We start from the raw sequence: 1,153,433 nt of genomic DNA on the forward strand, positions 1-1,153,433 counted from the left end.
CCATATGCCTAGAGGGTCACCGTTTACCTTTTTTTAAATGCAAAGTGGGCACTTACAAAAGCTATTTGTTATTCTGGCTGACTGACTTTCTCTCATAGAGAAGCTATATAGATAGAAGAGATTTAATGCACAGGGTAATACCTAGTCCAACCAGACTAGATGACTCTTAAGGCCCTTTTCAATGGTAGTAGATTCTTTCTGTGGATCTCTTTGATAGTTTTACAAAATGGTCCTCAGATTCTTTGACACTCCTCACATTGACAGTTGAGCTCTATATGAACTCACTGCTTGACTAATACAATTGAGCAGAAGTGACACTATGCCAGTTTCCGGGCCCAGCCCTTAAGAAATTGGCAGTTTCCACTTTGTGTCTCTTGGGACACTCATTCTTGGAACCCAGCCACCATGCTGTGAGGAAGCCCAAGCCACAAGTCTCCACAAGTCTTAGTGGAGAGATGCACGTGGACAAAAACTAACACTCAACACCAAGCAAGTGAAGTATCACGGAAGTGGATCCTCCAGCCCCAGCTACACAGAGCAAAAATAAGCTCTGCCCAAATTGCAGATTGATAAACAAAGTAAATGACTGCTGTTGTTTTAAGCCACTACATTTTATGGTGATTTGCTTAGCTGCAACAGATAACCAGAACAGTATGTGATGCAACCCGACCAGCGCTCTAACTTCACATTTCAACAATATGCTGATATCGACAGTGCACTGAAGGACTCCAAGAGTTTGTTGTTGTTTTTTTTTCACATGTCACAGGCAATGGCCTTTGTCCCTCATCTCCTCTCCCACCCCCAATTTAGTATGAAGTCCTGGCCATGATAAACATGCTGAGACCCACTTTCTGTGGGACTCTGAACCCTCATTGTTCGAATTTCTTGCGGAATCCCAGGTTTCCCTGAGCCACATGCTGGAACCTTCCATAGACTCTCCTGGGCTCCTTTGCTGTGTGGGCTAGAGGTCTGTAGCCTTGTGGCGCTGGCTTCAAGGTACAGGCTAGAAGCAAATGGTACTTGATCCAGTAAACTGCTGACCGCTTTGGCTCCCCAACTTCCTGTAAGCTTAAGAGGGCACACAAGCCAAGCGAAGGGGCAGGGAACACAGCCACCACCCTTGGACCCTGGCTCTGTCTCCAGTTGCTCCATCACAGATCGACCCTGCCTCCCTAACTTGAGCAAGGAGACGTCTTCCTCTGCAAGGCCTTTCAGATTTTTGAATCTTGTCTGTTAAAAACCCTACCCTCTCTCCTCGACCCACCCCCCTTCATTTCAGAAAGGAAATAGTTAAAAGACTCCTGCCCTTCGGGGCCTAGAAGGGGGCGGCAGCTTTGTGCTTTTTAGTGCCTGTGTCCCAGGAGAGCTGGAGGGGTAGGAAGCTCCTGCGGCCCCAGAGCGGGGCAGGTCTGGGAGCTTTGGGAGGAGAAGGGAGGACAGGCGGGAGGCGTGTTCCGCCGGAGTTTTCCTTTTCTTGCGAGCCTGGCGCGCGCGCGCGTACAGTCACCCCTCTGGTCTGGCGATTGTGGAGAGGCGGTGGCGCGGCTCCACCCCTGCCACCCGCTCGTCGCCGCAGGCCGGGGGCTCGGCGAGACCTCCCCAGAGAAGCCGCGCCTGGGAAGTTTTCCGAAGCCGAGGCCGCCGTGCCGCCGGGGCCGCCGCCGCGCCGGAGCCCGGGACACGCGCCACCCTCCGCGCCACCCGCCCTCGCCGGCTCCGGCTTCCCCGGGCCCGGGCGCCGCGCGGACCGTCTGTGCCTGCCGAGCTCCACGGTCGGTGCAAGTGTTTCCCATGCGGGACGGGGACGGGGACCGGGACGGGGTCTGGGTGGGGGTGAGGGAGACGCCGCCCAGGGCCCTCGGTTGGGAGGAGGCGGGAGCCAGGAGCGTCCTCGCCCGGCCGCGCCGCAGCGGGGGGCTGGCGCCCACCTGCCCAAGGGCGCTTGCGGGTGTGCTCGGGCGACCTGTGATGTTTGGGGAACTTCACCTCCCCAGGCGGGATTCGGATTTTAAGCTAAAGGCAGCCCAGCAGTTTTCCCCGGGTGTCCCTTTCTCCCCAGACAGAGAAGAACTTTGAGGAACATCACGTCCTCGTCGCTTGCTCCAGAGCCTACTTGTGGCGTTGGCGCCACAGCCCTTTCTGACCCGCTTGCGCCTTTTCCCCCGCGCACCCTGCTTATGCCAAGCGGAGCCAAGGGCACTTGGCGTGAGTGAGGGACTGATGTGTTCTGGAAAACCCTCGGTGTAGCTCGTTTTGGAAACCAGCCTGTGGAGGTCTGGCCGTTTTGTTCTGTGCTCTCCTTTAAAGGGCACTTGTTGCCTTCACGTGCAGAAAACAAGGACTGTTTCTAGATAGTCGGTCTCTGTTTACACCATCCTAATGGCTTTCTCCTGGTAGAGTTGGGACTGGGAGGCGTATTAAAGTCAGGCTGTGTCGCTAAGGAGAGTTGCTAATTTCTTACCCAGACAGCAAAACCACAGAAAACTTGTAAAAAGTTCAGAGTTTATTTGTTTTTTCCCCCTGCTTGTTAGCTAATTGAGAAACACCTTGGCAATCATTTCATGTGAATTAAATGCTTTAAACTCATGCCATTTTGGTAAGGTCGGAATTTCCGAATTACTGAGTACAGGTGAACTTTGATGCTGAGAGTCCGATATGTTAAATGGTTAAAGTGTAAGCATAAGGACTCAGTCCTCTTCCTTAATAATAGCTTTCATGCCCAGTAAGCTCTCAGGCCCCAGATAGGAAGAATGCTGGAATCCATAGACCATGTCCTTCAGGTCTGAACCTGAGATGCCTCGCTAGAGCTATGACCGATTGTGGCTGATGATTCAAAGCACGGTTTGACTCAGATCCATGGAAATGAGCTACAGACCCATCCTTGGAAGAGCATCCATTTGAGAGGGTTCTTTCATTTGGCTTTGTATTTTTCACCCGATGATAATATGATATCCACATACCTTTGCCAAGCATCCCTTAGTTTTGCAGCTTAAGATGTGTGAGGAGCTGACAGAGATGCCATCAGAAATGATTTCTGTGGTGGTGTCATTGTTGGAGGATGAAGGAAGGTGTTTTCAATGGTAGCTGGCTCACACCGTAGGAACCCACAGCCTTGGCCTTCCTAGCTCTTGCCGTAATCAGCTGACAGAGCAAACCAGCGTGCCGGCGGGGCCTTTGCTGAGTGGCGTAATACCCACAATGGCCAGGTCAGTTCACGAAATGGCCTTCTAGCTGACTCGAATAGGCAAAGAGCATTCTGTTTCTGGAAAGGGCCTCCTCTCTCTCATTTTTAAGAAAACTATTAGGGAAGGTTGGGTAATTGGGATGCTTTAATCACTAAACAAGATGTTCAAGTATTTCTTTTCCCTCATCTCTGTGATCCAAAAAAGAGGATGATAATAAGCTTCGTTCTTGAAGTGTGGTCTCCACTTTAGAGTGGAGATGGTGGCATTTCATAGGTCTCTCAATATTTGGTCACATACTCAGTAGGAAAAAGCTATTTATAACTGAGCCCAGGTAGAACTGACAGGTACATGGCATGCCCTTAGTTTTGAAAAATTGGTATTTTTATCACAGAATGAGTCACGTTCTATAAGCAAAATTAAGTGTCCTTCCACTTCTTGGTTATGAAACCTTGGCCTAATCACTTAACTTCTTCAAGAGACAGTTTCCTCATGAGTAAAATAAGGATATCTCTCCTGCCTACCTAGAGTTATAGAATTCAAGTCAGTTCATAGATGCATAAATAATCTGTTCCTGTTTGTTAAATGATATTATTTCAGGTTCCTGGGAAATATCTCTGGGTAAGGCAAAAATATGCAACACTTGTACCATATATTTACCGTACACCTTCTGTGCAACTTGAATAAATCTTATTTTGTCCACATATTGACTAAACCTAAGCCTTACTGATTTCCCAAGATAACTGTCAAAATTCCTAAAAGTGGTTAATACCAACCTTGACTAGAGTCAAGAAAAGGACACATTTTTTAAAAATGACATTATGACCCGGGTGTATATGATATAGACACATACACACACCATTGCGTAACTGAGGTTATGGTCTTTATTTAAGGATTCATAAAAGCCCACAGAAAAAGAAATATACAAAATATTGAAATGGGTGGTGCTATTTTTATTTACCTTTGACTATTCTGTTACTCTAAGCTCACTTGTCTTCTCAATGTCTTTTCCTTAAGGACTAAAGGAGAAACCTAGATTTCTTGGACAAAAGGGACCACTTGCTCTCTGCAAGTGACTTTAAAAAAAAAAAAAAAGCCAGATGGTAATTTCAAAACTGTCTAACCACCCTCTCAAGTCTATTGTTTTATCTAAACTCAGAAACTTCTGTAAAACATTTTTGATGCAAGTAAGGCACAAGAATGAGAGACAGAATGGTCTAGCCTGGTTAAAAGCTCAGGCTTGGAGTCAGACTGACCTGCCTTAGAATCGCAGAATTGCCACCTACTTACTGCCTGTAGCCTGGCCAAGCTACTTCACCTTCCTGAGCCTCTGTTTTCCCATCTTCAAAATGGAGCCATGAGTCCACTTCACAGGATCATTGTATGGATTTAGGGGCATCATTAATATAAAGTTGCACAGTGACTGGCATATAATAAATGTAGCTACATAGGATGGTATATAAAATAGCACGGGGACAGATGTCCCTTGGAAAACCAAATACTATGACTAGCCTGGGAAAGTCTGTTTCACTCATTGGCAAGTGTTGTGACGTTAATTTGTGAGACATGAAAATGAAAAAAATGTTAGAAGATATAGATTTTACACGTTAACCATCAAGATTTTCAAAATAAATATTTTGTTTTTATCAATTATTTCACTTTTAATTACAACTAAGATTGTTAAGTGCATTGATGGTGTTAACCAGAGTTCTGATTTTAAATTAACACTTTGTAACACATTAGATGGCTGCCTGTGCTGCACTTTATTCCTGTGTTCATTATGTACCATGTGTAAGGCAGCACATAATTTGGAAGATTGATTTTTAATTACAGAATTTGATAATTTTATTTTATGCCTCAATACTATGCAACTCTTACTGGGCATATATATCATGCCTTTTCTCTTTCATTAATAAATAAAATTTTGTATCTCAACTCTTCAAGATTTTTGTAATTCAGGTTCTCATCAGCCTTGGTGAAGAGAAAATAAGTAACTATTACTTGAAGGAAAAACTGACATATCCTCATCCGTACTATGAGCTACGTATAGAGATGAGGTAAAGGAGATAGATCTAGCCCAACAGAGCTTTGGTCTTTTCTAGTTTTGTTCTGCCATGAGGTAACCTAACATATATATATCTCGGGACTGTCCAGAAAGTATCCAGCCATGTAACTATTCTCATGCTATTAACAATGGCTGGATATAGCTCTCATATATCTTATCCAATTACCAAATATATCCTACATTTTAATTGAAGCAGTAAATAATCTTTGACTATGATTCTTTTTCAGCTGGATTTTGTAACAAAAATTCTTTTTTCTTTTTCCAGGTGGGGGAGAAACAGTGAGGGTGTAAAAGCAATACCATAAGAGACATTTCCTCAAATTTGCATCAAGATGGAAACCTTGTGCCTCAGGGCATCCTGTTGGCTGGTACTGGTTGGATGTGTAATCAGCGATAATCCTGAGAGATACAGCACAAATCTAAGCAATCATATGGACGATTTCACCACTTTTCATGGGACAGAGCTCAGCTTCCTGGTTACCACTCATCGACCCACTAATTTGGCCCTACCCAGCAATGGCTCAATGCACAACTATTGCCCACAGCAGACTAAGATTACTTCTGCTTTCAAATACATTAACACTGTGATATCTTGTACTATTTTCATCGTGGGAATGGTGGGGAATGCAACTCTGCTCAGGATCATTTACCAGAACAAGTGTATGAGGAATGGCCCCAACGCACTGATAGCCAGCCTTGCCCTTGGAGACCTTATCTATGTGGTCATTGATCTCCCTATCAATGTATTTAAGGTAGGAAATAACCACAAATGTATTTGCAGGTTTGAACACTTGCTCTGATTCCACACTGAGAGTCGCCGCAGTTATTTAACATTTGGGATTTTACCTGTGTTTTTATCGAGAGCTATTTCTGCTGTCTTGAAACTACTGAGATTTTAAAATTTTATTATTTGTTACATGTTATACTTATTTTCCAACTTCATTGTTCACAAAATAGTATTTCAAGGATGACAGTTCAAAATCATGGTATTTCATGGACTGGATTCTTGCTGGTTGGGTGGGTAGGCTTGGCCAGATCACTGAATTTTTTTGAGATTCAATTTCTAGGGTGAGATCTACTGAGCTCAGAAGGTACTTGAAATAAATATATCTTCAGTCTCAATTACTTTTTTAATGTGATGCTGCTCAGAAGCTAGAGATCCACAGTACAGCTTGAAATGAAAAGTACCTATTTTCTTTTGACTGGGTGGATGGTTACAGCTAAAGGGCATCCTGGCATTTCTCAGTATCTGGTGACTTAGAGATAACAGAATCCATGTGAGGCAGCCGGTATTAACCTCCCTGAGCAGTATTACTAACTGAACCACTTAAAATAGGCCTACTTTACTGTTGTCTCCTTCATTTCTTCAGTTTATGTTTATTGAGTGCCCACCCTAAGCTAGGCAATAAGGATCTAACAGCAAGTAAGACAAAGTTAATGCTTCAGTGGGAAAGGACAGTAACTCACCAACCAATACTGCGATCACCTTGCTAAAGAGACTTTTTAGTACCAAAACAAACTGGAGCCAGAAAGAATTAGTTATTCCATATTTGGTGTAGTGGTTGTGAGTGGAAAATTGCTGCAAGACTTCAAATGTACTAAAATTCAAATGAAATTGAATGATCTATGCCAGATTTTATGAAATGTGTTTATTCTAAACCCCGGGGGAAGCACTTTCCTCAGCCTTTTTTTTCCTTCTGTGTATTATCCATAGAAACAAACTATTCTAGGAGGTAATATTGTGAAATATTACTTTAAATGACAAGTTTTGTCAATTGAAAACATGATACATTTTAAGTAGGACAGTAGTCTCTCAGTTTCCAACAAGTATACTTAAACTGCAATCAAATTATATTAGCCTGCTAGAAAAATTGAGGTCTAACAATAAAGATGAAAATAATGATTAAAACTTTGAACATTACAAATAAAAACCTTTCAAAATTACACCAATACACTGTTTTCAAAATTGGGAAAATTAAGCAACAAATAATCAAAAAATATTACCATCCCCTTCTACAGAATAGCATAAATATGTATGTTTTCTATTAGAACTTGAAATGGGAATTTAGAACCAAACTATGATGCAAAATTGAGAATGTGCAATCAATTTAAAAGACTTAGCATATGCTACAGAACTTTAATTTTTTCTTTTAAAAAGTTCTTAATTTTCTTTTTATGAAATATTATGTGTACGCAACGTTTGACTTTCTGCTGACATTTCTCTTTAATGACAGATTTGAAAATGTTGACATGACTCTTACTCAAAATTTGACTCTCACCTGTCACAGTGTGGAGTATTAAACATTGATTATTCGTACTTATGAACTAGTTAACCAACTCATCATTGCTCAAGAGAATAATTAACCATCTCTGAATTAATAATTCCCTGCTGCCGTTCACTCTGAAGCAAACTACATAAGATTTGACCATGTGCAAAGCATCTTCTTAGCAAGCTAATATCCACAGCTGCTAGGATGGAAACCTGCTTATCTCTTTGAGGTGCTACTGCCAATCACCAGATTAAGCTTCATTTCTATTCCATAGCAACATTTTAAGTCAGATCATCTGGAATATCTCCAAATGTGGTGCACATCCAAGTAAAACTTTGTTTTACATTCATCTAGAAATGGATAAAAATGAACACGTCTTTATTTGACCATATGGCCTTCCTAGAAATCCAATACTTTATATACCTTACTGTAGTTCCAAATAATGGGGACAATTTGACTGTGGTATTTTTACATCATAGGAGTACATTTGTGTAATTCTTGTTTTTCTAAAACTCTTGTAATGAGTCATTTAACCAATATTAATTTTAGAAAGTAAACTTTTTGGGCCAAAAAAAAAAAAAAAAAACCCCGACTTTTTAGTCATTTCAATCTTCTTCCAGAATCAAAGAGGGAAAAAAGCACTGGATTATGCTAAAAAGCTTCCCAATAGTTAGGGGCAATCTCCATGTCTTTCTGTAATCCTCTTCTCTAGGTCAGGAGACCAGAACGTGTTGCTATTCTACTAACTTCTGCCAGGGATAGTCAAGAGAAATCCTTCCAGGCAGTCTGAGCTCCAAGCCCCCAGTCCTTTCCTCCACAGCTGCCTCCCGCAGTAAGATCTGGCTGCTCTGGAGTCTCTCACAGTCAGATCTGTGGATTCCTCTAACCAAGTCAAGTTCACTACCTCTGTACTTCAGGGCAAGGTAGCAGCTGTCCATCTCACTTTACCATTATATATAGGTACTATGAAATTAGTATGTAGACTTGGAGAACATTCCATTAAAAGTATGCATGAACCTTCTTTATCTCCCCAACTTTTAAAAGAATTGGAATAAAAGAATGGTTGAAAGTGTCTGCTATGCTCTTCAAAGAAAGATGAGTTTTCAAATTACACATTGTTGTAATTATATCACTTGCTTTTATGCTCAGTTCTAAGGTGTCTGCAGACAGAGAGCATTGCGTTGAGTCATATCAGAGTCAGTATACGTGGAAGTAAACAATGTGAAGATCATGTCTCGGGGCAAGCTAGAATTGCTGATTAGACTGTAATAATGTTACAAGGAAAATGAGAGGGTGTGATAAAGTGTTCTTTCTATTAACATTTTATTCTCCTTCTCTCACTTTGAAAGAGACTGTGCTGAAACTGGTTCTTAGGTCAATGTGATGTGAAACACAACTGAAAAGCAATGCAACAGGTATCAGCTGTGTTATTTCTGATCTGTCATTATCCTGTGGAGCTGGTGCTGGGTGGCTCTGCATGGTCTGTGGGCATGGGGGGGTGGGGGTTACTCCACACCTGAATTTCCAGAAGCGTCTTAATTGGTCTCCATATCTTCAGAGCTTCTTCCCTTCAACCTATTCTAGACTTCACATCTACTTATCAAGTGCCACTCCTTCCTCAAAAGCTCCCATCTGTCCCCCTGCCTCCACCCATGTTTAACAGCCAAGGCTCCCCACACTCTGGCCATACGTTACCTACTTCTTACTAATTCCCAACACGCGCATGCTCAGCTCTTGTCAGAATGCCATCACTACCCCTAAGGAACATTCTTTGCCCTAAATAACATTCTCAGAGAGTCTTAATATAGTCACCAAATTTCTGCTGCTGAAGCATTTACAGATCCTAAACTGAGAAAATGAGTTAACTCTAGAGTTATATATGTTGCATCAAGAAGAAATAAACCGAAAAAATGAAGAGAAAGTCCTCTGGCCCTTGCTTACACTTTCACACACACAGACACACACACACACAACCTGGTGACAAAAGAAAATCAGCAATCTGACAAAGTAAAATTTAAAGCAGAAGGAACCAAAGAAAGCAAATGGATGCCAGTTGCCTTCCTGGTTTTTGAACATACGAAGACTTTGCAAATGGTAATGTTGAAGAAAAGCTATTACTAAGTTTATCAAAAGAGAACTCTGATTTTTAATTGTTCAAAAAACAGATAATATCACTAATTGCAAGAGAAGATAGACAAAAACAGGAGGGAGGCAGGGAAAGGGTTAGCCAACTCTTTCATATAGCCGAGTTTATAACCTAAAATGGTGATGGGATCCAGTTGTCAAGAATTTACATTATCTGATATCCTGTATTTTCAAGAAGTGTAAAAACTTGGCCAAATAAACTAATCTGTATATAAAATATTTATATTTGTTAGAATGGCAAAACAATTAAAACATTGTCTCTGTGTTTGGGCACCAAAAATAGTATCCAGTTACTAAATGACAAAATAGATTAGAAGTATAGAATTTCATAATTTTATTCATTAAAGATTATGAGATTATATTTATGCCCTGGAGTGTTGCCTATAGGGAGACGGGTTATAATTTTGAGTAGAGTGGAAACCCTAAAAGTGACGTTTGTGCATGGGCCAAGGCGTGGCACCCTGTAGTTTCAGGACAACAGCTCCCCCCGACACACACAGACATCCCCATAAACCACTGTACTGGCCTCTTAAGCAGAAACAGGAATGTGGGGAACTACGCCAGTGAGAGAAATAAAGAGGATTAGAATGATGGCCATATGAAGAAGCAAGAAGTAGAGTCCAGTGGCTTAGCAGGGACACTTCTGACATGCACAGCAGGGAGCTGACAGCAGTGATGCCACAGGTGATACTCCAGGTAAATAATGTCTCCATGTTGCAGAAAGTGGACCTGTGAGAACCACAGAGTCCAGTAACTCTGACTGTTGGGTACTAATTCTGCCCACTCTAAGCAACCACCTCTTACTGAGGACAAGGAAAAATAAACAAATACAATTTCTGTATGAAATTATCAGGCATATTTTGCAATGAGAAGTCAAGACTCCCAATGTGTTGCCCTGGCAGGGGATCTGAGCAATGTGGAAACCAGAGACGTCCGCACAGACCCAGTTATCTCCATCTTCTCACAGCCTTTGATATCTTGTGCAACTGGGGGCCATCCTTTTGGGACAGCCACACAAAAGCTGTTGCTGGACATGTCAAATCACCACAGCAATTTGTGTCTCAAAAATAAACTGCCACGACTGACGGATTGGATGCCTCAAACATAGTAGATGTTCAGCAGTGCTGGTTGTTTTGATTTGATTTGATTAGGGCCTTTACTGGTGAAATTAATGTCTAATGAGATTTCTCTGAGATTTTCGAGTTCACGTGAATGATGATGATGATGATGGTGATGATTTGTCCAAGGGATTCTTCTTCATTGACAGACAAGGCAAAAGGCATTATCCATAGTCTGTACACACTATCCCCCAAGGGAGTCAGAGCACCCACCAAATTCCATATGTGATAAAGGTGTGATTTCCCTTTCACTGCATCATCAAGCAAATAAACACACACCTTTCTCATGCACTCCAGTAATCATGCTATAATCCTAACATTAGCTATAGAAACCGCATACTCTAAATTCTAAGAGAAAAAAATGTGTCCCTGGACCAAGATCTCTGTCCCTTGTTGGTGCATAGTATCCCTGCTAGACGTTTGCCCATGAGGTAGCTCCGACCCTGCCTCCTCTCCAGGCACCTGTCTCTCCATACTTTTCTTTGACCTCTGTGTACTCCAGCTAGCCTGGCCTACCTGGGAATATGAAGGTGATCCTTCTACCTGGGATATTTTCCACTCATGCCTCCTCTGGCTCACTCCACTTTATTCTTCAGATCTCAGCTGAAGCATCTCTTTATCTGGCAAGTGTCCATGACCCAGACTGGGATAGTGCCTCTCCCATGTGCTCCCAAGACATCCTCTATTAACCCTATAATAGCATTTAACACACACTCTATTGTATTTGCCAATTCCTTTGCCTGCCTGAAAATTCCTTGAGTCACGCTGCCATCTCTCTCATTTATCATTGTATCTCCTGTGCCCAGCTTAAAAAATAGCTGATGAATGGGTATCAAAAGAAAATGTACTGTATTGCCTCTATTGGAATGTTTTTCTCCCATACAATTCCAGATCTAAAAGCAGACTTGCTTATTGAATTTATTGCATTTCTACTTTTTTCCTGAAAACCAGAAGGTCTCAGGGTCCATAAATCTGAAAGAAGCACACGAGAAGCAGAGCAGAACATAACAGCAGGATGGTTTGCCCCTTCCCTTTGTCTCTAGAGGTCAAGAGTTCCTGTCGTAGGGTTCAGGCATTGCGTTGTTTAATTTCCTCTCTCCTTTGGTGCACATAATTAATCGAAGAGTCCCTTTCCAAGATTTCTCTGCAATATTCTTTCTTTGAGCATAGTTGTAATTGTGGTTTCAATTGAAATATTAAACCTACAAGTGATTTGGAATATCAAAATGAGCATTCCTATCCCCAAAGATTTTATTTCCTGTAGGAAATAAATAGGTTGATTTTCTGGCATTGCTAAGACATGCACATTGCAAAAAGTCATTATGCTAACTAGCTGACTTAAGAATATACTTACATATAAAATGACAGAGTGATAAATTTATTAGCCAATTTGCTGTTTGTAATAAGGAAGTTGCTGTCTGGGAAGCCTTCAGAACCCTGTCCAGCTCTACCTCCCCTTCTGAATTTTCGTTTCCTGTGTCTGGGAACCTCATTGCCTCTCTCATGGTCATGCTAAGTAATTATTCTCATGTGCGCTTACTCTGCTAACCCTCTGCGTTTGGGTCACAGCACAGTTATTCTCGCTTCGGGGATGGGGGATGGAAACCATCCTTAACTGCAGGGTTGTTCCCAGGGTGGAGGAGGGAGGGATGGTTTCAGTCCCGTTCTTGTTAGTAAGGTGTCGAGATGTAAACAGATTCATGTTCATCAAAAAGTTCAACTCACTGGAAGAGTTTGCTGTCTTCTAAATTTAATATGAAATAACGATGCATAAAAGTTTTAGGCTTGAGAAAAGAATTTTCACCTGGTACGTTGTGTGTGTGTGTGTGTGTGTGTGTGTGTGTGTGTGTGTGTGTGTGTGAATGTTGCCCTGATCAGCATTCTGATCACTACAAGCAGATGTTCTGGCTGTTTTATTCTGAAGTACTTCTATATTGTAATCTTAAGAGTTGCTTTATTATTATACAAAGTGTATACAGTTAGTATAAAGTGTGCAAACTAAGATGAAGGGGGATGGGGAATCAAGTTTACTGTCTCTGAGGTTCATTTTAAGCCTGGAGTGGTTAAATAAGGAATGTTCTAAGAAATTCCGTCAAAATAAATCTGATACACTGCCAGAAATTCTACAACTGCCTTCTAAATCTATCATATTCTCTTGAGAGTTAGAATTATTGCTTTCTATAGCTACAATTTTATTTTTAACTAGGTCTAGTTTTTGTTGGAAAAACTGTCCTAAGATTAAAAAAAAAAAAGCTAATAGTTGAAAATAAACTTAATAATGAAACTGAATGTATTATTCAGTGTTAATTTTTGGTAGCCTTATGTTTAAATTTGAACATAAGAAATTATACAAAACCACATACTCTGAAGTGTTTCTTTAAATTTGAAAGTTTAAGCCCTCAGTGTTCTTGGGCTCAGGAACCTAAAATCAAATGTGGCCTCAGAAAGACTTAATATTATTTTTGATTGTGCAAATTTAGAGGTCACTTGTCTGAATTTAAATACCTCTAAGAGTTTCACTGACATTCTAACTTCTGAAACAACTTACTTGGAGACTGGTACCAACAATGGAAGAAAGTCAAATTATGCTTCTCATAATACTTGCCCTAAATGTGGGACTGCCATTATTTTGGATGAAATTTATACTAGAAGTCGTAGAGGTGGCTGCTGAGTAGCCATTTGGTTACTCAATGATTTTAGGTCTGTCTTCTCTAAATGCTCTTCATTTATTCATCCAATAAAGACATTGGAGAAATAGAAAACAAACATCCTTGCCCTTGTAGAACTTACATCCTAGTAGAATATCAAGACAAAAAGGAAGATAAATAAATAAATATTATTAATATGTAGTATGTGAGATAAGTGCTAAGGAGAAAAGTAAAATGGGGAAGGGGGATAGAAAGGAGATAGGATATTGATTTTAGAGTAGGTGGCTAAAGAAGGCCTCAATATAAGCTAATAGTTAAGTAAAAACTTAAAAGAGATGAAGGAACAAACCATGCAGCTATCTAAGGTAAGAGCATTCTAGTTAGAGTAAACAGCAAGTACAAAGGCCCTGAGGCAGGAATGTGCCTGGAGGGTTAAAGGAACAGCAAGGAGGCCATGGAAGGTGAATGGAAGGGAGAGAGTGGGAGCAGATGAGGTCACATGGATATGAGTGTATGGTAAGAGTTGGGGAGAGGCAGATCACAAGAGCCTAATAATACTGTGACCATATCATTTACTGTCCAAACCAGAACACTTTTGAGAGTAAAAAGAGACATCATATATTATTACATCTGGACAGTAGGCATAAGCCAGGATTGTCCTGGATAAACCAGGAAAAATGGCCTCACTACCTATACACCTTTAAAAAGCCTTTGATTTTTCCTCTGAATGAGATAGGAAGTTTTTGGAAAGTGCAGATGGGTGACATGATCCTGTTTATATTTTAACAAGAACATTCTGGCTACTGTGTTCAAAGCATTTCCTAAATCAATGAAGGAAAAATATCCAATCTTAAATATGTGTTAGTACCAATATATGACATGAGAATATTATATTACCTAAAACTTAGTGTTTACACTATGCCAAGCTAACTCATGTGACCATCACAACAAATCTGTGCTATACCACTGTTGCTTGAATTTTAAATGAAGAAACTAAGGCACAGAGTGTTAATTTCCTTGAGATCACACTGCTAGGAAGTGGTAGAGCCAGGACTTAGATCCAGTCTGATCCCAGAGGTTGTGCTGTTAGCTAAGTGGCCATACTGCTTCTTGTCCATACACCTCATGAGACAAACTTTATAATTATCAAAATGTCATCCATAGCACAGAAATAGACTTTCAAAGAACTGTCCGAAAATGAAAATCATTCCCTTTTATCTTTTTCATTAAATCCAACAGCTTCTTTAGTTCCTTATTTAAGACAGAAATAACACATCATATAGGAAAGTGTGTACGAGAGAGAGATTGCTGTCCAAAATAGCGTCTATGTTGTAACTCTTGCAGAGTGCCTTAGAACATCTGGTAGACAGGATTTTTGTATCCTATACTCATTGTCATGTTAGTGAGGTCAACTGATGGAAGGAGAGCCAGAAAACAAAAAATAAATAAACTTAGAAGAAAGGTTTAGTTCTTTGATGGAATAATTGCCTAAACACATCTGCTCAGAGGAATACTTTTTGCCAAACGAATGTCTTATCCACTTATCACGTGAAAGGCTAGGCTAATTGTCTGTGGACACAACACAGAAAAATGAATGTCTATGGCTAGCGCATAGTTTCAGTTGGGGTAGAGACATCAGGCTTTATTGATAAAGCTAAATGTTGCAACCCTACGGGTTTACCACATGCACAGGAATTAAAAGTCGAGTGTGGAAGCATAACAGATGACATCTGGGATATGTCCAAACTGACAATTAAAAAGAAGCCAGAGGCCAGGCGCGGTGGCTCACGCCTGTAATCCTAGCACTCTGGGAGGCCGAGGCAGATGGATCGCTCAAGGTCAGGAGTTCGAGACCAGCCTGAGCAAGAGTGAGACCCCGTCTCTACTAAAAAAATAGAAAGAAATTATCTGGCCAACTAAAATATATATAGCAAAAATTAGCCGGGCATAGTGGTGCATGCCTGTAGTCCCAGCTACTCGGGAGGCTGAGGCAGGAGGATCGCTTAAGCCCAGGAGTTTGAGGTTGCTGTGAGCTAGGCTGACGCCACGGCACTCACTCTAGCCCGGGCAACAAAGCGAGAAGCTGTCTCAAAAAAAAAAAAGAAAAAATAAGCCAGAAATCCTCAATTTTTTAAGGTTTATATATAATGCATATCTTTTGTGAAATAGTCCCATTAAATCTAAAGAATGAGGAACCTTATTATTTATTCTTAATTTTTACAGTAACAAGTAAAGGAAACAATATTGAGCATGTTTAAAATGTCCAAAATCTACTTTTAGTTCTTTGAGGAATCTCCATCCTACTTTCTGTAGAGGTTGTACTGATTTGCAGTCCCACCAACAATGTATAAGTGTTCCTTTCTCTTTGCATCCTCACCAGCATCTGTTATTGTGGGACTTTTTGATAAAAGCCATTCTCAGTGGAGTTGGGTGATCTCTCATTGTGGTTTTGATTTGCATTTCCTTGATTATTGGAGACACTGAGCATTTTTTCACGTGTTTGTCGGCCACTCTCTATCTTCTTTTGAAAAGTTTCTGTCCGTGTCTTTTGCCCACTTTTTAACAGGGTCATTTGATGTTTTCTTGCTGATTTGCTTGAGTTCTTTGTAGATTCCAGTTACTAGCCCTTTACTGGATGTATAGCATGCAAATATTTTCTCCCATTCTGTAGGTTGTCTATCCATTTGAATGATTGTTTCCTTGACTGTACAGAAGCTTTTTAATTTGATCAGGTCCCATTTATTTATTTATTTCTTGTTGCTGTGGTTCCTTTGGGGGTCTTCTTCATAAATTTTTTGCCTAGGCCAATATCTATAAGAGTTTTTCCAACACTTTCTTCTAGAATTCTTATAGTTTCATGTCTTAGGTTTAAGTCTGTATCCACCATGAGTTGATTTTTGTGAGTGGTGAGAGGGACAGATCCTGTTTCAGCTTCTACATGCAGCTATCCAATTTTCCCAGCACCATTTATTGACTAGGGATTCCCTACCTCCAGTGTATGTTTTTGTCTGCTTTGTCAAAGATCAGATGGCTATATGAGGATGGATTCATATCTGGGTTCTTTGTTCTGATCCATAGAACTATGTTTCTGTTTTGTGCCAGTACCATGCTGTTTTGGTTACTATAGCCTTGTAGTGTAGCTTGAAGTCTGCTGAAGTGATGCCTCCTGATTTGTTCTTATTACATAAGGTTTCTTTTCATTTGTTTGTTTTTGTTTTTCAAATATCACTGTGACTTTTGTTGAACTGCTACTCTCTACTGTCTTCTTCTTTTTTTTTTTTTATTTATTCAGGACATTATTGGGGTACACTTTGGTTACAATGTGTTTGCCCCACCCAAGCCAGGGCTCCAAGTGTGTCCCTCCTCCATACAGTGTGTTCCGCTTCAATTAGTTGTGGGTTTATTCCCCCCACCCCCCACCAGCACCCAATGAGTATTACTACCATGTGAACACCTTAGTGTTGGTCAGTTAATACCAATTTGATGGCGAGTACATGTGGTGCATGTTTTTCCATCCTTGTGATACCTCACTTTGAAGGATGGACTCATCTTTTCTGATTCCATATGAAGCACAGAACTACTTTTTTCTAGGTCTGTTAAAAATAACATTGGTATTTTAATGGGGATCGCATTGAATCTGTAAATCACTTTGGGTAGTATAGACAGTTGAACAATGTGGATTCTGCTGATTCATGAGCACAATATGTCTTTCCATCTGTTTATATCCTCTGCAATTTCTTTCCTTAGTGTTTTGTAGGTTGTCTATCAAAATATGAAAGGTAGTGGATATACATTTATTGGCCAAATATTGAATAACATATTATGCCCCATCCCACATGAGTTTTATGATAAAGCAATTTTGCAAAATGTCTATACAAAAAACATCTCTGACCACTGTGACCTTTTTTTAGCTTGAAGGAAGACTTAAGACTTCATTTCATAAAATAAAAATATCTAGAATACACCAAAGTTTTTCTTTTAAAATGGTGTCATTTATGTCATAAATATGGCATTTCACTGCATATTTTCATTGTTTCCACAAATATTATTTGCTTATAGAAGCTAAAGCTGTGAAAATTAGGGTACTGTTACATTATTTGAGTCATAATGGTTTTTAAACTTTTAAACATTTTATTGTAGTATGCATAAAGAAAAATGTGCATAAGTGTCAGCTTTGTGAATTTTCACAAAATGAACATGTGTGTAACCAGGATCAATAGCACCCAGAAGTCTCCCAGTCACTACCCCATATATGTATGTTGAATATATATAAATATGTATATAAAATAGCTATATATGTATAAAGATAACTGTAATATTTATGTATCAATATATATAGCTATGTACTAAAAATATACTTTCAACCTAACTCTTCTTGATCACAATCCTGTTATATTTTTAATCAGTAATTTTGGAGAACTATACCAGGACATGGTACAAAATTAGGAACTAGGCAGAATTTCCTAGACAGAAATTTTTTCTAATTCTAAAAGCTTTAAAGCCTTGTGTGGCCTATGTGTGAACTTTGTCTACTATAATTCTTCTTTGCTTTTCAAGAAAATCTATTATCTTCTCCCATAATGGATAATTCCCAAATCAACTCACACATTGACTAAGCATCTATAGAATACACAGAGAAATCTAGATAGCCAGGCCTTCGAGTTGCTCATATTCTATTTGAAAGTACAAGCAAATATTCGATAAAGTTACCCTAAATACCAGGGAAGTTTTATACTTAAGTATTGTGTTGAGCTTTTTGAGGCCACAGAACACACACACAAAAAATAATATTTTTAATGTGAAACACCTATAAACATTTTCTTTAAAAACAGAAAAACTATCATCTCTCCTTCTCCCAGAGTAATATATACAGCTCAAACAAAATTAATCAATCTCAAGAGATATAGAAGGAAAATTAGGTTTTAACATTTCCATTACTGTTATAATAAATGGATACTTATTTTAAAACATACCATGAAACACAGATTAAGAAGCAGTGATTATAAACAGCAAATGTTGTAAGAGTCAAAATTGGATTAATGGAGTTTTTCAGACAATCTGCCTTAAGATTATTTTTGTGAAACAACTTATTGTGGGTTTGCTGGTTGCTAGGTAAATCTTTGAGTTTAGTTGTAATTTGGTTACTGTGTTACACTAACACAAGACTGGTAGAGTGGGAAGTGTTGATATAGAAATTTATGAATTTTCTTACCTCTATGCTATAAAAGTCGGGGACTATTTCTTTGGTAATGGACAAGAAGACATGTCACACACAAAGAGGAAGTGGTGAAAAAGATAAGAACTACCCCATGGTCCTTGTGTGTATAACTGTATGTATACATGTAATTTTGTGGCACAGATATTCTCTGCATACATCGGACCTTTCTAACATGTTGGGCAAAAGGACAGGGGAGCAACAGGGATGGAGGAAAGGAAGCAGAGTTGGGTGATGGAGTTCCACCCTTGAGACTCAGCTATGTAATTCAGCCAACACTCAAAAGACATTTCAAATATATTTGAGGAAGGGAAGGAGGGAGCACAGACTCAGAGAGTGAGGAATCAACACCTGTACTTCGAATTATGTGAAAGCAGCTTGAGGAACCAGAACACTGAGCTGTGTATAATTTTACAGAGGCATTAATTCGAATCAGCTCTCCCTACAGGCTGGTGTAATAGAGGCAGCCTCTCAGTGGCTATACCAGAGCCCACTTCTGTGGTTTTAAAATCCTTTGCTTGTATGCAGTAACTCTAATGAACTCTCATGAAGTGATAAACATTTACTTTCTTTGTGGAAATGGCCCAGAAGAGAAAGCTGGTACTAGAACTGAAGATGTCTAATAAAGTTGTCTCTTAGCCAGAAACTTTGGATAAATGATTGAGTGGAGAAAAGTAAGTGCCTTAGGGCTTAATATTTGTCATTCGATCACGTTTTAGATTCTAGGATCTTTGGCACATCCCCCCCTTCTGTTCAGACTACCTGTTCTCTGCTGAAGACAGGCACATGCCTGGGCAGGGGCAGTTGCTATGCTAGCAGTGGGTATGCACTCACACATTTTCCCTTTGGTATTCCATAAACTAGAGAAAATGCTAATTTTTATTTTTTGAATAGGGAGTGCATTTATATGTATTAAAAAATCAAGAAAATAGAAAAAAGTATTGGGAAGTCTTCCTCCTAGACCAGTCCCTGACCACCCAATTTCCGCACCCCACCCCCTACAGGGAATCACCTTTACAGGATTCTTCTGTATTTTTCCAGTGTTTCTTCATGCACATATAAGAAAATCTAAATATATATTCTTATTCTCTCCCCTGTTTCTTATACAGCGTTCTACACCTTGTTCTTTTCAATTGACAGTATATCCTGGAGATCTTTGAATATCAATATATAAAAAGCTACCTGATTCTTTTTTACAGTTTCATTGTATCCCATTGTGGGTGAGTGCCATAGCTTACATAATCCATTGTTCTGATCTTTTGTTTTTACCGACTATGCTGCAATTATAAACATAAGTGTATGTCATATTTATTAATACATGCATTGTTATAGCTATATGAGAAATTCCCACAAATAGGAGTCCTGCATCAAAGATTAAATGTATGCATTTCTTTGATAGATATTGCCAAATTGCCTGCCATAATAGTTGTACTATGTTGCACTCCCACCAGCAATGTATAAGAGTCCTTAAATCCCCATCATTTAAACATATTTTTAGATTAGGTATTTTTCTGTCCTTTGGATTATCTTTATGTAGAAAAGAACAGGGAGGAAGTTTCTTTTTTCTTATCCACCAAGATTACTTACAAAAATGGTAAAAAATAAATAAATAAGAAACTAATTTTGGAAAATGTATTGGGCCACTGAATCAAATGCCTAACAATAATTTAATGTGTCATTTACTTTTTCAGAAATATACATTTTTACTCAAAATCAAATAAATACTAATTTTAGAAAATATATCAGAGAATTAAATTAGACATTTTTCGACTCTGAGGCACTAATAGACAATCTAAGTCAGTGGATTCTATACATTAAATTATTTCAGAATTCATTCACCTGAAAATTGTCAAATACACAAATCCTAATTATTAGATTATTGTTAATAATTTTAAAAAAGATTTCTAAAGATTAATTAGACTGGCAATTTTCTGCAGTCTATTCTATATCATAAAAGTACACAAAATGAAACCAAACTATTTTCATCTTCAACTTGAAGAGCTTTCTGATGTTTCAGTTTGAAACTAAGATAAGCCTGTGCATCAATGCTGAAGAATTACACTTTTCCCAAACAAATTTACGAATTTCCATCCAGTTTCCGCTTCCATTTTTTGACATGGATCAGAATGAAAAACCCAGAAGCCAGTAAAAAATTCAGCCCTTCTACTGGCCAGGCAGTAGTTAAGGACTAAGATGGAAGTCCTGAATGGTAATTGTATGGTCACAACTGTGTTGATATCATGTGATAGCATGTCTGTAGCTTTTTTAGAAATATCTGGGATGATAGAATGGCAGGTGTCTCTTCAAAAATATTTATGTAATCTAATAGCTGAAACATTTTATATGAAAAGACTGAAATAGTTTATAATTTGATGTTGTGTAAATTCAGCCTGAAGGTGACATATAAAATAACTTTTGTACCTAAATTCATAGGTTTAGTTTTTTAAAGAAAACAATGACTTTCCAATAAATAAAATAATCTTTTTAAATTGTCTTTTGTTTGGCCTTGAATTTATTTTGAGAGCTTTCATTTTAATAAGAAAGGGGATTGTCATTTTAAAATTTGGGAGAAATGTAAAACACATTGTATTTTTTTCAGGCATTTAAAAACATTCAATTTTATACAAAATGTTTGTGAATACTAGGCTTCACTTTGTTGAAGTTCATCCCATACACACTCTTCCTTTTTAGCTGACAATAATAGTCAATTCTTAATTGATGCATGTAATAGATAATCCACTCAATTGGATGAATACCTTGGCTCCAAGTCTTGTCCTAACAAAGTTAAGTGACAAGAATCCTAACCTACTGACCTTGCAGCATCTAGGAATAGCTCCCAGGGAAAGTACAGACCACAGAGAATAGGAAACAGGAAACGGCAGGAAAAAATCCTGTAATTCCCATCTGTAGGACTTCTCTATGTTAATGGAAACAAAATGTTCAGCTGCCTCTGTATTAAACCATCCCAGTGTCTGCCACTATGCTGTTTACTGTAGATATTGTAACCAAAGGAATCATTATGTCAAAAGTTAGTGTAGGTTAGAAACTGCAACCACCTCTTTCAAAGAAGTGATTACTACAAGTTTAAAGTGAAGAGAAATATAGATTGTAATTTACTATACCAGCAAAGAAAACACTTAAAATATTATAAAGATGCTTCTGACTAGCCATGTGACCCTGCATAAGTTGTATGATATTTCTGTCCCTCAGAGTTTTCTTATCTCCAAAATTAGAGTATTGATCTAGATCAGTGTTTCTCCAACTTTTTGGTCTCAGCACCCCTTTGTAGTCTTAAAAATTATTGAGGACTCCAAAACTGTTATGTGCACTCTAACTATTGATATTTGTAATATTACAAGTTAAAACTAAGACTTTTGTAAAATATATATCCATTCACATGAAAATAAACCCATTAAATGTTACATAAATAATATATTTTTATGAAAAAATTACATTTCTAAAACAAAGAAATTATTTAGTGAGAAGAGTGGTATTATTTTACATTTTTAAAAATCTCTTTAAAGTCTGACTTAATAGAAGACAGCTAAATTCTCAGATTATCATCTGCATTCAATCTGTTGCACTATGTTGTTTTGGTTGAAGTATGTGAAAAAACTCTGGTCTCCCACAGATACATAGTTGAAAAAAAGGAGGAGAATTTTAATAGCCTTTTCAGACAATTGTGGATGTTCTTTGATACCACATCAAAACTTTCCCAGTGGCATTTTCTTAAAGATTAGTTGTGATGTGATGTGTAATCTGAAACCGTATTAATGAACTGTTCATACACTATTAAAATCTGTTGGTTTTTGCATAGATCTTATACATGTGCATGGTTTTGTAACATCAGACATTGGTCATTAGGAAATTGCTGATTTATACAGATCTTCTACGTGTTGACTTCTGTCATTATATAATATCAAAAAAACATATCCTTTAATATCACTACTAATCTTTTGTCACACAGAATATTAAAAAGATGTACCCAAGCTCAAGATGCATTAAAAATTTATCATTTTATGGCTTCATCAAGGATAGCCTAAGGGAAACTGATGAAGCATTATCCATAAAAGAAAACATTGACAAATTGGACCTCAACAAAATTAAAACTTTTACTCTGCAAAAGACCCTGTTAAGAGGAGGAAAAGACAAGCTACAGACTAGGAGAAAATAGTTGCTAACCAAATGTCCAACAAAGCATTAGTATCCAGAATATATAGAGAATTCTCAAAACTCAATGGTAAAAAAGAAAAAAAAAGAATCCAAATAGAAAATGGACAAAAGACATAAATAGAGATTTTATTGTAGAGGGTATACAGATGACAAATAAGCACATTAAAAGATGTTCAGTATCATTGACCTTAGGGAAATGCAAGTCAAAACCGCACTGAGATATCACTATACATGTATCTGAATTGCCGAAATTTTAAAAATGGTGAAAACACCTAATGCTGGCAAAGATGAGGAGAAACTGGATCACTCATACATCACTGGTGGGAATAGAATGTACAGCCATTCTAGAAAAGAGTTTGACAGTTTCTTATAAAACTAAACATGCAATTACCATAAGACCCAGCAACTGCACTCTTGGGCATTTATCCTAGAGAAGTAAAAATTACGTTCACGCAAAAACCTGTACATTAATCTTCGCAGTAGCTTTATTTGTAATAGGCAAACTCTGGAAATAACTCAGATGTTCTTCAATAGGTGAGCAGTTAAACAAACCACGGTACATCCACACCAGGGAGTACTACTTGGCAATAAAAATGAACAAGCTGTCGACACACACAACTTGGATTAATCTCAAGGAAATCATATTGAACAAAAAAAGTTAATCTCAAAAAAATTGCATATTATGATTCCATTTATATAAGATTCTTGAAATGACACAGTTATAGAAATAGATAAGAGACTAATGGTTGTCAGGGGCTAGGAATGGTGAGGAGACAAGGGAAACGTGGGTACAAGAGGACGTCATAAGAGATCCTTGTATCTATGGACTGTTCTATATTTGACTGGTGGTAGATACACAGACCTACACATGTGATACAATTGTATAGAGCTAAATACACACAAATGAATATATGTAAAACTGGGGAAATATGAATTATATTGGTGAATCATATCAATGTCAAAAAAAGTGGTTGTGCCGTTTTACATTCCCACCAGCATTATATGAGGGTTTCGATTTCTCCACATCCTCACCAACACTTATTATTGTCAGACTTGTTCATTACAGCCATTCTAATGGTGTGCGGTGGTATCTTATTGTGGTTTTAACCTGCATTTCTCTAATAACTAAGAATGTTGAGCATTTTCCATGTCTTACCTACTTGTATATCCACTTTGGTGAAATATCTTTAGTTCCTTTGCACATTTTTAATTCGGTTTGTATTTCTATTTTTTAACTGTAGTTCTTTATATATTCTAGACAGAAGTCCTTCATTATATATATATATATATATATATATATATATATATATATATATTTGCAAATATTTTTCCCATTTAGTAGCTTTTTTTATTTTTAAGTGTCTTTTAAGAGCAAAAATTCAAAATTGTTTTGGCTATTCTAGATCCTTTACATTTGTATGTGAATTTTAAGATGAATTTGTTAATAGTTTCAGAGAAACCAGTTACAGACTAGAGTTCTAGTATTAAAATAATCATACAATTTAAGAGCTGGCAGAGAATTTAGAGAGAATCTAGTTCTAGCCCAGCATTTCTTATTTGGCAGAGGAGGGACTCAAGGCTCAAAGATTTTTGACAGGGCTAGACCTAGAAACCAGCACTTCTAACTTTCCTTTCTCCCCTCTCCGCACTAAATAGAATTTGTGGTTTAAATACTCTCTACACCATACATTGCATTTACCTAGAAGACAGCCAGCCTTCTAAAGCTTTCATGGGTGAATTATTAAAACGTACGTCATTCTTATGTGAAGTTTCATAATATGACTATTAACTCAGCCATCTTGAGTTTGTCTATTAAACTTTATGCCTCACTATTAGTAATTGTAAAGTTTTATATTCTAATGAATTTCTGATTAAATATTCAAAATCATCTCAATGTTATTTACTATCACATGTCAGCATCAATTGTATTTTTTTCCCCAAAACATACATATGGTATCATTTTCTTGGTGCTGCATACCATATCTTTGTTGCCTCATTTTTCCATCTACATACAGGATAATTGTGACCATGTGACACTTTGCAATAAAGAACTAGCTCAAGTTCTTAGGAATTTATACATGTAATCATTAAATAAGCTGAAATGCTTTCAAATATGCCATTGGTGTTCCCTGTTTCCTATTCATCACCACCATCCTCACTGATAAGTTTCGGGGGACTACAACCCCCCAAATCTATATGCAGGGATCTCTGCTAGTCTGTTTTGCCTTGTTTTGCTCTGCCTTGTTCTATTTTGCCTGCTTCTTTCTTTTAAATAAGCACTAGCATGTTCTGTCACAGAAACTGATGATTTAAATCAACTATAAAACTCCTCCATTAGGTTTGAGGCCTTATTGTGTGTCCAGGTCAGAGCACCCATTTTCTATAATTAATTATTCTTGCACTTTGTTGTGACAGAATGTAGGGCTCCCCTCACGACATATGTGTGAAATCTTTTCAACATTCAGGAAAAACCAGGGTTCTTTCTCTCCAGCCTGACTCTTCTCTCTGTTATGAATTAACCCTTAGAGTACTGACACATACAGTCAGTGCTAACCTTGCAAGTTCAAAATTGAGGACATCTAATTTTTGTTCTTTAAAGTTTTATTCTTCTCCATCCAATGATCCTTTGGTTGTATGCTTGCAAAATAAGTAGAAGTCTCAAGTCCCTTGCTTCTGAATTTGTATCCTTACAGCAAACAGAGTTATTAAAAAGAGATATTTCTTTTGATTCCCAGCCTTCAGGTGACTGAGATGAGAAGGGATGATAAGCCCATATCTTGGGTGAACAATCTTTCCTCTAAGGACAAAACCTTCATGGCTCTGGAACTCTGGCTTTAAAAAGTATTTTCCCCCCTTTTTTTCCTCCTCCACCTGGTTGTTATTAACATCTATGTATTTCAGATTCTAAATAGTTAAGATCTCAGCAAAAACTGAGACACTGAATATTCAAAAGTGAAAGATGTAGGTAGGAAAAAGGAGCAACAATTCTATGCCTTCCAATCTAAATGCAGCTTAACAAGAAGCAGTTCCTTGGAATCTATCTTGCAGAAAGGAATGTTTATGATTTGCTGTGGGCCAGGCCCTGTTCCAAGTTTGCATGTATTAATTCATTTAATACTCACATCAACCATATGGCATAGGTACCCTTTCTATTCACAGTCTTCACTGAAGAACAGGTAACGTGTCTAAGCTATGCCAGGGGACAAAGCAGCCCAGTTCCCGAGCCTGTTCTCTTTACTGTTTAGGCCACACCTCTGTCGCCTTCTGTTGAGCCCCCATGGAAGATTGCTTAGAGCTTCTTGAGGGGTTTTTATTTCTGTTCATCTTCTAGGCAGCAAGTTGCTTGGGAAGCAGTCTTTTGTTCTTGTGCGGCTTGCCACCATGCTGCACCTGGTGACCTGGACCATAGGTGACCACACCATAGGCCATCAATAGTTATGGCTCACATTTCCAGATACTTACTTCTGCTCGCCCTTGACATGGATTGTCTCTTCTGTGGCCAACAGGAATCCTCCAAGGTAGTTACCAGAACTGTCTTCATTTCATAGAGGAGGAAATTGAGGGGTGGAGAGGTTAACCAACCTGCCAGGGTCACAGGGTCAGAAGATGGCAGAGCTTGGACTCAGTCCACCCTAAGGAGTCCAGCTTCAGGGCCCACGCTATGACCTACGATGCCAGGCCACTTACTTTAATTAAAAGGAGGGCTTCTCCATACCCCTAGCTCAGGGCACCCAGGGCTGGAGTCAAGACCATTTATGGAGTTGCTGTTCTGCTCGGCATTTGTCACACACTCCAAATTCTTGGACTGGTCAGGAGATGAGAAGAGGCTGTCCGAAGAGAAAGTATACGGATAGGGGAGATTTTATTACATTTGTATGAAAGCGCTGCTTTGATCTTAAAGCAATTAAAGCATAACGGAAGAGCAAAATCCGTTCTCAGTCATGCAAAGTGATGTATTTATTTTATAGTATCTGATCTGAGATCTGCAATAGCCAGAGAGCACGTTCTCATTAAAGGCCTGGCCTGGCCATCACAGACTTCATAATCATCTCAGTCTGTCCTGTTGGAAGACCTTTTTGTTTACTACTGATTCAACTTTCTACCAACTTCTACATCCTAGGCTCTTGCCCAGAAAAAAAGAAAAACCTCAGGACCTCACTGTTTGAAGACTGATACCTGGTCAGTCACGTCCAGTTCCAAGTGATCCGACAATAATTCATGTTGAGGGGAAGAGAACATTTTATTTACTTTGAGGTTTTCAGCTATTACAGACTGTACTCGTAAATCCTTCATTCCTGTTTAGGACCGGGAGACCGAGTTGTGGGGGGGAGGAGAATCCCTCAGCCTCCCTGAATGGGGTGGAAGGAAAATTATAATAACACAAAGAAAACTGTGCCACTAGTTTTATTTGTTCCGTTTTAAGATGCCATGACAATAACAAAAATGATGTCCAAGTAACGAGATTAAGTAGCAAGGGATATTAACATCTGGAAAGGATAAAGAAGGGTAAATTCATTTGTATTATTCTTTTTTTGTTGTTACACGTGTTACATTGTAGTTTATGATTATAAACTATTTAGCAATTGAAAATAACATTTGTGTCGTGTACATTCAGTTTGCAGAATTCTCTCATATGCATTGTCCCATTTGAGCCTCCCAAATGGTCATAATATTAATACCATTGAGACAGACATGAGAACCACCCCCATTTAACAAACACAGAAATGGAGACTTACTGTGGGTAACTAGCTGGCTTACCCAAGGTCACAGTTAGCAGCAGGGCAATCTTGTACTGGAACCTAAGTCTTAGAAGTTGAGGGTTTTGTTTTGTTTTGTTGTTTTAAGAGACAGAGCCTCACTCTGTCGTCCAGGCTGGAGTCCAGTGGCACGATCATAGCTTACTGTAAACGCCAACTTCCAGACTCAAGGGATCCTCCTGCCTTGGCCTCCCAAAGCGCTGGTATTCCAGGCACGAGCCATCGCACCCAGCCCTAAGTCTCATAAGTTTACAACCCAAGTTGAATATAGGATAAGAACAGCCTTATTTTGTCGTGCTAAGCCGGTGAGGCCTGGGACATTATAGCGCCTGCTATTGTACTGTACCTCTGTGCACTGATGTCTTCGGGACTACTGCAGTGAGAGAGTAATGGGAGGCAGGTTACATGGCCCCAAACTATTGCATTTTTTTATTTCTTGTGACTATACTGCATACTTACTTCTGCTCCTCCTGTACTATCTGGCTGTCAGCTGTCATTTTTGCTGATCATGGTACTCCAAGAACAGCAATCCTCAAAGTGCGGTTGGTAAACCAGAAGCAGCAGCACCACCTGAGAACTTGCTAGAAATGCAAATTCTCAGGCCCCATCCCAGACCTACTGAATCAGAAACTCTTGGAATACCCCCCACCCACCCACACTTGCAGCCTGTAGTTTAATGAGCCTTCCAGGTGATTCTGATGCTGTTAAATCTTGAGAACAGCTGCCCCAAAGGAATGATTCACAATGTTGGCCATACATTGGAACCACCTGGGGAACTTTAATGACTTAGAACCACCTGGGGAACTTTAACCACTACTGATGTTTGTGTCCTATCTCCAAAGATTCTGATTTAATTGGTCTGGGACGGGGTTTTTCAACCTCAGCACTAGCAACATTTTGGGCTGGATGATTATTTGTTGGGGGGGGGTCTGTCTTGTACATTGCAAAATGTTTAACAGCATCTCAAGCCTCTAACCCTAGATGCCAGTAGCACATCCACGCCCAGATGTAATAACCAAAAAGATCTCAGACATTGCCAGGTGTTTCCTGGGGAGCAAAATTAGCCATGGTTGGTAACTACTGGTGTAGGGTCATGGTCCAGGCACTGGGATTTTTAAGATCTCCCTAAATAATTCTAATATCCAGCTAAGACTGAGAACTATGACTCTGGAGAGTTCCTATTAATGAGCAGCTTTGGATGTATAATGGGTTAAACAACGATAAAAGCTGAACTTTATAGCATTGGATGTAAAGTAAGAAAAAAATTACCCTGTGGCGAAGACTCGGGCATTTTGCCGATGCCTAAACTACATGGACTTTAGGAAATAAATGTCACATCAACTATTTGGCTCTGTACATTTTTGCTTACTTTCTGGTTGTCAAGCATGTTCCAAAAAGCTGACATAAACAGATATGTTCCCCATATCTAAGAGGTCCTAACCAAGGGAGATAATGCAATGTACTAAATATAGCAGTGGACATGGAGCCTGCATTTAGATCTAGCCATTCTAAAAACAGGTGCTTATCAGTGTATCATATAGGACAAGTTCTTGCCTAACTCTGTTTTTGGCAGGTTAAAAAGTGCAGCCTGTCAATTTTATGATGCCAATTTTGACACCATCCAAATCAGCCACACAAATGCAGAATTTCTGTATTAATTTGTGTCATTGAAGAGCACTTTCATTTTCAGACAGGGATCAGGGACTCTAACTATATTTCAGCTGTAGAAAAAAACCCCAGCTAGAACAAAGGCAATATCCAGTAAAATCCACGCTCAGCAGATTGCCTCCTATTGTCCCAGTGATTTTTCTTTTCTTTTCTTTTTTTTTTTTTTTTTTTTTGAGATAGAGGTTCGCTCTGTCACCCCAGGTAGAGTGCAGCGGTGTCATCATAGCTCATTGCAACCTCAGACTCCTGGGCGTAAGTGATCCTCCTGCCTCAGAACCCCGACTAGCTGGGACTACAGGTGCGCATCACCAAGCCTGGCTAATTTTTTTCTATGTTTAGTAGAGACAGGTTCTAGCTCTGGTCTTGAACTTATAAGCAGAAGCAATCCTCCCACCTCGGCTTCCCAGAGTGCTGGGATTACAGGTGTGAACCCCAACACCTGGCCTCTGATTCTTTCTGCGGTGTTCATCTGTGATCTGCTTGGGAAGGGGAGAACACGATGTGCATTTTGGCCACCAGATGTGCATTATCTCTTAGTTCCTGCTTTGCGGCTCTTATGAAGCTGGGCAGTCTTATCACAGCCCAAGTGAGATGTCTCTAAGCAAATAGCTAGTGGCAGCCCCTCTTCCACCTGGACTCTTGAACAGAACCGTATTCTCCCACTTAAACAGCTAGGTGGCAAGTGTGTTGTTTCAATATAGAGTGGGAATGCCACTTTGGAACACTGATAAGCAACTTTAAATAGACAATATAGTAGAAGATGAATATGTCTTCTGAGCAAAATTGGTAGTATTTCATTTCAAAATATGAAAATACTTCCCTAATTTAATGAGCTGGAGTTATCCATTAATTCAACACCTACTATGTGCCAGGTACTGTGTAATGTCCTCAGAAGTTATAAATATGAGGATTACATAGCATAGACTCTTTTGTGGCAAAAAAATAAGCTATGACTGCTCCAAAGTGCCAAATGAACACTTTGAACAAATGTGGCTTAGTTTGTCAGACTAGTTTGGTTTTTTTTTTCACTAACTTCATAGTAACTTGTTAACATTAGTGAAATCAACTAGTTCTCTTGCCATGGTCTAGATATTATCCTAAACAGTTATTTATTTATTCCTCTCCTAGTCTAAATTGTTTCAGCAACATGCTCTTAAAAGTCATAAACTTTTATTTAGGGAATAGAATTGCTTTCCAGAAAATAGCTCTAAAAAAAAAAAAAAGATCATAATACTAATAGAATGCTCAAAGGTATTATTCCCACATGTTCCCATTTGTTTAAAAAAGGGCATATGCTTTTATGTACATTGGAAGTTTTCTGGAAGCAAACACACTTAGCAATTAGCAGTGGTTGCCCTTTGGGCAAGGAGTTTAGGGGCCTTGATTAGAAGACAGACTTACTTTTCATTATATAAATTTTTATACAGCTTAATTTTTACCATTTTGGGTATTACATTTTTAATTCTAAGCACTAATACATAACAGAAAAGATGCATTCCCAGTGGTCTTTCAAAAGCTCCAAAATGCATCTTGTAAATGAGAGAAAAACAGGTGACCCCCACTGTTTGCCTCCATAGTGCGGCCTTCCTTGGCTTGTTTTATTGCTCAAACTGGGCGAGCTGAAAGGAGACTTTGTAAGATTGCCCCAACGCTGGTTCTCTGAAAGAGATTAACGAGCAGGTCCTACTTGAGGTTGGGGAGTTAATGAGGGCCTCTCTGAGGAAGCCACATTTAACCAGAGAGGCAGAGAGGAAAAGAGAGGGGTAAAGTTGCCTACAAGCAGGGGCCTACTTTCCTCCTTGCAGCATTGCAACAGTTACTGTCCACATATCCTTTCAAAATGAGGTGGCTATAAATTAGGGAAGTCTATCCTGTGATTATACCTAAACGTTTCCTCCAATGATTTTTTTTCCCCATTCCCTTTGTCTGTAATTCCCATGAAGTAGCAATGCTCACTTCTAGGAAAAAGGAAAATAACACCACCACCACCACACCTGTTTGTCTCAAAGACAGACAATTCCGTGATCTTTTTGCTGCCCACTGCTTCTGTGATGTCTTCCCTTTCTGTCCCTCCTTTACGCCTCCTGCTAACCTAATCCGAGTTCAAAGCTTCAGGAAGCAGGTAAAAGGAAAAAATTCAATTGAGATTGGAAGAATCTGAAAGAATCCATGTCTAGTTGTAGGCTTTCTCTGGATCATTCTCTTAGTTAGCACTTGTCACTCACACCTTCACAGGATTTCAGAGTCTCCCTTACCAAGCAAGAAAAATCTTTTACATTTCTCTCATTTTTGGCTGTGTGAATTGGGAAATGCACACATGTGGACTTCAGGATTCTCTTAAGTCTCCAGGAATGAGCAAACAGCTCAGCTATTCCAAAGTATATCCTATAACAATTCCTACAGATTTTAATTACATATCTGTGGTCTTTAGTGGAGAATTACAGTTCTGGGACAGAATACTAAATTCTTATTCTATGAAAAGTAGTTTTCAGATTTTCTTATCTTTATAGGGGTGATTCATCTCAGAAATAATAGTGTCTTGTGTCTTCACTTGCACCAAGCATTAATAACCAGCAGTCAGCAATGGTAAAATTAATTTGTTGGCTTCATGAAAACAGTCAGAACTTAGGGCAGTGTTTGTGTGAAGAGCTCTGTGGTTGTCCTTGGACAAAAGTTTACGTGGACATTTTGAGAAGACACTGATCGAGACTGGTGATAGAGAGATGAAGAAAAGCCCAGAGGCAGGACTGGATTGAAGGGAAAGGACCTTTTAGAAAACTATTTATAATAAAGGGAAGTAAGTTTAAAAACTAACAAAAGGAAAATTTCTGAAATTAAGTCATATAAGGTCTTAGCCATAATCACAGAATGATAGATTTCCCTGTCACTAAATTTTCAGAATGCATACACTCTGACTTTGTATCTGTGGGGTACTGGTTTCCCAACCTCTTTCAGTGGGAAACCTCTTTCATGTTAATGACCACACTGACCATGAAGTCAAACCTCACATAATCTTTTAGAAATAGTGGAACAGAAAGTCAAAGCTCAGCATAGAGTTACTATGGCAAAAAAGCAAGTTTGTCAAGTTAAAAGGTTACCTACTGTTTCCTATGGAGTGGAATGAGTTTAAATTTGGAGTCAATAAGCAAAAATTAGAAAAGAAATCAATATCATTTTTACTCTTGAAAAAGAATCATATATTCAGCAGAGACTTCCTTCCCCATTTTAGGTAGCTGAACTATTATTTAAGCCCATGCTCCTAGTATCATACCTAATTTGACAAATATCAGTGATTCCCCGGGGACTGTTAGCTATTATGTTCCTGCCCTACTTAGCACAGCCACTAGAGGGTTCCACCCTTGCCTTGGAACCAAGATTTTAAATTGTCAACATGGAAGAGCAGATTTTTCTGCAAATGCTACTAACAGATCACTGTAACCAAATTGTTCTGTATGATAAAGGGAAGTTTGAGACTAAATAGAGAAAAACCACTTATGTCACATCTCCTGCAGCAGAGTCAGCCCCTTAACCACAGAAGAAAAGGTAAGTTCAAGTGGATTTAGGTGTTAAACCGGCTGGCAAAATCAGAACATCCTACACCATGTCATTTTTCCAGTATTGTCCATAACTTCTCATTCATCATTTTGGCTGCTTGTCAGAAGATAATATAATCTTCCAGTGCCACTAGTTGAAATGATTGCTTTACTCATTGTTTGCTAAGGATTGCTAAGAGACCACTGCCTGCTTCTGGACTGAGCTGTCACCCAAACCCCAAACTTTTGCTACTTACTCTTTGAAAAGTAGGCAGCATGACTACTTCATGTGAGAGCAAAAGTTCATCTCTTCTGTCATTAAATTATAACAACAGAGTATAATATATAATCTGTGAATATATATATTATATATTATATACTATATAATATACCTACTATATAACACATTTAATATTTAACATATGTATTAAATATATCAGATTGTCATATATTATATTAATACAATATTACTTTAAAATATAGTAATAATTATTATAATTTCCATATTTTTCCAAACCAAAAATTGCTGGGGCTTTAAAATATGAAAGGAAAAATAACAATAATAATACTCTGTTGCTAACACACTAACTGGAAAGCACAATGAATACATTTGGAAGTTGGGCTGCATAACCAGAAGTGTAAGTGCCCACGTGTTCCATGCCAGCTCTGCTATTACTCACCACCATGTCTCCTTGTTTCAGCTGCTGGCTGGGCGCTGGCCCTTTGAACACAATGACTTTGGCGTAGTTCTCTGCAAGCTGTTCCCGTTTTTGCAGAAGTCCTCCGTGGGGATCACCGTCCTCAATCTCTGCGCTCTTAGCGTCGACAGGTAACATGATTCTTGCCCTTTGTTCTTGTGTTGGATTTAGAAAAGTATTTTCTCAAAAAGAATTAAAGTCAAGAGAGTTGGTGCCCAGGACAGTTGTTAATTAGTTCCAAATGAATTAAAACATGAATGATCTTGCCTTTACTGTTTAGAATTGCCTTACACATTTGCCGATTATTAGCCGTCTTTGGCTTAGGCAATATGTACCTCAAGCATTTTGCCAATAATATCCATATGGCACCCTTATGGCAACAAAGAAAAAAAATGAACATATTATATGGTATAAACTTTATGAAAAGGAGATCCGAGAACATGCAAATCCTGTATTTCGAATGGTAAATGTATCATGAGAAATATGAAGATGCGGTTCAATTATATTTGTAATGTTTGGTTACTTGAGCTGAGTGGTAAGTACGCAATAGTGTTAGGTTCTTCTCCTTGCTTCTTTGAATGCCTGAAATGTTTCTTAATTTTAAAAAGAGGGCAACGACAAAAGCATCCCCTTGTCCAATTCTGAAAAATGTGTCTGGTATCTCTGAGTCTTTCCAGAATCTTCACACATGGCTGTCCAGAGTTTTCTAAACAAGCCCTTCTGAATTCTGGGAACTTGGGGATGGTATTTTCTTCACCTTCTAATTTTGATAGCAATTATAAAGAAAGAAATTAGGAACTTTATAACACATTCTTTGGTTATTAAGTTGTGTTTGGTCCTCATTTATATTTAATATAATCTGGCCAGGCACGATGGCTCACGCTTGTAATCCCGGCACTTTGGGAGGCCAAGGCAGGGGAATCCACTCGAGCCTAGGAGCTCAAGACCAGCCTGAGCAACATAGCGAGACCCCAACTCTACAAAAAAATTTAAAAATCAGCCAGGCATGATGATGTGTCCCTGTAGTCCCAGCTACTTGAGAGTCTGAGGCAGCAGGATCGCTGGAGTACAGGAGTTTGAGGTTGTTGTGAGGTGTGATTGTGCCACTGCACTCCAGCCTGGGCAAAAGAGCAAGACCCTGTCTCTAAAAAAATAAATAAATAAAACTTTTTAAAAAATCTTACACAATTCGTGTATAATGTCCTGTTTGAGTGTCTAACATACAATTTAGAAGAGGTTTCCATTAACTTACACCCTGACAATCAGCTTATCAGAGAACCTGGGTCCATCATTGTGAAATAAAAGGCTTACTGTCTTAAAGAACATTCAAGTGTTTTATAGTATTCTGTTCTTTTTCATTTATAATTATTTCTTGGAACCAAAATTGCTATTGCTAAAACATAAAAATGCTCATTCAATTAGTATTTAAAAATTATAATGATATCCTTATAAATTTATGACTATAATAACTATGAAACACAAAATAAACAAAATGGTGTTATTAAAAATAAATGTATTACTGAAATTAAAACACAAAAATAATTCCTTTAGTAGTTTAGAACTCAGTATTACTGTTGACAAAAATGTTCCCACTCAATGGTAAACACAGAGATTAGAAATAATTTCATCATCTATTGTAGGACTCTTTAGTGATTTGTAGGAAAACTTAAGGTTCCATGTGGGTTACTTCTGCATCTTACCAAATGTTAAATGCTGCTGCATAAAAACACATACCATAGGTGGCTACTATATAATTTCCACTTGGCTAAATAGTAGATCATGATACTTTGGGCCATTTCCTTAAAAAGTTGAGTAAGCACTTACAATCTGGATTTCATTCACTAATAAATTCTCACACTGATGTTCCCACTCCCAGCATCCCAACATCATTTCTCCTTTCATCCAAAGTGTTATATTATCTAAAAATCAAAGGCTTTAAATTGTATCTATTACTTCGTTAATACAAGTAAAATTTTTCCTGTATTTATCAAGCTGTATATTTAACGGTGTCACCATGTATACTCATTACAATATCTGATTAAAATTTTTAATTATAGCTTTAAAATCCATGTAGAGAAAAGAAATGAGAAAATAATCATGATGTTTTGAAAACAGAACAATGTGTCCTATGCACATATTTTTACTATATTATATATATATATGTTTTTTGTCTTGTTTACCTACTTTCTTTGTCTTGTTTACCTTATTTAGATTAAAAGTTGATAGTGAGAAATCTAGATGTTTTCTTTTTCCTTATAGCACTTTGTAATCATTGATTAATGAAGTAATAAAGAAATTCTATAGAACTTGGATGTATAGTTTCTTTCATTATTTTCCTTCAAAACAAAACTCTGAGAGATTAATTATGTTTTAAAAGTATCATGTTAAAAATCACAGATACTCTTCTTCCTGGGCCATAATTTGATTCAGCTCATAAAATAAAATTGGAGATTCACAAACTACAGATTGCTTTGTAACAAGTTCCAATTTCCCTCTTTAGTCCTTGTTTTATTTAAAAAACGGATTTTATTTTATTTTTCCACAGACTATAATGCAACAAATGAAGACTTAAAGCAAATGGAATCTTATCTTTAGGAATTAAGTGTGAATGATTCATTCTGTAGGGTGAAAGCTTTTGAAATAAAAGTGTCAAATAGATTCCCTATATACAGGTCCCAAAGCTTAGAGTCAATACCAAATGAAATGTAAAAATAGTAAAGAATGGATCTAAGGAACATAGAATGATGAGTTTATTACCACGGAAAAACCTTCTGGATTAAGGCTGATGTTTGGGAGAGTGGAATTTTAAAACGGTTCATCTCCTTGGTTTAAAACTCAGACCAAATCTTAATGAAATAGATTCTTGACATTCTTTTTTTCCTTTTCTTTCTTTCTTTTCTTTTCTTTCTTTCTTTCTTTCTTTTTCTCTTTCTTTCTTTCTTTCTCTCTCTCTCTTTCTTTCTCCTCTCCTCTCCTCTCCTGTCCTTTCCCTCCCTCCCTTCCTTCCTTCCTTCCTTCCTTTCTTTCCTAGGAATGACTCACATCATTTGATAAACAACTGCTTTTTGTGATGGAACATCTAGATCATTTTTCTTTCTTTCTTTCTTTTCAATTTTTTTTTTTTTTTTTTTGAGATAAAGTCTTGTGCTGTTGCCTAGGCTGGAGTGCACTGGCATCTTTCTAGGAGTTCATTTTTCTTCATGCATGAGATGGGAGAGGAGGTGGTGTGGGTGAGGTGATCCTACACAGAAATAGGAATTGATGACCTAACTGCTCTACCCCCCACCACACACATACACTGGTGGGATTTACACTGGGAGTGACTGGAGCTCAGCAAGAGGATCCTCTGAGATTCCTGCAAGGAAGGAAGAGGGGGCAGAACAAAGTAGGAGGAGGAATCAGCCCTGCCCCCTAGGCCTGTGGTGGGAGTGATAAATATTTTCCCCAGTTTATTACTTTAGTTATTTGTTTTTAACTCTATGAATGTTTGATCTGAATGTTTTTAATGTTATCTCCTGAGATACGTTTTTAATTTTATTCAGAATTTCTACCATTCTTTTTAAGTTCAGAAGGTCTTGCTTTTCCAGAGATCAAAAAGATATTAGTTTATTTTCTTCTACTACTTTATGGTTTGAGTTTTTACATGCTTGAGTATAATGGTTAAAAAATGCAGACTACCTACATTTGATTACTGGCTCCAACACTTAGTAGCCATGTGGACTTGATTAACCTCTTATAATTATAGTACGTATCACAGTTAAATAAACATATTTCTGTAAAGTATTTTTAACAGGGCTTGGTATTTACTAATATTCAATAAATGGTAATTATTATAAATACTATTATTGATATATAGCACAAGATAAGACTTCAACATGCCTTTTCTCCCTGATGGCTAAACAGCACTATTTACTGATGAATCTCTCCTTTCCCCATTATATTCAGTGATTTTATCCTGTGTTACATGTTTCCAACACCTGATTCTAGTTTTCCCATTGATTTCTCAGTGTGTTCAAGGCCTGTACCACATTGTTTTAAATACTGCAGCTTTATAACATTTAAAAATATAATATAGGAGGCCAGGCGCGGTGGCTCACGCCTGTAATCCTAGCACTCTGGGAGGCTGAGGCAGGTGGATCGCTCAAGGTCAGGAGTTAGAGACAAGCCTGAGCAACAGTGAGACCCCGTCTCTACTAAAAATAGAAAGAAATTATCTGGCCAACTAAAATATATATAGAAAAAAAGTTAGCCGGGCATGGTGGCGCATGCCTGTAGTCCCAGCTACTCAGGAGGCTGAGGCAGTAGGATCTCTTGAGCCCAAGAGTTTGAGGTTGCTGTGAGCTAGGCTGACGCCAGGGCACTCACTCTAGCCCGGGCAACAAAGCGACACTCTGTCTCAAAAAAAAAAAAAAAGAAGGAAAGAAAGCACATGGTTTGTCCCAAAATGGATGAGCTTTCATTGTTAATTTCAACTACGGGCTTGTCTCAGTTCAACCGTTTTACTAATTCCTCCACAAATCTAACTCTTAATTATTTATTTTTAACTTCACATCCTTAGTCACTTAAGAAAAAGATAAAGTACAAACTGAAGAAATTTAGGAACAAATTTGGACCCCTATCCAACTTTCTCAGTGAGATATTTTTTTTTTATGCTAAGGCGGTTTACTTTTAAAATGATGAACTTTTCCCAACAAAAATGAGAAACCAGCCGTTACCAACTATTAAAATAGCTATTCTTACATGCCATAAGTGACAAGTTTTATATGTTACTTTGGGTTTGTTTGGTGGGGGGAAGAAAGAACAAGGCTGGGGGAGGGGGCTCAGTGCCCTTCTTTGTAAGTGTTTAAAGTGGACGATGATGATGACAGGTCAGACCAGTAAAAACGTCTGGGTGCAGATCCAACTTGTAGTTAAAAGTTGTCTGGCGAAGAAGCCCGTAAAAAGATAAAACCCTTTTAACAACTATTCCAGAGTGATGTGTAATCAGATACTTGGAAAAGTTGCAAAGATCCATTAATAAGACAGCTTTGTTTTATATGCCTTAAACTCAAACGCTGATGTCAATTCTTCAGCCCCTCGTTTCAAATAATTGCTCGGTGGTATCTGTGATCTTCTCAAAGGTTTATCCTAATTCAAGAAATAGGAAGGTGATTTTCTGAAAAACCTCATTTTTATTAGACTTAGAGTTGGTTTCTCCTTATTCCCCTGGTGTCACGATTTTCTACTGCTGCATAGCAACAGTGGAGCCACGGCAGAAGTGGCTGAGCCAGAGGAAAGCAGCTGGGAACTGGACAGAGACAAAGCCAAACGCTGGCTAGGATCTCATTTTTGGGTCTCTTCTCTGCTGCACGTAGTTATTCCTGCTTTTATCTTATTCTACTGTCAAGATCAGGCGACTGGTTAACTTTGCTACCTCCTTTCTCTTTGAAAACTACTCCAAAACTTAGCAGTTTACAACAACCATTTTATCATATCTCACCATGTTGTGGGTCAGGAATTTGGGCAATTCGTTTGCTTCTTGTCACTTCAACTGGGGTCGTTGGTGGATTTCAGCTGGCACTGAGCTTATCTCCTGGGTCCAAGACTCACATGTCTGGCACTTCGGCGGGGACAGCTGGAAGTCTGAGCTCTGCGGAGCCCATCTCCCTCTCCTTACAGTCTCAGGGCCCCTCAGTGTTTTTGCTGCAGCAGGCTCCGGGCTCCAACGTGGAACCGGCCACTTCTCCCAGAGGCCAGGTCTGGAACTCGCAAAAGCATCATTCTAGCTGTAATTGATTGATCAGAGCAGTCACAGGCCAACCCAACTGAAGAGCTCAATTGGAGAAGTCTTAAAGCATTTGCAGTGCCTTTTAATTCATCACACCTGTTTTCTCTTTAAAATTCTTCCTGCTGGTATTTCACCTGCAAACCTCTGTATGGCAATTGGTTTGTCTATGGCATAAGAGATATAAATTATAAAAAAACATTACAAAAGGTCAAGTTAGCTGTTAATTAAAGATGTGCAGAAGTAAAGATAGAAGTGCCCCCCTACCTTATGTAAGTAGTAAAATTGAAGAAAACATAATAAATTCTAGCGCAGGCAAGCATTCTTTGATAGGCACTCAGCAAAAACTTAAGGTAGCTGAGCTACCTTTTTATTCCTTTGATCCAGTAATCCCAACCAAGATAATTAATCCAGGAACATCATTCAGAAAGAGAAAAAATGTATGTGTACACACATATTTATAGGTGTGTTATTCACAACTGTGAAACACTAGAAATGATGTGAACATAGGACAAAGATTTAAGTAAATTATATCAAAATCTTTTTCTGCTGTGTAGCCATTAAATTGATAGGTGGCATTCCTACGTAGAAACATGAAAGTATTTTTTCATGTAAATAAAGCTAAAAATATAACTGTAAGTGATATGATTATAGTATATATTTGAACAATGCCTGTGAGAATAGAAATGGACAAACAATAAGAAAAAATAAAAATAGATTTTGTTCAAGTGGTATCTTTTGAATTTGTTTTATTTTATTATGTTTTAAAGTTCTTTCAATAATAAAATTTTTTAACTTTAATGACCAGACCCTAAAGATTCAATAAAAGTGTATTAAATGCCTCTGAACTTGAAAACATGTAAAAATCTATTTATAGACACACACAGTAGCAAACATCTTTATGTAAATAAAACGTATTTATGTAAAACATAAATATATAATTTATACTTTTATTTTGGCGCATCACGTGACAGGGTGCGAGGTGATGTAATGGGAACAGACCCCTCTGGGATTTGGCAGCCGGGAGCCCTGGGCCAGGCTCCCTGTGGAGACCAGCAAACAGGCAGGTCCTCAGGTTCCTGGCTGGAACACAAGAGGGAGAAAGATCAGCCCAAAGATCTTGCCTTGTTTTTAAATGATTGATTCTGGGTTTCTAAAAGTATTAGCTTTTTATCTGTTGCTTAATTTAAGGCTAGATTGAAAAACAGGAAAATGCTCAGAATGTAGTATGCTGCTATTGGCTTTGGCCAATTAAGTAAGACAAAATGCATGGAAACAACAACAAAAACCCACTTCATTCAACCGGTGTTTATTCAGCACCTATTGTTCTAGACATTGTGACCAGCATACAAAACGTCTCCCCTTATGGAGCTTATATTCTAAAGGGAGGGGTGTGCATAGACAATAAACAAAATACAGAAATAAAACATTCAGTTGGTCGCACGGTAGTAAGTGCTACGGAGAAAAATAAATTGAGGTGAGCGAGACAGTTCTGGAGGGGAGTTGACAATTTTAAATTGTGTCTCCAAGGAATGCTTCCATGAAAAGATATGATAAAGACCTAAAGGAAGTGAGGCAGCAGCTCAGAGGATATGTGTGGGTATTCCCATAGGGGTGGGAAGCCATTGGGGGGGGTTGAGCAGAGGGGTGCCATGATCTGACTTACCAGGCTCACTCCAGTTGCAGTGTTCAAGGTAGGTTGTAGCAAAGCAAGGTGGACACAGGGAGACCAGTTAGGAAGCTATTGCAATAATCAAAACAATATGGTAACAGGTGAAATGGTGAGAAATGGTTGCATTTGGACATATCTTCAAGGAAGATGTTGCAAGATTTGCTAAAAGATCAGATGTATAGTAAAAGAGGCATCTCTCAAGATTTTGGGCCTGAGATCGTAAAAACTGGAGAAAGGACAAATGTGGGAGCAAAGATGACCAGGAGTCTGCTTTAGGTATACTTGAATGTCTGTTAGATGTCCTAGTGGAGCTCTCAAGTAGACAGCTGAATATACAAGTCTAGAGTTAGAGGTTCCAGGCTAGAGTTACAAATGTAGGAATTATCAGCATATAGTTAAATGATACTTAAGCCATGAGACTGGGTGAGGTCACCAAAAGAGAGCATGCAGATAGGAAAGAAGTCCAAGGACTAGACCCTAAGAGAAATCCAATGCTAAGAACTTAGGGAGAGGGCAGGGTCCAGCCAAAGAGATGAGAAGAAGTGGCCAGTAAGTCAGAAGGAAAACCCAGGAATGTGGTAGAAGCCAAGTGAAGAAAGCAGTTCAAAGAAGAGGGAGTACTTCTGGAATATCAGTTGTTGGTGGCTGAATCTATCTACACTTGCAGATTTTCTATGACAACTGAAGATGTCATTCATATATATATATACACACACACACACACACATTGACTAGATTGAAGGCTATTTATTAATATCATCACATCTAGTAAAAAGAGCATATTTGTGTATGTATAATATATGTGGTATCATCATATTCCAAGTAGAAATTGGTTTTGAAACATCTGGTACTTCATATTTTCCATACCTTTCCCCACCTCCATCATAAAAAATGATTGTTTTAATTCCTCTTGTGGTTGCTTTCTTCCTATTTCGCGGAGATGTTATTGAAACCAGTGTGATTACAAATAGAAACTATTCTAACGCTCAGTGATATGGGTTAATGAAGGAGCAGACTGATTATGAATCATTTGCTAAACTAGACACTAAAAATTACTTCTGCTTATCTAAAAATGTTGAATTTACATTGGATTATGGGATGTATGACATTCTGGGAATTTATGGCACATTATAAATTGAAGCTGCTCTGTGAATATATTCACCATAAGAACATGTGGACCATATTTTCTTGCTTAAACCACCTTCCACCCAAAATCCTGGCTAAGAAATCTGGCTTTCTTACTCTCTGGTGGAACAGGATTTTTTATTTAAATCACCTTTCCTGGTAACTGACCTGAGGAAAAGGGAGGAGGAATAGATGTAACTCAGTTGACAGCTTTGGGATAGAGACATCCCGCCGCCATTCCTTCTAGCTTTTACTGGATATCGGGCTGCCAGTCTAATAAGGCAACAAAGAAAAGTAAACTGAAATGAAAAGAAAAATAAACTGCAGTCTTTCTCCCACTGGAAATGACCATAAATTTTAAAAGGCAATCTTGGCTATATCATAAAAGGATTTTCTTGGTCTGTTTGCATAGCTATATTTTATTCCATTCTGAACTAATCTGAACCTTTTCTTTTTTTAGAGATTTTTATTGTACACCAATCTTACCCTAAAAATCTTCTGCAAAACATTCTCCAGCAAATTGTGCTGTATATATGCCATGTAGCGTCATCATAAAATACCCAAATCTATGGGTTCTAATCTGCCGGCAATTCCAGTGAAGAATTAGGCTGTATAATTCTCAGGGTCAGATTTTCACATATGTACTGTGCAGATATGCTGAGATAGTCCACTAAACACAAGGGACTGGGGCTCATCCCGATGGATATGGGCAGCTTGTATGTTCCTTTGGCTTTATTGATTTATCTCCCACATTAAGTTGTATGTCCTACAAACCCACGTGCACCTGTCTCCAATGCTTTAGTCTGTTTTACAGCCTTCTTCTGGCAATATCTAATAAAAACCATAAAAAGAAACTATTTCCTTTCCATTACAACAGCAACAAAAATTTCAAGAATGAGGGCACAAAAATACCAAACCACGTCACAGGTCTCTTCCTAACAGTAAGTCTAAAAACAGTTAGCATCAGACCATCACATCAGGTCAAAGAGCACAGAGTTTCTAAACCAAACCTTCTTTAGACTTAACATTTAAATTTGATCATTATCATAAAAATATTAAAGTAAAAAATAAGGTAAGCATAATTTTTTAATGCCAGTTTTTTGATTGACCTAATTGTTCAGATACATTTATATCCTATACTCTGTATGATCTATTCTTTTCTTAGATTGTGCACCCGAAAGATTAGGAACCAAAGCATCATTAAGTTTTATCTCCTCTAGCACAGGACCATAATGGGAGACATTTACCAGAAATGTCATTTATTTACTAAAACGGCCACCTGGTACAAGCCCACTGGGATCATATTCTGAGGGTAGAAGAAGGAAGGAAACAAGGGAATATCTATGGTCAATATTCACTCAGGAGTATCTAGGCCCACTTCGTAGGTAATATGTCAAGTTTTCTTTCTTAATACCTAAAGAGGAATAAAATATTACTATAGTAAGTACCAGCAGCTTTCACTGCCACTCCCATCATCCAACTTTTCCCCCAGCTTAAAAACCTAGGCACACCTGTCTGTTGCTGCCACATTCTAAACCCTCTTGAGATTTTACTGGACCCGAAAAAAAGACCTGACTCAAGCCTGCAAGGCGATTAATTTCCAAATGGGTGGAATTCTTCATTGCCCCACTTTTTTTTTTAATATCAAGACTCACAGGCCGGGCGCGGTGGCTCACGCCTGTAATCCTAGCCCTCTGGGAGGCCGAGGCGGGTGGATCGCTCGAGGTCAGGAGTTCAAGACCAGCCTGAGCGAGACCCCGTCTCTACTAAAAATAGAAATAAATTATCTGGCCAACTAAAATATATATAGAAAAAATTAGCCGGGCATGGTGGCGCATGCTTGTAATCCCAGCTACTCGGGAGGCTGAGGCAGTAGGATCGCTTAAAGCCCAGGAGTTTGAGGTTGCTGTGAGCTAGGCTGACGCCACGGCACTCACTCTAGCCTGGGCAACAAAGTGAGACTCTGTCTCAAAAAAAAAAAAAAAAAAAGACTCACAGAAAATTCCTAAAAAGCTAATAGTTGGTCACTGGCCAAGAGGAGCTTCCCAGCATTTATAATTTTTGTTTAATGGAAATAAATTTAAAATTTCCAAACAACTTGGTACCATTATCCCTTTTCTTTTCAGGTACAGAGCAGTTGCCTCCTGGAGTCGTGTTCAGGGAATCGGGATTCCCTTGGTTACTGCCATTGAAATTGTCTCCATCTGGATCATTTCCTTCATCCTGGCCATCCCGGAAGCCATCGGCTTTGTCATGGTGCCCTTTGAATACAGGGGTGAACAGCACAATACCTGTATGCTCAATGCCACATCAAAATTCATGGAGGTACTAATGGTTTAAAAGGAATTAACTGGGAGAGGAGGAGGTCTTCAGCTATACTTCATCATCTTAAGACTTGTTGACATCTTCTCAATGCCAAGTGTGGTTCACTCTGTCAAATAGTCTTCAGTTGCATGAAAAGTAGATGTTAAACCAGCATCTGGCTTCTTGAATAGGACAACTATTTTGCTTTTCACTCTTGTATTGTAGCACAATTCTAGACCTCTAGACACAATTGTTCTGCACCAAACAACTAAGAATTCTGAAGCAAATTTACTAAGAGGGACTAGATGTGTATATTTATATTAATAATACTATGTGTTTTTATAATAAGGAATACAGCATAACAGCCTCCATCTGACAGACATGCTGATGTCTATTTTATGTCACTTAGGGAGATGCACGTTACTCACACAGTTTTTGAAGATCGATTTAGTAATTCAAAGTAGGGAATAGTACTTACATGTGATTATAATAGTATAGATTCTTTGTCTAATGTGCAAATAAGACAAAATTGCAGAATTTTTTAAAAGAATTTTGGTTTAACAAGTTCAGTTATTGTTTTTTTTATTACACCTGACCACATTAATATTTCTCTGAAAAGCTTAATCACATAACTGTTTTGGGAAATCTGTTTAAAATGCATGTTTCCTTGGCAAAACTAGTTACATATGACTGAGGAAGAAAACCAAAGGATAACTATTTGTCTGAAATCATCCTAATTTAGTGCTTTGATGTACGTTTCATGCAGTTCAGATTCCACATGTAATTGTTCACAGACATCTCAAGGTATGTTTTCCTAACTTGGAAAATTCAAAAAATTAGTGGTTTTATGGTTGAGCAGTTCTCCTGCTTGGAAATTCTTCTTTTTAAATTAAAAGTGCTCATGAAAACTGCCAAACTGGCAACCTTAACATTCAGGTCTTCTGTTTATCAACTGACATTTTTATGAGGTCAGTCTCCACAGTGAAAAACAAAGTAGATGGTAGGAGATTATCAGAATTTGGGCAGTGTGAATAAGCAATCTAGATATTCCAGACTGAAATGTTAGAGAAAAAAAGATCAATATAAGAAGGATCTTATTAATAATTAGTAAGAGGAATGGGTTATTTCATAAAGACTGAGCCTCTTTTATAGAAGTGCTCAAGTAAAGTGAGGATAGCCTTCAGGCTTGGGTGGCCTAGAGTGTTGTGGCAGACGCTATGAGTTGATCTGATACATTTTAGAGTTCATTTCAAGTCTAAAGTCCTGTTTTTGTTTCCTAAATTTACTTCCCCTTTTTTCCACTCTTGCTCCTCAACTTTGCTCTACCCTTAGACTGACAGGAGGCCCCTCCCGACCCTTGCTAATGACATCAGTTCAAAAGAGAGGCCTGACCCTTTCTCTGCAGGCCTCCACCACAGAGGGGTCAGCATCCAGACCCTCCGCAGCTGCTTCTGGGCCATTCACACCCAGCCAGCAATGTACCAGGAAGAGGAGGGTACAAAAGAAGGGAGGGTGGGTGCTCAAAGGAGTGTTTGTGTTACCCTTTAAAAAAGAGAGAGAGAGAAAATGAGAGAGTCCTCCCTAATTTTTTTTAAAGTTCAGAACTGAAATACAATGTTATAGGGATAAAGAAATGTTTGTGTTTGCAGATTAGAATAAACCAACTCCTTTGGGAGTTTGCACATAACCTGAGGATAGAATTCAGGGGTCTGTGAACTTGGATGAGAAAAAAAGGACATGTTTATTTTCACTAACTTCTAATTGAATTTATCATTTCCTTCGATTATGAATGTTGCCAACAAACGACGATAGTATTTAACAGTACCGTGACTTATTCACTAATAGAAATAGCAGACCTTTTCATTTCAAGTAACACTTGTATAATCTTGAAATATCATTTACACTCATCACTACTTCCACATTCTGGTAGTTATTAGAACCACCATTAGGTTTATTTGTTAATAAACACCTCTATTACTATATCAGAATTTTATTTTTAATATTTTGATTGCTATGTTTCAGTGTAATTGGTTTCCATTGCAATCTTATACCCGTAAAAGTTTCATTCTCAGAAGGGATTGTAGTTTTCACCAGACTTCCAAAGGTGTCAATGGCATGAAAATAGTTAAGAACTCCTGCCCCAAACTTTTTTGTTTTTAGGAACCATTTTTAGATGATTTTAATAGACATAATGTAACCCACTGGGCCTCTTTCTATATTCAGAAACTGTCCAGTTTTTCACAGCACAGCATGATTATTTTTTACTGTGGGAACTGAGATAGTACAGAAGGCTGCATTGTCCTTAGTAAATAAACAATCTGGAGAAACATTATAAGGAAAGAAAAAGCATTGCTTCCCAAACTGGTCATTATTTACTGGGAAGAAGAATTTATATATCATTTTCCAACTTTCATTTTTATAGGATATTAAGTTTTCTCCTTTAAAAAGACATAAAACTGAATAATCTTGGTATTTATAAATCCTGCCCACAGGGAGATAATGCTAAATATGCCTTCAGATAAGGTATGCTGCCTCAATAGTTTCCAGGTGGTAAGTATTAAAAGAGGGAGAATGAGTATAGTTATTGATGGCTCAAACTGGCTGGCTTTGAGGTCACATAGCAGGCATACCAGGCAAGGCGTTAACCCCCATTAACCAAAGCTACACAGATAAGCCATTCATAACCTTCGCTGTTCCCCAGCAAGATGTTCACGTTAAGTAACCTTTAACCGCAATAGTCAAAAGGAAACCAGACACAATAAAATCTGAGGCTCATCAGTAAATAAAGATACACAAATATATTCTTCATGTCTCAAAATCGTTTTATGAGCTTGGGAAGAAAATTATTTTTATCAATTAGGGCTCTTCCATGGTGTCATTGAAACCAACTTCAGTTTATAAAAAGTATCCTGGTCGTGATACTTTTTTTAAACACAGTTTCTTTATGTGTTTAAAGATTATAAGGCCAGGATAATTTCTGGAGTTTCACATTTAATTGAGTTTTGAGCACCACCCCCAAACCCATGACTGCAACCAAAGAGCATGAATTTACAAACATATCCGCAAGTCTAAAGATTTTGAAGCTACCAGAGGCACTGCAGATAATATATCTTCTTATTCCCCTCCTTTTCCCTCTCTTTTCTACACTTTACAGTACTACCAAAATGGAAAGGACTGGTGGCTCTTTGGGTTCTATTTCTGCATGCCCTTGGTGTGCACCGCAATCTTCTACACCCTCATGACCTGTGAGATGTTGAATAGAAGGAATGGCAGCTTGAGAATTGCCCTCAGTGAACATCTTAAACAGGTAAATCCCATAGTCATGCAAATCTGGCCAGGACTGGTTGGTCCCTGACAACAGCAGGCCTGCAAATACTGTCATTAGCAGATTTGGCCTCGTTTCCTAAAAATGAAAGTACTGTCTTATAACTGTTTCCTTTATAGTTATAGTATCAGAAATTTCTTTTGTGAAATGAGGAGCTGGCCTGAGAAACAGGTGGTCCCAGAGGTTGGGCCCATACAGAGAGGAGCTATGCCTTTATTTTGCCAAGATCATGTGTGTATGTGGGGCCATACATTGAACTGGGCTTGGAACTGTTTCAGGACAAAAAGAAGCATATGACTTTCTTCCCGGGAAGGCTTTACCATCTTGTTGAAATAAAACACAAACCATGAAACAACTGGAAGATAGAATCACAGGTATGGTGAAAGTAGCCTGTGCTATAGGAAGCCAGGAAGGATATGAGATAGAGTCGTGGAGAAACTGTTCATGGATGAGGGGGATTGGACTGGGCCTTGGAGGACAAATGGGATTTGATGGGGAAGAAAAGGACAGAGGGCATTTCAGGTGCAATAGCAGGAGTCCAGTTAGAACGTGGAATGGGCACCATGCATTTGGTGAGTGGTAAAAAGGAGATGAACCTCATTAGAGCAATGGCTAAGGTAAGACTCATGCTAGGCCATGGGATCACGTACATTAGAAGAGGTAAAATGTTGCAGGAGCCAAAGTTCTAGAAGGAACTTAAACACGTTTATAGGAGGCTACTGTTTACCCTCCTGGGCAGAAATAGAACAGATAAAGCTGTGTGGGGTTTAGAGGACAAAACTTGACTCTTCTACTTGTTTGCTCTGTGACCTTGGACAAATTGCTTAATCTCTCTGAACTTCTACTTTCTCATCAAATGTATGCAATAATACATCATGGAGATTACCTACAGCATGAAAGGTGCCTAGTGGTACCCAACTGCTAGTAGGTGCTCAGCAAATGTTAATTTATATTAATTCTAAGAGTAAAACTGGGACTGCAGGTAAGTTTTTAGTCACAATAAAGAAGTATATAGGGATGTCCAACCACACCAGAAGTTAATATGAGTTGTTGATGGAGTCTGTAAGTCTGCCCTATATAATTACCATGTGTAAGCATCATTCCTCATCACAGCTCTTTTCAACTACTGTACTGATTTTTCTGAGCTTCAGCTCTTCATCTGTAAATTACATGTAATAATATATGCATCAATGTTATTATGAGACTCAAAGGAATATTTAATGTGCATCTTGTACTCTGTAAAATCCAACATGCCATACAAATGATAGCTATTATCTTTTATTGACATTTAGCAGGAAAATTACATTCAGAAACTTTAGTATGACTTTGGGTATGAATGCTTCAGATACTCTGGATGTCAACATATTAAGCAACTATTACCTCTCATTCTTGCAATGGAGGTAATTAGTTAGAATAGATTTGCAAAAAAATAGTGCTTTAAGATATAGATTTTTGCATTAGCACCATGATTGAGCCTGTTTACACTGTAAGTGGTGCCTGCTGTGAAAATAAATAAATAGGGATTAGGAACAATAATAATATGCTACTTCACATGTACATAGCATTTTTTAAGTTTTAAAGAGCATTTCCTTGTATTTTTCTTATTTGATTTCAACAAACACCCTGTGAGATAGGTAGGAAAGATATTATCCTTATTGTACAGGTGGTTAAGAGATTTGCTCAACCAAACAGAGGTTAGAACCCAAGATTTGGTACCCATGCAGTGGATGTTCCCTTCGGTCACACTCAAAGCTGTAGCAGGTGCTAACAGTAGAAGAGCAAGGCTGGCTGGAGTCCTTCACCTGAGACCGTGGGAGAGCTACCATAGAGCAGAAAGCTTTGCCACCTTCTGGCTAATATGCTATGGAGCTCATAGTCTTGCTTCTTGCTTGGTTGTCTCTGATTTTGCTTCGTTATAATGGCAACAACTTTATCAGTTAGGGATTGTGTTTGGATGCTGGTAACAGAAAACCCAAAATAACAATGAGTCGGCCAAGGAAGGGTTTGATCTTTCTCCCACAGCAAAAAGTTCAGATGCCGCTGGTTCAGTGGTCAAGAAACTTAGAGGCCAGGAGTCTGCTGTCAGGCTGGTCTTTCCTTCAATCTTGGAAGACAGCAGCATCTCTACTTTTCTACCTGATTTCCAGGCAGCAAGAGGAGAAGAACAAAGAACATATTAATGTGTGTGCACTAAAGAGCACCCCACACACACTTTTAAGTAGCTTTTCCAGAAACCCACAAGACACTCTCTACTTCCTGTCATTGGTCAGAACTGGGTCAGGTGGCCGTGTAGATGATTTGGGCCAAGCTTCCTGCTGCCATAACAAAATCAAAGATCTAACTGATAAGAAGACAGGAGAAGTTGCTTAAGCAAATATCAACTTTCATGGCAATGTATTAATATTATCTTTTTAAAAGGGTTATCCTCTTTGAGTATATGCTCAGGGGAGGTAACTTCTCTCCCTATACACCCCTTTTCTATTTTTCTGGACATACTGTTTTTCTGTGTACACAAAATGATCCTTTAAAAAGATCTCCCATTCTTGCGGATTAAAATCCTTTATTTCTTCCCTCAATCACTGCTCTGAAGCTATATCCCAGCTAGCTCAATAACTATGAAAGATTAAAGAACTCCCAATTCTTTGGGCTACTGTAGCAATTTGCGAAAGCTGCCCCAGAATCTTTTGGAATGGCTCAAATCAAGTGAATTTACTGTTGGCTTCCCAGACGTAATGTTATATGCTTCAGGTTGAACCAGTATCACACTTCCAAACCCTGTTTTCAATCAGTTTTATTTTGACATTAACCGATTCCAGTTACAGGTATGTTACATTTTATGTTCCTAGTTAGGCTTCTAAATGTATGCCCTATAATACTCAAGCATAATGCACACAAATGAATGGTGGCAGACGATTCCCAACCTATGGTTTTTCTGATCCTGAGCAGACCCAAAGACATGTAAACTTTCGATGGAAGTCAGTCCAGGGTCAGCACGTTCCAGATTTTCCAACCGTCACTGCTGATAATCATTTACCTTCTTCTGTTTGCAAACTATATATCTTTGGAAACTACATGTCATTAATAAAAGAATTTAAAAAGCAAAAATAGCCCAGTGCTAGCTGTCTTCAAGACCAGGAAAAGGAGAAAACATATTGCTCTTGTTTTTCCATGTCTGTTCCCTACTCCTAGCTTGTTTTCCAAGGGTCTTTGTGGATTTATCCATTCATTACCATGTTATAGTCACCTGCTGCTATGTCATCATTAATGCTAGTTACCTGTTACTAAGCTTTTGGCTGACCTTTCCCCTCCCCACCCCCAGTCACACACTACCCCCTCCACACACACACATACACACACACACACACACACACACACACACACACACGCAGATGCAGACTCAGCCACAGTGCTGCCTCACACCTCCAGCCAGTTCCCACCTCTCTTCTGGCATATAAATTTTGTCCTGCACTAAAAACTCCAACTTAAGCATTATAAAAGCTATCCATGTAACAAAAACATTTGTGCCCATTTAATGTTTTGAAATTAATAAAAAAAACTTTATCCTGGCCCTAGTAACCAATCTGAGACCACCATTCTTCCTGGCAGCTGCCCAAAAGCATCATTCGCAACTCCTTGATTAGAAAGTTGGACTTGGAATCTTTGGGAAGTGGAGGCACTCTAAGGCAGTCCATTCTCTTGGCTCTTCTTTATTTTTCCCTGTGCTAACTTCTACCTTCTTGTTGTGCAGTTCTTCCATGTAGTACAAAAACACTAAACTTACTGTACTTTTTTTTTTCTCACTTTCCTTTAGCGTCGAGAAGTGGCAAAAACAGTTTTCTGCTTGGTTGTAATTTTTGCTCTTTGCTGGTTTCCTCTTCATTTAAGCCGTATTTTGAAGAAAACCGTGTATGATGAGATGGACAAGAACCGATGTGAATTACTTAGGTATGATCCTCTGCACTCGTTAGAAAATTGGAGTTTCCCTTTCACATTCATAATACATTTACAAAACCATCAAGTCTACATTCTCATTAGCCCTGAAGATTAAAATCACAAAGTTAATTTTTTTTTTTTAGCTGACATGGCACATAACTAATCCCCAAATTTATGCAAGCCGAATCCATAATCTTGCCACTCCCCTCCTGAGGCTGTGCACAGGGTTTGAGCTAACCAAGTGGTTGATATATCTATAACCGTCCTGCAAAATTGAAACTGCCATTCAAACAAGCACTTTTTATAAAATTCTAACTGCCACACATAAGGAATGGCTTCTGGGCAAGAAAAATGCTTATTCTAAGGAAAATGCTAGTTAGCAGATTTTTAAAACAATATGTTCTAATTATTCTACACTCTTTTTTTGCTCTAGTTTCTTGCTGCTCATGGACTACATCGGTATTAACTTGGCAACCATGAATTCATGTATAAACCCAATAGCGCTGTATTTTGTGAGCAAGAAATTTAAAAATTGTTTCCAGGTAAGATGATTTTGCAAGCATTTTTAAAAGACAACCAAATGGGTATATTAAGTAGACAACAGACAGGGCCAATTCCAGCTGTAACTGACTTTGGTACACTGTGCTCCTTTTTGGTAAAAAAGTTGAAAATCGCATTTCATTACCCAGAAGAGGGTCAGAATGTCAGCATAACAGAAAAGCAGTATCCATTCAGACAATGACATATGCAGAGGTTAAAATTAAAAAGACTAACTTAATCACATGTCAGTTTAGAACCCTCCTTTTAAAAGAAATGCTCAAACGTGAGCTCCAGGCCACACAGAGTACATAAAACCTATTCACACCTTACTTGCCTTAGACTTTAACTGCAGTCTCAATGAAATGTAAACTCTGTTACTAAGAAAGCTCTCATTAAATGCTTCCTAATAGTATGTTTAGTAATAGTCTCTTCAAGGAAAGTAAATGCTTGTTGCTCTGGGAATCTGAACTAATATAATTTCATTCTAAATCAGTTTCCTTCTGTTTTTAAACTTCTGCCAGCTGAGCCACTCTTGTGGCTCTAAGTATGTCTTAATGATGTGTCATTTTTCCAGTCCCTGGAATGACTTTAGAATAGACAATCCTACCTGGATATTATTACCTTTGACCAGGCTGTTTAACTTTAGCTCACAGTACATAGGAGGCAGAGTAGGGGAGGGGCCAAGGGTGCGGGCTGTGGAAGCAAACAACCTCCACTGACACCACAGCTCTGCACTTACTACCTGTCTAACCCAGGTCCACCTAGTGCACCCCCTGCTGCCTCAGTTTCCTCATCTGTAAATAGGATAATCACAGTATCATTCATAAGGAGTGTTCAATGGGTTAGTATGTGTAAAACTCTTGAAATAATAAATGCTCAATATGACTTGCTTATTATTAGGGATAGAATAGAGAGGAAAAACACAGTAACTTCCTTTATGGAACTTGCAATCTAAAAGGAGACAAAAGACACATATTCACTGAAGAATCCTACAAATAGACGAAGCTTGGTATAGACGTTTTTGCCGCCATATTTTTGAGGTCCCTTTGAAGATGTTTACCAGTCACCAACGTTCTGCCCAAAATGCATTGACTAACATGCAGGTTATAACTAATACATGATAGAAGCTTAAGTTAATATCACTTGCTAATTAATTTGTATATTCCTTGGGGGAGGGAAAATTAAGGTACAAATTTATCAGAAATTAAACACATTTTTGATGGATCTTCCTAAAAAGGCAACATACCCAAGGGAAAGAGCCCAATCCAGAGTGTCCCAGGTTGTAATTCCAATTCTGCCTCTTAGTAACCTCTCTGGGGCTCGCTGTCCTCATTCATAAAAGGGGGAGCTAGCACCTTGCATCGAGGGCGGTTGTGAGGATCATACGAGCTGCCTGATGCAGACAGAGAACCCTTCCCCACCCACGCCCCGGCCCAGGCTGTGGAGAACTCTCCCTCCGGCCAGAACTGCTGTCCCTTCCTCTTGCACTTGATGAATGGAATTAAAATGAGAAACAAGGGACGTGTTTCAACAGTTTAACATTTGCCCGGAGATGAGATGCCCCCCATGCTAGATTACTGTGAAGGCTCACTTTCCTCAAGTGTGTGGATATTTACCCCTTGTTGGCGGCTGGGAAGGGGCTGGTGGGCTCATGTTATTTCGAGTCTGTTCCTTCTCCCAGTCGTGCCTCTGCTGCTGCTGTTACCAGTCCAGAAGTCTGATGACCTCCGTCCCCATGAACGGAACAAGCATCCAGTGGAAAAACCACGACCAAAACAACCACAACACAGAGAGGAGCAGCCACAAGGACAGTATTAACTAACCATTCTAAGAAACATTTGGCAATATTCCTTCAAATCCTATGGGAGGAAAAAAAAAAAAATCCCACAGCAACTATGTCTCCGGAAACCTCTCCTCCAATCCTTCTTCCTTAACTCGGTAGAGAAGAAATGCTTTTCCAAAACAGCAGAGGGGGGACTGGTTTATTCCCACAAACTGAACAAATCTTACTTCTTTAATTTATCCAATTTTCATATTCTGCATGTTATATTCAGCACTAAAAAATGGTGGGAGCTGGGGAAGAATGGAGACTGTTAAATTCATCCAGAAGGATATTTACTGCACTTGCATGGAAACAGTTTTCAAGTACATGACTAGCTTTTATGGCAGTTCTGTCAAATGTTCAATGAGAATTGGTCACCAAAAAACTTTAGAAACTATGACAAGATTTTCTATTTTTTAAGGGATTTTTTTTTTTTTTTTTTTTTTTGCCAAATACAATATGGGCTTAAGTCAGTTTTATCTGAAATACCATTCTGTGCCAGTATTTTTTAACTGCATAATAACCTAAAAATGATTATTTGAGCTTATTTACACATGTTTTGCAAAACAAAAAAGAAAAGAAAAAACATTATTCAGGTGAGTGATTAGGTGAATGTTTCTCATGTCATTGTTTTATTTTTAAAACCTGAATTCTAAAGCTGCAACAAATACAGTCCCTTAAAACACAGACTGATGTCCACATTTAACAGCTGTTATTCAAAGAATTTTTAAGAACCTGTATTTTCTTTTTTAATGGTGTTTTTGTGACAGGAGATCTTGAACATATTTTTTATGTTAAATTCAAAAATGATGCTTGGATCAAAGAGTTCTTTTCCAGAAGCTCGATCTTTTTGTAATGTAAGTTTTTATGTAAACTAAGTGTCATGTACCAAAATTTAAAGAAATGTGTCATTTAACTATGCCTGAGACTTTCAGTGCAATGTACAGGAGTCTAAAGCACACCTAGGAGAAAAAGACTGAATATTTTTAGAAGATTTGGAAATTTTCATTGAGTTTTTGGTAATAGTAACATATGTATGTACATACATATATACATTATACATATCACCTCCTATTCTCTTAATTTTTCCTAAAATGTTAACTGGCAGTAAGACTTTTCCATATAGGAAACATAATTTAAAAGTGATGAGCTTATCTTGTCAGTGAAATACAGTGACCCCCAAATGTCAACATGAACCTGTGATTCTTCACTCCTCTGGGTGTTGACTATGAACCTAAATCCCCAACCCACCCCTCACCTCTCACATGGTCATCATTTCAAAGGGCCCACAGTGACCTTTGCTGAGCATTTTCCCAGATGTTTACAGACTGTGAGTACAGCAGAAAATCCTTGACTGGTGTGTGTGTGTGTGTGTACACAACTGTAAATTTCTTTCAGCCAATTTTTCTGTGATTGTCCCTGTGGAATGTATTTGTGTTTGTGTGTGTGTGTGACGTATGTGATGGTATATATGGATTTAATCTAATCTAATAATAATGCCCTGTAGTTGTACCAAAGCACATATTCTGAGTGGAATTTAGACGATTGTTCATCATGACAACTCACCTCTGTTTCAACCTAATGAGAAGCTTCTGTATTCATAAATCTTGTGACCATGTTACCATCACAAATGGGATGTGGGAAGCAGCATGAAAGGGGATGAGCCATGGGTTAACAAGATAAGGTTTTGTTTGGTTGGTTGGTTGGTTTGATAAAGCAGTATTTGGGATCATATTATTTCCTGTGCTGGAGCAAAAGTCATTATACTTTGAAGTATTACATTGTCCTAAAACACAGTGGTGATGCAATTGACAAGTTGGCTGAAGTTTCTATCAGACTTTACCAGACAGATCGCTGATGATGAATTAGCTGAGCTCATTTGCTGGGCCATATTTTAGCACAGTCACAGGTAAAATAATGTCAGGTTCCTCTTGCCTGAATTGCAGGGCTAAGAAATATTACTCCTTTGTGTGTTAGCAGTCAAATTCTATTATTCCACTGGTGCCTCATATGCAGTGATATATGCCTATAATATAAGCCATAGGTTCACACCATTTTGTTTAGACAATTGTCTTTTTGTTAATATGCTTTGTTTCTTTCATATGAAAAGATGCATTTTATAAATTCAGAAAGTCATAGATTTCTGAAGGCTTCAATGAGCATTTTCTTTATGGACTGGTAAGTAACTGTGGCTTACTAGTAGGAATATTTCCAATTCCTACATTTGCCACATCTTTCCAACAAGTAACTTTGTAGAAATGAGCCAGAAGCCAAGGCCCTGAGTTGGCAGTGGCCCATACGTATAAAATAAAAGTTTACAGAAGCCTTGTAAGTGTCTATTCATTTTTATAGAGTTCTTCATAGAAAATATTTGTTACCAAATGCCTTTTGCAAACCTCTCCTTAATAATATCCAAGCAAGCAATTTTATATTCAAACAGATACTTCCTAACTGTGTTCTATCATCAATCAACCTACTGTGTTGTACTAAGCACTTAACTCTCTCACTGATTTCTTCATTCATCTTTCCAGCAAACTTTATTGAGCATCTATTATGCACCAGGCATTCTTCTAGATATTGAGGACATAGCAGTGAACAAAACAGGCAAAGTCCCAGATCTCATGGAGCTTGCATTCTAGTTGGGCAATAAACAATTACAGTCAATAAACAATATGTCGGGTGGATGCCTGGAGGAAGAGACTCACAGATATCTGACTGCTTATTTGACATCTCCAGTTGGATAGCTGATAGACCATAATATATCCAACATGAAGGTCCTGTATCTTCCAGCCTGTGCCGCCATAATATTCCTCTGCTTAGTTAAAGACAGCTCCATCCTCTGAGTTGTTCAAGACAAAAACTTTGAAGTCACTTTTCCTTCCTTTCCCCCACATCTTACACACAACATCCCAATAAGTCCTCAGGGCCCTGTCTTCAGAATATATCCAGAACCTGTCCACATCGCTGTCTCTACCTCTCCCTCCCTAGTCTGAGCACCGTCATCTCCTGGCAGGATAAATGCAACAGGCTCCTGCCATGCCTACTTGTTTCTAGTAGAAACAGCCATGCTCTAATTGGATCTTGCATCTCCTCTCCCATAAGGGGTTAGTTTAGGCTCACTGACCCACATCCTCACTGTGGCAGGGTTGGGAGGTTGGGAGCTTCAGAGTGGCTGGCCACCATAGGTTGAGCATTATGAAGAAAGTCAATCTAGAATGCCACAAAGATGAAAAAGACCATTTAAGTCTCCAGTTCCAGTTTTCCTTGATGCTTTCCCATAGCTTGAGTAAGCAAATGAACACATTTACCTTTTTGCCTATGCTAGTTAAATTCGTTTTTCTGTTGCTTACAAATATACATTCTAAGACCAACTCATCTAATTTATCTTGATTCATCTTTTGTTGTTGTTATTTAATCTAATAGACTTCATGTTTTTTACAGAAGTTTTAGGTTTACAGAAAAATTTAGCTAAAATTACAGAGTTCCCCATTTCTCGAAATTACAAAAGCCGTATAAAGACAAACCCACAGCCAGTGTTAAAGTTGAGAACATTTCCACTAAAAACTGGTACAAGACAAGGATGCCCACTGTCACCACTTCTATTCAACATAGTGCTGGGAGTCCTATGCCTCTAGCCAGAGCAATCAGGCAAGAGAAAGAAATTAAGGGTATCCAAATGAGGAAAGAGGAGGTCAAACTATTGCTTTTTGCTGATGATATGATCTTCTTTCTAGAAAATCCCAAAGATTCCACCAAAAGACTCCTGGAATTAATAAATAAATTCAGCAAAGTCTTAGGTTACAAAGTCAATGTACACAAATCAGTAGCATTCCTATACACCAATAACATTCAAGCTGAGACTCCAAAGACTCAATACCATTCACAATTGCTACAAAGCAAATAAAATACCTAGGAATATACTTCACCAAGGAGGTGATAGATCTCTACAAGGAGAACTACAAAACACCGAGGAAAGAAATCGCAGATTTTGGCAAATGCCGGCACAGTGGCTGACACCTATAATCCTAGCACTGTGGGAGGCCCAGGCAGGTATATTACTTGAGCTCAGGAGTTTGAGACCAGTCTGAGCAAGAGCAAGACCCTGTCTCTAAAAAAAGAAATTGAAAAAAAAAAAAAAAGAAATTGCAAATGATGCAAACAAACGGAAAAACATATCGTGCTCATGGATTAGTAGAGTCAACATTGTTAAAATGTCCATACTACCCAAAGTGATTTATAGATTCAGTGCAATCCCCATCAAAATACCAATATCATTTTTCACAGATCTAGAAAAAATAATTCTATGCTTCATTTGGAACCAGAGCCTCAATAGCCAAAGCAATTTTATGCAAAACAAACAAATTGGGAGACATCGTATTATAAGACTTCAAACTATATTACAAGGCTATAGTAACCAAAACAGCCTTGTATTGGCATAAAAATAGAGGCATAGACCAATGGAACAGAATGGTTCTCTAACCCAGATATAAAACCATCCACATACAGCCAACTGATCTTTGATAAAGCAGACAACAATACATACTGGGAGAAAAGAATCCCTATTCAATAAATGGTGCTGGAAAAATTGGATAGCCACATGCAGAAGAATGAAAGAGGATCCATATCTCTCATCACTTACAAAAATTAATTCAAGATGGATAAAGGACTTAAATGTAAGGCATGAAGCCATAAGAATTCTAGAATAAAATGTTGGAAAGTTCTTCTAGTTATTGGCCTAGACCCCAATGGCAATCACAGCAACAACAAAAATAAATAAATGGGACTCAATTAAATTAAAAAGCTTCTGCATAGCCAAGGAAACTATCATTAGACCAAATAGTCAACCTACAGAATGAGAGAAAATATTCGCAAGCTATACATCTGATAAAGGGCCAATAACCAGAATCTACAAAGAACTTAAGCAAATCAGCAAGAAAAAAGCAAACAACCTCTTTAAAAAGTGAGCAAAAGACATAAACAGAAGCTTCTCAAAAGAAGATAGACAGATGGCCAATAAACATACCAAAAAAATGCTAAATATCACTAATAATCAGGGAAATGCAAATTAAAACCACAATGAAATATCACCTTACCCCAGTGAGAATGGCTTTTATTAAAAAGTCCAAAACAATAGATGCTGGCATGGATGCAGAGAGAAAGGAATGCTTATACACTGTTAGTAAGACTGCAAATTAGTACAACATCTATGGAAAACAGTATGGAGATTCCTCAAAGAAATAAAAGTAGACCTACCATTTGATCCAGCAATTCCACTACTGAGGATTTACCCAAAGGAAAAGAAGCCATTTCATCAAAAAGACACCTGCACTGAAATGTTTATCGCAGCACAATTCACAATTGCAAAAAATGTGGAATCAACCTAAGTGCCATCAATTCATGAGTGGATTAATAAAATGTGGTATATGTATACCATGGAGTACTACTCGGCCATGAAGAAGAATGGCTTAATGCCTTTTGCAACAATCTGGATGGAACTGGAGACCATTCTCCTAAGTGAAGTATCTAAAGTACAGAAAAGAAACACCACATGTACTCACTATTAAATTAGAACTAACCAATGAGCACACATATGCATAGAGGGAGGTATAATTCAATGGAAATCAATCAGGAGTTGTGGGGTGGAGGGGCTGGGCAAAAACCTACCTAACGGGTACAATGAACACTATCGGGATGACAAGCACACTTTTAACCTTGACTCAAGCATTACAAAATTGATGCATGTAACCAAAAACAGTTGTACTCCCATAGTACTTTGAAGTAAAAAATTTTCTAACACTCATTAAAAAAATAAAACAAAATTACAGAGTTCCCACATGTCCTCTTTCCTCCCCTCCCCTCCCCACAGTTTCCCCTATTATTTACATCTTGTATTAGTGCGGTACATTTGTCACAGTTAATGACCCAATATTAATGCAACATTATTAACTAAAGTCCATAGTTTACATCAGGTTCACTCTTTGTGCTCGACATTCTGTGGGTTTTAACAAAAGTATAATGTCACATGTCACCATTACAGTATCATTCTGCAGAGTGCCACTGCCCTAAAAAATCCCCTGTGCTCTACCATTTCACTTCTCCCTCCTTTGCTTGCCCTCTTGGTTTATCTTCTCACTCAACACAGATATAGTGAACACCTGCCACATTAAATTGTGCTGATTGCTGAAAACATGAAATCAGATGTATAAATAAATAACTGCAGTGAAGTGCTTAGTGGTGACGAGGTAGTCATCAGCATAGGGGATGGTAAAGGCACAAAGGAAAGAGTAGTCAAAATTCTTAACTTCAGCTGGTGAACATCAGTGCACAAAATGTGAAGGCCCTTGCTTCCACAACTCTCATTTTAGTTAGCTCAAATATTATGTCACTGCTAGGAGAATGGACTAGTAAGAAGCAGTATGGGATTGTTTTGACACTGTGAGTTTTTCTTAAGTCAGTAAACACATGTTATTTTCCGTTCAAAAATAAACCTACCCAGTAAATTTAAAATTATTAAGATAATGAAACAAATTGGAGATTAAGTCCAGGAAATAGCCAAGACAAATGTGCATCTTTGACTAATTTAGTACCTCTCTTGTTGTTTTGAATAGTATAACTAGTCCATGATACAGTATTGAAAACAATACATGAGTAGAATGAAGGAAATGCACTAAGAGTCTTTTCAAACCCCTCCAGGCTTGTGATTCTCAGTCTTCGATTCCTTTATTTGTAAAATAATCTAGTACAGTGCTGTATTATTGATTTGACTTCATACTTCAAAGCAAAATTAAATCAGATCACAAGTCCACCATATGCAGTTGAGTGTTTCTGAAATTCCAGTGGGGTCTTCACAATGAAAAACCCCAGTGATTTTTAAAATAGTTCCATATTTGGAAAGGCTTCTGTCATACTTGCAATGGTAAGAAAGACAAACTAGTGTCTATATTTGGTCAGCACTAATACTCTTTGGCTCTTTTGTTTCTAAAACTGAAAGGAGACAGACCTCAGTTCTTAGAATCAGGAAATAATCAATAACATTGTAACAGCAAAGCTGGGCTTTCCCATGAAGTGCTAGAAGAGTTCACGTTTGATTCTATGAAGCTAGAACTTGTACTATCTCCTAATTTCCTAAGCTTTTAGCAATAATACTATTCAGTAGATTCTATCAACTTTGTTTCTTCCTGGGAGGTAATAAATAGGACCAGCAATGCCAACACCAGGTATAATCAGAAGAGTCATGGAATCTTCCTAGGGGAGTATAGAGAATTCCACAAATGTTTCCCTTTTTGTTCTAAACCACAGCCCCGTTATCTAGTTTACCTCCGTGGCACTGAGCATCTTTTCCTTAACTTGGATTTGATGAAGGTAGACACAACTGTATATTTGGTGTGTGATGGATTTGTCCCAGATGGGAGGAATGACTCTGCCCGGTCTACGTAGTATCACATCAGCCAAATCACAGGCCCCAGGCACGTCCCGGTTACAGCCCTGACTCACTCCTTTATGCATGTTTTTTCCCCCCAGAATAAAGCCGTTTCTCTGTGAACTCCAGCTATTTCTCTCAAAGTATGACTTTTAGGATTAACTTCAGTTAAGTTCTAGTGCTTTAAAAATATCCTACAATGGGAAAATCTACAAAATGTAAGCACTGAGATGGATTATATCTGCTTTCCCAGCACACGTTTGTGCATAATGAAAAATTGATCTCATAGGTCCGATTTTTTCTCTATGTTGTGAGACCTTAGTAGGGTTAGGCCTCGATTACTGCCCCTCACCCTCACTCTGTTGGGAAGAATGGAATTCTGCTGACCCACATGGGCCTCGCAGGGCCAGGGCTAACCCCTGGAGCCTGGGGGCAAAGTGGAGGATGGATCGTCCCAAAGAAGGGAGAAGGAAGAGTGGCTGCACCACTTCCTTTCTTCACCTTTTAGCATGTTGTCTGTATAATCTGCTAGTCCTTGTTTCTGCTCCTTTTTGACACTTTTAGCCAGTTAATTCCTCAATTTCTATTATTTTTAAAAAATATTTTTTCTCTTCAAATTATAAAAAGAATATGTAAAATATATCTCTGTGTTTAAAGCCCTTGCAGAATAATAATTAATGAACAATCCATGTATTTAAAGGGAGAAAACTCTATAGATGGAGATAGCTATATAATTGCTACCACAAATGAGGCTACACTGTATAGCTTTGTGACAAGTCTCCATGGGGACTTTTGTGATTTCTCTGGGACATTTAAGGAGGAGCTGCTGGATCACAGGGTTTGTGCATAGTTAATATAAGTACTCCCAGGCTGTCCCCAGAATGGCCACACTAGCCCTGGGGTGATCCATCATTAAAGATTTCAGCAGCTCAGAATGCCTTGCAATTGCTCCACTTCACACTGGCACCACCACACTGGAGACACATACACCTTTATGTACACGGAACAGACTCTGACGAAGACCTGATCAGATCCCCCTGGGTCCCTTGTACCGGCTCTGTTCACTCATCCCCAGCTTTAATGTTTTTGCTGCTGACTATTTTCCCCTGCAGCTTTGGGTGGCCTGCCTAGATGCTGGAGCCACATAGCTTGCAAGGAGAAGAGGAAGTGCCTGGGAATTTTACATCCTCCTTTACTCCCACCATGACCTGTAGCCAATGGCTTACTGGTGTGGGAGTGCCAAAGCCCAGCTCTTGTGCCTCAAGGCCGGGGCAAACACCAAGCACGTCAGGAGATCAGGCTGAGTCTGGGACTTCACCTGAGATCTCACCTTCACCGAGCTTCTTCCCTTTCCCCAGTCTGCTTCTTCTACTCCCTTACTGGTTTCTTCTGAGAGCTGTGTCTTAACAAACCACTTACACCCAAACCCTTGGCTCAAAGGTGGCTTCTGGAAGACCCTGATCAAAGACACACATTTCTATTTCACTGCTGAACGTAAATGACAAATTCTAGATACTGATCATGTCAGATTCTTCAGCATGCTAAATTCGGGCTCATATTTGAAAGCACTCTTTCCATTTCTTTATCTGGGGCATCTCAGTATGTGTAAGGTCTCTCTCCTAATTGGCAATCCAGACTTCCTCACCCTCAACTTCAGTCCCAGCTGCTGTGAAAGCACATGGCTTTTCTGCCATGTCGACCCCTCTAGGAGCTCCCATTCAGACTCTCTGGAGTATGGCTGTTAGGCTCTTCTGTGTATCCAAACCTTCCTCTTACCAGAAATCAGCTGCAGTTGCCCCTAAGAGAACGTGCCCCTCCGGAGTAGCTGCCAAATGAAAGTTTGGGTAATTTATGAAGATGGAAACCAATAAAAGAGGTAGCAAGGTTAGTCAGCTGGGGGTGGGGAAGTGCAGGCAGCAAACACAGGAGTGTGACAGCAAGAGCTCTCGAGAGCTCTTGGGGACTCAGGGACTGTGGGAGTGGCCTGAGGAAACAGCAGGATCTAAGGAAAAGATTTTGTTTCTTCAAGAAAAAAACAACGTCAGCGTTTTTAAGACAGAAGAATTGAGGCCAGAGAAAGGAAAAGATCGTGTAAGCATTAAAAAAAAAAAAAAAGATAATGGATAGATCAAGAGGTGAGAGGAGGAGGAAATAGCAGTCTTGGAAAGGAAGAAAGCTGCTTCTTCATTATCAACAGTGTCTGTTTTTTTCAGGCTTAAAATATGAGTTGCATGTCCTCTATTTTTTAGGCTTCAGGACAAAAACAGGGTCTGTTTGTAAAATACAATAGGAAGAAGAGTGCCTTGTTCGAATAGTTCTTTACAGGGGCATCCTGGAAAGATAACCATCCAGGTGCACCTGTATGAACTCTTCACCTTGGCCAGCTCCTAGCCAGGGGCACTCAGGTAAGACTGACCTTGATCTGGAGTCAGAAGGTCTCATCCACAGGTCAAAGCTATCTTTGGGTGTCAGTAGAAACACAACTGTGTAGCTATTTTTCCATAAGGAATATATGTGGCTCTTGTGATCAGAATATATATACACAATTTTTAATGAGAATGGTGTTCAACCTTCCTCGATCTAGCAGTTGGTCATACAATAAATACTCAAAATAAATCAAAATCATTTCATTATATATATATGTTTGCTTATAGACCTAATCAAGGAAAACAAATTTCCAAGAAGCTGAAGATGAATACTATCTGCATAACTATGCCTTAAAGCTGTTATTTGACAGACTTCTTCCAATCTCATAGTTGTTCCACATTAAAGAGTCTTTGTGTGTCCCAAATCCATCAGTGAGGGGGCTGCCAGAATTGAAGCCCTGAGGCAGTCTAATGTGTTTATTTTCCACTCCTGTGTATTTCCACAGAGAATCTATAAAGTAGTAGAATTTTTTCTAACTCCTTCCCCACTCCTCCAGTGTTAGATTTTCAAATATGCTGGGACCCAATATTCATTAGGCAGAAAGGATCCTAGTTCACTACTTTCACTTCATTGTGCTTCTATTTCTCTGATTTGACATCATTTGCAGATACCCAACAATGGCATTACAAATCACAGAACTTCTTGGGCTTGGCTAGTGGTACAGCCACCCACTTTCGTAAGCAGCCCAGCATCTCAGGGTCTTTTTCAATTAAAACATAGGAGATCACGGGGGCTTAATATTCTACTGAATCATGAATTGATTGTGGCAAAATGATGGTGCAACTTCTAGGCATACATGGGATCACTCATCATTCCACCAGGTTGTCCCAATACTCTAGGGAATATTCTGTGGTTATGCTCACGTACTCTCACCCAGGAATTATGCTGCATGATGTCGTACAATCTCACAAGCTCTTGCCTCTGTTGACCACACCGTGTGCAACAAGTAAAAGGCTGTCATTCTGATTGCAGCTTAAATGTCACCTCCTCAGAGAGGCCTTCTCTAACCATACAATGTAAATTAGTTATCCAGTCACTCTATCGTATCACTCTGCTTAAATTCTCTGCATAGCACAGAACACTAAATGATATTTTTCTTGCTCATCTGTCTATCAAATGACTCCTCTCACTAGATAAAGGACCTGGTCTAGCTTGTTTATTACAATACACTCAGTGCCTAGGATAATTCTTGATCACACATAGTAAGCCCTCAGTATATATATGTTAAATGAACTTCAAATCTGAGACCCCTTGAAGAGGAAACTCACATACCAGCCCAAGGCTCACACAACCTGGAATAGTTGCTGCTGTAGGACAGGGGAGGGGCTCCATTAGGTACTGGATTCGCGGAGGGAGTGGGACGGTATCGTGGAGAAGACCAAGGGACCAGGAAAGAGTTGTTAAAGGCTCTGTGTTAATTTCTAGGGGCTGCCATGACAAGTTACCACAAACTAGGTGGCTTAAAACTATAGAAATTTATCTGGATTCTAGAAGTCCTAAAATCAAGCTGTTAGCAAGGTTAGTTCCTTCAGGAGGCTCATGGCCCTCTCCTAGCTTTAGTGGTTTCAGGAAATCTTCGGCTTACAGATGCTTCAATCTCTGCCTCTGTCTTCACATGGCATTCTTCTCTGTGTATGTCTGGGTCTCTGTGTCCAAGTTTCCTTCTTCTTATAAGGACACCAGTTATTGGATTAGGGACCACCCTAATTCAGTATGGCCTCATCTTAACTTGATTACATCTGCAAAGACTCTATTTCCAAATAAGGTCACATTCTGAGGTTCCTAGTAGACATGGATTTTGAGGGGACACTATTCAACCCAGTGCAGGCTCCAAAGACAATTAACTAACCACATAGCTCTGTTCTTTTGGCCACATAGATATGTGGCTTCAGGGGCCAACAGAATAACTATTACCATACACATTTATCATGGTTTACATCATTGGAGAACTGAACAATCAAAGTCTTCCCCTAGCAAGTGCCAGCACCCGAAGCATAGTGATAAATCATGCCAACAGCATTCTCTAGCTCAGTGGTTTCCAAGCCCTTTATCCACAGAACTCTTTGTTCAAATGAAACCTTACTAGGGATGTTCAGACAAACATAATGGATAAAAGCTGTTCTTGTAGAAATGAGGCTGGCAGGGCCAGGGCATCTTCCTCCCGTGTCAGATTATGAGGGAAGGAGCGTCCAGAATATTACTGGAAATCCACGTGTCCACTTTTCCATTTAGTTCAGGAAGCAATTGCTAAGCACAACTAATATAGAGCAAAATAAGTATATAGGGGTCTAGAGAAGAGGTAGAGAAGGAGAACAAAGAAGGACCAGAAAGGAGATTCTTATGGCTACCGTAAGTATTTGGATGCAAAAAGGAGAGAGAAATCTCAGGATACCAATCTGCGGCCTCCTGGTGATCCCAGGGGAAGAGGAAAAAGGATGAAGGGGAAAGAGAAGGAAGGACCCACGCATACAGTGACCTAAAGTGCTAGCCAGTGCTCTTACATCCCTACTACAGATTCATGTTTGAAGCTCTAGAGCTTCCTGGGTCAAGTTTGAGGCAATTAGCTACATAGTGCAGGCAAGTTTACACTGAAGGGCTTAGAGATCTTCTGTTTCCCAAATAAGTAGATAAACAGAAGACTTTAGTCTCCAGCCCCATCAATCCATACCTTCTGTGAGCACTTAGCATGTGTACAAGGCCAAATAAAACCATTCCATCTAAATAAATCAATAATAATTTATACCTTTTGATCTCTCCAAAGACAAATGTTTATATGTGGAGAGAATAAATAAATAAGATGACATTTAAAGGAAGAAACAATCCCATTCCACAACACACAGGACACTAAAAAAAAAAAAAAAAAGTGAGACACAAAGCCATTCAAGCAGTTGTTGAGTCTTTACCAAAGGGAGGACATATCAGTCAAGACGCCAATGGTTCAGTTAAACTTCCCTAGAGTCATGCTCCCAGGAAGCACTTTAATTTGCTCTCTGAAATAGTTTAATAGCTTAACCTATTGATTCTCACATTTTGAAACTAGCTGAGCCTGATAGGGAACAAAGAACAAGTTGGAAACAATTCTGACATCAAAATATTGCTAAGCACTATTACCATTTCTTGAAATGTATGAATAAAAGGTATTTTGTTCAGTGAATGTCATGCCACCAATGTCTCCTCTGTGGCTAATTCTCAGTGCAAGGCTCTCCTCATACAGGGGATTTTTTGGGTAATGAATTCTTTTGGAAGTCTAGTGAATATATTCTTCTTCTTTTTTTTGTTTGGTTTTGTTTTGTTTGTTTAACTGCATTGGCTGAACTAAAAGGAATAATATTCTTAAAGGCACTTTAAAAATGCATAGAGTTAGATGAACACTAATTATATTAAAACAGAGTTATCAAAATATTTTTTAGAAAACAAATTTGTGATAAGGCAATATATATCTTCCTTAGTAACACATTAAATAATAAGATCTAGTAGCAGGTCAAATAACTATCATAATTTCAAAGTAGTGGTGCGTGTAGCTGGTATTTTGAGAGCTCTGCCAACAACTGTCATCTGATTTGAAAATATCTGTGATTTCTGTTGGTGACAAAGTCATAGGTACTGCTAACACCACTGTGATGTAGCACCTATATTCATAACTGAAGGAAATGCTAACTTTAAGTTGGAAGTGAGTGAAAATAAAAATGCAATTTTTTCCCAGCTATATACTTAGACCCCAGACCCAGACTTCCTCCATGCAGCTCTCTTTGATTTCAAAATGAAGAAACACTCTCAGAAACTTCCACTCTTACAGCTCACAGCTGCGCTAATAAAGGTTATTCGTACCTACCCTGGCCAGCCTGGCTGGGAAGTCAAAATAATGGCAGCCTCTGAGCACCGGGGGCTACCACCCCTGGAGCGCAGGGAAGAGGATTGTTGACACCAGTGTCAGAGATTCAAAGTACTGGAGATGGTAAGGGAGAGTAGAAGTTATCTGGTGTCTATTAGAAAACTGCGGGGTGGGGCAGGAGTGGGGCGGGGGCTTCACAGGCCAGTGTGCAACTGACCAGACCAGAGCAAACTCCTGAGTGGGTCAGGCACTGCAATCGACTGAATGTTTGTGTCCCTGCAAAATTCAAATATTGAAGCCCTAACCCCCACTGTGATGGTATTAGGGACCTTTCGGTGGTGATTAGGTCATGAGGGTGAAACCCTCATGAACGGGATTAGTGACCCTATAAAAGGGACCCCAGAGAGCTCTCTTGCTTTCTTCCTTCCATGTGAGGACACAAGAAGATAGTAGCCTGCAACCCCGAAGAGGGCCCTCCCCAGAACCCTGATCTCTGACTTCTAGCCTCCACAACTGTGAGAAATAAATTTCTGGGACTGGGCACAGTGGCTCACGCCTGTAATCCCAGGACTTTGTTGAGGCCAAGGCAGAAAGCAGATCAGTTGGGGCCTGGAGTTCAAGACCAGCCTGGGCAACATAGCAAGACCCTATCTCTACAAAAACTCTTCTTAAAAATTAGCCAGGCATGGTAGCATGAGCCTGTGGTCCTAGCTACTCAGGAGGGTGAAGCAGGAGGATTACTTGAGCCCAAGAGTTCAAGACTGCATGACCTATAATCACACCACTGCACTCCAGCCTGGGCAACAGAGCAAGGCCTTGTCTCTGAAAACATTAAAATAAAATAAATTTTAAAAATAATCATAAATAAATAAAATTTAAAAATAAATTTCTGTTGTTTATAAGCCCTACAGTCCACTGTACTTTGTTATAGCAGCCAGAACAGACCAAGACAGGCACCCTGGGTGTTTTAGGTGCATGTTCAGGAGCCAAACACGTGTACCCACTCAATGTCTCAATAATTCACACAACAGATATTTTGTGAGGGGCTACTTTGTGCTAGGCACTGCACAAGGTGCTGAGTGGACACCTCGGTTCTCATGAATCTGCAGCCAGGAGGCTACACTGCAGTCCTGGGGAAGAGCATGAAAGTGCCCAAGAGCCCCTCAGTATGATAAATATTAATTAGAAACAATGGAGAAGCCAGGCAGTCCATACCATGGAGTCCATCTATTTCTCACACGATGCTGTGGATCCAAGATGCAGTTTGGAAAAAAATACAGGGAAGACAATTAACATTTATTGAGAATCTACTATGTGCCAGGCACTCTACTGTGCCTGAGATAATTACATTCATTATCTCAAGATGTCCTTAGGAAAGAGGAAGAAAATGGGTCTCTGAAGGGATGAATGGTTTATTTGCCACTTAGTACATATCTGGACTTGGTTCTGAATCCAAGTCTGTGTAATTCTAAAGCACACTTCTTTCCAGTACTCATGCAGTGCAGACGGCGGGCTGGCCTCTTGACCATTCAAACTCAGTTTCCTTATCAGGTTGTAACAGTATCGTGGATCATTAGAGGAAATGTACACAAGTGCCCTGTAAGGCATAAAACACTAAGCACATGTTATTGTTGTTGTAATGTGTCACTTTGTTATAATAATATTATCATCAGAAATTTGGTATATCATAAACTTCGGATATCATTAGAAACCCTGGGAACCTAGACAATTCTATGATAAATGAGCCAAGCAGTAAGGATGACTATGTCACAGAAATGTGGGGAACAATGTATTCTGGTTTTTCCTGGAAATTGCTTTATTATTCAAGGAAATTAGGTCATTCCTAATTAAAAATATAGTATCCAAATTAAGTCCCCCTTACTTAGTACAATAGTTCCCAGAAAGTTATGTAAAACAAAACCAAAAAATTCTAATAAAATTAATAATTTTCTAAATGTGATACAGAAGTCTCTTATTCAACACTGAGGTAAGTTATCAGATTTACTCAAAATTTTGGGGGTCAAAATTTTTCTCTATTCTTGGGCAAGAGTTCTGTAAAAATAGACATGTGATACCTCCTCAAACACAAACTAGTTTTTTCCCAAAAGGTTTTATTGTGCCAGTGTTCTTTGAAGTGCATTTGCTTGAAATAAAATGGTTTGTTTTGTAAGCTTTTTAATACTGTTTTTTCCTGTTTACAAAAATAGCACCTGCTTGTGGCTGGGGGTGAAGGGAAGGATAATACAGACGAAAATTAAAATACCAGCAACAACCATTTTGTTAACACACTGTGAAAACTTTTTGACTACTTTTTAAATTTTTCAATAAATTTCGGTAGTTTTTTTGAACTCTGACTGCTTTTAGCAAGCAGGGTCCCTTTAGTGAATTTTGCAACACTGACCTTCAACATACGGGGTAAACATGCCTCTCCTGATAAAAGGAATATATTATAATGATGCAATGATGAACCAATGTTTTAAAAATATAAGAGGTTATGGATGTACTCTAAAAAAAAACAGTTAAGGAAAGCTACCACCTGAAACTCAAACTAAAGGGATTTTATTGTGTCAGAAAATGTGAAACATGTCTGAGGATCTTGGGGCAGAAGAGAAGGGTACAGTAAGCTAACAGGACAAGGAGAGGTTCAAACGCCCCAGCAGTGTCCTACTTCCCACGGCCTCCAGGTGGCGCCCCTGCGTCCGCATCTTCACTGCCGGCCTGGGGGGTGTAGGGGAAAGGTGTGCCCTATTCTTTCTCATCTTCCTCCTTCTTACTCTGAGAAGCAAAACTGACCTGCAAGTGTTCGTGAGCCACTGGGATAAACAAAATGTGATTTTGTGGGACTCCAGAGTCCCAAGTTTTCTCACCAATTCACTAATGCTGGCATTTCTTTGAACCAAGGATAAACTTTTCACTTCAGAAGCAATAAGATTAAATTCCCCAAGTCTGGCTGAGGTAATGTTGCCACATAAATAAGGTTTCATCAAAGCGTAATCTATTGAGATGGGGAAGCCATTTTGGATTATGCGTGAGGGCAAAGTAACCAAGCCCAAAAGACACTCAGAATGAGGAAATTCATAAAGAAGACACAATTTTCCCCAGAATATGCTCCGTTTACTTTCAGCCGGCTGGGAACAAGTAAAGCCCAGGCCAAATTATTTTTGTCATTTAGTTGCAAAGGCAGACGGCACTGCTATACATAACTTCAAAGATGTCCTTGCCCCTTGTATCGGGCTGCCAGCCAGCATAGAGCTTCCTTTGCAGCTTAGTTTGTTCATTCATGGAGAACCAAAGATTCTAGGGCTAGAAGTGATCTTGAAAAATCATCTAGTCCTACCCCTTCATTTTCAGAAGAGGAAACAAAATCCAAAAAAGCTAAATGAGTTGCTAAAAATTAGGTCTCTAGTCAGGAACTAGAATGCAGGTCCCCAGACCCTCCTTGTAGTCTTGATTATATATTGTTAATGGGCTCTCCATGCTAATTTCAGCACTAAGTGCCTTCACACCTGCACTAAATGGGGTCCACCTACATATGGTGGCTGAAGTACACCTGTTTTTACTCAAGATATTGTTGTTTCCCACTGCTCTTTATAACAACTGCACTGTGACACTAAAGAATTAATGGTAGATATAAAAAAGAGTGACTGTGATGGTTAGTTTTGTGTGAATTTTACTGGCCCATAAGGTGCTCAGATATTTCATCAAACATTATTCTGGGTGTTTTTTGGATGAACTTAACATTTAAATTGATTGATTGAGTAAAGAGATTGCCCTCCCTATCTCCAATCAGTTGCAGACCTGCTTAGAACAAGATGGCTGACCCTCCCCCAAGTAAGAGAATTCTTCCTGCCTGACCACCTTCAAAGTAGCACATTGGCTTTTTCCTGCCTTCAGACTTGACCTGAAACATTGGCTCTTCCTGGATCTCAAGCTTGCTGAACTTCAAACTAGAATTATACCATCAGCTCTCCTGGTCCTCAGGATTTCAAACTCAGACTGGAACTAAACCATCAGCCCTCCGGGATGTCCAGCTTGCTGACTCATCCTACAGATCTTGCAAGATCTCTCCATAATTGCATAAGCCAATTCCATATAATTAATCTGTTTCTCTGAAGAACGCTGACTAATACACTGACCTTTCCTAATGTTCAGATCTTCTAACTCTCATATGCTTCAAAATACACTTTCAAGGCAATTTTATGAGCTTTTGCCCAGTTATAAATGTAAATCATTTGGTACCACCACCATAGATCAGATATATTAAATAACAAAGGAGCAGAATAAATACAAAATCCCAAAAGTCGTTGGTAAAATGAAAACTATAATATTCTGGTTGTTTTATGTGAATTAGAAGATTAAGTTCCTGAATTGGTAAATTCTATTACTAGATCATGAGTGCTCTGGGAAATCAGATAAGCTTAGGGGTGGTTGGCCAGCATATAAGAAGAGAAAGAAGAGGCCAATAAAAACAGCAAATAATAATCATTGGTTTGGTGCCTACTGTATGCCCCACACTTTATAATCATTCATCCAAAAGATTTTATTGAGCACTTTTTATGTTCCTGACATTGTTCAAAATGCTAGAGATACAGCCATGTAAAATTGGCTTTTATTTCCTGCTCACATGGAATGAACCATTTAGAGAAGGGAGATAGATAAGTAACAAATGTTATAGAGAAAAATAAAGCAGGCAGGAGAGAGAAGTAGTGCCAGGCAGAAGGGGTTATAAGTTTTGGTAAAGTTATCAGGATAGATGACACCAAAGCTAAGGTGACATTTGAGAGTAGAGCTGAATGAAGTAGGTGAAGGAACAAGTCACATGGGGAGGACACTTTTCAGACATGGGAATCAGCAAGTGCAAAGGACCTGAGGCAGATGCATGTTTGTATGCTCAAAGACCAGCAAGGAAGCCAGCAGGGCTGAAGGAGAGTTCAGCAAGGGGACAGTGAGAGATAAGGTCATAGAAATAGCAGTGGACCAGCTCATGTAGGGTCTTGAGCATCTGTGAGATAGATAGCTATAAATGGTATAAATGAGATAACTGGTGTTCAGAGAAGTTTGTAATTTTCCCACAATAACTCAGGATGGTGGAGAATGACCTAGACCTAGGTATATCTAAGTCTAAAGCTCTTAATCTTTCTATATCATTATATTATCTTTCTCCAGAAAAAACTTAACTCTCTGATTGTTTTGTGTATCCCTAGTAAAGTATTTGCGGTACATATTTGCCCCCTTTTTTTTTAACCATCCAGTGTCACATATACTTTCTATCTGAGGGAAGTCCCCATTGTGTGAGTCTAGGCTTGTCATAGTGAAATCAAGTGGCCAAATATGCTTTCTCCCTAGCCTACACAGCCAGGGGGAGAGCATGGGCTCTGGGTCAACTTGATGTCCCTACCCTAGACTCTGAATCTTGAGTGTGTCCCAAACATACAGGGTCAGGTAACCATAGAAGCCATCTAGCAATGCTAGTGGCAAGTGTCCAGCAGAGGCAGTAGCAGCAGTAGCACCCTGACCAGAGATGCCTGTGGCATGACCCTAGATGTACTCCTTGTATCGTCCTATTTTCTTAGCCTGATTTCCATCATTGCCAACAATTCTGTGAGCCAAAAATGGTGAGGGAGCATCTCCTGTTCCAATTATGTATTCCTATTGGGAAAAATTGTGCAAGACTTTGGAATGGAAAAAAGAGATTACTGAGTGTCCTATACACATACCTTTCTAGTGATCTCTGCCTTTTGTTGTATTTTTAGATATTTTATAACTCCATAATTTATAGAAAGCTGAAAATAATACAAATGATTCTTGTTCATAAAAATGCAAATGAGTTATGTCGGATAGAATGCAATTGGTTATTACCTATGGAGAGATCCATGTTCCATGTGTTTGTAAATTCATTTTAGCATTCTTTATCTTCCTATATATGTATGTAGTGCTTTGAATTCTCTTTTACCTGTTGTAAATTCTTACTGGTTCTCTTGATAATAAATGATTTAAATAAAATTTATGCCAAGTCACATTATTTATGAATTCATTTAAGTATTCCTTATCTGCCTATATGTGTGTGTGTGGTACTTTGAATGTTTCCAACCAGCAACATCTTATGGGTTCCCTCAGCAATTAATGAGTTAACTAAAATCTATTAGGCATGTTCATTTCATATTTATATTACATACATGATTTTGCCTTTAAAAAATATTAGCCTTTAACAATAGCAAAGAGGAAAAATCACATCACAGTCTTGTCTTTAGCTCAGAGATCTCCTCCTCTGACCTGCACCCACCACACATAGCCATGTACCTCACAAACAGGAGACAGGTGCTCTTCTTAGCTCTGCCTTAACCAATTCGTTAATTTGCATAGCCTCCCTGGGCTTTGGTCCCCTCATCTTTGAAACGAAGAGGATGAATTTAATGCTCTTTAAGGTTCAACTCAGCTCTAACTTCTTATGATTGGCTGTGTTACATACCCTATGTTCTTTTCTCCCCACTACCCCTCATGTGTTGATCTTCCCTTTTTCCTGATACTCCCATATTTACTTCTCTTTGTTTCCCTTTCCACCACATTACACCCTATTTTCCTTCTCTGACTTTTCTCAAGGTTTAGTTCCTCTGTATTCATCTTCCTGTCTCCTCACCTCCCAGCACACACACATACACACACACGAATACAAACCTCTTTGTGAGAACCAAAGGACTATAACAAACTTGTAGTTATTACAGGATTACATGGAAGAAATACGTAATTCCCACTCATCTTTCCCCTTAATCCCTCCAGACAAACTACCTCAAAATAAAACAAACATGTCCTTCCGTAAAAAAAGAAAAAAAAAAGTAGAACAAACAATTCACTTTGATCTCACTAGTCAGTTTAACCCAGAAATAGATAATAGCACAAGGAATGGGCTTTCTCTTATCAGAACCACATTCAGACACTCAGACTTCCCCGGCTGGGTCAGAAGAATGTGCGTTCTGAGGCTCACTTTGTAGTTTACATGGATGCTATGGCTGAATGTGCCCCCTTCAAAATTTACGTTGAAACTTAATCCCCACTGTGGTAGCATGGAGAGGTGGGGCCTTTGGGGAAGTGATTGAGTCACAAAGGCTCCGTTCTCATGGATGAATTAGTGCCTCATAGAGGGGCTGGAGCAAACGAGCTTGGGCCCCTTTTTGCCCTTCCTCCTTCTGCCGTGTGAGGACACAGCAAGAAGGCCCTCCCCGCACAACAAACTATGGCACCTTGATCTTGACTTTCCAGGCTCCAGAACTGTGAGAGGTACATTTCTATTGTATACAGACCACTCAGTCCGTGGTATTCTGTTATAGTAACACAAACGGACCGAGACACAGAGGACCACTCAGGCCCGTATGGTAGGACCTGGGAGTTTTTTATTCTTTCCCTGTGCTTCACACAACAGAGCAAATGTCTGCAAAGTCACACTCCCTTAGGGAATCTGCTGTTACAAAATGCTTTTGTATTTTGTATTTTTCTACCCAATCCAGTTAAGAGTTCAGATGGTATCTATTCTATCCAAAGAAAAGACCCAGTAAAAAAAACCAGATTAGATTTTCCCAAGAGTTGGTTCCCACATTGTTGGCCAGTGTGATGTGATTTCTAAGGTTTATTACAGCTCATAAAATGTCACGGTGTGCTGGGGGTTGAAGGAATTGTGTCAAAGAAAGAAAGCAAGAGGAATTTCCAGGCCAAGGAAATGCATGTGTAGAGCATGGACTCTTCAAAGGGCCCCAATGTTCTGGGAATGAAGATTAAGTAGTTCAATGCGGCTGCAGCAAAGGGACTGCCTGGGGTGGAGGGAGGGAAGAAGACCAAGGATTAGGAGGAGACAAGTCTGTAAAGATAAGAAAGCTAGACTGCAAGGACCAAACTGTCCCCACATTGTCAAGGAGGCTTCTGTCCAATCTGCTGCTTTATAATTCAACAAAACTTTGAGATGTGACTTCTAATGTTTCTTTTTTTGAGGTAGGTACCCACTTAAACTAACAGCAGACCAATGCCAAGAAGTCATTTGACCCTAATTGCTGAAAAGTACAATTATGGAAAATGGATGTGTGGTTGGGAGTTTTTATTTGCTTTTCTCCATGAAAACATGTAGGGGTGAGAATCTTCCCTTACCCATACCCCACCTCCCTCTAGCATCAAGTCATTGAGCAATCAGCATTAAAAGTAAACATGCAATCATTGCAATAACTGTAAATACTTTATGGTGCATTAGTGACTCAAAAAGTTGGGTTTGGGAATATGACCATTCTCCATCAAAGAATTTCAAACTTGTATTTACTTGGATTGTTTTTGGTCTCCTGTGGGACTTATGGACAAGCCATGTCTTAGTCACCTTATTTAATGGCTATTACTGGGCTCTCTGCAGGGGAATGACTCCTCATGCCTGGTGAACTTCTGATGAGTAGATGGCTTGAAGGAGAGACTGCCATTCTGATAAACTCACACATTTTCATGAATTTAAGATCTCCTGCTCCAAACCACAACAGGCCCTGAACAAATACAAGACAACAGGTTTGCCTTCAGCCCTCTCCTATCTCATGTACACCTTCATTTTTGTTCTGTCCCTCCCCGCTGAGACACACCAAGTGTTTTAGTCAGCCGGGGATGCCATAACAAAAATACCATAGGATGGATAGCTAAAACAACAGGAATTTACTACTCACAGTTCTGGAGGCTGGAAAGTCCAAGATCAAGGTGTCAGCAGATTTGGTGTCTGGTAACGGCTCTATGTCCTTGGGTTGCAGATGGCCACCTTCTCATTGTGTCCTCACATGGTCTTTCCTTTGTGCTCAAGAGGAAAGAAAGAGAGGGACATCTCTCTCTCTTCCTTTTCTTATAAGGCCACAAATCCCATTTTAAGGGCCCCACCTTCATGATCTAATCTAACCCTAATTACCTCCCAAAGTCCTCATCTCCAAATATCATCACGTTGGGGGTTAGGGCTTCAACATATGAATTTTGAGGGGACACAAACATTCAGTTCATAACATTCTGTCCCTGGGCCCCCAAAATTTATATCCTTCTAGCATGCAAAATACACTCATTTTATCCTAACAGCCCCAAAAGTCTTAACCCTTTCCAGCATCAAGTCTAAAGTCCAAAGTTTCATCTAAATATTATTCAAGTCACATATGGGTGAGACTGCAGGTAGGATTCATCCTGAGGCAAAATTCCTCCCTAGATGTGAGCTTGTGAAACCATACAAGTTATTTTCTTCCTAAATACAATGGTGGGACAGGCATGTGGATAGATATTCCCATTCCAAAAAGGAGAAACTGGAAAGAAGAAAAGATTGATGAGTTCCAAGAAGTCTAAAACCTAGCAAGGTGAATTCAGATCTAAAGGCTCAAGAGTAATTCCCTTTGGTTCAACGCTCTGCCTTCCAGACACACTGGGGCGTCACTTCCACCTTCAGGACCCACTGAAGAGGTAGTGAACCCAAGCCTCTGACTGCCCCTGCCCCCAAGGCACTGGGTGGAACCTTTCCAACCTTCTGAAACCAGAGATGTGGCTACATCATTTGAAACCAAGGAGGAAATAATAGCCTTGCCCCTGGGTCTGTGCTAAGAGTGGCAGCCCTGAGGATCTCTGAATCACCTGTGGGGTCATTCTTCCTTTTTCCTGAATAATGGCACACGTTCACAGCTAAACAGTTCTACGGTCTTGTTTTGTAGAATCCAAGAATTCTAATATCCTTCCTTCATTCCATCCTAGACCCATTGCTGTCAATTCAAACTGGTAGCGTTTCTGCTTGTTTAATTCTGTAAACTCTTTGTCACGTGACGGTCCAGCCACACCCTTAGTGTACTCTTCAGAACACGCTTTCTCATTTTTTTACAAAATAAATAGGCTGATAATTTTCCAAATCTTAAAGTTCTGATTCTTTTTTGCTTAATGATTCCTCAATTCATCTTTCTTCTCACGTTTTTCTGTAAGCAGTCAGGAGGAGCCAAGATGAGCCTTCAACACTTTGCTTAGAAATTTCCTCTGTTAAATATCCAATTGCATTGTTCATCAGTTTGACCCTCCGCAGAACAGCAGAACACAATTCAGCCACGTTGTTCACTGCTTTATAACTTTATAACAAGGATGGCCCTCCTCCCCCACCCCCCCACCCCCCGTTTCCAATGTCGTGTTCCTCATTTCCATCTGAGACCTCACCAGAATCTCCTTTAACATCCTCATTTCTAGCGTGTACCTCAGAATTCTTCCCACCTCTACCCATTACCCAGCTCCAAAGCCATTCCCACATATTTAGGTATTTTTAATAGTAGCACCCTACTTCTTGGTACCAAAACCTGTCTTAGTCTGGGTTCCACAGAGAAACAGAACCAATGGGAGATAGATATAGATACTGACATAAATACAAAGAGCTTTATTATAAGGAAATGGCTCATATAATTATGAAGGCTAAGAAGTCCCAAGACTTGCAGTCAGCAAGCTGGAGATCCCCAAGAGCCAGTGACATAGTTCCAGTCCAAGGCAAAATCCCTGAGAACCAGAAAGCAAGTGGTGTAAGTTCCAGATTGAGTCTGACACAAAAAGTAGAAGACCCACGTCCTAGTTCAAAGACAAGCAGAGAGAAAGAATTCGTTCTTACTCAGTCTCTTTGTTCTACTCAGGCCTTCAGTGGACTGATGAGGCCCATCCACATTGGGAAGGCCTCATCAGAGGCCCTAGAATAACATATAACCAAACATCTGGGCACCCCATAGCTCAGTCACATGGCCACATTAGCCATCACACCAGGTCAGTCTACCTTGACCTGCCTTCTTGTCCTTTCCTCACATGTTCACCCCAGCTTTGCCTATTCATCAATTTTTCACCAATTGCCAATTTTTTGGTTTTGCTCAATAATCAGGGCCTTGCTAAGAGACTCTTTAATTGCCCTAAAAATTACTACTAAGATATTGATGAGTACAAATGACTTAAAAATTACTTTCCCTATTTGCATTTCACCTGTGCTTTATCCAAGGAAGAAAAAAAAATTTATTATGGTAAAAATTTATGGTAGTAAAGTAGCATAAAATTCACCATTTTAATCATTGAAGTAGGACTAAGTACCTTCAAAATGTTGTACAAACATCACCACTATCTAGTCCCAGAACTTTTTTATTATCCCATTAAGCAGCCTCTCCCCTTGCCCCTCTCCCAGCCCCTGGCAACCACTAATCTGCTTTCTGTTTCTATAGATTTGCCTATTCTGGATATTTCATTAAATAGAATCATACAATAATGTGACCTTTCATGTCTGGCTTCCTCCATTTAGCTGAAGATGAATTTTAGCCTCCTTAGCTAGGGAAGGTGAGAAATGCGAAGTAGAATATACTCCATGATACAAACATTTGGGGGTTATCTTTAGAACCTCATCATCTTTCTACTTCCCTGTTTTATCAAGATTTGGGGAACCCATCTGTTATTCATCTGCCCTAGACATTCTGCTCTGTGCTGTTAACTCATCCCGTGGAGGTCTGAGGCAGCCCAAACACAAGCTGGCAGTGGGCCGGGATGGGGAATGAGAGGACACTTCCAGGGGCCCATTGTGTTCCATCAGGGAGGCCTCCTTTCTCCAAAAGTGACCTGGCAGGACCAGAGGGTCATAAGGTCATGCAGCCCTGAGGGGCACACGGATGCTTATCCGCGACACTTCAGGTCTTAATAAAAATGAAAGCAAGCACATCTCCGGCAGCAAAGTAAATTATTCATGGGCTTTATTTTAAAAGAAAGACAGATTTATAGGGGGGAAAAAAATGGACACCTCATGAATTCCAAAAATCATTTCCAGAAGAAGAAAACTTCCAGTCCAATGTGAGTCAAAGATAATGCATTCATGGTTTGCAGAGCACAGCTGCTGAGTTTCACAAGGGTCCCAGGTTTGTTCGGACACTGGTTTCCACAATGAGGATAATATGGAAGAATACATAGCTTTGTTGGGGACATACCATGGGGATGGCCCCCTGAATCTACAATTCTGCTGAAGTTCTGTGGGCAATGAAAGGTTTGGCAGCCCCAGTCTGGAGAGTCTGAGCGTGTCGTACCAGAAAAGCTCAGGGTCCATGAAAGAGCCGCTTTAAAACCACGAAGCACTTGGAGGACAGTTCGAGGGTTTCAGTCTGTGTCACAGATTTTATTTACTGCACACTCCCACGGTTTTTATTTGGTCTAACAGAGTACCTAAGCAGAGGCTTTTTCTTTTTCTTTTTAACTCTTCCTTTTTTACCAATTTCCCTTTTTTATTAATAAGCAAATACATGACAAATATTTTAGCTTTTATTTCTATCCTGTTACTTTACATATTTGCTAAGATCAAAGTCTGTATTAATCCTCAAACAAATTCATGTTGTTTTCCTGCTTCTGTTTCAAAAAATGGACCACATCGTCTTCATAATTTTATTCCATGGTGACTAGCTTAGATTTAATCATATACACAAGCGCTGCAGTAACTCACTAAACAAATCCATGTGAGGATAAAAGGAACATTGCAGGCCTCATCCGGGCACAAAGACCTTTGTGTTTTTCTCCTTTCCTTTTTAGAAGTTTCTAGAGTCTGTAATTGAACACACAGCGGACTCTGGTTAAAAATTCATGATGATTCCTTTTTAAATAATAGCATTTGTCTTTTTATGAGGTCTTATAGCTCAAAAGGATCCCCGTTTCACTCCACGAATTATTTACATTCAAAAGTCATGACTATAAGACAATGTCACTCAGTTTGAACAAATATACCTGAATTAATCCATATAAATAAATGATGACCTCATCAAAGTAGGTAGTGACATTCCAAGGATTTTCAAAATGGTTTTGGAACTCCAGTTAGGAACTGCCTTCCTTCATACACTGAGAGAATTGCTTTGAATGTCCCCGATGGCTTAATAAAAAGTCTTTTTCTCATCAGGATAAGTTTCTTTTTTGGAAACAGCCAAGCCATTCAATAAGGCAGATGGTAATTGGCTGGATAGAATTGCTTTAGCCTAAACAAGAGGTGACTACACTATAATGAGACTATTAGTTTAATATTACTCCTTTATTACTCCTAAAGTTAATTCCAAAAGAAGTTCCTAATACATTTAGAATAGCAGTACAGTTGAAAGAAGTGTCTAGACTTCCAAATCAGCTCCTCTGAAAAGGATGACATTTATTTGAATATGAGGATTTTTTTCTTTTTTAAAGATGGAGTCTCTGTCACCCAGGCTGTACAGTGGCATCATTATAGCTCACTGCAGCCTCAAACTTCTGGGCTCAAGTGATCCTCCTGCCTCAGCCTCCCAGAGTTGCTGGGACTACAAGTGTAATCAACCACGCCCAGCAAATATACGGGGTTTTCTTAAGGAAAAATAGGTTATCCTTGCCTTACTTGCTTTTGACAAAAACTCTATATCATTGGCAACTATCTAAGGAGAGTTGGCTATTTTCAGCTTGCTACAGCATCAAATTTTACCTAATGATTTCATTTTTTGACTGAATAGAAGTGCAAACCCTGAAATATCTTCATAGAACTATGCTTTAGTGACCTCTTCCAAAACATACTTAAAACATGCACATGGATATACAATCTGGAGATCAATGTATATTCTATGTACAACTGATAAACATAAATATACACATATGAACAATATATATTTTTAAATTGTGATAAATCATAAATTAAACATAATTATACTGATAAACATACACATACATATGACTATTAACAAAATATTAAATTACTAACTCTTCCCATCAGAATTTATACTTTTGGTTTCAGAGTCTTGTTTCCAATGCTAACTTCATTAAGTATATCTATGACTGGGTTGCAAGAATGGTATATTTTGGAATGTTATGTGCTGTTCAAATTAGTTTAAACAAGTTTTGTATTACATCCTATAAATAGAGATATTTAATATGGGTAAATTTGTGTTTTGGTTTTTTGTGTTCCTGTCAATGAAAAAAAGGAGGAAGGAAATGATCACACATTGGACACCTCTTCTACCCCAAGGACTAAACAAACATGTTACTATTTTAATGCTCTCAACATCTCTGAGCTAAATTTTTTATCCCTATTTTTGATGAAAAACCAAGGCTAGAGAATTTAAAGAGCAGAACACCGGCATGCCACTGGCAAGAGGGAAAAATGCATTTAGAATTAGCTGATCATGGATGTAGAAAAAAGCCAAGGGCCACACCCATGTGGAAATGAAAGTATCTTCCCACAGAAAACCTTTTTTTTCCCCCCTTAAAAAACTGATGCTATCATTTCCCCAAGTGCTTTTTCATTAATCTCAATAATTCTTTTGCCATATTTTTTCAAAAATGAAATAGGACAATTACCTCCCAACATGGCAAAATAAAATGTTCTATGAATTTCTATCTTGTTATTTATATTAATACAAAGAGCCTTCGGAAACCAGTTAAGTGCTTGAACCAGTGAAGTGTTTGGGTGGTACATTTAAAAATAAATCCCACTAAATAAAGAACTGTTAAAATGAATAGAACAAAGAAAAAAAAATCAAGATCCTTGGCTAAAAGATACTAGAAGACAACCATCTATGGTGGTAATAAGTTAAAAGTTGAAATTAAGAAAAGAATGAAACAGGAAGTCCTTTAAGAGGAAGAAACTGAGAATCAATGTCAGAGTATTTCATTTGACATTAGAGACATATTTTACTGGTGACTTTTGTTCATAAAAGTGTTTCTGATTTTTTTTTAACTGGCCCCAATTTGCCAGCATATCTCCCAATTGCCCTTTATTCTACTTAGTAAAGCTTCTTCATTTCAGCTTTTACTTTCTTATTCAGACCCTCATGACCAACAATTTGAAAGGAAACAAACTAAAATAAGATACTTGGATTAAATAATGAATTTTTTCATCATCTTGGTAGGTAGCAGTTAATTGTCAAAATAAATGTAAATACCATAACTTACTGATGTTTAGTGATTCTCACCTTATTTCTGTGAGAATTTCATTCTCATTGCCTTCTGTCTTTACCATTGCCCAAACTAGCACCACCCAAATCCCACAAGGGGTTAAAACCTAACGTGACTGATGCTTTGAAAGTGACGTGACCAAAAATAGTCTTGTTTGGAAATTTAGATTTGTGGATGTTATCAGAGGAGTTCCCAAAATCTCCAGATTGCTTACATTAATTCTGGCTTTTTTTGTTATTGCTGCTGTTGTTCTCTAAAGTCTGCATCTGTTTTTATACTAAAAGGATATACAGAAATGTGTGTGCATTGCTCATTGTAAGTTGCCGTCTTAGGAAGCAGAGCTGAGTACAGAAATTTCTTTCACTTCAAAGGGCATACGACAGGGTGCACAGAAAGAAGGGGTTGGGTCCTTCCAGCCAAACATTGCCCTCTGGCACTCATACTCAACTCCCCAGGGACATAAGAGGGTAAACTCTGGCCCTTGTAGCTCTAGGTAACATTTCCCACAACCCCTGATTTATAAATATTGACATTTGGGAAAAATAAGAACAAAAAAGAAAAAAGAGTTTTACCAAAAAAAAAAAAAAGTTGTTTTTAAGTTGAAATGTTTATATATTTTCTAAAGCCTGATTTTTATCTACGATACCACTATAATTTTTAAATAAAATATACCTTATCTTGGAGTTTTTTAAAATAGTTTTATCCATCAACGACTAAGAAAAAGAAAATGTTCAATAGGGTTTAAAATTTTTTTTTGGTTTTGGTTTTGGTTTTCTTTTTTTTTGCCATCAGGAAAATAACAGGACTGAGTTGAATACAATTTTTTCTAAAAGCAACTATAGCCACATTCTCAGATAAAATCCTTTTTGATGAACACCAATTTTTAAATCATTTTAAATGAATTTGGAATTATTTATTTTCAGCAAAATCTTTTCTTTTTCCTTTTAGATATGTGTCTCCACCCCTCTTGCTTCAAAAACAGAAACAATATAGTAACTGAGACCTTGGAGAATTCCTCACACAGACTGGGGCCTGTGTCCATTGTGGAACTACAGCGCTACCTGGTGGTAATTAATGTTATTACCATGATTTATGGGTGTGAACAAAGTTTCAAAACCAAAATAAAGGAAAGCTTTGTGTTTAGGCTTTGAGAAAATACACTGTCAGGAAAGAGAACAGTGGGATGGCTCTCTTAGCATCATAATCATAAATAGAACTTTTTCAAGTTTTTTAATATAACATACCTTTTAAGAATAGTAAGTTTACTGATGAGTCATTACCCTACACAAGTTTTAACATCCACATATTTTCACAATTATAAATTTTTATTCATATTTCCCTACTTTAGGACTTTTACAATTATCTGAACAATGTTTCAAGAGCATTTAAGAGAAAAATAAGACCTTTGATCAGTGATATAGGAAAGTAAACCAAGTAGTTCATCAGCCCTGAGAAGATTCTTTTCCTCTTTGTGCCCTAGGTACAGTAAGCACAGTCAAGAAAAAAAAAAAAAAGATGCATTTGTCATTAGACTTTTCCCTCACCTTCAAATTTTGCTAACAAAAACTTTGTTAATTAAATTCATTTCCATTCTTACAAAGGAAATGTATTGTTTGATATTTTTTCCCTAAAAGAAAAGATATTTTCTTTCACAACTAGCAGCATATAGATGTAAAACTTTATAGACAAAATGAGGATTCCGAGTAACTGTAATATTTTATGTGTTTATTATGTTTTATACTCTTTTGTCTAATCCTCTCAACCACCCTATTGAATTAAGGATCAATACCTCCATTTTACATGCTAGGAAACTGAGGCTTAAGGATATGAAATAACTTCTTCAAGGTCACTCAGCTAGTGAGTGACAAAAGGGACTGAACGCTGGCCCTTCCTGTTTCAAAGCCCATGCTCAGGATCAGGCACTTGATAGGCCCTGAGCAAATAGTTGTCGACTCAATGCACAAACGCACAGATTGTGAGGATATTAAAGTAAACCTGAACTAGATCCAACGCCCAGTAATTTTTCCAGTGTGGTTTTATACTTTGAACTTTCTCTTGCTTGTTCCTGCAATTGCACTGTTCTGAGCCTGCTAAGTCCCCACTATTTTCTGCAAAAGAACAAAGAAGAAATACTAGGCCAGATGGAGTCACCTGAGCCCCAGCCCCAGGCTGTTTTATCCACGGGGTACTAACAGGGTATCTTTACCACCTTTGTGCTTTAGACCCCTTTGAAAGTCTAGCAAAGCTTCTGGAACTCTTTTTTAAAATAACCTTTTTAAATACATTACAAAGAAAGCCAACTATTTAAAAATAAAATTTTCAAACAATGTTTAAAAGCTATTTGTCATATATGTGCTGGTTTATTAATGCATTAAATAACATAATCTAGCAGCAGATTTAATAGCTATTATATTTTCAAAGTAGTAATGAGTATAAATGATATTTTGAGATATCTGTAACCCTTGTAACGCAACATCAATTTATCTGTGATTTCCATTGGTGAGCGAGATATTGTTAATATAAATGTGATGTGAGGCCTATATTCATATATAAAGAAAATGACAAATTTCAGCTTGAAGTTAATGAAAACAAAGGATTTTTTTCATCCAGGTTCAAGGACCTCTCCTGAATTAAGAAATCAATGCTAATCTTAAATGAGTTACTCACAGATAAATCTTTTCAGAAACTGAATTATTAAAAAATTCTTAAGTTCTGTCAAAAATGCTTATAATAATGTACATATTTTCCTTTAATATGAATGGTATGATACAAGGCAAGCCTCCAAAAATAAGCCTGGGTCTGGAACCTAGAAAGGTGTTAGTTAACCTTGCCTGAATCTTGTGATATTAATCAACAAATGATTATTTGCCTATAATAATAATTCAGCTTGACTTGGCAAACAATTATTGAGCAGTTACTAATCTAGACACTATTCGGGGATTTTTAGCAATAGGTTTTAAAAGTGAATAATTCTGTATAGTTGTTTGTGTTGCATTTATAATTTTTTCATCTTTTATTTAAATAGATTTAAGGGGTAGAAGTGTTTTTTTGTTACATGGATGAACTGCATAGTGGAGAAGTCTAGGCTTTTAATATACTGGTCACCTGAATAGCGTACATTGTATCCAATAGGTAACTTTTCATCCCACACCCTCCCGCTTCTGAGTCTCCAATGTTCATTGAGTCACTCTGTATGATCATAACTTTCAAAGCAGTTCTACACACATCTTTCATTCAAATCTAATTACAACTTCAAGAGGCAAAGCAGGATCTGGAGACATATTCATTAATTCTGCATTCCCATAATCAACCCCACTCCAGACTGGTAGGCACTCAGGAAATGAACTCTACTCCACTCTTAATCACCTGAGCAAGCCCCGAATTAGGTTTGCCAGATAAAATACAGAATACCCAGTTAAATTTGCATTTCAGATAAACAGATAATTCTTTAATATAAGTATAACCCATGCAATAATTTTTTAATATATGACCCATGCAACATGGGGCACACACATTAAAAAATAACTTGTTGTTTATCTGGATTTCATATTTAACTGGGCATCTTGTATTTTTATTGGCTAAGTCTGGCAACTCTTTCCTGAATTTCTCTGCCTAAGAATGGAGAGGAACAGGCCAGAAGCAGAGGGGACACAACACCTCTGGCACTGCGCTAGATCCCTAAAAGAAGTAAAGGACCGTCTGGTCACTGTCTATAAAGACTCACAAAACATTTAAATAATAAGTCTTTGTAAAAAAAAAAAAAAATGCCCAAACAGTGCAAGGGGAACACAGTACACGCAGTACCTGGGTTCTCACCATCCAATGCTTGGAAAAGATGCAGCTGGACACACCGTGGTTGTGCTCCAGGAGAAGGACATGAATCTCCTGCCACCTTGCATATTTTTGGAAGCATTGAGAGAGGCAGGGATCACTCAGCTGATTTGGGAGATTCAGTCTAGCTGGTTAAAGAAAAAAGCATCCTTTTCTCAGATGTTAATTGGCATATCAGCACTGGGTTCTGCAAGAGGGTCTGAAACTCCCTCCTTGCTCAGCCACCTTGTCACGACTGCTGAGGGAAGGCCACTGTGCTCATCGAGGGAGGAAATATTGATAGTTTGTCTTCTCAGAATGTCAAGAGTTCAGAGTAAGATGAGATGGGAAGATAGATTCACAGCTAGGATTTGAATAGGTGGGGAGGAGGGGATTGGAAATTGTAAACAAGGGGCTGGCACAGGCAAAAGTACAGAGGCAAGGATACAGATGTCCACCTTCCTCCAGTAACTCAAGTGTGTAGGACACTGCCGACCAACAGTATGTACTCAGCAAATATATTTTGGATGCATGGAAGACATGCAGGCCACCTGCATGCCTACAGCATCTTGAACTTGGTACATAAAACAAGTGGCAGTGTCTTGGGGAATATTCAAAGTACCAAGACAAAAATGGCAACAATTTTACCAGATGTATGTGTAAATTAAAACTTTTTTATAGTGGAAAGGCTTGGAAAGTATGAGTAGTAGGTTCCTGTTCAGCAAAAGGAAAAGAAAAAACTGATTAAAGCCGCTGCTCTCTTTAATCTTCCATTTGTTAAGATTTCAACCTCTTCTTGAAGAAAGACCTGCCAGTTAAGACTAAAGAAATCTTTTTATTTAAATCAGCAGTAAACTGGACTATGTGGCCCCCACAATAAATATGATCATTTATATTATACATGTAATAAATAAAAGAGAATATTTATAATAAGTAATATAATTATAAATAGAAATATGAGTTCATTTCAACAGGCTTCCACAACAAGAAAATATCTAGCATTATAAACTATCTTTGGGGGAAAACGAACAAAAATAAAACCCTGCTAGATATTAAGAATTTGGAACTGTATACACACGTGCATACGCGCACACACACAATCTCCCAAATCTAAAATAATCTGATTAAGAAACTATGGTCCCTTCTTAAAGTTGAAATTCTTTAAGGCCATGAGTAAAGACAACAATGGTATGGCCAATGGGATATACAGCAATATATAATACAATAATAGTTCATTATTAGAAATATTAGGGATTAACTATAACTGGAAAGAAAACTGGACCACCAAGCTTCATTTTGGTATTATATTTTGCATAAGAGTGTACTAGTCTTCAGTTTCAAACTTTATTCTCACTCTGCCTTCCTTCACCTCTTTCGGAAAATACACGTGGCGCAGTTTGGGGCTCCCTTAGGATGACCAGGGTGGTCAGCTTGGTGTTGCTATAAACTTCAGAGCCAGATAATGTCACCCATTTGCTCCTTCCAAAGACACAGAGCACCTATTTCAGGATACCTATCCTATTGTATTACATTAAAAAAACAAAATACTGGTGACAGTGTAGGTGAAAATTCAAATGAAAAAGAATTTCAACAGATCAGCATCTTCTTTCCTGCTGATTTTTTTTTTTTTTTTTTTTAACTGATTCTTGAGAAGAATGTTTCTGTGCAGGGAGACCAGGCTGTGGCACGGCCCGTCCTATCACTGCAAGCCCCTTCGTAATCAGTGTCGATGGCCACGCAGCTCATTCGACCCGCAGTGATGAGAATCAAACGTGAAGACGGCTGAAATAATTGGGTCAAATCTGCAGCAGGCCAGGTCAGTGGTCACATAAAAATGAGGGCATATTCAAAAATCATAATGGATCATATTCTCTGTGGGTAAAATAGGGGTGATGATGGTATGGTATCAGCCAATTTCAGAAGGACACTAGCATGTAAAATGTAAATCATTAATATTTATATAAGTACAGAATAAAAATAAACAATACTGTATCATATAAATGCAGGCAGATTTATGTCCCAAACATCTAATTTCCAGCTCATTCTCTCTCAAAAAAAAAAAAAAAGGCAGTAATGGAGGCATTGGGGAGTCAGAATATTTTAAGTTACAGTATTATTTTTAATACTTTCTGTTTCACTATGTTGGGTTGGATTTCTTTCATTTGTCACACCAAATCCATCCTCTCCCCTTGCCTGCGTTGCTCTGTGCCGTGGGAGGCCGATCTGTCCTGACTCAGCAAGAGGCCCTGGGGAGGGGAGCATTGGCTTCCCCCAGGTTTGGCCAACATGGGACATGAATGGCAGATCAGAAGACGGGAGGAGAGTGAGGTTCAGCGTTGTTTCGACTCCCCCGGGACTCATCCCTGCACAGAAGGTCACAGTTTTTTAGATGGCCCATTGCCACAGCTGGTCAGTGCACCTCCTCGTTTTAGTAACTACTTCCTCTTTGGCTGGTTACTGTCCTATGCCAAATGGCTTCCACACTCCTTGCCTACACCATTGCAAACAGTCAGTCCCTCTATTAAATTTGTCTCAAATAGCTCAATTTAATTTACCACGTTTTTAGCTGGAATCCTGACTGAAGCATATGATCAGTAATCATTTGTTAGAATTATTTGGCAATTAGTGTTTATTGCAAACAATTGTTTGATAACAACAAAAGGTGCGGCTTATCTCCCTTTACCCCGCTGTGCATGGTTTCCTTGGTAAACATCAGGCAAGATTCACAGACTGCACCTTTAATATTATCTCTGAGTCCTTCTTCAAAGGTTTATAGCCTCAATTTTATTAAAATAGTTCTGGGTTTAGGAGCAGTCTCAGGGAGGGAAGCAAGAGAGTCTATCATGCTGGCTCAAGTCAGCCCTCTACCCACCAAATGTATAATTTTTTTGGTGACGCATATCAAGTAGGTCTGGTTATCTATTTTAATCGTTATTGGGAGACAATTCCCCATAACATTTCTGCATGCTTTCCCTCAGCTTTCCTTCTGGATTGTCTTTTCAAGGATATTTTATATAGCAAACCACCTTGGAAGATAGTGTCTCCCACTCAAATAGAGAGCACATTTGTTTCTTGACCAAGATAATGACAATGTTTCCCTCCAGGGCAAGGGTTGGGCAGGTTTGCTTTCAGTTCATTATACAAGATTGAGGTTTTCTAGGCTTGGGGTTCCTCAGTTGTGATGCAGACCCACTGCATGCACAGCATATACCTGAGCCTCTCCATATCACTCCAAGACTTGGGAGGCAAGGGGAACCGATGTGTAAGGATGTATACGTGAAGTTCATATCACCTCCTGTGCTGTGAGTAATAGACTCCTTTGTCTCTGACCCAGGTGTCTCATATCTTCTGCCAGCATCTATGAACTGTGGCTAACCTGTTGGCTTGCAAACAAGGTAAAAATCTCCGACCCTTCGCAGTTCTTATAATAACAGCCTAAGGACTCCCTGCTCAGTTGGCTACCATCCCGAAGTCATGCCATTCTGTATCAGGCCTGCTGCCTTTTATAGTAACTGCAATCACTTTTCCTCTAGCCACTAAGTGCTCCTGCTTGGCTCTACCACATCTGGATCCTCCCACCCCCAATGAAATTAGGGAACCTATATTAACTGCACTGTTCCCCAGTAACAGCTACAATTACAAACAATAGCCACTAAAGCACTTTCCAAAGATGGTGACACTTCTTTACTAATGTGTTTTCTCCAGGCCCTTTCTTGAGTAGATAAAGTTAGAGGGTAGGTGATTGGGTGGGCTACACGTGAAAAATCCACTCTAGCATCTGTATTTCCAAAGTCTTTAAATTTCTCCCTCTGCATTATGCCAAGGAAATTTTAGCACCTTATGTTCTCATTCATGCGTGGGAGCTAAAAAAAAAAAAAAAATTTGAGTTCATGAAAGTAGAGAGTTGAATTGTGGATGTTAGAGGCTGGGAAGGGTGGGGGGAGGGGAAGAGGGGGAGACACTGGTTAACAGATACAAAATTACAGCTGGATAGGAGGAATGAGTTCTGGTGTTCTGTAGCACTGTAGGGTGAATATGGTTAACTATAATTTATTATATTGTTTTCAAAAAGCTGGAGGATTTGAATACTCTCAGCACAGAGAAATGATGAATGTTTCAGGTGATGGATATGCTAATTACCTGATTTGATCATTACATATTATATACACATATCAAAATATCACACAAATGAGTATAATTATTGTGTCAACTAAAAATAAAAGGAAAAAATATTTAAATGCTTTCATTTCATTTCGTGTTGACTCATACAGTCCACATTTCAGTCTTCTAGAATCAACCCAGCTTCTCCAGTTGGCAAGGTTTGCTGAAGGAAGGCAAGAGAGTGCAAGACGGTCTTAGGCCAGCAATTAAATATTTCAACCTGGAAAGGATGCACATGACTCCCCCTCATAACCTACTGGCCACATGGTCCCTCCTTCAAGAGGGACAACACAGTGTAATCTTTCAGTGTCATGGAAGGAGAGGAACACTAGATATAGGTGAGCACCATACTCATGTAATTTGGGGCTGCCAAAAGTGATGAAGAGTGACTATTCATACCATACATACAATTTTCAACTTGGAGGATTCTAGCAGCTATATTTTATGCTATTTAGTTGTTTCTTTTCTCCCTCCCAACTTCCAACATCTTATATGTACCTATACTGACTAATACTTTAGGTTTCAGGTGAGAGTATATCTGAATTGATACCAATTTATAATAAGACATGAGTCTGAGCCATTTGCTTCAGGCACCTTCTGAACCTGTCAGGGCCAGGTCTTGTAGTGGCCATTTCCATTTATACTGGAATGCTACTGGGCATGCCCAGTTTTATGGTTCAGTGATCAGATAATAGCTAGTTTGTGATGGATGGTTAGTTAGGTTGTCTAGTGACTAAGCTTGCCAGAGTCTCCAAACAGCACCCTGCTGTCGTGCACACTTCCAATGCCATTGAACCTGTTAGGTCATAAGACTCGAGTGGCATATCAGCCTGCATCCCAGCCTGGACCTGCTGCAGAGCTTATTCTCGTTCCAGGACTCACGTAACACTGGAAACTTATGGATTATCTCATAAATGGGTTATTGCAGCGTGCCCAAAGGTGATATATGTTGTCACCAAAATCTAAAGATGCTTTTCAAATGCTGTGCCTTTCTTTGTGGTGAATGGTGCAAGGTACTGCCCCCTCATCTATCTGTAGAAGGGATTTCCTAATATGCCTCAAATCACTGGACCTTTTGAAACTTCACCAAAGTGGTGGCAGGGCCCTGAACTTTCTCACAGAGTTTACCTCCCACCCTTGGTACGTATATATTTTCTACTTTCTGTTCACCAGGTCCAATTAACAGTGTAATAATCAATGTAAGGAGGTCCCCAACCTTTTTGGCACCAGGGACCAATTTCATGGAAGATAATTTTTTCACAGACGGGGGTAAGGGGGGGGGTGGATGGGGAAGGGGGGTGCAACAGACTGGTTCCTAACAGGCCCAGGACTGCTGCCTAGGAGTTGGGGACTACAGCTACAGAATACAATAAAGATATACCCTTGTCTCTGCTATATAAACACAAACTGCTTCTGATTTTGCCCACTGATTGGGATGGGAAAGAATGCATTTGCCAGGTCAAAAGTTCCATCTCAGGTGCCTGGCGTGATAATTTGTTTCAGTAAATATACTATATCTAAAACTATAGCTGCAACTAACATCACCACCTGATTAGGTTTGCAGTAATCTGCTGTCATTTTTAAGTCCCGTCAGGCTTTTGTTCTGGTCAAACAGAAAAGTTTTCTGCAGATACAGTAGGAAGTACTACCCCCTGCTTCTCTCAAGGTTTTTATGGCAGCAGTAATTTCTACAATTCCCCCAGCAGTATTACTTACCATTTACTAGCTTGGTTTATTGTGTGGGAAGAGCTCCACAGGCCGGAGATGGTCCCTGTTTTCATAATAGCCTTCACCCTACAGGACAGGAAAGCAGAATGGTATTCTACAAGAATATGTATAGATGAATATGTATGCGTGTGCGTGTGTGTGTGTGTGTGTGTGTGTGTGTGTGTGTGTATTCCCACCATATATTCTGGGGCTGGGATAATAAACACAGGATGGGCCTGCAGTCCCACTAGATCCACCGTTAGATGCATTTGGGCCAAGAACCCATAAGCCCCTACTTTGGTGGACCATTGTAGTGTTTTTGGTCTCTGGGGTGAGTGTAAAATCCAAGCCATATGTAATAGTTCTCAGAAGGTTTGGTATCTCCCTTCTCTCAGTGCACAGTCCCCTAGGTGAATAGCTCCAGGTCACCTTGTGGAAGGCTTAGGAGGAAATCTATTGTGTATACCTATGGCTGCTCTATAAAGTGCTTCAGAGGTACCTGGCCTTCACCTCTGTTGAGGAGCTTCAAGTCTACACACTGGCTTAGTTCTGGGAAGCTGGAAGGAAGCCATGAATTATAACAGCTGTGTCCAGTCAGTTTCTGCCCAAGAGATCTATAAGTATTCCTTCTACTATGCAAAATGGAACCTCAGTAGGCTGCCTATTTCAAAACACTCCTATTAGCATTCTTTCTCTGTGATGCATTGTACTAACTGCACCTAAAATCGTCTTAGTCAGTTAAACTCTACCACCTACCCTCTACCTCTACAGAATGCCATTTTTCCACTGCAATCAGGAAATGCAATTTTTGCAGCATTTCCACTGTCTTCTCCAGATGTCAGAGGACAGCCACCAAGGGATGCCCCTCTCCCGGTGCTTGGTGAAGTGTCCTCCAGACCTTCCTCGAGGGTATGGTTAGGTGAAAGCAGGGCTAGTTGCTAATAACAGGGTTTAGAGAGTCAAATAAAAAAGCTGCCACTCCTACCAATTTCTGAAGAATGAACCCTGAAATGCTACTAGAAGACTACAACTGTGCTGGACACCTTGTTCTGCCTTCCAGCTTATCAAGACAGTGCATTACTAAAGGAACCTGATCACTGGTCAGACCAGTGCTGCAAGGGGGTTTGAGAAATGTAATTTCTAGCTGGATGGCCATATGCCTAGCTAAAACTCTTTTGCTATGACAGAAGGGAAGAACAGATTTGGGGGATAACTTTCAACCTGTCACATTCAGCTTTACTTCTCTAGTGGCTCTTTCCCATCAACATATAAACATGCTCACAGATTGTTGTTGTTGCTGTTGTTGCTTTCTTCCACGTTGGAAGGAAAAGTAAAACTTTCATCTCCATATTCCCCTTTAACTATTTCCTTCCTTTATCCTAAAGGGATAACTAAATATTGTAACAGAATTAACTTCAAGACCTTATCAGTGGATGTAGGAAAGTCTAAATTCAACATATCAAAGGAAGCTCTGGATATTAACATACAACGTACAAAATTGACAGCTGTAGAATGATTGAAAATTGAGGACTTTTAGTGTCAGGTCATTTTTTTTTTTAACATCACCAGGTGTGGCAGACAGAATAATGACCTCCACCTAACTCCAAACATGTCCATGTCCTAATCCCAGGACCTGGATGTATGTTACCTTACACAGCAAAAGGGATTTTGCAGATGTGAGTAAGGCTGAAGACCTTGAGATGAGGAGATTAGCTTGGATTACCTGTGTGGGCCCAATCTAACCACATGGGTCCTTAAAAGTATAAGATGCAGGAAGAAGAAGGGATGTTATGTGAACGGGATTTGACTCGCTGTTGCTGGCTTTGAAGATGAAGGAAGGGGACTATGAACAAAAAAGTGTGGACTTTGTGTGGAAGCTGTGGATGGCCCTCAGCTGACAACCAGCAAAGAAACAGAGAATTCAGTTCTACAACTGCAAAGAAATGAATTTTGCCATTGACTTGAATGAGCAAGGAAACAGATTCTTCCCTAGAGAGCCAGCAGAAAGGAATGCAGTCCTGCTGATCCCTTGGTTTTAGTCCTTTGGGACCCACGTTAGACTTCTGTCCTCCAGAACTGTAAGACAGTAAATATGTATTACTTAAGCACTAAGTTTGTGGTCATTTGTTACAGCAGCAATAGAAAACTAATACCTCTGGCAAGGTACTTTTTCCCCTTAAGTCTTCCTCTGTGGAGACACTGGTCACAAAGCCAGAAGTCCCGAGAAAAGGGGGAGCTGAAAAAGCTTAGCTCCAGGACAATAGGCTGATTCTTATATCCTGACTTAGAGATGATTCTAGGGAGAGAGTCAAGCAGGAAGGGAAAAAACAAAGACACATCTCTCCTGTGATCCTCTCCTTAGCCAAAGGAGAAAACTAGAAAGCACAAATCATAGAAATTGTATTAATACTATAGGAGCAAAAATGTCTAGCTTTCCCACTGCATAGTAAAGTGCTACATAAAGAGCAGCACCATTGACACGGGCCCAAGCCTGAAGAACCCCATAAGCGAAGAATTCGCACACACACATCCTACCTATATAAACCCATATAGGACATGTGCTCATGAGTTTACACAAGGGCAATCAACAGCCTGAAATACACGACAAAAATAAAGGTAAAACATTCCTTACATTCAAAGAAGAAGACTATTCCTCTACACTAAGACAAAATCTTCCCATGAATTCTCTTTACCTCATGTAAGTCAAAGCCTTTTTTCTACAGCAATCACCAGTCTAGCATCTAATGTACAAATAAATGGCATATTCATTTTTATTTAAATCCTAAAAGAATTTGTCTCAGTATAAAAATATTTTTCCTTTCTCACATTTTTAATAATACACAGAATCTTCTTCCTAACTAGAAATACCTTTTCTCCCAAATCTACTGCAGTATCTAGTTTTGATTCTGTTATTTAAAGTTACTAAAAGTTTTTTCATTCCTTTTAGCCCGCAACTTGAAATTCTAGAAGTATCACTTATGCCGGGCGCGGTAGCTCACGCCTGTAATCCTAGCCCTCTGGGAGGCCAAGGCGGGTGGATCACTCGAGGTCAGGAGTTCGAGACTAGCCTGAGCGAGACCCCGTCTCTACTAAAAAAATAGAAATAAATTATTTGGCCAACTAAAAATATATATGGAAAAAATTAGCCGGGCATGGTGGCGCATGCCTGTAGTCCCAGCTACTCGGGAGGCTGAGGCAGTAGGATCGCTTGAGCCCAGGAGTTTGAGGTTGCTGTGAGCAAGGCTGACACCATGGCACTCACTCTAGCCCGGGCAACAGAGTGAGACTCTGTCTCAAAAAAAAAAAAATAGAAGTATCACTTAAATTAGTCTGAAAATAAAACATCAGTGGAGATAAGAAAGAAGAAAAAGAGAAGAAACTTCCCTACCAGATAGAGCTACTAGAAAGCTTATCTAGTGAGTAATAATTTATAGAAAAGGTAATTTATTATTTACTATGTAACTTGTTTATACCATTCACAGTATCTTTAGTGACAAAGGACAACATATATGTCTAAGGACTACTGGGTGCCTAAGATACTTTATCACCTTTCTCGTGAGGAAACTAGAGAACCCTAAAGTTATTAATCCAGTAATCCTAGTAATACATCTTTCAAGATGAGAGCAAATGTTCTATTCATTTAAATATTTATTTCAGTAGTTTAAACAAAGAAACTATATAAAGAAAATCTAAAATAAAAGTTAATATACTGGGGAAATAAACCTGAATCAACAATGTAAAAATTAAATCTGTAAAGCTAAGAAAGCCATCAGAAATTATTGTTAGGCAATCCCTGGAAATGTGGGGAACAATATCTGGGATGAAACAAAAAGCTAAGGCCAAGGACAAAGGCAAATCCAGTCAGAAACACAGGTAGAAGACTGTAGTTCCCAAATTGTGTGCTGAGGAGTCATAGGCCACTGAAGTGGACTCACAGATGAACCATGGGGTATTTTAATTTTTGAGAGAAACACATCTGTCAGACATTACATGAATGTCTATAATTGGGTTATATGGACCTAATTACTTAATAAAACTATTGGATATTTCTTTGGCTAAGGGACACCATGAAAAAATTAGTGAGATTCTAAGGGCACTGTGAAACAAGACAGTTCGGAAATTTCTGCCTTAGGGACTTGCTAGGATTCAAAGGACATAGCCTGCTCAGAGTAGAATTAGAAAAGCAGATCAAAAGCGGAAAGGACAGTGCCTCCAGCTTCTACATACCTAATTATACATGCTAGGGCCTTTGCTTTCACATAATCCTGGCTCTGAAGAACCCTTCTGCCCTCTTACTGTGAAGTGACTGCAGGGTGCTTTTAAATCAGTGAATCTTGCTTTTAAATCACTGAACACTCTTAGTAACAAAAACAAAACAGTGATTTTTCAATGTTGGTTTTGGGACCAAGCAACCAAAGTTCCTCAAATATTTAGTGTGAGAAATTCTACTAAAATTTAAATGTCATTTTCCTAATGAAGAAACAAATGAACTGTATGGAAAGCCACACTCAGCAACTTCATAAGAGCCCATTGTAAAAGTTTTAAAATTTAAATTAGGGATTGGCAACCTTTTTCTGCAAAAGTTCAAAGAGTAAGTATTTTGAAATATTGTTTTTTTCTACAACCCTTTAAAAATGTAAAAACCAAATTGAAAGCAGGAACTTGAACAGACATTTGTACACCCATGTACACAGCCACATTATTCACATTAGGCGAAGGGCAGAAACAATGCAGTTTCTATCAATAGATGAATAGAAAAACAAAATGTACTGTACATGTACAGTGGAATATTATTCAACCTTACAAAGGAATGAAATTCTGATATATGCTACAACATGTCTGAAATTTCAAAACATTAAGCTAAGTGAAATAAGCCAGATACAAAAGGACAAATATTGCGTGGTTCCACTTATATAAGTTACCCAGAATAGCCAAATTCATAGAGACAGAAAGTAGAATAATGGTTACCAAGGGCTGGGGGCAGGAAATAATGGGGACTTATTATTTAATGAGTACGGAATTTCTGTTTGGGGTAATAAAAAATTTCTTGAGATGGATGGTCGTGACAGTTGCACCACAATGTAAACATCCTTAATGCCACTAAATTATACACTTAAAATGATTAAAATGGTAAATTTTGTGTCATGTATATTTTACCACAATAAAAAAAAGCAATGTAGAAACCATTCTTAGCTCATGGGCCACACAGAAACAGACTGCAGACCAGAATTGGCTTGCAGGGTGTAGTTTCCCAATCCCTGCTTGGAATCATAAGACCCACTAAACAAAATGGTATGAAATACTCAAAAAACTTTCTAAGTCATTGTAATTCACTTTTATTTGAACAGGAACATGTTAAACAGATTTTTATGTTTAAGGTTTATTAAATGTGCAAAAAATGTATAAATGCAACTGTAGTATTTATAATACAAAAAAATACTTGAGCAAAGTCTCCTTAAGATGAGGTAGAATGTATATAAAGACATACAGACATGTAAAGGTATGAGGATACTTATCAAGTATCTCCAGTTTTATCTGCTATAGACAGAGGGCTAGGGTAGGTAGAGATGGTGCTTAAGAGAATAAGACATGGTGCCCTCAATGGAGCTTAAAGGGTAGCCTGCAAGATGTGGTAAGTAAAGCAGAAACTCGGATGTGGGCAAAAATACTCAGCTTCAAGGTTCAAATTTGAAAGTTTGACTTTACTACTTGTACCACTTTCATTTTCTTCCCCACTTATTTGGTTCACAGTGGACCATTTTCCCTCCTATTTGGGGGTAGGGGAGAAAAGGAAACATTAAAAAGTAAGCATACTGTAAAGTCCTGCTCACATCTCTCCCCTGTATTCTTGCAACATCTAAATCCAAAACTCACTGATTGGTTAGAACAATCTCAGACTTTGGAGTCAACATATTCCTAAAAAAAGAAAAACCTGAGGGACTTTATCTAGGCCAAAAGTCTACTATAGGTAAAAAATCACTGTAAGTGAGAAACTTCTTTCAGATTAGGTACAGGGTACATAAATACAAAGACAAAAATCATTGCTTCAGTGATCTATTCACTGGAAGAGATGCATAACAAACAACTCTAAACTCAGTTAAATAAAACAATGATTATTTTTATTATGCTTATAGATTCTTCAGGTCAGGACTTAGGACAAGGCAGAGAAGGGATGGCTTATCTCCAGTTCATGTGCCTAGGGCCTCAGCTGGGAAGACTGCAACAGCTGAGGAGTGACGGGCATGGCTGGGGGTTGGAATCTGCTCATCCACTCACATGACTGGCACCTGGGCTGGGCTGGGCTAGGCTGACTCAAGGCATGGGCCCAGCTGTGACTGTCAACGCAAGTACCTTCAAGGGGCCTTTTTACGGGTCTTGCGCTTTCTCAGAGAATGCCAGCCTCAGGTAGTGGGACTTCTTACATGATGGCTGAGAGTTCTAAGTTAGGATTGTAGCAGACAAGGTGGAGCTGCATGGCCTTTTATGACCTAGCCTCAGAAGTCACATACAGTGACTATGGTCACTTTCACCGTATTCTATTGGTCAAATCAGTCACAAGCCCACACAGATCTCAGGAGAGGGAACACGCCTCTATCTTTTTATGGGAAAAATATTGAAGAAGGTGCAGCCAGGTTTTAAAACCACCATGGTCATATATATACAGAGAGAAATGGAGACACATGCTAAAGGGTTAACACCTTCCAACATCCCTCAAAGTGAATTTAACCCATTATTTTTCTATTTTATTTTACTTTTCAAGACAGGGTCTTGTTCTGTCACCTGGGCTAGAATACAGTGGTGTCATCATAGCTCACTGCAACCTCAAACCCGTGGGCTCAAGCAATCCTTCTGCCTCAACCTCCCAAGTAGCTGAGACTACAGGCACACACCACCACACCTGGTTATTAACCTATTATTTTAAGTGAGACCAATCCAAACTTATCCTCTAAGGATAGCAAAATTCCACCTATTTTCATGTGATGCAGTAACAAACAGAAACTTCACTTTATCCATATATTTGCATCAAGGCTGACTAACAGCTTGCTTTTGACCCCAGTACCATCTGCCTGTTATAACCACTTATTTTCTAAACACCATCAAGCTCAGATTCACCCTCAGGCTTAGGCATAGTCACATCCAGAAAGAATACAGAGAATACCTATAGCAAGCAAACCAAGTAGATTAGGATCACACCAGTATTATGGTTGCTGACACCAGTGGCCATTCCCTATCAGTAACTACACTTCAGGATGTAATGGGTCAAGAAAAATTGCGGAAATAAAAAAACCAAATGGTGGGCAAATGAGGTTGCCAACTTTTTATCCTCCAAAGTAAGAATATTTGAAGAACTACTATCATCATATTAAAAAATAGAATAGACAATTTCAAAATAAAATACAATCCTTAAGAGTGAATAGACTAAATTAAAAACTTATTTTATATATATATATATATATAAATACACACACACACACACGCACGCACATACACACACACAAACACATACATACAGATTCAGTATCCCTTATTTGAAATGCTTGGAACCAGAAGTGTTTCAGATTTTTTCAGATTTTGGAATATACTTACTGGTTGAACATCCCAAACTCAAAATGCTCCAATGAGCATTTCCTTTGAGCATAATATCAGTGTTCAAAAAGTTTCAGATTTTGGAATATTTCAGATTTCAGATTTGGCATGTTCAACCTGTATTTTTTTTTTTTTCATTTCTCTGCTGATCTGAAGAAAGGTCACCATAGATGAACCCCAGTTCACAAACTGGAGTGTGAAATCATTTGTGCATTTGACAGTCTAGTCTCTTCTCTCCTTTGCTTTTTTATAATGATTCTAGAATTTTAGCTTGCTCCTAGGAACTCACAGTGTAAAAAAGACAAACAAGTGGACAAATATAACACAACATAAGTGCTATAAGAATATATGGAGGGAAAATAAAGGAAGTTTTAACAAATTAGGTGGAAAAGTGTTGTCCATCAGAAAGAATGAAGATTATTTTAGGTGGCAAAAATACCGTGACTGAAAGCACAATCTATGCCTACATCCTATCCAAGGAAGCCTATACTGTGTACCAAAAGAAGTAAAGAGTAGTTATACTTGGTTGTACAGTACAGTTAACTTTCTCTTCCTTATTCTTCTATTTTCTGAACTTTAACAACAGATTCCGATCGTTAACTTAATGATCAGGAAATTTTTAAAAAAAAAACTATTTCAATTTTGTAAGTTAGCTTAGGAAGAACAAACAAAGGCCTATTTCCCCTTTCAGAAAGCAGTTTGCATTAAAAAGAGGTCAGGATGTAAAATGGACATGTTAAATATTGGGAAGACAGCTGCAGAAGTCAAGCTCCAGTCTTTGGCTAGGACAGATGACACTGGAAAAGACACTTATAATAGTCCCTCGAAGTCTCTGTGAGAATTCTGGACTAGGTGTACTCAATATTACAGGCCTTCTTGTCCATATGGGCATTAGGCAGAAATTCCCAGGATGGCAGGTACTGACAAGTCAAATGTTTAAATATAATGCCCTTTGGAGTCAGAGAAATCAAGGTTAGCATCCCAGCACTACCACTTACTAGCTCAGTGACCTTGGTCAAATTCCTTAACTACTTGAAACCTTCTCACCCATGAAATGGAAAACTGCCTATCTCTCAGGTTTTTTTGTGTAGAACAACTCATATAATATAGTGCCTGTGCCTCCGAAAATGACAATTATAATATCAAACACATTGGTATATCTCATTGAGAAGTAGATATTTGTCTGCTCTATCGGTTTATAAAGACTGTAGGATCCCATATGCCATTTTGTTTGCTCTATAGCTTTAGCTAAAAGCTTTAAGTATATAAAATTCCTTATATTCCTTTGTCAGCTGGAATGTCAACCTTTTGAAACTTAAATGAGTGTATTTAATACAATTTCCAAATGTGGAAAGGAGATTCCGTATTTGTGCTTGCTTCTAAAATTAAACCTTTAGAATGATCCTACTGTAGGATCCAGAAATAACTAACTCGCCTACCCGCTAGATTTTAGCAACTGACAGAAAACTGGGCGGACATTTCCCATTCTCTGTCTTATTCCAACTGGCTTCCCTCTCTACTCCTAGAGAGGCCTTCTCTCTTCCAGTTCGACTCTAAAGTAGCTGCCCCTTACCCAAGCTTTGTTTGAGCTGGAATAGGGTCAGCAGAAGAATGTAGCCAGTATTCCTCAAGCGTCTTCAAATAATTCCTGCAGCTTCCAGAACCCTCCTCACGGGCCACTGGACGACCTGGCAGCAACTACACCACCTTGCCTCCACCTCCTCCGCCTTCAAACCTAGGTACGCAATCCTACAGCCCCGCCCCCGCAAGTGACCAATCAGAGAGTGTAAAGCCAGCCGGATGGGGCGGGTCTCGTTTGGCGCTGACGACGAATCGCCTGCCTCAGACAGCAGAAGCGGAAGGGGAAAACAGCGGAAAGTCCTGGTTCGGCCTTGGGTTCCGCCGTAGGGGATGTCCCGTGCGAGTGAGTGAGGAAATCTTGGGGCCTGATCTACCAGCAGAATCAGGCGAAGAGACACCGGCGACGGCTGGAAGGAGGAACCGCGAACCCTAAAGAAAAGAGCGAGCGGGCAGGCAGCTGTAGGGCAGAACCGGAGTGTGCTCGGTCCCTAGAGGCCGGTCCTGGTCGGCGCCGCTATGGAGGCCATGGTGCAGACAGAGCTCAGGGCGATCCCCAGATGAGGGAGCGGCCCCGCCGGAGATCCCACCACAGTAAAACCGGGTAGATGCTGGGTGGGGAAGAAAGGATGCTGCCCGCACTGCTTCCCGGTAACAACCTGAGAGGCCGCAGTTGCAGCAACAGCAACAGAAAGCACAACGCCGGCCGAGGAGGCGGCTCGAGCTTTTGGTAAAGTCACCAACAGCTCTTTCTCAGTAGTATGCGAGTTGACAAAACAGCCAGAGAACAGGGCTCCCCATTACAATCTCCTTCGAGGTCTTTTCCCTTGCTATCCGGAGCTAATTTATGCGAAAACATGCCTTGCACTTGCACCTGGAGGAACTGGAGACAGTGGATTCGACCTTTAGCAATGGTCATCTACCTGGTGTCCGCAGTAGTTGCGGTTGTCGTATGCGTGTGGGAATTACAGAAACTGAAGGTAAGAGGGTCCAGCTCCATCGGCCTCTACACTTTCTTCTACCCATCTAGGCTTGGGAAAGACACACCCTTCCCCCATTTCTACCCTGGTTACCCAGACTTGGTATCCTGAAAACCATCTATGGAAATGATACATGAGTCCAGTCTTAGGACATAAACCTGTCTGGTTTCTTGTTCACAGTTCTTCAAAGCATGCTACAGGTGGAGGTGAGACCAGGTGGAGAAAATAGGATATATTAATGTAAGGGCACTGTTTTGCAAGTATTCATCAGTTCTCTGAAAGTAAGGTAATTTTATTCCTGAAATCTGACCTGTTCAGATATTGGACTTAACTAGATCAAATAAACTTTTGAAAACCATGTATTGAATTTTATTAGCTTTTAACTAGCATCCTGAATTAAAGGATTGTAGTTGGTATGACTTTGTTCTTTGTTTTTACTTTGGAAATAAGCTCTTAACCAACAAAGGTTTTCCAAAAAGTCCCTTGTATAATTTTTGATGTCATATTCTTACTGTGACATCAGTAAAAATACCACAAGCTGGAAGAGCCCAAGGTAAATATTTAACTAAGAGATATACTTTATAAAAACTGTATAATGAACTTTAAATTCGAAGTTAATAGAAACCAGAAAGTACTTTTACTGAGAAACAACTATTTTACAAGACCATGGCTATTTTAAGCCCATCTTTATTATGGAAATGATTTTTACATAGTTAAACAAAATATTTAATATACATTTACCTTCTCTATGTTCACCAAATTATTTTTTGTTGACTTGCTATACTGGCATAGTCCATATAGTTATTTTCAATGATAATGTAACATTCAACTACATTAAATATTTCCCAATTGTTAGATATTGAGGTTATTTCCATAATGTGTCTGTCAAAATTCAGGTATAAACGTCTTAATACAAATACGGTTTTCATACTTTGAAGTATTTACTTGGAGTATGATGTAGGAACTACTTTTAAGATTAATGGTATGCATAATATCACCCCAGTTTAAGAATTCTCTTAGTTGTTAGTTTCAACTGTAGTTTTTAAGTGCCACTAGCTTTTATGAAAAATTTTATTCTGCAATCTCTACTGCTGACACCTGAAGCCAAGTTCTCACCCGGTCTTGCCTGGACACTTCTCAGTTCTCCAGCCCAAGTCGTCAGTTAAAACATAAGTCACATTATGTGTGTCTTCTTCAATCACTCCTAGTCCCAGGGTAAAGGCCAATATTCCTAACTATGGCCATCAAGGCCCAACATCATCTGACATCACTCCCACCTGATTCCCCCTCTGACTTTCCTCAAGACCCAGGCTTCCACCACCCTTTGCTCCAACATGCCAGGCATGCTACCTCCTTAGAGCCCTTGCACTAAAAGTTCCCCCTTCATAGAATGCCCTTCCTCCAGATATTATTCTTATTCCTTTACATCCTTCAGGTCTTTACTCAAATGTCACTTAACTACCCTATTTAAAATCACAAGCTTCCCCTCCTCAACTCTTCATATTCCCTTCCCTGTTTTATTTTTCTGCATAGGACTTACCATCATCTACCACAATACATATTTTATTCAGTTTTCTTTCCCCCTCTTTCTGCCCAAATAACTGATACTTGAATAAATGATCAAGTATACTATATGGTCAGAGATATAAACATGGCATCTATCTTCATGGAACTTAGTGGTGGAGACAAAGGCAACTAAAATTGTAAACAGAAATGCTATGGAGGAAACTAAAAAAAAAAAAAAGAGATCTGAGAAGTTAACAGGCAGGGCAATCTTATTGTACAAGTTCAAAAGACTACTCTATCAGCTATAGAAAATTAAGTGGAAGTGAAGGGAAGTTCAAAAGTTCTTTATGATAGTTGAAAGTTAGTAGGTGGCTGAGCTATGATGATTTATGGCCCAGATCAAGATAGCAGAAGTGGAGATGAAAAACTAAATTTTAAGTATCTTTGGAAGTGAACAAATAGGACTTGGCAGTAGATTGGATTGGGGAGGAGAGGCAGTGAGAGGAATAAATCAAAGATAATTCTGAGGTTTTTGATTTGAACAACTAGGTAAATGGTGGTGCCAGTTGAGATGGAAAATTGAGCTTTAGGGACAGGTTTGAGAGAAATTAAGTTCCGTTATGGATGTTTAGTTTAATCAGAGACATTCAAATGGGCATGCCAAATATGCAGTTGGATATGCAAGTCTAAAAGTCAGAAAGGTTTCAGCTGCAGATATAAATGTGGGAGTTTATCATAGTCTATGGTATTTTCTTACGGCAACCTGTGCAGACTGAGTGGCTTAAGCAACCAAACTTTATTGTCTCACAGTTTTGAAAGCCCATCCCATGCCCATGGGGTATATACTCATTTATTAGAATGGCAGGATGACCATCTTCACTATTTAAACTATTTCTCATACTCTCTTGGCTGAGCATGTAAAATTGAAGTTAAGTAGGTCAAATGCACACATGATGGCACAGTGCTCCGTAGTCTTTTCTCCTTGTCCCACTCATCCTTATGTGCCAAGTAGCTATTCTGTCAGTTCTGCTCTCTCTCCTCAGGAAGATTGGGCCCAGAAAGCACTCTCTGCTGTTAGTCTCCCCTTTCTGTTTTGAAGCATTTGGCTAAGGGAGAGTAAACTTACTCCTAGACGCTTGTCTTTAAGAGTTTTTTCTTTCCTCTCTTCTTTCCTCAAGTTACCTTAGGAAAAAATTCTATTTATCTCTTCCTCCTCATTTTGTGAGCCAAAACAACTCAACTCATGCCTGATAAGTTTAAGAATAAGGTTAATGGTATCTTTATATCAATGTGTCTCAAATTTGAATAAATTATCTAGAGATAAATATAAAAGTAAAGTAAATGTAATAATATCTATAGATACCTAATGTTGAGTTATTCTATTATAATGTTACTTAAATATGTACACACATAAAATAGGTTAAATTTCCTATGCATATAGCTTTTTATGTAGCTCAAAAAGCAATTATTAAAACCAATAATTAAAATTAATGACATTAATATGGAGAGATGATGTTTTTCTGAAACTAAATTACACTTGCAGTATAAAAATAATACTCTGTGGTACAGGATTTTTTAAATTTGGCATGACTATACTATTATATAATGACTTAATTCTTTGGTCACTTGTTTTTTATTGTTTAAAAGAGAACTTTCTTCCTTACGGCACACTGAGGACACTTAATCTTCATTAGTCACAATCACATCATTTTTCTCTTAAGCCTACCACTAGGTTCTCCTTTTTGGAACTAAGGCAATCATAAAAACCAATGTGGATGTTAAAATGACTTGGCAATGCTATTCATAATGATTGTCTTATAATAGAGAAGATCTAGAATATGCTTATGCTATTATTAGTTTCTTAGATCATTCTTGAAATTTTGCTTTCCGTGGTTTCAGTCACCTGTGGTCCACCATGGTCCAAAAATATTAAGTGGGAAATTCCAAAAGTAAATAATTCATAAGTTTTAAATAACTTTTATTATAGTATATGTTATAATTGCTCTATTTTATTAGGTTTTAATCTCTTACTGTGCCTAATTTATAAATTAAACTTTATAAGTATGTATATATATGAAAAAATATAGTCATATGTATATAAACTTAAGAACTGTCCCTAGTTTCAGGCATTCACGGGGGTGGGAGGATCTTGGAACACATCCCCTGAGTGATAAGGGGAGATTACTGTACTTAAATGAAATTAAGCAAAGCAAAAAGCCCTGGAAAATGAGTGACCAGACATTCCTTTTATTTTATTTATTTGTTTTTTCTTGTTGAAATTTTTATTGGGATTGAGTTGAATCTACAGAACAGATTGGAAAGTGCAGACATCTTAACAATATTGTGTCGTCATATCCACAAATGTGAACTATCCCTCCACTTGGATATTCTTTGATTTCTTTCATCAGAGTTTATAGTTTTCCTCATATAGATACTGTAGATATTTTACTAGATTTATACCTAAGTATTTCCTTTTTGGGGTGAGCTAATGTAAATGGTAGCCAAGTCATTTTAACAGTGAAACAGTATAATGCTTCCAGGAACCTAGAACTGGCTTAGAGTTTTTCTTTTTTTTTTTTACAGATAAGGTCTCACTCTGTCACCCAGGCTGAAACGCAGTGGCACAATCATAGCTCACTGTAACCTCAAACTCCTGGGTTCAAGTGGTCCTCCTGTCTCAGCCTCCCAAGTATCTGGGATTACAGGTGGGCGCCACTGCACCTGGCTAAGACATTCCTTTTAGAATCTACACCTCCATATATTTGCTTTGCATTTACCAGAATTTAGCAAGACTTTCATATTTGCTTTTCAAGTTTTCTATACATTTTAATGTAGAAATACCCATTATTGTAGAAATACTTTTTTTTTCCATACTTTTGTTTTCTACTACTTCAATCTTTGGCCCCTGGTGGAGGCAAGAAAGTCTTGTTTAAAACAGTGAGACTAAGAGTTGTGAACTTAAGATTTTTTTTTTTTTTTGAGACATATGTGGCTTTCTGGATCCTTGAGTGTGGACTTTTGACTGAATCCAAATTTTACTTTTACTTTTAATAAAGGGATTTGTTATGTGAAGTTTAGATTCAGTCAAGGGGCTGCACTTGGGGATCTGGAAGGCCACATGGGGCTTTGAGGCTACAGGTTCCCTACTCCTAAGGCTCAAGCAATCCTCCTTCCTCAGCCTCCCAAGTAGCTGGGACTGTAGGTCCACGCCACCACGCCTGGATAATTTATTTTGTCTAGTTTTTGTAGAGACAGGGTCTTGCTCTTGTTCAGGATGGTCTTGAACTCTTGACCTAAAGCAATCCTCCCACCTCAGCCTCCTAAAGTGCTAGGATTAGAGGGGTAAGCCACCATGCCCGACACCAGATCTATTTTAATTGTTAACTGCTCAAACCCCTCAAATATCAAAAATAAATGCCCACTTCCTCTTTAATAAAAAAGAAAAAGATTAACACTCTTCAAGGCAGGATTACAAGTGAGTATAAAATTCTAATGCCTAGGGCCCCTGAAATAGGACAGAGGTTCAATAAAGTTTTTTTTTTTATCAGAAAGCAAATGGATTACTTCAGCTCTCGTATAGGAAGAGGTGGTTCAAAGTATATTTTTAGAAATTGAGCTTTTAAAGGATACGATATTGATCAGATACTGACATAAAAAAGAAATTAGAGCTTTTTTTAAAATAATGATATCCTGAGTTGATATTGTGGTATATAAGAAGGGTCGTATATAGAAACGCAATTTGGATAGTAGTGTGGCAGTACATAAAGTATTCAGCAAGATATCAGGCAAATATTCAGCACTCAAATAAATGTTCATTGTTTTCATGTATGCAAGAGTTTATCTACCAAAATGTTTAACAATAAAATTTGAAGAAAATGTAGGTAGATTTTTAACTTTCCAGCCATAAAAGCAAAGAAATAAACCATAAAAAGATTTTCAGATTTGACTTGCAGGAAATTTTAAAACTTCTGTACATCCCCAAGCACAATAATCAAATATAAAAGGCACATAATAAGCTGAGGGGAAATGACATGATGTTAATGTTTCTAATGTATAAAGAGCTGTTATAAAAGGCTCCATGAGGAAAATGCTCAACCCCATGAGGAAAAATACACCCTTTCCCTTCCCCAAAACACAAATAGGCTGTTTATGTTGAAGAAGAAAGCAAAATAGCTGCTAGTCACTTGGGAAATATCAAGCTTCATTAGTAATCAAATAAATGAAAATTTAAGAAATAAAAATATTTGGCTGGGCATGGACAATCTAGCACTTTCGGAGGCTGAGGTAGGAGGATCACTTGAGCCCAGGAGTCCAAGACCAGCCTGAGCAAGAGCAAGATAATTAGGGGGGTGTGCTGGTATGCACCTGTAATCCCAGCTACTCAGGAGGCTGACGCAGGAGGATCACTTGAACCTAGGAGTCTGAGGTTGCAGTGAGCTATCGGATGCCACTGCACTCTAGCCAGGACGACAGAGTGAGACCCTGTCTTTCTTTCTCCCTCTCTCTCATAAATAAATAAATCTCTATCTATCTATCTCTTTAGTTTTAGTATCAGAATTTATACTAATGTGTTATTTTGTTTCTTAAGGTTGGAATACACACCAAGGCTTGGTTTATTGCTGGAATTTTTGTGCTGTTGACTATACCTGTATCGCTGTGGGTGATGTTGCAACACTTAGTACATTATACACAACCCGAACTACAAAAACCAATAATAAGGTAAATCTTAATATATTTTGATTCTCCTGGTGTTGTGTTGGCTTATTTTGTAAATATGACATAAGATGATTTTAATTTATGTTTTGCTTTCCAAATAGGATTCTTTGGATGGTACCCATATACAGTTTAGATAGTGTAAGTATTTTTCATTTTTATCTCATTAACTGAGAAGTTGTTTGATGATAGTAACTATACTTACAGAATGTTTATAGTAAAGAAAGTATGTGATTGAAAATAAGGAGTCTTATTAATAAGAAAAGTAAAAAGATTCACTTGTTTTTAATGTTGATAAAGAATATAAAGTATAATAGAAAATGGAAATGTGATATTTTTTATTTTTAAAAATGTATGCCTTTTTTTTGCTTAATCTTTTAAACTTTCAGATCAGTAGCTCTTAGTCCTTTAAAGAATATACTATTTTAAATTACATTATCACCTTTTTAATTTAATAAGTCTTTTATGTGGAATAAAAAATTAAAAAAAGAAACCTTCCTAGTGGATACACATGCATTTGTTATAGATGACTGCTCTAATTTGATTAACTATAAAGGAAATACGTTTAGTAGCATTTTCTCTGATCATATCCAGAAAAATTTCAGATTATATTTAAGAATTCAGGTACTGAATTTTGCTTTTCTTGTTATTTATTATTTACCCCCAAACACTTATCTTTTTGTTTACCAATATCCAAGATGTTTATTATGTCTAAAAATTCATTTCACAGATTGTCTGGTAGCCCTCATAATGATAAATTTTAGAGAGTCTCATGTAAGTATGTGACAAGACATCTCAAATTTAAAAATTAGCTTATTGTGAGTACCATAAATTGGAATGGTAATTCCTTTTATCTTAGCTACAACTGTTTTTAACATCTGTGCTTTTTCATAGTGGATAGCTTTGAAAAATCCGAGCATTGCAATATATGTGGATACCTGCAGAGAATGCTATGAAGCTTATGTCATTTACAACTTTATGGGATTCCTGACCAATTATCTAACTAACCGGTATCCAAATCTGATACTAATACTTGAAGCCAAAGATCAGCAGAAACATTTCCCTCCTTTATGTTGCTGTCCACCATGGGCTATGGGAGAGTAAGTATGTTTGGTTCTAATTCTTTTATGTTTTTGTTTTATTTAAGCAGAGTTTTTAATTAGCAATCAGCTCTCCAAAAGGCAGTGTGTTTTAAGTGTATTATTAGCAAGACAAAAAGTATACCCTACCATGAACTAGGTCATAGTCAAGTTTAACGCCTAACAAAACACATTTTCATAATCCACATATATATTAGTCTTTTTTACATTTATTCATCCCTAATAGAAAAATTAAATAAAATATTGAAGGAAAAATCCTTATTAATTATGTAATCAACATCTTTTTACAGTAGGGAACCAAGGTCTGCAGATCTTATGTAAGGTCACACAACTAGTTAAAAGACTCAGGGAGAAGATAGTCTAGGTGGGAAAATAGCATGTGATATGAAATGGAAGCAACATATAGCAGTGTTTATTCTAATAATATGTAAGTTAGCTTACCTTATTATATATTTGTGTGTGACAGTAAAACCTATGTCATTTACAACTTTCATTTTAAAAAGTAAATTGAGGTTAAGATTGCATTTATTTCACAAATGAAGCACTGGATATTTTTCAGCAAGCAAACATTTGAAAACAGTGTTTTAGAAACTAGACTGATTTTTGCAATACTATAAAGGATGCATGGGAGGGAAGAAGACTCCACAGATGGGAAAATAATTTATAATACTCCATTTGCAAGATAAGCTGAAAAGGAGGGATGAGATTGGAATAGAAAAGAAAGGCAAAAAGACTGCAACTGAAGAATCAGTAGGACTTGGCCACTGATGGATAGGGTTGGTAGAAGTTATAAGCCAAGGTAAATGGAGGTATAGTAATCAGTGTAGACAAAAGATGTAGGGGTATCTGCGTTAACTCCTATGTGGTACGGAACCATTTGTACAACATTCTGAAAAATGTTGTCTCTACTTACACATTTGAAATGACAAGGAGCTACCTGGATTTTTAAATAATAAAAATTAAAATTAAAAAAATAAAATAATAAGCTTCTAATGGGTTCATTTGACAAATATGTATTGAGCAGCTAATATGTACCAGTATAAAGATACACCGTGGTGCAGAAAACAGACATAGACTTCATGGAACTTACAGTTTGGCTGGGAGAGTTAGGAATTAAATGAAGACACATACATAGTTACTTATTTCAGGAAGTACAATGAAGGAAAAAGAACAAGAGACTATGAGAGAGAATAGGAAGGAAAAATTAATGTTGGTTGGATATCAAGAGAGAGATATTGTGCTTAACTTCGAATACAACACGAACAAATAGGGATTTGTAGCTAATGAGCAGATTGAGGGGGTAAGGGGATGTAAAATTTTTGAGAGGAGACAACAGGCCTAGGGGCATTCTGGCTAAACTGACCTAATAGGATTCTTGCTAAAGGCAGGCCAGGGACTTAGTCATCAAGAGTGGGGGATAAGGAACTTGATCAGCTATCAAGGGTGATAAGGTATCAACGGAGTAGGGGAATGACTTAGCAAGAGTCTTTGCTTAGACGGACTTCACAGGCCAAGGATGAATCCTAGCTGAAAAGAGGACTTTGAGAAGCTTGTCTAAAGTTTGGTTAGTGAGAGAGAATCTTTGTCAAGTGAGAAGCCATTGTAGGATATTACGCAAAGAACTGGTATCCAAATTTCATTTTCAAAGATTACTGTGTTCTATATAGACTGAATTGGAAGTGAGCAAAGGTGTAAGCTGGGATAGAAGAGATTGCAGTGGTCTGCTATAGATGATGATGATGGCAGTGGCGATGATGATAATGGTGGTGGCTTGGCTTTGATCTGGGCTCTTCTGCCAATACAGAACCTGAGATGAGGCTCTAGCTGCCTCTTCAGATGGCTCCCAATTAGCTGGTGGGCATCTGAAACCTTAAACCTTTTTCAGATATTACTGGTCAAAATTCTCATGTTCTGTGTTTGTGCAATTGATTTGTTCCTATATACACAATTATATTTATTCATATTAAATTTTTTTTGTATTGGCTTCATTTTTTCCTGAGACTTCTGAATTCTGACAACTGCTGATTGAAAAATGTGACTAATAGCTAGCAATGCATCCATAAGTGTAACTCAGTTTTTCTTACCTTTGCAAAGACATAGTTTGCCAAAGTCATGCAGTGTGGGAATGTGGTTTTAGTAATAATAAAACTTTTCATTCTGTTGTATATAAATACATTTTAGTTACCAGTCTTCCTCTCATAGATAACTGGCGATATATAGCTGATAATTAATAAAGTTACTGCTATTTAAGATAATTCAGTATAATGTTTTCATTTTAAGATGCAAATGCCCTGGCAAGTTTGCAGTTAGTAGATGGTAAAAGCTAAGTCTGCTTTTTAAACTCTGATTTCTTCAACATAAGTAATAAGCACAATTTTCTTTTAATGAATATTTAATTCATATAGATAGTTCAGTAGGAGATATATTTACCTAGTGACTCAGTGTACTTATACTTCTAGACAAGTAGAAGTTTTCATAAAATAGTACTAACCCTTGTTACTTACTATTCTTCCTTCTTGTTTTTAAAATTTGGGTTACAGCCCACTAAGTTGAATTTAACACAGTTTGAAAAATATTGCTCTAAGTATATTCCTTCATGTGGATATACTAGGTCTTATAGGTTTGGTTCAACTTCATAAGTTAGTGGCAAACTGTTTTCTGAAGTGTACCAAATTGTTCTCCCACCAGCATCATAGAATAGTTCTGTTGAACCACATCCTCACCTACATTTGGAATTATGCAGACTTCTTTATGTTTGCCTATCAAAGGGGTGTAAAGTAAGATATCACTGTGGTCTTAATTTGTATTTTGCTGATTAGTAATGCGGTTGAGCATCTTTTCATGTTTATTAGCCACTTATGTTTCCTTTTCTGAAAAATGTTTGTTTCTTATTCTTTAATGGGTTATCTGTCTTGTGGAATTACAGAGGATTTTTAAACACATAGATACTAATTCTTTCTTTGACGTGTTAAAAATATCTCCAGTTTTTGGCATGCTTTGTCACTTTTCATTGTATCTGTTGATAAACATTGTGTCTTTTGAATTTTAAAATAGCTGAATTTATCAGCCTTATTGTTAGTACTTTTTGGGTCTTGTTCAAAAAAATCCTCCCTAACCCAAGATTATAAAACATTCTCCTATGTTTTTTCCTAAACATTTCAGAATTTTACCATTAAAACTTAGCGCTTAATCCATCTGGAGTTAATTTATATTGTGTGAAGTAGAAATGTAATTTCATTGGATAACTGCCCTAGCACCATTCTCTATTCTCTCTCTTCTCCCTCCTCATCCCTTCAGATCAGTGTTGGCACCTCTGTCATATGTAAAGTTTCCATATGTTGTATGGGTTTGTTTGGGGTCTTTCCTTTCTGTTTTATTGGTTAATTTTTCTATCCCTGGACCAGTTCCATACATTAATTACTATAGCTTATTAATAACCCTTAAAATGGGCCAGGTGAGGTGGCTCACACCTGTAAACCTGGCACTTTGCAAGGCCCAGGTGGGAAGATTGCTTGAGACCAGCCTGAGCAACATAGTGAGACCTTGTTTCTACAAAAAATAATAAAAATTAGCTGGACGTGGTGGTACGTGAGTTTGAGGTCACAGTGAGCTATGATGATGGCACTGCACTCTAGACTGGACAATAGAGCAAGACCCTGTCCCCAAAAATAAATAAATAACCTTAAAATGAAGAGCAAGTACCCCAACCCTATTACTGTCTTGGCTCTTCTTGCATTTTTGCTCTTACATATACATTTTAGAAACAGCTTGTCAAGTTGCTTGAAAAAGCTTTAATTCAATCCTTAGTTTATTGATATCTTTATGGATTTTGAATCTTATCCATGCATATGGTCTAGCTTTCCGTTTATTGAGCTCTTCATTTATATCTTTCAATAAAATATAATTTTCTCATAAAAGTCTTATATATCTTATGTTGACTTTGTAAATATATTTTATTTCCATTGTAAATGGCATCTTTTTAAAAAATTAGTTTCACTGCTGCCCATGTGTAGAAAGGCAACTGATTTTTGCATAGTGATCTTATATCCAAAAATCTTTTTTTTTTTTTTTTTTTTTGAGACAGAGTCTCACTTTGTTGCCCGGGCTAGAGTGAGTGCCGTGGCATCAGCCTAGCTCACAGCAACCTCAGACTCCTGGGCTTAAGCGATCCTACTGCCTCAGCCTCCCGAGTAGCTGGGACTACAGGCATGAGCCACCATGCCCGGCTAATTTTTTTGTATATATATTTTTAGTTGGCCAGATAATTTCTTTCTATTTTTAGTAGAGACGGGGTCTCACTCTTGCTCAGGCTGGTCTCGAACTCCTGACCTCGAGCGATCCACCCGCCTCGGCCTCCCAGAGCTAGGATTACAGGCGTGAGCCACCGCGCCCGGCCCAAAAATCTTGTTAAATTTTCTTAGTCTGTAGATCCTTTTAAGTTCTTTGTGTACAGTCATCTGCAAATGAAGGATCTGTTTCCTTTCTAGTCCTTATAGCATACATTTCTTATTCTTGCCACTGTGCTTGTAGTACTTCTAGACATTCTTGTCTCATTCGTGATTTTAAAGGGAATTCTTGTAAAATGTCACGATTTAATTTGATGTTTCTAAAGGTTTTGTAGGTATTCTTTATCAGCTTAAAAGAGCTCCCTTTTATGCTAGTTTGAGAGGTTTTAATTATGAAGAAGTATTAAATTTCATAAAATGCTTTTTCTATACCTATTGAGATGATCATGGTTTATCCTCTTTAATCTATTAATGTAGTGAATTAGATTAATGGATTTTCTAATATTAAAACCCCCTTGCCTTTTTAAGGATAAATTCAAATCGTTATGATGTATCATCATCTTTTTTGGTATGCTAATATTTTTATTTAGAATTCTTACATCTACATTCATGAGTAATATTAGACTATAATTTTCATTTCTTATATTGTCTGGTTTTCATATCTAGGTTATACTGGCTGAATAAGAATTATTGCCTTTTATTTGTATATCACAGGAAGAGATTACATATTATACTATACCTTGAAAGATTGGACTTGGACTTTTCTTTGTGAGAGGAAAATTATAGAAGTATTTAGTCTCCCTGTTGTTTCTGGAATCGTTTTTTGAAAAGTATAGTTTTTAGGAATTAGAACAGTAAAGTTTTAAATGCATAGGCATACGTTAGTGTATGTCTTTTTAATCCCTTTTGGATCTGTCATTATGAGCTCTCTTTAACATTTCTAATGTTAACTGTATCTTTGTTTTTTCCTTGATTAATCTTATCAGAAGTTTGCTGATTTTTACTAGTCTTTTCAAGAACTGACTTATGGCTTTGTTGATTCTCTCTGTAGTATGTTCGTTTTCAATTTCTTTAATATCTGCTTTGTTTTTACTTCCTCTCTCCCATTTCATTTGGTTTACTATTGTATGTTCATTTTTTATTATGTTATACATTCTTAGCTCATTAATTTATAGCCTTTATTCTTTTCTAATACTACATGTAAGACTACAAATTTCCCTCCAGGTACTACATTCCCTGAACCCTATGGTTTTGATATTTAGTATTTTCATTAGCATTCAGTTCAAGGTTTTTAAATTTCCACGGACATTTCTTCTTTACTTGAGTTATTTTGGAACATTTTTAAATTTCCAAAATTATGTTTTGGTGTGCTTTTTCGTCTTATTTATTTGCATTGCAGTCAGAAAATGTACTATGAGACAGCCTTTGAAATTTGTTAAGGTTTGTTTTATGGGCTGTAGTTCATGAGCAGTTTTTGAAAGGTGACCTGTGTGCTTGAAGAGAATATGTATGCTGTTAGAGGATTACTGTATTATATTAAATATTTATGTCCATGAGGTCAGTTTTATTGTGTTATTCCTACCATTTCCATCCCTTGCATATCCTAATGTTTTAGATATATGATTTGTTTTTAAAAAGTTTCATGGGTTTTTTTTTACACTGATCTAACAGTCCACACTTGCACAGGTTAGGCAGTTTGCATTTTTGTGATTATTAATAGGTTCACTTATAATCTTGCTATCTTTTTGTCTTCCATTTTTCTCTTTTTCTTATTTTCATTGATTACATTCTTTTTTTTTTTTTGAGAGAGAGAGTCTCGCTCTGTTGCCCGGGCTAGAGTGAGTGCCGTGGCGTCAGCCTCGCCCACAGCAACCTCAAACTCCTGGGCTTAAGCGATCCTACTGCCTCAGCCTCCCCAGTAGCTGGGACTACAGGCATGCGCCACCATGCCCGGCTAATTTTTTCTATATATATTTTTAGTTGTCCAGCTAATTTCTTTCTATTTTTAGTAGAGACGGGGTCTCGCTCTTGCTCAGGCTGGTCTCGAACTCCTGACCTCGAGCGATCCGCCCACCTCGGCCTCCCAGAGTGCTAAGATTACAGGCGTGAGCCACCGTGCCTGGCCTACATTCTTTTTTTTAATAAACATTTTGGTTCTAGTAATACAGCACCTTAAGGTGTCTGTATGCCAGTCTCACTATCTTCTCAGTCTAGGTATAATCCTTAGATTAAGGAACTTACGATACATAACTTTGACAATCAGTTCTCCTGGTAGAAGTGATGAATAAGCATTTGCTTTCAGAGCAACTTGGTCTAAATTTTAAGAGGGCTTATCCATAGTTCTCAAGACTGTTTTTGGCAATTGTTTTTTTTTTTTTTTTTGAAACAGAGTCTCACTTTGTTGCCTGGCTAGAGTGAGTGCCGTGGCATCAGCCTAGCTCACAGCAACTTCAAACTCCTGGGCTTAAGCGATCCTACTGCCTCAGCCTCCTGAGTAGCTGGGACTACAGGCATGTGCCACCATGCCCGGCTAATTTTTTCTATATATATTTTTAGTTGTCCACATAATTTCTTTCTATTTTTAGTAGAGACGGGGTCTCGCTCAGGCTGGTCTCGAACTCCTGACCTCAAGCAATCCACCGGCCTCGGCCTCCCAGAGGGCTAGGATTACAGGCGTGAGCCACTGCGCCCGGCCTTTGGGGCTTTTTTGTTTTGTTTTTTTTTGTTACTCCTTGTAAATTTTCCCTTATATTGAGTGAGCCCAGTGATAGAATAAAAACTGTTCTATGCAGGATCTTTGTTTTGTCCTTTCAGAGTATCCAATCAGTGATACTCTCTAGAATGATAACCAAATTTAAAAGGAAACAATCCTACATGCAAATAATACATTCTAAATATGCGTTCACATGTACACAGACACACACACACCATTCGTTACTCAGTTTTTCTTCCAGAAACACACAGGGACCCACTTTTGTACCCTTTGTTCTGTGTTGCCCTATTCAAGAACTTGAGACTGTACACAAAAAGGGAGATCTTTCAGAAGATGTAGCTGTTACATAATTTCAAAAATGGTTATTTAGTTAATTTGTTTGCTGCTATCTACATTATTCTACCAGCACTATTTAGGATGACTAAATTGAAAGAAATACAAATATGGTATCATTAGTCAACATGATTTTAATTTGGAGGCTTTGGGGAAATCTGGTGCTATTTAAATGAGTAGTTGAAATGCTAAGTTATTTTTCTTTTGCAGAGTATTGCTGTTTAGGTGCAAACTAGGTGTACTGCAGTATACAGTTGTCAGACCACTCACCACCATTGTTGCTTTGTAAGTACACAGATTTTATATTACCATTTATTTTTTTTAAATATTTGTGCTTTTATGTGGGAACAACTAAGTAGAAAAAAGTATTTTAATTTACTTGTTTAAGGCAGGTCTAGTCTGCTGTAAAAAACACAGTACACAGAGACTTTATTAAAATAAAAAAGCGACCATTTATAGGCATCGAATCACCACAAGGTTATTTTAAATATTTACATCCTCTCTAGAGCTTACTGTAAAGCACTTTGAAAAAAATGCTCTCTTTTCAAATACACAACTTACAGAAACCCTACTGCATGAAGTTAATATATGCTACTTTAGGTTGACTGCACAGTTTTATTTTCTAAATAGTTAATTTAGAATATATTGAGAGGCCAGGCATGGTGGCTCACACTTGTAATCCTAGCACTCTGGCAGGCCGAGGCGGGTGGATCGTTTTGAGCTCAGGAGTTCAAGACCAGCCTGAGCAAGAGTGAGACCCCCGTCTCTACTAAAAAAATAGAAAGAAATTAGCTGGACAACCAAAAAATATATAGAAAACATTAGCCGGGCATGGTGGCGCATACCTGTAGTCCCAGCTACTCGGGAGGCTGAGGCAGAAGGATTGCTTGAGCCCAGGAGTTTGAGGTTGCTGTGAGCTAGGCTGATGCCACGGCACTCTAGTCCGGGCAACGGAGTGAGACTCTGTCTCAAAAAAAAAAAAAAAATAGGATATATTGAGAGACTCTACTCCAAGAAGTCATATTTTTCTTTAAAATATTCTGTTAAGAGTTAGAATTGAGGTACAATGGGTTATCATTAAGCTACCTGGCAAAACTATTCCCTAAAAATTTAAAGACATCAAATAATTTAAAGCAGATAGACTGCATATTTCATATACTAGTTATTACAACATTCTGCATGCTCACAGAGGAAAAATACAAAGACCTCTGAAAGAAGTCTTTATTCTGCCTTTGAGCTAGCAATAATTATTTAGCCAATTAAGACAAATTCATTTCTTTATGAAGGCATGCTTTATAAATAAAGGTTCTCTGCAGTTTAGAAAGTGGTTAAGCATATAATTGAATACTGATGATGATATTTACTTGAGAGTATGTGTGTCTTCATAAAGTTTACCTCCAGGATAATTTAGGGGAAAAAACGACAACTCCAGTTATTGACTGGCATTATATGTTTAACAATCAAGCTTTTCAAAATTAGGCAGCATAGTTTTTTTGAATTTAACAATCACTCTTTCTAGTTCATTGTTATGTGTCTCATTTTGGATTTCCTTCAAGTTGGTGGAGTAATGATATGGTAACATTTTTGGAAAAATATGTTTATTTTGGAACCACCTCCATGGCCAAAGTCAAGTGATTATTTATGGGATCTTTCAAATAAACTGACTTCTAAATTTCAGTATTGTCATCACAGTGTTTTAAAGTACATTTTTATTTAATCATAAAGATGTCTTATTTTTACCATTTTTTAGAATCTGTGAGCTGCTTGGTATGTATGATGAAGGGAACTTTAACTTTTTAAATGCTTGGACTTACTTGGTTATAATAAACAATATGTCACAGTTGGTAAGTAAATATTCATTTTTCTTAATCATAATAAATTAGTCTCTGTAACTCTGAATTTTTTTAGGCAAAGTTTCTTAGAATAAAGCTTGTTTCTTTTTGATCTTGAAATTTAATTTATAGGAAGACTTGGAAAAACTGTAATATACATCTTTATACATATATAAAGATATAATAATATCTCCGTTAATTATTTGGTGACTTAATACCCTGACCTGTTGATCATGTTTGTTGATTTATTTCTGTTGCTCATTGCATAGTTGTGAGGGTATGTCATAAATAAAAGCACAGTACTAAGTAAACAAAACAAAATATATATATACACATACCAAAAATATAGATAGACTGGGCATAGTCAGTAAAAGAAAATATCAAATTGTTATTTGTCAGTATACAGTTTGAATAAAAGTCAGAGAATAAAATTCTCTGCTACCATATTTGGAACTAAAGGAAAATTGAGATTGCCAAGTTTTAAAAAATGGATGATGTTCTATTAATAGAAAGTAGTATGTAATGCTCTAAAGATTACTGTTTGGATCCTGTGAACTTAAAAAATGTGCATTTCATTTAAATCCTTTGGGTAATGCTTTCAGCAAAATAATAATTTAGATGCAGTAGCATACATGTATGGTATTAGAGCTTTATAATAAAAATTAGAAGTCTCTATATCTAAAGCTTTTCCACATGTTCATCTTCTTTGGAAATGGTAGTTCTGTTTCTGGGAATGTATTCCAAAGAAATGGTCAGGCCAGGTGCGGTGGTTTACACTGTAATCCCAGCTACTCAGGAAGCTAAAATGGGAAAATCACCTGAGGTGTGGAGTTCAAGATCAGCCTGGGCAACATAGTCAAGACCTGTCTCTAAAATAAATTTTTTTTTAATTAGCTGGGTATGGTGGTGTGCACCTGTAGTCCCAGCTACTCGGGAGACAAAGGCAGGAGAATCACTTGAGCCCAGGAGTTGGAGGCTGCAGTGAGCTATGCTGGGGCCACTGCACTCCAGCCTGGGTGACAGTGAGACCCTGTCTCTTAAAAAAGAAAACAAAGATAAGAATCCTTATGAAACATATGGAAGTTAAGTACTTTAAGTGTAAAAAAAATTAGGCAACAAAATCTTCTATTTAGTTCATGACACCTGTTAAAAAACCAGCTTATGTGTAGAGAGGAATGGTTGGATGGTAGGCCTGTAGATAACTTTATCCTTTTTTTACTGCTTTCCTATTCTAAAAATAAATTAGTATTTAATGTAATTTTAATGTGAAAAAGTGAACTTTTAGGAAAATATTTGTTGCTGTTCATCACTACTAGGTTACTGCCACTAATTTCTAAAAATAGTTAATAAATCTTATTCAGCTGAACAGCATATTACCCTCCGGAAAAAATTATTTGCCTGATTCTTTACATTTAGATTTCATGGTCACAATTTTATTGAAATTGTACTTTTGTAATGTGTTGCCTTATAAATAATATACATACAATGTTATATAAGATAGACTAGGTAAAGTACTAAAGCCTTATAAAGTTAGTGGTTATTTCTGTTTAAAAGCCATGACAGATATGTTTTTTATTCTGGCTGAACAAGAGCCTCCTTTTTCTTCCATTTGTGTCAATCATTTGATGATTGTTCCCTTTATGGGGCCCAGGAAAGTACACTTAAAAATATTTTCAGGGAAGATGTTATACATCTTTTGAGAAATTTCAGATGGTATATATTCATCTACAATAAACTATAAAATCTTGTTATTAATCTAAAAATAGAATAATAAAGCCTAGAAAAATGTGCCTGCAACATTATTCTGTACCAGGTCTCTGGTATGTAATATTTCTGTTACCATATTTAGTTATTCTTACTGAAGAAGTTTAACTGTTAATCTTGTTTCTAGTTTGCCATGTATTGTCTCCTGCTATTTTATAAAGTTTTAAAAGAAGAACTGAGTCCAATCCAACCTCTTGGCAAATTTCTTTGTGTAAAGCTGGTGGTTTTTGTTTCTTTTTGGTAAGTGTTGCTTTCTCTTACATGTTCTTATTTTCTAAAGGGCAGTAAAAACTGCTGATTAAAGGAAGATTTTAAAAAATAGTCTTAATGTGAAGATGGACTAAAATGTCTCTACTTACCTTTTTAAAAGTTCATCCTTTTAGTCCTTCTAGGATTTTCATAAAGAAATAATCAGATGGTCACTGCAATGTTTATAAGAACATAATTTGAGACAACCTAAATATCTCAGTACTAGAAGAATCATTAAAATAAATCATGGTCCTGTCATACAGTAGAATACTATACAATTTGGAAGAAAGCATGACAAAGAATATTTAATGATGTGGGGAAATGTTTATCAGTAAATATTTTTTTAAAATAGAAGGCAAAACTATACATGGTCTCAGTTCAGTAAAGAGGTAGGTAATAGGCATCCTAGAAACAAATACACCAAATGTAACAAGATAGAAATACAAAAAGGGGAAAAGAAAAATCTTCAAATCCCATTATCCAGAATGATTAACATTTTGGTACATCTATGTCATATATAAAACTCCACAGAAATAGTTTCGTACTATTGTGGAATTCAGTAGTATATTCAGTATATTATGGATGGTTCCTTGTAGGTAAAAAGAAATATAATTTTGTTGTTTGGGAGGTCTTGTTTTTTCTTTTGCTTAGTGTTCTGTTGTATGAATGTAATTTTTTAGCCAATCTATTGGTATCTAGGTTGCTTCTAATTTTTTCACCAGTACAAGCAACACTGAAGTGAATATTCTTGTATGAAACCTTATCTATCTCATTATTTGCTGTTTAAATGTAACCTGGGGCCATATCCCTAGATGTGCTTGAAATGCTCAGCATGACTCCTCTCTGTCTTGGAGTCAGACCCCTTTTCTGAGTTTGTATGTAACTCCAGTTAAGTCAAACAAGTCTGGTTTCAAGTAACTGTTTTAAAAACTAATCTGAATAATTTATACATGTGTAAACATTAGAGTATCTGTCCTTTATTTCATTTTCACTGCATGTTGTACAGGTGTTAGGCATTGTGCATGTATAGGAAAAACTTAAAATCTAATTGCTTGTGCATACTTTCAAAACACAGAAAGATGTATAAACCAAGTATTGACGTTTTGAGAATACATAATCAAAATTCATCTGATGAAACTATAGAAGAATGAATCTTTATAGCAAGTTAACATATTTAATATAGATACAGTTTCTTCAGGAATATGCTGTGAAGGCAGGGTGGTGGTGGTCCACAGGTTGAGCTGGGGTTTAACTTTTTTAAATGGCATATTTTTAAAACTACTCATTTTATGCTTGATATAGATTTAGTGTTTACCTTTTCCTAACATATAGGCAAGCAGTAGTTATTGCTTTGTTGGTAAAAGTTGGCGTTATTTCTGAAAAGCGTACATGGGAATGGCAAACTGTAGAAGCTGTGGCTACAGGACTCCAGGTAAGTAGTGCTATCTCTGAATTCAATAGAACTTTACTATTTGTTAAGCATTTTTACTTATTATCTCCACTAAACCTGACAACATGCAGGGTTTAGGACTACTGTTAGCCTCCCATTACAGATGAGAAAACAAGGGAACCCTAGAGAAACTGGCCATTAATTACTGCTTTGTAGCAGAACCAGGAATAAAACCTGGATTTTGTAATTCCTAGTCCATTTCTCCTCTTAAGTTCTTGGGTGGTGGATTGAGAATGCAGGGTACTTTGCTTCTTAAGAAATACTTCAAGTAGTACAAGCTAGATATAAATTTTGGCATTCTGTCTTTTTCTGAAGAGGTCAAAAATAATTATTTTAGAAAATGGAAAAATGAATATAATTTGAAAAGGAAAATAACAGCTGTTTATACTTTAGGACTTTTGAAAAGTACCTGGAGAAAGATAGCACTCTACACAATTAGATTCAAATCCAAAGATGACTGATATGTTTGTTGTTGTTTTTGTAGGACTTTATAATCTGTATTGAGATGCTCCTTGCTGCTATTGCTCATCACTACACTTTCTCATACAAACCATATGTCCAAGAAGCAGAAGAAGGCTCATGTTTTGATTCCTTTCTTGCCATGTGGGATGTTTCAGATATTAGAGATGATATTTCTGAACAAGTAAGGCATGTTGGTAAGTACTAGCCATTTAATTCATCCAAATAGGTAGGTTATTGAATTTCTCATACTAGGGCAATTTAGTAGCTATTTAAGATAATGACTGTTTAAAGCAGTACCACGGTACAGGCTTATCAAATTTGGGGGATGGGATGAAAGTGGGGCACTTATTTTTAGAATGGTAAGTTTATAATGGTGAAAATACCTTTTTTTTTTTTTTTTTTGAGACAGAGTCTCTCTTTGTTGCCCGGGCTAGAGTGAGTGCCATGGCGTCAGCCTAGCTCACAGCAACCTCAGACTCCTGGGCTTAAACGATCCTACTGCCTCAGCCTCCCGAGTAGCTGGGACTACAGGCATGCACCACATGCCCGGCTAATTTTTTGTATATATATATTTTAGTTGGCCAGATAATTTCTTTCTATTTTTAGTAGAGACAGGGTCTCGCTCTTGCTCAGGCTGGTCTCGAACTCTGAGCTCAAACAATCCACCCACCTCAGCCTCCCAGAGTGCTAGGATTACAGGCGTGAGCCACCACGCCCGGCCTGAAAATAACTTTTGACTAACATGGAAACCTTTATATTACTCTAAAGGACGGACAGTCAGGGGACATCCTAGGAAAAAATTGTTTCCTGAGGATCAAGATCAAAATGAACATACAAGCTTGTTATCATCATCATCACAAGATGCAATTTCCATTGCCTCTTCTGTGCCACCTTCACCCGTGGGTCACTACCAAGGGTTTGGACACACTGTGACTCCCCAGACTACACCTACTGCAGCTAAGATATCTGATGAAATATTTAATGATACTACAGGAGAAAAAAAAGAAGCTTCGGATAAATCCGTGGACTCATGAACAGCGTGCAAAAGCAAACTGTGCTACTACCGTATTATATTATTACCTGGTATCCTATGGCTCAGGATTTTGTGTGTGGGACAAACCATAAATTATGGAAAATTTTAACACAAAAATAGGTGAAAACCAGGTACGATGACTGGGTTTATATATGTAAGTTTTGTATATCAAAAATAATCAGTCTAAATTTCCTAGGCTTAGACTTGATTTCTTAACATTAGAGTATCACATACTCAAATGGTAGAAAATGACTTCAACTAAATGATGCTGATGTTACACTGCTTTATCAAGAGGATGGACATTAAAAAAAAATCAGTACTTCCTGCCACTGCTGCATGAATATTATGCTCTAGAATTAACAGAAAGCATAATACAGAAATATGAATTAATGGAACTTAATCATAATCATGTGCCATACAAACTTACCTAACAATTATTTCTCTACTTCTCAGCTGGATGTCTTTCAATAAATAAGAATTTATCATTTATTTTCTGTAACTTTTTATGTCTCTCATTCTTTAAACATAAACCCAAACCCTTAATTTTAACAAAAACTTCTTGATAAGAGGCACAGCAAAAGAGAAGTCAAAAAAAATTACTATTAATACTTTTCCTCAGAGCTATTAAAGGTGGCAGCAAATGTAAATCTCAGCTGAGTGGTATTAATTATTCATTAAACCATTATCAGAAGACATGTAGGTACTATTTGGGGAAAATTTATTATTTAGGATGTGGTTTCTCTAATTGCTAATCACAGCCCATTAGCTCATATTTAACATTTTATAATGAAAACAAAATATAGAAAGTGCCATAGTATGATGCAAAAAGTGTAATTACTATTTCTGAAAGCCTTTGCTTTATATATTTATATGCAGTGTGTGTGTGTGTGTGTGTATAAGTATACTGGTTCATAGTAATTATGGTACAAAGTCTTTATTCTGTCCACTATTATATATTATTAAACATTTCTATTAAAAGTAAAGCTGGGCTATATGTAAAAACCCTAAAAGTTTACCAAAAAAACTATTAGAACTAATAAATGAGTTTAGTAAAGTTGCAGGATACAAAATTTTTATACACAAATAGTGACCTAACAGAAGAATCTCAAAATAATTCCATTTATAATGGTATCAAAAAAAATACTTCTTAGGAATAAATTTAACCAAGGAGGTGAAAGATCTGTACTATGAAAACTATAAAACATTGATCAAAGAAATTGAAGACACAAATGGAAAGATATCCTATGCTTGTGGATCAGAAGAATATTGTTAAAATGTCCTTACTATCCAAGCAATTTACAGATTCTATGCAGTCCCTATCAAAAGCTCAATGGCATTCTTTATAGAAATGGAAAAAATAATCCTAAAATTCATGTGGAATCATAAAAGACCTTGAAGAGCCAAAACAATTCTGAGGGAGAAAAAGTTAGAAACTTCTCATGTCCTGATTTTAAATTATGTTACAAAGGTATAGTAATCAAAACAGTATGGTACTGGCATAAAAACAGTCCAGTGGAACAGAATAGAGAGCCCAGAAATAAACCCAAACGTACACAGTCAACTAATTTTTGACAAGGGCACCAAAAGGACATGATGGCAAAAGGATGTTCTCTTTAATAAGTGGTGCAGGGAAAACTGGATTTCCAAACACAAAAGAATGAAATTGGAACCTTATCTTACACCTATATAAAAATCAGCTCAAAATGGACAAAAGTCCTAAATGTAAGACCAGAAGTTATAAAACTCCTAGAAGAGAACATAGGAAAGTTCCTGGACATTGGCCTTGACAATGATTTTTTTTTTTTTTGAGACAGTCTCGCTTTGTTGCCCGGGCTAGAGTGAGTGCCGTGGCGTCAGCCTAGCTCACAGCAACCTCGGACTCCTCGGCTTAAGCGATCCTACTGCCTCAGCCTCCTGAGTAGCTGGGACTACAGGCATGTGCCACCATGCCCAGCTAATTTTTTTTATATATATTTTTAGTTGTCCACATAATTTCTTTCTATTTTTAGTAGAGACGGGGTCTCGCTCTTGCTCAGGCTGGTCTCGAACTCCTGACCTCGAGCGATCTACCCGCCTTGGCCTCCCAGAGTGCTAGGATTACAGGCATGAGCCACCACGCCCAGCCGACAATGATTTTTTGGATATCACACCAAATGCTCAGTTCACAAAAGCACAAACAAGTAAACAGGACTGCAACAAACTAAAAAGCTTCTGTGCAGCAACGGAAATTGCAAAATGAAATGACAGCCTATGGATTGGGAAAAAATATTTGTAAACCATATTGATAAGGGGTTACTATCCCAAATTTATAAAGAATTCAGACAACTCAATAGTAGAAAAATAAAATAACTATTTTAAAAATGGGCAAAAGACCTAAAATAGACATTTCTCCAAAGATAATACAAAAATAGCCAACAGGTATATGAAAGGGTGCTCTCAACGTCAAGCATCAAGGAAATGCAAATGAAAACCACTGTAAGATACTAGCTTACACTAGTTAATATAGCTATTATCCAAAAAACAAAAGATAAATGTCGGTGAGGATGTGGAGAAAAGGCAACTCTTGTGCACTGTTGGTGGGAATGAAGATTGGTACAGCCATTATGGAAAACATTATGAAGGTTTCTGAAGAAATTAAAACTACCATATGACACAGCAATCTCCCTCTTCTAGGTACACACCCAAAGGAAATGAAATCACTTTGTAAAGATATCTGCACTTCCATGTTCATTGGAGCATTAGTCACAATAGCCAAGACAGGGAGATAACTGAAGTGTCCCTCAGTAGGTGAATGGATTAAAAAAATCCATATATGCACAATGGAATATTATTCAGCCCAAAAAAAAGGAACAAGATCTTGCCATTTCTCATAACATGGATGAGCCTAGAAGACATTATGCTAAGTGAATAAGCCCGAGAGAAAAAAAAATATTGCATAATCTTTCATGTGGAATCTCAAAGAAAAAATCAAATGTACAGAGATAGATAGCAAAACAGTGGTGGGCAGGGAGAAAACGGGGAGATGTAGGTCAGAGGATACAAGGTAGCGGATATGGTAGCATGAACAAGTGTAGAAATCTAATGTACACATAAGCAGTATAGGTAAATAAAATTGCACTACATTTGGGATTCATGCTAAATGAGATTTTGTTTGCTCTTGCCACACAAATGGGTAACATAATGGATATGTTAACTTGCTTCATGTTGTATACCTTAAATATAAGCAATAAAATTTATTTTAAAAAATTAAAAAGTAAAGCTCAGTAGTATAATGATAATAGAGGTAACAAGAATAGGTGATCTGGAGCAAAGGTACATCTTCTTTTCTTCTAATTTACAAAGAGCACACAGCATATACAAAGCATGGTAATGATCTTCCTCAATAATCTCCCTATTTCAACAGTCTGTAAAAAAGTGGACCAATTATTGTATTTTTTATTGTGTATCCAAATCAAAACTTTGAAAAACTGGTTTAGGATTAACTCTTTCTTGAATTTGCTTTGTTACCAGCTTTTTTTCTTTGCTAAAGTGCAGCCTCCTGAAGATTTATTTACTCCCTAACTCCTTTACTCTCTTAATTACATTTAGTTTATAGCTTAAATTTTTACTTAAGTTTGCATTCGCAAAACACAAAATGTGAGGAGTGCTTCAGAAGAACACTGATTATTTAAAGGAAGCATGCTTGGAATTTACAGGTAACCTTAACCCTTAGTCTTAAGTGGAAGCCTACTTTCACTGTTTCCCAGTTGTAAGTTTGGATTTAAGAAAAAAAGGCTAAGATGCCTAAAATGTTAAAAGTTTTGCTTAACTTACTGTTGACACATGACAATGAGGGTGAGACTTTTAAAATACCTATTAAGTAAAATCCAGCAAAAAGAAAAGTTTCCTAATTTGGAAATGCTGTACCCTTTTCAAGAAAGCAAATCTGTAGCAGTATTTTTACAATAATGCCACTCTTTAATTTAGGATAGTTTAAATATGCTTTATTAATGTCAATTTTTTGAAATATCTGACCATTACAAGGAATTAAATTTTTATACACCCCCCACTAATTAAGACAAGAATTTTGTATTTGATGCTCTAATTAAACAATTTTCACTGAAAAACTGTTCTTCATTGCTTTACTGTGATACTGACATTGCTTTTGTTGTGCTCGACGCTCAGTACAAGTTCCTCTCCCATTTCAACCTGGATGGGATTATCTAAAACAACTGCAGCTTGTTTCCAGTGGGAGGCTTCACTTGAAGTATCCAACCTAATCTCTTCATCAAGGCACATATGATACCAAAATGGAATAGCAGTCACTTGTCCAGATTTACAAATGTGTACCTATGAAAATTAAGAAATTATGAAAATTTCATCAGAATAGACTCAAGTAAGTCTTCTTTTTAGTCGATTTTAAATACAACAATTTATTTAAAAATACACTTAATCACCCAATTCATATTAACCTATTTTATTCACTAATATTTACTCAAATCTATTTTTATATATTCAGAAAATAAGATTTCAGTCTTCAAAGAATGTGGCTAAAACTATGCCTTCAAAGTACTGCCTAATTTAATTATTCTGAACATGACAAAAGTAGTAATTTTGCATGTTGTCCTTACCTTTACTTCTCTGTTAGAGGTGTTCAAATACGGAATCATGAAATCTAGTCTTAAGAGTTCCACTGGCTTGCTTAAAGGTATACAGGGCAATGAGGATAAGTCCAAAAAGACACGTATAGGTACCTAGAGAAAGCACAAATTTTTCACTTTCACTTGATCTTTTTGTAGTTAGGGCTCAACTTTTTTACTTTTACACATTCCTTTTGTGGTCAAGGCTTGCTTGGTACTTGGCTCAGTATTCTCTCATATCTCTTACCTCGTTTATATTCATTCCCATATCAACCTAAGGCTTTCATTAGAACTTCACTATCTCAGTATAGAAGGAATGAAAAAAAACCCAAGGTTTAGGCAGGTTAAATGATTTGCTATTGTTTCAATTACCGATAGATCTGTTACTTGGATGAAACCAGATAAAATTTTTAGAGCTGTTTGGCTTACGTACAAATTTAAAGCCAAGGATCTGCTTATAAACTATTAAGTAAATATCACAACACTAATTACTGAATTGTTTGAGAAAACATGCCAAATTCAACCAAACAACAGTGGATTTCATTCAGAAAATAAGTTTATTTCTAGAAGGCAGTGGTTCTCAACTTTGGCTGCAAATTAAAATCACCTGGAGAGCTTTTAAAAAGCCCAACTGTTCAGGCCACACCCCAGACCAATCTTGAGTTAGGATCCAGGTATCGTAGTTCTTAAAAGTCCCCCATGTTTCTAATGTACAAAGTTGAGAACCACTGCTATTAAGTGTCTTACCAATTTTAGAAGCAAGGGAACCCTGCTACTAATAATTTTTAGCCTCTTCCTCATTTGAAATAGAAAGGAAACCAGTTTAAAAACCACTTTCCTTTTTATAAAATAATTAGAGTCCAACCTTCATGGTATAACAGAGGACACAGATACATCCACCTCTCCCGGGACATCCTTGAAAGCATCCAACCTGTCTTCCCCATAAAATCTCACAGCAAACCCACACCATTCCTAAGACTCCTCATTATGCCCTTTATTCCTGTTTCTGTATCAGTCACCAGGAGCAGCCCTAGATTCTCCCGTCACCACACCTCTCATCACTTGCACCCTAATCCCCCACACAGCTGTACCCATACCTCAGTCTGCCCCCACTTTTGTTTCTTAATCTAATCTACTGGCCACTTCTGTCCTCTTTGCTAATTCCTTTCAGATAACCATTCTAGAGCTCTTGAGTTCTCTGGAGTTCTAAATAGTTTAAACTTCTCTATCTTCTGATAAGTGTATTCTCTTATTAAACCTTCCGAAAAACTGAGATTAACTGCTATGTGAGTTGTATTTAACTCGGATAGTTTTGAGCCCAGGGCCTCATGAAACATTATGTAACTCACACATCTCTTCACCTTGGGAGCTGTGAGAACTATTAACATATTAATGTTAATATTAACCTCAATGTTACTGTCACTAACAAGTCTTTCTTAGCTATGTTCAGATAAAACAGCATTGCCTTGAAACTCTCCTTACCTTTACTAACACTGAATGTTTTATTGTCACTTATACCATTGCAACTACCAGACTCCTCAAGCTGAATGATACTTCAGAACTATCTATGCCTTTGGCAATGAACAAAATGTGTTGCAACTCAACATATAAACAATAATATGAAAAAATATAGACCATGGAATATAAGCTGTTAAGGAAGGAAGAGAGGATATGAGGTCAAAGTACAGTGAAAAGATGGCAGGACCAATATATTGTATTAATAGATGCTGGTAGAATCAAAGAATTGTCGATGTCAGAATCAAGAGTGAATAAGGTAGAAAGATAGCAGATCATGGCATTTTGGGACCATACAAAGAAATATTTTTCAAGTTGCATATAACTTACAGAAAACAATAGAAAATAACAAATTTTCCATTAAATTAGAAAGGATTGATTTGTTTTTGAAGTTTTTATTCTATTTTCATAATAAAACACCATGACCCGAAGGAAAAAATTTTTTTCTAGTGTGGCAGTGTGTTAAACTCTAAAACCTTAATTAACTAGCCCTGAGAAAAGTTCCTCAAGTAATTTCTTTGTTCATGGAAGACATAAATATGCATATTTAAGAGCTTACTGTCTATAGCCTTTGGATAAAAGTTTTAGATATCACTTCTTTAATTCTGTACTCAACACCTCACTTCCCAAAATTCTGCTTTGGTTCACATGGCAGACCCCACCTACTTCTCACCTGTCTCTGACCCCAAACCTCTTCCTTAGACATTCCATCCACTCCCACTATTTTAACTCACAAATTTGCATTCTGCAGCTAGTGCTTGTGCCAGTTTCACCCTCATTTCTAAATCTGAACTGCTTGTTTCCTAAACAGAGACTAACCCCTTTTCCTTGAGCACCATTTTTCTAGGCTCCTACATTCCTGCTCCATGCAGTGATTGCCTAGCCTCTGGACATCTGCTGTGCACACCTGTCAGCTGCCAGCCTGAGGTTTCAATGTAAGGGTTTCAGTTTAGAACACAGATCTTCTCCATGCTTCTTTTTTAGACAAGGAGCATGCTTTTTCATAAGACTAAAACCTAGGATCCTACTTTTCATTTATAAGAGTGATTTAGAGGAGTATCTATAAACTTTTGTCAGTAGTCATGACAAAATTCCTTGGTTATTCTAACCGCTAGGTTGATTTTTACCTATAACAAGTTCCTTTGCTCTAGGAAACTGATTGCCATTCTAATTCAGCTAAACAGTGACTAAATAAAACCAAAGAGAGAGAGAACATAGACTATGGATAACAACATTCTGGTTGAACATCTTTTCATCTTAGATGCTTACCTGAAACTGGTTAATAAAAGGTGCTATATTTAATCCAAGAGTACGTTCTGTTCCTTGAACAGCACTCTCTTCTACCAGTGTCTGTGATTCCACAAGCAACCCAAACATCAACACATACTGAGGAAAGATCTTGCCTCCAGACTGTAGTAAACACCTAAAGAAGACATAATATTTTTAAAAGCTTTTTGGTTCCCTACATTTTATAAATATCAATACCTAAAAATCATGATGAATTAGTCAAGATTACAAACAGTCTAATAGACTTTGTTATTACTGGATGGTAGTTCAGAATGGTAAGCCACTGGAAATAATTTCCCAACAAGTCAAACAAAGTGACTTATGATCAATGAAAGAGAAAAATAACTAGTCGGCTGGATGGATATTAATTCTTTAGATTCAGATAAGAGTCATCAATGGATCCTAAACCTAGTAGGTGAAATTTTGACTAGCAAAAAGACATATACACAGTCTCAAATCGTCACCACCACAAATGCTTATTCATCACGAAGGGGAAAATAGTAACTTATTTGGAGAAATCTGGTGGATACAACTTAAACCATGTAATCTAAATTAACATAAAAAATAATGGGATACGGCAACACAACATGCCTCTAAATGTGATAAAACTTCTGTGGTATTTATTCTCTAAAATGGATAATCTAAATCTAATTATAAGACCATGAGGAACAATCTACAAAAATGGCCCACACTCTTCAAAACTGTTAATGTCATGACAGACTGTTAGAATAAAGTAGTTGAAAGTGACGTGAAAACTAAATGACATGCAGGATCCTAGATTGGATTCTGGACCAGGAACAAAAAAGCTATAAAGAATATTATTGTGACAACTGGTGAAATCTGCATAAGATCTGTAGATTAGGTAACAGTATTGTATCCATGTAAATTTCCTGATTTTGATAACTGTACAGTAGTTACATAAATGAATGTCCTATTCTTAGAAAATACACACCAAAGCATTAGGAGTAAAGGGATATAATATTTGTAAGTTATCCTAAATGGTACATTTAGGATAGCAAATGTGGCAAAATAGTAATAATTTGTGAATCTGGATGTAAAGTATATGGTAAATTCTTTGTAGTATTCTTTACATTCTCCATAAGCTTAAAATTATTTCCAAATAAAAGGTTAAACACTCCAAATGCAAAAAAAGAAAAAGCAGACCAAATACTCTAGAAGAGAGAGTGAATCAAGGGTTAACAAAACCCTTTGTCCTCCTACAACTGACCTTGATTGGGTAAGGTCTCTTTCCCTAGAAATCTGATAAAGATGAAATGTCAGCTGTGTTTATCAGCAACACTGCTTATGGTAAAAAATGGCTTGTAATAAGCAGACTGCATTTGGACTGAGAGAACGTGAACAAACAATAAATGCCTGATGGGAAGCCATACCATCTGTGGGCTTCCCTGAGTGTGGGGTAACTTGTAACCAGGTATTCCTGTTGCTGGGACTTGGAAGCTCTGTCTGTGAGAATATTAGTTGCTATTATATGAAGCTAAGGGCTCTTAAGCCAAGACAGCTCTCACACCTACCTCTGTAGTCTTGTTTCCTCATACCTGAGATATGTGGGAGGTATGAAAGGGGGGGGTGGGTTACCAATTGACATCAAATAAGCAGAGGTGAAGGATATTTAAGGTACTTTAAACCAAGTAATTATTTTCATTTGCCACAATTATAATCAAATGTCAAATTCCTCATTTTTACTCAATATTCTAAACTTGTTTCTACTTGAACTTACAGAACAGGATACTAGACAGGTGGAGTTTGTGTAATCATATGGATCTTCACAGTAAGTTTTTACTCCTAACTTAAATATGTAGAGCAAGGATCTATTTATAAAATACAGAACTTAACATTTCACCAACACATTTGTGCATATCTAAAAAGGTAATTCAGGCCGGGCGCGGTGGCTCACGCCTGTAATCCTAGCACTCTGGGAGGCCGAGGCGGGTGGATAGCTCAAGGTCAGGAGTTCGAGACCAGCCTGAGCGAGACCCCGTCTCTACCAAAAATAGAAAGAAATTATCTGGCCAACTAAAAATATATATAGAAAAAATTAGCCGGGCATGGTGGCACATGCCTGTAGTCCCAGCTACTCGGGAGGCTGAGGCAGTAGGATCGCTTAAGCCCAGGAGTTTGAGGTTGCTGTGAGCTAGGCTGACGCCACGGCACTCACTCTAGCCCGGGCAACAAAGTGAGACTCTGACTCAAAAAAAAAATAAAATAAAATAAAAAATAAAAATAAAAAGGTAATTCATATATATTTCTAAAATTTCATGCTATGTAGTTTCCCTAAATAGATCATTATTAAAACCTAGACAAACTATAAAACACCCCATTCCCCAAAACCACTTTGACACTTCTGCTCTTGAATTATAATAGCTTTTAATTAATCCTTCAGGCTTTTACTAAATTGATTATCTCAATTTCTTAACCATTTAAAAATACCTAAAGCCAGAATGACAATCAAATTATAATGACGAGACATGACAACTAAATGCAATGCAGAACCCTTGATTCGAACTAGATTGGGTGTAAAAAGCAATAAAGAATATTAACTGGGACAACAGGAGAAATTTTAACATGGACAATATTAATAATAGTATTTTATCAATGTTAACTTTCCTGAGTGTGGTAATTTTATTGTGATATGTAGGGGAAAACCCTTTGTTGTTATGAGAAACATGCTAAATGAAGTTTATGATGCCAACAACCATCAAATGGCTCAGTAAACAAAACAATAATCTAGTATTCACTATTATTATTGCAATTTTTCTTAAGTTTGAAAGTTTGAAATTTTCCAAAATAAGGGAAAAGTTTATAAGTAAACAGGCTACTTCTTGTAACAGCTCACTCTCTCCCTATAGACAAGCTAAAAAAGGAAGCCAAATCATAACCAGAGGGGATGTGATGAGCATAGATTCAGCAAGGAAAGTTAGCTATGACTCCTAAGCGTAATGGCATCAGATTGATAAATATAAGTCATGCACCTGAACCAAGATAATCTCTCTTCACTCACTAAATATAACCACATGAGCCTTTGAGTTGTAATAAATCCTATATACATGGATTAGCCTAAAAATAGACTCTACCCTGACCCCAATGCTTTACTCATTTTTGCTATTCCTATCAACTTTTTAGCATTTTACGTAAAGTCTAGTAGAAACTGAATCTCCACAATTAATGAAATTTCATACCTCTTAACAAAATTACACAGCTCTTCACAAAATTCCAAACTTATGTCCTTACCAAGTCAGCTAAAATTTTGTTTTTGTAAATTACTGGAGAAATCTACCAGTTTTCCTCAAATGGATGGAGTTTAATCTTGAAAACTCAATGTACTAAAATTATCTGAATAAATAAGGTTATTTGCTACTTGTGATCCATTTAAATGAAAGCCAGATCTAATTTTTTTAAGATCATGAAAGTCTCAGAAAGGAGAGACTAACTACAGAGCTTTAGGCTGTTTAACTAACAACCCTCTACTCCGCCTCCCACAGGAGGACATCATTCTATGAAATTAGCAAGCTGAAAAAGCACACAGGTCAATAAAAGCCAACCTTCTAACCACAAATTCTATGGGGGAGAGAAAGGGAGGACAATACCATGCAAGTCATTTAGGTAGTCTTAGGATTTGTTTCTAACACTTCTGACACAAAGAAGGGGGGGATTCCCACACCAACCAATTCTCGGACACCAGCTGGGTGTCCTACAATTCAAATCAATTCTGACACTATCCATTGGGAATTAGCATCAGACCCCACAAGTTCAGGGCTTAGTCCCACATGACTGCCCCCACCTCAGATGCCAACTGTTAAGTCCTGGGCTTCCAGGACTTCTAGCCAGCCATCTGTAAATCAAAGGGTTCCCATGACCCCCTCCTTCAAGTTCAGTAATTTAATAGAATGGCTCACAGAACTCAGAAAAACTTTACTTACATTTATTGGCTTATAACAAAGGATATAACTCAGGTATAGCCAAATGGAAACATACATAGGGCAAGTGTGATATTATGATACATAGATAGATCTTCATCCTGTTTCCGGGCCTGGAGCTCTTAAACCCTTGGAATCACTGGAATGATAAGATTATCTTTTGTATGCCCCTAACTAGCCTCAGGTTGGGGGCTGAAAGACCATGCATGGCATGATTAGAGGTGGAACTTTCTTCCAACCCACTGACCTCCTGGGAGAGGAGATAGGCAGAAGGTTGAGTTGATCACTAATAGCCAATGATGTAATCAGTCATGCCTACATAATAAAACCTCCATAAAAACACAAAAGGCCAGGGTTCCGAGAGCTTACAGGTAGCTGAACACATAGAGGTTCACAGAGGGTGGTGTGCCTGGACAGGGCACAGAAGCTCCCTGCCACTTCCCACATGCCTGCCCTACACATCTCCTCATCTGTGTCCTTTATAATAAATGGACAAACATAAGTAAACTGTTTCCCTCAGTTCCATGAGCCACTCCAGCAAATTAATGGAACCTGAAGAAGGGGCCTTGGGAATCCCGGATTTATAGCTTCCCGGTAAGAAGTACAGGTGACAACCAACCACTTGCGACTGGCATCTGAAGTGACGGGCAGTCTTGTGGAACTGAGCCCTCAACCTGTGGGATCTGATGTATTTTCCAGGCTGACAGTGTCAGAGCTGAATTGAATTAGACGATATCCAGTTGGCGTCTGCTAGAGAACTGCTTGGTGTGTGGGGAGAAATCCCTACACATCTGGTTGGAAGTACTGTTTTGAGAGGTATGTGAGCAGAGGGAAAAAAGAGTTTGTTTTTTATCCCTCACAGCAAGATACGGGGAAAGGAGGTACACAGAGTTCCCATGCCCTCTCTGGACACACTCTCCTCCCTGCACCTCACTGTGCTCACCAACCTGGAAGGTCAGAGAACCCCACTGTTTAGAGTTTTCATGGAGACACCACTACATAGACGTGGTTGATTAAATCATTGGCCATTAGTGATTGGCTCAATCTCCAACCCCTCTCCTCTGGGGAGGGAGAGCTGAAAGTTCCAACCCTCTTATTACATGGTTAGTTCCTCTGGCAACCAGTCCCCATCCTGAATCTATCTAGAGGCCCACCCTAGAGTCACTTCATTAGCATAAACTCATATATGGTTGGATAATAAAAGACACCTCACCCCATCACTCATGAAATTCCAAGGGTTTTAGAAGCTCTTGTGCAGAAACTGGATTAGACCAAATATATATTTATTATATCACAATATTATCCCAAGCAGTAACTAGAAAATTTAGGCAGAACAAAATGTTGAAATTTTATCTATTAAACCCTGAAAGTCTAACAACTATGCCAGAGATATGTACTACAAAAAAAAAAGCTGTGTATAAAAACACCTTTAGAAGGCTATATTCACAGTATTTTAATCTAAAAGCTTCTAAAAATCTTACTTGACCTCAATGTCACTGTCACTAATAAATCTTTCTTAGCTACGTTCAGGTAAAACAGCAATGCCTTCAGACTCTGCTTAGCTTTACTAACACTGAATGTTTTGTTGTCACTTACACCATTGCAACTACCAGACTCCTCAAGCTAAATGATACTTCAGAACTATCTGTGCCTTCAGCAGTGAACAAAGTATGTTGCAACTCAAAATCTGTCTAACTATAAATGGCAAATATTCTGAAAAGAGGAAATTTCACAGATTCCTTGTGCTGCAACCCAAGCTAAATATGAGTTGTGGATTAAACAGTATTGTAACAGTGTTGATTTCCTGATTTTCATCATTGTGCTATAGTTATATAAGAGAATGTTTTTGTTCTTAGAAAATATACAGTGAAGCATTTAGTAGTAAAAGTATTTGATGCCTCTAACCAATTCTTTAAAAAATAATAAAATATATGTTGAGATAGAGAAAAAGAGAGAGGGAATGAGTCAGAATGATAAAGCAAATAGGAGAAAATGTAAACAATCACTGAATCTGTGTAAAAGCACTTTTTACCCTTGCAATTTTCTGTAAGTTTAAAATTAAATCAAAACTAAAACTAAAATAAATAAATCACTATGTAAGTGTTTGACTTTCCAAGGTGACCACACCAAATAAGTTAAACCTTACCTGTGTTAGGAATTCACAGAGCTGAAATGCCTTCAAAGGCATGTAATCCAGTATTCTCATTTTACAGAAGAGGAAAACCGAGGGTGAGAAATATTAAGTGACTTAGAAAATTTCACTACTCAGGAATTCAGTGACAAATCTAAGACTAAATATAAACTCTTTTAACTCCTGTATCAAGTACATCTTTGTAAACATTTATATATACACACATATGTATATATATACACATATAAATATGTACATATATTTGTCAAACCTCCATATCGCCACAATTTATATGAACAAGATTGTTTTAAAGTAAAACACAGTGACTTTTATTGGTTGATCCATAAAGAAGTCATAAATTTGGTATCAAAAGAAAATGCAATGAAACCTCAATATAATTAGCTATATAAGCAAAATACTTTTTTCCTGGTTTTGTCAAATATTTATCTTCAATGGATAAATATTGTTTATCCACTGTTCCTATACTATCTCTGTTCCTATATAACAAAATTTAAATTCTATAACACATTCATTTTTCCTAAATCTGGGTATCCAAATGTTACACCTTTTCAGATGTGAGCAGCAACTAAAGGACTTTGTAGCTTAGCTGAATTTGCTTTCCAGTATTAAATATTAAGGCCAAGTTTACCTCAAGCAACCTACACTGAAAAAGAAATACTTCTAGGGAGAGAACTGTATTATAAAATAAAGATTTTAAGACCCAAGAGGACTTGGATTTATTCCTAAGAAGCAGTTTGCTCTCCCAATGGGCTATCAAATGTGTAGTGTATGTTTCTTACATATAAAGATAAAATTTGACTTTTCCTTTTTTACTCTGAATATTTTATCTGTTTTTATAGAGATCCACCTAATTCCCTATATTATATATAAGTAGTCCAATCCCAAAGCAGGTTCTCTTCTTCACACCTAAGTATAGAGATTCCTTTAGGGGGAAAAGATCGGTAATAGCATGCATACAAAGAGAAAGGAATGAAGTCACAGGTCCTGAAAAACAAAGCTTGAGGAACATACAATGATCTTGACTCATTTTTTATGGTTATACGACTAAAGAACTAAAGGAATTTACATGAAATTTGAGCTCAAAAAAACCCAAAAGTTATTATTTTGTGTTTTACCTGGATATTGCAGCTTTTTCCATTATTTCCTGCTGAATGAGCCCAGATGGCTCGATGACATCCAATATAATTATGCTCCATAACTTGTCGGATTTTGGCCTTTGCAACACAGCAGATTCATCCTCCACGTGTCTCAGCCAAAACTCAAGTGTTTCTTTAGGAAAGTGATTGGCTTCAGATATAAGGTCCAGAGCAATACGATGCTGGTCTTTTTCTACTGAACTATATGGTTTAACCTGCCCAAGTGTGCCCGCAATGATAGGCAGAATAGAGAAGCCTTCAGACACATCTAACACATAGAAAGGTTCAGGGGTGCTCTGTGCAGTATTATTCTGTCCCATACCAGAGCCCATCTCATTATTCTGACAGTGCGTATCCATGGCCTGACACAGTTTCTCTGGGGTCAACGAAGACAAAACTTTCCTCATTGCCATTTTAAAGCCTTCATGATATGTGATGTTATTAAGCAAAGCAATTTCCGTAGATTCCAATACACAGGTCTGCTCTACAGCAACTGGTTTACTGGTCTGAAGGTTAGCCAGGGCACTACAGAGTTCAGCCTCATTTCCTAATGAGAGCAAGCCTTTATTCTTGGTAAAACTTTTTCCAACATCCATTTCACATTCCAAACCCAAGACACTAATACTCTGGATTCTTAAGTAATAGTCTTGACAAGACACTTCCATCGTAACATGGTCTCCAGGCTTTATCCAGTAGTCTTCATTAAACAGCAAGAAAGGAAAAAATTATAACTGATTAACATGGAGTATTTGTAAGCCTGGGATCACACAAACATCTCCATCTTCCCATCTAACCCCCCATTCTTTAAATCACTACAGGAAGGATCACATCTATTCATTCAACATAGAAAAAACTAAGAAAATCCAATCAGCTTTACTTAGGGAAAAACTGAAGTTTAAAGATTCAACTAACTCATAGCATAATGGAGACATTCAAGAGCTCCATTACTGAACCCTAAGTCTATCAATATTATAGTGTTTTTATTTCGTTCACTAGGTATTACCACATCCCCAAATTTTGGGGTGAGTGGAGGGCTACAGGGGACTCTATCATCCTTGGTAATGAAGCTAACATTAACAAAGATGAAATTCAGGGATCAATACCAAACCTCACTTTAGCTTAAAGGGACATTCTTTTCTCTAAGAGAAATTTCTAAAAGAACAAGGCAGTATTCAACAGACTCCATACCAGTAATATTTCTTAACTGCAAGTATTCAGACACTCTTGCATGTTTAGAAATTTTAAAGTATAAGGAAGGGCGAGAACCAGTTGAAAATACAAGTTGTTATTCTTATATTTAAACACGTAAAATGTCCTTTCCCAAAGAAGGATTAAAAAACAAAAGACCATCTGTGTAAGTTAGTACAGGTATAAAAGAATTAGAATAAACACAAATTTAAAAATGCCATTTACTAAGTACCAATCACTGTGGCAGCCATTTTATACCCATTGTCTCTAGTAATCCCTTTAACAGTACTCTGCACAATAGATAGTATCATCCTGTTTTTATATACGACACAACAAAAGCTCAGAAATAACCGGCAAGGATGGCCACGAGGGAGTCAGTAAGTAACAGAGCCAAGATCTGAATCCAAATCTACCTGACTGACTCCAAAAATACCTTACTCGCCACACCACCATACTGATTCCATGACTTTATGACCTTGCCAAATTAGATTCTTGATTAAGAGACTAAACAGAAACAGAAATATATTACCTTTCAGTTCAAAAAGGGTACAGTTTTTCTGTTTAATTCAACTGCTTTGAACTTACTGAAATCTATTCAAACTGCTGTAAAAAAAAAAAAAATTCCTATACAAAAAAAATCTTTAATACAGAACTTCCCTAGGGAAGTTCATGGATTCATGAGCTCCCTAAAACTGCAAAATTTTGTGCTTATGTGAGTGTGTGCATTTTTACCACCTGGGGCTCCACAGATGCCATCAGGTTCCCTAAGAGGTAACAGTTCCAACACTAAAAGCAATGCTTTTCAGTACTTTCCATAAAATGATGAACCAGCATTTCTTTCATCTACTGATAACTAGAAAAATCAGAGCTGAAGAAATTATTTAATGATAGGTATTTCTGAATACTATGCAGCAGACTTATGTTTTAGTCTCTCTTCTTAACTACACGTTATTTAAAACTACTTTTGAAAAAGAAAAATAAAATTCTGAAAGATTTAACCAACCTCCCTTGACCAAAAACTTCATATGCAAAGTAATTTTTTTTTTTTGCCACTGACTCAAATGCTTAGAGGACTAAACTTATGAGTTTAAAAAAAAATTTGACAAGACCTACCTGCAAGGTCCTGTACAGGGTAGACAGCCTGTTCCCAACATGTTTCCTCACTAGGACTTGTGGATAAACTGTGTTCATCATCAAGCTGGAGCACAAACCAAACCACAATAGCATCTAGTGTGCCCTCTGTAATAACAGGGATGCTAAATTTATCAGGTTTTTTAGTTGCAAGACTTTTTAATTCCTGAGAAAAATATGAAAGGAATGAGACGATTTTATACATTTAATATACATGCCTCAAGATCATACTATTTTCCATCTCTGAAGTTCTTAGTCCTGCCCAGCTCCCTTAGGGAATCAGTATCTTGGCACACCTATACCATCTAGGTACACTGGATGGGAAGCTCTAATCTATTATATTGGAATACCATGTAATTATTATTTTTAAAAATGAGGCAGATAACATATTACTGATGTGGAAAGAAGTCCATGATATATTGTAAAATGAGAAAGACAAGTGGCAAAGCAATAGGGATTGTTTTGTTTAAAAAGTGTGTGTGTGTGTGTGTGTGTTTGTAGAAGAACAGAAAAGCAAGTCTGAAAAGATGCACTTCAAGCCAGTGACCTAGGGAAAGAAGGGGCGAGATTTTTAAAAGTAAGAAAAATACAAAGACTTTGTCTTTTCTATCCTTCTGTATTGCTTGTAAGTGTTAAACAGGCAGACATTACCTTAAAATTAAAACCTTTGTAAGGCTTTTGTATGGCAAAAACAATTAAAATAAAAAGGCCTAAAGTAGTAAAAGGATAGCTTTGGGGTAATTAGCAGCTACAACTATGTTTTAAACTATTGAAATGTTATATCAGATAAGGAATGCTCTTAAAAGCTCAGAAAGACAGCTCAGTCTCAGTAAGCAATGCCTGATTGTTAAATTAGTTCCAGACCACCTCAAGAACAACCTAGTGAAAATTAACAGAGGAAAGTTTCTATTAAATTATAAAAATCTTAGGATAACATGAGCCTCACAAAGTCTTATCCCCAGACAAGTTTCATTTATAACACTTATGGACTTCAACATTTAACCTTACATAAAGACCTTCAGAGAAGGATTCCATGTAACATTTCCCGATTTCTTTGGGCACTTTCTTTATACGGCATATCCTCCCACCACCTACCAACACACATATTTACACAAGGGTGGTCAACTTCTCCCACCTTCCCTAGGGGCTGTCTTGGTTTTAAAACTGACTTATGTCTTGGAACCCTTCCGTCCAGGGCAAACCGTGAAGGCTGGTTACCCTAAGACCACATACAACCTAGAGATTTGGATTATTGTTCATTTCATTAATTTGAAATGGCAGCAGGATATAGAGAAAAGTCAGAAAGACCTGGGTTAGAACGCCTGTCGCTGCATTTACATGCTGAATAATTTGGAGGAAATTACTTAATGTGAGCAACAATTTCCTCATCTGTATAGCACAAGGATAATTATAATTCTATTGCAGCAAGTCATAAGAGCTCCCTAAGAACGTGTGTAAAAGCACCTAGCACAGTATACATTCCCAACAAATCTTAGGGTTTTTTTTTAATATTAAAAGTGAATAATTTCAAGAGGAAATTCTAATTACCCTTAAATCATTTTCTTTATATACAGTAAGTAATCTCATGCAGACTCATAAAATAAGACTGTTCTATGTATTATTTTAAACAATACATGAAATTTTATGCTTGAAAATAGTAATTGAGCTTTTTTTTCACCTGAAGATTGTTGAAATCTACTGTCATAATTTCAAAGCACTCTGTCAAAGCCAAATATCCTCCAGGAACTCGACTCATCTTTTCAGTTGTATAAGGTTCAATTGCTTCTTCGGTATCTACAGAAGAATAAGCTGGACTCTGAAATTTCACATTTGTTGGCAAATGGATACCAGCAATATCCTTGATACCCACTCTGGTGAGGAAGGATATAAAAGGAGGAGAGAAAGAAAATGGGTTTTTTTAGAATCAAGTAACACAACTAATATTGAATCCAGAAAAAATACATATAAAAATGAAATAAAACCTCATGGGCAAAGGTGGCTTAAACTACATATACACATACACAACCACTAACTGTAAAAGAATTTCTGCTCATTAAAAAACTCCCTATAAGGAAGTATTAATAAAAAGGCAAGCCACTGGGTGGGAGAAGATACATTTAATTCAACCAAGGAATCACATCCAAAATATATTTTAAAATTCTTGCAAATGTATAAAAGACAAACAAAAATGGGCAAAAGACAGACACTTCACAAAAGAGCATATCCAAATGGCCAATAAGCATATGAAATGTTGCTCAGCTTCAGTAGTCACCAGGGAAATGGAGTTAAAATCACAAGGCACACTACACATCCAACAAAATGAGAAAAATGAAACAGTCAACACCAAGTGTTGGTGAGGATACAATCTCATACACTATTAGTAGGAGTCTAAAATTGTAATAGTAAGACCACTTTGGAAGACTACTTTGTAGTATTAATATTAACTCAAGATGAACATCCCTATTGCAGATTCCCTCAATGTAGGAACCTCACAGTGTTTGGTATTTCCACTTCTGGGAATACAGCCAACAAAAATTCATGCGTATTATCACCAAAAAAATGTTCAAGAATGTTTATAGCTGCACTATTTCCAATAGCAAAAAAAACTGATATAACCTAAATGTCTATCGATAGTAAATTAGACAAATGTATTGTGGTATATTCATACTATGGAATATTATTCAGTAATGAGAATGAACAAAATATATGCAACATGGATGTGTTGGACAAAAGAAGCTAGCCACCAAAAAACAAACCACACTGTATGATTCTATTTGTATGAAATTCAAAACGGACAACACTGAACTATAGTGTTAGAATTCAGGATAGTGGCTAATCTTGGGGGAGTGGGGTACTGGTAACTAGAGGGGGTTTCTTCCTGGGGACTTCCTAAGGTAGTAGTAATGCTCTGGTCCTTAATCCAAGCACTGCTTACACAGGTGTATCAACTTCATAAAAATTCATCAAATCATACATTTATGGTTTATGCACTTGCTATAAAAATGTTTGAAGTCAGGCCAGGCACGGTGGCTCACGCCTGTAATCCTAGCACTCTGGGAGGCCGAGGCCGGTGGATCGCTCGAGGTCAGGAGTTCGAGACCAGCCTGAGCGAGACCCCGTCTCTACTAAAAATAGAAAGAAATTATGTGGCCAACTAAAAATATATATAGAAAAAATTAGCCGGGCATGGTGGCACATGCCTGTAGTCCCAGCTACTCGGGAGGCTGAGGCAGTAGGATCGCTTGAGCCCAGGAGTGTGAGGTTGCTGTGAGCTAGGCTGACGCCACGGCACTCACTCTAGCCCGGGCAACAAAGTGAGACTCTGTCTCAAAAAAAAAAAAAAAAAGTTTGAAGTCAATAAAAATTTACACTGGAAAAAACACTTCATAAACATTTTAGTAACACCATTTTGTAAAACGAAAATACTCAACCTCATCTCACCTTACCTCAGTGGTTATTTATTTTTTAGCCTATTTCCCTTTATAACGTTTCAGAAGTTCAAACTGTCTATTTCTAGATAATAACTCTTAACTGAAAGTCACAAGTTACAGAAACAAAAAATATATGACAAATAAGTTCCTTTTATTATAAAACACATGAATGTAAACATTGTCAAAACTTCAAACAATATAGTAAAAAGTGAAAGTCTACCTTCACAATACTCCTTGCCCTCATTTCTTCACTGTTAAGTTTGATGTATCTTTCTATACCTTTTTATGTGTTTAATAATATGTGTACATATTTTGCTCAAACATATATAGATACTATATATATTTTCTTCTGCTCTTAAATTGCTAATTTTGAAAATAATTTCAAATTCACATAGTTTCCAGGACAGTATAAAAAACCCTCACAACCTTTAACCAGATTCACCAAATTTTTTAGAATTTTATCATATTTGCTTTATCATTCTATCTCTAGATATATTCTTTCTTCTGTACCATTTGAGAGTAGGTTGCATTCATGCCTGTTTATCCCTCAAAAGACACTTCAGTGTATCTTTATTACAAATTAGAATAGTCTCTTAATCACAGTATAGTTATCAAATTCGGTATTATCTAATCTACAGAAAAGGGATATGGAAGAAAGAAATTAAAACTAAAACTTATTTTCACATTGGAATTTTTTATTCCAACTTCACCTAAAATCAGTTGGAACTTACTTAATCTTTTTCTACATGAATCTAACACACAACTAAAGGATAGTAAGTTGTGCCAAAATTAATTTTCTATTAACAAAATGAAAGTTATCTTTAATTCTGAAGTTCCTTTTTAAAAAATTAAAAATAGAAAAAAGACTAAACTTTATGATTTTAAAGGTCACAAAACTATAAATCTTCACCAAAATAAATATTCACTAAATAACCTTTGAAGTATTCTCCTTAAAATTATTATTTTTAAATATTTACTATTTAAATAGTCGCTTACCTGTGATGTCTTCTTATCTCTGCACATTCTACTGCCATGCCAAATATAACAGCACTTGCTGGTATAACTTTCCCATACTTTTCACAACTACCATTTTCACCTTTGGTCTAAAAAATATATAATATTATTTTATATAAAACATAATATATTGTTTATGTAATATGAACATTACATGTATGTAAAAATGTGTATGACAAGCTATGAAAATTAATTTTAAAAACTTAAAAATAAGGTGGTTGAGGATTTTTTTCTTTAAAAAGTATTTTCATTGCTATGTATGCATGTACATATATATATATTTTTTTTACAATACAAATACGAAGGAAAGAAGAAAGAAGGAAGAGGGAAGTGAGCTATAAAAGTCTACACAGAACAAAACACGTTGGGGTATGACTTTGAGAAACCAATATCCTACTTAAATAAATTACTCTTCTTTTCAACTTTTAGCTATTTCAAATCTAATTCATTTTCTGTAAATAGTGAATTTTTATTACATGTTAAAATCCTTTCATTCATAATACATATTATATAAACTAAATCTATGATTTATGGGCTACAGTAGAGAATTTCTTTTTTTTTTTTTTCTTGATGGCTAAATGAGAGAAAAAAATACAGTAGAGAATTTCAATGCAAAATATAATTTGGCAATTATAAGACTTGGTCTTGGGTTCAACAGGCACCATAAAACCATACCAAGCCAGTAATCACTCCACTCCCTCCCTTTTGATAATTTGCCAAAATTCCAAGCAGTGAGGGCTGTGAGACTGAAAGTACTTCCCTTTTTCAACTCTACTCTAGAGAATTCCATAGTCAGTCCCTCCACAAAGTAACCTCAATTCCTATGAATTCCTTCCTGGAGTATCTTTTTCCTGAATACCTTATTTGGGCACACAAATATACACTGCACTATGTTATTAAATGTTTTTTGCATGGATTTCTTTCCAACCACACAGCATCTACACATTGACAATGGGAAATATATTTCATATTGCTTAGCAAATCAAATTTAAGTATTTTTATGCTGCTTACCTTTGGCTTCAAAAGTAAATGCTCCCATGCATGAATCAAACTCTCCACAATTCCTTCTCCAAATAAACCTGCATCGACAGTTTCTGTTACAACTAGGGACACTCTACAGAATGATTTTTTAAAGATATATGTAAGTAAAATATCATGCTATTACATAAAGATGTCAAGAAGAAAGAAGAATATATTATAGAAACAGTTCATATGTAAAATATTCTAATACATTTCATTTTTAATATCTGCCCCTGAATCTTGAGGAACTTGACCCCAACGTTCCTCAGGCTCCTCTTGTTCTCTACTGGCTTCTTTCCCTTGATTTGGGGGGGTGGGAGGTGGGGGAGACAACCTTCACTTGCTCTGTTGCCTCCTCAGGCTATTCTTTCATTGCCTAAATCCACAAGAGAGGTTCATGTCCATTACCTTTATCAGTCCCCTTTCTTAATGCTGAGTAACTGGATTTCTATTATCTAATACTCTATAAATATATTCTCTATCATCAAGGACTCCCTACTTATCAAAATGAATCCTCTTTCTCAGTTGTCATTTTGCTTGGTCTACAAATAAAATTTAATGCAGGTGAGAGCCCTCCCTCTCAAAATCCCATCTGTCCCTTCTATGATGCTACATCATTCATGTTTGCCTCCTAAACCTTGACTGTGCCTCTCTCGTCACTTCTCTTGCTTTACCCACTACCTGTGAGTTTTCACAAAATCCTAGCCCAGAGCTCTGCTGTTCTGTCCATTTTTTCTTTCTAGAAAATTTTACTCAAAGATACACCAGAAAATTTCTCCCTTCTCTGAACTCCTTTAGCACTTATTGCCAATATCATTCGGGTAGTTAGAAGGAAAGTTTCATAAACATTCTTTATCTTCCTATCTAGACTATACATGCCTTGAGGGCAAGAACTTTGATATCTCCCACAGTGCCTAACCCCAATATTACATATACAGAAAATATTCAATATTTATGACTGCATATATTTAGAATGTAGAGGGTGTTTCAAATCATCTAGTATAATATCTTGAAGTCTAGGGATTTGCTTAAGGTCAAAATGAGTACAGTATGAATTGGAATCCATATCTCCTAATTCAAAGCCAGCAGATCTTTCTACAATATTACCTGAGAGAAAAATGCAGATTACATTAAGGTAACTTTGATTTATGCTATGGACTAAACTGTATCTGCCCCCTGTCCCCCCAAACTCTTGTTGAAGCCCCAATACCCAAAGGGACTATATCTGGAGATAGATACTTTTAGAAGGTAAACAGGGTCAAGGAGATCATCAGGGTGGGGCCCTAATCTAATAGGACTGGTGTCCTTATAAAAGAGAACGAGACACTGGAGATCATTCTCCCTCCACATACACAGAGGCAAAGGCCATGGGAAGACACAACAAGGCAGCCATTTGCAAGCCAGAAAGAGAACCCTCACAGGAAACCAAATTTGCTGGTACCTTGATCATGGACATCCAGCCTCCAGAACTGTGAGAATATAAATGTCCATTGTTTAAGCCATAGTCTGTGGTATTCTGTTATGGCAGTCCAAGTGGACCAATGCAATTCAGGAAAGTGTTTTTTTTCCTATAAAATGGGTATATTTGCCTTAACAATCTAATAGGACTTCCTTCATGAGAACAAATGTAGAGACCACTAAAAAGTATCAGCATTGGCAAACATAAATATCATTACATAGAAGAAGACTTTTTAAAGTCACAGTTCAAATAACAATAAGAGTACAAAAAGTTCTCTTTCAATATAAACTGAATTTAAGATGAGAAGATCAACCCAAGAGAGGTAGTAAAGCTAATGCTATATAAAGAAAACTTTCTCTAAAATGATAGTGGTGGACCAGATGATTTTTAAATCCCTTCTAGCTCTAAAATTCTATCACCGTCGTGATATGAACCACAGTGAGATGACAAACTAAAAAGCCAAAACTTAAACGATTATATTCAAATAATTTATAGGGCTCAGTCCAAAATACATGGACAGCTGACACTTCCAAAGCTTTCATTTTAAACAACGATATTAACACAAAAGGTGATAAGTCCATTAAGTCTAATCTGTTCACATCTTGTTTTTATGTAGCTATTGACCACAGGATGTATTATCCATTTTTACAAACTAGAACAATGAAATTAACATAGGTAAAGTAACTTGCTAAAGGTCAAGTTTACTTATTATATCCCTTGCCACAAATTTTTCAAGATATTTAAATATTTTAATAAAGAATTTGACACTGTTATAAATATCTGTCTTCTATTAAACTTTCCTATATCCAAATCTTTACAAGATAAGAGTTTTAGCATTTTTGTTTGGACTAGGAACTAGAAATGTACTTTGATTTTTAAAAACTAAAATAGTGAATTATAAACACTAAAATGAGTATATATTATAATACCTCTCAGGAATGTGTTTTGGAATTTCTATGTCAAGTGACTTCATATGTAAGAGTTTGATCCCTCCTTCCATCTGATTTGCTGCCACTACATCACAGGCGAGTTCATACATGGTCTTGGATAATTCACAGGCATACACAGAATGTGCTCCAGCTTTTTTAGCAAACATGCTACAAGAGAAAAAAGTGTTCCATCAAGAAAAAATAATCCACTGTTTTTTATTTGAATGGAATTATGATGTTTAAACACAGGGTTTTTCCTTTTATTACCTAACACAACCACTACTCATTCCACATTAAAAAATTAACCAATATTCTTGTATAGAAACAAACCATAAAATTTATCATGACATCCACTCTACTAAGAAGACACTACTGGCATGAAGAATACTAATGGGCTTCAACTTGGACAACTAGGTTCCACCAGGATGTCAGTACAAAAAAATAAAATTCATTATTCAAGATTTCAATAATAATCCCAAATTTTTCTCAGCAGTTATGTCCAGTTTTTGATAAAATAAAAGTTATAGTGAAAAATACAATAATAGTTGCATGAATAACCCTAACAAGATTATAAGAAATGTTTTTAAATTCCAATGTTAAATTATTCATATCTGGAAAAATATTTAGCTTACATTAGTACACATGTATATATAATTATAATCAAAGCACAATTACAACAAACCTTAGTATTCCAGTTCCTGTTCCAATGTCCAAAACACTTTTGGACCCCAAACAAATCGCCTTTTGGATTGCTGCATTATAAATCATATTCCTCTTGGTGTCATTGAGCATGATAAAGTGCCAGCGTTCCACCAACCAGTTTGCAACACGATAAAAATTCTCCTTTGCATCATTGAAATCAGGATTTAGTTTCACTGCTTTATGAAAATACCCAGCTGCTTCATCTCTAAAGCCCATTCTAGAGTAAAAAATGACAAAGACAAAATATATTCCACTATATGATATCACAGTGCCTTTGTTTATGACACTCACCTGGCCTGGGAATCCCTTAGGAGCACCGTAAATCCTACCCAACCCAAGTGCTACCACCTTTGGGAAGCCTTCTGTGAGGACTGCATTCCTGATGTTTTCTTTCTTTTCTGAACCTCTACTATATTTATGCATTCCAGGACACTAACAAGTACCTATCTATAAATTTTTATTGTATTAAAGTATAATAGGAGAGCTCTAGTCATCTTCCATTTAACCAGCTCACTAGAACACCAGTTCCTTCTGAAACCATTCCCTCTGTAAAACATACCAACACCTATGGCCAGCAGGGGCCTCTCTGGTGTGCCCGCATACCTTTTCTCTCACCAACTGAGCTGGATGGTCATCAAGAGTCAGTTGCTGCCAGACCAGTTTATGACAATTGTGCTTATTATAATTATGTATTTTAAAAATTACAGAAAATAAATAAATATGACTGCAAAATGAGAATCATTGTGTCCAAGGACACTAAACTAAATGCTCTGGAAAAAAATCAAAGGCAAGTCACACAAAAAACCTGATACTAAATTATATATGAGCAAATAAAAAATAAAAGACAGGGAAAAACTATCAAACTACCTAGAACAGTGCTTCTCAAACTATCTGTAGTGAAGAACCTCTCCTTCCTTTTGTAAGTATCTAATCTTTTGTAGGCCAACACAGTTGTACTACACATGGTTAGTATGCAGCTCATATACATCAGATTTCAGCAGCACCCAAACTAGCCTACACTCTCTTCAACATGAAAGTTCCCTAACCATATGCTTGGATTTACAGCAATGTCAAATTCCTATATACATCTGTAAACACTTATTCTCACTATGTGTACTTATCTGTCATTAACCAGTACTTTGTGGATCAGTACCAACATGGGGATCACACACTGAGCACAACTGAGCTAGTAGAACCCTTCTCACTCATACTTCTTCACAAGCACCTTTAAGTATTCTGTCAATGTTAAATAAACTTAATTATACTATTCAATACTATTCATTCTGGGTATGGTTAAAGTAAAAAAGACATTCTGGTACTCCAAACAGGGACTACACTCTAACAAAAGGCAATGGACCTAAAGTCAAATGATAGGCACTCCTGTTTTATGTTAAAATTAAAATGTTTAAGGTTAGTATATGTTATTTTTAAATTATCTTGAAGGGAGAGCTATCTTGTTCTTATTTTGCAACTGTCATTGCACACAGTATAGTACCATACGCATAGTATGTAATCATATTTATTGAGAGACTAATTTAGCAATGGATGTACAAAAATGTTTCAAATATCAATGATCAATCTGTTAAATCAACACCAAACCTGCCCCTAATAATTCCTGGGTTTGTGCTTCCCTTAGGTTTGATATTTAATACATCATCAGTTTTCTTAAACTGTAATGCTAACATAAAAATATATAATCCACTCAAAGTGTTTCTCATATTGAAAGACTTAACATGTATCAATAACATCAGTGAACTGTAATAATGCCTTTTCTCTTTTGACTAGGAAAAACATTATCTCCTTGATTAGCAATTTAAATATATTTTGTTTAAATATAATACTACTGAAATAAACAAAAGGTTATAAAGTTGAGACAGTCCAGACATATTTTATTTTACAAATAAATGTCAGGAGAGGAAGCTATTGTTTACTTTGGAAATCTTTTTCTCCTGAACAGTGATTCCTTTGGTGGAGCTTGAATGATACAGTGTTTTTGATGAGAAAAGTAGCATGGAACAAAAAAGCTAAGAGCAAAAGCCACATTCATACTAATGCAAATTCTGAATTGCTAATGTTTGAATTAGAAATTTTGCTTAGGCCTGGCACAGTGGCTCACAGCTGTAATCCTGGCACTTGGAAGGCACAGGCAGGAGGATCCCTTGAGGCCATGAGTTCCAGAGCAGCCTGAGCAAGACTGAGACCCCAACTCTACAAAAAATAGAAAAACTAGACGGCCACAGTGGCACATGCCTGTAGTCCCAGCTACCTGGGAGACTGAGGCAGGAGAATCGCTTGAGCCCAGGAGTTTGAGGTTGCAGTGAGCTACAATGATGTCACTATTATATTCTAGCCCAGGCCACAGAACAAGACCATATTGCCAAAAAGAAAAAGAAAAAAAAGAAAAGAAATTGTGCTTAGTTATATCTTCCCAAAACAAACTAGTATTTTTTTGTCTGTGATTGGTAACTGCTCAGACTACCATCCTACAAGAAGAGGTCACCAAAAGTTACAATCTGCCAAAAATATGTAGAGCTCCAATTTTCTGTTAAATTGAATCTATCCTGAAACATAAATCTTAGAATGTTACGATCACTATATGGGTACAATCGAGGAATATAATTGAATCTTATAGAGTAACTCCCCTTACACAAACTTAAGAAAAGAAAACTTTGAAATTAAAATGTAGATTTTTAACTAATTTGAGGAGTTATTTAAAAAATCTTTTTAAACAAATTTCATTTAAATGGAAAGAGGTTGGTAATTCATAGAGATGGATCTGTTATCTCATCAGGTTAGCTGTATGAAAACAAGTAAGCCTCTGCTCACTATCTGCCTTATTTTCCTAATTATCATCATATTTTATAACTAAAAATTATTAAATATTTGCTTCTTAAAGGAGTATTCATTATCACTCCCAAGGCCACGTTAATTAAGACTGTTAAACTCCATAGGAGTTACATTAACGAGACTGGTAAAGTATTTCTTATTTAGAAAAATTCATTGAATAAAACTTAATAGAGGCCGGACATGGTGGCTCACGCCTGTAATCCTCTGGGAGGCTGAGGCAGGTGGATCGCTTGAGCTCAGGAGTTCAAGACCAGCTTGAAAGCATGAGCGAGACCCTGTCTCTACCAAAAATAGAAAAAATTAGCTGGGCGGGGTGGTGTACACCTGTGGTCCCAGCTACTCAGGAGGCTGAGGCAGGAGGATTGCCTAGGAGTTTGAGGTTGCTGTGAGCTAGGCTGACACCCTGGTACTCTAGCAGGGAAGAGAGTGAGATTCTGTCTCAAAAAAAAACAAAAACAAAAAAAAAAAACCTAACCAAATGAAGAAAAGAATAATACTAGAGAACACTTACTGGAACATATAAAATTATCTTTCTACATAGAATAGAGATCATAATGGTGTTTCCTAAAAAAGAACTCTCCCATTATTTTGCACAAAGCAGTGAGACCAGATTTATTAAAACAAATCCAAAAGAAAAATCTTGGGTTTTTACCAGTTTTTCTAACTTTATAGTTTCTGTGGAGAGTACGAAAAATCCCAATAAAAAAAGAGATTGTTCTATAGAAAAGAAGTCATATTTCATTTACAAAAACACTTATATACACATAAAGAATACTATAATGAGTCAATCTCACATTTTCAACTTACTGGCATTTTCAACTAAAAAGCATCCTAACTTGACAGCTACAATTTTTTTTAAAATAAGCAATTGTTAACAAAAAATTCTATATATCAAATCTCAAAATGTTTTCTCACTGAGGAGACATGCTATTTGATACTATAATAAATATTCATACATCTTACAGTGTATCACCACATAAAAAGTTTATATTAATTATCACATGGAGGGGTGATATTTGTTAGGTTAATGATCCATGTTCTTCTTAAGAAAAAAGTTATTTATAAAACACTTTTATCCATACTGGAAAAAATGTATAATAAACAATGAGCCTATTGCACAATTAATTTAATTTCTCAAAGCCAGTACAGATTACATATACTCCCTCCTCAAAGCCCAAGCCCAGCATAGTCCACTGAGTCAAGGAATAGACCCATGGGCACCAGATACAAAACCATCAGGTTGATTTTCAACAGCTAATGGGATCAAGATACATTTAAGAGAAATTCTGTGGTCACTTAGGAACTCTGTAGTTCATTATTAACAACACTAAGTTTATATTAGCTTGATGTGATTTGAGGGAAGGAGGAGACAGTTAGTGGGAAATGCATGAAAATAACTAAAAGAACATATAAAATGAGATTCATTAACTAAATTCCTAGGAATGTGAGCAACTATGACATTTCAACTTGGCAGAAACATGCTCTTTCCCTACTACTCTGAAACCTTCGAATTCAGAAACAATGTTAACCTTTCATTTTAATTTCTTTACTTTCTCAGAATTCTTTATGTACATGTGTCTGTGTGCAGAAAAAGTTAACATAGCAGGCCTGCCTGCTGTTCTTTGAAAGGCCTGCTTATAAGACTGACCCTTGGCTGGTATTTGGGAACCTGGATTTTGGGAGGGTTCCCACTACCCTGATAAGAGTAGCTCACTTTGCCTAAATTATTTATACAAATCATGTGGTTTATGCTAAATACCTGCTTTTCTTCTAGGTGTCTCTAATTTTGGTATGTACCAGGCAGAGGGTACCTAAGTGTACAGCTCCTAATAAAAACCCTGGGCACTGAGCCTCTAATGAGCTCCCCTGGCTGGCAACATTTCACGTGTGTTGCCGTAACTGGTTGCTGGGGGAATGAAGTGCGTCCTGTGTGACGCGCCCGAGAGAGGACCTTTGAAGCTTGCACCTGGTTTCCTCATACTTTGCCCCATGCACCTTTTCCCTTTGTTAATTTTGCTTTGTATCCATGCACAGTAATAAATCAGAGCCAAGACTATGACTATATGCTGCGTCCTGTGAGCCCTCCTAGTAAATCAGCAAATCTGGGAGTGGTCTTGGAGATCCCTAACATAGCCAGTTACTGCCAAACTCACCCTCTGTGAAAACAGTATCTGGTCCTTTAATATTTTTCCACCAGGTGGCACAAGGGTAAGCTTTGTCAGTAAAAAGTGATGGAAAGGCTGGGCACAGTGGCTCACACCTGAAATCCCAGAACTTTGGGAGGCCAAGGCAGTAGGATCTCTTGAGGCCAGGAATTCAAGATCAGCCTGACCAACATAGTGAGACCCCATCTCTACAAAACAATTTTTAAAAAGCCAGGCATGGTGGTATATGTCTGTATTCCTAGATACTCAGGAGGCTGAGGTGGGAAGATCGTTTAGGCCCAAGAGGGGGTTACAATGAGCTATGATCGCACCATTGTTCTCCAGCCTGGGTGACAGAGCAAGACCTTGTCTCTGAAAAGGAGGAAAGGGTTTTGTTTCCTGATTCCAGTGGCCTCAAGGCTTCTCCAGCACCAGACTCCTGAAGTGCACAGACAGCAGCATCCAATGGTCAGCAGCCTCCCCCAGAACCCCAAACGCTACTGGGTAGTTTTACAATGGAGTACTTTTGGTGGGCTACTTCCTTGTGAGGCTTTCTCTAGCACCCCAAAAGGCAAAATTACAGCATGTTCCAAAAAACAGATTTACAACAGGTTCCCTGGCAAGGCACCACAGTGATTTCTCTGCCATCCTGTGAACCACAGATGTTCTCTCCAACAAGGTCTGGATCTCAGCCCAGTGAGGAGAACTCTTCCTTGGATACTCTATCTCATCCCTAGGAGCAGTGACTATTATGTAGTATATTATATAACATTAAAACTGCCAAGATACTATATATTACATCTGCTATTTCTACATTCTTTTCTGTTCTCCTTACGTCCTAGCCAATCCCTCCTTATGCCTATCCCACTGGAGTTAATAATTCTCTATATTAAACTTTCCCTGTTCAAATTAGTGTGTGATTGATCCCTGATCCACAATGATAAAAAATAACTCTTAACAAGTAAAACTGAAATTACTACAAACCTGAAGAGGTGCTCCCCCATACTATTGCAAATCACTTCATCATCAGGCAACAGTTCCAAGGCCTGCTCATAGCAACCAAGTAAGTCTTGTATTCGATTGAGAGCATCAAGCTCTTCAGCCCATCTGAAGAGTGTATACTGAAAAGTTTCCTTTACAAACAAGAAGAAAATAACGAATTAGTCAATAACATAAAAGAATGAAAAAATAGATAACACTAGTTGAAGATTCCAGAGAATGGAAATTAACTATTATTGGATGATCACCTTAAATTTCATTTAGCTTTAGTAGACACTATTTGCTGAATAAACAAATGCACAAATGAATGAATTTTACCACCTACATGACAATAGTATGCAGAATTAGATAGTTTGACCACTCTCTAAACTCACTCTATTCTTAGCTGCCACATCATACTCTACTGATTCTCCTACCTCCTTTCTGTGGGCTTCTATGTTTTAAGAGTTTGTCCTTAGCCCTATTCTCTTTTCTCATCCATTTCCAATGAATTAATTATAACCCATGTGTTAATGGAGGCTACATCTACATCCTCACCAAGACCCTCTCTTCTGAACCTCAGACCCATAGATACAGCCTCCTATTAGTCATCTCAACCAGGCACTGGATCCTCACCCCTTTCAAATATAGGTCAACTTAAATACTTCCTAAACAATCAGTGTGCAAAGAAATGGAGCTAAAACTCAATAATGAACAACTTACATCTTGTTCTTATCCTCACAGAGGCCATATAGAGAGATATATAACATACGATTTTAAAAAATTCTAAACGTTCTAAATTGAACCCATCACATTCCTCTCACAAAGGATATAAAATTAAGGTACCATTCAACCTCAAACCCCAAAGTCACCTTTTAATGGTACCTTAACTTCACATACAATGTTTCAAACCTAGCCAATGTTCTCTCAATATCTTTAAATCTGTCACTTCTTCTCCATTCCCATTGTTACAACCTAAACTGGCCCTGTAACCACTTTTTGGACTACAGCAATGGCCTTCTCACTGTCCTCTTACTCCAGTCCCATCTCCCTCCAGCCATTCTCCGTACTGCAACACTGTGGAAAGAGGAAAGGCTTTAGTCATTCCAGCTTTATCATGAAAACATTTTAAATCATCTTCACATATTTTACACAGAAGAGTTGAAACCTGAAACTTGAATCTTAATGGAGTTTACCAGACAGACAAGGATAAGCAAGGAGATCTAGGATGGGGGAAAAAACACAGATTATATAAAAGGGATCAGAGCATATACAGATTAAGTTGCTTGGTGTGGCTGGAGCTTGGGTATGGGGAATAGAGTAGCAGGAAATGAGACTTTTACAAAGGGCCCATGCGAAGAAATAGACTTCGTTCTACAGGAAACAAAACTTACTGAACCCTACTGAATGCCAGACACTGCACTACAAATTTTAGACGTACTTTTAATACATACTAAATATCTTTAAAAGAGGTAGTAACCCTTTTTACAGAAGAGGAAATTACAAAGCAAAGAACTGAGCAAAGAGCACTTGGGTTGATCCATTTTTCTATTGCTGCCTACCTAGAGCAGCAAAGTGTTATCTGAATGTATTATCATCTCTTCGTGAAGGAGGCCAGCTAGTCCTGAAACTTACAATAAATTTATGTGAACTACAAACGTCTAGATGCTACTGACATCTAGTGGGTAGAGGTCAGGGACGCTGCTAAACACCATACAAGGCACAGGACAGCCCCCCACAACAAAGAATTATCCCATCCAAAATGCCAACAGTGCTGCGGTTAAGAAACCCTCAGTTAAATAAACCAAAATAGCTTATGGCTGAAAACTGAAAGCAAAATTAAGGTAAATCATTTTTTGAATTTAGATTCTAAAATTACTTGAAAAAACATTCATTTCAACAGAATAATTTTGCAAATAATCCAATAATTAAAACTTACAGAATGCATCATCAAATACCATGACCTTAGGCTAATTGCAAATTTCATTCAACTACAGAGACCCACAATATTCCTTTTACACACAGTAGGTACAAATACAAAGGCCCTCAGGGAAGAACACGATTAAATTAGATATAGAGTAGGAGACGATCACCTGAGACTTCATTTGCAATTCAAGGGCCTTTAGAATTTTAAGTGAGATGAAAGTTTTGAAATAGAGAAGTGACGTCATTTGACTTTATTAGAAAAAGCTGGCTCTGTTGAGATAAACTGCAGGTGAGACCGCAGCTGAGGGCCTATTACGACAGTCGGCAGATGACTGAGACTTGAACCAGGATAGTAAAAAAGGTGGTGGTGAGAAGTGAGAAGATTCTACACATTGGAAAGGTGGAGCCGACAGGATATTCTGCTGGGCTGGACGTGGGTGTAAATAAAGGAATCAAGGGAGAACAGTAAATATTAACAGCAACCACCAGCCACGCGCCCTAACGCCACCCCTCCCCGCTCCATTTTCTTCTTTTTTTTACAAGAATGTTGGATCTGCCTGCAAGTGAGGGAAAAAAGGGCCCTCACCTTCACGTTGTCTTTCAGCTCCGGCGCCAGGCTGAGCACAAGGAGGTAATGGGCATAGGCGGTGCCGAAGTCCTGGGCGCCCAGACAGTGCTCTGCGCTCTGCAAGGACTGCGACACCAACTCGTCCCGGCCGGCGGCCCCGGCGCCACCGCCGGTTTCCTGGCGGGGCCTGGCCTGCGAACTCGACATGATAGTCACCGCTTGTACGGCCAAAGGGAAGGCGCTTTTGTAAACGGAACGAGAAAACTGTCTCGAGACTACACGTCCACGGGACTGGCAACTGCTTAACAGCCAGCACGAGCAAGCTAGCACTCCACGGCGGCAAAGCGCGCCCACCTTGGCCCAGCGGAAGCTCCGCCCTCTCTCGGCAGGGCGGGCGGCGCAGGCCGCGGCGCACACCCAGCGACCGCAGACACTGGGGCGGTGCACACGGTGAAACGTCAGCGCGCCCGCGACGGGCCCGTAATCGCCGGCTCACTTGGAGGAGGGGCAGCGCGGGTTGGCTACTGCGCATGCGCCTAGGAGAGCGCCTACGATAGTTGCCTGTGACAGGTGCACGCTCTCACCATTTCTTCTTCCCGAGCTGACACTACAGCTTTCTCTCACTCTTCTGTCTTCCCTCGTCCTCCCGGAATGTGTGGTTTAGACTACGAGACCGTGCTGGGCAGACCCAGGCAGCGCTAAGCTGCACTCGCCCGTGAGGGACAGGCAGGTATTTGTAGTGATGCTTAAGGCTTTTTGGATCGCGATGCGCCAAATCTCAAAATTTCAAGACTGGAAAAAATCCAGAGATAACAAAAGCACCTTAGATGTGGTAGAGGAAATGCTTTCACAAGCAGTGTTTTAAATCATTCTCACAAAACCCTGTGAGGTGGAGCTTTGGATCACACTCAGTGATAGAAAAGGTGACATCCTGAGAAGTGACTTGCTCAAGGTCACACAGCCAGTTAGTAGCATAGGCGTAGCTCAAATGCAAGTTCCCTTACCACCTACCTGTTCAGTTGTTTTAAGACGAGCTTTGGATTTATTTCAGTATTTGGTGTTTTACCGCTACTTAGGGCTTATATTAATACATAGAAAAAGTTTTTCTGCATTAAAGTGTGGCCCTTATAGATCAAAACTTTAAAAGAGAGGAGGGCAATGGAATTACAGCTGAAAGAAATTATTTTTGTCCCCATTTTCAAATACATTAATGATGACTAACTCAGTTGAAAAGGAACAAAAAAGTAGAGCATTTTGCTATCAAACTAATAAACTTTGGGAACTCTTCCAGTTCTCAAAAAAAATCCACTATTTGCATGCCTTTTTGCTTTCTCCTTTGGTCCAATTATGAACCACCCTTCCTTCTGAGAACCTACCTTTGTAAATCCTAATCAGTTCTATAGGTTCCAGTTCACTGGATTATGACCTGTTCCCCTAATCAGAAAGTTTCTCAAAGGCGGGAGCTATTCTTAACCATTTTTGTAAACTTTGCACCTAGCAGAGTATGGCACAAAGTAAGGACTTTGATGTTTTTTAAATTTAATGAAAAATAAATCTCCCACTCCTAGATTTTTCATGTAGACCTGTTCCCAACTATTCGTGTCCTTATTTCTCTCCCTTCCTTAATTGCTACTTTCTGTACAAAACAAGTTAAGACTTAACTATATGATATTTCCCTTACAAGATTAAAACACCTAAAGCTAAGGCCTCTCTATTACTAGTAGGATGCAGTAGAACATGAAAAGACCACTGGACTTAAAGAAGAAGAAGAAAAAGTCCAAGCTTGATTCTTTCTAGCCCATCTAATAACCCTTCCTTAAGATTTATTATTTGTAAAAATGCCTATTAAATCTACCTTTCCTACCTTCATAACAGATCACTATAACCATCAAAAGAGAATATATAAAAATATTTTATATATAGGATATACATATATAGTTCATGCTATTTATTGTTACTATTGTCTAGAATCATTTAAAAATTATCTGGATTATTAAAATAAAACTTAAGTTACTAACTCCTGTAAGCATTTGATCAGAAGTGTATGCAATCCATATTCTTTAAGAGTCAAATGTACACTCCTCTCTTCAGAGGTTGCTTAAAAAAAAAAAGAGTCAAATGTAATTGGCTGAAATCTTTTCCCAGAAAGCAGAAGGAAACCTCTCAACCTTTCTCTCTAAAGATTTGGATTGGAGGGGAGCTGCTTAGGCTTACTTCATCATCCTAGTCACCTCTGGGAGTGCCTGCTTCAGCTGAATTACTTCACTTTACAAATTATCTTATGTTCGAGGGCATACTTTCCTCTTCCACAAGGGCAGAGTTTATTTTCTTTTGCTTTGCTTTGTTTTGTGTTTTGGTCCGTTTGGTTCATTAAGATAACCTGAGTACCTAAAACACTTAGACTGCATGAAACTTAAAGTGGATATATTTCTATCAAGTCAATATAAGCAAAGAGATGGAGGAGGGACTTGGCAGGAAGTGGAGAGAGGGCAGAGAAGAAATGAAAGAAGCAAACTTCATCATCACCTAAAGAATCAACCTGTGGGCAGTGACTACTGCTAAAAAGGATGCTTCCTGCCCCTCATGAAATACTTCAGATAATTTTGGGAGCTACCAGTTTTCACTAAAATGCCCAAGTTATTTGTATTTCTTTGTAGTTTATAGTTTAAAGACACTTTTTACATAGGGTAGGCCATTTGAAAAAAATGGAATGACACAAATAACATGGAACATCTGGTCATTTTAAGAAATTGGAATAGAAAATATATTTTGGTTACTATTTTCCTTTATTCAATCATGATTGAGACTGAAAATTACTCAAAATTGTTCTTTATTGAAGATTAACTGTATTTATTGTAATTACTGTTCAGTCCTTTTGAAAGAGCCCTGTATTCCATTACGAAGAACCCAGAAGTACAATGCAAAACAAATGCAAAATGTAGATTTTACTTCTTTATCCTTAATTAAAGGTTTCATTTAAAATATTGAAGACATCAATTCTTTGTTCACAACAGCCTTGCCCCCACCCCCACAATGAAAACTGTTATCTTTACCTTCAAGAGTCTGTTTGGTTCCTTCACATACATGTTCGTTTTCACCCTCTTTCAGGGTTCCAAGAAAAACCTCAATGATGTAGAAAACCACTGCTGCCTCAAAGGCAGGTTTAAATGTGGTCGTATTTCACCATATTCTGGGCAGCTGGTCAACAAACCACACATGCCAAACAAGGAAGTAAAACCAGCTGAAGGGCTCTCAGCCACCTTTCCAATGTGCAAAAGTTAAAGGTTAAGGGGAGTTGGGGGGAAAGTGTATAAACAAGGGATAAACAGCTTGCTGGACACAAAGTATCCTGTGTTTATGAATGTGGAGGCTCATATCTTTTTAGTTTGTTTTATTTTTGGATTGAAGCCTTGTTCTCAACTCTCTGTGCATTTTAATATCGTTTGAGCAACTTTTAAACAATATCAATGCCTGGACCTCATCCCCCAAAATGCTGACTTAATTGGTTTGGGGTAGGGAAGGGCATGAGTATTTTTAAAAGCTTCCTGGATGAATATGATGTCCATGCTAGGGGTGGGAAGTATGGGGGAAGGTTTGGATTAGAGGTTGTTACAATTTCGAGGTAATTGGAGGATATTATATAAGGCATAAATCCAATGTAGGGAGTAGAAATATAATTTGTTTATGATTTTATAAGCATTGTGAAGATTCTCTGAACTGAATTCTTTGAGATTGAAGTGATGAAGTGATTGTTATATAATGAGAAATAGAATGTTCACCATATTGAATTACTTTTTCTTTTCTTTTTTTTTTTTTTTTGAGACAGGTTCTCCCTTTATCTTCAGGGATGGAGTACAGTGGCATCATCATAGCTCACTGCAACCTCAAACTCCTAGGCTCAAGCGATCCTCCTGCCTCAGCCTCCTGAGTGGCTGGGACTACAGGTACACATCACCACACCCAGCTCATTTTTCTGTTTTTTTGTTTGTTTGTTTTTGTAGAGACAGGGTCTTGCTCTTGCTTAGGCTGATCTGGAACTCCTGGCCTCAAGCAGTCCTTCTGCCTCAGTCTCCCAAAGTGCTAGGATTATGGGCATGAGTCACTGTGCTTGGCCTTGGAATTACTTATTGAAGAGAAAATTTTATAATTGGATCAACAAAATACCGTACTACAGACCAACTGTTTAGGCATTGCAATTTGCATTGATGCATTTTCACTGCAAAAGATTTCCACCTTATTCAATCTATTTTATTTAATTATAGTTAGGATTTTTTGTTGTTTTATAATAGCCCTTTTTTAATTGTTCCACATGCATTTTGAAATCTAAAATTCAAATATAAAGCTCTCTCGTCAAGATGAATAGGACTATTTAAAAAAATAAAAATAAAGTTCTCATAATGGCCAGACCAGTGCTGGGTTCTGAATCTGAGTGTACAAGGGCCTATCATAATGTGATAGCAGACTTCAAAGACAATATGAGAGAAAATGCATTTTATTGAGTGCTACTCTGCACCAAGTACCATATATGATTCTGGAAAACCTGCCAGAGTCTCCTGATGGAGATATCAACCAAGGTGTTGGTGCCAGGGGTGGTCTCCAAGTAATCTGAACAGAGCATATGCTGACAAAGCGTCCAGAAAACTGCTAAACTCCATTATGCAGCAAAGACTGTACACCAGTGAGTTTCACCTCAGCTCTTCATACTCCTCCCTCCCGTGTCCCATCAATCAACTCTTCACACTCCTCCCTCCCATGTCCCATCAATAACTACCAGTCAAGATCCCAGCAGGAAAAGGAATCAAAGAGCTTAATTCAAGAGTTTAACAAAAGGACTATTTACAGAGGTGAAGGAAATAAGAAAGGAATCCTTAAGAATTTAAGTACCCAAAGACTAGTAACAGCTGGAAGTCCTGAGGAAGCAGAAGAAGGAGACTGTATTACCAGGACCCAGAAAAAATTGTAGCCGAGGAAGAAGGGCCGCCTAAGCGGAAGTGTGGCCGTAAGTAGAAGAGAGAATTCCCTGACCTTTTTCTCTCTTTGCCCTCCAGTTTTACTAGTGCCTACTATTAGCAGAACCCAATCCAAAGCCAGCCAATAAGCAAGTTTGGTTGATACTGTCAACCTCCCTTCAGGACATAGCAGAGCAAGGAAGGGTAAAAAATGGTTCCGTAGGGCAAGTGGGGAATAACCAAGATTTGCCTCTTAAACTTCCTAAGTTTTTTTTAATTGCCCTCTCCTCTCAATGTTGATTACCACGGCAGCCTTCATTCAGGTTCTTTTAATCTTTCAGCTCATTTATTATTATATAATGGTGTTTTCATCATCCAATCTTCAGTCTTGCACCCCTTAAATACATCTTCCATGCTGTAGCTAGAATGATTTAAAATGCAAATCTTCCAACACCTATAGTTGTGTTTTACAAATTTTTTCTTTCTTAGTTATTTGTATGGAGAATTTTCTAAATCCAAAGTTTTTTTCCTTAGAAAAGGGAAAGAGAGAATTATGTTGAATGTATAGGTTGAGACACTGATGTTGTTTGCTTTAGAACGTATTATTTGAGTAAATGAATTAAAAATCATGTGAGGTTCCTTAATGGCTAAAAGCCATAAGAATGTTTAATTATAGTGTCCTGGGCAAAATTAAATATTGAGCCAAATAGAATTGACCCTTAGAAGTAATGAACTGATGAGGACACAGCTTCAACTCCTTTTGTAGCAATGTTGGAGGAACTTGACCTCTAAGGTGCATGCTTCTTTTTCTAATAGTAGAGATGAGACAAATTGCCTTTTAAAAGACTGAAACCTAGTCACAGGCTATCGGCCTTTCTGAGATTGATTGGCCCTTTACCACCTTTTGCATTAAAGGACTCTCCTTAAAACCTACTTTGAAAGTCACTAGTGATTAGAAGATCAAATACTGGAGCAAGACTGTCTGGATTTGAATCCTAGCCATGCCACTTACCGCCAAGGTATCTTGAACATGTTAAGTTACCTAAGCCCTATACCTAAATTTCCTAATCCACAAAATGAGGGTCACACAGTACCTGTCTCTGAGCCTTGTTGCAAGGATTAAATGAGTTAATGTACTTAAGATGCCCAGAACATATTCAGCCCTCAATAAGAGTTATTGTTATTTTTTGTTATTTTCAGTGTCATTATTACTCCAGCTTCCTCTGGAGAGAAACTCCAGAGGTTCTCAGAGGAACCAGCTTCTACCCAAGGGGAGCTGCTATCTGCTGCCAGTCACATAAGTCGTATACAATGCTTAGATCTTGAGACCTGTAATTGGGGGCAAAGGATACAAGAAGTACTTCCTTATTACTTGAGTAGCAATGAGTGTTTAATTTGATTTTCTCCCACAGTTGAGTCAAGGAAAGGGAGCAAAGACAGTGTTCTTTGGGGTGAAATGGGCTTAAAGGGTCACTCTTAAGCTGTGGTAACAAGACTTTGAACCTGATGGAAAGGAAGCAAGTGATCACAGATTCCTGTGACCTGCAGAAGACTAGCTTGCATGCACAATACCGACTGGATGGGAATCAGATCCTAGAAAGGCATGCAAAAAAATACTAACTGAATGTCTCATCTTGTTATTTGTCTTTGGAGCAGAGTTAAACTGTTCGGTCCTCATGCTTTCCAAGTCCAAGATACCCTCTCCAGCCTCTTTATCTGTGTGGTTTGACAAGCATCCAACGCCTTTAGGTAAGGGAAGTGTTGTACAGACGATATGATGAAGCAAAGCTGAGCTGCTCCAGCTGAAGCAGGTGTCACAACCAAAGCTGTGATGCACAGTTGGCCTTCCCTCTCCCTTCCCCACTCAGTGAGCTCTAAAGGGTCATTTTTGAGCCCAGTTCAAAACTATTGTCCTATAAGATTAAGTCCAAGTTCCTTAACTAAGTTCAGGCTACATGATTTGAGTCACAACCTCTGTCACCTTAATCCTCAAATTTCCTAATTAGCCACCTCCATTCACACCTTGGCAATTCTCTGTCCCTATCATGTTTTCTATCTTAATTTGTTCTGTTCACTCTGTCTCATCCTTACTTAGTTCAAGATTCCCCACCTACAGAAAAACTTCTCCAAATTCCTAGTTTAGGCAAAGCATCCTTTCTCCAATTTCTCATTGTCTCCTGTCCATAAAGCCATCTTCGCATTTACCCTATTCTATTAAAATGATCTGTTTGTCTATCTTCCTGACTAGAAAGTAAGTTCTGGGCCTCAAGGAAGTATGTCTTATTCATTTTTTATCACAAGCATTCAGAATATTGACTAGAATAAAAGAAGTCATTAAATATCTGATTAACTGAGATGAAGCCAGTAAATGAGGACTAGAGAAAGAGGATGGTTTGAAAGATGTGTAGAAAACAGAATCTGTAGGACTTAACACATTAACTGCCATGTGAGTTGTATTTAACTCACTATAGTTTTGAGCCTGGGGCCCATGAAGCCTATGTAACTCACACATCTATTTTTCAAGCTGCATATAACTCACACACAGAAAAGAATAAAAAATAACAAATTTTTCATTGGATTAAAAAGGATCATTTTGTTTTTGAAGTTTTTATACTGTTTTCATAATAAAACACCATGGACCCAGAGAAAAACCTTTTTTTCAAGTGTGGCAGTCAATGTGTGAAAACAACTACATGGTAGGAGTATCAGGGACATAGGAAAAGGGAGAAACTGAAGGGAGTGCCAAAACTTTTCACATAGGCAACCAGGTGGTGCCATTAACCAGGATATGAAGTATGGGGGTGGAGGGAGAACAGATTTGAGGATAATTAGTATGTCAACTGAAAGTAAGGGCGTTGAGGCAGAAATAATTTGATAAAGGTTTATTGGAAGCCAAATATGAGTATCAACCCAGGAAGAACACTTCCAATGAAGTTGGGGATATTCCAGAGTCTGTTCCAAGTTAGAAGGCTCTTATAGGAAAGTTTAGAAGAAGGGAGTGGAACTCTTCATACTAGACCTGTCCATTTTTATTTAAGGGTACAATACAGAGGTTATAATCATTGAATACAGATTACAGCAGACAGGATAAAATATCTGCGTGCAAGACAATCAGTAAAACTCCATGATTCAAAAGTAAATCAGCATCCTTTTCGGTGTCAGTAGGTTATGCATTAATCAGTATGTCAACAATTTGAGGAACTCGTGGTAAGATTCTTTACTCAGGGACAGGATGTTGCCATGAATCACAAGACCTTCCCAAAGCAGGTTGATTTGGAAGCCTGTTTACATTTAAAGTAAACTACCAAACGTGACCTGTAGGTTATCAGTTAAGTGGCTGTGTTTGAGGTGTCAATGGACATCAAGTGAACATGTCTAGTGTGCAGGTGAGAAAGTATTTCTACAGCTCACAGACAATATCTGGTCTAGAAACAGATATTTGGAGGTTTTAATTATGTTGGTAGGTTGAAGTTGTGGAAATGGTGATAATATGTAGAGTGAGGAAATATGCAAGCCAAAATGCAGAATGAGAAGAGAGCAGCAAAGCCTCCTCTGAAATGGAAAAAAGTAAGATACTAGATAAAATGGATAATATTTCATAGAAATGAACAATTCTAAGGAGTGGTTTATATATGAGTTGTCACTAGGGCCAGGGTCACTCATAAATCTAGTCAGGGCAACAACATATAGACTAAATAAATATTAAAAAAATGTGAATAAATTGTATTTTTCTCAATATAGTAGTCCCCTTTTATCCATGGGGGATACATTCCTAGACTTCCAATGGATGCCTGAAACCATGAATAATAACAAACTGTATATACACTATGTTTTTTCCTATGCATACATACCTATGATAAAGTTTAATTTATAAATTAGGCATAGTAAGAGATGAACAACAATAACCAATAATTAAATAGAACAATTATAAGAATATACTCAATTACTATAGTAATAAAAGTTATGTGAAAGTTCTCTCTCTCTCTCCCTCTCTCAAAATATCTTATTGTACTGTACTGTGAGTAACTGAAACCTCAGATATGGGGGAACTACTGCATATTATAATTCATCTTTATGATAAGGATTTTTTTTTTGTGACTCAATAAAAGTGGGAGTTGCAAAGTTAGAATTTTTTGGTGTTTCTCCAGGAGAATCTATGCTCTGATTCTATTAAACAGTGCTAGTTATCTATATACAAATATAATTTAATATATTAGTTTTTATATATTGGATACATTTTGTATAATAGACATTGTTTTAAGTAAGTTAATGTTTCACTAGCCAGCAACACCTCCTTCTTTTTCTGGAAACTGTTTATATTAGTCAGCTTTTACCTCGGTAAAAGCATGCTCCATAACAAAAAACTCTGAAAGTTCAGTGCTTAGTTCATTGGTGCTGCTATAACAAATTACCTGAGACTGGATAATTTTTAAATAACAGAAGTTTTATTTCTCACAGTTCCAGAGACTGAGAAGTTTAAGATTAGGGGCTGACACGTTCAGTGTCTGGTGAGGGCCCAGTCTCTGCTTTCAAGATGGTACCTGGAATGCTACATCCTCCAGAGGGGATGAATACTGTGTGTTCACATGGCAGAAGGGATGGAAAAAGGCGAAAAGGGCCTGGCTAGTTCTTGCTAGCCCTTTTGTGAGGTCACTAATACTATTCTTGAGGGCTCTGCCCTCATGACTTAATCACCTCCTAAAGGCCCAACCACCTTGGTGACTAAGTTTCAACATATGAATTTTGAAGGACATTTAGATCACAGCAAGTGTCTTACAAAACAAAGGATTATTTCTTGCTTATTTTACATAAAGACTGCAAATTGCCCATAGTGTTGCTCAAGCTTTGGGAAGGCTATGACTCTGTACCATGTATTGTCTTGTCCTGGATTTGGATTGCAGGTTGAAAAAGCAACTACTATGTGAAACCTGCTCATTCTTAGGGCAGAGGGGAAAGCCAGGGAGCTGCTAAAAGTCACAGTGCCCCTTAAAGCTTCTCAGAAAGTATGTTATATGTCATGTCCTCTCACACTCTATTAGCCAATCATGTCATATGATTAAGTCCAACCTCAAGGGGGAAGGGACATATACTCTGTCCACAAGAAAGAGGACACTTCAAGTTACATACACATGGAAAGAAAAGAGCAAATAATAGGGGACAAAATACAATTTACCACACTGTTCCTCTGTCAGCTTAAACCCTGTGGGTCCTGTGGAAAAATTCAATTTTCTGACATGTCCCCAATCTTTTAGGAACAATTGATTTCTTCAGGGATGAACGCATAACCCAAATGTCCATTTTCTAACATTAATTGAGAAAGAAGATAGTAGCCTCTGTGGTAGCCAAATTATGAGATGTAAAACCTGAGCGTTATCAGTGTCCAGAACACCACATGGAGAAGGCCGGGCTGCAGTGGCAGGAGTAAGGCTGACACACAGAGGTGCCAAACAAGGACAGAGAGGAAGGTATGGTAATTCTGCTCTTCCTGTGGTTTGGTTTTTTTATTGTTCCTTGGATTCTGTGAATCATGAAGTTTTCCTTTATTGCCTAAGCTAAAGTTGAATTGGTTTTTATCAGTTGAAATGACATCATGATTAATTCACATTATGCATTATGTAATCCTAACACCAATGGATTTGGGCAGGTACTGTAATTAACATTTTACAAAAGAGATATCAGATCCCTGATACCCTGTCTAGAAAAATATTTTACAAGAACACCAAACTATGTTTATTCTACACTATGCTCACAAAGCAACCGTTTGACCTAGTCTCTCCCAAGGGTACTAACCCACTAAGAAATAATGACCTATAAAGTGGACTGATATTGGTTATCTTGCTAGAAATAATTTCAATTATGAATTAACATTGACATTATGATATATAAATTCATGTAGGTTTAGTTTGAATCATTTCTGAGAATTTGAGTTAACTATGTAGAATTTAAGGATCTGAAAAGTTGAGGATCATATTAGAGCCAAACCTTATCAGAGTCTGACATTGCTTATAACACTTGGACAACCTATTTTTGGACATCTCCTTAGCTGCACAGTCACCATACACTAAGATTCTTCAAGATGTCAAAAGATAGAGGATTCCGTAAACAACTGAGTTCTAGCCACAAAACTAGAACTTAGTTGTTCTAGTTGCTAAACTTTCTGATCAGTTATATCTCAACAAAGATTTTTAAAAATTATCAGGCACCTCCACTGTTTTTAGCCCTACATAAGCTATTAACAGGGTTAAAAATGACCTTAGGTGACGTCAGTAAAAAATGGCAGAGTAAGGAAATCCCAATTTCACTCCTCCATAAAACCAATGAAAAACAGGCAAAAATTATCAGAATCACCTCTTTTAGAACTCTGGAAATTAAACAAAGGCCTGTACCAATGAAAAATGGTTGATTTTTAGTAAGAATAGTGAATTTTGTTGTGTTTTAACCTATCCAGTTTCATCTCCCATTCCTCTGATCAGTGGTAGCATAAAAATAGCAGCCCAAATTCCTGATACCAGAGGTAGAAATATGAACCTCATGTGCAAAGAATTGCAATTTTTGTTCTGACCTCTTTGGTGGCTCACTAGAAAATACTGATTCAAAGGTTTATCTTTGTTTCACGCAACTCCAAACTAGGCTAATGCTAAAGCTTCCTACCACAGGGTATTTGCTGAAAGTATTTATGGTCTAATAATGTCTTAGGTTGCTGCTGCTTGAGGTGATAGACAATAGCTGGGGAAAACAATAGACTAAGCAAAAACGTTGAGAGGAAAGGCTGGGGAATGAGATGTCTTGCAAAGGCTTCCAAAAGCTCTGACATATTCCTGAGAATCAAGAAGGCCAAATCCAGGCTCAGGGCTATGCACATGCCCAGGAAAAGCCCAACAATATCCTAAACTTCCCTCCTGCTGACCAGTAACCTCGAAAAAAGCAGGAAGTGAAAGCTAAGACAGAATTTAAAGTTCCTGGTGAGTGTTAAAAGCATGCTACAACAAAAACACAGAACCCCTCTGCAAAGACTGGGAGATTTTTTTTGGTTCCGGGTATTTAAGGAAATCTCTGCCCAATCATTAGCTGACCACTAAGCTAATGTAACAGAGACTTCAAGGCCCACAACAAAGAATAGACTACAAAATTAGTTCAGAAATGTCAGTAAATAAACTATAACTACAATAGTAGCAACAATAACATATCCTAAAGAAAGGGGAGAAGCTGATTTCCAGAATTTCCATATTATAATATTCAAAATATCCAGTTTTCAACAAAAAACTATAAGGCATGCAAAGAAATAAAAAATTATGGTCCATAAACAGGTAAAGGAAATTGATAGAAACTGAGCCTGAGAAAGCCTAGACATTTGGACTTTCTAGAAGACTGTAAATTAGCTATTTTAAATATGACCAATGAGCTAAAGGAAACCACGTCTAAAGAACTAAAGAGAATATAAAAATGATGTCTTGACAAGTTGAGAATATCAATGAAGAAATAAAAATATAAAAAAGAACCAAATATAAATTTTGAAGTTGAAATGTATAATAAATGAAATGAAAAATTTAATAGGATTCAAATAGGCAGAAGAAAGACTTGGAAATTTTGAGGATAGGGAAAAAAATGAAGAAAAATGAACAGAGCCTCGGAGACCTGCGAGACATCTTCTAGTATGCCAATATACCAATAATGAAGTCCCAGAAGGAGAAGAAAGAAAAAGGGACAGAGAGATATTGAAAAAAAAAGAGAAGCTAAACAAAACCTCAAAATTTGATTCTTTGAAAAGATCACGAGAACTGGCACCTTTAGCTAAGCTAAACAAGAAAAAAATGAAAGAAGAGTCATATTACTAAAATAGAGAATGAAATATGAGATATTACTACTGGTCTTACAGAAATAAAATAGATTATAATGAAATATTAGGAAAAATTGTATGACAACAAATTAGACAACTTAGATGAAATCTACAAATTTCTAGAAATATACAAATTGCCAAAACTGACCCAAGAAGAAAGAGAAATTCTAGATAAACTTTATAGCAAGTAAAGAGATTAAGCTAGAAATCAAAAAACTTTCAACAAAAAAGCCCAGGACCAGACAGCTTCACTGGTGTATTCTACCAAGTATTTTTAAAAGATTAACATGGACTGACATTGGCAGATAGCCAATGAGAGTTACCTGGTGCTCGTCCCCCCATGAAAAGTGTGGGGGATGAATAAACAACACTATTTGGACTGGAGTGACTGAGGAAGTACATTGGAAGCTACCAGGGGTGTGGTGAAATCCCCATGGAGTCTGGAAGCCCAGAATCACACAGCAGAGAAGAACAAGGCACCCTGCCTCTGCAACACTGAATCCCTGCAGGGGTCGGCTCAGAGCCGAGGAAGACTTCTTCTTCCAGGGAAAAGATAAGCGGGTGACCTCCAGCAGTCCCCATTACTGCCACGGATGCCAGCAGTTCTTGCTAATGGAGAGACTCCCAGTTTTCACAGGATCCAAATCCTGACATGTGCACTGCTGCTGTGCCCACCAGAGGGGTGGCCAAGTCCAAGGTGAGCAAGGAGATACCATCTCACCTCCCCAGCTGACTGACCTTCCATGAAGGAAGGAAAAAGTGTCATGAAAGCGCCACACGCCACTAGGAGACAGCTTTCTGGAGGAGGGGGCTTGAATGGGACCTGGCTGGATGGGAAGGAATTGAAGAAAAGGAGAAAGGGACAGGGCAGCCTGGGTAGGGAGTGGCCAGGGATGTGCAGGGAGGTGGGAGCAGACTGGGGGCGGGTTGGCAGGGGAGTGTCAGCGTTCTGGCTGGCCAGGGGACTTGGTGGGAAAGCAGGTGGAATGGTGGCTTGGTGCTAAATCAGGCATCAGCAGCACAAAGAGAGGGCACAGTAAAGGTGGAGGTGGGGAGGAGGAAAGAGGAGGAGGATAGAGAGAGAGAGGAAGAGGAGGGGGGGAGGGGGGAGAGAGAGAGAGAGAGAAGGCGGGTGAAGCAAGGGGGCTGAACAGCAGGGACAAATTGCCAGGCAGGGGAAGAAAAAAAAAGAAAGAACAAATTATTGAGAACATCAGGGAACTTCTGTTTATGTAGGATGTAGCTATCTGTGTTTATCTTATTAGAAATTTAAAGTTTTTAAAACATATATTTATTAATAATTTTCTTAAAGTAACAATGATAGATCTATTACATATTGCCATGCAGAACATATTTTTATGAAAAATGATTACATTTTCCAAAACGAAAAAAATGTAGCGAGAAGAGTGACACTGTTTTACATTTTCAAATCTCTTTAATATCTAACTTAATAAAAAATACCTGGATTCTCATATCTGCTTCTCATTCCATCTGTTGCAATATGTTGTTTTAGTTGAAGTGTATGAAATCTAGCCTGACATAGATACGTGGTGTTATAAAAGGGAGGAATATTTTAATAGCATTTTTTGGTAATTGAGTATATTTTTCTTTGATACAATTTTCTACAAGTAATGATTTCTTAAAGGCTAGTTACAATATGGGGTCTGAAAATGTATCAGTAAACTTTTCATACTGCTACACTGAAATTTAGTGGCCTTGCCTATAATCCCAGCACTTTGGGAGGCCAAGGCAAGAAGATCACTGGAGCCTAGGAGTTGGAGACCAGCCTGGGAAACATAGCAAGACCCCAACCCCCTAACCGCCACCTCATCTCTACAAAAAAATTAAAAAATTAGCTGAATGTGGTGCCTACCTGTAGTCCTAACTACTCAGGGAACAGAGGCAGGAAGATTGCTAGAGCCCAGGAATACAAGGTTGCAGTGAGCTATGATCATGCCACTGCACTCCAGCCTGGGCAGCAGAGCAAAACCCTGGTCTCTAACAGAAAAAAAAAGAAAGAAAAAAAGGAGTGGTCTATCTTACACTTTTAATGGATCTTTAACTTACACATGATTTGATAACATTGTACATTGGTCATTTGGAAAATATTAATTCACAGAGTTATACAGATTTTTCAAATGTTGGCACATTTTATTACACGATATCAAAAAATCACATTTGTTAATATTGCCACCAGTCTTGTTAGAAATGCTTTATGTTTTGACAAGCTGTCAAGCTAACAGTGGTGAATACAAATTTTCCAGATTCTAATTTTTGCTTGAAAACTTGAATTTTATCATTGGCAACAAATACTGTCAGTTATTTTCCTAGAAGTTACAGACTTACTTGGTTCATTTTCAGAAAAATGTCTGCCAAATTTCCAGGTCTAAATAACCACAGTTTGTTCCCCAATTATTCTTTCAAGTAAAAATGGGATGTCATGAAAAAAGTGGCCAGTTCAGCATGCAATTCAATCACACGTGCTTTTCTGCAAGCTAACTATCACATTTCTGTATGCAGTAGAAGTGCTTTCTGCATATTTCTTGTTTTGTCACACAGAATACACTCAAGGTGTAAAATTTAATATAAAGTTAATAACGTTTACTGCTTCATTAAAGACATCTTCAATGAAATGGACTTTTTCCCCTTGCAATTGTATAGTGATGAAGAATACAGAAACTACTAGTACAGTTGGTACCCTGCCTTGATTCATGCTAAGCTATCAGCAAGGTAACCCACCACTGTTTTTGCCCTATCTGTGTAAATGTGAATACAGTAAAATAAATAAATAAATAAATAATGACTTTGCATTTCTATGAAAATGTTTTTGACCTCTTGGAGCCACTACTTTTTAGGGACTTTCAAGGATACAAGGACCACACTTGGAGAACTGATGATCTCGAATGTGAGCTCTATGAAAGCAGTGAGGTTTTTTTATTCACTGTTATATCTTCAACACTGTTGTCTGTAGAACAGAGCCTGGCATGCAGTCGACAATCAATAAATATTTCCAAAATGTATTAATAAAGTAAGGACAGATGGGAGACTAATCCTTTGTGGAACACAGAATAGCAACTTAAAATGTATAGTTTTCACTACACCTTGCTCAATAGTCAACCAACACATGCCACAAAATGATATGAAAATCTAGTCTCATTATTGCCATTTCCTTTGGTGAATACTCCACTGACTTCTAAATTATGAGCAAAGAGATCTAAAAGATCTATGTGAAGGAAAAAATGCAAAATGTGCCAGAATCAAAGAATAAATGCTTTTTTTTTTTTGCATAGAAGGACAGAGCTAAAATAACTTTAGAGATCATGTAGCCCAATTCCTTCATTTTTAGAAATGAGAAAACTAAGCAGTCTGGAAGCGAGCTGTTAAAATGGCCCCAAATCACCAAGTTAGTGACAGGACTAAAATATAAAAACCTTTCAGGTTTTCTCTTGCACATAGCAAGAAAGGAATGACAATGGGAACCAAGAGAATAATTTTTGTGTGTTTCTCCTATAGGAGATTGGCCAAGCAAGTTCAGAGTCAAAATCCTTAAGCTACTGCTTGGACTCAGAAGAAGAACCTGAAGTTAAATGATAGAACACCTAAATGTACTGCTTGGTAGGGCACCTTGCTCTTCTCCCAAACTACTCAGGCTGGACAGATGCAAAGATGGCATAGAGAGTCAGGCCTGGTGCATGGAATTGGGGGGAGGAAAAGAGTCAGGTTCTCAGAAGGAAGTAAATAAGGCCTGCTGCCTAAGAGAAGGGCTGTGGGGCTGTACCCTGTATGGTAACATGGATAGAGCCAGAGACTGGAAAAGTCACAACGAAGAGAATTTTGTTGGTGTTTTCATCAGGGAGCTATTGGCATTTTGTATGGAATTATTCTACACGTTGCAGGATATTTGCCATACCTACCCCCAGCCCACTAAATGCCATTAAATCCCTAAGTCACTGTGACAACTAAAAACGTCTTGCACGTTTCCAAATGCCCACTAGGGGGCCTGTATTACCCTCGATTATCATTTATCACGTATCTGCTAATAAACACACCTGCTGATGGAGGTAGTGGGACACAATTCAGAGATCATAATCAATCTTTCTCTTCTTCACAGGTTTTTTGGTTCCCTTCCCCACCACCAGGCCTCCCTCAATAGCAATCGGTGCTTCAAGGTGAGAGTGACGTGTAGCCAAGGACACAGAAGATTACTAAGTTTCTGAATGAAATTTTAAAATCAAAGGTGAAACAGTAGGCTTTTGATTATTTAGGTCAGGTTTTTTGAGACAGGAAACAAGTTTTTGGAGCTCTAAATGAGTCACAGCTTGGAAGATTCTGGGCTGAACAATTACACCATAAACCAAAGGGTTAGGGCATATGAAGTTGTCTACCAAAAAGAAATAAGAGTGCAACCTGCTGGAAGGAGGAAGAGGGCAGGTGAGCAGAATGCAGATGCTGGCAGGTGCCCAAGAAAGAATTGCAACATGTAACACACACACACACACACACACACACACACACACACACTCCTGAGTCAGCTAAGAGGACAGGAAATTCCCTGGGGGAACGAAGGAATTTAGAGCAGAGAGGGTCTTCACCTTGCTTCCAGCAGGCCTCGCTGAGAAGGCCCCTGCTCACCACACAGCTAAGGCTGTTGACTGAGACGCTCCTTCCCACCCTCCAGGATACTGAGGAGCCAACAGTTTTCTGAGCCCTGAAAAACAACATACAAGTGGCTAAAAATGGGTTGGCAGAAGAGGAGGGGCCTTGTAATCAGGGTGAGGCAGACATAGAGCCACAGGGCTCTATGGGCTGACCCCCAAAGACTAGAGGTAATGGTCCATCTCAGCACATCCTGGGCCAGGTGCGTCTGAGGTCAGTACAACATAAATCCCCAGGAAAAAAAGAGAAAGAAAAGAAAGAGGAGCAAAACCCTGCATCGACTGAGTTTAAATCTGTAAATTGCAAAGTTCACATAGAAGGTCAAGTTTTAGGCTTTTAAGTGGAAAGAGGCTATCTTAGTCCATTTTCTGTTGATTATAACAGAATACCTGAAAATGGATAATTTTTTTTTTAAGTTTATTTTTGGCCATGTGCAGTGGCTCATGCCTATAATTCTAGCACCCTGGGAGGCCAAGGTGGCAGGATCTCTTGAGGCCAGGAGTTCAAGACCAGCCTGAGCAAGAGCAAGACCCCGTCTCTACAAAAAATAGCAAAATTAGTCCCAGCTACTGGGGAGCCCAGGAGTTAGAGGTTGCAATGAGCTATGATGAGGCTACTGCACTCTAGACTGGATGACAGAGTGAGACCCTGTCTTAAAGAAAAAAAAAAAAAGGTTTATTTCTTATAGTTCTGGAGGTTGAGAAGTCCCAGGTCAAGGGGCCACATCTGGTGAGGGCCTTCTTACTGATGGGGATTCTCTGTAGAGTCTCTAGGCAGCACAGGACATCACATGGTGAAGGGACTGAGCATGCTGGCTCAGGTCTCTCTTCCTCCTCTTCTAAAGCCACCAGTCCCGCTCCCATGATTACCCATTAATCCGTTAACCCATTAATCATGAATCCATGAATACGTTAATTCATTCACAAGGACAGAGCCCTGGTGACCCAATCACCTCTTAAAGGCCCCACCTCCCAATATTGCCACATTGGGGATTAAATTTTAATATGATTTTTGGAGGAAACAAACATTCAAACCATAGCAGAGTCTTAGCAAGTAAGAGCAGTAATAAGGACATAGAGAGCCCAGGAAATTTATCCTGAATACACTAATGGGTATTTACTCCCTCTTTAGTTAAGCCCCTTATTTGCAGAAGGTACCTAGTACCAAATATCACCTGCTTAGCTTGTTTAGGGTTAATTATTTATGCAGTTTTGTTGACTATATATTGACAAACAAGTGTTCTTTTTACTTCTCAGTGATTGTACATACCACTGAGGTAGCCCCTAACTGTATAGGGGCTGAAGATTGCCATTATCAATGGATGAGATACTTTAAGCTGCATTCTGTCCATTTTTACATATTATTTACACTTGAATTAAAAAAGCCATGTCCATTTTTAAATCAATGAAATATTTCATAATATTTAATAATTATTTAATAATATTTAATATTTAGTGCTATGTATAGTTTAAAAATTAACTGTCATAAAGAAAACAACAACAGCTTAGACCTTAGGACAGTTTTCTTGAAATGTCTTCCAAAGCATTGCAATTCCTAAACTGAGAATCATAGTATAAATCCAGAGAGAGAGATCCACGTTAGATTTGACTAAGTATCTAGGAGCAAATAATTTTCTCTTTGTTCATACTCTTATAGAGGGATTTTTCTAAATCTAGATGCCATTACATTCAGATTTTAAATTCTGTGAACATACACAGTATGCACCTCTTTGGAGATGACCAAAATGGGCATTCTCTTATTTCACACACTCACTCTAAGTAAGCCTAGAGTTTATCTTCTTATTTTGATACTGGTGAGAAGCTCGTGTTTTATGTTAGTAATTTCCACTTTTCTCTTTCCCCAGAAAGCAATAGAATTTTAACTTGTTTTCATAGAATGCCAAAATAGTCTGAAAAACAAATACAAGAAAGTCTTAAGCTTTCCTAAGCACATAATCAGATCTTCCCATCTTTCATGGGGACTGTTGTTCGGTAAATTCTGTTTTATGTTACAAAAGAGCGAAGTGGCTGTGTTTTAATACACTTCTAGTTTTGCAACCAAAGTCCTGTAAAATGTCATGTTCTCGTTATTCCATATGTGGATTTTTAAGAGCAGCCTCCGTACCTTATGTTGAAACTCAGTGATAAAACAAAGCAATGTGCTGAAGTCAGTCTATTTTATTGCATACGGGACACCTTTTTGTGTTTGCATATTATTGCCCAATTCATGAAAAAAAAAGTCTACAAGCTTGGCTTTCAGGTCACTTCTGATAGCCTTGTGATTCATTCTATTGCTTAGGAGCTTTGTATTCTGCTTGTTTGTCTGTTTTACTTTTCATTTGGTAGCTCAAGTGGTATCTGCTTTAGTTGTGTAAAGAATAAAAACAGAAGACTTCTTAGACTTCTTAATCATATTACTGTGTTCTCTGGGTAAACATGGCTGAAGCCTGAATAGAATAGAAAGTCAGCTGTGATTTTAGAACTTCTTTTCTTCTTTGGATCACCTCAATTGATAGGTAACAAGATACACATGACATAGAGTTCTAAGCACTGACTGAAGCTCAACGTTTAAAGTCCAAGAAAAATGTGAGTTAAAAACTAAATATTACGCACTGAGCAGGACAAGCAACTTATTTCTTGTACTTGAAACTACTTTTTCAAACAAGCTAAAACTGATAGGAAGCTCTTGGGAAACTCTTTTCAGTCATTGCAAAAAATAGCTGAAGCCATCCTAATCTGGCAAAGACTTAAAAGGCCTAAATTCCTAAAAGCATTAGGGCATTTTCCCCCCCTTATTTGCTCAGTATGCTGTATGAGAATGATTTTTGTTACAACAAATTCAGAGTTAAAATATCTTTTTATTCATGTAATATACTCTATGAGTGTTGTATGTAGCTGTGAAAGAGATGGTTGATTAAGCTGACACTGCAGAAGGTTGCAGGAAGTGTTGATTGGAATTTGCACATTTGTTCTGAGTTAGTGAATTCCAAGCAGGTTTGCTAATGGGAAGTCGTGGCTCCTCCACAACTGTTCGGCTCTGGATCATGGCCCCCTGTGCATCATTCCTATGCAATGACTGCTGTTAATACTTTGGTGCATATGCGTCCAATCTTTTCCTCTCTTCATATACATTTTTTAATTTGAGAAGTTGATCTCATAGTGTTCTGCTATTTTATAATCATTTTTTAACTAACAATGTGTGATTCTTTTTTTTTTAAGAAACCCATGTTCAATCTTGTAAAATTATCCATCATCTAGCTGTAACATAATTTATTAGTTTCCTCTTGTTGCACACTTAGGCTATTTCCAATTTTTGCCTATTATAAACATTGTTGTGATTAACATCCTTGAACTTAAATCTTTGGGTACATCTTGTTCATTTCCTATAGACAAATCCTAGAAATAATATTACTAGGTCAAATGGCAAATATGATGACCTATAATATTACCACCGGGAGATAACCACTGGAAACAATTTGGTGCTTATTTGGACCCTCTGTTTTGAAATTTTTTTATTTTTTTTTTTGAGACGGAGTCTCACTATGTCACCTGGGCTAGAGTGCCATGGCATCAGCCTAGCTCACAGCAACTTCAAACTCCTAGGCTCAAGCAATTCTCCTGCCTCAGCTTCCCAAGTAGCTGGGATTACAGGTGCATGTCACCATGCCCACCCAGCTAATTTTTCTATTTTAGTAGAGACAGGGTCTCGCTCTCGCTCAGGCTAGTCTCAAACTCCTGACCTCGAGTGATCCTCCTGCCTTGGCCTCCCAGAGTGCTAAGATTATAGGCGTGAGCCACCACAACTGGCCTGTTTTGAAAAATTAATATGAATATACACAAATGTATGTTTATGTAACTTTTTTTAAAAAGTTGTGTTATGTACGGGAGGACTGTATTGAAGGGTTTTAAGCAGAGGAATAATATGATCTAATTTTCATTTTAGAAGTATCATTCTAGCTCTGCTGCAAACAGACTGCAGGAAGCAAAGACAGAAGAAAAGCTAGAAGCAGGGAGTCTTTCAGTAATTTGGGAGAGAGATATAATAATAGTGGCTTGCAGCAGGGGGCAGCAGTGGAGAGAGTGAACGGTAGTCAGATTCTGGATATATTTTCTCAGGAAGACATATTGGATGTGGGGTAGGAGAAAAGAAAGGAGTGTAGATGAACTCCAAGTTTTTCACACTTGAGCAATTGAGAGGATGATGTTTGACATCATGTGACAGGGAAAGGCAGGTGGAGCAGGTTTGGAAAGAGAAGAACAAGAATTCAGTTCAGGGAGAATAAGTTTGGGATATTGATTAGGTGTCCAAGTGGAGATGTCCAGTAGGCTGCAGAATATATGAGTCCAGAATTATGGAGCAAAGAAGCAGGCATTGGAAATATAAATTTGGGAATCATTAGCATATAGGTGCTGTTTGAAGCCAGAAGTCTGGGCGAAATTACCAAAGGAGTGAGTACAGATAAGAGAATGGACTGAGATGGGGAAGGAGGAGCATTCCAGCATAAAGAGCACTTACTGTGCACAGGTACTATTCTGCATGCTTTGCATAGATTATAGGTTGACTCGCATAATCTACAAAGCAATTCAATGAAGAGGTACAATTTCTTTTCTTTTGCTTTCTTTCTTTCTTTTTTTTTTTTTTTGAGACAAGGTCTCACTCTGTCACCCACACTAGAGTGCAATGGCGTCATCGTAGCTCACTGCAGCCTCAAACTCCTGCTCCAGTGATCCTCCTGCTTTAGCCTCCCAAGTAGCTGGGACTATAAGGAAGCACCACCCCGCCCAGTGAATTTTTTCTATTTTTTTTTTTTGTAGTGGGGAGGGTCTCACTTTTGCTCAGGCTGGTCTCGAACTCCTGAGCTCAAGCGATCCTCCAGCCTCCCAGAGCTTTACAGAGGATTACAGGTATGAGCCACCACACTTGGCCAGAGGTACAATTCATATGCCCATTTTACAGAGGAGGAATCAGAGGCACAGGATAATTCTCAGCAAATGGAATAACTACTTCATGACATGAATTGATAGATAAGTTTTATCTCCCTTATTGAATAATGCAAATGTATTCTGCGATAAGTCATGTAAAAATTTTTTGCACAGGTTTTATCCAGCATGTTTCAAAAATCTTAGTAGTACTGGAAAACATTCCAGTTATATTTTAAAGAATGAGCATGACTAATCTGTTCAAAGGTGCTTTTCTTTTCAGCTGACAGCAAGTTCTAGGAAAGAATATTGTGGAGAGTAAAAAAATTAAAAAAAAAAAAGCTTATGCTCAAATAAGAGAAGAAGAGAACCATTTTCCGTGTTTAGTATTCAGTATTCCTTCCTTCCTTCCTCCCTTCCTTTCTTTCATTTTTTTCTCTTTCTTTCTTTTTCTGAGACGAGGTCTCACGCTCTCACCCAGACTGGAGTGTAGTGGTGTGATCATCGTTCACTGCAACCTTGTGTTCGATATTTCTTAAAGATGTTGTCCTTATTTGTTTTCACATGTCTCTTCCTCAAGAACCATACATTCTCTAATTGTATTTAGGGATGGGAGAGGCAAGTCAATAAAGGGAAATTATCATAATTCCTACCACCTTACCCTATAATACATTCAGAACTTCTGAACAGGACAGTTTCTAAGGTTATGCCTTGCCCTTAACAGAAATGTGCATGAGACAGGGAAAGACAAAAAGCACTATGGTGGGTTAATTATTACAGAAGGCTTCCAGAAAAAAAATGTTTCAAATTGTCCCCTTGGTACCATGGAGATTTTTACATCTTGGGACAAAGATGCAAGGATAAGTGAATTTGCAGTGTGCTCCTGTACTTTTTCTTCTTCCTTGGGAAAAAGGTTAATGTGAAAGAGGAGGTGGAAAGGAGAATTTGCAAGATGTTTTTTTGGGCAGATCAATTTTGGGAAGAAGGACAAATGGAAGTTGAGGATCTGGAAATAAAATTATCCGTGCCAGTGCTCCCAGGAGAGTCTTTATATACCTTTGGGGTTTCTGCAACTCAGGTTAAATACCGTTGCCCTAAACAATCCCAATGGGGAGGGGAAAAAAGAGAGAGAGAGAGCTATCTGAAACAGTAGTGACTGCAGAGGCATTCCTCTACTGAACACAACATATGAGACAATGGACAGATGGGTACATTTACCTAAGTACTAGAGAGCAGCATGACCCTTGAATAACAATACCAGGAAAAGCAGGATCCAGAAAGGGTGTAGAGGTGTGGAAAATGGTAAAAAAAAAAAAAGGAAACTTTTAAGGTTGTGTTCATGACAAGAACAACAACAAAAAGATTCTGTTTGGAGAAAGATGATGTAATGTTAAAAAGATAACAGAGAAAGCAGAACTAACCAGTTTCTTTTTCTCCAGTCTTCTCTCAATAACTACCTTCAAGTGTAAAGAGTAAAAGAGAAAATTAAATCCAAGGAAGGTAAGAAAAAGGAGGAGATTTTTAAACTTCATTATTTTAATGATTTATTTGATTATTCCCAGATAAATTATACCCTAAGATATTTAGAGAACTTGGGGTGTAATCATGCAACTAATGTTAACAATCTTAGAAAGCAATTTTATGAACAAAAGGCAGCATAGATTCATTAAGAATCAATGCTGTTAAACTAACCTTACATAAACTATAAAACTTAACACCTAAGAACTTAGTACTCAACTTAAAGCCTGAGCTCTGTATCTTTTTCACTTAACGTTATATTGGAGCATTTCCTCCATGTCATTAGATATTCTCCTACCTTATAATTTTAAATACCTAGAAAGTGCTCAATTATATAAATATTTTCTAAATTACTTAATCAATTCATTGTGGTGAAGTCCAGACTGCTTCAAATTTTTAGCTTTTAAAAATCATGCTGGGGCCGGACGCGGTGGCTCACGCCTGTAATCCTAGCACTCTGGGAGGCCGAGGCGGGTGGATTGTTTGAGCTCAAGAGTTCAAGACCAGCCTGAGCAAGAGCGAGACCCCGTCTCTACTAAAAATGGAAAGAAATTATCTGGACAGCTAAAAATATATATAGAAAAATTAGCTGGGCATGGTGGCACATGCCTGTAGACCCAGCTACTCGGGAGGCTGAGGCAGGAGGATCACTTGAGCCCAGGAGTTTGAGGTTGCTGTGAGCTATGCTGACGCCATGGCACTCACTCTACCCTGGGCAACAGAGTGAGACTCTGTCTCAAAAAAAAAAAAAAAAATCATGCTGGGAAGCTGTGCACCTGTAGTCCCAGCTACTGGGAGGCTGAGGCAGGAGGATACCTTGAAGCCAGAGTTTGAGGCTGTAGTGAAGTATCGCACCTGTGAATAGCCACTGCACTCCAGCCTGGGCCACATAGCAAGACCCTGTTTCTACTTAAAAAAAAAATCATGCTGGCATTATGATCATTTTACATAAAAGTTGGAAAACTTTTTTTTGAGACAGGGTCTCACTCTGTTGCCTAGGCTAGAGTGCAATGGCATCATCATAGCTCACTGCAACCTCAAACTCCTGGGCTCAAGCCATCCTCCTGCCTCAGCCTCCCAAGTAGCTAGGACTACAGGCATGCACCAGCACGCTTGGTTAATTTTTCTATTTTTAGTAAAGACGGGGTCTCGCTCTTGCTCAGGCTGGTGTTGAACTCCTGGCCTCAAGCAATCCTCCTGCCTTGGCCTCCCAGAGTGCTGGATTACAGGTGTGAGCCACTGCGTCTGGCCAGTAAACTATTTCTTAAATTTAAGTTAAATTTTCAGAAAAGAAATAAATGAATCAAAGGGTACAACATTTCAAGTCTTTTAGTAAGTATCACCAAAATTGTCTCCAGAAAGATATACCTATTTATATTCTCACCAACAATATATAAGTGCCTGTTTTTCTAACCCTCATCAATACTGAAAGATTTTGGTGGAAAAAAAATTTTTTGGTGATTTTTAAATTGTGGTAAAATATACATAATTTACACTTTACTATTTTACCCATATTTAAATGTATAATCCAGTGGCATTAAGTACATTCCTAAGGTTGTGCATCTATCACCACTATCCATTTCTAGAACTTTTTTGTTATCCCAAATAGAAACTGTATACCCATCAAACAAAGAAAAAGTTTTTAAAAGCACTTTAAATTTTGCCACTCTTTTGCTATGTTATTCAATCCGATCAGTATTACTCTTCTCTCTTCCTAAGATACCGGTATTATTCAGAATATTAGTCAGAATAGGACAGGCTATTCTATGGTAATAAACCACTCCAAAATCTTGTGGCTTACACAACAAAAGTTTGTTTCCCACTCAAGTTACATATTCTATGCCAGCCAGTGAGTGTCTCTGCTTTACACAGGCTTTCAGACATCCAGGCTAATAGAGGCTCCAATCATTTCATACCTTCGCTATTTGGAACATTGGGATTTCATAGTTACCAAGGCAGAGCAAGAATATTCTGCAGAGCCTTGCACCGGAAATGAAATGTTTCAGCCTGAAAATCACAAGTGACTTCCATTATAGGCAGAAGAACTTGGTTAGAACTGGAAACACGGCAGGAGGTGGAAAGTATATTCCTCCATGTGCATTAGAAGAGAGGGGAACTGGGAATGGGTAAGTGCCAGAAGTCTCTACATCTTCATTCATATCCACGCTGATACAAAACTGGCTTCATCTAACTCTTTGCAAAGATTTTTTTTCTGTTAATGGAGTCCACACATTAATGTTTCACTTTTTATAATGCCATAAGAAATCTTGGAATAAGAAGTGAAAACAATTTATTTAGAAAAACAGTCATCTGACCTAAGTGAAAAGTCCCATTTCATAGAGTACTATGTAAACACCTGGATGTATTGCTATCTTTGCTATCAATTGCTATCTTTGGGCCTAGCTTTCTTAATAACTTCTACTTTTTGAAGAAGATGCTGGCATTTTGCCAGTAACACTGGGTCCTCTGGCTTTCATGTGGTTAGTCATGTCAATGTGGATGTCCCATGGAGGATGGTAAATGCTGACAAACTTTTTTTAAAAAAGTTCATTAGCAACCTTTTTGAGAAATGGGATATCAGTAATTAATTAGCATGCACTTAATTAAACATGCACTCTTTGTTTTAGTTTATTCCTAACAAAAGTTTTATTTTTGCAAAAAAAAAAAATTATTACCAAACAGTAAAGTGTTTATAGATTTGTCCAACACAATAAAGGACAAGCAGCTCTAGCGATAGTGTTCAGACTACTCTCTATATGATCTGTGGCAGCTCTACTCAGCCTCCATTTTCTTGTACATCTTACACTCAACCTATAATTTTCTGTGTTTCCTGTTGCCCCTGCTGACTGGTGGCCTGGAAACTTCATTCACCTTGAAGGTTATGGAATGGGCCACTCTGAAACTGGCTGGTACACCAAATAGCCAGCAAGATTAGCAGTATCAACTACTTCTCCTCTGGACACAAACACTGGAAGGAGTGGCTGTCCCCACCTGATCATATCCCAGAAAGCTTCATTTCATCAGCAAGTGCCCTTTTGCTGTTCTCAAAAGCATTGGTTACATTGCTTCTGGAAAGGTCAGGAAAAGAGAGCTGGGTTATCCTTCAAATATCCTTTCAGATTATCCATGTGTCAAAGTGAGAACTCCATTCACTGCACATGTGTTTCGCCTACTACTCGATGAGACCAGAGCAGGAGTTAGAAATACAAAGCGGAGGTCCGGCAAACCCATCTGGCCTCTTTTAAAAAATCTTTTCCATGTAATTATTTATGGTAAAACCCCATTTAAAAATGGAAAATCTAGGGGAAAATGGTAAAAGGGAGGGGATGCCATGACAATAGGTATAAAGCAGGCAGTACCAGGCAAAGCCTTCTTTAACCTTAAGATCATACTACTTAGAGCTAAGTGATCAAAGATGATATTATCATTTAATGACTTGTATCCCCAGTGTGTGCCATGGGCCACTAGGTTCCCCTTTCAGAATATAAATGGGAGTGTTACTGTTTTCTGTTCTACCTCAGCCAGATAAACCAGTTCAAAATACCCTGTGATTTCCCTGAAGGTTCACTGCCTTCTTCTACCAATCTAGATAAAACTAATCTTATTTGGTTGTAAGGAATAAACACTGATTCTGTCAACTTAAGAAAAAGGACATTTTATTCGAAGGATGTGGGGTGCTAAAGGAAGCCTGAAGAACCAGCTTTGGAAGCGGCAGCTAGGTAGCCTGCCAGCCAGCAGGTCTCTTTCAACACTCTTGGCTGGAACAGATGAACTTTGTTTCCTCTACCAGTGCTTTACTATGTTCAAAAGCCAAAGTCCTGGGAAAAAGAGTCTAGTTGGCCAAGTGTAGGTCATGTGCCAAGCCCTTGGTGGTGGCAGGTCCAAGAGGAAAGATCTGCAGAAGGAGCCTCTAGGGATCTCTTTGGATTCCCTGGTGTGAGGCAGGCATGGGAATTTTAGCAAGACTGCATGCTATGTGGGAAAATGATTACCCAGGTGGAAATCAGGGTGATGTTGGGAAGTGGGAATGAAGGCTGGGCATCCAAAAACGCCAGTGTCTACCACTTAGAGCAAAAATAATCCATTTAAATAGCATCACAGCCCATGAACCCATGAGACTGTTGAGTTGATATGTGCTGATTTATTTTACTATTTTCCAGTTGTTAGGTTGCTTTGTCTTCCTTTTTTCTGCAACAAACAGTCCTAAGTACATACATTTAAAAAATTATTTTCTTGGGACAAATAGCCAGGTCTGAAATCGCTGGATAAGAACATGCATTTTTATAAATTTTCACTTTCTATTTTACTGAAGTGCTGAAGGACTGTGAGAATATGCCTCTAGTCATGGCAGGCTGGCTTTCCAGTGGCTGGATGTTGGCCCGGTGGAAGGTCACCTTGTGGAAACTTCTCTCTGGGTCATACCAGGGACACTTGGGGTGCCAGGAAAAACATTCTCTTCAGAGCTCTTCTCTTTCCTTTCGACAACTATTTTTTTTTTTAATCTCAGTTGATATCTGGATAAAACAAACTGCAAGGTCACTGCTTAGGTCAGTTGATCACACGTCACAGGAAAGAGGGCAGCATCTGCCTGAGGGATGTATGGGCAGCGTGATGCCTGCTGCTGTCTATGGTGTGTACTCACATATTACTGTGTGTGTCTGTCCAGTGCCCTCTTCTCCATGCCACGTCTCTCCAAAAGCTGGGGGTGGGTGGGGAGCAGTGACTGCACTAATTATAGGAGACTCCACCTGGGTAGGGCGCTGCCTGTGTGCCTTGACCCACATCTCCTTGATTCTCCAGGTTCTTCTACCTCCAAACTTGATAAGAGGCCCAGATTTCTTCAGAGGATATGAATTTCAATGTGGGAGGACTGGAGAATTTTCCCCACACACCCGTTTTTTCCACTTCCCTACCCCGGCTTCACTGGGAACGCCTACTTCTCAGCCAGGCTACCCGGCTGGCTGGACACAGCAGCAGTGTGCTTTGTTTTACAGTTATCCACCTGTCGGCTTCTTCACCAGGGCTAGAGTATAACAGATTGTAAAGCCCTTGAGATTAAGAACAGTTTCGCCTTAGTCTTGCCTGCAGCATTTACCACAATGCCTTGCCCATCCAGGTACTTGATCAATATTTGCTGATTGAGTATCTCCAGGTAAGTGTAATAGTTCTAGAACTTCCTTGGTGTCCTAAACTCTTTCAGGTTATGACGTCTAGGAGTACTGGAAAAGGTGAGCTCTCCCGAGAAACAAGCAGGGAACCCTGAAGCTCATGCTCAGTGTTCTCAAGGGAAAAAGCAAGGCTAGTGCAGAGCAGGTGGGATGGGCCCTCATTCCCTCTCCAGCCTCAGCTCAGCCCATGCTGCTCCAGCCACACGGCCTTTTTCAGTTATTTGCACTGAGTCTTCCATGAAGCCTATTCTGGAAATGCTTCTTCCCTCTCCACATCATGTTCACTTCACCTCTACCCATTAACTCCTCATCCTTCAGGTCTCAGGTCATTTGTCACATCCTCAATGACATATCAGCATAATCCAAAGTCCTCTGTTTTTTTTTAATTTCAGAATATTATGGGGGTACAAACATTTTGGTTACATACAATGCCTTTGCCTCACCCAAGCCAGGACTGCAAGCGTGCCCTTCCCCCGTACAGTGCGCTCTGCATCCATTAGTTGTGAGTTTACAAAGTCCCCTATTAATGGCACCATGTACAGCTCCTTCCTAGCACTTATCAGAGATGTCATTTGACATTTTGTATTTTCAATATGTTCTTTCTTTCCGAAGAATATTACTCCGTGAGAGCATGAACCATGCTAGTTTTGTTCACTGTTGCTGTCCCACTTCTAGCATAGCACCTGGCATATACTGGGCGCTCAGTAAATATTGGAGGCATGAGGAATAGCATGTGCACAGCACACTGGTGCACCACTGTGATCCTGGGAGATACAGAGATTCTGGGTGCACTCACAGAGCTTAGTGAGCTTAGTGTTCTCAGCATAGCTTTTCTTAAATTGCATTACCAGATTGCTAGGTCGTGGACTCCCAATAGGTGTTCTGTGAAGAAAAAGCTCTTTTAAAGATATAGACGTAATTAAAATGTCAAACACATTTGGACAGTTGTTATTATTCTGTGAGATAATGTCCTTTTTTTTCTTTTTAAGAGACAGGGTCTCGTGTGGCCCAGGCTGGATTGCAGTGGCGCAATCATAGTTCAATGCAGCATCAAACACCTGGGCTCAAGAGATCCTCCTGCTTCAGCCTCCCAGGTAGCTGAGACTACAGGCACGCACCACCATGCCCAGCTAATTTTTTTGTAGAGATGGGATCTCACTATGCTGTCCAGGCTGGTCAAACTCCTGGACTCAAGTGATCCTCCTGCGTCAGCCTCCCAAAGTGCCAAAATTACAGGTGTGAGCCATTATGCCCTGCCTCACTCTTCCTTCATAATACTTTTTTTTATTGTGGTAAAATATACATAACATAAGAGTTACCTTGTAAGCATTTTTAAGTGTACAGTTCATTGGCATTAAGTATATTCACATTGTTGTACAAGTATCACCATTATACTTTTTACAGACTACAAGTTCACAAATTTGTTGTGTAGCATCCTCATATCTTGGTGGATTAACCCACCCCCTGCTCAAAGAGTGGCCACTGAGTGACCTAAGCTACTTGGCATTACCCCCTCGTGGCCTCAGTTATAAGTTGAGTGATGGGCCTCCAGGACTAAGTGAGTCAGAACATGGCAGTCTCCTAAATTGGTTTGATTCTCAGATTGAAGCTGTGACAAGGGAGCAGCTTTCTAGCTCAGGAAGGGGTATTGTTTATAAGTGAGTCTGGAAATGTTGACACCATTTGGTTCTCATGAAGGAAGCTTTCTGGAGGCTGAAGTAGATACCCACAAGGTGGGCAGAGCAGAGAGAATCACAGAGAGACGGGGCTGGGTGCTGATAACTGCTTCGGAAGCCTGGCCTACCTCCCCGTGGAGGTTTTCAGCGCTGTGGTCCAACAATTTATTGCTTTAGCTATTTTAGCATTTTTGTTTCTTTCTTTGTTTTGTTTTGTTTTCCCTGATACTTGTGAGAGAAAGCAGCCTCATATAGTCTGGAAGACATCTAAAGATCTATCTTAAATTTCTTCTCACTGTGTCACTTATGTTTTGTCATAGCTATAATTTATATACCTCACTCACAAAGGTGTCAGCCTGCAGCAGAGACTGCTAGCTTCCTGCTCAAAATCTATTGTCCCAGCCAGGCACGGTGGCTCACGCCTGTAATCCCAGTACTTTGGGAGGCTGAGGCAGGAGGATTGCTTGAGCCCAGAAGTTCAAGACCAGCCTGGGCTATAGTGAGACTCCATCTCTACAAAAAATAGAAAAATTAACCAGGTGTGGTGGCACATGAGTGTAGTCCTAGCTACTTAGGAGGCTGAGGCAGGAGGACCACTTGAGCCCAGGAGCTCAAGACTTCAATGAACTGCTATTGTGTAAACTGCACTCTATCCAGGGCAACAGAATGAGATCCTGTCTCAAAAAACAAAACAAAATGAAACAAAACAAACAAACAAAAAACTATTGTCTCTTTTCTCTTTGTAGGAAAATTCAGATTTCGTTTAGGGTAGCAATGTACCTGGATAAAACACCACGTTTTCCGTCTTCCCTTGCAGTGAGTTGTGACTAAGTTCTGGCCAATGAGATAAGAAGTAAAAATATTGTGTGAGATAGAAGAAAGAAGCTGACTCGACTGTGGAGAGGCCCTTTTATCTTCTCATCTTCTCCTTTCTTTCTTTCCAGAAGGAGCTCTAAGAGCCATCTTGTACCATTGAGGATACTGAGTAGGAAAGTCAATGCTTCCTGGGCTCTGGAATCCTGGACTTCTTTTATGAGGGAGAAAGAGAGAAGAGAGGAGAGAGAGAGAGAAATTCCTAATGGTTTAAATCACTGTTATTTTGGATTTTCTGTTATAATGTGTCTGAACCTAACTTACTCACAACCTGAAACATATCCATAGATTAAGTGGAACCCATATTTGACTTTATAGACAGTCACTTTGTGACTCATCAGGGAAAGACAATATTGTATGTAGTGGAACCTACATAAAAGGTAGCTTTGCTCTGAGTTAACCTCTATTTCATCCAGACTGAAACTTGACCAGCTTGTATTGATTCAAATCCTCAACTAATCCAAGCACTGAGCAAAGCCTAAAAATGCCATTTTGGGTGTCAATGCCTATCTGACATACATACTTGAATGTCTCCCTGGCATCTTAAACCTCATGAGTCTGATACTGAAACTGACCCTACCCATCCATCCCAGTCACCATCAACCCCACCACATTGTCTCCAGTAAATGGCATATCGATCCACCTAACTTACCATGCCACAAGCCTGAGGGCCATCTCTGACACCTTCTTCCTCATTTCCAATACGCAGGCCACTGTGAAGTCCCAGAATCTCCCTCTGAAATACATTTCACTTCTATTTCTCTCTGTCTCCAGTGTCACCTTGGAGGGTGAAGCTATACCATTTCTTGCCCAGACAACTCCAACAGCCTTCTGTCTAGATTCTCATTCTCTACACAGCAGCTATGGAGAAAACACAAACCAGATCATGTTACCACCGTGCACAAAATGCTTAAAAGGCTTCCAGTAGTGTTGGGATACAATTCCGAATTTTAAATATGGCTTAGGAGGCTCTGCATGATCTGGCCTCTGTCTACCGTCCACCACCCAGCATTGTCATATACCAGTTTTTCTCACTGTGCTTCAGCCACATGACCTTGAGTCTCTTGAATGTGCCATCCCAGGGGCCTGCACAGGCTGGTTCCTTGCCTGGATTACTCTACTCCCACCCTCTACTGAGTGGTTAACTCCTACTGATTCTTGTGGTCACTGATTAAATCATACTTCCTCAATGAGGCCTTCCCATCCCCAATCTGTTTCAGGTCCTCTAATTATAACCTCTCATACACCCTGCACTTTAACTGTGAAGTTATGTGAGTTATGTGTGGCACCTTAATTTTAAATTAGATATATGTTTGTGTGATTTTTTTTTTTTTTTTTTTGTATAATGTCAGTCTCTCTCCAGAGACCAAAAGCACGGTGAGGACAGACACTGTCTGTTTTGTGTGCTGCTGCATCACTAACACCTAACATGGAGCCTAATACACAGAGGTGGTTAACAAATATTTGCAGGAGGAATGAATTAATTAATGACCTGAACATGAAACCTGGAATCTCAGTTGCATCTGCTTTTGTGACCACTTTCCTTTAATTCTGTCTTACATGGTTTAATGCTATGATTTAAGGGCTGCCCTGCCTCCCAAATCTTTCCCATATTGATAGAATGTAACCTTCATCTCTTCCTCTTCTCCTCATCCCTCTCTTTAGCTCATCCTCCCCACCTTCCTCCTCCTTCTCTTGATCCTCATCATTATCATAACTTTCAGCAGGCACTTGACAAACACAATTTCATTAAATCTTCTCCAGCAACATGCAGATGCAACGTCATCATCTCCATCTCGTAGATGGTAAATCTGTGGTTTAGAGAAAAATCTACTTTTGGCAAGGTCACGTAACTATTGAGCAGTAAAAGCTGGACCTGGAACTCCTAAATATCTATCTTTCTATTGTATAGAGGTTTGTCTTTGCTCGGTCATACTTCTCATTCATCCCACATTTCCTGATCACTTGTACCAGGTACTGTCCAAGGGATAGTTGGGTAAAACAAAACTAATTTGGCCCCTCAACTCATGGCAATTACAGTAGACCTTTTTAGTATTGCATAAAGCTTCTTATCTACTTGCTTTTTAACACTGTGTGTATGTGTGTTTGCATGTGTGTGAAGTGACAAGTTTTTTTTTTATGATGTTGTGAAATTGTTTTAAACAACTTGTTTTGCTCCAAATAGCTGAAGAACTGGCCACATTGAATAAACAAGAAGTGGAAAGTGGTAAGGAAGGAGAGGCAGTTTTGGAGTAGCTCATCTTTTAAAAATTTTTAAGGAAACTTTATTGAGATATATTTCAGATACCAAAAAATCCACTCATTGAAAGTGTACAATTCAATGGTTTTTATTATATTCTTAGAGTTGTGCAGCCCTTACCAAAATCTAAATAATCTAAAATAGTTTCATCAGCCCAAAAAGAGAACTCTTACTGTCTACACCTCCCACTCTACCCCCTACCCACCCCCAGCCTCTGGCAACCACTGATCTTTCCATCTCTATAGATTTTCCCATTCTGGACATTTCACATGAATGGACAGTATAACATGTGGCCTTTTGTGACTATTTTCTGTCACTTAGCATAATCTTTTCACACTTTGTCGTGTTATAGTGTGTGTCGGTACTTCATGCCTTTTCATTATAGATTAATATACCCTTGTTTGGATACACACATTTTGTTTATCCATTCAACAACTAATGAACATTTCAGTTGATTACACTTTTTGGATATTATGAGTAATGCTGCTATGAACACCTGTGTACTTGTATTTGTGTAGACATGTTTTCATTTCTCTTGGGTATATACCCAAGACTAGAGTTGCTGGGTCATCTGGTCCCTCTATGTTTTAACACTTTGAGGAAGTGTCAGCAGCCCCTTTTTATGAGGAAAGGTTTAGGGTTTTGTCCAGAGGATTGAGTGGTGGTCAGTGTTTAGCTGTTTTGCAAGGCCCTCACTGTTACAACCCTTCTATGGTTGAGTGTCTTTCTTCCCCTTATTTGCCTCTTTTATTCTCTTTTCTGTAGACTCCAGTCCCCTACTGATTTTAGCAGGAACTGAAGCTTTCAGCTCCTAAAAGTTATTTGTAAAACGTTTTGAACTCTCTGGAGGATGTACATTAAAGTAATAATGTTTATCTGTGGGTTCAGCAGTCCTGCTGCTGTTTTGTTACAAAAGAGCTTATTGAGTAGGAGGCTTATTTAACTTGTTCCTGAGGGTTACACTCCTACAGCATGCTGCCCAAACAGATTCTTAATTACCCTGCTCAGTCTGAAGGTCTTAAAGAGTTCCTTTGAAGTTTCTTGGTAACATTATCATCATTAGTAGGCTTACATATGCAAACACACATTGTGTTTGTAGATGTATGCGGAGACCTAGTGTGTGCCTGGCACGTACTAATAATTGTTTAATAAATTGTTAGTTGGTATTATGAAACATTCTAATGAACTATTAGTGGTTTCTTTTAGGTATACATTTCAATAATTTAAAATGTCAACTTATTAGGGGACACATTTGAGTTCTGTTTCATGACACACGGAATAGAAAGCTTTTCGGGTATAGTGACATAAGTCCTCATTTGATCTCTCACTCCCACCCGGTGTAAACCACACATACTTTGTTTCCCGTGGTTATTTTTAAAGCAATAAAGATCACCTCTACAAACTCAAGCAAATTTAATCCGCTGAACACGACAGAAACACCTTTTCTGCGGTTTAACCACACTCTCCCTTCCCTTAACTCATTCAGTGTGGATATGCAGACAGGCGACACAGGAGCTGCTGGGCCACCAAGAAAATGCTTTCGCCATCGTAAACCTTTCTATCTCCGGTGTAGATTTACACGCATCTCACTTCTTTAAGTGGGCGAACAGGAATAAGGAAAAAGAGAGCCAGGAACACGAGTCCGTTCACAGCTCCGGGTCGGTCCCGGGTAACTGAGATCAATGAGTCAATCATTTCCTGGGCGCCGCAGAGCGCCTGGAGTTACGCCGTGCGGCCGCGGGGACTAACTGCTAGCGCGACGCCCCTTCCCGGTCCCGGGGGGGGGTTCCTCGCATCGGGGAGCCGCCGCGGTCACCCCGGGACCGGGAGCCGAGGCGGGCGGAGGGCGCGGGAGAGCGGCGGCGGCTCGGGATTCCACGGCGAGGAAGCCTCGGAAGGAAGAGGAGGGGCCGGTGCGCGTGGGGAAGAGACGGGAGACGCGTCCGGGGAAGGGAGGGGAAGAGAAGGGAGGAAGGAGGAAGGCGGAGGAAAGAGAAGGGGGCGAGTTGGGGAGCGCGGGGCGGGCCCGGGAGGCGGCCGGGGCGGGGCGGCCTCGCGCCCCGGGGAGTGTCTGCGGCGCGGGCCGGGGCGGGGCGCGGAGGCTTCGGCGGGGGCTGCCGGGATTGGGCGCCGCGGCTCTCGCTCGCCCGGGCGGCTGCTCCTCGCTGCGGCCAGGCTCGGCGGGGCATGCCCGCCCCGCGATCGCCGCGCGCCCCGCACTGCTAGCTCCTCCCGGGCTTCCTGCCCGCGCCGCACCTGGCTGCGGCCTCGGAGCCCCGCTCGGGCGGCAGCGCGCGCCTGCGATCGCCGCGCGGGGACCGCTGCCGTCATGGGGCTGCAGCCGCTGGAGTTCAGCGACTGCTACCTCGACAGCCCTTGGTTCCGGGAGAGGATCCGCGCCCACGAAGCGGAACTCGAGAGGACCAACAAGTTCATCAAAGAGCTCATCAAGGACGGGAAGAACCTCATCGCTGCGACCAAAAGTAAGCGGGGACCTAGGCGCGGACGGGCTGCGGCGTGGCGAGGCCGGGGGGAGCCTCTCCCGGCAGGAGACGGAGGGTCTCGTGCTGGAGGGACCGGAGCTTCGTTCTGGAAGGCGGGATCGCTTGGAAGGCGGGAGGCCCCGGGGTCATTCCTCCCCCGGGCAGCGGGGGCGAGTCCCCGTTCCTGCCCCGGCCTCCCCGCGGCGTTGGAGTGAGGCGCGCGCGTGGGAGCGGGCTGCGGGAGCCCCGCCGGGCCGGCCGAACACCCCTGGGTGCCTGCGGTCTCCGCGGGACCAGCCCTCGGCTCCCCCGCCCGGGCTGCGGTTTTATTGCTGCCTAAAGCTGCTCACAGTCTCGTTAACACTGAGAAATCAGTTTGACTAATTTTGTCTGGTGACCTCCCAAAAGAGTTTTCCTGGGGGTTCTTTAAAATCCTGCTGGCTGTTGAATCTTTCAGGAGTCCCTTAAGCTGCACCTTTTCCGTCTCATTTTCTTATCTTCTTCGACTGTCTCGTTCCAGGTCCCTCATTGTGCCAAACCAGAAAGTCCACCTGGCTTTGTGCTGCTTTCTGCACATTCCTTCCCCCCTTCTGTGCTGAGGAGGGTTCAAAGATTGGGGTTTGAAAGAGTGAGCGGACAGCCTGCCCTCCGGCCCGGGCGGGCACTGTCTGCAAATAGGGAGTTCCACCCTGGCCAAGCTTGATGCCTTCCTTCCCTGATCTTCTCTGTGTTTGGAAAAACTTGGAAGAAAACAGGAGATAGTGGAGAGATAGGTGTACCTAGTGTAGCTGAGAAGAGTCTTTCTAGCAGAGTGGGCTGAAATTCACGCAGAAACATTGGGTTAGCGATGCTGCTGGGAATGGGGCGGAGTTGGCTCCAGTGAGGAGCTGGGCAGCCTGACACCCGCCCCCCCCCGCCCCCGGGACCTGCAGCCCCTTCTGGATGGCTGCGAGGGCCTTCTTTCCCTCTTACAAAGACCCGCCCATACAGCACTCGGACGTGGGCGGTATCCAGCTGTGCGGGTCTGTGTTGCTAGACCTTTATAAGGTATCTAGTTTCCTAATTCTGTATTTCCCAGCCTTAGGAATTTGTCCCATGTACACTTGTTTGTGCATACCACCTCTGGGAAAAATCCCCCATCTCACAACCCCCCTTCCCTGTTTTGCATTAAGAAAGATTAAAACATACTGAACATACTGTTTCAGGCACCCCGCATGGTGTCTGGCACAGTAAATATTCCTTTAATGAATGAGTTGAAATACATTTCAATGGGAAGAATTCAGTGAGCCATCCCTGTAATTTTGGAAGCAAGTCATTCCACTTCTCTCGGTGATCTCTAAGGTTCCTTTTGGTTCTGTGACCTCTTTGGCGTTGCCAAATCAAGATCGGGACTCACTCTGGGACATGTGCTTAGTGGGCTTATTTGGTTGATGGCTCTCCAGTCTCTTGGCATCGGGTATATGTGTTAGGTGGGAAGTAGGGAGGGCTGTAAATATGTAGGGGGTGAGTATAAAAGGAGGTGAGGGGTGCGGAGTAAACCAGAGAGTGAGGACTTTTCTGTAGCTCAGTGTTAACCAGTTACTGGTTGGGAGAGTGTACCTTCTCTCTCACTGGCTGTCGTAGCAGCTCCCTCTGGAGCTAGGGAGATATGGAGAGAGGCAGAGGGCACAGCTAGCTTGGCCACTGGTAGAAAGCTATTTCTGTGACAGCATATTAGCTTTCCTGCCAGCGGGACGCATGCCTCATATTCCAGCAGCAGCTAGTGCATCTGGGGGGCCAGCTGCCAGCCTTCCTCCCCAGACTGTAGACTTTCTTGAATTTGTGAATTCGTATTTTACTCTTTTTGATTCTTGTCCTTCTGCATAAGAAATATGATTTGTAATCATGCTTAAGAGAGCAACTGGAAAACCGGAAAGTATCTTTTTTTTCTCCTTATGTCCTCTAATTTAAATTCTTTCCCAGAAGATGACAGAAACACAGCTTTAGCTCATATGCTTTTGGCCAATTAGGAGCACTCTAGCTTTTCCCCACTTGCTCCATAAAGTTTACTTCTATCTAGTTTGTATCAAAGAGCCCTGGACTTAAGTCAGGGGACGTGAGTTTAAATTTTCTTCACTGTTATGGCCTGCCTATATGACAATTGAACAAGTCTTATAATGCTTTTGTGTTCAGTTTCCCCTGCCCTACTTCTTAAGGGAATTAGTAAGGTTCTGCAGCCTTTGGAAAATGGCTTGATGAAGTCATTTGAAACTGTAGTGTAGGTCAGTCGTTCACCTAACCAGTTGAGCCTTTCTATAACATGGGAGTCAAAAGAGTTAAGGAAGGACATTAGGTGGAGGATCTACAGAAAGAAAGTTAACTAGGTCGGATTGTTTATATTTCCAGATGTTTTACACTTTGTTTTGACAAAATGGCCTTCTGTGCATTTTCAGAATTAGGTGTTTAGGTGATTTCTGTTTTTAGTTGCCCTGTAAGATGTCTCCTGCATGCACTAAATACTTGTTGGACTTATGTAATTTTGATATCTTGAGGCTTTGAAATCTTCCATAAATATTTTAAAAGGCTGGAGGCCTATGGGACCTGAAGGCTTACTGCTGAGTTCAATTGTATGGCAATCAGCAAATGTTTAGCACGTACAGTTTGTTAAATATTGGAATTTGACACAAAGAAGAAAGAAGGTAGAGTCCCTTGCCCTTGAGTTTATTGTTTTGTAGTTGAGGAACATTTTTGAGCTTCTTTCTGCACTGTGCTAAATTCTTGGAGAAACAAAGGCTACACAGACATACATGTTAAAAGGTTGTAACTTCAGTGACAAGTAAGTATCCGAACTTTCCAGAAACAAGAGTTTGTATGTTAGAGTGGAGAAGGTTTGCTGGAAGTTTTGGAACTCACTGGTGTTTTAAGTAAGGAATCGAATCTTGTCGGATTGGAACAGCTGAGAAGAAATGAGAACACCTGCAGTGTTTGGGCAGCGTGAAGAGACCAGTTTGGCTGGAATGGAGATCTCCTTTCAGGGAGTAGACTGGGATGAATGGAAAGGTCAGTTTCACATTATGGAGGGCCATAAAAGCAAGGTTAGGAATGTGGACTTTATCCTGAGGAGAATTATTGAAGGTTTTTCAGCAGAAGCCTGACATAATGGGAAAGAGATAGTTTAGAGACAGTATTGCACATTTTTGTGTAGGGTGAGTTTGGAGATAGCAGCGGGGGTGGGGAGGAGTTGACTATGTGGTGGATTTGGAGATCATTCACTCAATTCAATAGGTTCTTTGTTCAAACGGCTTTTGTAGTTTTCTCTTTTCACTCCTGTCCTTTCCTAGAATAACTAGTGCCCTCTTTCAATGCAACTTAAACATTTGTAAGCCTTTTATATGGTGTCTGTGTAGCTCCAGGTGCTTATGATTCATACAAATATATAGCATATTTGCCAGAAACAGAAATAAGCCATATATGCTTTTCTCATAAATTTTACATAAGAATATGTATCCAGTTCTACAGTGAAATGTTTTTTTTCAGAGACAAGTTTTGGCTCTGTCACCAAGGCTAGAATGCAGTGGCACGGTCATAGCACACTGCAACCTCAAACTTCTGGGCTCAAACAATCCTCCTGAGTAGCTGGGACTACAGGTGTGCATCCCCATGCTCGGCTAATTTTTAAATTTTTTTGTAGAGATGGGGGTCTTGCTATGTTGCCTAGGCTGGTCTCGAACTCCTGGCCTCAAGCGATCGATCCTCCTCCCTTGGCTTCCCAAAGTGCTGGGATTACAGGTGTGAGCCACTGCACCCAACTGGGAAATATTTTTTAAATAAACAGTCATTAGTTATTAAGCGCTTATGTAGTTATATAAAATGCTTTTTAGTAAATTAGATTGTCTATCATTGTGTGTTGGGGGGGCCCTCATAAGTGAGCCAGCTCTTATTACAGACATGGAAAAGGATGTAAGGGACCTTATTAGTGGCAGAGCCAGGACTAGAATTTGGGTTTTCCAAGACTTGGTCTTGTTATTTCTTTTAGGCCTTGGTATTTTAATGACTTTTGCTTTGTTTCTCTCCGAAAAATGTAAAAGTTCTCTTTTTCGGTCTTTACTGGTTCAGAAAAATGTTCTTTTGGGGAAATTTAAGTTGCCGTTACATTAAATGTACTGAGATTTGGAAGACTTAAATGAATTTCACTACTTTGTAAACTTGAGCATCAGTTTCCTTTTTTGTAAAATGAGACTGATGCAGACAGCCTGGAGGATGAAATAAAATGCTGTGAAAGTGTTTTGAAGCACAAATGTAAAATGGTTGTGTAGACACTTTGATTGATTCAGCCAACATTCCTTTTCTATTTCTGACAATCCAGATTTTGTTCAGGTGTCTGTGTCTTTTTCCAAATGACTCAGGGGAAGGCAATTAGGGATAATTCTGATGAGTTTAACTCAGTATTCTCAGTCCCAGCTACCCAATAAAGTTACCTGGGATATATAAAAGATGTATGGTCAGGATTGAGAATTGCTAAACTCTAACTCAGTTATGGTAAACCCATTTTCTGGGCTGGTAATTGTTTTAAGGATGAGGATGTATCCCCTAGTTCGGGTCAGTGAGACATGACAGGGAGTCTACTGGAGACTTTGGGAAAAGGTTTCCTTTTGTCATAGAAGAAGACTTAAAAAAAAGATGGTTCTCTACTCTTCGTCTGTATTGTCTGGTTGTGATGCTGGGAACTGCTGCCTGCCATCTTGGACCCATGAGTGGAGCCAGCCCGAGGGCAAATAGAGTAGAGAACTAACTGAGTCTGGGTTTTTCATGGCATTGCGGGAGCCATGGATTGTTCTATGTTGGAAGCCCACATCTGGACATCTTGTTAAATGACATAAACCAGTTTGAGTTGGGTTTTCTGCCACTTAACACCCTAATTTTGATGGAGTGGTATAATGATAAATTTTGTGCTGATGCTCTCATTAAGTGGAATTTAGAGAGGTACAGAAAATAAAATGTTATTTAAAAAAGTTAATAAATTACGAATATAATTTTTCCCTGAATGGAAAAGAATAGTCATGTGTATTCCTTGCCCCCAAGAAATTACTATAGACCCCCTATAATTGGGAGCATCACCTGGAGTAAGTCAAACTCTCACTTGTGGTTTTATTATGGGGGGCTGGTCTGTGAATATAGATTGGCTATCAATATAATTACAGTCAGAAGAGCTAGATGGGGACCTAGACAGGCCTTAAAAGCGTTCGTCACTGCAGGTGGTCCTAATCTCCATTTAGAGTGGCCCTTATTTAGAGCCCACCACCAGCTGGGCCGTATTTATTTAGATGGTTTTAGTGGTCAGTCGGTGATCTGATGTTCTCAGTGTCGGATGCATTGCTTCTTTCCTCCCATCTATTGGGGTTCCTCTGACCGCTTCCTTTTTTGCTGAGGTTTTTGTTTTGTTTTTTTGAGGGACCAGAGAGCATCATAGGCTTTTGGAGGAGGAAGACAGAGAAGAGGAGGATATTTTTGTGTTTAATCTTTTTTTTTGAGACAGAGTCTCACTCTGTTGCCCAGGCTAGAGTGAGTGCCGTGGCGTCAGCCTAGCTCACAGCAACCTCAGACTCCTGGGCTTAAGCGATCCTACTGCCTCAGCCTCCCGAGTAGCTGGAACTACAGGCATGTGCCACTATGCCTGGCTAATTTTTTCTATATATTTTTTAGTTGTCCAGCTAATTTTCTTTCTATTTTTAGTAGAAATGGGTTCTCACTCTTGCTCAGGCTGGTCTCGAACTTCTGAGCTCAAACGATCCACCAGCCTCGGCCTCCCAGAGTGCTGGGATTACAGGCGTGAGCCATCATGCCCAGCCCCTGTGTTTAATCTTCAAGATAGCTGGTAAGACAATATTGTATAGAAGATTAAGAGCATAAACTGAGGTGCTAGCCTGTCTGGGTCCATATCCAAGGTTAACCACCTGTTAACAGTGGATCCTTGCTCAAGCTGCTTAGCTTTTCTGCATCTATGTTCTTCTCTGTAAAATGGAGATTATAATACTACCTACTATACTGGGTTACTAGTTGGACTAAGTGGTTAGTTAATACATGCAAAGTGTTTAGATTAAGCACTCAAAGATTAACAATTATGATGACATCTAAATTGCAGGTGTATGTTCTAATATGAAGGGCCTGTTCTTGCCTGCAAATGGCTTCTCTTGTCCTTAGACAAGTCATGTAACCTTTTAGTTTTTAGTAACCTTTATACTCCCTAACAGTGTATTTGTCCACGTTTCCATTACCAGTGACTTAAGAAAATAGACAAAATTGTCAAATTCTGGGAAGGCTTTCAGATTTTGAATGTAGTTGGGGATATTGGAAAACTTTGAAAATAAGTTGGCAAAGCAAAGCTCAGTGGTATCTTGGGAAAATATTTTCTAGAATTTGTTTCTGGTTTACAAAGATTTGAAGGTGAGGTAGGAGGTGTCGCTAAGGCTGTTGTAAATCTAGTAAGCAATCCACAGCTGAGGTTCAAGCAGTCAGCAATCTACAGCTGAGGTTCAACAGGCCTCTCATCCGGGGCAGATAAGGAAGAGCTGGTGAGGAGAGAGTTCTGCTCAAGGTACTGACATGACAGCATCAATGACTGGAACCTTCAGATGCTTACAATTACAGTGATACTTTTTGAGCGCATTAACTCTAGCGTTTAACATGCTGGAAAGCTCTAACAACTGGGCGGTTCTTGTATTTGTTATGATAAATTCACAATGAGAAAAAGAAGACAGCCAGAGACATCCCTAAGAGGGATTTTCCTAAGAGCTGTTTGATAATCCTATTCTCTGCAAAAGAATCCTCCAAGTCCCCAGGACAGATTCCCAAAGAAGCTGTTTTGAATTCTGTGACCCCAGTAGCTGTTTATGACATTACAGTTTGTTTTCGTTTTGCATCAAAAGAGAGACAAGAATTATGAAGGATATAAAAATATTGTGTAGTCTGCTAGTTTATTATAAACCATGCTTTAAGTGATTGCTGACTGTATGTGGCAGTGAATAGGTAAACTCCTTACATTTATTAACCCCATTTAATAAAAATGTCACCTTTTGTCACTTCTGTAAAGCTAGAAATGTAACTATTAAGACATTGTTTTATGTTTACTTTTTACATTTTGTTTAAAGAAAACTTGTCTGGTTAAGTTGGCTTTATTTTGGGATTTGTAGGTGAGTGTTTAGAAATTTGTAGATTATAATTCTGATTAAGAGTGTCTTGGATGTTTTCCTAGGTTGCTTTTAGTGGAATTATATTTCAGAGACAAATAGGCAATTATAAAATACATTCAAAAGTTTTATGTTATTTAAAATGCATGTAATTCTAATAGTAGCTAACTTTTATTAAGCATTTAGTGTTTGCTTTAGTTTGTGCTAAATTCACCATAGCCATTAAATAATGTTCAGAATTACTTACTGAGGTGTGTTATTTGCCACATTTTATCAATTAGGAAACTGACTTGAGAGAGATCGATAGCTTGTCCAAATCACACAATTTGTCACAGGTGGAGCTGGAATGTGAACTCAGGTTTATCTAATTCCAAAACCCTTAACCACAATAGTAAGCTGTCCCTGTGAAGAGGTATTCTGCTGGGGAAGTGGTGATAAATCTTGGTTATCTGGAATGTGTGCACATTTGACGATCTAGTTTGGAGAATATTCTTCTTAGCTCGGTACAATGACCATGATTTAAACATTTTTGAATTTTAAGGTCCCGTGGGATCATTATGGTCATTAAAACTGATTACTAATTTGTATTTTAAGTAAGTGTAGCCATTCAGAGGCTGGGTTGTTCTAGGATCCATGAAGAGACACCTCCATCCACTCTCCGTGTCTGCTGTCTCAGCCTCCACTTCTCCCCTTCTTTCAGTAGGGTAACTTTGAACTTACTGTTTTAGTACTAGGCTGTTTTTCCTTTAAAAAGTTGGAGATACTTTAGAAATATAAAATGATATAAAGAGCTTCGTAATAAACGTTCATGTGTTTGCCTCCCAGCTTAAGGAAAGCTTCTGGATGTCTCTCCCTGTCTTTCTCCCCAACAGGTGGCAACTATCTCAAATCTGGTGTGTGTTATGCTCGGGCATTTTGATACAGCTGTACACATTCATAAATATATAACATGGTTTGCATGTTTTCAGGCTTTATATGATGGTTTCATATTATACTTTGTTCCCTCTCAACATTGTATTTGTGGGATTCATCCATGTGGCTACATGTAGTTGTATTTCATTTAGTTCAACCTCTTTTTCCTACAAGTGGCATTTAAAAAGACTTTGTTAATTTATGTTCCATGATGATGTACCTTATATCCATGCATTTTTTTTCTTTTTCTTTAAAATTTTTTCAAGTACCTTTGAGTTATCCATGCATTCTTTTGATGGTGAAACAATATAGATAATATTCATTATGAGAGTATTCTTGTAAGTAATTTTAGAAACTTTGGAACACTAGCTTTGAAAATAGTCTGCAATTAATGAATCCACGAATCTTGAAGACATTTAATAAATTTTCTTGGTATTTTCTGTTATCAGCTCAATGTGGATAATCACAGGAAGCCAGTTTTATGTCTCAGGACTAAGAAGTAACTTGTCTGAGTCAGAAACAAAAATCTTTAAATCCTTTTTGCATCATTGAAATTAGAACTCTGGTATTAGGCTGTAAAGAGAAAAATGATGTTTGTGTTCATAAGCACAGTGACATGAAGAATTCTGGTAACTGTCAAGCTTGTCAGATGAACATGATTTTTAGGCAGGGATTGGGTGGCATCTTGCGGTAAGCCTCAAAGCAAACAGGAACCACGGTCTGTTTCACTTACTTGTCCTAATATAGGACCGTAATTGATAGACTTGCTAAGGGGATGCTTTAGTATTAGGAAAGCCTTGACATCCTTCTCTTTAAACAAACAAACACATACTGAAAAACCCCTGACACTCTACATTCTCGAGGCAGGAATCTCTGTAAACTCTGATATGGGCTGGAATGACACACCAGGTTGCTGTCACTGGTAGGTCTGGCTGCCTGGTCCAACTAGAATTTCCTCTTTGTGTTTCCTGAGGAAGATGTTAATCTGGTGCCACTTAATATTTCAAAGGTGAGTGTGATTTCTCCTTCCTTGTTGACTCGTTCACCCACAGGCACTTTCTGCCCTTGGCATTACTGTCTGATGGCAAGTCACAATGAGGTGTGTGGAGGAACTCAATTTGGCCACAGCAACGTCACCTTGGGTCTGAATACAGGATGTTTAATGGTCTCTCAAAAAATGAATGCTTTTTTCTCTGTCTGTAAAACTGACTTCACCACTAATTAGCTGTGAGACCGTGGGCAAGTTACTTAAGCCCTCAGTGCCTAAATTTTTCTTTATTACTAAAATGGCCATAGTAAGAATTATGTCTCACTGGGTGGTTTATTTAATCCTCACATTAGATATTAAAAGATCTTAGAACTCTGCCTGGCCATGGTGGGTGCTTATTATTATTATTAAAAGGCACTGTCTTCTGACTTCCTTTGGTTGAACCTGAGCACAGTTGTGGTTTTACCAATAGGGACAATAAAAGTAGTTTGTGTCCACATGTTCTTTCTTCTTTCAAGCTAACAATATTTTGAAACACAGTGCTGAATACAGGCCTCTCATTTGTTAAATAGGAGAAACCATCTGTAATAGGGTGTTGAAATCTAACACATTACTGAAGACCTTTGCTTGAAAGTTCTGGGGACAAAGCCAGAAGTACCAGGGAGTGGAGCGTCATTGACATGTCAGTACATTTATTCAGGAATCTTGCAGATAGCACTTCTGTCACTCTGACTGGTAGTTTTGTTTTTATTTTGTGAAATGCAAGTCAAAGGCAGCACATAAGAGATAATAAGGGCCATTGTCTTTGAAGTCAAGTTTACTTACTGTGTGACCTTGGGCAAGTTGCTTAACTTGTCTGTGCCTTGATTTCCTCCTCTGTAAAATGTGGATAGTAGTTAAATGTTTAAAATGTTGCTAAGATTGAATTATTTATTTTTAGAGTATTTATAAAAGTACCTGAACCATAATGTACCCTCTGTGGGTTTCCTAGGTATAGAAAAAAATTAAAAATCTGTGCACAGTCCTCACTGTAATAACCTTATTTTTCTCAGTGGGAGAGAGGTATCATCCCAAGTTACTGAACTCCAGATACTGTGGGCTAATTGCTAGTTTAACAGTGAAAAGAGACCTTGTATATCTGTGCAGAAGTTAGAGTTCTAGTGCAGCAGACATCAAGTTAATTTAAAAAGCAATTTAATTCCCATTGTTGAATAAGTATAGTATGCTGTGGCCATAGTTATCAGGACTACCTAGTTTGGAGGTTTAAAGAAGACTTCAAGGAAGTAGTATTAATATTAATAATTAATACTAAGCTGATATTTTATTAATTAAGCTGAGACCAAAAGGGAGGGGTAGGATCTTTCCATGCTTAAAGTGGGGAAGAAGAAGAATTTTCCAAGTACAGAGAAAAAATGCATCTGAGAGGCCTGGAGGTCAGAGAGAGCATGTCCTGTGGCTGGAAAAATGGAGCTCAGGTGGGTTGGGGAGCTTTCCTGGAGTGGGAAGAGTGGTGCTCCGGGGGCAAGGGCAAGGTCAGGAAGGGCTTTGTAAAGCCGGGTGAAGGACTTCATTCCCAGGAGAGTGGGAAGTGAATGAAAAGTTGTGAGCAGCAGAGTGGCATGGTCTGAACTGCATTTTAGGAAGCTTTCTCAGGCCGAGGGCGTGGGCGTGGGTTGGAGGAAAGCAGGACCGAAGGCTGGGAGGTCAGTCATCGAGGCCAGAGACTTGGTGGCAGAAGAGGAGTCAGGACTTGAGGCTGTAGTCTTTGGGAGTAGGGGGGTGAATGGGACCTGGGGTGGGGGCTGATGTGCTGCCTCAGGTCCTGGCTAGGGCAGGCGAGCGCTATTCACTGCGGTGGTCCAGCTAGAGCAGCAGCATTTGTGGGAGAGAGGATGAGTCTTTGGTTCTGGATGTTGAGGCTGAGGTACTTCTGAGCTGTCCAGTGGACATGTTCAGTACTTTGTGTCTTTTGTGGGTTTGTATTTCAGGAACAGAGAGTAGAGCTAGAGTTGAAGATTCTGGAGACACAGATAGGTAGGAAACGATGGCATGCAACTGAATATCGAGCCTACCCGGGGAGAATAGGGTGAGAAGGCAGGTGGTTCAGGGCAAATCCCGAGGCACAACAACTTCATTCCAAGGCTAAAGAAGAACTTCAGGAGGAGATTTGAGAAGCAGTAGCCATTGAGAGAGATAGACATGAAAAACCAGTACAGGGTCTCAGAAGCCAAGGAGAATGAGTGTTTCAGAAAGCAGGATGGAGTAGACAAGGTCATTTACAGAGAGTATCACCATCCACGTGACATTGCATTAGCAAGACAATGTCATAGGTAACAGTGGGTTAAGTAGTTTAAGCAGAAGTGGGAGCCTGATGGCAGAGGCCTGAGAAGGGAGTGCAAAGAAAATAAATGAACATGTGGTACAGAGAGCTTTGCCAAGTTATTTGGTCAGTGAGAGAGAAAGACATTGAGGATTTAGGGAATATCCCAGAACACAAAGTGCTTCTGAATATAGAGGATGGGATTCAGATCCCAGGCGAAAAGGAGGGGACACCCTTCATCTGTTTCACAACAGGAGGGATGGAAATGAAGGGAATGTGCCCAGGAAAATTTGTAGATTTGTGGCAGGACATTGAAGAAATTATCAACTGACGGATTTATTTTTTTCTGTGAGATAGATGGCAAGATAGTTTTCAGTAATTCCATTTTCATCTCTCCCACACCACATTCTTTTTCCAATTAATAAATAAAGCATGACTTGGAGGAGTGTTTTTTCCCCATAGTCCATTTGAACTGGGTGGGATGGAGTATAGATTTTATTTTTATTTTATTTTTTGAGACAGGGTCTCGCTCTGTCACCCAGGCTGGATGGAGTACAGTGGTGTGATCACAGCTCACTGTAACCTTGAACCCCTCAAGCCATGCTCCTGCCTCAGCCTTCCAGGTAGCTGGGACCACAGGTGTGAGCCACTGCGCCCACCTGGAGTATAGATTTTAAATTGAGAAGAGGTAATGCTAGAAGGGAAGAAAAAGTAAGAGTAAAATATCTGGATAAACCATCCTCATGACACCAAGAAATGCCTCTATTTCAGGCTTTATTCTGCTATATTTAAAAAAACCCCAAAATCCTTAATTTGTTTTCTTACAGTGTTAAATGAAAACATCTTTTCTTTTTCACTGAAAGACTCTGCTGATTTTCTGCTTTATCTCACTGGAATCACGCTGGTTTTCCTTTGGATGTCTACAGAGAAGAACATGCCTCTGGTAACATCTGGAAAATTCTAGAACTTCCAAGCTTCTGCCTTTCTGTCCAAGAGGAGGAACAGAACCTGTAAGAGTTAAAATGGAATAATTATCTGTGATCTAAAAGCATCTTTTCTCTCTTTTTTGTAACCCCTTACAAACTAAGTACTTTTTTGTAATTACTTAGTTTAATAGGTAACTACCTAGTTTCTAACTAGTTTAAGAAACAACTCTGAAGATGACAGAAATGATTTCAAAAGCCGACTCTTGCTGTTAAAGTGCAGTGGGATGCAAACAGCCCGCGTCTCCCCTGAGGTCTGGATGTCCTGACTGGCCCGAGGCAGGCACACGGCCATGTCTTCAGCGATGTGGAGTGTAGAGACTTTCCAGTGCTTCCGAGGGAGGACTTTAGGGCAGAGGGTCACTGCTTGTGTCCTGTTTTTGTGGCAAGTGTGTGGGAAGGATACGGTTTAGAATTAATCTGATCTTTTTTTTCTTGTTAAGATTTTTGGCATAAAACATACTGTGTATACTCTTATTCATTTCTGTCAGTTCCAAGAGAGAGAAACCCAACTAAAACTGGAAGCAAAAAAGGGAATTTGGGGTCATGTGAGTGAAGACTGAGGAATGGGACTTGCTTTGGATAGCCCTGAATCCAAGGATTCAGACAGTGTCAGCAGGTCCCTTAGTTGGCTTCACTCTCAGATTGGCTCGCTTTCCTTGGTGGCTAGAGTTTAAGGCTCACACCTTTATTTTTAAAAATTTTTTTTCCTGAAGCATAGAATGTCAAGCAAAAAGCTTACATCTTTCTTATTGCCCTGCGAAATCCAGAGAATAGTGACCCCTTTTCCCTAGAGCAATGGTTCTCCAATGGGCGGTTTTGACCCCAGGAGACATTTTTGGTTGTTACAACAGGGAAATGCCATGGCACCTGGTGGGCAGAGGCCAGTGATGCTGCTAAACATCCTACAACACACAGGACAGCCCCTACGACAAAGATCCAGCCCAAAATCTTAATAGTGCTGAGGTCGAAAAACTCTTCCTTAGAGATAGGGAGACGATATAGCCTAAACCCAGATGCTGTAGAGAATGAAATTATGCCAGGTGCACTTGCTGCAACAATCCCGGTTCATGCTACCTGGCCCTGTGGTTGTCCTACATAAAAGGCCCGGCCCTATCAGCCCTGAATCACTTGCCTAGCACAGACCAATCACTGAGACATAGTGGACGGTGTACTTTGGCCAGCCTGAATCAGGTGCCTGCCACTGGGTGAAGTGGGCAGCAAAGTGATGGATTGTCTGCTGAGACAGAACGCCATGGCTCACACAAAGGGATGTGTAGAAACTGAAAAAGAAGCTGATGTGCTGTACAAAGCTTCAGTCATGCAAAATAAATAAGATCTGGAGATCTGTATAACATAGGGCATATGATTAACAATACTGTATACTTAAAAATTTCCTAAGAGGGTAGATTTTGCATTAAGTGTTCTTGCCACAAAAGGAAAACAAAAACAAAAACCAAAGGGGGTGGGAGGAGACTTTTGGAGGGGATATGGCATTGACAGTGATAGTTTCACAGGCGTATACTTATCTCTAAACATCAAGTTGTCTATGTTAAACACACAAAAATCTGTAGGTATCTGGGGGGGAAAAAAAACCCCTGATGTCCAGTACACAAGAGAACTTGCACTTTTGACAGTCACTTTGTTAGACCTGTTTTGATCTGGGTCTAGGGACTGCATGTGGCAAACAAATGAGGGCTATGTGAAAATAGTAAGTCAAAATAAGTATGACTTCTGTTTTTTCCCTGTTGGTTGATTTTAACCAGAACAAAGGGGTGGGAGAATTGAAATGAGCGAGAGGGCGAAAGTGTAGCTTGTCTGGATACAAGGTCAAAGTGGTTGCTGCAACGAGGCATCTATGACTTACAGTGTGAACCACTGAAGTATGGATCATGGTGGAAAAAACTTAGATTAAAATGCTTAATATTCATATCATTTTAGCTTGGTATTGGCCAAGAAAATATTTAAAAAATAGCAACTTACTGGCTGAATTTAAATTTCTGACACCGGTAGTGCTCCTGTTTATTTTTGGAGAAACAAAGTATTGTTCAGAAAAACTGATCTTTGTGAGTGTAATTCATTCAGCAGAGTGATTTGAGTAATTTTACATTCTTTTTCCCTCTAAGCAAAGAAAATTTTTCTTGAACGAAAATAGAACATGTTTTTTCTAATTTTATATAGTCTTGATTTAATTTTAAATCTGAGATCAATTGAGAATTCTGTAAGCATCTAGAAAAGTTGTCTAAACTTTCTTCTGAAATCATATGATAGTCTCTGGAAATATTTTCCTTCTTTCCATTTTGTATAGGCTGGATGTTATCTAAAGGAAGGATTTGAAAGTAGGTATCTGACTATTTGCATTATTTTCTTTTCATTGCTGATCTAGGGGAATCAAGATGGTTAAATATTACATAAATGCTGAAATCTTTTAGAATTGACTTCTGTGTCTTAATTGATATTATCTAAAAGGCTTGAATGGCTATGCAAATTAACCTGTTGATGAACAGTCATACATCCAGAAACAGGATGTATCACTTAACCACAGCTAACAGTTTTTTGTTTGCTGTAAGATGGTTGAGTGCCTTTTGGCAGTGGCTACCTGAGTGTGGCAGGACAGATTTATCTTGACAATCACAGAACAAAAAGATTTTTAAAAGTGCTTCTTTGTCCAGAAGACAAAGAGGTGACTTTTAAAGACATTTGAATTTTGTGACTTTGAAGTTTTCATTCCAGAAGCTTTAAAGCTGAAAGTGTGGTTCTGAGTCAACACATTTCCTCAGTTTAACATATGCAGTGAGAACAAAATGGGAAGGAGAGGGGACAGCGAGTTGGTAGCTTGCTGGAAGCTTCCCAAGGCCACAGTGAGCATTTGGCCTTGGGAAGGTGTTCGAGGGCTACCGTAGAATGAAGGGTGTTGATTTTCTTCCAGATTTGGTGACAGTTTAACAAATGCATACCAAAACTTAGAGTTTATATGAGGAAGAAAAGTTAGAATAGAATGGAATTAATATGTATTCAGCTTTGTGGTCGTACTTTATGCAGGTATATGTGCATAACCTAAACATAGTTTAGATATAACTGTGTTTATTATTGAAGAGGGATTGGTGATGATTTCTTTAAAGAGAATAGCCATCTCCCAACCTATTTTTGTTTTTTTGTGTGAATATTCATTTTTATAGGTTGGATTTGTTTAAATGAAGGTACCTATAGAATACCTTCAACTTAAAACAATAATGAGTAGGTTACTATTGTCTTAGAGGTGTTAGATTTTAATTGGTCTGATGATCTACTTATAAGTTTAGATATTGTTAAACATCTGAGATATACTAAAACAAACTTGTAAGTTTATTGGAACTAATGATAATAATGGTGGTGGCTGTTGTAGTTGTAGATAATTGGTTATTTTGCTTTCTTTGAACACTTACTGTGTTTCAGGGACCTTGCTAAATGTTTTACATGGATTAGTGTTTATTAGAACAATTCTATGCAATAGCTACTCTTATAATAAATGCCATATTGCTACTTAGGAACCTGGGTTTAGAGAGGTTAAGATACTTGCCCCAAATTACTCACCTAAAAAGCTGAGACCCCAAGTTACATAATCTCTGAAGCCTTTAGTTTTCTAGAAGAGCATACATTATTGCCATTGATACAGTATTTCACAAACCTGATTTGGGGTGTTATCTTGTGGAAAGACACAGGGTTATAATGTCTGCAAAGCTCACTTTAGGGAATTTAAGAATTTTCCACAAAGTGATTGAAACTTCCTTTAAACTATTAAAAGTCATAGGAAAGGAAGTCAATTTCAGATGATCTGGAATAATGGCTATACTATTCTGTTTGCATTACAAAAAAATAAAAAGAGATTGCTGCTGTTTGCTTTTTCACCAAAGCAGAATTTAAAAAGTAATGTTTTTGTTAACAATCTAAAGGGCACACAGGTTTGATCTGTACTCACATCTCAATATTATTGTCATATTTGGCCTAATGGTATATCACTGATGGCCAAAGGCTAGTATTATTTTTCCTCTTAAAGGAAAATGCTTTTCTTTGTTTTGTGGAATACCCATCACTATTAATGCCGATCTGGACCCTTGATTAAATTTGCTGCTTTGTCTCATCTTCCCAAACTGCATTGCCAATCTTCACAAATAATAGCCATTCATTTTCTTTTTAGATGTATTTTCATTCCCTTTGGTGATGGTATTCTAAATGTATTTATCCTGAAATAAAATTTCTCCTGGTTCACCTATGAGAAACTTGCTATCCAGATGGTTAAAGAACTTTGTCCAAAGTCATGTGGCAGAGTCATAGACAATATCAATGAAGATGCTGTAGTCAATTTAAAAACATTTCAGAGTTTACCCAATAAATGCTGAATTTAGTAAATCTCAATTCTAGCACATAGAAAGCTAGAATTAAAGTCTTGGTTTTCTGACTCCTGCTGGAGATCTGTAAAGAATGTCCAACCCTCTCACTCTGTCGATGACAAAACATGCTCCCAGCAGCCATCTGCTCTGTCCAAAGCTATCTACTTTGTCCTATCCATTGATTCATGGAGCTCATTTTTAGTGCTGAGTTTCTACTGAAGCCAATCTTCTTATCCGTTTGTTTGCAATATTAATGAATAAGAAAATGAGAAAATGATATTTTAAAGTATGATTTTTTTCTTTTTGAAAAACTATCTTCAAAATGCTCACATCATATTCATGTATGTTGAGAATTTACATCAGGATGATAGTGAGAAAGTATTGAGGCTCAACCACTAAATAATTCATGTGAGTGAGAACTCCTCTTAATGCTTACAGTGAACTAGAGAACTTAATGAATTGAACAAAGATGATGTGACATTATTTCATAGTTTGGGGCTTCCATTCCTTTGCTACTTGTAGTTCTAGGAAAGACCTAATGTTGAGTTGATGAAACTTCAGAACAATCAAGACAGGCTTGGGAGGAGTTGAGGCACAGATGGGACAGTGTTCAGATACTTCTCAGGGCCCCAAACTGCCTCCAGATGGAAAGAAAAGCTCAGCTGTGGTTGTCAGCAGTTTAATTCTTTTGGTTGAATTTCTGTTGTCATTCTTTAATGATTGCTTATGTTCAATATGCTGAAAGTTATGTACAGATTTATCTTTAGTCTTTCACCATATAGAGAGAATGTGGGTGAATTTTCACTATTATACATGAGTAAAGGTAGGTATTAGTGTTAAATTCGTTTCACATAAAGATAACAGGAAAAAGACAAAAATGACTCTGCTACACAGTGAAGTTGTACATTCTTTTGTTAGAATTATACTAGAACAAAGTCCCTGAAGATATGTTAAAATCCTTCCAAAATGACAGCTTTAAAAAAATTCACCATGATAGAATGAAAACAAACATATTTATTGAAGCAAAACCAAAGCTGTAGTATTTGAAGTACTTGTTATTTTAAGAAGAACAAAATGTCATTTTGTTCTTATTAAAATTTTTACTTAATAAATTCATTTTTACCTATTAAATTTTTTTCTTACATAACTGGTTCTTGTGATAAACTCAGTCTGGATGATCTGTGTTGACAGCATCTCTTCCCATTTAATTTCTCCTAGAAAGGAATTCCATTCTTTTTGACTCTTTGTAAGCAGAAAGGGATCCTAGCTCTAAGGATATCATCAGCACCATGCTATCAAGAAGAAAGAAAGAAGCTCTTTTTGAAAACACTAATAACATCATTGGCTTTTTCTTTGCCCAGCTGCTCAAAGTGTTTTATGGAGTAGCTTTATTTTTGCTCTTAAAAGCACAGTAAAATTGATACTGCTTCTTGTCCTCCTTCTACCTTGATAAAGTATAGGTGATACTTTTATATTTGGTTCTTTTAGAAGCTGGACCATCACGAAAGGGGGTGGTGTGTGTGCGTATGCATTGTGAGTCAGCCTGTTTGCTGTGTATTTTGTCCTTGGTTTATTTTGTATTATTTATCTCACTTATGTGTTGAGGAGCCATCGGCAATGACTGGCTGCACGTAGCGGAAGAGCCAGATGACAGACGTGGACCCAACTGGTGATTTTTTTTTTTTTTTTTGCACACATAATAAGTCATTATTGGGAGGTGCCGGCTGGTTGTCAAGACTCAGGATTCCAAAAATTTCTTAGCTTCCTCATGGTTGCAAGGTGGCCTAGTTCTTACACCCACCCACTCTCTAGGAGGGAAGAGAAGAGGAGGAAGAAAGGAAAGATCTGTATTCACAGTGTTCGTAGGACTCTCCAGTCGTCTTCTGCTGGTATCTCATTGGCCAGTTTTCATTCTCTGTAGCTGCAAGCAAGTCTGAAACAGAGTTGTTTGTGGTCCAGCTGCTGTTGTAGAGGAAGGCAAGGGAAGAAAAAGATGAGCATGGCTGTTGAATGAGCCAATTTCTTGATCTGCCAAAAGCAGTTAAAGGTTCTACAGGTGAGGATCTTAATAGTGTTTCTCCATTTAACATCAGTTTATCCACAGGTCTTTATTGAGCACTATTAATGTGAACTGTCCAGTAGTCCCCCCTTATCAGTTACCTACGGTCTGAAAATATTAAATGGAAAATTCCAGAAGTAACTCATGAGTTTTAAATTGTGTGCCATTCTGAGTAGTGTGATGAAATGTCACGCCATCTTGCTCCATCCCACCTGGAATGCAAATCATCTCTTTGTCCAGTGTAGTTACAATATACAGTTTGTACGTATAGGGAAAAACCACAGTATATATGTATATAAGGCTCAGTGTTATCTGCAACTGCAGGCATCCATTGGGGGTCTTGGAACATATGCCCCCTGGAAAAGGCAGGACTACTGTACTGTTATTGGTCTTAAGGAGTTAGAGGGAGACATGCAAAGGTGTAATGTATTGCCTTATTAGAATTTGCAGTCTAGTTCTGGAAATACAAAACATAAAAGTTCTGTGTCATTCAGCGTTTTGTTTTCTCACTAGATTATGAGAAGGGGGCATTCACGGATACCTGGTATAATGAAAAAGGCTTTCCTTGAGGGGAGGGGCCTTGGTTTAGGCTGGGTGGCAGTGCAGTTGCAGTTGCAGAGGGCGGTGGGGGGAGACAGAAAGAAGTAACGAGTGATGCCAAGTGGAAAGCAGGATATAGCGGCTTCTTTAGATTTGCTGGAAAACCTAAATGAAAGCTAATAATGTTTTCAGCTTGGCAGATGAGGAGAAAATTAGAGACCAGACCGGGAAGTCACTGGGGACACAGGGCAGTCTAGTTTAGAGTAGAAGGCTTTGTGGCCCCGCTCGTCTTCCCCGTCTTTGCTGCCGTGTCCATCACCCGATTTCCCTTTACCAGCCTCCCATCTGCTGTAGCGCCGACAGCTTCTGTCTGTCCACAGCTCTGCTTCCCCCAGACTTTGGCTTAGTCATGGGTCTCTACTCTGAGTGTCCTCAGCCTCACCTGCTGCTGCTATGCACCTGCCCACTTCTCTATTCTTCAGTCAGGTTCCTAAGAGAATCTGGTTGGCCCAGTTAATTACCATTGTCCTTGTTTTGGAACCGGTGGTTAGGTATGGCCCATCCTGGTCATTGGCCAGTCTGCCTGTAGGCTGCTCCGGGATCTGGTGCCCGTCCCTGTCCAGTCAGGTGTAACCTATGATACAAAACAGGTTTGCCCAAGACTGCCACCTCTCCAGCGCCAGAAGGAAGAGGGTTGGGCTGATTGAGGAGCAGGCACAGTACACGTACAAGCCTAGTATGTGTGCTGTGGCTTTCTTTGCATGCCCCTATAGGTTCTATAAATGTTTCTGTATGAAAGGTGAACCATTTTTCACTTCACTCTATAAAGAATCTGGTGCAATTATGTTTGTGTAAACCTTTGCCTAATACTTTTTTTGGTATGCATTTTAATTAATTTTCTGACAGTTTTATGGAGATAAAATTCACACACTACACAATTCTCCCATTTAAAATGTACAATTCAATGGTTTTTATTCACAGATAAGCGCAGCCATCACAGTAGTCAATTTTAGAACACTTTCATCACCCCAAAAAGAAACCCTGCACCACTTGGCTAATGCTTTTTCATGCTGATATTGTGTAACAGTAATAACAGGTCCATGCTTAGTGCTTCCCTTGGGGAGGCCATTCTGACCACCCTGTTTAAATGTGCGTTCCTTCCCACTCTTTATCCCTCTTGCCTGCCCGTTTTTCACTTTAGCACTGACCACCTAATGTGGTGTATTCTTTATGTATGTATTTTAATTATTGTTTTTCTCAGAATGGAAGCTTTATGGAGGCAGGGGTTTTTGTCTTAGAATGTCTGGCACCTGGTGGGTACTAAGATATTTGGTGAATGAACGAATTGTTAATCACTTTGTTAAACTTCCACCTACCAGCGTTGTGCAGAGAACTCTGTACGTTGTCTCATGGAAGAGCTGTCATCTCCACTTGACTCGTACAGAGACCGAGCCTCGGAGGTGGAATAACTTGTCCAGAGCAGGTAACTGGCAGGGTGAATTCATGAATCGAAGTGGAGCACATTGCTGTCCACTAAAAATATAATGCAAGCTGCATAATTTAAAATTTGCTCGTAACCTCAATTAAAAAAAAAAAGAAACAGGTGAGGAGGCTGAGGCAGGAGGATCCCTTGAGGCCAGGAGTTCGCGGCTGCAGTGCCCAGTGATCACATCTGGGAGTAGTCACCGTGTGCCAGGCTGGGCAGCAGAGTGAGATCATGTCTTAAAAAAAAAAAAGAAACGGGTGAAATTCATCTTAATATTTTACATAAGCCAATGTATCCAAAATATTACCATTTTAACATGTCAATATAAAAATGATTTTTATGTTTTTTAGACAGAGTCTTGCTTTGTTGCCTGGACTAGAGTACCATTGACGTCAGCCTAGCTCACAGCAACCTCAGACTCCTGGGCTCAAGCGACCCTCAAGTATCAGGCTCATGAGTGGCTGGGACTACAGGCGCGCCACCATGCCTGGCTAAATTTTTCTATTTTTGGTAGAGACGGGGTCTAACTCTTGCTCAGGCTGGTCTCAAACTCCTGAGCTCAAGCGATCCTCCAGCCTCGGCTTCCCAGAGTGCTAGAATTACAGGCATGAGCTACTTCGCCTGGCCAATGTAAAAATGATGGAGATATTTTAATTCTTTTATTTGGAAATGGAATCTTTGGACTTCACTGTGTATCTTATACTTATGGTCTCCCTCCATTCAGACCAGCCACATTTCAAGTGCTCACTAGGCCTGTGTGAGCCCAGATCTAACTTTAAATCCCGTGGTCTTGGATCTGTGCCTTGCTGCTTCTCCGTATTCAAGCTGTCAACCCTTCCAGTTTGGGAGGATAATACACAGTATCTACACCTGACATTTGCAGAGGCTGACCATTTACAAAAGGCTTAGTTTATTAGATTTTCTTAGCTTAGCTCATTAGATTTTCACAATAACTCCAGGAGATAAGTGTGTCAGGTTACCATACCTGTCCAGTTAGCATAGATATTTTTACAGATGACAATATTGAGATCTAGAGAGCTTAACTAGCTTGTCCAAATTTACAAGGTTTGGACTTGGCAGGGTCAGGAGTTGAGTCCACATCACTCTGTGTGCCCATTTTGGACAGAGCAGCAAATACGGGGTTTGGGAGTGCCTCTGGGAAGGGGCCATTCTTTTCTTAGGCTTGAGGTGGTCCTCCAACTTGAAGGGTTTGTCTGTCTGTCTCCCAAGTCCCTACCTGGGCTTTGAGGGACCTGCTGTGTTGGAGATGCTCAGAGCTGCTTTGTTACTGATTTCAGGTTTAACCCCTATCATTGTCCCCTCTTGTTTTGAACACTGTCCCTCATTCCTTACTCTTATTCATGTCTTATTTCTTCTTTCACACTGGGTTCCTTTTAAGACTGTATTTCTTCAAAGTCTCCCCTGCAAGTTCCCTGTGCCTTTCATGAAAAATAACTCAAAAAAAGGACAATGTAAGATAGAGATATTGACTTGTTGACTTGACTATCTGAGTGCCGTTTAATTAGGAATCACAGAACTAGGTGAAGAAAAGACTTTCTCGTTTGTGGCTGGTTTCCCTAAGTCCCGGTTGAAGGGAGGCTGTGTTAGTGGCCTCTGGGAAGAAAACCCTGCTGTCCTGTGGAGGGTGGGTGGGGTTTTCACAGCTGACAGGTGGCTCCTGGGTGGCTGCCTGCCTGCCAGGTTTGCAGAAACTATGAAATTAAGGATCCTAGACTGAGAACTGGAAGAGAGCTGGTTAGAGGTAACAATTTCCAAGAGGCAGCTTATTTTACAAGTTAGGGTTAAGTTCTTTAAGAGTTAAATTTGTTTAAAATTGTTTTAGATATTTTCTAGGGTTTTCCCCTTTTCATAGTAATTTTTTTTAGTGACCCAAAGTTAATAAATGTTTTAATGGTAATTTCTTTACTGACCACAAGTCAGACCACAAGTGTTTTGTATTTGTATGTGGCTTCTTTGGTACTTTTTGGGTGGGTTGTGACATCAGCATTCAATTCAAACCATGTGAATCTGCAGCAGCATTTTATTGGTTCCTCTCTGATTGAAAACTTGGCATTTGGATTTATTCCTCCCCCTTCTCCGTAGGAGAGGCGGCAGTCTTTCATGAATGGGAGGAATGCTTTTGTTGGGGAGTTAGCAATTATGTCAGGCTTTTAAATGTATCCTCTATAAAACGTAATTGTCTGGAATTCTGTAACCAGATAACAGCAAGCAATACGAATTGGGGAATCTGCCCATTTAGAATATGTAGGCTAGTTTACCTCTCGTAGTACTGGACTCTTAAGATTTTGTGCTGATTGGTGCAAAGCAAGTTTTAAGGTGATTTTTTTTAAGAAGACTTGCCTAGGACAAGAGGAGGAGGGAAGTTAAATGAGTTGAATTAAATGAGTAGCTGCTTGCTTTGGCCTTTCTGTAGCAGTAGACCAGCAGCAACAGTGTCTTGTCTTGTTCATTCTCTCGAGTCCAGTTTTCATGTTTACATCCAAATCAGAAACTGCCAGATTCTCTGCCATTAGAAATCGTGCCTTTTGAAGGCAAAGTATGCTACCAATTAATGTTACCGTCTTCTAACTGGTTATACTCTTTAGCATTGGCAGATCTTACGAGAATTAGTTGAAGCAGATATGGAATGGTAGCCTGGTATGGGTGCAAGAAAAGGAAAAGAAAAGTTGATTGGGTAGGTGAAATAGCAAAAAAGATTAATTATTTCTATTGCTTTTTTTTTTTTTGAAGTTGAATCTTGCTCTGGTGCCCAGGCCGGAGTGCAGTGTCGCAGTCATAGCTCACTGTAACTTCGAACTCGTGGGCTCAAGTGATCCTACCTCAGCTTCCTGAGTAGCTGGAACTACAGGCATGTGCCACCACACCTGGCTAATTTTCTTATTTTTTGTAGCAACAAGGTCATGCTATGCTTCCCAGGCTGGTCTTGAACTTTTGGAGCTCGAACGATCTTCTTGCCTTGGCCCTCCAAAGTGCTGGGATTACAAGTGTTGAGCCGCTGCGTCAGGCCTGCCATGGCGCTGGCTTTTGAGAAAAGGCGACAGCAAGGAGACAGGAGCAGGCTTGAATCTGTCCCCTTGATTTGAGGTCTGGGGCAAATTTATGGGTATGGAGGGCAAGGGAAAGGATTTAGGAATGTTGGCTTGGCATAGTTTGATTGGAGGGCTTTAAATTTGACCATTTATGGACAGGTATGTTGAGGCGAATTTTAGCCCTGCATCTTCTGGGCCATTGGACTCCTTGCTTCTGAAAGGGTTTGAGTTCAGGTTCTGGTCACATCCTGGTCTTCTTGGTTCCAAGGGGAGAAACGTTGGTTCTGGGTGTTAGAGGTCAAAGCTTTTTCTACCACGCACGCTTGGGCTACATGACTTGCAGTTTTTGGCTCTGCTAAACCTAAAATGAAACTCGACATTTTGTTATCAACCAAGTAGACTCAGTTTGAACCAGTCCCGTGGTTACAATGGGAAATAAACTTTGACAGGACATAAACACGAGGAAAGTAAAATTGGAATGAGTTAATTAACTAATAATATGAAAACAAACTCATAAGGATGTATAAGATTTATTGCAAGATGACTGTAGAACAGTGGTTCTCAACTCTCACTGTGCTTTAGAATCACTTGGGAAACTTTAAAAAATACCAGCACTTCTAAAAAAAAAAAAAAATGGCTAAGTGATTTTATTCTACTTGCTTTGGGATGAAGGTTGGGCATTGGTATTTTTTTTAGAGCTCTCCGAAGAGATTCCAAAGAGAGCTTTCCAGGTGATTCTCATATGTAGCCAGGATTAAGCATAACTGGTATAGATCAAAAATTTAGCTTTATATAAACAGTGATTCTTGAACTTTAGTGGGAATCAAAATCAGCTAGGGTGCTCATTAAAAATGCAGCTTTCTGGTCTCCACTCATGTTTTGTCAGATCTGCAGCAGTGTCTTAGACTACCCTTTCGCTGTTGTAAGTATAGAATATTGGATGATAAGTTCACTGGGAACTGAATGGAGTTGGACAGGTTTCATGGAAAATGGAACATGAGCAAGTGCCTGAGTAATAGATTTATGAGAAAACTGGATGGAAAAGTACAAATTCTGTTTACTGATATAGTTAGTTTTGGTGGGAGAGTAATGTGAGATGAAGGTGGGACAGTAGCCTTCAATACCGCTTCCAGGGGCTTATTTCACATTGTTAGACTTGGAGAGGGGTGAGGCTGGAGACCCTGGTCTGAGCTTGCCCTGAGAGAACCTGGTCAGCAGACAGCATCCAAAGGACAGGCACACCTGCCGTTGTAGGAAGTGATTTTTCTGTGGGAGGTGACATTGCGGTGTGGCTAATCTCACACCAGCTCCCATGCAGTAATAGAATAGTGACTTTTGAGCTAAAAACCTTCAAACTTGGAATTGATCAATTCAGCAAACATTTATGAAGTGCCCTTTATGTGGCAGATATGCTGAGGAGCTATAGATTACTTTGCAATAACATGTTGGTCCACTGGGAGTGTTTTTAAAAATATATTTTGGGCTGTGGAACCCTTTGAGTGTCTAATAAAGTGGAAGCTGCTTTTTTACAAAAATGCCCAGATACATGTCATCTTGCTTATAATTTTAGGGCTTTTAGATACTCTGAAGTCAATTCATAACCCTTGTTAGGTGTTTATAGACTCCAAGTTAGAGTATGATAGTCTTAGAATAGACTATGGACTAATGGTGATGTAATATCATTACATTTTAGGGAAGTAGAGAAATACAGGAATCCATGACATTTTCAATTCTTTTAATTATTAGCCATAATTTATCATGACATATGAGTAACTTAACATCTATTTAGCAAATATTTTTGAGTGATGTTTACATATTCCAAAACCAAGTGTTTCCATATCATAGTACTGTAAAGCACACATTAGGACTGGGGTGGGGGTGTGTTTCAGTGTGCCACATCCATTTTCATTCCTGACAAATTGCAAAGTGATGGGTGTATCTTTTCATTGTATTGGTTCTTCTGAAGTAAAACAGAAGGTGACATTTAACCCAGCAATGCTCAGAGTGTGTTCTGGGGAATGCTAGTGTTGCTAAATAGAAGCTCCCTGAAAACCGCATCTGGAGTCAGAATCTTTCTGTAAGTCATGACGTGTTCTCTCCCTTCTTGGAGATACACTCTGCAGTGATTGTAGTCATCCTTCGGTACCATTAGGGGATTGTTTCCAGGAACCCCTTGAGTACTAAAATCTGAAGATGCTTTAAGCCCCTGACATAAAAGGGCATAGTATTTTCATGTAACCCATGCATATTCCTCCCATATACTTTAAATCACTGCTAGATTACTTATAATATCTAATACAATGTAAATGCTATGTAAATAGTTGTTACCTTGTATTGGTTCAGGGAATAATGACAAGAAAAAAGTCTGTACATGTTCAGTACAGGCACAATCATCCATTTGTTCCCCAAATGTTTTCAATCTGAGATTGCTTGAATCCACAATGCAGAAGCCCTGGATACGGAGGGCTGACTGTATATTAAAGCAAATCCCACAGTAAAGAAATCTGTTTAGCTTTGTTTAAACCCATCAATTCCTAAGTTTATTTAACCAGGACCTCTCTTCTAAAAACATTCTTTTACTTCTCAAAGGACAGAGATTGGTAAATACTTTTTGTAATTAAAGTTGCCTGGGTGAAATATGAGTGACGCCTTATTATGTGTGGGCTGCAGAATTTACCTTTTTTTTTAAACCCACATGGAAAAAATTATGTAGGTCCTCTGAGTGATAGCTTAGTTTCCCTCACATCTAGTGTCAGAATTTTGAAAAACATTGTGAGAGGACTGAGGTCTGCCTATACAATACCTTTGAAAAATAGCTGTATTTGCTCCTAGAAAAGAAGACTGAGACTATATCAACAGGTTACCAAGAATCATGTTGAAAATAAAAGCTGACTGTAGTGGCATGCACCTATGTCCCAGCTATTTGGGAGACTGAGCCTGGAGGATTGCTTGAGCCTAACTGAGTTCGAGGCTGCAGTGTGCCATGATCACATCTGTGAATAGCCACTGCACTCTAGCCTGGGAAGTATAGTGAGACCCCCATCGCTAAAAGAAAAAAACAACAACAAAAACACTTTACAACTTTCTTCTACTAACCTGTGAATTTTGTTCAACTGGAGTCCTTTCTCTAGCAAAAATGCAAATTTGAAAATAATCATGATTGGGATGGAAGACTAGGGAGTAATGTATTTGTGTGATCAAGGGAATGGATCTTAAATCATAGAACACATAAAATTAGAGCACCTTATTAGGAAGGAAGCAAAGATACAAGATTGTAGAGTCATGAAACATGTGAATACACTAGGGAGTGACTTCTCTTCCTCAAACAAAATTGGTACAGGATAGGTCTATCAGGCATGAAAAATACATTTATTAATTGACTATTTCAGGATGACTTTCAAAATTTAATTTAAATCATATATCAAACACTGTGTTTACGTGTATTTGGCTGGCCTGTGTTCTAGTTGCTGAGTATTTGGGAAAGGATAAGATATGGCTCCTGACCTTGAGAGGCTTATGTTTGTGGCGAAAGGGCTTTCCAGCTGCAGTTGTGCTGCAGATGGCATCTTTTTCCTCTCCGGACCCTCTGTCCTGCAGACCCCACCCCTGGGCCCTCCCCTCGACTGCTATTGCTACAGTCTGATTTCAGGCTGAATGAATCATGGAGCTGTCTGAGCATGGCAGTACTTCTATTACTTTATTATGTTGTAAAATACGTCCTGATAAGACCATACTAGCGGTTTTGAGTGTCTGGAAACATTGTAAACCTGTCAAATAAGGCTAAAAAATCCACCATTAACATCAAGTTGAAGATTGGTTAGTAGCTTGCCAAGTTCCTTGTTCTTATCACGGCAGACTCCCTAATTTTTAAAAAAAGTAATTAAAGGTTAGGATTTAATGAATTTTACTCACTAAATTTTCTCTGGAACCAGAGGCTTGAACATAATAATTATTCATTCGAGGAATCTCTTCTGCCAAGTTTTTCATTTTTTTCAAAAACATCGTATTTTTGCCAGTTTTAAAGTAGAAATACTACTTCAATCAGTGATAGAGACTGTAGAAACTGAATGAAATCGATGACAACTTATATGTTTTTGAAAGTTTTTGTTTAAATAATTAAATACTTAAAAATGGGGGGAAGTAAACTATGCAGTGAAATATCATTATTGCTCTCAGGAACTGGTTAGTGCTTTAAGGTAGCACTAAGCTGTTTGAATGATACGATGTTTTCTCAACATATATAGTAGTTCTGGTCTTTAGGGATAATGTTCAGTAAATATTCTTGAAGGAAAAACGAAAGTATGTATAATCGACCATAATTGTAAACTTAAGATAATCCCCTATTTAGAAAATAAGTGTGCATTTTATAGACATCTAAGGTTTCTACGTTTCTTTGTTCTCTGTTGTTTTAATCATCTTACAGGAATTAAAAGTAAACCATGCATCAAGGACTTTATTTCAAATATGTGCCAGGATACTTCTCTTTACATAGTAAATTCCCTGTTGGCTGACATTTTCCCTGGAATTTCCATATGTTAACAAGTTCTTTCTACAGCAGTGATTATTTATGATGATTACTCTGATGATTCACAAAATCCTCTTGAATCAACAAAGATGAAATTATATTCAGTGTAGCTTTAATGCCACATAAATATTATCTTTTAATTGTTTGAAACTCAGGAATCTTTTTGTGATAGTTTTTTCCATTGGTTAAAATGTACCTGATCCTGTCAGATGAGAAACTGTAGGATACTCTCTTGGAACCTGTCTTTGCCCTTGTACCCTGGTTTAAAAACCCGTGGATATGTGTTGAGGGAGGAAACGAGGGGAGCCTGAAGTGACCTTCACTTTTCTCTGACCACAGAGTAAGGAGTACTTCATTGGGCTAAGAACAATTAAAATGTGGGGTATTGAAAAATCATTCTATCTCTCATGCACATGTTCCAGATAACAACATATGAGCCCAAGAAGAGCATAAAAAAAGTTTTTGTGCTGTCAGCTTTGATCACGTAGATACGGAGTATGTGTTCGTACACCAGCCATTTCTCTCCATCCTTGCCACCACTGCCTTAGGCCAGGTGTTACCTGGACCTTAGGCTGAATGATGTAATTGGGAGAGATACCTCAATTTTGAGTTTAACTCTGATCCATAGGCTCGCTAATACAGTAGCATTTGTCACAAGCAGTTAGGAATTATAGCCCTTATCACATTGTTTTATGGCTACATTTCTGTATCCTGTTCTTATAGTCATGTGATGTAATTAACAGATGTAGCCAGTATTTATAGTACTTGGAAAGAGTAGTTTGTATTTTGACCTGGATTCTAATTCCACCTCTGCCACATACTAGCTCTGTGACGTTGGTCAAGTTACTTAGCCTCTGAGTTTCAATGTCTTTTTCTGTCTAGCAGTTGTATTAGTCTATTAGGAGGGCCATAGCCAAGTATCGCAGACTGGGAGGCTTAAACAACAGAGCTTTATTTTCTCACAATTCTGGAGGCTGGAAGACTGAGATCAAGGTGTTGGCAGGGTTGGTTTCTTCTGAGGCCTCTCTCTTGGCTTGCAGGTGTCCATCTTCACGTGGTCTTACCTCTCTGCCTGTATCTGTGTCCTAATCTTTTTTAAGGACGCCAGTCATTCTGGATTAGGGCCCACCCCGGTGACCTCATTTTAACATTCTAACTTGATTACCTCTTTAAAGATCCGATGTTCCAAATACAGTCACATTCTGGGGGTTAGGATTCAACATGTGAATTTTTGAGGGACACAATTCAGCCCGTAACAGCAGTGAAAGTACTATGTGCTCAAGTATTGTTGTATTATTGTGGGGGTTAAATAGAATAATATATGCAAAGGTCTGGCATGAGAGCTTAGTGCAAGCTTAATGTTAACCTTCTCCTTGCTGGAGCTGGGTAGCACCCTGTTTTCTTTATATTTCATCCAAGTATACTATAAACAGTAAATAAATGTTGGTGAAATTGAGTTTTGATTATGTAGGTGCCTCTTTTTTCATGTTTCTCATCTTCCTTACTTTCATTCATGTAACCAAATGAGTAATTTGCTTTAGGGTGGTCCTTCCTGGGTGGTTCTCTCAGCTTCTGCTCTCTGCCCACTGGGGCGTGCGTCTCTACTTTGAAACTCTGCTGGGCTTTTTTTTTCCTTCCAGTTGGCAGGACTGTCTGAGGCTTCTCCAGAGATCATCAGTGGACTTCAGCTCCCTCCCTCCCTAGAGTGTGTGTTCCACCTGGCGGTCGTGTGTGGCCCTGCCAGTGGACACGTCTTAAATTCATAGTATGTGTTTTTCAGGCCTAGTCTGCTTTTCTCCCCTCTTGGCAGATTTTTTTGTTGTTGTTGTTAACCACAATTCACACAGGTGGGAAGTTTAGGGCAAGGTGGAATAGGCGAGTGAGAAAGCAGCATCAGTGAAAAATGAGCACAGGCTTATTGAGTTAATGTTTTAGCTCAGACTTGTACCACGTGGCCTCTGCCTCCTGGTGAGTGAGCTGTAATTCCTCTGAGAACGTCGCGAACGTTTGACAAGGTGTTGGCAATCGTTTATCGCCCAGAGAATTCCAAACAAAAGTGTATGAGTTTAAAATCCTAGGGTATAAACGGTGACAAAGTCATTTAACTTGTTTACTTTTAGGGAAAGATACATATTTTATAAATGTTATTATAAACCTTTTGCAGGCATTTTTGTTATTAACTACGAGAAACTTCCCGTAGCATTCTCTTAAGTCGAGTAAGGCTACTAAATGTAGTTTTCCAACTGGAGCTTGGTTTCCTGAAAGCTATTCTTGGTGTGGTGGATGAGTGCAGCTGTTCCTATCTCTTAATATTTCAGTTTGAGTCATTGGGTGGGCGGAACTGATTAGAATTCCAAAAGCAATACATATAGGCAGTTAGGTGGAACTCTTTTGGCATTTATTAGGAAAGATTTTAACAGAACTCCTGCATTCTGGAATAAAGTGGTAGAAAGAACACTTTGTGTACAAAGTATTTGGGTAAATGTCTTTTGCATTTTACTTTAGTTTTCTTTTTTCCTTTTTCTTTGTTGGTGGAAAGGACACTGTATGTTAAGAAGCTGTTAAAATATATTGTCAAGATAGAGTTCTTCAAAAATATTTAAAAAATACAGGGTTCCCTTCCAAAAATAATATGCTTATTTCTTAGAGGTTAGTATGACCTTACTTTCATGAATGTTCACATGTTATGTAGAAGATATTTTTTTCTTTTAAACACTTTACAAAACTTTATAGTAATTCCACTCAATCCATGACAAATTTGAATTTTGCTACATACATACACTGCTTGGGAAGAAACGTTAAATTTGGTTTGTGGAAAGTGGCTTTTGGGCTGGCTAATATAAACATCTCTTGGAATGTTACCCTCCAGAGAAAAGAGGAAGGCTTTATGTTTTGGGATTCCAGCTGCCCAGTGACAGCTTGGGGAAGCAGTGTTATGTTTTAAAGTTTGTGTTAGGAATCAACTCAGATCCCAGTGTGGGCTTAAATGTTGTATTATGAGTTATAACATAACAAACTGACATTTTAATGTTTTCTAGTATGCAGTTTCCAGGGTTGCTGTGATGTCATCAGTAAGGATTTAAAAACAGTGACCTGTTTTTCGTGGATGAAGTTTAAAACAGTTTGTTAAAAAGCATGCACTGTCGGCAATAAAAGCCTTAAAGTATAACGATACACCTACGTGATAAAGAGCAGAGTCTTGGTTCCCTACATTGGGTCTTCAGAATGTGAGTCAATACATTAAGGACTTGGACAGCTCTGAAACTGAGGCAAATGTTAGAGCTCCTGGATTGTTTCAGTTTTTTTCTCAGTTATTTAATCCTTGAATTTTAGAGAGTAGCCTGAGAGATGTTTTGTAGCCATTTAAGAAACAGCGCATCTGTTTTGGAGGGTGATTCATACCTGGTTCTGCCATTCCAGCTGTGTCATCTTGGGCAAGTTACCTACCTCCCTCTGCCCCAGTTTTCTCAGCTGTACAGTGGGGGTAATAATAATATTCACAGGGTTGTTGCAAGTATGAAGTGAATTAATATGTGTAAGGCGTTTAGGGTAGTTCCTGGCACCTAGTTAGCCCTGTATAAACGTTGACTGTTATTATCATCTTGGTACATGTTAAATTCGTATATTTGACTCCGGTCAGACCAGCTTGAGATCTACTTCTCTTTGTTCCCCATTCTTGACCTAATTTGTCCTGGATTCTTTAGCTGAAATCTAAGATCCCCAGGCTAGGTAAGCATGAGCTCTTATTCTTAGTGGAATCTGCGTGGTAGAATTTGTTTCTGCAGGTATCCAGTGCTGTTTGACGGGTTTGGTTTGCGTGTGTAGGTGGAGAACATGACCCGAGTTTGTGTCTGTAGGGTTTAAAGTGTGTCTTTACGATGAGGGTTATGTAAGGGCAATATTGGGATCAAAGTCTTTATCTCTTTTTCCCTCTAGCTTTCTCTGTTCTGTAACATATTTACTTATTTATTGACAGCCTTTAAGGCTCAGCTTCTTCGTTTTGTGTGACTTTATTTTGTGGGATGGTAAACACCCAGGAGTTAGAAAGCTTGCTTCTTGTGTACTGTGGAAGATCTTATAACATTGGAGAAATGCTTTTACCTGCCACTTGTGTGTGTTTTGTTTTTTTCCTTGGACTTAGATGAAGAGGCAGAGATAAGAGAAATTTTGTCACTTACAGAGCCCCAACAGGACTCGAGTTGACATAGCAGCACTTGCTCTGCTGCCTTCTCCAGGCTGACACTGCCACAGCCCTTCCTCCTTGAAGGTCTTTAATTGCCCTGGGCATCTTCACTCCTGGAGTGCAGACCTAAAACTTACATCCCTCCTCCTGGCCACTTCCCAGCCTGGAGAAACAAAGGAGCTTTAGGTGAGCCCCTGCTGTTTGCTGCTGAGCCTGGTCTGAGGCATGGAGATGAGCCGGGTTCATGACAGGTTGCTGGGAGAAAGTAATACCCATTGTCTTAGGGGCCAGCCTATGGGGCCAGTGACAGGTAGGACCCTTCCTGAAGACTGGCATGGTAGTTGTGCGCCTGTAATCCCAGCTACTGAGGAGACTGGGGTGGGAGGATTGCTTGAGCCCAGGAGTTTGAGACCAGCCTCAAAAACAAAAACAAGACCCCCACCTTAGAGCTGTATCATTGGCCTGTCTAAGCCTTGTTCTCACATGTGCTGAATTGGCATATGGTGGCCTGGCCTGGTAGGAGACGGGTGACTTTATCAGTGCCCATAGCCTTTGTCTCCTTTTGGTTCACTTAGATGGCAGAGTGTGAATATGGAAAGACCACAGGCTGACCTGGGTTTGAATTCTGGCTCTGTCACTCTACTTGATCTTCACCACAAACACACCAGCATTTAATACACCAGGAAACTGAGGCACAGAAAGGTTAAGTAAGTTGGACATGACGGCACTGGGCACAAAAGCTCAGATCTGAATCCACACTCTCAAAAGGTAGTTTCCAGTTTTCAAGATGTAGAGTTTTTGGATGATTTCTAAGACTTTCCATAATATAAATAATATAAAATATAGCTACTTCTATTTTTGTCTCTGCATAAGAATTCACTTGTTGGTGCATTTCTGTTCCATTGCCTGCCAGTGGGCGACAGATACAACCTGCTGAGAAGGCTGTCGTTTTGCAGATGTCACGGATGGCATTTAAGTAGTTGTTCTGGTTCAATGTGAAGTGTTTCTGCCCCAGAAACCACCTGTGGTGCCCTACAGACAGCAAGCAGGCTAGAAGTCATTGTTCTAGACCTTTGGATAACTGTACAGAGGAGAGAATCTCCTGATCCTTTTGCACAAGGGTTGTGTGTGTGTATTTAATCCCAATCGACTTGGAGCTATGCTGCTGCTGCTGCTGCTGCTGCAGAGTGAAGGTTTGGTGGGGAGAAGTCGCCCTTCCACACAGGGTGGCATTGGAGCTCGGCACATTGGGATTTGCATCAGAGTGTGGACCTACCTGTTGTGAGACTGGGACCACATAATATGGTTCATTCTGATGCTGCTAAGAGTTCTGAGGACTTTTGCTAGGGCATGGTACTGTGCTGAAAGCTTTAGGGGGGTTCTCTGCTGTGGGAGAGCATGTCTTCCCTTCCTCGTGGCCTACTGTCACATGAGGCTTTGGCTATATTCATTGCTGACTAGACCAGACAGACTCTGGCCGGGCTTGGCCTGGCAGTGGAAAGTGCTGTGATGTGCTGAAAATTGTCATAATTTTCTTCTTTTAGACATAAGTTTACACTAATGTGAAACTGTTTGAAGATGGGTATGCCAGAATTGAGTTTCAGCCATGTATCTGTGTCCTTTTACCATTAGGAAATTTGGTTTTCTTGCTTTGCCAATTGAATTAAGGGTCCATGTGGCTGGATGGAATCAACATCTAGGGTTTGTTTTTCAAACTTGGCCTCACGTTGAACCCAAGGCTTAGAGATGTAACCTTCCTGCCAGACAGGCATGAGCCCTAACTGTGAATCACACCGGCTGGCCTTCAAGGGTGATTCACGTGTCTGTTGTTTCCAGCAGTGTCTTTAATGTGTTCTAGTAGGGACAGCTTGCTGCTTCCTTTTTTTTTTTTTTTTTTTTGGAGACAGAGTCTCTCTGTTGCCTGGGCTAGAGTGAGTTCCGTGGCGTCAGCCTAGCTCACAGCAACCTCAAACTCCTGGGCTCAAGCGATACTCCTGCCTCAGCCTCCCAAGTAGCTGGGACTACAGGCATGCGCCGCCATGCCCTGCTAATTTTTTCTACATATATATATATATATATATATATATATATATATATATATATATATTTAGCTTTCCAAGTAATTTCTTTCTATTTTTAGTAGAGACGGGGTCTCGCTCTTGCTCAGACTGGTCTTGAACTCCTGACCTCGAGTGATCCTCCTGCCTCGGCCTCCCAGAGTGCTAGGATTGCAGGCGTGAGCCACCTCACCTGGCCTGACAGCTTGCTTCTTTAAGTAGGAATGTGAGTGGGGAGGTGCTAGGGGAGTGTACTGTTTTTTTTTACTTTGAGTAACATACATGCAGTGATCCATTGCAGCCCTTATTGTACCATCAATTTTGTGTTCTTAATAACCTAAGTTTCTAAAAACAAGACTCTGTTTCCTAGAGGTGGGGGGATGTCTTGAGAAATTGGAAGCCTAAAAGTAGACAGGGACTTTGCAGGCCCAGCCAGTGTGTGTTACTGTTCATCACAATCTGTGCGTGGCACTAGACTAGATGACATGAGCATCAAAACAAGCCCTGCTTTCTGCCTTCAAGTTGCGTGTTAGCTTAGGTGGAGGTGTAAGTGAGCTAAAAACTACACAGGTTTGTAACAGGGAAGATCTGGGTTGTATTGGCCCTGAGAGCAGCAAAATGATTTGAAATAGATGGATCCATATCCTCTGAGCCTGGCTCAGACATGATTTTGTTGTTGTTGTTCTTGTTGTTTTTAATTTTTGGTTTGTTTTTGGTTTCTTTGACTTTGAGAGAAAGATGGGGGTGGGAAGAGTGGGAAGGAGGGGGGAGGGGTGGGTAAGTGGTGTGTGTCATATGACAAATGTTGACAGGAAATGGGTCTTTTTGTCCCTCCCATTACCTGGTATAGTGTTAACTGTGGGATTTTGGGAAAAATTAGATGTGCATTATGTTTACAGTGTGCTGCATCTCTCTAACCTGGGCCATGATTTGCTGAGACCTGTCACAGCATGGGCTGCTTTCTCACAGACATGTTGGAGACAGACCTGTCTGCTAAGTGCACAGAGCGTTAAAATGATGGTCTAAAGCTACCTGTAGCCTGTTCTGTCTCTGGGTCTTTGGCAGCTCTTTCCCTCTCAGTTTGCGTTAAAACCCTAGAGCAGGAAGGAAGCAGTCGCTCTCTACTGCTTCCCCCCAAGAAACTGCTCATAGGGACATTTCTAATTGAAATGTTGTCTTCCTACTTGGGCACAGCCTCAGAATCTTTCTTAACACATAGTTCCTGGCTGTCATTACTTTTTGCTCAAATTTGGCATATTTTATGAAGTCTGTTTTGTAATCCCTGCACTATAGGTTTGTAAGACTGTTGTTTTCTTGCTCTGTTGTCATTTTAATAAGTATTGAGTGAGTGGTACAGGGAATACATTCTGTTGGCATCCAAAAGATGCCAGTACTTAGTATGATCAGTAAAGATTTTGTGGTGGAAGAAGGACTGGATCTGTGATTGAAGGATAGATGGGATTTAGGTAGATGGCAGGAAGCTGTCCTGTGAACTAAGCGACAGAAGAGGAAAGTGCAAACCACGTTCTGGGGACAGTGAGGAGGTCAGGTATGTTTGGAGGGTTTCTGTGAGGCTGTGGTTCTCAGCTTCAGCGTGTATCAGAGTCACCTGCTGGGCTCCACGTGCGGAGTTTGTTTCAGCAGGTCTGCTGTAGGGCCCTAGAATTTGGATTTCTAGAAAGTTCCCAGGTGATGTTGATGCTACTGGTCCCAGGGCTGCACTTGAGAACCACTCTGTGGTGGAGCATATAAACAGGGCTCGAGGAGCCATGTTGGAGCATAGGTGGGGAGGGGGGCACTGTGCCACCCAGCTCCAGGGACCACCGTTCACAGGTGTGCACTGGACTCTGACTTGTGTGAAGCAGTGACCCTGGGAAACCATGACTACCAGCCTAAGGAGCTGGCGCTGTATTATAGGTAGTGGGAAGCCATTGATGCATTTTGATTAGAATACTATGGGCATCTCCTTGCAGTTAGTGTGGTAGCAGAGGGGAGAGGAGCCAGCAGGTGAAACAAGCTGTGGGTGGTACGGCATCCAGTGGATGGGTCCTTTCAGGAGTGCATTCTGGAGAAAGAAGAATTGGAAGACTGGTTGGTCAGCGAGGAAGGTACGAAAGAGGAAGAATGCAAAGCTAACCCAAGGTTTCCTTCAGCTTGGGAGTCTAGAGAATGGTGATTGCATTGACACAAAGGGGAAATCAGAGCAGAGGCTGCTTTGGGGAAAATTATCAGTTGTTTTTAAATGGAGTTTAAATTGTTTTCTCTTCTTCCAAAGGGATTATTGCCTATCCAGTTTCCAAAACAAAGGGTCTGTGTAATTTTCCTTGCCTTTTAATTGTTTCTGTCCTTAATGTTTAAGCTTTCTGTGATTCTAAACATGTCTCTTGTCTCCAAAATTAATTTTCTCTTATCCTGAGGTTTAAATGGAATGATCTTGTTTAAAAAACAAAACAAAACACTTAGCCGTTTCACTATAATTTTCTCAAGACATTAATACCCTTGTAGCTTGCCTAAGTGAGACAATATTGTTTTAAGTCACTTGTGCTTTTAGCACATAACACTAATTGTATGTGGTTGCAGTACATTTCTTTAATTTTTCGGTAAGTTATCCATTTCTGTCATCTCATCATTATAAACACTCACTGATTTGTACTTCAGTTTTTTCCCTCATTTTCAACATAATTATGCTCACTGTAGAAAATTTAGAGCACAACTATAAAATTAAAGACCAGCTGTGAGCTACTCATAAGTGACCCTTTTAACATCCGCCTTCATTTCACTCTTTTCCATGCCTGTGTGTGTCTGGGAGTGGAGTTGGTCCTCTCTGGGTCAGGGCTGAGGCTCAGTGTTCCAGTGTGTGGAGCTAGGTGACAAATTCTCTCCTACTTCCCCTCGCCAACCCCAGTATCTGGCTATTCTTCCTATTTTGCAGGGGGCCAGACTACCAGGAATGACAGTAGCCCTCTGAGAATGAAACAAAATGCCAACTTAATTGAGGAAGAAGTCCTGAGGTGAAGAGGGCAGTGTTTGTAGATTCGGTGAAACGCTGTGTTCATCTCGGTCTCATTTGGATCTGTTCTTCTGAGGCTGTAGGGCCTTGGGAAGAAGGAGGCTAGAGAAAAACCAGGCAGAATTAACTGCATCACCGAGGGACCAGGCAGCTCTGTTGTGGGATTCCCCTCTCCTCTCCATGGCGAGGGACTTAAGAAGGGGAAGTCACTTGTCTGTCATTCAGAGAGAGCAGGAAACACCCCAGGTCGTGACAGGTCTGTCTCATCTTGTGGGTGGCTCAAGCAGAGCAGCAGCTGGGTGTGTGTGTGTGTGTGTGTGTGTGTGTGTGTGTGTGTGTGTGTGAGTGTGTGTGTGTGTGACAGAAAAGGCAAGTAGTGACAGAACTTGAGGCAGGGCGAGCCGCTGCCCATAGGAGTGTGGCTAGAGTGGCGTCCCCTAAGAATGAGTCCAGTGGTGGTGGACCGGGCTAAGGAAGGTGTTGCTGCGGGAGCCTGGAGGGGCGCATGTGCAGAGAGCAGCATGGATTTTGTGTGGGTTAAGCCATTTGTCCTTCACCTCCCACTTTGGGGAACTCCAGAGAATGAGAGAGAAGAGGAGGAAGTGCTCAGGTCTTGAATTTGATAGTGGGAGCCTTAATCCCACATATGTAGGGCGTAACTGTCAGAGACCTTACCTAGGGCCCAGAAACCACTGGGGGGTAGGTGTGGTGACCATTTAATTTTTATCAAATTGGGACATGGTTATATTTACACTGGACTGGACCTGGAAAGCTAGGATATAGGATCAGCCTACATACTGGGGATATTCAGGTTACATATATACACACTTAAAAAATTGGGGAGTTGCTTTTATATCTTAAGTACCTCCTTCCCAAAGCCCTGAATTTTGTTCAAACTATGACCTTTTTGTTTTGTTCTGCCTTTTTCTGGGTGGATGTGGGGTGGGGAGAAGAATAGAATAGTCCTTATTATATCAGGACTATTTTTCCATACTAAATATTTTACCAGAATTATTGTTCATAGCTAATTGTGTTTTGTTTTCTAAATGTACCGCAGTTTTCTTTATTAATTGCATAAAATTATCAATCTAGATTCCCTTCTACCCATATGATGCTATGAATGATAAGATAAATCTTTGTGTATGCCTCAGTATTTCCATAGATGTCAAGTTTTTGGAAATACAATAACTGCGTCAGATTTGTATAGTTCTTGATACGTAGTGTCAAACTGTAGGCATCTATTTTAAATTAGAATTTCTAAAATGAAAAACTCTTGACAGGTGAGCTGCACTGATTTTGAAGTACTGTGAAATAAATGGTTTTTAAAAAGTCCCTGAATAGCTTTTACCACTTACTATTTGTCTTGTGACTTTGAACTACAAAGCAGTAATACATTGAAGCAACAACTTGAGTGAAAGGAACACTTTTATTGCGAGTGTAATATTTTCCACATTGCGATACAGTGAATGTCTTGTAGAAACTGGATTATATTGCATTTAATTGCAGTGGGTGTGTGTGGTATGGGCATAGACACATTTGACTATGAAAATCCTTACAGTTTTTATTGATAGTTTGCACAATATGGTTGAGAGATCAAGTACTTGGTGTGTTTAGCTACATGTCGTTTTCATGAGAAACATGATTCTTTGTCTTCTTTGACAGTTGTCTAACGTGAAGTGCTGTTGGCATTTTTCACATGGTATTTGCATTTTGTCATCAGTATGAAACTAGCACATTTTCAGGAGTGGGTTCTTCTGGTGTGAGTCAGCTACTAGCTAGAGAATACTAGTTTGTGGAAATAGTTGTCAGCAAAAAGTGTCTTCTTTACCTCAGCAAGATCTAAAGCTGAGAAATCTGCTTTGCGAGAACTCTGTGTAGATGGCTGGGTCAGATGACCTAAAGGGACTTTGTAAAGCCCTGTGTGGTAATCGGTTCAGTCACTGCTAATATCTCAGTGCAGCATGCTAGTCCTGTGTCTGAGATGCCCAGTACTGACTGTGTTGCAACATGCTCAGGGGTCAGACCAGTTTCAAACAGGAAAGAAGAGGCTTCTGGAAAATTCACTTGTAAAGACTTCCTGGTTAGTTTGAGAGCATTCTTGAGTTATTCACAGCTTAACTGGTCTTTACAGACTCAAAAGACCCAGGAAGAATTTTCTTATATATGACAGGCTATAGTTGATTACAAAATGATGAAGTATGTGGATGATTATTGTCCAACACTCAGGAAAATAAAATGTTATTGTAAGCATAAAGCCCAGCTGTAAAGCTAAGGGGAAAAACAGCTTTGAATATTGCGTTATTTAGCTTCCAGAACCTCTGTGATTAAGACTTTGAAAAAAAGAAAAAAGCATGAGAGTTTTTGAATGTTGATGCATCACCAAATCTAAAAATCACAGGGCTGGACTTCTGCTTTTAGATTTGCCAATTTTCAAATGATGGCTTGTGGTGTTTCATTCCTTCTGCTGTGTCTATAACCCAGGGTCCCATTTTACTTCTTTCTGTTTTTTGGTCCTAGATTTAACATTTATCAATATAGACTCCCAGTTGTTTTTGAAAGGTGACTTAAGGATATCAGGCATCTAAGTGGAAGCTGTATTATGCCCTTCAGATCAATAGTGTGTAACTTTTAGAACACGAGTATTGTAAACATAGTGTTTATGGTATCTTAAGTATCTCCTTGAATTCTTTGGACATCCCATGGGTATATATGTACATGATATCCAGGACATAAATGACATGAAAGTATTTCATCTAGGCAACCTTCCCTGTCCCCACAACATTGTCACATCTGAGTTCTTTTCTCTTAAAACGAAACCACCAAGCCTGCTTGAAGAAATTTACTACTAGGAGTACATAAATTTGATTTCCACTCTGTGATTGTGAGCCATGACTTTGGCCAATTATTGTGGATTTTCAGCAATCATTTCATATAAGGAAGATTGTACTCTGAGATTTTAATATTATAATAGCTTTAAAAATAACTATAAAGGCATAGCTCATAGGTGACTATTAATGACGCTCATTTTCTTAATCCTTTAGGTAGGCAGACCACTCCCTATTTTCATAATTTATCACCAAATAAATTAAGTCTATGGTTAGTAGTGAGAAACTAAATGAATTAACTCCTTTTACAGGACAAACTTGTTTCTGATTTTAGGAAAATTGAGGTTGGTGTGTTTATGGATAAGAATTTTTCTGAGGTGCATCATTTAAAAGCTATTGTTTTTCTAATTTCCATATGTATGGTTGCTTTTTTGGTTGAGAGTAAGGCAGAGGAGACCCTAGGCTGAGGAGCTGGGAAGGTTCTAAATGGGGTGGGAAAGCATGTTAAGTGGAACCAGCCCTATTAGAAGGCAGCTGGGGAGCCTGGACGACTGTCTTAGCAGCTGCATCATATCAAACAACTGACTTGCATTCCTGTTACTATGAAAACAGACCAAGTAGAGTCTTTGAATGTATTTGTTTTGTGAATGTGGAAATACCAACATTCAGGTGTGTGACCACCTGAGTAACTGCCCCGGGAGAGCAGGAAGGCGAGGAACCTCTGTCCTCAGCAATGGCAGGGAGAAGTGGCCTGTCTCAAAATCAGTAGGAAGGATTTTCTTCCTCTATCCCTTTGCCCAGGTACTTTCCCACCCGTAGGATCAAAAGGGGGAAAAAATTCCATGAAACATTTTGATTTTCAGTGTACAGTAGTTGGAAAAAATTGCAATATTTCAAAGTAAAATAGAAGGTAAAATGGCAACTTAAACCATTGGTATATATTAATGCAGGTCGTGCATACGGGATAGCACAAATTCGTTTTTGTGTTTGAATTAATTTATTCAACAATAATTACTGTCTTGGACATGTAAGACCTGTTAAAGTTACCTGGGGATATGCAGGAAAGGTGGGTACAAGGTGAGTCTGTATTCAGTCTCCACCTTCTTCCCTCCTGCTCCCTTCTTTGCTGGACACTACCCACCTCCTCCCAATGTGTTCTCTGCTTTCCCTACTCTTGTGACAGTGGCCCCTCACCAGGGTCACACCTCTGACCTCCTTGGACTCTGTGCAGTAGATGCTTTTCACTTCTTACGTTCACCTCTTAGCAGCATTTGATATGTCGACAGTCACTTGTTTTGTTCTTGAAGTGCTCTCTTCTCCACTCTGAAGGGGCCTGAAATGCTTAGCCTGTGTGCTTCTGCAGCAGGCTACCCTCTCCTTGCCTAGTCCTTTCTCTCCAACAAATGGCCAGGGTGGAGGTGAGAAGATAGAGTTGTAACGTGTGAGGTGCTGCAGGCTTTAGAAGAGAGCAGGATCAGGCATGATAGCCATGATACCCGATAGGAGTAGAATTGCATTTTTCCCTTTTAAGTGGCGTTTGAAATTCACTTGGCACAGTGAGGGCTCAATCTTTGAATGAATACAGGCAGAATTTAAACAAACAGATTAGATGAGGGAAGAGTATTTTCAGTTTAGGAAACAGCATGACAGAAACATCACGGAGGGAGATGCTGGTTTGTGAAGGCGAAAATGAATCATGTCTTGGCCTCTTGGCCAAGTGGGGTGATGGAAGCGGGTGGGGCGGGAGGAGCTCTAGCTTGCGTTCCTGCCAGACTGGGGGAGGCTGTGAGTATCAGCTGAGGAATTTTGGGGTGGCTGAGCAGGAAAGGCTGTTGGGATTGGGGAAGAAACTAATTTGGCAGCAGTTTGTTGGATTGGATGGGATTAGAATAAGAAAAACTTCTCTTGGATCTCAGCTCTGAACTCCTCTCATGCATTTTGCCCCTGGGGGGACAAGTCCTACCCACTGCCTGTATGCTGCCCTGGTTCAGCCCCAAAGATTACGTCCCCTGTTGTTTTCACTTCACCTAAGCCACCTGGTCTGATGAGCAATGACTGTTAAATCCTGTCACCTTGTGTGCACAGCCTGTGAGGTAATAACATTAGCCTTAACTCTGGTCTTCTGATAACACAAGTGCTAACACCATACATACCCTTAGGAGAAGTCCCTGTGCCCAGTGGGAAAGACAGCAGCAGTGTGGTTGCAGTTAATGTGCAGCACCAGCTCTGGGAGGGTGAGAGGGTCCCTTTGATGGGATTAGGAATAAAGGGCTTAGGGCAAAATCAGGGCTAAGAGTTTAAAACCCAAATAGTTCCCAGACATGAAAAAACTTCCTGAGAATTTACTGTAGAGTTTATCAACTATTCCTCCCATGCCTCTTTTCCTTATATCCACAAACCAAACACATCCCGGAGAATCCAAACTGATCCCATAATGGGGGTTTTATTCGTTTTTTCAGAGTAAGTACTTCTGAGGTCAAGTTTCTGAGGTCAAGAGAAAGTACAAAGGAAGATTTTGAAAGTACTTTTTGTCCAACCCTTGGTGAGCTTAGGGGCAAGGACCAAGGTCAGGGGGATCCTTCACTCATGGGACTGAGAAGGGCAGATCCTACTCTGTTTGTTTATACACTTTTGGGATGTTCGGTATGTATAATTTGAGCAGTGGGTTATAAACAGTCTACATTATCTCAGTAAACAATATCCATGCTTGATCTCTCTTGTTAGTAAAAATGGGAGACGATATTGTGAGATACTTACTGAGAGCTATAATTATCAGTGCTTGGGTAGATTCCTGTGACACTCGGAAAGCTACATATTTTTGTATGCTTGAGAAAATGTTCATGCTTCACTGTTATTTATAAACTATAAAGCAACATCTGGAAAGTCACTCTAATGGAATAAAACCAGATTTTGGTTAAAACTTCAATTAATAGTGTTAAAGAATCATACATAGGATGTTGATGCCATAAACTCACCCAGTTCTTGCAGTGGCAGTGGCTTTCCTCAGCTAATGAAATTGTCACTGAACTGATGACATCAGGGAAAACTGTAAGACGCTGACTGCTTTAGTGAGGTGGCTCCTAGCGGCTCCAACTGTCTTTGGAAGTGAACACTGGGAAAAGAAGCTATTTTTGTAAGTGTTTTCTGCTTTCCTTTTAGTCTTGTTGGAAGTTAAGTATAATTTTCAATTCAGCATTGTATAATTATTATCTAAGCAATATTTTATCGAGGTGTATTTCTGTACAAGTGGGCTGAGTGCCCCTTGGTTATGTTCCCCACATATTTTAAGTGAGAGGTTTAGAAATTACTAATGAATGCAATGTCCTCACTTAGAAATGGAAGAGATGTTGGCCCCCTGGACCAATCTCCTGTTTTTCATAAGGTTTTTAGGTTCCTAGAGACTAACTGGCCTGCCCAGTGTCACACAGCTAGGTGGTATCAGAACTCGGGCCTTTTGCATTTTCACTTCCTATTTGGGACTTGCCCAAATACACTGAAGTTTTACCTGTAAAACAGAGGTGGAAGTCATTAAAAGAGCATTTCTCTTGGTCCAGGGACAGGATGCAAATGACGTGTGGTAGTCTCAGCTCACCCTGGCAGGAATTTATGAGGGCTTAAGGCAGGAGCTTTTCTATTAGCAGTTAGGAAGGTGTGTTCTCAATGAGCAGAAAGGTGTGTGTGTGTGCGCGCGTGCGTGTGTGTGCGTGCGTGTGCGCGTGTGTGTGCGCGCGCGCGCTTAATCCTGGTGTCTTAGCTCCGGCTGCTGTAACTAAATACCACAGACTGGGTGGCTCAACCATAATTACTTCTCACAGTTCTGGAGGCTGGGAAGTCCAAGTTCAGGGTGTCGGCATGTTCAGTTCCTGGTGAGGGGTCCTTCCTAACTAGTACGCTGCCTTCTTGCTGTGTCCTCACATGGGGTGGGGTGGGGGTGTGGGAGGGGGGAGGGAGAGAGAAAACACACGCTCTGGTCTCTTCCTCCTCTTACGAGGACACTAAATTCCATTTTGGGGGCTCCACCCTCACGACCTTATCTGAACCTAATCAACTCGCAAAGACTCCACCTCCAAATACCATCACACTGAAGGTTAGGGCTTCAACATAGGATTTGGGGTGGAACACAAACATTCAGTCCATAACACCTAATAATGCTTTTTTAGAAAGGTCGTCTCTCTGGTAGAAAGCATGTTTTCAGTTGAAGAGAAGATCTAGTGTGTCAGTAATTTTTATTCATACTCACAAATATTCAAAGATATGATTAGACTTTTGAAAATATTCAGAGCTGACTAGAATAATAACTGGACATTTTACTACTTGCTTGTCCAGTTCATTAAACAAATATTTATTTGAGCACGTCTTATGACTCAGGCCTTGTGCTAGGTTCCAGGCCAGGAGATAATAAGAAAAAGCCATGTTTATTGGCCTTTTAGGCTTTTTCTTTTTGAACTGCTTGTTTATAACGTGCCTCTCCCCCAGCATGTTCATTGGTGGTGTGGGGACTCAGATGCAGAGAAGTAGATTAATCATGATCCTTGATCCTTGATTCGTGACTCATTATCAACAATGGTCTTTGCATGGCCCTCTTATTTACTTGTATTTTTCATATAATGAACGTCTGTAAATTTATTAAGATCTGCAACATTACCAACAATGTGCATCTGTCTGTGCTTCTCCTGACTTTGTCTCTCTGCGTGGTTTATGCCCTGTATATACTATCCTGAACTTTATCACCACTTACTAGTTCTTGCTGTGATCTTCTGGGCCTTGGTTCTCTCATTCAAAGCATTGGCTTTGGTTTATCCATTTTCACTGTTGAACATTCTTCTGGGTTGATATTTTTCTGTCATTTCACCTTTGAATAGGCATTTGGGTTGTTTCCAGTTTTCTGTTGTTATGAACATCCTTATATGTGAATCTTGCTGGCTATCATCAAGCTGGTCTCTCAAATACTATTTGGGCTTAGAAATGCTGGATTACGTATTCTGATGTTTAATTTTGTTAGCTAATGCCAATTATTTTCCCTCAAAGTTATACCTATTTATATTCCCTTGAGCAGTAGATAAGAGATCAGGTTGCTCTAGATTTTCTGGTCTGTTTGGAGTTGTGTTTGTGTGTATACTTCTCGTTAGTAAACACTTACTGATTTGCTGAAATTGGGAAGTAAAGTTTGGTTTCCTTGTAACATACCAGCTGGTATGGAGGGGGTGCGTGGGTGGGGTACCCATAAGCCTGCCCTGCTGTGTGTGGGAGGCAGTTGGTGTTTTTGAGAAGAACCTGAGGTTGGCTGGATGGCCAAATGGATGCGGGTTACTTGGCAACACCACTCTTCACATGTGTTTGATTTCTTCTTTTGTTTCTGCAATTATTTAAAATTCATTGCTTTTATAATCTCTCTCATTGGTCTCTTATCTGAAGTTCATATTGGGTCTGCTCTTTTGTAGTGTCTGCTCTGGTTTGCTCAAGGAGGACTTTTTCCTTGTGTGTTTTTTGGTTTTGCATTGTGAGCTCTTTTTCAGGTGAGCTTTATCTGTAGGAGTTAGGGGGGACCTGGGTTGAAGGTGTATTAAAAATATAGGGTAGGATATCCTAGGAGTTGAATTTACACCAGGGTGAGAAACAAGATGCTTGGAGTCTTAACACTCCTATCCAGAGACAGAATGGGGCCTGGGATCACCCCTTATATCCAGTTAGCCAGAAATGCAAAGAAGTTTGTCCATCTCGGCCTGGGCTCTGGGGACGGGATAAAAGTACTCTGATCCCTTCCTAAAATCAGAAAGCACACAGTCTGCCCTCACTTCTCAGGGTTCGTACATATACTACTCAGGTTGTCCGGGAATCACCAAGTCAAGGAATTAACATAGAAAACAATCCAGACCAAGGATACGCCCGTACGGAAAGGCACCTTGCAGGGACAACTCCATGCCTGTCTGCGTGCCTTCCCCTTAGCAGTAAGCTTCCTGGGGTGTGGGAAGCCATGTGCCTTTGTACATCAATATATATATTTGTGGAATGAATGAACAAGTTAACAAATAGAAACACGTAGGCATTTTTAAGAGCACTTAAAGTTCCACACACAAAGTAGGTTTTTAGCACCTTAAAAAATAAAGCATAGAAGGGATATTATTTTGCCCAGTTAAAATGTTCTACAATTTTCAAATAATTCTTTCATTCTTAGAATATTACACAAATCATCAAGTCATTGATTGAGACGCTTACTGAGTATCCTGCCATTGAGCTTGTGAAGAATGCAAAGACTGCCATGTGCTCTTCCCGTAGGGAGTTGTGAGTGTAGGGGAGGGACAGGCTTGAGTGCAAATAATTATGACACAAAGTGCAGAATAAGTGCTATAGGAAATTTACAAAGTGGTTTTGGGGTTGCTGAGGTTGTGAGTGACTCATTTCGCCTGAGAAATTTGTTCATTCAGTGAACATTTAATAGAGCTTCTCATGTTGTCAACATTGGGAGGATTATAAAAGTACCTAATATTTGTGTGCTTACCCGTGTAGTAGGCAGCAAACATTTTATGTACGGTTAATCTCTACAACATAATTTTAATTCTCACAACGTCCTTATGAAAAGGATCCTATAATTATCCCCATTTAAAAACTTTTTATTGAAATGTAGCATGTATACAGATAAGTGCACTTCTCACAAGTGTGCAGCTGGATGGATTTTCATGAATCATATCCACCTACGTAACTAGAACCCAGAGTAAAAACAAAACATTGCAGACACTCTAGAAGTCTCTCCCATGTCTCCCCCTAAGCCCCAAAGAGTAACCATAATCCTGACTTCCAGTAGCAAGTTTTTTTTTTTTCTTTTGGCCTGTTTCTGCATGTTCTGGAAATGGAATCATACAGTGTGTATTCTTTTGTTATGTTCTATGCTATTGCATATAGTTTTGGATTGTTCATTCCCATTGCTATCTAGTATTCCATTATCCCCATTCTACAGATGAGGAAACTGAATCTGAGAGGTCAAAGTGGCCCCAGATCATGCAATTTAGTAAAGAACATATTATAATGCCACTAAATGTTTTTTGAAACATGATTTTTGGTGTTCTTATATTGTTTTATCATGTAAATGTAGCACAATTTATTTAACCAGTACCCTTCTGATGTCTTTCTAGGTTGTTCTCAACATGTTATTACTTCTATTAATATTTTACCATAAAAGAAAAAATAATCTCAATAGTTAAAGTATGTTATGAGATTTCCAACCACTTTTGTCACTGATTATACTCAGCTCCGTATAAATGTAGCAGCTAGTAAACTATTAATTTTTCCTGTGGTTTTCTTTGTAAGGTAGCAGGTGCTAGTCAAGGATGGCATTTGTAATTTTTGTATATGGTCTACTTGCTTTCTGAAAGTGTCTTGTAAGAATATGCTAGTGTTTGTGCTTTTTTCCTTTTGTCCCACCTTTGTCATCTTATACCTGCTCCCTTTCTTTCCTAGAAAGCTTCCTATGAGAACATCTCAGTTCTGCTGCAGTCCAAAAATACATTCCTCTGCCCAAGGGGTAGCTCTCCTTTTGGTCTGCTGCTAAGACCTGTGGGGAGTTCTCCACGGCTCCTTCTGAGGAGACAGGCTTTTCTTTTGGAAACATTCTCCAGTGCAGCAATTTACAGAGGGAACCTCTGGAGCAAGAGCTCTTTGAAAGTGGCAGCCGTGTGTGATTCACCATGGTGCCTGGCACGGAGCAGGTGCTCAGTAAATGGGAGGTGACCAAATGAGGATCCACTGGATCCCCAGATTTGTCTTCTGATTGACCTGTATACTGTTGCAATTTATGCTTTCGGGGAACATAATTAATTATGAAGCTCTTCAAACAGAAATAGAATACCTAGAGCTATTTTTTTATACTTCAATTTTTTTCTATTCTGATAGTAGAGGAGGAATGATTTAGGCATGTGGTGGAAAATAAGTTTATAACAATTTTATTACAGTATGAAGTTGCTTATGTTTTCTTCATTCATTGAACATTCGTTGAAACCCTACTGGGTATCATGCAAAAGAAATAAAAAGATGAATATAATAATCCTTGTCCTTAGGAAATATATAATCTAGTGGGAGAGACAAACACATATGTACATTTAATATATTTTGGTAAATATATTTGTGTGGCTGTGAGCGTTTTGTTTTTTTTTTTGTTTTTTTTTTAAAGCACAGTGGAAGGGGACACTTGAACCTGGGAGGTCGGGAGGCTGGCAGGAGGGTCCTCCTAGGAGAGATGACAACAGAACTGACTCTTAAAGGAAGTCCACAATTCCTCCTCAGTCTTACACCCAAATGTTATTCCATCTTTCTTGTTTGTTTCTAGAATGGAAGTACTGCCCATGGATGTAATATTCTATGGTTTCTAATGTAAAAGGCTCATTCTTGTCTTTTCCTTCATGCTGCAGAGTCTTGTTGATCGTAGCTCTGAAATGCCTTTAGAGTGTAGTTTCCTCTTTCTCTTCCCTTCTCTCTACACTGCCATCTCCTTGGTTTGGAAGGACAGTGATGAGGATAATCTTTGTGTTTTAAGCATCTGGCCTAGAGCCTGGCACACTGTGCGGTTCAACCTCTTGTTGAACCGAAATGAACTGAATAGCCTCTAACTGGTTTTCCATCCTCTAGTCCTTTGTCCTTTCATTTGATTCTATACAGTGTCCTTATTAAAACTTATTTTTTTGGTATCACTCCTGTGCTTAGAATTCTTCCATGATTCCTTGTTACCTTCAAGATGAAAATCCAGCCTCTCAGCCCAGACCTTTACCACTGACCCCAGCCTGCGTCGTGTGCTCCTCATCCTCCCACTGCCACCATTATTTGGTGTGCCAGAGCACGTCTGGACTTACGTTATTCTCATGGTCCAGTGTGCCCTCCCCTTTTCCCACTTGTCACTTTAGTCTCATCTTTTGAGATCCAGCTCAAACCCTGTGACAACTCCTCTGCCTTTCCCAGGAAGAGTCAGTTGGTGCTCCCTGCCGTGTTCCCTGAAGTCTGCACAGTCAGTCCTCTTTAGTCCCTCCCCTCCCCTCTCCCTATCCCATCGTCTCCTCTCTTTTTCTCTGCTTCTCTTATTACATTGAGAGCCAGGAATCGTGAGGGATTCTTCTTCTTTTACTCCCATTCAGGTGCTGCTTGAGTGTCAAACAGTTCTTCCCTGTGCTGTCCTGTAAACATACTGTCTGCTTTCACATCTCTTCAGTTTTGCTTGGATGAGTTTTTATGAGGGACACACCTTTTCAGTAGCTTTATTTAAATGTAGTGTATTTTTCGAAAACCAGTTTGTCATGCCCTGTCTTTGAAATTTTCTGTGATCATGGCAGCCCAAAATAATGATACCTATCTCTGAACCATCTTTGTTAGTCCCTTGTTTTGTTACTTACATGACACCTGCTATCATTATTCATGTTTTTGTTTTATATGTGTCATCTGTCCTTAGATTATATATTCTGAAGTTAGAGGGTCATCTTGTAGACAATTTTGAATCTTCTGTGTTAAAAATATAGCTCCTTGTTTAATAGTCATTTGTTCTTTAAAAGTAGGTCTGTTAGCAACACATTCTTTTAGTTTTCCTCCATCTGAAAATACCTGTTTACCTCTTCATTCCTGAAGGGTAGTTTTGTTGGATATAGAAATTGTGGTGACAAGTTTGTTTGTCCCCCCCCCCCCCCCCCCCCCCCCCGCACTTGGAAAATGTTGTGCAACTTCCTTTAGTCTCCATGGTTTCAGATGGGAAATTCACTGTTATTGGAATTGTTGTTCTGCAGATAATGTGTCGTTTCTCTCTGGCTGCTTTGAAGATCTTTGTCTTTAGTTTTCAGAAGTTTAGTTACGATGTTATCATAGTTTACCATTGACTTCAGCCTTGACATGAATTTCTTTTTGTTTATTCTGATACATAAGTTTGCTCTGCTTCTTAAATCTGTATGTTTGTGTCTTTCACCAAATTTGCAAAGTTTTCAGCCATTATTTCTTTGAATACTCTCTTAGCCCCATTCTCTTTGTCCTCTCCTGCTGTGGCTCCGATAAAGCAAAGTTGGATCTTTCGCTTAATCACAGGTCTCTGAGGCTCTATTTTCTCAGCCTATTTTCCCTGTTGTTCAGATTAAGTAAATTCTATTATTCTCTCCTCAAGTTCACTTACTTTTTCCTCTGTCATCTCCACCCTACTATTGAGCCCATCAATTAAGGTTTTATTTCTGTTACTGTATTTTTCATTTGTATAATTTCTATTTGGCTTTTTAAAAAAATATTTCTTTGCTGAGATTTCTATTTTTTCAGTTGTTTCAACAGAATGTGTAATTAATTACTGAAGGACTTTCTTTGAGGGCTTCCTTAAAATCCTCATCAGAAAATTTCCACATCTGATTGATCTCAGGGTTAGTGTCAGTTGATTGGCTTAAATTGGAATTTAAGTTGTGATTTTCCTGGTTCTTGATATGACAGGTGATTTTTCAATGGACATTTTGCCTATTTTGTTTGGGTACTCTGGGTCCCATTTCAATCTTTTGTTCTAGCAGTCACCCGGTCTAGTTCTAGCACACAGGTCCTGGCCTACATTTGTGGGCTGTGGTTCCAATGACAGTTTAATTTTCAGAGCCTTTGTGGTGGTGGTTTGGTCTGTTTGGTTGGTCAGGTTCTGCTCGTTGCTCCCTTCTGGTGCTGCCTGTGGAGGTAGAAGGGATTTCCCTGCGCTGGGCTACTGCTACTGGGTGTCTTCCAGTGGGGGAAGGTGGCGTCAGGCCCCAGGGGACTCGGGGGCTTCCCTGATTGTGATGGGATCCCCCTGCCTGTGGGGGACAGAGAGCTCTTCCTTGATCCAGGCACCTGTTGAGGTAGGTTGCTCTATTGGCGCCCCACAGCTTTCCCGAGAGCTGTGAAAGGGAAGGGAGTCTCAGGCCCATGTGCCCAAAGAGACTTCCTGAGCCAGGCCACTTGTGGCTGGACCCTCTTGTTGAATCCACCTTCCCTATTGCATATGTCTTGGTTTCCCTCGTTGCTTATTGTTGGCAAGGCTTTGGACTGGTCTCCCTTTTGGATGGTGTAGAACTTATATTACAGGGACGCTCATTTGATATGGGGTAGGAATGAGCCTGCCTGAGTTGCCTTCTGTTAGGACAGAGGTTGGGAAACAGTGGGTCTGGGTGGCTGCCGCCTTTGGGTGAGTTGGGAGGGGGAGGATGCAAGATACCCTTTTGCTGAGCTGTTCCTTCAGTCCTGGGGTCACAAACTGGTTCGCTTTCCCTTTACCATCTTTTCAGAGTTCTTTGGTTGTCTCTGATGTTATTTCCAGGGTTTATAGTGCTTACTAGGGAGGAGCAAGAGAAATAGGTTTATGCTGTCTTGCCCCTAGTCATTCATTCTTAAATGTTGGATTTTTAAAAGCAATTAAAAATGCCAGAAAATTTTAGCATTTATTTTTCTACAGTCAACAAATACCATTCAGCTGTCTTTCTATATAGGTAAGGAAACTTGAGAAACAGTCAGGTTAAGTAACTGGTCCCAGGGCTCCATTGCTAATTAGTAGTAATTGCGGAATGCAGACTACAGCTAGGCTCTTGGTAAGGCAGCCAGTGTTTGTTCCCATTGTAGCAAACTAAGTTGAAGAGTTCTCTAGAAAAAAAAGAAAACTCTTGTTGTGTTGTTGTGCTGTAGGCTTCATAACCTTAACACACCAAAGAATTTATGCTTTGAGTGTAAAACCTATTAGAATATAAGAAAATCCAGTCTTAAATTATTTTGACTATGACTGAAGGGTATGCTGTATATTTGGTCCAATTTTATTACTAATCATTTTTAATACAGTCTAAAATAACATAGCTTCTGTTTTTATTATAAAATATCTGAATGACCATATAAAATGTTTCCTCTTACCAAAGAAATTTCTGTCACTGGTTATCATCACCATTTGTATTCTACTTCAAAGAGAGTAAAGAATATAATTAGGATTAACGGCACCACCCAAACAAATTAACCTCATAGCTTAGCATTATATGGGATTTTTCATCAGGTAATCGTTGTGTACTCCACAGACAACAGATACTTCTCAAAATATTTCCCCGTGAAGCTTTTTTTCTGTGTCATAGATTGGAGAAATCCAGAAGTTAACTATTTGGTTGTTCATAACTTTTTTGAAGTTCCCAGGGTTTTATAGAACATTGAGTCAGAGCTGAGTTGATCCCAAAAGTCTTTGGAGATCCGAGATGGGAGGCATTTACTTCTTTCCCTGAGGCCCAGCAAGAACTAGGCACAGTAAATAGGTAAATAGCACTAAACACTGGCCCTGTTTAATGTCACCTGGGTCATGGTGACTGAAGGGTCTCAGGAGTGGGACGTGTGAGGATGGGGTCAGGATGGGATCGCTCTGTTTCCCTTCTGCCTGTATGCACTTACTGACATTGTTCCTGCTTTTGTTTTTCCTTCCTGTTTCTGCTTACACATATAGTCTTGCTGAAAAATAAAATCTCTGACTTGTACTGAAGAAGGGTGTTAAACATGTTAAACATACTGGGATTTGGAGAACTTTTCCCATCACGCATGGTAAAACTCCAGCTTAGGTAACCCTTGTGCTAAAATCGTATGTTGAGAATTTGGAATAAAGTTTCATAAAAAATCTGAAACAGTACAATGGTTAAATTTGCAAACTTTGTCTTCTCTAATCCATAATGTAGTTGAACTATAATGCTAAAGGTAAGATAGTAGTGTTAGTGCTAATTATTCACCAGTTGTTCAATGGCTTAGACTCAAAGACTGTTAGCAATGAACAGGGCCCCTTTGGACCAGGGTTCTGACCTCTGCAGGGTGTTTCTACAACATAAATAGTTCTCTTTGTATCACATAATTACTTGTAATGAGGCAGCCTGTTGTATTACTGTTGGCAAGTTCTGCTTTACATTAAATCAAATCTGCCTTTAACTTCTACCTGTGTTGGCTTTGAGATGAGTGTCTAAGACCCTTCAGGGCAGTGAATCTAATAATTGTTCTTATTAATGTCTCTCCAAATTTGGGACAGATACCTTGACTTCACCTTCCCAAGGTTGCCTCTCCTCAACCTTGAAGATGCCTCATCATCTTGACTTCTTTTTCTGATGTTCTGGTTTGCCAGTCTCCCTTCAAAATGTGGTCCTCCAAACTAAACACAGTGCCCCAAAGATTTGTTTTACTTGTGAAGGAAATACTACTGTAAAAACGAAACAAACCCCAAAAGATAAAACATACAACAAGCATTTAAAGATAACCATTTTTATACTCTGTATAACTCAAGTAGAGAGAGGCATTTCTGAACTTGAATCTTCACCTACCTATCCTGTGTGTTCCCTCATTTGTAGAGTGGGAGCAACACCTGTCTTGCAGAGCTGTTACCTATGTTAGAGACTGTGCATTTCAGGGGTCCATACTCGAATGTCTGCTGTGGCTTGGAAAGTGAGCTATGACCAGCTGGGTGTAAGGAGTAGTGATATCATTTTCTTTTGTACTCAAAATACATTTTCCTAAACAAACTTCAGTAATGCTTTCCACTTACTGAGGTAAGGACCAGGTACTGTGCTATGCTTTTATGTGCGTTTATTTAATTCTTCTCATAACCCTATAAAGTAGTCACTATTTATATTCTTTAACAAATGTTTGTATTTGTATTTGTGTATCTGAAAATATTAAACATAGAAAAGATACAGTATAAAAGATAAAAAATGGTACACCTCTGTAGGGCAGTTTCCCTGAATGGAGCTTATAGGACTGAAGCTGCTTGGGGTGAGTCAGTGAGTGAGTGGTGAGTGAATGTGAAGGCCTAGGATATTACACTACTGTAGACTTTATAATAAACGCTGTACTCTTAAGCTATACTAAATGTATACAAACATATTTTCCTTCTTTGATAAAGTAAGCTAAGGTTAATTTATTAACTATTCTACTGTATAAACTTTTAAATTTTTTGTGTTTTTGGTTTTTTTAGGCTGGATGATTAGAAACATTTTTTTAAAAACTTTATGACTCTTGTAATACTTAGATTAAAACATAAACACATTGTATAGCTGTACAAAAATGTATTCTTTATATCCTCATTTTATAAACTTTTCTCCTTTTTTTTTTTTTTTTTGCTTTTTTACTTGTGGAGCTTTATTATTAAAAACAAAGACACACACATTAGCCTAGGCCTACACAGGGTCAGGATCATCCATATCGCTGTCTTCCACCTGCACATCTTGTCCCACTGGAAGGTCTTCAGGGGCAGTAGCAGGCATGGAGCTGTCATCCCTGTGATAACAATGCCTTCTTTGGGATACCTCCTGAAGAACCTGCCTGAGCCTGTTTTGTAGTTAACTGTTTTTTTTTTAAGAAGTAAGAGTATACTCTAAAAAAAGGTAAAAAGTATAGTAAGTACATAAACCAGTAAAATATTTATTATCCTTATAACATATTATATACTGTATGTAATTTTATGTGCTAGACTTTTATACAACTGGCAGCACTGTGAGTTTGTTTCCACCAGCATCACCACAAACATGAGTAACGTGTTAGGCCATGACATTAGGATAACGGCGATGTCACTAGGTGATAGGAAATTTTTAGCTCCATTATAATCTTATGGTATCACCATGATACATGCTAGTCCATCGTTGACTGAAATGTTGTTATGCAATGCGTGACTAATTCATTTGATCCTCCTGACAACGCCTATGAGACAGAATCTCTTTATCAATCTTTAGTTTATAGATGGGGACACTGAGGCACAGGTACATTTGGGTAAGGTGTGGTTTTACCCGAGACCACACAGCTAGAGCTAGTAAGTGGCAAAACTGCAGTTCAAACCCTTGGTTGGTTTGACTCCTGAGCGCGGAGTTTTAAATCCCTGTACTAGCTAGGTTGCCATTTTTGTATTGTCTCTGTGAACATGTTGGTCTTTTTCACAGCAGGTTCCAAGTGCTTACTCCATGGCTTGGGGCCCCTCTTTTGCTCTGTGAAAATATGAGGTGATGCGTAAAAGTTGAGTGTCTGTGAATTCCATTCATCAGCCTCTCTTCATTTTTTGAAAAGTCAGTTCTTAAGTAAAGTAAAAGAACAATTTAGAAGTTAAATTAATGATCTTACTCATATGATATTGCTTTTAGGGTGGATAACAAGCCTGGGAAACTTTGTGCTTAATGCAAAGTGCTATAAATCCTGAGCTATCTCAAAGCCAGCATGGTCTACTCTCCAACTCTGTACACTTACAAAGAAGCCCACAGGTTTGTACTTACTATGTTCTACCCAATGAGCCCTTTTTATTATAATAAAATTTATATTTATAAAAATTATAATTCTACCCAATGGGCCTTTTATTTTTATTTACCTCTCAAGAACTACCAAGTTCTAGGCCAGGCGCGGTGGCTCACGCCTGTAATCCTAGCACTTTGGGAGGCCGAGGCAGGCGGATCGCTCGAGGTCAGGAGTTCGAGACCAACCTGAGCAAGAGCGAGACCCCGTCTCTACTAAAAATAGAAAGAAATTATCTGGCCAACTAAAAATATATATAGAAAAAAAAATTAGCTGGGCATGGTGGCACATGCCTGTAGACCCAGCTACTGGGGAGGCTGAGGCAGTAGGATCGCTTAAGCCCACGAGTTTGAGGTTGCTGTGAGCTAGGCTGCCGCCATGGCACTCACTCTAGCCAGGCAACAGAGCGAGACTCTGTCTCAAAACAAACAAACAAACAAACAAACAAACAAAACTACCAAGTTCTTGCACTCGCTCACATACAAGTTCTGCACATGCGTAACAAGCTGGCTGGGCACGGGCAGCTTACTCAGAACGCTGAGAGCTCTGCCTCACTCATTGTACCACCCCACTGTCTGTAGAGTTCAGGACATTGTTCGGGTTGGATCACATGTACTGTACATTTGTTTAATTGGCTCTACCAGATGTCACAGTTACATATATCTATTATGTCACTGACTTTTCAAAACATTCATCTCATTTAGACTTGTGTTAGTTTGTCCAAAGGTTTCAATATCAGGTTATAGTCATGCCAACCATCTCTCACTCCTTTGACCAGAGGGGCCTATTTTCTTTCTTTCTTTTTTTCTTTTAATTAGCAAAAAGGTTGGTATGGCCCAATGTACTGATTTTATCACCTATTAAGTCACAAACGGTCCTTTGAAAATTGCAGCTCATAAACCGAGGCCTGTCCACAGACTGTTGCTTATGATGAGATAAGGAGGCTGCTGCTTTCATCATGGAAGTCTCGCTGTCAAAAAATTTCAGCCAAACTAAATAAAAGTGCTTGGGGACATAGTTAATTCACATTCTTTCCAAATTCTTTGTCTCCTAGGGGCCCTGTGACAAACAGTTCAGGGGTTGGCACCTTTGAGTAGCATTGCCTATGGGTACCACCAAACTTCCCTTGCCCACCCAGTTCTAACAGGTGTCAGCTTTGCAAGCCCTTAGTAGGTTTGCAACCGGGTGAGGGGATGCCATACTAATTTGATATGTCAGATTCACCCCAGCAGCCCAGTGCCATTTAGTGTGGGAGCAGGTAACTGCCAAGCAGAGTTTGGGAATGAAACTTGGAGAATGAAAAGATCACAGATTGGGAATCAGAACTGGATTTGATTCTGGCTTTACTGTGTGACCTATTTTACTTCTCTTGGGGTTCCCTCCCCCAAGGAAATGGAGATCCTTGTAGGATTAGGAGTGATTTTTATATAAAATACCCAGCATGATAGTAGGTGCTTATTGTTCAGAATTATGAAATGAGAAAGCTCTGAAAAAAGAAAAATAGGGGCAATTGGTTGTATTAGGTAATAAAAAGTGTGATGCGAGATTGTGGTTCAAAATGTGGCACAGGAAGAGAAAAAAAGCAGAATAAGTCAGATTCCAGAATTTTTTAAAAATCAAATTTAGGATGATTAGGAGAAAATAAAACTGAATGTTTCTAAAATGTTAAAGGATGTAAAGAGATGGGTGCTTTTTAAGAATGTAAGTGAGAGAAGAAACTGTCTTCTTCAAAATAATGGAAAAAATTTGACTACCTAAAAATATATAGAGTTCAAAAACATCCTAATCCAAAAAAAGGCCACAAGAGGAAAAGTATTTAAAACAAAATGTTATATATCCATTAATGGCAATTTATATCAGAGACATACTTGTAATCAAGGAAATAAAAATTACGGAGTTCAAAAAAAATCAGTTTTGAAAAAAGGTTGAGCACATAAAACAATGAATCTCACATAGCTCTGGTGAATAGAAGATCTTAGCAGATCTCCTGCTGACTGTCTTTTGGACTAGAGTCTGGGAGTCCAGAAAAAGTTCATGAAGGTCCTTATCCTTCCTTTGGTTGTAGATGTGTATAGGTGAAGGGGAAATCAATGATGGAATTAAATCTAGAGTAACAGGAATAAAAAAAAAAAGTAACTTGTGCTGCTTTGTGGGAACTGAATTGGAGGTGACAGAGTGGAAGCAGGTGACCAATCTGGAGATGATGGTTACTTGGATAATGTGTGAACAGTGGGGACAGAAGGGAGCAGATCCATGGGATATTTTGGGGATAGAGTGGACGTAGCAGGTTAAGAGAAAGGGAGGGACCAAGCATGATTCGTCAGAACTATTTCTTGCCAAAAATGACAACCTAAAAAATCTTTTCTTCTGCCCCTTCCCTTCTATTCCATTCTCCATTTATGAGTCTCTTTCCTTGTTTATTTCTCTATTTTCAGCTCTAGATTTTCTCTACTTTTTTGTTTTAAAAACCATTCTTCATTTCTCATTAATCTCCCTTCTGCAGATAATTGACAGTTACAATGTCTGGCTCTTTTACCTGCACTTGTGTGCAGAATTTGTTCCTCTACTTTGTAGAATATCTAAAATGTAATTTTTTTCTTACCTTAAATAGGCTTCCTCTCTCGACTTCCTATTTTCTCTTTAATGGTTCCACTGTTCTTCGTTACCCAGACAGGAAAACTTAGTACTGTTTGATTCATTATTTTCCTTTACTGTAATTCATTATATTAATATAAAAATCCAATATTATTCTCAGGTTGTCAGTGAAGAAGTAGAAGCGTGGAAGGGTTGTCACCTACCCAGGGTCACACAGCTGGTTGTGGGTGACGCCGGTTTGTGAACCCTAGTCTGATTCTAGACCCCTGCTGTCAATCACTGCACTGTGCTCTAGGCCAAGGAGCTTTGTGATAAGGCTTTTCCAGAAGACACCTAACCTTACCTTGTTTTTAAACTATGCCAAATTCTCCCAGATTGGGACTACTACCATTAACGAGTGCCGTACTCCTTGTCATTGAGTGTTTTCTCTGTAAGTACTGTGCGTGTATTATCTCTTTATAGAGACAAAACAAATTTGTCAAGGTCATTTGCATTCCATTCTTTTTTGAGGGGGAAGAAGAGCGGAGTGATACAGTTAAGTGATGGGTGCAAGCTCTTCATTTTTTCTTCCCTGCTGATACAGGAACGGGATCATTTACTGATATTCCTGGAATTACCGAGTTTCATTATTTAAAATGCAGTGGGCCATTTGGTGAGAAATTTCATTTTTTAAAACATTTCAAAATATTACGGATTACAGGTAGTTTTGATATTTTGCTTCCATGAATCGCTTTTAGAATGCTTGAGTCACAGTTATAAGATTACCTGTCACCTAGATATTGTTCATTGTACCGGTTAGGTAGGTTTTCACCCGTCCTCTCCCCCGCCCCCCCAAGGTTGATTTCTGTTGAGTTTTACTTCCCTCTGTGTGCATGTGTGCTTATCTGTTCCGATTTAGTAGTGAGTACATGTGGTGTTTGTTTTTCCATTCTTCAGATACTTCACAAAGTTCATTTCTTTCATTACTAATGAAGTTGAAATTTTTTTTTTTGGTGTTTACTAGTAGTTTCTGTTTTGTGAATTACATTGATCATGATTATCATTATTATTGACCCTTAGATCTGAAACTTGGTAGAGATGAACTAAAAGATACAGTCTTCTAACTTCTGCATGGAGGCGGGGAAATCTCAATTGTCTCCTTTCTGTCTTGTTGTGGCAGCTCTCTGTTGGAATACTGGTCATTCTTTTTACACATTGGGTTCTGAAGCAAGTGTAGAGCACACAGGAATCCCAGTTACACATAATGAGGTCACCACTCCCTAGGGAGTTTGGTCCACTCAAGGCATGTAGCTCATACAATTCCTCAAGTCACAGCCCTGGATTTGTAATCGTGACTTGTGGGCATGGCCACATTCTCTGCTCTGCTGATGCTCATGATTGGATGTCATCCTTTTTTAATTTTTATTTTTTAAAGCATTAACTTATTTAAAAGTCATTTATGCTCAGTGAAGAATATTTAGAAAATACAGAAAAGTATGAATATTTTTCAGAGCACTGGTTAAGATTTTGGGGGGCTTCCCTTCTAAACTGTTTTATGTGCAATGACATACCTTTCTCATCCTTTCATTTATTTTACAAGTTGACAGTGCATCTTACTTGTTTTATGTAACACCTTCTCCCTCTGAACAGAGCAGTGTTCAGGAGGTCTGGGCCTGTCTCAGGATGCCTGTAGGAGCTGTGGATTGTGTTGATTCTGCTGCCTGGGATCTCCCTTGCCCTTGCCCTTGCGGAAGACCTCACAGACCTCACAGCCCAATCAGCACACTTGTTTTCTAACAGCCACTTTTCCAAATTCGCTTTGTTTCCTTCCTTCCTCCTGTTGGCTTTTTGTTCCTCGGTGTAGCTCTCTCTTTTCCTGACATTCTTCTTGGGAAATGTTTCTTCCCCAGGAACTGTCCATAAAACCTCCCTCCTGGCTCCCCACTTTTTACCTCCCTCCTACTATTTCAACATAATCAAGACATTTTGATTATATTCACATACGTTTTATAAGGGCATTGTAAAGAAAGGGTCTTGTGGCACCGCTGTGGCCTGAGCAGTTTTTGTCCGCTACGCTGAGGCAGCGTATTTTGATGGTTTAGGCTGAGAGCTGATCCAGGGCTCAAATCCCGGCTTTGCCCTTTAATGTGCTGTGACTTCTCTCTCTGTGCCTTCTTGTGCTTGTTTGTAAAATGCAGTGTGAAAATGTTTACCTAATTTGGAATAGTGAGGATTAAAGGAACTAATACATGCGAAGTACTCACTTGGAGCAGTGACCCGCACATAGGGAGTGCCAAGTAAATATTAGATGGTGATTGCACACACTTAAACTATTTGGAAACACTGCATTTGAAACAATTTTCTAGTTAACTGAGTGTTGAAATTTCCACATGTTGAACACATTTCTCTCTGTTACAATGGCTCATCTCACGGATGTAGGTATTGCCTGCTGCAGTTTTTTAGATGGACTAGTTTTTGAAGGGCCTTTTTGTGGAATGTTATGTGTTAATGTAGTCAAGTCTTCAGAATTTTTTTTTTTCTTTTTGAGACGATGTCTCACTGTGTTGCCCAGGCTGGTCTCAATCTCCTAGGCTCAAGTGATCTTCCTGCCTCAGACTCCTGAGTTGTTAGAACTGTAGGGACATCCTTTAGAAATTATTTTGGCCTTCTAAGGGACTTTTTTTTTTTTTTTTTTTTTTTTTACTCGCTTGCCTGTACCCAAGCTGTCACTCACACCTCTGCTAACTCACAGCTCCTGTCAGGAGAGACTGCTACGCTCACAGCCCCTGCTGAGGACAAGGCGTGCTGAGGACTGTGTGACCGCTTCCCCTCCTGTCCTGGAGGTGGCTGATTTGACTGGGTAGGACACCAGACCTCTGTCTTGGCCTTCTGTGGGAACAAAATGAGCCAGGCCAATTTGATTCTCTTGAGAATTTTAATTTGGGAAATAAGGAAAAAGCAGTGGGAGCTGAAGTTGAAAGAATGCTGTGAGCTAACGTGAGGCCCAGGACAAGGCCTGCCAGGCAACGACACGGCAGCAGACCCGCAGTAAGCCGTGGTCTGACGCAAGAATGAATGCGAAGTGGAAGAAAGGAGACGACAGCTGCACGTGACAGGGAGAGAAGTCAACACTCAGAAGCCAAGTTGTGTTAATGACAGAGGCCGAGGGAGGAGATCCCAGGCATGGGGTACCTTCTCAGGGGGCAAGTTGCTCATGTTTCCTGGGCTCTTTGCATTTGTGCTTTCATTATTTCAGTATTGATTCCTTGCATTCACAAAGTCCTAACTTACATCAGTTTACACAGTCCTGCTTATTCCCATCTAAAGGATTCCTTTCATTTTGTTCCTAATGCTTTGCATGCCTCCTCTGGAGTTTACAGCAATGTAAATCGGACTCTTTAGGACTTGCTTCAAGCCCCAGCTGCTCCCCGCCTTCCATGCGGTGTTTCCTGATAGCTTTAAGGGTTTTTTGAGTTTGTCTTCCCTTGCCCTTGTGTGGAATTTGTGACTCTGGATGCCTCAGTTCATAGGCAGCATGGGATGGTGATTTCTCTCTGACCTAGGGCGTGGACTCCTTAGGACAGAAGCTGAGCCCTCTTTGTACTTGTAGAACACCTTGGGCAGCTAAGCGAGTGGCAGATAGTCAGCAAATCATTGGCCATTTCTTGCGGCATTTCTTCCAGCTCTTGTGGTCCTGGCCTACCTAGGGGCACAAAAGAGGAGTTTGTAGCCCTTTTAGCCCTTTTTGGTCTTTCTTTTTTAACTTAAAAAATTATTTTAAAGAAAAATATTGAAGAGTTTGAGAGAAATGAGGAGTTACACAGTACCTCTTGGCTTTGGTTGGGAACTGAGTTTCTCATTTGTGCCACAAAATGGTGATACTCCAATGGCAGAAAAAACTATTCATCAAGCTAGATGAATACCTGACGTGTAGATCCCTGCTAATATTGACTTTGGGCCCGAAGTATATACTGTGGTTAAGCAAGGTAACTTGTCCTGACATTATCCCTGCAAGTGGGTTTGGTTTTCTTTTTGTCTTCCCTTTCTTAGGACATTTTTGAAACCACTTTGTTTGCCAAGTTACTATATTCGGTACAAAGATGTTGAACAATACTATGTTTTGTCATTGAGCTTAACATCCATGATCTTTAAAAATGACACTTGCAAATAGCATTCTTATCTGTGTTTGGCTTTTGACCCCAAGGTTAAAACCCCTTTTTAACCCCTGTTTTTCTACTAACAAAGACTCATGGTGTGTTAGTTTGCTAGGGCTGCCAAAAGCAGAGTAGCACAGATTGGGTGGCTTAAACAACCGAAATTTGTTGTCTCACAGTTCTGGAGGTTAGAGTTCCAAGATCAAGGTGTCAGAATCTTCTGAGGACTATGAGAGAAGGATCTGTTATAGGCTTCTGTCCTTGGCTTATAGATGGCTGTCTTTTCCCTCTGTCTCTTCCCATTGTCTTCCCTCTAGACATATCTCTGGTCCAAACTTCCCCTTTTTATAAGGATACAAGTTGTATTGGAGTAGGACCCACCCATATGACCTCATTTTAACTGATGACCTCTGTCAAGACCCTGTCACCAAATAAGGATACATTCTGAGGTCCTGGGGGTTAGGATTTCAACATATGAATTTTGGGAAAACACAATTCAACCCATAATACAGGGGAATAAGAACACCCTGCTAATTATCACAGCATGTATAAACCGGGCTTTCATGGCATTAAAGCCAGGAAGCTTCAAAGGTGATTGTTATCCTTGGGGAAATTTTTGCATATAGAGTCCAAAATCATTACGTTGAGACCTCTGAGTCTCACTAGTTGTTGACACAGTTTCCGGAGAATCTTTAAAGAACCCTCATCATCTCTCACCTGGGTCAAGGCAATAGCCTCCTAACTTGTCACCTTGCTGCTGCATTTGTTCACCCTCCTCCTGTTCTCAAAACAGCAGCCAGAACTGTGTTGCTGTGCCCCAGTTCTATGATCTTGGGCAAGTTGGGTAACCTCTGTTCGTCTCAGTTTCTGTCTCTATCAGGTAATCGTAATATAGTACCTGTGTCGTAGAGTTGCTGTGATAATTAACAGAATCAATAAGTGTAAAGTGATTGGTGGAGTAAGGTCTAGTAGGCAGAATAATGGCCCTACAATGTGTCCCATCCTAATCCCTGGAACCTGTGAGCATGTTATTTTACATGGCGAAAGAGACTGTCATATGTGATTAAATTAAGGACCTTGAGTAGGGAGATTGTCCTGGATTGTGCATGGGTCTAGTGTAATCACCGTGGTCCTTAAAAGAGTCAGAGAAGGAGAGGTGATGACAGAAGCAGAGGCCAGTGATGCGATGGGTGACTGGGGCTGGGAACCGAGAACCTCTTGAAGGCCAGGAAACGGGTTTTCCCTTAGAGCTTCCAGAAGGAACTCGACCCTGCTGACACCGGGATTTTAACCCTGTGAGACCCATTTTAGATTTCTGACCACCAAGAACTGCAAGATAATAGATTCGTGTTGTTTTAAGCCATTACATTTTTGGTAATTTGTTACTGCGGCAATAAGAAATGACACATAAGTGTTATAGTTGTTTTACCTGGTTTTTCTGTTCCTACTCTAAGATTTTCTTTGAACAAAAGAATCTGTATCCAAAGCCAGTTGGAAAACCATTGGGCTAGGTGATCACCAGCATTCTCTTCTCCTCTAAGAGGGTATTGTGGCAGGAGCTCCCTTTGTGTACAGAACCTAACCCCAGTGGTTTATCTGTGTTTGCCTAATATGTGCAGTGCAGGTAAAGTCTGGAGTATGGTTTACTGAAGGTTGGGAGGTGGTCTTCAGTGTGCACTTGCCTGTGGATTCTCTAGTGCCCAGATCACTCCCTTCTGAAGTGTTCTTTATGTTAAACGTCTAATTTTGGTAAACCGTCTATGGTTGTCTGTGACGTGCCATATTGGGTTTTGAGCCCTGCACTCCAGTTTTATGGATTTGTTTTGGGGACTATGCACTTTGTGGGCTTGGCTTATTTCCCTTTTACCCTATACATTTGTGACTTCAAATTAGTCTAGTGACTTTAGGTGTTACTTATTCAGAAGAACTCTCTACATAGACACCCCAGGTGGGCTGGACTTGGAGAGTTAGGGCCAGGAGTGCTTAACCCTAATAGTGCCAGAGACTGTGTTGGCACATAGACTGCCGTTAGAACAGCCTACCATTTGGTCTTCAGGCCTATAACGCTCAGTAATGCATTCTGGGCTCACAAGATGTTTGCACCATTTTTAAAAAAATCTACAAAATGAGTTATTTACCTTTTTTTTTTTTTTACTCTTACAGAGAAGCCATAATGCTCTACTTGCGTATAGGACCACTGCTGGTTTTGTAAATCTGGAAAACATGAAGTAAAATATGAAGCCAGTCGACAATCCTAGAGGAATTTCATTTTACTTCCAAGTTACTTGGATTAACATCAGCATTATTTCCTTGGCATGAATCTGGCATGAAAGATATTAAATGCTTAGAGTCTGAACCCCCGCTCCTCTTTAAACAAAACGTTGAAGAATTTTGGTGCATATTTTTGATGTGCAGGGTGGGGGGCAGTTCACTTGGCAGACTTTTGCATAGTTGGTAATCTAGTTATTTGGGTCTCTACATGCAAAGGAATGTGAGCTTCTAGGTACAATTGGTCTATTTAAAAAAGGGCTACGGAATCTAATATGATTTGTAAATAATCCAGTATGCACATTTAATGAGTAAGAAAAGTGCATTTATTCACCATTTCCTTTTTCTTTTCAAGCCCAGGATTATAGAATGTGCCACGTTTTTTTGAGCGTCTCCATTAGTGCTTTAGTTAGTGGGGTGGGAAGTTGTAGGCGGTCGTAGTTATGACTTCATGACCAGGGCTGAGCCTGTACCTTCTGGGGCTGTATTGCACCCACAGAGCTGCCTAGAAGTACTGAAAGGTAGAGGACCCCAGAGAGGCTTCCCATCCCCCCTAGCCAGGTGGCTGTATTTGTCTAGTGTTTCATGAGCTTCACTAAAATTGTTAGTAAGTGGCTCTGCTATGAAAAGTATTTTTCTCATCTCTAGAATTATCAAGGGCAAGCAGTGGCAATTTGGGCCCGAGTCTAGAGTCTCTCTGAACCTAAATTTAAGCTGTGGTTGGATCTCTCCATGTGGTATATCCTCCATCTCAAACTCAGCAGGTCTCAAATATAACTGCTCATCTCTCAAACTGCTCTGAACCCTGGGAAGAATTTTATCACCAACATTTTCTGTCCCATTTGTCTGCAGATCAAGGAACTAAAAATTCAAGTCTGGGAGACTATGGAGTGGCAAGTTCATTTGAAGGGTGCAAATCACATTAATTCTTTTAAGTTAGCTATGCTTTCTATGTATACTCTGGCTTGATGTTATCCACCAATATATACCACCTTTAAGGTGTTCCAAGAGCAGCGTTAATTTACAATACTCAAGAATCAGTAGGCAGGAGGCGCACATGTAAGAGTTTTCCATTTAGTTAGAATTCTTCATTAGAGCCATCCAGAAAGCCTGATGGTTTCATACCAGTTGAGATCTGGGCAGAGGACCTGGGAATAATGTGGAATCTCTTAAAAGTCAGAATGGTTTAATGGAAAGGACATTCATCGGAGTTGATCCTTTGCCTCCAGAACTTATTATCAGCAGTCTAAAGAGGTCTGTGACCTCGATCAAGTCGCCAATCCACCTCTGATCCTATTTACCTTTTTTTTTTTTAAACAAATGAGGTAACACCAGCACCTACCCTGCAGTCTTCTTACAAAGAGTGAACAAGAAATAAGGTTTAAGTCAATTAGCATAGAGTAGGCACTCCTTAGAGGCTGGTTTCCTTTAGAGCCCCCCACCTAATCTCAGCAGAGGAATGTTGCTGGCCTTTGTAAGTAGTCCATTCGAAACTGAGTTTAATGTGCAATGATACTGCAAAGAAAATACATTTAATGGACTATTAAATTTAGTATACTGTCTTATGATTTTGTATTTTGTTTGGAAAGGCAGAAGATATCTATAGAAATATGAATTGCATAGGAGAATAAAATGTACTAACTAATGGAAGGGCATTTAAATTTGTAATTATTGCAAGGAATGGAATTTGATGTCAAATTTTTAAACAGTAAAAATTTTGCATAGTAAACTCTAGTAACACCAGAGGAAGATCAGCAGAAAGGGGAAAATGAGTGAAGGAAAATGCTTATATTTTAAAATGAGAAATGATGTGACTATAATATTTAGCACAGGGGTAAAGCATGCTATTTACATAGAAATAGATTAGCGATGCAAAAGAACCCACATTTAATCTGCTATTATAAACATTTTCAACTAATGAAATTAGAGATTATAAAATGTTGGAAAACTGGTACACTTAAGTTTTAACTTTACAGAGAGCATCTTTTCCTGACCATATGAAACACTGTCTCTAAAATATCCTTTAGATTTTGGCCTGGTAATTTTGGATAAAATATTCTAAGGCAACACCTCCAAAGGGGAAAAATAAATTTTTTACCAGTATATTTATGGTAATATATATAAATGTATATAATATATGTTTGTATATAAGTATAAATATAAACATGTTTATATATATATGATCATACACATACACAGAAGGCCAGCTTATAGGCCCTTGAGATTTGGCAAAGCAAACATTGGCAAAATGGAGTCATATATAGTTATTAAAAATAAGCCCACAGACTATCAATATTTGGAAATAGGTGTATGAAATAAATTTAAAAAGAAAATCATTCTATTGTATCTAATTTACAACTGGGGCCCCTGTTCTAGGGATATAGTGAAGCCACAAAACTGGTTGCTGCCTCAGGGAAATGATATTCTAGAGTGGGAAGATAAGTAGCAATGAGTACATATTGACTAGTTAAGGTAGTTTCAGGTAGTAAGTGCTATGAAGAAGCACATTGACATCAATGGCATTAGAAGGAGAGGGCCTTGGGGCGGAGGGGTGGTGACATTCTGGGGAGGCTGGGAGAGGAGGAGGAAGCCTGAGATGGGCATCGTGTTGAGGGGTGGGAGGGTCAAGGTATGAGGTCCAGGAGCAGCAAATTTAGGGATCTCAGACTGGAGTGAGTTTGGCGTGTGTGAACCAAGAGCAGGCCAGTGTGGGTAGCTCTTAGAGAGTAATCGATTGTATGTTTGCCTGGATTACAATAGAAACCAAGTTATCTTAGAATGGCTTTAATAGCTAGGCTAAAATTTTATTAATTGTGCAATTATAGGGAAAACACGGAAGTATATGAAACAAATGTACATTTTGAGAAGAGGAAGACAAGTATTCACAGACCCACCGCTAGTTCGTGAAATAAAAGACCTTTAATCCCCTTGTAGCTTTCTGACTGCATCACCTTCCCTTGCCCCCAGGGGTGAACCTTGTATAACTTTTGAGATGATTCACTTCCTTTGCTATGATTTTATGACCTATATATGTAATCTAAACAAATACTTTAGCTTGTTTTGAACTTTACATAAAAGAACCCTACTGTGTGTATTCTTTTGTGACTTGCATCTTTCTCTCCAAAGTGTGAATTTGGTCTGTCTTGTGTGAATTTGTAGTTATATTAACTTTATAGCATATGACTGTACTACAGTTTACTCACTGATTCTGCTGTTGATAATCCCCCCTGCCCGGTCCAGTATTTGACTATTACTATGATTAGTTCTACTGTGGATTTTCTGGTGCACATCTACAAGTGCCCATGTGCAAGAGTTTATCTTGGGAATTTACCTAGGAGGAAAATTTTGGGGTTGTGATATCATCAAATTTATTAGAAAATGCCAAACTATGTAAAAAGCAATTTATACCAGTTTTTACTCTCACTAACAGTGTAAGAGGATTTGTTGCTCCACACATACAGTCACACCATTATGTGGAGTTGCCAGACTTACTAATTATTGCCAATTGGGTTGTGTAATTGTATTGAAGTATCTTGAGGTTTTAATTTTCACTTCTATGATCACTGCTGAGTTTAAACACCTTTTCAGGTGGTTATAGGCTATTGGGTTTCCTTCACTTCCTTTTGCCTATGCAAGTGTTCAACTTTTTATTGGAGTTTCTGCTTCACTTTATTGATTTGTAACAGTTATTTATACCTTCTGGATGTGCGCTTGTCCTCACTCTCCTATGTATTTACGATTTTAAGATACATTTTATTCTTTCTGTATTGTTATCTATGTAATCTCCCCAAAACCTAGTGGCCAGAACAGCAGCCATTTGTGTATTTCAGTGCGTGCTCTACTCGCTGGGCTGGTGGTCCCCTCTGGACTGCCTCGTGCATGTGTAGGAAGCTCTGCTCCTGCAGGCTGACCATGTGGCTGCTGGGTGACCAGGGGACCACCGTGCCGCAAGCCTTTAATCAACCAGCAGGCGAGCCTGGGCTTGTTCACCTGGAGGACAGAGGGTTCCGAGAGAGTGGAGCAGAGGTGTGCAAAATTCCTTGAGGCGGGGGCTCTGAGTTGGCAGTGTTGCTTTCCCCATGTTCGTGGGCCACAAGACCAGCCCTAGATTCAAGGGCTGGGAAAATACAGCAGCTATCCATGGGCAGAGTCACATGGCACGGAGGAGACGTGCCTGCAAGGAGGGCTGGCGCCTGTGGTCCATCTGCTTTACCTTAGGCTTTGTGCTTTTCTTCCATACTCCAAGGGTGAGAAAGTACAACCCTCTAAGATCTTCTGAAAGTTTTCCAGTTTTGCCTTTCATATATAGGTCTTACGGTGTTTTGGTTCGTTTTTTTTTTTTTTTTTTTTAACTTTAAAGAGAAAAAGAGTTTGAGAACAGCAAGATAAACGTGAATTAGAGGAAAAATGAAGTTTCAAAACTCATGACAGTGGGGAATGTTGACAAGGGTGGAGGCTGTGCACGTGTCGGGTGAGGGTGTGTGTGGGAAATCTCTGTGCCTGCAGCACGATTTTGCTGTGAGCCTAAAACGGCTCTGAAAATGGCCTGTTCAACAGCAGCAAAAACATGACAGCAGCTGAAAGAGCTGATGATGAGCATTATTAGTTTAAAAAGTGGAAGCAACTTGGCCTGGAGGGCATGGGGTGGGGTGTGCATTAATGATGGGGGATAAAAATTTGGTTTAAAAACACAGAAAACCAGATAGCATTTTTCTAATGTAAAAATAAAAATTTTTTGCTTTTCTTCCTTGTTAGCTATGATACAATGAATAAAATAAGAGAAAATTGCTCCTGCTGTATCTCACTCTCTTATTAAAAACAATGCTCAGTTTGTACATGGTTCGCTTCACTATCTTGTCCACATTTATTTATTTATTGTGTATGAGCATTCTGATTGGCAGTTATGGATTGCATTTTATGTTTTTAACTTTGCAGTTTGCTTGATGTGAAATTTTATTTTAACATACTATGACTCTTGTCAGTCTTCACTGTGCTGAGACAGGAGCCGTGTGGAGTGAAGGGGGGAGATAGTGAACAGCTTCTCAGAAAGTGCTTTAAACCTGAGGCAGGATTGTGCATTGGTCTGGGCATGGGCTTTCAATCAATGGCTCTGGAATAAAATCAGGCCTTTGCTGTTGTCCTTTCTAGCTGTGCAACCTTAAGCAAATTACTTAACATCTCTGAGCTTTAGCTTCTTCATTTGTAAAATGGGATGATAATCTTGATATATCTCTTGAATATTGAATGAAATAATATATATATATATCACCTAGCATGGTATGTGGCCAATAAAGTAAATGTTAGCCTATTTTAGAAGCAGAGTTTTCTACTATTGTGTCTCCACTTAAGATGAGGAGCTCTGTACGTATTTTGCAGAATTAATTCTACCATTTCATTTTGGCCTTCACTTATCTCCCTGATCCTGTTTTCTGTGAACGTCATTTTTGAATCTCCTGGGTTTCTCTGTCTGGAGTGGTTATTTGGCAGTCAGTTAGGACCCCCGGTTGGCTGACCCTGAGCTTATGAGATCCTTTTGTTTGAAACCAGGCAAGTGGAGCTAATCAAGCCTTGAGAGATGCCATCAGGTGTGTGCGTTCCTAATCACCACCTGAACTTTCAGGCAAGTTCTGACCTGAGTGAGCAGAAAGAGGGAAAGTGCTTTAGGCAACAATGTGAAATGATCAGACGGAGGAAGAAGATGATGGGGGAGGGAATAAACATTTCTCCAGCACCGGTTCTGTGCCAGGCTATAGACTAGAAGACAGAGGCTACCCAGAGAGTGTGCCAGGTTGAGGATGGTGGGCATCTTGCAAAGGAGTTGGGTTGTGCCCAACTCCTTTTGTTCTCACAGACTGAGTGGAGGAGAGCTCTATAGCTCTACCAAGTGTGGGAGGAATAAATTTCTTCTATGCCTTGACTTAAAACAAGGACCCAAGTAATCGTTAAACCTTTCTTTCTAGGTCTTTCAGCAGCCCAGAGGAAGTTTGCTCATTCACTCAGAGACTTTAAATTCGAGTTTATCGGCGATGCAGAAACTGATGATGAACGTTGCATAGGTAATTAAAAATGAGTTTTTGGCCTGTTTTCCTGTGCTTTGGCCACCAAATAATCATTCCTTTCTCCCTACAGATGCTTCCTTACGTGAATTTTCAAATTTTTTGAAGAATCTGGAAGAACAGAGAGAAATTATGGTAAGTTGAGAGGGATGTTAACCAATAAATCCCATTTCAAAGGGTGAAAAGTCTGGGTTTAGAAGCTGGTTCTGGTGGAAGTTTTGATGTGTTTACCTGTGAATGCATTAGTGCACTGTAGTGGAAAGAGGTTTCAGGAGCCCCGATTTCTAGTTCCACGAGGGTGCTGACCTCGGTCAGATCTTGGACAGATTGCTGGACCTCCGGATGAAAGTCCTGTTTCTTCATCTGTACAGTGGAGGGCTGGACTACATCAGTGATTTCTAGCTTTTTGTTAGCAGCAGAGCATTTTCATCTAAACCATAATGTGTTAAGGAGATGAAAGCAGAAAAGCTTATGTAGATGCGGAGGGACAGCGGGGCAATGTTCATGCCTGGCTCGTACCCCTGCAGGTTTCCCGGTTGTGTGGAGAAAGTCTTTCGTGCTGGAAGTCTTTGAGATCCCACTTTGCATTGACATTCACGATCTCACCAAGAATAGGAAAAGCTAACCTTCAGTGGGGGCTCTCCATGTACCCGGTGCTATGCTGAGTGCCTTGAGTGGTGATCTTACTTAACATATGCTCAGCAGTGTATTTTGGGCGTATCGAATAGTATTTGCCTGCCTTAAAAAGCTTACATTTCCTTCCTAGTGATATTCTTTAATTGAACAAAGATTTACAGGAGAATTTCTAGTGGTTTATGATACACTATTCTCACTTTTTTTTTTTTTTTTCCAGGCTTTAAAAAAATTACAAATTCTTTCTATGTTCTTGAGAATGAGTGCTACTTAGAAGTATGTTAAAATGTGTTTGAGTGGGTTCAAATGCGGTAGAAATAAGAATACTGCACATGAGAGCTAAGATAGTTAACCTGTACCTGTTCTGTGCCAGGGTATAGACTGGAAGACAGAGGCTACCCAGAGAATGTGCTAGGTTGATGTTGGTGGGCCTCTTGGCAAAGAAGCTGGGTTGTGCCTTCTTGAAATTGAGTATGGAAGAGCTCTACAGCTCTACCAAGCGTAGGAGGAATAAATTTCTTCTGTGCCTTGACTTAAAACAAGAATCCAGTTAATCCTGATGCTTTTCTTTCCAAGTCTTCCTTTTTATAGTAGTTTGGAAAGACTTAGAAATAATAATACTGGTCCTTGATACCTAAGATAGTTAACCTTGACTATATGCCAGGGACTGTTCTAAGCTGTTTACCTAATATTAAGTCACTTAATTCTCATGTCAACCCTATGAGGTAGTTATTGCTCCCCATTTTACAGATGAGGAAACTGAGGCACGCTACCTTGCCCGAGATCACGTGGTATGTAAAAGACAGAGCTGGTATGTGACAAGAGGGTACCCCGAGCCCGTCTGCCTTCCTCACTGCAGCCAGCTTAGTAAGACGTTACTGTCATCTCCCGGGTGGAGGTTTCTGCTGGGTAGAGTCGTAGTGAGGGCAGAAGTAGGAAGAGGATGCTGATTTTGATTTGGAAAGTGACAGAGACTTATGTCCTTTAAAGGCCCTAATATAATTTACACTGTTGTCTAACTTCTGAGCTAATTTGTATATATTGTAAATGACCATAGAGAGCACGTGAGGATACTCTGGTCCCGTGAAGTTTTTCTGACACATGCTGACAGATTCAGCCATTTCCATGTGATCCTGTAGTCACTGATTTTTCAGCTGTTTAGGAAAGACTGAATACGCTAGTGGATAAAAATAGTGCTGTGACATCACGTGAAGTGAGTGTGGGTGGGTGTGGATGGAGGTATGTGTTCTTAGTTTGTTAATAATACCAATTTTTTGTTTTTAACCCTCTTTACTGTTTGGGATGTGAGGCTATAGAGACAAAGTCTCTGCCTTCCTGGAGGTTACATTATAGAAAGGGGTGGTGACATACATAAATATACTACATTGTCAGGCAGTGATAAGTGCTACAAAACAAAATAAAGAAGGATAAAGAGCCAGAAGTGGGGTGGAGTGTTATTGTGCCTGGAGGAAGAGAGTTCTGGGCAGACTGGTGCTGGATTGTAGCTCTGCAGAAACGCTGTGTGACCACTGTCTGTCTTGATACTCTGTCTGTTTTAGGTTCCTTGAGATGAATTGATGAGGTCAAAACCCTGGACCGTGGGCTCTGCTCCAGGAGTGTGGTATAGATAGCATGGTTCACAGAGCTGTTGGTGGCTGACCTGCTGACTTAATCTTCAGCTGTGATGAGGTTGATAGGTTTCTGTCTTAGGCAGGAGGAAGGTGACAAGGTTAGGTTCCCAGTGCAGAGTAGTAGCGAGAATAGAATGGTGTCTATATAAGGCCGTGAACTTCAGAGCGGAGTGGCACTGTGGGTTACAACCCATCTGTGGGGACAGAAGCACCGTCTGGATAGCAGGAAGCTATCCAAAGGCCGAGAGCAGTGGGGAGCAGCGACAATCAACCACAGAGTGAACAGGGTACCTCCTAATGCTTTCTTCCTTCTCAGTTTGGAAAATTTCAAACGTATAGAAGTCGAGAGAAAAATACAACGAACCTACATGTACTCGACACCCAGCTTTGCAAACAATCTTGCTTCTCCTGTGCCCCTCACTGCTCCCTCCATTATTTTGACCGAAAGCCCAGTATCATATCATTTCATCCATAAATACCTCTCATACATACTTAAGAAATTTGCGTTGTGGTCCTGGATGATACCTGGTAAAGGTTGATTAAAATATGCTGCGTGTGATAACAAAGGTATAGGGCGTAGCTAACGTGGAGTGGGGAGTGCTGAGCCTGTGGCTGTCAGGAAAGACTTCATGGAAGAAATAGTATTTGACCTGGGAGTGTGCGAGGTTGAAGACACCACTGGATGGGCCTTCATATAGTTTAACAAGCTCATACCTCCTGAACATAGTCACAAGGAGATAAGGTCTTTAAGCAGCTAAAATGCATGCCATTGCCGCCTTAGAACCTTTAAAAACTCTTGTTTTATTTAAAATTATTATAAACCAGTAGGATGTGAAAAGCCACAGACTGAAAAAGGAATGCAAAATGACAGCTCTAAAATAGAGGTAGCAATATTCTAAAATTGGTTACAAAGATTTAAACAATCTTAGTGGTTGCTGAATCTTGAAAGGCAATTTAGTATTTTCTGAAGTCCTAAAATAATGGTGCAGCCTAATAATTGGATACTCATAATTAAGACTGAGTCATTAAAGTGTTTATATAGATCTGTGTTTCAGAAGGCAAAGACCAGTGCCAAATATTTAAAAAAAGCTTTCCCTATCTTAAATAAATATTAAATAGGACTTCGGGCTTTAGGGGATAAAGTCATCTATCTGGAAGCTCAGCAATCTGGAATAAGTTCTTCCTTGTTGGTTGTGAGCCACCAGATATATATGTTCATGTGCCTAATCTGTATACCTAGATAGACTATATTTAGTTCAACAAATACTGTGTGCCTACTGCATGCCAAGCACTGTGTCAAATGTTATAAAGACATAGTTCCTACCCTTGAGTAGTTAGCTGTCCATTGGAGGAGATGGCCAAAAGCATGTAATGTCAGCATGCTTTGTGGTAGTAAAGGGATTGAGGAATTCAGAGAAGGCATCTTGGAGAGGTGATTTCTAAGCTGAGTTGAAGGATCAGAGTTAGCCAACTAAGGAAAGATGAATTGAAGCTCTCGTTTCCTCCTTCAGGGGAAAACGGGTTGAATTTAGAAAAGAGGGAAGAATATGTTTGCGTACCTCCCCCCGAGCCCCGCGCTGCCCAGTGTCCAGCTTCTGTCACTGTTAAAACCAATTGTTAGAGAGGGAAGTAGAAAAATCAGCAGTCTAAGAAAAGAAGTCAGCGTTTCCCTCCACACACACAAGTCCGATTCTGTGAATGGATGTGCTGAGCCCTTTCAAAAGTCAATATTGTCTTTTTCAGAACAGTGTTTTCAAGTGAGTGGTTTTTACTGATAATGTTGCCAGCCTTAAGTGTGACAGTGAGTAACTGAGACGGGGGCGCGGGGGTGGGGTGCGGCTAGTGGCCGGGATTGTGGCGCTCCCTTCTGCGTGTGTTCTCCGAGGAAAGCGCTCCGTGGCGTGTTCCTGCCAGGATTCCGGAGATGTTCTCTCTGGCATGGCAGGACATGTTGTTCTTATCTGAGGTGGGCAGCTGTCCAGGAATCTGAGGACTTTTAAAATAGTGCTGTAGTGTTTATGATGTTGCTCTAAAAGCGCTTCATATTGTATTTACTTCTCTATGCATGTCCTTTTATCAGACCATTTAGATTTTGTTCCTAACCTAAAAAGGATTGCTTGGTTTCTGAGGATTGGGGCAAATCAGGGCAATTGCCTGAGGCCCAGAGGTTCAGGAAAGCTGCAGGGAGGGGGCTGGGGCAGGAGAGACAAGGCGGAGCTTGCCAGATGGTGCCCCAAAGGTGCCTGCTGCCAGGCAGATGTCGGTGGGTGTCTTTTCCACCAGCTGCATCTCGTTCCCCATCTGGGCAAGGTGGCCCTTGGCTTACACGGTCTCTTTAGGCTTTTGAGACCCTTTTCTCTTTTTTCCATGTTGTTTTTCTCTACCATAGACGCCACCCTTCTGAAAACACTGTGCCAGGGAACACTTGCTGGGTGACGCACCCTGAGCTTTTGCCCCCACAGAGAAGGTGGTGAGCTGAGTGCTGAAGCCTTTTGTTCATAGTTCAGATGGCTACAGGCGAGACCGAGTGCCGGCTTTGCTGCCCTCCTTTCTCATCATTCTTTCACTGTCTCAAATCTCCTCCGTGACCTTTTGAATTTTTGACACTGATTTTTGTTCCAAACTATTATTTTTTTTTCAAAAGTGTTTCACAATATTGCTAACGTGATATATATTGGTTAAAAGGAATTGAATCTGTTTTGCCTTTTGGGAGAAAATTTTGTGATATTCTTTCTTTAGTGTGCCCTAGGGCAGTTGTTCTTGAGGGTCCCTGGTGGGTCCAGCAGCATCAGCATCACCTGGGAACCTGCTAGAAATGCAGATTCTCAGGTCCCAGGCCAGCGCTACTGAATCCATTACCTCTGGGGTGGGTCAGTCTGTATTTTAATAAACTCTCCAGGTGATTCTGAAAGTGAGCTAATATCAGAACTACTGGCCTAAGGTGCTAGTGAAATCTCGCCTGGCAATCCTACTTTAGAGCTAGATCTGTCTGAAAGTTGGGTACACTATAAATCGTTTTTTGATGACTGTGTGTCTGCCAGAGGGTTAAAATAGTCTTTAAAAGCCTAAGCTTTTACCTGTCATTTCCATAGCATTTGAGATTATGTTTATTTTAATGGACTAGGTTTCTGCTGTTAGGAATTTTAGTGTTACTTAATTTGTGCTTAATATTGCTTGTGAGTTGAGAGTTCCTGTATGATAAGTACCTAAGGCATTAGATGATATTGGAAAGATGAAGCCTTTAGTTTTATTGACATGGCATATCAAACCTGTTTTAATCAGTACTTTTACAGGTGAAATGGCATTTTTATATGGATTTCTGTTGGCAGGCACATGCAGAATAGGGGGAAAATCCATGTTGAACTTGTTCGTGAAAATATTTCTCAATTTGGTTTAAAAGTTGTCAGTGACCTAATTCTAAGAAGACTTTTCTGTGTCAGAACTGACCTATACAATTTGAGAACATTGCCTTTTCCTATAATTCATCTTTTTTTTTTCCTATAAACCCATTATAGTTCAGTCATATATGGATGTCACTGTAAAACCTGTTTTTCAGGAATGTGCTTTTTGAGAGGTTAATTTTTACTGACCCAGAATCCTATAGAGATTACAGTCAGGACTAACTCAAATCAAAGTTTTAAAGTGAGTGAGGATTGTCTTGGGGAGGAGGCTGGGACTCCTTCCTGGACCCCTCTCCCTGGGAGGCCTCCCGTGACTCAGTGTCCTCCCCGTGGGTGAGTCACCATCATCTGTGACCTCCCAGCCTCGACATCATCAGATTCTACTTCCCCATTGAAACTGATATTTCCTGTATTTCACACCCTTGGGGCCTATTCTCTACTTCTGAGGAATCAGCTGGCTCCAGGCTCTTCTTCCTCCCCCACCCGTCCAAACACATAACAAGGGACTCGAGAACCTAACAGGGCCATTCATTTAATTGTCTGATCCAGAGGAGCGATTCCATTACTGGGAATTTGTTTAGCTGAATCCACTATTTCACAAGGAAAATATTATGGGATGAGCCAGGGTACCTAAGATCATTCTTTAGATCCTGTCATGAAAATACTCGATGGTATATAAACTTGGCTCTTAAAACAAAGAACTGAGAGAGAACTTAGGGACACTTACATTTGACCACTTCATTAAAAAAGAAAAATGAGGAAATTGGAGCTCATTGAGATGGAGTGACTTGATCCTACATCACTAAGTTGGTGACAGAGATGAAAATGGAATCTTTCTCTTATTTTCCAGTATACCTTACCTTATCTCTTTGTAATACTTAATATTTTCCCTCCACCTTTGAACATGAGTGAAATGGATATGTACCTTATAGTTGCCGTTCACCGGCAGCAGTCATGAAGAGACATGAATTTGGTTGTTATTTTTCCTGGGCTGTTTGGTCAGCTGCAGCCCCTTAATATTTCAGTCAATAAACCACATAAGGACCACTTAAGGAAGAAGTAAGAACCTTGATAGCTGTTTGAAAACCTTCCATTGAGACCTTCTGGTTAGGTCAAGAAAGTGCGAATATCAGTATCTAAAGAGTGAATACCATCATCTTGGAAGAAAATCCTGGGTACAGTGGTGGGATACCTCAAAGAAATAACGCATTTCCAGTATTCTTGGTGGCACAGAGGAAAAAAACGTGTGGGGACAACCAGATATTGGTGGCAGAGATGAAAAGCGATTCAGAAGATTTGGACTGTGGCGAAGTGTTAGAAATATCTTAACAAATGTAGTTTGCTTTTTTCTTTTTTATGTATGCACAAGAGAGATACATGATAAAAACTCTCAAAGAACTTTTTCAATAAATGTGGAAGTGCTGTGTCAGAAGCTATTACATCAAGATTTAATTAGCACTTTTTTCTTGGTAGTATGTATGTAAAATAATGGAGTGTTTTTGAGAGGGTGGCATGTTAGAGTCAATGAAAATACAGTGTTAAGTTGGCAGTGGGGATTGTTAGAGGTCCAGGGGAATACAGTGGCCATGGTAGTTGCTGGGAACATGTGGACTGTGGAAGCTGCTGCAGCCACGAGACACCTCTCAGATGCAGGGAGAAGGAGTGTGATTGCCCGGCTGTCTACAGCTGCTTCCTCACACTAGTGTGAAGGCCGTGCCTCTCACATTCTGCCTGTCTCAGTCCATTTTCTGTTGCTTATAACAGAACACCTGAAACTGGGAAATTTACAAAGAGAAGGAATTTATTTCTTATGGTTGTAGAGGCTGAAAGTCCAAGGGTGAGAGGATGCATCTGGTGAGAGCCTTCTTGCTGGTGGGGACTTTGCGGAGCACTGAGGTGGCGCAGAGCAGCACCTGGTGAGGGGCTGAGCGTGCTAGCTCAGGTCTCTCTTCTTATAAAGCCACCAGACCCACTCCTGTGATAATCCATTAATCAATTCATGAATGGACGAATCCATTCAAGAGGGAAGAGCCCTTATGATTCAGTCCCCTTTTAAGGCCCCACTGCTCAAAACTGCCACATTGGGGGTTAAGTTTCAACATGAGTCTTGGAGGGGGACAAACATTCAAATCATAGCCCTGCCTGCCACCAGTGACTGAGCACAGCAGGGACACTAAAGCAGGCTCATTCTTGGGAGACACCGAGTCTTCTGGCGGGCAGGCTTGCTGAGCCTTCCCTACAACTGCATTGCATTCTAACACACGTGCCCAGCCTGCCTGCCTTCCCTGCCTCCTTCTCCTGGGGTCAGACCTGCATCCCTGTCTGACAGATCTTCTCCAGCAGCCCCTGGATCCCTCCTCGTTTTCTCTCAGACATTTCCCTTAATAAATCATTTGTATTTCTTCTAGTGACTTTATTAGACATCTAGACACCCGTCTTGGTATCTGTTTCTTAGAGGCCCCAGACTAACACAAAAATAGACTGTTTTGAAGAAGAGATGATGTGTACCGGGTACTTAGCTTTGTCACTCATCAGTTTCTGTTATCACCGTAAGCAGGAAATGTTGCACTTGTATAGAAATGCTATTCTTTAAATTATCTAAATTTATAGGAGAATCCCCATTCATTTATAAAACCAGTATTTTTGAATGCCTACTATGAGCTAGGCAGTGTGCTAGCACCTGAGGATGCAGTGAGGAATGAGGCCCTTGTCCAAGGTGCAGGGCTCGGCTGGTGGCTACGTAGTGGAGAACGAGTTTTCAAGTCTTTCAGCCTCACAGCCCCGCTCTGTTCTCTTAGCCACTCCAGTAGGCCGTGCAACACAGAAGGGCTGGAGATTGAGTCTTTTTGTCATTGGTTAAAGTCATTCTTTTCTGCACATTTCTTTATCTAACCTTCCTTCTCGCTCTTTCTCTTATTTTCTTGATTCAACAGTTTACCTTATTATGCATGAGGTTTTATTTCTAGCTGAATAATACCATTCACTCCAGAAACTAAAATTTTCTCTCGTTTAAAACTAAACAACATTTCCAATTCTGTCTCATGATACTGTCTCATACTTCTGTGGGATTTTTATTCCCTCTCATGATGTTCTGCCCAAGTATTTATTTTGTTTAAAAAATAGAAGCTAAGTCCTTATTGTCCCTCATGCACAGAGAGGAAAAAAGATCAAGGTTAAATATCTGCATATCCTTATTAGGCTAAATTATTCTTTATATACCCAATAGTTTTGTTTTAAGATTTCCATTTTTTTTCCTAAGCATAATTAAAAAAAAATCTTTACTGGTAGAGTCGTTTGATTTTCTTCATTTCTTTTTCTTTTTAAATTTTATTTTTTAGAGACAGGGTCTTTCTCTGTCACCCAGGTTGGAGTGCAGTGGTGTGATCATAGCTCACTGCAACCTTGAACTCCTCGGCTAAGCAATGATCCTCCCACCTTGGCTTCCCAAAGCACTGGGATTACAGGTGTGAGCTACCATGCCTAGCCTGATTTAAATAATCTGAGTAAAATCGTCACTTTCTTCTTTCAGCACTAGCTTTTGGAGAGGGGATGGGCAAACTCTAAGATATGTATTCATGGAAGGTATTAAGGGAGTCTTAAACGTTGGTGATATATTGACCTAACTTTTTTTGGGAGGGCCAGGTCGAAGGCAGATAGTCAGGGCATTAAGTTAGAGACTAAAAGTTGTCAGAACTTCAGCTCCAATGCCCTTGTTTTATTATGTTTCAAGCTATTCAGGGTTCAGGATTGAAGGCTGATAAAAAAAATTCTTACTGGGGAGTTTTTTTTTTTTGGATTTCTGAATGAAAGAAGTGTGGTAATTGAACTAGTGAATTTGCAATACATATTTTACAAATAATGGTTCCTAGGCTAATAAGTGAGACTGCTATGGTCTGAAAACAATCCGGCATTCCAGGAACCATTTCGTACTAATTGGCTCCTAATTTTCAAGTTTAAACCCCGTAGAGTTAATTTATAGCACCTCTGCACCTATGTCTCAGAGCTTTGTATATAGGTTCATTAAAATCTCACTAGTTCTTAACTAGTGAGTTAGAGCTATTACCACCATAAAATTTAACTTAGATTTCATATTATATTTTCTACCAGGAGGATTATATTAGCTTGAGCTGCACTTAAAAATAAAATATCATTCAGGGATTTGTTTGGAAATTAAAAATGGCTGCAAGTGTGATATCCCCTTTTTTACTTGTGTTAAGTAGGCAGGGATCAAATATTATTCCATCTTTGTAGTTGAGAATATTCAGGTAACAAAAGGAAATTGTTTTTTTTTTTTTTGTGGTCTAAAAATACAGCTAGTTAAGACAGAGCTCAAATGAGAACATGTTGGCCTCCCATTTTTCACTGCTGCAGGGCTCTTTTAGCAAAATTGATGGTGAAACATTTTCCTTCTTTTGTCAACATCACAGTCTTTTGTCTCTGTTCTTTCAGCTATTAAAAAAAAATGGGAGGACTTTATTGGCCATTTTAATCTTTGTATTAAAACTTGAGCCTAGATTGATGGTGGAAGGTATAGTACAGGGAGAGAGACTGGCTAGATGAAGAAAGAGGTACCAAAGGGTGAGTGTGGAGGGAGAGTAATGTAATTAATAATAAGTCGGTTTAATCAGGGGGAAAATCTTGTGTACTGAGAAGGATAGTGCTGAAAGCATTTTGACAAGATTGTTTATAAGGTTCTGAAATTTTAAAAAATATTAAGGCTGTATTAGCCTGGATTCTCAATTGCAAGCACTAGCTATTCTGTACAAAAAGGGAATTTATTAAAGAAAATTAGGTCTCTTGCAGTATCTTTAGAAGATTTTTGGGAACCAGGAATGATGCCCAGGCTGCACCACAGAACTGGCTGAAGACGCTGCTATCGTGCTATTGCCATTGGTTGTGGACACTGTAGTTTGTACCAGCAACAACACTGCCCCTGGTGGCCATTGGTAGAACTGCTGCCTCTGGAAATAGGGGTTGCTGCTACCTCACCCGAATCTGTTTTCCTCGTTCTTTTGAAGTACTAGCTTTCAAATCAGTCTAGGGTGGGAGGGTCTGATTAATGGCATTCTGGCCGTGTGCCATTACCTTACTGCAAGATGGCTGGGAAAGCTGGTGTCTGTCATTTTGGGCTTTTATGGTGGGAGGTGGGCTGTGCCTCATTAGGTAGGAGAATTCCTCAAACTTAGGAAGGGATTTCAAGTGCTGGGTAGCCCCAAAGGACAGATATCCACTACTTATAAAATATGTGTCTGATTATAAGATAGTATCATTTTCTCAAGAGAAAATTAAGCACAATGTAATTTTTTTTAGACAACTTGAATGTGTATGCTTTTAGGTATGTATATGTGTTAATATGTTTGCTAGATAATCAGATGTTTACTTTCATTGTGTAGTTGATTAAATACATGTCCATATTCTAAAATTAAATAATATATGAAATCAGCGTATACTTTAGGAATATTTTTCCCACTTATTTCATGAAAAAGTTATCCCAACTCTTGACACTTTTGATATTAGTATGTTCGTCACAGACACATTATGAATTTTTTGGCACAGTTTTTCAGAGCATGGGTGGCCACATGTCTGACTTCTTTGGTATATGTAATAGCACCTTTAAAAATCTTTCTAATGCTTTCATTGGAAATTGTATCTCAAGCCACAAGTACCTATTAGTCCATTTTGACACTCTGTTTTAAAAACTTATCCCGGAGATGTGTGTTCATGTTTTTAATTTAACCACTGACTTTATTCCTTTTAAAGTGATCTTTAGAAAAATACTGAATACAAAATTTTGAGCTCGTCCTCAGAGTGATAACTAAATCTCTTACATTTCTTAGCTTCCTCTTGTTTTTGTAACTCAGTCCTGTTTGTGATCTCTGAGGATCTGCAACTAGATGTCATTGGAGCTGTTGGAGGCTAAGATTCCTCAAACAGTTCTTTTTTGATAAAAATAATGGAAAGTGCACTCCTTGAGAAGACTGTCCCTTTTTTTCTGAGGAACCATTTTGGGAAGAATACTCCTTAAGTTCGTATATATTAATATATATGGGATAATTCCTTGACACAATTTCTCAAGGTTCTGCTTCAAGGAAAAGTAAGGATTATGTCTTTGCTGAGTGGTTTCTTTGCTGTTATTCTTGACGTTGGAATCGGAACATAGAGTTTTCCCCCCAGTCTAATGAAATGGGAAATATCTGGAAGGTCATGGGAGAAAATTGTGGGACTTGTCCTTTGCTTTCCAATTATGCATTCCTCTGGGGTCAAAAACACTTGGAATCCAGGCTTAAAATAATGAGGGCTGTGGGGAACAGACATCCTTCCTTCTGATTCATTATACTCAGTCTGTCCTTGTTAGCGCTGAGTAAAGTAGAAGGACATAATTTATTACTAATACCCACTTATTCACTGTTTTGCCTAGACAGAGACTTGAAAAAATTGTTATTAAAGATATCATAGGATGTCATTACACTTTTGTTGCCTTTTTACCGAGTATGGGTTTCCAGCCCTAAGTCCTATCTTAGGCCATCAGAACTTACTTAGCCTTTGATCTCCTAGGGTGGGAGAAATTTAAAGTTGCTGTCGTGGTTCCTACTCACAGAAGAGTGATTCTCTGCTGGTCAGTTGTTACTTTTCACAGATTTCTTAGCTCTAGCTTGAACTGTAGAGGTAGATTAAGATAAAATCCTAACTTTCCTTTTTAGACATTTAAGATCCCTACATCCAAATGTCTAATGAAAAGGGATTTCAGACTTGAACAGTTGTGGGAAGAATTTTAATCCTCCACACCGTTACATAATAATTTTGTTCTTTTACTTTGAATTGTGATGTTCTCATGGCTTCTGTAGTTTGCCATTGTAGCACGATGAGGCAACATGGAAACGTAGTTTGCACTTCTGCTTCTCCCAACTCATTTAGAATCCCAGAGTCATAGAGATAGATAGGACCTCAGAGGTCTCCTAGGCCAGTGTTCTCCCAGTGCAGGAACGTGTGATAGAGTTTTCCTGGACATTGGTCATCTAGCCTCTGCTTGTTTAAGAGGAAGGAGCTAGAGGTCACTACCTCACCAGACAGACTGTACCATTGTAGTTCTTACGAGTTCCTGTTGTTAGCAAACCTCAAACTACCTCTCTGCAGCTTCTACCCATTAAACCTGGCTTTGCTCTCTTTAAGCAAATCAGAATGATTTTTTTCCTTCTCTAATGCACTACCCATTTAAATATTTAAATCCAGCTTTAAGTGTCCCAATAAATCTTCTCTTCCTCCCCACTCCCATTAAACACTTCCTTTTTTTCCCCCCTTCCTCCTAAGCCTTTTTTTAGCATTCTGATCACATTCCTGCTTTACCCTGGTTAGAAATGTCTCTCTTAAAATGTGGTGACCATGCTATTGAGATAGGTTCTGATCTGCTGGGATGCAGTTGGGTGTTTACCTGGTCTGAGCAATGTGTGTGACCTGTATATGTTCCTTATCTTAAGGCTGAATTTGTGGCTCCTTTGATTCATGATGAACTTTCAGTTAACTAAAATTTTTAGGGGCTTTAAGCCCATTATTAAATTTACATAAACTGTTCTTAAGACAGAATTTACACCTGAGCAATTACCTTTCAGCATCCTGTAGATTGCTTATCCCAGGCAAATCCTGTGGCACTACTTTTGAGTCCCTCTTTTCAGCTTGAGAACTACTTGGGCTGATTCTCTTAGCCAACATTCCACCTTACCTCCCGACTTCTGGTCAGTGACAAATAAGGTAAATGTATATTTTTAAAAAATAAAAGATAAGAGTCAGTATAACATTTTATGCCATGATACTAAAGATGGTTCTCTTAGGGGGGGTTTGGCAAACTCTAGCCCATGGGCCAGGTCTACCTTGCCTCCTGTTTTGGTAAAGAAAGTTCTGTTGGAACAGACCTGCACCCATTTGTTCACACACTGTTTATGGCTGCTTTTGTGCTACAGTGGCAAAGGTGAGTAGTTGCAACTGAGGCTTCATGGCTGCAAAGCTGAATTAATGATAAATATTAATTAACATCGATTAATTATTAACTAATAAACATCATTAGTTAATAATCCAGGCAATCTGGCCTTTTATAGGAAAAGTTGGGTGACTCCTGCTGTAAGGAAAGAGCAACTGATTAATGGACATACTTTATGTTCATGTTAGCTGCCTTTTGCTTCTAAGCAAGGCTATCCAAAATCCTTTCCAAGGATTATTGGCAAAGGTATTTTGTGACTTCTTAGCTAGTTCAAGTATTTTATGGGAACAAATATGGTTATGTAATTTTATATGTGTGGTTATAAAATCACATTCTATATTTGCTCTCTTTCTTATCTGACTGATTTCTAATATGTGAGTGTTTGAAAGCTTTCTCAATATTATTACTTAAGCTGTCTCTCTGATACAGAGAAACTGTCATCACCATAAATTGCTTTTAGAGTTTTAGGGGCAGTTGTAGCTTTGGTATTCATTTGCCTCTGGGGAAGAAGAATCATGTTTTGGCATTAGAAAACATCAGTAACGTTTACTACTAACAAATATTATATAGTATTTCTGTGAAATTATAAAAGGAACTGAGAGATTCCATGGAATCTCCAATCTATTTTGAGAAAAGGAAGAAAACAATTCTTTTTCCTTAACCAACATTGCCTTATTGAAATGTTTAGTGGCTGCTTTATTCTTTTGTTCTTAAATAGAACTTTTTACGTTTGGTGCAGAAGTTACAAAATTGGACTTTCCTAAAGAAGAAAACTTGTAATGAATTTTAAGCTTTTAAAAGTAGTTTTATTCAAAAACTTTTTAAATCGAAGAGTTGGATTTAGCGTTATCTGTCACAACTACATCTTTCCTTGTTTTGGAAATTTGCTTATTGGCCTGCAGACAGTAAGGCAGAAACCCTTATGTTCCTTCCCTACACTGGTGTTAGCCCTTGGAGGTCAGGTGGATACTTCATCAAATTAATTCTCCAAATGAAGCACAAATATCATGACCCAAAATTGTTCTTGTGTAATCTTTGGGGCCTGGTCCTTTTTGTGAAGGACAAGTCAGTGTTCACCCCAGAGGATGGAGTATTGGAGTTCTTATTTTAAAAGGCTTTCATATGTCCATGTTTTGATGCCTACTTCGAGCATTTTCTGAGCATTTCCCAGGTTCCATTCTGATGGGTGATAGAGATCGGCTGATAGTTCTAGCTTCCTTCTGTGATCCTCTCTGACATCTTCATCTCCTTTAGGGATGCTGAACTGTTTGTAGTCTATGCCCTAAAATTGCTGTTTTCTCCTATGTGGAGAGCCTTTCTTTCACTCTTAGGCTTTGCCCAGAGAACTTCCCCCCAATATGAAGCTCAGCTCTGTGTGATCTCAGGAAGTCTTCTCTTCCCAGGGGGCTCCCCGCTCTGTTCCCCAATAGCTCTGTGCAGCTTGTCAACACTTCACATACCACATCATATTGTGCTGACGTGTTTACATCTCTTGGAAACACTCTCACCCAGGATGAACCCAGCTGCCCACTTTCTCCCTTTCTTGCTGGAGAAAATCCCATAGCGAGGTAGGAAAGTGTCTTTGTAAACTCTTGCTCACCTGTCCCCAAGGGCCTTCGGCCCTGCCCAGGAATGTTCATGTTTCTCTAGGATACGTTCTATCCTCTGTTCGTAATGATTCTTTGATTCATTCTCTTCTCTATTCAGACCTCTTCCCATGCCCAAACTCTCTGTAAGTGACCTTGTCTTGTTCTTCCTGGAAAAAATAACCATCTGGTAGCAACTCCCTCAGCTTTTTTTCATGAAGTCTGCAAATCCATTGGTATTGGCACTTGTTTTCTCCTTCCCTTCCTGTTACAAGGAGGGAAGGAGTTTACTCCTGTGGCAGGCCGACCCTCCACGTGCGGCCAACATCCCATCTCTTTCCACATTACAGACTCTGAGCCATCTTTTCTGCATCTCTCACATGGGCATTTAGATGCTCTCATCTCTTATGTACCGATCTTCCATCTTAAAAGAAAAAAAGAAACATGCCTTCACTTTACTGCGAGTTCCCTTTCAGCAGTCATCCTCTCTGTCTGCTGCCCGTTGTGGTCATCCTTCTGAAGAAGGGCTGTGCCTCCAGATGTTCTCACCTTTCAGTCACAGATCGACTCCAGCTCAGCTCTTTCTCTCACCTTTCCGTGGATGTTGCGGAGGTCATTCCTTCTTTAACCCCTCTGCAGCGCACATAGCTGACCCCTTTCTTTCATCCAGCACTCTGGGAGCTTCTCCCCAGTCCCACTGCCATCTTTTCCTCCTGATCTTCCGTTTTCTGATCTAGGTGCTTGGTCTGGGACGTTTTCTTTCTTTTTTTTCTACCACATCCTACCTATCTGCTTTCATGACTTCAAACCCCATCTACTAGCTGATGACGGTGAAATTCCTCTCTCTCTGATCTAGATTTGTAGGCTGTGTACCTAATATTTCTGACAACCTGTTTTACTGAGATCTTGGGGGTCTCAGCATCTCAGATTTAACTTGAGCCCTTAGTGTGTGATGTTAGCTGCTTTTCCTCCAGAATGTCTTGTTTCAACAAACAATATTCTTATCTGTCCAGTTGTTCATGCCAGAAATCTTGGAGTGATCCTGGAAATCTCTATCCTTTTCTACATTTGGTCCATCACCCATCATTTGGATTCCATCTGCAAACATCTCTCAAATCCGTTCACTTCATTGTTCCTCATGCTGCAGCCGTCCTGGCCTCTTGACGTTTCCTGGAATGCTTAAACTCCTTTTCACCTTCATCCTTTCCTCCGCTGGTATCAGGCTGGAAACAGTTTCCCTTGCTTTTTGCACTGTGGATTCCTTCTCATCTTTCAGGTCTTAGCTTTAATGTCTCGACTTTGGTGTGAGCACATTTCTCCTTATGCCTCTTCTAATCAATTCCTCACCACACCCCCCTTTTTCCCCCATTGGAAGGAATTACTAGAGTTTGTAATTATACATTTTTCCTTAGGTGTCTGTGTGGTCAGCCTATGTTTTTCCTACTAAACGGTAATTTCCACCAGGACAGGGGTCTGTGTTTGTTTTGCTTGTGTTTGTCCCCATGACCTTATATTGGATGCTCAGCAAACACTTGTTTTGTGAAATACGCAATTTACTCAGATGGCTACTTGGAGTGGAGAAGTGGTCCATTTGGTACTCTTATTGCAGTAGTGCATGGCGGTTAAGCCTGGGCTCAGACTTACGTGATTTTGATTCCCTGTTCCTGCCTTCTGTGAACTTGAGCAGTTACTGGCCTCTGTGATCCCAGCATGTAATGCGAGGCTGACTTCTTTCTCGAGCGTGCCACCCTTCACGGAAGATTTACTAATGTGGCTTTGTTCAGGAACACGAGTAGGCCAGATCTAGATGTGGAACCTTAGGAAGTGACACGGGTACTCATATAAAATGTGCCTTAAATTAATTTGTGAGACATTATGTATAAATTGGATCACCATGAACATGTATGGCAGAACTTCTGTATCTGCTTTGCCAAGGGGAACTTGGAGCATTCTATATTATTTGGGTGGTCAGGATTCCTGTCGTGGGGGGCTTGGTCCCTGCTCTGTTCTTTAGGATGTAGGACTTTCTGGTTTGCCAGTATTGTAGATGACATGGTCTAACATGTAGAGAGAATAAAATGAATGTATTTTGAAAATGATCCCTTTCCCCTGGCCAGTTGCTGCTCTTAATTCATTCTTTTAGATCTCTGTGGCTTGAGCTCTTTTACACCCAAGTAACATATTATCCAGGTGGGAGTGGGTGTAACCCAAGGTCCAGCCTGGGGTAGAAAGTTCACACTCTGCGCATCTTGAATGTGGGCACAGTCCTGTGCGTTGAGTGTTCCCTACCCTACAGTATGAACAGTCTCTTTAGGAGAAACCTCACGTAGTGAAACACTGCTAAGGAGCCTTTGGTTAAATTAAGAATCATTTCCTATTCCAAGTCACTTATTATTTCTGTAATTTTAAGCTTAGATTTTTTGGGGGCGCCTTCATAGAGAGATGGCACATTCTTGCATAGTATTATTGCAATTTTCTTTTGTCTTCTGGATATTTCTATTCTGGAAAATAGAGGGTGAGAAGCCACTACTCAACAACATACTGTTGTTAAGTATGTTCTCCTTAGGTGACAATTCCCTTTTATTTGCATCTTTAGCATTTTGTGGCTTAACATGAAAAGCCCCAAACCAGTGTCAGAAATGAACGTGGCTGTGGTTGGAGTTTGTGCGTGGCTCCTCTTGTGTCTGCCCTCCCTTGTGTAATGTTTGCCAGTACACCCCAGTGTTTGCTGTGACTTTTTCATGATCCTCCAGTGGTTGTACTCTGCTGATAGACCTTTAATCCTTATGAAGAATTCTCAGTAATGAACAGCAGACTGGTTGCATTTGAATAAGTAGCTCTTTACATAATGTAGTCTGATTACCAATAAAGGAATGTAATTGAATTTTAAATTTCTGAGGAGGGGGAGGAAAAAACAATCTCAAACAGAAGTGTTCTGTTAATGATTGTGATAGACCCCTTTGTTGGGTGTGGGGGCTGCGTTGCACATTTCCCTGGCCGTCTGCCCTACCTCCTCTTCCCTGAAAATATTTATGGAGTTCTAGTGCTTTAATAAGTTGAGAAGGGATTGGCAGGGTGAGATAAAGTGGTTAAATGTGTTGTTCATTTTATTTCTGGGTGGAGTGGAAGAGGGAAATGAAATACTAATTTTTTCCCTTTTGGAAACCTAACACTGTGCTCTTTTGTTATCACTCTTGTTCTCTAGGCATTAAGTGTAACTGAAACCCTGATTAAACCCTTGGAAAAATTCAGAAAAGAGCAACTTGGAGCCGTAAAGGTTTGTGTCTAATTTGAGTATTCTTGTAAACAGAAAATGTGAATGCCTCTGTTGCTTCATTGTACATTATATTCACATTTGGCAGCTTTGAAGGAGATGCTGGAGCAAACCATCTGTTGTTTTGTGTTTTAAATATGCTTTTTCCCCTTTAGGGGATATGGGATTGAAAACAAAACAAAAACACCTGGACAGGGTAGTAAAACCTCTAGTAATCTTCTTTGGCTACACCTTTCCGTACAGAGTTTTAAAAATATCTTTAACCAAACAACACATTTACTCTGAACAGAAGGATCTTATCACTGCAGGCAGTGCGGTTATTTCCATGCACACCTCTGTTTTATGGGGGAGTGCGGCATTATGATAGTGCTTAAGATTAGAGGTGCTGCTATGGCACGATGTCAGTGAAACTAGGAAGAGAATATTAAGTTACTGGGATGTAATTTCCTTCCATTTAACACAAACGTATTGAGCTTCTACTATGTGCCAATATTGTTACAGTATTGTGTATAGTATAGTACTATGCTGGTTATTCAAAGATAAGTGAATCGTAGGTTCTGCACTCAGGGGTCTGGGGTTTAGCCATGATTTCCAGGAATAATGCAGTGCTTTTGCCACAGGGAGCCTAGGATATATTTAGCAACTTCTAAAGTTTGCCATCAGAACTTTGAAATTATCCCAGAGAAATAATTTCCACCAATGTTGCTTGAATTTTGAGTATGTACTTGAGGGAGAAAAAGTAACATTTGCATGATGTTGACCATTTTTGGCTTGGCCCAAGGAGAAGAGAATAACATCAATTTTAAGTAGAGAGGAGAGTTTTTATATTTGTATCTTTTTTCCCCCCCCTCCACATGGCTGGGATTGTGAAATTTTTTCTTTATCTTCCTAAAAGAAACTATTCAAATCTCTTGGTACAAATAAACATTACAGCCTCAATAGCTGTAACTACACAGATGAACTCAAAGAGTTCTAGCTTTTTGGTTGCTGTTTACAGGATTATTTCTCCTTTAAGTGATTAGTTAAAATATTAAACATTTCTTTTTGGTGTAATATTATACTTTAAAGTTTTTCATGAAGGGCTCTGAATTGAGGTTCAGGCCTTATGGACAGTGGGAGGTCAGTGGAGCACCAGCCAGACCCCTTCTTCCTTTGATTGTTTGCTGAGCTGCAAGCAGCTGGAATCTTCTCTGGCTGTGCAGCAGGAGGTTGGAGGTCAGGTCTCTCCTCCATGACTTTGAGCAAGTAATTGGCTTTAGTTTCTTATCTGTAAAATAAAGGACTTGGGGATCTGACTACTCTCTTTTATAGTTTTATGATTCTCTTTTCTCTGATTATGTCTCAAGCCGTTTTAAAGCTTGAACATATATTGGTTCTGTCTCTTTTAACATTTCATTGGCAGGTACTGCATGTAAACAATATCCATTTCTTATTTGAATTGGATGGTGAGGGTATGTGTGAAGATTATTATTATGGAAATGAAAAGTGTGAGTTAATTAATACATATATTTTGTTTTTATTTGCCATCCACCCTGCTGGGTTTTATAAATTTTTGACCTCAAATCTTCTATTGACTCCTTTTTCCTCACCCCAGCTTCTAATGTTGTACTTGTTCAGAGTATATTGTGCAAAGCAACTTGCAAAATAAATTGTCCTTCTAAAAGGAGAAATGACTTCAATAGTTTAGTCTATGCTTTGAGCTATTTAGTGATCAGATTCTATCCTGAAGTCCCATTTCTTTATCCCTGCTTGTTCTTCTGGCTTCACGTTTAGGGAAGAGTTCACCCTACAGTCTTGTTCAGTCCAGCACGTGTGTTGGCTGTCATACCTAGTGGTGTTACCTGTGAGGAGCCGGTTGTTGTGGGTCATAGGGAGAAGCCCAGTTTTCATGTATCATAAATAGTGGAGAGAGGTGATTATGTTACATAATGACATATAAATATTGGAATCTTCTATTAGATTGTCAAATCTTTAAGACAGAAGACTCTGCTTCATTTATTATCTACTAGCCTCCACTCTGCCATACTATGTAAGGTATAAATAAATAACCTATTCAACCAACAATTCTAGAAGAACTGGAAAAGGTTTTTGAGTATTTGTTTACTTTCTACATCTGTGCTTCCTAAATACTCATTCATAGTTGGACAAGCACACAATCTTGATTCCTTTGATTAATCTCAGATACTTCAAAAAGACCTTATTGTCTCAAAGAGCTTTTATAAAAAAAACAACATAAAACAGTTTTCATGTGGTGATGAAAAATTGTCTTTAAAAGTTGACCACATCAGAATTTTTAGATGTCAGTGTCAACATTTTAATCTTCTCTTTCCTCTTCTCCTTTTCCCCATCTGGTACTGTTGTACCCCTCTGGGTTGCACCGAAGCTCTTTCAGTTCCCTGTACTCTTGCTTTCTCTATTTTCCGAAGGCCTGATTGCATGTTTAATTGTGGTTTAAAGGAACCTAAGGCGCTAGGTGGTTTTGTAAATCGGATTTTTAAAAAAGCCCCCAGGAATTCTTTTCTTCTGTTTGGCTTCTGTTTGGGTATGTTCTCCTTGAGTCATACCTGTTTGCTTTGGGCTTATATCTCCACTTTGGAGGTTCTGCTGCATTTTCTCACACGCTGGCTAAGTTCTAACCTGTGTTAAGGAAGCCCATTTGCTGTAGCAGGACACAGCTTGTTCCCTGAAGCATCACATCTAGTGACCGTTCAGATTCCTTCAAGGCGTAGCACAGTCCTTAACTCCTTGTGAAGCTCTCGAATGTCCCCCGAGGAGCTTGGCGTTCACGGTCAAGTGTCCCAGACTACTTTCTTGGTTCGCCATCACTTATCAGTAGTAGATTTAGCTCCAAGAAACTAATACAGGTACCAAACAATACAAGAGCCAAGTAGATTGAGTAAAAACTCTGAGAAATACCAGAATATGATAAGAGTTACAGTGGGAGAATTTAAAGTTGCTCTTTCAGACACTTGACCAATGAAGTAGTGAAAATGAGTTCCAGCAAGCAGCAGCATGCAAATGCAAGTGGATGCAGTTGGCTGTATTGACAACAGAGTCTTGCCCAAATGCCACCTTGGAAGGAGCCCATTCTAATTCTACCCAGTGGAATAAAAAAGTTTAAACAGGAGGTTAACAAATGCTCATTTTTATGCCTTATCACCTAAGCCCATTACCAGACCCTCACCCCAAATTGCTTTCGAAGACCATGTCTAAAGAATACATTTTTAATAAACACTGACTTCCCAAGATTCCGTAAGTGACTGCAAAATATGGGCAAAAGCAAACCTGTCTGAATAATTTCTTAAATTATGTTTGGTAAAGCAGAAATAATGTTGATTCAATTACATTTTTTTCACTTAGTAAGAAAACACTTATTAGTGCCTATCATATGGCATAGTGTGAGAGGTCCTCGGGTGTAACTATGAACTAAAATACCAGCTCATCTTCGAGAAGTTAGCAGCTCTGCGTGAGACTGTTAAAAAAAAAAAAAGGCATTAAAAACACAGTGATAAGTGCTATGATAGGAAGAAGCACAGGTGCCCTGGAATGTACCCCACCGTCTCAGCTTTGGAGCACCGGAGAGTTTTTTAGGAAGACTTGATTCTTCCTGTTTTGAATCCTTTTTTGGTGCTTCAATTAGCTATGTGATTTGGGGCAAGTTACTTAACACCTCTAAGCCTCAGTTTCCTGGTCTGTAAAATGAGACTAATGACACCTGTTTCAGAAGGTTATTGTGAGAATTAAGTGAATTTGATAATGTACCCCAAGTGTCTAGTGCGGGGCCTGGCTTATGCAGTTGCAGTTATTGGATTATCCCATTTGTGGCTTGCTCCCTCCCAGCTTGCCAGGCAAGAATTGCTCAGGTCTTTGTCCATTCTCTGCATGCTGGGCTCAGGGGTGCCGTGACTGAGCACTGTGGCTTATGACCTTTCTGGCCAAATAGTGCTAAGGTGCTGGTTTGGTGACTCTGGAGCAACCGAGCAGGATCCATCCGATGGTGGCTCCTGGGGTTGGTGCCACTGCAGTCCTATGCTGGCTGGTTCATTTGTCCTCTGACAGATGTCACTTGGGTACCTACTGGGTGTGGAGTAAAGTGCTCTGTAGGGATAGAAGCTGAATTCTCATCTCTTTAGAGCTGCTAGGAGCTTAAAGGGAAGGGTGGAGTGGGGTTGGAAAAGGCAAATGAAGTGTCAAGTAGGAATAGATGACATTAGTGTAGGTCAGGAGTTGACTGAGGCAGGGTGCTGCCCCCCACTGGAGGGTTGAGGGGGTGCTTCATAGAAGAGGGGGATTCACCTGGGCTGGAGGATGTTGGCCGAGGAGGGATCACAGCACTCTGGTTAGCTTGGATAGACAGGATTGGGTTTTAAAAAGCATTCCTGCTGCTTCTGCGACATGTAGTGTGAATCTTGTTTCCTGTGTGTGCGTTAGGGAAAGAGTTGGAATTTCTTAAGAAATGCACAGTAAGCCTGCGCTTAATTAACATCTTTGATAGGTTCTTGGAAACTGGGACTTTCAGTTGAAACTGTATCACAGAGCCAATTTCCCATAGGTTAAGTGATGTAAAGAGTTAAGTTCCTAGAGCATATTTCTGGTCAAAAAACATCACCAAACTTCTAAAGACCGAAACACTTCTAATATTAAACATTGAAATAAGTGTGAGCTGCACATGCATTGAAGAAAGATTGATAAAAACAAGAAAAATTATTTACCCAGTTATTCCAGTTCAGGGTTGTGGGTGGCAGGAGCCTCTCCCAGCAGCTCAAGATGCCATCTCACACCCACACTCACTCACTGGGACCGCATAGACACGACGGTCACCTCACGTGCACGGCTTTGGGCTGCGGGAGGAAACCGGAGTACCTGGAGAAAACTCACCCAGACAGGGACCCTGGCTGGGAATCCATTTTTCTTTTTTTTGCTTATCGGTGTTGTAACACAAGGATGTTATTTAAGGACCTGCTGTATTTAAATTCTCGACCAGTCAACCACTAAAATATTATTTAATGTTTATAGTTTGAAAATAAGCCGTTTTCATTTCTGCATCCTAGAAAATTGTAAAATACAGAAAATTCAAAAAAAGTCATCTAGTAACTTTTAAAAAGTTCTTCCCCTCTGCTAAAACAAAACAGTCTAGTACCTTGTAGAAAAATGGGCACTTCACAATTATGTTCAGACTTTTCCGATTTATTTTTGTTCTTTATCCATTTCTCAATGGAAGTATTAATGTGTGCTTTTAGCAAAAAATTGCTTAATGAGGAATTTTTATGTGTAAAGAATGTTTACTTATATTGGTCGCACTCCCCACTTTTGTTTGCCTTTTAGCTTGATTATTGTGTATTTTTTTGACATTTAGAAGTACTATGGCTTCTTCCATTTCTTTCTTGCTTAGAATAAGTCCTCCTGTGTCCTGAGATCTGATGAAAATATTCTCTTTTCTTTGGCTTCATTTTTTACTGGTGACTCTTTCATTACATCTGGAATTAATTTTGATATGAGGTGGAGTTTTCTTTCTGTTTCCTAGTAGTTAAACAATTGTACCAGCACCATTGGTTGAATAACATTTTCTTTTTTTAAGCTAGTGATTTGTGATGACAGTATATTTTTGCTTCTAATGTTATTCAAAAGATCTGGTTATTTGAATTGTGGTTTTTAGGTTCATGAATTCTCTCTACCATTTATACAGTGTGTATCTTATTTGACCCATTATGTTGTTTTCAGTAGTAGCTCTTTTTTATGGTTTTGGGGTTTTTTTGCATGTGCAATTTTATTGTGGATTACAAGCTTTCTGTGAGTCATATTTAACCTAAAAACATAAACGTAGTTTGGCTCACTGAGGTTGTTGAAATAAAAAAAATTTTTGCCACCATTTAAAAATCACTGGGTTTTCAGCTGTTCCAGAAAAATCAGAAGACACAGCTAGGTACTGGGCCCATATTCCCACATGGCAAAGCCTGCTGGAGCTGAGTGATGGCTGCCTTCCCTCTAGAGCAGACGGGGCTGTCTGGTTTGCCACGGCCCAAGCACTCGTCATTGTATTTCTCTCCCACCCTGCCCTACTCATTGGATTACTACCTGGCCTAGACTTATGTGAGTTTGTAATGTATGATTTATAAGAAAAACTTTCATATGGTATTCAACTTGATCTTGATGGAACTATTTGGACTACATTGCTGAATTTATATTACATAATTCCTGTAATACAATGTTAGGGGGAAAAAACTCTATTCAATAATATTCTTTATTGAATGCTACTTGAACAGTCTCCTTTAAAATTTGTATTATTTCAGCACAAGAAATCATATGAGAACAAAGAAACAATAATATCTTATAATGACATTAAGAACAAATGCAAGAAGAAATAATTATCTAAGTCTTGAGATTCAAAAACAAAACACAGCAGCATTTGTATAATGGTATACCACATAGGAACAAATGTATTTCTATTCTAAAATTGGTGGGTGTAATGTTGTTTCTTGGCTAAATTCTTTATTCATAAAGCCTCTATGTCCCCATTTTCTCTCCTGCCCAACTTTACCCACATGTTAATTTACATACACACATTGCTGTGTGTGCTGGGTGTTTTGACTGCTGATTTCAGCATCACTCCTTCTTTTGTCCCTTTCTGTGATTCAGATGAAATCAAATAAGGGAGTAAAAATGTTTTTGTATACCTGGTAAGTGCCAGTCTGAAAAGAGAGTGAACATTTCTTGCTGTGTGCTCCTGCTTTGCAGCAATCTGTGGTCAGTGCACAGGCACGACTTCCATTCCTGTTTTGTGTAAACCTGAGAACCGATGCTGAGAGAATGCTGTGACCCTGGTACAAAGTCGAAAAGTGAGAGGTGGCCAAGAGCTAGAACTTGAGTCTTCTGACACCCAGTTCCATGTGCACTCCACAATACCAACTTTTTACAATAGTGGACATTTTTAGGCATTGGGCATGCATTTGTTATAGTTTATTTTCTGTTAGTCATTAAAATAGTTGAAGAGCATAATAATAAAAAGCAGAAAAATAGAGTAACCATGTAACACTAATATCCTAGATTTTTATAAAATAGTTGTAAATTAAGAAAAACCTAGGGCATAGAGGAAAATAAAGTCCTTTTGTTTTAACGAAAGAGGGACTGCTATGTGAAAGAGGTTAAAATAAAACTGCTTACTTTTTTTTTGTTACTTTGTTACACATAGGTGAACCATAGGATCACAGAATTTTTGGATTGGGTCTAAGAATGAGCTAGTACAAAAAAATCCCTGATTTTTTTTGATAAGTAAACTTAGATTCTGTGTTGTCAGGTGGTCTTTTGCGAAGTTGTTTAGCTAGTTGGTAATTAGAGTAGAAACCCTGGTTTCTAAGCCTCTTCTCCATCAGTGGGGGGATTAATTTAGGGTCTTTAGATGACCTGGCAGAGGACATACTATCCTAGGTTCCCAAAACAGCTTTTCATGGTCCCATTGTAGTGGGGGGTGGGAGGAAGATAAATATAAATAAATAGAGAATTAACATGCTTCATTTAATCTCTTTGCCTGATAGGAAAAAAAAATCATGCTGGAAAAGGCTGGAATAATTCATTATTTCTGCTTTAGAAAATAGAAGTTGGAAAATAAGAAAGAAAATGTTCCTTTTCAGGGCTGTGGAGAGTTAGGCAGAGTTTGAAGTTAATGGAAACATTTGACAGCATGAGGACATAGTGTGTCCTCGTTGATACTTAAAAATATTTATTAAATATCTACCACCTTGGCAAGCAGCTTTAGGGGGGATAAGTCCGTCTTCTCTGCATTCAAAAATTTGGCTACTTGTTTTCTTAAAAAGCTTCTATAGCAAAAGGAAAGCACATATGTAGTATTTCTAGGCAGGACTTGAGAAATGTTTGTGATGTTAACCAAAGGATCTCGGTACTATGCTAGCACATCAATATTATTTTAGGCCCTGTTGACTGATTGATGCGTATTCTAAATAGTGTTACAGAAATCAGCTGAGCATGGTGGCTCACACCTGTTATCCTAGCACTCTGGGAGGCCAAGGCAGGAGGATGGCTTGAGGTCAGGAGTTTGAGATTGTAGTGAGCTATGATGATGCCTCTGCACTCTAGCTGGGGCAACAAAGCAAGATCCTGTCTCCAGAAAAAGAAAGAAAGAAATCACTGGTAAGTTTTGAGGAAGTATGTGACATTTCTGGTCAGAGGATGTTGTTATTATACAAGTTGAGCATCCCTAATCTGAAAACCTGAAATCTGCAATACTCTGAAACTTTGACCACTGACATGACACTGCAAGTGGAAAATTCCACACCTGACCCCTTGCTTTCTGATGGTTCAGTGCACATAAACTTTGTTTCATGTATAAAATTATTAAAAATAAAAATATTGTATAAAATTACTTTCAGGTTATGTGTATAAGGTGTATACGAAACAGAAGAGAATTTCATGTTCAGACTTGGGTCCCATCCCCAAGATATCTCCTTATGTATATGCAGATATTAAAAATAAATTGGAAACCTGAACCTCTTCTGATTCCAAGCTTTTCGAAGAAAGGATACTCAATCCATATTAATAGTGGACCATTAGGGAAAAATATCTTTCCCAAGATATTTTTTCTAACAGTGAGTGTGTATTATGAATTTTTTTTTGTCTAGAAAAAGCTTACTACATTTTAAATGAATTCCATTTCTATGCCAAAATCTGGAGCAAGTTTGCTTTTTTAAGCTTTATATTCTTATGTATTTTTTTTCTTTTTATGAGGGATGAGTGACATAGCACTAATTCTTAACACTGATAAGTATGAAGAGTTGAAAAATAACATAGGCTTGGGAAAAAGTCCATTAAAGGAAAAGAGAAAAGTGTATCTTCAATCCTAATGCTGTCTTGATGATTAATAAGCAGTAGGCTGGGTATAGATATGTTTTTTAGATAGCTTCATCACATTCAGTGGTATTTTATTTTCAAATATTTTTCATATTTTGAGCTTCCCGGTGGATTAACTATATGCATTTTTTTCTGTTTAATCAGAGTTGTCTGTGTTTGTTTTGATTTGTAGGAAGAAAAAAAGAAGTTTGACAAAGAGACAGAAAAGAATTATAGTACAATTGATAAACATTTGAATTTATCAGCGAAAAAGAAAGACTCACATTTACAAGAGGTATTCTTTTTATTTGTTTCCAAAATTTAATAAGCAGTACATGTCTTGTTAAAAAATGTGGTTTACTTTCGAAAACTTTTCATCTGGCATTATATAGAGATAAAAAAGGGAACAGTTATTGTCATAAATCAAGAAAAAAGTTCTTGTGAAACAAGACACAAAATAATGAATACATCTTAATGTGATTGAATATGGAATTCAGTATGGATTTATAGAAGTAAAATTTTTGGTTCTGAGTATTTTTTTTCACAGGAACAATAATTTTAATTAGCATTGGTGAAGAGCAGATATATTATTTGTGGGAATAGACCCATTAATTGGCTTTCAAGAGTTCTTGAGGAAATGAATTGAATTTAATAAGCTCATGTACCATTTTGCTTTTATGTGAAGGCAGCATTAATCTTATTTAACGCTGAGGACCCAGGAGGTTCAGCTTCATTGGAAAGAGAGAGCATCTGTTTTACTAGTGTTAATAGACTCATTTATTTTGGAGGGACATTTTTGTAAGGAGAGAGGAATTTATATCTTATCTTTCATTTTCTCTTTCTATTTCTTACTAAATCTGCTGCCATTATTCTTACACGCTTGAATAGCAACTGAATTGTTGACAATTTGGAACATATGCTTTTATTAAAAATAACGCTGTCTGCAGTTGTTAGGATCTTGTCTCAGTCCACAAAATCGTTATCCCCCCAACCCATTTGTTTTTAAACACACAAGGAATCTGGGCATAATGTACTACTACAATATACATTTATTGAAGTCTCATCAAAAAGACATCAGCAGCATTGACTCTAGTATAAACCTGGGTTATTTTTTAAAGTCAAATACTTAGTTGCAAAGGGTGTGTGTGTGTGTGTGTGTGTGTGTGTGTGTGTGTGTGTGTGTGTGTGTGTGTGTGAGTGAGGGGGGCGTTGGTTTGGTGTTATTCGCATGTGACATTTTTTTTTGTCCCTCTAATTCCTTTGACTGACATTTGGATGGCACTTGACAGCTCATAAAAGAGAATGGAGCTTTTATACCACTTAATCCTCACTGCAATACCGTAGGTAGAGCTCCTTTCTTTCCTAGTTCTGTGTTATGTAGAGTACCGTGCAATTATTACATCATCCCCTTGTCTCCCTCATCTCCCACCCTCTGTCAATTTTGAAATGACAGCTGTTGCTTTTATAGGTCCCACTCTTCATGCTAGCAGTTTCCTGCCTCTGTTCTCTTTTATCTCTATTTTCAGGTATCCTAAAGAGGATTTCCAATTCCCCAAGTAAATTTCCATCTCTGCTTCACTCTCTAATTAGGTGTCTCATTTTAAGCTTTGCTTACACAAAATCTTTGCAGTCATCTGGTCCATTAGCATATGTTTTCTTTAGCTCCAGAATATGCTCAGAATACGTCACTTCTCGTGACATTCTCTTCTCCTGATGTCTACCTCAAGAGGCCCCGGGGCCCACAGGTTCCTCTGTGACCCACCCCACCTGGGGCCAACATACTCCTTGCTAAGGGCCTTTGTGTGTGTTCTTCCTTCTGCCTAGTATGTTTTCAACCCAGATCCACATGCCTTATGCCTTCAGGTATTCTTCGAAATACTCTCTTCCCGGAGGTCACTGTATTCAAAGCTTTCCCTGGCCATCTTATTTAGAATGTCCCCTTCACTCTGCTTAATGTTTTCTCATATTTCTTATAACCATTTGACACACTACATATTTGTTATATGGCTTCTTCCACTAGAATTTAAACTCTTTGAAGGCAACAACATCGTTTTATTCAGTACTCCATCCCCAATGCCTAGAATAGTACCTGTCAGGGAACAGGTAGGTACTTAATATATATTTGTCCAATAAACAAGTGTGAAGATGCTTGCACAGTGAGCTAGGGCTTCAGCAATTTCATCAATCCCAAAGATAATTAAACTCCAGATCAGAAATTTGGAAATACCAAATAATTTCAGTTTCATTTAAATTACATATACTTTCCCGTCTTGCTCTGTTTGCTCTTTACAAACATACAAACTCCCGCTTGAAACAGGCTTTTGTTTTTTTGTAAGAGGGAAGGCCTTAAAAGGGGGAATGGTTTTTAAGGGGAGGGGGGAGTTAGATTTGGGTATTCATTACTTTTGGCAGTGGCTAATGTATTGCTACTCTTTAGTGAATTAATTGCTCAAGTGATTAATAAAGGCTGCTGAGAATAGTACTGAACAAAGGCATAGAAACTTGTATAATTCATTCTCTCCTCTTGCTTCAAATGAAAGTAAGAGGAGACATTGTAGCATACCCCACGCGGGCTATTTTGGTACTCTGTTAGGACCTGCTGTTACAGCTCTACGTTTATAGGGCATAGTAGCTTCTACTTTTATCTACATCCCTAAATTCCACTTTACATTTGTACTATGACAAGCATTGGATATTTGAGAAAACTCCATTCCTGTTGATTTTTGAAGTCTGTTTTTCTTTCCTGAGTAGCCAAATGATAATATTGTCAGTATAAATATGACTAGAGAAATAGATTCTTTGAATAACTTTTCGTGAGACTGATGTACTCTCTTATACACATTTACAGCAAGAATGGCCGGAAATTAGATGATCATCAAACTGAAACTGTTAAAAACTAATAACTTTTGCCTGGTGTCGGCAGAAGTTTAGGGATGGCCTTGTAGACTTGGTCAGGCTGAAGGGAATCATTTTGTGCCTCTAGGCACACGTGGATGTCCGTGGCATTGTTGTACGTTAGGCTGTCGAGGATCCCAGGGCTTCTGGTGATTTGCTTGTGAAGCACATGGCTCAGCAGTTCTGGATTGTCAGAACATCAAGGGTTTGGGGATAGAGGTTGACCTGCAACGCAAGGGCCATTGCAGTCACAAGAACAACCGGGAGAGAGATGCCCCTGAAAGACAAAACCAGCTCGATAGATGTGGTGTAATTTTCTTGCAGGGCCTTTCCTAGTAATAACATGAAGAAACCACCCTGCTCATGTCTTCATTTTATTAAATACTCAACGAAATTATAGTGTTTTTGCTGGGAGTTGTGCCAATGAACTGCTGGAGGCTGAACTACCAAACTCTGGTTATTGGAGGCACAAAAATATCATAATTTTGAGGAGTGTTAGGTAGAAATTTTCATTTTAGCTTAGTACCACTCTTATTATATTTAAATATTATTTTACTTAAAGCATTTGATGCTAAAAATTTTTATTACATGTTCAATACATTTCCCCCCCCAAATTAATGCATTTTGGTTGTAAAATATACATAATTTATGATTTTCACCATTTTTAAGTGTGCAGTTCAGCAGCACTGAGTACATTCACACTTTTGTGCAACCATCACCACCATCCATTTCCAGAACTTTTCGTCTTCCCAAAATGAAACTCTGTACCTGTACGATAACGTCCCATTTTCCTTTCACTCCAGCTACTGGTAATCACAATTCTATTTTCTATCTCTATTAATTTGACTATTATTAGTATTTCTTATAAGTGGAATCCTACAGTATTGGTCTTTTTGTATCTAATTTATTTCACTTAACATAATGTCCTCAAAGTTCATCCATGGTGTAGCCCATGTCAAAATTGCCTTCCTTTTTAAGGTTGGATAATATTCCATTGTATGTATACACCACATCTTTTTTTTTTTTTTTTTTTTGACACAGAGTCTTGCTCTGCTGCATGGGCTAGAGTGCCGTGGCATCAGCCTAGCTCACAGCAACCTCAAACTCCTGGGCTCAAGCAGTCCTCTTCCCTCAGCCTCCCAAGTAGCTGGGAGTACAGGTGCACACCACCACGCCCGGCTAAGTTTTTCTATTTTTAATAGAGATGGAGTCACATTCTTGCTCAGGCTCATCTCAAACTCCTGAGCTCAAGCCATCGTCCTGCCTTGGCCTCCGAGTGCTAGCTAGGATTACAGGCGTGAGCCACTGTGCCCAGCCAATACCGCATTTTGATATCTATTCATTCATCTGGTGATGGACACCTGGATTGCTTTTACCTTTTGGATGTTGTGCATAATGGGTACACAAATATCTGTTTGAGTCCCTGCTTTCAATTCTTTGGGTATACATCCAGAAGTTGAATTGCTGGATCATACAGTCTTTCTATTTTTAATGTTTTGAGGAAACTTCATTCTGTTTTTCACAGTGCCTGCACCATCTTACATTCCCACCAATGGTGCACAAGGGTTCCAATTTCTTCATATCGTCACTGATACTTCTTATTTTCTTCTCCTTTTTCTTTCTTCCTTCTTCCATCATCTTTTTTGGATAGTGGCCATCCTAATGGATATGAAGCAATATCTCATTGTGAGTTTGATTTGCATTTCTCTGATGATTACTGATCTTGAGCATCTTTTCGTGTACTTACTGGCCATTTGTGTGTTCTCTCTGGAGAAATGCGTAGATACATACCTTTAAGAGTAAAATTAGCTAAGTTAGGAAAAATGCACAATGCCTTATAAGAATAGTTTCTAGAATGAGAATTCTTTCTCCACTGTTCCTCTGGGGAATCGTACTCTTCCCCCAATTCCTTCCTAGTTAGGCCAGCAAGCTAAGCTGGAACCTGTTTTTGGATTTGTCTCCTGACCAGCTGGTGCCCCCTTCACTCCCAGGGTATCAGACGTTGTGAGGGCCGTGACTGCCCGCAGCTGGGCAGCCAGCCCCGGCCTGCCTTTGGGAGCCCGGTTTTTGAGATGCTGCCCTGGCGGCTGCTTCCCCACCTGCTGCCGTCACTCCCCAAGTCTGCAGTGACTGGCATTGCTCCAACCCTCTCTCTCAGGCAGACTTTATTCTTAGAGGATTTGTTCATGGAAATGATGTTTGTGTGATTGTGATTCTGTGTATGTGATTCATCCACGTTGGGTGTCAGTCATGCTTGTGGGGAGAGCCTGCTTGAGCTTCAATCTTTGGAGGTCAAGCTCAACTTACAGAGATGGGGTCAGCAAACTTTTTCTGCAAAGAATCTGATAGTAAATATTTTGGACTTTTGTGGACCATAAGATCTCTGTTGAAACTGTTCAATTCTGCTGTTGTAGCGGGCAAGTAGCCACAGAGGATAAATAAACGAATAGGCATGACTATGTTCCAATACAACTTTATTTACCAGAAACAGGCCACATGACATGTTTGGCCTGAGGACTGTATTTTGCCAACCTCTGTTACAGAGTTTCACTTCTCACTACCTCCAGTTTGACTAACCTCAATTATCTTAACATAGGCAGATATCCAAGTGGAGCAAAACCGGCAGCACTTTTATGAACTGTCTCTTGAATATGTATGTAAGCTTCAGGAAATCCAAGAGAGAAAGAAGTTTGAGTTTGTGGAACCTGTGAGTATTCTATGAAGTTGTTTGCTAGCAGACTTTTGTGATATAACAGACATACTTTTTCTTCCTAGATCTAATTTATGATTCTTAGAGGCTGTAGTGCATAAACATGAAGCAAGACATAAATTGAAAAGGGCAGACACAGATAGCCACGAAATCAAGACAATGCCTCTAAGTCAGTGGTTCTCAACTGTATTTGCACAGCAACACATGATGAGTATTATTCCTGTTGCTTCATGAGCTCAAGGACAGCAACTAGGTGCAATTTCTGTCATCTTGGTTGTAGCTGCACCCTTTAAAAAAATCCCTCTGAAAGAATTTATATTAGACTATGAGTGAAAGGGGGTTGTTCATGGGATAATCTATACTCAGGTTTGTTTCTAATTTAAAGTTTGGTACTTTAAACAATTACTTGTAATATGATTTCTAACACCACTTACAATGCTTATGGCAATCTGAGAACCAATGTGTGGAACATTTGAAACAGTTTTGTGAGTTACTTTAGCGTTTCTTTATACTTATATGAGAAGCAAATGATTTTTGTTTGTAATTATGTAGAGTTTTTAACATCTTTGGTTATTTACATATTTATATATGGGCATGTATATGAATATATGTATCTTATCAAAATATAAAGGATATTTCATAATGTGGGTTTTAGCAAAAAAAATTGACAAACACTGGATTTCATGGTTCTCAAGATTGATTTTAATCTAGACTTTTGTTGTGTGCTATTCTTAAAAAGCTTTATTGAGATATAATTCATATCTTATACAATCTACCCATTGTGTGTATGATTTTTAGAAACAAAAGAATAACCAAGTAATGATTAATTAAAAATTAGCATTCATGAAGCTATGATCTAGTTGAGGTAATAGAATTAATCTAAATTAAACAATTATAGAAAAATTAAACCTCCTTAAGGCTTTCTTTTTATGTGAAATAATAATGGCCTGCGTTTATTGGGCATTTACAATACTCAGTCATTGTTCAAATCATTGTTCTGAGTATTGTACTGTACTCATTCATTCCACGCACTAACTCAACAAGGGAGGTATTTTTATTGTCCCACTTAGCAAATAAGGAAACAAAGTAGAGAAAGTTTCAGTAATTCACCCAAGGTTCTCAACAAGCCATTGCCAAAGTTGGAAATTGACCCTGCTGGGCATTTGATATCAGAACCCCAAATTCCTAACCATGATTCTTTGTGACATTCTGAAGAAAATGAGCTTCAGGATTTCCTTAAGTTTCTCCCCAAATCATTTCTGCTCACTTTAGATTTACTCACATGTGGGGCAGAAGCAGCTGCCCTCTAATTAAGAGGAGCACGTTGGGAGTTGGGAGAAAAGGAAGGGTTTAATTACGGACCTGTGTCTGCCCCAGGCAAGTCACTGAACATCCTTGTCAACCAGACCCAGAGGTTGTACTCCGCTGGATGTCTTGAGCTCTTTAATCCTGTGATTTTACTTATAGATTGTATCAACCTGCAGTGGTAAGGTTTGAGTTACAAATGAGTATTGGGATTCTCTTGACTAAAAAGGACAAATCAGTGACTTAGAATTCCATTTTTTCCTAAGGAGCATACTAAAAAAATTGACTAATTGCTCTGATATTTAAGAAAAAAGCATTGTTTTCCAAAAAGACCAATTAATAAATACTATGCACTTGGATTTACTTGAATACTAGTGACTTCCTTTTAATTACTTTACTTCAGCGGGATAACAGTGAGATGAGAGGGAGAAACTTAGCTGTTTATATGATTCTTTTTTCCCCAGAGTGTGTGTGTGTGTGTGTGTGTGTGTTGTGAGTATGTGTGTGTGCTAATGTCTCTTTTTCTCCTTTGCCTTAGATGCTGTCGTTTTTTCAGGGGATGTTTACTTTCTATCATCAGGGCCATGAACTTGCCAAAGACTTCAATCACTACAAAATGGAACTACAGATCAATATTCAGAATGTAAGAAAACGAAAGCTTTCTCGTATAAAACAGATGTTTGAAATGTGTATTTTTCATTTATTTGGTGTAGGAAAAGCCTCAAACTGAGACCAAGCTGATCTGTGGGTACTGAGAAACTGAGGATATGTTGCCACCTTCCGATCAATTCTTGGTGTAGCAAACTGCTTTTCCGCCGCTCAGGAAATTCTGCCACCTGGTGGCTTTCCCTGCACTTTCTGGGACAGTTCTAAGGATTGGCTTGGTTAACTCCAAATTACCTGTGTATCAAACAGAAAAAAAAGCTCCCACTTTAGATTTAAGGCATTTAAATTATAATGAGCTAAATTTCTTCCCGGTTAACTGTGCATCTTGATTTTTCTTCCCAGGGAGGCTTATTGTGGAATTTCTTCCCTACGTTTTATGCACATTCACTAATGCATTGCTGTTCATAATTGCCCTCGGTCTTCATTATTTTCCCTTGGAAAATGTACACTTTCTGTCAGGTGTTGGATAAAGAGTGTTAGGAGAATTTTATCCATTAAGCAGTATACTATATATGATTTTATTCAGGTGGCAGATATTTTTCCTCCCAATATGTTAGGTGATCTCAGAAGTGTCCTCATTGAAAAGCTAGTCAGGGTGTTTAGTATAATTTGAGGCCTTGTTAGAAATCCAGTGTGATAGCTTTGTGACAAACTCACAGCTTACACAGGTGGATGGATGGGAATCTCTATGGTGTTTGCTGCCTGTCCTTAATTTTACACAAAATTAGTTGAGGATGAATGTCTTTTGTGTAGATTTGATTTCCAAGGTTTTTTTTTTTTTATAGTTCCCTATACAAAACATTTATAATCCCTACTGGGATGATAGAAATCTCTTGTTTTTGTAATTTATGTGTCAACTTCCATTAGTAGATTGACATTCAGCTGGGCTACTGATAATAGAGTCCTTGAGTAGATTTTTTTTTTCCTGCTGCTGTGACCCCAGGATCAGTGAAGAGAGAATTATAAAATATATGACCATAATGTAACAAAATCAAAAAATTCAAAATGTACACATGTAGATTAATCCTTGTCATCTCAAAATTGACACTGTAGGTTGTAGAATATTTAATGATGTGATTTTTCAGAATACGTTTGCAGGCAGAACATAGTTTTGTAAAAAGAACAAATAGCTTAGAAGATTACATTATAATCCTGATTTTTTTTTTTTTTTTTTGTTCTTCTCTTTCTCCGCTAACTGGCTGTAGAACTTGTGGCATTACACTTTCTCTGTCTGGACCTCACCTGTCAAGGGTAGGGCAGGCCTGGGTGAGAACCTTCAGGCAGAACTGCATATGTAATTTGTGGGACCAGTGTAAAATGAAAAAGTAGGGCCCCTTATTACAAATTAAGAGATAGACAGTAGAGCATTAACTCAAGCAGGAGACTTCTGACCTTGCAGGCTACATGTCCCTGAAGCCAGCCTTACCTCGAGCTCTGGGGTGAGGTTTGGGGATACATAAAAGTCTTTGGGGCCTTCCTCAAAACTGTCCCTGCACAGCTTGCTTATGGTGTGGAAGTTTTATAACACACATTTATAACACACCTGAGGGGAAGAGGGGATCTAGTTACCTTACATAAACCAAAATAATTTCAGAGAGACTAAATATTTAAATAGGAATGAGCAGTACTCAGTGGTGAAATCTTACATGCAAAACTTCAAGATAGGCTGTCATTTGAAATGGCTCACAATGGCCTGTTAATATCCTTAATACATTAAGAACTTACACAATTGACAACTTTCATTTTCTGTCAAGAAATGGGCAAATCACAGTTTACTGGGGAAAAAAAAAAAAAACAACACACCCTTTTCTGTATCCTCTGGAACTTAAGGATGGTCATCAGTAAATTGCCCTAAATCCTGTACCTGTTGTCTAAATATTCATGTCTCCTTTTTATTCTGGCTGTTTGAGGTCACTTCTGCAGCTCTCGGAAGTAGAGTCTGTTCTTTTTCTCTGCCTCACCTTCAGTACCGAAAACACCTGAGCTAGTTGTCACCTTTGCTTTTCATTTTTGTTTTTATCTAATTCTTTTCTCTTCTGAAATACCGGCATCTTTGAACATGTCGCTCATTCTATATCATTTGCTGCACCTCAGTGATGCTGTAATTTACTCATTTCTTGGCCATTCATCTCATTCCTTGATGATGTCAGTTTTTATTATAATAAGGGGAAAATGAAGGCTAAAATGTTTTTCATATTGTTGAAAAAAATCCCAGTTATGTGTTTTTTGTGCTATAGGTATTTGTGTGTTTAAGGAAATACTCAAATGTTAAAACCAAATCTTAGAGTTAACTGGCTCTGTGTTATTATAGATAATTTTGATCAACTTTTCAGTAAAAAAATTAAGTAGCAAAAATATTTTATAATCAGAAAAAAGGTAAAAGTTATTTAAAAGTGAAAACAACCTTTTCCTCCCATCTGATTACACCTATTCTATTGTAAAAATGGCTAGACTTTTTTTTTTTGAGAGATTCACTCTTCATCCATTTTCTATAATCTAGAGTAATAAGTGGAAAGCAAGAAAGTAGCAAGATGGGTTTTAGAAAATAGATTTTCTGGAAGAAAGGAAATTGCATCAAAATTAAAGAATATTTTAAGAGACTAAATTTTGGACTTCTGTGATCTTTATCCTCAGAAGAATGTGGGGAAAAGGGGAGACTACAGTAGAATTCTTCCTAGAAGGAAATATAACATGAGACATTTTGGGATTCATCCCAGAAGTGATGAAGAATGTCTATGAAGCATTTAAGAATATGGGCAAAATATTTTTGTAACAGTGTTATGAGGAAAATAGAATACCAAAACAATAAGCTTTCTTTCTTTTTTTAATAAAAGAGATTGAAAGTGAATACATCGAAATAGGACAGTGTTTTTTTTTTTTTTTTTTTTTTTTTTAAGGGTGGGTTTATGGTTACTTTTTATCTTGTTTATATATTTTTTGGTCCCCACAGTAGGACTATTTATGTCTTCCTCTCTCTCTCTGTTTTATAATGATATGGTGGATTAGTTTTTATAATCTGGAAAGAAAATTTAAAAAGATACTTTCTCTTCCAATCAGATTTAAAATAATAAAATTATAAGACTTAATTTAAGGCTGGTTTGTTGGGAAATGTTTATTTACTGAAACACAGAAGGAAAGGAAGGAAAACAAGACAGCAGTAGTCTTTTATTGGCATTGGATAGCGTCAGACAATGACCTGCCCCATGGGTCATTGTGAGAATTAAAGAACTACAGGTGTTTTCAGTACTGCCAGTCAGTGTAAATGCTCAGATGTTACCTATTGTAACATTTACAGTCTAACATTATTATAATTAGAGGATATCTTCAAAGGTACCTGGAATTTAGAATTGGAAATTGCCAGGTTCTGGCCATTCTGATGAATGTTCAAATTTAAAAATCATGATTTTTACTTCAATTCGTAATTGACCTAAAAATGATACATTTGGAAAAAAAAATAGCTAAGCCTTTCCCTTCCCGGTGCAGAGACATAAGCCTCTGGATAAGCAGGGCAGTGAGGGAGGAGTACTTGATGGAGGTGCCTGCAGCAGGGAAAATGGGTATTGGGGAGCATAGAGGCGGCCTGGGGAAGAGGCTTCTGGAGTGTCGGGGAGATTGGGTACATTGAGCAGGTGTGTTAATTGAACAGATAGCAAATATGTTGAAGATAATGGGAGCCGGGTTTCTCACTGAGAAGAAATTCACATATATGGAAAGGGATAGGCTAGAAAGAAACCTGACGTATTGAAGTGGAAGTAGATTTTTCAGTAGGAAGCCATGGGTTTTTAAATACATAAATAGATATAGAAGTAGTAATATGTGTTTCTGGGTGTAAGTGTATGTATACGTATGATATGTACATATGTTTTCTAAGTCAGTCTGCTGAGAAGCCTGAGAAGCAATGACAACCCCTTAGCTATGGATACACTGTGCCCAGATTTTGGTTTCTATCATAAATACTGCCATGCACTAAAAGGAACAAGGACTCCTTTGGAGAAATGGCAGATTCCAGGATTAGGACAGGGGAAGTATAAGAAGAAGCTGGGTAACCTTAGTGGACCAGAAAGAAAGGAATTGGTCAAAGAATTAAGGCGACAGGTCGAAAGACATGGAAACCAGCCTGAAAGGGCTCCTGCTTCTCAAATCTAGGACAATTTGAGCATTAACATAAATAATGGGATTATTGGACACAACTCATTGGCTTAAATAGAAATGTATGCATGTGATGGCATCTATACATACATATATATGTCATACACGTATGTGTATGTGATGTATGTATAATATATATATGAGAAGAAGTGAGGGTTGGAAGAAACCTTAGCAAAATGACGAAGGAGAGCGATAAAACCAGGGCGAAATCAGTATAAAGATGGACACGAAACCCTGGAGAGATGAGAGACGGGAAGAAGAGAGGGAACTAGCTATCAACTGATGAATTCTCTTTGCTTAAAGTACATAAACAGATTTTTTTTTTAGCTCTTAGTTTGTGTTTAAAATAAACCTCTGCAGATAGATTTGCCCTTTTACAACCTACATTTATCGGACTCTCCCACTAGAAAAAAGTGTACCATTCTGTCATTTTTCTGCTCTTAGGACCCTTGATAACTCTTTTTATCGTAGGGAGGAGAGAGAAATTTCAGTGATAATTTTCTATCTCAGCTCCTCTGTAGTTCCACATCAGCAGTTTCTTGGTATTAACACAATTATTTTTCAGTGTGGATGAAAGAAATGTCTAGGAACTTGGCAGTGCTGAGTCATCAGAGTTGCCTTAGTAATTTTGTCACTTCACCTTGCACGTGGGTTTACAGCATGGCCGTTTGACAGATATTGGCAAACCAAGTCCCCTGGGCTTCGGAAATGTGATTTGTCTCTTCAGATACCAAAGACATTATTTGTAGCTGAGTTTTCCCCTGCTCTTTCTTCAGGGAAGAAATGTCATTTTAAAGCACAGTTACCATGACCTGTAAACACTGATGCTCATATTTATTATTAATAGTTTGCAAAGAATAATTAAGTTTTTTGAGATTCTGAATACCTAGATTGCTAGTGTAATAGTAACAACTTGAGTCAGATTGGTCTTTGCAAAGGAGATACTTCCCAGGTACATATTTTATGACCTATTTTTTTTTTTTTTTTTAATCCTAAGACGTAGTAATACTGTGAGATCTGAAGGCAGGAATTTTTATGGTAAATAATAGAATTTTTCATGGTGTTAGAAAGCTTCAAAAGTAAATGACCTCTAGTTTCTTTGGCTTTTACTCCTCTATTAGCTATTTTACCACTACTTTTTTTTCCCTTTGAACATGAATCTCCATAATGAGACACACTGGAAAGAATGTGGGGATATTTTGAGAAATTTATAAAATAATTTACAGTTAAAATTAAATTACAGTTATACAGAAACTGTAAAATGTACATAAGAGAACTCATATGAAAACTTAAAATTTATGTGTGTTTTTTTTAATCCATTTTAGACACGGAATCGATTTGAAGGAACAAGGTCAGAAGTGGAAGAGCTTATGAACAAAATCAGACAGCATCCCAAGGACCACAAACGAGCCAGTCAGTTTACAGCAGAAGGCTACCTGTACGTGCAGGAAAAAAGTAAGAGGCCCTTCAAGCAGTGGCTGAATGGCTGGTTAAAAATCCAAACTATTGAAAACTCTGCTCTTCTTCTTGTCATTGCTGTGACATTTTGGGAAATTAATTCTACCATTTTCTTTGCCCTGTCTTGTCCTAGAAGGTATATTTTGCATGTTTGGAGAAAACACATTTGTGCTCTGGAGAGGGTCCAGAGAGGTTAGGACAGGCTGTGAGCACCCTGCGCTCCGGGCACACCTCGACACTCTGCTCCACACTGTGCCCCCAGGAACTTGCTTGTAAGGGAGCCAGAATTCTGTGTAAGGCTAAATTAAAAGAGAGCCAGAGCTATGTGGGTATTAACCTTTTCCTCCTTTCCCCCACCCCTGTTCTTCTCACCAACACACACAGACACATACTTGCAAACATATACACACCCTCTCCCCTCCCACAAACTTGTCTCTCCTTTAAGATCAAGAGAGACATATGTCTGTTCTTCCTTCACACTGTTTCTGTCCACAACAATCTGAGATATTTGGTTCTTACTAAAATTATCAAAATTACCGATGGCTATAAAAAATATTCCTACATGGTATCCTAGCTTATTTCATGGGGGTTTTAGTATCGTGGCTGTCTTAGCAATTATCTAGTGCATTGGGAGTCCTTACTTTGAAAATTTAAGGACCCATGTCTCTTTTAAGCTTTGAATAATTCCGTCTTATTTTAACAGCTAAGCTCTTAAAGTTTGCTTCTTCAACTGTAGAGCCCAACTGCTAGTTAGTAGAAAGGATGAGGATGTGAGATGTGGCTTTGTTTATACTATTTTCCTCCCTTCCCACCTCAACTACAATTAGGGCACTTTACAATTTTCATTTTATTTGGTAATTGTGGCTGATTTACAGGTTTTTCAGACTTATCGATTTAGTAGTAGAGAGTAATCAGGGAACAGTTACGTGGTATCTGTGCTTTGAATTGAATGTTATATGCAGTCAGCAGGCTGGTTGTACTTTTTTCATTTGCCATTATTTAATCTGGAATCTCATAGTCTTGATTTCTAATGAACATTTATATGACACGGCAGACCTCTGAATTTTTCTCATACTTTATCTTCTTAGTCTCAGTTTTATAAATTGAATTTGAAAAAACTAAATTAAAATCTTGGATGGAGTCATGAGAATGTTGGAACTCTTGGTATTACATGTCCAAGTGAAAATCACAGGGAAATTTAATTTTTAGGTTCATAACTTTTTAACTATTGGCTTTTAGAGAAATGGGGCTGGAACTAGACTGGGAAAAAACAACGTTAACAGTAGTGGCAAAATTCTCGTTTACTGTGTGCCTGGTGCTATGCTAAATTCTTCATACAACTTACCTCATTTATCCATAAAACAACTGTGTGAAGTATATGGTGCTATTATCACCACATTTATCAGTGCAATGGAGGCTCTGAGAGGCCAACAACATTCCGGAGATCATACACCTACTAAATGCTGGAATTGTCAGCCTGTGCCTGGAGTCTGTTGGCACCCTCTCCCCTAGTGGCCGGAGCTGGGCTGGTGTGCAAAAGCATCCTTGGCCTCTGTGCTCAGAGCTGGTTGAGTAGGATCTGGTGGGTGTAAGGAGGTGATGGTGGCTTAATTAGCGGAACGATCTTGCTATATGGGCCACACTCTGAGGTTTGGCTTTGTCATTTCTCAGGCATTTGGTCTAAGCTTAAGTTTCTTTAGGTTACAAGGATAATATACCATCCCTTCCTTGAAGTTTTTTTTCTCAGTGTTAAATGAAATATCTTTGCAATTTTTTTTGTGAACCATAGACCACAGTACAAATGCTAGTTCCTTGTAACACACACATCAGTGGTTCCCAAATTCAGGTTTTTGGACTAACAATGATCTGAGATAAAATTTACTGTGGTTTAATAACCCCTTTCATCTCTTCTCCCCTCCGAAGTAATACAGTCGGCTTTCCCTAAAGCTAAATGCATTCCTTTTAAATGAGTTCTGTTTTTCCCTCCTGAGTTTGTCCTTTGCTGATTTTTTTTTTTTTTAGGTGTAGAAGGTTTATTTGTATATGACATTATGGTGATAATAGGCCAGGCATGGTAGCTCACGCCTGTAATCCTAGCACTCTGGCTGGCCAAGGCAAGAGGATCACTTGAGGTCAGGAGTTCGAGACCAGCCTGAGCAAGAGTGAAACTCCCATCTCTACAAAAAATAGAAAAAAAGTAGCCGGGAATCAAGGCACATGCCTGTACTCCCAGCTATTTGGGAGGCTGAGGCAGGAGGATTGTTTGAGGTTGCTGTGAACTACAATGATGGATGATGCCACTGCACTCTACCTGGGGTGACAGAGTGAGACTCTCAAAAAAAAAAAAAAATTATGGTGATAATAGATGCTAATTGCTTTTTAAAAAAATGTCTTTACTTGGTAAAATGGAAAAAATTGTCAGCCTCTGCTAGGCCTAAACTTTGATTTGTTATGATTGGATTTTTACTGGCATGTGAAATTCCAGATGTTAGGGTGCACCTGACATAGACCACTGTCCTTTAAGAGCTCTGGTGGTGATACTATTGACTTAGCAAGAATTGAAAAGGGGTTCTAAGAATGTTCTGGTGCATATAGAGACAGTTTACCCCTGTTGAGTCTTATGTTTTTTATTTATACTTCATTTCTAAAGCTTAACTTTACCTTAGTCAGGAAGAACAGCTGCCTACCAGGGCACTATTGGTGGGCTTAAAGTGCTAGGTGGATTTTTAGAGTAGATGCTGCTTCTCAGCACTGTGATTCTATAATTCTATCATTTTGAGAGGCTGGAACTGAATCCAAAACCATCACATATATTGGATGCAACTTTTTGAGACCCTTGTGAGCTCTTAATACCTAGAAACAAACCAAAAATGGAGCTTACAAGTAAGAGATTTTCAGGTTTGAGATAACTGTTGGTTTTTCTAGCAAACTATTTAAAAAAGATATGTCTTTAAATCACTTCTCTGTTGCTGCAAATGTCTTAGAATTTTCTCTCCAAGTATCTCCGTGGGCCTTCTTATTCTCTCTAGCGTTTCCTTTTTATTAGAACCAGTCGTGTTGCTGGGTTGTTTCACTGAGCTGTAATCGTTGCTGCTTATTGGGTTTTTCCTCCTTAGTAATTGCTTTGGAGCTCTGCATATCTGCTTACTTATGAGGGAAATACGAAGTTTTGTTTTTTGTTGAAGGGCCTGCTCCATTCGGTTCCAGTTGGGTCAAACACTACTGCATGTATCGGAAAGCAGCCAAGAAGTTCAACATGATCCCGTTTGAGCACAGATCTGGGGGGAAACTTGTAAGTATTCGATTCTGCATAGCATCAGAGAGGGGGTCACTGTAATGGTCTGTATTTACTAAGGATAAATAAATTTTGTTTTTAGTATGAAAATCTTTTCTTTGGTTTCTAAATGAAATCGGCCAGAAAACAGATGAATTTTCTGTGTTTTCTGAGTTGCATGTATGGGTTTTTACAATGGGAGTTTTTGGTAAGAGAACAGTAGAATCTTTTGATGTCACACACATGGATTCACAGCCGAAAAACATTATAAAGTAGAGCAATCTGTGTGAATTTCACTGTTGTTCAGTTAGACTTACAAAGTTCTCACTTAGGTATTCCCCATTTAGTTGACTACCCATCAAAGAAATAAACAGCAAAGCAAAAGCATAATAGTAACAAAAGAGCATGAAGACCTCAGGGAGTTGGCTGTATAGGAAAAGTAATCTTCGTATGCGTCTTAAATAGAAGCTGCATCTCATCACAGTACTTAATGGTATGGAGACAAAGCTCTTCCCACCAATATTGAACATAATTGGTAACACGTTTTAGGAAAGCAGGTCAATTCATTGCTTGCTGGGTAGATGGGTATAGTTTTGTGGCGGTGAATACAGAATTAACCCACGTTCACTCCTATTTACATATACTTTTCTTGCTCCTGAAAAATATTCAAAGCAGTTGGCAGTAAAAACATTTATGTGGTAATGACATAGACATGGAAAGTCAGGGTCATGGGGAAGAGAATGACGTAAGGATGTCACTCTTAAAGGCTGATGGGGTTAAGATTGAGCATCAGTCTTGAGTCAACTTCCTATCAGAGCTAATTCAAGTCCTAAGACATTTCTGCTTAGTGATGTCTTTCTGTTTTAGCCTCCAAATAATGGAAAAATACATTTTGGAATATAACTGATATTTTGAATAGTTATATACTTGAATGCTTATTTAATGTTAGAGATCCTCATATTCTAGAAAATATTAACATGTTTTAGAAGTGTGTACTCAGACAACTCATAGTTGTTCTTTATTGAGTACCTGCATTCCTGCATTGCTTCTGTCTTTAGTCTCCTACCTCTTTTTAATGTTCTTAGAGAGGATGGTTTAAGTGACATAAAATGGGACCATATTAAAAAAAATTAAGTGAAGATAAATCCAGGGTGATTCACATAGGAAAGAGAAAAACTGCATAAACTGAGTGGTTTTAGCTTTAGGTTACCACAGTACCTGATGTAGGGCCCTTAGTGTACTTTTGGGATGATCCATATGGAATTGCCGTTTTTATAGGTCAGGAAAGGTCACATATTGACTATGACATACGGTATAAGATAATGTGAAATAAAAACAAATTTTCACTTTTTAAACAGTATAAGAGTAACAAATATTCTTGTATCTGGAAACTACTGTTAATCTACCTTTTAAAGTTAGCATTGGTGAGGTTTTGTTTAAGGTCATTATAACAGTGTATCACCTAGAAAACCTAAAGAACATGAGAATAACAAGAAAAGATTAAGAGTTTAGATTCTAAATAGTGTTTAAATTAGTTTGAAAGAGAATAAAGAGGGGACTTAAAATCTTGGGCCTTGTCTTCCCACCCCTCAATGTAGGGAGGCTCAGTGCGTTTATGCTTATGCTATAGTTTCTGAGAATGTCTAAAATGATTATTTGCAGGGGGATGGAGAGGTGTTCTTCTTGAAAGAATGTACCAAAAGGCATACAGACTCCATTGACAGAAGGTTTTGTTTTGACGTAGAAGCTGCTGACCGGTAAGTTACTAGAATTATTGGACATAATGAAAGAGTCGTTTTTAAAAATGATTAAAAAAAATAGAGATTAGTCGCAAGTGGGAGAGCTCCATGGCCTGAAAGAATGTTAACTTGTTACACATTTCCAGGCTGTGTATTCATCATAAGCTAATGTTTAGTCTTGGTCACTGTGTTTAGCTATGGAGTGATAGTTCATCTTGGCTGAAGCTGAGAGTCATTCTAACCAGTGTTGTCATGTAAATAATAACCTTGGAGCATTCCACTGTTGCCCCCAGCCTAATTTGTGGCACAAGGATAACAGCGAGTGAGAGTGAGGAAGTGGGTTGCAAAGCTAAAAAGGAGTGGTGGGTAGCTCTTAATGCAGAATGTTATTTTCATGTGTGGGAATTTTTAGTGTATATATCCTTTATATGTGATAGAGGAGGTTAGGCAAACTCTTTCTGTTTATTCAAAGACTATGTTTTTCTTACTGTATGACTTTCATTTACTAAAGAATCTTTGCCAGAGAGGAGGAAGGAAAAGAAGAAAAAAGTTTATCTGTCAGTGTTACCACTTGTCTGGGATTAATTTCTATGTCTTTAATTTTTTCTTCTCTTCTTTTTTTACTGCATTAACATTTCCGTAAAAGTTTATCGTTTACAAGGCATTTCTGATGTAGACAACTTGTAGAGTGAGTCGGTGGGAGTGGGACGGAGGGAAAAGGAAGCAGGATGCCCCAGGAGTCCTGTTTCTACCATGACAACCTGCACTGAGGCCACAGTTGATGATGAGGCCAAGAATTTATTCTTGACGTCAGTGTATGAGACTCTCCCTCCCAGGAGACTCACAGGCCAGGCAGAGTGAGTGTCACATGCGGAGGCCTGGAGACAGGAGAGGCCGTGATCCATTTGGGGTTCCCCACAGGCAGCCAGCATTGCTGGAGCAAAGGGCCAGGGAGAGGAGGTTTGAGATGGGGGCAAGGGCCTGAACTGGAGGTTTTTGAGCTTAATCCATTAAATGGTTTTAAGCAGGGCAGCACATGACATATTTATCTTTGCATTTCTCAAAGCTCACTCTGGCAGGATAGAGAAAGATTTTGGAGGAGGCAAGAGTGGAAAAGAGTGAGTAGTTTAAGGAGAGGGTGAGAGGGCAGTGGAGGCTAGCGGATCCATCTGAGGGAGACTTTCAGGCATAAACTGGGTGTTGGAGTATAGGGTGAAGGAGGGCAAGATTTCTGGCATGAGTAACTCAATGGTGCCGTTTACTAAGATGGGAAACAAAGGAGGAATAAGAATGGAGGAGGGTGGTAAATTCAGGTCATGTTGAGTTACATTGCTGTGGATCATTGAAAAGAGAAACCCGATAGGAAATTGGGGACAGTCTTTGTCAGCTACAGCAGCATTTGACTTGGTGTTCACCTTTGACCTCCTGAAACTCTCCATCCTCTGACTTCCATGATGGTGAACTGTTCCGGTTCTCTTCAAATTTCTTGGTCCTCCCCCGTTCAGCCATTGCTCCTTAAACGTCATTTCCTGTGGTTCTCTTTTCTCTCTTTCTGTATCTGCCCATTTTCATGCTTTCGGCCTTGAAGTATATCTCCCTACAACATGTATTTTTCTTACCTTTTTCTGTGTTTTGAACTGCTTTTAGAATCTTTAGCTTCTTACATGGTTCAGGTTAAGCATCCCTCATCTGAACATCTGAATTCTCAATGTTCCAAAATCCAAAACTCTTTGAGCACCAGTGTGATGTCACAAGTGGAAAATACCACACTTGATCTCATGTGATGGGTTGTAGTCAAAACTTTATTTCATGCACAAAATTATTATTATTACTATTTTTAGAGATGACGTCTAACTCTATTACCCAGGCTGGAGTGCAGTGATGCCATGATAGCTCACTGCAGCCTCTCAAACTCCTGGGCTCACACGATCCTCCTGCCTCAGCCTCCACGAGTAGCTGGGACTACAGGTGTGCACCACCATGCCTGGCTGATTTTCTTACTTTTCATTTTTTGTAGAGACAGAATTTTGCTGTGTTGCCCAGGCTGGTCTCGAACTCATGGCCTCAAGTGATCCTCCCATCTCAGCCTCCCAAAGTGTTAGGATTACAGGCATCAGCCACTATGCCTGGCTCATGTACAAAACTATTAAACATACTGTGTAAAATTACCTAGAGCCTATGTGTATAAGGTGTATATGAAACACAAATGAATTTCATATTTAGATTTGGGTCCCATCCCCAAGATATCTTACTACCTGTATGCAAATATTCCAAAATCTGAAGAATCCCCAAATCCAAAACAGTTCTGGTCCCATGCATTTCAGATTGAGAGGGGTACTTAACCTATAAATCTCCAATTCTACTCTTTTTATAATTCTTGGTAATTTCAGTATCACTTCAGATGATCCATTCAGCACTCTGCTTGTTGCCTCCTTAAACTCCTCCCCTAGTTCTTTACCACACCACAGTCATTCCCTCCTGTGATCCTTCTTAGACCTCGTCATTAGGAGCTGCGGTCCCTCGGGGATCTTGACTGCAAACCTTTCTTGTTCTGACGCCACCTTCTGTCCTTCCCTGCTGGCTCTTTCCTAGTAAGAATCTGCTAGATCCCCCAATGAAGACCTGTAATCAGTTGATCTGCAGTGCCTCAGCTGCCAGGTGCCCTTCCTTCCTTAACTAGTTTAAATTTCATAGTCATCATAGTCCCTTTTTAATACTCTCAACTCCATTGCCCTTTTTCTTCTTTATTATACTTGTTAGCACAACCCCAATTTAGGTAAGATTCAGTTCTGCCTTCTCTCCTTCTGGAGAGACACATTGTACCACATTCATTGGGATCACGTCAAATACGTGACCACTAGCCTCAAACAGGCCATTAATGCTGACCACTAATCATGCTATGTTTTCTTAGTTCCTTCATGCTCCCAGTTGATGAATATTTCATATTTTCTTCTCTTTTAGCCTCTGACACTGCCTCCCTTTCCTGATGACTTTGTGTCATATTTTGTTGAGAAGCAATAACAAGAGCTCTTTCCCGGCTGTATACACCCGCCCCCCCCCCCCTGCCCCCATCGGTGCCCAGATACCCTGTCTTTCCTCCATTATTGTGAGAGCTGTGTTGCTAATCACTACCTTTCTGTTGCATTGTTTCCATTTACTTTTCCCATCCTCTCTCCTCTCCTCCAGACTGTAGTCCCCAGCCCCTGGCCCATGGACTGATACTGGTCCACAGCCTGTTAGGAATGAGGCTGCACAGCAGGAGGTGAGCACTGGGCAAGAAAATGAAGCTTCATCTGTATTTACATCTACTTCCCATTGTTTGCATCACCACATAAGCTCTGCCTCCTGTCAGAGCAGCGGCTGCATTAGATTCTCGTAGGAGCACTAACCCTACTGTAAACTGAGCATGTGAGGGATCTAAGTTGCGTGCTCCTTATGGGACTCTAATGCCTGATGGTCTGAGGTGGAGCTGAGGCGGTGATGCTAGCGCTGGGGAGCGGCTGCAGATACAGATTATCATTAGCAGGTTTGACTGCACAATAAATGTAATGCATGTGAATCATCCTGAAACCATCCTCCCTGCCACCCCTGTCGTTGGAAAAATTGTCTTCCATGAAACTGGTCCTTGGTGCCAAAAAGGTTGGGGACCACTACTCTCAGGATATTGCTGAAGCAACTCTTCTTTTTCTTTCTTGTTGACATTAGTTTGCCTCTCATCTGCGTGCAAAGTGCTATTATTTCATTCATCTTAAAAAAAAAAAAAAAAAACCAAAAAACCCAAATCTACCACAACCATTACCAACAATGAAACAGCCCTTCCCTTTCATCTACTTTCCTCCCATGAACAGCAAAAATTCTTCAAAAAGCTATTATGTTTATGGTCCCAAATTTCTTTCCTGCTCTGCTCTGTTGCGCTCTCTCCACTCTGGCCGTTGCCCCACAGTTTGCATTCGCTGAGGTCATCGGTGGTCTCGGTGTGGCCGGGCCCAGTGGTCAATCCTCAGCGCTCAGTCTTTCCTGGCAGCCTCGCTGACACGGCCCCTCACTCTCTCCTCCAAGTTACACTCGCATCACTTGGTTCAAGGACATCACAACTCTTTACCTCTGTTTTTCTCCCACCTCAATGGCTTTTCCTTTTTTTTTTTTTTTTTTCTTGTTTGCCAGTTCTGTGTTTCCCAGCCCTCTTGATGTTGGAGTTCTCTGGGCCTCAGTCCTAAGATCTCATCTCTTTCCACTCATGTTCCCCTGTGATGCTGTCCAGCCTTAAGTGCCATCCATGTGTTGGTAACTCTCAAATTTACTATCTCTATCTAGATCTCTTGCCTGAATTCTAGGTTCTTAAATTTAGCTGCCTACTCAGTATTGTTTCTGGGATGTCTAATAGGCATTTCAGACACTGGGAGATAGTGATTGGTTTTTGTAAATTTTCCAAGAATTCTTGGGATAAGAAGATAGGCTCTTTTTGTGGGATCCAGCATTTTATATAGGTATAGGGATTCAGTCATACCATATGAATACTAATGTACAAATCTTTACTTCTTTCCAAGATAATACATGCTTATTGTAAGTCCAATTTTTTTTTTTTTCTGAAGGTTTGGGTTACTTAGAAAATAATTTTCTTCATGTGTACGTCTTCCTTGAGTCTTCAGGATAAGTTACCCCTCGCCCCTTTCTTTCCTAATTACACACTCCTGGTGTTTTTGTTTGTTTTTTTAGTTTATTTCCTCATTTCTATTCTGGTTTGGTGTTATCAATTGGTAGTGTTTGCTGTTAGTCTCCCAGTTGTGGAGCAAAATCTGCTGGCAGGGCATGCTTGTACTTTGAGGTCATGGATTCTGGGGCTTTGAAGGCATTTAGTGAAAAGGGTGAATGAGATGGGTTCTTCTCTTGTCTGTTTCCCTGATTCCTGAACAAGCAGACTACTGGGAATGATAAGTAATTTGTTTCTTGTCTACTAGATGATAAATTCCACGAGGGTGGGAACATTGTCTTAGTATTACTTGGTACTACAATTGTAATGCCTCATATATGGTGGCCATTTACCAAATTTGTACTGGATTAAATGAAATTGAATTGTTGCTCAGAAGTGATAGAACTGGGATTAGATTGAATCAAGCAACTGTCAGTCAACCATCCTTTTCTTCTGCACCACGCTGCTACACAGTGAACTGCGGTGTTTTCCTTCTGGTTAAAGAAAAATAAACTTAACCCATTTTGGAGTGTGTGGGTAGTGTAAATGGATCTCTGATGGAGTTTGTACAGAAGTCCTACTGGGTACCTTCATATAGCAATGATTGCATATGTATAACATAAATATATTTTATCTTCTTTGCAAGTATTCATTTTTGCTGTTTTTAATATCTTGTGTTGGAAGAGCAGTCAGGTCGCATTGTGACAGTAGGTGATATTTATAAACTGCAGAATGGAGCCTGGGTTTGCGTTTGATCTGTGTAAATATAAATCAAGAGTTGTCAGTTAATTGTGGCATTGGTTCTGATCAGGTTTGATTGCATGTAATATAAGTCAAAATAAGGTGTGTTAACCAGTGTCAAGGTTTACTTTATCTCTTGTTTGGGAAGCCTAGAGATTGCCCCATCAGGGTTGATATAATCCTACTCTCTCTTGGGCATGGTTTACCTTCCCAGTCACCTCAGGTCCAAGAGAGCATGTAGCACACCCGTGTATCATGTAGCATGCCTCTTGCTGTAGGAACTCTTTCCAGTAGTTGCACAGACTCTTGATCGCATACCGATGACCTGAATGGAGTTAAGTGATTACTCCTAGTTGCAAGGGAGGCTTTTAAATCCACAGGAAATTGCTGTCTTCCATTTTCAGACGTCCATGTGCTGTTCTAATACTTAGGAAATCTATTACAACAAAGAGAAGAATGGCTAATTGGGGTGTGGTGGTAGGGGGGGCAACTAGCCATTCCTGCTTTGATTATCAATGGCTAGATGGATGTGTACTTCATTTCTTTCTCCCTCAAGTCCCTAAAAGGCTGCTTTGAATATTTTCTTAGCTGAGAGGCAGTATTTAAGAACACGTGTGCTATGAACATCAAAAAAGCAAAAAGACAACCTACAGGATGGGAGAAAATACTTGAAAATTGTATGTCTGATAAGGGACTTGTTTCCAGGACATAAAAAAGAACTCTTATAACTCTGTAATAAAAAGATAAGTAAAATTTAAAAATGGTCAAAAGATTTGAATTAGACATTTATCCAAAGAAAGTATACAGGTGGCTAATAAGCACATGAAAGGATGCTTAGCATTGTTTAGCTGTTATGGAAATGCAAACCAAAACCATAATTAGATACCACTTTGTGTACCCACTAGGATGGCTATAAATAAAGAGTCAGATAATAACAAGTGCTGGCAAGGAAGTGGAGAAATTGGAACCCTCATATGCTGAGGGGTGGGAATTTGAAGTGGTATAGCTGCTTTGGAAAAAACAGTTTGGCAGTTCTTCAAACAAATTCTGCTTCTAGGTATATGTTCAAGAGAAATGAAAACTTAAGTCTATATGATCAACCTAAAAGGGAGAAGCTGAAGCAAAATTAATACAAGTACAGAGTTTATTTGGGCCATGCTTTAGGATTGCAACCTGGGAGCATAGATTCAAGTTGCCCAGAAAATATATTCTGATTAGCAGCAGTTATAAGTGGATTTTTAAACGAAAAGAAGAGGTAATTCCTGAGTTGTTCATCAAGAATTTACATCAGGGCCGGGCGCGGTGGCTCACGCCTGTAATCCCAGCACTATGGGAGGCCGAGGCGGGCGGATCGTTTGAGCTCAGGAGTTCGAGACCAGCCTGAGCAAGAGCAAGACCCCGTCTCTACTAAAAATAGAAAGAAATGATTTGGACTGCTAAAAGTATATATAGAAAAAATTAGCCGGGCATGGTGGCGCATGCCTGTAGTCCCAGCTACTCGGGAGGCTGAGGCAGGAGGATCGCTTGAGCCCAGGAGTCTGAGGTTGCCGCGAGCTAGGCTGACGCCACGGCACTCACTCTAGCCCGGGCAACAAAGTGAGACTCTGTCTCAAAAAAAAAAAAAAGAAAAAAGAATTTACGTCAAAATAACATAAGCTATTGTTCCTTGTATCACAGATTCCAGGAACATGGACATAATGGGTGAGACACCTAGTCAGGAACAAAATGAACAGTTGTTCCCAGCTGGGGGTTGGGGAAGGATGACTGAAGTCCCAAACTCATCTCTCTCTGGGCCTGTATACCTCACACAGCTCAGATTGCTCTGAGCTGTTTTTCTTTTTCAACACAAAAACGTATACATGAATGTCATAGAAGAATTATTCATAATAGCCAAAAAGTAGAGACCATCTAAAGGTCTGTTAACTGATGAATGGATAAATAAAACATGGTACATCCATACAATGAAAAATGATTTAGCAATAAAACAGAACTAGCACATGGTACAGTGTGATTGAACCTTGAAAACACTAAGCTAAGTGAAAGAAGCTAGTCACAAAAAACCACGTATTATGTAACTACATTTATACAAAGTGTCTAGAAGAGGCCAGTCTATGTAGATGGTAAATTAGTGGTTGCCTAGGTCTAGGGGTTTGGAGGGAGATGGGGAGTGATGGCTAATGGGAATGGGTCTCTTTTCTGGGGTGATAAAAATGTTCTAAAATTGATTTTGGTGATGGTTACACAAGTCTGTGAATATATCAAATTGTATGCTGTGTGTAAATTTTAGGGTATGAATTATATCTCAGTACAGCTTTTCTAAACAAAGCAACACAGCTGCAAATAAAGAAATACCTACCATAACTAAAATAAGGGTCTTAAATGACCATAAACATTCACTACCTGAGGCCAATCGTGATCATGTCACTCATTTTAGGTTGGAGAAATAGTGTTTTGTATAGTTGTCTTCTCCACGGCAAGCTGTAGCCTGTCGGGAGGTGTAGCTTTCTTCCCCGAAGGGCAACGTAGCACCCTTCCCCCGCCCCAACAATTCTGTTATATAATGTGCTTTTAGCTTCTTTGGCATGCTTGCCACGTGCCGCATTGTGCTATGACCCCCACACATTTGCTTGATAAATAATTACCATTCTGTGAAAGTTCTCCCACACATCGCATTCAGGCACTGCTTAAAGAAAATGCTTCTCATTTTGCTCTCATTAATCTGACATTTCAAATATCATATTTGGTCTGATTTTTTTTTTTGCCTAGTTACAGTACATCACTCTTGAAAGATGACAAGATGCTTCTTACTTTTATGATTCACTCATTTATATTTTCATGATGATGAGAGGAGGAAATCACCTATGTATCTGACGCATTAGACATTTTAGAGTGCTTTTATACCAACAACTTTATTTAGCATCTGGGTGCAGTGCTGTACTGTTTCTCACTGTAAAGGAGTTAAGAGCATGTTGCTTCCAGAAGCCCATGCAATTGGACTGAGTAAGAATATTTATGTAGCACATTAACTGTACTAATATTTGTAAGTGTTTTATAGTGCATCTCATCCAGGCACCTAGACAATTGTTGACTGTGTTTGGCACTGAGGATATGAGAATAAACCAGCAGCTTAAAGGCCTGACCTATGGAAACACCCAGACTACGAGGGTTTAGAAGCAAATGGCAGTTCAGAGGCCTAAGGTGCTGTGGGAGCTGAGAAGCGTTAGAAAGTGTGAGGCTGACTGGAAAAGCTTACTAGAGAAAAGGATTTTTAAATTGACTCTTGAAGATTGGGGAACAGTTTGGCACCTCAGAGGAAGGGAGGACCAAGGTAAAAGGAATCACAGAAAGTCCTGAGAAAACATGTTGATTCTTTAAACAGAGGTTCTCAACTGTGGGTGATTTTGTTCCCAGGGGACATTTGGCGATATCTGGAGACCTTTTGATTGTCGTGAGTGTGTGTGGGGGGGCGGATTGGAGGAGGGCGGGCAGTTGCTGCACACATCTAGTGGGTAGAGGGCAGCCACGCTTCTAAACATGCCACAGCACACAGGACAGCCCTCGCAACAAGACATGATCTGGTCTAAAATGTCAATAGTGCCACTGTTGAGAAGTCCTCCTTTAAAGCATTTGATAAGGCAGAGACTCCAACAAATGTTTGTGAAATTGAATGAAAGCGTACTGTTGTCTTTTATGTGAATATATTTATAAGGTGTGCATTTCAATTAAAAAAGTATGACAGTAGCTTAATTTGGCTGTAGCACAGGAGATGAAGGAAAACCAAATGGAAAGGGCTCTGTTTGGCTTTATCCTTGCAGGGATGGCGAGTCATTCAAGAACTGTACTGAGATTCCAGTGTACAGACAGACTAGGAGAGGAACTTATCTTAAAAGAATTTAAGTGGAATTGGTGGGACATGGAATAGGTAGAATTAGAAACAGCATTTCTTGTGTACAGGCTTCTGTGGTTTTCATAGAGTGTAAGATTTTGCCCTAAAGATGGTATGGTTGATAGTAATGTATTGAAAGCCACATTTTATATTGGTTTTGGTATTTAAGTGGAAATCTAGATTGACATTAATATGGATTTATTTTTGAAATGTGTGCCAAGGACACTAGAGTATGTGACACAGAAAATTCTTTTAGCTTTTGTGAATAAACCTGGAATGCACAATTTTGTACACGGGTTTTTGTGGACACAAGTTTTCATTTGTCTTGGATAAATACCTTGGAGTGGGATTGCTGGGTTATGGTTATGCATTTTTGGCTTTTTAGGATATCGAGTTTTCCAAAGTAGTTTTACCCTCCCACCAACGATGTGTGAGAGTTCCAGTTGCTCCACTTCCTTACCAGCCTTTGATTATGTTGATCTTTTTCATTTTAGCCAATTTTGACTTAATGATGTTGAACACTTTTTTATGTGTTTATTGGCTGTTTATATTTCTTTTGTGAAGTACCTATTCAAATTTTTGCCAATTTAAAAAACTATGTTGTTGGTCTTTTTGTTATTGAATTGTAGGAATTCTTTACATATTCTGAATATAAATCCTTCATCAGATATAATTGTGAATGCTTTCTCGTATCTGTGGCTTGCTTCTTTATTATTTAAGTGCCTTTTTTTTTTCATTTTCAGTCACATTTATTTTATCCATACAAACCATGCAGTACACAAATGATAAAAAAATGTAGCAAGGATGAGCTAGTGGTAGTGGTAGTGTTGCTAAAACAAAGGAAAGCCTAAATAGAAGCTAGATATAATAACAAGAATAATAAATTGGGTTTGTTTAGTGATGTGTAGGTTATGTAAATGTACTTTAACATATGGCTCTGAAAACAGTTTAATTGAAATATCACACAGAAAATAACTATCATTTAGTGGAAGATTCTCTAGTTTCTAATTTTTCCTCTAAGATAATTTTTTTCATACATAGTTCATGATAAAGATGCTTAGCTATGTATTGATCTTGTTCTACTAGAACAGATGGTATCTAATAACTGATTAATTTATTAATTCTTTGTAATATTTGTTATATTTTTTCTCCATTATTTGCCTTTTAAATTTCTTTGTGTTTTGATTAATAAAAGTATCTTGTAGGTAGTGGAATTACATTTTCTTTGTATTTTTTGATGACTTCCATAGCTTCTGTGCTTATAGAATTTTTCCATTTCTGTATTTATATAAATATTACAAATGTTAAACCAAATGATCCATGCGTTCATGATTTCATGTTTTACATTGAATTATGATCTATCCAAAGCTTATTTTAATATATGATGTCAAGAAGGGGATATTATTTTTTGTCAGTTCATTTAACTTCATTTATTGAGCAATGTATATCTTGCCTTGTTTCTTTTATATTATAATCCTATATAAAGAAGGCTCTGCTTCTGAGGAAACTTTAAGTCCATTTTCACACCACTATCAAAATTTTATAATAGTTTTACAGGATATTTTTATATTTCACAGGGTTACCGCTCATCTTTCTCCAAATGTTATGACTATAATTGCCTTTCATCATTATTATTTTTAGTAATATTTGTTGTTTTAAGAAAAGAATTATCAACAGAATTACAAAAACAAAACTTTTCTTTTTCCTGCTTTTTGTGTCCCACGCTGCTTCTCTGCCGATTCACAACTCTGTTTTTATGGGGGAGCGATCCACTCATGTGTGGATCGGATCTCGCAGACCGAGATCTACGCCTCGCTCTCTGGGAGCAGGAATCCAGGAGGTTACCTCCATTCTGCCATTTTTGTCTCCTCTTCTATTTCTTAACAGTGTCTTTTGATGAGAAGAACATTTTAATTTAAGGTTGAATTTATCAGTTTTAAAAAATTTTATTGGTACGGATTTTTGCTAAGAAATCTTTTTTTTGCTCTGAGGTTTTGAGGACATTTTCCTATGTTTTCTTATAAAAGCTTTATAATTAGTCTGTGACATGTGAAGATTTTTTTTTGGGGGGGGCAGTGTATAGTGTGAGGTATGGGGGTTGACAGTTGTTTATTGTTTCCCCAGTGAAATAACCAGTATTTCCAGCACCATTTGTTGATAAAGACTTTTATTTAATTGTTTTGGCACCTTTCTCAAAAATCATTTGACTGTATATGTGTAGGCCTATTTCTAGATACCCTATTATCTTCCATCTCTTTGTCCTTTTGCCAATTCCATACTTACAGTGTTGTGTTACAGCTTTAGTCAGGTCTTATAAACCCTCTGTTCTTTTAAAAATTGTTTTGGCTATTGTAGATCCTTTGTATTTCCATATAAATTTTAGAATCAATTTATTTTTACCGAACAACGCCCCTCCTTCCCAACCCTCATAGGTCAACATTATCAATATAGACCCTTATATTTCATGAACATGAGTTTCCATGTATTTAGATCTTTAATTTCTCCCAGTAATGTTTTACAGTTTTCAGTATAGAGCTCAGGGGCATTTTTAAAAAATTTCCCTAAGTGCAATATTTTGTTTCTGGATGGTAATTTTGAAGGATATTTGTTTTCCAAGTGGTCACTGTTAGTGTATAGAAATGTAGTTGATTTTTGTATCCCACAATATTGTTAAGTTCACTTATTAGTACTAGTAGTTACGGCATTTCCTTTAGGAATTTTTTTATGTGCACAATGATTTTCTATGTGAATAAAGATAGCTTATTTCTTCCTTTCCAATCGGTATGTCTTTTTTATGTTTTAAACTTCTTATACTGCCTAAGACCACCCATAAATGTTGACTAGAAGTGATGATATTGGCCATCTTGCCTTGTTCCTGATCTTAGGGGCAAAGCATTCGTTATTTTACTGTAAAGTATGACATTCACTGAAAATTCATTGTAAATGCCCTTTTCATTTTTAGGAAGGTTTTGTTTGTTCTCAGTTTTAATCATGAATAGGTTTGAATTTTGACAAAATATTTTTCAGTGTCTGTTGAAATGAACAAAAAATATTTGCCTTGAATCTGTTAATGCAGTGAATGGCATTGTATTTTCTGAGTTAAGTTACCTTTACATTCCTGAGATAGACTCTATTTGGTCATGATGTACTAACTTTTTATATATTGCTTCATTCATTTTGCTAGTATTTGGTTAAGGATTTTTGTATTTATACTCATAAGAGATATCTGTATTATCTTTGCTTTTAATGTCCTTGTCTGATTTTGGTACCAAGGTTATGATAGCTTCAGAAAAGAGTTGGGAAGTTTTCCCTTCTACTCTGTTTTTTTGAAAGTGTTCATGTCACATTGGTATTATTTCTTTGTTAAATGTTTGAGGTAATTCACTGGTAAAGCCATCTTGGCCTGGAGTTTTCTTTGTGGGAAGTTTAAAAATTAGGAATTCAGGCCGAGTGTGATAGTTCACACCTATAATTCTAGCACTCTGGGAGGCCAAGGCAGGAGGATTGCTTGAGGTCAGGAGTTCGAGACCACCCTGAGCAACAGTGAGACCATGTCTCTACTAAAAAAAAAGGAAAAATTAGCCAGGTGTGGTGGTGTGCGCCTGTAGTCCCAGCTACTCAGGAGGCTGAGGCAGGAGGATCACTTGACCCGGGAGTTTGAAGTTGCAGTGAGCTATGATGATGCTACTACTCTCTAGCCAAGGTGACAGAATGAGACTCTGTCTCAAAAAAAAAAAAAAAAATTATAGATTCAATTTATTTAGTGGTTGTAAGGATATTCAGATTTCCTGTTTTTCTTGTGTTAGTTTTGGTAAATTGTGGTTTTCAAGGAATTTATTTCCTCTAAGTTGTTTATTGGCATAAATTTCTTCGTATTATCAACCTGTTCTTTTTATATTTCTAGGTTTTATAAATGATACCTCTTTATGTTTGATATTGGAGATTTTGGTTTCATTTTTCTTGATAACTCTTGCACAGAGGCTTATAAACTTTTAAAATATTTTCAGAGAACTCATCCATTTTATATTTTATTGGTTTGTGCTTTTTTAATTTACATTTTAAATTTGAGTTTAATTTGTTTTTCTTTTCATTGCTTCTTCAGTTGGAAGCATAGATCATTGATTTTTATACCTTATTTTTGAATGTAGGCATTTAATCTATAAATTGTCTTCTAAGGATTCCTTTAGCTTACATCCCACAGATTTTGATGTACTTTCATTATAATTCAGTTTCAAGTAATTTTTTATTTCCTGTGTGATTTAGGATATAGATGTTGCATCTGTGTGATATTTAGGAGTGTCTTTTTAAAATTGCAAATGGTTGGAGATATTATACATGTAATATTATTACTGTTTTTTCTACTTGAGTGCTCTTTTGGTTAGATAACGTAGTCTGTATTTTATCAATAAATATTGAATACTGAAAAGATCTTTTTTCGTGTGTGTACATTGTTATGTCTTCTTAATGAAATGACCCTTTAATCATTATGAAATGTCTCTCCATTTCTAGCTAATAATTATCTTGAAATTTACTTTCTTTGGATATTCATATAGCCACACTAGTTTTCTTATACTCACTGTTTGCATAGTGTATCTTTTTCATCCTTTTTGTTTTACCACTCTGTGCCTTTATGTTTAAACTTTGTTTTTTATAAACAGCATATAATTGAGTCCTGCTTTGTTAGCCTTAGCTTTTTAATCAGGGTCTTAGTGAATTTATAGGTACTATGATTTTTGGTATGTATAGGTTTAAGGCTACCATCTTGATTTTGATTTCTATTTGCCATGTTTACTCCTTTCTTCCTTCTTTACTGCCTTCTTTTTAGTGAGTTGAGTATTTTTTAATATTCCATTTTATCTCCTCTACTGACTTCTAATTTTAAATTATGCCTTTTTGCATACTTTTTAAGATGTTGTGTCTCAGAGTATAACATGCATTTTTAAATGACCATAGTATTTACCTTTTCATAAAACAATATAGGAACCTTAGAACAGCAGGCTTCTAATGACCAACCCTCTGTCCTCTTTGCCATTGTAATTATATATTCTAATTCTACATCCATTGTGAATCTATGAAATACATAGCATCAATAATTGGTGGATTTTTAAAAGAAACTTAATGTTTACATATATGTATATACATACAAGTGTGTGTAATTTTTTATACCAACATATTTATCTTTTCTAGTTTTCTTTATTTTCTGCAGAACTGGGCTTTTATCTTGTACTATTTCTTTTGAGTTCCTTAAGCTAACTTCATTTGAGCACTTCTTATAATGCAGGTCTGCTGGGGAATTATTTTATATTTTGTTTATCTGAAAATGTCTTTATTATGTTTCATTTTTGATGGATATAGAATTATAGATTCATAAGATTCCCCCTTTGTACTTGAAAATGTCATTCCATTGTCTTCAGGGTTGTATTTATTTTCTGATGACAAGTCATCGATTTTTCTGATCGTTCCCCTGTGTGTCCTTTTTCTCTTACTGCTTTCAATATTTTTTTTTTTTTTGTGGTTTTTATGATTTTCTTTGTTTTGCCCTGCTTAAGGTTCACTGAGGTTCTTGGATATGTGGCTTGATATTTCTTATCAGTTTTAGAAAATCTTAGCCATTATCTCTTGAAATATTTCCTCTGCCCTGTTTTCTCTATATTTTTGGGGGTTCCAGGTATGTTAGACCATTTGATATTGCCCACAGAGATTTCAGATACTCTGTTCCACTTTTCTCACTTGATTTCCATTTGTGTTTCAGTTTCTGTTGACCCCTTTTCAAATTCACTAATTCTTTTTACTGCTGTATTAAACCTTTTCAAAGAATTTTTTTATCACTGTTATGTTATTTTTCATATTTTTGCATACTAATTTACCTCTTTGTAATTGTTTTATCTCTATGCTGAAAATCTCCATCAGTTCTGCGTGTTGACCACCTTTCGCACTAGACCCTTACCATACTTGTGGTTGTTTCTGCCTGATTTTTTTCTAAAGTCTTGGCTATTTTTTTGGTTTTCTTGACTGTCTCCTCTAGTGATCCGGGGTTCACATTTTCTTGCTTCTTTGTGTGTCTCATGATTTTTTGATCGAATGCCAGATACTGTGTGTATGCAAACAACAGAGAAAGTAAGTAATATTTGTGCCTGGTAGAGGGCATGCCCATTCTTTCATCAGGCCACTAATATGTAGGGCCGAGTTTGTAGCTGAGCTGAGATTTGACATTGTCACGACTTTAATTAAATTCAGTTTATTACAGGCTTTCAGGTGATTTGAGGACGCCAGCAGAGCCTTCTCTGGAAGGCTTGTCTCGGTTCCTCTGTCCTCAGCCTTCAGCATGCCCCTGTGTGTCTGTGCCTTAGGGGCCAGCTGTCTCAGCTTTCCCACCCCTGCCCCAGCCACAAGAGTCCTTTGTGTCCTACTCAGAGATAGCATTGGGTGCCTGGAGGTTTTCTCTCTTCTCCTGCCTTGCTCCTCATATACCTTTAGGGTTGGTCTCTCAGTCCTGTTCTCAGACTTCCTCATGAGCACTTGGTGAAATCCCGTGGCTAAGAGTTGGAGAGTGCGTTCAGACTCTTTGCTGGGAATTCTAAACCATCACACTAGCCTGTACTCTACCTTTAAAATTGTGTTAAAATTACATTATTTTCTTCATCTCTGTTGGCTTCTCTTTGTCCTGTTGATCTGCCAATGGTGAAAGCAGTGTGTGTGTGCCTGTGTCTTTGTCTTCTCTCCGGGGAGGGCCTTTTCATTTTCTAGATTTTGGTTCATTAGGGTTTCTTTGTATCTTTGCTCTTAGATGGGGTAAAGAAACCAAAACAACTATGGTTCTCCATCTTGGTCTTACTGGTAGGTTGGGAATCATGTTCTCTCACAATTTCCTGTGTTCTAAGTACAGCAGCAGTTCTCTGATGATTATTTGACTTCACTTTAATTGGAACATATACTATTTCTGACTGGATCATTGTTTGCTTACTCTATTTGAAACATCTTTTTGGTGGACAGAAGAAAGAATTAAGACTTCACCTTGAGTAAAATTAGGCAACATACTTCTATCATCTCTGGAAAAATGTCTGATTCATAGATGTACTTTGTATTTTTTCCCCAGAAACCCTTATGAAAAATGATTACAACTGCTACATTTCTCTAACCTTAAAAGTTCTTTGTTAATGGTGTTGACACTTTCCCCTTCTCACGATAAAAGTTAGTGCAGAACTTGTGCTGATTTGGTTTTTTTTCCATTTCCTTTTCAACATTCCTCTTAGAAAAGCATTATAATATTCTTGATTGTTACTATCATAAGTTTTGGTAGCTTCTAAGGTTTTTCACTTAACAACTCCATTTACAATAATGTCTCTCCAGACTTGTCTTGCAATTGTTTCTCTCTACTTTTTTGTATATTTTCTGAATTTAAGAGCTCAGTGATCTATCAGGTAAAATACCAGGAAAACATGTATTTTCCACATGCTTTGATAGAACTTAGATTAAAAAATGCAATCGAAAGAGAATTATGGAGTAAAATGTAAAATACAAATAATAGCTCCATAGACAGTTTCTCATGCTAAGGCCTAAGGTAGTGCCTGATGCGTAATAACACATATTTTTTTTGAATGAGTGAATGAAAAGAGATTAAGATGCTGATTTAAGAACAACTTGTTTATTCACATAAAATGTTTCTTTCTTCAAATTTCAATTTCCAACCTTATGCTTTACAGATAATAATTACGGTTTTAAGGAAAGAAAGACTATTCTGGCAACTTGTTCTCTTTTACCTGATTTATTTTTCCTTCATGAAGTTGTTTATACTGTTGCCTTGGTGGTTACTAAGAATCAGTTTTGACTCACTGTATGTGGTCAGTTGTTGAGAGCTTAGCACAGTATCTGGCACTTGGGTAGGTACTAGGGTTGTAGTTTGGTTGAGATGAATTATGAGATAAATGAGAGAACAGCAGTGTTCTTAGCTGAACCAGTGTGATGCATTGCAGCAATATTGGCTCAAGAACCCAAATCAGAACTTTGTCAGTTTTAATTCTAGCTCCATTAGAGTCTATAATGTTGTTACCTTAGCTTCTCCATGAAATGAAGATGGAATTGCTATTTCTTTCTTTAAATGTGAATAATTCAACACACTGTTGTAAAATTTTCTGTTCTTTACTATTATATTCACCATATTGTCATTTATATCCATTAAAGTTTATTAATAAAACATGTCCTCCTTTGTTTCAAACACTATAGAATTTTTAGAGTTTAGTTTAACAGCGAGATACTATTAATACTGTAGTTTGAAATGTGTCCAATGTTTCCTAAAGTCTCGTTTTCTGCTTAATGATATCCTAGCAATTGATTATTAAAGAAAAGAAACTCAAGAAATTTACAATGGTTGAAACATATTTTAGTGCACGTTTTATTTTTTCCTATACTAATGTTTTAGAGGTGTAGGGGTCAGAAAAGAGGATGAATATGAGCAGTCTTTGTGATGGGAACCCAGTCTTACATAATCCTAGTGGCTGATCCCTTTAGTTTTAAAGTAATGTTTTCTAAGTGTGAAGTGTTATGAAGAGTGTGTAGTGTAATGAATTAATGCTCAATAGTGGAAATGTTTTGAGTTACTGTTTGCCATTTACATTTGCCAAAATGTAAACAAATAGAATTCTTGTGGATTATCCAGTTTTCTTTAATCTCTCATCTTTGATCAAGTTGGCTGTTCTCTGCTGTATTCCACAAAGGGCTAGGTGGCTCAAGTTTGAGTCATTGTGCTTGGAGGCAAGGCATATAATAATACTTTAGATTTTATGCCACTTTGGATTTTTATCTAGATGTAAATGGCTATTTGATCTCAAACCTGACAATTGCCTTTTCCCTCTCCTTGAGTATTTATAATTCTAGTTAATAACTCTTCACACTCTGCACCATTCAACACCCAAGTTACCAGAATCAGTCATTCTTTCTCCTCTGCAACATCTCTATTTGCTGCTCTAGACGTGACTTGGTTAAAAATATCCAGCCATGTACCCTTAGTTAAAATTTCCCCTCACATATGAACAGTAGAAAACCTTAGGGGAAAACAAAAAGGAACCAGGGAATATAAGGAATTTCCTTAGGCTCATTGTCTGATTCGTGAGTGTAAGTATATTAAGTCTGTATTTGCTAATTGTTTTTGGCTCTCACTGAATCCCTTTAGTAGTTATCAGTGCTGTATTATAATTGATCTTATTCTTTATTCTTGGAGAGACAGCTTTCTTACTCATTATTTTGATGCCTGTAGCATGTAGAAAGGCTTCCAGAATATTTCTGAAGCTCATTATTTTTTTTGTTCTGTATCATCCTTCCATCCTCCCGGTGTTTTAACATCTCGGCCAACTCTTGCCTATCTTCAGTCCATTCTCCACCAAGCAGCCAGAGTGTTCGTGTACAGTTTGAATCCCCTACTAATAAACCTTCACTGATGCGTAGGATAAATCAGATCCTTCTGTGGGTCCAGGAGGCTCTGGGTCTGCCTCCCTCGCTTTCCATTGTGCCACCCTCCGACTGGCTCACAGGACCAGCCAGGGGCCCATCCTAGCTCCTCCAGAGTGTACGCTTTCTCTCCTAGTGCCTTCTCAGCTTAGAGGACAGCTCTGAATTTAAAACACTTTTTTTATTTTTTATTTATTTATTTATTTTTTTTTAGAGACTACTTTTTAAAGAGCACTTTTAGGTCCATAGCAAAATTAAGAGAATGGTACAGAGATTTTCCCTATTCTCCTGCCCCTTCACAGGTATAGTTTCCCCTGTTATCAACACCCTCTACCAGAGTGATCCATTTGTTAAAATTGATGAACCTACATTGACACATCATTATCACCTGGAGTGTGTGGTTTATATTAGGGCTTATTTGGGGTTGTACATTCTATAGGTTTGGACAAATGTGTAATGACACGTAGCCATTATTACAGTATCACACAATATTTTCACTGCCCTAAAAATCCTCTGTGGTTCACCTGTTTGTTGCTTTCCCTCTAGTCCCTGGCAACTACTGGTCTTTTTACCGTCTCTATAGTTTTTTGTCTTTTCCAGAATGTTAAATACTTGGAACCATACAGTATGTAGACTTTTCAGATTGACTTCTTTCATTCAGTAATGTACATTTAAGTTTCCTCCATGGTTTTTCATTACTTGAAAGCTCATTTCTTTTAGTGCTGAATGATATTTCTTTGTCAGGACGTACCAGAGTTTATTAATCCATTTACCTACTGAACGACATCTTGTTTGCTTCTAAGTTTTGGCAGTTATGAATAAAACTGCTGTTAATATCCATGTGCAGGTTTTTGTGTAGACATGCGTTTTCAGCTCCTTGGGGTAAGCATAGGAATATGATTGCTGGGTCCTATAGTTAAGAGTATTTTTACTTTTGTAAGAAACGACCAACTGTTTTCCAAAGCGTCTGTACCATTTTCATTCCCAGCAGCAATGAATAAGAGTTCCTGTTGCTCCATATCCTCATCAACACTTGTTGTTGCTGTCAGTATTTTGGGCTTTGGCTATTCTAATAGGTGCATTGTGGTGTTTCATTTTAATTTGCATTTCCCTGATGATATAGGATGGGGAGTATCTTTTCTAACACTTATTTGCTATGTGTATGTCCATGTGTATATACTCTGTGACCCAACAATTCCATTTCTGGGTACACACTCAATTGAAAGGAGGGACTTGAACAGATATTTATACATCTATGTTTATAGAAGCATTACTCATAATAGACAAAACATGGAAGCAACCCAAGTGTCCATGGGTGTATGAATGGATACACAAAATGTGTTATATACACACAATGGGATGTTAGCATTAAAAAGGAAGAAAATTGTGACACATGCTCCAACATGAATGAATCTTAAAATACATTATGCTAAGTGAAATAAGTTGGTCACAAAAAGACAAATAGTGTACAATTCCAGTCATGTGTGATACCTAGAGTAGTCAAATTCATAGAGACAGAAAATAGAATGGTGATTGGTAGGGGCTAGCGAGAGGGGCAGTAGAGAGTTATTTAATGGGTACGGAGTTTCAGTTTTGCAAGATGAAAAAAGTTCTGGAGGTGGTGGATGGTGGTGATGATTGCACAACAGTGTGAATGTGTTTAGTGCCACTGAACTGTACATTTAAAAATGGTTAACATGGTAAATTTTATGTTATAGGTATTTTACCACAGTTAAAAATTAAAAAAAATCTTTGGAAATAGCAAGAAAGGTTTTGTTACAGCAGCTGAGGGGTAACTCATCTGTGACTGGTGTCTTTCAGGCCTGGCATTTCCCTGACTCTGCAGGCGTTTTCGGAAGAGGAGAGGAAGCAGTGGTTGGAAGCTCTGGGTGGAAAAGAATCTGTAAGAATAATCAATGGTTGAGCTTTATTTCAAATCCTTTAGAGTTGACTTGCATTCCTTTTTATGTTATTTTTGTTTTACAGCATTTGAGAAAAGTTGCCTGCTGAAACAGGTATTAGAATTCATCTTGGATGCATTCAACATTCTAGTAATTTGGCCTTGGCTAGCAGCACGACACATAAGACTGGTGTATCATTAGTTTTTATTTCTGATTTTTCTCGACTTTGCCACTCTCATTTGCTTCACTTCAGAAAATCATCTAACTTCTCAGTTTCTTCTTTCCTACCTGATGGTACCTTAGGTGATGAACACAATAAATGCATGGAATGTGTTTTGATCTCTGTGAAGATGGAACAGTAAATATGAGGCATTGCAGGCAATATTATTAAATATAAGTGCTGTAATTATTTTGCTTGATTTAACAGTTGATGGTTTAGTCTAATGGTTTGCAGTATGCAGTATTATGTAGCCTTAGGGAATGGGCTTCTGTATTCAGACTACTTTGAGGAATAAATTAAAGCACTGGATCAGGAGGCACTGGAATTCAGTCCGTTTGCCACTGTATCCAAGTACTACTTTCATTTCGGTGGACCTAGTGGCCTTTGGGAGTTGAGAATTTGGCAGATCATGCATTGACTTGGGGATTTAGTGTGAATAATTATAGCAATGCCATAGAACCAATTTAAATACACTCTACTTCAAGTATTATGACTCTAAATAAACCACCACTGCAGGTACCAGGTGGGCGTATTTGGAAAGCATTTGCCAATTCAGCAGGATTTAGAAAAAGAAAGAACATGGTTTCTAAGTAGAAGAGGGTGTCACATACAGTAAAGAGAGGTTTCAGAATAGAGCTTGTGAAATGGGCAAAAGATGTTTTCTCATGGTGAGAGTATAGGACATGGGAGGAAGGAGGCTGGCCTGAAGTCTTGACCTGGGGTTTGAAAAATGAGAACCCTGATTAATATATTTTAAAAATTGATGCTATGTTGAAGAAATGTATCACCCTTGTAAAAAAAAAAAAAAAGTAGTGGTTAGATTTTTTTGTGTCATCTTACCATATTTGAGCTACATTTAGCCTCTGTAGTTTTACTTTTATTTATCCTTAGTTTGTCCTTGAAATTTTTAGCTGGGAGTCAGTAGTATTTACAGTGCTTATGGTTCCTGAGAGCCAAAACAGCTTCTATTAATCTTTAGTAAAGGTAATGCCCTAACGAGCATATATCTCCCCAGAGATTCAGATACTTTGGAAAGTGAGTTTACACAGCAAAAAGATCACGAGTAAGTCATTGAGAAATAAGTCTGTTGCCAGTGGAAATGTAACCTTGAAGGACATATATAACCTCTCTTTTTGAGTAAAGAGCCAAGTGATTAACTCAGATGAACAGACAAAAGCAAGTGTGCAGAAAGACAACATTCAGCTATGTATTTATATGGGGACATTTAAGGTAGTGCATATTTTTGGCAGGTGCTGTAAGCCTTGTAAAAATGGGCCGGCATTAGAATTCTTAAAGGCTGTCCAGAATTATCACCTTGCTATTTCAGATGTAGTTATTTAAGTTATGGGCAGGAGTTATCTCTTTAAGTAAGTGCCAGATTGTGAAATAATGGTGAAAAAAAATGAGTTTCATCTTATTTGATTAGAATACAGCAGTTTCTTTGTCATCCCATAACTATAAATCTGAGTGTTTCAAAGTTACGTAAACTTACAATAAGTCTCTTAAGGACCATGTTCTCTTGATCTTATTTTTGCTAGTTTAGCGTACCTCAGTAAGAGAAAAAGTACTCCCAGAGATGCCCCTTTTTGTTTATCCTTGCATCTGAGCATATGACAGTATGCAAGTAAGTAAGAAATCACAACACTGTTTCTCCACATTCTCACACAGAACACTTCTGACACCGGATATGTGGGATTTTTCTTTTATGGACCAATTCTCTGACACCAAGCGGGTGTCCTACAATTCAGTTTAATTCTGACACTACCTGGAGTCAGTGTCAGATCCCAGACGTTAAGGGCTCAGTCCCATGTGACCGCCTGCACTTCCGATGCCAGTCACAAGGCTGGACCTCTCATACTTCGCACTAACTGGCTATAAATTGGGGATTCCCATGCCCCCCCCCCTCAGGTTCTATAACTTGCTAGAATGCCTCACAGAACTCAGAGAAACATTTTATTTATGTTTACCGGTATGTTATAAAAGGTGCAACTCGGGAACAGCCAGATGGAAGAGAGGTACGGGGCAATGTGTGAAGTGAGGTTGAGATGTGTGCACACAGCTTCCATGCCCCCTGTGGGTGCGCCACCCTCCCAGCACTTCGCTGTGCTCACCGACCTGGAAACTCATCAAATCTCATTGTTTAAGAGCTTTTATAGAACTTAATCTCCAGCTGGGTGCAGTGGCTGGCACTTGTCCCAGCTACTCAGGAAGCTGAGGCAGGAGGATCGCTTGAGCCCAGGAGTTGAAGGCTGCAGTGAGCTATGATGATGCCACTGCACTCCAGCCTAGGCAACAGAGTGAGACCTGTCTCTTATAAAAGAAAGAAGAAAAGGAGTTCAGCCCCCTTAAAAACAAAAAACAATCTCCAGCTCACTTTCCAAGAGGTTGATGGGTGGGGCTGAAAGACCCAACCCTCTAATCACTGGTCTTTCTGGGGTCCAGCCCCATTCTGAGGCTACCAGGGGGCCTATCCTAAGTTACCTCGTTAGCATAAACTCAGGTGTGATCTGGTGGGGCTCATTATGAATAATAAAAGACATTCCTACTCTGTAAATTGCAAGGGTTTAGGATCTCTGTGCCAGGAAGCAGGGACAAAAAGCAAATATATTTCTTATTATTTACCACTGTTAAGTTTATAAAAATACACAAGGTCCTAAGTGTGCCTACTTAAATAATTTTTATTGATTTGTTAAAAATATTGTTTTCCCTTTCTCTCTTTTACTAGCTGTTCCATAGTTTTAATAGAGCCATCATCCCAAGACCGGAAGGAAGTAAGTGCTAATTTATAAAAATGATTATTCGTCTCATTTTTTCATGCTTTACTTCGTGTTCATTACTGATGTCAAGGGCTTATTCTCTGCACCCTCCATAAGTCCTCTGTTGTATGTAATGTCTTACCCACTGAGGACTTCCTCAGAGTTTCCTGGACTACCGTAGCCCTCGCTGATTGTTCCTATCTGTGAGCTTTTCTGTGAGTCCTCTACGAAACCCAAAATACTCTCTCGACAGTTCCGTTTGATATTTATTCTTATAACCATAAGCAATCACATAAGAGTTTCAGGTTGGCAACCTCCAGCTTCCTAAGTTGTAAGGTCGTATTCTTTATCTTTATGGTCTCTGAGTTTGGGCTATACACATAACGTATCATTGCACTGTGGAAAATGGTAACAACTGATAACTAAACGTGTTCGCATATTCTAGGACAATGACCTGCACTGGCACTATCTGTACTAGGAGAGAATGAACTACTGCCTGGCTCTATACCCTCGATTTTGTACTGAGATAAAACAAAAATGTGATGGATTTAGCTGGGTTCTTTATGAATTTACTTTTGATGTATTTGGAGCCATTAAGGCTACATTTGTCAGATGTCCACAGTGTGGAAACACTATTATGTGACATACGATTTCAGAGTAATCATCATCACTTGAGCCATTGGTTGAATAAAAACACAGCTCTCTTAGCTTGGCACTGGAGGTGGACAGGTGCCCCAGAAGGGGGGCACATCCACGGAAGCACCTTCTTAACCCCTCTCCCTTCTTCCCTCCTTTGAGCTCCTCCTCCTCTGTCTGCTTCCTTCTTCCTTTCCCCTCCTCCTCTCATTTTCTTTCCCTTCCTTCCTTTCCTCCTCCTCCCTTTCATTTTCTCCTTCCCTGTTTTTTTCTTCCGTTCTTATTTATTATAGAGAAGTGAAAACATTCCTTTTTTGTTTTCAAAAATAGTCTTACTAAGCAGAAATACTTGTGTTTAAAAAACTTTGTGAATAGTGGATCTGTGAAGAGAAAACCACTGCCCAATTGTCTTCATTAAAATTCTCCTCAAGCTTAGTATTATGGATTATGTACAAAGTTTATATTCCTGGATTGTTCATGGATTTCCTCTGGGAGCCAAGGGTTAGTGTTACTGTTCCCTGGGTTCTGAATGGCAGTAGCTGAGGGTGCCACTTTTCTTGATTTAATTTTTGAAATAAGGATTACCTTCCATTAGGATACACAAATATGCCAGCCTAATCATAGGCAAGCATCTAAATTAGAAAAAGTATAAAATTATATTTTCAAAATAGTCTGTTCCGCCACATGAATCATGTTTTAAATTTATTATAAAAATAATAAAATATTAAAAGGTTGGAGCATGTTATATCAAAATTCTAAAATGAGCTCTTTGCCCAAATATTTTTTAAAAGCTTTCCTTAAAATTTTTCCTCCTAGGTTTTAAAAAAAGGTTTGTATTCTTAGAAAGGACCTTCATTTATAAATATAGTTTTCTTTAATTGAGCTGCTGTTAGAATTTTCAGCAAAATATGTCTTGACTGTATCTAGATAGCTTCCCTTAGAGATTTGTGTCATTTCTTACAGTCTGAAATAAATTATATTTATTAATCTAAAAATTATTTTATCTTATAAATGTATTTATAAATTATTGGTAATAGATGTCCTGATTCCAGCAAGTACTCTTCTAAATATATGAAATTTCCATTTATAGCATTTAAATAGGGGATATATGGCCTTTAGCTTTTTTAAAATAGTGAAATAAAAATTAAATTGGATTTAAATAATTTTTTTCTATTTTTGTAAAGAAGAGAAAGGTGATAATTGTGCCCTTAATATTTTATAACTGTATTTCTTTTAGGTGCACAGTTGGATAAGATGGGATTCACAATTCTCAGAAAATGCATCAGTGCAGTTGAAACACGAGGTAACGTGATTGAGTCGTTTTAATCATGAAAGTGTATAGGTATGTAAAATATAAAAATCATTTAAAGTACTCCTTTTGTAGTTAAGTGTTTAAGTGTTATGAAGTGCGTTAATATGACATACTCATTCTAGGTATCAGAGAGTCAGTTACTCATTTACCATGACAATGTAGGATCTTCCTTTTTATTTATACATTTCTTTCCTGTATGAAGAAGTCAGTGTTGAAATGCTACACCTGCCATAACAAAATACCACAGACTGGGGAGCTTAAATAACGGAAATTTACTTTCTCATAGTTCTGGAGGCTGGAAATCCCAAGATCAAGGTGTCATCATGTTTGGCTTCTCCTGAGGCTTCTGTACTTGGCTTCCAGATGGCCACCTTCCCACTGTGTCCTCACATGGCATTTTGTCTGTGCATGCATGTCCTGGAGTTTCTTGTGTGTCCAGATTTCTTCTTCTTATAAAAACCTGAGCCCTATTGCATTAGGGCTCTGCCCTAGGGCCTCATTTTAACTTCATCACTTCTTTGAGGGCCCTGTCTCCAAATACAGTCACATTTGAGAAACTGGGGGTTAGGGCTTCAACCTATGAATTTAGGGGGACACAGTTCAGCTCGTAGGAATCCATAGAAAGGTCAGCAGTGTTGGACGATGACTGATCTCAATCACCTTTTGTTCAAGCATTATGAAGATATTCTTCATCTTCCATTGTTTTGTGGGTCCCTGTTAAAAAATCCATTTTATTGAGGTATAATTTGCATGCAGTAAAATTCACTGATTTTGGCTGTACAAATTTTGATGACTTTTGAAAACATAGATAGTTGTGTAACTACTACTATAATCATAGGAGATTTGTGTTTTGCCCCAAATTCCTTTCTGCAATGGATCCCTGCTGCCTCCTTGGTCTTTACTATCACCAAGCTGCTTTTTATCACTCTAGTTCTGCCTTTTTTTTTTTTTTTAAGCTTTTTGTACAAATGGAATCATGCAGTATATAGTTTTTTGACTCTAGCCTTATCTAGGTAATGTTTTTGAGACTCATTAGGTAGATCCTTAGTTCATTTTTCTTTCTTGCCAGGTAGTATTCCATTATGCATTCACCTGTTGATAAATATTTGAGTTGTTTCCATTTTAAGTTTAAGGAAAACTAATTCCTCCTGACCCAAAGTCCAAAATATACCTATATCTATATCTATCTATCTATTTATCTATTTTTTTTGGTAGTCCCTACAGCAAAATAAGGCCCTTTCACTTTGCAGCCATTCCAGACTTTGGAGAAAACAGATAGGGAACGCTGCAAAATAGGCTGTTTCTGGAGGTTGAAGTTCTCTTTGTTTATAGACCCGGTGAAGTATAAATTGAATATTTAACTTACTGTTATATGTTGCATATTCTAGTCCTACTTTGGATGACTTAGTGGGAAGAAACACTGCATTCACATTTTCTGTCAAAACAAAGTCTTTGTTACAAAGCCAGCACTGTCACCTGTGCAGTTAGGGTTCTGGAGAACTGAAGAATAGGAGCTGTTTTATGATTTGGGGGTTTGCCCGTCAATAACAACAACACAAGCCACAGAAAGCCGTATCTCCCACACTCGTACAGCGGCAATTCAGCCTGACAGATTTTCATTCATTTCAACCTGCACTGAAGTTGATCTGACAAATTTGTTCATTTTCTTAGTGCTTCAAAAATTAAAAAAAAACAAACAAAAAAACACTGTACTTTTAATCTCTTAATCAACATTCATGTTTCTTTTTTCTGAGTTCCTAAAGTTAGAGCCTTAATCATATCATTTGTATGCTTATTGATTTTGATAAATCAAATTCTTTCCCCAAAGAGTATGTTTTATACATATTTGCTTCTGCCTGAATGGATGAAGATCCATCTAGAAGGCTTTGATTGATACATACAGTTTTAATGGGGTGTTACATACATTGAGTAGGATAAATAAGTATTGGAATTTGTAATGTGTATTATAAATATGTAAATTACTGGATTTTTTTAAAACAGAAGACTGGGTCTATACATTTAATGCTTGATTTTTCCATTTAAAAATAAAAAGCACATGCTTTTCTTTCCAAATCTTTTTTCCCCTAAGGTCTTCCATTACTGAAACCCTTTTATTTTTATTTTTTAATATTATCTAAACTTGACCATTACTGAAACCTTTTGCTTTTAATGGAGTAATAGACTAAAAGTAGATTTAAAAGAATCAACAGTTCACATTATTAAAATAAGGAGGAACATTGTAGACTCTCTCAGGTTTGTATCCTAAATTTGGAAGTTCCCTCAGGAAATACTGCTGTTAATGATTTCTCCCAAATCAGTTATCTTGGCTATTGATCTTTTTTTTGTGCCACTAGTGTTTTTTGCCTCATTTTTCTTTCCTTTCTTTCTTCTTTTTTTTTTTAACCAGTGGAGATAAAGCTTGGTTTATGGTCCTGTAATGGGAAACCCTCAAATCTCCATGGCTTAAAACACAGACTTGACTTTTCACTCATCAAGCATTGTTTGGAGGGCTTTGCTTATCACCTGGGTGTAGGAAGCAGCCGGCCAAGTTAAAGGTGCCTGATTGCCTTGCAGAGGGAAACAGAGCTCTGGAGGGCTTTGGACCAGCAAGTAAACGCCCTGGCTTTGAAGTGAGTTACATTTGCTCACAACTTATTGGCCACAAATACTGCACAGCCCCACTCAACCCCAAAGGACTCTTGGAAGCATAACCCCACTGTGAGCTGGAAAGACAGGTAGAGAGCTGGAAATAGTTGGTAAATAGCATTATTGACTACCACATACTTCTTGGATCTATATACCAGAAGCATTTAATGAAATCTAATTGAAGAATTATTTACTATTTTCCATGTTTAAATTTGACTATTGTTGTCTAAAAACTACCATTCCATGTGGTTTTGTTAAAGCAGTTAAACATTTTCTTACCCTTTTTTTTTTTAATCTGTGAGCTTAGAAGATGTTGATTTGGAAGAGAAATATAAACAGAAGACCCAAAAGACAACTGTGACAATACTTAATATTTAAATGTAATTTTTCTTAATTCCTCAATTTATGTTTATGATTTATGAAATGTTCCATATTTTTCTATTTAGATGTAATTTTTCTTAATTCCTCAGTTTGTGTTTATGATTTATGAAGTGTTCCATATTTTTCTGTTGTAACTTTGTCCCATGTGTTGTACCAAGCAGAAAAGCTTTTATAAAAGCACATGATTTTCTCTAAATGTTTTTGTGGCCCAAGGTTTATTTGCCTTGCTCAGGATAAGCTGGAGATCTGACAGTGCCACATTCATCTCAGGACAGATACTCAGGAAGCCTTGATCTTCGTTAATTGGATTTGCAGGAGTGCAAAATGGGCTCAGTGACTCTGTAGCATAAACTTGAGTGAATGTAAAGATATAGGATGCATCGCTAATGTTATAAGAGGAAATGATTCCAATATCCATATCCAGGAAAATCCCTACTTGGTGTAACTGGGGCCTCACCCAGAGGGTAAAGGCACAGTGTCATGGCTGAGAGGAACTCTTCATTTCCTCTCAAGCCCGGAGTCCAGAAGCTGAGTTCTGAAGACAGTAGAATTGTCCCTTGTCGCTTAACAGATTCTTTGCAAACACCTCATATTCCGTTCTTTGCTTGTTCCCACATCCACCTCTACCTCCCAGTACTGGTGGCTAGAGGTGGACTTAGGGGAACCCAGGACACAGATTATGTGTTTGAATCTTTCAATGCACTCTCTGCAATTCTTTTTGAAATAGTCACAACAGACATGCCTCATGTTATCAGAAATGGCTATGTCAACATCCAAGGTCATATCCACTTGGAATGTCGGCATCCTTGGGTTCAGGTGTAGAATAGTGCTCAGTGGGGGCTCTAGTTCTTTATTCTGGAAACCATCTTCCCCCACTAGTAATTGTGCCTGATGTCTTTCTTCTGAGTGACCACAGAGCAGAAAGGGCACAATAAACCCTCCCCATCAGGTTCTGGAATTGAACCGATGCATTGGAGGCGGCAGACATTACCCACGATTTAGGGTTTTCAAGACAAGGTAGGCAGATGAGACATCTCCTTTAAGTTGTTCAGCTGTGGCCACTGTGTCTCCTCCTCCGAGTTTTCCTGTGACCTCCGGCTGCTTCAGGTCAGTTGTGCAGTGAGCTCTCCTTACAATGGGCTTTTATGTGTGTGGGGGCGTCCATCCTCCCACTTTATTCACATGCTGCTTATCTTCCTTAATTCGATCAGATTTTGATTTACTTCTGCCATATTAGAGTTTTACTGAAGTCATAGGTAGATTACGACAAACAAAGGAGATCATTTTAACTTAAGGGTTTTTAAAAATAATGTGGACAAATACTGCCATTTTATTATTCTGGATTAGTCCTTGTATATTATGCATGTGGATATAAGATTTGGAATTAGGACTAAAACTTTCAAAAGGAAATATTTGGCATCAAAATTAATTGTTATGAATGGAGCTAGTTTTGAATAATTTTTGATCATGAAAATAAAACTTCATATTTTGATTAAGGAAATTAATCAAACTTTAAGAGGTCTTTCCTCAAATCATACTCATTAAACTAGTCATTTATTCAAAAGGACTTTTTCTCCAAGATTGTGAAGATCCATGTTTAGAAATTTGGTTTAAAAAAAACAAAACAAAACACCTAAAGCTGTTGACTTGTAATACAATCAGGCAGCCTTACAAGGTCCTGTTTTTGTTTTTGGTTACAGCATTAAAAGTATAAGATATTTTTTATAATCTTACTGTTTTGATTACACACAGCGTATATGAGATACATATATTTAAATATACGCTGGATTTGGAAGACTGAATATGAAAAAGAATTTAAACTATCTCGTTAAGATCTTTGAAAGATGTTTTTTTTTTTTTTTTTTTTTTGAGACAGAGTCTCACTTTGTTGCCCGGGCTAGAGTGAGTGCCGTGGCATCAGCCTAGCTCACAGCAACCTCAGACTCCTGGGCTTAAGCGATCCTACTGCCTCAGCCTCCCGAGTAGCTGGGACTACAGGCATGAGCCACCATGCCCGGCTAATTTTTTTTTTGTATATATATTTTTAGTTGGCCAGATAATTTCTTTCTATTTTTAGTAGAGACGGGGTCTCGCTCTTGCTCAGGCTGGTCTCGAACTCCTGACCTCGAGCGATCCACCCGCCTCGGCCTCCCAGAGCTAGGATTACAGGCGTGAGCCACCGCGCCCGGCCAGATCTTTGAAAGATGTTGTATCATCAGCGTAAACCTATGTTAAAATGGTGAAACATTTTGCCAATTGAAATTGACTTGGTTCCTTTTACTTTAATGTGGCTACTAGAAAACTTAGAATCCATGTAGGTGGGTTAAATATTTCTGTTGGACATTCTTGGTCCAGACTCAGAGACCCTCCAGCTCCCCAGCTGGTCCAAGCTAGCTGTGGCACAGACTCATAGCCGCAGCTGAAAGGTTGAATAAGTCGGGGGTGGGGGGACTCAATTTGTCATCTCCTAGAGTAGCCCAGACTATGATTTGATTGAAAAAAGAAAGAATATGTCATGTTTCTAACTTGGGTATTGAAAATCTCATCCTGCCCACAGCTCCTAGATTATTGGACCACGTGTCTCTAAGTGCACACACCATACCTAGCATTGAGTCAGCCTCAGACAACACTTGCTGCGTTAATAAATTATTCAGTTCCTGGGACCTTGCTCTCTCCTGTTTGCCTTTCGCAGAAATCTAAGAAATCAAGAAATTAAATAAAATTAGACTCACCTCTCCTCTACTAAATTCTCCTCTGGCTTTCAGCTGCTTCTGAAAATGACTTAGTTCTCTTGACCTTTTTTCTTAACATGTTCTTTTGAAAATGGCATTTGACATTTTTATTATCAACCTTATTTGAGATACCTCTGAAATATTTGCAAAGCAGCAGACAAAAGTCTAAAATTTATTGTAGTCCTCATACCCTAAGAAAAGATGACATTTTTAGTGCTAACATCTTAAATAACATGATACATATAATAAATATAATATATGGATATTAGCATGTCTTGGCCTGGGTGGGATTGTTTAGCAGTTATTCCAGTTTTGAGATGAGAATGAACTCCATTTTGCCTCAGTGTCAGCATAAATTAACGAATCATACTGTCTCATTTCTATAGAGTTGTTTGCTCATGGAATTATGGCAAGTGTGGGAGTCAGATCAACTGATTTTTAATCCATTTAACAAATATTAGTTAATAATGTGTACCAACGCTACCACTAGGGAAGTATGGCTTATGTATACCAAGCTGAAGGGCTCTCTAAAGCAGTTGTTCCCAAACTTCGCTACACATTGGAATCACTTGGGATCTTGTGCTAATGCCAGGCTCTCATACCCAGTCATTCTGACTTAATTGCTATTGGCTGTGAACTGAGGGGTGGGAGTCCTACTGGAAGAGTCGCTTGTGTCTTGGAGAAATGGGGTGCACAATTGTTATCTTCATGGTGATAGTGTCCTGGTACGTAGGGTGCTTTTCTCTTAACTTCTTTTTAAAAATAGCCCAATCTAAACTCGAACAAATAAAACAGGAAGGTCCCAAAGAAAATAGCACAATGTTCTTTTCCTTTCCTCAATAACAGATGATGTATCGTCGTTCAACCCTGGTTCTAACCGGAACCAGTCAGTTAACCAGTATTTATGGGGCACTCACAGGGGGTACACAGCCTTGCTCTAGGCCTTTGGGGTACATGTGGAAGGTTGGTTATGTATTTGTCCTTGATTTATTAATGGCAGACAAAGCATAAGAGATTTGTAAGCAATTGCAGTATACCAGGTAATGAAATAAAAATGTTACAAATTTGCACAGATTAAGGGAATCTGAGTGCATATTGGTGGTTAGGAAGATGATGTTAATTGAGGACTGTCTTTAGGAATAGGCTCCCTCAGATTTAAAGGATAGGAAAGTATATTTTGGCATTTAGAAAAACCTCAGGAAAGATGTGGAGACAGAATGAGACAGGCAAACTTGATTGGAAAGGAAGTGTGAAGAAATAGCAGGAGATCAGGCATGTGCATTTGATTGTGAGGGAACCGAGTTAAGTGCTAGAAGTTGGTGAGTAGCCAAGTAGCAGGCTCAAAAAGGTAAATATGGAAACCGTATTGGTGGCCATGTGTAGTATGCCCTAGAATTCTGCTTAGGATAGAGTATTCCATAAGTGAGGTAACTGATTCTGGAAAATAGATTTGGGTGTGGGGCAGATGGCACAGAGATATCTGAGTGATTTTGCTGAAGGTGTGCTAGTCACTTCCAGCAGTTGGCTGTACATAGAGGATCAGAGTTCTCCAAGGAATTTCACTTTCAAGTTTCAGTTTTGGAAACAAAGGATATCAAGTAGACTCAGAGGTCTTCACAGACCTGATGACATTCACCATGCAGGTCCCTGGGTTCAGTCCACATCTGTGGAATCAGAATTGGTGATGACTGGGCCTCTGCTTTAGGTAATGAAAGACCCAATAAGAACAGAGTAGTCAAGTAGAGAGAGGGATTTTCTAATGTGCTTTTAGGGGATAGAGGAAGCCACAAGGGATTTCCTGAGAAAGTAGGGTTTTTGAAGGCCCTGGGTCATGGGTCCATGGAGCTTTTAGGATTATGAGAGTGAGCGTATGGATGTAGGATAGAACGTCCATCCTAAACTGTGAGGTTGAGAGAAGAAATAACAAAATGACTAAAAGTGGCAAAGTTTCAGTGTGCCAGAAGCCAAGGGCATTTAAATTTCAAATGCTTTTCAGGTGAATCCAGGCAAATTGAGAAGGGTGCATGGAAGGTCTTGTTCACTTTGCCCACTATGTCATCCCAGCCCCTCCTCTCATCTCTGTGTGACACCTGGTTTCTGGCATCCCGTAGTGGTTTGTCCCTTTGTGGGAAAACACCCATTATTCTGGAGGAGCTTTACTCAGCCTGTTCTCTGTTGTCTTGGTCTTGCCGAAAACAAACACCGCTGTGCAGTCACCGTGATTTGTGGCTCTCTCGTGATGGAGTCAGTTGCTCTGCCTGCATCTCCGGAAAATGACAACGGGCGTGGCATCCTCCCTTGCCTCTCCTGGACCTCTGAAACATCACTGACTCCCGAGCTGAGTTCTGCAGGCCAAGAGGAATCGTCCAGGTTTACAAGCACGTGGAATGTCGGGAGGAATTTGGCAGAGGGAAGAGCAGGATCGAAGCATAGATGTTGGAAAGAGTGTGATGGATCTGGGACCTACGAATCATGAGGCAAGACAGAAGGCACGGCAGGAGTGGATGTGGCAGGAGCGGGCACTGGGATTGCTCCGCTGAGGGTCTGTCTTGCCTTTGGGAGATAAGGAGTTGTCAGATGTAAGCTCTAAAGTGGTACAATAAGATAGGCATTTGGAAAGATTCTTAGCCTCTCAGACCCTTCATTTCTTAAAAAAAAAAAAAAAAAAAAAAAGTAACTAGGAATTTCATTCACACTGTCTGCTTCCTACCCAGATTTGTGAGGATTAAAAGAGCTAGTTTTAGCTGGGTGTAGTGGCTCATGCCTGGAATCCCAGCACTCTGGGAAGCTGAGGCAGGAGGATCACTTAAGGTCTGGAGTTTGAGACCAACCTGGGTAACATAGCAAGACCCCATCTCTCAGGGAAAAAGTAGTTTTTGTACATAGTGGACACTCATTAATTGTATATCTTCATTTCCCCTGCATTATTTAATCCTGAAATGTGCATGATCCTCATTTGGCTGTTATATTACATAGTGTTGTTAATTATATTTCCTATATTTTACTTCATTTCAGGAACTTTATTATTTACTTGGAATGGTGAAAATATATTTATCCTTCACCTTCCTGTTCTCATTTCTAAATACAGTCAGTGCCTTGCGCACATAGTAAGCACTCAATAAGCATTTGCTTTTTGCTTAGGTATTCAGAAATTTGACTAAAATACCATATTGACAATATTATGTATAATTTGTAAAATTATTGAAAGAATTCTATGTGTGTTTGGATTTGTACTTTTCACATAACATATATAGGACTAGTTTTTAATCATTTGTGAATTTATGAATTCACAAATTTATGTCAGCATCTTTCTGAATTGCAGGTAAACGTATTAGACACAGAAAGTTAAGTCATGTTACATGTGAAAGGGTCTTACTGTTTCAGAGCATGGAGTGCGATTACATAATTTCCTCAAGTAAAGGAGTCCCCTTCCTAAGAAGCCACCCCCTGTGCCCGGTACATCGTCTTTTTCTGGGCCTTCATGATGCCTAGGTTTTCAGGTGTGTGCAAAAACAAAGGCAGGTGCTTAAAAACATCTTTTAGTTGCTATTTTTAAAATAGTCATTATGATTTAACACTAAATTTATATGCCACTTTTGTTTATGAAGTTTCTCTTTAGAAAAAATCTTCCATATGTGGATAATTTGAATATTCACTTTAATTTTCTAGAGTATGGCATTAAAATGTTGGTCTAGGCAAGCTGTCAGTTATCAAATTCAGCATTGTAACGAGCTGTGAACTCATAGGATAGCGGTAGGAAGCCACATATAAGATGTGACAGTCTTTGATTTGTCGTACGTAAAAGTGAATTTCTCTTCCTTTGCAAAGCTAAGTTTTAGATTTTTGGAAAATCTTACTGAAGTTGGCTTAAAGATTGTTCTGCCTCTTTGAGAGCACTTTGGAATTGTATAGGGTCTCAAGATGCGCTCGGATAGAAGATTATAATGTATAATTTCAGTATTAATGTTTAGGGGTGTGGGAGAGAAAACACCCAAAGTGAACTTGAATCATACTTTACCACAGTTGCACATTAATCTTAAATTGCTCAGAGCAAATGACATGCAAAATGAAGAAAATAAAGAACAGCCGTCCTCAGAAAATTTACAGTAAGTAAACTAGAGTTTCTTGCTTGCAGTCTCTTTTTTAATCAGGATGGGTGTGAGGTGAGTGTGGGTGGAAAATAGAGGACAGTCTTATGTGGGAGGGAGCTGAAGAGTCTTGTGGTGTCTGTAGAAATGCAAATGCAAAATTGAAATACTAAATCCAGGCAAGTCAGGACTGAATATTCATTTTCTCAATTAGTAATCTTATTTGTTTTAAGGGCACTCTGGAAAGCTATTAGCTACCACATGAATGTTTGAGCTAAATTAATAGGGGCAAATACTTCCTCTGAGATGGCATACCCCAAGTCTTTGCCTGTGGTTTAGGGCTCTTATTTTCCTGTTGTGCGATGACTGGTGTTTTGTTTTGTTTTGCTTTTTTCCAGCCCATGAATTCTCCAACCTTCTTTTCTCTTTTTGTTACCTATGATTTTATCCATTTTCTTTGTCCTTAACACATCCACAAAACAAATGAAGAAAATTAATCAGACTTTTTATAGTCCTTAAGATAAATCATCTTGCTTCAGGGTATAGTTGGGGTTGGAGATTGGGGAGGTATAAGAGAATGAGAATGGTGTATTTTCCAGTAATGCTGGCGATGTTTTTAGAGAAAAAACTTGGTAAACTGTCTTGCTGCAGAGCAGGCATCCTAGGCTTTGTGCGTTTGCATCAAGTTCTGATGAGGTCCATGGCATCATTTTTTATAGTACTCAATCCACTCTTACTATAGTGGCCAGGAGCTTGAGCTCCAAAGTCTATCTTGATTGTAATTTCAGTGTTACTGCTTTTTAAGGCCGCAACTTTAACCCCTCCACATCTTCATATTATCATCTATAAGACAGGATGATGGTAGTGGTAGTATCCCCTTTGCAGGGTTATGAGAATTAAAAGAGGATGCTGCTTGGCACATGTTGAGTGCTCAGTGAATGTGAGTTGCTTATTTAAAGCTAAATCCAGTAATTGAGGCCAATTATAATTAAGTGGTCCCATTATTGATTCAAGGCCCTTAGGAGCACCGAGGAACTTTGTTTAGTTTTTTTAAACAGCAATTTACATAGGGGAATAAATCACTGAGTTCACTTTATCTAGTAATTTTATGTAGCTCCTGTTAATAAGCAGCAAAATTAACTGGTTTGGCTTTTAACCTCCTGTTCTTCAGTGGTTTGTGGATATTTCAGCTGTAAAATATCTTGAGCAGTAAAAAGGTGAGAGTCTCAGGAAGAATGCTATGGCTTGTAGATGATGTTTCCTCAGAAGCCCCTCTCCCCTGCCCCTCAAACCCCACCCCCCCAAAAAAAAGTCCTTGTTCCCACTTGCCTGGCATTGATTTAGTACCTGCTGCTGCAGCTGCTCTGAGGTGGAGAGGCAGGTGGCAGCAGCGAGACACCCTTAGGTCTTTTTTGATGTTTTCGTCTCTGTTGCAAAGGGTTGAAAAGGAGTCTTGTAGAAAGCAATGGCCAACTTCTGCTCTGAGTTTGAGTCTCTTTTCTAATATATGTTAGTAAAATTTTGCTTCTAAACTTGAGCTACATGAGCTTGAAAATAAATTTATTTAGCTGCCCCGTCCGTTCCAGCTTACTTTAATACTTACCTATTCCTGGTCACACACATGTTTGTTCATACTTTTTGGAATCTTTCCCACAGGAAAGATACTAGAGGGAAGCATGGTGGAGGTGTCGTTCCTATTCTTAAAGTTTAGCTCCAGTCTAACTTCAAGACAGTGAAGGCGCTGAGATTTTATGCTACTTTCATGTTAATAAGTTATCCCTTGTAGTTTCAGGGATACTGGTAGAAGACACAGGACTCCTGGATCTGCAACAAAGGATGGTTTATTACTTTCAGTAGCTAGATGATTGCATTTTACACTGGTTCCCTGAGCCTTGATTTTCAAGGGCACTACAAAAGTGGCCAGAATATACCTATAGATGATACAGTAGATTGTGTTATAGGAGAAAAATTCTGAACTTGGAAAACCCGAATCTTTCATAATGGCCAGCAAGCAAGCCCTTTCTCTAGAGGAAGACTTTTCCAAAACTCTAAGCAAACTGGCTCTTTGCTCCAGAGGGAGATACTGGAACAGAGGGTACACTTACCCACCTGGGGTGATGTTAGTAGAGGTGAGCGGGTGGAAGGATGGTGGAAAGATGGTTTGTGAGCATGAATCCAGAGTGTGGCAGATCCCAGGTGCTGAGTTGCATAGTTGGCCTCAGTTCTATAGGCTGTGGTGAGATTTGAACAGGAGTGTGTTGAGATATTTGACAGAGTGGAATTGATTGGGGGTAAGATGGAAGGCAGGATGACTGTTTAGATTTTGGAAACAATTAAGAAATGATCGAGGCTTACGCTAGAGTATTTGCAGTGGGAAAAATGTACAGATTGGAAGATGGACTTGGCAGAAAAACAGAATCTGATGACCTCTTGGTTACAGGAAATAAGGGAAAGTAAAAACTGACTGAGCTTCCAGCTAAGGTAGATGACACCTTTCCCCAAGATAGAAAATACAAGATGGACAGTAGGTTTGGGAAGAATATAGATTGGTTTGGATATTCTGAATTTGAATAACATGTGTATCTTTAAGGAATAGAAGGAGAGGAGAAGTTTTGAGTGTCAGGAAGGTCATTCAGGTAGATGGTAAGGCAAGAAGAGAATGGAGACAAGGACAGAATCTATGTGAATCCTTTCATTTAGGTGATGAGAGGAAGAAGAATAATGGAGACATGAGATGGTCAAAGGAGAAGCAAGGCAGTATGGTGAAAGGAATCTGTTATCTGGGAGGTTCCAAGGAGGAAGAAGTCAACTTTGTCAAATACTCCAGAAGGTTCAGGTAGGAGGAAGACCAAGAAGCCACCAGTGGGTTTCGTCATTGGGAAGTCAAGAAACTAGATAATAGCTCAGTTGTATTTGGTTTTTCTTATGTATTATTCTTCTCACAAGAACCCTACGAGGCAGGTGGCATTATTCCCACTTACTTGAGCAACTGAAGTGAAGAGACGTGATTCAACTTGTTTAAGTCTCTGAGCTAGAGAGCAGCATACTCGGCCAATACCTGTGCCCTCAACCACAGTGAGTGTGAGGAGATGGAAACTCTGTAGGCTGATCTTCTGTGGGAGATGAAGGAGAGAAAGAAAAAGACAAATTTTCAAAGAAGAAAGTTTGACAGTCCAATAGGAAGGGAAGTGGAGAGGGAAGATTGAGGTGTATCACTCTTTGAAAGTGCTCAGCTAGATTTAGGGTTAAGCCGTTCCAAAGTGGACTCCTACCTTCTTCCCATATCAAGTTCTCCGTGGACCTCTGAAAATGCACTATCAGCACAAGAAAGGTTCATTCTTTTGTGGAGAATCTGCAACTCCTTGGGAGGCCTCTTGGTGGCAGACATAATGCCAGTGTGGAAATTGCATCTGACAATATTTAAAGTCCTAATAGCATTTTACGTTTTCGGAGTATTTCATATACTCTGTGACCCAGTCTCCACGAAACTCTGTAAGTGGTGAGCAGATACATGTCATTTGTTAGGCTCAGTTGCACATGTGGTATCTGAGGCTTGGAACAAGTTAGGGTAAACCTGTTCATACAACTAGAAGTGGCAGAGCTGGGATTCAGACAGTTGTCTTCGGACTCTCAGTCAGAATTATCCTCTGGCAGTGGAAATTGGGTGAGAAGAAGAGAGAGATGTTCAAAACCGCAGCTTGGTTTTGATAAGGAAGCTGAATTCTGCCAAAAGGCCCAGAGGCTATGAGATACTCCTTTTGCCCAAGGTTCACGCTGGTTCATACTGTAAGGAAAGACTGAAGGGCACATTGAGTCGTAGCTAGTGTCTCTGTTAGGTCCTGGGACCGGTAGACAATCAGACCTCTGAGGGAGTGTGGGACTCCAGGTGTTACTAATGAAAGAGGAAACTCCCTGATACTGTGTCGCTTTTCTCTGTGCCCTGTTGAGGCACCTTGCCAGTGGTTTGGGTGGTTGTAGCAAGGAATAGCAACAAGTCCAAGGTGCCTGGTCTGAAGCTAAAGTGATTTCTCTTGTGTTGGCTAGAAACTGGAAACGAGGCCAGCCACAGTTAGTACATAGTCCATTTTGACCCTGATGTAAACATAGAAGCTGATAAGCCACACCTACCTTTTGTGTTTCAGAGTTGGATTCGAGAGGATGAGACTGAGAGTCAAGCCTGGATGTGTCTTTAGAGCCCTGAAATTATCAGTACTTCCAAAAATACGGATTTAGACCAGGAAGTGGATATTTGCCTTGTTCTTTTTTCATATTTCTGACTTACGCTGGGATGGGAGCAGTAGTGGATGTGACAGCCAGCCCCAGTGGGCACAGCCACCATGCTGGGCCAACCTATGTCTTTGCTGTGTTCAGTTGCTGGTTTGTTTGGGTGTGGGAAAACCGTGGGAATGAAGTCTTGAGACCTTTCCTAAAAGTGCCTGCTTGTGGGGAGGCTGTTCATTCATCGCAGTACAGAAATGGGCTTACACAGAAAGAGTATGTGAAGGCCAAGATGCAAGTGGAAGCAAAACCTATAGGAAGTAGATGGAGATGAGTTGCTGGCAGATAGCAGCTGTCTGTAATGTTTTTCTGTCTGCTGCCCAAATAGTTATTATCCAGGAAAAGAAATTGCAAATGTCATTGGTGAGCAAGAATTTTATATTGTCTGTGAGTCATTGTTATTAAATAAATTTTGACTCTTCCCGGCATGTGCTTTATTTTATGAAAGTGGGCTGTAGACAGAATACCTTGGTTGGAGTGATTTTTGTATGTATTGCGCCTATTTTGAAATTAATTTTGAATTTTATGCTTCAGTTCAAGCTTTTAATGATTGGTGTGTGTGTGAAGCTCGTGTACATGGTTTCTAAACATCATCTTTCATTTTCACAATACCCCATTCCATCATTAACCCCATTTTTCAGATGAAGGAGCTGAGTGCAGACAGACTGGGTAACTTGCCAGGTCACACAGCTAAGAGGTGATAGAGCTGGAAGTTTCCAGGGTATCGGTCACCTTAACTTGTAATAATTTATATCTTGCAACCTTAACAAATTTATGTTGCTCAAGATAGGCTTTTTTTTAAAAAAACTGAAGGCATGAAGGTCCAGAAAGTTTAAAATATTATTCAGTACCATTTTGAACTTATCATCTTTATTCAGCTGTAGTTAATCTTCTATCTTAATGCTTAGGAATCATCTCTTATCCTGCTCTTTGCAGTATTTAATGCACTGCAAGTGTTAAAAATAATCCATCCTTCTTCCAAAGCTTTAGAATTATGTAAATACAATATCTGAAGTTTATGATGGTGCATATATCCCTTTGATGGAATAGAACAAATCATTCTTGGTTCTGTCTGCTTATACTTAAAGCCAATTTGATATAAATACACATTTTTGACAGGACCTTAAAATGTTATGAATTGCTAAGTATCTTGGAAGGCTATCTTTGTGTATGAACCTGTTTATTTTTATGTAACCCGGTGTAGCAGATAGCCAGGAAAGTGTTTACTATACTTACACAGACATTTAAACATAGTGTTTATTGAGAATTAGTTATAAATATATGTAAGAAACACACTATCACATTTTTCTAGCCTACCTATGACCTGGAACAATATTCATGAGTCTCTTCATTGCTTTTCTTTGAGTTAACCTTTATAGTATATCATTTGTAGCCATGTTGCTAGGTATTTTGTCAAAATTTTTTCTAATCATTTCACGAATAGTGCATTTTTCCTTTTATTTTTAAGAATCTTTCAAGATTGGCTGGTATTTATAATTATAGATAAAATATATAAATATAATTAGACATTTAAAATAATGATTAATATTTACAAATACATAGTTATATGTTTATCATATAACTCACAGGGGAATTTGTCTTTGCAGTGCTGGAGGGATTAGGCAGACCTACCTTTCTGTGCACGCACATGTATGTATATGCACATGTGCCTCTTTAATAATGAAATGTTGCAAACTTTTGATGTAAATTCGGTGAATACGAATACGGACATTAATGACCTTTCACCCCTGTTGTCAACGCACACAAGTGCAAACAGAGGATTCAGTCACTCCACAAATAATGATTAAGTACCTTGTTCTGTGCCAGGCACTCTGCTGGTTACTAGATGAAAGCTGAGTGAATGTTAGTTTATAGACCCATGGAATTTGATAATGTGTTTCTGTAGAATCATACAGCTGCAAAATCCTTTTCAATCCTTTTGTGCCTGTTATCATCAAAAGTGTTTATCTTCCACTTTGAGCCCTTCTCTTTTGTCTAGTTATATCTATTTTTGCCTTGTATTTTTTCCATATTCCCTTTACTAATTACCATCTTTTGTTAATCTAAGCATTTTGTTAATCATTTATTCACATTTCATTCATTAATTTTTCAATTCATTTGTTAATTGCATACCATGGGCTAAGGACCAGCTGAGGTATTAAGAATACAGAGGTATCTGATATAGAACCTGCTCCTGAGGCCAAAAAGGAAAAAAAAAAAGAGGACTTCCTGGCTTAGTTGGCCTCAAGTTACTCTTTTAATTTTAATTCTCTTTTTAATTTTATCCTCTGTCTTCACTCTGTTCTATCTTAGTTCCTAAAATATAGTAAGTCCTCAGTAATTCTTATGAAATTAACAGGAAATTAAATGGTACATAATTTCTAGCCTATTATCCTCTCCTTTATTTCTAATTTTCCTTCCTTTCATTTTGTGTTCTTGTCTCTGTTTACCTTTCCTGTTTTTTATTAACTCTTTTCTGCTTCCTTTTTGTTTTTTTCTTAGTCACCACATTGACTTGCCAGTGGCAGCCATTCCAGCCTTTGCCTCTACCTCTCTTATTTAATTGAATTTATTTTACTTTTGCAACTCACTCTTTTACTGTCCCAGAACATCGTATTTTCCCTATTGCTTCTCCATCCCAACAAGGGCCTGTGGGTGCCCACTGGCGGTCAGTATTTCCATTCGGGTGTTTTCTGGAGTGGAATTGACTCTGGCTCTGGAAACGTCACTTGGGTTCCAAGAGGGACACAGCTAGGCAGAGATGATGATGGAACTTGACTGGTTCCCACTTTGACCCTCTGCTCGAGAAAGGTGTGGGTAGTGCTCTGTGACAGTGTTGTGGGAGATTGGAGGAGACAGATGGTGGGAAATGAGACACATTCGATTTCACCTTATCCGTTTTACCCAGGGACAGCTGTCAGCAGCTGCTGATCACTGCAGTGAAGAGCAACTTACCTTTTCTTTGCTAATGATCAGAACCAATCTCATTTATTAAAAGAAAGAAAAAAACCTTTGGACCTGTAAACACTATGACCAGATTACAAATCTTTATTAAAAGTCTTTCTATTAGTGAGCATTTATATCCTGAAAAAGTTAAAATAATTTGGATATTTTAACTTTAATTTTTCAGTTCTAAATTATGATTTTGGCTGCAGTCTATATCTATAATTCTAAGTTAATTTTAAATCGTATCAACCTAGCCATACCTATTCTGTGCAAGCTAGCCTATAAAAGATATCATAGACAAAAACTAGGCTGGGGTGTGGTGGCTCACACCTGTAATCCTAGCACTTTGGGGGGCCAAGGCAGGAGGATCGCTTGAGACCAGGAGCTTGAGACTAGCCTGAGCAAGAGTGAGACCCTGTCTCCATAAAAAATTAGCTGGGCATGGTGGTGCATGCCTCTAGTCTCAACTACTCAGGAGGCTGAGACAGGAGGATGGCTTGAGTCCAAGAGTTTGAGGTTTCAGTGAGCTATGATGGTGCCACTGCACTCTAGCCTAGGCAACAGAGTGAGACCTTGTCTCAAAAAAACAAAACAAAAACAAACACTAAGATTGACCTGATATCTTTCCAGGTAATATCTCTATGTATTTTGGGGAGAGAAGGTGGAATACATGTCCACATTTCTTCATGTGAAAATTCTAAGGCAGGATGTATTTTGGAATGTAGATTTTTTTTAAATTAAAAAAAATTTAAGGCAATATAGGACATATGTTAGATAGTATATTATAGATCCAGATAGGTTTGGTGTGGAAACTATTTTTAATAGGGTGAAATATGAATACTCACACTAAATGGAGAAAATACTTAAATAAGCTGATATCAGGTCAAGCATTCAGATCTTTTCAGTTCCAGGATTCCTTTTTGATTTTTAAAAATTATTTCAATCTTGTAAATTTCTGAATTGATTTTCTGTGTTTTATTGGAGTTCATCGAGAAGGAAGCTCAGCTATTTTGAATTCTTTGTTGGAGAGATTACACATCTTCATCACTTCAGGGTGGGTCATTGGTGTCTCACTTTGTCTGTTTGAGATCATCTTTCCCTATTTCCTTGAATGTTTTAAAACATTTTTTTTTTTTTTTAAAGAGATTAGGGTCTCACTATGTTGTTCAGGCTAGAGAGTGCAGTGGCTATTCACAAGCACTATCATCATGCATTACAGCCTAGAACTCCTGGGCTCAAGTGATCCTCCTGCCTCAACCTCCCAAGTGGCTGGGACTACAGGTGCCCTTTGCTGCACTGGTCCCTGAATGTTCTTGATGTCTGTGCACTGAGGGATATTAGGTATTTTAGTCTTTGCAGCGTGGTTTTGTTAGTGCTTGTCCGTCAGAGCACCTTCCAGGGATTCTAAGCAGACTGACTATTTTGTTCCCTGAGCCTGTGACCACTGCAGCCATCTTGGCACTAGAAGATGCTCTTGCCATGAGTCTCTTGAGGGTTCCTAGGTTGATGTGGCTTTCTGGCCTAGATGAACCTGGCAAAGACCTAAGGAAGATACTGGGCCTATGTGGGAACACTGGCCAGGGACCTGAGTCTAGAAGACTGTACCAGTTGGGTGTACTTCTCAGCAGATCTTAGCACAGCCAGGATAGCTCCCTGACTGCAGTGGGAGGGGCCTGGTCTAAGCTTGGATCTGCTGTGGGACAGAGGTTGATGAGCCCTTCAGGGAGGCTCAGACTGCCGAGGTGTGAGATATAGGTGAGTCTCCCTCAGGGTCCTTATGTCAGCAGCTCTGAGCCGGGACCTTGGCTGAGGGGGGTGCTGGTCAGCTGAGCCACTGGGCAACCTTCAGGTTCACTGCTGAGACTGATGCCAGCAGGCAAACAAGGCACTAGTGTGTGTGATTCCTTCTGGATCCCTTGGCAGATAGTTTTGGTTGCAGGCTCAGTCCAAACAGTGTTGTAGCCAAGCCCCTTGAAGGACTGAACCATTTCCAGCCTTGAACCCAGGAGCAAGCTTGGCAGATGAGCCACCTGGGTGTCAGTCTGCACTCAAAATGACCCTCCAAGGTCTTGGGCTTCGCCAGGGTTTTACAAACTCCTACCTGAAGCCCGAGGCTCTTTTACAGAGACTTTTGGCTGTTGGATGGGTGCAGAATTCTTCCTCTTGTTGGGTGGATGGGAGTGGGTTCTCTTCTGTTCTGTCATCTTCCACGTCACTCCTCTCTCTCTATTAAGACTTTTTTGTTTTTTTTTTTAAACAGAGTCTTGCTCTTGCTCAGACTAGAGTGCCATGGCATCAGCCTAGCTCAGAGCAACCTCAAACTCTTGGGTTCAAGCAATCTTCCTGCTTCAATCTCAGTGTGTGCCACCACGCCTGGCTAATTTTTTCTATTTTTAGTAGAGAAGGGGTCTTGCTCTTGCTCAGGCTGCTCTTGAACTCCTGAGGTCAAGCGATCCTCCCACCTTGGCCTCCCAAGAGTGCTAGGATTTACAGGCATGAGCCACCCTGCCTGGCCATTCAGACTTTTGATTTTGGGAATTGTGAATAAGAGATTGTGGACTTGTTTTAAAATGTAATCAAGTGTTAAATTAAAAGGAATTAATTATGAGTTGGTTCAGAATAAGGGAATATCACTGTGGTCTCCTATCCATTCAGGTTTTTGATTTGGGGAATTGTGACTAAGGGATTATGGACTTGTTTTAAAATGTAATCAAGTGTTCAAAGGAATTAATTATGAGTTATGTTCAGAATAAGGGAATATCCTTGTCGGCTGGTGTGAGAAGAGGGGATTTTATCTGGTTCTGAAGGTTTGGATGGGACTTTATTTTCCTCACTGTTGAATCTTGGGCAACCAGAATAGCCCCTGGCACGTATATGATGAATAAATACGTGAGAGATGAGTAAATCTGAGAAGAGAAGGGAAGTCTTCCGAAGACTTCAGCCTGAATGTAGTCAAGGAGGATGGAACTCACTTGGTTATTTGTGGGTGACGGTCCGCAGTGTGCTCTGATTGAGGCGAATACTCTGCATTAGATGTAGGTGGATGAGGAGGGGCCCGCTATGGGTGTCTTTGTGTTTCTGGTTAAGGCTGGCGCATGTGGGCTTCAGCTGACGGCTCACTCTTAAATGGGGATGGAGAGGACCTTGGGTAATAAAAGTGGTTTGAAAAGTAAAAAGATAGGAAAAGAGAAGATGATGGTGTTTACAATGGTTTATAATTGTGTTTCTTTGCAGGGGTTCCTTAATAAATGTGTGTGCATGAAATTCAAGACTGGGTTGAAGAGGCAGAGATTAGTTTGAAGTTTGAACAAAGAGGGCATTGACTTCCTACATGTGGAAAGTGACAGGAAAGAAGTCGAAGATAATTTCAAAATTCTAATACTTGGTGATTAGAAATAGTGTTCGCTTTGGCTGAAAGAGGAAAATTTGGAAGAGAAGCTAGAGACGATATGATAAACCCACTAATATGCTTTGGCATATTGGGTGGTCTATATTATTATTTGACATCTTTTGTATGAACATGTGTATGTACGTAAAGTATGTTCCAATCCTCATTTTGTTTTAGTCCGGAACCTTTGAGAACAGTGTAACAGGAAACAGAAGATCTGATAACACTCGAGTGTATGCATTTTACGTGCTATTTCCAAGCTGCTTTTGTGAGAGGTTTATTTTAAATTTCATTGAAAAGAGTAAAAGCTGTGTTGAGTAGCTTTAATTCCCCCTTGCACCTCTCATTATGCGTTAGCAATTAACTCTCCTTTCAGGTTGATGAATTTGAACTTGATCAATTATCTGATAGTCATTACCAGCACAGAGTGATGATCAGTGCTGAAGTAACATTCTTATTTCATCTCTCCATGTATTTCAGGCACTTTTCATAGAGGCACCTTTGTTTTACTGCAAAATAGGACTTGTTCTTTGGCTTCTGGCATTGAGGTCAAACTATTTTAGGTTTTTTTAAATAGAGTAGTAGTGAAAAAAAAAATCTTCTGGTATTTTAAGCTATCTGGACATGCCCTCGTGGCGTCTAAAAGAAGGAAGGAATGAGGCTCAATCTTTCCTCCTGTAGCAGTCTCAAAAGGTCTCTGATTTTTGTTTCTTGGCTACTTCCTTTTATTTTTCCCAGCTCCTGGCAGGGATGGGCTGTGTTTTTCTCCTCTCTTGGAGTCCGTGAGCATTCTCTGCCAGGAAGGCGCATCTCTGCTGCCGTGGTTCTTCAGCATTTTGAATAGATTGATGAAAATGAAGGGCCAGGCTTCGCTCTTCTGGTTCTTTGAGCTCTAATGAGATAATTGAGAGAGAAAAGTGTATGTTTACTAGGGCTGCCATAACTAAGTATCACAAACTGAGTGACTTCAACAGAAATGACTTTTCTCACCATTCTCGGGGCTAGAAGTCCAGTATGAAGCTGTTGGCAGGGCTGGTTTCTTCTGAGGCCACTGTGGCTTGTGGATAGTCATATTCTCATGGTCCTTTCTCTGTGCGTGTCTGTGTCCTAGTCTCTCCTGATAAGGCCACCGGTCATACTGGATTAGAGCCCACCCTAATGACCTCATTACATCGTAATTACCTCTTTTAAAGACATGATTTCTAAATATAGTCACGTTCTGGGGTAGTGGGGATTAGGACATCAACATTTGAATTTTGGGGGGACACAGTTCAGCCCATAACAGAAGCAAAAAATAGGACATTTGCAAAGCTTAAAGAAATGAGTAAGGAGGAATAAATAAAAGGCAAAAAGTAGAAAAAGAAGGAAAAAGTGATGTTTGGCAAGGAATAATGAAAGTGTGCGTGCGTGCCGTGAGTTATAATCTGCAGAACACATGTTGGTGTCATCTCATTTCCCTCCCAGCATAACGCAGGGCCTGGGACTCAGGCCTTGAGCTCAGATGCAGCGCTGAGATGCAGAGAGGTTTCTTGTCTTGTTGGGAGTGACTGAGCAGTGATTTGAATCCAATTCTTTAGTCTCTGTCTAGTATTCATTTCATCACTCCAAGCAGGGGGAGGTGAAAACAAAGTAAACCCCATTGGGCAAATTCCATGGTTTTTTTGTTGTGTTATTTTGTTTTGAAACTTTGGAGATTTGAGGCATCATCTCCTTGTCAGCCAGTTGTGTTCTTGTTAGTTTTAACATTCACTGCACAGAAAATAAACACACAGCCAGAAAGCTGCAACTCTTTTGAAAAGTAAATATAAGTCACATTTTTGGGAAGTCATTATTACAAAATTTTTCAAGTATAAAAAAAGTGGAGCGATTGGGACAGAGAACTCCCATATTCTTCCCACCGAGATACAGTAATTACTGAGATTTTGCCACAGTTGCTTCATCTGTCCCTTCCTTCCTTTTAAAGCAAATCCAAGGTTACTTTTACCCCTTTCAGGATGCAACATTAAGAAATGGACATTTTCTTACATATGTTGATGCTGGAGTTTCCTGATTGCTTGAAAAATAAACTTTACCATTTGTTTTGTCAGATCAGAATCCAAATAAAAGACATTTGCTTAGCATACTAAGTTATGTTTGACAATAAATTTTCTTACCTTTATTTGTCTCTCTCACTCAGGGATACTTTGTTTTCAGGTCTTTGAAGAGAGAGAGAGTATGCAGTGATCTGGTTCATTTTGCCATATAGTTTGTGGTGATGTTTATTTGAAGTTTCAGAGCTCCTTGCTGGACAAGACATATAACAACTCCCCTGCAAAAAATACAGTTCTGCTTTAGTTTTAAATGAATTTCCATGGTTTTTCAAGAATCATCCAAATAATGATTTCTTTCTTTCTAATGTACTAATCATCACCGTATTTTTTAAAAGGCTAGCATTTTTCAAGAAAAATGTAAACAATCAGTAAACATAAGAAACATAAAAGTTTTAGTGCATCTTTACAAATTGCATTGGTATACATTTCAGTATGTCCATACTTATTTTATTAACATTGACTCATTACATTTTTGTCCACATAGAACATTGTTTTACGAGATTATTTTTCAACCACAACTCAGAAATACAAAGCTAGTAAAACAAGTTGGTAAACACTTGCTTTTGTCAAAAGTTATTTTTGTAGTCAACAGGAATGTGCGAATGTTAGTTAGCAAAGATTCTGAATGCAACTGTTTGATGACGGCTTTTAAAATATGGTAATGTTATTTTTTGCTAACGCTTTGTTTCTTCCAATAGGTATAAATGACCAAGGATTGTACAGAGTTGTGGGGGTGAGTTCAAAGGTCCAGAGACTTCTGAGTATGTTGATGGGTATGCCTCTTTTCTAATCATTTTTCCATGTGTTATTTGTTTATGTTCATAGACTTTATAACTTAACATTTCATAGTTATGTACAGCATACTTGTGATTCTATTATTTTCTTCTACTGTCCAGATAAGTTTTCTCCTGAGCAGAGACAGTTGACCCAGAGAAGTAGATTACTATTTGCATCAGCATAGATGATTGACTACCTCTTACCTTATTAAGAAATGGAAGAAAAAAGGGTGCAGCTCATGGTTGAATGTCGTCTTATGCTTGCTTTTCACTGGAAAGTAGCAGTCAGGCCTCTATGATGTGCATGGCTTCCAAATTGCCTGTCCAGAATTGTGACAGTATATTTGGTTGGACAAGACCACTGGGACTCGCTCGTTTTTATGGAGCTTCCAAAACTGTCATTTGAAAGCAAGGGTCTGATTCTCAGGGATTCATTGGTATTCACAGTGGCTTGTTTGTAGTTCACACCAGGCTCTTCTCCAGAACCATGCATGCTCCATCTGTGCTGATAACACTGTGTTCTTTGGCATTGCAGACTAGAGGAAGCCAGAAAGTGAATTCATTTCATTACCCCAGACATTACGTGAATGACAAAGCGTTTTTACATTACACGCTGCTGTCGGTTCATTGCCACCTGTAAGACACTCCACTTCTCCCCCACCCCAAAACAGGCTGCCTCTTGAGGAGTGATGATAACTCATCAGACGAGGGCCTGCATATCAAACCAGTCTGTCATTATGATCTTGCTACATGTTAATTTATTTGATATCTCACTTTAATTAATCAATATTAACAATGCCCTCAGGTGTGCTGTGAATGCATTTAAACCTGTCTGCATCTCAAAGTATTGTAGCAAAGGCTCATTTTTATGAAGCATAAACCAAGATGAATAAAATCAACTGACGTGTTACGGATAGGATTGCTTGTTTGGCTGTATTTGAATTAAAGATTTAATAAGCAACAACCTTTTTTTAGCTATTAACCACAGGAAAAATTGTCCATCATCAGTTGGAAAGCCTTATTAGAATACATTCACTTTCATGAGCTGTTTTCATTTTCTGCCTCTCTGGGTTAACTTGGGTGTGCGATTTTGGCAGTCAGATTTTCCTTTCTACCATTAGTGGTCTCCAAATTAAATAGACTCGGGTTGCCAGTGGTGCAGTAGCAGCTGGAAGAGTTTAATGGGACTACAGCATCTGCTTTTACTTAATTTTAAAATTAGAAACACTTTTTTCATTTCCAAGATAGTGTTATATGATTAGAACTGGAAGACCGTGTTGGTATCAGAATGGGAAATTTTGGCCGAAAGGCACATTTTGGCAGTAAATTGGTCATAAGGACCCTGACGTTATTTCTATTATCTTCCTGTTCATGTTCAAGGCAAGTTTGAACAAGAGTGTTTCTGTGGTCACCTCGAAGTGCTAAACTGCCTCAAAATTTGTTCTTAATCTCATAAAATCCTACACGTACAGCATTGCTGAACTCAGGGTGGTAGTTACCTTTGCTTGTGGGAAATGTCCCAAGACAGCCCTTACCTTACAAGGTGTTTGTAAATGTCTAAACCCTCAAAATTTCATGACCTGGAAAACTGATTTTACTTTTCATGAGCTTCAGAGTAGAGAAGTCCAGGACATAAGCATGACAAGGGAAATGCTGTGTTTTCAGTAACATCATTCTGCAAACATAGGAAGTTAGAGAATGGATGTGAGAGAGAAATGCTGACTTGTTATTTCTTCATTAAGTAATTCATTTAAGAGGACTACACACTATAAATTTGTTTTAATTAATCTATGAAGATTTCTAGTATGAACTTAAGATTGTCAATCAAAACTTTGGATTTTCATCAGCATTAATGCCATTTTCTTGTTACTTTGTTACCAACACAAACCTTAGTTCTTGACAACAGATTTACTCCTTATTTCCTAATCAGTTTAAGATTTTCTTAAGATATGTATTTCCTTTTCTCCTCCTTGAGTGTTTAAACTGAAATAATTCAATACCTCTTCCATAAAAAGGATTTTAGAGATTTGAAATTGAAATAATTTAATACCTCTTCCATAAAAAGGATTTTAGAGTTTTGAATAGTCATGTATGCATAATCCCACAGATATTGATTCTCTCCAACTTTTCCCACATCTCTGCATTGTTTCAAGTTTACATATGTATCCTAAAGAGAAGAAAAATTGAGTGGGTCTCTCAAATTTTTAACTTTGTTTTTTTAAACCAGTCAGTGTTTCCATTATTACTTTTGTAGGTAAACGTTTATTTCAAATTGGAAGTTTTTCAATGCACATTTTGTTTGTGATGCATTTTTCTTCATAAAAATGAAAAACTAATTTTTAAGTATCTGAGGAAAAGTTCCAAGTCATTTTGTATTTTTCAAGATCTGCCATTTACTTTACATGTTCTTCTTTAGTTCTTGAGAGCTAATTACTTCCTTTAGTTTTTTTTGTCACTTTTACATAGAATGTTTTGTATTGTAGATTAAAGTGTTTTTAAGTGTTCTTTAAATACTCATGTAAAAGTTTATGATGATTTCTAAAGAAAGGGTATATGCTTAATCTCCTGCATGTTTTCTTTTCACTTGCCTCCTTTTTCTAGTATATTTTCCCCCTTCAGATTTAGTATTAAAATAGAGAAAAATGTTTCTCTCCATTATCATCTTCCTTTCTTCCTCCTCTTCTCCCCCTCCTCGAAACTTTTCTGCCCACCGTAGTCCTCCTTAACCCCCCTCTCGCCAGCGTGAAAGCATAATGGCAGTTGACCACAGGAAGTTCTCTGAATAAGAGAAGTCGTTTGTACTCCTCCAGGCCAGGTAAAGGAGTGTGTAGTCGCCCTCCTCACGCGCTGGTGAGAGTTGTTTGCCTTCTTAGTTGTCCACCCTTGGAGCAGAAGGGAACAGTTGGCTGGATTCCCAGCAAGCCTTTGCCTGCACCAAGCTTCTTAAGTTTCTGAAAGAAAATGCCCACGTGAGCAATTGCTTTCCTTTCATTTTCAGGTCATTTTCTTTTTTTTCCCCTTTTCAGTCTAAGACAGGGCATGCACAGTCTGGTAAAAGTTTGTTGTTGTTTTTTAAAGAAGAAACTTGGAGCAGTTGGGGAAGGCAGGAGAAGTATTAGATGAGGTGTCTTTGGGTGAGTCATGGTTTTTTAGTAGATGGGGTGAGAATGTAAAAGATCAATGATAATAGTTTATGGTAGATTAGAACTGATATCAGTTAGAATTGTCATGTATTCTTCCTCCCCGCCCCCCTTTAGAATGAAACAGCAGAAGAAGGAGAAATTGTGAGAAAATGTGATGGTAGCTTGTGTGCTTTGGTGAACTCAGTGGTTATTTCTCAACCTATTTGCAAAAAAGCCTGGATGATTTTTTTTTTTTTGATTTTTGGACTTAGAACCATAGAAAACAAGAAATAAAAAATTTGGAGAGTTTTACTTTAAAAATATTACCTTATTTAATTTGTTTATACGACAGCTTTGTCACATAGATTGGGAAAAAAATGAACACATGTAGCTGAAACAATTCTAATTTTTGATTATATAAGCATATTTTCAAAATTCATCCAGTCACTGTGCTTCTTCAAGTACTTTAAAATTGGACCCAAGTCAGTGTTGAGTGGGGCGCTAGCAGCTGCATAAAATGGCACTTTGCATTTAGGTTGGGCTGCAAGTTTCTAGTTTCAAAAAATCACCAGTGGTTATTTAAGTGTGAACCACTTACCCAAATAAAAAATCGACTCCTTGTATCTTTGCTTGTTAGTTTAGATTTTTAACTAATCCATGAGATATTGTTCCTTGATCAGAAAGAAAGAACAATTTTTACCTTAATTATAATAAAACATATATTCCGAATGAACACTCCAAATGTATTTTTATATTTGAATCTCAGATAAATTATTAAATTCTACCTAGTCCCAGTGCATCCACTGATTGTAAAGGACTGCTGGGGATGATTGAATTATTTGGAAACAGTGAAAATTTAGGAGAGGATTAGTAACATAGACACTATGTAGTCATTAGCTTCTGATGTGACAGTTGCTTTGTATTCCATGAATTTAGAAGGATGGCTTGTTTTTCCATACAAAGAATACAATTTTCAAAATATAGAATGATAATTTCGTAGAAAGCTGGAAATAAAAGATTTGCTTTAGAAGCCCCTTGGATTTTTCAAAAGGTGATTTGCTGGTAGCAACTTGATTGAAAATGTTATCTGACTTGTATGTTAAAATGAGATTTAAATAATTGATTTAATGAGAGAGAGAATATTCAGTTACTGAAGTAATTGGTTGGCAAAGCCTTTAGAACAGAATTATTTAGACCTAGTTATAAAGGATTGCACCTTTAATCAGGATGCTTAATTTGATTTCTTGAATGTATCTGTGGCTTGTCTGACAAGCACAGTAACAAATGAGTTCTGAATTGTAGGAACTGATCAAAATGTAATCAGTGTCAATTGCCATTGTTGTAGTTTATTGCATATTGCTGTCAGTTGCTGTAATCAAGAAATGTTGAAGTGCGTTAAAGTCTCCAGAACTTTGAGTAATTGACTCCATATGTATGATGTTATGGCTGTGAAATAACCATCTCTTCCTGTTTTACTTGATCTTCAGAAAAAGTTTGAGACCAACATTGAGTTGTCATCCATTCTTCATCATGCCCAAGCCTAAAACTTTATAAATGGCATGCATGACTTAATGTGGTGGTCCCATTTTGACAGGTTTTTCTTTTTAGTGCTTTTAAAAAGGAAATACTAATAAGATGTTTCCTTCTCTATGTAGACAAATACAGTATAAGGGGAAAAAAACCCTGAAACAACTAGTTTTTTTTTTTTTTTTCCTTTGGTTTTAGTTGGGACATCATTCTGGAGTGAGGGAGAAATAGTCTCTTCTATGAATCTCTTATTTTTTCCTTTGCATAATAGGAGTGTAGAAAACCTGTCAAGTTGATACTGATGGCTCAGTATCTTTCATCATAGTCCATTTCCCACCTTCTCCCTTTGGCTAGGTACCATCACTGATTGCTTATACTTTTTAGGGATTCAGTTGTGGTAATGACCTGCTACATTTAATAATTTATGAAAATCTGTATACATTCCTCATTTGCTTTGATGCTCCCAGTAGTTTTTATGAGAGCATTTACATTCTCTCTACTGTGCAGATGAAGATGTGAAATTTGGATAGCTTGGAACCATTTGCTTGGGCTGGTGTGGCTGGTTCAGGTTGGTGCAGGCACTTAAGCCCAGGTTTGTGATACCAACGCTGCACTTCTCTCTGCAGCCAAGCCACAGCTGAGTGTACTAACCCAGAGTTACAAGGATCAAAGATGTCACCGTACTAAAGAATGTTTGCCTTTCTTGCTATCCTTTCCTTTTATTTATTTCAGCCAGGATGGCCTTCTCCCTTTCCATAATTTACTAACTCCCTCACGTACATTGTGTGGGTGTGTGTCCACACGCGCACCACATGCCTTAGAACTCACTAGCCATTTCAAAGGGCATTTGGAAGAAACACATCATTGACACATTTTTAGGACAAAGAAAACTAGTGTGGTTTAGAGCGAATGTCGTTAAGTGTCCCATAGAGCCTTCCAGTAAATATTTCCAAGATGAGTATGCATATTGTAGCCTTAGTGTGAAAGATTGCCCACAAATGACTTTTTATATGTAATCATATGTCTGCTTTGGTTGATCATATGTTAATTTTCAGAAAGATAATATAATGAACACAAACCTTGGAGGTGTTTTGGACCCGTTTTATCATCCCTTCCCTCACGGGCTTGTTGACAGTCTGATAGTCGTTTCGCCATTCACAGTGCCACTCTCTGTTCCCCCTGTCATAACACAGTGTGAGAGCAATAATGCCACCTGAAACAATTTAAACTGTACACACACCACTGAAAATGCCACATACTCTAAGCCAGCAGTCCCCAACCTTTTTGGCACCAGGGACCGTTTTCATGGAAGACGATTTTTCCACGGACTGAGGAGCGGGGGCGCGACGGTTTTGGGATGATTCAAGTGCATTACATTTATTGTGTACTTTATTTCTATTATTATTACATTATATTAATAATGTATAATAAAATAATTATACAACTCACCATAGTTTGGGGACCCCTGCTCTAAGCCATGGCTCCTGAGCAGTACCTTTGACAACAATGATGATAATAGCTGTACACGAATCGCAGTTGTGGATGTTATGCTATACTATGTCTAATTCTTTCTTACTCCCAGCCCAACCCTTGTCCTTTTGCTTTGAACTCTATTACAGGTTTTCAGAAGTGCTAGAAATGTGTAGTAATAGAACCTGGCTTTATAGCATTTTAAAGAAACTGTATATAATGTTTTTGTAGGAAACCACAGGATTAATCATTTGTGGTTTGGTCATTTAAAGATGAAAGCTTCGTGAGCTAGTTAAGAGGGCCTTTGAATGTTCAAGGTTTTAATTATCTTTTCTTGCTTGCTCACTAGATGTAAAAACATGCAATGAGGTGGACCTGGAGAATTCCATAGATTGGGAAGTGAAGACAATAACAAGTGCCCTCAAACAGTATTTGAGGTAAGCTCCTCTGAGTGACAAGAGGGAAGAATGGACTATTTGGATACGTAGCATAAACAGTTGCCAACTCTGTACATAAATATCAATAATTACAACTTATTAAAAAGGGGAAAATTTATGAGGTGTCTAATAGTGTCCCAGAAAGCAAGGTAAATAGTAGAGGAACATCAATTGTTAAGTAAATTGCAACAGAACAGAAATTGGAATAGACTTGGGTTTTGAAATAGACGTCCATTGTAGACATGAGTTATAAGAATTAAACACTGTAAAACTACTTGTTGAGAATATTGATTGAATAAAGGCTACTTATTGAATTCCTTGAATATTTATATTTTAGGCTACAATGAAGATATTTTAATTTGAAACCATTTGAACGTAAAGCCTCATGATAACACAAAAATACTAAGCTATTGAAAAAGAAGTTTACTTGATGAAGTCTTCAGATATAGTTTTCTATTCATTATAGAAAATATTTAGGACTAGAGTTAGAAAAGGATTAAGCATTTTTATGAGTCATTATCCTTTTTAAAAAAATAAAGGAATTTAATGATAAGTTTGGGATTAGATGAGGAATAAGTATATACAGAGTAAAGAAGTGAAGAAAAGGTTGAAAAAAAATCATAACTGTAATTCCCATGCTGTGGGGACTTGGATTTTTGTACAGCAAACAAATGGCAAGGCTCCCATAGGATCAACTCTTCTTTTTTTGTTTTGTTTTGTTTTTGGGGTGTCTTTTTTTTTTTTTTTCTTTGAGATAAGGTCTCAGTGTGTTGCCAGGGCTAGAGTACAATGGCACCATCATAGCTCACTGCAACCTCAAACTCCTGGGCTCAAGCAGTCTTCCTACCTCAGCCTCTCGAGTAGCCTGGACTACAGGCATGTGCCACCATGCCTGGCTGATTTTTCTTATTTTTTTGTAGAGATGGGGGTCTCGCCATGTTGCCTAGGCTGGTCTTGAACTCCTGGCCTCAAGTAATCCTCCCACCTTGGCCTTCCAAAGTGCTGGGATTACAGGCGTGAGCTCCTGTGCCCGGCCGGATCAGTTCTTTTAAACCATATGTAGGGTGGATTTTCAAGTAAAAATTTTTTAGGTTTCAATATGTACATTACAGTCGACTTATATTACATGTTTTGTATTTTTACAAAATAAGGAAAAATTTCAAATGCATAAGACCAGAGAGATCAGTGTAATAAACCCTCATGGCCCTCTTATCCTGCTGCTTAAGTTGTCAATGTTCCACTCTTCTTGATTCATCAGTCTCCCTACCTGCCACTTTTTAAAGATAATGCTTTAAAGGTTTCCCAAAACATATTACTGAAGCTATAAGTACTTGAGTATTTATCTCAAAAAAGGTAGAGTTTTAAAAAATGATAATCAGGATATTATACCCAACAAAATTAATATGCAGCACTCAGTTCATGTTCCATTTTCACCACTTTATTTTCTCAAAAAAGTCTTTTTACATTAAATCCTGCAGGATTTAAACAGGGGCAACATTTCAGTTGGTTTCTTTTAATCTATACCATCCCTCCCCTCCTCTGCCATTGGCATTTATTTATTGATGAATTTGGGTCATTTTTGATTATATCCTCATGGTGTCATTTAATATATTTCTCTAGCCATCCTATTTCCTGTAAACTAATAGTTTTCAAATAGACTGTTAGATTTAGGTTAGGTTTTATTTTATTTATTTCAAGAAGACATTGTAGTAGTGCTATATTTTTGTTAAGTCACATCAGGTGGCCTGTGTTGCCTGGTTGTCCTACTTTTTAATGATATTAAAATTTATCAATGGATAATAGGTGTGTGTTACCTATTTTCGAGTACAAAGAAAGATGTTTTTGGCCACTGGTTTAAATTTTTAAACTGTGAAGTACATGATTGTTATTCCTACCCGATAGAGGGGTAACATTAAGACTGAATCTATGTGCTTATATTTAGATTGCCACTGATAGTGACTAACTGTGGTTTAGGTGAGGATTATGGTAAAAATGAATCTTGTTAGTCCCCACTCTAGGATTAGACTGTAAGCTCCTTGAAAATAGGTATTTTGTGTGTCTTGTTCATGACAGTTATTGGCAGCAGCTAGAGCTGTGCCTGTTGATGAAATATTAGAGCAGTGGTTTTCAAGTGGGGATGATTTTGCCCCCTAGGCGATATTTGGCCATGTCTGCAGACCTTTTTAGTGTCACCGTTGCTGGAGTGGAGGCCAGGGATGGGCGATTAAACTTCCTGCAATGCATGGGACAGCTCACCCTTCTCTCCAAAGAATTATTTGGTCCAAAATGTCAATAGTGCTGAGGCTGAGAAAGCCTGCAGATGAATGAAGGAAAGAATGGGTAAAGGATATAAAATTATAATAAATTGCATATATTAACATTACCTGCAGAAGTGCTGCCACTCTAGCAGGTAGCTTTAAATACCTTTTCTTGTTTGGTCAATTCATACCTAGTACAGGGAGTTTGACCAGGATGACTCAGTTATTGGTGGGAAACTAAGGGTAAAAATCCAACTCTTTGGCAGTAACTCATGTCCTTTTTTCCCCCTTCTCCACATGGTTCTTTGCTTTTTCCGTGTGGGAGGAATTAGTTTAATATACCAGAGGATCTTTTTATTTAGTACATACAATTTCTTTTTGGATCTTGATACTCTCTGAAGCTAGTTCGTCGTTGCCCCTGGTCTTGTGTTGCCTTTTCTGCCTTTTTCTTTTCATTACGTTGCTTCCTCCTATGGAATTCCACTTTTAAGCAAACGTTGCTTACAGAACGACATTATGAGATGCTATTATTATATAACTTCACTCCTAACAAAATTCGCATTCTGCCTGAATGTGATAAAGTGATTATCATAAGATGGCAGATGCCTTGGGAGATTTGAAAGTTGGGTTGCTGTTCTTTTCCCCTATGTTATTTTTAGCAACTGAAAATGCAGTAATTAGGATTTAATTGACACTTTTTTTGGTGATGCACCAAACGGGGGAAAACTGAGATTTTTATCTACCTCCATTTTGGCAACAGGGTTATGGCCCAAGCAAGTATGTTTGTTTCTGCAGGCGAGGTCGTAACAGTGTCATGGTCAAGAGCAGGGAATCTGAAGCCAGCCTGCCTGCCAGGGTTGGAGTCCCAGCTCTGTCACTCACAGCACCGTGGCGTGAAGCTGAATATAGCTTTTCTCACCCAAAAAAAGCTCTTGCCCTTGAATTCCTCTCACTGCAAATAACCCTGCCATCTTATTGGATGGGAGGTTGGAGGTGGAAGGAGGGAAACAGCCAAACCCCCAAAGCACCAAACTAAAACAAGAAGCAGATCCTCCAGGGTCTTGGAGAAGGAAAAAGATGTGCAGCGGACCTATGTATGGCATCTCCCTTTTTCTTCTACTGACTTAAGACCGTTTTTTCTTTTAAACTTCTAGTGTTTTAGGGGACTGACTACCAGCCCTTTGAATGATTTCTTATCTATGCAGACCATCATTTTGATTTCCAGCAATGTGTTTTATTACAACAGTTTCCCATTGTAAAGGGACAAATGAGCTGTTCTGTGATATTTCTAGTAAAATGATTTTACCTGGAGGAAACTTCTTTTAAGCCTGGAAATTGGAATGGGACTTTTTGGGAAGGAAATGCCAGCTTAGGTAAATATTATGATTTATATCCCCCAACAGATCCCACCGGGTGGCAAAGAAAGGTGGCTTAAAAACATGTTGGGTGGGAGGCTGAGAGATGCGGAGACTCAGTATAATAAATTTTGGATGGGGAACTTGTCATTTTTATTACTGTTTCCCTAACGTTAACAATATTTATTTTTCATGCTGCACTGCCTAGCTAGACATATGGCAATGATATAAGTAACTTTGAGAAGGTATTTAGATAAAAATTCATTTTTATTGGAAAAGAAATGCCCTCTATGGTTTTTCTAAATGTTCTCATCTGCCCCCAACCTTCTATTCAGCACCCTCTAACTTTCCTTCTCTGCCAGATAACCATTTTTCTTCTTTGCTACTTCCTGCCTGTTCATACTTTGAAACAAAAACCCCAAAGGTTTGCTTCTGATTGGCCCTTCTTTCTCCTTATTTAGGCTGTGGTGTAATTGATTCTTTTTTTCTCCTTTTCTTCTTTAAATGGAAATTAGGGGAAGAAGGGGAGGGAGAACGGAAAATAAGAGCAGTGTTTTTTCCCTTTTGCATACAGTATTAGTTTGTCTACCATTGTCATTTTGTGTGTGCATGTGTATAGTGTAGCTTCATAAATTGTATGTAAGGAACATATGTACCTGTAAATGTATTTTTGCATCTATTTTTAATTTTTTAAACAGCTTTATTGAAGTATAATTGACATGCAGTAAATTGCACATTTGTAGTGCACATTTTGATAAGTTTGGTATCTCTGCACCTGTGCAACCATCACCATAATCAAGACAGTGAACCTATCCATCAGTTCCAGAAGTTTTTTTCCTGCCCTTTGAAATCCCTTGCATCCCTCCCTTCTCACCACTTCATTTGTAGGTAACCCTTTATCTGCTTTCTGTTATTATACATTAATTTGCATTTTCTATCACTTCATATAAATAGAATCATATACTATATACTTTTCTGAAAAAAAGTCAGGATTCTTTCCTTTAACATACTTAGTTTGCAATTCACCTATATTGTAGCATATACTGGTTGTTCATGCCTTCCTACTGCTAACTACTGGCCCGTTGCATGGATCACAACTTTTTTTAACCTGTTGGTGGATATTTGAGTTGTTTGTAGCCTTTGGCTATTGCACATAAAGCTGCTAAAAATGTTTGTCTATAAATCTTTGAATGGACATAGGCATTCATTTCTCCTGGATAAATCCGAGGAGTGGAATATCTGGATCATGCGGCAGGTGTATGCTTAACTTTTTGGGAAACTGACAGATGTTTTTCCAAAGTTAACGTACTTCTTTATGTTCCCACCAGCAACATAAAAAAGTTCCACTTCCTCTTCATCCTTGCCAACACTTGAGATGGTCAATCTTTTTAATTTTAGCCATTCTAATAGATACACAGCGGTATCTCATTGTGCTTTTAATTTGCATTACTCTAATGACTAGTGATGTTGAACATTTTTCATGTGCTTACATTCTGTATATATATGTTCTTGGGTAAAGAGTCTGTCCATGTTTTTTATCCAATTTTTATAAATTTAAATTGTCATATTATTGTGTTTTGAAAGTTTTTAAATGCATTTTGGATACAAGTTCTTTCTCAGTATTAGCCTTTGCAAATGTTCTCTTCTGTCTGTGAGTTGTCTTTTCGTTCTCTTAATAGTGTTTTTCAAAGAGAAGTTTAAATTTTGATGAAGTGCAATTTATCAATTTTTCTTTTTATGGACTGTGCTTTTGGTGCTGTATCAAGAAATCTTACCTAATCCAAGGTCACAAAGAGTTTCTTTTATATTTTCTTCTAGAAGTCTTATGGTTTTAGGTTTTCACTTGGATCTGTGATCCATTTTGCATAATTTTTTATGTAAGATATCAAGTATGGATTCAAGTCAATTTCTGAATATGGATGTCCAATTATTCCAGTATCATTTGTGGGAAAGACTGTTCTTTCTCCTAAATTGTCTATTGAGATGATCATATAGTTTTTCTTCTTTTAGTTTGCCAGTATGGTGAATTGCATTGACATATATTTTATATACATATATTTTTTAATATTAAGCTGGTGTTATATTTCTGTGATAAACCCAACCTGATCATGATATATTATCCTTTTATTTATCTTGTTGAATTTGATTTACTAACATTTAGGATAGTTGCAGCTATGCTCATGAGTGATATTGGTCTGTAGTTTTCTTGTAATGCTCTTAATTTTGACATTGGGGTAATGCATATCTTACAGAATGAGTTAGAAAGTATTCCCTCTTCTATTTTCTGAAAGAATTTGTACAGAACTGGTGTTCTTTCTTAATGGTTTGGTAGCATTCACCAGTGAAGTCATCTTAGTCCACATTTTCTTACTGGCAAGATTTTTAACTACAAATTCAATTTCTCTAATAGATATAGGACTATTCAGGTTATCTGTTTTTTCTTGAGTGAGTTTTGTGTAGTTTGTGTCTTTCAAGACATTTGTCTATTTTATCTAAATTGAATTTATAGGCATAAAATTGTTCATAATGTTCTCTTATCTTTCTAATGTCTTTAGAACTTGCAGTGACTCTTCAGTCATCTAATTTCTGACACTGATTATTTGTGTTTTCTCTTTTATTTCCCAATCATTCTGACTAGATTTGTCAATTTTATTCGTCTTAAAGAACCAGTTTTGGATTAATTTATTTTCTCTGTTCTTTTTCTGTTTTCTGTTTCATTGATTTCTGCACTGATCTTTATTATTGTTTTTCTGCTTGCTTTGGGTTTAATTTACTCTTTTTTACCCTAGTTCTTTAAGGTACAAAGTGAAGTCTTTGATTTATGACCTTTTTTCTCTTCTATTAACAATGTAAGTGTTAAGTTGTATACAATTCCCTCTACAGCTTTACTTACATCTTTCAAATTCTGATACGTTGTACTTTTATTACCTTCAGTTCAAAATACTTCCTAATTTCCCTTTCTCTGGGATCTTCCAGATGTCTTTCTCTTATTTTTAGTTCAAATTTTATTGTAACTAATGAATATACTCTGTACGACTTGAACTTTTTTAAATTTATTGAAATTTGTTTCATGGGCCAGAATGTGGTTTATCTTGGGAAAAAAAAAGTGGTCCACGTGCACTGGGAATGTGTGGTCTGTTGTTTTTGGGTCGATTGTCATTTAGGTGAAGGACATGCCAATTAGGTGAAAATGGTTGGCAGTTTTGTTCAAATTTCCTGTATCCTGACTGATTTTCTACTTGATCTATCAGATATTGAGACAGAGATACATAATCTCTACTTATAGTTTGGGATTTGTCTATCGCATCTTGCAGTTCTGTCAGTTTTCTCTTTGTGTATTTTGGAGCTCTGTTATTAGATCCATTAATGTTTAGTATTGTTTTGGAGTCTTGATGAATTGACATTTTTATCACTATGAAATGAACTTCTTTATCTCTGGCAGTATTCTTGGCCTTTTTAAGTGTTTAAAAACTTTTTTTTATGTATCTTTGATCTTTTTATTAAACATTTGAAGAGGAATTTCTGAGTTAAAGAATTTCAACCTTTTAAAAGTTCTTAATATCTTGCCAAATTGCCCTCCAGAAAGGCTGTACAGATTGATACTTTTCTAGGTGTTCTTTAAGTGTTTATAAACTTAGGTAATCTTATCTTTTAAAGATAGGTAGCAAGATTAACTGAACTACACAATTTATTGATCACAGAATAAAATATAATAACATTTATGTAACTTGTTTTGTAGAATATGAAAATGCTATGTATATTTTTGTTATCACTTTATTTTATGTCTCTTGTTTTATAGGCATAAATATAAAAACATTCTTATTTTTGTAATAGGGATATTTAAGAGGACTTGATTTCTTTAAGTTTGATTAATATTTTCTATGTGTTTTTTGTGACATCTTCAGTTAATAATCTTTGAGATGGTTTTTCAAAATTATATGCTTATATTTGGTTAGATGGAATATTTGGCTTAAATACAGTAATGTGTGGAAGGAAGTTTTATATATAAAACCAGATGTTAGTAAAGGTATGTTCCAAGATTAGATATGAAGTATAACATGTATAGATCTGATAGGGTTTTGTAGCTGCTTAAGCTTTGATAGTACATGGTGCAAATGATGGTTAATAAGTGATCCATTTGATTTATTTATTTTTTTTTGATATGTAAAGGTATTCCGTAGGGAAATTTTACATGCCAATTAAGAAATGCACAACACATTTAACACTCTTTTATAAAAAATAAACTCAGAGAGGTGACCTGCTTGGATTCTTTTTGTAATTCTGAGCTGTCCTTTTCACACAGGAGTCTTCCGGAGCCTCTCATGACCTATGAGTTACACGGAGATTTCATTGTTCCAGCCAGTAAGTATTATGTAGAGGTGCATAGAAGCAGTTTTGTGGTTGATAAGGATTATAAAGCAAAAATTTCCACATGAAAAATTTAACTTCATTGTTATTGCCATCTGTATTAAAAATAGAAATCAATTTAGAAGATAGTTTTCCCCTTTTTAGGAGGTGAAGAAAGGAACACTGTATTCATTCATTCACAAAGATTAATTTTTGCTTATTGTGTGCTGGTCACTGGGAGGTACTGGATTTGTAGAGCCAGAACAGGATTCCTGCCTCCGTGAGCCAATTCTGCAGCAAGTGTTGGGCCCTACACACTTCTCATTATACCATAAAATATATAATAATGGCATGAGAAAAATGCCAAGGGAATACAGACGTGTTTAATTTGCAGAAGGTTGCGGAGATTAGCAGATTTGGAAAGATTAGTAGGTTGGAGATAGCTTCACATAGAAAGACATTTAGTTGTAAATTACAGACAGAAGGAATGTTATGAGATAATGCCAGAAGCTCAAACAGTATTTAATGGAGAGTGAATTATATGGGATGAAATGTTAAATGAAAAAAGCCTATAGTTGGGTAGAATTTTGTGATTAAATTTTTTGTGAGTCATGCTCATGTGAGGCTTTCTTGTTTTCTATTATCATACAGCTCACTTTTTATATTCAACACATGCTGTTTAATCATCATAGTCTTCTAAAGTACACTGGTGTTAGGTATTTAATGGTTAAGGAAATGAAGGTTGAGACATGTTAAGTGACTTGCCAGATTACAGGGAACCTTATTTAAAATTCAAACCCCAGTTCCACTGGCTAAAACCTGCAGTATTGGTTTTCACAGGTGCACTGACAGTAGCTGTAATTGTATTTTCATTTCCTTTTATTTTCTCCCCTTGGATGTATTCCATAGCTTAATCTTTTGAAAAACTTAGAGCCATTCCTTTGGGACCCATGTTACTACTGCCTGAACATTGCTTTAAATGTTATCTTCTTGTGAGGTCTCTGCTCCAGCCAGAGTAAAGGTTCTTAGTATGTTGCAGAAAGAAGCAATGCGTAGGCCCAATTAGACCATACATATAAAATAGGCTTTTGGAAAAGGCAAAAATAGAGTTCTATTCACTTTTGTTTTCATGTGGAAGAGGATTTTTTTTTTTTTTTTTTGGTAAAGAAGAGAATTTGTGTGATCAAGGGAGTGGGGGAAAGTTTTCTTGGCAAAAACTCAAGCAAATGCTTAGTTGTTTTGATTTCTTCCCTGTGGCATTTTTGGCAAACTGAGGGAAACGAAATTAAACTTAGTTGGAGGACAATTGTTTCATGTTGTTTGCCTTAGAGACTGGAAAAAGCAAAAGAGTGCCAATTTTAATCCAGAATCCTCTGAGAATTGGAAAAAGATAAAGTTATTATGGAATAAGGTTTTAAATTACCACAAGGGAGTGTCATTAGCATTGTCATCATGCCCCATGACTGAAGGCAGTGTATTTGAAATTCGAATATCAATGTGTTTTACCAGTTGAAGTTCCAAAGAGGTAGGAACTTACTTAATAGATAATAAAGTCCGTGGGCGTAGGAAATGCATTTAAAGAGTTTGTTGAAGATATCTTTGAAGAGTGTGGTAAAAGGATTGTGTAAATGCAAAAGGGATGGTCACCTATTGGACCAGTACCTTGTGTCTTGCTTCCTGACTTTGTGGGGATGCTGTAGTAGCGTCTTCACAATGATTTGAATAACAGGACTGTTAGAAAGAAATACTGTCGCTACTGTGGTTATTGGCATGGATTTGCACCTAAGTGCAGTTGTGGTTGGAATGGGACCTGCAGTAACATTATTTAATGAGCAAAAGTACATGCATTAAATGGGTGTATTTTAGGGGCCAACATTTGCAATGTAGACTTTAATTTTTTATTTTAATCTCTTGTGAATACCCTTCTCTGCACTGACTGCCTCTCTTAGGAAGAGTGTGGGAGCAGATCCTCTAATCTTTTGCATATGTACTTTCAAGTATTGAATAAAACAGTTACAGAAATCAGGTGGCCAAAATTAGTGTCCCCTTTTGAATATTGTTGGAAAATTGGGATTGTGGTTAAGCTCTCATTTTCCATTAACAATGACACAGCTTACCTTGTTTTGCTAAAGTATCTGCTCGCTGAGCTGACTGCTAAAATTACTAAGCATCGCCAGTCTTTGTTACCGCCTCTCACACCAGCCTGGAAACTAATTTTTGATTCTTCTCAGTCATGTGCGGTGGTTTCCATCTGTTCTGTGGTGATGAGATTGTCTCTTCCACCCTCCCTGCTGAGAGTTTTGAAGGTTTCTCCTGGGTCCCTTCATTTTCTCTCATCAGTTTCTTTCCTAGTTTCCTTCCCAGTTTTCTGTGGAGAACGTCTGTGTTCATTTCTGGAGTTCATGATACAAATATGAATTTGGTTTCTGTTTTGTCAGCACAAAAAGCAAAATTATTTTGTTGATTGTTCTACAATAATCTGCTTACTGACTTACTGTTCAATGTTGAATGCATTGGAAAAATAAAAAAAAACATTTTTTTTTCTTTGAGAAAATTAAGAGAATTAGTTTAACTCTGTTAGCTCCAAAATACACTTGGTAAAAGGAACTAGAGACCATCCATCTTGTGAGAGACTATAATGGAATTTTGGTGTCAAAATTCATGTTTACTTGGTCTACGCAGGAATGTGAAAGATTGTGTCCCCCACAGGAAGGCTGGGAGGCATCTACGTGGATGCATTATTGCATGACATTCACCTTTGAGAATGTTGCAGTCTGTGGTCTGTGTGTCACTCTTTGGGCTCAGAGTCGTTGGTATAACACTGTGGTAGCCCCATGCTTCAGGGTTGGACACACAATAAACTTAGTATGAGAATGACAGCTAAAGCCTGGATGCCTGTTGTTGCATCATCTGAAAAAATCTCTTAACTATCATGCAAACCAGAACACTTCTGCTGTGGCCAGTATATTTTCTGCCCATAGTCAAGGTTCCTGGGAAGCAAAATCATAACAATCATAACTGTAAAGTTCTTTGGTTATTATGAGAAACATAACTGTTATAGGATACAAGACATTGGTGTTTGCCTAACCAGATTGTTCTATCGTTTTTGGTAAAACAGCATGGGAAACAAGGCAAAATCACATGGTTCTTGGCAGAGAAGGACTCAGAAACTTGGGAATAAAAGGAACTGAATGCTAAATGGCATCCCTCTCTCTTAGCCTGCTGTATTAATTTCACAGTAGATGGGAACTCCACAGAAGAACTGGAACACTTGCTGTCTGTTGACTGAAGCCCTTTGTCCCTTGAGAAATGCTTGGATGGTTACTGCTAATGCCTTTCTAAAATTACAGTGTTATTGACTTTTGACATTTAAATATTGAAATAATTTAATATTTATCTGCCTGTATGTCTTCGAAAAGTTCCAGGATCATATCTTTTTCAGTCTCCGTGAGTTGGCACGGCGGCATCAGCAGATGAACATTACAGTGTGGTGGATGCTGATTTATAGTTTCACAATTAAAATGCTTTTTCTACTACAGTAAACTCCTAATTCCCTGGCATGTTTCAGGAATTTGGTGTTATAATTAATTTAGTATCCTAGATTTTTTAAGAAAGTTAGGCCTTTCATTCTTTATGAATTAATATCAATTAAAATATAATAAAATGCATGTAGCATGAGCAACTGGAGCTAACTTTTCTTAGCTGTTTTTGAGTACCTGAAAGGTATTATGTTGTAGCCATATATAAATGCCTGCTAATAGAAAGCTCTGATTAATGTCAAAATAAAATAGAGGAAAAAGTGGTTGTATTTTAAAAGCCTTATGGAAGAATATTTTTTTGAAGAGGAAGAAGAGGAGGGAAAAAAGCAGACTTGGAAAAAATGTATGTGTGATCAGAAGAGATGGGGGTAGTAGCTTCGTGGGAGAGGGGCTGCAGAGAAAGTGAAAGGTTTGACTGTATCTCAAAACTTACTAAATGAAGAACCTCATCCCTAAAGGGTGGGAAACTATTTCTCTAGCTTGTGTTTCTAAGTAAGTTATAAATCTTAAAATATTAAAACTCGGTTTTCATCAGAGAAAGATGATTATTAATGACAAGATAGATTCCGAAGTTAGAGATAGCTTTTTAGGTCAAAGTTTTCAAAAATTTTTCCATTTTTGAACTGTAAAATTCTTATCCTCAGCAGTTATCCTTTCGTTACTTTGGAATTTTTGACTATTTTTCAGAGTCTCTGCTTTAATTTTATTTTTTAAAATCAGAGCTGTGAATTAAACCTGTTATATATTTATATTTTTATTTTCTCCAGGATTGATTAGATTTTGATTTTAATGCCAGATTAAGAACTGGATTATAATTTATTACCTAACACTTCATTCATTCATTCATTCATTCATTCCCCCCCTTCAAGGAATGTTATCTAACACTTTAGACAGTTGTGCTTTTGTTTTCAGTGATGAATTTAGTTTGTATCTAAAAGTTTTTTATTGCATAATGATTTGTGTTCTGCTTTATCATGTGCTTTCTAATTTCTTAGCCTTTTTGCTTCCTTTTTCTTTACCAACAACTATCTCAGTGTCCTCTATTATAAAACATCATTTCTCACCCTCAGACACTATTATTGGGAGTTTAAACTGGAACAAACTGAACTTTGCAAACATTGGAGACAATCCCATGTTCCTAAAATTGACAGTGTGGTGCTCCATTTAGTGACATGGAAAGATATCCATGATCTATTAAATGAAATAGGCTGTTTATACATTTCACTATGAAAAAAGGAAGGAAAATTATGAAAGCATTAAACGTATGATTTACTAGCTTATATTAGGGTAAGATTTATTATCGATAATTTTAATTTAGGTGAACTTTTTATTAAAACGTAACATGGGCAGAAATAGGTATACAGCTTAATGAATTTTAAAAAAGTGGGGATATCCTTGTCATCAGCCCCCGGATCAAGAAATCAAACATCATCAGAACCTCAGAAGCCCTTTCTCACAAAAGTGTAGTTCCTCTCCACCTCCATAAAGTGTGACCACTCTTCTGACAGTGTGGCTTGGAGTTATTGTCTTTGAACTTTATGTAAATGGATCAGACAGAATATCCTCTCTCATCTCTGGCTGCTTTTGCTCATCTTGTGATACTTGTCCATGTCGTGTGAAGCAGTGGTTGATTCATTGTCGTTGTGTTCTGTTGTAGGAGTACACCACAGTGTAGTTGTCTATTCTACTGTCAATGGATATTTGGGTTGTTTCCAGTTTAGGGCTATTACAAAGAATGCTGCTGTGAATATTCTAGTATGTGTCTTTCAGTGAACATTTATGTGGATTTCTCCTGGTTATATACCTAGGAGTGGAATTTTTGGGTGATGGGGTATGTGTTTGCTCAGCTTTTGCAGACACTGCCGGTTCCCTATAGTGGCTCTGCCATTTAGTTATTCCCACCTGGTTGGTGTCTGGAAGTTCCAGTTGCCTCATAGCATTGCCCACAGATATGAGCATTCATTCAAAGCCATTGTGTGGGGTGAGTAGTAGTCTCTCCTTGTGGTTTTAACTTCTATTTCTCTGGGGTGGATTGAGCCCTTTTTTTTTTTTTTAGGTCATGTGAATAAATATTTTGTGAAGTTCCACTCCAGTCTTTTGTCTGTTTTCTGTGAGGTTGTGTCTGTCTTTTTCTTTTTCTGTTGGATTTGCAGGAGTTCTTTCCAGCCTGATTGCATGAGCTTTTTTAGTGATTTTTACTTAGGTCTTTATTTTCTCTCTGTTGTCTAAAATTTTAGCAGAGCATGTATTTAATTTTTATCATAAGAAAAAAGATAAAAGTGTTATCATTTTGAAAAAATAAATGCCCCTGTCTTGTTCTGTTTTACCTCTTTCTTGTGACCTTCGGTTTCTTGCTTTTTGAATGTGTTCTGAAGTCCCACTCTGCACTCACTCTCCAGCAGCTCCCTCTTTAACCTCCCCATTTTAGTAAAAAAGGGGCTCTCAACTGAGAAATTTAGCGGTGTCCAAAGTCCCTTCTCCCAGTCTTACTGTTCCTTTTTTTTTTTGTTTTTTTTTTGAGACAGAGTCTTGCTGTGTTGCCTGGGCTAGAGTGAGTGCCATGGCGTCAGCCTAGCTCACAGCAACCTCAAACTCCTGGGCTCAAGTGATCCTACTGCCTCAGCCTCCCGAGTAGCTGGGACTACAGGCATGCGCCACCATGCCCGGCTGATTTTATATATATATATATATATACACACACACACACAAATGAAATTTATATATATAAATTATATATATAAATATATATATTTATATAAATATATATATATTTAGTTGTCCAGCTGGTTTCTATTTTTTTTTTTTTTAAGTAGAGACGAGGTCTTGCTCAGGCTGGTCTCGAACTCCTGAGCTCAAACGATCTTCCCGCCTCAGCCTCCCAGAGTGCTAGGGTTACAGGCGTGAGCCACTGCGCCCGGCCCAGTCTTTCTGTTCTTAACTGTCGATACCACTGGCAGCGCCCAGTCTGTGCAGGCTTCTTCTCACTTGACTTCCTGGTGACATTGAACCTCTCTGGTCCCACCACCCCGTCCTCCTCCTCCATTTGCTTTGCCTGCTTGTCAGCCCTGGAGTTGGCCTGTCCCCTGTATGTCTTTGGAGCCCTTTGCCCCACAGCGCCCTCGGTTAGCTTTCTGAAGTTGTCGGGCAGCTTCAGCCACGTGCTAGAGGTCACATCTTCTGGAGAACATTTTCTAGTCTTGGTCTCTGAAGCCTCCCCGCTACCTGCTGGATACCAGACACTTCAAAATCACCTCCTCTGTCCTCTTCCTCCTCACACCAGCTTTGCCTCCAGCACTGCCGTCTGCCGGTGGGACTGGCCGTACTACCAGACAAGCCAGAGACGGAACTTTGGTCATCTCTGCCGTCCTCCTTCTCATCCACTGCCTACCTGCTGCTAAATCCTGTCAGTTCTACTATTTCCATCGTAGCTCTTACATAATAACAGCAACACAGACAACAACAGTAATAATAGCTAACAAGGGTTGAGTGCCTATCTGTGCCAGCCACGGAGGCTAAGCGCAGTGCTTTAATCTCATACTGGCCTTTTGAGATGTTGCTACCCTCATTTTACAGATGAGGAAACTGAGGCACAGAGAGGTTAGGTAACTTGCTCAGGGCCACTCAGCTGACAGTTGGAAGCAGCGACTCTGACTCTAGGCTATAGGGATGGTCCCGCTATTTCGACTGTACGATGGGTTTATTGGGATGTAGCCTCATCATACGGTGAGGAGCATCTGTACTTCTGTGGTCTGCTACTTTATTTGTAGTTCTGCCATCTCCCCCTTCCTTCCTATCACTTCATCCCCAAATAGCATTTCCCTCCTAACTTGCTCTTTTTCCCCATTCTAAACTATCTTTCAAAAAATGTCAGGTTTACCATCCCTTCCTTGCTTTACTTTTAAAAGCCAACAGTAGAGACAAATTCTTCAAATTGGCCTTTTTTAGACAGAGTCTTGCTGTGTTGCCCTGAGTAGAGTGCACTGGCATAATTATAGCTTCACAGCAACCTAGAACTCCTGGGCTCGAGCCATCCCTCCTGCCTCAGCCTCCTGAGTAGCTGGGAGTACAGGCATGCGCCACAGTGCCCAACTAATTTTGCCATTTTTAGTAGAGATGGGGTCTCGCTCTTGCTTGGGCTGCTCTTGAACTCTTGAGCTCAAGTGATTCTCCCACCTCGGCCTCCCAGAGTGCTAGGATTATAGGCTTGACAAACTGGCATTTTCAGAGCAAAGTTGGCCTCAGACTGCCACGTGAGCTGCTGTCTCTGCATAGGCCGTGTGCTTGTCCTCTTGCTGTTCGCTGTGTCTGGAATGTGCCCCCAGCCCCTCAGTCTGCCTTTCCTTGGACTCTTCCCCAGTCTCGAGTGCGACCCTTCCTGAGCTTCCGGGCCAGCTCTGTGTGAACCTCCAAAGCAGTTTGTTAATCTTCCTTTCTGTTACGGTAAACCTAGCACCCAATTCTCATCAGTCACGTCTTTGACACCCCTGAAAACTCTAGCATAATCCTCAATAACAAGCATGTTATTGATTTATTTGATAATTTACGATCAAGAACACAAAGGGGATTCAAATAGATCATTAATAAGAGTCACAGATAATTAATTCCAAAGTTTAAGGGGTAAAGGGAATGTGTTAGTTTCCCAGGGCTGCTGTAACCAAGTATTATAAACTGAGTGGCTCAAAACAGCAGAAATTTATTCTGACACCATCCTAGAGACTCGAAAGTGTGAGCTGCAGATGTTGGGAGGGCCATGCTTGCTCTGAAGGCTGTAGCCAGCTTCTGGTGGCTCCTGGCAATCCTAAGGATCCCTTGACTTGTAGGTTCTTATCTCCCATAGCTGCCTCTACTGTCACATGACTCTCTCCTGTGTCTGCCTTCACGTGGCCGTCTTCCCTCTGTGTCTTTTTCTTATAAGGACACCAGTCGTATTGGATTAAGGGATGGACCCCACCCTACTTCACAGTGATCTCATCTTAACTGACATCTGCAACAGCTTTACTTCCAAATAAAGTCATGGATTAAGAGTGCCTTTTTATCGTGATGTTTTGACATCTGGGGCCTCACTGACCTGGGGACACTGCTCCTCCCAGGGCTAGTCCAATTCCTAGAGATACTAAACCCCAGTGGGCTTTTCATGCTCAAACTGTCCAGTCCTCGGCATGCACCTGCTCTCCTGCTTTTATCACCCCTGGCCCAGGTAGCAGCCAGCTGGGGGACAGCTTCTATGCCCCAGAGCCCACGGAAATCACTACCTTAGCGAATGCTAAGCCTGCCAACCTTGCCCCATTCTTTCTGCGGAAACCATGTTAAAGACACTCTTGCCCACATTTCACCCTGTCTTCCTCTGCGTTTTGACCGATGCTGGTGCATCCCCGTGTGGCATGCCACGCCATCCCATCTGTTTCCAGGGCTCTGTGCATAAAACTTTGCCCTGTATGGCAGTCCTTGCCGTATCTTGCCATACCTGATTAATTTCCGAGTGCAGTTTAAAGCAGTCACGTTCTGAGGATCTAAGGGTTGGAACTTCAACATATCTTTTTGGGGGATACAGTTCAACCCTTGACAGGGAGTAGCCTATTTGCTGGTGTTTTACTTGCATTCCGTTGTGGGGCGGTGACCCCGTGACTGGACTCCATCAGGTGGGTGACGAGCAGGCTTGAAGCCCGGCGTGCCCGAAGGAGAAGCCGCGGCAGCTGTCCTGGTACAAACCCAGGGAAAGGCACCAACTGCAGCTGCGCTGAAATGACCTCATATGGGAGGCGTTAGAAGATTAATGATAGGGAGAAAGATTTCTTTTTCCTTTTAAAGGTGGCAAAATATATTTAAATTCTCTGTGTTTGACAGTCTTGAAGATGAGCTGTTGACATTGTTGATTTTGAGAAACATATATTCGATTCTGAGTATTCTAACTACTATTTTCTTTCTTCTTTTTTTTTTTTTTTAAAAGAAAGCGGCAGCCCAGAATCTCGTGTTAATGCTATCCATTTCTTGGTACACAAGCTGCCAGAGAAAAATAAAGAAATGTTGGATATTTTGGTGAAACACTTAACAAAGTAAGCCTCTCTTTCTTCCTTTTAACTTTCTTCGCTTCGCTCTAGGTGCGGTGCAGCGTTCCTGGGTTTGTAACGGTTGGAACGGGGGCTGCATACACAATACCAGGACCACACCTGGAAGGGCAAGCTGGGCGTTTGACTCATCGTGTGTGTTTTGGACAAGGCGTTGAAATACGATGCTTTCATCAAGTTGTATAATTATTTGCTTAACAGCGCTGCCAGCAACTCAGGATTTGATTTGAAAGAAAGAAGAGAATATTATACATCGCCCCATACACAGATTCTGGAAATGTGATTATAAGTTTGTTAGCAAATTTAACTTGGTTTCACACCTATCTAAGTTTGAACATGCCCTTAAGTTTGCTTAATTCAGCAATGGGTAGTTATTTCACAGAATCCATTCTCTTTTCCTTCCTCCTCCTCTTAAAAGCAAGCAAAATTGAATAATTCAGCAGAGAGATTAGCTCTTTCTTCAAATATAAATGGCTCACAGATTATTATAACTTCAGAATTTTCGAGGTGAGAGGAAGCTGAGGAACACTATGTTTTAGAACCTTTATTTTATATTAAGAGTGAAGGCCAGAGGATATTGTGATTTGCTAACGGTCCTGCTACTTGTATAGCCATACATTGATTTGGCCAACAAATGTTTGGTGAATGCCTTTTTTTAGGTGCTAGTGAATAGAGAGTTGAACAAGACAGTCAAAAATCCCTACTTTGTTGAAGTACTTTCTTGGGGGAAAAAGATGCTAAACAGATTACAAATAAAAATACGAAATAGTTTCAGAGGATAAGTGGCAAAAACACAAAGCAGAGTAAGGAGATAGAGAATGTATGTTGAGTGTGAGACTATAAAGAAGATTATCATGGAAGATCTCTTTGAGGATGAAATCTTTGAGTTGAGTTCTGCATAAATGGCAAGACTACTAAGAACAGTTGTCCAGGTTGTTTACTATATAATGGTACTGGGCTAAAGGACTGAGTGTGGGTGCTGTGACCAAGTTCCGCATACTTGGGAAACTGTTTTTCACAAAGCTGCCATGGGGTCTTGTAGTCCCTAGAAGCAAGGGTACAATGATCCGGTGGAAGAGGTGGGGGGGAGGTGTTTTGAATAGAGGGGAATAGTAAATGAAGGCTTTTGAGAGAAACAAGCTTAGCATGTACAGTAGGCTCTCTGGATCTGTGGACTCCATATCTGTGGGTTTTTGCATCCATGGATTCAGCAAACCACTGATTGAAAATGCAGTATTCACAGGGTGCAAGTGGGTATGGAGGCTGACTTTTTCTATCTGTAGGTTCCATAGGGCTAATTGCAGGACTTTAGCATCTGTGCCTTTTGGTATCCACGAGGGTGCAGGAACCAGTCCCCTGTGGATACCAAGGGAAGACTGTACATGGAATTAGTAAGAAAGCCATTTCGGCTAGAGTAGAACACAAGAGAGAGAGAGAGAAGTAAAAGAGGAGGCAGGGGCCTCAGTGCGTGGGTCTTGTTAGAGCCACTTATTTCAGAGGTAGATGTTGAGGAACAGTAGGAGTCTCTTGACTCACTGTTTTTAAGGACATAGAGTTGCAGAATATTGTACATTCCACAATTTTTGGCCCTTTGGTTAAACAGACTTTCCCCCCCTCATCAATTCTAGTGTTTCAAATCACTCCAAGCAAAACCTGATGACGGTGGCAAATTTAGGAGTGGTGTTTGGACCGACTCTAATGAGGCCACAGGAAGAAACGGTTGCTGCCATCATGGATTTGAAGTTTCAGAATATTGTCGTGGAAATCTTAATTGAAAACCACGAAAAGGTAATAAAATTCTTATTTTCCTTAAAAGACTTCCCAGTTATGGCTTGTCACCAAGTAATGAATAACTATCCTCTTAGATTTCCCTTTTTTTTTAAAAAAGTGATTTTATTATTGCTGTGATGAGCTTGGTTCTAAGAAGTTCTCATTGAGCTTCTGTCTTTTGATGGTGCTCTGTAAATCTGAACCTTACCCAGTCTTGTGTTATTCACTGGTTTAATGAAGAAACATTTAATCCAGATGCAAATGAATATGGGCAAGGTAATTGTGAACTGTTTAGATTTTTTGTTGCTTTCATTCCTATCCTTGCATTTGTCACTCAAATTCTGTGTGTCATAGTGGTCCTGTACTCTTGATCCAGTTAGGGCTTTGCAACTTAAAAAAACAAGAGAGAAAATAAGGCAAAGAAAGAAGGTTGAAAAGAAGTGAGATGGAGTGAGAGGACCATGAGCATCATTGAGAGTGGGGTTGAGGGGCAGGGAGCCCCTGAGCCCGCTGGCCAAGGGCACCTGGGTTTGCTCTGCACTTGAGAAGAGTAATGCAGGTGTGGGTATAATGCTGGTCAGGGGGCAGTCATGCAGGTGGTGAGAGTGTTGCACGTGGGGGTCATAATGCTGGTGAGGGAGCAAAATGCTGATGGGGAGAGTGTTGCAGGTGGGGGTAATAATGCTGGTGAGGGAGCAAAATGCTGATGGGGAGAGTGTTGCAGGTGGGGGTAATAATGCTGGTGAGGGAGCAAAATGCTGATGGGGAGAGTGTTGCACGTGGGGATAATAATGCTGGTGAGGGAGCAAAATGCTGATGGGGAGAGTGTTGCAGGTGGGGGTAATAATGCTGGTGAGGGAGCAAAATGCTGATGGGGAGAGTGTTGCAGGTGGGGGTAATAATGCTGGTGAGGGAGCAAAATGCTGATGGGGAGAGTGTTGCAGGTGGGGGTAATAATGCTGGTGAGGGAGCAAAATGCTGATGGGGAGAGTGTTGCAGGTGGGGGTAATAATGCTGGTGAGGGAGCAAAATGCTGATGGGGAGAGTGTTGCACGTGGGGATAATAATGCTGGTGAGGGAGCAAAATGCTGATGGGGAGAGTGTTGCAGGTGGGGGTAATAATGCTGGTGAGGGAGCAAAATGCTGATGGGGAGAGTGTTGCAGGTGGGGGTAATAATGCTGGTGAGGGAGCAAAATGCTGATGGGGAGAGTGTTGCAGGTGGGGGTAATAATGCTGGTGAGGGAGCAAAATGCTGATGGGGAGAGTGTTGCACGTGGGGATAATAATGCTGGTGAGGGAGCAAAATGCTGATGGGGAGAGTGTTGCAGGTGGGGGTAATAATGCTGGTGAGGGAGCAAAATGCTGATGGGGAGAGTGTTGCAGGTGGGGGTAATAATGCTGGTGAGGGAGCAAAATGCTGATGGGGAGAGTGTTGCAGGTGGGGGTAATAATGCTGGTGAGGGAGCAAAATGCTGATGGGGAGAGTGTTGCAGGTGGGGGTAATAATGCTGGTCAGGGAGCAAAATGCTGATGGGGAGAGTATTGCAGGTGGGGGTAATAATGCTGGTCAGGGAGCAAAATGCTGATGGGGAGAGTGTTGCAGGTGGGGATAATAATGCTGGTCAGGGAGCAAAATGCTGATGGGGAGAGTATTGCAGGTGGGGGTAATAATGCTGGTCAGGGAACAGTAATGCCTGGCAAAAGGGTATTCCTGGTTGGACCCTGCTGTCCTGAGTGACAGGTCAATGAGGAGAAGCTGGGGTTGGGTAAACACCTCAAATGGGCCGAGGCAGTACTCCTGGGCCCGGGGTAGGGGGGAGGGACACTTTCCTGGGATTTGGTGGATGGGGTTGAGATGGGTTTGAATTAGGAGATCCATCTCAGGGGTGAGCAGAAACTGCTTTAATGTACTCTTCCTCCCACCACACCCAGTCAGCATTTTAGATTCTAGAAATAAGTACTGTTCGTCATTGTCCCTTCGTGATCTCTTTCCCAAAGTACTGTTCTTTTCTCCTCAATGACATATTCTCTGTGGCTGCTCTCACAATACGACAGCAGAGTTGAGTTGTTACAGCGGAGACCAGATAGCCAGCAAAGCAAAACTATGTAGCATCTGGTCGTTTAGAGGAAAGGCTTGCTGATCCTTGTTGTGGACCGATAACTTTCAACCCTGGCAAGCAGAATCCTCTGCGGGGCTCTTTTAAACAGCTCTGCAGCCACGTGTATTCTGTTAAAGTTTTGCCTTCATAAGAATTTTTTATTTATTGATTGATTTTGAGACAGACTCTCACTCTGTCACCTGGGTAGAGTGTACAGTGGCATCATCATAGCTCACTGTGACCTCAAACGCCTGGGCTCAAGTGATCCTCCTGCCTCAGCCTCTCGAGTAGCTGGGACTACAGGTGCACATCACCATGCCTGGCTAAATGTTTCTATTTTTAGTAGAGTCAGGGTCTCGCTCAAGCTGGTCTTGAACTACTGACCTTAAGCAAGCCTCCCGCCTTGGCCTCCCAGAGTGCTAGGATTACAGACGTGAGCCACTGCACCCAGCCCCTGCCTTTATAAGAATTATTAAGTAGCCAGCAAGGAGAATGGCTGATCTAGGGAGGAAGTGTCTCTTCTGCTTCTATTAAGAACTTAAGAGAAAACTTCACGGTGGAACATGGGAGAAGGTTCTGTTAGTATTTGAGAGGTTTTTGTTCATAGTAGTTAAGGCCTAAGTGTGATTTTTGCTGGTGTTAGGTCTGCCCCATGGCAGTTTGTATTTGGACGCAGAATTTGAAGGAGCTGGAATCTATTGAAACACTTAGCTGGCCTACATTTATAAGTAGAAATGGGACAGCTTTTGGGGGACATATGGGAAAAATAGTTTCAGGATGCTTCTGGAGTGCTTGGTTCCAAAGGACTACACCTTGTGTGCCTGTGTCTCTCCCACTCTCTCAACACCCTCAAAGATTCCACCTATTAAGGAAAATGAAGATGCTGACTCAGGGTTAAAATTATACCTTTACTATGAACAAGGACATAACATGTTTATTATTTAGGGCAGTGCTGCTTAATCTTTTGGGGATTGCAGACCTTTGAGAAGCTGACAAAAGTTACAACTTTTTCCCCAGATAAATGCACATAACTCCCCTCTGCCCCTGATAGTGCTGTCATTGGGTTCACATGCATTCCTGAATCTGTGCACTGAAGGTTAAGAATCTCTGGTTTAAAATGAGTCATCTCTGAAGTGACTTGTCTCATTACTATGTAATCAAGGGAATATATGATTTTTTTAAAAAAGATTAGACTCTTTCAAAAACTTTTTTCCCCCCTCATTCTGTCACGTGTAGATCAACACCCTGCTAATAACTTCCCTCAAGTCTGCCTCTCAGAGAATTTGAAAACCGTTCAAACATTTGGTCACTCATTTGGTTATTAAAAGGATTTTTAAGAATTGAGATTGCATTATATACCAAGCATGTAGTAGGTGCTGGATATGCAGATGAACGTTACAACCACTGTTGGAAATCAGGTCACAACCTTGGCGTGGGGAAACCATGCTTTGGGACTTGAATCCCATAATGATTATCCCAGTCTACCATACCATATAACTTCTTTTCTTCCTTGTTGATTTCTCCCTGCTAGATCCTTGAGGGTGGAGATTTTTTTGTGCATTTACAGTGATACCTGGTACATACTGGATGGTCAGTTAATATTTATGAAATGAATTAATGAATTCAATACATTTTGAGGGGGTTGGAGGAGTGGGAAAGAGACAGGTGAACAGAGGTGTAGTCCCTCTGAGCAAAGCATTGGGAGAGCATTTCTTGGGTCCTTGTTGCATTTGCTATTTGCTAGAGCAGTTCTAGCTTGTGCTCATATTCGTTCTCATGGAAAAATTAAGCTTGAAAGCCAGTTGGGGATTTTCTTTATCAGTATGGTAAAAGCAGCTTGTTTATGGGTGTAAGAACTTTTTTTTTTTTGGAGCCAGTGGTGAATTTATGCCTCCTTTTATGGTCCTGTCTAACTGTCATTAAACCTCATTAGTGTGCACTAAGCTCTCCAGACAGCTCCTGGAAAGATGGCTACTATTCATTTTTAGAAAGCGAAATAATTAGACTACAAGCCTTGGAACAATGTTATAGTAGCTCAACTATCATTTGATTAAATCCTAATTAGGGAACTTTTATGCAATTTATTTGTGAAAATACTGGCTCTGGGTCTTACTCTTGCATAAAAGGATCTCCATTTCATGCTGCAGCTGCCTGTTTTCTTCCCTTATTTGAAGCTGGGGAGATAAGTACATGATTTTTCTGCTGGGAAGTAGATAGTGCTGCTTTCACCTTGTTAACAAATCTTACAGGAATTTCCAAGTAGCACCGGTGAGCCAGGTATAATAGTCATAGCGGATGAAAGCAGCCTCTCTCTCAGAGATAGAGCTAAGTAAGTAGAGGGCTTTCAGCGTTCCTCCTCTTCCTCTCTGTGTCTAGATAGTGCTGCAAATGCACAACTGACATTAATTAAAGCACTGAGGCTGTCCATTGAGAAGGCAGGAGGTGGACATTGGGTTTCAGATTCTTCACTGTGTGCGCAGGTTGAGGTTCGGGAGCAGCAGGTTGTGTGGTGGGGCTTGGGGGTGAGAGGGTGTCAGTTAGGATTAGTTAACAGTTCGGATAACTTAATTTCCCCATTGCCTCCCCTTTTCTCTCCAATTTCATCCCTGTGTACTTCCACTCCCACTCCCAGCTCTTTGTTCCTGCTCAGCTGGACTTCACTGCAGAGTCCAGGCTCGGCTATGAGGAGGAATATTTCTGCTGACAAGGGTGGTTGTGCAGAAAAACTTCACGTGGACGTGGGTATCCGTGTTAGCCACAGGTTTCCCTACAGCTGACCCCCAGGTCCCCCCATCAGAGGATCTTACCTTTGACTCAAAAGTGGGGAAGGAGGGGATATAGACCCTCTTAGTAAATGTTTGAGGACAAGAAGAAAAGGGGGTGGGTAAGGATAGGAAAGGTTAAAAGGAATAGGCTGTGAGGAAGGACAAAATCACAATAATGGATAGCAGGACAAAAACGGAGGCGGTAGGCTGGAGAGGAAAGGAGAGGCCCGTTAGTGCTGCTGAAAGTGAATACCGCAGAGGGGAAGAATGACAAGCGAAGGAAGTCGTTTTCTTTTCCTTAGTTACTTATTTTTCCTCCCTGGGAATGTGAAAAGTGTTGCCTCTAGGAAAGTCACTACAGCAAAGAGGAAACGTCAACATGTAATTAAAGCAGGATTGCTCTAGATGAATTTTGGAGTTAGAAAAAGACCCCTAGATAATCTGCTTTGGAGATCACAATTTCTCCTAGCCTCTTCTCTGTTTTCATAAAATCCGTGTGTACTTTATAGGAAACTTAACCCATATGTTTTGGCTTTATGTGCACAATAATACGTTAAGATGTTGTTTTAAAAGAAGTATTCGTGGGCCAAAAATATTATCAAGGTCTTTCTTCCCTTGCAAATCAGAAAATTGTATTCCCCAGGTGGGGAAGGCTGCTGTGAACTTCCCAGGGATTTTCAAATTGGGGTTGTGCTTTAGAATTTGTGAGTTTTGTATAAGTTCTGTTCTTAACAAAGTGTACTTGTTAGGCATTAATTCAGTGCATTTTTTTTCTGAGAGCCTGCTGTGAGTCAGACATGGTGTCAGTTCTGGGGAAGTAAAGAGAGTGGGTCCAGTAGGGGCAAGAAGAAATGTCCAAAAGTAGCTATAAGATGTGGCAGAGAATAAGTGCTGTCAGAGAATGCGCATGCGTGAGTGCACAAGCAAGCAAGAGCAGCTGATACTTCAGAGGAGGATTTGCGTCCAGCTGTGGGAAATCTGGAAAGTTTCCTGAGTAGATGGTTTGAGTCAGTTTTAGAATGGAGTTTGAACAGGTGGAGCCGTTTTAAGAGGACATTTCAGGCATGGGAGATAATGTAATCAGAGAAACAGAGAAGTGTGTGTTTCGGGAATGCAGCTCTTGTTGGAACATGGGTGAATGGAAAGAGAGAGGATTGGAAAGCGATTCAGGCCAGGTGTAGGAGGTTAGAATGCTGCTTTAGGACTTCTGCATTTAATTTTATAGGTACAGGGACCACTCACGGTTTGCAAGTAAACTACTTCAGAAAGCTTAGCCTGACAGCAGGGTTTGCAATAGAAAGTAGAAGATTGAAAGACTAGGAAGAGAGGTCACATGGCACAGATTAAGGGCATGGTGGTGAGAATGGGGGTTCCAGGGTGGACAGCACCATTTGGTGAGGTGGAATAGGCAAAATCCAGGGGCTGGCTTTGTGGCAGATCTCGGAGGAAGGGGTTGTCAGGGTTCAGTCCTGGGAGATTTTTGATGTCATCAATAAAAGGAAGGAGAAAATGGGTTCAAGGCCAGGAGTAAGATGAGTTCAGTTTGTAACATGGTGAATTTTAGTTGTCTCTCCATTCAGCAAGATCAGCCGAGTAGGCAGTTGGGGATGCAGAGCTCAAACCTTAAGAGAATTTAGGGGTAGAAAGTATAATGTGAGGCATAAAGACAGATTAGCGTGAGAAAATATTTATTGGATTCTCAGAGTGTCACATGCTTTTGGTCTATTATATAGGGTATTCATATAATTTTTGTGTATGTATATCTACATTTAAAATACATATTAAAATACATAGACTTCTTGTTGCATTCATATAGGTAATAATATCCCTTTATAGGTAGAGAATTCTTATGTATATTATTCCTTTATACGTATGAGAGAACTGAGGGGTGAGAGATTAACGTGGCCATGGGTGTAGAGCTAGTAAGTGGCAGTATTTGGATTTGAACTGAGATCACTTGACTCCCAGAGCCTTTGCTTTTCATCACTAGAAGATAACAATAATGTCCTTGAGAAACACCAAGATTTTACCGTTGGTGATAAAAGAGGAGCCAGAAGAAATTCATTGTCAGGATCAGGTCAGTGCTAGTGTCAGGGTTGTCTAGGGACGTTGTCAAAGATGCTGGAGGCTGTGCACGAGATGGCAGAGTGTGAGGACAGGCGGAGGTGTGAGCCCCTTGAAGGAGATCTCTGTTGAGAGCCAGAGCTGAAATCAACTTGTCATGGTGTAAATGAGTGAGTGAGTGGGAATGGGTGGTAAATACCGACTTACTTGGTGTTTTTCTCATATGACAGAAGAGTAACTCGGGAGGAAAAGCCAGAACAGACATGGAAGGGAAGGTTAGAGCAGGACTGCTAGCACCTGAGTTTGATACAGCTCGCCGATCACGCTCACATTCTAATGGCCTGTTAGCTCATAGGTGGGGTTGGGGAGCTCTTTAAAGGAACTGGTGGCTCAGGCATATAATCCTAGCACTGTGGGGGGCTGTGGAGGGAGGATTACTTGAGGCCAGGAGTTTAAGACCAGTCTGAGCAAGAGCGAGACCCCGTCTCTACTAAAAATAGAAAAATTAGCCAGGTGTAGAGGCAAGAGCCTGTAGTCCCAGCTACTGGGGAGGCTGAGGCAGGAGGATCCCCTGAGCCCAGGAGTTTGAGGTTGCTGTGAGCTACGATGACTCCACTGCACGCTAGCGCTGGCAACAGAGCCAGACACTGTCTCAAAAAAAAAAAAAAAAAAAAAAGACATTTTAACTTTTGAAATGGGGACTTTGATAATTTGTGTCATTTTTTTTCTTTTCTGTGAAAATGGAGGCCATGTGTGATGATCATGCTTTGTTGAAAAGGCTGCTATCCCTGTCTTGTTCAGAGGTTTCTTCAGGTCGCTTGGATTTATCCCTGTTTGCAACATGTGTTGCAAAGTCCTCCAGTAGCCAGTGTCCTTCAGTCACAGAAGAACCTAGAAAGCTTAATCAGATACCGGTCTTAGTCTGTAGTGTGCTGTTACGATAGAATACCTGAGACGGGTAATTTGTAAGGAATGGAGATTTATTTCTTACAGGTCTGGAGGCTGGGAATTCAAGGTTGAGGGGCCACGTCTGGCAAGGGCCTTCTTGCTGCATCATCCCACAGCAGCAAGGCAAGAGAGCATGAGAGAGACACACACAGAGGCAGAGTGTGTGTGAGGGAGTGTGCGAGTGAGCGCTGGCCGAACTTGCTTTTATAACAAACCCACTCTTTCAATAATGAACCCACTCCCAAGATGACATTAATCCATTCATGAGGGCAGAGCTCTCCTGACCTAATCACTCTTAAAGGTCCCACCTGTCAACACTGTTGCGTTGGGGATTAAGTTTTCAGCGTGTGAACTTTGGGGTATGCATTGAAACCATAGCATGTCCAGTGTCATCACCAGAATATTAAATTACACACACACATAGAGAAGTGTCAAACTGCATTTTAACTTTGCAGCCAACTTTTTGACCTGCGTCTGCCTATTTTTGCCAAAAGCTGTCAAGCACACCCCTGCTCCCAGGTTCATTGGCAGAATGGATTCCCGTTCGGTTCCAGCCTGCTGCTGTCCCAGCAGCAGCAACCTGCGGATTGTTTTTGATAAGGGGCACCCACTGTACCATTCCTGTTGCTACAGAAACAACGAACACCGTAGCCCACGTCTGCAGGTTGGTCTCTGTCATCCTTTAATGTAACAAGAGACTGAGTGAGTAGTATGCAAACCATTTTCCATCAAGTGCAGGAAATCATCCAGTCTTAAAGCATGCCTGTCATTTAATGGGAGAAATAAATCTCTTAAAAAAAAAAAAGTCCAGCTTAAAATGCTTCTTAATTTAGCTTTGCTGGCACGAGGTTGCTAGGCAGCACCAGTTTTCATGTGAGAGAAAAATAAATGTCTTCAACAACAACAACAACAACAACAACAACAAAAGCTCCAAAGTTTCTAAAAGCTTTATGTCTGTCTGAGTAGTGACTGTTCCGTGTTAAAGTCAAAACCGCACGGCAAGAATATTTGACAAATTTTCAGAGGATTTTTTTCCCTCCAGTTTTCATGCATGTTGGCCTCTTTGGCATTGCCACGAAAACTTTACTGTTATATATATATTTTTTTTCTCAGCAGGGCTTTGCATTTTCTGGAAGCCTCTGCTTTGTGCTGTCGTGTGGCTCCGTAGATGGTAGATACAGAGGTTGTATTTTCCCATGGGACTAGAGTGGTTTGATAAGAGAAAAACTGAGAGACAGGAGTCATTCTGCAGCATTTAAGTGCCCAGTATAGACAAAGCACTGGGGCGGTCTCCAGAAAATCGAAGAGCTGCGACAGAGGGCGAACAGATTTTATTCTTTGTTGTCTAAGAAAGCATACTCAGTACAAGTGAGCAGAACTTGCCAGGACGTGCGTTTTTGATTCAATAGAAGGAAGAACTTCATAATATTTATAATAATGAGAATGTGTTCATGTCAGAGATGGGACTGAGGAGCTGGCGTGAAGCTAGCAGGCCTCCGAGGTGTCCTGCTCACTCTGAAATTCTCTGCTGGAGTGTCTTAGAGACGCAGAGCTGCAAAGATAGCTCCTCAGAGCCTAGCTCGGTGCTTAGCACTTGGCATGCAATCAGCATTTGCAGAATCAAAAGTGATGATGAGGAATATGGCCGTTTTAGGTTGTTTACCTTCCCAGAAATGTCAAGAGTACTTGGAAGGGAAGATAAGAAGCAAAGCATGAGAGGGTGGGTGTGGTGGCGTATTGTAGGTGGGCTCGAGAGAAGGTACCCCCATAGACGCCTTTCCTTGAGGGGATAGGTTAGTGTGGGGTGTCTGGGGGCTTGGTTTCTTGGCTGGCCCTCTGCTCACTGTTTTTTTTCTTTGTAAAATAAAGCTTTCAGAGCTATTTCTTTCATACCTCTCCAGATAAAATCGGGAACAGCAATAATTATAATACATTGATATTAATAGAAAGAGGATTATGTGCCAGGTGCTGTGCCCGGCTCCTTATGTGACATTTTACTGACGTATTCTGTAGACAGTACAGCGTAATGTAGCGGGGCGGGCTCTAAAGTAAAATTTCTTGGGTTGGAATCTCAGCTCCACCATGTTGTGTGACTTTTGAGTGACTTTGGCGACCCATATAACCTCCTTATCAGTTCTGTGTACTTACCTGCTAGGGTGGCTCCAAGGATGAAACGAGCGTACCCTTGCATCTCACTGCTGTTTTACAAATGGGGAAAATGAAGCTCATGGAGGTGTATTAACTTGCTTGAGGTAATAGAACTAGAAAGTGGCCAAGCTGGGATTTGAACCCAGGCTGTTTCCAAAGCCTGGCCTTTCACCCTTACACTGTTGCTGTCTAATAAAGTATATATGAATATACACATTTTATATTAAATGACTGTAATAACTTGTGTTTTGAGAAAACCAAAGGGTTACCTGGTTTTAACACCTAGTGGGTAACGATGGGAACGCAAACGCTAGGGGACCACCTTCCTTCTCCCCTCAGTGCGCCATCTCAGCGTGACACACACCCCAGTCTGAGACGCGTCCCCTCTAGGGTCATCAGGCAGTGCCCAGCCACTCAGCTTCACCTTTGTTAAAAAGCTTTCGCTCTGGTTACCATCCTCCTCCTCCTCTTCATCACCATCAGCGTGATTAACAGAGTAAGAGGATGCATTTACTGTGAGTGCTGACGCTCTATTACGTACTTTACATCATGATTTAATAGTCTGCTCAGCAACTCTGGGGGGTACGTTATTACCACTCTCATTTTACCAATGAGGAAACTGGGGTTTAGGTGAAAAATGTGGCCAAGGTCAGTTGGTAAGTGGGATTCAGACCCGGGACTGTCTGGCATTGGAGGTGGGATTCTTAAGCCCTCATCTCTACTGCTGCTCCTCCCGCCATCCAAAATGGCTTAAAGTGGTAGACTTTTGTCTTCATTGTCTCTGTCTAATAGGCTGGACTACTCTAATCTGATCCTCAGAAATAGCAGATAAGGAATAATTGTGGATTGAAATAAATCACTGAAAATAGAATATTTTGATATCGCAAATATATTTTCAGAAATCTAAAATTACACCAAATTGTGTAAGTGGGAAAATATAAACAAGAAGTATCACTTCAATAATGTGTAAAGAACTAATTTTTCTAAACTGTAAGCAAGTGTATTGAGAATAAGCCACATGCTTTTTAGCAACCCTTTGGAATTAGGAATGACAAAAGTTTACATTAATATCGTGTGTGTACTGTTGAAGCCACTGCAGTAATAATGTAGCCATTTGCATTGGACCAGGATATTGGAGAGAAGGGCCCCCCGCCCCCCCTTTTTCCTGGAAAGCTTTCCTGCTGCTTCTCAATAGGCAGGGCTGGGAGAAGGGTATTTTTCTAGACTCTGAACCTACAGCTGTTTACTCTTTTTCCCTCTCGCTGGGTCGCTTCTCAGTCTGTAGGCCCATAGTCGTTTGGTACAAATTATTTCTGTTAGGCGACAGCCTAGCTCCCTGAGCACTGCTCGCTGTGGAGATGGCCCCAGCCAAGTTTAGGGGACGTGGTGGCCATCGTCTCTCCATCTGCCGACGGCACTCGAGAGTAATCAGACTGGAATCTGGGCCAAGTCATATCCTCTGTCCTAGTAATTTGGAATCGGGATGTAGAGAAGCTGGGCTGGTCCCTGTGAGCTTGCCCCTGGGCCCCGGGGCTGGGGACGCCCCTGAGGTGGGTCAGGTGTGGGTGGGACACAGGGACGAGAAATGGAGACTTGCTGCCTGGACTCTTGATGGCCTCAAGTGACGAGTTCAAGGCAGTCTTGAGTTCCAGCTCTTTCTACTTCCTGCTGATTCCTTTTAATACAGCCTCTTGTACTTACATCAGCTTGGCAAAGTTTTGGTTGCAGCCAAATTGTCTTCTGGGCAGTGTGAGAAAACACAGAATGTGAGGTACTTGTGGTTCAATAAATCTACAGGTACACAGTTTACTCCATGACTTTGATTCAACTTGGTTTAGTTGAACTGTCACTTATCTCCTGCATGTCCTTGAGGCTGACAGCTCCTTAGGCCCTGTCCTTACGGAAACAGATCAAGCATGTGTGTGTGATTGTCATAGTTTCTAGTGGAAACTGGCCCTTTGAAGCCACCCAAACCGGAACCTATTGCTCTATACGCTTAATTTTATAACTAGAATTTCTTTAACTTTCTTCTTCAGTTTTTTCTTCGCAGCCCAGGGTTTAAACCAGAAGCAGCTTTTCTCCCAATGTCCACATATTTTTTATTTATTTATTTATTTTTATTAGATAATTGTTTTCTAAGATCTTGGTCTCTGTTCTGATACGACCTGCATTCTTCCAGATCTCCTGGCCGGTGGGTCCACTGTCTGCCGTTCATTCGGTCAGTCAGCATTTGAAGGTCCACTCCTACACCTCACAGCCTGTCTCTGTCCGGTTCTGAAACGTGATTACATTAAGAACTACTTTAAAAATTTAATGAAAATTTTGGGTTCTATTTCCACAAAATTATATACTATATGTATGTGAAAAAGTGTGCATACAATTTTAGGAGTTTTGGGGACCTCCTAGAACCATGGGGAAGGCAAGAGCTGCAGTGTCATCCCTGCGCAGTTGAGGTTTGGAACATTTCTTCAGACTCAGTCTTGCTTATCTTTGGCTGTTGACTTAACTTTCTGTGCTTCTGGGCAGGAACCAGGAGGGCAGCAGGTGAGGATGCGCCTCATCTCAGACTCATGCTTTATTCCATCAGTGACGCCATGTTGTTCCCGTTTCCTACCTGGGCTCAGTCACCAAGGAAACCTATTAAAATGATAACTCCTCAGTTTGGCCTTGGCAGTTATGAGCCCATACGAAAATAATGAAAGAAACTCACTTTCCATTATTTTGAGATATCCTGATACTTAGCCTTCTGCCTGAATGAGGAAAAAGAAGGAAATTGATTTAAGGGCAGATTGAAGAAGGCGCCTCTGTCCTTTCAGGTCAGGCCTTTACAGGACAACCTTATTATCTCATTTGAACTCTTCCTAATGTCCCCCAAATCAAGACTTTCTGAAGCCCACCTGCTGCATTTAGTTAGGGCTAACCGATAGCTGACCATGTGCTGGTATCTCAGTTCCTGCCTCTTTAGAACGGCAAGCACCACATCCTACCTAACTAAACATTTTGACTAATGGGTGTTAGCCAGAAAATGGCTCAATGAAGGGCTAACAGTCTTAGCTCATTCACACTGGTGCCTAACAGTTCCAGTGCTCCTAGACTTCTATTAATCTTCCGGTTTCCACTATAATTAAAAGTCGGAGTGTACAAAATGGCCACCCGATGACGCGGGCCTCTGCAGAGGGTCCTCCAAACAGAAGTCTTCCCATTAGGTCCACGCCGCCTTCTCTGAGTATGTCCGAGGTTCTCAAGACCACCCCTATGGTCAGAGATTTCCTGGAAGGACTCTTAAGACTCAGCATATAGTTTCACTCACAGTAGATTTATTACATCCACGTAGTAAGTTATGCACAGCCAGATTGTAAGAGAAAAAGGCACAGGTGGGGTCTGCAGGAATCCACATGCTGTTGTCTCCCAGGAGGGGGTCACACAGAGTTTACTCCTCCCCCAGCAATGAAAATGCCCCACCATGGGTGGTGTTTCTGTCCAGGGATGCCCATTAGAGACTCAGTGCTCCAGGTTTTTGTTGGGAGCTAGTTACACGGGCATCCTTTGCATAGTGTGTACCAAAATCTCAGACTCCCAGAAGGCAAGGAGGTGTTCAGCATAATGCCTGCACATTTGTGCAAATAGTCCGGGCGTATTGGATGCGTCCTAACCATTTAGGGTATGTTTTACATCAAATTAAAGAACTGTCACCCAGCCACGTTCCCAGACACCAACCCCAAGGTCCAACCTTGCAGGCAGGCTTTTCTAAGCACAGCGTTCTCAGGCCTGCCATGTTTATTCCTTTCTGCACTCCAGGTGCCTTTTAACTGCCACAGTGAGGAGCTTGAGGAACAGGGCTGAGGATGAAGTTCTGTGTCTCCCTGCAGGGTGGTTCTCTGTCATTGGGATTCGTAGCCTTTCCTCTTTTGCTTTGGCAGTATCCCCCTCATTCCATAGGTGAAGTGCATTTCACCAGCCACATTCAAAAAGTGCTTGATTATGTTTACCAAGGAGCCTGGGAATCTGGAAGAATGTGATCAGTATGGGTTAAAGAAATTACAAGCCATGCAGCCTTATGTCACTGGACTAATTTGGCACAGGATGAAAAGTGCCTCAGAAGTCCTCCTTGTTTTAACTTTCCAGTTGGTTGATTTCTCCTTGAGAGTGACCCTGGAGGGCAGAATTAATTGTGTGAGCTTGCTTTCTCCCTTCACCTTAAGCCCTGTTGCGTGCTGTCCCTGGGTTCCCAGGTTTTCTCGAGAAGCCAAGTGCTGCCATGTCTGTGTCACCTTCTCCTCTGGGTCCGCTCAAGTTCCCCGCTTCACCTCAGCCTGGCCTCGGTGTGGTGTCTGGGTCACACTGACCGTCCCCCAGCCCCCAGATCTGCTCTCTCCACTACTTCTGGATTTATCTCTAAAAAACCTATTGGTAAAAAGATGTAAAACACGATTGCTAGCCGTCTGCTGGTATTCCTCCTCCCATGAGCCATCTTAAAGTCATTATTTCTCCTCATTTGCAGAATTACCATCTCTTTTCTAACATCTTACGTAGTGATACTGAGAGTATCCCCTCATCCATAATAACTTGGGGCAAGGATGTGGCTTTTACTTTTGGGTCATAGATTCTCTCTTGACTAGATAGTGATGAATTCTTTTGATCAGTACGCAGTATTTTATAAGCGTTCCTTGCTACGATAGAGATATGACTATCTAAACCTAATCACTCAAAGCTTCCTAAAGATCTGTACCTAGTCTAGAATTTGCTTCAAAATAATCTTAAGGGTGGGTATAGATGAATAAGATTGGTCATCAGTTAGTAATTCATGTAGTTAGGTGATGTGTACATAGGAGTCCATTATAGTATTCTTTTTACTTTACATATCTGAAATTATTCATGATAATGGTTAAATGATCTGGTATTTCAAATTGTCATCCTTTCTTTTATGCAACCACTAATTTATTCAACATACATTTATTAAGCCACTTTTGCATACCTTATAATACTACATGGACAAGTTCAAAAGATTAGAAAAAACGTTTTTCTTCCTAGAAGTCCAATATTTAGTGAGAAATACAATAGTGCAACTGTGACACACAGAGACCTAGTAACATGGCCTGAAGATCATGTGTTTAAGTTTGCACCTACAAGAAGCCTGTCGTTTTTCTTTGTCTAAAGCCAGGTTAAGACCATTTCAACACTTTGAAGACTGTACTAGGCATTCCTTTGTGAGTCAACATATTAGTATATTCAGAAGATATTTACTTATTTCATTGACAGCGGTGAGCTGGGCCTACAGGGAATATAATGGAGATAATTATAAAATGCAACATTCCTTTTCCCAAGCATTCTGGACTGCTTAGGGAAGAGGTTAAGTGCCAGTGGCTCACTGAGCACTTGGCGTTCAAACATTGGCAAGCTCTGGTTGGTACAAACCATGAATCAGCAGCCAACCGTGAAAGAGTAGGTGGTATTGGAGTGTCTGCAGTGCATAGATAACAAACGTAAGAAATTGAAGCTTGGAGAATTGAAATTCACTTACCCAAGGTCACACAGCTTGCTTGCTTCATTTATAACCTGCCTTCTTCCAAAAGGGATTTCAGGCAGTTAAGCCACACAGCTAGAAAGTTCCTTGTGGTCTTTCTTCTGTCCCAAGATAAACACGACTGTATTTTTGTCTTTTTAAGCTTAAATGATGCATAGTGTTTCAGTCAACATTACTGCATGGATGGTTTCAAGTTTAAATTGCACAAAAGTGCTTATGTGTGTCTCTGTTGGAATGTGTGGGAGTAAGAAAGGAAATCCCTGTATTTGATTTCGTAAAGTCATGAGCTTTATATAGTCGCTTGAGCCACACATGTCAGTGCCGGGCTGTGTGCACAAGAAAGTTCTTATTAATCACTGCACAGCTGGTGTGTTGTTTGTCATCATTATTACTTATTCTTAATTACCAAAAGTGCACATGGGCCACAGATTTTAGATTGTGCCAGACCACATCTCTCAAGTAGTTGGATTAATAGGCTCTGGGGAAGATTTAGAATCCTTTTGTAAGCGATAGTAATTCTGTATATGTTCATATAAAGAAACAGTGTACATCAGAAACGCATACAAAGTCTGGGCCATAATCTCAAGTATGTTATTCTTGTTGTCTGTCTCTTGTTCTCTTTAATTTGTTGCTGAATAAACTTTGTTTTATTCATACATTGAAAGTGGAATGTATTTATAGGCTGTCCACTTTTTAGGAAATTGTCTTTCCCTAGTTCAGCAGTAAGTAAAAATTGAGCCATTCTGGTAGGAAAGGCTTCAAACACTTGATTTCTCTGGAATGCCATTTCTGTTTCGGTGGAAATGAGGGGAAATGACCACTAAGAGGATTAGTCATCATTTTCAAAATTTAATGAAGGAATTAGGTCATTTGTGCTTAATGTGCTAGTAAGCACAGAGGAAGTTGTCCTTATTGATGGATCGATGTGGAAAGGTCCTCCAAGTGAGAATTGTTTCTTGTGTGCGATCGTATTATTTTGTGGTTTCTGCAGGACTTATTTCCAGGACCACAGACACATCCACAGTCTAACGTTGTTGGATGTCTGCTGTGCTTTTACCCACATTCCATGTAACTTAAAACTCTTCTACTTTATTATTCAGATGGATCCAAACTATTGTAAATTGTTCCTTATTTTCCATGGTTTCCCATTCTTGGCAGCCTTCTCATTCATTACTTTAGGTTAGTGATTCTTAACCAGTTTTTATATTTCACACCCTTTTGAGAATTTGATAAAAGATAATGATCCCACTTTCTGAAAACATACCAATGTACGCACATCATTTACATACGATGTAAGGGCACATAGTGACTCCAAAGTCTATGAATAGACCTTGTTTAGGAACCTCTGCTCTAGGTGAAAATAACTAGGGTGATATTAAGATAATTTGATAAATATATCTGGTCCACTTACAATGTGGAGCGTGGGTGGCCATAGTTAAGCTTATCAAGTTACGGGTTTCCAAATTACAGTATCTTATTTTTTTCTTATGTATGCACCAGTATTATTCCTTGTCCCCTTGCTATCTAAAACAGATAATGTCAAACATATTTTGAGATGACAGAGTAAAGACAGATCTTCAAATCTTACAATATAAGCCAATATAGGTTAAAAGAAAAAAAAAATACCCCGGTATCAGTTAAATACAGAAAAAGTCTAGAGACCAGGGAATGAAATTTCCAAAAATTTGCAAGCTCCATCTCTGCTTTACTCCCAACTTGACCTTCCAGTGATACGGGACAGATGTATGTGCAAAATACTCAAAAAGCTCCCCTTTGGAGGGAGGTGCAGAAGATGATTTGGGCAACTTTGGGTAAAGACTTCCTGCTTCCACAAAAGTACAAGCTCCTCCTGACCGGCCTCCTCTCCTTCCAGAGAAAGAAGATAGCCGGGGTGTGGTGTATTGGGGCCTCTCTGTCAAAGACACCCCAGAGTCAGCAATAAACAGAAAGTCAATAAAAAATGAAACATTGAGACCGAAACTAACTAAAAAATGAGCTGCCTCAAGAGGAAGGTGGGAAAAATGAACCCTGAGCGTAGAGGGGAAAGTTTCATTCCCAACCCTGATGCCTTCCAGCGTGAGCATCTCGAGGTGTGGCCGTCTCATCCCTCATTCGGCTTGTGCCTCGGAAATGGTTAGAAGTGGTTGATAAACTAGCCACTTAGGACTGAGAGTGCCCGGTGGGGGCTGGAGGGTCAGGGCCTCTGCCGGAGTAGTGTGCAGCCTGGGCAGGGGAGTGAACTCAGACATGGGTGTGCTGGCAAAGCCACAGAGATGAGGGCAGTGACCCGGCTGCTTACGGGCTTGGCTGAAACCTTATCCTCCCTGTACCCAATTGTCAGGGACTGAATTATGACTCTAAAAATTCATATCTGAAGCCCTAACCCTCAGTCTGACTGTATTTTGAAGGTAGGGTATTTAAGGTGGGTAATGAAGGTTAAATGAATTCATAAAGGTGAAGGCCCTACTCCAATAGGACCAGTGTCCTTATATGAAGAAGAGACACCAGGGTTGTGCATGCACAGAGAAAAGGCCACATGAGGACAAAATGAGGCATCCATCTGCAAGCCAAGGAGAGGGGCCCGGGGAGAAACCAACCCTGCCAACACCTTGGTCTTGGACTTCTAGCCTCCAGAACTGGGAGGAAATGAAGTTCTGTTTAAGCCCCCCAGGCTTTGGTGGTCTGTTCCAGCAGCCCTCGCAAACCAATGTACCATTCTCTCAGGATGCGGAACATCGGGCAGGCAAACCTGTAGTGCACAGAACAAATCAGACATTCATAACATGGGAAGAAATTCAAGAAGACGTTACCCACAGTGTAGTGGTGTGAATAGGAAGTGTTAACAAAGCTGCCCATTTAAAACATTGGTATGATTGAAATCAACCGACCAACCAGGTATATATCCAGTGTGGAGTCTGTGTGAGTGCATTGTAGCAGGAGCGGGAAAATGTAAAGGTATAGATCAAGAGTGTTTTAGAAGAAATACTGATGTAAGGGGGAGAAGAAATGAATTTACTAAAATTTATCTCAACAGAAGAACTAAATATTCCATAAAATGGAAGTTCAAAAATAAAGTGAGTAAATAGAATTTTTCTAAAGAAGTTTGCTGAGCTAAGAAAAGACTGACACCTTCAAAACGTTTCAAAACAAATGAACAAATTAAAAATGGAAATGAATAGAATCAGAAGTTAAAACAAATTATCCTCGTTGATGAAACAGTCACATTCAGTGAGAGGAGAAGGGCAGATGAAAGAAGACAGAGAAAACAGTCGACGTAGAGGACAAAGATGACCCCTGAGAAGGCATCATAGGCACAGGACAGATATGTAGAACAGGAATAATTTTAATGAGAAAGCAGAAGAGAAATTTTTTTCTGAATCAAAGGAATGACTTAGTCTATTCAAAGAGTCCACTAAATTTCAGGAAACATCAATTCTGAATTGTAAGTCATTCAGAATTGTCCACATAGTTTCAATTACTGGATTTTGAGGAAAAAGAAAAACCCCTTCAGAGAATACATCTGGTTGCCTCCTATTTCCCTACAGCAATTTAGAAGACAGTGAAGCAATATAGATAGGTCTTAAGTATCTATTTCTGGCTACAAACAAAAATCTCAAACTTCAAAAATGCAGAAATAATACTTTTTTTTTGATCCATAGTACTCTAAATCTAGAAATTAACAGTAATAATAGAAGCAAAAAAAAAAAAAAAGTCCCAGTCATATGGGGATTTAAAAACTTTCCTAACTGATTCATGGATCAAAGTAGAAATTTTAAAAATTATAGAATATCTAGAGATATTCTATAAGCCAAGTATATCAAAACTTAAAGGCTAGGGCAAACTTGTATTAAGACAAATTTATAATCTTAAGTATCTATAACTAAGCCAGAAAGAATGAAATAAGCATTCACTCACTCCTCAAATTAGAAGAAAATAATAAATATTAAAAGAAAGTAATGAATTAGAAAAGAGAAAAAAACGGTAGCACTTATCTCAAATTTGTGTGTATGGGAGGGGGGGTTAGGGAACAGATAAACCGTGGGCTAGGCTTGTCAAGAAAGAAGGGATGGGAGAGAAAGCTCACGTATATAAATAGAAACAAATGTGGAAATAGCCATAAGTTCACAGGGCACAGAATTCTGAAAATCTGAATAAAGTTAGTGAAATAATGAAAGGAACAGAGAATTTTCAAAGAACAGTCGTCTGTGTGCCCCAAAAGCACCAGGGTCAGATATTTTCACAGGTGAATTCTTTTAAGCTTGAAAGAAACAATTGAATCAATTGGTATTTAAAGTGGTCCACAGCGCTGGGAAGGAAAACTTCACGTTCTTTTTCTGATGTCAGTAGGGCACCAATGCCAAAGCCTGTGAAACATAACGTGGTAGATCAATTTTACTTACGAATATTATGTAGAGATCTTAAATAGCACATCAGCAAATAACAGCGGTCCTTTAACAGTATTATATTTCAGTCTCAGTCAGTCTCATCCCTGAAGGGGATGCTGTTGAGCCACAAGGGTGGCTCAGTGTTAGGAAATACATTATTGTAATATACCAGATTATTAAATCAAAGGAGAAAGGCTTTCAACGGATCCCTAAAAGCATTTGACAAAATTTACATTAATTGCTAATATATTACGTCAATGAAGCAGGAATTGTGAATACTTCCCAAAAATGTTTAAAAATACATATTTTAACCCTTAATTTAGTATTCTGTTTAATTGTTGAAATGCTTCAAATACTGAAAACATGACCGCTATTACTAATTAACTATTGTCCTGGAAGTACTAGGGAAGAAAAGCAAGAGGAAAAAAGGGTGGTATTTAAAAACTAGACTGGGAGTGTTTTGTACTCTCTATAGGTGTGACTATATACGTAGATAGCTCTAGAGAACAAATGAAAGAATGGTACCCTGACATGATCCATTTGGAGGGAGAATTGAAAGTAATTACCAAAATTGATAGCTTCCTTGTATAAAAGAATCAGAAAATATAATGGGAAAAATAGGTCCTTTTAACAGGGTCTTCCAGAAAGATAGTAATTATCTCAGTGTAAGCCTAAATCAAGAGATCAAGAGCACCTATATGAAGAAAGCTGTGATATGTCACTAAGAGACATGAGAAGAAGTCTCTTTGAAAGGAGGAAATGAATGGTGTTAGATACCGCTGGTGGGAGTGTGAGTCGGAGCATCCTTTCCGAGAGTGTTTGGCAGTGGCCAGCGAAGCTTAAAGTGCACTTATAGCCAGGTGTGCCTGTAGTCCCAGCTACCTGGAAGGCTGAGGTGAGAGGATTGCTTGAGCCCAGGAGTTTGAATCCAGTCTGGGCAACATAGCAAGACTCTGTCTCTAAAAAAAAAAAAAAAAATTAAAACCAAAAACACTTAGAGTTTGAAGGCAATCTGTGACCAAATACTCTACAGATACTCTCTTAAAATTTTGCACAAATATGGAACATGTTCACTACTACATTGTTTCTTAATGCTAAAGTCAGAAACAAATAGCCTTCAATGGGGGGAAGAAACATTCTGAGCCCCAGAGAAGGAGATAGATTTTTATAAATACTGATAGTGATCCTATGATCCTAGCAGACACACCCTAAGGTCACACCCTAAGGTCACCTCCAATGACCAGGCCCTTGTGCCGGGAAGACCTATTACTCGAGTCTAAGCAGTAGAATGTGGTAGAGGGGATTATATTTTGATTAGACTTTATCTTCACAGACTGGAGAGAGAAATTCTTTTGTTGGCCTTGAAGGAGTAATCAACCATGTCATTTACTCCAAGGCTGGAGTAAATGAATTTTATGATACTGTATATGTATCAGTATCATCATTAATTAAGGCCCATTTGTAGTTTTTTTCTTTGACTAAAAAAAAAAAGGCAACCAATACCTACTTAAATTTACATTACAGAATAAACAAATATTCCAGTTCTGTATTTCAGAGTGTAAAAATACCTGCCAATTTGACTAGTTTGTCGGATAAAACTGGAAATCGCTGGGGAGACCAGGTTTCAATGAGTCTGATTCTTCTTTGAGCTCCTTGTGTGCTTCCCTGTCCTTTCTCTCTGACAAATGAAGTCCTTGTGTCTTGTCCTTAGATGACAAAAACTTGAAGTAGTGAGAGGCATATTTGTGTATATGATCTGTTTAGTACATTACGTTTATTGTGAAGCATTTATTTGTTGAAGTTACTTTGGGCATGGTTATTTTACTCACATGCAAACTATCATCTGGTTATACACATGCTGGAAAATGAAATACTTGTCTCTTTGTGGCAGATTAGAGATGGCCACGCATTCTTTCACCTCCTCCCATAGAGGTGTGGGAGTTCTGTGTCTCCTTCCCTTAAACCTCAGTGGACTGTGAGACTGCTTTTTGCCCATTAGACTGTGGCAGAAGTGACTCTTCACTGTGACCCAAAGAGACTGGCAGCTGACGCTTCTTTGCTCTTGGAATACTCTTTCTGGAGGAAGCCAGCTGCCGTGTAGGAAGTCGGCTCTCCTGGAACTGCCAAGCCGTGAGGAAGTCCATGCTCTGTGTAGCGAAGCTCCGACTGGGGGGCTGGCGGGGAGCATTGCCCAGCAGGACTAGCTGTTCCAGCTTTCCCATCCAAGGCATGAGACATACGAAAAAGCGTCTCGGTCATGCCAGACCGCAGCAGACATGACCTGGGGAACAATGAGACACCCAACTGGCAACTGAAACTGAGACTTCAGATGTATGGCCCGTGTCACCCTGTCCAGCCTTGTGGATCGACCGCAGCTGAGCCTGGTCATTCTTGGTGTGCCATGTCCACATTCCTGAGCCAGGATATTACGGGCATCGTCAAATGGCGGTGGTTTGACACCGCTGAGCTGGAGAGAGGTCTGTTCAGCAACAAACAGAAGCTGCGTCCTACTATTTCACTGACAATGAATTTCGGTTTTGTGAATTATGTTTGTTTATTGTTGACTTCCAGAGGAGCGTTCTTGTAGGAAAAAAGGTGTATTTTTAAAGAAGAATAATCGTGTTATCTGCATCTTTACATATGATAAAAAATAACAATGAAAGTACAGTGGGTGATCTTAGAGGTGATTAATTATCCTCTTCTCATGCTGTCTTTCCATACTGATAGCAGTCTGAGAGCTTTAGCTACCCGGCTAAGGTTTCCCACCTACTCTTCCTCCCTCCCTGCCAGCCTTCCCCAACGTGCAGGCTTTACTGATCAGTGGAACTTTCTGGCCTTTTTCTGAGTAGTACTCAGTAGTACTATAGTACCTGCATCCTTTTTCTTGTTTGTTTTTTTTTTTTTTTTTTTTTTTTTGGTGCTTGTTTGGTTTTGTTTGTTTGTTTTGCATACTAGGATGTAGGAAAATAGGATTAAAATGCTGGTAGGTGTAGTGGGACTTAGTAAACTTCAAGGAGATTAACCATCATGTTCTTGGACAAAAAATCCCTGTAGAGGAAGAAAAATGTTATTATTTAGGGGACCGAATAAGGATGACTTTATTTATGCTGAATATATTTATGAAATGGTTATAGTTTATAAAACTTTTTCATGTGCTTGTTATTTTCTGACATGTTCTTTTAGAAAGAGAAAACTGGAATAAAAGGAATATTAAGATGAGATTACTGACTATTACAGGACCTCCCTGAAACAATCAGGGCAACCTTTGGCGTGTTAACACTATTATACCGTGGCTGCACTCAGGGTAGGAAGGGAGCTCAGATTCCAGCATGGTACAGTGTGTATTTGCCAGGGCTGGGGGAAGGTTACCCTGTCCTGCAAGAGAGGGTGACAGGTCAGCTTGACAGGATTGCTCTGTAGCAAGAAGAGTGAGTCACTTGGCTCACATAGCTTGGTGAGAATATCTTTTGGGCATGGGTATATATTTTCTTGCTCATAGATTCATGGGTCAACTATTTAAGCCCTGCATGCAATGTGTGAACCGCTTTGGAAAGCTTCCAGTCTTGTGAAACTCAGTCTCTCCCAAATTAGCCTGCCTCAAAGTTGTATAACTTCAGCAATTCAGAAGGTTCCTCCTCACGTCCCTGACCCCCTCTTATATCAGAATATTCGGATATTCTTAACCCATTAGCCTCAATTTTAACCTGTGGGGCCAGATACAAGGTTAATCCCTCTTCCATGTGACACTGTTTTTAGAATTTAAGAATTAGTGCAGTCGCTTGCTGGGTTTCTTTCTGGTTCCTTCAGTTGTCTGACTTGGTTTTGAATTTCCACCTTCCTGTTCTCTTTGGGGACACTTCTGTTTCTCAGTGACTCTGTTACTGCAGCACCGAATGTGATGTCCCAGTGTGGCCCAGTCAGTCAGGAGTACAGTTAAGGTGAGCATCAGCCTCCTGCTAGGTGTGCTTTGTGCTCATTAATGCCGTCTACAGCTTTGTCACTTGCCAGTCGTGATGTGTCGTGGCCTCACTCTGGACTTACTGTCCATGCTGACTGTTGTCATCGCGGCTGTGGAGGCACGTATTCTCCGCACTGTTCTTGTGCAGCTGCCTTTTGAAAACATGTGGAAACTGCCTGATAGTTGCTTCTGTTGAATCCTGTATTGCCAGTCTCTTTGTTTCCAGCCTACTGAAAGCTTCTTGGACACAATTCTAACTCAGGAAATTATTCGGTATTTCTCCCAGTTTCATGTCATCTGCTGATGAAAACCAAGCCAAGGCTAACAAACGCTGAACTAGAGCTCTGAGACATACTACTAGAAATATTTTTGTAGGTTTAGAGTGGTGGATCTCAACCTGGAGTGATTTTTGCCCCCACTGGGGACATTTGGCAGTGTCTGGAGACATTTTTGATTGTCACCACTGGGGATAGGGGTGCTACTCCATACAAAGGAAAAATTTTGTAATGAGTATTTTGTAAGTAAAGGTACATTTAGCTACAATTTCCCATTTTTCCTATGTATGGTGACTTTTGGGACACCTTGTAGTGGGCAGAGTCCTGGCCCGGGGTGATGCTAAACATCTTCCAGCACATGGGACAGTCCCTCCATCACAGAGAGTTACCAAGCCCCAAATGCCAGGAGGGCTGAGATTGAGAAGCCCTCATCAGATTAATGTTGTTCTACTAAAGTGTCCACTGGGTATGAAATTTTTTAATCTTGTTAATCAGACTTATGTTAGCACCTAAGACTGGATTCTCAAAGTGTGAACTGGGGTTCCCCTGAGACTCTTTCAGGGAGCTGTGATGTGAGGTTAAAGTTATTTTTAAGATAATTGCTCTTTTCACTGTCATTCTTTACAGTTGTAGAGTGGCCTTCTCTAGAGGTGATGTGACATGTGATATCACAACATATGGAATGCAGAAGCTGATAGGAAAATCCAACTGCCTTCTGTTAAGTCAGACATTAAAGAGATTTGCAAAATGTAAAATAATGCTATTGTTCCCACTACATTAGTTTTGCTTTGGAAAACTTATTTTTTTCATAACATTATTTGTTAATATATAATGGTTTTATTTTTAATCAATTCATATATATTTAGAATGTCTTAAATTTCAGTTTTTCATTTCTGACACTGTCAGTATAAACAGATGTAATCCACATAAAAGTTCTTTGAGAGCCTCAGTAATTTTTAAGAGTATAAAGAAGTTGTGAGATGAAAAATGTTAAGATCTTCTAATCTAGGCTATATTTCTTCATTATATGTGTGAGGATATCATGAGTGACAATTTTAAAGGCCTTGTTGGAATCTAGATGTACAGAATTTTGATATGTTTCCCAGTTTGGAGGTCCTATATTGTAACAAATTAACTCACATGTTTCTACTGAACTTGTGGTGGTTCTGGTTATACTTTCTGCTTTTCCAGGTGATCACCATTCCTGTAGTGATCAATCTGGAGCCTCATTTGAGATTTCTGTGTATTCAGAGGATTGACTCAGCTTCAATTGCCTTTCCTCACTCACGTGCATAATTTTTTGCTGCAGTTAAGAATGAATTTTTGAAAATGTCTTTGGCCCTTGGAGCTGACTTTCCTTCTGGGACCCCAAGTATTGGAAGCACATGTCACTGTACTAAGAATATTGTGCAGTAAGTTTCTGGTATAAGGCACAGTGCTGTTCTTTAGTGAATATGTGGCTTAATTACTGAACTTTTTTAATGTTTGAAATTACGTTTCCTATAGTTAACTAATTCAAGACTTCAGAGATGTCTGTGATTTGGTCTTAGTCATAAGGATGCAATTTTTGAGTTTGCCACTTAGCTTTCATTCTACCATGAGGGTGGGGGGAGAATGAAGTCCTGCCCTCATGAAGCGTATGAGGAGTATAGTGATTGAATGGTGGATGTGTGTCAATATCATGTTTGAGATGCTGGAATCCTCTCGTCTGGTGCAACGCTTTTAGCTGGATCAGGAAACTGAGGCACAGAGAAGTTAAGTTACTCTCCCAAGGCCACAATGAATTTTAATAGCAGTGAACATTATCACTTAACTTTATGATGTTGGGTTCCTTATTGGTAATATCAAGTACTAGTTATTGACTCTCTCTGACCATCTGTTTGCTCATCTATATCATGGCAATCAAAATATCATTTTTGTAGGGTTGATCCTATCAACTTACGTACCTTTCCTTTTCAGATCTTTCTGCTGAAAAATTTCAAACCTGCAGAAAGTTTGTGAGAATGATACAATAAACATTTTATACCCTATATTATTATTGCAATTGTTGAACCATTGGAAACTGAATTCCCTTACATCATGATCCTTCTTCCCTACATACTTGGGCATGTGTCTCCTAAAAACGAGTACAAATTCAGGAAATTTGACATGAACGCAGTATGATTTTCTATACATCATGACACAAAATGTGGCCTGTAGTGCAACATATTGACATTAACTGGAAATGTGTTAGAAATGAAGACTTTCGAGCCCTACTCTAGGCCTATTTGAATCGGAATCTGCATTTTAATAAGACACCCCTGCCCAAGGTGCTGTGTGTGTGTGTAACTGTTGGAGAAGTACTGCCCTAGTGGGTAGCCAATGTTCATACTTCATCTGTCATCACACAATACCTTTTATAGAAAACTTCCCCCAATCCGGGGTCACGCACTGGGTTTAATAACTGCCATGCCTCCTTAGACTCCTTTACTTTAGAATAGTTTCTTAGTCTGTCTTTCCTGACATTGGCATTTTTGAAGTGTATGGGGCAATTATTCTATAATGTGATCTTCAATTTGACTTTTTCTTCACAATTAGATCAGGTTATATATTATTGAGAGGTACATAAATGATGCTGATTCTTCTGAGTACATCACATCAAGGGCTCATGATGTCAGTTTGTTTCATTACCGGTGAAGTCACTTTGATCACTTGGTTAAGGTGGTATTCTGGTTATTTATCATAGCATAGCAACGTCCCCCCGAAATTTAGTGTTTTAAAACAACCAATTTTGTTATTTTTATGATCATACAGCCAGTAATTCAAAGAGCGCAGGGTGAGGTTAGCTTGTCTCTGCTTTGTGATGTCATGATACCTGGGGCCTCAGCTGGGAGGTTTGAAATGGCTGTGGGCTGGAATTATCCGGAGGCTTCTGTACTCACAGCTGGTGCCTGGGCTGGGTTGATTCAGATGCTGGGACTGTTGAGCACAGCACTCACACATGGCCTCTTCGGGTAGCTTGGGCTTCCTCACAGACATGGCAGACTCAGGGCTCTCAGGGATTGTTCCAGCAAACAATTTAGAGACTGTAGGGCTTTTTTCTGATGATTTAGCATCAGAAGTCACAATAGTTCACTTTCACGTAAGCTATTGATTGAAGCAGTTAGGAGCCAGGAGCCTGCCCAGATTCCAGTGTGTGGGGGATGGCTTGGATACCACTGCTTGATGGAAAGAGTGTCCAAGAATTTGTTGCCATGTTCTAAAACTTCCATAGGTGGTAAGTGCTGGGTTTCTTAATTGTAAATGTACCAATTTTCTCTTTGTGATCAAGAGTTCTCTGTCAGGAGATACTCTGAGAATACTAAAGAATCTTGTTCCTCAGCAAACTTTCACCCTTTAGTTTTATTCATTGCTGACTCATTTGTGTTTGAGTTGGGATTTAAATTACATAATAATTTTAATATGCTTATCTCCCAGTAAATAAGCATAGTGACAGCAAACAGTGCTGGATTCTTGAGATCCTTCCTGTGACAAAGATAAGTATACAGGACCCAACTTGATAGGTATTAAACATCTCTTACTGATGTAAGTGCCAAACACTTAAATATGAGGATGTCAATAGTAATTAATACAGATGAAGGATTTCTACTCTCCTCTCTGTGAGGTTCTATGGCTATTATCCTGACCTCTCTCTTTCCAAATAAAGGAATGCACCTGAAAATGCATTACACCCTTCATAATGATTGGAAACATTGTGTCAAAGCTGCTCCTAGACTTAGGTGAAGCCAGGTCAGCTAAGAGAAATCTCCCCTGTGCTCTTGAAAGTAGCTGCTGTGACTGAGAGGCAGTAAGTTCCAAATGGACAGGTAATCCAGGAATTTAAGCAGGAACCTTCATTCCTTTTAAGGTGCAGGAACTAGGGAAAGATTATGCTTTGTGATCATATTTAAGACTTATTAAAATAAATTGCAGTGTTCACACTGAAGGAGAGGCTGGTGTCTGGCTCTAGTATGTGTGACTTCCATATAGACTGAAGTTGGCAAGGGTGAGAGTAGGAACAGTGGGCTGTTTAGAATGTTTTTAAAGTGTATTCATGAAGATTTTCTAAACCCCTGATGAGAAACATTTCAATTGCAAGGTAAAATCTAGCTGTGTCCTAATGCTGCAGTCCCCAACCCCTGGGCCCCAGACCCGGTACCAGTCCATGGCCTGTTAGGAACCGGGCTGCATAGCGGGAGGTTGAGCTGAGGGTGAGTGAGGGAGCGAAGCTTCGTCTTTCTTTACAGCTGTTCCCCATCACTCGCTTCACCGCCTGCGCCCCACCTCCTGTCAGATCATTGGTGGCATTAGATTCCGTGTTATGCTGAATTGTATAATTATTTCATCATATGTTACAATGTAATAATAATAGAAATAAAGTACCCAATAAATGGAAGGCACTTAAATCATCTCGAAACCATCTCCCCCTCCCTTCTCCCCCTGGTCCGTGGAAAATTGTCTTCCATGAAATTGGTCCCTTGCGCCAAAAATGTTGGGGACCACTGTCCTAATGTATTCAGAAATCAAATCTTGCCCCAAAGCTAAGTCTTGATAGGTGAATATACATCAGAGGCTACATCTTATGTATAATTAGGGACTGAACACAGGTAAATTCTAGGAGTCTGAGGTCCATAAATAGTTGTACTGAGTGTACTGACTGTTTTCTTCTTCAAAATGAGACAAAATGCTGCAAGAAAAGAAAAACTCTGAAGAACAGTCATCAAAACTTTAATAGAAATGTTTTTATGTGTGGCATGATGGGTGATTATCTTCTTTCCAGAGCTTTTTGTGTTTACCAGCATTTCTATAAGGAATATAATGTGTGTTAGTTATCACCTTTGTAACATGAATAAATTGTAATTTGGAAAAGTTAAAGCAAAACCAAACTATTCCCCTAAATTTTAGAACAGCAATTAAATATGGAATCTGATAATACTCCAAAGGTGTTGCATTATTTTTTAAATATGCCTGTGGGCATACGTACTTGGAACAGGTTTCAGATGATTCTGATACATGCATATACATGACTTCAAGAGATATGTTCTTTATTGTGATTAAAGTTCACTCATTTCCTTTTGGAAAATTAATAGGTTTATGGCTTATTTTTTCTTTCTAGGTTAATCTTCCGACCTACCCAAAATGACTTGGGGTCATGGGTTAGATTCCAAAAGAAAAATATCTTTCATGTTGAAAATTTTGTGAGCTGATAAGTCTATATGTTACAAATGTGTTCATTTATATTCAGTTTAAAATTTCACAGGTGACATTTGAGGAGAGATCCTTTTTTTCAGGGTTCTTAGGAGCTCAGAGCAGGGAGCCCTCTGCTTGGGGGATCCCCAGGTCTTTGGGACTGCAAATGGTATGCTTCCTGTGTTCTGATCTTCTGTGTTGCTAGTGGGACCAAGTGATTTCTAAGGGAGGCTTGAGGTCCAGAAAGAAGGGTGAAAAAGAGAGAAGGGAAAAAAGAACCTCAAAAGAAGTTGCAGCCAACATTGAAGGAGGAGGAAGAAAAGAAACCAAAGGAATGTCATGTGTGGAGTATGTCTTATAGTTGATATACAGCATATTTTGTTAATGTTGTTCTAGGCCTTTGTTGCTGAAACGTAAACTTTTTGTTTGCATGCAAGCAAAGGACACGTCGAAAAAATTCTAGCTAGGCATTCATTGGTGAATTCCTCACTCAGTGAAGAATATTTGTAGAGATTTGGGTTATGAAAGTCAAACTTACAGCTTCTTTAGGAAAGTATTTTCTTCTGACTTTGGAAACCAGATGCTGCATTTTTCCAAATGTTTGCAGGTGCAAATTGATAAAACTGCACCTGGGGTGTTTTTAAAAGTTTGCAAACCAGAAAACAACATTTTATAATTGGGAATATATGTTCACACAATGAACATAACAGGGATGCGGCTTTGGTTTCATCAGGGGAGGTTCACCTTATGTGTAGATTGGAGGAAAGGTTATTTAGTGACAATTTGTAAATTTCTTTAATGCCATTTGGTTCCCAGCATTTTATCACAGTTATTTGTTATCATAATTCCCTCTACTGGCTTTTGTTAAACACTGGAAGAAGCAAGGCACTGATGTTGCATCCATAGTTAATGCCACAGAAGATGCCTATGGTTTGTAGTAGGTAGTTCAAGGGGTATGTTCCACTTTATAAAGTTTGATGGATAAAGTGTTGATTACTGAAATCTCCAAGGCGGCAACCAAAGTCTGGTATGTATCACTAGGATGTAGAAATCAATATCCACTGGGACTTGGGGAGGGTGGCTCAAAATGCCTCTTGAAATTAAACCTAAACATTTAAGGAAAAAGCCCAGAAATTCTACCAATTTGATACATTCTAAAAAGTACTCTTATTTTTCTTTTCTTTTTTATTTTTTAGTTGTAAACCAAAATTAAAGTTGTTTTTCAAAAAGCTCATGCTATGTGAGGGCCATTGTCAAGGGCCCGAGCCTGTGGGCTGGGTGACCTGGATGGGGGGAGTGTCTCTTGTTCCTTCCTTCCCTCCCTTTCTTCCTGGCTGCGCTTCTCCCATCTCCTGTGACACAGTGGAAAGGGCCTCGTACTGACAGCAGCAGCAGGACTCCAGACAGGGTCTTTAATGTGCTCCAGCGCGAGCCTCGTGGACCTGCACAGCTTAGGAAAGCACTTTGAGGAATTTCAGCCACTGAACACCGTCTCCCCAGAAGAGGAAATGCACACATAAAGGATACTTTGTTGGAGAGAAAGGACAGGACGCAGCAGGATGGGAATAGCAGTTGGCCTTCAGGCCCTGTTCTGGGAGTAAGGCCTGGGTTTGCCTCTCACCAGTGGTAGGAATATGAGCAAATCTTTAACCACAGGTGCCTTAGTCTGCTCAACTGTGAAATAAAGAGGTTAGCCTAAGGGAGACCTAGGATGCTTTTGAGCTCTGAGATTCTGAGTTTTAATGAACCAGAACAAACATGAAGCCTTAGAATATTTCCAGCCTCAAGCCTAAACCCAAATGGTTATTTTGCTGTCAGTCCCTAATACCAGTTCTAGTTAAATTTTCTGGAAGAGACCCATGTTTAGTCATGGAGTAGTGCTGATTCAAGGAGAGATAGCTGGAAAAAGTTTTCAGGGCTGCGTACTGTTCACATGGTAGCTAGAATCTGCAGTTGAGTCACAGGTGGAAATTTAGCTTATCTTGGAGCCAATTTAGTCCACACAGCCCCAGGGTGATTGGTGTTTGCCCAAACACACTGTAGACTTGGAAGCTGAAAGTAATATTTGGCCATTTTGTAATTATGCTGTTTCAGAAAGAAGATTGGACATTGTTTTCCTTCCTTCCTTTCTACATTAAATGTTTACTTAGGAGCATGTGCGTTGATTTCCTGCTGTCTTCTGTAAGTACCTCTACTTATAGATGGATGTAGTTCTGTGAAATAAGACATCACCAAGAACACAATATAACTGGAGCTTATGACTGGGTGATACTGGAGGGAGTGGGGCAGAGTGGCCAAGACGTGCACACCAGAGTGAGGAAATCTGGTTCAAGTCTTTGTAAGCCGAGCACTTGGTATAATGTCAGGCATATTGCAAGTACCCCAAAATTTCAGCTGTTATTATTTGAGATGATAGGAATATACAAACATATTGATGATTTTCCTATCATTAAAAAGACCAGTGAAGTATTCTGTAGGAAAATTTTTTTTAAAGGAGAATTACTTCATGGGAGCGGGGAGAAAACACAAATTGTTTTTTCCTCTACTCTCACACCACAATAACAATCAACGCAGAAGGCTTCTGTGACCAGACAGCAACTAGTTCTGCAGTGGAGACCCCCTGGGTGTTCTCCAATTCAGTTCTGACACTGTCTGCTTGGAGTAGTGTCAGATCCCATGGCTGGGGGCTCAGTTCCCTCTTCAGACACCAGTTGCAAGTCCAGGCCTCTGGGAATTCTGACCAACTGGCTCACAACCTTCTTCTTGGGTTTGGTTAATTTGCTGGAGTGGCTCACAGAACTCAGGGAAACACTGATACTTACCGGTTTTATTATAAAAGATATTACAAAGGACACAGATGAAGAGATGTGTAGGGTGAGATTATAGAGTTGGGATGCAGAACTTCCATGTCCTCCTCAGGTGCACCTCCCTTCCAGGAACCTCCACATGTTCAGATATCTGGAAGCTCTCAGAATTCAGTCCTCTTGGCCCTTCTTTGGAGATGACTTTGGATAGGCGTGGTTGACTGTGTAGAAATGTGATTGGACAAAAAGGGTGTGCTCTATTACTAATGGGCTTAGGGGGAAACCCAGCCAGGCCCATCTGTTCAGATGCTTGTTGGCTGCTTTGTGCAGCTTTCCTTCCTCCAGGGCATGGGGTGGAACCCTGTCTGAAATGGGGGTCTTATTACCTACAATCAGACAAGGTAGATCAGAGAACTTCCTTATTGGCCAGCTCCAAGATAGAAATATGGAGGAAGATTCCTGACTTGGGGAGAACAAAGAGAGATTCTGTCTTCTGTGGCCTAAAGCACCCCAACATTATAACAAGAGCTATGGGCATTATGAGCCAGGAACCGTGGATGAAAACCAACATACATACATATCGTAATATTATACTTCATCTTCCTTCATTTCCTTTACCCATAGTATTTATTAATTCAGTTGAATCAAATTCTGCAGGTTTGAGTTGGGTATTGAAGCAAAATTTTCACAGACCATCCTTATTTCCTGTTGTCTGCAAAGTATTTCCGGCAGAAGTGGTGCCGTCATTTCCACAGGTGGTCCCTGGTAGCCGAGCATGAAGGACTTGGGGAGGGATTTCTATTAATGGGCTCAGTCCCATGGGCATAAACATCCATTTTGTTGTGTCTGAGAAACCTGTGACTCTGAACAGTGGTGCCAGACTTCTGTTTGTGCTGGCACTCTTAGGAGAGCTGAGTAAGCAAGTGCTTGCCTACCTGACATGCCTACGTGTGGAGTTTTGTTTTGTGTCATTGGATTGTCTGAGTTGAGTTTTTCTTATGTTGTAAATACATAGGTGCGGTGAAGAAATTTTTACCCTGGGAAAAAAGTTTTGAATAGACGTGATCTCTTGATTCTCCGTATTGCTTAAGGTGGGTTTATCTACCCTGGAACAAAAAGGCAGCGTGAGGTATGAAGCTTAGCAAGGTAGGGGAGCTGGAAGATCCTGGAAAGAGACCTGGGCTGTAAGAGGAATTTGCATCTGTGCAGCGGTTCTAGAACTGGAAAATCGGTTATATTTAGAGATGATGCATGTCTTGGCAATGTCAAATAAGATAAGCTTAATTTTAACTTCTAGAATCAGATTGCCAAAAAACAGGTCAAAATTTTAAAGTAAATAGTTTTACCATTTCTTCTTCCTCTAGAGCTAAAAAAAAAATATCCATTTAAGTCATTCCTGGTGATTCTGAGAGACTATAAGCATTGCCTTGTAGCTTAAAAACAAATAAACAAAAAAAGACTTTAGAACGGAGGCTAGTGCATTGGAAGACAGGTAAATTCATATAGAAGGTAATGTATTGTTGGAACATCTAGGAGGGCATAGCATGGTGGCCAGTTTACATGGATATTCCCCAGTTTTACTCTTTCTGAACAGATGCAGGACATTCCTAGCTGGTGATTTTTTTCCCCCCTAAGAATTAAATTTTGTTTGTTTCATGAACCTATAATATTTTTACAGTTTGGCAGCAGAGACTTTGGAGTGAAAGTTGAGAGTTCAGATGCCAGCTCCACCATTTTTAAACTGTGGAGATGTGGGCTAATTGTTTAATTTTTGAGCTTTTCTTCTTTGCAAAATGTGGGGAACAATATGTACCCCAAAGGTTGTTGAGAATATTAAAGTGCTTCTGAGAAAGCCTGCCACCTAGTAGTTGTTTATTAAATGCTAAGTGAATTAAATAGGAAGCAATTGAAATCTAAAACTTCAGTGCTAAAGTACAGAAATACACAAAATAATTTGATTCTGGGTAACTTGCCTTAGGGAGTTTAGCCTTGGAAAATTTGACGAGGTGCTCAATTTGTTTCTTCCCTTTAGCCCATTGCTTGATGTCTTTTTCTAGAACATTTTGCTGTGTTCCAGGATAACTTTGCTCAGAGCACTGAATCTGGGGGGAATATTCATGACCTCAATAAATGAACGCCCTCTCAGAATGGTGGTTGGGCAGAATAATGAGGGTCTGAAGTCATTTTTATCATTGTTTACTGTTGTGACCATATTACAAACATAAGTAGCTGCCATTTACTTCTGATTACTCTGTGCAAAGTACTATACTGAACACTTTATAAACATTACCTCACTTAATCCCTATAATAACTTGAGATGTAGGTATTATGCCCTCATTATATGCATGAGAAAATGAGATATACTGTTTTAAGAAATATGTCTAAGCTGGTAAAATTTAAAAGCTGGGATAGTGCTGTCTCAAATTAGCCTTTATGATTTGGTACTTGTACTAATCTGGATAATAGTTTAGCTCTTCGAAATGTTAATACAGGTTGAATATCCCTTATCTAAAATGCTTAGGACTAGAAGTGTTTCGAATTTCTATTTTTTTTTTTAATTTTGAAAGATCAGCATTATACTTACCAGTTGAGCATCCCATAGCCAAAAATTCAAACTCCAAAATGTTCCAATGAGCATTTCTTTGATCGTCATGTTGGTTTGGTGCTCAAAAAGTGTCAGATTTTGGATTTTTGGATTTGGCATATTCAGCCTCTATGACATAGAGCTTACTGAGGGAGTGATGGGTATTCAGAATCTTTAACCATTTGATGCTAATTAGGACTTTGGGGAGGTCTAAGGAATTGATTGTGTATATCTAGTGCCAGTTTTCCCGAAATAATTTTTCTGGTGTTTCGATTTTGACTTTCATCCATCCAAGTATAGCATACTTGGGAATGACTAAATCAGTATGTATAGCCTTGGCTGCACAAGAGAATAACCTGGGTAGCTTTATAACCCGAAGCCTCATCCCCATACTCAGATGTTCTGATGTAAACTACAAGGTGCCTTGAGTCTTCCAGAGACCAGCCAAGTCTGAACCCAGCCTGGGACTGGGACTGAGGGGTGGGCAGAAGTCCCTCAGGATTGTTGGACTGACACTGCTGGGGCTCGTGTCACTTGCTAGTCTGGCTCTGCACACAGGGGCAGCCTCCACACCTCACTCCTCCACACCTTCCCCGACACCCCCACTTCAAAGTGGAGGAGGAAGAGAAGGAAGTAAAGCAATTTTCAGCATTTGCACCATTCCAGTCAGTATGATCTTGCGGGAAGGTCTGCTTGGAAGGTTATCATCTATCCAGTTCAGTTCTTGGGATATAATTTTTCCATTGCTTATTTATGCTTTGGAGATACAAGTTCTGTGTATGGTTTGCTTTACTATTCTGGTAACATCCCAGAGTCATCTGCCATATTTGTAAAACTCAAATACAGGTAAGTCAAGGATATATATATATATATATTTATTATTTTTTAGATAGTGTCTCACTCTACTGTCCAGGCTAGAGTGCAGTGGCATCATCATAGCTCACTGTGACCTCAAACTCCTGGGCTCAAGCTATCCTCATGTCCCAGCCTCCTGAGTAGCTGGGACTACAGGCATGTGCCACCACGCCCAGCTAATTTTTAAAAAACTTTTTGTAGAGATGAGAGTCTCACTATGTTGTCCTGGTTGGTCTCCAACTCCTGGGCTCAAGTGATCCTTCCATCCTGCTGGGATTACAGGTGTGAGTCACCGTGCCTGGCCATGGAGCTATTGTAAATGTTGGTCACAGGTGCTATTTTTTGTCACTACAATTATTTTCCTATCTTTTCTTCTGTTCTTCACTATTACCGTGCTCTTCTCAACCTAATTGCTCTCCTGTTCACTCCACAGCCTCCTTTAATCTGAACAATGACAGATGTCAGTAAATCCAGCTGTGGACAATAGTCTAGGCAGCCGAGGATTTTTAAGGCAGATAAGTAGTTTGCTATTTGCCAGAATGCCCTATTGGAACACAGATTCTGTGGAAATATGGTGTTAGCAGGTTACCAGTTGGAGCAATAAATTAAATTTTCACTAGCAAATATTTGTCTGCAGTAATTTAAATCACTTTTTATTTCATTTACACATGAGGGGGCAGTATAGTACTATAAAGCAGGTGCTCTCTTGAAATTGCTTATTTTTATTGGTATGTAATAGTTTTTAGGTGAGAACTTTTAGACTGTGCAGTTACAACTCCAGCATCCTTGTTAGTTACTAAATGTACTACACATATATAAGTGACACTCTCAATCATATCACAGGTCATGTGCCTGTTTTTATTTAAATGTATGAGTATTAATTTCCTTGTAACAGTGGGATATTCATTCGGTGCCTTTTATTGTGAGTTTTATGTTTATGTTTTGTTTCAAGTGAGCTGGCTTTCTTCCTGTTTCCTGCTCTAACCTGAGGAACGCCAGCCCTTTGGAGGTGCAGTGTCTGTTAGGTTGATGTCTCTCATATATTTTATTTCATGACTTTGTTGAAGGCTGAAGAGCCTCCAGTGATGTTGGAAGGAAGCCTCTGAACTCAGGTCTTGGCAGCTATGGGAGGTTTGTTATAAATCACCTCTGTATGCTTCCTTTTGTGGCACAGATTGCTTTGCTCAAAAGAAAATTGCCAAGCAAAGAAGCAGCACATTTTAATTAATGTTATTATTGCTGATATATGAATGACATTATAGATAAATCATGCTAATATTGTAGGTTTCATAAATGGAAGGGGAAATTATTAAGAGATTGGAGGTTATTAAATGAATTGATAAAATCTATAAAACACTTTATGAAAAATGTCAATGGGAATCCGGAAAGGTAATTTCATAAGCACAAGCCATTTTTAAATGTATAAAAAATATTTGCAGACATATATTTCTGTTTACATAGTTTGACAAAAAATTGAGACCTGTATTCTGGCATAAATACAACCTTCTGTGAAATTTACTGAGATGCTTCTTTTTAATGTTTTATCCTGGCTACTTCCTTTGCAGAGGAAGAGCTATAGTACTGTCTATCCCTCGTAAAGATAATTACACGTGGTTAGCTTTGGCATGAATTACTTGAACTACAGTGATTTGATGTTGCTTTTACTTAACGAGCAATTTTTTTATTTTTAAATCTTCTGTTAAAAATAAATGAATAACAGGCCTACGACCTGTACCCCAAGTTTGAAGAAATGGATTTTTAGTTCTGGCCTGTCTTGATTGAACTCCAAATCAGTCACCTGTTGTTCGATGCCAGTTTGCTGTGGCAATACCCAGGTTTCTGTTCATGATAAACAATTCATGTCCTTTATGCTTTGATGGCAGATTTTTCGGACCCCGCCTGATACCACATTCCCTGAGCCCACCTGCTTGTCAGCATCACCCCCAAATGCTCCGCCAAGGCAATCAAAGAGACAAGGCCAGAGGACGAAGAGACCCGTGGCTGTCTATAATCTTTGTCTTGAGCTAGAAGATGGTAAGTTGTTAATTATATTTTTCTGCTGAACAGCATGTTGAGAATACGACATATCATATGTCCTCAGGCCAGGTCACGGTTTTCTGTTGTCTGTGTTTTAATTTCTTTTTCCCTTAAGATTATAATTTTAGAGATTAACAGGGAGGGTGAAGCTTTCTTGTCAGGGAGAAAATGCAAGTTTCAGTTTTGTGTTTGTCTTTGTTATGCATGGTTCTTTTTTTATTTTTAAAAGACAGCTTAAATTTCTTTTTTGGGAGACTTGTGTGACCTCCTGTGATGTTACATAACCCGGAGACAAATGGAAGGGGAACTAAAATTAAAGCAGATCTTTTATGAGAAGAGCTGATAAAGTCTAACGTTAAATGCGTCTGGATTAAAGGCACAGTTCACCATTGCACTGGAGTTCATGGCTCCTACCCCTTACTTGCTCTGCTTTTCTGACTTTGTAAGTAGGCAGGGCACTTCATGTCATGGCAGGGGTGGCAAATTGGCCTGTCTGATGGGGCCAGGCGGAGTGAACTGGGCTTGCCGTGGGACTCTCGCAAGTTGAAGTTTGCATGTCTCATCCAACCTACCATGTTCCAGCTAACTGTGGCCACGTGGCCACTTATTTAAGGGATGCCAGATACCCCAGTTTTTAAAGAGCCTTGAAATCTGAATGCTCAACATTGACCTATACAAAACAAGACTATAAGCCATGTACAGGCAACCAATGGCTGTTTGTAATCATGTGGTCTTTGGTGTGGGGAATAAGATGATGCGGGTCTCAACACCTGCTTTTATAGCATGCACGTCTGAAACTGTGACTCCTCCTGGGAGCTTTCCCCTTATTGAGAACATTTCCTGAATTTGAAATTAGTCTTCACTTTTCTTCCCCTCTAGTCCTTTTTTTAAAAAAATATCTTTCGTTTATTATCCTTTTGAGCTACTGAGGTTACATTGGTTTGGAAGTGTGAGATTGACTGTCAGAGGGAGAAGGGAGGTGAGGATGGAAACAAATACAGTGCCTTCATCTTAAGCAGCTGTGTACACAAACGGCCAGGCAGTTAATATCCAAAGATCCATGCCAGCAAGCAGCAACTGTCTTCAACTCCACTGACTCAGAGGTATCTCCAGGAAGACTAGAATACCTCCTGTAATAACACCCAGGGGCTAAGATGTTCTAGTCTTTTAATTTGTTCAAGACGTATGTACATATGGTACAAGTATTAGTTTTATGATCAGATCCTTATTTTCTAGAGGAAGGGCATGAATCATTAAAATTAACCTATAATTCCAGAACTTCCTTTTAGACATGGGTTTCAACTTCTGATCCCAGCTAACTTTCTTATTCTCTCTTTTTCTCACATTCACTCTTCCTTGGCAGAGTTGCAATAAGGAGTAAAACTGACTGGTTTGAATTGCACCTTTTCTTACATCTCACTTGTCCTCTGGTGGAAGTGCTAATAAATAGTGAAATAAGCAAATGTTGGAAAGCAGGAAGGGAAAAAGAAATCAAGAAAACATAGACTACCTAATTTGGTTCGTTGGCCTTTGAGCAAAATAGAATTGACTGCATTTCATAAAGGAGATAACCAAAGAGGGACATTTTGTCTTAGAATCACATCTACTTTTTTTGGTTTCTTAGGAATAGAATCATAATATTCAATCAAATTTATGTAGTACATTAATCTTTTGTTGGATTGCTTAATGGTTATTAATGAGTAAGAAGCTTCTGTAGTTGTATTAAGCCACATCTATCATGGGAATACTTGAGATGGTATATAATCCTAGCTTTCTTAATTTTTAGGTGATATAATTCTTAAAAATTATTTGATTTTAAGGGGAAAAATGATCATCAAATACTCAAACCCCTTTAGTCTGTTTTTATGTGTGTTATTTATGATGGTTTATTCTATATTTTGTATTTTATAACTTTACATTCATCCTTCTTGATTGCAGCCCTAGAATTTCTTTTTTGGAAAGTTGTCAGAATCAGGAAAACACATGAATTTAGTTACGGAGTGATTTTATTTTATAATTTTTTAAAGAAATAGGCTCTTGCTCTTGTCTCCCAGGCTGGAGTGCAGTGGTGTGGTCACAGCTTATTGCAGCCTCCAACTCCTGAGCTCAAGTGATCCTCCTGCCTCAGCCTCTGAGGCAGCTGAGACTACAGGCTTACGCCACCACGCCCAGCCTTATTTTATCTTAGAGGTCATAAGATAAAGCAATTAAAAACTATTATTTTTCCATCCACCAGTTAGTTGTAGCTAAGCTTTAGTGAAACTCAAGATGTATGAAAAGCTATTTCAGAGAGAACAAAGTAGGGTCTGTGTTTTGTCATAGGCTTTCATATCTTGCATATTCTAAAAAAAATTGGGGAATAAATGAGAGGTGGTGAATACATTTTTTGAGCAGGAGCATACAGGGATACTAAAAAAATATTCAAAATAAAAAATTAGCGGGGTGTGGTGGCATGTACCTTAGTCCCAGGTACTGGGGAGGCTGAGGCAGGAGGATCACTTGAGCCCAGGAGTTTGAAGTTGCAGTGAGCTATGATCACTGGACTCAAGCCCAGAGGCAACAGAGGGAGACTTTGTCTAAAAAAAAAAAAAAAATAAATAAATAAATCATGTTATTGAATGTCACTTAGCATACTGAAAACTTTACTCCTTCGATAGAAAGATATGTTCTTGTCATTAGGACTTATTTTTAAGTGGCCTTGAATCATCTAATTGCCAGTATTACTTGAAGATTTCAAAAAGTTTAATCCTTTTTTGGTATTTTTTCTTATTGATAGTAGTGAAGTCACTTCTCCTGTTTATCTAGTTTTGGTTAAAATATGCATTATAGACAATTTAGGTTGATTATTTTTTCAAATTTTCTAGTTTATAGGGAACTGATGGAATATCTGTATGCAAATACCACCCCCGCCCCTTTTGCTCATTGTAATATAAGTTAAATTTGACTTAATAAAATCTAGGACAAATAGTTTTTACTTAAAAGTTAAGTGGACTATGAGCCAAGATTCACGAACTGGATTGGATGACTGGCGATTTTCTTCAGCCCTGTGATTTGGTCACGGATTTGGTATGTGAGTGAAGTGGTTTGTGGTTGTTATTTCTTGTTCTGCGTGGAGTAGACTCTGAAACTATGCGATGCACCAAACAGCCGGTCTTGGCACACATTCAGTATCAGTTTCAATTCAACATCAGGCAGATCAAAAAGTCATTAGCAAAGAGTGAGCAAGCCTGTTAGCATGAGCCTGGAAGGGTGGGCCTGGAAGCAAAACATCCCAGCCGGCGTGAAATAGGAGAGAAATCCTCCACTGTGTTAGACATGCTTTTCATGATGTTTTATTCACCCCCACCCCCAGTTGAGAGAGGACCAGTTTAACTAAAGAATCACAGTAGCTTCGTGTTGATAAAGACTTTAATTGACATTGGCACATTTAGCCATACTGTGTATGCTCATTTTTCTTTGCAATATATGATTAAGTGATACTAAAATTATTTGCAAAAGACTTTTAAAAGGCTAGCTACTAGCTTTAAGGATATTTACTGATGATTAATATAGACTAAAACGGATATATTTAATAGTATCTGGCCAGTTTCCTTAAATTAGAACAGCTATTAAATCTTTATGAGAGTCTCATCTTTTATTATTTTGTAGAAGCCTTATTCGTTTTTATATAGCATTTCATAATCTCATGAACTTCAAAGCTGAGTAGATTTGTCTAAGTCAGTTGTGAAGAAGCAAAATATGAGGTGGGCTGCTAAGTGTTAAAAAGATTAAAAATGAAAGATTTGCTTTTGTTTCATTCTCAAGTTATCGTCTGTGTTTTTATTTCCTTAGAACTAGTAGCAAGTCACTTTAAAAAGGTTAAGCGTATGTTTATTTTCTCCTGCCCATCCCAAATTTATGTCCTTACTACCTCTTATATAAAGAAGGGCTGTCATGTTTGTTGTAATTCCCCCCAATACGAGGAAATTTCATGAGGCTATGTGAGATGAAAGTGATCTTTATTGTTTTTCATTCAAGGCAGAAGAAATTTTAAGCGAAGGTTTGGGTAGCAGGGAGAAGAGAATTACCATCTGAAGCTCTTTCTTCCTTTATGCTAGCTCTAATTTTAAACAGAACTAGACATTTCCAGGCCTAGTTTTTATATGTATCTTCTTGTGTAATTAGGTATTCTATGCCTATCTTCTTTTGTAACATGATATAGCAGCTTACTTATTTAGGCAACTTAAAAAAATATGATTTATAGCGAGTTGAAAATAAAATCATCTTGCAAGCCAATTGGCAGGATTTGATATCATTTTAGTGTTGGTCTTACTTGGGTATCGTTGGGTTGGCACTTTAACATTTGGATCACGAATGTGCTAACTGCAGCACATTTTGTCGAGCATGTGTTATTGTAGTCCCACGGCTTGGTAGATACCATGATGAGGATTCAGAGCCTTATAAGCAGAAAGTGAAAACGCTCTACTGCTCTTGAGGGGGAGATGGATACAAATGAAGCATGATCGTTTCCTTGTGTCTCTAAGTGGGAACATATCCTGACCTGGATCAGTCTCTAAAATCAGAGCAGGACAAGTAAAACGTATGTAGATGTCCTTTCAGCCTGAATAATATCAAATTAGGACTTTGAATAATTACCTAACATTTAGATGCCACGTGTCAGTGAGAGTAATGACGATCATATTAATTGGCCACCTTAGGTAGGTTGGAAGAATCTTGTTCAATTTTGAGGCATGAGCAAGAGAGTAGAAAACTAGAAAGCAGGCCTCTGTAAGGCCTTTACAATGTAGGTTTTTAACGCTGAAATATACTGTATACTAAAAGTGGGATTATACCACAAATCTATTAAAGAGCTTTTATGGGTTCCACCTCCTGCCACACACACTTTCTCCTTTCAAGGAGTTAATTTTCTATTCTCATTCTGTTTGTCACTATAGGAAAATACGAACCAGCTTGGCAATAAGTGCCCAGCGCTGGGCTCCAGGGCTCTGAGGACGGGAACTCTCAGGTTGCAGTATGTAGGAAAGGTTTTATGGTTTCCTGGAGCAGAGAGATTGTGGCCATTAGATGGGAAAAGGGTTCAGGTGAGGGGACCAGAGTGGCTGAGGCCTGGCAGCTGCTAAGAGTAGGAGCCAGATAAAGGGCAGAAGGCGGCCCACCTGGTTAGAAGGGGCCAGGGTTGACGGTCACAGGAGAGATGGGCCGGATGCGGGAGACTGGCCAGACCCAGGAAAGACAGCCTACCTAAGGGACGGGTGGATGGACGTAAGCCTGGGCTGGAGAATGTGTATTCTGACCTTATACTCATGGGCAAATTGCTTAGGCTCTCTAAGTCTACTTTATTAACTACATTATTATCGGGATAATAATAGTATCCACCACTTAAGATGGTTGAGAGGGTTAAGGTAGTTCATATATTCGGCACAGGCCTGGCACATAGTAAGCACTCAAGACAGGTCCTGATAATCCGTAGTGTTCTTCAAGCCAAGGAAAGCTGCCTTATGTTTGAAATGATAAGAGGAACCATGGAGTATTTTCCAGCAAGGGAGAAAAGTTGTAACATTTTGAAAATACTATTTAAGGAAACGCAATCTAACTTAATCTTCCAGTAGGAATCAGGAAGGCCACAATAAAGGGTGGTTAAGTAACTGCAGCTTAGGTTCGCATGGACGTGAATTAGCACGAGGAAGGGAAAATGAAATGGTTATCCGGGAGAGCTGTTAGAGCAAATTGGTGGGACTTCTTAACTGACTAGACAGGGACGTGAAGGCCGATACTCAAAATGGGGGTCATTAGCCACAGTTTAGGAGCACAGGTAAATGTGTCCTTGTGTTCATGTCTTCATTTTTGCTGTGAGTTTTTTATTTTTCTTAGAGTTCAAAAATAATTTAGACCATCTTTCCATCAAAAGGAAGGAAATGCACCATTTTGTCAGTGTGTTGAATACATATTCTTATATGTAACTGCTTTGGAAAATAGGTTTAGTAAAAAACTACTGTAAAATGTATTCATGTAAGTAGAATGAATATGGAGAGACAGAAAGAGAGAAATAATAAATAATTACTAAAATGTTATATCTTCCCAGAGAAAGGGTAGTTGCATACCCGTGAACAAGGTAGAGCTCGTTTTTCTCCTACTTTGCCTCACAGACATAGATCCACTTTCGTCCATAGGCTTGTCTTAAAGGATGGAAGCCCACTGCCATAGAGACCCTAACTTCACTAGAAGTCAAGGGTGAGTCACTGACGTTCATGGCAGCTGGGTGCTCTCTAATCTCAGTTCCCACGAGAGCGTCTCTAGAAAGCTCTTTTATGAAAACATGGGTTTGTAAGTGAATTGCAACCATCCTGTCCCCCCCATAATGTTAGTAGGATACAAACTGTGTGAGAAGGATGTCTGGAAAACCACTGTTGGCATGGACTCTCGGTGACATTGTATGGCTGCTGGTGATTCCTTGTAGACACACCTGGTCACCTTGATGCAGCATTATTTAATATAATCAATCCAGGTAACTGGCACAAGTAGATCTTTGTCTTAAGCCCGGCAATCCTTCTTCTCTCCTTTTTTACCATTGTGTTTTCGCATGACATTTCATGGGTGGGCTCCGGATAATAACTTCCCGAGCCCGGAGGCCTCTTGCTGTCTCCTCAGAGCAATGTTATGATTCCTTGACATGGAATTACTATGTGGTGAAGTCAAATCTAAGACCAGGCTTGAGTCTGTGACAGTATATGTAGACAGATTATTTCTTAACTCACTTTTACAATGATGAGATCAATGGGTTGGAAAAGGCAGCGAGAAAATTCAGGGCTGTAATTGAGTTGTGGGGGGCCTATAAATCATGTGCCACGCCTGCCCGGTGCTGGCGCCTCCCAAAAACCTCCCTGGGAGCTCAGCCCCCCTAATGCTAGTGACAAAGCAAAAGGCAACTTCTCCTAAGACTTTCTATATAATCTCAACTGTGCTGCTTCTGTGTGGGCCGAACACTTCCCCCTTTCTCTGGAGGGGGAAAAAAAGCTTATTTAATGCCTTTAAAAAAAATACATAGCTGCTTCTGTGGTGAAAACAAGTTCATGGCAGGTAACTAGAATTTATAAAAGAGAAAAATTCTTTAAAGCTTCTCTCCCTGTGGAGTGGTTTTTTCCTCCTTTACTTCTAATAGCTTTTATTTTAATTTCTAGTTCTGAATTCAAGCAGCTGTCACTCTCTTTATAGCCCTCTTTGAAACTCTTACGGCGTAGGAGGTAGCTGGGCTGTCTAAGAAACATCTTTTCAAACCAACCAAAGTATTGTTTATCCTGAATGAAACGATTTTTAAGGCTGTCAAGAGTGACTGATTTGAAACGTTTTCTTTGGTAGGCAGGAAGATGAGCAGAAATCTTGAAGGGGAAAGTATTATCTCAGTGTGGTCAATTCCAAGTGACTTCTATTACTCAGAAAACTCTCTGGACCATGGTTAAAATTACCACCATATAAGGGTGTTCTGTACAATTAGTATAACAAAAACCTGTGTCCAGTTCACTTGCTGAAACCTTACCAGCTGTTGAAGAAAAAGAAACAATACAAGACTGAGTCACCTGTAGAGAATACTCCCATTTGTATTTACCACGAATTGTCTCTAGTTGGCTTTTCTTAGCTCTGGGGAGCATCTTTGCAGCCCAGCTCCCTTGGAATGTTCATTCTGCGTTCCACGGCATTCCTGTGTGCTTTCCAAGCAGTATTCAGGAGCCCAGTGTCATCTTTGGATGAAGAAAAAAATCTTCAAGCCTATTAAAATGAATTTTGGGGCCAGCATTTTGGATCCTACTAATAGTTTCAAATATCAGCAGCATGATTTTTGAGCTTAAAATGTGATGATGGTCATAGTTTTATTTTTGTCTTTGGGTCAGACTAGAAATAATGATTATCTAAGTCTCTTTTCTATCTTGGTTATTTTAAAGGTATATTCTTTTTCTTACAACTTTTCATAGTTAATGCAAGTATGTGATACAAAATTCAGAGAGTAATGATGGTGAACAATTACATATCTCCATCTTGTGTGCCAAATACTGTTCTTAGCGATATTTCTTAAGCTTAAGTAATCCTCTGCACAATCCTATAGGTGGTATTATTATCCCTGTTTTATAGTCAGGAAACTGAGGCACTGAGAGGGTCAATAACTACCCCACATCTCACAGCGGTCAGTGGCAAAGCCGGGATTGGACCCAGGCAGTGTGACCCCAGGGTCCGGCTTCTTGACCAGTCTGCTGAAGTGTGGAACACAAGTGCCACAGGGAGCAGTCTTCTCTTCTCTGCAGTCAACGGACATTGCCAGTTGTCTCCTGAGTCCTTTCAGAGATACTTTGTGTGTTTCAAACAACATGTCAATTTATTCTTTCTAAATTTTAAGAATGATTCTTAGTTTTTTTCATGTAAAAAAAAAAAATTTTGTTGTAAGGGAATCAGAGCTGTGGTCTTGATACAGGAGATGAAGGAGGAGGAGCCAGAGATGACTGTGGTTTTAAACCTGGGACACAATACACTGTAACCAGCATGGGCCCTCCAGGAGAAAAGCTGTGGCCCATTTTTACGGGAAAGGTAGGAGGGGAAGGACCCATTTTAATTCAATGATATTCAGTACTACGGCAGTATTTTACTGTGATTTATGCAACCACTTGCTTAAATGAACAAACATCTGGTTTGGGGTTGGTTATAGTGTCAGGGTATCTCAGGTACTTGATGCTTTAACAGGTTGTTAGAAAGTAAAAAGTGAACACAATTGGGAATTTGATGCTGCCTGAATATACAAGCTTTTACTGTTTTCTTTTTTCTCCTTTCCTCTCTCTTCCCCTCCTTTCTTTTTTAAAAAAATTTAAATAATGTATTCGTAGGTTTGAAAAAATCAAAGAGTATAAAAAGATACAAAGTTAGAAAGACTCCATTCTGTCCGATCGACTCAGTTCCTGCATCTGCAAACCAGATCTGTAACCACTGATGTTAATAGGTTGATCCATATAAAATTGCCATCTTTAGGTCCAAAATTAATCTCAGCAATTTCAAATTTTTTTCCATTCTGTAGGTTAAAAATAGTAATGCTTTGAGAATTTCATGTAGTTAAGCCAGTAGACTGAAATTCTTCCAGAGTTGAGATCCAAAGTGGATTGATGATCACTGTTAATAGTGAGGTTGTGCCATGTGAAACTGCTATTTGTATATGTCAAAAATGATTTAATATCAGTTTCATATGGTTAAACCTATTGTTTCGTATTTATCCTAGAAGAATTCTTTATGTGCATATGTAAGCAAATACGAATATAGATCTTTATTTAGCCCCTTCTGCACCCAAGAGCCAGTTCTGTACCTTTTTTGTTTTTTAAATTTTATAGAATATCTTGCGTTGCTTTTCTTGTCAGTACAAGCATAGAAATAATATGGAAAAATAATCATCATTTATGACAATGGTTGTCCTTAGGCATTGAGAGTCTGGTGATTTTATTTTATACATACCTGTATTTCCTACTTTTTTTCTAGAGTATCTCTACTTGTTACAAACATATATACACACACACACAACATACCTTTATATGTATTTAATTTATGTAAGTTACAGCTTAACCTTGAAACAGCCTGCACTTTGTACTTGATGTGTTGGGTATAAGTTTAAGATTTTGAAGCAGAAGGGATGAGAAGTAGGGCTCTAGAAAGGGTACGGAGTTCCTCTAGAGTGAGTTGACTGGAGAGACTTCCCTGTCACCACATTGAGAATGACTAGCCCTTATTGCTTAGCGTTGTCCTGCTAGGTTTAATGCATCTTTCACCTTTACCTAGGTTGCCCTCTCATATCCACATTGTCCTGGCATTTCAGGGTCACTATTGCTGGAAATAGGCAGCAAAGTGTTTTAGTGAATGGCAGACTTGTTTGTGGTTAAGTCTGGGTTTAAACTAACCTAGATTTAAATCCCTGCCCTCCTCTTAATGTCTTTTATGGTCTCAGCAAATCCCCCTCTAAGCCTCACAAGTTTGGGCAATAAAACTTTGACATGGTTTTTGCCAAGAACAACTGAGTTAATGGATGTACACCAGCCAGTAAGTAGTAAATATTCAAGAATTTTAGCTTATGTTTTCTTGAGGGCTTGATGGATGACACAGAAGGGCTTCAAATATACTTTCATATACGGTATACTTTCAAAGAAAATGTAATTTAGTCTTTTATCTGTGGTGATTTTTGTCCAGTATAATGCCTGGGCTTCTTGGTTGCTAGCGTCTTCACCAGGCTATTGATAATAATGAACATTGTCCCTGTGAGAAGAGTAGCTAGGAGAGGAGTGGGTAGGGAGGAGTGTAACAGCCTTCATTGTCTCAGTGTGGCTGGAGTCTGTGTTCCAAGCACAATGCTTTAAATTTCCTGAGCTGTCAAAGTGGCAGGCTTCCTCAGAAGTTTATGGAAGGCAGTTTGATTCAGGATCTGATTACTTTTTGGTTCCCAAGGATAATAGTCCGTGGTTATTATATTTTTTGTTTGTTTATGTAGGCAAAAATTTTAGTCTGTAAATAATGCCCCAGGACTGTGATTATGATATAAAAATGCTCTGTGCTTTATAGAGTAAAGCAATTTGCTTTGACTCCTATTGACATTGCAACTGAATTGCTCTTTCTTGGCTTTATAATTGAATTGCTGCAGTCTTCCACCGACCTTTGCAAGAGGTAGAGGTGGTTCCTGAAGTTGTAACCTAATGCCTATTAGCTGCTGCTGTAACGTCATAATGTGGTCTGGAGTTTTTGTCATGTGATTGATTATACAGCTGATTCTCTCATCAGCTTTCCCTTGCGTAAACTTTTGGCATATTTTAGCTGTCACAGTAGCTGTTTTCGGCAAGCATTATGCTCAATATTTTAAATCTCTGGACAACAGAAAATAAAATCTACTTCATAAATTTATGGTAATTTCATTACATCTTTTCGTGCCTTATTGTGACATTTTAATTTATAGTTCAAGAGTTGCCTCTTCTCTCATTCAGTTATTTTGAGGGATGCAGATCTGTATGTAGTTTTGTTTCTGTGCCTTTGGGATTTGAGGGGTGGGCAGCTATTTCCTTGAGGGTCATGTTTCCCTTTCCTAGACATGATTTCAGATAAATAAATTGTATTACCCCACTGAATTATTCCTTATCTAGCTACTGACTGTCATTAATCTTATTCATGTATGTTATTTGGCTTCATTATTGTTCCCATTTGGTTTGTCTTGTTTCACGAGGGAAACTGAAGTGAGAGGAATGGGCTCACTTTGCCCCCTCCCCAGGACGACATTATTTGAACTTGCAGTGTCGCTGAGAATTGGGATAAGTGGGACTTTAGGAACCTCTCCTTCCACTTGGCAATTTTAACCTGTATCTCAGTGCACCTCCCCCTGCAGAGAAATACAATTATCTTCTTTCCTTAATGGGCAGTTGGCAGGGTTAATTTCTTAATCCTCCTCTCCTTTTTCCCTAATGTAAGGCATAAGGAAGGTTTTCTTGTCAGAGAATCTGGACTATTTTCTAACAGTAATCATTTAACACCTACTACTCTATGGACAGTAAAGAAGAATTTTCTTTGAATGGTTGGTTGGACTTGCATTTTAAAGAAAGATGCCTAATACATTTGCAATTTTAAAAGTTCAATTTTAAAGTCAAACTTTGAATTCCCTAACCTGCCTTTATTGTTCTGATTTGTTTAATAAAGGAACTGTGTGTGTGTGTACTTTTCCAGTTAAAACTAATGTATAAAAATAATATAATTCTCTGGCATGGGTTTTGAGGAGGATGAGAATAAATATTAATGTTTAGCCTGAAAAATATCTCCACTTTAATTTTTATCTTGCTTTGGACTATTTCTTTCTGCAGATCTTACCTATTTGATGCCTTTATTGATAGTGCTTTGGGAAGAAAGTTATCTCACTCAATTCTTTGGCCACGTTAGATCAAGTTGACTAGCATATGGAAAGACATGAGGGGAGTGCCAGGTGTTTGTGGCTGGTTAGGTGTTAACGAGGTTTTAGACCTGACTGTGACCCTCCTCAGCCATGCTGCTCACAGATGGCTCTGCTGTGCCCTGGTCATGCCATGTGTAGACTGCAGCTCCTTGTTAGACAAGGTCCTAGAACTCGATGATGTTCTGGTCCAGCCAAGCATCTGGGTAAGATGTGAAGAAACAAGCCTATTCACTTTTCTCCAACAACCACAGAGTGGGCTTCTTGGAAGAAACCAGTCTTAGATAATACAGCCAGGTGAGATATGTCGATCTTCTGTTTTGGAGGCATAATCTTTTCCCATTTCCCTCAGTCTCACAGTAAATTTGGGTATCTGGCCGCCCTGGTTTCTGAAAGCTGATAATTATTGGAGTGCTAATGCTAAGGACAAGATGCACAATCAAAATATTGGACAAAACCATAATCCTTCCTTTGGAGCAATAATGAGTAAGTAGTAAGCTGTTCTGGAAGTCACCCTCTTTTACTCAGAGGTGGAAGTCTTGAATGTTTCATTGTCCATGACAATTTTCACCCAGTAGTTTGAAAACAAGCACATGTTATAATGTACTTCCAAGACTTGGGTAGGAAGGATGAGGCCATGGACAACTAGAACATCTTTGGATATCCTTGTAAAAAGCAGAATTCCATACCAGATCAGATGGGTCACTGTTCTTATCTCATATAACAATTCTAAAGTATCCCATTTCTTGTGAGTCAGTAGTATACTGTGACCTGTATTAGCCACATGTTAGGGAACATACTGCCTCCTGCACCATACTCTCCCCAGGCACTAGATCATTAAAGAGTGGGTGGTAGCTATACCTTTGATCGTTATCAATTTTCAAATTCAATTTTTGGTTCCAATCACATCTCTTACGTTGGCTGAAGCTTCTCACTGGCTCCTGGACAGATTTAACTTTATGTATATAGGTTACCTCCACATTTGTTGTTCAGCATTAGGTTTTATTTACATTGTCAAGACCAATAGCATTTTGAACTGGGGCAGGGAAAACATAAGTTTTGGAATATTTTCGTTTATCCTAGTCAGTGTAGCATTAGGCACTAGTTTTTGATGTGATAAAATACAAACTTTAGTAAAATAGAAATTATGCCAGAATATATATGAAATGAGTTTGGTAGTTCTGTTCCTGATACCAGGCATGACTCTCCTTTTCAGTGCCCTGTATGTCCTGGGCAAACTTAGGAGGGGAAGGTCACTGTGGTTAGGAGGAGATTTTGTTGATGTCGTCACATCTGCCACATGGTGGAAACTGGAGTGTGACTATCTCCTGCTCAGTTGAAAGGTTCGTTTTAAACAGGCTTATGCAGCTTAGCCAAATGAGCAAAACTGTCTTCCTACTGCAGCATTTCATAATTCCCTCCCAGTTTTGGGCTCTTCCCGTTAACTTCATTCCCAGGGCTGTCAGTCTGTCTGCCACTGTGACTTGTACCCAGCTGTGGTGTTTCTTGGGGGTATCCTCTCTCCCCTCCCCACCTCCTGGGTCCTCTTTGTACACGGACGTTAGTCGAGTTTTTGGTGCTTTAGTTCTTGGGTACAACATCATGAGAACAGAAACATCAGTTGGGCAAAGAAGCTGTTGAAATGTGTTAATCAAGAGATTCTAAGTTGTTATTGGGTGGCCCTATTGAAAACATAGAACAGCAGGATGCCAGGAGGAGGAATTCAGGCCCAAGGGCAGAGGGCATGAGGTGGATGTGAACCAGAGTGGTTGTGTTCACCCCCTGCTGGTGGAAGAGTCCACCTATTTTTGGTTGAAGCCACCCTCAAAGGTAAAAGAGATGATGTTTAGCCTTAAGATTTATTTCTCTGTATTTAGAGTGAGTTTTTGTGTGTCAGATCACATTTTATCATTGATTTCTACTGTGATTTTGGAAGTTTTTTTTTTCTCAGATAAGTCTTACATACCAGTAGATAAAAATAATAGTTAAGAATATTAGCTTTTCACTTTCTGGAGTAGGTGTATGTATTATAGTATACAAGTAATTCCTGTTGAATTAGTATAGGAAAATAATGACATCAAATATATTTCAGTGAATTAGAATTCATAGTCAACTTTCATAGTCAACTTCATGTTGACTGAATTTAATTTGGATATCTAAGCAGTCATGACTGTCCTTGGACTATCAATATTTAGAAAAAATATCTGTTTAAAATAATAATGATTTTATTATTATTGAGTTCTAAATATTTCTTAAATTTCATTATGATTTTCTTTTTAGCCATCTTCAGTTTACCAGCATATGAAAATTGTAAGAATATCCTTTGTTTATTACTGCTTTTGTTTGTTACTGCTAATTATTTTGCAATATTTGTCAGAATTTGTATAATATTCCTCCTTTGGAATTTATTAAGACTTTATAGTCTTCCTTCCAAAATATTCTATATCTTCTTGAAAAATGCATATCTCTGTTTATTGTGAGTTGTGTGTGTGTGAAATATATCAGCTTTGTATTATTGATTATAGTGTTTTGCGTACATGATATCAGTATCTGAGAGGAGTGTTAAAATCTCCAACTACATTTGTGAATTTTTGTTTTTCCTTACAGTTTTGTCATGTTGCTTGAAGCTGTATTAGTAGGTGCTTGTCCCCTTGTTTAATCATCTTGTCCCTTTATCAGTATAAAATGACCCTCATGTAGTTCTTTAAGATCATTACCTTTCTTTTGCTTCATATTTGCCTAGTATATCCATCTTTTATTCTTGTATTTTTCAGTCTTTCTTTTTGTTTTAAGCATGTTTCTTTCAGTCAACATATTGTTGAGTTTGAAAATATATTTGGAGAGTCACTGTCTTTTAATTGGTGAATTTAATCCATTTATATATTGTAATTACTATTAGAATTTCTGTCATTTTATATTTTTCATTTAATGAATTTTTATACTTTTCCCCTTTTCTGCTTTCTCTTCAAAAAAGCAAATGTCCTTCTGCTGTTTCCAATGATATATCTTCTGTTTTTTGTTTCTAGAGTGGTTGCCTTTATTTTGGAACTTATAGTCTTTTTTATCTATAGATTTCTTAAACTCTCTGTCCACCTCCAATAAGACAAATAACTTAATGAATTCTCAACTCCCTCTGGCCTACCCACTTCAACTATGTTGGTATGTTCTAGAATTTTGGTTTGGACTATTTTGATTATGTTTTTTTCCTTTTATCCTAGATTTTTAAGACAACAATAGACATTAAGTTGAATATTATATATTGCTTCTTTTATTTAAATACTTGAAGAATTTCTCTAGGAGTGTTATCAATATCATTCATTCTTTATGTGGCCAACCTTTGAGGATTTTTATGGCTGATAATATTTTTATTACACTGGCACATTTGAATGGCAGTTTGGCAGTTGGAATATACAATTCTCTGCTCAAAGTTCTTTTCCTTTAATGCTTAAAGAATATTACATCACTTTTATTCTGTGCTTAGTGTTGTTGAGAAGTCTGATGTCAGTTTGGTTCTTTTTTATATGGTCTGCTCTTTCTATCTAGATGCTTTTTGGTTTCTTCTTTGTATTTGATATTGTTAAATTTCACAGTAATGTGTCTTATATGCAGGATTTTCTTTGTTCCGTTATTTGGCACTCTGAGTCCTCCAGATTGAGGTCTTTGAAATTTTTTTTTAATTTTGACACTTTGGTCATTTCCTTAAATATTTCTTCCTTTCAATTTATTTCTTCTTCTGGAACCTGGATGCTGGCAATTCCACTTCTATTCTCTATGTTACAAATCTCTAAATCTCTGAATTTTCTTATTTGTTGAATTTGCTGACTATCTTAGTTTTTTCTGTTCTTAGAAGTTGTGGTTTCCAAGTGGATGGTGAAGAAGGATTTTGTGTGTTTATATGTGGCTATGGGGGATTGGATCCTTCCTCTCTTCCTTCCTTCTTTTTTCTTTTCCCTCTCAGGCTGTTGCCTCCTTTGGGCTCACCTAGGTGCTTGTTTCAGAACTAGGTGTTGCCATTGCTGGCATAGGACTCTCGTCACAGGGATGAGGGGGGCAGAAATGTCAAATCTGCTCCCTGGGTAAGTGGAGAACTTGGTCATAGGTTTTTGGCCCCCATTTCATGTGGAATGCTTCCTCCAGCCCCTCGTTCCACAGGAAGAGCACAGTTCTATCCCTTCTCCCATGCCCTAGTGTATCGTAGGTACTAGGAACACCACAAGATTTAAGCATTTGGCTGGCTCTGCTGGCTTTGATTGGTCTTGGAACCAGAGGCCTCTGGCTGGCATTCCCACTGACCTCTGAATGTTCACTTTCTGTTTCTCTTCCATAATGTGTAACAAGTTTTTTTGAGTGTAGTTATATCTTTTTATTTTTAAAATATTTGATTTTGTTTGGCATATGTTGTGGGGGAGGGATGGGTTTCCATTTAAAATTTCATTGCCATCTTGGCTGGAAATTTCCTGACTGGACTTTATCATAAAAGTATTGCTGTGTTGTTACAAGTACAATTAACCCTGTTCTCAGTAAATCTTCCTTTGATCCTAGTGATTAATTGTTGGAAAATTAGAAGCATCCAAGATTATTCTGATCCAATAGGAAGAGTATTTGCGTACCAAAATAGTATAGTAGTTGTCAGCTCTCTTCCAGCTAACCAAATGCATAACTGTGAAGTTTGCTTAAATTAAAACCAACTAATAGATTAGATCTCTTCTTTTTATGCTTTTTTTTCTTTCCTCTTTTCGGTCTTCTCCTTTTCGTCCTTACTTCTGCTAATACATAAGACAGATGTTTACGAATGGGGAACATGGAATAGCCTTGCCGTAGTGGAGACAGCCCATCTCTGAGGAGTAACAGAAAGCTTCTGTGGTTTCCTACCATACCCAGACGTCTTCGGTTAAGTGGAAGAACAGCAGGAAAGGGACTTAAACGGAACTGTCTCTGACTTAACTGTTAGGAAATATATTTGAGAGGAGAGAAAGAAGAAATGAATGAAATGGGAGGGAACCCCAGCGCAACAATGCAAAAGCAGTTTTGTTTAAGTGAAATGACCAGAAGATGAATGGACAGAATAGTGTCATCATCAGAACAAAAAAGTTAAACTAACGAGAGTCAAAGCTCATCCATATATTATAATTAAAGATATATAGCCATCCTCTAAATTATTAGATATGAGAGAATTATCAAGTTCTTGTTCCTTCTTCATGGTGTAATTTTCTGCAATTCTTTGAAGGTTGTGTCATGAAAATAAAGCCCTTGTTCATATGCTCAGGCTTGTAAAGAAGTCAGACTAAAGAGTGAAATATGGTAGCTGTCATGAAAAGCATGCCCTCTTGAATGCCTTTTTGTCCAATTTTTATGAGAGTTGATGTTTGTGGGGAAGTCCTAAATATTTGCAAAAGGACACTCTTCTGCATTTAAAACACCACCACCAACATTGCTGTTGAGAGAAACTTTCTCTTTACATCTGAAATTCCCCCAAGGTTCTCTTACTTTTCTACTTCTCCACCCTTATTCTCTCCATCCAAGGCCCTGACTCCAACTATACGTACATGACGACAAATCAATAAAACTGTCCCAGGCTTCTCTCCTGAGCTCGGGGTTGTGTAACCAACTCTCCTCTAGATATTCTTGCCTGGACTTTTTATTGGCACTCCAAACCCAACAAGTATACAACTGGTCTTATCTCCCTCACCCAATTTGCTCCATGTTTATTTTTTTAATTCTCTGTTTCAGTTAATGATTGCAGCATTCACCCAGTTGCCTAAGCAAAGAACTTGAGGGCCATCTTAAGTTTCTTTCTCACCCTTCACCTTTATCCACTGAGTTCTCTTGGCTGTAATACCTGAGTATCTTCTGGATCCATTCTCGAGCATATCACTCCCCTGCTTAGTCCCTGCAGTAACTTCCCAGTGCCTGCAGAATAAGTTCACACGCCTTTGTGTTACATGCAAAACTCTGTACCTGACTTCATACACCTGCTTTCTGCCTTTGACCCTGTCCTCCAGCCAAATCCAACTGCTGTGGCTCTGACAGTGGCCACGTTCTCTCCTTTTCTTTCAACCTTGGTATTTTCTCTACCTGGGGCTCTTTCCTTGAAAGTCTGGTAATGATTTCTTCCTAATCCTTTGACTTGCCTCCCACATGTCTTTCTCCTCTACCACTAGCATGTTTAGAAACTCCTTTTTCTGGGTCTCCAAGCTCCTTGATCTATTATAGCAAACACCACCTTTTCTTGGTGTTGGTCTTTACCTGTCTTCTGCCTTAGACTGTGGGCACCTTTGGGTTAGAGACTGATTCTTTACAACCTTTGTAACTCAGCATCCGTGGTGCACCTTGTACTTAAGTAGAAGCTCAGTGAGTGCTGGCTGAGTGAATAAAGAGGGTTAGAGATGCTTGAGGCTTGGAAGGGAAGAGGTTGGGAATCAGAAACTGTGTGCAGATTTTGTAAGAATACTTTGAGGTTTTTTTCCCTTCTCCATTTCTAGAGGCAATGACATTGCCTATTCATGGCATGTCTTGTGGCAGCGAGGCCACAGTATCTCCTGAGGACTCCTGACTTGCCTGGCGCTGCATCATGTCCTTGTAAGGATTACCAAGACCGAGACACGGTCTCCACCCTGAAAAAATGGGGAACTAAAACCAGGTCATGAAATGATGATAGGACAGCGAAATGCAAAACTGCTGCTGCTTACAGCTGTGAGAACGGAGAGCAGAGGCAGGAGAGGGGTTGGCAGATGCTTTGTAGAGAAGGTGGGAATTAAGCTGGGTGTTGTGAGGAAGTCACTTGCTCTCCTAGATGGCGGGTCGTTCGTTTTCTAATGAGTTTCTTATCTTGGAGTCTGTTCCTAAGGCAAGTCCTTTAGCACCATTTTTGTTCACTTACTGGAACAGCCTTTTTACTCATAGGTCATTTCTGTTTGTAGATGGCTGTTAAAGTAACACCCAGGGAAAGAGGTTGCATGCCCTCTTAAAAGAAGTGATAGGTGAAAAATGATGAGGGTATCTGACTTTAATTCTCAATTATAAATTTAGTTTCATAGGACTTAAAATCTTTGTTCTACATATTATTGAACATAGAATTTTTTTTCAAGTTTTATTATTTTCATAGTAGTTAAAAAGCAGTAATCTGATTTTTGGTGAACTGAAGTTTTGGATAGGGTTATACGAATTTAATGTTTGGGTACCTGATATTTATTCTCCCTCCAATTCAGTGATTCTCTTAAATAGATAAGCTCATTCCTGAACAGTGAAGGAGAAAGGCATTTTGTGCACTTGGACAGTAGGGTGAGGTGTCTCTTCATTTGATCAGTCTGCGTAAACGTTCTTTTCTACCGATATTACTTTCACTTAAGGGTTCCGATTGCCACTGTTTGGCAGGAAGGAAGAGAGAATTCTCTTAATAGAATGTGATTTAATATGCTGAATGACAATTTGTGCTGTGTCAGTCTTCCTGGGAAAAGGATTAGAGACAACGTAAGTGTATCTGGTTGTAAAAACATTTCAGGCATCTTTTAAAAGTAACACATTAGACCCTGGTCTCCAGTTCCCCAAAGGTGCGTCTCATTGACAGGTTTCTCCTGGTGGGGGTGAGTCAGGGAATCTGGTGGTCCCTGACTCTCAGTTGCTGCTGTCCCCCGCCGCCCTCTGTCGTGTCCTGCCTGCAGTCAGGGCGCGCGGCCCAGAGGAGGCCGAGGGCCAGGATCCAGCCCCCTGAAGCCAGGGAGCTGCTGGCGTCCAAGTCGCTGTCGAGGTGATCATGTTCTGCCTCAGAACTGATGATGTTTTGCTACTTTGCTGAGCCCCATTGGCAGCTATCATGCGGGCCAATGCTGAGGGTTTACTCTGTGCTGGGTTACATACGAGACCCTCTTAATTGTGATGGGAGCCACTGTTCATGATGCCAGAGGGGCGCAGGGAGAGGCCTGGGGGAGCTGCAGTCTAGCCCCTTGCTGTCCTCGGGTTCATTTGCAGAAAAGAACTGCATGGAGTTGAGCTTTCCAGGCACTGGGGATGAAGCAGCCTTTGTTCCAAAGTGGACTGTATCCCAGAAAGAAAATAAAAGGAAATCACAGCAGTGGTCTATCAGTGGGTTTTGGTCTATTTGCCTGAAAATTGGCCCTTCTGCTGAGGCTGAATTTCTCCAATTAGCTAAATGCTTTTGTGGTGAGGGCTGTGGAAAAGTGGCTTCACTGAAAGAGCCAGTCATACAGTCTCCTGGACTTTAGCAACAGACAGGCTCAGCCCGGGGAGAAGACCTGCCTGCAGAAAGAGGGCCTGTCTTTTGCTCCACCATCTCTGTGCAGAATATTCTGGTAGGGAATATCCTGCACAGGATCATCCAGGTGTCTCCCCTAACTGCCTTCATCAGCAATTCCTTCTTCCAGCCATCACCACCATCTCTAACTCCTACTTCCCTGAATGCTGCTGTTCTAGATCTCCAGTCCTAAGATCCCCCCTGTTAGCCTTAGTTGTAAGCTGGGGCAGGGGTCAATAAGAATTATTTTGTCCAGTCAGTTTTCAAGATTAGCATCTTGGGATCTAGCTTAAGAAGAATCTGGGATTTCTCTTGTGCTTCATTTTTAGGAGAAATGAAATCCATCTAAGGTGGTTTTCCAAGAGCAAGTTCCTTGCTGTTCTTGGCGTTCATGCTTTCTCTGTTTTTAGGACCCAGGACTGAAGAAATATAAAGGTTTAATCTGCCAGGAGCTGTTGGCATCTGGGGTTATGGACCTCCATGTGTATATCATCTGCTTCTGTGGCAGTTTGTTGGCTACCACCGTGACCCCTTACCTATGAAATGGAGGCCAAGCTTGTGCCATCTTCATAGAAAATTTCTCCTCTGCAGGGCACCCCAGAGGAGTTAACATTTAATGGGGATTGTGGATTAGGCTGAAGGGCCAAGCTCTGAAGGGTGTAGTTCAGGTGCATCTTATGGGAGCTGGGAGTACCCTGAGAGCGGGAAGTCCAGTTCAGGGAAACAGCTGCTCTTGTATGCTCTGTTTTCTGTCTTCTGCATTTTCCACCCAAACCCATAATGTGTACAAATGATACCACTAAAATGGTCCTCTGTGAATTCATACACCACGCAACTCATTTAGGAAATGCCTTCAGTTTGGGTTTAAATTCATTCTGTGCAGTCTTTGCAGGGGCCTGACTTGTGTAGCATCCTCCCCTATCTTATACAAGTCAGGAAATGAAAATTTCTCTGTCTGAGATTTTAACGTTGGACTATTGAAATTTGTAATCCAAGGTACCAGCTCAGAAGACAAGGTTCCTGTAGAATTGTTCAATTTGTTATGCACTAAGTGGTGACTAAGAATGGCTTATAGAACCAGCAAATGCCTGGAAGGCGAGAGGTTGGACCCTGTGAAGCTGGTATGCTGTTCTGAGCTGTTCTTGATGCCGTTGGTTTATTCCTGGGCTCCTTAGGGATTAGGAAATCATTGTGGCTACCATCGAGGCGTTTGTCTTCCATTTGATCTAATTTTTTTTTTTTTTTTTTTTTGAGACAGAGTCTCACTTTGTTGCCTGGGCTAGAGTGAGTGCCGTGGCGTCAGCCTAGCTCACAGAAACCTCAAACTCCTGGGCTCAAGCGATCCTCCTGCCTCAGCCTCCCGAGTAGCTGGGACTACAGGCATGCGCCACCATGCCCAGCTAATTTTTTCTATATATATTTTTTAGTTCTCCAGATAATTTTTATTTCTATTTTTAGTAGAGATGGGGTCTCGCTCAGGCTAGTCTCGCACTCCTGCCCTCGAGCGATCCACCTGCCTCGGCCTCCCAGAGGGCTAGGATTACAGGCGTGAACCACCGCACCCGGCCTGATCTAATTTTGATTATTGTGTTTTCTAGTGGGGACAGCATTCCTCACTATGTATTATCTGTGGTTTACTTTAAGCATCTTTGGTTAAAAACCCCCACAACTTTTCAGGACAGGACACCCAAATACTCTCAGGCTGAACTGCAAATGTAATTTTGGATGTAATTTTATGGAATAATCAAGTAATGCCATATTTAGTTATTAGTGGTTAGTTTTTTCTTCTAGTTAGTTATAAATTATTAGTGGTTAGTTTTTTTTCTTCTCTATTTGTTTGAAATGTGATCCTTTTTCCCCCCAGGTGACAGTTCCAACCCTCCTAAGGAGGACACCCCTACCAGCAGTGTGGACTCCCTGTCCTCCCCATCGCCCACGACTGCAGCTGTGCATGGGCCTCTGGGACCAGACAAAAATCACCTTCTGGCGGACGGAGGGAGCCCTGGGGACTGGGCAGCCCCCATGTAAGTAACTGTGCTTCTGAGGGCAGGAGGCCAGGACTTCGTTTTGAGGTTTTACATGGCCAGCGGATGCTGAAGCTGTTAAATCTTAAGACTCTTGTTCTCTCATCAGTGGGGGCACCAAAGGGAGAAGGATTCATAAAGCAAAGCCTTCTTGCAGAGTGTCTCTGTGTCCCCAGTATGGAAGGGGTGGGTGGGTGCTACTTCAAGTCTGATCTTAGTTCAATTCATGGCAGTTTGGGGTTGTGCAAAGGAAATTTGTTTACTGTCCCCCTCAGGATGTTTTTCTGCTAGTTATGCAGCCTTTCAAGGATACGACAATGCGTGCACTGTGATGGACAGACTCTTGACTCTGTCACTCTGTCTCTATAGCATGATGTTTTAATTATATGAACTTCTGAGAGCTTTCTGCTAGCATTCTGCTCTATTTGGCTGCATAGCACCACACATAGTCGAGACTTGGTGGATGGTGAATCTTATTTTATCCTCTCAGTTTGGTTTTGTGCCAGGCATGTACACATCAGCTCAGGTCTATTAGAACAAATAATACAAAAGCAAACAAAATACCTTTATGTGAGGGCTTGTCTGGCTGTGTTGACCAAGGCTGTGGAGTGAAGCTGAATGGTGGGTGTGAGACATCAAAAGGGCATCACGTTTCAAACATGTGCTCAGAGAAGAGAAAACACCACTAATAATTACAAGGCATTACTTGATTAGTCAATCCAATTACATCCAAAATTACATTTATAATTCATCCAGAGAGTATTAAAAAAATTTTTTTAAGCCAAAGTTGCTTGAAATAAATTATAGATAATGATGTCATCTGACCCTCACTGGGCATTCTTGGGACTTTAAATGGATTGGAAAGTGTTCCTCAGATTACTTGGCTTTTTATAGTCACTGTGGGATCCACATGAAATCATTATGAACTTATTAAGTATTAAGAGAGGCTGGGAGACATTTGGCATGCTAAAATTTGGGGGTGACCTGAAGATTTGGAAAATCCGACTGAAAGTCCAAGTGTGGAAATATATTCTCCAGGTAATATTTCCCCCGCAACATTGTCATTTATATGTATTTTATATGCTGAAGATTGTGTATTGTGGATTTCAATTACATATAACTCAAATAGGCTTGTCACCTTTACTGTTCTTCCACAATAAAAATTCTCTTTCCCTTCAGTACTACAAGCAACAACAGCAGTAGTTACATAGGAACCCAGAATCTATAATCCTGGTTACACTGAAGGTGGAATTTAGCCAGTGTATGTGTATTTTAGTGAAAACCAGATGCCTAATTCTTCCTTTCAGTAAGTATATGTCACAGTCAGCGGGAAACAGTTTAGTCCGTCATCTTTCTTCCACAGTGGCTCTGCAGAAAAGTGACATTATGAGCCGTGGTACAGCCAATGCTCAATTCACAAAACATCCATGCCTGAAACAAGAAGAGCTTGATATTTTTCGTTATAAATCAAACTGGGAGTGAACTCCCCAGCTTTCTATTCATGCAGACTTTAAAATGTCATGAAAAGCACTCCAACCTTGAGAGGCTAAAAAGGGAGGAAGGAAAAGTAGTTGAAGCAAGTCTAGAAAGGAGCTTTTTGTTATAATGGAGGCCTCCTCCTACTTTAAGAACTTGATTGTTTTGTATGCAATGGAGGAAATACACCTGTGTTTCTTGACGTAGCTACTGGAATGTTTTCTTGTACTTTTTAAGGAATTCACTCGCTAGCATACATCAGTCCAGACTTACCACTGTGTTAGAAAGTTTGTATCTAGGTGAGGGCTCCCCCAACCCAAACACACATCAGAATCACCTGTGACGCTTGAGAAGCCCCACACAGCAGGGCCCCACCCAGAGCTCAGGATTCAGCAGGTCTGAGAAGGGGCCTAAGGGTCTGCATTTCTAACCAGCCCTCAGGCGAGGCTTGGTGAGCCCTGCTAGAGAGGACCGTCTCCTGCTACCCCACGGTTCTAAGCGTGTGTTGATTGCAAACGGCTTCTTTCAGGAGTGTGATTAGGATACATGATTTCTCTCCCTGTTGTTTTTTAAAACATTCTTCTAGGGCGGTGTGCTTCCTGTCCTTCCAGTAGCCCTTGTGTGCTTCCCACGTACTTTGATTCTCTCTGCCTGAAATACCTCTCTGCTTTTTTGTTCAAGGCAATCCTGACCTATCTCCAGGGTCTAATTTTATCTTCATCCCCAGGAAGTGTCCCCTCATACTCTAGTCTACAGGGAGCCTCTAAATAATACCTTTCTCTGCTGGTACCTGTTCCTTGGCATTAAGAAATCCAAATTTGTCTTTGTGTACTAGTATTATTTGATATCTATATTTTAAGCGTATCTGTCTATCTAATTTTTCCCTTACCCCAAGCTAGATCATAAGATGCTTAATGATAGGAATTGGATCTTATACTCTTTGAACTTCTTTATGATATTGATAGGTAATTACTTATTTGAATTACGTATTTATAAAAATACCTTTCTTTTGGAAATCCCATTTCTTTCCCTATGTCATCAAATCTCTTAGGCTACTGTGTTTGGTTTCTGATCCATCATCCTCCCTCCTCATAAATAAAGATTATTAATAAAAACTCTTCTTTGAGAAATTCCACAGAATTAATCTCATCATTTTCTCCTTACAGCATTTTTCTGTGTTTCCTTAGCAGGTATAACTTTAGTTCCCACTGTGTGTGTGTGTTCTCTTCTCCTCTTCCCCCCTTCATCTCTGCATACAGCTGTGCAGTGTGGAATATGGTAGGTTCTAAGTAAGTTCTCATTAAGATCCCCTTTAACCAAAGTCACTACGGGGTCATGAAAAGGAGGTGCTGCCTGCACTGCTAGCTCAGGTCTTGAGGAATGTAGTTCAAATGTATGTGGATCACATAGGACTGCAGTCGACCTGTTGCACAGAAATGCTGTAATCTTGGCCACCGGGAAGCAAATTTGTAGAGGAAAACCTACAGCAGCCGTGGTTCTGGTATAGGCAGCGTGTAGATACAGCTATGGTCTCTGACAGGTAGAAAACAATGCAGCAGAATTGGATTTCCAGGGTTTCTGCTGATGTTTATGACTTGTGGGTATTATTCACTGCAGTCAATCAATCTGGAGCTATTACTTACCTGTGCACTCAGTAAGGGGATGGGTGACTTCATTGCCAGTGAAGAATTGCTAGCTCAGTCTCCTTGGAGGACATTACATCATAGGTCAAAGTATTTCAAATGTTCCAAAGTCATTTTCCCCCCAATAAAGTAGTTTTCTCTAAACAGGTTTTCTGCCATTGTAACTGATGGAACCAGGTCCCTGACAAGTAATCCTCTTAGATTCTCTGCCACAAAAGAAACTCTCTTCTAGGAAATATCAGGAATTGCAATCTGCCTCCTCTGTAGATTTCAAATGAAAAAGGGGACACCCCCTCTTCTGCTAGCACATTCTCAAATTCAAGATGGCAGAGTCTTGGAATAGCTTTGTCTAGCTGGTTGTCTGTGCCCTGAGGTGCATCTCATCTGTGCCTGGCAGGCCTGGAGGGCAGTAGGTCCCTCTCCCCGACCCACTGAGCCCCTTGCCTATCTTTATCCTGCCCTTAAGGTATTTCTAAAGCATTTATTCCAGCTACTGCCTTAAGCTGCTACTGTGCCGCAGAGATTCGTGCCTATCCAGACTTGATATCAGTTATTTAAAACTGAGTACCCTTTTACTCCCAAACGTAGCCTTGTGCACCTCTTCCATATACTTTTTGTGCACTCTCTGGTAACCATTTTAATTCTTGTAAATGAAATAACTTACTTCCTTTAAATTGAGCAAACAAATAGAGGTCTCCCAGAGACATCCACTTGGCATTTCAAATTGCTTGACTGTTGGTTCCATGATTGCTTTTCAGGAAGTCGATGAATTTTGCTGGGAGATACCAAAGTAGCCCTTCAATGGGATTTGTGGCTTAGGATACTGCCATAAACCATGAATGATTTGCCTAAAGTTCAGAAGAATAATCATTTTAAGCAATTTTAACAGATTTCTCTGAAATTTGGCACATACTTAGAAATTATAGGGTAGCAGTCATTGTCAAACTTTGTCTCTATCCCCTCCCTTCCCCCTTTGTCCTTCCTCCTTCCCTCTTCTCCCCCTTCAGAGGGGGCTGCCCTGTGGGCAAGGGCGGTCAGTTCGCCCTGGAAGTCGGTGTCTTAATATTTCTACCTGTTTTACTGTGATTATTATCTCAGAAGAAGAAAATAGGGAATTTATTTTTTAAAAGGTCCTTTTTTTGGTTGCATATCTGCTTTTTTGCTAACTTGACTAAAATGAACACGTACAGCTTTTGTAATAGGGAGAAAAGTTATGTAAATTTAGGATCAGGAGAGGGTGATCCATTAACCCAAAGGAATGACTTGCCTGGTATGAGAATGTGCAGCATCTTTATTGGCTACTAGGAAAATCATTTCCTAATAAGGTTGGCAGCTTTTCTCTGCTTACCTGTCAGTTGGCCCTGGCTACAGAGTGTGGTGGGTTCCGCTGACTGAGATCTCTAGCACGTGGAAGGATGTGCTCTCCGGCGCTGGCCACTGTGAAGAATGAATCAGGGCCTGGTACCCACTCCCATACCTGAGGGAACAGCTGGGTCGCTGGGTGGGGTCAGAAAGACAGAGGTCTAAGATAGCTCCAATCTAAGGCAGAACAGGGCCACGTGAGCAGGGGCAGCAGGTTGCCTTGCTGTGAGCCCACCACACCTTTTAAATTCTGCTCAGAGGTTAGCTCCTTTCTGTACCTCTTGGGTCTGGGGATTTGAAGGAGTAGAACCTTTTGCTTTAGCAGAGGCTGGTGGTTTGAGGTTGTAGAGAAGGTTTGACTAGATGCAGGAAAAGTTTGAATAGATAGTTACCCTCTTCCATTTCTCAGACCAGAGACTGTGGAACATCAAGGAAGGTGGGCTATTGGAGTTTGTCTCAGCTGCTTTGTAAATGATATTTCATCTTAATGCTTGCATCAGCTGGGGTGGGGGGAGATATATCGTAGTCTTTAAAGGTAGGGAAACAAGGGCACAAAGTGCAGGAAAATTGGCCCACGCCACACAACTAGTAAAGGACAGATGGACCCTCGATCTTTCTGCCCCAGTTGACCTGTGGTTCCATTAGACTTATTTTACTGTAGAGATCCAAATTGTCTAGTTGCATATGGGGACAGCATCTGAATTGTGGGTATCCTCCCCGACCTACCTCGATTCGGAAACCCAGCGAGACAGCCGCGCTGCCAGCCGGTCGGTGCCCTTGCTTTGAAGAAGGAGCGCTGACCTTACATTAAGTCATGTGGCCGTGGTTTATAATTATCTATGGGGAATAAACACTTGAATCTGGTTGCTGCACATTCATCATCCAACACCTTGGCTGAGATTTGGGGAGGAGCTGAGAGACTTGGCAATTTGATATTCGCCACAGGGCAGCAGCCATAATCTTTTTATGAGTAATGTGATATTCAGTCGTCTCCCTTCAGCTTCAGTAAAGCTCTAGAAGCTAATCACAGGGCCTGTGTACTTGGCCATGGACCGTAAATGTCTGTTCACATTCAGTTTGGAGGTACCGCTTTGGTCCTGTGTATCTCCTTGAATTCTTCTGTCCACCTGTGTGCAGACATTATGCCACACTAATCGCCTGGCACCTTAAGTCCTTTGGTATATGTCCATCATGGCTTGCTGGGGGTATTCTTGGTATTTGTGCTGTGTACTTGGCACTTGTTTGTGGCCTTAATTCATGTCTTCCTTTGCTGTACTGTAGCGACACATTCTGAAATTTAGTGGGTTTTTTTTTTTAAGCCAGAATGTTGGTTGTCCGTATAACTTTAAAAATCCATCATAAAAAGTTGACTTTCTAAAATAAAGACACATGTCCACATTTTGTAGTGGCTTTTCTACTGCTTAAGACTTTAAAAATAATTAAGTCGTGCATTAGTCTTGCTTTGTTTTTGTTTTGGTTTGTTTTGTTTTAGTTTCATTGGTTTTTGTTGTTACAGTAAAGATTTTCTTACTTGCTGCCATTTGTTTTAATTTATTATCCACTGTTCATGAACTGGTTGGCTGTGTCTCAATATCTAAATTAGGCAGGAACCTCATGAGCTCTCTCTGTAAGTAGGAGACAGTTTATATTGGGGAGAGCACTGATATCTGAGTCAAGCAGGCCTGGCTTTGTGTCCACATTCTGCCTCTTAAAACCTTGGAGACCTTATATAAGTTCTTTAAGTAAACCAAGACTTAGCAAGATTATCTATAAAAGGGGAAAAATACCATTTGCCCCCTGGAGATGGTTGTGAGGTTTCAAGAGACCACATGTAATAAAACCCAATCACTGCTCCCCTGGGAGCTCTAGGCAGCCACCTGCCGGGATTTTCCTTCCCTCTGAGTAATTTAATATTCTTAGTTTAACTTGACCTTAACTTCCTGGTTCATCAGTTACATAATCTCGTCACTAAATAGCTCAGGGAGATAACCTTTCTGGTCTTGGAGAAGCCCTAGACGTTGTCCTGAGGTTGTGTTGTTTTTAGCAGTTACTGTAGTTGCTCCAGGAGGACTCGGCTCGGGCTCCTCTCCCAGCCTGTCTGTTTGGGAATCTCCTTTGTAGACGTCTCTGCGAATAAGCCCTTGGATATCACATGATCAAAGACTGGGGAACCCACGGGGACCCAGCCAAACCTGTAAATTGTTCTGAGCAATGTGGGTAGCTCACCTATCCTAAGAGGCAACCCAGCAATCCGTTCTGTGAGTAACTAGACGATTTTTTGCAGCAGAGTATGTCTGCACCCCTTTCGAGCTGTGCTTGGCCCTGTGCTAGATGTTCAGCCCTCACATCGAGGGGCCACTATTTTCCACACAAGGATGGAGCTGGTGGAAACATTGCTGTCAGTGACCTTACAGGGCTAACAACCCTCCGACCTCTCATGACTCATCGTTTTCTGAAATGAAGTTATCACTCTTCTTCTGTTCAGCTAGCACGCTAAAGTTCAACCTTCTTACCTGGTTCCACAGGGGTCATCTGGAAGGAAGAAAAATGGGATTACAGGAGTACTCTTTGAGTGGAAGCTTGGTCAGGGATGTAATTCTAAGACTGTTCTCTTATAGCCAAACCAAGAAAATGCTTGCCCTGACAGTGAACTTTGTCAGATGCCTGGATGGTGGTGTCCTTTCTTGTTAAAGGAGGAAGCCCACGCAGGAGCCTCAGCATCCCACAGGTTGAGGACTGAGTGTTAAGCGTGGCTGTGCCCTCTTCCGCGGGGCTGGAGGGATTTCCTGCAGTGCTGTTCCTCTTCCCCCTGCCCACACATGTGCAAGAGATATTTTTTCCTCAAGGGTGAACGAGTTATTACTTTTACATGCCGGCTTGCTGCATTGGCTGGCTCTCCCTCCTGCATGAGAGGTGATCTTGAGCAATCGAAGAAAATTGCTGCTGCAGTCAAGCGCTGGGCATTTGCGGGTCAGCGCCGGCCTGCACGGGGAGCCCTGTGCCACACGGCCAGTGAAGAGTGAGGAGCGGGCAGGGGGAGCTTCTCAGGCCCTGGGGAGTTGGCCGTCCTCATTGTCTTCATCTCCTGCGTCCCCACCCCCCAACCAAGTGGTTTCTCATTTGGTCCATGTAAACCAGGGGTAAGCAAACTGTGGCCCACTGCCACCCATCTTTGTAAATAAAGTTTTATTGGAACACAGCTACACTCAGTTGTTTGCATTGTGTCTGTGGCTGCTTTTGCCCCATGGTGGTGGCAGAGCTGAACAGTTGCGAGAGACACCGTAAGTCCCGCATAGCCTAAAGCATTTACTATCTGATCCTCTGCAGAAAAAGTTTGCCAACTTTGATGTAATCTATAATCAAAGCTCACCTGTTTGGAAGAGCCCACATTTCTTAAAATCCAGTTTCAAGAAGTGCAGTTAACCACTAAGTGTTGTTCCAGAATGGGGGGGAGTGCAGGTGATTTTAAAATATAACTAACTTTCATGCATCTTTTCTTGTCATTAAACCAGCCAAAAGTTTTCCTTACGGGTTTTGGATGCCTTCAAGTAAGGTCTCTGTTGTTTCAGTGATTACAAATTTTATTTGGGGTTGTTCTTTTTATAACCGATCATTTAAAATAAAATGTTAGTTTTGAAGTAGTTTTAGATTTACAGAAAAGTTACAAAGATAGTGCAGAGTTTCCAGAGCCCCTTCTCCACCCTCCCTGCCCTGGTTAACATCTTACAGAACCCTGGCACCTTTGTTAAAATATAACATCAGCATTGATGTGGCACTGCTACCTACAGACTTTGTATGGATGTCACCAGTTTTTCCACTAATGTTTTTTTTTTTTTTCTGTTCCAGGATCTAATCCAGGATAACACATTGCATTTAGCAACTTTTTTTTTTTTTGAAGAAGGTGACATCCACTTGATATCTTTCTAATTTTTTCCCTTTGCATAACTTATTTTGCTATCTTTTGGTAAGGAAAATGATTAGTTAGTAATGATGTAACCTTGGAGATCAGAAGTGAGATCTGGCTCAGGAATACGAAATAGTAATGAGGGCTTTGTTTACTGAGTGCTTACTATGCTCCGGCCTCTGCTACATGCTTGACATCTGTCATCTCAGTTGAACCTTGCAGTGGCCCAGCCTGTTCATAATTGCTTTCTCCATTTCAGCTGAGGAAACGGAGGCTCGGCCAAGTTTCAGTTGTGGGCGACTGTCAAGTGCAGCCTTCTGCTGCAGGCCAGCCTCTGGGGGCACTCTTAAGTCATTCTCTTCCTTCTCTCCCTGGCCTCTAGCCAGTGAGAAATAGCCTTTCTTTTATTCATAAAAAGAGGAACAAGCTGAGGGAAGTTAAGAAACTGCAAATGGGCACATAGCCAGCAGTGGCAGTGCTGGCTTTGGGACTCGGGTCTGTCTGGAGAGGGGCAGAACATGCACTTGTAATTTGCGTGCTTAAAATCCTCCAGTTGCCCTTCTGTGCCTTTAGTGTGGGATCCTGGATTCCGCCTCCTGAGTATCTCTGTACTCACCTCTCTCTCCATTCTTCCTCTGTTCTGTTCCAGTCACTCAGGAGGACTTGAGGGTATGAGCTATGTGCTGTCTTGTCAAAACGGGGTTTCCTACCAACAGGACCTTGAGTAAGTTGCTTTTACCTTCCTGAGATGTCACCTGTCTGCTCTTATGTAATGTGGAATGATAGGGTTGTTGGGAGTGAGTGGATTTGTGTTTGTGAACAGTGTCTGGCACAGCGCTAGACTGTGTACAGCTGTGCCTCACACGAGCCTGGGTGTGGGGAAGTGATGTGAGGATGACTGGCCCTATTGGCTTCGGCATTAGCTCAGTGCAGACACCGCCTCCTACAGGAAGTCTTCCTGGATGCCCTAATGAGTGTTACATGATTTCTCCTCTGTTCCTCTGGGGACTCAGGCAGATCTCTGCATGGCACTTGTGGCACTGCATTATGATAATTAATGGGCATTCTCCACTCACTTGGCTGGACAGCAGGTCCAGGGACTAGCACAGGGCCTGACAAGTTTTCAGACCCATCATGAGCAGACGGATCCATTTTGAACCCTTCTAATGGGCAGCAAAGACCTCTGCACCCCACCCTGTGGATTATGGTGACTTTCTTGTCTTCTCTCCATTGCTGTTCTCCTTTGGGGTGCTCATTTGGAACCAAACAATGCACTTGCTGTGGAATTCTCCCTCTCCTGGCATTTAAGGAATATAACTGTGGCGTTCATCTGAACGGAGATTTTCCTATAATACACAGATCTACAATATTTCCTTCTGTCTTTATTAACATTTCCAAACACTTTTGCCCAGGACAGCTGTTCTAGACTTATGCAGTACGTTTCCCAGACTGGCGCGAAAGATCATTTCACTAATGTGTTCGCTTCTGCTCAGAGACCTTGCAAATGAAGTTTTAAAATCTTCCATTCCAGCGCAGACTTCTGATTTGATTCCGATATCATATAACCAGAGTCACATATCTTGGTATTTGGGGGATTTAGTCACTTAAAATAAGCAGTCATTTCTTTTCTTGATATGTATTCTCCCTGCTCTATCCCTTCGAATTTTAAATTGCACTCAGTGTTCAAAGAGCCTGGAATCGGGTGCTTGTGTCAGCAACACTGCCTAGAGCCGGACCTGTCTGTGTTATTGCAAGAAATGTTTGTTAGACGCAGGACTTCTCTGGTGACCGGTGCAGCTGGTGTTGGGTTTTAACAGTGAAGGCCCTAACCCCCCTTCCTCTTTCTGAAACGTTCATCCTCTTCTGCTGCCAACGAGTTTTTAATATGCATGGAGTGTAGAGTCTGGTACTGAAGAAGATTGGATCACAGTTTGAGCCAGAAGCAGCATGGACTGCTGATTTGTTACATTTTATAAAAATAAACTCTGCAAAGTGTACACAGATACAGCCACTGTCATAATTTCATATTTTGGGGTTGATTCCCCGCCCCCCTCCCCATAAAAGCTATATGGTCTTTCCCTGAAATTCAGGCCTGTTTTTCCAGAGCAGGAGTATTGGTTCTTTTTACAGAAGAGCATTTCCTCACACAGATCGGATTCCGTTCCCTGCCCACTGGGTTCCCCAGCCGCTCCTCTGCCCCACCCAGCACAGGACCCTTCTCTGTTGCCTTGGGAATAGCCAGGTAGATTTTCACGATAAAGTGTTTTCAGGAACGTGTTTCTGAGTGAGCAATTTGAAATCTTCATGTGTTTTCAGTGAAGCACTCTTGTTTCCATCTGCCCCCTTTCTTTGAGAAGCGAACAGTTCCCCTGGAAGGAAGGTGCTGATGTTGTTTCTTTTGCACTGAAGATGGAGAGGAGTCCTGCTTCAGGAGAAGATTTTTGCAGTTAAGTGTGTTGAATCAGGAAGATGGTGAACAGATATTAGTAGTTCTCTTTAATTTATTTCTGTATTGGTAAATGTGGTTTCTGAGCTTTTTAGGAAGAGTTGACTTCTTTCGCCATTTTTACAAACCACAAGTCGGCTTTCAAGAAACATGTGGCACTTAGGTACTTTTTTGTAATTGGTCAGTTGCTCAACATTCAATAGAATCCGGTGGTTTGTGCTCACGCCAGTCTTAATCAAAAATCTGTAGTTAAAGGGGCAGCAGGAAAAAGGAAATAGATTTAAAAACTACTTAAATTTGGGAAGTGGTAGGAGAGGACTCTCAAAATATTTCATTATGTTGTAGCACACAATGAGCTTTTTATTCTTACGCCACCAGTCATTTTTGATCTTTATCCCGGAAACATTCTCAGCTGGGGTTCTCCCCTGAACCACAGAATACAAAAAAATGATCTTAGTGACTATTTCCTCAGTTCTCCCAAGGATGATACTGTTAAGAACTAAGGAGAATCTGAAATTTACCTGCTTGCAAGCTGCTAAATTAGCCTGCCGTGGTTTCAGGGATGCTGGCAGAAGGCATGGGACTCCTGGTCAGAGCCACAGGACTCTACTGATTACAGCAATAACAGTATCAGCATCTTCCTGGACCAGTTCCCTGAGTCTCAATTCTCACAAGATGATGAGACATGGGCCAGGTGACACCTGCATGTCAAATGTTACAAGAGAGGGACCTAGAGCTTAGAAAACCCAAATCTTTTATAATGGGTAAAGCCTGCTTTGAGAGAGAGAGAATATGTATGAGAGTGAATCTCTGTCTTCCAAGGCTGTTTGCCTTACAAATATCTTAGGAAAAATAGTCCAGAATAAAGGCAACCAGTTCCTCTGGCTCACTAGATGTGCAGAAATGTGAGAGAGCCAGGGAGCACCGTCCCCCAACAGTTCTGTGACTAGAACCATTCTAGACGTATAGGAGAATGGTTAATTCATTACGTACCCGGATGCCTTAGTGTGCTCAGTTCTCTCCTAGAGCCCAGGCTGAGGGAAAACTGCTAGACCCTGCCTACAGGGCATTCTGAAATATCTAGTATTCCTTCAAGATGTTTTCAATAAGGGAAAGAGAATATCAGAAACCCTCTTTTGCAACTAATATTCTACTGCTTTTTGAGAAAATATAGGCATTATATTTCAAAGACTTAAATATGTTTTTAAAAATCAGATTCTTCTTATAACAAAATTACCCACATTTGGGCAAGTAGGAGATGGTTATATAATGAAGCTGATATTTACCAGTTTTTGCCTTCAAACCAATATGGGCCATTTGCTTCGGGGAAACACCTGTGAAACATCCCATCGTCTGACCTTGACCACCGGAGGTGTGAACTCAGTCCGAGACTCGAGTGTATTTATTTAGCCCTCACCTCATCCCCACTCGCTTCCAGCCAACATGCCTGTGAAAAGTTTCCTCTATCCAAGCGGCTACGCTGCTGTTTGCCAGACCTGGCTGTGCCGCCCGGGTCTCCTCTTTCCCCCACGGGACTTCCTGCCTCGTCTCCATAGAGACGTACGTTTGTGCCACTCCTTAGGAATATCCCAGCTCACGGTGTTTGAGCCCGTGTGGGGTTCTGAAATCCAAAGAAGTATCTAGCCGAGGCTTCTGAGAAACTGGGGAACTCAAATATGGAAAACTAAGTTTAAATGGGAAGCCTGGAAGGTTATCTTGGTGAGCTGGTTAGTGCCGGATTACATAGCGTGTATATATGTTAAACAGCAACCAGAAGATCTCAGGAAAGAGACTCGTGCTAAGAACTTGACCCTGGACAAGGACTGCTGACTCTGAGTTCCTGGTTTGGGACGAGCTGGAGAAAGCCGAGCTAAGGACAGGCCGCCCCTCCCCTTGTGCACCTGCCATTACAGCAGTTCTCACTTGATGAAAACGAAGGGGTATGTTCCCTTCACACGGACACAAAAACCCAAAACGCTGAGGGTTTTTTTTTTTCCTTAAAGATGTAAGGATTAAGTTGACAATAGCTATAAAATTTATGACCTTTATTTGTCAAGGGCCATATAAATATGGTCACATTGTTACTTTATCTTCATCCTGTCGCTGTCCTCCCTCTGAGCAGATGGATGGCTGTCATTTACTCACCTGACTATTTATGACTCTGAGGAATCGGTGGGGGTGTGGCCAAACAGCTCATCTTCCACACCGCCGTGCTCCAGGCACCTGGAGTAATTGCTGGGAGATAACGTGGCAGTTGTTTGTCTTCCTGCAGCCTTAAATTCCCTGCCGGAGCTCCACTCACCCTGTCCTCTTTCCTTCCTCATTAGTAAGACAACATTAAAGTTTTTTTTTGTTTCGGGGTTTTTTTTTTTTTTTTGTGCTGAAGAGCTGAGTGACTTTTGTGGCTGGTGATACAGATCACTTTAGGATTTTATAGGTATCTTGGCTTGGGATAAAATAGGTTTTATGACTCTCAAATGAATGGCTGGAGAGGGCAACTGTAAATTTGTTCTTCAAAAAATGTTTTTTAAAAAATGGCTCCCCTTTTTTCTGGCCAAAGGATAGGAAACGTACTGTGTATTAACTATGTACCAAGTCAATAATGCACCAGATTTATAAAATTCAATTTCAGTTTTGGAACTTCTAAATTGGTTGCTCAGATGCTGGTTGAAGGCCTCACATCCTTATCACTCTGCCTGGCTTTGTGAGGTGTAGAAAAAGGAGTTAAAGTCCTGATCATGCCACAAAGGCAAGACAAATACCTGAAGGTGTCAGAGGACAACCAGCGCCAGCCTGCCTGTTCATCTGTTGGTGTCACAGGCCATCAGAGAAGGTGTGCGGGTTGGAGAGGCCACAGGAGGAGTTTTGAGCGGGAGCTATGGAAGGGCTGGATTAGAGGAGGCAGAGGGAGGGGGAGAGCCTGAGAGGAAGGGGGACCCCCAGGAAGCAGAGCTGCGGGCAAACAGGTGACTGCTAGGACAGGTGGGCGGGTGAGAGCCAGTTCTTGGGGAGACACGTTGGGTAGGTCTGGTCATGGGTTGCTGAGTGCGGCTGCTCTGGAGGAATGGAGCCAGACCACACTGGTAATGAAGAACATGGCGTGTGTTCTGCTACAGAAGAAAGAATCAAAGATCATGCTCAGGAATGTGGAAGGACCAGGAAGCTGCTCATGGAAACTAGTGTTAGCTGAAGAGGGTGAATTTGAGGTGAAGGGCCTCTGGGCATAGCCGACCAGGAGTATGTAGGTGTTGAAAATGTCACTGGATGAGACAAGAAACTTTCAGCACCGTGCTTTTAAAGGGAACTAACTGCTTATACCATGGCCACAAGCCTCCAGTTGTGAGATAATGGAAGGTTAATTCCGATCCCTCCATCTTTACGGGCCACTCCAGGGGTCTGTTCACTGACCTCTTTACATTAACTCTTTTTTTTAAAATTTGGAAATATTAAGGAAGCTCAAGTCACCAAAGATTTTTGCTGTTCATTGGTTTCTCCCCTGAACTCTAGTCTTTGGTTCTCTCTAGATCGATCCTGAATCCTAGTGACTTTTTTTTTTTAGTTGCCATGTGTATGACTAAGTGAAAGAACTTAAAACGTGAAAAGGCCATGTGTTGTGTTGATCTTTTGCAGCTGCAAGTCATGGGCTTGACTCTAGATTCTTGTGACTTTCCTTACAAGCAGAAGAAATGAATACCTTGGAAGTCCCAGTCACCTCTTTGAGCCATTAGACTCTGGTTTTCTAATGAATGAACTGTTATGTGCAGGGCTGGACTAGATAGATCTTCTCCAGAAAGCTGGAGAAGTACGATGAGATGGCTCCAGTTTGGGTTGTAGCTAGTTTTGGGGTTATTGGTATCTGTAGTTTGGGCTATAGCCCTGGAAGGATGCAGGGAAGACTCTGTCCCTGTTGTCTGGGGACATAAGGGAGCTGGCATTCTAGCCATGTAGGATTGGGTGTTAGACATTTGGTTTTCTGTGCCTTTTTACTACTAATCCTGTCCTATAAACTTCTCCCCTTAGCCCAAGTCAGACCCGGTCACCTATGGTCCAGTGGCTTAACCCGCAGTCTCCGACCACGCCGAGCTCTAACTCAGCTGTTACTCCTCCTTCACCCAGGTTGTCCCCTTTCCCCGTCTCTCCTGCCTCCGTAGTGGACAAGCCTCCTGAAAGGTACGTGGTTTGGAGTGTGATGCGGAATACGGTGGCGGCACCCAGAAGGGGCTTGGTAAACTGGAGCAAGTTCTTGTGTTCTCTGCTGGAAAAGGCTCGCCCAGGTTCCCCTGGCATCCTGGACTTTGTGGACAACATTTATAACCTTGTTTCGGGCTATGCCTTACTCAGTTTAATAGCAAGTATGTTCTTTGGAGAAATTTGCCTTATGTGAAACCTGCTTGAACCTACTCTTTTTGGTGTTGGTTGTGCATTTATGAAACTATTTATTTTGGAAGAACTTCCTGTGCATGGATATAAAGCATCATCTCTGTTTTATAGGAAGGCAGACTGGCACTGGAAACACTAATTTCCACAGCAAATGGCCAGGTCTCTAGAGGACAAAGATGGTGGCCTTTAGCAAGCCTGTCCACCTGGTGGCAGCTGAGGTGCCACTTACTATCTATCAGAGGCTTCCCCTACTCCCCAGTGCGGTGGGACATTTCCTTCTGCTCCGGTTGGATCTGGCTAAAAGCACAGTTTCCATCTTTTCCCAGGGCGGCCTTTTCCCACAAGGGCTCAGAGGATGTTTTGACAGATGGTGAGGAGCTGAGCCTGGTGTGCCTCTGGGGGTGAGGGGGTCTAAACACAGAGGCCCGGAGTAAAAACAAGCCCCTTCCAGAGTGGGGTGGGGGGCAGGTCGTCATCCCAGACGGACTTGGGTCAGTGGTGCATTGCCCACCCAGCCTGTTCAGTGTGGCTGTGCCTCTTCCCTGCGCTGGCTGGCCCGTGTCTCCAGAATGCAGTGCTTTTCCTAACAGAGCAGCTGAAGTGCTTGGAAATAAACATGCCCCATGGCTCTGACAATGCTGAGTGATGGGGACGGCGTCTCACCAGGCAGGGAGGAGAATTAGGTGAAGTGGTTCAGTGACAGCTTCTCAGAGAGGCTCCCTAAGGAATGGTTTGCATTTGAAACCCATCATTTACTGGAAAATCAAGTGCCGGGTGGCTTTGCCTGGTGTTCACTTCCCTGTGTTCATTTTTTTTTTTTTTTTGGGAAGGACTTGCCCCACTGGTAACACATAAATGAGATTTGGGAAGTGGGGTGGGGGGACGGTGAGGGTTCTCTCTCCCAGTTGTGCATGTTTTCATTTGTGTCTCTCCTGCTCCCCTGCAGCGTTACCAGTCGGAAGGCTCGCGCCGTGTACCCGTGCGAAGCGGAACACAGCTCGGAATTGTCTTTTGAAATAGGAGCAATTTTTGAGGATGGTAAGTGTTAGTGGGAGCTTTGCGGTAGGCTACATTCTGTCACCCCGGAATATCTACAACACCGAACAGTCACTGATGGTGCCCCAGTTGGGAGGGGTGCATCTCTCCCTGACACTTTGGACCGGAGGGAGCTGGGGTGTTTGGCTCCCGGATGCTGAACTCCAGGGGGCCATGTGTGCGGCTGCAGTACCACTCTGTCCTCCTCTTGATTGTCCTCCAACCCTTCTAACTCTCGTGGGTCTTCATTCAGGGCATCTTCCTCCTGATGGGAAGAAGCTAGTGCCACTTGCAGGGAAGAAATATTTCTGATTTGCCTCCTTTGTTTTCTTTGTTCTCCCAGAGTCCCCAACCAAGCCTCCTAAATGTTTCAGGTTGGCCAAATCTGAGTTATCAGAGAAGAAATACTATGTTCAAACCACGATGATTTCTGTTTCCCTTACCAGTTTTGTGCTTTCCATTTTTGACGATTTAAACAGTGTGTGAATTCTCCAGATATGGATATTGACTTTGCATATTCAAACAAGGGTGTAGATTTTTGAATGTTTAATATTCATACGGAAGCATTTAGGAGCCATGCCTGGTTTAATATTTCAAAAAGTTCTCCTATGGTTCAGTTTATGTATTCCCCTCCCTCTGCCTTGATTTCTTCCCTCACTCCCCAGTCCTTCCTGCTCATTATGAAATTCACTGGTTGCTGTGGAAACCGTGATGTCATGTGTGGGTGGAGCTCCCCAGAAGAGTTCTGGGGAAGCAGTGGGAACCTTAGATGCTTGCAATGGAATGGTTGATTAGCCAGAATGTTTGGAATTTATGGAATATATCGACACGAGGCACAGTGGTGTATTGTCAGTAATGCAGCATTTGCTGACGATTGTTTTACAGAAAGCAAGTTGCCTCATTTAGAATAGATTTCTATATGTGTGCGACAAGTGCTCTTGAGAGCCAGAGACTCTGTGTCAGAAAACAAACAACAAAACCCCACATACAACAGAAGGATATACTTTGTTGAGAAATTTTGTTCTTGGAATAGAAGCAAGATCATTCCTTTATCACCATAACATACACACATACGATTTTGCCAGGAAAGTGTGGTCAAATAGCCACCCTGCTCCAGGCCTGTCACATGTTGGCACACCGGCTGCCCAAAGGGGAAGCTGAGATGGTAGTATTGAAACTCACCCATTTGAGTAATGATGATGAATTTTTATTTTGTGTGATTAGATTTGTTTAGAAGCCTCTGAAATCCCTTGCACAGTGTGGTTTGTGAGATAGCTACCTTGGTAGAAGGTATATCTATTTGGATGCCTTAGGCTGTGAGTAACAAAGACTGGCACAACTGGCTAAATCAATCACGAAAGTGGATTAGCTAAAGCTGGGTGTGGTGGCTCATGCCTGTATTCTCGGGTACTCGGGAGGCTGAGGTGGGAATATTGTTTGAGCCCAAGAGTTCGAGGCCAGGCTGGGCAACATAGCGAGACACCAGCTCACACACATAAAAAAGGATTAGCTTTACAAAATAAGAAGTCTGAAAGTAGGAAGCTCCAGGGTTGATTAATTCATCTTCTCAAAGATGTCATCAAAGACCAAAGTATTTCCATCTCTTTGTGTTCAGCCTGTGGACTTGGGCCTCTGGCTGGTTTCTCTGGGTGGGGAGTGGGGCGAGATGGCTGCCGCAGTTCTGGGCATCATGGCCACACTCAACCCCAGCAAGACGGGATGTCACGGATGAAGGGGAGGGGGACCGTAGGTGTCTGAGCCAGGAGACAAGTTCTCCAGCTCTAAAGGCACCAGCTGACTTGCAGGAGACTTCCTAGAAAGCAGAGAGTGTGTGTATACACATGTACGTGCATGTACATACAGTCACACACATGTATGTACATGCATATACACGCGTACCGGTATCTCAGTGTGGTTCTGGAAGAGGAGAGCCATTGATAGCAGGTAAATATGGAATGTAAACCCTGCAGTTATTTTGTCTGAGATCAGACCTTGGTTTTTCTACTTTCTGTGTGACCCTGGACAGGTCCCTTAAGTACTCTGTGCGTCAGAGTCTTCATCTCCAGGGATGTCTGCAAGATTGATGCTGTGTCGAGGTAGCATTTGGGGCTCCTGGAGGATAAGGCTTTGATGCCGCAGACATTCATGGGAGATACTGCTGGGCGTGAAGCCACGCGGGACACGTCGCGGCATGCCATGGACGTGGCTGCCTTTTGAGACCAGTCACATCTTCCTCAGAGTCTGTGCTCTGTGGAGCCGGCCTCCAGCTCTGTCTGGACTTTGCTGTTGGGGGCACTCAGGGTGTCTCAGTAGTTCCTCGGTCCCTGCTCAAAGGCTGGCTACTCTGATAATGCCTTTTTGATGTGTTGACACCCTCCCCCTACCCAGGTACGTGAGCGTGTCATTGTATGTCTCACGGTGCCTCCCGATTCTGTGTAGTGGTGCGGTTGAGCATGGTGGGAGGCATTTGGGAGCAACACCGTGACACTTGCTCTGTTTAATGGGAATGGTTCTTAAGGGCACAGTAGGTTGAAGGCCCTTAAGCTGGGTTTATTCTTTCTTTGTGTTTGCACCTTCATCTTCTGTGCACAGTTGATCTCTTAGCTGGTTAAAAGTGTATGCTTGCCCAGAACACATCTAGTGAAGCCCCTCTTTGAATGGCGGTGGGGTCTTCCCTTCTGACAACTGACAGAGCAAGACAGACTGGCCGCCCTATGACCACAGCTTCCGTGGAGCCAGGCAGTGCTCCACGTGGCCACTATTTACGATTCAGCCCACAGGAGTGTCGCCAGGAACACTCCCTGAAATACTTAGTGTTCTTGAAATGCCCAAGATATTTTTTTCTGTGTTCACTTATCCATTTGGAATCTTCCAGCATCCAGAGATGCTCTTGCGGGTGCAGTCCCTTTTTATACCTCGTACAGACAACAAGGGAAATTGGTTTATGGCATTCAGCGGCCTTTGGAGAAAACAAGACCGAGGTCAGAGTGACCCCTGGGCTGCACCATCAGTAGTTCTGTGGTTTGGAATGTGTACAACAGTGAGAAATCTGAACCCAGAGCGTAGCAGGCAAAGGGGTCTTTAGTAATTATGTAGCTCGGTGACTGTTCCTTGCCCTTTGCTCTTGCTGGGTGGGCCTGGACTTAAGTTATGAGTTCAAATTCTAGGCTGAAGATTTGTTTCTATAGTAGACACGCTAATCTTAGCTGCTGTTCTGGGAAGTGCCTCCCACATCCCCCCAGGGAGGGCTGTGTTTGTCAAGTGTCAGGGCAGTGGATGTTCCTGTGACTGCTGAGGGACCTCTTTTTCCTCTGGGCCTGGGGAACCCTAGGAATACATTTTGTGGGTGTCTAGTCAGTCCCGCTCCCTTTGCAGACAGGCGGCCCTGCAGCTGGCAGACCCTCCGGGCAGGTGGGAAGTGGCTGCCCTGCCAGGGCTGCCCGCGGGAGGGCTCCCAGGAGCGCCCACCCAGCAGCAAGCGAGGCGCGTTCCTACACACCCCGGACTCTCTGTTTCCACACGTAGACGGGATTGCGCCAGGGCTAGGGGAGCAGGTGTGGCCCAGATTAATCCTTCAAAGCCTCTGGTGATTTAAACTTTAATCACTCCAATAGACACAGAATAATCCTTGGAAAACAGTTCGGCATTATCTTGGAAAGTTGATCTCATGGAGACCCCCCCGGCCAACAGTGTGATTCCTAAATATATTCCTGACATGGGGGAATCGTAGAAAAAATGTTAAGTGAAAAAATAAAGTGCCAGGTGACTAGACGTTATGTAATTCTGGTTAAGCTCAGAACTATGCGAAATCAATGGGATATTATTAGGGATACGTATGTGTGTGATAAAACTGTATTTTAGCCATAGCTGGGGTAAGAGAATGAGAAACATGACACTGGAGCTACTGATGCCCTGGGACAGGGAGGGGTGTGACGCGGGGAGACAGGACGCAGCCCGGGGAGGGACGCAAGCCTCCCTAGTGGTCCCGTTGCAGCTCTCGAGTGTGGTGGGTACCGGTATTCCCTGTATTGTGATGAAGCTTCAATGATTTAAATACTTGTCACATATATTGTTTACATTATGCTGGAGGAAGAAAAAAGTCTAGATTCTGTTCTGGAGGTAGCTTCTCACAAACTGTTGTTGTCACTAGCTCCATTGTCCCTTTTGTTATGGGATGGTAAATCATGCTGACGGGGCAAAACCACGAGATACCACTTCACACCCGTTGGGGACAGCTCTTGGCAAAAATGTGGAAAACAGGTGTTATTGAGGATGTGCATTGCTGGTGGGACCGTAACATGGTGCAGCCACTGTGGAAGTAGGATGGTGGCTCCTCAAACAAATTAATCATAGAATCACTATAGGGGTCAGCAATTCCATTTGTGGATATGTACCCAAAATTATTGAAGCTGGGACTTGAACAGATATTTGCACACCCGTGGCCATGGCCGCATTCTTCACAACAGCCCGAAGGTGGAACCACCCAGATGTGCATCAGCAGGTGAGTGGAGGAACACAATGTGGTCCACACCCACAGAGGGCTTTAGTTCAGCCATAAAGGAAAGAAATTCTGACTCCTGCCACAATATGGATGCACCTTGAAGACATTATGCTAAGTGAGATAAACTGGTGACGAAAGGACAGATATCGTATGATTCCATTTATATGACATATCTAGAATACGCAAGTTCGTAAAGCAGAATAGAGGCCACCAGGAACTTGATGACGGGGGGGGGGGGGGGACGGTAAGTTTCAGTTTGAGAAGATGGAAAAGTTCTGGAAATAGGTAGTGGTGATGGTTACACAACATTGGGGATGTACTTAATGCCGTTGACTCGTACACTTTAAAATGGTAAATTTTATATGACATTAATATATATTTTACTGCAATTAAAAAACTCCCATACTAGTGGCATCTAGGGTCTGCGGTGTGGGGTCCACCCTGTTCCTGGCACGTAGTTGGTGCTCCCAGTGCTTGGGGCTGACTGCTGGGCTGCCTGCCCGTGTGTCGTGCAGGTGTCAGTCCCCCCGCTAGGAGGCTGTGGCTGGGAGTGAGGAAAACTGTCTTCAGTTCACTTCCTCCATCCTTTGTCTCGTCTCCTGCCCTCGGAGTGCCGGTGGAGGACATCTGTCTTCAGTGCTGGTCGGGGCCCCGCCCCACAGCAGTCTTGCTCCATGCGCGGTCCCCTCCCAGCATGAGGCTGGCAAGGGCCCCGTGGCTGGAGGACAGTCGGGCTCCTTGACTGAGACCTGCAGGCAGAGTTCAGCTCATAGGGAAGGACACGGGGCAGTGACACTGAAGCTGCCATGTCTCCCGCCCAGAAAAATGGACAGGCAGACCCCTGCCCTGCTCACAGACAGTTCTCTGGGCAGGAGGCCACTCTGGAGCTCCTGCTGCATGATTTGTGCCTGCCCGAGTGGCAGCATCCCCTGCCCTGAGATGGCATATTAGGGAGTGAATGAATGAATGAACGAACAGATACTCCTCAAGTTGTCACAAGTGAGCTGTTTCCCATGAAAGCATGTGTGGCGGGTGTGGGGCAGGGGGCTTGAGCACATGGGGTGTCACAGCTCTTGGCCAGCTGCTGGGCTGATGTGTCGTGGGGGCCTGAAGCCCTGCAGCTAGAAATGGGACTCCCAGAAGTATTCAGAATCCAGCTACCAGAAACCTAAGTGATACCTGTCAAAATAATGCTGATTTCTGAAAGTGTCTTGGAAAATAACATGAATAAAAATAGCCCTTTTCTCCTGGGAGAGGGGAGGTGCTGCCATGCCAGGTCCCTGGCCCTCCCTTGTCTCACATGACTCCCTGGCTTCCTCTTCTCAGAGGTGTCTGGGTGCTCCGGGTCTGAGCCAGCTCCGCGGATAGGACGGAGGCTCAGCTGTGACACTCGCTGTGATCAGAGTTGTTCTGAAAAGGCAAAGTCTGTTTTAAAAGAATGGAATTCTGGCCCTGCAGACCAGAGTGCCTGGATTCAGTCCTCGTGCAGTTCTGGGGCGTTTTAAGACAGCAGGCCACTTGGGCCACTCCAGCCATCAAGTGATTTCCCATCAGCGCCTTCTGGGTGCAGGAAACACCCGCCAGGAAGCTTGGGAGCCCCGGGGCCTTTGTTACCTCTTTTACCTTTTCCCGGTTGAGCCATAAAATCTAAACTGCTTTGCATTATCAGGAGCAGGTTATTTAGGGTTGTGTTTATTGGCATCAGTGTTCATTAAATTTATGTTGGGTGCAGCAACATAGGCATATTCCATACAACTTTCAAGTAGGAAAGTTATTTAAGAAGCAACAAAATGAAGATACCTTGTTTTTCTCACCCCCAGAGAGCACTGAGTGTGGTGCACAGGCCGGGAAGGATGCAGTAGAGGACTGGAGTGCAGGGTGTTGCCGGGGGCGGGGCAGGCCCTGGAGAGAGGTGGCAAATCCTGGCACACCCAGGTTCTGTGCTCAGGATTTACAGGTTGAATGAATGATGGTCAAGAGGTACTTAGCTTCTGTTTTGCTTTTGAAATTATACATTTCCTTGCCTACCTTGGACACAGCATGGAAATGTGGTGTGTTCCTGGCATGACTTTGCTATAAATCGTCTCATTTTAATATTTTCAACAACTGCTAATGAGCTATCGTTTACTCTCTTTGAGGAATGAAGAGCACCAAGGCTAGGATAGGCAACTCGTCCAGGGTCACGGTCATTAAAAAGCCAGAGTTCCAGCCGGGATCATGGGGACTCTAAAACCCATCTCATTCCCATTATATTCACTGTCTCTTGGAGTAAAAACCTTCCCCAAAATGAGATGCTGTCTTAGTCCTGCAACTGCCTGTATGAGTCAGCACTGTCCAGAGAAAGGGACCGAACAGGGGCTGTGCTCTGTGTGTGTGTGACAGAGAGAGAGAGGGGGTGGGCGGCGCACAAGAGAGAGAGACTTATTTTAAGGAACGGGTCATGTGATTGTAGGGGCTGGTGAATCCGGAATCCGCAGGGTAGGTCGGCAGGCTGGAGACCGGGGAAGGCTGCAGTCTGGGTGTGAAGGTGGGCGGAATTCCCTCTTGGGGAAGGTGGGCGCCAGCCTTTGTTCTATCAACTGATGGGACGAGGCCACCTCCAGAGGGGAGGCTAATCTGCTTTACTCAGTCTACTGATTTAACTGTTAATCACACCTAAACGTCTAGAATAACTGACCAGATCTTCACAGAATCACCTAGAATGATGTTTGACCAAATACCTGGGTACTGTGGTCTGGCCCAGTTGACAGTGGAATTAACTGTCTCACTGCCATCGGAGGAAGCAGTTTGATAAACCAAGCACAGAGAGGAGCCTGGGATGGGTATTTTGGGGTTTGATGCTACCGAGAGAGGTCAGGTCTTCAGAGAGGCAGGGAGACCCTCTCAGGCCTCACCTGCAGCCTCTGAGCCCCTTTCCTGTGCTGGGGACACCTAGGAATTGGTGCTGCGGACTCTTCCACCCCGCCCCACCCACGCCAGCCCCTGGGAGGGAGTCCCCAACCCCCTCCCTAAGTCAGTGGCATTTTTCCCCCTAGTGGCTCCCGCCTTCCAGGGAGGTGAGGGCTGAGCAGGTGGTGGGTGGGGATGTGGGATGTGTAGGTTCCCGGCCTGGCCTTGGTTCCCCCATTCAAGCCTTCTTTCACCCCAACTTTGTGGGAAATCACTTTTTTCCTCTTCAGCCTACCTTTTATTAATACCCAGCCTGTGTTTGTGCAAGAGCGTGGTCGTGTGTGTATAGGAGAAGAAACCATGAGCCACACGCAGGTTAGTTTTACATAAACTATTTTACTGACTCCTCACAGCGGGCCCTGCAGGCTCGGTGCTGGTCACCCCCACCTTGCAAGTGGAGAGCCAAGCAAGGCTCAGGGCGTGAGTCACTTCCCAGGTGCACCCCGCTAGCCGGGAGTCTACTCCAGGCCTCTGGCTTCAGCCCCGGGGCCCTGTCCACTCAGGCCCCCACGTCCCTGCAACTCTAAAGGCACTTCTTGCATAGCGTCCAGTCCGTTTCCCTGACGGTGGCTGCACACAGGTGGCATTGCCAGCTTGGGCACTTGGAGGAAGGAAGTGAGAAGCCTTTAAAAATCCTGCTCTGGGGAACAGTGTCATGGTAAAGGTCATTGAGGGCATGAAGAAAGGGACTTGCTGCCAGACTGCTTTGAGAGCGCGTCTCTGATTCATTTCCTTATTCATTCGTTACACAAATAATCACGTGTGACCCTGTGCTAGGTGCTGGGGAATATGAGGTCTCATGTTACATGTTGTATGTTAAGTGCTCTCATGTTAGAGCCGAGACTAGAAGGGGAGTCTGGCACATGCACGCAGGTGTTCTCTGTGCTCGCCCCCCTCCCTCTCCCTCCCTTCCCCCTCCCTCTCCCTCCCTTCCCCCTCCCTTCCCCTCTTTCTCTCTCTCCCTCCCTCCCTCCCTCCCTTCCCCTCTTTCTCTCTATCCCTCCCTCCCTCCCTTCCCCTCTTTCTCTCCCCCCCCCCCCCCCCCCCCCCCCGTCTCTCTCACACAGAATATGTGGGATGTATAACTGAAGGCCCTGACCTGGTCTACAGTGTTGGGAGGGGGTTCCTGGGGGGGGGACCCCGAAGCTGGTATCTCAAGGGTGAGCTGGCACTGTCCAGGCCTAAAGGCAGGGAACAGCATCCAGGGCCAAGAGGGACAGCTACACAGAGACCTCGAAGCCGGAAGTTTGCTGAACATTAGGGCAGTAGCAGAAGGCCAAGGTCATGCAGACAGCCAGAGCGTATGCTTATTTCACTGAAGGTGGGGAAGAACAAATGTTTACCTTGTTGAGAAGGACAATTAGAATTGGATCTTTGGTGTCTTCCGAACTGTGGGTTGCTACCTGTGAGTGGACCATGAACTCAGTTTGTTGAGTTGCAATCAGCATTCAAAAAAAGAGTAGAGAAAAATAGAGAAAGAGGGCGTTGCACGTAGTGAGGGTTCCTGGAGAGGTACCCGTGCGCCAGACCAACCAAGAGCCGGGTGTGATTTTAGGCAGGAGAACGATGTGATCGGCTCTGTATTCTACGGAGTTCACTGAGCAACTCTGCCCGGTGGATCGGAAGGGACAGACGGGAAATGGAGAGGCTAGTCGGGAGACAGCTACAGGAAGGTGGGTGAGGATTGGGGTGGCCACACCAGGGAGGCAGAGCCTATCAGTAACCCTTGTACAGACTTTGTGACCGAACATCCCAGAAATGGGCCCATTCTCTGCTGCCCACTCCCTGGTTGAGCCTTTAAGAGACCCAGCGGTACAGTGAACAGCCAGGAGGCAAGTGCTTGTGGGCACCGTGGTAAAAAGTGGCTTCTCTTCCTTTGCAGTGCAAACCTCCAGGGAGCCTGGCTGGCTGGAAGGGACTCTGAATGGCAAGAGGGGGCTGATTCCACAGAACTACGTCAAGCTGCTGTAGCCCGGGCCTTTGGGAGCCCCGCTGACCCTGGTGCCCAAGGACCTGCCTGGGTGTGGTGAGCTGCCTTCCTCCTCCCGGGCTGGACCCCAGCCCACCCACCTCCACTCTCGGGAATTACGAATCATGATCAGCACCAGGGGGCGGGGGGACGGGACACAATGCACAGAACTGCATAGATTTGTGCAGCAGGCGAGGAACATCAGGATTAGCAGGATGGACTCTTCATATGTCAAGCATCAGGACTTGTGATTTTTAATTAACCAGCCTATAGGCAGTCACACTGCCAGACCTCCCGTCTCCGCCCGCTCCCGAGCACCTGCTGCTGAGATCTAAAGGGAACTGTACTTCCTCGCAGTGTTACGTTCACGGGGTGCACGCTTGGCTCTGGCGGCCGCTGCCGGGGGATGGTCTCTACCAGAGGGAAGCAGGGATGCTCCCTGCAAGCCTGCTCCTTCCTAGACGGCCGCCCTGGGGCCCCACGCACACGTGCCCGGGCAGAGCACACCGGCACATTTATAACAGGCTTCTTGTTGGTGCTCCTCACCTGTGTGCTGTTTTCCAAACACCACCTTTTTGCCTCAAGGTCTCTGTAAATGAAATAAAATGTAATTTACTATTTGAATTGTCTGTCCTAATATGGGGAAGCGATGGTGGAATTCATTCCCTCTGTAATGATTTGTGATCTGGCAGCCCGTGCATGGAAATTCATTTCCTTCTGGTGCCGGCACGCGCTCCAGGTGGGATCTGGTCACGGGGAGCCTTGAGTGTCCGCAGCGGGGTGCGCTCCTGGGGGCAGCGGCAGTGGCCGTCTCTGATGGGTGAGGTCCTGGAGGCTCCTCCGGCCAGCTGCACGGGGCTTGGGGCTTTGTCCCCAGTGGTCCCCTAGGCCGGCCCTGCCAGGTAGCTTCCCTGCGTACCTGTCTCCTCCACACCACCTGACACGCACCTCTGTCTGCAGGCCTGGGAGCTAATCTCTCCATCTGACTAGTTTGCAGGAGGCTGGGGGGCTGGCACCGGGGCACATAGGCCTGTCCTGCAGGACCGCAGCCCTGGCCCTGCTCTCTCCCGCCTTGCCTGAGGCTGATGGCCACCCCCAGCGTGGACAGGCCCTGCTCTGGGGCGTCCTCGTTCTCAGCCTCTGACTCAGGGCACGGGCTCAACTGACCTCATCGGGGAGGAGGGGACTCCCTTGGAATGCCGAGCTTCGCTTCAGTGGCTGGAGGATTCGGACACCAGCCTCACGCCAGAGGCTGCCCTGGCCTGGCATGTCTCGCCCCCACGGGAGGTTCCTGGACCTGTCAGACTCCTCTCAAGAATTTACCAAAAGGAGGATGTGTCTGTTGCCTCTTCCCCAGATGAACTGATTCAAGAACTTGCTGGTTAGCAGCTTTGAAGTCACCTTAGGTGGACCCTGTGAGGGTGTGGAGTTCGGGCTCATGTGTGCATGCGGGAATGTGCCTGTTGGAAAGTGTCTGTGTTGTAAATAAAAATGATAGTTTCAATGCAACATAATGGAAATACTGAACCGTGGGCCCCGTGGAGGGTACTGAGACTGCTGAGGAGCCCAGGGCCGCCTCCTACAGCCGCACGGGCCAGCTGGGCCCTGCAGCCGGGTGGCAGAACCTGCAGACTCTTGTTCCTGAGCTATCCTTTCTTGCCCCTGCTCGCTGCTTGGGGTGTAGAAGGGAAAATTGGCTTGTGGGAAGAGGGTGCTGGGGTGTCCCACTTCGATGAAACCCATCTGAAGGAAAGGCAACCTACCAGGCAGTCGGGGTGGGCACAGGTTGGCACTGGGATTGGTTTCCTGGCAGTGTTCCTGATTGCTGTATCCCCCGGGGCATTACAAATAAAGACCCACTGCACCAGGACTGGATTTATTGGCTTGAGCAACATTAACGTCGTTCACAGTGAGGTGCACCCAACCCAGCGTTGTCCCAATGTGCTTTTACTGCCACTTGGTTAAGGAAGTCACAGCTCAGTCTGCTAACCCGTGGAGGCTCCTGCCTCCTAAGAAGGAAATGATACCCACAGGTTTGGGGTTGACACGACCTAATAGGAGTAGTGCGCCTAGTACGTGGTGCAGTGTGCTCCCTTGGTTGTCCTGCTGTGATTGTGACTTGCACCTGTGCCAGCAGGCCATTGTGTTCTATGGGATGGCAGTGGGACACTAGTGAAACCACAACAGTGTGGCTGTAAAGGTGCCCAAAGCCCCAAAAGCTGCAGACCCTCCTGTGGTTCCCCGGGGGAGGACAGAGGGGGGCCAGGGCTGCTTCCCTCCGAGAACGTGACCTGTGAGCGCCAGAGGGGCCAGGCTGGCCAAGGCCTCTGGCAAGGAGCCTTCCCTCGAGCGTGGCCCAAAATATACTTAGTAACGGGATCATGAGGTGTTTTCTTATATTGGTGGATGAAGAAATGAGGTGTGTGTTTGCTCTTTTTGCCGGAGGGGTGCGGTTGGCCCTGAACCTCTGCTGAAGGCTGCAGCCTGTGTTCACTCCGAGGCATGGTGGTGGCTTCGGGCAAAAAGTGCACTTAGACTTGGTGTTTCTTGTTTACAGCTGGGGTGTGGGGCCTGCAACTGGTGGGGTCACCCTGGGCCTTTCCCGGCAGCCGCTGCACCTGTGATAGGACATGCCAGGTGAGAACAGGGCCGAAGGCTTGTGCGGCTGCAGCGCCAGCTGCTTCTGTGGCAGAGCATCTGCAGGTGGAGGAGCGGGAGGGGAGCGTGTCTGTGCTGTGCCACTCGTGGATGCTTCATTTGTTCCTTACAGTGACCGAGAGCCAGGAGGAACGATCCTGTTTTATAGATGAGAAAACGGAGCAGAGCACTTGCTCGGGGTCCGTAACTAGCCCTGTGCTCTCCCTGCTGTGCCGCCAGGGCTCCGGGGCTGTTGTCGGGTTGAATTGTTCTCTGCCCCCCAAATTCATACGTTGAAGTCCTAACCCCAGGACCTCAGGATGTGGCTCGCTGTGGATGTAACCGGCGTTAAGATGAGCACAGTAGGGTGGGCCTAACCCAGTGTGACTGATGTCCTTAGAACAGGGCAGTCTGGACACTGAGGCAGACACGGAGGAAAGACGACGTGGAGAGACACGGTGAGAAGGCAGCGTCTCCAAGCCGAGCAGAGAGGCCCGGAGCGGATCGGTCCCCACGGCCCCGAGGAACAGCCACCCCTGCTGGCACCCGGATCTTGGCCTTCCAGCCTCCAGACGGGGAGGACACAGGTTTCTGTCGTTCAGGCCACTGGGTTTGCGGTAGGTACTTTGTTAATAACTCTAGGAAACGAATACAGTGGCTAACAGTGCATCTTCTGTGTTTAACAACAACCTGTTTTGAGATCCTACTTTCACTGTGTTGTGCCTTGGTGACCTCAGATAAGTGACTGGACTTCCTTATGCTTCAGTTTCCTTCTGTGATGTGGAAAGAGTAGGACCAGCCTCGTTGGCATGTTGTGACAGTTAAATGGGAGTGAACCGAAGTGCTTGAAGGGTGCACGGCAGGAAATCGGGGCTTAGTGAAGGGAGGGGACAGGAGGGAGTGGCAGGGTCCTGTGGTGCAAGTCTCTGTGGCCCTTCTTATCTCTTAGCCTCCCCCTGCTTCCTGCCAGCGTCTCTTCTCCAAAGTCTGTTCCCTGCTGTCATCCTTTGCCAGGTGCTGTTCGGCCCCTCCCCCGCTTCCCAAGGGCATCCTCCACCTCCTTAACTTGCGATCGTCTTCCTTCCCCATTCACTGCCAGGTACGGTGCCTCTTGCCTTCTTGATGGTTCTCCCTTCAAGTCTCTCGAAGCCAGTCTGGCCATTCCTTCCTTGGCCACATGATTTCCATGACTTCTTGAATCTTCTTGAGCCCTGCAACTTTCTTTCCTCTCTCCTATCTGAGGATGTCATTCTGGGGATGTGTCCTCAAGCAGCTTTCCTGCTCCTCACTCTGCAAATGCCGTCGCACATGCCTGTCAGCACGCTTCCTCCTTGACTGGCCTGGGTGGTGATTGATGGCTTCCCTCCGTTGGGCAACCGCCTCATTCTCCTCATGCTTTAATGTCTGGCTAAAAGTAACTCCGTCTACTGGTTAGAAGAACACGCTGGAGAATACTTTCTGATGATAAGCTTGATTCTGTTTTTGGCTCATTCAAGAGCCTGCACTTTGAACTTGGGCAGTGAATGCATGCAATGGGATACATGTAGGCAGCTTAGGGCCACGTGTTGGGGTCTGGATCCTCCTTCCTTGGAGGGTCAGCCACTGAGGAAACACTGCAAAGCGGAGCAACTTGCATGATGGGAGCAGCACAACAAGACCCAGCTTAAGCCAGTTTTCATAGCAGCTAGGCTCCTCCTTCCGTTGGGCTGGGCCAGGGCATGAAGATCCATAGAAATGGGGTTTTCAGACTGGGGAAAACTCAGAACCCCCTGTCTTAGCAACTCACATTCTAGGGAAAAATACCTGAGGAATTGCAAATGGTAGACTGATTTAATTATCCCAGTCTTTCACCCTTCCCTGGATCTGTGCCCTTTGGTAGGGCCCTTTCAGCTTGACTCAGGGCTTGACCTTACTTACAACTTGGTTTGGCCAATGGGCCAGGAGCAAACTTGATGCAATCAGAGGCTTGGGAAGTGTCCTATACCTTTCCACTGTACTTTTTAGAGCCCTAGCTCTGCCATGAAAATAAGCCCGGGCTAGCCAGCTGGAGGACAGTGGCAGGCTGACAACAGCCCTACAGCCCCCACCCCCCAGCCCCCAGCCTGCTCAGACCCGTGGAGAAATAATAAATGGTGACTGATCTAAACTGCTAAGTTTTGGGGAGTTATGCAGCTGCTAACTTGCCTGCTACGCTGCCCCACTGTTCACTTTGCTTTGGACACAGTCTTGATCCATGCTGAACATTGAGATCATGTCTTAATCTTCCCTTATCCAATGTTGTTTGGGAAGCCGATGTTTTATTTCCAGGAAAATTGCTACACTAGCAATTGGATGTCTTGAAATTAAAGTGCTAGAGATACTTGCAATCAAGTCATTTTAATCTGCATACACTTGCACAGTCTATCAAAAAGTATGTTAGAGCTGACTTTTACATAAAGGGACAATGTTTTCTATTTGTTTGGTGGGTATTCAGCATACAGAAGCCAACAAACCCCTAACTATAGAGGCGTCACGAGGCCTGAGTTGTACTGCTGTAGCGTCAGCGGCTGGCTGTCTCCGTGGCAGAGACTTAGTTCTTAGCTAATGATTCCTAAATGTGTAGCTGAATTCTTTGGGCCTGAGAACACTCTTAGAAATTCTTAGAAATAAGGTCATGCTTGACCCAAGAACCAGCCTGCTCGATTCAGAAAGGGCACCCACATTAGCCAAGGGTACACCCTGGTAGGGCCTCCCGCCAACCTCAGCGTGCTCACAGCCCAACATGGCTTTTGTCTCCAGTGAGGGGCTCTGTATGAAAAGCCCTGCTCCCTGGCAGGTCAAATTTCTTAAATTTTTAAATACAAAATTGCTTTCATTTATAGATGTTTTACCGCCCCCCCCCCCCAAAAAAAAAGTAAGTTGTGCCCACAACTCTCTACCGAAGCTGTGGTTCAATGGCTATGCCGGGTTCCAGAAATATCTCTATTGTGTTAAAGTTGGATTCGTTGAACTATCCAATAGCCTTCTCTTTCTGAAAGCAAATAATTTGAACAATCACCAGTTAAGTGAAACATTAAACATGTGCTGCACTTGAATTTATCTTGTGGGAAATCAATGTTTTCTATTTAAAAACGAGCTGGCAATTGCGTACTGCTCTCCCGTGGTCCCTGTGAGTGAGTGGAGTCCGGGGGAGAGGCCCGGGAGGAGTGTGAGAAGCTTTGTCGCAGCCAGTGGGGATCTGAGCCTCCTGCCAGCCCAAGGGACGTGGGGGTGAGAGGACGAGACCACGCAGACGAAGAGCCTTGGGGCAAGATGGGGCTCTGGGGACATGAGTCCCAAGTCTGCAGAATGAACATGTTTTCTTGCAGTTGTGAAGATAAATGAGGCAATGTACATATGGTGTTTAGCAGCTACATGGTAGCAAGTTATTCTTATTAAATTGGTTGTTAAATTTTCGTGAGCCAACTATTAGAAACAGTATTAGAGACAAGGTATCGCATCAGTCCCAAAAGAGCAGAATTAACGTGGCTACCACAGGCTTCTTCCTAACGGGGTGGGGGTGGGGGAAACACCGCTGTTACTCCATCTTGGATGTAGGCAGAAGCGCATGTGAGGATTTGGAAGGGCACAAAATCCAGGTGTACCTCTAGACATTCAAATGAACTGTCTCCAAAACAACAGGTGATTAAAGTAAAGGATTTATTGTAATTTGCTTACAGTCCTTTGCAAAGACAGACATATGTTTTTGCATAAAGATATAAATTGCTTCATTTTGAACTAATTTAGTGTTTTTTTAATTATATGAAGTTTTGGTGAATTATGAATTGTACCAAACCAAGATTTTTTTTTTAAGAGCAATATGGTACAAAAATAAGAGCAGACAGACAGTTTGGACTGGGACAGGCATTCAACAGTGAATTCAGAATATGGCTTGGCTGTTTTAATCAAGCAAAGTTACCAGGAGACACACGGAGAGCCAGTAACTTTGTTAATACAAAAAGCTGATGCAGACCGTCTCCATCCCAAACCTGGTTAAGTCAGAACTCCCATTTTATAAAAAAAGTCTGAACTAAAAACTGCTGTTGCAAGCCATTTCTTTTCCAGAAACTCCCAGTCTGCACGCTGTGTATTTATCACCTTCTAAGTGTGGCTTTCATATTGCTGTGCATGTAAGTTGACTGTATTTAAAGATCTGCCTATAAATTAAATTCCTGAAATTGCAAATTATGTAAGAAAAACTCCTCCCTCTGGGTGCAGCTTTCACAGGCCCCCTGCATAAGGCAGGTGTCTTCTGAAAGACACGGTAATGTTGCCTGCATGGTGAACCCTGGAAACCAGCGAGCGCTGGCTACCTTCTCCTGGCCTTGGGCTGCTCTAGCTGCAGCTTTTAGGTTTGGGAAAATAATACGATTTCACTGAGTACCTGATGATTATCAGCACTTTTAAAAGGGTAATTTGGCCTCTATTCAAAGTAGTTTATTTAGTGCAGTCATGTTGTTAGTTTCCCCAGAGATATATACGGTTTTGACTTGGGGTAAGAGAAAAGCCATAAATTGCATTAGTGCCCAACAGATTAATGAATTAAAAATTTTAGTGCCACTTTCTTGCTTACATGATCTCTAGTTTTTTATTTCTCCGAAACTGTTTATGTATAAAATTTAATTTTAAAACCTACCTTTTAAAAATCTAAAAACCCTTTAGCTCCCAGTCTCCACGCCATTCAGAGTGAACCTCGCCAAGACGGATCGTCCCAGAGCATCCTGCTACGATACACGTGTTCCCACGACCGGTTTCCAGGAGTGCAGAACCCCTTTCGGACATCGGAAGGAAATAGCTGACCTCTGACAGAGAGTAGTGTGGAATTTTTTTTTTTTTTTTTTTTGCCACAGGAGAAAATCTGCTTTTCTGAAATGGGAGGAGAATGTGCTGTCTGAGCTGGCGAGTTCCCGGTCCCCCTCTCCCAGCGCTGCGTCTGCTTCTGGAGGGAAAAGGGGAAACAGGCCGCTTTGCTAAAGCCGCAGCACTCCCCGGACCTCCTCTCTCACGTGTGGCATCGAATGACACCTTCAGGGAGCTGCAGCCACCCTGCAGCTTGTCATTCCCCGGAGCAGGACGAAGCAGAAGCCAGAAAACGTGGTGCTCGAGTCCCCCAAACGCCCCAGGCAGGAGACCAAGAACAAAACAGAAAGTACAGAAAAAGTAGAAAAGCTTACAGACAACCAAAGAGGTTTAAGTGTGGTTATTTACAACAGAGACTGTAAAATGGTAAATTAGATATGAAGCTAAAAAAGGCACAGCTTTCCCTTTCTTAAATACACTGTAAACGGTTCATTATGCATGCAGAACATTTCACTTTTCAAAAAAAAAAAAATTTTACCTTGTTTAGACAAAGATAGTACTTAAATAGTCTCCAGCAAAATAGAATTCTTTCAAAAATACTTTCCCATTCATCCTATTAACCATTAAAGTTTTTTTTTTTTTGTATGTGTCTCATTTACAAAAGTTCCTTATATCTTATTTCAGGTCCTTCACAATTTATACATACAGTAATGTACAGCACAGCAAAAGACTGCAAAAAATTATTTGTAAAGCCAACACAATAGATACTAGAAATCGAAACCAAGGCATTTTGTTTTAACATCTTATCCATTCTAATTAAATAATAAATGGACGCTAACGAGTGTGTATACCAGTGATGCAGAAGTCATGGGCGAACTAGAGCCCTGGAGGAGGCCACTGTCCCCCGCCACGTGTTCTGTTATTACACAACAGGAATTTTTTTTTTGTGGTTTTTTTTTTTAAATAACAAAAGAATATTAATGCCCCATATTGACTATACGTTTTATGTGCAAACCAAGGGTAAGCTTTAAAAAGTTCGTTAGTCCTTGAACCCTTTTAAAACAAGCGAACGATACCAGAAACTACATGGCATAGTTAAAACTTCCATCTGTTAAAATATCAAAATCAGAGAGTTATTGACTAGATATGGCTTTTCATCCAGAGGAACAGGAACATGTTTCTAAGCACTGGGGAGTGGAGAGGGAAGAATCCTTTCTGACTGCTCGGGTCTTGTCAAATCCACGTGACGAGACAGCTCTCCCGGCTCCAAACCCCTGACATGATTTTAAACTTGAGAAACCGCTGAACAAGTGGGAATCGACCATCACATGTTAAAAATCTGATTTCTTGGGTCCTTCGTGGGTGTGGAATAACACGGGGAAACTTAAGGCAAAGTTCTTCTGTGAAGACGTCTTCTGTCACTTCCTGTGAAAGTACAGCGGCTTGGCGTTCCCGGATTCCACCTTGGGCAGCTGGTCGCTGATGATCTCCACCAGCATGGCGGGGAACTCCACCTTCAGGGCCTGGGACTCTCGGAAGGTGTAGAAGCAAAATTCCAACAAGTCACTCACCAGCTGCAACACACAGACACAGAGGGGCCGTGACATGGGGGCCTCACTTCTGTCCCTGGACCCCTCGCGTCCTAACTCTGGTGTGAACTCAAAGAGCCACATTCAGGAAGCCCACCAGGAAGCTGTGTCCTAATTCATCTAGCTAAGTCCTCCGTCTTGGGAGAGGAAGAAGGGTGTTCGCGTCACCTGTCAGGGAATATGCCTGTCGTGCAAAACAGATTCAGCCAGCAGAGCCAGGGTGGTGGTTGAACACTGAATGTATCAGAGGCAACAGGGACAGTAACACTGTTAACAGGGCCTGGGTTGCTGAACTGCTCTAAAGGTGTGAACTGGTGTGTTGCTTTGCACAGTGGATACTGGTCACTGAGGGTGTCCACGTGGCAGATGCCCGGGAGGGCGAGGAGCAGCCACTCGCTGGCAGGTGTGTGGTGCCCCCAGCCAGGCCCTGCCAGTGGCCGAGAGGAAGGCCAGTGCGTCCTCACCTCCTTCCCTCCTTCTGGCTTCCTGCACTGGTGGGGAACAGACTGGGGCTCCTTGGCTGCTTGGCTGCTTTCTCTTTCAGGCTGATTCGAGAGCACGAAGGCAGCAAGGCCAAGTTCTGGGCTCTCCCTCCAGCCCATTTTCCCTACTCCATGACCCAAGAACCTTTCCTATCCCCTGGACCTGAACAACTCTTAATTCTGTTAAGTTGAAAAAACACAAAAACCATAAATGCTGTGCAGCATTACTGATTGTTATTCCATTTACATGGAACATGATTTCAAAGCAGAAAAAATGCACTCTAATTTTTCTTAATTCCAAACCCCACTATGGGAAGAATGACTTTTGTCACTTCCCAGTGCATTTGCAGTAGACAATATTAACATTACCTGCCATACAATATACTCTTAGCACAGTGAATCCGGTGAGATTGCTTCTGTCTGTGCCTGTGTCACACCCTCAGCCTGCAGGTTGATACTCCCCAACGCAGGTTCTAAGGACCGAGATTTAATAACTGCTCTGTACCCACAGGATGTTGGGGTCAAGGAAGCTGAGAAATAGCACACAGCACCATCCGCGGGGCACACAGGCATGCTCACTTTGTAAAAGCTATGGCTCAGTTTCCTTATCTGTTCAGTGGGGATAACAGCCTGTGAGCCTCTGAGTTATCTCAAAGGACAGAATGAGTGACCCAGTAAACTTCACCCACATGGAGCAAGTGCCGAACAGATGTCGATAATTCCTCAAGTTGTTGAGAAGTACTGCTGGGGCAAAACCTCTTTAATTCCATCCTTCCGCCATAAAACACCATTTTCCTCTGTGGGACTCAGTTTGCAAACCCTGCTCTGTGCCATCTTTGTGGCATTGGCCCTCAGGTCCCCCTGTGACAAAATGAGGATGGGGAGAACCTTGTTTTTTTGCCTTTCCAGGAATGGTATTAAGAAACCTGCTCTCCCCTTTCTATTAATGTCGTTTCTTACACGGCACGCCAGTGGCTGTCAAAGCTAAAGCTACTCTGTGGCTCCCCAGGTGTGGTGCCGCCTGCTGGGCACCCCGCCCTTCTATCGGGTGGCACAGCCCTGCGCACCCGCGGAGGTGCTCGGGACCAAGTGCACCCTGACCCCCGCAGTCGCTCCATGTGGCTGCCTGCAGGCCGGTGCAGATTTTTTTTTTCCTTTGAAAAAATTTTAACCCGAGGCGAGACATCTCAGTTTCTAGGCAGTATCAACCCCCCACTAGGATGACTCTGGCTGGTGGCCACACCTGTCACACTTCTAGAGTTGAGCCTTGCTCCTGTCCAGGGATAAAGGTTCCCTGTCCTCAGGCCACAGGGGGTGTGGGGAGGGCCAGGGTCCTTGATCCACGAGTCATCCTCATCCATCCCTCCAAGCCACCGAGCACCTGCCCTGAGCCGGGCACCGGGGAAACCGCAGCGACACAGCAAAGCCTGCTCCCGGGGTGTCTGCATACCTCCCTACTGAGCACAGACAACACACGAATTCAGGGCTGCCCGTGCCAGGCGGGGAGAGAGGGAAGGAGGTGCGTTCGAGCGAAGGGGCTCTCGGAGAAGGCAGGCTCAGCACACGGCCTCCTGCAGGAGGTGGGCTGCATGGCCATCACGTTACACAGCAGGCCCGGGGCCACGGAAGGGTCCCTATTTGCACACAGGTGACAGCAACACTGACATGTGCTAACGTGTTAAGAGACAAGGAACAGAGTAAGTGAGGCCCTGCACCCCTGTGAGCCTGTTACGGGGAGAGGGCCCAGGCCTTCTGGGTGCCTCTCTCCCTACACCTGCAACGCCTGCAGAAACGCGTCCTCAGCACTGAGCATCGCCTGAGAGATGCTGAGAGAGCAGACCAGGATGGAGAGAGGCCAGGGGCTCGGCTGTTTTTCCTCACAGGTTGTCTGGGGACAGGTGTCCCAGACACTACTCGCATATTAACCACCCACCTCTACAGGTCCCAGGGAAAGCAGCTCATTCCCAGTCATGAGCTGATATGCAGGGCTTGTGTTTACACCGCAGCGGGGTGGGGACCTGCCTGCAGAACGGGGGCCTGGTGTCAGAGCCAGCACATGGCGTGGGCCTGGCAGCCAGGGCTGAACCTTTGACTCTGTGAGCACGATATCACCTGGCAGAGGGGACGGTCACCAGCAACCATGCCCAGGAAAAGGCTCACCCTCTGCTGGGGCGGCTAGCATGCCATGGGGCCGGGTGTTCAGCAGGCCTCAGTAGAAGGTAGTGGCTGCCATAGAAGCCACCCTGCCCTGGCACAGGGCTGCAGACCTCAACCGTTGGCCACAACTGCAGCTGGTGATATCAGGGATCAGCTGTGAGAATGGAAGCCAGGTGGCCCCAGCCACTAGGTGAGACCATGAGCTGCTCTGGTCTGAGCTGCCCCCAAGCGCTCACGGACCTGCAGAGCCCGGGCCTGCTACAGCCAGTGGGCCCTCAGGGCAGGACCCGCAGATGCCTGGCCCTGAGCAGGTGATTCAGAGAGGGTAGAGCCACAGTACAGGGCACCATCCCTACTGGAAAAAACCAGGCACGTGAAGTGGGGAGCTATAGGAGGGCAGACCTTGAGTGGTAGGGACAAGGCCGTGAGAGATGGACGAGAGTCACATATCAAACAACGGGGTTACCAAGGGTGCTGACCAGCCACGACGGACCATCATTCATAAGCCACACTGCTGTGCTGCGGCAAAGCATCTAACAGCCCCCTCTGCATTTGCGTAAGCATCTGGGAACCACCCTGGCACGACGCGCTGGCGCACGCAGAGTACAGCAGCCGCGGCCCTCATGTGAGCCTAGAGCAGCCAGGAAACAAGGACACGAGAGGTACAAGGCACACACGTGTCCTCACGATGCCATCCCCAACCCCGGCGCTGGGGAGAGCCGGTGATTTACTTTGAACAGTGGGGAAAGACGACCTTTGCAAGTCAGTCAGTTTGGGATGACTGTGGATGGCTCTCTGGGGGACAATCCAGCACCTGCCTTGGACACTCACTTGGCACAGTTTTTAGCATCACTCTTTCCAGGTGATGTCAGCATCGGGTGGGCTGTTTCCCAGCTCTTCCCGGGCCCTGCCTGAAAGAATCCTGCCTCTCTTCTGACCTCACAGGGGACACTTCTGTCTAATTTACTTGGCAATTAGCGGTGGAGTCAGGTGACATCCCTTCTGCTTTTACCCTGTTGTTTACATCTCATTGTTTTAACTTTTCATATTCACGGGGTGCTCCTGGAGGCAGGAGCCCGGCTCTCCCCCGTCCCCACAGCTGGGAGCACCCACACCTGGACAGGCCCCTTGGCGCTGCCGCAGCCCTGAGGCTACAGGGACACAAAGCTACTGTCGCCGCGTTCTTGCTTCTGGGTTTCTCTGAGTTATTCCAAACTCCCAGTGCTCAGGAATAACTTACTTCAATAGTGGTTTTTTTTGTTTGTTTTTTAGGACAGCTTGTTGTCAGTTTTAATCAATGAACCAAAACAAAAACTAGGTGATTTAAATGAGCATCTTCATGTTAGTGGCACCAAGTAAAATACCATGAAACTCCATCCATGAAGCTGACCCCTTTCCATCTTTCCCTGGGATCCCAGTTTCCTTCGACTTGTTTCTGCTGGGTTTTAATGGGATTTCCTATGCGTGCCACGCCGTGCCGCAGGGCGAGGAGCCCCGGTCACTGCTCGCTGTGCTGAGAGGCCCTGGGGCAGCAGTGGGGAGGGTGGGCACAGCCAGAGACAGCAGCCCTCCCGTTTGCTGGGCAGCAGGCATGCCTTCCTCAAACGGCCTGGCCGGGCCTCAGTGCTGATGCCCAGTGGCCTTACCCGGCTGGATGGCAGAGGCAAGAACCCTAATTATAATCAGCAATAAGAGGCCCCTGTTATTAGGAATCAGAGACTTGTGCACTGACTTCTCCTTCTGTGCCGAATGCATCTGTTGGGATCACGGCAGTTGAGCAGCATGATTCTTCCAGCCTGATGGGCCACAGCTGTCAGGGTGGCAGAGGAGCCTGGCAAGGTCACGGAGCGACTGATGGCACTTGGCTCGTCCCCACGATGAGGCCATTGGGCCCTCTCTGTGCCTCTTCCCTACTCCCCATGCCCTGCTCCTGTTGCAAGAGACAGCTTCTTAGAATGTCTTGCAGGGAGAGTCTCCCTCCTGCCACCCCTCTGGGGCTGCTGCTGCTTCTCTGAGGTTACACAATCGCTTAAGTGGTGACAGAGCCTGAACCGTAACAGCCTCTCTGAACTAGGTCCCACTGATTTCAATGGCGTGCTCATTTCTCATACATTATCTGCTGACTCCAGAAGGTTCACCTAAATTAGGATCAAGCTTTTGCCCGAAATGAGCACAGGGGGAAAGTTAGAAGCTTTATTTTCAAAGATCAGAATTTTAGCCAGCTATATGAATGGGTTTAGGGCAAAAGATACATGCATTCAACTGTAAATATTCTAACACCAGTAGTTTCACGGGTCACAAACGGCTAGCGACTATTTAGTCCAGGTATTCCAAAAATAGCCTCATGAACTTTGGAAAATGACCTGCAGTGATTACATAAGGAGTTTGGCCTTCATTCAAAACAAAACAGGTTTATTCTTGTATACAGCACCGAAAGCACGGGCAATGAAAGAAAAAATAGATAAATATGACTACATCAAACCTAAAAACTTCTGGGCATCAAAAGACACTACCAAGAGAGTGAAAAGGCAACCCACAGAAATGGAGAAAATGTTTTCAAGTCATATCTGATAAGGGGTTAATATCCAGAATATATATTAAAAAACTCCTACAGCTCAACAACAAAAGACAAACACTTTCAAAAATGGATGAAGGACTTGAATAGCCATTTCTCCAAAGAAGATACACAAATGGCTAATAAGCACATGAAAAGATGTCTCACATCACTAGTCATTAGAGAGATGCACATCAAAACCAAAACCACAAGGAGACAGCACTTCGAGAAGGTTCCATAGCATAATGGTTAGCACTCTGGACTCTGATGTAGCACTTCACACCCATTAGGATAGCTATTAGTTCAAAAAAAAAAAAAAAAGGAAAACAAGTGTCGGTAAGAATGTAGAGAAACTGGAACCCTTGTGCACTGTTGGTGGGAATGTAAAATGGTGCAGTCTTATAGAAGACAGTATGACAGTTCCTGAAAAAAGTTAACCATAGAATTAACATATAATACAGCATTCTGCTATCAGATATATACCCAAAGATTTGAAATGAGGGACTTGAACCGGTACTTGTACAGCAATGTTCATAGCAGCACTATTCACAACAGCCAAAAGGTGGAAACAACTCACATGTCCAAAGGAAATGAATGGATGAACAAAACGCGGCAGTATATATACACACACACACAGGAATAATATTCAGCCTCAAAACAATGAAATTCTGATACATGCTGAAACATGGATGAACCTCGAAATGTTATGCTGAGTGAGATGAGCAAAATGACAAATATTACGTGACTCTACCTGTGTGAGGCACCTAGAGTAGTCGAGGTCACAAAGACAGACAGTGGAACAGTGCTCACCAAGGGCGGGGGCAGCGGGAACAGGCAGTTGGGGTTCACTGGGTACAGAGTGTCTGTCTGGGGTGATGGATAGTGATAGCTGCATACACCAATGTGAACGGACTTAATATCACTGAATTCTGCACTTAAATATGGTTAAAATGGTAAATTGTATGTTATGTATATTCCACAATAAAAATAAACAATTGAAAAAAAAATCCCAACGGGCTCAAAACCCCTAACTTCGTCCCAGCGCAGGCTGGCAGGGAAGCTGCCTGCGTGTGCACAGGTGGGCATCCTGTGGCCACGTGGCACTGCACTTCTCTGGCTGGTTGTCACAGCAAAATGTGACATGGTAACAAAGGCCCCTCCCCCACCCACTTAGTCACATGCGAGGTCAAACTGCCATTTGTAGATTTCCTTCCAAAACCCCAGGCTCCAAAGTGCCACTACTCAGCTGAGTGTTCCTGGCGGGTTCTCTCAGAGGCTGAGTTGAGCAGCGTCCTGAAGGCTTCCCTAGATCTGACCAAGAGATGGGCATGCTCAGTGCCTCAGCTAAACGCTAGGCATGTAAGAGGCATTTGGGGACTTTAGCAGGACATCTGGGGGCTCTGACACACCTCTCGCAGCAAAGCCACCATCTGGAAAGGGAACGGTTTGTTGATTTCCCGTTTTAAGGGACTGCCCACCTCTGCTGAGGGTCAGCACACAGTGGGCAGGAGGCATCTGGATTCCAGTGTGTCCGACCAGCAGGAGATGAGACTCCCCAGGGCTGCTTGCCCCCCATCTCACGGGAGCTATGCAAAATTCCAGGTGAGGGAACACCCTGTGAGGGTGGCCAGAGCCAGGGCTGCAGGCCAAGATGTGGGCACCTCCAGCCCTGCATCCACAGGCCCAGCTGACGGATGCAGTGATGGAGCGGGCTTGTCCCAGGCAGCCTCCCAGGGCTGCTCCAGGGACCAGGCTGTGCGGGCTTGGGCAGTGTGGGTCCCACCAGTGCCTGCCCAGGAGCGGGCTGGCTGCCGGGGGAAAGTGCCGTTCAGTGTCTCATAGAAAAACCCAGGGCATTTCTGAAAACTCTTACCAGCCCCCATCCCTTAGCATCTGCTATCTGAGGTTATGTTTGACTTTGTTCTTCATCACCACTTTTCTAACAAATTCCACACCGATCATTGCTCTCTGGTCAGTGATGAATGGTAAATCCTCAACATACGTTGTTTGGATGCTATGCTAAGCAAGATGGGCTCAATTTCCTTCTAATTTTTTTGTTTGATTTAATTTCCATCGTGTTTAAGTTTCCTTGCATTACAAGCCTCATTCTAGATCACAGCTCTGCCTTCTTGTGAATCAGGTCTATTGTACATGTGAAAAACACAAAGAAAAATGACACAATGGAAAAGAAGAAAGTAGGGCTTAAAGATAAAGGGATAATTAGAACATTCCCGAACAAAGGAAATCTAATGAAAGGGTTGTGTTTGAGATGCATCGGCATGTTACTGTATATAGAAGTATGAACTTTTCCTAATTTTGTTTTCAATACTTCCTAGATCTTTTTTGCAAATGTATACTATACTGAGCAAATTAAAAATCCAAACCAATTTATGTTTATATGTTACCAACTTTAATATCAGGTTAAATCCAGCTAGGTTAGGCAGTTAAATCCTTATTTCAATTTCTGAAAAAATAGAAAGCACAGACCTCCGTGGCAGAAACAGCCTTATGTAGGAATGACTGAAACCAAGGTGTCTCAAGTTAATAGAACAAGGCCTGTTTTCCTTCCTTGATTCTACGATATCATTAAATCAAACAGGTCAGCAACGTATGCCCTGCAGGCCAAATCTGGCCGAATGTTTTTGTAAGTTTTTTCAATTTTGTATATTTTTTACACTTTTTAATGGTTGTAAAATAGTCAAAAGAATAGTATTTTGTGACATGTTAAAATTATATGAAATGGTTTAACTGGAACACGCCACAGTCAATCACTGATGGGTTATCTATTACTGCTTTCACGCTACAATGGCACAGTTGAGGAGCTGTAACGAAGATCGTTTGGCCCCAAAAGCCTACAGCAGTGTGTGGCCCATGACAGAGAAGTTTGCTGACCTGTGGATTGGAAGGCCTCTCAGACATTTAGTAACAGCTTTTTGGAGAACAGGTTTTGTTTAAAACATATAAATCAAGTATAAGATGCCTCCTGATTTCAAAAGTACTGAAATGTGGGGGGGGGGGGAAAGGTCTCAAAATGAAGCAATATGATGGGAGCTAGACCTGGCTTTCCAATTGCTATACAGATTGTTCTAGCCTTCAGCAAATGCTTCATAAAGAATTGTCGTATGTAAGGGGGTTGGGCTAGGTACAAGACATCATCCAGCTTAAAGGTTCTGGAATTTGCCAATCAAACAGTGAGGCTCCATCACTGCCTTCCATTTTGGCTGTTCCTTTGAGTCATTTCCCTTTGAGCCTACATTCCCCATGGGTTACGTACATTCACCATAGAGTCTCAATATTTGAGGTATTTATGTCCTATAAAGCCACTGCAAACACTGATTGTTCCTACGGTATTACAGGGTCAGGTTATCATGAGCTGCTGGGCACACGTTTTCCATCAAATGATCAGTATATATGTATATTTTATGTGAGTTTCTGTTTCAAGACACCTTATTTAATGTATACTGCTGACTGCTTAACATCCAACTCATGGCCAACAACGCTGTAGCTCATGCCCAAAGGATGCTTCTCTAACATACATATTAATGTTTTCTCTGTAGGCCACATCACAGCCTTCTTGCACTTAGGAATGGTGCTTGGGCTCTATGCTTAGGGGCCATCTAATAGCAAAATCACCAACAAAAAACAAACAAAAAAAAGGCAAAAAAAAAAAAAGGCAGGAAATAGACTTCAAAGAGGATGATTTATGACATGAGAGCTGAACGAAGACAGCACAGTCACCTTGTTTGACACAGGCCAGACATTTTTCACTGATCTGTTTGTATCTGGTAAAGACTGCAAAAGTATCCAGAGCACTGGTTTTAGGGTTACAAATAAATTTTAGTGAGTAGGTGAGGTCATAAGTGCAGAGTCTTTGGATGAGGACGGACTGTACACAGGGTAACCATATACATTTTCTAGTCCCTTTAACCATGAGCTTGATGAACTTAATTTGTCAACTGACATCCTCCTGGCCTGTTAAATATCAGTCATTTAAAATGATCTCCTCTAGTCTAAAATGGCACTGACAATGTTCCTCTTTTCTGTCGCTCCATAGTCTCTCTGCTTATGAAATTCCTTCCGTATTTCCATTTTGTGTAAAGCTAGGCCTTAGGTTTAAAGCTCCTTTCACCATATTGATGATCCCTTGTTCCCTTGAATTCTTACATGCTGGCTCCAGCCATGCTGTCTGCCTTTCACGCCCCTGCTACCTTCGTCCCTGGGCACACCTGCTCAATGCCCTTTCCCCTCCTCATCTCCTCTGAGCAACATGACCTTAAAATAGCTTATATTATGCACAGGCTGAATAATTTGTGAAGCCCAGTGCACAATGAAAATATGGAGTCCCTTGTTCACAGTTCATTAAGAATTTCAAAATGGGCCAGGCGCGGTGGCTCACGCCTGTAATCCTAGCCCTCTGGGAGACCGAGGCGGGTGGATTGCTCGATGTCAGGAGTTTGAGACCAGCCTGAGCGAGACCCCGTCTCTACTAAAAATAGAAATAAAAATTATCTGGACAACTAAAAATATATAGAGAAAAAATTAGCCGGGCATGGTGGCGCATGCCTGTAGTCCCAGCTACTCGGGAGGCTGAGGCAGTAGGATGGCTTAAGCCCAGGAGTTTGAGGTTGCTGTGAACTAGGCTGACGCCACAGCACTCACTCTAGCCTGGGAAACAGAGTGAGGCTCTGTCTCAAAAAAAAAAAAAAAAAAGAATTTCAAAATGGTGCCAGGAGAACATTATGTCAAGAGTGGGACCCTTCTGTGTATGGGGCCCCGTGGGACTGCAAAAAGCCAACACTTGTGACACTGTCCCTGGTGATGTCCACTTTGTGGAGAAGTTCAGAGTGACACCTAACCTATCAGGGCAATGGAGCCATCCAGGTGGAGGGCTGGTCCTGCCACCCATGGGTGACGTCTCCCTCGGGTGCTTCCCTCCCTCCTGCACCCCTGCACCTGCTCTTGCCTCATTTATGAACCTAGGAAAATGCACTTAATCACCCCATCTTAATTCCTTTCTTTATAAAAAGGGTAAGAAATAACTCGAGTAAATATTGCTATTATTCTCTTTTTATAGAGAAAGGAATTAAGGCAGGGGGTGATTAAGTTTAAATAGTAATATTTACTCATCCTCACCTCATGGAAACATTAGAAGGATTTGATGATGGGACTTAGGAAGAAAGGCACTATATAATCCCAGGTATTATACCATTATTATTATATTGTAAGAGGGACTTAGGCTGCGTAGGAGAGGAGATTTATCGCCACAGGTGTTAGACAATGAGAAAGTTTTCCAGAATCTCCCCTAGATACATTTCAGATCAAGAAGAGATTCCTGTGTGTCAGTTTTATTTAGACATGATCTTCTAGAAGCATGGCCTACAGAACCCTTAGTGGTTCTTTCTGCCTGAAATTTTGTTTTTTCCAGAAAGCTCATCCTGTGGCAGCACAAATCTCACAGAGTTGCAGGGGAATAGAATGCATGATTTCCTCCCAGAACAAGGCAGGGTCCTAGTTTTCCCCAGCATTCTTACAGAAAGTTACTCTCCTATAAATTTTCAAAACCACCTGTGAACAAAGGCATATGTTCTATGGGACTATAATTTGTGAAATGTTAATAATGAAGCAAAAGGAGTGGTGATCATGAGAAAAAATACTTTTTCTCTCTCTTTCGATAAATTGGGATCAGACATGGCTTTTAATTTTTCCAGTTAAGAATTAAAAGACACAAACTACTGTCTGTTATCTTTATAAATTCATAAAATAAAGAAGATGTGGACACCAAACAAAGCAAAAAGGAACAAAAACACAGAATGGAAGTATTTGCAAATCACATATCTGGTAGATGATTAATATCCAGAATACATAACTCCTACAACTCAATAACAACAAAACAGCAAAAAACTGATTGAAAAATAGGCCAAAGACCTGAAAAGACATTTCTCCAAAGAAGATATACAAATGACCAATAAGCACATGGAAAGATGCTCAATATCATTGGTCACTAGTGAAATGCAAATCAAGACTACACTGAAATACCACTGCACATCCATTCAGATGAGAACCTATCCAAAACCCCAGAAAATGACATATGCTTGCAAGGGTGCAGAGAGATAGAAACCCTTGTGCACTGTTGGTGGCAATATAAAATGTGCAGCTGCTGTGGAGAACAGTTTGGTGGTTCCTCAAAAAATTAAATGTAGAATTATCATATGATCCAGAAATTCCATGTCTGGGAATATACCCCAAAGAACTGAAAGCAGGGTCTGAAAGAGATATTTGTATATCCATGTTCATAGCAGCACTATTCACAGTAGCCAAGAGGAAGCAACCCAACTGTCTCTTGGCAGATTAGTGGGCAAACAGAATGTGGTATGTGCATACAATGGAATATCATTCAGCCTTAAAAAAGAAGGAAATACGGACACATGCTACAACACAGATGAAACTGGGGGATATTATACTAAGTGAAATAAGCCAGTCATAAAAAGACAAATACTGTATGATTCCATTTTGATAAGGTACCTAGAGTAGTCAAATTTATAGAGACAGAGAGTAGAAAAGTGATTTCAGGGGCTGGACAGGAGGGAATGAGGAATTTTTGTTTAATGGGTATACAGTTTTAGTTTTGCAAGATGAAGAGCTCTGGAGATTGGTTGCACAACAATGTGAAGGCGCTTTACTGAACTGTACACTTAAAAATTGTTAAGATAGTAAAGTTTATGTTTGTGTATTTTACCACAATTTAAAGTAATAAAGAAAGGGTAATCTTCCTAACATTTAAGGTTTTTTCTTCAAATCTAGTACAATTGCATTTTAGAATTTTGCCTGGCTATTGACCAACTGTTGGTATACACTGCAAATAGTCTCAAAATTAGCCACCAAAAATACTGAAATGTTTTAAATTAACCTTTTCCAAAGAGGTAAGTAAATAACCTAGATTTTGCATAAAGTCAGCCATAAAAAATCATGACCAAGTACGGAAGACCAAAGAAGATAAAAGTTCTGCGGCTGCAGGTGGAAATAAACTGTCACTATAATGAAGGTCTAATGTGAAACTGATGGGTAAGGAAGGGCTCAGGATCCGTGTGGCTGCACTAGAACATGACCCGAAATACAAGACCAGCTCTGAAGCCTCCCAGCTGCTTTTGATGCCAAGCTCTGTATATGCAGGATCTATACACCTGCTCATGTACACACAGGTGTATGGATATTATGGACTACAGCTGGCCAAGGGCTGGGAATAAAGTTTGTTTTGCGGTTATTACAAAGACATGGTTTGTTGAGTGACTGTGATTTCTTAGTCACACTTAAACACATAAACTCTGAATGTCCTCTCAACCGCATTTAAAATGCTCATTTACATACATCTCATCACATAACACAAAGAGTTGTAATTCCTTTCGCTTTATTAAAGCAACTTTACTAAGGAGCTTTGCTGAACAACTCTCTTAACATTTACAAAATTACTGTTGGCTTTGCGGCTTCTGATACCAACATTGGAAACCTCACGAGCATTATTGCTGCAAGTGGAGTCAATCGTGATTCTTCATGGCAGCCTCCTCGTGGCTGTGGCAACTGAACAGTCTTTCAGACCATGTGCCAAGCGACCTTCCTGCAGCCTCTGCCCTCAGACCCCTCATTGGTGAAGTGGGGACACGTTCTTTTCTGACTTGTGCCCGATGCCCCCTCGTGTTGCCTCCGTTTCCTTCCTTAGCAGCAGCTCCTTCCCCGGCTCTTTGCAGTCACCGCCCGGTTTTGGTCCACGCGGCCACTCTTTTCCCCCGGGTTCAATACTGAGCTGCCTTCTTGATCTGCTCGTTCCCAGGCTTCAGTGACCACCCACATGCTGCCACCTCCCCCGTCTGCAGCACAGGTGCCTTCCTCGTCTTCATCCACAGAGCTCAGTGTGTACCTGGTATTCCCGGGACGTCCTGAGGGCATCTCGGATTCTGTCCGTCCAGAACACCCTCTTCATCTTCTCTCCCAGGTCTCCTTGCCCTGGGTCCCGTCCTCCGTGAGGGTGCCCCCTGCCCAGCTACCCACTTCCGAATCTGGGGGGTCACCTTTGACCTGCTCCCTCCTCTACCTCTGTGTCCCGTTCATCACCAATAGTCCTCATCCCACCACCCGAGCCTCTCTCTCGGTGCCCCACCCAACTGGGCTCCACCGCCTCTCGCCTGGACCACGGCACCCACAGCCCCACTGGCCTTCTCGCCCCCCCATGCCCCTGCCCTGATAGGTTCTCTGGAATCTACTGACCGTCCAGCACATCTTTCTGCACTGCCCAATGTGGTGGCAACTGGCTACATGTGGCCACTGAGCACTTGAAATGTGGCTAGTGTGATTAGGGGACTCAATTTTAATTTTTACTTAATTTAAATGTAAATAGACATACATAGCAGTGGCTACTGGATTGGACAGAGAAGCTCACGATTCTCTACCAAGGCAGTGAAAGTCCCTCAGTAGCTCCCCTGACCTGTTTCCAGATCCCTCCACTGTCTCCTCCCGCCCTCTCTCCATTCCTCCCACGAGACTGCGATACTCAGAAATTCTCTGTTTCTCAGAATCATCATATTCTCGTTCCTTTGGGACATTAACTCCTTTGGCTTAAAGTAGCTCCCCTCTATCTGGCAAACTCCACCTTGACCTTTGGGCGTCAGCCTGGCCATCATCTCCCTGGCCTCACGTCACGGACCCATCTCCTGTTGCTCCACCGCAGTCCTGCCAGTTCCAGTCATCGCACCTTTCTGGCTGTGTTCTCATTCCAGTTTACTTCCTGTATTCTGCAGTAGCTCATGCTCTGTGAGGGCAGGGCCCACGTCTCTTGTTGGTGTTGTGTCCTCGGCCCCAGCATGGTGCCCGTCACGGTGCCTCCCCTGCCAGGGGCGTGTGGCCCCAGCGTGCTGCCCGCACTCAGAAGCAGGGCCCCTCGGCAGCCCTTCCTTGGCACACAGCCTCGGAGGCTCTTCCGAAGGGGTAACTGAGGTAGGGATGGCTCATTTCAGAGACTATAGAACAACTGGACACTGAAAAATATCTTTTCTTATGTACTGTCCTGGTTATTGAAAGTATCTTCCCAACAGTTTTAGGAACAAGAGTAACTGAACTCTTCTGCTGCCTATCACAATACGGACCAATTACAAACCCGAGGGGAGCTTCGAGAGACACAGTCATGGCCACTGATGCTGCTCTTAAATCATTAATGTGCTGAGCAAAGGCACAACATGGCAGACACCCTTCATCTCCCCATGGAGTGTTACGTCTTCCAGTTGGGCTTTATAGCCTCAGCTATGCACGTAGCACACACCAATCCTTGGACTGGCCCGACCCTTCCACACCACACTTAAAACCACTAAGTCCATATTTATCCTTCATACTGAAATAACAGATAACTGAGTAGCAGAACATTTTGACCGATAATCTCCCATCCCCCATTTTTATTTTCAAATATATTTTTCCAATTATACAAACATAAAATATTTTAAATGAAAATAAACACCCATTTGCATGATTTACCCAGAGAAATGCATTCTAAACTAGACTATACCCTCAAAATGGGAAACATAAATGCAAGTACCAGCCCCTATCTGCTATAGGTATTTAAAAAGATATACTTTGGATAGATACCCAGTAGTGGGATTGCTGGATCCAATGGTAGGTCTACTTCTAGTTCTTTGAGGAATCTCCACACTGCTTTCCATAGTGGTTGTACAAGTTACATTGCCACCAACAGTGTCTGAGCATTCCCTTTTCACCGCAATGGTACCAACATGTATTACCTTTTGACTTTTTAACAATCTGATAGGGGTAAGGTGGTATCTCGCTGTGGTTTTAATTTGCATTTCCCTGATAATTAATGATGTTGAGAATTTTTCAAATGTCATTATATAAAGAAGACACCTGTACCCAATTGTTTATCTCAGCACAATTCACAACAGCTAACATATAGAATCAATCTAAGTGTCTATCAACTGATAAGTGGATAAAGAAAATGTGATATATATATTCATACACATGTACCACACACACACACACCATGGAGTACTACTCAGCCATAAAGAGAAATGAAATAATGTCTTTTGCAGCAACTTGGATAGAACTGGAGACCATTATCCTAAGTGAAGTATCTCAGGAATGGAAAACAAATACAAGATGTTCTTGCTTATAAGTGGGAGCTAAAGGAAAGATCTATATGGTCATAAAGAGCAGTAATGGACACAGGAAATTAATACAGGGAGAGGGTGGGAGGGGGATGAGGGATAAAAATCTACCTGTAGAGTATGTACCATATTCTGGTGACAGGTACACTGAAGGCCCTCACTTTAACAAGGTACAATTTATCCACATAACAAAAAACACTTTTACACCCTAAATTTTTTTTTTTTTTTTTTTTGAGACAGAGTCTCACTCTGTTGCCCGGGCTAGAGTGAGTGCTGTGGCGTCAGCCTAGCTCACAGCAACCTCAAACTCCTGGGCTTAAGCGATCCAACTGCCTCAGCCTTCCGAGTAGCTGGGACTACAGGCATGCACCACCATGCCTGGCTAATTTTTTCTCTATATATTTTTAGCTGGCCAGATAATTTCTTTCTATTTTTTAGTAGAGACGGGGGTCTCACTCTTGCTCAGGCTGGTCTCGAACTCCTGACCTCAAGTGATCCACCCACCTCAGCCTCCCAGAGTGCTAGGATTACAGGTGTGAGCCACTGCGCCCAGCCTAAATTTTCTGAAATTAAAAAAAAACTTTAAAAAGTAAAAAGAGATACTATAAAGTTAATAATTGTTCACCAACTAGACACAGAGAAAGATCTTCCGTGTCAATTATTCATTTAATTTGGAAGCTTCCTTTTGAAGAGGAGTTGGTTCTTTGCGTAGTTTGTGTCCTCCCCTCTCCCCTGGAGCCTTGGAAGATCAGGCTTTGTTCACTTAGCTGACTCTGCAATAAACACCTCTTCCTTTATTTAGAGCCGTTCTTAGTCATGGTCCCATCAAAGAAGAAGGCAGCATCACACTGCTAACAATTATACTGCATAGTTGTTCCGCTCAGCGAGACAGAATGTGGCTTTGAATCCTCCATTTCTCTTACACACACACACACACACACACACACACACACACACACACATGGTATTGCCAGCACTGGGTACTTCTGCAGATACAAACCACATACTCCCTTTCATTGTCACCTGAGCAGCAGGAAGAGAGGGTGAACGTTTGTTCAGCATCTGTTATGCGGCAGATGCCTAAGTACCTGTGCTACTTCATTCACTTCCCCCAACTCCTACAAGACGGGTACTACTGACATTTTTACAGTTGAAGAAATTTTGAATAAAGTGCCAAAGTGACAGAAAGAAAGGGCTATGTAGCACCACAGGCCACGTTCTTTCTGTTGTCTGTAGTGGTCACCTTTTCGTGGCAGATTCCTATTTTGTCCTCAAAGCTTTTCCTGCAGAGAAACTTTTCTTGACTAGAAAGACGTAAAACAGAGTCAAATGTGAAAGTGAGCCGGCTGCCCAAGTGGATGGTAGGATGAGCCTGGCATGTGGCTTGTGTGCTGCAGTGTGTGGTAAGAAAGGCTTAAAATAAGTCTGTGTCTATCTCTAACCCCCTATAGTGTGATCAGGATGGAAATTCACTACCACAGCCGATGCTAACGCAGCCACTCATTACATGAGCAACGAGAGTCTCAAAATAATTTGTTAATAGTCTTGGCTGCATGCAGCACTCTCTCTTTTGTTGGTTATCGTGTCACTGATATTTAACGCCCTTTTCACCAGAGGAATGAAGTCTCTGCAGTGTGCATGTGTAGTATTCACCGCAGCACCAGATCTCTGTTCCTTATACCACCTGCTGTGTGCTTTTGGAGAAGGGAAGTGTTGGTACCCGGGGCCTGGCTAGCGAAGGGCCACTTCAGCTGTCCAGCATTCAGTCCCTCTGCAGGCACAGCAAGCGGTTATTCAGCAGCAGGGTTCTCAGACTTCCCTTCTGTCGTACAGAGCACAGCATCGCAGTGACACGCTGATGCTGGCCCAGCCAAGGGGTAGGTTTAATGACCACAGGCAGGAACAAGAGCCTCCAACCCGAAGCCTGCTCAGCTTCTATGGTGAGGCAGACTTAACATTTTGTTGTGGGAACTGCTAAATGTGCATGCCATTTTAACACAAAACCAGGTTGACTGCCTACAAGATGTAACCCTGTATCTCCCAGAAATAACACATTCCAGAACCTGCCAGGGAGGCTCCAAATGAGGCTGGAGAGCTAGAGAGCAGTGGAGCTGCTTCTAACGTTCCTAGATGCTGGTTTTCTGGTCTCCAAAATGCAGCCCAGCCCAAACACGAGCAGCTGCTAGTAGCTGGAAGTACTCCCTCATCATGATGGCAGCGTCGGCAGCACTGAACCCCGTTTCCAGGAGGCTTCAGCTGCCACCAGCTACCTAGGAACCTGGAGAAGTCACTCCCTGTGCCTTTGTTTCTTCTGCCATTGAACAAGGATTCTCTGACACGGAAGTCTCCCATGACCCCTGCCTAGCATAGCTATCTCCTCTACCTTCTCTGCAAGGCTTGGTGCGCTAACTTGGGATAAATATCAGTGAGCCCACAACTCATGGTGTGCCCACCTCCCCAGAGTTCTCGGCACACCTGGAGCTCTGGGACCTCCAGGTGCTGCCTGGCTGCATTGCCTTTGGGTCTCTTCCCCCTAGTACCCTGCCTGGCACTTTCACACACTCAAGTATCTGCTGAATGAGATGAGCGTGGCCCTCTACCACATTCCTAAGGACAGGCACTCTGGCCACACTTGCACCTTTGGTCCTGGAACATGGCAGGACGCCTCCGCGAATGAATGCATGGGCATACACGTGCTCTCAAGGGGCCCACTGCCCAGGTGACCAGTCTCAGCACCTGATTACTTCCCGCCTTACACTATGCTCCTGTCACCTCTATAGAATCTAGGCTAACTGAGGGTTGGGTCAGTGCCATACATTTATTTTATAGCCTCTGTAGCACTGTCTACATTGCTAGGCGTGAGGCACGTTTCTGCTAAGTGTTTATACTAAAATAAAATTGCAATTATAGGCAATTTAATAGAAAAAGGGCAATTTTTGCCTCAAGAGATATTATGAATATCATTTTTGATATTTACTAACAGTTTTACTAACAGTTCTATACACCAGTGGTCCCCAACCTTTTTGACACCAGGGACCGGTTTCATGGAAGACAATTTTTCGAGGGATCGAGGTAAGTGCCGTAGGGGGGATGGTTTCAAGATGATGCAAGCACATTACATTTACTGTGCACTTTATTTCTATTATTATTACATTGTAATATATAATGAAATAATTATACAACTCACCATAGTGCAGAATCAGTGGGAGCCCTGAGCTTGTTTTCCTACAACTACACGGTCCCCTCTGGGGGTGACGGGAGATAGTGACAACCGAAGTGTGTTGCTTATGCCCAGTCTACTCTGTAATCTCGTTTTGGTCACTGTCACTGCAGAAAACCCACTTTACAAAGATAAGATGTTGGAAATAGAAGCAGGCTTTTCAGTGCTTTTGTGGCAATCTGAGGATATTCCACCTTGACTTTAATCTAGAACATATGGAGATTTGAAGTTTGAGTATCAGACATAGTTTTAAGGCCACTGTCATTTGCAATCTCAAGCAGTTGATCCTCTTCTAGCAGGGACAAAGTCGACTCACCTGGCTTACTCACAAATGGGTCACAAATCCATTCCTTCCCAGTTTGGGGGTCTTTTGTGGTTGGAAAGTAATGCACAAACTCTTTTGAAAGCTGAGACAGGTGATCATGCACCAGTGGGAGAAAGAAGGCTCAATCTCTTTCCAAATCTCTGCTGTTTGAAACTTGTCAAAAATTTCAATGTTCACTTGTTGCCCCGTAATTCCAGTTTGGCTTTGAATGCAGCCACTTTATCTGCCAACTTGAACACAGTTGTCGTTCTCCCCTGAAGTGACAGATTGAGTTTGTTGAGCAGGTTGAATATGTCACACAAGTAAGCAAGTTTTGCAACCCATTCTGTGTCACTGAAATGTGCTGCCAGTGGTGACTGTTTTTATAAAAGAAAACTCTGGCCAGTGATCTGCCTTTAGAACACCATCTCACTTCTGTGTGCAAGAGAAGACCTGTGCTCTGCATCCATCTCCTCACAGAGCTGCGCAAACAGACATGAGATAAGGGCATGTGCTTTAATGTGGTTGAGAATTTTAATCACATCCCACAAAATGCTGTTAGTTCAGGTGACATTTTTTGGCTAGCCAGCACTTCACAGCGCATAGACTCACATTCAGAAGCAACCTCCTTGACCTGAGTAGTGAAACCAGAAAGCCGTCCAGTCATGGCAGCCACTCTGTGCATATACCGACACAAAACGACCAGTTCAGTTTTCCTGATACGTAATCATTCAAAGACTTGAATAGTTCTGCTGCTGTGCTGTTGGTTGGCAACAAAAGTGCACATAACGTACCCTCATGCATGTCCTCCTGAAAAATATATCGCATAAAAATAAGCATTGTTGCCTTGCTGTCAACATCAGTAGACTCGTCAACCTGGATTGTGTACCACGGTGGCTCATTAATCCTCTCTAACAATTATGCCTCGATAGCCTCTGCTATTTCATCAGTTTGTCTAGTTATGGTGCTAGCCGAAAGAGGAACACGTGCCACCTTTTGAACTGCAGCCTCTCCTAAAAGGTCACAGCAAATGGCCTTAGCAGCAGGCAGGATCAGCTCTTCACCAACGGTAAAGGGCTTCTTAGCTTTAGCAATGCGGTTGGCCACTAAGAGTGGTGCTCTCAGTGTGGACACGTTTGATGAAATGGTGGCCTTCAATAATTGCTTCTGGTCTTCGTGTTCACATTTTTTTCTTTTAATGCAGGGTGTTTGGTCTCCAGGTGGCAAAGCAGCTTTGAAGGTCTCATGGCTTCGCTGTATAGCCGGTTGCCACATATTATACAAAGGGGGCTTGGAGAATGTGAATCACCTGTTGCAATGAACCTGTAATTTAAGTAGGATTCTTGGTATTTTCTTTTAAATGCAGCTTTCATTTTGTTGGCAGTTTTAGAGTCTTCTGCTGTCTCATCATTGGGTCTTTCCCTGTTTTCAAAGAAGCTCTCCAGCGGTTTGTTTTTTTATTCATTTTTGCCAGGGTTAGCTTGTCGGCTTACCAAGACTGTGACTGAGACAAGTGCACAGTGCGGGGAAAGAGGTGCAGATGGAAGTGATAAATACAATAATGGGTGGGCCACATGTGGACTAAAATAAGTGTAGCATTCTGACTTAAAGCCTGCCACCAGATGCAGCTTAATTGTCACTTGCCACTCACTGATATGGTGTTGATATGAGTCTGCAAGCAATTGATTTATTATGGTCTCTGTGCAGTCAAACCTCTCTGCTAATGATAATCTGTATTTGCATCTGCTCCCCAGGGCTAGCATCACCACCTCAGCTCCACCTCAGATCATCAGGAATCAGATTCTCATAAGGAGCACACAACCTAGACCCCTCATATGCACAGTTTACAGTAGGGTTCATGCTCCCATGAGAATCTAATGCCCTGCTGATCTGACAGGAGGCAGAATTCAGGCAGTGATGTGAGTGATGGGGAGCAGCTGTAAATACAGAAGAAGCTTTGCTCACTCACCCGCCACTCACCACCTGCTGTGTGGCCCAGTTCCTAACAGGCCACAGACTGGTACCAGTCTGCGGCCCTGGGGTTGTAGACGACAGCTATATACTGACTACAGCTAAGCAGCCCTTGATCTCTAAGAACGAATAGAAGTTAGCAATAAATCCATCAGATATATGCTTCTTTCACCCATAGGAAAGTAAATGCTACTCCTAGTAATAGCTAAAAAATGACTATTGTCAGTTCTCGCTAGTAAAATAAGGATTCTGTATGCTTTACATATGACACCCAAACATTTACAATGCAAAAATACATTTACTCCTAGGACCCTTAACCACGGCTGCTTTCTTTGAAATATTTTTTGAGGCAAGATTGATGTTCAGAAGGCTTATGATTCATTACAGTTGTTGACCAATTTAAACACTTAACTGTCAACCTGTTCTTTCAGAGAATGTTCCCTTCATCCACCTTGGCACTGCTCTGCCAGCACATATGTGCACCATGTGGAAGAAATCCACGTGTGTCCTGAGAGCTGGCACAGTATGCACGCTCTTTAAGCAGAACTTTGATCTATATTCAAAGGGTTCTTAGTTGTGTGACCCTTAGAAACATATGCTCTCTTTTGCACAAGGTGACCAGAACTAGGTTGGAAGTCTAAAGCCAGTGTGTTGTATAGCTCTCCGTTCCCTTGAAGAAAATTCCGCAAATGTTGATTCACTAATTTACTCTAATGAAAAAGCTGTAGGCAGTCTCAAGTCTGAGTAAGTGTGAATGTTAGAAAGATTGCTCTAGACTTACAATGCATTTTTCAATGTTCTGTCTGGAATAAGAATATAAATAGGGCATTCAAGATGCTTCTCTTAGGCCACCTTTAAGATCAAACATTTTTTGACACTTTAAAATAAAGGTTTTAGAATTAAGATGATTCCAATGATCCCAAAAAAGTATATATTCTTCTTCCAGCCAAGGTGGCGTAAGATGAACTGAATTTACCCTTCCATTTGAAACAACCAAAAATGCTCAGGAAAGAAAAAAAAAACATGCTAAAATGGTTTCCAAGACAATGGACATTAATGAAAGACAGTGATGCTACAAGAGAACAGAGAGAAGCTTTGTGACACTGGCATCGTGACACAGGACTTCTCAGAACACTGAAAACATGAACCCTAAAAGCAAGCAGTCATCAACTGGACTTCATTTAAATTAAAAACTCCCACTCTTGAAAAGACACTGTTAAGAGAATGAAAAAATCAGCCACAGACTGGGAGAAAATACTTGCAAATCATATATATGATAAAGGATTTATAGCTAGAATATATAAAGAACTCCCAAGATTCTATGATCAGAAAACAAGAAATCTGATTAAGAGAAAGGAGCAAAAGAACAGAATAGACACTTCACCCAAGACGACGTAAAGATGGTAAATGAACACATGACAGGATGTTCACCTTCATTAACCATTAGGAAAATGGAAATTAAAACCACAGTGAGACACTACTATGCAGCTATTTAAATGACTAAAAATACTAGCTGTGCCAAGTATCAGCAAGGATGTGGAGCAATCTGAACTCTCATATACTTCCTAAGGGAATATGAAGTTGTCCAACCGTTTTGGAAAATAGTTTGGAAGTTTCTTAAAAATGAAAATACACCTACTACACTACCCAGGCATTCTACTACAAGGTATTCATCCAAGAAAAAAGCAGGTAGATGTTTGTACAAAGAAGAGTACTAATATATAAATGCTCAGCACAGCTTTATTTCCAGCCCCCAAGCCGGAAACAGTACAAATGCCCATCAAGTGGTGACTGCACAAATGAATTCTGGACTATCCACACAATGGGCTTCTACTCAGCAATAAAAAAAAGAAAAGCCCAGCAAACTACTGATAACTTCAATAGCATGGATGAAATTCAACATGAGTATGTTAAGTGAAGGAAGCCAGGTGAAAAAAGACTACATGCTACATTATTCCATATATATGAAACCTGAGAAAATGCAAACTAATCTCTACTAACAGAAAGCATTATAGAGAGTAATTGGGGAGCAGGAGGAAACTTTTGGGGTGATGCATATGTTTGCTGTCTTGATTGTGGTGATAATTTTATAGGTGTATACATACGTCAAAACTTATCAAATTGTGCACTGTAAATTTGTTCTATTTATTTATATCAATTATACCTCAATTAAAAATACCAAAAAGACATTAATTTGCTCTTGGAAAATTTGCAGAAAAGCAGTATTTATGATATAGCCATTCAAAGAATCCCTATCTTGTGCCAAGCACTGTGTTGGCACAAAAACCAAACTAGTGGAGGAGGTTTTGACCCAGGGACCACTAGTGTGGCACCTTAAGTGTTTCCATTGTGCCATGCCACTGAAGGTACAGAGATGCTGAAAGGCTGTTGTCAGTCTCATTATATGCAAATTGCTTCAAAATGTGTCATCTGTTATCATGTGTCCCGATGACAGTTACATCCTAATTTTGACACTGCATTTGTCCAACCTCCTTTTACAAATAAGAGAATTTAAGAAAGAACCACAAAACCCCTTTCTATTCTGTCCTAAAGACCTTTCAACAAAATCGACAGAAGAAAGTAAGTCTGCTATATGATCTCATGCAGATGATTTGTGGTTTCAACATAAAATGAGTAGGAGAACTTTTGCTCCAGTTTCCTGCATTTCCTTTCGTGTAAGTCACAGAGAGCATCATTTGCTGTGTTCCCCAAAGCCTTGCTTGCCATCAGCTCTTCTTTCTAATATTTTCTACTAAACCATGCTTTTTAAGCCACCGATAATTAGCAAAACCATTTATCACTGAATTCACCTTGCAGGAATTTGACTCTTGTCATATGAAAATCTTAGAGAAAGTAAAGGTCAGTGATATGCATAAGACCTCAGTGTAAAACACTGGAAAGTGACATTCTTTTATCAATCAACCCTAAGCCATCAGCATCCCAGAGAGACAACATTCCACTGGCATAAAGGCACTTCTGAAGGATGAACCATTAACAGGAACACTGTTTTAACACTGGCTCTCCAGCCTGTCAACATTTTCACTAACAACAGAAAAATATTTTTAAAAAGAGTTTATTATTCAAATCCTATAGGCTGAACTAGGGCAATAAATTCTCCAAAAGCCAGCATGGAAACCTCACAAATATGAAGAACGAAATTAGCACGACTGCGTACAACACTCCGTGAGCCAGAACCGGAGAGGCTGCTTGCATAGTGAAACACGAAGCATATCTTAAATGCCACACAAAGCAAGTTATCCAAATCAATATTTTGTAGAAACTGCTAACAAACACCTCGACGACATCTATAATTAAAGCTCAGAATCCACTTTTCGTATTTACCCAAAACTAGAAAGGTGACTCCTATGAAGAATAATGAATATAGGATTCAAAATCTGGCAAAGATTGAGACAATCCAAGTTGGCCCTGAACCACTAATAATGTTTTTTGAAAGATTGGGTTATTAGATTAACAGTTGTAGAAGATGGACACTATTTATGTAATGTTAAAGCAAACATTTTTATTAACCAAACATTTCCTAAATTGCAAGCAAAAATGTGAAACTCAATCTGACACCTGTAGCAAAGCAGAGGGCCTTCCCTGGCCCAGGGCACGGAGCCATGCCCTTTGCTTGTGAATGGGGTTTGTTCCAGAGGTTATTTGGAGAGAAATTTCCTTAATCAGGTTTTAACTCTTGCTGTCTCCCTCTGGATAACTCACCCTGATTCTTCCTAAAGCCCCGAAAACTCTCAGCTCTCTAACAGAGTGTGTGTGTGTGTGTGTGTGTGTGTGTGTGTGTGTGTGTGTGTGTGTGTGTGTGTGTGTGTGTGTGTGTGTGTGTGTGTGTGTGTGTGTGTGTGTGTGTGTGTGTGTGTGTGTGTGTGTGTGTGTGTGTGTGTGTGTGTGTGTGTGTGTGTGTGTGTGTGTGTGTGTGTGTGTGTGTGTGTGTGTGTGTGTGTGTGTGTGTGTGTGTGTGTGTGTGTGTGTGTGTGTGTGTGTGTGTGTGTGTGTGTGTTGATCCTTCACTGAAGAGGAACCAAGGGCTTTACTCACGTCATGCATGGAGTCCAGAAGCTTGGTCAGTTGGTAGAACCTCTGCCAGCTCTGCCCAGAATTGTTGGGACACTTAGTCACCATCTTCCTCAGTTCTTTGATGTAATTTGTCCTCATTTCTTCAAATGCAGCCTGGCTTTTGAGGCCATCCTTTGGAACTGTGTTAAGGAATACAGACGTGTAAATCCCCAGGATAGAAAACAACTTTAGCATCTTAGCAGTTAAGGTCATATTCTGATTTGGAGGTTAGGTACTGAATTTCCATTAATTGCAGTTATGAATAAACATGGCAGTTACCTATTGGCAAATGGTTGTACACATGCATACACAAGAAAATAACTCCCATTTATTAGATGTGTAGTCTTATACACTTTGAATATAGTAATTCACTTAATCTTGACACCAATATTATGGCATAACCATTATATTGTTCTCATCTTACAGCTGAGGAAACTAAAGGCTGGAGGTTGAGTCACTTGCCCAAGGACACAATAAATAAATGGTAGAGAAGGGGATAGCATGTTTCCAAAGTCTGCCTCGTAACCACAGCGTTGAACTGCCCATGACCTGTCATCAAAGTATTTTATGAATCCTGACTTGCCAATACCTCAGAGGTAGGAAAATATACCGATTTTCCAGGATAATTGGAGACCTACAGACAAACTAAGCTGGGGCTAGAATTAGAAGGCAACATCTTCATAGTCCAGTTCAAATATCAAAGACACGCTAAGAAACTGGCAATCATCTAGCAAGGGAAGATGCTGCATGCTCCAGGATCACATGACCACTGAGGTGCTGTCACATGACCTCCCAGAACAGCCTCATGGTGAGTCTGTGCACTGGTTTGTGTTTGCAATGGTGCGATATCGACCATGGCTGAGCACGCAAGGCAAAATTTGAAACTTTCAAAGAGAACAAACCATGTTCACATTTTTATCTTCAATGAGTAGAAGATTAAAGATTATGTTTTCTTCATTTATGTAGTGACTAGCTTTTATATTTAAACAACAAAATTTTTCACTTAAAAAGAATGTTTTGAAATTCAGGACCTAGAAGCATATCAAGTACTTCTGTGACCTGCTTTTCTCAGGACACAGGAAGATGCTTTAAGGATACACCTGGGTGTGTGTTCCAGAGGGGGTGTTGGGCAGAGGTTAAGAGCCAGAGGTATCCCCTTTGAAAATCTACTGACATGTTTGTTTTTCATTACGGCCAATAAACAGTTATGTTTAGGCTTTAACTTTGAAAACTAGAATCACCTAGAACTGTGTTTTTAGGAGATGAAGACAATGAAAATTCATCTTGGGATATTAACATTCTGAGTTTGAAAATGCTCTTACTTCACTTCTTAACTATATATCATATTTGCTAATTTCTCATAACTGGTACAAATAATAATTTACTTTGGTCATCAGCACTTCAGAATGGCTAAGTATGTTTCTGGGTGTTATATGCAGGGCTGGGAGCCAGGCATAGCACTGTTTCCAAATAAACCCTGTTATCCTATAAAAAGATATGGATTATCTTGCAAATTAACTTCTAACATTATGTTAATAATCACCTTGAGCTTAATTGTTGAGGCTTTTGATTTGTGGTTTATGTTTTATTATTTTTTTTAATTCAGGTCCCCATAGGGACCATCAAAAATTGCCAATGCCAACTATATTGTAAGTCATCATTGCAGGGTGTTGGGAAAAGTTTTCTATTAGCAACAATCACGCCTCGGATAAACCTCATTAGCTACAATACTGCCACTGCACAAAGCTGATTTGTGGTTTATTTAAGTCTATTTCTGTGGAGGAAAAAATAAATCCCTAATAGCAACTGCACAAATTCCTGAGGCTGCCACAATATTAGTTGTGGTTTTAAATACCTGACATTCACATTAAGAGTTAAATGCCATCATTATATAACAAATAGTTTTTATCCCTTAAAATTCAAACCTTGTTTTAAAGTATTAAAAAAAAGGATGATAATAACCAGGATGTTAATAGTAAGACCACAGATCCATCTTCTACCAAAATTTTAACATTAAACTCAAAACTTTCTAAAAGAAACTGAAAAATTTGCAAATAACATACTGCTCATCCAGATGAGCTTTTTTTTTAAGTTATAAAATTGTATAAAGTAAACATTTAGTTTTCCAGTATAGAAACTTATTTGAACGTCATCCTGTACATGAAAAAATTAACGAGAAGTAGAATAGAGTGAATCAACCTCACTGTTAAATTTCAATACTAATTAGTACATCTGCTAAGATCAACCAAATTCATAGGTCTGACAGTTGTGCTATCAAAAATTCTAAAGATTATAACTTGTGTCAAGTATTATTACCTATATTTTATTGCTGTAACTGAAATATACTGTACCAGTTTCTGACCCAGATTTTTTCAGAAGTTGAAACAAACCCACAAATAAAGAGAACTTAAGCAAAACCTTAAATTTTGGAGATCTGCCCAGAGTTTCTGAATTTCCTTATTAAATGCAGCAGGACTGCTGGAAATCACCCAAAATCTATGGGTTGGAGAGGAGCAAAGAGACAACTGGGGTAGAAGTTTGTCTACTTTCCTCCGTAAGCATAAAGAACATGAGATTCTCTTGATGTCATCACTAAAAAACTTTACTGATACACTGGACATCAGGTGTGCAATTTAATACTCCTAAATAAGACAAAACATTTTCATGCATCCTATCATATATTAGCTTCTTTTGCTAATCTGTGATAGCTTAGCTAAGAAACTAAAAGCCTGCAGTGTCTATGATTCATAAAATTCTTTACCTATGTTTTCCTGCCTTTTTATTTTGGTTTTTCTGCATTTAAAAAAAATCAGAATTGAAAGTACTGAGTTACGTGGAAGCTAATAAATTAATTCAAGTATTTTCAAAATGATTTCAGAATCTATTAAAGGCTGAAGAGTATGTAAAAGGGTGCAAGGATAAGACATGAATTAAGATTGAGCAGTCAGACTTTATAAAGAATCAGTATCACATGCATTTTTAGAAAAAAATGTTTTCATATAAATGCTATCATCCATCTAAATTTTTTTTTAATTTACGTTCTTCTAACCAGTAATGGTTAATCACCTAGCTTGGAAGGGGAATAAAATCACTTTCACTGAATTTAAAGATGATAGTCCTAAAGTGATACCCCAGAAAGGATAAATGAGGAACATCAGAAACCGCGATGAGAGTGCAGTGGGAGGTGACCCTGCAGACGAGGGCTTGCAAACACAGAAGCTACGGGAGACCGGGCTGGGCGTAATTAGTGAGGAATGGTGGGGCCTGTGGCAAACTGGAGAGAACATGCCCTGCCCCGGGCAATCAAATTCAATGAAAATAAAACAAGAGGCCAAAAGCAACCCAAAAAACCTGTGCTGGCCAAACAAAACACAGCTGTGAACTTCTGGCCCCACCTCCCTACCAGGGCTGCCAGTTTACCCCCTCCGCCCACTGCGGAGTCTGTGATTCCACCTGCTGGACACTCTGCACTCCTTGCTGCCATCCTGTGCCACCTGCCACCCGCCATCCTGGGAGAGCGGGAACAGCACTGGATGTGAAGTCCCAAGACCTGGGTTTGAATCCTAATTCATACAGGATACTGAACAGATCGCACTTAGGAACCTCCGTTTTGTCAACTTTAGAATGGGACTATCCATCTCCCAGGGTTATTTTAAGCATTAAATTCGATCATGTTTGGAAAAACACTTTGTCACTTGCAAGGTGCTAAGCATACGGGAGTCAGGACGATTATGCCCGTTGCCACTGCAAACCCTCTTCCTGCTCTGGTCACTACCTGATTCAGGCTCACTCTCCGCAGACACAGTCCTCCTCTGCTAGAAGTAACATCTCTTTCTTCTTCCCCATTCTACCCTGACCACTTTAGCTAGTGATGCCTCCAAATGATGCTCCTGAGACCGCTCTTCTCCTACACCTCTGACTCAGGGGCCCAGGACGAGCACTGGGAATGGACTGGATATTCATTTTTGTTTCCAGGTCGTCAGGGGACAGCCTCTCCTCTGACGCCCATGCCACCTGCCATGGCATTCTTGCTGGCTCTTGACATCTGGAATATTTCTCAGTTCCTCAGTGGCCACAGCACTTGGCTCAGAGTTTTCCTCTCTATACTGTCTCCTGTCACCATTCTGGGTCTAGCCCTCATCTGGTGGGAGCTTCCTCAATTTCTTTCCCCTCTGTTTGAAACTTTCTGGGCCGTTGTCTGAGGAACAAGTGCCCGACATCCTTGCCAAGGCTAATCCTGTCCTCTCTCATCTCCTCTGGCACCTTATGCCATCAACCTCTCTCCTCCAATACTTGGTTCCAGAAATCTATAAAAGCTTCCCATCAATCTCCCTGGCATTTTGGCACCTGCCCGATGACTGGTGGTCAACTCCAGTGGCCTCCTGTCAGTGTTCTCAACTTTCTCGATGGAAGCCACGCCACCCGTTAGTCATACCCCTTTTGCAAACCCTCAACCCCTGGGTTCCACTATCACACACTCTCCCAGTTTCTCTACCTCTCCGACAGTTCTGTCCCTGGACCTTCAGCCTCGGCCACCCTCCTTTCACATAGCTCAACTGGCTCTTTCCTCTTCTTTCTGTACCATGGTACCCCACTCACCATTGGGAGTTTACGCTACGGTTTTCTATAAGGATAATTTCAGATTATATCTCAATGCCCAAACTTGTCTTCTGTGTTCCAGTCCCAAATCTTCCCCGTCTTTTGGCCAGCTCTATGAGGATACAGAGTTGGCATCAATAAATTAACCCATCCAAAATAGAACTCATCTTACATGCCACAAATCCTGCTCCAAGTCTCGACATTTACATATTTCTATTAATGGCAGCACTACTGTGCTAGTCATTTCTCTGTGCTCTAAACCCGTGTTGCTTCTGACCCCCAGCACTTTTGTTTCCCCTTGCCAGGCAGGTGCCAAGGCCAAGTCTGCAATGCCTCGAGTCCACTTGCTCCTGGCCACCATGGTACCCGCCATCCTGATTTCAACAGCCTCTCAGCAGGTCTCTGTGCTTTTAGCAAGCCTAAGATCTGTCTCTGTCTCTCTCCTTCCCCTTCTCCCTCCCCCTGGATCCATTCCACTGCCAGATACGTCCTCAAAAAGCCATAAAATACAGTTTTAACCATGTTGTCCCACTGTTCAAAAGCCTTCCGTGTTGCACGTCCCTGCCTACCTACTAAGGTTCAGACTTCTTCAATAGGCATTGAATATTCCAGTCCATCTACATCCCAAACTTATTCCCCGCATAACTGGATGTACCTTGAAAAATTAAGTGAATACATTAATAAATTAAAAAATTAAAAAATAAAAGGCACAAGCAGCCCTCCTCCCACCCCCGAACTACACACTCTTGCCTATACATGCTTTCCCACATGCCCACACTCACACTGTTCCCGGACAGGGCTGCTGCGGCTCACCCCCTGTCCAATAGACAGCCCTGGCAAAGCCCGCCAAGATCAGCGGCACCATGTTTCCCTCTCAGGTCCCCAGAAGTGAACACGCTCTTCCCATCTCTGAGACCATGACACTCCTTACCTCCATCATAGTAAATAACCAAATCATCAATTTCCACATGTATTAAAGACGTCTTTGAACTTGTCTTATAGTATAGTGTAAGTTAGAGACTGTGCTTCATTAACCCTTGTGTTTGCTGAACTGCCCAATCCTACCATACACATAACAGACATTTAATAAATATTTAGTGGTTTTGGGTGGATGAAGGAATGAAGGGATATGCCCTTTCTATATGCCCCAAACTTCATACTCTGCAAGTAACCTAGTTCCTCAAAGGCCAAGACCTTCCTCCCATTTCTTTTTTTTTTTTTTGTTACCAGCCACCTAACCAGTATAAATAGGCTACTCTCCTACGGCAAAGGTGATGTGACAATGTAGAAAAAGTGTCAGGGTGAACATCAATTTACTTGTGCTTAGTAGCAGCAAAACTTTCATGATGGAGTATTCTTCAAAGGTGAGCTGCAGGCGGACGAACTGAAGGCTGATTTGGTGCATCCCCTGGCACAGTTCATACATGGCAGACTGATGCATCTTCTCTCTGCAGAGGAAAAGAAGAAAACGTCTGAGAATGCAAGATTCATTATCAAACCCAGACTGGCAGCCCGAGGCAGCTTAATAAGCAATCTGAGTCAGAATTTTCCTTTTGGCTTCAACATGGAGCAGATGTGTATTTTAAAGACAAGTTAGATGCCTTTCATAGTGATTGGTAAATTGCTTCTAGACCAACACTGCTGGGTCATTTACTAGTACCCTGTAAGAATGTGTCAGAAGTGCTGAAACCAATCTTTTCAAAATGTGCCATGATTTCATTTTATGTCAAGAGTAACGTGGTGTATGTTATAGTGAGATCACCTACAAAGCAGAGTTGCTGCTGTGATTTGGGGCGAAGCCCATAGACTCTTGTTCCTTTTTGGCCACAGATATTAAGCACTTACTATTTGGAAAGGACTGGACTAGATGCTAGGAACACAGAAGAGTGATGGTCTATCTTATTTCTGCACGGGCCTTCCATACAGAGGTCGTGGAATGTGTTTGTTAAGTATTTGCAACAACGGAATCTCTCAGATCAAGTGAGAACAAGATATGGGAGTTTGGCACAATCAATACAAATGTTTCCACACACAACCAACCAGTCCTCTCTCCCCATCATCTAAATGTTTCCATAAAAATCCATGTTATAGAACAACAGAAGTCATTATTTTCTCTTTCCTTGAGAAGCTAGGCATCACTTTTGTTTTTTAGATGTTTTTCCTCAAAGTATTATAATAAACCTTTTGGGAGGCCCTGGGGAACTACTGGTTTATGATGACCAGACTGTAAAAAGTGAAAAAGAGTCTATTAGTGAAAAATGGGAAAGGACTTGACAAAGGTCAAAGAAACAGAAAAAGAGGTCATGGTGGCCGATCCATTTCTAAGGGGGATGCAGGGAAAGCAACGTTGTGATACCTCTTCCAGGATGCACCGCTGGGCTCCCCTGAACTGGCAGAAATCTCTCGCACTTCAACTCCAAATGCCAGATATGGGGAAGCCGTAATGAAATACAGCGCACTGTCCTCTACACTGTATGTCTTCCCTCTGCCACAGTAAGCTAGAAGCCATTTTTAAGAGTCTCACACTCTACCGACTGAACTAGCTGGGTGACCACATAGAAGCCATTTTTAATTAAGGAGATATTTCAAGCACACACACAAAATAATCACAGGAGCCTACTCCTCTACCGTCCGGAATTAACAATGTGAGCAAATACTAATATTTTTGCCATGTGTGCCTCAGCTTTTTAAAATTTCAACATGGCCCACTCCATCTCCTCCCAGGGCCCGTCCATCTCTTCCTCACTTAAGAAGGGAACCACCCATTTTGGATGATTATCCTTTCCTCTCAGATGTGTGTATTTTGCCACACATGTATGTATCTATAAAAACAGCATACAGGACTGCTTTGTTTTATGTAAATTTGAAATTAGATATGCACATCCTTCTGCAGACTTATTTTTATGCAACGTGTAAATCTGAGCTGTGTCTATTTTAATACAGGTAACACTAAGTTAATTCATTTTAACTGCTTCAAGCTTCATTTGTTTGAATATATCAGAATTTACTTATCTATTCCACTACTGATGGGCATTTGGGTTGCTTCCTCCTTACTGCGATTGCGAATGATGACCAAGGAACACTCTTGTGCGTTTCTATACGGTGCAGGATAGAAACAGACCTGCAGAGTCATAGATTTGTGCACAACCTCTGCTTCCACTCCTGCCAGCAGGGCTTGAAACTGCCCTTACTCTTCGTCCCCACCAGTGCTTGCCATTATCTGATGCAAATTTTCTTCCATGTGCTGAGGGTTGATGGCGGGGGGTGGCGGGGTGGGAAACATCATTGCTTTTATTTCCATTTCCATCATCACCAGTAGGCTCAATCTTTTTTCCAAATGTTGACCATTTGGGTTTCTTCTTTGGTGATTTTTCCTTCTATCCTTACATAGCACTGTTTTTATTCTTTTTTTTTTTTTTTTTTGCCTAAAAATTTTGTCTGATCTTAACTCTGTTCTTTATTCTTTCTCTCCATCTCTTTTTTTTCTTGCTCTCTTTAGAACTTTTCATCACCACCCCACTTTTCTTTTAACTCCTCAGTTTCAAACTTCCCACATAATATTTCACACATGTATCTCTTATAAACAGCAAAACGCTGGATTAAAAACATCTTATAATCTCTGTATTTTAATAGCTCAGTTTAATCTGTTTTCATTTACCACGATTACTCCTATATTTGGATTTTCCCTACCATTTTAACTTTCTTTCCCTCCTCTTTCCCTTCTTTGTACTTTCCTTGTTTTTATTGGATTGATGCAGCTTTTTAACAGCTCCTCTCCCCTTACTGGATTTGCAAGGTATACATTATATTTTTATACTTTAAATAATTATTTAAGTTATGGACTTGCATACTTAGAGATCTAAAGTTAATCAATAGCTTTCCCATGAGAAACAGAAAATATTCAGAGTACTTTATCTTTAGTCTACTGCTTCCCATCTTCCCTGTTACTATTCTTTAGCATTTAAAATTCAACTTGCTTTCAAAATAGTTTGTCTGTCTCATACATACACACTCCATGTCTGTTTAGATTTACCCATGTGTTTCCTTGACCACCATCACTTTTTGCATTTCACTCCTCTGAGTTCAACTTTTTACTTATTTAACAATATTTTTTAGTAATTCTTTCAGCAGTGGTCAGTTGGTAAATGTTCAAGTCTTCTGGTCTCATTTTGTCTGAAAATGTCTTTATTTCACCTTCATTCTTGCATGATAGTTTAAAAAGATATAGACTTCTAGCTTGACAGGTAATTTCCTTCGATCCTTTGAAGCTAGTGTTCCACTATACCTGGGTCTTACATGTGGCTTTTGGAGAAATTTCCTGTTAGTCTAATTGTCAATCTCCCATAGGTAACCTGCACTTTCTTTCTGGTAACTTTAAAATTTTTCTCTATCTATTTGATGCCTGCATTTCATTATGATGTACCTATGTGCAGACTGATTTTTATTTCTCTTGTTCAGGACTCAATGTCCTTATTCAATTTAAAGATGTAAGTATTCCTTCAGTTCTAAAACGTTTTTAGCCATTGTTTCTTCAAATATCACCCCTGTTCCATTCTTGTTAGTTTTCCTTTTTGAACTCCTATTAGCAATGTGTTGGAGCTTCTCATTGTGTCTTCCACATTAACCTCCCTTCCTAGTTTCTTTTTATCTGTCTGTACTGCATTCCAGGTGATTTTCTCAGATCTATTTTCCAATTAAATACATTTTTTTGGGCTGTGTCTAATATTACCTACAGTGTTTTAATTTTAATGGTAATATTCTTCATGTTGAGCTTAGAAATGATCTGTTCTTTCTCAAACACTTCTGTTGTTTTCCACAGATATTTCATCCTTTATGGTTATTATATCACTTCACATCTCTATATTTTAAACATGTTTATTTTATACTTTCTTTCAGTTTTTTAATTCAATTTTTGGGGATGCCATTATGCATATCCAACATGTATTGTTTTGGCATGCATTGTCTTCTGGGTGAATCCCATGGGTACTGGCTTATGGAAGGGACTGTGGGTAGTTTTAGCATTTGTAACTGCCATGCGTGTAAGCATTTCACTTGTTCTAGAGCAGGTTTTATGCTCTTTTCTCAGGTTAAATGTTTTTTTTACAAGACTCATACAGTTTAAATTTAGACTCCACATTTGATGTGGTGCAGGTTTGTGTTTCTTATTTCTTTCAGTTTCCTTGCCATGCTGGCTAGTTGGTTGAGTTTCATTGTCCTTGTTAATAGACAGTGAAATCTTTGCAGAGCTGTGGATTTATGCAGAGTGCTCTACTGGTAATTTACAAAAAGTAACATTATCAAGTGGCCAGAAAATTAGATATGGCATTTGTGAAGTTTTCAAAAAGTTTCCAGAGAGAGAGAGAGAGAGAGATTTAGATTGCAACATGAGGTAAAGTAGATGCCCAAGGAACATAACACAACATGAGTCCGGGCATGGTGGCTCACACCTGTAATCCTAGCACTCTGGGAGGCCAAAGTGGGAGGATCACTTGAGCTCAGGAGTTTGAAACCAGCCTGAGCAAGAGTGAGACCTCGACTTTACTAAAAATAGGAAAAAAAAAATTAGCCAGGTGTTGTGGTGCAGGCCTGTAGTCTCAGCTACTGAGGCTGCAGCAAGAGGATCGCTTGAGCCCAGGAGTTTGAGGTTGCCGTGAGCTAGGCTGATGCCACTGCACTCTAGCCAAGGTGACAGAGTGAGACTCTGTCTCCAAAAATAACACAATATGCATTTGACACTGTGCAGTTTTAAAAGTGCTCTCATACACATTTGTTTCCTTAAGCTGGCATCCTTGGCTTTGCCACAGCAGGGCCTAGAGATGCATGGCTCATGAGCCCTTCAGTGTGCTGGCTTTGTGATCCTGTAACTGTGTAACTTCTGAGACTCAGGCTTATCATATGTAAAATTAGAATACTCACAATAATTCCAACCTTTCAAGGATGTAGGAACCAATTGCATGAAAGTTCTTATATTTATAAACAACCAGATTTAAACCTAAGGCAATTCTAGAAGAAGAAGTTGGAAAAACTCTTATAGACATCAGCCTAGGCAAAGAATTTATGAAGACAACACCAAAAGCAATCACAGCAACAACAAAAATAAATGGGACATGATTAAATTAAAAAGCTTCTGCACAGCCAAGGGAACTCAATAAGAGCAAATAGACAACCTACAGAATGAGAGAAAATATTTGCATGCTGTACATCCAATAAAGGGCTGATAACCACAATCTACAAAGAACTCAAGAAAATCAGCAAGAAAACATCAAACCCCATTAAAAAGTAGGCAGCAGACATGAACAGAAGCTTCTCAAAAGAAGATAAACTAATTGCCAATAAACATATGAAAAAATGCTCAACATTATTAATCATCAGGGAAATGTAAAACAAAACCACAATGAGATATCACCTAACTCCAGTGAAAATGGTTTTTATCAAAAAGTCCCAAAACAACAGATGATGGCATGGATGCAGAGAGAAACGAACATTTACACACTGTTAGTGGGACTGCAAACTAATACAGCCTCTATGGAAAGTAGTGTGGAGATACCTCAAAGAACTAAAAGTAGACCTACCATTTGATCCAGCAATCTCACTGCTTGGTATTTACCCAAAGGAAAAAAAAGACATTATATAAGAAAGACACTTGTACTCTAACGTTTTATAAGCAGTACAATTCACAATTGCAAGATGTGGAAACAACTCAAGTGCCCATCAGTACATGAGTGGATTAACAAAATGTGGTATATGTAAACCATTGAATATTACTCAGTCACAAAAAATGGTGAACTAATACCTTTTCTAATAACCTGGATGGAACTGGAGACCATCCTTTTAAGTGAAGTATCACAAGAATGGAAAAACAACCATCACATGTACTCACTACTAAACTGGAATTAATAGATCAATACTCATGCACATATAGTAGTAAAATTCAATGGAAATCAAGCAGGTGAGAGGGGGAGGAGGGAATGGGTACATTCACACCTAACAGGTACAAAACACACTATCTGGGTGATGGACACAATTATACCTTTGACTCAAACTATACAAAAGCAATTCATGTAACCAAAATGTTTGTACTCCCGTAATATTCTGAAATTATTAAAAAAAATGCTTCTTGAGAGACCAATGATCACTTTGGTTGAAACAAACCAAGAAAAAAAATCAAACTCTTAAAATGACTCTTCAGGAAAACAATATTATGTCATTATAATTTTATTATTTCTATATATAGGATTGTAAATCTAGGAAAAAACCAGAGGTAATGCAGATTTTCAGAAGGTGAAAGTGACTTGCCTAGAGTGGAACATGAGAACTAAACACCTCCATGTCAAAGTGTTTCTGTTACCAGATGTGTTAACAAAACATCCACACACAGATTAAAGAGAGTCCTCAGATTCCACTTGCAAACAGATTAGAACGTTAATGTGTGATAACATACCCAAAGAAAGCTTTTCTTGCCACTTCAGTATGAATAGTATCTCTTTTTAACTCTTTCATGAAGTATTACCTAAATAACATGCCAGTCTTCCTGGGTACCAAGTGTGGTTTACCTACCATACACCACAGCTAAATTTCTTCTTGCTAATTTGCACAACACCCTATAAGGAATTATCTTCATGTTCATGATGAGGAATTTTAGGTACCCAATGAAGCCAGGATCCAAACCCAGGTTTTTTACTTCGAAACCCATGCTTTTTCCTCTCTCCATGCTGCCAGCCTGAGTAATAGTTTTTAGCTCTTTTTTCCAGAGTCACACAACTATAAAGAGATATTCAGCCCCTCCTATGTTTTGTTATTATAGTCACTCATTTGTTTATCCTTTGCTCCCCATTACGTGGTAAGACTTTGTGTTTTTGAATTCCGTTGCTGTTTCTACTGCATGAAATTGAGTTCTCTAAATGAAGAGTACTGAGTACTCAATATAGCTTGAAATTTCAAGAAAATAGGCCATCTTGAAAACACGTTTTACATCCCATCATTTTTGTATAATTAGATTAACTGTACAGAAATGTATATCCAAAGAAGTTGAAACAAGGGCAAGCTTCTGGGCATGATACTGGTATTAATTTTGTAATATTACTTCATGGAAATACTCTTTGTTACATGCTTTTATTCATTTTATAATTTTACCTCATTTTGAATAGAATAATGTAAAAATATACTGACTACTTTGGGAAAGAGAAGCAAGTTTGTATAATGCTTCTATAGAACAAAAGTAAACACATGACCAAAAATCACCCTTGATCAGTGGACTAATATAAAGACGGTAAGAGTTTATTGAGGTAGGAAACATCCTTGTATTAAAGTGAACATCAGACCTGAATAAATGACAGGTGCTAGCCTCTACTTCCGAACCATGGGCACTACTGTTTTTGCACATGTCATCCATATCCAAACATCTCATTTGTAGGAAAAGCATAAACTCTACTTTTGAATAAATACATACAACAGCCAATGTGGGCCTAGAGATCCAGTTCCAATTCTAAGGAGCTTGGGTTACAATCATGAAAACAATAGTTCCAAAATATTTTTAAAGAAACATTTTAATTGTTTCATAAACTTGAAATTTTGTCAAACTAGGAAACCAATTTTATTTGTAGCTATAATTTCATCTGGTCCTCTCTTAGAACATCCATTATACCAAACTAAAATCATATGATCATTTGGAAATAGTTTTAAAATATTAAATTAAAATCATCTAACTTCTCCAAATCTGTTTCACTTGGAACAAAAGTGAATAATCAGGAATTAGAAAATATTTTTTTCCTTGTTTCTGAGAGAATTTTGGATTAGAAATAGGGTTTAATTCCCAAATAATAGTAGTAATTAGAAAAAGCCCCATTAAAATCAGAGTGGGTAGGGGATTCACAATTTAAATTACTTGGATGCTGGCTAATTAAATTACCTAGCATCTAAACATTCTGAACAACTTTTTTGCCTACAAGACCCATGCTATATTGCCATCTTTACATGTCAACAGTGTTGCCCTATTTCATATTACGAGAATAGTCCACTGAACCTATTGGCCAATGGCTGTCAGAGGGAACACTCCTGTTTTGGTATTTAGGTAGTGGTTTACCAAGACACTACATAAAAAAATCAAAAAGCTTAGTCATTCAGTTACCTGGAAGTCCATCTGGCAGCAGCTGATTTGGGAAATTATTGCTCCAAACTAAATGCAATCCTAGAATCATATTCATGTTCTACTTTGCTAGAAGTCAGTATTTGATAAGCCCAAACTAGAAAGCATTTCAGGCTACAGATACCTGCAGAACTCGGAGGCTCTAAGTATCACTCTGAACACCTTCATGGACACCTCATGCAGTGGCCATCTATCACAGCGAGAGCACAAACAAAGCTCTTCCATCTTTTAGCGTCTAAATCTGTGGGATGGTTTGAACTTCCCATGCAGCCATTCTAGGCTCTCATCAGCAACCTCCATTCTAAACTCTCTTGTACTGATCTTGTCAAGGGCTCAGTTGAGCTCACCTTTCAGGGGGCTAGGTTTAAGGGCATGCCTACCACTCACTCCTTCATGGTTTCCTGAGGTGTTACCCCTGACATTCAGCCAGATCACTGGAGAATCACACAGGCAGGCCTCCAAGGCAGTGTATTTTCCAGAGATATTATTTAATGTTATGCCTCCACTGAACTCTGCCCCAGGAAACAGCCCTTTGTGGAAGATGCATCTCTTGCATCTCTGCAAGACAGCTGCTAAGGATGGATTCCAGTTTTTGTTACTCATCATCCTTATAAAGACACATGTGATACGGTGCCCTTGAACTTCGGACCTGGGAAAAGCTCAGTTCTTAATGCTAACTTCTACTTAAAGAATCTCTGCAAGAATTAAAAGCAGGGTATTGAAGAGATACTTGAACATCCATGTTACAGCACTATTCTTCACAATAGCCAACCCAAGTGTCTGCTGACAGATAAATGGATAAACAAAATGTGCTAAATGCACACAATGGAAAATTAGCCTTAAAAAGAAAGGAAATTCTGACACATGCTATAACATGGCTGAACCTTTGTGGTATTATGCTATGTGAAATATGCCAGTCGCAAAAACACAAATACTGCATGATTTCACTTACATGAGGGATCTAGAGTAGTCACATTCATAGACACAGAAAGCTGAATGGTGGTTACCAGGGGCTTGGGAGGTGAAAATCGGAAATTGTTTAGTGGGTACAGAGTTTCGGTTTTACAAGATAAAAAAGTTCCGGAGACTGGTTGTATAACAATATGATAATACTACTACTAAACAGTACATTTAAAAGAGTTAAAATGGTAAATTTTATGTTATGTGTATTTTATCATAATTAAAAATGTTTAGAAAATTAAAAAAAAAAAAGAATCTCCGTAACCCATGATTTTACCTGCTTACCTGCTATACTTTGCTAGCGATTAAGAAACTAAGATTTCTGTTTGATTATGTAACTTGTCTCAGGGTTCAGGTATTTCATTATTTCTTTTTTTATAATATATAAAATATCTCTATTCTCTATTTTCGCAACTTGCTTTTTTTTATCTTGATAGATTTTTAGTCTTACTGGATCTGTGTTTTTACTGTAAGCTGCACCAAATGCTTTTCGAAAGCAGGAAGGGTAAAAATTCTTTACTAAACCATGATTTCAAAAAGCCACTCAAAAACAGTTCCTCAAAGACCTGCCTGTTGTAGTTTTGGTACCCTTAAGAGGAAGGGAAAATAGAACTACCTTTATCACACCTTTCTCCTTTCATGAACTCACATTTAACAAATGTGATCCTTTCACATTGGCTGATTTTATAAATGCCAAAGCACAAGAGGTTCCCAACTCTTCCACCTATGGTCTAGGAAAAGTACAATGACTTTTTTTTCCTTAAGATCCTTTAGTAATATTGCACTAAACCACATTTTGTCAACTAAACACCTTTTAGGTATGTAAGACATGACTTTATTTAAGAAGGAACTGCAAAAAGAAACCTTTGAGATATTTCCCATTAGCCCTTGGATTAAACAGTAGGCAACTCTCACCATTCCGAAGGTCTGTGTCAGTCCCCTGTGTGGTAGGGTTGCTTATCTTTCTCTGACTGAGTTTTGTATGATGCATGGGTCCACAGTTACGTGAGTGGGAAATAAATACCCGGCAGCAAACAGGAACAGGTAAATCCAACGGATTTCACAGACTCTGAGCTGTTCTTTTCTTTGTAGTTACAAACAAAACAAAGTGCTGCTCAATCAGGGCTGAACGTCCTTAAGTCTCTGGAATCTCAAGAAGAGGCCTCTCAATAAATATTTTTGCTAACATGCTATTTATGACTTTCAATGCACTGCCTCTAGGAATGTGTGCTTGTGTGTGTCACGCTGGCAGAATGCAGGCAGCAACAGTGCCAGTCTCACAAGAGAGAGCTAAGTAACTTAAGTAGTGTGGCGCACAACATAATCACAGCAGATCTGAAAGACCAGACCTTACATCTGATACTGCAAACCACATCATTATGTTTGAATAAATCTAACATCTTGTTACATGGTCAGTGTAACAGATGGTCCATGTCTCAGGCTTGTTATTTTCCTAAGAAACAGCATGCAGAAATAGTTTTTTAATTCCTTTCAAACCTTAATTAGAATAAAAATGACCTTGATTTGAACATTCAAATTATTCCAGTTTACTGTTTAATTTTTTTTCAGTCTTACTAGATTTTTCCTTCACCGACAAACAAGATGTGTCTGTAGGAGGACCATTTTGCTAGTTGCAGCTCTGATGTCTGTTCATTTTTATAGCATCGACATAATTTGTTTACAACCAGGGTATAACTCGGCCATTAGGTCTAGGAAGTGCTTGAGAACGCTATTGTGGTTTGCCCCGCAGGACTAATGTGTTGGAGAGACTGGTGTCCCACCAGTCTCTATGACATTCATCTATTCTTTATTAATTTTACATGGTCAATTCCAGTAATAGTTAAAAACAAATTCAGTGTTTTGTTTGTCACCTTAACGGATGTTCTAGAAGGGATATGTTTTCACAGAACTGCCTTTGGACTTCAGCATTACAATTTCCACTGACTTTAATGGATATTATACAGATCAGAACAACCCATGACAATCCAAAAATCTAGAAGGGGCTTGGTTACATGGCAACCATAATTTACCACTGACAGTCCTAGAAGTCTGGGAAATTTTTTTTTTTTTTTACCATATATATAGTATTTTTTAAAACATTCCTTTGTATCAGAGATTTACACACACACACACACACACACACGCATGCATGCACGCGCACACATAGAGAGAGAGAGTGTTAGCAGTTTCTTTTGGGTACAAGGATATGTGTTTTTTTCATAGAGGAAAAAAATCATGCAGCTATATAACCTACTGTGAAAATTCAGATTTTAGATACAGTTAAATTTGGGGTATCTGTGATAAATCACATTACAAAAATGTTTTGGCTTGGCCAAAGGTTTAATCTTAGTATTCACTGAACTGTGAATTTCCCCAGGCAGGCCAGTAACAATATAATTCACTTTAAAAAAGTGATTTCTAAGCAACTTTTCAGGACTCTGCTTATTGCATCTTGTGAGGCACTCTTTTCCCCGAGACATGTGACTAGATGCTGCACACTAAAATAAAGCAAGGAACGCACACGGCAACCTGAAGATCAAAGAAGAGTAACAGCTCACTGTACATGCTCTATACCGACACTGGGGGCTTTTGCACAGGCAAATACACGAACATCACTGGCATCTCCTCCTACTGGAAGGCCCTTCTCCCAGACGTCCACCTAGCAGAAAGTCACCGGACATTTTTAGATTTAATAAACCAAATTTTTTGATTCTAGGGTATGGTAAGGAAGTTTATATATGTCCTTGATAAAGGAGCAGGCTCTAGTTCTTGATTAGAGTACAGTGATCTACTTATTCCAACAAATTTTTTGGAAAGAAAGTCTAACTTCACTCAAAACAGTATTCTAGTATTTTAACCTAGGCATTCTAGTCTCAGAGCCTGCACTCTGCACTGCTTCAGAATTGCTACACATATAGAAAGGATACAAAAGAACAATATTTTCTAGAGAAAGAGTTTTTTTTTTTTAAATATCAAGCCTCCTATTTGTAGGCAGTGTAGACTTTAATACTAATCTCTGCAGATTTGATGGTATATGGACCTCAGATGGTTAAATATTACAGAAGACAGAAAACCTTCAGTGAGCTATCATTGCTTCATACAAGGACATTTTGGGTATAAACTTAAAGATATTGTTTAATTCCAGTGCATGATCAGTTTCCTCACTTATATAAAGGGGCCATAAAAAGGTAGGATTCCTACTTGATAACTACTGAATTGCAAGAATGTGAACAGAGTTAATTGCTGATCTAGAAACCTTACTAGACTATTGTTTGGGTAAAGGGTGACAGCAGATCACTTTGTCTTACTATTTTTTTATGTCTGTTGCCTAGGAGCAGTGAGCGTTAAGGCTAATGCCTCCAAAGTGTTAGCTCCCTGTGATTCCTGAGCAGGAAGGAGCCCAGTCCCCAGCCAAGCACAGGGCTCCTGGCACCTTCTAAGAGAAAGAGGTGAGTATGACGCGAGCCCCTCCCTCACTGTGATGCTCTGCACAAAGAACTGGGGGAGGGAGGGTGTGAAGGAAGGGAAGGGGGCAGCCAGTTGGCAAACTGGCAGCAATGTTTCCTGCAACAGTGAAAAGCAGCAGCGATGGTATGGTCTGAGTGTGTCCCCGAAAGGCATATGTTGACACTTAATCACCAATGTGATAGTGTTAAAACAGACTGAATGTAAGAAGCAGATAAGAGAATGCAACTGTCTTCATTTAAGCCAGATTAAAGGTATTTGCAAAAAGGCACATGCTCGGTCACTCTCTCTCTCGCCCTTCCACCTTCTGCCATGAGATGACACAGCTAGAAGGCCCTCACCAGATGTGGCCCCTTGACCTTGGACTTCCTGGCCTCTAGAACTATAAGAACTAAATCTCTGATCTTTGTAAATTATCCAGTCTCAGGTATTCTGTTATAGTAGCATAATATGGATTATGACAGCTGGTCAGTGAGAGTTCCAAATATATACAGTATTTGAAAACCATTACTAGGCTTCTAAGGTCTGCATGTAACTGCCCGAAAAACCAAGTTCCACGGTTGATATAGAAGCCTTTATGTAGCTGAAAAATTCTGAGCTTTAGACTGAGAGACTTCTGGGTTCAAAATTTTGAGCCTTGCTCTCTTTGTCTTTAAAAGAGGAGACATAATAAATGCCCACCTCACAGAGCTGTGAGGCTTACACAGGACAGACTATTGAAGACAGCGTTTAGCATAATGTCTTTCATAAGGGGGCACAGAGATGTCCCTGATGATGTTAGGCAAAGTTGCCACACCTGTAACTATGTATGTTAGCTTGGGCAACTCTCCTACTGCACTGCTAATGATCCAAATGCGCAGGTGTGCTTTAATAAGGAGGCTGAGGGTGTCCAAATACGACCTCCTTTTTTGTTTGTTTCCCTTCATTCTCTACTTCAGTGGTCCCCAATTTTTTTGGCACCAGGGACCAGTTTAATGGAAGACAATTTTTCCATGGACTGAGGGGGGGGGATGGTTGCAGGATGATTCAAGTGCATTACATTTATTGTGCACTTGATTTCTATTATTATATTGTCACTTGCCACTCACTGATAGGGTTTTGATATGAGTCTGCAAGCAATTGATTTATTATGGTCTCTGTGCAGTCAAACCTCTCTGCTAATGATAATTTGTATTTGCAGCCACTCACCAGTGCTAGCATCACCACCTCAGCTCCACCTCAGATCATCAGGCATCAGATTCTCATAAGGAGCACAATCTAGATCCCTCGCATGTGCAATTTACAGTAGGGTTCGTGCTCCTATGAGAATCTAATGCCCTGCTAATCTGACAGGAGGTGGAGTTCAGGTGGTGATGTGAGCAATGGGGAGCGGCTGTAAATACAGACGAAGCTTCACTCACTTGCCTGCCGCTCACCTCCTGCTGGGCAGCCCGGTTCCTAACAGGCTGCAGACTGGTACTGGTCTGTGGGCCGGTGGTTGGGGACTGTGGCTCTACTTGTTTCTTTCAGAAAAGTATCAATTGTCAGAACCCAAGGAAAATTAAATAACCTCTTCAGAGCCCTCCCACACACAACCCTATTAAATTAGCTTGGGATTCATGAGTGGACGTGGAGAAGAAAACAAAACCAAAATCAACTCTCATGTGTGATACAATAAAAATGGATAAGCACGTGGCTCAATTCTGGTTCTAGGAGTGTCCAAAGACACAAGTTCAAAAACACTTCACATATCAAGACACATTCAAATGTGTTCCCCTCCTTCAAGCAAGAGTGGGGCCACCAAAGCTTCTCGACACGTCTTGTGACCTTTGTCAGGGGAGGAAGCCTGGAGCCCTCCTTGGTTTTATAACTGACTGATCCATTCCTCACCACCTGCCCCGGTCTTGCAGTAGAATCACTGCATAAAAAACAACTCTTCTGTATCACATTTTCAATAAAGAAGTTTACTCCAGTGATTTTATATTGAAAAGTATTTTTAGATGAAGGGACCAAAGCCCTTGAGCACGTTAACTGAGGTAAAAAGCAATATGCTAATAATAGCCACACTAAGCCTCTTAAAGGTAACTTGTGATCTTAAACTGTTTTTGACTTTTATTCAAAAATGAAAAAATAGCTCTCTCTAGTTAGCCAGAATAAAGATTGGATATATTTCTTGCATCATAAGTACCCTATCTGATCCCAATATAGGTATAGCTTAAACAGTTCATTCCATCTGCAGCCTCATATTTGTTTTGCTTTAATTTCATGCTATACTGGCAATTACCCAGCTTCATTAACTCCTTAGGAAATTTCTCAAGTACACTACAAGAAAAAGCATGCAAGAAATAGTAACATATATCAGTATTCTTGAAGTAAAATTAGAAAGAAGTCTACAAAAATGGATCCTTTTTATTAAGCTCACATGGTAAGCCCAGAAAAACATAAGGGAAATATAAGGGAAATATAAGGAAAATCCACACTAGGAACCTTGCTTCCAATCAACGTGCCAGAAAGAGTACTAATTAACAAACCCAAAACAGTACTGAGTGCCAGTTACATATAAAGTATTTTGTTAGACACAAAATATGGGTAACTTAAAAAAGTATGCTTTCTGTTCTCTAGTTTACAGTATATCTGGAGTAATAAACATACATGAACACAAAAAGTGCCAAATGATCAATATAGAAAAAAAGTGCTGTAAAGAGTTTGGTGGTGGAAAAGCCTCCCTTGATGTCACTCTTTAACAGGAAGAGGAAGCATCACGGAGGAAGTATGCTTTGGGTTGGCTTGCAGGAAGGAGAAGGAAGATGTTAGGAGCAAACGCACAGAAGTGGAAAGACAGGACGCCAAGGGGAGAGAAAGGTTAATTTGGCTGGTGCAGAGTTTATGCAGAAAAGCGGCTGGAAATCATGTTAGAAATAGCATTTTAAAATTAATTAGTTCATCAAGTACTTAACTAATGCCAGACAGTCTTCTAGGTTCTGGCAATGGACAGGTAAACCAGAGAGGCCAGGCTCCTGCTCTCCCAGAGCCTAAATCATGGGGGCAGGAGACCTACTGCAGAGAGAACAGACATGTGATGATATAAGGAGGAAGGGGCAGAGGGGTCTATCCTAGATCTGGTGGTGAGGCAAAATCTGTCTGAACAAGGAATATTTGGAGCTCAGACAAGAAAGTTAGAAGAGCCATCCTCCTGTACAGAGTGAACAGCAAGTGAAAAGGACATAAGTCAAGGATGAGCTTGGATCCTGGAGACACCAAAAGGAAGTCAATGTGGCTAACCAACGGCACTAGGTAAACCTCCTGAAGGAATCCATTCAAACTCCATCTGTTTTAAATACTACTCTTGTTGCTGTACACAAAGATAAGGGTATGTTATCTGAGCCATGTTCTCTGGCAATACTGCAGGTAGAATTTCTTCACAACGCTACCTTCTCTTTTTCTGCTGTCCCACCCATCTATCCCCCCTACCAGTGGCTGGAGCAGTGCTTGGTACATTGAACTTGCTCAATGAATATTTGCTGCATGAATGGACCGAATTAATATCACTTATCTCCTTCACCCAAGAGTGGTCCAAAATGAGAGGCACTGTTTGGTGAAAAAGAAGACAGCTCAGGAATTGAGTTAGGAAGTCTAGCCTCAGCCCTAGTATTTTTTAATTTTTAAAATCTTTTTAATTTTTAATAATTATGGGTACATGATAGTTGTATATCTTTAGAGGGTACTTGTGAGGTTTTGATACAGGCATACAATGTGAATTAATCAAATCAGGGTAATTGGGGAATCCATCACCTCAGGCATTTAACATTTCTTTGCATTAGAAACATTCCAGTTCCACTTTTTTAGTTATTTTAAAGTATACCTTACTTATTGTTGATTATATTCACTTTGTTGTGCTATCAAATATTGTTCATTCTAACTATTTTTGCACCCTTTAGCCATCCCCACTTCATCCTTCCTTCCTCATAACCCTTCCCATCTTGTGGTAACCATCATTCTACTCTCCGTCTCCATGGGATCAACCATTTTAAAAATTTAGCTCCCACATATGAGATTTGTCTTTCTGTGCTTGGCTTATTTCACATTTAACATATGTTCTGCAGTTTCATCCATGTTGTTGCAAATGGCAGGATTTCACTCATTTCTTGTGGCTATGTATTATAATATTTCATTATGTACATGTACCACAACTTCTTCACCCATTCATCCATTGATGGACACTTAGGTTGATTCCAAATCCTGGCTATTGTGAATAGTGCTGCAACAAACATAGGAGTACAGATATCTTTTTGGTATACTGAATTCTCCTTCTTTGGACATATACACAGCACTGGGATTGCTGGGTCATATGGTAGTGTTATTTTCAGTTTTTTGAGAAACCTGCATACTGTTCTCCATAGTGCTTGCGCTAATTTACATTCCCACCAACAACGTATGATGGTTCCCCCTTTCCCCACATCCTCCCCAGCATTTGTTATTGCTTGTCTTTTTGATAAGAACCATTTTAACTAGGGTGAGATGATATTGTAGTTTTGATTTGCATTTCTCTAATGACTAATGATGTTGCACATTTTTCATATACCTGTTGGCCATTTGTATGTCTTCTTTTGAGAAATGTTTACTCAGATCCTTTGCCCATTTTTAATTGGATTATTTGATTTCTTTCTATCAAGTTGTTGGAGCTCCTTACATATTCTATTAATAGTTATTAGTCCCCTTGTCAGATGGGTAGTTTGCAAATATTTTCTCCCATCCTGTGGGTTGTCCCTTCCCTTTGCTGACTGTTTCCTTTGCTGTGCAGAGGCTTTTTAGCTTGATGTGGTCCCATTTGTCCAATTTTGCTTCGGTTGCCTGTGCTTTGGGGGTATTACTAAAAAAGTCATTGCCCAGACCAATGTCCTGAAGCATTTCCCCAATGTTTTCTTTTAGTAGTTTCATAGTTCCAGGTCTTCGATATAAGTTTTTAATTTATTTTGATTTAATTTTTGTATATTGTGAGAGATAAGGGTCTAGTTTCATTCTTCAGCATATGGATATCCAGTTTTCCCAGCACCATTTATTGAAGAGACTGTCCTTTCCCCACTGTATGTTCTTGGCATCTCTGTCAAAGGTAAGTTCACTACAGATGTGTGGATTTTTGGGTTCTTTAGTCTGTTCCATTGGTCTACATGTCTGTTTTTATGCCAGCACCATGCTGTTTTATGCCAATACCATACTATAGCTCTACAGTATAATTCAAAGTTAGGTACTGTGATTCCTCCAGTTTTGTTCTTTCTCCTCAAGATGGCTTTGGCTATTTTGGGTCTTTTGTGGTTTCATATAAATTTTAGGATTATTTTTTCTATTTCTGTGAAGAATGTCATAGGTATTCTGATGGAGATTGCATTGAATCTATAGATTGTTTTGGGTAGTATGGACATTTTAACAATATGGGTTCTTCTAACCCATGAGCATGGACTATCTTTCCATTTTTCCACATCCTCTTCAATTTCTTTCACCAATGTTTTATACTTTCCATTTATAGAGACCTTTCACTTCTTTGGTTATATTTATTCTCAGGTATTTTATTTTCTTTGTAGCTACTGTAAATGGGATTACTTTCTTGATTTCTTTTTCAGATTGTTTACTGTTGGCATATAGAAATGCTATTCATTTTTTTATATTGATTTTGTGTCCTGCAAATTTACTAAATTTATTAGTTCTAATAGTTTTTTTGTGGAGTCTTTAGGTTTCTCTAGGATATAGGATCATACTGTCTGCAAACAAGGATAATTTGACTTCTTCATTTCCAATTTGGATGTCCTTTATTTCTTTCTCTTGTCTGAATTCTCCAGCTAGAACTTCCAGTACTATGTTGAGTAACAGTGGTAAAAGTAGGCATGCTTATCTTGTTCCAGGTCTTAGAGGAAAGGCTTTCAGCTTTTCCCCATTCAGTATGACACTAGCTGTGGATCTGTCACATATGGCTTTTATCATGTTGCGGTAAAAGTTCCTTCTGTACCCAGTTTTTTGAGAGTTTTTATCATGAAGGAATGTTGAATTTTACCAACTGCTTTTTCAGCATCAATTGAAATGATTATATGGTTTTTGTCCTTTGTTCTGTTGATATATCACATTGACTGATTTGCATATGTAGAACCATCCCTGCATCCCTGGGATGTATCCCAATTGATCATGATGAATAATCTTTTTAATGTCTTCTTAAACTTGTTTGCTAGTATTTTGTTGAGGATGTTTGCATCTATGTTCATCAGAGATACTGGCGTATCATTTTCTTTTTTTGTTGTGTCTTTGTCTGGTTTTGGTATCAGGGTGATGTAAGTCTTATAGAATAAGTTCGGAAGTATTTCCTTCTCCTTGATTTTCTGGAATAGTTTAAGTAGGATTGGTATTGAATCTTCTTTGAATGCAATAGAATTCAGCAGTGAAGCTATTGGGTCTTGGACTTTTCTTTGATGGGAGATTTTTTTATTACTGCCTCTATCTTGTCATTTGTTATTGGTCTATTCAGGTTTTGGATTTCTTCGTGGTTCAATCTTGATAGGTTGTATGTGTCTAGTAATTTATATATTTCTTCTGGGTTTTCCAGCTTATTGGCATATAGTTGCTCGTAGTAAGCTCTAATGAGCCTTTCGATTTCTGAGGTATCAGTTGTAATGCCTCTTTTTTAACCTCTGATTTTATTTATTTGGGCCTTCTCTCTCTGGCTAAAGGTGTGTTAATTTTGTTTATCTTTTTAAAAAACCAACTTTTTGTTTCATTAATCTTTTGTATTTTTTTGTTTCAATTTCATTTATTTCTGCTCTGATCTTTATCATTTTTTTTCTTCTACTAATTTTGGGTTTGGTTTGCTCTTTGTTTTCTAGCTCTTTGAGAGACATCATTAGATTATTTATATGAAGCTTTTCTATTTTTTTGATATAGGCATTTATTGCTATAAACTTTCCCCTTATTACTGCTTTTGCTATATCCCATAGATTCTGATATATTGTGTTTTCATTTTCATTAGTTTTAAGTAATTTTAAAATTTCCTTTTAATCTCTTCATTGACCCACTAATCATTCAGGAGCATATTGTTTAATTTCCATGTGTTTGTATATTTTCCAATGTTCCTCTTATTATTTCTAGTTTTATTCCACTGTGGTCAGAGAAAATACTTCATATGATTTCAAATTTTTTGTGGCCTAACATATGGTCTATCCCTCAGAATGATCCATGAGTTGAGATGTGTATTCTGCAGCTGCTGGATGAAATGTTCTATAAATACCTGTCGGGTCTGTTTGGTCTACAGTGCAGGTTAAGTCCAATGTTTCTTTGTTGATTTTGTCTGGATGATCTGTCCAATGCAGAAAGTGGAGTGTTTAGGTCTCCAACAATTATTGTATTGGGGTCTATTTCTCTGTAGCTCTGATAATATTTGCTTTATATATTTGGGTGCAAATATATTTAGAATTGTTATAATCTCTTCCTGAATTGACCCTTTTATTGTTATATAATGACCCTGTCTCTTTTTACAGTTTTTGTCCTGAAATCTATTTTGTCTGATAGAAGTATAGCTACTCTTGATTTTTTTTCAGTTTCCATTTGCATGGAAAATCTTTTTACATCCCTTTATTTTCAGTCTATGTGCATCTATATAAGTGCGTTTCTTGTAGACAACATATGGTTAGCTCTTTTTTTAATCCATTCAGCCACTCAATGTCTTTTGATTGGAGAGTTTAGTCTATTTACATTCAACGTTATTATTGATAGGTAAAGACTTACTACTGACATATTATTATTTGATTTTTGGTTGTTTTGTGGTCCTCCTTTCCTTCTTTCCTCCTTTGTTAAAGGTGATTTTCTCTGGTAGTGTGTTTTAATTTCTTGCTTTTTATATCTTGTGTATCTGTTGTAGATTTTTTGATTTCTGGTCCTTCTCTGTGTTGTCTTGAAGTTCAGTGAGTTTTTTCAGGACAGCTATTTTGAATTGTTTGAAAGATCACCTATTTCCATCACTCTGAGATTGGTCACTGGTACCTTATTTAGTTCATTTGGTGAGGTCCTATCTTCCTGGATGTTCCTGATGCCTGTCGATGTTTGTCAATGTCTGGGCATTGAAGAGTTAGGTATTTATTTTAATCTTCACAGTTAGGGCTTGTTTGGACCTGTCCTTCTTGGGAAGGTTTTCCATATACTCAAAGGGAATTGAATGTTTTGGTCTAAAACTCTGGTCACTGCAGCCATATCAGCATTGAGGATGCCCTAAGCCCAGTAATGCTGTGATGCTTGGAGACTCCTGGTGAGCTTGGGTAAGATACACGAGAATTCCCTGGATTACCAGGCAAAGTTTCTCACTCTCTTCCTTCACTCTCTGTGCTGGGCTGCTGGAGCTGGAGGAGGAGTGATGTGGGCACTCCCTCGTGGCCACCAGCTCCAGGTCACACCTGAGGCCGGCCCGGTCTCACCCAAAGCCAATGGTGACTGTTGCCTGGCTACAGTTTATTCAAAGCCCAAAGGCTCTTTAGTCAGCAGGTGGTGAATCCTGCCAGGACTGGGTCCTTCCCTTCAGGGTAGCACGTTCCCTTCTGGCCCAGAATGGGTCCAGAAATGCCTTATAGGAACTAAGGCCTGGACTCACGGGCTTCAAGAGTCTGCTTGGCACTTTATTTTACTGTGGCTGAGCTGGTACCCAAGTTGTATAACAAAGTCCTCTGAACTTTTGTCTTTCCTTCTGCCAAGTGGAAAAAGACTCCCTGAGCCACACTGCCTGTAGCCGGGGCAGGGGTGACGTAGGCACTGGCTCTGCAGCCCCTGCTGGTGTCTCACTGGGTCATGTTCACCCCAAGTCCACTGGCTCTGAGCCAGCACAGCCACAGGAACTGCCCAGGGATGCAGCCTTTGTGGTCCGACTGCCTTAGGAATTTAGTCCAGGCCCCAGGCTGCGTTTTGTAAGCCGTTGGTAGAGTCAGCCATAATTGGGATTTGGGGGCAGGGGACACAATTTCCCTTGGCCGGACTCATCAAAATATTCCCTCCATGGGCACCAGCAGAATTCTGCCCTGTGCTGTGTTCCCCTGTGGCAGGGTGGCCCTAGTTTTCAATGCAAAGTCCCACAATCACTTCATTCTCCCTTCCCCTGGGCACACAGATTCTCTCTGCACTGGGTGTGCTGGTGTGGCACTGCCAGGGGACTGGGGAGGGGAGGCGTAGGCAACCCAAGACAGGCTCTTCTGCCCTCTCCAGTGCCTCTTTCCTTGATATAATGTTAAAACCAGGATGCATAATAGCTCACCTGATCTTTGGTTCTTCTGAAGGTGTTTGCTTGTGTGGATAGTTGTTGAATTTGATGTTCGTGCGGGGGGAGGATCCCAGGAGGTTTCTGTTTGGCCCTCCCGCCCCCAGATTCTCTATCTTAAATGACTACTCCCCTCCTCGGTGTTTCCACCCTTCCTAGGCGAGGGCAGTCCCTATCTTTTGCAAGCTCAATCCAGGAACTCCTCTCCACATGAGCAGGAGCTCAGGAGCCCCATCACAGCCGAGTTCCCCATTTCTTCCAGAACTTCCCTCCTCTCGCTGCCTCTGCTGAAATGTCTGGAAGTGACTTTTTACTCCATTTCTAATTCTTATCACTACAATAGGTTGACACAGAGAAAGAAATGCTGTTTAAAAAGGGGGCAGGGAGAGGAGGGAAGAAAATACCTCCTGTTTTGGGAACTATATCTACCTTTCCTCTGTCCCCATACATGACTGAATGGCTACTTCTTGTTTGCAACCTATAATCCCTCCTTAGGCCCCACTGCGCCCTGCCCTAGACCCCCTCTGTGGGGCCTCCTTCAGGCGGTAATACGGTCTCCATACACTCCTCCTATGCAAAAGAAAGATAATTCCATTCTGTGGTGCCTCTGCCCTTTGCAGACAAGGATGGACCACGGTTCTGCTTAGGGTATCGCTTTCCTTTATTCAGGAGTCTCAAACTCAACTGTCTCCAAGGCCCAGGTAAGAGTGAAGAGGGCCAGGCACACGCCAGCCGGCAGCACTGGGGTCTCTGATGAACCGGGCAGCACCGGTGCCAACTCAAGGGCAAGCTGCTCCTCCCACCCAACAGACAAGATGGCCAGACCACGGCCCTCCAGCTGCTGGGACAAGGCCTGGGTTTTCACGGGGTCCAATGGAAAAAATAAGGCACAGAAGGAAGATTTTCTTCTTTTAAAGTTTATTCCCTCGTACTTACCCAGAAGTAAGAAAAAATGGAAATCTCAGAAGCCTGCTGGGTTTTCAATGATAGGAAAAGAGGTGTCTGTGGGGTGGGGAAGAAGGAGAGAGATGGAAGGGAGGAGGAAGGGAATGGGAGAAGGAGAGAAGAGAAGGAGAAGGCAGGGAAGGGAGAAGAGAGGAGGTTCAGACCCTGGAAATGTCACGGAACAGTTTCCCAGTGAGCCCAGGGGAAGTAAGACATCCTAATTTGAAAGCAGCAGAAAGGGAGGTGAGCTGGGGGGAGGGGGGGAAGCAGAGGGAGGCAATGAAGAGGAAGTTGAGGTTCATCCCACTTCTCCTGGCTTCTCTCATCAGAACTCCTGTCCCTCTTCCATCACTGACCCTGACCCCGCTGCAGCTCAGGGCCAGGCATAGAAGTCGCCTCCAGTGGCTCAGGAGTATTAGTCACTCCCTGGGGTGGGGAGAGGGTTGCCACATTGTAACTCTGATCACCCTTGGCCTCCCTGGGATACTCTGATCCCAGCCTCCACGACAGTGAGACAGACTTTGGAACCACAGCCCATTTTGAAGCCAGGCCTGGCCTCCTGGAACTTCGGAATGTGAGATGCAGAGGGACCTCACTGGCACTGCGTCACTGGCAGAGTGGGCTGCAGAGAGCCCTCACTGAGGATAACCAGACTATGCCAGCATATGGTCCCAGCACCGGGGAACACAAAGGGACGGCCCCATGAAAACATGAGAGGAAACAACTGGCGACAACTTAGCTGTGTACTTTTCTAATGGCGCTGCCATCGCACAGCCAGTGCTTAAGGCACAGGATGGTGTGGGCTGAACTCACCTCCCTCACCTCCCCCCTCAGCAGGACGCTCACAGAGGCTCAGGGAGTGGCACGAAGACTCAGCCCCTCTCTTACTCTCACCAGCAGTCTCTGAACCCAAATAATAAAAGGTTCAGACCACGGGCTGCTACGTGAGACAGTATAAACATGCCTTTAATATACTTTTAATTTTAAAATATTGGCCAAGACATAAAAGAGAGTGTAACACTGAACCTTCATTCCAGAAATTAAAAAAAAAAAAAAATCAAAAAAAAAAGTCATTACAGGCTTCAGTGGGAGTTTTAATATGTGCATTGAATTGATAAGAAATTTGAATACTTGCAGCGATCTGTAGCAATATATGATAAGCTATTTCAAGGTAATATTGAATAATTAATCATTTAATATATATTTGAAAAGTTTTGAGTTTATAATAAGAAAAGTTCTATGTTAATTTAAAGTATTAACGCCTATCTTTATCCCAATGTTTAATAAAACATGGGAAAGAATGTTTCCTTTATTATTTCCTACTTCCTGCCGTTCCTCCAACTCCAATGATTCCAGTACGGGAGGACGAGATCTTTGGGGACTGTCAGATCTGTTTCACAGTTGAAGGCAAACACAAATGATCAACCATTAAAGTTTCATTCCTGTTTTAAAGATAGCAAGGCCCCTGTTCATGAAAACCACACATCCCCATATCATGCTTCTTTATCATAAGTTCCATCCTCATAATTAGAGATGTAAATTTAGAAAGCCCCTTCCAGACTGATTAATAGATGATTTGGTTCATTTGTTCAATAATTCATTTATTCAGCCAATATTTATGGAGTACCTGCTATGACAGAGGCACAGTGTCAGAGGCTGGAAACTCAAACACGATTAAGACAGTCAGTGACTTTCAGGAGGAGAAACCAGTGAAAGGAGGGAGGGAGGCAGACTCCTAAAAAAGAGCTGGTGACACCCGGTGGGAGGGGCAGTAAGCAGCCTGAGGTTGGAAGGAGAGGGAGGGAGGACCACATTCGCGCAGTCTTCCCTCAAGTGAACAGCATCATTGCTCCCTGACACCGCGGTGGAAGGCCATGGGAGCGCAGGCTCAGAGAAGGTGTAGGGATGTGTTCGGAAGACAGGAATGGATAAGGTGCTGGCAGGCAATGGGTCAGGCACGCTTTGAGTTTCCTATTTCACATCTAGCTGGGATCACAACAGCACTGAACATGGTCAGTCACATCTTCTTTCTCAGAGCCCTTTCTTTCCTTGGGATCCAGGACATAACACTCTTCCTGCAACTACCACCTCCAAGTTCAAAATCTATGTCTTCACCCAGGACATCACTTTGGGCTTCTGACCTGTATAAACAACTGTCTGTTTAATATCTCATCTTGGATAATCTTTCAAAGCAATTCAGTCCTAACATGTTTGAAGCTGGCCTCAAGCTCCCCCTTCCCTTGCCCTTCCAAATCCTGGTCTTCTTCCTTTGTTCCCTATCACAAAGGATGAGTGGCATCAAGTCCTTCCTGGCACTTAAGACAGAGGCTTGAATGTCTTCCTAGATACCTACTTCTTCCACTCCTCCAGTCCTTATCAATATTCAATCACTTACAATGCCTGTCGCTTCCACCTTACAGTATCACCTGGACTTCCATCTCAGCCTCCTGTCCGGGCTCCCAGAATCTGCTCTGACTCACTTCCAGGCTCTTCTCCATCCTGCATTCAGTAGATCTTTTCAAGAAGTAAATCTGGAAATCTTACCCCATCATTTAGAACACTTCAACAGTTTTTCCATTTCTCTTAAAGGACCAAGTCCCTAAGTTGGCCATCAAAGTCCACATGACCTGGTTTCTTACTCCCCTCTACCCTCCTCGAGCTCCTGAGCATCCCTGGTGCTCCAGCCACACTGTCCTGCTCTCAGTTCACTGAACGACCCACATTCCTTCCTGCCACTGGGCCTTTGCACACGCTGGGCTGTCAGCCTAGATCAACTTTCTTCCTCTTGTACTTCTTTACCTATTTGATACCAGCTTAATCATTCCCAGGGAAGTCTTTCCTGACCAGATCAATCCCTCCCATTGACTGCTCTCAAAGCACTTTTCCTTTCAATACCTATCACAATTATATTTTACTTAGAGGACTCTGATTAATTTCTGTTTCCCCATTAGACTATATGTTCTATGAGATAGGAACTAGGTCTCCTTTTTTCCTCTCACTATTTTACAACTACTGCTTAGAATACCGACAACAGTTAAATATTCCTTGAATAAGTGCAAGATGAAGCATGCACATGCATTGGGCCATCCTCTGTGACTTAGTGATATTCCTAAAAAACACACCGTCTATCACAATCCCCTGTGATAGAGCTACTACATCAAGCTCTATGTATCGATGTGATTTGACCAAAAGGCCTTATGTTATTCCCAATTGTTTCTTGGAAAGTAGTACCCACTCTGTCCCCTCGAAAAATACAGCTTTGTCCTGATTTTTCTATTTGAGAGAAAACCCTACAGAAATCTTGGTTGGGTTGGGTCAAAAGTTTTAAGAACAGAAAATAAAATTTCCATTCTAATAATTATAAAATAACATCCACCTATTCATAATATGAGACAGCAGTTATCTTTTGCTGTTTCCATTTTATCTGTATCTATTTAACATATTTTCTAGAACAGACAAATGCACACAAACCTTCTGTGGCCTTTTCTTTTTAAGGTTTCCTCTTTTTACTTATTTCCAAAATCCTTTAATGACATTAATTTTCCTAGGCTTTCAATAAGGTACTTTCCCCTAAGTTTCATTTGTTAAAAAAGATTCTTACAATTCTGTACTTTGTTTGGAATCCTTTATGCTCAGATGCTTACACACAATTAAAAATTAATAGGTGACACCAATAGCAAAGGCAACCAGACCAAAAAAAAAAAATAGATAAGTCTGACTTCATTAGAATTAAAAACATGCATCAAAGTGTACTTTCAAGAGAGTAAAAAGACATCCCATAAATGGGAGAAAATAGTTACAAACCATCTATCTGATTAGGGTTTAATATCCACAATATATAAAGAACTCCTATAACTCAAGAACAAAAAGACAAACAATTTGAAAATGAGCAAAGGACTTAAATGGACATTTCTACAAAGAAGATATGCAAGTGACCAAGAAACATATGAAAAGACATCCAATATCACTAGTTATTAGGGAAATGCAAATGAAGACCATAATGAGATACCACTTCACACCTACTGGGGTGGCTGTTAAAACCAAAAAAAAAGAAAAAAAGTGTTGGTGAGGCTGTGGAGAAATTAGAACCCTTGAACACTGCTTGTGGGAATGCAAAACGGTGCAACACTGTGGAAGGCAGTTTGGTGGCTCCTCAAAAAGTTAAACATAGGGAACATGCAGGATTACGGTCCTTCAAGCCTCTGGTCACAACATTTTCATCAATTGATCTATTCCTGTTCTTATTTTTGTGTGTTTCTCTTTAAGGACATCTTATTAAATGCATATTGCCAATTCCTGAATACGGAACTCACAGCCAACAGCGCTCTAACTCACGCTTGAAGGAAGCTGCTCCAGCACACATTTTCTCTATAGGGCACCTCACAGCCTTCCTGAGCTCTCGAACACTAGCCAGGACTTCAGCACTCTGCTTAGGGGCCACTTTAAACAGTGAAATTACCGACAAAAAGCACAAAAATGCAAGAAACGTGGCACTAAGTAGAATGTGAAAAGGATGTTTGTTTATGGTGTGAGAGCTGAAACAAGAAGGCAGAGCAGCTCCTTGTCTGTTGTCAAATGAAATGAGCTCTCTGGGCCACTCAAATTGTTTGCTCCTCTGTACATGACTGTGAGTGACCATGACTATGCTGTGGGTATTGACTTGGGGGTTACAAATATATGTAGCAAACAGCTAAATTTGCAAATACAGAATCTGCGAATAATGAGGATTGACTCTAGATGCATATAATGGAATATTATTCTACCATAAAAAGGGATGGAATTCTAACCCACGGTACAATATGGATAAACATAGAAAACGTTAGGTTCAGTGAAATAAGCCAGACACAAAAGGATAAATATTGTATGATTCTACTTATGTTAAATATCTAGAATAGACAAATTCATAGATTAAAGATTACCAGGAATTCAGGAGAGGAGGGAATGGGGAGTTATGGTGGAATGGGTTCAGAGTTTCTGTTTGGAATGATGAAAAAAATATTGGATATGAATAGTGGTTATGGCTGCACAATATGAATGTAATTAATGTCACTGAACCATACATTTAAATATGGCAAATTTCATGTTATATAAATTTTATGACAAAAAATAGAATGTACTAAATAAGATTAAATGAATTGTTTTAATCTTCTGTTATAAAACAAAATCAAATGCCAATACGCTGTTGGCACTAACAGAGATTCTTATTTACTTACACTTCCTTTTAAAACAAGGACCTGCCTTAATATGTTTTATCTTTTGGTTTGCAGAATGTATTTAAAGACAGGTTTGCTATTTAGTAATATCAGCTGATTATTGAGGAATACAAGTAAATTAAAACGTGCATTTCAGTTGTTTGGCTTTAGTTCATGCTTTTGATAAAAATTGACACAGTACTATAATTACATGTTCTGACTAATTGCCAAAAGAAGGGCCACCTTGAGAATCAACAACTGATGTTCCTAATTTATGTTTGGAATAAAACTGTCTTTGTGGTACATCACATTTGAGTGAACTGGTACTCTTAGGTAAATTTCTACTGGTACTATTGGAGTATCTTGGCACTAGGTATCTACTTCTAATATTTTGCATTACTTTTCCTCTTTTTATCATCAACTTATTTCTCATCTGCCTCCTTCCCTACTGAAACCCCTACTTTCATATCTCCAGAGAGAGCCATCTGTTAGAATGTGGCTGTGGTTACTATCATAATTCAAATGTTCCTTTTTAAGTATTTCTTGACCCAACAATCACAAAGAAGCATTGCTAGATAGAAGCAAAAATGAAATGTGCTAATGTGGAATGCAAACAGCATTAAGACATAAACTTAAAGTGGGAAGGAATTCATGGCCAAAGAAAAATCTATTACTATTCTTTTAATCTTTTAAAATGCATCATGAAACTAAAAATGTCTCACTACAGAATAACATTTTGCCTTCTTTTATGATGGCAAATAAGGGTAATTATGATTGTCATGAAAACACATTGAGCAGCTGTATATTGTTAACAAAAGAACCATTATATGATGCTCATAAAAACTGGCACTTTATACATTCACATTTCCTAGAAATTAGATAGTCTTCCCAACTGGAGTTGATACCAAAAGGGACTGTTTTCTATTAATTGTGGCTTTGTACCAGTCAAATTTTCAGAGCCAATTGGATCATCTTTCTTTTGAGACATTTCCCACATACTATTATGTGGGATTTATATATATAATATACTGATTTTATATATACTCAGAAATGCACAGTATAATGTTGCAAAGTAATTTTTAAAGTCATCGAAAATCTATACATTTTTAACTTGAAAAAAATGACAGTATCAACAGATTCTTTCACAAACATGCGTTTAGAAATTATTTTTTAAAAAACATAACAAATAACTGCAGTTTAGTTTATGAAGGCTAATTAATAGGTACTTACTCATTAAAGACTAGGTCTGGTGCAAAATAGAGAAATTGGCTGTTCGTATGTTTGTACGATCTCCAGCTCAAGGCAAATGATGATAGACACATCCAAGAATACTGGATTAGGGTAATTTGGTCCTCAAGAGGCAAGTTTTTAAATCCTGAAGAATAAAACAATTAATCATAGAAACACACTTAGCATTTAAGTACATTCTAGGAAGGAGCTTCTTAAGTCAACCCCAAACAGCCACCTTACTCTAATAAACTCCAATCAATTCACCAGTCATTTACGAAGCACCCACATACCCCACCCTGTTCCACGTTTCATTTTAAATTCACCCCAAATTCCCCATGAGGCTGAACTGCTAGGGCAAACTAAAACCAGAGGGTTCAGTGTTTCCATGTGGATGACAGCCTAAAATCCTCGGTTAGACTGAGAGAATTTGTATTAACTTTTAAAATTTGCTTCATCCCACCTACAATTAATAACACTAAAATAAACGGTAATTTAATAACTGCCAACACCTGCCTACCCACAGTAATGGTGGAAGATTTTCATTTTGTTCAGTCTGTGGTGCTTAAAAAATATTATTCCTTGCTTCCCACAGCCGGGCATAATACTAGACTTTGACAAAGTTCTGCAGTAGAACAAGCATCCTTGGCACCTGCCCTCTCCTTTCCGACAGACTCGCTTTCGGGTCTGCACGCCCTTCTTTCGGTCCTTTTCTCACTCCCTATTTTCCCAGTGGCATCATGTTATTTTTCTATCTGTGGAATTTCACTGCTTCTTCAAAGAATCAGTCATCCCAGCTTTCCCCAAACTTTGTCCTTCTGGCTACCGGTTGACCCCAGGTGATCTAAGAAATGGCTTAAGATTAAGGGACGGGGACGATGTGATAACAATTCTAAGTGATGGTCCTGTAGATCAAGAGTGGCCTGATGAATAAAATCCTATAACAGAAAAAAAAATGACTACAATGGGAATTTCAAGGATAATTTAAAGGGTGCTGGGTAAGGGGACAATTTTTAGACAGAGGAGTTTTTGAGGGTCTCTTACAACTGACTTGCTAAGCCTTGGCCTACTTGGTATCTGCTTAGATTAACCCTGGTTACAAACTGCTAACACTGGGCTCAACTTGTGCTTTCACAAACAGAATGTATTTCATCTTATAGGGGATGAAATTTTCCATTTCAATCGTCAACATAAGAAAGGCATCTGTTAGTTTAACAATAGAATCCTTAACCCAACATTCTCAGAAGAAATGGGCACGTTAACCTGAGTCTTCCCGTGCACTCGAACAATCTGATATCAATTTATTTTTTTTTTATTTTTTTTATTTTTTTTTTTTTGAGACAGAGTCTCACTTTGTTGCCTGGGCTAGAGTGAGTGCCGTGGCATCAGCCTAGCTCACAGCAACCTCAGACTCCTGGGCTCAAGCGATCCTACTGCCTCAGCCTCCCGAGTAGCTGGGACTACAGGCATGAGCCACCATGCCCGGCTAATTTTTGTGTATATATATTTTTAGTTGGCCAGATAATTTCTTTCTATTTTTAGTAGAGACGGGGTCTCACTCTTGCTCAGGCTGGTCTCGAACTCCTGACCTCGAGCGATCCACCCGCCTCGGCCTCCCAGAGCTAGGATTACAGGCGTGAGCCACCGCGCCCGGCCCTTGATATCAATTTAAAAATCTGGTATCAGGATTTAACAGAAAGCTAACGCCAAGTGCACCGCTGGCCACGGCGAAGGCTGCTGCCCTGGCTTGTTCAGCTCAGGACGCGGCCGGGGAAGGACAGGCGATCCTACCTGGAAGTACCTTTGCCCACTTCACGACTTGAATCATCTGTTTGCCTGCCAGGCGGTTGAGCGTGGAGAGCAGATTTTCGGCTGTGTCAGGTTTGGAGCTGTCGTAGCCTGCGTACACGATTTCGGGTTCAATGCTTTCGAGGAGCATGGCGGGGGAGGGCGTGAGAGCTCGAGAAATTGTGGAAAGCTGAGGGACCAGCGCTGTGTTGACCGAGGGCTCTTTTGCCGGGGCGATGTACGTCGTCCCTTCCTCGGGGCTCTGGGGGGGTGGCGGTGGGGGCGGCGGCGGCTGCTGTGGCTGTTCCTCATGAATCCCTTTTAACTTTCCCAACTTCTTTGACTTTCGAGCTATTAAAAAAAAATCAAATGACAGGAGCAAATTAAAACTATGTTTGAAATATATTACGTGAGATAAATGACAATCAAATATTGACATATTGGTTAAAGCATGCTTTTCTTCCAAACAGGTCTTGTTATGCCAATAGAAGTATTATCTTTTTTAAATATTCTATTCAGAGAAAGCATACAAAGCCTGATTATTACTACTCTGGATATTAGGAGAACCAATTCCTCCCTCTTTTCATTTATCCTACAAATCTTCAGTGCTTGTCTCCTCTACGCAAGACACGGCATAAGCTGCATTAGGAACCCAGCTAATATTTTCAGTACACTCAAGCTTTAGCTTTTCCTCAGCAAGGGTTCAGGAGCTGAGAAATGTACCACGAAACTATACTGCAGTGCAGATAGAGCTAGGTACCGTGATAAAAACGAAAACAGCTAAAATGTACTGAATGCTTACTGATACCAGGCACCGTTATAAATGCTTTCTATAAATTAACCAATTTAACAATTTTATGAGTAGGTACTATTATGATTCTCCTTTTAGAATAAGGAAATGGAGACCAGAGAGGTTAAGAAATCTATCTAAGCTAGTACATGTGAAGTAGAGCTCAGAGGAAGGGTAAATTATTTCATATGTTAATGTAATGGGACGGGGGAGAGGTAGATGTGTAGATGGATAGATAATTGGGAAGACAGATGAATGAGAGAATGGATTCAAAAGAAAAAGAGAGCTTAGAAGTGCCAAATTGTGCCTAGGTCAGTGATAATAACTTACTTTGCAATTGTAAGGTTTTCAATGTATTTAAAAATTCTTGAGGAAACCTTCTGCTTAATCCTAACATATATGAGGAATTTACAGGACACAAATTTAACAGAGAGTGGGACTATGCTACACCAATTAACCTGATTAAAAAATCATTTGTGTTTACAATTACAGCCATTAATATTTATCACATTCATTACAGAAAAACTTAATTCAGATAACAGATAAACCATCATCCGACAACAGATTAAATATTGGCACTCGGCTTAAAAGAGGAATAAGACATAATTTTTGTCTTTACTGAGTTTAAGATTAACAAAACAGTTTTCAAATCTCAATAATTAATTTACAGATTGTCTCCTTTAATAAAAGATTTGAGGCAGAAAAGTCTGACTTTCTGACTTGTCCCACTGAAAAGCAGATGTGTGATATTCATGTATGCTAATGGGTGGCGGCTGGCCTAGGACTGCTCACAGTGCTGGGTGGATTCTAGGCAACCAAGATACTTCTGATGAATGAATGAGAGAACCCATGAAAAAATATAATATAATCCATGAAAAAAATAATCAGCAAAGTGCCTCAAAAACTAGACAAAACAGAAGAAGGAAAAAAAAAAATACAAACACCTATATAATCCAAAATGCTGGTCAGCTGATGACTCCATGAAAGCCTGAGAAAATCCTCAACACCATTTATCAGCATTTGGGCACTTAGACAGCTGGAACTGCTTCCGTGTCACCAACGCTTTTCTAAGCCTCAAACAACTAATCTGTAAAATGGGGATGATAATGTTCCCCTCTCTTATTTCCCAGAGGACTAAATGGGTGTGACAAAAATACGTTAGAAATTATTATAATACTAACATCTGAAATAATATTTCATTATCACTTTCATTCTTTCCCACAATTTTATAAATACTAAAAATATTCTAGTACATTAAAATGTTCTTATCCTTTATAAGACTACATCTTTTGATAAGCATAATTTAATTGACTAGAAACAGCCAAGGGTGATATTTTCAAATTTTATTAAAAGTGATATTTGCTTGCAAATTAATGATAAAACTCATATTTGTTTTAGGCTGTAGGTCTCCACTGCTGTGTTTATTCTCATGGCTGGCTTAAGGTCAATGCTATGAAACACCATGAAGAATATTTAATATTTTGTCTAGCACTTACACAAAAGGCTGTGGTCTGTAGCATAAACCTACCAAGTAGATTATCAACATCACATTTAGCATTAATACATTTGACTTTATGCTGTGATGTTGTGAAGATATGTGGGATACTCAGAATTGAGTAATAATCTATATTTACTTAAGTAGTTCAAGGTCATAAATATTTTCAGTGTGCAGATTCTTCAGCCAATTGTATTTACCCAATATCTTTTCTAAATGCACTGGGAGTGCAGTTACCTAAATAATTATATCATTCAAAGTAACATTTCTAAAAGGCCTGAAAATTTTATCCTGTTCTTCTAATACATGCTATATTCTAAAATTTAGGGTCTTCGAAGTTGGAAGCAATGTCTTATGTATTCCTATAACATTAAATCCCTTCCCATGATGCTTATGGGTCCTCCATAAGTGTCTGTTGAATAAATCTATTTTCTAATTTTAATAAATTTTAGCTATTACATATATGAAGTATTCATTTACTTCCCTGTGGGAAATGTAGGCAAGCTTTTGAGATTTTATGATAAAATTTCTGAATTGTTAATTATTACTCCTTTTCAAAATTTCTACTGTGTTATGATCCATTTGTGGAGTGACTACTCTTAAATGCCACGTCTAAAATAACAATAAGCTAAGTTTATTTAGCATTTAGGTTCCAAGCACAGTTCAAAGTGATTTTTAATGTTTTGAGCATTCCACTGTTCACCACGGCCCTATGATTAGGCACCGTTACTATTTCCATTTTTCAAATGGAGAAACTGAATCACAGAAAGATTAACTAGTTCTTCAAGATTGCAAAGCCGGTAAATACCAGGGCAAGGATATGAATCCAGCTGTGGCTCCGAATTCATATTCTTCACCTCTATGCAAGTGCAGTCTTTCTTCTTCTAATCCTTTTCTCTTTACCTAACTTATTATTTTTATAGTTTAAGATTAATATAAGCTTCAAATCCACGTGTATAATTAAGATGTTTGCTAATTATGCAGGAACAGTTTTTAGCTAAAGATACTTAACGAGCATGTTTTCATTATCCGAAGCATCAGTGGACATAAATTTGGGGTCTTATTACTATTTAGTACCTTACTAAATTAACATGGAGTTAATGGCACTGGGCTTGGGAATCCCCTGATCCCAGGTGGCCAGAGCCACACACCATTTCTCAATTGCCAGAACAGTATCTCTGTGTGTGTAGGGTGCATGAGTGTGACTAGACATATCTCCCAGTCTCACTTGAACACACTTAAAAGAGGAGTTTCACCTGTTGTACCTGGATGTTATAGGAACTAGTATGTGCTTAGTAGCTGCCCTTTGGTGTCAAGTCCTTAATTACTAGCAGCATCGTGGCAGCCACTTTCTCCCGGCACTGCTGGGGGACAGAACTCCATAGATTCTCCATGAATTTTCCCCCCAGGAACTGGTAATGGGATAGAACTCCTTCCTATCCTGAGCAACACGTGGAACAGCAAGCAGAGAGTATATTGGTGAAACGCTATAGAGATTGTGAAAATTTCCCAATGGGAACCCAAGATTCGCAAAAGCCTTGAAACATGGCATGGCAAGATTTCCTTTTTCGGTTTCCCTGACCTCCTGAGGCTGACAGGCCCTGCTGCCCACCCTTCTGACAATCCGCTGGTGTGGTGGGAGGATGGCTGGCTAGGAATTACACCATTCTTGCATCCCACAGTAAGATGATGAGATAAACAGCGTTCTCGTAGTACTTGGACCACTTATAGATTCTTTACTCTTAGAAATGGTAATCAGGACAATTTTCCCCCACTAGAGCAGAACAAAAGACTGATAGCTAGAAGAATATGGAATGTTTTTCAATCACAACACTTCACGACAAGTGAGAATTCTGTCATTGCAGAAATGCTTCATGCATGCCATCTCTCAAAAATTTAGGTCTTGGCAGTAAACATTAGAGAGGATATACTGGGGTTATATTAAGGTATGCATTTTTCTGTCCATCAGCCGAACGTAATTACAGCCCACAAGACAATAACAGCATTCTCTCCCCACCTCATCCCCTACCATCCTCTTTAACAGCACATTTCTCTCCCCACGCTCTTACAGGTGGCATCGATTTCAGCCCAATGATTCCGATCGGGTTTTCCTCTTTCCCTCATCCTCTTGTCTGCATGACTTCTCTTTGCCTTTCTACTGCCAGAGGAGGAATACTCAGAGAGATGGGGACAACTTAGTATTTTTGTGTCATGAAACCAAAGGAAGGAATGTCATCTTTCTACAGGTTTAACTGGTCATGAGGCAAAGCTGCCCTCGCTGGTACTAAGAGAAAGAAGAGCATGTGAATGGCTCGCAAGGCAATACACACTATCAGGACTGGGCTGAGGGTCCCGGGGCAAGTTGCTTTCATGAATAAATAATTAGCTTCTCAATTGATTAGCAGAGAGGTAGCATTTTAATTGTTTATACGTACTGCTAGAATGGTTAACAAAGTTGAAAACAGGGTTTTTTTTAAAGTGTCTCTAAATATTCTCAGATTAATCTGTATCATTTAACAAATTAACATGCATTATTGATTTTATTAGCATAGGAAACATGTTCAGGAAAACACAAACCTAACCTCTGACCACGTTAAAAGACATTCCAGATTAGTGGAGCTCCACATATTAAATTTTAATGTGTGTGCAAAGCTATCCATAGATATCTTCATCTACATCTATAATAAATATAACTTTGATACAACTGTTATAGAATACATTTATCAATTACTTAGCAAATAACTAATATCCACCCATTGTGGAGGAGGTACCTTGTTTTGTGAGCATGCAATATTGACTAATAAGATCTGAGTCTGACAAGACACTGCAATCTCGGAGAAGTGGAATCAATACATAATCAATTAATTAGGTTTATAAAGCAGGCTATGGTAAGTCGTGAGGTAGTAACACTGACAATATCTTTGGAAGAAAAGACAACAGCAGGGAGAAGTTGTTTTGTTTCTCCATAGGAGCTCACACTTTCCTGTTCCCTCGTAGTAATTCCCACCATGCTCTGGTTTGCTTTCAGTGAGATTCAGATGACACCGAGGGCCCACGTGGACCATGCCACGTCCCTGCACAGGGATCCATCCTAGAGTCAAGTGCCACTGACCCCTGCTAAGAGGAGAGTCCCTCAGACCCGAAGCCAGAGCCAAGCAGAGAGGATCAAGGGAGTCAGAATAGGGTTTGCCTGGCATTATAGAGAATAACCCATTTCTGGAAGATGACTCCCCCATGACAGAAATACGATGCCTTCCCTACTGGTGACAGACAGGGACTCAGAACGGGGCAAAGCTGGGAGCTGCCTGCAAGGTACTCCTGGGGCTAGACAGACGGTGAACTTGATTATTTTTATGACATTTGTATTTTCTGTAATTATAACCTTTTTTTCTCATCTAATACCTAACAAAAGTTTTTCATTTTTTTTTTTAAAGGCAGCCAGACTCAGGAACGAGTGTACACGTGAGGACATGTGTGGGGAGAGTCTCATCTCAGGCCAGATGTTTAAAGGTGAGAGAGAACATGTCTTTGAAATCTGGCCAGGCTGGGGACTGTGTTAAATGGGGCAAGAACCTCAGAAGAAGAGGAAACTCAGCATGTCAGAGAAACAGCCTCTCAGTGATCCCTCCTGGGTGATGGAGTAAGCTTCTGGAGCTTTCTTCTGCTGAAACGTTGGCTGGTTTGGAATTAAAATTAGATGGACCACCACTGGACCGAGTGGCTCCCCTGGCATATCTCAGGGAGAACCGCAGGCAGGGTGGGGGAGGGAGGCAGCCAGCAGCCTCACGGCCAGGGCGGGGTGGACAGTGGGTTGATGCGACGTGACAACTGCTGTGCCAATATACACCTCGTGGAAGTATCAGAAAGGAGCAAGAAAATAACAAATCCTCCACCCCCAAAGCCCTGGACAAAACATGCTTACGAAAGAAAAAAGGTGGAAAAAGGTTGCACTGAGTTATTCCAGAGTAGCAGCTGAGTGCGATGAGAAGCCCAACAGCAGTTTTAAGAACTTAGAGACATTTGCCAAATCACAGTGAGCATCTATTTTTTATTTCCATGGAGGTCAAGATAAAATATAAAGGGTTTAAAGGGCAGAAAAAGGGAGTTAGATTAGACATTAGGAGAATTTCCTCCTAGCATTCTGGAATGTGTTATGGAGAGAGCTTGGAATGTACTACCAGCAAGAACATGTACTATTCTTTTCTAAAAACTCCAAAGTAATAGGTAGGCAGGTATCCTGCTTGCCCGAGAGCAGTTCTGCCCTCAGGTAGAAGAAAGTGATTAAATGACTTATTGAGATCCGGTGGTCCTACAATGTTAGGAAATAAGACCCTCCAGTGTACATTCCAGCCTTAACATTTGTCTGAAAGAAAATATTTTTCTGAAAAACAGGAATAAATCCCTTATATTTATAAGTGTCATTAAGAGATAATTTTAGAAATATTTTTCCAAAGCATGTACAAAGGGCAAATGCTGTGATCTCAAAGTGCGTGCTTGGAATCTGGTTCAGCACCACGGAGAAAAAAGAAACAACAAACACCCACCGTCCTCTACCTTGTCTTCTCCTCTCTCTCCCCAACCCCCTTTTAAAACCAGTTTCACCCTTATAAAGTGAACTGTTTGCCTGGGGGATGGACACGCTTGAAGCTCTGATTTAGGCGGGGCAAAGGCAATGTATGTGACCTAAACATTTGTACCCCTATAATATGCTGATAAAAAAGTAAATATAGCCCTAATTCAAAAGAAAAAAAAATCCCCTGGTTTAATCATCATAAGCATCCTATGAGGTAGGTACCACGTTACCACCCATCGTACGGGGGTAAAGGGATTCCACAGAGTAACTGAGTACAGAGGATGGTGCTTCCAGTGACTGCAGTGATTAGGCTCAGGAGGAAGTGACTGGCTATAACTGCATGTAAAACTACAACAGAAATACGACTACTATAAACCTCATTATATTTGCACATGACATCTAATCAGGAGGTCAAAGTGGTGAGAAGAGGATCTAGAGCCAAAATGGCTTTTCTAAATTATCTATAAGGGCAGCACTGGATCATCTCTATTGATAGAGATTAGTCTTTTAAATAAGAGGCGTACAACCACCTGTGCCAATGCATGAGATGTTTTCTTTTCTAATTCCCGGAGTAACACAATCCACTTCTTCATACTCAAGGGCTGTTACTGTTACAGACAACTCAGGCTTTTTGCTTTTGCTCCTTGTTATGACACCTAATTCTGACTGGAGGAGATATTTAAGAAAGCAGAAATCAAACTAGTCCATCTATTTAAAAAAAAAAAAAGAGTTTACTAGGGGAAGAACTCACTACTTCTGATTAAAAATAAAGTTCCTAAACTCCATTGCAGTTGATAATTGAGTTCTTCAGATTAATATATAAATATATAAATCAAATTAATATCTTTAGAAAACATACAGATTTATCTTCTTTTTAAATTCTTATTCCTTAGGAATAACTAGGCTGAAGATTGATATATGCATGTATGAAAAATAAGACAAAAAGTAAAAAAGAAAACTTCCAAGTAGTTTTATAATACACTTAAAATAAGAAAAATATAACTATGATAGCTGTGGTTACATGGCAAGAGGCCCCTCCCTCAGTTAAAAAGTTAATTCTTTAACAGCTGCAAGGGCTGCCTTCTTGGCATATGTTGGAGCAGAGAATTTATTACATGAAACATGATCTCATTGGATATGCAAAGTAAATAGACTCATTAAGAATGTTTTATGAAGAAACATTACTGTTCTAACAAGGTCACAGGGGTGAATGAGGTATGAGAAAGAGGCAAAAGGCAATGCTGGAAATAGACTACAGCACCCAGCTTAATTTACTGTGCCTTCCCAAGTTCAAGCGTGATCCTCAAAAGGCTCAGGGTAAAAGGAACTAGTCAGATGGTAGCACGCACGCTGGTAAAAACCTGCAGATAGTGTCCTGTGCATGTCTCCTCACACTGGCACTCAACTCAAGCAGGATCTATTATACCTTAAGCAAATATGGCATAAAAATAAGAGTATACCAAGCAGACATACAAGGGAAATATTTACACACTAGATAATGGTATTTTTCTTTTTTTCCTTTTTTTTTTTTTTTTTGAGACAGTGTCTTGCTCTGTTGCCCGGGCTAGAGTGCCGTGGCATCAGCCTAGCTCACAGCAACCTCAAACTCCTGGGCTCCAGCGATCCTCCTGCCTCAGCCTCCCAGAGTGCTAGGATTACAGGTTACAGGTGTGAGCCAGCAGACCGGCCAATGGTATTTTTCTTTACAAAATTGTCAGCAGAAGATTCCTTCAATAAGCACTCAAAGTACATTTAAAATATAACGTGTGAACACTTGTTTGCACATCACCCTTTAGGTATGTTTCTGTTATTGTGCTCTCCAGCTAAGCATCTGCTGTTACTTTACCACAATAATTTCCCCATCTTGGTCCCTTGATCACACCTAGTGATCTTACAACTTAAAGGACCGAAGACTTCTAAGGCAACTAAAGAAGTTGCCTAGATTCAATTTCGGAATTTTAAAAAAATGATTAGTATAATTTGAATACATAGGAACAAAAACTATTAATGAGGAATGAAAAAAATATACATACTAGGAGAACAGTTTTATCTCTCATACTAATTTTCTTCAAAATATTTCTTCCCTTTTAGCTCAATATTCCTTCTGTAAAATATTAATAATTACTCATAGCTACATCATTATAATTTTAATTATTTTTTCAAGGACTATTACTGAACAGCATATCTTATTTAAAAAACCACCTTTATTTTAATCAAATCATAAGTCATGTTTTACATAATTTATATGAAAAGTAAACTGAGTTTTACTCAAGACTACCAATGTGGAGATTGGCACTGAAGGATTAAAAATTATTCAAATTGCTTAGTAAGACAAAGAACTGACAAGCCAGATAACTACATGGCAAATAACAACCCTATGGATTGATACAAAAAATATATTTTTCACAACTGTTATAACATAGAAAAATAGTCTGTATATATGAGTACTAATGCTCTATTACTAAGAATATTTTACAAATGTAAGACAAAGAAGCCAAGCAGAATTAAAAAAAAAAATCTTCATGTTAAAAGCTAACTAACACACTACTATCAAAAAGGATGAGAATAAGTACATATTAATAAGTTAACAGGATGCCACTCAAGTTAGGGGGGAAAATTAAATAGGCCTGAGGAAAGAGAAAACAAATGTTAATGTTTTTAGTTTTTATGCATTTCAAATACATACTACTCCACATTTTATTCCACTGACATTATCAAAATGAGTCTAAATTAAGAATTAATAGTAGCCAATGATGCATGTACTTGAAAAAAAAAAAGAGTTATTTTTCTAGGCTAGGATCTCTTCAGGATACAGGCTAAATTGGTCTGGAAACTTCCAGATAAAGCGGAGCCAAACCAAATGGACTTTTTTGAATAAGTGATTCTCTTGCAGTTGCTTCTCATGTTTTCGTTCCAGTTTTTCTCTGCATCCAGGGTTAGCACTGCGGCATCCTGAGTGCTGGCAGGTCTTAGGGCACCGCTGAGGGCCCGGTGGCGGGCAGAGCCATGCCAGGATGGGGCCCAGACACAGGCCTGCCCTGCCCGGCTCTGCTTACAAGACGAACTTCTATTTTTTCATTTGGTACTCTGCCACAGTGTAAATTCCAGAGCTTTGGTGACTCTCAAAACCTAATTCCGCACAGCAGGCTGAACAAATGTTCTTTAAAAAAAAAAAAATATATGCTTTCCATTTTAGTTTCAAAAGTATTCTTTGCGGTTGTATCATTTAGCTGTATCTCTCCCCCCAAAGAAAAAAGGTCTAAGAGAAAATTTAAGAAAGTTCTTCCTAAATAAGATGCTAACTCATTGAAAAGAAACTGTTGGGAGAAGTTTAATATCAAAGGGCTTTTTATTTTCCGTGATTTCTTATAATTTGTATTTTTCATTCACACGAGATTGAACCACACATTTAGATGGAAACAGTCAGCCGTTATCCATCAAAGCTGTGGAGGTGAGCTGCCCGGGGGAAGACTTCTGGAGATTTTTATTTAAGTAGTTAAGGAAGGATAACTGGGTCATATCCGAAAGTTTTTCTTTTCTGGGGGAAGGGGGTGCAAATTCACATTGAAATCACTGTTAGTAATTCTTAAAGTAATATAACATTTACAATACGGAAGTTAAAAATGGTTTTTGTTTCTTCTCTCAAATTGTTTGCCGCTTCCTTGCTAGTATTCTGTTTGTGTTCCAAAGGTAGGAGTCCCTTCATTTCAAACAAAATCTGTTGTCCTGTGGTGATTTTAACACTCCCACTTGTAGCTCTGAAGAATGGATGGGGTCTCTGATGGAGGATTTCACAGATGGCTTTGTTAGTGTCAGGACAAGCTCCTCTTGGTGTCACAGGGTGGCCCATGGCTGTCACCCCGGAGTGAAACTCTTGACTAGGAGTCAGTTCTTTGCTGCTGACTTGGATTAAGGCCAATTTTATGCTGTGATATTCAAATGAATGAAGTGGTTCTAAGTCACATAACATGTAAAACTCAACTTTTAAACTCCATAATAATTTTTAACATCCATATTTAAGTGGGGATAACAACAAGCCTATAACTTTCCCTTTAAAGAATTTCTATCATTTAACGAAATTTTTTTGGACTAACAGGATTAGAAATTCTCTTTTAGATTCAAACATTCTTCCTTCACAGATGTAATCGTGGAGAATAAAGGTCAGGACACTATGCCCAACATAATGATACACTCCACATTCATCTATTTGGTTTCTAGATTATTATGCTTAGAATTTGTTGCATGGTACACAGTAGGCATTAAATATGTGCTTACTGTACAAAGGGAATGAAAGAGCAAATAAATAAATGAATACTTTGCTGACCCTCTATAACTGGCTAGATTTTTTAATGTGATAACGACAGCCACCATTCTCTAAGAAGGCTTTTAAGAGAAAGAGAGGATGTTCAGTTTCACCCCAAACTCCAATGAACTAGGCCAGTCAACCTAAAACACAGCTCCAGCCATGGCTCAATCTAGCCTCAGTCTGATAACAAAGACAGGTTAAGCAACCTCCCAGAAGCAGCAAACCAAGGGCAGCAGCAGAGGGCCTGGCAGCTTTGTGGCCAGGGGGACCTGCCATGGGCTTCTCTGGCTGCGCAGCACATAAGCAGGCGGCTGGCCCTGCCACTTCTCACCTGGAGAGAGTGTAAAGGGAAAGGAGAACGTGAGGAGCAAAAGAGGTTTTTTTTTTTTACCCCTTAAGCTTGGTCAAAGAACCACACTGCAGAGAGAGGATCCAGAGAAGAGACAGTCTATATCTCTAATGGTAGGCCCCAGTAAGCATCATTGAATGAGACAACAGCAGCACAGGCTGCTTTTGGTGGATGGAGTGATGGGAAATGTCCTTGCCTTGACCCTTCCCATCCTGTAGAAGGGGTGGGAAATGCAGAGACAGGCTGTGATTCTCTGGCCCCAAATGACCATCATCAATTCAAGGTTTTAGTGCCCAAATTGTGAACATGCTAAGACAATCAGAGCCTTCCAGGACCAGAAGAGACCTCACCAAACAGCCAGTTTCATCTCATTTTCAATCAGAGGAAATAAAGTCCCAGAAAGATGAATTGGTTTGCCCAAGATTCCATCATTTCAAGTTCAGTGGCCCATTTACAGTGTCAGCATCAGAATTTTTATGTAGGAGGAGCTTAGAGAAACATGTGAAAACACATTTGCTCAATAAGACATTCGTTTATATTTATTTGTGGTAGGCTGGAAGGCATTTGATGAAAATGGTCCATATGTTTAAAAAACAAAATGCTAACCTTTTATTTGCAAGGAGCCCCTATCAACCAGCTTCATACGAGGCACACATATATTACAAAAAATATAGGGAAAAGAAATGAGAAATTTGGGGAAGAAACTCTGTAAGATATATTATCCAGCTACTTGGACAACTTATAAAGACCAAATATGACTGCATATAATTTCATCTCTTTATACACAATTACATTTCAATTTACTTCCCAAAGTATAAATTATTACTAAACACTGTGGATATTTTCAGGCTTAATAAAAGTAACAGGATATAACCGAGAAGTTGAAATGATAAAGCATCTAAAAAATAAGAAAAGCATAAGGCCAAGATTGTGAAAACAAAGATTATCATAAGAATATCTAGAAGTGCAGGCTGGGGGGCTTTGTTTTTAACAAACTCCCTATGTAAATTTTCTTGCAGTTTGAAATTGAGAACTACCAACCTAAAGGTACTGAATGAGATTAGAGAAAGAGGGGGAAACTAGGAAAAGGGAAGGAAGGAAAGGAGGCAGGGAACGATAGGTATTAAAAATCTGGTCTACACCAAGGTTTCTCAACTTAATTATTGACATTTTGGGATGCATAATTCTTTGTTGTAGTGACTGTCCTAGGCATTGTAGAATGTTCAGCAGCATCCCTGGCCCTCTACCCAATAGATGCCAGTAGCAGTACCCCACACCCCAGCTGTGACAATCACAAATGTTTCCAGACTTTGCCAAATGTCCCTTCTGGGGGTAAATTTACCCCAGTTTCAGAATCACTGGTCTACACTAAGGAAATTGTTAAAAACAAGAACAGCGAGAAAGATAATGAAATCCCTAGGCTATATAAAAAACAATCAAATGAGAATTGAAATAAGAAGTATGCCAATTCATTATGCTCCTAAAGTTAGTTTAATAGAAGTAATAAATTGGAAAGTGAACTAAGCATAATAAAAAAGTTCATTTTCATCTTTCAAAATTTGGCATATGTCATGCAAAATTTGCATTTCTGACATTTCTTGAAAAAAAAAATCCTTAAAATCCAGCAATACCTGCCTGTTTTTCCTCATGGCAACAAACAGCTGGAAGTGAGGACTGGCTACTCCCTTTCGATGGAATGTTCACTTTTCCCCCAAGCTTTATAGATATGTGTATTTGATTAAAACTTCCTTCAATATGTCACTGGTGTTATAAGAGATTAGCATCTATTCTTATATTAAAAACTTACATTTAGTCTCCTAGATGCCCAAGTCTTATTAGCAGTGCCACACTTTTAAACTACAAACATAATTTACAAGCAACACAAGCACAAATATACAGCCCCCTAGAGAAATACCTGAAGTTTAGTGTAATTGCAACATCAGGTTTACAATTCACAAGGCATGGCTAAGTACCCTGCCACACCCAAAGGGCGTATGCACTGTCTGACAAGCGCATATCCTGTATGTTATAAACTCATAAAAAAATGAGTAATGACTGATGTCAACATTCGTTCTTACATTAAAATTCAAGCTGGGTTTTCTACAATAGGCTTCCTCACTGGCCATCCCATTGTGAAGAATATTTGTTCCTTTGATGAAACACGGCCTCCCCCAAATCTTCCTTCACCTGTGTTGCTGGTACAGCTCCCCATGGTCAACTTCCTGCTGGCAACAAGGTCCACAATCCTAGATTTACAACCTGTTTCTCATCTTTGAAAGTTGCATTTCTTTCCCTGTTCCATGAATGGTAGCCTTGCACCCCGCCAATCTAAGCATACCATTAACATGACTATGGCGTGAAGGAATTGCCACGTATGACCCACACAGAGTGACTTCAATCATGAGTGCAGCTTCACACTCTCTAGTTATGTAGGCATACATTTTTCTCATGGATGAATGCCTTACAGGTCCTGCCTGATAAAACCCTCTTATTTCAGCTGGCAGGCTCGTCTATTTCCCAGAAGTGGAGCTTCAATACTTGTCTTTGTGTTTATGGTCTTAAATATAGCATTGCTTATTTCCACTCCACTTAACTGGCCACCCTGATGACATGGACTGAGGGTTTCTGTCAATCTTAAAGTTCCCAGGAGGACAGGTGTTCCTCCCATGTGAAATCAGCACATATCCCCGACTCTGACTTTGGATTGCATCTGTTCTAGAAACCATGGATTCCACTAATGTAGTTGATAACCCCGGGGTTTTATTCCACTAAGCTTCTTAAGTAAATCTTCATCTTAACCTACTCATCTTGGGTTTGCTTCACTCCTTGGGTTTTTTCTTTTCTCTCCATTACCTCCTATCCTTGCTTTTTTACATTTATTTTAGGGGCTCATTTCTCCAGCCCTTCTATGCTGGGTCAACTTGTCCTAACTTTCTCTTACACGGAGCTTAATGCTTCACTATAACCCCCCTGACCGGGACTAGAATTCCCACCTTAACAACTGCAGCAGCAATCCCAACATCCCACTTTCTCTCATGCTGGTGACGAAACTGTGGTTAGGTAAGCATAGTCAAGTTCAAACATCACTTAAAATTCCTCATCAAAAATTGGAGAGACGTGTTAAACCTAAATCTTTTCTATACTACATTATCATTTAAGAAGTTGCCAAATTATACTATATAAATCAACATTAAGATCAAGACTTATTTTTTCTGAAATGGCACCTTCTTGATGCAGGGATTGAAAAAATAATATTACACTAGAACTTTGTTAAAATACCATCCTTTGAGTCTTGCTTATGTGGCTGTTTTTATAATGAAGTCCTTTGTGTCTTTAATAAATGTATAACCAAACTTTGATTTTTTGGGGGGGTGCTAAATTCTGCTTAGTAGTATACAGGAGAGATTTAACTGCATGTTCATTCATTCATTCATTCATTTGTTCAATAAGCATTTATTAAGCATCTACTGCACTAAGTTATGTGGATATAAAGACAAAAGGACAATACTGTTGTTGAAAACTTCAAAGTTTCTTTGGCAAGAAATACCTATAAACAGATAATTATAATAAAATGCGATGAGCGCTATAACAGAGGCTTTGGAAGAAGAGAGAAGGCACTAATCAACTCCACCTAAGGAAGTAATAAAAAGATTTATAGGCAAAGTCTTAATAAATTATTAATATAAAAATATATAACATTTTAAAACTGCCTAAAAGGGAATGAAAGTCCTTCCCACCGTGTGAAAGACTGATCTGAGTGTACTTGCCCTGGAGGTGGTGCGTTTCCTTAGGCAAGTCTGAAGGGGGCGATAGAGACTTAGCAGCAGAGGGCAGGAACGTGCTGTCCCTAAGAACTGTGTGGACAAAGGCACAACTGGGAGGTTGTGAGTGAGAATTCAGAGTGACTTCAGGGAAAGGAGTGGTGGTGTCGGGGAGTAAGGAGAGAGAATGAGTGCGTGAGTATACAGAGGGCCAGAATCGGGGAAGTATCTAGAAAGCGCAGAGCGGTGGCATGTTTTTGTCGGACACAGGTCATGACATGGTGTGGTGGGCAGAAAAATGGTCCCTGGGTGCTGTTCACTTCCTAATCCCTAGAACCTGGGAATGTGTTACCTTACATGGCAAAACGGACTCTGCAGAGTTACTTGAGGATTTTAAGATAAGGAAATTATCTTGGATTGCCTGTGTGTGCGATGTAACCACAATGGTCCTTATTAATGAAAGACAGAGGCATGGAGAGAAGGAGATGTGACCAAGGAAGAGGAAGATGGGGGGGCCACGAGCCAAAGAACGTGGGCAGCACTGGAGCAGAGAGCGTGTGGGTGGAGAAGCCACTGACTGTGCAGACGGCCCAGAGGGGCAGGTGGCAGGACCAGTCGCATGGGACAGGATGATTCCTGGGAGTGGCTCAGAGCCTCTCAAGGGACAGGGGAGAGGCCAGAGACAGAAAGGAGTGTGCATGTTTGTGGGTTGAAAACAAACTAGCATTGTGTTCACTGTTTCACGTTCAGTCATAGGATTCCCCTTGTTTTGAATTTCAAATAACCAAAGGGGACCCTTCAGATTGTTTATTAAAGAAAAAACATAAGTCAAATGACTTGAGAAAAACTGACCAACTGGATAGATACGAAAGCGTGTTTGAGAACACGACAGTGGGTCTCAGAGTAAAATAAATAAAGTCAGCTCCTTTTAAGGTTCTCCTTTGCTCTGGATCTGTTTTTCAACTCCAGAGTTTTTTAATCAAATCTCTTACATAACATTTAGAAGCTAGGTAAGGATTTTTCTTTGCCCATAAAACAACTGGAAAGCCAACAACAGTATCGTCACTAATATTATCTGGAAAAGTTTAATGGCATGATCCCACCATCTCTATTGAGTGGGGATTTAGAAGTGGCTCAAGAGGTTATTTCCTCTGAAGAACGAATAGTATGGAGGTAAACATACCTGCTTCAGGGATTGGAAGAAACCAACTGTGCACAGACATTTCCTTCTGACTCTGCTGACTACAGGCATGACACAAGGCAACCGAGGCGGGGACCTGGGGCTCGGAGAGGGTGGCAGGCAGGGGGTAACTGGCTCCCTTTTCTCCTCTCTGCCTCTCCCCAGTGGGTGCAAATGTCTATGCGTGTCCAGGGTCTGGGGTGGGGGCAGACACGTGGACTTAGGGTGGCATCGCCAGGCTGGTTCCCTCTCTCTCCTAATGACTCACAAGCCACTCCAGTGTCCCTCCTCCTCCCCCTCAATCTTCCTCCTGAGATTGCTCCCCCCTCTTGACTCCCCGATACAGAAAGGTGGGGTCACTGTTTCAGTGCTCATCCTCCTTCAGGATATGCGACCTACACCTTCATTTTGGAGTTTTGAACCCTCTACCCTAAATGTTCGTAGCATTTAAATGTACAGCTTATCAAGCATATTTAAGTTAGTGCTTAGTGAGACACAAAACTGATAAAGCCAGCAGAATAAAAGCTAACATATCCCTTTGTAAGGCCGTGTTAGGGTTAGCAAGAAAAACGCAAATATATTAATTTGAAACATCATTTTCAGGGACTTCTCCCAGTGAAGAAACACTTACAGAATTCTGGTCAATTATATCCTTGAAAAAAATCAAAGTAACACTAAATGGAGAAAAAGTTAAAACTAAAGGGCTTTAAAAAAAAAATCAACTAAAGGGCTTTCTTATCCTAAGAAAAATGTCGCCAATGTCAGCAACCCCTGGAACAGTGGTTCCCCGCTCTAGTGAACTGACGTGCAACATGTGGAGTTTATAAAAGTAAGGATGCCTATGCCCTATTCAGATTTACTGCACAAGATCTTTAGGAGCAGAGCATGGGGAGTATATTTGAAACAAAGACTTGACAGGTGATTCTGACATGCAGTGAGAACTGTCCAAAAGGATGGATTAATTATTCAGTCTTCCTAACTCCATGAAATCTTTTCAATTTAGATTAGAATTTTTAATCTGACTCAACTTCATTTATTTCAAAATCTGAGTTATATGCAGGATGAAAAAGTTTTTATGCCATGAGATTTAAGTTTTCTGCTTTAAAAAATTATATATACACACATATATACAGTGAGCTAATATATGCAGATATTTCTGTACAATAACATAAAATCCCTTTCATATATTCTTTTCTTTTTATTTTTCTACTGTGGTGTATTTTATGCCTCCATATGTAAATAACAAATAGGATGAAACTCTTTGAATTTTCACGTGTGAATTAGTCTCATTCTAGAATTAAGAATGGCTTGATTTGAAGATTAGAGTGAAAAAACTTTGTTGTTAAAAGACATCTTCAGGAACTTTTAGGAATTTTTAATTGTTCATAAAAGTTTGCCTCCCAGTCTCTCTGGCAGTTGCTGAAAATCAGTTCTGAAGAGGTCCCAGGGGAAACAGTAGCGTGTCAAGGCAGTTCAAGAACCGAAGGGAGAGGGAAGAGAGTCAGTCACTAGGAAGGAGGCTGCCCCAGTGCCAGACTCCTTCATAGCCATTTCTCAGTGGACACACCTATTAATTGAAAGTAAATAAATTCCAGGATTATAACTTTGAGAAACAAAGAGATGTGGACATGGCCAGTGTTCCCCAGACATCATCCAGAGCTGCCTCAATCATCCTCAGATGAGAAATGACTTAAAAAACTCTAAGGGGGCCAGAAGTCTGTAGAGAAAAGTTGCATTCAATTTTTTTGTTTTGTTAAGAATGCACATGGCTCATTTTCATAATCCGAGTTCAGGAGCAGCTTTTTCCATTATAGATGCTGAAATTGGAACTGAGGTGAGGAGCAGTTGGGAAGGAACCGGGGCCCTCTGCAAGGTTTCCAGGATGCAGAGCTGCTCCGCTCCGGACAAGGCCCATGCAAGCAGCAGCAGACACCACAGGGTCATCTGATGGGATGGGGGCACAAAGGGGGCATCGAGGATGAACCTACCAAAACACTGAGGCAAAGAGTCCCATGAGGCCGTCCCGAGTTGTCTCCACCTTGTTTCAATGCAAAGAGAGACAACTCCAGGGACTCAGGCCATTGCCAACACTAAAGGTGTTCTTCATGTATCCTTTTGCTAAATTTTCAATACTTATCAGGCCTATAATAAATTTCTTCATCCTTAAAGCAAAGCCAGTGCCTACCTTCTCCTTACTATTAATACATTTGTATCATCCTGTGGAATGCCTGGCATATCAGAGATATGTGACAAATATTAACATTTGCTGAATGAATTCATAGCTTCATCAGAGATGCACTTTTTAAACTCTATGATCCCCTCCCTATATAAATTAATCTTAATATGAAAATAATTATTTGGCAGAATAAATGTGTACTTTCATTACTACTTAAAATATTTTACATCATCGTGCTCTCAAGACAAATTCTGTATAAAACACTGAAGGAGGAATATAGAACAATTACATTTTGGAGTTTCTTATTTACATGATCTAAATCAGGAATTGCCTTTACATTGTTGCCAAATCTTCTTTTCAAAATAAGGAAGCAGCATATTCTGATGAAATCATTTTTTATTTGCTTTGCTAGTTCAAGCTTTTAAGAACCCCCTCTGTCAAACTTTAAATCATTAATGTTTAATCAGCAAATAAAGTGCTCAGCAAACATCTTGACTGTTACTCCATCTTTAGTCTCTCAATTTATTACAAAGAACTTTTACTTTCCTTTATTAGTCATGATAACAAGTATGTATGTTATAAGTTGGCAAATCAATAAAGATAGTTTTAAAACAGGTTAGAATTGGGTTAGCCTTTAAAATCATATTATCTGTCCAGAAAAATCATCACCTGAAAAGAGACTAAATATCTCACATATTTACCGCGGAAGACTGAAGGATCATTAGTTGAAGGAAAGTTAGTTGAATGGTTTCCTATACATTCTAGAAGTGAGAACGGAGAACTTAACGGTAACATAAATAGCTTCCCCATCTTCACAATCATTTAGTTCAGCATGAAGATGGGGAGAAGAGGATGTTTATTCAGAAACCCTACAAGAAGCAGATCATTAGTCACTAGACTTTCAAATTAAAAAAATGAAGATTAAGTTATGTTTCTCAGTGGGCATGCCTACTAATTGAAAGTAAATAAATTCAATGATCACAACTTTGAGAAATGAAAGTCTGAGGCACACGGCACAGGTGACTCCTCAGGGAGCAGGCAGGTACTTTACCTAGAATGACTGGCTGCCCCTTTCTAAGGTGACTGTGTAGTAAAGCTATGATGCTTGGTTGCAAGAGATTTGTTCTCTCCTCCCTAATATCTCCATATCCCTCCCCTCCTACTCATCCCTGACCCCAGAAACCATCCCCAATCTTAGGGCCCGGGGTTGGTGCTGGTGTTTACGGACAGAGAACAGTTCAGCTACAGAGATATGTTTTACAAAAGAATATCCACCTTACACATTGTTGATTAAAAAAAAAAACCTTAAGATTTGCTTTATTTATGCTTTTCTATTTTGTTTTGGCTCATGTGTGTTTTCAAAGTAGCTATATCAAAAAGACTTCAACTTCAAAATAAAGCCCTTAGTACTTCTGTTCCAAGATGCATGAAAAGCTATTATTTTGCTTTGCCAATTGACTTGTTAAAAATGAATACTTTTTCACTTTTAAATGTATGGAATAACTTAAAACATGTAAATAAAAATTACGGTGTTGGAAAAATTGCTCTGATTTCAGGGATGCTCCACAATTAACAGATGACTGTTAATGAGTTTGTACGGGAAATGTGCTACCACATGCTGACTGCTGTATTCATACCTCCTTTCTGGAAAATGGGGCCAAAATATTTCTCGTCACAGGTCCTCAAGCTTTCTACTTGGGTGAGCTCACCAAGGCGTGAGTGCACACCAATGTGTAAATTTCTGAAGAGGAATGAACTTTTGTATTGAATGCCTATATTGCTTCTGCTCTAAGATGTCATCAGTCATAAAATAAGACACCAATTTAATTAGAGTTTTGAAGGAAACTGATATAAAATGTACATAGTGATTGCAAATTAGAATCATACAGTTAAAATCTGAATGATAAAACATCTTACCATTGAAGAGATATAGCAAATCTTCTAAGTTCTATCTGCTTTGGAACCAATCCTGAACTTTTCTTCATGAAATTTTGCAGGGTAAAAACTCCAGTTGTTTATGTCAACGGTTAAATTACTATGACAATTAATATGGCTTAACAAACATGAAAATTAAAAAAAACATACTTTCATTGATTTGTAAAACTATGTTATTTCCCCCTTGACTTTACTGTTCAAAGGTCCCGGTGAAATTCTTACTGTCTACAAGCAAGAGGAATGGAAAGAAAGAATGTGAGAAATGACATCTCTTTCATAAAACTCCACACACTTGGGCTTTCTAAACTTCGACGACTGCGTGTCCTGCCTCGGGAGACCCTTAAAGACACACAAAAATGATTTCCTTATTGGATTTCAGATATTAAACCTGCTCTCTCACTGGCGTTGATCCTGTGATTTCCCTCACCAGACCTACACCACGAGTGAATGTTGGAAGTGACCGTGACGACTAGTTGCAAGTTTCTGGCAGGGAAAGCAGATTTTCCTCAAGTAAAACATTTCTCTCTTTCTCTGGGTTTGGTGTGCCAGTCACGATTCTGTGATTCTTTGGTCTCTAGGCCTTTTGTTTTCCACTCACTTCTCCATTTCAGTGTTTAAAGTATTCACAGCAGGTGACTTACAGATGGCTGTTTTTTTCTTTTTTCCTCTTTCTGGTGCAGAGATAATTCCTCTGGCTATCTGTGGTCTCATTCTTTACCTCTGCTGCCTAGTAGCATCATTAGTCTCATGCAGGGATGGGGAACCTGCGGCCTCAAGGCCACATGGTGGCCTTCTAGGTCCTTAAATGAGGCTTTTTGACTGAATCCAAATTTGACTGAATCCTTTTATTTTTATTAATATATTTTTCTTCATCTTTTATATTTTTAGTTTATTTTTAGAATGAATGTATTTAAAATACCAAAGAATAAAATAAGTTTCAACAAAATAATCCTCCCAGACTGACTGGCATGATTAGAACATTAGTGAGCCATAAGGGCTACATTGACTGCTGCTACGCTCATGATTTAGTTCTAACTTCCCCCACCTGACTGGCACCACTACCACACGAGGCTGGAGTTTATGGGGGTCCAGTATGCTAGCCTGTTATCAGTTTTTGACAACGGTGCACTGTTTCTGTTTGAAGTGGAATTTGTGAATACTTGCATAGCTTGACAGTATTTTTAAATTCTGTCTGCTTAACAGCCCATCATGTCAAAGAAGACCAAAAGAACACTGAAGAAAACTTATTTTTTAATGAGGACTGGGAATTGCAATATTATCTGGTTTCTGCTAAGGATAAGTTGATTTGCTTGCTTTGTGATACTGCAATATCAACATTAAAGAAATTCAGTGCTCATCAGCATTGTAATACTCATAAGGACCACAAATATTTTCAATTAGAGGGAGAGGTGTGAAAGGTTGTATTGCAGAAATTAAAAGATGAAAAAGCAAAAGCAAAGACAATTCTGTCAAGGAGTAATAAGACCTGGAAATAACACCACTGAAGCAACTTATAAAGTAGCTTACATACTCTTGAGAAAAGGGAAGCCATTCAGTGATGTAGAAATTGGGGAAGAATGCATTGTTGAAGTTGAAGGATGCTTAGATCCTGATAATGTTTCAAAATACAAACAACTGTTTCTTTCAAGGAGAACCATAACTGATTGGCAGCATGAATTAGCCTTCAACTTAACAGAAGAATTTCATGCAATATTTCAAAACAAAAATATATATTATTCAATCGCTTTGGATGAATCAACTGATACTACTAACTCGGCACAGGTTTTATACTTCACTCAGGTCATAACAGAAGATGTTCTTTGCTATGAAGAGTTACTTGCTTTGGGTGCTCTTGTGAACAAAACATGGGGAATAGATAACTTTAACAACTGTCAAGATAAATGTCCTGAAGTTGGACTGAATTTGGTAAATTTAGTGAGTGTACATACAGATGGTGCACCTTCTATGAAGAAAAACATGAAGGTTTTATTGCATAGATTAAAAAAAGTTATTCACAGATCCAGATGCCCTCATTTCTTTTCATTGTATCTCGCATCAGCAAAATCTCTGTGCTAAAGCTACTACTTTAAGTGACACTTTGCAACAAGTTACAAGTATCGTTAACTGTATTTGTGCAAACACAACATTGACATTGTCAGTTTCCTAACATGCTAAAGTTGAATGATGAGGTAGTCAGTGTGGATTTGCCATGTCATTCTGAAGTATCACAGGGGCAGGTGTGTTAGCCAAAATTTTATCTCTGGGAGAAGAGATAGTTAAATTTTAAGAAGAACAGAATCAGCAAAGTTAATTATTGAAAGAAGATTTCTATAGGAATACAGCATTTCTGTGTGATATGTCAAATCAAAAAGACTTGAATATTTCTTTGCAAGTAAAACTAAGTCTATATATGATATATGGCAAAAAAAATCCATGCATGTTGAAAAAAAGCTATCTTTCTTCAATATACTTCTTCAAAAGGAAATTTCAGATGAACATTTTCCCCAGTTAGCAAAGGTCATTGAGGAGCAGCAGGATAATATATGCAGATAATTTGAAGAATACACAGCTGTTATAGACCTATTAATTGGAGAATGCAATGAAAGGTCCACTGACTTTGAGAATCATGACATCCCACTCAAATTAGCATTTTAGCCTCACTTAGTTGATACTACAGAGTCACCTAAAGTGCCTAAAGCAATTGCTATCTGTAGTTCTTTAGGTGCCTTGGTGATATTAGTTAGGTGAGGCTGAAGTGCTAATTTAAATGTGATGTCATGATTCTCAAAGTCAGTGAACCTTTCATTGTATTCTCCAATTAATAGGTCTAACAGCTGCGCATTCTTCAAATAATCTCTCAAAAAGTAGAATTACCATTTGATCCAGCAATCCCATTACTAGGCATCTACCCAAAGAAAAAAAAGACATTCTATAAGAAAAAAAATCCACACTTGAATGTTTATAGCAGCACAATTCACAATTGCAAAGATGTGGAAACAACCCAAGTGCCCAACAATACTGAGTGGATTAATAAAATGTGGTATATGTATACCATGGAGTTCTACTCAGCCACAAAAAACAATGGTGCTCTAGCATCTCTTGTGTTATCCTGGATAGAGCTAGCCCATTATACTAAGTGAAGTATCATAAGAATGGAAAAACAAGCACCACATGTACTCACCATCAAATTGGTATTAACTGGTCAACACTTATGTGCACATTTAGTAGTAACATTCATTGGGTGTCAGGCAGTTGGGAAGGGGGAGGAGGGGGATGGGCATATTCACACCTAATGGGTACAGTGTGCACCATCTGGGGGATGGACACACTTGAAGCTCTAGCTCAGGTGGGACAAAGGCAATATATATAACCTAAACATTTATACCCCTGTAATACACCAAAAAAAAAAAAGAATTGATTGAGCTCTCAGTAGATGACATTTTAAAGTTATTGTTTGATGCTAAGAAAGATCCAATTGAAATATGGAGAAACGCAGTACGATATCCACGCCTTCCGCAACATGCCCCCAAAATGCTTTCTTGCTTTTCGACCACTTATTGCCGTGAATCTACATTCTCCTACTAACCCAAATCAAGACACCCGTAAGGTCACAAATGACTGACACTCATCTAGAGGATCCACAGAAACTGCAGATCTCCACGCTGCAACCAAATATTCAAATGCTCTCCAACAAAAAACAGGCACAACAAATTCATTAAAAGATTAACTTCAAAATTAACAAATAGTTTTCATTTTTGAAATTATTAAGTACACAGTAGTTAGATTTTTACAAAATAATGTACATTTTTAAGTATATCTAATTGAAGTTTCTTCAATGCATCCTTATTTGATTACAGCTAAATTAATGAGGCCTTCCAACATGAAAAGATTCCCCACCCAGTCTTATGCTGCCTTTCTTTTTAATTCAAAATTGTGAGGTCTATTTTCTTTACATTTTATTATTACTATAAAGCATGCTTGTATTATTAATAAACTAGAAAAGAGATAAAAAAGAATATAGCCATAATCTTACTTTGCTAACAAACCATTTTTGGTGTTCTAACACTTCCCCCCTGGTCTCTTGACTCATGCAAATCTTTTCATATATAGTTGTAATCACAGAGTAAGTAACCTAAATAACTTGCATGCTAATTTTTCATTATTAGTAACTTTTTTCAGAAAGTATTCTATGCAGTTTTAAATGTTCACAGCCATAATTTTATTGGCTCATTAGTTTTGCATTATGTGGATGAGTTCTAATTTAAGTATTCTCCTCGCTTTGGTTCCATTCTTACCAGTAACACACAAGGGCATTTGTTTCGTTGAACAATTCCCAGCATAGGCATTATGTTTCCCTTCCCTTTTCACCTAGCTGCCTTCTCTCCATCCCCCAAAAGCAACTGTGATGTCTACTGTTGCTCCTCCCCCCTGTGTCTGAGATCCTTCTCGATTTCCATGTGACATGTCACATTCCGAGAGGGAAAGGTTGACCCAATATGGCCACCTTTAAAGGATCCTGCTAAACTGAGTAAAGTGATTTCTGGGGTTAAAAAAAGCTGGAGATACTTCTTGGAAGTAGATTGGAACCAGAAGCAGGAACCAGTTTTAAGAAACATCCTGTGGCTTATAAAGTCTACATTGTTAAACCTAAAGGAAGCAAAGCGTTAATATACTAAAGTCTTCTTTGATGAAATGTGAAAGCGGACTTCTTAGCATATCTACTAAAAAATGAAATAAGGGGGGTGGTTTAGAAAAGAGGAAAGACGACTGAATTAGGATCCTTACATTGCCTTTTTCAGGTCTCTAATGATACCATCTTCCATTCCAAATTCCTCATCTGTAAAATGGGAGGACTAGGATAGAAAACCCTCTAAGATCCCCCTCTGTGTTCTGTGACCAGAGTACAGTCAAGCTAGGAGCCCTGAGAAGGACTCCTTTTTGGTCTAAGGGCCAGTTAACTTTAGTGCTGTGCTTTATATATATTTTAGGAGAAACTCTAAAAGACATGTATACATCACCCTTTTCAGAACACTGGCATATAAAAGAGAAGTGATTAATTCCTTTGGAGAAGGCTATACAAAGCAGCCAATTCTCATGTATATAGAATCATGACTTTTTTAGATCTACTAATGGGGCTATAGCAAGAATGGCAGGCTCAGCTTGGGGCCAAAGAGCTGTTATTTTCCTTTCAATTTCTCTGTTGACATTCTCACATCTTCTGCTGTAGTTTCCTTTGCATGCAGCCTACAGCCCAGCAGGATTTTAAAGAAAAGGAATCCTACTTATGGCAGGAAGGAGGGCGTGGGTCTAGAGAAAAGGGAAGAGGCACATTTTATAGCTTTAATTTCTGAGAAACACAAATCTGCACACTCTTCCTTCCTTCCTTCACTCCACTTGCTAAGGGAGAGGCCGGTTCAGGGTCACAGTTAGGATTGCATGCTAGTCAACCAACAGGATAGGAAAAAAGGTATTCTAAAGTATTTCGGGTTTTGTTCCCGGAGTCGTGGTCCTTCACTAAAAGAAAAGGTCTTCCAAGTGTTACACTGTGTTGCCATCTGCCTTGTCTCCCCAAAGACGTCTTGGGGAAGAGGGTGGGTAAAAAGAGGTGGGACAGCCCCGCTCTGCTAGGAATACGCGTGTGATTGGAACACGCATGCTAAGGTTTTAATTTAATTCACATTTTTAATTTTAGAACTTGCTTCACATTAAAGGTTGCATTTCTTTTCCCCAAAGAAACTAAAAGCAAGGCTTTAAAAGAAATTATAAAAGAAAAAAATTCCAATGCACGTTACCACAACTGGACAACTAGTAAGAGTTAATTATTTAGTTCATAAACCAGAAGTTGTTAAATTATAACCTGAGCCTAAAGAAAATACCACTTGCATAAGTATCAGTTTTCACTCTGCCCATTTTTGACTCACTACTTTCAATGACCTCAGGATTCAAAGTGAGCTCTCTCTACTAAATATATTTTTTTTAACCAAAGCCCACAAAAATCTATCCTGTATATAGAGAAGCCAGTAACAAATCACGTGAATTTTGTAGCATGTCCTGTGCCAAATCTCACTTATAGGTAATTGTAGACGAAAGTAAAACACCTGTGTACCGTGGCTGTCTTTCATAGATCGGCTGAGCCAACCTACCTACACTGGAGCTGCTCTGCATGGCAGAGCGATGCTGGGCCTGGGCTTTGGTGCCAGGAACAGAGATCTGGGTTCTGGCTTTGCCACTCCCTGGCTTTGTGTCTTTCGGCCAGCTCTTTAACCTCTCTTTGCCCCCATTAACTCCCTTGTACAATGGACATATTAAGAGTATGTATCTCCTAGTGCTGCTTATGAGCTTTAAATAGGATAACACATATCTAGGGCTTAGTAGAGTACTTACAATACAGCAAGCCCTCAAAAATGCCAGCTGTTCATTCAGTTCAACAAATAGCTAGTGAACATCTACTTTGTGCCAGGCACTGTTCTAGTCACAGCAGACAAAGCAATGGAAAAAATGAACAAAAATTCTTCCTTTGATGGAATATATAACCTAGCAGAAAATGATGCTAACTCTTAAATAATGCTTACTATTATTTAGTATTATTGCTAAACCAATGGGTCTCAATGCCCCCAGGGGACACTTGGCAAAGTCTGGAGACGCTTTTAGTTGTCACAATTAGGGGAGAGTGGCTTGCCACTGGCATCCAGTAGGGAGAGACCAAGGATGCTAATACACATTCTACCACGCATGGGACAGTCTGCTACAACAAAGAATCATCAGGCCCTAAATGTCAACTGTACAGAGGTTGAGAAACCCTGTTCTAAAGGTTATTAACTCGGTTAATCCTTAAAACACCCTGTGAGTATAGGTATTTTCTTATTATTGTATAGTAACTAATAGTTAACTATGTATTAGAGAGTATAATAACATATATATCACATACATATTTATAGTAATATTTACATGTTGTATGTAAATATGTATTTGTAAAGAAACATAAAAATTATATACAGATACTCGAAAACATACCTTCCTTGTGTGTGCTTTTTTAAAAATTCAGATGAGTTTACAAAATAGATTGAGTGCACTTTAAACCAATGGCTGTACCCTTGTGCCATCCACATTTTAAATTATTAATAATCTCTTCCGATCCTCACTCACATGCTCCAGAAAGTGATCTTCTGAGCCACGTCTGCAATGACTTGGATAGCAGAACAAGGGGGCAGTGTGGTACCCCACAAACACCAGACCAGGAGCCCAGAGGTCCTAGATCTAAGCTCCATTATCTCACTGCCTGGGCAAGGCACTTCTGTGGGCACCAGAGGCCCACATCACCAAAACATGGGGCAACAGCGCCTCTCCTGGGGACTCAGAGGGCTGGTAGGATGAAATGAGATTATGTGTGACTGTGCCAGGGAAGCTACAAGGAGCTTTACCATCACCAACTAACATGTTTTGAGTGGCATCTTCTTGCCCTACATTTACTCACTGAATCCCACCACAGCCCAAGAGGTAGTAACGATGATCAACGCGAGGTTTAGATAAGAAAACGGGGCACAGAAGAGGGGTGACCTAAGCAGGTTACAAGGTCAGTGAGTGGCAGAACACGGGTCTTCCCGCCATGCAATCTGGTTCCAGAGTGTGCCCTCTTAACCAGTGTGGGCCTTTCTTTCTGACTGCTGTTTAAGGCACCTGGAGCATGTTCTCCACATTAGCGGTCTTCCCAGGCCACACTCATCCTCCTCTTGACTTTTCCAAGAGCTGCTCTGCAGACAACCATGCTTATTCCCTAGTCCTGACTAGCCAGCCAGTGAATTTATTCATCAAAGTAAAGAAGAATGAAGTCTCATTTGATTAAGTTTTTGAATTCCTTTATTTCTTTTAAACAGGTAGTATGGCTTTTTTTCCTTTGGGTAAATACCCAGTAGTGGGATTGCTGGGTCAAATGGTAGGTCCATAGAGGTTGTACTAGTTTGGAGTCCCACCAACAGTGTGTAAGTGTTCCTTTCTCTCTGCTTATATGCCAGCATCTGTTGTTTTGGGACTTTTTGATAAAAGCCATTCTCACTGGAATTAGGTGATATCTCATTGTAGTTTTGATTTGTGTTTCCCTCAGAGATGTTGACCATTTTTCATATGTTTATTGGCCATTTTACCAAAAAGACATTTGTACTCGAATGTTTATTACAGCACAATTCACAATTGCAAAGATGTGGAATCAACCCAAGTGCCCATCCATTCATGAGTGGATTAATAAAATGTGGCGTATATACCATAGAGTACTACTCAGCCACAAAAAGTGATGAATTAATACCTTTTGTAACAACCTGGATGGAACTGGAGCTCATTCTCCTAAGTATTGCAAGAACGGAAACACAAACATCCCATGTACTCACTATTAAATTGGAATTAACCAATCAGCATTCATGAGCACGTACAGAAGTAAAATTCAATGGAAATCATGCAGGTGGGAGAGGGGAGGGGGGATGGGGGAAACTACATCTAATGGGTACAGTGTACACTATCTGGGTGAGGGGCACATTACAGCTCTGACTCAAGCTGTACAAAGGCAATCCATGTAACCAAAACATTTGTACCCCCATAATATTTTGAAATAAAATAAATAAATAGGTAGTATGTGTATACAATGTACCCTTGCAACACAATACGAAATTCAAAGGCACAGAGGGATATACGGTGACAATTAGTTCTTATCCTACCCTTATTTTGCAGCTACCCAAATCCTTTCTGTTGAGACAACTACCACTACTAGTATCTTGTATATCATTCCAGAAATGTTCTATAAAATATGTTCTTCTTTCTAAAATAGATATGCAACTTGTATACAAATAGTATACAAAATATGTTATTTAGCAACCTGACTTTTTGCTAAACAATATTTGGGAGATCAGTTCCTATTCATGCATACAGAGCTCTCTTTGTTTTTATTAATGTCTGAAGAGTATTCTGTAATTTATTTAATCAATCCTGAACAGATGAATATTTAATGTATTTCTCATTTTTGACAATGCTACAATGAATATTTTATGCATGTATCATTTCTTACATTGCAAAAATATACTTAAGATATATTCCGAAAAGTGGAATTCAGTAAAACGGCATGCACCTTTTAACATTTTATTGAAACAGCTAAATTGTTCTCCATAGGGGTTGTACCAATTTATACTCCCACCTAAAATACAGGAGATCACCAATGAGTTTGATTTTATTTCTATACTCTCATCAAACAATGTCATAAAAATGTTTTATCTTTGTGAATTGGTAAAAAAATTATATCTCATTGCATTTTAATTTGCATTTCTATTATTATGATTACATTTAGAATCTTTTCATCGTGTGTTTCAAGAACCAATTGTATTTATCATCTGTGGTTGTTCTGTTCATATCCTTTACCTGTTTCTCTAATGAGCTGGGTTTTCTCCCTATGAAATTATAGGAGCTCTGTATCTATGAGAAAAATTAACTGTATGTGTGTAAGATGCATGTATTTCCTCCAGTTTCATACTGTTTGCCTTTGCAATACTATTTGATTTGTAAGTAGTGTTGATTTTCTCAATCTTTTGCTTTTATAGCTTCTGAGATTATTTCATACACTCATCCATGGCATCTATCCATGGGGGATTGGTTCCAGGACCCCCTGGGGGATACCCAGATATACAGATTCTCAAGTCCCATATATAAAATGGCATACTATTTCCATATGTGAACATTCTCCTAAATAATTTAAAATATCTCTAGATTATATACCTAATACAATGTAAATGCTATATAAATAGTTGCTATATTATATTTATTTTTATTGTTGTACTGTTATCTTTTATTATTTTTCCCCCCAAATATTTTCAATCCATGGTTGGTTGAATCGGCAGATGTGAAACCCACAGATAGAAGGACTTAGAGAGGTCTTCTCTGCTTGGAGAGTAGAAAAAGAAATCCATTCTTCTTAATTCTTTTAGCATCTCTGTGGTTATTTTTCAAAGTTTAAATCTTTGAAGCGCCAGCATTTATTCTGGTGTATAGGAAGAGCTGGCATTCAACTTTCTTGTTTTCCAGATGGTTATCCGGTTGTCACAATACTTTTTATTGAATAATTTATCATTTCCCCACTGATCTGAAATGCCAGCTTTATTATGTGCAAAATTCCCATATTATTATATTTGGATCTATTTCTTGACTTTCTGTTGATTTGATAAATCAATAAGCAAATACCACAGACTATTTTAATTACTGTAGCTGCATAATATGTTTTCCTATCTGGTAGGGCTAGTTCCCCTCATTATTTTGTTTGCAGAATTTTCCTGGCTCTTCTTTAGGAACTTAGCATTGTGTAATATTTGTGAATTAACTTGGGGAAAACTTATACTGTTAGGATGCTGAATCTTCCCATCCATGGATGTTGTATACTTTTGCATTTGGTTCTAGTCTATCTCTCCCCTTCTTTAGATGAGCCTCTGTAACCTTTTAAGATTTTTTTCATATAGGTCTTCCTATACTACATTTACCCTCTAGAGTTAGGTATGAATTCCTCTCTCAGTAATGTTATCACATATAGGTCTAATTTCTAAACAGATATGGCAATAAAAACTGTGAGTTATGGTTTTATATAGAAAGTCATTCATTTCTGTTTTGGTTTTGGTTAAGTACTCAGCTCTTAAAACTCAGCAAACTCAGGATTAAAAAATTCACCAGGACTATAGTGACAGAACATACCTCTTTTTAACTCCAGATAAGAAATATTTTTCTCCTCAAATGTTTTTAGCATGAAAATAGAACTCATTAGGTTTTTAGAAACCTCCACTCCATGTTAGCTTCATCTTCAATTCTGGGAGTTCATTGATCCTAGTGGTGTCATACTACATACTAAAATTTTTATTAAACTACAAACACAAAACTTACCTCCTAAATTCATTCCAGCTTGAAGACATTTCTGAAGTCTGCAGGCAGGACAGTTCTTTCTTCGAATCTTATCAATGATGCAATCATTTCTTCCAGCACATAAATAGTTGTGTTGCCCTGATTAAAATAATAAAAAACAATTGTTAAAAAAACTATTCTACTAGAATAAAATACTAATATGTATAACCAGAATATAAAACTTCCTCTTTCTTGCCATGACATCTCTTTTTCAAAAAAGAAGAAGGGAAACATGACTTATGGATAATATAGACAAGAGATGGTCAGCTTAATACAGCTGAGACTTTAGGTTACATAGGTTAACACTATATTTATTTGCCAAAAAGATTCTCATATAAGTAGAGGCACATTTCCCCATTGTTTAAATTTTTTGATAGCTGCATGGGTTCAGGCAATGGTGCAAAATTCCCTCAGGCATCACAGCAGCACCATCTAAACAAAGGCTCCAGTGCAGCTGTTTAATGCCTGCCCACCATTTACACATGCAACTTCACTAGGAAGACTTTCAAATTATACAACTGGAAATCCTGAACTATTTCATTCTGTAAACCAACCTGGAACTAAAAAAAAATTCAGATGTGGGCACAGCATAGGCTAAAAGAGTGGCATGTACTGGCAATATATGGAATTGTAGCCTAGCTCCATTATTTACTCAAAAATAGTTACTGAACATCCCCACTAGGTACCAGGCACTACTAGAAGCACCAGAGATGCAGCAATGGCCAAGACAGACAAAAGCCTCTGCTCTTGTTAACTTCCATTCAATTTGGGGGAGATGGATAAGGCTATCAGGAAAAATATACAAAATGTTAGACGGCAATGAAATGCCAGGGAGAAAAACGAAGGGAAGGGGTACACAATACCATGGAGGCGGGAGAGGGTGTTGAAATTTTAGAGCACATAGGTTGGGCCTCAAGGGAAGGTGATTTTAAAGTCTAAAGATCCTTCAGTGTCACTGTGTGGACTCTGAGGGCAGAAAATATAGCAGGTAGAGGGAAAAGCAAATGAGGGAGGGGCAAGGGTGAGGAGGGACACTTGGCCTGTTTTAGGAACGGCAAGGATACCAGAGTGAATGAGCAGAAAAGAACAAGGAGAGAGTGAGAAAAGATGAGGACAAAGAGCCAACGTGAGCCAGATCTTGAAGGGTTTTGGAAGTCATGTTCACGGCTTTGGCCTTTACTCTGAGATGGGAAGCCACCTTCCTAGAGGGCTTCGAGCAGAGAAGTCACTTGATGTGATTTACTTTTCACAGCATCCCTCTGGCTGCTGGATTGAAAACTCACTGCAGTGGACCAAGGACAGAAGCAGGGAGACTGGGGCGGGGGGGCCAGGCAATGATTACCACCTGGTGGAGAGATGAGAGTGGCTGGGTCAGCGTAGCAGCAGTGACAGTGGTGAGAAGTGGTCAGACTCTACTTGCATTCTGAAGGTGGAGCTGCTAGGATTTGCTGGCAGACCAGAGGAAAAGGGGAGTTAAGGAGGCACTAAAATTCTTGGGCTAAACACACAGAAAAATGGAACTACCATTAATTAAAAAGGGGAAGGTTCGTGGGGAATCACCCCAGCTCAGTCCTGGACACGCTAAGTCGGGGAAGACTGACAGGCATCCAAGTGGAGGTGCTGGCAGTTAGAGCCACAGACCCGGAGTTAGGAAGAGGGCTGGGCTGGAGATGTAATCAGGTTACGGAAGTTATTTTAAGCCACGAGACTGGGTGAGGTCATGTGGTGGGTGAGCGTAGACTGGAGAGAGAAGTCAGGACTGAGTCACAAGTCACTGAAAATACGCAAAGAAGAGTGCGAGTCCCGCTGATAACTGTAGCGTAGGGAATGGGCTCCAAGGCACTCCCTCCAGCCCAGTACCACCACGTCCACGTGGCCGAGAATTACTAAGCAAATTACAGCAAGTACTCAATAAAAATAATGTGTACTGCTTAATGTAATTGAAATAATTTAATCTAGAGCACATTCTCTGTAACATTATAGTCAATCTTAGTAATAATAATAAAACAATGGTAATAGAATACACAAATCTATCAAAGTGAAGACATCAAACTCCACCATTACACTAATCCAATGCCTTTTTAAAAAAAATTGAATGCTCTTAATGAATACAGGTAGGTGTAGATAATTACACAATGGCAATCAATATCCACAGTAAAGATGGTAGCTGATTAAATAACATTTCATGATACTGTACAATATTGTAGAGAAGTAGTTTCCACTTTTAAAATAAAATTTTAAGTCCATATTAGGGTAGTATCTTATTTAAGCCCTACAACAATCCTATGACACAGGGGAGAAAATTATTATTATTGCTGTTGCTCACAGGAATAAACTCATGCTAGAACTGGTAAAGTGACTTCCCAAAAACACAGTCATGCTTTGGAAGCAGAATCCAGAATCCAGGAAGTCTGATAATATTGCTGTGCCACCAGGCCAGAGGGTTTTCTAAACACCAATTTGCCATATATTTACTGGTGTCCAACAGAACACTGAAACTGCTCTTTGGCAATGAGAAGCCGAGGAATATTCTTTGAGTGAACGTTCTACTAGCCAGCATCTCCACTGGCAGTGAGCACTGTGTGCCTTTTGCATGGTATGAGACTGAATCCAGAACCACAGATTTCATCTGTAACACCCATTGAACTGAATAAACTGTGAAGTACAAAGAAATAGCTAAATACAATTTTGTTTTAATTCAACAAGTACTTATAAGGAACCTCCAATGTGTGCTAGCTCACGAAACATTTGCATCTGGGGTTGGTCTGATGTAGTCTAAGGTTTTTTTCACTTTTATGAATTTATAATAAATGTAACTAAGACTTTTAGATTGCAGGCATACAAAAATGCATAAGAAATAGCCATTCTCTTGCATAAATACTGGAAGATTCTCTTCTCTGGGTACTCAAAAGTTGTGACTTCCAAAAGCTAGAATTGTTGTACAAGGAGTTTTTAAAAATAAATACCCTATAAATCCTATACATTATGTGTATCACATCACTATGTATCCCACAGGTATGTACAATTATTAAGTGTCAATTAAAAAAAAAGAAAAATAAATTATATCTCCACGAAAAGAAAAGAAAAAAAGAAAATCCATGTTACTGTAACAACTGGAAAATGATTTCCTTCCTGGTACAACGTTTCACCTTCCACAAACGGGATAGGAGAGCTGTAATGTACTGCTGCAGACATGTCATAATAGTTTTCAGACAATGTCATCATTTATATTTTTAATTGTGGAAACATTAAAGATTTTAATTGTACCTGTACAAATATGCAATGTGTGTCTCATCCCTTAATCTGTATTAAAACCACCACCACAGCAAAAACAAGAGAATGCATCTAGAAGATGTGAAAAACTTCTGGTCATATCCTTTTTCAACACTGTGTTCTCCTAGTGTTAAGAAAGCAAATGCAGAATACATTGCAACTTAGGCTTTCTGGGGTAAATGATTTCTACTATAATGGTCAACCAGACAACCAGAATGCTGGGGACCAGACAGTGGAAGCCTTGAATGACAAGCTAAGGAACTCAGATTTTACCCCGTGGGTGACAGGATGTCACTGCAGATTCTTGCTGAGACAACGTGAGTTCCAGAGCTGTGTTTCAGAAACGTTAATCTGAAGATTATGCAATAGGTAGGTGGAATGGAAGTAGGGGACACAATTAACCGTCCACTGGAAAGTTCTCAGAGATGGCCCCTATGCAAATTAGTAGCTATTTATTAGTTAGGAATTTATTAGTTAGGAATAATCCTGTGGTTTAAAAAAATCAGTGGTCAACAAAACAAAGCTTTATTTCTCATTCTAGTTTCACATCCATTGTGAGGAAAATTCTAGTTCTAATATGGCAGAATAGCTTAAGTCAGATAAACCCCTCACAGACAATTATAAACTGTCCACCAAAGGAATGGGGGCACACAGGAAGATTTGAGGGCGCTGGGGAGTGACCAACAGTAGGCAGAAGCTGGATGAAAACGGACTCTTGAAGAAGAGAGAATCAGTCTACACAAGATTCATGTTTGAATGGCTTTTCCCTGAAGGCCTTGGACTCCACGTAGAGCAGGGGGGCTAGAAACCAAGCAAAAAGCCTCAGTCTTACTGACCCAAGAAGGCAGAGAACAGACTTGGGGACTGCCAGACCAGCTAGAATTGACGGAGAAAATTCTGGAAAGGAGGGTGTCTGCGTGGGGCAGGGAAGGAGAGATAAAATCTACATATTAATTCTCCTCAAATTTTTGGCTGACACCTGAACTAAGCATGAAACTCCAAAGGGTCCATGGGTATAATAATGACTTAAGGCTAAAACTCTGGGCAGATATGTCAGCTGCTGCCCACCACAGGGGACAGAGCTGGAATCCCACTGAATTAGGAGGACTCAATAACTACCTCAGGCTTTCCACTGAAATTCCAGAAGGCCCAGGCCCTAGCAAGAAATACTATACCCCATGATTTAGGCATTTAATTCTAGGATTAAAGGCAAAAGCAAAATAGACCTACACTTAAAAAAAAAAAAAGCATAAGGCAAAGGCTCAACAAGTTCAAGACGATCTGTTGATAATTTAGAATAAAACTCAACAGTCTTCAGAGAAATAGAACCCAGAGTCTCCATCATGTCCAGAATATAATAATAACTATTAGAAATATAAAAAACAAAAGAAGAACCAAAGTCAACAGGAAGATAAGTCAGTAGAAACATGCTCACAAATGACCCACAGGTTAGAATTAGCAGATGAGAATTTTTCAACTGATATGTTAGAATATACAAGCAAAGATGACTAGAAAGAGTGAAGAAATATGGACTTACCAAGAGAGATTTGTAAACTATAAAAGCAAAGCAAACATAGGAATAAAAGCAAATGAAAAACTGATGGGAAATTTGAAAAGTACAGTATATAAAATATTTACTGGTTAGAATTAACAATATATTGGACACTGAACAAGAATGGAGCAATGAAGTTAAATGGAAACAGAAATCATCCAAACTGAAGCACAAAGAGAAAAAAATTTAAAAATAAATGAATAAGGCATCAATGCCTGTGGTACAGCATTTGCAATTTAATATGTGTGTGAGTTCAGTCCCAAAAGGAGAAGAGAGAGAGAGAATTCAGGGGAAAAATGAAAATTTCCAAATTTGATTTTTTAAAAAAACCCCACAAATCTAGAAAACTCAGCAAATCCCCCAAAAGATAAATGAAAAGAAAACCACTATGGTACAACACAGTTTAAGTACTGAAAAACAAATATAAAGAGAAATTTCTTAAAAGCAGTCGGGGCAAAACCAACCAACCAACCAACAAACAAACAAATACATCACACAAACAGGGACAAAAAGCATAATAAATGATTTTTTCTTTAAGCAAAGAAGACGACAATGTGTAATATCTTTAACGACTGTCAACCTAGAATTCTAGGTTGAAAAATTTGAAGATATTTTTCAAAATGAAGGTGAAGACATTTTGGATAAACTAAAGCTAAGATAATTTGTTGCTAGCAGAATCACATTATAACAAATGAAAAAGGAAGTTCTTCAGGGTGAAGGGAAATTAAACCAAATAGAAATTTGGATATACCAAAAACGAGAGAATTGCATATGGTAAATATATGGAAAAATTTTAAAGAAATTGTCTTTCTTTTCTTAAATCCTTTAAAAGTCAAATAACTGTTTAAAGTAAATACAATAAAAATGTACTATGGGGTTTATAAAATATGTACATACAAAATATCAGTCAGCATAGCACTAAGAACAGGATGGGAAATAAGTGAAACTCTACTACTGCAAGTCTCTTACATTATACTTGAAATGACATAAATTCAAGGTAGATTATGATAAGTAAAGAGTAGTCATCCCTTGGTATCCATGGGAGTTTGGTTCCAGGATCCGCCATGGATACCAAAATCCTGAGATGCTCAAATCCCTTGTATAAAATGGTGTCTTATTTGCATAAAACCTACGTGCACACTCTTCTGTATACTTTAAATCACCTCTAGATTACTTATAATACCTACTACAATGTAAATACTTTGTAAATAGTTCTTATGCTGTTTTCAGTTTTTTAATATTATTTTTTATTGTTGTATTGTTATTTTTTTCTTTGAACATTTTTGATCTATGGTTGGCTGAATCCATGGATGAGGAGTCCATGGATATGGAGGGCTGAATGTATATCCTGCAATGGAACAATGATCCTCTAGGAACAATGATCCTCTAAGCATCGGCATTACCTAAGAATACCGGAAACTTAAGTTCACAGTCCCTACTCCAAACCTAATAACTCAGAAACTCTGGGATAGAAATCTGTGTTTTACATAACCATAATTCTGATGTACACTAATATGTGAGAAATACTACCATGATATGACCACTAGAATAATAAAAAAGGTAGCTCAAGAGACACAGGTGTAAAATGGAATACTAACAAATAACCCAAAAAAGACAGAAAAGGAAAAACAAGTGAATAAATAAGAGACAACAAAAAGAAAATATCAAAATAAACGGTGAAAACTCAAGTACTATATATCAGTAATTACATTAAATGTAAATGGTTTAAATACTCCAATTAAAAGTCAAAGGTGGTAGACTGCATTAAAAAAACAAGACTCAAGTGTGTGCTAAGATACATTTTAAACATTAAGGTACAGGCCGGTTAAAGATTAAAGGATGGAAAATATATATACACACACATGCACACACACATACACAAACAGTAAGTATAAAGAAGCTTTGTCTACATTAATATTAGACAAAGAAGACTTCAAGATGAAAAAACAAGACTCAAGTGTGTGCTAAGATACATTTTAAACATTAAGGTACAGGCCGGTTAAAGATTAAAGGATGGAAAATATATATACACACACATGCACACACACATACACAAACAGTAAGTATAAAGAAGCTTTGTCTACATTAATATTAGACAAAGAAGACTTCAAGATGAAAAACATCACCAAAGATAAAAAAAATGTCATTTCATATCCGTCAAATTGAGACAGAACAATCCTAAATATCTATGCATCTAACAGCAGAGCTTCAAAGCACATCAAACAAAAATTGACAAAACTAAAAGAAAAAAAAGATGAATTCAAAATCATCTCTTATCTCAGAAACTAAAGATCACTGGAAGATCAGTAAGGATATAGAGGATGTGAATATTATGAAACATTTTGACTTAATTAACATATAAGTTAACACAACGGCACAAAACATATGTTCTTTTCAAGTGCATGTGGAATATTCACTGAGCCAGAATATATCCTGAGCTACAAAACAAGTTTCAAATTTTAAAAGAATTGAAATTATCCATAATGTTTTCTGATCATAAAGGAATTAAATTATAAATCAATAACAAAAAGATATCTAGAAGAGCCCATATATTTTAAAATTAAACAACATACTTCTAAATAATATATGGGTCAAAGAAAAAAAATCACAAGGAAAATTACTAAATATTTCAAACTAAATGATAATGAAAATTCAACTTACTAAACTCATGAGATACAGCTAAAGCAGTACATAGCAAAAAAAATTAGCTTTATAAACTTATATTAGAAAAGAAGAAAGATTTAAAGTTGATGATCTAAGATTCTATCTTAAGTTAGAAATGAGAGAAACTAAACCCAAAGTAAATAGAAGTAAGGAAATAATAATGAGTGGAAATCAGTGACGAAGAAAAAAAAGCAACGGAGAAAAACCAACAAAGCCAAAAATTGTTCTTTGTAAAGATGAATAAATTAGGTAAATGCAGACAGGCTGGGAATTCTGTTCTGTAGAATCTGACTTAAGCAATCAAACCCTCTAGCCCAGAAGGGACAACTCACCATTCATTGCTCAGATCCAGTGCAATGATCACACCCAACCACAAGGGGGCCAGGAATTGGAATCTTACCTACGCCCAGAAAGCCTGCAGCTGGAAATACAGGGGGAAGCGCCCTGGAGACTGCCTCAGTGATGGGGAAATGAGAAGATAAAATTCAGCCTCCATAAGAGAAATTCCTCTCAGAAGTAATAAACCTTTCACATTACTGCTTTTTGACAAATTAATTTTAACAGATGAAGAAGAGGCTCTGTCCATAAATAGCTTAATTTTCTAAAACGAGAATAAGAAGCTGCCAGCATCTTATACATACCCTTTTTGAAGAAAATAAACATCTATGGGTTATTTCAATAAAAAATGTAATCCAGTCACCACCCCATCCCCAAGTTCAAAAACCCACAACCTATTCTATCAATATGGGTAGCTAATATGTGTACATACTCAAGCATTGGTGCAAAAAATTGGAAACCAAGTAAATTAGAAGCTTAGGAGGAAATGCAAATTTCTAACAATTTTCAAATAGATTATAATTATTATTTCTCCTTATAAAAACTTAGAGAAAGTTCTGTCTAGCTAGGTGGTAGCAAGCACTGTGACATGATACTCCAAAGGAAAAAATAAACAAACATTTCCACAAAATGGAGAGAAATAATAGCATAAAGTAAATGCGATATGATTTGAACATTCAAAAATATTCATTTAAAATAAAACTTCTGCACAAAATGAGTAAATGAGCCTCCATCCACACGCACCATGGTACTCTATTGGGCACTAAGGAGAATGTCTATAAGCTAATGGAGAAAGTAGAGGCAGTACAAACAGCATACTGCCTGCTACACAGCTGAAATTGAATAAATGTTGGAAGAATGAATGAAGGCATGATTATGGAGCAACTAAAATACACCTGCAACACACATAGCTTACATGTGCATCTAGCATACTGTATGTAGACGAGAACCCATAGTAATGACGTTCATACAAGACTCCTATCGGCTCCTAAATAACTGGTTTACAAAAGATTCACACATACAATAATTTTTGCCCCATCCTCAGTATTCTAACTTTCGAACTCCCCACCCCCCACCCTAATTAAGAAAAAGAACTCTGAGGATTTTCAAGGAAACAGTAGATGGTTTTGTGAAAGGAGGAAACAGCTCAACCCAGGGGCAGAATCCCAAGTAAAGATTCTGGGCTTTTTTGGCATCCAGATCCTAAATACTCTCCCCCATACAGCTCACGACATTCTCCAATGAAGTTGGTTAGGCTGCCTTAAATCAAAACCTTTGCAGCATCATTAAATGTAAAAGGATCTTGTTTTAAGAATAAAAATCTGTCCAGTAGGGCTCAGGGAACTTCAGTCACTCATCCATCTGCGTGCACTTAGTTCAATGTACCTCCTGCCTGAGGTTGTGGTAGCTTTTTGGACACAAAGCAGCCGTTTTAGAAAACAGAAAGGTTCCAAGGTTAGAATAAATCTGGATCAAGTACCAAGACACTTAGGTCAGTTGGTACATGTGTAACATAAATTCACATACTTACAGAAAACCAGATACACTCAGATAAAAGGGAAAATGCCTTATGGACTTAAAACAATAAAGTTGAGTTCAAAAATACACAAAATCAAAGGTATCCCTTTCTTCCTATTGTTTTAAACTATGCTATTGCTTTTAACTCTAGAATTATTTATTTAGTGTTTCAAAGTTAACTTCATTATTTTAAAAGTTACTGAAGTCAATGAAAATTATCTTCTAAAACTTTCAATTACTTTGAAATCAAGAACCAACTTTCTGTTATACTTGGGCTGGTCCCAAATGAGGAAATACAGATTGTGTGACACAAGGGCCTGAGAGCATGAACAAAGCAAGAACAGAAGAGGTAAGGAAATGGAGGACAGTGAGGAGAAGGGCACCAGCTTTGTTACCAGATAAACCGGATCCCAGTCCTAACTGAGTCACAGTAAGGAACTTCGAGCCTCTTGGCCAAGCTGCTGAACACTTCTGAGCCTTGGTGTCTCGATCTATAAAATGGAGATAGAAATGCCTACTTTCCAGGTTGTTCTATGAACTCAAGATATATATATATATATCTCAAGAAGCATGAAGCCTGGCCTGAAATAAGGACTAAAAAAAAAAAAGATGAAATAAAATGGTGGTAGTGGTGTTATCATCCACCTTCTATTTGGTTAGCTCACTCTAAAAAAAAAAGTAGGAATAGAAAATTCAGAGAATAAACACAATCAACTCTTAATTAAATACAAGTGAGTAAAGAGCTTCCCGCGGGGGCAGAGTGTCACCACTAAGTTAGGAAGGGCCTCTCGATGCAAAGAGCCCACTTGAGACAAGACACACACTAGTCAGCTCTGATCCCACCCTCCAGTCCACTTTTTCTAAAAAGGTGGCAAGGATGGGAGAGTGTTGAACTATATCAGGGTAAACAGGGGCCAAAAGCCAGGATTGTAAGACTGGCGTAAGATTCTGGAAAGTTCTAACTTCCCTGTATTGCTGCTCTCGATAGCTCTTGTCTGGTTTTCAATATTACTTAATTTCAAAACTCTCAAAAGTAAGTAGGCACACGTGTTCGGGGGCAGAAGAAAAGGTAAGCCCAGGAGGCTGAATTCTGCCCTCATGCGCCCCAGTGGATGAGAGGGTGGAGGTAGCAGATACTTAGAGACGAGCAGGTTGTGGAGAAAGGCCCTCAGAAAGAAGAAAAAAAAAGGTTTTGGGATTTAAAATATGTTCCCAGACAGTTATTTAATTCCATTCCACAAAGATTTTTAAAGCAACATATAAAGAGACAAAACATAGTCCATTCCCTCCAAGCCCTTACGGTGGGATAAAGGTGGGGAACTGAAACGATTAAGAGAAATCATGTGGCATTGATATGGTGTGACATTAAAGAAAGAAGTGATCACTTCTGAGCTGGGGGATGAGGAAGCCTTTACGAAGAAAGCAAGCATCGGAGGTAAGCCTCAAGGAACGTTCTGGATTTGAAACGTGGAGAGGACAGGTGTCCAGGCGTCCCGGACTGGCCCAGGGAAAGGCAGAGACAGTTCAATGTGCAGTGAGCCACTGGGCTGGGTGGCTGAAGCCCAGGGAAGAAGGGGACAGAGGAGGTGCAGGCAGTGTCCACAGTCTGGTGACCCAAGGATGCACAGGGGGCTGCCAGCACCCTTTTCTCTCCTCCAAAGCCCCTTTCTCTCTTCTGGGTTTCAGACCCACACACCTACCAGTTCTCCGAATGTCTGTGATACCTCAAACTCTCCATGTTCACAAATCAAATGTAACGTCCCCACCCCACGAACAGCCCCCCTGCAGTCTCCAGTCTTCCCAATTTTAAAGCTACCACCAACTGTCTGAACCAGAAGCCTCAGGGTCATGGTGGATTTACACCCTTTCCCCCCACCATCCTCTACATTCAATTGCTCATGAAGTCCTATCTGTGTCCACTAGGCCTTTCTCTTCTCACTTCGGGCTGTCTTGGTGACACTTCTGAATTACAGAGTTTGAATCCTTGCGTACTCTCTGTGTGACCTTAGACAAGTTACTTAACCGTTTTGTACATCAGCTGCCTGATTTGTTAAATGGGAATTATAAAAGTGCCCATCTCATGAGTTACTGTGAAAAATACATCACATAAAGCATTTAAAACAATCACGGGCATACAGTAAGGACTCTGAATGGCAGCTGCTGTTACCATTGTATTACTGCATGTCATCATTATAGTTGCAGTGGACTTGTAACTAGTCAACCCGCCTATACTAATTCACCACTTCAAATCTAATGATTCTTTAACTTTAATTAAAAAAATAACTCATATGAACTTCAATATGTTAAAAAAAGAAAGAGAAGAACTACCCCGGTTGGAATGAAGGGGCCTCCCTGTGCCATGCTGCCCTCCCCGGTGGTCGGTGGCTCAGGAGACGCTCGCTGGAAACCCGGGGCTCCTCGGAGCACACGCTCAGGGCCGTGAGTCTCCCTGGAAGGTCATCCGTCTTCCATAGAGCCTGCACAGTGATCCTTCTGAATCACAAACCCGATTACGTGGCATCGTCTGCTGAAAGGCATCCGAGGGCCCTTCACTGTTTAAACTCTCGAGCCCACCCTTAAGCACCACGTTCAAAGTTCCAGGGAGGGACCAGGGCACAGGCCGGGGAGGTGGGCAGGTCAGAGATCCGAGATATGCTGAGCAAAATTTTAGGCCATCTCAGGAAAAGTAACCAAAGCTGAGATCGGAGCACATGATCTAGTAACACTGGATTGTTTTTACTGGTGTTTTTATTATTGGTGTTTTATTGTTATTGTTACTATTATTAATGTCAAAAAATAATCTGTGGCTTACTTTAACAAAATGAAAAACTCAGAAGTTTGGTTCTTTGTACATTTGTATCTCTATTCACAGGTACAGACTAACAGGTCAGTCCTGAATTGCAAACCCCCTTCTTACAGACATCCTGAAGCACAGACGGGCGTGTGGCCTGCGATGCCCCTTTCCTCTGCCTGCCGACGCTGGCCAAGGTTCATCCCCAGGTAGTGGTAACACTGCGGGCACATCTCCACCCCCAGGTCCCTGCCATTACTTCTTTTTATTTGATCTTAGGAAGGAGTCCCATTTCTGCTTTTCTCTAGCTCAGCTAATTTCACATTCAGCGATACATACATGTCCTTCAGCTCCCCATCAATGTCCTGCTCCTCTAACGACAGCTGGAAAAACCACTCTATCCTCAATAAGCCTGGATGAGAATCGGGGTAGGACCCTTTTATCAAGCAAAACACTGAAGTTCCCAGGGAAAGTTAGATATGAAAAGAACCAGGTTCTAGAAGCCCTAAAACTATAGCAAACACCTACAAATACCTTTCAGAATCTTTAAAGGACACAGAGAAGGGGGTGCTTGGACTAGGTCTTGTGAACAGAATGCCCCAAATTTCATGTTTTAAAACACTGACTTATCATGCTTTGGGAGCACAACCCTTTACACACAGGGGAAGGAGTGGGGAAAACAAGAAGAACATTGGACACTGACGACCGCCCCTGCCCCAGAAGCAGCAGTGCTGGGCCGCAGATGGAGCCTCCTAGAGGGGAACGCTTCTGCCCCACCTCTGACCTCTCCCTTTCCACCTGAGGGGGCACCAAGATGCCACCCTTCCTGCTATTCCCTCTACTCCCTCCGCTTTGATGAGGACACTGAGAAGGGTAAGTCTGGCTGGACTGCCTCAGTGGCTCTTCCTCCTCTGGGGGGAGAACTGCCTCAGGGGGCAGGCACCTGGCCTCCAGTCCTGGGGGAGGCCTGTCCTGGCCCAGCTGTGCCCAGCAGGTACCTAATTCCAGGGCTCAGGTCACAGGCCCTTTTGACTCTTCCTACCAAGAGTCATTTATTTATCCAAAAAAGGGTGATATTTTATCTTCCACTAGCTGCTCTTTGCTTTATAACTCAATTTTTTTCAGAATCCCAGGGGGGAAATGTGCTATTTCACAGGTCCCTTAGAGACTGAGAGAAAGCCTAACACCAGAGTCCCTGAGATGCAGACCTCAACAACAGGGACACGTACAAGTGAGTTCCTCAGCTGGAATCCTGCAACAAGGGTCCTATGGTTCCCCACTCATCCCACTTCCCCTCTAGCTTACTCCTTAATTCCTTGTTCCCCAGACTAAAGGGCAGGGACCCCAGAGAATGTGGTCACTGTGGGAATCCAAATGTTGGGGTACAAACCTCTTGATGACAGTTAAGGCAGAGCTTAAACCCTTTTGTTGTTGTTTTTTGTTTTCCTTTTTAAAAACATGCTTGTCAAATAAATTTCACCCACGGAATCTTGTTTTCCTTTAAAACCTTATTTTTATGTTTCTTATGTTATGCAAAATGTTTTCTTTTTCACACCTTGAAGCTACAAGAGAATTTAACTAAAAGGGACAGTAACTTATAAAATAGTTTAATATTTATCACTATCTAGATGATACGTTGCTTAGTAATTTGTTATAACACCAGAGCCATTAGCAAATCTGAGGGTTTAGTTGCTGTTGTTCATTCAAACAGGGGAACCCTGCTCTTTAGCAGGGCACCAAACTTGTGAAGTTCACTAACCACCCCTGGTGGGTACCCTGGAAAAACCAGACCTTATATATGTTCCCCTTTTTCAAAAAAAAAAAAAAAGAAAAGAAAAAAAATCATTTATTTTCAGCATCAGAAAGACAATTTTACCAAATCCCTTTCACAACTAACTTTTTTGCTTAAATCTCTTTCTCATTTTTAAAGGTCCATTTGTTGTCCTGCTGCAAGATTTTTTTTTTTTTTTAAAGCAGTTGACAACTGCCCAGCAACAGCAGCCTGTGTTTGCAGTCACTATTTTGGGCTGCATCACATGTCACTTACATAACCTTGTTTAACTGCTCTTGAACTGGTTCGAACAACCTGGGAAACAGATTAGGGCAGTCCCAGCAGATTCCCGCATTGCAGATTCTGATGGGTGATCTCCCCTCCCCCACCCCACCCCCAATCTCCTAATGCTGTACGGTGAGTTAAGACAGTGTCCCACAAGAACTGGTTACTCATTGTTAGAGCCAACTAAAACATTCGATAATTAACTTCCTCTGCTCAGTTTAAACCAGTCCGGGCTGCCCATAATAAACCAATGAACAATGATCCCCCGCTGCTGAGGTTTATGAGTGAGTCTGGATTAACATGCTTTCAAATGCCAGGGGGGAGAAAAAGAACTGCCTTGAGAAGTCAGGATAGGTTGCCTTTGCCACCCTGAAGCACAAATCTTTTGAAGTTATGTTTTTGGGATTTTAAGATTTTAATTTAGAAGTCAGATTGGATTTAGATCTTTTCCCTGTGGTGCTTCAAGAGTTCTTCCCACGTGGGTAAGCATCAAATTCCCAAATAAACATTCTTCTTGTTGTGAAAGGTGTTAGTTTTTCATTTTTTTAAAAAATGTAACTTAATTATCATAACAAATTCTGAACATATTACTAAAAGATAAAATATGACAAAATCCAAGAGCTGTAAGACTTTAACTCTGAGAAACACTTACTGTGTGCAATACAAAAAAAACAAGTAAGCTATCAACAAGGAACCAAGAACATTTTTTCAAGAGGAGTGACTTTCGCCCTATACACATTCAATACTAGGAATTTAACATAGTTGCATTTCACTATGCAAAAACATCTGTTATCTAGATAAACTAATAAGTTATTCAGGGCAGTGGGCAGGGAAACTAGCATTTGTTGAATTCCTATTATGTCACAGGTGCTTTACCAATCATATAATTAAATCCTTTTAAAAAAAATCCTATGTGGTGAACCCTATGAGATTAGTCCTATGATCCCCATTTTGTCGATTAAGATACACACAGAGAAGTGAAATCATGGGGCTAGCTTAGCTGGCATTCATACTTGGAGCATTTTCATTACGATGCTTACTCTATGGCTCATGCATGTCAGAAGTATCCTTAAGATATTAATACGTACAACTAGTGGGCAAAATGGTGCAGAAACAGAATCTCTGCAGTGAAAGACATGCTTAGGCTATCTTATAAAGGGTATGTAGACTACAGCATCACTAACTACTCTGATACTGGGAAAAGGGAATCGCATGAATTTAGGCATACATAAAATTCTAATTATGCCACACATAGGACGCCAAATTTATATGCTGCTTAATCCACCCTTTTTGCCTGATCTAAACGTACCTCTAAGTCCCAGATCTGGAAGCTGACATGTTCACAAGCCCTTATAAGAATTAAAAAATCCATCCCGATCCCGGGGTCCCTGTGATCAGACTTTTGCCTAACCAGCTTAGTTCCCTAAAACCTCAAAAGAAGAAATGAGGCCAGGGTAGAGAGAACGGACTGTTGTTCAACCACTCTGGCTTCAAACTATTTAAGATTTGAAGGTTTCAACACAGTTCCGCGGGTCCTTATTTGCCATCTCAGGCACAGCCCAGTTTCTGAACACCAATATAACTCTAGACCTAAATGAAACCCAGATGGGAGCTGATATTGGTAATAAAAGACAACTGTCTCATAAACTTCTAACAATGATCTAAATTTTTGCTGGAAAAAACTGATGAAACCATTTGATCTGATATTGTTTTGCTACACACACATATTAGACTAGTTTGGGGTATATAATGATATAATACATGCACATGATACAAAATTCAAGACGCACCCTAGGACTTATGGGAAAAGGCTCTCTCTCTCCCTCCCCTATCCTCTAACCACCCCATTTCCTTCCCCCAAGGCAAACCACTGTTATCAACTTCCCTGTTCCTTCCAGAGGTTTTTCTAGGATACGTGTTTTCTAACCACAGTAAATATGCTCTGTTTGTTAAGTTAGGCATTATTAATTCAATATGTCTGCTTGCTCTTTTATTAATTCAACAAATAATTATTGGGTGGCTATTACATGCCAGTTACAGCACTGGGCAGAGAGATGAATAAGACGAGATCCCTGTCCTTGAGGGACTCATAATCCAGTGTGGGAAAGAGGTTTCTGAGCAAATTAAACCCTGGGGCAAGAACAGCACATGAATAAGTGCTACAGGAATACGGAAGAGAAAGTAGCTTCGCCTCAAATCAGAAAAGGCTTCACAAAAGAAGTAACAGTAGATTTGCATCTTCAGGAATGTTTGTTGGATGGGAAGGGAGTTAGAGATGTTTTCTGACCAGAAGAACAATGTATTATAAAAATAAATGTCAGACGGCATCATATACGTGGGGATGGGTGAGTGGGATGGCTACTGTGCTCCAGTAGGGGTTATGTGTGGAGGGAGGAAACAAGACTACGGGGACTTGTTATGCCATGTTACATGGTCTGGACATGAATCTTTAAGCAATGGGGAAGCCAGGCCAGGTCTAGTTTGTGTTGCAGGCATTGCACTCTGGCAGCTCAGTGGCAGATGTCCTAGAGTCATGGCAAACAGACCGGTTAAGTGCAGAATCCAGGTGACTCTTTCCAAAGAGGGTAGTCATGAGATACAATTTCCAACTAATCATTTTCATCTCTGTTGCTCTCTGGCCCCAGACTTGTTTTTCCATATCTTAACTGCCTTGATACCCACTCGTTGTCCAAATGAGAAAAGCTAAAGCCATCCTAAATCCTACTTCTTTCTGCTCCTCCGTGCAAATATTCACACTTTTCTAATTTTATAACTCAAAGTTGTTGACTTCTGCCTGCTTGGTCTCATCATTGTCTCAAAAAAAAAAAAAAAAAAGATCGATAATGTGTGTGCTTGAGATAAAAATGGCAGCCTTTGAGGTACCTACTTAGCTTGCCAAAGCAGAGCGCATATTTTCTGCTTTAACATTCCAAATTTGCCAGTTCCCCTTTTATCCAATTATTCCCAATAGAAATGACTCACAATTCCAGTCTGTTAGACTGAAAATTCTTGTGCTTATGATGAAAAAGTGGTTCAAGGGGCAAATGTGTTTGCTGAAACTTTGTACAAGGTTATTTTACCACTTGGAGTTGGAGATTAGAATCAGATGAGAGAAGGAAGGAGGGGAACTCTGGGAAGTTGAACCTACTGTCCTTGTTCTGTGAAACAGGACGAGCTATCTGCTGAGAATGAGAAGGGCAGGTCTGGGTGAGGGACCACACTGTAAGTGTGTTAGAGCAGCCATGCAAATATGACCAACAGCAGGACACTGAAGTGAGGAGGACTCAAGCTTGTTGAGCATCAGCTATGCTCTAGGCTACTAGACTGGGAAACTTACATTCTTATATTTAATGCTTATGATAACCATTTTGATAGGGGAGATTATCTCATATCCTGAACAAGGAAATAAGTAGCTGTCCATGGTGCTTTATGTGGACAGTGGTGATGGCGGAATTAGAACCCAGATCTGACAAAAGCCCATGTTCACCTAAGTCACCTCGTAAGTCACGCAGGAGCAATATTGAAACCTTAACATGCCTGAACACACCTAGTTCATGCCATGCTTTCTAAAAAAGGCTTTGTACGTATACATTTTAATCTGGTACATTTGATCATTTGACTAAATTGCTTAAAATAATTTCCCATCTAGAAATAGCTTGGTTCTTATTTACAGCTGAAACTCAAGACTAAAGCGGTCCCTAATGTAGTTCGTAATGGAGTAATGGGCTCTGGGGTCAGACACAGTGGGTTACAGCCAGACTCTGTCACTTAGCAGTTACGTAACACTGAGCAAGCCATTTAACCTTATAACTTCTCATCCATAAAGTTAAAGTAACAAAACCTATCTCACAGGGGGCTTATAAAGATTAAATGTAACAGTACAGTAGTGCCCTCCTTATCTGCAGGGGATGTGTCCCAAGACCCCCAGTGAATTTCTGAAACTGCAGATAGTACCAAACCCTATATACTAAGATTTTTCCTATACATACATGCCTATGATAAAGTTTAATTTATAAATTAGGTACAGTAACAGATTAATGACAATAATAATAAAATAGATCAATAATATACTATAAGGAGAGTTATGTGAACGTGGTCTCTCTCTCTCTCCTCAAAATATCTTACTGTACCATACAGACCTATTTTCAGATTGTAGTTGACCATGGGTAACTGAGACCGTGGAATGCGAAACCATGGGTCAAGGGGGACTACTGTATACTTAAAATGCCTAGCACCATGCCTGGAATACAAAGCATGCTCAACAAACTTTCCACCCTTCCCCAAGGTCATGGCCCTGCAGATAGGGAAGCACTTCAGAGCAATGGCAGAGCATTGTTCCTGGAGCAGACGGCTCGGTTCCCACCTGGTTTCACCACTCACTGAGCCTGTGAGAGCTGGGGTTAGGCAGCCTCACCACTTCATCTCTAAAATGGGCATAGGAATGGTACTTTCCCTAGACCCAAGCCCAGTGAATCAGGACAAGCTAATTGGCTTTTCTGCTTTTCGGTATTCCTTATGCATATTCCCAAAGGGGGAAAAAGCCCTGTGGTTTGAGGCAGGGTTGGGCCTTTACCCCCATCCTGAGTCTCTCTCCCAAGAACCTGTCTTACATTTCTTTACTCCTCTCCCTCGCTCGCCCCTATACTTTACAATGTGGTTGAAGCTCCACAAACCACAGGTAAGACTCCAACATTCAATTGTCCACCTTTCTTATTCTATGCCTTTGTCTGTCTGGTACATCATCTCTAAGGGTTCATGCCAACCATCTGCCTAACCAGCTAGAGATTGCTAATGCCCTCTCGACTCTAAAACTTATTCCTATTTGTCCTAAGATTCGTTATAAGTATACCAGCATGCCACAAGAATGAAGAAATCTCAACATTTCCTATATAAATTCCTCTACAATTTATAAATCGCTAACTTGCTGGGTCATCATGGTCAAGTTAAAGCCTTTCTATGTCTCTTCCTCATCGGTACAATGTAGACATGAGACTAGATGATCTCTACTGTCCCCATCCCTCTACCTCTTTGCTTCCATGGTCCTAAAGAGAGGAATGGTTGAAGAAAAACTATAAGCGATCATTAGAATGAATGAATAGGAAGTAAGTCCAGAGATGTAGCCTTGCCTGTGGCCTATGTAAATACCTGTGAAGGCCAACTCAGAGCAAATTGCTAAAGACGGGAACGGGAGCCGTAATCACTGTCCTTATCCCAAATATGAGTCTTAGAATTGCAAATTAGTTTTAAAAGAATTCAAAAGCAGTCACTATGGCCTTTGATGAGAAAGGTGGTCAAAAACAAGGGAAATTGCTTTTTAAAAAATACTTCTAGGATAAGTACTCCAAGAGGTAAATAGAAAGCCCTGTTTGTGTAGGCATGTGTACAGGTATCTATTCATACACATATTTTAAATAGCTCCAACAGTGTTGAAAGTGATCACACTAGAATCTTAAGAAACATTTAGAATTTTTCATTAGGTATCCTAGGTTAAGATAATAAAATGCAGAAATAGAAAGCTCACTCCTCTTTTTATCTCTGCTTACTGCAGTCTTAGAAGTTTTAAAGGAGGGTACTTGTTTATGTATTTATTTTTATGTTGCAGTCATAAAATGGACAAAATATATTAGGTAAAAGTCTAAAAGCAGTATTTTAAGTCAAAGAAAAATTAAAGGAGCTTATTATACTTGATAAGCTATGGCTTCACTGGAAGAATACTAAAGAAAGAAGTACTCTGGTTAACACCTTAGTGAAATAATGTACCTGTATGAAGCAGGATGGAGATAAACAAAATACAGCTTGTAAGCCAAAAATAGCCTAGTTTTTCCCAGCTCTGCATTCCATCTGTCAGAACAAGGTGGACGGCATTCATCAGATACCAGCAATGTATATATAGCCGGATGGATCCAATCAATTTTTTGGTGGACTTAGTTTTATTATCTATAATAATAATCAACCACCAATTATAATGGAATTTGTGTAACTCTCTACATAAGGGAGGCTTTGGCCATTATCAGCAGCACATTCTTCCTTCCCTTTGGAGAGTAGGGTCAGAAACTTTCATGTCCTCACTACACAAGTCTAAGGCCCTGACTAAAGCTCATCTTCCCGTGAAACCTTCGATCTTGGACAGAAACATCTCCTTTCTCTGAAACACCCCCACACTTTATCGAAATCTCAGGGTTCCAAGTAACATCGGCTGAGCACTACTACACGTTGGGCCCCAAAGCACTGCATTAATTAAGCTATGCAAGACTACCATCCATTATTAAAAGTATTCCCATTTCATGTTGTTCTTATTGCCCTAGCAAGTTCTTACTGGCAATGATTGCTTCCTTCCCTACGTGGAAGTTGGGTATGTCATTTCTTCTTATATATACCAGACCATCTTCAATGTATGGATCATGTCTTATGCATCAACAGTGCCTCATGGTGTCTAAGACAGGCTCAGGCAGTTAACACCCTGTCTGCAGTGAGGGCTGACCCAGCCCCAGCCCTGCAGTTCTCTTGTTTAGCAATAGGCTAATGCCTGGGGCAGACTGCCTTGTCCCTTCTCAGCTGGGGCACCAACCCCATGCTGTGACCCTGAACTTTACTCCCAAATCTCTCAATGCCTAGTCTGGCAGAGTAGTAAGAGTTACTGTTTAAAATCTTGCTGCAGAGGAGTCATTAGCCATTGTATCACCATATAACAAGGCACACACACGTGGGGTGCAGGGGGGAAGACAAGAAAATATCGAACAGTGAATGAGAAGTTCATTGGAAAGAAATGAAAATTTAAAGGAAAAGTACATTATGACTATTTTTATTCATCTGCAACAAGAGGAGGAAAATAGATTTTCCTTTAATCAAGGTTTAGTCTCAGGATACATTTGTGATAAGAACAAGCGTATTTTCTAATTGCACAGTTTCAGACACCTACTGTGTGACAGGCATCATGTTTATTGGGCAAAGGTATGTAAGAAAAAATACCTGATTGCAAGGAGTTCACAGAACTATATACAATTACCTATGATAAAATGTGCTAAGTGCATTTTAAGGCTAAAAAAACACTGTTAAGAGATCACAGAGCAGAAAGAAATTGATAAGGAAGGAGGGGAGGACAGCGAGTGGTGATCAGAGAGGTTTTATGAAGAGGTCATCTTTCATCCGAACCTTAAAGGAGAAATGCAAATTTCTCCAAGCTGAGAAGGGAGAGGAAGGAAAATGATGCTTTGTCTTAGACAAGACCAAGCCCACCCTACGTAGGGTCATAGCTGCCTTAACAGGGTGCCACGGCACACAGCATGCTTCTCCATAGGACTCAGAACAAACTGATTAAATAGCTGTACTGTAAAATTGGACAGTCACGGAATTTATTTTAAAATCAGTATAATAAAAATACCACTGCCCCCCCCCCCCAAAGAAAACCATAGTAAAGACAATCATGTTGCTAAACCCAGGGAAGGGTAAAATTAGACATGGTGCTAAAATCTAAGGAATGTTAAACAAAGGTGAGAAGCTGATCCCCCAATAATGATGGAATTCTCATGTACATTCAGAGTTACATGACAACTTACCCAAGAATCAGTTTTCTACTTTAATATTTATAGCATTCTGAACTGAATATGTTTGTCCCACATGAAATTAAAGCTGAGCATTATTATGCAGCAGCTCCAAACGATATGGTCTTTCATGTGTACTCAGCCTTTAACACAATCTAATAGTTTAGGAAGACATTACATTCCAGACAACCATTCTGCCCCAAAACACTCTAAGTTATTTAAATCTAATTCTGATTAAAGCTAAAATAAAATCTTCTTCCACAGGGTGTGCAAGGTTCTTAGGACTTCTGCAAATGACATCTTTGTAATCTGATTCTGTTTTGTCCAGTAAAGCCATATAATGACTATGCCGTGCAACTGCAGTCACTGTGGCCACCTGTAGCATACTTTTCAACTTACACAGTCCCCTTGTTCTTGAACCCTAAAAAGGTAGGGGAAATGCTACAAATGGCTCTCCTTGAAGTTTGAATACTAGATACTACCTTGAATTATTAGACTGAAAGTTGTGTTTCCCATGGAAGAAAATAGAAGGGTTTTCATCCTAATTAGGGTTTACCCTGGTCACAGAGATCATGGAGAGATGCCAGACTTTAAGTCAGGAGACCTTGGTTTGAAACCAAACTACTCAACATGTGTGACTTGGAGCAAGTTACTTTACTTCTTATGGGTCAATTTCCTTATCTGTACGATTGTAAAAATATAATCTACTTTGCTAGATTATTACAAAGGACAGAAAAAACATATTTAAGGTGCCAAGGATAATGCTTAGTATAACAGGTACCCAAAGAGCTTAGCTATTAATATTGATTATAAAGTTGAGCCTTGAACTAGACAAGATTTCCTGGCTGTCAGTCTACCATATTGCCTAGGTGGTTTTTATTTTGCTTTGAGAAGTTAAGAAAAAAAATACAAAAACTAGAGTAATACAACAATCATGTACCCACTTTCCAAAATTTGGGTTGTTTTTTTCAAACCCCAAAACAAAACAAAAAAGATTTTCCAAATCATAGCCTAGTTCATAATGAATGCATTTGGCTCTGTGACCATTCAGATGGAAAACTGAAAATTCCCTACAACTAAAGAACCAGGGAAGAAAAGAATACTCCTGAGGAGCTACCTGAGTGGCATCTAGGAAATGTGGGACCCAGCAAACTGCCACAAGGCTGGGCCAGGAAAGGATGAGACGAGTGAAGCAGCAGGAGACTGCACGCCCTGGCCCAAGGAGAGAGCAGCTGCTACAGCTGCTGCACAGGGCTTGCTAATGGCTGGCATGCCGGAATGCAGGCTGTGTTGCCAGATATTTCACTGCTTCGAGAGGCTGCACGTCCAGAGTTTATATGAAATCTCCTGATTTTTAAATATTGGCAACTAATTTAAAAATTAAAAACAAATTGTGCAGTTCAAACAAAACACTTCAGCAGGCTGGATTTCTATCTGGAGCAATCAGATTAAGAACCCTGAAAGGACAAGAACCCCAGGTGTGGAGGCTGGGGCTGCAGGCAGCCTTCAAGAAAGGGGCGGGGGCTTGGGGCGAGAGCACATTCTCCACCGAAGCACTCACTGCAGGGCAGGAATCTGGCCTTCTGTTTCCTTCTGGACTTGGATTCTTATCTTTATGCCTAAGAACTCAAAACAAATCCTGGACGCTGGCATGAGAATAGATAACATAAACTCTGGGCAGGGTATGAAAAGGGAAATCGAGGCATCTAGAACACAGGCATGTCCCTAAACATTACCCTAATGTCCTTGGGATTCACTGCTAGATGCCCCTGGTGTTTCATGGGTATTGGGAAAAAACATTCAAATCGACCCTCAGTTCTCTGGAAAACCATTCCAGTTCACTAAACTGCGAATGTTATTAAATGCCCTTGAGGCGTTTATCCATGAATTGCTGCGTGCTGGTGGTGACTGCTGGGCAAGCTGACAGAAGCTGATACAGGCCTTCCTTATGAGGAAGCAAACGCTGTGGATAAACAATACGGACAAGCTGGAGGCAATTTATTAACCTGCATCACAGCAACGCCACACATGACCAAAGATATGCATTTGTAACATCGAGATTAAAACAGCTATTGAACTTGTGCTGCCTTCAACATACCCTGAAAGTAACACTGGGCATCAAAAGCACAAGAACGTGAAGGCAAAAAGACTTCCTCGTTCTTTGGTCCATTTGAGAGAGGGCACGATTAACCTGCTAGGCTCGGAGCACTGCAATGATCTAGGACAGGAGTCAACAAACCTTCTGTAAAGGAGTCAAGTAGTAAACACTGTAGGCTTTGTGGGACATAGAGTTTCTGTTATACTATTCAGCTCTGCCATTGTAATGTGAAAGCCAACATAGATGATATGCAAATGAATGAGCATGGCTCTCTTCCAATAAAGCTTTATTTGTGGACACTGAAATGTGAATTTCATGTATTTTTAACGTACTGCAAAATATGATTTTTCTCTTGATATTTTTCCCCCCTGAAGCATTTACTTCCCAGACCATGCAAAAATAGTCAGGGGTCCAGATCTGGATTTGGATCTACAGTAATGGCCAAAAAAGAGGAAATAGCATTTCCTGGTCAATTACTATAAATCGAGACTGTGCTAAGCACTTTATTGGGTCATTTAACTATGATAACAACCCTATGAAATATTATTATCTCCATTGTACATATGAGAACACTGAGGCTTGGAATAGTCAAGTAACTTGCCTAAGTATGTACGAGAGTGAATGAAGGAACCAGGATTTGAATCCAAGTAGACTGGTTCTGGGACCCATGCTCCATTCTGAGGGTCACACATGCACACAGTGGGTCTAAACCCTGGCTGGGTATCAGAATCTTGCTGGAGACTTTCCAAAATACCTAAATCCCCCTAATTTACTAAATCACAATCACTGGACATGGTACCCAGGCTTCTCTCTATGTTAAAAAAAAAAAAAAAAGTTTCCCACAAGCGTTTCTTGAGAACAACCAGGACCTACTATATGCCCAGACCTTTGATTTTTTGGACCAAGTATTATCAGATAAGGTCCCACTGATAAAGAACTTATCTTGAACGTAGATCACCCTGCTATTTGGACCTGTTACTTGGTTCAAAGTTCTAGTTCATGATCACAATCATAGGCAAGTTCTTCAAAGGTATCAAATTACAGATCACACCCACGAGAAGCGAAGTGTCAGATGGTTGCCAGAATCTTGTTACCAAAGCCTTATTTGCTGAAAGCCACCACCACAGAGTTGAGGATGAGCCAAAATTGAACTAACACTGAAGGCCTGAACTATACCAAGAGCAAGAAGTAGCAAGACAGCTAGAAAAGACAACACAAATCACGTAAGAACTTTAAATAATACATTTCAACAGAATAGGCATAGATAAACCAACCTAACTTGTGGCAAAGCATTTATACACATGACTGAAATGGGCTCCCAGTGGTCAGAATTCCCCGCTTAGAGCTCTGGAAAATATTTAGGTCTCTGGCTGGTAGAAAATTCACCCTATGAAGCCTTTGTGATCTCCCTTGCTAGATCTAACCCAGTGGAAACCACCTGGGAAAGCAATCTGCCCAGAGGATTGTACTTCTATATCACAACACAAATACAGAAAGCTCTCAGGACATCAAACAAACAAACAAACAATCAAACAAAAAAACCAACAAAAAACCTCTTATTCCCCCAGATCGCCACCTGGCACTTTATGTCTCAGAGCTTTTCAACCTGGGGACAGGGGCAGTCATGTCTTCCTGAACTTCTCCAAATAAGTGGCCATTCGTGCAATAGATTGTTAGGAACTCACTAGAATGAAATGACTGCCCCTATTTAAGTCTTTCCAGAACAGATCTACTCTGCTACTGTGATTTCACTCTACCAATGGAGTTTCTGCCTCTTTCCGTCTTTCCTTTTTGCTGACCCATGCTGGTAAGCTTGCCACTGTCTCTGTTGATACCTGTTACCTCCATTTTTCCCATCTTTTGCCCGCTTACGTGTTTCTGACAACCAATGTGGCTATCCAGGGCCCTGTGAAACAGAACAGTCTAAAGTTTTCCACCCTCTGATTAGTCTTGAGTCCTTGTTGCAAATCAAGCACTCAAGAAGCCTAGAGCTATAAACAGAGAAGTAAGACAAGGAGAAGAACTCTGTATGTAAACCGCAGATGGAACCCACGTGTAATGGACTGCGGCCCCTGTAATGAACATCTGTAGCCACAAGCGAGAACTTTCAACAATGCTATCTTTGAACATAAGAACAATGAAAACCTCTTAAATCCAGGGCAAATCCACTACAGCTACATGTCGTCTTTAACTGCTAGCAGGTTTATTCCATCACATAAATAGTTTTGTTATCTTGTTCTAATTTTCTAAGGGGGACCATGTAACTTCAGTAGAGTAGTACAAAAGAAAAAGTTTACCAACATTTGATCTTAACATCTTACGACATTAGGAGTGTAGTATGTGGAGTGTGTTAAGGCTGTGAATCTGCTAGAAGCTTAAGTACAAAAACAAAGGCAAACACCATGGCTACAATTAATAGCTATTGCATTAATGAGAAAAAATAGAGATAAGAGAAGATTTCAGTGACAAGAATGCATGAGCACCATTGGCAATACCAATGTAAAAAGCAAAATTGCAAAAATTAAATAATACTTTGAGAGTCTGGTCCAAAGAGAATCCTTAAGTAAAAACCAACATGTTATAGTTGAATAGTCCATCACACAAATGATGCACAGTTCTGCAGAATTACAGGAAATGCTAATGTTCTAAGGGATCTAAAAAGCTACAGATCATAACCACATATCATCTTATGAATAACAAGAATTCAATATTCACCTAGTGATTTCACTATTTTGGTTGGTTACCATTTTGGTGTATTTCTTCCATCTTATTTTTCAAATATGCATTTTTTAAAACACAGAAATTATGTTTTTCTCCACCCATTTTAAGTGCACCATTCAATAATTATTAGCCAATCTATAGAGCTGTACAACTGTCACCACAATTCAGGTTTTGAATATTTTCATTACCCTAAAAAAAAGGTCCCTATGCTTATTTGAGGTCAATTCCTATTCCCACCCCCCAGTCAACTACTAATCTGCCTTCTGTCTCTTTATATTAGATTTTCTGGGTATTTCATATAAATAAAATCATATAATAGGCAATATTTTGCTTTTGGTGTTTTCCACTTAGCACAGTGCTTTTGAGGTTCATCTACATTGCAGCATGTACCAGCACTTGGTTCCCTTTCTTTGTTTTTTTTTGGCTGAATAGTATTCTGCTATATTGGATACACCACATTATTTTTTCATTTAACAATTGATTGGCATTGGATAGTTCAAGTTTTTCTTATATTGAATAGTTCTCGTAGTATTTGCATATGAATGTTTGTGTGGGCATGCATATATATATATATTCATTTTGCTTTGGCAGATACCAAGGAGTGGAATTACTGGGTCTTACGGTTAAGTGTATGTTTAATTTTTTTAAGAAACTGCCAAACTGTTTTCCAAGCTGGCTACACCATTTTACACCTCCACCAGCAATGTAGGAGATGTTTTTCCACATCCTCACCAACACTCAGTACTGTCTGTTTTTTTTTAAACAGTACTGTTTTTTTAAAAATTATTATTATAGCCATCTTAGTGGATGTGAAGTTATATGGTTTTAATTTGCAATACCTTAATGACTAATGATGTTGAACATGTTTTCATATAATTATTAGTCATTCGTGTATCTTCTTTGGTGCATGTCTATTCAAATCTTTTATCCATTTTTAAGAGTTGTCATCGTATCATTGAGTTCATGTATTTTGAATACAAGTCCCCAATTAATGTTTTTAACTTTGCCTGGAACTCTAAAGTTAAATTAAACTTTCATTTGATGAACCAGAACAAAGAATCTCAAATTGTGGTCCAGGGTCTCAAGGACTGTTATGGGGGTCCAAGAAGTCAAAAGAATTATACTAAGACATTAATAGCCATTTTCATTCTCATTCTTTTATGAGTATACAATGGAGTTTTCCGGAGGCTACAAGAGGTATTCACAATTATCTGAAAATGCTCTCAAAATACTCCTCCCTTTCCCAGCTATATAACTGTGGGAGTCCAATTTTCTTCATATACTTCAACCAAAACAACATGAGAATCCAGCTATCTTCTATTAAGCCAGATATTAGATAGGCTTGTAAAGATATAAACAATGCCATTTTCTCACTATTTCTAAATTTTATTTCATAAAATAGATGTTTCATAAAAATATGTAATTATATTAACATGTGATGAGTTTTTACTGTTATATTTGAAGGAATTAATATTGTTTAAACGTCTGTTTTTATTTCTAACGTGAAAAATAGTGATAGGTGTAACTCACATAAATGAAACCTCTTTGGGATCTTCAATAATTTTTAAGAGTGTGAAGAAATCCTGTAAGCAAAAGGCTGGAGAACCACTGAAGTGGAAAACCTGTAAGCTAAGGAAGTAGTGGACTGACTTGTGCTTACAGAGGCCACCAGAAAACATCTTCATCTGCCTGAGTCAAGCAAACAATTCCTTTAATCACAGGACAACTTCCTCATGGAATCCAACTAGAGGTGCGACGAATAAGAAAGTGGCACACACGTCTGCAGGGAGAGGCGGGGTGCTGTCCAGGGCAGGAGCTGGTGGCAGGAGTCTGCTCCTTGTCTGGACGGGGTACGCGGGGATGGCGCATCGGGTTGATGTAAAAGAATACGTGGCACAGACTGTGATTAACCCCAGGTTTTTAACATCTGCTTCTTTAATTCAGATTTAACAAACATTTCTGAAGGCTTTGAGGTCTTTGCCATCACATGCTGAGGAGTAAAACGAAGAAGCTCGCAACCGAAGTATGCACAAAGATTATACGGAGGTGAGAGCAAATTTCTGATGAGATTATTGTTGAAAATCTGATAAACTCTGTGCATTATGTGGATCTAAAACAGACTGCCTCTGGGATGCTGTTTCCCTCTTGCAATGTCAGCCCGTTCATCTGCCTCCTGGGACGTTTTTGTCAGATGATAGTAGCTGAAGAGTTTGAAAGGTAAACTGTAAGCCTTTATTATCATGTAAAACTACCAATAATTTATTTCTTAATACATCTGCTAAACCTCAAGATTTCCAGAATAGTAGTACATAAAGTCACATGAAATTGATGTACAACTCTTGGAATAATTCTTTCTCAATCATTGTACTTTATTCTCAGACAGAAAAGGATTATCTGTTTAATTACTCATCATAATATGTCATGAAATATTACAAATCAAAAGAAAATTGATAAAAAGTGAAAGTAAGTTAGATAAATTTCTTCAAAACAAATTGATAAAAGCTTATCTTTTTTCTATTTATCGAGACTAGAAATGAAAAAAAACCTTTCATAAGACTTAAATCAAAATATATCTCGGATACATTGTGAAGTCAGTTTTAGAAAAAGTGCTATAATCTTAATCTCTAATATGGAATGATTATAGTAACCTAACTTACAGATTTGTGCATGTGTTTGTGTGTTTTAAATGAGTAAATATAATATGTAAAGAGCTAGAACCATGTGTGGTACACAGTAAGCAACCATTAAATATTATTAGTAGCTATTCCTATGACTATTATTGATACAAACGTCACTGATAACCAAATAGGACTTTTGTTTGTTCAATCTATAAAACACCATCATTACAGTACCTTGAAATTTAAGGAAATTTCATTGGAATTAGAACATGTCTTATGAAGAGTCATAAAATACCATGTAAAAAGACAGATTTTCTATTATTTGCAATTATAGGGCATGGGGAGAGCAATGAATAATTAAAATTCCCAATAGATTCCTTACTTAGGAGGGGGCACTGTGCTAAGTACTCAAAAACTTGTTGATTGAATAAAAGAGCTCAAAGCCCATGTTAGTCCATGTTTGCCTGAAAAAAATTCACCTTGGTTATCCAATGCTACTAAAAAAGATTGATAAATTTGGATTTTCTTCAATAGCCATTCTGCTCTCTGGTAAAAGCCCTGAAATTTTCAAGAGATGATAGTTGAAGGAGCTGCAGTATACCTAGTAATATATACACTGATTTATTAATGACTGGATGATTGGAAAATCTCAGTACAATTTGTTTTTCCATTACAAATGGTAGCATTTAGGAAATTAACAAAGCATAATAAAAGCAACACAATTTAAAATGCAAGTTATACATTCTGTTTGACTGAGATTTCTTATTATTCACATAATTTTATAGCTCGCCAGCTGACATGTTGACTAGGAAGAGCAGAGAAGACAGAAGCCTGCTATTTATTTTACCACAATTCAATTCAACACACTATATGCCTACCAGCTTCTTAGATATTACAGGATTACAAAGCTGTTTCAGATAACATTTTATGCTCTTGGGAACTTATGGAATAGACTGGATGTGATAAGACATATACATAAATGTGTGTATGGGAGAAAGGACAGAGAAAAGTATCAGGAATAAAAATGTGTGGTAAAGACAGTGTGGGTAATTGGGTAAAAGGGAACAGATAACATACACCAGAATTCTTTAGAAACATTTTATAAAGAATATCAAAAGGAGAATAAAATTAAATAAAGAAATAAAAAGTATTCTGGTTCCAGCCGCACTTTCCAGCCTTACCACCTGCTCTGTATTAGCAATACACAGCTATGCACCAGGCTCCAACTATCCTTCAAATCCCCTTCTAACCTGGGCTCATTCTTTCTCCCCAGCCTCATATGCACTCCTACTTCTCTGTGTAGGACTCTAATCATTCTCCAAGACTCAGCTTAAGACCCCCAGGGAACCACTCATTGGACCCTCATTAAGCACTACCATGCATTGTTAGTGTCGTTTCACACATATGTTTTAATTCTCCAACTAGACCGTAACTGGCTGAGCACACATACGATGTACTATATAAATCTGTGCCTTTCCCACAGTGCCAGGCAGGCTGTCAATAAATATTTGGTAGTTGATTAAGGTGGAAGCTGACTTAAGAGCAGACAAAGTCAGACTGTTATTGAGCTATGATAAGCTTTTATTAAAGGAAGACACAAAGAAATAAGCACTGGCAAAATACCAGCTGAGCAGTAGTAAGGTTAATTTAGGGACAGGGAAGAGTCTGCCAAGGGATCGAGAAGAAATAGCTGAATAGAAATTGAAAACGAGGAGGAGGGTAGAACAGAGATATTTTGAATGAAGTTAGTAAGACTCAGAGACAGATTTTACATAAAGAACAAAAAGGAGTGGGGAACCTGCGGCCTTAGGGCCACATGGTGGCCTTCTAGGTCCTTCAGTGCAGCCTTTTGACTGAATCCAAATTTTACAAAACAAGTCCTTTTATTGAAAAGGGGCGGCAGAGAAAGAGGAAGCTTTTCCTGCCCCCATTGGTGCTTAAAAAAGAACAATATTAAAATCAGAAGGCCACAGTTTCCCCACCCCAACAAAAAGACCAAAGGGGCCAGAACCTCAAGTCTCAAGTTAGATGGCAAGAATAAGAGAAAGAATGCACGCGCGTGCGCGCGCGCGCGCACACACACACACACACACACACACACACACACACACACACAAGCAGAGGAAAAACTCAACCAGCATAGACAACCTCCTAATTTCAGGAAGAAATAGGCTATCGTGCAGTAAATTAAATGAAGTGGATAGTCAAGAATTTTATGATTCGGGGAAAAATAGGATTTTTAAAGATTTCATAAAAGAATATATTTACACATGCATATTAGTCAAAACAGAATGTATTATACTGTTTTATGATTTGACATTCAAAGCACAATGATTTTGTTTATTTCATCTCCTCAGCCCTTACACACAGGAAAGCTCAAAGCAAGCACTAAATAAATGTTTGTCACATAAGCGTGCAAAATGCTTCTCTCCAGCGAGAAACATGAGGTAGCATCACATCGTGGAGATGTGGAAAACACCAGTAATAATATTCCACAGCTGGAGATCATTTTTACATTTTTTTGACTTTTTAATGATTTCCGGCAGATTCCATCCTTCAAGAGATAGTGTGCCATACGAGAAAACGTTGAGGCTTTGTGGAGTGGAATCATATGGGTTAGAATTCCAGCTCTGCCATCTCTTTGAAAACCATGAAGCTTCTTCTGAAAGAACTCGAATGTCCTCATTTTAAAAATGGTAATAATGATAACGATGTTAGTTTGTTTTCCTTATTTCGGGAAAGTTACATTCGGAAAAGTCTCCTAGAGTTGAGATTTCAGTGTCTCAGTTCCATTTTATTAAAGTATTTCTTCCTTCTGCTGAAGCAAGGCAAAACAGATGAACAAAGAGGAACTTATTAAGAATTAAGCAATGAAGAATTATAATTTCAGCAAGGATGTCACGTATAAGACTGGAACCTTCAATCTTCACTGGGCAGAGTATAAGACATGAAGATATTGCTGATGAACCTCCATTATTTGTTTCTCCTGTAGGTCTCCTTCGCTCAACTGGAATGCAGGCTCTCCAACTCCCAACCCTAGCTCACCCGAGATGCTATAGCATCCTGTCACCAAATCTATACGGTTCTGGGTGGACTGCAGGAAACATGCTGACGTTTGACAATTTGACATGGGCTTTCTGCTGAATGACAGATAAAACAGTGGTCTATACGATGCTGTGTGAGTTTACAGAAAAGTTTACCCACCTACGTATCAGGAAATACAAGTTAATGTTTGCCAATATAATTCATTATGAAACAACATAAAGTCATGCCCCAAAAGACAAATATAAAAATACAACTTCCCTCATCTCCAGAACTTTGTTTTCAAAAGTTTATATATAACAATGTTATGAACTCTGTAGGAGTTTAATTTTTTTCTCTGTTGAAACTGACACAAATACTCATTTAGAAAATATTCATTCCCATTATCTCCTAATGAATTACATATAATTTGTGGATATTAAAACTTGAATAATTTTGAAATAATTAGAGCTGTTCTGAAAAATAATTTCAAAATCTTTTGTGTACTAAAAACAGATTTACTCAATTCCAGAAAAATGTAATTAAAAAAACACATGAAAAACATTTTTATTAACGAAAACTACACTCCTAAAGGAAATGAAATGAATGCACAGTACTTAACAGCAGACTCATCCAGAAGATTATAATCCTAATGTTTTTACACTCTTAAGATGAACCCTGAACATCTGGCATTCTACTTTATTACTCACTGGGTCATTTTTTCCTTTTCAGAAAGGACTTTCTAACTTACTAATACATGTCCTAGCTTTACATAGAAGTTTAGTAAACTAAATATTTTTAGATATCGGCAATCCATGATATAAAATATAATATAATTTAGATTATATTAATTTCCTTCAACATAAAGTTTCTAAGATTTATCTGTGTTGTATCAGTAGTTCATTCTTTTCATTGCTGTATTCCATTATACGAATATACACAGTTTACCCATATTATGAATAAAGATGTTACAGACATTCATGTGCACATATTTGGGTGGATATGTGTTTTCATCTTCTTGGATAAATACCTACAGTAGAATCTCTGGGTCACAAGGTAGGCATACACTAGGTAGGCCTAGGGTACATATATGTTAACTTTATAGGAAACTGACCAACCCTTTGCTAAAGTGGTTGTGCCATTTTATATTCCCCCTGACAAAGCCTAACAGTTCCAGCTAATACATCCTTGCCAATATTTGGTGATATCTTTATCATTAAGGTTTACAGGTGTAAAATAGCATCTCACTGAGGTTTTAATTTGCTACTGGTATTTCTCCGACTACTAATAATTTCAAGCATTTCTTTTCTTGTACTAATTGGCCAGTATCTTTGGTTAAGTGTGTGTACAAGTCTTTTGCTAATATTTTTAACTTTTCATTTTGAAATAATTTCAGACTAACAAAGAGAGTTCTTGTATAAGCTTCATTTAGCTTCTCCAAATGTTAATATCTTACAAAACTATAGTATACTTATCATGGGATTATGATATAATACTATGAACTAATCCACAGACCTTACTCATATTCCATCAGTTGCCCACTTAAGTTCTTTTCTTGCTCCGGGATACAATCAAGGATCCCACATTGCATTTTACTGTCATATCCCCATAGTGTCCAACCTGGGACAATCTCTCAGCTTTTGTTGCTCATGACCTTGACACTTCTGAAAAGTACTAGCCAGTTATTTTGTAAAATGGCTTTGCATTTGAATTGTCTGATACTACCTCATTCAAATTCAAGTCAGGCATTTTGGCAATAATTTCACAAAAGTGAGGCTGTACGCTTCTCAGTGTGTAATACCAGGTGGTACACGATGTTGATATTTCTCATTACTGGCAATATTAACTTTGATCACTTGGTTAAGGTGGCACCTGCCAGGTTTCTCTACTACAGCGTTATTTTTTTCCCTGTTGTTAATAAGTATCTTTTGGGGAGATATTTCAAGACTAGGCAAATATCCTGCTTCTTATATTTTCACCCAGTAATTTAGCACCCATTAATCATTCTGGCTTGTAACAATTATTACTGTGGTGTTAACCAAGTTGCGGTTTTCTATTTTCCTCATTCCTTCTACATTTATTAATATTAATGGAATTTTATGTAAGGAAGAGCTATTTCTTTTCTACCATTTATATATATTGTATTAATATACAGAATCATGGATATTTAATTTATGCTAGGATTATAATCTATTACTATCATTCATTTGGTTTGATTGGTCCCAGATTTGCCACCACGAGCTCCTTTACATCAGCTCCTGTGTTCTTCTGACATGCCCCCATCATTTTTGGAGGCCCTTGTAACTTTCTGGTGTCACAAAGTATCGATATTCCAGGATCATCTTATATTTTCTCTGCCTCCAGCCCTGAATTCAGCCATTGTTCCAAGATCCTGACTCTTTCTGGTGGTGAGTGATATTTAGAGATCAAGGTCTGGGTGGTAGGTGTGCTTCTTGTTACTGGGTGTCACAGCATCTGGGCCTTCTCAGCAGATAGAACAAGGAGATGTAGGTATGTATACATAAAGAGATAGGTATACAAATTGAAAACCATGAGTTCATACTGCTCTTTTCTATTCCAATCCAACACTACAGGCTTCATTCCTAATTTGTAATCAATCTCATTAGTTTGTGGTTTAACTTTCCTGTATTTCTTTGGCACAAATATGCAGATATATATCTATATATAGTGTGTATATATATATATTTTTTCTTTTTCACATGAACAGTAACATTATACAGAAACACTCTGATATTTTGCTTTTTTCACTTAACAATATAGCTTCCATATCAATTCAGAAAGACTTTTCTCATTCTTTTAAAAAGCTGGGCAGTACTCCATTGTGTGGACGTAACGTGGTTTACTTAAGCACTCTCCTATGTATGGACATTTAGGTTCCCAATATTTTGCAGCGAAAAACAATGCTGTCATAAGTTTTTGACTGTTTTTAGTTGGGTGGTCTGTCTTTTTTTAAAGGTATATATCTCCAATATATAGTATGGAAACTGGCCCGTTGGTCAGATGCATATTGTAAATATTTTCTTCAGTCTATAATTCTCTTAATGGCATCTTTGGATGAGTGGAGTTTTAAATTTTGATGATGTCCTGTCGATTATGCATTCAAATTTTGAAAAGACAGTAAAGCAGAAGACAACTTAGAGTCAGAAGAACCACTCAACACCTATTTTTAAAAGCAGTTCCACATGCAAAGCAGGGGAGTACAGTTTACGAAACCTTATATTCAAGCCTATATTATAAAAGTATTCAGAGAAACAGAAAGTATCTTTCCACTGTAGCTGAACTGTTGGCAGGAGAGAAAGGCAAGGGCATAGTCCAAACTTCTGCATGATGCCAACAAAAGAGATGGGAGGCACAGAAGAGATTAACGATTATGGTGACAGAGCTGAGGACTAAGAGAAAGATTTTGTCCAGGCTCCACGAAGACGACTGCTGAGCAAAGACACAAGATCTGGGGCTAAGAAGCCACCTTGTAGCTTTTTGCTTAAAGTAGAACAAAGCAAATGAGACTACAGACTTGTGTACACGGCCAATTCTGGAACTGGAAAGGGTATCAGACCCTTGATTCTAAATAAACCGGTGATATCTGGACTGTGGCTTTCCTGGCAGAAAGGGGTGAGTCATAGTTAGAAAGGACTGACATTCTCAGCCCACAGATACATGTCATCATGTCATGCACAACAGGCCACAGATATGCCTGTGATATCCAGGTTTCCCAGTTCTAAGACCTCCTACAGCAAAACACCACAGTGAAAGTCACCGGGGTGACTGCTGGCCAAAGGTGCCAATTTAAATAGTTAAAAAAAAAAAAGTTTACTTTTTTATAAACTGCTTGGAATTAAAGAGACACTGCAGTAGACATTATTATAGCCTATTTACCACCCATTTCTCCTTCTCCCTTCCCAAAAGAACTCTACAATGGTTTCCTCTTCACCACTTCCCACACAGCTTATGTATCATCAAGGGTGCTAACCCTCATCTCAACTCTGGGGAAATGCTTAATTCTCCGTGGTAATACCAACCCCCTTGTGAAAGATTGTTCACAAGTGACCATGTAACTCTGAGGCCAGAGATCTGCTGAGAACTTCTGGGAAAACAAAGCTCTCCTTTTTAATCGGAGAATTCTCTCTCCTCCTATACACAAATGAGAAAGCACATAGCTCCACTACTGGAAACCAGCCTTGGGATAAAAACAGGCATTTAGAGGGGAGAACGAAGAGATAAAAAGATCCCGGATCTTGATATTGTTATTCTCCTGTATTAGCCAATCCTGATCCCTGCTTTCCATCTGTAATTGCAATTATGTGAGACAATAATACTTTATACTCTTGAAGTCAGTTTGTGCTGGATGTTTAAAAAATTAATTATAGCCAAAGCATCCTAAATGATAGAATATCCTACTTAATATCCAATGCCTTTGTCTTAGCTATGACTAAATTCTTCCTGTATTTCATTTAAGCTTGCATCCTCAGTGACAACAATGCGGTGAGATGAGAGTAAGCGTAAGTTCAAGTTCCACATGAAAACTGGGAGAATGTAACGATGCTTTAAGTCTTAGTTCTAAATCCAACAGACCATGTGGTTTCCTAGTATCACATTGTAGTTTAACAACAGCTAAAAAATGAGAAAGATGCTTTACAAATTTTCAAAATTTGAATACTGATTACTAAAAACAAGCTCTAGTGATATAAACTCAAATGAATTCTAAGATGTACATGGTAGTCATATGACCTAACAGATAAGACGGCTTTTTATTTTTAGTACCAGCTAAAGGATGTCTTAGATCTTGTTTGTCAAGGTTAATTTTCAACCGTTGGTGAGTATTCCAATCTCTATGACAATTAATCATCTCAAATAGTATTCTGTTAAGAGCGTCATGCTTTAAACTGATGACTAAAAGTACTAGTTTCTTAGAGAGACATAATTCTCTAATGCATGTAATGTCCTAGATTCTAGGTTCAGATAAAAAACTAATGATGATTTTTCACAAGTACTTAAAACTTTAAATTCAGCTCCTTTGTCCTGAAAAACAAAAGGTATGTAAGATTTGCCACAATGACTGACAAATTCTATTTATCATTGTGAGGATAAAATAACATACAGACATGCCACAGAGATACTGAGGGTTCAGTTCCAGACACAATAAAGTGATTATCGCAATACAGTGGGTCATAGGAATTTTCTGGTTTCCTGGTGTGTGTTATGTTTACACTTTACAGTAATTTACTACTGCAATGTGAAGCAGCATTACATCTAAAAAACAATGTACACACCTTAACTAAAAAATACTTTATGGCTTAAAAATGCTAATGATCATCGCAGTCATAATCTTTTAGCTGGTTGGAGGGTCTTGCCTTGATGTTGATGGCTACTGACTGATCCGGGTGACGGATGCTGAAGGTTGGGGTGTGGCAATTTCTTAAAATGAGACAACAATGAAGTTTGCTGCATTGCTTCATTCCTCCTCCTCTGTAGCATGCGATACTGTGTGATAACATCTTGCCCACAGTAAAACTTTTTTCAAAATTGGAGTCAATCCTCTCAAAACCTGCCACTGCTTTGTCAACTAAGTTTATATACTATTCTAAATCCTTGGTTGTCACTTTAACAATGTTCACAGCATCTTCACTAGGAGTAGTTTCTATCTCAAGAAACTATCTTCTTTGCTCATCCATAAGAAGCAACACCTCAGTCGTTCAAGTTTATCACGAGATTGTAGAAATTCAGTCACATCTTCAGGTTCAGCTTCTAATTCTAATTCTCTTGCTACTTCTACCACATCTGCAGTTACTCCATTAAAGTCATGGACCCCTCAAAGTCATCCATGAGAGTTATGATCAACTTCTTCTAAACTCCTCTTATGAATCACAAATGTTCTTCATGACATCTAGAATCATGACTCCTTTCCAGAAGCTTTTCAATTTACTTTGCCCAGATCCACCAGGGAATCACTATCTATAGCAGCTATAGCCTTAGGAAATGTATTTCTTAAATAAAGAGACTTGAAAGCCAAAATGAGTCTCTGACCCCACGGGCTGCAGAATGGATGCTGTGTTATAGTGGGCATGAGAACAACATGAATCTCCTTGTACGTCTCCATCAGAGCTCTTGGGTAACCAGGTACATTGTCCATGAGCAGTAATATTTTGAAAGGAATCTTTTTTTCCTGAGTGGTAGGTCTCAACAATGAGCTTAAAATATTCAGTAAACCATGATATAAACAGATATGCTGTCATCAGGCTATGTTGTTGCATTTACAGAGCACAGGCAAAGTAAATTTAGCATAATTCCTAAGGGCCTTAAGATTTTCAAAATGGTAAATAAGAACTGGCTTTAATATAAAGTCACCAGCTGCATTAGCCCCTAACGAGAGAGTCAGCCAGTCCTTTGATGCTTCAAAGCCAAGCATTGACTTCTCCTTTCTAGCTACAAAAGTTCTAGATGGCATCTTCTTATAGTAGAAGACTGTTTTGTGAACACTGAAAATCTGTTGTTTAGTGTAACCACCTTCATCAGTGATCTCAGGTAGATCTGGATAACTTGCCACAGCTTTTACATCAGCACTTGCTACGTCACCTTGCATTTTTATGTCATGGAGATGGCTTCTTTCCTTAAACCTCATAAACCAACCCCTGCTACCTTCCAGCTTTTCTTCTGCAGCTTCCTCACCTCTCTCAACCTTCGTCGAACTGAAGAGAGATGGACCTTGCTCTAGATTAGGCTTTGGCTTAAGGGAATGTTATGGCTGGTTTGATGTTCTATCCAAACCACTAAAACTTTCTCCGTATTGGCAATAAGGCTGTTTTGCTTTCTTATCATTCATGTGTTCACTGGAGTAGCACTTTTAATTTCCTTCAGGAACTTTTCCTTTGCATTCACAACATGGCCAATAGTTTGGCACAAGCGGTCTAGCTTTCAGCCTGTCTCTGCTTTGGACATGCTTTTCTCACTAGGCTTAATCATTTCTAGCTTTTGATTGCAAGTGAGAGTTGCTGGACTCTACCTTTCACATGAACACTTAGAGACCACTGTCAGGTTAATGGGCCTAATTTTAATATTATTGCATCTCAGGGAATAGGGAGGCCACAGAGGGAGAGGGATGCTGGAACAGTCAGAGTACATACAAGGTTCATCAAATAAGTCTGCTGTCATATACAGGCGTGGTTTTGGCACCCTAAAACAATTACAATAGGAACATCACCGATAATAACAGATATAATAAAGAAAAAGTCTGAAATATTGCAAGAATTACCAAAATGTGACAGAGACACGAAGTGAGCACATGTTGGAAAAACGGTGCCAATACAGACTTGCTCAACGCAGGGTTGCCACAACCCTTCTATTTGTAAAAAATGCAATATTTGTAGGGCACAATAAAGCAAAGTGCAATAAAAACAAGGTAAGCCTCTATCTACAGATCATTTGAAATAAGTGGCCCATATACTCAATAATGATGGGATGGACCATCACCCACAAAGCAATCTCCCAAAAGCAATGTCCACGCACAACTTTGGTTTCTCTCACTGAAGTGAAGAGTCCTAACATGAAGCATTCTACCTACTGAATACACTGTAGCAATATATTCAGTTTCTCTATGCTAAATGATAGGCAGGTGACATATAATCAATAGTTTTAAAACTTAAACTAGAAAGATCTGCTAAACATGAAAATATTTTTGCAGGGTTTCGCACTAAACTGTATCTGCTGTTTTTATGATAGTATATCATGAAAATATTCACAAGGGCTTTGGTATGGTCAATAAATCACATTTAAAATTACAACTTCAGATTATAGGAAGGACCTAGTTATACGCTGTTTATACTAAAATTTGTGGAGCTTGCTTGGCTTCTGATTTCAACAAACAATTATATAAAAAGACATTTATGAGGTGATACTAAGGAAACTTTCAATGATTATACTTCTAGTAATAATTACGTTTAAAAATTTTAAGTGACAATTATAATTTATTTTTTTTAAAGAGTCCTATCTCTTAAAGATGTACATTGAAGAATTTATGGATGCTTTGGATATGCCTTAAAATAATCCAGTAGGGCAGAAAAAGGGATATACTGGTAACGTAGAAGCTGAGTCACGGATAAGTGAGGGTTCATTATGCTATTTTATCTACTTCTTTGTGTTTGCAAAATTCTCCACAATAAAGTTTAAAAAGGTTTTTTTAAATATAAAAATTAAAAGTAGGATGGCTCAGTGGACTTTTTTGTTTTTAAAAGTTTAAAGCTACAACATAACCTCTTGGAAATCTGATTTTATTTTTTTCACTTTTAACTACTTTATTGAGCTATAATTAATATCCATACAGTTCACCCACTGTAAGGGTCCAGTCCACTTATTTTTAGTAAGTTTACATAGTTGTTACAGTCACAGAAACAATCATTTAATGGGAAACATTTCTGTTGAGAGAGGAGTCTTTTTTATTTATTTTTTTTGTTGTGAAACAAGGTTCTATTTAAAGAAAATGTTTAGTACAACAGCTTAACCATTCCTTACAACCATGTCTATTTTTCTCTTCTTCAAATACCAATAATCTAAAAAAAACAGTATTTATCAGCAACTAGATTTTGTGACTAAAACTATCTTTTTTCCTCCATCTTTACTGACATATTTCTTCCTTGCCAAGTTGAGAGGAAGAAATACACATTTTTCCCCCTTTTCCATATAACTTCTCCCTTAGCAGACAGCAATGCCAGCAGCAGCAGCAAATGCGAGATCCGAATTGACTCTTCCAGGCTTCTAAGGCTGGACCAGGGCGGCTCCAGGGAGGACTCCCACCCTCCATCCCAAGGCCCCTTGGGAACAGCAGAATTATAACTTATCTTTCACTTTTCTGAGGAAATAGGGAAAAAACTGAATACACTGAAGTGGGCCTGAAGAGGACTACATGCTCAGGTAAACCAACTTTATTGCCGTTTTGCTATCATTTGTACCCAGGCTTTAGAGCATCGGGGTGAGTTATCTCCCCAAATAACAATGGCTTCTGATGTATGTTTGTATGTGAGTCTTTCTGTGTTACTTCAGTGTCAGCTCTAGAAACCAGCACTTGTGCTCTTGTTTTCAAATTTCCAGCCTCAACTGAAAAAGGAAAGTTGATTTTTCTAATGAAATCCTAAAGGCTTTTCATATGAGTGAAAAGATGGCACTAGAATAATTCATTTTGGGCTCATATCATGGATATATAAAAGTATTAATATATAACAACTAAAATATATAACTAGCAATTGATATCCCTTACATTAAAAAAAAAGCTCAGAAAACTTTTGTCTGAAGGTTTAGGCATGCTATAAACACAGTATATACAAATTTACAATCAGTAATCATGCTTATATTTCACTGTTCTGAGCATTTAAAAAATCAAATGTTTTGGGGAAAGTATACAAGTGGACACTCATGGTCATAATTTATAATGTATCATACATAGAATAACCATTAGAATCCATTATCTAAACCCTTTTGAGTGTGAAAGGAGGTGCTATTAAAAATTACAGGTATAAACCCAAACTATCCCAGGCTAACTGGGACACAGGATCACTCTACTTATAAACAAGTCAGTGCAAACACATGTAAGATTAATGGGGTTTAGCTGGAGTTCCCAATTCTTCAGAGGTTATAATTAATTCTGCAGTAGTGATTCTCAATCTCCTACTTTTGGAAAGCTATAGTCATCAGTAAAGGGGAAGCTCAAGGAATCTCTTTTATCATCCCATTCCTTGAGATGCAATATTTTACCTTTGTACCATTAACATCCTTACCTTTATATATCACGAAACTATGGACTTAAATAATGAATATAGTATAATTATAATTTATCAAGTGAGAATTATGACAATCACCAAACTGTCAAATTCTGAAAAAAAATTCCAGTTCTACGAAAGACATACTGTAGTTCCCAATTGGATAATCTAATTGTTTAGGATACATTGCCCAAAACCATTATCATTATAAAATACCAACAACAATTTTGAGGCTCAGATTATATACCTAAATTAGAAATCCAAAACGGAAAAAGTGAACCTGGAGGTGCCCCCCCAAACCATTTATATCATTTAGAATTTAAATAACATTTTGATTCCCTTTAAGGTCTGTTCACACTAAAAATGTCATCATTAAAATTCTCAGTAGCACTTATAGCCATGAATGTTAAAACACAAATCAAACTAAAAAATTGAAAACAGTTGAAATTTATAAACTAGAAGGATTTTCCACTTTAGTAAAGAGATTATAATGAAATATGGCACAATTTTATGAACTTATTAGTCCAACTAAATGAATTTACATTCTGTATAACTTCAATAATTGCGTTAAGTTGGAGTACTGCCCAAAAACAAAATGGGAAATTTTTTGGTTTTTTTTTATGCAGAAGCCAAAATGATTTACATTTAAAAATTAAATTAAAGAATTCATGGCCTGAAGCTAAAATGGTTTATGATAGAATAATAGCAATGTGAATTTGCTTCTCAAAAACAAGCAACATACAAGCTAAAACTATTTCTGAATGAGCTTCCAAAACTATTAACATCATTCATTTAAATACTCTGATACTAATATGACATCAGTTTAAATATCCGTGCTGGCAGTTTATTCCAATTAGACAAGATATTGAAAGGAGAAATTGCAAGGAGAAATTTAGAAACATTCTGAGGATCTCAATTGAGAAACCTCAATATAACTTTTCTACTAATATTTAGAGCAAACCATCTGAGGACACTTTCAAATACATTTCCTTTTTTCTAACTCATCACTACTATTACTACTATTTTATATTTTTATTTAAAATTAGAAACTCTATTTGCAAAAGTATCTTTTTTCAGGCATCCTTCTTTAAGAAGCCCTCAGGAGGAAAGACTACGCGATCACAGATGGAAATGACACTCAAATTTAACTCTGATATTTGTTTCCCAAAGCCAAAATCATGTTTTCCCTTAGCTGAATTTTACCGTTGAATTGATCCTATAAGACAAAAATGACTTTAGTTTCTTAACATCATCTGTAAGAAGGGGAGACATTTGAGAAAATCACTGACTCAAGCAGGCAACAAAAAATTGTCCCTTTGCCAGACAGAGGAGAGGTCAGAGAAACCAGCACAGAAATGGAACTGAAGTAAGCTATCAAAAGTGTAAGAACAATTTAAAAATAGTACTAGATATAAATTGCATCAAAAGACTATCATTAAATGTTCAATTACAGTGCACTACACCAAGACCTAGTTCAGAAGATGAGAAGTCTCCATTTTTCTCTATTAAATTTTTAAATATTCTTTTCTCTAAGATCTGATATAAGATAGACATTTAACAACTGTCCAGCATCTACATATGACTTTGAGGAGACTGGTATTTGGGTTTACAGCTCACTCATGTATCCATTCACCTACAATGCACTAGCTACTGAGTGACTTGTAGGAATAAAAGAGTCCTGCTCTCAGCAGTCCAGTGGGAAGAAATAAAGAGGAAATTTTGAAAGATTATGTTAAAACCTGTGATGGGGCACATTCACGTGCCACGGGACACACAGGAGTCGAGGGAGCTTCCCGGAGGCGGCCACCTCTATTTCTGGTGCTGAAGTTCTAGGAGGAACTGGCTGAAGTGGAGGTGGAGGAGACAGCAATCGGAGAGGGAACTCTGAGCGCAATGGCCGGCAGGTGGGACAGGCAGCCAGATGGGACAGACGGGAGGGACTGGCACTTTCATAAGCTAAGTACAGCTGGAGAACAGACTCCAAGGCATGAGTGGAAAGTGATGGAGCAGAGAGATGCAAGTGAGTTCCAAAGCTAACATATAACGCTGAACAACTCACAGTAACCCGGAAAAGCAAAGCCACGTGGATGTGTGCATGCTGTATAGGCTCATCCACTTTCCAGAGCCACCCGCACCACACAGTGATTCCAAGTGACGTGTCTGCAACATAATTAGATGTCACGGGCCTTTCAATGAATGCTGGATCTCAGAGTGGCAAGCTGAGTTTGGCCAACACGGTTTGCAGCCCTGGGTATCTGCGGGTCCGATGCGAGGCCTGAGTCTTCAGTTCAGCCCAGGCCTGCCCTTCCTCTTCTTGCTGCTCCACACACTGAGTCACCTACCCGCTCTCTGGGGGTATCTGAGTCTGCCTCTGGTTCAGGCTAGTTGAGAGTAAAGTCACAATTAAATAGGCAACATCAGGAGTCCTCTGTACTCCTCAAGTTTCTAATATGTGAAAAATACCATGACAACTACAAGGACACAGAGGACGGGCAACTGGTGAGTTGTTAGGAAGTGGCACAAGGCCACCAGAAGGCACAATGCTTAAAACTTGCTAACAAGCTTAATGTGTCTGGCTGGAAGAAGCTGTATGAGGCCCACAGCTTCTAAAAAAATTTTATCAGCTTTTTGGCATATTGGGTAGATGAAGAATACATTGTATGAAAAATGAGGTGTGAGCGGAGAGACTCTCCACTATTTGGGAGAACGGGACCCTTTTCAAAGTTTTTGTGGACAAATTTTCAAGTTTTTTCTCAGTGGTTAAACCTCAGAAGCTCCAGCAAAGACACTGTAATGGGACCTGGTTTTCTCCCTTCTTCTTCTTCCACAAGGGTGGTGTTTGGTTAGTATACACAGGGCAGCGTGCTGGAAGGCACAGCAGGAGGGTGTGGGTTGGGTGCACACACGTGTACGCATGTACCCATGTGTGTTGGAGGGGGGCAAGGGAAGCAAACGACAGTAGAGAAAGGCACAGAGGTCAATATTTTCAATTTCCTGGTAGCCACATTAAAAAGTAAAAATAAACAGGTGAAATTAACTTTATACTATCTTTTATTTAACCCAACTGAGCCAGAATATTGTTAATGTAATACGTAGTCAGTTCAAAAATTAGAGATATTTTACGTTCTGTTTTCATACAAGTCTTCAAAATCCAGTGTGTATTTTACACTTACAGTACATCTCTTGGACTGGCCATATTTTAAGTGTTCAAAAGCCACATGTGGCTGATATCTACCACACTGGACAGAGTGGGCTGAGTATTTTGCAGAACATTCCATCTGCCTTATACCATGAAGCCATCAGAACATACAGACGTTGTTCTCATGGCAGAAGCAGCCAGCCTAGGATTGCGAGAGACTCCCACTGTTAGGAGATGCTAGTTTCATCAGGTTCAAGCCAGGATGCCCAGGGGCCAAGAAGGGAAAGTACATAGACAAACTAGCTTGGGGTGAGGTGAAGCAGCAGAAGAGATGGACTTGTAACCTAAAACCTACAGCTCCCCGTCACAGGAACAGAGCTGCTCCTGATGTAGTATCTGCTGGGCTCCACTTTCCCAAAAGCTTTTTCCATCCACTCCCATCATTTAAGACTGAAGGTCTAGGAACAAAGTGACATATCTGCTAATCCCTGCTGCACTGAGACAGCAGGGACAGTCTTCAGCCTTAGTGACCTCACCTACAAAAGGGGGAAATGCAAAGCCGCTAAGTGCTGTGCACGGCAGAGCGGGCCCTTCGTAATTTTTTCACTTCCTCCAAATTTACTGTTAGGGTGAAGTGATGAAGGGTGAAAATCATTCCAAGGCTCACTTCCAAATGCCTTTAGAAAAAATAAAATTCAACCTCCTTACAACGGTCTTTGAGGTCCTACAAGACCTGGTCCCATCCACCTCTCTGCTCTAACTCCAACGTCACTCTCCTTTCATCTCCCTTTTACCCTCTATCATGCCACACTGGCCGTGACATATTCCTCCATCATTCTAGTCTCCCTCCTGCCCCAGGGCCTTTGCACTGTGCCCAGGACACACTTCAAGTGCCCTTCCCTCTCATCCTCCAAGTTACTCTCTAACCAACGTCTCCAGATGAACGTAACTATCCCTCCTGCACTCCAATTACTCTACCTTATCACCTTTTCCTCCCCTTGCCTTTTATTTTACCTATCTGCTTATTTGTAAATTGCCTGTCTTCCCCACTAGAACTTATTCTCTGTGAGGGCAGTGGAACGCTCTGGCCCCAGTGCCAAGAACAGCACTCGGTACCCAGGAGATGATCGATAAACATTTCATGATTATGTGAATAAATGGATGCTATTAAAGTATAGATTTTCATCATTGAACTACTATGGCAAATCATATCTTCAGGAGTTTTTCACAATAAAAAATATTTTTATTGAGGACATTATGCTAAGCAAAAGAAGTCAGTCAAAAAAGGACAAATATTGTACGATTCCACTTACATAAAGTACCTAGAGTAGTCAAATTCACAGGGACAGAAAGTGGAATGGTGGTTGCCAGGGGCTGGGGGAAGGAGGAGTGAGGAGTTAGTATAATATTTAACAGGTACAGAGTTTCAGTTTTGCAAAATGAAAAAAGTTCTGGACATGGATGGTGGTAATAGTGGCACAAAAATATCAATGTACTTAAAGCCACTGAACTGTACACTTAAAAACAGTTAAGATGATAAATATTATGTGTATTTTACCACCATTGAAGGCTGCAACAATGATACAGACTTATGGAACTGGGACACAGTAAAAAGTGTGGCAGCACCTGTTGCTGGTAGGGGTGGAGTAAGGGTACTCGAACTACCAGTAGAAATGTGAATTATCATTTAAAATTAAAATCCTCATTTGATTCAGAAATTAGTCTAGAAACCTACCAAATGCAATAAGTGTAAGAATGTTCACTGGACTGCCAGTTCCATGTGGGAAGGGTCCATAGCACATATATTTTTTTATTCATGTGGGCCCTGAATTTACTGGTCAAGTAAAGCCAACAACACAATTAACTCTCATATAATTATCTGTTATGCATGCTTAAAGGATAGGTAATTTCTCTGTCTTCATCATTCTTTTTCTCTAAAATTTTACAGAAAATATTTTCGTATATAAGCAGAGGAAAAGACTACTTATTAAAAAACTGGTTAACCAATGCAGGGTTGTTATCAAATCAGCTATCCTTTAGGGTAAGAAGTTTGCAAATCTGTTATAAAGTAAAGAGAAACAGTTTGTACATACAAGAAACTGAGGCATGAGTGAGTGAATTGTTGTCACATTAAGCTTCAAACATTTTCCAAGACATTTTGTCAAATCAAAAATTTTATGTGCACTCAATGAGACTAACAAAGCACAAAGAAATACTATTAAAATGATTCTAATAAAAGTAGGAGCATTAATTGGTTGCAAGAAGGTTACCATTTTAGGTGGCAGGATTTCTTCATACTTTAAGATTATTTTTTATTTTAATAAAATAGATAGTTGGCTATTACAGGCTTCTACCTTGAACTTCTTTAACTTTGGGAAAGATAGTTATACAATAAATAGGATCTCCTCTAGTACCACTAATACGCTATTTATTGTTACAAAAACCAATTCAGACCAAAGTTAATTGTACTTTATTTAACTGTCTCAATAATTAGTTTTTAAAAGGATTTCCAGTATCCACTTAGTATGTTGTCTGAGTTTTATTTGAGACCATGTTTGATTCCCAGGGTTTCAAAGGGCTCCAAGGCACCTCCTTATATACTGAGGCGTAACATATACCACTTAAAGACTCATTTATACAGTTTTCATTTTAACAAATACAGATTCCCACATCTCTTTCTTTAAATGAGCTGCACCCAAATAGCTTGCAACAGTGCTTGTGACCAGCTCCCTGCCACCCACTGTCAAAGAGAATATATGATAACACATTCACAGATCGAAAACACGGAGCCTTCCTATATCTTACCATAGCATAGAGCATTTGGCACTCTTGGAAAGCAAATCATCTGTTGATTTCAACATCGTGCCAAGAATGACTTTGGTTGCCACTTTTATTAAAGAAAAGTGCCGTATGATGATTGCCATAATTTCTGCATCTGATAAGTTTCCTGTGCTTAGATCATTTACAAGTGGCACTATGTACAGTTACTAAGACAGGTTGGTTTGAGGGACAATCATTTACATGACAGTGAGTTTATATCACAGTAAATTCTGGCTCACATGCACCAGCAGAGCCACCTCACACATAGGTGGAGATGGCAGTTAACTCCTGACAAAACAACCACTTCAACAGGTGGTGCCAACAGTCCTGTCCTGAGACATTTATGGGCTCCCTTTTGTTTATAAAGCCAGTGCAAAAGCCATCCTCATAAACAGTATTCTCTTAATCTCAGTTTGCATACTGGTGTCTAGAGGGTAAGCTATAGGTTTTGGGATGAGGGGGCGTGCATCCCAAGTATTTCCAGGGAAGACTACTAGAAGTTTAAAAATATATATTTTGGACAATGTAAATCAATGACGATTTAAAATTTTTAACCCAGGGGCTCTGCCTCCCTCCACTTTTTTCTAATATGCCACACTCAAAGTTTTAGCTACTTTCTCAGGGTATAGCAATGGCTCTGAAGTCACATTCAGGTTTGAGTCTAAGTTTTATCATTTATTAGCTGTGGGATCTTGCCTAAATCACGTACCTGCAACTATTTACTGGTATGACCACATGTTATCATGATTGTTTGTAAAGAAATGGAGATGAGTTTCACTGTGCATTTCTTCCACCAACAAGCCCACAGGGTCTTCACTTATGCTACTACAGGCTGCCAGTGTAATCTGGTTACTGAAGACCTGTTCTTGAAGGGAGAAGAACTGCCTAAGAATTTTTTATCAGTTACTGCATTCCCTCCCCTTTCTTCTGAAAGTTTTAAAGGACATTTCCATATTAGGTCTGCATGGTCAGAATTTTGGTAACATTCTTTCAAGTTGGAATTTAAATTACTCCTTTTAGAAAAATTATAGTTTAGGACTTTTGATCTGTGCCCCCATCTCGTATCATGCAGTGAATCTCTTCTAAAAATAGTAGTATAGCTTTTAATGTCATCCATCAGCCTATTTGATAATAAACCAGAGCTATTTGAACAATTGGAAAAGCTGCTTGCCTTTGGTCTACATCCAATTTCAAAGGTTTGTTTTTTTACCCCCTCACCAGGGTTCATAGAAGCCCCTTATTGGTTTCAAATATACATTTTTTATATTTAGTGCTTGGGGGGCCGGGTGGTGTTGGAATCTGACATACAAAATTATTGCTCCCCTGACATTTTACATACCATTCTATCAAATAATCACTCCAAAAGCTTTGCATATTATGTGGTATATGTGCAGTTTGACAAGTAAAAAGAGCACAGTGAACCGCTATCATTTATTTCTTACCTACAATGTGCCAGGTACTTGGCATACATCATCTCCAATCACTGAAACACCATGATAAACTAGGTGTCACCCAACCTTAATTGTACAGTTAAGAATTTAGAAGAGGTCGTATATCTTGCCCAAGGTCCTAGAGCCAGTGGTATTATATAGTGAAATAAAATAAGGGACACTTTGAAGTTAGAAAGATCTGCATGCAATTCCTAGCTCTGTGCTTCACTGTGTGACTATGGAAAAATTGCTTCACATCTCTAATTTTCTCATCAAAAATTAGAACACTGCTTAACTTCCATAGAAATTGTATAGAAATAAAACCACAGAATATCCGTTTCAATGCCTGCCTCACAGTAGCATTTGATGAATGTTAACTATGATGAATACTCTAAATAGTGACACTAGAATTTGAATGCAGCCTCCTAAGGTTACGATTCTATTACAACCCAGTACATCTAAATGGAATCTAGAAAATGAGACGCTATCATCTAGTCTCAATTGCAATTAAAATGAAGAAAAAGCATATGTCAAACAAAACCTTTAGACATTAAACTTTATTAGACTGAATCTGAAAATATTATCTTCTATGAAAAGTTTGAAGAAAAGGAATTATGATCTACTTTATAGATGACAGAATTATTATATGATTTTAATATAAGCTTCAACAGTGGGAAGAACACTTACTGTATGATTTACCTGTGTAATATAAAATAAATCCTTGCCTGGCATTAATTTCCCCATTGATTTCTTAATTATCCATTCCATAAGAATGAATAGGTATATGCAACATGTTCTAGAAACCTAAGCGTAAGAAAATGGTTGGTGATCCCTGGTCAGAGGATGTGTAAGAAAGCAGAACACCCTTTCCAGAAGTCTACATGAGGCAATTTCTATTTTTAAAAAAGACTGGTCTACAATAGGCAGCGTGATTACATCTCAGGTACACACCCTTCTGCATAACCATATTTTCTTTAGTAACTGTTTTTCCTAAGGGAACAAAAAATCCAAATCACCTATCATATAGAGTAGAATGATGTCATAATAAAATTACTAAAGGAAAAATTATTTACAAGGTGAAGATGTTTACTAATTTTTCAACTTAAATCTAAAACATATTTCCATAACTGTAAAAAAGATTAATACAGGATTCTTTTAAGGATTTAAAAGAATTCTTTATCGAAGGTATCGCATCCACAAGTATGTGAAATCAGGTTCTTCTTCTAGTCCAATTAGCAACTGAGGATCTTCAAATCCTAATCAGATATGTTAAGAGTATGGTTAATTTTAAAATTTTAAAGGGAAAGTTGTTTGAAGGAATCTTACATCTAGAACCATTTCATAATGGTATTTTGTAAGTATTCCTAATCTAATCTTACAAAAACAGAGGTTTTTATTAATGTGTATTAACATTCTTTTTATTACTATTCCTTCTTAAAACATAAGTTCAGGTCATATTTGATAGTAAAAAAAAATACAAAGAAAAAAGAAAAAAAGCACAATTAGTACTTATGTAATGGTAAAGTTATGGGAAAGACAAAACAGAAGCCTACTCTGTTTTCCTACATAAAGGAAGGAAAATACCTTCATGTTACACTTCAGTGTGCTCCCTCACTATAGGAAATATATAATTTGCTCAATTTTTCAAGTAATTTAAACAACGCAATAATTTTCTGGTTTTACACAGAATGTGTTAATGGCTCAATAGAGGTTAATTTTTCCCACTGAAATAATTTCTTTTTTTGCTCCCATCTCCTCCCTGTGGGTCATGACTATAAATTACAACTTAGCCAGATAAAGAAAATAGCTATCAGTATCTGAAAACTCTAATTTTCTGCCTAGTGAACTGAGTTCAGTAGTGAGAAACTTTGTAAAAAGGGAAATCTTTCCTGGTTTCATTTGATTTTTGTACAATTTGCATTGCTTCTCCGAAAAAGACAAAGTTAATTCCTAAGGCTTAATATGATTATTCTGCTTTAAAGGTAATTTTGAAGATACAGTAGATGATTTAAAAAAAAATGCACACTGCTGAGCACGAAGTCAACTGTGGTTATCTGTGATTCTTGCCCATTTTCGTTAATGCGAATGGACCGTGGCACATGCCCCAGTGCCCAGTATGTAGTAAGCGCTCAACAGATGCTACTGAATTGAATGAATGTGCCTGCCTCTGTCCTGTGGGCACCTGCGGTGTGCTTCCATTTCCAATGACTGCTTTATCCCAAATGGGCTCTGGCCCTGTTGGTACCTTACCTCTTAATTTGTCTTCTCAGCACCTGCTTCTGGCTTGATTCTAAGTTCTGAACCTGGTTTTATGAGTTTCAGTGAGATTTGACCTTAGTCACTCTTACAGCTCTGTTCTGGGAAAGGCTGGTTAAATTAGGGAAAGGTCAGCTATTTTCAATATTTCAGAGATGCAATGTAAATATTTTGAATTTTAAGTATCACCAATTATAGCAACTTAAGATCTTTAAATAAATCCTAATCAGATGTATCACAAGTACATTTAATTTAAAAAATTAAAAGAGAAGGTTGTTTGAAGGAATTTTTTGTTTAATATCACTTAGGAATGGCATTTCCATAACAATTTTTTCAACTATTCTCCTCTAAAAACACTGCCTTTTATTTAAGATTTCTAATTAAGGGCTACTAACACTGTTACCATTCCAATTCTTTTTTGAATGTAATTTCAGTTTATATTACATAATAAACAAAACAATTAGTATTTATGTAATCCTAGCAATATCAACTTGCTGAGCCTGGTTCAACTGGGAAAATGCTACAGTGCAGGCCAGGTAAGAAATGGTCAACATATACTAATTCTGCAATGGTTTTCCAATTAAGTCGGTCAACAAGAGTAGGAGGATAGGAGAAGGCAATATGTTTTAGAAATCTTGGTACAGTTAATTAAAGAGAAAATAAGTAAAAAGTAGTTGTGATCTTCCAAATTGACTAAGATATAGAAAGAGTATGAAAATGTTCTTTGTCTGATTCTGTATTGAGGCCCATTAAATTTAAATCCTGGTCTTAAATACAAAGGCTTTCCCACTGTGGTCCTTTGGTACAACACTCATGAACAATACAGATCTACCTAAACCAGGGACAAGAAGTCAAAACTCCAAGTGTCACCTCAAGTCATTTCTACAATTTTTATTTTCCCCTTCAAATCAAACATTTAACATGTACATAAAATAGCTATAATTTAAATATTCCACATTTTATTGAGAAACAAGAGAAATTACTTCCCAAGAAGGGGAAAACTGTTTTTTAAAATGTAAAGTTTCTAAGGCAATTCTTTGTTTCTAAAGCAGTTTAAACATATGTTACAAATTTTATCTTCATAACTCAGAGATGGGCAGGGTCAATTCTTTTAAAATTTATTTTCTTTTGTTTATGGAAGAGGAAGCAGACATTCAATTATTTGCTCAGCCTCAGAGTGGGGAGTGCCATTCTGTATACCTCTGCATAAAAATGATACTGCAACCTGTGTGGGTAACGCCTTTATTATACAGCTTCTTCCTGGAGATCTCTCGTAGTAAAGGTTCAAATTACTGGGTAATATCCAAGTGTCCTTTTACTAAAATATCACTAAGTGGTCACTGTGGCTTCTAAGAGGGTAGTATCAATCGCAAAACTTAAGTCCTAGTTCTTCCTCCCAAATTGGAGGAAAAAAAAAAAAAAACTATAAGGAGGGATTAAGAGGATGGGGGAGGTATTTGCTATTTTTTCCCCAAATTCTATCATTTGGATTCCACTGGAACAAATAAAAAGAACTCAAGGAGCCTGTACGGTATCTAAAGTGCTGTATCTAAGTATGAATTTATCAAACTTCCTTAAAACCTTGCACCACCTACTCCCTCAGCTAATTTGCTGTAAGTGACTTTTCATTCTTGCTGATCATCATGATGCCCTTCTAGAGTTGTATTCTTTCATCTTTTGCTTTCACATTTTTACTGTTAGAAAAGTAAACATTTTTTATAAAGATGCACTATCTTGTCAAATGTCAGTGATTTAATGGAGCTAAAGGCTCCACTGCAAACTTGGAAGACTCCACAGAGGTTTAAGACTAAAGGCTTTGTACCTGTAAGGAGAAAATACATTTCTCACTCTTCCTTAGGGATCGTTCTTTGCTATGTGACGTGTAAGAGTTCACCGTTAATAAGCAACATGGTACAGAGAGGACAGCGATGTTTTTGTAAAGGTAACGTTATAGTTGACAAGTTCAAATAGGACCAACCTGAGGGTAAAATGGAAACAATTCACATTGCTTTGTGAGAGTTCTAAGCATCCTTTTTTGGTGTTAACCTGTTCTCTTGATGTGGATTCAGTTTATAGCACTGGAAAGCTGTGAGTGAGAGAGGGAGTGTGAGCATGTGCACAGATAATTTTAGGATAATTTCAGGTGGTTCTGAAGTCTTGGACATTCATGATTTTTCCCTGCTCCTTTGTCCCAGAACAGCAATTACTGAGTGGCTGAGGTGGGGGAGAGCTCTGGAAAATATGTGTATATATTTTACATGTATTTGCTCATCTCTAGAAAAATCATTATTGGTTTTTCTCTCTTTCCTATGTAAGAAGTTAAGATGGGCAGTGAGTGTATATACCGAGGAATCAGGTTAAAAGAAAAAAAATACTTTACTAGATATGTGTATCTTTAGAGAACAAAATATTACATGAAAAATTTGGGGGGCTTGAAAGACTGGGATCTTTTTCTATTGGCTACAGAATTTTCTGCCTTTCCAACCATTAATAAGTTCATATTGTGGCTCCCTATGGTGTCATAAGCTGCTAAAATCATCATTTAATACCTCTAAGACCAGGAGTAACAACAGCACGCAATTCCCCTCACTGAACCTGGCCAAATCACCCTGTTCCTTCCACTGGTGCTCAGGGCCCGATACCTTTGCCGGCTGTCAATCTCACTGTGGAACTTTCCCAAGCACTGCACCAAATGGCCACAGCAGCCGCTAACATCTGGCTGTCTAAGCTGACCCACTGCCAAACTGCCTAATACCTAACTATGTATTTTATTTTAAAACTCCCAAGAAAACACCTCCAGGAAAAGAATAAACTCTTTCAGAATCTTGTCTCTGTTTTTTTCTATTCCTAGTTACCTAGACTGCTTTGTCCCTTTTGGAAAACTCATCTCGAAAACCTCAACAGTCCTAACGGCCACTGACCTGCCCTGTTCGTAAAGCATTTTCTTCCCACGTCTCTGTCAGAGATTTGCCATCCTCCCCCAGAAGTGCTCCACCAGCGAGTCCTGCCAGTGCTTCCTTCTCACCCCACGCGTCAGGCCTTCTCCTTGATTGGACCAATTCCATTTGTGGGCAGCCCCTGGTTGCCATCCCTTATACACGATCCATCCCAGCTGTCTTCTCCTCTAGCTGGTACCCTCCACGAGCCACTGCATAGCGCCAAGGAACAGACCTGCCTAAGCCAGTGTGTGTAGGTTTCTCCTACTGTGAAGAACGTTATAAAAAGACCTGGTCTATTTATGAGAAAGGCTGAGATTTCTCCTTCCAGTATTAGGGACTTAATCTGACCCCAGGGTCCTTGCTCAGCTCCCCCTCCACGCCTCCTGAGTATGGACCTGCTCTAGCCAGGCCGGGCCCTCACGGAGCTGTGTCCTCAGGTCCAGCCTCCATCCTCCCACTCCTCCACGTCAACCTAAATGCCCTCTCATCCTTCAAAGGCTTGACTTTGCCATTGGATTCCAGTCAATTTAGCAGTTTTCATTATCGGTGTCAAATCATTATCAAGAATATCAAATCATGTAAGTTATATGATCCTGATTACACTCCCAGTACAAGTTCTGTGAGAGCCACCTCACGTCCTGTGACTCTTGGGGACGTCTCTGTGCCACTAGGCGTGAAGCAGACATTAAAGAGCTGAAGAGTTAGTAGCTTTCAGCTTTGTATGAGGAAGAATCTTCTTCCCGAGGGTCCTCTGAGCCTGATAGGCTACATGTAATTTTTATCACACACAGGAAATGAAACACAGGAAGATAAAAATTTTAAATAAAGCTTTAGATTAATATCAAGATGTTAAAGAGGTACTTCAGGATGGTAATGGCAATTTTTTAAAAATATGAAGTTCATTCCTTAAAAAAAAAAAAAATAGAGATTATCCAATTTCTTTCCCATTAGGGCAACAGAAATTCAAATTAGAGTTTCAACTTAGAATGGCCAAAAGTTAATTATTTAGAGTATAGCAAGATAACTGTTAAATTATAATGTACTCTTCCTAGATATCCTAAAGCCAGAGCTGTTGCCGTACTTTTCGATGGGTAAAAACGGTTGGGATCTGCTGTCACTCCGCAAGAGGCAGTACAGCTTCTGTGTTAAGTGCACAGAGTTGCATTGCCTGAGCTGTCTGGGTTCAAATCCCAGCTCCGCCTCTTCCTTCCAACTGGGTGTCCTTGGACAAGTGACTTCCTGCTTTCCTGTCTCAGTGGAGTGAACTCTAACATAAGAATGGATATTAATCCAATCTCTTTCACATGATTATTATGAGGATTAAAATGAGAATATACACTAAAGTTCTTGGCATAATGAGCACAAAATCAGCATTCAATATTTATTTTTAAGAGTTAAAGGATCATCTGCTAAGCCTTGTTAAAGAATAGTCAATGTTTTCCCTGTCACACCAGTGGCTTAGGGAGTTCAGATTCAAAGATACTACCTTTCCAAACTCACAAAACTTTGATTCGGGAAGGTTGTTACAAGGAATAAAAACAACAAAATATGGATTACTTGGCACTGTGCCTGGTACCTGAAGAGTGCTCAATAGGTGTTTTAATAGGAGCAGGTGGGACACAGAACAAAGCATTTTTTCATAACTGCTCTTTAAACACAAACCAAACTATTCTATTAGTACCAATGAAGAGAGTTACTTTTTCAATCTCAGGTTACAATTCAGATGGGAAGAGCAGGCACATTAATACCAACACAGCTCATGAACATTTTGTTATAAACAGGAAATTTCCTAAACTAGTTTTTAAGAAAGTCATGAGTCAGGTGACCCATAGTTGTCCTTGGGTTGGCTGCTAGACAGCTGAGGGCCACTTAACTGGCTGGCCTCTCCAAAGGTCTTGGGGCATATATTCTCTGCAGCAACCCCATTCCTGGCTCTGTTTTTCTCTTTCTTGCTCTAATCTTCCCTTTCTCCTGCTTGTCGTTACACTTATTTTAAATTTCATTTGAATTCAGGGAAACCTGTGAGCTGCCTTGGTTTTTTTTCCAAGAACAAGATGGGGTGTAAACAAACACATAAAGATGGAGAATAACTTTGAAAATTACATACTGTGCTCCTGATTCAGACTATTTACATTTGCCAGGTGAAGTGCACCTTGATTTGAAATTTTAAGCTACAAGAAGCTCTCTTTGCGTAACACTAATTTACTTTTGGTGCACATGTCCCTATTTCTAATCATTTTCTAATAAATTATTTCAACATATTTTCTACTTCAGAGAGACAAATAAATGACATAGTGACAGAAACAAGGGTGAACCCCACACACACATTTCAGTTGTTACCCAACAGCCAAGCAACTAATGTTGCTTTAGCACCTGCTACAGCTGGGCACTGCCTCTGCCCTGGTTAGCAAATCAAATCCCCTCCATAGCACGTTTGGTTTTGGGCTCTGGACTGGCTAAGGTTCAGTAATAGTCAAAGCATAATGATAAGAACCGAAACTGGGACTGAAAGCTACACCTTCAGTAATGTCTTCAGTTCACCAAAGTAGTCAACAGAGACCAAGTGATTAAGACTTTTCTGTGTGCAACTTGGGAAGGAAGGAGCCAGACAGTAATTCACACACACATGCTATGCACACAGTAAGTGTCCTCAATTTGTTTTCTAAGGTTCTAACCTCAGCCTACTCTTTATTTCTCTGAATACTCATTTCTTGAGTATTTGCATACACTTCAGTGGATGACGATCCTAAAATCTTTATTTTCAATCTTGCCTTGTTCCCCAAGCTACGGAATCCCACATCCAACTTCCTGTTAGACACACCTGAATGTCCCCATAGCCATTTCAAACTCCTCCCAAAGCAAACCTCATCCCAATCCTCTTTATCCTGGCAATCCTTTTTATTTTCCACAGCATCTACCACCTTTTCATATGTTACATAAGTAACTCATTTCTTATGTTCACTCTCCTCACCACCCCTCACTAGAATGTAAGCCCCACCAGGACAGGGATCTTTTTCTATTTCACTCACCTGATCTTTGTCCAAGATGTCCCTGGGTATGCTTAGAATGATGCCTGGCATATATAGTAGGTTTTGAGTAAATGCTTGATGGATAAGAGAACCTTTCCTCCAGTGCTCCCACTCCAGTATCCCCAATCTTGGCACAAGGCATCAACAGCCGAGCCTGGGGAGTCAGCCTAGATCCTCACTTCCAATGCAGAGCTGCCAACGTTACTTTCCAGATAGTCTTGTCATCTGTCCCCTCCTCTCAATCCCTAACACTGCTGGCCTAGCTCTATCCTAGGTCCTCTCTTGCCCAAGTGATGAATGCGCCATTCTCCCTTTAAATAAGTACACCTCTCAACGGCCAGCTCTTAAACGTAAAACGGAGCCCACCATTCCACTGCGTGAAAACATTTGGAGGTTCCGTTTTGCCTTAGGATGAATTCAGGCCCCCCTTGAAGTCTAGGACCTGGTCCCAACCTGCTCGCTTAGCCTCCGTTTCTATCACCTCACATCTCAAATTTGACACAGTGGTAACACAAAATTGCTTCTGGTGCCCTGTGCAGACAGCCTGTCCTTATCCCCGCTGAGCACTGCCAATTCTAATCTTTCGAGATTCAGTTGTGGGGGGCAATTCTTTGAGAAGTCTTCCCTGACCTTCCAGGGTGGCCTAAATGTCATGGCTCTGCGTGTTACCATAGCAACCAACCGAAAGGCTATAAAAAAATCTGGGCAAACATTTGCCATTAACATTAAAGCCTTATGCTTATGTAAGGAGGAAGAGAATGTTCATAAAAATCATAGATATAACCTACTGGGTAGGTATGTATTTAAGCTCTTACAGTAAGTAATTAGAGTCAGGTTACCTGGTTCCTAATTTCTGGTAAAGGGGGAGGAAAAAAAAAAAACACCTCAACTTAATCTTTAAAGTGTTTCATGAGAAAACTGAGCCAGAGCAGTTCTTGGTTTCCTACCTCTGATGTCGCAAGTATTTCAGTAGTGACAAGGGACTTGGATGCCCATTAGCTTCCTGCACATAGTTCATGGGAACACTAGGGCTTATCTTAGAACATTATCTGAAGACATCTAATAAATATAGATTAGATTATTTCCTTGCTTTATCATTTCCTGAATTGTATATTGCCAGCTATAAGGGGATAGGTGTACTAGAATGATTACATAATACCATCCTGATTTAGCTGTGTCCACTAAATTCAAGTTCTCCGTTTTGTGGCACAACTGTCCACGCACCCCCCACCCCCAACACGCATCTCCCACTTGCTCACACCCTCGGTTGCTCTTCCCTCTCACCCACGAGCACACACACACACAGAGCACTGCCAGGCATGACCAGGGTTATGACACAGTGACACACTCCCTCCTTCTGGACCTGTTGAGTCTACTGATTAAGTTCAGAGAAGCAAAGAAATTATGCATCAACCATTCCATTTCCTTAAATACATGTTCTCCCATAAGATAACCAATCAATAAATTTACAGATTTTTGAAATGTATGCTGTGAAATACACATAAAAGCAACAAGGTACTCGTTCATAGGCTTGGTTATCTTAAAATACCACATATTTGAAAAATCTTAAGATTAACCTGCAATTATGTCTTTTTAAAGCAATTTCTCATTTCAAGAAACAGACATGTCTCGTCTCTCAAGGGAAATGTCTGAGTGTGGAAGCTGGTATCATACAATTCGGCTGATCTGACCAAGAGAGGGACTCTTCAGCCTAACAGGTCTGCTTACAAAAATACAAATCCAGTTGACTTCACATAATAATGAACTCTCTTCTCTTCCTCTTTTACAGCCTTTTAACTATTTAGTGATTTGTTGTCTCCGTGTCTTCCAGACACTGCGTATGTACTGAAGATCTGAAAAGGAAATTAGGTTATAAAATAGTGTGCTGAATCTACTCAACTCTGTTCACTGAGGGAGCACAAAGTAAAAAACACAGATGAGATGAAACCAACAGCATTTTACAGCTGGAAAGAGACTGAGGTAGTAAAAATTCTGACTGGAATTAGAAATTACAGATTCTCGGGCAAGTTCTGTTGATGATAATTTACTGGTTATGTGGGGAAGTTATTTAACCTTGATTGCTCTTAAGCCACAAAGATACGTTTGTGTGCATGTTCAAATATTTATTTGATGGCCACTAACCATCCACAGGCTTGATAGGTTCTGGAGATAAGAGGCTGTTCTGCCCTAAGGACTTCTGCCAGGGGAGCCAGAAGCCTAGGTGATGGCTGTCAACATTCTCTCACCTGTGCGACTCCCAAAGGTGAGGCTGCCCCAGGCACCCACAGACCTCATCACGTGACTCAATCTCAACAGCTTTGTCCACACTGGAAAAGCCCCTCCAGGAAATTGTCATTGACCTCCATCTTCCCCCACCCAATTCCCCACAGACACCCTTTGAGAATTGCTAGTCTAGAAGGGTCTTACCCCTTCAAAGACCAGCTCTAGGGACAAAATAACATATTACAAGAAAATGAAGATCTAATGAAAAAAAAAATGAAGGGCTGAAAAATGAAGCACTACCAAAGTAATGGGATGGTGTTATTCACATCACTTCTCTGCATAGACATTACCCGAGAACTTTAGCATATGTTCCTAGACAGAAAGAATGATCTAATATTTTGATGTCACTCTATAATCTATAAATCTGCATGAACATTGTGTTTTCATGTAACCTTCAACAGCAATGTTCAGGGAGGGCAGTACTCCTTTCTCCACTTAGAGACAAAGAAACTGAGGCCCAGAGAAGTTAAATACCTCGCCTCAATCTCACGCCTGGTGAGCAGGCTCAGAAATTAAAGATGAGTGTTCTGACTCTCCAGTCTGATTTCTACCCCAAAGAAGAACCTTATTTTTCTTTTTAAGACTGAAAGGTCTTGAAAATATTCAAGGCAAATAAGCGATTCAAACTGAAAAATAAAATTATAAACTTTTCATTTGTAAGGTATGATACTATAGCTGTTAACCGACATTACTGGCAAATAAAAGGTACATGGGGAGAGAGTTTTAAGTGCTTTTATATTAAATGTTTCAGAAGAAAAAAATAAGCACACAAATACATCCCATTAAATAGAACACAAATAACATAATTTATAACTTAAAAAATAATTTCTAGTCTCCATATACAGTTACCACTATGCCATTATGGCAAGCTTTGGAGTGACGTATTCTAGAGTGTAAGCCTTGAGGCCGTGAACTCAGAGCTCAGGCTACCCCTTGTCCTCCCCTCTGCTCTCTAGGGAGCATCTCCATGTTCTGTCCTTGGTGCTGCGATTTCCTTGCAGTTACCAGTTCCCCTCACCCCAGCTCCCTCTACCCACTGTCTGCTAGGAATTCTCTGCTCTTGCACTTTAAGGAGGAGCTTAGGGATATTAAGGAAAATCAGAAAACAAACTTAGTAATCATTTAAATACACAGACATATAATACATCCATATGTATGTACATACGTACACAGTCCCATATACACCCAGACTAAGTACCTAACAGCATCTTCTCAGTGCTCAGGTTACTTCCTTTACTAGGATCTAGTAGGCATGAAAAGATTATCATATAGGGCAGAATTTTTATGAGCTCAAGATCTGATACAGTAAAATGGAAAGAATATATTATGAGATTTAGAGTTAAGACTTTAGGCTGAGTCTAGATTTGGAGTCATGAGACTTTAGTATGGGTCTAAATCTGGCCTTATGATTTGGAATAGACTGGTTGACTAGGTCTGATCCTAAATGTCTTCATCTGGAAAAGAGGAATAAAAATCACACCCATATGCCATTATTTTGTAAAATGAGTGTTTCAAACTCTAAAAAGTATTATTAAAAATAATCCCTTATTCAAAAAGCCCTGATACAAAGCCATATTTCTCACATATTTATACACACACTCTCTCAGGTACACACAGGATAAAAGAGCAAAAAAATACAAAATACAAAAACATGAAGACAAATAGGTCTCTATACTCATGAAGTTTAAATTTACAGCCTGTTTCATGAAGGTGAGTGATAAAACTCTAATTCTCAAATAAATAGAGAATAAACTATATTACTAAAGTCTCAAAAGGCATTCATCAAGTTTCATTATCCACTGACTGACCAGTTTTCCAACGAAACATTTAGGCTTTTCCATTATGTATTTATACCTTAATTGCAGAAATAATTCCTCAGGTACTTCCACAGAAACTACATAAAACAAACAACAACAACAAAAAACTAAGTGAGAACTTCTAGAAAAGTTTTTGCTGCAGAAGTAGAGAAGGGCAAATTCTGCAAATTGCTAACCTGTGGGTTCTGACGGGAAGGCTGGCCCATGGCAGGGCCCACTAGAGGCTTCCACTGTCCACTCCCAAATGTCCTTCCCTACCTTGATTTTTACACAGCACTTAGTTTATTCACTCATTAGTGAACTCAGGAAAGGGAGTTTTATATTAGGAAGGTGCCAGAAATAAATTTCAACAATTTATCTCTTACTGAGCCAATCACACAATTAAGGAAAGAGAAGCGGGGAGGGAGCGATGAGAAGAAAAGCCTTAAAAAAATAAACTGACTTCAGTAGTGCACAAATTTACTCTTCTCGCCTTCTGAAAATCAGTGTTCTGGTAACAGAACCCATGTTTTCCTAAGGAACATGCCCTTCCCCATCTTTGGTCTAGATGGTTCCGCTGTCCGACTCCAGCCAGAACCCGCCTATCCGACCACTGTGTTCCCCAGCCACGGTGACCGGAGCAGAGGGGGGCATATGAGCCAAGTTCAATCTGTGGAGATTCCACGGGGAGCTTTACAGGAACTGGTAGGCATAGAAAACCTCTGTTTAATGGAGGCCCCGTCGCTGTCTCAGCACCATGACAGAACATGCATGAGAACAGAGTCAGAATAAAACCAAGCAATGGACAGAGGGGGACCGGGTTCAAATGATCTGGCTTAAGACCATGGCTTGCCTGAAGCCAAGTCTACTCTAGCACTTTACAGTATGTGGGTCAATGAATTTCCACTGGTGCTTAAGCCAGTTTGTTGAATTTTCTGTCATTTGTAACCAAGAGCCTATATCCTGAGAAAGAATTAGTGAGCTATTACGACAAATTCAATGCTGAATTTAAGGACTACCAAACAATTAACAGTGTAAATAATGTACTATCAGTTAAATAACGCAAAATCCATCCCAGTAGCAAAGAAATAATTACTTGATTAGCTTTTTCATCCCACAACTAAAGATACTACCTGTGGTCTCTGGCAAAACAAAGGGGAAAGTCACTTATGTTTAAGTTTCTGAAGCAGAAATTCACCTCTCAGTAAATGCCCCTAAGAAATAAACCTTAGGGAGCACCTTAGTGTACATAAGTGCCAATTACAAAACAATACTTTTACTGATAGCAAAAATTCTACACTTTCACCAGACATAGTTTTCAACTTCAATAAAACCATCCAGCCTAAGTCTGATGATGTTAATTAGCTGCTTATAAGTGAGGGTGGGGAAAGACAAAAACAAACTAAACACTATTTCCCCTTAAGAAACACAATTACTTGCACAGAAGCACAAGCTAGCCTAAATACACATGGTGAATCTCAGGCAAAATTTTCATTTAACGTACATGTTTGGAAACCTCCAGTAGGAAATAAAGGTAGGACTCAAATGAAGTAGCTGCTAAATAAAATTATTCTGTATGGAACCCAACTTACATCACAGACTTGATCCTGATATAAATGTTTTCATTTCCCACAAACACATATTTATACAGACATGCAGAAAAGGAAGAGATGATGCATTCTGTGTGTGTCTAGTAAAAATGCTACTCCAGATTACACAAATTAAATTTACAATGGCACAGACTTGTTTTTCTAAGTCTCACTAAAAACCAAACTGAACAAACAAATAATAGCAAAAAAGACTTTTTAACTGGTTGATCCTTGCTCATGATCTCAAATTTTACTCATTAAATATTGCTTGGTGGAAAATCTCCTGGTTGGTTTTTAGATAAGGCACTATTACTATTTATCGCTGACAGATTACATCAAAAATATTTTTGAAGAATTCCCAATCATGCTATAGTGTTAACTGTGCAAGTAAACTACATGCTAGAAAAAAATATGCAAAAGGAACACCCACATGAACATTTACCTTCCACTGCTCTTTTGAAGAAAACTTTGCAGCTGCCACAGGTTACTACCCCATAATGACATCCTGAAGCCTCATCCCCACACACCAAACATATTTTGGAAGGTCTTGAGGATCCAGTAGAGACACTTCGTAAAGTAGAGCTGGGGAAAGAAATCAAGATTTAAATAACTACACTGTAATGGCACATTTAATATGCTGTACAGCTTAGCTCAAAATTTCTCAATAATCACGGTTCCATAAATGAATTCAGTATGTAGTGGTCATATACTATCTGACTTAACAAAATGAAGATAAAATCCTATCAGCGGAGTAACACTATCGAGGATGTTATATAGTAAAGCTTCTTCTTGGTACTGAGAAATAATCACTCAAACTTTTTTCCTTCTTTTCCTCTTTTTGAGAAATTTTACAAAAAAAAACAAAACAAAACATTATTTGCACTCTAGGTGGGCAGTGAGAACAATCTGGAACCAAGTCATCACAGAAGTATTTTCTGTCCTTTTATTTTTGCATCAAAGAGCTATTCAACACTCTTCACTCAGACTCAGATAATATATCTCAATTATGCTGGATTATAAAAAAAACAGAACTTCTCTTTCTAAAATAATCCACCAGTTAAGAAATTTTTTTTTCTTGCCTCAACTGCCAACAGTTTTATCCCTCTAAGAGACTGCATTTTTCCTTGTTACCTTATATAGGTATGATCAAACTGCTTCATTTTGCTTACTAATTTGAAGAGACTCAGTCAATACTAAAACAAAAAGTCATACACAGTAAATATCTCAGGTATCTTTCATGGTAAGAAACTGAGGGGCTCTGGGCAACAGTGTCTAGGGACAAATGTAATCCTGTAGGCAGCAATCTCAGTATCTTTTAAGGGGAACCTTCTCAAGTATATTATACAGTACTGTGTTAGTTAATATGTGCTGAATGAAATGTTTTCAAGTGTAACAGGAATAGTTCAGTGACAGTTAAGATGTATATCGAGCAGGCAAAGGAGTTCATTTTTTTCATACATAGTCCACGTGCATTTATTGAGTATTTATCTAATGGTCCTGTGCAAGGTACTGAGGAAACAAACATTAAAAACCCACTCTCTGCCCTCAAACTTACCAGGGACATAAGCTATTGTGGCAAGTGCTATGGTGCAGGGTACAGAGGTGGGACACCCTGGGTTCACCCCTCCATACCGGGAAGGGTCCAAGTAAAGAAGTCAGAAAACGCTTCCCCACATGTGACAGTTGAACTGAGTTTTGAAGCATGACCAGGTGATTGCCAGGCTAAGAAAGGGGTCAAAAGAGGAAGAATGTGAGCTGGACACGTTTGGAGAACTCTGAGTAGGGTTCTACGCCACCTCCATCACCTTGCTGTCAAAGCTTCCACCTGCACGTGAAGCAGCAGGCAGATGGAAAAAAGACGAAGGAAATCCCCCCCAAATACTAAAATGATTATGTTACAGTGACGATTTCTCTATTTTTCAAGTCACCTAAATTGTGATAATACTGTGTTAATATTTTTCTAAACTATTTTAAACGTTTGAACTCTACTCTCACCAAAAACAGACGAAGGAACAAACTCCTCCGCTGCTCAGAGAACCGTAGCACGACTGACTTTCTAGAAAACGACTTCTTAAATCAAGGGCTGAAACAATGTTCTCCAAATTGTTTCTCCTTCTGAGAAAAGTGCTCTTTATTATTTTTATTAGCATCCTTTGACTTCTTTATGGCATTGAAAACATTCCATTTCACCGCCAGTAACTTCTTCAACATATCGCCCATAAAACTCAATTCGTACTGTCTGACTCATCTTACACTTCACAGGGAAATGCCACAAATTTGTAAATATTTAGACGATATAACTTAAAATCATCATTAAAATGTAATTGCTTTTTCACAACTACAAGCATACACGGGATTTTTATCCGACATGTTTGTGGGCTTTGGTCTTGGTCCTAATACTTTATGGCCTCTTAGCTTCAGTCTTTGGAACTCCTCTCTTGTCCTATCCAAACTTACTTTCAAAGTTACCTCATTTAGTCTCTTGGCTTTAAATATTATCAACATGCTGAGGATTTCCAAATGTTTATCTCCAGCCCAGTCCCTCCCCAGAATTTCAGATCTATTTATTCAACTGCCTGCTTGACATCTCCACCTGGGTGTCTAACATACACCTCAAACTTAACCTGTCCAAAACTTTGCCCATCTTTTCCCTGCCTCCAAACCAACTCATTTCAGACTTCTTTACCTCAGAGTTAATGGCAACTATTATGCGTCGGACTGTTTCCTCCACAAATTCCTATGTTGAAGTCCTAACCCCCAGTTCCTCAGAATGTGACCTTATTTGGGACTGGGGTTACTGTAGGTGTAATTCATTAAGATGAGGTCACACTGGAATAGGGTGGGCCCCTAATCCAATATCACTGGTGTCCTTATAAAAAGGGGAAATTGGGGCACAGACACCTACACAAGGAGAATGCTATGTTCTAGATGCAGGCAGAGGTCAGGGGATGCCTGTATGAGCCAAGCACTGCCAGCAAACCACCGGAAGCTGGGAGAGAGAGAGGGAAGAGATTGTTTATCACAGTGCTCAGAAGGAACCAACCCAGCTAACACCTTAATCTCAGACTTCTGGCCTCCAAAACCATGAGACAATAAATTTCCATAGTTCAAGCCACCTGGTTTGTGGTACCGTGTTGAGGCAGCCTAGCAAACTGACCAAGCAATTCTTTCCTTCTGGTTGCTCAGATGAAAAAACATGGACTCATCTCTGACTCCTCTCTCTCTTTCAAACAGTACCCCCCACTCTGTTAAATGCTACTCACTTCACCTTCAGTTTCTGATCACTCCCCACACATCCTCCTCTGGCACCATCTAGATCAAGCTATCAACACCTCTTACCTGGATTCCGTAAAAGCTTCCCAGCTGATCTTCCTGTTTCTCTTTGCTCCCTTCCTTCCCCCATAGCCAGAATAACCCTTATTCATTCATTCCTTTGCTGAAAGTCATCCAGGGGTTTTTCCTCATGCTCAGAGCCAAAGTCAGAGTCATCCCTATGACCACAGGGCCACGATCTAGCCCCCGAGACCTCTCTAACCGCTCTCCCGTGCCTACTCCACCTCTGAAACATCGCTAGCCTGGCTGGCGCTCAAACACACCAGGCGTGCACCCACCTAGGGGCTTTTGCACTTGCTGTCCCCTCGTCACCTAGACATCTATGTAGCCCCCTCCCTCAGGTCTTTACTCAAACATCACTTCCTCAATGAGGCCTTCCCTGACCACCCCTCCCCCCAGAACCCCCTCCTCTCTTTTCTGCTTCATTTTTCTTTATAGCCCATGTTACCACGGAACATGCTGTTTTCTTCTGTTTATTGTTTGTCTCATCCACACAAGCAAGTATCCATAAACTCAACATGGGCCACGATTTTCATGTGTTATTTGCTGCTGTGTCCCCAGAACATGGAACAGCACCTGGCTCACAGTAGCACCCAATCAACACTTGTCACCATAAAACCCACCATGTCATCAATTCTGATGTCCTACTGCAGTCATTATATAAAGGAATGTGACTTGTTCTTAGTTGTTTTGAGAGTGAAAGTATGTAGTTGGACCAAACTAAGAGAAGTTGAAGAGAAAGACCAGCGTTAAAAAATGCATTGTGAAATCCATATTAAAATAAATTTAATTACAAAATTAAAGAAAACATGAATTCTTTTTCCTTCTGTTCACTAACATCCCTCAGTGACAAATTAGCAAATCTGCCTCCACAGTGCCTTCAATGGCTCTCTGCCTCTTCTCTTTCTCTAACACTGTACTGAGCTCCTTCTTGTCCCAACAATGCCTCCTTCTATGTTTCAGGCATTTTCTCATCTTTCTTAATCACTAACTTCAGAGTTCTACCTTTGCCCATCTTTTTTATTATTTCTACACTCCACCCTTTAATGATCTTATCTACTATCCCAGCTTCAAACAGCTCTCCTGGTGAATGCCTTTCCAAATCTTTACAGCCGGCTCTGACCTTTCCCCAGTGTTCCCATGTCACGTTTGCCCTTCTTCTATGTACCCTCTTGCCTCTGCATTCTATTAGCTTCTTAAACATACTGTGTTCAAAACCATATTTACCCTCTTTTTTCCAGATTTTGGTGTCCTGGAAGTATACTGCCATCTGCTAGTTAGCCAGGTTCAAACCCTGTATTCCTCCTCAACTATCCTATCTAATCAGTTACCAAGTCCTTCTTGGTCCAGCTTTGCAAACTGTCATATCACTTTTGTGCACCCCACTGCTGGTAACTTTGGTTCAAGCCCTTGTTACTTACTAAGAGTTCTTTCCTAATTCTAGCCTCTCCTTCCAATTCATTCTATAGTGACGGACAAATCAACGTGATGACAGAGAGTTCTGACTGTATTACTTCCACACTTGGAAATCTTTAATCATCCCTACAAAATGTCATCATAAATAAAAACCTCAGTAGAGGACACTTAAATCCTTCTCCTTACTACCAACCTTCTCTTGCAGGGTCTCCTCATAACGTCTAACCTTATGCTCAGCACCCTCCAACACCCCCGTGGTGTTGTTCTGGCCAAGCACCGTTTACATAACCCAGCATTTCCTCTCATGGAAGCTCCATCCACCCTGAAAGAGCCCTGATGTTCTCCCAGCAGGAACTACCACTCTCCCTTCTCCTAACCCGCCTTTGTGTTTTGCTAACCCCTCTCCTTCAGCAGTCATCACTTTTGCCCTTGCATTAGTGACCTGTGTACTCATCCTAATCCCTTGAGGGCAAAAGCTTTATTGCATGCGTCCCCGTGCTCTCACTGCCATTAGCCTAGTTGGTACTACTTATTGAGTGAATGAAATCACACTCCTAATCTCATTACAATAGAGCATAAATCTACAAAAGGCAATTTTACAGAAGGTAAATTAATGAGGTCAAGGTTATCAGTTCAATTCCCATACAGTTCATTTAGCTTTGCACAGGGTCGGGGGGTGGGGGGTGGGGGACCAGGAACAGGGACTATTCTCAAAGCTCAGCCAGCTGTCTCACAAACATATGCGTTATTCACATAAGAGACAGGCCACAAAGTGTGGATGGGCTTGGAAAACTCTTGTCTCTATTGACACTCTATCATGTGGTTATCTTTGAAAGATGGCACATAGTTGGAAGGTTATAGGCAACCAGTTTTGAGAAATATATTTATACATTTTAGAGGAGAGGGAAGGAGGGAAGGAGGGAAGAGAGGTCAGCAGATCCTGAACTCAATCCTTTCTTGGACACTACTGAGTGTTATCAAAATAAATACAAAGCATTAACTGTTTAGTGATTTGAATGTCAGAATTCGGCTGTAGGGTATAATGTGTTTACTAAACATCTACACATAGGATGTAAGGCCCAAACAGAAGGCCAAATACGCAGGAGTCCAAGACAGGAACACAAGCTCAGTGAGGAGGCCTAGGCTCTAGCTTTAACTCAGCCATTAACTGGTGAAACCTTAGCAAAACCACCTTTCCTCTTTGGGCCATAATTCTCACCATGAAGAGGTTGAATAGATGATCCCTAAGATCCTTTTCAAGATATCCTTTTAAGATTCAGATCGGTATAAAAGATAAATGGAACAGCCTGTCATGATCAATTTTAATTCACACTGAGTTTTGAGCTCAAAAACAATGCATTATGATACATAGAAAATAAACATTGGTCAACCTGGATCAAGCATAACAAATGCAAAAAAAATATTCTTTGTAGGTCAGTTAATTATATGGCACTTAAAATCTTTTCTTGCAGCTATATGAGCATACCTATGCTGATTTAGGTTAAAAATGTCTATGTAAATGTATGCATTAAATGGTATTCTACCCCCTCAAAAAAAAAGCCATTTTAATATTGATGAGTTAGAAAAACTACCCAAACTGGTCACTTCTGGTCTTGGTAATCCAAGAAACACTGTTCACAGAAAGAAGTTTATCACCAATGAAGATTGTTCATAGGATTTTATACATATGTGAAAATATTATAAAGTAGAAATGAGTGAACATTATGTTTCCATTACTAAAGACAGTATTTCTTAGGGAAACATGAGCAACCTGCAACTATTCACAGTATCAAACATAATAGCTTTAATGACTCAGTGAAGAGATAGAGAAGATTAATCAAAGGTTTATACTGATTTTGGTGCTACTTGGGAGAGACACACTAACTAGCCAATCATCAAAAATACTTATTGGGCTATCTTTTCCCCCAAAAGAGTTGGGTGCTTAGGGAGAAGGAATAAAAGCTATGCAAGAAAAAAAAGATTTTTTACAAATCAAAAAATGACTGGAGAAACTGGCTCACTGAGAATCTATAACGCACCACGTTGTTCCAGGACCTTTCCCATCTTCACAGTCGTTACATAACAAAACAGTAGTGACTGATCCACTCTCAGTGATCAGAAATTCTTCCTATAAAAAATACTTCGTTTCATTTCTTAAACTTGCTCATGAATTAAACAAACTCATCTTTTGTACTATCACTTAATCAAATATGAGCTTCTACCACCACCACCTTCTAGGGTTTTTTATTTTCCACTGTAATCAATGCAGGCATTCATTCCGCTGTCCAGAGCAGAGTAAGAATTTAGAGGAATATATAAACTATACTTCAGTAAACATCCTTACATACTGATATAAATATGCTAGTGTGTTTAAATTATTTACTGATTAAGCTATTTACTGAAAGCCTACTGTCTAGGCTCCACTCTCCTAGGCACCCAGCAAAACAAGAAAGAGAATGTCCTTATCTTCGTGGAGTTTCTATAATAGTAGGGAATAGAGAGATGATACACATAGCAGCAGGTACTCTGGAGAAAAGGCAGAGACTGAGATTGGATGGGGAGGGTGGCAGGGAAGAGAATTCATTAGAGAGGGCAGCCTTAGAGGGCCCCTGTGGGGAGACTGAATTGACAAAGTAGCAGCCATGTGAAGATGCCAAACAAAGGAAGGGGCAAGTGCAAAGTCCCTGACGCAGGAACAAATACGACACGTTCCAGAGACAGAAATGAGGGCAATATGGCCGAAATGTAGTCAACAAGGAGGAAAGAGTTAAGAGGTGGTAGCGTGAGAGGGCCAAGAAGGTGGGGCTGGCTCACGTGGGTTTTGAAGGCCATGGTAAAGAGGCAGAATGTTATTCTAAGTCCACCGGGGTGCTGTGAACACGGGAGTGTTTTAAGGAGACTGGTGACATATGATTAACATTTAAAAATCTTACTCTGGCTGGTGCATGGGAAATGGACTGCAGGAGCAAGTGACGCTGGAGGTGGGGAGGCCAGCCAGAGATGCGGGGTAAAGCAGTACCGGCAGTGAGCAGCAGCTAGTTCAGAGAATAAGACTGTCAGTAAAACTGGATGGTGGGACTGTTGGCTGGTATGTAAGACTGGAGGAAGAGCAGGTGGGGTTTGTTTTGGACGTGATGGCTGCAGAACAGCATATATAGGTTCGTATGTTCCTATTTCTGTAAATAATAAAATCAATAAGAGTAAATGATAATCTATCCATAGGAAAAACTGGGGGCAGTATATACCAGGCTTATTTAACCATTCTGTGCCACAGGTTCCTCATCTGTAAAGTAGTGATAACAAAAGTCCCACTGTTTTCGGGTGCTGTAGATTAAATTGCTCAATATATTTAAGTGGTATTTAAATTCTGGCTATTACTAATTAGTATTACTGTTGGATCTATAATTCTTTTTGTTTTTGTTTTTTTCCAGTTTATTTTTGTTTATTTTTTGTAGAGGTGTGGTCTCACTATGTTGCCCAGGTTGGACTTGAACTCCTGGCCTCAAGCAATCCTCCCGCCTCAGCCTCCCGAGTAGCTGGGACTACAGTGCACGCCATTGCACTCAGCTGGATCTGTAATTCTTAATGGTGGCTGCCATAACAGTGGAACTACAGGTAATTCTACCATTCTATATTTTTCTGTATAGCTTTTAAGTTGTATACGCATGTATAACATTGGTTAATAGCAGAAGAAAGAGTTTTTAAAAATGTATTTTAAAATACTAGTACTACAATAGCCATATTGTTTGTTTACTGTTTAGGCAGTGCTTTGTGTACATATGGATTTCAGGATTCCTTGTAAGAATTCTGGCTCCCCTGGTGTCTGCAGTGTGTAGGTTAGAACAACCACATTAGATCATTAGGATAAACAACTGAGATTCAAATATATACTCTTTTATATAAAGAACACTACATCTAAGAAACATACGGATTTGGAGAACACTTCATATAAAAAAATACATTTCACAAACATAAATCAACCTTTAACAACTGGTTTACTGAAATCCTTATTTTCACCCACACATAAAATATGCTTTAAAAAACTCTTTGCTATTTCCTTTTGTTTTGAAAAGCTTATATTTTGAGGCATAATATTTAACATGAAGTAGCTCATTCTAATTTTCCCATTATTTAGGGGGATTATTTGGGAGTGTTTATTGGTGATGTATTTTCTTTTATGATATTGTCTTTGGTAATAAATGAATCATGCATGTTTTGAGGGATAAGTCATAACTAATAAGGTTCATCTTCTTAAGCCATGGTTCCTAATTCACTACAGACAGGAATTAAAGAATCAATGCACATCTCACAATCTGAGTTGTGTGAATAAAATTACAGCTAAAGTTACCTGACACTGAGAAAATTCAAGGACATAAATATGTTGGAAAATAAAATTTAAAAGCATAGTCATAATTAACTTATCTTCCACAATTTACTTTTTTGTTTGCCTGGGTAGGGGGCAAGATGAAAATGGAGCTGGGCCAAGAAAAATGACAGAAGTCCAGATGACAGCAAAGCATGCTGGGCTCCAGAACTCAACCAACTGCACTCTAGAGACAAGCACGGAAGATGGCCCAAGTCACAAATAGTCTCAAACACGAGGTTAAGCAGTTAGAAATGATTCTAGAACAAAGAGTTGAAACATCTGGTAGGCAACTGAAAACGTGGCATGAAAAATGAAGAGATAGGTACAAAAATCTACCATGTTAAAGGACACAATTAAGTGACTGATTACAACTTTTAGTATATAAAGATACAGACAACGGGGAAAAAAAGGCCTGATGAACTGAAAAAAAAACTAGGGACCATTGGACAGGTCTAGCTTGATAAGCTTGTTCAACAAGAAAAAGGTTGGAACATAAAAGATAAGTTATCCTCAGGGAGCAAGGATTCCGGGTTTTTTCATAGAACAGAGAACAAACGAGCCTACCCAGGGAAAACTGAAATAAGGAAGAAAGGATCCTAGACAGAGAGCTACAGAAAACCAACATTTCTGGTTAGGTAGGGAAAGAACTTGCTAACAAATTTGAAGAACAAAAACCAAAGAAGTGGAAGGCAAGATAATGTCGAGTCTTGGAATCAAAGGGAAGGGAACATCAACCATCGACTGTGTGTTTAACAGTGTCAAATGCCACTAGGATGACAGGACTTAAGGTTGATCACTGGGAAGTGGTAATCATTGATATTGCTGATCTTAGCGATGGTAGTTTTTAAGCACATATGAGTATGTATAAGATGCATATACAAATTTGGCAGGGCAGAGTGGCTCACACCTGTAATCCCAGTACTCTGGGAGGCGAAGGCAGGGGGACAGCTTGAGCCCTGCAGTTCAAGACCAGTCTGTCCAACATAGCAAAACCCGTCTCTACAAAAAATACAAAAAATTAGCTCGGCATAGCTGTGTGCACTTGCAGTCCCAACTATTCAGGAGGCAGAGATAAGAGGATTGCTTAAGCCTGGGAGATTGAGGTTGCAGTGAGCTATGATTGTACCACTGCACTCCAGCCTGGGTGGCAAGCAAGACCCTGCTCACAAAAAAAAAAAAAAAAATAGAGCATATATAAACTATATTGAAGTGAAAAGTACTCCACATCTTTTCTATTAAGGAGTTTCCACAGTCAGGGAAGTTGTTTTGTCATGTAACCATACCTAGCAGTAGTATACACTTGAGCATACACAGCGTTTCTAAAAAGATCTAACATCAAATCATCTCCAGAAACATTCACTGAGTATGTATATGCCAATTAGCAGTTGTTAATACAATGAGCAAATCTACATACAAAAAAAACCTGCCACATTTTATTTGCCTCTGCAACCACTGGCATGTGTGAGTGCATCTGTGTACATTATAAGTTATTCAGAATCCCCTGGGAAGGAACCATTAACTTATTGCCAAAGTATGTTTTAAGGAGATTACTACTAAATGCTTGCATGTTTTTAAATACAGTGACTCTGCTTTTAAAAATTCCATGTGTGTGTATATATAACATAATTTAACTTTTTCCCCTTGTACAACTCTTATGTTAAGATGCAGACTTAGATGCTGATACAGACGGCAGGAGACTCTAAGGTCTGAGGGGCACTGGACCTAGCTGTGGACCTTGAACCTGAGCTATTTAGAAGTTATTGATTTCAGTGTGTTTTATGTTTACTACATTTTCAAAAAGTTGATGTAAAACATGCTTCATCATGGCCCTTTCTGAGTAATCGAATATGGCTTCTTCCTATAAATTTAATTAATGAGTCAAAGCTTCAAACAACTTTTTCCCTAAGTGGTTTTTCTTGCATTCTGGAAATAATCGTTTTCATTGCCTATGGTATTGCGCTCTGATTCACCAACTCAATTCAGCTATCACTGCTGCTGTTACTCCCACACAAGATCATAGAAGCTTTCCTGTCGACTGGCACCCTCTCTTCTACCTCCCTCATACTAAATTTTTTCACACAGGATCAAAGGATATCCTTTACTATTCTAGGAATTTACATGTGATAGGGTTTAGATAAGCTCATTCCAAAATCTATAAATGTTCCACAGTCATTAACAACAACTAATGACAATGTCACGGTACTTCTGCTAACATGACTTTGTGCTGTATTTACTTCAAACCTACTCAATACCTGACTTTTGGCAGAATTACCACCCCTCAAAATATTAAATGTGGCATCTTAATAGGATATCAAAAATCCTAAGGAATGCCTATATTCACAAGTTCAAATAAATGAATTTTTTAACACTTCAGTTTCTGAATAATCAATGACATATCACGTGAGAGCCAGAGGAAAAAAATGAGTAAAAACTCCCAGGCAATAAATTTATTTTCTTAGAGTTCATTCTATAATTGTGAAATTACATATCTGCTTTCAGTTCAGCCTAACATTCTGAAGTCATCTTTCAGTAAAGGTATAAGTAATCTATGAGAAAAAAAATTTCTTCCCTTTCATGCATTAGCTTATAACAGGTAAAAAAATATGTCCCTTTTCAAAGCACTATAATGAATTTTTCTAATCACCAAAAGTTTTCCTGGTAACTACAGTATAATCACACCCACAAAAGGGCAACACTGTCCTTATTCTGCTTAGAGGCAAGATGACTTGTACCTGGCTCCCACGGGCAGGCATTGCCAAAAAGAGTATCCTTGTCAAGAGCTGCAAAATGCCTCTCAGGGGATACACCAGCTCACTGGGAATCTATGAACACACACACACACACACACACACACACACACACACACACACACACACACAGAGTGAGACATACATACACTCATACAAAAATCCTCTGCAGTGTCCTGATTTGTTGTTCTTCAGGTATTTTTCATTAAGAATTCCCCAGTAGAAAATGGCAAAAGCATTATATAAGAGTCACCATAGAGCCCTAGTCAGTAGATTTTGATGACTGAGTATGAAAAGACATTCAGAGTCAACTTCTCTACCCCACCTCCAACACCCTTCAGCATTGATGAATCAATGCTCTACTGTTCCAACAACAGCTTCCTGTGCTCACCTGCGAATGTCCTACAGAGCCCCCTTTGAAAATCCTCCCTTCTCAAGCACAATTTGTAGGATCAAGCCATATGAAATAGCTGTTTTTCTGCTGTTTTCAAATTCCTGATTGCAAAATCAGGAATTTCTTATGGTTCAATTGAACACATTTCTGGTTTTAATGATAAAACCAGGGTTTGCCATAGGACAGCATTTCCAATTTAATAAAATGATTCTTTGCTATTATGTGGGCAACAGCAAGTACTCTGCTAGCTACGGTGGTCACAGGCCTTCACGGGTAACACGCTGAAGTACTGAGGTGACGTTAGATACTGTTCCTCCCTCCCAGATGGCAGAGTTCCCTTCCAGTACACATTCTCCACCAGTATTGGCCATTATTGTTAAAATTTTTATTTTTATTTTTATTATTTGTTAATAAACAAATTATTGATTTGTTGTTTTTTCTCTGATCAGCTTCACTGTTTCTACTTTTAAGTGAAAAATAAATATTTGTTTACAAAAATGCCTTTATGCTCATTTCCCCACTTGGCATGAACAGAACAATGAAGGAATCCTAAGTACTTTCTTTGGGTCTTTGTTTTTCTTAGGGTTTGGAGTTTGGGGCTGTTTCTTTGATTTCCTCCCTCCAATAGTATTTGAAGCCTAAGGTTTCAGAAAGGCTCTTCTTTGGCTGCTAAGATTTTTGGGACACGTGTGCTAACACAAAGCCCCTGAACCAGTGCCGTTCCATGTGTTCAACACGAAGGTACATAAAAATATAGTATTTATTTCCTTAGCTACCATCTTTTCTAGATACCTTGTCCTTTACCCTACTTTTAAGGAAAATAAAGCAAAAAAAAAAAATCTACTAAATACCCTGCCTCTTCCCATCTCTGACCCCTTTCCTCCCACCACTTTGCCTCCTTTCATACATATTTTGACTTTGAGAAAAAAAAATCTATCACTATTACAAGAGGTATGGGTATACTTGGTCCCTATCAGAGCAGATATTAAAATTATTTCAACATTTAGTTTTAATTAAAAGGACTATTTACATATTTGCCAGCAGTTGGAGTGGAAGAAGGAAGACCTAATCAGGGTCCACCTTTTCTCTAGCCAGTTTGCTAGCTAACTAGTACCTCCTCCCTTACTTTATCTCTGTTGCTGTCCTGGGATTAAGGAACAGGAATAGTTACCTTCAAATATTCCCTCTAAGCCTGTAGACTGTTTTGCTCAATAAGCAGGCACTGAAACAACTGTCTCGTCTCTCTGTTCATTTAGTCAACACAGTTACTGAGCACCTAATATACATCAGGCACTGGTCTAGGTCTCTGATACATATCAGCTAATGAAATATACTAAAATCCTGACATTTAGATCTCAGATTCTAGTGCCAGGGACTCGGTGGGGGGAGGGGGTACAGACAAATCCCTATTGGAAAGTAAAGGAATATTAATATATACATTAACTTCTGTAACAATTTCATATTACTTTCCTCACTCTTACAAAAATATACCAAGTCTGCTTAAAATAGCCTTTTTTCAGAGCAAGAAAAACCAAAATGTAAGTTCTAAATTCAGTTAATGCAATGTAACATCTATTTCTTATAAATGAGATGAAAATCATAGATATTCAAGAAACTGCTCTCAAGAGTATTGAGTCAGGATTTAAATACTTACATACTTTTATTGCTTAAGCCTGGGGTGTGTGTGTATATGTGTGAAAATATCCTTTGAATTTATTTAAGCAAATATTGTAGTCTTTTCTTGCTTTCAGTGAGATACGGTAGTCCTTCAAATAAAAAGACATTCATATTTTTACTACTGACTTTCATCCGCAATTAAATTATTTTCCAAGGTTATGAAAATTTGCACTTAAAAAAAAAAAGCAATTGTTAAGTTATGCTAAAATAACTTTTATGTTTTCCCTAACATTCTTAAAAGCAATTACGGAAGCTTTTTTCAAAAGTTTTTAAAATTAAAGTTAGGCTTCTGTCTTTGGAACAGATCTTAGAAAAGATTAAAAAGCCTTTTTAAAATAAGGCAAATGACATAGCTATCAAAGCAAACATGGCATTGTTTGGCGGTCACAAGTAAGTAGCAGTTCCAGGGGAGTCTGTGAAAAAAGAGAAAGATCTCAGTATCCCTATAAATAGTGATGAAAGATGGTAAAGAAGTTAGGAAAGGCTGTTTCTTTGGCTTTAACTGCAACAAGGCAAGAAGCAGTGAAGTCATTTAGATCTATCTCGCTTCAAAAGTGTCTTCCTGCCCTGTACTGCTGCCTGATGAGAAACAGGGCAGCTACCTGCTACCACCCTGAGAACCCACCACTAAACGTATGAGTCAACCTGGCCTTTCTCCTTTCATTTTATTAAATGGAAATACCGAAAGCAAGATTTATGAAACCTCCCATGCTTCATTTCAACATCATAAAATAAATTTTGCTAGATGTTCTGATTTGATTTTAAGGACACTGCATATGTTTCTCTATTAAAATTGTACCTTTCACACCTATTTGCAATGAAAATTTTGAAATCTACAGCAATATTCTCTTCCTAGTGTTGGAAACAAGGTATACAGTATATTTACTTTTTAGTAGAGGGAGGTTGATATAAAATATTTTGAAATAAGGGGCAAAATACAAATGTCCACACATACATGTGGGTCTCTAAGCAAAATTTGCCATGCTTGAAAGAATATGGTTACCAATATACTGTTTTTATACAGAAAATAAGGTCTAGGAATCAGGATGGCATCTTGGTCCTTCCCCTCCCCACCTTAATTTAGTAAAAGTTACCCAAATTGAAATATAATTTTCAAAGAGCCACAAAAGAAAAGGGAATCAGCCCCAGGGGTGCTGGGCTGTGTTCTTAGCGCAGGACATCATAGGGAAAGAAGGCAACTTAGAAGAGCCAACACAAGCAGTTGAGAAGGAACACAGGGTTGGGACCTCAAGGTATTTAGGAAGCAGAAAAAGAATGAGAGGCAGAGAAGGCACGTGGGGCCAAGGCTCGGCAGCCAGCGAGAGCCAGTGCGTGCAGAGATGCACAAAGTTATGATCAAGGAAAAGTTCCAAGTCACAAGGGCCGTCAGAAGCCAGGCGACAGAATCGCAGAGATTCTGCAGCCGGTATGGATGGGGTTGTGCTCCACAGCAAGAGACCAGGCAGCTGGTGCAGCCCCGGGAGGAGTTGGGGGACAGGTGTAGATAACAATGTCAAGGGCAGATAAACTGTGCGGTCTACAGAAGCTGGTTTCATGCTGGGAGCGCTGGAGCCGGGCCCTGGCCATGCCACACTTGGCAAAAGAGAAGCCAGTGGACTCAACAGGTTCATGGGGAAAAGGATAAACAATGCAGGTGAGAAAGGAAAGAGAGAAAAATACATCTTTAAAGGAAGCAGGTAGACAGAAGCAGCATAAACTTTCCAAATAGGGTAAATGTTTTATGGACACTGCTGTAAAGAACAGATGGTATTCAAAGAAACAAACAGCAAATAATTTATTAGAGTCTTAGAAAGATACATACAGGTTTTGTCATAACATTTACCTAAAAATGGCATGTATTTTCAAGGAAAACAGTGGCACAAATACATTTGAGATAGAGGGCAAATAATTCTCAAGTATGCATCTAAGTTCACTGTTTATCTTCTAAGTATAGAGAACTATTTATTAATGAAATAATTATAGCTATAATAAAAGGAAAGATCATTAGAACTTTGCTCATGACCTTAAAAGACACACGTAAGTCGATGAGTTTTTCTAATAAGTCTAAATAAGAAATTAAAGGTAAGAAAATGGATTTGTTAGAATAGAAGAAAACTTTCTACTGTATGTTTGTAGGGTAAGAACATAATTTGTTGAAGTCTAAAATTAGGCTAAAAAAGTTTTACTTTTATTTCCAAACTATAAATTATAAAAGCAAAGGAGAGTTTGCTTTTCAATTTTCAATGAGCAATTCAATTTATTACTATAAAGTAGATAAAGCCAATCTTATATTATAAACCATATGAAAATATGAACCATAATGAAAATAGTATTACCATATGCTATTCATTCAATTATCAGGAAAAAAATGTGAACTTTCCAACAGTCAACAGACATCAAGCAATTCTGAACAAACTTCTAATTCTGTTTACAATTCCTGAAATAGGGAAAAATATTTCAACATAAGTTTATTTAAATAAACATATTTTGTATGATTAACATCAAATGCCACTGTAATAAAAATGGGACAATCTGGCTTAAGAAATTTCACAGTACTACTTGAATATTTTTCATAAGCCCATTTTTTCTTAAAGGCTGTGTTAAAATCATCCTAAAATGTACAGAGCATAGTGAACCCAATGTAAGATTTTCCCCTCAGAATCTTAGAATCCTTACTGTGGACATTTAATGACAGTCTCTCCACACGTGTGACCTCAGAACACTTCCTGGAATGGGGGAGGGGATGCACGTGCAGGGGGACACAAACAGAGGAGTGAGGTGCTATTTTGTTGATTTCCCATTAAACACTGGAATTCTGCGTATAAATTAGTAATTCCAAGTTCTGATTAATTTGGATGTATTTGCCTGTGTGGTTTTTTCTCAATGTTATCTAAATACCCACTGATGTAGTGGGTTTTACGATTTGTATTTTACAGATCTTGAAATCCACTCTTTCATTAGTATATGAAAGACCAAAGATAGGAGAGTTTACCTTTATTACTCAGAGAGTTACACAAAGTTAAAAGACCTAGCATAAAAATGAAACAAATAATAATATTACAGTAATACAGGGACAGAGATTTCCTCTTTCTAATGATAGGTACAGTCCCAGCAAGTTTTACCCACAATCCAGATAAAGGACTATTGTCTGATAACAACAGTTACATAATGGTGCTTGTTCAGCAGTGGAACTGGAAGAAAATAGATGAGTATGGGCAACCTCCCTTTCCCGCAATTAGGCTGTTTCTGGGCAATGTCAATCATTAAGAAGTGTACTACAATTTCCTATTGTTTGTTCAAGAGAAAAGTAGGGTAACACTTCACAGAGGTATAAGGGAAGGCAACAGTTTTATTATTTTTCTTTTACAATATGAAATAATTCACTGCTAATTTATAACATTAATACCATAACCCAGTCATAAATTTCCTTTATAAAGTTTCAAGAATATTGACAGCTGTTTTTCACTAGTTAAAACATCTCATTACATTTATTTGTGTATTATTTCAAGGAAAAATTGAACATAATTTACTGTGTGTTCAGTGACTTAACATTTAATAGCATTTACTTCACTTCATCTTTAGAAGCAAAGTTTCAATCAACAAAAGAAATAAAAATATTTGTAAATAAAATCATCTGGACTATTCTTTATTAATTTTTTATTAAAAATAAAAAATTTTAGAGGAACCAGATATATAGTAGCAACCTAAAGATCAACGTCATCTTATTTTTTTGGTAAATGTTAGAATAAAATTCTACAAACTAGAATAATTAATAATGCTCATAAATAGAAGCTTAAAATTTAGCTCTAAAAGAGTTCAAGATGGTTACTTTGTAATAGTAACATAATAGCAAAAGAGGACATTTAAACACTATTAAAACAATATGAGCGTAACTGTACAGAAAAGAATGCACCCTTGAATCCTCATAGATGTGGGTCATGCTCATTGGTATATGAAGTATTACATGATTTTAAATCGTATATTAAACTATCCAAATCTGACAAATTGATCTACATCAAAATTGTGTGTTCTTTTACTTGCATTGTAAAGTCCAAGTTAGTAACAGGAAATAAAAGTTCTAAAAACAGTGCCCAAATTTTAAATAATCCACACCTCAGGAAGGCTGCTCCCATGACCCCCCCGCAGCCCTGCACTCACGTCAGACACCCTGCTAGCTTTGTGGCACATCAGCACCCAAAGCCAACCCCAAAGGCCAAAAGGCAGGAGACAGCTCTCCACCTATAGGGCCTCATGAAAGGAACACCCAAAATGTCAGTCCCTGAATGAATTACCTCCTGGGGGCCAATGTGTATTCTCCAACAGGAAATGAAAATATATTCATAGCACCCAGAGATGGAACTCTATTCTAGTCATAACATTATTTCATTAAGGAAATAGTTTTAAGGAAATATTTCAAAGGACTTGCAGAATCAAGTTTTGAAATATAATCTGTTTGTGAATTGAAGATGGCTTGCATTCAGATTTGCTAAATGATGTGTAAAAAAACTTTCAGAGGACCCTGGTCTAATTACAAATGGTAACTTGGGAAGACTAAATAGGAATGTATGACCATAAATGTAACAATATATTTTTTAACGTCTTATTCTCCCCTATCACACTCCAAACTCTTTAGCCCCCAAGAAAGCTCAATCTTTCTTTTGGACTTCGCTAGAAAATGCCTCTTAGAAACTGTCTAGGAAAAATGTACTGGATTTTTAAATTTAAACTTTAATTTAATTTAATTTAAACAAAATTTAAATTTAAAACATACATATACCCACAAACATAATATACAGAGACTACTATGTTTCACACTATTAAGAGACAAAGTATGTATTCTCTAAAATGTGAGCTATTCACCAGCAATACTGCCACAAACACACCACCATTCCCCTCCTCCTTTTTTTTTTTTTTTCCTAACATTCTGGCTTTGAAACTAATCCTGAAATATGAACACTAGTAGTGTCGAAGAAAAAAAATTAAGACTGATTTCCTGGCTTGTGAAATAGGTAAATTTCACCCTAACATTTTGGTGGAAAAATTTCAGAAACTGTTATTTCTAAGGCAAAATAATAAATCTAAATTAGATCAAAAGTTGGTGGAGAGCAAAACACTAAATGAGCACAATCTCTAATCCCTATTCTTTCTGTTATTGGAAGAGCTAAGACTATCAAGAATATGCATTTTGGTAATTCTGTTTAATAGAAGGAGGAAGTTCTGATGTTCACTGGTACAATGGGGCGACTATAGTTGGCAATAGTTTATTATATTTCAGAATAGCTAGAAGTTTTCAAATGCTCCCAACATAAAGCAATGATGAATGTTTTAGGTGAATTTTGTCCCAGTTACCCTGATTTGATCATTGTATGTTGTGTGTTTGTATCAAGATGTAACATGTAATCCATGAATATGTACAATTATTACGTATCAATAAAAAATTTAAAAAAAGAATATGCATTTTATGCCAGGCTTATGAAAAGAGGAAACAAGACACTCTAAAAATTCATGACTAACAATTTGAAAATAAAATAAGAGCAAAGCCAAGCCTTAGGTCTTCCATTTTGCAGTATCAACCACAAGGGTTCAGAGTCTTTTCAAAAAAGCAATGTATATACTGACAAATTTCTATATAAACATAAATTGCACCTATTATGCTTGATGTAGGATGAACTAAGAATTTAACTTTAATCAAGTCAAGTATTGCATGCATTCTTTATCATACTTTGTAAGGTAGCAATTTCAGTTGGCTTCTGACAAAAAAAAAAGTCTTATTTTTACCTGAAAATAATCTGTTTGCATCAGGAAAATGTAAACTTAATAACAGCAGACAAACTTAGCCTTTAACAGCATTTCACCAAGTTCCTATGGGAGAATAAATCTAGTTTTCAACAACTGTTCAAAGAAATTTTAAAGCATAATGTATTCTGACAATTTCTCTGAAGTGCACTTTTTGCTAACTACTGTGAGTTAATGTGATCCCATTTCTCTGGAGAAATAAAAATGACTTGTTCTGAAATTTTTCAGTTTATAAATAGTTACCTATTCGCATAGACAGGCAAACGTGGAAAGTAAGTTATGAGCAAAACCAAGAAAAAAAAAAAAACGTCAATTATAGCAAGGAAAAATCTAGTGTCCCTTGAAATAAGAAGAATGGGACAGGGTTTTCATATGTCAAGTATATAATAAAATCAATTCTGTTTTAGAGCACGTATGCACACAGGTGATACTTCTTTTGGTAAGCCCCTACAAAGGTAAGAGCAATAGATTAATGTGTACTAATTCCTCTTTATTCTAAATTTTGATTGTTAGACTCTGAGAGAAGAGGTGGAAGTCGGCTGGGGAAGTAAAGGAGCAGACTGAGAAACCGAGTCCCAGGCTGTCTCTGTGCCTTGGGCCACAGCTGTAGGCGCCGGCTGGAGCCGTTTCCTTGAGACATCCACTCAGTGTCTGCCACACCCTTCATCTCAGCCTAACACTCCATTCTTTCTTGTTCCCCAATTCTCTAAGTTCAAGGTGTCATAGAATGGACCACCCCTCTGCTTTTTCATTATCCCTTTATTCCAGTTACAACCCCTAGAGGAGAGGAGACAGACTATGGTGGGAAAAAGTGGTTGAAAGGTGACAGAAAGCGTTTTTGTTTTATTTTTCCCTCCACAAAACCTGCAGTTATATGCAAATGCAGGGATGATTGTTTGAACACTAGTTAACTACATTTCACTGAAACAGAAGGTTCAATTCATTTGAACATCATTGAGTACATTCTATGGTTCTTTATATTATTACAGTAACTGTGTCCTTTCCTAATAAAAAACAAAATGAGCTCTTTATGTATATTTACATACTTTTAGTCATTACCAAATATTTTTATTTATCTATCCTCCTTCACAAATTAAGAAAATTCAATTGTAAAACACTGAAATGCTCATTATTTAATTTAAGGCTTCAAAAATCAGTGTTTTGAGTCCACTTGCTCAAGGCCTCTTGGGCGTGGGCTCCAGGTAAAAAAAGAAAAAAATCAGCGTTTTCTAGGATATGTCCTGTACTTTGTGCTTTTTCAATTGAAGGTCTAATCTTTGCCCTGGGCTATATACTGCTTCTTTATACCTTATGAAGAGATCTAGCTCAGTATCAACATTCTCTGAATTTTCCTTTTCTACCCTCACTACACTTCTCAATTCAGTCTAACAAACATCTATGCCGTGCTCTGTCAACAAGTCTCTGCCACGCAGGGCATCAATGCTAAATGCTTTGGGAGATGGGAAGATGATTCCTGCCCTTCCAAGGAACTAAGGAAACACAAAGATACATAAAGATAACCATATGCAATATTTATGGATGTTAGAAAATATATGGAAATGTTGTCATGGAAACAAAATGGGAAGAGATTAATTCATTTTCGAGGCAGTGACACTTGAAGTGGGCCTTGAAGTATAGGTAAGATTTTAACATCTAAAAGTTTTCATTAATTTTTTTTAATATCTCTTGCGGATTATTCATTTCCTACATGGCAGGCTTAGGCAACAATTACAAATAGAACCATCTTCTGTAACAGGAACATTAATAGGAAATTTCTTCAAGATAAATACTACAGGCAAGTCTAACATCTCTCAGGGCAGCAGAGTATATGCAGTAGGGATAAAAGCAGAAAAGTCAAACAGTCTATTCCTTCAACCAACATTCACTGAGCAGGTTGTGTTAGCAGAATGCACAGAGGAGGGTGGCAAGGTCCCTGCTGGAAAGGAGTAAAGATGTTAGGAGGAAAAGTCCCAATTAAGCAGTGTGTGTGTACAGGGGGTGATATCCGCAAACACAGAAATATTAGGAAATCGCCTAAAATGCATTTGGCAAGAGTAGTCAAGAGTTCCAAGGGTGGTGATGAGGGAAGGGAAATAAAAGTCAAGAAAACACACAGCGGTGGGTGAACAGACAGAGCAGCAAGGAAGAGGGACACAGTGAAACAGCATTAACAGGAAGAGCAGCACTTACAAGACTGAAGAGAAACGAAGGATATGGCCAGAAGGAGAGTTGAAGGGCTGTGTGGGGAATGTGAAGAACAGAAAACAATGGAATGGGAGATGAGGCTAGAAGGAAAACGAACGAAACAGAACTGAGGGGGAAAAAGCTGTAAGTAGCAAACCAGGAGGAAAAGTTACTTAAAGTAGTCTATGTGCTACAAGGGCAAACATATAGCACTCTAAACAACTAAACAATCAGACTAATAAGCGGCAGCATTTGAAAAAAGGTATCTTTCAGAAAAGTAAAGAAAAATTAAAATAGCCTTGCTTAAGAGCAGGGTCACAGAAGCCAATTTTAGCCATTACATAGAGCTGAATGGATTAAAAAAAAAAAAAAAGCAAGCACCAGTCTTAGGAATTACAATATTATGAAATTGATGAGGTTTTTCAAAGGATTACTAAACTTTTAAATAATTGATACCAGGTTATAATCTTCTGGATTTATAGTGTTCTCATGCCGACGGATATTTTCATAAACCATCTATTGAGAGAAGGGTAACACAAGAGTGACAGTGACCCCAACGACTCTGTTTTCCCACTGTGATTGCTAACAGGTGGGTGTTGAAGATCCTAACAGATTCAAGGAGTTGAAAAAGTGCTAACAACCTCAGGTTCAGATGATCATTGCTTTTTAGTTGAACTGCAAGTTATAGCCATGTATTTAGTGCCTTACCTACCCTTTTTTTCTAACTAAATTGGCAAAAGGCACTTATAATTTCTCTCGGGTTTCAGAATATAGTAAGAATTGGGCTAAAAATTATGCAACTTATATAACAAAAAATGCCTTATAACTCAAGTCTTGGTTAATTCATTAAGTGCTGCTTAGTGCAACATATAACTTCATTAATTTATATTTGATTTCCATCAGGCTTCTGGCAAATCATTATTCAGTGTTTAATAGTTGTTATGATAGAAATGGAAAAGGACGTGAACCCCTTTTTGTTACATGTGGGACAACTGAGGGTGATAACCAGCCCTTCTCCCAGTGAGTAATTACTTCCCAAGTGCTCCCATTCTAATCCAATTCACTCAGGAAATATTTTCTTGATGTTCTGCCACGCACGTGCCTTGTTCCATAGGAGAGATAAGGCCATAAAGAAGAAAGGGACGGAGCAATGGCAAAGGGGTGGGGTACTCCAGGAGTACGAGGGTATCTTGGTCCTTTCTAATCTTTGAGTCCCCAGCAAAAGATCTGATCTATATTGAGACTCAACACATGTTTGCAGACATAAGTGCAAGAAGGTGTGAACCAAAGGATGAAACAACATGTCTGAGTGTTTAGCTCACGGCAGAATCAAGTCTAGGTAATCATTCTATGTTCAGTACCACTAGTGATAGGTCTAGGTAATCATTCTATGTTCAGTACCACTAATTCTTTAGAAGAATTATGATTTGGTTTTTTTTCCCCAACAAATCAGGTAAGTGAATAAACATATTCAGGTTATTTACTATAAAGATTCCTGACAGTCCATCTTGCTGGCAAGGCTCTCACAGGTATAGCCTTCTCACCAGCAAGGAAGGTTAAAAGGATCCACGGTTTCCTATTTTGTGAGCCAAGCTTACATGTTACACAGACACGCAGAGATCCAACCAGTGCTTTCTGCCATCAGATGGCACACTGGCCCACAGCACCGGGTAATCCCTGGCCACTGTCCAAATTTTCTGACCTTCAAGGAGAGGAGGAAGGAAAGTGATATGTGCTGACCCTGAAAGCACTGAAGGACTAGGGTCTTTACCTATACCGTTTTATTTAATCCTATAAATAAGTCTTCCCACTATCGATCATTGTACCCATCTGATAGATAAGAAACCCGGGTCTAAAAAAAGCAAAATATGACTACTCTCCAGCTACAGGGCAGGTACCGGCAGGGGCAGACTTGAACCCAGGTTTGTCAGACTCAGAAGCCAATTCTCTCTCCGTCTCTCTGCACTACAGCAACGCATGGCTCATTTCCAGAGCCCAGATCTCTTGGGGAGAGCGGTAGCGCTCTGGGGGTCCTTCTCTAGAACTGCCAGGGGCTGAGACCACACTGAAATAGTGACTCCAGAAGCTCAGAAGAGACCAGGGCCCGGAATGTTTTCTGCCACAAGATGAAAGTTATTTTCCCCTTTATCATGAAAATGAATCCACTAAAAAATACTCAAGAGATTTCTAATCAGTAACATGAACTGTAGAAGAAAAAAATGGAGCTTTCTCAAACAATGATGCTGGAGTTGTATAAATGCTACTGGCATCAACAAGAGAAGCAACAAATCCGGTTTATAGAGAAAGGACCAGAGAGCACATGTCATGTTTTGAAATTAAAACACTTTCTCCATAGGCACACCCTGCAGCTGCTTCACTGTCCCTTCCATTTGGAGATGTGGCAAAGTAACCTCAGTGACAGTCAAAGCTACTGGTACCTTAAAAAGCTTGATGCTTCCTTGCATAATTTCCATCAATGTTGTATTTCACACATGTGGTATGCTATAAAATACGTATATCTTTGGTAGAATTTATTCTAGAGGGCAAATCTTAACATGTTACTTTTATTCAAAGAATGATTTTACACTATCTCTTCAAAAAGAATTAAAAACAAATGAAATTTTATACATCGTTTGTTCTATAATTAACATAGGACTAGGAGAGTTTGGAAGCAATGTATTAAATAGAAGTAATTGGAAAATGTTTGCTTTATCTAGAGCAACACTGCAGGACAAGCCTACGTGTGTGGCACAAATAATTATGTTATTTAAATTTCTCCAGTAGTTCCAACTCTATAAAAGGCTACAAGGAACAGGAATATAATTTTCTTGGGACATGCTCCACTGTTAAGATATTATAAAATTTTAAAGCCAGTTGATAACAGTAACAGGGCAAACCAAAGGAAACACTGTAAAAACCCAACTAGAATTACTGGCTTTTATGTCTGCATCTGTTGTCTTTTGAAGTACTTTCATGTCCCTGCCCCTGACTGCACAGGTTAGTAAAAATTAGGGTGTACAGAGCTGAGGAAAATTATCTGAATCAATTGTTTAGAGTCTACACCAATAGAAATTCCCTGTGATTCACTTCTACACATTACTGCATGGATCTTCACAATGACCGTATGGTCACGGAAAAAAAGAAAATTCATTCCGATCTGCTATTTCATTAAGTGAAGCAGCCCCAACAGTCATTTCATTCTTGGTTCATCCAATGGAATTTGGACAGAGAGATGTACCTCATTCCCAAATCAATCCAAGAGATCGTCACAGATCAGTTCAACAGAGATAAGGAAGTCATGCAATTGTAAAGTACAGATATGTTTTCTAAAAAGTCACATACAGCTGTTTTTAGGCACAGGATGAAATATAGGGTTAAAGAAATCTAAGTCTAATCACAGAAGCATTTTCATAAATTCAACCTCTTATTTTATAGACATCAACATAAATACACCAATTGAACTCGGTAACAGCAAAAAATCTCAGAACATAATTTCTGCCCATTATTACCTTACAATCATACAAAGGGAGGCACAAGGCTTTTCTGAATGGGAAAGTTGTTAGAGAGTCAAGTGCTCTAAACTCTCCGTCTGCACTGCATTCTTATTCTGCATCTGTATTTCCTGTTCGCTAGTGGCAGAATACTAATTTCAACGAATTCAAATGAAAGCCCCACAGAATGTGGCCCTCTCATTTTATTTAAACAAAAAACGAGAGATAAGGAGCAAGTAAGGGATGGCCCACAAGACTGCTCAAGCCCAGCTTTGCGCTATTTAACAGAGAATTATTAGCTCTGCATGGTGACCATTCTTTTTTCCCCTCTAATGTTAACAATTTTTTCTCTCGAATGTTTCTGAATTCCGATCAGAGCCCTTACTACAGTTTCTAACTTTGTACCCTCTTTTGCAAGCTTTCACAAGCCCCTTATTAAAGCCTGGGAAGGCTTCCTATCTGGTGCTCTGCCAGACACTGTCCTTTGGACACAATGCACTCAGGTTATTAGTGTGATGTGCATCACTCAGCAAGCTGTCTTACAATTTCACTGATCATCATCTAGTAAGACTGAATTGCTGCCTTGCCCATGGCTTTTAGATTTATATAATTAGCCAAAATTAGCTTGATGTTTAAAACACAATGCCAGCCTACTCATTTATTTTTGGAAGAACACTTTAGTGAACACAATGAGTGGGCTAATTTGGAATTGCCAACTTCAACTGTCAAAGTTTTCCTATAAAATTACTATACTTAAAAAATTCAAGTTCTATTAAGGTGAATACCATTAAAAGAAAACCATGTGATAAAATAATCAGGTACCATATTATTTTCATCTTAGTTCACTATTATATTTAACCAAGTTCCAGTTAGATATATTTTACACAGTTCCTTGGGTATGTATTGTAAATATTATACAGTTACTCCTGGAAAAGCATATAATGGTTTTTGGTTCAAAACCATAGCATTCAGAAGTTCTTAGTGTCAGACAAAAAATTAAAAAATGCCAAATGCACGCTAAACATCATAGAGAGTAGATAATAACTTGGGATAGAGCTTGAGTTGCTTTATTTTTCTAAAACACTTTTGTTTACATTATATCAAATTTACCTTTATGATGATCCATGAAAACATTTAATTAACTACATTTTTCATAAAGAGACTGAAGAACAGAAAACCAAAGAGTTCCATAAAATCATTTCCATAAAAAACTGTCTGTAAATAGCACACAGAAAAGCTGAAATTAAAACCTAGCTTTCATTATTTCTATTTCTAGTTCCATTAACATCCTTATACAAGTGATATAAATTTTAGAGTTTGCCAGACCTTATTTTGAATAATTTTAGGCAAATTCAAACTGTTCTGTAGCTCAGTTTCTTTTTTCTAAGACTGTGACAGTAATACCTACCTCATAAGGATCTAGTAATACACGAATATCTTAATTATGTGAGCAGCACCAAGCATCCTTGACATAAAATAGGTGTTCTGTAAATGTTAGTTCACTCATAATTCATTCATTTCTAAATTCATTCAGCCAATATTAATTCCGCATGCCTAAGTGCCCGCCAGGCACTGTTGCAGGCACCAGGGTGGGTACCCTGGACAGCCTCTGCCCTCATGGAGCTGTCCTTCTAGCAGGCATAACCAGGAAGAGTTTGGCCGGTGGCATAAATGCTGAGTGGCCCCTCAGTCAACTCGCCCTCACCCCACCACTGAGCACAGTTAAGGCGCCAGCCGACAGCACTGGAATCTATGAAAGGTTGTAAGACTTGAGTCCTGCTCAGCTGTTTTGTCTCTTACTCACTCTATCCACTTCTTTCTTTTTTTTCAACCCTGTCTTCCGGTCTCAACCATCTATGATTTAAAATGATACATTTCAAATTATGCCAAACACAGGAGTTCGCCAGGAAGGTGGCCAGGAATAGAGATGGCAGTGGCTTGGGAAAACAAGTCACTCAGCCATGCCTAAATCAGAGCAGTCATCTCTATTTGATCAGTTTTGTGCCTTCTACCTAATATACTAGCCTTCCGGTGCAAGACTCTAGTGTGAATAATATCAATGGTAAAACAATGTTTGGAGGGGAAAAAATGCACTAATTTAAAATATATCCATTCTTTAACAGGCTGATACACGGAAAAAAAGAAGTAAGGGTGGGGTAGGGGGATCTAGCATATTAAGAGAAACTTACAAGACATAAAACCAAACGGCATATATGTGGGTCTTGATTAGACCCTGGTTTGAACAAGTCAGCCATAAAAAGGCATTTTCGAGACACCTAAGGAATATTTAAATATGAACGAGACCTGCAATAATTGTTCATTTTAGTAGGTATCAATCACTATGATAGTATTTTATGTTGCGAAATGTTTTTTAAGAGATGACTACTGAAATATTTAGATTTAGAAGTAAAAAAGCTATGATGTCTGTATTTACTTTTAATATTTACAGCCAAAAAGCCCATGATATAAAATGACAGTCAATAATTATTAATAAATCTTAGTGATGTGTATGCATTATACATGTCTCTTGACTTTCTGTACATTTGATGTTTTGCATAATAAAAAGTTTTAAAAAATATGCTATGCTCAATACCTATGGGTATTCACAAGCTGTTACATGCCTTAAGACTTCAATTACACAAGTTAAAACTATACACAAGTTGTTATATTTGTACTTAAAAATTATATAACCAATTATAGCATTTTAAAAAATATCAAAATGAGGCTCATGCCTGTAATCCCAGCACTTCAGGAGGCCCAGGTGGGAGGACTGCTTGAGGCCAGGAGTTTGAGACCAGCCTGGGCAACATAGTGAGACCTGGTTTCCACAAAAAATTTAAAAATTAGCCAGGCGTGGTGGCAGGCACCTGTGGTCCCCGCTACTGGGGAGGCTGAGGCAGTAGGATCATCTGAGCTCAGGAGTTTGAGGCTGCAGTGAGCTATGATTGCACCACTGTACTCCAGCCTGGGTGGCTGAATGAGACTTCATCTCTTAAAAGAAAAAAAGAATCAAAATGACACACTAACGATCATAAGGAACACACAAGATGTCTTAGTCCATTCGGGCCACTATAACAAAATATCTCAGACTGGGTAACTCACAAACAGAAGTGAGTGCTGAGCTGGACCTAGAGACTCACTTCTGACAAACGGAACACAGCAAACGTTATGAGACGTCACTCTGGATACGAGATCAGAAAAGACTGCGACTTCCTCACTCCCCTCCTTGCCTTCCCCTCTTGCTTGCGGGCTCTGATAAAGGGAGCTGCACGCTGCCCTATGGCCTGGCTCAAGTGGCAAACAACAACAGTTCATCATGAACTGAAGCCCTTAGTTCAACATCCTGCGAGGGATTGAATGTCGCCAACAACCCCATGAGCACACATGGAAATAGACCCTTCTGCAGTCGACCCTTGAGACGACTGCAGCCTGTGAGAGACCCTGTGTTAATCTGCTAGGGCTGCCATAACAAAGTACCATGGACTGGGCAGCTTAAACAACAGAAATTTATTTTCCACAGTTCTGAAGGCTGCAAATCCAAGGTCTAGGTATCAGCAGGGCTGGCTTCTTCCGCGGCCTCTCTCTGTCTTCTTGAGGACGGCTGCTTCCTCTCTGTGCCCTCACGCGGTCTTTCCTCCCTTTGTGCACAGAGGATGCACATGTCTGTGTCCAAATTTCCCCTATTTTAAGGACACCAGCCATACTGCATTAGGGCTCACCCTAACAGCTTCATTTTAACTGAATTACCTCTTTAAAGACCTTATCTCCAAATCCTTACATTAAGGGGAGTCAGGATATCAACATATGAGTGGGGGGGAGAAGGGGACAGGGTAAAGAAGGAGGGACACAATTCAGCCCGTGACAGGTCCTAAAGCAAAGGACCTAGCTAAGTTGCTCTTGGATTCCTGATCTGCAGAAAATATGAGATAATAAATGTTTCAAGCCACTCAGTTTTGGGGTAATTTATTATGCAACAACAGATAACTAATATACCAGGTAAAATAGTTACCGCCATTCACCATCTGGGCCCAGTAAAAAATTTTATTAAAACTTTTTATATAAATTTAAACATCATAAACCCAAACTTTTATTCCATATCTTCCTGGTTTTGAAGGTATGTATGCCTGAAATGGTCACTGGCCTTTGAACGCAAATAATGGTGTAACAACTGTCATGCATGAACCTGGAACATACCCATCTCATAAACACCAATTCTGGATTTCAAATACCCCTTTAATAGGTGCTAGTTCATCATTACTTCTGGTATTACTTCTTGCACTTGCATCAAAATGTAATATTTTGAAAACTTAGAGGTTCGTCAGTTTGGAGAAAAGATAGTCTTCTGGTCTATATTTGCAAAATATTTTCATTTTTAGGTTTATAATCGCCCATTAGAATGAGCAATCCAATGACTTATCACTGTATCATCTACTTCCTTCCATTCACCTTTATATATGAACCTGCCTTCAGCACTTGTCCTCTTATAAACTGTATGAGGTAAATCTGCATTTTATTCCAAGACGCTACACACAACACATTAGCTCTCTAGACTGACATCTACTCTTTATTCCATTTGTTACTTAAAATAAATGATCCACATTATTTAAAGGCCAAAAAATATGCTTTTTCCATTTTTTTTTCATGTCCCCCTTACTTATTACAAACCTGGAATTAGACTATAACAGAATTTTTTTTTTCTAACCATTCCCAAAAGGCCTTTACCACTTACTTAAACCTTTACGCCAAGGATTTCTAGTTTGCTACATAAGGAAAAAATTATGGACAACATCCCAAATTTAGCCTTTTGATACACAACTTTCCAAAAATGTCTCTGTGCTGATGTGTTGGGAGATACTAAAATGTATTATTTTTATTGATCTTAATTTGGAGTTTGACAAAACATTTATATCTTTTCCTGTTACTATCAATATTTTTGTGTGTACTGAACATAAGTCAATGAAATCCAATTCTTGTCCTCTAGCATTACCTTTCATTCTGTTCCCACCAGTATTTACATATAGTGAAGAGATCCTGCATGGCTTTTCTTTGACCTTTTCACTATACTATAAGTGATATGTAGCTACTTTAATTTCTCAACATCTTTCAAAACATTGAGTTTTTCCCACTGAGCAAACACTACAGAAGCATTACCATTGTCAACTTTACTTTTGTTTATTTTTATTGATGTGTAGATGCTCCTTAACTTATAATACAATGGAGTTATGTTCCAATAAACCTATCATAAGTTGAAAATATTACAAGTTGAAAATGCATTTAACACCTACCAAACACATAGCTTAGCCTACCCTACCTTAAACATGCTCAGAACATTTACAGTAGCCTACAGTTGGGCAAAATCATCTAACGCAAAGCCTATTATTATAAGGAAAGGTTGAATATCATATGTAATTTATTGAATACTGTACTGAAAGTGAAAACCATAACAGTGTATGGGTACTCAAAGTACAGTTTCTTCTGAATGTGTATCACTGTCACACCAACTGTAAAGTTGAAAAATCTTAAATTGAACCATCATAAGTCGGGGATTATATTTCTTTTTTTAATTTGGAGTTGCCTTAATTTTCTTCAGTATGCTTTCCTATTATGTCTTATATTTTTAGTTTGCCAAATTTTTCTTCTTTTGGTCTTCATTACACTTGATTACCACTGTCTCTGGATATATTAATACTTTATAGCATAGAAAGGATAAACCACTTTATAAACATAGAATCAGCTGTCATCAGAACATTTTCTGTAAGAAATTGATATTCTGGTTCTAGATTTATCTCTTAAGGTTCTTTTTTTTTCTTTTTTTAAAGACAGGGTCTTGTTCTATTGTCCGGGCTGGGGTACAGTAGGGTGATCATAGCTCAATGAAGCCTTGACTCCTGGACTCAAGTGATCCTCCCACCTCAGCCTCCTGAGGAACTAAGACTACAGGTACACACTGCACACCACCATACCTGGCTAATTTTTTTATTTTTTATTTGTAGAGATGGGCTCTCTATGTTGCCCAGGCTGGTCTCAAACTCCTGGCCTCAAGCAATCCCAAGGTGCTAGGATTATAGGTGTGAGCCACCATGCCTCGTCTTACCTCTCAAGGTTTCTTACTTGAAATGCTGTCTGGTATGTATTAATGCCCACTACATATTTGTTGCTTTATATAATTATATGTTAAAAAGAAAAACAAACCGTTAATATCGATAAAACCTTTATTACAATAGACAACACATGTCATAAAAAGATCTTAAAGAGAAAATTCTAATATTATATACAACATTTTTCTATAATGATTGATAAAGTTGGAATATAAAGACTTACATATAAAAGCATACTAGTTCCGCTTAGTCCCTGTATGACAATCATTATAGACCAAAACAACCCGTTCCAGGTTGGTGGCCAGAGTATGAGATTTCTCTCAGATTGTGGTTTGAAGGGAGGTGAGGGACCAGAATATTGAAAATTTTAATAAGTTCTTTTAAAAAGTGAAACAGCTGAGTTCTTGACTACCTCCCAACTACAGCTGTCAAAGGTCTTTAGATTACACAGGGCTATTACCAGAAACTGGGCAACAGAACCCGTCATAATTCTGATATGACAGGTTAAAGTCTACAGAAAAATTGGATTTGACAGATAAACTTTTAGAATGTATCTATTCTGCATACTTTGTTAAACAAGTAAAGGGTACTCTCTGCTTTCCAGAAACAGGGGCTACGATAGGAAAAGGGGATACAGAGATGATATTGAGTAACAGCTGTACAGAAAACTAAAATACGTATTGATTTAGAGCTTTTGAAAGAATGCGTGATATGAAACAAGGTTAACAATTAACTTCCTGGTTAGAAGACCTTGAAAAACCTCAAAGAACATCTGAACTCATGGCAAGCATTTTTCTCTCTTTTTTTTTTTTTTACTTAACTTAAAATTGTAATGAGGAAAGTTTTACACCCCTTTCCAACACCTACAACATAATACATATCCACCTATAACAATATCAGACATGAACCATCGGCAAAATCAAACTAGATATAAAAGTTCTCAAAAAAAGCTAAGTCATTTTATAACCATTCATTCCGAAGATGAAATCTGTCACTTGGGTGTGTGCAGGGAAATGATTTTGTTATGGTAGTCCTCAGGTCAAACTCAGCATCTGAATCAACCAGATAAAAGTGTATTTAATCAGGCTGTTCTGTGAACGTTTTGGAAGTCCCGGATAGTGACTCCACCATCTTACAGATGGGTTTGTTGGTGCTAAGGTGTGGGTACATCGTTCTCTCTTCCAGTCCAGGACTAACCGGAAATGCCTTAACAACAACAGATACACACCTAAAATACTGATGTTGTAAGTTATTTTCCTACAATTGCAACTAGTCTTCCTCCTCACTATGAAACAGTTCCATTCTATGTGAGTGCTTTCTGCGTTTGCCATAAACCATTCAGGGTCTGGCCTACAAATGTACTGAGTTTCAGAGGTAGAGGAGAAGATGAAGAGCCAAGTACTTCACACTGGACTTGCTCACTGCCTCTAATGGTGTAAGAGGTCAGTTTGGTGAGCTACGTGCTAGATATCATCATTTCAGATTTCCAGAAGTGATGGTTACAAAAGTCTTCCTGGAAATAAAATTTGCCACCCACCAGCGACCTATTTATACATGACCCTGGCTTACTGAGTGCTGCTGACCTGCTGCTCTCTGCGTAAGAGCAAAATTCTCTCCATGGGAACAGGGCTCATCTTCCATGCAAAGTCATGAAGGCTGTCTTTGGTACTCAAAGGCCCTCTTCTCAACATACCCCTGCCCCAGATAAGGGATTTGGCCCTATTGGGTAACTCCTAGGTACCTGCACATTCATTCAAAAACTGATCCTGTGAAATTACTGGTGGTTCCCAAGCACAGGCTCTATGGGCAAAAAAGAGCTAGGTTCAAATTGCACTTACCCACTTAGCAATGTGATCTTGAATTAAAGATGTACTGCCTCAGAGCCACAGTTTCCTCATCTGCAAAATGGGGACAGTACTTGCTTCACAGCTGCTTTGAGCATTAGCTACGACAAGTGCTTAGCACGGTACTAGGAACAGAGTCAGTGCTCAATACTAATCCCCAAGTGTCACAAATTTGGATAAGTACATAGCAGTTCCATCCTTTATTTTTAATAAATTCCAGGTGGTTTCATCTATATTATACATTACATTTACACATTATTATATGTTTTTTCTATATATAGAAAACCTATGTGTTGCTGTTTTTAACAGTACAGTAGTTAAATTATCTGGAAACATCTTAGCCATATCATTACCCACTCCCTCACAAAACAATCTTTTCCCTGTTTTCTACTATAATTCAATGCAACTACCTCAAGTGTGAATAATCTAAATTTTAATCTAATATTACAGTATCTGGACCTTCATTTTAGCTCAAAAACTCCTTTTAGAGTTCCTCATGGATATAAAAGATATGTTGCTTTCTAACACCATTAAATCAAATGATGATAAAATAAACATTCTCATATTAATTTTTAAATATTAGAAGAAATATGAAATATTTAAAAATCAGTTTAAACATACCCACAAAGGAAACTACAAAAAATAAAAGAGGGCGGAAGGTCATTAAATTTTACCTGATATTAGATATTCTACAAAATGAAAGTTTTTTCTTTGAAGTAAGACATATTGTCAGATCATCTTTTCTGGAATTTATTGTTTAAGACATGCTGATATAAGAAGACAAAACTGTAGAAAAACTAAGAAAACAGAATCAATTGAGACGTACATTTAAGTATGAAAACAATCACTGTCCTGAATAAAGTCCAAAAGCCACAGCCAGCCCTGGTTTGAGAACCCTCAGAATTGGGATCTGACTGCAGTACCTAGCTCCCCCCATCCCCGTGCTAATTCCCTGTGGGTACCCTAACTGTCTGAATGCACAGACATTTCTGGTCTCTGGGCTGGTATCCATGCTATCTCCCCTCCATCTAGAATCCCTTCTCCTGCCATCTCTGCCAGCCCAAAACCCTGCCCGGCCTGTAAGGCCATGCCTCACTGCAAGCACCTCTAAAGGACCATCCCTGCTTTTCCAAGATGATGCTCTCTCTCCCCGTTGCCCCCATCACTGGCATTACTGTGAATTCATCTAACACAAGTCTACTCCCCCCATTAGAACCTAAGCTCAATAAGGACAGGAATCAGTCCATACTGACTAAGTCATCTTCACGTCCCCATGTCCCCCTGCAGAGGTGCCTGCACAAAGCAGCAACTGATGCATCCTGAAGGGACTCAACAGTGGCAGCTGCAGCAGTCCTGCCGACCCATGCCAGCTTCCCTTCTCCACGCCACTCGGAACACGTGTAGACTTCAGCCCAACAGAAGCACTAACAACTGTGTTTTTTATTACAGAATCAACCCATTTCATTAAGAAATACAGCAAAAATAGAACACATAAGACAATTTTATTCAAGTTAATATTAATACTTTGCTTAAAGCCTTAATAGGAGCTAAGGCCAAAAGCAAAAGTAAGAGGCCAAGCACAGTGGCTCACACCTGTAATCCCAGCATTCTGGGAGGCCGAAGAAGGAGGACTGCTTGAGGCCAAGAGATTGAGGCCAGCCTGGGAAACACAGTGAGACCCCATCTCCACAATAAATTTTTAAAACTTAGCCAGACATGGCAGTGTTGTGCCTGTAGTCCCAGCTACTCGGGAGGCTAAGGTGGGAGGATCACATGAGCCAGGAGATTGAGGCTGCAGTGAGCTATGATCACACCACAGCACTCCAGCCTGGGCAACAGAGTGAGACTCCAGCTCTATAAAGAAAGCAAGAAAAAAAAAGAAAGGAAAAAGAAAAAGAGTAGAGATGGATCACCAAGACAGGGCTGGGCAGACCTAGGATGAGCTTAGGAAGACCACAAAACATCTTACTGTACTCACATCCTCCTTAAATTAATGATCAAAACATGTATTTATCTAACATCTATTGTTTTAAAAGATTATTTTGAAGAATGGAAGTAATATTTTTTAGTGTCAGGTTACTTTTCTGTGCTCTAGCATCACTTAAGGATGGTATCACATTTCTGGTACCTTATTCCTGAAGATCTATAAAAGATTCTACATTCAAAAACACAGAAACAAGTAATATTTCATTTGTCCCATTATATTGAACAGTGAAAGAGAACACTGTCTAATTAGAATTTTTTATTTGTTTTCTTTCTTCACACTGACACATTATACCTTTCATAAACACATCATCATTGAAACCAAATGACTTCATTCTTAAGAAAACTGGATTGTTTTTAATGATTCACTGTCTTTATGACTTCAATCTGCTCAGTAATGATCTGATCAATTAAAAAAACACATGTGCCTGTAACATAAATGGAACATACGAGAAAGCTTCCCAATGGCAAAAATCAAAGGGGCACTGAATCAGCTGCCCATTACATTTTATGCATAGAAACTGACCAGCAGAATGAATGTTTTTATATGTGGCTATTATTTTAAACGATCTAAGTCTTAGACCAAAAATATGTAAAATATAAGTTCACAATACTGAGAATTTTGTGATTAAAATTCCAAACATCAAAAATTTAAGTGATATTAAAGGCAATGATTGTGGCCAGCTTGCACTTTCTAGTATATAAATAAGACATTTTCAATGTTTTACAATGTAATGAAGACTAGATAACACCTAAATGTATTTATTTTGACATGCACTATCCAATACAGTAGTCATAACTTAAAAAATAAAATATAAAATCAGTTGCTCCATTCCACTAGCCAGATCTCAACAGCCACATGTTGCTAGCGGCAAAAACGTTGAACAGCACAGAATGAGCATGTCCATCAATACAAATGTTCTTTTAGATAGTGCTGTTATACTCTTACAGCAAACAATTCTTTATACAAACAAATGAATGAATCAACAAAGAAATGACTTAGCTAATGAATAAACAAACCTATTAAAAACTTAAACTTCTACATTAAATGTGAGGAAGACTCTTAATTGCCTAATTATCTTTCATTATCATTTACCCTTAATCATTATGGTCTTTGTTAAATTTCTCCACTCAAATCAATGACAAAAATATTTGTGTAAGTCTGAAAAGAGCCCACATTTTCTAACTTAAAAAAATACCCAAATACCTAGGTATGCCTTAGAATAATTCATAGCATTCAAATTAACCTTAGAATTCTTTTCAAATACACCTATATATTAAAAAGTCACATAACATACATCTACCAGAATGGCTAAAATGAAAAAGATGGACAACACAAAATGCTGGTGAGAATGTGAAGAAAAAGGAATGTTTAGGCATTGTTGGTGGGAGTGTAGAATGCTATCACTATTTTAGAAAAATATCTAGCAGTTTCTTCTAAGACTAAACACATGCCTGCCCCTCCTAGATATTTGCCCAATAAAGTGAAAACATGTCCACATAAAGACTTGTAGTAGAACATTCAAAGCAGCAGCCTATCCACAATAAAAAACTGTGGTATATTCAGACAAGAGAGTACTACATGGCAATAAAAAACCAATTTTATACATGACATAAATAAATCTCAAACACATATGGCAAGTAGAAGAAGAACATACTGCATGATTCCATTTATATGAAGTTCTAGAACACACAAAACTAACCTATAGTAAAACAAAGCGAAACAAAACCCAGAACAGTGATAGCCTCTGGAAGAGGATGGGAGGGGAATGACTGCGGTGATGGTGACGTGTTATACCTTGACTCCTAGTTTTAGGATATATAGATTTGGGTTTTTAACCAAAATAAAGAAATGTCATAAGAACAAATTAACTGCTAATTGAGTTTGCTCTTTACCAGCAAAGGCACAGCTAATTTATAAATCAATAATGGCAAATTGAGGCACTGAAATATGACAAAATGATCAAATGATTTACGTGGATCTCTTAGAACACACAGCAGAGTAATTGTCAAAGAGTGCTTTCTGCAGAACCACTGCTCCTTAGTAGTCTCTCATCATCCACTGTTAATCAGCACCCAGGCTGATTCAGGGTTCAAGAGGCACAAGAATACTAGTTATTCTGGTACAGAGAAATGACAAATGCTATTGCAAATATGCTCTGTCTTACGTAACATAAGGCTTTCATATAGAAATTTATATGTGATGAGTAAGCAATCCGTACAGTTTTCTATGTTCTTGCAGATCTTGAGTGGTCCATGACACGACATAATGAAAAATTCCTCATTTATAAAATAACGGGGAAAAAACTGCAAAGCATTTTTGGTATCATTGGAATAATGAAAAATTCTGGGACCTATACACTGAAAAGGAAATATGAAATCATTCACTTTCCATCTAATTAATTCACATTCTTGCTTTTCTTTTTCTCAATTTTTGTTCTAGATCAAATATCCTTTGGGTCCAGGAAGAAATAGAAAACTTTTCTCCTCCATTTCCCTTAGTCTTCATTTAAGCCAGTGAAAAAAGGAAGCAGGAACAGTAAAAGAGCCTTTCACAGGCTGAGGGAGCAGCTTTTCCCGGCAGACCTAGAGTCCGACAGAGGGGGCTCTGGGTCCTGCCTGTACACAAAGGTGCAGCAAGGGACACAGTGCTGTGCTGCAGAATTAAGAGACCATTGGATCATTTCTCAAATATACCTTTCTTTCTTTAAAAAAAAAAAATCACAACTTGTGAAACTCCCCTGAAGACCTAAAAATTAAGAAAAGGCTAAGTTTTTTGATAACTTTAGGACAAACTTCTGTCGTCGTGCACATAAAAGTTCCTCTCCGAGCAAAACAGCACACTGTGCATGCATGAAACTGAATGACGAGTTGGGCAAAGCTGAGACTTGCAGGTGTTAACTCAGTTTGGGAATGCAGAACTGAACAAACGTTGCTCCTATCTGAACAGGTGAACATTCTCTCAGGAATATGAATGTTTTATAAAAACTCATAGAAGTTATAGATTCAGTATGTGCCCTGGCTGTTCCAGCTGCTTCCAATGGATATGTCAAGTAAGCAGCTGCTCCCAGAGTTCTCAGAAGAGAGGCCTGCAGGAGCTACAGGGCCATGGAAAGGATTCTGAGGACAGACTCATGAGAAGGACAAAAGTTGATTCTATTTTAAAATGAAATAGTCTGTGACAGCCATCTGGCCAACAATGTGTGCCATACATTTGTCTGCATAGCACTTTACGGTTACACTTTACAGTGTTCACAAACTGAATTATATTTCTGCAGTGTATCAGGCACTGTTCTAGGCAATCTTGCCTACATTTTCAAAAAAGAAATGGAAGCAAATCGAGTAAATGCCCAAGGAGGCAGGGAGTAAAATAGGAGCTTAGATGTACCCCTTTTTTGAGACTCATCATATCCCTTGGTTATGAATTATTATGCATATTATATAGCTCTATTAAGCTTCCCGGAAACCAGGGACTCTGTCATACTCATTTTCAAATCCACACCCTTCTTCACCTGCTTCAACTGAATGAATTTTCAAATGAATTACTTGAAAATTTATTGCTCCTGTATCTGAGGATAACTCTACCAAGTCTGTTCTTCCAACATTTCCTAAAGTTTAAAATACTAAACTACCATAAACTGGACACGTTTTTTGCCTGTCTTAGTAGGTCATAAATGTTTATAACACAACAATTCTGAAATACATCAGACTACAAAGCAGTAAAGTTTGAATCCCTCTGTGGAAACACAACAGAACTCATTTGCAATATTGTTTTTCATCTCTCAGTTGTGGATTAGGAAGGATAATATTAAATGTTTAAGTCCCCCAAATAAGAATACACATATTAACGAAGGAAGTTTCTATTTTCCCGTAAGTTCTAACAGATGGTTTCCAAACATATACCATGGAGTTAAATGCATAATTTCACCTTATAAATATGCTGCAAAACATTAAAAATAGATTATAGCACATATATCTTATGGGGCAAATGAAATGATAAAAGGAATTTTATAGTGGATAAACTCATAGTTAAGAGATAATACTTGTTTACAACTATGTGTCTCTTGAGAATTAATGGATTAAGTGTAACAGCTTTATAAATAACACAATGATTTCCTTAATTTACATCTTAATATCTTAACATAGTATAAGAGGAAAGGCTTTCTTTCCCTTTAACATGAGTATTTTTGTGACAGTAGAGCATTTTTAAATTTCAATTTTTTTCTATTTCTACCTCACTAATAAGAAACCAAGTTATATTCAAACACTAAGAGAGTTAGCTATTATTTTACATTATATTAGGTAAAGAATGCAAAAAGATAAAGATTGGCAAAGAGAAATGACAACTATCTTTGAAAAAAGTTTTCTACTTAAGATGATTTTCTCTATTGAATTCTCTCTTGGATCAGTCATTTTTGATGACTTCAGATCTAACTTACGATGGCAATTAAAATGTGCTGTGTACTACAAGGTGAAAATGAAATGGTGAGCTAAGGAAATCAATCAGTTATTCCACATTATACTTCTATTATACAATTTTCAACGTAATGGCCCAAAGCATTAACTCTCAGGTTCACATGAGGATCGAATGAGACTGGCAGGCTACAATCAACAAATGAAGAGAACCAGGGAACATGAGAGATGTGTGCACAACACAGAGCAAGCAACTACTAAAATATCTTTTACATCTAAATAACAAGGTATTGTACTTTATGAATGCCTTTATACACAAAACACAAAGCCAAGCATGACTGTGTCTTCAAGAGTTCATATTCATATTTCTTTAACACACATAATCGAAAGATGATACAAGCACTACTTTGGGGTAGTTGGGAAATAATTGTAACAAACTTCTTCCCCAAAGGGAAGAGTAAAGTCACAAAATATGACAATGAACATGTTTGCTAAGGATGATGGGTCCTACTTAATGAAGGAAATTGTTTTAAATAAGTTTGTATATGGGGGAAGAGCCAGTATTAAGCTAAGCCCTGTATCATAGCAGAAACGGGCATTTGAAGATACTCTGAAAGGAAAGAGACATTTTAGGATTGACACATAGAAGAACTAAAGAGGACAAGACCCCCAAGATGCACAGAAAAACACAAGGCGGCAGGGCCAGAGATCTGGAGAAGGGAACTCTCTAACGGTGGATTTCTAAGTTTCACCTACGAGGTTTTAGGGATACAGTGTCCTTCCTTTATCTCCACTGCAAAAGATTTAAGAAAATTTATATTGTTTGGGTTCTAAAAGAACGCCAAGTTCCATGCCCGGGTGTCTCTTGTGCTTGAGGAAAGCCCTTGCTGATGTATGTAGACAAGAGGGCAGCTTATTTTTTTTCTAGAAAGCTACAAATATAAACATGTACAAACACATCAGCAATATCTATATTAGTGGGGAAATTTCTAAAGAATAATAAACTCCCAAACATTCTGAATGCTAGAACTATAGTAGGCAAATTTGTTGCACATATGAATCTCAAAGATCTGAATCAGTCCGTTTTCTACTTGATATCCAGCAGCACACAAAGGTGATATATTTGCTCTAAACAACTACACAATGAGTACCAACTTATTACAAACTTGCCATCAGAAAAGGGGAAGGATACCACCATTTAAAACCACTATATGCTAGAGAAATAATACATAAGATAGAAAACAAAAGTGATGTCCACCTCTTAAAACTATGTTTAAAACTAAAGTTATTTAATTAATAAGCACTTATTATTGACTATTTAGTCTATAACTATGAACAAAACACAAATTTGCCCTTAAGGGACCCACAATCTAGTAAGAAGAGATAAACATACAGTTAAAAGATGTAGTGTTTTTATGAATAGAAATTGACTTCAGAAATCATCTTTCTCATTTGACAGATCTTGGGAGATTATGGAAATTGTCCAAGCTCACATGGGCATATCCATGTGGTACTAGACTTACATCATTTGATATCTTATTTATCTTATCATAGTAAGTATAAACTTATAGAATGTATTTAGTGAACAATTACATGATAATATCTGACACATCATAGACATTTAGTAAATACATGGTAAATAAGTCATAAATGAGCAAACAAAAACAAAGATTTTCCAAAGGAGGGGGTGGAAGAATAAAAAAAGGAATCACAGGGCTTAAAAAAATACTATCTTTGCTATTAAGAACTATTAATAATAATGAATATGATACAACTATTTCATAGTTAATAACTAAAACTATTTTACAATGAAAATTTAATAGAAAACTTTTGAGATACTTCTTCCTAAAATACATAGACTTATGCTACAATTTAGGTGATTTCATTCCTAAATATTTTAATCACTCCTCTTGCATATATCCTCAATTCCCCATTACCTAGTGCTCATTTCATCATACTCGCCCAGCAAAACTCCAACTCTGCCTAAATCCAAGGCTCCACCCACTCCACACCTACATCCATGCAGCTGAACATGGCTAGAAAAAATTCAACTAAAATGATGGGTCTCATTTTAAGTACAAGATCAGGAAATGCAAGTGAACCTTTAGTTCTGCCCAGAAATCTCCCACGCATCACAGTGCATTTCCCTAGTCTATTTACTCTCACATGGACCTAGAAAACTATTTACATCTTCCTCTTTAACCATGACAGCAAAGGTGATTTGAAGAGACCCCTCCTAAATATCTACCAGCACAACTGCTCACCAGCACCTGAGCCTCTATGCTCTGCATTCCCTCAAGTTTCTACAGATGACCCAAAGATGCTCCTAACCAATGCCGACTACTCACTTTGTGTATCAGATCCCCGCCTTCTCATGACTGCTCAGAAATGGTGCTCCACTTCAATTTGTTCCTTTTGGTTCTTTTTGTCCGTTTCCATTAGCAGATAAGCATGCTATTATTTCTTTAAAATAATTTGGTTTTGAAAGAAAGAAAAACACTTTGGCCCCATTTCCCCAGCCAGCTACCACCAATTTGTTTTTTGGGTTTTTTTGCAGCAAAATGACAGAATTCTCTTCACTCCCTGTCTCCAATTCCTTTCCTCCCATGCTCTCACGATCCCATTCTCCGCACGTGGTGAGGGTGTGTGCACATGCCACACAAAACTGCCAAAGCAAAACTGCCTACCATGGCCACCAGTGACCTTCAGTCTAAATCCAATGGACAATTCTCAGGTCTCACTTTATCTGACCTGTAACCTGCAGAATCAGACATATTGTGATCCCGCTCTCCTTGAAACATGGTCTTTATTTACTTTCTAGACAGTATGCTTTTTTTTTTTTTTTTTTTTTGGAGACAAGGTCTCACTCTGTCACCTGGGCTAGAGTACAGTGGCATCATCATAGCTCACTGCAACCTCAAAGTCCTGGGCTCAAGTCTGCCTCAGTCTCCTGAGTAGCTGGGACTACAGGCATGTGCTACCAGGCCTGGCTAATTTTTCTATTTTTTGTAGAGATGGGGTCTTGCTCTTGCTCAGGCTGGTCTCCAACTCCTGAGCTCAAGAGATCCTCCTGCCTCGGCCTCCCAAAGTGCTAGGATTTCAGGTGTGAGCCACTGCATTCAGCCACTATGCACTTTTTGTTTCCATTCTATTAATATCATCTAGGCTATACTTCTCAATCTCTTTTGCCAGCTCCTCCTTATCTTTCTACCATATTGAACTACTCTTAGATCTTTCCCCTTCTCCATTCTCTTCGTAACCTCGTCCAGCTCTATTCTTAAGACTCTAAAATTTATATCTCCAAAGTGAATGTCTCTCCAGAGTCTGAAATCCCACTGTCCACTCAACATATCCACTTCAATATCTATGTGGCATCTCAAACTTAACATGGCAAAAAAAAAAAAAAACCTATATTTCTCCCCGCTAAAGCTGCAGCTATCTTCTCAATCTTGGTTAATGACAACTCCATTCTTCCAGCTTCCCAAGCACAAGCCTTGGAGTCATCTTTTTCTCTCTCACATCCCACGTTAGCAAATCCAATCAAATCTACCATCAAAATATATCCTTATTATGGCCACTTCTCACCACTTCCATCACTACCACCATGGGCCAAATGATCATCAAATGACTGCAGTAGCGTCCTAACAGGTTTCCATACCTTGACCCTTGTCCCCTACAATCACACAGCAGCCAGAGTAATCTTGTGACGCATAAGTCAGATGGCATTTGTTTGTTCAAAAGTTTCTAATAGCCTAAATAACAACCCAAGTCCTAATAATGGCCTACAAGATATGGCCCTATTAATCATCCCACAGCCTATTACACTATCCCCTTGCCTGGCCTGCACCAGCCACTCTGCCTTCCTTGAGGATTCTGGAATGTACCAAGACACTCCTACTTATGACATTTGCACCTGCTGTTCACTCTGCCTGGAATGCTCTTTCCTCCGATGTTGTATAACTACTTCCTTTGTCTCCTTTAGAAGGTTGCTCAGATGTCAACTTCTCAATGACCACCCTTTCCAAAGCAGCACATGTGCACGGGTATGCATGTACACACACGCACAGCAATGCTCATTTCTTATTTCTGCTTTATTTTTTGGTAACACTCATCACTATCTAACATATCATGTTTTACTTTCACTTTATTTGTTGTGTAATGATGTACTGGAGACAGCTGGTATTGGCTCATGGAAGCCAATTCTTAACTTTTCAGGAATTTTGCAAACTGGTCGTTAAACTGTAGCTATTATTAAAAATTGTAGTCTATAAACTGACAATTATACAAAAAGCAAGGGTAACAAATGCTCAAAACTCGTCATTTTCTAATTATTTTACTATATTTCACTTCCTGTTCTTTAGGTTATTTACATATATTTCATCAGTATGGTGGAAATGCTATATACATCTCTTCCCAACTTTGCATTTAGCTAACATCAGATTGCTAGCTTGAAATCGGTTGTGGTCAGAGCATTTATTTACACCACTGAAACCAACAAATGTTAAAAATCAGGGCTTTTCTTTCCCTCCAGAGAAACAGCTGTTAAACATTTACCATTACCAGCACAGCACCGAGTCTGTCCCACTCTACTATGCTATATCCCAGCATCTAGTACAGTACCTGGCACAGACTAGACATTAAAAAATTGGAGGAATGAAAGAATGAATTTCTCTGAACTCCATTTGCAAAAGAATAATGAGAAGAAAGAAACTACAAAGCTAGAATGTATTCTCATTTGACAAGTCATATACAGTTTTATATGACAGGCTGCCTATTAAATAATATCACATTAATTCAAATAAATGTCTCATAAAATGATGATTCAACTTAGCTACAGCTGGCATTTTTCCAAACAAATAACCAGACTTTCTAGGTTGATACATTCTTGCTTCAGAGTTATGTTTAATTTTGCATTTCAGTAAATTTATAAAAAGGCTTTTTTTATTGAAAAGCATATGTCTTTAGTTAAAGATCAGTAGCCCAATTGAATATTACCAAAGAAAAAAACAATTCTTTTACTTTTAGAATGATTCACCTTTGAACTACTGGAAACTGTTAAGCACAGACAATAAATGCATCATTAACCCACAACAAATAAAATTAACACTTTTCAAAGGCAAGAAATAGTAAATGGTCCTCTTAATTACTTGTTTAAATGACCCAGGACTTTTTTTTATTACCAACTGCAGGGAATAAGCCATACTAAAATGAGATAAAACAGAACGGATAATTTACCAGAGAAAGGAAATATTCAGTATTTAGAAAGTCCTTGGGCTGCAGTCCAACAACATTTTTCTTATATTAAGCAGATTTACTGCAATCCATTAAAAAACACAAAGTATGATCACTTTAAACATGGTCTTGAAAAACTTCAAATTTTAAGTCCATTTCACTCAGCACAAGTTTTTATGTATAAAAATATTTTCGAACCATCCAATGTGTAATATTTGTAAGAAAATTTCATGATAGATGACAACAACATGCTCCGGGCTTTGGTACAGTCCCTAACAGACCTTCCATCAACTGAAAAATCCTCTTTCGATCAACATTTTGTAAACTAAAAACAACTAATAAAACACTGTTATTGGAAATTTAGCAAAATGCTAGAATCCTTTTAAATCTCAGGACAAACCTATGCAGGTAGCTATTATTGGCCCCACTTTTAAAAATGAAAGAAAACTAAACTTCAGTGGTTTACCCCAGACCACAAAATTAATAAGGTGGGAAAATGGGTCCCAGGTTTTGACTCTGAGCTGTCTATTATTCCATTATACTATGCTGAGCTCTCAAATATTCTTCAGATTTTTTTTTTTTTTGAGACAGTCTCACCCTGCTGCCCCAGCTAGAGTGCAGTGGCATCATCACAGCTGACTGCAACCTCAAACTCCTAGGCTCAAGTGATGCTTCTGTCTCAGCCTCACAAACCACCACGCCCACCCAGCTAATTTTTCTATTTTTTATTTTTTTGTACATACAGGGTCTCACTCTTGCTGAGGCTGATCTCTAACTCCTAACCTCAAGCAATCCTCCTGGCTCTGCCTCCCAGAGTGCTAGGATTACAGCGCCCGGCCCAGATATCATTTTTTAACCTTTGTATGCTTAGAAGTTTTCTTTAACCTTACCTCCTACAGCTTGACTTTCACCTTCCTGTACGTATTCTGTATTGCAAAGATGGTAAACACATCCCGAGGCAAAGCAATTCCCTTGCTAAGCTCAACAGTAAAAACTAAGACCCCTAAATCCTATGGCAAACCTTTCTTGCTAGCACAAACTTGTGAGTTTCATAAAAGTGGCTAATACAACCTGTATGTTACATCTGTTCTAGGAGGAACATGGGTGATAGAAGGATCTCGTTTACAGAAGCTACAAATATTCCACCTTCTATTTGGAAGAGAAAGTGTATTTCATTATTAGCACAAGGACGTGGTATTGCAATGCCAAACGTGACTAAGGAATCACAAACTCTACTGAGAGCAGATTAAGAACGGATTTAGGTAAAAGAAACCACAAAAGGACTATATGGGGAAAAGAGCCTTAAAAGTAATATGTTCACATAGTTTGAGGTGGCAATGAAAGAGAAGAGCAAGTGTGACAAGGGAGAGATGAAGCATCTACCTTTCCACACTTCACCAGAAATCAACAGTAGCTGATGCAAGTACACTAATTTTAGCACAGTATTAAACTTGGCTATTTTTAGTTCTGTGAAAAATATGATCATTCCTTCAGATACACAACCATGCATAAAATATCAGACCTCTTTGCATTTCAGAGCTGTATTTAGTATCTGTCATAGAAAAGTGTTGTGCATTTACTATGCACAGTTTTATAGGTATTTTACCATTAAATGGCCTATTTGATGTAAAATATTTTACATTTATATTTTACAATTTACACAGTAATGAAAATTGAGTACCCACACCCTTCATTTAATGTTATTTGAATAAAACTACATGCATGTCCATATTTTAAATATGATCCTGATGTTATTACACAGTTTTGTAATTTCCTAGAGAGGATAACCCCATTTGAAGTATCTAATGTCTACATTGGTTCTTAAGTAAAAAGTAAGTGTCTGATTTCCCAATAGTCCAGATTTTAAAAGGAAAATAACAATCTAAAGCCTTCCATTACAACTCATCACAACAATGGCAAATTCTGGGCCTATCTGTGATATGAAAATCAACTTCCATAATATTCTCCTAACATCCATTCAATAATTACACAACTATCTTTAACACGGTAAACACTTTAAGAATTTTATACCGTGAAAATGATGTAAAATCTCTATAATGTAAAATCCTAACACTGAAAACATGTTCTGCAAACATTACATAATAAATGACAATTATGTACTTTTAATGTCAAACACTCTTGATTATCTATAATTCAGGCAAATAGAAGTTTTAAATAACCAGTGTTTTGACAGTATCAAAGTTGCTATGAGAATTTATTTTTAAAAAACAGCTTTTGCAGTATGTCATGGGACCAGAATAGTTTGGGCCAGCACCCCATTCTCCTCCTACATCGAAGGCTCACTGTTCAGTCACTTTGATCTGCCAGTTACTCATAAGCTCCAGTAGGGTCTTCCCAGGGTTGACCATACCACCCAGCTCTTAGTTACTCAGACATTCATTCCATGGTAAGCCACAGCCACTCTTGGTGGTTTGAAGCTGGCACTGTGCCTGTGTCCACCTGTCATGCAAAATGATCCGTGGCGTCACCTCCAAGCTACCATATCGAGTTGTCTTAGTATTCCTGACTATCCAATTCCTAAAAAAATTTGAGCGAGATAAAAATAAACTTCTAGAAAATCCTGAACCCCTTACTTTTTACCTAACCAATAAGCAGTGTTCCTTCACAAAGGTGTGCTCAGGGTGCAAGATTCTACAACACCTTCTGAATAGTTTCCTTGATGTAGCTTACAAGAATATTTTCTATTCATGTAACTCTGCAAATTAGTTTTTTAAAACTCTGTGATTAACCAAAACATTTTATTTGATAACATTCTAAAGAAACTGTTTTATTTATGAACAGAATAAAATATCGTTTAGCTTAATTGGCATTACATACCCAAATATAAGGACTTCAGTATCCTATTATAAAACTTACCAGGAAGTCTTTAACCAAAGAAGAATTTCAGAATTCACCATTAGGAATATAAACTATTATAATAAATCTTAATGTTTCATAATGTTATCATGTACATTTGATCTATATTCTATTACAATAAATACCTAAAATTTGTGAGAAAATGGTAAAGTACAATTTCTACAATGCTGATACTAATGTAAATTGTACTATGTTTATGAAAAGAGTTTTATGATATATTCTTTCAAAAATTCTTACTTTGCCTTACAATCCCTCCCTTTTTTAGAATCACATTAAAGAGGCAGAATTCAGACAAAGATTTATGTACAAACATGCGCATTATAGGAGGTATATGAGAAAAAACTAACAACACTAACTTGAATGGTCAAAAGGAGAAAACGCAAACACATTATAAAACATGATATAGGATATAAGGTTTGTTCAAGCACCAAAAATATCTTCCATATTGAAAATGCTTATGATATCCTAAGTGAAAAAAACAGAAAATAATCATAACATAAAACATTTATATATAACAAATGTTAGTATACACAAAGATTGGAAAGAAATACATAAAATATTCATAGTGGTTTTCTTTGGTATGGTTGAATAATTTTAGTTTGCCTATGCTTAATTTTATGTATGCTATGTAGTTATTATGTATAATAAAAATAAAGTATATATTTACATATTTATACTAAGCATGTATTATTTTTATGTTCTATGTATTAAGGGGAAAATTAGATTATTTACTTTCTGGTAAGCCAAAATCCATGTAAAAGTAGCTTTAATTTGCTGTACACAAATTTCTATAAGGCACTAATTTAATAAAAGTGACAATTCTTACAGAATTTGGAGGAAAATACTATCTTATACATTTTTACAAAAGAGATGAGATGAACAAAACTGGTATAATTTAACATGTAAAGTGCCACTTAGAATTTTGAGAAATAAGTATAAGCATTTGTGAAATGCTCTCTTTTCAATTTGTTTTAAGAAGGAAATTCTTATGATTAGCCAAAATTATGCTTACAGTTATATAGATTTTTGATCTATGGATGTGATTCTAATTTGATATTATATATTTACGCTTCTCATTATTTTAGGAAAACATGAATTTTGGGTTCCAACATTCCACTTAAAAATTAAATGCCCTCCATCATCATTTTTAAAGGAAAATGATTGTCTTATTAATGCTTAGGGATTTATTGACCTAAGACAGTAGAAATTTAGTGGACATATTAGAAAGATTCTCATAAAAGAGTTATGTGTGTAGAAAAAGGCTACTTTTACATTTTTCAGTTATAAAACTTAAGACAATAGCATCTTATTTGTTTTCTTCATAACTGCATATCTCAACTAAATATAACTAAATCATGTTGCTTTGTACCTAGAGAGAAAACTAAAATCCTATTGCAGAAGATTCAAATCCCTGGATCATTTGTCTAAGCACAAATTTACCATGATAATTCTCTAATACAAGCACCATGAGATCTGCTACTGTAACTAAGCAGGGAGTATAGCAGGAGTGTGTGCACATACACGGTGGGGCAGGTACAATAACGTACATTTTCATACACAAAGATCACTCAGCTCTGCTACGAATAGCTTTGTAATCTTGAGCAAGATATCTTGGGCCTTGGTATCCTCATCTGTAAAATGATGTCTTTCCAGTATTACACACTACAATTCACCAAATTTACAGAGAAAAATAAGCAGACTGAGTAAAGTTGCAACACAGCCTCTGTGTACATGTGTGTTTCAACTTCTCTCTCTCTTTTTAAGTTTTAGTATTGTCCCTGTTGTTCCCTTAACACATAGGTAAGTCGGACATCAGTGAAAAGGAGATGCTTCGACTTAAGGCTAGCATGACATCAAGACATTACATTAACGTGTGGTAACTCTGCATGAAATCTGAGTATTCTCTTTCACAATAAGAGGGTGGGTATTTCACACACGTGACTGCCATCCATCAAATGTGCTACTGCATAAAAAAGGTAAGATCAAAACAGATCTAAATAATTATAATTTATTCACCAGGGATAGAAAACCCAGACTTTTACCAGTACTGTTAACTAAGCAAGCTAGTAGCAAGTGGTAAAGGAAGTTTTTCCCAATGACTTTATTAACAAAACCACATATCTCCCCTTACCTATGCAATCAAACAATTATCTTTAATATGTTCAGAGGTGAATCTTTATAGTAAATGTTATCCAAGATCTTGTTTTATTTTGTCTGTTAAGTAGGAGATATACACATATGTGTGCTAGCTTGGCTGCATTTATCAAGGTTCTATAAGTTTTAGTTTTATTTTGTTCACTAAATCATACTATCGTTAACAAGTTTCGTGGACAAATAAGTTTGATCCTCAAAAATATACTTAATTGCTAATTTACAATTCAATTTTGAATGAACTTCAACCAGCAAGATCATGTGCCCAAGATCGGGTAAAAACTACAGATGTTTCATTTTAAAATATTTTTTTAAAGCATCTTTATAAGCTTTATGTAAAGTTTCAAGTTGCCAATGTCAGTATTCCAAGATGACAGTATTCTTTAGAGGAAAGAAGAGGTTACATACAGCAAGAGGTGACCCAGGCAAGTGTTTTATTATTATTTTATTGTTTTAGTTATGCAAGCTGTCAACCTTTAAAAGACTTGAGTTACTAAACTTTTTTTTTTTTTTTTTCCTTTAGGGCTTGAAGGATTTTCACACCCACTGTTTAGGTAACATACAGATTTAAATAATACATAAGGACAAGGACTGACAGTGTTAACCTTTGTGGTGGTAAAGCTTCACCACTACTAACAATGTCTACCTTTCACAAAGGAAGCTTGGGCCACAGTGCTGAGGAATTCCACTGTCTAATGCTTATGTCTAGATATGAAAATTGTTTTCTAAGAAAAAATCTGCTTTGAAATAGAAAAGCAATGATTAGAGGAAGTAAAAGCTCAGTAATACAAATACCACTAAAATACATTATATTTATAAAACATAGCCTAAATGGATCTAAAATACTAGTTACTTCTTTACAGATATATCATCTAGGACAAGTCCATAGTTGAACAAGAATTTTTTTTGTTTGATCATTCAATTCTAGATTTTCAGGTCTACATAAGTAGAAGTTACATAATGGGAAGAAATTAATATTAAATTGGAAAAAGATGGGAGGGGGTTAGGGCATTAATGTTCAACAATCAATGTAGCTCAAGAGGAATATAAATAAAAATACCTTATTTCCTCAATTCTAAGTTGTAATTAATGGTGCAATGTAGCACTGATTTATCTAGAAAAAGAAACCTGTATTATGTTCTTAACGACAGAATGAAAAAAAACCTCAATTTCTGGAACTTCAAAAGTGGAGGGAAGAAAAGGTACATTTAAAATTAAGGCTATGTAGCTGGTTTCATTGAAGATATGTGAATCTTGAAATGTTAAGTTCAACCTTAAACAGCCTCAATCTAAAAAAGAAAAAAAAAAAACTGCACCCAGATGGTGGACATTCCTATACTCTTCAAACTCACCACAGGGGTCCCCAAGAGTACTATGGGATGCTGGGGACAATTACTGTGGCAACAGTGTGTCTACAATCTGGAACACCTCCAACACCACCGCAGTGATGGTTTCTGGAGTGCCTGTTCTTCCCCACGGTCAACAATGAGCTGGTAACATCAGCGCACTGGGGCTCCCAGAGTCCCTCTGCAACAACCTCCTGGGGGTGGAAGGAGTGACGGAACAGGAGCTAATAGGCTTGAACAAGGGGCAGAGTGGCTGTGCACTAACTGTCACAGAAGTTATGTACAAATTGCTCTTGCTAGGATCTGACACAGTACTATTACGAAACTGGGATGAAATTGTTTGGTCTCACCTCTTAGCATAGACTTAACCATCTAGCCTTCACTTTATTTTCTCTGGTTCCTTCGCATCTGTCCTCTCGCATACACCACTGACGTACACGCAGTGTTATACAGCTTGGCCAGATGGCAGCATGTGTACCTGCACGTTAATGACAATGGGTTTTCCCATCCCTAGCCCCTAAAACCTCTTCCTTCTTGTGGGAGGATTTTGGTCTTTGCAGTTGTACTCTCTTGCCTTAATACTATGCCCCAGCTTGTCCATTTCCAGAGGCAACAGTGGGGCCCGGCAGCTCTGGGTTTACTTCAACACTGGCATCCTGCCAGGGCTCTGCCCCTCGCAGCCAAGGCTGCATTTGCCGTACAAATGACTGGAGTAACAAGGAAAGAGGTGGCAGCTGCTGCGGGGGGAATGGACCGATCCACTCCCCTCTTTGTCTGCAGCAACCCAAACCCACAATGTACAGTACAGGGGCATGAAGCAGCTACAGATGGAAGATTCTATTTCCCACCGTAGGAGGAGGAGAGAATGTAAAAGAGGAACCAGAATGGGAAAGCAGGTTTGTGTAAGGAAAAGAGAAGCATTTGTGTGACTCAAAGCAGACCTGCCCGCCATATGAACATTTTACGAATTCTCTTTCTTGCAAGGTAGACCCAGTATGTCCCCAAAGGAGTAAAGATACAAAGCCAAAGCCCTTACTTTGAAGTAGATCCTAGCATCTTCTTTGTCTTCCTCTGCCAAAGAAACAGAAATGGTGACCAACTCTGCACAGTTTAAAAGGGAATGAGAGTAGGACCCCACCTACCCAACAAAAAAGACTTCTCTTGAGTAACAGCAATCAAGCTACTTGTCCTCAGTATTCAGCAGGTATCCACCCAGCCAATCCAGATTCTTGAATTGGTATCCTTTAGTCTGAGCAGTAAAGAGGGCATCATTAATACAGAACTATATTTAAGTCTCAATTACCAAAGGGTCAAGAAACTAACAACAGGTTAACTACCACCAGTGAGACAGGTGCTCTACTGGCTTAAAGAATTTATCAAAAGCCTCAGAGCCAATAAATGGTGGAGCACAAATTCTAACTCAGGGCTTTCTGATTCCAAAGGAATTCTCAGTTATTTCAAAACCTTACTTTAGCATACAGGTTCACTGAGTCTCCAGCCACACTTCTGCCAGATGTCTTGATGATAAAATGTGTTATTTTCTCCCCTTTCGAATTCTCTACATCTGTAGAAATCTAAAACCTCTACATTTATAAAAGACTAGAAAATAAGACAGTGTGATGAAGGTCAAAAGTGCAAACACCTTCAGGTGCCTGGTAATTGGTCACATAAATGAAGAAAGTGGGTCTAGGTGTGAGACACTAGGGTGGGTAGGGCCCATGGTGAACGGAGGAGCTCCAGCCCTATCCCCTCAGCACCCAAGGGCACAGGGTCTACAGAATCTTTCTACTTCAAGAACCATTAAGTGGTGTGTATTTATCCCTTTTTCTTTTTTTATACTTTTCCTGTTCTGCCTCTGCCACTGATGTAATATGATTCAGTCTTAGAATGCACTACCGTGACATAGATATACACACACATGCATATATGTATGTACATATATACATACTCATACATGCATGTGTTATGTAACAGTTCTTTTATTTTTACAATGTGCTTAAGTCCCTAACTCCTAATTTATAGGAATCATCTAAAATGGAGCATCTTCACCTTTCAAGTCATTCGAAGAACAATTAGGATTTCTTTCATTCACACTGCTTACAGACTCTATACCTTTTGGTTCCTTCTAAAACTTCACATTCCTTTTCTCCACAGCACCAAGTTTTCATTACAAGAGAATGTTCTGTTAGATAATTCTTTTAAGTAATTTTAAAAAGAGGAAAGAAAGAAGATAACTGCCATTTGCTCAACACCCACCATGTAGCACGGTGGTAGATTTACATATAACAGCCTCATGCAACTCCTGTGAAAAGTATGTAAGTTTTTAGGACCTTCTACATTTTACAAGTAAGGAAACTGAGTTTGAGAAAGTTTCAGTAACTTTGGTGGTGGTGGAGGCTGGATTTGAATTCTGACCAATTCTAAAGGCAACAGTTCACCCAATTAAAAATACTGAATGATTCTTCTATGAATTTTAATCTCCCAACTGGAAAAAGTTTTATTTAATATGTTAGTTTAACTTGAAATTAAGTGGTGCCTAATGGTTGTTCACTCTGATCATGTGCTGAATTTACAGGCTTGGCCAATGATCTCCTCTTATCTATTTCTGACTAGCCAGGGAGGCTGCTGCTCCGACAATGTAAACATTTCTGCAATACTAATTTGGGGATAAGTTTTTTAAAAATGGATGACCGAGTTGAAAATTCAACTGTGAGTTTGTAAGGTTAATCTCTCGTGATCATGGTATCTCCCCTGCCAGGTAAGTATTAATCTCTCATTATCCAGAAAATATTTTGCTGTTAATGTAAGTGGAAATAAATTAATATGCCTTTTAACATCTATACATGCTTTTTGTCTTCATAAAACTCAGCAAATATTAGCTAATTAATCCTAATGAAAGTCCCACAATATATTTAAGGTCAGATTCATTCTCAATAGGCATTCATAAACTAGACAAGTTGTGGTTTCATAATTTATGAGGCCTCTGGCCCACACACATTATGAATTAGTCTTGGATGAAAGTCTTGATGAAATAACCAGCTTATTTTCTCAATTTATAGCCCAGTGTTTCACAGAGGTTTCATTAGGCTCACCCCTCACCCACCAAATTCACAACATCCCAGAAAAACCACCCTCTTCATGTAACAAGCAGGAGCAATCCAATTTAGACACCAAAATATAGTCTTTTTATACCTTGTTAATACTATTTCTCTTTCTCTGATTTTAGCAAATAAAGATTGAAGAATAAGCCACACACTTTTTCTTTTTAACTTTAACCTGTAGGCCTATGTTACATAGTCATGTGAAATAGTCAAACACTGTTATTCTACTTGACTTTTTATTCAAAGGTTCACACTCACAGCATATAAGTAAGATACATATATCCTCCAAAATCAGTCCATAGAAATAGATCTAGTCCTAATCTTTGGCACTTATAAAGTTTCTTGACAAGTGCAAGAGGGAAAAAAAAGTCATTGTGCTAGTAGCAAAAGTCATACCTTTGGAATTTTCTTCTTACAAGAACAAAGGAGCAGGTGAGATAAAAGAAAGACTAAAATGAATATGAAAAAAGATTGCCCCAAACATAAAAAGAATCAGAAGAACAAGAGTTTAGGAAAATCCCCTCACAGGACTATACCCATCAACATAATGGAGCAGTATAAAGAGGTGACAGTGTCTTTCAAGTGTAAATATTACATATATTAATATAAAAGGACCAAGGTAATTCTTCTCATTCACAAAATAAAGACATGGCAATTAGCAAGCTTAAGTCTCAGATATATTATAGTTTCTTTCCAGGATGAAAGTTAAATAAATGATTTATCTATAAGGTTTCAAAGTAATGGTTTAAACCTAAGTTTTTCTTCTATCTTTATGTAAAAATTCTATGAATCCTATGAATTATTGTCATTTCCATAAATATATGTGCAGAGACTTTCATTTTGGAAATAGAAAGAAGATAAATAGCTTCCTAGTAAAAGAGGACTAGTGTCACCATGCAGGGAGATGACAATATCTATAGATTCGGATACTCCACACCAGGTGAACAAAGGGTGTGAGAAGATGAAACGTAACATCTTACAGAGGACATCCTTCCTCGTCACACGCCAAGTACCATCTCTTATTACTGAGTGATAGGTGCACGTGTCCACTCTCACCCAGGGGCACGTCCATTCCCCTTCACAGCTCCTCTCACGGGGTAGGAGAGGTGCTGGAAGACTGTCTTTGCAAATTATTTGTTTTAAAAAAATTCTAAAAGTTTGATGGTTTAGAAGAGTATCAGAAGATGACTTAGAATCATTCTATCAACTTTGGGTTGGAAAAAATGTTCTAAAACCAGAAACCCTAGAGATAAACGTTGATAGCTATTATTACTTTAGAAAAAAAAGCACTTCAAAAATATTAAGACAATTTACAAACCTGAAAATAGCATAAATACAAGATATCTTTATAAAACTGTAAGAAATAAATGCTGTGATGGTGAACATATTAAAAATCATTGAATTGTACACTGTGAGTGGGTGAATTGCATGGCATGTGAATTATATCTAAATAAGACTCAGAAAAAGAAAAGTGTGTTCAATAAATCTGTGCAAGTATATAATCATGGCAACAAAAAACTACAAATAAAAATAACCTGACTTTTTTGCCCATGGGTATAATACTTACAAAGATCACTGCCACTGGTAAAGTAAATAGATTCAATCTTTTAGGAAGCCATATTTTTAAAATGTTTTAAAATTTAAACCATTATAACCTATAATAGAGAATTCCACTGGGAATGTTTTTTCTTAATACTGAGGTGACATCTATTTGAACATATTTAATACATACCCCGATTTATCAAGTTTGGAAGAATATACACAAGCATTTGTTAGCAGTAGTCACTTCTGAGAGGTTTCTTTGCTTTTTGATTTGTGTCAAAATGCCTTATACCAAAATGGCTATAGACTATCCTTAGTATGCTAATGTCTGTGGCAAAACATCTGAGTCAAAACATCACACGTTACCCCAGGTAATGATGCCATGTGACCTCAGACCCTTGTTTCTCACACTGGGATACGGGTGCCCCAAAGGCAATGCAGTACAATGGCATGTTAGAGACAGCCATGGGAGACAAGCAGTAAGTCTTTATGGAATAACAGTTTTATTCAGTTTCGGAGAAAGTTTTAATTTTTTTCCAAAGGGTAATTTTGGTGGTGTATTCTATATATTGTAAACAACCAGAAAAGCTGGTATTTTTGTATCATCAATGCATATCCAATATCTAGTCTCCCATTCTTAGCAAAGGAACTCTGATATTACACTGGGCATATGCTGCCCACCTAAAGGACTACATTTCCCGGTATCCTGGTAGAGTTGTTTCCGGCTGAGGGCTGGGAGAGAGAATCTGTTCCATACTTCTCCCCTAGCTTCTGGTAGGTTGCCGGCAATCTCCTTGGCTTCTGCAGCATCACCCTGGTCTCTGCCTTCCTCCTCACACGGTGTTCCACCCATGTGAGTGTCTGTGCTCCATTTTCCTCTTTTTATACCAGTGGTGCTGGATTAGGGGCCTGCTCTATTCCAGTATCACTTCACTTTAACTCATTACATCTGCAATGACCTTATTTGCAAATAAGGTCTCATTCTGAGGTACCAGGGGTTAGGACTTCAAGACGTGAACTGGGGGGCAGGGGAACAGTGGTGTAATTCAACCTATAAGAACTGGTAATAGACCAAGTGATTCTGATTCCTTCCCATTACAGCTGGGTAAAAGCAAGTGGATGCTAATAATGCTACCATTTAAGATTGGTCTTTTTTTTTTTGTATTTACACATGTCTATGAGACATGTTAATCTACAAAGTATTTGATCACAAAATAACTGAAATAAATAACTAATAACACTAATGTTTAACTAAACAGAGGCTTTTAGTGGTAATGACTAGAGAAAAATCTGTAGACAGGTACACAGATGGGGCCACTGGATCCCAAACAGGCAAAACCGCAGGCGTGGTCGCCCATGGAACTGCTATCCAGCCTGAACACAACAGCAGCCACTTAATCATCACCGAGACCATAGTTTCCTCTCAAGTATCTCAGTGTGCTCAGTGTGTTTGGTTAAATTGGGACAATTTATTAAAAGTAAGCATTAGAATTACTTGAATACTCATTTTAAAAAAAATTGAAAAGGGGAATGACTTTGAAAGCCTGCCCTACTTAGTACACAGTTGCATACCACCCCTCCCAGAATGTTCTAGTCAGTTTACAAATTCAAGCTTAGAAACATTTTGGCTATGTGTCTAAAAAGTCACTAAGAACAACAACAATTAAAGCAAAAAACTTCATAACTTGTAATGCTACTTCTGAGATTTTACCCTAAGGAAATCATAAACAGAGAAAAAACGTTTATGCATAAAAATGTTCACTGCGGTGTTATTTATAATATTGAAAACGTAATACACAAGGGAAATTGTTAAAAAAAAACTGTAATATATCCAAGGTATGCACTATGCAACTGTAACTAAATAACATACAAGGTCACTGAGTTTGGTTTTGTGAGCCTTCCCCTAATTCCTTCTCTCCCCAGTAGCCAACCATGGTATTTCCCTCTCTTGGCTCAGGGGATAATGTCTCAGAGAGCCAGAGGGAGATGTCCCCTACAGACAACCCAACTTCCTGACATCTTCTGGATGCCTGTGCTCCCAGAGGAGATTAGACCAAGTGTTCCTGGGGGTGGGAGGGGAACAGAGGAGCATGCCTTTGAGAGCTGCAGGATGATGGCAGCATTAAAGAGATCTGTCCAAGCCAAGAACAGGGCGGGGCTCTGAGAGTGGGTGGCATGCCAGGAGAAATGGCTGGATCGTAGGTCCATGCAGCCAGAGCCCCAAGCTTCAGAGGTCATACACCTGACAGGATTCCCATGCCCAGCAGGGCACTGAGACATGGAGCCATCAAACTCAGATGGATCGTGGTAGCTTGCATACGGGCATACTAGTGACAGCACAAGGCCCTAGAACTGGGGGACCTCCATAGTGTCATGTAAGACCCCACCCTGCCCACACACACACACCATGGAATCTCTGCAAGGCCCTGGGAGGAGGAAGCTATCATTGATAAACTGAATGTCCCTCTCCTAACCTGACAGGTCAGGGTCTCTTAGATTTTAGAAGAAATAAAGTATGAGTCTCTCGCATAGCCTGGTTTGTAGATGTAGAATCGTATGTATTACCTAACCATTAAAATGGGTACAAAAACATTATAATTATGCCAAGCAGTTTTTAATAATATACGAATGTTATGGAAAAAGGGCAGAATATAAAAATATATGAAAACATGATGACACACATATATTACTGCTGTTGTAAAGTACACAGGAAAAAGGCTATGAGGAAGTATATCAAAATGCCAGTAGCTGCAGTTTCCTCTCTTTCAGTGGAATGGGAAGAGACATTGTTTCTTTTTTCTACAATATGGTTATATTACTTTTAAAGTGGAAAAACAATTCAAAATGAACATGCGATTAGAACATTCTTTCCTTTCAAACCTAAGTCAAGTTGATTTTGGGTTCACATGACCATCTGCTGATTATTTTTTATGATTCCTGACTTTCACACTATCTCCTCTGATACACAAGTTATAGTTCAGTGGTTGGCTTATCGAATTTTAAGCAGGAATTAAAGTAGAAACATTAGGAAGAAAAGGTCTTTTTATTAATAAGGCTCATTTTAATTCTCAAATATATTTAACTGCTAAACTTTAAACATCATTTATCTTTTGTTAAAGGATTTAATTTGGTCTGAAAAGCTTTGGTTTCAGTATTGGGTAAATATTTAAGTTTGAATAACTTTTAACAACTGAAAAGAAAATAAGTGTTAAAAATGTTCCTTTGGATGAGCAGAAATATATGGTACATTTCCAAAATTAAGCTAACATTTTAGGCAAATAAAGTCAGTATTCTCACTAGCACACTTCTAATGCAAAAGATTTCAGTATACAAAATGGGGATTCACTTTGTTTTTTTGTTTGTTAGGGAAAAGAAAGTGGAAGAAAGGGTATTTCTCCTTTAATTTTGGAAAACTGGCATTGACGGTAGATAAGTGCTTATAAAAACAGAAAACCTGGATTTCCTTCTTGGTAGGTTTTCTAAACTTTACATACCTCTATTTTTCTCCATCTGTAGCACTGGGATTGTGAGAACTGGCCTCATTAATGTACTCTGAGAATTAAATGCTATACATAAAGTATATAGGCAGGGAGTTGGAACAATATATGACTCTTCTATTATTGTTATTATTAGGAATAAGATTTGTTCTCAAAAAAGGAAGGCTTCCCTTCATTATAGGGAATAGCAAAACTACAATGTAACTCACAAAACTCATTTTCCCTTTAGAAATTACAGTTGTTCCTACAGTGTTAATAACTACCTTAGAAGAAAATACACTAAGGTATAAACTTTTTTGTCTTTATTAGACTACATTATTTAATATTCAACTAATTAAGAAAGGTTAAATGACAAACTAAGCAGAGCTGGTGCTCGATAAATTAAGGCATCTGGTATAAGCATTAAATTCAAAAAATGTATTTATAGACTAATAATCAAAGATAGAACTAAATGTGATATGATTTTTAAAAGTGTTATTTTCAAAAGAGAAAAATTATATAATGTTTTTATTTTTAAATAGCAGAGATGATGGAAACTTACTATGCACTTTGCTAGTGGTATAAAAGCTTTGTCATGATTTATCTAGGATTGGTTTATTCCTATAAAAATTAGGTCAAAACTCAAGTAGTTATAGGAATTAGTCAGGTAAAATACAGGAGGAAAGCTGTCAGGGTGGGACAGGGTAAACCTATTGTCCAATGGCAACCAACCCTTGGTCTTAGCATAAAGGAGCAATAGCAAAGGTGGCAAATGCAATGCTTGGAGACATGGGCCCCACTGAAAGAGGGTATCTGCTCTGACAAGCAGTAATTCAAATTCAGTAATGCTAGACAGGATAGTCTGACATGCTCCCCCGGCCTCCCAAGAACCAGAAATACCTCTATTTTAAGAGTTAGAGACTGATTTCATTAACAATAAAAATGTAGGGGCATTATTATGTCCTAACCAGGGCAATTAGGCAAAAGAAAGAAATAAATGTCATCCAATTTGGAAGAAAGAAGTCAAACTATCCTTGTTCACAGATACCATATTATATTTAGAAAAATCTAAAAACTCCACCAAACAATTGTTAGAACAGATGAACAAATTCAGTAAAGTTGCAGGATACAAAATCAACATATAGAAATTAGTAGCATTTATGTAAGCTGACAGCAAATAATCTGAAAAAGAAATCAAGAAAGCAATCCCATTTATGATAGTTATAAAAATAAAATAAAATACCTAGGAATCAATTTAACCAAAAAAGTGGAAGATATCTACAAGGAAAACTACAAAACACTAATGAAAGAAATTGAAGAGGATACACACACAAAAAGATGGAAAAATATCCCATGCTCATGGATTGGAAGAATTAATATTGTTAAAATGTCCATAATACCCCAAGCAATCTATAGTTTCAATGCAACCCTTATCAAAATACCAATAAAATTATTCACAGAAATAGAAAAAACAATCCTAAAATTTATATGGAACCACAAGATCCCAAATAGCCAAAGCAATCCTGAACAAAAAGAACAAAGGTGGAGGCATTACACTACCTGACTTCAAAATATACCATAAAGCCATAGTAACCAAAACAGCATAGCACTGGCATAAAAACACACACAGAGACCAATTGAAACAGAATATAGAATCCAGAAATAAATCCAGGCATTTACAGCCAACTCATTTTCAACAAAGGTATCAGGAACATACATTGGGAAAATGACAGTCTTTTTAATAAATGGCACTGGGAAAATTGGGTAAGTATGTGTAGAAGAATGAAGCTAGACCCCTATCTCTCACCATACACACAAATTCAACTAAAAATGGATTAAAGACTTAAATCTAAGACCTGAAACTATGAAACTACTAGACGAAAATACTGGGGAAATGTTCCAGGACATTGGTCTGGGCAAAGATTTTTTGGGTAAAACCTTAAAAACACAGGCAACAAAAGCAAAAATAGACAAGTGAGATCACATCAAGCTAAAAAGCTTCTGCACAGCAAAGGAAACAATCAACAAAGTGAAGAGACAACCTACAGAATGGAAGACAATATATGGAAACTATCCAACAAGGGATTAATAACAAGAATATATTAATACAAATAACTCAACTCAATAGCAATAAAAGAAATAATCCAAACTAAAAAATGGCCTAAAGATTTGAACAGACATTTCTCAAAAGAAGATACACAAATGGCCAACAGGCATATCAAAAAAGCCACTCAGTATCACTAATCATCAGGGAAATGTAAATCAAAACCATAAGGAGATATCATCTCACCCCAGGTGAAATGGCTTTTATCAAAAAAGACAAAAAATAATAGATGCTGGTGAGGATGATGAGAAACAGAAACCTCGTATGCTATTGGTAGAAATGTAAATTAGTACAGCCACTATTGAGAACAGAATAGAGGTTTCTCAAAAAACTAAAGTTAGAAACACCATATGATCCAGGAATCGAAAGGAAATCAGTATATCAAAGAGATATCTGCACTCCCATGTTTACTGTAGCACTATTCACAATAGCCAAGATATGGAATCCATCTAAGTGCCCCAAATTGGATGAATGGATTAAAAAATATGGTACATATACACATTCTTTTTATGCAGCCATAAAAAAGAATGAAATCCCATCATTTGCAGCAACATGGATAGAACTGTAGATTATTAAGTGAAATAAGCAAGGTGCAGAAAGACAAATCTTGCATGTTCTCACTCATATCTCACAGCTAAGAACGTGGAGCTCATGGAGGTACAGAGTTGACTGGTGGTTACCAGAGGCTGGGAAAGGTAAGTGGGAAGGAAGGAAGCAGGTAAGTTGGTTAATGGCTGCAAATATACAGTTAGATAGAAGGATGTTTGGGTTTCAGCACAGTAGGGCAATTATAATTAACAATACTTTGTTGTACAGTTCAAAATTGCCAGAGAGGAACTGGAATGTTCCCAACATAAAGAAGGGTTGAATGTTTGGGGCAATAAAAGTCCCAGTTACCCTGGTTAGATCATTACACACTGTATGCATGTATCAAAATACCACACGTACCCCCCAAAATATGCACAACTATCATGTGTCAATAAAAAACAAAACAAATAAATGTAAACAATGGCCACCAAAAAAAACCACTCCCTTGCATTAAATATGAACACAACCATGTTCATATATCCACTTATTCTCTAAGTCAAGAAAAAGTACCTGAAAACTAGAAAACACCTGTCTATGATTGAGATATACCCCAAACCCTGCCTATTCGCAAAGCCAACTGACAAGCAAAATGGCTTCTGAGCAGAAAACACAGAGGTCATGCACTGTATCTACAGGAAAGCCTCTGCTGACCTCTTCTAACTTGTCTTACTCTGGTTTTACATGTTTTGCAATCAGCCTGGGGGGAAGAGTGGGTTGCTGAAGACAGTCCCACTGATAACAACAGACTGGATTATAAAAAAAAAAAAAAAAGAAGATGACAGGTCATAGTGACAACTACAAGGAGTCCAACGTCAGAGCCTGAGACCTTTGACGGAGGGTCACATTGCACAATCTGACCCCACATGGCTCAGTGGATTGCAAGGTACTTCACCAAAGGGTCCTGGTGGCTTTTCTATATAGCAATATACTTCAAACTAGCACAATAAATAATACATGACACACACATGCAATCATGGCTCTGGGTTCTCAGGGCAGAGGTACATGATGGTTAGCATGACATTTCAGAAAGATATCTGTTTGATTCAATAAAAATTTATAGGAAATAAATCACATGTAAGGCTCTGAGCCATTATAAATATTTGGTAAGAATTAAGAACCATTGATGTCTAACGTGCTCCATACATGTACTGTGATAGGTACCAAGTGGCACGAAGTCAAACAAGTCTGAGAATACACCTGTATTTCGGAGCTGATGAGGCCCCGGGTTGCTGATGCATAATAAGCCCCTTATGAGCTAAGCCAAGCTTTCACTATAATCCTTTCCCACATATCAGAACCTGCTGCGGGGATTTTTTTAAACTGCTATTAGCAGTGACTAAAACTTCTAATCCCCTGCTATGCCTTTATTATTAACACATACAATTATCGTGCAGTAGCATTAAAAAACTGTGAAAAACTTTCTTATTTCTAAATCTCATTTTTGTAAGAGTTAACAGTAAGATTTTCCACAGAAATACTATTTCAAGCATTTTGTCTGTATTTTCACTGTAAATTGCGTTAGCTATAAGGTTAATTGACATCTCTTACAGAGTTATGAGAAACTTCAAAGTACCTGGAATGAATCCATTACTAATGCAACTACTCCAGATATAAAGCAATCTTTCTTTAGTTCATTAAAGGCAAGGGCAGATTTTCAACCCATTCCAGGAAAGAAAAATATAACCCATTTTGGAGATTAATATGGTAGCTGGGTACAGAATGGAATTCATCTGACTCCATGGTAATTATTAAATCAAATATTGTGGCATCTTTTCCCTAATCAAACTCAGAAAAGATTATTAAGCAGCACATATTCTGAAAACCACAAAGCAAAGACAAATACTCATTCCTCCAATACCTACAGAACTCAGGCAGAAACTGATGGCCTTACCGTCACATGTAACTTATTCCCCTCCCACACCCCTATGGTTGCCTCGGTCCTTGTTATTTTATCTCAAGTACAGTTATTTCACGTTCCTCACTTTCTGTGCTATTACAAGAGAATAAGAAAGAGGTTAACCCTTTACTTCAGCCCAAACTCAGGATCTCTGCATCTCACTTTGGACTCAAGCAAGTGGCAAGGCAGTAAGTAGGGAGAGAATCCTTAATTGGAGAGAGAGGTTAGAATACTGGTGGCCCTGTTCCTCAGGACACCCACCCTGACTGGCAAGGTCTTGGTTCCCAGGATTGTATTAGGTTCATTCCTTTTAATCCTCAGTGTTTGAGGTAGGGTTGGATGGTATCAAGTCCAGATTTCTCATTGTGATTTGTAGACAATTCCAATCTAAGCTTCTGCAAACTAGGACTAAAACTTCCCATAAGGGAAAAATAAAATTCCCCCCTGAGAATCACTCAAAGATATGCGAAAAAAGTTAAAGTCAGATTAGGGGGCAAAAGTCACTAAGTGACATAAACCTACACACACCAACACACACTAAAGAAAAAGTCATAAAGGAAAAAGAAAGTGTCATAAATACTATACTTCTCTCCTTTTGAAGTCTGGAAATTCAGAATTTTGGGGTTAAGTGACAACTGCTCCATAGAAAGACAGGTTGCAGAGTGGCACCTGGTTCAGCTAAAAAAATTCTGAGCCCATCTGCATTACTGTTTGCTGAGCCTCAAGGATAATAAGCAGGACTGAAGTTGGTGACAATTCCTGATATAGCCTTAAATTAACTGTTGAATGCCAACTAAGGCATAAGCTACATCTAGGGAAAGGACGATAGACCCATGTTTTATTCAAAACTTCACAAAGAATAGTTCTAAAGTCCTTATTCTTTTTTTCTAGGATTGACTTCACTCCAACAAGGAAAAGAGACTTCCACCCACTTTCTCTCTTAAAGTAACACACAAACGGCCATTTGCAGGTTTATATTTTCAGAAATATTAATAGCTAGAGTTTTTTTTTTTTTTTTAACTTCCTGAACATACTCAGATGTATTCTTCATATTCAGGTCAATTAAGTATTATTAGAATTATATCTAACATAGTGAAATATTGGAATTATCAGTAACGACAAAGCTAATAACTCAAGAAATTTTGACATCAGAGAGACAGGATGGCTGGCAAAAGCACAGGCTTTCAAGCCACACACCAGGATTGAGTTCAAACTCCACCGGGAACTACGTAAACTTGACAAATTACTCAACCTCTATAATTTAAAAAAATGGAGATATCACTATCATCCTCAATGCTAAATGAGATAACATACCTAAATCACCCAGTGCGGTGCTCAGCACCTAGTCAGCACTCAATAAATGTTAGCTGCTATGAGCAGGAGCTGGAGTACCGCCAGCGGCCAGCCAGGACTTGAGCCCACATCTGTTTACTTCCACCGCATTGCCATTATTAGTGTGAGGTCAACATTACTACTATTGCTCAACATGCTTCACATTATTAAGAGGTTTTGGAAATTCTAACAACTAGATGATTACACATGAATTCTCCTGAGAAAAAACTGGAATAATGCACATGATCAAGATTTGCTTCTCGGCTGGATTTGAACCTGACTCTAATACTATAAAGAAGAGTGATTAGCCCATGAAACCATCCTGTTCCTTTTAACGTTATTCCAAGGCCGTACGGGATTAGCAATCCTGCCTGTTTACTTTCCGCTGACTAGCAGAGGATTAAAGACAAGCAAATTCAAGCTAGTTTTTAGATGCACAAAAATAAAGGCTGAGAAAACTCGGTGTTTTCAAAGCATGCACTAATGAAGGATTTCTTTTTAATTTTAATTGTTCTTCCCCAAACTTTTAAACATTCAACAAAATAATCTCAATTTGCTTTGCTTTGTTCTTTGTTTTCAATACTGTAAATGGCTAGTTTCCAGATAGAGTAGTTATCCTCAAATGCCTTCCAACAAGGCCTGCCAGATTCTGTGGTTCAGAAGTAATTTAAAAGGAAAAATGTGTAACAAATGAAGTCTAATGGAAAACACTGGATATTTCACAGTTAGAAAGATCAGTCTTTTTATTGCAGAGAGAAACAGACAATACATACAAACACATGCATATGAACGCATACACACAGACCCACATAAACAAGACAGAAAATGAAAAATGAACTGGCACATTTTATTTCTCTATTGTAGACAATTGCCAAGAGTAAAAAATATATATAACTGTTCCATTTTTCAATAGAAAATGAAATTCATGATGTAACTATTAACCAAATTCAACAATGACAATTAAGTTAAAAGAATACTTAGAATAATACAAACTTTATCTTATTGGATTTATTTTGTGGGGGGAGCTAATGCTTTAAAATTTACAAACCATTTTCTTACAGAAGACATAATTTCTATATATAAGGAAACTACTTTTTAATAAAGATTTGTTAAAAAGAAGAAACGTTCATCTAGTTAGTAAGCTTTCCACCACTAGGTATTCAAACAGAGGCTGGGATATTCTAAAAGTAATTCGTGTACTGAGTAAAGGTTAATTAAATGTGAGGACTTCAACACTGTTGTTCTTGGATTTGTTCATTCTTCCAAATATTCATGAGATGCTGACTAAAGACCAGGTACCTCACTATACACTACATACATGGCAGAGCAAAGGAGAAACTCAGTCCCTGCCTTCCCAGAGCTTACAGTCCAGTAAAGAAGACAAAATACAAGGACTTACAAACATGATGAGAGTTATAGGGGACAGGAGAGAAACCCAGGCTGAGGGCAATGAGAGATTTCCCCATGAAAACCATCAGAGGGACAAAATGAACTTAGCTACACACGAGGAGAGGGTAGAATGCTCCAGGCAGGGAAAAGTATGAGTGAGAAGAGAAAGCCAGCCAGGATGGCTGAAATGGAGAGAGAAGACAGTCAAGCCCAGAAAGGAAGGCAGAGACATAACCTTGGTGTATACCATAAGGCATGTCTGGATTTTATATTTGAGGCAATGAAAACTATTGAAAGATCTTAAACTGGTCGGGGAGCCTATTAGAATCACGCAGGAGTTGTGGGCAATATTGTGTTATGGCAAGGCAGGAAGACTAGATAGGAGGCTATCACCACAGCCCAGATAAGAAATGACGGTGACACAGCCCAAGGAATCAGCAATGAAGGTGGACAGTGAACAGATCCAAAGATGAGTGGTGCTACACATGATAGGACTGGATGCGTGGCTGAGGGAGAGATCAGTGTCCAAGAAAATGCCTGGGATACTGGCATGGGCAACTTGGTAGATGAAGGCTTACCATGGGATGTGAACACTGGAGGCAGAGCAGGTTGGGAGAGGGAAGGGAAAATGATATAGCTAGCTGTAGATAGGCTGAGTCCATAGTGCTTCCTAGGCAACTGGATAATGGGTCTAATGTCCTGTGAAAGTTATGGGCTAAAGACAAGGATCTGGTATTTGTGAGCATACAGACCCACATGGTCCAATATGGTAGCCACTAGCCACATGTGTCTATGTAGCACCTCAATATGGCTAGGAAAAATTGAGATGACCTATATATAAGACACACACTAGATTTTGAAGATGGTATGAAAAAAGAAATGTAAGATTTCAATAATATTTATACCGATAATATGTTGAAATGATATTTTTGATATATCAGGCTAAACAAGAAATATTACAAAATTGATTTCTTCTGTTTCTTTTTACTTCCGTAATAGGGCGACTAGAAAATTTAAAAATTATATGTCAGGTTCACATTGTGACTTACATTATACTTCTATGGGCAGCGCTGTTATAGACAGTAAATGAATGTTGGGAGAGAGTAAAGATGAGCACTTAGGAGAGTCTGGTCTCTGATGGAGCTGTGAGGCTCGGCACGCAGGGCGGGTGGGACAGAGAGAAGCTGAAAATATGGAAGAAGCTGAGAGAGCCAGACAATGTGATATGACAGAAGACAAGAAAACAATAAGCTTTCAACAGCCAACAAGTGGACAAGAGGGTCAAATTCTGCTAGGAGGCCAAGGAAGAAAAGAATTGCAATGCATATTTGAGCTAGAACACAGGTAAGAAGAGTAAAATGGCTTGCAAAATAGTAATTTGTGAAAAACTATAATTTTATTACTATAATTTAATTTTCCTGCTTTTGTGTATTTTTACTACAAATTTCCAAATTCTTATTGCGTTGCCTTCCAACTGGCATATTATCTTAAATCAAAGTCTTTTCTATTAACCCATGCTTCTCACTACCACCCCTGAAATACCCCTCCAGGATTATTTGAAACCCCTAATAAACATCATGACTGAAAACCAATCAAAGAATAGAAAAAGGACATACTCTATTATTTTCAAGCTACATCTCCTTTCACTCTGTGATTCCTATTGCTTCTTTGGGGTCATATTACTTACCACTATAAAATCAATGATTTAGATGATCTCTACAATTCTTCTAATTCTAAAATTATATGCATCTATTGTTAATTTCACCACAATTCTTCATTCCATCCTCAATAAAATCAGTGTTTTCCCAAGACATAGTGGCCTCACTAAATACACCCATCGTGAATAAACATCTGCACATTGTTTCCCTACTAACTTTCCCAAAGCATCTATTCAACAAATGCTCATGAAGAGCTCACTGTGTGCCCCAATGGAGACAGCAGTGAACAAACCAAAGTTCCTCCCTTTACTGAGCTTAAAACCTAGTGGCACAAAAATAAATGCCATAGTTTCATAACAATAATAACAACGACAACAACCAACCAACTAGCACCACAGCAGTGGTGGTTCCCCTTGACCTTATTTTCTGACCCTGGCGTTCTGAAGAGAAGGGGAATGGACACTCTCGGTTGGTGTCTCTCTCTGCTTCACTCCAGAGAATTTCAGAGAAAATGGAACGCACATACAAAGCTCATCTCAGAGCTGCCAGTCCTCAAGCCACACTGTGTGTGGGGATCTAAGCTGCACTCTCCAGCCAGCACTAGCAGCCACCAACCGCATGTTACAATATGCCCTGTCCTCCCAGAGCAGCACCTGCCATGGTGGTAACTTACACCACATGATCTATGTCTGCTTCACCTACTGCTCTGCACACTCCAGGAAGGCAAGCGCTGTATCTCTTTTCATATCCCCAGAACCAAAAAATAGCTGGAACACAGGGAGGTGCTCAGAAAATATTAGTTTTCTAAATTCTGAACATTTATTCAGATACATGCCCAAATCTGTATTTTTACCAAATCTCTTATTCTTCTCTGCCTTCTTGTATAGCTTGACATAAATAAATGTAATTATACCTTCCCAGGGTAATCACTGTAAACTCTAATTTTTGTACTTGGTTGTAAATGCAGAGATGCCACCGGAGAGCTAATGAGGTTTACAGGGTCCTGTGCCTGGGTAACAGATAGCACCCTAATTGCTGTGCTAAGTGCTTGTGTCTTACTTGTAAGGGTTTTAATAACCTATCCTACCACCTCTGGTATGTTTGTTCACATCTCCTAATTTGCTGCTTCTAATATACAATAATCCAAGAATCCTGTTACTTGTTTATTGGCCTTATCAAAAGGGAATGGGTTTTACTGCAGACATTTGGCTATATCCATTCTTACTACTTGAATGACTTTCCTCCCTTCTTCCTTCTGATTTTTCAATCATTTTAAAGTCTTAGGTTAACTTAAGTGTTACTCTATTTTTGCTGCAAAGTAGTATCACCAAGCACAAGGAAAATAATTCTAGAAACAAAATGAAATAGCTGAACATGTACTAAGTTAATTTACTCATTTGTTTCATAGAAGTGGCAACAACCTCCAAAGGTCTGGAGGGGACCTTTTCATTATCATTAACCCAGAACCTACCATGGAAAAAATACTGGCTTCACACTATGTCACTCCTGGTGTTGAAACTTCCATTATATGCTATGCAAAATAAGTCTTTGTATTCCTGGTATTAAAAGCATTCCCACTTGTAAGAGTCCTTCCTTGTTCACGATCTTTTTATTTGGCTATCTCTACATTTTTTCTGGTTTCATTACATCTCTCTTGTACTATAACCTGAGTCTATGATGAACTTTTCCAGGGATAACTCATAATTTTGCCTGTTAAAAAATGCTTGGCCAGGCGCAGTGGCTCACGCTTGTAATCCTAGCACTCTGGGAGGCCTATGTGGGTGGATCGCTCGAGGTCAGGAGTTCGAGACCAGCCTGAGCAAGAGCAAGACCCTGTCTCTACTAAAAATAGAAAGAAATTATCTGGCCAACTAAAATATATATAGAAAAAATTAGCTGAGCATGTGGCACATGCCTGTAGTCCCAGCTACGCAGGAGGCTGAGGCAGAAGGATTGCTTTAAGCCCAGGAGTTTGAGGTTGCTGTGAGCTAGGCTGACGCCACGGCACTCACTCTAGCCCGGGCAACAAAGCAAGACTCTGTCTCAAACAAAACAAAACAAAACAAAACAAAAATAAAGTAAAATAAAAAAAAATGCTGTCAAGGTCATCTAGGATACAAGCCTAAAAGAGAAAAAAATTGTATTCAGAAGGAAGGACATGTGACAAATGTCTACCATCTTCTTTAGGTAGGGCTCCTACAAAAAGGGATCACAAATACCTACAAAGATGCTTCCTGGCCTGAGAGCTGAGCAAACTTTTTTAATAAGAATTCTCACCTTTCTACAAAGGCTCTGCTGGCTGCTTGGGAAAACGAGTTCGAGTTCGTAATGACCGCTTTCCTCAGTGTTTATAACACATTTGATTCTTTGTTCTTGATGTTAATGGATGACAAGCAATATCCTAGTTAATTTCATTACTTCCATTTCCCATTAGGGAACTTTTCATTATTTGCTAAATTTCTTTGCATCCCCAGAAAAGTGTAAAAGAAATGTTTATGGTCTATATTGTTGGTATCAAATAACACTACAGTATACTGCTCCCAAGGTAATATTATGAGGCTGAGGGAAAACACTTGGAAGAAGAAGAAAAGAGAGATGAGACATAAAATTCAGGAAATATGCAAACAAGGATCCTATTATACAAGTGGCAAAATAAACTAAGCGGCCCCAAATTACAATATCGTTTTCTTCCCTGAAAGACAAGTACATTATAAATAAAAAGAAGCAATGTTTATTTATTGCTTAGAATGTGAGCTAGCATCGTGCTAGATGCTTTATATTCATTATCTCATTTAGGCTCTCTAGGCAGGGAATCAGGGATTCCCCCCATTTTATAGATGAGAATATTGAGATTGAGAAAGATCAAATTGCCCAAGCCAAGGTCCACAAAGTACGGAGGGAGGTATGTTTGGCTCCAAAGTGAGTACCCCAGCATGCTGACCCTTTTGAACTCCTCTATATACTGACCTCTGTTGCTGCATATGGGAATTTCCAAAAAATTTTAGGTCGTGAGACTGGAACTAATGGGAACATTAAAAAATATGAATAAGACTTAATTGCTATGTATTTGGATAGAAAAGACCAACTATACACCCTTCACTTAATTTTTCAAACAACTGGTACTAATACATTAATAGAAAAAGTTCAAAGGTTTAGAAATATCTCTAAAAGCCTTTAAAAAAAAATTTTAAACTCAATTTCCAAATTACACCCCAGTTCAGGCTACGATATTTTCTCTGTTAGAGTACTAGGCTAACCACCTAACCAAGCCTCTCAAATCTTTTTTTTTTTTTTTTTTTTTACAAAGTCCCCACAGTAAAGTCCCCAAAGTACACATTTAAATGTACTCGTGCTTTACTTTGAGAAGACTTCGATCCTTCCCATCACCTTCAGAACATACCCCAGTCTTGTTGGCATAGCAAACAGCCCTTGGTGGCTGGCACCTGTCACAGGTGGTTTAAATGGCTGTGAGCTCAAGGGCAAGAAGTAAGTTTTACTACTTCAACAAATGTTTACTGAGATGCATTAAATTAATAGCCTTAAGCTTGGCACAAAATATCCTTCTGTTGTTCTTTTTCATGTTTTATTCCTTTTTCTCCATCTTGAGAGAAAGAAATTATATTGTATACATCTCTGAATGCCAAAGTATCTAACATACTATAATATGCATTCAATAAAATATAATTGATATAATATAAAATCCTTAACCAGCCTCATATGTCTGTGTTTCAATTTTTTAACATGTAAAAAGTGTTGCATAGGCAAGCCAGTCATGTTCTATTTTAACATCAATTTCTTTCTCCTTTCTGGTCAGGAACAGCTATTACTTCACCTTTCAGTGAATGTCCTACCCTCTACCACTGTCAGTGGTGGGTTAGCAGGAAGAGCCCTACACAGATCTCTGGCACCACAGCTTAGCAACAGCCTTGGCAAGGCTGGGAGCCCCTAAGAGCAGGGCAAGGGCAGCACCTTGTTCAGTGTGTATCCCAAGCAGCTTCCCAGGACAGCTGGCAAGTGATCAGCAAACAATTGTTGAATAAATGAATGAGTGAAAGAGCTCTAGGTTTCCCTGCTCATGAAAGGGTGATAAACGCCTACCTAAAAGGTGACATTAGATATTGTAGGTGACATTACTGCCTCATGGGAGGCCTCTCAAAATTCAGTCTCCGTTCTCTTAAGCCTTGGCTGGTCAAGCCCCATAAGATGTGTTTCCTCAGTATCTTCAACTCCAGATATTGAAAGAGTAGATGAATATGTGGTTGAAAAGGAAAGAAATTTTGGAATATTATTCTTAAATAACCAGTGGAAACATAGGTTTTGGTTTTCTGACTTGCTAGAGAGAGGAGAACTGATAGAGAAATGAGAGTTGTTTTTTTGCAGACATTCTTTAACAACAAGGATATATTTTTGCAACATTAGTCCTGGTCCTCAGAGAACAGCGTCCTACCCACTCTCCAGCAACGAAACATTTTCAAATATTTTTCTGGACTTCTCAGTTTTGGGAAACCATCTTGAGAAAAGGTGATTTGTGGGGTAAAGCTTATGGGGTGATATTTTTATACTTTATTTTTGAGGTCACTCAGAGTACTTGCTTTCTCTCTTCTGTGTTAGTTAAAATAATAAATCTGAACTCTATATAGAACTATGACAATATATATCCTTGTTCATCTAGCCGAAATGATGCTTGGCATCTCTGAGATTCTATTCACCTAGTGGTTGCAAATTACACAGAGACTCATGCAGGCTGCCACTCACATGGAACTGAAAGGCCCCATCTCAATACCACACTGTGTATTTTCCCCTAGTGGCATCAGCATGCCATTGAAAAAAGATGAGAAACTGTGTACATTTGGTCACTGATCTTTATTTATCTTATTCGTAAAATTAATCATGTTCAAGACTAAACAACAATGAGCTCCCTCTACAATGAAACCCAGTTGAGAGCAAACTACAGATTTTTCATAATTTTAATATCATATTTTGATAAATGTTTTAGAAATAACAACTAGGTTCTTTTGATTTTTTTTTAAATTAGAGATGTAAATAATCTGAACACTAAACTCACAAAGCAAACCTCTAAAAAGTAAAGATTCTTATACAATAAGAATAAAGATATAATAAAGAAATAAGATACAATGTAAAATAGCTAACATAAAAAATCAAATAATGAATGAACAAACATTAAGAGAACACTAGAGGTGACAAAGCAGATCTTGACATTTAAAAAAAACTCCTAAAAAGCTGTTTGTATAGATTACAGATAGCAAAAAAAGTCAAATACTCACTTAGGGCAGTGTATCAGTTTTGACAAGATTAGAAGGATTTTATTTTTCTGCCTAAATAAGTAGACGCAATCTCAAAATACTCCCAACATATGACTAATCCAAATAATGTAGTATTTTAATGTTAATTTATAGCTTGCTTTATTCTAAAAAATGCAAGGAAGTTTATAATAAAAACCCTACAGTTAAATTAATTTGAAAATCCTGATAAAATATACAACTGAAACACCAATATATTTTCATTATACAAGTTCATTTTAATTTTTAAATTATGGAAATCTAAAAGACTCTATGGTGAATTTCTAGCTTGTCAAAACCACCATAAGCAACAACTTGTCTAATAACAGCTTGTTTAAATACATCAACGTAAGATAATTATACATACATCTTCCATATATACATATGTACACATATATGTGTATTTTCTAGGATATGTAACACTGGAAAACGTTCATGATATAGTAAATGCAAGTGGTTACAAAAAGACAGTTTGTACAAAATTATACCATTTTTACTTTTAAAAATATGTATAGACAGGCACAGAGGAATGGAAGTAAAGGTTGGAATTTCAAGTTTTCTATAATAAATGTGTTTTACTTTGACAAAGTGGAAAGCTATACTTTTAAGACAAATTGCTAATTTTTCCTGTAATTATATTTCTGTATGGAAGGACCATTACTGCTACTCAAAACAATAAATTCCCTGTAGATGAGTCATATTCGAGGATCTGATATCATTCTTCTCACGGACTTAACATGCCTCATTAAGATTTTATTGTTTTATAGGACGGTTTCACCTTAGGCCAACCCATGTAAATAAGGAACTATATCCTAGTGATGTTTCACTGCATGTCAAACAGGGTCAACTTAAAGGAGTCTTTCACGTAGGGAGGAATGCCTCTTTCACTATTCCTTAAAAATAGTATTACAGAGCTTGAAAAATTATCTTAAAAATTGCATGTCCTAAGATAACTATACATCTAGGCATAGAAAAAATTACTGTTGACCTTTGAACAATGGGTTTGAACTGCATGGGTCCACTCATATGTGGAAATCCACCTCTGCCACCCCTGACAGCAAGACTGACCCTCTTCCTCAGCCTACTCAACATGAAGACAGCGAGGGAGAAGACCTTTATGGTGATCCACTTGCACTTAATGAATAATAGATTTCCTCCTCCTTATGCTTTTCTTAATAACATTTCCTTTTCTCTAGCTTACTGTATGTAAAGAATACAGTATATAATACATACAAGATATAAAATATGTGTTAATCCACTGCTTGTTATCAGTAACCCTTCTGGTCAACAGTGGGCTATTAGCAGTTAACTTTTGGAGGAGTCAAAAGTTATAGTTCAAGATTTGATTGTGTAGGGGTATTGGCACCCCTAACCCCCATGTTGTCCAAGGGTCAACTGTATTTTGAACCTACACAACCTTGCAAATAGCTACTCACCCAATGAAGAAAAAAGAAAATTCTGAAGGGTTGTATTACAAAATGAATTACATTATTCTGTAGGAGAAAAAGGTGTCAAGGCATTTTTTTTCCCAGGCCTGTGCTGAGTATTCTAAACTAACAAGATCTTGATATAAGACAATGATGGAAGATTAATAATTATAATACAGATTTTTTCAATGCTATTGGTACACAAATATCTCTAAATGAAACAAATTTCATGAAATTTTTATGCAAAATATCATAAAGTTGATCCACATCCAATTAGGAATGATACAGAATCATTTTGGTCAAGGATATTTTCATTTTAAAAGTATAAAATTAAACAGATATCTTGTAGCTAAGAGAAATATGAAATAACAAAAACATTACACTCCAAATTAGCAATAGAAATTAAGAAGTGATTTGATGATTTTATGCCAAGTTTATGCAATTTAAAAAAAACAAATACCTCCATCACAAAACTATCATTAAATTATTTCAACAAAGGGGGGACAATAAAACAAATTTTTAACATAATTTAGCAAAATTAAATTACCACTTGTATATATAACATTCAAAAGTTTAAAATGAGCTGTTCTTATTGTCAGAAATGGGCTAAGTGTACATGTTCTATAGCCAGGATTCTTCTCCCTGCTCCCACACCCTCTCCCCTATTTATCAGAAGAATACCTATGCTAGGCTTCTCAAGGTGAGGTCCACATATCTCCTGGGGAAAGTGAGGTATGCCAGAGAGTAGAAGTCCCAAGGAAAACTATGGCACGTGCACACCTTAAATTTACTTTATGGAATAGAAGCTGCGGTGAAAATCTGACACAAAAGTTCCAATATGCTTGCAGGGCCTGCATTTATCACAATGTTTCTGTCTTTGCTCATTCTCTCTCTTTTGCCCAGATCACCCTAGCTCACTTCAACTCTGATTCTTTTCCAGATCACTGTTTAACGTCGACACTGGTACAATATCCAGAAGAAGGCCTTGCTCAATTTCCCAGGCAGCGCCGCCTCTGCACTCCCGGGCCCCCGGGAACAACGCGGCCCAGACCTGCAGCCCCGCCCCCCACAGGAAGCGCAGGGCAGCCCCGTCGCCAGCGGCCTATCCCTCGCACATCAATGGCAAACAACCAATGTCACAGAAACGTCTACAGCTGGGAGGTCCACCGCGATCACCCAGAGGATACTGGCAAGCCATCTACCAGCAAAGCTCAAAAACAACATTAAGAATAACACTTTGCATAAAGAGGTTTCTTGTCAGAAATCTAAAGAGGAAAAACAAAATTTCAGTTTTGGAGATCACATCCTGGCCCTGCTACCTGACCCTGGCCAAATGACTTAACCTTTCTGAGCCTGTTATTTCCTTGTTTTTAAAATGGGAACAGGGCTAGTATCCACCACATTGACTTATTGAGTATTAAATAAATCACGTGCACAACATTCTCAGCTTAGGACCTGACAAGTAGCTGGTGTTTACAGAGTGCCACTATCAGTCAAGATCTTGCATGTGAAAATCAAATAATTGTCACATGGAAACTTCAGATATATAGAATAAAATTCTCATCATACAAGTTAAGAGTACAAAAAAGACAAATCAAAAAACATTTTATACATTACACTTCTCAAAGGAAGCCACTGTTGTAATAAAGTATCATCTCTGTATATTTGAGAAAGTTTTATTCAAGAGACTGAAAAGTAACTTGATGGACTTAAAATACTGATGAAAACTAAAATCTGTTATAAATGTACAAATGATTTTGCCAGTTCCACTGATTCCATTAAACTGTGTGTACCTCTATATATGTGCACATTATATAATTTTAAAGAAAATTATATGAATGTACAAACAACAGCTTCTCATTTGAAGATAGACACCTGTGAAATAGACATTTTTTGGGGGGGGAATGAATATTTTTCAGTATTCTATCCATAAAGGTGGCATATCTATGCTGTTGCTTATTAAGCCACAATTTTCTACATGGAAATATATCAGGAGCTTAATACAAAACTATGCAACAAAAACTGGAATTTGCTGAAGGAATACTTACGATCCATAAATAAGTATGAAATTATTTCACAATCAACAAGACTGCTTCTTAAAGTAGCCTTATGTATATGGCACTTATCCCAAGGACTAATTTATAGAAATGCTGTCCCAGTAGCCTATCCTATGTGTGTGTATGTAAAGATAGTCTTGTAACCAAAATAAAAGCTTCACTTTCCCACAACTCTCTAATGCAAGAAACCCTGGTTATTAGCATGTCTAGGAAGAAAATGACCTAGTGAATCAAATTGTCTGTGGTTGGGAAGCCCTTCTCATATATGCTTATATTGTCAAAGAACAAAAGCACACAGTAAGACTGTGTGTGTCTGCTGGGATAGGTGTGGTTTTGTTTGTGATCTAGAAAAATTATTATGGGGGGGACTGAAAATCTCAAATGACAATTTAAACATTCTGAATCAAAATATTTTATATATTCATAAATATCCTCAAACCCTATAATCCTATAGTAGAAAAAGGAGATGTGTGTGTCTGTGTGTGTGCTCGAAGGCTGATCTGTACATGTGGAGATAAATCTTTAGAAAACACTTTTAAATAAAAAACTTTTATTTTAAAATGAGCTTGCAAAAATGGTTGTTAAATCTTCATTTGTAGATCTTTAAAATGAGGATCCATTCACTTTTGTATTCAAAGTGTTAGTATACCCCAAGACGAGCCCATTTATTCTACTGAAAAAAGTGCCTATGCTTTTTAATGTCATCATCCTCCTCCTCTTTTGTACAGGGTCAAATTCCTTTACATAAAGTATATTTCTCAATATAAACTCAGCATACTATTAAATGCCTAGACTGTAAGTATCTTCTAATATGGTAGATATAACATGAAAGTCTCCCTCAAGTCATAACTGCACCAGAGTTAAGCAGATATAATACATTCACATATTCCTCCAAATATAAAACAGTTTTTGTTGCATCCAAAAATTTTAAACTTCTTCCCAGAAGAATCTAGGAAAATACCAACATGACAAGCTTTTATGTCAAATACAAGAAAGTCTCCATAGGTCTTCTTTTCTTTAACATTAATTACTTCTGCTAAATTATAGCATATTTATTATATTGATTTTTCTCTGCTTATCAATCCCCATTAAATCTTTTCCTGTTCAATTATTTTAAAAGAAAACACAGTAGAGGTGTGAGCCACTTTAGTTCCTGGCATGATAAAATTAAAAACAAGACAAAGGCTTGATGAGAAGGAGGGTCAAATAAGGGATAAACATATTGAGAACTGAAGTTTTCACCTCTCAATTTAGAGAGTATTGTTAAGAGAAAACAAGTATCTTTCAATAATGAAAACGCATTGAAAGTGTCCCTTTTCAAAGGACTACATTTATTCAACTATGTGTTCCCAATACGAGGTAAACCCCTTATTAAAATGCCATGCGTCAGTTGTTTATTTGCTAAATTTAAATTATACGAAACTGCTTAATCACTGAGGTTCTAAAAGTAGTAGGTCCTGGGTTCTCAAGAAAAAGTTTCCATTTTCCAGACACTTATAGCTGTGTTTATAACAAATCCATTAGAGTACCTGGCTAATAAGTTAATATTTAATTTGCAATTTCCTTACAACACAATAACAGCATACTGATAAGAGTATTTCCATAAGCCAAGTTTGCTCCTGAAAAAGGAAAACATCTATAAAAACACCAAGTAGATAATACAAAATAAGCTTAACCACAAGTCTCACACACACAAAAATGGCAAACAGATTGCAAAAGAAAAAAATTTCTGAAATGTTATATATGTGATTCACTTGTTAGGTTGTAGAAGGTACCATTTTTCAAGCATCATTCCTTTGGATTATTTTACCAGAAGAAAGCTATAAAAAGGAAAAACTCATGCTGGAATGAATTGATAAATGAAACATTTCTGCTCATCTGTAATTTTGGTCCAACTTCCTTACGTAGTTCCCTCTATTTTCTTTTCTGAACTATTCAACTTGGACATCATCTGAAAAGAGCATAAGCCAGTTTTCTTAGAACAACTACACCCAAATTTGACCAAATGTGCTTAGGTTTGCCACCCTGCCCTCACCAATGTTATTTAAAAGGGGCGGGGGGGGGGGCGGGGGGGGGAAGAAAGCTAATAATTTGAATGTTTCAATAATCTGGATAAATTTTTTTACAAAGTAACAGACTATAGTTCTTACATGTCCCTGACAGAAGTTAAGATTTTTATCATTTATAGCTGACATACAACTGCTAGTACTACACATAGGATCTGGACCTCCACCAAAACAAAAGGATTCTAGTGAACTTTGATTTTACCACTCAAAATTGGCAGATATATCTCTATATATTTATATATCTCTGGGATAAACAAATGAGTACCAATAAATTTTATATGCACAAAAATAAATTAGTCATCACTACATCTTTCACTGCTGTTCAAGGATCAGAATTTAAAGAGTTTGTTTTTCTCTTTTGAATTTGTTTATAAAAAAAAAAAAGAGTTTTATTTTTTAAAAAAAGAGGTTATGGTGGTATTGGTAGAAATCTAAGAGTCCATTTACACTTTTTTTTCATGTTTTTTGGTGTCCCAGACCCCTCTGAGAAACTTATGCAAGCTGTGTACCGACTCCTCCCATGCAGTATACATATACACAGAATGCTACATATAATTTCAAGAGGCTCAGAGAAATCCCCAAATTAAGAATTTATAAACTTTAAGACTGGAAATGTCATGTATAAGGGAGCTAAATCTTTACATTGGATTATCCTATGTAATTAATTAATTATAGGGGCTAGAGGAAGGTGAGCATTCAAGTTGAAAATATAACGCTGATTCTGTTTGTAACCCAAATACATCCTGCATCCAAAGACGGATGTTTAGGATGGATGAGGAACTGGTGCACAGTGGTGTGGGCGAGCCCCTGGGGTTTGCATTGCTCATAAGCAGGAAGAAAAGGCCGCACGATAAAGTGAAAAAAATTTCCTAGTGGTAGTAGCGGGGAAGAATTGGAATTTTCTAAGGCAAGTCGGTTCAAGTACAAAAATACAGACGAGATATCCTAAGCCATTTAGTAAAATCTTGGCGAGTTAAAATCATTTTTCATCTCCCCCTAACTTTACACTTCATTATCATTTTGCTTATTTAACACCAAGCACTGTAGAGATATTCTGGAAAAATGAAACTAATTATGTAATTAACACTATTAATCTATATATACAAATATACACATAAGTATACTGTATACGTGTTCTTTGTCCTACATAACAGGGTGTGCTTCCTTCTTTAAACAAAACTGAAAATAAGCTTCAACTGAACCTGGATCATAGTAACATAGTCCAAGATCTATATATTGTGTAACTGTAGTGAACAGGCTCATTAATTCCCCACCCTGTGAGTGCCCTGGGTATTAAAGACTCTTACTGTAAAGCTAAGGTGCTCACAGGAAAAACAAACAACTCAGCCAAAAGCATCGCAAAAACTGTATTGAAATTATATATTCTTCAGTAACAAACCCATTTTCCCCTAAAGAATCCTTTAAAAATATGTATAGGCATCTGACATATTAACTAAAGATTTAATCATCCCTATTTGGATGTAGGATGTACTGGGGTTATACACAGAATCATGCTTTTGAAGCACTGTTTGACACATAATTTCTTAGATTCTGAAATCTTCCAATTCCAAGGGTAATTAAGTGGGTTTATAAAAAAAGAATTTTAAGAAACTCTCTAAGTGCCATGTGCCAGCTATTTTAATGGGAGCTTTCATGTAAGTTTTCATCTTAATCATATAATGCTAACATCACTTCTAACACCCTATTAAATCCGGATTGACAAGAAATAATAATGGTGAGTTATATTTTAGACCCATGAAGTCTGGGGCTCCATGACAATGGAGTGTATGACTCTAGCCACAGCTGTCACCCTCACAGACCACAACTTCAGGATACTCCCCAAGCCCCTTTGTGGCATTAACACCCTGGACTGTAATTATCTTTGTCTTTCTCCTCCTCTAGACTGTAAGCCCCTGGAAGGCAGAAACCGTATATTAATTGTGGTGTATTCTAGCACCTGATAATAAATCTCTGCTGAATAAAAACAATGAAGTGTTTGTTTAAAGATGACCTTCCAAGTTGGGGATTTAAACAAATGCAAAGATAATACACAACCAGAATAAATTTTAAATGAAAATAAAGAATCTCTAAATTGATAGCCCATATCAGTTACCCCAGAATCTATTTAGACATGAGTCTCTTCAATATCAGAATTACAGTGCTAAACCTTTCATCATTTTGAATAAAAATCTTTAGGCCATGATATTCTTTTCTTCCCTAAATATAATTCAACATTCCGTCAATGTGTCAGTAATTATTGTGAACACCATCATTATACAGGACTTTGGAGGTAGCTGTACCTATAGATGGCAAAAGCCAAAGAATGAGAGAGCCAGACTGAACCCTGCCCAGCAGTAGCTCTGCAGGCTGGTGCCCTTAGGGGCCTCTGAGTTTGTCCTTTTCCATTCTCCTCAAACACTATGTAATTAATGGAAAATCATGGGCTCTGGTTTTAATCTCAGCCCTGACACCTTATCATCTGAATCTTGGACAAGTTAAATCTCTCTGGCCCACCATCTCCTCAACTGTTAAATTGAAGTTAATACCACTCTACTGACTATTGTAGAGGTAGCGTGAACATTCACTACCGTCAGGGCATTTCTTTCTCCTTCCATTCTTACAAGGTGTACCTTGTTTTTAACCATTACTGTGGTGTAGGTAACCATATTTTCTGAACCAAAAAGGACATGACCAGACAACTAGCCTAAAATTAATATACAGATTTTCTAGAAAATTCAGGACACATGGCACATCCCAAGAATGTAGGCTGGTGCACCATTTCTTTTTAGTAAAACTCTGAGCCTTTACTTCCACATTGGTTGTTCTATTCTTTCCATCCATTTGTAGAATTGCATGTGTTCACTCCTGCTTTCATCTGCTCAAAAGTTACACACTAACAGGCATTGTGCCCCGAGACTACAGCAGTGAGGAAAATGGGCACAGTTCCCAATGATACGGAATTTACAATCTAGACTCAGAAAAAAAGCCATTTGGCCAAAAAATTATCCAAATAGATAGTTAACAAGCTGTAGTAACTGTTGTCGAGTATGTGAGAGAGTGTCTATCATAGGAAAACCTGACTTGGTGGAGGAGTGGGTTACGGAATGAGGGACATTGGGGAAGGGTCTCACTTAACTAGAGGACTGAAGAAAGAGCAGCTTGGCCCCTGCTCCAAGGAGATCACGGTGTTCCGTTCACGACATCCTTCTACATTCCATTCTGCAGCTTTTCCCTTTCTCCAGGAGCTATTTCTCTCCACCCCACCACCACACAGTAACAGTGGGATGTGGCTGAGAGGCCGCCCCAGATTGTGAATCAGAAGACCTACTGTTCGAGTGTCACCTGTGAACGTGACCATGTCACTTCATCTTCCTGTGCTTGATCCTTCAATTGGGAAGGACACTGATTTCCTTAACCCACCACTTCAAGAGTTCCCGTGAATGAGGACAGCATGTGAGATCAGAGATGCCAATCCCATGTCAAAGTCCTATTTCCTTCCAGTCGGAATTTTGACCCATTACATACACCTTTTTTCACTCATTCACTTAACAAACTTTCAAAACATGTTTACATATTGAAGTCACAGGCATTAGGGGATAGGATTTTAAAAATGAAAATATGGTACTGCTCATCATCACTGAAGTCTAGTGTATAACGTCATCTACAATGTCAAAGGGTAAAAACACTCTTCTGCCTATTCTGTATTCAGTCTCAATGAAAAAATGAATTGTGCATGAGAGATAGAAAATGCTAAAGGTCTCACATTTCAAAATTAATGCCTAATTAATTTTGTTCAGTAATCACAAGTCCTGTCAATTAGTCTTGAATTTGAATCTAAGTCTTATAACTCCTGAGAGTAAGGTGACCACTTAGTAAACCGGCTACTGATTTCAGTTTACTCATCTGTTAAGTGGTGCAATACTTACAAACTACATAAGGTTGCCATAAAAACTAAATTTTGGCAAACACCAAACACAGTGCTCAATATGTTCTTCCCTCCTCCCATGTCTTATATTTCTTGATTAATAATATTTAATAAAGCAGTTTCACCACACTACTACACTTAAGTTTACTGGAAATGAAACATGCACTTTCTCCCATGCTTTGCCTGACTGACACATTGCTTTAGGGAGCACTGAAGCCCATCAGTTTGGATTAGAGAATTGGAGATTATAGGACTCAATTTTAAAAGAAATATTTAGGGAAAAGTAATCCTCTTTGGTTCCATGAAAGGTAATGTTTTTGTAACTATATTCGAATTGCCAGGTTCCCGAAGCAGTTCCCTATAAAGAGTAATGATACTGAGCCATGCTGAAACTGTAGAGTGAAAGCAGAATTCACATTAGATGCCTCATTTGTAGTCTTAACAATCCTTAATATGTACCATGTCCTTACAAAGGCAAAAAAACAATTCAACTTAATAACATTTTCTGCATGCATAATACTAAAAATTTTCAAAGCTATTTCCATTGTTTTATCTTTATAATAATTTCGTAAGTTGATGATGGTGTCATCATATGGCACAATGTACCATATGGCCTAACTACCCAAGGTCACACAGTAAGGTACAGGTTGAGCATCCTTTATCTGAAATGTATAGGATCAGAAGCGTTTGGGATTTTTTCAGATTTTAGAATATTTGTATGTACATGAGATATCTTGGGGAGGGGACCCAAGTACAAGCATGACATTTATGTTTCATATACATCTTATACACACAGCCTGAAGGTAATTACACACAATGTTTTTGATAATTTTGTGCATGAAGCAAAGTTTGTGTGCACTGAACCATCCAAAAGCGAAGGTGTCACTTTCTCAGCCACCCATACGGACAATCTGTGGTTGTTTGGCACCACCATCATTCCTGGCTCTGAATCTATATGCTACCAATAAGCAGTCATTTTCTTATACTTATTCACACATAAGTGCTTAACAGTAAAAACTATGACATATATATCTGGCATGTGCAGAAAAAATACATCATAGCAGAAGGGGGCTGGGAGGGCCTTTTTTCCCTTGGGAAGGCTGAGTAAACTGTGTTACGTGCCTGCATTTTGACTGTGACCTATCACACAAGATCAGGTGTGGAAATTTCCACTTGTGGCATCACATCAGTGCTCAAGAAATTTCACATCTTGGAGCACTGTGATTATTGGATTTTCAGATAAGGGATGCTCAACTTGTACTGGCACAACCAGCTCTAGAATACTCATTTCCTCAGTTCCCCTACCCAGGACTTCTTAACCTTTTTTGGACCACAGATCCTTTTGGGAGTCTGGTGAAGTCTACAGATCCCTTCTCAGAATGACTTTTTAAGTGTCATAACTAGGCTACATAGAAATCAATTAGACTGACAGTTATCAAAATATTTTAAAATGTGATATAGTAATGTACTGCTTTATTAGTGTGTGAAATAACAAGATCTAGCTGTAATTAATAAATACTGTAATTTTAAAGTAGGGATGAGCTTAAATATTTTGATATCTCTCCAACAACTGTAATGTGATATGAAAATATCTGGGATTTCTATCAGTGGCAAAATCAGAGGTTCTGTTGATACTGCTATGGTATATTGTCTACATTCATAATTAAGAGAAATGATAAGTTTCAGGTAGATATTAGTGAAAATAAAAGTGTAATTTTTTTCCCCATCCAAGTTCACAAACTCCTGGAAATTCCAGGAAATTCTGACCCCATTGGGACGCTTGCCAATTCTCCCAACAAAGTTCACCAATTTATAAGATTGCCACAGGAAGTTTTAAAGTATTTCAATGTATAACAAAAGTTGTCCTTAATATCAAAATTTAAAACTCAAACCAAAAAAACAAAAACAGAAAATTCTACGTTTCAAAAATTCAAAGCTTTTATTTCTCAACCTGTACCAATCTTATTCCAAATCTTTATATAAATCTCTCCAAAGATTCAGGAAATATGGAATTTTAAACACGTAGTCTATGGAAAATATATAACGTTGGATAAATTCACTTTGGTTTCCAAATCAAAGAAGATGATAACACAGCAGGTATATCCACATGCAAGGATATTAAAAACTATGAAGATGGATGTATTTGTTTCCATGCCTTTTCCCACATCCGCTCCAGTGCCCTTCCCTCCAAGAATTTTGCGCACTCACTGCTGGCTTCCTGGCTGCAGTATAATCCTGCATAGCACTACCTAGCACACCAAGGTACCTCCTATCAGGAGACCTCAAAGCAACCACAAATTCATTCCTTGGAGATACAGAGACCACAGTCTCTGAACCCAAAATAAGGAGACCTGGTTTGACAAGTAGGGGTATACTTGTGATGACAACTACACAAAATACTTGGTATCGGAAGGCTCCCAGGAAATACATAAGGGACAATTTAGTGCACACGTAGGCGAGTTCTTTATTCTTCTAGATATAAGGCTGACCTTCCTGTACTGCAGCTGGTCTACGTGCCTCCTCTACACACTGTGCACTAAGGGAGACACCGTAACTCTTTGCCTATTACATGACTGAAATGTTAGGAATTTCTGAGGTAATTTCAGCTACACTTGGTTTCTTTTTTTCTTTTCTTTTTTATTTATTTTTGATGGGCATACAAACAGTTTAGTCCACAGGAGCAGCCTTGAAGGAAATATAGATCTCATAAGGGTATGGTTAACAGAAATGCCTTATTTTTTTAAGAATGGTAAGATATTCTAGAAGATACACTAGAAGGGAAAATAACAACCATTGGCTCTAGAATTCAGTTATAAATTTCAAGATACAATTACTAATTCAATAAAGCCTCAACTGATAAATTCAAACCAAACGTCTCCATTCCTTCTCATCAGTTCACAAGCCTCCTCATACATGAAGCAAAAATAAGAACTATAAAGTCATCCAAAAAATCTTATTTCCTCTTTCCCCACTTACGTAAGTCCAGAGTGACACACTGCACCCTAAATATCAAAAGCTAAAATTACCCAAAAAACTCTGCCAGAGCCATAATAGAATTTTCTAGACTATCATATCATACAGTAAAATGACATCCTATTAGTTATATTTGGATTTTGTTAAACAATAACAAAATGTATAATTACATCCAGCAATGTGATTTCAATAATGGCAAGCTAAAAAAAAAACTACTTCGCTCTTATGATTTATGCATGGTTTACTTATTTTCTATTGGATATGCTAACACACAATATTTTACTAAGTAAAACACATCCTTATACAGGCAGAAGGAGATCTGTTACACTCTATAAGCTCCAAATTGCATTTTGTCACTTCCTGAAAAATGCAAAAAGTACCTCTATACTTGAGTCACTGTTCAAAAAATAATTAAAATATATAATAAAATGGATTTGTCAAGAGATTGTGTGTTTTACTACATTTCAAAAGGTGCCCAATAATTAAGAAGTGATTTCTGTGAATGCAACTACTGGAGTTAATACAGCAACCCGAATATTATACATATACTTTCAGTATAACTGTACTATTGGTCTAGGTCATGCCACATGAATACAGTTATAATATTAAAAAGTTTAATGGCATTCTTAAACTTTAAAAAAGCATCTGTATTAAAATTCAGCTTGGGTTTAGTATGAAAAATGTTATCATACCAAAAGAATTCTAGCTAAGCAATCATGTATGAACACAGATATTAGCCTGAAACTTAAGACAGGCTGCTGGATTGAATGATGAGACCATCAGCTTGAGTTCTTCAGTTCATTAGCTTAACCACAATCCCAACCTAATATCCATAAAGTTACAAAGGCAAATGTAATATACCTCCTAAGTTTAGAGAACTACACAAATTTTTCATTATTCAGGAAGGATTTATGTTCGGCATTACTTTAGTGACAGTGAAGGGAGAACTCAAACAGTCTTTGAGAAAGAAGTTCGCTTTTTAAAAAAACATTGAAAACTTGGATTTTTCTTAGGTTCAATGCAAATGTCTTGAAAAAGAAATGCATTATTCCTTAAAAACAAAAAACAAAACAAACAAAAAAAAAAAAACAGGCCCGGTGGTATGTGCCCTTATAGTTCCAGGAGTCCGAGGCTCCAGTGAGCTGTGATCGTGCCACTGCACTCCAGTCTGGGGGACACAGAGAGACTGTGTCTCTAAAAAAAATAAAAAAAGGAAATTCTGCAAATTGCCCAGAATCCTTCCACCCAGAGATGCACCAAAGCAACAGTCTTCCTCTACAAACCTGCCCGCCTGCTGTATTTCCTCCACCATCTACCCAGATGCCCAAACCTGGTCCCCAGAAATCACCTTAAACACTTTCCCTCCTTCAAGCCCCACCATCCACCAATCGCCAAGTCTCCCTGAGTCCTCCTAAGCACCTCTCAGATCCATCACTTCTCTTGATGCCCTTGCCAGGGTGAGGGACCCACCTCTCTCCGCACAGTGACAGTCACCTCTCCTGCCCCCTCTCCTCCGCCCTCCCTGAGACCTCAAAGCCCCACAAACCCCAGTGGAGACCTTTGCTGGGTCTCTCACCTCTCAGCATTTGCACACTCTGGTTTCAGCTTCAAGTCCCTTACTGTGGGGTGAAGACACATAATAACAACAGTTATTCAGTTCTTGGGTTGGAACATGCTTTACTATTAAGAAAGTGTGTCTGACTGAATTACTACCTCTTCAAAGAAGAGAATTAAGGGAAGGAAATAGAATCCTGAGCTGTGCAGCACTGCTTTGAATGTCAGGGCCAATTTCTAGCTTCCCCACCCTGTCTCTGCTATTGTTATTATTAATACATTATAATTATTATTATTAGCAATACTAAATAACTGATAGTGATATATTTTTTTCATTAACAAAATTAACATGGTACTTTCACAGACACAATCGTATATTTAGTCCTTCCCTGCCCCTAGTTACACCGCACACAAGAGGAGCCCTGCACACTGTATCAGTATATAATGGCTCGCCGAATTCCAAACGTGGGTAAGAAAGGAAGCAGTATCTGACCACTGCACTGGTATGTAAATTGGCACTGGAGAGTACAAGAAAAGGTAGGACAAGAAAGGTAGGACAATATAAAAGACATAAGTAAATATTTATAAGATATCCATGGAGAGACCCTACAAAGGAGTTTATCTCAATCCATCTCAATCGCAATCTCCTGCTCTGTCTAGCAGGACTTTTCACCAGACACAGCCATGTGGAGACAGAACTTGCCTATGCTGCACTGGGAATATTTTCCCTGGTCCTCACTAGCTTTCCTTCTCGGCCTTTGCTGAGCTTGACAGCTTCAACTCCTTTCCAACTACCTCTTCTACCCTTTTGTGGCCACTAACTACATTTTGTAAAAATATAGTCTGCACTTTAGAATTCTTGGGAAGTTATGGGGCTGGTCAACGCTTGGCAATTATCTGTCAGCAGAGGAAAAAATTATTTCCCTTAATCTAGTTTATGCACAAATAATCCAGGATGCATTACAAGGGCAAGTATCTGAATCATGATTCCATACATGGCATCACATTCATGATTTTATATGGCTTTAAAATGTTTGCTATAAATTGATAAAATGAAGATGACTTTAGAAGATTTGTTTCTTAAAGTATCTATAACATGAATGAAAAATGAATTAGAACACAATTTCACACTGACATATAAACCACCTTCCAATGTGTTTAATTTATACTTCCCCTACACATTTTATGACAACAGCATTTGTCCATAGAAATAAATGTCCCAAATGGTAGCATTATTGGAAACATAACACTTCATTTTGAAGCAAGAAAAATAAGAGTTGGACTTAAAAAATCAACTGACAAAACTTAACGATAAGAGATCTGAAAACTGAAATTTAAATACTTCTTCAGCACTTTAGTATAAACATTAAGCTTGCCATTTCTCTTAAATCCTTCATGGTTTCTCTTCATTTTAAAGTATAATTATAGCTCACTGCAGCCTCAAACTCCTGAGCTCAAGTGATCCTCCTGCCTCAGCCTCCTGAGTAGCTGGGATTTCAGGGATGAGCCACCATGCTCTGCTCTTTTTGTAGAGATGGGGTCTCACTATGTTGCCCAGGCTGGCTGGTCTCGAACTCCTGGCCTCAAGTGATCCTCCCACCTCAGCCTTCCAAAGTTCTAGGATTACAGATGTGAGCCCCCCCCCACCTGGCTTATACTCTGAAGTCACTAAATCAATCTTTATCCAGAGACACCTATGCAGCCCAACCCCTTGGCAGGATCTTAATGAGAAGAACAAGACAAAACACACACAACAGTTTGCAGAAGGAAAGGCAGTGGAAATGAACGGAGACTGACACAAGACTTGCCACTGTGCCCATGAGCAGCTATGCTGGCTGTCACAGTCTGTCTATCTACCAAGCAGAACTGGGCACAACTGATGGGGGTGAGGGGTTGGAACCAAGCACCACCTTTTCAGAAGCAACGACTTTCTAAATTATTGCTTTAGAATGATTTAGACATTCTAAATCAGACCACCCACTTTCTTGTATTCCAAAATGATGCAGCCAGCCCATCCACAGGAAGGCATGCGCTTTGAAGTGTTTTTCTAGCAGTGGTGATGGATGGTAAGATTTGTCCTGTGGGGACAGAGGGCCAGTGACAGGTGCAAGACAACTGGCCAGACCCAGCCATGCAATCTGACCACAGAACAAAGCAGAGCTCCTGCTCCCTATGGGGAGAAACCTGCACCTTGGGCCCCATGACCCCCATCAATGACCTGGTCAAACAGGCTAAGGAAGGAACAAAACCCAACGCAAGAGTTCAGAAGGCAATTTCTCTGTCTACTGAATGCTTATTTTCCTCGAGATCAGTATCTGAAGCAACCTCACTGCAAACCAATGAAAATAATTCAACAGTGAAAAAAAAAAATCCTTAGCAATGAAAAGGTTGCTATTCAATTTTATTTTGCCAAAGTTTTTTTCCTGTGGGTGTAATCATGGACTGGGTATGGTTAGAAGAAACATATAATTAGCCTTCCTACATCACTTTTCTTCAAATACTGTACGTGTGTGTATCAGTATGTCTACATGTGCAAGAAACAGATGTATACTGTTTTGGGCAAAATTACATGGAATGCTGTCAAAATCAAGGGGTTTTGGTAGGAGTTTCTCCAACTATGCAGTTCATAAGAAATTAAAATGGATGAATGGGAGGCGGTGCTGAAATTTAGATATCTGGAAAAAATAGAAGACACTCCCATAGTCTGGTTTACTTTAAAATAAAGGAGAAGAATCAATCTTAGTATTTAGGGAATTAAAAATGTGAAGCTCCTTTCACTATTTTTAATTTTTATAATCACATGATAGAAAGGAGAGTTGGTAAAAATTTCTCTGGACCTATCTGCAGAGCGTACTAGATAAATGCTCAAGGACCCCTTGGTTTGATGACTTTATGATTCTACAATTCTGTAAACACAGACAGACAGAGCTCCCAGGCACACTAGTATGCCACAGAATCAAACAAGCATATCCCTTCTTACAGGAAGTAAAAAATCTTATACCTAATAACTTTGTGCATAAGCAATCCCTTTAAATGCAGTGTTTACTTCACCAGAGGAGAAAAAAAAATGGAGGAAAAGATATTCAAAAACACCAAGAATAGGTATCAAACAAATTTACATTGCACATTTTCCTTAAAATTTTGTTAAAATGAAAGTATTACCTAACTTAGTCCTCACTAACCTGAGAGATGGGTACTATGAGATATTATAGTTGGAGAAACTAAAAATTAGATACATTAAATAAAGTCATTGCTTAAGCCATACACTAGTGAGTGCCAGAGCCCAAACAGTACAAGATTAAAAGAAGGGGGAGAAATACAACTTCTCAAATTTTTCCCATGAAAACGATTATTTCTATGCCCTTGATTTTTTTTCATTTACTCATTCCACAAACATCTGTTACTATAAAATCATATACCAACTACAGTTTGCCTCATAGTCAGAAAAAAAATAGCAAGGGATGAATAATATTCACGTATAAACAGCTTGTGGTCACAATTTTAGTAGAATATATCTAAAACTAAAAGTGAAATACAACTGCATGATGTTTTTAACAAATAAAGACATGTCTTTCAACCATAGTGTATTTAAATTAGTATCTATTCTTTGTCCAGATATAAAAGCATCAAATACCATCTTCTGTCTCTTCCTTAAAAATGTTCCAAGGATAAACAAAAGCAAAAAGGTCTGACTTTCTGAAAACCTCCCAGTAACTTAATGACAATGACAGAAATAGAATTCTACATACTGTACTCTGATCTCCTGTTTTGAAAATATGTTACATTCTCCCTCACTTATATGCCCAGTTAATTTTCTTCAAACAAAAGCCCTGGTATCAACCACTGCTTCTCACAGATCCTTGAAGGCTGTGTGACCAGCGATCTCAACATCCCTAAAATGAATGATGTCTGGATGAAGCCAAACACTAAAGAAGCTTTCTTAGTATATAAAAAAAATATTTGACTCAAGTTGTGAGGAAAAAAAAAAAATTCCTACTGGCAGTCAGAAATACAATGTGCCTGGAAGCAATGTAATTCACAGCAACTTATTTTTAAAAACGTATTATGAAATATTGTTAAAAATGGCTTGTTACCAAATGGAAGGCAAATAAAAGGAAAAACCTGATAACTTCTTTATTCTTCAAAGTCACTGACGCTTAAACTCAGATATTCACTGGATCAATTCCAAAGAAAAGTTATTACGTTATAGCATGTTTTTAAGGGATAATAACCAAGATTAAATATGCCAGTTCTCCCCTAATTTCTGACTATGCTTCAGATAGTTTAACCCCTTTAAAGAACTTTTTCATCTTAATTAGTTAAAAAATCAGGAGTGCAACACTCTCTTACTACTAGAGGAATTACATACTCTCTGAAATTCAAAGACTTTTTTCAGCAATATCTGACTGTGTTTATGCTTGTTTTATGATTTGGAAAGTGTCCCAAGAAGGCAGCCATGTTTTATAAGAAATTAGATTAAACTAACATATAAATAAAACCAATTTCTAATGGGATTAAACAGCACTTCTTAAAGCAATGCTATAGTTTGATTTCCTCCTGAAATAACTTCTATTTGTTTGTCTTTCTTTCTAAGAGAAACCAAGTTCCATGGACACATTAAAGCATCCGACGCTGAAGGCGCTCTTCCTCCTGCTTGGAAGGAGCTCTTGGCTCGCTCTCCCTCCTCCTCCCACTGGTAAAATCTTACCCATTCTTCAAGCCCCGTTCCAATCCACCTTCTTATGCACTCTTGCACAATCTCACCAGTTGAAATCCATCGTTCCATCTACATTACATTCTCATTCACCTGGTGTACAACTAACTATTCCATCTCACGTCTTACGTTCTGGTTATCCAGGTATGCATGTGTCTCCACTAAGCACACTACCTTAGATACCCAACAAGGTTTGTTGACATGAACTAAAAGATGATTTTTTAATATGTTAAAACTGAAGTTAAGTGTGGTCAATCTAATTTAAACTCAGCTCACACTCAATGATATATCTGTGCAACAGACATGATTATCCTCATTGTAGGGGCAAGGAAACTTAGAATCAGAACATTGCAAGGAGTTATTCCAGGGATCAGAACCCTTGAGCAACAGAACCAGGATTCAAATACAGAGTCTGGGCTTCACGTCTTGTATGGTGCTCTGAAGCTGCCTCTCAACATAGGAAATGGTTTCCCTTCCCTGGAAGATTTTATCTGCACTGGAACATCTTCAAAATTACCAAATACCCTAACCTGTGAGCCATTTTTACTCACATTCTCTCTATGAATAATATCACATGACAACAGCCTATCATAAAAGGATTCTAAGATCAGTGGGAACTAAGGATACAAGAAAAATTTCAAGTTACGTAACATTACAAAATTCTACACCTACATTCTTTGAATATAAATATTCACTACATTAGAATATCATGTTCTCATTATTCATAAATTCCAGTCTAAAAAAAGGCAAAATAATCACAGAATTTTGTCTAGACCCTTCATGTTGGAAAGAACTTCTAAGAACATCTAGTTCCACTCATTATTTCACAGATGAGGAAACTGGGCCCACAGCCACTCAATATACTCAGGGGTCATACTGTTACTAAATGAAGGCCAGGCTAGGAAGCTAGCCTCCTAACTCCCAGCCAAATTAATTTACCCAGTATACTGGTGGAATTACATACAAAATTTCTAGAAGAACACTGAAAATAAGAATCGTCAACTGTATATGTCAATGCCCAAAAGAACCTCATCGATCCTCAGATGCCAATATATTTTGCTCAAATTTTAAAATTATTTTCAATCAGTCCAATGAAAATCACCACTAAAATTAAAAATATATTAGGCTATAAAAAAATCCATCGCAGTAACTAGCAGAGCATCTGTGTAGAAGCAGGCTCCCTAACTCCTGTTAAATATCATGCTTTCTTAGATCCCTTTACAGATCCTAAAAGACTGACATAAAATCTGATTATAAACAATTTCCTCTACTTTTATCTGTAGCTGAAAACAAGATGAATATCCTTTTATTTACATCTTAGTGAAATTTCCTTTTTATAAGAAAACAGATTGATGAACAAAATAAAAAGTAAATATATTGACATGTGTCTATTGTATGAATTAATTTTAGTCAATGAAGTAGGCAAAGATAATACATATAATCTTAGCTTGATTTTTTGAAAAATAATCACACTATGTATTTAATTTCTACTTAGGCCTAGAAGAAGGTTCTCTGTACAAAATTAATCAATAAAACTGCAAAATTTAAAAACTTTGACAAGATGGTACTTATATACCAAAAAAAGTATCTACTGATTTCTGGCATCTCTATAGTAGTAACATAGCAAATAATCCTTTCAAAATGCAAAGTTTCCAAGCTTTATCTTAAATTAAAAAGTTTCAAAGGGGACACACCCTGTAGTTGAAAGGCAAAACTCCACACCCTTCCCTGTACCTCTTTTCAATTCAGTTGCAGCCATACAAATTCCAACACAAGACACAAGGCGAAGCGATTTAGTAAGGTCAGAAATAGAGCAGGCACATTAAAAATGGAATCTAAACCCAAAAATATTGTAGGACAACAAGTGAAACCATGATAACATCTCCAAAATTAACGAAAGAAGCAGACAAACACCAATACAGAAACAATTTTCAAAGCAGTATGGTATTATCAAGTATTCTGAATTCAATTCAGTTCACAATTTTCTACATAAGTCCTTTTCATTTGTCATGAAAGGGCATTATTCTTTCAAAATTTAAGAGAAATAAAGTTATTCTGCTTATCTCATCAGAAATCTACTTAAGGTTAGAAGGGGGAAAAATTTAAAAAAAAAAGGACTGTTTGGCCATTCTTTCCCCCTCTTCCCACAACTGTTTTTCTCTCTTACGATAGATGAAACTCTTCAGTGTAGAAGGAGAAAGTAAATAAAAGGAAGAACTGTAATTCTTGAGCCTGTGCCAGTTTACAGTATTTAAAAAAAAGAATCTGCGCCACAGCTTGGCAGGCGGCCATATTTACAGTAAGTATCTAGTGTTTTGCCCAACAGGAAGAACAAAGGGCTCACTGTGGTGCTGCTGGTTTTGTGTGTTTCAAATATTGTTGAAAGAAGGAATGTAGCCCCACATGCAATAGACCCGTTCCTTTTTACAGCTCGCTCTCCTCAATGACTTTCAAAATATGGCCAAATGAGTCTCTAAAAGGGCAAGAAAGAGCTTACTGCTCTGAGAGTTTTAGCTTAAACTTTAACCATTTATTTTACTTATAAAAATACAACCTATCTACTAATTTAGTTTTAACTTTAGAATTTCAAAAGCTTAAACACGATGTTTAGCAATATATTATAATAGGTAATTCAGCCTTTCATGAACAGCTAAACCTGAAACAAAACCCCTAACTACAATTTTCTTGGTGAGATTTAAAATGTTTTCTTACACTCTATTATTAAAAATAGGCAGAATAACAGTAGGAAAATTATATTAGAGACTCAATTACTATTTTAATATAGTATTTTCCCAATTTCCAGAAGTAAAAATTTAAAGTTACAGTTTCATGAGTGACATATTGAAATTAACAAAAACTCTTTTCCCTCAAAGTTATCCTTCTTTTGAAATTATGCCCAAATCAAATGTAAATTAAAATTAAGTATGATGATATTTTTAATTTCTTTACATATATCAGGGGTTACATATTCTCTTGGATCAAACTTTTTAAACTAACAACATAAAAAACAACACATCCCTGATTTAACTTTTCATATTCTCATTGACATTTTTGTTCTAGTGAGGAAGGAAGATGAAAGAAAGCACAATACATATTACTATTCGATAGTGGTCACAGCTAAAGAGAAAAAACAAAGAAGGAATCAGGGGCTGTGACTTGAGGCAGGAAGAAGAATATAAAATTTTGGATAGAAGTCAGGGAAGGTTTCCCAGGGAGGTGAATCTGGCGTCCACACCTCCATTGGTATAAGGGCACTAGCCTGTGGTACCAGCACTTTAGCTGTTCTGACCAGCAACAGGTAGGGTTTCCTGCGGAGTAAGTATTCCCAACTATTGTGAAGCTCTTCCCCAAGGTGGGGGACAGCAGAGAATTTTATCTAAACATAGATGCTATTCATAAACTGCCTCAGTGACAGAAGGGTGGCACCAGCAGCTGGCAAGAACATAAAAGAGAAAAGGTAGGAGAAAAGTAGGCAAATAAGGGAGAAGCAGCAAAGCAACAGGCAGCTGAGAAATGGTGCAAAAAGGAAAGGTTTTGAGGCAACATCCTAAATTGTAATAATGATCATTATCACAGCTGCACAACAGACCTTTGTAAAGAGTTTATGCTCTTACAGCCTGGAAGAGGCATCTCATGAGAATCTGAGTAGCTAAGGAGGGGAATCACCAAGGCAATGTCAGACTCTTCTACAGTAGGTTAGTTTATTGAGACTTTATTTTTGTTCTGTTCCACCGTTTTGTTTCTTGCCTCACGGTGGCCTATGGAGGAGGCAACTTTTCTGGGATACAGGCAGCAGGGCTTCCCAGTGCCCAGGAGACAGCAGGACCTGAGAAACGAAAGGGCAGGTGTGTGGCGCAAAGACCATGCAAGTATGGCATGGAAGTCTTAGTGCCACTTCAAGGGGTAACCCAGACTTGGGTGACAGACATGCCAGATATAAAGTGCAGACTGACAGCTAGAGGGACCTTCTCCAATGTTCCACTCTGTACAGAATTGCTGGATCCTTCACATGGGCCACAGAGGTGGTTAGAGGAATAATAATGAGTATGAACTGGGAAGATTCAATTTCCCTATAAGCTAGTTGCCTAGGGGCTCTTAAGAAAGAAAAGAATAATTCAAAGTTAACAGGAAGAAAACATTCACACCCATCACAGTAGCAAAAAAATTAAACTCATTAATAACGGCACTGGCAAGCATGTGAAACAAGGAGGACTCCTACACTGCTGCTAGGATTTAACTTGTATTATGGAAGAACTTGGCAATGAAGGGCAGAAGGGGGAGCAGGAATGACTCCATGACAGGCTGAATCTCCTGACACAGGCCTAAGTTTCGGTTTCCCCAAGATGGGTGGGCCTAAGTCACAAGTTCCCGGGATGGGTCCTCCTCTTCCCGCCCAATGACTCTGCAAAACAGCTGGAAAAGTATTGGGACGTGGAGCACCTTGAAGCCAACCAATCAGGAGATAACTTGATCAAGCCACCTTTGAAGGAGCAAATGAACTAAGGGGGGAGGGGGAATGGTGTGCACAGCGTATGTAACCTACTGAAAAGCATAAAAGCTTAGTTTTTACCCCAGGGTGGGGTCCTAGTGCGTAAAGAGACCACTGCGTTGGTGCTCTGGGACTTGGACCCTGGCTCGAGCCAGCCAATAAACTCCTTTGCCTTTTGCAGCCTTGGACTCTGCCACTCTGTTCCTGGGGCCGAACGGGGAACCGGTTCTAACAGCAACAACTAGAACAATGAAGACACACATACCCTAGGCTCTAGCAATTTCATTTACAGGAATATATCCCAGAGAAATTGTTTTATCTTTGTACAAGAAAACACACACAAGTATTCATTGCACTATGATTTGGAATAAAGAAAGATTATAAAGAATTTTCATCAAAAGGAACAAATTGTGCTCACATAATAAAATATTACACAGCAATGAAAATAAATTCACTAAATCAACCTGTACCTGCAAAAACTAAAAAAAAAAAAAACAAAACCAAAAACCAAAAAAAACCCAAAACCAAAAAAAAAGATGAGCAAACAAAGCAAGTTACAAAAGAGTACACAAAATATGATATATTGCATGAAGATTAAATGCTGAAAAACAATACTAGAGATTAAATAACTAATGAAAAAGGACTGGAAATTAAAATTTATCTCATGATTTAATTATGTGTCTAAATTTAACCCTCTAGAAATCATAGATATCTCTTTGAGAATATGCATATTATTATTTTAAAACAATTTTTCTTTAACAATTCAATTTAGGGATGTTAAGTATTTTTTTAATGCCAGAAATGCTCAAGTTGATTAGGAATTCATCAATGACTCTAGACGGGGATGTAACTCCTTCCCCACCCCAACCAGAAGAGAAGAGAGGATTCAGAGCATAGTGTGCACGTGGGCAGAGCAGAACTGCACAGCGCAAGGGTGATGTGCACAGTACACCCACCCTCCCTGCCCAGAGCCCCACTGTTGGCGAGCCAGGCCACCTCGGCATGGAGAACCGAGGTCATGGAGAAGCACCAGCCAGGCAGCGGGAGGTCTAAGCTGAATTTTCAAAGGGGTCTAAGAAACCATTCCTTTGTAACAAGTAAACATCTATGCAGAAGCAAAAGTTGGTAAGAAATAACAGGCCGATTTTGAAATAAAAAACACAATTGTATTGTATTCTCCCATATTATCTACTAAATAAGCAACTTCCATTTTCTAATGATGCCAGTGATAAAGAGAAAGTAGAGATGCAATAAAAGGTTCAAACCATAATGAGGAAATATATTTTCAACGCTTACCGATAACAAGAAGCAGGATAACATTAAACCTGGCCTCTGCACTCGCTCCTCCTCACAGATGCTCACTTATTAAGCACATATTTCAGCACAAATACGCTTTAATACCAACTAATCCTCTATTCTCACCTAATTTGGAAAACTAAAATTAAGGATTGTATTAAAAAGTTCATAAAAATAGATTTAAATGATTCTTATGTTATTCAAAAAGGCATAAAGGAAAGTTAGGAATCTTTAAAATGTAGCAATTTGGGTAAATACAGTGGCAGTGGTATTATAAATGCACATAGACATTTTTCTTTTGTTTTTATTGATTTATAATTCAGATACCATACAATTCATGCTTTTAAAGTGTGCAATTGATTGATTTTTACTATATTCACAAAGTTCTGCGACCATTTTATACAAAGTTGTGCAGCATTTCATATAAATGGAATCAGACAGTACGTGGCCTTTTGTGTCTGGTGTCTTTCATGTGGCATAATGTTCTCAAGGTTCAGCCCTGTTGTAGCATGTCTTAGTATGTTCATTTTTATGGCTCAATATATTCCACTGTATAGATATGCCACATTTTGCTTTTATAGTCGTGTGAGTTGATAGACATTTGGGTTGTTTCCATCTTTTGGCTATTATGAATAATGCTACTATGAACATTCAAGTTTTCATGTGAACATGTTTTCCCTTCTCTTGGAATTGCTGTGTCATCAGTAATTCTACATTTAAGCTTTTGAGGGACTGCCAGACTATTATCCAAAGTGGCTGCCCATTTTATATTCCCACCAGCAATGTATGCAAGTTCCGATTTCACCACATCCTCACCAACACTTGTTATTGTCTGTTTGATTACAGCCACTTTAGTGGGCATGAAGTGGTACCTCACTGTGGTCTTGATTTACACTTACCTAATGACCAATGATGCTGAGCATCTTTTCAGCACACAGACTTTTAGAATAATATGTTTTCTATACCATTTAGATTGATCTAACAAGTGCTATATCAATAATGAATTTTTAAAATTCTTATATAATTTTTTCTTACATATTTAAACCTCACTAACAGACTTACATATATTTTGTGAATAAATCAGAATAAAAAATATATCTTTAAAAATTATATACACTAATATAAAATTTTATACATTTATATATTTATAATATACACACTTTGTCCTGCTTTGCCAAAAATGGTTAATCAAAAGAACATGAGGATAAGAATAAAACTTGGAAAAAGCAGTTCAATATCTTACAGCAAAGCAGCAAACGGTGGTTAAGTGAGCTAGCCCAGTTGTTCAAATGCCATTTATTATTTCTCTAGAAAAATGTACTGATTCTAAATAATCCCTAAAAGTTTCATTACTCGGTAAACTTTCTAAATTATCTTAAAACTTACTTCTGTGACCTTTGTATACTTGCCAGACCAAAATAAAACATTAACTTAAATTATATTCAGAAACATTTCATTATTAAGTGCTAGAAAGTGTACTAACCCATATGACAAAATACATTACTGCCCACACTCATGACATATAAGACCTCTATAAATCAAAGTTAGTATGGAGAATCATGTTTAAAACATGGAAAATTCAATCAAAACGTTTCTATTTTTTAAAACGTAAGGGATCAAAAGTTCAAAGTACTGCTTTTAGCAACATTTAGTTCATTCAGACTCCGATCATTCTATAACTCACTCAGGGTATGCTCACTTTACCATTCAGTAAGTAATACCATAATTTTTCTGCTCAAAGTACCAAACCCATTTGGTAAGCTCTCTTAACACTCGTGCATGTGTGTTTTAGATGTTCCGGTCTAACCACTAGCGCCCCAATACACGTTGCACTTCCAGCCTCCATACATCAGTTCATGCAAGTCTCCCTGCCTATGCTGTCTTTTCCCTCACCTCTGCCATCTACCTAGATCCAAGACAAATTCCAGATTCTATATAAACCTGTCCCTGGCTATTCCCTCCACCTAGCAGCTACCATATATGATAATGTGGGCAATTAAATTCACAGGTAGGGAAAAAAGAATCAAGCATGACTCCTAGGCTTCTCGTCGACTGCATAGAAGGCCACATCCCTTCCACAGAAGCCTTTATGAAGGTAGGAGTCAAGTCAAAGAGAACAATCTCCAAATTAGAAGGCAGAAAAGCAGTTGCCATCCTTTCTAGGATCTCTAAATGAGTTTTATTATTCATTCATTCATTCATTCAACATTTATTACATATCGTCTTTGGTGCCATTCCATGACCTAGGTGCCAAAGATAAAAATAAGAAGATAATCCATGTACTAAATATGTAATATTAATCAAGCACTTACTATGCAACAGCTGCTCCACACCCACATCCTTACTTTTAATCTTCACAAGACCCTAACACTGTGCCTACTGCATACAGACAACACTCAGAAGTTAAGTGGCCTGTCCAAGCTCACAAAACCAACCAGTAGGCAAGCCTAAATCGAAAACCAGATTCTGTCCAACTCCAAAGCCACCTAACCACAAGGCCTCAAGTAGCTCAATCAGTGAGGAGTATATGAAAGGTATTAAATATATGCATTTAGAAGCAATAATTATACATTTATAGTACATAAAATTAATGTCTATAATTTCCATGACATACATTAAATGAGCTAGTCTGGGTATTTTAATTCTTATTTATTTTTTAAAAATGCTACGAATAGCAGTAATCAATTTAACACTGAGTTTTTACAACATAAACTATTAATATTTGTAAGTTACCAACTTCCTACTGTCAACCAAGAGATCTGCTTTTGGAGAAAACAGTAAAGTAAAAGTCACTCTATTATTAAAAGAAGGATATAGGATTTAATGAAGTAGGATTGCACATAAAACAGTTAATGGTACTACCCCTTCTCTTCAAGAAAAAAAGATCTGCGCTGCTCCCCATATCCTCAAGAAATGCAAATACCTAAAGCCTCAACTTCATTGGAGAAAATATTTTCAAATCCAGTTTATAACTACAAATAATAATTTATTCACAGTATAAATAAGAAGACCCATAAATTGGACAATAAGTAAAAACACTCAAAAGAATCTCAAAATTAACTTGACAAAAAATAAAGTATTCACAACTTGATATTTTAATATATAATAATATGTAGGGTAGCATGAAATGTCATCATGCTGCATGTTTCATTACATTGTATAAAAAGTGGCTGTAACAGGAATTAAAGCAGCAATTTTGAATGAATTTCTAGCATTTTCCTTTCTGAGCTGGCAAAGCCAAGCATTAAGCATTAAGGAAGAGACAATCTCCTGTATTAAAAGGTATTTTATCTTTATGTAAATCAAGACAACTTAGTCATATCTTTCTTATGCTCCAGTTTGTAGTTTCCTAGAAATACAGTAGATCTTTGTTTCTTTTAGAACTATTTCATACTTTTGCCTTTGGTTAACAATTATGGGTTTTCTATATTTTGAATGTACTGTATCTGAAATGAAACATGACAGCTTTGCTGCAATTTTATGAAGTTTTATACATGTTAAACAACAGCTGTTTGACTAGGGATTTACCAAGCCAAAATGTAAACTAACATTACCAGTGCAAAGGGTCTAAGTTTACAACTTTAACACTGTAATCCAAGGACACAGTTTGACTTCACAGAGTCTATGAATAAGCACCTTTTAAAACTGAATGGCAGCAATAAGGAACTACACACTTAGCAAAATGATCAGGTTTTTGTTGGTTTTTAAGAACCAAGATTCACTGGCAACTTCTGGGAAGGAAAAACGATAAATTTTATGTAGACTATACTTGGCATCTACTTTTTACATAGTCAAAATAGAATTCAAATTATCATTTATAATAATTCATATTTTCTATCACCAAAAATATTAAAAAAGTATATTTTCCATACAGTAACAGGAACTAAAAATTTTCACATCAAGATGTGAATACTTGCTAGTAATTTTATTTCTTATTATGTCTCATATTAGTAAAAATCTTTATTTAAAAAGCACACTGGATTTTATCAGGAAGAAAGTATCATGAGAATTGTATTATTTATTTTTTTGTAGATGTTACTGAGAGAGAAATAAAGACATACCATATGATACAATCAAGTGAATAAGAATTGTTTTTGTCTCAAATTGTATACATAAAACCCACTAATGTTATGCATATCAACACCATGTGGTTTTGAACTCCACACTCAGGTCTACGATTCGGTATACATTCCAAACAAACAAGAAACTATATTTGCTAACTTGAATTTCCCAATTGAATACAACAGGTTTTTCTTGTTCTATGTAGTGAAAACTACAGATTTTTCCTATGTTTTTATCATTCTGTAGCCAAAATGTTCTATTATCTGTCCTTCATAAAATGCAATATAAATGGAAAAATGTGAATTAAGTTAATAAAACATTTAATTACATTTCACTGTGTTTCCCTTCAAAATCAAAATCAAAGTATCAGTAAGTAGGCATATTGGTAACCACTCTGCAATTATAGGTTCTATAATAAGTGCAAAGGAAAACTGAATAGTAACAAAGGCTGCATAAACTAGGCTATCAGCACAAAATCTGTACAATTCTACGTAGGGAAGATCTTCCAGAATGCCATTTTCCTGGGAGTAGAAAGCAGGTCCTACATTCTGCCCTGTTTTGTCCAAATGGACAATCACACCTGTGGTGGGCCCAGGCCAACAGGAGTCAGCAGTCACTTAAGTATGCTTATGACATGAGCTGAGAAATCTGCACCAGAGCTGTGGAGATCCTCCTGTAGGACAGCAACAATAGGATGGCTGGAGACAGGATCGGAGAAACAAGACACTACCCCAATGAATGAACAAACTTATCACATCACCATTATATAATAGGAGGAAACCATGCATCACATAGCTCGTGCTAAAGTGTGTAGTGATCTCATTCTTATCATAACAAATTATCTGCCAGAGAAGACCTTCAAGGTCAACCCTGGCAACAATTAAAAAATAATGAAAAGCATTCATCCCTGAGGCAGAGTTAGAATGTTTTAGTTTGAAGCAATGCGCTGTATATTTTATTAGCTATAACTTGTTTAATTATTCATTGCGACTCTTCTTCTATTCCATGCAGAAACCTCAGGTTGCTCAGATTTCTATCCGAAATCTTTTTTTCTTATTCAAGGGCAAATGCTTTAAGAGATCAAAATTTCTATCCACCATCTTCCACTGAACACAAAGATATATTTGCTTAGAATAAAATACTAAATTAAAGCTGGAAAGAGGAAGGGAGAGAAGAAAAAGAGAAAAAAAGACGGACACACTATTTCACCATCCTAAATCAAGTACACCTCGGAGAAGACTCTGCACAGGGATCCTCCTTCCTCACCTCCACTGCAGTCCTCCTCCCACGCCACCTGCATCCTCAAACACCGTGTGCTGCTCTCAGCTTTTAGGACCCTCTGCAACCTTAAAGGCTGACCGAAGCATTGCTAGGGCACTTTCCAAAACCCCCAAATTCCTTCCCATCATTACTCAGGATCATGAGTGATGCTACCACTGCTTCCTTGAGTTCCTTTCTGGCCCATTTTGCCCTGAAAGACACAGCTATTGTCATTGGTTTAATCATCTGCCTCTTTCAAATACGTGGGTGTGCCAAAGGTGCTCTCTGCTGGAGGGGCAGACAAGGCTATGAGGGAACCCCAGGGCTGGGGGGAGTCCTATACTGGAATGCAAACACAAACACAAGGCTATTGGTGTTTGCAAGCCTGAAACCGCTCTAAATCCCTCGTCCTCCCTAACCCCCAGGAGAGGAGCTACTTTAACACCCTGCCAATTAAACACCTGGGAATAAGCTCCCCTCACTCACATGAAATTGAGGCCTTCCTTTCCCTCTCCACAGCCCTGAACATTAGAGTCCAAAAAAGAAAATCCGATTTTAACACCAAAACTAACAGAGCCACTCCCTTGTGTGGTCACAGGTCTGAGCCACAGGCGAGTTTCAAAGGGGTAACATTCCTGAAAAAGAGCATACCTTAGCTTTCCATACAAACAACTAAAGGCAAACAAGTAACCTGATGGTAATTTTTCATAAAAAAATGACCACAAATACTATGCTTAATTGACTTCACATGTGGTGATGTCTAAAGAGAGCTAGATTTGGAGTCAAACTAAGTAAATTGCAAACAACAAACTCAGATAATCAAAAAGTCTTTTACCCTGGAAGGATCACAGTGATTAGTTCAACTCCTTCATTGCAGAGATGAAGGGAGGAAGCCCTTACGCCAAGAAGAATGAAGCCATGTGCTGAGCATAACAAATTCAGATACTAGCAGACCCAGGGCCAGACCCAGCAGTCGACTAACTCCGGGTCTGTAGAATTTCTATTACGCTACAAATTGCTGTAATTCAAGAACTCCCTGTGCTCAATTTCAAAAGAACGGACTACAGAATGTTAATTTCTTTTTGCCCTATTGTTCCTAATAGAGTTTTGTCTTGCTTCTAAATCAGTGATTTAAAAAATGCAGTTCTCTCATACATGTCCTTTTCCTGGGCTTCCTCTGGGCCTCTCTGCCACACAGTCTCTGGTACACAGCACTGCGTGGCGGATCCTTCTGCCTGCCTAGCCTGGTCTACCCTCCTTTTTAATGAGCGACACAAGCCCTGTTTTGTGCAGAGCAGCACTTCTCAGCTAAGAAACTACATATCCCAACCTCATTCCAGCTGCGGATGGCAAAGAAACCTAGTTCCGGCCAATGGGATATAAACAGAAGTCCCCAGTTGGAGCTTCCGGGAAAGCTTTTTAAGCAGATTTGACTTTTCCTTCCTGCAGAAAGCTTAAAGCAGGTTGTTTTTTTTTTTTTAATTTTATTTTACATTTGTCAGATTTCTGTGCAGAAGGTATTTTAATAGAGGATGCAAGTGGCTCCACAGTCCACAGCAGAGGGTGGGTTGTTTAGTAGAAGGTGTTGAGAAAATGAGCTCATCCATGAAGAAGAACGGAGCCAGACCCCGACCCAACAATGCAAACAACAGAACTCTCCAAATGAATGAAAGACCTAAATATGCACAGTAAAAAAAATGGGTTAGTAAAAAAACATCCAGGAACTATTTCTGTGACCCTGGGATAAAAGAAATCCTGTTAGGCATCAGACAAATGCAAATTGAAGGATGAGATGTCACTTCATATCCCTGTGCTGGTAAGCTGGGGACCTGGATAATGCCAGTGTGAGCACTTCAGGCACAGTTTTGTTCTTTCCTGTAAAATGACGAGTATGCAGGGCAACTTCCCCCAGAAGTCATCAGGGACCCAGGCGCCCCCGTGGGGAAGTTCTTTAAAGCAGGTTTTGACTGGTTTGGGCTTTTTGCTCTTCACTGAGATAGTCTTTCACTTTCTTCGAGTATCCTGGAGATGCAGCAGCCACCTTGCCCCCATGAGGCAGCAAGCATGAGGATGAAAGCTGTACAACCAAAGGAAGGTAGAACAGAAAGCCAGAAAGAACCTCAGACCCGACCAGGTTCTGAAGTTACCTACCTGCCCTGGGCTGCTTCCTCTAAAACAGAGAAAAAGAGACCGCTCTTTGATTAAGCCACTGTAACTTGAGCTTTCTGTTACATACAGCTGGAATTATTTCCGACTGCTATATAAGATGTCAACGAGCGTCACCATCAACAAGAAAATCTCAACTGTATACTTCAAATCTTGTACAGTCACATGTTTAGACCAACTGCTGACGGATGCTAACTTATTTAAAGAAACGTGACAAAAGTGCTGGGGGAGGGGAGTTGGCCTCTGTAGGGGACAATACGTCCCACTGTAAAAACAATCATCAGTGCATAAAGTGCTAAAAATGGTTGTATCTTGAGAAAAGATGAGATTTATCGTGTCAGTACTGTGGTAATCCCTAAGAATTTAAGAGCGACACCACCACCTCCATATGAAGGGGGCATGTGGTTCTTATTATAAACAGCTGATTCTCAATGTTTTAATTCTGAAATTCAGAACAGGCAGTATTTTATAGGTGGTACAATGAACATCAAGACAACCTGCTGCCCACTGACCATCAAATATTTAGTGGCCAGAAATGTAGGCAGAATATAAACACATCACTGAAAATCCTGCCACCTACACTGCATTTCTGATATGTCCAGACTCATTCCTGAGACTACCCAAGAATTCTGAACTGCTATCTCTGACAGAAACGTTTCTTTTTATTCTGGTCTTATTTGGAAATTCGAATAAGTTAAAATGAGAAAACAGCTTCAGAAAATAATTTATATGTTATGGTAGCTTTAGTTTTTTCTTTGAATATTAGGCAAGTAAATAAAAACCCAATATGTTAGGAAAAACTAAAGTGCAGGCGGAGCATCCCTCATCCTTACTGCCTGGGACCAGAAGTGTTTTGGATTTCAGATTTTTTTTGATTTTGGAATATTTGCATTGTATTTACCGGTTGAACATCCAAAACCTGAAAAATCCAAAATCCAAAATGCTCCAAGGAAAAAACTCTTATAGACATTGGCCTAGGCGAAGAATTTATGAAGAAGACCCCCAAAGCAATCATAGCAGCAACAAAAATAAATAAACGGTCAAATTAAAAAGCTTTTGCCCAGCCAAGGAAACTATCATTAGAGCAAATAGACAACCTACAGAATAGGAGAAAATATTTGCTTCTTACACATCCAATAAAGGACTGATAACAAGAATCTATGTAAAACTTACGAAAATCACCAAGAAAAAATAAAACAACCCCATCAATAAATGGGCAAAGGACATAAACAGACACTTTTCAAAAGAAGACAGAATAATAGATAGAAACAGATAAAAAAGTGCTCAACATCTTTAATCATTAAGGAAGTGCCAATCAAAACCACAATGAGATATCACCTAACTCCAGTGAGAATGGCCTTTATCATAAAGTCCCAGAACAACAAATGCTGGCGTGGATGCGGAGAGATAGGAACATTCTTACACTGCTGGTAGGACTGCAAATTAGTACAACCCCTGTGGAAAGTAATTTGGAGATACGTTAAAGAGCTAAAAACAGAAATACCATTTGATCCCACAATCTCACTACTAGGCATCTACCCAAAGGAAAAAAAGACATCATTTAATAAAGACATCTGCACTCAAATGTTTACAGCAGCACAATTCATAATTGCAAAGATGTGGAAACAACCCAAGTGCCCATCAACACATGAGAGGATTTTTAAAATGTGGTATATGTATATATGGAATACTACTCAACTACAAAAAACAATGGTGATATAGCACCTCTTGGATTATCCTGGATAGACCTTGAGCCCATCCTTCGAAGTGAGGTATCACAAGAATGAAAAAACAAGCACCACATGTAATCGCCATCAAATTGGTACTAACTGATCAACACTAAGGTGCTCATATGGTAGTAATATTCACTGGGTGCTGGTCAGGTGGGGGGGTAAACTCACAACTAATGGAGACCAAGTGCACTGTATGGGGGAGGGGCATGCTTCTAGCCCTGGCGTGGGTGAGGCAAAGGCATTATATGTAACCAAAATGTTTGTGCTGCCATAATATTCTGAAATGTAAAAAAATGCTCCAAGGAGTATTTCCTTTGAGCATCATGTCAGCACTCAAAAGTTTTGGATTTTGAAGCATTTCAGATCTCAGATTTTCAGATTCGGGATGTTCAACCTGTATAAGAGAATGCGTCGGCCTTAGTGGCTCTTCTAAATTTCAAATGACACACATTTTACTCTTCGAAAAGTATATTTATATCACAACGTCATATAAAACTGTATCAACCATTAACACCAATTCAAACATATGAAATCTGACAGAAAATTTTTTTAAAAATGCCTAGGTAGAAGTTGGGGAGCTTATTAACCAACCTATTTCTCAAAATTGCTTATCATTTAGTCACTACCTTGCCCAAATGCTACTAAAAAGCATAATAAGTGAGAAGAACCAGTAGGGGTGGCTGACAACTGAAAAGTAGTCTTTAGTCACAACAGGGCTTACAGAAGCCCCAGATGAGAAAGTGTAGTTTCCCTGGCTCCTTAGCCAATCGGCCAACCTCACACAGGGGACATGGGTGACATACCCACAGTTGGAAAGAAACACATACATTCGTACACATTGCTTTTGCAGGACACCTTACAGCATGCTGTCTTACAATAGGAAGCTTTGCCTGGCTAACAGATCATAACTGAGTTGTGCTGCAAGTCAGCTTTTAAAGACATACGTTATAAGTCAATTGACTCAAGGTCCAATTTAGAGGGTTATCCTTCATTTCAGATTTCCACTTTCATTTACACATGGTTCTTCCTAAGAGTAAAGGAAAGCCTCTCTCAGCCACATTCCCAGGTTTTTTGAAAGAATCCAACTTGCAATTAAGCAGTGAGGTCCCTGGTCAGGCCTTGCAGAAAAAGAGGGCAGGCGCTTTGCCATGATTCTATAGGACACAGATAAAAGGTGTTCAGCTGTAGAATTCTCTAGATAAGAGTTCAAAAAGTAAATGCACTATTTTCAGGATAGGAATTTGATAAATTTACCTATCTCTCCCCTTTTCAGTATATAGTACTTTAAAAATATACTAAGTTTTGTAGTTTTAAAAGTCATCTTGTTCTTTGCTCTTTTCTTTCCTCGTTTATCTTCTAGTATTACTTTTTTGGAGTGCGATGGTGCTTTCTTCTCTTCCTATTTACCCTGAAAAGCCCTCATTTAGAGAAGGTGCCAGTTTAGTTTTAATAACAAAATCTGTATAGAAGAGAATTAAAAAAACTAAACAGTACTGAAAAAGTTATTTTTGGACTGATAGAAATGTATCTCATGTCTTCTATGCATTCCACAGGTGATTGCACTGAGATCATCAAGTCTTACAGGTACATTATTACATTTAAATTTACAAAATGCATTCTTTTGGTTACTGTAACAGAAGCATTAAGGACAAAAATACTAAAGGAAGAAAGGGAAATATGAATTATGAAATTTAAATAGTAAAAAATATCAGATTACTGGAAAGATTTTACCTCTAACACTGTGCCTTAATTTTTAAAATCATTATCTTTTACGTATGCAAATTTAAGAACATGTAACAGTTCATACTGTTTGTGTATGAATAGGAACATTGTAAAAGGATAAAGCACGGACTAGAAAGGGACACACCAGGAGAGTGGTGACATCTGGACAAGGAGGGGAAGGAATGTGACCAGGAGCACTGCACGTATATAATACATTCCGTAAAAAAAAAAAAAAAAGAGTCTCCAGTAAATATGCAAAATGTTGACAATTAAATCTGAAAGATAAATGCATGAATGTTTATTATTTTCCAGTCATTTCTGCATGAAAGAATATCTTGGGGTGAAATTATAATGTTCTCAGGTGACAGCATGCTCAGATGGGATTCAGGGTTAGGTAAGAAGTGTCAGACTGTAGGAAGAATTCAAATGTTTTGGGAGAGTGACAGCAGGAAGGATATTCACAAAGGCCAAAGAGTAGCACCAGAATCACCTGGAAAGAGGACAAGGTAGGATTGCCTAGGGAGGCAGTACACTACAGGCACTGTGTCAGTGTAAAACACACAAGGTCCCATTCAAGTAGCTGCTGTTTACTTGGTGATGTGTGACCCCAGAATTCAGCACCGTATATATCAGCTTACTATGAACCAAATAGGCATAAGATGGTCGATTTGCTGCATAAAATGAACACTTAATCTTAAATAAAGAGGAAACCACTAACATAATGTTAGGGACAGCAATCCTGAACTAAGATTTTGACAGCACAAAAAAACTGTTGTAAAATACACACTTACCTATAAAAGCAAAAAATTATGCCTGCTCATAATATGACTTTTTAAGAGTGAAGTCGGGAATTTATTTTATCTGGTACACCACAGTAATTTGCTATAAAGCTTTATGAAACAGCTAAAATAATGTTACAGCCAGAAACCAATTGTTGCTAAAATGCATTCAGTTAAAATGGAAAATATAGGGAAATAAAACACTGTAATTGTCTCTCAACCCACATTGTATATTATGTTGCTAAATTATATACTATTATATTTTCTACATTTTAATATGCTTTCCCATAGAGGACTTGATAACATAAGGAAATGATTCTCTGCTTTTATTTTGGAAGACCTAGATAATATCCCACACATATTTATCAACCAAACAAGGTCTCAGCCTCTTATTAGATCCCAAGGCTTATAAAACCTATTTCACAAAACCACAACATGTAACAATGCATGAAATAATGCAAATGGTTTTCTGTTCTATTTCTTACTTTGATTCACAATTGGTGTTACATATTTAAAGTGAGCTACAATAATATGTAAGAAAAAATTCAAGGTTTTCTTAATTTTGGAAAATCTTTTAATAGCATATTGTATAATTCCTACAAATACTGTCTTTGGCCTTGATAGTATTTTGTTTAACCTTGTCCATCCACTGAATTGTTCGTGCAAGTAAAGCAGGGACTTCTCCCCAAAGAAATGAGAGAATTCCATGGCCCTGATCCAAATTCAGCAGGATGCTGACAAACCACATACTAATAAGTAATATACACAGTACTTAAATAAAAGGTCAACTGTCCTTCACTAGAGACTTTGTGAGAATTTTTCTATATAATAAACCATTACAATAAATTGAATAATTAAAAAAAGCCTTTGGAAAAATAAATTTATTATTTCAAAATGGTGAATAATTTACCAAATACAAATTAGTAACTTACCAGTTACTTGGTTTAAACAAGGAGTACTACATCTGGAATTTGGGGCAATATTTCAGAGGCCTAAAAAGAATGTGGTCAGGCAAATATACTGAATGTATACAGTTTACAAAATACACTTAAGATCTGGGCCGGACATAGTGGCTCACGCCTATAATCTCAGCACTTTGAGAGTCCAAGGAGGGAGGATTGCTTGAGGCCAGGAGTTCAAGACCAACTTGAGCAAGAGTGAGACCTCGTCTCTACAAAAACTAGAAAAATTATCCGAGTGGTGGCACATGTCTGTAGTCCCAGGTACTTGGGAGGCTAAGGCAGGAGGATCACTTGAGCCCGGGAGTTTGAGGTTACAGTGAGCTATGATACTGCCACTGCACTCTAGCTAGGGTGGCAGAGCAAGATCCTGTCACCAAAAAAAAAAAAAGAAAGAAAGAAATCTGACAAGTAAGATACATTTACCGAATATTTACAGAGAAATTTTTATTAAAAGAGACAGATCTTGGGTAGAAATTTTAAAGAAACTATTTAATGATTCTTTTCAAGTCATATATCAATTCAGATATTCTACGAATACCTTAAAATATGAAACAGGAAACATAATAATGTGCCTACCTGCCTTTTAAGGTTCAGAATTCACTGAATTGTTTGCTATAAGCAAGATTTAAATTGTTTTTCCCCACTGCCTTCCAGAGCAGCTCTCAGGGCATTTGCAGTGCTCTGCAACTTTTCCCACCGTACCTTCCTCCTACTGTGCTCAATGGGGGTGGGCGTGTCCTGCTGGTGTCCCCAGGACTAAGCCCGGCACTTGCCTACTGCCCTGTGAACCTGCACTGCACAGATAGAGCAGACTGGCCTACCCAACTTGAGAAGGCAGGTCAAGGAAAACAAAGGCTGGTTCTTTGGAAAGAATCTCAAATTAGGGTTGACCATATTTAAAAATATATAATTTTGATCATTGTAAATAAAATATTTTACTAAAATATCGTAATAGAAGCTACTTTCTAAGATATGTACATTCTGTGAAGATACATTCAGTGTTTCCTCGGTCCCTTTAAAGCAATTTAACACTTTCCCTCAATTTCAAGGTAAATGGTACTATCTCCATAGTACCTTCCATAAGTAGTCAGCAGCTGCTAATGGTCACAATTCTCTCCCATCTTTGCAAATACATCTCTCAATAGGTAGAGATTCAGGTGCTAGTAAAAGGATCATTACTAAAATTTATTGTTTCTATGTGAGTTTCCTATAAGCGAAAGATCCCTCAAGCTGTAATAAATGCTGAAGTTTTGTTTTTGTTTTTTTTGAAATAGGGAGAAAGTAGAGTTTCAGGAGACAAAATTAGATTTCCAAGCAATTCACAAATTAATTTTCCTATCTTAGTTTCATCACATATTTTACTCACAGAGAAATTAGGAAGGGGGATGAAATAAATGTGAAAGCACATGACGTTTTTTAGTAGAGAAATAAGTAAATTCAAAGTGCAGTCATTTCTCAATTATTCATACTAAACTGTGGGAACATTATCTAAATCAGTGGTTCTTAATGATGAGTGTACCTTAGAAGCATTTGTGAAGCTTTGTGGAAAATGCATACACCCAGGCTCCACTTGCCAGCAAATCTAACTCCAAAGGTTAAACGTGCAGTTTTAAAGGCTTCACAGGCGATTCCCCTTCATGGCCCTGGCTCAAGAGGAGCTATCACAGGCTCAGACGCCTCGGGAACCAGGTGGGCAATTTGCAGTGGTGGGGACAGTGACAACCTGGAGAAGACACGCCCCACCAGGCAGTCAACTTGGCTCTAGCTCCTTGGGGACACGAGGGATGCAAGCCTGGTATTACCAGGGCTTCCATTTTGTTAAAGAAAAGACAGAAATCAGAATTCAGTTTAATGTAAAACCTCTTGATTTTGAAATTTTGGGTTAATTTTTTTTAAAACATGCCAATGATCACACTGAGGCCCCGGCAATAGGTTTGGAATCTCTACTTTAGAAAAATCAACAATATTGAATAATTTGACTTCTCAACTGGAACACTGACGGTATGGAATAGTGGAATGGTAGTTAGAAGAAACTTGGCTGTAGTATTTTTCGGCTCTTTCCATAAAGAGGTGGACTCTAGTTCCCCATCCCATGAGTCTAGGCGGGACTTGTGACTTCTGGCCACCAGAACACTGCGGAAGTGGTGCTGTGTGAGTCCAGAGACCTGCCTCCAGGGGCCCTGCAGCTTTCACCTTCTCCCTCTTTGAACACTGCTCCTGCTACCATGCACAAGCTGGGGCTAGGTTACTAAGTAACAAAAGACCAGAGAGAGAGGAGGACCTGCCTAGCCAGGGCCCAGCACATGAGTGAGGCCATCTTAAACTCTCCAGCCCAGTTAAGCCACTGGGTGACTAGAGCTGCCTGAGGGGGCTCAGTTAAGCCCACCCAAAAGTGCAGGATCATGAGCAAATAAATAGCTGCTGCCTGAGCCACTAAGTTTGGAGAGGTTCATTAAGCAGAAATAGAAAATCAATATAGAAATTGGTACCGGAAAGTAGAGTGCTACCATAATAAAAACTCATCCACGTGGCATCAGTTTGGGGCTGGGTGGTGCATAGAAATGGGGAAAGTAATAAAGAGATGATTAAAGACGGGGGAAACAGTAGCTTGTGGTGGTGAAATAACTGAAAACATTTTTGCCTGGGAGAACTTGGAAGATAGAAAATGTACCTAATGAACTTACAGATTTGGCTAAGAAGATTTCTAGGCAGAATGCTGAAAATATCATTTGGTTTCTACCTATGACCAAGGCATGCGGGGGGAGGGGGGACGAAAATGAGCTAAGGAAGGAATTGTTCAGTTTGCAAGCAGAATGTAGGAGGAAAATAGAGAGTGCAGGATTCGGTGGGTTGGAAGTAATTCTCTCATCCTCAAAGCTTTGAAAGTGATAAGTAACCAGTGGGGGGGGGGCAGGAGGAACACTAGAGAAAAAACAGGATATGTACTTAAGTACACGTGCGTGTGTATGTGTGTAGAGAGAATGTTTTTCTACTAGTTACCTCAAATATTGTTTTACATTAAAGTAAATATAAATTACTATGTATAGATTCTAAATTAGCATTAATTTTTAAGATAAAGTGAGTGACTTCAAAAAACTTTACTCTTGTGGCTGGTGGTTTGGGGCTATACCCCTAAATCCTCTGGGAGGTGCATTTATTTGGAGCAGCAATGAGATAAGCCACCCAGATGAACCCTCAACCCTGTAAGTTTTAGAAACTTGGCATCAGTTGAAGGTCCCAAAAAGGTGGGGAACATGACAACAAGGTGTCATGGAGCTACAACTGGGCCACAAAGATTATCCAAACCTTCACAGATCCACTTCTCAAAAGAAAAGGACTGAAGCAAATGGCAGAAGAATTAAGTAAAAACAGACCTCCGTGATTAAGACAGACAATACCAAATTTATGTGCTAAAAGTGCTCATGCACAGATAGAGTCAGGCTCTCGATTAGAGCTTATTTGCTTTCACTGTATGTAAGAGTGAATGGTACTCAATTAAATATTCGAAATTCATGACAGAGAAGGAAGGTATTTGGGTTGAGCTATGCAAGCCAGACAAGATAATAGCCCCAAAGCAGAAAGCAGCGACAACACTCTGAGGTTATTTATCACGATGGCAAAGTACACTAAGTGTATCAGTTGATCCTAAGGGTGCCGTATTTTGTCATAATAGTTTCATTCATTCAAGTAAAATGATTGACCACGTGTTGTGCTAGATGTGCCAGGAATTAAAAAATGTTAATCCTGCCCTCAGTGTACTTACAAGTAGATAAAGGTGGTAGTTATACCAGGGACAAGGCACTCTACTATGCTTACAAAAGCAACTAAGTTCCTAGGGAGCTTAAAATAAACCATAGTTTGATCATTCATCAAGGAAAGGTTTGGTCAGTACAATCTATTTGAGAAGACAGAAGAACGGGCAATTTATTTTACACAAATTTCTATTCCAAATGTCTAAAACAAAACAGTCTTGCATTTTAAGCAACTTCTCAGCTCTCTGGAACAATCCCAACGCCAAAGTTGTACTGAACATATCATATGCAATATTTCACGATACATCATATAAATATAAAGCAGCACATAAAAAATTACATATGTAAACAGAGACTAAAAATTCGTATGTTAGTACTTATGAGTAATAAAACTTGAAATGGTTATGTTTTCCCTCGGGCAAAGTTTCTCCATTTTATCCATTAAAAGTTCAAGGCAATTTAAGAAAAATTTATATCCAACCATTCTGTATACATTTAAATTACCCTCAACATTGTATAACTAAGCACCTCTCACTAACAAGGACTTTAGAAAAGTAATTGAAGCTTAACTTAAATTTTTTAAATTGCAAAACAACAAAAAAAAGATGTATTTTCCTTTCATAGTCAACTAAATAAGTTGAGGAAAACAGTTTCATTAAACTGTGGAAAAAACAAGTACAACTTTCATACCATAGACTTGATGTTTTTCACCCAAAATGATAAAATAGGGACAAAAATGTATGAGTCCCTGGAAACAGGTTCCTATAAAGCTACCTCCTTAGAAAACATTGTAGGCACTAAAAGATATTTTTAATTCATTTAGAAATCACACAACAGCCTATCTTAATGTATTCCATAAAGTAAAATTTATTCTTGATTAGCTGAAAACTTAATACACTCTAATAAACTTTGAATAATTCTAAAGCAATTTTGAATTCTTTTCATTAACTTTCTAAACTTTTCCTTACACAGTAAGCACATTACGAAAGGGAACTAGATTCTCTCCAATCCCTTCTACATATAAAGGATGATTCAATTTATAGAACCTCACATTTTGCTCATTTCTTCCCATTTAAAAATCTAAGAACCCTTTGTCTTGATGGATTCCAAGACTAAGTATTAAATATAAACTAACTTTCACAAATATTCTCTGGAAGTTCCAATGTCAAAATGTGCCACACGAACCCTGTTGAAATTTAAAGTTTGGACAGCTACTTAAGCGTTATACATCATGGATTATATACCATGTTACAAAACAGCTGCTTTAATTTAACATCCTTCCGGGGCCCCATGATGGGAAATGTGGGCAGTAAGGACCAACCCTCACGCTTTCCCTCATCTGTGACCTGATGTCTTGACCACCAGGTGTCCCGGAGGGGCAAGGTGGCCTCATTCCTGACACCAAGGCCTCAGTGCCTGGTACAATCCTTGGTGAGCCGTGAGCTTTCATCATGATTATACTCCAGGCAGCCCTGTGCAGTGAAAACAGGGAAGCTTTTGCAGCCAGTCCTGAGTTCTAATTATGACTCCACCACCTAAGAACTATGTGGCCTTGGGCCACTGAGACAGTCTCTGTAGAGTGGACAGGGGATACACAGAGCCACCAATCCCTCAGGTGGGAAGCAAACCAAGATGTAGTGTTATACCTTTAGCAAAATGCAATTTTAAAAAAAACCCTGTCTTTCCTGTTTACATGTTATTCTTCATTCTACTTTATAGCATTGTCATAATTCATTGACAATTCTAATGCAAAAAATTCCTTTCCCCTTCCTAATCCCCTAAGCATCTTATTTTATTTTTTTATTGAAGGAATTCTTTTAAGTGTGAGTACCTCCTTTTGCTCTAAATTGAGAGTGAGCGGGTCCATCAAACAGATAGCTGAGGCTCCAAAATGGAAACCATTGCCCAGACTTTCATTTTTCACTAAACCCCATATATGTGGGATACTGTATTAGTTTCCCAAGGCTGACATGATATAAATTTAGTGGCTTAGAACAACAGAAATCCATTCTCTCACAGTTCTGGAGGCCCCAAATTCGAAATCAAGGTGTCAGCAGAGACACACTTCCTCTGATGGCTCTGGGAGGGACCCTTCCTTGTCTCTTCCTGGCTTCTGGTGGCTCCCAGTGTCCCTTGGCTAGTGGCAGCATAACTTCAATCTCTGTCTCCATTGTCACATAGCTTTACCCTGTGTCTCTCTGTATCAATCTCCCTTCTTCCTTCTTTTATTATGTAAGGACACCAGCTGTTGGATTTAGAGCCCACCTTAAATCCAGAATAATCTCAACCTGAGACCCTTAATTTAATTACATGTATAAAGACTCTATTTCCAAATGAGCTCACTCACAGATACCAGGGATTAGGACTTGGACATATCCTGGTAGGAAATACTATTCAACCCACAATAGCTATTGATCTCAAAAGCTGCAAAATTAATTCTCTAAAATACAAGTTAACCTAGAATGTTTTTACCCTTGGTCAGTTTTCCAAATCAAATGAGTATTAAAAACCCAATGGCAGTACACTCTTTTGATTAGTGTATCCTTAATGTATCCAAGTAGATACATAAAATACCACTTCTCTGAAACCACTAGGGAGTGATTTTGTCTTATATGTATTTTTGTACAATGATCTTAAACTTATATAATATCACCCTCACTCATATCATATAATCTGAGACAGGAACCTAAGGTGTAAGTATCCCAAATTCACAAATAAGAAAAACAGACTCAAAAAGGTAAATAATTTGCCCAAAACTACACGGTTAGCAAGGAATGGTGCTAGGAAGAGAGTTCAAACACCCAACTCACTCATTTGAAAATATTTACTGAATGCTGCATATGTAAGCCACATAAATCTATAAACACAACAGGCCATCCCTGCCCTCATGGATCTTACATCTTACATTCTAGTAGGGAGACAAGAAGTTAAGAAATTACCAATAATCACCAATTGTGATGCACTAAGAAAGAAACACAGGGCGGTGGAACAGAGTAGCTGCGTGCGTGTGTGCGCGGATGAGAGTGAGGAGCTCACGGAGCATGTCTGGGGAAGGCTTTTATGAAGGGGTAGGGGAACTGTTGAGCCATCGTCTGAAAAAGAGGCAAAGCAGTCACATGACACAAGGGAAGAACATATTAGGAAAAGAGAGCAAGTGTATATTTAGGGTGGCACAGACGAGACTCTTTATAAACCATGTCCTGGTTCTCTCTCTGGGGTCATTTCTTGCCACTCTCTCCAGCTCTAACTGTATGCTTCAGCCATCCGTTCAGTACCTATTTTAGTCCCTTAAAACAGCCTGCCCACTCTTGCCTCTGGCCTCGGTGTAACTGTCTCAACACGTCTGCCTGTACTCAAAATACAGGGAAGATTATTCCACTTTTATGCGTAGTAAACATTCTCCATATTTCATGAGCTTCATGATTACATTAAAATGGCAACATGATATTCCACTGAATACTATGTCATAATTTATTATTATTCACTTACTTTTTAATACTTAACATTGTTTTTTCAAAATACATAAAATATTGTATTATGCATTATTTATAATATATTACATATAATTATATATAATATGTAATACATATTATATATAATTAATAAGAACATAATTTTTCAAAACATTAGATAATGGTAAAACAAATATCTTCATTTTGGCAAGCTTTTAATTCCTGGAAGGGTTATCCATATCAAATTTTCAAAACAAAATACTGAGAGTAAACAAAATAATTTTAACATTAGCTTTGAAAATCATAATAATCAGGTTAATATTTAAAATTTTTTGTTTATAAAAAATTCATAATCGCTGGCCCCCGTCATTGACAGTTTCAAAATACAAATATACACAAACTCAATTATAGATCATATCAGATACATTAATAATTTTTAGACATTATTCCTTGGCTTTTTATTCCTGATTAATAACCTTAAAAAGTTTACTTTACCCAAGCCCATGGAGAATCAACCCAGGTGTGAGAGCCAACACTTAACAGTTAAGAACTATAAACACAGCACAGCTCTCTGCATGGCTGTTTGGATATAGACACATATTATAAACCTTTCTACTTTAATGTCTTCCAAACACATTGATGAACAATGATTTAACAGTGATTTAGTACATAGCTTCTTCCCGTTTATCTTAATTTTTCAAGAAACTATTTGCATCTGAAGCCATACTACATAAAATGTTTTATGCCTCTCTGTGTAGAGGAAAAGCATACTGGCATTTATCAGAAATTGATCCTTTTTTTAAGCTTCCATGAATTTTTCATACCCCAGTAATCTGGGATTTGATTAAAAGTCCAAGTCTACTTTTTTCACATTCTTAAGGCAAGTATCAAAAACTCATAGATGCCTTCAAGGGCTGGGCTAGCAGCGAACATGTGTGAAGTGGGGAGCTGGGCTGGGAGAGCAATTAGGCTGTTTTTCTAGACTGTCTTTCCCTTTCAGTAACATATCCTAATACTTGTGTCTCAGGAAGTAGACATGTGCTATATTTAAAACCTAACCAATTCAGAAAACCAGTCTTCATTTTTTGCTAAAATTGTTCCCAATCCATAAGAGAGCAAGAGATCCAATCCTGTATTACACATGGATGGAGATATTTTAGCATTATTATTTATCAGGACTGCTTTGGTATGGAAATACAAGATAACTTTGCTTTAGCAATTGCAGAGAATAATTTTTGGTTCCTTTGACTCTGATTTGCAAAATCTCTAAATATCCTGTAACATCATGTTGCATACCTTAAATATGCATGATTTTATATATTTCATGAAATGTGATACTAGACATTCACATTATTATTTACCAACAATTATTTACTGAGCTACTAATGACAACATCTGACACCATGAATATCTACTATGTGCCGAGTGCTAGCCAAATGCTTTACGCATTACTTCATTTAATTCTCACAACTTCACAAAGTAGGCATTATAATCATCATGGTGGCAATATGCTAGTGAGACTAATGAGATACCCCTATGTGAACCAATCAGGTAAAAAGATATTTATCTGTCCTTCATGAAACTACTATAAGAAATCACTCTTACATGGAGCTTACTGATGGATGGGGAAGTACAGCAGAGGCTGCCAAGAGACTATCCATTCTCTTATCTTCCTAACTAGCAGAAGCTCGATTTTGCTCAGAGTGGCAATGTGCTAAAGCACCACATTTCCCAGCTTCCCTTGATGCTAGAGGTGGTCATGTGACACAGTTTTGCCCTGTATGATATAAATAGAAGCCTACTAAAGACTTCTGGTAAGGTTCTATTTCTTAAAACAGACACCATCCTCTCTCCTCCGTGCTAAAATGTTAAGATGTAAGTTCCACGAGGGCAGGGATGATCCGTTATGTTTATAGATCTATGTCACTTACATATACAGCATTCAGTAAATGTTTGTGGCCAAGAGGATCACAAAGACCTATCAGTCCTACTGAGCTTCTAAACCAATGCCAGCAACCAGCTTTCCACAAGCTTCTTGTTGCACCCAAACCAAAAAAATCCTAAATCATGATTAGGCTACTCTCTTTAAAGTCTTTGTTACTCATGGTCTAAGGCAGGTCCTAAATGGGGCCACCACAAACACTTCAAAGAACTAAATCAAGCAGTAGAACTGTGGTGCATGATCCTAAGTATGGAAGTACCCAGGCTGCAATTTCCACAATGGGGCACCAATGTCAGGCTATGTACAAGGCTTTTAATCTTAGCCCGGTGGAGTGATCAGTGTTCTATTACAATAATAAGCCTCGTGGACAGTAGACAGACATGACAATTACCTTCTGGGCTTTGAATTCTTAACAATAAACTGCCAGACTAAAGTATGTGTCAGTAATTATTCTGAACCAGGAAAAACTGGAGGTGTGGGAGGGAGGAGGAGCTAATCAAGGTGAAGCACTTAATAACAAAGACACCCAATATTTAACTGGGGAAATACCATCAGCAACTGCATCTGTGCTGTAGCAGATGAGAGATGAATATCTGGCCAGAATATGTCTTGTCATATTCAAATCAATAAACTGGTATTTACTGAGTTTCAGGTTTGTTGTAAGACATAAATTCATACCAAGTATCTGGGAGGGCAGCACCTCAGAAACTGATGTAGAGACCCTGTAGTCACTGGGCTCTTCTTCAGTAAGAATTGCTAAATTTGCAGTTAGAACATCTCTTCAACATTTATCTTATTTTTGTATATGAACACAAAAATCACTAATTAAGTCCTTCAGGTCAGGAAGCTATATCTTCATTTCAATATGCCTAGTACCTATCTGGCAAATGATAGGCAGTCAATAAATATTTATTAGATGAAGGAAAGAAATACCTCAAATTTATTTCTTTAAAAAAGTTTTAAACATACACATACAATGGAGAACAGGCTTAAAAGGCAATACTGCCTGAAATTAAAATAAGTCCAAAATATATTATTAAACTAAAAATGGAAAGTTATAAACAACATATAAATGTACAGAAAAAACATCTCTGAAAAGACATATACCAAATAGTGGTTCCCTTGATTTTGGAGTGTCTTTTTAGTAGTAGGGAACACTCGGGAACTTCTTACTTTATACAAAATTCTGTGTTATTTTATATATACATATATATTTGCATGGGTATGTCAATATACATGTAAATATCCACACATATTTTTAAACAAGCATTCTATAACAAAGCACTTTAAATGATTTTTTACATTACCTGGTAAGAGTATTACCCAAATAATTTAACTCAAAAAACTAAAATTACAAAAACAGTCTATGGTACAAAATCCTTACAATCCCCTCTCATATTACTATAAAGCTTCCATTATGTGTTTCAATAAATTACTATTTGAGAGCCAAACACATATTGGATGCTGAAAAGGAAAAAGTTCTCTCCACTTTACCAGCCCTAAATTTTTTATACTTTGTTATGGTCTGCTTTCCATTTACTAGGTAATAATATCTTTATTACAGACTAAATCCCTCCTGGCTTCAAAAGGAAATCTTCTATTAAAAAGTAGTCAAGTGTTGAAAGGAGGGTGATCACGCCCATAGAAAAACAGAAGTTTAGGGAGATGGTCTATTTTCTAATGACAGTGAGAAAAATATATACTTCTAGCAGATTTCAATGCCTGCCTTTTCTACATATTACTCAACTTTATTTCTAACTCTTCTTTCTAAATGCTCTCCTGCTTCAGAAAATACATTTTTATACAGAGGCAGATGTTGATTGAAAAATGAGGCCACTGGTACCCAAAGTTATAAGAAAAAAAGAAAAATGAGGCCTTAAAATTAAGACAAACTTTTTACTGTGCTAGATTTAATCACAGTAATTTGCAAATTTAAATGTTCTAAATAATATAGAGAGGAAAATAAATACCAGTGTAGACATTTAAGATTCTAAAAATTATGAGTTCTTTTTTCTACTTCCTCTGCTAATTAGCTTATCTTTATGTTTTAAGTGAAAGTATGTTCTCTGAAGTAATACCAAACATTTTAGATTCTCATTTATGTAATTTCTATCCTAAACCTACCAGGGGAATTGTTTACCTAGAGAAGCGGGTAATAATTTGTTAAATATATGAAGTTTCACACTCCACCACAAACTTTCCATATTTATTTGTCTACCCCTTTTTCTTGGATGGGGAATCCAAAGAGAGAGAAGTTACACATTTTACCCAGGCACAGAAAGCTGCATCAGATTTTGAACTCAGATATATCTGATTTCAAAAATCCACATCTGATACTTTTATGTGGAACTATTTTAAAAATATATATCCAATTGGTCTTCATTTCATTTCACAGATCAGGCTTAAAGCCTGGGACCCATGCATAAAATAACTGAAAACTCTAGTTTATAAAAATGTATATTTCAAAACTGAAATTATTAACTCATTATTTACGAGATAATATTTTTGTTTAATAGAATTCATTTAAAAGTAAGGTTCTTCTGAATCAACTTTAACTATGATGCATGGAATTTAAGTTTACAAAAGAGGAATAAGAACATATTAATTAAATGAGATACACTAACATTTAATAGTCAAAATTTTTTTTATTGGCCAGACTATTCTAAGGTTCCCAGAACCTTTGTTGTTGTATTATTTGTTTGTTCTGGAGGGAAGATAGAAGGGGGACAAGTATCTGTGTACAAAAAATGCAAACAAAATATTTCAGGTCTCCTGCCATAAACGTTTAAGTATAATGCTAGTGTAATGCTCTGTTAATTTCAAGCAGTCGTTTTTCTAACACTTATGATCTACCATCTCATCTAGAAATTCAAATTCAAACTAATATACATGGAACTTGATGAATTTTTTGGAAGGAAAATGATAAAATGATTTTAAAATATAATATCAAAGCACAAGGAAACATAATAAAAAAGGAGGAAATGTACTTAGGGGCATACTTTCAGCAATAATGAAAGTCTATGTAATGTTTTTCATTTACATTCACAATTTATTTGTAATATTTGTTTCTGAGAATGTTACCTGAAGGAAAAAATTATAATCAAATTTAACTGACTTAAAATAACCAGAAATAAAAGCATATATTTAGCAGAATCTTCTAAGCTGATAAACTTAAATGCATGTGGGGAATCAGATGGTTTCAAACTCATGTATTGAGTGTTTAGCAAATTATGTCAGCATACAAAATTATTGAACTGTTAACTTTCAAATATTTTATATCACTGAGGATTCATTTCTAATAAGATAGTAGGGTTTTCAAAATTGTCTCCTGCTCATATAACATCCAAAAAAATCCAAAATAGACTTATTTTGCTTAAAGATAACCCAGTAGATGGAAATAACAGATCACAACAATGACAATTTGACATGTTATATGTCTTTGTACAGAAAGATATACCATTCTCACTGTATGCTATACAAAGAACATCAGATACAGCCATTACCCTTCTCTCTCCAACTCTCAAGGGTGAAAATATCTTGCAATCTTTCTCCAATTATACACACATGCAGCACATACACACATTCCTTTCTCATATATTCCCAAGCTGGGTCTAGGAAAGGGAGAGTAGGTTCAAGATGTACCTGTCCTCCACCAGAACCACATAACCTCAGGTACATACATGCTGGTAGCAAAGGCACAAAGACTTCACTTCTCCCCAGTAAGGGATTTCACCTTTCAAAGTTACCAAGTTCAACAAAATTCCACTGCAACAAAATACTGACTAGTTCTGTAGTTCTGTAGTGCAGTTTTACCTACATTAAGAGGAACTGGCCTATTTCCAGCCATGTTTGAATGCTTTGTACTGATAAAAATTTGAGACACCTTTGGAATTTCAAAGCACTTTACAGATGCAAGGTCTCATGGGAAGCTAGAGAAGGTCTCTGAAGGGAAGTACCTGCTTCATATGCAAAGGGCAGGCACAGGGCACCTGTGTGTCAAACAGGCTCTGAGTCCCCTACAGCGGCTCTTGCTGGCCTTGCCACTATTCTCCAACTCAGAGGCTTCCCAAGTTTTGAATGGAATGCTAACCTCAGTAAGAAGATAAGAGTGAACAAGAGACGCAGCACTGTCCACACGGGGCACGCATTCTAGAAGAGAGGACAGTTAAGAAATAAAAAAATAGTAAAACAGTGATAGTAATCATGATACTAATAATCCACCTATTTTGACAGAGAAGTATGCAGAGTGGTAAGAATATACAAAAAGGGAATTTAAAGTCCCAGAGTTCAGAATGCCCTCTTGATGGAGCAATGTTTAAGCTGGGCCCGGGAGTACTAACAGGACACAGATGTGGACACAGGCATTGTCATGGTCAGGAGGTACGGAAAGACAATTGCCTAGGATGAGAGTATATATATACTGTTGGAAAACTTGGAGAAAGAAATTCAGCACAGTTAGAGCTGAGTTATGAAAGATAAGACAGCTAGGGGCCAGACGAGGGTCTTGCAGGCCACATTAGAGAGTCTGGACTTTTTATCCTAACAGCAATGGGAAGCCATCAAAAGGTTTAACTAAGGATCATGATTGATAGGACCCTAAACATTACATTTAGAATTTTTCAAATGCTAAACTCTTAAGAATGTTTACATAGAACAACACATTGCTATACAAAATAACTTTTTCAGTTTCTTGACCATCAGAATGTATAGTCTGGAAAATAGGTACAGATCTCAGAGTTGCAATCTGACAGTTGACAGTTTCAGGGAGACGTGAATTTAAGTTGCATAATTATTGGACTTACATGGTTTAGTCTAAGAGAATGTAATCCCAAGTAATTAAAAATAAAAATCTTAAATAATGACAACCGTTTATACAGAGTTAACATTTACATAAGTGCCAGGCATTGTGCTAAGGACTCTGTAGGTATTATTCATTTAATCTTCACAACTACCCAATAAATTCAGTAGATGATTACAAATGGAGAAACTGAGGCTTACAGAAATTTAAAAATTTTCCAAGGTCACAATATTAATGATTGTCCAGAGCCAGATTCAAATCCAAGCAGTGCAATTTCAATGCCAGCCACTACACAGTACTCAAAGTCACAGATGTTAGGAAGATGGCATCTATAATATAGGAGAGATATGGTCCAGTAACAGAAAACCCTGTGACATGTAGAGTTCGCTTGATTATATTCTATTCAACTAGAGAAAGTCTTAAAATCAGAGTCTGTGGCCATAAGGCTTAAAGGTCACAAAAATGTATCCCTTTTCATGTCTTTCCCATATTAAAATGATTTTATCATGTCTCTCAAACATATAATTAGTTTTGATTGAATAGTTTACTTTTGTGAAATTTTATTGATCCATTCATTAAACAGCTTATTCTTCAAATAAAACAGTGTTAGAGTCTGCATAAATTACTACTGACAGGATTTCACTAGACTTCCAAGTATGCCAAATAGCTTTTCTCATCGTTCTAGAATATGATTTGCAAGCATATACACATAATGAATCTAAATGAATGTAAATCACTCAAATCTATCAGAGGTCCCACTTCATTAGGAATTCATCCTTCTAAAGAAATTAGTTCACCATCCCATTTTTACATTGGTTAGCTCTTTTAACTATTTTAGTCATACTGTAGTACTATAAAATGCCACACTTCTTTCCATAAAAGATCAATATCCTTGTGCCAATACTATTTACTACTGGAATGGTGCTCAATCTTGAATTTTAACCCTATTAGAGTATTTTCTGCCAATAATATGTATCAGCAAGTTAATGTAAAGAGAATCCCAATAACCTGTTGACATGTCCTCAAGTAAAATCATCCTGGAAGTTAAAAAGCAACAGTTTTTAGATTTGCAGAGCACGTCAAAAACAAACAAAAAAACACACACACCCTTAGAAGAGTCCCCCCCTCCCACCGTCCTCCCTCCTGCTATATTGTGCTGAAACAGGAGGCAACCCAACATGTGGCCAAATTAGTATCTTTAGCTAAAAAATAAAAAGGTTCTTTATTAGCTGTCACATTTGAACCAGCAGGGACTCACTACCTCTAAGTAAATGTGCTTCATGTTTTAATCTAAACATAGGAAAAGGTAGGAAGAGGGTGTCCCATGTCACAGATGGGCCAAAACCAAGCCTCAATGCATTAAAACGATTAAAATGACTACTTCTATTAATCAGGGCCATTTATGAGAAAACTGATAAAAAAACAAATAGAAGAACACAAGCTAGATTTGCAGTCTCTAATTTACTGTAACCATAGAGGTAGGTTCTAAAAGTGCAGAGATCTTATTTGTAGAATTTTCAGCAGAGTTTCTTCTTGCCTCCCCCACCAAGTTTTATACTCCTGGAAAGCAGAGATCATGCTATGTTTCTTAACACTCCACAGCATCAAACTCAGTGATTTAACCTCATTGAAATAATCAAGTCATCCATAAAAACTTTACAATTCAAAAAAGAATATGTTCTTTCAAAAAAATGCTAAGTAGCATTTTTTGTTTATCAGTAGGCATCTATGCTTATCAACAGGCAACTACTTTAACTATTTATAAAAACAATATATTTGACTGTAGAAAATGTAGAAAATAAATGAGAAAAATGAAATCAGTCATAATATCACCACCTAGAGAAATAAATTAATATTTAGTGTATTTCATCTAATTCATTTATAAATACATCTTAGAATGTACATTGTTTCATATATGTATATATGAAAAGTATTGAGATTATACTGTATAAGTTGGTTTATGCCCTGCTTTTTTCACTCAGCATTATAAAAAACAGCATTTTTCTGTCTTTAAGGTTATTAGAAAATATTTAAAAGAGCTGTATAGTCAAAAATAATAGCAATATACCAAACTTTACTGAATAATTATTCAACAAAGAATAAAACAGAATTATATAATTCTATTAGTTGTCATTTTCTAGGTCTCTCTGCCACTGCAATGAATCTTTGGAAATGTTTGTTTACATTTTTCATTATCCCCTTAGGATAGTTTCCTAGAAATGGGGATACTGGGTCAAAGGGTAAAGAAACAAGGCTCTTAACATACTGTCAAACTGTTTTCCAGAAAGGATATCCCAGTTTATACTGTCATTAGAAGCATGTGTGCATTCTCATTTAAAAAAACAAAACAATATATTTTTTAAATGTTGTCAATATGAAAAGGAATAGATTTTTGTCTTAATTTATATTTCTTCAATGTTAAGTGATATAAAATCTTATATGTTTATTAGCCACTTATATTTTCTCTTCTTTCTCTAGAAAAATTCTTAGTGTCTCTCCTTATCAAATTGAGCCATGAGCTATTCAGAACTCATGAGATGCCATCTTCAGGGATGGCCACATATTCCCAAGTTTTCATTCACTAGACTTAGGTTATCTGTCCTGCCACAATTTTGTCTTTGTCAACACTTTTAAAGTTGAACTTCATCATTTCCGATGGACCTGTTCTCAGGTGATAGTAAGCATATCATAAATGTTATTTTTATGTTCCAAAGAATTAGTTAACTAAAAAGTTATCCCTAATTATTAAGAAGTCAATTTCTAGGTTAGGTTAGAATTTGAAAATTGAGTATGTTATGTAATAAAATGGTAACAATTGAAAATATATTGTTAAAACTGAAATATATTTATCTCGAAACTTCATGTGAAAATATTAAGGCCCTTTTAACCATCAAATCTTAAATAAGCTCATAGTAAAATGTCCCAAGGAAGGTAATTCACTAACTTAATCCTAAATCCTGTTTTCAACCAGTAATTTCTTAGGACTTTAAGGAAATATATTTTATTTCTCTTTATTAAAAATACCCCTACGCATAATAGAGTTTGAAAACTTCCCCATAATCACATGAGGATGTTATGAGTCTAAATGACATCATGTCTAAGTCCTTTAAACTATTTTTTTAAACGACACAAATTCCAATGATTACCACTATACATGTTTTCTATAAAGACCATTAAATACAAGTCACATAAAAAATCAGGTATCTTTAAAGAGCTACCTCATTTTAACATAAAAGAAAACCCTTTAAAGAACAACATATGTTTATTTTCCAATTTTTGAATTGTCAAATCCAAAAACCATGTCAAAAGTTTTAGAAAATATGCTAATGACCTTATATATATACGTAAATTTGTCATTGTTATGAAATGTAAGTTATAATCAAATGCTCTCTGAACTAACCTTATCTCAAACCAGCTGGCTGCTTTTTACCCATACCATGCCAAGTCAAGTCAGGCTGCTTTCAATAAATGAAACAGCGCTTAAGACAAGTTATTTAACAACAAAGTTTTGAACACAAGCGCATTCTTAAAATGAGACAACGGACAGAGAAGGCTCCAAACCATCCTCCAAAAGATAAATACAGATTCTCCCGAAATCTTAGCTCACAGCATATTCCCCTTTAATTGAGCAGTAACAGCAGTTTATGGGCTTCAAATTTATAGAGACTTAATTTAGGGAACTGTTAACACTACATCCTAGTTTAATTGCAGACGCTTAAATCAAAGTTTAAGATACAGAAATAAAATACGAGCTAGTGTCTTGTGACCTATGTACATGGCTGGGGACCTTTCACTATAACTCAAAGAAGCAGAGTCTCTCAAAGAATTTATTTTTCTTACCTATCTGTGAGTTAACTTAAACATCTTAGACTGTGAGCGGAGAAAAGGTCACTCCAAGCAGTGAATACTTGTAGACTGGCCATTCAGATTTCTTTCTTACCTAAACTAATTGAACCATTATAATTTATGTGCCCACAGAGCACAATAGTGTCACACATTATATAGCCAGGAGCAGTGACAAAGGTGTGCTTTGCAGACCACTGCCAGAGTTCACAGATACACAGAACACATACAGCCCCCAAAGCAATAAACCCAATCAAATCAGATGGGAAAACCTCAGATAATCTTTAGTATTCTAACTCTCAACTCAGTTTCATCTTACACAATTTGGGAGACCTAAATTGCAGTTTCTTGCTATGTCCCAACTATACATTTTTAGTTGTGGCAAGAAGAGCTTTTATGCCTGTTGTTTTAGCGGGCTGTATCCAGTGGTTTCTTTTTTTCAATAGCCCAAACAAAGCATCAAAAAAACTACTGAGCTCTAGATTCCAAAATATTTTTGTTTCAGGGCACAGCAATCAGTAGCAAATCCTCCTGGCTACAACCACATTTTGTTGTTGCTGTTATTCGGAGGAAAAAATTCAAATACATAAAAGTAGAAGTAAGAATATAACATCTAATAAAACACCCATATACTTTCTACCTAGATTTAAAAGACATTAACATTTTACGGAATCCAAATCCATTTCATATCTTTTTCAAATATAAAATTAAAATATTACAGACAAGAGTAACTGTCTCCTTTGTCCCTCTCCTGTCCCTCTTTCCCCAGGGGCAGCACTCATTAAATTTTGGTTGATATCTTTGCTCTGTATTTTTATACTTCCATTATATACTACACATATAAACAATAAATGGACATATTTTATGTTTTAAAATTTTATATAAATGGCATCACATAGTATATACTGCTCTACAACCTGCTTTCTTTCTTTCTTTTTAACTCAACACAGTGCTGTTGAGATCAATCCTCAAACCTTCTGGACAGTGTCATCCTGCTCACGTCGTCTTCAGACAGTGTCACATCCCAAGAACTTACGTACAGTACCATCTGCATATACATCCAGAGCAAGCTCTAAGATTAACTACTAAGCAACCAAACTTTAGTCTGGAATAAATATTCACTGTTCCTTCACCTTGCTTCCTCTGCAGGCACATATCAAGACAATGGCACCCCATGGCTCTTCTTCCTCTCCCACTCCACCTCTTCCCAAGGAAAGAAGAAGAAAATCCACTGACACCAAGGCACTAAGTCATAACGTTATAAAGCTGACCACTGCTCATTTTAACTAGGAAGACAGTATCGATAAGAAAAGGGGTTTTAGAGTCTGTCAGAGCTGGGCTTGACCCCAGTTGTAGCATTTCCTAACTCTGTGATCCTGGACACGCTACTGAGCCTCTGGAAAGCATCAGTTTCCTCATCGGCAAAACAGAGCTAATGCTCCTGTCTCCGAGGGTCACCACAGAGACGAATGCCTGGAAAGCAAGTCACGACTGAGGCTGGTGCCTGGTGAGCACTCCAGGCGGTGCTGACCTTGGCCACACACACCCTCCCCCGCAGACACCAATGGCCGACTTCCGCTTCAGACACCAATGGCTGACTTCCGCTCCTCTTTGCAGGGAGGCTGGGTGGAGCTGGGCCATTCTTACTGTTAGGAAAGCAATGAATCCCTCACATTTAATCACTTATTTCCCAGGGACTTGACTTATTCCTGAAAGTGTAGTTCAAATTAGTTAAATTTCAGAAGACTGAAATTGTGTTAGAATACATAAGTGAAGTAAAAAAAGATCAAGCTGGAATTCTAACTAGATTTTTGGCTAAGTATTCACAGTTTGGGGATTCAGATTTAGCCTTTCAATAATAAAATGCAGGCAGTGTCTATTGGTAATTTACATTGAAAAGAGAGGCAGAAGTGAGAGAAGTAGACAGAAACACTAAAAAAAAAGTTCTTTCCTTTATTAGGAACAAAAAATAGGTTCATCTCAGAGGCTTATAATGCCAACACCAACTGTAACCTCAAAAACTCAACTGCCAGCACCTTCTAGGCTTACGAACATTCTTTTCCTTATATTTTCTAAAAGTATATAATTTTTGTCTTTGTATGTATATATGTGCATATATATATGCGCATATATATATGCGCCTTATTTAAGGATCATCCCAAAAGGACTACTGAGTGCCCCTATCACATTTCAGGTGATAAACTGTGTTGACAGTACAGAGCAGAAATATATATTATTAATATTTGAACTTTTCCAGTCTGTGTGGCCTTATGTTTCCAAAAAGAATTTAAGATGATAATCTAAATCTACACTGAATAACTGTGATCACCAAAACTAGAAGTTTCCTCTATTTTACTTTCCCACACCGGCATAATATTTTCACAAATATTTGAACCTCAAAACCAAATAATAAACATAATCCAACTTCTATATTTTATTTAGTGTTTATTGAAAGCTTCTAAATAGCTATGTACTAATCACTCTTCGTAAGTCACAGTGTGCAAATGTTTTCTGTTCTTAGCCTCTAAAATATCATAGGAAATCAATCCTATCTTTGTGAAGATGATTTTAGAGGATGATGGTGGTAGCAATGCATCATTTCCTAAAGGAAGCACATTTCTGAAAAAAAAATTCTTTTATCAACTACTACATGAAAACCTTTGAGAGTTAAAGAAAAATAGAAATACTACGCGAAGAATCTATTGAAAAATATCTTTATGAATGTAACATAGGAAAAGATTTCTTGAGCAAAGCATATGAAGCACAGACCTTAAGAAAAACTGAAATTGGGGCGGGGTGGGCGGTTAAAAAAAAAAAGAAAAACTGAAATTATGACTGCATCAAAATTTAAAGCATCTGTATGAAAAAGAACACCATAACAAGGTTAAAGGATAAGCCGTAGACTGGGAGAGCATATTTTCAACTCACATAACCAAAGGTTTAATGCACAGATTACGAACTTTTACAAGTCAATAGACAGAAGACGAGTTACAAGCAATATGGGTATACAGGATATGAGTGGCAATTTACAGAAGAGGAAACTCAGTCTGATAAACCTATGAAAATATACCCACCCTCACTAGTAATGAGGGAATTCAGATTTAAACTACAAATGATACACCATTTCCCACTCACAATTCAAAGTGTCAGCAAGGATGTGGAAAATCAGAACCTCACACATGCTGTTGAGAATGGAAACCAGCACAAGCACACCGGCGGGCATTATGCAAAATTTGTAAAATTCAAGATATGTACATTTCTTCATTACCCAGATATTCAACTTCTAATTATATATCCAAGAGAAACCTTTGCTTTGGTGTATGAGGAAGCATTCATAAAATTGGTCTTTGCGTTACTATTTTTATTAGCGATAAAACTGGAAACAACCTAAATGTCTATAAATAGAGAACTAGATAAAATACTATCAAGCAATTGAGGTGGAATGAACTAGATCTAAAAGTATCATCACACACAGAGCTCAAAATTGTTAGATGTTTTGCAAGGGTAAGGTTCCATTTCTGTTAAATTTTTAAATGTATGCATGTACCTATATATGTAGGATAAAAACAGGCAGAGAATACATGTGACATGCCTCTGCAAAGATGGCGTGGAAGTGAAAGGGGTGGGGAAGGGATCCAAATAGGACTTGAATTTCATCTGTAATATTCTGTCTCTCATTTAAGGAATAATCCGAACCAAATGACAAATTCACATTTGTCAACTCTGGGTGGGAAAATATGGATGGTATTATTGCCGTCAATAATTTAATTTAAAAACAAAGAAAGAGACAAATAAGCCATCATGTGAAAATTCCTAACCCCTGTCTTCATGATTTGGCTTCTGTTTAGTTTGTTTAATTCAGCTTCCCAGTTGATAACTAACCTACCTTGCTTCTTATCTCAAATAATTCCATTCTGAACTGTATGCCACTTTTGAAAAATATACTCAAAAATTATTACCAATAGGTCAAATTTAAATGCATTTAAGGTCTTTCAGAAAATAATTTGTCATATATACCGATGTTAAACATGAGAGCTTCTGAAAAGAAATGTATATTTTTTCTTTATTTTGCCTTATAAAATATCTAGTTTTTACTATAAAAATACTCCTTAGCAATAACAGCTAAATTATAAGTGTAAATCTAGATAAGTCACTATTTTCAGAGTCTCGATGAATATAATATTCAGTCAGCAGGCCAATTGCAAACCATGATGTTATTAACAATATTAGGGTTATTCACAAAATTGTTTTAAAACAAATACTTTGTGATATGCATTCATGCACATCTTTAAAATATTTTGTAACTGATTAACCTACCAAAAAAATCCAGTGGGATCACAAAATTTCCAATGATTCACCTAATACCAATAAATAAAACCCTTCCTATTTACCCACAGTTAATTTTTCTTCATATCATTAAGCTAAAGGATCACTTTGGGAGAAGAATGCAACTTAAAAAAAAGTAACAAAAGAGAAAAAAAACCAAAGGATTGCTTATATAATTTAAGTACCTGCAAGAACCATTCTTACAGGATCACAAGAACTGAAGGGGTCAAATTTTAGCCCTGATAAAACAATGGAGCAAGAGGAAAAATCATTAATGTGGAGGAGAAATCATTGTGAGGATAATAGATTTTTTATGCAATATTTTCATTCTACCCTAATAGCTCTTAAAGTTACTCTATTAGCTCAGGAAATAAACTATATCATGAAAAACCCGTTTTATTCATCATGCATGCTTATTCAGATAATTATAAACATAAGAATTTAATTTACTCGTGAGTAGTTTTAATAGATGTTACAGCAAATGGTTCTACAGTCTTAAAGTATCTAGAAGCAGGCAAAAACCTGTAAGAAAAAGAGCAGCATTCTGAGGGGCATGTAAAGAGAGCCCCCCCAACCCCACCAGGTTGTCTAGTGCTTGTCTGGAAAGAAGACAAACATATCCATCAAGCCTAGATCACAGATGAACAAAACACTTCTCAGCCTAGAATTCTTTACCTTGCTGTGAAAATGGTAGTGCCATCTGGAGGCAAAGATGATCTTGTTCTTATATGTGAGAGATTTATTATACTCTCAAATCTCTGCTCTTGTAATAATTTTTTTGCTCTAGAAATACATTTTCGTTGTAGAAAATTTGGTAAATACAAGAAAGAAAAAAACAAAACAAAACAAACCATTAATCCTATTACTCCAAGATAAACACCACTGATTTTGAGGCATTTCCTTCCACTAAGAATGTAATATACACGTTTCTTACCACTGAAAATGAAATATACACATGCATAACTGCACAAATTCTGTATATGAAGTTAGTTGCATATTGTAATGTTAAGTAGAAAAAAATAAATTTTAATGATTTCCCATAAATTTTCATCACAGCAATAGCTGCTTCTATTATACGATAATAAAAATACATTTATCAAAATTTGGCTAATCCCCAACTTGTTGGGGAAAAATTTATTTAAAATTGTATTAATTATGCTAAAATGAACACCATTATACATAAATCTTTTCCACATGCATAATTTCCTGATGACACAGTCCTAGAAACTAGACCTTTTGAGATACATAAAGACAATAATAATTAATAATAATAAAAGCAAACATACATAAGACTTACTATGTGACAAGCACTTTGCATATACTAACTCAATAAGCCCTTAAAACAATTCTGTTTGGCGCAGTCTATCATTATCCCCATTTTACAGATGAGAAAACTGAGGCACAGTAAAGTTAAGTAACTTGCCGAAGATCAGACAGCTAGTAAGTGGTAAAGCTGAGATTCAAACCAGGCCATCCAACCGGAGAGTCCATGCTCTGGAATCACCATATCGCACTACTTCTGATGGTGCCTGCTGCCAAATTACTTGTGTCTCTTTCTACCCACCACTGACATCCAAGAGTGGTGATCTCAATGCTCCCTACCGGCCATTTGCTCTTCCTAAAAATCTGATAGATTAAAAATGGTGTACAATTGTTTTCATTTCTATTTCTCTATTTACTAGCATGACTAAACAGTTCAGAAGTTCAGACCCTCCGTATGTATTTGCTGTTCTATCAGCTATCTTGTTCGTGTCCTTGGCTTGTTTTTTTCCTCCTCTCTCAGTAGTTTTCATGGTCTTCTTATCAACGTGTATTAGCTCTTAATAAATATTAACCTATGTATGCACCATTCCCATCTTTTGTCTTAACTTCCTTTGGCATATAAGCATTTTACATTTTTATATAATCAAAACGTTTAATGTGTGTGTCTTCTTCCACTGCTCTATTCTTATACCATCTAGGAGTCAGGTATGTGTTCAAGTAAGTGTTCTTTTCTTTAAACCATCTAGAAATTATCTACTATATGGTGTTGGCATTATATCTTAAGCATAGTGGAATTGTAAAGACTTGATACTATAGATGGTTTTACATAATATGTTTTTATCTTCATGCAGTTTTTAGACTAGACAGCAACATATGCTGACTTATTACAACAGAATTACTCAATCTGAGATAAAGTTATAATCTAAAACACTTCTATTCTGGTTATAGGGACATCAAAAGCATCTCAAACATGAAATTTATTCTTACCTTTAAAAACTCACAGAGAAAAAGCTTTCATCAGCCTTCTATAAACAATTCTAGCCCAATATTAACAATAACATAAAGTCAGCAGATTTTTCATAGCCTAATCTAAATCCCTAAGAGGGTTTCTTTTTGTGTTTTCTTCTGTTGTCTAGAGAAGATATCACTTATGTATTTTGCTGCCATTTGCTTAACAGTGCTTATATTTGAATAGCATTATATATTTATATTTAGCGATTTCTAACTATGGGGAAGAGGCGGGGATTTTCTTTTTTTTTTTTTCTACATTTTTACCAACTTCTCAGGCTTTCCTCTAAATCAAAGGTCCTCATAATCAGAGTATTATACAATAAAGCATGATTAGTTGTGAACTGTATTAGTAATAACAATAATATGGATGTTTGTGGGTTATTTACTTTTCAAGTAGAAACAGAATGGGTTCGTGATTCTTCCTATAGTAAAGCCACTCTCTCGTTTGCATTCTGATGGTTTTCACAAGCACGAGAAGAGGTAGAGATTAAAACCATCACTATACATCACCGTGCAGCCTATCTCATCTATGTTAGCACCCATAATAAGCAATTCTTACTGAGTCATATTTTTATGCTGAGTATTGATTTTTACGAATATCACAAAAACAAAAAGCTTATGGTGCTATCTGCTTTACTGCCTACACATGGATTCCAGCACAACACTTTTAAATCCAATCTGCCGGGGAGTATGTGATACACATGAATATTAATCTTCATTTGTATTGATCTAAAAGAGTTGAGAAATCACTAATCTAAGCTATTTTCATAATAATCTCTATTTTTGGAATTCAGAAAAGAATGGAGTTCTCAATTAAGGATCTCATAAGGGCAGAAAGAACTGAAAGGATTTCCTCTCTCTAAAATAATGTTAGTTTTGTGGTTGAATTTATTAAATTGTTAATTCTTTTCAAGATGGAATCTCTTAGCTCATACTCTCATATGAGTAATTACTCACTCACTGCAGTTCCTATTTCTTCCTATTCCTCTATTTCAATTCTAATTTGAACTAATAACAATCAGTAATAATAACTAAAATATTTTACTGTATACTGTATATGCCAGCACTTAAACAGATTAGCTCAGATAAATTTCCCAATGGTCATAGGAGGTAAGGACTATTATTGTCACTATTTTACAGATGTGGAAACCCATTGTTAGAGAGGTCGTATGCCCAAGGTCATGCAATGAGCAAGTGGAAGTATGACCCCAAAGTTGTCCTACCATTCTCTTATATATTCATTTCTTATATTTTCTCCAATTCACCAAGATTATTCTGACCCCTGATCATATCCTCCCTAGATGATGCTATCTCTTTACCTGTCAACATCTACAAGCTTGTTAACCCTCATCTTTTTCAAATATATCTCTAGCTTGTTTATATGGGTCACTTAGCATTCCCTATTTCATGGGATTCTTTTGCCCAGCTAACCATCTTACATAAATATTTACCACATGTTATAAGATGATGTGAACAGATGTATAACTTAGCACTGCTAATGAACAAACAATTCAAACTGCATTTTCAACTGTAAATGTTCTGTTGTTAGTCAATCACTACGGTCCTCTTCCTACTATGGAGTTATATTTGAACAACGACCAAGAGGCATGGCTCTCTTAATCTGGAGTCCACGGGTTCATGACATGGTTGGTGGAAGACGTGGTCCACGAATCTTTTGAAGCTATCTGTAAAGTTACACTGGTAAGTATGTACACTGTACCAGTGAGCAGGTATAAATTCATTTTGTTAGTAATCCTCTCAAACGCAAAAAGATTATTTCTATCAAGAATAGCACAGGCCTTCAATTAGAGGCCAAACATGGTATGACACTTAGGTGCTCCTAGGTAGACAACGATAATGAACCGGATGGTTTAGAGCCGCATTTATTCACAGGGCCAATTTACTGAGCCTTTTAGAATTATATTAATGGCAACATTCTTTATGTATCAGAGATTTAGGGCAAATCTGCAGTACACTTCTCTTAGAAAAACATTCTGGTTATTACTTAATTTTCTCACTATTAAAGCATTTGTAAATGTACTCCACAAAAGAAACTACCAGATCTTCTCTCACTCTAAAAAACATGTTGCTTTTGTCCTTTCCAATCACTAATTTCCTGTTCTCTAGAAGAATGCGATACTACTAGATAGTTCACTTCGACAACAGTTAAGTTTTAATAATGCTAATGCTCACAGAATAAAGCAATGTGGTTAACCTTTCTATTTAAATAAAGAGTAATTAATAACTGACAATCTGATCAGTTTTTGAAACTACTGACACAGGGTACAGTTTTTGTTTGCCCAGACTCTTTGGAGAAGCATCTTCCTGTATTCTTAGTCCATGGGCTGGGTGAGGCCAAGCATTCACCACTCACATGCACAAACACGTGTATACACATGTGTGCACACAGCACTGCCTCTAACTCAGGGCCAGACATGTGAGCCAAGCCAGGTTAATCAGAATCTATTGAGAGTAGGCCGGGCGCAGTGGCTCACGCCTGTAATCCGAGCCATCTGGGAGGCCGAGGCGGGTGGATCGCTCGAGGTCAGGAGTTCGAGACCAGCCTGAGCGAGACCTCGTCTCTACTAAAAATAGAAAGAAATTAGCTGGACAACTAAAAATATATATATAGAAAAAATTAGCCGGGCATAGTGGTGCATGCCTGTAGTCCCAGCTACTCGGGAGGCTGAGGCAGAAGGATTGCTTAAGCCCAGGAGTCTGAGGTTGCTGTGAGCTAGGCTGACGCCACGGCACTCACTCTAGCCGGGGCAACAGAGTGAGACTCTGTCTCAAAAAAAAAAAAAAATCTATTGAGAGAAGCTGTTCCTCTTACCAAGATCAATAACTAATGAAAATATAAGCTCTGAGTGATGCTAGCCCCTGACAATAAAGCTGAATGAAAAGAGAAAAGTTCCAGTAGATGGAGACACAAAGAAATTTATGACAACACCATTTGAAACCTGAGATCTAGCCAAGCCTGAGGTTTACCCCCTTGAACTTCTCCCATTTTGTTACCCAAGAGATTCCATTTTGTTTAAGCTGGTATGAGATGGGTTCCTGTGCTGTTTGGAAAACAAGAGTCCTGACTAATCACATTAAATTCACTTAGAACCACCACATAATTTGATTAATGAAATTAATATTTAATTTCTAAGCATTTCCTCCTGTTCTCAAAACATTATTTGGTATCTCCAGAATAACACCTGCTACAGTCTACTCTGTAACAGGATCTCCAATGTGTCTAGATTGGGTGTTCCTGAAGGATAAGGAATTTCTCATTCTTCTCTCTGACCACACGCCCAAGAGTATGCTTTGAAAGAATCAAGTGCTTACTAAATGCTTGTTGAATGAAAATCAGTAATGGACAGAGCATGTATATGACACTGTACTTACTAGTCAGCGCAGAAAAGTCAAAGCTAAGTCCCAGCTTAGTCCTGGCTTAGAGGGGCTTACTCACCAGACTTTCAGTACACCCTGGAGTCTTTTATTGTGGGCCAAATTTCATCAATGTAAGGCACCTGTATTTTTAGGATTAAATTATCTTTTCATTATGGTACAACATACATAAGGTTTATCATTTCAACCATTTTTAAGTGGCATTAAGTACATTCACACTGTTGTGAAATATCACCACGATCCACCTCCAGAACTTTTTTTGGATTAAGCACTTTTAATGTGCATTGTTGTTTGTTATCAATTCCAGGGAGTTTAGTAGATAGAATTGACATTTCATATACACTAGTTATTTGTAGGTAGCAGAGTATTTCTTTTTTAAAAATCTCTACATTTTTCTTTCTTAAAATAGTCTTTCTTTCGTCTCTTGGACAAAGCCCAGGGAAGGGCACCCCCTTTTAAAACCTAGCAACTGGAACTTCAAAAGCATCACAAAACACTAAGAATAGGATGAGAATATGTTATCATTCTCCCTTGATATAGTCTTGAAATAGCTCAGGGTTAGCATGCTTCACATCAGTTGTATCTGGAAGAGACTGTGTACTGACTCTGACAGTCATGGAAATCTAGTCATTTTCCCATTTTTTAAAAAAACTTGTTTTATGTCTACTTTCCTTAAAACCCTCAGAATACTAGATTTGCTTATTCCTGCTAGAGTAAAACTGGCAAGAATTTAATTTTTTTAAAAAGCATATTTCATCAGTGTTATGAAATCACAGAGGCAAGGCCATGTTCGCAGTTAGACTTCTATTCTTTACTTCTTCCATTCTCAGGTAGTGGCAACAAATTTAACCTTCAAAAAATGCACAGTTGACAAAATTATACTCTTTCCTAAAAATCTTTTGCTTTTTAAATGAACATAAGCTTGCAAATAGGGGATACCTGCTAATAGACATCTAAGAACCACCCATGGAACTGAATGTTTCTTAAGTCATATAAATATAGGGGCTATCAGCTTTAGATTTTCACAATTAAAGGTTGCTGTTTGTAACTCCTCCTTCCCTACTTTAGGCACCTGTCAATTTCTTCAGTTCCCTAAAAAATAGTACTTAGGAGTGGGGAAAAAAGTGCTATTTTCACCTGAATCATAGCAACCAAGTCCAAAATATAGGGTATATGTCAATGAAATTATCATATTTCTACCACATATAGAAAGCCCAAAATGCTTCCAGAAGTCTCAAAGGAATAACTATATACACTTACCTAGATTAGGTATGAAAATGACAGAGAAAAGGAGAAAGAAATATTTTGTATCATACAACAATAAATTCTTCAGTCATATTTCAAAGTTTCCAAGAACAAAAGCCTCTCAGAATATAATCTCCTTTTCAAAAAAAATAGTGAGAATTCAAACTGGCATAAACTGAAGAATGTCTGCTCCTATTCCACCTCTACACTCCCAATCTTTGTGCCCAGAATCTCAAATACATCAGAAAAGAAAACGTTAAGTAAATACAAACTCTACCATGTGACGGAGGAAAATAAGCTCATTTCCACTTTTGGAAAAAGTACTGTGAATTCAAACATCAGTTACTTGAGGACACAATTAATAGAATTCCAAATAAGCTGAGATCTTGTATGCATACCAGAATTCCATATGTCACTATTTCTAATCATTTACATAATCTTTCACCAGTTCGCTTTCCAACTCTGCCAAACCAGTAGTTGGCTCTTCCTGTTTCCATTTCCTGGGGGTATTTTTTTCTGTAGCCTAATAAAAAGCGTTCTATTTTGGTATTGAAATTATCAGGTTTTACCTTCATCCAAACAAAACTATTAGCTCCTTTTCTCTTATAATAGAGTTATAATCCTGCTTAAAGTTTCTCCTTGCTCCTATAAGCCTCCGTGTTTTTCTTTCCTATACTCCTGCTGTTAACACACATGGCTTAGTGGTACAGTGGGAAAGGAACAGATTTTGGGTCAGATAGCCTGACATCTGATTATTTCTTCCTACAAATTGTCTCTAATATCTAACCCTTGCCCACCAGGCCCTATCCTGCCTGAATTATTCAATACCAATATGACAGCATCTCGACTATGTTTTTGTCTCAGCTGCTATTTCCTATCTCCCTTACCAGACTTACCTTTCTACCCTTTTATGTCACTCCTGGGTTAAAAAAAAAAAAAATGTTTAATAGGGCTATGCTAAAAGTGCCCAACATTTCATTTCAACATTCACAAATTCCTACAATCTAGTTTTCCTCAACTACCATTATACTCCTCCACGCAGGTTTTGTTTGTCCTGTCCACACACTTTGACTTATGCTATTACTTATTCCTTTAGTACCCTTCTCCCTATACCCTCCCAAATACCACCAGTCTTCACGTCTACCAAAATCTTCACCTCCTATATGAAGCTCTCCCTGACTATTCTAGCTCACGTAGAACTCTTCCTTTTCTAATCTGTGTTAATTCTTATCTCTATCAAACAACCAAACACACAATTAGAGAACAAAAATGGCTGTATACACTGATGCAAGTCATCTTCCCCAAGTAGATGGGAACACAGTGGGGACAGTTGGTCAGTTTCATGTTCATTTGGTTTGTTCACCCAAATTAAGAACACAGCAGTTACTAAATAATTTGAAAACTGCCTATTATTTTTTTTTTCAATACAGAATTCTAAATAGCTATTTCTCTCTTAGTTCTAGGTCTTCTGTCAAAGAGCTTACATTAAAATACCTGATATCAGAATTCAAAAAGAAGAACATAAACACCCCAATAAAAATGAGAAGAGTTAACAGGCATGAAAAGGCAGCATATGAATGGCAAATAAGCACATAAGATGTGTAGCATCATTTAGGCATTAGGAAATGCCAATTTAAATCACAATAAGATATCACTACACACCTATCATAAAGTCTAAAATTAAAAAGATTAACTATCAAGTGTTGTCAAGGATGTAATGTACCAGAATACTCACACACTGCTGATGAGAATGTAAAATGGTACAACCACTTTGGAAAACAATTTGATAGTTTCTTAAAAATTAAACCTACCCCTATTATATGATCTAACCATGCCACTCATAGGTTTTTACTGAAGAAAAATAAAGCACATGTCCATGCAGAAATTTGTATGTAAATCCTTAGAGTGGCTTTATTTGTAGCCAAAACTGGAAACAACCCAAATGTCCATCAACAGATAAATGGATGAACAAAATGTAGTATAGCCATAAATGGAATACTACTCTCCAATAAAAATAAACTAACTACTGATACATGCAATGGTATGGATAAATCTCAAGTGCATTATGCTAAATTAAAGAAGCCAGAATCAAAAGGCTACATAAAGTACTATTCCATTCATATGGTAATCTAGAAAACACAAAATTATAGGCACAGGGCACATATAGTGGTCACTAGAGTTTGGGAGTAAAAGGAGGGGTTGACCAAGAAGGTCCACACAGGGAACTTTGGTGGATGATAGAACTATTCTGTATTTTGAATGGGTGGTGGTTACATTACTACACATTTGGCAAAACATGTAGAACTGCACACAGAAGAGAGCAAATTTTACTGTTTGTAAATTAAAAATAAATAGGTAACCTCATAATAAAGCCTCAGAATATAAGTCACCAATTAGCTTGGAATACATCAGTACGAACTATTATGTTGAGATGAGAATAAGCAAGAACAGCCTTTGTTGATTATTATTTTGTGAAAACCCTAAAAATATGCTGCTAGAGGTCACAATAATTTTTTTGTTAAACAAGGCAGAACTCGACTGTTACTTAACAATAATTTTATTGATATTACATAATCACCAATATTTATCTAGTTGTGCCAGATACATGCCCACCCCCAGTCCCTCTTGCTAACCAATTCATGCACACATTCACTCAGTATTTACTGAACATCAACAGTGTATCTGGCACTGTCTCAGGGATGGCAAATGTAATGGTAAGAGGCCAAACGAGGTCCTTGCTCTCAGAAGGTCTACATTCTAATTACAGGAAATGAAGTAAAGACAGATCATTCTGACAGGTATGTGCTATGAATACAACAAAAGAAGGTGGTAAAAGTGGTCCCCAACTTTTTTGGCACCAGCGACCAATTTCATGGAAAAAAATTTTCCATAGATGGGGGGGGTAGAGCTCAGGACGTTATGCAAGCCATGAGAAGCAGCTGTAAATACAGATGAAGGTTCACTCACTCACCTGCTGCTCACTCCTGCTGTGCGGCCCAGTTCCCAACAGACCACGGACCAGTACCCACAGGGGTAGCCACTTTAAATAAGATAGCCAGAGAAGGCCTGAGAGGGCGACAATGAAGCAATCCTGAATGACAAGACTAGATGCAGGAAACAAAAATCCGGAGGCAGAGCCTTTGTGGCAGAGGGACCAGTAAGTACATAAGCCCCCAAAAGGTAGGGGGCTTGGTTCATAGGAGCCACAGAAAGGTCAGTGTGGGGAATGAGCCAGGAGGAAACAGATACTAAACAGGGTAGTCAGGGGCCTGACAAATGAGGGCCTTACAGACCCTGAATTATTTTGCTTTAAGCTGCTTACAATGAGAAACCACCAGAGGGTTTTAAAATATCAGGCATATAACATGATTTGTTGTTAAAAATTCATCTGGCTGACCTTTTTTTCCTAAGATATTCAACTTTCTTCTTCTCCACGTCAAGTATTTGTTTCTCCATTTGCCTTAGCTGTGTGGCCTTAGGCAAATTACATACACCGTCTCAGCCTCAGTTTCCACATCTGTAAAATGGTGACACCAGCTGCCAACAAGTGCCAAAACATATTGCGTCAATCTGGCAGTTAAATATTTGACTCTGAGCCTGATATCAGTGCCATTTCTATCCTCACCTTCCCAGGACACTGTCCCCCATCAATTCTCTTGTCTCCCTCTTACGTGTTCAATCTCAGCACAAGTCCAGTGCTCTCTTCCTAGTTCACCTGTCAAACAAAAATCCTGCTATTTCTTTGAGTTTTCATCTCTTCCCTCTACCCCTCCCTCTTTGTCACCAAAACAGATGCCTCCCAAGAGTAAGCACTATGCCCACACTCCCCAAGTTTCTCCTCCTCATTGCTCATTTAAAGTCACCAGCACCCATCTGTCACCATTAGGTCTCATTATGCCTGATCTTCCCAACCCATCTTCAAGTTTTACCCCATCATCTCCCACTTGGAAAGGAAGGAAAATGGAACAGAAATACAAAAGGGCAGGATTCTACTCCCAGCTCTGTTACTAACTACTTTATGAGATACTAAAAAAAGCCATGTAACTTCTCTGGGCCTTAGTTTCAGTAGCCATGCCCGTAGTGGGCTGGATTTATAGATAGCCTAAGAGCTCTTCTAATTTGTAAATTCTAAGACTACAGGATTCTTCCCTTTGGCATCCATGACTCAGCACTGCCTTGGTTCTCTACACAATTCTGTCTCCTTTATTAGGATGTGCTGCTCATCTTCTTAATGAGGGTGCTATTCCTCCAAGTTCCTAGCAAACTGCACTTTAAACTGGCCGTAAGTCACTGTGTCCATTCCCTCCCTGGGCAACAGTGTCCACGCTGACCTCCTCAGTTGCCACTTCTATGGCGAGGCCTCCCACACTCCCAGACCATCATTGCCACCTATACGGAGAATGTCTCCAATCAAAAGTAGTTCTGGTACTTAAAACTCATGTAACCAAGGTAACGCCACTTCTCCAAGCCTATTCTTGACCTCACCACATGGCTCAGCCACACTCAGTGTTTTCTCCCCATCCCCAGGATTGTGCTCACAGAGCCCCCTCCACTGGGAAGTACTCACTCCTCACCCCCTGCAAGTATTTCAAGACTAGGTATAGAAACCAACTCTGACCACCCCACACACCTCAGTTTCCAAGACTTGCCCTTACAATCTCTCCTTATCAGAATACCTAAGTCAATTTGGCCTCTTACAATCCAAATTTCATTGTTTCACATTGCCATTTTTGTATATTTGTCTCAACAACTCCTAATATATTAATATAAGGTGAGGTTACATACCAATGAAGTATTCATTAGGAATAAAATTAAGTCATAGCCACAGTTATGAATCCAGATGGCCAATTATTCTCTCACACTCATTCCCCAAGGTATTAACTTTTTAAGTATTCAAATTGCTTTTTGTTTGTCCCGTTTCCTTCCTTAGACTAACAGTTTTCTATTAGTAGCATGAAATACAAGAAATCTCTACCACTTTTCTATACAGAAATTTTGGCCTTGGCCATACCACTAACAATCATAAATGCAGAGGTTTCTAGAGCATCAATTAAGTAACAAGAGTTTATATGTAATTACATTTTCGTTTCATCATTACCTTACTGTATAAAGAATGAAATAAAACTCTTAAAACTGAAAACAAAGCCTATACTTCGCAAGTTTAAAACCTAAAGTTTTAAACAGAGATCCTAAAATTTAAAATGAAGACTATCCATTAACATGCTTTTATTTTCAACTTCTCTAATAATTTTGGAATGCCATCCCCAAAGATATCCAAGTTAATGGCTATATTTAAATGTAATCAAGAAGCCCATATTTTTTCTCTCAATTTGAATTTAGTAAACAAAATGATACATTATTTAGCATTAGAGCTGAAATTTTATCAGCAAATGAGTAGTATGAAATTAAAGCAACAGCTGAAAGGACAAAATTATTATTTTAGAGGAAAAAAATGACCTCAATGCATTAGCAGCAGTCCCCAACCTTTTTGGCACCAGGGACTATTTTCATGGAAGACAATTTTTCCATGGACTGAGGAGGGAGGGGGATGGTTTCAGGATGATTCAAGCACATTACATTTATTGTGCACTTTATGTCTATTATTACATTGTAATATATAATGAAATAATTATACAACCCATCATAGGTTGGGGACCCCTGCATTGAGGGAAGCAAAGTGTTGCTCCTCAATTACTGGTGATCAATATAACATCTGCTATTGCTCTGACATCACGAGAATAGACAAGGTCAGACACACCCAGCATTTCAATATCACAAAAGGTATCAAATCTATAAATGATAAATCTCCAGGTATCACTGAGTTTCAGCATGTCAGTGGTATGAAAACTATTAAGTTGAATAATTTCAGGTTCTCTAACTAGAACCATACCTTTTATCTCAACTTTATTTTTTAAGTGTGAAATAAACAGCTCTAAATATTTTACATGACAAAAGGCAGACATACTCACATATAAACTTAAGATATTTGTGATGTTTAAAAGCAAAACTTATTTTTTAAAAAGTACACTGTAGTGATTTTTGTATTATAAAGCAGTGGTCCCCAACCTTTTTGGCACCAGGGACCAGTTTCATGGAAGACAATTTTTCCATGGACCAGGGTGGGCATTAGATCCTCATAGGGAGAGCGTGACCTAGATCCCTCGCATGCACAGTTTACAGTAGGGTTCACATTCCTATGAGAATCTAATGCCCCCGCTGATCCCACAGGAGGTGGAGCTCAGGTGGTGATGCAAGCAATGGGGAGTGGCTGTAAATACAGATGAAGGTTCCCTTGCTCCTCTGCTGCTCACTTCCTGCTCCTCACTTCCTGTGCGGCCTGGTTCCTAACAGGCCACAGACTGGTACTGGTCCGCAGCCTGGGGGGTTGGGGACCACAGTTATAAAGCACTAAGTTTTTTTTTCAATAAAATTATCCCCACTCTTCCCAGAAACATCATAAGTGAATGAAAGTAAATGAATGAATCATCAGCAGAAGCAAGTCTCATTTTTAACTAATTTCTAAAAATATTATCTAAAATATTTACCTGGAAAAATTCTAGGTATATTTGCAATTTCAAAATCAAAATATGAGACAAATAATAAGAAAAAGAAAGTTACTTGTTTTCATTCCCAAACGACCTAGACAGTGCTGTAATGACTGATTGTAGTAAACATGAATACTCACACACACACCCCCACCATGCTTCCATGCTTTGCACAGATATTTACACCTCAACAGTTTATTCTGAAAGTTTACTAAAAGGGTAAACTTTGTCACAAATTCCCTGACTTATGAAGCTTTTGGTATTATCATACAAGGTAAATTTCAAAAAACTTCAGGAACAATGGAAAATTAAAAAAAAACTAGGTTATTTACTAAATTGTTTCATTCTATCACGAAAAAAAATTCAGCATATATTAAGATAAATATCTAATTACTTGTCTGGAAATCTAGAATATGCCCTTTGAAACAGTGAACTTTATATTCAAAAGTCTAAGTCAAAGTTACGAACGTGTTACAATGCTATCAAAGTGACTATGACTATCACCATAAACAGCCAATGTTATGTCAACACAAATACCCTGTTCCCATGAGGAAGAGAGTAAATAAAAAGAACTAGGAATTCACAGTAAGTATTAGATTTCATAAAAAGACAGACCTGATAAAAACACACACAAAAACTCAGCTTTTCAAGTAAATTGATAGATCACCCTTCTTCACTTTTACTTTAAAATGGTAAATGGAAATGACCTTTTTCTACCCAGACTACCCTGGAAACTATGGAGCTAGACTTGTGACTAAAGAATACTTGAAACCAGATTTGCAAATATGTTAAGGGACACTCTGTTTTGATTCTTCAAAGGAACTGTACAACCACTGGGTAGTTTTCACTGGCAGGCCTCAGAGAGCATGTAGTTCACCTTATTCACTTTAAAAGGAAGAAACTGAGGCAGAGAGAAGTTGTGACTCACCCAAGGTCACAGTTTTGTTTGTGTCCAAGCTGACAAGGGAACGCCAATCTACATGACACAACTAGGTCCAGCGTCCATTCCAAGGGCTTTACATTTAGCTTTGTCATAATTTACTTTACAGTCTGGCACTCAGACAATTCATTCACTGGAAATTATTAACAGATGACTTTCATCACCACTCACAGAACGCCCGTAGACTGAAATAAAGACAACACACACCTCACAGCCATTACTCATTTGTCAGCTTGAAAAATTAATCTAGGTAAGAACCATTTTTCTTATTTGAAGAGGATACTCCTTCCTCAGAATAACAGTCAGTAAGGCTAATACAAATAACGTAATATCCTCTTTCTTCATTAACCTCCAAAGGGTGTATCGAATAGACCAGTAGTTTTCACTCTTAAAAAGCGTTCAGGATCCCCAAAAGCTTTTGTTTATGTGAGTTATAGCTATTGATAATTGCCATAATAAAAACATTAAGACTAATATTAAATTAGTTTAAATTAAATTAGAAATTAAAATATTTAAATCATTCGAAAATAAGTCATTACCCTTTAAACACATGGTTATGAAAAAATATATTTCCTCAAACAAAAAACTTTAGTGAGAAGAGTGACACACTATTACATTTTTTGCAAGACTATTGTCTCACTTAATAGAGGACAGTCAGATTTTCATATCTCCTTCTGTATTCAATGTGTGGTGCTATGTTTTGCTTCAAATACATGAAGAAAACCTGTCATCATACAGATATGCTGTTGAAAAAGAAGAGGAATATTTTAATGGTCTTTTCAGATAACTGTAGATATGATTCTTTGATACTACATGGAAAATTAACAGTGAGTAGTTTTTTTAAAGGTTAGTTGCAATGTGGAATCTGAAACAATATCAATGAACTTTTCAGACACTATTATATTAAAATCCATTGGTCTATTTTCCATTTTGAGTGGGTATTTTACTTGGTTTCTGACTTAATAAACTTCCTTGAGAAAATCTCAGGAACCCCCAAAACCACACTTTGAGATCTACTAGAAGAGAGTATAGTTCAGAGTTCACCCTAAAGATAAAGGATACTACTAAACCCAGAATCAGTACACACTGCTTTGATCTTTCATGATGTTTTATTTATTCAACATTCTCTGAAATGAGGTATGATCATCATAAATTAAGAAATAGGCAACTAGGCTGGATTTTGGTCCAAAAGACACAAGACACCAATGATCAAGCCTGGATGAGGTTAAATGAAGTATTATAACATGTAGACTGAAATCTAGAAGGTGGTCTAAAAATCCTCTGATCCTTGAGCCTTTATTCTGAAAATGATCAAAACAAATAGGTTTGGATTATATTTACAAGGAAAGGTTGTAAAGAATCAATCTATAAGAGATTTCAAAGAACTTTAAAGCTCTGAGATGAAAGTTTTTGGAAAATTTAACTGGCACAAAACTAGTAAGTATGTTAACAGAATGGAATCCCCTTTGACTGCATTAACAAATATATAAGGAATTTTGGAATACTCAAGAGGAGACACCAGACAACACCTCCAGTGCCCACAAATGCACCATAGGCTCAAAGTCACTGATTCACATGAACACGCTTAAGGCTAAATAAGGGTCATTGGGCCATCAGGCAGAGCTTTGTGAGCTGAGCATGAGAACTACAATGAAAGTAGAAATAAGATATGTAACAAATATAAGAGATAACTGATGATTTTAGCAACTCTAATATTTCCACCAGAAACATCATGACCCAAAGCAATAGTTTTCAAAACAAAAAGACCATAAATAGAATTGCAGTGGCAGAGGTATAGTGCCTAACCATTTTAAAAAAATCAGTTCAATCAAAAGAAATTATCAAATATTTTAATATTTCTTTAAAAGATTTTGTGGAATTTCATATAATGAAGAAAAAAGAAAAAAGGAAACTAAAGATTATGAAACCACTTAAAAGCTAAAATGTATATAATGCATACTAATATACCAGAAGATATTCAAAGTACTTCTCATAAGCTAATTCACTTAAATTATCTTAACTACCTTTGAGACAGGTACTATTTAATCTCTTTATACAGATAAGAAAACAAAAGCCCAGAGAGGTAAAGAGATGAACACAGGGACAAAAAGCAATTACCTAGCAGACCTGGGATTTCAACCAGTCAGGCTCTTAACTACCAGGGTATATAGGCTAACTCACTAAAATCATCAGTTACAAAAATATCCACATACACGCAAACATTTCCTTCCCTAAAAGTAAAGCAAAGGACTTGCAGTAAAACACATGCTGAGTTTGGTTCCAACGGCAGCCATGCTATCTCATGACCTCTGTTGGAGTTCAGAATTTAAGAGACAGCATTAGAATATGATTGAAGAGCTCACACTATGGAAGACTATAAGAATACATCCTCTACAAGATGTTTGCTCCCATAAAAGCAAGGAAAGCAAGGTTTGAGCCAATGAAAATGAAAAGAATGCACAAATTAAAGTTTTTGCTTTTGGTTTGGAAAAAAACAGTATAGGAGAAAGATATGGGAGTACATGTAAACCCTATATCCTGTCAATGGGATGGACACGTTTATCATAAAAGAAATTTTCAAGGGAATAAAGGAAAGTATTCACATATTGCTAGATGCTAAAGGAATAAACTGTATCTACAAAATCTATTCTATATTCCGTAAAGGGATCATTTATCACAACCATGTAATAAAAACAGCACTGAAGCAAAGTCCAATGCAAGGACTCATTGTATAACTTAGAACCACCCTTTAACGTCATATCTAAAATCTCTTCCTTGTTTTTTCTAAATATACACAACATGCTATCTGGAACAAGGAAAGCCAGAGATATTTTACAGTAAATAAAGTATGTCTTCTTGCAGATCTGAAATGCTATAAATATTCGAAATCAAAACTGCTGTGACGTATTTCACTTCCAATAAGAATAAGAAAGCAAGACTGCCCACTTAGTAATTTTAGATGTGCTGAGTCTTTGAAAGCCCTCAACAGTTAAGGAAATGATTTATTTGCATTGAAAACTACAACTTTCATATAATTAACCTACCTAGAAAAGGGCAGGAGGAAGGGAAGCTTGTGGGCAACAGATTTGGAATTCAATTTTATTTTTCACAACCGATGAAGTGATTAATAAAGCTAAGAAAAAAAGACTAAGACCACAGAAAAACTAATTTAAACCAATTTTAGTGAACCAGAAAACAGCTAAGGGGAAAAAAAAATCCAGTACTCGTCTGCTAAGGTAAATATAGTAACTGGCAGGAAAAAAAATAAACATTTTCCAAACACCTAAAACAGGCAACAGGGGGTTGCGGGGAGACATCTATCTATATACGCCCCTTCAAAATCAACACGGTTATTTTCTACGAGATTTTAAGAATTTTTTGTTCTTATACTTCAAAAAAAGACGTAACCTTATATCAAGCGAAGAGAAGAGTATTAAATGGCTATCCTTAAAGCAAAAATAAAGCAATATGCTGAAACGTGTTTACCAACTGCAAAGACAATGCTAACCTTCAACATTTCATAGAGCCATGATTTTCCAAAAGAGGAGAAGAAATCAACTTACCTTGATACGTTTTCTGGAATGTATTCTAGGACCGGATATCCATCACCTCTTCTAGATGACAGGTCACCATGTGATTTCCATGACTCCACTAAAGTATTGACAGGAGGAAAGGAACTCAGGTGTTGGAAAGATTGGTCTCTAGCGGATCGTGATAGAGATATTGTACCTTGAGCACCAATCCTGTAGTGAAAGGACTGTCCACCTGAATTCACACCGACAATGGCAGAGGAAGGGATGCTGGCCTCTGGGTAATAGCTCCCATCATCGGGTTCCTGTTTAATCCCCATGGGGAATCCACTGCCTTCACAGCCACCATCAAACCCGGGCACTGGTGGTCCTAAAATTCCTGATAGAGAATAATAATCTTTATCATCCATAAAGGAAAAATATGAGCCATCCATAAATGGAAACGGGTTTACTGTTGGATTCCCCTTAAAAGAGGCGCCTGAACATGAATGCTTGGTTGATTCTTGTTTTATTGGGACCGAGAATGGAGAATCAGAATTTATTTTGCTGTTTCCTCCTAGACATGAGCTGCTAAAAGCTCCATCTGGTTCTGGTTTTATGTACTGGACAATGTTAAGCTGGCCAGTCACACCATTTGAGATGGCACTCTCTACTTCCTCAGTCTTAGGAAAAGAGATCTCTTGAGCACCTTTCTCATGTGTGTCCGGACTAGGAACCACATCCCGGGTTGCACTGGATCCAGCAGAGGTGCTAGAAGCAGGATAGCTGAAGGCATTGTTTACAGGGCTACAGATAGATCCCACAGTACTGGCTGTCGGACTGGAAAGCGTGGATCTGTTGTTTGTGTTGGAAGGGCTGGAAACAGAGCACCTTGAGTTGTTGATATTTGCAGGGCTAGACACAGAGGATCTCAGAGTGACGTTATTAGGACTGGAGACTGGAGATTTTACACTGCAGTGACTCGGAGGGCTGGAAATTGGGGATTTCATGCTACTTAATGGACTTGAGAGGGGAGAGCCCACGTTGCTAGCATGTGCAGGGCTGTGTGACCGGGAGCCTCGATTTTCAACATTAGGGGAGCACGTCAGAGGAGTTCCCTGGGTGATAGGGCTGTGCACTGGAAAACTGCCAAAGCTGGCTGTGGTGGAGGACACAGAGTTGATTCCAGCGGGGCTGCAAACCGAGGAGGTCATGTTCAGAGGGCTGCAAACAGACGGGCTTTTCTCATGACCCATGATAGGGCTTTTAACCATGGCGCGCATCACCCCACCATTCACGGAGCTCCCAGAGTCAGACATGAATGATCTCAAGGGCCTGCTCACACTACTTAGAGTGGAAGGACGATGGCCATTTTCTTTGTAAAATTTCATCAGCTGTTCAACATTTTGATAAATCTTAGCTGGACTCATGCTTCCTTGTTGGTTCTGCTGATCGTAGGTATAGTCAGCATCTCTTACAGAATCCATGTATAAACCCATGGACTCAGCTACAGTTGCTGAAAGTTCCTTAGATTCCAGCTCCGATTTAATGTCAGATGTTAAAATCCCAGACCGATTGCTGTCTTGCTGAAGGCAAGGGAGTAGTTCGTGTTTTTCTTTGCTGCTTCCTTGAGTACTGTTGTTTGGAATAGCACCGGAAACACAGCTTAGGTTGACAATCTCCATGTAGTTATTCTCATCGGTCTTCTCTGTAGGATCCAGGGAAGAACGCTCCACGGTCTGAGAAGCTTGACCCCACCGTCTTTCCATATCTAGACCTTCAGGGAGACTGTGGTAGCCTTTGGTCTCCATAGCTAACAAATAAATTTATATTAAAAAATTAGAGTCAGTTATAGCAATGTTACTCCAAAAGACATTCTAAAATTGCATTTACTAAGTTGCAAAACATTTTACTTATTATAAGCCATATTTCTAGTTAAATTAAAACTGTTACCTTCTTGGGTACTGACATAACAGAGTATTGACTATAACTTATCCAGATGTCAGAATAAGAGAAGCAATCATATAAAACTGTTTTGTAGCAAAATAAAAGTAATATGCTTGCTATAACACAGCCTTTAGAGTTTGGAAAGAATAATTACAAATGCTAACTTATTTAATATTCAAAGTAATCCTGGGAATTGATGAGACAGGCAAAAGAGGAAACCGAGGACTTATGGAGGTGGGTGATTTGCCCAAAGTCAAAGACACAGTAAGCAACAGAGTGGGTTTTAAAATTAAATCTTCTGACTCCAACGCCACTGGAGTCTTTCCATCATGTGGAAGCTGCCTTCCATATCTAATACGTGGCCTTGTTAGAAACAATATGGAAATGCAATTAAAGTTACCCTTTCCAAGTATAAACTTACCAAGTGAATTATCACAGGAAAAATAATGTATGAGTTATTTTTAAAATAAGACTTTCTTCAGCTAGATTAGTGAAGAAGATAATTTAATGTCAACTCTGAAAAGATTTATATATCCTGATGCAGGTGGTCCACCGCTCAGAGAGGCTGTGTGACTACTCAGGAATGCCAGAACTCTGTCCTGCAGTACAATCCTGGCAAGGACTTTGACATGCACCCTGAGCTAGTGGCATCTCTGCCGAAGACTCCCAACAATCAGACAATTTTTACTCCCAACAGTAAATGAAGTTTGAGAGGGGTCCTGAGAATTTGATCCTTCATTCACTCAATAATATTTACCCCAAGTGCTTGCTATATCCTGGGCCTAAGACCAGTCACTGAATCTGTAGGGATAAACAGAACAGGCACAGTCCCCGTCCTCAAGGATTCCAAAGGATTATTTTCCATATATAACCATATCCATTAGCTCTATAGATAAATTTATTTCATGGACAGATTATAATAGGCTATATTTATATAATGCTTACATATTATATAATTCAATGCACTATTACAAGCCTTTTACATATATTAACTCATTTATCCTTACAAACAATCCTATACAATTGAAAAAAGTATTATCTAAGTAATACAAGTGGAAAACTGAGGCATTGGCCACACAGCTAAGTGTAAGAGCTGGACTTTGGTCCAAGATCTCTCTCTATATCAGGGTTTCTCCACTTTGGCCCTCCTGACACTTTGGGCCCGATAGGTCTGCCCTATGCACTGTACGATGTTTAGCAGCATCCCTGAGCCCTGCCCACCACATGCCAGTAGCATTCCCCCTCCCCAGCTGTGACAAAGAAAAATGTCTCCAGTCATTACCTAATGCCCCTGGGGGGCAAAATCTCCCCTGGTTGAGAGCCACCATGCTAAAGAAACATATCTTAAATAAAATTAACTCATTTTCAGTAACATTTTATTTGTACATTTTAGCATTTTAAAACCCCTGAAATCTGTAAAAATGCATTTTTTCTAATCTTTTCAAGTCAGTAAACAAGATCCAACAAATGGCCATGTCTGCCATTCTGCACACAAGCACAACCTCAGGCCTCTCATCTTTCCCTCCCCTGCCACTCACTACCTCCGTACTCCCCACCCTCCCCTCATTAAAGAGAGATTAGGAAGTCCTTTTGCTACAGAACCTATATTAAGTAACATTGAAAAATAAAATAATGGTTCTACTAAATAAATTGGCACCATATAGCACAAGGCTCTATAATAGAAGTTAATGCCCTAATTGTCAAAGTATTATAATTACCTTTTACTTTTCTGTGTTTTACACTAGATTTTAAGTTCTGAGAAGGTAGAAACTATTAATTTCACCACTGTATCCCAAGTGGACGGCACATCACAAATTAAAATTTATACTAGTATAATATAATCAATACTCGACTTGTGAACATTAAAATCTACCCATTATGCAGCCTGCTTTTACATAAAGAACATTATCCTAGGAATTCCTAATCAAAAATCAATCACAAAACAGGAGAAAATAAATCAAAATACAAAGGTTGAGGTGCTTATCTGTTAATTCCAGCTAAAAAATTTGGTGTGGATGAAAGCCAAGTAAAAGTTGAAATAGAGAAGGGAAAAAAAAAAAAAAAACCCCACACACAGTGAATTGGGACCCAAATTGCTAATACTGGCCTCTTCTATTTTATTAAAAAGCCATATAACTCATAGCTATGGATTGAAAAATGTCAGTAAATACTATGTGCTTCTGCTTCTACCTAAGAATATTCTGTCCTTCCCATATCAAAGATGAATGAATATATAGCTCAGGTATAGATGGTTCAGGTCCAAATTCATTAAACACCGCAAGAAACAGGTCTGTTCATGTTTAAAATAGAACACCTGTGCATCTCACCCCACATACCCGCAAACTCACATTCCCTCTCTTGACCGACTGCACCAACATCCACCCAAATGCCTGGAAGTTACTCTTGCCTCGATGCCCTTACCAAAAGGCCTCCATCGGTACACTCCTCTTCACTCACAGTTACAGCCTCACTTTCTCTCTCCTTGTCCCAGGCAACAGAGCTCTCTACCCTGAGTCCGAAGGGGGTCCCCACTCAGATCCCTCTCCAAAAATCCATCCTCCAAATTATCTTTTGGGAACAGTGGTCACTCATTGCTTTTGTGAAATTTCACAGTCAAAATTTACATGCTAAAACCACCTAGAAGATTCTACAGTGCAGAAGCCAGTTTACTTTTAATCCAGCATTCCCTAAATAATTTGGCCATGGCACCCTTTTTTCACAGAACATCTACTAAGATTCTGAGGGACTCTTTTCAGCACTGTGCCCTAAAGCATGAGCCACAGCCCAGATTCATGAGGCTATATGAAGACTTGAAGAGAGCCCGTATGGGAGATGGTGGACACCAAAGACAGTCTTAAAGCACTCTCCGCGGAAACACCTGTATCATCTAACAACATACAGCTGATCACAATTTTCCTAGTCCTATTTGACTAGCCTTCAACTCTTAACATAAAACAGCCTGCATCTCACCACATTATTGACAGGCTACCATTAAAGAATCTGCAAAAGGCTTTGCTGAAATCTAAATTAGCTTTGTTCAAGGTATTCTCATCTACCAACCCAACACACCTCTCCACAAAGGAAATAAAGGCTGGCATCAGTCAAACACAAAAGAATAGAGGACAAATATTTAGCATCTGCATGGCTTCCACTGCAAACATCTTTTTTAGATCAGATTTTTTAAAAATAATATAACTGAAATATTTTACGTTGCATTCTCCCTATTATTTTAATTAGTCTTTTCTGTAAACAAATGGATCAGGTTAGGGATTTATTTCCTATGTTGTCTGGGGCACGGAGATTGTCTTTTGAGAATCGGCACAATGACCTCAGCTTAAGCAGAATTTCGGTCAACCTGAATTTACCAGTAAATACTAGAATGACTAGTTGATGAATATGATCCTCACAGAACTTAATATCCAGAGGGTAAAGGGAAAGTTTTGTTACTTAAGTATAAAGTGAAGCAGGTAGTGGTATGCAAATCTAGCTAATGTAAAATCAGGCTTGTCTGCCTCACAATGGAAACTATACCAGAGATTCTCTTGGGACAAAGGCAAAAACCATATGAACTTGTCATTTTCATGTAAATGGCCTCCCCCGAAAATATAAAGGAAATTCACAAGAGTACAGAAAAGTACTGGTGGAGGTGCTACTTTAAGCCATATATACCCTCTCAAACACTATTTTACAAAGGAAAACCTGACTTTAAAATTTTGTGTTTTACAAACTGTGCTAAATTGCCCTTTCCCATAAGGAAGTAGCTTTTTTAAAAAAAGAAAATTAACAAAGTTCCTTGCAAATTTGTCTTTTATCTGAAAACACTTTCACTTTTAATACCCCCCCCCCCCAAAAAAAACCAGTCTCATTTTAAAGGCATCATTTTCTATAGTTATTTCACTATAAAAAGGGACTTTAAAGACTAAGGCTAAAGAATTTCACAATCATCATTAGGCTGCATAGTTGCAAAAGTTCACTGTATGTGACGATTTTTTGTCATTCCCACTACAGAACTAGTATGTTTTCCTCTGTTATAGATGAGGTAAATGATAGAAATCTGCCCAAGGTCACCTAAGAGCGCAGGAGAACCAGTTAGAACTGAGCACACCTGATTGCTATTCACTCACCTAATTTACTGGCCACCTGATCTTTCCAAAATCCCCAAACAAAACTATGTCTCCCTTAAAGGAAAAAGCTCCACTTTAGATTATGTTTTAAAACTTCTCTCCTCAAGCATTTCCAAGATAGGGTGCCAGGATGTCAAATATAAAATTAAAACTTCACAGCAGGACTTTATAGATAGAAAATGCTATGTAAATGTCATCAATAACAGCATCTAGAGCAATGGCAATACAAAATGTTAATTAGCAATTTGGTGCATTTAAAATTCGGCGGTTTCGAAAGCTTGTCTGCTAACAAAAGTTTTCCAAACTCCTATGTTATGATAAATAATTAAAAATGATGGTGCCATAAGCCATTATGCTTTAAACCTGGTCTTTTAAAATTCTGTAGGCAAAGCCACGCACCTAAAATTCAGTAGTAGGCTAAGGATGCCACCAAAAGCAGCTTCACCCCTTCTCTCCTGCCCTTAGAATTGTTAACTGATGCCACATAGGAAGCGTAGCGTCTCTCCAGAGTTTCGTGAATCCTAGGGAACGTTAAACGCACGAATTTCCAGAGCCCCTTTCATACGGGATCTATTAGGATCTATATCTCCTTCAACTGCCCTTTTCCGCTACACCTCCAGCTGAGATTTGGGAGCTTCCGCAATTGACAGAAGAAAGAAATAATATACAAACGTCCTTTTAAAATTGTACAAGGAAAACGATCCGAAATTCATCTTTAGGGAAAGGGAAGGGTGGCAGACCTCCCATTGCCAAAGGCGGTTAAAAGCTGCTCTTCGGAGGGCATTTATCCAAAGTGGCCAAACTTTCCCAAAATAGTCCTCTGGCGGCCAAAGGGGGGGAGGAAAGTGGAAAACCAAAACAAAACAACAAGCACACAGCACCATACTGACTGTGCCTCCGGATTACGCAGCCACTTCTCCCTGCAAAGTGCACGCTCCCGCGCGTCGGCCGCACGCCGAGCAGGGCAAGCGGTGCCCCGCCGCGCGCCCCTACACACCTGCCGCGGCCGGGGTCCGTCTCTCGCCGTCTACCTGTTGCAGCGCTTGCCACCGCCACGACACCCCTGCTGCGGAGCCCCCCTAAATCCAACCACATCCAGGCCAGCAAGTGCCGCTCTCCCTGCAGCGGGAGAGCCCGAGGCAGCAACGCTCTTGCACCCAGGTGACTGCACGGGCTTCCTCTGAGCAGCCTGAAGTTGGCTCGCGCCTCCCGGGCCCAATGACACCCCGGGCGCGGAGGGGCTGAGGGGAGGGGTCAGGGGCAGGGCCAGAGCAAGCAAAAAAGGGAGGGGGAGTGGGCCAGTTGGAGGGCCGGCCCTTTTAAAAGCGGGTCACATGTCCAGATAAAGTTCAGGTTGCCCTGAGCCCTTCCCATTGGCCCGGAGGGAAGCAAGGCTCCACGCCGCACGGGTCAGGCGGGCTTCTTATTGGACAATACAGGCTGTCAGTCACCAGGCGGGCGACATGACTGATACAAAGTTGCTGCGACACAGCCTGCACTCGGCAGCTTCCTTAAAGCCGCAGCAGCGGTGGGCGCTTGGGGCGCCGGGCGGTGGCTACGACACCAGGTGGTTTCCGCACTCTGCCCTCGCCCCCCCCCCGCTCGACCGCCCCAAACTTCCTCACGCCCACCCTGCTCTCCTCCTGGCCGACCCCAGGATATCTGGAGAGGCGGAAAGTGTGGTGACGCGGAAGAAGTCGGTTTTTCCGCGAGCAATCAAGGTGTTGTCCCCTCACGCTCTCCACCTGCAGCTCCAGGTGAGCGGCAGCCCAGACCCCAGCCCCGCCCACAGCGTCCGCGCGCAGGGGAAGACTCTGGGTGGGCTTCACCCGACCTCCGAGGCTCCTCTCTCCGCCCCTTTCCTCCGTCTCCGGAGTTACCTCTCAGCAGAGCAGCCGCAGCCTCCGCTGCTAGCTAGCAAGAGGATCACGTTCCCACTCGATTTGAATTTCCTTGTTTTAACCGTGCAGGAAAAGCCCTTTAAACACAGCCTTCCTCCCGCCCCCTAACCCCCCAGCACCAAAAAAAAAAAAAAAGTGCCAGGATCAAGAGCTGCTGCTCTCCTTCCCTATAATTTTGTTACTGTACTTACTACTTTAGTATTGGATTTTTCCACTAGTGCAATTGGAAAGAGGGCTTACCATTAAGGATATTCACTTTATAATGGGGGGGGGCATAATTGGGAGAAACATACAGGAGCGGGGAAGGAACCAAACTGTTTTCCAAGGATCGCGTGTCTGCACGAAGAAATTTCGGTTTCCCTCCAACCGCCCCCACCTCGATTTTCCTCCCGCCCACCCAAATGCTGCAGTTACTAAGCAAAAGGATGGGTTTCTTAACTTTGATGTCTAAGGACTTTTAGGCTCCGTGTGTGAGCCTCCGTTCTGGCTCCCGGCTGGGCTGGAGTCAGCAGCAGTGACGTACACACCTAAATCTGGTCCCCCGGCCCTCGGCGACCCGCAGCCGGGCGGCGGCAGCTGTGCAGCCTCTCCTCTCACCCTTGCTCCGCGCCCGCCCAAGCCCCAGGGTGGCGGGGGGGAGGGACGCCCTGTGCCCAAAGGTCCCTCCTCTCCTTGCAGTTAGTTAAGCTTCGGGATTCCAGACCCCGAACCCAGGGAGATTCGAACTCTCGGCCGCTCCAGTCGGAAACTCCCTGAAGATAGGGGCGACAGCGGCGGCGCGGACGAGCTGGTTGTGACCACTGACTGCGGTGCCCTCCAGTCCCGGGCGCGGAGCGGCCCCCGGCGTCCCCGCAGCCAGGAGTCCCCGCCGAGTGCCCCAACTTTCCCGCGGGGCCCGCCGTCACGCGCACTCTCCCGGGCCGGCTAGCAGTCGGGCATCGATCGCACCCGGCCGAGCGCGGGCGGCGGGCGGGAGCAGGGGGAGTCCCGTACCCAGCACGCGGGGCGGCGGCGGCTCAGCCAGCGTTGCCGAATTATTCATTATTAAAGGAATGGACGTGTCTCTTTTACTAAGTTTTTACCTCCTTTGGGGAGGGCCGGTCTTGCCCTGAATCTTAGCTTCTTGCAAAATCTAGGTTAGAACGGTGCAGGGGCAGCCGCCGCGGTCGCTCGCCCGCCACCCAGCACCCCTGCCCCGCGGCAGCCCGGCGGGCACCTCGCCTCCTGCCCGAAGCCCACCTCCGTCCGCCAACCCGCGCCCTCTCCCTCTGCGCGAAACCTGCCTTCCCCAGGGTCGCCCCTGCACTCCCCGGGCCCCCTCTCACCGCTGTCAGCGCAAAGTGACTGTCGCTGCACTCACCTTTTCTAGGACATGGTGGGGAGGCTAAGGCGGGGGGGAGGAGGCAGCGAGACTCCCGCCGCCGCCGCCGCTGCCGCCACCAGCAAGTCCACTATTAGCTGATCGGCGGTGAGGATGGAGGAGATGATAATCCCGGCAGTCGCCCTACTGACGGTGGGTAGAGCAATAGTGTTACCCCGCAGGAGGCGGCGAGGCGGCAGCGCCAAATCACGCTGAGGGGGCCGCAGGCACCCGCCCGCCCCCAGTAGCGGCGGCCCGGCCTCAGGCGGGCCCCTCTCCCGGGGCGACTGGTCCGCCCGGCGTGAACGACGGCGGCCCTGGGAGCGGGGAAGTCCGGCGGGATGATCCCGCGCCGGTCGCCCCGCAGCGCCGCTCTCCGCGCCCCCTCCCCCGGCGGGGTGGCCGGTGACAGCTCCCGCGGCTGAGCGTGTGTATGAGGGGGCGGCCACAGGGGGAGCCCGCGGCGCCGCGGCCCCCTCCCCGGGTCACACCCTCTGGGGCAGAAGGAGGCAGCACGGCGTCCAGCCACCCGCTGGTGGGAAACGGAGCTAGGGGCGCCCGTGGCCGCTGACAGCAAGACAGCCGTAGGGAAACGGCACCCAAACGCTCGCACCTCCTCCACCCCGCCCTCAGCCCCCCGAAGTCCGGCCCTGACCTCGCGCCTGGCCCCAGGTGCAGCTCCCACCCGCGGGGGGAGGAGAGGGCTGGGGACCACGCGCGGGGGGCGGGAGGGAAAAGTTTCTTTTCCTGCTCCCCGGCTGCCCACCCCGCGAGGCTGCGCCTCTCCCCGCCTCTCTCGGGCTCGCCGCGCCGCTGCCCCACCCCCACCGTGGGGGAGCGCGGGGAAGGGCCGGGTGTCTGCGCGCGGGGGCGTGGAGGGAGAGCGGTGAGCAGCGGCGGCCGCGACCGCTCCCCTTGCTCTGACGGCGGCTCGGACGCCGGTGGCGGCGGTGGCTCGGAGGGGCGAGCCGGAGAAGGGGCTGCGCGCCAGGACCCCTCCCCCGTCGCGCGCCCCGCGCCGCGCGTCCCCGCGTCGCCTCGCGCGCCCCCGCGCCCTCGCGCCCGCCCGGACAGACACCTACGCAGACGCGAAAGTGAAAGGGGGGCGACCGGGCCCGGCGGGCGGTCGGCGGCGCGCGGGTGCGCGGGCACGCGGCGGGGGGCGAAAGCTGGACTAGTGGACGGAGAGCCTGGGATTCTCCCGCGCCCGCTGCTCGATGGAGCCGCCCTCCGCCTCCTCACTCCGGAGCGTCGCCGAAGTCCCACGCCCCCACCCCGGCCGCACAGGTCACTCCCATTAGGGGATATGTGTGCGTGTGTGTGTGCGCGCGTGTTCACGCGCATGCAAGGATATGCGAGATGCGTTTCTGCCCCAGACTATTTCACCGCACGGTTATGCACACCCTTAGGTGGAAGATTGCGGGGCGGGGGGAAGAATTGTGAGTGTCACCTCAACTTCCCTCCCTGCTTGTTTTTCTTTATAACTCAATTAACCCCCCCTGAGCTGACCACACACACCCCTTTTCTGGCTTAACACTCTTTTTTCTACAGGCTCTTTTGCCCCCCACCCCATCCCTGGGTTCTTTCCCGTTTTGTTTCTAAATAGCTGTGAAAGTTGCTGATCCCTTCCCACACAGAACTGTGTTATACACGGAGCTGCCCTGTTAAGACAATCACTGCCTTTCTCCAGCCACATTCCCACTGTCGAATATCAAGCTTCGCATTGCCTCCATCACTCACGCAGTGTTGGCACTACTCAGTTCTTAGATGGCTCAGGATAGCATTTCGGGCTCTAGCGAAACAACCTTTTGTCTGTTTCTTATCTGTAGGAGTGGCCTCTAGATTAATACATGTGAAGTTCTTAAGGTACATATTAGGCGAGATGAAGAAAATATTTAAATGATATATTTTCAAAAGTATTATATATTCAGTGAGCTTTGAAAAGAAACATTAAGAAGTGTACTGATGTCTGCAAACTGAATTTGGAAATGCATGAAAAATAAGATAGATTGACATTGATGGACTGATAAAATGGAAAGAAGGATGGATAGATATGTGACAATGCATGGATATCATACAGTAGTAATGGTAGAATCTAGGTGGTGGGTATACAGGTGTTCCCTGTAAAATTCCTTCAACTTTCTTGTATATTTGAAAAGTTTTCATAATAAAATGTTGGCTAAAAAGCCCGTTTAAGGTGACCTATATAATGTAAATGCTGTTTACAAAATTGATAAATTAGGCATTTATTATTCCTCCTTTACAAAATGATTTACCATAGAAATTCTTTACCTAGGTACTCCCACCACTATTTTAACTAATAATTTTAATTATAGACAACTTGATCAACTATAGTGTATGGTGGTTATTATAACTGCAACATTTTAGAAATTTAGATTTTTTCCTGTGTTTTTTCTTGTCTATTTGAGACACACACACACACACACACACACACACACACACAACCCTATTTTCAAATTTTCATCTTCCCTGCTTTTAAAACAATTTGGTATTACAAGGCTAAGATTGGATTTTGAAGCAAATATAGGTATTCTTTTGAAACTTTTTCACATCAAAATAACTTGGGCAGGGGTCCATATGCCCTTATGCACAGTATCAGCTTCTTTTATTCCATTGGGACACGTGTTAGGGGATTTTGCAATTGTTAATAAGCAAAGTTTTATTTGTTTTTTTGATATCTGAGTATTTAGAAATGTGGCCAAATGTTTGAATGTTTACATTTCCCTCAGATAAACCCCTTTCTCTTTATTTTCCTCTGCTGGCTATAAGACAAAAGGTGATCTTGTGCACCCTGAAAGGAGACCAACTCCAGGGTAAGAGTAGAGTCTCCCTCATGTAAAGAGAAGCTGACACTCACTGGTTTTGCCTGGAATCACCTCACAGGTGATGCCTCAGACAGACCCCGTCAAAGAAGAGCATGCAGGGTTTTTAGGTTGTTAGGAATACTCTTAATTTCAATACCCTTTCACAAACAGCTCTGTTGTCCTTAGCAATATCAATACCTGCCTGTTTTTTAAGCTGTCTCTTAACAAAGTTTGTTCTTTTCATCCTTTTAGATAAGTGTATTTTTTCTTTGCAAAAGGATGAATATTTGTCAAGAAAAATAAAACTTAAGAAAAGAGAAGCACAGAAAAGGACCTAAACTTCATCTCCTGTGTAGCTGTCAAATAGCTTCAAGCTTGAAGCAGCATCAGACATCTCCCCTTTGACAATTATTCACCCTCCGTTCACAGTCTCAGAACCTTGGGACACCTCCCTCCCCCATCCCATTAGTGTCAAACTCCCCGAGGTTTGCCACAGTAAAGTGCACGACTCAGCGTTTGCAATTTACATGTGTGACATCACATCCTCCATTATGTAACTTCAGATACAAAGCCTAATATCATCTAAGTTTGTGTTGGAAAAAATCCTGCCTAGCTCTCTATTTCAGCTTGAGCAGAGCCGCCCCTTAGTTCCCTGCTCCTAATTCCATTTCTTCAACAGCTGACACTAGGAGAAAAAAAAGACATGGAATTGTTTAAGCTGTAAAATCCTAAGCCAAAAAAAAAAAAAAAAATTGAACATATTTTGAAATGTATCATGTACCTCTCTTTTATATTTTTACTTTCTGACGGGAAGGCAAAGACTGTTAGGTATCATATCATTTCATTGTATTCAATAATTTTTAAAAGTTGAAGGCTAAGCATTTGGTCCTAGTTATGTTCATTAATAAGCCTAGCCATGCTGGCATTTTTTTTTCTTTCTAAAAAGCTGGGATTTTTTTTTTTTTTTTTCTGTTTCTTACCAGCTGTTGAAAAGAGTTGAGAAAGATAGGGAGATTCAGAGAAAGAAAGGAGGGGGGTGTTGGAGAGAAAAGATGAATAGGGGAATAATATAAGATAGAACTTCTTTGTTTATTGCAAAACACACATGTTACAGTTTATAAACACTGCAAGCAAATAAGAAAATGTGGACCAGAAGATAAATACGAGACATATCAGGGTTTTTGTTAATATCCAAAATAGCCCAAACTCAATTTTCTACCCTACTTGGAATATTTTTATTAGCTTTGGTGATTCATTAATTTCTGTATTTGTTTACCTAACTATTTATTCATCTGTCTATTTTAATTTCATTTGTAGTCATTTTAAATAGAAAATACGCAAACTTAATACATTTTTATGGCCAGATTTTGAGATGACAGAGCACCAAACAGCACATGCATCACAATTAGTACGCCATATTATTAGAAGCAAATCAGATTTCACTGTGCCTACACTGATGTTCTAAATTTAGAAATAATGTACAGTAGTTGGAAAAAGGGGAGGAACTTAGAGCAGTATATTTTAATAAAAATAAAGACATTTTCAATTTCTCATCTTTTTTTTTCATATATTCTTGGTTTAGTATAGGAGATTCATCACCTTTAAATAACTGTGTTAATCTTACATAAATAACTGCATGATTTGTGTGCTCATTAGGATTATGCATCAAGACTGTTTCTCTGATATTATGTGCAGAAACAACCACAAAAAAATGAAACAATCCAGTGGTTCAGGTGTGGGGAACCTAAATCTCTGTTGAACTTGATGAAAAACTCATTTAGAATTTCTCATTAGGACTTCACAGGAGCAGTTAGCTTTTCAGTAGTTGGCACTATATTTTTAGCAGCATTTTAACAGCTGTCAGTAACAACTAAGACAACATCTTGATCAACACTATTTTTTTTAATTCTAGCAAAGACGATTGCAAAAAAAAAAAAAGCTTCAGGATTTAAATGTTTAGCCACAAAAAAACTTGTGATATAAAATATTATTAATGCATCAGGGACAGGCAATAAGATATCCACATAAAATGAGGCAGCTCTGATTTTTAAATTTTAATTTTCTGTATATACACATCATAAAGATAATTTTATTCTTAAAAGGTATGTCCAATGTCGGGACAGAAACGTCAGTATAAAAGTACGCACAGTGCATCTTGTGATATATTTGCAAATAGGTCAAGAATAGCCATGGGGGCAGCCAAAGTGAATAAAATCTTTTCCCTAACATTAGAGTTTATAAAGGGAGGTTATCGCATGTCAGATATATGACACTGGAAACAGCAGACAAAAAAATGGAAGAAGCTTCATGACAGATGTCATCTTTACTCCTAAAGATAGAGGTAAATTTGCTGTGGGTAATGCTTTACAAAGCAAACTAAAACTAAATCTCTGCAAGTGTCAAATTTCCCTTTCACCTGTAGTTTCCCCAAATTGAGTGATTTTTGCTCCAAGGGAAGTGGGGGTAATGGTGTCATATTAAAGAAGCCTACTGAATCATCTTATTCAGAGGTCATCTGCTCATTTCAAGGACCTAATCCAAGTTTTGAGTTTGTCCCAAGTAAGGCAGCTGAGTATTTCCCACTTCATCTAGCTGGCACAGTGAGGAATTTATGCATTCTTACATCAAATGATATTTTTATTATATTGCATTTGTGTTGTCTAATCCTTTGGGGGTTACTAATCTATTAGCTCTTTCAATACGAAGCATTTTTAATTGCATGGTAGGACTTTTTTGAAAAGATATGTGCACTTTTAGTAAAAATCCAGGTTAGCTATCATTTCTTCTTTTTCTACCACAAACCCCCTGGCAGCTGCAAATCTTTCAGCGTTGATAGTTTGTCACAGATTATTATATGCTTTTATTAATGTATACATTTTTGATATTAGCTATCTATGTTTAAAAAGTGAAGCATGTATGAATGCTTTCTATGTGAAAGATATATAACGTCAATTATTAATATTTAAACCATAATCAATAGTGCTAATTATAGCTAGACCTTAATATTTTATCAAAACAAGTAGCCATCTAGTTTATTACTTAAAAAAAAAAATCTCTTGAATGATCTTCACCATGAACATGAAGCAAATATATGAAGTATGATGATAGAAGTGATTGCTTGCTTGTGTAAAGGACCAAATAAACCCCTGAAATCTTAGGATTTTTCTAAGACATGTATAAATGTAACTTTCCTTTGTTGTTTTTAATACAAAACCCATATTTTTGCAATCATATATCTCAAAGAAGAAAAAAATCCAGGAAAATTATATTCATAGCTCTATCATTTCAACATACTGTATACTATTACCTTTTCATTTATAAATTATGTTGTTTTTATTTCCAATTTTATTATCACTGTACTGATGGGTTTTTTTGAAAATATATTTAACAGTTTTTAAATTACCTTTACTTGTAAAAAAAAATTATTGCTATAATTCAGTAACAACTGCCAAAAGACAAAATGCAATATCATATACACATACCTTTTTATATATTATATATTATTTTGATTGTACCCTGAGATTATAACACTAGAACACAATTAGTTGTACATTAACAAATGAACAAACTATGGACCCAGGGGCTCAGTCAAGACAATTAATCACATCACGTGCACTTGTGAAGCTCAAGCAAACACTAACTTTTGCAGATAATTCAAAAAGCCCAAGAAGGAGTCCCAAGCCTCAGTCTCCTTAATGAAAAATCTAAGCAGAAACTTTCAGCTTAGAGCTGTATTTTACACAGGACCTTTTCACAGGACAAGCAAATCAAGCAGTACGGTAGAGTCAGTGTGCATGGGTTTGAATTCTGGCTCCAACACCTACTGATCTTATGCCCCAGGGCAAATAATTCAATCTTTGTAAATTGAAGTTTCCTCATTTGTGAAAAAAAATTATTGGTACCACAATGGGATATGCACTTATCACAGTACCTGGGTCTAGTAATTGCACTCAAAAAAATTGTATCTATCTACCCCTGAAAGTTTGTCACAGAAAATCAAGATTGTTATTTCTCTGGGAAATACTCCCTTGGAAGATTGAAGATCACATTGCCAATTCAAAGGGTTTTTGAGGTCCCTGGAGAATCAAAGCTTCTGCTTAGGTCTTCAAGCACTGCACCCATCTAAGAATTCTCTTGCCAAGAGCAGTGGATCTCCCTTTTAGCTTGCATCAGAATCACCTAGAGAGCACGGTAAAAGAGCCTGCTAGACCCCACCCCCAGAGTTTCCCATTCTGTAGATCTGGGGTGAAGCCTAAGAATTTGCATTTCTAATGAGTTCCCAGGTTGATGTGGATGGGGCTAATCTAGAGACTACAGTTTGAGAACCACTGACCTAGAGTACAGCAAATATAATCGCCCCCAGGCTGCTCACTTGCAGAGTTTCAGTTATTGCTGGCAGCAAACTGCTGAGGGTGGGGGCATGAGGGAAGCAGGAAGTAGTGAATGGAAGAAGGGAAGAGTCTTGTAGTGACAACAGGGGGTCCTTCACAGTCACATTATCATTGGAATAAGGAGACTGGCTGGCTGTTGTTGAGGACTTCCTTCTCTCTTTCAATACACAGCCCTCAGATTATATGTCAATTTTTTTTGATTGCTTGATTCTCCCCCTGAATTGGTATTTGGGAAGTACTTTACCACTTTCAGCCTCCTAAAGTACCTACTAATTTATTATTGTATTGTCTTAAGGCACTAACTTTAATTTATTTGGAGGAGTTGAGAACTGATACAGCTCATTCCCTCAATTACCTTGGCAGGCAGTTGACTGTGGTCAAGTTCAGATCACTTTTCTCCCTCTATCCTGAATGTGTCATACAGATGGGCTTATTACTCTTGAGGCAGATTTTCAATAATGCTTCTTTTTCAGCTTTCATGCTGTCAAAAGGGAAGCTTAGATCAATTATTTAAGTGATGAGATTTTGACAAAGCCATAGTGGCCATTCCTAGTTTGTTTTATTAAAATTTAGTAACACTTTTTTTTATTGTGGTAAAATACACATAACATAAAATTTACCACCTTTTTAAAGTGTTCAGCTCAATGGTATTAAGCACATTCATATTGCTGTGCAACCATCATCACCATTCATCTCTAGAACTCTTTTCATCTTGCAAAACTGAACATTACTAGTTTTTTACTAATTATTGTGTGAGAGGATTTCCAATATTTTTCTCAGGTACTCAAACCTCTTTTTATTTCTGTAACAATTTTATCCCTTTTTTAGGAAACAATGTTGAGATTGTAGGCTCTTACTTCTTTAAGAAGGTGAAAAATGTGGCTGGGCATGGTGGCTCATGCCTGAAATTCTAGCACTTTGAGAGGCTGAGGTGGGAGAATTGCTTGAGGCCAGGAGTTGGAGACCATCCCGAACAAGAGGGAGAACTCATCCCTACAGAATAACAGAAAAATCAGCTGAGCTAGGTGGTGTGCAACTGTAGTCCCAGCTACTTGGAAAGCTGAGGCAGGAGGATCGCTTGAGCCCAGGAGGGTGAGGTCACAGTGAGTTATGATGATGGAACTGTACTCCAGCCCAGGCAACAGAGTGAGACCTTGTCTCAAAAAAAAAAAAAAAAAAAAAAAGAAAAAGAAAGAAAGAAAGAAAAAGAGGTGAAAAATGAAATTCAATCAAGATAGATGAAATTACTGTTTTTGTAGAGATAGACCTGATGAATCATCAAGGGAATTCAACAGAATAAAATAAAGCTACATTCCTAGTGTTACTTAGCATCAAACTTGACCTGGAGTTAGCAAAATAAAAAGGGGAGTGTGGAATACTCCACTTGGGAGAAACTTGGTGTTATACTTAGCAGTAGACTCTGGTTGGAGCAGTATCCATAGAGTGTGGAAACAGTTCAGAAAGAAAGACAAACATCATTAACAGTTTTTGAAAGGAAGACTTATATGAAAAAATTAGATTTCCCTAACCTGGTAGATAAGGACATTGTAAAAAAAACTAATCATAACAAATCAAGTAGCCCATTGATTTCATTGTATTTTTTGCAATTGTGAAAATTGCTTAGAGTTTTTGACTGCTTCTTTTAAATACTGTTATAGGAATATTTAATTATAGATGTTATTAAGCATAAAATATTTCATAAGTTCATAAATGTTTCATAAAATATCTCAAGCATACCAAAAAAAAATTTAAAAATCCACAGGCTCCAAAGTAGTCACCACCCTCATATTACTAGGTATGAACATTTTGTCATACTAGCTACAGAAGTATAAAAACACCCATGAGTGTGCTATGTTCCCATTTCTTGGTAGGGGTTACTGATGGAGAGGAAGAGAGCAAAAACCATGGGAGACAGGGCTTTCATCATCTGGGAGTTTACACCCATTGTTATAAGCCCTGAGTATTGCAGTTACTCTCTGCCCCAGATCTGGAGAAAAGGGAATTGGTTCTTGACATGTCCAAAACTTGGGGTGACCTCCAGGCATCCAGGTCCAAACAACACTCAGAGAGGAACTTCTGGGTAGGTAATCCAGCTCATGGTTTCAATTGAAGGCAAGAATTTAAAAATCAACTGTTCTCTGTGAAACCAGGAATGAAGATGACTGTAGGACAATGAGAACTACCCACCTAGGGGACTACAGGTCCTTGGAACAGTGAGTTGAATTTGGATCATTCCAATGGCACTCCTTATTGGATCACTTTCCAATCTTCTTCCTTAGCCTAATTAATTCTAATTATCTTTTACTCAACCAAGTACAGAGATGATACAGATCATTGCATGTTAATCTTAAATTATTACCAGAACTATTCTGGTCGATCAGCCTAAGTTGTATGAATTGCCAAGTATTTTGACTCTCATCCTAGAAAAAAGTGTTCAGTCCAAATTGGACAGGGCTTAGGAATTCATTGAGTTTAACTACTTACTTTATTTGGCAATACTTTGACCTTTAACCTAGAAATACTCTTGAAATATTTCACATATACTGATGTATTGGTCAGGTATGGATGAAGACCTGTACAAAGAGATGCTTTCAAAATACAGAGGCTCAAATAGGAAAGAAGTTTAATTCCATGTCACATAAAGTTGAAAAAAATAAATGCAGTCCAGAGTGGGCAGGTGGTTCTCTGCATGAGGTCTTTAAGAACCTAGGTTCCTTGTTGTTCTGCTGTAACATAGAGTGTTTCTTTATCTGTATGGTGGAGGCTGTGTCACCAGCACCATGGCCATGACTTTCTATTAAAAAACAAAAACTGTGACCGGGGAATTGGCGCATATCACTTTTACTTACATTGCTTTAGCCAGAGCAAACTTCAATACAGGTTGCATGGCCATGTGCCCTGATAAAACTAGAGTTCTACTCCTAAAAGGAAGAAGGGAAAAATATGTACAGGGGGACAATTAGTGATCTTTGCTGTAAGTGCCGACCAGCTCCACTGAGCAAATGAGCTTGTACTGTGGAACAAAGATCTAAGGTGATAGCTAAGGAAAAGTATGAGAAATGATGAGTGGAAGGCAGGATGCATTCAGTGACCAGATTGCAGACACTGGGATGTAGAATTACCCTCTTAAAATCCAGGAGGCTGTCTTTTGCAAGAAACAGAGATACTGGAATCAGGTACCTAAATATTCCGGAGAAGATGAGCTAATCTTTCCACTGAGCCACGTGGCAAGTTTGCAGAACAGGCTAGATTCAATTAATGATTTTTTAAAATGAGAAGAAACATATCTAATACAAACCAATCTCAAAAAATAATCATTGAAATATAACAAGAATTTCAGCTATGTGAGATTAATCAGCAGGGTTCGAAATGCAAGTAATACTGTTCCACAGAAAACCAAAAAAGCACAGATCTTAATCTACGCCTGTCACGGGGAGAGAGCTAGTCTGTGGGTCTGTGTGCATGTTAGCACGGGGGAGAATGTGTAGATCCCAGTCCTTTAGTGTGCCTGCTGTAACACCATAGCACAAAGTTAGGGGTGCACTTATACGTAGGTGGGTAGCCGGACAGCTTGGACTCTTTGCTTACAGCCAGGGTCCGTTCCAATTGCCTGACACCCACGCCTGATTGGTCAGAGCCACCATACAGGTCATTAAACGTTATCAACATTACCTCTGCTTTCAGGGGTATTTGGAATGTTCTTGAAAGATATTCAGACCACAAAAGGCCAAGGAAGAAGGTTTCCTAAGGAAAAACTAGTAGTTTCTTCTTCAGTCTGCAAAAATTCTATCTTTGGGATAGATAAAAAGGAGAAAGAGACAACACCCAGGTTTATTTGTCCAAAGTGCCCACACTTGGAGATAAGTGTGGAGGGTCTGCAGGAAGCTTACATTTTACCAGTCTTTGGTTCATATGCTACCCAGGATTTACTGGCCTTCCTGGAATTTTGATGAAGAATTCCAGATTTCCCATGCATTCCAGATGCAACATATCGACATTACTTTCAAATTGCTAAGTGTTGAGACAGATTGCAAAGGAAGTTACGAACTACTCTGGAGGAATTTAGAAGTAGAATTTCCTTTGCCTGGAGTGGCAAGGGCAGGGGTCTGCAAGCAGGGTGATGCAGTAAGGTATCTATCAGTTTGGTTTAGCCTTTTAAATAATTACTTTGCACAGAGGAAATGAGATCAGGAAGATAGAAAAGACCAATATAGCCTGATGTATCAGTGGGAAATAAAGTACATTGGAACTTTGACATTTAGCCTTTCATGTTTTTTCAAAAGTTGCCTCTATGTCATATACCAGGTAACATATAAAAGAAGAAATTCAGCAGTGTTTGTCTTTTATAGTGGCAGTAAAGTATAAAGGTTAAAAGCATAGACTTTGGAGCCAAACTTGGCCTGGGTTTGGTTCCCAGTTCTGCTACTTGGTAGCTATGTGACTACAGACAAATTACTTAAACTCTGTTCCTCAGTTTCTTCATCTGTAAAATGAAATAATACAATTTACCTCTTAAGGTTATTATGGAGATTAGCAACCTGTATAATGGCTTGTTTACAGTTAACAACAAATGTTAGCCATGATATTTTTATATACCCTTCATCCCAAGCCATTTGCTCCTACCCATTCCTCTACCCATAATCTTTCCTGCTCTCCATTCACTTGGCATCTAACCTTATTGATAATTTCTCCTTTTTTTTTTCATTTCCCTCACTGGGTTATTTGATATTCAGGGCTGTCTATCTGGCTTCCTCCTACTAACATTCAGGCATACACTCTTCTGATATTGCAAGTCACCCATTGCAAAACATGCCCCTCTCGTGGTACAATTCCATTCCCCCATGTTGTAATCCAGTGTTCCATGGCAGGAACTTGACCTCAACCTTTAGATAATATTTATAGTGCTATTTTGCTATTTGAATTAGTAAATTCTCTTAGATAGTAAGGAATAGACAATGCTATGGGTTCACCAGATTTACTTCATTTTCCTCTTTGTGGGCGCACAGAAATGACTACATATCTCACCTTCCCTTGCATTTAGGTTAGGTCCATATGACTTCGTCTGGATCCTGGTGTATTGGTAGAAGTGATATATTCCACTTCCTGGATGGGTCATAAAACCTGAGTGATTATCCAAGCTCTCTTTTCCCTTGTCATGAATGTCTGGGAGGCCTCAAGTTTAAGATGGTAGCATCATAGTCTGGATGGGGATTAGATTCCTGAGTTAACTCTTAGAGTAAAGCTAACAAGGAGAGTTGCCTGAATTGCATTGGATAGAGATGTGAGTGAGAAAGAAATCTTCACTGTGTACCAGATGAGATTTTGGGGCTTATAAGCTACCTCATTGCTATGATTAATTTAGATGGTACAGAATAAGAATATTTGGACAGAATATAAGTCTATAGTGAAAAGTATTATAGTGAAGTTTGAATTTCCTAGTATTTATACTAGGAAACAGTATTACTGAACTCATTGTGGAGTTTTAAGTAGCTGAGCAGCATGTTGTAGAAAAAAGGATATGAGCTATAGAATCCCACAGAACCAGATTCAAATTCTGTTCCGAACATTTGTAAGTTTTGACTTTAATATATTCTGTCTCTGGAATCCAAATAATACTTTCTTTCTAATAGCATTATTGAATAAGTCAACTAAAACCCACTAGGTAAACTCTTCCATCCCCATACCCTTCCTGATATATCTAATCCAGTATTTAATTTCTGTGATTCTACATTCTCAACTACTTTTCATAAATTTGGCTTCATAAGAGCATGGAACTAAAGTCTTGACAACAAAGGGTAACAGTTTGGTCCCCAAAAGTATACATATCCTTAATTTGTGCCCAAATGAAAGAAAATCATTATAAAATTTTATGTGTTGAAAATAGTACTTAGTAGAGAACAATTTCCCCTTTATTTAATGCATTATTCAGAAAGTTCCCAAGTTAAAAAGCCTAGGCTATGCAACATAGCACAATTTTGAAAATATTGTATTTAATTAAAATGGGAATTTCTAAAATGATTAGCATTTATCTTTCAAAACTTCACATAAAATTTTTGACCTATGAAACATTTATGAGTTAATTTTCCTTTTCCCTATCTTATGGCACACAGGAGCAGCTGAGACCCCCAAATTTCCTTTAACACAAGCTACTCTTCTTAGAAAAATTTGTGGTTTTAAATAGCACATTTCTTCAATACATATAGAATAAAGTTCTCATCTATACTCAATTGTACTTACTCTGCCAGGAAGAGAAAGAGAAGAATCCCAACCTACAATACTATTTTAGCATTAAGAAGAGCCTCCAGTTTAAGTTATTTAGGGTGGGCCACTGTCAGAATGGGTGCTAACAAAGTTAGAGACACCTAGAGACCACTCATTTTTCAAACTCTCCTGTGTACTGTACACACGCATACACAAAGCCACTTACAGACACAATATAAACACAGACTTCAAAGGCACACCTGCAAAATCTGCCATTGTCACTTGGTGTTTAATATTTAAACAAATTGTTTAGAATTATGGCATATACTTGATGGCTTTTTAAATGAGAAAAAAAAACAAGCTAACATTTTACTTATTAAAGTAACAGGCAAATATGGTTAGCTGCCAAAATTTTACACCAGGCACGCAAGAAAAGAGTTGACAATTCAACAGATACTACTTTGTAAGTTTACAGACCTTGATCCTACATTGCACGGTCATAGTTTTGAAAGATTAATATTGCAACCAACTAAGCTCCCTGTGGTACAGCTTGCCTTTTATACAATTAATAAACTTTTGCTTTCAATTATCAAATAGATGTGCCTGAAAATTGAAGAGTAGCAGTGTGCCCTCAGGCCTCTTTGCCTTTCTGATGATAGCTCACCATTCCTTATTTTCTTTTCTCTTTCTTCTCATCACCCCAACCTGTAATATCTCTCAAGGTTCTATCCTAATACCTCTAGTTCTCCCCCACTCCTCCAGCCCTTCCTCCTCCTAATGTGGAGTTGCACTTTATGTAGAGTTTGGTTCTTAAATCATTGAGCAAGATGAAAAATCATACAAAGTCAGAAATACACTATAAAAAAACATCCCTTCATTCACCCTTAAAGTGTAATATACATGGCCGTTTTTATGCATCACATTTGAGGCTCCTATACCATCCAACTCAGCCAGTTTTTCCTCCAGCATTGGAACAGATTGCTGTTTTCTCAACTAAACACCTGATGAAGTAGTTGGCTTGCATTTAGGGGCCATGTTGTACAAGAAAAAAATATATATCTTTAAACACTTGAATCACACTCAGCATGGTGCGATGCTCATACTATGAGAGAAATTCAGGAACTGAGACCAACTGAAGGAACATCAGATTCACATCTCCCTTCTTGCGCTCCTCTGGGGCATATGCTTTAGTGGAACGTGGGACAGAATCACCCACACTATTTACATTCTTCTCTTTCTCTCTTTCTCTTCCTGGCAGAGTAAGTATAATTGAGTGTGGATGAGAACTTTATTCTATATGTATTGAGGAAATATGCTATTTAAAACCACAACTTTTTCTAAGAAGGGTAGCTTGTGTTAAAGGACATCTGGGGGGTCTCAGCTGCTCTTGTGTGCCGTGACAGGAAACCCCTTTGGTTTAATGGAGTGAATGCCTCAGAGGTTGAAAACATACAAAGAGGAGGGAGATTTTGCATGTCTGGGAGTACGGAGTATGGAGAGAGCTGACTTGTCCTCTATCATGGTTTCTCAACCTCGGCTCTCTTGACATTTGGATCAGATAGTTCTTTGTTGTGGGGGGCTGTCCTGTCATTGTAGGATGTTTAATGGCATCCCAAGCTTCAACCCACTGGATGCTTGTGGTAATCCCTCCAAAGTTATGACAACTAAAAAAGTCCCCAGACATTGTCACATCACCTCTTTGAGCAAGGGAAGCAAGGAACAAAATCACCCTTGATTGAAAAACACTGCTGTTTATAACAGAGTGTGAAGAGTTTGAAAGTTTTAGGGGAAGTTCTGAATGGAAGAAGTGAAAAGGAAATATGGAATGGGAGTTGGAGCAAGGCTGGGCCCTACGTCAGGTAAAGTGACCTCTGGAAAAGTCTTTAGTCATGGAATGGTTGAGGCTTTTGAAAAATAGATATGTCTAAAATCCCATTTGAAGCTGTTTTCTGATACATAAACCCCCTTCCACTTCTCAAACCTTCAGGAAACTCTGCTGCAAACACCGACACTACACGTGAACAGTCAACCTGTGGCCATCAAGGAAGGGGAATGAGTCCCCCACCTGGGCTGATGTGGTATAGAACAGGGGCCTGCCTGGAAAGTTCACTTAATTCAGAGGAAATGGCATCTTGGAACCAACCCCAACCACCATGGATTGCACAAAAATCTTAGACTTTCCATGATAAGTGGATTATGGGTTGAATACTCTTATCTGGATCTTTGAGGGGTAAGGGCCTCTCAGTGGCACCATGCATGAGTGGTTTTATGACTTCATGACTTGTGGTTTCCACAGACCACATAGAGTGACCACCAACCCCAGCAAGGGTTACAGTGGAAGGAAAGGAAGATGCTCTCCTCCTCTCCCACATCTCTCGTGGGATTAGGATTGGAATTTGACGCCTCCAGAAATGGGCAATGATCACTTCTTATTGTGAGGATGGTCTTTCCTATGTAATATAAATCCACCCCAGGACACCACTAACTCCCCTGCTCCTTCACCCTCAAATCTGACAGTCTCTCTTATTTCTCCATCTTAGTTGCTCCTCTATTACCTTGTCACAATGTCCCGTGAATTTTTGTATAAAAATTTCAGAAGTATCTCTTCATCACCTTTCCAAGGCTGTCTCACTACCCTGGTGCAGATATGGAAGGGTTCCATTTCTCTGGGCCCACTCTCCTTTGAGTCTCAGGTTCATCCTGTCAGATATAAACTGTTAGTTCCATGCTATGGTCTCAAGCTGCTCCCCTGTATAGAAAGCCTTTCATTGCTATATCTTAAGGTCTTAATTTCATCTATTCTATTCTATTGTACTTTAAAATATTGGCTCAATGATATTATTTCCTATAGCAAGATAAACTCTGAACACACAGAATTTTATCTATACCTCTATCCTTAATGGCACTCATCACTTTCTCCCCATTGTAGTAGATATTTGTGCACATAGTATCTTTACTCCTAGACTCAGAGCTGCGTAAAAACAGCAACTATGTCTTAACATAATAATTGATTCATAATAGCTGTTAAGCAGCTGATTTCAATCTTTTCTATTGTTCTCCAAAAGAATTTAAGGTGGCTTAAAAGAATACACAAAATATTGACTAATGACTTAAATCATAACAAAGTGAGGGAAAAAAAATCAGAAAGATATAATAGAAACTTAAGAATAGTAGGTTGTCAATAAATGCTTGCTGAAGAATAAATAAAATTTCCTTACATAAAATATGTCAGTGGGTCCAAATTTAGACACAAGCTGTGACTGCTTTCTTACAACTCTTCCCCCAATGGTGATGTCTGGATTTGGAGAAGAGAGAAAATAGGGAGTCTCATCCCCCTTCTTTACTCCTACTTTCTCCCTTTCCCAAATCTGGTCATGCTTTGTTATGTGGTCCATTAGGAGCTGCCATCTTCTTCCATGACCTCACCTTCCTGATCACAGTGATGGTTCTAGGCATGGGCACTTGAGTCAAGCCAGCCAAATAGAACCCTTCTCTTGGATTTTTAGAGCTGAAGCAAGAGGTAAGAGCTTTCTCCCTATGGACGGTGAGCCAGAAATCTGCTGAATCACTCCAGTCCTTGGGTAGAGAAAGCAAATTTTTAGGAGAAGAAATTGAAGCTAACCTACACAAAGAAGCAGAGATCAGAAACAGAGAGAGAATTATAATGGTAATTGGACCCCCAGTTCTTTTTTCTGAGACCACTCCCACAGTTGCCCTCCTTCCCTGATTTCCAAAGCATATTTGTTAGAGCTTCCTTTGGTTCGTATTGGATGAAGTCCAAACTCTTGAGTCTGGCAATCTGGCATTTCCAGCACCCAGTCAGCCTTATCTTGCTTCTAAATTCTCAGTTGATAGTTGCCTTCTCCCAGATGCCAGGCTCATTTTTTCCTCTGTGGTTTTCCTAAAGTTATTTCCTTACCTTGAATGACCTCTTGCCTCCTCTCTCCGTAAAACTAATTCTAGCCTTTTTTCAGGGGCTAGTTCAACATGATCTTCTCTATTAAAACCCTCCTTGACTGATCTTTTCCGTCTCTGAACTACTGTAGCCCTTATATTCGTAGTTTTTCCACATTCTCTGAAATATATTTATCTGTCTGCTTTGTTTTATTTTCTTATGTGTTATGTGTGAAAGAGAATTTTTTGGTTTATTTGCTTACAAACTGAACTGCCTTTAAAAAATTATATCTTCCCTTTTGTTTGTTAGCACCTTGATTTGTTTAGGTATGGGGGCCGGGGAGTGAAGGAGAATTGAACTGGCCTGCATAAAAAAGAGAGCAGGATTTGAGGCTTTTGCAAGCCATCCAGAAAAGGAGAAATGAGGAGCAGAGATGGAAGGTTGGGAGGAAGCAGGGGAGTGGAACAATGAGCAGGGGAGTTTGTGCATAGCCCAATGTGATCATTCCCAATGTCCCCAATTACTCAGGAAATTAAAACAAACTCATAAAATGTTTGCAGAGCATGTATATATTACATGAAAATTGACAGTGTTAGAGTTTTGAGCGTAGCTTGTCAAGAGGGCAACAGAGGCAGCACATATGGATGGAGGCCCTATAGTGGCCACGAAGAGTGGCCAAGAGCCATCCAAGCCCGTGGGAATTTGCAGAAAGCATGAGGGAAGTTTTGAGACTTAACCAGATCTGGATTTGGGGGTTCAAAACAAGGAGCAGGAGGACTCAATAAACATCTGGGTTACACGTGCTTATTAGTTTAGTATTGGACACATTAGTCTTGCCTTCCCATGTTGTTGATAAGTTCCATGAAGCAGAGACCACATCGTCTCTTCTGCCTCAGAGTCTCTCAAATTTTGTGAAGCTCCAAGTAACTGTTTCCAGCTCTTGTCTCTTATTTTCCAATGCCTTCTCTATATCAATGTTGGGCTAATAACTTACAACTTTGCTTTTATCAGGTCAGTTCCCAGCTCTATACAACAAGAAGGAAAAGGAGAAGAAGGAGGAGAATGGGAGAGGAGGGCCCTATTATTGCTCTCTCCTGCAGTGTTGAACTCCTCTGCTGGTGGCCAAACTCCTCCATCATCTGGCTTCATTCAGTATATCTAACCTCATCTCCTTTTACCCGGCATGGTTCTCTTCTCCAGGAGTTCCCCTCTAACTACTCACATATCATGGAGTGTATCATCTCAGTGTCTTTTTGGATGTCACTGTTCTCACTTAAAACACTCTCCACTCTTCTCTCCACCTACTAAATCCTGCTTGTTCTCAAATTCCAGCACAAGACAGAGTTCCTCTAGGAAACCTATTCTTACCCTCCATCAACCTCCAATTCATCTTTCTTCTCAGAACTTTAGTTGCATTTATAGTTTGTACTATGCCACATGACATTTATTATTGTTCTCTTGATGCATTTATGATGGTTAATCTTCTCATAAGCAGCTTGAGGACTGAAATAGTGATTTGTAGTTTTTATATAGTGGGTGCTCAGTACTTACTAAGTGGTTGATAAATTCCTTCCCTAATTCAATTCACAAAGGGCAGGAGCTTTTTGTTTCCTACTCTTCCCTCAATGCCAAAACGCTGCCTGGAAAATAGTGAGTACTCAATGAATATTTATTAAATGAATGAATGAATGTTGATCTGTCAAGCTTTATGACTCCCAGTAGTGAAGAACAGTCTTTTTTCTTTGTCTTTCCCACATAATGTTTCAGACCTTTTTACAACTCCCTTGAATCTGATAACTGTACTTCCTTTGTTGAGTTTCTCAGTCTTTCAGATAATTTCAAATGCTACTACTTAGCTCCTTTAGTGTGGCATCAGTCATTCTGAAAGCACTGCACTTATTTCAAATCATGTCTGCGCCAAATTTAATCTATTTATACTGAAAGGGAAAACATGGGAGCAATGTGTATGCATGATCTACTCCTTCACTTTCACACTCCCTTGGGTGTATCACAACATTGAAAAAGTGGGACTTGGGCAAGTATATGGCAAAATAGAATCTCTCTAGAGACATACCATTTTTATAAATGGAAATATTCAGTATCATAAAGATATCAATTATCCTCAAATTCATATATAAAAATCTGTTGCAATTTCAATCAAAATCCCAACAGAGAATTTTATTTAGTGGAAGTTAACAGGCTGATTCTAAAATTCACTTGGAACAAAAAGTTGAGAATAGCTAAGGTAATTTTAAAGAAGAATAAAAGAAAAGGGACTTGGCTTTGCAGATATAAAGATTTATTGTAAAGCCATATTAATTAAGAGTGATGTTAGTGTAGGGGTAGACAAATAAATAGACTAAACAGAATAGAAAGTCCAATATACATTTATATAGCTACAGAAGTGACATCACAAATTAAGGTGGGATATTAGGTTGGAAAAAATGATGCTGGAACAATTGGCTGACTATATGAAAAAAAGTGTATCCACTAAACCATATATAAAAATCAAATAAATTCTAGGGGGATTAATAATTCAAATGTAAAAAGCAAAAACTAACTTCAAGGAAAATATAGAATATTATCAAGGCTTGGAATAGGGAAAAATTTTCTAAACAACACAGAAAATGCATAAATCATAAAAAAGATGAATAAATTTGACTGCATTAAAATTTGAAGCTTATTTTTTAAAAACAGACATCATAAAGAAAGTCAAAAGGCAAGTCACAGACTCGGAGAAGATAGTTCAAACCATATATCTGACAAAGAATGGTATCAGGAATATACATTTTTTAAGCTCAATGAGAAAAAGATAAGAATTCAATAGAAAAAATGGGCATGGATGTGAATAGGCAATTCACAGAAAAAGAAAAATAAATGGCCATTTATGATCTGCTCTACTAGCATTCAGGGAACTATAACATCTAATAAAATTGAGAATGCACATCCCCTATTTTATTGCAGTTCTTTTAGGTGTGTATCTATGTTAGAGATACATAGATACACACTTTGTTCACCTTTTTATATGTGCACAAGTAGATATGTACAAAGTATCTTAGCAAAATTGTAATTGAAAAACATTGGGAAAAATCCAAATTCTTGTTAACAGGGGAATAAATAAGTAACTTGTGGTATTTTCTAAAAATCAGTTCAAATATACTAATTAGAGCTATGTGAATCAATAGGAATATACCTCAAAATATAATTTGAAGGGAAAAAAACAAATTGTAGAGTGTGTACAGCATGATACCATTTATATAAAGTTTAAAAACACACCAAACAACATTTTGTATCATACAAAGACATGTGATGTGTAGTATAGCAGATTAGGTTCCCCAAAAAGCAGTTTCTGAGATAGAGATTACCAAGTAGGAGGTTATTCCAGGAACAACATCCTGTGGAAGGAAAGGGAAGGAAGGAGGACTGGGTAGAGGAAGAGTTTAGACCATGATACAGTCTTAACAAAGACCTTAGTCAACCTCTCTGAAGGCCTCTGAAACTGAGGTTGCCCCCCAGAATTGTCCTGGGTTGGGATGAGGGCCCTGACCTTTATACCCCTGCAATAATGAGTCACTGGATAATGGGAAAATGCATGACCCTGGCAAAGCAGCTCTCCTCAGCCTCTGTGTAGTCACTGGGAACATTTACACCAATATTCTGTTATTCTCCTATGCATGTGGTAGCATTATACATTCCCATATCTTTTAAGTTAGATATGGCCATGGAACTTGCTTTGGCCAATGGAATGTGAGCAGAAGTCGTATGGGTCACATCTGGGTAGATGAGCTTAATAGTCTAAATGTAATTCTCCAGATTTCTTTCCCACTACACGGTGGTCTGTGACATTCTAGATGGCAGAAGCTCTTCCAGCTGCATTTCTCAAGGAAGATAATGTGGGTCAGTGCACTCAGCCATGTGAGCAGCATGAGGCATGAACAAAAAGCAGACATTTTATTTTGCAAATCAGTAACACACTGGGGTTATTTGTCACTGCAGCATAACCTAGGTGTTCATGCTTGATGCTACCTTTTGATTCCAAATATCACTTTTACCATCTCTGATCTCTCTTCTTACTTTTTGCCATACGTATTTACTTAACATTCTTTCTGTCACTTTCAAGATCAGGATTTTCCAAAGAGTATTCTGTAGAAAACTAGTCACATGAACTGCTCTCCAACATCATGGTTTTTATGATCAACTAGGTAGGAAACCACATCCTTTATCACTCTCTCAGGGATTTATGATTGCTCATTAGCATATTAAATTTCCTGAGCAGTCTTTCCATTAGAAAACCTGTTTTAATTAATTTTAATCTTCCATTTCACAAACTCATTTGACTATGGAACCCTAAAAATAACATCTATTAACATCTGATAGAGAAACACATTTTTGGAAACTGTGCCCTAAGCAATCTTCCACTTTCCATTGCAAATTAAACACATCCAGTGGGTCCACTTGGAAGTGAAGAGAGTGGAACTGGGACTTATTTACAATGGGTCCAAGAACTAACAGCCTTTCTACCAGGATAAAATTTCAATAGGATTGACTTGTAAAAAACTATTCAACTGGCTTCAAAAATCAACACATATTATAAGACATACAGAATAGGAAACACAAATATATAGGAATTGCATATGGGGTCCTTAATTACCTAAGGCTGACAATATATTTGCAAAGATAATATGCAGACGTATAAAAAGCAAAAAAATAAGTTAGTATGTAGTCAGTGCCACATGAACGAGTATACACAGAACCTGAGGTTGTCTAACATCACACAACAAGCAAAGGCCAGAGCTGGTAACTTCAATTGGATCCCAGAATCAATGATTCATTTAGTCACAGAACATTCATTCTTTCATACTATTCTGAATCTCTTGAAGTGTGATGTATAAGAACGCAAATCTTAAGCACTAGTAGGATGATTAACATCTCTGTATATTTCCATTATAGCATCGGAAAGCAAAAGGAAATTAATTTGCCAGTTTCCCAATCAGGCAAAGTCCAAAGAATGCCCTGCTGCCTGCCTGCCTTATCACTGTAGCAAATTATAGCACCGCTTGCTGGCTAAGAACATGGCCCACTGGGAACAGGATGGGAAGGCAGAGGGCTGCCTGTGCCTTTCTAAAATGTTTTTTTTTCTTACAGAATTTAGATAAGAATTAAATAATTACTTCTTTTGAATGAAAACTTCGTATTTTAATAAATTAGAGTGTTTGACCACCTGTAATGGATGGAGCAGAATGTCACATCATCTCTAATCTCCTACTCTTTGTGTATTCTAAATGAGGAGAGAACTGTTTTAGTTGACAAGAAGGAAAGACAAAAACTTTAAAAGGAACACAAAACTACCAAGGTCTTGCCTTTGCCAACACACAGAAGAGTTTGACATCAGAATAAAATTCATAGTACAACGTATTAGAGACTCAGAATCCGGATATTTTGGGAGTAGATGGCTCAGCAAAAACACAAATGACTTTTAGACCCAATCTATTATTTATTATTTCAGTTTATAAAAAATGCACCCAGTGCATCTTTGGGATGAAGAGTTCAAAGTCACTGTGATTGTTTAGTCGGCTTTTCGCTTACATATAAAAATCTGCATACTTTATGTTGACTTGAAGTTTTTGTGTTCCTTAAGAGATTGTCATACCATAAAAACAAAAAAAAAATAATTTTAATGAGTAAAATTTACAATGTCATAAATATATTAATGACTTTAAAGTTACATATCAAATAATTCTATCTTGTCAATATGAGGTTTTAATTAAATTATGAGGGATGGCTACTGAGATTTGGAGTGAGACATTATTTTTATCTCTATAGTTAATCATTCCTATTGCCCTGAAGTCAGAATAAAAAACCCTCCACAGAATTCAAAGTGTGAACCCCATTATTTGTAAAGTGACGTAATTAGTTTTTTTGAATTATCTGTGTTTACATTAAATTACCATTTCTAACACCTCCTTTCTTCATATCCCTCCAATGCTTTCACACTTCCCTGCCCGCAACTTCCAAAAATTTTTGATGGAAGTAGACCCAGTTTTCCAATTTGAAAAAAAGATAAAGTGGTTATGTTGAGCTCAAGAATTCCCCATATCACGTTAATTTGAGATTGATAACAATTCTTGGAAAGTTCTAATTTTGATTCTGAGACTCTTCTTTCTAAAATAATTTATAATAATGAAAACTAGTATTTCTTATATTAAAAATTAATTTCAAGTGCTACATTTAATTGAAAAAATATTACTTTGAATTCAATTTCTTGCCTTTCACTTAAAATATACTGTACATAAGGAGATAAAAAAATTAAACTGTCTTTTAGAAGCTGAATTGTAGTTACCTACATACATAAATATTCAGATCCTGAGTCTGGGTTTTGTTTTCTACTTGATTTTTTATTGTTTCTTTCTTGTGTAATATTACATATCTGATGGGGCACAGCTATTTTCAAATAAAACAAAAGTAATCAAAGTCTAGCTATGTAATAAATACAGTGTATTTCTCCCTTTATTAAAGGTAAAAGAGTTTAATATATTCATAACTTCATAAATCAGTAGCCAGTTTGGCAAACTTCTTATATTAAATTAAATGGCATTTAATTATTAAGACAACTAGACAAATGAGTGGGATGTTAATTAAGGCCCCAACAAACAGGTATTCTTCATACTTGTTTTACAATTCAGTTTCCATCAAAAAAGTCAAATAAAGTTCACCATGTCACCTCACAGCTGAGCATTTAGGAAAAGAAATCTGTCTGTGCAAGCAACATCATTAGACTAAAACCTGAATTTTAAAAAGAATATAAAACAAACAAACAAATAAACTAAAAAACTCCATAGAGTAAGATTTCCAAAGTGACAAAGATATACAACAAGCTACTTACAAAAGCACACTTCACATTTTCATGCAAAAAATAAAAGCAGTGCAGCCTTTTCAAATAGCAGGTAAATAGTTATTTGTCATAAATAGAATTTTATTGTTTAAAATGTTGCATTACCAGTTCAACATTGCTGTAAGGCATAAATAGGATGAATAAAACTATATGATACAGAAATAGATTCTTAAAAATTGAGTTCAAGTTTTATCTTGCTGATCATATGAATGTGAATGAAAATAATTCAAATGCTTAATCTGAACAAACTACTTATCATGGAGCACTTAATGAAATACTGGTTTTAAGCAGTATCTAGGACATAAACTATAGAATATGTAACCAATGATTCTATTATCTGTTACATTGAAGTATTTTTGAAGGTACTTTAAATCTTTCAACCTCTAGTTGATAATGATGATTGGACCACCCTCCAGAAGGAGGCTAAGCAAGTTCCTGTGAGGCTGTGCAAGTAGAGCTTTCTAGAGCCAAATTCATATCATATCAAACACTACTGCTACTTTCTCTGCATTGCCTTCAGGAAAGCACAAAGCAACCCCACAGGTTACTGTGAAATTCCCAACTGCCCAAAGTATAAGGAATGGGAATTGCAAGGACCAGTTACATTTTCTCTAAGATTTCAACTCTGGGTTGTGTTTGTACAATAGAACTTAATAGGTGTGAAGAATAGGTGTGATTTACCTGGTTAATTACGATAACCCTATGGTAGTAGGATCATTTGTATTTGTTGAATTAATTAACTAGTGAAACACTTTTTCAGTAAAGCCAAGCACTGTGCTAGGCACATCTATAGCCATGATTGTCACACCTCCATATCCATGCTGTTAGCAATGCAATTTTGCAGATCTCTTCAAGAGTTGGAGTCCATCTTCTCACTCTTTTAATTGGGGATCACTTTGTGATTTGTTTTGATCAATAGAATGTGGCTGAAAAGATGGTGTGTTAGTACCCAGCCTAGCACATAAGAAACTTTGCAGGCTTTTCTCTCTTGTGACCCCTTCCTCTAACACATAAACTAGCCCTGGTTATGTAGCTAAGGGATGAGTCCACAGGGACCACAACTAAGTTAGGCCAGCTATCCTAACAGAGGGCCCAAATACAGGAAAGAGCCCAGCCAAGATCAACAGATTTGACCTAAAGCTGATTTACAGCTGACCACAGGCACATGCAGGAGCCCAGCTGAGATCAGAACAACTGGCTAGCTGAACTCAGCCTAAATTGCATGAGCTAAATAAATAGCTAACTGATACAAATATATTGTCATTTGATAATACTCCATTGTCCTCATTTAGTACCATGGCACCTGATACATGAGTCAAGAAATTCAAGACCTTAAAGGCTCCTCCAAAAGAGTACTATAATTGATAAATAAATTCAGTGAAGTGTCAGGTTATAAAATTGATGTACACAAATCAGTAGTATTTCTATATGCTAGTAAGAGCTGAGAGTCAAATCAAGAACTCAATACCATTTATGATAGCTGTAAAAAAAATATCTAGGAATATACTTAACCAAGGAGGTGAAAGATCTCTACAAGGAGAACTACCAAACACTGAAGAATGAAATCATAGATGACATAAATGGAAAAACATGCCATGTTCATGGATTGGAATAATCAATATTGTTAAAATGCCCATACTGCCCAAAGTGATTTATGAATTCAATGCAATTCCTGTCACAATAACAACTTCATTTTTCACTGAATTAGAAAAAGCAATCTTAAATTTCATATGAAACCACAAAGATCTCAAACAGACAAAACAATCCAAAGCAAAAAGAGCAAATCTGGAGGCATCATATTACCCAACTTCGAACTAACACCAATAGCATGGTAATGGTATGACAGTAGTCGCATAGATCAATAGAACAGAATAGAGAAGCCATAAATAAAACCATATACCTACAACCAGCTGATCTCCAACAAAGCAGATAAAAATATACACTGGGGAAAGGACACCCTATTCAATAAGTGGTGCTGGGGAACTTGGATAGCTGTAAGCAGAAGAATGAAACTGGATCCCTATCCTCACCATATAGAAAAATTAACTAAAGATGGATTAAAGACTTAATTGTAAGACTTGAAACCATAAAAATTCTAGAAGAAAACTTAGAACAAACTCTCCTGAACATTGGAGTAGGCAAAGAATTTGTGATTAAGACCCCAAAGGCAAATACAACAACAAAAATAAGCAAATAGGACTTAATTAAAATAAAAAGGTTCTGCATAGCAAAAGAAATAATTGACAGAATAAATAGGCAAACTACAGAATGGGAGAAAATATTCATAAACTATATATCAACAAAGGACAAATATCCAGAATCTACAAGGACCTCAAACAAATCAGCAAATAATCCCATTAAAACAAATAATCCCATTAAAAAGTGGGCAAAAGACATGAACAGACATTTTTCAAAAGAAGAGATAGAAGTGGCCAACAAACATATGAAAAAATGTTCAACATTACTAACCATCAGGGAAATGCAAATTAAAACCACAGAGAGATACCACCTTACCTCTGTTGGAATGGCTATTATTAAAAAGTCAAAAAATAATAGATGTTGGCAGGGATGCAGTGAAAAGGGAATGCTTATACATTGTTGGTAGGAATGTAAATTAGCACAACCTCTGTGGAAAACAATATGGAGAGCACTCAAAAAACAAAAAGTAGACCTACCATTCGATCCAGCAATCCCACTACTGGGTGTCCACCCAAAAGAACAGAAGTCATTATATAAAAAAGACTCCTACACCCAAATGTTTATCATGCACAATTCACAATTGCAAAGACGTGGAATCAACCTAACTGTCCATCAACTGATGAGTGCATAAAAAAATACCACAGAATACTACTTAGCCATAAAAAGTAACAAAATAGTGTTTTTGCAGCAACCTAGATGGAACTGAGACCACTATTCTAAGGGAAATATCTCACAAACAGAAAAACACATACTGAATGTTCTCATTTATAAGTAGAAGCTAAACCATGGGCATACATGGTCATATAAGGTGGTATAATGAACACTGTAAACTAAGAAGGGCGGAGGGTGGCAGGGAGGTGAGAGATAAAAAATTACCTATTTGGTACAGTATATGCTATTCAGGTGAGGAGTACATCAAACCGCCCTGACTTTACCAGTATACAATTCATCCATGTAACAAAAAACACTTGCACCCCCTAAATCTATCAAAATAAATAAAAACTAACTCATTTCTTTCCAACAACAATAAAAAAAGCATGCTTACATTTGCCTTTTACAGCTGCATTTGTAAACCTGCATGATGTGAACCAACAGAGAAAGAAAAATGTTCTAATGACATATTTGCAATGTTTGCTTACAAGCATGTTACTTTGTCAAACTGTTGCACTCAGTGAAAGAAAACAGTGTTTGAGAAGTCATGCTTACATTTTGCAGCTATAAAAAAAGAAAGAAATTCTGGACCTGAAGGCATAAACACACTAAGCCCCATCTCTATAAGGACGATCATCTTTAAACTATCTGTTGAGCACATTATGAGGTTGTGCATGAATCAAATTTATAGTAACTTCCTTTCAGTAACTTTTAAAAATTATTTGCCATATAAAACACATTTACATTTCTGTGTAGAACTATACAAAAATATGTTTATGGTTGATTGATTGCAATGTTTCATATATTAAACAATGCAGAGTGGAAAACAAAAAAGAGATTAGCCTAACAAGCTCCACATATTCACTACAAACTAGATAAAAAAGCAGGTTTTTGTGTAATTAGTTATGTATGTGTACACGTTATTAGGAATGGTCATCAATTCTCCTTTGTATCTGGGCATTTCAGATTAGTCAAGGATCATTCTACCAAAGTTGAGATTTGACCAATAAGAAGTAAGAAGATTGAATCAGTAGTAAAATGTCTCTCATCAAAGAAAGCCCAGGACCTGATGGCTTCACTGCTGAATTCTACCAAATTCTTAAAGAAAGAATACCAATCTTTCCCAAACTCTTCAAAAAATTGAAGAGGAGATAATATTTCCAAACTCATTTTATAGGGCCAACATTACCCTGATGCAAAACCTAATACCAAAGTAAGAATTATCCGTGGGATGTAACGACAGTTTAACATATACAAATCAACATATGTGATACATCAAATTCACAGAACGAAGGACAGAAATCATATGATCATCTCAATAGATGCAGAAAAAACATCTGACGAAATTCAACACCCTTTCAGGATAAAAACTGTCAACAAATTAAGTATAGAAGGAATGTATCTGAACACAATAAAGGCCATGTATGATAAGCCACAGCTAACATTATACTCCATGGTGAAATGTTCAAAGCTTTTCCTCTAAGATCAAGAACAAGACAAGGATGCCTACTTTCACCACTCCTATTCACCATAGTACTGAAAGTTCTAACCACAGCAATTAGGCAAGCAAAATGAATGAAAGGCATCTAAATCCCAAAGGAAGAAGTTAAATTGTCTCTGTTTGCAGCCATGATATTATATACAGAAAATCCTAAAGACTCCACCAAAAAACTGTTAGAACTAATAAATGGATTTAGTAAAGTGGCAGGATATAAAATCAATTTATAAACATCAGTACCATTTTTATACACTAATAATGAACTATTCCAAAAAGATATCAAGGAAATAATGTTATTTATAATAGCCATAAACAATACTTTGGAATAAATTTAATCAGGCAGGTAAAAGATCAGTATACTGCAAACCATAAAACACTGCTGAAAGAAACTGAAGAAGACACACATAAACAGAAGGATGTTCTGTCTTCATGGATTGGAAGAATTAATATTGTTAAAATGTCCATACTATCCAAGGCAATATGGAGATTCAATGCAATCCCTATCAAATTATCAAAAATTACAATTTTCACTGAAATAGAAAAACAATCCTAACATTTGCATGGAATCACAAAAGACCCTGAATAGCAAAACAATCTTTAGCAAAAATAATAAAGCTGGAGGAAATCAGGAACATGCCAGATTCTGAAATATATTACATAACTACAGTAATCAAAACTTCATGGTACTGGCATAAAAACAGCCATATAGAATCATGGAACAGAACAGAGAAACCACAAATAAATCCATACATTTACAATCAATTGATCTTTGACAAAGATGTCAAGAGCACACAGTGGGGAAGGGGTAGTCTCTTTAATAAATAGCGTTGGGGAAAACCAGATATCCACATGCAGAATAATGAAATTAGAAACTTATCTCATACCATATAAAATCAACTCAAAATGGATTAAAAACTTAAACATAAGACCTGAAACAGTAAATTAAACATAGGGTAAAAGTTCCATTATATTGGTCTGACATAAGCAACAAAAAGTAAAAATAGACAAATAGAACCACAGCAACCTAAAAACTTGTGCATTACAAAGGAAACAATCAACAGAGTGAAGAGACAACTTATGGAATGGAAGAAAATACTTGCAAACTAGGATTATATATTTGGAGTTAATATCCAAAATATATAAGAACTCAAACAACTCAATGGCAAAAAAAAAAAAATAATGAATAACCCAATTTAAAAATGGGCATAGGACCTTCAAAAGAAGATGTACAAATGGCCAAAAAGTATATGAAAAAATGCTCAACATCACTAATCATCAGGGAAATACAAATTAAATCTACAATATGGTGTTACTTCATGTCTATTAGAATAGCTATTATCAAAAGTCAAAAGATAACAAGTGTTGACAAGGAGGTGGAAAAAAGGGAACCCTTGCACACATTTGATGAAAATGAAAATTAGTATAGACACTATGGAAAACAATAAGGAAGTCCTTCAAAAAATTAAAAATAGACATACCATATGATCCAGCAATCCCACTGCTGGGTACATACCCAAAGGAAATGAAATCAATATGTTGAAGAGATATCTGTACTCCCATGTGCATTGCAGCATTATTCACAACAACCAAGATACAGAGTTGGCCTAAGTGCCCATCAAGGATGAATGATAAAAAATGTTATATATTATATATACACGTACATACGCATACACACTGAAATATTGTTCAAACTTAAAAAAGAAGAAAATCATGTCATTTGCAACAACATGGATAAACATGGAGACATTATGCTAAGGGAAATAAGCCAGGCACAGAAAGACAAATATCTCACAAATAGGATCTCATTTCTATGTGAAATCTAAAAGTCGAACTCGAAGTGGAGAGTAGAATGCACATTGTTAGGGCCTGGAGGGGAGGCAAAGTCGGGGAGATGTTAGTCAAAGGATACAAAAGTTCAGTTAGGTGAAATAGACCCACGAGGTCTATTGTACAACATGGTGACTATAGTTAAGAACAATGTATGGTAAATTTAGCCATTTCACAACATATACATATTTCAAAACATCATGTTGCACACCATACACACACATACACACACACACACACACACACACTTTTTATTTGTCAATTAAAAAAACACCAAAAAATTAGAGACATGGAGTCCCCCATCCCAAATCACTCCCAGTGTTATAACTTTATGTAGACCATACACATCAATGCCCAGATTCATCGTGAACCACAGAGCAGGAAAATGGTAGAATGTTAGAGTTGGAAGGATCTTCAGAGGTTACTGAATGTGGTGGTGAAAAAAGCAACCGTACATAAAGAACCCTATTCTCTTCCTAGCTGTGCCACACCGAACCTTCTTCAGTCAATAGTTTTTGATCAGCAAAATGAGTGTTTGGGTATAAATGGCTCCCTTGTGTTAGAGGGCAAATAGAAAACCTAATTGCTCTCTGTGTTCTAAAGGATAGTGAAAAAGAGCTGAATTAGAGAGGGTTTTGAGAGATCAAGTGGGGAAAGAGAAGAAGGGAGACGTCACTAGACAAAGAAGTCTAATGGGGGGAATTTTCCTTTGTATGCTGTGTGAAGAAACTGTACTTTTGGAGTTAGAATATTGGGAGAGGTTGGTAAGGGGCAGGGAACATGTTGAGGAGTACAACTAAATGCATTTAGCATTTCCAACATGGGCCAGGAGTAAGAAGAAGAGAAGCTGCCCAAAATAGCCCAGTCATATTTGGGTTACATGAGGTTCCTTGCATGTGTCATAATCTCTGGCCAGTAAAGCTATCCCTGCTTTACAGCATTTATCCTAAATAACAGCTCACTTTATTCTAAATTCTCTAACTCAGAATTTTTGATGAGCCATTTGGAACCTGACTGTTGTATGTCTCTGTGCTATACATAAAGAAAGCATTTGTCAAAAAAATAAATGGCACAAACAAGATCATAAAAATGACACTCAAAATGCTTGAAAGAGCAGTTTTGAAACAACCTAAATGCTTTAGGAACGTGATTTTATCTACTGTCCTCTATAAAATACATTAGAATCATGACTGATCATCTGAAAGGATGTGTTATACGTTTCCTCTAATCTTGCAGAAAGATAATTGGAAGACATTTCCTTTTTAATGTGTAAATTATAACAAGATTTAGGGAAATTGGCTAATAATATGACAGGCTGATTAGGGGAATTAGTAAATTTACCCAAGCTGTTACTGTACATATGTAAGTCCTCTGAGATGGGAATTTTTAATCGATTCCTCAAGGGTGCTTGTTAAAGTGACAAGATGGTTGCTTGACTGTCTGTGTAAATAATAATAAAAAAAATCTAACATTTACAAAAGGAGCCAGTTAGCCTGCATACTGGTGGTAACGGACTTTATACGGACACCACAACCACTGAGTATCAACATCCAAGTGGAAATTCAAGGCTAGCTAGTTTCATTTTCTCTCTTCTTGCCACCTCCCCACTCCCTGCGTCCCCAACCCCATCCATCAGTAAGGGCAGATCCCTCTAGTGAGCTACCCTCACCCACTCTCCAGCCTCCTCCAGCTCGTCTCTTCTCTTCTGCCTCTGTCTTCTACTAGTTCTTTGTGTATCATTCTAATGCTTTATGTCCTCATTTCCCCTATAGAGTGCTAAATGCATCAAGGTTTAACATAGTGTCCTATAGTGGAAAGGGAATGGGATTTGATCTGCCTGAGCTGGGTTCAAATTCTGACCACTCTTTTATATATGTGCAACTTAGGGAAGTTACTTGGAGAGAGTCCCTGTTTCCTCATTTGTAATTTGAAGATAATGGTGCCTACTTTGCATGGTTGCTGTGAGAATTCAACATGATATAGTAATAGATAAAGCTTCTGGAATTTGGTACTTAAGTAGTAGCTAAAATGATTTTCTTTGCCTGTTCCCTTGTTTTGAAACCCAGCTTTAGTCTAAGTGGCACTGCTTCCCCACAGTACTCTGGGGGTTGCTCCTGTGTTTTGGCTTCCTGAGGAGGGCTCCACATTATCCTGGTTCCCTGCAACTTCTTCCTGACAATTTTATGTAGCTTTAATTTAACAATCTCTTCCCCTTTGAAGGACACTTGTATCTCTTAATTCCAAACAAGACATTAATACAATTATTCTTTTATTTGATCTTTACAAGATTTCTGGGTGGTAGGGAGGACACGTATTATTATCTCAATGATATATTCAAGTTCTTGTTACTGTTGCCTCTGGGTCATTTCTTCTTAATCCTCAAGGACTTTGGAACGTGGCTCATAGTCTCTCTCCAGCATCTGCTGCCATCTTAAGTGACATCACGATATTTACTGATGAGCCACCTAATTGTCTGCACTCACAATGACATTTACCTCCATTCATGTTTTATTTTTTTAGAGACAGGATCTTGCTTGTTGCCCAGTCTAGAGTGCAGTGGCACCATCATAGCTCACTGTAGCCTCAAACTCCTGGGCTCAAGTGATCTTCCTGCCTCAGCCTCCTGAGTAGCTGGGAATACAGGCATGTGCCACCATGCCTGGCTAATTTTTAAAATTTTTTGCATAGATGGGGTCTCACTATATTGCCCAGGCTGGTCTCGAATTCCTAGCCTCAAGTGGTCCTTCTGCCTCAGCCTCCCAAAGTGCTGGGATTACAGCCACCACATCTGGCCCATTCTATTTTGGCAATTCCATTTACAAGGGCATGTTTTGGATGTTCAGATCACTTTAAACTGCTCCTCTGAAAATGTGAATTTTGAAATGACTCTCTCCATTTTTTCTCTTCCCAAACTTTTTCACTTTCATAAAACCTGTTTTTCTGCCTCATCACACTCTCCTGCTTCTTGCATCCTTCCTAGTCTTTCAGTCTATTAACATCCTCTCACTTCATTTCTTCCATCACCAGCCTAAATTTCAAGCATGCGCTTGTTCATTCATCCATTCACTTGTTCATTCATTTATTCTACATTTCTTGACTGCCTTTTATGGGCCAGGCCCTGTGGTGGGAACCACGAGAGACTATGACCTTAGCCCAGAGCAGCTTAGAGAAGACTAGTCAGTCAGTCCTTCCCATCATTACCTCATTGACACTTTTGGATTCCTCAACCCCTTTTCTTTCCTCTCTTCCTACCAGGCAAAATATCTGATTTATTTACTTATTTCCCTGTTCTTAGACCTTTTGGCTCTAATCACCTCTACGAATATCCTAGCTCCATATGGCTCCCTGAGCAGGGCCTTAAGGGAAAATCTAATTACTCACATATGCGGGACAGTCCTCTTTCTCTGCAGCCCCCATTCTACAACTTTCTCTTCAAACCTGTGCACCCTCCACATTCCAGCTCCCTGGTGGATCACCCAGCCTGGCTTCACCAAGCGAATAAAGACCATCAGTTATGAATGCCCTCAATATCCCTCATTGTTCATCTTTATTTTTCTTCTGTTTCCCCCACCACCACCAAAAAAACGGGGAGAGGTGCAAGATAAATGCTATGGTCTGAATATATCATCCAAAATTCATATCACCAGTGTGATATATAGTATCAAGAGGTGGGAACTTTAGGAGGTGATTAAGTCAATGTGACAGAAGCCTCATGAATGGGATTAATGACCTAATAAAGGGCTGCAGGGATCTAGCTAGGACACTTTTTGCCCTCAATTAGTGCCATGTGAGGGCACAGCAACAAAGTACCACCTTGGAAGCAGACAGCAGCCCTCACCAGACACCAAATCTGCTGGTATTTCAATCTTGGACTTTCCAGCCAAGTCCATAGTTCAGAACTATGAGAAATAAATTTCTAGTATTTATAAATTACCCAGTCTCAGGTATTTTGTTCTAGCAGCATGAACTAAGACAATAATGCAAGATAAGACATTGTTTCCACTGCTAGCTTCTCCATAGGTACTTCTGGTCCCATCTCCTCTGCTTTCTACCTTAACTCCTTATGTTACGTGCTCTTTTGATCTTCCACTTTCTTTAATAGATTTTTACCTTTAACCTAGCAATATCCTTAAGAAGTTTCCTGTTCACCCTGCCTGCTACTAGAACTTTCACACAAAAGTCCATTAACGTTCTTGAGGAAGACGTCTTCAGTCACTGCTTTCACTGACTGACCTCTCCTTCCTCCAGAGCAAGGTGGCATCTGCCTCCAAAACTAACAAACTTGCTCGAACACCCAACTGCTATTCTCTAGTCACCCTTCAGGCCTTCCATTCCTGGAAACAATCGACCACATCTTGGGTTTATTCTGACTACACTCTGACCAGAATTTGATAAACAGGAGCTCTGAAAAAATCCTGGACTTTTTCCTTTGTCCGGTCTTGATCGTCCACCTCCTAGGGTCTGCATTTACTTGATGTTTGAGCTTTTGCTCCATCTCTGCCTTCCAGCCAGAATGGATTGCTGAATCTGATGACAGATTTGTATTTTCTGGCAAATCTTTGAAATGTGCCCACTGTCTGACACTGTTCTAGGCTCCGTAACCCTACTGTATGGCTAGTTTGCATAGCTGGTGTTCCCACTGGGGCTGGTCTGACCTCCTCTGCAAGGTGGGGGGTCTTAAAGTCTCTCCTCCTTTGGTTTTCATGACACTCTCCTGTCATGATGCTTTTTATACTCCTCTAACTACTCTTTCAAATATCCTGTGAAATCTTCTCTTTCTTCCTTTTTCACTCTACACTCTTTTCTTGGCAGATCTCATCCACTCCACTGGCTGAAACACCATCCCTATGTTGCCAACTCCCATATTTATAATTCCAATTTTGAATTTTTTTCTAAGTTCTACATATATAATGCAAACTGCCCACTGGATAGCATCTCCAACTTGGACCTCAAATTCAACATATTTAAAAGCAAATTTGTCATCTTTTCCCTTCTACTCTGTATCTTCTCTGTGTTCCCTACATTAGTGGATGTTAATTTTTTACCTCTTACACCTAATAGCGACTTGAACATTATTGTCTCTGAATGATCTTTTATATCTGTTTTTTGTACCAATGTCTTTTGGTGCAGCCCAGATCAGTCCTGCATTGCCTCTTGCCTGGACTTTTCCAGTAGTCTCCTACCTGGATTCTACTGCCTTTAGGGTAAAGTCTAAATTCTTTACCTTGGCACGCAGGCTCCTCATAATCTGACCACACCTCAATTTTTTTCTTAAGACTTAAAGCTTTGCCTGTGTTTTACTGTGTACTCCAGCTACAGTAGACAACTTGTTGTTTCTGAAATTTAAGATTTTCACATCTAAAATTTTATGTATGCTTTCTCTTTGGCCTAAGGTGATTCTGCTTTCTTTTCTTCTGATTTAAATCTTAAATCAATGTCCGTCTCTGATACCACAACTTCTGCAAAGCCTTTCCTAAGGTGTTCTGCTGTGTTCTCATGGCACTTAAATTTCTCTCCTCCAAATGTGACTCAGGGACCCAGGCTCCTTCTATCCTGTGGCTCTGCTGTCTCCTGCAGCTCAGACTGTTTCATTAGATTTTCTGCAACTGGTTGGATGATGAGGGAGGTAAGTGGAGGATGACACGTGGGAGGGTCTTGTGGCATATTTCCCTGCTGCTCACAACCCAGTGGCCAGAACGTAGTCACACGGCTGCAGCAAACTGCAAGAGAGGCTGGAAACAGTAGTCTACCTGTGCCCAGCAGGAAAAGGGAAATGGTTTGGTGAAGAGCTAGTGAATGTCTTGCACACTGGCACATGGAAGATGGTTAGTATGTATGTCTGTAAAGTGAATGAATAAATTATTATAGAATAGGCATTAGCTCAGAGAATTCTGTATCAGTGTGCCAGCCTTTCTGATTCTTTATTGGCTTCCAACATTGTAATTTCAAGAAAAATAAACATTATACCTTTAAGTTTGGTCAGGAAATAGATTGCACTGCTTAACCAAATATTTTCGATAATAACATTTATGATAGATAACCATCACTGACATTATAAATTGTCAGAGAGCAGCCACTACCTAAAGAACACTAATAGTGTAATGAAGATCATTTAATGTACATTCCTCACAATGATTTATAAATCATTCAGAATTACTTCATGATGTTGCCAGCCTTCAAGGTCATTCATTTCCAAATCCATCCAGTTAACAGTTTGCTGGAAATGGCAGACCCTGGGCAAAATACAGTCCTACTGTGTGCAGTAACATGCACATTGGGGTGCTGGACTGACTCTGCACTGCTTCTGGGCTGGGTATAACTGAGAAGTCACTTTAGCCTAAGTTTCTTCACCTTAAAATCATGGGCTTTTAATGGATGATCTCTTAGGCCTCTTGCAATTTGAACACTCACTTCTAGGATTTGTTTGAAAGCGCTGGTCAATAGAGGATAGGTTGGTACGTAGGCTAACAGACTGGCACAATGGAGAGTTTACTATTTCTGAGTCAGGTTAAATTAAATTGTGTTTAGTACTAGAAGTATGCTAATCGTCCCTAAAAGCCAAGGGAAAGTGCTATCTAAAATTATGTGAGGTCTTCCTTATTTCTATACTTACAATCAGACTGAAGCACAGCAACTATTGGGCCCACTGGCAAAGGCTGTCCCATTTCTCCAATGCTCATGTGGTATCAATCACATACCTGTCCTACTGCTAAATGGTCTACCCCTGGGAGTAGCCAATGGCTTTTGTGTCTTAATAGCATCATCCCTCAAGAGGCTATTATTGTAGCAAAAATAACTGTTTGCTTATTGTCAAGAGTGCTTTGGAATGGTTTGCAAAGGTCTTGTTTAGGGACTGTGAAAGTAAGATTGGCACCCAAAGAAATGTGCGTCAGTTCTCTGTGTGGTGCAGATTGCTCTGCCTGTGCCACAGTTTAGATGTTTTCCTACCATCCTATCCAGGATTAGTAAAGGTAGCCCATTTTCATTTTGTTTTTTTGCTCCAGATAACACTCATAAAATGGCGAAAGAAGGTTTCAGATCTCACATTGTTCCAGAAATTAATGCCAGTGAAGTCAATAGTGTACATCAAGTTAGCACAATTGTTTTATGGTGGTCCTGAAAATATAGAGTGACTCAGAATTGACATCTGTGATGTAGAACCCAATCTGCTAGTCATTAGATGTGCCATATTGGTCAAATATCTTAAGCCTGCTGTTCCTGACTTGTTTTTTTATGAAATGGAAATAGTACATGCATCTGTTTATTTATTGAGCATTTACTATGTATTAGGTACTCTTTTGGGACTGGGGAAATAATAACAAACAAAATAAATTCCCACCTGCATGGAGCTTACATTCAAGAAGAGAAAGCAAACAAAAACTACATGTTGTCAGATGGCAAAAGGACCATGGAGAAAATTAAAGCAGAGTAAGATGGATAGTGGTGGGGTGGGGTGGAGTGGGGCACTGTTTTAACTGGTCGTCAAGGAAAATTCTGAATAGGTAACATTTGAGGGAAAGCTTGAAAGAAGTGAGGGAGAAAGCTATGTAGATATCAGAGGAAAGTATGTTTCAAGAAAAAGAGAGAGCACATATAAAATGCCTGAAAAAATAATAATTTCTTTTTTCACCTACATTATATGGTTGCAGTGAGGATCAAATAAAACAATATATGTGATCTGTATATTTTTAAGCATTGGATTCATCTTCACTGCTTTCATAGTTACTATTTTTATAGCTCATTGTTGCACAGTGAACTATTTTATGTCTCATTAAAAGAGAGAAATTCTTTAATAGAGAACTTAAAGGATATGTAGCAATTGCCATAATCTTAAGGTTCACTAATGAAAATCCACTTTATCTGTCCCTTCAAAGAATTTATAAATTTTACTGGAAGATGTCTGTATAAACAGAGCAGAATGTAAGAGAAAATAACACGAGGCAAGTGTCAAGTTGATGTTGCAGTCCAGTAAATCATCTGTGAAATTCAAGAATTCAATGATTCTTATGACATAAGAGATAGATTTCTCTATTTAGGAATGTTTCTTTTTTACATCAGGTTTTCTTCTCCTTATCTCTTTCTCTTTCCTTTCTTTCTTGCTTTTTCTGCCGTTGGCATGCAAATTTTGTAATGGCTTACAAAACAGAAACAATAAAGAGTGAGTGAGAAACAGGAACTTAAATCATTCACATGAATAAAGCTAAGAACACATTTTTTAATGTTAAATTCAAACCCTATTAGATAGTTTCATGACAAGTTGTGCAGCAGGCAAATTTTATAATTTTCTCAGGTAAACGGGTGGGGAGAGGATGGCTTTTTGCTTTTGTTCCTCTAATGTTGGGGAACAGTTGAGTAAGGAAACATTTTTGCTAGTTATTTGTATTGTTTCTATATACATATGGAATAAATATTCAAAATCCTGTGAAGTGAGGCAGGGTATATACAAACACATAAATAACAAACTTTGGAAACAGAAGAACAGTATTGAAAGAATATTTATAAAGAGCAGTTTCACAGAGGAATTGTTTAGCATTAATGAGCGAAATACCCATTCCTGGGTGTGATATTTAGTCATGTGTCTTTGTATATACAACTATTATGTGTTTTGAATATCATTGAAAACTACAAATATATTTCCCAGCCTCAACACTAACCCATATCATGATCTGAAAACCAGAACATCTTTTGTAATATCTGTAGACAATAAGTTCTACATGCCTTCATTTACGTATTTATTAGAGTTGTCTTAAGTTCAAGTTTTGCTATGCATCTGCTGTATAACTTTGGGGGTCACAATATAAAACCAGGAAAGAAACGGGATGCCTGGGAAAAGAAATGGAGCTAGAGGTATAGAACACTGAGGTTTTATTGCTTTAGTTGGCAAAAAGAAAAGGATTTCAGTGAGTTCTCGCAGGTCTCTTTTCTCAAGTTTACACCAAATGCTGCATGCCCTGACCCCACCCCCCAGTCAAATCATTCCCAGGAGACTCAGGATTGTCAAACTCTAAAGACATACCGGGGTGCTGGCTACAAATGTAGAGATCCTGATCCAACATGTTTGAGGTGCTGTCCAGCATCTGTATTTTAAATAAGGACCTAGGTGCTTCTGATGCAGGTGGTTTGCGGACCACACCGAGAATCATTGTTTAGACAAATTTACTCAAAGGTAAAGAAGTCTACAGAGAAGCTGAATGTTGTGATGAGGGACAAATGGTTTACAGGTGGTTCTGCTCGAGCAGGGGGCCTGGAGTCTTGTGAGATGGGTGAGGGCAGAGAAGGGATTTTAATAAAGAATTGTTAGAACATTTTCCCAAAAAGTCTGGCATCCCAAAAGGCATGGGAAATGTTTTTGTGGTCAACAAAATAACCTTCTCTAGGAGATCAATAATGCAAATTAGCACATCAAAGGATCTGAGAAATTGTGTGTTAAAGAAACAGGTTCCAGTTTTCCTTGACCCAGAGCTTCCCACATACACTTGTCACGTTAGATCTTCTTTCATGTAATACCGATGAACCACCCACAGAATTATGTCTTTGCAGTTTGGAAATACCACATAGGGACAATGGAGAGAAAAGAAAAGGTTATTGGGGCTAGTTTACTCTTTGCAACCATGCTTCAAAACCATTCCGGGGAGAAGGTTATCTTAAACAGTCTGTAGTTTGAACTCTCTTTCTCAAGCCCCAGTATCATAAATGACATTTCCATTTCACTCTGTCAAGTCAGCCCAACACATCTCAAAGCCGAATTCAAGTGATGCTTTTGTTCTTCCAGTTACCCAGGTTGGGCCTCATCCCTCTCTGTGATTCCAACATAACAAATGTGATTCACTAAGATGTTTTGAGAAGCCTCCTTAAGGCTTTCATCTGTCCTTTTTGTATTATTTTCATTGTCACAATCAGGGTGTAGGTCCAGGATTAGGGATCAAAATTATAAATTAGAAAATAAAAATTATAAATACAAAATTAGGCATAGAAGTTAATTTTTATTTAAACTGGGAAAAGGAATCATAGTCGACGAACATCACAAACACTACAAAAATCCATAAACATAACACAACACTTTCATTAATTCACTGCCCAATATACCACAAACACCATTTTTTTGCTGATTTTTAAAAAATATTCTGGCAATATATTGGTTGATCACCTTTTTATAAGCTAAAGACTGTATTATATTTTCTGTAGAGAGAGTAGAAAGACAACTCAGTTTTTTTCTCCAGCTTGATGGATTGAAATGAAAAAGAAATATTAATAGTTTAGAAAGCTTCTTTCAAGCATCACAGTTCATTATTGGTAATGTCATGTAAATTGTTCTCAAATCTATGAAAAAAAAACTATTACTTTTTTCATAAATAAGCTCCTTCAGACTTACCATGAGACAGGACTAAAGGCTTGTGTTTTATAAACCTGTAAATTCTGATAAAACTCTATTTTTTTATAATTCCATTATAAAAAGAAACGAAGTATGAAATGTTTATCATTATAACACAGTTATGTAGTTATTGATATAATGTATATGTTGCATTGTTGGCTATATTCCTGATAGGAGAGAATATCTATTTTGATCAGCCATCAATGAGAACCAAATCATCCACTTCCAATTGTATACATCTGATGGTTGGAAGAATTTTCCACATACTTGCTTCTGGCTCCATACATTTCAAAATGTGTTTCTTCTCTTCCACCCATCACCTTTGGGTCTAGGGGCCTTAGGACGTGTTATGTTCCAATACAACCTGTGGCCCTGTGTCTTCATGTGAGTTGGCACCGGGGCATAGGAGTATTTCTGAAGCTACTTCTGTATAGGCAAAGATAGTAATAACTATACAGGGAAGTGACTGAAAACCACATCAACGTACCTCACTAGACCCAAACTAGATCTCTCTCCAACTCAAATGCCCCTAGTCTGATTTCCAAAATGCCCACTGTCACTCCAGAGCACAAGAGGAAAGTGATAGTAAAGGAAAGTAGGCATGGAAAGAGACAGGGGTCTTAACCAACCAATCTTATTTTTGCAAATTTGACAAAACCAGATGTCTATGTGAGGGTATTTCTAGAGCCCTGTCTGAGGCCTTGGAAGGGGTCAATGCAAATTTCAATAGCTCATGATAAATTCAACTTTGGCCACAATTCTAGTTTTAGCCCTTACTACCTTGTGCTCAGACCATTGCATTAACCTCCTAATGAATTTCTCTGGCTCAGGTCTCTCCTACCAACCAGATTGCATAAGCACTGCAATAATCTTTCCCAAATACTGTTTTCACCATAACCTTCTTGGCTTAAAGCCATTGGACACCTATAGAATAAAATCTTAATCCCTTTGTCTGATACTCAAGGTTGCTACAATCTGGGTCATTTTTGTTTACAAATTTTTATCCTGTGACTTCCTATACCAAGAATAAAAAAGCAAACAATTATTGGGGGCCCATTTAGTTACAGGCATTTCCCCAAATGCCAATATTTTAAATCCTTGCACAATTTACACATGAGAGAATGAAGACTCCGTGACAGCTGGAATTGGAGGGCAGATGTGTCTGACTCAGTTCTTTCTACTTCACTAATGTGCCTCTAGCTCAGTCCTTGCATTTGGGTAGGGATAAAGCCTCCGCTTAAATTCCACCCTCTGAGTGAAGCTGTTCCAAATTACTCCCTCAACTATGACCCCTTCCCTTCCCTGAACTCCTATAGTATTTGAAATCTGTATTATTCAGTGGGCATATACCCTATACTGCCTTACATTTTAAACTTATTTCACCTTGATATGTCCTAACTCTGTCTCTAAAGGTTGCCAGACCTTTAGAGGAAGAGAGAATGGCTGTCGCTTCTGTGCAACACTCGTAACCCTTGGCAAGGTTTCCTGCCTCATTTAATAGATAATTCTGGAATGAGTATATTTGGTTCAGCAGAGGAACCCAGGAGATTAAGGTAAAAATTGGGGAAGAGCCAGCCCTGGACCCAGAAGATTAAGGTCAAAGGAGGGAAACAGCCAGCCTCTTTGCCTCTCACTGTTTCTCTACCCCACCATTAGATTATTAGGGCAAGGAAAGTTGCCACTGGGTTTGGTTTTAAATTCTTTTCAGAAGTGTAGCTGCTGATTGACAAGACCTTGGAGAATACTGAAACAGCATGCGCACCAGTTGGCGCTGGCTGACACGGGAGGTTATTCCCCAAAGCACCGCTCCCAGGGGTGACTGACACACCCATCAGCTTTCACAATCATGACAGGAGAAGACAAAAGAGCTTGCTTCCCTGGGGTCCTGATCACTTTAGCTGGGGAAGTAGCTGAAATTTTCTGAACCACCCTGATACTTGTCCAGTGTTCTCAAGTAAAGTTGTAAGTTGTAAGTTTACCTTTCTTTTTCTTTTGTTTTCTTTTTTTTTTTTAAGACAGAGTATCACTCTGTTGCATGGGCTAGAGTGCCGTGGCATCAGCCTAGCTCACAGCAACCTCAAACTCCTGGGCTCAAGCAATCCAATTGCCTCAGCCTTCCGAGTAGCTGGGACTACAGCATGCGCCACCATGCCCGGCTAATTTTTCTATATATATTTCTAGCTGTCCATATAATTTCTTTCTATTTTTAGTAGAGACAAGGTCTCACTCTTGCTCAGGCTGGTCTCGAACTCCTGAGCTCAAACAATCCGCCCACCTTGGCCTCCCAGAGTGCTAGGATTACAGGCATGAGCCACCGCGCCCAGCCGTAAGTTTACCTTTCTATCATATTGATCTTCATTGTTTTGGCAGGAGTCCTGAATTCGATTTTAAAGTTTTACTTCTTATTTTTAACTTTTTATTGTAGAACAATCGAAATATATACAAAATAGAGAGAATAATATAATGAACCTCCATGTATTTATCACAAAGCTTTTACAATTAACATCCCACGGTCAATCTTATTTTATCTTCCACATCATTCCTGCCCCCCTCACCAGCCCTGGATTATTGTGAAGCAAATCTCAGAACTCATATTATTTCATCCTTTACTTCTTTAGAAAATATGTCAAAGGTCTTTGACAAAAGGAGCTTAATGTAGGGAAATTTAGTGATAATACTTTTAACATCACAATTTCAAAAATTATGACATTTGATTTATATTTTATTTAATTTTACAAAAGATAGTCATGCAAAGTATCTCTTTATCATAAGAATCCTGAATGTTGAAATCCTGAGTAATATCAGAGAAGACAGAAATTAATCTTGTCCATCTTGTTCAAATATTGGGAGCTAGTTAGCAGGAATAAGTAAAATATCCAACTAGTACAAATATTGACTGGGTGTCTTAGCTAAAAAACGTTTTCTACTCCACTTACCTAATTCATGTGTTTATATTTTGCCCATTCAATTTCTTAGCAGCACATTTGCAAAATTTTTTTTGACTTCAGAATGGTCATTGGATTATTGAGATTTGTCCAGGTGGGTAGTTTTGTAGAGCTTGGGATAATATTAGAACAATAGTGTCATATGAAATGGGAAGACTATGTTGGTGGCAGAAGTCACATTTCTCTACATCAATTCTCTCTTTATGTCAGTCTTCCTCCTGCCATGAATGAGACTGAGGTTCCTTGTGACACTCCTAAGAAAAGTAGAATGCAGGGCAGATGAGGAAAATAATACATAGACAACTTAAAAGGCATTTAAAGAGCCTGTAATGAAATTCATTCGATTTCTTTATCTCTTTAGTTTATGATGTCTCCCATTGTCTCTTAGAAGGGATCTTGCTTTCCTCCTGGTTGCCGTGATGAGCCAGATGTGGAACTTTTCATTTTCATGGGTTGTATAGACTTCAGCTGTCATTTCGACTGAATAAGTCAGCCTACAAGACAGCTCACTTCAGGTCTTTTGTTATTTTATTTTTGTTAATAGTAAGAAAAAAAATGACTGATGTGAGGATATAAGGAGAAAACTGCATTTCTAAACCCCACTGAGGGAGAAGTCTCAAGTAGAGGGCTAAATGGTTAGAGGAACTAGAGGCGGGTAGGCTGGAGGAGGGTGTGGAGCTCTTCTCTGAATATGAGAAGGGGGAAAGTGGGTTGTTTGGGGGCTCCAAGAATAACGGAAATCTCTCCTCTGTTCCTTCCTTCTCATGTCCCCAGGGAGGTAGGACCCAAGGTGCTGGGCTCTCAGTCTCAGCAGAACCCCAACCCGCACCTCAGCTCTGGAGCCATTGTGCGGTTTGGACTAGGAGCAGCCTACTGGCAATGGTGATTATCAGCGAGGGCTGAACCCCAGGGGTTTTCCAGATGTTCTCAGCCAGGTATGAGTTTCAGGCTCCATGTTGGGCCTGGAGAAATTGGGGTGATGGAGCCCCAATAATAACCCCAATTGATTTTTCCACACCCTATTGGTCAGATTAAATAACATTTAGAAAAATAACAAATGTGGCATTTCTTACACATGACATGTAAAGCACAATTCATGATAATGGCATTATTTGCCTAATTTACTTTCTCAGAGGTTTTGAAAGAATTTTCAGAAATATTAAGGGGACTTTCTTGCAATGGGATCACTGATATTCATGATTTTCAATGTTTGTTTCCATGTTATGAACTGAATTTTGCACCCCTAGCCCAGCTCTTCTGCCCAAATTCGTATGTAGAAACCCTGAACGTGACTATAGTTGGAGGTAGGGCCTTTAAAGAAGTAATTAAGGTTAAAGGAGGTCATAAGGGTAGGGCTCTAATCCAATATGATGTCATTATAAGACGAGGAAGAGACACCAGATATTCACTTGCGCAGAGAAAGGCCACATGAGGACACAGTGAGAAGATAGCTGTTTGCAAGGAGAGAGGCCTCAGGAGAAACCAAACCTGCTGACATGTTGATCTTGGACTTCCAGCCTCTAGAACTGTAGGAAAATAAATTTCTGTTGATTAAGCCACCCAGTCTGTGGTATTTTGTTATGGCAGCCCTAGCACACTAATACATAGTATTTATGACTTTCATGTACAGGTCTTTATTCTCAGAAAACTTACAATATTATACTCTAGTAAAAATTCTCTTGCTGTGTAGAATTTATTTATACTCTACTAGGTAAAATGATTCACTTTATGAAGAGTATTTCAAGGGGCTACAGAACTTCTTGGATACCAGTGACCAAACACACAGAAAAACAATGCTGTTCAAACAGTGGCTACTAATAATAGGGATGTAGGTATATATACAGGGTGGAGGGCTCTACTGCCATAAGTTAAAGCAGTAAGTACTTTTCCCAGGTAGCAATGGTAATGCAAGAATCACATTAACCTTTGATAATATGAGATTGCTGAATACATGTATAGTTAACCAGGGAGATGATATGTTTAATTATAAAAATTGCTTCCTTATTCCTATATTTTCCTGTATGCTGCCATTACAATTCTGCTTGAAATCTTTAAAGATTGAGAGTCAATCTGCTTCAGATTTTATAGACCTCTAAAATTGCTAGTTAAATTTCATATGCTGTCAAAAAAAGAGAAAAAAACAGGAAAAATATAAAGACAAGGAATACATATTACTAAACTATAAGTTCCTAGAAATCGGGGATATATCATTGTATCCTTGAGATCATCAAACACTCTGTTTCGCACATCACTGGCATTTATGACTGGTTTAACGCGTTGTAACTCTGAGACAAAGAAAAGCACACAACTAATTTGACTGTAATATAAAGACTAAATTTTGCATACAGCATGAGAAATCAATTTTATCACTTCACAATCACACACTATATATGAATGAAAATATGTGTGTAGATTTCAGTTTATATCTGTGTTAATGTAGTGACAAAAATCTAGGTATTTCCAAATAGCTAGATATTTCCAAATATCTATGGTATTAAATATTGTGAAGAACAAACAAATCAATTGTCCCAATTGGTCACTTTTTATTTGATTTGCTTTTTGTAGAAATATTTGATACCAAAAACTTCCTCCTTGTTTAAGAACAAATGATAGCAAAGACTAATACTGTTGAAATTTCCTAAACATATCAACCTGGTACTGTGACAGTTGATTTGTAATTTATCATATATCAGTGGTTAAAAAAAAAAAAAGAAAACTGCTAGTTCCACATACCAGACAAACATGGTTTTCTACCAGAAGTCAGTGAGAGTTAAACAAAAGTGCATGGTTCTAAGTCTGTATGACTAAATGCACAGACAAGTTCCGTTCATTAATCTGTCACTCCACCTCTCTGACACACATCACAAAGTATCCACCCTGTGTTAAGGTACAGTCAGAGCACAGGGGAGGGAGGGAGGAACCCGGGTGCCTGGGTCCATAGAAGTGACCTCCCAGTGCTGCTGTACCAGTCCAGTGTGTCTGTGTTGGCTGAATTTTAGCTGTGCTCTCTGTGGATTGTGCAACCTAATCATAATCACAACAATAACATCAGAAAGCATTTATTTAGTGTAGACAAAACATATAATCTTGTGCTAGGTGGTTTAATTCATTATGTTGAATCCTAACAACAACTTGGGGCAAAAACAAAGCAAAGTCTAACTTGGATTCTGCTCAAAGGGAAAAGGGTAGCAACAGGGCCTTTCTTAACTGAATGATGTGAGCAGGGCTAGACTAGAGCTATCACCAAGCCAATGTCATGGATCAAATTAACCAGTATCCAGGGTGGTTTCCTAGAGGAGGTCACCTTGAAACAGGACTTTAAACGATGACTCTAAATTTGCTATTGGGAGAAGGGGCTGGGCACTTAGGGCAGAGGGGACAGACATTGAAAAGAAGATGGGCATGACGCTGCATGACACACGCAAGATCTCATGCAAACAGGGGCTCAGAGACTCCCAGATCCCCAGTGAATCTCTCTTTTCCTCTAAAAGGAGAAAGCAAAACAAACACCCCACTAATGTGGTGCTTGTTTTTTTATCAAACCCTGCTAGCTCTTTGACTTGGGATTATCTTTCTAAGAGGCCTCACCAGACATTCTAGTTTGTAGGGACTGTTGGTAGGCATCACTTTTCTGTTCTATCCTGGAAAATTCCAGTTAAGGGTTTTAGAAATCTGGTAGTCTTATTCAAAGGCCTATTACGTTTTACATTTTAAAAAAATCAATATTTATACTTAAAAATAAACTGACTTAGAGATACTTTTTTATATTACTATAAAACTAATTTATTTTCATTCTGTCATTTGCACAAGCTCTAAAGGATAGTAAACTTTGGTCCCCTGATCAACTTTGTCATTTTTAAGACAGCAAGCAAAATGAGATGCTAATTTGACTTCTGAGGAAGAAAGGAAATCTTATTACAGTTGTAGGTAGGAATTACTGGTTTTCTTTTCTAAATTCAACAGAGATAGTAGTATTCTGCTTTAAACTCTTTAATAATATTAGTACACGATTAGTACATAAATAATGAAGTGCATTTAATAGAGAATGTGATCTGTGACTCATAGTTGAAACCAATAACTTTATTATTCTCTATTAGAGAAAGTCCACGTTTGTCTTAACTTCCTATGTGAACAAGTCTGAATAACTCTGCAATTTTTGAGGGAGGCTGAGATGTCCCCAAAGCATGTATACATTGACAAAAGGCTGAAGAAAGAAGCAATGGAGACTTTTGTTCTTCTGCATGCAATGTGAGAACATCTACTGTCCTAGATGAAGCAGTGTGGTGCAGTTGCAGTCACTTTGCAATATTTGGCTGCTCCTTGGAAGAGCAGGGTTGCAGGGCGCATGTCCCTTTAAGGAGTTGCAGGTTCAGTTAATTGCATGGGTGAGGTTTTGCCCACAGGATACTGTGTTTTTGACTCATTCTCCTTTGTCTCTTTCTCATCCCCAGAAGACTCTCCCTGGAAAGAAGGGAACTGTAGCAACCACGGCAGCCTGTATTTCCATAGTTCTGTTTCCTGAAGAGATCAAGGTCAGTTTCTAGCTATAAAATGTAGAAGCTGACCTCTAAACCAAGAGGAAGTACCAGCTTTATCATTTGTCCAGGGAACTCTAATCTTAATATTTCAAAGATGTACATGCTTGAAAACCTTTTAAACATCAACTAGGTCAATGATGTATTCTGTGCTAACTATTATACTCTGCATGTTTCTACTATGCAATGTACTTTAAAAATTCTCAAATCAATGGAAAGAGAAGATTATTATCATTTAAGTAGAATTTCATATTGTACCTCAGAATTCACGACTGAGCTTGGTCAGCAGGGTGAGATCCACCTGGCACATATATCCTGGTTTACCAAATAAATTCAAGTGTAGCAAGACTATTTGTTTAAATAAACTTTCATGTAAATACAGTTACCTAGGAATGTTCCAAAGACTGGAGTTTAGTTTTCTTGGCTTAAGCAGTCTATCTGCTTCTATAATACAATGTATTTGCTGCTCCAACTGGACAAGCTGGAGAATGTATAAATTATGCTATGCTTTTTTTTTGTTTGTTTTTTTGCTGGGGAAACCAAGTCATTCCCAGAGTCACATGTCCTGAAGGATATAGATTCCATTGTTATAAGCTGCAAAGCACTTTCACTGTTATATATGTTAATATAACCATGTGGTTCATTTACTGCAGAACTTCCAAAACATTTATGGTCATAACACACAGATAATTGTGTTATTTGCATAGCAAACTGGAGTAAGTGGTAGAGGGTGCCCATGGTGATAGGGACAGAGGGTCCAGCTTCCCCTATTTGTCCCCTGGAGCCTGGGGGCTCAGAGCATCAATATCTTGGTACCCTTTTAATCTATTGATAGGCATGTAGGTTGATTCATTGCAAGCTACTTTAAGAGCTCGTCTGAGCAGTCCATTAACTGGCCAAGTACTCATCACCTATAGTCATTCACCACTTTTTAGAGTTGAAGAGGACCTAAGAAAACCTCTGACCCTTCAATTCACAGATGAGACAACTAAGGAAAAAAGCAGTAACATAACAGAATAGGGAAGGGAGGGACTTTGGAAAGAGAACTAGGTCTGAATCTTGGGACTGCCATTTAGTACGTCTGTAATCTCAGGCATGCTGCTGAGCCACTCAGTTGCCATGTCCTCTTCTGCGAAATAATTATACCTACTTTGCTATAATATTTGCAGATTAGCGATAAAGTACATGAATTATATACCTAGCACAATACGCGGCACATAATTAATTGCAAATTTAAAGTGATTTTCTCCATTTATAGAAGGAGATACAGAGCCTGAATGAAACATCTCTACCTAACTTCCAGGTCAGTGCATTGTTCATCTATTGGGGTGTCTCTGATATTTCAAAATATTTAACCTCTTACTTTGATGTACTTGAGTCTACTAAGGTTGTTGTAATTCTCCTCTTTAGTGGTTATCAACTCCTTTGCAACTATATCATAGCAAGTGAGCCTAGGGGAAAGGAGATCTTTTTATAATACTCCTTGCAACCAAGATTTGTAGAGCACTGTTATGTTCAGAGTGTTTTCACAGACGTGGAAACTCTGAATAACCTTGAGAAACTGCCATGGCCAGTGTTTTCACCACCCTCAATCTATAGACAGGGCAACTTCAGTCAAGGTTAAGTCTGGCCAAGGACTATTGGCTCTGCATGACAGGACCCAAACAGAAATCTTCTGTCCCCAATTCTTGTGTTTTTCCTGCTCTGGGTGTGTCTCACTGCTGGATCTCGAGGTTGACTATAGGTGACTATGCTGATGGTTCGGACCCCTAACCCTATGCATTGGGCCAGGATGTAAGTGAACAGAGAAGCAGGAATAAGGCATGAAATGATGGTGGGGAAGGTGGGTAAGAGGTGTTGTGGGAGCAGACTTAGGAAGCAACTATAGTGCTGGGAGCTAAGAAAGCTTCTCCAGATGTTTTCAAGCCATCCAGGCTAATTTTAATTTGCTAAAAATAATAGTGTGATCTGAGGCCTCTGTAAAGTGGCAAGATGCCACCTAACGGTATCACCCCTTGCCTAAGGCACAGACGAGGTTTTTCTAGTGTTTTGATAAGGTGAAGGAGTATTTTACCAAGCACTGTTGAGCTCTTAATTAAACTCTAAAAAGTTGAAGTGAAACATAAAAAAAATTTTTTTTTTTAATTGATCTAGTTCAACTAATACTTGTGACAATCTAAATTAGTATCTACCAAAATCATTTGGAGAACTGATTCATCATGCAGGGTTTGCAAGTTTGTTTACCTTGTTTTGAGGACAGAGAAGCTGAAAATAAATAAGAATTTAAGATTAATATTTAAAAGAGATTACATTAGCTTTGTGGGGGCCTAAGAAAACACATGTTGAATTATACCAAAATGAATGTGCAATTAAAAATAGAGGACTAACCCTGTGAAATATGCCTTCAAATTCTTCATCAGGCATTGGTACAGACCCCCACTGTCACAGAGTGCACTACTTTTCGATCCTTCACCAGATCGCTTGTTCTTTCTAGGCTAATTTTTTTCATTTACCAGAGGTTGCGCTAACCTTAGGCTTAACACTTTTATTTTATTTTATTTATTTTTTTGGGACAAAGTCTCACTCTGTCACCCCAGCTAGAGTGCTGTGGCATCATCATAGCTCACTGCAACCTCAAACTCCTGGGCTCAAGTTATTCTCCTGCCTCAGCCTCCCAAGTAGCTGGGACTATAGGCACATGCCATGATGCCCAGCTACTTCCATTTTTTTAAGTAGAGATGGGGTCTTGCTCTTGCTAAAGCTGGTCTCAAACTCCTGAGCTCAAGCAATCCTCCCGCCTTGGCCTCCCAGACAGAGTGCTAGGATTGCAGGCATGAGCCACCGTGCCTGGCCAATGCTTTATTTTAAATTTACTTTACTAGAATGATCTAGGTAACAAATGGTAAAAAAGATAATATCAATTTATTGTATACATAGTATTTATCAAATACTCCATTGGACTGTGTGTGTGTGCGTGTGTGTGTGCATGTACACGTGCATTATCTCCAATCTACACTATGGTAGTCCCTCCTCATCTGTGGTTTTGCTTTCCAAGGTTTCAATTACCTGTGGTCAACCATATTCCTAAAATATTAAATGGAAAATTCCAGAAATAAACAATTTATGAGTTTTAAATGGCTCACCCTTCTGTGTAGTGTGATGAAATCCTACACAATGCTCCTTCCCACCTGGGACGGGAATCATCCCTTTCTCCAGCATATCCACATTGTATACATAACCTGCCTGTTACTATGTAGGAAAAAACCAGCATATATAGGGTTTGGTACTATCCGAGGTATCAGGCATCCACTGGGGTTGTTGGAACATATCCTCCTTGGTTAAGGGGGATGACTGCGCAGCCAGGCCAAGTGAGTATTATAAGTCTCATCTTATATAAGGGGGAACTGAGTCTCAGTTCATTGTGATCACCCCAGATTTGGACCCAGCCCTAACTCCAAAGCCTGTGCTCCTTCCTTCACCATGCAATTTCTGAAGGGGTGTAGAGATGTTTAACATCCAAGAAGTCAGTTCAAACACACAGTGCAATTCACTCGTTTATGCCACAAATACTTATTGGGATTTTATTGTGTTCCAGGCATTGTCATAAGAGCTGAGTCTACACTGATGAACAAAACCAACATGGGGCCCCTGCTCTCATGTAGTGGGACTGTCTTGTGGGGGAGTTTGGTAGTTTACTATTCTAGTCAGGAGAAAAATGCAAATGCCTGTTATTGATATGTGCTTCTTCTAGTCCTCAAATGCTTAGTTTAAGAAAAGAAAAATAATAATTATGAAAAATAAGAATAGAATGTGGCTATTTTTATGCTTGCATTTTATCTCTAAAGGTTGCGAAGATGTTTCTTATAGAAACATTCTTTCAACTTCTTCAAAACACAGAGATAGTCGTTCTCCCCAGGAAGATATATGCACTGAAAACTACTTCTGAAGACTCACCATAGGTCGTCTCCCTAACTCCCCTCCCTGAGAGTCAGGATTTCTGACTACATAAAATACTTAATTACATTGAGAATAAAAAATAATTAATATTTCCATCTTTGCATGAAGCCACTTAAAATACTGATAGCATGAGAAGCATAGGTACACTACTTCCAGGAATTAACTTTTTATGATTAATATTTTTAACATTGTTATTAGCAGAGAATTAAACATTATCTCTGAGTATTTACTTTGAGAAATGCAAACTAATTAAGATATTTATGTATCTAATTAATACTTAACATTACAGTCCCTCCCCAATATATGCTTTCTTTCATTTTAAAATGTAATTGAATAGAGTCAACTGTTTATTGTCCTAGGTACCAACAAATGAGATTTGTGGTATTTAATCTACCCTCGATCTCATTTCTCTGTCAGCCTCTCTGCTTTACTCATGTTAATTTTGGTGGCATCTTGAACCCAACAGTCCCCACAGTTTCTTCCTATTCATTACTAACCCCAGCCTAGCTTTGAGGTACCTGTTCCGATTACAAATGAATCTCCAAGTGAAAGATAATCATATTCAATTTCCGCTCTTCCTGAGAGTGAAAAATCTCCACAGTGAAGTGAATTTTCAGTTTCCTTTAAACTGGGCTTAGTGTAACCAGATTTGCCCAGATGTGGCTGAGAAAGAGTGTCAAAAGGAAAAGATCAAAATAAAAGCACCAATGGAGCCAAGAATAGTTGCTTATTGTTCTTGACTCTTAGATCCTTTTACAGCTAAAGGAGCAAAAAAATATATTTGGGTGAATAATTATCCATAGTATTAATAGAATGTTTATAAGTTAAGTAAAAAAAAGATGTTAGCATTATGCCCTAGTCAAGGGAGTAATTACATATTTCAGGGTGAAAAATACGAGTTGCAGGAGATCCCTGTCTACTTGTGCCAGGACAGCTGTGTGTTTAATCTCAGTAGCTCATCTAACTGTATCAGCTCTGCTGTCACTGGTCACTGTTCCTCCCTCTGCTGTGTTCTATGAAAGCCATAGAGAATCTCAGCATGGACCTATAGTAAACGTACTTTGAATCTTCTCCTATCAATACCTTGGCGATCTGAAATCACTCCAATTAAATCGAACACTGAGTAATTTATCTGAACTGATTTTGACTCGACCCTTAGACATCAGGATTAGTACCTATTTTCATGCCTGTGGTAGTGCATGCCACACTTGATTCACTAGTAAACCTAAGAAAACTATATCTCCTGAAATAACCAGCACACTTTAGATATCTTCAGTTTTGTCTAGAGCTGTTCACCTTAGCTTCCCCACCGCCCACTTCAGCCAGAGTTTGCTGACATTTCTACATTTCCATAATCAGCCTGCAAAAGTGTCCACAGCCTGTGGGCTACATTCTCATACCTGATGTTCTCCAAATACACCCACATATCACCTATGAAGGTAAGTTACATGCTTGTTTTCAGAGTCCAGCTCAGAATGGCCAAGTGCCACCATGCCTCTTAGTTTCTTCATGGCAGCGGGTTGGTGCTATGTTTACATGCTGGGGGTGTGAGTTTGCTGAAATTCTGCCCAATCTCTGGAGGTGGTTCCTCAAGCATGATTTCTGGGTCATATGCTATGTGTACGTTTAGGGTTTAGAGTAGAGAAAAACTATTGTCTGAACCACCTCTTCCAAAATCCAGTGGCATACTAATATTACTTAGTCACTATGTCTCTGCTCCCAATAGTTTGATATTTCTTTTTTAAAAGGAGGTAGTTAAAACATTTCTGTCGTAGATGAGTGTGCAGAGACCACTGGAATAAATTTGTGACATTTTCCTGCCAAGATGTGGAATATTAAAAGTTTAATTGAGATTGAATGAAGTCATTTCAAAATTAGCAGACAGCAGCAAGTAATAAAAATATGGTAGTGTTTTGGCACATATTCTGGTATTCATAGATTCATAAGTCTACCTTTCTCTTACTGAAAAGGCAAATGGTGACTCTATCTGTGATATATTAATCATTTCGTGTTTCCTAGAACCACACGTTTAGGTCAATCACACTTGGTTAAGTCTTACATCTTTGGTATAAATAATTTATATTTTTAAAAATGTCCTGGTCAGAAATTTTGCGTAACATTTGAAAAACGAGGCTCTCTCTGTTTCATATGTGATTAAAATGCAGTGCAAATTTTCAGAAAGGTTGTATTCCATCTTAATGTTCATGGGCAGAATTTCTGGAATGCTGCTAAATATCTTAAAAAATATTTTTTATAAATGTGTTTAACATGTATACATTTAGAAGAATTTAGCTGAGTGGCAGTATCAAATATTAAGAGAAAAAATATTCACAGCTATGAAAAAAATCTACTTTTATACAATACTTGCATTGTATAAACTTTACATGTCTGTATTTCTAGGAGTGCAATATTTTCTGACTGACTTAATAACAACTTCAGAAATATGCTTTTGGCTGGGCGCAGTGGCTCACACCTGTAATCCTAGCACTCTGGGAAGCCGAGGGGGGAGGATCCCGTGAGCTCAGGAGTTCGGACACCAGCCTGAGCAAGAGTGAGACCCTGTCTCTACTAAAAACAAAACAAAACAACAACAAAAAAAGAAAAATTAGCCAGGTGCAGTGGCGAGTACTTGTAGTCCCAGGAACTCGGGAGGCTGAGGCAGGAGGGTCGCTTGGACCCAGGAGTTTGAGGTTGCAGTGACCTATGATGACACCACTGTACTCCAGCCAGGGTGACAGAGCGAGAGACTGTCTCAAAAAAAAAAAAAAAGAAATATATTTTCATACAGCCTTATCTTTCAAACATCATAAAAGTCATTTTCAGAATGTGATAAATCTCCTTTTTGCTTTGCACATCTCCCTTCCAAAAGTCTGCAGCGAATATGAATTGCTTTTGTTATGAGAAAACATATTTAATTATTTTATAAATTTTATAAATTTCAAGCAATCTAAATATCCAACACAAGATTAGTTAATTATGCCATTGTATCTTCATACAATGAATTAATACTCAGTCATCAAAACTCATATTATGAAAGGCTAATGACAGAGAAGATAGAAGCAATATATTCCATGATAAAAGCTTGTTGCAAAACAGGAAAAATTAAATTTTGGGAAGGAAACCATATATGTACACATGAGTAGAGAAAAATACACAATGAAATATTAACTGTAGTTGTCGCTGAGTGGTAGACATGTGGATGATTTTGTTCTCTTTAAAACTTTTCTACATTTTCCAAATTTCTCTGAGAATTATATATTATTTCACGAATAGGAAGCATATATATTTAAAAATAAAATAATGTATATAGATTTAGAATACGTGCTTATACACATCATTTAGAATTCTTTATTTTTGCAGGCAAGACAAGGGGGGTACAGGTGATTCGGGCATTGGGGTCAGAAAAAGCAAATTTACAGACCTGTGAGATAGGACATCCCATTGGTGAAAGGCAAGTAGTTCCACAGTGCTGACGACAGGGGCAGGGCCAGACATATAAGAACTTACAAACTACGGCAAGAAATTTAAACTCTATGCAGAGTTCCCATATATACTAGTTTGCTTGTAAGAGTTCCAATTTAATTTTATTATAGCAGTGTAATTATTAGTAGTACCAAATTATTAAAATTGCCTGGATTCAGATGATAAATTATTTGGTCACCTTATATAGCCACTAGGAAACCACTGAAGGGTTCTTAGTAAGAGATTAGCACAACCGAATTTACATTCTGCAAAGAGATCCATGGCTGCATTGTGAAAAGTGAGTTTGGGGGCAGTGTGGGGGAATTCAGGCTAGAATGATACTGTTGCAAAGTTTGTGGGAACTAAGGCAGTAATAACTGGGTTAGAGTGGAGACAGGAAAGATAGTTCATATGGAATAGCAGGTTTAGACATTCGTATAAGAGAAATTTTAGACATTTTAAGGTAGAGGTGAGTTATTTTGATGCCATCTGTAGAAGGTTCTAGAGCAACACTGTCCAATAGAACTTTCTGCATTGATGGAAATGTTCTGTATTTGCACTGTGCAATATGGTAACCAGTAGCCACATGTGGCTAGTGAGCACTTAAAACTGAATTTTAAATCATATGAAATTTTAATTAACATATTTAAATGTGAATAGCCAATGTGTCTAGTGACTTTTGCATTGGACGGTGCAGCTCTAGATGTTTATCTGCGCAGTATGTGAGGGAGATCTGGACTGGAGATGTAGTTTTGTGAGGAATCAGTTAAGTGCTGATTTAATAGATGCATTGGCCAGAAGAGCTTGTATACTGACAGGAGAGGAAGGTACCATATTTAAGGGATTGGCAGAGGAAGAGAAGTCTGCCAAACAAGATTAGGGATTAGGCAAAGGGGGCGGGACCCGGGAGAGGAGCTGGTTTGGAAATCAAAGAGATTGAGAATGTCAAGGAGGGAATGATTAACAGTGGTTAAAGATTTTTTGCTGTATGGACTTCATCAAGTAAGATAAAGACATTTTGGAAAGATTGAAGCAAAGAAATCATACAGGCAGGATGATATTTGGGTGCGCTTCAGAGCTGACTAAGAGGATATATTGTAGCTGAAAATGCAAAGTGATGCTCTTCCTCCAAAGAGTAAAGTCATATACTCGCTACAAAAATTGTGACATGAAAACTCACTTTGATTCTGCCCTCTCCTATTAAGCCCAGATCCTTAGGGAATGGTGCAGCTGACTTCTTGATATCATTATTTTCATAGGAATTGATGGCTTGTGCTAGCCAGGAAGGAAACCTGCTTCACGCATGCAAAGAGCTGCTTTTTAAATTTTTCTTTGATGATATAAGACAAGAACCTGAAGGTTTGTTTACCATTTCAGTAGGGCGACCGCAGTAAAGGGCCAAAGATGAAAGAAAGGTGGGTCCCAAGAAAGGAAGACAGAACCAAAACATCCTCTGCCCTTCCCATACCCAAATGAGAAGAGTGATTATTAAAGCAAAACTCACAGATAAAAGTTTATTTTAGAAACTCTGGGACTGGAAAGATGCAAATATTAATAGCTCTGTGTTCACCTGTAAACTCTGCTTTAGGGGGGCGTGTCACTAAAATGTGGTGGAATAAACAACTGAACTGGAATTCCATCCAGTAGTCTTGAGTTCTAGTGCTGCTTCTATTGTTAATTAACTCTGACCTCAGCATGCCACTCAACTTCTCTGGAGCACAGTTACTCGTAAAACCAGACTAGTGTTCAAGTTTATGTTTTTCAACTTTAGAACTCTATTAGTGCAAAGGCCAAGTTAAAAGTGTACCTAACATGCTAAGATAAATTGGGATGCATAAAACCCATGACGAATTTTGTTGAGCTGTATTGTACAATTTTACTGTTTCAATGGATACATTTTAAATGACTTCATAGGAGACCAGTGTTAAAATAGATAGTACAGAGATAAACTGAGTTAAGCAAAATAAAAAAATAGTAAACTACATAAGGAATTATTTTCAAATTAAAAAAACCCAACACAACTAATGAGGTTATGCCTAGGCTGAGAATCTGTATGACAAGTTTCAGTTCAAAGAAACTTGTGAAGGATTCTTAATGGTACCTGGAGGGGTAGACAGTGTGGTGGGTTAAAGTTGGCAATACTTTCAGTGTTTGGTTTGAAAAGAAAAGAAGAAAAGAAAAGAGAAAAGAAAAGAAAAGACAAGAAAAGAGAAAAGAGAAAAAAAACAAAATGAAAAGAAAAGAAGAAAAGAAAAGAGAAAAGAAAAGAAACAAAAAGAAAAGAATGGAGGAAAGAAAGCAAAAGAAAGAAAGAGAAAGAAAAGAAAGAAGGAAATAAAAGGAAGAAAAGAAAGAAAGAGGAAAAGAAATTAGTTGTTTAGAGTTGCAAGAAAACTTTGGAGTGGTAAAACATAACTGGAGTTTTAGTCCTTAATCTTCCAATAACTGTGTGACGTTGGGTAAGTTATTACACACCAGGTCATTTTCTTGTTAGAAAAATGAGTGGTTTGATGAGAACATTTTAAAAGTCCCTTCCAAGTCTGCAGTGTTACAACATTGACAGTGTAACTCACATGGCCCAGGACTGTGGGTTTGTGTTGTTCAGAAAACACTAAAGCATAGCACAGTCACGTGCTGCATCTTGGACAATTATGGCCCACACATGGGCCACGTATACGAGACAGTGATCCCATAGGTTTACAATGGAGCTGAAAAATTCCTATCACCTAGTGATGTCATAGCTGTCAAAATGTCATAGCTCAATGTGTTACTCTCATGTTTGTGTAGATGCTGGGTTAGAAAAACCTACTGCACTGCCAGTTGCATGAAAGTATAGCACATACAATTATGTATAGTATATCATATTTGATAATGATATAAGTGACTATATTACTAGGTTAAGTATTTACTATCCTATACTTTATTATTATTATTTTTAATTTTTAATTATTATGGGTACATAATAGTTGTATATCTTTATTATTATTATTATTTTGTGAGGCAGGGTCTTGCTCTGTCCCCCAGGCTGGGGTACAGTATTGTGATCACAGTTTACTGTAACCTTCAACTCCCAGGCTCAAGCAATCCTCCTGCCTCAGCCTCCCCAGTAGATGAGACTGCAGGAATACACCACCATGCCCAGCTAATTTTTTTGGTTTTTTTTGTAAAGATGGGGTCTCTCTGTTGCCCATGCTGGTCTTGAACTCGAGCTCAAGAGATCCTCCTGTCTCAGCCTCCCAAAGTGCTGGGATTACAGGCATGAGCCACCACGGTTGGCCTTCATTGTTATTTTAGAGTGTACTCCTCCTACTTATTTATTTTTTTTAAGGTGAACTGTAACAGAACAACCTCAAGCAGGTCCTACAGGAGGTATTACAGCAGAAGGCATTGTTGTTATAGGGATGACAGCTCCATGCCTGTTACTGCCCCTGAAGACCTTCCAGTGGGACAAGATGTGGAGGCGGAAGACAGTGATATGGATGATCCTGACCCGGTACAGGCCTAGGCTAGTGTGTGTGTTTGTGTCTTCATTTGTCACAGAAATGTTTAAAGAAATGTTTAAAGAAAATTAAAAAATTTTTTAAATAGAAAAAGCTTGTAGAATAAGGATAAAAAGAAAAAGATATTTTTGTACAGCTGTGCAATGTGTTTGTGTTTTAAGTGTTATTGAGAGTCAAAAAGTTAAAAAAAATTTAAAAGTTTATAAAGTGAAAGAGTTGCAGTAAACTAAGATTAGCTTATTACTGAAGAAAGAAATTTTTAAAAATAAATTTAATTAGCTTAAGTGTACAGTGTTTATGAAATCTATGGTATCATACAGTAATGCCCGAGGCCTTCCATCCACTCACTCCCTGACTTACCCAGAGCAACTTCCAGTTCTATAAGCTCCATTCCTGGTGAGTGCCCTACACAATGTACCATTTTTTATCTTTTATATCATATTTTTACTGGACCTTTTCTATGTTTAGATACGTTTAGATACTCAAATACTTGCCATTGTGCTATAATTGCCTACAGTATTCAGTGCGGTGACATGTTGAACAGGTTTATAAGCTAGGTATGCAGTAGGCTGTGCTATCTAATTTTGCATAAGTGCACTCTGTGATGTTTGCACAATGACAAAATCACCTAATGACGCATTTCTCAGATCATATCCCCATCATTAAGCAATGCATGACTGTATTAGGAAAAAGTCACTTATACATTATTTCATTTTAATTCATACATTTAGTTATAAGAAACTGTTTTCAATAAGACTGAAAGGTGAGGGGAAAAAAAAGTTTCTACCATTTAAAACTTTCCACTATTCTAGCTTAAATGTGGGGGGGGGGCGGCTTGCCTAGAATGACAAAATCTGCCCAGGGAGAGCACTGCAGGCCACCCCTTCCTCCAAGGCATCATCCTGGTCTCTGTGGCAGAAGACAAAGGCAAGACTCTGTTCTAGAGAAGGAAGGTGGGGGGAAGCTAAAAAATATCCTGAGACATTGGACCAGTTAAAATTCATGTATTTCTGCAAGTAAATGTTCAACAAAGACTTTTTATAAATAATTAGCCTCTCTGAATTGAAGTAGTTTGATGAGTCCTTTGAAGCACTGAGGTTGGTCTGTAATAACTTGAGAAATACCTTCCTTGAAGAGATGGCTTGACCTGATTTTCATGTGCCAAGCTCCTTCCTTATACCAAAACAAACAGACAAACAAAAAAATATTTTCTTTTAAGATACTGCAAGTTTCCGAGACAGAACTTTTCCCTGAAATTAAGGAGTTTTCTTTCAAAACCTTTCTTTTTGGTGCAGGCTTGGACAATAATTTCACTCTCAGAACCTTTAGACTTATAAAAGTGCTACCTGAAATTCTAGAATTTGGAGGGTCCTGTATCTTGGACATTTCCAGAAATGACTTAAGTCTGGACTGCCCTTAAGGCAGAGTGAGGGTAACAGGAGTTCACTCTGCTTGGTTTCCCAGGATGCACATTACTTCTTTGTTTCATGTAAACATAGCTAAATGATAGAGTATAATGACTTCTCTTAGAATTGCTATATTTTTTTCTTTTATTATAATAGAGATTGGTAAAACACTTTAAGTGACACAAGGGGCCAGAAGAAAAGCAGTGTCTTTTTTTTTTTTATTATATAAAATCTACGGGACTTTAAATATCAGGTTTAAGGAAGAAGTGGTTATTGCTTGGATTGTAATATCCTTGTAGACCTGGTTTATCTGTAACTGCTTAAATTGCTTATCCTTTTCACAACTTCATTGGTGAGGCTACAGTATAGAACTTTCCCTCTTTTCACATAGAGACATTTTAAAATCTCTTGAATACTTGGTACCATAGCTATTCAGTATCGGCATTCCTTTGAAATCAGGAGAAATAATCCATTACCTACATTTTCTAACTACTTATTTCCTCCTACTTTACTGAAACCGCTCCCTTAACTGTTACTCCAAAGTGAAAGATCCTAATCAGTCCTCATTCTCCAAAACCACTATTCAAATGGGACTTGGCTGTCCAACTCTTCCCTCTTAAAACTCTCCTGCTTTGACATGGCTGACAACATCACTCTGTCCTCCTACCTTTAAATTTTTCTATTTTATTTTTGTTGCAAGGTTGCTTCCATTCTCTTTAAACTCAACACTTTTCACTCTCTACATTTTTTCTGTAATGTGAGCTCTTTCTTATGGCTTTATCTACTATTTCCAATCTAAAAATCTAAATCCCTTGCTCTGATTTGATATCAATCAGGGTTGCACTTGAGTTTTCACTTGCTTCCTGTATGTTTATATGAACTTTTGTAATTAACGATAGGTGATAGGTGAGGTACTAGTGCTAGGTAAAGTCATGTTTCCAATGAGTGAATTTTATTAAAATTTACTAGTAGCTTTTATCTGTGAAGGCAGACATTCTCTTTGGAGCAGATCTTTGCTTTCTTAAGTTATACAAATATAATGCTGATATTTAATCTTGGGGTGTTTCTGTATGATAGTGAAGTTATCTATCACAGAGATGCCAACTGTTCTGTTTTAGAAGATAAAAATATTTTGTTGTATCTATGTGGATACTAAAGATAAAATTTTATGACAATAAATTTGAAGATTCAGATGAAATAAACATGTACTTTAAAACCACAACTTATGAAAACTGATGCAAGAAAACGAAGTCTGAATAATGTTATTAAAGAAATTGAATCTCTCATTTAAAACCTTTTCAGAAAGAAATATCCAGGCCCAGTGTATGCTCCACATATTTAAGGAAGAAATATTACCAATGACCAATTACCAACCCTTACCAAAAAAAATCAACTCAACAACATAAAGGCAAAAATCCTAATACAATATTTGCCATGAGAATTCCACAATATGTTAACCATACAAACTATATTACCATACAAAAAATAAAATCAAAATAAATTGTAGTCCTAAATGAGAAAGGTATCCTGATAAACCTTCTAGAAGAATAACATGGAGAATATTGTAATGACTAAGATATTCCTAAACAGGCAAAAATTTCTTAACTAGGACATAAAAAGTTCTAACGATAAAAGTAAAATTTGATAAATTGGACTAAATTAAAATTAGGAATTTTATTCACTAAAAGATATCCTTAAGAGAGTAAAAAATTCTGGTTAAGCTACGGACGATAACATAAAAATCATAAAGAATGATACAGAAAACATATGTTTCCATGACCCAGCTTACGAATAAACCTTTACATGACATATATTACATCTCCTGTTTACCATTCTCCAGTCTAATTACTGTCCTCCCCTCCCTCTCCCCTAAGGCTAACCACACTTCTGAATGTTGTATTCATCTTTTCCTTGAAGGTTTTTAGAGTTTTATAGGACATGTGCTCCCAAATATTATGTAGTACTTTATTAGTCAGGACCCCAACAGCACAGTGATGGCACACTCAGTTGGGTAAATGGAAGAGAGTTTATAAAGATAGTATTTGCAGGGATGTGGTAGAGTATGGAAACACCAGAGGATAAAGTAGTAGCCAGAACTAGTAGCTTTGGAAATCCATTACCATCCCTCAAGAGTAAGAAAATGTCCTCAAAGAGAGACTGCAGTAGAATAAGCTGACAGGAGCTGGGACCCTTGGTCAAGGTAGGCTTTGGCCAATGAGACTTTGCGGGGAGGAGTTCAAGAGAATGGACTCTCTGATCTCACACTCCTTCCTCCTAAGGCTCCTCATTGGCAGAACCAGCTGAAATGCAGACAGCAGGTGAGCCCAGTGATGCAGAGGGCAGAATTCAGCTTCCCAGGGCGCCGAGTGGAGAGGAAGAGGAAGAATACAGCCAGGGACAGGGAGCTGCACTCCTCTATCAAGTACTCAGCATTAAAGCTGTTTGCATGTTATACCATCCTTTTAAATTTATCATGCTCTCTCTATATCCTTTTGCCACTTGTTTCCCCCTCCCCCAAATTTTCCAGAACTTGCTCTGACTTTAGTATTTTTACTAATATGTGTTGCGTTTCTTTCTTCCTAGACAAATATTGATTCAAGATGCACATTCTGCTCTAGTCAGTCTGGTCTTTGTTAAGATTTTTAGCTGTAATCAACAGAACCTATCTGTACTATTTTAAGCAGAGTAAGAAATTTATTCAATAGTGGGTATGTCATAAAGTTGCTGCAATGACCAGAGGATCAAGGTTGGCTGTCTTACAGTCAGGAACAGTCCCCAAATTCCAGTGTTACACTACTTCACTGTACAACTTGCTGCCAAGTATAGGCTCTGAAGTTTTCAGGGGACACTAGAACTTGGACTGCTGTCACAGAAACCTCTAAAGGCTGACTGTCTTGCTGCCCTTGCTGGTATCAATTCAACACTGTACTTTCTCATTCACTTCATCTTCTTCTAAAGTCATGTCTTCCATTAGTGCATTGGAGAGCCCCAGGTGAAGAGGCCATACGCTAGCTTCAAGGGAAACTATGAAACAATTTTCTAGCTTCTACTTTGGGAATACATAAATTCTCCAACATAAGAATGGTCTTCGAAAGCTCCTGGACAGCCAAAGAAGGGCGACAAATATCTATTCATCCTCTATAAACTGCCACTTTCTTGCTAATTCCTGCCTTATAGCATCACCTCCAACCACAGGGCCCCAAGTCTGGGTCCAACTGTATAAATTTTGTCCTTTTTCTGAGAGTGCTTGCTCTTGAGTAGAGCACCCAGCCTACTCAGAATACTCTTGTCTCTTAGTTCCTTTAGTGATAATTAGTGGTGCCGTTCAATGAGTCATGGATTTTTCCTTTTTAATGATATTTGTGATTTTGCTAAAATAGTATGAAATATGATTTTGCTGTTGGCCATTTTACATTTTCATTTCATTATTTGATCTTACTGTTTCATTAAAATTTTAGGGATCCTCAGTGAGGGGCATGATAATCTTTTTCTTTTCATAGGAATTAGCATATTGCTATGAACACAGGAAGGACAAAATAAATACTTGCCTTTTGATTGTTCTGTGGTTTGAGCCCTGAGAGACAGAGATCATACTCAAGTAATTTTTAACAAATATGTGTATATGCAATCTTCTGTCCAGACTGTGATACAAAGCAATTTACACAGTCTCAACTCCTAGTTCTCTCGGATTATACTTATCATGTATTAATACATTTTAGAGTTTTCTTCCTCCTCCCTTCCAACTTTGTCTTAGATGATACAGAGGGTAAAGACTGGAAATTACATGTTATTTATAAAAATCCGAGGAGAAATGAAGCTTGGATAATATAACATTTAACCTTTTTGAATCCAAATCTAGGAATATAACCAATAAAACCTTTTTGGGGAAACTTTATACTGAGTAAGAAATATAAAGTTTTCTGTTAAAGAACTCTTGTAGTAGGAATATATCAGTAGCTCTCTTTGGGACTCCTAAAATACAGTCTTGGGAATAACCAACTCACCAACAGATCTCTAAGACGCTTGAGCCCATAGGGCACAGAAAAGTAAATGAATGATATGTTTGTGTCTGTGTTTACTACTCACCTTTTTTTTTGGTCTTGCCTCCAGCTGATGTGGGTTTGCTGATGAATATTGGTGTTTGCAAAACATACATGGAGAGAGGATGGTGTGTGTGAAGTGTGTGAAGCCACAGTGTGTGAAGCCACAGACAAGCCTCCTGAAATCCATGCCATGATCCCCTACCTGCACTCCTAGAATTACATTTGGGACACTCAGGAAAAATGCTAATAAAGCGTATGAAAAAGCTTGGAAGGATTCATGTAGGACCATAGGCCTGTAATAAGTCTAGGAAGAACAAAATCGTATCACAGTTTGCAGAAAGGAAATGATGTCACCGGTTAGTTATTTTGATCGGCAATAGAGAGCTAAAGCAATCACGATTTGTGTTATACAGGCAATGTGGAGCTCCAGGAGACCCTGGAAGCAGGAGCAGCCATGGAATCAATCAGAAGCCCAGCGTAAACTGAGGGTTTCCAGAATGCTGACCTGTATATTAGCATTTCTTAAGCACTTATTAGGTGCAAAACAGTGGTCTAAGTGATGTTAAAGAAGAGATGCTATCTCTGTTCTGAAGTGAAAAGAGAAACATGCATTGCTACAACTAAAGTTTCGCTGTGGCAGCAACTCTGTTTATTGCTATATTCCCAGCACCCAGAACAGTGCCTAGTGCTTCAATAAATAAGCAGTAAGTAAATGAACAAATTATTTCTTGAGTAGTTCCATCAGTTCCCCTTGTGAGTGATATTTAACTTTAGATAGGCAGGTCAGACAGTGAGGACCTAAATTAGCTGGTGTATGTAAGTTCTTACTGAAGCAGCAAGCTTTAAGACTGGACAGGTGTGAAGAAGGTATGACAATATGAGACTCAGAGACTCTGTTTGCTAAGCTAAAGGATGGCAAGCCAAAACCGTGAGCAGAGAAAAACCGTAAAGATCCCACAAAGTAAAACTTCATATGATTTAGTGTAATTCTGGAATTCCAAGTGATAATAGGTAGGACAGTTTTACTTGCACCAGTTAGAAGAAGTGTAGCTATTTATGAATAATGGTGATGGGTAGAGTATGATTTTAAATGGTGCAGTCACAAATAGCAGTAGGCTCTGCAAATAGGGTTACAGCTGCCAACCATGGAATAGTGTTTTATGTGTGTACAGTGTGGAAAGAACAGTTGGTCAGGCAAAGGTTTTGCAGCCACGCCTGTTCACTGAGATAATAATCACCACTGGTAGTGTTATCTCTAAATATAAAGATAAATATATATTTTATACATCTATGTCTATAACTATATACACAACTTATAAATTAGATGAAAATTAGATTGGCTGATTTTGTTTTTTGAAATAAGAATACAATCTATTATAGATACTGGGTAGAAACTGATAAATTTAACTTACACAGAGAACCTCTTAGTTAAGATGATTCTTTCTGAGTCATTAGCATGGTTTCATTTATAAGTATAATACCGGTCGACCTTGTTATGAAATGATGCATTAATTATATCAAGGCAGTTATATCATGGGTCAAATCACATCTCCTGAAGTACAAAAACCACACATAGTAAAGCCCGAAACAACGCGAGTGGCCCATTAATCATTTGCCCATTCAACAAATATCTACCGAGAGCCTCCCACACTGGAGGTATTATGGGCAATATAAAGATGAATAATTTATAAACTTTGTCCATAATTATCCCATGAAAACTAGTTTTAACTTGTCAGCTTGGCATCCTAAAAGAATCCTGTTGAATTTTTGTGGCAGTATTAATGTCAATTATGAAATATTTTTGCCCTAGGTTTCTTGAAAAACTTCTGTGGCATCCTTCTCAAAATAGTTTTCAGAACATCTATCAGATTTTAAGCAAAAATAAAATAAAAAGTCAGTAATAAGGATCAGTGTATTATTTGGATAAAAAAAACCTGATTATGTGCCTTCATTACAATTATAAAAGTTTAAAAATGTGTAGCTACAGGGTGACAACTTATTAGAGCTGCTTGTCTCTACTCAGTCTTAATCCAGGCTGTTAACTATGATTAAAATTCAAAATCCTTAATTGTCATGATTTAAGATATGTCTGTGCACTCTAAAACATGCTTAAGCATTGAATGTTTCTCTGGCTGAAGTCAAAGAAGAGGTAAAGTTTGTAGGCTATAAGGTTTTCTTCACATATCAAATCGAACAACACTATCAAAAAGTGGGCAAAGGACATGAATAGAAATTTTTCAAAAGAAGACATAGGAATGGCTAACAAACATATGAAAAAATGCTCAACATCTCTAATCATCAGGGAAATGCAAATCAAAACCACAATGAGATATCACTTAACTCCAGTGAGAATGGCCTTTATCAAAAAGTTCCAAAACAATAAATGTTGGCGTGGTTGTGGAGAGATAGGAACACTCATACACTGCTAGTGGGACTACAAACTAGTGCAACCTCTGTGGAAAGCAATATGGAGATACCTCAAAGAGATACAAGTAGATCTACCATTTGATCCAGCAATCCCATTACTGGGCATCTACCCAAAAGAACAAAAGTCATTCTATAACAAAGCCACCTGTACCCGAATGTTTGTAGCAGCACAATTCACAATTGCAAAGATGTGGAAACAACCCAAATGCCCATCAATTCATGAGTGGATTAGTAAAATGTGGTATATGTATATCATGGAATATTACTCAGCTATAAGAAATAACAGTGATATAATTTGGAAACTATTTAAAACAAATTAAATGATTTCTTATTCAACTCCGGAAGGTGGAGTTTATTGTTGCATACAAATGATCCCGAAATGTTTTGACTTAAAATAATAATAGTTTAGTCACAATCTCCTGGGTCAGCTGGCTGGCTCTTCTATTGTGAAGTAGCTTTGTTCACCTTCATAGTCAGCTGGCAGCAAAAACCGATGCTGGATGGTCTAGGATGGTTTTATTGGCATGTCTGTTGCATAGAAGTTTGGTTGGATCAAGGGCCCTTTAGCTAAGGGGCTAATGTTTGTCCCACATGGTCTCTTATTCACCAGGAGGCTCACCTGGCCTTGCTCACATGGTGGTTTGCCAGGAGCGAGAGAGGGCAAGCTCCTATGTACAATCCCTTGTCAAGTTTCTGCCTGCATCATGTTTGCTAATGGCCCTTTGACCAAACCAAGTAAAAAACCAAACAAAACAACCCTAAGATTCATGAAGTGGGATAAAGATTCTCTGGCTTTTTTGGAGGAAAAGAAAAGCCACACTGCGTAGGGGTGTGCTTACAGAAATAGAAGGAATTTGTATGCATATTTGCAATATACCATAGGGTGTTCTTCAATATTATGCTTCACTCTCCTGTGTCAATGAGTGTCACTGAACATAGCATCATGTGAATATTAAGTGATCTATAGATTGATTCAGGTTCTTGGTGTATATAAGAAAAGTAAGCATATATTAGCAACCTAATTCCCTTAACCTAGAAGTTATTGAAATGAAATATTTACATACAATTAAAGATCAAGAAACATACTTCATCAAGAAAAAAATCATAAAAAATTAAAAATTATTTTGAATGGAATTATCAGAGTGAGTTGATTGGGATAAAGAAAGGCTGAACTCTGTCTCAGCCACAGCCCTTTCAGCCCCAATAATTGGGACACTTACTATATTTCAGTTAGTATAATGTGGACAGGCCTTTGTTTTTCATTTGTTTGTTTTATTTTTTTCCCATTTTTCTCTGCCTGTTCCTCTTTGTTCCACTTGCCTTGAGCTATGCCTTCATCCATGCTCACCTATATTATGGTGATTCCCAGTGTATATCTCCAGCTTTGACCTGTCTCCTGAATGACAGATCTATTTAATTAATTCACATAGTTATTATCTCTACTAGGGTATCCCTCAGCATGTCCAAATATGAACTTATTGCCTTCTGCTCAAACCTGCTACAATCTCTAACTTGGTGAGTGGTGATGCCAACATTCATTACATGCTCAAACTTCGAACTTTAGTATTAACTTAGGTTCTTCCTTGTCTCCCATCATTGCCCCCCTTCCATCAGTAACTAAGTCTGTGGTTTTTGTCCCTTTAATATTTCTTGATTTCAGCTCCTCCAGTTCCACTGCTCTGTCTTAATCAGACTCCTTAGCTCAACTATCTACTTTGTTTTCTCCAAACCCCTCCAACCTATCTAGAGCGGTTGTTCTGAAACATGAATCTCATCATGTCATTCCAAAGCTTCCATCAGTGAATCTTTAAAACCTTTAGGATGTGATCCACATCCTTATCTTGGCATATCGTCTCTCCATAGCACAACCCCTGTGTTCCAGCTAGTGGAAACTACTTTCTTGAATGCATCATGACATCTCTCTCCTCTTTGTCCAAACTGATCCCCTGTCCTTACTATCCTTCCTGATCCCTCTCCTCCTCCACCTGGTTAACTCTTACTAATTTTAAAAAATTAACTCAAAGGCCATCTTCTTGGGAAGGATTCATAAAGTAACACCAGACTTAGCTGGCCAGTCCACTGCTTTTCCTTATAGTACATACCTATCATAAATCATATTATATAGCTTTTAATTTGTGATTGACTTACGTCATCTCTGTCATTGATCTGTGTGATGTTAGAAGTTCACTCAGTCCCTGACACATAGTAAGCTCTCAGTATTTGAATGATGACTGAGATTGAATGAATAGATTAAATGAATGAATGAATGAATGAATGAGTAGGTGAAGGATGGGAGGGGAGTGTAACTACGTTAAAGTTGACCATGTGTCCTGGCTACATCTCCATCCAATGCACATACATGGTGGAACTATTTATTACTGAGAAATAATTTAGCTAAGCCTGGGTGTTGGAAGGGATGCACTTGGAGTTTAAGTCAAGATTCAGCTAAGGGTAAGAGTAAGATCAGGTTGACAAGAGAAACAGCTCTGCTTCTGAAAATTTAGGGATCATTTATTTATCAATTATTCCATAATTGGAAAAAAAAAGCTCTGGTAGAAGTTTGTCTAAATACAATTGAGGGGATTTATTTTGTTTATCATTTGTTGCTAATAGTTAATCTCTGGATTCTCTCTAAACTCTAATCATCTTCTAATCCCTGATATCACTGAGCATTTTCTCAGAGAATTTAAACTAGTCTTAATATTTGCCTAAGCAAGGAAAATTAAAAATGTAAATTTAATGTAAATAATTATGTTGTTAAAAACCTAATTGAAATCATTTTGGAATATCTGCTGTTTTAGATTATTCAGATCAATGCTTCTAGCATCAGCTTTGGATAATGGAATTGTAGATGATTAGTAAATTGAACCTGATTCTCTGAATTTATAAGCAGTCTGGTGGTAGCAGTTGATTTTCCTAGACTCTCATTCTGGCATATTCTTCTTTGAAGGAGGGATTTTTCTTTTATAGGTGGAGTTCTTTTTGTTTGCATCTTTATAATATATAAAAAGTGATGTTAAGAATATATTTCTATCATTGGTATGTGTGTATATGAATGGATATATCAATATGGCCTCATAGTCTCCTGTTACTTTAAGAATATGTACTCAGTGAAAATAAGAGCTACATCATTAACATTTTGTCCTATCATCTTTTTTTCCAGCCATGGTGGATTCCTAGTCAACTTCCCTATTCTGTCCAGCAGCCTATTTCTTCACCATTCCCCTTGAACTTCTGGCTGTTCCATTTGCCCCTTTATGCTTGGGAAATTATTTTTCTTTCTATTTCACAAGAAAGTGAATCCATTAGACCAAATGCTTTCAGCTTTCTGCCATGAAATTGACAAGTCTGTCAGCAATGACACCTTTTCTTATCTGCCTTATTCCTCTCACAAAGCAGGTGTCCATCTTCCCTAACGGCTGACCTGGTGCCTTTCTGTGGAGCATCTTCTTCCACTTTCTACAGACCTCAGTACCTCCCCATCAGCATTTAAACACATTCAAGACTGTTCCATTAAAAACTCTTTTAAGAACTCAAATAATTCGATAGCAACAAACAAACAACTTGATTAAAAAATGGAGAAAGAACCTGAATAGACATTTCTCAAAAGAAGACATGCAAATGGCCAACAGATACATGAAAAAAGGCTCAACATCACTAATCATTAGGAAAATGCAAGTCAATACCACAATGAGATAACATCTCACACCTGTTAGTATGGCTATTATCAAAAAGACAAAAGAGATATTTGTACTCCCATATTCATTGCATCTTTATTCACAACAGCCAAGGTATAGAATCGTCCTAAGTGTCCAACCAGAGTGAATGAATCAAGAAATATGTGGTACATACATACAATGGAATATTATTCAAACTTAAAAAAGAAGGAAATCCTGTCATTTGTGACAACATGGATGAACCTGGAGGACATTATGCTAAGTGAAATAAGCCAGGCACAGAAAGACAAATACTGCATGATCTCACTTGTATGTGGAGTCTAAAACAGTGGAACTCATAGAAGCAGAAAGTAGAGTGGTGGTTGCCAAGGGTTGGAGGTGGGGTGAGGTGGGAAAAAATGGGAGACGTTGGTCAAAGGATACAAAATTTCAGTGATGCAGGATGAATAAATTCTGGAGATCCATGGGGACCATTGTTAATAATACTGTTTTGTATACTTGAAAGTTGATAAGACTGTAGATCTTAAGCATTCTCAACACACACACAAAAACAGTAGCCATGTGAGGTGGTGGATATATTAATTAGCTTGATTGTGTTAATCATTTCACAATGTATATGTATATCAAAACATCATGTTGTACATGTTAAATATGTACAATTTTTTATTTGTCAATTATACCTCAATAAAGCTGGAAAAAAGAGCTATAGGCTGTAAGAACTGAAAGCATAAAAAAAAAGAGACAAGAGAAAAAAACTTTGAAGTCACATTCCAGTCCAGCCTTTGCACTAACTCTCTCCTTTGCTCCAGAGCCAAATTCCTTAAGAGGGTTGTGTATATTCATTGTCTCCATTCCCTGGCCTCTGACTTACTTTCTATTTAGTCTACAACTAATTTCAATCTTTATTCTGACCAATCTCTCTACACAAACTTGCCAAGTTTATCATTATCTTTGTCTCTGAAATCCAGTGGGCATGTTGAAGTTTTAATTTTATTGTCTTCTTGGAGATTCAATAGTGCTAAACACACTCTGTTGGCAGAGCAAGATTATCTAGCAGGTAGACGAGGTAAATGCTTGATTGAGGCTCTTGCAAAATCAAGGAAAAGCCTCCATGGGGACATCCAGACAATAGGCTATTATTCAGCACTAAAAGGAAATGAGATGTCAATCCATGCAAAGGCATGAAGGAATCCTAAATTTTTAGCACATTACTGAGCGAAAGAAGCCAATCTAAAGAAGCTACATGCTGTATGATTCCAACTATGTAACATTTTAGAAAGGACAAAACTGTGCAGACAGTGAACACATCGGTGGTTTCCAGGGTTTAGTGGGGGAAGGAGGGATGAACAGGCAGAGCATGGAAGATTTTTAGAGCAATGAACTCCTTTGTATGCTATCATGGTAGATACATGGCATTATAAATTTGTCCAGACCCATAGAATGTGCAACATCAACAGTGAACGATGATGTGAATTGTGGACATTGAGTGAAATGATGTGTCAACGTAGGTTCATCAATTGTAACAAATGTTACACTCTGGAGTGAGATGTTGATCGTGGGAGAGGCTGTGTGCGTCCAGAACAGAGTCTATATGGGAACTCTCTGTACTTTCCGCTTAATTTTGCTGTGCACTTAAAACACTGCTCTAAAAATTGAAGTATATTTTAAAATAAAACCCTCCATGATCTGGTTTCTCTATACTTCTTTAGAACAATCTCTTCTCCATTCTGCACTTTCTGTATTTTTTCATATGGAATTTCTTTCTCTCTTTGAACTAGCCATGTTCTTGTTTATCTCTGAATCTTTGCCAGTCTTTCCCTCTACATAGGGTTCTCTGACTTTTCCTCTTCACTTGCTACCTTCTCTTTCTCTATCATTTATCACACTTTCCTCTGACTGCATTTTCACTGATCTTCTTTACCAGACTCTAAGTTGGGAGTCTATCTTTGCTACTCTAGTCTTCCCAGTGTCTTGCAGAATGCTGGGCATACAAAGAAAGAACTGAGTGAATGAGCGGGTGACTTAGGGCATGGAACAACTTTCCCCCACTTCTCGGCTCAGCCTACCCTGGTTTTGTTTTCAACTGCTCTGAGCTCTTTGTAAGAAAGCACTACACATCTCTAAAAAATAAATAATCACAGGCCTAGGTTGCCAGATTTAATAAGAATAACAGAATGTGCAGGATATCCAAATAAATTTTAACTTCAGACAGACAACACATAGTTTTTTAGAACCTATGTGGCAGAGCATTTCTATCTCTGCCCATGGAGAAAGTTTTTTTTGTCATTCTAGGAGGAAAAAGTTTTGCCTTTAAATTACTGTCTTTTTTATTTTTTGAAATGGTATTATTTACATATAATTCACAAACCATACAATTCATCCATTTAAAGTATACAATTTAATGACTTTTAGTATATTTGAAGTTGGGCAACTGTCACCATGATCTAACTTTAGCACATTTTCATTACCCCCAAAAGAAATCCCGTATCTGTTAGCAGTCACTCCCTATCCACCACTTCTCCCTGGCTCTAGGCAATCACTAACCTACTTTCTGTCTTGATGGATTCATCTATTCTAGTTGTTTCATGTAAACGGGATCATATAATGTGTGATCTTTTGTGTCTTGCTTCTTTCCCTTAGCACAATGTTTTCAAGGTTCATCCGTGTTGAAGCATATATTAGTACTTCTTTGCTTTTTATTACTGTATAATATTCCATTGTATGAGTCTACCACCTTTTATTTATCCACTCACCAGTTGATGGACATTTGAGTTGTTTCTACTGCTTTTTGTGAGATTAGCATTCTAAAATTGATTTTTTTTTCAATTTTGTGTTTGTCATCTATGGTCTGCTCCAAGGAAAAAGGAGAGAAAATATTCTCCTTTTTTTAGTAGTTGTAAGATTTTGTTTTGCTTTTGAAATGCCTATGGATCCCTTGATCTATCCCTGTTTTTAATCTAAAAAGACTTAATCTAAGTCTTTTTTCCTCACAGGGGAATTATTTAAGCCAATACAAGAGTTGTATTGAATACTGTGATAAGCATCTGCAGAATGCCAGGTTGTACCACTATGAGATGTCTCAGAAACTTTAAATTTGAGAATCTGTGGTGCAACAGGTCTATCCAATGTGATACTTTCTGTGACTACAGGGAATATTACAGACTTGAGCATCTGGAACTGGTTATACCTTTTGACTGGCACAGATGTGTGAAGTCATGGTGGGAGGATAGGTTTTTATGTTATATATTGTTTTCATGTAATATATTCTGATCTGGTTTGTATATGACTGCATCAGGGTAGCAAATAAAAAATATAAAACCCAAACATAGGAAAGCAATAAGAATATTTGAGTCTTCATGGTGAAATGTCATTTTGAAAACAAATAATCTCTTAGAGAAGATGAGTATATGAAAGTCAACACTGATCATTGTGCTATTCAGAAACATTAATTATGCTGTGGTGAGTCACAGGGCTATGTTTACATCAATCTTAAATATTGGAAGATTTGTAAAATTAAATATAAACTTACTGTGTTTCTGTTATTGATGCATGAATTTCTTTCTTTCTTTTTTTAAAATGATTTCCCCAAAATCACTTGGGTAGAATGAACGGTTTAGATATTGCTTAAAGGAGACATAATACTTTGGGCATTCTTGCACAAATACTGATGAGTACAAGATAGTGATTTTCAAAGTCAGGTTTTGTGATGAACCAGGGAATATATAATTATTTCAGGGAGTGTGAGCAAATCTCCAAATAAGATGAATATGTATTCACTTTAATTTTAAAAGCACATGCCTTAAACGTTGTTTAAAAATATCAAAAAGTGAAACAAAAACGGCTAGGATGTCAACTCTTTCAAAAGTTTGAATGATGTTTTCATCTATTGACATATTAATAGCTTTAGAAGTTGTGCTTTAAGCAGCTTGAAGCACACTCCCTTTTACATATATACCTTGTTCATATCTGTCTTTTTAAATATTCTTAATGTTGATGCACAAGGAGTAAACATTCAAGAAGCAAAATATATCCCTGTAGTTCACTAAACCATATACAGTTGGCCCCTCATATTTGTGGGTTCTGTGTCCACAAATTCAACCATCTATGGATTCAAGCTACTGGGAATCAAAAATATTCAGGAAAAAAAACAATATAACAATAAAAAATAATAAATGATAACCATAAATAATAAAAATATAAATAAAATAAAATAAATAATAAAAAATCAATACAGCATAACAACTATTTACATAACATTTACATTGCATTAGGTATTATAAGTAATCTAGAAATGATTTAAAGCTGTGGTCCCCAACTCCTGGGCTGCAGACTGGTAAGTACCGGTCCACAGCATGTTAGGGACCAGGCCACAGACATCCACCACTCCCCCCCAACCCCCTGCCACCATCTGTGGAAAAATTGTCTTCCATGAAACTTAGGAAAGAGAGGTGGATGTCACACAGCAGGAGGTGAATGGTGGTGGGTGAGGGGGTGAAGCTTCATCTGTATTTACAGTTGCTCCTGCATCACTGCCTGAGCCCTGCCTCCCCCTCCCAGTCCCTGGTGCCAAAAAGGTTGGGGACCACTGATTTAAAGTATAAGGGAGGATGTATCTAGGTTATATGCTAATGCTACACCATTTTATATAAGGAACTTGAGCACCCGAGGGTTTTGGTATCTGCCGGGGTCCTGGAACCAGTCCCCCACAGACAAGGGATGACTATATTTGCTGTCTGACTTACCATCAGGACTTACCAAATAGTCATTGTCTGGAATTCTATACGTTACATTTTAATTAATTTGAGATTGCATCGATTAAGTACCACCCAGAAAGAGGAAAGAGGCTCATTAATTGCAGTAAGTGGTGAGATGTATCCTGATTTCAGAGATATAAATGTGAGGGAAAATGTATATTTTAGCATTAATAAAAAAGTATTGACACTATTGGAGTATATCAAATATACTCAGAAGGCAACTGCACACTAAACTAATAAGGCAGTTCTCAGTTTCATTTAGTCAAAAATTAAAGCACTTAATATATGCTTAGTTCTAGGCTAAGGCAAAATCCTGGTCCAATAATTGGTTTGGAACTATTTGATTATTTAGCAGTTTCTATTAGTTAATTGCCTTCTGTATGTACCACGTTATACCAGATGTAGTAGGTAGCTGCCTATGATATTAGGGTTAAAGTTCTCTCAGAAACTCTTTAACTTCAGTATTGTTTTACTGATGATGCCAGGAAATCTCCTGTGTTTTCTTCTTTTGGGCTCTTGTCCTTTGAAAATGTAGGTATTTCTGGATGTATGCATTGAGTATTTTAATCATAAACTTGGCAATATGGATTCATTGATCATATTTTCTCAATGTGATAGCAACTGAGACTTTTTTCCCCTGGAAAAAAAAAAGTAAACCCTGCCATAACTGATGAGAATCAGAGCTTCAGAGAGCTCATGTAACTTCCCAAGGGCTGCACAGCATGTGGCTGATTGAACTGAGCTTTCAACTCTGTGCTATTTACTGGGCCCGGCCTGACTGCCTTTCATGAAGACCTCAAATATGTAGGCATGAAGTCTCCAATGGAGCTGGGCTTTTGAAAGATAAGAGGATAACGAGAAATTGAAAGCTTGGGGTATTCCCTGAGAGGGTAACCCTTAAATTGGGACTAGATTGGGGTGGTGGTGGTTTGGCCAGTAAGAACGAAAAATTTCTGAATGGGGAAGTAGAAAGATGCCAGAAATAAACTTACTGGTTCACAGTTTACCCCTGTGCTTACACCAGACTTACTGATTCCTAGAACTGAGCTCGTCTACTTTTCACATTTGTTAGGTTTGCTTCCACCCAGCATTTTACTGTGGTTCCTGAAGTCTTTCAGGAAACAGCAAAATTTTTGTCTTGAACCTAGATCTCAAATATTATGTTCTTAACCCAATATTGAATGCAAATTTTTAGGACCACTATTTAGAACTTGGAGAAGGAGGATTCTTTCTTTACTTTTTTTATGATCGGGATGGGAAGACCATTGAGAAGCTGCACTAAATACTGGTGTACAAGCATTAAATACACCCACTCCCATGCCCACATAGGTATGTGCAGCTGAATTTTAATGGCAGTTCATAAAGCTCATGGAAAGATGAGAAATATTTATATCATTTTTCTTAACATAATATTTATTGTCTCTTTGCCCCTTAATAGCACTGAACAGTAAGCTATAGCTTTTGATATGAGCACAAGGATGACATGTACTATTATTTGTACAGTAGATCCTTGACATGCATAAATAGTACTGCTGCAAACCCTCAAGTTTAATCATCAGATTAAACTAACCAGAGTTCCTGGTTGGAAGCTGTAAGTGGAAAATAACAGAGCTGTTGACATTTATTCATTCATTCCACAGATATACAGGTATTTATAGAGTTCTACTGTATACCACTGTACATGCATTTTTATAGGAGAAAAATTTATAGCAGCGCATTAACCAGAGAAATATTCTGCTCTTATTCTAGCAGAGGGATAGATGAATACAATGAAAACAATTATGTCCTTGTGATTGGCCATCTAGATACAATGGACTGCACATATGCTGTTCCCTTTGCTTGGAAACTTCTCACCCAGACTTTTACTAATTCCTCTTCAACCTTTAGCTCTCCATTTGGACAGCTCTTCCTCTTGAAGTCTGCCTTGACCTCCCAGGTTAAATAGCTACGCCCTTCCTATGTACTCTCATTAAACTTTGCATTATTTATTTTTTAGCTCTTACGCTACAGTGTTTTCTTTGTATGTTTTCTTTACCAGATTATAAACCCGGAGACAGTAAGGACCCTGTCATTTTTGTCTGCCTTTGTACCCTCAGCTCCTTACACTGTGCTTGGCCCAGGATGAGAACTATTGCTTAATATTTATTTTCTCAGTGAATTACTTAATAAAATGTCTTATTCCCATTTATCAACCAAAGATTATAATCTAAATTCACACTTCTACACATTACAGATTATTAGATGATTGTTTTGGAAGAGTCAACCAGTGATGTGAGATTCCACTCTCCTGGGTCTACTCCATTGGGTTCCCAGTCAACATTTCAGTGTCACAGAGTAGCTGACAAGATTTTAAAACATTCCTGCCTAACATGTGTGTGTGTGCGTGTGTGTTTGAAGACATTAGCTTTGATTTCCCACATCTTGGTTCTGTGAAACTTCAAAGTCTACTTCATGACTTATACCCACACACATGCAGTATAAGAACATCAAGGAATGACATATCACAAAAAGCAGCAGCATGGGAGATAATAGTAGTAGTAATAACATCATATATTTATTCTTACCCTGTTCCAGGCAATGTTATTAACACTTCACATACATTTATTCATTTAAATATACCCACAACTCTAGGTTGAGGCTCAGAGAGGTTAAATAACTTGACCACATAGTGAGTAAATGGTAGAAGAGGATGTGAACTTGAAAGCTTGGCTCTAGAGTTCATGTTCTTGACTTATATACTCTGTTCCTCTAATTTGGAAAGGGAGTCTACTGATCTGAACAAAACAAAACAAAAAACAGCTGAAGGAACACCACTCAGATTGGACCAAAACATTCTCTTGATGTAGTAAAAACTACCACTGATGCCTATTTTTTTGTCAAGGGAATTAATTGCTTATTAGACAGATGGAAGAGTTCAGCTGAGGGAGGAAAGTGCTAAAGTATGTAGCTTATGTGAGAGAAAGGGCAAGCTTGGTGTATAGTGATATGCCAAAAATACTTGCAAAAATATGTCAGCAAGATAGCAGGCAGGTGACTAGCCTCCCAAAGTCCACATGACAAAGACCAACATGGGAAATGAAGAGAAGGCAAAGAAAAGAGAGTTGACAGGTGAACAAAAACCTTTTATCTTTTACAAGAAGCCTTGTGCAATGAAATAGAAGAGATGAGTCACAGTGCTGTAATTAGATAGGTAGAACACTGTAAATCACAGATTATTGGTAGAATAAGAAACATTAATGACTTAACCAATTAGTATCAAATACTATTTTTGAAAAATATAATTTTTGATGAGCACCCTTTCTGTGAGTGCTCCACAGCAGCAATGTAGATTTGTGAATTACACAGCTATATATATGGAAGGTTTTCCCACAGCCCAGGGCTAAATCAGGTCGTAGGAAAAAGAGGGGAAATTTGTAAATGCTTTTAGGGGGTCTTAGAAACAAATATGTATGATGCATTAAAGCTTAAACATAAGTAATACAATTTTAGGGTAAGAATAAAATATTTTATTGAGAAATTCTAAACTAGAATACAAACATTTCTTCTGCTATAGTATGATGTACGCTCTTCTGAAAAACCTCATGTTCTGCAAAATCATGTCTAAAAAATAATACAATGGAAAGATAAAATTGCAGCAGGCCACTCAAACCTGTACAACTTTATAACCAGTGCATAACAAAAAAATAATAATTCTAATTATGAACACTAATACAGTTTTAAAAGACATGCAATATTTAAAAAAAAAAAAAGCTACAGTAAATTTTGGATTTCACCCTTGGGGAAAAAGAAAAGGTGAATGAACGTAGCTGGATGGCAGTAAATGTAGGAAAAGGTTGAAGCTTCCGAAATAAGAAGCTAAGTGAAGAGAGACAAGTTGCGGGGGGAGGAGCAGTTTCAGACTTTGTACAAAATGCACAAAAGGAGGAAAACTTCTTACCAAGCACTTCCAAGACAGTGCTTATTCCACTGAGTTTAGTACTGTGACCGCTTGCAGCTTGCTGCAGGGAGTTGGGTTATTGTACAGTGGTCAGCTGCTTTTACTTGGTGGTGCAAAACATTAAGGGGCCGGGAAAATGGGTGTATGAACCAAGGTGAATTTTGTGTATGAACTGCCACATTGTAGAGAATCATATTAATCACAACTTTGTGTCTAACTCTATTTCTATCATTATCTGTCTACCTAGTTAGCAAGGAGGGACTGAAGATGTTCCTCATGTAGGTGACCATTTGCCTCTATTGTTGACTTTAGAGGTCAGAAATCATATCAATACTTTTTGGATTCATATATATTAAAAATTGATATTCTTTATTCACATATTGAAAAATATCCAGATATTTCCGATTATGACAAAATTAGTCTCCAAAAATTAAAAAAAAAAAACCTTTCAAAAATCTGGCAAATCTGAATTGTAAATTTATCCTATGAAATTAAAGTAAACACCAGCAATTTTCTCCTTTGTATTTAACTAAATTGCTGTTAGTGCTTTTTCAGTTCTATATTTGTATTGAATACTAGGTTATATGAATTTTTATTGCGTGCTGCTTCCCTTGCATTGGTAAAAATCATTTTGAGTGAAGAATTACTTCTCTCAATATAGGTTAATTATTTCTGAGGAGTTGGCAGATGAAATAAAATGACAGGAATATCATTGCTTGTGTTTAGCTTTTAGCATATTTAACATGTATAACTAAGATAATTAGAACAGAAAGAATGCTTTTTTATTTAATGAATTAATGGAAGAGGCACCCAAAAGTTGCACTGCAAAAGTTCAACAGAGCTGCTTAGACCTTCTTCCATAAATCAACCGAATGATTCAGTGATTTCATAGCCGATAAGATGTCTTCCTTTGCCTTGCTTTTATCTTCTGCATTCAAGTTACATGCAGACACTTGCTTGATATACAACTTTACTTTTTAAGTTTATATAAAAGATGCAACATAATTTTATTCTAAATATGCACTTGACAATATGGATTCAAATTTAATTCACTGATGTGCAACCTTGCGTGTGATATCTGAAACCCGAAATTGTCAACTGGTATATCAAAAAGGTAGATTAGCATTTGCTCAGCGCAACCTGACATGACAGATGGGTAGGAGGAGGGCTGTTATCCCTGAGAAGAGACTAAATATATTATAATTTGGATGTATACACAAACTGGATAAAGCTCTTCATAAAAGAATTTTTAATGCAAAATCTATTTTCCAAACTCATAATAATTAGTTAAGCCTCCCCCTCCGTTGCTCACTTCTCTCTGTGCTTCTGCAAATTACTTTACAAAGCATCCATGCGTGAACATTTGACATTATTTTATAGGGTTTGTGTTTATTGAGAACGTACTCATTTCCCAACACTATGCTAGGATATTAGTATACTACTGGTAGTAGCAATAATAAGAATACTCATGCTAATAATAGCTAATAATTATTGAGCAGTCCTCCTGTTCTAGGTAGGCACTGTTCAAGGGCTTTGCATGTATTTACAGGTGCTAATTCTGTCTCACCTACAGATACCCACATGCAGTCAACTAACAACAAATGAGAAATAAATGATGTTGTCAGAATTTGTCCTTAAAGATCAGAAGGGGCTTAACACTTACAGGGCCACATGGAGAAGTTTGAACTGAGCCCGGACCTGAAACAGGAAAGGGTTGGATGGACTGACAGCATGAGGAGGAGAGGACATTCATGGGCAGGGAGTTGGGAGAAGCTCTGTGAGCAAAAAAGTCTGGATGGAGGAACAGAATTTGCATTAGGAAGGAAGTAATGGTAGAGAAGGTGGGGTTAATGTTAAGAATAAGGCCCTTGAGTGAAAAGGTAAAGGGTTTAGATTTAATACTGGATAAGTCATGGAGATCCATTGAAGATTTTCAATAAGAAGAGTGATTTGAAAGTAATCATTTTGGAAGATTGAGATGGTAATAATGCAAGTTGGATTGAAGGGAGGAAAAGAAGAGTTGGAGAGACTAACTAGGAGACTCTGCATTTGTCTAGGAACTGAGATACAGTGGTGGTGGTAAGAAGAGAAGAAAGGGTTTGGTTACTTTATTTGCTATTAGAGGATTTGGTTTCTTCGAAGATGATTCTGATCTTCTTGGTCTAGATGACCAGCAGGATGAAGACCTGTTTATGGGAGGCAGGTGATAGAATCAGGTTTCAGAGACGTTAAATGGAGATAGAAGTGAGATGTTCATGCATAGAGAGTTCTGGAACATGATCTAAAATTTATGGAAGGCGCTGGGTTTTTGGAGTCATCATCCTAGAGCTGAGAGCCGAATTGCAGAAATGGACAAATTCTGTTTTCAAGAGGCGTAGTGTGAGAAATGCAGAAGGCTAAGGAGAGAGCCTGAGCAATGGTGGAGGCAGAAGAAGAACCAAAGAAGGGATGGGACAAAGAATGGTTAGGGAAGGTGGATGAAACAAAGATAACATAGGCTCTGGACAACAGGGGAGCAGAGGCAGTCAAGAAAGAAGCTGTCTTCAGTGATACCTGACATCGCTGAGAATGCAAAAACCAAGGGGGCTGAGTAAAGATGGTTGAATTACATTATAACTAACTACAAAGTCACTTGACATTTGAGATTATAGCTTTGGTGTACTAGGGGGATTAAGACCTAATTTTATTTGTTAGTTTTATTATTATTTTATTTATTTAAATTGACAAATAAAAATTATGTATATTTATGGTGTACATATTGTTTTAAAATATGCATACATTATGGAATGGCTAAATCAAGCTAATTAACATATGCATGACCTCATGTACCTTTTTTTGTGGTGAGAACACTTACAGTCTACTCTCAGCGATTTTCAAGCATACTATATGTTATTAACTATATTTACCATGTTGTACAATAAATCTCTTGAACTTAATCTTCCTAACTGAAATTTTGTATCCTTTTGAACAACATCAAAATCAGTGAAGGGTTGGGAAGACCTTATTTTAGGGACTGTATATTTTTATTGATTCCAATAAGTTACTAGATGTTGTCAGTTGCCTACATCTTGATAGTTTCTAAGCAGGTTACATTGTCTATGAAAGAGATCATTTTTGTCTTCAGGCTTTCAACAATGGTATGGGAAACAGATGAAGAAGCAGGGCATGGCACCATTGGGGATTCTTTCTGTTCCCAACTAGAGAAAGCAAACAATGTAAGGAGCCAATATTTATTGGATAATCTGCTTAAAACTGTCCTTTCTAAGGGAGTCTGAGAGTATATAAAGGCTAGTATCAGACTATATATTCAGTTTTTAAGGAAAACCTTCCTGTTTAAGAGGCTTTTAACAGGGCTCTTGTTTTTTTGCTTGTTTCTTTGAACTTTTTGTAAATTTTTAAAAGGAAATATCGAGTTAAAATTTCAGTTCCTCAGTGGCATTAGCCACATTTCAAGTGCTCAATGGCCAGCACAGATATAGAGCCTTTCCATCACCACAGAAAGTTCTATTAGACACCACTAGCATGAGCTATAAAACCGTCGAAAACACAGCCTGGTGCCATAACCAGATGTGGAGTGCCATATATAGATAATAATTTCATTTTAAAGGATACAACAATATTTCAAGACTGCTTTTGTGTTTGCTAAATCTTGTTACGATGGGCCTTGTTTGCTACACAGTCTAGGGTTAAGATTTCTTTGATAGTATAAGTAGTTTTTGCAAATAGCTACAAGCTGTTTTCCAAACAACTATGAATGGGAGTGAGGGGCAGAGGAAAAAGCAAAAGGAGATGTTTGGAGAACCTTAAAGCATCAATCTCATGGGATGGGGCAGGGTATTGCTATATCTGTGTTTCTCCTTTCAGCCCTTTCTGCTTGAGTTCTGCCTGTGTTCTTATTTTGTATAGATAATGAAAGCTCCCTGTGAGCTGAAGGTGGGTCTGTGCCAGGGAGCCCATAGGGTCACCCCAGCACAGTTTCCAGAGTATCTCACCGTAATGGTATGTAGCGATGCGATGGTATCATGGACAGGGAGAAACTAGGCGTGCAATGGAAAAAGCAGGCATAGGAGATATAAGAACACAGGTGTCACCCATTTTAAAGCAGAGATTTTCTGTTAGAGTAGAACATGGTTGTGCTAAAAAGCTCTAGGCAGCAAAGTGGTGTCTGCCTTTGTAAATTCTGCACCCCATGGCTGCATGGAATTGCAGAGTAATGGGATAATGTAGATACAGGTACTTAGCAAGCAGCAAATCACAACATAAATAGCACTGACCAAAAAGGAGATGCATGGTGTGGGGGCATGAAGAATGGACATTGCATTAAGTCCCTGCATGTGATTCAAAAATGCAGCTTTCTGGTAATAGTTATTGCATCTGCTTGAGTTCCCTTGGAAACAAAACCTGGAATGGGTTATTGGGAGAGGCAGTCAGTTTGAGGAGTGATCTCAGGAAGCTGAAGAGAAGGAGTAAGGGGCATGATATTGGGGAAGACGGAGACAACATGAGGGTACATTGTTGTGGTTGCTGCCGTGAGCAAGGGGTCTCTGTTTGGTTAGAATCACCACAATTCTCCCAAAGGACAAGATGCTGGTTGCTATGCACCATTCGCTGACGGTTGTCTCAGGGGTCTTACCTCCCCGACATTTCTAGGCTGCACTTGTGGCTGGCCCAGCAGTGCTGGACCTGGGGCAGAATGCAGAGATCAGAGGCACAAGCTTGAGATGGGACGCTGGCAGTGTGCCTGAGTCTGAGACACACACATCTGATGCACCCTGTCTGTGTCTGAAACCAGAGGTGGGCCAAGGGGCTGTGCCGCAGGGTACCAGAGGCATCTGCTACAGCCACCACTTACTAAGCATACTCATTCTGTGTCCAGTGTTTTCCTATAGTTTTGCCTTTGCAAGAATGTCATATAAATAAAATTATAGCCTTTTGAGTCTGGCTTCTTTTCTTAACAAAACGCATTTGAGAATTACCCAAGTTGTATGTGAGTATCAATAGCTTGTTCTTTTCGTTTACTGAGTAATATTCCATTGTGTGGCTGCACCATAGTTTGTTTACCCATTCCCTAGTAGAGGGACATTTGGGTTATTTCCAGTTTGGGGTAATTACAAAGAAAGCTTCTTTAAGCATTTGCACAGAGGTTTTGTGTGAATGTAAGTTTTCAATTCACTTGGGTAAATACTTAGGAGTCAGACTGCTTACTCTTACTGTACATGTGTTTATCTTTTTAAGAAATTGCCAACTGTTTTTGAAACTTACTCTACCATTTTGCATTCTAACCATTAATGTCTGAGAGTTCAATTGTTCCAGGTTCTTACTAGCACTTAAGAAATTTAGTCATTCTAATAAGTGTTATCTTGTAGTTTTAATGTGTTTTCCTAATGCAAATGATGGTGAACATCTTTTCATGTATTTACTTGAAATCTGTGTACCTTCCCTTGGTGAAGTAGCTGCCCACTTGTATCATTGAATTGTTTGCTTTCTTACTATTGAATTTTGAGAGATATCTTTATATTATGTATATACACATTATTTTTCCATCAGATATATGCACTGCAATATTTTCTCCTAGTCTGGAGCTAGTCTTTTTATTCTCTTACTAGTGTCTTTTAAGAGCAGTTTTTAGTTTTTATGGAGTCTAATTTGTCTCTCTCTTTTCTTTTATGGTTTGTGCTATTGTTGTCATGCCTAAGACATCTTTGGCTAACTCAAGTTCACAAAGATGTTCTAAAAATTTTACAGTTTTACATGTAGTTATATAATCCATTTTGAGTTACTTTTTGTGTAGGATACAAGGTATGGATCAAGATACTATTTTCATACAGATGGCTAATTATTCCAGCACCATGTATTGAAAAGACTATCCTTTTGCCATTGAATTGTTTTTGCATCTTCATTGAAAATCAATTGGCCATATATGTGTGGGTCTATTTCCGGACTCTTTATTCTATTCCATTGATCTGTACGTCTCATTTCTCCAATACCATACTGGCTTGACTACTGTAGTTTTACAGAAAGTCTGAAAATAAGGCAGACTTTGTTCTTCTTTTTTCAAAATTAGTTTTGCTATTTTAATACCTTTGCCTTTTCATATACATTTTAGAGGCAGCTTGATGATTTCCAAAAAATAATCCTCCTGAATATGGGTTAGAATTCTGTTCCATCTACTCATCATTTTCAAGGAAAACTGACATCTTAACAACATCCTCTTATTTTATTACTAATTAGTAATCACATAAAGGGACCAAACATAAGCAATATAATGAAAAGAAGACCTTTATTAAAACGTGATTGCTAAATAGTCAGGAAATTGTGAATACTTCTGTTTCCTAAATTTTCATATAATATAAATATCAACAAAATGCTACTACCTTGTGTTCTTGGCTCGGGGAAGGAAATAAAGTGTGTTGATTTGGAGAGAACAGTGATATTCCAGGCTTGTTATAGTCCCCACTAAATTTGCTAGTTTTCCCTCTTGTGTGATTGAAACATCTATATCTGCCAAGTATAAGTTACATATCATTTGCAGGTCTTTAGGGAATCCAGTAAATTGTTAAAAACTCATCTCTTTCTTAAAATATGTTTTAAAAGTGATATATTCTCTGATCTTAAAAGCAAAACTTCAGGCTCCTATATGAAACAAATCTAATTTTATTATTATTATTAAGATACAGAATAGGCAAACAGATTTAATGTAGGTCTCTGACATAGAATATTTCAGTATTTCTTGAGTCTTCATAATTTTTAGTGCCAATTCTAGCTATTTACTGACAATTTCTGAATTTCTATGCACACTTCTTAACTGATAACTGATAACAGCATAGGAAATCTTTCTGACACAGAGGGAATGGCTTTCTTCAAGATTGGTAACTTAGTATTTTGCCACCTTTACTTTTGAGTTTCAGTTCTCCTTTCTGTTGTTCACGTCCCAAATTCCACTTTCAGAACTCTGCTACTTGGCAGCTCAGATTTTTAACCTTCCACAGCCTATTGCCGGCTTCTTGGCAGATTGTCAAACCTGTCCAAGCAGGACGTCAGACCAGTCCAGATTAAACTAGCTTGATCTAAGAAACAAGCCAGTGCAAAACAGCAAGATCCTCGTTAATTTTAATTAACAGTTCCAAACAGAGTTGCACAACAAGGTCATTTTCTCTAAATGAATTATTAGAGATAATATAAGGAATAGACTTCTCCAAGCAGTATTTTTAAACCCCAGGAGTTGGCAAAAACTGTCCCAGAGAATATGTCTTTCCAAGTCAGTCCACTCACATTAAGGTTGAGCTAAATATTCTCTGAAAACACTGAAGTCATTGCCTACACCTGTTGTTCCCTCCCTTTTCCTAAGATTCAAATGACAAAGTTCAGTGCCTTTCAGAGAGTGATATAGAGTGATATTTCCTTATCAGGCAAAAAAAAATCAATGCTTAGAAAAATCTAAATAGATTTGGAAATAATTTTTCCTTGTAAATTCAGAGTATCTGAGATCTTCCAAGGAACTCTAAGCAGTGCCCTATCTAGATTATCCATTTGCTCATTTTATTGACTCTTTTATTAAAAATGAGTTGGGTACATTTGTTATAAATTAGGGCATTTGGTTTTTTTCATTTATTTTGTGATATCTTTTTTTTTTTTTAATTTTAGAGACAGGGTCTCACTGTGTTGCCCAGGCTGGAGTGCAGTGGCATCATCATAGCTCACTGCAGCCTCCAACTTCTGAGCTTAAGCGAGCCTCCTGCCTCAGCCTCCTGAGTAGCTGGTACTACAGGCACGTACCACCACACCTGGCTAATTTTTAAATTTTTTGTAGAGACGGGGTCTCGCTATGCTGCCAAGGCTGGTCTCAAACTGCTGGGCTCAATCAATCCTCCTGCCTCAGCCTCTCAAAGCGCTGGGATTACAGGCATGAGCCACCTCACCAGGCCTGTGTGTATTTTAGTCTCCCAAAAGGTAAATAATATTTCTATGAAAAGGCTTTAATTTGTGATAAAATTAATTATGATAAAATGTACAGGGAATAATTAATATTTTTCTAAGCATTCTGGATCCCACTTTTACTGAAATACTAGCCAAACATCCAAATAATGTTAATAAAAATGCTAAAAAATTTAACTTGGAAATACAAGTATCATGCTAGATTGTCAATTTTTCAAACCTTTCTATAAACTGTCAGAGAGTATTTATACATATGTGATTAGGCTCATATATCTATAAATGTGCATGAACATTGTTGGCTTCTTTGGCAGTCTGATAGCCTAGTAAAGAGATAAAAGCTTTTAGCTTAAAAGTTTATCTAAGAAATTCAGATTCAGAGTTACAGTAACAATTCTTGTGAAAAATCAAAACACTGCCAAAAGCCGCTGAAGCCGCTGACCTAGCAGGCTGAGTCCGAAAGAGGCAAGCACTAAAAACTGTAGGGGTTGAACTAAACATATGGTATCGGATTACTATTAATCTGGAGAAACGGACCATCAGCAAATTGAGAAAAGATCTCTTGTTGCAGTGACTTGTCAAGGCTTTGAGTTTTCATCTTCACTCTTCCTTTCTGTTCTTCTGGTGTTTGCCTTATTGTCATGTAGGGACAATGGTTTTCATAATGAATGAATCACCCATGCAAATGCTTATATACTTGTTCACACCAAGAAATTGTCAAATTTCAAACTGACACTGACATATATGTTTGTGTATGTATTTGTAGTTATAGATATAGCTTATATATAAAAGTATATATATCTTACATATAAAGGTACTTATATTGTATACTGAATATATCTTTATTTCTATATTTTATGTATACATGTATAAAAAGAGACAATCTTTCTTTTTAGTTCATGTTTAACTTATTAAATAATTTTCTCAAGGTGAATTATAATAGTCTATGCAAACTGTAAGGAGAGGGTTACGGATAAAGTTTGGTGATTATGGTTGTTTTACTGTGCAAATTGATTTACTGATGCATGAGTAGAACAAGTTGATTATATTGTGCCTAGACTTCTGACTTCACTAGTTGCAACTTTTTGAGTAAGTTCTTGAGACACACAGATATATAAAGATGTGAGGAAGAAAGAACAGTTTGTTAGTCTGATTTTAGCTTACGATGACTTTGGAGAAAACAGCTAAATTTTATTAAGAACAAAATAAACTGACTTTTCCTTAATGAGGTTAAAAAAAATCAAACCAAACCAAACCAAGTCAGACCAACAAATAAATTTGTCCCAACAAATCAAAGATCAATTCAATCAAAGGGGGTTCAACTGGTAGCCCTACAGAAGTAGTTTCATTTGCATGTGTTGCATTACAACCTGATAATACGTGTCCATTCTCTAAACCATCATAGTATCCAGTATCTACATATCACATCCATTGCCATATTATGTTGGAACACACAATTTTTGTGTTTGTGTCCCCCATTAGACCCTTGAAAGCAGGAAAAGTCTGTTCCCCCTGATGTTTGCAGTAATTAGCTCCTTGCTTAGAACATTGCAGGAAGATGTTGCATGACTGGCTGCTGAGCAAGGTGGCAAGTAGAACGAGCAGTAAGTTGTTGGATGTGGCTGAGATGGGACATGTTTCAGATGCCAGGAGCTGCAACCTTAGAGAGATCTGAGTAATGCCAAGGCCTGATTTTCCAGCATGGCTTCCATACAAATACTGAAATGAAGTTGTCTGCTATAATTGTCTATGGCTCCAAGTCTCTCCACAATTCCCCTAGATTTATGAATCTCAGAACCTATGTTGCAAATTTACTGTGAATACAATTTCTCCCTCATTCCTTATTTCTCTGACTTAAACTATGGTCTTTGAAAATGTGAAAGCTTTAATCAGGGACCTATATAAATTCTATCAGTCTTCTATTTGACTATAAACTACCACTAAGCAAGCATACACTTTTCACTGTAGGACAACTAAATAGGAAAATAATCTTAGCAAAAAAAAAACCCCAAAACATTAAAGTCCAGAGAGAAAGATAAAGAAGTATGTGTATGTGTGTGGGGAACCACCATGCAAAAGGAAAATAATCTAACAATTCATGATGTGGAGGTATTACATGCACCTGGAAAACTTAATTGTTTAATTAATAGGTAAATTGGGGGTTAAATTGTAGAAGAAAATCTGATGAAAATTGATGCAGTAAAAGATAAATTAAATATACTCAGAATTCAAAGATTAAGAGGAGAAACATCTGAGAGACATAGATGACCCATCCAAGAGAGTATCTTATATGAAATAGGATTCTATAGAAAATAGAAAGGATGAATCAAGAGCAATGGTCAAAGGAAAAGGAAAATGCTACCTGGAAAAAAGGATGATCTCAGCCTCTAGAGCTAGAATGCACATTGAAGTACAGGTCAACTTTATAAAAATGGAGCCACACTTGGACATATTCTTATGTGATCCTTAAAAATTCAGCATCACCTAAACATCAAGTAAAACAAAGAGCCCACCCCCTAAAAAAAGTTAACATAAATTCCCCAAGTTCCCAGCAAAGGATATTGATTGTCTTTTAATTTATTTTCTATTAAGTGTTAGAATATAAAGGAAAAGGTTAATAGTCAAAATCATGGGGAGGCTAGAGCCAGGTTGCCTGGTTTCAAACCTAGCTCTGTTAAATATGACTTATTTAAGCCTGGGCAAAGTCCTTATCCTCTTTGTGCTTCATTTTCATCAACAATACAATGCGGATAAGAAATGTACTTTTATATGGTTATTGTTAGAATTAAATGAATTATTAAATATATTTAAAGTACTTAGAGAAAAATATCTTAAACATAGTAAAATGTAAGTTCTTTTTCTTCTGCTTCCTCACCTCCTCCTCCTCTTCCTTTGCTTCTCTGCCTAATGCTCCTCTTCCTGGTGCTCCTCCTCTTCCTCTTGTTCTTCTCACTGTTGTTGTTTTTATTACAAAACTTTGGAATAATTTTATACCCAGCTAAGTTATCAATATGCAAAGGCTATAGAAAAGTGTTGATACATGTGAGTTGAAGATATGCTATCCAGGCAACTTGAATAAAAACTTAAAAACCTGAATTATAACAACACAAGTTGCATCAAAGACCAGAATTCTTGACAAAATAGTGTCTGTGAAGGGTCACTAGTCTAAATTATTAGTAAAAATTATTAGGTTAAATTATTAGTCTATATAATTTTTAAAGTACCACATGGGTTACAAAAAGGGTTTCCCTTTAAAATGAATGATTTTTATTATATGAAATATTAAGAAGGAAAAATACAGCATTAGTATCCTAAATTAAATTAAAATGTAAAAATTGGAGAGTATTCAAAAGCAAAAACACAAGCATTTTATTTTCCATCAATGGTAGCTAACAATTACTTTGCCATTAACTCTTCTGGTTTGTTTAAGATACTTTCAAGACTCTTTTTGGAAAACTTTACAGTACTTACTTAAGGAATAAATGTAGGATTCCTTCTTTCCAAACTAAAGCTAAAAAACAATAGCAACAAAACAAAATAAAACCAACTAAGCAACAAACAAAAACAACCCAAAACCAAAAAACCAAACCTCTACCCAGGAAAAAGACATAGGAAAAAGCCAGCAAGCAAATATTTAAAAAGGACAAAAAGAGACAGCCATTGCAGTACATTGAGCTCCATAGAGACAGTGCCCGGGCAAGTGAGAGCCGGACGGGCACTGGGCGACTCTGTGCCTCGCTGAGGAAAAATAACTAAACATGGGCAAAGGAGATCCTAAGAAGCCGAGAGGCAAAATGTCACCATACGCATTCTTTGTGCAAACTTGCCGGGAGCACAAGAAGAAGCACCCAGATGCTTCAGTCAATGTCTCAGAGTTTTCTAAGAAGTGCTCAGACAGGTGGAAAACCATGTCTGCTAAAGAGAAAGGAAAGTTTGAAGAAGATATGGCAAAGGTGGACAAGGCCCATTATGAAAGAGAAACGAAAACCTATATCCCTCCTAAAGGGGAAACAAGAAGTTCAAGGATCCCAATGCACCCAAGAGGCCTTTTTCTTGTTCTGTTCTGAGTATTGCTCTAAAATCAAAGAACATCCTGGCCTACCCATTGGTGATGTTGCAAAGAAACTGGGAGAGATGTGGAATAACACTGCTGCAGATGACAAGCAGCCTTATGAAAAGAAGGCTGCAAAGCTGAAGGAAAAGTATGAAAAGGATATTGCTGCATACCGAGCTAAAGGAAAGCCTGATGCAGCAAAAAAGGGAGTTGTCAAGGCTAAAAAAAAGCAAGAAAAAGAAGGAAGAGGAGGAAGATGAAGAGGATGAAGAGGAGGAGGAAGATGAAGAAGATGAAGATGAAGATGAAGATGATGATGATGATGATGATGAATAAGTTGGTTCTAGCACAGTTTTTTTTCTTGTCTGTAAAGCATTTAACCTCCCTGTATACAACTCACTCCTTTTAACGAAAAAAAATTGAAATGTAAGGCTGTGTAAGATTTGTTTTTAAACTGTACAGTGTCTTTTTTTGTATAGTTAACACACTACCGAATTTGTCTTTAGCTAGCCCTGTCCTGGTGGTATTTTCGATAGCCACTAACCTTGCCTGGTACAGTATGGGGGTTGTAAATTGGCATGGAAATTTAAAGCAGGTTCTTGTTGGTGCACAGCACAAATTAGTCATATGTGGGGATGGTAGTTTTTTCATCTTCAGTTGTCTCTGATGCAGCTTATACGAAATGATTGTTGTTCTGTTAACTGAATACCACTCTGTAATTGCAAAAAAAAAAAGTTGCAGCTGTTTTGTTGACATTCTGAATGCTTCTAAGTAAATACAATTTTTTTTTATTCATATTGTTGTCCTTTTCATAGGTCTGAAATTTTTCTTCTTGAGGGGAAGCTAGTCTTTTGCTTTTGCCCATTATGGATCACATGAGTTATTATAGTGTTTATCTTTTCATATAGTTAGCTGATAAAAAGCTTTTGTCTACACACCCTTCATATCATGATGGGGATAATAAAAGTTAAATTGAGACAGTTTTCATCTACAACTGAAACTCCAAGGTTGATAAATTTCACATAGCCCACTTATATTTACAAAGTGAAGAGTAATTATTAGAATCAAAACATTTTGAGAGTCTGTGCTTGAAGGACTAACAGAAAAGTATGTTCTAATCTTTACATGAGGACTCTATTCTTTAATTCCCATTACCATATAATGGCAGTTATATTTTGCAGTTCCTACATTAAAGAAGACCTGAGAATGTATCCACAAAAGCATGAGCTTAAAATACAAGACTGCCGTATTACATTTTTTTGTTGATGTTAGTCCCAGCAAAGACTAGGTAAGTGCTGGCCACGAATGTCTTTTCCCATTTATCTAAATATGGACTGCTCAGGAAACTTGAGGTTCTCCATTAAGAGTATCTTTAATTAATTGGGTCAGCCTTTAAAATGATACCACATTTTTAAAATAAGTTATATTTTCCTGTATTGTGGTTTGCCCCTTTATGAATCAAATTGATGAGGAAAGGTGAAACTTAAACTTTGCACCTCAGTACAAATTATTCAATTTATTTGAATTTAATTTTCCTTTACAAAACCCAAACTGATTCATTAAAGTTATGTTTATCTGCTTAACAGTTTAGGGAAAAATTTGGCAATTTTGTGGTTTTTTGAGATTATCCTTCTCTTAAAAGTGCCAGTATTTTAAAATAACATTCTTGTAATTTTACATGCTTTTGTGATGGAGTGCTGTTTTGTTATATAATTTTGACTTGGATTCTTTCCATTTGCATTTGTTTATGTAATTTCAGGAGGAATACTGAACATCCTGAGTTCTGGATGATACTAATAAACTAATAATTGCAGAGGTTTTTTTAAAAAAAAGGACAAAAAGAAAATACATACAGAAGAATGATAGAAGTGTGACCAAATATTAGTTATACCAACAAATGTTACTTAAATACTTCAATGAAAGGACAAATCCAGTGATACGCTACTTATAATTTACACACCTGAAACACGTATTATATATTTGGAAATACTGGCAAATAAATTCAAGGAAAGTACAGATTTTAAAGAGTAATATTAGTATTGGATAACAGAATTTAAGGCAAAAATATTAAATGGTATTAATGGATCATTTTAATCAAAAGATGGCAAAATCAGTAATGAAGATAACTACATGAAAAAATTCTCATATACAGAATAATATATCATTAATAGAGAAGGTGAAAGCATTTGCAAATTCAAAGAAGTTTTAGAAAAATTTAGTTACTGTGAGAAATTTTAACTACTATGATAGTTCAATTAGACATAAATTGCTAATAAAATGGATAATTGATTTCAACATCATTAGAAATAAAAATGAATTGATACCCTTTTCTATCAACCAAGTGAGCAAAATTTTTTTGTATATATAATAGCCAATGTTAACAAGTGTGTGTTGAGATGGACCCTTTCATGACTGATAGTTGTGTAAATCAATACAATTTATGAGAAAAACAACTTGATTATATCTTTTAGGAACCTTGGTAAAGCTCAAATTCTTTGTTAGGGTATTTTTGCCCGTTGGAGACAGGTTGAGCAAAGATTTATAATTGTGCACGTTGATTGCATACTTATTTGAATAGAAAAACAATGTAAATAAAATGATTAGTTATTTTTGCCATACATTAAAATAGTATATTTGAGAATATCCATAACAATTTTTTGAAGAACCTTTAATGATACAAGGAAAAGGAAAAATAACAATATTTATTATCATTATAAAGGAAATGATTCAACAAATAGCATAGTCCAACTTTTCATAAAAAATAGAAGTATATAGAAAATGTTTAAAAATAAATATGGCTAAATGTTAACAGTGTTTATCTCTAGGTGGTGGTACAGATAATTTTTCATGCCCTTTTTTGTGTATTTTCTAATTTTTTCATTAAGGATGCATTACTCATAATGAAAACCAATCATTTGGAAAATAAAGAGCAAATAAACTGCCAAATAAACTGCCAAATAAACATGCGGAATAGAATGCTTTGAAAAATACCTTTTCTGAAATGTTCTTTTATTTTTTGCTATGAAAGAAATAATATCTATAAACAAATATATTACTCTATTGACTTCTCCCCCAAACACTGAGTATGACTGAAAAATTGGGACATCGCCAAATAATCGCAAGTTTCTCTATCATATTAATAAATAGTATTTGTATAGAATGCTGTAGATTAGGATATATTTTCACAGTCATTACCTCATTTAACTTTCACAATTCCCTGAAGATGATGTCATTATCCTTAATTTACATATGGAGAAACAAAGACTCCAAGAGATAAAAGTTACTCACCTAAGGACACACAGACAAAATCCCGAGCTCTTTCCAGCACTCCCCCTGCACTGTTTATGCACACTGAAATTGGAAAGTACACTCTGGTGCTCTCGGTACCGCTTCCCTTTGAGTTTTTATTAGGATCCTGGTATCATACGGCATTGCCATTATGTCAACACCACTTAAGATAGATGGAGAAACATTTTATTCCTAGCAGCACTATATTATGAAAAGCCAAATTAATGAAACAAAGTTATGGTTACCAAGAAAAACCCACAGTCATTTTGTTTTCACTGAGCTACCAGTTTTCAGGCACATAGAATTACAAATGCAAACCTGTGATTACAGATTTCCCTCTATCACCTTGATGTCTTTCCACCTGCCACAAATCACATGGGATGATGTGTAGTTTTATGACTGGTTCTAACATTAAATTTATCAGGAACTTTATTCTACAACTCACCTGGGCATTAATGCAGGAGCCACTGGGCACTGAAACTGAGTCTATTCAGTATTTTGTCCGGGTTAGAAGTCAATCAGAATGCGATCATTCATTAAGGCTCCTGCACGCAAGAGCCACTGTGCTGTGCCAACATTCTTCAAGGGAAGGGCCAGGAAATGTGAGTGCCAGGGGCAGATCTCACAGACACAGAACAAAAGTCAGCTCATCTCAATTACAACACGGCAATGGCCTTCTTCCTCGGAACTACACTCTCGGAAGGGAATCTAAGAGGCAATTCAGAGGTTTTTCATTGGGCTCACTCTCAACGGGAACACCCAGTAGGAAACAAACCAGGATACTCATTTCCCTGTGCTTGATTTTCACAAGGATGTTTGGAATATAGTGCCTGTGTCTTGCTAACTCAAGAAATCAAAGAAGCAAGACATTAAGAGGAACAGTGAGTATTTGGTGCCAGGTGGAAGGAGAGTATTGAAGTGGGAACACACAACAGCTTTTCAGGAAGACAGTTAAAGTCTTAGCTCCATCTCTTGCAATGCGTCCCTTAAGAATCTCTATCTGTAAATTGTATATTCCATAGGATTGTTGTAAGAAATACATAAAATAAATAAAGTAACCAAAAAAAGTGCACGATGAGTAGTAGCTATTATGATGAAGGCAAAATAGAACCAAGATTAGAATATTCCCTTTCATTTGGGATTTGGATGTGGATAGCTAGATTTTTAACAGTCAGATAAAGTGTTAAACTTTGGAAGCAACTGGTAGTGATCAAGAACATAAATTAAGTCCTAACAACTCCTTAGAGAATCTTCAACTCCCATGGGTCTCATTATGAGATAAGAACAAGGTATGCTTCTCACATAAGCCTAAAAAGATATTTGAAGCTCACCTGTCAGCATGAAGACATCCAGAATAATTACTGAAAGCAAATGGTGCTTTTACAAGTCCGAGATGTTTTGACAGTGGAGGCTATGGCTAGAAGCAGGCTTGACTTTTTGTAACACGTGCTCATTTTCATAGTGTGTGTGTGTGTGTGTGTGTGTGTGTGTGTGTGTGTGTTATGTGGAAGCTGAATTATAAAAACTCAACTGCTTATGCAATTTTCCCTAGAATGAAATGTGTTATGCAATTATAAATTAAAATTATATAAATATGATCATGCGAATGCTATTATCAACATGTTAACATACTTTGTATCTGTTTTCACTGTGACTTACCATGAATTAGTAAATGGCAAAAGGGCCTGCATCCTTCCTTGAACAGTCGGACTGCAGTGAGAATTTTAGTTGAGTTCACGCTGTTTCTACCACTGTGTATGAGGAAAGCCCACGGTACGATTCACCATCGGAGTTTCCTCTTTCACTCCGAAGCCTACGGCATGCAAGCCTGTAATTCTGGTATGCATGACTCCATGGATGAGGAATTGGAGTCTTGCTTCAAGGGCTGGGCTCAGCGTTACTGTACGGCACAGGGCCACGCTGTCACTGAGCAACGGGGTTTGTTTTCCCGTTGCTGGGATTCCCACTTTGCTTTCATGGGCGCTCGCTACATAGTTTATCTGTGTGGTGTGTTCTAATTCTGTTTAAGCAGGGTTGCTGCCAGCAACCCAGGCTTGCCAAGGTGAGACTTTGGTTATATAACAGGGGCCTCTTTGGGGTTTTGTTGTAATGAATCTTCCATTGTAAAGATGAGCTTTACTGATGCTATCGTCACAGTCTTGCTTGCCATCACCTGTTCAAAAATCGTCAGCCACTGGCTCCTGGCCCACTCTTCTGGTGTACTAAGTTTTAATCTCTGAGGAGTCTGCATAAAAGTAGCTGAGAGAGGATAAAGGAATGACATATGTGCCAACAAGGATGGCACTTACTGGAAACGTATTTCAAACTCGTCAGACAGGTGAAGTTGCTCACTGGTAACACGCGGATGTGACAAGGTTCTTTAGGACATTGGTCATCTCAGCCAAAAAATACGCAAACCTAGAACGACTTTCACTATCCTGTGGGAAATGGAAACTATTTCTACATGATGGGTTAGCAGTAGTTGCGGCAGGAGAAAAAAATAATTAGAACTTTACACTACCTAAGAAAAGCAGCATCACATCAATGGAAAATTACGACAATTGTCTCTTCCTGCTGCATTGACCGTGCTATAAATGTTTTGCTCTGGCCTTTCTATACTTGTACAGCAACACTAGCAGAAGGTACCTTTGAATTTCTTTTATTATCTCAACTTCAACTCTTTTCAACCTTCTTTTTAGTGTTGTAAAAAAATCTTTATGAATACATTTTAGTATGCCAGGAGTAATAAAATTTTGATTTATAAATTAGGAATATAACAAATTTAAAATTAGTAAGGACTACCAGATTCCAGTTTAAAGAAAGTAATATAAAGCAGAATTTCCCTGTGTCCTTTAAATGTTAAGTCTGCTAAACTGTAGTGTGCTATAAAATATTTAACAACTGGCTCTGGGAGGGAGGTAGAGTCTTGATTTATAGTGATTGCTAATTTCCATGGTGTAAATCTTCCCACCATGACTGATTCTAAGCTACCAAACTGATGTCACTGAATGCAAAGTTGGAAAGAAATGTGCGCAGTTGAATCTCACAAGCTGTATGAGCTGTCTCCAACACACCATGGATGCTAAGTGTTATCAGGAATTTGGGGAAGAAAGCACTCATAGTTTAAAAAAAAGTTGGGAAATACTTGGTGAAGTTAAATGTGGGGATTCTAACAACATTTACAATGCTACTTTGCATTTTGAAATTTTATGATGTTATATATTTATTTGACTACTAAACATTTTAATTGGAATACTTCTTAACATTTTGTGGAATATCAGTGTTCCAGGAAACTTAAAAAATGCTTAAGTAAAAAATGTCTTAGTTTTTGTGTTCTCATTTTTTAAACTTTATAATTCTTTTAAATTACAAGAGAAATACTCAATTCAAATTAATGTCAGCAATACAAAGAAATTTAATGAAGTTAAATTCTCGCTTTTAATTCCACCTCCTTGAATTAATCATGCTAAAGGTTTGATGTATGCCATTTTACACTTTTTAATATAAACGTACAAAACATATGTATTATACATGTATATTATTCACATATATAATGTGTATATTATACATAGATAATAGAAGTTCCTCATTGCCATATTAAAAAACATTTTACTCTGCAACTTTAAAAGTATTTATTTTTTAACCTTTTTGTTGTAAAATAAAACACAGAACTAGTAAAGCACACAAATGGAAGGCTTAGGGCAATAGTTCTCAAACTTTAGTGTGTATGTAAATAGCCTGGAGGGATTTTCAGAACACAGATTGCTGGGCCCAAGTTTCTGATTCACGAGGCAGAGGCTGGGGTCTGAAAATTTGCGTTTCTAACAGGTACCTAGGTGACACTGATGCTTCATAACTGGAGCCACGCTTGGAAAACCTCTAGCTTAATAAATTATTTATAAGATGAACAGGCTCATAACCACAATGTGAGTGAAGAAATAGGATGTTGCTACCATTCTAGAAGACCCCCATGTGGCCCATTCCAATAAGGGTCCATCTTTCCCTTCCAAAGTAACCATATCCTGAATTTTCTGATCACTTCCTTGCATTGTTTTGTGTTTTCGTCACTCAAGTGGGAATCCTTAGACACTCTAGAGTAACTTGCTTGGTTTTTTTCCTTCAATTTTTAAAGTCTCCATGGAAGAATTCTGGCCATTTGACCTGCAGGCCAGGCCATAATCTGGGTCTTGTGGATTTCACACTCCTGGAGCAGTTTACTGGTCATTTCCTCTCCTTCTTTCCTTCAAATTGGCAGCTGGATCCAAAGCCTTGATCAGTCTCACATCCAATAACTTTGGCAAGAGTATAGGTGGCTTTGAGTTTCGTCAGCAAGAAGCACATAATGTCTGGATTTGGCACTGTCTTAAAATCAGTTTTATTGAAGTGTAATTTACATACAATAAAATATTTGATGAGTTTTGGAAATATGTGCAGTCAAGAAACTCTCACAGTGATGATCCAGAACATTGCCATTACCCTCCAAAGTTCTTGTTTGCCTCTTTGCTGTCAAACTCCCCTAAAGGCCCCCTCACTCTCTCCTGAAAACCACCTATTTCCTTTTTATCACTGTAGTTTTGCCTTTTCTAGAATTTCAAATAAATGGATTCATATGGTGTACAGTCTTTTGTGTCTGGCTTCTTCCACATTGCAGAATGCTTTTGAGATTCACTTCTATTTCTGCGTGAATCAGTAGTTTGTTCCTTTTGTATTACTGAGTAGTATTCTATTGTAAAGATTCACAATAATTTGCTAATTCATTCAACAGTTGATGGACATTTGAGTTGTTTCCAGTTTTGGGTTCTTATGAATAGAACTGTGCTGAATGTGTTTGAACTCTGAGTAAATTCATGAAGGCAGGAACACAGTGTGTATCCCTCCTCTCCTGGTGTGGATTCCCTGCCAGAATCTGCCAGCTTCTCTCCACGAAGCAGTACTGTCAAGTGGCCGCTTTTGGTCTGACATCCAGAGTGTACAGTTGCTTTCTGGTCTGTCACGAACTTAGTTTGCCCTGGTCCAAAGCATTTGTCTCCAAAAGGGTGATATTCTTATTCTTTCATTTTCATTTATTATTTTATTTATTTAATTTTATATTTTTTCACGAAGAGACAACTTTCACATATACTACATAATTACCCATGGGTACAATTTATATGGAAAGTCAGGATACATGCTTTCATTTGCCTAGTTTTCAAGATAATGAATTGGTTTCTAATCATCCTCAGGAGGCAACCAGTTCATTTAAGATATATATATATATAATTCTGATCGATAATTAATAACCATCCAAAGCAGAATGCATCAGGCCCAGATGGGTTCACTGGTGAGTTCTATCAAATGCTAAGGAAGAAATTATACTAATTCTCTACAGTCTCTTCCAGAAGATAGAATGCTTCGTGATTCCACAAGCCAGCATTACCCTAATATCAAAATCATACAAAGATACGACAAGAAAAGAAAACCACAAACCAGTATCTCTCATGAACACAGATGCAAAAGCCATCAAGAAAATATTAACAAATAAAATCCAACAATGTGTAAAAAGAATTATATGGCACAACTAAGTGGGATTTATCCCAGGTATGCAAGTCAGAGTCAATATTTGAAAATAAATTAATGTAATCCATCACATCAACAGGCTAAAGAAGAAAAACCACATGATCATATCATATCAATAGCTGTAGAAAAAACGTTTGACAAAATCCAATTCATGATGAAAACTCTCAGCGAACTAGCAATAGAGTGGAATTTCCCCAGCTTGATAAAGAACATCTAAAATATCCCACAGCTCACATCATACATAATGGTGAGAAACTAGAAGCTTCCCTGCAAGATCAGAAATAAGGCAAGGATATTCCCTCTTACCACTCCCTTTCAACATCATACTGGAAGTCCTAGCTAATTCAATAAGAAAAATAGAATACAATTATGAAATCACGAATTTAAACAAACTGTATTTGTTGAGTTTGTCATTCTTATTCTTACTAAAGTGGGCTTGTCATAAAAGTGAGTTCAGCTCCTCTTGCTTTCTTGCTCTTTTGTGCTTCTGCCTCCTCCCATGGGATGAAGTAGCAAGAAGACCTCGCCATGTGTGGGGCCCTTAACTTCAGACCTCCCAGCCTTCAGAACTCCAATAACTAAATTTCATTTCCCTATAAATTGCCCAATCTGTGGTATTCTGTTATAGCAACACAAAGCAGACTAAGACACACCATAATAACAAATTCACTTAAAATGCATTCAGGATATATTGTTAAATGTGCTTATTTTTTAAACAAACAAACAAACAGCTACTTCAAAACCCACACAACCAAAGAAACACATATATCAATGTCAGTAAACAAATAAAACATTTTTTCCCAGGTGGAGCAGAAGGTTTTTGCTGTTATTCATCATTTTTTTTTCTCCTCTTCCTCCTCCTCCTTCCTTCTCCTCCTCCTCCTCCTCCTCCTCCTTCTTCTCAAAAACATTTTGACAAATGGCTCTGGAAGAATTTCAGTGTCGAGAAAAGATGGATATTAATGCAGAGGAAGGATGTGTGTGGCCTGCCTGCTCCTTGTAAAGTTATCAGGCTGACCCAGAGCTGTGTAAACAGTGTTCATCCAGCAGAATTCCCAATCTGCTCCTGTTGTTGGAGGTTTTGGGCCTGAGAGCTTGCTCCAATTGATCTTATAGTTCAATTTCCAGTTTCCTGCAAATCTGAGTGGCTTCTGACTCTGTGATTCCTCTCACATCCACAGATCTTCACACCTCCTGCACCCCTGACTTCTCTTCTTGACCATGATTCACACTTTCCTCGTTACCTGCCCAGGAACAGCCAAGGGAAACAGATATCTGCCTCTCAGAATCCCACCTCTTGATGCAGCCCCCCTTGCTTGCCTTTGTCCAATGTCTCTAGATTGGTTTCAGTCCTGAAAAATTTTCTGAACCAATGGTATGGCATTTGTTTTGTTTCTTAATCTCCGAACTTCATTTTAAAGTCCAGACTTAGAGAAAATCTACAAAAATAGTAGAAAGAATTCCTGTATATTTTTTTTCCAGATTGCCTACATTATCATTTTACCATATTTGCTTATCATTCCTCCTTTCACTGTCTTTTTTTCTCTCTCTCTCTCTGTGTTCTTGTTTGTGCTGGTTTGTTCTATAAAGTCACTGCGAACACTGAATTAACGAATACTGAGTCATTGTTCCTACAGAAAATACAGGATTGTGTTCCCATGAACCTCTGGTCACAATAATTTCCACAACTGGGCAAAATGTAAATGATTTTGTTTGATGCGTGTTTCTATTTAAAGATATCTTATTTAGACTCTATTGTTGATTCATCGACAGGGAGCTCATGGTCAATAGCACTATGACTCATGCCTGAACAAAGGTTCTCTGACACGTGTATTTTCTCCATAAGGTACACGATAGCCTTGCTTCACTTAGGAACACTAGACAGCACATGTTTGGGGGACACTTCAAACAGCAAAATGATCAATAGAAAGCACAAACATGAAAAATGTGGCACTAAATAGACCATGAAAAGGACACTTGTTTACAGTATGAAAGGTGAAACAGGAAGGCAGAGGGTAGCTTGTTTGACCTCATCTGGGAATGTACACGTTTGGCAATTCAAATTTTCACCACTCAGCACATGTCCACAAATGACTCCAAAAACACCACATGGATTGATTTTGTGGTTATAAATCAATTTTAGTGAGTCAGTGAATTTCCAAACATGGAATCCATGAATAATGAAGATGGACTATACACATACATATATGTATACATGCATATGTGTTTACATATACATTCAGAAACACACATTCATATATAGATATAAGCAGACACACATATTTCTGAGCCATCTGAGAGTGAGTTTCACACATGATACTTCTTTAGTCCTAAATACTTTAATGTGCATTTAGTAAATACAAGGACATTATATTACATAACCACATTACAATGATCACAACAAATAAATTAACCTTGATAAAATACTATTACTGCAGCTACAGATTTTATTTACATTTCACCAATTATTTCTCTAAAGGCCAGTCTATTTCAGAATGCAATCCAGAATCACGTACTGCAGTTAGCTGTTTTGTCTCATTGGTCTCCTTTAATCTGTAACAGTTCTTTGGTCTTTATTTGTCTTTCATTAACACTACTTTTTTTGGTTGTATCAGGAATGGAGGTAAGGAGAAAATTGTAAAAAATACAAACAAGGCAGGGGTGAGAGAATATTCTTTATTAAACATTGTTGGGTTCTCATGATGAAGCAATACAGAGGAAATATAGCAACGGGAAACAAGAACTGAAGTTTTACAGCCTATTATACTAGTTTCATTTATTTTTTCTGAATTAATTTCATGTGATTCCACCTTTATGCATATCAGGACACTGAGGGTCAGACAAGTTGAGCATTCGTGGAAGGTCACAAAGCTGGGAGTGGTGGGATTAGAATTTAAACAGGGCTAATAAGGCACTAGAAGCAATATCCTTTTATTATTTATCTATTTTTTTAAAAATAAATTTTATTATGTATATTTAAGGTATACAGCCTGGTGTTATGGGGTACATTAGATAGCAAAAGGTTACTATAGTTAAGCAAATTAACATATGCATCATAGTTACATATCCATCTCATAGTTACCCATTTTTTTTTTTTTTTTTTAGAGATGGAGTCTCACTCTTGCTCAGGCTGGTCTCGAACTCCTGAGCTCAGAACGATCCACCCACCTCGGCCTCCCAGAGTGCTGGGATTATAGGCGTGAGCCACCGCGCCCGGCCCATAGTTACCCACTTTTTGTGGCAAAAGTGGATACAGGCAGTTTTTGTCTTTGTGACAAAAGCAGCTACTCAGCACAAATCTGGTATACAGTACAACTTTATTATCTATAGTCCTTATGTTGTACATTAGCTCTCTAGACTTGTTGATTCTACATATCTGCTACTTCATATCCTTTGATCTACATCTCCCCATTTCCACCCACCCCTGCTCTGCCCTGGTAACTACTGTTTTGTTCTGTATATTTGAAATTTCTTTTAAGATTCCACACATGAGATTATGCATTATTTTTCTTTCTGTGTCTGGCTTACTTCACTTCACATAATGTCCTCCAGGCTCATCTATGTTGTGGCAAATGGCAAGATCTCATTCTTTTTTACTGAATAATATTCCATTGTGTATACACACTACAGTTTCTTTATTCATTTGTCTATTGATGGACACTTAGATTTCTTCCATATCTAGGCTATTGTGGATAGTGCTGTAATGAACATGGGAGTTCAGGTATCTTTACAAGGTGGTAAATTTATTTCCTTTGGGTATATTCCCAAAAGAGGGATTGCTGGGTCATATTTCCCTGATGATTTATGATATTGAGCACCTTTTCATACACCTGTTGGCTATTTTTATGTCTTCTTTGGAGGAATGTCTATTCAGGCTTTTTGCCCATTTTAATGGGGCTATTTGTTTTTCCACTATTGAGTTGTCTGAGTTCTTTATAAATTTTGGATATTAACACCTTATTAGATATACAGCTTGCAAATATATTTTCCCAATCTGTAGGCTTCTGTTTTGTTTTGTTTATTGTGTGCAGGAGTTTTTTTAGTTTGACATGTTCCCATCTATTTATTTTTGCTTTTGTGGCCTGAAGTTTTGGTGTGATTTGCAAAAAATCATTGCCAAGGCCAATTTCAGGAGATTTGCCCCTATGTTCTCTTCTAGGAGTTTTATAGTTTCTGGTTTTGCATTTAAGTCTTTTATCTATTTTGAGTTGATTTTTGTGTAAGTGTAAGATAAGAGTCCAATTTCCACAGTCTTTGCACGTGGAAATCTAATTTTCCCAGCATCATTTATTGAAGATATTCTCATTTTCCGTGTTTTCTTGGTATCTTTGTCAAAAATTAGTTGACTGTATATGTTTGGATTTATTTCTAGGCTCTCTATTCTGTTCCACTTGTCTATGTCTGTTTTTACACCAGTAACATACTGTTTTGAATACTGTAGCTTTATAAAATAATTTTAAGTCAGGAAGTGTAATGCCTCCAATTTTGTTTTTCATTCTTAGAATTGCTTTGGATATTCAGGGTTTCCTTGGTTCCATAAGAAGTTTAGGATTGTTTTTTTCTATTTCTATGAAGAATGCCACTGGGAGTTTGATAGAGATTGTGTTGGATACGTATATAGCTTTGAGTAGTATGGACATTTTAATAATATTAATTCTTCTGATCAGTTAGCATAGAATATCTTTCCATTTATTTGTGTAAACTTGAATTTCCTTCATCAGTGTTTTATAGTTTTCAGTGCATAGATCTTTTACCTCCTTGGTTAAATTTATTCCTAGGTATTTTATTTTTTGATGCTATCATAAATTAGATGGTTCTCTTGATCATTTTTTTCCAGTTATGTTGTTATTTATGTATAAAATGCTACTGATTTTTGCATGTTGATTTTGTTTCCTGAAACTTTACTGAATTTATTTATTAGTTTTAATAGGCTTTTGTGGAAGGCAGCTATGCTCACCGCTATACCACCCATGCCTTCTCTAATAGGCTTTTTCTGTGGAACTTTGGTGATTTTATTATATATAGGATCCTATCACCCACAAATAGAGATAATTTTATTTCTTCACATATACATCCCAATATTATTACTAACATGACACCCAACAAAACTTCAAGTAATCTCATGAACTGCATAATTGCTATACAGTCCTTATTTTCTTCATTCCCTACCTTCAAAAATATAAACACAAAAACAATACAAGAAAAACAGAATAGGCTTTCACAAAACAATTGTAAATCCAAAGAGAACCATTAAAAACTTTCCATTAGGAGGAGGCCTAGAGGCAATATCATCATGATTTTTACCATCAGCATTTCCCATGGGTATGCATTTAATTTTACTCTTAATCTTGACTTTTAAGATTTCTAAAAAGTAGTATTTACAAAGTGGTTAGCACAGGCTCCCTTAAGGTAGGAGATATATGGACTTGATTAGTCTGTGTTCTCAGGCATGTTGGAAAGGGATATATCCTGGGAGTTAAGTTAGAATTTAGGGACTGTAATTTCAACTCAGGAAAGTTTGTCTTCTTAACTGGAATACTTGTTCTTGTCCCAGTGGTATAGTGAATACTCTGCATGGTCAAATTGCTTTGTATAAGCTGAAACCCACAGTATGTGAGAGCACCGTGCTGCAGATGGGATACTTGGTGGCATTTGTGCTTCTGCATAAAAGCCAAGTATGAATTGTTTCCCTGATTCTTTTGCCTTCATTTGGAATCATCCAGTCAGAAACACAGAACTGGAGGAAGCTTAAGAAATCATCTTGTCTAACATTCTAATCTGGGGGAATTTTTTCCTATCAAAATAGTTTTTTTTTTTTTTAAAGCTAACATTCAGTTAGCCCTTAGGATGTGCTAGATCTTATGCTAGATATATTTCATTCCTTAATTTTCACAGCAATCATCTGAGGTATGCATTGCTACTCAGAGTTTATAGAGGGTAAGACTGAGGCTCAATAACTTGCCCTAGGTCACACCACTAATAAATGATTGAGTGATGTCTAAAGGCAAAGCTAACAAAAAGTTTCTGCTCATTTCATTACATTACTCTGATTTCCTGGGTAAAATATTTCCATCTTCTCTGAGGGACTTACTGCTATACTAATATTAATAGTTATTAATAAGTGCTACTAGTCCTAAGAAAAATTATCAGTTATATAAAATCTGCTCTTGGTATCTTCTTAGCTATCATCTTAAACAATCCTTTTACGTATCTAGCTGACATGTCTTGGTGCAGTGTCTTTGAAGATTTATTTCCACTACCACTCTAATTCTCTCAGATCTGAAAGTGTCACCTAGTCAGATAAATTAGCCTTTGTAAATGTGAAAATGGGAAATAACTAGATGAATACCTTTTGGAGAACATATGCACATTTTTTCTAAGACAATGTTAGTATCAACGTCTAATTCATTGAGGTGAGATATTTTCCAGACAATTCATAGACAGTTGTATGGAGTCAGGTCTGCTAATGAGGTAGAGAGAAGCACATCTGTAACAATGGATTATTAATGCTCAACTATTCTACGTTATCTGTTTCATAACTCCTGATAGGTTAACAAAATCAGTGCAGGAAATGAAAATTATATATTAGGACTATAAAGGAAGCCTGAGTTCTGTAGAACCAAACGGGTTATTATTATGAAATTAGGCATGGACAGGTTTAACAATGCTTTGTTAAAAGTTTTCATTATTTTTCAGCACTGAGATTTGAAAAGAATATAAAATGTAGTAGCAGAAATATCAAAGTTGGAATAAAGTAGTCATGATAACTTCAACTGTATGCTGAAATCAACTAGCAATCTCTGAACTTACAGCATTTCATGCATTTCATTGTACAGAAGAGCTTCAAATGGCTGAAGAGTTTTAGAATATTCTTACCTTATGAAACAGAAACACAGAAAAGTTTGTGTTGCATTAAAAATGTCTAAAGATTATTATCTGTCAAAGGAAAATTTACATCTGAGCTCCATGTATTTAACATCTGCTGAATAAGAAAAAAATGAAAGATTTGACCAATATATTAAAAAGCTCTAGGTATGATTAGTTTACCCGTGTATAAAAACATGGAAACATAAGAAATGAAATGGAAAATCATCATTATCAAATACATTTTGCCTTTAGCAGTTTCAAAGAGAAAACTATACACATATACATATTAATATACATGTGCACAAATATTTCCATTATCCAGTGCCCAACTAACTAATGAAATACAATAGAGGGTAAAAGAGTCAAATAGCTCCAAGGCAGGACAATGAAAGTAAACCGCTTTTTTGCAAAGAAAAAAGTACTGCTACTTTTGATCCTCCATACTTTGGGAGCTGAGAAGACAATTTTGTTAAATAAGGAAATGCTTACTAAATTCTAGAAGCTGCATTGATCTTTTCCAGTAAAGAGATTGTATTGGGCACCGTTACTGTGATTGGAGCTACTACCTTATTACATTTGTAGTAATTCACCCTCATCTGCCATAGTTCATCCTGTGTTTGTCAAGGCCTTGATGAATTGATAGAGATAGGATGCACGACCACTGTATCCTTCAATCCTTTGTGATATGGCATTTCTTCTCATTTACTTTGATTATTTCTGATTATTCACCTTGGCTGGGGGATGCAAGTTTCATACTATCTCTCATTTCAACCAGTGTGAACTGCTACCTATATCTGCATCAATTATACATTTATAACCTGAGAAAATAACCACAGAGTGGGCTTAAGGACCTGTGGACCCACTATCAGATGATCCTGGGCTATAACTGCATTGATGACCTGACTTCTGTAAGCCCTCATTCAAATTGGAGGACTGAGATTGGATTTTGCATTGCCTCAGAAAGTCTGGGTATTACTTGTTCCCCAGTGGTCCCTACCATGGCAAATGGCTTAGGGTTTCTTTGGAAGAATAAAGAAATAATATCAATTATATATACTTTTGGTGGCATTGCAGGGTCATTCTTCAAAGAGATCTAATCTCTTCTTCAAACGATGTTGATAGATATAGACCTGGAAACTGGGTGAATATGGTGATTTTCCATTTATATTAATAATACCTGACACCAGCCTTCTGCTCAATCGGTCTTAATTTCTTTCATTCATTCTTTCTTTTTTTTTTGTTACACAAATCAAACAATACCTTAACTGTTCTTATATCTCAGCTCTGCAGACATTATGATGTATTTGCCATCAATGGAGATCCCTGTGTGTCAAGCACACTAAACACTTCCCTGGTCTTGATGCCATGATATTATTAATAATTACATCCACCTTGCCTCTGATGGTTAGGTGTTTCCAACAAGCTTCTTCCAATCTGGAGCTGAGTTTTATGGTAGAGGATAGTCACCAGCGAGCTTCTCAAAAATTCCAGTGCTCCCTAATAACAATGTGTTAATCTCTGGGGCTGACTCGGGGTTGGACAAAAAGATGAGAGAGGCCAGAAATAGACTCATACTGAGGAATTTGGTATAAAATAGTGGTGACATTACTGGTCAGTGGGGAAAAGATTTAATAAATGGGGCTGTAAAAATTGGCTTGTTTTAAGGAAAAATATAATTATATCCCTTGGTTATATCCATATCTCACACCATACAAAAATAAATTCCAGATGGAAATAGCTTAAGTTGAAGACCAAGACTAAAAACACTTTACAAGAAAACATAGGATAATAACTTCATGATTTCAGGGTAGGAAAAGACTTTTTAAATAAGAATACAAGAACAAATGCACCATCTATAAGGGAAATACTGAAATTTGACAATTCTAACATTAAAAATTGTAATCTGAAAGGCAAGTCACAGATTTGGGAGAAGATGTTTGCAAAATTTTAGCACAGGATTCAAACCCAGACTGTTCAAAGGCCACCTACCAGTAGGTAAGGAAAAAATCTAATATGATATAAAAATGTGAATAATCAATTCACTGAAGAGGTTATACAAATAGTAAATAATAATGAAAATTAAAGTCACCATGCATTAATATCATTTGACAAGTATCAGACTTCTACAATTTTAAATATCTTATACTAAAAGCATTGGAGAGAGTGAGGAGTAGCAACAGTTTTATGCATTGCTGTGGTGAAATTACTGGTACTATCTTGTAAAGCTGAATGTGTTCACATCTTATGATACAGCAATTTCATATCTACTATGATTATCATTGTATTCACACTGAAAATGTCTTCCTCTCTAGCTTATCATGGTATTTAAAGTCCTACAAACAGGTACATGCCTTTAGATTAAGTTATGGTTTATAAAAAGGTTGTGGTTGAAATGCAAATATCTTTCATTGGAGGAATAAATTATTAACTGACAACATGGATTATTTAAAGAACATAGCTTTTATTTCCTAGACAAGAGTACCAAGGGAGTGACACATGGGAGGGTCACAAAGAAATGTCTTCAGAGTTAAAATTAATATTGCCTAATAGCAATAGGCACATTGTCATCTTTCCTTCCTTATCCCATTTTAACTTAGCTGTATCTTCTCGGTTAAACATCTACCGAGGTCTATGGACTTCCAGGTTCAGTGAGGTCTTTGGTTGTGTGAGAGCACTAGCAGAGAACACTAGTGAGGGGCTTTTCCCCCACTGAGCTCAGTGAGTAGTTGGAGATCTGCATGGGAACATTGGGATAAGGACTGTGAAGTGAGCATCTCTAAAACAGCTTGATCTACAAGCATTATGGATGGAGGTTATAGGAAGAATGTAATATTGGCTGAATATCATGAATAATGCTGGTCTCCCTGGCCTCCAAAGGAGAAGAAGTGGCTGAGTCATTCCACTTTTGAGCTTGGAAGGCTATGAGGAAGAGGGAGGCTTCCTCCACGTTTCTCATCAGAGGACTAGAAGCCATTGTAAGGGATACCATTTAACACTCAGCCATTTGGGGGCATGCTGCCTCTGAGAGTAATCCAACAACCATGAGCCCCAGTGAGCAGTCAAAAACAAAAGCAAAAGCTCAAAGCATACAAAATCATCATCATCATCTTAGAGGGTCCAAAAGCCTGAGAAAAGTTATGTAAGAAATAGACCACATGCCCAGTAAATTAGAACTACTGAAATAGCCAAATGACAACATGAACAGAAAAATAATAATCACACTTGAAGAAATTAAAATTGAGCCACAGACCAAAAAGAGATCTAAATGCAGTACATAAGCCCAAAACATACATTTATAACTAAATAAATCAGTAGATAGAACATGTACTGCCAATGACAATCTAGTAACTGGTACTACCTTACCCTCCCACAGAAAACAACCAAAACACTGAACAAATATAATGGAACAATAGTTTTCTGATCATGGGAAACAGGCAGCATAGGGTATTGATTCTGGGGAGAAGGCAAACAAAAGAAGTATGCTCTACCATCTATAATTGGTTTGTTGCCTACAGGCATCTTCTAGACCACAGTGCATGTGTGACCTTCCCAAACAGAATACAGTAATTTTACTGAATTGAGGGGACAGAGATCAGAATGTAGTGAGCTCAATGCAGCTAAAAATTTGGGGCTGAGTACCAGAGAAGAAAGAACTAACTATGAAGAGAAGAGCTTTAGATATTTTCATAGCAGTTCCCTTGAATCTGTTGCATTACTGAGGTGAAAGTCCATGACTATTCTAAGAGCCCACATGGATTGGGAAGACATTTGAGTTCTGACTAGCCAGTCCAGAGTGTTCTTGTTGAAAATCCAGGGCATTCAAAATCTCAGAGGAGTCATCACTCAGTATTAGGACAAATCTAAATCCGGCATAAAGACTATTCTAAATCCACCCTAAGAAAGTTTTAAAACAATCCTTTGAAGGATTAAGTATTCTAATAATTTATTAATTTAAGAGCATGTCTCAATAAACTTCACTACTCTTTAAAGGAAGAAAACATAACCCAGTATTTAACAATGTAAATTTCACAATATTCAGCACCCAGTAAAATTACTAGATATGACAAGGCAAGAAAAATACGTTGATAATAAGGAGAAAAATCAATCAATAGAGACAGGCTTAAAAATGGCAGATGATGGAAATAACAAAGACATTAAAAAAGCTATAGCATCTAAAGAGAACCATGAATATAATGAGAGAAATAGAAGATATAAAAATGACATACTTCTAGAAACGAGAAATGCAATGATTGAAATACAAAATTGACTGCAAGGAATTAACAGCAGAGTAAATTCTGTAGAAAAAAGCTCGATGAACTGGAAGATATGGCAATAGAAACAATTTAAACTAGAGCAGTGAGAGAAAAGAGATTGGAAAAAAATGAACAGAATGGACAACAATAAAGAAAATAAATGAAACCAATATTTAGGTCTTTGAGAAGATCAGTAAAATTGATAAACTCTAGCCAGACAGATGAGGTAAGAAAAAGACACAAATTACCGGTATCAGGAATGAAAGAGGGGAAATTACTACAGATTCTACAGACATTAAAAGGATAATTAGGGATTATTATAATGAAGTTAGGCCAACTTTAGTCAACAAAATGGAAAACCCAGATATCTTTACATCTATTAAAGAAACTGAATTCATTCTATAACTGAATTATCTATCTTTCTCCTCCCTGCAAAATCCAGGTACAGGTGGTTTCACTGGATAATTTGATAAAACACTTCAGGATGAAATAATACCAATAATATATGAACTCTTTCATATTAATAAAACACAGAGGAGGGAATACTTCTCAACTTATAAGAGGCTAGCATTATCCTGATACCAAAATTAGATGAGGTTTTATAAGAAAAGAAAACTACAGACCAATATATTCATCGACAAAGATGAAAAAATCCATTAAAGTACATTAGCAGATCAGGGTGATGGCTAATGCCTGTAATCCCAGCCCTTTGGGAGGATGAAGCAGGAGGATAGCTTGAGCCCAGGAGTTCAAGACCAGACTGGGCAACATAGCAAGACCCCCTTCTCTACAAAAAATTTTTAAACATTAGCCAGACATAGTGGCTTGCATCTGTGGTCCCAGCTACTTGGGGGGCTGATGAAGGAGGATCACTTGGGTCCAGGAGTCTGAAGCTGCAGTGAGCTATGGTTCTGCCACCGTACTCCATCTTCGGTGACAGAGCAAGACCCTGCTTCTAATATATATATATTACATTATATATACATATACACATATATACATGTGCAAATAAATTCAGCAATTTAGAAAAAGGATAACATATTATTATTGTGTGTTTATTATCTGGAATACAAATTGTTTTAACATTTGAAAATTAATGTATTTTCCAATATTAAAAGACTAAAAAAGAAAACCCATATGATTATATCAATAGATGAAAAAAATTAACAACATTTAACATCCATTCATGATAACACTCTCAGTAAGTAGAAGGGAACTTCCTCAAATAGATAAAGAGTATCTATAAGTGAGTAAATATTAATAATATGGAGAAGAGGATGGTCACTGTTCAGAAGCAAATTAACGTCTTGGAAGACTAAGTGGATGAAATTTTTCAAAGCACAAAGCAAAAATAGGGAGAGTTGAAAATTATGAGGGAAAGGATAGAAGATTTGAATAATAGCTTCAGAACCTCTAGTGTAAAACTAGGCATTTCAGAAAGGTATGTAACAGATAGAGACAAGTAATTATTAAACAAGTAATACAAAAATTTTTTCCTAAGTTGAAGAAAGATTTGAATGCAGTATTCTACACAGTATTGAAGGGAAAAGACACACACATAGGCATATCCTCATAAAATTCTTGAAATCCAAGTATAAAGATATGTTACAAATTTTCAAGCAAAAGAATACATTTTATACAAAAGAAAATGATCACAGAAATTGTCTTTGCACTGCCTGAGTCAAAGCCACAAGCAAGCCCATTCCCCAGATAGTGCACCACACCCATTAGGTGTGAATTTACCCATCCCCTCTCCTCCTTCCACCTGCCCTATCCCCAATAAATGTTATTTCCATATGTGTACGTAAGTGTTGATCAATTAGTGCCAATTTAATGGTGAGTATGTGTGGTGTTTGTTTTTCTATTCTTGTGATACTAACTGAACTTTAAATCAAGCCAGTTTCCAAAAGCAGGAGATTCACAGCAAAGAATCAGAAGGTGCCCCGTTTGCCTGAGCTAGCATGATAAGGAAGACCCTTTGTTTCAACCCTACGAGAAAAGTAATCTTGAAAGCACTAATTTTCAGTTTGTTTCTTATTTCTGTTTTCTTCAGCCTTTTCCTGCCTTTGTTATATATTATAGAAGCCACCTCCTCTGCCATGTACAATCTTTGGATGAAATTTTGCTGATTCATGAGTCACTAATAAAAGCCAATTCAATCTTTAAAAAACACAAAGAAAGAAAATGAATTAGAATATCATCAATCATTGATGTGCAACACTAGAACACCGAAGACAGTGGAATAATATCTATCAGTTATAGAAAAAGAGTTGTAACCTAAGAGTTTGCCATCCAACCTAGATAAAATGCTTGTTAAGGAGGAAGAAAAATATTTGAACATGTCCAAGAACTTATAAAACTTTTTACATATTCCTAGAGTTTAGATATTTGTCCCCCCAGAACTCATGTTGAAATTTAATCCTTAATATTAGAGGTGGGGCCCAATGGGAGGTGTTTAGGGTATGGGGGTGGACTCCTCATGAATGGCCTGGTGCTGTCCTTGTGGTAATGAGTGAGTTCTTTCTCTGTTAGTTCTGGTGACAGCTGGTTGTTAAAAGGAGCCTGACACCTCCCTCCTCTCTCTCGTCCTTTCTTGCCATGTTATCTCTGCACTCAGCACCTCCCCTTCACCTTCCACCATGAGTGGAAGCAGTGTGAGGGCCCTCAACAGAAGTAGATGCTGGCACCATACTTCTTGTACAGCCTGTAAAATGATGAGCCACATAAACTTCTCCTTTATAAATTACGCTATAGCAACACAGAACAGAGTAAGACACGTATATACCCTGTATAAGGACTCCAAGAAAACAGCAAAATCTGAAGACAGTCATTGAATTAGGGGAAGATGATGGAGAAAGAAAATAGTAGTAAGCATTTAACCTTGTTATATATACATATATATCTAAGTAGATAATGATCTACTAGTTGGCACTCTGCAAGAAAATTTAAGTAATAATGTAGAACTAAAAATATGCAATTTAATCTCAGCAAAACTGGAAATTGAGGGAGGAATCTCAGCTTAACAGCACGGAGAAGAAATACAGGAGAAATATTTGATGAAAAATGGTTATTACCTTATTTTCTAATATTAAAGAAATATAGATCTGATAATGAGCACCAGGAAAGTTCATCATTAATAGGTTAGAATATTCTGGCAAAATTTTGAAGTTAACAAGGGTGAAAAATGGAGACAGTAGGAAGTAGATAAAAGTGAAAAGTAATAAAGAAACAAAAAGAGAAAATACATAGTAAAATAAATAAAAATATTATACTCAGTATGAACAAACTGAATTTATTCATTGCATGCTGTTTTCAAGAAATATACTATAAACCAAGTGATCAAGTAAGATCAGCGATTAGATTAAAAGAACTTAAAATTTTATGGAAAAATAAATATCTAGGAATTGTCCTGAAATATTCAAATCAGAAAATTAGTGATAGTGGATTTGACTTATCAGACACAAGAACATACATACTATAAAGGCACTCTAATCCAATAAATACTGTGTTGGTATATTAATAGACATAGACCTCAGAAGAACAGAAGACAGAATCCAGATATTTTATGTTATACATGAGGATTTAATATATAGCAAAAGTAATAGCTCAAAGTGGTGGAAAATAGATGGATTGCGTAATGAAGGACAATGGCTATTATCTGGGAGAAAAAATGGATTGGATTCCTGTTTTCCACTTAAATAAAACTAAATCACAAATGGATTAAAGAATTAAAAGTAAATAATAAAACAATAAAATACCTAACATAAAATCTAGAGATGCAAAGAGGGAGGAAAATGAAACCTATAACTAAGAGAGGAACCAGTAAATAGAAGTCAACCCATGAATGATTGAGATACTGGAGTCAGCAGATAGGGACTTAAAAAAACCATTTTGAGTATGTTAAGGAATATAGAAACAAAGATAAAAAGGTAAAAATTTCAACAGAGCATTGGAGATGTAAAAAAAAACTAGATATTCTAGAACTGAAAAATATAATATCTAAAATTAAAGACTCATTTGATTGTATTAACCACAGCCGAACACAGTAAATTAGAGACAGGACAAAATAAACTGTAGAGAAATAATAAATGGGAAGAAACAGTTCAGTGTAAGAGATACATGGGATACATTCAAATGGTCAAATATTCATATAATCATAGTCTCAGAGGGAGTGAAGAAAGAGTATGGCAAAGAAGCAATTTTGGAGACCTAATGGGGAAGAATTTTTCAAAATTGATTAAAAACATTGACCCACAGATTAAAGATTTCAGTAAATTCTAAGCAGAATAAATACAAAGAAAATCACAACTGGGAACATCATATTTAAACTGCTAAAAAACAAAGATAATGGGAGAACACAGTCTTACAATCAGCTAAAAAGGGCAAAATAAATTGCTTTTAAGGGAGGAAAAATAAAAATAAAGGAGGGCTAAGTTTCGAACAGAAAACGTAGAAAACACAAAACAATAAAATGACATTTTTTAAAGTGTTAAGAAAAAAAACCTTCCCACTAAAAAGTCTATATTCAGTTAAAACACGCTTCAAAAATAAAGGTAAAATTGAAAGGGTTTCAGACAAATAAAAGCTGAGCAAATTTATTGCCAGCTACATTAAAAAGTAGTAAATAAATTTAATCAAATTGAATAAAAGTATGCCAGAGGGAAGCAAAGAAATGCAAGGCAGAATGAAGGGCATTGGAAAGGTAAATGTGTAGATAAATATGAATGAATGTTATGGTTTAAAACAAAAATTATAATAGTATCTTGTGAGGTTCATAGCACTTTTAGAAATAAAATAAATCACAACCACAGAACAAAGGATGGGAGGGGATATATTATATGTTAAATTTCTTCAATGTTCCTGCATTATTTGAGATATGCTAAAGTATTAATGTAATTTCAACTATAAATTAAGAATCTACAATAACCAATGGAAGAAAAAATATAACTAAAATGCTAGTGAAGTAGGTAAAATAGAATTTAAAAAGTACTTGGTTAACCAAAAATAAGGCAAGAAAGAAAAAAATGAATTCTAGAAGAAAATGTTGGAAAAACTCTTATAGACATTGGCCTAGGCAAAGAATTTATGAAGAAGAACCCAAAGGCAATCACAGCAACAACAAAAATAAATAAATGGGACCTGATCAAATTAAAAAGCTTCTGCACAGCCAAGGAAACTATCACAAGAACAGACAACCTACAGAATGGGAGAAAATATTCACATGTTACACATCTGATAAAGGGCTAATAACTAGAATCTATATCAAACTCAAGAAAATCAGCAAGAAAAAAAATCAAACAACCCTATCAAAAAGTGGTCAAAGGACATGAACAGAAACTTTTCAGAAGAAGATAGACTAATGGCCAACAAACATATGAAAAAATGCTCAACATCTCTAATCAACAGGTAAATGCAAATCAAAACCACAATGAGATATCACTTAACTCCAGTGAGAATGGCCTTTATCAAAAAGTTCCAAAACAATAAATGTTGGCGTGGTTGTGGAGAGATAGGAACACTCATACACTGCTAGTGGGACTACAAACTAGTGCAACCTCTGTGGAAAGCAATATGGAGATACCTCAAAGAGATACAAGTAGATCTACCATTTGATCCAGCAATCCCATTACTGGGCATCTACCCAAAGCAACAAAAGATATTCTATAAAAAAGACATCTGCACTAGAATTTTTATAGCAGCACAATTCACGATTGCAAAGATGTGGAAACAACCCAAGTGCCCATATCATACATGAGTGGATTAATAAAATGTGGTATATGTATACCATGGAGTTCTATTTAGCCACAAAAAACAATGGTGATATAGTACCTCTTGTATAATCCTGGACAGAGCTGGAACCCATTCTACTAAGTGAAATATCCCAAGAATGGAGAAATAAGCACCACATGTACTTACCATCAAGTTGGTTTTAACTGAACACTTAAGTGCACATATAGTAATAACATTCATTGGGTGTCAGGCAGATGGGAGGTGGCAGGAGGGGATGGGTATATACAGACATAATGTGTATGGTGTGTACCATCTGGGGGATGGACATGCTTGAAGCTCTGACTCAGGTGGGGCAAGGGCAAAATACATAACCTAAACATTTGTACCCCCACAATATGCTGAAATTAAAAAAAGTAGAAAAAAAAGATGAAAAAAAAAACCAGTATGGTACTGGCATAAAGACAAACATACCAATTATTAATAGTAGAAAGCCCAGAAATAAACCCTTGCATATACAGTCAACTGATCTTTGACAAAAGTACCACAAATACACAATGGGGGAAAGGATAGTCTCCTTAACAAATGGTACTAGAAAATCACGATGTCTACATGCAGATAAGTGAAATTGGACCCTTATCTCACACCACTCACAAAAATCACCTAAAATGGATTAAAGATTTAAAAATAAGACTTGAAACTGTAAAACCCCTAGAAAAACACAAAGGACAAAGTCTTCATGACATTTGTTTTGAAAATGATCTCTTAACTATGATGCTGAAAGCATTGGCAACAAAATAAAAAATAGACAGGTGTGACTACATCAAACTAAAAAACACACAGCAAAGGAAACTGTCAACAGAGTGAAAAGTCAACCTACAGAATGGGAGAAAATAATGACAAACTATGTATCTGATACGGGGTTATTATCCAAAATATATAAGAAATTCCTATAACTTAATAGCAAAAAAATCTAAATAACCCAGGTAAAAAATGGGCAAAAGAATTGGGTAGAATACATACAATGGCCAACAGGTGTATGAAAAGATGCTCAACATCATTAATTATCAGAGAAATGCGAATCAAAACCATAGTGAGATATTAGCTCTCACCTCACACTTGGCTATTATTAATAAAAGATAAGTGTTGGTGAGGATGTGGAGAAATTAGGCTCTTGTACATTGTTGGAGGGGATATAAAGTCTTGCAACTGCTATGGAAAACAGTATGGAGGGTCCTCAAAAAAAAAAAACAAACAAACAATAGAACTACCACATGTTTCAGCCATCTGACTTCTGGATACTTATTAAAATAATTGTAATTAGGGTCTTGGAGAGATATTTACACTCCCATGTTCATTGCAGTATTATTCACAGTAGCCAAGATGAGAAAACAACCTAATTGTCTATTGGTGGATGAGTGGATAAGGAAAATGTGGTATAGACCTACAGTGGAATATTATTCAAACTTAAAAAAGAAGGAAATCCTGTCATTTACAACAACATGGATGAATCTGGAAGACATTATGCTAAATGAAATACACCAGGCACAGAAAGACAAACACTGCATAATCTTATCTATATGTGGAATCTTAGAAAGTTGAACTCATAGAAGCAGAGAGTAGAATGGTGGTTAGCAGGGACTGGGTGGAGGAAGAAATGAGGAGGTTCTATTCAACATGTATAAAGTTTCGGTTATAAAGATGAATAAGTTCTAGAGATCTTCTGTACAACATTGTGTCTATAGTTGAGAATACTGTCTTGTAAACTCAAAAAATTAATAGAGTAGATATCATGATCCTAACACAATAAAAAATGTTCAGTCACTTATATGAAATAAATTTCGCTTTTCGAAAAACTTACAATATTGTGTGTTTGCATTTTTGGCTTATTTGTTTACTTTTCTGAAAACTGTAAAACTTACCTGTGGACCAGTATTTGCTAACCCTGTCTAATACTAATGTTGTTCCTCTACCAAAAGATAGAAAAACTTTAGCAGCTTTGTGGAAAACTGAAACAGGAGATGACTGCAGGTTCCAGAAGAAGAAATGTTAACTTGACATCCTGAAATACAGTTTAAAGCATTGCTATATTGTTAAAATATTCTGGGTATAGCAGCAGCCAAAAGACCCACTTGGCAGTGAGTAAATCCATGTAGCTCTTTTAGAGCAAAGACATCAGTAACCCATTGAGCAAAGAAACAGTCATAAGAAATGACTTGTTCTAAAATGGTCTCTAGAGCTACAAAAATAAGACAGTCCTCCCATGCATCTGCCCATGTGGAAAAACTGTTAGTCTCCCTCTGAGATTTTTAACCTTAACCATATACATGGCAAACAACTCCATTAGTAGTGTTATCTGTGAATGCAAACTACAACAATACATTATATATGTGCAGTAACATATTTGTTGAATTTTAAAGTGTGCAGCAATGTGAGAGCGGGAGTGAGGCGGTTGTTTATAACATATATCATGAAATGAAGAACAGATGATCTAAGAATGAACATTTGTTGGAATGATCTCTCTGGGCTTAAATATTTATTTTACTTCCTCCACCTCCTTCCCTTTTTGACAAAGTATTATGTTTTCCAAAATCTACAATACGAAACCATGGAACATTTAGGACAAAATCAACCTCAAATTGCTACCATAAATTATTACCTCCTTCTTAGTCTTTTTTTCTGCAGTGTGCAATTAATCAAAGAAACAACTTATTCTTTCTAATTAAGTAGCTGGTTCTAAGAGTTTTATTTTAGGTGTAAGAAGGGATGTGGATTTCTGGGGAAAAAAATAACATGGTTGTCCTATAAAATGCACTGTATGTTCATTTCTGTATCCAAGGTTCAATATATGACCCTGAGGAATGGAGCTCTTCGTTTTATTCCTCATGGCAAATGGGAACTCATAGCTATTAAAGTTCAAGGTTTTGAAGATAGTCTTGAAGGAAGCAATGTCTCAGTGGACAATTCACATGGCGTATATTGGGGAGACACTCTTAAAATGGTCATCAAGAACCAAGATGCAGACTGCAGTAGAGATGATAAAGCTCTCATAGGACATGATGAAAGTCCTATTGCATATTTCATGGGTTTCTTAGGTTTTTACTTGTTCAGATAAATTATTTCACCCAAAGCTCATTTATGCTTGGGTTTATTCATCTGTTTATTCATCCTTCTATCCATTCATCCTTCCACCCACTCATCCATCCAACCATCTTCTATCTAAACAATATTTATTGAGAATCTACCAAATTTATCCAGCGTAAGGTCCTGAACATTCAAATATGAATGAGAGATGATCTCTGCTATTGGAAATTCCACAGCTCAAGACAGACATGCAAAAGAACATTTCTTCACTCCTTAAACTATCTTTCCAAAGCTTGATCATGTCAAGGCCTTTCAAGGAGTCTACGTTGTCATCAGAATAAAACTACTCAGTGTGCAATTTGAGATTGTTATCTGATTTCATCCCTGTTACTCATGTAGCTTCACTGTACACCAAATTCCTTCTCAAGGCCCATACTTTGGCCTGGTTATCTACTTTCTGCTCCTTACACATTTGGTCCTTGCATTTTCCTGTCTCCTAATCTTATTCATGTTGTTCCATTAGTTATGAACAATCTTTTTCCAATTCCAGGGCCCAGCTCAAATTCTATCTCCTTTAAGGAATTATTCTATTTTTTACAATCCAATAGTATGTTGTACCTTTACTGAAGGGCTCCAGTCTCACTCTTCCACAACCAGTTTTCAGTATTATCTTTCTAAATCACAAACTTGTCCTTAAACGTCCTCTGTTTAAACACAGTTAATGACTTTCTGTAGCCCTTAAGATAAAGTTCCAGTTCCTTAGCATGGCATTCAAGATCCTATGTGACCTGCCCCCCTGCGGACCTCTCTAGTGGTGTCTCCTGCTACCTGGCCCAGCCAAACTGAATCATGTGAAGTTCCTTGATCACAACATGTCCTCCCCCATATGCAATCTTTTGCACAAACTATTTTCTTTTCCTGAAATACACCCATTTCCTTTTCCTACCTGCTATCTTCCTGATCTTTCTTCCTCCAGGAAAACTTCCTGATCCCCCAAGACTGGATCAGGTATCTCCATGTGTTTCCACAGTGTCTTGTATTTCCTCTAGCAAAGTACAGCAGGTGCCTTCGTATGTTCACATGCAATGCGTACTAGCAATAGATGTTCAATTAATGTTAGTTATGAATATTGAGTTGAGCCACTATAATTTCCCTCAGGAAATGCAGAAGTTTTCTATTCATGATAGTGGTTTACTGTGTGGTCAAACTACATGTAATACCTTGAGGGGAACCAATGAGTACTGAAGCTAAATATTCCCATCCCAATAGGTATACCCCAAATTTTCTTATGCAACTTGATGTAATGCATAGTTTTCCTGGGAGAAGAATAACAATTTTCTGTCTATAAATACAATGGATATGGATTATAAGAGCCAAATCACTAAGAGTTACAAAATCAACTAATGCTTAGAGCTCAAACAGTCCTGTTTTGATTTAGTTTGTCCTTGGAGGTGGGAGTGTCTCTCTTTATTCCTCAAGAAACCACTAAATTCTAGGTTAATTAACAGAATACTTCCTTAGTAGCTGTGCAAACAGGGAGCACAGCCCTGGGACAGAGTCATTTCTGTCCAATATTCAAGTTCTGGTAGTTACTGATAAAGGAATCCAGCCTCCCTGCAAATTAACCAGTTGTGGAGATCTACACAGGATGTGTCCAATTCACAAACCAGAACCAAGCAACCTGGGGATCTTTCATAATTTGTGTGTTGGGGAAGGGGACACTATTACTATTCTAGGAATGTGGTGATTGGGGTCATTATGCAGTGGATTTTATTGAATGTAACCACATTTTGTTTGGTTTTTCCCACTTTGGGGAGGACTAAGACTTTTGGGTTGTATATTGTTAATTAAGCCATACCAAATTTCCCTTGTTTTTAAAATAATTCACAGTTTGCACATTTAAAAAGCGAGTTAATAGAAAACTAGAAAGCATAGGACCTTAAGAACGTACAAGTTGATTTCTCTGTATCCAAAGAGGTCTTCATTGAAGGAGTTGTGTACATGATTCTTAAAAATTTTCAGAGGGGAAGATTCTATAGCTTCTTTTAGTAACTAGTTCTTTTGTCTTCCTTGAAGTCATTTAGTTTACTTCTATAATAGTCCCTCCTGCAGCAATTTAAAATCTTGCTTTCTTTTTGTGGTCTTGACTTAAAACTACAGCATCTGCCTAGTGTGCTATGATAAATGAAGCAAACTTTCAATTATTAGTGCAAATGGGGTGGACAAGTGCAGAAGAGCGTGAATAAATGAAATCTAAAAAATTCTTCAAACCCCATTTTAGCCATTAATTTTGACTTTTTCTCCAACAAACCTCTTGAAGGGTCTACAAAAAAGCAACAAGCTGATTTGAATTTCATGCCTTTTCTTTCTCACTTACTTTATTCTCTGGTGAAGGTGTTAATGATCATTGAGATTCCCAAAGGAGAGGGAGACTGTGGGAGATGGAGAAGCCCAGGATGTGGATAAATTGGAGGCTACATTCATGCATTTATAAAAGCTTTAGGTTTTTGGCTTACCAATCTGCTTTCTCCAATTGCTCTATGACTTCATTTAGCATTGTAAGTTGTGAAATCATTGTGCATTCATGTCATTTTGGAGGTGCAAAATGTAAACTCTTTTAAACAATATTCTGCATTGAGCAATGGTAACATAACCAATTTAAGCTGAAAATTGATGATGACATGACAATTAGGTGGCAATGGAAACTTAATTTGCTATTTTGTAAAAATGGGATAATAAAATAATAGTTACTCCTTACTAATTAAAAATGCAGCCAATTAAAGGCATGCAAATTTACATAAATGGAAGAACCTTAAATTTTACATTTCCTGACTGATAGGATTAAACTTCCAAAGAAAGTGTGAATTAATGCAAATGTTAACATGGCATCTCCTAAATCCTTTTCTACTTTTACCACCAAGAACAGAATATAGAAAAGTAAAAATACATAATGATAGGCCAGTCTCTGCTTGTTTTGTCATTTACTCAAAGAACACCAAGCATGTTTAGAAACCTTGGAAAACTTAGCAAGATTTCAGGTAGCAAACACAGGGTCACAAGGCAGAGTCCTTAACTCATAATCAAATCGTTCTTTGCTGAGACTATAATTAAAGGGACAGTTGTCAATGAGATCATGACTTTTGGGCTTAATTCTCAAAGAGCTCTTGTATGAACCTGAGTTCCAAGGTGCTATGGTTTGAATGCCCCCTCCAAAACTCATGCTGAAATTTAATTGCCATTGTAAAGTGTTGGGAAGTAGGGCCTATAAGAGGTGATTAGGTAATGAGGGCTCTGCCCTCATGAATGGATTAATGCCATTGTTTATGAAGTGGGTTAGTTATTATGTGAGTGGGTTCCTGTTAAAAAGAATGAGTTCCAGCCCCTTTTTCTATCTCACACGCTCTCATCCTCTCTCACCATGGGATGACTTTTGTCCTTACCAGATGTGGCCCCTTGATCTTGGACTTCACAACCTCCAGAACTATGACCCAAATAAACATCTCTGTTCTTTGTAAGTTACCCAGTCTGTGGTGTTCTGTTATAGCAGCAAAATGGACTAACACATAAGCGTTTCAATGTGTGTGTTTCTGTACACATGTATGCTTATGATATGTATGCTTGTGTAAATATGTATGTGCTTATGTATGTAAGTGTATATGAGTATGACTGTGTCTATATACACATACATATATATGCATACATATAGAGAGGTATAGATATACAAATATACAAATATACATAGTCATGCATCACTTAACAACAGGGATAAGTCTGAAAAATGCATCATTAGTGATTTTGTTGCTGGGCAAACATCATACAGTGCACTTACACAAACCTAGATGGCATAGCCTACTACACACGTGTGCTCTATGGTGTAGCCTGTTACTCCTGGGCTACAAACCTGTACAGCATGTTACTGTACTGAAGACTGTAGGCAATTATAACACAATGGTATTTGTGTATCTAAACATAGAAAAGGTACAGTAAAAATATGGTCTAAAAGATAAAAATGGTACACCTCTATGGGGCACTTGCCATGAATGAGCTTGCAGGATTGGAAGTTGCTTTGGGTGAGTCAGTAAATGGTGAGTGAATGTGAAGGCCTAGCAGTTTGAAAACACTGTACACTTAGGCTATACTGAATTTATAAAAACATCTTTCTTTTGTTAATAAATTAGCCTTGGCTTATTGTAACTTTTTATAAACTTTCTAATTTTTTTAACTTGACTCTTTTGTAATAACACTTAGCTTAAAGCACAAACACATTGCACTGCTGTGCAAAATATTTTCTTTCTTTACATCCTTATCCTATAAGACTTTTTCTATTTTTAAAATACTTTTAACTTTTAAGGCTTTTTTGTTAATATCTAAGACACAAACATACACGTTAGCCTAGGCCTCTATCAGGTCAGGATCACTAATATCACTGTCTTCCACCTCCACATCTTGTCCCACCGGAAGGTCTTCAGGGCCAATAACATGCATGGAGCTGTCATTTCCTATGATAACAATGCCTTCTTCTGGAATACCTGCCTGAGGCTGTTTTGCAATTAAGTTTTTTATTTTTATAAATAGAAGAAGTACACTCTAAAAATGTTGATAAAAAGGATCATATAGTAAATATATAAATCAGTAATATAGTGGTTTCTTATCAAACTTACTGGCAGCACAGTAAGTTTGTTCACACCAGCATCACTACAAAGAGGCAAGTAACATGTTGCACTATGACAGAAATTATGACAGCTACGATGTCACCAGGTGATAGAAATTTTTCAGCTTCATCATAATCTTATGGGACCACCAGTGTACATGTGGTCCATTGTTAACCGAATCATCATTACGTGGCACACAACTGTACATAGCAGGGACTTAATTTCATGTGACATACCATAAATTTCAGATTCCCTGATAGGAAATTTCTTAGCGGCTTTCTCTTTTCAGAGGCTCTCATGTTTGATGGTCTCACTCCTTCAATGAGACCTTCCTGTCTTTTATGTCCAAGATCCTTTCTAGGATGGCTGCCTTATTCCCCTCTGTCCCCAGTAGATGGTTTCTTTGTTTCCTTCTCCATTCTTCTGTTTGTTCCTTTTCTGTGATGGAAGTCCATCTTTTTCATGCATCTCTTCTTTCTAACTGGGCTCTCATACTCACCGCCCTGGGCTGGGGAAGCCCATGTCTCTACAGGGCTGCCTTTGAGTGCCTGTGAAACTGTAAGGTGAGGCGTGTGCAAAAAAATATCCACATTGGACCTTAAGCCGCACAATGCTAGGCCTATGGGTGCAACTATGACTCTGTTGACTTTAAACTGCTTAGGACATTTGCATTCTAGATTGATGTTTATTTACTAGATTTTCTTTGAAGCTGGGTATAAGAAATAGCACTTTAGAAGGTCTCTATTTTTCTCTGCTTTGCTTGTTTGCTACTGCTTAATAAACATTCATATGTGTTTCTTCTCAATTTTACATGCTCATTTATTGAGTATCTCACCAGCCTTAAGTATTTTCTAACCAACGAATGCAAAAGCTTATGCTTATTTTTATGAAAATTCATTTAAGATACAATTTCCAGGAGTGTTTTGCATTGTAAAAGCTGGAATCATCTGTCAAAAATAAATGCCTATATGCTAAACCGAAGATACAGAAAAATACAGTGTTTGAAAAATGAATTTCTATAAATACTCAAGTTATAATGACCCATAAAATACAGTTTTTTGTACACCATCATGTGCAAACTCTTTATTCAGTTTCAAATAACTTTTAAATAGTTTTCTATGTCCCACCTCCTCCTGACAGTAAGTGTATTCAAATTTTTATTTCTCACACATGGAAATCACTTGTGAAATTCAAAGTCTTATGGTTTAGTTGTGCTGGGATGACTCACTGCTAAAAACAGCCATGATTCATGACCTGCGGGTTCATGGTCTCACCCTCTGTAAGGTGCTGAAGGGTGTGTTCCAAGGTTGTGATCCTAGTTGACTTGAGTCCATGCCACGGTTTCTGAGCCTACAACCAATCAAAGCAGAAACCTCAGGTTGTACTCTCCTCTTAAGAAGATATGGATCTGTGGTCAGAGGTGACTCAGTCTAGTTGGAGAGAGGCAACCTGAAGCCTCAGGGTGCTGGGATCTCAGCTCCCTGGAACAGTTCAACTCCTGTGTGTTCTGTGTTACTGACATAATACTTCACCTTTGTTGGTTTGGGTTTTGTTTTAAATCTCAAAATATACTTCAGAGCAAATTTTTTGCCAGTATTTAGACTTTTTTTTTTTTTTTTAATTTCAGCTCATCATGGGGGTACATAAGTTCAGGTTATATACATTGTCCATGTCCCACCCATCCCCCTGAGTCAGAGCCTCAAGCGTGTCCATTCTCCAGACAGTGCGCCTGGCTTTCTCTCATCGGACAAGCCATTTTCAGTGTCTCCTCGGGAGTATTTCTAACCTGCTATCGTAGCACGGTGCTCCATGCTTTGAGATCAAGCACACATTCACTGACTTTCTCTCTTAGCACTTTTCTTTAATTTTTAAATTTTAATTTTTTTAAATTTTTTATTTTTATTTCAGAATATTATGGGGGTACAAATGCTTTGGTTACATAAATTGCTTTTGCACCACCCAAGTAGGAGCTACATGTGTGCCCATCCTGCGGACAGTGCACATGGCAACCATTAGGTGTGAATATACCCATCCCTTCCTCTCTCCTCCCGACACCTGATGAATGTTACTTCCATAGTTGCACATAAGTTTTGATTGATTAGTATCAATCTAATGGTGAGTACAAGTGGAACTTGTTTTTTCATTCTTGTGATACTTCACTTAGAAGAATGGGCTCCAGCTCCATCCAGGTTAATACAAGAGGTAGTTCACCACTTTTTATGGCTGAGTAGTATTCCACGGTATACATATGCCACATTTTTTTAATCCATTCATGCATTGATGGGCACTTGGGTTGTTTTCACATCTTTGCAATTGTGAATTATGCTGCTATAAAAATTCAAATGCATATGTCTTTTTTATAGAATGTCTTTTTTTTCCTTTGAGTAAATACCCAGTAGTGGGATTGCTGGATCAAATGGTAGTTCCACTTTTAGTTTTTTGAGGTATCTCTGTACTCCTTTCCATAGAGGTTGTATGAGTTTGCCATCCCACCAGCAGTGTATGAGTGTTCCTCTCTTTCCGCATTCATGCCAACATTTGTTGTTTTGGGACTTTTGATAAAAGCCATTTTCATTGGAGTTAAGTGATATCTCATTGTGGTTTTGCTTTGCATTTCCTTGATGATTAGAGATGTTGAGCATTTTTTCATGTTTTTTGGCCAAGCACCTTTCTTAAGTGGTTCTGTAGACTTCATAAACCACTTCTGGTTGTTTCCTATGTGGCATATTAGGTTCCCCCAAATTCTTTTTAGAGGATTCCTCTCCAAGGGAGTCTTGTCCCAGGGTGGGTTCTCCAGAAGCAGATACTGAATCAGGGATTGGCGAGAAGCGTGTATATTATGGGTCAACACCTGTGGAAGGAAGCAGGTATGGGCAGAGAGAGAAGTTGAATTGCAATGCTGGCCACATATCCCATGGTAGCTCTGGCATGAATTTATTCCATTGAAGTTGTCCCATGGTGGGCTGCAATGACCAGGTCTTTATGTCCTTGCTGCAATAAGTCATTGGTTGTGGTCTGCCCCTGGAAGGGCATGGCCTTGGCTAAGAGGGTCTCTGCAGCTGAAGAAACCCTCGAAGAAGCTGGAAACTAGAGGCCATTTGCTGACATATTCCCAGCAGCTGGGACAGCAGTTCATTCCTTGAAGGTGGATCTGTGTATCATATCTCTATGTCTATACCAAGTTAATATGGGTCTCAGGGCATGCTATAAGTATCTCATGCTTTCTCTAGGTAGACATATGGATTTGAATAATGACCAATAATTCTTTTGGAGGAGGGGTTAGGGAGGCAGAGGAGGAGGCTGTTCTGTGCCTTGTAGGATATTTAACAGCATCCCTGGCCTCTACTCACTAGATGTCATTAGCAGTACCCTCTCCCCAGGTTGTGACACCCAAAAATGTTTCCATATATTGCCAAATGTCCCCTTGTGGTCAAAATGATCCCTGGTTGAGAACCAGTGTGTTACATGGACAAAAGGGAAAAGTGTAATTTTGCCTTCATAATTTAAATTAGCTGATACAATTTAGCAGAAAGGAGGAAAAAAATCTTTTGATAATGTGGAGAATCATTCACAATTACAGTATTAGAAGAATGGTTGCTACAGGAGTTAGGGACAAAAGAATTTCATGCTTAGGGGTGGAAACTACTAGGCATTCAATATTAATAATTCTACATGTAAACAGAATGCTGCATTTGCTTTTTCCCCACGTGTTGTGTAAGTTTGCTAGGGTCTTCTTTTTCCTTTCTTTCTCTCTCTCCATTGCTTGTGCATGGGAGGTTGCAGATTTTAGCTTTCCCTCTGACCTGGCTTTGGTGCATCATGTGACCCAAGCATGTATTAATAATATTCTGAATGAGAATATTGGGTACTGGTGATTTTTAACAAACTTAGTTTAGTTAAGTGTAACTGAAATAAAAAGAAAAAAACAGGCTAAAAAAATTAAAATAAGACACTTTTATTGCTTGCTTTTTGCTCACATCCAGATGTGGATGACTTCAACTTATATCTAGGTACCATTTAACAATTGATCTAAAACTGATGTTGATCTTATACATTTTTCCAAGATCACTGTGGGAGAGCAGTTGATGTTTTTCTCCTTGTTGGGTGTAGAGGAATAAAGTATGAGAAAACAGGAACTTAGGTACATCTAAACACCAGATGTGAAGTTTCCATGAATGTTTTCTTCATGATTGCTCAGAAACTGATGGTTAACAATATAGAATGCTTTAGATATATTTCAAATAATGGCATGAACTAGAAGCTGACATATTCTCCCAAAAGGGAAGGGACAAGATTTTCTCTGAACAGAAAATTCATATTTGAAATGTCTGCATGAAATATATAAGCTACAATATTTTTATTTTGCAGCAGAAGGCTACCTGACAGATTACAACAAAAAAATGAGTTAAATAAAATAACTATGAAGAATTTTTAGTTGCTAGAAAAAATAGATTTTAATTTTAGAAAACATACAAACAGATTAATGGCAAATTTTGAAACCTTATGTATTTACAAATATTTAAAATTGCCTTTAAATGTTTGTCCCTTCACAGTTGTGGGCAGGTGCACCTCTCCTTTAGTGATTTGGGATTCTTTCTAGGTATGATCAAATCCCACTAAATCAACAGATATTAGGAAGCATGTTCAGTGTCATGGGTATAAGACTAACACAAACACCTGCTCAAATTCATGAGCTTTTCTTTTTCCCTGTGTACTACTGCCAGAGTGGCTTGTAACAAATCTCTTCTAAGACTTCTCTGAGAATGCACAGGGCCAATCTGGTAGAAATATCAAAACATTTTTTCCATTGCCTCAACATAACTTCATTTGTTATAGCTGACACACAGCAGAAGTCACACACATTCTTAGTCATGGGTGAAGCAGGTAATTGCCCCTGGAGTCTGATTGGATTGGCCCAGGGAAGGAGACACACATTCCCATGGGGGAGCCTGTCCCAGTGCCTCACTGTACTTTGCAAGCGTTGCTTTGGGGGGGGGATTAGTTTTGTGTCTCAGCCTACTGCAAACATTGTTACTGAAAATGTTGTTGCTGAATAAGCATTGTTATTGATAGTCACTCTTATGCAATAGTTTGGTAAACTCTTTTAGTTTAAAAAAGAGTCCTCCTACTGAAAAAAGGTTGGGACTCCACAGAGATTTATGTAAAATTAGAACATTATTAATTTGGAGCAATAAACATAATCTCCATTCTTCCCCTACAGATGGCTTGCTAAGTAGGAGACTTCAAGCAAGAATTGGCTAGATAATCCAATCAACTAGTGCCCTCTAGCATGTACGTGTGTGTGTGTTTGTGTATGTATGTGTGTGTGTGTGTGTGGTGTGTGTGTAGGACCACTGCAACAGAATCTTGGAGTGGGAGATAGAGATTGTACTCAACTATCTTTATGAATTTTTTTTTAATAGACAGGGTATCGCTCTGTTGCCCAGGCTAGAGCACAATGGCTATTCACAGGTGTAATCATAGCTCACTGCAGCCTCAAACTCCTGAGCCCAAGTGATCCTCCTGCCTCAGCCTTCCAAGTAGCTGGGACTACAGACATGTGCCATGACACCCTGGCCTCTACCTTTGATGGCCTGTTTCAACAATGCTTGCCCTCTTCTCAGGACAGTGCTAGAGACATTCTCTCTTTTCCTACAGACACCTTGCAGATCTAAGACATTGGATGCTAGCTTGGGGCTGGTAAAAATCTTTTAAAAAAATGCTTCCCAGTGAGGATGGACTGGGTAAAAATATTTGCAAGGGTTTTGTATTGATAGTATTGTTGGATATTATTTGACTTAAAAAAAATCCAGGTAATGTTGATTATATTTTGAACCTCTTTAATCTCTTGTGTTGTGCCATTCCAAGACTGTTATAACATTTTCTTGATGTATTACACATGCAATAAAATGTACGCACTGTACATGTATAGCTCAATGAGTTTTCACAAACTGAACAAACTGATGGGACCTGCACTGGATCAAAAAACATAAAATGACCAATACCTAGAAGCCCACCATGCTTCCCTCCAATCACTAACCCTCCAACCAAGGGTAAACACTATTTTGACTTCTGACAGCATAGAATAGTTTGTTGAGGCCATGGTAGTGTGATTCATCAGGATTTTGTTTCTAGACCCATGTGTTGATTTTAACCTTGCTTTTGCCATGGCCTGCCTGTGGGTAGGGCACTGCCTGAGGAAGCTCTGCCCAAACTGAACTGCTCCACAGTGCAAGTGTGCTCTGGCTACCAAGATGCAGCTGGTAGGATGGCGGTGTGGGGGGACATGGGTATCACAGGAGACAGTTGAAAGAAAGACAAGAAAAAGTAAGATGAGAAGAGTCCAATGAAAAATTGCCCTGTCTTCACATTTTTGCTTAGGAAAAGCCAGGGGTGGGGAACCTATGGCCTTAAGGCCACATGTGGCCTTCTAGGTCCTTAAGTGCGACCTTTTGACTGAATCCAAATTTTATAAAACAAATCATTTCATTTTTATTCATACATTTTTGTTCATTTTTTGTTTTTATTTTATTTTTAAAATGAACATATTTAAAATACCAAAGAATAAAATAAGTTTCAATGAAATAATCCTCCAAGATTGACTGGCACAATTAGAACATTGGTAAACTACAAGGGCTAAACTGATGGCTGCTATGCTCATGATTTAGTTCTAACTTCCCCTGCCTGACTGGAGCCACTACCACATGAGGCTGGTTGGCTAGAGTTTATGGGGGTTGAGTACACCAGTCTGTTATCAGCTTTTGACAAAGGTGCACTGTTTCTACTTGAAGTGGAATTTGTGAATACTTGCACAGTTCAACAGTATTTTTTAATTCTGTCTGCTTAACAGCCCATCATGTCAAAAAAGACCAAGAGAATTCTCAAGGAAGAAAACAGATTTTTAATGAGGATTGGGAATTGCGATATTATCTTGTTTCTGCTAAAGATAAGATGATTTGCTTGCTTTGTGATACTGCAATATCAACGTTAAAGAAATTCAATGTTCATCAGCATTATAACATTCACATGGACCACAAATATTTTAAATTAGAGAGAGAGGTGTGAATGGTTGTATTGCAGAAATTAAAAGAGGAAAAGCAAAAGTAAATACAATTTTTTCAAGCAGCAATAAGATCTGGAAATAATGCCACCAAATCAACTTATAAAGTAGCTTATATACTCTGGAAAAAAGGGAAGCCATTTAGTGATGTAGAAATTGTGAAAGAATGCATTGTCGAAGTTGTAGGATGTTGAGACCCTGATAATGTTTCAAAGTACAAACAACTACCTCTTTCAAGGAGAACCATAACTGATTGACAGTGTGAATGAGTCTTCAAATTAGCATAATAACTTCATGCAATACTTCAGAAGGAAAATATATATTATTCAATCACTTTTGATGAATCAAATGATACTACTGACTTGGCACAGGTTTTATACTTCATTCAGGTCATAACAGAAGATTTTCTTTGCTACAAAGAGTTACTTGCTTTGGGCACTCTTACAAATAGAACATGGGGAATAGAGATCTTCAACGACTTTCAAGATAAATGTCATAAAGTTGGACTGAATTTGGTAAATTTAGTGAGTATATGTACAGATGGTGCACCTTCCATGACAGGAAAACATGAAGAGTTTATTGCATAGATAAAGAAAGGTATTACAGATCCAGATGTTCTCATTTCTTTTCATTATATCTTGCAACAGAAAAATCTCTGTGCTAAAGCTACTATTTTAAGTGATACTTTGCAGCAAGTTATAAAGATTATTAACTATATTCATGCAAATGCAACATGGCATCATCAGTTTCATAACATGCTAAAGTTGAATGATGACATATTCAGTGTGGATTTGTCACATCATTCTAAAATGTATTGGGTATTGCAGGGACAGGTGTCAGCCAAAATTTTATCTCCACAAGAACAGATAGTTAAATTTTATGAAGGACAGAATCAGCAATGTGAATTATTGAAAGAATATTTCTATAGGAATGCAGCTTTTCTGTGTGATATTATGTCAAATCAAAACAAATTGAATATTTCTTTGCAAGGTAAAACTAAGTCTATAAATGATATGTAGCAAAAAATCCAAGCATTTTGAAAAAAGCTATCCTCAAAAGGAAATTCTTCTTCAAAAGGAAATTTCAGATGAACATTTTCCCCAGTTATAATAATAAAGGTCATTGATGAGCAGGATGATATATATGAATCATTTGAAGAATACACAGCTGTCATAGACCTATTAATTGGAGAATACAATGGCAGGTTCACTGACTTTGAAAATCATGACATCACACTCAAATTAGCATTTCAGCCTCACCTAGTTGATATCACCAAGGTATCTAAAGAACTACAGATAGAATTGATTGAGCTCTCAGTAGATGACATTTTCAAGTCATTGCTTGATGCTAAAAAAGATTCAATTCAAATATGGAAAAATGCAGAATACCCACATCTTCAGCAACATGCCTGAAAAATGCTTTCTTGTTTTTCAATCACTCATTGCTATGAATCTATATTCTCCTACCTAACCCAAGTCAAGACACCTTTAAGGTCACAAATCACTGATACCCATCTAGAGGATCAACTGAAACTGTGGACCTCCATGCTGCAATCAAATATTCAAATGCTTCCCAACAAAAAAGCAGGCACAACAAAGTCATTAAAAGGTTAGTTAACTTCAAAATTAACAAATAGTTTTCATTTTTTGAAATTATTAAGTACGCAGTAGTTAGACTTTTACAAAATAATTGTACATTTTTAAGTATGTCTAATTGAAGTTTCTTGAATGTGGCCTTATTTGATTACAGCTAAATTAATGAGGCTGTCCAACATGAAAATGTTCCCCACCCCTGGGAAAAGCCTTGGGAACAGAGTTCTCGTTTGTTTTTGCAAATTTCCTCTTAAGGCTTCTGTGTGGTTCTTATCGTTGACTTGGCCATTTGTGCTTGTTGGGGAAGATCAAGTGTTGCTTTTATTATAAAATGTCTTGGTGAATATTAAAGGCATATGCACTGAGATTAGTAAGTTTATCATGCTCACATGATTACTGTAGTGCATTTCCAGGGAATGTCTTTTTCAGGGCTAGACTGGGCACATATTTTCAATTCACCAACAGATCATTAGTCACTAACAAGAGGTATAAAGATCAGTCAAAGCAGAGTATTACATCATTAATGAGAGAGTGGAAGATGAGTAGAAACTGATGTTTTCAGGTATGGATTCTTATTGACTAGTAAGAAATGCTGAGAAACAACACCAAGTAACTTAAAGGAACTCCCACCAATTCTGACTTGGTAAGGGCTGAAGTCATTATGTTTTTTCCCTTTTGTTTCTTTAAGGAACATCAGTCTAGAACACCACTTACTAAAAATAGGAGTATTCAGAAGCACTGTGACTTATACAACTTAAGCAAAGGCTGAGAACTGCACTGTCTTTTCTAACCCCCAGCATAGTTCTTGGAAGGGCCAGTTCATAGATGAGCCTGAGTCAAGGGAGCTCTTCGGTAGTCCCAAATGCTTCCTCTGTTTTATTTGAGACTGGTGCCATTCATCCCGATGTAACAATGGCCTCAAGGTCAGAACATGTGACTTAAGGCTTCTTAAGGGTGCTACTATATCTTTTATCTGTTCCACTTTTACATGGCCCTAGGTGTTCTTCCCAGCAGAGCACCTGAGGGCTTGGATTGGTACCACAGGGCTAGAAAGCTGTGTCACGCTGGAGACTCATTGCTCAGTTTCTCCATGCATGGAAGAAAATGGCTATCCCTGCCAGAGGGAGGTGGGTTTAGATATCCCGTGATGTTTCCATGGTCTCTAGACTGAGAATAAAAGACCATTAAGGTATTAGGTCTGGGAGTTTCCTTCTAAGTCCATTCTGCACTCTGGGAATCACACTGGAACCCATATAAAAAGAATGTTCTGAAGGACGTTCAAATTTTTCTCTTACGCCTAACAGGTTTCTTTTGATCCAATTCTCTTCATCTGGTATTTAATTTAGCCTCCACCTTGTGAAGTTGGGCCTACCAAGACTACCCTTTGTTTGGCAAATCCTGGTTTGTATACCCAAGTTACTCCCAAGAGGGAACGTTCAAGCTGTGGTTTATCACTGGGCTCTTCCTCTTCCTTCTCCACCTCTCCTTGTATCTTTCTTTTCCCATCTGTGCCAATTTACTAATTTATAATGAGAAATGCAAATGCCAAGTTTACTGCAGTGCTTATTTTGTTAGACTGGTTTAATTTTGCCCCTGTAGGTAAAAGGAAATTTGCTTAGTGAACATGGAAGCAGACAGAGTAGTCAATTATTATTTGGTTGTTGGATGGCAGGAGACTAAGGTAAATCAACCATGCATCTTCGAAAGAGGAAAGTGCTTTCCACTTGGATCATATGCTTGTGCTTGGGAATTTTTCTGCTATCTTGGATGGTACTGGCATTACGTGTTCTGTTGGAGCTTGGGGACCCTCCTTTTCCAAGCAAGATGCAGGTAGTTTGTGTAGCTAAAACTCTGGCTCTGAAAGTTCTTCCACCTTCTCAAAGTCTCCTTTGTTTCTCTACTTTCTTTTTCTGTTGCTTTAATGCTGCATTTCTGCAGTTCTATCCTTTTCTTATCTCTTTTTTATCTTATCTTTATCTTTTCTTATCTCTTATATCTATTTTTCTCCTGGATTCTGTCTCGCTGCACTTCGTATGTCTTGCTATGTACTACTGGCACTGCACATTCTTCTCTGTCCTCTGCTTCTATTTTTCTATGGTGGAGGGACTATTCATTTGCCACAGAAAACCAGATCATCATTGGTGAGTAAGGACAGATATCCTGCAGAATCTGTTTCTTCAGCATTTCCTGGAATTAGGGAAGTGTACAGTCTCCATTACTTCTTAATATTCTTTGCTTCAACAATATGGCACATGACGGGGACCAAGGTATGTCAAAAGCTTTTGGATAACCACAGCTAATTGCCAGCCATGGTAGTGAGCCATAAAAATACCACTTCAGAGCCTTTAACGCATTATTATTTATCGTTGCAGTTACATAATAACAGTGACCTTAAAAAAATCTTATCTGTTTATATTAGCAAGGTTGCGGTGAGGTGAAGGAAGGACATCTTATGATCAGTACTTGATTAGTCTCCTAAGGACTTGCTCTCAGCAGCATTTTTCTATTTTAATGTGTAAATGGGAAGATCTCAAACATAATAGGAAAATGAACCCAAGAAGAATTAAAGATAGATAATGATATTATTCCCTTTTGCTTTCAGTTGTCCAAATGCCACATGTTCATTAACTAAAATGAGGGCTATCTATATAAATGAATAAAAGTAGCATGAAAAATTGTCAAAGTAGAGTATTTTTAAAGAAAACCTTTGTTTTCATTTTTAACAATGTGAATTAACTCCAATTAGCTGTTTACAACATGTTGTCAAGTATAACCCTGACCACCACTGTCTTAATGAACCACACAGACTCATTTGTAAACAGTCATTTGTTCCCTCAAGAATATTGTGAAAGTGTGTTTTGCCATCTAGCTTATACTGATTTACTCAGATTCTTGCTACTTAAAGTATGTTTGTGAACAGTAGCGAAAATATCTCAAGGGAGCTTGGTCGACATGCAGAATCTTGGGAGCCCATCGCAGAGCTGCTGAATCAGAATTTGCACATAAACAAGATCTCCTGTGATTGCTAAGAAGTTTGAGAAGCATTAACCTAGAAGATCTTTCACTCAAAATTACTACAAAGATAAACTTTATGCCTCATTAATTTATCTCAAATTCTGAATTAATGGAGTCAAAATTAATCAAATTTGATTGAATTTCATTCCCATTTACATATTTTACTGCTTTGATTTCACTTAAATTTTTATATCTATCTTTTTAATAGGCTTGAATTATCTATTTTATAGAAAAATGTCTATTAAAAGTTGAAGGCAAACCCAATTCTTTCCTTCTCTTTAGCAAGGCTGGGCTTTATCCATAGGATTCTATTTGAGAGAAGTTTTGACATCTTGGCCTTTCCTTTTCTCTAGAGTATTGAATTCTTTCTTTTAATTATTAGATAACGTCCTCCAGCCCTAGGTAGAAAGCTATGTATCATGTTTTTATTTCCTGAATTAAGAACTTCCAACAGATTTAGAGAAGTCTCCTGATATATGTTCAATTGACAATATTTGGAACTTATTTGATGAAGCAGAAATTTCTTACATATTGTATTAGTTAAAACACATTCAAAGACCAGTTTTAACTTTAGCTTCAAATAGGTGTGAATTTATAGAGTATCAGGGAAAAATCCCTTTGCAAATCACGGTATATACTTTGCATTTCTTATGTTCACTTTGGCTTTTATTTTTGTGCTCCAAACAATAGCTTTAAGCAGTTTAAATATGTATGATCCAAAAACTATAAGCCAAATTAAAAATAGTATAAGTCACATTTGTCTGACATCACTTTAAGAGGACAATTTATTGATCAGTTTGGGAATCCATATTGTCTCTTTAAAGTTACACAATATTGTCACTATGTAGATGGCATCATTAATCTTACTTATTTACTAATGTAAATACTCCCTGAAATTCTGGATTGCCACTTTATAAAAAGAAACATTTTTTGTACATTAATTTATTTGCTGATGAATCATCATTTATTGTAAAACTAGAATGCAAACACTTTGAAGGTAGACATTTTTGTCTGTTTTATTCAGAGGTGTATCCTCCAGCACCTAGGACAGTACCCCGCACATGGTGCAGGATATTATACAAACTTGTCCACTGAAAGATTAATGTATCAGCTTAAAAACACAAAGTGTCTTAAGAATTAAATAGTTGGGATTTATTCTTTATTGGTAGCATTTTGCTAAAAGTGTCTTTGAGTAATAGATTCTCCCTGGAAACAAGACCAATTTAAAGTCTTATCTAAACTAAATAATAGACACCAAGGTTAAGTGTGATTCTTGAAAGTACTATGTAGGAATGGCCCCAATAATATGCCCAATTTACCTGTAGCTCACTTATTACTTGGCTTTTATCTGTGATGGGATCACAGCTGAAATGCTTTTTTCTTAAAGAGGCCTCTTCTTTTCATTCTTCGATCTGGCCCATTGAATTTTGGTAACAAAGCTGTGGCTCAGAGGAATTTCCTGTCTGTTTCCCACCCGTTACCTTCGTGGCCCTGAGAACCAGCCTACTTTCCCTCTTGACCTTGACTCTGAAGCCCTTTTCTCTACGTCCTTGGCCGGTGGCATGGCTGGCTGTTGAATTTATTGGATAGGCTCATGACCCCTGACTTCTCCCCCCCTCCCTCTGGGGAACATATGCTGTACTGACGGGAGGATGTGCAGACAGGCAGGTAGGAAACGACGGAGTGGTATTTTCCCTTTGAGGGGCACTTCAGGGTCAGGGTCACTTCTGTTATCTCCCATTTCCCTCCTCTTTCCCAAAAAGAAACCTGGCCTTCCTATGTCCCCACCGAGTTCCATAGCCTTTAAAAAATATTAAAAATTATTTTTAAAATGAATTTTATAAATTTAAAAGGAAAAATCAGCTCTGTTTTTTTCTAATTAACTTAACTACTACTAAGTCATAATTTTCTGGGTATATGAGGAGCAACTCCACATTTTTTGTGGACTGGCCTAGGAAACTTACGATCATGTCTAACATAATTCCCACAGGGAAATATATCCTATTCAGAAACCATGATTTGCTAATGAGCTTTCATAAGTTCATAAGTTGGGAACTATAATATATAGAAAAGCATATTTGCAATCTCCAATCATCAAATTATTCAATGAATTGCAGCAAAGGATAATCATTCCTTAAGCCATTGTGAAAGCAATCAATTACTCATCTGTCAGTGAAAACAAATTATATGTCACCTTTAAGGCAAGAGGTACTTTCACACGCAAAGTGTACATGTGGAGCCAACACAGTAGGGTAGCAAACAGCTGTGGACTCTGCAGCCAGAATCTCACTTCTGCCACTTATAAGTTGTATGATGTCAACAGGTTACTATACCTCTTTGTGTCTCAGTTTTCTCATCTGCAATAAGAGATATAATAATATAACCTACTTTATAGAATTATTGTAAGGATTAAAACAATGCATGTAAAATGTTAGCATACATTGTCATTCATTAAGCACTGACTATCAGTTCTGATATTTTATACATATCAATGCTTTATAAGTTTATCTATTTAAAAATTCAACTGCCTTTGAATAAATCTAAAACTCAACATCATATTAAGGCATGTTGAGGGAGGGTTTTACAGCATGTGCCCTGTGAAGTCATAGTGTGAGGGTGAGTTGTTTAGCTAGAGAGGGAGCTTATCTCATCCTACCAGCACATCTCATTGCAAGTTGTCCTTCTACGTTTGATGTCAGGTGGAACTGATAGCCCTGGAAAGAAAGCCAGTGCGTATGTACGTGATAGTATTGATAAAATTGAAGATGCCATGAACATATTCCTTACAAGGGTCTCCTGGTTCTATTCATTACTACTGAAAGAATAGTCTACTAATATCATCCTTTATTTGTAAATAAATAAAATTCAAGTTAATTAGCCCATAACTTGTGGCTATACTACATGAGTGATAGATTAAATACCGTAACTCAAGCATTTCTGGTTGTGGTTACAGAGGCAGATTCCAAGGAGGAAAGCTAAGAGTTTCAAGGTACCTAAGTCATTGCAACATAATTAAGGCCAATATTGCTGTTAGAGGCAGGCCTAGAATAATAGTGTGCAATCAAAAGGAGGAGCCACACCAGTTATTTTAACAGTGAGAATTTAACATAAAGAATTGTTACTTAATTAGTGAAGAATTGAAAAGACAGAAAGAGAACACAAAGGCATCTCCAAATTAACAATTGTAGAAACTGGCTGTATTCCCCCCAGGGTTGGGAAGGGCTGGGAGAACAGAGGAAGTGGCTGGAGTCATAAAACTTAAAAGCTTGGAGTAGACCTCCAGTAGGGCTGGACTTCAGACCTCCAAGAAGGGGTGGCTCTGCTGGTTGGCTGGTCTGGTTTTGGTGGTCAGAGGAGGAGCCCTGTGAACCTAAGATCCAGATTTCTAAAGAATAGATATTAGTTACTGCTGCTGTCCCTGAGACAGCACAATGAAGCTAGAAAAAACTGCAAACTGGATTCAATGGCTGGTACTGGGATTAACTGGAATGATCAGAGTGGAGAAGAGGCATTGCTGGTCAAAGCTGTCAGAACAGGAAGGCTACAGGAGTGAATAGAAAGAAGTAATATTTTTTTCTTCTTCAAGCTCTGTAGTCTCCTTCTAACAGCCCCATTAAAAAAAAAAGTCTAACAGGGCCAGCCAGTAAAGCAGAAATGTGGTTTGCAGTGTCCCAGTCTCAGCATCATGAAACAGAGTACAGAAGAATTTATTTGAAGCTGGGAGACCATAGGATGACATCTAACATAAATAGGTCTGTATGGTGGTGCTCAGGGGTGGAGGGATGATGCAGAATCGGTGGTTCTGTGAGATCTGTCTGTCCTTCCTAAGCAAATGATGCACTAGCAGGTAAGATAGCCAGGGGGACTACCTTTGGGGGAAAAAGCATGAACCATAAGCCGTGCTGGGATTCAGAGGCAGTCTTTGGGACATGTCCCTGGAACTGAATGTTCTGCCTGCCAGCTCTATGGAATGCCAGAGCCTGCTAAGTGTGGGGCTGGAGCTGTTGTAACTTTTGCTGTCTCTGTCGAAATCACTCAGAAGCTAAGGAGGGTCTGAGCTGTAAGGAAGGCTCATCAGTGACTGCTATGAGCCATGGTGGGAAAAGGGCTCTGAGAACCCTTATAATGTCCCGTCATAAGCCTTTCTCATAAACCAAGAGGCAGACAGGGGATACTTGTGTTAGTTTGAAGTAGCTGAGTTGAAAGAGAGAGAAAGAGAGAGAGAGAGAAAGGACTTTTTAGTGCTGTGCATCTTGACTTAGAGAGAGGAAGCATCCCTCATTATAAAAAATTACCACTCCTTCAAGTTTCCCAGGACGCTGGTCAAGCAGAGAACCCATGGTGAGGGATGTAGCCCCGGAGCAAGTGAGTGCCTGAATTTCCTTGGGCTGGTATTCACGCAGCTCTGTGACCCCACCCCTACCCATTCTTCAGTGCTGCCACCACTGCTCACTGCCAACGTCACGACCCCCATGGAACGTGGCAGGAGAGGCTGTGCTGGGCTCTCCCCAGGCCAATGAAATGAGGTTATCTGGAGATGGCACAGGGGCATTAGTATTCTATAAAAACTCCCCATGATATTTTAATGTTAGCCATGGTTGTGAATCATGAGAATATAAGAATCCTATGCAGCAACTTATCTGGTCTATATTTCAATTCAAACTTTTAGACACTTCTTGGATACCTAGAATTATGCTGATTTCTGCCTGCATGTTAAATGAGACAAAGATAAGTATCTCACAGTTCAGTATGACAGACCAAGACATACACGTCTATGATTCAATCTGGTAAGTATTGTATTATAGATAATTAGCTATTGAGAAGAGGATGATTAATTCCACTTGGGTGTGTCTGAAGAGAAGCGATGGGGAAACCTTCGCAGAGGAAATGAGAATATGCCTCTAGAGTGTGGAAGATTAGTCTAGATTGAGTGGACTCTAAGAGGATGAATAGAATTGAACAAAGAGGCTGAAGCATGAAAAAGCTGGGTATGTTCAGTGATGATGAATAATTTGTATGACTAGAAAATTGGTTGAATTGGGCAAAAGGCTAGCGACGAGACAGAAAAGGAAAGTGGGAACATCCACTTTCAATATTAATTGAGCATACACGAGAATCCAAGCACAGGGCTCTGTTCTGAAGGTACAAAAATGAATAAAAAGTAAGTACCTATTTTCAAGATGCTCTCAGTTACGTGGATGAGTCAGACACGAGGTGGTGTAGGGAAGCGTTGCAGACAGAGAGAATTACATGAACAAAAACAGAGGCTTGGAAATGCCTGGGGATTTCAAGGAACAATGATGACCCAGCTCTGCGGGATGTGTGATAGAGATGGAGAGTAAGGCGTAAAAGGCAGGCTGAGGTTGTACTGGAAGAGCATCATGTACCCTATTTAGAAGTTAGGATTTTATACCAAAATTAACAAAGGACTATAAGGATTTTAAAGTGAGGATTAACATGGCTCACATCTCATTTATAATTGATAAGCTTAGTGGCATTACATGAATCGTGATTTGGCGGAAAGGTGAGAAGAGATGTCAGAGATAAAAAGATCAGGTAAGGACTATAAAAGTGGTCCAGAGAACAGGGTTTTTGATCTAAGGCAGCTAGGTTTTGTCATTAATGGGGTACTGTGTTTCATGGGGCTTGGGAAGACAGGGAAGGATAACTTTTTTCTTTACTTGTTTTTTGGTGAGAGGAGGGAGACACCTTGAGTATGAAGCATCCGGGTTATGCAGGTGGAGCAGTGAAGTGGACAGTTGAAAATATGCATCTAGACCTTAGATGATGAGTCGGGATGGGGAATGTTCATCTGGTGTTAGCAGCTTGTAGGGGGTAGATGAAGCCAAGTAAACAGCCAGATATGAACTGCCTCTTGGAGAAAATCAACATTTGGAGATGAGCAAAAGAAAGGAACAGAAGGAGACTGAAAAAAACAGGAGGAATCCAGGAGGTATCAACATTTCAGAGGTCTAGACTCTCTCTAGACTCTAGAGAGAAGATAATTTCAAGAAGACCGAATTGATCAACAGTGTCAAATACTGCAAAGTCAAGGAGGATAACAACTGAGAAGAAACACTTCTAGACCAAGTTCCATGAGGGGAGAAAGCATATATGTATTTGATACATACTAGGTACTCAATAAATATTTATGGAATGAAAAAATAGATGTACCTTCTGGATTTGCCTTGAAGGTTGCATACTACTCCCCTTCTCCTGTTTACTTTTGCTTGTATATAGGTTTACTTATTATCCAAAGTGTAACACATGTTAGATATGGATGTTTCTCAGAGAATACAGACAAAATTAATCTAAAAGGAACATGATCATTTTTTCTAATTAAAAAGTGAGCATTATTCTGCATGAAAAGGCTTTTTCCCTCATTGTTTTAAAATAAATGATATATTATGCATTAAACAATGGAAAATGAAATAGCACATACTTAATTTCCTATGTCATCAGAAGTATGTTCCTTTTGACCTTTACAAGTTAAATTCAAAAGTTAATTCAATTTTCCCACTAAAGGCTATTAAGGTTCTGAGGCAAGGATTTAGGTTGGATTCAGAGAGACTTTAATGAGTTAGAAGTGGGTCAAAAAACATTTACTACTCATTTTAAGAAATGCTCCTGATTTATCATGACTTTCACCCTAATATTTCCATAGTCTGTCCTCTCTCAAAATTAAATCCTATTAGCTAAGCAACTTCTATCTAAATTTTAAAGTAACCAAATCTCTTGCAAGGGGCACAAAAAAATATGAAACATTTACAAAAAATCACTTGAAAGGAATTTGACTTAATTTTTATTAACAAATCTTTAAAACTGCTCTAAATCTAATTTTAAAATCTCCACTAATTTGTATTCTTCTAATTTTCAATTTGCTATTCACATGCAATAGGTTGATGTTTAGTATTATATTCTCTTTGAAGAGAGGTTTAGGAAGGTAATTAGTAGACTATGTAGAATTTTAGTTGGTTAGTATAAATTAATTCAGAGGAAATTCTGTTTTTAAGCAGTACATGTAACACATCTACCCCTAATTATGGATTAGTAGGGAATGTACATGGCGGAGTCTTACTCGTTGTTTTGAGCTACTGCCTTAGGTTAGTTTCCCCAGAAGCAGGCTCAGGGAGGATCTGTGGCCAAGTGATTTATTAAGGAGCTCCTTCCAGGGTTAGCTGGACAGGGAGGGGGCAGGCCAAACAAAGTGGGATTTCAGATGGTATCTTTCTGGACCTCAGTCTGAAAGAGACTGGGGTGTCCACAGTTCAGCACCAGCCACACTTCTGCTAACGGCTATATGAGGGTGGGGCAGGAAGAGGAGGCAGGGGACTACATCCCAGGACCATCCTTCTACTCTAGTGGGCAAAGCAGTGCTTCCAGTAGCCTGAGGGTGAGCCTCGGTGGGGAGAGTATGGGGTGCTGGCCCCTGGAGGCAGGCAAGGTGAATGTTGGGGGGTGAGGGGTAGATCAGCGCAGAAATGGTAAAGAGAAATCCAAAGTGGTCTGAGTGGAGCACCAACAATATGCTACAGGTCCTTTACGTAGCTGAAATCTAATTTCCTTGAAAATAATGCAATTTCCAAATTTCTCTAATATCAGTTCCATTTCTGATCCAAAAGTCCACACAAACGAGGTTCTATGTAACTACTTATAGCACATTTTTTTGCTTGGTTTATAAGTTAAAAATGTCCTCTTATCTCTATAAACAAAACCAGGTAGCAATGCATTTAGAGACACACTAAGTGGCTAGGAGGAAATGTTCTTCATTGCTCCATTTTTATTTAGAGAGTCTCTCTTCCTGTCCTAGCACAAACTATTCCATGTGACGTGTTTCCGTAGTAGAAATAGGTATATGATTCACCAAAATAACAACTTCCACATCACATTTGATGAGTGACCATTTTTCTCATTCAAAAGAGTTTTTCCAGATCCACACGAAATTTGTTTTCTGTTATGGGTGGCCACTTTTCTTATCTCTGCCTTGCTAGGGTATTTGTTGGTGCAAAGATGAAGAAGCCATATGAATGCATACGGTGATGTTTCAGCTCAAAAATACTTCACAGAAATCTCTAAACCATTAGTTTCTCTTTATTAAGAGTATGAGGAGTTGGGTGCAAAAGTCCCTTCATCCTTTGGAGTTACTGCTGGGAGAATTGAGAGAAGTAGTTTAAACGTGTTGGCTTTGCTTTTGTGGTAAGAGTGATATTCTGAGCTCCAGTGTCCTCTGAAAAAATTCAAATTTGGTAGAAGAAAATATCATGCCAGAGATCTTAAGGTAATAGATGGTAGTTTTTGTTCCCACTGAGGACCCCTGTGGTTTCTAACACTTCACTATTGCATTGTCAAGCCATGATCAATAGGCAATCTATATAGGAAATTGATGGTCATTTTCATCAGAGAAAGGCCTGGTCATCTTCTTCTGCCTTTAATTGCACAAAACAAATGCAAAATCAGGACTACTTGACCTTTCAAGGCAATTGGACAATTGCCTTGTCATCTGGCATTCTTCCCTTCCCCCACCCTCACTCCTTCCTACCTGACTCACCTTAGGTAGAAGGAAAGGAAGGAGGTTAAAGTGGACTCACTTCTCCTGCAAACCTGACCTTGTCCTAGCTACCAAGAGAATTTTTTTTCTAGTCTGTCTTGTGAAGGTAGTTCAATAACTTGAAATGAGGTGACCACCACTTTCACCCTTCTTTCATCTCACTCTTTATTCCTTTTGGCCTAAGCATCTTATTTCTCCTTTCCTTAAGTGATTTTTATGGGAGATAACTTTGAGTGGCACACTATCTACTTCTGTGGCCAAATTGCAGTTTGACAGCAGACAAATCACTGTCCCTCTTGAGCCTTTTTTCCCTTGCCTTAAAGAAGGGAGGTTAGTCCTTGCCATCCTGTTGCCATAATACATTTAAGGAGGAGAAATAGAATGTTCTAGAATGTTCTCAAAATGTTCTAGAGAACAGGGAAAAGGTGCTGCATACCAAAGGTTATCTACCTCTCTCATGGGGATGTTATGAACTAAGTGAGATAATATGTGAAACATTTTGTGTTCTATGAGACACAAGCAGCATATGCATTTGTGCTGTTATGATCTATGTTCTATGTAGCTATAGCAGGATTTTACTTCCTAATATATTTAATATTTATTCACTTCATTACTTTCTGTAGCAGACTCCACATGGGCAGTGAGTTAGTGGTGGAAAAAAAAAGTGTTTAAAGAATTCTTTTCCTGAGAAAATACATAGTCATCCAAATAATATTGCACCCTTGTCTACATACCACCAGCAGGCTATTAGAGATTTATATTTTCTTTCCAAGGAGGAGAGAAGTGGGAGAGGTAGTAGTGAAAGGAGACAGCAAAGAAAGATGTCAAAGAGCTTCACAAACTTCAAATAATTCCAGATCTCCTAACGCTCAGCATACTGAGTGTTCCTCCAAATATTAAGATATGAAAATGTCTCTTTCGGAATGACTGATCAGTGGAATGGATTTGAATTTCTCTGTTTGCTAGAGAATAAAAAGCCTTTTTTTTCTTAAATCATACTTTCATGAAAATCTGTTTTAAGAAACATGGGCCATCCAGATGAACCCTCTCCACAGCCCAGTCACATTCCAAAGCACCATGAAAAATGACTGTTTATTGAATGTTTCAAGTTTGTTGTAATTAGCATATTACTTTTAGACAGGCTAACAACAACACAGACTAATCAACAGAAACATTTTGGGGGGAGGCTGGGCAGCCCACACAATCCAAGAAAGAGCTGAACTAGCAGACTTTGGGAAAGACAGGAATATCTGCTCCAACCATCTGGAGAGCAGGAGATCAGGGCTCTCTCATTCGGTTGGGGCCATCACCACCTGCATCAGTTTCCATGTTCTGCTTGAGATTCAATTCCTTGGGGGAGGGTATAATCAGGTTAGCTTGGATCTGGTGCCCATCCTGGTGGTGGTGGGGGTGGTTGTGAAGGGGTTCCTGGGACTAGCATCCCCCCAGGATCATATGGAGCCAGGGAGGGTCAAGTCCCCAAAGGAAAAGAGGTTGGACAGACAAAACCCAAAATATCTACCACACCAAATCTATGCTATAGTAAAGTTGATTTAGAATATGCAATAGTACATTTTGCAGCATATTGCACTCCCTGGCAATTTTTATGCTATGATTATATTTATTGCTTAAAGCTTACATACAGGAGGTGATGGGGTGAAGTGGTCTGTATATCTGGGTTTTGTCTTGGTGTGACCACTAATTAGCTGGATGACCTGGGCAGAGAGCTTAATCTCGCAGGGGCTCAGTTTCCAGAGTTGAAAATGAGGGGATTTATAGATCTGTTTTCTTGTTTTGGTTGTTGCTCTGAGTTACAGAATTGAATTAATTATACATATCAGTGTGTAGTACACCATGACATTTTTCTAAGCAAGGTCCCTTTCTTGTTTTATTTCATTTTCTACTTTATCCCTAATCTCCATTCCCGTTCTTTTCATCCTATAGACAACCAATATAATATTATTTTCAATACATGTCCTTGTATATGTAAAATGCGTAGTATGGTTTTATGAGTGTGCACATACACATGTTACATATACATATAATGTGCATACATAAATAAATGTGTGTACGTATACATGCACTTAAACTGTTTGCTACTGGTATTATGCTATTGATCTCATTCTGTTTTTGTTTAAAAAATGTTTTCATGCAACATTATGTTTTTAAGGGCTTTCTACATTGGCCCATGTGCATCTAGTACATTGTTTCTAACTGCTTTGTGGCATTCCACAATGTGCACTCACTGCTATTTATTTATTGATTCCTCTTGTGGCAAATGTGAATCAGCTCCAAATCCCACTACCATTTGAAAATTTCCTGCTTGTACATGTTTCTTGTAGAAGTTTCAAGAGTTTTTCTGGTATATATTCTTATAGTGGGATTAAGACATGAACACATATAATTTCACTAAGTACAGTCAGATTGCTTTCCAGGAAAACCTTACCGCTTTCATTCCCATCAGTTCTGCATTTGTTCTTATTTGTCTATACTCTCTTCAAAACTTGGTATTATTCAACTTTCTATACACACACACATAGATAGATATATACATAGAGATGTATGAATATCTATCTATATATAAAATACATGATTATATATATATTTTGCCCCGTGATCACCAAGATAATCTCTACATTTTCTTCTATTTTCTTCATTGTTTAACTTTCATATTCAAGTCTCTAACCTATTTGAAATATACCTTTGTTTTTAGCTTTAATTTTCTCCATCTAAACTAATTTCTTTAAACCATCTACTAAATAAGCCATCTTTCATCTTTTCTCACTTAATTTTGGTGTCAATCTTATAATATAGAGTCCCATATCACATAAATACTGGATTATTTTGAGCTTTCTGTTCTGTTCCATTGCTATGTTTGTTTGTTTTTGTATTAATATTGCACTGCTTTAAATTACTTTGCTTTGTGGCATGCCTTAATATCTGAGAGGTTAAGTTGCTGGCTCTTTGTTTTTATGTTTTCAAAATTGACCTAATAGCCAACTGGCTACTCACATGGAAAGAAATAAAAATGTGTCCTATTAAATAATAATAAATACCGGATGAGAAAGGACTTAGAAATAATAATAAATAAAATTTTTAGTTATTTTAAAGTATATCCTAACTTATTGTTGATTATAGTCACTTTGTTGTACTACCAAATATTGTTCATTCTAACTATTGCACTATATTTTTGCATCCATTAGTGGAATTGGAATGTTCCTAACACAAAGAAATGATAAATGTCTGAGGTGATGGATACCCTAATTATCCTGATTTGATTAATCTACATTGTATGCCTGTATCAAAACATCACATGGACCCTATAAATATATACAACTGTTATGTACATATAATGAGTAAAAAGAAAAAAAAACCTTTTAAAGTAAAAAAAAATGAAAAAAATAAACTTTGCTCGAAATCTAAGAGAATAATGCACAACAGATTAATTACTGAGATCTTCCTAGCAAAATTGGAAATCCAAAAGCTATAATAGGAGATAGAAATGATTGACTGTATAAAAATTTAAAACTTTTGTATGGCAAACATTCCATAAAAAATCAATAGTCAATGACAGAACAAGAAAAACACATTTGCAACTCAGATGACAAAGCATTAATCTCTATATTATTCCAAGATAAACAATCAAATTAAAAATGGGTATAGATATTAATAGATAATTCAGAAAAGAACAAATTTAACAGGCAACAAATGTGAAAAGACATGTAAATTCAAAAGACAGAAAAATTCACATTATAGTAACAATGAGCTATAACTTCATGCTCATTGGACAAGTATAAAGAGGAAACGGTAATATGATACATATTAGTGGTGGCAATGTTAACATTTATATTATTTTTGGAAGGAAATCTGGCAATATCTGCAGAAATTAAAAATATATATTTTCTTATATGTAACACTTCTATTCCTGGAAATCTGTCTCCCACAAATAAAAGTACAAATCTTGTCCACAGAAATAAAAGCATAAATGTCTATGAATTTATAATGTACAAGGACCTTCATTGCTATATGGTTTATATTCACCAAATACTGGAAGTAAAGAATGTCTAATTAGATGAATATAACTCTAAATTATGGTTCAAACACTACATAATATTCTACAGTTGTGAGAATGATTTAGAAAAATATGAATATGTGTATGTACAGGATATATGGTTATGGAGAAAGTAGAATGTTAGCATAGCTTCATGGAACTGGGGAAGATAGTGGAGAAAAGATATCCATGATAAAGAAAGAATGTATAATGTACTCTTACCTATGTAAAATTATGTATATACATAATACAAGAATGAAGCTGGGTGCAGTGGCACATACCTGTAGTCTCAGCTACTTGAGGTGGGAAGATCACTTGAGCTCAGGAGTTCAAAGCTGCAGTGCACTATGATCATACCTGTGAATAGCCACTGCACTCCAGCCTGGGCAAGCTAGCAAGATCCTGTCTCAAAAAAAAAGAAAAGGAAACAAAACAAAACAAAAAAGAATGGATGGTCAATGCAGGTCAAGGGTGGATATCACAGAGAGGTGAAATTCCAGATGACTTCTTTACATCTTTGTATATTGTTCTAGTCTTTTACAATGAACATGTTTTTTATATAATCAGCAACAAGTAATAAAGACGCTTTCATTGTGGAAATAAACACAATAAAAATCAATTAAAAACAACCAAATACAAAACCAAATTTGACAACTATTTATAAACCTTTATTCTTCCATAAAAATACTAGAAAAAGTTTGTCAAGTTTGCAAAAAAAAAAAATGCTGTTGGAATCTTCATTAGCATTGTGATAGTTTTAATAAAAATTTGTGCAGACTTAATATCTTTATAATATTACATTCTACTGTATACTCATTTAGTTCTCATTTTTTAATCCTGTAAGAGTTTAAATGTTTTTCTCCCTAAAGGGCATTTCATCCTTTATTAAATACTTTATTGCTGTTATACTGGATATTTTATTGTTTTTGTTGTTATCATAAATGTTATCTTATTTTCTATTTTATTTTCTAGTTTTGGGGTATAGAAAAATCTTTTTTACTTTTATAAGTTGATTTTTAATTTTGTAATTGTGCTGAGTTATTTATTAGTTCATGTGGTATTTTTATTATTTGGGGTGTTTACTTTTAAATTTTTGAAATAAAGTCTTTGTTATTGTGGTAAAATACATATAACATAAAATTTATCATCTTTGCCATTTTTAAGTATATAGTTCAAGGGCATTAAGTTAATTCACATTGTTGTACAACTATCACTACTGCTCATCTATTTTAATCTTGTAAAACTAAAATTCTGTATCCACTAAACAATAACTCCCCATTTCCCATTTCCTCTGTCCCCAAATTTTTGGCAACCACCATTCTATTTTCTGTCTTTATGAATTTGACTACTCTAGATATTTCATATAGATGGACTCATACAGTGTTTGTCTTTTTGTGATTGGTTTATTTCACTTAGCATAATGTCCTCAAGGTTCATCCATGTTGTAGTTTGTGTCAGAATTTCTTTCTTTTATAAAGCTGAATAATATTCCACTGTATGTATACAACACATTTTATTTGTCTATTCATATGTTGGTAACCACTTGGGTTGCTTCAATATTTTAGTTATTCTGAATGATGCTACTATGAACATGCATATACCAGTATCTATTCAAGTCCCTGCTTTCAATTCTTTTGAATATATACCCCAAAGTGGAGTTGCTGAACAATAAGGTAATTCCTATTATTTGAGCAATTGCCATACTGTTTTCCACAGTGGCTACACCATTTTATATTTCCACCAACAGTACACAAGTGTCCTGCAAGTGTATTTGCAAGCAAATACTGACTTATTTTCTGGTTTTTTGATATTAATAGTAGTCATCCTAATGAGTGTGAGATGGTATCTCATTATAGTTTTGATTTGTATTTCCCTAATGATTAGTGACATTGAGTACCTTTTCATGTGTTTATTGGCCATTCATATATCTGCTTTGGAGAAATGTCTATTCAAATATTTTTCCCATTTTTGAATCAGACTTTTTGTTGTTGGATTTTAGGAGTTCTTTATATATTCTGTATATTAATCCCTTATCAGATATGATTTGCAAATATTTTTTCCCATTCTGTGGGTTGCCTTTTTCCCCTCTGTTGATAGTGTCTTTTGATGAACAAAAATTTTAAATTTTCATGAAATCCAATTTGTTCATTTTTCTTTAGAACCCTGTGCTTGGCGTGTCTATATTTTTTTAGATTTTCTTAGTTTTCTTCTAATTCATCTGAGATTTAGTTATCATGTCTTCTTAGGCTTCTTTTGGTTGTGACAGTTTCTTAGCCTTTACTTGCTTTTGATGACCTTGACAATTTTTAGGATTACTGGCCAGGTATTTTGTAAAATGTCTCTCAGTTGGGATTTGTCTAATGTTTTCTCATGATTAGAATGGCTAATGTGTTTTTGAGAAGGTCGCAGATCTTAGATTTTTTAAATCAGTGTTTTCTAGTTCTCCACATATAGGTCCTGTACATATTTTGTTAGACTCACAACTAAGTATTTCAATTTGTTGGGTACTATTGTAAATGGTATATTTTTTAAATTTCAAGTTTCAATTGTTCATGGCTAGTATATACAAAATTAGTTGAATTTTGTATTATATTAAACTTTTATATTAATCTCATATCCTGAAATTTTGTTGTACTGTCTTATTAATTTCAGGAGGTTTCTTGGGTCTATTTTTGAGATTTTCTATAAAGATAATCATATCATCTGTGAATAGTTTTATTTTTTCCTTTCCAGTCTATATGTTTTTGGTTTTTTTTTTCCTTTTTATTGGTCTTATTGCACTAGCTAGAACTTCCAGTACAAAGAATAGCAGTGGTGGGAGAAGACATCTTTGCCTTCCTTCTGATCTTAGGGGGAAAACATCTATTTAAGTGGGATATTAGTTGTAGGATTTTTAGAGGTGTTATTTACCAAATTGAGGAAAATTTCCTCTACTCTTTGTTTGCTGAGAGTTTTTAATCATAAACAGACATGGAGTTTTATCAAATGGTTTTTGTACATCAATTTATATGATCATATGATTTTTCTTCTTTAATCTGTTGATATAGTAAATTATACTGATTGATTTTTAAATGTTGAACCAGCCTTGCTTACTTGGAATAAATCCCACATGGTTATGATGCATAATTTTGGGTATATATTGTTGAATTTAATTTGTCATGTCTGTTGTTTTCCTTACTTATAATGGCTATATCTGGTTTTGGTAGTAAGGTAATGCTGACCTAACAGAATGAGTTAGGAAGCATTCCTTTTGCTTCTATTTTCTGGAAGAGATTGTGAAGAACTCATGTCATTTCTTCCTTAAAAGTTTGGTAAAATTAATCAGTGAAACCATCTGGGCTATGTATATTCTTTTCTGGAAAATTATCAATTTATTATTGATTAAATATATTTAATATAGAGAGCTACTCAGGCTACTTCCCGTCATGTGGGTTTTGATCATTTGTGTATTTGTAGAAATTGGTCCATTTCATCTAAGTCATCAAATTTGTGAGGGTAGAGTTATTCATAGTATTCCTTTATTATTATTTTAATGTCCATGGGATTGGTAGTGATGGCCCCTTTTTCATATTTGATATTGGTAATTTGTGTCTTCTCTTTGATTTTTTTCTTGGTTAGCCTGGCTAGAGTTTGCCCATTTTATCATTCCTTTCAAGTAACCAGCTTTTGGTTTCATTAATTTTCTCCATTGTTTTCTTATTTTCAATTTTGTAGACTTCTGATCTAATTTTAGTTATTTCTTTTGCTTGCTTTAGGCTTAAATATTTGTTCTCCAGTTTCCTATGGTGGAAACTTAGGTTACTGATTTTAAATCCTTCTCCATTTTTTATTTATGCATTTAATACTATAAATTTCTCTCGAGTGCTATTTTCACTACATCTCACAAATTTTGATAAGTTGCATTTTCATTTAGTTAAAAATATTTTTAAATTTCTCTTAAGACTTCTTTTACCCATGTGCTATTTCACAGGGTGTTAATTTCCAAATATTTGGGGATTTTCCATTATCTTTCTTTGATTTACTTCTAGTTTATTTTTGCTGTAGTCTGAGAACATACTTTGTATGATTTCTACTGTTTTATATTTGGTAAGGTGTGTTTTATGGCCCAAAATGTGGTTTATCTTGATGAGTGTTCCATATGAGCTCGAGAAGAATGTGTATTCTGCTGTTGTGGGATGGAGTGATCTGTAAATGTCAGTTAGATCAAGTTGATTGATAGGGCTGTTGAGGTCAACTATATCTTTATTGATTTTCTGCTGGCTTGATCTATCAATTACTGAGAGGGGGGTGTTGAACTCTCTAACTGTAATTGTGCATTTGTCTACTTCTCCTTTCAGTTCTATCAGTTTTTGTCTCATGTAGTTTGACATTTTGTTTTTAGGTACCTACACATTTAGAATTGTTATGTCTTTTTGGAGAATTATTCCCTTTTCTATTATGTAGTGATACTTTTTATCTCCAAATTTCCTTGTTTTGAAGTCTGCTTTGTTTGAAATTAATATAGCTACTCCAGTTTCATTTTGGTTAACTTTTTTTTTTCTCACTCCTTTACTTTTTTTCTTTGTTGAGACAGGGTCTCATTCTGTTGCCTGGGCTAGAGTGCAGTGGCATCATGGTTGTTCACTGCAACCTTGAACTTTTGGCCTCAAGCGACCCTCCCATGGCCTCCCAAAGAGCTTTGATAACAGACCAGAGCCACTGCACCTGGCCTCATCCTTTGCTTTTACTGGTGTCTTTATGTTTAAAGTGGGTTTGTTGTACACAGTATATAGTTAGGTTTTGTTTTTTTATCCATTGGTCAATCTCTGTCTTCTAATTGGTATACCTAGACTATGCACATTTAAAGTGATGCATGATATATTTAAGTTCATATAAACCATGTTTTTATCTTTTTTATATTTATTACCAGAGGATTCTTTTTCTTCTTTCTCTGATTTTAGTTGAGCATTTTGTATGATTCCATTTATCTCCTCCCTTAGTGTAAACAGTATAGTTTAAAAAAAACCTTTTTTTAGTGGTTACCCACCCTAGATTCTATGCTATGCATTTTTAACTAATCTAAATCCATCTTTAAATAATACTATTTTACTTCACACATAGTGCAGGTACCTTATAGCAGTATTTCCAGTTCTGCTTCTTTTCCTCCTGTGACATTGCCATTATTTACTTCACTTACACGTATGCTGTAATCACTCAACACGTTGTTACCATTATTACTTCACACAGTTATTCTCAGATAAATTAAGAATAAGAGAAAGATAAAATATTTTATTTTACCTTCATTTCTTCTGATGCTCTTCCTTTATTTATATGGGAATATATTATTTATATCTGAGTTTCCTTCTAGCTTGAAGAAAATATTTTAACACTTATAGGTGCATTTTTTTTTTTTTGCTTTTGGCATTTCATCTACTTTGGGTTCTCTGAGCATCCCATTATTACTTCAAATATTTCTTCTCTGTTTTCTCTTTGTTCTCTTTCTGTAGTCCACTTGTATTGTAGTTTCTTTTAATTTGGTCTTGAGGTCCCTCTGGAGAGTGGGTATAAACCTTCGCCCCATGCTGTGGAGGACGCAGGCTCTGCTGCGTGTGTTTATAGTGCACCTTTCACCGTAGACTTCTGTACCTTGGTTTATGGCCTAATGACTAAATATCTGACCCATGACCAAGTGTCCTCGCAGGAAACTTGTTTATACTGACAGATGCCCGTGAGCTCTTGTCTGACCTGTGTCCAGTTTATTCCTATCAAGATAGCCGCTCTCCAGAAAAGCCTTGACCGGGAAAGAAGTTAGGTTCAGGTGTGTCAGTCAGGTGAGACACAGATGATGCAACTCAACAAAACACATGAATAACAACAGAAGCAGTGCGTTACTTACTGATTCCAGAGGGCAGCAGGCCCCTCAGGGCCAATGGGAAGTGGGGAGCCATCTGGGACTTCCACGCTCAACCAGTGGGTGGGACCAAGAGAGAGGGACCTGTGGGCATAGCCTTTAGGAGTTCAAGGCAGGATCCAGGCAGGTTTCCCAAGGGGAGTTCCAATTGATGTCTTTAAAACAGGCAGGCATGAACGCTAGGAAGTCATACTGTGACTCAAATTGTGGTATATCTGCATAGCCCATGAGCGTGTGGGGGTCAGTGGGGCCAGTCAAGTGGGTTGTATCCAGCTGTCCTATAGGGAGGTGTCACCAGGAGGCAGCTGTATAAAGCACATGTCTGGACCCACCACTCTGAGGAACGGGGATGGGGTAGAGGACTGGAAACTGTGTCCATGGTGCCTAAGCCCGGCTTCTGGTATGAGAACATCCATCTTACATTCAAAATGGATGCCAAGGCAACATAACATTATAGGAATTCACTGAAATCCTTTTGAAATTTCTCCAATGTCCTTGAATGTTCCCTGTTTTATTCATTCATTTTTCTCTTTGCATTTCAGTTTTGTGAAGTTTCTACTGACATATATTTAAGCTCACTGATTCTTTCCTTGGCTGTGCACTGTCTACTGATGAGACCATCAAAGGCATTCTTCATTTCTGTTATAGTGTTTTTGACTTATGGCATTCATTTTTAATTTTTTTCCTGAGAGCTTCCATCTCTCTGCTTGTACTGCACATCTGTTCTTTCATGCTGTCTACTTTTTCCATTAGCACTCTTAACATATTAATCACAGATATTTTAAATTCCTTTTCTGCTAATTCCAAAAATTCCAAAATCTGTGTCATATCTCAGTCTGGTTCTAATGATTGCTTTTGTCTTTTCAGACTTTTTCTTATTTATTTTATTTTATTTTTTGAAAGCTGAGCATGTTGTAACTGGTTAGAGAAATTGAAGTAAATAGGCTTCTAGTTTAAGGATTTATGTTCATCTGGCTTGGAGTTGGGCTTTGTTTAATGTTTGCAGTAACTACAGATGCCAGAGGCTTCAAATTCCTCTAGTGTCCTGGTTTTTGTTTCTCTTTTTGACTTTTGACTTCTCTAAGTATTCCTCATGAGAAAGAGCCTATTTCTTGTAGTTCTTTCATCTGTAATCCACTATGATACTCCTGTAGCCCTGCTGGTATGGAGGTAAGGTATGTGGGTGAGAGCATTCTGTAATATTCCAATTTAATCTCAATTTCTTAGTGAGTCTGTGCCTTTGGTTTGTGACCTTCACAAGTATTTCTTCTTGTACAGCAGCCCCCTCCCCTTAGGTGAGTCAAGAAGGCTAGAGGGGGCTGATGTGAGAGGAATGTCTTCCCCCAAAGCTATTGGACAAGGCTCTTGTAAAGTATTAATATTAATATTTCTCCCTGAAGAGTTGGTCTTTTATCAATGGAGAAGGCTCTGGATGTATCTCCCAAGGATTTTTCTTTCCCTTCTCCTGTCAGAGCCACAGGAGGGTGTTTCTCAGTCTTCACCTTCAGAACCTGGTGGCCCAGGAGTTTCTCACTCTCAAGCTAGTACACACTCAGCCTTCAGCAGCTCATGAAAATTGCCATGTAAGTGTTCCTCCCAGTTTGTGGCCCCATCAGCTTCTGCCGCAGGTCAGTAGGTCTTGGCTGCGAGTCTCTGGATTTGACTCGGTTTTGGAAAGGCAGTTTGCCCTGCAAACTTAGTTCTTCGATGGGTTTAAGAAAAGTCATTGATTTTCTGTTTTCAGCTTTTTCCTGTTGTGAGAACAGGACTGATGACTTAGCTCTTTACATGTTGGAGCTGAAACCTAAAGCTCAGCTTTCATCTTAAATCTTTGATACATCTTTCTCCCCCTACCCATTCTATTGTTTTTAGCCTTCCTACCTTCGCTTGCTCTTAGTGTGTCTTCAATATTCAATGTATTGCTAAATCATATCCTTTTTAGTCCAATCTAAAAGTCTTTCTGTAGATTTAAATAATTTATATTTATAACAGTCACTGTTAAAATATGTTAAGTTTCCACATTGTCTTGTATGTTTGCTTCTGTTTTGCTTCCTTTCCTGCCTTCTAGTTTACCTATTGCATTTTCTTCTAACTTTAAAGTTATACTTTCATTTTATTCTTTTGGAGGTCATGGTAGACCTATTAGGGCTCATACATAAATTTATTCTTCCATATTCATGCTTAAGTTTCCGTATCCTATCTTCTTCCTGAACTAAAAAAGCACTTTTTGCACACTTTCAACCACTTCTACCCATATCCCCTCCATATTATGTGTTGGCATCTCCTCAGGACTAAGTTCAGACTCAAGAGCCACCAACAATTTGGTTGCCATTTTATCAGGTACTGAAAAATCTTTGCTCTAAAATTATGTGTCAAAACTCCAATTTCTACCCCATGTATCACTTGATGAGGGCAACAATGACTCACTTTATAAATTTGGAATTAGAACACATAAATTTTGTGCAGGAAATGGCCTTAGACAATATTTAGTAGAGTAGTCCCTATTCAGTAGATAAAGTCTCCTTCTCTGTGGTTCACCAAGCAGGTGACTCCCACAGTGCCCATGATATGGAAAGGGAATACACAATTCATCACAAAGCTTAGCTGCTCTACACAGTATACTTAGTATCTACCATTCTCATCTCCAAAGGAGCCTCCAGAAAATTCCAGATAAAAGGCAAATATCACTTCAGTGTAATAAGAGACACCTGATTTAGTCTAATTCCATGTTTTTCAGAGAAATAAACATAGAACTGGGTGTAAAACCTGGGTCCAGGTCATGTGGAGCTTTAGAAGCAGAATCAAGGCTACATCCTGGGTTCTGACTTCTGTTCCAGTGCCCAGTCCCTGGAACCATAACAGCTCCTAGCTATAATAGATTCTATTTTGTGTGGGAGCATATGAGGAAAAAGATATGCTTGAATATGTGAGAATTCAATATTACAATACAAGGCTATGTTAGAAGGGGAAAGTAATTTTCATTATAAGCCTTTCCTTTCAGTTGTTCAAAGCCTCCTGAAATAATCTCTTTTAGATTTAAATTATCCATGCTTGAAAAATTCATGGTTGAAGCCCAGAGGTAATTTTATTTTGAAAAATTTGGGCAGACTCTTTTCAGATACATCAGATTAGAGCAAAGTTAAAGAAGAAAGGAATTAGTAGAAAACTCACAAACTACTTAGCTTTAATTTAACTCTCAGCTTGCTGAATTGGTAACTAAATTTTGTCTAATTTTTTATTTTGTTGAAAAAATTAATACATAGTTGAATAATTTAAAAATTTTTGGCCAGTTAATTTTTAATAGAAAGTACCAAGAGGTATCAAGTCCCTATTTTTATCATTTCAGGTAGCACCATTTTTTACTTTAAAACCATCACAAATACATATAATAACATAACCACACATGGAAAATTTATCTTCAGTAGAAAGTTCAAATCTGTATTTTGGTGGGTCATTTGAACACTGGAAAATCAGGAGTTTCCAAACTTAAGGCTTTTTGTGAAATAAAACACAAATTCAATATTTCTTGCAATTTCTCTTTCTTGTTGGACGTTTAGTTAGGCATGTTTGTCTTGGTTGAAAGGAATAGAAAACGACTCTAACAACCCAAGTGATGGGGGCTTGTTGGAAAGACGCAAATGGTCTGGAATTAGAAGAGGAAACCAATTGGGAAGAGCTCTGAACTGCTCTTTAGCTCAATCATGGACTCTTAGCTTCTCTCTGGGTGTCTGTTTTGGCCTCTTTCTTCTTTCTAGAAAATTTCTTCTGTTTGTTTAAAGTTTCTGCTCCCTCCTGACTTCAGTGTGTAGAAAGTCATTGTAGTTTCTCTGACCTCCCTATGTGTTAGGATTGTTCATCTGCAGCCTATGCTTAGATAACAGAAAAACCCCACCAGGGTGCAATGGTGCCCATCTTGCTGCACCTGGTCCAAGGTAAGTGCCAGGAAGCCATAGAGTACAAGATCTGGCTGCCTTGACTTCAAGGGCTGATGGAGGATATATAGAATTCCTATGTCTCCAGTACAAATACATACTTGAGACACTTATATGTTTAACTAGACATGACAAGTAAACATGTATATATGGCCACTTTCCAAAGGTATTTACTATGAATCTCTTAGCTGGATATTATCATAAAAATATTTTTATGTAATCCAGACACATTGTACAAATCTCAATGTGTAGAGTTGCTACACATCACCACACCTAAGGAGTTTCCATTTACAGTTTTAATGAAGGTGAGGGGAAGAAGAATGCATGATTAAAAAAAAAAGAGGAGGAACAAAGAACTCCAATTGTCAGATGCTTGTTCTATTTGATCAATGCATATATGCAAAGGCAGAAATATCTGTGGGTCTTAAAGATGATCTTTGAAGGCAGGGGTTCCTCTATTGACTGCCTAGTCTTAGCAGACTTCCCTGGGGATTGCCTCCTCCCAGCTAATTAGTTTCAGTTGCTTAGATTTGAATCCCTAGAAGAGGCAGCCTGAACATTTAAGCTTATTTATCCCTGGCGCAGTTGTGACCTTTTGCTGGAACTCAGGGACCCTGTTAAAATGAATGAAAGGGAGAATGTTAAAATGACATTCTGCACCTTTAAGGGCACAGAGTTAGAGGGAAGTAGGCCAGGTGGGAAAAGACAGCGAGAGGCCAGAGTAGGGGGTCCTAGGGATGAGGCCATGAAGCTTGGGGACCCCAACCATGAAGTCTTCATCTTCCTGCTTTAAAGTTTCTGCAGTCTGCCTGATTAACCAAGTGGTTCATGTGAAAACCATAATACTATGCCTTGAAAAAAAACCCATTGAAGTGCTAATTTCGTATTTATGTGAATGCCTCTGGTATTGGTAAATCTTCAGCTATAGCAGAAGCTTTGAGCTGAGCACATTTTTCCAGCAGGAGGATTTACGGTGGTGTAATGGGAAAAACTCTGGAACAGGCATCAAAGCATCAGGACCTGGATTTGTCCTGATGAGCTGGTTTACCGTGGGCCTTTATGGGATTGCGTTCTACATCTGAAAGGTTCAGGTGCTTTTTTTTTTTTCAAAACAGTAGAACACCTGCCTTACTTTATTTTTTCTCAAATGAAATCATAAATAGAAACCTAACACATGTGATTTAAAGCAGAGGTAGGGTAGCTATTAAGCTTTCTCTTCACTCCCACAGGGGTCCCTAAACCACCTCTGCAGAGCTCCAGGCCTCAGAAAATGGTTTTGAAATGATGAGACTGTCTCAGTGGTTCCTGATTCAGAAGTGTTGGACTATGCCTAGGAATCTGAATTTTAAACATCCCTTCCCCCACCGAGTGATTCTGACGTCTGCCTTGATGATTGAGTCAGTCTAAGTCACTTTAGCTTTCTGAACTTCCATTGTGCTCATCTGCAAACATGATTAAAATATCAGCCCACTTCAAAGGCTTTTTTCGTAAGGATCAGATGAGATAATGTATACAAAATTGTGACTTTTAAAATGACATCTGTTGAAAGATGATCTAAATACCTGACAGACTATAGAATACTCCACTGTTCTAAAAATAGCTTCATGTTAAAATGCAGTCCAGATAGCATAAAAATGTCTTGAGCTACAAAACTTCTATGTTAAGATCTTCTAGAAAAAACAACTCTTAATTTGGGGATTTTTCTTCTGTTAAAAGACGAAAGGGATAAACGTGCAATCTAATTAAGTAATACAGTTCTTAAAAGAATAGTACTTATTTTTACAAGTGTTCTTTTAGGAATTTTATATATAACAAGGGGATAAAAAGGAGATTTTTCTCTATTAAACAACAGACCTTCCATTTGACAAGAGAGAGGATCTCCTGCTAATTTGCAGTGGATATAAAGAACATTCCTCCTTTTGGATAAAAGACAGACCTATATACACATTTGAAGAAGTTCAATTCTAGAGTATGTTATCTGAGGTTTAATACTCAAAACACTTGTTCATTTCAAAAGTCTCTGGAACTTTATTCCCTCATCTATTAAAAGAGCAGCCAGGTGATCTCCAGGCCTCTCATCCTAAGCATACGATTCTGTAGTTTGTAAACAGCACTCTAGAGGGGCTATGTCACTTCCAAACATTTATGTGGTCAGGAAGAGAGTGAAGCTATTGTTTGACTCACAGTCATGTTACATTTTATTTTTGCAGCACCATTATTTTATGACAATTTTGTAGGATTTTCTGACTTAACATGGCTACTATTAGCCTACAACTAGAAGATATGTGGCATTAGGAACTGGGCGCAGAGTAGGAGTTGAGGGGGTGAAGCTTTATCTGTATTTACAGCCGCTCCCCATCATTCATGACCACCTGAGCTCTGCCTCTCCACTTCCCCACTGTCTAGTCAGTGGCAAAATTGTCCTCCATGAAACTGGTGCCCCGTGCCCAAAAGGTTGGGGACCACTGCACTAAGCCATTAATCTCAAATCAAGTTCCCTCCCAGACCTACTGAAGAATAGAACTCTCATGATTGGCCAGGTTTAGAAACCAGGGCACAACGGAACAATTTGTTGGAAAAAAATACTTTTCCTGATGTCATAGAATTAATTCTAATCAGTGGATCACTCTCAAACATAGCTAGGGACAGTGAATTTTTCTATGTATGTGCTGCATCCACCGTGCTTGTGTGTCTATGTGTGGTTTGTCAATGGTACATCTACTGTCTTTAATAGTTCTAATAACTGTTCACATGTGGGTGTTTAAAAGAAAAATACAATATATCTTGCTGCAACATCTACAAAATACCACTTGCTGCTACAGAAATCCAAACTTTTATCACATAAGCATGACAACCTTTTCTTTCTAGTAATTTCCTTTCAATTTTTTGTAAAATAAATGCCTTATGTTGCAGTTTTGGAAAATTTAATATTAAATAGAAATATACAAATGAGTAGGGTCTTAGTCCATCTCAGGATAGAATCAAATGAAAGTCCTTTCAGGATTTTAGTCACTATGCCTAAAATTCTTGCACCTACACTGGCTCGTGCAGATGCAAACATGTGTTTCTATAGAATTCCCTTTTGATGCCATGTGATAGGTGATCAGGGGCTCAGTTATTTCATCTCAATCCTAGAATTTGTTTTTTGGATGAGGAGGAAAAATTTTAAGGAAAGTGAGCTAGAAAAATGTGGAGACTAAAAGCTGCTATTGAAAGAATTTATTGTATTACAAACCAATAGTCCTCTTTAAGTCTGGAATGTTGAAAAAGACTCATACAGGGCTTTTTAGTGCATAATCTTTAAAAATTGCTTTTGAATATTTTCTGCATTTCCTCCTACAGCCTGGGCACCTTCCTTGCACCTGTGTTTTTAAATGTTTCTTACAACTGGCTTAGAAAATGTTTTTATTGGTTGTGAGCTAGCTGGTAGCCTTCACTTTTACTTCATTATGTTTTTCTTCTGAGCTTTGTTTTGATTGCAACCAGTGCCCAAGCTCCATTATTCTGAATCCAGTGCAAATATATACCATGTACACTATGATAATTTCATTAAGTCCAATTAATACTAAATCATAATAGAATGTCATATATTTTATATCTGTTATCACAGGAGTCATAAAGGAAAAGCTTCAATCTAAAAGGTTGAAATAGTAAATAGTACTTTTCGTAGCTGACTATTTTAGGGATGATGTCAGCAAAAACAAAAACCCACTAAAACTAGCTGGAACAAAGGGGATGTATCTTATGATCTTTCTCTGGGATCTAGACAGTTTGATCCTTCCTCTTTCCCCCTGTCCTCGTCATAGATAGAAATGTCTTCTCTCCAGCTGCCAATTCCCAACAGAGAGAGTACGATGGGCTCAGGTATCATGGAATCAAGTCACCCTTCTTAGGGCTGGGGGTGAGTGGGGAGTAGACAGTATAAAAAATGACACATAGACTTGGCAGAAATGACTGGTATTTTAAGTAAACAACTATTGCTACTTTTTAAAATTTAGGTCTTAATATCCAGTCTATGTTCTTCTTATTTTTCCTAATGTACTTCCAAGGTTAAATCATTTAAAAAATCAGGTTAGTTAACCTCACTAGCATCTTTGTTTTATTATGTCATTTATTATTTTCGGGTGTGTGAGGGTATGCTAGCCGTGGGCTAGACTGCCCCGCACCCTTTCTTCTCCCTGTTTTGTCCTGGTCTGTATCATGGGGCGGCTGCTACTGGCTGCTGCATCACTGCCACCCGGGCCAGCACGGTCAGTTAATAAGCAGCACCCACGGGAATTGCAGGGTGCATGGAGGGAGAAGCGTGGGGCTTCCTTCCTCTCTTGCTTCCTCAGGTGTCATCTAGGTTGGTGTCAGTGCCTTGCCTGTGGCCCCAGCCCTCACAAGCTGTTATAGTTCCAGCTTTCTCGATGCCCCCAGTCCCTGGCTTTTATAACATGTCCTCGTTCCTTTGTCTTTTCAGCCTAACGTTAGTAGCAGCTTCCTGCTATTCCGAGTCACTGAGTTGGTCCGTCTGCGCCCTCTTTGATTTCTCATCTCCTCCCTTAACCTACATAACCTGTTCTCGGTATTAAATTCCCTCTGGTTGAAATACTTACAGTGTTTTATGTTTTCCTGTTTGGACCAAGATTGATAAAGATTGACAGATTGCTATCAGTTTAAGGTAGTGTTTAGACAAAATGTGGTATAATAGTACAGAATTAATTCTATTTGCTCTTGTTATTTTTTTAGGGCAGTTTTGGGTTTAGAAAAAAATCAAGCAGAAAGTATAGAGTTCCCATATACTGCCCGCTCGCCTCTCCCCCATGCCAGTTTCCCCTACTATTAACATTTTGCATTAGTGTGGTACATTTGATAGAATCGAAGAGCCAGTATTGTTACATTATTATTAACTAAAGTCTATAGTTTACATTAAGTTTGACTTTTTGTACTGTAAATTCTATGTCTTTTGACAAACGTATGATGACATGTATCCACCATTACAGTATCATAGGACAGTTTTACTGCCCTAAAAATCCCCTGTTCTCCACCTATGCAGCCCTCCCTCTCCCCTCCGAACTCCTTGCAACTCCCAGGCTTTTTACTGTCTCCATAGTTTTGCCTGTTTAGAATGTCATATGGTTGGAATCATATAGTATGTAGCCTTTTCAGATTGGCTTCTTTCACTTAGCAATATGCATTTAAGTTTCTCCCATATCTTTCTGCAGTTTGATAGCTCATTTCTTTTTATTGCTGAATAATATTCCATCATATGGCTGTATCACAGCTTGTTTATCCATTTACCTAGTGAAGGACATTCTCGATTGCTTCCAAGTTTTGGCAATTATGAATAAAGCTGCTATAAATATTTATGTGCTGGCTTTTGTGTAGACATAAGTTTCGGCTCATTTGGGTAAATACTAAGGAATGCAATTACTGGATCATATGGTAAAAGTATGTTTAGCTTTGTAGAAAACTGCCAAACTGTCTTCCAAAGTTGTACCATTTTGCATTCCCACCAGCAATGAGTGAGAGTTCCAGTTGCTCCACATTCTTGCCAGCATTTCTTGTCAGTGTTTTGGATTTTAGCCATTCTAATATCATTTTTCCACTACTGACAATAATCCAAAGTTTTTCTTTTCTGGTGATGAAAAGATTAGATCAGTGGCTACATCATGCTGGAAGCATATTTTGTTTAATTATTCCTGTTACTTAGGGCCTTATCTGTTTGGAAAGAACTTGTTATCCAATTGCTTTTTTTGGTTTTCATTGCCTATTTTTGGCCATTGTTATTTTTTTATCTGTTTCTTAGTTGGTGGTAAAACCACAAATCAAGGATGGGGTGTGTGTGCATATGCTCGTATGTGCAGTGTAAACCTAAGCATGCATACACAAGGCAGGTAAAGAAAAAAATGTTCCCTACAAGTCATTTTTTACTATGGTGGCCTGTAACTCACAAAAGAGAAACGAGACTGTTTTTCACTATTATTTTAGAAAGTGTTCCAAGACTTAGCCCATTATTGTAATGTGTTTCACGTCCATTCCCAGCGCTACAACCTCAGCTCAAGCCTTCGTGTCCCATGTGGTTCCTTTCAATAAACTGCTGTCTGGTGCTCTTGCCTGTGTGCTCTCATTCATTCACGCCATGAACACAACATCCTGAAGAACCTATTATGTGTCAACATTATGCTAAGAGGCAGGGACACACAGACCAATGAGGTAGAGTCTCTGCCATCAAGGGGCTTACGAAATAATAGAAGGGGCTACCAGGTAAAGACATGATCACAATAGAGTTTGTTAGGTTAAAAATAGAGATAATACACAATAAACCATATACTTATTTCATGAATACCCTCAGGTCATTAGTTTCAGATGAGAGACTTGTTACCATGCCAGTAATTCCAGCAAACAATGGCAAGGACCTTAACCAACTCATAGGGAAAGCTTTTAAGACCATAGGGAGATGAGCTTCATAAAGCACAGTGTAGGCTGTGGCTATTCAAAATCCCTCAGTGGATTTGCATTTACTATTAAACTGAAACCAAATGCCTTAGCTTGGAAATCAAGGCCATTCATGTCCCAATCTTCACCTCCCTCTCTAACCTTGCCTTATGTTTCACCTGCAAACATATTGTACATCCTAGTGCACCCAGGCTATTCAATGTTCCCTCACACAGGCCCCCGTGTCCCTTCTCTGCTTGTGCTGCTCTGACTATAAAACTTTTTCCTGATCTCTACCTGTCAAAAACCTTACCTATTGTTTCAGTTCACTTAACAGTACATCTGTGAAGACACGGAGGGTTCTTCAAACACATACAGTCTCCTGTTTTCCTCAGCCCTTATAGCACCAGATCCTTCTCTATATTTTACCAGAATGTGATTATTTGCATAATTCACACACTTGTCTAGTCTTCTTGGGTAGATAAAAAGTTTTCTGCAGGCTTTTCCCTACAAAGGATCTAGCACGGGTCTGTGGCCATAGCATGATCCCAATAAATATTTGTTGAACGAGTGAAAGGATGAGCTCTCCCTCCCTGTGAATGCCAGCTAGGTCTTGAGATGTGTAGTTGAGAAGACATAATTCTTAGGGAAGCATAAATCTCACTGTCCTCCCAACCAAATGACCCAGATTTAACTGTGCAATAAAAACCACATTCTCTGTTCTACAGCAAGAAGCAAGTCGCTATGTAGAATATTGCCTGTTCTTCCCACAGGTTTCCATTAAGGCCGTATATAACACTATAAATATCCTGCATCCTGACCTACAATTTAAAGATAGTTGTCTTCCCCTCTGGCTATTAGGGTTCTGCATGTCTAGAGATTCTTGGTACCGTGGAGAGAAAAGTCAGAAACCTTTCCTTTCAGGGGAAAAGAAAAGAGGGCTCCGTCTCTGGGGGCTTCCGTGGGAAGGAAGTAGGGACTATGTGGAGCCATCACCTAGAAATGGCAAAACACCCACCCACCCACACACGCGCATGACCCATGCAACTGACAGAACTGTTCCTGCGGTCTCTATTGAAAATGCTTTATGTGCCTGGCAAAGTGCTAGGCACTGTGATATGTATTATTCATTTGGAAAAAAACAGGCTACCAAATTTGTCAATAAGGAGATGGCTTAATGAGAACAGCTTTGGGGAGAGATGGTTAATATACGACTGAGTACACATAACGGACCCTGCAGAGCCTCCTATATTTGAGATAGTAAGTAATAGGGAGACCCAGAAGCAGGGAAAAAAAAATGAGTAAAAGCAATGTTTTAGGAAGATTAGCATGGCAGCATCTCCCCCAGTGCAGGGGTGTTGACATGAGAGTTGGACCTTAGGGAAGAGAGCCCGGACTTGAGATGAGCTCAAACAGGCTCCTTTGATCTTCAGGACATTGTTCTCTGGAGCATGTGACAACCCTTGCTGTGTCTGGATTTGGGTATGCCCCGCCTTTCCAGTTTGGAGGTCCAGTCAGCTCTGAAGGGAGAGACGAAGGTGTCAGCAGCACAGATGTGGCCGTTAACTCACGGGAGGGAACATGGTCAAGATGAGATTTAGCACTCAAGGACTAGAACTTGGGGAGGCTTGTGAGGAGATGAGAGAGAAAGGAGTCAAAGATCAGAGGGCATTGCAACAAGTTCAGGAGACAAACACTGACACTTTGGTGTCAAGGGCAGTGGAGCCTGTTAAGTATTAGGAAGCCACAGCCCTGGTTAAAATGAATTCACCCTCATCTCTGCTCACCTTGAGCAGCTACCACTTTTGGAAGGATCAAATATATAATTGTCACCACAACCTTTCTTACACATATTATCTATTTAAGTCATTATAGCACGTTTATGAAATAGATATCATCATCATCATCATCATCATCATTTATTTATTTATTTATTGCAGATAAGGAAGCTAAACTCACGTTAAACTCAGGTGAGCATTAAATCCTAGGTGTCTTTGTTTCCAAAATCTGAGTTTTTAGTGTCAGTATTATCTTGTGGTACTTGATTGTGTGTGTGTTTTCTACCCTCCTCCCCTGGTCCCAAAAGTTAAGTTCCTTTTTCTTTTCTTTTTCTTTTTTTGGTCTTCACTACCTTATGCACATAGTAGGTGTGCAATGCAGATAAATTGAAAGCGTGAGAGGAGAAGTGGAAGAAAAAGAAGAGGATATTGGATAGATAAGTAATTGCTACCTTTTGAAGTCAGAATGCAAAAAAGTTACCTCAGACCTAAGCTTGGTGTGCTATTCCCTCTCCTGAGTGGTCTGTGGCATCTCCAGATTCCCATTTCTATTTATCTGACTGTTCTAAGAATTATTGTATGACTACCCTGTGACCATAATTGTTAAATGCAACATTCTATACCTGTAATAGTTTTTGACACGCTGGCCCTTCCGATTTCCCGAACATGCTAGCGATCTAATAAAACTTACTTGCATAGTTTTCTAAGTGTTCTGTGGGCTCATCTTGGTAAAAAGAGAACTCAAGGAGTGTTGAGTGAAATGGAAGTATTTTGCTCAGGCTGAATATCATATTTGATTTTCCTCTCCCTGTCATCTGAAAGAGAGGCTTCCTACAGACTACAGACAAATAGAGTGGAGAAGGGCTACAGATCCTTGGATAAACATGATATGCAAAGTGTCTGAATAGTCAACTCCCTTTATGGACACTTCTGTGCAAATTAAACAGATTTTCCCCTAGGTGAGTGAATGTTTTGGGATATTTAAAATATGGATGGTGGGCAGACTTTTTACTAAATTACAAAAAGAATGTGTACCACAGACATTGAGCATCTGAGTGAGCCACAGGGATCACTGGATTCAGATTGCCTCTCACAGGTGAGGAAATTGAGATCAGCTAACTGGTCTTGAAGTCACAAAACTAAGAAGGTGGGGAGTCCACCTACACTCTCGTTCCATCCTATTTTCTGGTTACCATAGCAAACTGCCACACAGTAACTTTGCAGCCCTCTCCCCCCAACTCTCCGAAACAAAATATTGAACTTTTCAAATGTTACTAATTTTGGCTCTATGAAATTTATTTTAGGATATTAACACTTGATGCACATATAATAAAATAATTGGATGAATAAAGGATATGGTTTTGGAGCTGGGTTGATTCACTGACTTAAGAAATTTCCCTTGCTCATGTCAGGTGCCAGGCACCATGCAGGCACCTGGCAGGAGTGCTGCAATGGTGAGCAAGACCTGGGGCCCTGAACTCCAGGGCTTCAAGAATAGTGAAGCTGGCTTCCTCTGCCACATAGGAGCTAGACCTTGGCTTAATTACCTAACCTCTTGGAGGCTCAGTATCTCTATCCATAAAATGGGGCCAATAATATCTTATAGTTATTGAAAAAATGTATGCACAGAAATCCTAATACATGGGAGCTCGGTAGATGGTAGCTATTACTAGTAGCTTCATTTCACAGGCAAGGAAACTACGGTCCAGAAAGGCTGAGTGACGTGCTGAGGTTCACACAGGTGCCAGCAATGGGCTTTGCCCTCCGGCCCTTATTTAGCTGGCTGGGACGCCCTGCCCCTGCACGAGGATGCACCCTCCACTGAAATTTTGTTTGAATATTATCTTGTGCAGCAGTTGCTCTTTGTATTATTATTATTATTTTTTTTACATTGCAATCTCTTGGAATGTAGAAGCAGATGACTGAATGATTTAGCAGGTGTTAAGGGGGGAAGAAAAGAACACCCTGAAATCCTCAAATTGAATACTTCATCTCTTTTAATTAAAGAACTTCAGAGGCCATTTAATGTATCCTCCACACTAGGTCATTCAAATGAAGTCTTTGCACTGGCTTTCCTAAAAGCTATCTGCTGTTAATTTTAAAAGATGCTTATTAAGTATCAGATAATCATCCGATCAAAGCATGCTCATGGTTATAGAGCTTGAAATTTTAGAAAATTATGCACCATAGACCCTATTTAATAGTGTGTCCTCTTCAGACTGGCATGGTGGCTTTGCCACTGTGCAAAGGAAAGGAAGATGAAGAAGTAATTGCTGCCCATTCAGTATATTCACATGCCTTCACAAAGATTTAAATTTAAGGGCAAGTAAAATTGTATAAGTACTTATACTTTCTGTTATCTATACAGAACTTCATTTTAAGAAAAAATAAATAAAGTCTGTTACCTCTTTCAGGACAGATTTTTCGTGTACTTGCCCTGGGCCAAGGATGGGAAGAGTTATCGTCATTGTTAAATCTCCATTTTCCTTCTGTTTCTTCATCCTCATTAGCCACCTTTTCTCCAAGGTTTCTCCTTCCCCAGGATCACTGGGGAGATTGTGGCAGACGCAGATCCCTAGGGCTCATGCAGACCGACTGAACCTCGTCTTCTGGGGGTGGGGTGGGGTGGGTTTGGGAGAATCCACAATTTAAATAAGCTCTCCAGGTGACTTCCCCCATAAAAAAGTTTGAGAACAACTTCAGGTGTGTCTGTTTATTGTCTCACTCTCTGGATGGAGCTGGATCCCATTCTACTAAGTGAAGTATCACAAGAAGGGAAAAACAAGCACCACATGTGCTCACCATCAAATTGGCATTAATTGATCACTCTGGTCTTTGTTTTAAACCAGTGGTTCGCAAACCAGGTTGCTTGATAAGAAACACCTGGAGAGCTTTGAGAACATACTGATGACTCGCTATCCTGAAGTGATTGGTCTGGGATGGGGCCCAGCCATCAGCATTTTCTCCACGTGATTTTCATTTGAAGCCAGAGTTGAGAACCAGGGCCATCCTTCTAGGATCCCCACCTGATGCTTTCAAAGCACCTTTCCTCTGTCCCTGTATTCTGTCCCCATTCTATCACTGTCTCATTTGCTACTTCCTTTACCTGCACTGCACATCCTTAATTCCTGACAGATGGGATTCATAGACTGTTTGGCATACGAAAGAGGAGACTGTAAAGCACAAAAAGCAGGAAGTAACTCAGCATTTAACGCCTGTATTGCTTATAACATCCAGAACGGTGTGTTCCAGGCACCATCCTATAACTCGAATGATGCCCTTTGCACCTGGCTTGGTGATGTTGATTATGTAGGTGACACACCTTAAAAATAAAACAACAGAAAAGGAGTGGTCCTACGGCTGCTCATGTTTCAACTGACTATTAGCACACGGGGAAGCATCAGGGGACACCTATTGTTATATCATTTCTTATATCTCCTGTAATTTTAGGGGATTCAGGTTGGAGATTGGAGTTGGTCCATTTCCTTCATTCCATGACATGTGAAGACTTTTTTCCTCTCTTGGATTTTAGTGATCATTGTTTCATTCATTATCTTCACCTAATAAATATTTATTGGGCATTCCTGAAATGAGAATGAATGATCTGTAACCACATGCAACAATATGTGTGAATCTTACCACCATAACGTTGAACAAAGGAATCCAGACACAAAAGAAAATGTACTACATGATTTTTGTAAAGTAAAAGCAAATACAAAATGAATCCATGCTGTTATAAATCAGGATTGTGGATACCCATGGGGGTGTATCGACTGGAAGGGGGACTTCTGGGGTCCAAGCAATGTTCTCTTTCTCAATCTGGATTCTGGATGTAGAGTATATTCAATTCGTGAAAATTGAGCTGTTTATGTATAATTTGGATGTGTTTTATAAATATCTTATATTCTATAAAAAGTTAAAAAAAATACAGAAACAACACAAGTGCCCATCAATACATGAGTGGATTAATAAAATGTGGTATATGTATACCATGGAGTTCTACTCAGCCACAAAAAACAATGGTGATATAACACCTCTTGTATTATCCTGGATAGAGCTGGAACCCATTCTACTAAGTGAAGTAATCCAAGAATGGAAAAACAAGCACCACATGTACTCACTATCAAATTGGTATTAACTGATCAACACTTAAGTGCACGTATAGTAGTAACATTCATCAGGTGTCAGGCAGATGGGAGGGGGGTGGAGGGGATGGGTATATCTACGCCTAATAGATGTGATGTGCACCGTCTAGGGGATGGACAGGTTTGAAGCTCTGACTCAGGTAGGACAGGGGCAATAAACATAACCTAAATATTTGTACCCCTGTAATATGATGAAATAAAAAAAATATAAAGAAAAAATATTTACTGGGCACTTCAAGACACTAGGGATTCAGTGGTAAATAAGTCAGACATGCACCCTGCCCTTATCTTACACAGTCAGGTTGGGAATACAGGCACGTTTGAGCAAATACAATATTACAAAGTTTTCTGGAGAAAATGACAGCTAAGCTAAGCTTTGACGTGTGAACAGGAGTTGACTAGTATAAAGAATGGGGAAAGGGAGGGTGTTCAGGGAAGCAGGAACCGCATGGACATGGCTGTGAAGGACGGAGGAGTGTGGTGGGACAGTGAAAATGGGATGTGGCATGATTGGAACATTGTGAGTAAGGGGCAAGTGATGGAAGAGGAGAATGGATAGATAAGCTGTGGCTTCCTTATAAACCATTTCAGAAGTTGGACATTATGCTGAGATCACTGAAAAACTTTCTTTGAAAGGGACATAGAAAGATGCAGTCCTTCACGCTTGAAGTTCTGACGCGGGGGGATGGGGGGTGGGGGGCGGGGATGGGTGTATATCTACATGATGAGTGGGATGTGCACTGCCTGGTGAATGGACACGCTTGAAGCTCTGACTTGGGGGGATGGAGGGCATGGGCAATATATATAACCTGAACTTTTGTACCCCCATAATAAGCTGGAAAAAAAAAAAAGAAAGATGCAGTCCTTATCAGATGTGGCTTTAGAGAAATTACTGTCACTGCAGGGTGGGTAATAGATAAGAGAGGATAAGTCTGAAGGCCAGGATGCCTGTAATCCAAGCAAGAGATCATGGAGGTCTAGATATGATGGTGACAGTGTGGTGGAGAGAAGTATTGGGAGACATTTAGGGAGCAGACTTGCCAGGATTTGGTGCTAGATTGGGAGCAAGAGAGAAGGAGAGGTCAAAGTTGTTCAGCTAGATAGATGGTGAACCCTGGCAGGAAGATGATGAGTTCCATATAATTGTAGACAGGAAAGAGCCATATTTGAAAGCTTCAATTGAGAGTATTTTAAAACATTAATATAAAGAACATTAAATATGACCATTGGGATGATTGAGTGTTTTGCTGTTCATATATTAATTAAGCACACATATACATTTACATAGTAGCCATTGGAGATGCAAACCTGAGCAGAGCTTATCTAGTCGAGGAGATTGACAAATGAACAATTATTATCCACTCTGATAAATACTGTTATAGGATTACGACAACGTGTTCTGGGAGAAAAGGTGATAATCATTATAGCAGCAGTTTGTGAATATTTACTCTGTGCCAGGCACTGTGCTAAAGATTTAATTTTAGTAGTAACCCTGAGAGGCAGCTAACATGTTACTATTCTCATTTTGTAAATGAGAAAACAGGGTTCATCTGTCAAACAAGAGTTACACCCCTAGTAAGTGACAGAACTGAAGCACATCTCCCTTGCTCTAAACCATTCTTTAGGAGGACAAACCGGGCAGGGGAAAGGTGGGTCCTTCATACAGGAGACGGCAACTAAGCTGGCTCAGGATGAGCAGGTATCAGCTGGTCAGGGATGTTGTTAGAAGAGAAGTGATAAAAGCACATGGAGGGTCTGAGAACGGGAGCAGCTTGCTGTGATGGGGCCAAGGGGACGCGGAGCATGGGGGAGAGATGGAAGATGGGTCTGGAATTGTAAGATGGGACCTTGACCAGTCCTCAAGACCTCACAGCCTTTTGCTGTGCTGGCCAGCGACAGCACTTCACTGAGATTCCAGAGGAGGAAAGGAGTTGGGGGTGGGGTTGAGTCTGGGGTAAGTTATGCTATTAATATCAATGTATACTTAAGTGAAAAAAATATAAAGTTAATATATTGGCATTGTGCATGAATCCTCCGCTGCCATTTGACTCATGGGAATTTTTCATGTACCATAGGGCTGCTGTCAAACATACAAGCTATATCTAGCATCCTGATGTGGTGTTTACCCTGCAAACACTGATTGCCTCACTGCACTGTCCTTCCCTCACAGCAAAGCATCTGTTTCCATTTATTACTGAACTCCACCTCAGCACTTTCTGGCAGCAACTTCTTTTTTATGATTTTCTGTGGTTGCACTTTGCAAGAAAACAAAAAAACCGAAACACCTGTGTTCTGAAGAGGACATGCTCTAGGTTATATTAGGCAACTAAGCTAAAAACATTATCATCATCATCATCATTTGTGGCAACATTTAGAGCCGTGCCAGTGACCTATGGTATTTCATCATTTTGTTGGCATATGAATGTTTGGTTAGCAAACAGGTAGAAACATCTCCCCATACTGCACTATCACTCAAATGACATGCTGTATATTGGGTTTTTTTGAATGCCACAGTGACAATTTTTCCAATTTGTATGACAATGTTTTGAGGCATTTTTCTGCATGCACAAAGAGATTCCTCTATTTCACTACTGTATATTTTAGAAAAAGTGAAGAAGAATGAAGAGTTGTTATTTATTGTGGCCTTTTGTTGATAAAGATATTTCCCTCTCAGGTATGTGTGCACCGTGATTAAACAGAGGCTATATGAGCATATTATTTCATTTGAAATCCCAATTACAGTGTCTTGTACCTTGCAAAGTTGTGCTTACTGTCAGCTGTTCCTTTTATTTCAATGTGGGGTAATCATTAAATTCTTGTATCTATTTCCATTTTGCCAATTAGCTTAAGTTGTTAGTGCAAATTTATATGTCCTGGTTCTTCTAAGTCCTTGCCAATTACTTTGGAACATTGAACACTTAACTGTGCTTGCTCTGGGGTACTAGCAATGAAACAGTGATTAACTGAGATAGTTGCCTCTTTTTCTTAAGAGCTAGAGAATGGGATTATCCTCTGATAAACAGGCTGAAAGCAATATAATGGTAAAGCTTGAGAACAAGTTTTTACTCATAGTTAACATGTAATTTTTTTACATTAGTTAACCACTACAGAAATGAAAACAAACCAAATTACAGCTTGTCAGATATAATAAAATGCTAACAGATCAAATCTGGCTTGGCTCAGCAATGCTCTAGAATTTATATGACGTTTTAAATGAATCATAAAATATTAATCAAGCAGAAATCTTGACCAAATCCAAGTAATCTGATTCAGTTCTGCTATAGCTAGGAAGCGAATAGAATTTTCTTTTCTAATTACATTTTTCTTATCTTTTAAAATTCCATTTACAGTTATTGAAGAACAGCCTTAGAAGAAAATTTCTAAAAATGCTTTAAAATTAATTTTCTTTCATCACTTCCAACATTTTGATCATTTTCCCATGAAGAAGAGTGAAATGAGGAATAAATTATCCCAAATGTAGTCTCAGTAGTTAAATCGAACTTCAGAGACACTTAAGAGCAATCAATAGATTAGCAGCGTTTGCCAAGTCTCTGCTAATGCATCTAGATAAGGATGCTAAGGAACGAAACAGATACTAAAGAATAGAAATATGTGTGTGTGTGTGTATATATTGTATATGAAAATATATAGTGTGTGTATGTATATGTAGTACCTGTATGTGTGCCTGTGATATGTATACATTTTTCTAACCCATTGTGATTTTATAAGCTGTTTAATATAGATCTAGTACCTTAGAAGCATGAAATCTAGGGATGATACGAGAGGATGTTTTGTGTTATGTGACCTTCAAGTACTTGGTCTGGGGCACAGATTGAGATGGAGAAGAGGTGAACTGAGTTGGGAGTTCTGAAAATGATGGGAGAGGAACTCGGGCTACATGAAGGTCCAGTGTATTCGATGGGAGAAGCAACCCCTTACTCCTTCATTTCTTGAAAGTCTTCAACTCAGTTTACTGGAAGACCTTTTTTTAAAAACGTAAATACAGTATTAATTTTATTGTGTAAATTAAAAATTTTAAAAGCTCACATGGCCATTTGTTCCCTAGGTGTTACCTGAGTTTCATAAAATCAGAGATTTTTATGTGCTATTTTGATCAGCAACTTTCTCCTTCTATTTGATGCCATTCATTCTTCAGTGGGAGGTAATGTCCATTGCTGACATTTCCTTGTTGTAACATTCTCTTTTTTAGAATCTTGTTCTTCGGGCAATGGGAATTTTGCAACTGAATAGGGAAAAGTAGCTTGTGTTAGATTTCCATGTTCCCAAGGAAGTTCATTTCTTCTCTTTGTGAACCTCTCCATGTAGTTTATAGTTTACTTCTCTTTCCTTTAGGACTCAAGTGTCTGTTTTCTATAAAGTTTATTAACTTTCTGAAAATAAAACTTGGTACAGCTATTCTTATGTGGATGTCTCCATACTAGATGGAAAGATTTTAACTACATTCATATCAAACCTCAGGTATTTATAGATGGTTTTCATTAGAAGGCTAATGGTTTATTTGAACATCTGTTTCTTTGTTGTTTTTTTTTTTTAGGGATTTCCAATTTTCCCCAACCTTTGATTGCATCTGACAAAAATCACTCTCTTGCTCCATCTTAATATAGTATAGAATTAAATGTATCATCAGATGCTCATTTCTAAGAGACATTTCAGCCTCAGCATATCCACAGCTGAACTCCTGATCTCCAAATCCCAGGCCACGTGCCCTACCAGCCTTCCGTCTGGCAACCTGCTCTTCCTTCCACCTTTCCAATATCAGTTGATGGCAACATCATCCTTCCAGCAACCCCACACCACTTGGGTCAACCCCTCCTGGTCTACCCTATCCATCTTACCCTACTCTCCTTTTACTTTTCCCAACGGCCCTTATCATCTTCTAACACATTATGTGACTTACTGTCTATTGTCTGTCTCTCTGAATTAGAATGTAAGATTTTCAAAAGCATAAGGACGAGGATCTTTGACCCAAAGGCCTAAAATAGTGTGCTTCTGTGGAGGATACACAATAAACATTTGTGAATAAATGACGAAAAAATTCCATAGGAGATTTTTGAGTTAGTTATTTTCATTGTCTAGAAGTGGCTAGAAGTATTCAATATTGAAGAATCCCTTGCTGACTATCCAATTTAGAATTGTCCTAGATTTACTATAATTTGACTTTCAAAGTAAGAGTGAGCTGTGTTAGGTTGGTTTCTAAAGACATCCTGCAAGTGAAATAAATTATAAGGATGGGAAGAATTCTCTCTAATTTTATTGATATCTAATGCTTGATAAAACTTTTATATGGAACACTTTGAGAACTGGTGCATGTAGAGAAAGACATTCACTATGGTCTTGAGAAAAATCCAGTTGATGTTTTGCTCTTGTTCTTCTAATTCAGTATGGCCACCTTATTCAAAGAGCTCAGCTCTTATCCGGACAACACTCAGTAAATTTGGATGATTAGATTTTTCTGCTTCAACTCACTCATCCCAGCTACAGAAATTAGTATTATATAGTTTTGTACTTATTTCTGTCCCCAAGCAAGAAAATAAATTTAATTGGTTTTCCTAGAACATGGGAAAAAAGTAATAATAAAAAATTCATATTTCATTTTCTTTTCAGACTATTGAGACAAAAGTCTATTATTGTTTGTAAGACAAATTGTATAGATAAATTGTGGGATGTAAGAGTTGAATTTTTATGATGAAAAGAATTATTACTATTTTATTTTTTCAAGAAAGACTGGCTTTTATTTCATGTGCTTGATTAAAATCTCAGATGCATAGTTTTGAGTAATATCAATTCATTTTTTTGTACTTTATTTTATAGAACTAGCACTTCAATTTATATGATGATCTACTTCCAATTGACATATAGAAATGGTTAGGGTTCTAGAACTCAAGGGACATGGGTAAAATAATTAAACAGCATATAATCTATACTTCTATAATCTTATGTAAACCATAAAAGATTCGCACAACTTCACAACTGGAAGGAACTTGAAAATCTCCTAGTCCAAAAAACTATATTTGCCAGAATTTTGACTAAGAGACATTCAGTGATTTGCACAAGGGTCCCCATCACACAGCTAGTTAATGGCTAAGGCAAAATGAGCCCAGGAGTGAAGACCAACAGGGCAGAATTTTCCCCAATATACTATATAGTTTACCTTATATATTTCTTTCTTGCTTAATTTCAGTTTAATTTTATCATTGGAATATAAATTCTGCCATGTTTAAAATGTCATTTTTAATTTTTGATGTTAGAAAAAAAGCACATTTAAAATAAATTTTATGAAATTTGTCCTTTCTTTTTCTGATTACTTTTGTAAAAAGAGTTCTTATCTGACTATAGCTGTTTGCTGTTCATATATTCAAAACCAAACCTTTCAAGAATTAGAGCTATATAACAGTTTATTGTAATTTTTTTTTCCATTTGTAATATTTTTCCCCCCTGATTAAACTTCTCTTTTCAACTATGGTAGTTACACTGGACTTACCTGGTCAGTCTCTGCCTTCCAGAGAGTGACTGCACAATCAGAGGACAGTAGAGGCTTACATTATATTTAGTTGCTCCGGTTGTTTTCATATAAACCTTCCAGAAGCTGCATTTTGAGCTATGGGATCTGACTACCTTGGACTCTGACCTTCTACTTTACCTTGGCTGAGGAGAACATTCTTGATTGTGGAAAAATAATTCCTACAAGGAAGCAGTTTGTATCCAAGAACTATCATGTTTCAAATACCATTAGTCGAAGCCCTTAGCAGTGCTGATCAATTTGGATGAATTTGGAAGAGGATACAGAGATTCGTAAGTTATTATGGGAAATAGAATCTGCAGATTGATGGGAAGAGGGAAAAATGACCAAAGGAGGAAGGACGCAATATTCTGAACAAGACAGAATTTGGTATACCCTGCAGGTGTAGTACAGAGAGAGAAAAATGCACTAAGCTGCTAAAATATCCTGCTATCTCTGGAAGGGAGTGTGATTTGGGGCAAAATAACCTTGGATGGAGTGCAAGTGGCATTAAAGCCCATCAACCTAGGAGTACCTGGGTGACAAGTCCAGCATAATGGAGAGGACAGGCAGCGGTTTATCTAGAATCAAGTTGAACCTGGTTCCAGGATTTGGTGAGTGCTACCTACAAGCACATACCTTAAGGAAAGAATTTCTTGTAACCAGAATGGATCTTGGGGAGGAAGCAAGATATGATGAGGAGTGTAAGGAAACTTGGGAAGCTGTTCAGCCTGAGCAGAAAGGCAAACATACCTTAAGATGCCATAGTTCAGCTCCAGGAGGGACATAACCCCTGCAGTTGTGGGGGATGCACACTGGGTCTTACATGTTAGGTCACCCTGGACTTTTCCATGTCTAGATGCAGTATTATAAATGTAGTTCATATTCGATATGTTTATTATGGCATATTATCTGTTAATACTCTGTTCATTGTCAGTCCTTCCCGCTCTGTTCCCCTTTCCCTTGTTAGCTTCTGCTCAACAGAGGAGTGACTATACTGCCCGTTGTTCTACACCCTCAGTTGGACCCCCACACCCATCCGCCCTCTAGCATTCATCATGATCTAATATTCTATATAATTCACCTCTATATTATGTGTATAATTTATTTTCTGTTCCTCTCCCCCTCCCTCCCCCAGAATGTAAGTGTCATGAAGACAGAGAATGTTGCCTTTTAGTGTTTGTTTCCCTAGTGTCGAGGACAGTGCCTGGGAGTTAGGAAGGATTGAGTAACTGAGGATTTAGGGTTGCCTAAATCACTGGGTCCCTTGTGAAATATCTTGATTAGTGGCATATATCTGATGGCTATGTCATACTCTGTCCCATGCCAGTAGAGCTGCAAAGCCAGATATTTAAATTAGCATAGTCTCTCTTGTTTCCCGCTGAGTTGGGAGCAATTACAGCAAGGGTTGTCCTGAAAGGAGAGAGAGAACATAAATTAAGATGGGACTGACCAGGGACCGGGAAAGACTGAAGCACAAATAAGAGGCTTTCTGCTCAAATCTACTCTAATTAAGAAAGGCCCAGAATTTCCTTCTGTGTCCAGCTTATAGTTCAGAGACCTGGGTTCTAGTTCTGTTTCTGTCACTAATTGACTATATGACATTGAACAAATCTCAGTCTTAGTTTTATTGTCTGTGACAGAGAGATAATAATAGTTTGCCTTTTTTTGTCTCACAAAGCTTTTCAAGATAACCTTACGTAAGACATATTAAAATAGTTTAAAAAGTATTAAGATGCTAAACATTTATAAATATATTATTATTAAAGCTTTTATTTTTTATTTTTTAAAATTTTTTTATTAATACATAATAATTGTACATATTCATGGAGTACATGTTACATCTTGATACAAGCATACAACATACAATGATCAAATCAGGGTAACTGGGACATGATTCACGTGAAACATTCATCATTGCTTTATGTTGGGAACATTTGAAAACTTCTAGCTATTCTGAAATACAATAAACTATTGTCAGCTATAGTTGCCCCATTGTACCACTGAACATCAGAACTTCTTCCTTCTATTTAACAGAATTACCCCTTCAAGAACACCTCTTCATTACCCCTTCCCACCACCCTTACCAATCTCTAGTAGCCACCATTCTATTCACTACCTCCTTGAGATCAATTTTTTTAGGTTGCATATGTAAAGCATTTATTTTAAAATATTTTCCCTAAGATACTATATCCCTATGTGTAGGGCAAGATTTTAAGGACATGATATATCAGGATGCATCATTTCTTTAGCTAATATTATTTGCTTAGTTTCTATATGAAACATTTCCTGGTTTAGAATATCGATGAGTTGTGTAAAGAATGATTTTTGTGTGTCTCTTTCATTCAGATATGAATATAAGTTACTCTACTGGCAATCGGAAAATGCAGTTTGGCTATTCGTGATCACCGTCTTGGGCTGAGAAAATTCTGGATTTGAGGTGAGGGTTCGGAGGGCGGCTATGTGGGGAAGCTGTGGGCAGGCTGAGTCTGGCAGGAACTAGCTCATCAGGTGCATGGGCCATAAAACGAGGCTAGGAGGGACACAGTGTTCCCGATGACAGTGGTAAATCAGTTTCAAATAAAGTGAACTGTTTGCTTAAACTTTCCTGTGTTCTGTCAGACCTTTGGCGCTGAGAACCAACTCAATATAGAAATCAGCTCGCCCACAGGCTGCAGGGCAGAAAGACTCAAAGTACAGATTGTTGTATCAAAATTGCATTTAGTAACACAATGCTCCCATGAAACATTTGCCATGTTGCTTTTTAGAACTTTCTAGTTTGAACAGAATTGCCCCTTCTTCTATTACTGCTCCATTGTATTTTATCAATTATTTTCTTTCGGCATAACATTTGGAACAAAGTTCTTACCTGATGAAATACATATGTATTCAGCTTTCTGGTAAATGTATGCTCTTTTAATTTTAATTTTCTATTAGAATTATACAAAGAAAATTGCTTAGCATCCCAAGGAAGCATTGATTGTCCTTATTCTTATGGATATTTCATGTTTTATATTTATTTTTATGTGAACTCATTTTCTACTACCTTTTCTTCAGTGAAGATTGTTTCAAATAAAGCTGTCTGATATAGAGACATAGTTGCCAGGGAGACAGAGTCATGATGGCTGATGTTACCAGGGAGGATACAGAGGTGAGTCTCTGATTATAGAAGAGAACCATTTTTCATTCTCCTTGAAAGTGAGTCTTCTTTATACATACATGACAAGTTCACTAACTCAGGAGAAATAAGACTTCAGAAAGAAATATGAAATTTTAATATGTTTCTTCAGAGTGATGTAAACCTAAAGACATTTCTTCAGGATGAATGACTTGGTTTATGCCCACCTATCTCTTAATCTGTGGTGGAAATTCTTTCGGAAAAATCAACATGGTGCAAATCTTTTGGCTTATAAACCTCTCTAAGGCCTTGGTGTCGTCACCTGGGTGGGATGAGGAATCTTTGTCTAATATTTCTTCCACCTTCACATCTGGTTCTGTGCAGAACAGCAAGCGCTTATTGAGATCTGCCATGTAAGAGGCATTTTATTAGGGGCTTCTCATACATTTTCTAATTTAATCCCATAACCCTGATGTAAAGTGTTGTCATTTCAATAAACACTAGGAAATATTCTAGTCAGGGGAGAAGGAGGAATCTGAATCCTATTCAGTGTCACTAAGTTCTTTCTGTTTAAACATCTCCTATAATTCTATAACTAAGGAAGAATTGAATAAATACATAACTGTATCAATTTCATGGAAGCAACAACACAGTACTTTTCATGTTAGTTTTACCAGTACCTTTGAAAAAACATCCATAAATGATAAAGCTTAATGAAATAATTTTAGGAGTGTAATCTGGATTTTGAAAAACAAAAAATGTGCTGAACATTCCTTAGATTTACCATTAGAAAGCTAATGTTTCTTATTGTTTGGGGTCCCTTTAGGATTTTTTTTAAAGCCCACGTAATTTAACTCAATTTGAAAACCTTATTTAGTAGATACCTTGCATACAATATTGTGCTAAAATGAGTAAGACTGTCATGAAGTTTTCTATATAATCCAATGGAGGTATTCCCAGATTGTAAAAGAATAGCATTTTCAGTAGAAATGCCCCTTCAATGTTAGAAATGGGAAAACAGTTAATCCTTTCAACCATACATTGACCTTCAGTTTTAGATATCTCAATCTCCAGTACCCTAGAACAACTTACAGGAGTTCCAAGTCCAAAGCCAAAGAGCATCTGCAACTTCTTCTGAGATAACGGAGTTTTTGATGTGACTAGTATCCACTTGTGGAATCTGAACAAAGGTATATGGAGTTGACCAATGCCCTTTAAGAAAATGTTGTTAATGATTTGGTTCATATGCGAAGAAGGTATGAGTCAAACTGAAGCATAAATTGGCACCCTGTTAGCCTGAGAAGCCACATCCTGTAGCCCAGAATATCTTTTAGAAAGCAAAAGTGGATCAAAAAAGAGAAAGAAATGTTCTTAGAAAGCCAGAAATGCTCTTGGAGAACAAGTTGTATGACCTGAGTGAGATTTATTGGGGCAATTATTGTTGTCTGAGTTTGCAAAAGTACTGGATAATTGGATGATCACCACTCGACACCTGTAGCCTGGTCAGTGGAGATATGAGAAAAAGGTTATTTAATGCTTCTGAATATGGATTTACTGCCCATAGGAATAAGGATTGAGAGTCTTTTCCATGCAGTGCTTTCTCCTATGCTGTTATTTTTTTCTGAAGCAGAAAAAAAAGTTAGATCCCTTCCTCTGAAATACCTTTTTGCTGATTACTATAAGGGCCAGGACATTTGATTAGGTGGACTAGCTCAAGTATAGCAAATGCCACCCTACTTTAATAGCTGTTGCTTAGAAACATAGTGTGTTGGGGTTATTACCTTAATGGTTATCTACAAATTTAACACTGCCAATCTCTTATCTCACAGAGGGCATGGGCAAACCTTTAAATGACTCCAATTTTAGAGACTGTGACACTGTGCATGAGACATAAGCCTTTGCTGCAGACCTAAGCCTTGGACACAGACCAAGATAAGAGATTTAGTAGGAAGACAAGACTTGTTTCTCAAACTGCTGGGTGTTCGTAAAACACGGCAATCAAATAGGACTGAGTGGGTTTTAAACATAGGAAGGGAGAGAAAGTATTCTTCCATATACTTTGTGATTTTTGTCTGTACACCAACTTTCTAGGAAAAGCCTTATAAAGCAGTTGCAGTAAGATGCTATATCTATGCAGGTTGTTAACGGAAATAGTGACATTAACATCACCATAAGTTTATGTTGTTAATAAATGAGCCAGTTTGACTGTTTTGAAGGATTTGATCGATCTAGTGAGTCAAAATAGTCAAACTATATGTGTAAATTACCTATGTTGATATAGCGTACGGATTATGTGAGTACCTACAATTCAAGCATTCAGAAATTAGTAGGAAGCCTTGTATATAGTTTAATCGAGGCCTCCCATATAGAACAGGAAAGGACACACTCAATTCATTCCCAAGAATATCTATTGTATCCTTATTTTATTAATATGTCAGGCATTGTAGCTGTGACTATGGATTAGCTATGGAGAAAAACAATTCTACTATTAAAAAAAAGAATGTTCACTAAACACAACATTGCTAGTGAGACAGATTGTATAAAGGAAAGTAGGATTATTTGACCTTGGTTGCCATGTCAGCTTTCATTACCTATTTTAGAAGATATAGAATATAGATCCATCACAGCAAAAACCCAAGAGACACGCATACTTTTAGGTTATTAATCACAAAAAAATTTTTAAAAAAGATTTTGTGAACATTTAAAACATTCTTTGCTCCTCAGACACACAAATGATTGTTGCTACATTTTTCTTTTCTTTCCTTTTTCTTTTTTAATAGGCAGTGGCTATGATTGATTCAGCACTACTTTACCAGAATAAGTAAAAGTCTATTTGCCTTGCATGATATTCAATTAAATCTGTCTGAGAGATAAACAACTTAAATTTTCATGCTTCACATTCAAGAGTGCATTTGTGCTAATATTTAAATAACACAATACATCTGTCTTTCAGACTCTGATTCAATGTTTTGGTCTTCTCTCGTTTTAGGTTTTATTGAAAAACCTAAATTTATTTAATCCTTCTCTTTTCGATAAAGGTGAGAGCATTGCTCTAAACCTTGCTCAATGAAAACCATTGTGTGAATTTTATTTCAGATTCATCTACTGAGTTATTTATTTGACCAGTTTAGATCAAACCTTAATCATAAGGCAAATAATATAATGCCATGCTGCCTGTTATGTTCTTGCAGTCTATTTGATTGAAGTATAGATTGGCCGCAGCATCAAGTATGTGCCTATAAAGAAGTTTGTTTCATGTCTTTCCTCACCTATTTGAATCACTACCATTCCCCAAATCACTGAAGGTTAGGTGATCCTTGTAGGATTTCTATATGAATATAGATATTCCTTTTTATTTCTCATATATCAGATGAACCAATGGAGTGTGACTAGAATAAATTTTCCTTTTCAAGAAAATTTTCCTCCTTTATACTGGTATATATTCTTGCTGTACTAACTCTATCTTTACGGAGAGTTTTTTATATGTATGTACATATATAGTTTGTATTATATGTGTAATCCATAAAATATATATGTTTTGGAGAAAGAGAGAAAGTATACATGTGTATGTATACAGATGCTCCTTGACTTGTGGGGTTACATCTGGATAAATCAATCATAAATTGTAAATACCATAAGGGGAAAATGCATTTAATACACCGAACCGACCACACATCATAGCTTAGCCCAGCCTATCTTAAACATGCTCAGAATACTTACATTAGCTTATTGTTGGGCAAAATCATCAAACACACAGCCTATTTTATAATAAAGTGTTGGACAGCTCATGTAATTTACTGAATACCGTACTGAAAGTGAAAAACAGAATGGTTGTATAGGTACTTCAAGTATGATTTCTACAGAATGCACATGGCTTTTGTACCATGGTAAAGTAAAAAAGTCATTAATCTGAACCATCGTAAATCAGGGGCCATCTGTACATATATGCGTGACACACATTCACTTTTCATGACACAAGATAGTGCAAGATAAAAAAATTTAAGAACCTACCATTATTTTCTCCACTTGGAGAAACCTTTTAAACCTTTTTCTAAACTTCTAAACCTTTTGTAACTTGGGCAATTTTTTAAAGCTTTAAGAACTGCAGTTTCTTTACTTTCAAAATGGAGCCAATCATCTCTACCTTTTTTGGGTTCTATGAAGATTAGATTAATATGCAAAACAAATAGATTCTGACAAATTGTAGGCAACAAAAATGTGTCAGTCTTTTTCTCCTTGTTGTTAATTGTTGAATACATTAGCTGGGCAAAGCAAATTATTCTTTACTTTTTTCCACTAAGATCCAGGAGAAATGGTTGGACTATGTCTTACTTTTCATGATGTATAAGATTGTCAGTCAGAAAAAATAGAATTTAGTACTGGGAGATAATGATGGTATTATTTCACATGTTTTCTCAGAAGTAACTGAAGTAGACTCACTTGAAATTTTATTAACCATTGAAAGTACTCTATAGTTTGACATATCATTTTAATAAATGGTTTGGAATTTTGTCTTTTTTCTAAAAGATTGTATATAACCCAAATATGGATTTTTTTTAACCATGCAAATATTCATTTCCCAATTATGCCAGGAGGACGTCATGGTGAGTTTAAATACAGCATAATTCTCTGATGTCGCAGTTCATATGTAATCTCTTAAACACCCCATAAGTAGCAGGCATTTGTGGTGTATAGTCTCCAACAATGGATTCCTTTCTTCCCTGTACATGTATGATACTCTTCACACCAAGACATGGAGTCTAATTTCCATCTCCTTGATTCTAGGCTGGCCTTAGTGACTAGTGTGACTAATAAAATGAGGCAGAAGTGATACTCTGGAGCCTCCAAGGCTAGGTTATAAGAAGTTTCATAGATTCTTTGTTGATCTTTTGGGATGTTTCCTCTCGGAATCATCTGCCTTGCTGTGAGAAATCTACACACATGGAGAAGCCATGTGTAGGAGTGACAGTTGGCTGTCATTATCCACTACCATCTTGAGAACGGGCCATCTTGGTTGATCAGCCCAGTAAAGGCTTCACATGAGTCTAGCCCCAGTGGCTATTGGACTACAGACACGTTAGAAACCTTCCGTTAGAGCTCCTCACCTTACAGAACCAAAAGAGATAATAATAAATTGCTGTTTTAAGCCACCAAATTCTGGGATAGTTTGTTACATATAATAGAGCAGCATTGTAAGCAAATTACATGGTGAGTTAAACTAACATGTTCATGTAAAGATATAATATCTGTTATATGCAACCTCAGAATATTAAGCAGTTTGTGCCCTTAATAGGCCCAAATCCTGTATTTTTTTTTTATTTCAATGTGATGAGGTTTCAAAAAATATACTGAGTGTATGGTGTTAGATTTGTGGGGGAGAATTGAAATATAGCATTCTGGAACTCTAAGCTTCATATGCATCCATCCATTCATTTAAATATTGATTATGTACATATGCAAAGCAAGATGCCAGGTGCTGTGGGGGATTAAAGGGATGAGTCAGAAAGCTACACCAATATTAGCATTTTGGAAGCCCCTCCTTTTTCTCCCTGAAGTCAATAAAATACAGTGTACAAGTTTCCTCCTGGATTTTTATTTGGTGTTTTCCTCAGTTTTCTTTCTTCCATTGTTTTGACCATTTTCTTCAGGTTATTAGTTTCTTTGAGTATTTGAAAGTATAAAAAAAAAATGAAGGAAAAAAGCTACATACATAATGGCATAGTAATCTTAAAAATAAACAAGTAAACTAGTAAGCAATCTAAGAATTTTGAGGAAGATTTTTATTTTTTTGGACCAGCGTTAGTTTTGGCCCCATAATATTGCTGTTCTTTCAGTGAGATTCATGTGCATGATCTGGTATAAATGACACGATGGGTAATAGATCTTTATGTAGCCCAGATGCTTCAGATGGGATAAACCAACCATTCATTGCTTTCAAGTATTGTGACGTTGTTACCAGCAAGAACTTTGAAGGGAGAGAGGCTAGATTTTCCTTCTAACTCTGACATTTACTATGTTTTGATCTTGGGTAATTTGGAAAACACTCTAAGCCTAAGTTTTGATATCTATAAAGTGAGTGCAAAGATGGTGTTGATATCCAAAGGCTATTGGGAGTATTCGTCATGCTTATGTGTGCAAAGTATGTGCATTGAGCAAGGGCTCTAAGCACACAGTAAGAGACCTGGTATCTTTCTGAAGTCATGGTCTTGGGAGATTTCATTACATTTTCTGGGGTATAAAAAGAAAATGGTGATGCTAAGAGTTTAGTGCAATTTTATTTAGGTTCCACAGTTAAACACTGGAGCAATTTAAAAATTATTAGATCTATTTACTTTTACAAGTGGTTTTAAAATTTAATATAATCTCTTTAAAGGCAGTTCAAGCATTCTCATTCTTCAAATGCAATCCCATGTAGATGAACCACTTGTCTTTGCGCAGTGGTTCTCTTAGGACAAAACCCTAATGGCTTAGTGAAGTCTGGTTTAAAAGCTACTACACTAGGCTATCATTTCTATGTTTGGAGCTCTATTTCTTTTCAGTCCTGCTTTGCCACATGTTTTAAGCACTTCAAACCATGTAATATCCTACATGTCTTATGTCATTCCTGGCCTCCCTAGCAGAGTTCATGCAACTCCTTCCACCTGCTTAGTCCTAACCCGTGCTTTTGCTTTTCAGACATAAGCCCCATTGCTCCAGCTTAGAGAGGAAAGGATGTAAGGAGAATATGTTTTGAAGAAAGAAATTTAAAATTCATTAATTTCCTACTGCAAACCTTTTATCCCAATTATAAAATGAAATCAAACATATTTTACCTTAATTGCTGAAGCAGCCTGAGCTATGTTCATTGAATAGTTTTAAGTTTTATAATTTGGAGTTTCTCCAAATACATTCTAGGGAAGTTGGTAAAGGCACTACCAGCTGGTGAACACAGATGCTGTTTCATTAACATATTTAGCCAAATCCTGATGAATCCTAATTTACATTTGCTTAAACCAGGAAGTCTAATCTTTCTGAGATCCTTTTCCTGAAGACTTCCAGAAATCCCCAGTGATGTTGACGTGTTTATGAAATTTGCCTGGTTGTAGCTCTTACTTCAGTAAGTCCAGTCCACACTCTGCATACCTTAGAGTTGTTCTCCAATTCTTGTACTCCCCCACAGCTTTGCCACTGCTGTCACCAATGAGGCTGGGTATCCTTTATATTTGACGTGAGGGGTCTTGGACCCTGCTACTGTACCTATAAAGTGTAAATGACATTGCCCCTCATGTGCTCAGTTAGGAGGAGCTGAAGTTTCCTTACACAAATAAGTGCTAGGGTAGTGATGACAGCTCTTTTCACTGGAAAAAAAAATCAACTTACAAGAGTAAAATATGTTGATTTTAAAATTTGAGACAATACAGAAGTATATAGGTTAAAAAGGGGAAATCCCCTACTTTTGTCCATTTTATTGCTCAGACCTTCTATGTATTTCTACCTTTTTTGTTTGTTTTGGCTATCATATGTGTATATAGGTATTATTATTATTTTATTTTTAATCAGAGCTCCAGAAGAAGAGAAGAAAGAGTATGAGGCAGAGGCAATATTTGAGAAGATAATGGATGAAATATAGCAGTCTTGTTTTGGTTAGTCTCATGATTATATCTTTATCCATGTTTTCATTTTCAACCTTTCTCTTTTTCTATTAAGTTGTATCTCTTATGACTAATATACAGTTGGAATTTTTAAAATGCAATCTAACATTTTTTGTCCTTTAACTAGAACATTTAGTGCATTTAGATTTAATGAAATTACTAACATTTCAAATTGTCCTGTTTTTTCTCCTTCTTCTTGTCTTTTTAGATTATTTTTTATTATTCCATTATTCCCATCTAGTACTTTGAAAGATGTATGTTATGTTTCCCTTTTTAGTGGTTTTCCTAGAAATTATAATATAATGTGAATAATTAGCACATCAAAGTCTAATGTCAAAAAATACCTTTACCTGTTTCCCAGGCAATAAAAATCTTAAAATGCTTTAATTCCATTTACTCTTTTCTTGATATTTATTATTTTGCTATATATTTTAATGTTATTTTTTATACTGCGTAATACATCATGATTATTATTCATTTTATATAGTAAAAATGTATTTAGATTTACTGAAATATCTACTAATATCTTTGCTGCTTATTTTTTCTTGCACATCAGAATTTCCACTGGGATCATTTTCATTGTATATGAAGAATATTTCCTAGAATGTTATTAGTAAAAATCCGCTAATGGCAAATGTTCTTAAGGTTTTTTTGTAATAAACATGCCATTATTTCCTCCCTTTTTAGAAAAATATATTTTATCTGGATATAGAATTCTAGATAGTCATTTTTTTCAGCCCATTGAAAGTATCATTCCATTATCTTTTGGTTTCACTGATGCTCTTGAGAAGTTAGCTGTCAGTCTAACTGTTGTTCCTTTGAAAGTAATTTTTATTTTTTCTCTGCCTTCTATAATATCTTCTTTTTGTCTTTGGTGTAATTCTTTGTTATAATGTGCTATTTCTCCCCATTGGGATATATTAGGCTTCTTTAATCTGAAGATTAATGTTTCTTATCACTTGTAAAATATTTTCAGCCATTATCTTCCCAAATATTGCCCCTGCCTCATTTTCTCTTTCTTTTCTTTCGACTTACATCCCATCAACCAGAAATTTCACACTGCACTACAAAAAAAAGCTGACCAGTGTATTTTATTATTCTAGGAAGCCATTTATTCTATTTATTCAACTAAAATAAATGCTATGACATGAAAACATGTTATGCATACTAACTCCGTCTTCAATTTCTCTTAACTTTCCTTTATTTCCCCCCATTTCTTTATTTCTTTATATTAGATAGAATAGTTTCTCCTAATCCATCTTTTAGTTCTTAATTTTCTCCTCAATTTTGTTTAATCTGTTCATAAACACATCCACTGAGTTTTAAAATTTAAATAAAAGTATTTTTAAAAAATTCTAGACTATTTCAGTTTTTCTCAGATTTTCTGGGCCACTTTTTATAGCTCCCCACAGATATATTAATTCTTCCCTTTAATAAGCATTTTATAACAGCTAATTATTCTAATATTTTATGTCTAATATTTTAAGTCTGTTTTGGCTTCTTTTGTTGTTCTTCTTCTCATGCTGCCTTGATTTGGTGTATGCATATACATAAGTTTGTGAGTTTCTCATTTTTCTGGGAAATTATATGTGGGAATATTTTGAGTCCTAGGAGAAAATTAAGATAAAGATACATTCCTCCAAAAATCCAGAGATGATTTTGGTTTGTTTCTTCCAAATACCTAAGGGAGCTATGTCTGGGATCATTTTAAACTAAAATTATAGTCAAAAGTCTTTTGAACCACACAGTGATATGAATTTAAGCTATACATCTATAGAAAGACTGGCTTATGATTACAACTTTTCAGGGAAGATTTATCCCTTTTGCTTTCCTTATTATCAAGGCATATTTCCTTGTAGCTCCCTATATGTAGTGAGGGAGGGATGAGATCACTTCTGATTTACTTTTGAGTGTGTAGCCACTTGAGGTCCCAAATTATTAGTTGAGAAGAGTCCCTTCTAGATTTCCTAACTTGGGTTAACTCTGCTTTGTTTTCAATTCACATGAGTCCAAAAGCCTGTGAAAATGGAATTCCAATTTATTGGTTTAGAAAATGTGTCTATAACAAAAGCAGATTTAGTCCTCTGCTTACTATTTAGATTCTCCTTTCCACTTGTTTTTTTGATTAACAATACTCTATCATTCTGTCATACCATAAATATTTTTAACATGACATTTTTATATTTAATCCAGTATTTTTTAGTTGTTTTCAGAAGGAAAATCAGTCCCTCCAAATTCCTAGCCATCATAATATCTGAAACAAAATCTCCATTTTTGTTTATACTAGTGGTGTATCACTTAATCACATGCAGACTCGTCATACTTTGTTACTAGTAATTATTGGATTGTATAACATTTTTATTTGTATGTGCCATCATTCCGACTGTATTATAAGCAACCTAAAACACCTTTGCTAAGACTGGCATGGCACCTAAACAGTGATGTTCACATTATTGTTGCCCAGACTATATAGAGTGATTGCAAGAATAGATTACAATTTCTTCATTCAAGAAGTGTTCTGCTTTTTAATTTATCAATATGGCACCAGTGACCCACTTGCAGCAAATCATGCCCTTTAAGTTGTTTTCTCCCTCTGTACTGTTCTATCTCTACTCCTAGATGACATTTGTCACCAGGGGCTTACATTCATGAGACAGAAGAGATTAGGACATGTATATTCAGACTACTTCTGAGTGTGCATGAAATGATAGCAGCAGAGATGATTAGTTTTCTTCCTAAATCTGTTCTACTTTTTTTCCATTACAATAGGGCTTTTAGCTGAATAAATGGAATAAATGGCTTCCTAGAATAATAAAAACATACTGGTCAGCTTTTTTTTTTTTGTGGTGAAGTGTGAAATTTCTGGTCAATGGGATGTAAGTTGAAATATCTTGTGACAGCTTACAGGATCCTTCAATATGAGTCAACTGGTATATACCCATTGATCCTTCTTACCCTTTTCCTCTAACTTGCTGCAGAGAAAGTACGTGGTGGCTGCAGTTGCATCTCAGACCATGAATGAAGACCATACTTACAGGATGCCAGACTGGAAAGTTTGAAGGAGCCTGGGTCCCTAAGGGCTGCCCTACTGTCTTTTTGGATTGTTTACCACTGAAATTTTGCCAGAAAGACAAATAAACGTCTAGCTTGTTTAAGCCACTGTCGTTTTGGTGTTCTGTTATTCACATCTGAACATTATTCTAACTAATCTAGTGAGTAAACAGTAAATTCCAGAAATTATGCAGCCAAGGAGTTTGTTTATAAATGTCTAGGACCCCTGACAGAGCATGTACCTGTACCTGATTTACAGTTTTTGTTAATCCTTAGAGAGCTGGGATTGGATGGTAAATAGCATAAACTAACTGTATAATATTTGTTTCATATGCTTAAATTAAATGTATAGCAAATTTTACAGTTTTCAGTATATGCTTTGAGTACCATTATTTTGTTATTTTTAAGTTATCTTTTTAATGTATCTAGTTTAAACACCTTCCCTGTATTATTATTGGTAATTGTGTGGAGCAGGTAAAACCACAAAGCAAGAATTATCAATTTTGGTTGTACTTCATGTCACAATGCAATGAGTGACTCAGGAACCATGTGATATTTTTTGTAAACATAACATGGCTAAGTGTTTGTGATTTATATCCATGTGTATAAATTTTCCCACTGAAAACCAAATAATCAGATGAGAGTCATTTCTATGATGTGGATTTTTCTCTTATACCACTGGAATATTAATATGATTGTCATTTCTGCAACTTTGATTAATTTCATAAAAATAGGAAGGAAAATGTAAAGATTTTACCAAATCTTTCAGGGACAGGTGAATTACCATTGACTATTGTTATTCCAGGGTTTAAAATTGAGCTTTCCAACTCATTCTGTAAGATGGCAAACTATTGCTATTGATTTCAAAAAAAGATGACCTGAAAATGATAACTAAAGGCAATTTTCACTTACAGACAAATAGAAAAGTCCTAAATAAAATAATAGCAAATTGAAACAGCAATATATAACTCACCATACATCATGACCAGTGAGTTTTCTTCCAGGTTTGCAAGTATGGTTCAACATTAGGAAAGCCACTAGTGTGATTTATTTCACTAGTAAATTAAAAGGGCGAGGGGAAAATACCTCAATTGATAGCCCCAAATCCCTATTCCTGATAAAATCTCTTGGAATGGCAGAAATAAAGAGAAAATCCCTTAGCTAAATATCCATTAAGTATGGATTATACTTAATGTTAAAATATTAGAAATGTTCACATTACAGCCAAGCACAAGACAAAAATAGTCACTCTAAGTGGTAGCATTCTATATTGAATGAGAAATCTTGCCCATTTCAATAAATTTAGAAAGTATATATACAAAAATTATATAAGTATATCTTTTATACCATTCATTTATATTATACTGTATATAATAATTTATATATTTATATAGTTATTAATAATGCAAACATTATATAAGTATAAAGTATCAATATATGTATATAATTCATGTTATATATTCATATGTTATATAAGTAATATAAATATACACATATAATACCATTGTTGCATAAAGATATGAACAGAGCAATGGGACTCTAATGAAAACCTGATATAGATTCATACACATATAAACTTTTAATATATAATAAAGGTGGCATTGCAGTTTATTTGAGAAATGCCTTCCTAAACAATGCAGAAAACCTAGAATCTAAAAAGGAAAACAAAAAAGGGTTTAGCTTTCAAAAACCAATGAAATGGGCCAGGCGCAGTGGCTCACGCCTGTAATCCTAGCCCTCTGGGAGGCCGAGGTGGGTGGATCGCTCGAGGTCAGCAGTTCGAGACCAGCCTGAGCGAGACCCCGTCTCTACTAAAAATAGAAATAAAAATTATCTGGACAACTAAAAATATATAGAAAAAATTAGCTGGGCATGGTGGCACATGCCTTGTAGTCCCAGCTACTCGGGAGGCTGAGGCAGTAGGATCGCTTAAGCCCAGGAGTTTGAGGTTGCTGTGAGCTAGGCTGACCCCACGGCACTCACTCTAGCCAGGGCAACAAAGTGAGACTCTGTCTCAAAAAAAAAAAAAACCAATGAAATGAACAAAAAAATTGGTTATGATAAAAGATAAATTTAAAAGACAAGCAATGAAGTAGAATGTAAATATATATATATGTATATAACAAAGAATTATTCTTAATATATAAAAATCATCTACAGGTCAGTAAGAAAATTAAACCAATAAAGAAAAGGGCAAAGAATATGAAACAGAAATCTATGCATAAAGTTTTGAAATGGTATTAACTCCACTATGAAGATTGGGGACATAAAATTAATAAGAATGTTTTATATCCTACAATCATTTAAAAAGCACAAAAATCGATAATATACAAGTTTGGTAAATTTGTGGGGGAATAGTGTCATCCAAAAGACTATCAGAATGGCTAAATAGTAGAAAGGAGAGTTTTATTTGAGATCAGTTTGCAAACCAGGAAGAGATAGTCTTTAAGTCTCCAGTGTGGACTTAATGTGCTTTCTCTCTCTCTTCTTTTGGAGAGAAGGTCTTGCTTCCTTTGTCACCCAAGCTAGAGTGCAGTAGCATCACCTTGGCTCACTACAATCTCCAACTCCTGGGCTCCAGGGATCCTCCTGCCTCACTCAGCCTCTGGAGTAGCTAGGACTATAGGCTCACACTAGCATGCCTAGCTAATGTTTCTAGTTTTTGTAGAGACAGGGTCTCGCTCCTGCTCAGGCTGGTCTCAAACTCCTGGCCTCAAGTGATCCTCCTGCCTTGGCTTCCCAAAGTGCCAGGTTTACCAGCATGAGCCATGGCACCTGGCCTGATGATCTCTCTTTTGAAGAGGGAAGGGGCATGTTGGGTTTTATGCCTCATGGGGTTTGTTTTACAGATTACAGTCATAAATATTCAGCATGTTTTGGGGAACTTTTGCATATATTTATGAGGGGAGCTGAGTGCATGTGCAGCGAGTATATACGTATCATACATCCATGTTAACTTTGGGGAGGGGTTTTAGCATTAAAATGAGGCAGAATGTGGCTCTTTACATCAAAAGGTGAACCATGGTACATGAAGACAGTTTGTGTACAGCCTTTTTCATTAATGAGCACAGAGAGATAATTATTAAATAGTATGGGAAAAAACACTGCTTCCACTTTAATTTTCATGGTAGATGTTTGATTATTTAGTTAATTCATTAATGAATTCAATATACATTTATTGAGTGCCTATTCTGTACCAGATACTGCACTGGGGAGGGAGTGAAGAGTCAGGTATTATAATAATGATTCCTGTCATTGTGGAATTTTCAGTCTAGTGGAATCAAAGTATAAAGAGTACAATACCTCCTTATCAGAATTTTTTTAGATAACTTTTTGTACTTTGTATAAAATGAACACATAGTGTTAATAGAAAATACAGGAAAAGATAAAGATGTTCAGAATAGATGAAAAAAATGATATTGCTTAATCCTATCTCTTGGAGATAACCATTGCAAAAATTGTGATATATTGTTTTCAATTTATTTTGAGGGTGTGGAGATCCATGTGATCAGACTTAGAGACCTTTATCTGTCTTTCTATCTGTTCATCATCTAACCATGTGACTATTTCTCAACACACTTACACATGCACACACACATAAGCACTCATACACAACCATTTTGTTAAATGAACAAAATTAAAAGAATACAAAGAATATTCTTAGCTATTCCCATGTCTTCATATGAATCTTTTCAATTATAATAATATATTCCTTTTTGAAAAATAATATTCACTTATAGGTCCTCAATGTCTAGTAATGTCTAAATCAAAATTTCAATTTCCCATCCAAATCAAAGCTTCTCCCATCCACTCAGCCTGTTTTGGACTCATTACGGCTCAAGGACCTAGAATGGGAGGGGGGCATGATTTCGTCTGTCTCTTCTCTTTCTCCTGTTGTTGGACCCCCAAGATTCAAATAAGATATGGGAAATTAGAGAAAAAAAACACAAAATCTTAGATGACTGGTACAATTTTAGCTTTCCCTTAACTAATACTGGTTGTCAGCCATGTTCTCCATTTTGGAAGGTGCCCAAATATTAATATTTACACTAATCGGGATGGACTTATAGTTCTTTAGAACCACTCTGCAACAGTATGTGTGTACACAACCACACACACACACACACACACACATGTATACATACACTTTAACTTCTGCCCTACACCGCTCCCTAATACAGACATCTCTCTGGCTGATTTCTTAAGATGTCCCCACTCTCTGCACCAAAAGTGCCTTATCAGAATGCCCAGCTGCCTCCTACTGTCTCTGTTGGGTGGGGACTCACACGTAGTACCCTCAGGAATCTTGTGCATTCTTGCCTTGCTAAATGGTTGAAGTACGAGCTACACCTTATGACTGTTCTTTGTCCTTACCTTGCTAACTCAGGTGACTCCAAATCATAGCCTGTGTTCAGTTTTCTGATTGTGAATCAGGTTCCAGTCTCCCCACATTCCCAGGGCCATGCGTCAAGCTCGGTCAAGAACTCCCACTCCCTCTGTGGATGTTTCTTTCTGGAGCATTTGAGGGAGGGCTTTAAGGTGAGGAAAAATGCTACTGTACTCCCTTTGAGGTTGACTACTCTTCCCTCTTAAAGGGGTTCTTTCATTAAGTTTTGAACTTTATACTTCACTTAAGTAGGTTAGAGGTGGGTGGTGGGGGTTGATAGTTGCTGGACCAGTTCTGCTGTCTTCATGGAATCCTTCATGGAGAGGTCTAGCATCTCTCTTTAGAATGTGGATTATTTATAACCCATTGTTCTCAGTTTTGGGGCTTCAGCCAAAATTCTAAGACAACAGGAAGAGTTCTATTCAAATTCCTGTTTCATAAATATACATATGCACACACACACAAAGTTGATTTCACATTGCTGGTGAAGTACTTTTTAACCCTTTTTACTCAGAGTTGTGTCATGAGCATTTAATCATGTCCTTATATATTTTTGGAAATGTAATATTAATAGTTGCATATTATTTAATCACATGAAAGTGTCATAATTTATTTCTCTTTCTACTTGTTAAAAATGTTAGCTTTAAAACTTTGACTGTAGCAGTAATATGTACTCATTATAGAAATTTGGAAAATGTAGAAAAGTACAAGGAAGACAATGACAATCATTTATAATCCTGTGAAAAAGACCTACCTCTATTTTGGTATGTTGCCTCCTGGATTTTTCTCCTGCTCAGTAGATATAGAGAAATGGATGTAGATCTACACAAAGAGATAGTTGTATCTATGTATGTAAGTATATATATGCATATACAAACACATTTAACCCCATTCATACATTGTATTATCATATATCTGCATTTTAAAATGAATGAAATTTCTAATGTATATTTTTTGTCCTGTGTTCACTTTCTATTATATTTTGATCTTTTTTCATATCTGAAGAAATATTTAAAAAACCTAACTTTTTATTACTATAATATAAAATAGTATGTATTAATTATAAAAAAAATTAGGAGATGTACATTAGCAAAAAATAAAAATCACTCTTTGTATCTATTCAATCTGAATCTGTCAGTCTTTGGATAGAAATGAGGTCACAGTAGTATCAACACACAAATCTCACTAGCTACAGAACACCAGTCTTCTGTGAAGTTCTCTCTCCTGTTCCTGCCCTCTCCACGTATTTACGGGCATTCCTCACATTGGAATGCTGACTGATTTCACCGGCGCTGCTCACTGTCTATTGGTCCCAGCTCTCTCGTGCACTGTGTTGAGATGAGAGCACCTAATAGGCCATGTCCCTCCAGGGACCCTGGGAGTGGGGTCAGTACTGGCTGCCATCATTCTCTACGACCCACTACCTTTCTCCCAACTGGGAGCTCAAGGCAGTTTGTTTTACCAAGCTCCTTCTCTGCTAAGGGTTGTCAGAGACTCCATAGTTCATCCTTGAAATCTGGGCTTTGTATGATCATCCCTGCACCTCCCATAGTCTGAAAGTGATCTTTGTATATGTGTGCAGCCCAGTTGTAGACATAGTTCAAAATATCCACCTTCCCAAGAGGTGCCTCCCCTCTGTGGCAATTCATTAGCAATTACTGGGGGTGGGGGTTGACACAAGGCGGTACTTTGTTACACACACACACACACATTTATAATTATGTGATAATTTTTATAATATATATGATATTTTTAAACCAAGTTTTTGGGGGATGTGTTTATTGTGAAATATTTTATGTATCAAACTATTTTTATATGTATACATGTATGGATGTATATGGTGGTTTTAAAGATGTGTCCACAGATCTTTTGGTATTTCTCCATTCAATAGGTAGAGCTTAATAAAATTTTCCTCCTCTCAAAAGTGGGCTGGACTTTGTGACTTGCTTCTAGTGGTAGAATATCACTTCTAATATTAGATCATAAAAAGCTGCACTTCTATTTTAAGTGTACTTTTTCTCTGTTTCTCTTTCTCTCTCCTCTCTGGGGAAAGCAAGATTGTGGACAGCCCTATGAAGAGGTCCACATGGTGAAGAAATAAAGTCTTCTGAAATCTTCCTGGGCTTGGAAGAGGATCCTTCAGTCACTTTTCCAGAGACCGTAGCCCTGGCCAACCTGTAACTTCCTAGGAAACCTTGAACCAGAAGCACCCAGAAGAGCTACTCCCAGACTCCTCATTCAAAGAAACCAGGAGAGAAGAAATGTTAGTTGTTTTAAGCTGCTTAGTTTTGGGGTAATTTTTATACAGTAATAGATAATTAGTGTAGAATATATAGATGATAGATAAATTATAAAGAAGGTATAAATTACAAAACCTGTGTCCCTCCACTCAACTTACAACATGCTTTGCCACTCAGTATATCATGAATGCTTTTTTACTTTGTTAAATTTTATCCTATAAAATTATTTGAAAATGATTACTAGTATTCTTTAGTATAAATATGGTAAAATTCACTGGACCCCAATACCATATTTTGTATACTTAATCAATTTCTAATTATTGTCCTTAATTAACAGTCCTATGTTGAACATCAATAACTGTGCAGTCAGGATTCTTAGTTGCAAGCAACAGAAGCTTTTTCTTCCTGATTTAAACAGAAAAGGGATTCATTAAAAGGGTATTAGATCTAAAATTACTTCAAATTAAAAAGCAATAAACCCTGAAAAACAAAACAAATGTATTAGGAAATCGAAAAACAACATCCTATATGGCTCTATGGAGTCTAAAAAGCTGTGGAAAGCATCAAAACAATCTGTCCGATGAGGAAGATTAATCCACCTCAAACACTTACATACTGGTCCCACACCACCAACACTCAGTGGCCTTGCTAGCACCACTGCCACAATTGCCCCCGGAACTCTTCTTGTTTCAGACACCATGACTGCCCACCGGATTCTCTTGTTCTCTTTGTTTCTGAGATTGCCTCCTGAGTTTGGGGTTGGTGAGTATGTCTGGTGGAGCCTTCCTCACCGGCCCACGCCCTGCAAGGGAGATGGGAAAAGCAAGAAGTTGCCAGCTTTCCTTTCTATACTGGGAAATGGGTTGCATGTCTTGCTGAGAAGGTTTAGATACCGAGAAGTGAAAAACTCTGGGGAACACGAGACTTTATAGACTTTATAGACAAGCCAGGATCTCTTATTCAAAATAAACACAGACACTTGAGAAAATGGTAAAGATTTTGCCCACAAATCTTAGTGGTTTCTGCTGCGATTCTCCTAGTGGATCTGGCTGCCAACTTAACCACTAGATTATCATTGGATTTTCTGGACATAAGGGCAAAGTAGTGGTGCTGCTCCCAGTACAACCAGATTAGCTGCAGCATTTTCTTTTCCTCTGGGACCTTACTCAGTACTGGCACCCTCAGTATGTCTTGTCAATGCTCAGACGGCATACTCAGAAGTGGTTATATTTTCTCTCCTAAAAAGAAAATGGCCCAAGTGTTGTGTCATTTTGTAGTGGATACAAATTATTGCACCTTATCATTCACTTTGCATGGGAGAGACCAAGACCCCCTGGAAACATTAGCATCCCATATTCTTGTGGTTTTCCCTCCGATCTTCTCGTACATGTGAATTTTACACAGGTATGTTTTACCTAGGGTTCCCTAGAATTCACATTCTTCATCCAGGACTTGGGATATGACTGTTATCAGCCGGCTGCATACAGCAGGCTTTGGAATATATGGAAGCGTGACTGGTGTTGGGTCCCTGCCCTTTTCTTTACAGCCGTAAGGAAAAACAAGGAAATAACAAAATAATTATAAGTTTAATGTGTATTACTAAATAGACTTGTTTGGAACAATATACTTACTATATGACACCAAAGATTTTATCTATATATTTTTTACTGTAAACACATATACCTTTCCCTATAATAAACACAGAGCTTTGGAGAGGTTCAAGAGCTCTTTAAAATGAAGAGTCTCTCCTCTTCCTTCAGCCTAGAATTGTGGTCTAGAACATTCTTTGTTGTACCGTGACACTGATAGAAACACTGGACGATCTCTACAGTTGGTGACCCCGATGTCTTTCAAAGCCTACTGTGTGTAGCCGACTGATAACAATCATATCCCAAGTCCTGTTGCAGGACTGTCAGATATCCACCTTTCTCACAGTCCCTTTACCCAGGCCTTTATGCCTTTTCTAATATCCTCTACACTTTGTTGTCTGATTCCTGAGCACAGGCAGACTAGGTTTAGCATAATTCTTAAGGGACTTAGGATTTTCAGAATGGTAAATGAGCATTGGCTTCAACTTAAAAATCACAGCTGAATTAGCCCCTAACAAGAGTTAGCTTGTCCTTTGAAGCTTTGAAGCAGGAACTGACTTCTCCTCTCGAACTATGAAAGTCCTAGATGGCATCTTCTTCCTATAGAAGGATGTTTCACTTACACTCAAAATCTGTTGTTTAGTGTAGCCACCTTCATCAATGACCTTAGCTAGATCTTCTGGATAACTTGCTGCAGCTTCTCCACCAGCACTTGCTGTTTCACCTTGTCCCTGTATATTGTGGAAACAACTTACTTCTTTAAATGTCATGAACCAGCCTCTGCTAGCTTCAAACTTTTCTTCTGCAGCTTTCTCACCTTTTCCAGCCTTTACAGAACTGGAGAGAGTTAGGGCCTTACTCTGGGTTAGGTTTTGGCTTATGGGAATGTTGTGGCTTGGTTGATCTTCTATCCAGACAACTCAAACTTTGTCCACACTAGCAAAAAGGCTATTTGATTTCTTATCATTTGTGTGTTCACTGGAGTAGCACTTTTAATTTCCTTCAAGAACTTTTAATTTCCTTCAAGGCTAACTATTTGCTGCAAGAGGCCTAGCTTTCTGCCTATCTTGGCTTTTGACATGCCTTGCTCACTAAGCTTAATCATTCCTAGCTTTTCATTTAAAGTGAGAGACTGTTGACTCTTCCTTTCACTTGAATACTTAGAGACTTATTAATTGGCCTAATTTCAATGTTGCTGTGTCTCAGGGAATTAGGGCAGCCCGAGGACTGGGAGAGAATGGGAGAATGGCTGGTGGATAGAGCAGTCAGAACACACATTTATCAATTAAGTTCACCGTCTGATATGGGTGTAGTTCATGGTGCCCACAGCAATTACCATAGTAATATCAAAGATCACTGATCATAGATCACCATACCAGATTTAATAATAATGAAAAAGTTTAAAATATTGTGAGAATTACCAAAATGTGACACAGAAACATGAAGTAAGCACACGCTATTGGAAAAATGGTGCTGATAGACTCGCTCAATGCAGGTTGCCACAAACCTCCAATTTGTAAAAAGCATAACACCTACAAAGCACAATGAAACAAAGTACAATAAAATGAGGTATGCCTGTACACGTGGCAACCAGGCTCTTAAAAAAATGCCTCTCAATTAAGTGCATCATTCAAATACAAAACCCAGCATACTTCTCATCGTCACTTTTACCAGTCCTTGACCCTACAGATAAGGCATCCTTCAAAGGTTGTAGTTAGTGTTGCTTTGTTGTGGAAAACTGCAAAAGCTCCCTTCACAGACAGATTGAAACTTTCTGAACAACACGAGGCTCCCAATAGTTATTTGTCCTGGGGAAGATATGGATAAATTATATGGATAAATGGATTTAGACCCCAGTGGGCAAGAAATACTCACTATACTGAACCCACCATGGTTCTGATTCTTCATTAATGACAGAAAGGAGAATTGTTCCAACATAGTTAATTTCTTTTTTGTGCAAAGGTTTGGGCAATGGTATCAGATTTGTCAGTTTGTCTATCCTTTATTAAAAACTCGCTGCTCGCTTTTTTTTTTTTTAATTCAACAAATCCTCCATCCTTTTTCGTCTTTGCCCAACACAGTCATTTGGAGTTTTATTGTCTTCCTTCACACACATTTCCCTGGCTGAAGACATTCTAAGGGTAATTATTAACACCCAAGCATAGTTTTGAATGAATAACAGGTAATACTCAGGGTATGCTGTATTCAAAACATTTCGAATTCCAATTGTTTTAGTTTCAGCAGCTATAACAGAATACCCTAGACTGGGTGGTTTAAACAATAAACATTAATTTTTCACTGTTCTGGAAGCTGGGGAGTCCCAGATCAAGGGGCTGACAGGTTCAGTGTCTGGTGGGGATACACTTCCTGGTTCACAGGCAGCCATCTTCTTACTGTGTCCTCACATGGCCCAGAGAGAGAGAGAACATATTCTCCAGCGTCATAAGTTAGGTGCTGCCTCCAAATACCATCATTGGGGATTAGGCTTCAGCATATGAATTTTCAGGGAGAAGACAAATATTCAGTGATAGCACCAATTAATAGCAAATATTGCCACAGGACACAGGTATTTCAAGTTCTAAGGAATGTCTGATGGGTGAGTGTTAGATCACCTTATACTATTCTTAGAGATACATACCTGTATATGTCCATGATTATTTCAGGATAAATTTTTACAAGTGAAATTGCTGGGTCTAAGTGGATATAAACTTATAAGGAGCTGGAGCAAATTTGTTCCCAAGAAAGAGATGAATATATTTATAACTCTTTCAATAGTATATAAAAAGCCTATTTCTTTATATCTTTGCTAACCTTAGATAGTACAAATAAATACAATCTTTGCCAATTTGTTAGGTAAACAATGTTATCTCATTTTTTAAATGTACACTTCATTGACAGTGAAATCACACATTTTTATAGGTTTCTTATAATAATTGTTACCATGTTTAAAATTGAGATTTTTGTCTTTTCGTCTTCTATTGATTTCTAAGAACTTTTTATATGTTAAGAATATTAAACATTTACTGGTTGTTTATGTTTAAAATATTTTCTTCAGTTTTTAATGTGCCTTTAGCTAGAAAAATATTTTGAATATATATAATAAATATATCAATATTTTCCTTAATATTGTTGCCTAAATGAGTTGATGGTATTCCTAGAAAGCCTGTATCTACGCTAAATTTGTGTAAATGTTCCCTTATAATATAGTATAACCTATTTTGCTTTATTATTTTAATATAATTTTTTTAAAATCTGTAATGTGTTTGGGGGTATGGCTTGAGGATAGTAATCCAATTTTTCCCCTGAAATGATAAGTTGATTTTCTCACTTCTATTTATTAAATAAATAGTCTTTTCTCCACTGATTTGAAGCATCATGTATTCCTGTACTGAATTCTTACTTATGTTAGCACTTGACCTGTTTGTAACACATTTTCCTGTTTGGTTGAATTTTGTTCCTCTACAATTTTGTGATTATTGGAGATTTTTAAAACATTTTATACATTATATTTAGTTCTTAATTTGACCTTGTTATTTGGTTAGTGATAGCATATTGTTTTTGAGCAATATCATTTACTAAAATGACTCAATTTGTCAAAACTATTTAATCTGGAATTTTATTCCTAGGATCTTGCTATTAAATTGTTTTGACTTGGCATTATATTGCTATTTGAAATATTTATTTATGATATTTTTATTTATCTCCATAACTATATTATCAATATTTAGTTTTAACTGTGTTTAACTGGTTTCAAGGACTATCTTACCCCAAAAGATATCATATTGTACATTTCAGAGGTCTTTGTTTTGATTTCTTTCTTATTTGACTCAAATTAGACTTAGAGTAATATTTTATTTTGCAAAGGGCCCATCAGTAATACCCTTTATTGGCTCCTGCACAGACACACACATGAACATAAACACACATAGGTCTGTATATCTAAAGCTCTTAAATATACAAGTTCATATCTTAGCTTGGCATAGATTTTGAGGAAGATATATAAGTTTTTCCTAAAAAGATCTGTACATGTCATTTTTAAATATAATTCTTAATTTTGGTTCATTAATCCAGTGGCTCTAGTAGACCATTTGTTTTATCTTGGAGGAGTATGTCTTGATATCTGATCTATTGCATATCTCAGATTATCATTTTGTTACACTCATGTAAAATGACTATTTCGATACATATATAATTATTAATTACTCTATTATTTTAACATTTTGTGTCCCTGAGTATATTTCTGAGACATTCCAAATTATTTTTGAACATATTTTTTTTCTTCCTGTATACCTGTTCTTTGTCTTTGTAATTCAAAAATTTCAGGGGAGTTTAGGTAATTGGTATCTTTTCACTAAAATTTCCTGTCACCTATAGAGCCACAGCAATATCATATAATCAGTGTGCTTTCACCTCAGTTTCAGAAGGTTTTCTGTAAATATATTTTTGATTTTGTCTTCTGTTTTAATTTTTTTTGGGGGGAGTGGGAGAATTTCATTTTGTATTCACTGCATTCTGGGTTATCTTTTCAGGTTTGTGCACCTCATCACAGATTTGATTTTTCTGTGCTTTTCATTATACTCTATACTGATTTTGATGCAGATTTTCATTTTTATTGAGATTTTCACACATTATTCCCTTATTTCAACTAACTCAAGCCTTATCTCTGGATTGTCTCTCTGTCTGCATTTGAGTCATGCTCAGTTTTATTTCAGTTGATGTTGTATCATTTGCTTGTTTCTCTAATTTAATAGAGTGCACTCTTTCAGGAAATTTCTGAAAACATGAAGGGATGCTTCTTTGTAACTGTGAATCTTCTGCTCCTCGAATATATCTTTTCCTTGTTTCCTGTGTAGAATCCCTTCAAGTTTCCTATTATAATTTATATTTACCCACTCTTGAAAGAAAAAAACTAATTCAAGCCCAACGTTGTCATCACACCACTTAGCTAGTTGGGATTAGATGTCTCTTGTTAGGGCTTCAGCTAATATTCGGATGATGGGCAAAAGTACTAGCCTGATTTTCTTGGATTGTGGTAATTCAGGTAGCCTCAATTCTGCTGAACTGTAATCTTTTACTGCTTGTACCGAGCTTAAGGAAGATCATTTTTTTCCTTAATAACTTGAGGCATTCTATTTTCTTCCTCTGTTAGAAATGTGCATCTAAAACTTCAGTCCCCCGAGTTGCTTTTTGAGTTGTTTTGGTCTTTGTCCCTTTTAGCACTGACTTTATATCCCAGTCTACCATTGCCTCTTCATTTTAAATCTGACAATTGTTATACATTACTGAAATTGTGTTTCATTAATAGAAGAAAAGCAGGCAGATCTGGTATGAGAGGGAAGATTCTTTTGGGTGCTGGTGAAGAAATTTGATGCATACATGGAGTAATAATCAAAACTCTCATCCTGCCGTGCTAGTTGGCATGGCTGTTGCAGCTTTGCACCTCCTTCTGTGGCATGAGGGTGGGGACAGTGTTCTCAGAAGAGAGGACATAAGTATAGGACAATGGGGGGAGAGACCACTGTGGGCCTGGGGGCTCTTGAGAGATTGAATGGACTGTGTAGAGAAGGGTATACATAGAAGGATGGGAGGAGATGAGGCTGCAGAGAAGGACAGGAGATTCATCACTATATGTGGTGTTTAACTTTATCCTGATGGAGGCTTTGAAATGTTTAAGCAGGTGTGTGACATGGTGGGTGTGATTGGAGTAGGGAGAGACTCCTGGTGGGGAGACCACGTAGGAGGCCAATGCAATCACCTAGGCAAGAAAAGGATAACAGCCAGACCTAATAAAGCCAGATCTGTAATGTGGACGGGCATTCTGATTCCAGAAATACTTTAGGAGGAAGAATGAAGAAGGCTCTGATTGGAATAGAGGATAAGGGAATGGAAGGTATCAAGGGTGACTCTTGTGCATTCGGTTAATGTTACAGGGTCAATGAGTGTGACAATCACTGAAATAAACTGGCTTGTTGGGGCTAGGAAATGGAGTGATAACAATGAGTTCAATTTTGGGATTTCATTAGTAATTTCATGTAGACAATTTTCTACACAGGCAATGATCACTTTAACTTTAGTGGAACAAAAATAATAAAAATGTTTCCAAGGACAAAATAAGCTGAATTTTCAGTAACCATGCACTGGCTATTTACAGTATTTGGGTTACGATATATTGTTGTTAAGGCCAATGTGGGTGGGGAATTAACTAGCAAGATCAGTGTTTAAATCAGGGTTGAGTTGGCAGCATGGAGTGAGGAGAGCTGAGCTTTGGAAGACAGGAAATTAATATCTTTGAACGGATTTTACTCATTAGCAGCAGGATGGGGGAAAGGCACTTAGTCATTTGGTTCTTCAGTTTCCTATTTGTAAAAGATAGATAATATCATCTCTCAATTATTTCACAGGCTTTTAAGACTTGAACTAGATAGCTGATATGAAATTGCTTCCATATGCTGGTTTCATATCTGGAATGATGAGAAACAAAATATTAGATAGTTGTTGGAGACTGTAAATTTGGGGCGAAATTTTTCTGATGTACTACCTTATGATATAAATAAGGCTAGCTTTTTGTGCATTTTAATACCACCTTTGATAAAGGAAGATATTTAATTCAACTTTTTCACATAATAGTTTGGCTTCTAGAACATTGCAAATGTAAATTCTGACACATTACAAATAAAATAAAGCTAAATGGCAGTACTTAGTGCCAGAGAGGATATTTTTTGCAATCAATTTTTTAATTAGCATTTTCCTTTATTGAAAATATGAGTAGAGAGAAAAGAAAATAGTTTTGCATTCAATATTAATATAATTTTCAACTCCTGGCTATGATTTCATCATAAATATCACAGCCAAACTTCTTACAGAACTAAATACAGAGCATTTTATATTCTTTCAAACAAGTTCACATAATTAAGAAAGTGTTTCTCAAATGAAATAGAATTATCTCGTTTACTCTGCTGTATTTACATATGTCTTTCATGAAGAGCTATTTGGCAGTAAATCTAGCTGTTCTTTAAATAAGCATACCAAAATACTTCTTCAGAGTCTAAAGTTCTGCTAAAAGGAAAAAATTCCACACCAATTTTGCCTCTGAAAAGATATTATCATTGCTCTTTTTGTTGATCTAGAGACAAAATATTGAAGAAAGAGGAATTTTACTGAAAAAAAATTATGTATTCTCTTCCACAGAAACTTATCCCATTGCTTTTCATAAACCAGTAAAAATTAATGGATTAGAAGAAAAAACCCTACCTATTTGTCTCAAAGTATTTTGGAATAAAGAAACTGATAATTATTTACCCAGTAGTAATCCTAGGTAATTCCTCTCAGGCAGGAATTCAAATAAAAGACTAAAACATTATAAATTTTGTTTGTCACATTCAAAACTCAAACTCAAAACAAGCTGGCCCCATGCCTGTTTGGTAGATATTACTAGCTAGTGTCCATTCAGAACCTTAGTTTCTGTGGATTTCATTATGAAATTTAAACTTTGGGTTGTGTTAATATCTTACAGAGATTTCTATCTTAATTCTGTTGGTGAAAAAATGGAAGCTATTTTAACAGTCAAATGGTTTTGAGAATAACAACGTTTTAGCTTGTGCCTGAATATCAAGTACATTCCTTGGGGTTCCAGTGAATTAGTCTAGTGGTTCAGAGCTGGTCTCTGGAGCCAGATTGCTTGGGTTTGAATCCTGGCTTGGCCACTGAAGTAACCATGTGACCTGAAACACACTATCTTCCTTCTGTGTGCCTCAGTTTTCCTGATTATAAAACAGGGGAAAATAACAGTACCTATCTCATAGTTGTTAAGAAGATTATACAAGTAAATACATAAAGCGTAGAGAAAAGTTTCCGATACTTAGTAATTGCTCAGTAGTTATAACTTATTGTTGCTATGATCAATTCAGAGAGAATTGTTACTATAACATGAAGCTGATAAACAAAGGGAAAGAAAAGATGACTCTTTTTTGGCCAGTGCCCTTGACATTGCAGGAATTTGTGAAAGGAATGCGCCATTGATGGGGCTCTACCGAATGACGTATCCTCTGCCTTTGCTTGGGATTGATCTTGGAAAACCAGTGGGAGGAGGAGGAGGAGGAGGAGGAGGAGGGTATGGCTATGTCCCTGTATGCTGGTGACCTAAACAGAACCTTCAGTGCTTTTCTTATTGGTAACATTCATTCCTAAGTGAATCCCTCCTCCCCCCATCCCTGCCCCTGCAAACTTGCAAAACCCACATGCCTCACTGGAGAAATACATGTGCCAAGTTTGAAATTTTAAAATTCTAACTCCTTTAATTTTTTGCATACACATAAATTCTGGCAAATTTTGATGCTGGTAAAAAAACACATTTTTGCTTGTTGGAACGTTATTATCACTCCAAACGATTGAACAGATTTCTTCAGCCTTTCTAAATGTAATTTATTTCTGAGAAGACAATAAGGATGAAGAATTTCCTCCTTAAGGGTCATGCTGGGGGAGGCTTAGCAAGTACTGAGTTTGTGCACATAACAAACAGAAAAAGTTTCCTCTCATCCATAACTTGTTATTTTATGTACTCCTCTTTTCAAAGCTCCCAGGGAGACAACGTAGCCTCGACAAAATGAAGAATGGGTTTCAACAGAACCCCATAATCCTCATATAAACCTCCATAATGGCTAGTTTTATGTGTGAAATAAAAGGAGGCAATAGTATCCTAATTAGGTGTTGCTATGGAAATATTTTGTAGGTGTGGTTAGCATCAGCAATCCATTGACTTTAAGTAAAGGAGACTTTAAGTAAAGGAGTATGGTTAAGTAAAGTGACTTAAGAATAGATGTCATTATCTTGAGACCTTCGGGAAGGTCTTGAAGCAAAGACACAATCTCATTACTCAGAGAATGCTATTTGTTAGGACCCATTATGATTTAAACCAAAATATGAGTTTTTCTCACTCTTTTGAAGTCTTAGCTGATAGACAGCTGTTTAGTGTCTATTACAGATTCTACTCCTATTAATAGTTAAAGAAAGCCAAGTCTATAGAGCAGAGGATTTAGTAAGCAGATTTCTGCCCCATTATTTAATAACTAATTCTAAAAATAACTCCATAAAATGCAAGTTTATGTCTCATTCCAAACTTTATGCCACTGGTATTGTAGTGGTCTTACTGAATATTCCAGCTTTTCCATAGAGACACATAGATCAGTTTCTTTGCAGAAAAGGGACTTTCTGTGATATGCACCATAAGAGAATTTCCCTATTGTTGACATTTGCAAGATCTATTATTGGGAGCAGTTTATGGAGTTTGTGAAACTCCCCTAGGCTTCTGCAGCTGTTTCCCAGTATTGCAGATGCAACCAAGCCACAATTCCTCACTGGAAAATTAGCTTACAGTAATTTCCAACTTTATGTATGTTATGCAATTAAGGAAATGTCAGATTATTGGTGTAACTGGTACCACTTCAGAACTTGTATTACTCAAACTCTACTTGAGTGGCGGGAAGTAGGACTCTCATATCCAGAAAGGTTTGCAGAAAGATAGATCTTTAGGAAACGAAGCCTGGGAAGGACTCCAGAGTTCCTGTGGACACCCTCATAAGTACTGTCGCCTGTGGCCAGAAATCTCCCAGGCACCTGTTGTAGCATCCCCTCTCTTAGTCATTATGAACACTCAATCCTATTCTTCCCTTGCAGGGCATTACTCAGATCTAAATATATACTATTCTCCAAATCCTTTATGTTATAAAAAATTTTATGGCATTTGATATAATGACATGAAAAAAGAAGAAAGGTTCAGGGAATTGGAAAGCCCTTGTTAAATTTGGTGATGAGAACAAAATCAGATTAACCTGGCTGTTGAGAATTTTCATCTTGATAAAATGTAGGTACTTATAGCCTAGTTACATAGATACGTGTCCTATCTTCACTAATAAAGAAAAGACTTCTTATGGGAAAGATGTCTGACTAATAAAGCTTTGTGTTGCCTATATAGTGTCTCAATCAGGTGCTCAATCAGTCTTTGTTACATGGATCAAAAACAATAATCATCATTTAGTTTTTAGTATTGACCCATTAAAATTAGAGAAAATTATGACATTGTTTGTCCTCCCAATGAGATTTGGAGTTCCTGACCATTGCCCAATCTTTTAAAGGAAGAATAAATAGAAGAAATCTATTAATAAAATAAGCTTTGGTATGTCCATGCCTGGGTACTGCCTACTAGTCTGGTTATTTTACCCTGAGAAACAGAAAATCAACAGAAATATTCAAGAGGACTGACTGAATGGTTTCCTTGTAGAAAAAGACCAAGGAGATCATGAAAGAACTCTGCCAAGGATGTGAGCAAATTCTATAAAATTCTTCATCTCATTTCTTCCTTCAGCTGTCAACCTTTAGAGCAAAACTTGAAAAGCTTTTCCATTCTACTTGAATCTAATTTCTCTTTTCTATTCTCGCTGGAAAACCCCATCTATCTTTTGCCTACACCAAATCTGATCTACCAAAACTGACCTTGAGGGGTCACACTTCTCAGGTCTCATCTGACCTGACTTAGTGTTTGTCAGAATCGATCGCTCCCTCTTTCTTGAGGTTCTCGGATTAGCTGATAGGACCCATTCTTCAACATGCTCCTTTCACTGCTGTTTCTTGGGGTTTTGCTTCCTCATCACCATTCCTCAGACACCTCAATGTCGGGGTACCCAGGGTTCAGTCCTTACCTCTTCTCTTCTCTGTCTACATTCACACTCTTGACAATCTCCTTTGTCTCATGACCTTAGATAGCTTGATGACTCTCAAATTTATCATCTTAGCCTCACCTCTTTCCTGACTTCTAGTTCCAGCTGCCCATTCAACACCTGTAAATGGATATCTAAAGGCATGTCAAAAATGTGCCCAGACTGACCTCTGTCCTCTCCTAAACGTCCCCTGAGCTTTCACTCCAAACTCATTTCTCACACAGCCCTCCTTATCTCAGACTTAGGCCAAAATCTCATCTTTAACTCTTCTCTCTCACACCCTTCATCCAATTTCTCAGCAAACCCTAGTGGTTCTACCTTAAAACTATTTTCAGAATGTAACCACGTCTCACCAGTTCCACTGCTGCTAGGATCTCTCACTCAGATTATGACAATCGTCTCCTAGCAATAGCCTCCCCGATTCACTCCTGCCTTCCTGTAGTTCTTTTGTCAATGCAGCAGCCAGAGTGACCGTGTTAAAAAGTGAGGCAGGATAATACTGCTGCTCGGCTAAAAATCTCCCATTGCCTTCCCGACACACAGAGCAAAAGCCAAACTCCTTATGTTGGCTTGTGAGAGCCAATGTGATCTGGCAACCTCATTTCTTACTACTCTTCTTCTCCCTCCGGCCATGCTGGTTTGCTTGCTGTCTGCTCAGGGTTTCTGCACTTGCTGTGCTCTCTGCCTGGAACCCCCTTGCTCGGATACCACTCTCTCACTTCCATCAAACGAGCTGCTCAGAGAGACTTCTGTATCTGTCGTGTCTGAAATTGCAACCACCTCCACACTCCTTACCTTAATTTTCTCCAGAGCACTTATGAACACCTGATTTACTACATATTTTGCTTATTTAAAACTAAGAATGAAAATTCCAAGAAGGCAAGGAATGTTCATTCTTTTCTGTTGTTCTTTGAGAAATTCCAACCACCTACAATTTTAAATACTGTATTCAAATTATTTGCTTGACGATTGTGTCTCTCCGTTTCCCTCCCCTCCCCTCCCTTCTCCTCCCTTTCCTTTCTCTCTACTCCTCTCCTCTTGTGTTCCCTTCCTTTCTCTTGTCTTCTCTATCTAGATTTAATCTTTGATGATTTCCCCAGTTATGTGACTTTAACTACCACAAGAAGTATATTCCCAAACTCGTTTAATTCTTGAAAAATGAAATATATTTAGAGCCATCTGTTCCTATTGAGAAAAGAAGCTAGGCAACATAGAAATCAAATGTTGTTTTAAATAATTGGTAATTACCATATGGGACTTATTCCTCCTACCAAAACTTCACTCAGTTTCTCATCATTTCTTGCTTGAATTATCAGAATAGCTTCTTAGTTGTCATCTGTAAATTATGTGTGAGTATCTGTAAACTTTTCTTCACATAGTTGCCAGCGTAATCATGTCACACACGTTGAAACCTATTTCATTGGTTTTCTGTAAAGGAGGAGAAGGATAAAAATGATGACAAAGATAAAGGTATAGAATTAAATATTTTAACACTGGAACAACACTTGTTCTTTCCCTCAAAGTCAAATATATGTTTTCAGTGTGTTTTAACCACATCAACGAGACATTCGGAAGAATGTCTGTATCACGTGTAGACAAGATCTCGATTGCTTGAAAACAGCTTCTTAGTTGAAGGAAAAGGCCTCTACTGCCATTAGAACTTTTTCTTAAACATTTCATTCTTTTCAAGTAAGCAGAGAGAAAATGAAAGCCTATCTTGAGGTCCATGATGCATTCCTACAACCCTCTGGACTCTTGCTCATCCCAGGGCTCCGGTTTGGGTTTGACCAGCATCTTCTTTGCTGATAAAGTCATCCATGAAACCCATTTTAGACTGATTCATTTCTTTGTGAAGTGACATGGGGTATCAGTTGTGCCAAATATGGGTGTTTTCTTGCAGGAAACTCAAAAGTAGAAGTGTTTTTCCAAATCTTTCTATACTTGAGTGACATTCTTCACTGGCCTCAACTTCTTTGGCTAATTGATTCCCTACACAAGACCTCAGCCAACCTTTGGAGCAGCTGTTTCTAGAATAACAGAGACTGGCAAGTGAGGGAATAACTGTGGCTTTAACAGGCATGCGTTTGCTTTCCACTGCACTCTGAATTGCTCTCTCTGAAAGGGTTGCTTTTGATGACCAAATGCATCTTGTTTTCCCTGGGTCAAAAAAAAAAAAAAAGGAAAAGAAAATACACCCCTATTTTTTAGACCATGATAACACAAAGCAGTCACTAGAAAAATTGGCAGGAGTGAGCCGAGTTCCTAATAGGCTGGCCACTGTGACTAGGGATATTTTTCTGAGAAACCCAGTAATGCCTGTTTCATTTTGGAATAGATTCCTTTCCCCCTGTGGCACTCCAGAAGCCGTGCTGTCTGTTTCAATTATAAATCCCCAGTCTTCTCATCACAGACTCAGGGCTGTAACCGACTTCTGGCAATTTATGATCAAACCTAAAGCATTTAGCTAGTGAATTGTACCATTTGTTGAACATGTTAAAAATCTCAAACACTTGGGGCCAAAATTAAAATGTCATTTAGTAAATGAGTGTGTTAATAGCCAGGGAATCTCATAAGAGAGATAACTAGTGTCTTACTTAAAACCTTAGAATTTTAGAGCTAGAAGGGAACTCAGCGATCATTTACTCTAACCCTTAATTTTACATACGAGAAAACTGAGGCCAAAGGAGTTAAATACCTGGCTCAAGGTCATATCTGGCTTAAATAGAACATCAGTCACCTAATTCCTGCCAAGTGCCTTATTTCATGACCCATGATTCTCTTCTCACTTTAATCGGCTTCTGTGAAAGGACAAAATTGGAAGCAGACTAAAGATCTTAGATGTTTGTTTTCCCTTCCGTGATAGTTCTCTTTTCACTGGTGGGGTGGGGCAGGGTGGGCATGGGGTAGGGGACAACCGTGCAAGTTGAGGGGCACCGAAGACAATGTTACTTACCTTCAGTAAGTAGGGGTGTCATTATTGCAGTCTGAGTGAAACAGGAAGGTGATGAAATTAGTCTCCCTGGAAAGACTTACAAGTAGATAAGAACCTTTCTGGGTCCCTCTAACAGCAGAAGATATGAGGGTGTCTGGGGTTGCTGTTTTTGGCCAGTGTGTTTCAACATGTTGGGTCATTGTCAAGAGGTCCTGGGGGTGCCACCATAGTCTGGATTTTCAGTTATTTTTGGGTTATAAGACAACTATCCTATAAAGCACTATCAGATAGATGTCCCTTTGGAAAGACCATATAGATGAATTTTTGGAATTTAGCCATTTGTCACTATGGCTGAGTCACTGGTGTTTTGTAGACAAACTTGATTCAAATTAGGGAGAAAAATATGTTTGTAGTATTATTCCTTCAGCATTGATAGATGCAGAATCAATCTACCAAATGGGCCCTGTGGAAAATGGATGGCCCCAGAAGTGCTGCTGTAGCTATCGTATCTCTTGGGGCTTCTAGAAATGTATTAGGATTCTAGTTGTCCTGTAGTTGGCAGTGAGGCTGGCCCTGCACTAGGACTGTAGGTTTCCTCTCTGATAATCTATTTTCCCCCTACCTAATCCTGAACATTCATGTTGGATCGTGTTATTAATATATTCATGAGCTAATTATCAGGAAATCAGAGTGCCTGACACATGGTAGAGACTGAAATGTTTTTCAAATTAATGAAAAGGACTGTGAATTTGGATTTAATTCAGAGGGGAGAGGCATCCAAGATTTGAATGTTGAGTGTGGGCATGTTCGGGGTTGGACAGCTACCCCACAGCACTCTGCATCATAGCACCCAGCGTTCACAGGTGTTACTTCTTCCTACATTTCCTACCATTCAGTCTGGGGGAAAAAAAAAAAAAAGAACAGATTAACTATCAAACTACTAAATAATGACCAACAATCTTCTTTGGTGGCCTGAGGCTAATGTTTTGAGGTATGTAAACTAGAGAATATGAAAAAAAGGGAAATTGTTAAGAGTGGCAAAATTTCCACTATCTAGTAATTCATCTGCTAGGTTATTAATACATTCAGTTTTTCTCAACAAGCATTTATTGGTATTTTGCTATTTGTAAAATATTTGGCTAGACTCTGTGGAAGTCCCCAGAAGTTCTATATGTGAAAGTCCAAATTAGAATGCGTATTAAATTTTATTTTAACCTGAAAACTTATTTGATAAGATACAAGAGAATCTGACTTCCTGGTGCTTTCACAAACTATATATAAAACAATAAATTTATTCCTCTTTTATTACTTTGAGCAGTTCTTCCCAGTTGACTGATTATCCTGATATGACTATTTGGAAATACTCTGCATCCAGTATGTTAGTATTAGTGATTATGAAGGGTTTAATATCCTATACAAATGTTGAAGACAATGTTTATAATTTACATTTTATAATGTAACTGAATTCTGCATTTAAAAGTTGATTTGTTAGAACATCTGATCTCACTGGAAGGAAGTGCTGAAAAAGGTGGAGCATTTTCAAAGCAGAAAGATATCAAGTTCAGTAACACCTCATTAGGTGCAAGTGCTTTGTCTGCAGAGAAGAGAAATTACCGATATCTCTACATCTTGCAACATTTGTCATAGTAGTTCAGCAAAGCAAAAACTCTACACTAAAGTTCTCTGTAAGAATATCTTTTCCTGGGCAGTCTTTGACCTTCTTGTCATCAGAGTCACTCTAAAAGTTCAAAATTGGTGGCAAGTTACATTGAAACGTTGCCAGTTCTTCTATGTGGTGCAAGAGGTTGGCTACAAAGTGGTGCAGACTGAGGGGATAGAGCGAGCAAAGTTCCCTGGGCTTGGTAAGGAGGCAGGTGGGATGGGAGTGGTCACCAGGAATAAAAAAAGTCGTTTCAGAAAGTGCAAAAATCCTTCCTAGTATATTGAATGATTTATGTACAACACGGGCTCAACAAATGTGATGTTGAGCTTTTCCAATCCTCGGAAAAGTTCTAAAATATCTATGGGTGTCCAAACACGCGTAGGTGGAGAATGTCTTTTTCTTTTTTAATTAACTAGACTTTTTTTGTGTGTTTAACTGAACAAGTATTACATGATTAGGCAAAAAGGTAAACCAGCACAGGCTCTTAGATCCTTCTCCCAGATGAACCCAAAAATGCTAGAGAAGACAGAGGGAGATTTCTGGATCTCAGAGCTATCCTCAGACATGAAGACAAAAACCTCAAGAAACGCGTGAGGAGGCAGAAGACGGCTGGGTTCTGCTATAGAGGTGGCAAATGTGGGCCCCGTGGGAGAGATACCAGGGCCCTAGAAGTGTGGTGCCTGTGAAAGAACTCTCAGCTTGTGCCCTTTCCTGTTCCCTGAGCAAGTCTTTGTCTGCCTCGTTCCATGTGTGGGACAGAGGGTTGCTGTGCCAGCCAGGTGTAGGGCAGCACCGGGGACATGACAGGGCTGGGGCCCTGGCGGGTGAGGCGTGGCAGTGCAGGCTGCGCTGGGTGGGGTCTGCTCAGCAGCTCTTCCGTGCCCCCCCGCCAGCCCCAGGGCTGTGGCAACCACAAGAAATGCTACAAGAGTTATTCAGTTAATTTAAAAAGATTGCTTAAAGAAAGAAATCATAAAAATTTACTTGTGTACTTCAAATATACTATTAATCAAATACCCACCAATCTATTGAAATAAGACCAAGGCCTTTCCTTTGACTATGGGTCTCTAGATTAGAGTTCTACTATCTTTCTTGCATAAATCACACTCCTATACATATCTGTCATGTTCTTTTTTGACTATTTAAATTGAAGTTAAAATTGTAAAACATTTGAGAATCAATATGAAAAGGACTCCTTCTAGATTTTTGTCATGTGTCCTCATTATTAAAAATAGTTAGATGGCCTATATTTACTTTGGCTGAATTGTTTTGTAAAAACTCATTATTTTTTCCCCCCAAAACTTCTTTTCATAAGCTTTCTCCTTATCTCATTTGTGTTTCATCAATTTACAAAATATTGAACTCAATTATGTTCAATAACAATACCGATGGACATACATAGGTTTGGGCACAAAGCAAACTAATTTTGGTAGTTGTACTCCGTTGGCGGGAGCAGAAGTTCATGGGCATGAGAATAGCTTACTCGTTTCAAACATTCATCATGCTGTGAGTACCTGTTAAATTTTCAAGGGAAATGGAGAGAGTCAATTTTTTTCTGGTGGTTTTGTTTAAATAGTTGTTGCCTATTATATTAGCCAGGGTATCTGGTTTTCCTAATGGAGCAAGAGATAAGTGAGTAGGAAAAAAATAATGAGGCTTCCATGGAGAGCAAGCATTACTTTTTTAAAAAGGCAATGCACAGAACAACCTATAATGGGGGAAATAAAAATAATAGAATATGAAAAATAAACATAAGAAACGTCCTAAGAGGGATAGGGAAGAACACTAGATGCAGAAAGAAGAGTTACGTGAAAGAAACAAATGGGGATATTTGGTATGAAATATTTAATTGTCAATGTAGCACCAAAAATGGTTTAAATAACAGAATGGATATAAATAAATAATAAATTAATTCTGGGTAGAAATTTAAAGCATCAATAAAGAATAAAGAGATAGTTGAATGAGAGAAAAGTTAACAGATATGGGAGATAAAATGTTAACATTTATCAGAAGGAAAAAAAAATAAATAAAATGAAGAAAATATTTGAAAAATAATGACCATTATTTTCCTAGAAATAAAACAAGTTGCAAAACTTCAGACAAAAAGAGTATGGAAAGTACTAAGCAAAATAGATGATAGACCCTGCTCTAACATACATACATTACAGTAAACTTTTATGCCATAAAACACACACCAAAAATTCTAAAATTTTCCAGGTAAACACAGCAGATCACCTACAAAGTAATAAGGATCATATTGACATCAGACTTCTCAATAGGAATATTGGAAACAGGAAGACAATTAAGCAATACCTTGAAGGAAAAGAATTTTGAATATCACACTTCTGCAGCCAAATAAACTACTATATAAATATTAAGGTAGAATAAACATATCATTAGACATTTAAGGTTTTAGGTCATTCACTTTATACGGACAATTTTTAAAAGAACTCAATATACTCTAACAAGAAGGGAAGTGAATCTGGAAGTTATGAGATATTGAAAATAAGGATAAGTTCATTGTTATAAAAAGAAACAATGCAAAAATATATAGCTATAACAATCTAAAAGTAAAATTCTAGATATGGCAACAAAGATGTGAGTACGTTATGGGGGATAAATGAGAAGGAGATATGAGCTTGTTGCATATTTTATCGTTTTCATGGCTAAGATATAGGTATTTTTTTATAAACCTTAGCAGAACTGTCAGAGGGGGGATGTCGTGAGTTTTATGTAATGGATGCCCATCAGAAGAATAAAAATAGGATGTATAAGTATTAAAATAGCTTAAGAAAATTTGATTTAGCCAATGGAAAATAATAACACAAAAAAGGAAAAGAAATACAATTATTATAAAATAAAATATCAAATAAGATGGCACAAATAAGATCTAACGTAACAGTAGTTACAATAAGTATACATAAGTTAAACTGACCATTCAAAAACAAAGATTCAGATTGATTTGTAAAAACAAACCAAGATCTAGCATTACATTGCCTAAGAATAAGAAAAAAAAAAGAAAAATTTAAAACAATAGTATACAAAAGTTTGAATTTGAAGAAATATAAAGGCAAGCAGGAATAAAAACAAAGTTGGGTAGCAATTTTGGAAATGACAAATACAATTTAAGGATTAAAATGTAAAAGGAGGGAAGAGGGATCTTATATACAAGTAAAAGATAAAATGATAATGAGGATATATCTACCTATTAATATAGCCTTGAAATACATAAATCAGCAAAATGACAGATAAAGAGATGGTTACATCAGTAATTGTATTTGGAGATTTCAGCTGATATACCCAGAAAGAAAAAAAATGCATGGAAGATTGGAATAATAGAATCATAAAATATGTGAATTTCTATTTGCACGTATAACTTTTCACTAACAAACACTGAATACATTGTTTTTGAGAACAGGTGACGACAGATTCACAAAAAATGACCAGGTACCAATCCAAAAATTAATCTCAATGTATTCCAGAGAATTGATGCCATATATACTACATACTTTGAGAAAAATAAATTTTGAAATTGATAACAAAAAGATATTGAAAAGTATTATATATCTGAAACCATAAACGTGTCATTATATAACTTTTGATTCAAGGAGAAATCACATGATCATATGGAAAATTATGAAGTATATAGATATGAAAACAGCACACATCAAGATTTGTGGGGTGTAGCTAAATCATTGCCAAAAGTTACATTCCTGATGTTAGATATATTTATCAAAAAGCAAACAAAAAACTGAAAGCCAACAGACTAAATATTCATCTCAAGCAGCTTGAAAATGAATGTCAACATAAACCCCCCTCAAAAAAAAAAAAAAAAAACCAAAAAGGAAGCAATAAAGAGAAGAAATCAGTAAAACGAAAAACAGCAAAAGCAGTAACAACAAAAAAGATATAATTTGAAAAATGAGAAATGGTTCTTTAAAAAGGCTGATAAAATATATTATGAAAATCAATCAAGAGAACGTGGAGACAAGTTACACATTTAAAAAATGGAAAATAAGCAATAGAAACATATATAACATTTGGGAAACAGTGTTCAGAACAATTATATGACCTTTACTCAGAAAGCCTAGATAAAATATATGAATTTTTTATTTCCACGAGTAATTTAAGTTCTTTCTTTCTTTCTTTTCTTTTTTTTTTTTTTTTTACTTAGGGGGAAGTTTGCATTGGTTGCGTGTGCCAAAGAAGTCTTTCACTTTGACCCAAGATGGTGGTAATTTGACAAGCCTGCTTTTGGGAGTGAGGTAGCACATACAGCCTTAAATCAGTATCCCTAATCTCTCAAGGTTTGCAAGAGAAGACAGATGGCCATAGTCTGTTAAAACAGATCTCAGTGAAATACTGTATCCAGGGGATAGTAATCAATGCTGGTAAATGAATGAGAAAATGAATTATGTAATTGTGGAACAAAACACCAATAAAAGCCCCACTGTCCTTGAGGACGGAGGATTGTCATCAGAGAAGCAAAACTAAATCAGAGTACTCCAAACATACATGGTCATCACATGCTTGGGGTCGAGGTGGGGGCCCAACTGACTGAGTAGAATATGGCTGGATACTTGAGCCTGAAAGGGGTTTTCTGATTTTCTCTGGGACTCTGTAAACCACTCTCCTGTGAGTCCATCTTATCCTCTGGTCATGCTATTTATTCCATTGTTTAAAACTTCCTAGGTTTGATGTTCAGCAAGAGTTCTTAGGTCAGTGCGGTGGCTCATGGCTGGGCTGTAATCCCAGCACTCTGGGAGGCCAAGGTGGGAGGATCATTTGAGATCAGAGTTGTAGACCAGCCTGAGCAAGAACGAGACCCTGTCTTTACCAAAAATAGAAAAAATTAGCCAGGTGTAGAGGCGTGCTGTAGTCCCAGCTACTCCTGAGGCTGAGGCAGGAGGATCGCTTGAGCCCAGGAGTTTGAGGTTGCTGTGAGCTATGATGACACCACTGCACTCTAGCCCAAGAGACAGAGCAAGACACTGTCTCAAAAAAAAAAAAAAAAATACAAAAAAAAAACTTCTGAGTGACTTTCTGCTATAATTATTAAGTTGGATTAACTACTAAGGGATTCAGTCTCTCTGTGGAGGTGGCAGAATTTATAATTTTCTAAGTGAGTACTTATTATTATTATTATTATTTACTCCAAAGATCTGAAGGGCATACCTTACACTGGAATAAAATAGTAATATTTCTCAAAAAGACTGACTTGTAAACAACTTCTCAACACAATTGGAACCCACAGACAGCATTCCTAGGGGAGGAAAAAAGTCTTTATTCTCTTCAAAAGCATGTAATAATACTCATCTTTCTTTTAGTAATGTGTTTGCCAGGATGGCACCATTATTTTGCATTTAAATGACATGCCCAGTCAAATAAACCTCTGGCACATTTATAAAGCTAACTACCAAATTAGAACAAGAATAGGACCATTTGTATCTGAATATTCAAAAGTAGCTAGAGATGGTAAAACAAGCTCTAGCGATAACTGGCCTTGTTAGCTGACTGGTTCTGGCTACAAAATAGCATGTTCTTTCCAAAAAGAAGACTCTAATTTTTAAAAATTCTGACCTGGCTGTCTTCTGGGTTGATTCTAGTCTGAGTTCAGCACTTCTAGAGAGTAGTTATGAATATTGCCTTCATTTGGCTTCATGCTTGGATCCATGACTGTTAGAGAAAAACCAGATGACAAATTAGTTCAGGGGTTGAATAGTCAGTTATCTGTAACTCATAGAATATACCTGTTAAACTTTGACTTATATACAAGGAATGAAGTAGAGTCAATTTTCTTACCACACTTTGAACTTAATCTTCCATAATGTATGACCTGGAATTTAAAGCCTAAAGAATTTGTTCATTTTTCTTCCCAAATCTGGTGCCTTTGGTAGTGCTGGTCTATTTTGTACAGAGTGCCACTGATTCACTCATTTATTTAATACTTACAGGGCACTAACTATTTAGACAACACTGGGTTGCCTTTTAATCTTCCAAACAATCTGTAAATTGGGTGCTATTCACATTTCAGAGAATGTTTGTTTCCATATGAGTCTTATGTATTGTTTTGTGATGGGATGATCTTATTGATATTTATGTTTATACAGCCTTTCTTAGGGCTTCAGCATTATGGTGCCCATGAGGCCAAAAGTTTTAAGTGATGCTGTGCCTTGCATGGATAGCTGTGCACTCTCTAAATACCCAGTATGTACAAGGCAATAGATGTTGCATTGGATTTAGCAGACGTGAAGGGTGACCAAAAAATAGTTTGTGCAGCAGATAATGCTGAATGCCATGTATGCTGGTAGTTACATGAGAACATAAAAGAGGTTAGAAGAGGTTGCTAAGTTAGAAGAGCTCTCTTTAAAATATGTATGGACTAATAAGCTTTCCCATGTGTCCCATTTAAAATTAAATTTATACCAATCAAATAGGTGTTTATTGAACATCTTCTGTGGGCACTATGCTAGGCATTTAAATGTAAATTCCAGTTGTAGCAAATAATAGTTGATTAATTATTTAGGGTTTCTATCATGGCAAGAATCCTACTGACTGGTAATTGTTTGTCTAGTTGACCATCTCTTCCTCTAAACTGAGCACCTTAAGAGTATTAGGGTCTTTCCATTTGAATCTTCCCAGCATTAAGCACACTACATGGCATGTAGTAAATATTCAATGTAAGTTTTTTTAATTAATGAGTGGCTAAATCATAGGTCCATCAATCTAAATTTCCAAAGATTATTTTTCTGCCTACGGGCAGTGCTAATTCAGAAGTCATTACCTAAAAGCCTACCGTTTCTATACACATACTGAAAAAATCAAACTCGATTCATCTAACAGAACTTCAGTGGAGAAAATGAGTTGGCTGCTTTCGTTCTTTATATTGTATTGAATTCAGCCAAATCCCACTTTGACCAACAAGTTACTTATTACAAACTCTCAATAAAGAATATTCAACTTGTAGGCATACACCTACAAGTTGAATATTCTTTATTGAGAGTTTGTAATAAGCCTACATGATGAGTGCGTTGCACACCCTCTGGGGAATGGTCATGCTTGAAGGTGCAGACCCGGGGAGGTGGGGGGGGGGAGGGGATGGAGGTATGACTACATGATGAGTGCCAGGTGCACTGTCGGGAGAATGAGAACGGACGCGCTTGGGACTCTGACTCGGGGGGATGGGTGGGACATGGAAAATGTATATAACCTAAACTTATGTACCCCCATGATGAGCTGAAATAAAAAAAATATATATATAAAAAAAAAAAAAAAAAGAATATTCAACTAAAACAAAATAAGGTTATAAGTGAATCATTTGACCACCAAGTTGGTGCTCACGACCTCCTTGCTTATCTTACCTTTTGGTCTTCAAAATGACCAAATCTGTATAGTCTATTACATTCCATCCTGAAATAATTTACTACCTGAATGAACTCTTTTCTTGGTTTGATGGGGTGGAGTAAGAACCAAATGGCCAGATGGAGACACTTCTTGAAAAAACCATCCTCCCCTGTCCCACCCCCCAAAACACCCTCAACATCATCGATTCACAAGCACTACTCCACTTGAGAGGATGCAGCTGAAATGCCATTTCCACTTTCATATCAGTGGGCGAAGAAAAGGTCTAAAATGATGTAGCTGTTTGTATTCTCCCTTTTCCTATTTGATTAAACCAATGTAATTGCAGGGGCAAGAAAGGATACTGCTACTAAATGCAATATGTTTCTACAAAAGTGCCTCAAATCTGATATTAGCCACAAACTTTTTATTGATGTGTGGGTTGAGGTTGAAGACTTACAATAGAAAGGGTGGGTCAGTTGTAAATCTTGCCAACATTGTGCTGGTGACAGACTTTGTTACATGTAAAAAGAAAAAAACAGTTTCAGAACATTTCAAATGTGTTGGCTGAACAGATATAAACAAAAAGAGATTGGCATCTTTGTAGCTATATCTTATGTATTCAAAAGCCCCTTTCCATTCACGGAAAAAAAAAATACCCGAGTTCATTATGTATTTATGAAAAACAAAATTACCTATTCATAAAAATCAAAAGCAATATGTTTTGCTTATATCAACGGGTAAAAGTAATACAACTTCTTCTATAATAGTTCATTTGCTCTGACATGATTTTGAATATCAGAACAAAATGTCAAGAAGAGTTATATATTGGAATAAGAGATAAAATTCTTCAGGTAAATTGTTTTTTCTATAGAGTCATAGGAATCAATTATTTATTATTCATGAAAATGTTAGCACTTCTAATTTATACAGGGACTTTCATCTTTACTCATTGATTCACCTAAGGGCATGCCCCTACTGTCAACATCAAGGTTCATTATTATTATTGCTGGCACTGCCTATTAATAACTGGATATTGGAGCTGGGCTTCCAGTGACATATTTAATCTGTTTTTGATTAAACCAAGCCTTCAATTATTCTTGGATAATACTTCCTTGAATCATACTTTTGAATATTAGGAGCAACAACCTTTCTCTTCTTTCTCTCACGGACTTTTAAATTGGTCCTCATCTTGTAGAAATGACTGGAGGTGTACTGCAGTTTCATGGAGGCTGGACTTCCGGACATAGAGCTCCCTTCCCAGAACAGGTAGGATGGGAAAGGCAACTTCCTATTGAGACAGTGCTTGGTAGGGTTATTCAATTTCTGAACTTGCTGCTGCTACCAAGGCTGTTAATTAGTACCAACTATGACAGCTTGTGGCATGATTGGACTCTTGTTCAACACAAATAATCATTAGTTGCTAATAACTTTAAATCACTGTGAACAAGACAGAGATTGACCCCATGACCTAAATGTTCCAGGGGATGCTTAGAAGCCATGAGGTCTCTTGTAATGGATGAAGCTGGGTGTCTGGCTTGAGAGCTGGGAATTTTTTTCTTAGTCACAGAAATAATTTCTTGGAACAAATAATATATGATATTGAGGTCTCAATTTACTTGATCTAAATAATGAATATTTTACCTGACATAGTATAGTGGGTTTATAAAATTAGTATTATGCAAAAAAGACATACAGGAAATGCATGAAATACTTCCTACAGATTTTGTTTGCATCTTTGTAAGATTTAGGAAATGTCACTTTTATTTTTTCTTTCCATAGTAATTAGGATGGTGAGTTCTTTCCTATAATCTCAAGATAACAGGTCACCTAAGACTGACTTGGCTTAAAGCAGAATGAATGCAAAATAAAAAATGATACCCCCAAAACATTTGGAAGATTAAAAAATGGCAAGTTTGTAATACGGTTCTTTTTATATTTTAGATGCACTTAATATTTTGTATAACAGTTACTGAATTTCCACATATCATTATATCTAGAAACAGACCTATAAAGAATGACCTTAAAACACAGAATTAAAACATAGAATTAAATGGAACATATATTTGATTTAACAAGTTGAAAGTTTTTAATGTAGCATAAGGATTTTAGAAATAAGAATATAAGAAATATAAAATATATAAATATAAATAAAATATTAGAGATCTCCCAATGGCATTCCTAAATAACCTTATTACAGCATTACTATAATAGATACTTTAACTGGTAAAGCATATAAATTAACATGTGTTCGATGTTCTCTGTCATAGGCTGAGAGTCAGAGTCCTGGGTTCCATTTTTAACAATTTCTCACTCACCTGTTGCATAACAGCAATAGCATTTGAAAGAGTTGCTCACATTGAACCCTCAGAGATAGGTGATTATTCCTGCTCTACCAATGGTGGAGCTGGAGACATGATTGTCAACACCCCTGTCAGTAGCCACTGAAGTATATATAAACACCAAACATGACACATATATTTTCAAAAATGGACTTTTACTTTTAGACAAGCATAATTGCTACTTTCCTTTATTAAGATTGCTTTATAAGTATGTGTGGATTATTAAGAGATCATATATGTCATTGGTTTAAAAGTTGTTGGTCTCAACCAGAAGGTAATCTGGGACAAATAAAAATGGAAGGACTTAAAAATTTGCCTGGCTTCTTTTGGAATGATAGTTTAGGGAAAGTGAGAGATGGGAAAAGGGAAATTCTTAGGTTTTTCAGAGTTGAATTCAATGGCTATGATATTCTTGGATGATGGTAAGGTCTAGAATTTTTATGATAACATTGAGTGTGTGTTCTCAGCTTGAAATGTTTTATTCTAATTGGCTCAACTAAGTTTTAACTTTTCTTTATCAACCAGGCATGGGTAAATTGTGCTTATGACAAGAACATGCTTAATCTAGTGGTAAAAACTTGTATTTATTGGGAGTCTTCCATGTCCCAAGAATTCAGCGAGGTACTTTTCACATATATTCTCATTTTCACAAAAACACAGTCCAAATCGATGGAGAAATTAAAAGCCAAATGTAAATGTATTTCAATTCTCATGAAGCATAGGGCTGGTTTTTGGCAAAATTGTAGCTGTTTTTCTTTGGTCTTTCCAGCTTCCCTTTTTCTGTTTCCTTTCCTAAATTATTGCCCCATGAATACCTGCTCTAAAGAAAGTACATGACGTTGGCCATTTGCATCTTATGAATATTTAAGCAATATCGAAGACAAAAATCCAAGAAATTCTAATGCTAATATATAAATAAGAGCAAAAGCTTATATTATGATAAAGTCCTCAGTGCTTGCTAATGCACAAGAATCTAGAACTCTCTGGGCTACCAAGACTGAGAATCACATGTGCTTGAAAAAACTTTAGGTTACTGCTGGACCTGGGGAAAGAAAACACAATTCCCTCAGCTATGGGAAAAATTATAGAATCATAGTTCCAGAAATGTTCTACAGAGGTACTTTATTATTGTTACAAGCCATAGGACCAGAAGTATAAAAGCAAATGTCTAAATTAGTGGCAAATCAAAGAGCAAAAACACAGTCTGTGTGCTTTCTACTTTCCTGGCTTTTGTGGAGCCCTATATATGTGTGTTCCTGTGTGTATGTGTGTGTGCATGTGTGCCCATCTCTGCATGCCTGTATCTGTGCACTTGTGCTATGTGCATGATTTGCTAGAAAGAAAAAGCATAGAAAATGCAGAATACCATGATAGTTGCCACTGAGTAGTAATACCCTCACAAAACAGAATCAGAATTTTTTTAAGCTTATAGTCCTGCTGTGGATAAATCTACATCAGTTTAGATTCATATAAGAAAAATGAAGCAAATGTTCAAATGAAGTTATGGGTATAAAAGATAGGGAAAGAAAAAAGAAGAAAAAAAAATCACCCTAACATTGTCAGTTTCAAGTCAGGGAGATGTGATAAAATGTCCAAGGTGTGACAGCCACGAGTCTGCGAATGGATAACTGGACATTCTATAAATCTTGCTACGTGGCCTGGTTTGGACCCTGTTTCTGCCTGTGAATTGAGGATAATCTTTGAAGATAAATATGGGCCTTCTGACTGCTTAGATTCTTCTTCTAGGATCAGCACTATAATCCAGGTCAATGAAAGGAAATTGGCGTAGGGGTTCCATCGTGGAAACAAAAGCAGGTTTTCATGCAACATGTACTGTAGGTGAAGTAATGGATTGTTGGCTTCTGGGGACAGGATGTACTAACCGACAATATGTGCTAGGTTCATTACAGGGAGAGCTTGAAGCATCCACCAGGGTTACAGTCAACAGTTATTAAATCCATTTCCTACTTACATTCTCCAAGGTTCATCACAGGTCTCCTTCCTGAAGTGACCTGATTCTTCTGCTGTGAACGTATGGTGTGACTTGCAAAGCTTCTCTCAGTGTAATAACAGTACACCCTTTTCATTATTGTCTTTTTCTCTAGGGCTGGGCATTTTTCCCAGCTGGCTCTTATTTGGCTCTTGAGAAATCAAATCCTGTCCTGGCTCTGCATACATCACCCTACTGCTTTAGTGTTTTATTATTATTTAATATTTATGGATGTGACATCATAATCATCTTGTGCCCACTGCCAACTTCCTTAACCTCATTTTGACAGTCTGTAGCCATGGGGCTTCAGACGCTCTGTGGAAGAAAGGTGCAGCTTTCAGACAGCAGTTCAGTGAGATATTATTAGTGAGTTGCTAATTAGCATGTTTTCTCTGCATCATTTTGGATGGTCTCAGTCTTGCTGTCAGCTTTTCTGCAGCATGTATTATCTTTTGCTTTTCTGAAGAACACACAAGAAAGTTTCACTTCGTGCAACTATACCTGAAAAGAAAATATCAATCATTTTCCAGTCCTTAAGTGAGGCCATTTCTTTGCTGATTTACAATCTGGTAAAATCCCAGATTTCCTTGAGCATTATTCTAGAACCTAGCCCTTGAGAGTTCTTATCACATATATTTAAAGTTTTGTGGTAAACCTAATGCAATTTCATGGTAATTTTGGTGATACCTTATTAAAACTCTCTGTAGTATAATTAAATCCCACCATCCTGCTTTTAATTGAGGGGAAGAAAAATCTGAAATGTAATGTCAACAGCTGCAACCACTTTATAAAAATGTTAAGACAGTTAGCAAAGCCCAAACAGATACAAATTACTATTATGTAAATTACAAATTTACACACACACAGGCATACACACATCTGCAGCAGACGAGATTTTATGGAGCTATAGGTAGGGGAAATTTACATCCACCCCATCATCAAGTCTTACATTACATAAATGACCACCTTTCCCACCTGCTTCCCTTCCATTTCCTCTGCTACACAGGTCCATGGAGAAATAGCCCACCGTTAGTATTCTCACCTCTGCTTGGTTTATTCCTCCAGCTACTGTTTCTTTTGACACTGGAAGTCCTGCCTTTCCCCACCGTAACTCCTAGAATGACTTTTCTGTATATCTGAAGTCACAGGGCTATAAACCCTGCTACAGAGAGTGCTGGGGCAGCAGTGGTCCTGCCTGCTCTCAAGTCTAAACTACCAGGCATGGAACCGGCTTCTGAAAGCATCACTGTCTGTTTCTCTCCACCCTTGCTGATGAGAGCCCCTCTCTAGCTGCTGCAGAGCCCCTGCTCAGCATGGCTCATGCTTCTACCAGGGGAGCTGCCTCTCTGGGCTTTGGCTGCTTTCTGGGGTGAGGAAGACACATTCCCTCCTTTTTCTCATCTTCGTTTTATCTTTCTGCCCTCCCTCCATTCTTCCCATTAATAAATGCAAAGCATTAGCTATGTACTTGCATTACTTCTTTAAACTTGTTGTATTATTTAATCTTCATAAGAATGTAGCTAAGTAGGAGATATTATCCCTATTTATAGATGATGGCACTGAGATTCCATCTGGTTAAGAGATTTACCCCATATTACAGAGCAAGTGTGCCAGGGGAGGGAAAGAAGTCCACATCAGTCTGACTCCAGGCCTGAGCTGGGATTTCTATTTGGTATAAGTGCCTAATTTTAATTGGGCACAATGTGAAATTACCCTAGCCATATTTTGATGACAAACCAACCAAAGTAGTAGACTTGACCTGCCATCGGGATCACAGTATGGAATATTGTGACAATCATGTCAATGAAAACATGTACAAACATGTTTTAAATATATTATTAGCAGTGTATATTTCAGATAATAATGTCCTTTAGCAGATGGACATTAGTATTATTTTTTATTTCACTAAATTATTATGACTTTCAACTGATAGAATATTACATTACAGTGTCTGCAAGGTATTTTATTCAAGTACTGACTGGTCTTTCCTTTAAACTAGCTACGGGTGGGTCTCATTAATTCTTATTCGTAGGAACACCAAAAATAAAATTCTCTCAGAGATTTTGTGTATTTATGCTAGTGATCCAAACTCGTCCTTATTTCTTTCTTTTATTTCTTTATTCAACAAACATTTGAGTGTCTAATACATTCCAGGCTCTATGCACAAGGAACATATGCCCCGTGGCAGCTAGAGATATGTCTGCCTTGGAGCCACTGGCCAAGTCATTGCCCACCAGTGTAACGTGCAGAGTTGCTCATCTGTTGATGGAAAGAGTAAAATGATAAAAATCTCTAATATCATTTCAAGTTAAAATTGTCATTGAGATAAATGTAGATTCACATGCAGTTGTAATAAATAATACAGAGAGACCCCATGTACCCTGTGCCCAGTCCCCTCAATGGTGACATTTTGTCAAACTGTAGCATAATATCACAGTCAGAATATTGACATTGATCAATCCACCAATCTTATTCAAATTTCCACAGTTGCACCTGTTTCTGGACATCATTTTACCAATTCCATAAGCAAGGCCAGAGGGAAAACATTGGTGTCTATGGTTTAAGACCTTCATCCAGTTACAGTTAAACTGCAAAGTCTGTAGAAACCATATCCCCATGTCTAGTTCAGTGTACAGATAATAACAGATAGTGACAGCTGATGGCAAAGTCAGGTACCGGAGGGTGTGTTGTAATAAATGGTCATCTACGAATTCATTTATTCACACTCAGCAAGTAATTGTTGAGTGAGTCCTCTGTGTTAGGCCTGTGATGCCATGATGACTTAAATTACAAGAATGCATAACTAATGCTGAAGTAAGAATAGTGAAATAATGGGATATTGTACAATAAGATTATTTAACAAAGGTATTAAAATTCCTCTTAGGAAACAGTGCTTGAGTTGAGAGCTGAAGGGTGAGGGTTCACTCTGAATGGGGGGAGGTTCGAAACAGGCAGTGAGGGTGGGAGATGGGGAGGTGGGTTCCAGAGAGGGGGCACAGGTGCAAAGGCCCTGTGGCAGGAGAGCAACTGGAGGGTTGAGGAATGGCAAGAAGGGCAGCTGAGAGTGAGGGGAGCACAAGGCACCAGGGAGCTAGACTTTGGGCTTGAGTCTGAGAACTTTTCAAAGGCCTTGATAAGTTTTACCTGAGGAGTGAGCAGCATGATCAAACTTGCATCCTCAAAAACATGCTCCAAATGCCGTCTAGAAAGTGGAATGGGGTAGTAAGAAGTGGCCATGGGTGATGGCACAGAGGCTGCTGGGGTTGTGCAGCTCAATGTAAACGCTAGTTGGAACTGAGGTTTACCATACACTGTGTGTAAAGTTTTCAAAGCCTTCCTAGTCAACCCCAGACAGAAAAACTGAAGACAAAATTTGGGCTGCATTTGTTTGTAGAAGTGGGTGGAGTGCCTTTTGGACACGTAGTGGAAGGACTACTGTAGGAGCAGGTTCTTCTTTGGGAGGGACAAGGACACCCATTGACATGGCTTTGGGGCTGAACCTAGAGGCCTCAGTGCTTTGTCTTGCCACTGGGAGCTGAGGGGACACTCTACTTCAATCAATTTTGTGAAACTTCCCTTCGTACCTAAACTATTTTGTGGCTCTGGGGCCATTTGTAAGCAGCAAGGAGAATGACAGGCTCCCAATGTCCTGAGCAGTTCTCCCAAGACCTAAGGCATAAGAAAGGCAACATGTTAAAAAAATGAGAAAAGGTAATAAAATATAAGGAAGTAAGAGAAAAGGAAGGGAGGGAGGGGAAATGTAAACAGAACTTGTGACAAATAAGAATGAGGAGAGATTATTGGTTGGTGTCTCCTCACCGACAGAGCTCCCATGCGCTCAACTCCTTTGCTCCAGCCGTGGCGGGCGGCAGGGCTGCTGTTGCTATGGAAGAAGAGTGTGGCAACCTAAAGAGCCCAACTGGTGTCTGCTGTGGGGGAGTCTTGGCAGCTGGAAAGCAGCAATGGTGTCACAGAAGCCATTGGAGGGATGGGGCGGGAGTGTGTAGATCCGCCTTTCACATGAATCGAGGGTGACATTTTACTCTACTTTCAGAGTCAGGTTTCCAAGTCTACCTGAGACATTTGGTGTCTAAGCTTGTTTATCCTGGCAAACAATGGTTTCTTTTGTGTATGTGCTTTAGTAATGAACTTGGAGAGAGAAAAGGAATACCTCTGAAGTGTTTGGATGACAAATAGATCTTATGAAAACATTTAAAAATAATCCAAGTGTACCTGAATTTCTCAAAATCAAGTGAAGTTAAAAAAAACATAATTATCTAGTAAGCATAAATATATTGCTGTTTTCAAATATTTTAAAATTTCTGATTAATATGCAGAAGGTCCCCAGCCCCAGCTGCGTGTTTACCTATATCAAGGATCAAAGGAAAGGAAAGGACATCTCTATAATCCAAGAGATAAATAAAATCTAATTTACTTTGGATATATGGTTGGCCTTTGAATAACATGGGGCATAGGGTGCTGACCCTGCCATGCTGTCGAAAATCCACTTTATAACTTTTGTCTCCCCCAAAACTTAACTGCTAGTAGCCTACTGTCAACCGGAAACCTTACAAATAACATAAATAGTTGATTGACATATACTTTGTATGTCATATGTCTTATATACTGTATTCTTACAATAAAATAAGCTAGAGAAAAAATACTATTAAGAAAATCATAAGGAAGAGAAAATATATTTACTATTTGTGAAGTGAAAGTGGATCATCATGGAGATCTCATCCTCGTTGTCTTCACATTGGGCAGGCTGAAGAGGAGCAGGAAGAGGAGGGGTTGGTCCTGTTGTCTGAGGGGTGGCAGAAGCAGAAGGGGTGGAGGGGGTCGAAGGGGAGGCAGGAGAGTCAGGCACCCTCAGTGTAACTTTATGGAGATATGTGGTAATTTCTGTCTGACTCTTCTGTTTTTTTCATTTCATTAAAAATGTTTCTATATGGTACCAATCCTGCTTCCACCGTTTGCTTTAGTTTCAGTGCTTGTATCATAGATGGGCTCATATCATAAAAGAAGTCAAAAGCAGTCTTGTATAATCAGAAACTTTCTACAAGATTGTCTAACATCAATTTGTTTTCTGGCACTGTTTTTTTTTTCTTTTCTCCTACATCTTCGTCCTCGTTGTCTGGCCCTGGTTTGGAAGCACTCATCTCCACTAAGTCATCTTCTTTTAACTCCTCTGGCATGGTGTGTATTAGCTCTTAAATTTCTCCTATATCCATTTCTTGAAACCCTTCACCCTGCACTGTTTCTACCATATGCCCAATCTCTTTCATGATTTCCTTGATTGGCTCAGTCACAAATCATATGAAGACATGCACCCCATCTGGACACAGTTTTCTCTACCAGGAACTTGCTAGAGGGCTTGATGACTTTCATGGCTTTTTTATAACAATAATGGCAACTTCAATGACTTCAATGGTGTCATCCTTCCAGACATTCATGATGTTCTCTCTACTGGAGTTCTCATCCACTGCATTGACAATCCTTCCTATCGAGTATCATGTGTAATGAGTCCTAAAGGTCCATATGACCCCCTGACCTAGAGGCTGAATTAATCAAGTTGTGTTTGGGCACAAGTAGAACTCTTCAACATCTTTTATGTTGAACTCATAAAGTTCTGGGTGGCATGGAGGATTGTTCAATATCAAAAGAACTTTACAAGGCAGTCTCTTACTGGCAAAGTTCCTCCTGACTTCAGAGACAAATCATCTATGGTACCAATCCAGAAAAAGTGTTCTCATTGTCCAGGCCTTCTTGTACAGTTAGAAGACTGGCAGCTGGTGTTTATCTTTTCCCTTCAAGGGTCAGGGGGTTAGCAGCTTTATAGACAAGGGAAGTCCTGATCATAAACTCAACTGCATTTGCACAAAACAGTAGAGTTAGTCCACCCCTTCCTGTCTTAAATCCTGGTGCTCACTTCTCTTCCTTACTAATAAATGTCCTTTGTGGCATTTATTTCCAGAATAGGGCCCTTTGTGTTAAAAACCTGTTCAGGCAGATATCTTTTCTCCTCAGTGATTTTCTTAGTGGTGTCTGGGAACTTGCTGGCTGCCTCTTGGTCAGCAGAAATGGCTTCTCTTGTTGTCTTGACATTTTTTAAGCCAAACTGTTTTTCTAAAATTATCAAACCATCCTTTGCTGGCATTAAATTCTCCAGCTTTAGATCCTTCACTTCTCTTTTGCTGTAAATTATTATATAATGATTTTGCTTTCTCTCAAATCTTATTACAGTCTCCACGTCTGCCTTTCTTAAAACAATCTTGCAACCAAATAAAAGCTGCATTTTCAATACAAGACAAAAAGGTATTTCACAAAAAGTGCAGGATTTTTGCACCTGCTAGCATAGCTGCAGCAGTGGATTCATGAATTTCCTTTTCTTTCTTTTTTTTTTTATAATGGTTCTTACACTGAATTCACTTATCTTGAAATGGTGGGTGACAATGGAGGCTACCGACTTCAACCTATGGTACATACCAAGCAAATCAGTTTTTTCTTAAAATATCATGACATCTCTCTGCTTCTCGGGAGCACTTCCAGCATCATTAGTGGCACTTTGTATGGGTCCCATGGTGTTATTCAAAGTTGATAGTATTGCACTAAACATGATGAAAAAGTGATCAAAAGATCACTTTTTACTGTGATATGGAATTTATTGGAGAGACGAATTGTTCTTGCAGAGATGCTCAGCATCACATGCATGTTAAGAGGATGCTTACAACACATGAGCTCACTGCAATAGCAACAGCAGGTGGCTACAAAATTATTACAGTAGCACAGTATGTACCACAGTTAATTGTATCTAGTTATGATTTAATATTTCATTTTTACCTTTGCTTTACATTCTCTCAACTGTGAATGGTGCCATGTATGGTCTATAAGTGTGTGCATAAGTTTTGATAAATTTTAACTTTTTATAATAGATTTGTGTATTTGTTATGGTAGAAAGTGGTAAAGTACACTAGTATCTACATATATTTTATGCGTTCATTGACATACCTAATTTTTTTGAAATTTTTTAGACTATGCAGTTCATCTGTGAGTTTTTTCAAATTGTTGCACATCTTCAAAAATTTTGCCAATATACTCATTGAAAAAACTGTGCGTAAGTGGATCTATGCTGTTCAAACCCACGTTGTTCAAGGGTCAGCTATAGATGAATAAATATGTTACAAAGAGGTCAACTCAGTATTAGTGGTTTAGGCTGCTAAGTGTAGTTACTTTGCTCACAGAGAAACTACCTGGTGACTCAGCAAGTTCAGAATAACTAATTTTATATATTATTGGCCTTTAGAAAATGGATTTTTTTTCATTTTGGCTACCATATTCATGTTCTAGTTCTTGCATATGAGAAAGATTGGCAATGCTGGCAGTCTGGGCTTTGGGGAAGTAGGGGCAGCTGGCTTGAAGGAAAAAATGCTGAAATCCTCAGGATGGCATTTAAGAAGTAATTGCAATTATAAATGGCTGTCTTAGGCAGTGCCAATGCAGATTTACTTCCATGAATATGACCTCTTCTTTCACTTGGAAAATTCAGGAAGATGCTTACTTTCCACCTAAAATAACCACATTTTGCCTAGTTTCTTTTTATGTTCTATTGGGGCAGATTCTGTTAGAAACTATATGCCCTACAAAGCATCCATAGGCCAGTGTTGGCCAAACAGTTAGCTATTCTGAAACTGTTGTAGGGCCAGATTTCTTTCTTAACCTGTTGAATGAAAGAAAGAGAAAAATACCTGAAGGTAGAACAATCATAGGAAAAAACATGTATCAACCAATTATATTTTCTCCTCTATCTCATTCATTTTTAGATGGTATTTGATTTAAAAATCACTTTATTGTTTGAACTCAGAATGCTTTTCTCACAATACTGTTTTGCCTTAGGATTCTAATCCGTTTTATAAAAAGTCATACAATCGGGGGGAATTTTCTGATAGCACAGGATCCTTTGTTTCTTGGTTGCTCTCAAATATTCTAAAGTGCAATTGTGTCATGCTGTCCAAAAAGAGAGGAGAAGGAGTTTAACAATATGTAGAACTCTCCCAGGAAAAAGGATTCTGAGAGTTGACACTATCATATGGCTGGGGAGAGCTGTAAAGCTTGAGGAAATGATGGTCCACATTGTGTGAAACAGAATGCCAACACTGAGGGACAGACAGTGAGGAAAGGATCAAGAGGCTCAGGGAAGTAGATATACCATGTAAGGCTGGAAAATTAACCTGATGGCTATTTTCTAAAAGAAAGCCCAGAGGACACGCCATCTATCAAAGCAATAGAGAACACTTTGGCGAGAGGCACCAACATCATGGAGAGGCCCCTGGTGACTGTTCGTCATAGGCCAGAATTAATGGTCGGAGTTGCCTTTCCAAAACTGGGCACCCTAATAGCAAGGGGAATGACAAGATTCTCAAATAATAGAGGCCGATGGACATAGCTTGAATGTTAGAAGCCAGCTGGGTACCCTTACTGTGCTGAGCAGCAAGGCTGCATTGGCAGCTGGGAGACTTGAGATGTAGAACAGCTCTCTGGACATGGCTAATATCATGGTAATGTGGTATCTCTCAGGAGCAAGATAGATGGGAAGCCAACAAAAGTATTGCTCAATCTACACAATTAAAATAAATCAAGGGTAGACAATCAATAGGCTAGGCAAATAAAATGTCAAAATCTCTTATCCCTTTTCTGGATCTGAGCTAGTTTACCAATTCAGAACTTACTAAAAGAGAGACCAGATCCCCAGAGGAAAAGACACAGAAAAATCATGACAAATTCATATGGTCGTAATTCCTTAACTACTTCCACAAAGGAATCTATGGGTATTTATTTAACAACTATACATGGGGAAAGGGGAATACCCCAACATTTTGAGCCATGTTGAACATGGAGCCTGAGAGGAATAGATAATACGATCCTGGCCCAGGTTTGACTCAGGGGTTCAGAGATCCAGCCCAGTGATTATTTCCCCAGTCTCCAAAAGTGTTATTGAAGGTTGTGGGCAGAAACCCCACATTGGTTCCTAAGCCTGCGGGGTACGAGCAATCATAATGAGGAATGCCAAGTAAAAGCCTCAGAAACAGCCCTCCACCCCCGTCTTTTCTTCCTGGGACTGACTGCATTTCTCACTTCCCCAGCTGTAGGGAATGTTGGAGGTCAACAATGCAAAGTTGGGCTTCCCATCCTTTTCAACAGTTGGGTTATTCCTCTATCCCAGGGGAGCCCAAATCTAATGGTTGATGAAAAGGATATAAGGCTAGCTCCTTTTCCCAACAACTCTGCTTTTAGCAATCCTAGCTCCGTAGCTCCCTGTGAGATTAGCCGAAGACGTTGTGGTGCCCACTTTCTCTCTCTGTCCAGTCCTACTCTTTTACTGTCCTGCAAGTGTTAATCCCAAGAGTACTTCCCAATAAAATTTGTGCATGCAAAACTCAGTCCTCTCAGAGTTGGTTTATCAGGACAAACATCATCATCCTTTCCCTTTTTAAAATAAAAGAATTGTGACTTGCCCAGCAAAATAAACTTTGGACAGGCCAACTCATCCAAAGTTTCAGGTATACTAAGACATCATTTGTCTGTGGCTTTCTTAATATGAAAATTACCTTGACTTAGTCAAAGGTAGCTTAGTAAGTAAATGAATGAGATTATTGTTTTGTTTGGGCTTAGCCTAACATTCCTATCAGAATTTGACATCAAAAGATTCAAGATACAGAGGTGGTTCTTTCTTGCGGGAGAGTTGTCTACCCTTTTTCCATCGTTGGGGAGTTCAGACTTTCCTCGAGCCACCCACTGAGCAGAAAGGAGAGTCTTTTTTCTCTCAGGCTCATTATATGCAAAAGGGTGCAAACCTCTGCTGAAATCCCTCAAACCTGGAATGAATTCTTCTTTGTTTCCCTTCTCCACAGTAATTGAAGTAAATTATTGCTTGTATAGTAGTAAATCAGAAACAATTTCACCTTTCATTTTGATATTTTGAAATGAACTTAGTTTTAAATTTTGGAGACAAGATTAGTTTTTATCTATTGCTTTCAGAAGGCTATACAGTAACTATATTTAGGGTACAAAAGCTCAGACAGGCGGGAAAAGGTCTTAATATTTACTATCTACTTTGCATCCACACTCTCCTTGACTAATCCACATGCATTAATTAGTTTAATCTTCATGAACATCCTACACTATAATTATTATTCCCATTATACAGAAAGTTGAGAGGTGAACTGACTTTACCAAAGTCATACAGCTCATAGCTGAATAATCAAGATGAGAACCCACATCTTAAATCCAAGTCCAAAGCTCTTTCCACAGCTAATTTGGCTTAGTACTTTGTGACAAAAGCCCATTTCCTCTTAAATTCATTTTCTTAATATCTTAAAAATGCATCATGCTTATCTGCAATATTGTGATTTTACAGAGAGCATTAGACTCTATTGAAATTTTATTTCATTTTCCAAAAAACAGAAATTTGTGGGATAATTGAGAAGAGAAAGTCTATCTTTTGTGCTGAAAGCAGTAGATTATGTTATGGACCTTTTTTAATTCTTTGATCTGTGCTTGGAAAATATTTCCACTTGTACGGAATGAGAATTTTGCATTTAAAATATAATTTATTGTAATTCATGTGTGTGTACGTGTATGTATATGTGTGTATCTCTTTGTGTATATGGGTATGTATGCATTTGGGCTTGTGTGTGTATTTAACTTGTATGACATACATTATTGCCTCTTGGAAGTGAACTGATGGGCTATTAGAGTGATGTGAAAATATCTAATATATTTAGGAAACGATTCTTTTCCCACATTGCCAATGGTTTTAAAGGACACCAAGAAAAACTAATGGTTTCTCTAAATGGATGTGAAACCAATGATATTGTTCCCCCAGATAATGACAATACCAGAGGAAGGGCAGCACCTTTCTTCTCCCTGTGGTTTTCTATACTCTGGGTATAGTAAACCTGCCCCTGATTGAAGTGTAACCAAAGGAATAACTTTAAGAAATAAATTCTTCTGCTTCATCATTTTAGTTACAAGAAACCCTTCAGAGAGAGCTAGTAGAATATAATAGCTATAGCACTCTTTTTAATAAAGTAAATAGCTGGAAGGAAATAAGTACTTCTAGAAAGTATGGAGAGGTAATTGTTTAAGTATACAGTGGTCCTTTAAATCAAGATCAGCCTTTTGTGAGCAAAACATGTCTTGGCTTTGGAGGAGACCAGGGAGTGCAATCATTCACACCAGTGCGTCCAGGGCAACCTCTTTGGTTAGAGGGCTGGAGTAGTGTCTCACGGAGGTATTGAACTATTTGTCAATCAGATCGCATTTTCTGCTTGTTGCTACTAATGCTTTAATTTAGTATCTTGGGGTCAGTGTGCTTTTATGCAGGAAAACTGTGGGCAAGCCACTAGAGTCTATTTTGAGTGGAAGCTGGGCAGAAGAGAAGGAATTGGGCACTGACTCAAGAGGGTTCCACAAGAATCTGATTCAGTGCCCTAGCTAATGGTGAATCTTACACGACATTGTAATTGTTTTATAAGTGCAAAACCTTTGGTTTAGTTACTAAAGCGAACATTGCATTTTATATCCAATGAAAGCCTGAATGTTCTGTAGTTAAACTACTGGAGTGATAAAAGTTTATTCTTGTGTGTTTACTTTCTAATTTCTAAAGTGTTCTGTTTCATTCAATGTCTTCAATGTTTAATATGACTAATCGCTTCTTGCTTTGGAAATGAGCATGTTCTTTGATAAATTGTTCAAGTGTTCAGGCATATAAATCGGAAAGATTTGGGTTCTTGACACTGTGTGTAGCATACCAGCTGATGAAGGGGACCTTAGCATCACATGCCAGGCAGGTTCTTCAGCATTATGTATTGCCAGAAAGATTGGTGAAAAATTAACACAGACTTTGGAGGGTTAACTTCCTCTTATTTCCAGTTTTTAACAACTGATTTAACTAGAAGCAGTTGAGCCATCATTGAACAGGTGAAAAAAAAAATGATAAAGATTTACTTTACACATGCACATACACACAGACAGCCAAGAAATAAGATGTATTTTCCGAAGCATTTGTGAGGATTTAGAGAATGCATTAAAATAACTGTAGATTGTGGTAAGGCAACACTGCAACCAATAACCTTTACCAGGCAGGTCACTCATTATGTAATTCATAGAGATATGTAGATATATCTTTATAGATTGGCTTTGCTTTATCTATGGAGACAGATGTTATCAGTGGAGTTGAACCCAGCATGTCATACATTCATAAAAGCCAGATGGATTACACTGTTGATGGGAAGTTTAGTGCCTGCCTATAAAGGCCAGATGGGTGCCGTTTCACCGAAGGGTTTATATTGGCCAGCTATGGCTACACTCCAGAGAGCAACGAAATATTTTCAACTCCCCCAAAGAATTCCTCCACTCTTTATCTTCAGTTGTAATTGTCTGCAGAACCTTCCAGCACTGAGACTTACCATTGAACTTGTTATAACCATATACACCCTATATATAAAGACAGTTGCTGTTTTGGTAGTACATAAAAAAGATAAGCACCTAGTAACCACTCAAGCCAAAGAAAATAATCCAGTCAGATTGTACAATGACTTATGCTTGTTTTTTCTCTTACTTGTAAATAGGTTTGAGTTCCATAGATACAGCTAAAATATGTCTAATGTACAAGAATCTTCTTTGATGGAAAGAACCCAAAATTTCTTCTCTTCATCTGTATTAACTAACTTACAAGTTTCCAAAACCTTGTGATATATGAAAAATCAAGCCAATGCTGAAGGGGGACTGAATTGATATTCCATCGCTCTATGGTTTCCTCATAAACCATTTATTTTTGCGACTTATTCTCTTTGCTGACTGAATTGGTTATGCTTGGTTTCTTAAATTTTCAGTCTCATAAATAGTTTGCTGTGCTTATATGATTATTATAAAATCCCAGGTTTACAACAGACTCTTCAAGTTCAAGAGAGAGACATCTCAAGGCTTTGTAAATATTCAATTTTATGAATATCACAGTCACAAATTATTTCCCCCGTAAAACTCTGAATGTTCTCAGATCCATAACTTTCTTGGATTCTTTCACATCTGCTTCTTGCACTATCTACTCCCTTTCTTTTGAGGACTGTGCTTTCACAGGAGAACAAAATTTGTATCACCTCATAATTTTTACTGTGTTGGAACAAGTAGAGAAGAGCAAGTCCAAGCTGAGCTGTGGATGATGAGGTCAGTGAGCATCAAGCTTGTGTCATGTCCAACTCAAACTCTACCCCTTCTAATTTACACACTGTCAGTGAAACTGAGAATGTTAAATCCATGAATGCTAAGTGTTTACTATGTTGTCTAACCCAAGATACCTGTACATGAAAATCTCCCAAGGCTTTGGAGATAGATGGTGTTTAATGTAGCTGAGCAGCATTTTATTTAGTGAGAGGGAAAGCATGAATCTCTCTCCGTCATTGGAATCTTCATTGCCTTCAAACTTCTTCAGATATTTCAGCACAGCTTCTCTCCACCGCTCCTCGGTAAATTTGAGCTAAGCAACTAGTGAGAGAGTCCCTCAAATTTCAGATTATCGGGAGCCAAAGGTTCAGAGTGAACACTACGTGGATTGTTCGGTGAAAAAGCTCAGAGAAAAAGGAGCAATAATTCACAGTGAAACCACACTGCTTGTGGGCCAGCAAGACAGAGGTGGTTAATCTAATACACCATCACCTTTGTCTCTTCTATTTCTCAGAGGAGTAGGGTTTCTTTGCAGGTTACAAGGCAGTATCATGGTGTTGTCTAAGAATAAACATGACTTCACTGTCCCCCCATCAGGAAGCAGAATCTGTGGTTGCAGCAGCAATACCTCAGTAGTCTTGGCCCACTGAGGGAGGGCCTGAGGAATGCAGGACTCCAGCCCAGCATCGCTGTATTGGCAGGACACAGTTTATCTTAGTGCAGAGTGTGAAATAATAGGGTGGGACCAGATATCTGAGATTCTGGGAATCTGATGTCCTTAAAGATCTTTCACAGAAATAAAGCATTGTGAATTATTAGGAATTTCCATGGCCTAATATTATGGAGTTTTCTTTTCCAAATTTTAGAAGTCAGCATTACAAATAAAAGAATATGTCTTTTAGGATCTCTTATAAAGTCTTGTTTCTAATTGCTTAAGTATTTGTAGCTGTTATAATCCTGTTGTTTTGGGATATGTTGTATTTAATAGTAAGTCTTTAATTGGAATGATAAAGTTTTGCCTGAGACATTTAATACTGATTTTAAAAAGAATATTATTTCTAAGACTTAAAACAGATTTGGATACACTGGAAAGGGCTCAGAGAGATGTTAATAAGTGGTAGTAATACAAAGTCCAGGAGGAATTGTAACTGGCCTTTTTATTAGTTTGTTTTTGTTTTGTTTTAGTTTGGAAAAAGATAAGCCTGTGATTATATTAATACTGATTCAAACATGTAGATAAAAATAACACCATCCGAAAATGATCAGAGTATTTTATGTATAATAATCTGGATATTTAGGCCCTGAACTAAATCTTTAACAGATTATTCTAAAGCCAAAGAACTACAGAGGTAATTATTGCTAAAACAAGATTAAAATAGTCCCTTGATTTTTATTGCTTGATTTGTATAAGTTTTAATTTCTCTAGACTATGCATAATCACAGGGGAAGACAACTCTTATTATTATTTTTATTTTTTTGAAATCTTTGGGAAAAATATTTGACCTTTACTGGATTTCACACAGTCAGAAAAAAATCAACCAAATTTTAAAGGCTTCCTTTTGGTTCCAAATGTGTTACATATTTCTAGATTTTTTCATATGTTCTAAATAATTATTGATACTTTGTTTTTGTAAGTGAAGCAGATGTGTAGCATTGACAGTAACATCAAAGAAATGTTTTAGTTTATTAATTAGAATGTTTATGGCTTCTTTAAGGCTGGTACTTGGATGCAGGCTAAAGCAGTGATCTGTGAATTAGTTTCTATTTGCAGAGGTAGAGTTGCTATGGATATTAAAACAGGTTTTAACTAAAGGAGAACGTTCTCTGGCTAAATCAAAGCATTATAACATTTTAGTGAAGTTTAGATGTTGTTTCACCTTTCCAAACTCACACATGAATTTCCCCAAGCATGGAAGGCAGATGAGAAAGCTCAGAAGAATGCAGGTTCTGTAACGTGAAGCGCAGTCCCTGATTTCTGTAGAGCTGCCACCATTTCATTTCAGTCTTTATTTCCTAAGTCCAATTATGATTTCTTTTGTGGTCATCTACAACTAAAAAATTGAACGAATAATGAAGAACCATTAAGTTGTTCTCCCAACACTTAGGTGGCAGATAATTCATTTTGGCTCAAGAGACCGGAGGAGAACTTGAGGTAGAAACTAGAGCAATTCCTTTTCCACAATTTTGAGAAATCCAAGAAAATTTCTCAAGATTTAAGTTGACTGAGAATTCCCAGATTACTTTGGCACCTAGGAAGGAGGACTCAACAAATGGTCCCTGATAGGGTCAGTGACTCATTCTCTCACCAGATCCATCTTAACCAGAGATACAGAGCAGGGATGAGGGAAGATCCAGGCCAAATCTCTGATACACCTACAGAATTTATTTCTTTCGTCTTTGGTTTTAAGAAGGCTGATGGCTCTGATCAAACTCAAGTCGGTGTTACCTTTTGTATTCTACTACTTCTTTCTCAAGAGAAGCACCTTAGTAAGTGAAGTATGGGGGGAAGACACTGGGAAGGAAATAACACATTTTTGAAGGCTTCCTGGCCACACCAGCTTTCTATAATGTGTGTTCCATTCCTTATCAGTCTCAGCAGCTAATGCTTTTCTTTAGGCTGAAAATGATTATTTTTGTTGGGAGGGGGGGTGTTTTACCAGAACTTGTAAATGAAATATTTACAAGGGATAGGAAAAAATATAGCAGATGAGAACAGAGAAACTTACAGAAGTGGGGAGACTTAGTTACTGGGGAATCAAAATACGAAGAAGGAGATATGACCTTGAGCCAGCAGAGATGAGGGTTGATCTCCACAATACTCACTAAATGTCATCATGGAGAACACAAGTGACTCCCAATTGCGTGCTGACAGTAAAATGATACTGCAGTCAGGAGAAATCCTGGATTGCAAAACCACTCCCAAAGATTTATACGATATGGATAAAAGTGGTCTGACTTCTCGAAATATCCTTGCCAGAGATCATACATGCATGATGGCTTTATAAAACTTATTTAACTTAACTTGGCAGAAGTAGAAAATAGTTATATAGCTATGTGTCACTTAACGACAGGGATACTTTCTGAGAAATACACTGTTAGATGATTTCATCATTGCGAGAACATCATAGAGAACACTCACACAAACTTAGATGGTGCAACCTACTACATATTTAGGCTCTGTGGTGTAGCCTGTTGCTCCCAGGCTACAAACCTGTCCAGCATGTTACTGTACTGAGTACTGCAGGCAACTGTAACACAGTGGTAAATATTTGTGTATCTAAACATAGAAAAGGTACAGTAAAGATACATATCGAAGATTAAAAAATAAATGGTGCATCTGTATGGGGCACTTACTATGAATGCTACTTGCAGGACTGGAAGTTGCTCTGGGAGAGTCAGTGAGTGAGTGGTGAGTGAATGTGAAGGCCTAGGACATTACTGTGCACTACTCTAGATTTTATAAACACTGTACATGTAGACTACACTAAATTTGTTTTTAAAAATTTCTTTCTTCAATAACATTAATAAATTAGCTTTCACCTACTTTTCCACACTATGAACTTTTCAATTTTTTTTTTTACTTCTTGATTCTTGTAATACACTTAGCTTAAAATACAAACACATTTTATATCTATACAAAAGTATTTTCTTTCTTTAAATTTCTTTCTTCAATAACATTAATAAATTAGCTTTCACCTACTTTTCCACACTATAAACTTTTCAATTTTTTTTTTTACTTCTTGATTCTTGTAATACACTTAGCTTAAAATACAAACACATTTTATATCTATACAAAAGTATTTTCTTTCTTTATAATCTTTGTTTTTTCCACTTTTAAAATTTTTGAGGTTTTTTTTTTCTTTTTAAACCTTTTTGTTAAAAATTAAGATAAACACACACATTAGCCTAGGCCTACACAGGGTCAGAATCATCAATATCACTGTCTTCTCTACCTCCACATCTTGTCCCACTGGAAGGTCTTCAGGGGCAATAACATGCATGGAGTTGTCATCTCCCATGATAACAATGGCTTCTAGAATACCTCCTGAAGGACCTGCCTGAAGCTGTTTTATAGTTAACTTTTGTTTTATAGGTAGAAGGAGTATGCTCCAAAATAATGATAAAAAGTATAGTATAATAAATACATAAACCAGTAGCATAGTCATTTATTAGCATTATCCAGTATTATGCACTGTCCATAACTGTATGTGCTAGACTTTTATATGACTGGCAGTGCACTGGGTTCATTTCCACCAGCATCACCACGAACATGTGAGTAATGTGTTGTGCTATGACACTAGGTGATAGGAATTTTTGTACTCTATCATAATCTTACAGGACCATACGGGGTCCATCGTTGACCAAAATGTCATTCTGGGGCACATGACTGTATTCTTTTTGGTGGATTAATGCAATTTATGAAAAAAACAATGCAGCTAGGAAGAACAAAGTTCATGAATATGGGTCTTAGATTTATAGCTTTCTTTATCACTGGTTCTCTGGAGCCTGGGGGCAGCTTACACACTTTATTGATAGATATAATCTCAGTGAGGCAGGGATGAGGCAAAGAGAAACTGAGGCAGGAAGGAGGGACTGTACACACACAAAGGTACATCAGCAAGCTGGCCATAGCATCACAAGAAGAACAACGGATTGCTTGGTTCTGCGCAACATTTTCTAACCAGGCACTGCCTCAGAGCCGTCCCTTAGGGCAGGGATGGGCAAACATTTTCTGTAAAGGGCATTCCTGTAGGTGACATAGCTGGTCTCCACTGTCGTCTTTACCATGTACTGTTGTTGTAAACATGCATGGGTGACATCAGCTCTGTGAGCCTCAGTTTTCCCATCTGTCATATGAGCCTAGTTTATACCTACCTACAGGGTTTCACTGGGAGTGTAAATGATTTAATATATGTATGAAGTACCTAGTATAGTGTTTGACAGGCAGGAGTTAACTCAATAGTAGCTACTATTATTATAATTATAATTCATAATCCAACTCATATAGAAGGATAATCTAATAAACTAAATCAGTCACTGTTCAGTGTCTGTCTTTTCTCAATAGCCTCTTTCTACAAAGATATAACGAGTAATGAGCAAAATGGCTAAATCTGTGAATTTATTATGTTTCTATGTCAATCATCGTTAGAGTTCCCTGATAATGTCAGTACCGTCGTGAGATGTGCTGCGTAGGGGGCTACACTGAGAGTTTGGATGACACAGACTCTGACCTCTAGGAGCTGTCACACGATGCTGTGACAGTGGGAAGGAGGGTGGAAGCTCCACATTTTTGAGTGCCAACTCCCTCCCAAACACTCTGCTTGTTTTCTTTCATATAGTTAATCCCCACAGCAATCCTATGGGCAGGCAGTCTCATGATCATTTCCAGTTACTGATGCTTAGAGAGTTTATGTAACTTCCCCAAGGACATAGGGCCACTCTGCGACCCAGCTGAGACCCTGGTTGGTCTGGTGCCAAAGCCCTTGCCTTTTAACTGCCGCACACTAAGTCCCCAAATGGGAATAGAAGTCACAAAATTTCCAGCTCTGCCAGGGCCATAAACTCAGTTGGAGACCTTGAGAACATCGTACAAATATCTAGGCTTCAGTTTCCTCATCTCTAGAATGAGGTGATTGTACTACCTCGACTTGAAGTTCACTCCAGCTCTGCAATTCTGTGCCTATCGACTAGAAGAAATGGATGTTATGATAATGAGAAGTGCATCTATATGGCTGGGAAGGGGAGTGGATCTGATGTTGGAGACAGCAGGTACACAAGGTAGGCTTCCTTACCTCTCCTCCTGGCCCCTGTAGCTTGGCGGACACGTGCCTTCACTGGCAGACTTGCTGAAGCTGTTAAAACATAAGTGAGCTCACATTCAGTATCTTTCCATCTCAGTCCCAGTGAAAGGTCCCTCCAGTGGCTCCCCTGATCTCCTTGTCCCCCTTTACCTTGGACCTCACCTCCCGCTCTGCCCCTGCTCACTCTGCTCTGCCATGAGGACCCCTGGCTGGTGCTGGAGCACACCAGGCACACTCCTGGCTCAGACCATCGCCTTGCTGCTTCCCCCTGCCTGAGTAGCCGCAAGGCCGGGCGCCTCACCTCCTTTGGGTCTCTGATGAAATGACACCTTCTCCATGAGGCCTTCCCTGACTACATGTTTAAAGTGACAAACCCCTTCTTCTCCAGCAACCCCTACATCACCTCCTCCCCCCGCCCCGTTTCATTGTCTCCATAGTAATTATTACCATCAAATACACTACACCTTTTACTTTTAAACTTTTATCAATTGCCTATCTTCTCTCCTGTAGAGCAGGGACGAGGAGGGGGAAGGTGGGGTGGAATTTTGTCTTTATTGGTCACCGCTGAATCCTTCATGCTTTGAACAATCTTAGTACATATTGAATGAGTGAATAATCAGAGTTTGACAGATATAGGATAATACCATATAGCTTTGTATATACACATATATCACTTATAGAAATAATAAAGTTCATATTAAGTAGTTAACTTTGCTAGTAACTAGTTAATATAACATTTACCTTAATTATTAAGGTAATAATGTATATACAGTCTCTATATCCACACTTTGTGTGAAGGATGAAAAAGGCTTTTTAGAAGAATGCTAAATTAAGAATTATCTGTAGATTTCAGTTTTTCTATCAACAGTACTCAAAACTAATTATAATTTATGTGTAAGCAAATGCTTAACATTCTGAGTTTACAGATTCTGTGGAAGTTCTATATCAGGGCTATCAAAATCATGAAAACATCTTTTTGTAGGCTTACACAAAAAAAAGGAACTCATCAAAAAATTTTCTAGTTAAATTGCATTCAGATGATCTTGATTTGTTGCTGAAACCAGTATTGGGGAACTAGCTTGTTATGATTTCAAACAGAATTTCTGACTGATTTAACCGATGCTTCCTAAACTCTACTATGCACAGAAATCACCCCAGGGCTTGTTAAAATGCAGATTCTGATTCGGTAGATTGGGAGTGGGGTGGTGGTGGGGGTCCTGAGATTCTCCACACCTAGAAGTCCTGCAGGTGATACTGATACTGATCCTCAGACCACGTGAAGTGGTGCCAAGTTCCTGGTACATCTATCTGCTTTCTCCTAATGTTACCATTGTAGGGTCGAATGAAATCAAAATAAAGGAGACATTCTTTGCAGAAGCGTCATTGAAACATTGACCAACTGGTATCATTTAGTGCTGGAATGAAATGAAAAGTTACAGACATCACATCAACCGGAGAGAACAGTAGGGCAGAATTGATCCCCAGTCTGCCCCTCATAAGGTGTTAGGTGCAGCTGACATTTAAAGATATGTAGGGAGGTATCCTGATTCTCCTCTCGGAGTAGAACTTGTTTCACTGCCACACCCTAGCCTCAAACAGGGCCTTAATATTTTTAACTGTAACTCCCTTATTTTCTGATAACATAGCAGAGAGGGGAAGAGGATTGACCACTTTAATTCCTAAAGTATGCAATGCCATCAAATAAGAGGGGAGCAGTCACAGCTTTATTTTTTGATGCAACAAGCATGGGAATTGCACAGAAAATAACAGATGCTTGCCTCCTTTTGCCATTGCTCTCATTCAACCTGGCTCAGAGAGCTTTGGGGAAGAGGATATATTCAAGTGGCCTCATACTCAGAGTTCTCAGTTTCACGGGTGTAGCTCAAGGGTGGGGTGACCCATACAGTGGCAGTAATTCTGTTGGATAAACATGTCCACCCCGGTCTCCTCCCTGGAAGGAGTTCCATTTGTTTGAAGTGGGCATACCAAAACTTCTTTGGTAGTGGTTACCGACAGCACCCAGAAACCTATTCTCAACTTGACTCTGGATTGACAGGAAAATATGGGAGGATAGCAGGGTAAGATTTGTTCTTCTGTGTCCAGAAAGCTCTGTTGCTGTTATTCTGAAGGGAATAATTAATTCAAATATGTCTTCATGTTATTCTGAAAAGTTGAGTTTTTCTCAGCAGGGAACACTTTAATCAAAATACTCTGTGTCTTGTCTTCTTGTTCTGGTACATGCTTTTGAACCAGTCAAAAGTATACATCCAAACCATTGCAATAAAGAGAGAAGAAGTAAACTATTATCTCCCTAGCTGCTTCTGGGTTAGATGGCACCAAAGTTACTCTGAATTATTCTCTTAACTGAATTGTGCAGTCTAAGATCCCTCCCTTCTCCATGTCCAGAGAAGAGAGGATAATGGTCTCCATTTTCTAATATAACCAGGATGACATCAAACAGCTCAGAAGCTTCCTTTGAGTAGAATAAGCTCATCCTTTCTCATCTCCCCAGTCATGAAACCAACTCCTCCATTTAGAGGATACCTGTGATCTTAGTTTCAGCTGCTCCTTTAAACAACATCAGGAAATTGGGACAAATCATTAGTTCCTCCTTAGTTTCACACACAAAACTCTCTATGCAACAAATATTAACATTTTTCCCCAGTAGAAATAGTCAGGGATCAAATGTTAAATCTTTCACAATTTGGTATATTTCTTCAAGCAGTCTTATTTTATTACGGTCCTAATAGCAAATAAGCCAATATTGCTTTTGTTCTTACCCATTTTCTCCTGAGTACATAGGTTTTCTATTTGTTGGAATTTCTTGAATGTAAAGAACCAAGACTGGAGGATAGTATATGATTTTGATACACTGAACAATGTTACTACTTTCCTACAGAATTTTTGTGCTGAGTTTGGTTATGTAATAAAAATAATAGTTTTTTAATAAGGATAATCTGACATCATAAGTGCTTATGATGTACCAAGCATTGAAAGGGTTTTCCCTTTATTTATTAACTCATTTAAACTTTAAAACCTCTCTCTAAGGGAGATACTATTTCTCTCTTTTCCAGCTGAGGAAACTAAGGCACAGAGAAGTTGAGTAACTTGGTCCAAGGTCGTACAGCTAGTAGGTGCTAGAGCTAGGATTTAAACCAGGCAACATAGCACCATAATCCACACTCTTAAGCTCTGAGGTAAAATTTTTGTCACCAACTAAAACACACCCAAGCACTACAACTTCCAGTTCCTATTAAATTATTCTTTTCTTTCTTGAGTCCTATTTGAGCATATAAGTTCTATGATTAAGTGGTAACTGAGTAATTTTTCAGACATACCAACTGCCTCATCGCTTTGATAAGATTAGACCCTATTTATGTTGTCTCAGAATTTTCTTTCATAATTCTTAATATTTTTTCCTCAGTACAAATGATTCTGTTTCTCTCTTACTAACAAATTTCATGATCATGTAAATGAAAAAAATTTTTCATTTTTTCATTTTGAAAAAATAATTTTAAAAATAATTGAATAATTGAAAAAGTAATTTTAAAGAGAACCATGGAAAATTTATTCAGGTATGTTTTAGCATTTGAAAACGGTCAAAATCCAAAAATGAGTAAGATGTGGATGGAAGGCAACAGCTTTCCATGTCTCAGGAAGTAATTTGTGCATCAGGAATCCCATTTCCCTTTTACAGGCAGGCAGTGGGCACGCAAGCCTCGTATGACATAGGACTATGTTTGCTTAATGACTTACCAGGTCTAGTGCCAGCTCTGGTTTATGAGCACAGCCCTGACTGTTGCTCTGTAGATGATGAATTGTAATAAATGTGTTCAAGGACATTAGATCACATCTGCAAAGAAAGTCTGAGAATATCTGCCATACAGCATGGAAGAAAGTTGCAAGCATTTCTGGTTAAGAAAAAGCTATTTTTTTTTGGTGGAAGTCTTACTTCATCTCTGTCATTTAATCCTTAACTATAAAAACTATACAATCAATTCTTTTGTCATTAAATTAACTTTCAAATCTACTAACATATATCTTAGGATATAAGTTGCTACCATTAGATGACAGCTTTGTTTGATTTCACTTCCTAGCCTTGACTTTCTTACAGTTCATTTTCATCAAGGCAACGTATTGAATGAATGTATTTTACAAAAGAGTTGTTGAATTCTGACGTGTGTGGGGGGTATACATCTAGGGACAAACTTGTGTTTCAGGGTGGAAACTTGGCACTCCAAGTTGCAGTCAGAATTATTTTTTTATGGCTTAGTTATAAACCCACAAAAACATGGCTTTATAATGTAAATGCTGACATAACCTTTTCATATACCCAGGTATAAATCAAGGTGCTATAAAACACTATATTTGAAAAGTCAAGCAGATAAAATACTGATTTAATGTTTGTTGAGAGAAAGAAAAATGCTAATTACTTAAATAACTTTCAGTTTTAGTTTTGAATGAAATATAGGCACTTTGTGGTATCTTTAGTAACAAAATAAAATGTAAAACGGCCATCATACGTAAGTAAAATTTATGTCAAAAATACTCTTTAAATTAAAAAAAAAAAGTTCAGTTAGGGGTTTCCTAGTTTTTAATCCAAAATCAAATCTATGAATGCCCTGGGGGTGCTTCCCTAAGGAGTTACACTTCCGTCTTGCATGTTTTGCTGGGGATTGCAAAGGTGCTCAGTTTCTCATTGGCAACTGCGGAAGGCTGAAGAGCAAGGGGGAGTCAAATGGAATATTACACCCCAGAATTCGCATTGAACACTTGATGTCATGTGTCATCTGACACTGGCTTTTCCATCAGGTCATTTCAGGATAAGGTACTACTGAAAAAGCATAACCACTCTCAGTGGGTGAACTGCTGACAAGTTTCAGGGGTTTGGCTGGCATTCCAACGTTTATTTGAGTTAATCTTCATTCTCATTGGCCTGCAAAGCTCAGTGAAAACTGGCTTTTCACTGAACACTTTCCTTGCTTCCTGATTGTACTGGTATCAGAAACACCACAAGAAAAGAGCTTGAGAGACAGACTTTTATAACAATATATATATATATACATACATATACATATACATATTTTTTTTAGGTGAGGAAGAATTTTCTGTTAAAAGGTATAAAGAGTATCTGTTTATTGTTTATTGGCAACACATGGCAACTGCAGGCTGTGGTGTTTGCCAAAGCCAGTCTAATTGGTGTGCTGATGACTTGTTCCTGGGGATTATTTGGAACTGACACTTACTGCCATAGGCTCCAAAGAATTCTTCTTGATTGATTAAGTAGGTAGAAGGTACCAAGAGATAAAATCTGTTATGGAATAGTACTGTGGATCTGTAGAAATTTTAGTTGTATTTTTAAACTTGATAATTAAGCAAGGAAAGTGGTAGCCTAAATAGAAAACACCACATTTTAGTGAACCTTAAGACCTTAGGATTAAAAGAGATATTATAAATTATATGATGATTCTCAAATCTCCATACATTATATCTCACTATTTGCTGTGAATAAAACCTGAATTCTTTCCTGATGATAATGTGTATATGCTTATAAAATTCTGTTTATGCTCTAGTAACAGTTATGGAAAAACCGTGTTCCATGTAGATCACTCAGGATAAATGTGCTACTGTATCCCTGAGAGTCTGGTTGGGTTTTTGCTTGGAGTTTTGATTGTACATCCAAAGAATAATAGCCAAGTAGGAAAGGAAGAACAAACTTGGTTAGTGGCTGGGCAAACAAAAACACCCTATTGTTGGGCTTTGTTAAAAGATAGATTTGAGAACACAGTTTAATCCTGGAAGCCAGATGAGGTCTCTCAAACTCCAAGGATCTCATCTCTACGATGTGAAAAGGGCCAATCTGCTGCGCCCACCAGCGCCAGAGGAAAGGAGAAAGGCAGTGAAGAGGGCAGGTCCCAGGGGACCTCATTTGCTTCTCCCACTGCGAGGCAAGACTGTCTTTCTCATTAAGAGAAGGAGAGCAAGGCCCGGACCTTCTGCAGTATGAAGCAAAATGTAAAGAGAAAGTTGGAGAAAGTCCAAGTTTCAGTGGATCCAGGGAGTGGAAGAAGCAAGACAAGTCCCTGTGTTTCTCAAGGTACTGTAATGCCACCTTTGTTAAAATGTGATGCAAAGATGCCAGCGTTAGTCCAATGAGATGTGAATATCCCCCTCCCACAGAGCAGTGGGAGGGGCTACAGCTTGGGCGGATATTTCCTCTATGGGCAGAGATGGGGTTGTGGGGTAGGGAGGGAGGACTGTCCTTCTGCAACACCACACCCCCTTCTGACAATGGAACCCTCAGCACAGTAGCTACTCCAAGGGACTGCCCAGAACTTGCTTGTATACATCTCCATAAAGTGGACCTTAACTACTTCTCTAGCAGAGCAGTATGATTCAGGATGCTGGTAGGAAGTGCTCATATGGGTCCAAATCTGCCCCATGACTTCCACCACATGCTTTGATGGTGTGCTCGGAGCAGCAAAGAACAGGGCTCATCATATAGCTGATCTCCAGATATTTGAGATAGTTCTCCCTCCACCCCCACCCTAAATCACAGCATCAGTCCACGAAATCCAAATGCACTCTTGAGACATCACTAGGAATTATTTTCTGAAAATATAAGGATACTTTAATCGGGTTCCTCTTAGGAGCCCTTGCCCCTCCCCCATCATATTGCGGGAGGAGGAGTTCAGCCTAGAGTCGGTGGGGAAAGGGGCGCCGACAGGCAGGGCAGGCCAGCAGCGCTGCAGGGACTGTGCCATGCCTCTTCTGTTCTCTCAGCAGACAGCAGCGAGGGCTCCTGCCCCTCTCGGCAAGTCTCCCTTTGCCTCTGCTCTCAAAAGTGAAATTATGCACAGTCGGGAGGACTGGTGCAGAGTTAAGACACGTAGAGCCAAGAAAATAAAGAGTCAGATGTCCCAGCAGCTTTCAGTGCATCCCTATTCTCACCACCCCCAGAGCACCATGAAAGTAGGAGGGACCAGATGAAGACATTTAAAAATTGGTTCTGCTCCACAGTGATCCGGTGCGAGCTGGGGCTCAGCTGCTTTGAGGGGCTTGAGAGCCTCCTCTCTGGGGTCGGGACATGGACGTGGCAGCTCCACTCCCTTCTGAAACCCCCTGAGGCATCTTAACTTTGAGGTAGGAAGAAGGAAACTTTTTAAAAACATATTTAACTTAACATAAAATCTAATGAAACCAAATACCATGGAAATCCAACAGAAGTATATACTCATCACAGTAATGACCAACTTCTGGTCTTTAGCAGAGATCTGTAACTGAGGGAAGCGTGTGGGTGTGTGTGTCGGATCCCTGCCATTCGCTGAGCCTACAGTGAGAGCCGTGTGAGTTCAGAATTCCATTTGGCCCATACGTTGCAAGGGCAGAAAGGAAGTGCACTTATATGCAGTGTTAAAAAACAAACAAAACAAAACAAAACCCCCTACGATGTAAAGACCCACACTTATGAAACTGTGTACTAGCTGCTGGGGAGTGAATTATATAAACTAGAGATCTTTCCCTGAGTGCATCTGTGATGACATATATATTGCTGCATGACCACTTATGTAACAACTGTTTTGGTGGAGAATTACCGATTGAGTGCTTTGCATGATTGTGAAGGAAACATTCATAGGAAAGAACAAGTGTGACATGAAATGTAGATAAAGTAAACTTACTTTTAGCCACCTGCATGTGACTTGGCAAAATGTGAGCTTCTGTAATCACCCGGAAGGAATCTAAGATCTTCTAAGTTCTTTAGCAACCTTGGGAATTCATTAAGAGCAGCAGGAGCTGTCACAAGGTAAGTGTTGAGTGGATAAGGTTGAAAGAGCAGTAGATTAAGCTTCCTTTATTTCTTTCTCATTATATCACACAAATGTCTGTGTTCCTGGCTGAATGCATTAAAAAAAAAAAGAGGAAATTCTAAATAATGATTGATGAAATGCCAAGCAACTTCAGACCTTTGTAGACATTTACTCTCTTAAATTGTATCCTAATGACTATATGACTTATAATACTAAAGTGATGTAACTGAAAAAAAACCCAAACCTCCAAAATACCTTGAAATATACCAGGAAAAGTAAACGTGTGCTATATCCTTTGCAGCAGTCATCCTGGAGTGCTAGCATTTAACCTAATGTTTAATAATTCTTCAAAACCACACTTAGAGTCTCTCTGCAAGTATCTACAGTTCCGGGTACATCACTCTGAATATCTCAGAGCATGCCTTGGCCTTGGCATTCTGGCACATGCATCTTGTCTAGCACCCCCATTTTATGGGGAAACTTGATCTCAAAAGATCAAGTGATTCGTCCAAAGCCATGGAGAGCTGGGATTGGTACCAAGATCTGTTTTCCAGGACAGCATTTTTGCCACAACATCCTTGTGCCTTTTTCCTTCGTGGGTGGACTTAATTTTTGGATTTAAAAAAAAAGTGTAAGTTATTCAAAGCCAAACCTAGTGAATAAAATGGATGATCAACTCAGTGCAATGCGGCAAACATTCACCATACACTGACTATGCACAAGGCATCCTGGCAAGTGCTGCACAGGATACAGGAGATTCTGAGGTGTGGATCATGACCTTAAATTAACTGTCATTGACAGATCAAAACCATGAGCTATGATTACAGTGTAATTGAGAGTAGTTTCCTTGGGTTCTTGATTCTGTATTATGTCCCTTTAATCAATAGATTTGGATTTATAAAACCAACAGAGAAAGCACCTACTTTAGTTAAGTACTCATTTGTTGTGTCCTTCTTTGACATTCACAGTGACAGGATTGGAATGAACAAAATTATTAGCTTATGAAAAACATTATGAGTCTTTAAAATGAAAATTGGACCTAACATTTTAGGTAAGGGTACAATTATTATTTTTTTCTGTAAAACTGTTAGAATTTTTAGGATATTTGTACACTGCCAAGTTGCTATGTGGATACCTTTGGGGAAACAAAATCAACACATCCAATCTGTGGTGACAGACCTTTAATCAATGCTGTGTTATTCTAGAGCTTTTCAAATATGGTCAGCTCTTAAATCTGCTGCTTTTTAAAAACCTGAAATAAATATAATAAGTACTTTGTTAATCTTTCTTGTCTATTTCAATAATTTATATTGGGCGACATAACTAACCTAGAAACACAAAGTTATTGTCTACATCTTTTCTTATCATGTATACAGTAAAATTAGTGTCTTTTTATAAGAATATCTTACCATTGGCCTATCATCAACGGAGTTCTGAGTTAGTTCTCTAGTAAAAATGTTCACTTAGGGCATTAACACTTGTTGAACACACATTAGATGTGTGGCACATTTTATAAACTGTTAATTATTCATTTATACACTTAATCCTCATAATAACTTGAAAAGGTAAGTGTTACTAACTTAGTAAGGAAACTGAGGCTCAGAGAGGCTAATAAATAAATTATCCAAGGTCATGGAATGAAAAAGTAGCTGTGCTGAGACTTCAACCCAGATCTGTGGGTTGCTACACTGTGTTCTTTTCCCTGCATTATCTGTGCATGCTTCTTTACTTGAGAATGCTTTGTAGCCCCTCCGTGTTGCAGTCAAGGTTATACACTGCGAGGTTACTGGCCTTGCAGGAGGAATGAGTTGGGAATAAATGGTTGAGAGAGTAAGAAATGATAATTAGCTTGGTGGTCTAGAAACTCTCAGATCTCATTCTTGGCCTATCACATTTCCCTGAAAGACCTCTGAGGAATTTATATGCACAGGAGATAATGTCTGAGAAATAAGCACTTTACTAATATCTGTGTCTTTGACCACACAGTTCTGTGCATTTCCTTGAGGATCTAAGCTGGATCTTGTGGAGAACCCCCTAAGCCCTACTTAGGCCAGAAGCTGCCCAAGTCTGGTTTCCATGGTAGCTTCTAAGGGGGTATGGAGAGGTGGGGTGCTTATTCTTAAGTGGGACCAGGGCCTGATACTATTTTACTTTGCAGGGAAGAAGTAAATCCAAAGAGACAGGTGTTTGGGTTCTTTCCAAGAAAGATCAAATCCTAGAGCCTGGAGTCTTTTAATCTTCTTTGTCTGGCACATTCAAATTTTAACTTCTGTCTTCAACCTTGTGAAAATTATTAGCCCAGGGACCAAAAAATGTTCTTGTCTATTGATACATCCATAGCAGACAGATTAAGGATAGTGGAAATGGAAACAGGATAGTATAGCAGAGAGTAGGGAAGATGTTAGCTTTCCTTAGCTCTCGGGAGCAGTGTGATTGACCTGATGGGTGTCCAACTCATGACATATATATATATATTTTTAGACAGAGTTTCAGTCTGTGGCCCTGTCGTTATCATAGTTCACTGCAACCTCAAGCAAGCCTCCTGCCTCAACCTTCTGAGTAGCTGAGACTACAGGCACTTGACACCACACTTGGCTAATGTTTCTATTTTTAGTAAAGACAGATGGGGTCTCGCTCTTGCTCAGGCTGTTCTCGAAATCCTGAGCTCAAGCGATCCTCCCGCCTCAGCCTCCCAGAGTGCTAGGATTATAGGACTGAGCCACCGTGTCCGGCCATGATATTGTTGTTATTCATCCTGTGCACGAATCTTCTGAGTTAGCTAGCCTACATCTATTTTAAGATTAGGTGAAATCATTTCAACAGAAGGATAAAAGAAATACACAAGAATCCTATTTGACCACGTCCTTCATGTATTTTAGTGGAAATAACTTGACAGACAGTTTGGGGTTGAAAATTTGCAGAGAAGAGAGTCACTCGCAAAATACCTGTATTCTCCCAATCTGTGGCTGATAGATCTAGCTAATGGATACAATAATTGTGGAGCTTCAACTTTTTTTTCCCCCAAACTTGTCACCAAGGCTGTGCCAAACTTCTAAACACATACCAACCATATTAGACCATACAGGCAGTTTCCAATCTGTGTTTTATAAACAGGGCTTTATATGTGTGCAGTTCTACGAAGTGAGGCCCACCTTTTCTATATATAGGAATGAAATGTCATTCATTGCCCCAGTTAGAATAGATAAGCATGGGCAAGGAGTTTTAAAGATGTCTTGATGAATTGAGATAGTTCTAGGATAAAACACCTATTTGAGCCCCAAGAGATAAATATTAATATTTTATCACCTACATATATAGTTTTTCTTACTCCTTATATTTTGCTTCCTGTTGGTGTAATATTCAAGAGGGTGTTTTATATTTTTGTTTTATAAAATCTAATTCAGTGTAGTAGATACTATTACTAGACTGTTCAAGAGTGATGGCCTCTTCCCGGCTAACAAAATCCCACATTTGGTGTGGTAGGCTATGCACCAGCTCCAGAAAATGGATCACCATTGGACCAATTGTGGTAACCCTTTCTGCTTTGCCCATACTTGCTTTCCCAGCCTTCTTTGCAGCAGGAGAAGGCCATGTGACTCAGTTCTGGCCAATGAGGCATAGAGGAATTCTTCATAGGTCTTCTTTTTCCTTCCTTGATTAAAGAAATAATATCCCTCTTATACTTGCTGCCTTCTTCCTTCCTGCTTGAGACCCTGAAGTGGGCATGTGATTCTCTGAAGTGCAGCAACCACCTTGCAAACATGGGATAACAAGCCTGGAAGGAAAGGCCATGCCTTGTGGATGGCAGAGCAGAAGGATGGTTGACCTGCTCACTCAACATGGAACCACATGCACCCCCTCTCTCCCAGAATAAGATATGGCCCCTGTTAGTGAGGTTGAAGATGTAGACGACTACAATACACTTAGATACGTCATGATAGAGGAAGCCTAAGAGGCTTTGAGAATTGTTATGGATAGCATGAATGAGGGACACTCATCTTAGAATTCCAAAAGACGGTGTAGGCCCATCGGGAGTTATTCAGTCTAAGATGGATTGAAAAATCCTATAAGGAAAGGAATCCAAGCAGAGAGACCAGCATGTGCAGGTGCAAAGTGACACGAGCGAACATGGCTTGATGGCTGAATTTCTGCTATGAAGTTTAGGAAAGCTGGAGCATGAACTACCGAGCAAGCAGTGGTGAGCGCCCAGGCTGGGGAGGGCAGCAGCGTCCTCATCCGCAAAGGACTCTGAAGGCAGAGTGAGGATTTTGTATTTCATTCTGATTATGAAGGGGTGCCATTTAGGGACTATTATATATTATATGACTGTCTATGATACATTATATACTATAGTCCAGAAGTTCCAGAACTTGGAGAAAAAGAGATATGTTGGAGTGTGGGAGAACATGGGGAATATAATGAGCATTTAACCCTCTACAAAATGCACAGCCTTGATTGACTATTTCTTACTTAGGGCCAGTGATACTCTAGGAAAAGCTCCCGCTGGTATCTACAGGAAGTTTTCATACATAAAGACTAGAGGATCACGTCTCTGGCTTTGAAACACGTGAAGTGGATTCTTAAGTTGGAGCGTCCACACCAGCTGGGGCTTTCCCGAGGAATCGCAACCTCCCTCTAAATCCAGGAAAGTCTCTCAGCACGTGACAGGCGTCTAATAAGGAGGCTCTTCCGGCTCCCTTTGGGTGCTGACTCTGTGTGCTCAAGGGCCATTGATAAACAGCAATAGTGTAACCACAGGAATGTCAACTGATAAAGTCGGCTGCTGTGTTCCTGAGCCATGGCTGATGTTTCTCCATCCACCGCCAAGGCGTAGAAAAAGAGACAAACTGGTCAAATTTAAAGATTTATCAGTTTGGGCAGGCAGCTCTTAGGGAGTGAGTCTGTGATGAGTGTGTGTGTATGTGTGTGTGTGTGTGTGTGTGTGTGTGTGTGTGTGTGAGAGAGAGAGAGAGAGAGAGAGAGAGAGAGAGAGAGAGGAGAGAGCTCTGTGCCAGAGCTGAGAGCTGAGGCGCAAATCCTGTCTGTGTATGGGCAGGTGCCCAGTCTCCACACCTCCAGGAAAGATCACTTGACCTATTACTACCCCTGCGTCGGATGTGGAGCCTGGCAGAAGCCTGCCTTGTAGTACTCTGGCTCCAGCAGCCTGAGAGAGTAGTGGCCATGCTGCTCACAATGCCACCTGGGCTCTCCAACTTCCCTGCCGCTTTCCTAAGACCAAACTTCTTAGGGTTCCATGAACACACACCTGCTTTGCACATGCTAACCGCTTTTCCTGGGATGTCCTTCCCTTCTTGTCTGCTTGGCAGAATCTTATTTGTCCCTCAAGACCAGTTCAGGAGTCCTCTTCTCTGGGAAGATGATTCTCCCTCGTCCTTGTACCACATAAAAGTGGTCACTGTGCCTCCTCTAGGTTCCTTTTATCCCTTAGCTCATTGGATCATTGTTTATGTTTTAAAAATCTCTCTTGCACTAGACTGGGCCATATACTCTTGAAAGTAGGGACATGTTTTATTTATGCCTCTGTCCTCAGTGTCTAGCATTCGATAGGATATTCCATATATTTCCCTAGTGAAAGTTAAGGAATGAATGAATTTCGGAGAAAATAAGAGGTGATTTTGAGATTTCTTGATGAATGTCTTTGGAGTAGTTTAGGACAGCAATATAATAATTGGTAAAAATTTCTGTTTGAAAAAATAGGTTCACACTACCTCAGACTGGTTTTTACAGTAAAAATCAATAATGATAAGTCATGTTGATAGTAGGTACCCTTGATGTGATGTGCTCAATGGATGGCACGTTGCCTGTGTGGTTGTCCCCTCAAATACTGAAAACCTCAGTTACACGTTTAATCATGAGAAAACCCTCAGACAAATCACAATCAGTGGACATTCTACCAAAAAATCTGACCAGTTCTCCTCAAAACTGTCATGATCATCAAAATCAAGAAAAGTTTGAGAAACCATCACAGCCAAGTGTCTAGGGAGACATGATACCTGAATGTAATGTGGTGTTCTGGGTGGGATCCTGGAACAGAAAAAGGACATTAGAGAAGAACCAAGGAAATCTGGATAAAGAATGGACTTTGGTCAATAATATCATATCAGTTTTAGTTAGCTAATGATAACAAATGTGCTGTACTAATGGCAGTTGTGGGGAAAACTGGGTGCAGGTATACAGACACCCTCTGTATGGTCTTGACAACTTTTCTATAAATCTAAAGTATCCTTTAAAAAAAAATTCAGGTATTACCATGAGCTATTGGAGCAGAGAAAGATCAGAGAAGCTCAAATATGGAAGATTTTGAATGTAAGGATTTTGTGTAATTAACCCCAGGTTAAGTTTCTTCAAAGGAACATAGATTCCTACCATTGTCCTTGCAGACACGTGTGTATCTCCCTATCTCCTCCCCAACCCCCCACCCAGAAACTGAGTGTTCACATTTGTCTACACAGAAGTGTGTGGAAGGAGAGGCCACCGCTGACATCCAGGGACAAAAACAACAAATTGAGGGCAGGAGCGAAGAGCAGAATGAAAGGTGAAGTGAGCAAAACAGATTGTTAAGGTGCTGACTCATCCCTTCTGCAACTGTAAAGGTTAGGGAGCTCAGCCTGATTTAATCTACTTTTGGAAATTAACAAATAGATATGAACTTATTTTGGATAAGATCTTTTGGAATGACACAGGGTAGGAGTCATTTCCTTTGACCTGGTTGGTTCCACTGTAAAATCAGCGTAATGAAATCAGCTTCATTATGCTGATTTCATTACCGTGAGACATTCTTTCTTGTCTACTGCTATAACCCTAATTCATGGAACAATGCCTGGCATATGGTAGTCACTCAAGAAATATTTACTCCTAAATGAATATACAACAAACCTCTATGTGACACTGTGCTGATGACAAGGAACTCCAGGTACACGGTCCTACTCTTGCCTCTTGGGAACTCTGCCTTGAGGATTATCAAGGTCACAGAGGTAGTAACAGGTAGAACTAGGGCTTGAACCCAGCTCTGTCTGGGTGCAAATTTCATGTTCTTTCAGGGCTGACCTAGCCCTTAGTAGCTGTCCTTAGTACCTGGCAAGTAATAGGTATTCCACAAATATTTTTAAAAGTAAGTATCATTTGCATAAATATTATTTCTGAGCATTCAGTAGGCAATTTGCTCTAACGCTTGTGCATCAACCCAGGGCTGCAAGTGTTTGTAGTTGTGATATATAATATTAAGCATATGCTAATAACCATAGATGATAATCTTAGGCCTAGGCTAAAGCACACAAGAGCCTAATTAACAGTTCTGGCCATGTAAGTATATTTCCATCTGAAGCCATGTTCATTTTTTTGAATTACCATACTCAGTTATTGATTTATTATACATGGTGCTTGTCATATATAATATGGGCTTACAGGATATCTCTGTGCACATATATAGCTCTGTAGGTCTAAACTGGCCTTCCATGTCTGACTTTGTAGGACTGGGGGGCTGGGGATCCCGTCAGAAGATTATCAGATTATGAGCTGATTTTGACTTTTTGAGATAAAGCACAAGGAATGAGACTTATGCGTACAAAGACAACAGACAGAGCTGGCATAGGGTCTAGCCTCTTGGTCTGAGAGAGAGGCCTGGGGCCACTTGGAGAAAGGAGAAAAGCCAGCAGCTGGCAGCACAGTTTTTAGGGGAGATGGTCAGAGTACAGTCCTGCTTCAGTCCCCTCAGGACGCAACTGAGGAGGGGACACTTGCCTGTGGCCCTGGCACTCCCAGGCCTGCAGCACTGGAAACAACTCAGGCTCATGGCATGGACCTGGCTGTTTCCACAAAGGGCATCGGGAACAGGCTGTGTCAGGGTTCCTGGAGGAGAGAGCGGGAACAGGGCAACATGAGCAGACATAGTCTGGAGCACTTGGGAGAAACCATCATGGGCCTGGAGTGGCGGGAAGGTGGCTTGACAGAGTGCTGAGCTCCTACAGCCGTGAACACGGGGACAAAGTGCTGCTGCAGTTGGACAGTGACATTACTAACACTTCACAGAGGAAGGAGGCCTGGAATTATTCAGGTTACAGGGACCGCTACCCCACAATAACTAGCATAGACGATTTGGATATTAAAAAAGTTACCACCAAGGAAATGACTAAGTAGAAAAAAACCAGAGGCTTCTATGACAGGGGAGAAACTCACATGGAGTGACAAGTGAGTCACTGCTTGGTTTTAGCTTATTGAAATGAAAGTATCAGTATGAATGCTGTACCTTGATTTTCTTGATAATTACTGGATAACTAGCATTAGCAAGAAAGTTTTGCAACAGTAAATTTCATTACTAAGGGAACAGTGACCAATTCTCTATACAGCATTATTTAAAAACAGTGATGGTCTGTTGGGGTTAGGAGTACTGGCAAACCTTAGATCGCTCTAATTGTTACCCTAAAATGGATCTCTTCCTCTTAAGTGTTCAGGAGGCAAAGTGAGTCTGTTTACTTCTAAGACCTTATAAGATGGGGGAATGGGATTGCTGGTGGTCACTTACAGCCTGGGCCAAGGAGTTTGAGAAAAGAAGTTTCCCTGGGAGGCACAAGGCCAACAGGAAATTTTTTTAAAATGGCACATGCATTGCATTTAAGAAATTATATCTTGATCCTTTTTGAGTTAAAAGAATGATAAATAGGCTGAGCTTTAGGGAAATAAAATTATCTTCATATTACAGCTTTATAGAGCTTCAAATTCTACAGTGAAAACTTTAGACAATTTGAATCAAATAGACTCAATTACCATTAAGCTAAAAGTAACAACTTTTATACTTTTCTGATTAAACAGACTTTGTCTCAATAAAGTATTTCCTTTGTGGTTCAAACTGGCAATTCTCTTTCTACATTGAAGTGTTTTGAAATAAAGATCGTAACTTCGTCGTTTTACATTTCCGTGGCTCTACACATAGTAGGAGCTTGGGATCCCTGTCTGCCTCACCTTTCTAAGTCTGCCATTGTCTGCACATAGTAGGGACTCCATCGCTAAATGAATGCCTGAGAAAGTGGCAATGCTAGCCTGGGAGACTGTAAAATTCTGTTATTTTCTCTCTTCTTTCCAATATTGGATATTTGTGCACCTGTGAAATACATTACTTGAGTTTTATCAGTGGAAATCCCAGGATACAGTTAACAAATTTTGGAATCGCTGAAGTTTAGTTAATTGATGAGTCATATGTAATTGCCTTGGAAATCAAGAATACCTTTTCTGTCACTATACTTCTAGGACAGGGTAAAGCAGTCTCTGTAATAGATATATATTTTTTCTTCCAGGAGTGTAAAGAGACTAAAATTGGGGAGAAGAATCAGTAAACATGGTCCATGTCCTTATTACTTATCCAAGGAAAGTTGGATACTGCCCTGAAAAAACTGCATCAAAAGTTAAAAACAAAAAGTGTCCGTTGACATTGTTTTATGGACCTTGGTGTGGTGATCTCAACTCTCTTGCACACAGTGCATTGCTGAGAATATGTTTTTCCAAATTTTTATTTCGCTCTCAGGATAGTTCTCGAAACAAGTTAATCATTATTTCTGGAAGAAATTGAAATTAATATTACTCTTGAGGATCAGGAGAGAGCAGATGAAACTCAGAAAGCATAATGTGCTTCATACGGCTGGGAATCTAATACTGAACCAATCATATTTGGGCATCTGACATCAAACCTTATTGTTCCTATTTGTAATAGTATTTTCTCTCCTATACTGCCTCTCCGTGCTTTGAATAAATGAGGGTGCTCACAGCTGAGCTGATTGCCATGGTTACAGGCAATCTGTGCGTTACATCTCCTGGAAGCAAAAAAAAGAGGGTAGTTGAAGGTAAACATTGTGCTTCTTTTACCGAGAACAGTTCTCTCATGGAGGCATCCCTGACTCAGACTCCCGTGGAAAACTTGGAAGGAATGCATTAAGGTTCAGGTGCAAGTCCATCCTCCTGTCCCGTTCACAAATGAATACCCTTGGTGCCTGATGCTATTTTCATCTCCAGAGGGCCAGCTGACTTGGTTTCCGGAGTTTGGGGGCTGGGAGCAGGTTTAGAGTTGCAGACACAAAGAAATCTGTGTAGACCTGTAAAGTTATATTTATTATTATAACATATTTGGTAAGCACTGGTATTGTCATTGGCATCAAACTTTGAGCCCTGATATTTCCAATGTCGCAATAGCTACCACTAACAGCGCTGGTACTAATGCCATGCCTTTTTTTAACCATCCTCTCAGAGTTGGGTCTTCAAGTTCAGTGGGTAAAGGGGTAGGTGACATTCAATCTTGTTTCGTTTAATCCATTTCCCAAGCATGTATTAAAAGCCTACTGTGTGCCAGGTGCTCTACTAGCTTTTAGAAATACAAAGATGAATTAATCTCTTCTCTCTTGGGGAGTTGAGTCAGACAGTTGGTAACTTTCCAAGGATGAAAGAGTGAGCTGTAAAAGACTTCTTTAGACTTCTTATTTAGGTTTTCCAAAGAACTTGACTATAGCTGAGAGCACCTTTTGTTGTTTAAGAAAGGTTGCAGGTGTGAGAAGCCATGATCAACTCTGAATCTGGTATCTTTTTTCTTACTTTATACATTTTTAAATATATTTGATACCATATTTCAAGTTGTTTCCTTGTGTCTTTGTTTAGTTTATTTCTTTCCTATGCACGCTTTTTGTCCTCCTGATAATATATCTATAGATTATTTTAGCTCCATTTTTCTCTCTTATTTTAGTTAATTCCCTTGGTTATTGTAGTTCTATTGAAATTGGAATAGAAATAGGGAAGTTAATGTTGTAATTCATTACCAGTGAGTTCATACTTTTCTTTGCATAAGAAAGATATTCATGGCATGAACTAAGCTGACTGGTTTGCTCTCTGGAAGGAAGAGGTTTTATTTCTTTGTTACGGATCTGGCTTTTGGGCAAGGGTTGCTATTTTGTACAAAGCACATTTTAAGCCTGATTCTGTTGTTGTGTGGGAAGAGATCCAAGGAAAGCTCAATGTTTTAGGTAAACTGGTCAGTACTAGATCTTGACTGAGATGTATTCATTCCCTTCCTGTTGGTTTAGAGTGGTCTTGTCAGTCTTTTAGCAAAATGCCTTTTAGAAAATGTTTCTTCATCTTCAGACTTGAATATGGGCAGAAAATGTTACTGTCCTATCCCTGAAAGAAGAGAAACTTCTAGAACTGAACACATATTCCAACAAGTTAGCTGCCATTTCAGAAGTCAGAGATCTTTAAAGAGCTACCTGGGAGAATTTTAATAGTGATATAAGAATTTTTAACACGTTCATTTTTACAATATTCATGCCAGTTGCTTTCCTTTGCCAAAATGGGTTAAGTTTTTTATTTTGTCCAAAATAATTGTTTGGTTATTCAGGTAGGCATGCCTCTTTCATTTAAGAAGAGCCCTTCTGCCTCTTTATTTCTTACAGAAAATTACTGAGATCGTTTTACTTTTTGCCAGGATGTGAAAGGGAAAATACAGCATAACATTGGTCCTGCATTTTTGTCATTTTTGGCCACAGTGGGCTGTGGCTCCTGTGTTTGCTTGTGACAGTAGTGCACCTACTAAGTTAGAATTGGACATGAGCTAGGGTATGAAAGAGGTGCACCCATTCATGGATGGAGAAAATCTATGAAGAGTGAGAATGTTGGCTGAATTATTAGAAGTACATTTTTGCAAAAAAAACTTTAGATAGCAATTTTTAGAGCCCTAACACTTCACTATGTCAATCTCCTTGCTTATTGAAGATAATTGCTGTGAAAGGTATTAATCAGTTTCAGGAAGGGGAATATTTGGAAACCTAGTAGGTCTCTAAGGGTTTTACACAGCAGTAAAAGCAGCAGTGTGTTTTAGAGCACCCCTACTTCAATACTCCCAAGTCTCTTAGATGGCAACCCCATGAAATTTACTCCCAGCAGACCACACAAATGGAAAGTAATTGGCAGGATTCACTTCCATGAAGCTTCATAGAGGTGTTTGGTCTTCCAGGGAAAATTGAAGATTAATCATGATGGCTTGGTAGGTAGAGAAGCAACTCTGAGGACACAGTTGATGTTTGGAATAACAATGTGACATTTAGCAGACACCAAACATCAACACCAGAGTAACCCATCTTAAGAGCCTTGAGTTATATATTGTGGCTTCCCGAAGTAGGTTCTCGAGCTGTATTTTAAAATTCAACCAGAAATAGTGCATCTCTCCTTTGTTACTTCATTGCTTAAGCCAAGAGGACTTAGATGCCTTCCCGGAATATCGAATTTTTTTGACACTTTTACAAACAAATTGGAGGAGATTATGGGTTTGGTGTGCATGCTGGCCAACCAGCTGCATCCTCTACAGGTTCTTCTAAATATTTTGTTTTTCTTCAGAGATTTTATTTCTGACTCTCAATTTGTAGTGTGGACATTGGCTAGGTATCCCAAGATTCAGAGTAAGTAGCTAAAATATTCCCAAACAGGCAAACATGAAAAGAGGTCTGAGCTGTTTGGTTTGTTGGTGGGAAGAGGGGTTGTTTTATATTTTCCACCCAACTACTCCCCTTTCCGCATTCCCAGGGTAACTATGAAGATGACTTTCTCTACTAGATTTCAATTTTTGTCTTCAACTAAATAAAATATACATGCAAAATTGGCCTTTTAATCCTGGCTCTAAGTACTTTTTTACTGTTTCTCTACTTCTTTGCTTTTTAGTTTCACTTGCCTCTGTGATCATATATTAAAACCAGCACCCCAATTAATTATTAATGGTGTCGTTTTGACAAAAGGACAAAGCCCTATTTTTATGTGGTTATTCGTAAGGATATAGGATTTAGAGCAGAGCTAAGTTTTCATGTAACTGTTAATACATTCATGGAAGAAGAATGGTGCTGTTGAAATGATACTTAGACACTGGTCGATAGACATAGATTGTAGAATTGAGACTGCCATTAGGTGTTTGACAAGGTGGTAAATTTTTCTAGGTCTCCATTTCCTCATTCTGACAAATGAGAATGTTGTGCTTAGATGTTTTCCCATTTTTTAAAACCCTGATATTCTATGGTTTGGAAATTTATAATCCACAGATGTTGATCATAGTAATTAAAACTCCCTGTCCCTGACCAAAGTACTATCTTTATATTAACCAAGATGTTAGAAGCATACCTTTATGAAAGGAATATTCTTAACTCAGTTAAACTGAAGCTGGCCAGAATTCTACATTTAATAGTTCATATTGAAAGAGTTGTTCACTCTTAAGTAAAAGGAAGACATTTCTAGAAGGGCTATGGTGGGTAGTATTTGGAATTTTTGGACATCTGGAACAAATCCTCTTCTACCTTTTCACTGCTCTTCCTTCCTCCCCAGGAATCCCAAAGCCAGCATGCTCTTAAACTTCATTTTTCTGGAGTGTAAATATATAGGTAACGGAGTAGAATATGCACCCTTCAATCCCCCCTGGTCATAAGACTCTTGAAGTAGTGTTCATAACCAAAAAATACTCTTTACTAAAAATTACATTTTAATAGAGAATGATAGATTTTTAAAAAAGATATCTAAAATAAGGATATTTTATTAAGAGAACCGTTGAAAGATCACATGGCCATAAATTTTCTGTGTTTTCTAGGGTATAAAATTCCTTGAGTGATTATAGTATTTGGGAAAAAGACAATCAGATTTAGTTAAAAGTTCACACTCAGTTTCAGAAAGTGTTGATTTGGAGCCTACCCTATTCCAGGCACTCTGATGGACGCTTTATTTTCCATCCCATTTAATCCTCACAGTGATACTCTAACAAAAGTATAATTATTTTTTTTTCAGATGATGAAAGTGAGCATCAGTAAATGTACTTGTCCAAGGATTTAAACTGAGTCCCTTGGATCCAAGTATCAAAGAAAGACATTGTCTGAATGTTTTCCTTCTCCCAAGAAATTAAGTTATTCAAGTTCTCACAATTACACATAGTATGCTAACCAAGTGTTGTCTAAGAGAAGCTTTACACTAAAAAGAGAAATGATTTGGAGGTATAATAATATATCAAAACCACCTGCTTAGTGTTGCAATTATGTGATTTGTATGTAAATGGATTCACTTAGGTAAACAATCTCCTGATGGTTTTGCCCAGGTCATAGTAATCTGCTTAGCCCTTTTTTCAAGAGATAGTGTAAAGGTAAACATCAACCCATATTTCAGCAATTATCAGATTAACAAATGCATCTCGATTTGGATTTATCTCCATGCCATTATGGGAATATACTACAATTACCATGGTTATACTCTGAGAGCTCAATTTGTCTTGGATGTTGAAGGTTGTGTCATGTTAAATCTGTATCTTGGAAAGTGGTAAAGTTGTCATGAAAAACATGTTGGACCGCTTTTCAAAGTTCAAAATAAGGAAGTGTTTTTAATGTTAGAACTGATTTACGTCAAAAAGCTAATAAAGGTTTGCAATTTTTAATATCTTTTAACACTCACAGAAAAGAACTCAGCAATCCGTGCCAAGGTTCCTATTTTAAAAGTCAAAAAACATCCAAAAGAATACGCTTCAGATTAGCTTGAAATATCGTCACACTTTTTGCTTCCCTTTAGGCCTGTTTGATTGGTTAATGAAACAGTTTCAAAGAGAGAAATGTCTCACTGCATGGTTTTTTTTTTTCCTAGGAAAAACCTGCCTGGAAGACAAAAACGTAGGAGGAAGGGTTTATTCAGCAGAGAGACGAAGCTTTTCACCAGTCTTGTGTCTGCTACGTCAAGGGAACACCTTCCTGACTCTGCTTCTTGACTTTCCATAAGTGCTGAGAAGGCCTGGATGCTCTAAGTGGGAACATTCAGTGTCCTATGCTCAGTGTCCGACCAGAAGGGATTGATTGTTTCCCCTTTATCTCCATGCAGAGAGGCATGGACCAAAAGGATGGTGAGAAAAACCAAGTTCCAACTGAAGAAGCTCAACAGAAACAGATACCTTAATTCAGCATGATTTTATGAAAACAAACTCTTGTTCCTCTGCACAACATAACTGTGGCTTGTTTCCCAGCCTGAGAGCATGTTCATCTCAAGCAAGATCTGACCACCTAAGAAGACCAGGGTTTGTCTTAGCCTTGGCTGACTGCAACTTGGATTGAAATGAAGCCTACTCATCAAAAAAACCCAACTAAGAGGCTCATCTTTCCATGTTCTCAAATATTGGATGCTTCATGGACTGTCTTCTTCAGCAGAGTTTGATCCTCTGTGCACACCTTTCTCTGTCTCCGAAGGACAGTGGGAAACATGAATGAACCAAAGTTCTCTTACTCCAGATGAAACACAGACGGGAAAGATTTGAAGGACTACCTCTCTTTCAGGTTCCTTTTAAGGGAAAGAAAAAGAAAAAAAGGAAGAAAGAAAGAAAAGAAGGAAAGAAAGAAAGCCAGCCAACACATACCTTTAGGTAAAGTCCTACTCCTGTTCCATCTCTGAGAATGTCCCTCACCGATCTATCCTACACCCCAGAAACACCTGCCTCTCCAGTTGGCCCTTTGTTGGTTAATGACAGTATATCAAGGGGAAATAGCATTTCCTCTGTGTTAGATGTTTCTTTGTTAGAGCTGTATCACATTCAGGCACTTTTCTCTCCTTTCCCTTGATGGAGGAAAAATGCAGGATGATGAGAAAGCCCTGACTGACATCAGTAGATTATCCTAGCATTATAAAGCCATTCCAGTCGATCACTAGGGCTTGAATATGCCTTAGGCTCAGAGTATATAATTGGTGTTTCTCTTGTGGCTCCATTTTCTTCTGAAGGCTTATAGAATTGGAGCTAAGAGAGAGAGAAAGGGTCCTTCTGAACATTACATTTAATTTGGTGGGATTGTCCATTTTGCAATATTCATAAATGTGTCTCTCAGCCCCTTCTCATGTACTTCTTCTGTTGATGCTTCAATTGCCTAGTTGGGGGAGGGCACAGGGCAAATAATTCTAATATCAAACATACATTTGTTCCCTTGTGATGCCTTTTCCATGTTGGAGTTGTAGGGACTTGTGCTCATTTTTGTTTTTAAACCTACTTAAGCATTGGCTTTTTGGTAATAATACTGACAACTACTTTTTCAATATGGTGAAGCCTTGACAGTGTTTCCCAAAAAACTCCTGAAGGCATGTAAGAGTAAAATTTTATAAGCAATAGTATTCTTGCATGCCTTTGTTTACCCCATTTCCCATTTCATCTGAAGCTCCAGCACTTATATTTGGTTATCAGATTCTTGATGGCTTGGCCTTCTGACTGTCCTCTTTCTGCTATAGATTCTTTGGCTGCCATAACCAGAAATGAGGAGTTCTTTACAATTTTGGAAGAGTTAGGATGCTTTTTAATTTTATTTGTGTAAAAGCCAAACAAAATTTAAACACAGATAACTAAAATCTCCTGTAGGCTATTTCACATAAATTTGAATTAAAGCACTAGATAAAGCATTGATTTTATTACACATGGATATTAGTGATAAAATATGTGTCTCATACAGGAATCCAAAATATTAGCCCTGGAGGATATTAATTGTTTAGGTTTAATAACATGTAATTTTAATAACTACACATTTAACAACACTCCTCCTGGCTTGAGACAAATTAGACTGTAAAGGTGAATGATACAAAACCCTTGCCATCAAAGAAACTGATAACCTGGTTGGTGAGAAAAATGTGCGCAGGCAAAACAAAGAAATAAAGATTGCTTCTCAGCCTTTTGGCTAAAATCGAGTGTAGAAATGAACAAAGGAAGGGCGATTAAACATGCAAAACATGGTCTGAATAAGGAATCAAGAAGTTCCCAAATTTCATATTTGCCCATTGGTTATATGAAAGGGACAATTTCAAAGCATGTGCAGAATTATGACTGCTTTCCAGAAAATCTTCAGGTTACGAAGACTGGAGAAAAATGCTGTGTATAATGTCATGGTGGTGAAGTTGTTTTGGATCATCCTAGCTCTCTTTGATGCCATTTGATGTGTTTTTCCTGCTCACGTTCTACCTCTTCTGTGCCTCCTCTTCTGCAGCAGCAACATTGTAATGCTTGTCATTTATTAGACTGTTCTTTCTTTGCAACTAATATTGTATAGTATATGTTCTGTGCTGGGCATTGTCCCAAATCAATTATTTAATAATCAACAAGTATTATTCAACACTCCTCATAACAACTTTATGAAGTAGGTACTACTGTTTTTCCCCATTTTACAGATGGGGAAACTGAAGCAAAGGGAATTTAAGTAACTTGCCCAATGTTATAAATGACAGGGTTGGGTTTGAACCCAGGGAGTCTGCCTCTAGACTTTGAGCTCTTAATGCTATGCTGTACTGCCTATGACCAGGCCATGTAGTTGGTGCTATAATAATCTTCACAAGAATCTCACAAGATAGAGATTATTATCTTCATTTTTATATGATGAAACTGAAGAAGGTTAATTAAATTGCCCAAAGTCACAGCATTAATAAGTGACAAAGCTAGGATTCAAACCCAGTTTTGGGTGAATTCAGCGCCTGTTTTCATTACCCAACACTGTCTCTTATTGAGTTTTAAATAATATATCTTCTAAGCAGGGATTTCAATCTGAACAACAAAAAAAAATTGTATCTTATGAATGTGTAATACATTTTAGAAAGGTGATTTTTCTTTCACAAGAGCTATTTTTAAATATATTTTCAAAGCAGTTTTTTGGGGGATAGAAATATATTTAATGGTTGGTAACAAAGCCTTTTATTTATAAATACGGAATTGAAAAAGCTACATGTTTCTTAGCTTGCTACCAAAGGGGAATATTGAGAGCAACAAAAATAAAAGGCATCTCAATATGTTAAATCACAGACTTAAGCTACAGTAATTTTAGAGCAAATGAACTGTTATGTTTGTTGTTTACTCTGTTATCTGACATTAGAAAACTCCTTTGTGTATGTGATATATACAAATAAATGGAATTAGCATTTAAATCACCACATCAAACCTAACAAAGCCTGTATTTATTATTAGGAGTGGTTTGAATGAAGAATATGCTGTTGCATCAGAAAGATAATTGGACCAGTGTTCTTGAATCTTGTGTAAGATGACATTGACAAGAAACCTTCATATACACTCAAAGCGAATGACCTAGTAAGATATGTGCCTCAAGATTTTCCAGTGATATTGCAAGATTTTTAAGTCACCATCATTCTTACTTGGAGGATCCTGATGTCTTGGACTACCCATTTGTGTGATAACTGGTTGACACTTAAGTTATCTGTGGCAAACTGGGTGAAACCAACTGGCCTGCCCTATAAATTCACCCTCTAGTTTCACACTCCTTGTCACTCACCATGTTCTAACTGATCGATGTTTTCAATCAGTTCTTCTGATTTGATTTATTCACCTTGGCTACTTGTGTGATTGTGAATAAAGTTTTTAGTCCTAGCCCTTTTTATGCATAAAGTCAAGAAAGCCACGTATCATGTTCACCTGTTTCATGTTTTTGAATAGTAAAGTGAATTAATGCTTTTTGTTTTTTTCTGAAATGTCAAGTAAAAGTGTTAGACGTTTTTTGTTTTTTGTCTTTTTGTTTTGTTTTTTAAAGGAAAAAACAAGTTTGAGCCAACTCAAGCTCTCTTTGGGTAAAAGCCAATTCAAAATGTGTCTCAAGTTCCTAACATGAAAGAAGCATATAATGGCAGGAAATTTAAGACCACCTAGTGATTTTTAATATCACAGGGAAAAGTTTGGTTGATTTTTGGTATTTTTTTCCCTTTAGAAAAATAGATTTAAAATGCTAATAAAGCCCAGTCCAATCTTCCCTTAAAAATGGAAAAGGAAACAGGGTCATGGCGTTCATTTAATGATGGATACATGAAAATGACAGCATCTTAGGGAACAAAAGCAATGACGTAAATCTTTATTTATTTATTTTTAGACAGGATCTTTCTCTGTAGCCTAGGCTAGAGCTCAGTGGCATCATCACAGCTCACTGCAACCTCAAACTCTTGGGCTCAAGCAATCTTCCTGCCTCAGCCTCCTGAGGAGCTGAGATTACAGGTGCACACCACCACGCCCAGCCTATGTAAATCTTTTTTTTTTTTTTGAGACAGAGTCTCGCTCTGTTGCCCAGGCTAGAGTGCCGTGGCGTCAGCCTAGCTCACAGCAACCTCAAACTCCTGGGCTCAAGCAATCCTTCTGCCTCAGCCTCCTGAGTAGCTGGGACTACACGCATGTGCCACCATGCCTGGCTAATTTTTCTATATATATTTTTAGCTGTCCATATAATTTCTTTCTATATTTTTTAGTAGAGACGGGGTCTCACTCTTGCTCAGGCTGGTCTCGAACTCCTGAGCTCAAATGATCCGCCTGCCTCGGCCTCCCAGAGTGCTAGGATTACAGGCGTGAGCCACCGTGCCCGGCCTATGTAAATCTTTTTAAATAAGGATATTAAAGACTTTCACTTACCATGCTAAAGGCAACATGTACAGGGAATAATTATAATGCCTCAAGAGGATGAAAAGCTGAAGCAATTTGTTAGGATAGGTATTATTGCAATGTACAGGTTTTTTTGGATGGGTCTCAAATAAATGATTAAATATGTGCCAAATGTTGATTTTTAAACAAAAAAGTTATTCACATTTTTATTTAACAGAATATTTATTTTGTTCTGTTGTCTCTAATTTGAAGAAATTATATGTGCCTATCCTCTGGAAAATTTTATCTGTTTTGTTTTTTTTTTCTTTCTAGCTTCGTAACTGCTTCACTGGTCTTAATCTCTCTTTCACTATCTTATATGTATCTGTTGCACAGAGTACTATGATGCTTCTTATTAAATACAACATGCAAACATCTGGATTGGAACTTCAGTTGCTTATAATTCCTTCCCTAGAGCATTATGGATGCTCTGAATAATCTTTTGGGTAAGGTCTCTGAGAGCTGCGTTTGTCTAAGCTTATGGACAATATCTCATAATGTCAAAGAGGTTAAAACAAGACAAAAAAAGTTGAATTTAATTTCATCTCTCTATTAATGAATAAATGCCTTCCATGCTCTCAATTTCTATCTGAAAATTTTTCTTTTTGAAACTTGTCCTTAATTTCACAGCACCTAAAGATTCCCTTAAGACCAACTGGTGGTTGTAAAATTCAATTAAAAAAAAAAGAACAATATGATGGCATAATCATTCCTTTAAAAAAAGCAGGTGTTATTGAAAATAAAATATTTAGAGAAGTCTCTATACAAAATTATAGTCTTATTGTGTCCTATAGTATCTGCTACATTTATCCTTGAGTTGATACATTCAGTTTTAGGTGGTGCTAAACATTGAAGTGTTGACACTGGTGAATGAGCTTGAAATCGCACTTGAAAATTGGCTCGTATAAACCCATTTAAAGCTGGAGAAAACAGGAAAAAGAGAAGCAACTCCACCAACAGCGATAGTGCACTGCATGTTCTTGTGCACAATCACAATTTGTAACTGGTGGAGTGGCCAGACCAAAAAAAGTGCTCACAACCTCTCCTTCATCCCCTCTTTTTAAAGCAGATTATTTTGTAGGCTTAAACTTGTCTGATAGCATGGCTGTATTAATTGCTAATTCTAGCTGAGTAGCACTGTGCTTGACTGTGGCCTATGTATATCAGGAGGGGAAGAAGGCAGAGTGTAAAAAGAAAAGCATAATCATTCTTTCAATTCTTATGTGTATAATAATTACACACTTTGGGGGGAGAATCGGGCAGAATATTAATAAGTTCCTTTGAGAGTTATTTTCAATAATAAGCATGCTCTTTCACCTTTGGAGAATACAGTGTGTCGTTGTTTTTATCCTTAGCTTCCCTTTGGGATGTAATCATTGGCAGTTGAGAAAACTTTCACATCAAAATTTTCAAGTTGAAGGAAGCTTAACCCACATAAGTACTCATTTTCACTAAATATCTAAAAAAAAAAAAAAAATGGCCATCTTTTAATACAAAAGCATGTGGTCAAAATGTTATCAATGAATGTTCACACACTAGCCAGAAAGATTCTTCCTGGCATGAGTCCAGGCTGTCTTCATCAGTGAAAAGAGAACATTTTGTATTCTACCTGCCAGGTGAGAATCTGAGTCACACCTTCACAACTGATGTTTTTGGAGACAGAGAGTCAATGAGAAATTTAAACTGTAGAAGTTCTTCCTTCTTAATAGAATGCATAAAATATTGACACAGCGTGTAATACAGACCATTCTTAATTTCAAGATATGGTTATAAAGTTCTAATAAGTGATCTAGGAGAACACTAGCTAATTTAAAACACAATTCTCGTGGGAGTTTGTTATGCCCCGGGGCTTTGGTTTTGGAGAGAACTTTAATAATATTTAGCATTTCTCCATTGAGACTCTGAAGTAGCCCAATCTGGATCTGGGTAGCTTTGTGTTAGGATGTACCATTTCATTAAAACATTCCTTTTCTTATTAGCATTCCCAAGCCTTTGTATTTGTTATAGAATGTGATTAGATTAATTAAAGATTTTTTTTTTCTAAGAGACTGCTCAATTCATTAAATGGGATTTTTATTATCAAATTAGGATTTAAAATATTATATTTTGGAACAATTGAATGTGATGAATGAGTTAAACAGATTGTGCACTTTTAAACTAACATTTTGGTTATGGTTTTGTAATTTAAAACTACTTGTTTTGAAGTAATGATGGGTTTAGTGACTCGTTTGCTTAAATTATTTTCTGCTCTTATCCATGCTATAATCAAACTCGTTAAAAATATTCATATTGGGATTCACCATTATTATGGGGTCTCAGGTTCAGTAAACTGTATACATATCCACCTTATTCTTCCCATTTTTAGCGTGGTATGCTGGACCAAAATTATTCACTCTTCTTTTGAAACCTAATTTCAACTCAAACATCGCAGTCCAGTTAAGTGAAACAAATTGTTTTCCATTGCTTACATCAGTGACGGACAATTCTTCTTAAGTTCTTTTCTATATTTTATTGCCTTGCTTAAATAGAGATTGCATATAGCATTAGACCAAGTATTAGCCTGCCCTCCAGAAACTTCTGTTACCACTATACCCTTCCAAACATCTCTCATGACTCTTCTGTGGGAAACATGTGCCTTTGACAAAGCAAGCTATTCACTGCCCCTGCAATACCCTGCATATGTCTGTAAACCTATGCTTGGTTTTACATTTTCCCCAGCCTTCACTATCTTCTTTTCCTTTTACATATTCTCATCTCCACATGGACTCTGCTCATAGCTTTCTCTCTCCTCACGTTGAATTTTAGCTATTATAATCTGAATATTTGTGTCCCCCCCAAATGCATATATGGAAATCCTAACCCTCAATATGATGGTATTAGGAAGTGGGGCCTTTGGGAGGTGATTAGGTCATGATGATGACACCTTTGTGAATGGGATTAGTGCCCTTAGAAAACGGATCCCAGAGGGCTCTCTAACCCTCTTTCTATCCACGTGGATATGGTGACTAGAGGGCAGTCTGCAACCAGAAGAGGGTCCTCACGAGAACTCGACAATACTAGCACCCTAATCTCAGGCTTCCAGGCTCCAGAACTGTGAGAAATAAATTTCTTTTTTTGTTTGTTTGTTTTTTATACATTCTCAGTTTATTATATATCTCCCAGGACTTTCTTCAAATAATAGACATTATGACAGAACCATTTTGAAGAGGACTGAAAAAGATCCATTCAAAATGGAATGTCTCGGAGGAGACCAGACCAGATGAGGAAGAGGAGACCAGACCAGACGAGGAAGAGGAGACCAGCCTGGACGAGAAAGAGAAGACCATACCGGATGAGGAAGGGGAGATGAGAGCAGACAAGACCAGACTGAAAGAGGAGACCAGACTGGAGGAGACCAGGTGAGGAAGAGGAGACCAAACCAGATCGGAAGAGGAGACCAGACAGGATGAGCAGAAATAAATTTCTGTTGTTTATAAGCCATCTAGTCTGTAGCACTTTGTCATAGCAGCCCGGACTGACTAAGACAGTAGCATTCACTGTTTACCAGATAATATGCACTGGGCAAATACACACTACATGTATTTATACCTTTATTTAAATGTATATTTTCTTTTCTTGGAGTATAATAAGCTTCTCAAAGGCAAAAATGCTGTCTTATCTGTCTTAGTCATATACACCACACGATTCCTGCTCCATAGGATACGCTCAATGTTTGCTCAAAAACAATAGAAGGATGAAAGGAAGGAAGGGGGAGAGAGGGAGAGACAAAAGAGAGAGAATGAAAGAAAGAGAGGATGAGGGGAGATTTATCTCTTATCTCATAAACAGGAATGTAAGTTTTTGAATGATAAAGGCCATGCCTTTGTGTGAAGAAACTGCGAATGTAAGTACATTGCAAAATCCTGGATGTTGAAACATTCATTCATTCAGTAAATATTTGTCAAGTTCTTCCTCTTCTGTGTCAATGAGGGGTTTTTGCTCCTCGTCATCACAGGAAGCACATTCCTTCTCTTTGCCTTATCATTTCAACATTTTGGAAAATGACAATTTCTTCTTACCAAGATTTTAGGAATATTTGTTGGCTACATTGTCCATGTCAGTATCCGCATTTAAAAAAATGAACGTTTCTCTCATTTACTATTTGCATCATGAAATATATTTTTAATTAAGACCTCAAATCAGAACTTCTAAATTGTCTTCTAAAGATTAGGTATATATATTATGTATATTACATATACACACACACAGGATTACATATAGAATATTAATGTATAAAATCTTTCTTAGGAGATGATTGGGAAATATATATATATATATGATGATTATTCATGGATATACACAGGTAAGAAAAGCCTCGAAATAACCTTAATCTTTCTGTAATGTAAATACCTACTTTTTCTGTGCCAAACAATAGCCATTTAGATCTATACTGAAATATATTTACAACAGATATATATATTCTTATCTAAGTAGGTTGGTTGTCTGTGTGCCTTCATTCTACATATTTTTTTTCTTTCTTTGTCGCTAATGCACAAACTTAGCAAAATGGGGCATATATTTGCCCTTTTGTTTAATGTCATCTATTATCAAAGATGTGATGGGTTTCCCAGTCAACTCTGCCTATAAAAAATGGTCAGAGATCAGATAAATTGCTCTGAATTTTTTTCTGCCAAACCTGTATGCCATGTCATATTAGTTAGACTACTCTGAACAAAATGCAATAGGAAACTCATAAAAGTGGCATACACAATATAGGGGCCAGGCTGATTAGTTTGGCAGCTCAGTGATGGTTCTTCCCTCTTTCTGCATTGCTAGATTGGCTAGCTCCTCTCCATGTAGCTGAAGCTCCAAGTATCACATCCTATTCATCAATGTCAGAGGAAGATAAAGAGCAATTTCTTCCTTTGACATTATTTGAAAAATATTAAAAGTGAAGAATCTTTTCTCTGAAATCCTTTAACACTCTTCATGTTTTCTATTAGTTTTATTTTGTCCCTAATTAGAATCTGGGGCCCATGTGAGCAGAGACATTTCTGTTTTGTTCACTACTGTTCCTCCAGCACTTAGTGTCTGCCATGTAGTAGGTGGTCAGTAAATATTTGTGGAATGAATAAATAAAGGTATATTTATACATTTATTGGCCAAAACTGAATTGTATGCCATTTGCCCAAACCAATCACAGACAGGAAAGATGAGACCCCTAAGAATGACTGTGACCTTTCAGACTTTTTTGAGTAGAAAGGGGAAGAGTAGGCCCCAGAAAAAATTTGGACCCTGGCAGCATAAAAAGGAGGCACATGGCATTAGGCTGGCAATACACAGTCTGCTGTTAATGTCATAGCTAGTGATTTTGCATGGGAGCAGAGGTTGGCATTTGCAGTACATTTGAGTAATAAAGAAACAAGTATGGGTAGAGTTAATAAAGAAAGAAGCAAGTATGAGCTAAAAAGTAATAAAACCTTTTTCCAGCCTAGGAAAGGGGTGAAATGACATTGGATGTGGCAAGGTGACTGAGTCATGCAGCGTGAGATTGCCCAACTGTTTTGTGTCTTTATGTACTCTGTCTACTTAAGGCTCTATACATGCCTAATGTAGTGTCAGCTATTTAATTAAATTTCTTGGTAGAACTTGATTTTGCTTGTCCCATTATTTGGGTATTACTAGGAACGCTCAATCATGCCATTAGGAAATATTATTCAAAGTTACTTGGGGAAATGAACTGTCTCCAATATTTTAATTCTATTTATCCACATTAAAATTATCTTTTTAGATTTAGGCCTGGGTATTTTGGTAATAAACTGTTTAAATCCTGATTCTGCTACCACTGTATTTGCTACAACTTGCTACTAAAGACTTTTATTTTGGACATATTCAGACAGTTAACCAACAGTCAGGTTTGATGGTTGAATTGATTAAATAGTCCTTTATCACATTGCCTGTCATTGAGCTTGTAGTTCTCTATCTTGTCACCTCTATCATGGAAGCTTTTGCCAAATATCTTTCTGCAAAATGATAATCAGAGACTTCAGCAATGTCCAGATAGACTGGTCCATCAAAGAAAGGAAAAAAGAAGAAACAATTTTTTACTTTTTGAAATCTGTAGTTTTGTCTAGAGAATTTTATTTCATTTTCAAATAAGAGACACTTTAAATAATCAGTCCTAGAATCTTGTTCATGTTTGCTCAATAATCCTAGTATACATTTTGCAAAATCCACCTTCTTCACCTTTTTGAATCTGAAATCTATATTTGTCTGTTTCCTATTATTATGTATTTAGTTCATTCTCCATGATTCCTCAAAGGCTTCGAACATGATTCAACAGTCTTATCTGACTTTTTTTTTTAGAACTTTTGGAAAAATTGCAAATACATTTTCAAGGGCTAATTCTTCCCTTTTCCTTTGGGCTTTAGGGCCTCTTTGCCAATGTTCTGCTTTTGATAATCTGAAGATTACATTAACTGGCAACTAAAAAACCAATGGAATTGAGTGGCTCTACTCTCATTATCATGTATTAATAGGGTTCCATCACTCCAAGCGGTATACTTCTTCCTGGAACATTCAGAATAAAATAAACGATATCCTGTAGTGTTTAGATGCATAGGCTTTAGAGTATGCCTGTCTGGATTTGACCCCGGTTCTGCCACTTATTAGCTCTGTGACCAAGGACCACTAATTAGCAGTGTGATCTCATGAAGCCTTCATAATGCGGGTAAAAATAGTGTTGATTTCATATTCCTATTTCAGAAGTTGCATAAAACAATGCCACAAAGACCCTTAGTACAGTTCTGGGCATATTGTAATTGCTCAAAAACTGTAGCTACACTATTTTGCTTAAAAAAGAAGAGGGAGAAGTGGTATAGAAGCGAGGAGAAACAAAGTTTGAGGGGATGTTTTCTACACATGGTGGAAACTCAGTGGTTCTAGATTAAGCATTCTGCCAGTGATCAAGTTTTTACTTGCATGTGACATTGCACATTGGCTTTTCATATATTTTTATATATGACATTTGCCATTAAACTCCTCTGCAGTGGTTGAACACTCATCCAGGGATGACTATAGCAATCTAGAGGGTGTGTAACTTCTAAAGAGCCAGAAAACTTATTCAAACTTATCAGAGCTTTAACCTTTGCTTCTTGTAAGTGCTTAGGAAGTGTTGGAAGGTTGTTTTTTGTGTTTATGTGTTTGATTTTTTTCTGAGTCTTACCTCAGATGCCCTTTGGTGCTTTGGTGTGTCTTATATTTCAGGCCCTGTGAGGCATTCATTTTTTCCCCTCCCATTTGTCCACTCCTTTTATAAACATGAACTGTGTAACCTGGCCTGTATCTAAATGGGCTCTCCACTTGCTGAGAATATGTTTAGAACCATTGATCCCCAGGGTCTTGAAGTCATCTGTAGCCTACTGTATTAAAAGCCATGCTGTGTGTTTTGTTCCTCTCTAGGACCTGCCCGTCTGTGAGCCCCACAGCTTAACCCTGGAAGTTGACAGCAAAGTGTTTTCCTAGCCTCAGATTGTGGGTTTATCTGACATCTTGAGTAAATGGTGAAAATAAGCATGTCATAATAACAAATGTACAAGCACATCTACTGCAGCACTATTTGTAATAGTGACAAATTGAAAACAGACTAAATGTTTATCAATCAGAGAATGGTTAAATAAATTACGGTACATTCATAAGAGGGCATACCAGGTAGACATTACAATGAATGAGGCAGATCTGTATGTAGTAACATAAAGTTTTTTCCATAACCTATGGTTGAATGGAAAGAAAGCAAATTGCGTAATATTATGGATAGTTGATCCTGTTCTTTTGTATGCAAACATGTGTGTATGTGCAAAACCAAAAAGGTCTTCAAGTCCACTAACAACTGCTAATAGTGGTAATCTTTTAGCAATGGGAGATTTGGGCATAGAAACTTTTATTTAACACATTTCTATAATGTTCGAAATATTCACAGGGAACATGAATTCTTATGATAATTAGAAAAATAAGACATCATTAAATAAAAGCTGATTTTTCACTTTATCCACATTAATTGCCAGTTATTTACAGATTATTTTTAAAAATAAAAAATGAGAAAATATTTCACATCTACCCCTCCTCCCATCCATAATTCTGGAATCTGATGGCAAAAATTAATATAATGGCCCTGGAATCATAGATTTAATTTGAACCCAATTTACATTTTAAGATACAAAATTAAAATAGTAACTTAATCATTTGAAAACTAATGTCCATTCAATTTATATTAAAACATTTCTAAAAAAATAAGGGGAAAAATTGTTTCTTATACTATTTCTCTATTGAAGATTTAAAGGGATGTTTGTTGAAGGGGAAATAGGTCAGAAAACACTTTGATAAAACAAAGGAGTCTGTGTACCAGAAATAATTGAATATTGGGATAGTGTATGGGAAAACCCAGTGCCTGGTGGGTGTATCAGTGCCAGGCTTATATATGCCTTGTTGTTGTTATTTTAATAAACTTAGCATAGATTGCCTAAGGACACAACACACAGGATATTTTGTGTGTGTGTGTGTGTGTGTGTGTGTGTTTGTGTGTGCGCGCCTGCACGTGTAAGTGAGATAAGGAGAGAAAGAGGGAAAGAGGCTCAAAGGAAGAAGGAGAAAGAGGGAAAAAAGGAGAGGAAGGAAAATAAGGACAGACAGAAAGAGAGGGAGATGTGGGTGGGGGAAAACCAGAGAGAGAGAGATGGAGAGAAAACTGGTCTTTACTTCCCTGAGTTCGCTCTTTGCTCCTCCCTGAGCTCTGCATTAAGGTTAGAGACGGTGAACACAGAAAACCTAGGAGGTGAAAAATGATAAAAATTATCAAAAGTAAAAACCTTGAGGGAAAAGGGAAAATGATTTAGTCATTCATTTATTTTTAATTAAAGAGAAGATAATGAAAAAGTATCATCCATTCTATAGCCTCAAAGAATCAGAGAAGTGAAAGCAAGTCCTCAGATCTTTAAATCCAAACTTCCATCCATTAGAAAGTTCTTCTATAATAATTTTGTTAATCACATTTATTTTTCAGAATTTCTTGAAGCAGGGAGCTCATTCTTTTTCGACAGAATGTTCCAGAACATGGGTTTGCCCAAGAGAAAAAAAATGGTGTCTATTCTAATCTCTGACATCAACTAGCAGAATGAATTCTGGTGAATTATTTAAACTCCTCAGGCCTTATTTTCCTCATCTGCAGGATGAGGCAGTTAGGCTCAGAGGCCACCAGAGTCCTGTACATCCTTAAAGAGCTATTTGATCTCTAGGTCTGTGGTTTCATTTGGATTAGAGATGCGGTGGAGTAGAGTTAGCATAAATTTTGGAATGAGTGAACCTGGGTGTGAGTATTGACAAATATTTTCTGGTTGGATAACCTTGGATTGATCACCTGATCTATCAGTCTAAATTCCCATATCCTTAAATTAGAAATAATAATGCCTACGTGGAGAATTGTTCTGGGTGTTTATTAAAATAATGCTTTGGAAGCATTCAGCACCATATTGGGCACATAGCAGATGTTCCACAAATGTTAATTCCCTCTTCCCTTCCCTCCATTTAAAACAGGATTAAAATATAGATTAAAATGAAGCAAAAATGCTTAGATATTAGATATAAGAAAAAACACATTAAAATACAGATTTAATGACTGGCCTTAACTGGGTACATTTTATTAAAAATTGTTTGAATAATTCTGCTTGATCCAGAATGACAGGATTATGTTGGAAATTCATTTTTTTTCTAATTTACCATTATTTCAGTACAGAACATTAAAAAATAATATAGTTGTGCTAAAACATGTACTTGTAATGTAAAGCATTTATCATGGTCTATTGAAACTATTCTCTATAAGTTTATCTCTCAACAAAGTCCTTGAGGAAAGGGATCCTAATTCATCTGTGTGCCCCCAGCACAAAGGTATGGTGCCAGTCGTATTAAATATTTATCATTAAATATTTATCCTTCTAATGGAATTCAAAATACAATTTCCACGTTCAAAAACTTTGGAAGGAATAATTAATTACCCCACACTGAAACCCACTGACAGAACACACAATTTATTATTTCATATCAGGAATTTGGGGTCTAAAAAGATTACTAGATTTGCTAAAGTTCAAAAAATACGTCATAACAAAATGGAGCGTGGTGGTTCAGCAACCAGCCGGGCTACTCAGATTTTCCTCTCCCTTCAAAGTCCTCATAATTCAGCGCAGAACACCAAAAGCCAACACAAGAAAATACAGAAATTCAAATGTAGGCTACATAAGGAAATAATACCGCTCTAGGTGTACTATAAATAAAGAGACCAAACAAACAAAAATTACTCAGACATAGCAAGAGAGGAATAGAAGAAAGAAAGGCATTTGAGATTAATTAACATTCTGTGGACTAAACTATAAAAAGCAGAGCGAGTTGAGCAAAAGAATAAAGGACCAACACTCAGAAACACACATAAAAAGAAAGGAATATGGGAGAAAATCTAAGCGAGGAAAGGGCTTATGTTGCTTTCTGAGACGCAACAGAGTATATGGAGTGGAATGTCAAGGCGAGATTCGTATCTCATGGAACTTACTGGGAATTCTCCTCCAGAGCTATGCAGCACTATACTGAGCATGGAATTCACCCAGAGATTCCAGACCTCTGAGATATGCTTTTGTACCCATGTCACATTTGTACATTGCTTGTCAAAATTCTTCCATAGGGTAGTGATGAATGAGAGTGAAGGGCTAAATATAAATAACCATGTCATACCGCTCGCTACATTAGAAAGGCATTTCAGCCTAACATTCAAAACCAAAGGGAGCTATGTTGGAAATTAAAAAAAAAAATTTTTTTTGAACATCTGTAAAATTAGGAAATTTGCCTGCCTTAGAGAAAAATAGTCAAAACTAACTTTCTGTGAATGTCCGTAGGGCCAGGCTGAGAAATATATCCTTTGTGGACACACATCATATTTAATTCCTTGGGAAGCTGATTTTAAATCCTCAATGAGAAAGAAATAAATTCCTAATCATTGAAAAAGAAGAAATAAATGTGGGAAGTAGCAAGTTGGGGGATAATTACCACTTTTTCTTATTAAAAGATTTCAAGATTATCCAGATGTTTGCACAGTTCCCCAGAGAAAACCGAAGGCCGTTTTCTGCCAGGATGGAATGAATTATATAGTGTATATGTAACGTTTATTCTGTCATTAAAAAAAAAATTCCGCGAGTTTATTCAATAACAATGAAACGTTGTTAATTCTTGGAAGATAGGAAAAGCCACCTGGGGCCTTTTGGAGTTAATTTATTCCACACAGAAGACTCCATTCAGGGTTTACCTGGCTTCTCTGTATTGCCTTTGCATGTCCCTCAGGGCAACTTTATCTAGATGGGACTTCAGTTTACTTAACCCAACTGGTCTACGAGTAGAGTGTAGAGGGTTTGATGCCAATGCAAACTGGACCTCTATTTTAGGACACTTTGGATAAGTCAGAAGGAAAATATAGGTGACATGCAAAGAATGAAACTCAAATTTCACCCCAAATTTAACTTCTTTAAAGAAGTTTAGAAAATAACTTTATTGTGCAAGCCCATCTTCATACTAATTTTGAAACACTGCTTCCAACAATGTATACGGAATAGATTTAAAGGATAACACGTGACCCTTTTTCCTTCTCCACTTCATTGGATTTTAATGAGGTGATAATAGGAGGAAAAGGTTGCACCACGTTTTGAGGCAGGGGAAGTTCCTCAAGAGCCCTGCCTCAGTGAGCGTTGGAATTTGAATAGAAGGGGGAAATTAAAGAAGTGTGAGCTACCTACTCCTATAGAGAGGGCAAACGTTTCCCAGATTTATCACAATTATGATTTTTTTTACACTTAAGTCAAACATTTTCCAGCTTACTTTTTATAGTTTTGAAAACCATTCACATAATTTACCTAGTCTGATCTGATATACTAATAGGAGAGGTAGTCAGAAAAGGTAATATTGAAACAAAGATAGAGTGAAGATCAGTGCACATGTGTGGGCACAGTCCCAGGACAGTGAGGTGCTGGGTTTCAGCTCCCATAGCTGGAGATTCGGGGAGCTCATCTGGCACCTGGTTGACGCTCAGCATAGAGCTGTGTTTGCTCTCTTGCCTATTTAGAGAAAGTTTCCATACACAGCGATGTTTTCTAAAATTCTCTACGAGCTGCCCGACACACAGTAATGTATATGGAAAGAGTGAGATGACAGGAGAGGCCTGGCTGATAGAAGGATGTCGACTTCCGTGGGGGAGAACAGGTGGGCGAGGTGACAGGCGGACAGCAGTTACGGACCATTTAACAAAGGCAATGTTTTTTTTTAAGTTCTTGCTGTGACTGAGGACTGCTTCTGCTGTCTCCATATTATGATGTTTAGTGTATTTAGTGCTTGGAATGGTGCGGTGAAATAAGTATTCCAGCTTCATTTCAAAGATGTGGAAAGACGGAAAATAAAACGGGTGGCTCTTAGACTCTAGGGCAGGTGTCCTGAGAGTGAAAACCTAAGCTCTTTCTCTTGAGACCTAGGGGTTCCCTCAAAGAGATTTGCTTCAGCAGAGTGAAAGGAATTACATGAAAGAACAGAAAGATTAAATGACTAGAAATGCTTACGTGCCCCATATGTCCATTCCTAGTTGAGCATAATTTCTGCCCCCAAACTACTGTATTAGCAAATTCCCCTCTTGTATTCCACTTTGGAATTTGATGGGGGTGGAGAAAGTGTAAGAATAGAAGGACACCCGATTTACAAGTAGGGGAAAAGGGAAAAAGCTGGAAATGATCGTTGCCTTTCCCCACGTTAATGACAAAGTGGAAAGGATGAGAGGAGATATTTCTGGTGGTGTAGCTGTCATTGATTCACTTGCCAGCTAGAAATGCTTACCCTTGGCTTCTGTCATCTTTAAAACACATGGAAATATTATCCTTCTCATTCATAAATAATATAAATATGGTGTGATGTTAGAAAAATTACTTTAATGACATTTCAGGACATATTTCTTGATTACACAAAATAAGTTCAGTGCCTTCAGATAGGTAAACATCTGCACTTGAAGTAAAAAAAATGGAGTGAATGGTATGTGAGCCAACTGAAGTCATAAAAATATGAAATATTTTAGTTTATAGTTGTGCTATGCAATAAATTCTAGGGGAAGGGTGGCTCCTGGAAAACAAAAATAGCAAAACCAAATCATTTACTGGTTTACCTGATCTTGACTCACTTCACAAAATGGTTGCATCTAAATATAGTACATGGAAGTTATACATTTTTCAGAATGAATAAAATGGCAGAGTGGCTCCACTAGCATTTGATCCCACAAGCCTTAATTTCCCCTGGGATTTGCTTCCTACCTTCCAATCCCTCCTATTCTGCCTCTGCACGTTCACCTGTCCCTCCTCCAATTCAGGGGTCTGCCTTGTCATGGTGCAGCAGAGGTCAAAGGGGACCAGAAATCAGGGAATCCTACCTGAGTACACTATAATGCCATGTAAGTACAAACTCAGCTGCAATATTATTGCAATGTGAAGATAATTTTTACATATTTATGGAGTCAAGCAATATATTTCATGCTAGTTTTGCTTTTATTACTTATTATTTCTGAATCCTGAGATCAGGGTTCACCAATGCAGTGTTAATTTATATGCTAACTTTAAAACAGACCTGTAAAATATATTTGTAGATTTAAAAAATGATTTTATCAATTTAATCATAGGAAGAGAGAATAATATTTTGTTCATTATTTTAGTGCTATTTTTCATAGAGCTATAGAGTAGGCTTGGTATGCTGCATTTGCTATGTTTACAAGACTAGCATTTTTAACTAAATATAACTTGGATATATCTATGTAGTACTACATAATTATATGTAAATGAGTTTTAGTTATTATTTTATTCCATAGCTTCCCTAAAATCAAAAGATATATATGAATGATTAAAGATATATGAAACTATTATATCTTTAACTTAATTCTTAAGTTATTAAAACAGAAGTACATTGTAGGGCCTAAATGAATATTGTCACTTAGGTTCCTATTTGATGTGTAAAACTACTTATTCATTGTCTATGATGCCGTAAGTTCCCTAGGATGTTATGTTACTCATTGGATGTTGGTTTCATGTGACCAAATACTTCACAGGATGGAAACTCATGCATAGTTTCCTTGGTAGCCATTCTAGTAGATTTAATCATGATGACTCATTTTGGCACTGTGCAGCTGTAATAGGTAATTCCATGGGAATTCTAATGCAATTCAGTAATAATTAAAGTCCACTAAGCAGAAAAACATGTGGCAACGTCAGGATACAGATGGTAGTTGTCTATCGTGGGTTTAAAGAAAGCGTGATGTAAGAATGCAGAGAAAGCATGTGGTAGAAGGTCTTAGAATCAGAAAGACAAAAGGAACAGGGTTATCTTAACTCTCTTATCAGAATTTTGATTAGTTGATTTTTCACATAGAATATAATAGTGATAACAGCTACCATTTATTGACCACTTATGTGCCTAAGTGCTTTACATAATTATCTTATTGAATTTCTGGAGCAGCCATGAGACAAAGGTATTATAGTGCTCATTTTACAAAAGACAGGGAAATCATGCTCAGAGAGGTTAATCAATTTGCCCACAATCCCATTGTTATTGAGAGGCAGAGCTGACATTGAAAATCCAGGCTTTCTGAATCCAAGGTCTTCCTTCATTTCAAAAAAACTGTTATTTCCACTGAAGATCATGATTTCCTAGGGTATATCTGGTCCTCCTTCAGAAAACTTTATGCTTCTAAATACTATGGGACATTTCTTCATGACTTTTGATCACTTGATGGAAAAATCTGACTGCTCTGATTCAAAGACAGTTATAAACACACAAGTTCTTGACATTTGCCTTAAAAAAATCACATTTGTCCTGATCAGGCAAAGTGAGAACCAACCAAGGGGCCTGATTTTAGAAACTCCAGAATGACCTATCAAAAGAAATATGCTTATACGTCTGTCCACCAAAGCTGAAACACCATACTATTGCATTTCTTCACATATTACTAAAAAAGCAAATTTTCTTTGCAGAGTTTCAGGGGGAGTAAGAAGTGGTGGTGGAGTGACAAGCTGGGGGTTGGAGATTGGGAAGGCATGGAATTGGAGAGGGGAAATGGAACCCAAGACTTTAAGCCTGATGCTCTTGCCTGTGAATCATTTTAGTGTGGGGACCATGTTTTATTCCGTCTCTCCAGGATCCAACCCAGTGCCAGGCACATTGCTTTTGGCCCATTATTGTTTGCAGGGGTCAATATGAGGGCTTTTCAGGTTTGTTCGTCTCTTTTTAATAGAATAGATTTGAGGAAGAGAAAGAAAAAGAGAACCTGAACATCTTGGATGATTGGGTTAGGTAGGGGTGGAAGTCAGCCAGTAGGACTTTCAGGATTGGGGGAGGAGGTAGAATAAAGAGACAATGGCACTCTGGGAGGCCGAGGCGGGGGGATCGCTCGAGGTCAGGAGTTCAAGACCAGCCTGAGCAAGAGTGAGACCCCGTCTCTAGTAAAAAAAAATAGAAAGAAATTATCTGGCCAACTAAAAATATATACAGAAAAAATTAGCCGGGCATGGTGGCACATGCCTGTAGTCCCAGCTACTCGGGAGGCTGAGGCAGTAGGATCGCTTAAGCCCAGGAGTTTGAGGTTGCTGTGAGCTAGGCTGATGCCACGGCACTCACTCTAGCCTGGGCAATAGAGCGAGACTCTGTCTCAAAAAAAAAAAAAAAGAGACAATGGAAGTGTAGGATCCAGATAACAGCATAATACAGTAATAGTAGAATATAGAGCAAAGACTTTGGAGTCAGAGAGAATCCTGGCTCTCTCTCCAATAACCATAACACCTTTTACCAAGTATTTAACCTAGATCTCAATTCCTCATCTCTAACATGGGGATTGACAATTCCACCCAACCATCTGTCCAGCCAGACATGTAATTACTTAGAGGATATTTGTAGAGATGAACGTAATAATGCATGTACTTAGTACAGTACCAGAAATATAGAAAGCATTCAAAAAATAATGACGATTTTTAAATATCAGTCCTCACCACATCTCTCTAATGTAGGTATTAATATCTTCATTTAACAAATCAACTAATGCTTAGAAAGAATGACTGACTTTCCCAAGATCACATAACTAATAAGTGACAGCGGTTTTGTCCTGGGCTCTTCATTACCATCCTATATTCATTATTTAAAAACTGCAAACTTCAAAGACCTCACAATAAGGAAAAGGTCTGGCTTCCTGGTCTACTGAGCTTATCACATTCATTCATTCACATAGGTTTATTTAGGCTGGTAGAAGTTGCTGATAGTAAATTTCAAATTTAGGAATAAACTCTGACTCAGGCTTCTATTTTCAGATTTTGCATGTTACTATTGCATTGCTGTAAATCCTCCACTTGTATTTCCTTAGCACATGGCAGGTAGAAAGAGGCTTGGACGTTGGCAAGAAACTGCCCCATTACCAGTCCCACATTATATGAATTCCTTTCCTTGCACGCCAAGGCATGGGTTGCTTCTTTGCTTTATGTAAGGCAGTTTAGTTTAATTTTTCATTATGACGGGTTTCATCTCCAATTCTTTATTTAGGGCATGGTTCTCAAAACTTTTTCATTCTGTAATCCCTTTGAGGGTTTCCACAATCCTCAAACATACCTTGAACCACTTTGCTATCAAAATAAAAGTGTGGAAGAATAATTCAGCTGTTGGGAAGAGAAGCGGGTGACATTTTTACTTTTTATGACCCTGGAGAAGAAAGCACTCAGCACTTGGGGGAAGGCGGGAAATGAAGAGATAGCAGGGCGGAGGGGCAATCAGGCCTCTGGAGAAAAAGATGCGAATTGAAAGCTGCCCTCTTCTAACAGATGTTAGGAGTGTCAGACTCTGGTCCTGTGACTCCCTCTGAATATCCCTGGGGAAACACGACATCCTCTTTGAGACATACTGATTGGAAACAAGCAGCTTTTGCCTCCATTCGCTGCTTTTCATCTCGAAACTCCTCCCTTTCCACCACTTTCCCTACTCCTCCCTTCCCTCTGGCCTGTCCCCACGCCTTGTCCTCACTCACCTACTCCCATTCCAAGGAATCCAGAGACTGCATCTATTTTTCTTTGATTTCTCCAATGCTCTCGCCTCCTCCTAACCCCATTGCCTCCTAGAAAGCCTCAGTTCCCAATTCAGCGTTTGTCCTTCAGACCAAATGTCCATGTAGAGGAGTAATACTGGGATTGTTGGCCTTTACTAGTGTGCACTATGCAGCTCCCAGCAAACCCGCGCCAGCATTCTCTTTTGCTTGCTCTCTTTACTTGTACCTGGTTTTCCCAAATTGATCACATTGCAGCTGTTTTTCTCTTTAACTTCCCCCTTCAGTTTCAGCGAAAATAAACTACTTCCTGACTTCAGTGCCTGGCGGGAGAGTGATGTTATCCTGCGTGAGTCGCTTAACTATAGAGTTAGAGGAAGTGAACTCTCAGCATTGTTTGCCCGTTGGGTAACGTTTGTTTTTTTGCTTGGGGATGGAGGACTTCTTGACTTTTAAGGGCACCGGGCTGAAGTTCTGCCCTCATATAAAGAGTGTGTGTGGTCACTGAGAGTTCAACTGCCACCAAGACCACGCATGTTTGCGGCTGGCCCCCTGCCACTTGTTCATTCCAACAGCCTCCCTGATGTCTGGTTCTCATCTGGTCCTTCCTAAGGCCATTTGCTTTGTGATATATCACTGAGATTTCTGTCATCACCTACTCTGTAGTTTCCTATGCTAGCGGCAGTGACAGGCCCATATTTGGCGACTCTATATCATAACGATTCAGCATTACATCAACTTTATTGCCTTTCTGAGTCTTTATACAACTTGAAATAATTCTTCCTGCTTATTTCAAAACTCTCTGTGGATTTGCCACACCCTCTATTTCCATTTACTTATATTGGCAGTTTAAATATTGTCATTCAGTACCACTTTTTTCCTTTCTCCGTGTGCCGCAAATGCTTACTATACCTCTGGGTCTTCCTTCTGGGCAGTCCGCCCCTCTTTTCCTTTCTGGGAACAAGACTGAAGTTATTTCCTCCCCCTAAATCTTAACTTTGATCTTCCTGGGACAAAAGAAATGTATGATGTGAGGAACTTCTTATTCCTTGCCTGACAGGTAGTCTTTTTTCATTTCTCCTCCTTTCTCTCTTGTTTTTTTTCCCCCTTCCTTTAAAATAATTCTGTCTAGCAATTTCTGTCCTTATAATGTGCATATTAATCTTGAAACATCATATAACACCTAAATATGGTTCATCTTATTTCCCAGGCAAATTTAAAATCTAATTTTTAACAACAAATGCTAAGAAATTCAATACATAGTGCATAAATATGAAACTTTAAATCAGCCTTAAAAAATAAGAACACAGTTAACCATCTTATAAATTATTTCCACTCATTTTCCACTCACTGAGTTATTCTTAAAAATGATCAATATGCCAAGATTCTGGCCCACTTGCTTGGCATAAACCATTACCTGGGTGGATGGATGATATTTTCTCTCAAGTATCAAACCAATACATTATCAAGTATACCTAGATGTTCTTTAACAGATTGGCTTAGATATAGAACATACAAATCACTCATTTCCCTTTTCACTCCTGAGATCGTTCATGTTCTTGCTTCTGCCCTTACAAGATTACACTAAATGTGATGCTTACTCTGTCACCACAGAGGGTTTTCCTGCCAAGGGTAGTTTATGGGGACTCACTAAAGTCAGATAGATTGAGGTGAGCCCCATGTCTGTGTTTGCAGGAGTGACTTTACCTCTGTGGGCCTGTTTCTCATATATAGAAGGGAATAATAATTCCTAAGTTTCCATCAAGGTTATGGAATTGCAGATAATGTGTGAAAACACCTAACAGTGTTTGGAAATAAAAGGCGTAAATCAAATATCATGGCGGTTTATTGAGTTGTGCTATTTATTTTATTCATAAACTGATACCTACATCAACTTTACAAGTTTAGGCACAGGCAGGCCTCCTCGGTATGATTTCTGAGATACTGGAAAAGTCCGGAAAATGCTCAGAAATCCCCTCCCCACATACTGGTTTGATGCTTCTATTTCCACCTTCAATGTGTTTTTTTCTTTACTTTATTGTTAAAGTTACTTTATTGTTACTTTATTGTTTACCTCATTGTTAAAATGTAAGCACCCTGAGGATTAATACCCCAAGTCTGACCAGTGGTCACCTTTAGATGTGAATGGATTTATCAGAGATCTTTTTAGGGGAATTTGGTTAGGAAAAAGTTAAAGAGACAGATTTAAGGTACTCGGATTCTGGAGCCTGAGGAATTTTAGGAAGGAGTATTTAGTGGTGGGATTAAAAGAGCAATGCCTTGGGGGAGAGAGTGGTACAAAAGCTACACCAGGGGTCTCCTCACATTTGGCCTCTGAATAGGGCAATTGTCTCAACCTTAGTTGCCCATCAGAATCACCTCAGAAGCTTTCAAAAAGTACATCACCTGGGCCCCTCACCTCAGAGAGTAGGATTTAATTGTTTGGGGAGGGCACCAAAGCCCTGCAGGTAATTCAAATGTTTAGTCAAATTGAAAACCAAGGTGTTAGAAGAATAGGGGCACAGGAAACATTTTTAACTAGTTCTCCCTAAACTATCCACAGACTCTGAATTCAACCATTTTAAACCCAAATGCCCATCAATTCATGAATGCATTAGCAAAATGTGGTATATATGTATACCATGGAATATTACTCAGCTATAAGAAATAATGGTCATATGGCATCTCTTTGGTTCTCCTGGAGAGAGCTGGAACCCATTCTATTAAGTGAAGTATCCCAAAAATGGAAAAATAAGCACCACATGTACCCACCAGCAAACTGGTTTCCCTGATCATCACCTAAGTGCACATTTGGGAGTAACACCAATTGGGTATCAGACCCAGGTGGGGGCTGGGGGGAAGGGAGGGATGGGTGCACACCTACTTGATGAGTGCGATGTGCACTGTCTGGGGAATGGACACGCTTGAAGTTCTGATTGGGGGGGTTGGGGGGGAGGGGATGGGTGCATACCTACGTGATGAGTGCGATGAGCACTGTCTAGGGAATGGACACGCTTGAAGCTCAGACACGGGGGGGGATGGGGGGGCATGGGCAATATATATAACCTGAACTTTTGTACCCCCAAAATGAGCTGAAATTAAAAAAAAAATGAAAACCTAGTCTCTTAAAGAAGGATTTATTTCTTTTTGATTTAATTACTTTTTAGACCCACCTAAAATAAATGGGAGGCCATAATATTTGTTGACTCAACTGCCACATTTTGTTGAAAGGCATCAAGTTTTAATAATAACTAAAAGATTCCAGAATCAGCTCAACACTCTGTACAAGGTAGAGACTTTGCACTCTTATTATTCTTACAGTTCTTGCATTTCGTAAACAAGCTTCTTGTTCTCTCTTCATTTCTCACAGGAAGATAATCACAACAGGATCTTCCATAAATTCCCTTTAATAATTAATTCAAATAACTAACTTGTTTATTGCTTTATAATGTATAATGTGACTCTTTACATATCATCATGATTGGGGCGGTATTATTATTATCTTTCCCACTTGCAAGTAAGTAAACACAAGGTTAGACACTCTGAGTGACTTGCTCCAAGTTACATGCAGATTTAAATGCAGAGCCAGGGCTTTGCCCCAGGGCTTTGATGCTAAAATGTGCATGCTTTCCACAGTCATTATTTTGAATTTCATTCTTGTTTTTAGATATTTGGCTGCACCTTGGTAATATTTTTTGGCTTAAACTATTTTCTCTGTAATAGCCAGGGCTTTCAAGGATTATATTGTGCAGAAAATCCCAGAACTGCAGGGTTGGCTTCTTTTCTCAGTCTTTTTCCTTTTAGAATACTGGAAATCTGAGTGTGCTAACAAAAAGGTGACTCTATTTTTTTTTTTTTTTGTATTTTTTTTTTTTTTTTATTTCAGCTCATCATGGGGGTACATAAGTTCAGGTCATATACATTGTCCCTGTCCCGCCCATCCCCCCGAGTCAGAGTCCCAAGCGCGTCCGCTCCCACTCTCCAGACAGTGCGCCTGGCACTCACCATGTATTCATACCTCGATCCCCTCCCCCCCCCACCTCCCCGGGTCTGCACCCTCAAGCATGACCATTTCCCAGAGGGTGCGCAACGCACTCGTCATGTAGGCATACACCCATCCCCTCCCCCCACCCCCCCATCCCAGTCTGATATCCAATTGGTATCCTTCCCTGATGTACATTTAGGTGATGATCAGGGAAACCAGTTTTCTGGTGAGTACATGTGATGCTTGTTTTTCCATTCTTTGGCTACTTCACTTAGTATAATGGGTTCCAGCTCTCTCCAGGAGAACCAAAGAGATGTCGTATCATCGTTATTTCTTATAGCTGAGTAGTACTCCATGGTATACATATACCACAGTTTACTAAGCAATATGGAGATACCTTAAACAGATTCAAGTAGACCTACCATTTGATCCAGCAATTCCATTATTGGGCATATACCCAGAAGAACAAAAGTCATTCTTTAACAAAGACACCTGTACCCGAATGTTTATAGCAGCACAATTCACAATCGCAAAGATGTGGAAACAACCCAAGTGCCCATCAATCCACGAATGGATTAGTAAAAAGGTGACTCTAAATCCTGGTTCAGCCTGGGACGGTCTTTGTTTATGCTTTTGTCCTGCAGTAATAGTACCCCTCCCCTTTCACTCTCCAAAAGGTCCCAATTTGGATGATAAACTATATGGCCACCTACCTAATGTAAATGTTGGGACATGGCAGTATGTATCAAGCTTCCTCTATTTTGCAAAATTAAGTTATTTATTTGACTGGGTTTTCTTTCCATCAATAGCTTCCATAGTTTCTTTATCTCATACCATGTTTTACTTAGAGCTTCACTGAGATTTGAATATGCTGTGCATCTAGAATAATGAAAGTGGTAATAATTTATTCATTTAATAATAATTGATTATATTTATTAATCATTGATTTATATAAATATGAGGTTACAGACTTTACACCCATGATCTCATTTAGTATTTATAAAACTTTGTGGAGTACTAGTGTATTCCTCATTTAACAGATGAAAACAGATCTAAATTGAAGTATAGAAATGATAAGAAACTTGCCCTGGGGCTCAGAGCCCATCAGCAGAGTCAGAACTTTAGCCCATGTCTGATTTCAAAGTCCACCCTCCAAATCTCCAATAAAATCCAGACTATCTCCTCTTACCCATTCTACAAGGACAGGCTTCTTACACAACCATGGAGCAAAAGTTCTTATCCCTGATTATTTGCCAGATGAAGTAGAGCATAAAGGATTATGAGAAGAGAGAAGTGTTATGTTCAACATGCTGTTGGAAACTTAAACTCTCCATATACAGTTGTGTCTACAGCTCCAAGAATATTTGTAGAGAATATTAAAAAATTCAGCTTAAAATCTCAACCTTTGTTCTAGCATAAACTAAATATCCAGAAGATTTATTTCTTACGCTTCATCCATATGTTTTAAAATGACCGGGAATATTTAAAGTCAGTCACTTGGCCAGGAAATTTTATAACTTATAACATTTTGAGTTAATTGAAGCTAAGCCTACCTTTTATTATTCCTGTGGATTTACTGTAAGAAAGGGCCCAAGGTACAAGAGTAAATGAATAGTGTTCAACACAAACATTTATTACAAGGTTGAAACATTGTAGGTACACAAATATATGACAGACAGACAGAATTTTTACCAAACTACACGCTATTCGGCAGAAGTCCTGGAAAATGGCAAAAATCTGAACATTGTGAGGAAAAAGTATCTCTGAAATTCAATCTCAGAAGTACCCTACATGAAAAAGAAAAGCAAGATACCTGTAGTATGACCTAAATGTTGTAAGTCCTGGTAGAGTTAGTGTTTAGGCTGATTGGTATTAGGAAATTCGGTAATTACTGAGTATGAATTCTGCCCTCAGGGAGACCAGGGTGGTATTGAATATGAAATACAAAATCAAATAAATGTGTTGTTGAACATTTTGTGATGTTTGAGGGAATATTTTGGGGACAAGGAGTTGTGAAAGCCTTCTGAATGCAGACAGTTGAACAACAAGGAGAAAGATGGAGGGCATTCGCTCTGTGGACAGAAGGAATGTGGCTGTATTTGGGAGTGAGAAAAGGCCAAGTATGTGTCAGTGGCCAGAGAAAGGCAGCTCTGGGGGCTGGGCAGGAGGATGGGCTCATGGCTGCTGCGTAATGGACTGTAGTGCACACAGGTAAGCAGTCTCCGTAGTAAAATTATCCAAGGCCAGCACTGAAGACTAAGTAATAAAGTGGGAAATAGCTGTGAGAAGAGCTGCATGGTGAGCATAAAATGTTTCTTTTGTATGATGTTAAAAATTCTGAAGAGGACGGAAAACAAAATGAAGATATAACTTAACAGGCCTAGATTAAGAGATTCTGTAGAGGCTATTGCAGAGGGAGAATGTAAAAAAAAGAACTCAGAAGTGCCTGAGATTAAGGAATAAAGCTGAAGCGTCGACTTTCTATAAGCTAGCACAGCTCTTACTCTTCTTTTTACAGAGGTGGAATAGAAAGCAGATTTGCTTCCATTCAGCCAAACTAAACACTAATAAAATTGGCCAGCATGAATGCAGAAATAAATCATCCCAAACATGATTAATGTGCACATGTAACTGAGTTTCTGAAAGCAGGCACAAAGTATATTTTTTCCCCCATCACGTAAACTCTATAACGGTTCCATGGTTTGGGATTTTAGAATAAGAAAAAGCAAAACGCAGCTCTAAGTGTTGACTTCTATGAGGAGTAGTCCTTACAGATATATTTGGCAAAAAAAAATGGAAGAAAAAAGTGAAAAGAGTAATTTTTGAAATTTCTTCTTGTTTTTCTTTATTGTGAGAATTTAATCAGCTTATAATAATAATAATAATACACTGTATTTTTATTTTCATAAAAGCCCACGTTACTATAGTAGTTACAATGGTTCTGAAAGGTCCACGGGTGTGAATAGTAACTTTCTGTGGAAGGCTACTGAGATGTTTGAAAATTTATCGAACAAAGAGAAGCCACAGAAGACTAAGTTGAATTGTGAAGAAGGTTAAATTTGCACTTGGTTTTCTCTCACTTCTTTGTGCTCTTTCTTCTCTCACTTCGATTCCCAGCCTTGTCTCTTCGCTGTAGAAAAGCCCTCATAACCATTTCCTCAGTGTCCTTACACCCTTCTCAGGCCACTGACCCTCACTGACTTACTATATCTTCTTTCTGCTCTCATCAGAACTTCCCAGTCCAGTTCCCCTTTCCCCAGGGATTTATAATCTTTCCAGGGGAGATGCTACTAAGTGAACAGGCTCAGTGTGTGTACAGACAATACTGGCACCCTGCCCAGGTCCCCACTAATCCCTTGTTTCCATTTTGGGGGCTCTCCTGGCTTTTTGGGCTTCTGCTTTCACTGACCATAATATGTTACTTCAGGAACCCCTTTGCCCACAAGAACTTAGGAATTGACATGCTCCTGGAGTGGTCCTTGATGAACAACTGAGGAGTGTAAGGTTCCGAAGGCCTCACTCTGTCACTTGGGCCAGGGACACTCTGAGGCCCTGCTTACTTTTCAGGATTCAAAGATCTCCACCTGTAGAATCAAGGTGGAGCTTCCGTGGCTTCCTACCCTCTTCTCTCCTGATAGCCCCTGGAGGTATAGACATCTCTTCCACATAATCTGTGATTCAGGGTCTGCTTCTGGGGTGCCTAATTTAAGGTAGTATGTTACCTTTTTAGAATTATTTATGTTTTGGCTATGATTACTGAAGGCTTGGTGCTTTAGCTCGAAGGACATACTCTCCAATGATGGAACAGCATACTTATGAAAGGTAGGGACTCTACGTGCAAGTGCCTTTCGATAGTCCCTTGAACTCTGTAGGTGACTACCCAGTTACATATGTATAAGTCAAAAAGCTCAGTTATAGCTATAGGCTACACCGTACCTTCAAACCCAAGTTACTGTTTTTCTCATCTATAAAAATGGGGAAAATCGCTCAACTTCCTCATGGGGTTGTTGTGAAGTTCAAATAAGGTAATAAAATTACTTAGCACCTAGGCTATGCTTAACACATTAAATTGGTTCACATTTACTAATTTCTTGCAAAGTATATCATATACTGGTTAAAATTTACAACTTTAAATTAAGTCGAGTTGAAATGAATTTAAATTATAGTTTACCATTTTATTAAAGTGTGACTGTGGATAAGTACTTTACCTTTTCTAAATGCTTCCATTACCAGTCTACAGAATGAAATTCTTCAAACCAGGGAAATTCAGTTTGAAATAGATCAGTGAATAGAATTAGAAGCAGCAGGTTTGTAACAAAATACAAATTAATTTTGTTTCAAGATCAAGATCTTGAAATTAATGCTTCATAAAATATAGTAATTATTAGTGGTAAATCTCAATGTATTTTGTATGGTACCACTTATAAAGATGAAAGCTGCTAGTTAGATATTGTGTCCACCTTCTAATGGGTTTCTGTCTTAGGGCAACTGGATAGCTTTATTAATAAGGACATTAATGAGAATAAGTTCATGCATTTGATCTCAGTGTGGGCCAGTGAGCTTTGCTTTGTTTTGTGATCGCAGACTGGACTCCTAATCCTTGTGGTTATTATGTGCATTTGTAATGCTCAAAATGAGAACACTAATGAAACTGGTCAGTATGAACACAACAGTACAAATCCCCAAAGGCCATTTATATGTGTGTGTGTGTGTGTGTGTGTGTGTGTGTGTGTATGTGTAATAATGTAGTACAGCAAAGTAGGTCCAAAGGATCCCATAGAGATTAGGCAAGGATCAGGTTATTAGTATACCTATGGAATACACTGTAAACTCATGGCAATCACCCAAGGTAGATACTTGAAGTGCCTGTATAGTTGAGACATGACAGGATTCATTTTTTTTTAATTTTCTTTTTTTTTAATTTTCTTTTTTTTTTGGTTTTATTTTACTTGCTACTTGGTAGTAGAGAAGATTCATTTTTTGAAAGGGAGGACAGCATGACTTTTGTTTCTTCTCCTTAGGCCTTAATTCAATGTTCACAAAGTAGCAGAGGTGCCACCTTTTTCTCATATATTAAATCACAACATTTGTTTAAGGAAAGATGGGGAGAAAATATTTTGGGCTCTTTAGAAGAAAGACACAAGATTCAGCTAAGTGGTTCTATTATTTTTATGACTTTTTTTTAAAGCAAACCCTTAAATATAGATTTATTCTTGGAATAGGGAAAGTATATTTTGCCCTGAGATAGCAAACCACAGAGATAATGAAAGTTGATTTAAGAGCTGCCGAACTCTTAAATCTAAAAAGGTCTAAGAAAGAGCCAAGTAACTTCTTGGTGCCTAAATAGAATAGGACTAAGAGAACTGAAAGGACCATTGTGGTTCCACAATTCTCAATTATATGATTCTGTGATTTTATACACACGGAGTGCCATGTTTCAAGTGGCACTAATTAGGCTTATCTCCTATAAATCATTCCATTTTTCCTACCTACTTCTTTTTAATTAAATTAATTCTTGAACTTACATTGGCCTCGTCTATGGGTTCTTTTATATATAGCACTTACAACTTTTCCTATATTCTAAAACCCTTCAAACCAAAATGGCCCATTTGCTGGCAACCCGAGGTGGTTATCTTTCAGAAAAGTTCCACTGTTGACCTTGTCCAGTGTATTTCTTCAGTGCTCAACTTGACTTGGCAGAGAGTACTTACACTATGGGAAATCTGAAATTTTATTCTCCTAAATGCAATTGGTAAGGACAAGATCATAAGCAATTAGAGACACGTTTATTGGATTTTTGTACTTTTAAAAATTTGGGGGCACAAAAAAAGACCTAGAATAAATGCTAAGAGAAATTTGAAAAATCAAATACGGGTTGATGTTGCTCTTGGTCAGACCAAGAAGCCCAACATGCAGCAAATATGTTGGGTGATGTAAAGGGATTGACAGTCTACATGCTGCATAATTCCTCCTGCACTTTTTCTCACTGCATAAGAAAATGTCATTGTTATTAATGACTGAATCTCCTGGGAGAATATTCAGCTGAATCTTGCCTCAAAATAGCTATAATTTTCAGGAGGTTAGTCTTGTGCTTGGTTGGCCACAGCCCTGAGGAATGGACCATTTTTGAAGACAAAACTAGTGGCTTTCCCACTGCTCACTTCTTTCTAAAACCAAATGTAGAGCCAGAAAAGAAACATATTGGCCTATCTGGCATTTCTGTTGCTCTAGATAGCATTATGAATGATGGGAAACTTAGCAGAACACATCAAAACGTAAAAAAAAAAAAATGTTTTGTGTTTCTAATTTCTATTATCTTTATTACCTTCTAGATCAAAGTTTTTTTTTTTTAAATCTTAATTTAGAGATAGAAACTTACTTTGTTAGTTTAAAGGTATTTCACTGGAGACAGCAGCAACCACAATTGCCAAGTAGCTAGAGGAAATGATTTCTCAAATAGAAGGGAATGTTATTAATTCCCAAGATAGCAGTATGGTAAATTCAATGGAATTAGTTTATAAATTTGACTTGGTAATGAACCACAGAAGAAAAAAAAAGTGCCAGAAATTTCCTCTAAATCAATAGCTAACACAAATACCTGAAATGCCATGACACTTTTACAGAACATTTTAAATAGCTGGTGAAAGTAATAATAGTCAGTTATATCACAGGCTTGACAAAGAGAGCCACAACTATTGAGTCTTGAAAATACAGACAGAATATAAATTCAGGAAAAAAATCCTTATAAAAGTTGGAAATAAGGACCGTTTTGTGTTTTGTCTGGAGAACTTAACTATTAAGAGGAAAAAAAAATCCATGAATCCCAATTTGCAGCCTATATTTTCCCAATTCAAGTCCTATTTTTCATCTGGAGTGCTCAGGAAAGGGAATCTTTCAGAATGAGAAAGAAAATAGAGGTAAGTTTAGATCAGGAAAAGAGCCAGTAGGAAAAGAAATAGGCATGAGAGGCATTTGTAGCTTTAAACCAACAGGGCTCCGTGTAAAGGAGACCTGCAAGAGCGGAAAAAAAAGTCTTCAAATGCCTATTTCAGGAAACTTAGTTGCCTTGGGCCTATACAAGATAATGATGACCAAGATAATTTTTAGTGAAATGAAAATTTTAAACTACAAACTTGCATGTAAAATTACACTCAGAAATATAAACGAGGTCTTGTGGTATAAAAATTAACTGACTTATGGATTGTAAGCCACTATAGTTAGAAAACTAGGATTTTTTTATATATGATAAAATGTCATGTGAGATATATATGTGTTATATGTATGTACACATACACACATGCACATATCTCACCTCTCACATCTTTCATGAATTAAATAGCCAATTCCCTTACCCTTCATCCATTTTCCTGCTTTATCAACTATTACCAAATGAAATCTAACATCATCTCTGGTGTTCACTGAGGGCTGTTTGGTGCTGTAATCCTGCTCCTTCTTTGTAGAGCTGAAAGGAAATCGCAGCCTCTGTCATCGTGGAGCATAAACAAATACACAGTAGTAATTTCTCCTGTGGGTCACCTTATTGGTGATGACAGCCCAAAGTTCCTGTTTATCTTAGCTTGTTTGAAATATATTTGTCATTGGCATTCAATTAAACAAGGGGAGTGTTTGCAAAAGAGTGTTTGAAGGCAGAAGGAAAGGCAGGTGTGACGTACAGTGCCCTGGGAGAGTGTGGCTTTGGTAGAAATGTAGACGTGGGCGTGAACGCAGTGCCCAAGGTGAGCTCCGCAGACTCACAGGACAAGGTGAAGAGAGGGAGAGAGCTCTCACGCAACGCAGAGATCGCTGCCAATTTATACTCTTAAAGCATTTTAAGATGAGGGGACATTTTATTTCAAAGGCTCAGAGAACACTTCTCCTTTGGTCTCTTGCCCATTTAGCAGTTTGGGGCTGCCATTTGTACACGAGATAAATGGTGAAATTGAAAGTTTCTTTTGTGTTTGACTGTTTTATATGTGGTTGCTAAGGTAAATGTTTAATAAGCAATCACAGGTCAGTTACAGGTACTGTTTCTTTTTTATATGGATGTAGTCGTGAGCAGCTCTGGGAGAAGAGCAAAGCATATGCACAAGGTTTCAAAATGAGTTTTATTGCTTCATTAAAGTTTTTACAGTGTTTTCCTCCAACACGACTAACTGAATGAAATAAAAGACACTGCCCTCAAAGAAGGATAGAGTTGCTTCTTTCCCCTATATATATATATCTTCTTTTAGTGTCTGGTTTTTGTTATCGATTCAGTTTTTCTTCAAATACTAAAGCCTCTTACTTTTCATATGTATTGTTTGATACATTTAAACTAAGGGGTTATTTTACCCTGGATTCAAACTACAAAAATAGACAAGTGAACTTTCTGGATTTCCAATTCCCATGCCCAACCCCTTTTTATAATAACAAACGGTGGCATTTTCTCTTGACCATGTTTGTCTGTTTTTCTTTAAGCTTTTGCTCCTCATTTTCCATAATTAACCACATTGGCTGGAGCTTATATACTGTGGTTATTTACTGAGTGATTTGGATTTTCCTCTTTACGTTTTTCTGCTAATGGAGTCTATTGTTTTTTTTTAATTAAAAGATGTTCTAGGCAGTTTTACTTCCAGTAACACCCAATCATAGTCGTTTGTTTATCCTTTATTCCACTTCAGAAATGGACGATGATAAATGAACAGTTATCAAAGTGCTGTAGTGGGATGTCTGGGACCTTGATTTTGCAGTTGGCTGTATGGCTTGTCTGGAACATGGGCTCCATCTCCTTCTCTTGGCTTTTGCACTGCCTGCTTATGTTTTGTTTCCTTTGTTTTCATGTTCTTCCTCATTAAAGTCAGTTCAGTTTCTCTCTATGAAGGACCTTATTGTGGAACATGAGCACAGGCCTCATAGACCAAGGATCAACCAAACCCTAGACAACTGTGCAGTCTTACCATGCTGAGATCTATGCCTACATAAGTATAAATAACATTAATGTATCCATAATATACATAGATATACACATACATACTAAATATAGTATGTAAATATATTTTTGTGCACCTATCTACATCTAGATCTATTATCATCATTCAATCTACCTAATTACCTATCTATCTACCATCTATTCTTCAGAAAAGGAATTCAAAGATTAGTATGTTATCAGTTATCTTTGGAAGAAGAAAATTTTTCTTTCAGTGGGTGGGGGGAGGGCACTGAAAATCCAAAACCAACTTTTTAAAAAACTTGACCCATCCCTCAACATCCTTCTAAAGGAGTCCTCCCAAGGCTGTTGTCTGGTGGCTCTGTGAGTGACCATGGAGAAGCAACTCTTACAGATGTGAAGGGGCAGTCACAATCCAGTCCTCACGAGTGTGTGTAGGTATCTCCCCAGATAGTGTCACGATGCTAAGAAAGAGGACAGTAATGCTCTGTCACATGTATCAGGAAGAAAGTCATGGTGGTCAAAAGCTACCTATCAGCCACTGGCATTGACTTCCACTGCTTTGGTCACAGCCTTCCCACAGGCTGCAAATCTCTAATCCAAGAAGAAAAGGGGCCAGCACCAGGGTCCCCTGTTTTTACCTATAGAATTTGTATTTCTCTGTCCTTTCTGGGAGTGAATTAACTTGCATGAGTCTTTGGTGCCACTAATACTCATGACACACCAGCTGGTCCCTGTGCTCTGCTCCGGACACATTGGTAACAGTGAGGTTAGGCAAGCACGGAATGCTTTCTGGTGAGGACACAGGTATTTAAGACTTATTAGCACCCAAATTTCTTGAGCTAAGAAATGACCAGCCTGTTCTGTGGGTCAATGGTGAGCTAGGATTTTAAGTTTCTTCAGGAAGAATCTGGTCTTTCCTAGACTGTCACCAAATTGGCCATACTTCATGATGATAATAATAGTGAACATTCACTAGTTCCCAGTGTGCCAGGTGTGGACTGCATGCCTTAAATATATTAGTCCATTTAATCCCTACAATAAATCTTGAGATAGGTTCTATAATTATCCGTATTTTGATGAAAAAACTAAGACATAGAGAAACTAAATAACTTCCCTCAAAGTTATCGAGAAAGTAAACAGTGGAGTTAGCATTGAATTCAGCAGTCTGACTCTAGACACTGCCCTTAACTACTCTGAGGAGGGGGCATATTGGGTCAGGATGATTCTGGGGACACCCCACAGGTAAGGGTGGGTGCTGGCTCCAGCACACTAAATGCAGGACATTAGCCACAAGAGTTGATTTGTTCCTGGGTTGCTGAGATATATATCAACTAATATAAGGGAGATAAGTGCATGACAATGAAAACCTTTGAGCAGAATATACGTTTTCTATGTGTGCACAGCTTCTCTGAGTGCAGACAGCTGTGGTTAAATATTAAGGTAAGGTTATCTGAGGACAGGATAATGGCACAATCTTACTTCATGGAAACTATATCCATGCGGTCATGTGCTTAAGGTGTGGCTAGCTACTAGAAGGTGTTACAACCTATTTTTTTAGGACATATAAAAACATGCTAACGCTTTGAGGGAGTAGTTGAATATGTGCAAAGTATTACATCATGATTTATTAAAAAATACCAGAAGGAGAGGTAGAATAATACAAAACTTGTATGTGTCACTAAACTATTTGCAAATGAATAGCGAGTTATCTCACCTAATCTTGTTTATAGACAAGGAAGCTGGACCTTACAGAGATTAAGTAACTTCCCCAAGGTCACAAATGTAATACGGGCAGAACTGGATTTGAAGTCAAGTTTGTCTGATACCAAAGTCCTTGATCTTTGCACATCCCCGTGTGTTTGTGTGTATGTTGAGAGTGGGGGAAACTTGGGGGGGTGGGGAGGGTAGTGTGCTGAATAGAATTAAAAGGCATAAAATGTTTTCCTCTTTAGTTCCGGTAAAAGCTCAGTGGTGTGACTTCTATGCATACATATTAGAGGTCATTCAGTTAATAGGTGTCATTGAGAACCACTATGTGAAACATTCAGCTGAAAGCATTACAGGCTATGAAGGGGAGACAAGCCCAGGGATTCCTTGAGTTATGAAGCTCTGCACCTTCCCGAGAGTCAGCTCTGCCTTATGCCACTGGTGGTTGGAAATCTCTGACTCAGTTTCTCTCTCTCTTTTATTTCTCATTCAGTGCTTCCTTCCTGCTTTTTCTTTGACTATCAGCTCATTTAATTCCATCCAGGAAATTCTTTTTCTTCTGACTTCAAGTAGGGCCTACACTAGAAAGCTCTCAGTAGGGACTGAATGGTAGAAGAAGATGGAAGAAATATTAAAAAGAAGCAAATAAAAGGGATGATTACTCATGATATGGGGACAGTGGAGTGGAGGGGGCTTAATGGGTACAATGGTTTTCAACAGAGAGTCTCCTTTATTCCCAGCCCTATTGATTCTGGGTGGCTGCAAAGATATTGCTATTGATGAATCATTCTTTAAGAAATAAATATTAATATCTATTATATGCAACACACTAACAAAACATTGCTGCTACTAGAACTAATGGTCAAAATAATGACTCCAGCTGTGGCCAAACTGCCTTCCTATAGGAAGAAGAGATTATCAGGCCTCCAGTAGGGTCATTGCTATAAAATGTTTTTCCAGGGGAGGAGCGATTTGTATTGAATCTCATTATATTATGGTTGTGAGGTGTAGGGCTTACCATGTTGCCATCGGGATAATAAGGCTTGCTATAGGTCAACATAGGGCTGGAATCCAAGATTTCTCATTAGTTTGTTGCATCCACCAGAAGAGTCAGACGCCACATAGTATTGAGTGCCTATATTCTTGAGAAAGGAAATGCCAAATGTTCCTCTCCCTCCACCACTTGCCATGTATACATCACACCCTTGTTTAGTTCAAGAGTGCTTAATCAGAAGATAAAGAAATTGGCAGTAATAAGTCATATTATCAATGTGATAGGGGAGTGATAAGTACACATTGAGTGTTCAATAAATCTCAACAGCCAGTCAATAAAAATAGGAGGGACAGTAAATACGATGAATCTCCACTTGGAAGAGGTAACTGGGTGGGGAAGAGGCAGTGAAGAGTTATGCTGCCCCCAGGAGCCAGCAAAGGCCTCCTGTTCCTTGGACTCAATACCTCTCTCTATAAGAATGCTATTAGAGTAAGCAGACGCACAGCTCAGGTATGGCAAGTTGTGGTGATCGCCTAGACTAAGGATCAGAGAGATTGAGAATCAGAAGGCTTGGATCTTCCTCAAAGAAGTTTGGACTCCACACCTAACTTTGGTTTCCTTATCTGTAAAAGGAAGAGGGTGGGCTAGGGCAGTGCCAAGGTTTCTTACTGCTTCAGAGTCCCTAGATTCTAAGCTAATATCATTTCAGAATCTGCAGAGAATGGACACGTATCCTTGATCACCAGGGAAATGGTAGGTTGCTTGCCTGACCACAGCATTTTACTACCTGCCCTATAACCATTTATCAGGCAGCGTAGTGTTCTCTGGCAGCATCATTTCTTTCCAAGGATGCTCTTTGAGGATAAATTTTCATTTTGATATAATTTCAAACTTATGAAAAAGTTGCATAAATTACATAAGGAATTGCAATAATACTTTTTCCAGATTCGTCAATTATTTACATTTTGGCCCATTTGCTTAATTATTCTCTGTGTCTGTGTGTATATACATGATATATGATATATATGCATTTATGTATGTATTCATACACATTTTATATTTATAGAGAATAATTTGAGTATGTTTGGTATATTGTGACCATCTATCCTTAAATAGTTTTCTGCATATTTTCTAAGAATACAGACATTCTCCTATGTAACCATAGTCTGATTATCAAAATAAGAAAATTTAGTATTGATATATACTATAATCTAACATACAGTTCATATTCAATTTTGATTAATTATGCCAATAATGTTTTTTATAGACATTTTTCCTCATCCAGGATCCAATTTGGCATCACTGATTGAATTTAGTTGTTATATCTCTTTAGTCCCTTTAAATATGGACTAACTCCTCAGTCTTCCTTTGCCTTTCTGGATCTTAAAATTTTTGAAGAATATAAGTCAATTGTTTTATAGAATGTCCTTCAATTTCATCTGGTCCAATATTTCCTTATGATAAGATTCAGATTATGCATCTTTTGGGCAGTTATCCCATTGAAGTTACATAACGTTCTTCTTTGTATGTCATATTAGGTGGCACATGATGTTGGTTTATCCCAATATTGATGATCCTCATTCTGATCATTTGGTTAGGATGGTGTTTGCTAGGTTTCAATACTATGAAGTTATGATTTTTCTCTCTCTAAAATTAATAAAATTTTAATTCACATCATGGGATTCTAATTATATACACCTTAAACTATTTGATATTGCTATTCTACTTTTTCACTTTTTTATGCTAAAATTTGGATGATTTTTATTGACCTGTTGTCAAGTTTACTGATTCTTTTCACTGCTGTTTCCAATCTGTAGATAAGCTGATTGAATGAATTCTTCATCTCAGACATTACATATTTTGTTTCTAGCAATTTCATTTGGCTTTTTTTATATATAGTTTTCATTTCTGCCATAATTACACATCTGGTCATGTATGGTATGTACCTTTTCCACTAGATCCTTTAACATATTTATCAAAGTTATTTTGAAGTCTCTTGTCTTATATTTTAACCTCTGGACCATCTCTGAGTCAATTTCTATTTCCTTCAAAAAAATATTTTTCTTCATGTGTTTTATAATTTTTGATTGTATGCAAGACATTTTATGTCAAAAGCAAACAAACAAAAAAACCCCAAAACAGTATAGACTAAAGTAAATAATATTTTTGCCCAGGAAAGGAAATACCTTTTTCCTGTCAGCAATCCATTTAAAGTGTAGTTGAGCCGTGTCTGGAGTTTACTGTCTTTTTAATTAGATTTAGTTCACCATTAGGTTAATGATTCAAGAATGAATCAGTATTTTACCTTCAACAGGGCAAGACCTTTTTCTACAAACAACCTTCAGCTTCCTGAGCTATGGGAATCTCATTCTGCTGGCTTCTAAACTGGCTTCTAGCTTTTTATTGTTGCCAAGGAGTTCTCTTTGCTCTTCAGTTCTGCCTCCTGGTTTTCTGTGGTTTCTTATCCTTGGAATATTGGGCAGTGTAGTCAGTGAATGCTAAGAGTGCCTGTAAAGGGTTCTAGAATGGTGTGTTTCTGACTTAAGGCAAGGCAGAAGAGCTATAAAAGAGACCTCTAGTTCCCAGAAAATTGCTCCTCAAAGGGATGCCCTAGGTCTCCTGCCCTTCCTCCAGCTGTGGGCAGCCTCTGACAAATACTTAATGAAGGCTTGCAGTGCCTTGTAGGGTCTCTCTCAGTTCTCCTTCCCTCTTTTCATCATTCAGCAAGTGCCTGAGTTTTAAATATTCTGTCTCAACTCTCTTGCTCTGTTCATAATCTTTTCCATGAACACTTAGTGAAGGCCTACGGGAAACTTTTGACGAGTAGGTGCAGATTCTCTTTGTGCATAGAGCTCAGGATTCTAAATATCACACCAGCTCTCATTTAGTCATTAAAATTCTTACAGAGTTCAGTTAGTTCCTCCTGAAACCCATTAATGGCAATGTCTTCCTATTCCCACTGCCCTACAAAAGAAGATAGGAACTCTAGGTCATTTCCTAGAGGGACTTGTTACTTCCTAGATTTTAGTTCATGTTGGTTTATTTCATCCTTGGCTATCTGATAGGTTTATTAACAAACCTATGACTTTTTAGGTTATTTGGCTTGTATTTGACATTAAAGTAGAGGTGGAAGCAGAAATTAGGATCTGGTGTCCTTTTGATATATTCTGCCCAGAACACACTCAGCCCTCTGTATCCATGGATTCCACATCCATGAATTCAACCAACCAACAGAAAATACATGAAAAAAAATGGATGGAACATGTATAGACTTTTTTTCCTTGTCATTATAGTATAAACAATACACTAAACAATATAGTATAACAACTATTTACATAGCATTTATATTGTATTAGGTATTATAAGTAATCTAGAGATGACTGAAAGAATATGGGAGGATGTTCATAGGTTATATGCAAATACTATACCATTTTATATAAGGGACTTTAGCCATTTGTGGATTTTGGTATCTGTGGGAGGCCCTGGAACCAATTCCCCCACAGATATTCAGGGACAGATATAGTCTGGCCACTTTCTTAATTTCAGATAAAACAAGATGTTCGAGCATCATCTTGTATTTTCCCTGCTCCAGCAAGAAAATACCTTCAGTAGGGCAATACCATAGGAATCAGCCTTTTCCAGTGGATCTCTGGTTCCTTTTAGTGGAGAAGCCACTATTCTTTAGAAGGCAATTTTGGGTGCTAGATATGCTCATTGCTACTGGTGTTATTGCTTTTATGTCCTCTCAGGTAGACGGAGCTGGGAAAGTTCGTGTATATATAATCTCTACCCATCCATCTATTAAAAACTATGAGTTCTTAATGATGCCTCCAATTTTAATCTAAAACCACAATGTACATTCTAATCCTCCCTTTCCCATATTTGTAACTTTTTTCTGTAACAGTGAAAAACTTGGATACCATTATTCTTAATATATTTACTCATTTGTTTAAGATTAGGATACACAGAAAGTAGTTTCAGAATTGCTGACCCATACCTCTGGGGGGGGGAAACTACTAATTGGACTTCCATAATTGTTTACTGTTTTTAAGGTAAAATTTATATACAGTAAAATAAAAATATCAAGTGTATAATTCAATGAATTTTGATAAGTGAGTACACTGTGTAATCCGTACTCCTATAAAGATATAGAATATTTCTGCTATCTCAGAAAATTTCCCTTCCTATTCAATTCCTCCCTCATTCCCTTGAGTAACCACACTTTTACCTTTTTTCACTGTAGATTAGTTTTGCCTGTTCTAGAGCTCCATATAATGGAATAATACAATATGTATTCTGAGTTGGGCTTCTTTTTACTCAGCATAATGTCTGTGGGACTCATATGTGCCATGTGTATCAAATCAACAGTTTTTAAATTTTTTTTGGTTTTTTTGCTGAGAAACATCTCATTATATGTATGCTTCCCACAATTTGTTTATCTATTCTCCTATTGACGGACATTTGGGATGCTTCCAGTTTTTTGCTATTATGAATAAAGCTGCTAGGCACATTCTTGTACAAGTCTTTGTGTAGACATATGTTTTCATTTCTCTTGGATATATGCTCGAGAACAGAATTGGTCTGGCATGGGTAGGTGTTCGTATACCTTTATAAGTAATTACAAAACCTTTTGCCAAAGTGTTTTTACATCAAATCTGGTTTTGACTTAATTTCAATGTATTTCTTTCGAAACTAGTCCGGGGCTTTGTGGCCTCCCCTGCTGTGTGATTTTCCTGGCCTGAGTGCCTTCATAGACAGGGCTCTAGCACTGGATTGGTTTGGAGGCACACAGGACCTTCTGAACTACCTGGAGAGGTGAGTTAGGACATCAGCTGGGCTTCAGTGAAGTGATAACAAATCTGCATTTTCAATGTGTGAATTCTTGATATTCCCTAAACCCCTTCCTCCACCCCATCCATGAAACCAGTCAATTCTTAACACCATAGTGGAGTTGTCGCACTTCAATTGCAGCCAGATTTGGCATGTAGGAGGGGAGGTCCCCTCTCCAAGGACTCCCTGAGAGTTTGTCATTTGGGAGCTTCTATTACCCTGTGCAAGCTGTGAGGGGCTGTGATGCTGAGGGTGGGTGGTGGGCAAGGCCTCCCTGTTGGCTGATTGTCACTCTTGGGATCTTCTAGTCACCTCCCAGCAGAGCAATTGGAGGCTACACCGTGGCTAAACTTGGCTCTAGTAGTGATGTCTGGACTTCACGGGCGCTGTCCAGCTAAAACTTGTCATAAACAAAGCGACAAAGGTGTTTGAAACTCTGCAGTGTTTTGAAATACAGTAAAGTATCTGTCCCCCAAAATAGCACTTGTGCAGCATTGGAAGTATGCATTCCCTTTCTCCTGCTCTCTCTCTATGGATGCTGCTGTTGGATTTTCTTTCCCCACCGCAGTTCATCCTACTACCTCATCCCTTCTTTGAATGGAGTTTTCTTACCAGATTTAGACACATTTTCTCCCCGGCAACCTCCTTCCTTTAGACTCAGTCCTACTGTTCCTTTCAGGCTGATTGGTGTCACAGGGCATTGTCATCTGTTATGGGCTGGCTGTGTCTCCTTAAGTGCAGGAGGCACTAAACCCTTGGTAATCACTGCACTCGCCTTGTGGAGGACTTCTGTGATTAAAATGTTTTATCACTGGAGGTTGTCCTGTGTGGTTTTTTTTAACGTGGCTGCTGCGATGAACTATTATACTGTGAACAGGGCTGTGATACTCGTCTAAACGGAGCAGCACAAATGCGTTTCCTGATGAGTCAGTTCACTTTAGATAACAAACAAGAACCTGGGTCTCAGAACAGGTTCAGGCAATACAGGCCAGGAGAAAACTTCTGTTGATGAGAAAAGCAGCCAGGCACTTTGCTTTTGAGTAAAGGCGAAGGTGTCAGGAACCCTGGTTCTCTTCAAAGAGAGAAATTGTTGCCACTGCTAATTTGGACTCTCTCTTCTTTCCAGTTTCTGAAACATGATATTCTTCCTGGAGAAATCTGGAATCCCGTGTTGATTTTTCTAGCCCCACCCAACGTGTTCTTTAATGCCTCTTGCCTTAGGTATGCTCTCTTAAGTGTTCTTTCTTGTTAATCCAGCTAGGAACAAGTTTATTTATTTTTTGTTTTTATTTTTTTATTTTTATCTTTCTGAGACAGAGTCTCACTCTGTTGCCCAGGCTACAGTGCCATGGCTTCAGCCTAGCTCACAGCAACCTCAAACTCGTGGGCTCAAACGATCCTCCTGCCTCAGCCTCCTGTGTAGCTGGGACTATAGGCACGAGCCACCATACCTGGCTAATTTTTTATATTTTTAGTTGTCCAGCTAATTTTTTTCCTATTTTTAGTAGAGATGGGGTCTTGCTCTTGCTCAGGCTGATCTTGAACTCCTGAGCTCAAGCAATCTTCCCGCCTCGGCCTCCCAAAGTGCTAGGATTACAGGTGTGAGCCACTGTACCTGGCCAAGGAACAAGTTTAAATAGCACTTTAAACCACAAAAGATTCATCCTCCCATTTAGCCATCTAGCCTTTCATTTATCCTTCTCCCAAACATTGATTGAATGATCACTATTGTGCTCAATAAATGTATTGGGCATAATGGACAATTGGATGTGAATAAGATAAGATATAGCCCTTCCCTCTAAGAGATTATAGTTTAGAAGACATAGGAAGGCAAATGATGCCTGTATATAAATGACTATAATGAAAGAAAGAAAGCAATGAACTTCACAAAAGAGATATGGAAGTGCTACATCAGGTGAAAAGAGTAGTGCTCACACTTCTTGATTATGCAACCTATTAATAAAATTTTTGCACACCTACCTACAATATATGATATTTTATATAAATGATGTATCTATACTCTGTACTAGTATATGACATACATTATAATCATATATAAAAATGGAGATTAAAATAAAAAGATGAAATAGGCCATATTTTTATATAATTTTAAATTTATTGAATCATACAAAACTTTTCTTCTTTTTATTATACTATTAATAAATTTTTTAATGATAGTAATGTGGTTTACATGTCAGATCTGATTCAGCAGTCATTGGTTTTGCATCTAAAGTGACTGATTTAAAGCTTGTATTGGGCGGACGGGGAATGTCATACCTCTTTTTTAATTCTTGTTTGCAGGTGCTCACGTTATTACTATTATTTTTAATTTGCAGGTTCTTTGTAGGAAAAAATATTAGGCATGATGTAAGAGTTAGTTTAATTAAAAACTAGATAAGACTATCCAAATATCTACATAGTCTGCAGTGTGTCACAATATGCTGAAAATGAATGATGAATAGATGCCGCAGCATTGTGTAACTCCAAACTTTTGATCATTTGCTCTTCCCCAGGGGTGTGTCTATACCAGCTTGGAGACCCTTGGGTTACAGGATGGGTTCGGCATGAGTCCTTCATATATGAACACATTACAGAAAATTTCACATAAGAGCTTAGCTTTGAATGATGAGCAGAAACCAGAAGAGAGTTAGCATTCAGAAGAGAGTGAATGACATATGTACTGCCATGGAGGCACGAAGTACAGGGAATGCTTGAGGAATAATGAATTTTTTGTTATATCCGAGCATCAAAGGAGAATCGTGGAGAATTGGAGTTAGAATAGAAGAGCCATTGCATACTTGAACTTTGTAAAGAATTTTGAACTTTATAAAGTAGGCTTAGAAGGCATTTATATATATATATTTTTCTTTGAACTGGGAGGTATTTAATTAGGGGAAATAACCTTTTCCTTTATTTTAACATCTCTCTATCTCTAAGAAAGTGGCTCTTCCCTTATCTGCATTCTCTTCTGTGTATAGCTTGTTACTGGAAATACTAGTCTAGTAACAGAGAAGGGCTGGGATGAATAGAGGGGAATCCAACAAATTAAGATGATTGTTATAAGACCAGTGAATGGCAATGAAGCCTTAACAAAGAGTGATGGTGATGGAAAGGAAGGCAAAATTGAAGGTTGCGTAGTGAAGAAAAAGAAAACCACGTCTCTGTTTACAGTTTTTAGCCTAGTAAGTAGGAAAGTGAGGATCAAGAGAAATGGAGATACCAGGGGAAGGAGGAGGTCTGAAGGGGTCATTGATGATATGGCTGATACTAATATTTAGCTAAAGGCACCCGAAATAAAGCTGAGAATGTGGGCATGTGAGATAGACTGGAAATAATCTCCACAGAGAAAGCAGTAAAGAAATTAATAAGATTAATGAGACAAATGGGTTAAAAGGAGAAGAGGATCAGAGACAATGCTGGAGAAACACCACCCTGCAACGTAACCCAGCATTTCCAGGTGCGTCTGAGACTGAGAAATCTTGACTTTTAGGCTCTTGATTCAATTACTAACATCTTTCTTTGGTGATTGTAGCTACCTCACAGTTGCTTTGCTATCAATTAAGCAAAGTTCATGTGTTTTCAGAACAGGTTTCAATGATCGTAGAGAGCTAGTTTAAAAAATTTCTATACTAAAAAGACTTAGGGAGCAAGGCAGCCCCAAAGAGCTAAGCACACTTTAAAAAAATAACATAAAACATAACAAAGGGTGGAAAAAAATAGAAGTTCCTGAATACAGAACTACATTTGAAATGAAAATAATTTGGAATACCATCAAGGCTATATTTAAGGCTACTAGTGTAAATGATTTTGATAATATAGACCAATCAACTCTATTAAACATTTAGGTTTTTTTTCCCTTACTGAATTGCCCAGTTTTATGGAATTGGCAGGTTGTTTTGCTGTTATTAAAAATAGAAATCCAAGATAGATTTTAAAGGAAATATAGAGAATTAGTGAAGCTTTTAGGTTTTAAAGGAAATATAGAGAATTAGTGAAGCTTTTAGGTTTAACAAAAAATCCAAGATCAGGTCTTGAGAGGTAATTTGGGGGGTAGGGAAAGTAACGTAGAGAAGAATTTCTAGGAAACTGGTAGCAATATCATACCTGGTGGAAGAAGATAGCAATGGATGAACATGTATTTTTAAAGTAAAAAAAAATTGACCTGGATTACAATTTTCTTTTGTTTATTTTTTAGAACTCGGACAGATTTCTGAGTACTCACAGAGAAAAGAAACCTTGTCAGACTCATTCCTTATGACTATGAAAGGTAGGAAAGACTTGGCACACTTTATTTTGACTTTAACACATTTTAAAGTATATTCTACAGGAGATGCTCGTCAGTCTATTAGGGAATCATATTACAACCATCCTACCTAGGCTCACTGGACAGGACCAAACTTAGAGCATAGTTATGAAAATACATGCCAACTTGGAGGAGGAACAGTCTGGAAAAAGTGGCCAGTAATTTAGGGAGAAAAAAATAGAAACATACAGATTAAGTTTGCTGCTAATAATAATGGTGCAGGTCTCAGAGGATAGGATCGGCATTATTAATGCAGACTCCTTATCACTGTAGATGACTGGTAGGAAATTCACAGAGAATTTAAGTTAAAAGTATCAAGTACTTGGGGCAGGGCAATAATTGCTGAGAGTGAGTCCTTGCTCTGTAATCTTCCTTAATCTGGCTGATGGATATTTTAGGGGTGATTCTCAAGCAATGAGTCGGGAAGATAGTCCTGTAAGACGTGGGCAGCACCTTACTAACAGGTAGGAATAGAAATCAGGAACCGTGAGATCATTTTCCAGTTATGCATATCACCAGCCAGACATTCCCTGGGCCCCATTTTTAAGCTTTGGATTCCACGCCAAAGTATTTAGAGGACTTAGAAAGAATTTAAGAGTGAAGATAAAAATAGTTAGGAAATAAGATCTGTGAGTATAGGTTAAAATAACTATGATTATTCAACTGAGCAAGAGAGGCCTGGGTTATTTAATAGTACTTATTGTTTTTTTAAAGAATTGTTTAGTCATAATTGATGATAATCAACTAGTCTCCCTTTACACAGCAAGGGTCAAAACAAAAGGAAACAGGCCCCAACTGCAATGTGTGGGATTTAGATTAAATATAGGGAAGACTTGGCTAAGAAGGATGAATTACCATGGAAGGATATGGAATTTCCTACTTGGGAGGTCTTTAAAAATAGTCTCTCAACTGTCAAGGCTAATTTAACAATTAAATCCTGTCTGAATAGTAGGGCTGGAGGTTGGTGAATTGGAAGGTGTAGGAGAACAACATAAACACTAAAGAGACCTTGTAATCTTAAAATATAATGATTATCTTGAAAATAATACTAGTTATAAAGTAGAATTAGAAAATCAGTGAGAGCTAATACATGTGTTGTGATTTATTCTTATTATTTTATCTTTCTTCCTCCTTTAATTTGGGCATTTGCCAAGCAAGTTATAATTATCTATTGCTGAGATTTAAATCTCTTGATTATGTAACAAGTACGCAGAAAGACTGGATAGAGATGTTGGGAAATTTCAGCTTTGAAGAACAGTAATAACAACAGATCTCACTGTTCCTACAGTTTATCAATTTATCAGTTTTTCTTCATTGAGTAACTTCTAGAGGCTCACTAACCAAACTAGATGCGGTGGGAATCTGGAAGGGAAACAGGACATGGTTTCCACCCTTTAAGACTGTGTGACTTGCATGGGGTGATTGGGTAAATACATGTGAAAACTTAGTGTAGAATATGAGACAGGATTGTTGAATTATGTGATATGGGCTATCAGTGCTGGAAGAGTTGGATAGTGGGACTTTGGGGCTGGGGGTGTCATACAGGAGGTAGGTTTTAAAGGATGGGCAAAAATGAAAGGAGAGGACGGGTATGAAGAGGACATTTCTGGGAGGATAATGTGAGCAAAGAGGCAGAAGTGAGAATAGGTGTGCTTGAGTCATACTTTTGATATGGTGGGAAGCCTTGTGTAATTATACCCTTTAGGATAAATTCACAGTTGTTCATCAACACAGAGTCTTTAGGATTTGCTATTGCTAATATCTATGACTTTATCTCATCCTATCTTTCTGTGCAACTTCACTCCCTTTTCTTTGTCACAGCCCTGAGTCTGAGTTCAAGTTGCAGTTCTGCCACTTCCTAACTATGACTTTGAGCCTTGGCTGCTTCATTTTAAAATGGGGGTAATAATAGGACCTGCCTCAAAGGATGGTTGTGAAGATTAAATAAGTTGATTGATCTAAAGTGCTTAGAATAGAACTTGGCACACTGTAAGCATCCATAAAATAGCATCTATTATTACTATTATTATTCATCCTTTAAGCCACTGAGTCTACCAGCAGGAGCTATGGCCTGGAAGCCCGTCATTTCCCAAGCAGTGTGCATTGGCATTGCCCTGCGCTTGCCTGTCCCTGTCCCTGCACCCTTCCATAGCCCATCCTGCTCTGCACTGTGACTGAGGCTTCTGTGTCTGCCTTTGTGGGGTCTGAAGTCCCAGCTGTGTCTTACTCATTTTTGCATCCCAGTGCCCATGAGCTGTCTACCAAGGGTTGCTGAATAAGTAAATGAATGAATACATAACTGATAGGAGATAAGTCTATGAATTTACAAATTATACTCTCTTCCCACTTCCACTGCTTTCATTCAATCCATCCTACTTAGTTATTAATATTATAAAGCTTTATTAGAACCAAAGCATCAGTAGAATATGTAATAAAGGCATATGGGTAAAAATTTAATGATTTGTTATAACTAGTCTCACTCAAGAAAGCTTAAGTTTGCCTTCATATTTTAAAATCTTAAGGCTACTGCTAACTATATAATCTTAACAATCATATTATATGTCTATGTAGATGCATTCATAGCAATCAAGACATGAAATATATCACATAGTCTAATTCATTGTAACATTCCCTTTCTATGTTTAACGTTTTGCTTCATAGGTTCATAGCCTGTCAAGGTAGAGGGATACAGGGATTGGAGTCAGGACCTCTGGCAATTTACTTCCTTGGGTTTCAGAGCCTCTCCTTTGAGGGTTTGGGCTAAACGGCCTCTAAAATTCCTTTCCTTGGGACTCTGGATTCTCTGAGCTCAGTGAATCTATGATGTAGTTGGGATTATAATCTAGTTTTCCTGAATGTAGACTGGCAGTTTTTCCACTGAAACCATATCATTTCATTGGTCACATGACTAGTCACTCTTTTTAATTGTTTATTGACAAAATTGTTTTGTCTGAGCAGAAGCTCTACTAACAGAATGATGGCAATGGAGACTGCCAATATCTTAATGAAAATTAAAATAGGATAAGTAGGATGTTTTATTTGAAAATAGGTAAGACCCTATAAACTATTAGTTAACAATAACCAATAGTACTTGTTAGGTCAAAGCATTCTAGTGTACAAGGTAAGTACTTTTAGAGGCAATTTATTTTATTGTTACAAATTTTTATATTTAGAGATAAAAGATAACCAGTAAGTTTATTTCAGATAGATATCCAACTATTAGACTATGTATCCATTAAAAAAAAATTGAACATGCCTGCTGTATTTTCTTTCATCCAGGGCTGGTTCTTTTTGAGGGAGAGGAGGTATTTGAAGGCCATAATTGTATTAGTGAAATAGCTGGAACACCACACACAGTATTCCAGACATCTTAACAACCAAGTAGGTTAGCTGCATGGTGGATCAGATCAATCACTAAAAAATCAACAGGCAGAGATGAAATTAGCCATGGCACATTCAGTCTGCTACTTATTCTCATCTATTAATTGGATTGTTTAGTGACTGAACTGATCCCCCATTTAGCAAGTGGAGTTAATTGACATAGCCGGCCTGACTGTACTACGCTACGGTCAATTGAGACACAGACATGACCGCAGCTGTCCTGGTTCAGAGAGTGATGGCAAAAGTCAGATGATGAAGGCACTAATCTGGCAAAATGATCAAACACCTAAATCTCCATCTGAGTTTTGCCATCAATACTCTAAAAAAAAAAAAAAAAAAAAAAAATCCATTCCTGTTCTTTTCTACCATCATTTGTAGAGTTAGCATTATTTATTCAAGAAATCTGTAAAAACATATGTTTCTCTTTTCCTTATGATACCATCTCTATCTCTGTTGGTGAAGGTGAATACTGCCAGTATTGTGTTGGTGTAACATAGTGACCAAAAGCTATAGATTAAACCTACCTAGGATAAGGTTTACCACTCACTTGCTGTATTAATGTTCTTTTTCTCTGCAATGGAAGTCACAATATCCACTTTGTGAGGTTGTGGGTATCATGATGAACATGAAGACCTTGGCACATGGTAAGTGATGCAAGTAAATGATCAATTAGTATTAGCTCTTTTGGCTGAGCAGTGATGAATGATAGTAACCAGAAGTAGACAGCCATTTTTGCCATTATCATTTGATGGAAAGTTTTAAGTTAACTTTTACTAGAATTCATTGTTGCTTTAACGGCAAAATGATATCCCTAGAGGAGAGGCACCCCAGGAAATGAGGATGTATAGTATTGTTTAGGATCAATATAGTTTATTTTCCTCTTTCATTGTCTAATTATCAGGCGTTATTAGCAAAAAGAAAAAGAGCTGAAACAATAACCCATTAAATAAAACACTGGCCCTAAGGGTCTTGTTACTTGAAATGTAGTTTATTTTAAAATGGATGTACACTGAATTAAATCATGTTCTAATCTTTTGACAGACTCATTTATTGTGGAGTAGAGAGTAGGAGATACAACAGATGCAGAGAAGGTCGAAACTGAATTGGAAGATTTTATCCAGCTTTGGCTTCTACAACTGAGGAGGAATAAAGACAACTTGTGGGAAATTCTGTGTAAGGACCCAGAGGTGCCAGGAGGCTGGAAAGGGAGGCCTGGCAGTAAATGCTAAGGGGGTTGTGATGATAAAGCCTAGAGAAAAGATGGGCCGATAACAATACTACAGTCATGGAAAGAGCTGAGACACACCTGTGCAACATGGCAGCCGTAAGTGCCCAGAGGCCTGGGCCAGACCAAGAGGTGCTGGGGCAGAGCTCTGCTTCTTCCTTTGGGGTCTTTAATTCTGGTCCCCTGAGGTAAAGAAGTCCCCTCCCACACATCCCTCTTTCCCTTCCCTTTCCCTTTTGTTTCCTCTTCTCTGCTGTTGCTTCGCTCTAGCATGTCTTGGTGGAAATAAGATTTGTAGTTGGAAGTTCTGAATATGGGATTTTAGCAGGTCATTACCAGACGTATGAACTTGAGCCAGTTCTGTGTTGCATTTTTTGCAAAAAAAAAAAAAAATTAATAAATGCCTTCAATTTGCTTAAGGAAGATAATATCTGCCTGGCAGAGTTGCTGAGAGGAGAAAATGAAATAACAAATATAACACTCGCTTTGTAACATGAACGTGAGTCTTTAGTTTTATCAATGGATTTCCTCAGTCTTTACCTCCTCTCTCCCTTAGAATTCCAAGCAGCAGATGACAGAGAATATAGATAGGAAATTCTCACCCTTCTTTCTAAGGTAGCTAGCTTATCTTTAAGAAGAGGCTTAGTGGTAGGGGAATGGATCTTGGGCTCTGCTAGGCTTTATTGCAGTCCTATGATTTCATGACAAATAAGCCTTCACATATTTCCTCTGTAGGGTTGTTTATTGGTTTTTTCACAGCCCAGAACCATCACTATCCTCTTCTAAGTCTATGCTTTGAGGACCTGGAAATTTTTTGAAGTGAAAACTAAGGGAAGAAACAGTTTCAGAGGCATGATGCAGATTGGGCAGTGAGCCCATTCCAGGTTTACCATGACCAAACATTGTTCCACATACACTACAGCCAACGTGGATTTAATCCTGCAGGGTTCGTGCTCTGGGAAAGATCAAAGAGAACCCACACCCAGGTCTCCCTCTGCATTGGCCATGGCCACGGTTTCCATGGTGATCCCAACAGTGGCCAGCCCTCTGTTTCCTTGCCTTTTGAACCCTATTACCTGCAAGACAAGGGCAGAGTCCAAGTTGCACTCTCATTCCTCATGCTTTTCTAAAATCACAATGAGCACTGACTTAGCTCTAACTGTGTGACATGCTCCAACATTTCCTGGCCTGTCATGGACCACATTCCTTCGCAGGAAGGTCTGTGATCTGCTAAGAGACCGCTGCACGTTTATGCAGCTTCCTCATAGTCAAAGCCAGGATTTCACAAAAAGGTGGAGACTCACATTGACTTTGTTTTTGATCTATTTCAGTCTTTAGGGACTGTATTAGTTCGTGAGGACTGTCATAACAGAGTACCACAAATGAGATGGCTATAAATGACAGAAATGTACTGTCTTCCAGTTCTGGAGGCGAGAAGTCCAAGATCAAAGTACTATTGGTAGGTAGAGCTGGTTTCTTCTAAAGCCCGTGAGGGAGAATCTGTGTTTGGTGCCTTTTTCTTAGCTTCTAGTAGGTTGCTAGAGTCTTGGCATCCTTTCGCTTCTGCCGCATCAATCATCCTGATCCCTGCCTCTATTTTTACGTGGCGTCTTGTGTGCATGTCTGTGTTCAAATTTCCTCTTTTTATGGGAACACTGGTCACATTAGATTAAGTGCCCACTCTACTTACAACCTCTGCAACAACTCCATTTCGAAATAGGGTCACATTCTCAAGTACTGACAGTACGTTAACATATAAATTTTTTTAGGGACACAATTCAACCTATGAAGGGGATAAACTCTTAAATATGTCTTGATTAAAACTTACTGAGTGCTCAATAAGAGCTCAGTTCTGGGCATTCTGGACATTGCTTAAAGATGTAAGTTATGAATGGTCCCTGCCTACTAAGAATTTATCTTTTAGTTAGAACTCAATCTTCTAGCTGAGTTGAACAGATATATGGAAACTTATCAGGTAGATGGAAAGAATCTGACCCAACTGATAGTAGATGTTTGACTTTTGTTTTTTAAAGCCAGAGAAAAGTCTTTAAGATCTAACATGGTAACCCAATATAGAAAACAGAAAAAGCATATTTTCTCTGAGTCAAATGAGGTAGAGGGTTTAGAGTCCCTTCTGTCCATTTCTTTTTATGGCAGCCATTGAGGCTTCAGGGGAGAACTATAATTCAATAGGACTCCAAAGAATGGTTTGGAAAGGCAGAGGTGGAGAGAGGGAATATCCCACAATGGAGCAAACAATATGTGAGCAAAAGTTGGGAGGTAGGGGTATGGAAGAAGTCTTTGGAAACTGAAGAGCTGAGCTTTAGGGAGAACAGTGGAAGCACATATGGAAAAGTAGATCAGGATTCAAGGTTGAAGGACTCCCATTGTGGCTTGAGGGAATTCAGATCCTTGAAATGTATTTCAGGGGATTGGAAGCTTTGCTGGCCCCCGGTGATCTCCACATAGCTCAAGTAATCTTATTTCTTTGCCTGTACCTGACCCTCATTTTGATGGTTCTCACTCCTTAGATTACTTTTTTTCCTTAGAAAGGCAGCTTTTAAACAATCTTAGGGTTAGAACAGGGTTTTGTAGATTTGTCTCTGCATTTCTGTGCTATGTATAATATGCAGCATAATTTTAAAAAGTTTACTAACAAATTCATATACATAATTTGGAATTAGGGATTTGACCAAGGTCAGATAATGGAATTATGGAAGGAAAGGGAATTATATACCAGGTACTATCTCGGGACCTTAGATATAATATTGTATTTCATCTTTACAGATGGCTAAGAAAGAGGTATTACTATTCCTAATGTACAGATGAAAAATGTGAAGTTCAGGTAAAGTAATTTTTTTTAAGGTCAAGGCTAGTAAGCATAAGAGTTGGAATCTGAACCTAGATCTGCTTGATTATAAAGTCTATTCTTTCTTTCTCCTCAAGATCATTATCCTGGAGTATAAAAAGTACTGAAATCTAATGGGACCCACACAAGGTCAAAGCCTATGGTCAAATCTGAGGTCAGAAATGACAAAAGGTAATAAGAATGGAAGATTTTGTGATCTGGGGAAGCCTGAATCCAGACCATCCATATAGATGGAACTTTCCTTAAAGACCATGACCCAATTACATCTTTATTTAAACTTGGCCTTCCATGACCATTGTTGATCCAATGGGAGAATTTTCTTACTCGAGAATACACATTGAATAAATGAGTATCTCTTCCATGTTATCTACTGCCATCCCATGATAAGGAGTGGTCCTCATGTGTTTTCATTTTATTTGTTAGTCTGCTGCTCTCTACATTCTTGTCCCATTCATGCTGAACCTCATGAAATATACTGTATTTTCTTTTAGTTTTGTGGACATTATTTTTCATACGAATATATAGTCCACATGTTATATGGCACAAAGTAATTTACCAGAAATGCAGGTCAACTGCTGCCTCTAGCATGATGCTCGATGGCATTAGCAGGAAGTGGGTCATAAATTATGCAATGAACTTCAAGCCAGAGCTGATTTTCCTTTTAAAGGATGTTTAAAATGTTCCTCCATTGTCAAAATTTGCCAAGCATTGAAGTAACAAAAAGAATAGAGCCGAACATTGAAACCGAATATAGAAAAGTCAGGTATGAGAGAGAAAGCTACAATATCACATGCTATTTACATTAAATATAAGACAGGGCACCAACATTTTACAAAGCACATTGGAAAATCTTGTCACAGACATCAGTTGATCCATTCCTACTATTCATAGACCCTACTTTGTGCAAACGCATAGGCAAGAAACAGATGCTCAGAGAAAATGTTGAATTATAAAGAAAAGACAATATACACATGAAATTCCAAAAGAGAGGAAGAAAAATGGACAAACTGCTTTCAGAAATGCTTGAACTATTATACAGTCTCATTCAGACGTGCCCCGTAGCTTATAGACACAAGCACTCTGCTGAACCTATAAAGTTCTGAACCTGGAATCCAGCTGTCACTGGGAAGTTGAGTTGCAGACAGTTCGGGTTTAGTGAAATATATTTATGTAATTAACTGTAATTTCCATGAATATTTATATTATTTCTAGTTGTTCTGGTGTAGGAATGCTTTTTAGATATACAATCGCCATCTTTTGTGCTGACCCGCCCAGCGCCATGACACAGAGGCACAAGTGTATCAGGACACAGACGTGTCCTCTAGGGGTGGGCACTTAAAGTCAGTGGCAGAGGAGAAGCAAAGTTTGAAAAGTATGGAGTCAGAAGACTGAACTGAGGAACATTTTTCCATATTTTATAGTTTATATAAGAAGTAACTTGAATGATCCAGCAATCCCACTTCTGAGTATATACCCCCAAAATTCAAAGTAGGGTCTTGAAGAAATATTTGCACACCCGTGTTCACAGCAGTATTATTCATAATAGCCAAGAGGTGGAAGCAACTCATGTATTCATAGACAAATGAATGGGTAAACAAAACGTGCCCCCCCTCCCCCCCACACACACTAGAATACTATTCAGCCTTAAAAAGGAAGGAAATCCCAACACAGGCTACAACAGGGATAAATACTGAAGACATTATGCTAAGTTAATAAGCCAGTCCCAAAAAGACAAGTACCATATGATACCACTTATATGAGGTAGCTACTAGTCAAGTTCATGGAAACAGAAAATAGAATGGGGATTACCAAGGGCTGGGTAGAGGAGGAAAAGGAATTGTTTAATGGGTACAGAATTGCAGATTTGTTAGATGAAAAAATTCTGGAGATTTGTTTCACAGCAATGTGAATATACTTAACCCTCGTGATTTGTACACTTAAAAATGGTTAAGATGATACATTTTATGTTATGTGTTTTTAACTGCAATAGAAAAGGGGGGCGGTGAGGAAAAAAAGTAACAATAGAATGTTTCTCAAATTTGATAACAACACCAAAATGTATGTGACAATACCAATAATAACTTGTGAAGCTGAAAGAAACTTTCTAAAGCATCATTAATTGAAGTAAACAAACAAATTTTGGTCAATCGTGCCAGAGGTAATACTGAATTATTTTTCTATTCTCTCAATAAAAATTATATTATAAAATTGTTATTCTATGAAGTAGTGATTAAAATTATGTAGCCAGAAATGTGTAGTAAAAACGAATTATAGAACTGTGTCAGTCAATTAATAAAAATATTGTTACTTTTCTGGATTTTGTGATGTTCATCTTATTTGCCAAACTTTAAAATCTTTTAATTGTTATATTATCTTTTCTTTTTTTAAATAAGTAATCGCTGTGTATCTAATTTTATTTTTATGATTTTGTATTCTTTTCTTAAAGAGAATCTTCCTAGCATGTAAGCCTCAAACCCCACAAAACAAGGATTCTTTTCTGAATCTGAGTAATAAATGTAATAGCTGATAAAGTCCAAGGTATCTAAAAATAAATGAATATACTTTTAAACGTGGTCCTTTTGAACATTAATACCATCAAAAGCAACGCCAGGGAAAAAATTATCTGAATTTCTACCTAAGCTTCACTTTTTCAGAAGTCTATCTTACATTTTAAGAATATATGAACTTGGTTCTAAGTACTTTCCAGGCTTTTTGATGGTCTCTGATGCAGTTTCTCTCAGCTTAGAGATAGAAATGTGGAAACACACACAACAATACTAAAAAGTAGAAGTAAAGGTCAGTCTATTGCCATAATTTGTCAAAAATCCCCATGAATTATGAAACCATTAAAATTTCCACTCTGGGCAGTAGTGTATATGTGGTTTGCTTTCTCTAATAGAGCTCATTTGGGGGTCTCAAGGAAGATAGAATTATTTCAGTTCAATTAACATTGAGCTATTGGCTCAGAGTCCCTGGGGCTGTTCCAAGCATTAAAATGGGCAACTATCTGTCATCTACACAGGTAGTATTAATAACATTTTCTTAGCAGTTTGTTAAGGCACCATTCCCATTTGCTCTCACCATCAGCAGCTCTTTCTACACATATTTTAGAACTAAAAAGCAAAGTAAAAATAGAGCACAAGATAGGCAGGTGTGAAAGAGAATGGGAGTGGCCCGTTAAGTCTTGGAGGCAAAAAGCTGTAAATGGAGGAAGATCAGGAGAAGCCCTGACAGAAATACAGACTGCAAATTAGATTATTTCACATATTCCAATTACCCCAAGAGAGGGAGAATTAGGAAGGGAAAGATCTGCACATCCATATTACATAATGGCTTGGAAGATGCAGAAATGGAGCTAGAAGTTATATACATAATCTTGCTCTTCTGATGGATATATGAGACTGAGAGTCTACTCATCCAAAAATGGATAGTAAATGGAGCTGGGGAGATTCGGATAGTGGATGACTCATAAAGAGAAAATGTTTCGACAACCATTACAGGACATGGGAGTGGAATGCCATCTTGAAGATTTATTAGAAGAAAAGAGCCCAGAACACAAATTACTGCAGGAAACAGAAGAAAACGCAATAAAAATACCCAATCTACGTAATTTACAAGAAGATAAAATTTTTATGAAACCAGAGCAAAAACCATTCAGAAAAGTGTGCTATGAAGATAAACATTGGGGGTTGGATGAATTTTTTTTAAAAAAACTACTAATAACTAATAATACAGTAACAGAATGAAAATATACCAGTAAAGAGAAGAATTAACATTATGAAAAATCAAATGGGTAATGTCAAGGGTAAATGTGAGAAAGTGCTCCCAGCATGCAGAGGCATAGGACACAAACATAGCAGCAAAGAGAGAGAAGAGAGTGGTTACTTAAGATAGAGAACAAGGATCTAACCTAAAAATTACATGTGAACCTAAGGAAAATGCCAAACAATTGGAACAGATGCAATGAACAAAGGCAAATTAAAAAATAGTGTCTGGATTGAAAAAAAAAGGACTTGAGCATGTGGATTGAAAAAGCTCAACATGTTCTAGAAAAAATTATGAAAAGAGACCCTATGTCAAGCTATCTCTTGACTAATCTTTTGAATAATCAGTGACATCAATCAGTGTCCCTACACAAAATAGATGGAGACTCAAATTAAGATAATCTAAGGAGACTTTATTTACAGAGAGATTAATTGCAAAGGGGTGAATGGGATGTAAGAGAACACCAAAGGCTAAGGCAAGAACCCAGGGCTAGCAGCAGCAGCTATCACTACCTGTAGATCTAAGGGGAAAGGAAGATGGAGAGGTTATCCCATTCAAAATATAAGAATGCTATGTAGAGCAGACCATCTTGACATGATTGGGGACTTTCTGTCAAGGGACATACCAGCTCAGGCTAAGCTGACACAGGAAAAAAATCACTAATTTTGTAGCAAAAAATTATTCCCCTTTCTCTTCTAAGCTCTCGGCCTCATAGCCAAATCCAACAGAAACAACAGAAAACTACAGGGCATGGGCTGCCTAGTGGTGCAAGTCATCAGGTAAGCCTCTCAGGGCAGAGAACAGGATGTAGAAGGGACCTAGAGGGACAGATGGAAGACACTTGGCACAGCAATCAATGCAAACAGAACAAATAAAAAAAAAATAACCTCAAACATTTGATACTGGAGGGGCTAAATGGAATAAATAAGAAATCTCAGGTTTAACAAATATGTTAATGTAAATTATTATTTTAAGAATAGAAAATCAAAATATATTAATAATTATAAAAGAAATTAAAAAATAAATAAAACTATTATCACAAAATATTGCTGGGACTAGCTGATTTTATAGGAGCATTCTTTCAAACCTTGAAGGAATAAATTATATGCTTTACATTTAAAGCATTTTAGAGAACAGGAAAAGATGGATGAATTTTTTGAAGCTAGCATTAAAGGTGTGCCACACATAGAACAAAAAGAAAACTTCATTCCCTCCCCTTTCTTTTTGAATTGTTAAATGGAACACTTGAATGTCCTGTGAGAGGTTAATAATTATTCTGTTCAGATAGCATTCTATATATTTAGCCAAATATATTTAATAAACCAGGGGTAAAACAAATCTGAAGAGTTCATTAACACAGGATATCTTCAGATCTATGATATGCTAATATACATTGTGAATCTCTATAATTTATTTGACCATAAGAACTCCCCTCCCATTTTTTTTTCTTCACCAAAAAGTTATATACCTATTTTAATCATATACAATGTTTGGCACCCAAGTGTTCTAGGCACTGGTATGTTTTAGTGTTCTCAGCTACTAGAGAGACTGTCAGAGACTAATCTTCCTAATTATCGTAGATGTTGAAATCCTAAATAAAGGCGATCAGACTGACCCTGGCAGGGTGTTCACAGAATCATTCATCATCATCTTGTAGATTTTATCCTAAGACTGCAAGGTTGATTTACTACTGTGAAACATATTAATATAAATACTTTAACAGGTTAGATTTAAAATATAATAATTTAAACTGATAGCAAAGTAGGCTCTAATAAAACAAAAGGCTGGAAAATATTCCTCTATGAAACTGAAGAGAGCTTGGTTACGAAGCTGGTGAGATTGCTGGGTGGTGGGCCATCTCAGATCTTGCTGGTGGGAGTGTCAGTTGGCACAATTTTTCTGGGGACAATTGGGTGATTTATGCATTTAATATGTAGCAATTTTTTTTAAAATTTACTATCTAAAGATGTCTTCGATTATAAGAAGAATGAGGAAGAGAGGCAGGAAGAGAGTGAAAGAGAGAGAGAGAAGAGAATGCGAGTGAGCTTGTGGGAAGGGGAGAAGGTTGGTTAACAGCATCTTTAACTTAAACATTTGCACCAGTTCTTTGGAACAATCCATCAAGCCATCCTCTGCCCTCTCTTCCATGACTCTTGCTCCCATAGCCAGGAGGCTTTAGTGTTAAGGAAAATGAAATTAAGTCTCCAAGTAAAAAAATCATTACTGACCTCCAAGTAAGTGGTGTATAAATGGTTATCTGTGATCATGGGTTAAAATATTACTGAGATCTATCAGGAAGACAATCTTTGGCTCAGTTGGCGGGGCTGAAGTAGCCAGGCTTTCCCTGAACAGTAATAACCTGAATTGCTCTATTACCCAGATTCCTAAGAACTGAAAGTGCTCACAGGAGAGGCCAGTTTACCAGCAGCTTCCTTGGAAGTCCAGAGCCACAACAGAAAGGGACAACTGGTTCTTCAATCAGAACTTCCTTCCTGTGGGATACTTAATGCTAACATGGTTTTTGGAAATTTAAAAATGCATTGCATTTTGTTGTCAGTCGTTCCCTGGGTTCAGAGTGTCAGCCAAAGCTGTAATGCAATAATATCTAAGAGGTGGGGTTTTTGGTTCCCCTGGAGTCTTGTAGCCACAGTGTCATGCTAATGAATCTCCTGGGACATCACAAAGAACTCATAACGCTGGCAGGGGAGAGGCCTGAATGTCTTTTATACCTATTTGTTATCCTCAAGGTCAGCAAGGATGCACCTGGCAAACAGATGCTGTAACCTAAATCCCACCTACTCACAAAGACTTGTCTCTGATTAGGTTATTTGAATAAAACATTATTCAGAATCTCACATTATACACACTCGCATGCTTATATTTAAAAAAAATCAAGGTTTTGTGGGATATGCTACATTCTAAAAGATTCACTATAGTTTACCAGTTGCATATTTTACTTCATGTTTTACAGACTTTTGATAGCAACAGCAATGAGACCACTGAGGAATAGTTCATTTGTATTCAATGTAATGAAAACATGGATACATGTATAAGTATTAAGACAAAAAAACACCATGAGCTTGTGTATGTATGCACCCCTACCCCCGTGTGCATGCATGTGTTTTAACTATGTACATATTTCCATGGCAACAGCTGGAGATGCAATAGAGCAATTAACAAAATTTGACAAAATATTTTAACCAACCTTTTGCCATTCTGAGATTTATCAGGATATATGCTTACTTAGATTTCTGCTCTTCCTCCTTTCAGCACAATTTTAGGACTTGATGCTCATAACAAAGGATAGTCAATTAAATACTGAAAAACCACTCCAAAGTGACTTTGACACTGCTATATAGCAGTGATGATTAATTTTTCAATTGGCCTTCATTTAAAGGCCTAGAGCAATTTTTTTTTTTGTTTCATGAGAAAGAATAAGTGAGTAGCAGACGGTTTCTATTGCAAAGACTTTATTAAAATATTAAAATAAAATACTCCGAAGCATATGATTTTAGAACGTAATTTTGTATTGCCAGTACAATTTAATAATGCCATTTACACTAAGCTCGATGAGATGGCAGCCTCAGAATACTGGCACACACTAGAAAGTCATCAAGCTAAATATTGAAAATGTTGTTTTATACGTTTTGGTATATAAATAAATTATGGTGTGTAACTGATAATCTGGATGAGAAGCAAGGAATGCCTATAAAAATCTCTGGCCAGTGCAAATATAGGTATGGTCTGACTGCTTTTAAGGTATAGTCTTGTGAATGATTCGTGGCCTGTTGAAGTGGATGATGCTAAAGGAGTAAAAAGTGTAAGTTCTAATTGAAGAGTCACCAAAAATTTACCATATTCACTTGGGCTAGTCACCTACTCTCCCAGTGCCTCAGTTTTGTAATCTGTAAAATGGGGTCATTTGGACAATGAAATGAGAAGAGATATGTGAAGCCACTTAGAGTGTATTGCTATAACGGTGTTAGGAAAAACAAAGGTAGTGAAGTGGACCGTGGCTAGGTTAGCCACATAGCCTTGTTATACATGTTTATGAGGATAAATTTGTGTGACAGACATTTAAAAAAATGAAATTCTATTTTTAAAAAGCCCTTTGAGGTGCATGCTCTGCTGATCTCGCATATCTGTTCCATTTTTCTCTCTTAATTGACTTTTTAGTCTTACAAATAACTTTTGCTCCCTCATAATTTTAGCTTGTATATGTCTCATCACTGTCCTTCCAACATCTCAGTTTTCATTCTCACTCCTATCTAGTTCAATTTTCTGAGAATGGAAACTTACTGGTTCACATGTCATTCAAAGCCAAGCCATGGTCATATGTCTTCAGCTAGCAGATAGATTGAGGCAGTGCCACCCCCAGCGTAACCAGCTCTGGTCAACATGGGTGAAAAGTTCATACGGTGCAAAGCATTGCTGACTAGGAAGCAAGAAATCACAGGCTGGGAAATTTCACTAGTAAGAGTCTGTGGACAAGTAGGTGCTGATAGATATCTCATGTTTGTCCAGACATACAGAACTATTTTCAGCTTCCTAAGGGTGACAGGATCTTTCTTTTCTCTGGGCCTTTGTAGATGTGATTTTTTCCTGGTCCATTTCTGCAATGGCTCTCAAACTTTGCTCAGTACATACACTTACTCTCTTGATTTGAACCTCCAATGGCTCTTCCAATATGGAACCCTGTCTTGGATCTCATTCCACAGGGCTTGCCCATGTGTGAGTTTAATGAGCTGAGCTAGTTGTGTGTTGGGGAAATAGTGGGATGGTGGAAACTAATATGAGTACGTGTTTTCTTTCTTCTGATTGGGTAAAAACAGTTTGTTTCTCAGCAACATCATGCTATTATGCAGCTATTTATTCTACCTTTTGATTTTTACAACATGAAAAAAGAAAAAAGATCAAACTCAGAGAAAAAGGAAGTTAAAATGACAAACTGAAGGTGTCTCTTTCATTAGTAAACTAAGTGCAGGAACTTGAATAACCTGGGAAGGAGAAGAGATTAAGCTTTCTAACAAGCTTCTCAGGGAAACTTTGCTGGAACAAGCTTGACCTTGGAAAACAAACTACTGAGAGGTGATTTTGACTGTCAGGAAAAGGTAGAACTGTCCCGGAAGCTCTTGAATGGCACCTTAGATTTTTTTTCCTTTCAAAAGTGTTTCTAAAATATTTTGCTATAATAGTTAATACTGTTCAAGGTCAATTGGTTTTATAATATATTATTTTGGGAAAAAAAAGATAAAATTTACTTATCTCTATGTTAATCAAGTTAGCCAGAGCTTTAAGCCTTACAGCTTGGGTCATGTGACTGACACACTACTGCCACCTTTTGGAAGCTCTCTTGTCTTGTAGGTTGGTCTTTTAGAGTCATTACAAAACTCAAGTCAGAATCTATAAAATTATAGATATTTAGTAATAACAAAGTAACATAAAATAATGGCAGTAATGAATGTGGTAATGGAAAGATCCAAGACTTCACTTACTGTGAAAAAAAGAAAAAGAAAAAGAAAAGGAGAGAAAAAAACATTGACTTTGATGTCTGAGAGAGCTGAATTAACTTTTAGAATCTACCTTTTATGTAATCTCGAGCAACTTTCTTCACTCATATATTCATTCATTCACCAAGTGTATAATGAGTGTTCATTATGTACCAACAACTGTGCTGGATGCTAAATATATTGAGGAGCAAAACAATAGAATCTATGCCCTCCAAAAGTCTAATCCAGAGATTACTGTGAATTGGTATTTTAAATATGAATATAGTTTTATTTCTTATTTTTGTCAGTCTGAGAGAGATGTGATTAAGTAGTTTAATTCTTTTCCCCAAATTTAAAGTGTTATTGTGAAGATTAGAGACTTCATAACATGCCCAGTGTAAGTGCTTAACACATTGTAAATATTCATAATAAGTGGTATTTATTATTTCCATAGTATCTTCTAAAATTTTAGTCTGGGATTAGGGCGGTACTAGTAATAGGTAAATTTATGTGAAGAATGTGATTAACTGAGGTTTTAAGTTACTTAAATCAGAGCTATAAGTACACTAGGTAATGTGATACAATTTGTGTTCTGTATAAGAAGAATAATTTTTTCCCAGATGATTGTATATGCCAGAAATTCTCTTTGGAAGCCACTGGGAAATAAATTATAAATACATAACATTAATTGTTCTAGAAAGGCTTTATTAAAAATAGGCTTTTTATGAGCTGTTTAAATGAAGGGAGGGAGAAAAGTAAATGAGTTGAGACGGGGAGGATGTTCTGAGATTAGAGTGCAGCTTGGGAGAAGGCTTGACTGTGGGTGGGAGTGGAGTGAAAATAGGAAAGAAGGCTGTTTGCACATGTGCTCATAGCAGAGCGGAGCTCCGCAGAGGAATAAAGGAATCTAAAGGGAATGAAGGATAAAGGGGCAGTGATTAAGTAGATTAAGTCTAGTCCGAAGTGTAACAGATAACTTCGTAGTGAAATAGTATAGCCTTTGTTAAGATGATGGACACAAGTCGGGAGGGCGCTTCGGAAGTCAGACTGTGCCCGGCGGAGAAGCCTCAGTTCCTGGAGACTAAAGGGAGACAAATGTGGGACCCTGCAAAGGATAGGAAAGCACCAGTTCTTGGAAGTCCTGCCTGGGATGATAGCAATTTACCCTTTCTAAACCTCTGGAAGAAGTGTAACTCTAATCCTAGAAGATATGTTGGCAATGGCAATGAGTTTCCCTTCCTGGAAACTGAGAGGACAAGGTCTCAAACTGGGCTGTAGGAATTAAGGAGGAAGGGGAAGGAGGAAGGGATGGAGGGTGAACAAGTTTAGAGAGAAAACAGGTAATAAGGGTCAAGTATGGGAAGCACACAGAGTCTGGACATACAACCAGAGGCTACCAGACAAAGGAAGTGGGAAATTTTTACAGTGTGACTTAGCTTGAGCTCTAGCTAGGTCCACAGCGGGAACAGGAACTTCCCCTGGGGGCAAGTCTAGTTTTGACTTTGATACTGGACAGAGAATCTGGACAGCATATCTTTAAAACAGTCCGTGTAAAAGACACTCAGATGTCTTACGAGGACACAGACATTCAGTAAGTCCTAAAGGAAGAGTGGATGAGAAGATTTGGGAAATGAGTCAACTGTCTGAGAATATTAGAAAAGATCAGCGATCTTTAGAAACGTCTGAGAATCATTTTGCACTTCTTAAAAGTCTTTTATATGTCACTGTCTATGTCATCTTTCATTCAATGTAAAATGTGAAAAACTGGCATAAAAACATGGTTATGTTTTCCAAGATGATCTCAACTAGAGTGTGGTTAGGGGAAGATCTAAGATGATTCTGCTGCATGTAGAAGTGAGGCTCCTTACAGACACTGGGCAGATTTTACAAGTATATCACAGAGTACTAGCTGTGATCACTTGAAATATGTAAATAAATCGTTTCTGAAGTAGTCATACTGACATAGTTCTTCACGGTTCTCCCCAGAATTCCCAATACCTTAAACTGAATCAGTTAGATGACCACTTGCAGTATGCTTTAATTCATTTACTCTTAAATTCATTCTGCAAATATTTATTAAGTACTTACTGTTTGCCAGGTACTGTTCTAGGTGGTGGGAATATAGATGCAAATAATAAAGTTTCTGCTCTCGTGGAGTTGACATTCCATTGGTGATGGATGTGTGTAGGAAAAAAAGAAATAAGTTGTAAGACACACAAGAGATAATTTTCGGTCATGACATGTGGGATACAGAAAATAAAATAGGATGATATGATAAAAGGGAATGGGGGTGGGGTGGGCTTTGGGTGATCATGTAAAATCCCTCCGGGGTGGCGATCTTTGAGCTGAAATCAGAAAGACAAGACTGCTGGGGGAGGCGGGGTGGCTGAAGGAGGGACTAATCCTAGGGCTAACAGCAGAAAGGAGCTTGGTGAAGTCTCTGGAATAGGAAGAGGGTGTGGCGAGAGAGGGGAGGGAGAGCTGAGGGAGATAAAGTTGGAAAGACATGGTCCGGTCATACAGGGATTTTATTCTCAGTGTAGTGGAAAGCCATTTAATGAAGAGCAACTTTTTTTTTTTAAAGGCCAAAATATCTCCTTTATTACTGATAAAAGTGATACTGGATAATGTGACCAAAATATCAACTTTATTACCGATAAAATTGATATTTTGGAGAATGTGACCAAAATGTCAACTTTGTTATCCGTAAAACAAATATTGGAGAAGGTAGATTAGCTCTGTGGACAAGTGCGATACCAGATACTACACTGTTAGGATTAGAATCGCCCCCCCACCAGTCTCAGGCAGCATTGGATTGGGCTGCCCCATGGGAACCCTCCCCTTATAAGACTGCCAGTCTCAGCCGGGCGTGGTGGTGCTCCTGTAGTCCCAGCTACTCGGGAGGCTGGGGCGGGAGGATCCCTTGAGCTCAGGAGTTTGAGGCTACAGTGAGCTATTATCGCACCACCACACTGCAGCCTGGGTGACAGAGTGAGACCCCATCCCCCTCCCCCCACAAAGACTGACAGTCTGGAGGAACAAAACAGAAAGGGCATTTAGGGAGCCAATCTACCTATCCCAAAGCATTTGGTGGAGGAGTTTTAAGTAGAAAGTGACACCATATAATTTCAGAAATGCAAGAAAAGTCCCTGTGAGCTGATATTCCGCAAGGAGAGGTGTAATTCCCTGCCTTCTTCCTAGCTTTTCCCTTTATCAAACACTCCCCGAGACTCCCTCATGCATCAGTCACCGTGCTGGGTGCTAGTGACCCAAGCAAGAGTCCTAACCGCAGGGATCTTCTACTACTTTTAAGATGGAGGTGACAAAGTAACCAATGCTGGTGGAGACTGGAGCCAGCAGAATTTCTTTTAGGGGGAAAAGGTTTCGTTGTTCAGGAAAATGGTAGAACAGGCTGTTTTAAATTATATTATAAAACACAAGATTGGTTAAGGGTAGTATGGTGGGAGAGGTTTGGACAGAAGAGCAAAACAGACCCGCATAATAAAATGTTTTCATATTGGTCCCCGGGACCTTAAATAAAGTAGAGGGAGGAGTGGAAAGGATTTCAGGGCAAGGGGCCGGGCTCTCAGGAGAGGCAGGGCCAGTGAAAATTCCCCGTGACGGGAAGGTTTTAAGGAACACGGAATGTGAAGTTATTTCCTGTCCTGGGCTGCAGTTATCGTCCATTGTATGTGACATTACTCTGAAGCCATTTTATTTGGGTTTTACATGAAATGTGATGACCCAGAGGGAATGAGGGCTTGGTGGCAAATATTTGAGTTACACAAAAAATTATTGTATAGAATGATAAATACAAGATTATTTTTTGCCCCCAAAGCTGGGGTTTAGAGATCGTTTCCCTACAGAGGGCAATAGGAGTGGGCTGGGAAGCTGAGGATGGGTGAGGGAGGAGGCTTCCCAGGCAGAGGGAGCACCACGGTGCCAAGGCACAGAGCGGTCAGGGAGCTGCCAGTTAGCCCCAAGTGCCTGGAGTATAGGACAAGAGGGCTAGGGAGTGGTGGGCCAGAAAAGGTTAGCAAGCCTCAGATCCTAAAGAACTTTCTATGCTGTGCTCTGGGATTTATCCTGAAGTCAGGGGGAGAGGGAAGATCTTTGAAGGATTTTGCAAGGAAATGACATGCAAGACTTTTTAACTTGTAAAATGCATCTATGCAATAAAGGGGTAGGGCTTTAGGTGCTTTCGAGTTGGTGATGAGGTAGATGCAAGCTTCTTTAAAGGCCCGTCCCACCCTTCCTCCCTCCTGTTGAAACTTCTGGTCATTTGGGACTTCCAGAATCTTGGGGCCACACCCTGGGGCCAGGATGCCTTCCTTGCCCTGAGGGCATCACCTGACTGTGCTCTGGCCTCCCTGTTCCCTCTTCTTTCCCTCATCGAAGATTACTGGTCTTATTTCTCCTAGTCTCAAGGCCTTGTTCTCTGCTAAGCAGCTAATTTGGCACATGCTTCTTTGGATGCGCATCTTCTCAAAGGGCGAGGGGAGACGCACTTGCACGTACTGAGCACCTGCCTCATTACATACATCATGTCTAGCCCCCGACGCCATGCCTGGGACACAGTATTAGGGGAACAAAAAAGTCTAATTAATCATTGCAACTGTTTCTATCTTGTTCCAATTTGGAAATGAAGAAATTCAAGTTCAGGATATTATTATGCTTATGCAAGGTCACATAGCTACCGGGCAGCCCAGCCAGGATTTAAACCAAGGTGGTTGGCTTCCAAAACCCACGCTTTTGTCACTCTGTCACGATGTGTCATTCATACAGACATAATTAATATGAGCTTCAGAAAAGAAGCTACTGGTGTGTGACAATATTCTTGTGGAAAGGATGAAGAAATAGGATAGGATCTAGGATAATTAAATGGATACATAACTTGTTGAGAAACCATACTTAAAGGCACTGATAGGTTGATTAACGTGGGCTTGGAACAAGATGTTGAGTGGCTAACCCAGTGTTAAGTCCTCAATCAAGTTCACCCAGCAATTTTGCGTATGACTTAAAGATATATCGATAATATCTATTTAACTTGTGGTGATGCAAACACTGGAAGAATAGCAAGAATGATAGACTCACAGTTCAAAATTCAAAACAAACTAAAATATTGGGTTGAATTTTCTCTGATTTTTTTAATAAGAAAATTGCATTCATGAAATAAAGTTGACAGAATACTATAATGAATATTCATATACCATGTCCTTAAACAACCTTTAACATTTTACTAGTTTTCTTTACCCATCTTCCTAAATATCTTTTTTTTTACCATTGAAAGCAAATTGCAGACCTCATGAAATTTTGCTACGAACTACTTCCTACCTCCTAAAAATACATTCTCATATATAACTCTAATACTATTGATCACCATCCATCTCCAGAACTTTTTCATCATTCTCCTCAATTTTTGATTCACTGAATTGGAGATGAAATTTTGTGGGAAGGTGTATATGATCTTTCTAAAAACCAACTTCATAAGCACAAAGCTGCAGAGATGGAACCTATCTGTAGCAGGAGTAAAAAACAAGGGTTTTATCGAATGATATGTTCAATTGTGACTGCCGTTAGCGAATGGTATGTTCAATTGTGACTGCCGAAGATGGCATACAAACTGAGGTTGAAGTGTAGTCCTGGGATCAGGGAAGGGAAAATACTATTGTTTTCTGCACTGCCCAGACTCTATTTGGAGTAGTCTGGGCTCCACACCACTGGGTAGTCAGAAAACTGTTATTAGGAATATGAAGGGATTTTAAAAAAAATGTGAGAAAGAGGAAGAAATTGGGTATTTAAGGTTTGGGAAAAACAGAAGTTAACAGTGTGAGATGTCATATTAACTGCCTTGGAATGTTTAACGAATTGCCATTTGGAAGGCATACTTGTTTCTTCTAAGGCGTAGTTCACAGATTAATAGAGGAAACCGCTATGGGAAAGGCTTCAATTTCGTGTAATAATTTAATGATAATTGCTAGAGTTGACTGAAAGTGTTGTCTTAGGGAGTAGTTAGTTCTCTGACACAAGTGGAATTCACTATGATACTGGTGGAGGAAATCCAAGCATTGAGTGGCTTTTTAGATTGGAAAACATTAGGATCCAACTGTGTTTTATTTAGGATGCTTTTGGTTGCAAGTGACAGAGACCCAAACAGTACGTTTTTAGGCAAAAGAGGAATTTTTTGAAAGAATGCTTGAGAGATTGCATATGATAACTATACACACACAAAAGTTGAAGGTTCTCAAGGTGAAATAACAATTCAGTGGCAGAAATAGTCCTTGCCGTGGGAGTTCCTTGGCCCCATTCTTCTTTCCTATACTCCACCCTGCCTCTGAGAAATTACTTTAGTGCTGCAGAGGACTCATCTGACTTTCTGGGTATTTATGGTCTGAGAAGGACCCAGGCTGACTTTGCAGAGGGGGACAAATGCTCACGGGGTCATTGCAAAAACACCCATCGAAGAGCTTTCCGTTTTAATTTTTGCATTAGTTATTTTTAAATTTGCTGAATATCATGTGCTTGCACATTAATTTTGCTGTGAAGTTCTTAATTTCTGGAAAAATTCTCCAAGTTCTAGCAGGGACTTAGGAGAGATAACACAAAGGCATCACATGCCCCTAGGAGCTTAGTGCCCTCTCCGTGCTGCTGCTGCTGCACACCTGCCAGCTTTCCACGTCTGATCTGTGTCTCTCCCCCTCCTTCTAGGGCTGACTTGGAACTAGGGCCATTCAGGAGTGAAGGAGGCAGAGTTCAGAATGAACGGCTGTTGGTATCACTACTCTGGCTTTTGTGCAATCAACTGTAGAAGCTGAACTAAGCTGAAGATGATGATGATGATGATGATGATGATGATGAAGAAGATATGAAGAGGATGGCAATGATGGGAATGAGTTGCCCCTGCCAACCGGCAAGTGCAGGTGGATCTGTTTTGCTATTCTGAGAGCGCTGTCAGAGTGCCGAGGTAACTAATGGAATGAAAGCTAAAGCGAGTGCACACTGTTGCTTCTCTGAAAACCCGTAAGGAGAATGTCAGATGTTTGAATGTTTCATTATATTTTATATTTCATAAGATGCTGCAGGGTACAGAAAGAATAAAAAGTAATGGTTAAAAAATGGAGGAGCAGGAGTGATGAGTCCGAGAATTGAAAATAACCGTCACCCTTGGTTACTGTGGGTAAATAATAGACTATAAAAGCCTTGGGAGGAAAAATGGCAAGGACGGAAAAAAGTAGCCCTGACAGTGAATCTAATCAGGTCTACAAAAAAACAGTTAGGACAGATGAGAGACAACCTTACATTTCTGTTCCTGAACACTAATGCCAGAAAAGATAAAAGGTGGGGGGGGGTCATTAGAGAGAATCTGCTACAGAATATAACAGTGGCTGCAGTGATAACAAAAAGGTCTGGCCTCACCATGAGTTACGTATGAAACCTGTGTCTATGACAAATGTGCCTTGTGTTGAAAGCTACAGCACTTCAAAATATGTTGTTTTTTCTTCCTGCATTTTTTGATACAGAACACAGAATCTATTGAAGACATGCACATGTTCATGCTCAGAGTGAAGTCAGAGTGAGCCCAGCGGGCTTGGGGCGTGGGACACAGGCCAGGAAGGAGGCCACTGCTTGTCTCTTATGGTCCTCTGGGAGCCTCCAAACATTTTAGCATCTATGTGTATGAATATCTGTTTTAGAGGGGAGATTTCTAGAAGGTGGCAATGTGTCTTTCTAAGCTGCTCAGCAATATACCCTTTAGATCAGTGGTCCCCAACTTTTTGGCACCAGGGACTGGTTTCATGGAAGACAATTTTCCATGGATTGGTGGGGATGGGGGACCAGGAGGGATGATTTCGGGATGATTCAAGGGCATTACATTTATTGTGCAGGCAAACCTCTCTGCTAATGATAATCTGTGGTTGCAGCCGCTCCCCAGCACTGGCATCACTGCCTCAGCTCCACCTCAGGTCATCAGGCATTAGATTCTCATAAGGAGTGTGCAACCTAGATCCCTCATATGTGCAGTTTACAGCAGGGTTCACGCCTCTTGAGAATCTAATGCCCTGCAGATCTGACAGGAGGCGGAGCTTATGCAGTGATGCAGGTGATGGGGAGCGGCTGTAAATACAGATGAAGCTTTGGTCACTCACCTGCCACTCACCTCCTCCTGTGCAGCCCAGTTCCTAACAGGCCAGGGGCCAGTACTCGTCCATGGCCCGGGTTTTGGGGACTGCAGCTTTAGATGACTACTTGAACATTGAAACTGGAGCAAACCATTTATAAAGTGTGGGATGTTTCACAATTTTTTGCCCTAAAATGTGTGTTTTTCAGCATAAAAGGCTATTTGTTGGACAAATAGAGTACGTTTGCATGAGGAGTATTGCCCCAGGTACCTCAGGGAGGATCAAGTAGAGAGTATGCAATTTGTCAAGGCAGTATCTTTCACACTTTGACTGTGACCCACACTTAGCACATTTTACACCTTTTATATTATACATGAGCTGTATTATATGCACAAACATGTGCACCCACACACAAACTGAAACAAAGATTTTATATTTTATAAAATGGCTGTGTGCAACTCTCCCTAATGCTTACCCTTCTAATCTGTTTTTTCCCTTTGCTGCTATATGTTAAATTGGTCATAGCTCGCTGTTTGAAAAACTGAATTAGAGGACATAAAGTGACACACCAGAGCATCTGTGCTCTATCCCACAGGCTGACTGTAAGCTCTAGGAAGGGAGAGGAATCCCCAGTTCCCAGCTTGGGGTTTAGCACATTAAAGACACGTAAATACATCTTAGTTATTATCAACACCATCTACTAATTATTTGACCCTGGGAAAGACGTTTAACTTTTTTGTGCCTTGGTTTTCTCATCAGTAAAAAGATACTAATACCACTTATCTCTTGGCTTTGTTGTGAGGTGAAAGTGTCAAGAACAGTGCTGGCTACACAGCTAGCTATCATTTTTATTGTTCATGCTATAATTAAAGACTCCGTGGCAAATGCTGTCAAGTATAGCCAATTTATTTGGCCATTCTCTCCTTCATTCATTTCAGCGGGTGCCTCCTAAATTCCTTGAACAATGCTAAGCATTTATATTCATTACTTTTGTTATCTTCTCAACAACCCTGTGAGGCAGAGACTACTAGTATCGGGTTATAGATTAGGTTTAGAATGATTAGCTGCTTTCCTAACATAACCCATCTTGTCCTTGACACCAGGTCTATATGATTTCAAAGCCTGAGCAATTATAACAAGGAAATGGGAGCTGGGTAGAGGGTATTTTAGACAGACGGATCGCCAACTGCAGAAGTTTGGGGCAGGATCCTAACACTATATGTCATATATGTTGTTTCCTCTCTCATTTTTGTAAACACTGTGAATTGGATACGTGTAAGGAAGGTTGAAAAGATCCATATCCTTTTCGACATAAGAAAGGAATAAGAAAAGTTTGGGTTTGCAGGCAGACCTCCTTTTATTGTGTGTTGCTTCATTGGGCTTGCAGGTGTTTTGTTTTATCTACAAATTGAAGGTTGTGGCAACCCTGCATCTGGCAAGTCTATTGGGGCCACTTTTCCAACAGCGTGTGCTCACTTTGTGACTCTGTGTCAGCATTTTTCAGCAACAAGGTATTCTTCAATTAAGGTACGTACATTGCTTTTTTATACACGATGCTATCACATACTTAATAGATTATAGTATACTGTAAACATACATTTTATGTGCACTGAAAAACAAAAAAAATTGTGCGACTCGCTTTACTGTGATATTTGTTTCATCATAGCAGTGTGGAACTGAACTTTCAATATCTCTGAGGTCTGCCTGTCCTCCTTTCAAATTTCCGTACACCTACTTTCTTCCAGAAGCTGCTTCTCTTTAGTGCAGTGGGTGTGGTACTGCCTTGGTGGGCAGGATGGAGTCAGGCAGAAGGGATTAAAGGTCCAAATTTGATGCAGGTCAAGGAAATGTGGCCAAAGGTAGGTTACCTGACAAGCAGGAACAAGACACAGCCAGAGTGAAATGGACAGATCTGAGCCGATGGCGTCCCCGGTAAGCAAGAACTCTGGAACGGGTTCTGGAACTGGGGAACGCAGGCTGGACTGGCTGGGACTAATTTCTTGGTGTGGCTTTTATTTGCCCAGGTGCCACTTTTGAAGGAGTGGGGCTACCCCATCTTTGGGGTAATTCAAGCTTCTAATAAGGGTAGCAATTACAGCCCCTGAGTTCAGGGACTAGTGGCTTTTTCTTCATGTGAAATTCTCCTCCTTATGGAGTATAACTTACACACTTATGGAATATTTCTTTTCCAACTTACATCATCAAGGGAATAAAATACATTTTCATCTATTTTTCGTATTTATCATGCCTGATTTCTGGTTTTCCAAGATGAGATTTGGGAAGAAATGCATTCTTGTCTGTCTTGGTGGAGACAGAAGGCTCTCTGCCTGTTGATCATCTCATTTGGCACCACAGGATCAGAAGTGGCACTTAATGCCACGTGGCCTGTCTCTGAAGGAATGGTCACAGCGCTCTTATGGGGCCGTCTGCAGAATGAGACATCCTTTCTTGTGGAAACATGAAGGGAATTTCCTTTTTAGGGATGTTCTTATCATAACCTTTTCACCCTGATATGAATATCCTGTAAAGTTTGCTGGGCTTCTGTCCTCAGACATCCTTGGCCCATCTTAAATTAAGTCCGTCCCTCCTTGGAACCCCAAGATAAAGGCCCTTTGATATAAATGGCTTCCATGATTTGGTGTCTTCTCCACACCAGAGAGCTCAGCTGCTATCTAACCCCTACTGTCCGTTTCCTGGGCTGCTTCTAATCATCCTCATCAAACTACCAGATATACACATATATATGTCTGCACACATTCAAAGTATTTAACCTGGTCTATCAAGAACCACGGGCACTGGCCTTAGCAAACCACTTTGTGTTGACTGCATAATGTATATATTATATATTATTATATATATATATATACATATATATATATATTATACGTATATATCAGGATCTCCCTGAAGAAATTCGCAAATTCCCACATTTTTAGTGTTTATTTGTTTTTACAATTCTGAATCACCAGAATTGCTCTTGTCCATGGTTTTCTGTGCTCAATGTAGGGTCTTTCTGCATAAGAGCTTATACCCAGTAGTAATGTTTTTTATGACTAATGATTCTGAGTTTGATAACAGCCACATTGCTTATAAGTCTCAATGGGGAATTTAAAAAATTTCTCCATTTCTCAGCTATAATTTTTCTCTCTGGTGAGTCAAGGGGCCATCTGAGTTAGAAGAAGAGTTGTTGGATGTTAACTTCCACAGGACTCTGATTAAACTGATCGGCTTGAAAATATACACTGACATTACCATGCCCTTAATTCAGAGTTTAGATACAGTTGAAATAGGGAACATTAATTCATTTTAGTTTGCATGCTTAGAGATAGGTCTTATATACATAGTATGCATATTTATGAAAACTAAACTAAACTAAACTACATATCAGCATTTGAGCCAGTGGCCTTAGCCCAGATTTTTAGCAGTAAAATATTGCAACGCTGATTTCTGACTGATATCCTTTGTAAATAGAGCTCATACCTCCCAATGTGTTCTTGGTAAGCACATCTTAATGATTTCATTTTCCTACCAATAAAACTGGCATAGAGTTATATTTTTTGAAGTCCATACATGGGCTACATATATATAAACTGCAAATTATTGCTACTAATAATAGACACACTGAACCCTGAAAGTTGACGACTATCTAAATTGGCATATTGAGTTTAACACAGATGATGAGGTAAATGTTTGATTTAACAAAGTGACTTTCACAATCTACTATGTTTCTCATTCTAAACTTTTCCATGAATATTTTCATTTGCATCTTGAGGGTTCTGTTTCTCAAGATCTTGAAGTGTTCTATGTTGTCTATTGCTATTACACTGTCACCCCAGGAAAAGAGAAATGTTCCACATAGACTTATATAATACAGATATCCTATTGGAATACATTTTTTAAATAGTATGTCATTTCTAGATTGTGAAGATTTAAAATAGGCATAATTTTTTTCCATCTTTGCTGTCGACAGCGTCATTCACTGATTTTGCATCTTAGTTATACTTTAGTGTGGAAGAATAAAAAGCTCCATGTCAAATAAAAACAGTCTGAAAAATGATGCCTTCTTGCTGATGGCATTAGTGATATTAGGGAGCACAATTCCTGTGTTTTGAAAAACAATGGAGTTTGTTATGAAATTGGAGTTTCCCCAGAGAGGGCCACATGACCACAGGCTATTAATTATACAGTTTTATTGTTATCTTTTGTTCAGAACAATAGTGCTCTTAAGGTCCTGTGGAACTTTTCTCCCATGCGATCATGTCGGGTTTTGATTAAGTATCATTAGCTACAGTTCATTAACAATGTATCTTAAAATGAGTTTTTGATTGAACATTTTTATTGGTCATTTACTATAATTGATGGATTCTGTTGAAATTTCACATAGAAAATTTGCCAGGATAGTAACAGTATTTTTCATTATATAACATTATGCTTTTTTTCCCCTAAAAGAACCCAACTTTCCTTAAAAAAACTTAACTTTCAAAAATTAGATATTGATCTATTGCCAATGCAGTTGCTCTTTCCAAAGTCCATTTAAGACAGAAACAAACTAGTAATATTGAATAGAAATAAGAAAACTTTGGGAAATTAAATATTCCAATTAATTTAGCCCTTTCTTCCCTAGTGCCCAAGTCATTCTTTGGGGAAGAAAATCATCTTTCAAGTCAGTAGGAGTCCCTTTAATGTAGTATGAAACTAGAGCTATTTAACTGGGTTCTCCAATATTATATTAATCACAATGTTTACCACTTTTGTTTTTAATCTGTTCTTTAACTCTTTAATCAAAGGGTTAAAAATGATTTGGCCATAGGTCACCTGATTACTTTTTTGTAATGCTCTTATATTTAAAGAAAAGTTAGAAATTTCTTGGGAATTATTTAATACATTAGTAAAAACTTTCCTGGAATATTTTGATAGTGAGTTTATTGTCACTGGAGGTATTCAAGCAAAGCTAGATAGCTACTCACTCAGAAGGAGAAATGGTAAAATAGAAAATCTTTAAGACTTTATCCATCTCTAATTTTTATAAATGACTTGTGTAATAACAGCATAAAACAGGGCAAAGGTAGAAAAGTAAACTGGAGGAGACTATTGTTTGGGCCTCAGGGCAGCTACTTAACTTCTCTGGGCTTTAGTTATTTTGTCTGTACAATGAGGAAATTGGATTATATGTCCTTAAATATTCCTTCCTTCTGCAACACTCCATGTTTTCCTATTTCCCCAATGGCTGAGGAGTGAATGGAAGTCCTCTAAGAGACTATTTCTCAATCAGGAAATACCAGACCCTTTGGGCAATAGAGCCCACTAACATATTGACAAATTTATACAATCTCAATGAATTGACAGTTTTGATATCTATTACCCTAACATATATTCCTACCTCATCTAACTATTTGTATTATAGTTTTTCTCCTACTGAAAATGTGAATAAGAAATATATCAAAGGAAAAAGCTTTCTCTTTATAATTCCCTATTTTCTTCTTTGAAATAGTAATTATTGTGCCACTAGAAGCATCTATGAATTGAAGCATGCTCTGTCATTGTCATTGTAGAGCACAGGCCAAATGGAAGTTTGGTTGCTGAGCCTGGAATTTTTTTTTAGGAAAGGAAGATTCTTACTTTCCCAAATCTCATCAATTGGTTGTCATTATCCTTCCCCTATATATGTATGTTTCCTATTTTCTCCCCTGGGTAGAATATAAGGCCTATTAGCCCACAAATAACATGTCTAACCCTGTAGCAAAATCAGGTAGATTGAGCAGTTAAAAATTAGTCAACCAACCAGACATTTTTAGGGGCCCAAAGTACTCAATCTTCTGCAACTTGAAAGAAAAGGAATCCTAAATGTAAAAATCCATATTTTACATATTTTATCTACTTACAGAACTCTCTCTAGCTTCTCTTTCTATTTCTCTTTCTTAACATCCTACCCCTTTAAACTGCAAGACACCACTAAAGGAAGAAAAATGTACCAGGAATTTACTAGGTTATAATTAATTTCATCACTATTCAGTCTATGACATTGAGTGGATCATGCTTCCTTATTAACCTGTATCTCAGAATTAATTGTCACCTCAAGTGGTGGCCATATAGACTTTCTCCCTCTATCCTATTTTCTTACCTTGATCCTTTGTCTATTTAAGTGGAAAAAAAGTCATGAGAACGTACCGTGTGAAGAAAATAAATTCATTGTAACATCAAGTTTATGGGTCAAGTTTGACTATATTTAAAGTTTATTGACAAATGTTTTGATTTATTTCCCACATGTGAGGTAATTGAGCAAAGTAGCTTTGTTAGCATTTCATATTTTAATCATTTAAAAGAGATAAGATACTTTTTATCACCCATTTTATTATGAAGTAGGGTCTGCTGAAATAATAGGAATTTCCTACCCTATAGTGTATCTCTACGTATATGGACTAAAATACAGTTCCAGAGTCAAGATGGCAGCTTGAACTTCAACTAACCATCCTGCCAATTGGTGTTCTTGGCCAGAGGGGGAAAAATAGGCAAATGTGACTCTGTATGTCATCTGTATTTAATATTTGAAAAACAGTTTAGCCTGTATGCCCTATGGGTTGTCAATGAATATTGTGATCTTTATGTAGAGAAATAGAATATGAAAACAAATTCAAATTATCCAACCTGGGACTAGACTGGGAAAACCTAGGGGTTTTTTTTTGTTTTTTGTTTTGTCAGCAATAAGGTATTGGAAAAAGCTTAGAATTTGGTGGTTAATAATCCTGGCCTCTATCCTTCAGTCTGTCCTTAACTACTTGAGTAGACTAGGCAAGTTAATTAATTTCTTCCAGATTTAGTTTCTTTAGTGTATAGACAAAGAAATGAGACATCCTGTGAAAATCTCTGGCACCGTGCCTAGCATACAGCACACATGAAGTAGTCATGGGTTCTGAATGTTTTTCAGTTTCCTTAACCATGAAATGAGGCGTTTGATCTATAACACTACAGTTCTCAAGCTTTTTTAAAGCAGTAGACCTCTTGAACAACAACAACAATAAATTTTACATGGAATCCTAATAAATTAGCCAGATAAAAGCTGAGCTTTCCTGATTGAAGTGAAAGTAGAAAGCCCAGAGCTACGTTCACTGGTCATTTATGATATCATGCCAAAAGTTTAGAATTCATTCAAGCTTCCAGTGTATCAGACTGACACGCACATCACAAATCTTTTCAATATCTTTAAATCATTAACTATTTCTTGGGCCAATACATACCCCTTGTGGGCTACATATGACAATGGTCTCTAGTGTTTCACCTCCCATTTCCTCAAGGTAAGTCCTCTGACAATTTTTGATTAAAGGGGTAATATTGATGTGGTGAACTGTAATGATCCTTTGAAATTCTGTTGGGGATCGCAGTTTTGTAAGGAAGGGTGGCACACCCAACTGCAAACAAGCCTGATTCAGGCTGAAGCTGTAGTGGATATCATCTGTCCGTTCTGCTGATTGTCAGTGCTGGAATTTTTACTGAAATTATCATTTGTAGCCTGACCATTTCATATATCTGTATTTAACAATATATGAAGAGTTTCTTTTAAGGTTATGTAAAGACAAAAGAACCATATGGTTTAGAATAAATCAGAGCATTGTGATAATCATATATATTTTACCAAATATTTAACTTACTTTTTATAATAAACCACACTTTGCACCATAACATGGTTAGGAGAGGCTGTAGAGTCAGAATGAACTAATTTTGAACCCTAGCTCTTCCACTATTAGCTTTGTAACCTTGGGTAATTATTTTATTTTTCCTTTATTTTTCTACCTCCCCATCATTTACTGATCACCTCTGGTGTCTTTAGGTGACTTGGATTTTTATGCTAATTTAGAGAGAATCTCAGGTTCTCTGTTTTTAGCTATTAAATAAAGAAATGTCTTTATCAACTGTATGCCTGTAACTCTATCAGCTACCAACAGTTACTGCACGGATTTACCCAAAGTTAGAACAAGAGGAAGTCGACTCTTTTGCAAAATGTGCTCTGCTACCTGACTGCTACTTTCATAAGTTAACCTAAAAATGTGCATTCTCTGTCTTTCTCTCTCTCTCTATCTCTTTTTCTCTCTCCCCCCACATCCTTCCCCAACGCCAGATATCCCATTAGATATTTTGGGGTAGTAAATGACTTCAATTTATATACCATTAAAAATTTTTGTTTTTCTTGCAGACAACATTAACTGTAGAATTAAATTCTCAAAAATTGAATATGCAAACAGAACACCTGTGGATCTTGCTAAAACACAGATTCAGGCTCACGAGGTCTGAGGAAGGGCCTGAGACTCTGCATTTCTAACAAGTGATGCCCACGCCAGTGGTCTGCAGACCACAGTTTGGGTAGCAGGCTCTGAGTGTCCATTACTCACTATCAATCACTCTTCCACCATCCTTTTTGCCCACCCAGTTAGAATAAGCAGATTTTTCTTGTTGTTGTTTATTTACATATTCCACACTAGCCATGTTTGACATACAAACAGATCCAAGAAAACCTCGTAGCTGACTCAGACATTTTTAGCTATCTATCTCTGCGAAAAGTTACCTACTAAAAGAAAAAAAGCAAATAAAAACAAAATCACAACTTTGTGTCAATTTTGAAGTGATGACCTAACATTACATGACGTCCTTCTTTGGCAAATTTAACCTTCTTTGACCATCCAGTGGGTTGATTTTCTAACCACAAAGAAAGTAAAAATCCCTCATGGAAAACACCACCCTTTTGACTTTGAAAACTATTAAAATCACATTGGCATGTGACTGAGGCCCAGGCCCAGCAGGCTGAGCACTTAAATAACACGCACTCTTCCTTCCTGACTTCCATTCAACAGTGGTCTGTGAGCCCGATCCAATCAACGAGAATGATGCAGGTGTGAAACGGGAGCTCCATGAATCTATTAATTTGTCAGTAGCCACATTAAAGACATGGCAGGGAATCCACTGGGCTCCCTCCCAACCCTGCCCTGGACCCCCAATCCTAAGACTGGAGCATATTCAGAAATGTTGTCATGAACTCCATTATTTTAGGAGCTGTTTCTTAAGAAAACTCTGGGCCAAGCATTCCAGAATATATTATGGCTTTAAACACAGATTTTCATTGACAAGATTCTGTGGGCAGCCATTTAATATTAATATTAAGCCAAGGAAATAATGGTCCTTGTTTCTTTCCTTTAAAATGACAGGAATAGTGGGTACTTGTTCCTTCTGAAAAACAGGAAATATCTAAGCCAGCAGTATTCACACTGGTGTCATTCCTGCATTACTTCAGTTATCGATTGAACCTTGCCAAATTCTCCATGATGCATCTGTCTACCAGTGAGGGAGAGGCTGTGTGAGAGATTGACTTGTAAAGGTTATCTCAGGAACAAATGACATGCCGCGCTATACCTTTTAAAAAGTCTTGAAATGCTGTGAAACTGGATAGCCACTGAGGTACACAGAAAATGGGGCATCTGGGCATAATTTTCTGAAATTAGCAATGTACTGTTTTAATATGATTGGTACAGAATTTGGACTTAATTCTTTAGAAGGGATGCTCAAACTTAATAAGCACTCTGTAGTACTGTTTTCTGTCATCTTGAAACAACTGAAGTCTGAGGATTTTCAAGGGTTAGAGCTCAGAAGTCTTTCAGAGTTTCCCAGAATTGTTGAGGTCCTCACCCATCAGGTAATTTACAAGGTGGGAAACGGGCCGGGTGGAGGCCTTGCAGCCAGGAGCAGAGATCTTAGGTGAGAGTTTATCCTCAAGTCTCAGGGAGACTTCTTGTTGGTACTTTTGCCAGCATTTGGTTGTGTTATATTTTATTTTGTCTCTTCTCTTGAATCTAAACCGATAATACCCCACAAATTTGGCCCTAGGGTCTGCACATTTATAAACACAAGAAATGGAATTGCTGAGGCCTCAATTTGTTCTATTGATTTGGAGAGTGCTGCAGGGAGTCCCAAGATCAATAAAGCACTGGCTTCCTTCCTTTCAGCTCTTCCTTGACAGTTTTCATTGCCCCAAATTTGCCTCTTTTCTTTTCTTGTCTTGCTCTTGGGGATCTGTTCCCTATGTGTCCGATCTCTCTCTCATCTCTCATGGGTGAAGAAAATAATTCTAAATGCTGAATGATTATATTCTAGGATTTTGCCAGCAATACATTTCAAGGTGGAGGAAAGGAGTCCTTAAACTCATGTGAATACCTCTGGGTCTGCCTATTTTCATACCTACCTTTATCTGCAACATGGTGTAAAGGTGCAGAACTTCAGACTTTACCTGGACAGGTTTGGTGGTTATTTTTCTGGTCTTGGCAAAGGGCCAAAGTATATATTAGTGCATGTGGCTATGTGTGTACCCAATGTATTTCTTTCTGTGTTTCTGTTTCCCCCTCTGTGTGTGTGCAAGTGAGTGTGCACACGTGTGTGAGCAAACATACACACATGGTGAGCAACAACTGTACGAAAGAGAAGAGGATTTTTTCAAAAAGGTCAAAGTAGGGACAGTAAATTACTCAGATGGGGATAAAATAGAAGCCCAGCCTCAGGACAACACTGTGATTGTTTGATAATTGCGTTCTACCCAAGATCCTTGTCATGCTCTCTGGAAAACCACCTTACTCCGGAAAAGTCTTTCTTTAGATCCACAGCTACACAAACAGTAGGTGGCAGAGACCCTACCTGAACAAAGCAGATATTTGGAGGAAAGTGCCTTTTGTTTCACTAAGAGCCAAGACGTGATTCCTTCATTCATTCTGCTGCAAGAAGATGACCCAACAGCGAGAATTAAGGTTTCTCAGATGAGGTTCTATATTCTCATTTAAGAACGTGCCTTTAGCCTTCCCTGAATTTTCTCTTTTCCTTATCCCCAGAGCAAATATAGAAATTCAAGAAAGTGAAAAGTATATAGTCAAAATAAAAAAGAAACTTGGAATAAAGACCTCTTCTGATATAAAAGAAATAAAAAAGCTTGTTATTTCCACCACTGTAAACTACTCCTGCCCCTTGAGAATAAATTACCGCTGTTGGAGTCAGTTACAGTTTCCAGAATTCTCTCTGAGAACTGTTGCGACTCGCCTCCAAGGGGACCCTACCCTCTGCAACTCTGTGCCTCCTTTCTGGAACCTGCTTTCACCTCGGGACAGTGGCTGTGCCCCTTCTACCTGGGAAGAAATGCAGTCGTCTTGGCACCAACACCAAGAAGATTTTTACATCAGAAACAACATTTCTTCAATGATCAGTGTTCTATCCAAACTCAATAATGGCTAGAAAAGAGGTACAATGAACAGGGTAGTCCCCATTTGGTTTCTCATTCCCCTTGGATTTCTTTTCTGTCTTTCTCTTTTCTTTTCTTTTCTTTTCTTTTCTTTTCTTTTCTTTTCTTTTCTTTTCTTTTCTTTTCTTTTCTTTCCTTCCTTCCTTCCTTCCTTCCTTCCTTCCTTCCTTCCTTCCTTCCTTTCTTTTCTTTTCTTTTCTTTTCTTTCTCTCTCTCTCTCTCTTTCCTTCTTTCTTTCTTTCTTTCTCTTTTTTTTAAAAAAAGAAAATTCAGCAGTGTTTCAGTTGGGCTCATTAATTCCCTAAAAGTCAATAGATAAGGGGTTGCTCGATTTTAACTTCTGATATTGGACCCACTTAATGAATGCTCTTGATCCACACTCCACACTTCAGCCTCATGTGCGGCCCTCCCCTTCCTGACTGACAGCCCCTACCCTGTGCCGTGGAACCATCTGTCTCCACAGCTCGCCCACACAAGGATGGAGTTTTCGTCGGTGCGGCAGCCAGGACCACAGCAACAGGCACTGATGCCAGATGACACAGGTGGTCCAGAGCATGGAGAGTCACCAAGGAGACTCAGAGAAAACCAGCACTTCCGTTATTGGAGTGGGATGCATCTGAAGGCATCATAGTCATGTCCTAGTCTTAGAAAATCTGAGCCAAATAATGGACACCGGGTCCCAGAATGTGTCTATCAAATCCCTGATTCATCGGGATGTTAACAAATGTACTAGCAGTTACTGTTCACTGAAAACTTACCACAAGCCACTGTGCCATGAACATTATGTGAATCACCTAATTTAAACTACACAAGACCCCTACAAAGAAGACGGTATTATTACCTCCATTTCTAGAGAAGGAAGGTGAAGATTAGTGACTTGCCCAAGGTCAGCCAGATAGTGACAGGTGAATCAGAATTTGCACCCAGGCAGCTCTGCTTCTGAGCCCAAACTGTCAACCACCAGACTTCTGTGCTTCTCTTGGCTTGTGGAACTAAGTAAGATAGGATTAAAAATGTGTCTTCTGGTGGCCTGTGTCTCTAACTTTAGAGTTCCCGGTAATTAGGAAAAGATACCGAAATATTCCTAACATTTGCTTCCAAGATGGCCCATTCAAAGCTTTAGATGACCATTCAAATGCCAAGAAACCATTTCCCAAGTGCCTTGATATTGTTGCCTATACCAAACTATCTCAGACAATTAAATCCATTTAGTATTAATACTTTTTTCTTATTTCAAAGAATGAAGAGAGACAACATCCTTTATAGGTCTAAGAGAAATCAAGCAACATATGACTATAATGAAATTATAGAACTAAAACTTAGTTCTTTATCTTCGCTTCCTGATGATTCAAACTCTGATAAGAAAACTCAGCATAATCTTTACTGATCATTTTCTTCTTCAACCTAATATTTAACACATCCCCAGAGAAATCCTGTTGATACTTTTGAATCTACCTTGTCTTCACTACCCTTGTATAATTTCAGTTCCTTGATTCATCATATCCACCAGGAATGCTTTAATGGAATCCTAATTTGTATCCCTATCTCCAATGTGTCTCTAATCTCTTTTAATCATGTAGAAGAATTGTTCTAAAACACAAATCTGATCGCTTCCGTTCACTCTCTTCTGTTTTATTTCTCTCCCTAGCACTTAACACCTTTCAATGTACTGTATAGTTTTCTTTACTTTGCTTATTGTCTGTCATGCCCCATTAGATTATAAGCCCCATGCGAGCAGGAGTTCCTGTCTATTTCTTCATAGCTGTGACTGCTGGATCTAGAACAGTGCCTGGCACGTACTAGGTGCTCAAGAAATACATTTGAATGTTTGCTGTCCCCTGCTTGAAAATCTACCTTGTCTTTCTGTTCCTTCCAGGGTGAAGTACAAACTTCTTGACACCGACACTTTACATAGTGGTCTCAACCTGACTTTCTACTTCATTTCCTTGCATCTTCCTCTGTACAAAACTTCTGATCAAGTAACCTGAATATTGACATTCTAGAGGCTTGCTGTGTTTGTTCATCTACTACTGTATTTGCAAAAGCCATTCCCTTTGTCTGAAAAACACTTCCCAAGGCTGCGTAAAACACAGATTATGTGGTTGATTATCTCTTCAGTTACCAGGCCAAGCACTCCCTTCATTCATTCATTCATTCATTCATTCATTCATCCACCCATCTATTACCTGACAAACCTCTACATCCTTGAAGCCCCAGGTGAAATTTTGCCATTCCTATGAAGTGCTCCTGGTGTCCCTGAATTGCGACTGATCATATTTCTCAGTGCCCTTGTTACACTTTATACAGAACTCTATTTTGATTCCTGTCACATTGAGTTGTAATTTATCTTCTATGCTTCCTTTATTTTCTCTGGACTATAAGGTACTCCAGGGTAAGGAATGAGTCATTTATCAAGTTGTTTCCAGTATATTTTATAGGACCTGGCACATAATAAATACTCAATAAATATCTAATGAATAAATGAATAATTAAGCTCTTTAGACTAGTTGTATGTTTTGGGAAGAAGAGGTAATTGCTCTGGATTGAAGATCTTCTAGATAAACTCTATGGAATTCTGTGCAGATACCTGAAAAAACTCAAGGAGTTTCTTTAGTATTTATGTGAAGTGCACATTTAAGTTTTACTAAAATAACAATTTATATTATATGAAATTCATAGAATAGTAACCAGGTAACAGAAAGATCTTGGAGCTGTAACAAAGTAATATAATAGTGACTCATATGTACTGAACAAAGAATAAATAATGCAGCCTCAGAACATGTTTAGGCCTCCTCGAGTCTCAATTACCTGTACATAATTCTCTATGAAGCCAGTGAGAATGCTGAGTGACTAAGTATGGCAACGTTTGTCTTTAGAGCAGAGAAGTGAACCATTTCAAAATAAAAAAATATTATACAAATGTGATGATTATTCTCAAGTTTTCTTTTAAAAATGATTAATGTGCCAAAAAAGTGACTTCTTTAAATTTAAATGTCATCTGATTTTTAAAGTAGGCACTCCTGTGTTTCTCGAATGCCAAGAGAGAAGGGCTGCCTAGCCATTTTGTTCGCCAATCTCTCATTCATGCCTCATACCTTTCTCCATCAATGAATGTTTCTTTTTCACCTGAAGCTGCCCACAGAGAAAACAAAATAGAATGTTTGAAGGACATTGCGAATGAACAAGCAGCCGGGCTTTCCCCAAGAAAGGGTACTTTTTAAATGAACTGACAATTTTCTTTGTTGGTACAAATGAAAAGCTAACATAAAAATATCCTCTAAGCTTCAGTTGTAGTGTTTTATAAAAATGGAGAGCAGCTTTGACATATTTTTCTGTGCCTATCTTAATCCTCCAGGACTGAGGATTCCAAGAAAACTGCTGAACCTGCAGTGTTTGCCTATTTATCTGTCTTCCATCTGCACATAATATAGACCTCACATTGTTCATTTGGGAGTCCCTGTTATTGTCCAAATGTCTATCACAAAAGAGGGTGTCTTAGTCCTCTGGGGTAGCTGGCCCTGGTACCAATGGACACAGATGGTGAGTGAATGCATTAATATGCTCTGTTCATGGTGGAAATTGCACAGAAATAATATATTAACTTGAAAGGATTGCTTCCCATCTTTGTTGCAGAGTTTTTGAGGTCATGTCTGCATGCACAAAATGAAGTAGAGATTTAAGGCAGTTATTTGAGTAATATGTGTGTGTGCGCTGGCGGGGTGGGTGGATTACAGCTACCTGTTAATGAAGAATTTGTGACTGATTTTAATATGAATTTACCCAACCAACAGACTTTCCTGGTGGATTTTAGCACATTTATTCTTTCATTTACCCTGCCATGCTTCCTGTGCAGTCAAAATCATAGTGTGCTTGGGTGCTTGCAGTGCAAAGCCGTGTTTCCTGCCCCTGAGGGTAAAGAGGGAAAAATGGCAATGTTTCACCGTGACTCAGTTATCATTTTGGGGTTGTTAAATAAAATGTTCAAGTTTAATCTATGAAACGGGAAGCACAAAGCCTATTTCCCCTCTGCCCCCACAGAAACAGGGCTGTGATGAAAGTAGTTCATAACTGCAAAGTCCTTTACAGATGTAATGCCCTTAGGTATATCCGTAGACTGAGTGAGAAGTGACGATCGTGAGATCTGGAAGTACAGATGCTCCTCAACTTCTGATGAGGCTATGGCCTGATCAACCCATCACAAGTTAGAAATATCATAAAGGAAAAGCACATTTTATACAATTAACCTTCTGAACATCATAGCTTAGCTTAGCCCACCTTTAACATGTTCAAAACACTTACAGTAGCCTCCATTTGGGCAAGACCATCTACCACAAAGCCCATTTTGTAATAAAGTGTTGAATAGCTTATACAATTTGTTGAATACTATACTGAATTAAAAAACAGAGCGGTTGTATAAGTACTCAAAGTACAGTATCTACAGAATGTCTGTCACTTTCCCACCATCATAAAGTTGGAAAATTGCTAAGTTGAAACACTGTAAGTTGCTGTCTTATTTGAACTGTCTGCATTTGGGACTGTCTGCATTTGAAATTTTCAGCATGAAAAGAATTGTGTCTTTTATTATATAAGATGCAGACACTCTGGAGGTCATTTGGACATATTATACAAGTGTTGTACACATATATAATTAGACAGAGTTTCTGCTTGATGTTCTTTTGTGTTTAGTACGTAGGTGTTGGCTGATCCGAATGTGAGGGCCACCATGTGCTTCCCTCTGTCTATAGACTATTTTAACCCCACATTCTTCTTGCTTTCTCCTACTTCATTGGCAAATTCCCCTGAATAATTTTAAGGATAGCCTCTGATTCCTGCAACCAAAATTACAATGTAAATATGTAGACAGAAAAATAATTAAGAATCTTCCCTCATCCTCTCTCACTCTACACCCCTGTTCTTTATGGCCATGACCCATCAACTTCCAGTAGGTAATGATATTAACAGCCTGGAGCGCATCTTTGAATACTCTCTTCATGCTACACATCTGTATATATATTAAAACATATGTGCACATGTACATTTTTAGCTGGTTTTTGCTTTTATAAAACTTGGATTATACCAAACACAAATTTACTTTGTTTCCACTTAAAAAATCATTAGGGACTGTCTTCTTGGCCAATATGTATTTTTCTTTAATATGTGAATGTCGTATTTTTTAATTGGCATATAAAAATTGTATATATTTATTGTGTACAACATGTTGTAAAATACATATATGTATATCTATAGTGGAATAGCTAAATTGAGCTAATTATATCACATACTTATTATTGTTTAGTGGTGAGAACACTTAAATCTACTACCTTAGTAATTTTCAAGAATAAATGTTTTCTTTTAATAGCTCTAAAATATTCCATGATAACACTCTTTGTTTAAACTACTGTATTTTTTAGCCAATTTATAGTATTTTTTTACTGCTAGAAAATTATGTTGCAAATAACATACCCATATATATTTGTGTGCTGGTTTATATATATTATATATACATATATATATATGTTACACTGGGGAAAAAATGACATAGGTAGGTCAAAGTATATGTTGCTTTACTTCTCACATAATACATATTACAAGAAAAATTCCCACCAGAACGGAGGCACCTCTTTCCCCTCAGCCTTTATCAGCATTAAATTCAATCACTCTTTTAATGATTTTGCCAATCTGAAATCTTAAAAATAGGATCTCATTTTCCTTTCAGTGTGCAATTGCCTTACTTCTGGTGAAATTCAGCATCTTTTTACACATTTATTGACCATTTACTTCTCCTATTTTGCTAATTGTTTGTATCTTTTTTCTGTCTTTTCCTTATTAATATTTAGGTGCTCTTGTACTGGGATGTTGCCTTTTTCACACTATATGTATTATATTTTTTTAAATCTCTCATTTGTCTGTTGACATTGTTTATGCTGTGAATTTAAAGCCACAAAAGATCTCTTGGCTTGGAAAAGGAATAGTAAAAAGCTGATAAAAGCTATAAAACACTCGGTAACTTTTGATATCCCTAATAACCACATTGTGCCCCATCTTCTCTCGTGCACACATAAGCGCTGTGTCCTCACAAGAGATGAATGACTCTAGAACAGGCCTCTCCTGTCACCTGTG

At 38.7% G+C, this 1,153,433-nt stretch overlaps 5 protein-coding genes, 3 long non-coding RNA genes, 1 other non-coding gene and 1 pseudogene across 16 annotated transcripts; 5 read left to right on the plus strand and 5 right to left on the minus strand.

Annotated features, from left to right (window-relative positions):
* Positions 1 to 1,682: 1,682 nt before the first annotated feature.
* On the plus strand, positions 1,683 to 56,286 carry EDNRA (endothelin receptor type A). The gene is made up of 8 exons (XM_045552091.1): positions 1,683 to 1,772; positions 5,513 to 5,999; positions 33,476 to 33,603; positions 44,160 to 44,358; positions 47,492 to 47,644; positions 51,474 to 51,607; positions 52,029 to 52,137; positions 53,817 to 56,286. Exons 2-8 carry the CDS (start codon positions 5,580 to 5,582, stop codon positions 53,955 to 53,957), a joined length of 1,284 nt encoding a protein of 427 aa, XP_045408047.1. The 5' UTR covers positions 1,683 to 1,772; positions 5,513 to 5,579; the 3' UTR covers positions 53,958 to 56,286.
* Positions 27,205 to 33,560, minus strand: LOC123638471. Its single transcript, XR_006735371.1, has 2 exons — positions 33,455 to 33,560; positions 27,205 to 27,303 (listed from the first exon to the last, which is right to left on the minus strand). It is a non-coding gene; the product is annotated as an uncharacterized LOC123638471 (long non-coding RNA).
* On the minus strand, positions 33,606 to 101,546 carry LOC123638470. Of its 4 annotated transcripts, XR_006735368.1 has the most exons (5): positions 101,400 to 101,546; positions 92,249 to 92,326; positions 40,185 to 40,319; positions 38,952 to 39,403; positions 33,606 to 33,627 (listed from the first exon to the last, which is right to left on the minus strand). It is a non-coding gene; the product is annotated as an uncharacterized LOC123638470 (long non-coding RNA). The 4 variants fall into 4 exon arrangements; XR_006735367.1 differs by lacking the exon at positions 33,606 to 33,627 and having other exon boundaries at positions 38,892 to 39,403; XR_006735370.1 differs by lacking the exons at positions 33,606 to 33,627; positions 38,952 to 39,403; positions 40,185 to 40,319 and adding an exon at positions 49,069 to 49,798.
* A 148-nt stretch (positions 101,547 to 101,694) lies between these two features.
* TMEM184C (transmembrane protein 184C) lies at positions 101,695 to 124,314 on the plus strand. Its single transcript, XM_045552093.1, has 10 exons — positions 101,695 to 102,384; positions 108,479 to 108,609; positions 108,708 to 108,744; positions 109,498 to 109,703; positions 117,246 to 117,320; positions 118,786 to 118,879; positions 120,759 to 120,871; positions 122,213 to 122,312; positions 122,815 to 122,986; positions 123,561 to 124,314. Exons 1-10 carry the CDS (start codon positions 102,166 to 102,168, stop codon positions 123,824 to 123,826), a joined length of 1,413 nt encoding a protein of 470 aa, XP_045408049.1. The 5' UTR covers positions 101,695 to 102,165; the 3' UTR covers positions 123,827 to 124,314.
* Positions 124,315 to 127,786: 3,472 nt separating this feature from the next.
* On the minus strand, positions 127,787 to 158,219 carry PRMT9 (protein arginine methyltransferase 9). Its single transcript, XM_045552094.1, has 12 exons — positions 157,825 to 158,219; positions 155,319 to 155,467; positions 149,324 to 149,560; positions 148,642 to 148,809; positions 146,245 to 146,347; positions 145,216 to 145,322; positions 142,467 to 142,659; positions 140,771 to 140,954; positions 138,449 to 139,166; positions 131,229 to 131,382; positions 128,436 to 128,558; positions 127,787 to 128,154 (listed from the first exon to the last, which is right to left on the minus strand). The coding sequence occupies exons 1-12, from the start codon at positions 158,011 to 158,013 to the stop codon at positions 127,939 to 127,941; spliced, it is 2,541 nt and encodes an 846-aa protein (XP_045408050.1). The 5' UTR covers positions 158,014 to 158,219; the 3' UTR covers positions 127,787 to 127,938.
* A 35,553-nt stretch (positions 158,220 to 193,772) lies between these two features.
* Positions 193,773 to 471,412, plus strand: ARHGAP10 (Rho GTPase activating protein 10). 3 transcript variants are annotated; one of them, XM_045552099.1, is made up of 24 exons: positions 193,773 to 194,145; positions 264,819 to 264,914; positions 264,988 to 265,049; positions 283,343 to 283,414; positions 292,446 to 292,547; positions 297,744 to 297,854; positions 299,701 to 299,805; positions 305,303 to 305,432; positions 308,621 to 308,727; positions 310,372 to 310,466; positions 331,031 to 331,112; positions 334,056 to 334,101; positions 335,960 to 336,025; positions 359,282 to 359,356; positions 365,828 to 365,915; positions 373,832 to 373,890; positions 383,362 to 383,467; positions 385,108 to 385,267; positions 422,751 to 422,901; positions 444,964 to 445,123; positions 454,158 to 454,232; positions 459,975 to 460,124; positions 461,281 to 461,372; positions 470,702 to 471,412. In XM_045552099.1, the coding sequence occupies exons 1-24, from the start codon at positions 193,992 to 193,994 to the stop codon at positions 470,788 to 470,790; spliced, it is 2,433 nt and encodes an 810-aa protein (XP_045408055.1). In that variant the 5' UTR covers positions 193,773 to 193,991; the 3' UTR covers positions 470,791 to 471,412. The 3 variants fall into 3 exon arrangements, with proteins under 3 accessions (XP_045408055.1, XP_045408056.1, XP_045408057.1); XM_045552100.1 differs by lacking the exon at positions 454,158 to 454,232 and having other exon boundaries at positions 193,875 to 194,145; XM_045552101.1 differs by lacking the exon at positions 193,773 to 194,145 and having other exon boundaries at positions 264,905 to 264,914; positions 265,023 to 265,049.
* Positions 470,828 to 796,552, minus strand: NR3C2 (nuclear receptor subfamily 3 group C member 2). 3 transcript variants are annotated; one of them, XM_045552097.1, is made up of 9 exons: positions 796,325 to 796,552; positions 787,047 to 788,805; positions 636,493 to 636,632; positions 572,796 to 572,912; positions 541,332 to 541,679; positions 539,544 to 539,688; positions 510,668 to 510,798; positions 504,734 to 504,891; positions 470,828 to 471,377 (listed from the first exon to the last, which is right to left on the minus strand). In XM_045552097.1, the coding sequence occupies exons 2-9, from the start codon at positions 788,801 to 788,803 to the stop codon at positions 471,369 to 471,371; spliced, it is 2,805 nt and encodes a 934-aa protein (XP_045408053.1). In that variant the 5' UTR covers positions 788,804 to 788,805; positions 796,325 to 796,552; the 3' UTR covers positions 470,828 to 471,368. The 3 variants fall into 3 exon arrangements, with proteins under 3 accessions (XP_045408053.1, XP_045408051.1, XP_045408052.1); XM_045552095.1 differs by lacking the exon at positions 470,828 to 471,377 and adding an exon at positions 477,087 to 479,817; XM_045552096.1 differs by lacking the exons at positions 470,828 to 471,377; positions 796,325 to 796,552 and adding exons at positions 477,087 to 479,817; positions 794,061 to 794,362.
* Positions 506,359 to 506,499, minus strand: LOC123638954. Its single transcript, XR_006735528.1, has one exon. It is a non-coding gene; the product is annotated as a U4 spliceosomal RNA (small nuclear RNA).
* LOC123638476 lies at positions 794,531 to 796,034 on the plus strand. The gene is made up of 2 exons (XR_006735372.1): positions 794,531 to 794,820; positions 795,643 to 796,034. It is a non-coding gene; the product is annotated as an uncharacterized LOC123638476 (long non-coding RNA).
* A 90,770-nt stretch (positions 796,553 to 887,322) lies between the features above and the next one.
* On the plus strand, positions 887,323 to 888,040 carry LOC123637684 (annotated as a pseudogene).
* The last annotated feature ends 265,393 nt before the right edge of the window (positions 888,041 to 1,153,433 follow it).

The sequence above is a fragment of the Lemur catta genome, chromosome 5, assembly GCF_020740605.2.
Source record: "Lemur catta isolate mLemCat1 chromosome 5, mLemCat1.pri, whole genome shotgun sequence".
Classification (NCBI taxonomy): Eukaryota; Metazoa; Chordata; class Mammalia; order Primates; family Lemuridae; genus Lemur; species Lemur catta.

Excerpts from the sequence above, each read along its gene's own strand:
- EDNRA (XM_045552091.1), top strand. The coding sequence starts at position 5,580 with ATGGAAACCTTGTGCCTCAGGGCATCCTGTTGGCTGGTACTGGTTGGA. Across the intron at positions 6,000-33,475 it reads TCCCTATCAATGTATTTAAG|CTGCTGGCTGGGCGCTGGCC; the intron begins GTAGGAAATAAC and ends TCCTTGTTTCAG. Across the intron at positions 51,608-52,028 it reads AACCGATGTGAATTACTTAG|TTTCTTGCTGCTCATGGACT; the intron begins GTATGATCCTCT and ends TTTTTGCTCTAG.
- TMEM184C (XM_045552093.1), top strand. The coding sequence starts at position 102,166 with ATGCGAGTTGACAAAACAGCCAGAGAACAGGGCTCCCCATTACAATCT. Across the intron at positions 108,745-109,497 it reads CCATATACAGTTTAGATAGT|TGGATAGCTTTGAAAAATCC; the intron begins GTAAGTATTTTT and ends GCTTTTTCATAG. Across the intron at positions 122,987-123,560 it reads TGAACAAGTAAGGCATGTTG|GACGGACAGTCAGGGGACAT; the intron begins GTAAGTACTAGC and ends ATTACTCTAAAG.
- PRMT9 (XM_045552094.1), bottom strand. The coding sequence starts at position 158,013 with ATGTCGAGTTCGCAGGCCAGGCCCCGCCAGGAAACCGGCGGTGGCGCC. Across the intron at positions 155,468-157,824 it reads AGCTGAAAGACAACGTGAAG|GAAACTTTTCAGTATACACT; the intron begins GTGAGGGCCCTT and ends TTGTTTGTAAAG. Across the intron at positions 139,167-140,770 it reads CCCTGTACAGGACCTTGCAG|ACTACTGGATAAAGCCTGGA; the intron begins GTAGGTCTTGTC and ends TGTTTAATGAAG.
- ARHGAP10 (XM_045552099.1), top strand. The coding sequence starts at position 193,992 with ATGGGGCTGCAGCCGCTGGAGTTCAGCGACTGCTACCTCGACAGCCCT. Across the intron at positions 265,050-283,342 it reads AAGAACAGAGAGAAATTATG|GCATTAAGTGTAACTGAAAC; the intron begins GTAAGTTGAGAG and ends CTTGTTCTCTAG. Across the intron at positions 454,233-459,974 it reads TCCTACCAACAGGACCTTGA|CCCAAGTCAGACCCGGTCAC; the intron begins GTAAGTTGCTTT and ends TTCTCCCCTTAG.
- NR3C2 (XM_045552095.1), bottom strand. The coding sequence starts at position 788,803 with ATGGAGACCAAAGGCTACCACAGTCTCCCTGAAGGTCTAGATATGGAA. Across the intron at positions 572,913-636,492 it reads CTTCAAAAGAGCAGTGGAAG|GGCAACACAACTATTTATGT; the intron begins GTAAATGTTCAT and ends TATTTTAATCAG. Across the intron at positions 504,892-510,667 it reads TTTGCTGCTACTAAGCACAA|TTCCAAAGGATGGCCTCAAA; the intron begins GTAAATTGATGT and ends TCCTTAACACAG.